At 41.6% G+C, this 982,144-nt stretch overlaps 5 protein-coding genes, 6 long non-coding RNA genes and 1 pseudogene across 22 annotated transcripts; 8 read left to right on the top strand and 4 right to left on the bottom strand.

Annotated features, from left to right (window-relative positions):
- Positions 1–23,330: 23,330 nt before the first annotated feature.
- On the top strand, positions 23,331–946,584 carry LOC309605651. Its single transcript, XR_014231477.1, has 2 exons — positions 23,331–26,398; positions 930,454–946,584. It is a non-coding gene; the product is annotated as an uncharacterized lncRNA (long non-coding RNA).
- On the bottom strand, positions 26,398–42,166 carry CYP2R1 (cytochrome P450 family 2 subfamily R member 1). Of its 3 annotated transcripts, none has more exons than XM_082341553.1 (5): positions 41,714–42,166; positions 33,495–33,636; positions 28,968–29,600; positions 27,902–28,231; positions 26,398–26,673 (listed from the first exon to the last, which is right to left on the bottom strand). In XM_082341553.1, exons 1-5 carry the CDS (start codon positions 42,149–42,151, stop codon positions 26,498–26,500), a joined length of 1,719 nt encoding a protein of 572 aa, XP_082197679.1. In that variant the 5' UTR covers positions 42,152–42,166; the 3' UTR covers positions 26,398–26,497. The 3 variants fall into 3 exon arrangements, with proteins under 3 accessions (XP_082197679.1, XP_082197680.1, XP_082197681.1); XM_082341554.1 differs by having other exon boundaries at positions 41,861–42,166; XM_082341555.1 differs by lacking the exon at positions 33,495–33,636 and having other exon boundaries at positions 41,861–41,963.
- LOC309605619 (calcitonin receptor-stimulating peptide 3-like) lies at positions 48,232–53,064 on the bottom strand. The gene is made up of 3 exons (XM_082341699.1): positions 51,623–53,064; positions 49,091–49,222; positions 48,232–48,669 (listed from the first exon to the last, which is right to left on the bottom strand). Exons 1-3 carry the CDS (start codon positions 51,706–51,708, stop codon positions 48,510–48,512), a joined length of 378 nt encoding a protein of 125 aa, XP_082197825.1. The 5' UTR covers positions 51,709–53,064; the 3' UTR covers positions 48,232–48,509.
- On the top strand, positions 82,704–89,986 carry LOC309605599 (calcitonin receptor-stimulating peptide 1). Of its 2 annotated transcripts, none has more exons than XM_082341693.1 (4): positions 82,704–83,408; positions 84,469–84,563; positions 85,315–85,452; positions 85,751–89,986. In XM_082341693.1, the coding sequence occupies exons 2-4, from the start codon at positions 84,478–84,480 to the stop codon at positions 85,908–85,910; spliced, it is 384 nt and encodes a 127-aa protein (XP_082197819.1). In that variant the 5' UTR covers positions 82,704–83,408; positions 84,469–84,477; the 3' UTR covers positions 85,911–89,986. The 2 variants fall into 2 exon arrangements, with proteins under 2 accessions (XP_082197819.1, XP_082197820.1); XM_082341694.1 differs by lacking the exon at positions 82,704–83,408 and having other exon boundaries at positions 84,208–84,563; positions 85,751–85,935; positions 86,495–89,986.
- Positions 179,347–193,832, bottom strand: LOC309605647. Its single transcript, XR_014231473.1, has 2 exons — positions 189,021–193,832; positions 179,347–181,495 (listed from the first exon to the last, which is right to left on the bottom strand). It is a non-coding gene; the product is annotated as an uncharacterized lncRNA (long non-coding RNA).
- Positions 318,286–336,245, top strand: LOC309605597 (calcitonin gene-related peptide 2). 4 transcript variants are annotated; one of them, XM_082341691.1, is made up of 5 exons: positions 318,286–322,068; positions 323,151–323,245; positions 323,510–323,653; positions 325,604–325,794; positions 326,392–336,245. In XM_082341691.1, the coding sequence occupies exons 2-4, from the start codon at positions 323,160–323,162 to the stop codon at positions 325,767–325,769; spliced, it is 396 nt and encodes a 131-aa protein (XP_082197817.1). In that variant the 5' UTR covers positions 318,286–322,068; positions 323,151–323,159; the 3' UTR covers positions 325,770–325,794; positions 326,392–336,245. The 4 variants fall into 4 exon arrangements, with proteins under 4 accessions (XP_082197817.1, XP_082197816.1, XP_082197815.1 ...); XM_082341690.1 differs by having other exon boundaries at positions 326,325–336,245; XM_082341689.1 differs by lacking the exons at positions 325,604–325,794; positions 326,392–336,245 and adding an exon at positions 324,532–325,018.
- INSC (INSC spindle orientation adaptor protein) lies at positions 340,347–468,685 on the top strand. 5 transcript variants are annotated; one of them, XM_082341550.1, is made up of 13 exons: positions 340,347–340,364; positions 379,909–380,009; positions 405,032–405,377; positions 406,350–406,402; positions 407,539–407,662; positions 420,557–420,670; positions 426,532–426,657; positions 442,770–442,941; positions 446,987–447,165; positions 456,158–456,224; positions 460,369–460,524; positions 462,185–462,261; positions 468,228–468,685. In XM_082341550.1, the coding sequence occupies exons 1-13, from the start codon at positions 340,362–340,364 to the stop codon at positions 468,354–468,356; spliced, it is 1,647 nt and encodes a 548-aa protein (XP_082197676.1). In that variant the 5' UTR covers positions 340,347–340,361; the 3' UTR covers positions 468,357–468,685. The 5 variants fall into 5 exon arrangements, with proteins under 5 accessions (XP_082197676.1, XP_082197674.1, XP_082197675.1 ...); XM_082341548.1 differs by lacking the exon at positions 340,347–340,364 and adding an exon at positions 345,772–345,882; XM_082341549.1 differs by lacking the exon at positions 340,347–340,364 and adding an exon at positions 347,346–347,453.
- Positions 491,626–501,192, top strand: LOC309605640. Its single transcript, XR_014231466.1, has 2 exons — positions 491,626–499,103; positions 499,181–501,192. It is a non-coding gene; the product is annotated as an uncharacterized lncRNA (long non-coding RNA).
- Positions 582,564–592,374, top strand: LOC309605649. Its single transcript, XR_014231475.1, has 2 exons — positions 582,564–589,807; positions 590,133–592,374. It is a non-coding gene; the product is annotated as an uncharacterized lncRNA (long non-coding RNA).
- Positions 730,645–780,833, top strand: LOC309605632. The gene is made up of 2 exons (XR_014231458.1): positions 730,645–739,426; positions 780,515–780,833. It is a non-coding gene; the product is annotated as an uncharacterized lncRNA (long non-coding RNA).
- Positions 756,070–776,463, bottom strand: LOC309606181 (large ribosomal subunit protein uL22 pseudogene; annotated as a pseudogene). Its single transcript has one exon. The product of its transcript is annotated as a large ribosomal subunit protein uL22 pseudogene (transcript).
- A 13,429-nt stretch (positions 946,585–960,013) lies between the features above and the next one.
- On the top strand, positions 960,014–977,971 carry LOC309605641. The gene is made up of 2 exons (XR_014231467.1): positions 960,014–964,565; positions 977,636–977,971. It is a non-coding gene; the product is annotated as an uncharacterized lncRNA (long non-coding RNA).
- Positions 977,972–982,144: the final 4,173 nt, after the last annotated feature.

Raw genomic sequence — 982,144 nt, 5'->3', positions numbered from 1 at the left:
GGGGTGGCTCTGTCTCACTTGTGAGGACAAGGACACTGGCAGCAGAAGTTCTGGGAAGTACTCCTTGGCGTGAGCCCTCCCAGAGTCCGCCAGTAGCCCCAGCAAAGAGCCCAGGTAGGCTCCAGTGTTGGGTCGACTCAGGCCAAACAACCAACAGGGAGGGGACACAGCCCCACCCATCAGCAGTCAGGGGGATTAAAGTTTTGCTGAGCTCTGCCCACCAGAGAAACACCCAGCTCTACCCACGACCAGTCCCTCCCATCAGGAAGCTTGCACAAGCCTCTTAGTTAGCCTCATCCACCAGAGGGCAGAGAGCAGAAGCAAGAAGAACTACAGTCCTACAGGCTGTGGAACAAAAACCACATTCATAGAAAGAGACAAGATGAAAAGGCAGACATCTATGTACCAGATGAAGGAACAACATAAAACCCTAGAAAAACAACTAAATGAAGTGGAGATAGGCAACCTTCTAGAAAAAGAATTCAGAATAATGATAGTGAAGATGATCCAGGACCTCGGAAAAACAATGGAGGCAAAGATTGAGAAGATGCATGAAATGTTTAACAAAGACCTAGAAGAATTAAAGAACAAACAAACAGAGATGAACAATACAATAACTGAAATGAAAAATACACTAGAAGGAATCAATAGCAGAATAACTGAGGCAGAAGAACGGATAAGTGACCTGGAAGACAGAATGGTGGAATTCACTGCTGCAGAACAGAATAAAGAAAAAAGAATGAAAAGAAAAGAAGACAGCCTAAGAGACCTCTGGGACAACATTAAATGCAACAACATTCGCATTAAGGGGTCCCAGAAGGAGAAGAGAGAGAGAAAGGACCCGAGAAAATATTTGAAGAGATTATAGTTGAAAACTTCCCTAACATGGGAAAGGAAATAGCCACCCAAGTCCAGGAAGCACAGAGAGTCCCATACAGGATAAACCCAAGAAGAAACACACCGAGACACATAGTAATCAAATTGGCAAAAATTAAAGACAAAGAAAAACTATTGAAAGCAGCAAGGGAAAAATGACAAATAACATACAAGGGAACTCCCATAAGGTTAACAGCTGATTTCTCAGCAGAAACTCTACAAGCCAGAAGGGAGTGGCATGATATACTTAAAGTGATGAAAGGGAAAAACCTACAACCAAGATTACTCTACCCGGCAAGGATCTCTTTCAGATTCGATGGAGAAATCAAAAGCTTTACAGACAAGCAAAAGCTAAGAGAATTCAGCACCACCAAACCAGCTCTACAACAAATGCTGAAGGAACTTCTCTAAGTGGGAAACACAAGAGAAGAAAAGGACCTACAAAAAACAAACTCAAAATGATTAAGAAAATGGTCACAGGAACATACATATCGATAATTACCTTAAACGTGAATGGATTAAATGCTCCAACCAAAAGACACAGGCTTGCTGAATGGATACAAAAACAAGACCCATCTATATGCTGTCTGCAAGAGACCCACTTCAGACCTAGGGACACATACAGACTGAAAGTGAGGGGATGGAAAAAGATATTCCATGCAAATGGAAATCACAATAAAGCTGGAGTAGCAATACTCATATCAGATAAATAGACTTTAAAATAAAGAATGTTACAAGAGACAGGAAGGACACTACATAATGATCAAGGGATCAATCCAAGAAGAAGATATAACAATTATAAAAATATATGCATCCAACATAGGAGCACCTCAATACATAAGGCAACTGCTAATAGCTATAAAAGAGGAAATCGACAGTGACACAATAATAGTGGGGGACTTTAACACCTCACTTACACCAATGGAAAGATCACCCAAACAGAAAATTAATAAGGAAACACAAGCTTTAAATGACACAATAGACCAGATAGATTTAACTGATATTTACAGGACAGTCCATCCAAAAACAGCAGATTACACTTTCTTCTCAAGTGCGCACGGAACATTCTCCAGGATAGATCACATCTTGGGTCACAAATCAAGCCTCAGTAAATTTAAGAAAATTGAAATCATATCAAGCATCTTTTCTGACCACAATGCTATGAGATTAGAAATGAATTACAGGGGAAAAACATAAGCACATGGAGGCTAAACACTACGTTACTAAATAACCAAGAGATGACTGAAGAAATCAAAGAGGAAATCAAAAAATACCTAGAGACAAATGACAATGAAAACACGATGATCCAAAACCTATGGGATGCAGCAAAAGCAGTTCTAAGAGAGAAGTTTATAGCTATACAAGCCTACATCAGGAAACAAGAAAAATCTCAAACAATCTAACCTTACACCTAAAGGAACTAGAGAAAGAAGAACAAACAAAACCCAAAGTTAGCAGAAAGAAAGAAATCATAAAGATCAGAGCAGAAAGAAATGAAATAGAAACAAAGAAAACAATAGCAAAGATCAATAAAACTAAAAGCTGGTTCTTTGAGAAGATAAACAAAATTGATAAACCATTAGCCAGACTCATCAAGAAAAAGAGGGAGAGGACTTAAATCAATAAAATCAGAAATGAAAAAGGAGAAGTTACAACAGACACCACAGAAATACAAAGCATCCTAAGAGACTACTACAAGCAACTCTATGCCAATAAAATGGACAACCTGGAAGAAATGGACAAATTCTTAGAAAGGTATAACCTCCCAAGACTGAACCAGGAAGAAACAGAAAATATGAACAGACCAATCACAAGGAATGAAATTGAAACTGTGATTAAAAATCTTCCAACAAATGAAAGTTCAGGACCAGATGGCTTCAAAGGTGAATTCTACCAAACATTTAGAGCAAAGCTAACACCCATCCTTTTCAAACTCTTCCAAAAAACTGCAGAGGCAGGAACACTCCCAAACTCATTCTATGGGGCCACCATCACTCTGATACCAAAACCAGACAAAGATACTACAAAAAAAGAAAATTACAGACCAATATCACTGATGAATATAGATGCAAAAATCCTCGACAAAATACTAGCAAACAGAATCCAACAACACAGTAAAAGGACCATACACCATGATCAAGTGGGATTTATCTCAGGGATGCAAGGATTCTTCAGTATATGCAAATCAGTCAATGTGATATACCATATTAACAAATTGAAGAATAAAAACCATATGATCATCTCAATAGATGCAGGAAAAGCTTTTGACAAAATTCAACACCCATTTATGATAAAAACTCTCCAGAAAGTGGGCATAGAGGGAACCTACCTTAACATAATAAAGGCCATATATGACAAACCCACAGCAAATATCATTCTCAATGGTGAAAAACTGAAAGCATTTCCTCTAAGATCAGGAGCAAGACAAGGATGTCCACTCTCACCACTATCATTCAACATAGTTTTGGAAGTCCTAGCCATGGCAATCAGAGAAGAAAACGAAATAAAAGGATTACAAATTGGAAAAGAAGAAGTAAAACTGTCATTGTTTGCAGATGACATGATACTATACATAGAGAATCCTAAAAATGCCACCAGAAAACTACTAGAGCTAATCAATGAATTTGGTTAAGTTGCAGGATACAAAATTAATGCACAGAAATCTCTTGCATTCCTATACACTAATGATGAAAAATCTGAAAGAGAAATTAAGGAAACACTCCCATTTACCATTGTAACAAAAAAATAAAAACACCTAGGAATAAACCTACCTAGGGAGACAAAAGACCTGTATGTAGAAAACTATAAGACACAGATGAAAGAAATTAAAGATGATACCAACAGATGGAGAGATATACCATGTTCTTGGATTGGAAGAATCAACATTGTGAAAATGACTATACTACCCAAAGCAATCTACAGATTCAATGCAATCCCTATCAAATTACCAATGGCATTTTTTATGGAACTAGAACAAATCATCTTAAAATTTGTATGGAGACACAAAAGACCCCGAATAGCCAAAGCAGTCTTGAGGGAAAAAAATGGAGCTGGAGGAATCAGACTCCCTGACTTCAGACTATACTACAAAGCTACAGTAATCAAGACAATATGGTACTGGCACAAAAACAGAAACATAGATCAATGGAACAAGATAGAAAGCCCAGAGATAAACCCACACACCTATGGTCAATTAATCTATGACAAAGGAGGCAAGGATATACAATGGAGAAAAAACTCTCCAATAAATGGTGCTCTTCAATAAGTGGTGCTGGGAAAACTGGACAGCTACATGTAAAAGAATGAAATTAGAACACTCCCTAACACCATACACAAAAATAAACTCAAAATGGATTTGAGACCTAAATGTAAGACCGGACGCTATAAAACTCTTAGAGGAAAACATAGAAAGAACACTCTTTGACATAAATCACAGCAAGATATTTTTTGATCCACCTCCTAGAGTAATGGAAATAAAAACAAAAATAAACAAATGGGACCTAATGAAACTTCAAAGCTTTTGCACAGCAAAGGAAACCATAAACAAGACAAAAAGACAACCCTCAGAATGGGAGAAAATATTTGCAAACGAATCAATGGACAAAGGATTAATCTCCAAAATATATAAACAGCTCATGCAGCTCAATATTAAAGAAACAAACTACCCAATCCAAAAATGGGCAGAAGACCTAAATAGACATTTCTCCAAAGAAGACATATAGATGGCCAAGAAGCACATGAAAAGCTGCTCAACATCACTAATTATTAGAGAAATGCAAACCAAAACTACAATGAGGCATCACCTCACACCAGTTTAAATGGGCATCATCAGAAAATCTACAAACAACAAATGCTGGAGAGGGTGTGGAGAAAAGGGAACCCTCTTGCACTGTTGGTGGGAATGTAAATTGATACAGCCACTATGGAGAACAGTATGGAGGTTCCTTATAAAACTAAAAATAGAATTACCGTATGACCCAGCAATCCCACTACTGGGCATATACCCAGAGAAAACCATAATTCAAAAAGACACATGCACCCTAATGTTCATTGCAGCACTATTTACAATAGCCAGGTCATGGAAGCAACCTAAATGCCCATCGACAGATGAATGGATAAGGAAGTTGTGGTACATATATACAATGGAATATTACTCAGCCATAAAAAGGAAAAAAATTGGGTCATTTGTAGAGACGTGGATGGATCTAGAGACTATCATACAGAGTGAAGTAAGTCAGAAAGAGAAAAACAAATATCCTATATTAACACATATATGTAGAAGTTAGAAAAATGGTACAGATGAACCGGTTTGCAGGACAGAAATTGAGACACAGATGTAGAGAACGTATGGACACTAAGGGGGGAAAGCAGTGGGGGGTAGTGGTGGTGGTATGATGAATTGGGAGATTGGGACTGACATGTATACACTGATGTGTAGAAAATTGATGACTAATAAGAACCTGCTGTATAAAAAAATAAATAAAATTAAATTCAAAAAAAAAAAGAAATACTAATGGGAAGTAAGTAAATTAGGTGACAATACCCGTTTCACAGGTGAGGAAAATAAGACTTGACAAAGACCACATGACTAGAAAGTGAAAGAAGAGTACAAATGGGAAAATTAATTGGTTTAGGAACTCAAGAGATAACAGTTATGGCCCTTTCTTTGCCATTAATCTGGATAGGTGACCTTTCTCTCTTGGCCCGTTTCTTCACCTGATGTTCTGGAGGGGTCCTTCGAGCTGTCCACTATGAAATGATAAGATATCTCCATTTCCTTTCACAGTCTCTTCACCTGGGAAGCTTCCTAAACCTGATGCGCAGGCTGCAAACCAGACCAATCTAATCAGAATGTGGAAAAGAGGGTGGAAGTTGGGTATCAGCATTTTGCAAAAGTCCCATGAGATTCCAGTGAGCATCCAAGGTTGAGAACCAATGTATTAGAAGTCCCTGAGGGGCAGGCATGAATGAGGGTCACCAAATCTGCCTTACTCTGCTCCCCACTCCGTATCCTCCATCACCTACTCCTCAGGTGCCTCCTCCCTGTCCTAGGGCTGCTGCTGAAGCTCCAAGTCAGGCCACGCCCCTTAACTGCTTTCCCCTATATTTGCTGTCCCCTCCCTGTTGACAGCCCTAATGGATTCTGCAGGTTAAACATTCACAGCCGGGAATTCCCCGGTGGTCCAGTGGCTGCCTTTCCACTGCAGGCGGCAGGGGTTGGATCCCTGGTGGTCCAGTGGCTGCCTTTCCACTGCAGGCGGCAGGGGTTGGATCCCTGGTGGTCCAGTGGCTGCCTTTCCACTGCAGGCGGCAGGGGTTGGATCCCTGGTGGGGAATCCCGCAAGCCCCATGGTGCAGCCGGAAAAAAAACAAACAACCTTCACAGACATCTCTAGCTGCCCTGGGATTAGCCTGTCAGACAATGGCAGAAACCACTCTTACTCCTGATTCTAATGGAATAATTTACAGTAAATGGTCCCCCTTCCCCCACCAAGGAACCCAGTCTCCTTAGACAAATGGAGGTGAGCAAGGGCTGCCTCTAATGGGGTGCAGGAGCAGAAATGAGCTGCCCAAATGGAGCGCGTGTCACAGCAGCTGCTGTATTAAGTGAGAGACACTGAAGGCTTCAAATCCTTCTTTTAAACTAACCACTCCTGGTGAGAGATGCAGCCAAGAGCCGTACTGAACCCAGGCTCCAGGCTCCAGGGTGGGATTTCCAATTAGAAAGGGCCCCAGGGGAGGTGATTGGGGGGTGGGGGTCCCCCTCTTCCCTGTTGACTTCCTACATCCTTCTTCCTCCTCCCCTTCTTCCCACCCCTTCACACCCTCACCCCTGCTCTGCCCTAGTGTTTGAAAGGATTCCTTGGAGCCTTATTCCTACTCAGTTTAAGAGAGAAGTTCCGTTCCAAACCCTTGCTCTGGGCTCAGCTGAGATTAAGATGACTGATACCACCTGGCACTGGTGCCTTCCTGGGAACCACGACTCTGAGGAGTCATTGATCAGGGAACATTTTCCATGTCCATAAACTTTTCCATCAAGAGGGATGCTGCTCAGCATTGTTTATCCATTATTAATTCCCTCATTCAATATTTATTTTCAACACAAACAAGGTGAATCCCATGTTTCTTCTGCAAGTTGTGTACAGCCCAGCAGCAGAGAGAAATATGCGCACATGGCGGACACTCACTGGAGCTATAGCTCAGATGCCACAGAGGTGGCACTGACAAGATCCCCTTGTCAATATGCTCAAGTTCAGGTTCATGTGGTCATTGGCGACCATATAAGTTGCAGTATGCAAAGAGGAGACTTCTGGAAGGAAAGAGAATTAGACTGTGGCCATTCCCCTGGTTGATGTTAACTAGACTTATTGTGGTGATCATTTTGCACTATATACAAATATCTAATGATTATGTTGTACACGTGAAACTAATTAATATATCAATTATATCTATAAAAAAAAACTTAGTAAGTGGTGAGGGGAGACCAGCATGGTAGACACAGACACTTTTTGCTTATGACTAATTTCTAGACTCCAACTGCTGGCAGACATAGGACACTCCTCAACGTACTGTTAACACTGTGTACATTGATTCCAGAAATGGGCGGGACTGAGCTTGCCTGTGAAGGTCCCGCCCACACCTACAATTGAGCTTGGCAGGACAAAGGTAGACAGTAATACCTGCAACGCCTTAACCTTCTGAAGGCAACACTAAACAGTTTAAGGATTGAATGGGAGGTAGAAGATAGGTTTGATGGCCTACCTTCCCTTTCTGGGAAAAGTTCTGTCTCCATGTGGTTTAGACCACCTTGTTGGAAGCACATGACCCACCCCTCAGGCCAGAGTTGATTGATCCAAGAATTTACACGGAACCCAAGTTCCAACCCATAGACTAAGCTTAGTCCGCCACATTCCTCCTCAAGAATTTGAACTAGTAAACTAAGAAACCAAGATTAAGAACCACACTATCAGATAGCGGAGATATTGGACTTAAAAGGTCATTGCAATGGGTCAAATTTTTGTGTTCCCCCAAGTTCATATGTTGAAACCTAATCCCCAATGTGACAGTGTTTGGAGGTGGGGCCTTTGGTTGGTAATTAGGCCAAGAGGGCAGTTATGCAAGGGAGGATTAACATTAGAAATTGAATAATGGGAAATTCCCTGGTGGTCCAGTGGTTAGGACTCAGTGCTTTCACTGCCCTGGGCCCGGGTTCAATCCCTGGTCAGAGAACTCAGCTCTCATAAACCACATGGCACACCCCCCCAAAATTTTTTTTTTTTTAAAATTTTTTTTGATTAATGTAATTAAACACATTAACCAATTAAAGGAGAAAAAAGAATTATTATCTCAATAGATGCAAAAAGTAATAAAAGTCACTCATCATTTAAGAAACAAAAGAGGAATGAAAGAAGGATGGATGCATGGGAGGGAAAAAAAAGAGATAAACCTAGAATATAAGGGAACTTAAGTTTGTGGGGTATGCACAAAAGAAATAACAGTCGATGACATATTTAACAATGAAATGTTAGTCATTCCCTTAAACAGACAAGAATGCTCACTATTATTACTTTTCATCAACACGCTACTGGAGGTTCTAACCAGAGTGGTAAGAAATAAAAGCCATAATAATTGGAAAGGAAGAAACAAAATGGTCATTATTTATAGATGATATTATCGTCTAATGGGAAATCCCAAAGAATTGAGAAAAAGAATTATATTTTTCAAAATAGAAAGTTTAGCACTATTGTCATATACTATCAATAATACAAATTTCTACTGCATTTTCAGAGAACAGCATCAAATTCTGCTGTCACCAATTTTAGCTTAGAAATGATCCCCAAGTTCAGGGTCCCAGGCACACTTTAATTCTCTTGAGTCTTCAACCATAGTCAAAATTCCCTGCTGGGGGCTCCCTGCTTGTTTTTAAAGGAAAGCTTTTAAAGAGGATATTCACAGTTAAACGTCATCAGGAAGACAGACAGTGTAAGTGCAATCCGGTTGCTAACACTTTGTCTCAGTCTATTTTCCCTTAATAGCCGTTTCAATACTATCAGCCTAAATGAAGACAAAGAAGATCCAAAAAGATATAAAATATCCGCCACCAGAAGAGTTAGTATGATTCACTGCATTTAAGTTCAAATAACTGCTTTTGGAAAAGGATAAATGGAGAAGGGCTGGTTTAATAAGCCCTCTAATGATAACAGCCCTGGAAGCTGTTGTCAATTACCTATGTTTCTCTGGTTAAGAAAAAAAAAAAAAGGCAAAGGGTGTCATAAATTGCATTCCTCAGAATATACTGTCTGCATCCACCCCATTCTGAAATAGCCAGATAAAATAAATGGAACATTGGTAAATTAAAAGTCCAGAGAAGAGTGATAAGAGCCAAATCAGATAAAGTACGTATGATAACTACCCCGAACTTGGTGTTTATTTTTCCCATCTAGGACTTTACACTTTTACTACATAAGCATGTTTCTATTACAAACATACACACTTTTTAAACTTTAAATAAACAGCACCATACTTCACACCTCCTCTGCAAGTTTGTTCTTGCAAAAAATTTTTTAGGCTTAATCATGTTTACATGTGTAGCTCTATTTCATTCATTTAAATTTCTGAATTGTATTACATTGTACTTATCCATTTCCTCTTGAGGGGCATTTAAAGATTTTTTAATATATGCTATTGTAATAAACATTATTGAACATAAAGGGAAATTTTAAAACATACAAATCCTATGACCCATCTTCAGAGCTTTTGACTTAGTAGGTCAAAGACAACCATATAAAAACCACCACCACCTGTGATTCTAATGCTCACGTCAGTTTTTCACCCATTGAAGGTTGACCCCATCTCCACTCACCACCTCTCTCCCTACACCACTTTACAATTAAGTCCCTGGAAGTTTACAAAGTCCTTAGAAGTTTGGACATGCTCAACGTCAGAGAAAGATTCATGAATTGTGCAGCCATCATGTGCTAAACTTTAGATAGGTCCTGTGGATATAAAATAATAAAGAAGAAGACAGAAAAAACCCTGCCTTCCTTGAGCTTATCATCTAGACCGGTGCTTTTCAAACTTTTATATGCATATGAATCACCTGGGGATCTTAAGGCATAGATGCTGATTCACAAATCTAGGTGGGCCCGAGATTCTGCATTACTAATCAGCTCCCAGGTAATGCTGCTGGCCCATGGACCGGATTTTGCATGGCAAGGAGTGGAACAGCTTCAAGGCTAAGACTAGAATGCAGGTTTCCTGACTCTCTGATAACCTGAAGCCAGGGTCTGATTCCCTAAGCGGCTCCCCAAAGACAAATTTACTGGTTACCTGAGGGTGAATATTCTGCAAGCATTTGACGGAATTCCTTTCAAGACCAAAATTAAGGAAACAAAAAGAGAAATAAATTTAAAAAAAGAACCTATGATATTTAGCCTGGAGAAGCAAAGACTCACAGGGGAACCCAAGTGAAAGCTTTCTTTCAATGTTTAAAGTGGGGGCCACATATTTAAATACCTACAAGACCACATAGAACATTCAAATTAATGTGGACTTCGTGTAGTACACATGTATATATCATGTAAAAAGCCACAACTCAGCTCTAATTGTTTTTTGCTAGTCAAAAGCCCAGCCCAGCATTTATGGAATGTCACATTTTTTAAAAAGAAACGCTGAAAATATGGATTTTACAAGAAATTTAGATTTTTTTAAAATGTTAACTTTTATTTTTTAAATTAAACCTAAATATTCTAGAACCAATTCCTACGTGGGAGTGTGATTTCCCCCACATCACCAACGAGCAATTCTCCCACAGCAACTGGGTGTCCTACAATTCAACTCTATTCTGACACTATTTACCCAGAGATAGCATCAGATTCCACAAGTTAAGGGCTCAGTCCTACAAGACGGCCCCCACTCAAATGCCAGCCTCAAGTCCATGTTGTTACCTGATCTTCTGACCAACTGGCTATAAATCAGAGGCTCCCGCAACCCTCTCTTTGGGTTCAATTAATTTGCTAAACCAGCTCACAGAATTTAGAAAATCAATTTACTCACCAGATGAGTGGTTTATTACTGAGGATATTAAAGCACAGGAATCAACAGCCAGACGAAGAGATTCATAGGGTGAGGTTGAGAACAAAGAAACTTCAGTCCTCTTGGAGTCTGGAGCCCAGCACGGTGGCATGTAGAGGCATTCTGCTTCACCAACCTGGAAGCTCTCTGAAACCCCTCCTTTTGGATTTTAATAGTGGCTTCACTACACAGGCATGGTTGATTAAATCCTTAGGCATTGGTGATTAATTCAACCTCCAGAACCTTTCTCCTCCTCCTGGGTAATCAGGGAGTGGGGCTGAAAGTTCCAACCCTCTAATCAAGGTGGGTCCCCTGATAACCGGCCCCATCCTTACTTACTTTCCAAAATCACCTCATTAACAAAAACCCAACTGCTGTGGAAAGAGGCTTTTTACGAATAACAAGGCACCCATTTCACTTCTGTGGCTCTGAAGCATTTTTTCAGGAATTGAGGACAAGAGACAAAATACTGTAACAAAACATGCTCCATTGGTCTTACAGTTTAGGAAACTCCCAAGGGTTTGGGAACTGTGAGCCAGGAACTGTGGATGAAGACCAAATATATTTATTGTGAATTTTTATGAGTCAGGAATTTAGAAATGGTTTGTCTGAGCAGTTCTAGCTCAGGATCTTTCTCATGAGATCACAATCCGATGCTAGCTGGGTCTGCAGTCATCTTAAGGTTTGAGAAGAATCTACTTCCAAGGTGGCTCACTCACGTGGTTGGCAAGTTGATCCGGGCAATTGGTGGGAGGCCTCACTTTCTCTCCATGTGGGCCTCTCCACAGGACTCCTTGAGTGTCATCATGGCATGGTGACAGGTTTCCCCAGTCAGAGAGACCAAGGTGAAAAGCTGCAACGCTTTTAGACAAGCCTTAGAATTCACGCACCACCACTTTGATTGCATTCTATTCATTATACAAACTAGCTGTGATTAACAAGGTTGTGTGTACCAGGTGAGGATCACTGAGGGTATTTTTGGAGGCTGGCTATCACATGCTGTACGTTGCTTTTCCTTGTTTTTGTTTTGTTTTGTTCAGAGTGATTTATCCTGGAGATCTCTCCATATCGCTACATAGAAAACTTCCTGACTCTTTAGAAAGCTGTAAAATATTCTATGGCAGGATATACTATTCCTCTATTGATAGATATGTATTGTTACACTGACTTTTTTGTTTTGTTTTCCTATTAGAAATAACACATCAATGAATAATAACCTGGCACTCATGTCTCTTCATAAGTGTTCAAGTGTATCTGCAGGAGAGATTCCTAAGAATTAGAATTGTTCAGTCAAAAGGTGAATACATCTATTATTTGATAGATAATGCCAAATTCCCTTCCGTAGGAAATGGTGTAAATTTGTACTTTCATCACCCATGTATGAAAGTGCATGTTTCAGCACAACCTTCTCAATAGTGATTACAGTCAAGTTCTAGGATTTTTGCCAATACAGTAGATGAGATATGTTATCTTAGTAAAGTTTACATGTGCATTTCTTTTTTTGATTAAGGTTTAGTTTAGTTATCTTTTTAGATGTTTACAGTGTGGTGTATGTTATGTGAACTGTCACAACTGGACTTTTGACCAATGTTTTCTAATGCATTATTAAAACTTTTTCTCCTGTGTTCTTGTATTACGGAGATTAGCCATTTGTTTGCAATAAGATTTGCATATTTCTTCCCAGCTTGTTTCCACTTATAGTGTTGTTTGCCTTGTAGAGGATTTATGTTGTTATGTTGTGTTTTATGTTTCTATAGTATATCCTGCAATAGAATATTGTACAGCTATATAAAGAATAAGGAAGTTTTCTATGTAGCGATATAGAGAGATCTCCAAGATAAATCATATTAAACAAAACAAAAAAAGAGTTTACAGCATGTAAACAAAGAATCTTAAAATTTGTATGGAGACACAAAAGACCCTGAATAGCCAAAGCAGTCTTGAGGGTAAAAAAACGGAGCTGGAGGAATCAGACTCCCTGACTTCAGACTATACTACAAAGCTACAGTAATCAAGACAATATGGTACTGGCACAAAAACAGAAATATAGATCAATGGAACAGGATAGAAAGCCCAGAGATAAATCCACGCACCTAAGGTCAACTAATCTATAATAAAGGAGGCAAGGATATACAATGGAGAAAAGACAGTCTCTTCAATAAGTGGTGCTGGGAAAACTGGACAGCTACATGTAAAAGAATGAAATTAGAACACTCCCTAACACCATACACAAAAATAAACTCAAAATGGATTAGAGACCTAAATGTAACAACAGACACTATAAAACTCTTAGAGGAAAACATAGGCAGAACACTCTTTGACATAAATCACAGCAAGACATTTTTTGATCCACCTCCTAGAGTAATGGAAATAAAAACAAAAATAAACAAATGGGACCTAATGAAACTTAAAAGCTTTTGCAAAGCAAAGGAAACTACAAACAAGACGAAAAGACAACCCTCAGAATGGGAGAAAATATTTGCAAACGAATCAATGGACAAAGGATTAATCTCCAAAATATACAAGCAGCTCATGCAGCTCAATATTAAAAAAACAAACAGCCCAATCCAAAAATGGGCAGAAGACCTAAATAGACATTTCTCCAAAGAAGACATATAGATGGCCAAGAAGCACATGAAAAGCTGCTCAACATCACTAATTATTAGAGAAATGCAAATCAAAACTACAATGAGGTATCACCTCTCACCAGTTCGAATGGGCATCATCAGAAAATCTACAAGCAACAAATGCTGGAGAGGGTGTGGAGAAAAGGGAACCCTCTTGCACTGTTGGTGGGAATGTAAATTGATACAGCCACTATGGAGAATAGTACGGAGGTTCCTTAAAAAACTAAAAATAGAATTACCATATGACCCAGCAATCCCACTACTGGGCATATACCCAGAGAAAACCATAATTCAAAAAGACACATGCACCCTAATGTTCATTGCAGCACTATTTACAATAGCCAGGTCATGGAAGCAACCTAAATGCCCATCGACAGATGAATGGATAAGGAAGTTGTGGTACATATATACAATGGAATATTACTCAGCCATAAAAAGGAACAAAATTGGGTCATTTGTAGAGACGTGGATGGATCTAGAGACTGTCATACAGAATGAGGTAAGTCAGAAAGAGAAAAACAAATATCGTATATTAACGCATATATGTCGAACCTAGAAAAATGGTACAGGTGAACCAGTTTGCAGGGCAGAAACAGACACAGATGTAGAGAACAAGCGTATGGACATCAAGCGGGGAAAGTGGTGGGGAGGGTGGGGGGGTGGGATGAATTGGGAGATTGGGATTGACATATATTCACTAACATGTATAAAATGGGTAACTAATAAGAACCTGCTGTATAAAAAAATAAAATAAAACTCAAAAATTAAAAAAAAAAATGTAAACAAAGGACGTTGCAGCCATTCAACCTTCAGCCACTGCAGCAGCTTCCCCCCACCTACACAGCGCACCCTGAGGGGGTTCAGGATGGAGAGAAAACAGGATACTGGCCATAGATAGTTAACGTGCATGTCAAAGGAAGAATTTAAATAAGCCCAGACTGTTGCATCTTCTCATACACAGAAAAGTGCTAAATTCATTAACTTGGGATGTCTGGTTTTTCCTTAATTAGCAGTAATATTGATGTTTTGATGTTCGACTACCTTTTCTTTTTTTTTTGCAAAAACTCCTATATATCCTGACTCCTCCCTTATTTCTGAGAGGATGTATCCCAGGCTTAAATCCTCATAATGTCCTTAAATAAAGCATAATACTCAATTTTTAGTTGTGCATTTTTTTTCAGTCGACAGTAGTATATCAAGGCATATGCTATGAGATATGGGTTCAAATTTTTAACTGGTTTCCAAATGACTGAAAAGTATTCCCAATACCATTTATTAAAAAGTCCATCTTTGTTCCACTGACTTGATGTTTTCTATGTATTTGAATTTATTTGACTTTCTTTTCTATTCTATTTGTCGGTCTATTCATGCCATTATTACAATATTTTAATTATTCAAATTCTATAGTATATTTCAATACCTGATGGGGCTAAAACCCCCATACAGCTATTTGTTTGTGGCTATTCTTTTACTTTTCATGTAAATTTTAGAAACAGCTTGTCTGGTTTTATGGGGAAAAAATACCTGATCTCATTAAATTCATACCTTAGCCAAGGGAGAACCAACATCTTTGTGTTGTCTTCTTATCCAAGAACATATATATCCATTTGTCAAAGTCTCCTTTTGGCTCTGTAGGGGAGCAGAATTTGCCACCCTAAAATACGTCTCTACGGCATATTGTTTTAGGCTGGTTATTTTCTTTTTTTTTTTTTTTTAAGGTTTGCTTTTTTTTTTTTTTAAATTTATTTATTTATGGCTGTGTTGGGTCTTCGTTTCTGTGCGAGGGCGTTCTCTAGTTGCGGCAAGCGGGGGCCACTCTTCATCGCGGTGCGTGGGCCTGTCACTATCGCGGCCTCTCGTGTTGCGGAGCACAGGCTCCAGACGCGCAGGCTCAGTAGTTGTGGCTCACAGGTCCGGTTGCTCCGCAGCATGTGGGATCTTCCCAGACCAGGGCTCGAACCCGTGTCCCCTGCATTGGCAGGCAGACTCTCAATCAGTGCGCCACGAGGGAAGCCCTAGGCTGGTTATTTTCTGAGAAAAGGCAGACTTGGGAAAAACTCTGAAACCCCAGTGACATTTACATTTGTAAGGGAAAACGCCAATTGTAAGGGTGTCTCCCTCTCTGTACTAGGAAGAGGAGGATGAAAAAAGCTCTAGAAACTATTATCAATGGAGAAATCTTAGATCTGCAACACAATCACCCTTGTTTACTGTGCTTTTCTTGGTAACCTCCCAGAACTGACTCTCCCCACCTTGATCATCCTCTTTTTTTTAAAAAATAAATTTATTTATTTTTATTTTATTTATTTTTATTTTTGGCTGCGTTGGGTCTTCATTGCTGCACAGGCTTTTCTCTGGTTGCGGCGAGTGGGGGCTACTCTTGGTTGCGGTGCGTGGGCTTCTCATTGCAGTGGCTTCTCTCGTTGTGGAACACAGGCTCTAGGTGCGTGGGCTTCTGTAGTTGTGGCATGTGGGCTCAGTAGTTGTGCCTCATGGGCTCTAGAGCGCAGGCTCAGTAGTCCTGGTGCACGGGCTTAGTTGTTCCATGGCATGTGGGATCCTCCCCGACCAGTGATCAAACCCGTGTCCCTTGCATTGGCAGGTGGATTCTTAACCACTGCGCCACCAGGGAAGCCCCTGATCATCCTCTTTTGTCTTTAGCTGAGAATGGTTTTTAAGGTGAGGGCTTTAGCCATTTTGGTTACTCAGTTTTCCTGGGTCTCTCCCATGTATACACGTTATTTAATTTTTGTTTGATTTTCTGTTAATCTCTAATGTCAATTAAATTCTTAGATCAGCCAGAGGAACTTAGAAATGTAGAGGAAAATTTCTTCCTCCTCTACAGCTCCTTCAAGAATGTTTTAATGTTTTCCCCACTCATCTATTTCTATTGATATTGTAAAAAGGTACTTTCTCTTCCATGTATCTACTAATGGTTGCTGTACATATAATAGCTATTGATTTTTTGTATTTTAATTTTATATCCTATTACTTTATTAAATTATCTTACTATTTATTCTCAAGGGCTGTACGGGAATATAGTCATATTTTCTGCAAATAAAAAGTTTTACTCTTTTCAAGTCTTGCAATCTAATGTTGTCATTGTGCTAGCTAATACCTTTAATACGAGAAAACAGTATGGTGAAAGTGGACTCATTTTCTTGTTCTTAACTTTAAGGGAATACCTCCAATATTTTCACATCAGTTTTGGAATGTGTATATATAATACACATTATATATACACATATTTGCATATGTACACATTGTATGTTTTAGAGGTGTATATATGTATATATGCATGTATTCATTCTATCAATTTGTATTTTATTAAATGTTGAATTTTGTCCAATGCCTTTTTAACATCTATGAGCTTGTCCATTTGAATTTTCTCTGTAAATGATTGTTTTCTAATATTGAACCATTCACACATTCCTGGAATAAACTCTACTTGATCATAATGTATTAATTTTTAAACGTAGTGTTGGATCTTTTCTTAATAATTTATTTAGGACTTTTAAATTGATATCCATAAGTTTGCTGTTGTTTTGATTCTAAAATAGCATTCAAAATTTTCCTTTTGTTTCTATGCTCTAGAACAGCTCAAATAGTTTTCTGAGGGTCACATCTTTGGCAAATTTTTTTTAATGAAATCTGGTCTGTTAAGACTTTGCTTCTAGGGTCATCTTTGGTAAATTATATTTTCATAGAGATTATCCATTTCAGGTCTTCAAACTTCTTTACATTTAATTGTATAAATCAATTTCTTATGATTATTAAAATTCTATTTCTGGATTATTCTCTTTTGTTATTTTGTATTTTGAGTATTTATGCTGTCTCCCCTAGCTACTAGTTTTTCTAACTCCAAAATCAGCAAACATTTTTGTACAGGGGCTGATAGTAAATATTTTAGGCTTTGCAGACCAAGCACATTATGTACGTACTTATATAAAAGAGAAAAAATTTTCTACAAGATTTTTATTGATGACATTCATAATATAGTAATACTATATTAAGTACTTTTTAAAAAAAAAGTAATATTGATCCACTAATGAGAAAAAGGGAATTCTTTTTTAGGAGATAAAATTTTGCTTAATTGGGGTTCAAAGTGTGTGTTTCCTGTCATTCAAAACATTACAAATGTTCATCTGTTAATGCTGATCTGTAATGAGATTTACATGTTTCATATTTGAAAGTGCCTTTTTACACAGATGGGTACTGCCAAATACTGATATCAATCCATGAGCATCTGATTTTAATTAAGTATATTAATCACTGGGAAGGCATTTATAGAATTCTATTAAATTCTCTGACATTTGCCTTTTAGCATGTCATTACTTTGTAGACTAAACACTTGCAATTGAAGGTTAGGTGGAAGCTCCTCAACTGCACAGTTAAATAAATTTTGAAATAAGGATTTTTTTTTGCATTTGCATCGAGGTCCAAAAAAGAGCTTCTGGAACTTTAGTTTGAGCTCACAAAATTTATCTGCTGAAAGGCTGCATGGGAATGGAGGCCTAACTTCTTGTTTTAACTGTTGACAGCACAAGAAGTATAGAAAATGTTTGGTTGTTGTTGAAATGACTTCACCTCATTATGTTTCCCATAAAAGCACTGTTTTATCTTATAATTTTAGGGTAAGCTCATTACGAACCATCAAGTCTGCTGTAAAGGCTAATGTCCAGTCATTCAGTACTTGATAACAGTAGTTGAGGGTGGTTCTTCTCATTCAGAAATATTTCAATCTTGGCCCTGAGCTCAAAAAAACTGCAATAAAGTGTTATCACTGCTAAATCATTGAAGTGTGGTAGAGCAGGTCAGGATATTCAGCTCCTATTTCTGACAAAAATTCACAAAACTGATGACGGTTAAGTCCATAAGAATAAATGAAGTTCACTGTTGACTCTACTGGTTTTATAACACGATATATTCAAGCACTTTCTGCAAAGTACCTGCTGATAATACAATTTGTACAACTATGCCTTTTAATGTTCCACATATATTTTTACTACCAATTGTAACACATCTTAGCAGATTCCATCTTAGGTTGTGCTGAATCAGTGTTTTCTCATAATCTTTGAAAATAACCTCTCCCGTAGTTACAGGCAGACTATTCACAAAGGCTAAATTTTCAAACTTGGCATTGACTCTTTGAATAAACAACTGAACAGTATTGGTAATATCTATTTACTCACTGAGAGAGAAGGAAGACCACTCAATCTTCTGCCTTGTTTTTTAACTAACTTATTTAACATTGCTCCCAATATCAACGCTGAGCACCTGTTCTCACTGCAAGACTATAAGTCTTAAATAAGTTTTTCTCTGGACACAGTTCTTTGGCTACTGCAATTAAAGACAATTAATTCACAATTAGTAAATGGCTTTCCTTGCTTGGATAGTGAATGAGGCACTCAGAAACTTACTTTGGTTGCAGCTTCATTTTCATTTTTTGTGAAGAAATTCTGCTACCACAATATATTCCATATTAAAATTTCTAATTTTTCTGACTGTTGCTTTCCTATGTTAAGAACATTATGTTGACTGCTTAGTCTGGTAGTACCAAAGCCTATTGTAGAGCTACTGTGACATTCCACAATAAACATAATGCTTTCCCACCTAATTTGGTAGCAAAATAATCCACACTCCACTGTGCCTTAAAAGCTTGACTTTCAAAGTTCACTTTTCTCTTTTCGTTTTTCTTTGATGTGATGAATATGAACTGGTAATAAAAAACTAAATTAAAATTAATATTTAGGGAGTTCCCTGGTGGCCCAGTGGTTAGGACTTGGCACTTTCACTGTCATAGCCCTGGTTCAATCCCTGGTCGGGGAACTAATAAGATCCCGCAAGCCCTGTGGCACAGCCAAAAAAAAAAAAAAAATTTAAAGATTAAATAAAATGTTGCTAAATGGAGATATGCATGGCACTAGAAATGCTGTCAAGTTATAACTGCATCACTGGTTTGTAGTGTGCCAAGCAGCGTGCCAGGTGATGAGAATGCCACATGGTCTCTGTCACAACTCCTCAACTATACTCAACTGTGCCATCATAGCACAAAAACGGCTGTAAGCAATATATTTTAAACACGATGGGACTTCCCTGGTGGTCCAGTGGGTAAGACTCCGTGCTCCCAATGCAGGGGGCCCAGGGTTCAATCCCTGGTCGGGGAACTAGATCCCACGTGCATGCCACACTAAGAGTTCGCATGCCACAACTAAACATGCTGCAATGAAGATCCCAAGTGCCTCAATTAAGACCTGGTGCAGCCAAAATAAATAAATTAATTAATTTTTAAAAGTAACAAACAAAAAATAGTGTTTCTGTATTTTGATACAATTTTATGAACACTAAATTTGAAATGCAGAAAATTTCCATTTGTCACAAAATACTCTTTTGATTTTTTTTAACCATTTAAAAATGTAAAAACCATTCTTAGATTGTAGGCCATACAAAACAGATGGTGGGCCAAATTTCGCCTGTGAGGTATAAAATTGCTGACCCTTGATATAGTACTGATTTTTTAAAAAAGGATACAACCTATTGGTTTTATTTTTCTATTGTCTAGCTCATTAATTCCTGCTTGTCAAAAATTTGTAATTTCTTCCTTCTACTTCCCTTTGGTTTGCTATTTTTCTAATTAAAAAAAAATAATAATAGGGACTTCCCTGGAGGTGCAGTTGTTAAGAATCTGCCTGCCAATGCAGGGGACACGGGTTCGAGCCCTGGTTCAGGAAGATCCCACATGCCGCGGAGCAACTAAGCCCGTGCACCACAACTACTGAGCCTGTGCTCTAGAGCCCATGAGCCACAACTACTGAAGCCTGCGCACCTAGAGCCTGTGCTCCGCAACGAGAAGCCACTGCAATGAGAAGCATGCCCACCACAAGGAAGAGTAGCCCCCGCTTGCCGCAACTAGAGAAAGCCTGCGCGCAGCAAAAAACACCCAACTCAGCCAAAAATAAATAAATAAATTTATTTTAAAAAATAGCATGTTTAATTCATTCGCAAGATTTAATTTTTTCATCAAAATAAGTACACAGGCCTATGAGTTTTCTTCTGAAGACAACTGTATCTGTATTCCAGATTCTGATATTGAGTTTTTATCATTGTTTTCTAGAAATTCTGCAATCATCGTTTGTATTTTTCCTTTGCCTAAAGATTATTTAACAATTTTAATTTCAAGATACAAAGGCAATTTTGGTTTCTGGTTTTGTTATTTTGTTATTAATACCCATTCTATTGTATTATGTTGAGATAATGAAATCTGTAATATTTATACTTCCGGAATTTTTCAAAGTTCACTTTTGGTCCATTACATGGTCAATTTTCATGAACATTACATGGCACTTACAAAAATGGCATATTCTATTATCAAGTATAAAATTTGATGTATATTCGTCAGCTCTGCCTTACTGATTATGTAGTATAGGTCTTTTTTTTTTCTTGGCCGTGCCACAGGGCATGCAGGATTTTAGGTCCCCAACCAGGGATTGAACCCATGCCCCCTGCAGTGGAAGCAGAGTCCTAATCACTGAACCGCCAGGGAATTCCTAGTATAGGTCTTCTTTATCCTTTTTTTTTTTTTTTTGTCCATTTCATTTGTCTTAGGCTAAGTGAATTAGTTTCTTAGTATTAATGTACTGCTACACATTTTTCCTTGTAGCTCTTGCCATTTTTGCCTCATGAAAGATGCTATTATTTGGTGCAATAGCTATTCATAATTATTATAACTCCTCAAGAATTAGTCTTTAGGATTATAGAGCGCATTTCTTTGTCTTGCTTATGCTTTCTGCCTTGAATTCTACCTTGTTTTATTAAGATCATGATCCATGCTTTCTTTTTACTTGTGTTTTCCTGGCATGCCTTGGCCCATCCTTATATCCTTAACTTTTAATCTGTTTTAGATGTCCCTCATATACAACATACTATATCATTGGGTTTTGTCTGTGATTCAATCTGAATACGTTTGTATATTAATAGGTAAAAAAGCCTATTTACATTCTTTATGTGACTGTATGTAGGGACTTAGTTCTCTCATATTATTTGCTCTTTAGGAAGGCTTGTATTTTTGATTTAGTGGTCATCTTTATGCTTATACCTTTACATAATATGTTTGGGTGGTATCTGCTTCTAAGAATAATAAAATTAGCTGTACTTCTTCCTCCATATCCAGTACACGATTTTCTGCAATATTACTATCATTTACTTTTGTACTCTTAAATTTATTCAAACTTCTACTGCTTGATTTGTCAGCTTTAAATTATATCCTTTGACTCCTATTATATAAGAAGCAATGAGAGTTTATTCGACTTTCTACCTTTTCTTCTCTCATTTTTTTATCAGATGCATTATTTCTACAGAGTGTTAACTATTTATATATTATTCTGTTACACTTATTCCAACCTTTGTTTTAGCCTTAGTTCTACAATTATATTCAATTCTTTTTTTTTTTTTTTTAGAAAGATATTCCCCGTGTATTTCTTCTTTAGGTCTTTTTTTTTTTTTTAATTTATTTTTATATTTTTGGCTGTGTTGGGTCTTCACTTCTGTGCAAGGGCTTTCTCTAGCTGCGGCAAGCGGGGGCCACTCTTCATCGCGGTGCGCAGGCCTCTCATTATCGCGGCCTCTCCCGCTGCGGAGCACAGGCTCCAGACACGCAGGCTCAGTAGTTGTGGTTCACAGGCCCAGTTGCTCCGTGGCACGTGGGATCTTCCCAGACCAGGGCTCGAACCCGTGTCCCTTGCATTGGCAGGCAGACTCTCAAGCACTGCGCCACCAGGGAAGCCCTATATTCAATTCTTAACACTAGCCCTTTTGCTGATGTTTCCCCAGTCATCACTTGGTTGATTGAAACTTGCCCTCACTGATACAGAACTTTAGGTTCAAAATCAGACCAAATTAGGGGGCTGCCAATCGAGGGCAGCAATCCCTATGTAGGAGCCCCACTACCTTCCAGACATAATACTCAGTTTATTTAGACTTTTACTTCAGCACTGGGAGCACATTCTATAGCTGCACAAACAGGAAGAGAAAGTAGGGTGGGGACAGTGGCATCAGCATGATTTCTTTCCACTCTTGCTTTCCTTACCTACTCCTCTCCTTATCTACTTGTTTTCTCCATAGCCAACCTGTGAAGAATGAGCTCCCATCTCTACCTCAGGCTTTGTCTATGCATGGTCTTATCTGTGCTTCCTTTGATATTATCCCATTTACCTTCCATCTTTTAGAACTTGAAATTATCTGATTCACTGATAGGGCCCTCCAACCCCATTCTCAATGTCTTTATCCCTTTTTCTATCCTTATGGTTATTTCAATGGCATTTGTAGAGAAGAAATAAGTGTGCTCAGTTGCCATCTTGAATCAGAAGTGAAATTTCCAACATTTTAAGTTAGCAGCTCACCACTGACTGATCAGAGAGAAGGTATTCCCATTGCAGTAGATCTATAGTCTGTTACTACGTAGTTCCAAAAAATAAATATTTTCCATTATGGATTACTTACTAAATTCATGTTAATTTATATTTTTCTAAAAATGCAGTATTTTATTTTACCAGTTAATTGGCTCCAAACTGTCAAGAGTTGACAGTATGGAAACAACCTTATAAATTGTAAAGCATAGTATAAATTATTGGGTGTGAGTAAAAAGACTAACAGATGGCCTTTCCAGTGGTGATGACCTCCCCACAAGAACATGCATTCGCAAAGGAGCTCCTTCATCCCTCTTCAGAAAAGAAGAAACACAAGCAGAAGCGCCTGATGCAGAGCCCCAGTTCTTACTTCATGAATGTGAAATGCCCAAGATGTTGTAAAATCACCATCTTTAGCCACGCACAAACGGTAGTTTTGTGTGTTGGCTGCTCTACTGTCTCTGCCAGCCCATAGGAGGAAAAGCAAGACTTACAAAAGGATGCTCCTTCAAATGGAAGCACTAAAAGCACTGTGAATCAAGATGAACGGGGAACCATCCCAATAAACACAGTTTGGATAAAAAATATACGTATATGAGGTGAAAGAGGGCCATGCCTCTACTATGAACTAGAGGAATCATTTCCCTGTCTGAACCCCTACTTCCTTGGCTATAAAATGAGCACATCAAGTGACAGTAAACCTCTTCTACCATTAACCAGTTATGAATCTACATACTTAAATGACTTATCAGGTTGGCATTAACTTGATTAGGGAAAAATATAACATTTCCTTAGATGCAAGGTAAAGAAAGTAAGTAGCATGTTTTCCATTCTGTGTAGGTTGATGGAGTTCTTAATCATCCTAGAAGAAATAGTGGTAGTATACCAGAGCAAAATAAGGCTTCCTCAATTTTGATTATAACTACTCTAGGTCACTTACATGGCTTTGCTCAGTAAGACCACCAAAGCCCACAGAACCCTCAGTCTGTAGATTTCAACATATGCGATATGACAGTAAGTAGGAGGCCCAGGGATAGGACATTTCCTGTGTCAAAGGAAGAGCAAAGACCAAGGAACAACTTGAGTGAGTATAATTAACAAGAGTCAGGGGGGTAGGTTAGAAAGTTGCTTGGCTTAGTAAGTGGTCAGAGGGCAGTGAGATAGACACTGTAATTAGTCTTCTAGTCAAGAGTTCCTCTTCTTTTCATAACTCTCCTTATTTTTGTTTAGGTAACTATACTAACACTATGTAACACATGTACTTTGAGCGAAGCCAGCTCCATCACTGGCTTTAATAGTCAGGCATAAGGGAACGATAATCCCACTCACAAGACATTTTTTTTTTAATTGAAGTATAGTTGATTTACAATATTATATTAGTTTTAGGTGTATAGCATAGTGATTCAGTATTTTTGCATTATATAACTCCATTTTAAGTTACTATATGATAATGGCTATAATTCCCTGTGCTATACAGTATGTCTTTGTTGCTTATTTACTTATTTATTTTATACACAGTAGTTTGTTAATCCCACACCCCTAATTTGTCTCTCCTCACTCCCCTCTCCCCTTTGGTAACCACAAATTTGTGTTCTCTATCTGTGCATCTGTTGTGCATATACATTCTTTTTTTTTCTTTTTTAGATTCCACATATAAGTAATATCATACAGTATTTGTCTTTCTCTGACTTCTTTTACTAAGCATAATATTCTCTAGGTCCATCCATGTTGCTGCAAATGGCAGAATTTCATTCTTTCTTATGACTAATATTCCATTGTGTATATATACCACATCTTCTTAATCCAATCATCTGTTAATGGGCACTTGGGCTGCTTCCATGTTCACAAGACATAGTTTTAATGGATGGACATATAACTTGGTTAGGACCTACGGGACACAAAGAACAGTTTGGGGAGAACATCTGAAAAGCTCCCTTGTTCTCCCCAAAACAATCCAAGCTCACTGTCTTGAAAGGACGTGGGCAAAACACATGTACTTCCATGAGCCAGCCTTAAGATAAAGCTGATATCATCTGGAAAGCAAACTTGAGGGATGTGAAGAAACAGGATCTTGATTACAGCATGAAGCATCTAGGTCATACCTACCCTAAAACTGCCTTGCTACCTCTGAATTTCTCCTTTATTATTTTGTAAATTTGCACAGGACCTTTTCCCCCTTGCAACTAGAAACATCTTAATATATCAGAGATGCAAAGACTCCTGATTTATCACACATACACCTGAAAATATTCAACAGATAAAGTCAAACTAAGGTTAAATTCATATTCCTAACAGAAATCATTGTTATGTGCATTTACTCTGAGGCTGTGACTATTCATGAGCTAAGTTACAAGAGCATGAACCCTTAATGTACAACTGTAGAAGAAATATTGCTTAAAAAAAGGTATAAATGGGTGACTATACATACCAGTTTGATCAGGACAGTCACAGTTTACACTTATTTTACGGTATAATTATTAATAGAAGCCCATCATTCTCAAGTGTCCCAATTTATGCAGTTACCTTGCCTCTAAAGCATGTTTTTTGGATTTGAATAGTATTCTTTTTAGAAAAGTAACAGTAATCCAAGGAAATGCCTAGAGACCTCTAAAAGGTAAAAGGATTCAATCTTTAAGCCCTGTGACTAGTTTTGGAAAAAAAAATGGTACTGGGGAAAAAGTCTGTGCCTACAAAGAATAGGCATGTGTCAGGAATTCCCTGGTGGTTCAGTGGTTAGGACTCGGTGCTTTCACTGCAGAGGGCCTGGGTTCAATCCCTGGTCAGAGAACTAAGTTTCTACAAGCTGCACGGTGGCCCCCCAAAAAAAAGAAAAAGAAAAAGAAAGTTATGTGTCATTTTTAAATACCTTATTGTAATTTCCTATCTACTTAACTGCTGCTATGAGGGTCACAGGGACCCTCATTTGTAGGAAGAATGACGCCGCAACTCTTATGAAGCTATAGTAGGAAGCAAGATTTGAAAGCACTGGCAGGTTTTACATTAAATATACTGTATAGCTATCTATTCTATCATTTGCCACCATGTCTAAAATACCTCTGTAGTCCAAACTCATTTATTTGGGTTCTAATTTCTTCTTTAGTCCACTATTAAACTGGACTAGTACCACACAATCTATTAACGGCAATAGCTGATCAGAAATGAGCTGGCATTGACATTTGGAAGCAAAGAGCCCAGACAGGAGCAAATTGGAGTCAAGAAGGGATAAGGGGTATCTGGTGCTCAACAACAGGCTGAAAAGTCAGGGCATCGATGGCCCTTCTTAGTATCTTAAGCAACAGCTGTCATTTGTACCTCTGTTTTCCTCAGATAATTCTACCTTATAAGTCATAAAAGGTTGGAAAAAATAATAGCTAATGCTATTATTACAGTTTTTAAAGACACATCTGTGTTCATTTGGTTTTTATGATGCTGTGATTCTTATACAAACACACACAGTGTCTAAACAAGGGTCAGGGGTGAGGCAAACACCTTGTTCCACGAAACATCCAGGCACTTTCAGCGTCTTTCTGCACAGATGAGGTAGGGCTGGGGTTGCAACGTCATGCCTAACCTGGGCTTCAGATTTGGAACCAGTTCATTTGGAAAATGCAAGTGAAATCGCTGAAGCAATGTTGTAAAAAACAGGAACATTTCCATCCGAGCCAGCTGTTCTCCAAGACAATGTCTTCTCCCTCAACATAAAAAACAGGCATAATAATTTTTCTAAATCCACAATATTTACCAAAATTTATGTCTAATACGTACCATTCAGGAAATCTGGAATTTAAAGAAACTTAGAGGAAGTTATGTTTATTTTATTCATTTATTTTTTTAATAAATTTGTTTATTTATTTTTTTTTGGCTGCGTCAGGTCTTCGTTGCTGCGCGTGGGCATTCTCTAGTTGCGGAGAGCGGGGGCTACTCTTCGTTGCGGTGCGCAGTCTTCTCATTGTGGTGGCTTCTCTTGTTGTGAAGCACGGGCTCTAGGCCCACAGGCTTCAGTAGTTGTGAATCGTGGACTCAGTAGTTGTGGCTCGCAGGCTCTCGAGCGCACGCTCAGTAGTTGTGGAGCATGGGCTTAGTTGCTCCACGGCATGTGGGATCTTCCCGAACCAGGGCTCGAACCCGTGTCCCCTGCATTGGCAGGCGGATTCTTAACCACTGTGCCACCAGGGAAGCCTGGAATTTATGTTTATTAAAGGATTTTCTTAAGCCGCAAAGAATAGAAATTGGCACTTTGGTTCCCAGAGCCCATTTCTTTACCTTATTTTGAAAGGTCTTGCACTTTTGTAAGCTCATTAGTTCTATTCTCCACTTCCTTTGCAAAATGTGGCAACAGAGCCTGAGATATGCCATGAAAGATCTGAGGTGTGACACTTTGTTCTCTTGACCCAGGAGAAGTTCATTTCATTTCAAATGACTGCATGTGCATCCTTCCCCAGTGAAAGGATTTTTCCAGTCCATCTTCCATGGGTCTTGTGATCTGTGTACTTCTTCACAGGAGATGCAATATTTTTGGAGATGAGGTATAATAATTGAGAGCCAAGAGAGCTAGATTCTAGTTTCACTTCAAGTTATGATGTCATTCCTGTCCCTGGGTCTGTTTCTCAAGCTGCCTGTTACCGATTTCTAGCTCTACAAGTTTTGATTACAAGCCAAAATCCACAAGCAAGAAAGTTTCAGAAAAAGCCAGAGCTTCTCATCAGTGTCTTTCTAGCTGCTCAATTATGGCTTGTTTATTTTGAGTAGAAAGAGGTGTTAATGAGCTCTAATTAAACCATTCTCTCCTGTAAGTGTCAATACTATTTTCAGAGTTGGGATACTAACTCTACAATAGAATGCTTCAGATTAAGATGTTATACATGATAAATCATCATTATACTTTGTCCTAAAGTTACGCCCCTGTGAAAGTTCTCTTACCTAGGGAAAAGGGAACAAAAGCTTCCTTCTTGGCAAAATATCCATTGCTGTCCAGAAATCGGTCTGGATAGAATATTTCTGGGTCTCTCCAATACTTTTCATCAAAGTGTACAGAATAAAGATTTGTAATTACTGTTGTGCCTTTAGGAATGGAATAACCACGTACAACTGCATCCTCAGAGGTTGCATGGAAAATCCCTAACGGCACTATATTACAGAATCTTAAAACTTCATGTAAAACTGCCTCGGTATAAGGCATTTTGCATTTGTCATCCCAAGAAGGTGTCCCACTGGGTCCTATAATTAAATCAATCTCTTTCTGAACTTGTCCTGTAAGAGAAAAAGTGTTCAAGTTATTATGCACGTCTTAGAATTATATCTAAAGTAATTTCCCTTTAGGATAAAACAAAAGATAACCTGTAGTAAGCCAACAAGGTATGGGTACACCCAGATTCAGATTTTTCATTATCTGGGAGTTCTATTTAAATATGTGCCACGTATCTTATACAACCAGTACCCAACGCTCTAAGTAATTTTGTTGTGAAAAACACATTATAAGTAATAAAAATAAAAATTAAACAAATCTAGAATTAGAATAACAACACTCTCAGCAAGGAAAAGAGTGAAGCATAAAAACTTAAATTAAAAAAAAACAGGGTTGGGACTTCCCTGGCGGTCCAGTGGTTAAGACTCCATGCTTCCACTGCAGCAAGCGCGGGTTCGATCCCTGGTTGGGGAACTAAGATCCTGCATGCTGCGTAGTGCAGCCGAAAAACAACCACCACCACCACCAGGGTTCAGGTCCCAGCTCAGCACTAGAAGGGACTGGGCAAATCAGTCACTCAGCCTTTTCCCTCATTTATACAATAGGTATTATAAGACAACTCTGAGGTTTTTATACGAATTTAGATAACAGTTTTGAAAACCTTACAGATATTCAATGCTTCTCTTTTTGGATAGCACGGCAGAAGTTCCTAAATAAAATGCCTGGTACATGGCCAAAGACTCTAAAACACGTGTGAGCCCTAAATGTAAGAACAGACCTTGAGATCACCAGAATCCTTACCTTGAATGTTAGGATAAAGGGCCATGAAAAGAATTGCCCACCGTAGCACATTGGTTGTAGTTTCAGTTCCAGCAATGATGAGTTCACCCACAGAGAAAATCAGGTTTTCTTTGGAGAAAGTAGATGATGGGTCATTTTTACCTTGATCCATCTCATCTAAATAAGCATCAACAAAATGCTGAGGTAACTGAGGTTTTCTGTTGATGGAAGCTTTTTCAATAAGCCTGGAGAGAAAGTCATAGACCACAGCTGCATTTCTAAACAGTTGTTGATGTTTTCCAAAAGGTAAGATGCCAATCCATGGAAAGGCATTATAGAGGAAGACTGCGGCGTTGGTGGCTAGTTCCACATTTTCACTAAATAACTCAATCATGTGCTGAAAATCAGTGTCTTCGTAAGTGAATCGTTCTCCAAAAATGATCAGATTGGTTATGTTTGAAACGGCATTTGTTATTAATTGTTTAAAGTCAAAAGGGCTACCATTGTATGTTTCAATAGCATCAATGAAAAATTTGGTTTCTTCTAAGATTTTCGATTCAAAAGACTTTTGGCCATATCCAAAACAGCGAAAGCTGTTTACAGCTAATTTTCTGTGATCAACCCATCCTCGGCCATATCTGGAATTGAGTAAGCCTTAAAAAAAAAAAAAAAAGGGATGGTTAGTCATTCTTCTCCAAATTATCTTTCTATGAAACTATTAAAAAATTTTATCATTCCTACATCCCTGTATCTAACAGCTAAAAATGCTATGCAGGGAAGAAAAAAAAAAAAGATGGCTATTCATTCTTCTCCAAATTTTCTATAAAACTAAAACTAGACCCAGTAGTTAAGCCCTATTCTTTACTCCTCATTAGCCATGGAATATTATAAACAGATAAAGCTTATCTATACTTCTCATCTGGGCAAAGGCAGAAAAGACCTATAATCTCCCACCACAAGAAACTGAACTGTCTTGTGTAATTCAACCTGGGTGAACTAGGTCTTGGGTGACTTTGTTATCCAACTTCTACTATAAGCCTAATTTACAAAAGACGAATGACTGTGTGTTCTATGGGCAAAATTTTATCCTGGACTAAACACATACCTGAGAAATCATCCTTCTAGAATTAGAAATTTCCTGCTTTAAGAAACTAGATTTTAGAATACAAATTTCCTCCCATTAAAGGCATATGTTACCTAATACTATAACTGGCAGTGGCAAGGATGGCCTGAATGAGGTGTCAACGTAGTGGAAATACTCAAGCCAAAAGCAGGTGCTAGGGACTGAATGTTTGTGCCACCACAACATTCAAATGTTGAAGCCTAATCCCCAATGTGATGGTATTAGGAGGTGGGGCCTTTGGGAAATAATTATGTAATGAGACCTCATGAATGAGCTTAGTGCCCTTATAAGAAGGGATGTGGGAAGAGATGACTGCTCTTGGTTATGTGAGGATACAGGGAGAAGACAGCAGTCTGCAAGCCAGGAAGCAGGCTCTTTCCAGACACTGTTCTGCTAGCACCTTGATCTTGAATTTCCTAGCCTCCAGATCTGTGAGCATAACTGTCTGTTGTTTAAGCCACTCAGTCTATATATTTTTGTTATAGCAGCACAAACTAAGGGGACAAACATGAAACTCAAACTTCTAATGTTGATATTGCTTGCCTTAAAATCTCAGTCTCCACAGTATACTCTGCTGTACTGATATGTCTACTATGGAATATTTTCCCTTTAAATCGATTATCAAGAAAAAAACTTCTTCAGCATATATATTTCTGTAACGTGTAGTTTACTTGGAATTTCATTCATAATTGGTACATAGGTATACCTATGATGAAAAATGTCATGTTCTCTTGTCTACATGAGGTACCTATGTAATTTACAGTCCAACAACTTTTGTGCAACAGTTTTTGAATTTGGAACCTATGATGAAATTAACCATACATAAGGGGGTCTTTAACGCTGTGCAGCAATTTTATATGCCATATTCCATTCTCTTTTCTATACTCCCAGATGACTATTCATTCAACATAATGTATTTCTGGACCTAAAGTGTCTTAGATATATCAGTGAACAAAAGAGGCAAAGATGGCTATTTCTCATGGAGCTTACATACTAGTGAGGAGAGACAAACAAATTATATAGCAAGGAAGGAGACATAGGGCGGTCAGGAAAAGCCTCAGTGAGAAGGTGACATAAGTAAAGACACAGGAGATGGGAGTGGGTCAAGCAGATATCCAGGGAAACATCACTGCAGGTAGAAAGAACCAGTGCAAAGGCACTGAGATGAAAGCAAGCCCAAGAGAAATGTGTGCATATGGGATACATGTGTGTAATATATGCATACAGTTACACACAAAAAGGTACACAGGAGCCTGATTATAACCGTATACTGGCCAGTCTGTGTGCCCAGGCATGGGCTGAACTCGCCTAAAGGGCCACTTTTTCCTATTCAAACAGTGGGTTTATGGTGGCTCTCATTTCCCACTTCCAAGTTCAGTGCATATGCATCTTAAAATAACACATCTAGGGAATTCCCTGGTGGTCCAATGGTTAGGACTCCATGCTTTCACTGCTGAGGGCCCAGGTTCAATCCCTGGTTGGGAACTAAGATCCCGCAAACTGGGCAGTGCAGCCAAAAAAAAACCACATCTAATTTTCTTTCTTGTTTAATAAATTTATTTATTTATTTATTTATTTATTTATTTATTTATTTATTTTTGGCTGTGTTGGGTCTTTGCTGCTGCGCATGGGCTTTCTCTAGCGGCGGCGAGCAGGGTCTACTCTTCGTTGTGGTGCACAGGTTTCTCATTGCGGTGGCTTCTCCTGTTGCGGAGCACAGGCTCTAGGCGCACAGGCTTCAGTAGTTGTGGCACGCGGGCTTCAGTAGTTGTGGCTCGTGGGCTCTAGAGCGCATGCTCAGTAGTTGTGGCGCATGGGCTTAGTTGCTCCACGGCACGTGGGATCTTCTCGGACCAGGGTTTGAACCCGTGTCCCCTGCACTGGCAGGCAGATTCTTAACCACTGCACCACCAGGGAAGCCCAACACATCTAATTTTCTACTTAATTTTTCTCTTACTATTTCTTTGAAAATCTTAAGTTGAATGCATGTTTTTTCTTTCTTTATGATAAAAACAGTCTAAACTATAAGTTTATAGCTTCAAAAAACATATAGTTTATCCTAAATATTACTCTGATCACATCATACATTTTCATAATTTCTTTAAAGGTCTTCTATTATAATTGTGGTATAATTTCTTCTTTGGCCTAATTATTACTTGGAAGAGTATTTAAGAAACTGGAGATTTGTTTTTTATTTATATTATCGCTTTCAAGTGTCATCATGCCCTGGCCTAAGAATTTGGCCTTTAAAACTGGTGTTTTCTTTGCATTAATTGATTTGCTTTGCAATTTAATATATGGTTAATTTTTATTTTTTTCCTTTTCAACCAATGTCTTCTTTAGTCTATGTAGCCAAGATATTGTTGAATTTTTCTTTCAAATGAAGAGTGAAGCTCTCATTGAACTGGAAAATTTTGGAGATAAAAACTCTTATACTATTAAGTATGAAAACGGATGTATCTGACGTCAACATTCTATTTTAGGCTTTCTGTTGCTGCTTTCGTCTCATCCGTTCTGTTAACTTTCAGCCTTTCTCCCTTGTTGAATATGCAATCATCCGACACTGATCAACACTAAACCATAGAGAATACTAGTCCTTTACACAAACCCACGATTCTTCATTTACATATCATATTAATTAGTAGTTAAGAAAGGCTGTTTCAGGGTCTATAAGCTTATAAGTAAAATAATAATAAAATGTCACCAAGCACTCAAGACTAGCTTCAAAGATACTTTTGATTCAAGTATGTGTGCATGTCTATGTATTCTTAACCTGTTTCACAAAACCTGCACATATTATTAAGTGCTAATTATTTAAAACATTATTTACAATATTTATTAGAACTGGATTACAACAGTAGAATTAGCATGTACTGACCTAAAATATGAATGTAATGCAGCCTGAAAGGTCCTCAAATGTTAGGGTCTGTAACCTAAATTAACTAATTAATACTTTTCTGTTAATCAGTACAACAGAATCCAATCTCTATGTACTAAATTTACATAAAATAAGAAATGTGGGGACTTCCCTGGTGGCACAGTGGTTAAGAATCCACCTGCCAATGCAGGGGACACGGGTTCAAGCCCTGGTCTGGGAAGATCCCACATGCTGAGGAGCAACTAAGCCCGTGCGCCACAACTACTGAGCCTGCACTCTGTGAGCCACAACTACTGAGCCCATGTGCCACAACTACTGAAGCCCACATGCCTAGAGCCCATGCTCTGCAACAAGAGAAGCCACTGCAATGAGAAGCCCGCGCACCACAACAAAGAGTAACCCCTGCTCACCACAACTAGAGAAAGCCCGTGCACGGCAATGGAGACCCAACGCAGCCAAAAATAAATAAATAAATAAATTTAAAAAAAAAAGGAAATGTGATTTAAAATAGTTTAGTAAATCATTAGGTAGGTGAAAATAAACATACCTCCCATTTTTGTCATCTTCATGAATAAAGGAAGGCATGGTCTGTCTGCAAAAATTTCACTTTGATGAACAAGGCATTCCTTTACTACATCATAGCCATTTAGAACCACAGCTGATATACCTCCAAGATCCAAACTGAAGATCTTTGAGAAGAAAAGAAAAACATTTAAATGGCAAAATATATGGAGAAATATAACCATAGAAATCCACATATACTAAGTCCAGCTCTCCCAGTATTTGTTACTCCCTGAAAATGCTGGCATTTATTACTCAACTGACAATGTTTAGAGTGCCTTCTCTCTACAAGGCACGTCAAAGACCATGATTTCATTACGCATTCAGTGGCTCAAGACATAATCTTATAAATGGTGTAATGAAAAGAGTGCCAGACTCAGGAGGCCTGGGTTCTAGTTTAAGCTTTGCCATTAAACAGATACAGGACACCTGGCAGAACCCTTAAACTTTTTGGGCTTCAGGGCTGCCACAGAAAATCAAGAAATACTTGATATTTAAGCTCTTTTAAAATTCATTCCAACTCAAAATATTCAATGAAATCTCAGCATCTGTTTATTTCCAAGATGAATGAGGAAGTGGCTCCATCTACACATCATTTATTATTCCAGGTTTAGGTAGGGGAGGGGATTGTCAAAGGCCTGAGAGACAACTTGTGAAGTATAAAATGTTGGGGCCCAGGATATGCAACCCCAAAATATGCCTCAATGGCATATTAATTATTTTGAATTAAAGTTACTGAAGAAATGGCCAACGCAAGAGGGACACTCTAGGGAGTTCCCCGGTGGCCTAGTGGTTAGGATTTGGTGCTGTCACTGCTGTGCCCCGGGTTCGATCCCTAGTAGGGAACTGAGATCCTGCAAGCTGCTCGGCACAGCCAAAATTTTAAAAAAAGGAAAAAAAAAAAAAAAAAAAGAGGGACACTCTCTCTTTTTTGTCTCCCTGAAAGCAGGAAATAAATCTCTCATATGAAAGGTATACTCCATGCATCTGGAGGTAGGACACCCTTATTGCCAAAGATAGGGAATTTGGGGGTGAGAATCCTTTTTAAACAAATCTTGTTACTTCTTTAATTTACTGCCCAAGCACAAACTCTGTTTAGATTCTTCACCAATTGGGCACCCAAAACCAAAGTTTCTTTGTCCTGTCAATTCTTTGCAAATTTATTGGTTCTTTGTCTAAGAAGTAGAACATCTGCCTGCTTTGGCCACTTCCTCCATCCCATGTCTGTGAGACCTCCATGCGCATGGATTCAAATGTGTTTATTTTTCTCCTGTTAATCTGTCTTGTGTCAATTTTATTATTAGTCCAGCCAAAAGTACTCAAGAGGGGCAGAGGGGAAAACTGCCCTCTCCTCAACAAGACATACTGAAACTCACAGGCTTATTTATTTGGGCCCCTGAATTCCACAAAGTTAACAAAGAGGGCCCTAAGGGAATTTGACCTTGGAGGACTGGCATCCGCCACGTTGGCACAGGTGGCTGCCCCTCAGCTAAAAGATGGGATACCCATCCTATTCCTTGCTGAAGCTTCTCATGTGCTTCACCGCAGGTTCACTTACAATGTCACACCTCCTGTAGTCTATTCTAGCTAGCCCTATATAGAGGCCTAGTCCAGTGAAGGAACAATGCTACCTTATCAGTGGGATGCAAAGATTGCTTAGCCCCATCCTCTCAGGGGGTGGCCAAGAGCTTTTGAGAGCCAAAATACTGAGTCAAGCCTCATCTCTGGGCAAACAGGTAGAACAGATTTAGCCATGATTCACACTACTTTGGGGGGTGGGGTGGGAGGTACCAGGAGACTTAGCAGAGAATTGAAGTTCAGCAGAAGTAGTTACAGTAGCAAAAGTGATAAAGACCTCCAAGTAGTAACAGAATCAACCAGCTGAGCAAGACTCTTTGGCACAAGGATGGGCCCTGCCAACTGAGCAGTAGGTACATCCAGAACTTTGGGAAGGAGCATGGACTGCCTGCCACAAGTAAAGGTATTAGTCAAAAGTGGCAGTGTAGGAGTTTCAGCACAAAGGAAGTGGTTACCAGCTGAGCAAAGATGGGGCTCTTTCAGTTCCCAAAGCAGTAATGGGATGGTCTTAAAGTTTTTTCATAGAAGCGTAATTTTAAGCTGATATAAAGGAAAAATTCCTCCTCCTGTGGGTCTCCTCTACTCTCAGTACTCCACTACAACACCTATGACACCAGATGTGTGCATTTTCCACACATCAAGCAATTCTGGGACACCAGCTAGGTGTCCTACAATTTAACTCAATTCTGACATTATCTACCAGGAGAAAGTGTCAGATTCCACAGGTTAAGGGCTCAATATCACAAGAGTGCTCCCCCACTTCAGACTCCAATCACAAGTCGAGGTTGTTACCTGTGCTTCTGATCAAAGGGCTATAAATCAGAGGTTCCCATGACCTCCTCCTCAGGTTTGATTAATTTGATAGAGTGGCTCACAGAACTCAAGAAAATATTTTACTTACTAGATTACCGGTTTCTTATAAAAGGATGTTAACTCAGGAGCAGGCATATGGAAGAGATGCATAGGGCAAGTGTATGGTCAGGCCACTCAAGATGGCTGTTCTCTTGCTCTCTGTATATCCCCTGCTCAACCAATGCCTGCTTCACCTATACCCTACTCACATGACTGACCTTCCTACATACTTGCCCCAGGCTCCAGCTACTGATTGTTCTTATCAAAGGGGCAGCGAGGGGCGTGCCCCTCTGCTAGTGTACCTGATAACCAATGAGCCAACCTGAATCAACTCCCCTGTAACTGGTCATCCCCCGCCCCCTTCCCCTGCTGCCAGGTCCTGCTTGCCACCTGCCACACACGGTGGGGTATCGCTCCAGGACCTTGCTTCAGATATGTAAGATCCCTATCCACTGATGTCTCCGTTGCTGACTCCGGGCTCTTTCTTCGGTCTTGAAGCTGGGCAAGTACAGGCCTTACAGGCCTGCGGGTTGCAGCCCAACAGCAAGGTATGAGGAAAGGGGTGCAGAGCTTCCGTGCTCTCTCCAGGCATGCTAGCCTCTGCTCACCTCCACGTGTTCACCAATTCACCATGGCAGCTCTCAGAGCCCTGTAATTCAGGGATTTTTATGGAGGCTTTATTACCTAGGCATGATTGATCAAATCATTGGTCACTGGTGACTGACTCAACCTCCAGCCCCTCTCCCTTCCCCAGAGGTAAGATGAGTAGAACTGAAAGTTTCAACCCTCTAATCCTGGTTGGTTCTCCAGGCAACAAGCTCCTATCCTTAAGGGCTTTCCATTAACATTAACATTAACTCTGAGGTGGGTGAAAGGGGCTTATTATGAATAACAAAAGATGCATCTACCACTCTCAACACTTAGGAAGTTCCAAGGGTTTTAGGAGCTTGTGCCAGGAAAGGTACAAAGACCAAATACACATTTATTAAAAATCACAGTATCACAAGTGGAGACAATAAAAAAGGGTATTAGTGAATAGGCAGTGGTCCTGATGCAGGAAAAAATCCCCAACTTTGTGATTAAATCAACTTTGTGATCGATTTCACAGAGATGGGATTAAAAATTCTGTTAATAGGAAGGCAGAACAAACGGGAGTTAATTTCAGGGTAATGCTGTCAGGTTGTGGACACTAGAGATTACAAAAACCAACTAGGAGCCATAACTTGAGAAAACTGTTATACAATCCACCTTTACTCAAAAATGAGATGGTCCTCTATTTGACGGTGAAAACTGGGGAAACTGTTACTTGAACTAGCATCTATTCAGGTACACGCTCTTTTCAAGGACTTTTGGTAGAAGTTTGTAAATCAAATTGTGAAAATTCATCCTTACACTGCTTTAATCTATGGAAGGGTCCAAGATTAGTTTTATATATTTTTAAATTTATTCAATAATTTTTATTATTATGGGGTAGTTATGATGCTGGCAAGGATGGAAACAGGAACACATGAAACACCTTCTAGAAGTCAGTCTATGATCTTCAAGTCTCTTCCCCTATTCCCAAACTAGCTCTACCCACGATTTTTCACTATCTCAGTTAATGACCATTCCAGCCATCCTTCAAGCTATATTCTGGTCCCAAACTGTCCATAAGCTGCCCATGGTTTTTGTTTTTTGGGGGTTTATTTTGGCCACACCGCGGCACGCGGGATTTTAGTTCCCTGATCAGGGATCGAACCTGCGCCCCCTGCAGTGGAAGCTCGGATTCTTAACCACCGGACTGCCAGGGGAGTCCTGAGCTGCCCATGTTGACTCCAGTTTTCACCCAAGCCCCACATCACTGCTTAGTAGTCACGATGTTTCAACTTTAACAATACAGACAGAATATGACAATTTCTTACCACTTCTGTCACTAACACTCTAATCCTTCATTTCTCCCCTATGTTATCTCAACAGCCTCTTAACTTGTCTCTTTATAGGTGATTCTCAACATGGCATACTCCTGCTTCATGGCCTTTGTACTTGTTCCCTTGGCCTGGAATGTTCTTCCCCTAGATATTCCCATACCTTGCTCCTTCAGTTCATTCAAATATTTGCTCAGATGCTTTTTTTTTACAGTGAGGTCTGCTCTAACCCATTTAAATTTCACCCCCTAGCATTCTCCATTTTCCTTACACTAATTTAGTGTACTTCTTACTCTGTACTCTAACATATTATATATTTATTGTGTTTATATTGTCCCTATCCTGCTCCCGGCCTCCCCTCCACTGGTAGAGTGTAAGCTACACGAGGGCAGGGATTTTCACCTGTTTTGTTCATTGCTAAATCTTCACATCTAGAATAGTATTAATACATAGCATATGATAACAACTGATAAATATATGCTGAACTAAAGAATAGTGGGGGAGACACACATTTAAGCATATTATTACAACACTACGGGCTAAGTGCTAATAACAGAGGAATGTAAAAAGTGCTGTTGATGAAAACTGATAAATAACTGCCACACACTTTTCAACACTTGCTTGGGCTGTATTCTCATTTGGAATGCCTCCCTTGACTGCCATACCATCCAAACCCCACCAAGTCTTTAAGGACCAACCTCCATGAAGCCTTTCTCGGTGCACTCTCTTTCTCTTTCTCCCTTGAACCACCACAGCACATGCTTAGAAGTTCCCATGGCACTTAGTTAATACTACCTAAAGCCAAAAGCATTCATATTCTTGTCTTCTGCTTGCCTGCTAAATTATAAAGTCTTTAGATTCAGTGATTTCATCTCTTTCATCTTTGAACGCTCCACGGAATCTCATTCAATGCCTTGCATAAATCTCAATAAACGCTTACTGTATAAATAAATTATAGGTTGTCAACGCCACTTGCCTCAAAGTAATTATTTTATTATCCTTACGTGCATTACCTGAAAATAATCTGTAAAAACCCCTTGTGCTAGCTTTGCTAGCTAGGGAATGCTTCTCGAAATCTGGGTTAAGATTAGTCACTGCAGAAGCTTACGCATTCAGAGTGAATCTCCAAGGAAATGCGAAGTCTCAGCGTGATACATTTATATATAAGATTGTCTTTAAAATGACTGTATAAGACTTGAGCACCGGTTGTCTTCCTTTCAAGAATGATGAAGAAGAACTGAATTCACGGACTTCATAAAAGTAGGTGTCACTTGAAGTGCCTGTCATTTCTTATAAGCAATTTTAAAGTCCAGGGCTTGCTTTCTCTGAGCACACATCTCCAGGTCATCAAGTAAGACAGTGGAAAAATAAGATTCTTAAGATTTATAAGATTTATAAGTACGACATATAAACAACTTTCCACAACCTTCTTGAAGTACAGGAGATAATAGTTTCCTTCCACTTCCAAAAAAGGCATAGTATTTTAACAACTCATACTGTTAGCGGAAACACTGACTGAAACTGCCCGCTCTGGCCAGGCAAAGACAGTAACAATTTGCATGAGTTATTTTATGACAGGAGATCCTGGTAAGGAACACAGAACTAACAAGCCACCAACCGGAAGAATACAGGAAAGGTCAAAAGGAGAGAGGAGATGCCAGTCCACATGTCCTACCAACCTCCCAGAATCCTCCTCGCTGGAATCCATCTTTGCTGAGCAGTTGCGCGCCCACCAGAAAGGAACCTGAGTCAGAATGATTGGCCAGAGACAACCCGGAAACTAATCCCATCACCATAAAACCCGAGAATGCGAGCCACATGGCAGAGCGGTTCTCCTGCGTTCCCTTACCCTCCTGCTCTCCACCCGGGCACCCCTTTCCAATAAAGTCTCTTGCTTTGTCAGCACGTATGTCTTCTCAGACAATTCATTTCTTAGTGTTAGACAAGAGCCCACTCTGGGGCCCTGGAAGGGGTCCCCCTTCCTGCAACAATACCAACTTTGAGACTTTGTCAGAATTGGAAAATACCTCTGAGACAGTGGGAGACCTGTAGGGGTGTTTCACAACTAAGATAAAGAGCAAGTAGCTTAAAGGGTTAATACATTAGGTGGTTTTCAACTTAAGTCTAAAACAGAGTTACTCAAACCATGTCTACTCTTCTCTTTTTCCTCTGCCCCTCTTGCACTTAATAGCAACCCTATTCGATTTATAGGAAAGAGCCCTCTTTGCAAAGCGCTACGGTTACCTCACATAGTTGTACCAGCAATAAAACTGGTTACTCATGCCAAATTTTTATCCATTGTACCAGATCTACCTATGCCAAGATGACAGTCTTCCAGCACATTTATAATTTGCAATCTATTATGAGACTAAATTACCCCTCTCCCAAAAGAATGTTCATAGTAAATACAGAGTTCCTTTCAGTTCAAATATCTACGTATGCAAAACAATTTCCTATTCTGCATGACACCATTTCACATAACTGGTCTAAAGACACTTTCTACTTTGTAGGCCTAATAAGTTGTTCTGTAATTAATAACTAACATTTACTCAAAGAACATTTGAGTAGCACTTAACTGTGTTCAGTTATTATTATTACCATTACGCATATCGCGAAAACTTAAGATTCAGACAAGTAAAGGTCAAGTTTTACCTGACAAAAGAGGACTCAACTTCTCGTCTTGTGCTTTCACATCTTACGATTTCTCTAAATATTAATGACGCTTTGTACACCAGAGATCAAATATATTCCATGGAAATCATGGAAATACACTCAGTTCCTGAAGAACTGGAGGGTGGAAAATAATATCTAAGAATTACACAATTTGCTTTATCTAAACCCAGCCTCCCTTTAGCGACATATACCATCAGGGAACTGCAGAAACCTAGAATAATTCTTGTAAAAGCTGGTTTAAATACGGATGTAAGCCCAAACCTGAAACACCGCAATTGCCAAACAGCCCTGCGGTACTTTTCCTTCAAAACACAATTTGTGGTCGATCGTTAGATTAATTTTTTTCTCTGGCTAGACTGTAACTACCTAAAATTGGGCTGTGACTGCCTTCTTCACCTCTCTATTCCCAGCACCTGGCAGAGCCTGGCTGGTCGTTTCCTATAAAAGAATGGATTCAAAAGGAAACGAGTGAGCCGGGTTAGTGCCAGTGTTCTGGAAACTTCTGCCTCCTCGAGGTCAGGACACCCTTCCAAACACAAGCTAGCGTTTTGGCCTTTCCCCTGCTAGTTCGCAGCGGCGTGGCTGCCTGCAAGTCACTCAGCAGGTCTGTGCCGCAGTTTCCTCCTCTGTAAAAAGGGGAGGACCAGAGGACCTGCCCCTGGGCGCCCTCACTGCAAGGGAGGCTGGCCCACGGCCGGCGCAGTCTCCGTGTTTGCTGCGGGGACGTTCCTGGCTCCGGGCAGACAGCACGGCACTGCGACCCCGCACTGATTTTCACTCATTAGTTCATTCTCTCTTTCACGGTCATTTCCCAGAGGCCTTCACCTGTGCTCTCTCAGCCTCTCGGCAGACGCCTAGACCAGTCGTTTTCAAACGCAAACATCCAACGACCTCCTATTAACCATTAACTCGGTCCTAGAATTCGGACACCTGGTTTTCTCGAGAAGCCGTGGGTGGAAGCTAACCTACCCACTACGTGCGGCTCCGTGGGCGCTAGAAGCTGGGCGGGCTGAGGGTATCGCCCGTCACTCCCGACCGGGCATGCGGCACGGGACCCATACCCCACTGCGCAGGCGCGGGAGCGGCACCTAGTCGCCCTCGGGGGCGGGAGAATCCGGCCAGTATCCCGCGGGCATCAGGTGGGAGGGGCTCGCGGCTGGGCGGGGCTCTCCCTCCCACAGCGGCGCCTCTTGAGTACCTCGCTCCCGGGCCTGGGAAGCCGGTTTCCCTCCACGCTGCCGACACACGGAGAGGGGTCAGACAGCTCGCACCCACAAGCGTGGGACATCCCCTCACCCCGGGAGGAAGGCCCGGGCCTTCCCTGCCCGAGGCCCGTCGGCTGTACCTCGCCGTACACCTGGCTCTGCTTTTTCATGTAGACGTGGGGGAGCTCGGCCGAGGCGCCCAGCGAGTAGATGTTGCCGATAAATGGCAGCCCCGACGGTCCCGGGGGGAAGCCCGACGGCCGTCTCTGCTTCAGCAGCTGGCGGACCCCCAGCGCGAAGAGCAGCAGGAAGAGGGCGCCTCCGAGGGCCGCCGCGAACGCCTCAGCACCCTGAGGCTCCCACATGGCCCGGGCTGGGGCTGCGAAACCACATCGCCCCGGGACGCGGCGATCGCTCCAACCCCGCCGCATCGTATTGGCCCGGTACCCCGAGGTCCCGCCCCAGTTCCATGGCCATTGGCTGGCTGAGCGTAGGGCCCTCGGGCCAGTTACTCTTGGCTTTGTTCTGGTCAGAGTCCGCTCTGCGGAGGGCGGGTGGCCCTGTGGATCTGGGCGCGGCTCTAGGCAAGCCCCAGCTGGTTGGGCACAGAGCCTGGAGGCCTCTTCCGGGGTGTTGACACTTGGGCCTGGAAGACATGACAGCACCGCCTACCTCACTGGGTCAGGCGGATCCTGCGTCCCCGGCAGCCAGCCTTTTCTGTGGTTATCTTTTTAGGAACCAGGTCTGCTTATTTCAGACTAGAAAACTGGGGAGATTATCAGTACTGCAGTCTTTAGCAAAACCTGGTAATCTTAAGAATCTCCGTTAAAGAATTGACCCATCAATATAAAAAGAAAATAATCTCACTATTTATCCTTTTTTTACTCATCTATTCTTTTGTCCTATGTTATGAGGTATTTTTACATGTGATCCCTTATGAATTGTAATTACACAATATTTAGGCAACCTGAGTTAATTACATATCTTTTCACAGCTTTCTAGTCGTTCCCAACTGGTTACTTCTTGGCACTCACAGAAGACGCTCTGGTCTACAGTTGCCCAGGGATAGTGCTTACTCTTCAAACTTTTTGCCTCCGCTACCTAAAATTAAGCAACTGATTGCCTACTTGGAAATTGCGATTTGCTGTTTCTGTTTCTATTCCTGTTTTGTATTGGGTATTTCCTTGCAACACAGGACCTACTGGGCATGGGACTCTTTTTAACAGCTGCCTTTTGTGATTGAGCAGTGGCAAGAGTGTTATGGTCCTCATTAGCTTAAGGCTTATTCACACTACAGGTATTTTTAAAATATCCACCATGTAGTGGTATCCAAAGCAATGGAGATAATATGTGAAAAGAGCAACAAAGTCCCTACCCTCCTAGAACTTACATTCTTGTGAGGGAGGAGGAATAAACACATAAAATAATTTTAGACAGTCATTAGCAGACGAAAATACAAGTGTGTTATAGAGAATGCTTGGGCATGGCGAAATCCTTTAGCAGGTGAGAGATGTCAAGAAAAGTCTCTTTAAGAAGATGACATTTGAGCTTAGATCAAATGATAAAGAGTTATATTAGTTTTCTACTGCTGCCGTAACAAATTACTACAGTGCCTTAAAACCACAAATTTATTATCTTATAGATTTTGTGCTCAGAAGTCCAAAGTAGGACTTACTGGGTTAAAAGCTAGGTGTTGGTATGGCTGCATTCCTTCTAGAGGCTCTAGAGGAGAATCAGTTTCCTGGTCTTTTCCGAATTTTAGGGGCTACCCACGTTCCTTAACTCATATTCCCTTATCTTCATCTTCAAAGGTAGCAACATCTCACATTGGATCTCACTGACTCTTCTGCCCCCTTCTCTGCCTGCCTTCTGCCTGTCCCTTCTACTTAGAAGGACACTTGTGATTCCATTGGGCCTACCTGGATGATCCAGGATAATCTCCCCACCTCAAAGTCAGCTGTTTAGCAACCTTAGTTCCATTTTATTGCTCCATGCTGTGAAACCTAACGTACTCTGGTTCTGGGAATTAGGATGTGAGCATATTGGAGGTGAGAGGTGGGGGCTGGGGGGACCAGGGGGAGATATGGGGGAAAATATTCCAAAGAGGCAATAGGGAGAGCAAAGGCCTCCATGTACTAAGCAAGCCTTGTCCTCTGGGAGTGTTTCCAGTCTCTCACTTTCTATATTTCTGATGCACATACACTGGAGCTGAAGCCAGGCAGTTAGTAACCTTAAATTTTGCTGTTTAACTGTTTTGAGCTCTGGTATATGGACATCTCCAGTGTCCTGTACATTTCACAGGATCTCCAGCCACGGAATATCTACCTACTGCCTATTACAAATGCCTAATATATTACCCTTAGGGATTCCTTTAAATTCTTATTAGTCAAGAATCTTCTAGTAAAATGGAAAAATAATATGATAGATGATCATTGCTAAACTTAGTCCTCAATGTCTAACCAAAGGTCAATGGAGATGGCCTAGTATGGATATTGGCATTGCAGCTGGAGCACAGTGATGCTGAGGCACTAGGAGTGGAGTGATGTCACCTACTGGATGTCTGAGGTCACGCCTGCCTGCCTTCCCCAACATCATTCAGCTTGCGTTGTCTGGCTGGCCACAACTGTTACGCAGTATGGTACTTGGTTCAAGAGTGGCCCCTTTCCATCATCTATTTTCAAAAACGATTAATTTCCATTCCAAAAATATCCTCCCATTCACTTAAGGTAAGGAGCATTTCTCCTTTGGCATTCTCCCCCTGCCTACGTTAGCAGAGGAGAGCTGTAGCCTTGACAGCAGCCTGACTCACTAATGGCACTGATGAGATGCCTCATCCCCACCTCCACTGCCCTTTGGGGACAGTGTGTGTGGGAGGTCTTCACGACTCACTAAAAGTCTCTCAGAACACAGATCCTTACCTGTCATCATTTTCATCATTTATCATCTTCTCTCAGCGCTCAGCAAAGAGAAGTAGCTCTCTTTGTTCCCCCTCCCTGCATTTGCTCCTAGCCTGATAGAAAACAACCAATATTATGTTTGTCTGTGGACTTTATCAGGACAGGGATGTTTGGTAGAACAGGAAATGAAGCATTTCACTGTTTCATGGTAGAGAGCCCATCTTCAGTATGCAGGGCTGAATGGGTGCCTGGAGAAATGTGAAAACCCTGTACATGGCTCTGATATTTCTGTGTGCAGACAGGTAATGGTTTCAACAGAGTGTCTGTGCTCCAGTGAGAGCCCCTTTCTTGGGCTTTGGGAACCTCCCTCCAGGACGCATTCTGAGGGCTCCCTGCCGTGCCTGGATGGCTGCTCCCCTGGCCTGAGCCCTGGGTGCTCTCCCAACCCCCCACCCCAGCACACAGTGATGCAATCAGCACAAGGTGCCTCCTTGGCACATTTCATTATGTGCACTCACAGTTGCATTTCATCAGAATGGAAGGGAGTGAGAGTCAAGGAAGTGCCTAGCCGAGCCACATTGGAGCCTGAGGCAAAAGAAAAAAAATCAACAGTACTGATGTTGGCCATTAAAAATTTGATATCTTGTTCATCATGGATTTTTTCACATTAATTTTGAATTTAAAGTGTTACATTAGAATATTATCTTGATTACTAAGCATTTTGGTGTCCCCTTATTTTGCTCCCAAGGTGAATGCCTCACATGCCTCACTGGAGCCCCAGCCTTGAGATGTAGGGAACATAACTGATGATTTTGATGAGAAAGTGGTATGTAGGAACTGGGTTTGTGCACTTGGATTTTCCTGACGCTCCTAGGAGCCAGGTACTGAGGTGAAGCTGGTGGAGTGTGGCACCTCTGCATGGGATTTGAGGAGCTTTATGAAAGTCTCCCTTTGACCACTAAAAGAAGTCCTCACCTTGCCTGAAGTTCAGTCTTTATCATTTAATTTATATGAGTTAAACATTCCCCCAAACAGGCTAAGTTGGAAAATGCAAACCCTGATGGCAGCAAAGTGTTAGAAAGTTCCTAAAACTGCACTTACACGTGAATGTGTTTATTCCAGCATTTTCTTAGAGGCAGGACAGAATGGGAGGTGTGATGACACTGATTTGCTGGAGTTATTGGCATGGTCATGTTGATGGTGGTAGGTGTGGGGACTTAAGAAAGGGATACAGAAAGAAAAAAAGAGGTTTTCAATGAGAAACTTCTTTCCCTTCACAATTTTTCCAAAGGCTGCAGACAGATCACACTTCTCCCAGGAGTCATTCCTGCCATTTCCTGGGGATGCTCAGCCAACCACCCTCTGCCACTGCTTCTCTTCCAGCACCCTACTGGTCCATCTTCTAATCTTGACATCTTTTGTTTCTTTTCTTGTATTTAAAGGGATTAGAAGTCTAAAGTGGATGAACACTTAGTGACCATCTTGTTGAAGACCCTCTTCCAAACGTGGTATCTGAGACTCAGTGGAAATGTAATTCTCTGTCCAAGGTCACACAAGGCAGCACCAGTGGAACCAGAAGTCTGGGCTCTGGACTTGCCACATGTTTCTTCAGTCATTCATCACAGAATTATTGAACACCTACTAGACTAGATGCTGGAGATGTAATGGTGAGCAAAACCAGTCATGGTCCCCACTTTCCTGGGATTTACAGTCTACTGGGGGATGTGTACATAAATAATCACAAATAGATATATCATTACAAATAGTTAAGTTTTCTACCGGTATCAGTGTTATACCATTTTGATGGAAATGTAGAAACCATGCTACATTTGGCTATCTTTGCCCTTCCCTCTCTTTAAATATTGGGTTGGCTAAAAAGTTCATTCGGGTTTTTCTGTAACATGAAAAGCCCGAACGAACTTTCTGGCCAATCCTAAATATAGTTTTAGGTGTTTCCTCTATATGCGTTGCACACCATGTCAGATGGTGTAATAATTTTTGCTTCAACCATCAATTTTGCCCATTCTGATGTTCTTTTTTTCCCTGAAGTTCCAGACTTTCTTCTCTGAGAACTTCCTTAAGCCATTTTTTAAAAATTATTTTTTATTGGAGTATAGTTGCTTTACAATGTTGTGTTGGTTTCTGCTGTACAACCAAGTGAAGCAGCTATACGTATACATATACCTTAAGCCATTTTTAAGAGTAGATTTACTGGCACAGATTTCTTAGTTTTCCTTCATTTGAGAATGTTTTTATTTCCCCTTTCATTTCTGAGAGATATTATCACCAGATATGGAATTCACAGTTGACAGTTTTTTCTCCCAATTAAAAAAAAAAAGTTAAGTTTTCTGATGTAAAGAAACAGTTTTATAAGCCTGTATAACACAGGAAATGTGATCAGTGTTGGAGGTCAGAAGTTGCTGCCTGGGGCACAGAACTAGCTTATACCCAGGGACTTGTCTTCTCCACAGTCATGTTGACTGCAAGGTTTACTGTTCTTCTCAAGCAACTGGACTTCTATGGGACTTTGTGCACCAAGTAGGAAGAGAAGGGAAAGTGGATGTGACAAATCCATTCTTTAAGTTGTGAATATCGCTCAGTGAGCCACTTCAGTCCTAATTTGAAGCCTTTTTACTCTTGCTTTGCAAAAGATTTTGATAAACATTCTTATACTGTGCTTCTAAAAAGGGTAACTTTGAAGAAGCAAAGTAAACAGCAGGTTAAATTGAACATGCTCATTAAAGAAGATTAAAGTTATTTTAAGAACATTCTAACTTAAGTGTGCAGGGGAAATGTGTGGTGTATTTTTGGAAGATTTGGCTAAGTTTTTCTTTTTTTTTAAATCAAGAGTTTGGTTGCCATTTAGTAAACATTGTCAGGACTTCTCTGGTGGTCCAATGGTTAAGACTCTGTGCTTCCACTGCAGGGGGCACGGGTTCGAGATCCCTGGTTGGGGAACAAAGATCTCACATGCCGCGAGGTGCGGCCAAAATAAATAAATAAACAAACAAATAAAAGTTTATTTAAAAAGCATTGTCAGATATGTTATCACTAAAAGATCTCACAATCAAAAAACTTATAAGGACAAAACATGTCTGTGAAAACTAAGTTAGTTTGAATCGATGATGGATGTAATACCCCTTGGCAAGGTTGGCTGACAGGGTCCTGATTTGCTACCATATAAGCCAATGAGACATGAGTTATATTTATTGAACATGGAATCAAATATTAAAAAGATGCACACTAGATAACTACAATGATTTTATTCTGCATTGAGCTTTAGTTTATTTCAAGGAGAAGAGTGTTTTCAATATCAAGAAGCATGCATATATGTGTCTTCCATGCTATTTTTTCTGCAAGTTGCTTTCACTGCAAATTAAAGAAGTAGAGTTCAGCTGCTAACAGGTATCTACCATTGTTGCCTTCAAGTTATATGGGGAAACCGAGGCTCAGAGAGGGTCTGGCCCATGGTGACATAGTTAGCAGAGGACAAACACAATATTTGAACCCAAGTCTATGCTCTGAATCCAGATGTTCATGACATTGTAGGGAATACTCCCAAAGGGTAGAGTCTTTGCCTTTCAAACTCAAAACCTAGAATAATCACAATGATAACTTCAGGGAACAGTGTTTTAAGTGAAGAGGTTCTATATTTCCTGGCAGATGATCTTAGTGTCACCAGGAGACACTGGAAAAATAAAAATAAACCCAAGTTAGAGGGGTTTCAGATATTGAGACTCTCTGTTCTATATCCAGCCGCTATAGATTTTTTTATGATACATGCCCAGGGAGGGTTAGAGTGTGACCCGCACCCCCGCAATAATACCCAGCCACCAGCCATGCCATTCAAAGTACTAGGGCAGTCACCTTCTTCCTGGAGTCATTTCACTCTTCAGGCCTGCAGGTCCCTGTGGTGGCGGCCAAAGGCTTTGGAGCCCACGTTGGTGGGCATGAAGTTCCTCTTAATCACGCTCCCAGATCTGCTCAGCCAGCCCGCCATCTTATGGGTCACGCAAGTGGCAGTGTTGCACGATCTCTTCTGGGCAGTGATGCTGATTTGTAGGATGGAGAAAATGAGAAGGCCTGTCAGTGAGAGGTTGAGGGCAGATGCTGCCCCATGGGACCATCAGTGAAAAATTACTACTCTGAGAGGCACCAGTGAACCTTAAATGTTTCTGCTAAATACAATTTTCTACACAGCAGAAAATCATAGGGTTTTAGGGAAAATGCCACAATCACTCCCTGTAGACATTTCCAGGGGTGTCAGAAGACCAAAGATGTCTCTGGGTTAATGGTCTTGGAACACAGAACTGTTAACAGCCAATCTTTCCTGTGTAAATTAAATACCAACCAAGGCTTATGAGATGAGAGAGAGATTTGTGGCACTATACCCAATCTCATTCTTAAGTATACACCTTCCTGGTAAGCTGGGGGAAGGGTAAGCCATGTTCTGGGAGGGGTGCAGAGATTTACCTGAAGCCCTCTGTCTCATGCTCCAGCTCACTGGCCTTCATCTGCACATAATACTTCACCGTTGCAGCCAGTAGGAGGCGCGATTCCTCCTCAGTGAGTGTAGCAGGTACAAAGCCACTTTCCAAGGCCGACCTAGGGAAGGGAAGCAAGCCAAACTCATGCTCTGAGCCCCTGCCTACCCTCACCCCAGGATAAGCAGCCAGCTTTCTTGGTTTCTGGGACTTCCACTGAGGATGTGGCCAACCAAATTCTCTCTCTCTTTTTAATTTCTTTTTTAAAGGTTTTTAAAATAACATTTATTTCTTAAAAGTTAACATGTGCATAATAGGAAACCAAAAAACACAAAAAACAAAGTCATCCATCATCACAAGCAGTTTACTGTTTGATGTGTCCTTCTAGATCTCATTTGTGTATTTATACAACTAAGCATCCATTTTTATGTAATTAAGATCATACAGTTATGTATCATGCTTTTTCACACATCATGAATATTTATCATTTCAAAGTCCCAAAGCTATGAGTATTTTGATAACCAAGAATACACTACACCAACTCAATCTGGAAGGAGAAAAATGTAATCCTGCCTTTCTTGGTGACAAAAATTTCAGAAAAGACAAAAATGGCAACAGGCCTCTAGACAAAGATATTGGCAGAGTTATGATTAAAATACTACATTCCCTTAATGTTCAATTAAAAATGAGACATAAAAAAAATGAGACATAAAGCAACAGAGTACACGAAGTATAATGCTTCTAAGAGGATTCATTATCCAATCTAAACTATTAAAGTGTTAGCGAGGAGGTATGTTTCCATTGAATTACTTAACAATGTATTCCTATAGTACAGCCAAGAGATGCACACACATCAATGGTTATCATCAAAATATAAATATGAACACATCCACATACATCCCTCCCTTTATACTTCCTTCTGCCCCTCTTCTGCCAACCTAATGAACACGTCCTGACATGCATTTCTCAGAGACGGTTTAACAATTCCATGTCCAAGGTGCTGCTTTTACATCAATTATAACAAAGATATTTACAAATAGGTTAATTCACTAGCTCTACTTTTTACCATACATTGTCACTTCAGGACATCTAAAAAAGCCTAGATGTTGCAAAATAATGAATGAACCTTGTCTATAATAAACATTGGTACTTTACAAAAATGCACATATAGACCTATGGTTATAACCTAAAATTGTTTTCTATATGGAGATATTAGCCAAGAGCCCTTTCCCTTCACCCTTCCTCTTACCCCTCCTCCAGCATTTCAATGACTAAGTACAAGACTACATCTAGCTCCAAGAGGTGGATTAACATAGACACTCCCAGAAGATACAGCCCTTCCTAAAAACCAACAAAAGGGCATTTATTAAGGGATTATTTTACTACTCTATTTTTAATATACTTTGGGCATTAGGACTTGCTTATTCTTTAATACACAGCAATATTAACTAAAACACACAAATAGAACAAGGGTTAGACAATCTGAACTTGTCTAAAGACTCATGGGCACAGAACCCTTCTCTCTGCACTTCCTTCCCTGTCCCCTCTTCCCTCCCCAACCACCCAGTGAACAGTCAGCTTACTCTCCAAGACTCCTTTAACAATTCCACTCCCCAAATATAACCATTCCTATGAATTAACAGAAAAAAATACTTAAAAGGTATTACTTTAACTCTCTATTTTCAACATATGTTGTGCACTTTTACACATCTAGAAAAACTAGATGATTCAAATAAGGATTTAAGTTTGTCCACTATCTATACACATAGTAGCAATGAATAAACTGCACACAAAGGCTTTAATCTCAAAGTGTCTTCTAAACAGGAAAACTCTGGCCTAGAACCCTTCCCCTTTTCATCTCTATCAACCCAGCCCAGTTCTCAATGGACAGGACATGAGGCATGTATCCATCCAAAAATGCCACTCACCAGGATTTAGGCTCTGGTTCGACCTAAAAGAAGTGGTTTGCTCCAAGTGGATTATATAGACTTGTGAAAGGTGATGGTTAGATTTTCAGGAATTTTATGAGCTTAGTGTAAATACAGCCATTATTAAAAACTAAATGATAATGATTTGAATCTGAAAATGGTTTCAATTTAATGTAATTTGAATAAAGGTGAGAAATTAGATGAAAACATCACATAGATTTAATAACAAATTTATTGGCAAAGTAATTAGCAGATTAGGATGCAATTCATTGATCAAATTATGGTTAAATTAGTAAACAGGTTTGCTAAAGACAGAAATGTTTGGTAACAATCAACAAAAGCATGCTGTGAGGTTCAATGTGTTACAGTATATGAAATTTACAAGGAGTATCCTGTATCTTATGTGTGTTTGTAAACTGTGTGATACACATCTTTGTATCATAAAAAGTTTATGGTAAACTTATATACATGTTTACATTCATACATTACCCCCCCCCCCCCCGCCCCATAAGAGCCAGATTCAGCACAGCACAACTTAGAACACAGAATTATATGATTGGGAGGCGGGAGCGCTCCTGGCAGGGCTGTCTCACCTGAATGGTGCTGAGTGGAGCATGCCTGCCTGGTACAAGACCAGGATGCTGAGGACCAGGAAGGGGGGGAACTTCCAGAAGCCCATGACGACTCTCTGCAAGGGAAGAATAACATCAGCACCTGGAGCAATAAATAACAAATTCCATGAGCCCACAGACCCAGGCTCTGCTCCTGCCTCTGCCCCTAACTCCCTGGCATCCTGGTTTCATGCTAGTCATGTCACTCCGATTCACCATCGTTTCCTGCTCAGCCAAGTGGACTGCTGGAAGATCCAGTAAGGCTGCAGCATGCTTGGCTTAGCAAAGAATCCTAGTGGGACAACTGGGTGAGGAGGTCTTGGTCCATAGCCCCCGCCCCATCACTCCACTCACTCTCACATACAACCTGTTGGCCAGGACTCCTGGAGGACAGAGTCCGAGTACCTGTCACCACAGCTTTTCCCACTGTGCAACCCAGAGCTGTCCTCCTGGTGCCGGGCTTTTGCACATACATGGAGGGGGGAGGGGATTACCGAGGACAAATTTCTGCAGTTGGAATCCCTGAGAAACTGAAGAACCACATTCTACTGCTCAGCTGCTCCACACTTTGGTAAAGAGTACCCTGTAAGAATCAAGCTGGAAGGGTCTCAAATTGGGACCCAGGACTTAAACTGGGAAAAAAGTTCCCAGAACCCGCAACGGGGGCTTGCGTTTAATGGCTGCCTGCCCCTCAGTCACTGCACCTATTTGCCACCCGCTTGCACTGGCCCAGGTTCCGAAGCATTTCTCGCGGTCCGCTAGGCACAAGACGTGATCCGTGAGAGCACCATCTGCACAAAACTCTTTCTGCGTCCAGATCTGCTTGCAGTGCCAGGGGAGCTCCAGCATCCCAAACTGACCTAAGCACGTGTGCTGCGGGAAAGGAAACTGGAGCCCGCCTCAGCGCTGGGAGAGTGAAGCAGGGAGTGCGTGAACTGAGACCATCCAGTGTTACCTGTGGAAGGAGCCTGGGATGCATTGCAGAGTGATGCAGGCTGTGTGAAATGACCTAGACAGAAGTGGACAGAGCCTTTGAGACTGGAAGAGAGCAGCTAAGAAAAAGTAATGGAGAGAGAGAAGGAAGAGAGGGGAGAGAGAGAAAAACAGAATCCCAGCTAAGCAGGAATCTCCAGGCTTACCTGGCAGCAGGAACCAGGTGGCTTGGAGCAGAGGAGGGAGCAGTGGCGGTAGCTTTGGCTTCAGGCGATGGCACTGTGGCAGAAGTGGCAGTGACACTCGAGCTGGGCAGTGCGCCTGATGCCTCCCAACACCAGCAGCTGCTCTTATTCCTGCTGCTCTGGGTCTGGGGTGGTCCAGGAGCTCTGGGCAACCAATGAGGGGAAGGATCTGAGCCCCAGAAGGATTGTGTCATCACTTGCGTCCAGAACCTGGAGCATCCAGAAGGACCACCCCACTTGTATCTGCATTGAGGTCATTGATGGCAGGGGCGGGAGGGGGACGTGGGGGGGGTTGGTGAGGCCCAACGAAAAACACACAAAAAGTGAGTAGGAATTTGAGGACAGGTTGACGTCATGGTTAACTTCAGCTGTTCGGTTTCGCGGGTTTTGAACACGCACGTGTCCCACTCCATCCCCACCTGTGCGATCTTGTCGGGCAGAGTCCAGCATTACAAGGAACCCTGTCTCCCCTAGGTCTGACCGCAGACCTCCGTGCAAGTGCAGCTTCGAGGGTTAATGCACAGTAGAGTTGATGATTCTGTGCCCAAGGAGGGGGTCTGATTCAGGCAGCTGGAATCACGCACAGGAGGGCAGGGCTTGTGGGTATCAGACACAGGGGATCAAGAACTTTGTCACATTGGAACTCTGTTGCAGCTGTGCCTTTTCCAGGTGGAAACATCGTGGGCTAGTAACTTCTAGTGCCTCAGTATACTTATCTTTGAAATGGGGGTCATATTCTCATCTTGAAGGAATGTTATCAGTAGTAAGTATGTACCTGTTCTCTGCCCAGGTGGGGATCCAGAAGTGCTTACCAGGGAAGTTCATAGGGGATTCCGTGGGATCGCAATCCATCTTCCCAATCAGCACCCTGTGCAGCTGCCTGGAGTCATGCTGGTTGGTCCATCATGTGGGTTAAGGAGGGGCTGGATGCCCTACTGGGCCAGAGCAGGGAAGTGCAAGGCTAAAAGCTTCCAAGCGGACCTCTAGCCCCACGCCTCCTCCCCCGCCATTCATCACCTAAAGTTCAGCCTCCTTCTCCAACCATTTGCCCAGCTGCCCCTTGCTTCCGGCTGCTGTTTGCCAAGATGTTCCAGTGACCTGTGATTCCAGCCCTGCACCCACGTCTACTGCAATTCAGTCCTCTGCTAGAAAGCCCGCCAAGCTTGATGGTGCTAAAGAGTCCAGCGGAGTGCAATCCTCGCTCTCACTTCAGTCATACTCTTACACACACACAGACTCAGTACGTTCTCCACACATGTGCGCACTCCCAAAGCACAGGCGCTCACAAAATGACACTGGCGCTCGGGGGCCTGCAGGCGATGCTCACAGTCCCACCCTAAGTATGCTCAGAGCGGCATGGTTAGGACCTGCGTCCACGAAACCTGCACCGACTCTCAGTAAGTGTGCTCTGTAAAGCCCGATTACCCAGCATCTCGATCCGCCTACACCCTGCCCAGCACGTTTCTGGATCTCTCTGTTGGAGCTCCTGCTCTAAGCCTTCCAGGAAGGTCTGAGGTGCTGACTTGCTGTCCTCAGCAGATAGAATGCAGAAAACGAAGCTTCTCACTGTCCGCAGTATCGCTGGGTCTGAGCACATAGCGCAAGATCCAAGCAGCCTGTACAGACCCTCCAGCGCGGCAAGCACTGCGGCGGCATCGCGGGGCGGTGGAATAAAACACGAATCCCAGGTAGCTGGTTTTCTCAGGCGGAACCGAAACTAGCCGAAACGAGCCACGAGTGACCCGAGCCACAGGTCCACGCCCCAGACCTCAGTGTCAAGAAGCTTCAGTGTTTTGTTCGACACGGCGGCTGCCTCGCGGCACATCTCTTCCCCTTGCAGCTTGGTGGTCTTCGGGCTCAGGACACCTAACTTCCAAGAGGCACTTATTCCAATTTTCTGCTTCTTAACCGCAGCGGTGGCACTGATGCAAGCGAATAAAACCTTGGGGCAGGGGAACTGGATATCTGAAACTGGCTCTTCTCAGGCAGGGCGGTGGGGGATCCGGGGAATGGAATAACCGGTTGGAAGCGCGCAAGTGCGCTTGGGCGCAGAGCCGGGAAAGGCAAGATGTGCAAGGGAAGGATTCAGGATGGCGGATCGCGGGTTCAGTGCACCTTGGAGTCTGGAGGCAGAAATCGGGGGCTGAGACCCAGACCGCGGTTAGGGAACTCAGCAGCAAGACTAAATTGGCGAACGCGGCAAAGCAGATACTGTGTGGCATGTAAACTGGGCTCTGCCACTTAAGACTGTTGTAGGAGAGGCTTTAAAACTCAGGTGCAAAACACTTTTGCCGACATGACTTCCAAGACCTGAGGTTTCTGACGTATCGATCTTCTGAAATCATTTGTAAGTACGTGTGTACATGGATTGCCTTTTCATATTTTTAAGAAAAATACTTATTCATTCATTTGGCGGCGCCGGGTCTTAGCTGTGGCAGGGGAGATCTTCGTTGCCGTGAGGGGGACCGTCGCTGCCGTCTGCGGAATCTTTAGTTGTGGCATGCGGGAGGCATGCGGGATCTAGTTCCCTGACCAGGGATCGAACCCTGGTCCCCTGCATTGGTAGCTCGGAGTCGAGCACTGGACCACCAGGGAAGTCCCGCCTTTTCCTGCGGAAGTCCCGCCTTTTCCTATTGAGAGAACCATGGCTCTCACCAGTGCAATGGTGATGATAAAATGGTTAAGAAACGACTATTTTAGAAGCCGAATTTGTTACCATATCATTTTGTGAGCTCAGAACTCTACCCCTGGCTGTCACGTGTGCCATCTACCTTCAAACCCTATATTCATTCCCCCCTCTGAAATCTTTGGTGGCTACGAAGGGCTAGCGGTGTGAAGCAGGACACAGGGTCTGTACCCAGAGGGTGCTAACGTAGCCTCCTGCAACTTCAGCTTTTCTTGAAAAGTCAATCTCTCAAGATAGGGAGGGACTGACATGAACTCATCCATCAAGTCCTCTGAATTTCTAATGAGTCCTGATGCTGAGCTGGGGGCAAGGTTAAAAAAAAAAATCTTTGGCACTTAGCAGCATGTGTTGCACACCAGGTGGCACTCACCCAATGTTTATTAAATAAAGGAAATTAATTTACTCTGGCAGATTTACCAGCCAGTCTCAGCGGTATTGTAGGACTCTAATCTAATCCCAGCCAGCAGAGAATCCGGACCTAGCTAGGTAGCGCAGCTTTTCAATTGGATTTCGAAATTGTGAGCTCAAACATTTGAGACACTCCTCTCATTTTATTTGACATGCAGAGTTGGTTTCCCCATGGAAGTTGCCAGGAACAAGACAGGGAAAGGAAGGTTAACCCTAGGGTTCTTTCGAAAGTCTAGAGTTTCCTAGTATGAGATACAAAACCATTCTCCTCTGAGCCCGTCCCTGATTTACCAAGTGAACTCAAAGTTTAGACCTTACCATGTGCACATTGCTTATGTTGCATCCAGCCCTACCTAAGACTTCTATTAACTGAAGCACTAAACAGAAATTGATCTTGAGAAAGTCAAGGAAAATACTGATTTAAAAATAGTTACCTGATTATTTTGCACTTGATTGTACAGTCTTATTTCATAACTTTTAAACCTGAAAACCAGGTTTAAAAGTTTAAAAGGTTTAAAAGGGGGAAATAATCTAGTTTGGAAAAAACATGTTTTACAACATTCTGATAAACTGTAACTGCAGTATTTATTTCCATACTTTTAGCTTAGATTCCTGTGCTTTATTTCAAAACTTTTTTCAATTGAAGTATAGTTGATTTACAATGTTGTGTTCATTTCTTCTGTGCAGCAGTGATTCAGTTTTATACATATATATATTCTTTAAAATTTTCTTTTCCATTATGGTTTATCTCAGGATATTGAATAATCTATAGGACCATCCATACTGCTGCAAATGGCATTATTTCATTCTTTTTTATAGGTTTTAAGTATAGTTGATTTACAATGTTGTGTTAATTTCCACTGTACTGCAGTTATTCAGTTATACGTATATATACATTCTTTGTCATATTCTTTTCCATTATTGGTTTACACAGGATATTGAATATAGTTCCATGTGCTATGCAGTTGGACCTTTTTGTTTATCCATTCTATATATAATAGTTTGTATCTACTAATCCCAAACTCCCAATCTATCCCTCCCCCACCCTGCCTCTCCCTTGGCAACCACGAATCTGTTCTCTATGTCTGTGAATCTCTTTCTGTTTCGTAGATAAGTTCATTTGTCTCATATTTTAGATTGCACATGCAAGTGATACCACATGGTATTTGTCTTTCTCTTTCTGACTTACTTTACTTAGTGTGATAATCTCTAGGGCCACCTGTGTCGCTTCAAATGGCATTATTTCATTCTTTTCAATGGCTGAATAATATTCCATGTTATGTATGTACCACATCTTCTTTATCCATTCATCTGTTGAGGGACATTTAGGTTTCTTCCATGTTGGCTATTGTAAATTGTGCTGCTGTGAACACTGGGGTGCATGTAACGTTTTGAATTACAGTTTTCTCTGGATATATATCGAGGAGTATGATCACTGGATCATATGGTAACTCTATTTTCGTTTTTTAAGGAACCTCCATACTGTTCTCCATGGTGGCTCCACCAATTTATATTCTCACCAACATTGTAGGAGGGTTCCCTTTTCTCCACACTCTTTCCAGCAATGATTATTTGTAGACTTTTTGATGAAGCCATTCTGACCAGTGTGAGGTGATTCCTCATTGTGGTTTTGATTTGCCTTTCTCTAATAATTAGTGATGTTGAGCATCTTTTTATATGCCTGCTGGCCATCTGTATGTCTTCTTTGGAAAAATGTCTATTTAGATCTTCTGCCCATTCTTTGATTGGGTCGTTTGTTTTTTTGATATTGAGCTGTATGTGCTGTTTGTATATCTTGGATATTAAGACCTTGTCAGTGGCATTGTTGTAAATATTTTCCCCCTTTCCATAGGCTGCCTTTTCATTTTGTTGATGGTCTCCTTTGCTGTGCAAAAGCTTTTAAGTTTGACTAGGTCCCAATTCTTTATTTTTGCTTTTATTTCTTTTGCCTTGGGAGACTGATCTAAGAAAATATTGCTACGATTTATGCCAAAGAACGTTTTGCCAAAGTTCTCCTCTAGGTTACTCCTTTAATTCTATATAATTTGTGTATGATACAAAGTCAACAACAACAACAAAACCACAATGGTAACAACCTCAGCAGCAGTAGCAACAACAACACAAATTCATTCTCTTCAGTCTGGGTGAAATTTGGAGCTGTTAAATTAACTGGAGAATTTTAACTGAAAATTGACTGTACAGGGTTCCACTTACAAGGAATTTAGAAATCACAATAACAAATAAAAAGCTGAACATACTGAAAAAATCAACAACTCTTCTAGGAGCCTTATGAGAGATAAGGACTGAATGGGCAAATTTCTGCCCCTAAGACTGGGGAGACAGAAAGGTGAATACAGAGAGTAATGGCTTCCCAGAGCAGGCACTCACAAGGGCAAACTCACCTGGAACCAGCACCGGACAGAGTTAGAAAGCCTGAACTATAACTGACGAATTGCTAGAGTCTCAGTGTGGACAACTTCTGAAACTTAAAAACCCATCTTCCTGCCCTGCACCTGTCTGAGATTTACCTCCAGTAGCTCAACCAGGCTCTCACAGTAAATAGGGAGAAAAATCCCCTTGTGCTTTCAGCCGGGTAATGAGAAAAGGAATCATTTTGAAATACACTAGAGGGCTTCCCTTCCCTGGTGGCGCAGTGGTTGAGAATCTGCCTGCCAATGCAGGGGACACGGGTTCGAGCCCCTGTCTGGGAGGATCCCACATGCTGCGGAGCAACTAGGCCCGTGAGCCACAACTACTGAGCCTGCGCGTCTGGAGCTTGTGCTCCGCAACGAGAGAGGCCGCGATAGTGAGAGGCCCGCGCACCGCGATGAAGAGTGGCCCCCGCTTGCCGCAACTAGAGAAAGCCCTCGCACAGAAACGAAGACCCAACACAGCCAAAAATAAACAAATAAATAAATTTATATATAAAAAAAAACACCAGAGCAATCTGTATTTCTTAATAAGGCCTGCCCTTATTAACTCTAGTTAACCAGACCCTAGCTTTACTGTGATATTATCAGAGACTAAGTGACTTGGGGGAAGGGAAATTCCCTACTAACTTCATTCCTAGGCTTTCAGGTGGGAGTAGGGAAACACCCAACTCTAGGACCCACTAGTCCCCTCTGTCACCTAAGTGGGGAGTAAAAAAAAACTAAGAAACACCTGTGAAGTTCACAGTCCAGTAGAATACTCTCACTAAAAGACTGAGACCTAATTATAGGGCTATGGAAATCTTTCCCTGTCCCCAGACCTCACCACCACATTACTAAAGGCCTATTTCTAGCGTTTCCTTTCACCTGGTATACTAAATGTGTACTAAAAGGCAACAAAACAATATGAATAGGCATCAAGTATCAGATCAATCTACTTTTCTTATGCTTAGTTGATCTAACAGATAACAATTTGTTCAAAATAATAATAGCAATGGTGTATTCAATAACATACAGTTATATATATCATATATCTATATCCACATAATTAGGAATGATATATGTCTGGAGAATGTTGCTAAACATGAGGAGCGGAGAATTTTCAAAATAGATAGGAGGAAGAGGGGGACAGATACCTTTCCCTTGTATCCCTGACACTAAAATACGTAATAGTGCTCTCTGAGAGGGGAGAGAGAACTTGCCACCTGGATGGCAGTGCCATATTCTTCTGTCATGAAAATGGATCTACAACTGACTCCAAGTCCTTGCCTGGCTGCCATGCTTTCTGCAAGTTGTCAGCAGAAGCTTTGTAATATGGCTGCTTAGTGAGTTCACCTAGAGCCTAAAGCACATATATAATTGAGCCTGAAAAAGAAAGAGGAATAAGACCAGTCTCCTAAGAATGATTATGGTCTCTTAGGGATGTGAGACTCAACAAATGAAACAATTAAAGAACAATAAAAGATAGGGAGTTAGTACTTGTTCCCTATTGCTGCTGTAGCAAATTATCAGTACTTTAGTGACATAACGCAGTTTATAAACTTACACTTCTGTGACTAGAAGTCTGACGTCCATCACAGGTCTCAATGTGCAAAAATCTTGGCAGGCTTTCTGGAAGTTCTAGAGGAGAATCCATTTCCTGTTTCTAGTGGCCACCCGTGTTCCTTGGCTCATGGCCCCTTCCTCCTTTTTCAGAACCAGTAATGGTGACTTGAGTCCTTCTCACATCGCCTCACTCCAACCTCCTCTTCTGCTTCCCTCTTCTACTTGGAAGGAGCCTTTTGATTTTACTGGGCTCACCTGGATAATCCAGGCTAGTCTCCCCATCTGAAAGTCCTCAATTTAATCGCATCTTTAAAGTCTCTTTTGCCGTGTAAAGTAGCAAATTTGCATTTCCAAGGATTAGGATGTGGATGTCTGGGGGCGGGGGTCCTTACTGTACCTACCATAATAAGTAAATGTTGGGCTGACTGGCAAGGACAGTGAATGCTGGGGCTTGGAGAAAGAGGCTGTCGTGGGCTGGAGCACTGAGGAAGTCGCCCAGAGCAGGTGGGCCAGAGCCAGAAAGTGGCTAAATAGAGGGGAAGTAACAGAGTGCCTGAAAAGAGAGTGCATCTAGTGGGGTGTGGGGCAAGCGGTGAGGAGACCACTCTTTATATCAGGTGCCACCCTCTGTCCCTCTTCTTGAGAATGGTGCCTCCCTGAATCTACGACCTGTATGGCTGGCTGCATTGAAATCTCAAGTATCAGATGTTCCTCCTCTAGCAACTTCCAGTTTGTGTTCTTCAATATTCCTGTTCATATGTGCTACAGAGCAAGGGGGGCTATTGAGTGAACTGTTGTCACATTTGGTGAAACTCCAGTAGAGGTGGGAAACGGACTGCTTTGCATCACATAACTCCAGGCCTTGACAGGTTATTGGTTAGGATGCAGTTAAATCCTGAAGTTGGTGCTTGGACTTTGAGCCCCATCCCTTAGATACTTCTACTAGATCCCTTTGACAATAACCAAACAACAAGGCTTTTAATTAAGTGAGGATTGTATTAAAGCCCACCTGAAAAAACCCACTTTATTTTTTTAACCTGTATCCAGTATTTAATGATGCATGCAGGTTGGGCAGGCAATAGGGAATTGTTAACACATGGAAGGTGCATGTGAGCCCCGGGACTTTTCACTGCTCGAACTTGGAGAAACTTTCTAATGTGTCTGTGCTCCCAAGAGACATTGTGATCATTATTTAGGCATCAGGCTTCTGGAGCTTTGATGTATGATTCCCTGATCCCTCGATGGGACATACCAACTGCCATTAGAGCCTAGAACCAAGAATACAACATCAGTGGATTTTTAGGTTAGGCAAGGAATGAGAAAGGCATTTATGGCAGAAAGAAGGAATGGGATATCGTGTCCGTGGGGTTTTCCTGGCCTCTCATTCTTGGAAAACGAGAGGTCCTAGCTTATTTTCCTGTAGCATGGAGGTGACTTGCCCTGGCAGGCTACTTTTAATCTTTTTTCATCTCTTAATCATTTATGCGAAAGGATCATATAATAAACCTCATAGAAAAATCTCAATTTCCCAGGTCAAAAATTAGTAGATACTACTTTCTCAAACCTCAGTGCAAAACCTGGAACTGAATAAGTGAAGCATAGTTTTAAAAGCTATTCTAAATTTTTTTTTTAAATTTATTTATTTATTTTATTTATGGCTGTGTTGGGTCTTCATTTCTCTGCGAGGGCTTTCTCTAGCTGTGGCAAGTGGGGGCCACTCCTCATCGCGGTGCGCGGGCCTCTCACCATCGTGGCCTCTCCTGTTGCGGAGCACAGGCTCCAGACGTGCAGGCTCAGTAATTGTGGCTCACGGGCCCAGTCGCTCCGCGGCATGTGGGATCTTCCCAGACCAGGGCTCGAACCCGCGTCCCCCGCATTGGCAGGCAGACTCTCAACCACTGCGCCACCAGGGAAGCCCAAGCTATTCTAAATTTTAAAGTACTCTTCTATATAACTTTTGAGTCAAAGTGAAAATCAAAACAAAAACTATAGACTATTTTAAATATGCAATCTTTATATCTTGTAAACATGTCAGTGGTTACAGATGAACTCAGAGAACAAAATCCGAGCATTACATAGTTTCATAATTTACTTATTAACTCAACAAATGTTTATTGAGGGCCTATCATGTTCTATGGAATTTTCTAAGTTCCAGGGATACAGCCAAGGATACATGTAACTTCCCTCATAGAGTTACATGCTGGTGGAAGGACATAGACAAAAAAGAAAAAATAATAACTATATAATATTTTAGATAGTGGTAAGTTCTATGAATAAAAAATTAAGCTGAATAATCAGGTGATAGAGAGTAATCTGAGAAGGAATGTAATTTTGTATATGGTGGTCAGGAAAGTCTTCTCTGAGGTGGTTCATCAGAAAGAAGGAATGGGATATTGTGTCTGTGGGGTTTTCCTGGCCTCTTATTCTTGGAAAATTAGAGGGCCAACTTATTTTCCTGTAGTGTGGAGGTGACTTGCCCTGGGGGCTGCTTTCCCAACCCCACAGGCTCCCTCCTTCCAACCCCGAAGGCTCCTTCTTTCTGTAGGCACCAGGAGAGGTTCCTTCCAAGATCAAAATGTTATTTTTAGAGTGACTTCAACTTCCAGGGAAAGAACTGTGTGTGGTTGAGGAGGGCCAGGCTGGTCACTCAGAGTGGTGGAAAGACTCAACTGGTCATGTTAAGGAGTTACCCTGGATGGGCTCCTCTTAGATGATTAAAATTCTGCCTTAGCTTAGACTTACCAGATACACAATGTCTCTCTTCTCCCAGGCTGAGAACAGTGTTCCGTGGAGAAGAGGGATAGAAATAGGAACCTTCCCACTGTACTACAAAGGTCCTAACAGGGATGACTCCTTTATGGACACTGTCAGGGAGACATAAGGTGCATATAAGGGGATTTACTCTGTAACCAGAGTCACCTGGTATTGGGAAGAGTAAGACTTTGGTGTCAGGAAACTGGATTTGAGTTGTTTCTACCAATCACTTTTTGTCCTCCACACAGTAATCTCCCTCAGCCAGTTCATCAACATGTAAAATGGGGATAATAATAACTACCTGGAAGTAGTAAAGATATTTATGTTAAAGACCAGACACATTACTTGGCAAGAAGCAGATACGTAAGAGTGGTGGCTAGGCTTATGCCTTCAAGTGCCAAATTACATCAGGTTAATATTGTGCATTAATTGAAATTATTACACACTCCTCTGCTTTCTTAAGAAAAAGACAATTGTGTTTTTAGTTCTCAAAATGAAACTAATCACCAAGGCCACAACAGAATAAATCTGCCTTCCCTAAACCTCTCAGATACCTACCTGGTCATGTTGCAGCATCACTACCCAGCAGGTTAATGACAATTTATATTAAACACCTGGCACATTGTCTGGCATGGAGCAGGCACTCAAGAGTGGTGGCTATTATTGTCATTAAAACAAAAGCTTACCCCTACCCCATCAAGTTCCAAATTATATCAACTTCTGTGGGAAATTAGATAAAATGCATTGTATACTCCTCTTCATTTTTAAAAGGATATAATGAATATAATTTTAATCCTTTCTTGATTTCATCGACACCATGATAAGAACATCGCTTAAGGTGCTGGACACTTATACTATCCACTCTCAGGGGCTATAAGACATGTAGGGCCAATAGCCTTGAACTAGTTGATCTCACATTATCTTTCTTTTTGAGGTTTAAATTTAATATAATATTATAGTTATTTTATTTCATTTCTTGTCATCAGGTTGTTAACTATCACTTCTTGCTGGTGTCACTGTAACTGTCTTTTGCAACTGTCTACCCACTCCCATTTTCATTTGGTGTGCAGTGAAATAAACAACAAAACAAAAACAAAACAACATAAACCATGCTTAATGGTTTTGTAGAATGGTATGGGACTGACAAGCCTATCTACAGACATTGAGTGCAAAATGTTTATTGAGTGTAAATATACATTTGTAAATTAATTATATATATTTATTTTATATAATGTATATTTTATAAATTTATTGTTATATATTTCTTATATATTTATCAAGAACTATAAAAAGCCTCTTTTTGGACATTTACTGCATTAATCTGTACTAGTGAACAGAAACAATCCTTGTCCAATTTATGGGTAAGCACAGAGTAAATAGATACCAAGTGAGTATTTATGAGTAATGATCAGGAATTTCATGGTCTTTTGTAACAACAGCTTCAACTAACTTGTGCTCAGGGGAAAAACAGAAAACAGCCAAACAAGTGAGAGCTGTGTGTGAATGAAGAGCCTACATTCACTGAGTGAGAACTTCGTAATGGTCAGGATGGCGGTAATGAACTGCTGTGACGCCTATTTCAGTTATCCAGAGGCTATTTTCTTGGTTTCTTCTCAGCTTTGTCTGGTTTAAGGGAAGTCTGCAGTCAAGGGACACCTGATGAGTGGGTGTTTTTTAGTTTCTTCCAAGGGGCACAGTCATCGTGAAGACAAGACAAAGTCTGTGATGTGGGAAGGGCTCTGCCATCCAGGCTGCACTCCTGGGAGGAGTGTGTCCCTGGATAACAGGATTCTGAGGACATCAGTAGAGACTGTGTTTTGTTTTTGGCAAATATGTAATTGGCTCTTGGAGCTGATGTGAGATCAGTCAGCTTTCAAATGTCCAGATCAAAGTCACCCTTTGGCATAAAAAACCCAGAGGATCTTAAAGGCCCTTTGAAAGCTCCTCAGCCCTGGGCCAGTTGTCCTTAGCACACCTTCACCAGTAGTCAAACAGGCTTAAGCAATCAATGCCTAACTTCTCTTTAGCACCAGTAAGTGCCATCACCGCAAACTTCCAGTTAAAATGAGAATGTGAAGAATAAGTTCCCTGAGGAGCCCAAAGGCTGAAGAGAGAACATGGGTTAGAGAAAGGTTGGTTTCTCCTTTTCCTACTTTGCCTTGTGGTCAATCTGTGATGACTCGTACCTTTTACCTTTGTCTCAGAAGCTCAGGAATTTTCACTGGCCAAAATACTACTAAGAAATCCGTTTTGTTCTCTCTCTAGCAAGATAGAGAACCAGTTCCTACAGGTGATGAGGTAGAATAAGTGGGATGTTGTTGAGAAAGCATATTCCTACTTCTGCTTGATATAATTACAACCCATATCATATAATTATCTGTTTCACATCAGACTGTAAGCCCCATTAAAACCGGAATATCTGATTTGTTCACCCTTTTTAAAAAATAATTAATTAATTAATTTAGTTTTGGCTGCGTTGGGTCCTCGTTGCTGCGCGCGGGCTTTCTCTAGTTGCAGCGAGTGGGGGCTACTCTTCATTGCAGTGCATGGGCTTCTCATTGCGGTGGCTTCTCTTGTTGTGGAGCATGGGCTCTAGGAGTGAGGGCTTCAGTAGTTGTGGCACGTGGACTCAGTAGTTGTGGCTCACAGGCTCTAGAGCGCAGGCTCAGTAGTTGCGGCGCCTGGGCTTAGTTGCTCTGCGGCATGTCTGGGATCTTCCCGGACTAGGGCTCGAACCCGTGTCTCCTGCATTGATTGGCAGGAGGATTCTTAACCACTGCGCCACCAGGGAAGCCCCCTGTTCACCCTTGTATCTAGTGCTTAGAGCATAGTATATGCTCAGAAACCTTTTGAATTAATTTTTTTTTTCCCGGTGCGTTTCACAGAGTGTGGGATCTTAGTTTCCCAACCAGAGAACAAATCCACACCCCCTGCATTAGAAGCGCAGAGTCTTAACCACTGGACCTTCAGGGAAGTCCCAATGAATGAATTTCTATTAAGTTTAAAGAATATAAGAAGGCCAATATGAAAATTCTCATTCATAGGATTTTTGGGAAAACTACTTAGCACACTATAGGTTTGGGGAAGACATGAGCTAAAAGCTTTCTAGGTATTTCTAGGAGGTTCTGAAAAATGCCAAATAGTAACAAATCAGTCTTTGGAGAAATCATCTTTTCGGTAAGTCATTGTAGTATCCATCCAGTTTTCAAAGTTGTAGCAAACATTGAAAGAAAGAAAGCTGATTTAGGAGGCAGTCATTTCTGCACTAAAAAGAAAAGATCAACCAAATACTGCTGGTCCTGTTCAGTGGCAATTCATGTTGACATTTAAAGGAAATACAAATATTAAAATATCAAGTACCTCATAAGCATATACTCTAGGAGTCTTATTCCCCCCCCTTTTTCTTTTTTTTGGCTGCACCCCACGGCTTGTGGGACCTTAGTTCCCTGAACCCAGGCCCTTGGCAGTGACAGCGCAGAGTCCTAACCCCTGGACCACCAGGGAATTCCCATTCGTTTTTTAATTTGAATGAAAACATGAAAATGGAACTTCATCTGATTCAGTTCAAAGGACATTACAATAACCTAATACGATAATTGCAAAAGAATGTATCAGAATCTTGGCTTCCACTAAAGAACAGACATTACCTAGTAGGTATTCCACCCCCCAAAAAAGAAAGCCAGGGAAAAAAATCTGATGAGGAAAGTGACATGAAAACATTTTTCAGGACTTCCCTGGTGGCGCAGTGGTTGGGAATCCGCCGGCCAATGCAGGGGACACGGGTTCGAGCCCTGGTCCCAGAAGATCCCGCATGCCTCAGAGCAACTAAGCCCGTGCGCCACAGCTACTGAGACTGTGCTCTAGAGCCTGTCAACCACAACTACTGAAGCCTGTGCACCTAGAGCCCATGCTCTGCAACAAGAGAAGCCACAGCAATGAGAAGCCCACGCACCACAATGAAGAGTAGCCCCCGCTCATGGCAACTAGAGAAAGCCCGCAGGCAGCAACGAAGACCCAACGCAGCCAAAAATAAATAAATTAATTAATTAATTTAAAAAACCATAAATAAACATTGGTGATCATGCAATTGCCACAGTTTCTAGCCATAATGGGGAGTAGATTGAGTATTACATCTCCAGAAAGGATACAAACTGCTGGTTATAGTAAAATATTTTTAAGAATATGATCAAAGGAAAAACAACAAATCAGATATCCTTGTTTTAAAAGTCAGCAATACCATTTTATTATGAAGTATCTATCTGTAGTTGAAGAAGGTGTCTTTTGACTGTGGCAGATGGTATTTTCCAGTATTGGCTGAGATAATATTTCCCATCCCACATTTTTTTTTTTTTTTTTAAACCTTGTCATATTCCCATTAAGTGTTAGGTGGCCAGGTTGAAGGTAGGTGGTGCAAAAAGTCAGCATAAGGATTGAAATTAGCCTCATATTTTCTGTGAGTCAGATGGAAATACCACAGATAATTAGGCATTTAATATTGTCAAACCATGCGTCTCAGTATAGATTTGACGTTTTCCTGTTATTGTACCGTGTTTCACGATAGAAAAGTTCTAATTTGAAAACTTGACTAAACAATCACTCTGAAGAAATTATCATGAAAAATAAAAACAAAAAAGAAATCTCATTAGTAATAATCCCAAATATTAATCAACAAAATATAAAGAAAGCCACAACCTCAATGAGCTTGTATGAAATCCTCAGAGATTAAACTTTCAGTTCATACAGTCTTCCTACTCTGTCCTCTGAACTCCCAGAACATGCATTCATTTGGTTAGGACATCTGTGTTGATGTCCACTATGCCACTTATTTTGCCTGATGCTAAGGACAGAGAGGTAAAGGATGCTGTCCTTGCCCTCTGACCTTTGGCTCATGTCATCACTATAGTTCATATCAGGTTGCAGCTCACTGTACATGTATTAAGGAAAGGCCCAGGTCTTATTCACATTTGTTTACTGTGCCAAGCACAGTAGTCAATTTTAATTGTAGTAGAAAGTTTAAATGGTAATTTTTTTTTTTTGGTTATCTATTTTATTTTATTTTATTTTATTTTTTTCACACACACACACTGTATTTTATTTTTACAAGAGATAAATAGACTGACACCAAGCATTGTACATGGATGACCACAACAAAGGCAACAATGATTGCAATTACCAAACATGAAACACACTCATACTATGTCATAATACTGACATTCAGTCCAGTAATACTCCACTCTAACAGCTCCTTTACTTTGCAGTGAAAACTGATTTGTATATTCTTTGCCTCCGAGTCCTTGTGGGATTTTTTTTTTTTAATTCAAACAGAAAGTCACAAAAATTATACTCATCCTCATCAGTTCACTCAGTCCCATGTAATTAATTTTTTTTCATCTTGATCTTTTGTTAGCACTTTTATGAGTTCATCAGTTTTTCATTAGAGTTCTGAAAATGCTTATTCATTCAGTTCAGCAGTACAGTCAGTTACCAGAAACCTGTACTTGTCAGAGTCTTTTCCATGAATTTCTTGAAGATGAAACCCTTTTATAGGAACATATTTGCAAAAGCATCAGAGTACACCCAGAACTGTCTGTAAATGACAAAAGACTTAAAAATGACCACAGTTAAAGATTTGATGAAAGTTCATAATAATGCAGTTGACAAGAAAATTAGTTATTTCTGAGATATACATTTTAAAGTAATAACTAGGATTATGACTTATAACATTATACCAGAACATATAAGATTTTTAGGAATTTCATGTAATGTCTGAAACATTTATATTAACATATTTCCATACAAATAACCCAATGAAAGTTTAGTATTAGTTGTTTTGTTTGTTTGTTTTTTTGTACTGCAGGTTCTTATTAGTCATCAATTTTATACACATCAGTGTATATATGTCAATCCCTTCCCCAACCCCCTCTAAGTCTGTTTCTGTTTCGTAGATAGGTTCATTTGTGTCATATTTTAGAGTCCACATATAAGTGATATTATATGGTATTTGTCTTTCTCTTTCTGACTTACTTCACTTAGTATGATAATCTCTAGTTGCATCCATGTTGCTGCAAATGGCATTATTTCATTCTTTGTTATGGCTGAGTAGTATTTCATTGTATATATGTACCACATCTTCTTTATCTATTCATCTATTGATGGAAATTTAGGTGTTTCCATGTCTTGTGAATAGTGCTGCTATGAACATAGGGGTGCATGTATCTTTTCGAATTATAGTTTTGTCCAGGCATATGCCCAGGAGTCAGATTGCTGGATCATATGGTAATTCTATTTTTAGTTTTCTGAGGAACCTCCATACTGTTTTCCACAGTGGCTGTACCAACTTACATTCCCACCAACAGTGTAGAAGGGTTCCCTTTTCTCCACATCCTCTCTAGCATTTGTTGTTTGTAGAGTTTTTATTTAAAAAAAAATTTTTTTTTTTGGCTGTGCCACATGGCTTGCGGGATCTTAGTTCCCTGACTGGGGATCAAACCCGGGCCCCTGACAGTGAGAGCGTGGAGTCTTGACCACTGGACTGCCAGGGAATTCCCTGTAGAGTTTTTAATGATGGCCATTCTGACTGCTGTGAGGTGGTACTTCATTGTAGTTTTGATTTGTGTTTCTCTAATAATTAGCGATGTTGAGCATCTTTTCATGTGCCTATTGTCCATCTGTATTTCTTCTTTGGAGAAATGTCTACTTAGGTCTTCTACCCATTTTTTCGATTGTTTTTTTTTTGTTGTTGTTGTTGTTGAGTTGTATGAGTTGTTTGTATATTTTGGAAATTAAGCTCTTGTGGGTCACATAGGTGGCAAATATTTTCTCCCATTCCATAGGTTGTCTTTTCGTTTTGTTTATGGTTTCCTTTGCTGTGCAAAAGCTTGTAAGTTTGATTAGGTCCCATTTGTTTATTTTTGTTTTTATTTTTTATTTTTTTCTCTATTGCCTTGGGAGACTGACCTAAGAAAACACTGACACAATTTATGTCACAGAATGTTTTGCTATTGATCTCTTCTAGGAGTTTTATGGTGTCATGTCTTATGTTTAAGTCTTTAAGCCATTTTGAGTTTATTTTTGTGTATGGTGAGAGAGTGTGTTCCAACTACATTGATTGACATGCAGGTGTCCAGCTTTCCCAGCACCACTTGCTGAAGAGACTGTCTTTTTCCCATTGTATATTCCTGCTTCCTTTGTCAAAGATTAATTGACCATGGGTGTGTGGGTTTATTTCTGGGCTCTCTACTCTGTTCCATTGATCCATATATCTGTTTTTGTGCCAGTACCATGCTGTCTTGATTACTTTAGCTTTGTAGTATTGTCCGAAGTCTGGGAGGGTTATGCCTCCTGTTTTGTTCTTTTTCTTCAGGATTGCTTTGGTAATTCTGGGTCTTTTATGGTTCCATATAAATTTTGGATTATTTGTTCTAGTTCTGTGAAAAACATCATGGGTAATTTGATAGGGATTGCATTAAATCTATAGATTGCTTTGGGTAGTATGTTCATGTTAACCATATTACTTCTCCCAATCCAAGAGCATGGGATATCTTTCCGTTTATTTGAATCATCTTCAACTTCCTTTATTAATGTTTTATAGTTCTCAGCATATAAGTCTTTCACCTCCTTGAACAGGTTTACTCCTAGGTATTTTATTTTTGGGGGTGTAATTTTAAAAGGTATTGTTTTTTTACATTCCCTTGTTGATATTTCATTGTTAGTGTAAAGAAATGCAACCAATTTCTGTATGTTAGTCTTGTATCCTGCTACTTTGCTGAATTCTTTATCAATTCTACTAGTTTTTGTGTGGAGTCTTTAGGGTTTTCTATATATAGTATCATGTCATCTGCATATAATGACAATTTTACCTCTTCTTTTCCAATCTGGATACCTTTTATTTATTTTTTTCTTGTCTGATTGCTATGGCTAGGACTTCCAATACTATGTTGAATAGAAAAGGTTAGAGTGGTCATCATTGTCTTGTTCCAGATTTTAGCAGGAAGGCTTTCAGCTTTTCACCATTGAGTATTATATTGGCTGTGGGATTGTCAAAAACAGCTTTTATTATGTTGAGGTATGTTCCCTCTATATCCACTTTGGTAAGAGTTTTTATCATGAATGGATATTGGATTTTCAGACAAAATAGACTTTAAATCAAAAAAAGTTACAAGAGAAAAAAAAGACATTCTATAGTAATAAAAGGCTCTATACAGCAAGAAGATATAATAATTATAAACATTTTCACATGTACTAACAGAGCAGCAAACTATATGAAGCAAAAGCTGACAGAATTGATGGTAGAAATAGACAGTTCTACAATAATAGCTGAAGACTTCAGTACCCCACTTCCAGTAATGGATAGAACAACCAGACAGACGATAAGTAAGGAAACAGAGTACTTAAGACAATAAACCAACTAGATATAACAGACACCTACAGAACACTCTACCCAAGAACAATAGCATACACGTTCTTCCCAAGTGCACATGTACATTTTCTAGGATAAACCATATGTTAGGCCACCAATTAAGTCTCAATCGATTAAAAAGATAGATATCATAAAAAGTATCTTCCCCAATCACAATAGGATAAAGTTAGAAATCAGTAACAGAAAAAAAAAATCACAAACTTGTAGAAATGAAACCACACTTTGAAACAAGCAATGGATCAAAGAAATAAGGGAAATTAGAAAATGCTTGCAGATGAATGAAAATGAAAATTCAACATACCAAAACTTACGAGATGCTGTGAAAGCAGTGCTGAGGGGAAATTTACAGTCTCAAACGCTTATGTTAAAAATCAAAATAAATCTCAAATCAACAACCTACCTTTACAACTTAAGAAACTAGAAAATGAAGAACAAACTGAATCCAAAACTATCAAAAGAAATGAAATAATAAAGATTAGAGCAGAGATAAAGAAAAGGGAGCTTAGAGAAACAGTAGAGAAAATCAATGAATCCAAAACAGGTTCTTCAAAAACATAAAAAAAATTAACAATGTTTTAGCTAGATGGACTAAGAAAAAAAGAGAAAACTAAATTACTAAATCAGAAATGATAGTGGGGACACTACTACCAATTCTATAGAAATAAAAGGAATAATAAGCGGGTACTGTGAAAAATTGTACACCAACAAATTGGATAACCTAGATGAAATGGACAAATTCCTAGAAACATGAAACCTACCAAGACTAAATCATGAAGGAACAGAAAATCCAAATAGACCTATAACTAGCAAGGAGATTGAATCAGTAAACAAAAATCTTCTAATAAAGAAAAACTTGGAATCTGATGGCTTCAACTGGTGAATATTACAAAACATTTAAAGAAAACTTACACCAATTCTACTCAAAATTTTCCTACTAGAGAATGGACTTGAGGATATGGGGAGGGGGAAGGGTAAGCTGTGACAAAGTGAGAGAGTGGCATGGACATATATACACTACCAAACAAAATAGATAGCTAGTGGGAAGCAGCCGCATAGCACAGGGAGATCAGCTCAGTGGCTTGTGACCACCTAGAGGGGTGGGATAGGGACGGTGTGAGGGAGGGAGACGCAAGAGGGAAGAGATATGGGAACATATGTATAACTGATTCACTTTGTTATAAAGCAGAAACTAACACATCATTGTAAAGCAATTATACTCCAATAAAGATGTTAAAAAAAATTTTTTTTTCCAAAAACTTGAAGAGAAAGCACCACATCCTAACCTATCCTACAAGTTCTGGTACCAAAGTCAGAGAAAGATTTTGAAAGGAAAACAAAACAAAGTAAAACAAAAACCCTCCCATCCAATATCCCTTATGAACATGGATATAGAAACCCTCAACAAAATACCATGAAATTGAATTCAGCAGCATATTAAAAGGATTCTATAACATAACCAAATGAGATTAATTCCTGGAATGAATGATTCAAAATATGAAAATATATCAATGTGTTACTCCACAATAACAGAATAAAGGGGAAAAAAAAACCACACATGATTATCTCCAACGATAGAGAAAATGTATCTGGGAAATTTGAACACCCTTTCATGATAAAAACTCTCATAGGAATAGAAGGAAACTGACTCAATATAATAAAAGCTATATATGAAAAACCAACAGTAACACCATACTCAAGGACAAAAAACTGAAAGCATTTCCTCCAAGATTTGGAATAAGATGAGACTTCCCACCTGAAACTATGAAACTCCTAGAAGGAAACATACTCGGTAAACTCTTTGATATTGGTCTTAGCAGTATCTTTCTAGATATTCCCAGGTTAGGGAAACAAAAGCAAAAATAAACAAATTGGACTACATTAGACTAAAAAGCTTCTGCACAGCAAGGTAAATCATGAATAAAATGAAGGGACAACCTACTGAAAGAAAGAAAATATTTGCAAATCATATATCTGATAGGGGTTAATATCCAAAATCTATAAAGGCTCATGCACCTCAATAGCAAAAAACAACAACAAAAACAAACAAAAAAAACAATTCGATTAAAAAATGGACAGAAGATCTGAATATATTTTTCCAAAGAAGACATATAGATGGCTAATAAGTACATGAAAAGGTGCTCAATATCTCTAATCAGGGAGATGCAAATCAAAACCACAATGGGATATCACCTCACACTTGTTAGAATGCCTATTACAAGAAGACAAGAGGTAACAAGTGTTGGGCAGGATGTGGAGAAAAGGGAACCCTTGTACACTGTTGGTGGGGATGTAAATTGTTGCAGCCGCTATGGAATACAGTATGAAGATTCCTCAAAAAATCGATAATAGAACTACCAGCAATACCACTTCTGGGTATTTATCCAAAGAAAACAAAAACACTAACTTGAAAACATATATGCATCCCTTTGTTCATTGCAGCATTATTTACAATAGCCAAGATGTGGAAAAAACCTAAGTGTCTATTGATAGATGAATGGATAAAGAAAATTTGATATATATATAAGATATATATTTTTATATTTATAAACATATAAATAAATATATACATATTTACCATATATAAAAATATTTATATATTTATCACACACACACATATATATAATGAAATATTATTCAGCCATAAAAAGGAATGAAATCTTGCCATTTGTGACTATATGGATGAACCTCGAGGGTATTATGTTAAGGAAAATATTAAGTGCAATAAATCAGACAGCTCACAGATACAGAGAACATATTGGTGGTTGCCAGAGGTGGGAGGTGAAGGGTGGGCAAAGTGGATAAAGGAGGTCAAAGGTCCAAACTTTCATTTATGAAATAAACAAGTTATGGGAATGTAATATACAGCATGGTGACTATATTTAATAATATTGTATTGTATATTTGATAGTAGCTAAGGGAGTGGATTTTAAAAGTTGTCATCCCCCACACCCCAGTTTTTTGTAACATTGTATTGTGATGAAAGTTAATTAGATTTATTGTTGTGATCATTTTGCAATATATACAAATATCAAAATCATTATCTTGTACACCAGAAACTAAGCTAAAGTTGGGACTTCCCTGGAGGTCTAGTGGTTAAGACTCTGCGCTTCCAATGCAGGGGGCACACGTTCAATCCCTGGTCGGGGAACTAAGATCCTGCATGCCACGTGGCATGGCGCAAAAAAAAAAAAGAAAGAAACTAAGCTAATGTTGTATGTCAACTATACCTGAATGAAAAAAAAAAATCCTTAAAACATCACTTAAAAAAAAAAACCTCCTACAAATTTACAGTTATCAAAACAGTGTGGTAGTGGCATAAGGCCAGTCATATAGAGCAATCATTTAGAATAGTAGAGCCCAGAAATAAACCTTTGTACATGAATGGCCAAATGATTTTTGACAAAGACGTGAAGACCATTCAATGGGGAAAGGACAGTGTTTTCAACAAACGGTGCTGAGAAAACTGGATGTCCACAGGCAAAAGAATGAAGTTGGAGCCTTTAATTAACCCTGTGCAAAAAATTAATTCAAAATGGATCAAAGACCTAAATGTAAGACCTAAAGTGATCTATCTCTTAGAAGAAAACATAATACAAAAGTTTTGCAAGATTGGCAGTTATTTCTTGGATATGATACAAAAGGCACAGGTACTAAAAGAAAAAAAGGACAAATTTGAATTCATGAAAATTTAGAAATTTTTTTCATCAACAGAAACAATCATCAGGGTGAACTGGCAATCCACAGAATGGAAAAAATATTTGTAAATCATGTATCTGATAAGGGAATATTATTCACAATATATGGAGAATTCCTAAACATCCACAACCAAAAACCAAACATTAATAATGGCCAAAGGAGGGACTTCCCTGGTGGTCCAGCATTTAAGACTCTGTGCTCCCAATGCAGGAGGCCCGGGTTCGATCCCTGGTCAGGGAACTAGAGCCCACAAGCCACAACTAAAGATCCTGTGTGCCGCAACTAAGACCCGGTGCAGCCAAATAAATAAATAAATAAATAATAAAATAATGGCCAAAGGACGTGAGTAGACATTTCTCCAAAGTAGATACAGAAGTGGCAAATAAGCACATGAAAAAATGTACAGTGTCACTAATCATTAAGGAAATGCAAACAGAAGTATAAGGAGATACCACTTAACACCTATTAGGATGGCTACTATTAAAAAATCAGACAATAACTGGGAGTTCCCTGGTGGTCTAATGGTTATGATTCAGCGTTTTCACTGCTGTGGCCCAGTTTCAATCCCTGGTCAGGGAATTGAGATCCTACAAGCCGTGCGGTGTGGCCAAAAACAAAAACAAAAACAGACTATAACAAACTCTGGCAAGAATATGGAGAAATTGTAACCCTTGTATACTTTTGGTGCACAATGTAAATGTTAATGAATGTACAGCCACTGTATATGTATAGCTTGAATGTAAAAAGGTACAGTCATTGTGGAAAACAGTAGGCCAGTTCATAAAAAAAATTAAAAATAGAATTATCATTTGGTCCAGCATTTCTACTTCTGGGTATATACCCAAAAGGATTGAAAACAAGGTCTCAAAGAGATATTTGTACACTCATATATATAGCAGTACTATTCACAATAGCTAAAACATGGAAGCTACCCGTGTCCATCAATTGATGAATGGATAAGCAAAATGTATATACATACAGTGGAATATTATTCAGCCTTAAAAAGGAAAGAAATTCTGACATATGCTACAAGAGGGATGAACTTTGAGGACCTCATGTTAGGTGAAAGAGGTCAATAAAACAAGGCAAATACTGTATGATTCTACTTATATGAGGTACTTAAAGTACTCATAGTCATAGGGACAGAAAGTAGAATGGTGGTTGCCAGGAATGGAGAGTTATAGTTTAATGGGTATAGAGTTACAGTTATACAAAGTGAAAAGACCTATACAGGATGAACAGCACTCCTAAATGCTTACTCAGCACTTGTTTGCTCTGTGTTTACATATAATTCTGACAAGCTTTATTTCTGTTCTCTTGAGTACAGATTAACTGAGCAGATGACCACAGAGACTCTTATTATGTTGCTTGACCAGTATTTACCAGGTCTCACTTAATCCCTATAGGCTCTTTGTCCTATACCAGTATACTTAGTTCAGTTTTTGGGTTTTTTTGCTGTGTTGTTAGTTTTACTGCACACCAAATGAAAATGCACGTGGGTAGATTGTTGCTAAATACAGTCACAATGACACCAGCAAGAAGGGATAGTTGACAACCTGATGGGAAGAAATGAAAGAGAATAACCATAAAATTATATAGATATTAGACATCAAAAAGAACTGAAACCTTGATTATATCTAGTCTGGGGCTATTGGCCCTACACATCTTATAACCCCGAGAGCAGCACTGTCTTTATGCTAGCACATTAAGTAATAATTTTATGATAGTGTCAATAGATCCTCAAGAAAGGATTTAAATTATATTCAGTTTATTCTTTCTAAGAAAGTAGAGGAGTATACAAAGCATTTTACTAGCTTTTCAAACAAGCTGATGTGATTTGGCACTTGAGGGGTAGGGGTAAGCTTTTGTTATAATGATGATTCCTAAGTGCCTGCTCCCTGCCAGGCAACGTGCCAGATGTTTGATATAAATTGTCATTAGTCCTGCTGGGCAATGAGCCTGCAACATGACCAGGCAGGTATCTTCCAGGTTTGGGGAAGGCAGATTCATTCTGCTGTGGCTTAGGCAATTGGTTTTATTTTGAGAATGAAACACTTACAGATTGCTTTCCTCTTAAGAAGGTAGAGGAGTGTGTATTGATTTTACTTAATTTATCTAATTGAGCTGATACAGTCAGATAAGCTTTTGTTATATAATAATAGACGCCACTCTTAAGTACCTCCTTCATGCCAAGCAATGTGTTTGGTGTTTAACATAAAATATTGTTACTCCCCATTTTACATGTTGAGAAACTGTGGCTCAGAGAGATTGTTATCTGCTCAAGGACATAAGTGAGTCAAAAAGGCAGGACTCAAATTCAGTTGTTTAATACCCCAAAGCCTTACTCTTCCCAATCCCAGGAAACTCCAGTTATAGAGGAAGTCCCCTCATGTGCACGGTATGGTTTGCCAACAGAGCCCATAAAGGAGCTGTCTGTGTAAGGAACTTCTCGTACAGTGGGAAGGTTCCTGTTTCTAGCCCTCTTCTCCATGGAACACTATTCTTACTCAGGGAGAGGAGAGCCATTCTGGATGGCTCTGAACCAAGGGAGAATTTTAGTCATCTCAGAGGAACCCACCCAGAGTAATTCCTTGGTGTTACCTGCTGAGCCTGTCCACCCCTCAGAGTGACCAGCCTGGCCCTGGTTTACCACACTAAGCATTTTCCCTGGCAGCTGAAGTCACCCTAGAAATGGCCTCTGGATTTGGGAAGGAAACTCTCCTGGTACCTGCTACAAGGAAGTTTCCTGTGTGGTTGGGAAGAGCACCCCAAGGGCAAGTCAACTCAGCTCTGTAGGAAAGTTAGGCCCTCTCATTTTCCAAGAATGACAAGCCAGGAAAACTCCACAGACACGATATCCCTTCCTTCATTCTGCCATGAATGTCTTTCTGCTTCCTTGTCTAACTTAAAATCTACTGAAGTTGTCTCCCTGGTTCTAGGCTCTTAATGGCAGTTGCAAGGTTAGAGCTGCCTGTAGTTGGGGATTTCCCTTCCCCTGGTCGGTTGGCCATGATAATATGCCTTCAGGTTAGGCTCTGGTTAAGTGGTGTCTCCTGAGGGCAGGCCTTTGTAGGAACAAACTGTTTTGGTGTATTTCAAAACAGTTCTTTTCCCCTCCTTCTCTGGATGCACAGGGGATTTTTCTGTTACCTATTGTGAGAACCAAGTGCAGCTTGTAGAGGCAAATCCCACCAGGGTATATTTCTCTCCTATGTACTGTGAGAACCTGTTGAGCACCAGGACTTAAAATTCACACAGTTGTAGGGGACCCCTTATGACTGGGTGCCCCCGGAGTTTTTAACTCTCAGAGTTGTCCACGCTGTGTCTCCAGCAGTTCTTCAGTTACAGTTCAGGTTTTCCTACCATAGCATTGGCTCCAGCACTTGTTCCCACTGAGGTTTCCCCTTGTGATCTCTGCTCCAGTAAGCCATCACCCACTGCCTGTCTCCCCAGTCTTGGGGGCAAAGGTTTGCTTTCTGTTCCCTCTCTTAAGGATCCTAGACAAGTTGTTTCTTTTCCAGTCTCTTCAGCTTTTTACTTGTTATGACAAAGTGGTGACTTCCAAGTTCTTTACACGCAGAACCCAGTCCAATGAATTTTCATTTGAAATTCTGTTAATTGGACGGCTCTGAACTTCCCCTAGTCTGAGAAGAATGAATTATTGTAGCTGCTGTTGCTACTGCTGCTGAGGTTGTTACTGTTGTGATTTTGCTGTTGTTGAGTCTATTTGATACACAAATTGTACAGAATTAAAGGAGTAAGCCTTTAGGTGTAACACTTTTAAATGCATGGAAACTCACAGAATTCTCAACCAATGTATATGAGGTGACAGATGTTCACTAAAATTATTGTGATAATCATTTCATGACATGTAAGTCAAATCATTATGCTGGACACCATACACTTCAACAGAGCTGTATGTTAATTACATTTCAATAAAACTGGAAAAAATTTGAAAAAAACCCCAGAATTTCAACCAGATACGGGTCTCTGGCACACTCTGATAAATCATCGTCTAAAAACTTTTCAATAAAAAAGCACAAGATACTCAGCTGAAAAAACAACGAAATAATGCTACTCATAGCAACATGGATGGACCTAGAGGTTATCATACTAAGTGAAGTAAGTTAAAAAGAGAAAGACAAATACCATATGATATCACTTATACGTGGAATCTAAAATATGACACAAGTGAACCTATCTATGAAACAGAAACAGACTCACAGACAAAGAGAACAGACTTGTGGTTGCCAAGGGGGAGGTGGAGTGGGGATGGGATGGATTGGGAGTTTGGGATTAGTAGATACAAACTATTATATACAGAATGGATAAACAACAAGGTCCTACTGTATAGCACATGGAACTATATTCAATATCCTGTGATAAACCAATAACAGAAAAGAATATGACAAAGAATGTATTAATATGTATAACTGAATAACTGTGCTATACAGTAGAAATTAACACAACATTGTAAATCAACTATACTTCAATTAAAATAAATTTTTTAAAAAGATGTATATATAGTGGAAAATTACTCACCTATAAAAAAGAATGAAATAATGCCATTTGCAGTCACATGGATGGACCTATAGATTATTCAATTACCTGAGATAAACCGTAATGGAAAAGAAAATTTAAAAGAATATGTACATATATATATATATATATATATATATACACACATATATATATATATATATAAAACTGAATCACTGCTGCACAGAATAAATGAACACAGCATTGTAAATCAACTATACCTCAACTGAAAAAAGTTTTGAAACAAAGCACAGGAATCTAAGCTAAAAGTATGGAAATAAACACTGCAGTTAGAGTTTGTCAGAATGTTGTAAAAAATGTTTTTTCCAAACTAGATTGTTTCCACCTTTTAAACATTTTAAACTTTAAAACCTGATTTCCAGGTTGAAAAGTTATGAGGGACTTCCCTGGTGGCGCAGTGGCTAAGAATACGCCTGCCAATGCAGGGGACACAGGTTCAAGCCCTGGTCCGGGAAGATCCCACACGCCGTGGAGCAACTAAGACCATGCGCCACACTACTGAGCCTGCACTCTAGAGCCCACGAGCCACAACTACTGAGCCCGCGTACAACAACTACTGAAGTCTGTGTGCCTAGAGCCCGTGCTCTGCAACAACAGAAGCCACTGCAATTAGAAGCCCGTGCACGGCAAGGAAGAGTAGCCCCACTCGCCACAACTAGAGAAAGCCCACGCGCAGCAACGAAGACCCAATGCAACCAAAAATAAATAAATAAATTTATTTAAAAAAAAAGGTAATGAAATAAGACTGTACGATCAAGTGCCAAATAATCAGGTAACTATTTTTAAATCAGTATTTTCCTTGGCGAATTTCTCAAGTTCAATTTCTGTTAAGTGCTTCAGTTAAAAGAAGTCTCAGGTAGGGCTGGATGCAACATAAGCAAGGTGCACATGGTAAGGTCTAAACTTTGAATTCACTTGGTAAATCAGGGACGGGCTCAGAGGAGAATGGTTTTGTATCTCACACTAGGAGACTCTAGACTTCTGAAAGAACCCTAGGGTTAACCTTCCTTTCCCTGTCTTGTTCCTGGAAACTTCCATGGGGTAACCAACTCTGCGTGTCAAATAACATGAGAGGAGTGTTTCAAATGTTTGAGCTCACAATTTCGAAATCCTATTGAAAAGCTGCGCTACCTAGCTAGGTCCGGATTCTCTGCTGGCTGGGATTAGATTAGAGTCCTATAACAGCGGTGAGACTGGCTGGTAAATCTGCCACAGTAAATTATTTTCCATTATTTAACAAACATTGGGTGAGTGCCACCTGGTGTGCAACACATGCTGCTAAGTGCCAAAGATTTTTTTTTTTTACCTTGCCCCCAGCTCAGCACCAGGACTCATTAGAAATTCAGAGGACTTGATGGATGAGTTCATGTCAGTCCCTCCCTATCTTGAGAGACTGACTTTTCAAGAAAAGCGGAAATTGCTGGAGGCTACGTTTAGCACCCTCTGGGTACACACCCTGTATCCTGCCTCACACCGCTAGCCCCTTGTAGCCACCAAAGATTTCAGAAGGGGGAATGAATGTAGGCTTTAAAGGTTGAAGGCACACGTGGCAGCCAGGGGTAGAGTTCTGAGTCCATAAAGTGACATGGTTACAAATTCGGCTTCTAAAGTAGTCCTTTCTTAACCATTTTGTCATCACCATTGCACTGGTGAAAGCAATGGTTCTCTCAATAGGAAAAGGCAATTCCCCGGCACACGTACTTACAAATGATTTCAGAAGATTGATACGTCAGAAACCTCAGGTCTTGGAAGTCATGTCGGCAAAAGTGTTTTGCACCTGAGTTTTAAAGCCTCGCCTACAACACTCTTAAGTGGCAGAGCCCAATTTACATGCCGCACAGTATCTGCCTTGCCGCGTTCGCCAATTTAGTCTTGCTGCTGAGTTCCTAACCCCGGTCTGGGTCTCAGCCCCCGATTTCTGCCTCCAGACTCCAAGGTGCACTGAACCCGCGATCCGCCATCCTGAATCTTTCCCTTGCACATCTTGCCTTTCCCGGCTCTGCGCCCAAGCGCACTTGCGCGCTTCCAACCGGTTATTCCATTCCCCGGATCCCCCACCGCCCTGCCTGAGAAGAGCCAGTTTCAGATATCCAGTTCCCCTGCCCCAAGGTTTTATTCCCTTGTAACAGTGCCACCGCTGCGGTTAAGAAGCAGAAAATTGGAATAAGGGCCTCTTGGAAGTTAGGTGTCCTGAGCCCGAGACCACCAACCTGCAAGGGAAAGAGATGTGCCGCGAGGCAGCCGCCGTGTCGAACAAAACACTGAAGCTTCTTGACACTGAGGTCTGGGGCGTGGACCTGTGGCTCGGGTCACTCGTGGCTCGTTTCGGCTAGTTTCGGTTCCGCCTGAGAAAACCAGCTACCTGGGATTCGTGTTTTATTCCACCGCCCCGCGATGCCGCCGCAGTGCTTGCCGCGCTGGAGGGTCTGTACAGGCTGCTTGGATCTTGCGCTATGTGCTCAGACCCAGCGATACTGCGGACAGTGAGAAGCTTCGTTTTCTGCATTCTATCTGCTGAGGACAGCAAGTCAGCACCTCAGACCTTCCTGGAAGGCTTAGAGCAGGAGCTCCGACAGAGAGATCCAGAAACGTGCTGGGCAGGGTGTAGGAGGGTCGAGGTGCTGGGTAATCGGGCTTTACAGAGCACACTTACTGAGAGTCGGTGCAGGTTTCGTGGACGCAGGTCCTAACCATGCCGCTCTGAGCATACTTAGGGTGGGACTGTGAGCATCGCCTGCAGGCCCCCGAGCGCCAGTGTCATTTTGTGAGCGCCTGTGCTTTGGGAGTGCGCACATGTGTGGAGAACGTACTGAGTTTGTGTGTGTGTAAGAGTATGACTGAAGTGAGAGCGAGGATTGCACTCCGCTGGACTCTTTAGCACCATCAAGCTTGGCGGGCTTTCTAGCAGAGGACTGAATTGCAGTAGACGTGGGTGCAGGGCTGGAATCACAGGTCACTGGAACATCTTGGCAAACAGCAGCCGGAAGCAAGGGGCAGCTGGGCAAATGGTTGGAGAAGGAGGCTGAACTTTAGGTGATGAATGGCGGGGGAGGAGGCGTGGGGCTAGAGGTCCGCTTGGAAGCTTTTAGCCTTGCACTTCCCTGCTCTGGCCCAGTAGGGCATCCAGCCCCTCCTTAACCCACATGATGGACCAACCAGCATGACTCCAGGCAGCTGCACAGGGTGCTGATTGGGAAGATGGATTGCGATCCCACGGAATCCCCTATGAACTTCCCTGGTAAGCACTTCTGGATCCCCACCTGGGCAGAGAACAGGTACATACTTACTACTGATAACATTCCTTCAAGATGAGAATATGACCCCCATTTCAAAGATAAGTATACTGAGGCACTAGAAGTTACTAGCTAGCCCACGATGTTTCCACCTGGAAAAGGCACAGCTGCAACAGAGTTCCAGTGTGACAAAGTTCTTGATCCCCTGTGTCTGATACCCACAAGCCCTGCCCTCCTGTGCGTGATTCCAGCTGCCTGAATCAGACCCCCTCCTTGGGCACAGAATCATCAACTCTACTGTGCATTAACCCTCGAAGCTGCACTTGCACGGAGGTCTGCGGTCAGACCTAGGGGAGACAGGGTTCCTTGTAATGCTGGACTCTGCCCGACAAGATCGCACAGGTGGGGATGGAGTGGGACACGTGCGTGTTCAAAACCCGCGAAACCGAACAGCTGAAGTTAACCATGACGTCAACCTGTCCTCAAATTCCTACTCACTTTTTGTGTGTTTTTCGTTGGGCCTCACCAACCCCCCCCACGTCCCCCTCCCGCCCCCGCCATCAATGACCTCAATGCAAATACAAGTGGGGTGGTCCTTCTGGATGCTCCAGGTTCTGGACGCAAGTGATGACACAATCCTTCTGGGGCTCAGATCCTTCCCCTCATTGGTTGCCCAGAGCTCCTGGACCACCCCAGACCCAGAGCAGCAGGAATAAGAGCAGCTGCTGGTGTTGGGAGGCATCAGGCGCACTGCCCAGCTCGAGTGTCACTGCCACTTCTGCCACAGTGCCATCGCCTGAAGCCAAAGCTACCGCCACTGCTCCCTCCTCTGCTCCAAGCCACCTGGTTCCTGCTGCCAGGTAAGCCCGGAGATTCCTGCTTAGCTGGGATTCTGTTTTTCTCTCTCTCCCCTCTCTTCCTTCTCTCTCTCCATTACTTTTTCTTAGCTGCTCTCTTCCAGTCTCAAAGGCTCTGTCCACTTCTGTCTAGGTCATTTCACACAGCCTGCATCACTGCAATGCATCCCAGGCTCCTTCCACAGGTAACACTGGATGGTCTCAGTTCACGCACTCCCTGCTTCACTCTCCCAGCGCTGCGGCCGGCTCCAGTTTCCTTTCCCGCAGCACACGTGCTTAGGTCAGTTTGGGATGCTGGAGCTCCCCTGGCACTGCAAGCAGATCTGGACGCAGAAAGAGTTTTGTACAGATGGTGCTCTCACGGATCACGTCTTGTGCCCAGCGGACTGCGGGAAATGCTTCGGAACCTGGGCCAGTGCAAGCGGGTGGCAAATAGGTGCAGTGACTGAGGGGCAGGCAGCCATTAAACGCAAGCCCCCGTTGTGGGTTCTGGGAACTTTTTTCCCAGTTTAAGTCCTGGGTCCCAATTTGAGACCCTTCCAGCTTGATTCTTACAGGGTACTCTTTACCAAAGTGTGGAGCAGCTGAGCAGTAGAATGTGGTTCTTCAGTTTCTCAGGGATTCCAACTGCAGAAATTTGTCCTCGGTAATCCCCTCCCCCCTCCATGTATGTGCAAAAGCCCGGCACCAGGAGGACAGCTCTGGGTTGCACAGTGGGAAGAGCTGTGGTGACAGGTACTCGGACTCTGTCCTCCAGGAGTCCTGGCCAACACGTTGTATGTGAGAGTGAGTGGAGTGATGGGGTGGGGGCTATGGACCAAGACCTCCTCACCCAGTTGTCCCACTAGGTTTCTTTGCTAAACCAAGCATGCTGCAGCCTTACTGGATCTTCCAGCAGTCCACTTGGCTGAGCAGGAAACGATGGTGAATCGGAGTGACATGACTAGCATGAAACCAGGAGGCCAGGGAGTTAGGGGCAGAGGCAGGAGCAGAGCCTGGGTCTGTGGGCTCATTGAATGTGTTATTTATTGCTCCAAGTGCTGATGTTATTCTTCCCTTGCAGAGAGTCATCATGGGCTTCTGGAAGTTCCCCCCCTTCCTGGTCCTCAGCATCCTGGTCTTGTACCAGGCAGGCATGCTCCACTCAGCACCATTCAGGTGAGACAGCCCTGCCAGGAGCGCTCCCACCTCCATCTGTCCCTGGATCATAAAATTCTATGTTCTCAGTTGTGCTGTGCTGAATCTGGCTCTTGGTGGGGTTGTGTGTGAGGGGTGGTAATGTATGAATGTAAACGTGTATATAAGCTTATCATAAACTGTTTATGAGACAAAGATGTGTAGCACACAGTGTACAAACATACATAAGATATACAGTACTCGTTATTGTAAATTTCATATAACATTGCTTTTTACCAAATATTTGTATCTTCAGCAAACCTATTTACTAATTTAACCACAATTTGAGAAATAGATTGCATCCTATCTGCTAACTACTTTGCCAATAAATTTGTTATTAAATCTGATGTTACCTATACATCTAATTTCTCACCCTCACTCAAATTACATTAAAGTGAAATGATTTTCAGATTCAAACTAACATTATCATTTAATTTTTAATAATGGCTGTATTTAATACTAAGCTCATAAAATTCCTGAAAATCTAACCATCAGCTTTCACAAGCCTATATGATCCACTTGGAGCAAACCATTTCTTTTAGGTCACACCAGAGCCTAAATCCTGGTGAAGCAGCATTTTTGGATGGACACTGGCCTCATGCCCTGTCCATTGAGAGTTGGGGCAGCCACATCCTCAGGGGAAGTTGCAGAAACCAGGAAACCTGGCTGCTTATCCTGGGGAAGGAGTAGTCAGGGGCTCAAAGCCTGTATTGGGCTTGCTTCCCCTCCCCAGGTCGGCTTTTGATAGTCGTTTTGATCCTGCTACACTCAATGAGGAGGAATTGCGCCTCCTACTGGCTGCAATGGTGAACGACTATGAGCAGATGAGGGCCCGTGAGCTGCAGAAGGAGCAGAAGACAGAGGGCTCCAGGTGAGGCTCCCTGCCCCACCCAGCACAGGGCATCCGCTCCCTCCTTCATGCCCAGGAAGGCATATCCCAGAGCCACCTTTGGGTTTTCTGACACCCCTGGAAATGTGTATGGGGAGTGATTGTGGCATTTTCCCTAATGGCCTATGATTTTCTGCTGTGATGACCGTTTCTAGCAGAAATACTTAAGGTTTATTGGTGCTTCTGAGAGCAGTAATTTTCCATGATGATCCTGTGGGGCAGCACCTGCACTCAAGCTCTCACTAACAGGCCTTTTCTTTTTCTCCATCCTGCAAATCAGCATCACTGCCCAGAAGAGAGCCTGCAACACTGCAACGTGCATGACCCATCGGCTGGCAGGCTTGCTGAGCAGATCTGGGAGCATGGTGAAGAGCAACTTGTTGCCCACCAAGATGGGCTTCAAAATCTTTGGTGGGCGTCGCAGGAACTTTTGGATCTGAGCAGCGAAATGATTCTAGGAAGAAGGTGACTGCCCTTTGTACTCTCAGGTGGGAGGATAAATGACTGGGTATTGCAGGGGTGCAGTCCACACTCTAACCCTCTGTGGGTTCATATGGGTGAAAAATCCACAGGGGAAGGCACCCACACCAGTGTCTGGAGAAAGAACATAGAGTCCCAACAGCTGAAACCCCTAGAACTTGGATTCATTTCTCTCTGTTTTTCCAGTTTCTCCCTGTGCCACTGAGATCCTCCAGGAAATATAGATCCTATTTATTTAAAACACAGTTCCCTGGGTTATAACTGTGATTATCCTAGCATTTGAGTTTGAAAGGTAATTACCCTATCCTTTTGGAGCATACCCTACAGTGTCATATACATCTGAATTCAGAGTATAGACTTGGGTTCAAATCCTGTGTCTGTCCTCTACTAATTATACGACATGGGCTAGACCCTCTCTGAGCCTCAGCTTCCACATCTAACTTGAAGGCAACAATAGTATCATCAATGTAAAAAGTAATTGGGATAATACATGACAAGAGCCTCTTAACTAGTAAGTAATAGCTGTTACTTTTTTTTCTCCTAGGTCCCTATGAAGCTGAACTCTACTTCTTTTAATTTGCAATGAAAGCAACTTACAAAAAAAATAGCCTGGAAGACACCCATGTATGCATGCTTCTTGACATTGAAACCACTCTTTTTTTTTTGTTTGAAATAAACTAAATGCAGAATAAAATCAATGCAGCTACCTACTGTGCATCTTTTTTATCAATATATTTGATTCTGTATTCAATAAATATGACACATATCTCACTGGCTTATCTGGTAGCAAATCTGGACCCTGTCAGCCAACCTGTTGGCTGCTCTGCTAAACCTCAGGGGTACATGAAATCGCTGCCTTGTGGGTGTCTGGAGATGCCTAGTAATGCTGAGCCTCAATGGAACTCTCTCTTTAAAGAAATGTTCTCATTTGTGCACTTCACCAAGATAAAAAATGTATTTTCAATACACTTAAAAGGAGTGTTGCTGCTATTTATGCTGTTTTTCCCATGAGAACGTCAGGGATCTGTGACACTTTGTTGATCAGGCTGGCTCAAATGAGGCAATGATACCATGTTTGGGGTGGGCCCTCAGTATCTTGTATCCTCAGTGTCTAGTGAAACACCTTTACTGGAATTAGAACCCTGTGCATCTCAAAGAGACATTCACATTTATTTTCAGAGAGTGCCCTGGTCCCCAGCCCCAGAAGTTATCTGTTCTCTTCTCCTTGACTCAGGTTTGCCCTTACCCATCCCTGCCTTTCCTCCCAACAGCACCCCTTCATACACCCCAGAGCCTGCAAAGCCCGTTAGAACAACGGCTCACAGTTTGAAAGGGGATCACACACTGGCAGACCTGGAAAGATAATCAGATGCCATCTAATCCAACTTTTTACTCTCTGTTGTGCAGAGAAGAAAAGTGCGTTGCTCAGGTCCTGCAATAAGTTTAACAGAGACATTCCTATATTTAACAAATAATCATTGAGTGTCTGCTATATGCTTGACCCTATTTGAGCTCCAGGACCAGAGCAATGAACAGGACAGACAAAACCCCCTGCATTCATGGAGCTTATACTCTAACTGGGGGAGATTGAGGTGATACATGCTGTAGAATCGGAGATGCTTAGTATTAGAAGGAATCTGGGATATCATAGGATGTAAAGGCTTATTCGATACAGGAATTTCACAGCATCAACATCCTTGGCATCTGTTGGAAATGCTGGTGACCAACTGCTGACTATAACTTCCAAGGTTACTGGGCAGCCAGTTTTACTGGTGGACAGTCAGTTAAGTGGGATTCTTTAATTGGAAAAGTCATCCCCTTCTACTCACTGACTTTATTATTTCCTCAGAAGCACACAGAATTATGACCCTTGCTTCCATTCAGTCTGTACTCAACACAGTAGCCCAACCTTAGTTGCAAAGGTAGATCAGACCATATCTCCCTTAGGTACAGAATACTCCACTGAGTCCCCATATCACAGAGTAAACACCTGGGGCATTGCAATAGCTTACAAGGTCCAAGTTCATCTTCCCTTCCTCTCCTCTCACCACCTCACACTGGCCTTCTTACTACCCCTCATTCTGTATCCACCAGCACCCACCCCCTCAAGTGTTTGCACCTGCTGGTACCTCTCTGCAGAATGCTCTTATCCCATGGCCCCATCTCCTCCAGATATTTATTCAAATATCACCTACCCTGGCTGACCTTTCTGATACTGTCCCTCACCTGCCAACCCACCCTAACCCTTCTTTGCTTTTTTCTTTTTACCTCTTTGCTACTTACTACCTACTATCATAGCACATATTTTAGTTAATTTATCATGTGTATCCCATCCTATGTAAACAATGTTAAGTTCCACATAGATAGGAATATGGCTATTTAGTTCATTGCTGAATCCCCTACACACTGAACAGTATGCCTGGCACAAGGCAGCATTCAGTAAATATTTACTAAATGAGGAGTTAAGTCTTCTTCTCTTTTGTGTTTGTAGTCAACTCTCTGGTTCCCTCTGGGTCTGAGATACTACATGTTCTGAGCCATATCATGTCTCTGCTCTCTTGCAAAATAACCCATCGCTTGTTTCACTGCCAGCTTCCTCAGGGTCTTTGCACTTATTTATTTTTAATTATTTTTTTGCTTAAAATGCTGTTCCCCAAAAGTCTGCATGCCTGATTCTCTCCCTTCCTTTAGAACTCTGATGAACCACCTCAGAGAAGACTTTCCTGACCACCATATACAAAAGTACATTCCTTCTCAGATTACTCTCTATCACCTGATTATTCAGCTTAATTTTTTATTCATAGAGCTTACCACTATCTAAAATATTATATATTTATTATTTTTTCTTTTTTTGTCTATGTCCTTCCACCAGCATGTAACTCTATGAGGGAAGTTACATGTATCCTTGGCTGTATCCCTGGAACTTAGAAAATTCCATAGAACATGATAGGTGCTCAATAAATATTTGTTGAGTTAATAAGTAAATAATGAAACTATGTAATGCTCGGATTTCGTTCTCTGAGTTCATATGTAACCACTGACATGTTTACAAGATATAAAGATTGCATATTTAAAATAGTCTATAGTTTTTGTTTTGATTTTCACTGTGACTCAAAAGTTATATAAAAGAGTATTTTAAAATTTAGAATAACTTTTAAAACTATGCTTCACTTATTCAGTTCCAGGTTTTGCACTGAGGTTTGAGAAAGTAGTATCTATTAACTTTTGACTTGGGAAATTAATTGAGATTTTTCTATGAGGTTTATTATATGATACTTTCCCATAAATGATTAAGAGATTAAAAAAGATTAAAAGCAGCCTTCCAGGTCAAGTCACCTCCGTGCTACAGGAAAATAAGCTAGGCCCTTTATTTTCCAAGAATGAGAGGCCAGGAAAACCCCACGGACACGATATCCCATTCCTTCTTTCTGCCATAAATGCCTTTCTCATTCCTTGCCTAACCTAAAAATCCACTGATGTTGTGTCCTTGGTTCTAGGCTCTAATGGCAGATGGCAGTCCCACCAAGGGATCAGGGAATCATACATCAAAGCTCCAGAAGCCTGACGCCTAAATAATGATCACATGTCTCTTGGGAGCACAGACACATTAGAAAGTTTCTCCAAGTTCGAGCAGTGAAAAGTCCCGGGGCTCACGTGCACCTTCCATGTGTTAACAATTCCCTATTGCCTGCCCAACCTGCATGCATCATTAAATACTGGATACAGGTTAAAAAAATAAAGTGGGTTTTTTCAGGTGGGCTTTAATACAATCCTCACTTAATTAAAAGCCTTGTTGTTTGGTTATTGTCAAAGGGATCTAGTAGAAGTATCTAAGGTAAGGGATGGGGCTCAAAGTCCAAGCACCAACTTCAGGATTTAACTGCATCCTAACCAATAACCTGTCAAGGCCTGGAGTTATGTGATGCAAAGCAGTCCGTTTCCCACCTCTACTGGAGTTTCACCAAATGTGACAACAGTTCACTCAATAGCCCCCCTTGCTCTGTAGCACATATGAACAGGAATATTGAAGAACACAAACTGGAAGTTGCTAGAGAGGAACATCTGATACTTGAGATTTCAATGCAGCCAGCCATACAGGTCGTAGATTCAGGGAGGCACCATTCTCAAGAAGAGGGACAGAGGATGGCACCTGATATAAAGAGTGGTCTCCTCACCGCCTGCCCCACACCCCACTAGATGCACTCTCTTTTCAGGCACTCTGTTACTTCCCCTCTATTTAGCCACTTTCTGGCTCTGGCCCACCTGCTCTGGGCGACTTCCTCAGTGCTCCAGCCCACGACAGCCTCTTTCTCCAAGCCCCAGCATTCACTGTCCTTGCCAGTCAGCCCAACATTTACTTATTATGGTAGGTACAGTAAGGACCCCCGCCCCCAGACATCCACATCCTAATCCTTGGAAATGCAAATTTGCTACTTTACACGGCAAAAGAGACTTTAAAGATGCGATTAAATTGAGGACTTTCAGATGGGGAGACTAGCCTGGATTATCCAGGTGAGCCCAATAAAATCACAAGGCTCCTTCCAAGTAGAAGAGCGAAGCAGAGGTTGGAGTGAGGCGATGTGAGAAGGACTCAAGTCGCCATTACTGGTTCTGAAAATGGAGGAAGGGGTCATGAGCCAAGGAACACGGGTGGCCACTAGAAACAGGAAACGGGAAGGAAATGGATTCTCCTCTAGAACTTCCAGAACGGACACAAGCCTGCCAAGATTTTAGAACAGTGAGAGCCATGTTGGACGTGGGACTTCTAGCCACAGAAGTGTAAGTTAATAAATTTGTATTGTTTTACGCCACTAAAGTAGTGATAATTTGCTATGGCAGCAATAGGAAAACAATGCTTATTCTCTTTTATTGTTCTTTATTTTTATTTATTTATTTTTAAATTGAAGTATAGTTGATTTACAATGTTGTGTTAGTTTCAGGTGTACAGCAAAGTGATTCAATTATACATATATATATATTTTTTTTCTTTTTTTTTTCAGATTTTTCCCTTATAGGTTATTATAAAATATTGAGGATAGTTCCCTGTGCTATACAGTGGGTCCTTGTTGGTTAATTATTTCATTTGTGTGAGTCTTACCTCCCTAAGAGACCATAATCACTCTTAGGAAATTGGTCTTATTCATTTCTTCTTTCTTTTTCAGGCTCGATTAGATACATGCTTTAGGCTATAGGTGAACTCACCAAGCAGACCCATTACAAAGCATCTGCTGACAACTTGGAGAAAGCGTGGCATCCATGCAAGGACTAGGAGTCAGTTGTAGATCCATTTTCATGACAAAGAGAAAAATATCGTGCTGCCAGTCCAGGCAGCAAGCTTTCTCTCCCCTCTCAGAGGGCACTATTACATCCTTTAGTGTCAGGGATACAAGGGCAAGGTATCTGTCCCCCTCTTCCTCCTATCTGTTTTTAAAATCCTCCCCTCCTCATATTGAGCAGCTGGTGGTGGGAGGAGCCTTTTCTAACTGCATCACTTAAATAGAATGACTTTCCTTACTCCTTCATGTTGACCCCTTCAGCTGTTTTTTCAGTAGACATGGTACCTTCCAGGGCAAATGGAGGAAGCCAAATAGTGAGTATCTTGGTGTTAAATAAAGATACTGTTAAAGATAGCATGAAGTTTACAGCAAATTTGTAGAATGTCAGAATTAGAAAGAAACTTCAAAACCTCTCAATCCAAGAGATTTGTTTGACAAATGTGGAAATCGAGGTCCAAACGATTTTCTCAAAGTCACATCATTTAGGGTTACAGGTAGGAATTAGAACCTTATCTCCTGAATCCCAGCACTCTTCCTCTTCCCCTTTCCTCCACTGCATCCACTGGCAAAACAAAACACTCTACTGAAACAACCACAATTTCAGACAAGGTGAAACAATGCATAATACCAACTTAAGAAGTTATTATAATTAATTCTAAGAAGTTATTAGAATCTTGTTTCTTTGAACTTTGAGGCATTTAAAATTGTTATTTTATGAATTTTATTATGGGTCTGATTTGGTTTTATTTTTTAGCAATTTACGTAAGTGGCAGCACTGACATTTTCCTGCTGCAAAGTTGTCAATCTCCCAAATGTTGGTACAGGAACTGTAAATAATTCATGCCTAGTACTACAAATCACATTAGCCCTGAAGCAGGAAGACATGCCTATGTCCTCCTCTGACTCAACATCATGGCCAGAGGACCAGACCTCTTACCTGATGTTGCAGCAGATTAACCATGTTCCAGCATCTCAGGGCCTCAATGGCACCTTGAAAATACAATCAAGTCAAGCCAAATTCTCTTGTTATTTCCTCACCTATAAAACAAAGATAATGATATCCATCTTATTAAAGTGTTGAGAGTATAAGAGAGAACATATACATAGTGCTTGACACACAGCTGGACCTCAATTGTTCATAGTTTTAATATTAATAACTTTCTGCTTTGTTCTATTTCAATATGATTTTTATATAATTTTCATACTCACAGTACATGCAACATTTTTCAGACAATTTTATCTCTAGCATAATTAAACATTGATGTTCCCCTCCTCCAATCTTGCATAGATCCACCTGCATAAATCACTGATGGAAAGCTTGGGCTTCTCCCCTTCTTTACACAGTACAAACAATTAAAAAAATCACTTTATGTTTTTAGTGCAGTCTTAGATTCACAGCAAAATTGGGAGGAAGGTACAGAGATTTCCCACATACCTCCTGTGCCCACACATGCACAGCCTCCCCCATTATTAACATCCCCCACCTGAGTGGTACATTTGTTACCAGTAGCTTTCTGTGAATGATTTTTAGTTTAAATCCATTGTGGTCTGAGAGCAAAGATTGTATGATTTCTTTTCTCTTAAATTTGTTAAGGTTTGTTGTGTGGCCCAGAGTGTGATCTATCTTGGTGAACATTCCATGTGAGCTGGAGAAAACTGTGTGTTCTGCTATTGTGAAAGTAGTCTATAGAGGTTGATTATATACAGTTGATGATGTTGTTGCCTAGTTCAACTATGTCCTTACTGATTTTTCTTATTTTTTTAATTAGATTATTTTTTAACATCTTTAAAAAAATTAATTAATTTAATTTTTTTAACACCTTTATTGGAGTATAATTGCTTTACAATGGTGTGTTAGTTTCTGCTTTATAACAAAGTGAATCAGTTATACATATACATATATCCCCCTATCTCTTCCTTCTTGTGTCTCCCTCCCTCCCACCCTCCCTATCCCACCCCTCTAGGTGGTCACAAAGCACCGAGCTGATCTCCCTGTGCTATGTGGCTGCTTCCCACTAGCTATCTATTTTACATTTGGTAGTGTATATATGTCCATGCCACTCTCTCACTTTGTTCCAGCTTACCCTTCCCCCTCCCTGTGTCCTCAAGTCCTTTCTCTAGTAGGTCTGCGTCTTTATTCCTGTCTTGCCCCTAGGTTCTTCATGACCTTTTTTTTTTTTTTTAGATTCCATATATATGTGTTAGTATACGGTATTTGTTTTTCTCTTTCTGACTTACTTCATGCTGTATGACAGACTCTAGGTCCATCCACCTCACTACAAATAACTCAATTTCGTTTCTTTTTATGGCTGAGTAATATTCCATTGTATATATGTGCCACATCTTCTTTATCCGTTCATCTGTTGATGGACACTTAGGTTGCTTCCATATCCTGGCTATTGTAAATAGAGCTGCAATGAACATTGTGGTACATGACTCTTTTTGAATTATGGTTTTCTCAGGGTATATGCCCAGTAGTGGGATTGCTGGGTCGTATGGTAGTTCTATTTTTAGATTTTTAAGGAACCTCCATACTGTTCTCCATAGTGGCTGTATCAATTTACATTCCCACCAACAGTGCAAGAGTGTTCCCTTTTCTCCACACCCTCTCCAGCATTTATTGTTTGTAGATTTTTTGATGATGGCCATTCTGACCAGTGTGAGATGATATCTCACTGTAGTTTTGATTTGAATTTCTCTAATGATTAATGATGTTGAGTATTCTTTCATGTATTTGTTGGCAATCTGTATATCTTCCTTGGAGAACTGTCTATTCAGGTCTTCGGCCCATTTTTGGATTAGGTTGTTTGCTTTTTTGATCTTGAGCTGCGTGAGCTGTTTGTAAATTTTGGAGATTAATCCTTTGTCAGTTGCTTCATTTGCAAATATTTTCTCCCATTCTGAGGGTTGTCTTTTCATCTTGTTTATGGTTTCCTTTGCTGTGCAAAAGCTTTTACGTTTCATTAGGTTCCATTTTTTAATTTTTGTTGTTATTTCCATTTGTCTAGGAGGTGGGTCAAAAAGGATCTTGCTGTGTTCTGCAAGAGTTCTGCTTATGTTTTCCTCTAAGAGTTTTATAGTGTCTGGCCTTACATTTAGGACTTTAATCCATTTGGAGTTTATTTTTGTGTAGGGTGTTAGAGAGTGTTCTAATTTCATTCTTTCACATGTAGCTGTCCAGTTTTCCCAGCACCACTTGTTGACGAGGCTGTCTTTTCTCCATTGTATATTCTTGCCTCCTTTATCAAAGATAAGGTGACCATATGTGTGTGGGCTTACCTCTGGGCTTTCTATCCTGTTCCATTGATCTATATTTCCGTTTTTGTGCCAGTACCATACTGTCTTGATTACTGTAGCATTGTAGTATAGTCTGAAGTCTGGGAGCCTGATTCCTCCAGCTCTGTTTTTCTTTCTCAAGATTGCTTTGGCTATTTGGGGGTCTTTTGTGTTTCCATACAAATTGTGAAATTTTTTGTTCTAATTCTGTGAAAAATGCCATTGGTAATTTGATAGGGATTGCATTGAATCTGTAGATTGCTTTGGGTAGTACAGTCATTTTCACAATGGTGATTCTTCCAATCCAAGAACATGGTATATCTCTCCATCTATTTGTATCATCTTTAATTTCTTTCATCAGTCTCTTATAATTTTCTGCATACAGGTCTTTTGTCTCCTTAGGTAGGTTTATTCCTAGGTGTTTTATTCTTTTTGTTGCAGTGGTAAATGGGAGTGTTTTCTTAATTTCACTTTCAGGTTTTTCATCATTAGTGTATAGGAATGCAAGGGATTTCTGTGCATTAATTTTGTACACTGCTCCTTTACCAAGTTCATTGATTAGCTCTATTAGTTTTCTGGTAGCATCTTTAGGATTCTCTATGTATAGTATCATGTCATCTGCAAACAATGACAGCTTTACTTCTTCTTTTCCAATTTGGATTCCTTTTGTTTCTTTTTCTTCTGATTGCTGTGGCTAAGACTTCCAAAACTGTGTTGAATAATAGTGGTGAGAGTGGGCAACCTTGTCTTCTTCCTGATCTTAGTGGAAATGGTTTCAGTTTTTCACCATTGAGGACGATGTTGGCTGTGGGTTTGTCATATATGGCCTTTATTATGTTGAGGTAAGTTCCCTCTATGCCTACTTTCTAGAGGGTTTTTATCATAAATGGTCTTACTTATTTTTCTGCCTGCTGTATCTGTCCATTTCTGATAGAAGGGTGTTGAAGTCTCCAGCTGTGTAGTGGGTTCATCAATTTCTCCTTGCAGTTCTATCAGTTTTTCCCTCGCATATTTTGTTGCTTTTTTTTTAGGCACAAACATGTTAAGGAGTATTATGTCTTCTTGGAGAGTGACCCCCTTATTATTATGTAATCCCCTTCTTTATCCCTGATACCTTTCCTTGAAGTCTGCTCTGTCTGAAATTAACAGCTACTCCTGTTTCTTATGTTAGCATGGTATATTTTCTCTACCCACTTACTTTCAATCTGTGTCTGTATTTATATTTAAAGTCAATTTCTTGCAGACAACATATAGCTGGGTCCCGATTTTTGATACACTCTGACAGTTTCTGTCTGCTAATTGGTGCATTCAGACCACTGACATTCAAAGTGTTTATTGATATAGCTGGATAAATATTTACTACATTTGTGACTGTTTCTTATTTGTTGCATTGTTCTTGGTTGCTATTTTTATCTTCCACTCCTTTTCTGCCTTTTGAGACAGAAAGTAGGATGGTGGTTGCTAGGAATGGGGAATTATAGTTTAATGGGTATAGAGTTACAGTTATACAAAGTGAAAAGACTTAATACAGGATGAAAAGCACTCCTAAATGCTTACTCAGGATCTGTTTGCTCTGTGTTTACACATGATTCTGACAAGCTTTATTTCTGTTCTCTTGAGTACAGATTAACTGAGCAGATGACCACAGAGACCCTTTTTATATTGCTTGACCAGTATTTACCAGGTCTCACTTAATCCCTATAGGCTCTTTGTTTCCATACTAGTATATTAAGTTTTTCTTTTGTTGCTTTTATTTGTTGTTAGTTTTACCACACAGCAAATGCAAATGCAAGTGGGTAGGTTGTTGCTAAATGCAGTCACAATGACACCAGCAAGAAGGGATAGTTGACAACCTGATGGGAAGTAATGAAAGAGAATAACCATAAAATTATATAGATATTAGACATCAAAAAGAACTGACAGTTTGATTATGTCTAGTTTGGGGATATTGGCCCTACATATCTTATAGCCCTGTCAGTGGCACTGTCTTCATGCTAGCGCACTAAATAATAATTTTATGATAGTGTCAATAGATCCTCAAGAAAGGATTTATTTATTTATTTAACATCTTTATTGGAGTATAATTGCTTTACAATGGTGTGTTAGTTTCTGCTATATAACAAAGTGAATCAGCTATACATATACATACATCTCCATATCTCCTCCCTCTTGCGTCTCCCTCCACCCTCCCTATCCCACCCCTCTAGGTGGTCACAAAAAGGATTTAAATTGTATTCAGTTTATTCGTTCTAAGAAAGTAGAGGAGTATGCAGTGCATTTTACTAGTTTTCCATACAAGTTGATATGATTTTGCACTTGCAGGAGCAGGGATAAAGTTTTGTTATAATGATGATAGTAGCCACCACTCTTGAGTGCCTGCTCCATGCCAGGCAGTGTGGCAAATATTCATTATAAATTGTCATTAGCCCTGCTAGGCAATGAGCCTGCATCATGGCCAGGCAGGTATGTAAGAGGTTTGGGGAAGGCAGATTCATTGTGCTGTGGCTTTGGCAATTTGGACTTATTTTGAGAATGAAACACTTACAGATTGCCTTCCTCTTAAGAAGGCAGAGGAGTGTGTATTGATTTTACTTAATTTATCTAATTGAGCTGATACAGTCAGATAAGCTTTTGTTATATAATAATAGACACCACTCTTAAGTACCTCCTTCATGCCAAGCAATGTGTTTGGTGTTTAACATAAAATATTTTAACATAAAATATTGTTACTCCCCATTTTACATGTTGAGAAACTGTGGCTCAGAGAGATTGTTATCTGCTCAAGGACATAAGTGAGTCACAAAGGCATGACCCAAATTCAGTTGTTTAATACCCCAAAGCCTTACTCTTCTCAATCCCAGGAGACTCCAGTTATAGAGGAAGTCCCCTCATGTGCACGGTATGGTTTGCCAACAGAGCCCATAAAGGAGCTGTCTGTGTAAGGAACTTCTCGTACAGTGGGAAGGTTCCTGTTTCTAGCCCTCTTCTCCATGGAACACTGTTCTTACTCAGGGAGAGGAGAGCCATTCTGGATGGCTCTGAACCAAGGGAGAATTTTAGCCATCTCAGAGGAACCCACCTAGAGTAATTCCTTGGTGTTACCTGCTGAGCCTGTCCACCCCTCAAAGTGACCAGCCTGGCCCTGGTTTACCACACTCAGCATTTTCTCTGGCAGCTGAAGTCACCCTAGAAATGGCCTCTGGATTTGGGAAGGAAACTCTCCTGGTACCTGCCGCAAAGAAGGTCCCTGTGTGGTTGGGAGGAGCACCCCAAGGGCAAGTCAACTCAGCTCTGTAGGAAAGTTAGGCCCTCTCATTTTCCAAGAATGACAAGCCAGCAAAACTCCACAGACACGATATCCCTTCCTTCATTCTGCCATGAATGTCTTTCTGCTTCCTTGTCTAACTTAAAATCTGCTGAAGTTGTCTCCCTGGTTCTAGGCTCTTAATGGCAGTTGCAAGGCTAGAGCTGCCTGTAGTTGGGGATTTCCCTTCCCCTGGTCGGTTGGCCATGATAATATGCCTTCAGGTTAGGCTCTGGTTAAGTGGTGTCTCCTGAGGGCAGGCCTTTGTAGGAACAAACTGTTTTGGTGTATTTCAAAACAGTTCTTTTCCCCTCCTTCTCTGGATGCACAAGGGGATTTTTCTGTTACCTATTGTGAGAACCAAGTGCAGCTTGTAGAGGCAAATCCCACCAGGGTATATTTCTCTCCTATGTACTGTGAGAACCTGTTGAGCATCAGGACTTAAAATTCACACAGTTGTAGGGGACCCCTTATGACTGGGTGCCCCCGGAGTTTTTAACTCTCAGAGTTGTCCACGCTGTGTCTCCAGCAGTTCTTCAGTTACAGTTCAGGTTTTCCTACCATAGCATTGGCTCCAGCACTTGTTCCCACTGAGGTTTCCCCTTGTGATCTCTGCTCTAGTAAGCCATCACCCACTGCCTGTCTCCCCAGTCTTGGGGGCAAAGGTTTGCTTTCTGTTCCCTCTCTTAAGGATCCTAGACAAGTTGTTTCTTTTCCAGTCTCTTCAGCTTTTTACTTGTTATGACAAAGTGGTGACTTCCAAGTTCTTTACACGCAGAACCCAGTCCAATGAATTTTCATTTGAAATTCTCCTGTTAATTGGACGGCTCTGAACTTCCCGTAGTCTGAGGAGAATGAATTATTGTAGCTGTTTTTGCTACTGCTGCTGAAGTTGTTACTGCTGTGATTTTGCTGTTGTTCAGTGTATTTCATACACAAATTGTATAGAATTAAAGGTATAAGTCTTTTAAATGCATGGAAACTCACAGAATTCTCAACCATCTATACGAGGTGATAGACGTTCACTAGACTTATTGTGATAATCATTTCATGATATGTAAGTCCAATCATTATGCTGGACACATACACTTATACAGTGCTGTATGTGTTAATTATATTTCAATAAAACTGGAAAAAGTTTGGGAAAAAAAACAGAATTTCAACCAGATATGGGTCTCTGGCACACTCTGCTAAATCATCTATCTAAAAATTTTTTCATAAAAAAGCACAGGATACTCAGCCAAAAAAAAAAAAAAAAAAACTGAAATAATGCCATTTATAGCAACATGAATGGACCTAGAGTTTATCATACTAAGTGAAGTCAAGAAGAGAAAGACAAATACCGTATTATATTATTTATACATGGAATCTAAAATATGACACAAGTGAACCTATCTATGAAACAGAAACAGACTCACAGACACAAGGAACAGACTTGTGTTTGCCAAGGCGGTGGGGAGGGATGGACTAGGAATTTGGGGTTAGCAGATGCAAGGATTATATATAGAATGGATAAACAACAAGGTCTTACTGTATAGCAGAGAGAACTATATTCAATATCCTGAGATAAACTATAATGAAAAGAAAATAAAAAATAATGTATACATATACATATATATTTATATGTATTTATATAGATAACTGAATCACACTGCTGCCTGCAGAAACGAACACAACATTGTAAATCAAGTATAATTCAATTGAAAAAAGTTTTGAAAAATAGCACAGGAATCTAATTTATTTATTTAGTTCTTTTCTTTTTTTAAATTTTATTTTTTTATACAGCAGGTTCTTATTAGTTATCTATTTTATACTTATTAGTGTATATATGTCAATCCCAATCTCCCAAGGAATCTAATTTAAAAGTATGGAGATAACCACTGCAATTAGTTTATCAGAATGTTGTAAAAAATGTTTTTTCCAAACTAGATTATTTCCACCCTTTAAACCTTTTAAACCTTTAAGTCTGATTTCCAGGTTTAAAAGTTATGAAATAAGACTGAAAAATGAAATGCCAAATAATTAGGTAACTATTTTTAAATCAGTATTTTCCTTGCCAACTTTCTCAAGATTGATTTCTATTTAGTGCTTCAGCTAAAAGAAGCCTCAGGTAGGGCTGGATGCAACATAAGCAACGTGCACATGGTAAGGTCAAAACATCTTTTTAAAAAATTAATTAATTAATTAATCTATTTTTGGCTGTGTTGGGTCTTCGTTTCTGTGCAAGGGCTTGCTCTAGTTGTGGAGAGCGGGGGCCACTCTTCATCGTGGTGCGTGGGCCTCTCACCGTCCCGGCCTCTCTCTTTGTGGAGCACAGGCTCCAGACGTGCAGGCTCAGTAGTTGTGGCTCACGGGCCCAGTTGCTCCGCGGCATGTGGGATCTTCCCAGACCAGGGCTCGAACCAGTGTCCCCTGCATTGGCAGGCAGATTCTCAACCACTGCACCACCAGGGAAGCTTGGTAACTCAGGGATGGGTTCAGAGGAGAATGATTTTGTGTCTCATACTAGGAGACTTTAGACTTTTGAAAGAACCCTAGGGTTAACCTTCCTTTCTCTGTCTTGTTCCTGGAAACTGCCATCGGGAAACCAACTCTGCATGTCAAATAAATTGAGAGGAGTGTCTCAAATGTTTGAGCTCACAATTTTGAAATCCTATTGAAAAGCTGGGCTACCTTGCTAGGTCCGGATTCTCTGCTGGCTGGGATTAGTTTAGAGTCTTGTAACAGCGGTAGGAATGGCTGGTAAATCTGCCACAGTAAATTATTTTCCATTACATCGGGTGAGTGCCACCTGGTATGCAACACATGCTGCTAAGTGCCAAGGATTTTTTTTTTACCTTGCCCCCAGCTCAGCACCAGGACTCATTAGAAATTCAGAGGACTTGATGGATGAGTTCATGTCAGTCCCTCGCTATCTGGGGAGACTTTTTCAAGAAAAGCTGAAATTGCTGGAGGCTACGTTAGCACCCTCTGCGTACAGACCCTGTATCCTGCCTCACACCGCTAGCCCTTTGTAGCCACCAAAGATTTCAGAAGGGGGAATGAATGTAGGCTTTAAAGGTTGAAGGCACACGTGGCAGCCAGGGGTAGAGTTCTGAGCCCACAAAGTGACATGGTTACAAATTCGGCTTCTAAAGTAGTCCTTTCTTAACCATTTTGTCATCACCATTGCACTGGTGAAAGCAATGGTTCTCTCAATAGGAAAAGGCAATTCCCCGGCACACGTACTTACAAATGATTTCAGAAGATTGATACGTCAGAAACCTCAGGTCTTGGAAGTCATGTCGGCAAAAGTGTTTTGCACCTGAGTTTTAAAGCCTCGCCTACAACAGTCTTAAGTGGCAGAGCCCAATTTACATGCCGCACAGTATCTGCCTTGCCGCGTTCGCCAATTTAGTCTTGCTGCTGAGTTCCTAACCCCGGTCTGGGTCTCAGCCCCCGATTTCTGCCTCCAGACTCCAAGGTGCACTGAACCCGCGATCCGCCATCCTGAATCTTTCCCTTGCACATCTTGCCTTTCCCGGCTCTGCGCCCAAGCGCACTTGTGCGCTTCCAACCGGTTATTCCATTCCCCAGATCCCCCACCGCCCTGCCTGAGAAGAGCCAGTTTCAGATATCCAGTTCCCCTGCCCCAAGGTTTTATTCGCTTGCATCAGTGCCACCGCTGCGGTTAAGAAGCAGAAAATTGGAATAAGTGCCTCTTGGAAGTTAGGTGTCCTGAGCCCGAAGACCACCAAGCTGCAAGGGGAAGAGATGTGCCGCGAGGCAGCCGCCGTGTCGAACAAAACACTGAAGCTTCTTGACACTGAGGTCTGGGGCGTGGACCTGTGGCTCGGGTCACTCGTGGCTCGTTTCGGCTAGTTTCGGTTCCGCCTGAGAAAACCAGCTACCTGGGATTCGTGTTTTATTCCACCGCCCCGCGATGCCGCCGCAGTGCTTGCCGCGCTGGAGGGTCTGTACAGGCTGCTTGGATCTTGCGCTATGTGCTCAGACCCAGCGATACTGCGGACAGTGAGAAGCTTCGTTTTCTGCATTCTATCTGCTGAGGACAGCAAGTCAGCACCTCAGACCTTCCTGGAAGGCTTAGAGCAGGAGCTCCGACAGAGAGATCCAGAAACGTGCTGGGCAGGGTGTAGGCGGGTCGAGGTGCTGGGTAATCGGCCTTCAGAGCACACTTACTGAGAGTCGGTGCAGGTTTCGTGGACGCAGGTCCTAACCATGCCGCTCTGAGCATACTTAGGGTGGGACTGTGAGCATTGCCTGCAGGCCCCCGAGCGCCAGTGTCATTTTGTGAGCGCCTGTGCTTTGGGAGTGCGCACATGTCTGGAGAACGTACTGAGTTTGTGTGTGTGTAAGAGTATGACTGAAGTGAGAGCGAGGATTGCACTCCGCTGGACTCTTTAGCACCATCAAGCTTGGCGGGCTTTCTAGCAGAGGACTGAATTGCAGTAGACGTGGGTGCAGGGCTGGAATCACAGGTCACTGGAACATCTTGGCAAACAGCAGCCGGAAGCAAGGGGCAGCTGGGCAAATGGTTGGAGAAGGAGGCTGAACTTTAGGTGATGAATGGCGGGGGAGGAGGCGTGGGGCTACAGGTCCGCTTGGAAGCTTTTAGCCTTGCACTTCCCTGCTCTGGCCCAGTAGGGCATCCAGCCCCTCCTTAACCCACATGATGGACCAACCAGCATGACTCCAGGCAGCTGCACAGGGTGCTGATTGGGAAGACGGATTGCGATCCCACGGAATCCCCTATGAACTTCCCTGGTAAGCACTTCTGGATCCCCACCTGGGCAGAGAACAGGTACATACTTACTACTGATAACACTCCTTCAAGATGAGAATATGATCCCCATTTCAAAGATAAGTATACTGAGGCACTAGAAGTTACTAGCCCACGATGTTTCCACCTGGAAAAGGCACAGCTGCAACAGAGTTCCAGTGTGACAAAGTTCTTGATCCCCTGTGTCTGATACCCACAAGCCCTGCCCTCCTGTGCGTGATTCCAGCTGCCTGAATCAGACCCCTCCTTGGGCACAGAATCATCAACTCTACTGTGCATTAACCCTCGAAGCTGCACTTGCACGGAGGTCTGCGGTCAGACCTAGGGGAGACAGGGTTCCTTGTAATGCTGGACTCTGCCCGACAAGATCGCACAGGTGGGGATGGAGTGGGACACGTGCGTGTTCAAAACCCGCGAAACCGAACAGCTGAAGTTAACCATGACGTCAACCTGTCCTCAAATTCCTACTCACTTTTTGTGTGTTTTTCGTTGGTCCTCACCAACCTCCCCCCACGTCCCCCTCCCGCCCCCGCCATCAATGACCTCAATGCAGATACAAGTGGGGTGGTCCTTCTGGATGCTCCAGGTTCTGGACGCAAGTGATGACACAATCCTTCTGGGGCTCAGATCCTTCCCCTCATTGGTTGCCCAGAGCTCCTGGACCACCCCAGACCCAGAGCAGCAGGAATAAGAGCAGCTGCTGGTGTTGGGAGGCATCAGGCGCACTGCCCAGCTCGAGTGTCACTGCCACTTCTGCCACAGTGCCATCGCCTGAAGCCAAAGCTACCGCCACTGCTCCCTCCTCTGCTCCAAGCCACCTGGTTCCTGCTGCCAGGTAAGCCCGGAGATTCCTGCTTAGCTGGGATTCTGTTTTTCTCTCTCTCCCCTCTCTTCCTTCTCTCTCTCCATTACTTTTTCTTAGCTGCTCTCTTCCAGTCTCAAAGGCTCTGTCCACTTCTGTCTAGGTCATTTCACACAGCCTGCATCACTCTGCAATGCATCCCAGGCTCCTTCCACAGGTAACACTGGATGGTCTCAGTTCACGCACTCCCTGCTTCACTCTCCCAGCGCTGAGGCGGGCTCCAGTTTCCTTTCCCGCAGCACACGTGCTTAGGTCAGTTTGGGATGCTGGAGCTCCCCTGGCACTGCAAGCAGATCTGGACGCAGAAAGAGTTTTGTACAGATGGTGCTCTCACGGATCACGTCTTGTGCCTAGCGGACCGCGGGAAATGCTTCGGAACCTGGGCCAGTGCAAGCGGGTGGCAAATAGGTGCAGTGACTGAGGGGCAGGCAGCCATTAAACGCAAGCCCCCGTTGTGGGTTCTGGGAACTTTTTTCCCAGTTTAAGTCCTGGGTCCCAATTTGAGACCCTTCCAGCTTGATTCTTACAGGGTACTCTTTACCAAAGTGTGGAGCAGCTGAGCAGTAGAATGTGGTTCTTCAGTTTCTCAGGGATTCCAACTGCAGAAATTTGTCCTCGGTAATCCCCTCCCCCCTCCATGTATGTGCAAAAGCCCGGCACCAGGAGGACAGCTCTGGGTTGCACAGTGGGAAGAGCTGTGGTGACAGGTACTCGGACTCTGTCCTCCAGGAGTCCTGGCCAACAGGTTGTATGTGAGAGTGAGTGGAGTGATGGGGCGGGGGCTATGGACCAAGACCTCCTCACCCAGTTGTCCCACTAGGTTTCTTTGCTAAACTAAGTATGCTGCAGCCTTACTGGATCTTCCAACAGTCCACTTGGCTGAGCAGGAAACGATGGTGAATCGGAGTGACATGACTAGCATGAAACCAGGAGGCCAGGGAGTTAGGGGCAGAGGCAGGAGCAGAGCCTGGGTCTGTGGGCTCATGGAATTTGTTATTTATTGCTCCAGGTGCTGTTATTCTTCCCTTGCAGAGAGTCGTCATGGGCTTCTGGAAGTTCCCCCCCTTCGTGGTCCTCAGCATCCTGGTCTTGTACCAGGCAGGCATGCTCCACTCAGCACCATTCAGGTGAGACAGCCCTGCCAGGAGCGCTCCCACCTGCCTCTGTTCCTGGATCATAAAATTCTATGTTCTCAGTTGTGCTGTGCTGAATCTGGCTCTTGGTGGGGCTGTGGGTGGGGGTGGTGGTAATGTATGAATGTAAACGTGTATATAAGTTTATCATAAACTGTTTATGAGACAAAGATGTGTAGCACACAGTGTACAAACATACATAAGATATACAGTACTCGTTATTGTAAATTTCATATAACATTGCTTTTTACCAAATATTTGTATCTTCAGCAAACCTATTTACTAATTTAACCACAATTTGAGAAATAGATTGCATCCTATCTGCTAACTACTTTGCCAATAAATTTGTTATTAAATCTGATATGTTACCTATACATCTAATTTCTCACCCTCATTCAAATTACATTAAAGTGAAATGATTTTCAGATTCAAACTATCATTATCACTTAGTTTTTTTGTTTTTTTTTTGTTTAAGAAGAATTTTTTTTTTTTTTTAATTTTATTTATGGCTGTGTTGGGTCTTCGTTTCTCTGCGAGGGCTTTCTCTAGTTGTGGCAAGCGGGGGCCACTCTTCATCGCGGTGCGCAGGCCTCTCACTATTGCGGCCTCTCTTGTTGCGGAGCAGAGGTTCCAGATGCGCAGGCTCAGTAGTTGTGGCTCACGGGCCCAGTTGCTCCGTGGCATGTGGGATCTTCCCAGACCAGGGCTCGAACCTGTGTCCCCTGCATTGGCAGGCAGATTCTCAACCACTGCGCCACCAGGGAAGCCCATATCACTTAGTTTTTAATAATGGCTATATTTAACACTAAGCTCATAAAATTCCTGAAAATCTAACCATCAGCTTTCACAAGCCTATATGATCCACTTGGAGCCAACCACTTCTTTTAGGTCACACCAGAGCCTAAATCCTGGTGAAGCAGCATTTTTGGATGGACACTGGCCCCATGCCCTGTCCATTGAGAGCTGGGGCAGCCACATTCTCAGGGGAAGTTGCAGAAACCAGGAAACCTGGCTGCTTATCCTGGGAAGGGGTTAGGTAGGGGCTCAGAACTGGTGTTGGGCTTGCTTCCCCTCCCTAGGTCAGCCTTTGATAGTTGTTTTGATCCTGCTACATTTACTGGGGAGGAGTTCCGCCTCCTACTGGCTGCAATCGTGTATGACTGTGAGGACAGGAAGGCCCTTGAGCTGGAGAAGAAGCAGAAGACAGAGGGCTCCAGGTGAGGCTCCCTGCCTCATCCAGCTCAGGGGTATTGGTACCTCTCTGAAGAATTGTTATCCTATGGCCCCGTGTTCTCCAGATCTTTTTTTTTTTTTTTTTTTGGCCCTGCCAAGCGGCATGTACCACGTGGCATGTGGGATCTTAGTTTCCAGACCAGGGATTGAACCCGTGCCCCCTGCAATGGAGGCGTGGAGCCCTAACTGCTGGACCACCAGGGAATTCCCCCTCCAGATCTTTATTCAAATGTCACCTACCCTGGCTATCCTTTCTAAAATTGTACCTCACCCTGCCAACCCAATCTAACCTTTTCTTTCCTGTTTTTTTTTTTCTTTTGGCCACACCCCATGGCAAGCAGGATCTTAGTTCCCTGACCAGGGATTGAGTCACCCACGCCCCCTGCAGTGGAAACACGGAGTGTTAACCACTGGACCACCAGGGAAGTCCCTCTTTGTTTTTTTCTTTTCACCTCTTTATCACTTATTAGCTACTATCATAATATATATTTTATTTAATTTGTTATGTGTATCCCATCCTGTAAACAGTGTTAAGTTCCATATGGGCAGGAATATGGCTCTTTTGTTAATTGCTGAATCCCCTACACACTGAAGAGTATGCCTGGCACAAGGCAGTACTCAATAAATATTTTTTGAATGAATGGAGTTAAGTCTTCTTCTCTTTTGTGTTTGTAGTCAACTCTCTGGTTCCTTCTGTGTCTGAGGTATTACATGATCTGAGCCATATCATGTCTCTGCTCTCTTGCAAAATAACCCATTGCTTGTTTCACTCCCAGCTTCCTCAGGGTCTTTGCATTTACTTATTTTTATTTATTTTTTTGCTTAAAATGCTGTTCCCCAAAAGTCTGCATGCCTGATTCCCTCCCTTCCTTTAGAACTCTGATGAATCATCTCAGAGAAGACTTTCCCGACCACCATATATAAAATTACATTCCTTCTCAGATTACTCTCTATCACCTGATTATTCAGCTTAACTTTTTATTCATAGAACTTACCACTATCTAAAATATTATATATTTATTATTTTTTCTTTTTTTGTCTGTGTCCTTCCACCAGCATGTAACTCTATGAGGGAAGTTACATGTATCCTTGGCTATATCCCTGGAACTTAGAAAATTCCATAGAACATGATAGGCCCTCAATAAATATTTGTTGAGTTAATAAGTAAATTATGAAACTATGTAATGCTCTAATTTAGTTCTCTGAGTTCACCTTTAACCATTGACATGTTATGATATATAAAGATCTCATATTTAAAATAGTCTATAGTTTTTGTTTTGATTTTCACTTTGACTCAAAAGTTATATGGAAGAGTATTTTAAAATTTAAAATAACTTTTAAAACTATACTTCACTTATTCAGTTCCAGGTTTTGCACTGAGGTTTGAGAAAGTAATATCTATTAATTTTTGACTTGGGAAATTAATTGAGATTTTCTATGAGGTTTATTATATGATCCTTTCCCATAAATGATTAAAAGATATCAGAAAATGAAGTATTTTCCTTCACGTATAAAATTTGGTAGCTGTAACTATCTACACATATATCTTTGTTTATATGTAATTAAAGTGATTATGTTATTCATATATATTTTTTTTGTCTGGGTAGAGGGCAATAAAGTTTCCAAGTATTATTCTATCTCTGTGACCTATCCCTTGCAATTCTAAAAATTGTTAGTTTACATATTTTGAACTTTTTTCTTATTTTTAAAATCAACTTACATAAGGTATAAGTTACTTGATCATAATGTATGATCATTCAGCTTGCTCTGCACATCCTTGACAATGCTTGGTATTTTTAGTCTTTTAATTTTAGCCATTCTTATGACTCTGGAATAATCTCATTGTAGGTTTTACTTTTTATTTCCTTAATGACTAGTGAAAATTAAATATCTTCTCATTTGTTTATTGGTCATTTGTTTATCTTCTTTTGTGTAATTTTCGTTCAAATACTTTGCCCATATTTTATTGGGCAGCTTTTGTTCATTTTACTCAGTTGTAGGAAATCTTTTATATTCTAGGTAATAGTCCTGCTTCCTTTACGGGTACCGTTTCACTCACCTGCTCACGTTTCCCTCTCTTGGATTACTTCCTCTGTGGGCTGCCAGATGCCATGTCATGAGGCCATTCAAGCAGGCTATGGAGGGGTCTGTGTGTCTAGGAATGAAGGTCTCTGGCCAATAGCCAGCGAGGAATGGAGTCCTGTCAACAATCAAATGAGTGAATTTAGAAGTGGACTCTCTAAAACCATAATTTGAAAAGATACATGCTACAATGTTCACTGTAGCACTATTTACAATAGCCAAGACATGGAAGCAACCTAAATGTCCATCAACAGATGAATGGGTAAAGAAGATGTGGTACATATATAATGGAATATTACTCAGCCATAAAAAATAATAAAATGATGCCATTTGCAGCAACATGGATGGACCTAGAGATTATCATACTAAGTGAAGTCAGACAGAGAAAGACAAATACCATATGACATTGCTTATATATGGACTCTAAAAAAAAAAAGTTACAAAGGACCTTACTTACAAACAGAAATGGACCCACAGACATAGAAAATAAACTTATGGTTACCAAAGGAAAATGGTGAGGGAGAGGGATAAATTAGGAGTTTGGGATTAACATATACACACTACTATATATAAAATAGATAACCAACAAGGACCTACTGTTTAGCACAGGGAACTCTACTCAAGATTCTATAATAGCCTATATGGGAAAAGAATCTGAAAAAGAATAGATATATGTATAGGTATAACTGAATCACTTTGCTATAACCCTGAAACTAATACAACACTGTAAATAAACTATACTCCAGTATAAAATAAAAATTGAAAAAATAAAATAAGTGGATTCTTCAGCCCCATTTGAGGCTGGAGATGACTGCAGACCTAGCTGACAGCTGGACAGCAACCTCAAGAGAGACCCTGAGCTAGAACCACCCAGCTGAGCCTCTCCCAGATAACCTGCCCTCAGAAACTATGTGAGATAACAGATATTTGTTCTCCTGAGCTGCTAAGTTTTTAGGTGATTTGCCCCACAGCAATAGATAACTAATATCCATCCAAACCCTGATAACTTTGGTTCAGTCGCAAAATCTGGAAAGCACTTTCAAGATGAGCAGACCTGAGTCAAGTTGGAAGTCACAGTTCCCAGAAAGGATGCATTGTCAGACTTCTTTCCCCTGGTTCCCAAGCCCAGATCATATTAGGTGCAACGGCATAAGCTGCTTCCACTCCGAACAAAATTAAGTCCTTCTGTTTCTCCTCATTATCGAATGCTTTTTACCAGCAGCCTATTTCTCTCTCTGAGTTCTCAATGCTCTCCATCCTATAGCTACTCTTTCACATCATTCTTTCTGCCTCTAAGATTCTTATGGTGGGAAGAAACCATTAAGATCATGTAGACCAACCCTCATGCTTGAGTTATTCTATAACACCCTGAGTGGTCTACTAGCTTATTTTCGAAAATTGGATATCACTATCTCCTGACGTAGCTCAGTCTATCTTTGGATCACTTTGACGCTTAGAAAATTTTTCCACGTGTGAGTAGAATTCACATTCTCTTCTCTCTTGATTCATCTGGTGAAGAGAAGAGATCAAGAGATTCATACTTGGGCTGACTCTCCAGGGAGAACTGGCTATGAGTGAGACCACATTTCTGCAGCCAAGACTAGGTATTGATTGTTGGGGTTTTAAAGAAATCATATTTTCTTTACTATTAAGTCCCTAGCTGGACTTCTTCCTTCTTCATCACAATCAGATTCCCAGTAGTCAAGCCCCACAGATTCCCCCATAATCCCTGTGGGCAAGACCAGAGTGGGGGCTCCCAGGAAGGGACCCCTAATGCCGGGAGATCTGGATGGCCACCGTGGGCTCTCTTTTCCACTGGAGGAACTGCAGGCTCAGGGGAGACCTCTCAGCATGGTACTGCCCCAGCCTGGGGGAGGGGTGATGCAGTTGGCATGTAGCCATTCCTCTTACCCTTCTGATGCCATGTGTCCTGGTCTCTGCGGCACAGTGTGGGTGCATCAGCCTCACCCCCGTGTTCTAGGATTCTCTCAGTGGTGTCTTTGTTCACAAATAGTTGTTAGTTGTTCTTCTTGTGGGGGTAACGAAGTCAGGAATGACCTATGTCACCATCCTGGTGATGTTACTCTCATCAGCGCTGAAGTCTGGAGAAAGACTTTCTTCTTCCTCAGGGAAATATCAGTGTTTACTTTTAAGGCCTTCAAGTGACTGGGTAAGGCTCACCCACATTATTGAGAATAATCTTTGCTTAAAGTCATCCTATTATAGAACTACAAAATATACCTTCCCAGCTAAAACCTAAATTAATATTTGATTGAATAACTGTGCATTATATCCTTTCCCAGATGACACATAAAACTAAACATCACAAGGGGCTATTATCCCAGGGCATGAGTTGCAAGCCCCAAAGTCTGGACATTAGGCATGAGTGATGTGACTTGCCAAATAGTAAAATTATAGACATAAACAGTAGATAAATGATTTCTATCTGCTGTTGTGGCTGAGGGTAAAAATGTTGTGAGCCCACAGTTCAGTGCTCGTTTCTCTTATTGGACATTTCACTCTACCAAGCTAGCCTTGTGCAAAAACAAGAGAGGTAATAGGCTGCTAAGTCCCCCAACTTACATCCTTATCTCTTGTATACCTCTGGCATTTCTTATTCACAGCCTCAGGAGTAACACAAAGTTAGAGGAAGCTGGAACCAAGGACTTGAGCCCAAGTTATCATTCTCATGAATTCTCAAACCTGGAGCAGGCTGGGGCCAGAGATTCTGCAATTCTGGAAACTCTAATGATGCCAATGCTGCTAGACTGAAGACCACACTTAGAGCAGCAAGGTTTAACCACATTATGATTATAGCTCTGATTATATGATAGTATAGTTGGTGGACATTTATGTCTCCTCTCATATATTCTAAGAATCTTAAGGGCAGGGGTTGTTTATTTTTTCTTTATAGCCTTCAGAGTGCCTCACATAGCACTCAGTACTTAGAGGATGCTAATTAACTTAATACCTGTATTTTACAAAAAAAGAGAATGATGCACAGATTCCTTATACAAGCTGTTAGAGGTAAGTGTGCCTGTTTGAGACTGCACAGTGAGAAGAAGTTTGGAAATTGTACACTGAGATTGAGCAGAGAGAAGGTTTGGAATCAAAAAGGGGTAAGGAACAGGAAAAGAAGCCTTAAACCAGTCTCTTAAGATGAAGATCTAGAAAAGAGCCCAGATCAAGAATTACTTTTTTGTATTTGTTTGTTCTGCATTCTAAAGGTTTTGATCCTTCTTTTTATACCAAAGAAAGTCTCAGGTCAGTGCTAACTTATCTTTAATACCTAACACTGGTGATTCCTTCCATTTAAAAAACTTAAAAAAAATTGTGGTCAAATACACATAAAATTTACTATCAACTATTTTTAGTTGTACCATTCAGTGGTATTATATACATTCATAATTTTGTGCTACCCTAACCTCCATCCATCTCCATAACTATTTTCATCTTGCAAAGCTCAAATTCTATACCCATTAAACACTAAATTCCCCTTCCCCCTTATGCCTAGCTCCTGACAATACATCATTCTGCTTTTTGTCTCTATGAATTTGACTATTCTAATTACCTCATATATGTGGAATCATACAGTATTCATCTTTTTGTGACTGGCTTATTCACTTAGAATAATGTCCTCAAGGTTCATCCCTTGTTGCATATGTCAGAATTGCCTTCCTTTTTAAGGCTGAATAATATTTCTTTGCATGTGAAGAAATTCTTACCATATTTTGTTTATCCATTCATCTGTCAATGGACACGAGTTATTTTAGCTATTGGGGGTAATACTGCTGTGAACATGGGTGTACAAATATCTCTTAGAGATTTAAAAAAAGATTCAGTCACCTTAGTAGTTATAGGAATGTGAAGATTTCCTATTTCTTTGTGATTTAGTCTTTGTAGGTTTTGTGTTTCTAGGAATTTGTCCATTTCATCTATGTTATCTAATCTGTTGGCATACAACTGTTCATAGTACCCTCTTACAATCTTTTTCATTTCTGTAAAATTGGTAGTAGTGTCTCCACTTTCATTTCTGATTTTAATAATTTGAGTCTTCTCTTGTTTTTCTTAGCCTATCTGGCTAGTGGTTTGTCAATTATGTTGCTCTTTTCAAAGAATCACCTTTTGGTTTTATTAGTTTTCTCTATTGTTTTGTGTTCTTAATTCCATTTCCTCTTCTCTAATCTTTATTATTTCTTTCTTTCTGCTAGCTTTGCATTTGGTTTGTTCTTTTTTTTTTTTTGCTGTGCTGTGTGGCTTGTGGGATCTCAGTTCTCTGACCAAGGATTGAACCCAGGCCACAGCACTGAAAGCCTGGAATCCTAAGCACTAGGCAACCAGGGAATTCCCTAGTTTGTTTTTATTTTTAGTTCTTGGAGTTGTAGAATTAGTTTGTTGATTTGAGAACTTTCTTGTTTTATTATTTAGATATGACTGACATGCAACATGTGTAAGTTTAAGGTGTACACATGTTGATTTGATACATTTGTATATTGCAACATGATTGCCATTGTAGTGTTAGCTAACATCTCTACCACATCACATAATTATCATTTCTTTTTTGTGGTGGGAATAATTAAGATCTACTCTCTTAGTTAAGTTGATGTCTATAATACAGTATTGTTGTCTATAATCACTACACTGTGCATTAGCTCTCAAGGTTTTATTTATCTACTAGTTGCAAGTTTGTACCCTTAAACAACATCTATTCCTCCATAACCCAGCCCCTGGTAATCACCATTTTACTCTCTGTTTTTAAGAGTATGGCTTTTTTAGATTCCAACATATAAGTTATATCAACAGTATTTGTTCTTCTTTGACTGACTTACCTCACTTTGCATAATGTCCTCAAGGTCCAGCTTTATTATCAAAGATCGCAGGATTTCCTTCTTTTTCAAGACAATAATATTTACATTTTAGTAATGTGAGATCTATCTATCTATCTATCTATCTATCTCATATTATCTTTATCCATTCATTTATCGATGGACACTCAGGTTGTTTCTATGTCTTGGCTATTGCAAATAATGCTGCAGTGAACATAGGGATGACATACCTTTCCAAGACAGTGAGTTCTTTTCCTTTGAATTAATATCCAGAAGTGGGATCATATGATAGTTATATATTTAATTTTTTGAGGAATCTTTGTACTGTTTCCCATAGTGGTTTCACTAATTTGCATTCCCATCAACTACTGCACAAGGGTTCCCTTTTCTCCACATCCTTGCCAATACTTGTTATCTCTTGTCTTCTGAATGGTGTGAGGTGATATCTCATGATTTTGATTTGCATTTCCCTGATGATTAGTGATGTTGAGCATCATTTCATGTACCTGATGGCCATCTGTATGCCTTCTTTGGAAAAATGTCTATTTAGTTACTCTGCCCATTTTTTAAGTCGGATTGTTTGAGTTTTGTGATTGAATTTTATGAGTTCTTTATACATCATTAATATTAACTCTTCCAATTGATGGTTTGCAAGTATTCTCTCCTACTCTGTAGGTTGTCTCTTGATTTTGCTGATTGTTTCTTTTGCTGTGCAGAAGCTTTTAAGATTGGTGTAGTTCCACTTGTTAATTTTTGCTTTTGTTGTTTGTGCTTTAGGCATCATATCCAAAAAATCACTGCTAAGACCAATGTTGAGGAGCTTCTTCTCTAGGTTTTCATCTAGTTGTTTTACAGTATCAGGTCTTATGTTTAAGTCTTCTATCCATTTCAAGTTAGTTTTTGTGATTGGTATAAGATAGGGGGGTCCAATTTCATTCTTCTGCATGTGGTTATCCAGTTTTCCCAACACCATTTGTTAAAGAGACTTTCCACATTGGGTGTTCTTAGCACTCTTGTCAAATATTAGTTTTCTGTTTATGTGAGGGTTGCATTCTGGTCTCTGTATTCCATTCCATTCTATTTTTATGCCAGTATTACTAGAGCTTTGTAGTGTAGTTTGATATCAGGAAGCATGATGCCTCTGGCTTTGTTCTTTCTCATGATTGCTTTGGCTATTTGGAGTCTTTTGTGGTTCCATACAAATTTTAAGTTTTTAAAAAACATTTCTGTGAAAAATGCCATGGGGACTTTGAAAAGGATTGCACTGAATATATAGATGGCTTTGGGTAGTATGGACATTTTAATAATATTAATTCTTTTGATCCATGAGCACAGGATGTCTTTCTATTTGTTTGTCATCTTTGGTTTCATTCAACAAAATCTTGTAGTTTTTGTTATATAGATCTTTCCCCTCCTTAGTTAAATTTTATTCCTAGGTATTTTATTTTTTTTAATGTTATTGTGAATGGGATAGGTTGTGTAAAATTTCAGATGTTTCACTGTTAGTGTATAGAAATGCAACTGATTTCTGTATATTGATTTTATATCCTGCAACTTTACTGAATTCGTTGATTAGTGACAAGGGTTTTTTGGTTGAGTCTTTGGGATTTTCTACATATGAGCTCATATCATTTGTGGATAATGACAATTCTTCTTTCTGAATTGGATGCTTTTTCATTTCTGATTTTATTTGAGTCTTCTCTCTTTTTTCACAGACTCACTAAAAGTATGTCAATTTTGTTTATCTTTCTGAAAAATTAGCTCTTAGTTTCTTTCATCTTTTTAAATAGTTTTTCTGCTCTCTATTTCATTTATTTCCACTCTGATCTGTGCTATTTTCTTCTTTCTGCTAAATTTGGGCTTAATATAGTCTTTTTCTAGTTCCTTGAGATGTAAAGTTAGGTTGTTATTAGAGATCTTTCTCATTTTTTAATATATGTATTTATTGCTATAAACCTTTTCAGAACTTCTTTTGCTGCATCTCATAGGTTTTGGTACATTGTGTTTCCATTTTCATTTGTTTCGAGATTTTTTTTATTTCCCTTTTGATGTCTTCTTTGACCCACTGGTTGTTCAGGAGAGTGTTCTTTAGTATCCACGCATTTGCAGATTCTCCAGCTACCTCTTGTATTGATTTCTAGTTTCTTACCATTGTGGTCAGAAAAGATACTTAGTATGATTTTCATCTTCTTAAATTTACTGAGACTTGTTTTCTGTCCTATAATATGATGCATCCTGGAGAAAGTTCTGTGTGCATTTGAGAAGAATGTGTATTCTGCTGCTGTTGGATGGAATGTTCTAAAGATATCTGTTAGGTGCATTTGGTCTAACATATGGTTCGAATCCATTGTCACCTTGTTAATTTTGTCTAGATAATCTATCTATTGCTGAAAGTGAGTTATTGAAGTCCCCTACTATTATTGTATTATTTATTTCTGCCTTCAGATCTGTTAGTATTTGCTTAATATATTTAGGTGCTCTGATATTGGGTGAGTATATATTTACAATTGTTATATCTTCTTGATGAATTGACCCCTTTATCATTATATAATGACCTTCTTTGTCTCTTGTTACATAGTCACTTAAAGTCTATTTTGTCTGATACTCTTTTGGTTTCCACTTGCATGAAATATCTTTTTCCATCTCTTCACGTTGAGCCTATGTATGTCCTTAATGCCTAAGTGAGTCTCTTGTAGACAGCATATTGTTGGGTCTTCTTTTTTATCCATTTAGCCACTCTTTGCCTTTTGATTGGTGAATTCAGTCATTTTATATTTAGGCAATTATTGCTATGAAAGGACTTAGTAATGCCATCTTATTGATTGCTTTCTGGTTGTTTTATATTTGCACTGTTCTTTTTTCCCTCTGTTTCTACTTACCTTTGTAAATTGTTGATTTTCCATAGTGGGATGCTCTGTTTCCCCTTTTGTGAATCCACTCTAGATTTTTGCTTTGTCATTACCGTGAGGCTTACATGAAACATCTCATAGATAAAACAGTCCATTTTATGCTGATAGCAACTTATCTTCGACCTCCTTCAAAGTCTCTACCCTTTTACTTCTCCCTTTTATATTTTTGATGTCACAATTTACCTCCTTTACATTGTACGTTCATTAACAAATTATAGTAACTACAGTTATTTTAATACTCTTTATCCTTTATGCTATATTAAGTGGTTAACCCGCCATCTTATTATAGAATTAGTGTTTTCTAAGTCTGACTGCATATTTTTTTCACCTATACCAGTGTGCTGTATACTTTCATGTTTTCATGTCACTGATTTTTGTCTTTTCATTTCAGCTTTGAGAACTCCTTTTAGCATTTCTTGCAAGGCAGGTCTAGTGATGATGAACTTCCCCAGCTTTTGTTTGTCTGGGAAAGTATTTCTTCTTTATACCTGAAGGATAACTTTGGGGATAGAGTATTCTGGTTGGCAATTTTTATCTTTAAGCTCTTTGAATATATCATTCCACTCTCTCCTGGCCTATAGAGTTTCTGCCAAGAAATCTGCGGATAGTCTATTGGGGGTTCCTTTGTAGGTTACACCAATTGCATTCTTCATCTCATTTCTTGAATTATTCAGCCCGAGAATTTCTATTTGCTTCTTTTTTATGGGTTTCTATCTCTTTGAAAAAAACCTCTGTTTGATCATATATTTTTTTTAAGATTTCATTGAATTGTCTTACTGAGTTTTCTTTTAGCTCACTGAGTTTCTTCAAAATAGCTATTTTGAATTCTTTATTAGCTAGATCAGGCTGTTTCACACCTTTGAGCTCAGTTGTTGGAGAATTATTGATATCTTTTGAGGATAACATACTTCCTTGATTTTTCATGTTCCTTGTGTTTTTGCATTGTTGCTTTCACACTTGAAGTAGAAGACAGTTCTTTATGTTTTTTAAAATTTTTATTTACTTATTTTTTAACATCTTTATTGGAGTATAATTGCTTTACAATGTTGTGTTAGTTTCTGCTGTACAACAAAGTGAATCAACTATATGTATACATATATCCCCATATGCCCTCTCTCTTGCGTCTCCCTCCCACCCTCCCTATCCCACTCCTCTAGGTGGTCAAAAAGCACTGAGGTGATCTCCCCCTGTGACGCAGCTGCTTCCCACTAGCTATCTATTTTACATTTGGTAGTGTATATATCTCAATGCTACTCTCACTTCGTCCCAGCTTACCATTCTCCTTCCCCGTGTCTTCAAGTCCATTCTCTATGTCTGCGTCTTTATTCCTGTCCTGCCCCTACGTTCTTCAGAACGTTTTTTTTTTTTTGATTCCATATATATGTGTTAGCATATGGTATTTGTTTTTCTATTTCTGACTTACTTCACTTTGTCTGACAGACTCTAGGTCCATCCACCTCACTACAAATAACTCACATTCGTTTCTTTTTACGGCTGAGTAATATTCCATTTTATATATGTGCCACATCTTCTTTATCCATTCATCTGTTGATGGATACTTAGGTTGCTTCTGTATCCTGGCAATTGTAAATAGTGCTGCAATGAACACTGTGGTACATGACTCTTATAGAATTATGGTTTACTCAGGGTATATGCCCAGTAGTGGCAGTGCTGAGTCATATGGTAGTGCTATTTTTTGTTTTTTAAGGAACCTCCATACTGTTCTCCATAGTGCCTGTATCAATTTACATTCCCACCAACAGTGCAATAGGGTTCCCTTTGCTCCACACCCTCTCCAGCATTTATTGTTTGTAGATTTTTTGATGATGGCCATTCTGACTGGTGTGAGGTGACACCTCATTGTAGTTTTGATTTACATTTCTCTAATGATTAGATGATGTTGAGCATCCTTTCATGTGTTTGTTAGCAATCTGTATATCTTCTTTGAAGAACTGTCTATTTAGGTCTTCTGCCCATTTTTGGATTGGGTTGTTTGTTTTTTTGATATCAAGCTGCATGAGCTGCTTGTATATTTTGGAGATTAATCCTTTGTCAGTTGCTTCATTTGCAAATATTTTCTCCCATTCTGAGGGTTGTCTTTTTGTCTTCTTTATGGTTTCCTTTGCTGTGCAAAAGCTTTTAAGTTTCATTAGGTCCCATTTGTTTATTTTTGTTTTTATTTCCATTTCTCTAGGAGGTGGGTCAAAAAAGGATCTTGCTGTGATTTATGTCATAGAGTGTTCTGCCTATGTTTTCCTCTAAGAGTTTTATAGTGTTGATCTTACATTTAGGTCTTTAAACCATTTTGAGTTTATTTTTGTGTATGGTGTTAGGGAGTGTTCTAATTTCATTCTTTCACATGTAGCTGTCCAGTTTTCCCAGCACCACTTATTGAAGAGGCTGTCTTTTCTCCATTATATATTCTTGCCTCCTTTTTCAAAGATAAGGTGACCACTCTGCATGGGTTTTTCTCTGGGCTTTCTATCCTGTTCCATTGATCTGTATTTCTGTTTTTGTGCCAGTACCATACTGTCTTGATTACTGTAGCTTTGTAGTATAGTCTGAAGTCCAGGAGCCTGATTCCTCCAGCTCCATTTTTCTTTCTCAAGATTGATTTGGCTATTCAGGGTCTTTTGTGTTTCCATATAAATTGTGAAATTTTTTGTTCTAGTTCTGTGAAAAATGCCATTGGTAGTTTGATAGGGATTGCACTGAATCTGTAGATTGCTTTGGGTGGTACAGTCATCTTCACAATGTTGATTCTTCCAATCCAAGAACATGGTATATCTCTCCATCTGTTTGTATCACCTTTACTTTCTTTCATCAGTGTCTTATAGTTTTCTGCATACAAGTCTTTTGTCTCCTTAGATAGGTTTATTCCTAGGTATTTTATTCTTTTTGTTTCAGTGGTAAATGGGAGTGTTTCCTTAACTTCTCTTTCAGATTTTTCATCATTTGTGTATAGGAATGCAAGAGAGTTCTGTGCATTAATTTTGTATCCTGCTACTTTACCAAATTCATTGATTAGCTCTATCAGTTTTCTGTTAGCATCTTTAGGATTCTCTATGTATAGTTTAATGTCATCTGCAAACAGTGAATTTTACTTCTTTTCCGATTTGGATTCATTTTATTTCTTCTTCTTCTTCTCTGATTGCTGTTGCTAAAAATTCCAAAATTATGTTGAATAATCATGCTGAGAGTGGGCAACCTTGCGTTGTTCCTGATCTTGGAGGAAATGGTTTCAGTTTTTCACCATTGAGGATGATGTTGGCTGTCGATTTGTCATATATGGCCTTTATTATGTTGAGGTAAGTTCCCTCTATGCTTACTTTCTGGAGGGTTTTATCATAAATGGGTGTTGAATTTTGTCGAAACGTTTCTCTGCATCTATTGAGATGATCATATGGTTTTTAATCCTTCAGTTTGTTAATATGGTGTATCACATTGATTGATTTGCGTATATTGAAGAATCCTTGCATTCCTGGGATAAACCCCACTTGATCATGGTGTATGATCTTTTTTATGTGCTGTTGGATTCTGTTTGCTAGTATTTTGTTGAGGATTTTTGCATCTATGTTCATCAGTGATATTGGTCTGTAGTTTTCTTTTTTTGTGACATCTTTGTCTGGTTTTGGTATCAGGGTGATGGTGGCCTCGTAGAATGAATTTGGGAGTGTTCATCCCTCTGCTATATTTTGGAAGAGTTTGAGAAGGATAGGTGTTAGTTCTTCTCTAAGTGTTTGAAAGAATTCACCTGTGAAGCCATCTGGTCCTGGGCTTTTGTTTGTTGGAGGACTTTTAATCACAGTTTCAATTTCAGTGCTTGTGATTGGCCTGTTGATACTTTCTATTTCTTCCCGGTTCAGTCTCAGAAGGTTCTGCTTTTCTAAGAATTTGTCCATTTCTTCCAGGTTGTCCACTTTATTGGAATATAGTTGCTTGTAGTAATCTCTCATGATCCTTTGTATTTCTTCACTGTCAGTTGTTACTTCTCCTTTTTCATTTCTAATTCTGTTGATTTGAGTGTCTTCCCTTTTTTGCTTGATGAATCTGGCTAATGGTTTTCAACTTTGTTTATCTTCTCAAAGAACCAGCTTTTAGTTTTACTGACCTTTGCTATCGTTTCCTTCATTTCTTTTTCATTTCTTTCTTTTTTTTTTTTAAGATTTTTTTTTTAAAATTAATTTATTTAATTTATTTATTTTTGGCTGTGTTGGATCTTCGTTTCTGTGCAAGGGCTTTCTCCAGTTGCGGCAAGCAGGGGCCACTCTTCATCGCAGCGCGCGGGCCTCTCACTATTGCGGCCTCTCTTGTTGCCGAGCACAGGCTCCAGACGCGCAGGCTCAGTAGTTGTGGCTCACGGGCCCAGTTGCTCCGCGGCATGTGGGATCTTCCCAGACCAGGGCTCGAACCCGTGTCCCCTGCATTGGCAGGCGGATTCTCAACCACTGCACCACCAGGGAAGCCCTTTCATTTATTTCTGATCTGATGTTTATGATTTCTTTCCTTCTGCTAACTTTGTTTTTTTTGTTGTTGTTGTTGTTCTTCTCACTCTAATTGCTTTAGGTGTAAGGTTAGGTTGTTTATTTGAGATTTTTGTTGTTTCTTGAGGTAGGATTGTATTGCTATAAACTTCCCTCTTAGAACTGCTTTTGCTGCATCCCATAGGTTTTGGGTCGTTGTGTTTTCATTGTCATTTGTTTCTCGGTATTTTTTGATTTCCTCAGTGATCTCTTGATTATTTACTAGTGTATTGTTTAGCCTCCAAGTGTTTGTAATTTTTACAGTTATTTTTCCTGTAATTGATATCTAGTCTCACAGCATTGTTGCTGGAAAAGATACTTGATATGATTTCAGTTTTCCTAAATTTACCGAGGCTTGATTTTTGACACACAATGTGATCTATCCTGGAGAATGTTCCATGAGCACTTGAGAAGAAAGTGTATTCTGTTGTTTTTGGGTGGAATGTCCTATAGATATCAAGTCCGTCTTGTTTAATGTGTCATTTAAAGCTTGTGTTTCCTTATTTATTTTCATTTTGGATGACCTGTTCATTGGTGAAAATGGGGTGTTAAAGTCCCCTACTATGATTGTGTTACTGTCGATTTCCCCTTTTATAGCTGTTAGCATTTGCCTTATGTATTGAGGTGCTATGTTGGGTGCAAAAGTATTTACAATTGTTATATCTTCTTCTTGGATTGATCCCTTGATCAATATATAGTGTCCTTCTGTGTCTCTTATAATAGTCTTTATTTTAAAGTCTATTTTGTCTGATACGAGAATTGCTACTCAGTTTTCTTTTGATTTCCATTTGCATGGAATATCTTTTTCCATCCCTTCACTTTCAGTGTGTATGTGTCCCTAGGTCTGAAGTGGGTCTCTTATAGACAGCATATATACGGGTCTTGTTTTTGTATCCATTCAGCCAGTCTATGTCTTTTGGTTGGAGCATTTAATCCATTTATATTTAAGGTCATTATCAATATGTATGTTCCTATTACCATTTTCTTAATTGTTTTGGGTTTGTTTTTGTAGGTCTTTTCTTTCTTTTGTGTTCCTGCCTAGAGAAGTTCCTTTAGCATTTGTTGTAAAGCTGGTTTGGTGGTGCTGAATTCTCTTTTTAACTTTTCCTTGTCTGTAAAGGTTTTAATTTCTCCATCAAATTTGAATGAGATCCTTGCTGGGTAGGGTTATCTTGGTTGTAGGTTTTTCCCTTTCATCACTTTAAATATGTTCTGCCACTCCTTTCTGGCTTGCAGAGTTTCTTCTGAAAGATCAGCTGTTAACCTTATGGGGATTCCCTTGTATGTTATTTGTTGCTTTTCCCTTGCTGCTTTTAATATTTTTTCTTTGTATTTAATTTTTGATAGTTTGATTAATATGTGTCTTGGCATGTTTCTCCTTGGATTTATCCTGTATGGGACACTCTGAGCTTCCTGAATTTGATTGACTGTTTCCTTTCCCATATTAGGGAAGTTTTCAACTGTAATCTCTTCAAATATTTTCTCAGTCCCTTTCTTTTTCTCTTCTTCTTCTGGGACCCCTATCATTCGAATGTTGGTGTGTTTAATATTGTTCCAGAGGTCTCTGAGACTGTCCTCAAGTCTTTTCATTCTTTTTTCTTTATTTTGTGGTAGTTTTTTCCACTATTTTATCTTCCAGGTCACTTATCCTTTCTTCTGCCTCAGTTATTCTGCTATTGATTCCTTCTAGAGAATTTTTAATTTCATTTATTGTGTTGTTCATTATTGTTTGTTTGCTCTTTAGTTCTTCTAGGTCCTTGTTAAATGTTTCTTGTATTTTCTACATCCTATTTCCAAGATTTTGGATCATATTTACTATCTTTACTCTGAATTCTTTTTCAGGTAGACTACCTATTTCCTCTTCATTTATTTGGTCTGGTGGGTTTTTACTTTGCTCCTTCATCTGCTGCATATTTCTCTTTCTTCTCATTTTGCTTAACTTACTGTGTTTGGGGTCTCCTTTTCGCAGGCTGCAGGTTCATAGTTCCCATTGTTTTTGGTGTCTGCCCCCAGTGGGTAAGGTTGTTTCGGTGGGTTGTGTAGGCTTCCTGGTGGAGGGGACTGGTGCCTGTGTTCTGGTGGATGAGGCTGAATCTTGTCTTTCTGGTGGGCAGGACCACGTCTGGTGGCGTGTTTTATGGTGACTGTGAACTTATTATGATTTTAGGCAGCCTCTTTGCTAATGGGTGGGGTTGTGTTCCTGTCTTGCTAGTTATTTGGCATGGGGTGTCCAGCACTGGAGCTTGCTGGTTGTTGAGTGGAGCTGGGTCTTAGTGTTGAGATGGAGATCTCTGGGAGTGCTCTTGCCGACTGATATTATGTGGGGCCAAGAGGTCTCTGGTGGTCCAATGTCCTGAACTCAGCTCTCCCACCTCAGAGGCTCAGGCCTGACACCCGGCCGGAGCACCGAGACCCTGTCAGCCATATGGCTTTTGGGAAGTCTGAGGTCTTCTGCCAGCATTCAGTAGGAGTTCTGTAGGAGTTGTTCCACATGTAGATGTATTTTTGATGTATTTGTGGGGAGGAAGGTGATGTCCACGTCTTACTCCTCTGCCGTCTTGAAGGTCTTCCTCAAGATATTTTAGACATGCCCATCTTTTGGGGCCGCCAATGTAGGTGAAAGTAAAGGTGGAGTCTGAGTATCTGAAATCCGGCATGGCGTGGTCATGGAGGGGCCAGAGGTGCTCAAGGCGTGGGGCAGTACCATTGTTTACAGTGAAATTGATGAGTATCTTTGACAGTGGATATAAAGCAGGAATGTGGCAGTATGTATTGAGAATCATAAAAATATTCATACCCTTTGACCCAGTAATTTGATTCACTGTAATTTAAACTGAGGAGATAATTTTTTTTAAAAAGGGCAAATTCCTATGTATGAGGCTCTTCATTCTAGCATTCTCTAAAATAGCAGAAATTGAAAAACACATAAATGTCCAACAATAGACAGTAAAAACAGTGAAGGAAATTGAAGTACCTTAACTGGGCAGAATATTCTGCATCTCTCAAAATAATAATTATGAAGAATATGAGATACAGCAAGGAGATGTTCTAAACACTCTTTCATAAAACAAAATATCCAATTATGTAGATATTTTGATTATAACTCTGTAAAATATACCAGACAAGGACTTATAAGGGAGGAGAAAAAATAGACTGTGTTTGCTCCTGCTTCTTGCTTCAAAATACGAAGTTGGTAAAGTTTCTTTCTGGCATTTACACATCACTCTAACTTCATTGCCACCTCTTTTTCCTAGCTCTTTCTTACTCATTTATTGAGGATTCATGCTGCTTCAGGGTACCCATGTCACTTAGACAAAAAGGCAACAGATAAATGTATTCATTAATTATGGAGGCTGTATTCTGTGTTCAGCACTGGGATACAATCATAATTAAGACCTCTCCCCTCTGCCCAGTGAGCTCACAGTTTACGCACAGATAGATAAGGAGATATTTGCACTACACTACAGAAGGCACAAAGTGGTAGGGGTAAAAAAAGGAAACTAAGTGGAAACCCGAATCCTAAGGAGTCAAATATCTTATCTCTTTAAAGGGATATTACATTTAAAAGGGGCTTAGGGAATTTGCTGTAGTTATCCCACTTTCCTCCACATCACGTATGTTCCTGTTTTGTCTCCTACCTGAGAGACACACATGTGCTCAAGTCTCTCTTCTATGGCAAAAATTAAGTTTTGACTCCACACTCCCCTCTTATCATCTGTTCTATAACTCTCCTTCCTCTTTACTCACAACTCCATACTTCTTGTTTCTAATTCCATACTGACCAGTCACTGCTTTGCCCACAGCCATTAACATTAGTTGTGACAAAACCACAAGAAAAGATAGATTACACAGGAAAATGTAGCGCTCATGTAATCCAGGTGGAAGAGATAGAAACTGCAGAGGGAAGGATGGACTCAGTGTGTCCCAGGCTAGAGAGCAAGCCAGTGTGTCTACAGCATGGTGAACACAGTGCGGAATGGCAGCAGTTGAACCTGGAGATGTAGGCAGGAACCCCGCCATGGGAATGGAGTCTGTAGATCTGAGTAGAGTTTGCCCTTTAAGTGCAAATGAAATGGCATGGGAAGCCATGGAGTGGAGAAACATCTCTGCTGTTTCTTCTCTTGCCTTAATACTGTATGCACAGCATCTTCATGAACTCTGATCTTCATGGCAATAATAGGAAATGAGTAGATTAGGTGATAATACCCATTTGATAGGTAAGGAAACTGATACTTCATCAAGACCACATGACTAGTAAGTGGGGAAAAAGAGAGTAAGTGGAAAAATTAACTAGCCTGGGAACTCAAGAGATAAAAGAGATTAAAAAAAAACAACCCTTTCTTTGTCAGTAATCTGGATAGGTGACCTTTCCCTCATGGCCTGTTGCTTCACCTGAGAACCTTGCTCTGGAGGTGTCCTTCCAGCTGTCCACTATGAAATGATAAGATCTCTCCATTTCCTTTCATAGCCTCCTCACCTGCGGAGCTTTCTAAACCTGATGTGCAGGCCACAAACCAGACTAATTTAATCAAAATGTGGAGAAGAAGGTGGAACTTGGGTATCAGCATTTTGCAGAAGTCCCGTGAGATTCCAATGAGCATCCAAAGTTGAGAACCAATGTATTAGAAGTCCCTGAAAGGCAGGCATGAATGAGGGCCACCAGATCTGCCTTACTCTGCTCCACCCCCACCATATCCTCCATCACCTACTCCTCAGGTGCCTCCTCCCTGTCCTAGGGCTGCTGCTGAAGCTCCAGTCAGGCCACACCCCTTAACTGCTTTCCACAATATTTACTGTCCATAGTCTTTTGACAGCCCTAATGCATCCTGCAGATTAAACAATCCCAGCCATTTTGAGCTGTCCTGGGATTAGCCTGTCACACAATGGCAGAAACTGCCCTTGCCCCTCCTGGTTCTAACTGAATAATTTTCTCTAAATACCTCCCTTTCCAGCAGACACCCAGGCTCCTTAGACAAATAGAGGTGAGCAAGGGCTGCCTCTAATGGGATGAAGGACCAGAAATGAGCTGCCCAAATGCAGTGGGTGTCGAAGCAGCTGCTCTATTAAGTGAGAGACACTGAAGGCTTCAAGTCCTTCATGTAAACTAAACACCCTTGGTCAGGAGGTGCAGCCAAGAGCCCTACAGAACCCAGGCTGCAGGCTCCAGGGTGGGATTTCCTATTAGGACAGGCTCCAGGGGAGGTGATGGGGGTTGCTCTTCCCTGTTCACTTCCTACATCCTTCTCCTCTTCCCCCTGTTCCTACTCCTCCTCCACAAACTCACCCTTGCTCTTCTCTAGTGTCTGAAAAGATTCCTTGGAGCCTTATTCCTACTCAGTTTAAGAGGGAATTTCTGTTCCAAACCCTTGCTCTGGGCTCAGGTGTCCTCCACTAGTGTATGGGGGGAGCCGAGATTAAGATGCCTGATACCACCTGGCACTAGTGCCTTCCTGGAAACCACGACTCTGAGGAGTCATTGATCAGGGAACATTTTCCATGTCCATAAACTTTTCCATCAAGAGGGATGCTGCTCAGGGTTATCCTTTTTATTCATCCATTATTAATTCACTCATTCAGTAAATATTTTCAACACAAACAAGGTGAATCCCATGTTTCTTCTACAAGTTGTGTACAGCCCAGCAGCAGAGATAAACATGTGCACATGGCAAGACACTCACTGGAACTGTAGCTCAGATGCCACAGAGATGGCACTGACAAGATCTCCTTGTCAATATGGTCAAGCTCATGTTGCTTGGTCACTGGAGACCACATCAGTTGCAAGAAGGAGATTTCTGGGAGGAAAGAGAATTGGATGGTGGCCATTCTCCTGGTTGATATCCAAACACATTGTATGCAGTGGGGCTGTCCTAGTCGAGGCCAGAAAGCAGGAAAAAGCAGACTGGGCCCCAAGGACTTGGCCAGCAGGAAGAAATGTTGCTTCTGGGAATCGTGTGCTGCTGGAAAGAGGAAAATCCCAAACTAGTGGCATATGTGCACACTGGGGGAAATGAAAGGTGTGTGAGTATAACTCAGAGCTGTTACAGGAGCAGCTTAAGACTGAGTCTCAGAGCAGAAATCTCCCTTGCACTTAGGAACAAGACATCAGTGGCTCCCCAGCGCCTGGAACAGTGAGTTACAACCAAAGCAGCCCCACTCCCCAAGAGGAAGGAGCATGCAGCCCCCCTAGGAAACATTATTCATGCCCAGTCTTCAGGTTGAGAAAAACAGCCATGGTAACTCAATTTTTAAAAAATTATTATTATTTTTAAAAATTTATTTATTTTATTTATTTATTTTTGGCTGCGTTGGGTCTTCGTTGCTGCGTGTGGGCTTTCTCTAGTTGTGGCGAGCGGGGGCTACTCTTCCTTGCAGTGCACGGGCTTCTCATTGCAGTGGCTTCTCTTATTGCAAAGCATGGGCTCTAGGCACATGGGCTTCAGTAGTTGTGGCACGTGGGCTCAGTAGTTGTGGCTCATGGGCTCTAGAGCGCAGGCTCAGTAGTTGTGGCGCACGGGCTTAGTTGCTCCGTGGCATGTGGGATCTTCGCGGACCAGGGCTCGAACCTGTGTCCCCTGCATTGGCAGGCAGATTCTTAACCACTGTGCCACCAGGGAAGCCCGTGATTCACTTTTAAATCACGTTTTCTAATGAGAATGCATTAGAATCATTAATTATGTTGTCACAGAAAAAGGGTGAGAACCGCAAGTTAGAAGATAAAGTCCACTTAGCAAGGCATACAGAGCCCCTCACAATTAATTTCAATCTACCTTTTAGCCTCTTCTCCAGCCTCTGGCCAGTTTTCTCCCTAATGTCCATTCTGTTCAGCTTTGTGGTTTGGGTGACAATGATTCTCTTTCCCCCAGCTGTAAGGATGGGTGTGATGATTTTAAACCATCACTAATTCTTACAGATCTTCCCATCAAGAGGTGGGGACTTGCTTTGACCAATATAATGTGACAGAAATTATGTCACACAGGTCTCAAGTTTGGATGTCAAGGGTCCTTGAGCCTCTGTTCTCACCTTCACGAGGTACTATGTTCATGAGAACATGCCCCAGCTGGATGGGCGGAGAGGACACACAGAAGAGAACCGAGGCAACCCAGATGACTGGCAGACGTAGGACCAACAACATCCAGGACTGGCTGGCCCCGAGCTGACTTACCAAGTGACCCTAAATGTATGAGTGAGCCCAGCCAACACCACATGGAAGAGAGTGAGCCATCCCAGCTGAGCCCTGCCCAAATTCCTGACCCACAGACTCACGAACTAATAAATTGTTGTGGTTTTGAGACACTAAATTTTGGAGTATTTTTTTTATGTAGCAAAAGCTAATGGAAAGAGTGGGCTAAGCCAATCAGGGTGAACCCTTCCCTCCTGTCACAGCTGATCCAGACAGGTCAGATGATCAATGCAGGCTCAGGTGTGGTCCAATCAGTGAGAACCTCAAGGCCTTGGCTGGGGATACCCGGTCAACGTTGTTCCTCCCTACTCTGCGTAGTGTGCTGTGAGGTGAAGATGGAACTATGCAGCCATTTTGCCACCATTACAGGAGCAGCCCGAGGACGAAACCATTACATGACAACTCTCCAGAAAACTGCAGAGAAATGGAGTCAGAGCCTTGGTCAATGTCTCTGTCAAACTGCACCGGAAACTTACATCTTCTCTAGACTTTTATAATTATAGGACCCATAAATTCTTTGGTTATTTAGGACATTTGACCTCTGCTTTGGTTATCTGCAACTGAAAGTGTCCAACTTATACACTCTCAAAGCTCTAAACCTGTGGTTTCATGTTCATTTTGCCAGTGAAACCCTGCTTTTCAAACAAAACCTTAAGCAGAAGCATAAAATGAAAGAAAAATGTGTTTAAAGTAGGAGTGGGCAGCCCTGAATCCTGAGACCAACATCTTAACTCCTGTATTTGATCCCTAGGGCTGCTGTATGCAAGTACCACCAACTACGGGGTGGCTTACAACAACAGAAATTTATTGTCTCTTAGATCTGGAGGGTCAAAATCAGACATCAGTGTGTCAGCAGCACCCTGCTCCATCTGAAACCTGTAGGGGAATCCTTCCTTGCCTCTTCCTACCTTCTGACTTCCAAGGCAGCAAGGGAGCTCAGAACATTACAGATTATGGAGAAACTATCTAGATTCACAGAATGTTATATTTTATTTTATTGAAAAAAAACCCCTGATATCCATAGAGCAGAGTGCTCATCCAAAGGTTCACCGCTTATTCACTGACAGAACTGCAAGTAGCATATGCCTCAGTGGTAGAGGGACCACACACCCCGTTTGTCCAGGATGGTCCCAGTTGCCATCCTGGACAAAGGATGGATTCACCTGTTGCCAGCATGTGATGATTAATAGCTCTCCCTTACTCTATCAAAGTGGTCCTGATATGAACGATAAATTATATGGACTGACTTTCAAAAAAGTTACTTTGGAAGTTTTCGGTGAAGATGATTTCAGCTGCAAGTAAGCGAAAATCCAACTCAAATTGGATTAAATAATAAAAGGGATTTATTAGCTCATGAGGAATGTGGGAACACCAAAAGCTTGGTTTATTTTGACCTGTCTGATGCACATGGCACTTTCTCCAAAAGCTGACTTCACTTCACTGGGACTAAATAGCAACAACCTGCTTCCTCATCCATACCCCTGTGCTACATGATTCCTCATTCCATTCCCAGAAAAAAAAAAAAATCTCTGAACCCTGCCCTCCACCAAGAAAAAGCAAAGAGCCATATTTCTCAGAGGCTCCTAGCAAAGAAATCCTATGGTTCTTCACCTAATTTTGCTTGCATGCACACCCTGTCACTGAAATGTGTGACCAGAAAGTAGTCTCACTGGTCTGAATCAGATGTCCTTCGCCAAGGACCAGGGGTGGAGTCAGCTTCAGCCAAAGTGCTTGGGCTGGGCAGGGTTGGCAAGAATACCCAACAAAAATCAGGGTTAGTACCAAGAGAAAGGGAAATGGATATTGGGGAGTAACCTTCTTGTCCATTCACTATAGAGATTGTTGTCTTCAAAAGGCAACTGGGGGGACTTCCCTGGTGGTGCAGTGGTTGAGAATATGCCTGCCAATGCAGGGGACACGGGTTCGAGGCCTGGTCTGGGAAGATCCCACATGCTGCACAGCAACTAAGTCTGTGTGCCACAACTACTGAGCCTGCACTCTAGAGCCTGTGAGCCACAACTACTGAGGCTGCGTGCCACAACTACTGAAGCCCGCGCACCTAGAGCCCATGCTCTGCAACAAGAGAAGCCACCGCAATAAGAAGCCCACGCACCGCAATGAAGAGTAGCCCCCGCTCGCTGCAATAGAGAAAGCCCGCGTGCAGCAACGAAGACCTAATGCAGCCAAAAATAAATAAATAAATAAATTTACTAAAGACAACTGGGGTTTTGGCCTTTAAACAATGAGTGCACAAAAACACAACCCCAGAGAGGAGGAATTCCCATCAGGTAGGATGATTAAAGAGCACAGGGGGGCTGTAGGGCATTTCCTCTGTACTCACCCAATGGGTCTGGTTAGAGATTGGGTCAGGGCATCAGATACATTTGGGTTTGAATCCCAGCTCTGTTACTTACGTTGTAACCAAGTGTGTAGCTTAATCTCTCTATGGGTCTCTCATTCCCACTTGTAAGACTGGGACAATAATGTCTACTTCATAGTGTTTTGAGAGAATTAAAAAACATTAAGCATTTAAATTATCTAGCAGAGTACATAGGTAATCAATTTTCTTTCTTCATGCTTTAGTAACTTGTTTAGAGAGAACAGAATCAGGGCACAGGAGCTATAACAGCCTGAGTCACTGATCTTTACCGAAGAGAAGATCCTATTATCTTGGTTTATGAGACACAGCTTGCACCTACATCCCCCTGGTCCTTGCTGCAAACATGGTGACTAATTCAGTTTGGCTGTCCTTTTTCTGGACTTGGTTGCCTACCATCTCTGTGTGATTCTTTCATTAGTGTGTTAATTAATGATGTCACAGTCTTCTTTCAGATCAGTTCCTTTTAGAGTCTACACTTTGGTCTCTACAGATGCCTGATCTCAGACATTATATGTGAGATTACACATTTTAACACAAGGTCCTGGGAAAAGCTCACCCTAGTCCCCATGAACCTAAACACCTTCCTACCCCATCCTTCCTCTTGGTGGAGAGGGTCAAATGTGCTTAGTGTGAAATCTTTCCATAAAACTGAAAACACTATGCACTAAGGGTAGTGGTGTATGCACTGCTAGAGAGCCAAGAATTCATGGACCCCAAGTCAGGCAAACTTCCCTGCTCCCCTCACTACACTCCCCTTAAATGGACACTGCAGTCAAACTGTGTACAACCTCTTTTTTTTCAAATTTGATTTTGAAATAATTTAGATTTTTCAGATGAGATGCAAAGATAGTACAGAATTCCCATATACCCTTCAACCACCTTCACTTGGTATTAAGATCTTATATAACCACAGCCCATTTATCAAACGAAGACATTAACAGTGGTAGAATGAAATTAACTAAAGTTTAGATTTTATTCCGATTTCACCAGTTTTTCCACTATTATCCTTCTTCTGTTCCAGGAAACCATGCTGCATTTAGTTGTCATATCTCCTTAGTCCCCTTTGATTCTTTTACAGTTTCTCAGTCACTCCTTGTTTTTCACGACCTTGACATTTTGAATACACTAGTTAGCTATTGCTTAGGTTATCTGATGCCTTCTTGTGATTAGACTGAGGTTACGGTTCTTTGGAAGAATACCTCAGAAGAGAGGTATGTTTCTCATCGTATCACATCAGGGAGTCCGTGATGTCAACATGTATTACTGGTGATGTTAACCTTGACCACTTGGTTAAGGTAGCGTCTGCCAGGTTTCCCCTATTATTAAAGTTACTCTGGTTCCTTTTCCATATTCTGTCTGTTAGATGAGAATCACTAAGTTCAGTCCACACTTATGGCCACTGGAGCACTTCTTTATTTTCTAGCCCTACATGATGCTCCAGGTTCATATTTTACCTACCCCAGCCTTAGAATCAGCCACTTCTTTAAGGCTTTCTGCTCCATTTTACTAGAGAATGATATTGAGAGACTAAGATCTGGGTGCTAGGTGTGCTTCATCTTTTGAAAAGTTTAAATGTCAAAGAACACAACATCAGTTTGTGATTGATTTCCTCATCTCTTTACTCCTGATCTTTCCCCTGAACAGTATCCTACCCTGAATCTCCCCAACACACCTTCATTTACTCACTCACTCACTCTTTTATTCAGCAGCATTTATTGAGCTCCTACCATTTGTCAAGTACCCTTTTACTTGACACTGGGAATATGATTGTCATTTAGATAGCCTAGGTGCACATTGTCTGAAGTGATAGCCCTGCTGACATGTAGAAGATGGATAGGTATTAGCCATAAAAGAGTGAAGAGATGAGAAGGTAAAAGAAAGGAAAATAAAGACATGTGCTCCAACAGAGCATGTGCCCAGAGGGACATTTAGAGAATCAGAATCATTGTTATTTTAATTCTCTTATTTAATTAGATAATATCATTTTATACTTGAGGGTAGCTCCAATCCCTGACCAGCTGTAATCACCCTGGAAGAGAAGGTAGAGGATTTATAAAATCTCCAACCACTCCATAATGCTATGTGAAAGATACAAATGGCCAAACAAAACACCAAACCAATGAGAATCAACTGTATATTCTGGTGTCATTGCGTGTAATTTAAATAAATCAATACACAGAGCGAATAACCACCAGTAGTGTTTACAATGCTATGTGCTGGGGGTAGAGAAGCAAACAAGAAAGACATAAAAATGTGTGTCATCAAAGTATAATGAGCATTATAGAAGGTAAGTGTATATAGTTAGCTCTATGGCACACAGCAGGGGTTTTAACTACCTTGGGAATCGAAAAGCTTCCTAGAGAAAGTGGCACTAATGCTGAGGCTTGAAGGAAGAGCAGGCTCTAGTAAAGAGAAGAAACCAAGATCTGGGTTCTAGATGTGCTACATCGTGCGATCGACAAGAACTCATCTATTATCAGAATTTTGTGATTAATTCTCGAATCCCCTTACTACTCCTAATCTTTCTCCTGAACAGGATCCTATCCTGATACCTCCAATACCCCTTATTCATTCACTCATTCATTCAACAGTTAATGAACAGCATTCCAAACTTGAAAAGAGCCTGTGAAAAGGCAGGATATGAAAAAGGACATGGTGAGTGCCAAGGAACTAAAGGAAAAGCATTATACCAAGAGAGAAGAGAGTAGGAGAAAGAGAGGCAAGAAATGAGGCTGGAGACTTTGAGAAACACCAGATCCAACAGTAGTCAGTTGAGGGTTTTAGACATTATTCCAAGGCCAGTGGAGAGTCATGGAAGGCTGCTAAGCCAATGAGTGACCAGACCAGGTCACCTGGCTGCAGTGGGGAGGATGAGTCAGAAGGGTGTAAGGAATCAACTTCTGTAAACCTTAGTGAGATTAGTTTCCTTCCTGCCTTACAGGATTGGGGTGAGGATTGAACAATGGAACATATACAAAGTTCTTGGAATGACGTTTGGCACATGGTGGTCAATCAGGAAACGTTGGTACCTTGTTAAGTGCAACAATTTGGATTCTTTTTTATCTAATCTCATTTCCCTTTATTCCCTTGACCATATTTTCAAGAAAAAATTACCATTTAAACTTTTTGCTACAATTAAAATTGATTACTGTGCACGAATGTGAAGAAGACCTGGGCCCTTCCTTAACACATATACAGTGAGCCACAACCTGATATGATATGAACTATACTGATGACATGAACTCAGAGGGCAAGGACAGCATCCGTCACCACTCTGTCCTTAGCATCAGGCAAAATGTGTGACACTGTGGACATGAACACAGACTTCCTGACCAAATGATTGCATGCTCTGGGAGTTCAGAGGACAGAGTAGGAAGATTGCATACACTGAAAATTTAATCTCTGAGGATTTCATATGAGCTCACTGAGAACGTACGTGGCTTTCTTTCTTTATATTTTATTGATTAATATTTGGGATTACTATTAGTATCATTTCTTTTTTGTTTCTATTGTTCATGAAAATTTTTTCAGAGTGATTGTTTAGTCATGTTTTCAAATTAAAACTTTCCTATCATGAAACATGGTACAAGAACATGAAAACATCAAATCTATAGTAAGATGCATGGTTTGATCATATTAAATTCCTAATTGTCTATCATATTTCCATCTGAGTCACAGAAAATATGAGGCTAATTTCATTCTCTATTGCTGACTTTCCCCACCACCTACCTACACCCTGGCCACCTACCCTAACCCCTAGCTGACGTGTGTTTACATAATCAGAGTAATTTTACCCTTAGTCTGAGCAATACACCAGGGAACTGATATGAGAATTCTGTAATGTCAGTAAAGTACATAACTGTGGGGTCATAACTAACACATATTCCCTTAATGGGAATATGGCAAGATTTTAAAAAACATATGGGATGGGAAATATTATTTCAGCCAATACTGGAAAATACAATCTGCCACAGTCAAAAGATACCTTCTTCAGCTAAGGTAGACAGTTCATAATAAAATGGTATTGCTGACTTTTTAAACAAGGATATCTAAATTTTGTTGTTTTTCCTCTGATCTGATTCTGAAAAAATATTTTACTAGAACCATCAGTTTGTCTTCTTCCTGGAGATGTAATACTCAATCTACTCCCTATTATGGCTAGAAGCTATGGCAGTTGCATGATCACCAATATTTCTTTAATGGATAAGAAAAAGTTGTTTTCCTATTCACCTTTCATTTAACACAGCACTAATGATTATCAGCTGTTAGTATTATTATTCTATAGGAGATAGTGTACAGAGATAGAGATTTTCACTTAATAAAATCTAGATGTGGAAAGATGAAACAAATTTTTTCTAAATCACAATTAAATTTGAACAAAAATGTAGCAGTTTTTTTCTAAACTTACATTAGTGTTGCAGCTGGGATTTGAACCTAGATCTCTGTTCTAAGCCTAGATTCTTACTCTTAATTAAAATCTATCTAAAGCTTTGGGCCAAGAACTTCATGTCAAGCTTATCAGTAGGAAAATCCTCAGTTAAGGCTCAATCCAAGGAGCTGTGATACCCTTCCAAAAAACTGTATCCTAGGATCTTTCATGCCAGGGATGTGTGTTACATACAGATTTGCATTTGAATATTTCTATGTCTGTTGTTCCGTCTGAGAGAATACCTGAACTAATATAACAAAGCAAGATCTAAAGAACCAACGTGGAGAGGACCAAAATATTACGTTGTTTCTTCTCCATGCTTCTCCCACCTCAATTTCATGGTTCTATAAGATAACACACTCTGATTAAATGTCATTTTAAGGTAAGCAATTAGTAGATAAAAGGAAACACAGAAATTTTGCTAGTAGGTAAAAGAAATCACAGGAAGCCGCAGGAAGCTGACTTCAACTACTGAGATGAAGGAAAAGAAAGATATATTGTGAAGACTCTGACAATTTAGAGTTAGTTCTCCAAACTGGCTTGCATCAGAATCACCTGGGGAGTGTAGAAACTATTCAATGCTCAGACCTGACTCCTGGAGATTCAGATTCATTTGGCATAGAATGGGACCTCTGAATAGGAATATGTGTCTTTATCAATACCCAGATGATGCTGATATAATAATTCTTTAGACCTCTTGGAAATTGTAGCATTAGGGCAAAATTTAGGAGATTTTTTTAAACTTCAACTTTTAGCACTTGAAAAACATTTTGATGTCACTTTTCTCATCAGATTTTTTTCCCTGGCTTTCTTTTTTTGTGAGGAATACCTACTAGGTGATGTCTGTTCTTTAGTAGAAGCCAAGATTCTGATACATTCTTTTGCCATTATCATATTAGGTTATTGTAATATCCTTTGAGCTGAATCAGATGAAGTTCCTTTTCCATGTTTTCATTAGAATTAAAAAATGGAATAATACTCCTAGGGCATATGCTTATGAGGCTCTTGATATTTTAATATTTGTATTTCCTTTAAATGTTAACATGAATTGCCACTGAACATGACCAGTAGTATTTGGTTGATCTTTTCTTTTTAGTACAGAAATGACTGCCTCCTAGATCAGCTTGCTTTCTTTCAATGTTTGCTACAACTTTGAAAACTAGAAGGATACTACAGTGACTTACTGAAAGGATGATTTCTCCTAAGACTGATTTGTTACTACTTGGCATTTTTCAGAACCTCCTAGAAATATCTAGAAGGCTTTTAACTCATGTCTTCCCCACTCCTATAGTGCACTAAGCAGGGTTCCCCGAAATTGTGTTGAGAATTTTCACACTGGCCTTCTTATATTCTTTAATCCTAGTAGAAATTTATTCATTCATTCAAAAGTTTTCTTTGAGCATATACTACACTCTAAGCACTAGATACAGGGGTGAAATAGGCAGATACCATTCCTGCTTTAATAGTACTTATAGTCTGATATAAAAGAAACAGATAATCTGGGTTGTAATTATATCAAGCAGAAGTAGGAATAAACTTTCTCGACAACCTCGCCCTTATCCTACTTCATCACCTGCAGGAACCTGGCATCTCTATCTTCCTAGAGAGAGAGCAGAAAGGATTTCTTAGTAGTATTTTGGCCAATGAAAATTCTTGAACACCTGAGACAAAGGTGAAAGGGAAAAGTTGTCCCAGATTGACTACAAGACAAAGTAGGAAAAGAAGAAAACAACAATTCTCGAACCTGTGGTCTCTGCTCAGCCCCTGGGATCTTCCATGAGCCCATTCTTCACATTCTTATTTTAACTGGAGGTTTGCTGTGGATGGCATTTATTGGTGCTGAAGAGAAGTTAGGCACTGATTGCTTAAATGTGAGGGACTACTGCTTACTGCTTAAGGTGTGCTGAGAACAACTGGCCCAGGGCTAAGGGGTTTCCAAAGGACCTAGAAGATCCTTTTGGTCTTTGTTGCCAAAAAGTGACTTTGAATTATAGAAATCAATACAAGATCTGACATCTGAAAGTTAGTTGTCATCACACCAGCTACAAGGATATTTGTCTAGTAATAGGAACACAATTTCTACTCATGTCCTCAGAGCCCTATTATCCAGGGACATACTCCTCATACGACTGCGGTCTGGATCACAGAGCCCTTCTCACACTACAGACTTTGTCTTTACCATGATTGTGCCTCCTGAAAGAAACTACAAAACACCCACTCATCAGGTGTCCCCTGCCTGATGACCTCCCTTAAACCAAACAAGGCTGAGAAGAAGAGACCAAGAAAATAGCCTCTGGATAACTGAAACAGGTACCACAACAATTCATTATTGCCATCCTGACCATTACTAAGTTCTCAATGTCTCTAGGCTCTTCATTCACACCCAGCTCTAACTTGTTTGGCTGTCGTTACTAAAGACCATGAAGAAGGATTCTGGGAAGATGGCAGAGTAGGAAATACCAGGTATCTGTGTCCCCACATAGCCAACAACTATGCTGGTAAACCTGTCTAATGTAATTACTCTGGAACTCTGGAGTCTGTTGAAGGCTTGCAACTCTAAAGGGAAGACTTGGACTGAAAACTGCAGTTTATGTTAGCCAATTCCAGCTCTTAGCACCGTCGCAGCTACCAATCTCCCATCCCCAGGTATATGGCAGTTAGCTGTGCATGTGTTCCTGGAGTAGGTTGCAAACAGCTTGTGGGAGCCAGAGTGGACCAAAAGGACCCTGTTCCGCAAGTATCAGGGATCTGTCCTCTGATTGCTGATTGCTGGTTTTATCACAGAGGTTCAGGCGAGTAGGTGGGTCTGAGGGTCATTGTTGCAAGCTCTTTTTCTCTGCCAGAATGACTGCCAAAAGATTTAAAGGGCCAGCACTCTTTTTCTGCCCCCTTCATTTTTCTATTTTTCCCATTGGAAAACAGATTAAAGACGAGGATATTCAAAAAAACTGCATATACAGGGGAAATAAGTGACCACGCATGCCCAGGGAAAAATTCAGAAGACAGACCTGAGGAAGACCTTAAGTTTATGCCTCAGGTTGATCCTCAGCACAGATTCAGCCTACACTAACAACAATGAAACAAAAACAATTACAAACCCCAGCAAGCCTTGAGGAAGGAGGAGAATTTGATTTCCAGAGTTATAATATTATTAGATTCAAATGTCTGGTGTTCCAAAAAATCAGAAAGCATACAAAGAAACAGGAACATATAGCCCATTCAAAAGAAAAAATAAATCAACAAACGTTCCTGGAAAAGACCTGATGGCAGATATACTAAAAAAGATTTAAAACAACTATCTTAGAAATGCTTGGGTCTTCCCTGGCAGTCCAGTGGTTAAGACTCCATGCTTCCAATACAGGGGGCATAGGTTAGATCCCTGGTCGGGGAACTAAGATCCCCCATGCCGTGTGGCACAGCTCCTACCCCACCGCCCCCCCAAAAGAAAAAGAAAGAAAGAAAGAAATGCTCAAGGAATTAAAGGAAGATGTGATGTGCAGAAAGTTAAGAAAATGATGTGTGGGGAATTCACTGGCGGTCCAGTGGTTAGGACTATGCGCTTTCACTGCCGAGGGCCTGGGTTCATTCCCTGGTCAGGAAACTAAGATGCCACAAGCCGTGAGGCACCGCCAAAAAAAAACAAAACAAGACAAAACAAAACAAAACATGATGTGTGAACACAATGGGAAAAGTAATAAAGATATTAGAAAATCTAAAAAGAATCTATAAAAGCAATTCTGGAACTGAAAATACAGTAACTGAAATGAAAAATTTACAAGAGATTTGAAGGTAATTTGAGCAATCAGAAGAAAAGAGTCAGCAAACTTGAAGATCCGAAAATGGAAATTATTGAGACTAAGGAGCAGAAAGAAAAAAGCGTAAAGGAGACTAAACAGAGTCTAAAAAACATGCTGGAAACCACTAAAGGGACCAACATACATACTGTGGATGTCCCAGAAGAAGAAAGGGAGAAAAGAGCAGAAAGAATATTTGAAAAAATAAAGCTGAAAACCATCACATTTGATGGAAGACATAAATATAAACAGCCAAGAAACTCAACAAATTCCAAGTAAGATGAACTCAAAGAGACCTACACCAAGACACATTATAATCAGACTTTAAAATGCCAAAAGCCAGGAGAGAATCTAGAAAGTAACAAGAGAGAAGCAAATCATTGCATACAGGGACTTTTCAATAACACAGTCAGAAGATTTCTCATTAGAAACTGTGGGCCAGAAGGCAGTGGGCCAATACATAAAAAGTGCTAGAAGATAAACACGGTCAACCAAAAATCCTATATCTAGCAAACTTTTGTTTGAAAATGACGGATAAACAAAACTGAGGGAGTTTGTTACCACCAGTCCTGCCTTACAAGAAAGGCTAAAGGGTGTCCAGCAAGGTGAAATGAAAGGACACTAGACAGTAACTAGAAAGTGTGTGGAGAAATAAGATTTCAATAAAGCAATTATAAAAGTGAGTATTATTGTAACAATGGTTTGTGACTGCACTTTTAGCTTCCTATATATTTTGAGATAGTAATACATTAAAAAACTATAAAGGCTAGTATTATTGTAACTTTGGTTTATACCTCCACATTTTGCTTTTTACATAATTTAATACTAATGCATTTAAAATTATTATTAGGTCATGTTTTGGGGCACAAAATGTAAAGAATGCAATTTTGTGACATCAACAACTGAAAGGGGTAGGGATAGAGAAGTAAAGGAGCTGAGTTTTTATATGTTATTGAAGTTTAGCTGGTGTAGATTCAAATTAGAGTATATAAGTATAGGATATTAAATGTATCCCCATGGCAACCACAAAGAAAATAGTTATAGAATTACAAAAAGGAAATGAGGGGGGCTTCCCTCATGGTGCAGTGGTTAAGAATCCTCCTGCCAATGCAGGGGACACGGGTTTGAGCCCTGATCTGGGAAGATCCCACATGCCACAGAGCAACTAAGCCCGTGTACCACAACTACTGAGCCTGTGCTCTAGAGCCCACAAGCCACAATTACTGAAGCCCGTGTGCCACAACTACTGAAGCCCATGTACCTAGAGCCCATGCTCCACAACAAGAGAAGCTACTGCAATGAGAAGCCCGCTCACCGCAACAAAGAGTAGCCCCCACTCGCCACAACTAGAGAAAGCCCGCGCACAGCAAAGAAGACCCAATGCAGCCAAAAATAAACAAATAAAAATAAATAAATAAATAAATAAAAATTTTAAAAAAAGGAAATGAGAAAGGTATTTAAGCATATATTTCAAAAAATCAAGTAAACACAAAAGAAGAAGGTAATGCAGGATATGAGGGACAGAGAAGCTATAGGCATCTAGAAAGCAAATAGCAAAATGACAGAAGTTAAGTCTCTCCTTATCAGTAATTACTTTAAATATAAATGGATTAAATATTCCAATCAGAAGACAAAGATTCGCGGAATGGATAAAAACACATGGTTAACTTACAGGCTATCTACAAAAGACGCCCTTTAGATCCAAAGACACAAATACGTTAAAAGTAAAAGGATAAAAAAAGATATTCCATGCAAATAGTAACCAAAAGAGAGCAAGGGTGGCTATACTAATAGCAGACAAAATAGACTTTAAATCAAAAAAAGTTACAAGAGAAAAAGAAAGACATCCTATATTAATAAAAGGCTCAATACAGCAAGAAGATATAATAATTATAAACATTTTCACATGTAATAACAGATCAGTGTAATATATGAAGTAAAGCTGACAGAACTGATGGTAGAAATAGACAGTCCTTTAGACAGTAGTAGTTGAAGACTTCAAATTCCCATCCAATAATTGATAGAACAACCAGACAGAAGATAAATAAGGAAATAGAGTACTTAACACAATAAACCAACTAGATCTAATAGACATCTATAGAACATTCTACCCAGAACAATAGCACACACATTCTTCTCAAGTGTACATGAACATTTTCCAGGGCAGACCATAAGTTAGGCCACCAATTAAGTCTCAATCACTTAAAAAGATAGATATTATAAAAGGTATCTTCCCCAATCACAATAGGATAAAGTTAGAAATCAGTAACAGAAAAAAAAAATCACAAACTTGTGTAAATGAAACCACACTTTGCAACAAGCAATGGATCAAAGAAATACTATAAAAGAAATTAGAAAATGCTTACAGATGAATGAAAATGAAAATTCAAAATACCAAAACTTATGGGATGCTGTGAAAGCAGTGCTAAGGGGGAAATTTATAGCCTTAAATGCTTACATTAAAAATCAAGAAAGATCTCAAATCAACAACCTAATTTAATAACTTAAGAAATAGAAAAAGAACACACTAAACCCAAAGCTATCAGAAGGAAGGAAAGAATAAAGATTAGAACAGAGATAAATAAAATGGAGGTTAGAAAAACAGTAGAGAATATCAATGAATCCAAAACTAGTTCTTCAAAATCATTAACAAAAGTGACAATTTTTTAGCTAAATGGACTAAGAAAAAAAGAGAAGACTCAAATTATTGAATCAGAAATGATAGCAGGGCCACCCAGAGCTGTCCCAGCTCTGGCGCCCAGGCTGCTGGCTTTTGGGTGCAGAGTCTTCACTGGGGAATACTGCTTCTGCTCTCTGGGTGTGGCTGCCAGTAGGCACAGCATTCTGAAACTTTTTGGTCATTGCAATGATCTTGATCAGGAGATGAGAAAATGCTTGAAGAATGAGTACATGGAAAAGAGGAAAAAGAGCAAGGAGCATGGCAACACAATGTGAAAGAGACTTTTTAATCCTCCAGAGGACTCTGAAAAATAGATCATATTTTCACTGGATGCCTTGGCTGAGAGAAGACCCAAAGACTCTTGGTTGGTAGCTGAAGGAATCCCGTTGCATTTGGTCTCCAGAATCCTTTGAATGGAAAGTGACACATGAGAAATAGAGCCTTAGAGAAGTACAGAAGCCCTGGATCCAGAATGTTGGTTGGGCAGAGCTGTTAGTACTCTCTCTCCTCTACCAGCACACCTGAGACTTTTAATGTGTTTCTTCCCTTTGCCTACGGCCCGTTAACATTTGAGTAACTTATCTCCCTCAGTAAAATCATTGATTCTAAAAAAAAAAAAAAAGAAGAAATGATAGTAGGGACATTACTACCAATTCTTGAGAAATAAAAAGGATAATAAGAGAATTATGAAAAATTGTACACTGACAAATTGGATAACCTAGAAGAAATGGACAAATTCCTAGAAACACAAAACCTATCACGTCTAAATCATGAAGGAATAGAAAATCCAAATATACCTATCATTAGTAAGGAAGTTGAAACAGCAAACATTTTCCAACAAAGAAAACCCCTGGATCTGATGGCTTCACTGGTGAATACTACCAAACATTTAAAGAAAACTAGTACCAATATTTCTCAAAATTTTCCAAAAAAATGAAGAGAAAGGACCATATCCTAACCTATTCTATGAGGCCAATATTACCCTGATACCAAAGCCAGAGAAAGATTCTGCAAGGAAAAAAATCCCTACAGACCAATATCCCTTATGAACATGGATGTAGAAACCCTCAACAAAATACTAGTAAGTTGAATTCAGCAGCATATTAAAAAGATTATACAACATGACCAAATGGGATTAATTCCTGTAATGCAAGGATGATTCAAAATATGAAAACTGATCAACTGGCTAAACCACAATAACAGAATGAAGGGAAAAAAACACACATAATTCCCTCCACTGATACAGAAAATGTATATGGCCAAATTCAACACACTTTCTTGATAAAGACTCTCAACAAACTAGGGGTAGAAGGAAACTATTTAAATATAATGAATGATATCTATAAAAACCAACAGCAACACCATAGTCAATGACAAAAAACTGAAAGCTTTTCCTCTAATATCTGGAATAAGATGAGAATGCCTACCTGAAACCATAAATCTCCTAGAGGAAAACATACGCAGTAAACTCTTTGACATCAGTCTTAGCAATATCTTTCTAGATATGTCTCATCAGGTAAGGGAAACAAAAGCAAAAATAAACAAATATGACTACATTAAACTGAAAAGCTTCTGCACAGCAAAGGAAACCAAAAACAAAATGAAAAGGCAACCTACTGAATGGAAGAATATATTTTCAAATCATATATTTTATAAGGGGTTATATCCAAAATACATAAAGACTCATATAACCTAATAGCAAAAAAATAAATAAATAAAAAGAACAATTCGATTAAAAAATGGGTATAAGAACTGAATAGACATTTTTCCAAAGAGACATATAGATGGCCAACAAATACATGAAAAGGTGCTCAATATCTCTAACCAGGGAAATACAAATGAGAACCACAATGAGATATCACTCACATCTGTTAGAAAAGGGAACCCTTCGGCACTATTGGTGGGAATTTAAATTGGTGCGACCACTATGGAAAACAGTATGGAGGCTCCTCAAAAAATTGAAAATAGAACTACCATTTGATCCAGCAATTCCACTTCTGGGTATTTATCCAAAGAAAACAAAAACACTAACTTGAAAAAATATGTGCAACCCTTTGTTCATTGCAGCATTATTTACAATAGGCAAGATATGGAAGAAACCTGTTTCTACTGATAGATGAATGGATAAGGAAAATGTGTAATGTGTTTTATGTATACACACACACGCACATTTTATATATGTATATATATATATACACACACACACACATTTATATATATATATATATATATATATATATAAAATGAAATATTACTCAGCCATAAAAAGAAATGAAATCTTGCCATTTGTGACCACATGGATGAACCCCTTGAGGGCATTGTATTAAGTGAAAGAATTCAGATAGCTCACCGATACAGAGAACATATGGGTGGTTGCCAGAGGTGGGGGTTGGAGAATGGGCAAAGTGGGTAAAGGGGTTCAATGGTACAAACTTTCATATATGAAATTAAAAAGTCATGGGGATGTAATATACATCATGGTGACTATAGTTAATAATATAATAAATACTATATATTTGAAAGACCTAAGAGAGCAGATCTTAATAGTTCTCATCACAAGAAAAAAAAATTTGTAACTATATATTGTGGTGAATTTTAACTAGACTTGTAGCTATCATTTTGCAATATATACAAATATCAAAATCATTATCTTATATACCAGAAACTAATGTTACATGTCAATTAAACCTCAATAAAAATAAACTTTAACATATCACTTAAAAAACCCTCCTACAAAGCTACAACAATCAAAACAGTGTGGTACTGGCATAAGGCCATTCATAAAGAGCAATGTTTTAGGATAGTACAGGCCAGAAATAAACCCTTCTATATGTATAATCAAATAATTGTTGACAAGAAGGTGAAGACCATTTAATGGGGAAAGGACAGTCTTTCCAACAACCAGTGCTGGGAAAACTGGATGTCCACGTGCAAAAGAATGAAGTTAGACCTTTAATTAACACCTTGTACAAAAATTAACTCAAAATGGATCAAAGGCCTAAATGTTAAGACCTAAAGCAATGTACCTCTTAGAAGCAAACATAAGAGGAAAGCTTTGCGACAATGGATTTGGCAATTATTTCTTGGATATGACACAAAAAGGCACAGATAATATAAGAAAAAATGGACAACTCTGACTTCATGAAAATTTAGAAAAATTTTTCATCAATAGAATCTATCAATAGAGTGAAATGGCAATCAATGGAATGGGAGAAAATATTTGTAAATCATATATATGCTAAGGGAAATAATATCCAGAGTATATGGAGAATTTCTAAAACTAAACCACAAAAAACCAAGCATCAATAAATGGCCAAAGGACTTGAATAGACATTTCTGAAAAGAAAATACAGAAATGGCAAATAAGCACATGAAAAGATGTACAACATCACTATAATCATTAGGGAAATGCTAATCAAAAGTTCAAGGAGATACCACCTAACACCTATTAGGATGGCTACTATTCAAAAACCCAGAATATAACAAATGTTGGTAAGAATGGAGAAATTGGAGTTCTTGTACACTTTTAGTGCACAATGTAAATGTAAATGAATGTACAGCTGCTGTACATGTATAGCCTTTATGTAAAAAGGTATAGCTACTGTGGAAAGCAGTAGGACAGCTCCTCAGAAAAATTAAAAATAGAATTACTATATGATCCAGCATTTCTACTTCTGGGTATATACTGAAAGGACTGAAAACAAGGTCTCAAAGAGATATTTGTACACTCATGTATATAGCAGTATTATTCACAATAGCTAAAACATGGAAGCTACACAAATATCCATCAACTGATGAATGGATAAGCAAAATGTATATACATACAGTGGAATATTATTCAGCCTTAAAAAGCAAAGAAATTCTGACATATGCTATAAGAGGGATGAACCTTGAGGACCTCATGTTAGGCAAAAGAAGTCAATAAAACAAGGCAAATGATTCTACTTATATGAGGTACTTAAAGTACTCAAAGTCATAGGGACAGAAAGTAGAATGGTGGTTGCCAGGAATGGAGAGTTATAGTGTAATGGGTATAGAGTTACAGTTATACAAAGTGAAAAGACCTATACAGGATGAAAAGCACTCTTAAATGCTTACTCAGGATTTGTTTGCTCTGTGTTTACATATAATTCTGACAAGCTTTATTTCTGCTCTCTTGAGTACAGATTAACTGAGCAGATGACCACAGAGACCTTTTTTATATTGCTTGACCAGTTTTACAGGGTCTGACTTAATATCTATAGGTTCTTTGTTCCTATACCAGTATACTAAGTTTGGTTTTTGTTGGTTTTGCTTTCTTGTTAGCTTTACTGCACACCAAATGGAAATGCAAGTGGGTAGACTGTTGCTAAATACAGTCACAATGACATCAGCAAGAAGGGATAGTTGACAACCTGATGGGAAGAAATGAAAGAGAATAACCAAAAATTATATAGATATTAGACATCAAAAAGAACTGACAGCATGATATTGTCTAGTTTGGGGCTATTGGCCCTACACATCTCATAACCCTGAGAGCAGCACTGTCTCACGCCAGTGTATTAAGTAATAATTTTATGATAGTGTCAGTGACCTTCAAGAAAGGATTTAAATTGTATTCAGTTTAATCTAAGAAAGTAGAGTAGTATGCACTGCATTTTACTAGTTTTCCACACAAATTGATATGATTTGGCACTTGAGGGGTAGGGGTAAACTTTTGTTATATGATAATATCCACCACTCTTGAGTGCCTTTTCCATGGCAGGCAATGTGCCAGGTATTTAATATAAATTGTCATTAATCCTGCTGAGCAATGAGCCTGCACCATGGACAGGTATGTATCTGAGAGGTTTGGGAAAGGCAAATTCATTCTGTTGTGGCTCTGGTAATCAGTTTTATTCTGAGAATTAAACACTTACAGATTGCCTTCCTCTTAAGAAGGCAGAGGAGTGTGCATTGATTTCACTTATCATATTGAGCTGATATAGTTAGATAAGCTTTCGTTATAAAATAATAGCCACCACTCTTAAGTACCTCCTTCGTGCCAAGCAATGTGTTTGGTGTTTAACATAATATATGTTATACATGTTGAGGAACTGTGGCTCAGAGAGATTATTATCTGCTTAAGGACATAAGTGAGTGGCAAAGGCAGGACTCAAATCCAGTTGTAAAAGACCCCAAAGTCACACTCTTCCCAATCCCAGGAGACTTCAGCTACAGAGGAAGTCCCCTCATGTGCACGGTATGGTTCGCCAACAGAGCCCATAAAGGAGCTGTCTGTGTAAGGAACTTCCTCATACAGTGAGAAGATTCCTGTTTCTATCCCTCTTCTCCATGGAACACTGTTCTTACTCAGGGAGAGGAGAGCCATTCTGGATGGCTCTGAACCAAGGGAGAATTTTAATCATCTCAGAGGAACCAACCCAGAGTAGTTCCTTGGTGTTAACTGCTGAGCCTGTCCACCTCTCAGAGTGACCAGCCTGGCCCTGGTTTACCACACTCAGCATTTTCCCTGGCAGCTGAAGTCACCCTAGAAATGGCCTCTGGACTTTGGAAGGAAACTCTCCTGGTACCTGCTACAAGGAAGTTTCCTGTGTGGTTGGGAAGAGCACCCCAAGGGCAAGTCAACTCAGCTCTGTAGGAAAGTCAGCTAGGCCCTCTCATATTCAAGAACGAGAAGCCAGGAAGCCCCCACGGATGTGGTATCCTCTTCGGTCCTGCTGCCATGAATGCCTTTCTGATTCTTTGTCTAAGCTAAAAATCCACTGGTCCCTGGTCCTAGGCTCCTTAATGGCAGTTGGAAGGCTAGAGCTGACTGTAGTTGGGGATTTCCCTTCCCCTGGTTGGTTGGCCATGATAATATGCCTTCAGGTTAGGCTCTGGTTAAGTGGTGTCTCCTGAGGGCAGGGCTTCTTAGGAACATAGTGATTTGGTGTATTTCCAAATGGTTCTTTTCCCCTCCCTCTCTGGATGCACAAGGGGATTTTCCTCTGTTATCTATTGTGAGAACCAAGTGCAGCTTGTAGAGGCAAATCCCACCAGGGTATATTTCTCCCCTATGTACTGTGAGAACCTGGTTGAGCACCTGGACTTAAAATTCACACAATTGTAGGGGACCCCTTATGACTGGGTGCCCCTGGAGTTTTTAACTCTCAGAGTTGTCCACGCTGTGTCTCCAGCAGTTCTTCAGTTACAGTTCAGGTTTTCCTACCATAGCACTGGCTCCAGCACTTGTTCCCACTGAGGTTTCCCCTTGTGATCTCTGCTCTATTAAGCCATTACCCACTGCCTGTCTCCTCAGTCTTGGGGGCAAAGGCTTGCTTTGTATTCACGTTTCTTAAGGATTCCAGAAGAGTTGTTTTTCCAGTCTCTTCAGCTTTTTACTTGTTGTTAGGACAAAGTAGTGACTTCCAAGTTCCTTACATGCAGAACCCAGTCCAGTGAATTTTCATTTGAAATTCTGCAGTGAATTGGACAGCTCTGAACCTCCCCCAGGCTGAGGAGAATGAATTTGTGTTGCTACTGCTCCTGAGGTTGTCACTATTGTGGTTTTATGGTTGTTGTTGAGTCTATTTCATACACAAAATGTATATAATTAAAGGAGTAAACATTTAGGTATAACCTTTCTAACTACATGTAAATCCACAGAAGATTTCTCAGCCATCTGTATGAGATGATAGATGTTCACTAAATTTATTGTGATAAACATTTCAAGATGTATGTGTGTCAAATCATTATGCTGTATACCTTACGCTTATACAATCTCATATGTTAATTATATCTCAATAAAACTGGAAAAAACTTGAAAAAAGAATTTTCAACGAGACATGGGTCTCTGGCACAGCCTGAGAAATCATCTTTCTAAAAAATTTTAAATAAAAAGCACAGGAATCTAATTTAAAAGAATGGAAATATCATAGCAGTTAGAGTTTATCAGAATGTTGTAAAAAATTTTTTTTTCCAAACTAGATTATTTTTACCTCATGCTGATCCCCAGGTTTAATAGTTATGAAATAAGATTGTCCAACCAAGTGCCAAATAATCAAGTAACTATTTTAAAATCAGTACTTTCCTTGGTGACTTTCACTAGATCATGCTGTTTAGTGCTTCAGTTCTAAGAAGTTTCAATGAGGGCTGGATGCAATATAAGCAAACTACACATGCTAAGGTCTAAACTTTTTTAGTTCACTTGGTAAATCAGGGATGGGCTCAGAGGAGAATGGTTTTGCATCTCACACTAGGAGGCCCTAGACTTTAGAAAGTGTTTATTTGCACTCACAATTTCAGTATCCAAGCAAATGTTGCTCTGCCTAACTAGGTCCGAATTCTCCACAGGTCGGGATTAGAGCCGTACAATAGCGGTGAGGTTGGCTGGTAAATCTGCCAGAGGAAATTAATTTCCATTCATTCAACAAACACTGGGTGAGTGCCACCTGATGTGCAACACATGGTGCTAAGTGCCAAAGAAAAGGGTTTTTTTTTTTTTAACATCTTTATTGGCGTATAATTGCTTTACAATGGTGTGTTAGTTTCTGCTTTATAACAAAGTGAATCAGTTATACATATACATATGTTCCCATATCTCTTCCCTCTTGCATCTCCCTCCCTCCCACCCTCTCTATCCCACCCCTCTAGGTGGTCACAAAGCACAGAGCTGATCTCCCTGTGCTATGTGGTTGCTTCCCACTAGCTATCTATTTTACGCTTGGTAGTGTATATATGTCCATGCCACTCTCTCACTTTGTCACATCTTACCCTTCCCCCTCCCCATATCCTCAAGTCCATTCTCTAGTAGGTCTGTGTCTTTATTCCCATCTTGCCACTAGGTTCTTCATGACCTTTTTTTTTTACCCTTAGATTCCATATATATGTGTTAGCATACTGTATTTGTTTTTCTCTTTCTGACTTACTTCACTCTGTATGACAGACTCTAACTCCATCCACCTCACTACAAATAACTCCATTTCGTTTCTTTTTATGGCTGAGTAATATTCCATTGTATATATGTGCCACATCTTCTTTATCCATTCATCCGATGATGGACATTTAGGTTGCTTCCATGTCCTGGCTATTGTAAATAGAGCTGCAATGAACATTTTGGTACATGACTCTTTTTGAATTATGGTTTTCTCAGGGTATATGCCCAGTAGTGGGATTGCTGGGTCCTATGGTAGTTCTATTTTTAGTTTTTTAAGGAACCTCCATACTGTTCTCCATAGCGGCTGTATCAATTTACATTCCCACCAACAGTGCAAGAGTGTTCCCTTTTCTCCACACCCTCTCCAGCATTTATTGTTTCTAGATATTTTGATGATGGCCATTCTGACCGGTGTGAGATGATATCTCATTGTAGTTTTGATTTGCATTTTGTTTTTTTGTTTTCTAAACTTGTCCCAGTCCCAGGGACTTAGAAATTCAGAGTAATTGAGGGATAAGTTAATCTTGGTCCCTCCCTATCTGGAGGGACTGACTTTTAAAGTAAAGTTTGAAAGTGCTGGAGGCTAAGTTAGCACCCTCTGGGTACAGACCCTGATGATATCTGTCTCACACCACCAGCCCTTTGTTTGTAGCCTGCAAAGATTTCAAAGTGAGGAACCAATGTAGGCTTTGAAGGCTGAAGGCCCACATGGCACTCAGAGGTAGAGTTCTGAGTCCACAAAGTGACATGGTTACAAATTTGGCTTCTAAAGTTGTCCTTTCTTAAACATTCTGCAGTCACCACTGCACTGGTGAAAGCTGTGGTTCTCTCAATAGGAAAAGGCAATCCACAGACATACATACTTACAAATGATTTCAAAAGATTAATATGTCAGAAACCTCAGGTCTTGGAAGAAATTTAGGTAAAAGTTACTTGTCACCTGAGTTTTAAAGACTCACCTGCAAGTCTAAAGTGGCAAAGCCCAATTTACATGCCACACAGTATCTGCTTTGCCGTGTTCGCCACCTTGGTCTTGCAACTCTTCAGGGAAAGCCTAGGCCAGAGCTCAGGACCCTAACTGCTGAGCCCCCAAACCCCGGTCTGGTTCTCAGCCCTCGGATTTCTCCTTCTAGACTCCAGGATGCACTGGGCCTGCAATCCACTATTCTGAGCCCTTCCCTTGCACATCTTGCCTTTCCTGGCTCTGTGCCCAAGCGCACCTGAGCGCTACCAACCAGTTCTTTCATTCCTGGGGTCTCCCGCTGGCCTGTCAGTCCGCCCTGAGGAGAGGGAGTTTCAGGCACCCAGTTCCCCAACTCTGAGATTTTATTCCCTTGCAGCATTGCCGCACCTGGGATTAAGAAGGAGAAAAACTGAACAAGGACCTCTTGGAAATTAGGTGTCCTGAGCCCGGAGACCACACTCCTACAAAGGTAAGAAATGTGGCACAAGACAAGCGTGTCGAAGGAAATATTGAGGCTTCCGGACACTGAGGCCTGGGTCACTCATGGCACACCCGAGGCTAATTTCGGTTCCGCCTGGGAGAAGCACCTACCTGCTCTGTTTTCTTCCACCAGCCGCTGATGCCGCTGCAGTGCTTGCCGCGCTGGAAGTTCTCAGGCTGCTGTGGATCATGCGCTGTGCGTTCAGACACGGTGATTCTGGGGACAGTGAGAAGCTTCTTTTTTTGCACTCTACCCGCTGTGTACAGTAAGCCAGGACCTCGGATCTTCCAGGAGGGCCTCGAGCAGTAGCTCTGACAGAGAGATCCAGAAACCTGTTGGACAGGGTGTAGGACGGTGGAGGTGCTGGGTAATTGGCTGTTACCGTGCAGGCTTATTCTTGAGTCAGTGCAGGTTTCATGAATGCAGTTTATTTTCATCCTGATGTGTGCGCGGGCGCACACACGCATGCGTGTGCGCTTCTGGCACGATTGAGGGTGAATGACACGCCAATGCCCCTGTGCCCGTGTCCTTTTGTGAGTGCCTGTGGTTTGGGAGTGGGCACACGTTTGGAGGCATTACTCAATTTTTGTGTGTGAGAGAATGACTGGAAGTGAATGTGAGGATTACACTCAGCCGTAAACGTAGATCTGACCATGTCTCTGGGAGGCACAAAATATGCCATTGACAAGCCACCTCAAGGAGTAAACAAACACCTGGATCATTGCAACGGCTTACAGGGCCCAAATTTCCCTTCCCTTTCTCTCATCACCAGTCCCACTACCGTCTGGTCTCACATTCTACTTCTCCCTCCCACTGACCTTCTTTCTACCCCTCATTCTGTATCCACCAACACCAACATCCTCAAGTGTTTGCACCTGCTGGTACCTCTCTGCAGAATGCTCTTACTCAGCGGCCCCACCACCTCCAGATCTTTATTCAAATGTGGCCTACCCGGGAAATCCTTTCTGAAATTGTACCTCAGGCTGCCAACACACCCCAACCCTCTTCTTCGCTTTATTTTTTTTTCCTCTTTATCCCTCATTATATACTATATCGTATATATTTGTTTACTTTTTTGGTTTATTGTTCATACCCTATGCTGTGAACAGTGTAAGTTCCACATGGATAGGAATATAGCTATTTTGTTAATCTGCTGAATCCCCTACACATAGAACAGCATGCCTGGCACAAGCCAGTACTCAATAAATATTTATTGAATGAATGGAGTCAAGTCTCTTATGTGTTTGTGCTCAACTCTCTGGTAAAACAACTGATAGAACTATAGGAGAAATACATATAAATCAAGAACTGTTTTTAGAGAATTAATGCACTCTTCCCAATAAGCCATGGCTTCTGGTATCACTTCCCCAATGTTAGGTCCCACACTGACTCTGCAAACATCCCCTGACAATACGATGTATTTCAGAAACAATACAGTGGTTACACCCACAAAGGGGTGATATATTTTATTACTGATCAGATTATGTCTACTTGTTCCAATACCATTTACTAAAAAAACCAAGTTGTCCCACATTGATATGAAACACGATTCTTATCTTTGCTGATCATCTTCTGGCCTTTTTTTCTCCTCTATTTATATGTTTATACACCAGTAAGACAGTTTAACAACTAGTAGGTCACAGGTGCCCTTATATTTCTCTTTTTAACATGCTCTTGGCAATGCTCACATATTTATTTTTGCAAAGGGAAGTTAGGATAATTACCAGTTTTTAAAAAATCCTATTGGATTTTGATTTGCTTGGGCTTTCCAGGTAGACAGTTTTATCATCCATAAATAATAGTAAATCTTATTTCTTATTTGTGTTCTTATTATATGAAGTAGTACTTCTTCCATATTCAAGAATATACTGAATATATATATATATATATATATATATATATATATATATATATATATATATGAATAAACTCTCTTCTTACTGGATATTCAAATATTTTTTTAAATCATAAATCGATATTAAGTTTTATCAAATATCTTTTGTTATCTAAAAAAATTATGTTTTCTTTGACTTATTAATATGACTAACACACTTCTAAAAATAAAAACTAATGTTAACAGATAATATTTTTTGAGTGGTTACTATAAGTTTAGTAAGTGCATTGCAGATAGTAACTCTTTTAATCTTTACAACAACTAGGCCTATTTTATACATAAGGGAACTGATGTACGGAGAGATTAAATAAGTTGATTAAAGCCATACAGCTATCAGATCCATCTCAAGATGCAAACCATTTCCTAGGCTATCTGACTCCAGAGTCTGCACTCTTAAATCACTATACTGCTACTTCATAAACTCTGCTTTGTCAGAGGATATGTACTAAAATATAGTTCTAAATTCAATTTGCTTGTGATTTATTTAGGATTTTGTACTCCCTTTGTTCTGTTTAGAATTGGGGCTATGCCAATGTTATTAAATGAGTTGGCAAACTTTTGAACTTTTTCTATGTTTTAGATCATGAAAACTTTCTGTGCCTTAAGCTTGATGTAATTCACCTGTGAAACTTTCTCACCGAGTTCTTTTTATAACATAGTTCTTAGCAAGGTTTTCAATTTCTGTCCTGGTTATTCAACATTACTATTGTTTTATTTTATTCTACCTATTTTTGATTTACATATATTTTTGAAAACAGTTTAATTTTAAATTTTTTGCATGCATTAGCAAATTGTACTTTTTCATTATAATTTAAAATCTTCATATTTGAGGTTATATCTTTTTTTTTCATTCTGGATGTAGTATATCTGTATTTTCCCTTTTCCTTTTCCTCATTCAAATTAACAACAATTTCTATTTTATTGAACTTTTCAAAGCACTGGCTTTAATATTTATTTTTCATTTCCACTGTCCTTCTGGTTTCTAATTCACTAATACCTTCCTGGCGCACTTAATTCCCTTAACCTATGTGATTGTTAAAAACTTTGTTTAGCTGGTCTCTTTCTAGATTTCTGTGTTGAATTATTGAATTAAATTGCTTACCTCTTCTTTTTCTTGGTTAGTTGTTAACTAATTAGTTAACTATTAGTTAGTTAACTAATAGTTAACTAAGATTAGTTAACTATTTCCCTCTACCTAACTGATTAGATCCTGATCATGTTTATGATCATAGAATATCTGCAATGCACTTACTAAAATGCCTAGCAGGTAGTGACCAAGTCTCCATCATGTTTTACCTGAACTATTACAACAACCTCCCAATTGATCTCCCCGTTTCTACTCTTTTTGCTATGTAGATAATTCTAGAGTGATCTTTTAAAAATATAACTCATACCGTCTCTATCCTCTGTTCAAATCCTTCCACAGGCTCCCCACCTCCTCAGAGTAAGCCAAAGTCCTAATGGTAGCCTAGAAGGTACTACAATGATCTGACCCCATATAATTTCTCTAACCTCCCTTCCTGTCAACGAATCCATTGCTTGCTCCACTCCCAGCTTCCTCAGGGTCTTTGCACTTACTATTTTCTCTGCCTAGCATGCTATTCCCTCAATGTCTGCATGATTGATTCCTTCCCTTCCTTCAGAACTCTGCTGAAACATCACCTTCTCAGAGACGGCTTTCCTTACCACAATATGCAAAAAGGCATCCCTTCTCTGATCACTCTCTATCCACCTTACTCAGCTTTATTTTTTCCAAAGAACTTATCACTATCTTAAATATTATATATTTATAGTGGTTTTTTGGTCTATGCACTTCCACCAGCATGTAACACTATGAATGAAGTTACATGTTTTTTTATCTATGTCCCTGAAGCATAGAAAAATTTCTAGAACACAGTAGCCCTTCAATAAATATTTGCTGTTAATAAATAAATTATGAAACTATATAAGGCTCTGATTTTGATCTCTAAGTTCATCTTAACCATGTGACATGTAATGTAAAGATCTCATTTTTTAAATAGTCTATAATTTTTGTCTTGATTTCCACTTTGCCTCAAAAGTTAGGAAGAGCATTTCTATCTTTTTTTTTTTTAATTTTTATTTTATTTTTTTAAATTTATTTATTTATTTATTTATGGCTGTGTTGGGTCTTCGTTTCTCTGCGAGGGCTTTCTCTAGTTGTGGCAAGTGGGGGCCACTCTTCATCGCGGTGTGCGGGCCTCTCACTATCGCGGCCTCTCTTGTTGCGGAGCACAGGCTCCAGATGCGCAGGCTCAGTAATTGTGGCTCACTGGCCCAGTTGCTCGGCGGCATGTGGGATCTTCCTAGACCAGGGCTTGAACCCATGTCCCCTGCATTGGCAGGCAGATTCTCAACCACTGCGCCACCAGGGAAGCCCTATCTTTAAAATAGCTTTAAAAATTATATGTCAGTTATCCAGTTCCAGGTTTTTTGCACTGAGGTTACATAAAGTGATCGCCATAATTTTTTTACTTGGGAAAATTACTGAGATTTTTCTATGAGACTTATTATGTGATTCTTTCCAAAAAATATTTGTTAAATAATAGAAGAAGAATTTCCCTGAGGTAAAAATATTTATATCTCTATCTAGCTATAAATCTATGGATATGAAATTAACATGATTCATGATATTAATCATATATATTATCTTTGCCTTGTGGTTGATCTTGCAAAGACTAAGAGAGGGCAATAAAGTTTCCAAATACTATTGTTTTTTCTGTGAACTACCCCTTGCATTCTAAAACTTTTCCGTTTACACAGTTTTAACTTTTTCTTACCTTTATAAACAACTTTAATAAGGTATAAATATAAAATTATATACTTTAAACTATGTTGTTTCAATGAATTTTACCAAGAATATGCCATATAAACCACGTAACAATACCACAAAAATGTATAGGATATTTCCATCATCCCAGTATGTTCTTTATGCCACTTTGAAATCAATATCAGCCAAATCACACAATCACTGATGTGATTTCTATCACTGTGGATTCATTTTTCAATAGATATATAATATGTACTCTCTTTTATCTAGCTTCTTTCCCTCAGCATCATGTTTGGGAGATTGTTTTTTTATTGTTGCATATATCAGTATATAACTATTTGGGGGATTAATCAGGTATTAATTCCAAAGGATTGGGGAGAAAGAATTAGGTAGCATTCCAATGTATACCAAATGTTGGACAGACACATGTATTGTTTCCAGCTTTAGTTATTATGCATGACACACTTATGAACACTCACGTACAAGTGTTTCTATGAAGAGCTGAAATCATTTCTCTTGGATAAATAGCTAGAACTTGTATGGTAAATGTCTGTACAACTAACCTGACTATGCCAGTTTACAAATGGCTTTGTCATTTTACACTCTCAGCATAAACTTCAGTTCATTTAACTTGCTCGACACAACCTTGACAATGATTGCTATTTTCAGCCTTTATAATTTTAGCCATTCTTATGATACTGTAACAGTGCCTCATTATAGATTTTGATTTTTATCTCCCTAATTAATAGTGATAATTGAGTATCTTGGCCATTTGTTTATATTCTTTTGTAAAGTTCCTGTTCCACTATTTTGTCTGTTTTTAATTAGATACCTTATCTTCTTACTATTTAGCTGTAAAGATCTTAATATGTTCTAGATACAAGTCCTGCTTCCTTTGGGGGCACTATTTCACTTACCTGCTCACATTTCTCTCCCTCCTGAATCACTTCTTCTGTGGGAAACCAGATGCCATGAAACGAGGCTGTTCAAGCAGGCTATGGAGGAGTCTGTGTGTCAAGCAAGGTAGGTCTCTGACCAACGGCCAGTGAAGAATGGAGGCCTGTCAACAACCAAATGAGTGAGTTTAGAAGTGGATTCTCTAGTTCCCTTTGAGCCTGGATATGACTGTAGGCATAGCTGAGAGCTGGACAGCAACCTCAAGAGAGACCCCGAGCCAGAACCACCCAGCTGAGCCTCTCCCAGAGAGACTACTCTCAGAAACTGTGTGATATATTGTTCTTCAGAGCTAAGTTTTGAGATAATTTGCTACACAGCAATAGATAACTAATATTCATCCAAACTATGATAACTTAACCCAGTTTTGGGATTGGATCCAGTTTTGGAAAAGCATCTGAAAATTCCTGTAACAGTTGCTGCACATAAGTGGTTGATAAAGCTAACAAATGTCTTGCCTTTGTCTATTGTAGGGCCCTGAGCCAAGTACTATAAATCTGGGTCTCATCTTTCCTACTCAGGCTTGCCAGGACAATGATGAGATTAATTGTTTCCATAAAGAGGGAAACTCTAGGAACTTCCTGGAGAGCTTGGCTCATGCGTAGATCTAGGAAAATTGTAAAAGTAGTTTCTTGCCTACTTAAATGTAGCCAACAGTGGCCAAGTCCTATACAAAACCTTTAATATAGTCCACAAAGCTATGTATGAAGTGGCACCTGACTATTGTTCTAGTCTCATTTCTCACCATGCTCTCTCTCCCATTCTGAACTCCAGTTACACTGGTATTCTTTCAGTTTGTCAGAATCTGCATGTTCTTTCTACCACAGGGCCTTTCCACATGCTATTTCCTTGTTCCAAAGTTCCTGTATCTTCTCTGTTCGCAGTTAATTCTTACTCACTTCTTAGATCTCAGTTAAGTGTTGCTTCCTTAGAGAAGCCTTTCCAGACAACCGCCCTGAGTCTAGGCTGTGTTTCTTTCTTATTTGATTTCAAAGAGTGTACAAACCTTTCCTTAGTTCACCATTTCAGTTTTAGTTTACAAATTTATTAGTGTGAATATCTGATTACTATCTAATGCCTTAGCTAAAAGTTCCATTCACACAGGAACTGCATCCATTTTGCTCTCCCCTGTAACATTTAACATAGAATAAAGTATAGTAGGTGCTCAATAAGTGTTTGTGATATGAAGAAAAATGGCAATTAGAACCCATTTTGGCCAAAGCAGTCTTAAGAAAGAAAAACAAAGATGGAGGTATTACGGGCCCTGATTTCAAACTATACTACAAAGCTGTAGTAATCAAAACTGTATGGTACTGGCACAAAAACATACACATAAATCAATGGAACAGAATAGAGAGCCCAGAAATAATCCCATGCTTGTGTGATCAATTAATTTACAACAATGGAACCAATATACAGTGGGGGAAAAGACAATCTCTTCAATAAATGGTGTTGGAACAACTGGACAACCACATGCAAAAGAATGAAACTGGACTATTTTCTTACACCATATACAAAATAAAATGTATTAAAGACTTAAATGTAAGATCTGAAACCATAAGACTCCTAAAAGAAATCATAGGCAGTAAGCTCCATGACATCACTCTTAGTGATGCTTTTTGGATCCGTTTCCTCAGGCAAGGGAAACAGAAGCAAAAATAAACACATGGTACTCCATTAAACTAAAAACCTTTGCACAGCAAAGGAAACCATCAACAAAACAAAAAGGCAAACTACTGAATGGGAGAAGATAGTTGCAAATGATATATGTCTGATGATGGGTTAATATCTAAAATACATAAAAAACTCAGTTCAGTATTTTAAAAAAATCTGATTAATAAATGGGCAGAGGACCTGAACAAACATTTTTCCACGGAAGACATACAGATGGACAATAGACACATGAAAAGATGTTCAACATCACTAATAAACAGGGAAATGCAAATCAAAACCACAATGATTTATCATCTCACAATTGTCAGAATGGCTATCATTAAAAAGACAACAAATAACAAGGATGTGGAGAAAAGAGAACCCTTGTGTACTGTGGAAGCTATGTAAACTGATGCATTCACTAAGGAAAACAGTATGGTGGTTCCTCAAAAAATTAAAAATAGAACCACCATACAATCCAACAGTTCCACTTATGGATATTTATCTGAAGTAAACAAAAACACTAATTTGAAAAGATATATGCACCCCTATGTTCATTATTTACCACAGCCAAGATACGGAAAGAACCAAGTGGCCATCGATAGATGAATGAATAAAGATGTGGTAATATATAGACAATAGACTATAACTCAGCCGTAAAAAGAATGGAATCGTACCACTTGTGAAAACATGGATGTACCTAGAGGGCATTATGCTAAGTGAAATAAGTCAGATGGAGAAAGCCAAATACTGTATGATTTCACTTACACATAGAATCTAAAAAACAAATGAACAAACAAAACAAAACAGAAACACTCATAGATACAGAAAACAAATGGGTGGTTGTCAGAGGGGAAGGGATGGGGAGGGTTGGGCAAATAGGTGAAGGGGACTAAGAGGTACAACTTCCAGTTATAAAATAAATAAGTCACAGGGATATAATGTACAACATAGGGAATATAGTCAATAATATTGTAATAACTTTGTATGGCGACAGATGGTTACTAGACTTATCATGGTACTCAAATAGTAATCCCTCCTATATAAATGTCAAATTGCTATGTTGTATACCTAAAACTAATATGATATTGTATGTCAACTACACTTCAATTTTTAAAAAGGTGATAATATGATTGCAAAAAAAAGGAATCCATTTTAATAAATGGTACCCTCTGAGTAGCACAGGGGCTATGTTCTAATCTAATCCAGATAGAGAAAGCTTTCCTGGAATGTGATATCACATCACATCTCTAAAAATGAACAGCATTCTGTCAGAAGAACATAGCAATCACAAAAGTAAGAAATAACAAGAGCCTGAATAAGCTCACAAGTCACTGGATCCAGGTCTAGTCAATTATTTCTTCTCTGAAAATGAGAATTATCAGTCCTTCTATCTGGATATAGGAAGTTACTGAAGGTCCCGTAAAGAATGGTAGGAGCTTCAAAACTGAATGGGAAGTGAGTTTGTAAGGTGGCAGGTGAATGCCACACAGCTCTTATGACATAGACAGATCCCTTCCCAAGCATAGCTAATGAAGACCACCTTTGTTGAAGAGCTGCCTACTCAAGCACTCGTGACTGGAATTCTGGAAATGCCAGAACACCCAACAGCCAGACCTGAGGATTTGAAAAGGAGAAAAGGTGATGCCAAGGTAGGACAGGATCACTAAGCTATTTGTCCTTTGGTCTCTTGAAAGTTGGGCCCAGGACAAGACCCAGGAATGCAAAGGCAACTCCACAGAACCCTAGAGAAATCAGAAGGTACTGTCACATACACTAGACCTGGGGAGCTATCAAGGAATGCTGGGCCTTTCTGTAAGGCAGGTATGTAATCTTGTGAGCTGGTGCTGAGCTCAGTTGATTTCCAAGGGTAATCAAATAATTCAGCCTCATTCAGACTTAAATGTTGAAGCCCTAATCCCTAAGTGATGGTGTCTGTAGATGGGTTCTTTGGGAAATAATTAGGTTTATATGAGGTCATGAGTGTAGGCCCTCATACTGGGATTAGTACCCTTTTATAGAGACACCAGAGTTGTCTGCATTACCCTTACCCCTCTCTGTGCCATGTGAGCACACAATGAGAAGGTGGCTGTCTGCAAGCCAGGATGAGAGACCTCACAGAACCTGATCATGCTACCACCCTGATCTCCAATTTCCAGTCTGCAGAACTATAAGAAAATACATGTCTGTTGTTTAAGTTACCCAGTCTATGGTATTGTGTCATGGCAGGCCACAACTAATACAGTGGCAGCCATACAGTGATGAATAAAAGACACACAGTCCCTACTCTCATTGGAGGATGAATAGGGAAGTTCAAAACCAACCATTAGCATAAGATATGAGTAATAATCAGAGTGTACAGTGCAGCACAGGTATATGTAAAAAGATGTAGCCTTGCCAGGAACTACGGAAAGAGCTATTTTAAGAAATAAATTTTAACTTGAGATCTGAAGATTGAAAGGCACTGGGGGGACATTAAAGAGCTTTCAGGCATAGAGACCAGGGGCACAGTCATAGTATCAGTGGCATGATGGAGCCTGCTCATAACAGCTCATGCAAGCCATTGTTTGCATCTCTTCCCAAATACTTTGTGTTCAGTGATATCTCATTGGTAGATTGAAAGTAGACATGTTGGGAAGATTTACACAGTGGAATTTTGTAAATGCTACAAATCAGGACTTTCTTCCCCCCCAGAGAACTACCAGTTGTTAAATATTTACCACAACAGCTGTAAAGCATGTTTAAGAAACAGGGAATAAGGTCGGAGACAGAGTAAAAGATAAAGTGGAAAGATATGAGGATAATATTAAACTTTTAGGAATGGTGTGTGATCATCAGTATCTCAGAAAAAAAAAAACAACTTACTCAGTTTTTATAAACAAGGGTGGGAACCACTGGGTAAGATTTAGAGGGCCTTGTAAGCTACGGTAAGAGGTTAGTTTTTAGGTTAAGATCAAAGGGGGGTGGGGGAGAGGATTCTGGGAAGATGGCAGAGTAGGAAGATCCAGAATTAAAAGATTAAAGCCACTGCACATTCAGAGTGAATCTCCAAGGAAGTGGTAATCCTCAACGTGGTACATTTTTATTCAAGATTGCCTTTCAAATGAATGTATAAGACTTGAGGACTGGTTGCCATCCTTTCAAGAACTATAAAGGAAAACTGGATTCACAGACTCCATAAATGTAAGTGTCACCTGAAATGACTGTCATTTCTCAAAAGCATTTTTAAAGTTCCAGTTTTCTTCTTTTTTTTTTTTTTTGTGAGCACACATCTCACATAACATAAGATAGTGGAAAAATAAGATTCTATTTATAAATAAGCCATTCAAACAACTTTCTACAACCTTCCAGAAGTACAGGAGATAATAGTCTCCTCCCACTTCCTAAAAAGGTGTAGTATTTTGACAACTCATACCAACTTTGAGACTTTGTCAAAATTGGAAAATACCTAAGACAACGGAAGACCTGTAGGGGTGTTTCACAACTAAGATAAGGAGCAAGTAGCTTAAAGGATTAACACGTTAGACTTAACTTGAAAACAACCTAAGGCAGAGTTAGGCAACAATGTCTTCAATGCATACATCCTTTCTCATTTTTGCTCCTTTCTCTTTTTCCTCTGTCCCTCTTGCACCTAATAGCAACCCTATTCGATTTATAGTAAAGAGCCCTCTTTGCAAAGCGCTATGGTTACCTCACATAGTTGTACCAGCAATAAAACTGGTTACTCATGCCAAATTTTTATCCATTGTACCAGGTCTACCTATGTCAAGATGACAGTCTTCCAGCACATTTATAATTTGCAATCTATTATGAGACTAAATTACCCCTCTCCCAAAAGAATGTTCATAGTAAATACAGAGTTCCTTTCAGTTCAAATATCTACGTATGAAAAACAATTTCCTATTCTGCATGACACCATTTCACATAACTGGTCTAGAAACACTTTCTACTTTGTAGGCCTAATAAGTTGTTCTGTAATTAATAACTAACATTTACTCAAAGAACATCTGAGTAGCACTTAACTGTGTTCAGTTATTATTATTACCATTATACACATCGCGAAAACTTAAGATTCAGACAAGTAAAGGTCAAGTTTTACCTGACGAAAGAGGACTCAACCTCTCGTCTTGCGCTTTCACACCTTATGATTTCTCTAAATATTAATGACGCTTTGTACACCAGAGATCAAATATATTCCATGGAAATCATGGAAATACACTCAGTTCCTGAAGAACTGGAGGGTAGAAAATAATATCTAAGAATTACACAGTTTGCTTTATCTAAACCCAGCCTCCCTTTAGCGACATATACCATCAGGGAACTGCAGAAACCTAGAATAATTCTTGTAAAAGCTGGTTTAAATACGGATGTAAGCCCAAACCTGAAACACCGCAATTGCCAAACAGCCCTGCGGTACTTTTCCTTCAAAACACAATTTGTGGTCGATCGTTAGATTAATTTTTTTCTCTGGCTAGACTGTAACTACCTAAAATTGGGCTGTGACTGCCTTCTTCACCACTTTATCCCCAGCACCTGGCAGAGCCTGGCTGGTCGTTTCCTATAAAAGAATGGATTCAAAAGGAAACGAGTGAGGGTTTTCCTGGTGGCGCAGTGGTTGAGAATCTGCCTGCTAATGCAGGGGATACGGGTTCGAGCGCTGATCTGGGAGGATCCCACATGCCGCGGAGCAACTGGGCCCGTGAGCCACAACTACTGAGCCTGCGCATCTGGAGCTTGTGCTCCGCAACAAGAGGTCGCGACAGTGAGAGGCCCGCGCACTGCGATGAAGAGTGGCCCCCGCTTGCCGCAACTAGAGAAAGCCCTCGCACAGAAACGAAGACCCAACACAGACAAAAAAAAAAAAAAAAAAAGGAAACGAGTGAGCCGGGTTAGTGCCAGTGTTCTGGAAACTTCTGCCTCCTCGAGGTCAGGACACCCTTCCAAACACAAGCTAGCGTTTTGGCCTTTCCCCTGCTAGTTCGCAGCGGCGTGGCTGCCTGCAAGTCACTCAGCAGGTCTGTGCCGCAGTTTCCTCCTCTGTAAAAAGGGGAGGACCAGAGGACCTGACCCCGGGCGCCTGCACTGCAAGGGAAGCTGGCCCACGGCCGCCGGCGGCGCAGTCTCCGTGTTTGCTGCAGGGACGTTCCTGGCTCCGGGCAGACAGGACGGCACTGCGACTCCGCACTTATTTTCACTCATTAGTTCATTCTCTCTTTCACGGTCATTTCCCAGAGGCCTTCACCTGTGCTCTCTCAGCCTCTCGTCAGACGCCTAGACCAGCCATTCTCAAACGCAAACATACAACGACCTCCTATTAACCATTAACTGGGTCCTAAAAATCGGACTCCTGGCTTTCTAGAGAAGCGGGGGGGGGGGGGGGGGGGTGGAAGCTAACCTACGCACATCGCGCGGCTCCGTAGGCGCCAAAGGCTGGGCGCGCTGTAGGTAGCGCCTACCACTCCCGACGGGGCGGCCTGCGCGAGCCTCAGAGCCCACTGCGCAGGCGCGGGAGCGGCTCCTCGTAGTCTTCGGGGACGCGAGATTCTTTCCGGGATCCAGCTGGTGTCAGGTGGTAAGGGCTCGCGGCTGGGCGGGGCTCTCCCTCAACCTCGCGGCGGCGCCGCCCGAGTACCTCGACTCCCGGCCTGGGAAGCGGGTCTCCCTCCAAGCCTTGGGCACACGGAGAGGGGTCTCGACAGCTCGCACCCACAGGCGTCAGCCCACCCAGGAGGAAGGCCCGAGCCGTTCCTGCCCGAGGTAGGTCAGGCTGTACCTAATGGTACAGCTGGCTCTACTTTTTCATGTAGACATAGGGGAGCTCGGCCAAGACGGCCAGCGAGTAGATGTCGCCGGTAAATGGCAGACCCGAATGCCATACTGGCGAACCCCCAGCACAAAGAGTAGCAGGAATAGAGTGCTGCTGAGGGCTGCCCGCGAAGGCCTCAGCTCCGCGAGTTTCCAACCATGGCCGGGGGCTGGAGCTGCGAAGTCTTGCCATATCCCACTGCCCCGGAGACCCCGAGGTCCCGTCCCACTTCTGCGGCCATTGGCTGGCTGAGCATAGGGCCCGTGGGCCCAGTTACTCCTGGATTTTTCCAGCTCACAGTCCGCTGTCCGGAGGGTGTGCCGCCCTCTGGATCTGGGCCCGGCTCTAGGCAAACCCCAGCCTGGCTGGGTACCGAGCCTGGAGGCCTTTTCCAGGGTGTTGAGACCTGGGCCTGGGAGACATGACAGCACGGCCTCCCTCACTGGGCCAGGGGCATCCTGCGTCCCTGGCAGCCAGCCCTTTCTGTGGGTATCTTTTTAGGAATGAGGTCTGCTTATTTCAGAGTAGAAAAGTGGGGCGATTATCAGCACTGTGGTCTTTAGCTCAGAGGCATAATCTTTAGAATCTCCATTAGAGAATTGACCCATCAATGTAAAAAGACAGTAATCATATTACTTTGCCTCTTTTACTAGTCAGATTTTTCCTTCTTATGGTATGAGGCATTTTTGTTTGTGATGCCTTAACAATTGTGATGATCGTGCAGTATTTATGTGATTAACTGACGTTACCTATCTTTTCACTCTCTGGTCTTCTAGGAAAATGGAAAAAATAGTATGAGAGGTCATTGATAAACTTAACCCTCAATGTCTAACCAAAGGTCAGTGGAGATGGCCCAGGTAGGATATTGCCATTGCAGCTGGAGCACAGTGATGCCGAGGCACTAGGAGTGGAGTGATATTACCTACTGGATGTCTGAGGTCACCCCTGCCTGCCTTCCTCAACATCATCCCACTTGTGTAGTCTGACTGGCCACAACTGTTTTGCAGTATGGTACTTGGTTCGAGTGGCCCCCTTCCATTATTTATTTTCAAAAACGATTAATTTCCGTTCCAAAAATATCCTCCCATTCACTTAGAGTAAGGAGCATTTCTCCTTTGGCATTCTCCCCCTGCCTACGTTAGCAGAGGAGAGCTGAAGCCTTGACAACCGTCTGACTCACTAACGGCACTGATGAGATGCCTCTTCCCCACCTCCACTGCCCCTTGGGGACAGTGTATGTGGGAGGTCTTCATGACTCACTAAAAGTCTCTCAGAACACAGATCCTTCCCTGTCATCGTTTTCATCATTTATCGTGTTCTCTCAGCGCTCAGCAAAGAGAAATAGCTTTCTTTGTCCCCCTTCCCTGCATTTGCTACTAGAGTGATAGAAAAAAACCAATATTATGTTTGTGGATTTTTTTCAGGACAGGGAAGTTTTTGTAGAACAGGAAATGGAGGATTTCACTGTTTCATGGCAGACATCCCGTCTTTAGTATGCCGGGCGGAATGTGAAAACCCTGTTCATGGTTCTGACATTTCTGTGCAGACACGTAATGGTTTCAACAGGGTTGCTGTGCTCCAGTGAGAGCCCCTTTCTTGGGCTTTGGGAACCTCCCTCCAGGACGCATTCTGAGGGCTCCCTGCCGTTTCTGGATGGCTGCTCCCCTGGCCTGAGCCCTGGGTGCTCTCCCAACCCCCCACCCCAGTGCACAGTGATGCAATCAGCACAAGGTGCCTCCTTGGCACATTTCATTATGTGCACTCACAGTTGCATTTCATCAGAATGGAAGGGAGTGAGAGTCAAGGAAGTGCCTAGCCGAGCCATATTGGAGCCTGAGGCAAAAGAAAAAAAATCAACAGTACTGATGTTGGCTCATTAAAAATTTGATATCTTGGTCATCATGGATTTTTTCACATTAATTTTGATTTTAAAGTGTTACATTAGAATATTATCTTGATTACTAAGTATTTCAGTGCCCCCTTATTTTGCTCCCAAGGTTAGTGCCTCACATGCCTCACCAGAGTCCCAGCCCTGGGATGTAGGGAACCTAAATGATGATTTTAATGGCAAAGTGGTATGTAGGAACTGGGTTTGTGCACTTGGATTTTCCTGATGCTCCTAGGAGCGAGGTACTGAGGTGAAGCTGCTGGAGCTTGGCACCTCTGCATGGGATTTGAGGAGCCTTATGAAAGTCTCCCTTTGACCACTACAAAAAAGTCCCCACCTTGCCTGAAGTTCAATCTTTATCATTTAATTTATTCCCCCAAACAGGCTAAGTTGGAAAATGCAAACCCTGATGGCAGGAGAGTAAAGTGTTAGAAGGTTCCTAAAACTGCACTTACACGTGAATGTGTTTATTCCAGCATTTTCTTAGAGGCAGGACAGAATGGGAGGTGTGATGACACTGATTTGCTGGAGTTATTGGCATGGTCATGTTGAAGGTGGTAGGTGTGGGGACTTAAGAAAGGGATACAGAAAGAAAAAAAGAGGTTTTCAATGAGAAACTTCTTTCCCTTCACAATTTTTCCAAAGGCTGCAGACAGATCACACTTCTCCCAGGAGTCATTCCTGCCATTTCCTGGGGATGCTCAGCCAACCACCCTCTGCCACTGCTTCTCTTCCAGCACCCTACTGGTCCATCTTCTAATCTTGACATCTTTTGTTTCTTTTCTTGTATTTAAAGGGATTAGAAGTCTAAAGTGGATGAACACTTAGTGACCATCTTGTTGAAGACCCTCTTCCAAACGTGGTATCTGAGACTCAGTGGAAATGTAATTCTCTGTCCAAAGTCACACAAGGCAGCACCAGTGGAACCAGAAGTCTGGGCTCTGGACTTGCCACTTGTTTCTTCAGTCATTCATCACAGAATTATTGAACACCTACTAGACTACATGCTGGCGATGTAATGGTGAGCAAAACCAGTCATGGTCCCCACTTTCCTGGGACTTAGAGTCTACTGGGGGGATGACTATATCAATCAAATAATCACATATAGCATTACAAACGGTCAAGTTTTCTGATGTAAAGAAACAGTTCTATAAGCCTGTATAACAGGAAATGTAATAAGTGTTGGGATCAGAAATTGCTGTCTGGGTCATAGAACCAGTTTATACCCAAGGACTTATTATCCCTCTAATGTGCATGGCAAGTTTTACTGAAATATTTCTCAAGTTTCTGGTCTTATATGGGACATTGTGTTCCAAGTAGAAAGGGAAAGGAAAGTGGATGTAACAAAATCCATTCTTTAATGTCTTTAAGGACACACCCAGAAATGGGCATCCCTTGGCCCAGTCAAGTTGACACATGAGATTAACCATCATGTTACATTACTGCCAGATCATTAAGTAAAATTCCCATTTGGGTACCCTGCTACCTGGATTTGTCAGCTTCTCCAAAGACAAGTGCCATCGTTCTCTCTGATAATACCCTAATATACACCAGGCTAGCAACCACTTCATTTTCTTTCTACTTTCTCTCACAATAGGTCCTTTGATAGAAAGCTTTCAGCTCTCTACTTCAAAAACTATAATCTCTGTACAATTTGGAACAGTTTAGTTAATTAGAGATCTTCAAACCCTGCCATGATAGAGGAAGAGCCAGACTTAAAAAAACAGTGTCTTGCTTGCACACGGATTGATCCAAAAGCAGTATTTTAACCTAATTTCCTAAATACAGTTTTTCAGTAAATATTTTCCCAGGGGAAATGAAAACTTTGAAAAAAAAGCATTTTAGCAACATGATGCTGTGATTTATAATGAGAAATATACAGTTGGCCTTTGTCCTATTTCCAGCACAGAACTAGTAAAACCCTAGAAATTTCCTAAGCCAGCAGAGTGACAAAGGTGTCTTTTGTTATGTTAATGTGGTGACTTTGGACTGCTCCCAAAGATGCAAGCTGGTTGCCAGTAGAGCCAGCCAAGTGATTAGAGGTTGGAACTTTCAGTCTCACTTCCTGACCTCCTGGCAGGGGAGAGGGGCTAAATTTGAATTTAATCACCAGTGGCCAGTGATTTAATCAGTCATGTCTCTGTAACAAGCGCTTCATAAAACCCCCCAAAAAGATGGGGTTCAGAGAGCTTCCGTGTTGGTGAACATGTGGGGATGCAGGGAGAGTTGCATGACTGGAGAGAGCATGGAAGCTCCATGCCCCTTCCCACATACCTTGCCCCATGCATCTCTTTCTTCTGGCTGTTTCTGAGTTTGTACTTTTATAATAAACTGGTAACTCTAGTAAGTAAGATGTTTCCCTGAGTTCCTGTGACCCGCTCTAGCAATTAATCAAACTCCAGGAGGTCATGGGGACCTCTGATCTATAAGAAGCACAGGTGACAACCTGGACTTGTGGTTGGCGTCTGAACTGTGTGTGGAGGGGTGCTGTCCTGTGAGACTTAACACTTAAACTGTAGGCTCTGTTGCTATCTCCAGGTAGACAATATCAGAATTTAGTTGAATTGTAGGACACCCAGCTGGTGTTGAAGAATTGCTTGGTGGTGTAACTCCCCCATCCCCCATTGGAATTGGTGATCAGAATTAGAGACTTCTTTTTTTTAAATTAATCTTTATTGGAGTATAGTTGATTTACAATATTGTATTAGTTTCTGCTCCACAGCAAAGTGAATCAGTTATACATATACATATATGCACTCTTTTTTATATTCTATTCCCATATAGGTCATTACAGAGTATTGAGTAGAGTTCCCTGTGCTATACAGTAGGTTCTTGTTAGTTATCTATTTTATATATAATAGTGTGTATATGTCAATCCCAATCTCCCAATTTATCCCTCTCCCTCCCTTTCCCCCTTGGTAACCATAAGTTTGCTTTCTACATCTGTGACTCTATTTCTGTTTTGCAAATAGGTTCATTTGTACCATTTTTTTAGATTCCACATATAAGCGGTATCATATGATATTTGTCTTTGTCTGACTTACTTCGCTCAGTATGACAATCTCTAGGTCCATCCATGTCACTGCAAATGGCATTATTTCATTCTTTTTTTATGGCTGAGTAATATTCTGTTGTATATATGTACCACATCTTCTTTATCCATTCCTCTGTCGATGGACATTTAGGTTGCTTCCATGTCCTGGCTATTGTAAATAGTGCTGCAATGAACATTGGGGTACATGTATCTTTCCAAATTATGGTTTTCTCCAGATATATGCCAGAATCAGAGGCTTCTTATTACTCAATTTCAGAACTTCATAATAAGTTCTCAGCTATGAATCTACTGATAGTGTAGAACTTACACGTGAATTTAAAGTAAAATTTAAACCACTCATTTTGTCTCTGTAAAGTTTTGTAAATGTGTGTATGTGTATTTCTGTATACTGCTATTAAATTTCCACAGAGAACAAAAAAATTCTTTAAATATATGTAGTTAATCCTCTTGGATAATTTCAGAATATGTTATAAAATAGAACTTCTATTTTATAAGTAAATTTTGAGATTTGGCCATTACTGCCCCCCACAAAGTAGTAAAGATTGTTAAATACAAACTACAAGTAAGGTAGTTATGGAAGGAATACCTTTACTATTAAAAAAGCTCTTAAATTTGTATAGAAAATGCTTGAAACTCCAAGAAATTGTTAAGCAAATGTCATGAGTAAATATATAATTCATTAAAGAGAGATTACAACTGGTAAATAAATACAATGAAAATGCACAACTTCACTCAAAATAATAAATGTGAGATAAAAATCTCTGAAATTTTTAACAGCTTTATTCATAAATGACAAAAAATGGACAAAGCCCAGGTGTCCATTAACAGGAGAATCAATAAATACCTGTAGTATATTCATGCTATGGAATACTACTCAGCAATAAAAAGGGAGAAGAAAACCTGCTAGTACATGAAACAACAGGGATGAATCTCAAAGACATTATGCTGAGTGAAAGAATCCTCATCCCAAAGACTTACATACTGTATAATTCCATTGATATGAAGTTCTGGAATTGGCTCATGTAAACTATGATTTAAAAAACTAAAAATAGTGGTTGCCTCTGGGAGGGGGGCATGTATTGGGGTCAGGGTTTAATGGAAAGAGGCATGAAGCAACTTTATGGCATCATGATAGATGTTTGTGTTTCATAGGTGTATGTGTTTGCCAAAACTCAGCAAATGGTACACTTAAGATTTATGCATTTTATTGTATTTAAATTTTACATTTTAAAAGACCAGTAAAAAAATATTGAACTCTGTTTAGTGGTACACATGCTAAAGTGAGGGATGAAGAATAATGTTGAATACAACTTACTTTGAGGTAAATTAAAAAAATATGCATTGATGGATAGAGGGATGACTAGATATCAACATATGTGTTAAAGCAAATATTGCAAAATGTTTAAGTCCAGGTATTGGGTATATGGGTATTCACTGTACAGTTCTTTCAATTTTTGTGTGTTTAAAATTTTTTTTTCATAAATTGTTGACTTAAAACAACTCTGATGTACTATTTTGCTAATTAAATGAGAAAAAATAATTTAAAACATTTAAAAAATATGAACCACAAAATATTTAAAAAAATAATACACAATAATGGCCATGATGCTGTGAAACTGGTATTCTCTTGTCTCTGGGTGTGTAATTGATATAATTTTTTTGGAAAACAACTTGACAGTTTGTATCAAAAGCCATAAAATTGGCCTACCTCAACTAATAAATCTATATATAGAAATCTACACCAAGGGAATTGACATCAATCTTAGAAAATCCTGTATAAAGGAAGATGTTCATTATAACATTATTTAAATAGCAATAAGTCAGAAACCTAACTGTTTAACAGTAAATCAGTAGAGAAGTTTGTATTTCATTGTTTCCGCAGAAAATTTGAGAAGCTGGTGAGAAAATTATAGGTGATGAAATAGTAAAATAGATATAGAAATAATGACTGATGAGGGAAATGAAATCATTATGTAAAATACATCTGCCCTTGAAATAGTGCATATAGTTAAAAAAGGATAGCTATGAAGACAATACAGTTTCACTGAAAATGTCTATGATATGACATCAGGTGTAAAGTAGACAACAAATCTATATATATTCAGCATAATTCCAACTATGTAAAAGTATTATGTGTCTGAAGCTCCTTGTAGTGGTTGCTGTCATTTACCATCTAAATGCTTTCAGACTGAAGCTTACACTGCTCCAGCTCTCTGGAGTATGGGTGGCTGATAGCTCCCAGATGAGTCACTTTCTGAGAATGGCTTTCAGACAAAAGAGGTTGTTCAAGGTCAAAAGACCTTGTTCAAGGTCTGGCTCCCTCCCTGGGAATAACTCTCATCGAATGTATGGTGGAGGACAGGACTAGCTATGTAATTTGCAGGGCCCAGTGAAAATGAAAATGTGGGGCCCCTCGTTCAAAAATTAAAGTAACAAAAAATAAAAAATGAAAAAAATGAAAAAAAATTAAGAAAGTGACAAGTGTCTGTTACAGCTGATAATTAAACCAAGACATGGAGCTCTTCTGAGTGTGGGGGGCCCTGTGTGATTGCATAGGTCATATGCCATCAAAGCTGCACTAGTCCAGGGAGGTGTAAACGCTCAGGTTTCTTGTCTGAAGGAGGTACAAGTCTGAAGTCCTGGCCCAGCTTTGGAGCTCCCTGGGGACCAGCCTTCCTTGTGCAGTTCAACTTTCCTCTCTGCCAAATACCCTTTTTACACTCCCTGACAGGTGTTGATCTAGGAGTACACCCTAGTACATGTTCTGCATGCAGATCTCTGTCTCAGCTTCCCAGGGAACCTGACACAGTACATTATTGTTAAAGAAAACAAAAATAAATGGGAATAAAATCCGGGAAAAAATACAGTAATTGTTTAAAAGTAATTTTTTTTCTCCTTTCTGAATTTTAGTAATATGTTTACATGACATTTAAAATCAAAACAATTTTAAATTTTAAAAATGATACTTCTAGTTATATACCCCAAATAATTGAAAGCAGGAATTCAAGCAGATATTTTGTACACCAGTGTTCATAGCGGCATTATTCACAATAGCCAAAAAGTGGAAACAACCCAAGTGTCCATCAACAGATGAACAGATAAATGAAATGTGTATGTACACACAGTGGAATAGGATTCAGTCTTTAAAAGAAATTCTGTCACAAGTGACAATATTGATAAATTTTGAGGACACTATGCTAAGTGAAATGTCATACACAAAATGACAAATAGTGTATGATTCTACTGATAAGATGTATGTATCTAGAATAGGCAAACTGATAGAGACAGAAAATATAATAGAGGTTACCAGGGGCTGCAGAGAGGAAGGAATGGGGAGTTATTATTTAATGGATACAGAGTTTCTATTTGGGATGATGAACAAATTTTGAAAATGGATAGTGGTGATGGTTACTTAACATTGTGAATAAACTACGTGCCACTGAATTGTACAATTAAAAATGGTTAAAATGGTAATAAAAAAAAAGTTCCACTCCTGCTTAGGATTTAGAAAGCAGCAAGAGTGTCACTCAACCCTAACAATGAGAAAAAGCTGGATAATCTTCAAAATCATAATTTTTTGAACCCACTGGAGAGCTGGAGTCACGAGGCAAACCAGGTGTACTGAATCAAAACTGACAAACACCTCCTAGAAGAAATGGATCACATGAGCTGTTTCAACTTGGAAGAAGACGTTGTACTTGTAAAAGCTGGTAAGCAGGACTGGATTAGGTTGAGCAAGTAAGGCATTCTCCTCTAGTGCCAAATTTAAGGCAGTGACAAAAACTGAGAAAGCAAGATATATATTGGTTAATAAAATATTTCTAAAAACAAAAATTAATGTAAAAATCTGTGATGAACAAAATATCAGCATTTTAAATGAAGGCAGGATGGTATGTGGCATTTACATAAGCCTGCCTTGCTCACCTCACCCTATTCCTTGTCCTGTCAGATCCCATCTTTATTCAAAATTTAGATGTTTTAGACAACTAGCTGCTGGACAATCATCGACAGGAAGACACTGGAACTCACCACAAAAGATATCCCACATACAAAGACAAAGGAGAAGCCACAATGAGATGGTAGGAGGGGCGCAATCACAGCAAAATCAAATCCCATAACTGCTGGGTGGGTGACTCACAGACTGGAGAACACTTATACCACAGAAGTCCACCCACTGGAGTGAGGGTTCTGAGCCCCACATCAGGCTTCCCAACCTGGGGGTCCGGCAACGGGAGGAGGAATTCCTAGAGAATCAGACTTTGAAGGCTAGTGGGATTTGATTGCAGGACTTTGACAGGACTGGGGGAAACAGAGACTCCACTCTTGGAGGGCACACACAAAGTAGTGTGCACATTGGGACCCAGGGGAAGGAGCAGTGAACCCAGGGGAGACAGAACCAGACCTACCTGCTAGTGTTGGAGGGTCTCCTGTAGAGGCGGGGGGTGGCTGTGGCTCACCGTGGGGACAAGAACACTGGCAGCAGAAGTTCTGGGAAGTACTCCTTGGTGTGAGCCCTCCCAGAGTCTACCATTAGCCCCACCAAAGAGCCCAGGTAGGCTCCAGTGTTGGGTTGCCTCAGGCCAAACAACCAACAGGGAGGGAACCCAGCCCCACCCATCAGCAGTCAGGGGGATTAAAGTTTTACTGAGCTCTGCCCACCAGAGCAACAGTCAGCTCTACCCACCACCAGTCCCTCCCATCAGGAAACCTGCACAAACCTCTTAGATAGGCTCATCCACCAGAGGGCAGACAGCAGAAGCAAGAAGAACTACAATCCTGCAGCCTGTGGAACAAAAACCACATTCACAGAAAGATAGACAAGATGAAAAGGCAGAGGGCTATGTACCAGATGAAGGAACAAGATAAAACCCCAGAAAAACAACTGAGTGAAGTAGAGATAGGCAACCTTCCAGAAAAAGAATTCAGAATAATGATAGTGAAGATGATCCAGGACCTCAGAAAAACAATGGAGGCAAAGATCGAGAAGATGCAAGACATGTTTAACAAAGACCTAGAAGAATTAAAGAACAAACAAACAGAGATGACCAATACAATAAACGAAATGAAAACTACACTAGAAGGAATCAATAGCAGAATAACTGAGGCAGAAGAACGGATAAGTGACCTGGAAGACAGAATGGTGTAATTCAGTGCTACAGAACAGAATAAAGAAAAAAGAATGAAAAGAGAGGAAGACAGCCTAAGAGACCTCTGGGACAACATTTAACGCAACAATATTCGCATTATAGGGGTCCCAGAAGGAGAAGAGAGAGAAAGAGGACCCGAGAAAATATTTGAAGAGATTATAGTCGAAAACTTCCCTAACATGGGAAAGGAAGTAGCCACCCAAGTCCAGGAAGCGCAGCGAGTCCCATACAGGAAAAACCCAAGGAGAAACACACCGAGACACATAGTAATCAAATTGGCAAAAATTAAAGACAAAGAAAAATTATTGAAAGCAGCAAGGGAAAAACTACAAATAACATACAAGGGAACTCCCATAAGGTTAACAGCTGATTTCTCAGCAGAAACTCTACAAGCTAGAAGGGAGTAACATGATGTACTTAAAGTGATGAAAGGGAAGAAATTACAACCAAGATTACTCTACCCGGCAAGGATCTCATTCAGATTTGATGGAGAAATCAAAAGCTTTACAGACAAGCAAAAGCTAAGAGAAGTCAGCACCACCAAACCAGCTCTACAACAAATGCTAACAGAACTACTCTATGTGGGAAACACAAGAGAAGAAAAGGGTTTCTTTGTTTACAAAAACAAACCCAAAACAATTAAGAAAATGGTCATAGGAACATACATATCGATAATTACCTTAAACGTGAATGGATTAAATGCTTCAACCAAAAGACACAGGCTTGCTGAATGGATACAAAAACAAGACCCATCTATATGCTGTCTACAAGAGACCCATTTCAGACCTAGGGTCACATACAGACTGAAAGTGAGGGGATGGAAAAGATATTCCATGCAAATGGAAATCACAATAAAGCTGGAGTAGCAATACTCATATCAGATAAAATAGACTTTAAAATAAAGAATGTTACAAGAGGCAAGGAAGGACACTACATAATGATCAAGGGATCAATCCAAGAAGATATAACAATTATAAATATATATGCACCCAACATAGGAGCACCTCAATACATAACGCAACTGCTAACAGCTGTAAAGGAGGAAATCGACAGTAACACAGTAATAGTGGGGGACTTTAACACCTCACTTACACCAATGGACAGATCATCCAAAATGAAAATAAATAAGGAAACAGAAGCTTTAAATGACACAATCGACCACATAGATTTAATTGATATTTATAGGACATTCCATCGAAAAACAGCAGATTACACTTTCTTCTCAAGTGCACACAGAACATTCTCCAGGATATATCACATCTTGGGTCACAAATCAAACCTCAGTAAATTTAAGAAAATTGAAATCATATCAAGCATCTTTTCTGACCAAAATGCTATGAGATTAGAAATGAATTACAGGGGAAAAAACTTAAAAAACACAAACACATGGCGGCTAAAAACTATGTTACTAAATAACCAAGAGATGACTGAAGAAATCAAAGAGGAAATCAAAAAATACCTAGAGACAAAAGACAATGAAAACACGACGATCCAAAACCTGTGGGATGCAGCAAAAGCAGTTCTAAGAGGGAAGTTTATAGCTATACAAGCGTACCTCAAGAAACAAGAAAAATCTCAAATAAACAATCTAACCTTACACCTAAAGGAACTAGAGAAAGAAGAACAAACAAAACCCAAAGTTAGCAGAAGGAAAGAAATCATAAAGATCAGAGCAGAAATCAATGAAATAGAAACAAAGAAAACAATAGCAAAGATCAATATAACTAAAAGCTGGTTCTTTGAGAAGATAAACAAAATTGATAAACCATTAGCCAGACTCATCAAGAAAAAGAGGGAGAGGACTCAAATCAATAAAATTAGAAATGAAAAAGGAGAAGTTACAACAGACACCACAGAAATATCCTAAGAGACTACTACAAGCAACTCTATGCCAATAAAATGGACAACCTGGAAGAAATGGACAAATTCTTAGAAAGGTATAACCTCCCAAGACTGAACCAGGAAGAAATAGAAAATATGACCAGACCAATCACAAGGAATGAAATTGAAACTGTCATTAAAAATCTTCCAACAGGGCTTCCCTGGTGGCGCAGTGGTTGAGAATCTGCCTGCCAATGCAGGGGACACGGGCTCGAACCCTGGTCTGGGAAGATCCCACATGCCGCGGAGCAACTGGGCCCGTGAGCCACAACTACTGAGCCTGAGCATCTGGAGCCTCTGCTCCGCAACAAGAGAGGCCGCGATAGTGAGAGGCCCACGCACTGCGATGAAGAGTGGCCCCCACTCGCCGCAACTGGAGAAAGCCCTCGCACAGAAACGAAGACCCAACACAGCCAAAAAAAAAAAAAAAAAAAAAAATCTTCCAACAAACCAAAGTCCAGGACCAGATGGCTTGGCTTCACAGGTGAATTCTATCAAACATTTAGAGCAAAGCTAACACCCATCCTTCTCAAACTCTTCCAAAAAATTGCAGAGGAAGGAACACTCCCAAACTCATTCTACGAGGCCACCATCACCCTGATACCAAAACCAGACAAAGATACTACAGAAAAAGAAAATTACAGACCAATATCACTGATGAATAGAGATGCAAAAATCCTCGACAAAATCCTAGCAAACAGAATCCAACAACACATTAAAAGGATCATACACCATGATCAAGTGGGATTTATCGCAGGGATGCAAGGATTCTTCAATATATGCAAATCAGTCAATGTGCTACACCATATTAACAAATTGAAGGAGAAAAACCACATGATCATCTCAATAGATGCAGAAAAAGCTTTCAACAAAATTCAACACCCATTTATGATAAAAACTCTCCAGAAAGTAGGCATAGAGGGAACCTACCTCAACGTAATAAAGGCCATATAGGACAAACCCACAGCAAACATCATTCTCAATGGCGAAAAACTGAAAGCATTTCCTCTAAGATCAGGAACAAGACAAGGATGTCCACTCTCACCACTATTATTCAACATAGTTTTGGAAGTCCTAGCCACGGCAATCAGAGAAGAAAACAAAATAAAAGGATTACAAATTGGAAAAGAAGAAGTAAAACTGTCACTGTTTGCAGATGACATGATACTATACATAGAGAATCCTAAAAATGCCACCAGAAAAGTACTAGAGCTAATCAATGAATTTGGTTAAGTTGCAGGATACAAAATTAATGCACAGAAATCTCTTGCATTCCTTACACTAATGATGAAAAATCTGAAAGAGAAATTAAGGAAACACTCCCATTTACCATTGCAACAAAAAAAAATAAAACACCTAGGAATAAACCTACCTAGGGAGACAAAAGACCTGTATGCAGAAAAATATAAGACACTGATGAAAGAAATTAAAGATGATACAAACAGATGGCGAGATATACCATGTTCTTGGATTGGAAGAATCAATATTGTAAAAATGACTATACTACCCAAATCAATCTACAGATTCAATGCAATCTCTATCAAATTACCAATGGCATTTATTACAGAACTAGAACAAAAAATCTTACAATTTGTATGGAGACACAAAAGACCCTGAATAGCCAAAGCAGTCTTGAGGGAAAAAAGTGGAGCTGGAGGAATCAGACTCCCTGACTTCAGACTATACTACAAAGCTACAGTAATCAAGACAATATGGTACTGGCACAAAGACAGAAATATAGATCAATGGAACAGGATAGAAAGCCCAGAGATAAACCCACACACCTATGGTCAACTAATTTATGACAAAGGAGGCAAGGATATATAATGGAGAAAAGACAGTCTCTTCAATAAGTGGTGCTGGGAAAACTGGACAGCTACCTGTAAAAGAATGAAATTAGAACACTCCCTAACACCATACACAAAAATAAACTCAAACTGGATTAGAGATCTAAATGTAAGACCGGACACTGTAAAACTCTTAGAGGAAAACATAGGAAGAACACTCTTTGACATAAATCACAGCAAGATCTTTTTTGATCCACCTTCTATAGTAATGGAAATAAAACCAAAAATAAACAAATGGGACCTAATGAAACTTAAAACTTTTGCACAGCAAAGGAAACTACAAACGACGAAAAGACAACCCTCAGAATGGGAGAAAATATTTGCAAATGAATCAACGGACAAAGGATTAATCTCCAAAATATATAAACAGCTCATGCAGCTCAATATTAAAGAAACAAACAATCCAATCTGAAAATGGGCAGAAGACCTAAATAGACATTTTTCCAAAGAAGACAGACAGATGGCCAAGAAGCACATGAAAAGCTGCTGAACATCACTAATTATTAGAGAAATGCAAATCAAAACTACAATGAGGAATCGCCTCACACCTGTTAGAATGGGCTTCATCAGAACATCTACAAACAACAAATGCTGGAGAGGGTGTGGAGAAAAGGGAACCCTCTTGCACTGTTGGTGGGAATGTAAACTGATACCGCCACTATGGAGAACAGTATGGAGGTTCCTTAAAAAACTAAAAATAGAATTACCATATGATGCAGCAATCCCACTACTGGGCATATACCCAGAGAAAACCACAATTCAAAAAGACACATGCACCCCAATGTTCTTTGCAGCACTGTTTACAATAGCCAGGTCATGGAAACAACCTAAATGCCCATTGACAGATGAATGGATAAAGAAGATGTGGTACATATATAAAATGGAATATTACTCAGCCATAAAAAGGAACGAAATTGAGTCATTTGTTGAGACGTGGATGGATCTAGAAACTGTCATACAGAGTGAAGTAAGTCAGAAAGAGAAAAACAAATATCGTGTATTAACGCATGTATGTGGCACCTAGAAAAATGGTACAGATGAACCGGTTTGCAGGGCAGAAATTGAGACACAGATGTAGAGAACAAACATATGGACACCAAGGGGGGGAAGCCGTGGGGGGTGGGTGTGGGGGTGTGATGAATTGGGCAATTGGGATTGACATGTATACACTGATGTGTATAAAATTGATGACTAATAAGAACCTGCTGGATTAAAAAAAAAGAAAAAAGATGAGAGTGTGTTAGGGGTTGTATACGCTGTACAATGGTTCTCACAGTGTGGTCCATAAACCTCTGGTGTCCCTGAGTCCCCTGCAAGGGGTCTGCAGGTCAAAACTATTTTCATTATAATAATAATGCATGGATACAACATTCATTCAAAGTGTACAATAGGCCTACACATTTTAATATAACAGAGTACAGAAAGTTCATTGATATTTAGATTCAACATTGCAACTGACCTTTAAGCACCCACCACTTGTTGAGTTTTGGTGTAGTATCAAAGGAGAATATTCATAATTACCTGCAATGGTTATTAAAATACTTCTCCACTTTTAGCAGGTTCTGTTAATTAGTTCTTCTGGTATTTACTATTATAAGTTTAAGTAATAAAATTGTAATACCTGAAAAAAAAATTTAGATGTTTTATCATGGATTTTTTCACATTAATTTTTATCTTTATAAATATTACATTAAAATATTTACCTTGGTTACTGAGATTCTTGGCACCCCTTTAAGTTTTGCACCCTATTCCTGGCTTTCCAGGACATCTCTATCTAGAAGTTGATATTATTCACCAAATAAAACTAGGCAAATCAATGTTCCAGTAGTTTGCTTTCTCAACTAAACAGAGGTCAAATAGAAAATGCAGATGTGCTCAGGATTTACTCTTGGTTGGGGATTGTACGAGGTAGTGACAACAAAGCATTTCTCTTTTTTTGTTGTTTCAGACTTTTTTTAATGTGGTAAAATACACGTAACAATATTTACCATCTTAACCATTTTTAAATGTATAGTTCAGTGGTATTAAATATATTCATAATTTTGTGCAAACATCACCACCATCCACCTTCATTAGTCTTTTCATCTTGTAAAATTGAAACTCTCTACCCATTAAACACTAACTCCCCGTTCCCCACTCTTCCCAGACTCTGGCAACCACTATTCTACTTTCTGGCTCTATATTTTTGACTACTCTAAGAATCTCATATAAATGGAATCAAATAGTATTTGATTTTGGGGGACTGGCTTATTTCACTTGACATAATGTCCTCAAGGTTCATCTTCATCCATGCTGTAGCATATATCAGAATTTCCTTCCTTTTTAAGGCTGATTAATATTCCATTGTATGTATATACCACATTTTGCTTATTCATTCATCATTGGACACTTGGCTTGCTTCCATGTTTTAGCTAACGTGAATAATGAACATGGGTGTACAAAAATCTACCAGATCTTTTTTTCAATTCTTTTGGGTATATACGCAGTAGTAGAATTGCTGGATCATATAGCAATTCTATTTTAATTTTTGAGGAACCACCGTATTGTTTTCCACAGTGGCTTCGCCATGTTACTTTCCTACCAATAGTGCATAAGATTTCCAATTTCTCCAAATCCTCAACAACACTGTTATTTTCTGTTTTTTTTTTTTTATAGTTGCCATCCTAATGGATGTGAGGTGATATCTTACTGTACTTTTGATTTGCCTTTCCCTAACAATTAGTGATGTTGAACATCTTTTCATGTGCTTATTGACCACTTGGGTATCTTCTTTGAAGAAATGTCTATTCAAGGCCCTTGCCCATTTTAAATCCGTTTATTTTTGTGTTGTTCAGTTTTCAGTGATCTCTACATATTCTGGATGTCAGTCACTTATCAGATATACGATTTGCAGATACTCTTTCCCATTTGGTGGGTTGCCTTTTTACTCTGTTAATATTGTCTTTTGATGTACAAAATTAAAAAACTTTCATCCAGTCCAATTTGTCTATTTTTTCTTTTGTTGTTTGGGCTTTTGGTGTCATATCCAAGAAATCATTGCCAAATCCAATGCCATGAAGACTTTGCCCTATGTCTTCTTATAAGAGTTTTATATTTTTAGGTCTTACATTCAGGTCTTCGATTTTTTTGAGTTAATTTTTGTATGTGGTGTCAGGTGAGAGTCCAACTTCATTCTTTTGCATGTGGATATTCAGTTTCCCCAGTACCATTGATAAAAAGACAGTCCTTTCCCCATTGAATGGTCTTTGCACCCTTGTCAAAAATCATCTGATCATAGGTGTGAGGGATTATTTCTGAGCTTTCTATTCTATTCAGTTCATCCATATGTCTATAACGGTACCACTTTTTTTTTTTTTTTGATTACTGTAGCTTTGTGGTGAGTTTTAAAATCAGGAAATGTAGTCCTCCAGTTTTGTTCTTCTTTTTCAAGATTGTTTTGGCTATTCAGGGTCCCTCAAGATACCATATGAAGTTTAGGATGGGTTTTTCATTTCTGCAAAGAACATGTTGGGATTTCGATAGGGATTGCATTGAATCTGTAGATTGGTTGTGTTACTGAATAGGTTGCCTGGACTTGCCCCACGGTCCTAGCCTGGGCTGAGACCCCTTGTCTCAGGCAGGGAGGTTCTTTTTCTGCTCAGATTCCCACAGTTAATAACAAAACCAGTGTTGAGACTAGAACGGCACAAGCTTTATTCAATGGCCAAAGAATGGAGAAGTAGGAACTTAGTTTGCAAATCAATTTCTCAACCCAATTCAGGTGGAGACACCATATATATAGGAGGGTCAAAGTAAAAGGGAGGAATTTGGAAAGAATGGGAGGAATATTCATGACTTATCCGAGAACAGGGGTGTGGTTTGAACCCAGAATGTAACACTACTTTTTGTCCTTGTACTGGCTTTTCAGGTTGTTGTCATGGCAATTGTCAACTGTCATGGCACTGGCGGGTGTGTCATTCAGCATGCTAATATATTACAATAAGCGTATAATGAGGCTCAAGGTCTACTGGACGTCAAAATCTTCCGCCACCTTGGGTCTAGTTTGTTCCGACCAGTTCTTGTTTTTCTCTTTGCAGCTTCCTCCTGCAACTTAGATAAGAGCAATTGGTTTCCATTCGAGGGAGGGGCAGGGGTATGATTCCGGGGCAACAGCCTTGGTAACAGTTGGGTGGTATTGACATCGTAACAATATTAAGTCTTCTAATACATGAACATGGGATTTGTTTCCATTTCTTTATATCATTTTCAGTTTCTTTCAGCAATGTTTTGTATTTCCATTGTACAAGTCTTTCACCTCCTTAGTTAATTCATAAATATTTTATTCTTATTGATTCTCTTATAGATAGCATTGTTTATTGTAATTACCTTTTCAGATTGTTAGTGTGCAGAAATGCCACTAGTTTTTGTGTACAGACTTTATATACTGCTACTTTGCCGAACTCATTTATTAGTTCTAACGGTTTTTTTTTTTCATCTTAAGGGTGTTCTACATATATGATCATATTGAAACAGGAGAGGAGGGGGCAGGGCACAACCTTGAAAAGAATGACATAGCCATAGGACATGACAAAGACTAGTTAGAACCAACTGGGTCCAAGATGGCAGATTTGACGTCCAGTAGACCTTTTTTTTTTTTTTTTTTTTTTTTTTTTTTTTTTTTTAAACATCTTTATTGAAGTATAATTGCCTTACAATAGTGTGTTAGCTTCTGCTTTATAACAAAGTGAATCAGTTATACATATACAATATGTTCCCATTTCTCTTCCCTCTTGCATCTCCCTCCCTCCCACCCTCCCCATCCCACCCCTCTAGGTGGTCACAAAGCACCGAGCTGATCTCCCTGTGCTATGCGGCTGCTTCCCACTAGCTATCTATTTTACATTTGGTAGTGTATATATGTCCATGACACTCTCTCACCCTGTCACATCTCACCCCACCTCCTCCCCATATCCTCAAGTCCATTCTCTAGTAGGTCTGTGTCTTTATTCCCGTCTTGCCACTAGGTTCTTCATGGCCTTTTTTTTTTTTTTTTCCCTTAGATTCCGTATATATGTGTTAGCATACTGTATTTGTTTTTCTCTTTCTGACTTACTTCACTCTGTATGACAGACTCTAACTCCATCCACCTCATTACAAATACCTCCATTTCATTTCTTTTTATGGCTGAGTAATATTCCATTGTATATATGTGCCACATCTTCTTTATCCATTCGTCTGTCGATGGACATTTAGGTTGCTTCCAGGTCCTGGCTATTGTAAATAGAGCTGCAATGAACATTGTGGTACATGACACTTTTTGACCTATGGTTTTCTCAGGGTATATGCCCAGTAGTGGGATTGCTGGGTCGTATGGTAGTTCTATTTGTAGTTTTTTAAGGAACCTCCATACTGTTCTCCATAGTGGCTGTATCAATTTACATTCCCACCAACAGTGCAAGAGTGTTCCCTTTCCTCCACACCCTCTCCAGCATTTATTGTTTCTAGATTTTTTGATGATGGCCATTCTGACCGGTGTGAGATGATATCTCATTGTAGTTTTGATTTGCATTTCTCTAATGATTAATGATGTTGAGCATTCTTTCATGTGTCTGTAGGCCATCTGTATATCTTCTTTGGAGAAATGTCTATTTAGGTCTTCTGCCCATTTTTGGATTGGGTTGTTCGTTTTTTTGTTATTGAGCTGCATGAGCTGCTTGTAAATCTTGGAGATTAATCCTTTGTCAGTTGCTTCATTTGCAAATATTTTCTCCCATTCTAAGGGTTGTCTTTTGGTCTTGTTTATGGTTTCCTTTGCTGTGCAAAAGCTTTTAAGTTTCATTAGGTCCCATTTGTTTATTTGTGTTCTTATTTCCATTTCTCTGGGAGCTGGGTCAAAAAGAATCTTGCTGTGATATATGTCATAGAGTGTTCTGCCTATGTTTTCCTCTAAGAGTTTGATAGTGTCTGGCCTTACACTTAGGTCTTTAATCCATTTGGAGTTTATTTTTGTGCATGGTGTCAGGGAGTGTTCTAATTTCATACTTTTACATGTACCTGTCCAATTTTCCCAGCACCACTTATTGAAGAGGCTGTCTTTTCTCCACTGTATATGCTTGCCTCCTTTATCAAAGATAAGGTGACCATATGTGTGTGGGTTTATCTCTGGGCTTTCTATCCTGTTCCATTGATCTATATTTCTGTTTTTGTGCCAGTACCAAACTGTCTTGATTACTGAAGCTTTGTAGTATAGTCTGAAGTCAGGGAGCCTGATTCCCCCAGCTCCATTTTTCGTTCTCAAGATTGCTTTGGCTATTCGGGGTCTTTTGTGCTTCCATACAAATTGTGAAATTTTTTGTTCTAGTTCTGTGAAAAATGCCAGTGGTAGTTTGATAGGGATTGCATTGAATCTGTAGATTGCTTTGGGTAGTAGAGTCATTTTCACAATGTTGATTCTTCCAATCCAGGAACATGGTATATCTCTCCATCTATTTGTATCATCTTTAATTTCTTTCATCAGTGTCTTATAATTTTCTGCATACAGGTCTTTTGTCTCCTTAGGTAGGTTTATTCCTAGATATCTTATTCTTTTTGTTGCAATGGTAAACGGGAGTGTTTTCTTAATTTCACTTTCAGATTTTTCGTCATTAGTGTATAGAAATGCAAGCGATTTCTGTGCATTAATTTTGTATCCTGCTACTTTACCAAATTCATTGATTAGCTCTAGGAGTTTTCTGGTAGCCTCTTTAGGATTCTCTATGTATAGTATCATGTCATCTGCAAACAGTGACAGCTTTACTTCTTCTTTTCCGATTTGGATTCCTTTTATTTCTTTGTCTTCTCTGATTGCTGTGGCTAACACTTCCAAAACTATGTTGAATAATAGTGGTGAGAGTGGGCAACCTTGTCTTGTTCCTGATCTTAGTGGAAATGGTTTCAGTTTTTCACCATTGAGGACAATGTTGGCTGTGGGTTTGTCATATATGTCCTTTATTATGTTGAGGAAAGTTCCCTCTATGCCTACTTTCTGCAGGGCTTTTATCATAAATGGGTGTTGAATTTTGTCGAAAGCTTTCTCTGCATCTATTGAGATGATCATATGGTTTTTCTCCTTCAATTTGTTAATATGGTGTATCACATTGATTGATTTGCATATATTGAAGAATCCTTGCATTCCTGGGATAAACCCCACTTGATCATGGTGTATGATCCTTTTAATGTGCTGTTGGATTCTGTTTGCGAGTATTTTGTTGAGGATTTTTGCATCTATGTTCATCAGTGATATTGGCCTGTAGTTTTCTTTCTTTGTGACATCTTTGTCTGGTTTTGGTATCAGGGTGATGGTGGCCTCGTAGAATGAGTTTGGGAGTGTTCCTCCCTCTGCAATATTTTGGAAGAGTTTGAGAAGGATAGGTGTTAGCTCTTCTCTAAATGTTTGATAGAATTCACCTGTGAAGCCATCTGGTCCTGGGCTTTTGTTTGTTGGAAGGTTTTTAATCACAGTTTCAATTTCAGTGCTTGTGATTGGTCTGTTCATATTTTCTATTTCTTCCTGGTTCAGTCTCGGCAGTTTGTGCATTTCTAAGAATCTGTCCATTTCTTCCAGGTTGTCCATTTTAGTGGCATAGAGTTGCTTGTAGTAATCTCTCATGATCTTTTGTATTTCTGCAGTGTCAGTGGTTATTTCTCCTTTTTCATTTCTAATTCTATTGATCTGAGTCTTCTCCCTTTTTCTCTTGATGAGTCTGGCTAATGGTTTATCAATTTTGTTTATCTTCTCAAAGAACCAGCTTTTAGTTTCATTGATTTTTGCTATTGTTTCCTTCATTTCTTTTTCATTTATTTCTGACCTGATCTTTATAATTTCTTTCCTTCTGCTGGCTTTGGGGTTTTTTTGTTCTTCTTTCTCTAATTGCTTTAGGTGCAAGGTTAGGTTGTTTATTCGAGATGTTTCCTGTTTCTTGAGGTAGGCTTGTATTGCTATAAACTTCCCTCTTAGCACTGCTTTTGCTGCGTCCCATAGGTTTTGGGTCGTCGTATCTCCATTGTCATTTATTTCTAGGTATTTTTTGATTTCCCCTTTGATTTCTTCAGTAATCACTTCATTATTAAGTAATGTATTGTGTAGCCTCCATGTGTTTGTATTTTTTACAGATCTTTTCCTGTAATTGATATCTAGTCTCATAGTGTTGTGGTCGGAAAAGATACTTGATACGATTTCAATTTTCTTAAATTTACCAAGGTTTGATTTGTGACCCAAGATATGATCTATCCTGGAGAATGTTCCATGAGCACTTGAGAAAAATGTGTATTCTGTTGTTTTTGGGTGGAATGTCCTATAAATATCAATTAAGTCCATCTTGTTTAATGTATCATTTAAAGCTTGTGTTTCCTTATTTATTTTCATTTTGGATGATCTGTCCATTGGTGAAAGTGGGGTGTTAAAGTCCCCTACTATGATTGTGTTGCTGTCGATTTCCCCTTTTATGGCTGTTAGTACTTGCCTTATGTATTGAGGTGCTCCTATGTTGGGTGCATAAATATTTACAATTGTTATACCTTCCTCTTGGATCGATCCCTTGATCATTATATAGTGTCCTTCTTTGTCTCTTGTAATAGTCTTTATTTTAAAGTCTATTTTGTCTGATATGAGAATTGCTACTCCAGCTTTCTTTTGATTTCCATTTGCATGGAATATCTTTTTCCATCCCCTCACTTTCAGTCTGTATGTGTCTCTAGGTCTGAAGTGGGTCTCTTGTAGACAGCATATATATGGGTCTTGTTTTTGTATCCATTCAGCCAGCCTGTGTCTTTTGGTGGGAGCATTTAATCCATTTACATTCAAGGTAATTATCGATATGTATGTTCCTATTCCCATTTTCTTAAATGTTTTGGGTTTGTTATTGTAGGTGTTTTCCTTCTCTTGTGTTTCTTGCCTAGAGAAGTTCCTTTAGCATTTGTTGTAAAGCTGGTTTGGTGGTGCTGAACTCTCTCAGCTTTTGCTTGTCTGTAAAGGTTTTAATTTCTCCATCACATTTGAATGAGATCCTTGCTGGGTAGAGTAATCTTGGTTGTAGGTTCTTCTCCTTCATGACTTTAAGTATATCCTGCCACTCCCTTCTGGCTTGCAGAGTTTCTGCTGAAAGATCAGATGTTAACCTTATGGGGATTCCCTTGTGTGTTATTTGTTTTTTTTCCCTTGCTGCCTTTAATATGTTTTCCTTATATTTAATTTTTGACAGTTTGATTAATATGTGTCTTGGCGTGTTTCTCCTTGGGTTTATCCTGTATGGGACTCTCTGTGCTTCCAGGACTTGATTAACTATTTCCTTTCCCATATTAGGGAAGTTTTCAACTATAATCTCTTCAAATATTTTCTCAGTCCCTTTCTTTTTCTCTTCTTCTTCTGGGACCCCTATAATTCGAATGTTGGTGCGTTTAATGCTGTCCCAGAGGTCTCTGAGACTGTCCTCAGTTCTTTTCATTCTTTTTTCTTTATCCTGCTCTGCAGTAGTTATTTCCACCATTTTATCTTCCAGGTCACTTATCCTTTCTTCTGCCTCAGTTATTCTGCTATTGATCCCATCTAGAGTATTTTTAATTTCATTTATTGTGTTTTTCATCATTGTTTGATTCCTCTTTAGTTCTTCTACGTCCTTGTTAAATGCTTCTTGCATTTTGTCTATTCTATTTCCAAGATTTTGGATCATCCTTACTATCATTATTCTGAATTCTTTTTCAGGTAGACTACCTATTTCCTCTTCATTTGTTAAGTCTAGTGTGTTTTGACCCTGCTCCTTCATCTGCTGTGTGTTTTTCTGTCGTCTCATTTTGCTTATCTTACTGTGTTTGGGGTCTCCTTATCACAGGTTGCAGGTTTGTAGTTCCCGTTGTTTTTGGTATCTGTCCCCAGTGGCTAAGGTTGGTTCAGTGGGTTGTGTAGGCTTCCTGGTGGAGGGAACTAGTGCCTGAGCTCTGGTGGATGAGGCTGGATCTTGTCTTTCTGGTGGGCACGTCCACGTCTGGTGGTGTATTTTGGGGTGTCTGTGTCCTTATTATGATTTTAGGCAGCCTCTCTGCTAATGGATGAGGCTGTGTTCCTGTCTTGCTAGTTGTTTGGCATAGGGTGTTCAGCACTGTAGCTTGCTGGTCATTGAGTGATGCTGGGTCTTGATGTTGAGATGGAGATCTCTGAGAGATTTTTGCCGTTTGGTATTACGTGGAGCTGGGAGGTCTCTTGTGGACCAGTGTCCTGAAGTTGGCTCTCCCACCTCCGAGGTACGGCCCTGATGCCTGGCTGAAGCACCAAGAGCCTTTCGTCCACACGGCTCAGAGTAAAAGGGAGAAAAAATAGAAAGAAAGAAAGAAAGAAAGGAAGGAAGGAAGGAGGAAGGAAGGAAGGAAAGAAAGAAAGAAAGAAAGAAAGAAAGAAAGAAAGAAAGAAAGAAAAGAAAGAAAGAAGCTATAATATAGTGAAGTAAAATAAAGCTATTGTAAAGCAAAGCTATACAGACAAAATCTCCCCCAGAAGCATATACATATACACTCACAAAAAAAAAGGAAAAGGGGAAAAATTAATATATCCTGCTCCCAAAGTCCACCTCCTGAATTTGGGATGATTCGTTGTCTATTCAGGTATTCAACAGATGCAGGCACATCAAGTTGTTTGTGGAGTTTTAATCCGCTTCTTCTGAGGCTGCTGGGACAGATTTCCCCTCCTCTTCTCTGTTCGCACAGCTCCTGGGGGTCAGCTTTGGATTTGGACCCGCCTCTGCGTGTAGGTCGCCTGAGGGCGTCTGTTCCCCGCCCAGACAGGACGGGGTTAAAGGAGCAGCTGCTTCGGGGACTCTGGCTCACCCAGGCCGCGGGGAGGGAGGGGTACAGAGGAGGCGGGGCGAGCCTGCGGCGTCAGAGGCCGGCGTGACGTTGCAGCAGCCTGAGGCGCGCAGTGCGTTCTCCTGGGGGATGTTGTCCCTGGATCACGGGACCCTGGCAGTGGCGAGCTGCACAGGCTCCCGGGAGGGGCGGTGTGGAGAGTGACCTGGGCTCGCACACAGGCTTCTTGGAGGCGGCAGCATCAGCCCCAGCGTCTCACGCCCGTCTCTGGGGTCCGCGCTGATAGCCGCGGCTCGCGCCAGTTTCTGGAGTTCGTTTAGGCGGCGCTCTGAATCCCCTCTCCTTGCGCGCCGCGAAACAAAGAGGCAAGAAAAAGTCTCTTGCCTCTTCGGCAGCTGCAGATTTTTTCCCGGTCTCCCTCCCAGCCAGCTGTGGTGCGCTAACCCCTTCAGGCTGTGTTCACGCCGCCAACCCCAGTCCTCTCCCTGCGATCCGACCGAAGCCCGAGCCTCCGCTCCCAGCCCCGCCCGCCCCGGCGGGGGAGCAGACAAGCCTCTCGGGCTGGTGAGCGCTGCTCGGCACCGAGCCTCTGTGCGGGAGTCTCTCCGTTTTTCCCTCTGCGCCCCTGTTGCTGTGGGATCCGCGCTGTTAGCTGCGGCTCGCGCCCGTCTCTGAAGTTCGTTTAGGCGGCGCTCTGAATCCCCTCTCCTCGCGCACCAGGAAACAGGGAAGAAAAAGTCTCTTGCCTCTTCGGCAGCTGCAGACTTTTTCCCGGACTCCCTCCCGGCTAGCTGTGGTGCACTAACCCCTTCAGGCTGTGTTCACGCCGCCAACCCCAGTCCTCTCCCTGCGACCGAAGCCCGAGCCTCAGCTCCCAGCCCCGCCCGCCCCGGCGGCTGAGCAGACAAGCCTCTCGGGCTGGTGAGTGCTGGTCAGCGCCGAGCCTCCGTGCGGGAATCTCTCCGCTTTGCCCTCCGCACCTCTGTGGCTGCGCTCTCCTCCGTGGCTCCGAAGCTTCCCCCCTCTGCCACCCGCAGTCTCTGCCCGCGAAGGGGCTCCTAGTGTGTGGAAACCTTTCCTCCTTCACAGCTCCCTCCCACTGGTGCAGGTGCCGTCCCTATTCTTTTGTCTCTGTTATTTCTTTTTTCTTTTGCCCTACCCAAGTACGGGGGGATTTTCTTGCCTTTTGGGAGGTCTGACGTTTTCTGCCAGCATTCAGTGGGTGTTCTGTAGGAGCAGTTCCACGTGTAGATGTATTTCTACTGTATCTGTGGGAAGGAAGGTGATCTCCGCGTCTTACTCTTCCGCCATCTTCTCTCCTCCCCCTCCAGTAGACCTTGAGCCTCATTATATGCTCATTGTAATACATTAGCATGATAAATGACACACCCACCAGCACCATGACAGTTCTGAGGCTAACCATAAAAAGCCAAAAAGTGGGCAGTGGCCCAATTCCTGGAAATCTCTGCCCCTTCCCCAAAATAATGGGAATGAGCCTCCCACTCATTAGCCTATGAAATTACCCAGCCCATGAAAACTAACCACACCATATTTCAGGGCCACTCTCACTTTCTGAGATGGCCCACACTCTGTGGAGTGTGTTGCTCTCTAAATAAATCAACTTACCTATCACTTTGTCTCTCAGGGAATTCTTTCTGCAATGAGACATCAAGAACCTGAGCTTCATTAAGTCCTGAGACCAGGTGTGTGATCTCAGTTAAAAGACTGTGGGTTCAAGTCCCAATCTGAGTTGCACAGTTTCAGTATCATCTGTGAACAGACATAATTTTACTCCCTCCTTTCCAATTTGAATGTCTTTTCTTCTTCTTGCCTAATTGCTCTGATTAGAGTTTCTAGTACAGTGTTGAATAAATGTGGTGAAAGCAGGCATCCTTGCCTTGTTCTTGACTTAGAAGAAAAGCTTTCAGTCTTTCATCATTGAGTATTATTGGGCTGCACCTGACAGGCCTGCAAGCCCTGTACTTGCCCAGCCTCAAGACAGAAGAAAGAGCCCAGAGTCAGCGACAGAGACATCAATGGTTTAATGGATAGGGGAAATCTTACATGTCTGAAGGAAGGTCCTGGAGTGACACCCCACTGTGTGTGCCCAGACGGCAGGCAGGACATGGTAGTAGTCTTTGCTACCTAGGAAAGAGGGAGGTTTCCAGTTATAGGGGGAATTCACGTCAAGGTTACCAGGAAAACCAGTAGAGGGGCACACCCCTTTGATAAACTATCATAGTGGAGATAGTTCTGATCTAAAGATTAGAACAATTACTTAGCTGGGCTGGGGACAACTATGTAGGCATTTACTGATTAGGCTCTATAATTAAGAGGGAAAGTCAAGTCAGGTGACTAGGTGAGGCAAGGACTGGTCAAGCAGGAGATGTACAGAGAGCAAGAGAACAGCCATCGTGAGTGCCCTGATCATACAAGTTTGATGTTTGCTGTGGGTTTTTCATATATGGCTTTTATTATGCTGAGGTAGTTTCCTTCTATTCCTAGTTTGTTGAGTGTTTTCATCATGAAAGTACATTGAATTTTGTCTAATGCTTTTTCTACATTAATTGAAATGATCATGAGGGTTTTTCACCTTTTTTTCTGTTAATGTGGTGTATTACACTGACCAATTTTTGTATGAACTATTATTGCTTTCTAGTAATAAATCCCTTTTGTTATGGTGTGCAATCCCTTTAGTATGCTGAATTCAGTTTGCTGAAATTTTGTTAAGGATTTTTGCATGAATGTTCATAAAGAATATTGGTTGGTAGGTCTTTGTTGTTGTTGTTGTTGTTTTAGTGTCTTTTCCTGACTTTGCTATCAGGGTAATGCTGGACTCATAAAATAAATGAGTAGGAAGTATTCAATTTGGTGGAAAAGATTTTTTTTTGATATTTATTTATTTATTTATTTGGCTGCATTGGGTCTTCGTTGTGGCATGCGGGATCTTCATTGTGGCATGAGGGATCTTTCAGTGTGGCACGCAGGCTTCTCTAGTTGTGGCGTGCAGGCTCCAGAGTGCGCGGGCTCAGTAGTTGCGGCATGCGAGCTTAGTTGCCCTGTGGCATGTAGGATCTTAGTTCCCCGACCAGGCATCGAACCTGCATCCCCTGCAGTGAAAGGCGATTCTTAACCACTGGACCATGAGGGAAGTGCCTGTGGAAAAGTTTGAGAAGAAATGGTATTAGTTCTGTAAATATTTGGTAGAATTCACCATTAAGTCATCAGGATCAGGGCTTTTCTTAGTTGAGAGACATTTGCTTATTGATCAGTCTCCTTGGTTACAGGTCTATTCACATTTTCTATTTCTTTATGATTTAGTTTTGGTAGCTTTTATGTTTCTAGGAATTTTTCCATTTCATCTTGGTTCTCCAATTTGTAGGCATACAATTGTTCATAGTACTCTTATAATCCATTGTATTTCTGTAGAATCAGTAGTAATATCCCCATTTTCATTTCATTTTAGTAACTTGAGCCTTCTTTTTTTTTAATATTTATTTATTTATTTGGCTGTGCCAGGTCTTAGTTGTGGCACACAGGATCTTTGATCTTCATTGCGGCATGTGGGATCTTTTTAGTTGCAGCATGTGGGATCTTTAGTTGTGGCATGTGAACTCTTAGTTGTGGCATGTGAGATCTAGTTCCCTGACCAGGGATCGAACCCAGGCCTCCTGCAGTGGGAGCACAGAGTCTTAACTGCTGGACCACCAGGGAAGTCCCAACATCTTTGTTTCTTAATATAAGCATTTACAGCTGTACATTTTCCCCTTAGCACTGTTTTTGCTGCATCCCATAAGTTTTCGTATGTTGTATTTTCATTTGTCTCTAAATCTTTTCTAATTTCCCTTGTGATTTCTTCTTTCATCCAATAGTTGTTTCAGAATGTGTCATTTAATTTTCACAAATTTTGTGAATTTTCCAGCTTTTCTTCTATTATTGATTTCTAACTTCATCTCAATGTGGTCAAAGAAGATACTTTGTGTGATGTCTATCTTTTAAAGTCTGTTAAGGAGAATGATGTCATCATCACGGCAGAATAAGAGTTTTCTACCATCTTTCCTCCAAAGAACACTGATTTAGACAGTCACCCATGGGTGAGAAGGCTTTTGTGGACATCCAAGAGGCCGGTGGATAGGTTTGTGCACACCAATGGAGAGGGGAAAAAAAAATCTGAGATTGGATGCACTGAAGAAGATAGTGGAACAGTTTCACTTTATTCACATCACTCTTCTCCGGAGGCAGCACAGTTCAGCACAAAGAGAACTTCTTGGCCTATGATTTCTCCCTCAGGGGAAAGTGAGAGTGTTTGATTGTGTGCTTGGCTTCCCCAGCTTTGTGGGTTGCTGCCAAAGAGATCCACTTCTTTCTCACCCCATCCAGAATACTGAGGCATGCCATGCAACTGGGCGGTGGGGGGTGGCTGGGAGAGCAGCTGATAGGGCTAATTAGTAACATGAATGCATATGAAAATATATATCACACTGATAAAGGTATTTAGTTAAATTCAGAATACTCTAATACCATAATATGGTGATGTATTAACCACTTAACTCTCGTATAAAAATTAAAGGACAAAAGTATTAAAAATAACAATAGCTACAATAATTTATTAATGAATACACAATATAAAAAGAGGTAAACTGTGACATCAAGAACAAAAAATACGAGGACAGGGGAGTAAAAAGTAATAAAGTTAATGTATATATCAGCACCCACAAACTGGAGGCTGCCCAGTGGCCCAGCCATATCACAAATCTAAACCTAAGTCAGCCTGCACTTAACAGGAAACACCTGTCAAGGATACCTAACCCCAATCACAATCCTCCAACTCAGCTTTAGCTAGCTTACCTTACCCTAGAAAATAGGACCTCCTAGCCAACTGTGCATTTCTGAGTTGCCTCTTTTAATACTCTATAAAACTCATTCTTACCCAAAATCCCTTAGGAAGAGTGTTCCACTGCTTGTGAAGATTGTACACTTTCGATCCATGAATTGCTTTCCCTTGAATAAAAGGCATTAAACTCATTGTTAAATTGTTTTAGTTTTGTCATTTGACAAAGGGTAGAGTCTTTGTGTGCTACATTTCTGATCACAATTCCAATTGGGGGTTCACTCCACCAAGCAATTCTCCAACACCAGCTGGGTTCAGAATTCAACTCAATTCTGACACTGTTACCAAACTCAAGTTCGTGTGTCAGACGCACAGTAAGGCCAAACAAACTGAAAAATTGGAGGTTGGAGCAGAGAAAGGATTTTTTGCAGGGCCAAGCAAGGAGAATGAGTGGCTCATGCTCAAAAACCCCAAACTCTCTGGTGGTTTTGAGGGAGAAGTTTTTATTAAATTTGGCAAAACTTGGGGTGATGGCTGCAAGGTGTGTGGCTTTCTTCTGATTGGTTGGTGGTGAGGTAACAGGGCGGTGCTCCAGGAATCTTGTGCTCAGCCTGAAGTTACCATCCTCCACCTGGGTGGGGGCCTTAGTTCCTGCAGAAGAACTCAGAAGATGTTATGTACATTCCTTGAGGAGTAGCCGGAACCCTGCCCCAAGGCTGCATTATTGTTTCTTGACTGCTTCTCCTTTGTTTCTGCATCCCCCTCCTTTCCCTGATTAGCAACTGTTTGAATCTGCCTTTTGGAACTCAGGGAAGGTTAAGGAGGCTGAATGAAGTCTATCTCTCACAAACAAGAAATGGGGGGACACAGAAAGAGGATTTGTACCAGGGAGGGCCCCACAGGGTTCTGCTGCTGTTTCATATCTCCCAGGTGATAGCATCAGATCTCACAGATTAAGGGCTCAGTCCTACAAGACTCCCCCCATGCCTTCAGATGTCAGTTGCAAGACCGGGTTGTCACCTGTGCTTCTGACTGACTGGCTATAGACTGGAGGTTCCAACAGCCTCCTCCTTGGCTTTGATTAATTTGCTAGAGCAGCTCACAGAACTCAGAGAAACATTTTTCTTAGCAGATTACTGGTTTATTGTAAAAGGATATAACTCAGGAACATCCAGATAAAAGAGATGCACAGGAGGGAATTCCTGGCGGTCCAGTGGTTAGGACTCCACGCTTTCACTGCTGAGGGCCCGGGTTCAATCCCTGGTCAGGGAACTAAGATCCTGCAAGCCGCACAGCGCAGACAAAAAAAAAAAAAGAGAGAGACACACATGCAAAGGACAAAAGGATATGGGGAAAGGGCATGGAGCTTCCATGCCCCCTCTGAGCACCATTGTCCTCAAATCTCCATGTGTTCACCAACCCAGAACCTCTCTGAAGCTACCCTTTCGGATTTTATGGCAGCTTTATTGTATAGGCATAGTTGATTAAATCATTGGCAATTGGTGGTTGAGTCAACCTCCAGCCCCTCCCTCTCCCTTGAGGTCAGGGGGATGGGACTGGAAAGTACCAACCCTCTAATCACCTGTTTGTTTCTCCAGGCAACAAGCCCCCATCCTTAGGTGCATTTCACAAGTCAGCTCATTAACATAACAAGAGACACCTTTCATCACAGGCGAGTCCCAGGGTTTTAAGAGCTCTGACAGAAAAGGGGATGAAGACAGTTTTTATTACAAATCACATCCCATACGAATTCGAAGTTATCAGCTTAACATAGACTGTAATATCTATAAGATGTTTTGTGTAAGCCTCATGGTAACCACAAAGGAAAAACCTACAGTAGATACACAAAGGATGAAGAGAAGGGAATCAAAACATACCACTACAGAAAATCATCAGTTCACAAAGACAGCAGGAGAGGAAGAAAGGAACAAGGGAACGACAAACAGCCAGAAAACAGTAGGATGGCATTTGTAAATCCTTACCTATCAATATTTACTTTAAGTGCACTGGATTGAATTCTCCCATTAAAAGACATAGAGTGGCCTAATGGATAAGAAAATAAGAGCGAACTATACGTTGCCTACGAGACTCCTCAGTCCAGCTATAAGGACACACAGAGGCTCAACGTGAAGGGATAGAAAAAGATATTCCATGAAAATGGAAACCAAGAGAGCAAGGGTAGCTACATTTATGTCAGACAAAATAGACTTTAAGTTAAAAGCTGTAACAAAAACAAATAAGATCATTATATAATGTTAATGGAGTCAACGAAATTCCAAAATGGTTACCTCAGTCAGATTCTGCCAGGGCAACTGTCTCTCTCTAGCTGGGGAGGTGAATTCCCAGCACTTCCTACTCCTCCATCTAACGAAAGTCCTCTAGCAAAATGGTTTTAACTTGCTAGACCCAAACCTAATGTATCCACACAGGTTGCTCTAGCACTCACTACTCCTAGGTGTCTGGCAGCCCACCGGTCTGACAGGGTGGCTTTTATTTTGGGGATCTGAGGAAGCACTGGACCATCAGCGCAGGCAGATTTCAGACTGAGGGGTCTTCTAAGAATTAAATCAGTTTTCATAGAGCTTTTTCTGGGAGCATTCGCTGAGCACCAGCCTCTGGAAAGGATCTGCCTTTCTGGGTCATATCCTGGGAGGGGCAAAAAAGGCATGAAAACAGCACCACTCTGCAGTCGTCAAAGGAACAATGGCCAGCACACTGGCAGACCCCAGTGAGAACCCAATGCCTAGGTGCACTATTCCCAGGAGCTGGGGGTGTCAGATCCCCCTGCTTGCCCGAGCCCACTGAGTCCTCAGTCTTGACCCCACCATGGATTCTTACTTTTGCTTCCAGGCCAAGAGCCAGTGGGAGGAAACCCACACCAGGAGACTGCAGGGTGTGCTATATCATCGTACATTTGCTCAGAGCCAGGTCAAGTCATGCAAAGTGTCCACTCGAGAAAGAAGTTTTATTTGCAGTGTCTACTGAAAAAGAACACACAACCTAAAAGTTGAGAATTAAGTTTTGTTTGGTGGACTTACTGAGGACCTAAGCCTGGGAGATAGGCTCTCAGATAGCTCCGAGGAACTATTCTGAAGAGGTAAGGGAGGAGCCAGGATATACAGGAGTTTTGCAAAACAAACAAACACAAACCCTCCGCCCCCGACCGAGGTAGCCAAACATCAAAAGATTACTGCTAATTAGAGAAAAAACAGACATCTCAAGTTAATGAATTTAATGTTTTTCTCTGTATGGGAAGATGCAAGAGTCTGGGCTTAATGAAATCATTCCTTTGGTATGCACCTTAACTATCTAGAGCCAGTATCCTGTTTTTCTCCATCTTGAATCCTCTGCAGGGTGCACCACTGGGGGTGGCTGCAGAGGCTGATGGCTTGATGGCCGCAACACCCTTTGTTTACTGACATGGCAGGCGACATTCTTTGTTCACAGCTGAGAATAGGTGAAGGCAAGTGTACAGTTTGATGGTCTGGGTGTAAGGACTGCATATGTTGGCATCTGTGCTCGGGTCCTCTGCCAGAATGATTCTGGGAATCATAATGAATGAGTTATGGGGAGGTGGCTGGGAGGTAGCTAGCCCCTTCTGGGGCGTGAATTTAGAATACCATGACCCAGGTGAGGCTGGGAGCAATCGGTGAGAGTGGTTGTCCTCAGCTGAATACAGATGCTTGGTAAACTTCAGGCCTGCAGTGCATCATGCCTTCTGCTGGAGGGTGCTGGAAGATGGGCTGAAGTGCGTCAGGCTCTTTAGTCCAGGTAGGGGGCAGTAGGTGAACTAGCGTGGACTGGCCTACCCACGCAGAGGTCTGGTGCATGGTCGCTGTGCAAATGACCTGTGGAGGGGCGGCCTCTACCCTGATGGATGTATGGGAAGAACTCTGTGTGTGTGTGTGGTGGTGGGGTGAGGGGGCGCACATACATCAGTGGTTGTAGGCTACAGTGTATTGAAGTAAATGAACAACTTAGCACTAGGAAAGATAGTCCCAGATTTCTCAGTACTTGAGGATGCAGATGATGAGCCTTCCTGCTTCAGCCGTATCCAGCAGAAAGCCCTCTGGGTGGACTAGACCCATGGGATGGGGCTCAGGCTCTCCAAACCTGAGCAAACCCTGAAATCCCCAGACCTGGGTACCTCTTCCTGCACTTTTGCTTTTGAGCTTCCATACCATCCATGTTCACGGGCAGCTTTGAACTTCAAAGTGCAGAGGAAAGAGGCCTGGAGAAGGGGGTCCATTTGCTGAGTGGGGACAGGTCTAAAAGGCCTGAGCTGTGGTGGTCATTGCTCTGGCCCAGGTCCCAGGCCTTGAGGGAATGCTGAGAAGTAGGGGTAACCCAGGATGACGTGACCCAGGATTTGGCAGATGGTTCCTATGACCAAGAACAGCACCAAGAACAGCTGTGCTGAGGTTCCGGTAAACATTTCGAAAGAGGATGTTGCAAAGCCTGTTTTCTGGGCCTTTTCCAAGTAAGACGGGGATTTTTTATTTTCCTGTGGAGGTGTATTTGATGCTTGTCCTTGGGGTGTGACCTCTAGAGACTCCTTGTGTGCCTCAGAGTGGGACTGGGAGTAACCCCGACATTCACTGAGGTTCTTCTGGCCTTTGTCAGTCGCCCCTTGCTGGCACCGAAGGGACTGACTGTAAGGGATGGAAGAGCAGGGAAGAGTGTGTGGAGTGTGTGCCCCACAGTCAGGAACCAGGAATCTCACTGGGTTCTGGGTTTTCTGTGACATTCTTTGGGGAGGGCTCCTAGCAAAGATTGGTATGATAATTTCCTCTAATGGCTCTTATGATCTTCTGTCTTGATGATTATGTTTAGGAGAGAAACTTAATTGGTTAAGTGATGCAACCCACAACATTAATTCTTTTTATGAAAGTCCCTTGGGATAGGGTCTTCTCCCCTGGACTCTCTTAACATCAGAAACTCACAGTCCTTTCTCTTTCATGTCACTGCCCAGAAGAGAGCCTGCAACATTGCCACTTGCATGACCCTGGCCACCTGTTGGCCAGTCGCTGAGCAGTTGGGGTGGGGAGGGTGAAGAGCAACTTTGTGCCCACCAATATGGGCTCCAAGGTCTTCAGCTGGCACTGCAGGGTCCTTCAGACTTGAGTGGTTAGACACCTCAGGAAGAAGTGACTTGTCTAATGGTCATGGAGAAGAGACAAGTTAAATCAGGGTAGAGGCCCATATTCTGAGCCCACTAGATGTGTGTTGTAGGGAGAGGAGATGGGCAAGTCTGACTTTCCTCTATGATTCTGAGTTCATCCATCTAAGACATTTCAATGAAGCTCATTTAAAACACAGATCATTTAAAAAATAATTGCAGTCATTCAAGCTGTGCGACATGATCCTTGATTACACGTTCATCCTTTTCTTCTAGGTCATGGTGAAACTGAACTTGCCACATCTTTTGATTTATAAGGAAAGTATTGTAAGTTAGAAAACTTTTGTGGAAAACATGCACATTACACTCTTGCTGATATTGAAGAGTCTCTTTTTGCTGTAAAGCAGTATGCAAAATAGCTCATTCCAGTTCTTTCCATGCATCCACCCATTTTTAAAATAAACTTTTTATTTTGGAATAATTTTAGATTTACAGCAAAGTTACAAAGATAGTACAGAGAGTTCCTGTGTACTTTTCACCCCCTTTTGCCTAGTTTTGCATCTTACATAACCAGGTTACATTAGTCAGAACTAAGATATTAAGGTTGGTATGTTACTATTAACTAAACTCTAGACATTTTTCAAATTTCACCAGTTTTTTCACTAATGTCCTTTTTCTGTCCCAAGATGCAATCCAGGATACCACATTACATTTTGTCATCATGTTTCCTTAGTCTCCTCTGGTCTGTGAGTTTCTTTCTTCCTCCCTCCCTCCCTCTTTCTTTCCTCCCTCCCTCCCTCTTTCTTTCCTCCCTCCCTGCCTCCCTCCTTTCTTTCTTTCCTTCTTTCTTTCTCTCTTTCTTTCTTTCTCTTTCTTTCTTTTCTTTCCTTTTCTTTCTTTCTTTCTTTCTTTCTTTCTTTCTTTCTTTCTTTCTTTCTTTCTTTCCTTTCTTCCTTCCTTCCTTTCTTTTCTTTCTTTCTTTTTATTAAATTGCCAATCATTTGCTTCAGTTTTGATTGGCTTTTAAGTCCATGTGTTATTTTTTTTTAAATTACTTTTTATTGGAGTATAGTTGGTTTACAGTGTTGTGGACAGTTTTTTCTTTCTTTTTTTTTAGGCATTTGTTTTCGTTTTGTCTTTTTTAAGTGACCTTGAGAATTTTGAAGAGTTCTAGTCGATATTTTGTAGAATGCCTCTCATTTGGATTTGTCTAATGCTTTCCTCATGTTTATACTGGAGCTTTAGGATTTGGGGAAGAATATCACAGAAGTGAAGTGCTGTTCTCATCAAATCAGGGCATGTACTATCAACATGAGCTATCACTAGTACGTTAACCTTGATTACTTCGTCCCAGTAGTGTCTGCCAGGTCTCTCCACTGTAAAGTTACTGTTTTTTGCCTTCCATATTGTGTTCTTCGGAAGTCCAGCTCACACAAAAGGAGGGATATTAAGCTCCATCTCCTAGAGGGGGTAGTTGTTGAGCAGAACACTGTGTACCGGTGACCAATCCCAGGGCAGGACTCCAACTACAAAGAATAGCAAAGATCATCACAATGCCAGCCACCAGGAATAAAAGTCCAGACACTTCTGCCCACTGCAGCTGCGTATCAGAGTCACCAAGGAAATCACAACACAGTCAAGCACTGGACGGAACAACGCTTTACTCACAGAGAGAAGAGACCAAACAAGATCAGCTCCAATACTGTGCGTTGGTCCCTCATGGCTGGTTAGTGCCCCCATCTGACTCAGGGCAACTGGCCTACATGTACCCCTCTCCTGCCACAGAAGAAGGATTCCTCCCCACCTCCCCTATGGAGTCTGAAATACTGAAAACTGGAGGTGTTGGCTATTGATATACAGGCTTAAGCAGAACAAAGAAACACTCACTGAGTCTGAGATCGGGAGAAATATTCTCACACAGGCAATAAGCCTGGCACGGCTGTGAGGGCTCTTTATCTCTTGCTAAGGAGATGTTCCAGGCCCAAGACCCACTCTTAGTGGCCCAGTGGGGGTGGATGGATTGCGTGCATGAGACTTCCTTTCCCAACAGTAGTATTTAGATATATTGTTTGGAATTCTTCTGTAAGAAGTATTTGTCTCTTCTCTCTCTTTATTTATTAAATCATTTATTATTTATGTCAGTATGAACTCATTTACTTTATAATTTACGTTATAATACAATATTATATCACTTACATTGTTGCTCAGATTGTTCCAGCTTTGGCCATTGTGAGCTCTTTCAGTTGGGCTACTGTCCTTTTGACAAGCCTCTATTTTTCGAGTATTTCCTTACTGTCTGGCATTACAATATAATCCAGGTTTATGTGACTTATTTTCCCTGTCCCAGCCCTAGATTCAGTCCTTTCTGGAAGGAGCCTTGGTTTCTATTATTGAATAATGGTATATACTCATCATATGGTGTTTTTCATTTATTTTGCTAATGTAGGGAATTACATTGAATTTTAATTAATTAATTAATTAATTAATTAATTTCTGGCTGCTCTGGCTCTTCCTTGCTGCGTGCAGGCTTTCTCTAGTTGTGATGAGCGGGGGCTACTCTTTATTGCGGTGCTTGGGCTTCTCATTGCGGTGGCTTCTCTTGTTGCTGAGCACGGGCTCTCGGCACACGGGCTTCAGTAGTTGTGGTGCGCGGGCTCAGTAGCTGTGTCCTGTGGGCTCTAAAGCACAAGCTCGGTGGTGGCGCACAGGCTTAGTTGCTCCGCGACATGTGGGATCTTCCCGGACCAGGGATCGAACCTGTGTCCCCTGCATTGGCAGGCGGATTCTTAACCACTGCACCACCAGAGAAGTCCCTACATTGAATTTTGAATGTAAAACCAACCTTGTATTCCTGGAATAAATACCATCTGGTCATGATTATTATTATTTTTTCCATATTGATTGTTTTTATTTTGATTTTTTGTTTGTTTGTTTGTTTAGGATTACTGAGTCCACATTCATGAGATATATTTGCCTGTATTTTGCTTTCCTTGTAATGTCCTTACGTGTTTTGGTGGAATTATACCAGGTTCATTAAATGAGTTGGGAAATGTTCATTTTTTCCCTCTGATATAATTTTTCTTTGATTGGTGACATTTCTTCCTTCTTGGAGTAGGAGGGGTTTAAATTATATATTCAAGTTTTTTATCAGATATAGCACTATTCAGATTTTTCATTTTCTCATGTAAATTTTGGTAACTTGTCTTTTTCAAGGAATTTATTTTATCTAAATTATCAAAATTACTGGCATAAAATTATTCATAATATCCTCTTATTATCTTTTAATATATGTAGGATCACTAGTGATGTTCCCCTTTTTATTCCTGATATTAGATATCTTGCTCAATGTTGCTAGGGGCTTGTAATTATATTAATCTCAAAGAATCAACTTTCAGCTTTTTGATTTTCTCTATTTTCTATCTGCTTTCTATTTCATTACTTTCTATTCTTATCTTTATTATTTTATTCTTTCTTCTTTCTTTCTTTTTTTTAAAATTTATTTTATTTATTTATTTATGGCTGTGTTGGGTCTTCGTTTCTGTGCGAGGACTTTCTCTAGTTGCGGCAAGTGGGGGCCACTCTTCATCGCGGTGCACGGGCCTCTCATTTTCGCGGCCTCTCTCGTTGCGGAACACAGGCATCCAGACGCGCAGGCTCAGTAATTGTGGCTCACAGGCCTAGTTGCTCCCTGGCATGTGGGATCTTCCCAGCCCAGGGCTCGAACCTGTGTCCCCTGCATTGGCAGGCGGATTCTCAACCACTGCGCCACCAGGGAAGCCCTCTTTCTTCTTTCTTTGTGTTTAATTTATGTTCTTTTTTTTCTAGCTTCTTGAGATGGAAGCTAAGGAAACATTCTCAATCTTTCATTTTTTAAAATACATATATCTACGACTTACCTGGTGGTCCAGTGGTTAAGACTCCATGCTTCCACTGCAAGGGGCGCAGGTTTGATCCCTGGTCAAGGAACTAAGATCCCACATGCTGCACGGCATGGCCAAAAAAAAAAAAAAAGGTATATATATATATCTATATATCTATATATCTATAAAGAGAGAGAGAGACAGAGACAGAGAGAGAGAGAGACAGAGACAGAGAGACAGAGAGCGAGACAGAGACAGAGAGAGAGAGACAGAAACAGAGACAGAGACAGAGTGTTGTAATTTTTTTCCATAATCGTTTTCAGCTCTAGTCCACAAATTTTGCTATGCCATATTTTTATTTTCCATTCAAAATATTTTCAATTTTTCATTATGATTTCTTTTTTGATGTATGGGTTATTTACAAATGCATTGCTTAATTTCCAAATATTTAGGTATTTTGTAATTATTTTTCTTTTTTAATATTTGGAAGACTTTTAATTAATTTATTTTTTACTTTCTTAAAAATCCAAGTATAGTTGATTTACAATGTTGTGTTAATTTCTGCTGTATAGAAAAGTGATTCAGTTATACATATATATATATATACATTCTTTTTTATATTCTTTTCCATTATGGTTTATCATGGGATATTGAATATAGTTCCCTGTACTATACAGTAGGACCTGTTGTTTATCCATTCTGTATGTAATAGTTTGCATCTACTAACCGCAGCCTCCCACTCCATCCTTCCCCCAGCTCCCTCCCCCTTGGCAACCACATGTCTGTTCTGTATGTCTGTGAGTCTGTTTCTGTTTCGTAGGTAGGTTCATTTGTGCCATATTTTAGATTTCACATGTAAGTGTTATCATGTGGTATCTGTCTTTCTCTTTCTGACTTACTTAGTATGATAATCTCTAGGTCCATCCATGTTGCTGTAAATGGCATTATTTCATTCTTCGAAATGAGTAGTATTCCATGTGTATATGTACCACATCTTCTTTATCCATTCATCTGTTAATGGACATTTAGGTTGTTTCCATGTCTTGGCTATTGTGATTAGTGCTGCTATGAACATAGGGGTGCATGTACCTTTTTGAATTATGCTATTAGTAGATTTAAAATTTAGGATTTTTTTTCTTAGTGTTGAATTTACCTATTTTAAGATCTTGAAATGTCCTTTATCACTAGTAGTACTCCTTACCTTAAAGCTTGCTTATATTAATATTGCCACATAAATGCATTGTGGTTAGTGTTTTCATGGCATATCTTTTCCCATTCTTTTACTTTCACATTTACAAATAGCATATAGTTAGGTCTTGTTTTTTTAGACAGTCCTACAATCTTTGTCTTTAATTGGAATATTTAGTCCATTTACATAGTATAATTTCTGATGTAGTTTGTCTTCTGTCTTCTCTTTATTTTGCTTTTGTCTCATCTGATCTTTGTTTCTTTTCCTTTTTTTCTTGTTTTGTTTGGTATGAACCAAGTTTGTTTGTTTCTTCCTCCCTCCCTCCCTTCCCTCCCTTCCCTCCCTTCCCTTCCCCTTTCCTTCCTTTCTTTATTCTATTTAACTCTTCTAATATTTTTTTTCTAAAAAATCAACTTTATTGATGTATAATTTATATAAAAGTAAATGCATTCATTTTATAATTTGACAAGTTTTGACAAATATAACCACCATTACAATCAAGATATAGATTACTTTCTTAGCCTTAAATGTATTCTCTTGCAGTTAATCCCCAGAACTGTCAATCATTGATCTACTTTCTTTCTGTATAGTTTTGTTTTTGCCAGTTTTAGTATTTTACATAAATGGAATCATACAAGATGTACTCTTTTGTGTCTTGTTTCTTTTACTCAGCATAATTTTTTTTAGACTCATCAGGTTTGTTGTGTGTATTACAGTTCATTCTTTGAAGGCTAGGAATCTTTCCTAACAATGAATGAGAGTGCCTGTTCTGCTCAGCCTAGACAACAGAGCATGCTGTCAAACTTTGAAATTTTGCTCATCTGATAGGTGAATAATGTTCTCTCAATAGATTTTAATTTGTACCTTTTTCCCTTGTTATGAGTCACGCTAGGAACCTTTCATCTGTTAAGGTCTGTTTGCATTTCTTTCTCTGAGAATTGTCTATGTCAGCCCATTCTTCTCCAACATTGTTGGTTTTCTTCTTTATTTTTATTTATTTTTGAAAAAAATTTTTATTGGAGTATAGTTGATTTACAATGTTGTGTTAGTTTCAGGTGTACAGCAAAGTGAATCAGTTATACATATACATATAACCATTCTTTTTTTTTTTTTAGATTCTTTTTCCATATAGGCCATTACAGAGTATTGAGTAGAGTTCCCTGTGCTATACAGTAGGTTCTTATTAGTTACCTATTTTATATATAGTAGTGTGTATGTGTCAATCCCAATCTCCCAATTTATCCCTCTCCCTCCCCTGATAACCATAAGTTTGTTTTCTACATCCGTGACTCTACTTCTGTTTTGTAAATAAGTTCATTTGTACCCTTTTTTTAGATTCCACATATAAGTGATATCATATGATATTTGTCTTTCTGTGTCTGACTTACTTCACTCAGTATGACAATCTCTAGGTCCATCCATGTTGCTGCAAATGGCATTATTTTGTTTTTTATGGCTGAGTAATATTCCACTGTATATGTGCCACATCTTCTTTATCCATTCCTCCGTTGATGGATGTTTAGGTTGCTTCCATGTCTTGGCTATTGTAAATAGTGCTGCAGTGAACATTGGGGTGCATGTGTCTTTTCAAATTATGTTTTTTTCCAGATATATGCCCAGGAGTGGGATTGCTGGGTTATATAGTAGTTCTATTTTTAGTTTCTTAAGGAACCTCCATACTGTTCTCCATAGTGGGTGTACCAATTTACATTCCCACCAACAGTGTAGGAGGGTTCCCTTTTCTCCACACCCTCTCCAGCATTTATGGTTTGTAGATTTTTTTGATGACGGCCATTCTGACTGGTGTGAGGTGATACCTCATTGTAGTTTTGATTTGCATTTCTCTAATAATTAGTGATGTTGAGCATCTTTTCATGTGCTTTTTGGCCATCTGTATGTCTTCTTTGGAGAAATGTCTATTTAGATCTTCTGGCCATTTTTTGATTGGGTTATTTGTTTTTTTGATATTGAGCTGCATGAACTGTGTGTATATTTTGGAGATTAATCCCTTGTCGTGTTGCTTTGTTTGCAAATATTTTCTCCCATTCTGAGGGTTGTCTTTTTGTTTTGTGTGTGGTTTCCTTTGCTGTGCAAAAGCTTTTAAGTTTAATTAGGTCCCATTTGTTTACTTTTGTTTTTATTTTCATTACTCTAGGAGGTGGATCAAAATTCTTTATTTTTAGACACTCTTTATTTGTTTATTTAAAATAAATTTCCATGGTTTTTTGATGTTGAGAATAAGCAGAAGACAAGTGTTTTTTTTTTCCCCCATCTTTATTTATTTATTTATTTATTTATTTATTTATTTATGGCTGTGTTGGGTCTTCGTTTCTGTGCGAGGGCTTTCTCTAGTTGTGGCAAGCGGGGGTCACTCTTCATCTCAGTGTGCGGGCCTCTCACTATTGCGGCCTCTCTTGTTGCAGAGCACAGGCTCCAGACGCGCAGGCTCAGTAATTGTGGCTCACGGGCCTAGCTGCTCTGAGGCATGTGGGATCGTCCCAGACCAGGGCTCGAACCCGTGTCCCCTGCATTAGCAGGCAGATTCTCAACCACTGCGCCACCAGGGAAGCCCCTAGACACTCTTTATTAAGGATATCAACCCTTTATCTGTGATGTAAGTTATAAACATTTCCCTAGTTTTCCGTTTTTTTTAAACCTTGCTTTCATGGTTTTTTTTCTTCATGCAAAAGTTTTATTTATATGAGATTAGATAGCTCAGTCTTTTCTCATTGTTTCTGAATTTTTAGTCATAGTAAGGAAAGTTTTTTCTACTTGCAGTTGTAGAGGAATTCTCCTCAGCTTTCCTGTAGTAGTTCTATGGTGTTGTCACTTCTATTTAGACATTTGATTCATTTGGAGTTTATGGTGTGAGAAATGGATCGAACTTTATCTTTTTCTATTAAGCTATCCACTTATCTCAATACCACATTTTAAAAACCTATCTTTTCTCTACTTATTTGAATTATTGCTTTTGTCACACAAATTACCATATGCTATTGGGTTTATTTTTGTATTTTCTATTTTATATCATTAGACTGTCTGACTATCTGTGCATCAATACTATACTTACTGTTTTAGAGGCTTTTAAATATGTTTTTATATTTGATAGGGCCAGCCTCCACTTTGTTCTTTTTTAGGGTTTTTCTTATTTCTTGGTTCTACTAAATTAGCTTTATGATGAACTTGTCTAGCTTGTAAAAAATGTATGCTGATATTTTAATTGGAAACTTATAAATTAATTTAGGGAAAACTAACAGATTTAATGTTAAGTCTTTCAACTCAGGAAAGAAGGAAAATTTCCATTTGTTCAAACCTATGTTGTGACTTATTAGGCTGTGGCTATTTCTTGTTCTAAGTATTTTCTTTTTCTTCTTTCTCTCTTTGTTTCTCTTTTCTCATTTTTTTCTCTATATTTCTTTTGTTTTTCTTCCTATTTTAGATGGATTTTTCTCATCCATTATATCTCTTAACTACCTTTTGTTTAAACTTGGGATTATTGATTTTGTACACTGACTTTACAATTAATTTGTTATTTTATTAAAGCATAGTCCTTTTGTTCTTTTGGATTTCCAGACACTTAATTTTATTATCTGCAAATAGAGATAGGTTTATCTCTTTCGTTACAATTCTTAATCCTCTAATTGCTTCATTTTGTATAGTTGAATTGGTCATAACTTCTAATATGTTGTGTTAAATTTACACTTTTATTTGAATTGATATAGATACTTCATGCTATAATTTGACTCTGGTAACTTCAATAGCTGTATCCCATGGATTTTGAAATGTTGTTTTCACTAATGTTCTTTTAAAAAATATTCTCTAATTGTATCTGTATTTGTGCTTTAATCCAAGGGTTGTTTGATAGCATAATTTAAAACTTTCTAGCTGAAAGAGGCTTTAAAACTTTTTGTTATTGAATATCTATTTTTTAATGCATTTCTCTTTTTCCTTTGAATTCTAATTATTTTACTACAGTATGCCTTGATGGCAATCATTCTGGGTTGATTTTCCAGAGTATACAGTGTATCTTTTCAATATGTAATTTTGAGTTATCTTTTATTTTGGAATGGTTTTCTTCAGTGATTGTTTTTTAGTATTCTGGTGTGTTCAGTTGCTTTGGTTTTCTTCTTTGGAGATTTACACACACACGCATACACACTAACAGTTTGCTAATGTTCTGTGTCACTTTCTGTTAAATCCGTTTTGGTTTTTTTTTGGCTGTGCCATGCGGCTTAGTTCCCTACCAGGAAATTGAACCCAGCCCCTTGGCAGTGAAAGCACAGAGTCCTAACCACTGGAGTGCCAGAGCATTCCCTTAAATCCTTTGTAATTAAAAATATCCCTCCTTTCCATTTATTCACCAATGTATTACTTCTAGTTTAGTCTTCATTTCTAAAGATATATATCTTTAAATTTCTAACACATTCCTTGTTTTTGTAAGTTCCATTTTCAAATCTTTTCTTTTCTCCGATAATATTATTTCTGGGTTATTTTGACTCTAATTTAAGTTGTTCTTTTAAACTTCTATTATTTTCTTAATTTCTTTTAGCTTGTTTGTTTAAAATAGTAGTATACAGTTTTTCTTTATTTTGTGGGCATGTTGTTCTGGCTTGTTTTCACTGCTTGAAAGAATGTTATTCTGATCCTAATTTTCATTTTTTTCTGATAATAATTTTGAGTGGGTTTGACTACTTTTCTTTTCTATTGCTTATATTATATTTCAACGAGGTGAGTTTGCCTGTGCTAGAAGGGAGGATGGTCAGTGTAGATTTCCTAGCTTAAGGATTTTAGAGCTCCCTCTTCTGTCATTTATTTGAATTGTTAAAAAATACAGTGCTCTGTGAGAGGGGCTGTCTCCGTTCCCTTTTCCTTTCCTGTGCCCCTATTGTTCCTGCTCAGTATGGGGGCTCTGTCCTAGAAGTGAGACTTGAGCCTGGCATCCAGGTCACCCCAGCACTCTCTGATTTAACGAGGTCCCCTTGCACTCACCTGCAACTGTAGCCTACAAAGTACCTCCTAGGTTGGAATGATGTTCTCTGGGAGATATATCTGCAATGCATATAAAGACAAAGGATTTCTGGTAATATCCAAATCATATGTAATCAATAAGGAAAAGAAAACTACCCCTAATGTGCAGAGGTTAAAAACAGGCAATCTACAGAGGAGGAAATCTGAATGTCAAATAAATATATGAAAAGATGCTTCATCTCACTGATAATTGGAAATGCTAATTAAAATATGAAAATAGAGTATTATCTGATTCAGCACTAAAGACATTACAATAAATTAATATAATGGTTACCAAAAAAAAGAGTAACATATTGGTTTCTGTTGAACAGCCATCACCTTGTAATTGTTGTGAAAAAGTAAGCCAGAAAAAAAATCTGATTAGAAGAGATTTTAGTGCTCTCTTTCTGGCCTTTGCTTACACTGTTTCCACATTTCAGAATATATTCTCTATCCACCTCTTTATCTTGCTCATTCTCATGTTAATTGTCATCTCTTTCGGGAAATACCTGACTCCCCTTAGACTAAGATAGATGCCCTACTTTGTGGGTCCTTGGCATTTTATTCTTTCTCCACGATAGCATTTTCTAAACATTACTGTGATGATCAGTTTTATTTATCACCTTGGCTAGGCTATAGTATCCCATTAATCAATCAGACACTAATCTAGGTGTTGCTATGAAGGTGTTTTATAGATGTGAACAACATCTATAATCAGTTGACTTTATGTAAAGGAAATTATTCTCCATAATCTGAATGGGTTTGATTCAAGTAGTTTAAAAGCTTTGAGGGCAGTACTGAAGTTCCCCTGAAAAATAAGAAATTCTACCTGTGAGCTGCAGCATCACCTCCTGCTGAGAATTTCCAGACTTCCCTTCCTTATGGCCTGTCCAGTGGATTTTGGTCTTTCCTAGCCAGCCCCAGCAACTGTGTAAGTCAATTCCTTGCAATTAATCTCTCTCTCCCTTTCTCTCTCTCTCTGCCTCCCTCTCTCTCTCTCTCTCTCTCTCTCTCTCTCTCTCTCTCTCTCTATATATATATATATATATATATATATATATATATATGATATTTTTGCTCTTTCTCTGGTAGAACTCTGCCTGATAAAATTACTCTACCAGGGACTTCCCTGGTGGTGCAGTGGTTAAGACTCCACGCTCCCAATGCAGGGGGCCCGGGTTCAATCCCTGGTCCAGGAACTAGATCCCACATGCATGCTGCAACTAAGAGTTCACATGCCACAACTAAGGAGCCGGTGAGCCACAACTAAGGAGCCTGCCTGCCGCAACTAGGGCACTCACGTACTGCAACTAAGGCGCCCATGTGCTGCAACTAAGAAGCCAGCAAGCCGCAACTAAGGAGCCCGCCTGCTGCAACTAAGACCTGACACAACCAAATAAATAAATAAATAAATATTAAAAAAAAAAGAAAGAAAGGAGGTGAGCATTTGCTTCCTAAAAAAAAAAAAAATTACTATACCAGATTATATAATTATGTTTTCTTTTACATCAGACCATAAACACCGTTAAAGCAGGTATGGTGTCTGTCATGTTAACCTTTGTATTTCTGGTGCCTAGGATATAGTATATGTTCAAAAAGGCTGTTAAATGAACAAATGAATTTCCTATTGAGATTGAAGCATATAAGAGGCCCAATGTGCAAATCCTTAATACAGCTGTGGGAAACCCTGCTTAGTGCACTGTAGGATTGGAGAAATGGAAAAAGAAGGATCTAAAAGCCTTCTAGATGCTTGTAGGAAGTTCTGATAAATGCCAAATAGTAACAGTTCACTCCTTGGAGAAATCATTCTTTTGGTAAGTCACTGGAGTATCCATCCAGTTTTCAAAGCTGTACCAAACATTGATTCCATGAGGCAGTCATTTCTGTACTAAAAAGGAGGATTCAACCAAATACTACTGGTGTAGTTTAGTGGCAAAGAACTTTAATATTTAAAGAAAATGTAAATATATCAAGTAACCCTAAATCGTATACTCTAGGAGGCTTATCCATTTTCATTTCCAACAAAAACATCAAAAATAGAGTTTCATCTTATTTGGCATAAAAGATATTACAATAACCTAATATGATAATTGCTAAAGAATGAATCAGAATCTTGGCTTCTATTAAAGAAGAGACATTACCTTGTATGTATTTAAAAAAAAAAAAAACCAGAAGAAAACCCTGATGACAAGAGAGAACGACATCAAAACTTTTAAAAAAATGCCAAAGATTAAAAGTTAAAACAAAAAGAACCAAAACATGAATAGTGCCCTAAGCCTGTTTTCCAAAAGAGGTCTGAAGGCTTATTACATCAGCTACATCTGATGTGATACATCGTATTCCCAGGCCCCACTTTCTGCCAACTGAATCTGAGTCTCCTTGGGTCAGGTCTGAGTATTGAGTAGTTACTAAGCTCCCCAGGTGATTCTGATGCACAACCAGTTTTGTGAACTAATTCTAAACTATCAGAGTCTTCACAAAAGATCTTTCCTTTCCTTCATCTCACAGGTCAAGTTCAGCTTCCTGCAAGAAGCTTTCTGTGTTCTCTTTTACCCACTAGCAAGATTTCTGTGGTTCCTTCTATCTACTAACTTCTTATCTTAATATGGCATTTAATCATATTACATTATAGAACCATGAAATTGAGCTGGAAAAGAATGGAGAAGCAACAATATTTTAGTTCTCCTCACATTGTCTCTTTATATCCTGTTTTGTTCTATTAGTTTAGTCTCTCAGACGGAACAACAGACAACCATGACCAAAGATTTTCCTACCGATAAGCCCGATGTAACAAAACTTTTGACCCAATGCTTTAGAATTAATTAATTAACCGTAAGAACCTAGGCTTATTACAATGACCTAGGTTCATTCCCAGCTGCACCACTAATATGATTTTAGAAAAGGTGCTTCACCTTTTCACATATAGATTTCCTTATCAGTCAAGTAAAGATACAATATCTTGATAATAATGATTATTATCATTATCATTATGCTAAATAGAGGGAAATGGAAAAACAAAATAGTTTCTCATCAATTAAAAAAAATTGGTGATCATGCAACTACCAGAGTTTTTAGTCATAGTTGGGACTAGTATGAATATTACATATCCAGAAAGGAAACAAACTGATGGTTCCGGTAAAACAGTTTTTCAGAATCACAGGTAAAGGGAAAACAATAAAACTTAGGTGTCCTTGTTCCAAAAATAAACATAATATTTTGAACTATTTCTCACCTCCTGCTGTACGGCCTGGTTCCTAACAGGCTGTGGACTGGTACCGGTCCACTGCCCGGGGGTTGGGGACCCCTGCTATACAGGCACTAAAAGGAAGATAAAGATCTAAATGTATTGACCTAATTTTAAGTGAAAAATGAAAATTACAAAATTGTGTATAGGATGATCCTATTTGTGTTAAAATATATACTAGATGCTTCACATATGTAGTTGTATGGGGAGAAACATTTCTGGAAGGAGAAATTAACAAGAAACTGTTAACAATGACAACTGGGTTATGGGATTGTGAAACTGAATTGGGAAATAGGAACTTTTGTTTCCTCTTCCACATTCTCTGTACTTTTAAATCTCTTAGTTTGAGTTTGGGTTTTGTAATAAAAGTACTTTCAAATGCATAAAAACAATAGAATTTTGCTAACAGTATCAGAATTAGTTTTCAAGTTTTCTTTAAAATGATTTCTTCCCTGAGGGGCATGTGTAGGTGTTCAAAGCGCATTTGTCCTCCCTCAGTGATCATACCAGTGCACGACAGCTGTCACTCATGGAGCCACTGACTCAGACTTTAACACGTTGAGAATAGCCTGTCATGGCTTTCATCTGAAATAGTTAAAACTCTTTAAGAAAAAGTAAGCAATTTGACCAAGGTAAATTCCACCAGAAGACTCTGAAGAACTGTAAACACAGGAATGAAACAGGTTTAGCCTTTAATTTTCCCACAATAATGTTAAGTGTTCCCAAAACCATTATGATTACTCACCTCATTTTTCAGCTTGCTTCAAAAATAAAATACATTAGCATAGAAACTGGGAGAACTACATATATTAATTAGAGAGAGCCATGTTAGTTATAACCCCATAGTCATTTACTTTACTGACATTACACAGTTCTCATACAAGTTCACTGGTGTATTGCTCAGACTAAGAATAAAAATAATTTGATTATCTAAACACACACCAGCTAGGGGTTAGGTTAGGTGGCCAGCATGCAGGTAGGTGGTAAGAAAAGTCAACAATAGAGAATGAAATTTGCCTCATATTTTCTGTGACTCAGATGAAAATAACAAAGATAACTAGGAATTTAATGTTATCAAACCAGCCTCTCAGTATAGATTTGATGTTTTCATGTTATTACATACACAGTGTTTCTTGATAGGAAAGTTTTGATTTGAAAATGTGACTAATCACTAAGAAAAACTTTCATAAAAAATAAAGCATATTAACAGTAGTTCTAAACATTAATCAATAAAATATATAGAAAGAAAGCCATAGTCCTCAATGAGCTTGTATTAAATCCTAAGAGACTGAATTTACAGTGCACCCAGGCTTCCTGCTTCATCCTCTAAGCTCCCAGAGAATGCATTCATTTGGTTGAGAAATCTGTGTTGAAGTCCTCTGTGCCACACATATTGCCTAACGTTAAGGACAGAGTGGTGAAGGATGTCATTCTTCCCTATGAGCTTTGGCTCATGTCATCAGTGTAGGTCATATCACAGTATATTATGGCTCATTGTGATTATGCCTTAAGGAAGAACTCATGTCCTATTCATGTTTGTTCACTGTGTTTAGCTCAGTAATCAAGTTTAATTGCTGCAAAAAGTTTAAATGGTTAATTCCCCCCCCCCCACCAAAATATAGTTATGGGAATAAAGAGAAAAATGAGAATAGATGAAAAACAATTAATATTGTTGGACTAAAGAAGGTATTAAAAATTTCTGATTGCCTATCATGTGGCAAACATCATTCCAGGGAATTTATATGTGTACCCTTGTTTATTCCTCACCCCAGTTTTGTGGGACAGGAAGAAAACTAACCTTACTAAGCCTTACAGAGGTTAATGCTTCACTCCCTTCCTACCTATACTCCCCACTGCAGCCGGGTGACCCAGTCTGGTCACTCATTGGCTTAGCAGCCTTCCATGGCTCTCCACTGTACTTGGAAAAATGCCCCAAACCCTCAACTGACTTGGAAGGAGCTATGGGACCTGGTGTTTTCCCAAGTCTCCAGCCTCATTTCTTGCCTTTCTTTCTCCTGCTCTTTTCTCTCTTGGTAAAATGCATTTCCTTCTGTTCCTTAAGCACACACCATGCCCTTTTTCATCCTGGCCTTCCCACAGGCTGTTCTCAAATGCAGAATGCTTTTCCTTCCTCTCTCCTCAATAAATATCGAATGAGTGAATGAATTAATGAATGAAGGGATATTGAAGAGAACGTAGAATCCTGTTCAGTGGAAAGATAAAGAGTAGGTAAAGGGATTATGGAATTAATCACAAAACTATGATAATAGATGAGTTCTTTGAGGTTTAAGCTGATCACAAGATGTAGTACATCTAGCACCCAGATCTTGGTTTCTTCTCTTCACTAGTTCCTGCTCTTCCTTCAAGCCTCCATGTTAGTGCCACACTCTCTAGGATGCTTTTGTGACCACCAAGGTGGTTAAATCCCTCACTATATGCCCTATAGCTCCATACACTTCCCTTCTATGGTGCTTATCACACCAGACTGAAGCTGCTTAAAAGGGCTGTGACTTCCTTGTTTGCTTCTCTATTCTCAGCACACAGCTGGTGTGCACACAGCTGTGGTGTGTTGTAAACACGACATAGTGGTTACTCTCTCTATATTAATTGATTTGAATTAACACAGAATTACTCTAGGACACATAGTTGGTTAGCATTTCTCATTGGTTTTGGTGTTTTATTCTTTTGGTCATTAGTTTATTTTATTTAGAATTATCGTGTAGTTGGAGATTTTATATTTTCCCTACCCACTCTCAGATTGAGTACAGGGACTTCCCTGGTGGTCTAGTGGTTAAAACTCCACGCTCCCAATGCAGGGGGCCCGGGTTCGATCCTTGGTCAGGGAACTGGATCCGCATGCCGCAGCAAAGATCCCGTGTGCTGCAACTAAGACCCGGCACAGCCAAATAAATAAATAAACATTTTTAAAAAATTGAGTACAACTGGTGAGAGATTGGGGCTACTCTCAAATATAAAATATTATCTACTCAATAATAGAATTAAAAAATAACTATCCCAGTTATTTAAGTGTCCTTCTGGGTGCATGCTCTGGGGAGCACATGCATTTCTTTTTTTTTTTTTAACCTCACCCTCCACCCTTTTCCGTTTTCCTGACTAATTCCTATCTATCTTTTTCATCTCATCAAGTATTACTTCAGAGAATGTGTACATACACTATCAAGAGGACAACTGCATTCCCAGTGTCAAATACAAGAGTACCTGACACATAGTAGGAGCTCAATATTGAATAATGAATGAGTGAGTGAATAAATGAGGATGTTTTGGAAAGATTCAAGGTAGGCTCTTGTTCAATGGAAAGATACAGGAATAAAGAGATGAGGAAATAAATCACAAAGCTATGATAATAGTTGTGTTCTTTAACATTTAAGCTGATCATAACATGAAGCACACTTAGCACCCAGATCTTGGTTTCTACATAACATTCTCCAGTAAAATGAAGCAGGAATTCTTGGAGAAATAGCTGATTCTAGGGCAGGGGCAGGGAAAATACAAGATGAGTTTGGAATATCACATACTGCCAGAAAATAATGAAGTGCTTAAGTGGCCAAAAGTGTGGACTGAACTTAGTGACTCTCATCTAACAGAATATGGAAAGGAAAAAATAGTAACTGTAGTAACAGGAGAAACCTGGCAGACACTCCCTTAACCAACTGATCAAGATTAATATCACCAGTAATACAGGCTGACATCATGGACTCCCTGACATGATGCAATGAGAAACGCACCTCTCTTCAGGGATATTGTTTTACAAGATCCATGAACTCCATCTAATCATGAGAAAATACCAGATAACCTAAATTGGGGGACAGTGAAGGAAATATCTGACCAGTGCATTTAAAAGTGTCAAGGTCATGAAAAAGCTAGGGAAGACTGCGAAACTGTTAAAGAATCAAAGTAGAATGAGACATGACAACTAAATGCAACATGGTATCCTGGAACAGAAGAAGGATATTAGTGGAAAAACTGGTGAAGTCTGAATAAATTCTATAGTTTAGTTAATTTCACTGTTCCAGTGTTAATTTCTTGATGCTGATACATGGGTCATGGTTATGTAAGATGTTAACACCATGAGAAGCTGGATGAAGGGTATATGGGGACTCCGTACTATCTTTGCATCTCATCTGAAAAATCTAAATTATTTCAAAATAAAAAGTTGAAAAAGAAAAAGATTCCACACAAGGCTGCAGTGTCCATTACAGGGAGTGTAGTGAGGAGGGCAGGGAAAATTGCCTGATTTGGGGTCCATAAAATCTTGGCCCTCTAGCAGTACATATAATGCTACCCTTAATCTGCATAGTGATTTTGATTTTGTGGAAGGATTTCACATCCTAAGCTCATTTAACCTTTTCCACTAAGAGGAAGGATAGGTAAGGAAGGTGCTTATGTTCATAGGGGACTAGAGTGAGAAACTTCCAGAACTTTAGGACAAAATGAGTAATCTCACATATAACGTTTGAGATTAGGCATCTGTAGAGAGCAAAGTATGGACTCTAAAAGGAACTGATCTGAAAGAAGACTGTGACATCAGTAATTAACACACTGGTGAAAAAAAGCACGCAGAGATGGCAGGCAACCAAGTCCAGAAATAGGATAACCAAACTCTGAATTTGTCAATATGTTTGCAGCAGGGACCAGGGAGATGTAGGTGCAAGCTGTGTCTCAGAAACTCAGATAATAGGATCTTCTCTTTGGGAAAAAGATCAACTCAGGCTATTGTAGCTCCTTTTTCTGATTCTTTTCTCTCTTAACAAGTAATTAAAGCACAAAGAAAGAAAATTGATTACCTGTGTAGTTAGCACTGTGCTAGATAATTTTGATGTTTTTAAATTTTCTCAAAACACTATGAAGTAGGCATTATTGCCCCCAGGTTACACATGGGAATCAAACACCTATAGAGAGATTAAGCTACTCACTTGGTTACAACGTAAGTAGCAGAGCTGGAATTCAAACCCATATGTATCTGATGCCCTGACCCAATCTCTAACCAGACCCATTGGGTGAGTACAGAGGAAATGCCCCACAGCCCTCCTGTGCACTTTAACCATCCTACCTGATGGGGACTTCTGGCAAAAACTGGATCACTGCTCTCTGGGGTTGTCTTTTGCAGCACTTGTTTAAAGGCCAAAACCCCACTTGCCTTTTGAAGACAACAAGCTCTATAGTGAATGGACAAGAGGGTGACTCCCCAACATCCATTTCCCTTTCTCTTGGTACTCACCCTGATTTTTGTTGGGTATTCGTGCCAGCCCTGCCCAGCCCAAGCAATTTGGCTGAAGCTGACTCCACCCCTGGTCCTTGGGGAAGGACGTCTGATTCAGACTAGTGTGACACTATTCTCTGGCCACAGATTTTGGTGACAGGATGGGCATGCAGGCAGAATTAGGTCAAGGAGCATGAGGATTCATACACTGGGAGCCTCTGAGAAATATGCCTCTTTGTTTTTTTTGGGTGGTGGGTGGTTTCAGAGTTTTTTCCGGGAATGGAATGAGGACTCATGTAGCACAAGGGTATGGATGAAGAAGCAGGTTGTCGCTATTTAGTCCCAGTGAAGTGAAGTCAGCTTTTGGAGAAAGTGCCATGTGCATCAGACAGGTCAAAATAAACCAAGCTTTTGGTGTTCCCACCTTCCTCATGAGCTAATAAATCCCTTTTATTATTTAATCCAATTTGAGTTGGATTTTCGCTTACTTGCAGCTGAAATCATCTTCACCGAAAACTTCCAAAGTAACTTTTTTGAAAGTCAGTCCATATAATTTATCGTTCATATCAGGACCACTTTGATAGAGTAAGGGAGAGCTATTAATCATCACATGCTGGCAACAGGTGAATCCATCCTTTGTCCAGGATGGCAACTGGGACCATCCTGGACAAACGGGGTGTGTGGTCCCTCTACCACTGAGGCAGATGCTAGTTGCAAATCTGTCAGTGAATATGCTGTGAGACTTTGGGAAATTAATTTCTGATCTCTGAATATCAGTTTTATATAAAATAAAAATAAAATATGACATTCTTTGAGTCTAGGTGGTTTCTCTTGAGTCTGTAATACTCTACTCCTTGCTGCAATGGGGTTCCAAAGGCTGAAATGTTCCTCGGAGCAGAGATAATAATAATAACAATAACAATAATAATAATAAGCACAGTGGAAGCTTCACAAACTAAATGTTTACTAGTTGGGATTTTGTTATTCTGCCATTTTCATACCAACCTTTACATGGATATTTGAGAAGCATCAATGAATAAAAATTACAAAACCACAAAAGACTAATAAACAAAAGTCATTAGGTGGTACACTTGATTTGTAGGCATTCTTATGATGGGATTCGTAGCATCAAGGAAAAGTTGAGTGGGGAGAAAAGCTGGGCCAAGGATGATGTCCAGTCAATGTTCAAATTGCTTCTCCTCCCACTCGTTCCCAAGACCATTTTGATGTCATAGTCTGGAGTCAAATCCTGAGTCTTTGCCAAGTCATTATCCTTTAAATTTATATTATTTAATAAATAACACCCTCTAACAATTAATAAAAAATATCAGGCCACATACTTTTATTTCATCCAGAACTTACTGAATATCTTCTATTTGCTAGCCACTAAGCCAGGTGCAAGTGACAATCTTGCCATCAAGGTCACACATAATCCAGTGTGAAAATAGCAAATATATATAGATTTAACCATAATGAGGTGATGCCCATGCTTTATTTGACATATCAACCAGTCTATGAGACACAGAAGAGAGAGGAATTGTTTCTTTTGGAGGGAGGAGCAGAAAGAGTAGGTCCCATCCAATCTGAGTCTTAAAATCTGAGAGGAGGAAGAAGGACCTTTGGGGAAGAATTTCAGAATATGAAACAGGACAAAGAAATAAAACCACTTTCCATCTCCCTCAGAGCTCTAATGCCTGCAAGGTTGTCTCAGGTACTATTGTGGGATGGAGACTTATAGGTTGAATTGTGTCACTCCAAAAAACAATATTGGAGTCTTAACCTCCACCATATCAGAATGTGACTTTTTTGGAAATAGGGTCTTTACTATGTTGAGGTCATTAGGGTGGACACTAGTCCAATATGACTGGTGTCCTTATAAAAAGCAGAAATTTGGACACAGAGAGGCACAGATGGCACACAGTGGAAAGAGACACAGAGAGAACTGTAAAGCCATGTGAAATGGAGGATTGGAGTGATGCATCTATAAACCAAGGAACACCAAAGATGCCAGCAAACCAGCAGAAGCTGGAAAGAGGCAAGGAAGGATTCCCCTACAGGTTTCAGAGGGAGCAGGGTGCTGTTGACACATTGATGTCTGAGTTCGAGCCTCCAGAGCTGGGAGATAATAAATTTCTGTTGTTGTAAGTCACCCAGTTAGTGGTACTTGCATATGGCAGACCTAGGGATCAAATATAGGAGCAAAGAAGTTGCTCTCAGGATTCTGGGCTGCCCATTCCTACTTTAAACACATTCTCTTTTGTTTTATGCTTCTCCTTAAGGTTTTGTTTGAAAAGCAGGGTTTCATTGATGAAATGAACTTGAAAACCACAGGTACAGAGCTTTGAGAGTATATCAGTTGGACACTTTCAGTTGCAAATAACCAAAGCAGAGGTCAAATGTCTTAATTAACCAAGGGATTTATGGCTCCTATAATTATAAAAGCCTAGAGAAGATGTGAGGTTCCAGTGCAGTTTGACAGAGACATTGACCAAGGCTCTGACTCCATTTCTCTGCAGTTTTCTGGAGAGTTGTCATGTAAGGGTTTCATCCTCGTCTGCTCCTGTAATGGTGGCAAAATGGCTGCATAGTTCCAGCTTCACCTGACAGCACACTACGCAGAGTAGGGAGGAACAATGTTGACCAGCTATCCCCAGCCAAGGCCTTGAGGTTCTCACTGATTGAACCACCCCTGAGCCTGCACTGATCACTTGGCCTATATTCTGGATCAACTGTGACAGGAGGGAAGGATTCACTCTAATTGGCTTAGCTCACTGTTTCCATTAGCCTTTGCTACATAAAAAAATACTCCAAAATTTAGTGTCTCAAAACCACAACAATTTATTAGTTCATGAGTCTGTGGGTCAGGAATTTGGGCAGGGCTCAGCTGGGATGGCTCATTCTCTTCCATGTCGTGTTGGCTGGGCTCACTCATGCATTTAATGTCACTTGGCAAGTCAGCTTGGGGCCAGCTGGTCCTGGATGGTGTTGGTTCTATGTCTGCTGATTGTCTGGGCTGCCTTGGTTCTCTTCTGTGTGTCCTCTCCACCCAGCCAGCTGGGGCATGTTCTTATGCACATAGCACCTCATGAGGTGAGAACAGAGGCTCAAGGACCCTTGACATCCAAACTTGAGACCTGTGTGATATAGTTTCTGTCACATTATATTGGTCAAAGCAAGTCCCCACCTCTTGGTGGGAAGATCTGTAAGAATTAGTGATGGTTTAAAAACATCACACCCACCCTTAGAGCTGGGGGAGGGGGAACCAATTTCACCAAACCACAGAGCTCCTGAACAGAATGGACATTAGGGGGAAAACTGGCCAGAGGCTGGAGAAGATTGAAATCAATTGTGAGGGGTTCTGTATGCCTTGCTAAGAGGAATTTATCTTCTAGGCTTATGGTTCTCACCCTGTTTCTGTGACAACATAATGATTCTGATGCATTTTCATTAGGAAACATGATTTAAAAGTGAGTCACCATGGCTGTTTTTCTCAACCTGAAGATTGGGCATGAATAATGTTTTTTTAGGGGGGCTGCATGCTCCTTCCTCTTGGGGAGTGGGGCTGCCTTGGTTGTAACTCACTGTTCCAGGCACTGGGGAGCCATTGATATCTTGTTCCTAAGTGCAAGGGAGATTTCTGCTCTGAGACTCAGTCTTAAGCTGCTCCTGTAACAGCTCTGAGTTATATTCACACACCTTTCTTCATTTCCCCCAGTGTGCGCATATGCTGCTAGTTTGGGATTTTCCTCTTTCCAGCAGCACATGATTCCCAGAAGCAACCTTTCCTTCCTGCTGGTCAAGTGCTTAGGGCCCAGTCTACTCCTGGGTGCTCACACACCATTCTCATTGCCATAACTTTTTTTTTCTGCTTTCTGGCCTCAACCAGGACAGCCCTAGTCCATCCAATGTGTTTGGACATCAGTCAGGGAAATGGCTACTGCCCAATTCTCTTCCCTCCCAGAAATTGCCTTCTTGCAACTGATTTGGTCTCCAATGGCCAAATGAACATGAATGTGAGCATATTTACAAGGGGATCTTGTCACTGCCATCCCTGTGGCATATGAACTGCAGCTCCAGTGAGTGTCCTGCCATGTGCACATATTTATCTCTGCTGCTGGGCTGTACACAACTTGTAGAAGAAACATGGGATTCAAATTGTTTGTGTTGAAAATAAATACTTTTTGAATGAGGGAATTAATAATGTATAAAAAAACAAGATAACCCTGTGTAGCACCCCTCTTGATGGAAAAGTTAGGGACAAGGAAAATGTCCCCTGGTGGATGACTTTTCTTGTATTCTCAGAGTCCTGGTTCCCAGTCAGGCACTAGTGCCAGGTGGTATCAGGCATCTTGATCTCAGGTTCTCCCTTACACTGGAGGTAATGGTTTTATCATTTCATAGTGGGGAACTAGAAGGATCCCTACAGAGCAGAACTTGTCAGGTGAAGCAACAGGTAAAGAAGGAAAGGTCGCCTGTCTGATTTAGTGACAAATAGAGGGGCATAACTTTGATCTCTTGAGTTCCCAGGCCAATTAATTTCCCATTTACTACTCTTCTTTCATTTACTAGTCACATGGTCTTGGTCAAGTCTCAGTTTCCTCACCTGTAAAATAGATATCATCACCGAATCTACTTTTTTCCTATTATTGCCATGAGGGCTGGAGTTCATGAAGATGCTGGGCAAACCATGTAGGGGGGAGAGAAGAAACAGCAGAGATATGTCTTTAGGTGTGGGACTTTAGAGGATATTGTCTAAATGATGGTGGTGGGCTAGAATTACATGAAAAATAGATTTTCAATGCCTTCTACACTATACCCTTCTCTCCAAGAGGCTATAATAAAATCTGGTCAGAATATTGTGAGATCCCTGGTCAGGCTCCATCTCTCCCTAGATGGGGTTAAATCTAGTCTCATTGTTCTCTAGGGAGTTAATGGCCAATGAATCTTCTGCTACTCTTGCCTCTGTCCCTAGTGGCCACCTAGACCAGAGCTGTTACATCTCTATTTCATTGTCAGTAATGTTGTTGGATGAATGAGTGCATGGAGTCTTGGCTTCTTATAGTCTTAGTCATATTAGACAGAACTTCCCAGCTCTCTTCTTCTCTTTTCCAGAAAGAACCTTCCTCAAACTCCTAAAATGATGACCAGACCCCTGAAAAGCTACAATGCCAACCATCAGGCACTCTTGTACAAACATGTTCCACTGTCACACTTTCAGCCTTAATAATTCCAAAGGGAAATCCAACTCAACCCAAGTGACTAAGGCATTCCCTTGTAGAACCTGTATTAGTTTCTTCCTTCCCCCTCCCTCCCTCCCTCTCTCCCTCTCTTCCTTCCTTCCTTCCTTCCATCTATATTGGAACAGACTTTAGAAATGAGTTTGTTACAGTCTGGAGCCCTGCCCTGAGAAGGGCTTATCTGTAAATGATATGCTCTGTGATGAATTAAAAGACAGGAATCTTTGCAACATCGCTTGGAAGTCACTCTGTGAAGTCCTACGTTGCTTTGCCTCCTTAGCTTCCATGCCCAGAGCACCTTGAAGACAGTCTCAGAGAAGATACTAATGGGTCCATGTGTGAGCTCACTTACCAGGACAGGAACATGTGGGTTGCCTTGAGCCCAACTGCGTCTTCTGATCTCTTTGTCCCTGTAAGAAGGAGATTCAGATGTGAGGAGAAAAAGCAAGCTGGAGATTGTTAGAGGTAGGAGCGAGGCAGCCCACTGGAGAATATCCAGTCAACAGCCACAGAGGCCTGGTCAATATACAGTTGGCAGCAGACAGGTTTGGGATCAGGAGTAATCATGGGCATGAACTCCTCAGGCCAGATAGGACTAATGAGAAATGGAAGGGAAAATAAGAGAAGGAAAAAAGACATTGCAAAAGCAAGCTGCTTCTAGGCCAAGACTAGCAATTAGGCCAGGACTGGTTCCCAAGGCAGCCATGAGGTTAAGTCTGCACAGGAAACCAGTGGCCCCAGCTATGAAGGTCAGAAGTCACAGCTCATGGAGGCTCATGGTACATCCCTTGCACACCAGCCCAGGCTACAGATTCTGTTCCACCCTGCAGGGCAGCACTTGTCTCAGCAGACGAATACAGCTGAATACAGCCGAGACAAGCTTTGGGTGTCTGTCCACCTACCCAAGTACAGGCTGATCTCAGGAAGATGTCCTTCTGTGGCTTGTTTTTTGCCACTAATAGACTATGTGACCCCGTGCAGGTCACTCTTGCTCTCTGGAACTCTGTCTTCTCATCTGTTAAAGGGGTCATTGGAAGTAGACCAGCCCAAGAGTTCTTGTGGCCCTAATACTCTGAGAGCACCTCTCTCTGCTCCCTGCCCAGTCTGTGCCCTGCTTCTGGCCCCCCTGTGTCCCCAGGTATTCCTGTTCCTTCCTTTTATAATTAAAATGTATACTTCACGTTCTTGAGCCTGGCTTCCCTTTGTTTCTTTTCTTACTGCCACACAGATGTAGCTCATCTTTCCTGGATCTCAGTCTCTTGCCCTCTCTCTGTCCATTAACTATCTGTACTTAGTTATTAGCCAAAGTGTTCATTTTGATTTGTGCAGCTCTTTATAATTTGTAGACCTCCTTCACAGAGCTTCTCTCATTAATCCTCACCAAAAAACTTGGCCTGCAGGAACCCCAAAGAGCTTCAGTCCCATGGGTCACTGAACTTTGGACTGTCTTTTCTAGAGCAAGTCTTCCTCCTTCTTATCCTGACGTTTATTTGAGCTGAACTAGTTTCAAATGAAAACTTGCTTTCATAGAGATATTTAGAAATTACAACCCTTTTTCCCTCCATGGGAATTTATTAAATCTATTCCTTCAATATTAAAGCTATAAACCAGTTTATGTCTTGCTGGCTTGGGGGCTGTACCAACACAGGAATCAGACTGCCTTGTTGTGACCGTCCCTCAGTCACTCACAGGGGAAATGTCCGGACTGACCCAGCTCGAGGCCTGTGATGCCTTGAATCATTCTTTTCTAGGAGTCTCTGAAGGGGTTACTGGCCACAGTCCATCTCTACAGCCAAGAGCTTTCAGGGAGACCAGAGTGAATGAGGAACAAAGTTCCTACAATTTATTAATCAAGGATGGAGAAGGCCTATTGGGGAAAAGTACCTAGAGCGTCGGCAGCTGGTCCAAGGCACTGCTCTTTGGAGTTGGAGAGGAGCAGTTGGCTTTGAGGCAAGGCCCTGAACATGATCTCAATAAGGAAAAAGGGGTGGGGTGGGGTGGAATTCTCCTGGGAGCAGGAGTAACCTGAGGACATGTTTTCCTCAGGTCACCGAGGGAAAGCATGGTGAACTGTTCCCCAGTATCTCTCATCTTGCCCTGATGCTACCTACTATTAGAGCCTTGTTCCTTTGCATTTCTGGTTAGAGATCTCATCTATGCCAGGCGCTATCCTAGTGATGAAAGTACAAAGAGAAATAAAACATAGCTCCTAACCTCATGGAACTTCTGGCTTGTTTTGGAATTCCATAGGACTGATTGGCTGTGGGGTTAAATAATTAAAATGTATAAATGTCACCAGGATTCTGACTCAGGAACTGGGTGGATGCTCTGAAATACACTAGCTGCTTTCACATTTGTTACAAGGATGTGCTCCAACTTCTTTCCAAAGCCAACTGCTCTAGGCTCTGGGTCCATCCTCTCTCACCCTCTCGTTTTTCATTCTTGCATTATTTTCCCCATTACATGGGATCATTCCAGTCAGCACACAGACATGTCTGGTACCCACTATTTGTAAGCCCTCCTTGACGTCTCACTTACTTCTGCTGCTTCATAGAAAACTTGTCCACAGTCACTTTTTCCACTTCCTCTCTTTCCATTCTCAATCCACTCCAATCAGGTCAGGCAAACAACCCCTGAAAATGTCACTAATGGTCTCCTTGTTGCCAAATCTGGAGGTTACATTTCTGGTCTCTTCTTACTTGGTATCTCCAGCATTTTTTTTGACCTAGCTGACCATTCCACTTTTATTTGAACTTCTTATCTTGTCTTTTAATGACTCCATTTTCATCGCATTTTCCTCCCATCTCACTGGCCACTTTTTCTTAATTTCCTCTCCTGGCTCCTCTTTCTTTTCTAGACCTCTAAACTGTAAAGAGTCCCAGGGCTCTACCCCAGACCCCGCCTGTTCCTCGCTGCCCTCTTTCTCTAGGTGAGCCTCTCTGCTGTCAGGGCTTTAAATGTGCTGATTATTCGTAAATGTAGTTACCCAGTTGAGCTCCAGACGTATATTAAATTGCTCATTTCACACCTCCACTTAATACTACACATGACAAAAACAGAAATTTTGATTTCTAGTTCTGTGGGTAAATAGCATAACTCTTTTCCATTCTGCATAAGAACCTGACCTTCAAAGTGTAGCTCTGTTCTCCTAATGACCTGAAGAGGGTAAGAATGTCAACTATGTTACTAAGCAACATCTCTTATAGTAAAAATGACCCCTGTTTGATAATCTAAACATGGAATGGGAGGAAGCATAAATGAACTGTAAATACCTGGTGGGAAAGCATGCTCTAGGGCTTCCCCCACATGTGGTGATTCTTGTAATTGCCATGAGCCTTCCTGGGAAACTGGAAGCTATGTCCTTAGAGTAATTACAAAGATACTAGCTCCTTTAGGCAAAGAAGCTATTAAGCTAAGTAAGCCCCAGGACCTGACTGATATAAATCTGGAATCCTTGCATCTGGGCTGTCACCTGTCAAGAAGGTAGTTTCTGGACAATTGAATGGGCTGCTGTTGGACTGCTTTAAGGAACCTAACAAAAGAGGAACCTTGTGATGTGCCCTGCTGAACAACTGGGATTTCTCTCCTGTATCCTTCTAAGAAGACCTGTGGCAAGTGTGACTGATGGTAGTCTTGTGAGTTTCAATTTTTAGGAGAGTCTAAGAAGACCTCATATCATACCTATTTCTAACCCAGTATTGCACATTTCAGTAAATGGCACAAGCATTCATTCAGATGCTCAAGCCAAACACCTAGGAGTTTGATTCCATCTTTTTTGATTATTTTCTTAGTCCCAAGCTTTGCAAGTCATCAGCAAATTGCTAGCTCTACTTCTAAAATATATCCCATATCCATTTATTTCTTGCCATCTCTACCATTACCTTAAATCAAACAATCAACATCTCTCATATGGTTTATAGCAATAGCCTGCTTCCATTCTTGGACCCATCAACCCATTCTCCACACTGCAACCAGAGTGATCTTTTAAAAACATCAATTACATTATGTTCCTTTCTTGCTGAAGCCCCACTCCCCTGGCCCACACCCCATGACTTTCCATTGCACATAGATAAACTGTAAACTCTACTGAGATCTACAGACCCCACATGGGGGGACCCCTACCTATGTTTCCAATTTCAACTCCTGCCATTCCCCACTGTTGTTCACCATGTTCTAGACACACTGCTTGCTCTTTGGCTTGTAATTTCTATGTCCTCCAACTGGATTGAACAAGCCCTACATCTTCCTGTGTAATCTTTCTTTTCTTGTGGTTTTAATTGTCACAACCAACTTGAATAGTGGGCTAAGCAGTGACTGGAATTGAATTAGAAACAAGAATTATGGAATTATGAGTAAAAAGGAAGGAGAGTTATAGAACAGATGATAAGAGGGGAGTGTGGAGTCAAAACTTAATTTTTGCCATGGAAGAGAGACTTGAGCATTTTTATGTCTCTGAGAGAGGAGCCAGAAAGAGAGAAATACATGACATGGAAGGAAGTGGAATAACAAAAGAAGCAAATTCCCTGAGCCCCTTTTAAAGATAAAATCCCTTTAAAGAGATAAGATATGTGACTCCAAAGGATTCTGGTTCCCACCTTGCTTCCTTTATTCCCTATCACTTTGTGAACTTCTCTACTATATTACAATTATCTCCTTATCCATCTATATGTAAACTGTGAGTTCAGTGAACAGAGGGGAGAGGTCTTAATCACAGTTGTATCCCAGTGCTGAACACAAAATAAAGGCTCTATAATTAATGAATAAATTTACCTGTTGCCTTTCTTTCTAAATGACATGTGTACCCCGAAGCAGCATGAATCCACTCAATAAATGAGTAAGAAGGAACTATTAAAAAGAGAGGGGGCTGTGCAAGTAAAGGGGTGTGTTGATGACCTTGACAGACAGTTGGTAAAGGTTCTTTTTTAAAAGGAACCTTTACCAACTTTATGTTTTGAAGAGAAGGAGCAGGAGCAAACACAATCTATTTTTCTCTCCTCCCTTATGGTTGTGGTCTACATTCTGGTACATTTTACAAAGCTATAATCAAAACATCTACATAATTGAATATTTTGTTTTATGAAACAGTGTTTGGAACAACTCCTTGCCATATCTCATATTCTCCATAATTATTATTATGAGAGCTGCAGAATATTCCATCTAGTTAGTGTACTGAAATTTACTTCACTGTTTTCACTGTTCCTATTGTTGGACATTTAGGTGTTTTCATTTTCTGCTATTTTGGAGAAGGCTACAATGAAGAGCCTCATACATAGGGATTTGCCCTCCTTTTGAATTATCTCCTCAGTTTAAATTACAGTGAATCAAATTACTGGGTCAAAGGGTATGAACACTTTAATGATTCTCAATACATACTGCCATGTTCCTGCTTTGTATCCACTGTCAAAGGTATTCATCAATTTCACTGTAAACAATGGTACTAATATTATTACATCTTCTTTGCCAAGTTAATTGATATAAAAACATACTTTGTTGTTCAATTTGAAGTTTGCTGTAGCCTGAACATTTTCCCCTGTTTGCTAACTATCTACATTTTGTTGTTTATTTCATTTGCCATAAAGGGGGCATTTATAATATTTTTATATATTAGGGTAAACTTTTTATATATTATACATAATAATCCATTGCTCTAACATTTGAGACAAATACTTTTCCTGCTGTTTTCATTTTCACTGTGATTTGTTGGTTCTTATACTGAAGTTATATATTGATCTTTTCCTTTATGAATTCTTTCAAAGATCAGTTGCTATCATCTAAATGAACACATAAAAACTCTCAAATCTGTTTTGTGCAATTTATGAAAATTAAAATATTTAATAAATTTGTAATATTTAAATATAAGATTTGGATATAACTTGATGTTTCCCCAAACTGGTAATCCAGTGGCAGCTTGGAGTCTATAAGAGAGAGCAATAGGGAGCAATCTTGTTAAAAGGGAGGGTGGGTTCCTTGTCTTGAAGCTGCATTTGTACAACAAGCACATTGTTTTCACTGTTGCTGCATGTTGTGAGGTAGCTTTATGATGGTGGTGACCATGATGGAGATTATGGACGAGAAAGGCTAAAGCTCTCCAGGTCAGGACTGCTTTTTGATTTTGGGGGGGATCTAGGCATTTTTGCCTTCATAGGCTCCATAGGAAAAATATTAAAAACCATATTTTATAACTGTTTTGTTGTAAAGATGAATATAACAGGCTGGATTCATTATTATACAATTATTATTATTAATTTTCCTTTTTTCTTATTTTAAATGTTAAAATTAAAACATTTTTGTGGGCCCCTAAACTGTGCCTATTGTATCTAATAAATGAGTCAACCCTATCCCAAAGCCACCCCTTAGCACTGATTAACTCTATCAATCGTCTATCTATCTAACCTATCTATCTATCTATCCATCATCTATCTAGATCTATCATCTATCATATCTATCTATCCATCTATCTATCTACCTATCTATCCATCCATCCATCATCTATCTAGATCTATCATCTATCTATCTATCTCTCTACCCATCTGTCTAAATAATTGGGTCTACTTCTTGCCTTTTCATTGAGTTTCTCAGATACACATTTCTATCTATATCAGAATCACAGTATTTCAACAATAATTGTTTTCTTATTTTTAAAAATTTATTTTATTGAAGTATAGTTGATTTACAATGTTGTGTTAATGTCTACTGTACAGCAAAGTGATTCAGTTTTATATATATATATATATATATATATATACACATTCTTTTTCATATTTCTTTTCCATTATGATTTATCACAGGATATTGAATGTCGTTCCCTGTGCTATACAGTAGATCAGTTGTCATTTTTTAAAATATGAAATAACATTCTAATATTGTTAGAGGTGATCTATACCACAGAGTTCTTTTCAAATTTCTTGACCACTTATTTTCAAAGTGAATCTTAGAACCCTTCTGTTTACTATAATAAAAAAAAAACCCATTGAAGTTGCATTGTGTTGGTAAGTTGTCTCAAAGAGACGTAACATCTTTATAAAGATACACAGTTTGATATTCCATTCCAGCACCAGGGTACCATGACCATGCTGCAAAGAGGATTCAAGGGGAGTGGAGACAGAGGCAGGAAACAGGGTACAGAAGGACCTGCACTCTGGTAGGGTGATCTTGCAACTAGGGGTGCTCAGTGAAGCTAGAACACAAGCTGCCATGAGTCAACATAGTGCCAGAAGTGGGTCATAAGCTAACACTGTAGGATACCTGCTAGTTTATTCCTCAGTTTAGGGAAAGGGAGTGCCTTTGGGAAGAAAGCTGGAGACCATGTTTTAGGCAAACCCACCTTCTTCTAATCTGGTGTTCTAAAGTGGGTATAGCTTGGTAGCCCTGAGTATCATATTACTTATGAGTGAGTTTAAAGCAGAAATTTTGTTTTTCATGCAGGTATCCTTGACACAATAAATAGTGATAGAAATAGGGAAAAGAGATCACAGGGTGGAGGCTGACCAGTATGGAGCCATTTTGGATCATCACTCATGATCAGCTCACTCCTTTGCAATTTTTATTATAACAGAAATATTTTATGTATCCTTATAATTTTCTAATATGAGGAACAGTCATTTTAGGATAGAGTTGCAAAATTCAGAGGCCTTCCTCCCCAAGTCCAAGTCTTTAGTGATGAAAATTAACAAGCACTGTACATCAAGCTAATGACTTACAAGCTAAACTTACAGGTGTTGTCTGCTGTGAATAGATGTAACTTTAATATAAGGGCCATTAGAGTAAATTGAGTAACTTTAATGTAGAGAGAATTTGGATGTATATCATGTTTTATAAATCACATGCAGAGGATACACTTGGCAAGCTATTCCCCTAAAGGACCTAGATTAGGAAGATTTCTGTGACTCCAAGAAAAAGGTGAAAGATAAATGATCTGAAACTTCCAACTTTCAAAATTTCAAGGACAATATTTTACTTCAATTTTAATGTTATGAGGGATATTGGAGCACCTTGTTGGAAAATCTACTTGTGGGTCCATTCCTGCCCACTCTTCACACTCGATAGTATACAGTTACCTTTGTACTCAGAGATGCCTTCCCCCTCCAGGTAAATCAAATAATCATCTACATACTTACTGGGGGATGACACATTAGTTTCTAACACTGATTAATGTTAGTCATTTCATGTATATATATCAACAACAAAAAAACCCATCCAATATATGAGGGACCTCAGCAAATTCAAAAAGAGTGGCCAAGCTGAATAAACAGAGAAAATTTTCCTTAATGAAATAGGACATTCAGTTTAAACTTATCATGAACTGGTCACAGTCCCAGACAGCAAATAGAAACAAATGTTAATTATCTCTTGGAGATTTAAACCCAGACCAATAAAAATTCCAATTGATTAAGTACCAATGAACACAAACTAAAAATTGAAAAATCACAAAAATACCCATGGAAGAAGTCATCATAAATAAGAGTCATCAGAAATAAGAAACTGAAAAATCAGACCCACAAATAATGCAGATACAGGAATTTTTGGTTTCAAAACAAATTTGTCCAATATTGTTAAATAAATTAAAAAATGATGTTAAAATTTTTATTAGTCAGCTTGGGATACCACACGCTGGGTGGCTTAAAGGACAGGAATTTATTTTCTCCCATTTCTAGTTGCTGGGAAGTTCAAGATCAAAGTGCCAGCTGACTCGGGTTGGGGGGTGGGGAATGTGATGCCCAGATCCCAACTAAAGTGATCCTCAGGCATTTGCTCTGGCAAGCATGCAGCATCTCTCCCAAAAGAAGCTTCTCATTCTGGCTCCAAAGGTGACTTTGGGGATTATGGAATCTCTTGTTCCCTCTCTAGAGACATATACCTGCCTCCTGGTTTCACCCTCTAAAATGCTTCTTGATCTTGGCTCTTAACTGACACTTAATGTAGGTGTTGGACTTAGACCCCTTTTCCTGTCCCTGACCCTTTTCAATCTCTGACCTCCTCTTCCAAGTTCATTGCACGATTCCTTAAGTTCTCCTCACTATGCAGTCTCAAACAGGTACACTTAACTATAACAGCTTGTATAAGGGATCTGTTCATCATTCTTTTATGTAAAACACAGGTATTAAGTTATTAGCATCCTCCAAGTACTGAGTGCTATATGAGGCACTCTGGAGACTGCAAAGGAAAAATAGATTAATAGTCCCTGCTTTTAAGATACTTAGAGTTTAAGAGAGGAGACAGAGATGTTAACCAACTATACTATCATATATTCAGAGCTATAATCAAAGTGTTGTAAACCTTGCTGTTTGAAGTGTAGCCTTCAGTTGAACAGCATTAGCGTCACGGGGGAGTTTGTAAGAATTACAGAATCTCTTGCCCCATCCCAGACCTACTGAATTAGAATCTATATTTTAATATAATGTGCGCATGAGTCACCTGGGGATGCCAATGCTGCTGGTGCATGGATCACGCTTTGAGGCGTGAGGTTGTAGAGTACTAAGAAAAGGATAATTCTGCCTAGCTGAGTGAAGGGATAATGGTGTCACTGAAAGCATCACAGAAGGGGTATCATATGCATTGGGCAAGGAAGGACAGAGAAAACTTTGCTTAGCAGATTGGGAGAGAGGACAGGTGGATGGGCAGTCAGGCAGAGGAGATAACACAAATAAAGACATAGGGACATGAAGAGTATATTTGGAGAATGGTAAGTAGTAATTGTATTGGAAAAATGGATGAAGACGAAGTTGAAAATATAGGCTGGGACCATATTTTGAGAAATCTTTTATGCTATGAAAAAGACAGTAGAAAACAGGGATTCCAGAAGTTCTTTGAGTGGAGGAGCAACAAGATCATATCTGTCTCATTGAAATGAAGAGGGTAGATTGAATGGGAGAAAGCCAGACCACAGCAAGAAGCCAGGAGGAGGTTACTGCAATAATTCAGGCATGAAATAAATAAGAGCTGGAACTAAGACAATGGTTGTGGGAATTGCAGATACTTTGAACTAATAAGTTTGTATTAATTTGTTATGCAGCAATAGATAACTAGCTCACATTTTACTACCTGGAACTGGGATCCAGAAATATATAAGAATGTGAGAGCAGTAATGAAATCAGAGAATAGGCAGTGGCTGGAAGAGTTTTGAAAAGCATGTATGAGAAAGTGCAAATTTCCTTGAACAGACTTTAGTAGAAATCTGGACTTTCAGGATGCTGATCGTGGGGATTCAAAAGGAAGTGAGGAACATGTTATTGGAACCTGGGGGAGGAAAATCCTTGTTACATAATGACAGAAACTTAGCAAAATTATCTCCAGCAGTTATGTGCAAAGAAGAAATTGTAAGTGATGAACTTTAGATTTTACAGCTAAGGAGATTTCCAGGGAAAGTGTAGAAGGTGCCACCTGACTTCTTCCTGTCATTTATAAAACATGGGGGAGGAGAGCGACAACTTGAGGGAAGAACAAAACAGGACCTAATGATTTTGAAAAATCAGCCTCTCCAGATGGCAAAAGATGTTAAGGGATTCACTGTTGGGAAATCATGCTCTGGAGAAAAGGCTGAAGCTATTACTCTACCTTTTGCTAAAATGTCATAAAGATCAAAAGTCAGAGTATTCAGCCACACTCAGGATTCTTTCAAGAGATTCAGAGTGCACCTCACAGATCTTTTCAATTGTGGATGAAGAATGTCACCCATCATATCAGTAAGCAAAGGATGTTGGGACCAACAAGCCATCAGCCACTGCAGTTGTCCCTGTGCACCCTGAGGAGACTCAGGATGGAGAAAAGCAGGATGCTGGCCCTAGGTAACTAAGGTGCGTATCAAATGAATAATTTCAGTGAGCCCGGACTCTTGCATCTTCCCATACATAGAAAAGAGCTAAATTCATTAACTTGAGATGACTGTTTGTCTTTAATTAACAGTAATCTTTTGATGTTCTGACTACCTGGTTTTGTTGCAAAAACTCCTATTTAAAAAAAAAATTTATTTATTTTATTTTTAGCTGTGTTGGGTCTTCATTGCTGCTCATGGGCTTTCTCTAGTTGCGACGAGCGGGGGCTGCTCTTTGTTGTGGTGAGCGGGCTTCTCATTGCAGTGGCTTCTCTTGTTGCAGAGCACCAGCTCTAGGCGTGCGGGCTTCAGTAGTTGTGGCACGCGGGCTTAGCTGCTCCATGGCATGTGGGATCTTCCCAGACCAGGGCTCGAACCCGCGTCCCCTGCATTGGCAGGCGGATTCTTAACCACTGCGCCATCAGGGAAGCCCCCAAAACTCCTATTTTTTAAAATTAATTTTTATTGGAGTATAGTTGATTTACAGTGTTGTGTTAGTTTCTGCTGTACGGCAAAGTGAATCAGTTATACATAATACATATACCCACTCTTTTTTAGATTCTGTTTCCGTATAGGTCATTACAGAGTATTGAGTAGAGTTCCCTGTGCTATACAGTAGGTTCTTATTAGTTATATATTTTATATATAGTAGTGTGTATATGTCAACCCCAATCTTCCAGTTTATCCCTTCCCCCCTTTCCCCTTTGGTAACCATAAGTTTGTTTTCTACATTTGTGACTCTATTTCTGTTTTGCAAATAGGTTCATTTGTACCATTTTTTAGATTCCACATACAAGCGCTATTGTATGATATTGTCTTTCTCTGTCTGGCTTACTTCACTCAGTATGCAGTCTCTAGGTCCATGCATGTTGCTGCAAATGGCATTATTTTGTTCTTTTTAATGGCTGAATAATATTCCACTGTATACATGTACTACATCTTCTTTATCCATTCCTCCGTCGATGAACACTTAGGTTGCTTCCATCTCCTGGCTATTGTAAATAGTGCTGCAGTGAACACTGGGGTACATGTATCTTTTTGAATTATGGTTTTCTCTAGATATATGCCCAGGAGTGGGATTGCTGGGTCAAATGGTAGCTCTATTTTTAGTTTTTAAAGGAACCTCCATACTGTTCTCCATAGTGGCTGTACCAATTTACATTCCCACTAACATTGTAGGAGGGCTCCCTTTTCTCCACACCCTCTCCAGCATTTATTGTTTGTAGATTTTTTGATGATGGCCATTCTGACTGGTGTGAGGTGATACCTCATTGTAGTGTTGATTTGCATTTCTCTAATAATTAATGATGTTGAGCATCTTTCCATGTGCTTCTTGGCCATCTGTATGTCTTCTTTGGAGAAATGTCTATTTAGGTCTTCTGCCCATTTTTGGATTAGGTTATTTGTTTTTTTGATATTGAGCTGCATGAGCTGTTTGTTTATTTTGGAGATTAATCCTTTGTCGGGCGCTTTGTTTGCAAATATTTTTTCCCTTTCTGTGGGTTGTCTTTTCGTTTTGTTTATAGTTTCCTTTGCTATTCAGAAGTTTTTAAGTTTAATTAGGTCCCATTTGTTTTGTTTTGTTTTGTTTTTCATTACTCTAGGAGGTGGATCCAAAAAGATCTTGCTGCGATTTATATCAGAGGGTGTTCTGCCTATGTTTTCTGCTAAGAAAAAACTATTATATGTCAGCTCCTCCCTCACCTCTTTGGAGCAGTCCCTCAGAGTTATCTGAAAGGCTGCCTTCTAGACGTAAGTCCTTAGCAAGTCCGCCAAATAAAACATAATTCTCAACTTTTAGGTTGTGCCTTTTTTTTTCAGTTGACACAATCAAGTCAGAAAGCCTCTAGGAGACTTAAGAGCATTGTCCCTCAGCTATTTTGGCAGGAGCTAAGCATAGAGAAGTGGATAGAGAAGTTTGCTGTTAGTGTATAGAAATGCAACCACTTCAGTTGATTCCACATGACCTATAGACAGGCCCAGCATTCCTTGGGAGCTTCCCAAGTCAGGTGTATGTGTTACTACTTTCTGGTTTTGCTAGGGTTTTGTGGAATTGCCTTTGCATTCCCAGGTCATGCCCTAGGCCCAGTCTTCACAAGACTAAAGGAAGAATAGCCTTAGTGATCCTGCCTGATCTGGCATCACCTATTCTCAGCTCTGGAATCCTCAGCTGTGGCTCCTGGATGTTCTGCCATCTCCAGAAACCCAGTCATCAGTGATCAAGGGTACAGCTCTCTAGCAAAGCTGGTCTTCCTTGATGAGGCTCTGTGATGGTACGTGCCATACAACTGCCACTTTACAAGCTCATTTTTCTTCCAGTTTTAAATCTGCCATGCTTCGTGAGACTTTCAATAACTTTCTGTACCTGGATAGAAGACTGATAGTTCTCATTGGCAGAGGGGAAATAATTGACTTGACTTGGATCCAATGATTGACCAACTTATTCAGGCTCTTCTTACCTCTTACTTCTCTAGTTGCTTTGTTCACTTGACGGAATCTTGTTCATTTTTAGAGATGTGATATGATATCACATCCCCAGGGAAGTTTTTAAAAATCTAGATCAGGTTAGACTATAGTCCCCCTGTGCCTACTCCAAAGATAGCATTTAACACAATGGGTTCTAATTGCTTCTTTCCTAAATGCTGCAAAGACTTACTATACCTGACACCGCATTAAGTGCTACAACAAAGAGCAAAACGGATGTGGTTCCTGTGTGAATGGGACTCTCAGTCTAAGAGGAAATAGATATTAATAAAATAATAAATCTGAATGTATAAACTAAACCTGAAATAGTGAGCTGAAAGAAAGGTATATCCAATCTTTGAAATCAGATAAGAAAGGAATGTAACGTAGACTCTGGGAGTGGTCATCTGGGAAGGCTTCCATGAGGAAGCAATGCTTAGCTGAAATCTGAAAGATAGAGTTACCTGGGAATAGAGAAGATATAAGGACTCTAGAACAAAGAAACAGAATGTGGAAAGGCCCCGTGTAGGAAGAACATGCAGGTTTTGACAAATTGAAAGAATACCAGTGTAATTGGAACTCAGAGTGGGAGGGAGAGCATGGTAAGAAATGAGCCTGGAACAATAGTCAGGTTTCACATCATCCGTAGCTTTGTGGACTATCTGAAGGGTTTTATACAGGACCTGGCAGGTTGTTGACTCTCTTTACGAAGGCAAGAAACCACTCCTACAACATTCCTAGATCCACAGTTTAGCCAAGCTCTCCAGGAAGCCTCTAGAGTACCCCTCTTTATGGAAACAATTAATCTCATCATGGTCCTGGCAAGCCTGTGTAGGAGAGATGAGGCCCAGATTTATAGTTCTTGGGTCGGGGCCCTACAAGAGACAACGGCAAGACGTTTGTTAGCTCTACCAATCATTTATGTGCAGCAGCTGCTACAGGAATATCCAGAAAAGTTTCACCAAGAGTAGAAACATCTGAGGACCCAAATAATTGCAGAGCCTTCTCCCCTACCCCAGATACATTCTTGAGAATGAATAGGTAATTGTCTAGAATGAATCTAGCTAGTGAGATGGCTAAATCCAACTAGGGACTTCATAGTAAAGAAAATATGATTTACTTTAAATCCCCAACGATTAATACCTTCAGAAGTGTGGTCTCATAGCTAATTCTCCCTGGATATTTTGCCCAAGAATGAATTTGTTGAGAACCCAGTGAAGCAGGAGAGGAAAGAAAGTGAATTCTGCTCACTATTGGAGGAATTTTCTAAGAGTCAGAATGATCCAAAGATAGAATGAGCTATATCAGGATATGGTGACATCAAAATTTCAAAAGTAAGCTAGTAGACCACTTCGGAGTTTTATAGAGTAATTCAAGCATGAGGGTTGTGCTACACGATCTTAATGGTTTCTTCCCACCATGAGAATCTTAGAGGCAGAAAGAATGATGTGAAAGAGTAGCTACAGGATGGAGAGCATTGAGAACTCAGAGAGAGAAAGAGGCTCTGGTAAAAAGCACTCAATAATGAGGAGGAACAGGACTTAATTTTGTTTGGAGTGGAAGCCACTTATGCCATTGCACCTAATATGATCTGGGCTTGGGAACCAGGGGAAAGAAATCTGACAATGCATCCTTTCTGGGAACTGTGACTTCCAACTTTAACTCAGGTCTGCTCATCTAGCCAACTTCCCTTGAATGTGTTTTCCAGGGAAAGCACTAAAGTTACCATGGTTTGGATGGATATTAGTTATCTATTGCTGTGTAGCAAATTATCTCAAAACTTAGCAGCTCTGAAGAACAAAAACTTAATATCGCATACAGTTTCTGAGAGTAGGCTCTCTGGGAGAGGCTCAGCTGGGTGGTTCTGGCTTGGGGTCTCTCTTGAGGTTGCTGTCCAGCTCTCAGCTAGGTCTGCAGTCATATCCAGGCTCAAAGGGAGCTGGAGAATCCACTTCTAAACTCACTCATTTGGTTGTTGACAGGCCTCCATTCTTCACTGGCTATTGGTCAGAGACCTGCATTCCTTGACACACAGACTCCTCCACAGCCTGCTTGAACAGCCTCGTTTCATGGCATCTGGTTTCCCACAGAAGAAGTGATTCAGGAGGGAGAGAAACGTGAGCAGGTAAGTGAAATAGTGCTCCCAAAGGAAGCAGGACTTGTATCTAGAATATATTAAGATCTTTTACAACTACATAGTAAGAAGATAAGGTGTCCAATTGAAAATGGGAAAAATAGTGGAATAGGAACTTCATGAAAGAATATAAACAAATGGCCAATAAGCATATCAGTAGTTTTTAGGGAGATAAAAATTAAAACTCACAATTAGAATCTGCTACAGTATCATAAGAATGGCCAAAATTATAAAGGCTGAAAATAACAATCATTGTCAAGGTTGTGTGCAGCAAGTTAAATGATCTGACATTTATTCTGGGAGTGTAAAATGGCAGAGCCATTTGTAAACTGGCAGAGTCAGTTTAGTCATAACAGACGTTTACCATAAAACTTTTAGCTATTTATCCAAGAGAAATAGCTTCAACTGTTCCCAGAAATATTTATACATGAATGTTCATAAGAGTGTCATGCATAATAACCAAAACTGAAAGTAATGCATCTGTCTGTCCAACAGATTTTAGTATGCAATGGAATGCTACTTAACCCCTCCTCGACAATCCTTGAGAATTAATACTCAATTAATATCCAATTAGTTTCCCAAATAACTATATAATGATATATGCAACAATATAAATAAATCTCCCAAACAAGATGCTGAGTGAAAGGAGCTAGATAAAAAAGAGTACATAGCATATATTTATCAAAAAATGAATTCACAGTGATAGAAATTACATCAGTGATTATGAGAGGCAGGGGTTTGGAGGATATTGACTTCAAAATGGCATGAGGAACCTTCTGAGATGATGGAAATATTCCATACCTTCTATTGTGGTGATGGTTACATAGATTTTATGGTATACTTTTGGTAAAACTCATGGAAATATAATTCATCTATATAATTTTATATTATATAATTTATACCTTATGAAAGTAGATTTTAAAAGTAAAAAAAACCCTTTATAATATGTAAAATTAAATGTTTTTAGAAATACAAGGGGCTAATTCACAGAGACAAAAATAACACTTGGAAACTTTACTGCCCTCTCCTAGTCTTTGCAAGATCAACTACCCAGGCAAAAATAATATATAAAATAATGTAATTAATCTTTTAATTATATATGCATAGATATATACATAGATAGACACTGATATAAAAGTTTTTAGCTCAGGGAAAGTACTTTATTTTCTGTTATTTTTATAACATTTGTGAGAAAGGACCATATAATATGCCTCAAAGAAAATTTAACTAAATTTCCCAAGCAAAAAATTATAGAGATCACTTTACCAAACCTCAATGCAAAAAACCTGGAACTAAATAACTGAAATGTAATTTTAAAAGCTATTTTAAATTTGAAATTTCTCTACTAAATAACTTTTGAGTTAAGAGTAGATAGCAAAAGAAAAATTAAAGGTGGTGTTAAAAATGACAACTTTACTTCTCAAAACATGATGCTTATTTTCCTCTGAGTTCATCTTAAAGATGAACTCAGAGGAAAATAAGTCAGAAGTTCATAGTTTTATAATTTATTTATTAACTCAACAGATATTTATTGAAGGGCTACCATGTTCTAGAAATTTTTCTGTGCTCCAGGGATATAGGTAAATATCCATATAACTTCCTTCATAGAGTTACATGCTAGTGGAAGTACATAGACCAAAAAAACCCGCTAAATATGTAACATTTTAGATGGTGATAGGTTCTATGTGGATAAGATAATGGTAAGTTCTATATGGATAAAATAAAGCTGAATAAGGTGGGCAGACAGTGATCAGAGCCATTTCATATATAAGCATACAGGAAAGCCTTTTCTGAGAAGGTGATGCTTCAGCAGAGTTCTGAAAGAAAGGGAACGAGTCAGTCACGCAAACATTGAGGGAATAGCAAGCTAGGCAGAGAAAATAGTAACTGCAAAGACCCAGAGGAAGATGGGAGTGGAGCAAGCAATGGGTCAGTTGGCAGGAGATCTGAGAAATATATAGGGTCAGGTCATGTGGTACCTGTTAGACTACCATAAGGAAAATACAGGTACACTACATCCAGAATGAAAAAGAAGATATAACCTCAAATATGAAAATTTTAAATTATAATGAAAAAGTACGATTTGCTAATGCATGTAAAAATTTTTAAATTAAAATTTACAAGAAATATATATAAATCAAGAATATACAAAATAAAATAAAATAGTAGAGTTGAATAATCTTGAAAAAATTGAAAACTTTGCAAGGAAGTATGTTATAAAAAGAACTCTGTGAGAAACTTTTACAGGTGATTTACATCCAGCTTAAGGCAGAGATAGTTTTCACGCTATTTGCACTGATTTAAAACAGAAAAATTTCAAGTTTGCCAACTCATTTGATACCATTGGCATAGCCCCAATTCTAGACTTAACAAAGGTAGTACAAAATCCTAAATAAATCACAAGCAAATTGAATTTGGAAATAAATTTTAATACATATCCTCTGACCAAGTGGAGTTTATTAAGAAGCCACTGCAATGCCCCAAGTGATTACTCTGTGAGATGGGGACTCAGTGGAGTATTCTGTACTTACGGGAGACATGGTCTGATCTGCTTTATGTACTACTGTGATGAGTAAAGAATGAATGGGAGCGAGGGTCATAGTTCTGTGTGTTTCTGAGGAAATAACTAGAATCAGTAGGTAGTAGGAGATGACTTTTCTAATTAAAAAACCCCTCTTAACTGACTGCCCACCAGTGAAACTTGCTGCAGAGTCACCTTGGAAGTTACAGTTAGCAGTTTGTCACCGGCATTTCCAGCAAATGCCAGGGATGTTGACGCTGGGAAATTTCTGTATTTAATAAGCCTTTAGACCCTATGACATCCCAGATTCCTTCCAATACCGAACATCTCTGATTCTACAGCATGTATCACCTCAGTCTCCCCCAGTTAGAGTATAAGCTCCATGAATGCAGGGGGTTTTGTCTGTCCTGTTCATTGCTCTGGTCCTGGAGCTCAAATAGGGTCAAGCATATAGCAGACACTCAATGATTATTTGTTAAATATAGGAATGTCTCTGTTAAACTTATTGCAGGACCTGAGCAATGCACTTTTCTTCTCTGCACAACAGAGAGTAAAAAGTTGGATTAGATGGCATCTGATGATCTTTCTAGGTCTGCCAGTGTGTGATCCCCTTTCAAACTGTGAGCCGTTGTTCTAAAGGGCTTTGCAGGCTATGGGGTGTATGAAGGGGTGCTGTTGGGAGGAAAGGCAGGGATGGGTAAGGGCAAACCTGAGTCAAGGAGAAGAGAACAGATAACTTCTGGGGCTGGGGACCAGGGCACTCTCTGAAAATAAATGTGAATGTCTCTTTGAGATGCACAGGGTTCTAATTCCAGTAAAGGTGTTTCACTAGACACTGAGGATACAGGATACTGAGGACCCACCCCAAACATGGCATCATTGCCTCATTTGAGCCAGCCTGGCCAACAAAGTGTCACAGGTCCCTGAGGTTCTCATGGGAAAAACAGCATAAATAGCAGCAGGGACTCCTTTTAACTATATCGAAAATATATTTTGTATCTTGACGAAGTGCACAAATGAGAACATTTCTTTAAAGAGAGAGTTCCATTGAGGCTCAGCATTACTAGGCATCCCCAGGCACCCACAAGGCAGCAATTTCATGTGCCCCTGAGGTTTAGCAGAGCAGCCAACAGGTTGGCTGACAGGGCCCAGATTTGCTACCAGATAAGCCAGTGAGACACGCGTCATATTTATAGAATACAGAATCAACTATAAAAAAGATGCACATTGGGTAATTACAATGATTTTATTCTGCATTTATCTTTAGTTTATTTCAAGCAAAAAGGAGTGTTTTCAATATCAAGAGGCATGCATATATGTGTGTCTTCCATGCTATTTCTTTTCAATAAGTTGCTTTCATTGCAAATTAAAAGAAATGGAGTTCAGCTCTTTGGTGACCTAGGAGAAAAAAAAAAGTAAGAACTAGAATATTATTACTTATTAACAGTGAGGCTCTTGTCATGTATTATCTCAATTACTTTTTATATTAATGATACAGGTAGGTACTTATTGTTGCTTTCAAGTTATATGGGGAAACAGGCTCAGAGAGGGTCTGGTCCATGGTCACATAGTTAGTAGAGGACAAACACAGTATTTGAACCCAAGTCTATGCTCTGAATCCAGATGTACATGACATTGTAGAGAATACTCCCAAAGGGTAGGGTCTTTGCCTTTCTAACTAAAAAACTAGAATAATCACAATTATAACTGTAGGGAACAGTGTTTTAAATGAATAGGATCTATATTCCCTGGCAGATGATCTCAGAGTCACTTGGAGACACTGAGAAAAAACAGAAATGAACCCAAATTCTAGGTGTTTTAGCTATTGGGACTCTGTTCTTTCTCCAGACACTGTGGTTGGCGCCTTCACTGTGGATTTTTTTGCAATACAGGACCAGGGAGGGTCAGACTGTGGCCTGCACTCCTGCAATACCCAGCCATCTGCCCTGCCATCTGAGGTACTAGGGCAGTTGTCTTCTTCCTGGAGTCATTTCACTGCTCAGGCCTGAAGGTCACTGCGGCGCCGGCCAAAGGCTTTGGAGCCCACGTTGGCGGGCATGAAGTTGTTCTTAACCACGCTCCCAGATCTGCTCAGCCAGCCTGCATCTTATGGGTCACATAGGTGGCAGTTACAGGATCTCTTCTGGGCAGTGATGCTGATTTGCAGGATAGAGAAAAAGAAAAGGCCTGTCAGTGAGAGGCTGAGGGCAGGTGCTACCCCATGGGACCAACATGGTAAAATTACTGCTCTGAGAGGCACCAATGAACTTTAAATATTTTTCCTAAACACAAAATCACCACAGACAATCATAGGGCATTAGGGAAAATGCCACAGTCACTCCCCATAGACGTTTCCAAGGGTGTCAGAAAACCCAAACGTGCTCTGGGCAACAAGCCATGGAACACAGAACTATAGCAGCCAATCTTTTCTGTACAAGCAAACGAAAGCTTAACCAAGGCTTAGGTGACTAGAGAGATTATGGTGCCACACCCAACCTCATTCTTAAAGATTGTCTAGAAGATGCATCCCATTCACAAGGTACTGAGTACTCCTTAGGAAAAGGAAAATTCCCCGGTCCTCCTGGAAGAGGAAGCGAGTTTGCAGCATCAAGTCTCAGAGGTTCTTAGTGCTCCTGTTTTTGCTACCTGAGGTTGTTTACAGGGACCACCCACTATGCCCTGACTCCAGCTACCCGGGGCTAAAGCTACTTGCCAGACAGGTCCCTGTATCCATGAAGTATGGGATGTGGCCAGAGCAACAACCACCACAGCTCAGGTGTTTTTAGAAATATACTATTATTCCCCCAATGAAAGGCATGTTCAGAAGCAGGACTGAGAAGCTCTGCTATGAAATCTACAGGTACTCACAGGGCTGCCCTCTCTCTCCTGATCTCTTCCTGAATGATTCTCTCTGGCCTGCTCTCCCTCCTCCCATCTGATGTTCCAGACATCCACTGCCACAAAGAATGCCACTGATACTAGCCCAAAGAGCAACCAGAGAAGACCACATGCATCAAGTTATAGGAACAAAGGAATTAGAAAGGAGAGGAAGGGGTTGAGTAGGCACCTTGAGGCATGCCAACATGAGGGGTCATGGTCTTTCTCCAATACTCTGGCCATGACCCATTTCTTTCCAGGCATTCTGACCCCAGTTTTAGTTAAGGGGAATGTGTAAAACTTGTTGAGGTCCTATGTGTGTGTGCCCAGGACACAGGTACTCAGATTATTGCACTGCTTAGTTCTGGAGCTGTCTAGGCTACAGGGAAAAGTCAGGCTAGACAATACCATGCACCAGGGCTGCCCCTGCAGGCAGTCATGCAGAAGGTTAGAATAGGGAGAGGGCACCTGGAGCGAAAGCAGAGGGGCAGGAATGGGGGCGGCTCACGCATCCTCCATTAGGAGAACACAGAGGTTCACTGAGCCAGGGCAGTGTGGGGAAGGGCTGCGGGGGGAAGGGGTGACCTTTTCTGGCATTCCACATGCTGCTCAGTCCTTCTTGCTCTGCAGAGAGGTTCTTAGGGCAGATACAGGTGCAGCACATGCCTCTGAACGGGTATGGCCAGGTCAGGAGCTGGTGTGAGCTCCAAGCTCAGGGTGCACAGCGGGGTGGGGCTGGGGAAGGGTGTCTGGTCCAGTGAGAACATGCACATCTCCACAGATTCTACACATCTAAAGGCCCTGGACCTACCTCAGACACTGTGCTACCTGACAACGTCCTTGGTAAGGGCTCTGGCTTCACCTTGCAAATGTGCAATGAAGATGCCTTGCAGGTGTGAAAGAATATCATGTGCAGGTTAACAAGGAGGGGCTAGATTTCTAAAATCCCCTGAGATACATGGGATTCATTTCCTGGCTTTACTTTACGAGGCTAAACTCCGCCAGTGCTGGGAGGTATCGTCAGTACTGCCAGACAATTTCCGGAATGAGGGAGTCCACAGCTTCCCCCACTGCTTTTAGAAAGGGATCTTTGTACATGTGGTGCAACCATAGTTCCTTCACATGACCTCTGTCTTCAGTGGAGGCTGTAGAAGAGCTGGGCCCCAGGCCAAGGTGAACAGTGACTGCTTGCTGGCTGCCTGTCCAGCTATGTTCTCTCCTACCTGTCAGGATACATCTTCCTGGTAAGCCAGGGGAGAGGGTAAGTGCTGAGCAGAGGGCAGAGCCTTACCTGAAGCCCTCCTGTCTCTTGCTTCAGCTCACGGGCCTTCATCTGCACATAATCGTTCATCATTGCAGCCAGTAGGAGGCGCATTTCCTTACTGGTGAGTGTAGCAGGATCAAAGCCATTCTCCAAGGCCCACCTAGGGAAGGGAAGCAAGCCCAATCCTGGCTCTGAGTCCCTGCCTACCCCCACCCCCAGGATAAGCAGCCAGGTTTCCTGGTTTCTGCATCTTCCCCTGAGGATGTGGCTGCCCCAACTGCCAACGGAAGAAATGAGGCCACTGTCTATCCAAAAATGCTGCTTCACCTGGAGTTAGGCTCTGGTGTGACCTCAAAGAAATGGTTTGCTGGCAACTGACGGTTAGATTTTCAGGAATTTTTTGAGCTTAGTGTTAAATGCAGCCATTATTAAAAATTAAATGATAATGATAATTTGAATCTGAAAATGGTTTCAGTTTAATAAATATAATTTGAATGAGGATGAGAAATTAGATGAATAGATCACATATCAGATTTAATAACAAATTTATTGGCCAAGTAGTTAGCAGACTAGGATGAAATCCATTTCTCAAATTATGGTTAAGTTAGTAAATAGCTTTGCTAAAGATAAAAGTGTTTGATAAAAAGCAACAAAAGTATGTTGTGAGGTTCAATGAGTTATATGAAATTTATAATAACTAGTACTGTATATCTTATGTCTATTTGTAAACTGTGTGCTACACATCTTTTTATGATAAACTTATATATAAGTGTACATTTGTACATTACCACCACCCATCCCCCCACCTCCACCCACCAGGAGCCAGTTGCTAAAGATTCAGCACAAGCACAACTGAGAACACAGAATTGTATGATTCCAGGGGCCATGGGAGGTGAGACTGCTCCTGGCAGGGCTGTCTCACCTGAATGGCGCTGCCTGGAGCATGCCTGCCTGGTTCAGGACCGGAATGCTGAGGACCAGGAACGGGGGGAACTTCCAGAAGCCCATGGCACCTCTCCGCAAGGGAAAAATAACATCACCACCTGCAGCAGTTCAAGTTCTGTGAGCCCACAGACCCAGGCTCTGCTCCTGTCTCTGACTCTAACTCCCTGGCGTCCTGACTTCAGGCTGGACATGTCACTTCCCTTCACCATCGTTTCCTTCTCACCAAAGTGGACTGCTGGAAGATCCAGTAAGCCTGTAGCATGCTTGACTTAGCAAAGAAACCTAGTGGGACAACTGGGTGAGGAGGTCTCAGTCTGTAGCCCCCTCCCCGTCACTCCACACATTCTCACATACAACCTGTTGGCCAGGACTCCTGGAGGACAGACTCCGAGTACCTGTCACCACAGTGTTTCCCATTGTGCAACCCAGAGCTGTCCTCCTGGTGTGGGGCTTTTGCTCATACCTGGTTGGGGGAGGTGGGTAGGGAGGACATACATCTGCGGTTGGAATCCCTGAGAAACTGAAGAACCAAATTCTACTGCTCAGCTGCTTCACACTTTGGCAAAGAGTACCCTGTGAGAAGCAAGCTGGCAGAGTCTTAATTTGGAACCCAGGACTTAAATGGGGGAAAAAAGCTCCCGGAACCTGCCACTGGGGCTTGCGTTTAACGGTTACCTGCCCCTCAGTCACTGCACCTATTTGCCATCCGCTTGCGCTGGCCCAGGTTCCGAACCCATTTCCCACGGACCATTAGGCGAGGGATGTGATCCGTGAGCGCACTGTCCGCACAAAGCCATTCCTGCGTCCTGCTCTGTAGGTGGTGCCTGGGGAGCTCCAGCGTCCCGAAATTGACCTAAGCAAGTGTGCCGCAGGAGACAGCGAGACTGGAGCCCGCCCCAGTGCGGGGAGAGTGGAGCAGAGAGTCCCCGGACTGAGACCATGTATTCACATTCCTCCAGACATCCATTCCACCCTGCATACTGAAGATGGGATCCTTGCCATGAAACAGTGAAATCTTTCACTTCATCTTTCACAAAACATCCTCGTTGTGATCAAATCCATAGACGAACATTATCGATTGTTTTCCATCACTCTAAAAGCAAATGTAGGGAGCTGTTTCTCTTTTCTGAGCACTGAGAGAACATAATAAATGATTACAAGGAAAGCTTTATGTTCTGAGAGACTTTTAGTGATTCTTGAGACCACCTCCTTACTGTCCCCCAAGGGGAGGTGAGGATGGGGGAGGAGGCATCTCATCAGTGCTGTTAGACTGCTTGAGTCATGGATCAAGTTCCCCTTTGCTAATGTAGCCAGGGGAAGAATGCCAAAGAAGGAATGCTCCTTAATTTAAGTGAACTGGAGGTATTTACAGAATGGAAATCAATCTTTTTTGAAATTAAAAAAATGATCTGACCAAGGATCCTCTCCTGATCGATATTATGGTTAGATTAGAGTTTACTGATGTGGATTTCAGGCAAGGATGACCTCAGGATCATCCTTTTTGGATCTTCTCCCTCCTTCTGCTGCCTCCTTCTTCACGTAAGGTCCAATCTGAATGGTGTTCTCATAGGAACTTTCTAATGGCCTGACCCTAGGCTGTTACTTGTCATTTTGACAACATCCTGACCAAAGGCCTTATCTTGGAACGTCAGGCAGCTTGAGGGGCAGTGAAGAAATCCTTATTTGGGACTATTATATAGACCTTTGATATATAAACCTTTGTAATTCTTGCCAAAACAATTGTAAAACATGGATTATGTTAATCAATGAGCATAAATAATATGAGCTCAATGAGCATGATGAATGTTCACAAATCTGGGTATATGTGTAGGAATGTGTTGCTGAGGATGTCTGAATCTTATTGAAACCGTGGTCTAGAATTCCAGAAAAAGTTGACATCTAGTGGTAAAAAAATTAAAGACAAAGATACACTTATGTCTTTGTCTGTTCAGGCTGCTGTAACAGACTACCATGGACTGGGTGGCTTTTAAACAACAAAAATTTATTTCTTACCATTTTGGAGGCTGGGAAATCCAAGATCAAGGTACTGGCAGATTTGGTGTCTGGTGAGAGCCCACTTGCTGATTCATACATAGGTGTCTGTCTTCTCGAATGGCAGAGGGGCAAAGGAGCTCTCTAAGGTCTCTTTTATAAGGGCACTAATCCCATTCATGAGAGCTCCACCCTCACGAGCTAATCACCTTCCAAAGGCTCTACCTCCAAATACTAACACATTGGGGAATGGGTTTCAACATATGAATGTTGGGGGAACACAAGCATTCAGTTTACAGCATCATAGAACTACTGGAAGATAAGAGCAAAACCAGTTGGGTGACCTTGGCTCATGCTTAGTGTCCCAGTGGAGCTATTAATACCACCCCCTTTCACTCTCAGAAGGATACCAGTATGGACAGCGTCTTAGTCCATTTGGGCTTCTGTAACAAAATACCACAGACTGGTTAGCTAATAATCAACAGAAATTTACTTCTCACATTCCTGGATTCTGGAAGTCCAAGATCACTTCCTGGTTAAATGTATGGTTGTCTTGTTGCTGTATCCTCACATGGTGGAAGAGGATAGGGATCTCTCTGGAGCCTCTTTATAAAGCACTAATTCCATTTATGAGGGCTCCAATCTCATGGCTTAAGTATCTCCCAAAGGCCCCACCTACTAATATCATCACATTGGGTATTATGTATGGACACAAACATTTCAGACCATAGGCAACAATAAATCTTATTGTTGCCTAATATATATGTCATTAGTCTAGGGTATGTGGTCAGTCAGTGTAAACTCTGTGATGGTATCATCATTAGATGAGACCTAGTACTATAGAAGACAGGAGAAATAGACTGCACTGGAGGTGAAAAGAAGGAAGACAGATCCCATAAAAAGATAAAGCTGCTGATAGGCAAGCCCTTTATCCTCCAGGCAACAGAATCTACTACACCTCTGATATCTGAAATAAATGTGTCAAATATGAGAGGTATGTGAAGTGTTTGAATGAGAATGTGTAGTTTATTAGGATACATACATATTTATCATTATTCATCCTTTACTAAGTGCAATTTCTTAGCTGCTGGAAATAGAAAAATGAACAAGAAAAGGATTCTGCCCTCAGGGAATACTAGATCTACTTCAGTGTGTATTAACAAGCTCTCTTCAATCTTGGAGTCATTTTCATAAGCCCAAGTTACAGAAAATCTTTACTTCCCAAATCACTTCCCTTAAGGAACTCTACCACATACTTAGAAAAGGTCTTGAACTCCTAATATATTTATAAAAGCATGGAACATAAAAATGAAATCAAAAAATTTTAGGCAATCATCTAGAATTTTCTGTCCAACAAAACTCTGAATTTTCTGTAATGATGTAAATATTCTGTACTTGTACTGTCTGATGCCATAGCCACTAGCCACATGTAGTTATTGAACACTTGATATTGGTTAGGGCAACTGGGCAACTGATTTTTAAATGTTATTGAATTTAAATGTAAATTGCCACATAGCTAGTGGGTACTGTTTTGGACAGTACAGATTCTAGACCTTTTTTGATTCTCAATTAAAATAGTCAAGTTTTTTGCTCTTTTTACTTGGATGTTTTAGCACTGTAGGGATATAACATATGTCCTAAATGAAAGTGGGTAAATCACAGGAATGACAATTCTACAATCTCCATATTTAATGGGAGAAATGTGTTTATTCACTCAATCAAATTAGATTTAGCGAGCACAACTGTGTGCTGGGCACAATGAGATATGATGTACATGGACTTGCCCCCAGGAGATTATAGGGCTTCAGGATAAATAATTCATCAGTGCTGGTAATGGGTATCATTTAATGCCCATATTAGAATATTTTTTTTCTACTCTTTTTCCTTTCCCAGACACCAAATCAGATGTATCAGAAGTTTCTGGCTGCTTAAGCCTTAAAATAAACAGAGGTCAGGCAATATCTCTGTACTGTGAAAAGGGGACTTCCATGTTCTGATGACTGAGGACATGGAAGTGACTGAGAATAAGGTATTTAATTTCCTGTCCATTAAAGAAAAATATTGAGAAGCCCAGGCAGGAGAGATGTAGAGGCATTTCTTATGAAGATTAACTTACTGGTGAGGTATTATTTATAAAAATAAGTAAAAAAAGAAATCAAGAGAATGATAGAGACTTCATCTGTTTTCTTTTCTAATATCTGTGCATTGGAGGAAGATGTAATGATATTCCTGGCACGTCATTTTGCCCTCCGGAACCATCAAACATTGTAGATGTGATTAGGTAGAATCATTTAAATATGGTCGTATATCTTTACCTTTCTGGTCAATCACAAGTTCTGGTTTTTTTTTTTTTTTTTAATAAAGAGTTTCTGTTTTTTGTTTTTTAAAATGTAACCCAAATGTCTCAAAGTCCTCAGGCCTCTTGGGGTCATTCTTTTATTTAATATTCAAAGAAAAATGGCTTAAGCTCCCATTCTACATAACAGCAAGTTCTAGTTTTAACATACCTTTCCTTTAAGTTTAACTTCCTTTCTTTTTTTTTTTTATCCATGCTTATGTTCCTTAAAAGGATTGGGAAAGGGAGGGAGGGGTGTTTGGAAGTATTGTTAAGAGGCCCCGAGCAACTGAGCCCATCATTACATTAAGCCCTAATTTTCGTCTTCCCCAGAGGATACTGTGTCTTCGTAGGGCAGCTGGCTAGAATTCAGGATTGTCACTTAACTGAGAACAGGGTGAATCCAGTATTGATGAACTGTTTTCATGAAGCCTGGGTAGTTCTGTAAGATCCAGGCCCCTGCGGAATCTTTGTTGAAAGAGAGCCTAAAGACCCACCTGTAGTTTTTCCACACTAAGCCGCTAATCCCTTGGATTTGTGGGGGGAGGAGGGGCAGATAAGATCATCCTTATCCATTTTAGGAGCCAGGACCTGAGGTGGCTAACCTCTATTGTTTTTTTTTTTTGTTATTCTTTTTTTTTAATTGATGTATAGTTGATTTACAATGTTGTCTGAGTTTCGGGTGTACAGCAAAGTGATTCAGATATATATAATATATATATTCTTACGTATATGTATGTATAATATATTCACATACATATATATTCTTTTTATAATATATTCATATACATATATATTCTTTTTCAGATTCTTTCCATTATAGATTATTACAATATATTGAATATAGTTCCCTGTGCTATGCAATAGGTTCTTGTTATTTATCTATTTTATATATAGTAGCATGTATATGTTAATTCCAAATTCCTAATTTATCCCTCCTCCCCACCTTTCCTCTTTGGTAACCATAAGTTTGTTTTCTATGTCTGTGAGTCTCTTTCTGGTTTGGAAATAAGTTCATTTGTATCATTTTTTTAGAATCCAGGTATATGTGATATTCTATGATGTTTGTCTTTCTCTGCCTGACTTCACTTAGTATGATAATCTCTAGGTCCATCCATGTTGCTGCAAATGGCATTAGTTCACTATTTTTTATGGCTGAGTAATATTCCATTGTGTATATATATATATATATATATATATATATATATATATATATATATATGCCACATCTTCCTTATCCATTCATTTGTTGATGGACGCTTAGGTTGCTTCCATGTCTTGGCTATTGTAAATAGTGCTTCTGTGAACACTGGGGTGCATGTATCTTTTCAAGTTAGAGTTTTTGTCTTTTCCGGATATATGCCCAGGAGTGAGATTGCTGGCTCATATGGTAACTCTATTTTTAATTTTTTAAGGAACCTCCATACTGTTTTCCATAGTGGCTGTGCCAATTTACATTCCCATCAACAGTATTGGAGGGTTTCCTTTTCTCCACACCGTCTCCAGCATTTATTATTCGTAGAATTTTTGATGATGGCCATTCTGACCAGTGTGAGGTGATACTTCATTGTAGTTTTGATTTGCATTTCTCTAATAATTAGTGATGTTGCGCATCTTTTCATGTGCCTCTTGGCCATCTGTATGTCTTCTTTGGAGAAATGTCTATTTAGGTCTTCTGCCCATTTTTTGATTGGGTTGTTAGTTTTTTTGATGTTGAGCTGTATGAGCTGTTTGTATATTAAGAAAAAAATTTAAGTAACATAGAACACAAAGCAAGCACCAATTTACTCAAAATGGCCAGAAATAACAAGGTTTAGCATTTGGTAAAAATAATTCAAAACACAACTTTATACCCATAATCAGACAAAACTATGGATACGTAGGTGGTAGGCAAGTAGATACATTAAAACAGTTTTATAAACTAGAATCATACCGTACATGCCTTTTAAATGTATTATATTTATCATACTTGAATTGAATAGAAAAAATAAACTGAAGAAATTGCTGAATTGCAGATAAATATTTATTTAACAAAGTGATCATAAATTATTATGAATTGAAGCTATACTTTTTTCCCCACTAATTTCTTTTACTGAGTTATAATTTACATAGAGCAAAATGTAAAACGTACCTTTTCTTAGGTAAAGAGTTCTATTAATTTTTTTAGAACATTTAATTTTTAGAGCAGTTTTAGGTTTACAAAAAAGCTGAGAGGAAGGTGCAAAGATTTCTCATAAGCCTTCTGCCCCCACACACACTAGCCTCCCCCATTGTTAACATCACTCACCAGAAAGGTACCTTTTTTTCTTTTTAACCAAGGATGAACCTACATTGATATATCATAATCACCCAAAGTCCGTAGTTTACCTTAGGGTTCACTCTTGGTGTTATTACATTCTATGGGTTTGGACAAAAATACAATGACACATATTTGCCACTATATCATACAGAGTATTGTCACTGTCCTAAAAGTTTGAAACTATATTTTCCATTTTTTGTTTTTACTGTGTGTTCCTTTCCAGTAGGAAAACAAAATTTAATTAACAGAAAGTTTGAAATATGCATATTTAAAGCAAAGCCTTGCATAAAATGTGCCACATTATTTTAGGAGAAATTTTATTGAGAATAAGATGTTATATATCCCTTTGCCATTTTCCCCTCAATTTTATTAAGGTCTAACTCACATATAATCAAATGCACTCATTTTAAAAATATAGTTTGATGAGTTTTGACAAATGTATACACCCGTATCATCACCACCATATTCAAGATATAAAACATTTCCATCACCCCCAAAGTTCTTTCTTCCCTTTCCCAGCCAGTCCCTCTTTCCTACACCCTACAACCAGTGATTTGCTGTCTGTCATAGATTAGATTAGTTTCCTAGAGTCTCCAATAAATGGAACCATACAGTATCTACTCCTTTATCTGGCTTCTTTTGGGAACTTATCCATGTTATGTGTATCAGTAGTTTGTTTCTTTTTATTGCTGAGTGTAGTTCATTGTATGAATATGCCATATTGTGTTTATCCATTCACTTACTGATAGTCATTTAACTGTTTGCATTTTTTGTCTGTCATTAAAAAAAAAACTCCTGTAAACATTCTTGTATATATTTTTTTGGATGTAAAAATGTGTTTTAATTTTTCTTGGATAAATACTTAGAGTGTAGTTGCTAGGTCATATGGGAAGCATATGTTTAGTTTTATAAGAAGATGCTAAACCATTTTCCATTATTTCATTATTATAACATTTTACATCCCCACCAACTATGTACAAGGATTTTACTTTCTCCACATCCTCACAAACGCTTGGCATTGTTCACTTTTTAAAATTTTAGCCATTCTCCTGATTTTGTATTTGTATCTGATTGTGGTTTTGATTTGCATTTTCCTTATGACTAATGACATTAGCTACATCTGATATGCTTATTGGCCATTTGCATAGCTTCTTTTGTAAAGTGTTTTTTCAAATCTTTTGCCCAGTTTTTTAATTGAGATTTTGTCTTCTAACGTTGAATTGTAAGAGTTCTTTATATGTTTATATATGTTGGATACTAGTCCTTTGTCAGATATATGTATCATGAATATTTTCTGCCAGCCTATGGCTATTTTTTAACACTGCCTTTCAAAAAGTAGATTTTAGTTTTTATAAAGTCCAATGTTTCATGCTTTTTGTACCTTATCTAAAGAAATCTTCAACTACTCCAAGCTTGAAAGATTTTCTCCTACGTTTTCTTTAAATTTTATTGTTTTAGTTTTTATGTTTAGGTCTATGGCTTACTTCAGGTTAATATTTGGGTATCTTTGAGATCAAGATTTCTGTTTTTACCGTATGGTTGGCCAGTTGTTCCAGCACCATTTGTTGAAAAGATTATCACTTTCCCATTGAATTGCCCGGAACTTTTGTCAAAAATCAGTTGACCACATATGTGTGTCTATTTCTGGATTATCTATTTGGTTGTTTTGTTCTATATGATTATCTTCACTACATCACCACACTGTTATAATTACTGTAGCTTTATATTAAGTCTTGAAATCAGGTAGTGTAAGTCTTCCCAACTGAATCTTCTTCAAAATGGTTTTGGCTATTCTAGCTCCTTTACAGTTCCATTTAAATTGTCAATTTTGAAAAACATTCTATTGGTAGTTTGATTGGCATAGCACTGAATTTATAGATCAACTTGGGGAGAATTGAAATCTTAGTGATATTGACTATTCCAATCCATGAACTCGATACATCTCTCCATTTATTTGGGGCTTCTTTAGACCTTCTCAGGAGTGTTTTGTAGTTTTCACTAAAAGTTTGTCTGTAAGTGTTTTACATTTGTTGATGTTATTGTAAATTTCAATTCCCAGTTGTTAATTATTTGAATATGGAAACAAATTGTTTACCTCTCGAAGTGCTTTACATGAATCCTCTAACTTTTATGTGCTGCATTTTAATTATGATTTAGTTCAGAATATTTTCTTGTTTTCCCTATGATTTATTCTTTGAGCTATGGGTTCATATGAATTATAAAATTTAATCCCCCAATATTTGGGTAGTTTGAGATTTTTTTAGTTAGTAATTTCTAATTTAATTCCCTTTTGATTTCAGTCTTTTAAAATGTATTGAGACTTAGCTAATGGCCTAACATCTGTTCTATATTGATAAATGCTCCATGAGTACTTAAAAAGGACATATAGTCTGCTACTGATGGGTAGTTTTCTAGAAATGTCCAGTAGTTCAAGTTCTTTGATAGTGTCATTCAGTTCTTCTATATTCCTATTGATTTCTGTACTTTTTATATTAATTACTGAGGGAAGAGTTTTGGAATCTACAACTATAATTTTAGATTTATTTTTCTTTCAATATTATCATGTTTTAGTTTTGTGTATTTTAAAACTCTACTATTATCCCTTCAAGAATTTTTTTCTCTTCTCCTTTTCATCTCTTTCTAAGACCCCAATTACATGTGTGTTAGACTGCTTGATACTGTTTCACAGATTACTTAGACTCTCCTATTTATTTTTATTTTTTTCCCCTGAGTGCTTCATTTTGGATATTTTCTATTGCTTTGTCTCCTAGTTCACTAACCTTCTTTATCTTTTATGTCTAATTTATGGTTTATTTCATTCAGTGTAATTTTCACTTCATGTATTTTATTTTTCTTCCCTAGTGGTTGCATTTGGTTTTATTTTTTAATTCTTCCACTTCTCCCCTCATTATGTTCACATTTTAATTTAAGTTCTCAAGCATATTGAACATATTTATAAAAGTTATCTTATCATTACTGTTACTAATTCCATCAATTTTATCATTTATGCATATGTCTCTATAAAATTAATTTTTTCCTTGGTCACATTTTTCTCTGTCTTTGCATGTCTAGCCATTTTAGTTGGATGCTGGACATTGTAAATATTTCATTGTTAAGTGCTGGATTTGCTGTGTTTCTTTAAAGGTGTGGATTTTATTCTAGTAAGCAATTAAATTACTCATGATTTAGTTTGATATTTTCTAGGCTTATTTTAAGGATGTGACTAGAGTAGATATTCCTACAGTACCAGTTTAGCCCCAAATGTGACTCTTCTAGGATCACAAGTAAATGCCATGTGTATTTAACAAAGTCTTTCTGCTCTGGTGGGAAGGAACTTGAATAGTCCTGGCCCTGTATAAACTATGGGCTTTTGGCTTTCACTCTGTGGTAATTGTTTTTTCTCCACACATCGTCCTTCATGCAGTCTTGTTGAATTTTATGCTGTGCATGGACAGATTAGTATTAAGTCAAAGGCTGACAGATATCCATATTCAGATATCTGAGACTTCTTCTGAATATTCTACTACCCCCTTCTCTGTAATATTCTACTCTGCAAGTTCTAATTGCCTTAACCACCCTAAACTCTAATATCTGTCTCCTCAACTCAGAGAAGACTATTCAGACTTTGAGTTCCCCCTTCCTGCACTCATGGGCCAGAAATTGTCTACTTTCTGAAAGCTGGAGCTATTGCATGGCACATATCATTTTTTTCTTTTCTTTCAGGGATCATAACCCTTCACTGGTTGTTGTCCAATGTCCAAAATCATTTATTTTATATATATTTGGCCAGGTTTTTAATTGTTTATGATTGAAGAGTAAGTCCCAAACCATTTACTCCCTCATGGTTGTAAGCACAAACCATGGTATTTTTGTTGTCTTCTGAAATAATTTTTTCCTAGTGGCTTAGTTTTAGTTGTATGTTCATATGGTGGTTATCACTTGTCATTTTACCTCTTTGGGTTCTTAATTTTGAATCAGCTTTTGCTTAGCTCATTTTATCAGTCTGAAGTGCTTTTTGTTGAGGGGCTCATGGGTGCTCTGTGTCCAGAGAGTTTCATGTTTGAAAATATCTCTTAACCTTTTTACTTGAAAGACAACTTATGTGGGTTTAATTTTGTGAGTCACATCCATTTTCCACTTTTAATTTATAGACATTTCTCCATTGTCTTCTGCCACTGAATGTTACTGTGAGAAGTCAGTCTGATATCCAGCTCACTTTTTAAAAAAAATTAATTTATTTGGTTGCACCAGGTCTTAGTTGCAGCAAGTGGGCTCCTTAGTTGCGGCTCATGGGTTCCTTAATTGTGGCATTGTGAACTCTTAGTTGCAACATGCATGTGAGAGCTAGTTCCCTGACCAGGGATCGAACCCAGGCCTCCTGAAATGGGAGTGCAGAATCTTATCATCTGCGCCACTAAGGAAGTCCCTCCAGCTCACTTTTAAATTATTTGATTTTTATTTTTTGCTCACGTATCTGAAGACTTCTGTTTTTATCCTTAAAGTTCAATAATAATCAGGATCTGTCACTGATGCCCTGTATAATTTTGGGGGGGGGTATGTGGTATACTGTTTTAATCTGCAGATTTTGATTTGCAGATTTTTTTTTACTGCAAGGAATATATATATATATATATATTTTTTTTTTTTTTTTTCTCTTTGTTGGGTTCACCATTTAAGGGACATCTAAATATCTTAATATGAGATAGTCTTTCTTTGACTTCTATTTTTTTTTAACATCATTTGTTTTATTCTCTGTTTTTCTTTCTATTCATTCATCATTATTATATTTAGTTTTTCTTCTCCCTTCATCTGAGTTTTAGTTGTATCTGTCCTGTCCATGCAATTTCTAGTTTATAGATAATGTTGTTTGGATCTCCTTTTTTTTCTTTAGCTTTAAAATTTCTGTTTTTCTTCCCATTCTGGTACTTCATTTTCCATTTAGTCTTTAAGCTCTCATTTTACTGAATTCATGTTTACTAAGCAGTTCTATAAAGCTCAGCGTTTGTAGGTAATTTGTTTCTGTATCTCATGCTATGTTATTTTTCAGACTGCGTTCTTTGACAGTTCTTGCTTATTTTCTGGATTGTTTGTTTTCTTTGAGTGAATTCTCCTTGGTATTTCTCTCATTTTATCTGAGAATTTTTTTTCCCCCTGTTTGAGGTTTAGATATTTCTTTCCATCATTTTCTGAAGCCTATTTATCCCTGGGTTCTTAGAGAGGCCTTCTCTTATTCCCCAATCTGAATTAGGACTCCACTGTTATTTTTCTCCCAGAACTCTGGCCTTTCCCCTTATAGCATTTATTAAAATGTGTGATTTTGACCACAATTTGAAAAAGAAAGCTCCTTACAGCTTTGAAGTAATTTCTCCCCTCCCCTTAAAGGTCTATTAGTGCCATCAAGGTTTTTTGTTTGTTTGTTTGTTTAAAGCATTAGGAGTCTTAACCTTGTAAATATTTCATTACCTAGTGAATAAAAAATAATTACAGTAAAACTTTCAAATAATCTTAAAGAAAAAGTAACTGCATTACAAACCACACAGCTGATATAGCTTGCTTGGGGCATCATTAAATGTCTAAATGTCATTAGAAAGATATTGATTTTCATGACTACTTTGACCCTTTTTATTAAAGCTCTTACCAAGCGCTAAATGATCACCTCAATGCCACTTAACTAAAGAGTGTAAAAGCAAACTCCACACAAATTCTGCAAATTGCTGACTTCATTTTTTTCACACACACACAAACATACGCACATTTATATGTAGCTATAGAACTACTTTTTATTTTGTACTCACTATCATTACCACAACTTAAAAGTTGTGGTGAGATAAAGAATGAGAGGAATTTACATGCTTGAGGAAAAGACATTAAAGTATCTTTAGAGATATATCTAGAGCCAACTGAAAAGAATTTGAAAAATAAATACAAGATTCAATCAGACAGAAAAGTGATTAGTTGACTCCAAATCTGGATAAAGAGTTTCAAAATACCATCTACTCAAATTGACTCATATAAAAGAGCCCAGCATATCTGAGGAAAAATAGGATCATTTTGCAAGCAAAGAATTATCTTTTATTTACTATGGTTCATTTTCTTGGAGTGTAAAAACTTGTGGTATGACGAAAGGATTATTTGGAATTTTTGGTGCTGGGATTGAGAAAGTAAATTTCTGAAGACTGGATTAAAAAATCTTTGGCAAGTCAAGTGGTTTCCAATTATTTGTTTTCAATAAAATTGACAAAGGATCTAATCAAAATTTTTCTTATAGATCACTAAAAATTATTTTTGAAGCTTATATCATTAGGTGCTTTCTGGCATTTTACTCAGAAGTAGTTCAAAGATATTACTATGACAAAATTTCTTCCACTCCCTTTCTCACTTTTTGTATGAATGAGGGATCATAGTTCTTACATCTATTAAATAACTATAAAAATAGGAATCGAATTGCATCTGAGCATTTTTTTCATTTTAGTAATAAGTAGATTTGTCCATAGATACTGGAACTGATTAAAAAAATATCCTAACCATCTTGTTAAGATTTCTAGTAAAAATTTACTTTATATATTTCATAATTATTTAACAAAATACATAACAAATTTTTAGTGTTTAATCGATTCTATTAATATATTTATAATGATAATTTACTTCAGAAGAAAATTTTATGCTTGGAGTATTATAGATACAGGAAATAAAAAATATATTCATCTCTTTTTTCAGAGAAGAATATAATGGGACAAATAAGAGACTCTAGGGCATAAAATATAATGCATTGTGATAAAATTCAAGGGAAGAAGAACAATGTAAATTTTCTGGAAGTTAAAGAAGAGCCTGTTCTTTTATTTTTTAAATTGATGATGTCATTATACATTGCTATGGCATTTAGATTCCAATGGATATATTTAAAGGAACAATATAGTAGCTTAAAATGTCGATATTTGCAATATACTGGGTAGTACGTATTTTACAACTCTTCAAACTTATGAGAAACATTTTAGATATCACCTAAAAGAGGGTAGTGAGCAAAATTGTTTAAAATTACTGTACTAAGCTACAGTGGACTTGTAATAATCTCACTTAGTTTAAATTTTCTAGTCTGAAAAACAGACGTAATTATACCAAATTCACAGGGTACTTCTGTTAAATAAAATAATAAATGCAAAGGTCTTAGCATGAAATAAGCTCTCAGAATGTTAATTCTGGTCCTTCTCATTTTTCAAGTGAAGAAACCAAGTTGAAACCTGCCTACAAAAGATGGTGTGAAGCCAGCTAAAGCTCCAGTGAGAGGGGTGTGGAGGCAACTCCTTGTATCCCTGGGTAGGGGAAATAGGGTACAGGTAAGGAATCACAGACAAAGGGACTTATCTAGGTGCTAAAGTTAGGGACAGGAACAGAACAGGAAACCAAGCAATTTTCCCTCTCCTCTGTATACTGAGCACTTTCTATATGTCTGGCACTGTGTGTTAAACCCATTTCAATCATTATGTAATTTAACCCTATGAACAAATCTATGTGGACATTATTTTTAAAAATTTATCTCCATATAGCAGATAAGGAAATAGAGTCTATGGGATGTTAAGTAATTTGTCTGAGGTGAGGCAGCTAGTACATTTCTGAGGTGGGAATCAAATCCCACCTTAGGTATGTTTGTCCCCAAACACAATCCTGCCTGCATTGAAAACTGTGTGCTTAGTTTCTATTCTACAAGCTCCTTCCTAAGAAGGCCACACCCAGGGAAGACCATGAGTTTGGTGTCTAAATTCTAGGAGTGGGCCTTCAGGGATAGAGGCTTCAAAAGCCCTATGCCCAGGGCACGGCACGACTCACCAAGACCCATGCTTCAGATTGAAGTTTAAGTCAGACTCAGAGCTGGATTCTAGAGCTGGACTCCAGGCTTAGAGAACTGCCTCTGAGCCCACCTCCACCTCTTGTCATTTCCAGGCAGGAATGGCAGTCCCTATCTTGCGTCAGGCCGACATAGCTACTGGCTGGTTTCCATATACACTAGGAAATCTAGCCTGGGCTCTGTGGGCAGCCTGCTGTGAGAAGAAACATTTCTCTTAAGACAGGGTCTTTGACTCAAAGTGCCATTCTTGTGGAAAGACTTGATGAACTAGGAAACCATCATAGTACACTGTAGTAGATTCTCTGAAAAAGGTAAGTACAGGAGGAGTGAGATGATGGAGGGGAGGGGCTCTTAACTCAGCCCAGAAAGGCCACCCTTGAAGGATAAGAAGCACAATACAGGCTAAGGTAGCAGTGAGAAGTGGGAAAAAGCTGATAAAAGAAGTGGGAGAGGGCAGTGAAAAGGTCTTTGGATGAAAGAAAACAGGGGTTAGGTGGCAGAGGGCCTTAATGCCATGGTTAAGAGTTTGGACTTTATCCAGTGTGATGGGGAGCAATGGAGTGTTTTAGGCTACACAGTGAACACCTCCCACTATGTGTGATCAGGGACTGGAAATAGATTAGAAAGGGGTGAAACATCTAAATTTAGAGACTTGGTTATAAGTCAGGCAAAAAATTATAAGGACTCCATTTTAAGTAGTGGTAATGGGATTGGAAAGGAGAAAAAGTTTTTCCAAGTGTTGTCCTGCTTCAGAATAACCTGAAGGTATAATAACCTGAAGGAGGTGCATCTGAAAAATAATGCAGATTTCTAGACCAACCAGAGGATGAATCTTTGATGGATAGGGCCCAGGAACCTACAAGTTCATCAAATACCTGGCACAGCACTTTACAATTGGGAGGGAACTGCCAAATCCCTGTTTCTGTCTAAAGAGTGAAGGTTTTGGACCATGCATCTACTGCCCCGACTTTTATATCTGAGAGCCAGTGAGGCTGAGCATTTGCCAGTTTCTCAGGACTACATTTAACAAAGAGGTGGTTTTTACATGGGTGTGTGAGCACTTCCCAAGGCTATCCGAACTAGGTTCATCAGAGGGAGCAGGCAAAAACACAGAGCTCTCAGTTTTTCCCTGGAAGGGATTAGGCTGCATACTTTCCCAAGTGCTGCCTGAAAGTTGGGCTTCTAATCAACCTGCATGTGGGAGCTGACTGGGATCCTCACTGGAGCCTGAAAGAGCTTCTGGGCACTTCCCCAGCCACCCTGAGACACATTATAATCAAATTGCCAAAAGTTAAGAAAGTAGCAAGAGAAGAGTGATGTTATATATAAGGGAACACCCAAAAGACTATCAGTAGATTTCTTGGCAGAAACGTCATAGGCCAGAAGGGAGTGGGATGATATATTTAAAGTGCTGAAAGAAAAAACCTGCCAACTAAGAATACTTTACCTGGCAAAGTTGTCATTTAGAATTGAAGGAGAAATAAAGATATTCCAAGACAAACAAAACCGTAGAAATTCATCACCACTAGATTGGCCTTACAAGAAATGCTAAATGGAGTTCTTCCAGCTAAAATGAAAGGACACTAATTTGTAATGTGAAAACATATGAAGTATAAAACCCACCAGTAAAGGTAAATATATGGTTAAATTCAGAATACTTTAATACTCTAATGGTGGTATGTAAATTGCTTGTAACTCTAGGATAAAGGTTAAAAGACAAAAGTATTAAAAATAAATATAGCTACAATAATTTGTTAATTGATATGCAATAGAAAAAGATATAAATTGTGACATCAAAAATAAAAAATGTGGGGCTTCCCTGGTGGCGCAGTGGTTGAGAATCTGCCTGCCAATGCAGGGGACACGGGTTCGAGCCCTGGTCTGGGAAGATCCCACATGCCGCGGAGCGACTAGGCCCGTGAGCCACAACTACTGAGCCTGCGCGTCTGGAGCCTGTGCTCCGCAACAAAAGAGGCCGCGATAGTGAGAGGCCCGTGCACCGCGATGAAGAGTGGCCCCCACTTGCCGCAACTGGAGAAAGCCCTCGCACAGAAATGAAGACCCAACACAGCCAAAAAAAATAAAAAAAATAAAATAAATAATAAATAAAAAAAATAAAAAAATAAAAAATAAAAAATGTGGAAGGGGAATAAAAGTGTATAGCTTTTGTATGAGATCAAATTAAGTTGTTATCAGCTTAAAATACACTATTATAAGATATTTATTTATATCTTGGAAACTATTATGTAATTCAAAAACTTTTGGAGATACACAAAACATAAAGAGAAAGGAATCAAAGCAGAAAATTATATCATAAAGGAAGACAGAGAGGAAAACAAGAACAAAGGATCAACAAAACAGCCATAAGATAATTAACAAAATGGGAATAGTAAGCCCTTACCTATCAATAATCACTTTAAATGTAAATCTACTAAATTCTTAAAGTTTTTAAGTAAAAAACTATTATAAGAGACTACTATGAACAGTAATATACCAACAAATTGATCACCTGGAAGAAGTGGATAAATTCGTAGAAACATACAACTTAGAATGAATCATGAAGAAGTGAAAAATTTGAACAAACCAGTAATGAGTAAGGAGAGTGAATCAGTAATCAAAAACCTTCATGTAAAGAAAAGTCCAGGACCAGATGGCTTCACTGATAATTTCTAAAAATATCTAAAGAAGAATTAATATCAGTCTCAAATTCTTCCAAAAAACATTAAAGAAGAGCGAACACTTCCAAACTTATTTTATGAGGCTAGCGTTACCCTAAAACCAAGGACAGAGAAGTACGCTACAAGAAAAGAAAATTGCAGGCCAATATCCCTGTTAAACATAAATGCAAAATCTTCAACAAAATACTAGCGAACCATACTCAACAGCACATTAAAAGGATCATACACCACAATCAAGTAGGATTTATTCCTGGATGCAAGGATGGCTCAAAATTTGCAAATCAGTAAAAGTAATGCACAACATAAACAAAGTGAGAGATAAAAATCATATGATCATCTTAATAGATACAGAAAAAATATTTGACAAATGCAACATCCTTTCATGATTAGAACTTTCAACAAACTAAGTATAGCAGGTATGTACCTCAACATAATAAAGGCTAACATGACAAGCCCACAGTTAACATCATATTCATTGGTGAAAGCTGAACACTTTAAAAATGTACCTTTGTCACTCCTATTCAATAGAGTACTGGAAGTCCTAGCCAGAGCAAACAGGGAAGAAAAAGGAAAAAGAAGCCATCAAAATTGCAAAGGCAGAAGTAAAATTGTCTTCTTTTTCAGATGACATGATGTTATATATAAAAACCCTAAAGAATTTACCAAAAAACTGTTAGAGCTTATAAACAAATTTTGTAAAGTTGCAGGATACAAAATCAACATATAAAAATCAATTGTGGAGAGGGCAGACAGCAGAAGCAAGAAGAACTACAATCCTGCAGCCTGTGGAACAAAAACCACATTCACAGAAAGATAGACAAGGTGAAAAGGCAGAGGGCTATATACGAGATGAAGGAACAAGATAAAACCCCAGGAAAACAACTCAATGAAGTGGAGATAGGCAACCTTCCAGAAAAAGAATTCAGAATAATGATAGTGAAGATAATCCAGGACCTTGTAAAAAGAGTGGAGACAAAGATCACGAAGATGCAAGAAATGTTTAACAAAGACCTAGAAGAATTAAAGAACAAACAAACAGAGATGAACAATACAATAACTGAAATGAAAACTACACTAGAAGGAATCAATAGCAGAATAACTGAGGCAGAAGAACGGATAAGTGACCTGGAAGACAGAATGGTGGAATTTACTGCTGTGGAACAGAATAAAGAAAAAAGAATGAAAAGAAATGAAGACAGCCTAAGAGACCTCTGGGACAGCATTAAATGCAACAACATTCGCATTTTAGGGGTCCCAGAAGGAGAAGAGAGAGAGAAAGGACCCGAGAAAATATTTGAAGAGATTATAGTTGAAAACTTCCCTAACATGGGAAAGGAAATAGCCACCCAAGTCCAGGAAGCGCAGTGAGTCCCATACAGGATAAACCCAAGGAGAAACACACCAAGACACATAATAATCAAATTGGCAAAAATTAAAGACAAAGAAAAATTATTGAAAGCAGCAAGGGAAAAATGACAGATAACATGCAAGGGAACTCCCTTAAGATTAACAGCTGATTTCTCAGCAGAAACTCTACAAGCCAGAAGGGAGTGGCATGATATACTTAAAGTGATGCAAGGGAAGAACCTACAACCAAGATTACTCTACCCAGTAAGGATCTCATTCAGATTTGATGGAGAAATCAAAAGCTTTACAGACAAGCAAAAGCTAAGAGAATTCAGCACCGCCAAACCAGCTCTACAATAAATGCTAAAGGAACTTCTCTAAGTGGGAAACACAAGAGAAGAAAAGAGTTTCTTTGTTTACAAAAACAAACCCAAAACAATTAAGAAAATGGTCATAGGAACATACATATCGATAATTACCTTAAACGTGAATGGATTAAATGCTCCAACCAAAATACACAGGCTTGCTGAATGGATACAAAAACAAGACCCATCCATATGCTGTCTACAAGAGACCCATTTCAGACCTAGGGACACATACAGACTGAAAGTGAGGAGATGGAAAAAGATATTCCATGCAAATGGAAATCACAATAAAGCTGGAGTAGCAATACTCATATCAGATAAAATAGACTTTAAAATAAAGAATGTTACAAGAGGCAAGGAAGGACACTACATAATGATCAAGGGATCAATCCAAGAAGAAGATATAACAATTATAAATATATATGCACCCAACATAGGAGCACCTCAATACATAAGGCAACTGCTAACAGCTATAAAAGAGGAAATCGACAGTAACACAATAATAGTGGGGGACTTTAACACCTCACTTACACCAATGGACAGATCATCCAAAATGAAAATAAATAAGGAAACAGAAGCTTTAAATAACACAATAGACCAGATAGATTTAATTGACATTTATAGGACATTCCATCGAAAAACAGCAGATTACACATTCTTCTCAAGTGCGCATGGAACATTCTCCAGGATAGATCACAGCTTGGGTCACAAATCAAGCCTCAGTAAATTTAAGAAAATTCAAATCATATCAAGCATCTTTTCTGACCACAATGCTATGAGATTAGAAATGAATTACAGGGGAAAAAACTTAAAAAACACAAACACATGGAGGCTAAACAATACATTAGTAAATAACCAAGAGATGACTGAAGAAATCAAAGAAGAAATCAAAAAATACCTAGAGACAAATGACAATGAAACCACGATGATCCAAAACCTATGGGATGCAGCAAAAGCAATTCTAAGAGGGAAGTTTATGGCTATACAAGCCTACCTCAAGAAACAAGAAAAATCTCAAACAATCTAACCTTACACCTAAAGGAACTAGAGAAAGAAGAACAAACAAAACCCAAAGTTAGCAGAAGGAAAGAAATCATAAAGATCAGAGCAGAAATCAATGAAATAGAAACAAAGAAAACAATAGCAAAGATCAATAAAACTCAAAGCTGGTTCTTTGAGAAGATAAACAAAATTGATAAACCATTAGCCAGACTCATCAAGAAAAAGAGGGAGAGGACTCAAATCAATAAAATTAGAAATGAAAAAGGAGAAGTTACAACAGACACCGCAGAAATACAAAGCATTCTAAGAGAGTACTACAAGCAACTCTATGCCAATAAAATGGACAACCTGGAAGAAATGGACAAATTCTTAGAAAGGTATAACCTCCCAAGACTGAACCAGGAAGAAACAGAAAATATGAACAGACCAATCACAAGGAATGAAATTGAAACTGTGATTAGAACTCTTCCAACAAACAAAAGTCCAGGACCAGATGGCTTCACAGGTGAATTCTATCAAACATTTAGAGAAGAGCTAAAACCCATCCTTCTCAAACTCTTCCAAAAAATTGCAGAGGAAGGAATACTCCCAAACTCATTCTATGAGGCCACCATCACTCTGATACCAAAACCAGACAAAGATACTACAAAAAGAAAATTACAGACCAATATCACTGATGAATATAGATACAAAAATCCTCTACAAAATACTAGCAAACAGAATCCAACAACACATTAAAAGGATCATACACCACTATCAAGTGGGATTTATCCCAGGGATGCAAGGATTATTCAATATATGCAAGTCAGTCAATGTGATACACCATATTAACAAATTGAAGAATAAAAACCACATGATCATCTCAATAGATGCAGAAAAAGCTTTTGACAAAATTCAACACCCATTTATGATAAAAACTCTCCAGAAAGTGGGCATAGAGGGAACCTACCTCAACATAATAAAGGCCATATACGACAAACCCACAGCAAACATCATTCTCAATGGTGAAAAACTGAAAGCATTTCCTCTAAGATCAGGAACAAGACAAGGATGTCCACTCTTGCCACTATTATTCAACATAGGTTTGGAAGTCCTAGTCATGGCAATCAGAGAAGAAAAAGAAATAAAAGGAATACAAATTGGAAAAGAAGAAGTAAAACTGTCACTGTTTGCAGATGACATGATACTATACATAGAGAATCCTAAAGATGCCACCAGAAAACTACTAGAGCTAATCAATGAATTTGGTTAAGTTGTAGGATACAAAAGTAATGCAAAGAAATCTCTTGCATTCCTATACAGTAATGATGACAAATCTGAAAGAGAAATTAAGGAAACACTCCCATTTACCATTGCAACAAAAAGAATAAAATACCTAGGAATAAACCTACCTAGGGAGACAAAATACCTGTATGCAGAAAGCTATAAGACACTGATGAAAGAAATTAAAGATGTTACCAACAGATGGCGAGATATACCATGTTCTTGGATTGGAAGAATCAATATTGTGAAAATGACTATACTACCCAAAGCAATCTATGGATTCAATGCAATCCCTATCAAATTACAATCCCTATCAAATGGCATATTTTATGGAACTAGAACAAAAAATCTTAAAATTTGTATGGAGACACAAAAGACCCCGAATAGCCAAAGCAGCCATGAGGGAGAGAAACGGAGCTGGAGGAGTCAGACTCCCTGACTTCAGACTATACTGCAAAGCTACAGTAATCAAGACAATATGGCACTGGCACAAAAACAGAAACGTAGATCAATGGAACAAGAAAGAAAGCCCAGAGATAAACCCACGCACCTATGGTCAACTAATCTATGACAAAGGAGGCAAGGATATACAATGGAGAAAAAACAGTCTCTTCAATAAGTGGTGCTGGGAAAACTGGACAGCAACATGTAAAAGAATGAAACTAGAACACTCCCTAACACCATACACAAAAATAAACTCAAAATGGATTAGAGACCTAAATGTAAGGCTGGACACTATAAAACTCTTAGAGGAAAATATAGGCAGAACACTCTTTGACATAAATCACAGCAAGATCATTTTTGATCCACCTTCTATAGTAATGGAAATAAAAACAAAAATAAACAAATGGGACCTAATGAAACTTCAAAGCTTCTGCACAGCAAAGGAAACCATAAAGAAGACTAAAAGACAACCCTCAGAAGGGGAGAAAATATTTGCAAACGAATCAACAGACAAAGGATTAATCTCCAAAATATATAAACAGCTCATGCAGCTCAATATTAAAGAAACAAACACCCCAATCCAAAAATGGGCAGAAGACCTAAATAGACATTTCTCCAAAGAAGACATACAGATGGCCAAGAAGCACATGGAAAGATGCTCAACATCACTAATTATTAGAGAAATGTAAATCAAAACTACAATGAGGTATCACCTCACACCTGTTAGAATGGGCATCATCAGAAAATCTACAAACAACAAATGCTGGAGAGGGTGTGGAGAAAAGGGAACCCTCTTGCACTGTTGGTGGGAATGTAAACTGATACCGCCACTATGGAGAACAGTATGGAGGTTCCTTAAAAAGCTAAAAATAGAACTACCATATAACCCAGCAATCCCACTCCTGGGGATATACCCAGAGAAAACCATAATTCAAAAAGACACATGCACCCCAATGTTCATTGCAGCACTATTTACAATAGCCAGGTCATGGAAGCAACCGAAATGTCCATCGACAGACAATTAGATAAAGAAGTTGTGGTACATATATACAACTGAATATTACTCTGCCATAAAAAGGAACGAAATTGTCATTTGTTGAGATGTAGATGGATCTAGAGACTGTCATACAGAGTGAAGTAAGTTAGAAAGAGAAAAACAAATATCGTATATTAACGCATGTATGTGGCACCTAGAAAAATGGTACAGATGAACCGGTTTGCAGGGCAGAAGTTGAGAGATGTAGAGAACAAACGTATGGACACCAAGGGGGGAAAGTCGCTCGGGGGTGGGGATGGTGTTGTGCTGCATTGGGCGATTGGGATTGACGTGTATACACTGATGTGTATAAAATTGATGACTAATAAGAACCTGCTGTATAAAAAATAAATTAAAATTCAAAAATTAAAGAAAAAAACTAAAAAAACATCTATTGTGTTTCTACACACTAACAATGAACTATTGGAAATCAAAAAAAAATCCTATTTTAAGAGGCATCAAAAAGAATAGAATACTTAGGAATACATTTAACAAAGTAGTGAAAGATCTGTACATTGAAAACTAAAATATTGATGAAAGAATTTGAAAAAGTCACAAATAAAATGAAAGATATCCTTTGTTCATGGATCAGAAAATTAATATTGCTAAAATGTCCATGATGCTCTAAAGATTCAATGCAATATTTATCAAAATTCCAATGACATTTTTCACAGAAATAGAAAAAAATATATATAAAATTCACATGGAACCAAAAAAGACTCTGATTAACTAATGCAATCTTGAGCAAGAAGATCAAAGCTGGAAGCATTATACTTGCTGGTTTCAAACTATATTGCAAAGCTTTAGTAATCAAAACAGTATGGTATTGGCATAAACGTAGATATATAGATAAATGAAACAGAATAGAAAGTCCATAAATAAACCCACACATACATTGCCAACTAATTTTTGACAAAGGTGCCAAGAATAGAGAATGAGGAAAAGATAATCTTTTCAATAAATGATGTTGGGAAAACAGGATATCCACATGCAAAAGAATGAATCTAGATCCTTATCTTACACCACACACAAAAATTACCTCAAAATGGATTAAATGTCAGACCCCAAATCATAAAACTCCTACAAGGATACATAGGGGAAAACTCCCTGACATTGATCTTGGCAATAATTTTTTGGATCTGACACTGAAAGCACAAGCAACAAAAACAAAAATAAACAAGTGAGACTACATCAAACCAAAAAGTTTCTGTATAACAAAGGAAGCAGTCAACAAAATGAAAAGGCAATTATGGATAGGAGAAAACATTTGCAAAGCATACATTCAAGAAGAAGTTAATACCCAAACTATATAAGGAACTCTTACAACTCAATAGCAAAAAAACCCAAATATTCTGATTAAAAAATGGGCAAAGAACCTGAATAGACATATTTCCAAAAAGACATACAAATGCTTAACAGGTATGTGAAAAAATACTCAACATTACTAATCATCAGGGAAATTCAAATCAAAACCAGAATGAGATATCAACTCATGCTTTTTAGGATATCTATTATCAAAAAGATGAGATAAATGCTGGTGAGGATGTGGAGAAAAGGGTACCCTTGTACACTGTTGGAGGGAATGTAAATTGGTACAGTCATTATAGAAAACAGTATGGAGGTTCCTCCAAAATTTAAAAATAGAAATACCATATGATCCAGCATTCCCACTCTTTGGTATCCAAAGGAAGTGAAATCACTATCTTAAAGAGATATTTGCACTCCCATGTTCACTGCAGCATTATTCATAGTAGCCAAGACATGGAAACAACCAAAGTGTCTATCCATGGATGAATGGATAAAGAAGATGTGAATAAATATATATACAATGGGATATTAAGAAGGAAATCCTGCAATTTGTGACAACACCAGTAAACCTGAAAGTCATTATGCTAGGTGAAATTAGCCAGACAAATACTGGCTAATGGTATCACTTTTATGTGGAACCTTAAAAAAAAAAAAAAGCCAAACTCATGGAAACATATTTAGAATAGAATTGTGGTTTCCAGGGGCTGGAGGGGTGGGTGAAATGTGTTGATGTTGGTCAAATGGTACAAAATTTCAGTTCTAAGATGAATAAATTCTAAGGCTCTAATATACAGCATGGTGACTATAGTTAATAATACTGTATTGTATGCTTGAAATTTGCTAAAAGAGTAGATCTTAACCATTCTCATAAAAAAGTAACTATGTGAAGTGATAAATGTGTAATTAACTTGATTGTGATAATCATTTTACAACGATTTATACATATATCAAATCATCTTGTACACTTTAATTCATTATAATTTTATTCATCAATTTTACCTTAATAAAGCTGGAAAAAAGGAAAAGCACTCCTAATCACATTAGTAGTATATGAAATGAGGCTGGAGAGAAGCATAAGTGAAGAGGTAGACCAGCTGGCTGGTTGCTGCAAGCACCAATCTATAAGGAGGCTAAAACATCTGTAGACAAGCGGAAATACGTATCTGTTCATCTTCTTTTCCATCACCTGATGGAAAATGGTGAAATGTACATTGTTCCCTCTTCTGCTGAAGTGGGTAGTGCCCTCTAGTGGAAATTTAAGCAAAAATACCCTCCTTGCTGGTGTCAACCTACTATAACTGCCTTCTCCACTTGTGGCTTTTAAGTTTAATTTCCTATAAATTAAATAAAATTAAAAATTCTATGTCTCCGTTTCACCAGCCACCTTTGAAGTGCTCAATAGCCACATGTGGCTAATAGATATTGTACTGGATAGCACAGGTATAGATCATTTCCATCACTAGACTGCCGACATACCTTAAATCTGTTATCACAGTCAACTAAAATTCCTAACCACTAAAATACATGGCATTGTGCTTTTTACCAGGAATAAGTGATTTCTTTGTTGTCTAGTTTTTTGTCTCTTTAAAATACCTCTCAAGAAGTTGTCAGTTACAGAAAATCACAAATATTTTAACTTTAAGTCAGCAAAAGTGTCATGTTAAATATTGTTTTTAGTGTAAACAGATGTACTATTTTTATTCCTAGAATAAAAATTCTACCCACAGCAAAGTAATATTGAACAATTTTAAAAAGAATTTCAGCTTGAAGTAGTGTTATATTTTTAGCTTCGGTGTTTTCTCCATTCTGCCCCTTTCCAGTTAGGCTCTGTCTTACTCAATGACAGCAAGGAGTGGGATGAGTTACTGAGACTTCAGGCTTTTATTATTTCTGAGAATCCAAGTTATTCACTAAAGCTATTTGGAAAGCATGTTTTGTCATATACAATCCATGGCATTTCCCTGCACAAAAGCTGAGTAGTGGCACAAGAAAACCAATGAGGATTCACAAATATTTGTCTTATTCATGCTGGTGATGACCATGCCAGTAGAAGAAACAACAGGTAGACATAATGCCCCAGAAATTCTCATCAAATAAAATCCTCATTTATCTACCACTGTAACCATTCTTTTAAAAATCCCAGTCACTGTCCTTTGCACACACTTCTTTCAAAACACATCAAATCTGTACTCTCTCATAATAGAAAAATATTAAAAGTGTGGTCTCTTTTTCTCATGGTTTGCTTTCAAGTGTCTTGCTGACTGAGATATATTTTTCATGCTTATTAAGTTAAATCACTTCTATCTACTGCATCAGTTTATTCTATTTGTACCATACAACACAGCATGTAAAATATACCCAATACTGTACAATCATAAAATTATATATATATATATTTCTTTTACATCTTTATTGGAGTATAATTGCTTTACAATGTTGTGTTAGTTTCTGCTGTATAACAAAGTGAATCAGCTATATGCATACATATATAGCCCGATATCCCCTCCCTCTTGCACCTCCCTCCCACCTTCCCTGTCCCACCCCTCTAGGTGGTCACAAAGCACCGAGCTGATCTCCCTGTGCTATGCAGCTGCTTCCCACTAGCTATCTATTTTACATTTGGTAGAGTATATATGTCCATGCCACTCTCCCTCACTTCGTCCCAGCTTCCCCTCCCCTACCCCATGTCCTCCAGTCCATTCTCTACATCTGCGTCTTTATTCCTGTCCTGCCTCTAGGTTCAACAGAAACATTTTTTTTCAGATTCCATATATATGTGTTAGCATACAGTATTTGTTTTTCTCTTTCTGACTTACTTCACTCTGTATGACAGACTCTAGGTCTATCCACCTCACTACAAATAACTCAATTTCTTTTCTTTTGATGGCTGAGTAATATTCCATTGTACATACATACCACATCTTCTTTATCCATTTATCTGTCGATGGACACTTAGGTTGCTTCCATGTCCTGGCTATTGTAAATAGTGCTGCAATGAACATTGTGGTACATGTCTCTTTTTGAATTATGCTCTTCTCAGGGTATATGTCCAGTAGTGGGATTGCTGAGTCATATGTCAGTTCTATTTTTAGTTTTTATTTTTGGGGGGTGGGGGGGTTGTATTTTTTCATAACAACACTTTTTATTGTTTTATTTTTTTAATGTTTCTTTAAACAGCTTTATTGGAGTATAATTGCTTTACAATGTTGTGTTAGTTTCTGCTGTATAACAAAGTGAATCAGCTATATGTATACATATATCCCCATATCCCCTCCCTCTTGTGTCTCCCTCCCACCCGCCCTATCCTACCCCTCTAGGTGGTCACAAAGCACCGAGCTGATCTCCCTGTGCTATGAAGCTGCTTCCCACTAGCTATCTTTTTACATTTGGTAGTGTATATATGTCAAAGCTTCTCTCTCACTTTGTCCCAGCTTACCCTTCCCCCTCCCCGTGTCCTCAAGTCCATTCTCTACATCTGCATCTTTATTCCTGTCCTGCCCCAGGTTCATCAGAACCTTTTTTTTTTTTTTTTAGATTCCATGTATATGTGTTAGCATACGTTATTTGTTTTTCTCTTTCTGACTTACTTCACTCTGCATGACAGGCTCTAGGTCCATCCACCTCACTACAAATAACTCAATTTTGTTTCTTTTTATGGCCAAGTATTATTCCATTGTATATATGTGTCATATATTCTTTATCCATTCATCTGTCGATGAACACCTAGGATGCTTCCATGTCCTGGCTATTGTAAATAGTGCTGCAATGAATATTGCGGTACATGACTGTTTTTGAATTATGGTTTTCTCAGGGTATATGCCCAGTAGTGGAATTGCTGGGTCATATGGTAGTTCTATTTTTAGTTTTTTAAGGAACCTCCATACTGTTCTCCATAGTGGCTGTATCAATGTACATTCCCACCAACAGTGCAAGAGGGTTCCCTTTTCTCCACACCCTCTCCAGTTATTGTTTGTAGATTTTTTGATGATGGCCATTTTGACCGGTGTGAGGTGATACCTCATTTTGGTTTTGATTTGCATTTCCCTAATGATTAGTGATATTGAGCATCCTTTCATGTGTTTGTTGGCAATCTGTATATCTTCTTTGGAGAAATGTCTATTTAGGTCTTCTACCCATTTTTGGATTGGGTTGTTTGTTTTTTTGATATTGAGCTGCATGAGCTGCTTGTATATTTTGGAGATTAATCCTTTGTCAGTTGCTTCATTTGCAAATATTTTCTCCCATCCTGAGGGTTGTCTTTTCATCTTTTTTATGGTTTCCTTTGCTGTGTAAAAGCTTTGAAGTTTCATTAGGTCCCATTTGTTTACTTTTGTTTTTATTTCCATTACTCTAGGAGGTGAGTCAAAAAGGATTTTGCTGTGATTTATGTCATAGAGTGTTCTGCCTGTGTTTTCCTCTAAGACTTTTATAGTGTCTGGGCTTACATTTAGGTCTTTAATCCATTTTGAGTTTATTTTTGTGTATGGTGTTAGGGAGTGTTCTAATTTCATTCTTTTTTTTTTTTTTAAGATTTTTAGAAATTTCATGTAATGTCTGAAACATTTATATTAACATATTTCCATACAAATAACCCAATGAAAGTTTAGTATTAGTTGTTTTGTTTGTTTGTTTGTTTATACTTCAGGTTCTTATTAGTCATCAATTTTATACACATTAGTGTATACATGTCAATCCCAATCGCCCAATTCAGCACACCACCATCCCCACCCCACCGCAGTTTTCCACCCTTGATGTCCATATGTCTGTTCTCTACATCTGTGTCTCAACTTCTGCCCTACAAACCGGCTCATTTGTACCATTTTTCTAGGTTCCACATACATGCGTTAATATACGATATTTGTTTTTCTCTTTCTGACTTACTTCACTCTGTATGACAGTGTCTAGATCCATCCACGTCTCAGCAAATGACTCAATTTCGTTCCTTTTTATGGCTGAGTAATATTCCATTGTATATATGTACCACATCTTCTTTATCCATTCGTCTGTTGATGGACATTTAGGTTGCTTCCATGACCTGGCTATTGTAAATAGTGCTGCAGTGAACATTCGGGTGCATGTGTCTTTTTGAATTACGGTTTTCTCAGGGTATATGCCCAGTAGTGGGATTGCTGGGTCATATGGTAATTCTATTTTTAGTTTTTTAAGGAACCTCCATATTGTTCTCCATAGTGGCTGTATCAATTTACATTCCCACCAACAGTGCAAGAGGGTTCCCTTTTCTCCACACCCTCTCCAGCATTTGTTGTTTGTAGATTTTCTGATGATGCCCATTCGAACTGGTGGGAGGTGATACCTCATTGTAGTTTTGATTTGCATTTCTCTAATAATTAGTGATGTTGAGCATCTTTTCATGTGCTTCGTGGCCGTCTGTATGTCTTCTTTGGAGAAATGTCTATTTAGGTCTTCTGCCCATTTTTGGATTGAGGTGTTTGTTTCTTTAATATTGAGCTGAATGAGCTGTTTATATATTTTGGAGATTAATCCTTTGTCCGTTGCTTCATTTGCAAATGTTTTCTCCCATTCTGAAGGTTGTCTTTTCATCTTGTTTATGGTTTCCTTTGCTGTGCAAAAGCTTTGAAGTTTCATTAGGTCCCATTTGTTTATTTTTGTTTTTATTTCCATTACTCTAGGAGGTGGATCAAAAAAGATCTTGCTGTGATTTATGTCAAAGAGTGTTCTTCCTATGTTTTCCTCTAAGAGTTTTATAGTGTCCGGTCTTACATTTAGGTCTCTCATCCATTTTGAGTTTATTTTTGTGTATGGTGTTAGGGAGTATTCTAATTTCATTCTTTTACATGTAGCTGTCCAGTTTTCCCAGCACCACTTATTGAAGAGGCTGTATTTGCTCCATTGTCTATTCTTGCCTCCTTGGTCAAAGATAAGGCAACCATATGTGCGTAGGTTTATCTCTGGGCTTTCTATCCTGTTCCATTGATCTATATTTCTGTTTTTGTGCCAGTACCATACTGTCTTGATTACGATAGCTTTATAGTATAGTCTGCAGTCAGGGAGCCTGATTCCTCCAGCTCCATTTTTCTTTCTCAAGATTGCTTTGGCTATTTGGGGTCTTTTTTGTTTCCATACAAATTGTAAAATTTTTTGTTCTAGTTCTGTGAAAAATGCCCTTGGTAGTTTGATAGGGATTGCATTGAATCTGTAGATTGCTTTGGGTAGTATAGTCATCTTCATAATGTTGATTCTTCCAATTCAAGAACATGGTATATCTCTCCATCTCTTTGTATCGTCTTTGATTTCTTTCATCAGTGTCTTATAGTTTTCTGCATACAGGTCTTTTGTCTCCCTAGGTAGGTTTATTCCTAGGTATTTTATTCTTTCTGTTGCAGTGGTAAATGGGAGTATTTCCTTAATTTCTCTTTCAGATTTTTCATCATTAGTGTATAGGAATGCAAGAGATTTCTGTGCATTAATTTTGTATCCTGCTACTTTACCAAATTCATTGATTAACTCTAGTAGTTTTCTGGTAACATCTTTAGGATTCTCTATGTATAGTATCATGTCATCTGCAAACAGTGACAATTTTACTTCTTCTTTTCCAATTTGGGTTCCTTTTATTTCTTTTTCTTCTCTGATTGCTATGGCTAAAACTCCCAAAACTATGTTGAATAATAACAGTGAGAGTGGGCAACCTTGTGTTGTTCCTGATCTTAGAGGAAATTGTTGCAGTTTTTCACCATTGAGAATGATGTTGGCTGTGGGTTTGTCATATATGGCCTTAATTATGTTCAGGTAGGTTCCCTCTATGCCCATTTTCTGGAGAGATTTTATCATAAATGGGTGTTGAATTTTGTTGAAAGCGTTTTCTGCATTTATTGAGATGATCATATGGTTTTTATTCTTCAATTTGTTAATATGGTGTATCACATTGATTGATTTGTGTATATTGAAGAATCCTTGCATTACTGGGATAAACCCTACTTGGTCATGGTGTATGATCCTTTTAATGTGCTCTTGGATTCTGTTTGCTTGTACTTTGTTGAGGGTTTTTGCATCTATGTTCATCAGTGATATTGGTCTGTAGTTTTCTTTTTTGGTGACATCTTTGTCTGGTTTTGGTATCAGGGTGATGGTGGCCTCATAGAATGAGTTTTGGAGTGTTCCTCCCTCTGCTATATTTTGGAAGAGTTTGAGAAGGATAGGTGTTAGTTCTTTTCTAAATGTTTGCTAGAACTCACCTGTGAAGCCATCTGGTCCTGGGCTTTTGTTTGTTGGAAGGTTTGGTTTTTTTTAATCATATAACATCATTTATAAGTGGAATCTTAAAAACTGATACACATGAACTTATTTACAAAACAGAAATAGACTCACAGACATAGATAACAAACTTACGGTTACCAGAGAGGATAGCTTGAAGATTTTTAATCACAGTTTCAATTTCAGTGTTTGTGATTGGTCTGTTCATATTTTCTATTTCTTCCTGGTTCAGTCTTGGAAGGTTGTACTTTTTTACGAATTTGTCCATTTCTTCCTGGTTGTCCATTTTATTGTCATATAGTTGCTTGTACTAGTCTCTCATGATCCTTTGTATTTCTACAGTGTCAGTTACTTCTCCTTCTTCATTTCTAATTCTGTTGATTTGAGTCTTTTCCCTTTTTTTCTTGATGAGTGTGGCTAATGGTTTACCAATTTTGTTTATCTTCTCAAAGAGCCAGCTTTTAGTTTTATTGTTCTTTGATATTGTTTCCTTCTTTTTTTTTCATTTATTTCTGATCTGATTTTTATGGTTTCTTTACTTCTGCTAACTTTGGGGTTTTTTTTTGTTGTTGTTGTTGTTCTTTCTCTAATTGCTTTAGGTGTAAGTTTAGGCTGCTATTTGACATTTTTCATGTTTCTTGAGGTAGGATTGTATTGCTATAAACTTCCCTCTTAGAACTGCTTTTGCTGCATCCCATAGGTTGTGGGTCATCGTGTTTTAATTGTCATTTGTTTCTAGGTGTTTTTTGACTTCCTCTTTGATCTCTTCAGTGATCTCTTGGTTATTTAGTAGCGTATTGTTTAACGTTCATGTGATTGTATTTTTTACAGTTTTTTTTCCTCTTATTGATATCTAGTCTCATAGCGTTGTGGTCAGAAAAGATACTTGATACGATTTCAATTTTCTTAAATTTACCAAGGCTTGATTTGTGACCCAGGATATGATCTATCCTGGAGAATGTTCCATGTGCACTTGAGAAGAAAGTGTATTCTGTTGTTTTTGGATGGAATGTCCTATAAATATCAATTAAGTCCATCTGGTTTAATGTGTCATTTAAAGCTTGTGTTTCCTTATTTATTTTCCTTTTGGATGATCTATCCATTGGTGAAAGTGGGTGTTAAAGTCCCCTACTATTATAGTGTTATTGTTGAGTTCCCCTTTTATGGCTGTTAGTATTTGTCTTATGTATTGAGGTGCTCCTATGTTGGGTGCATAAATATTTACAATTTTATATCTTCTTCTTGGATTGATCCCTTGATCATTATGTAGTGCTCTTCTTTGTCTCTTGTCGTAATCTTTATTTTAAAGTCTATTTTGTCTGATATAAGTATTGCTACTCCAGCTTTCTTTCAATTTCCATTTGCGTGGAATATCTTTTTCCATCCCCTCACTTTCAGTCTGTATGTGTCCCTAGGTCTGAAGTGGGTCTCTTTTGGACAGCATATATATGGGTCTTGTTTTTGTATCCATTCATCAGTCTATGTCTTTTGGTTGGAGCATTTAATCCATTTACATTTAAGGTAATTATCAATATGTATGATCCTATTACCATTTTCTTAATTGTTTTGGGTTTGTTTCTGTAGATCTTTTCCTTCTCTTGTGTTTTGTCCTTAGAGAAGTTCCTTTAGCATTTGTTGTAAAGCTGGTTTGGTGGTGCTGAATTCTCTTAACTTTTCCTTGTCTGTAAAGGTTTTAATTTCTCCTCTGAATCTGAATGAGATCCTTGCTGGGTAGAGTAATCTTGGTTGCGAGTTTTTCCCTTTCATCACTTTAAATATCTCCTGCCACTCCCTTCTGGCTTGCAGAGTTTCTGCTGAAAGATCAGCTGTTAACCTTATGGGGATTCCCTTGTATGTTATTTGTTGCTTTTCCCTTGCTGCTTTTAGTATTTTTTCTTTGAATTTAATTTTTGATAGTTTGATTAATATGTGTGTTGGCGTGTTTCTCCTTGGATTTATCCTGTATGGGACTCTCTGCGCTTCCTGGACTTGATTTATTATTTCCTTTCCCATGTTAGGGAAGTTTTCGACTATAATCTCTTCAAATATTTTCTGAAACCCTTTCTTTTTCTCTTCTTCTGGGATCCCTATAATTCAAATGTTGGTGATTTTAATGTTGTCCCAAAGGTCTCTGAGACTGTCCTCAATTCTTTTCATTCTTTTTTCTTTATTCTGCTCTGCAGCAGTTATTTCCACTATTCTATCTTCCAGGACATTTATCTGTTCTTCTGCCTCTGTTATTCTGCTATTGATTCCTTCTAGAGTGTTTTAAATTTCATTTATTGTTCATCATTATTTGTTTGCTCTTTAGTTCTTCTAGGTCCTTGTTAAACGTTTCTTGGATTTTCTTCATTCTATTTCCCCGATTTTGGATCATCTTTACTATCATTACTCTGGATTCTTTTCAAGTAGACTGCCTATTTCCTCTTCATTTGTTTGGTCTGATGGGTTTTTACCTTACTCCTTCATCTGCTGCATATTTCTCTGTCTTCTCATTTTGTTTAACTTACTGTGTTTGGGGTCTCCTTTTCTCAGGCTGCAGGTTCTTAATTCCTCTTATTTTTGGTGTCTGCCCACAGTGGTTGAGGTTGGTTCAGTGGCTTGTTCAGGCTTCCTGGTGGGGGGAACTGGTCCCTGTGTTCTGGTGAGTGTGGCTGCATCTTGTCCCTCTGGTGGGCAGGACCGCATCAGGTGGTGTGTTTTGGGGTGTCTGTGAGCTTAGTATGACTTTAGGCAGTCTCTCTGCTAATGGGTGGGGTTGTGTTCCTGTCTTGCTAGTTGTTTGGTATGGGGTTTCCAGCACTGGAGCTTGCTGGCCGTTGGGTGGAGCTGGGTCTTAGTATTGAGATGGAGATGTCTGGGAGAGCTGTAGACAATTAATATTATGTGGGGCCGGGAGGTCTCTGGTAGTGCAATGTCCTGGACTTGGCTCTCCCACCTTGAGGCTCAGGCCCAACACTCAGACAGAGCACCAAGACCCTGCCAGCCACACGGCATGGAAGAGAAGGAAGAAAAAAAAAGAAAAAACAAACAAACAAATAAACAAAAACTGAACAGACAGAAACCAAAAACAAATGGTAAAAGCAAAACTAAACAGGCAAAATCACACAAAGAAACATACACACACACACTCATAAAAAGAAACAAAAAAAACAAAAACAAAAAACGAACAGACAGAACCCCAAGATAAATGGTAAAAACAAAACTGAACTGACAAAATCACACAAAGAAACATGCACACACGCACTCACAAAAAGAGACGAAAATAAAAAGGAAGAGAGCAACCAAACCAATAAATAAACCCACCAATGAAAACAAGCACTAAAAACGAAACTAAGGTAAACATAAAATCTAAAACAAATCAAACACAGAAAGCAAACCCCAAGTCTACATTTGCTCCCAAAGTCCACTGCCTCAGTTTTGGGAATATTCGTTGTCTATTCAGTTATTCCACTGATGCAGGGTTTATCAAGCTGATTGTGGGTGTTTAATCTACTGCTCCTGAGGCTGCAAGGAGAAATTTCCCTTTCTCTTCTTTATTTGCACAGCTCCTGGGGTTCAGCTTTGGTTTTGGCCCTCCCTCTGTGTGTAGGCTGCCCTCAGGCATCTGTTCCCTGCCCAGGCAGGAGGGGTTAAAGCAGTGGCTGATTAGGGCTCTCTTGCTCACTCAGGCCGGGGAGAGGGAGGGGTACAGTAGTCATAATTGAAATGCGGGGCAAGCCTGCAGTGACAGAGGCTGGCATGACATTGCAACAGCCTCAGGTGCGCCATGTGTTCTTCCAAGGAAGTTGTCCCTGGTTCATGGGACCCTGGCAGTGGCATGCTGCACAGGCTCCCGGGGTGGGGGGATGTGAGTAGTGACCTGTGCTTGCACACAGGATTCTTGGTGGCAGCAGAGGCAGTGGTAGCAGCCCATGCCCGTCTCTGGGGTCCAAGATGATAGTTGCGGCTTGTGCCCGTCTCTGGAGATTGCTTAGGTGGTGCTCTGCCATCTGTGGGCACGCAGAACAGGAAGCCCCTCTCCTCGTGCACCCCAAAATGATGGTCTCTTGCCTCTAAGGCAGTTCCAGACATTTCCCCAGACTCCCTCCCAGTTAGCTGTGGTGCACTAGCCCCCTTCAGGCTGTCTTCATGCAGCCAACCCCAGTTCTCTCCCTGGGGTCTGACCTCTGAAGCCCAAGCCTCAGCTCCCAGCCCACACATGCCCCGGCGGGTGAGCAGACGAGTGTCTCAGGCTGGTGAGTGCTGGTCAGCACCGATCCTCTGTGCAGGAATCTCTCTGCTCTGCCCTTTGCACCCCTGTTGCTGCGCTCTCCTCTGTGGCTCTGAAGCTTCCCACCCCCCCCCGTCTCTGCCAGTGAAGGGCCTTCCTAGTGTGTGGAAACCTTTCCTCCTTCCCAGCTCCCTCCCACTGGTGCAGGTCCCATCCCTATTCTTTTGTGTCTGTTTTTTCTTTTTTCTTTTGCCCTACCCAGACGTGGGGAGTTTCTTGCCTTTTGGGAAGTCTGAGGTCTTCTGCCAGCGTTCAGTAGGTGTTCTGTAGGAGTTGTTCCACATGTAGATGTATTTTTGATGTATTTGTGGGGAGGAAGGTGATCTCCACTTCTTACTCCTCCACCATCTTGAAGGTCTTCAATCATGTAATTATATATTTTACATATTGAATCTTTTACAAAATGCCTTTTCTCTCCATATTCATGTATTGATAATATATTCCCTCTCAAGCAACACTTTGAGAACTGGCATTTCTTGATCAGGCCTCAGGCAAAATGAACGTGAATAGAGCCTTGAGAGACAAATTATCTCTAATAAATCAAACATAAGACAAATACATGTAACACTTTGTAGTTTGGTCTCCAAAAGCTACGCAAGCCTATGCAGAAAGGTTGAGAGTGACTTGGCTCCATAGATGCATTTGTGAAAAATGTTTAGTAGTTTTAATTACTCTTGATTTTAAGATATGCTGGCAATGTGACTGTGTAGTAGATTTCAGCTAGGGTGACTGTCTGAATGTTCCCTCTATTCTCTGAGAGCAGCAATAATACATAGGGTTAAACCTAGGTTGGTCGTGTTGAAATGAATTACCCACAGTCGATTGGCCCTGGTGGCACCTGACAAAGACTGACCAGCCAAAGTCTGTTTCCAGGATTTGTCACCTGGTAATATGAGAAGAGACAGTGGTTTCTGTTATTGAAATATGAGATATAGCACCTGACAGTCCCTGTATTTCCTGGCACAAGAGTTTTGGAAGGATTCAGTCCTATAAGGAGCTAGTCTTTGTTTTAGTTGTCCCTTGGGACTTTGTGACCTCTCAGTGTGGTTAAATAAGATATTTAATCCCAGTTATTGCCCTCTATACAAACTTCCTTCAAAATTCCTTATCTTTGCAATAAATTTCTTTTTGCTCAAGCTCACTTCACTTGGCTTTCCATCACTTGCAACCAAAGTTTGAGACTAAATGCTGTCTTCAAAGGAACTAATGCAATCTTAGTCTACAATATTTAGGACTATAAGTATTTAGGGCAAGATAAATGATATTCACATTTTATTCTGAACTGTAGCATTATATTGATTCTGGAGGGTGAAGAGATTCCAAGTCACATCATATAAAAGAAGGTTGAAGGAACTGGAAATTTAATTTAGAGAAGAGGAGGCTCCACTGGAACAGTGATAGCCTGATATATGTCTGTTAGGTTTGTTTTATACTATTTCAAAGGCCCTTAAAAATTATCCGAAGTTTAACATGCTTTCAATGCCTAAATATCTCTAGGATACCTGCCTAGTAGATATCTGGCATATTCTTGACACATCCAGGAGTTCAACAGTTATTCAACAGACAGTCATTGTGTACCTACTATGTGCCGACCACTATACTAGGAACCAGTGTTTTAGCAATGAAGAGAGATGTCTCTGCCCTCAGAGCAACTAGAGTCCCATTGAGAATTTAACTACCACTTGAAACATTCCATCCTCAGAAAATTCTTTCTGGGCCCAGTGGAAAGAAATTGTGGAAATACATGATTTATTTGAGTTGTTTGAAAATGGCCAGATCTGAGTGAGAATAGATATTTAGATACATTTTGATAACTTTCCAGTCTTGATATTATATGAGAATAAGGACACCCTTGATACCAGTGGTTTCCACTCTTTGGGCTGCAGACCACAAGGGATCCAAGGAATTATTTCAGAGGGTTCAGGAATCCATATGTGCTTCATTAATTGTTTAAGATGAAATCAGTAATATTGCCACTGCTATCATGTAAGTATCCATTGAAATGTTCATTCATTTATGCATTCATCCATTCAGTACATATTGATGACCTATCAGGTCCCAGGGACTGTTTTAAAAGCTGCGGGAAAAAAACAGAACAAAAAATATTTGGAAAGACTGGGAATCACTGCTTAGAGCTATTTACAATATTCAGCTTTATTTACTGTGTGCTTTCATCAGAAGAACAGATGGCAAATCCAAGATTCTGTTGGCTTTTTTTTTTTTTTTTGCAAGGGTGGGTGTGGTATCTGGGCTTCACATACTATTGATATATACTAGTTATTAGGATATAAATGATACTCTGCAAGCTGTGTGATCCAGGACAATTTGAAAATTTTAAGAATTTTATCATGACCTTTGGTTGTGAATAAAATTTAATTTGACTGAAAATCACATTATTTTGCTATGTTCACACAAAAAAGAATTTCTTCTTTTTTATGGCAGTTAATTTAAAGTGAAACTGACGAGTTCAAAAATAATGAGATGTCTGTTTCCATAGTAGTAGTACAAGAACAGCCCACAAAGAGGAAGATTTCAAAAGCTCCTATAACCTGTCCTCAGAAATCTGTGATTGCTTAATAATCTCAGGAGACCCTGGAATCCTAGGACATATAGAATCAGCAGTGGGAAAAGAAAAGATCAAGCTCCATCTTTTGCCACTTCCTTTACACAGTGCTAATATGTGAGGGCAAGACCCACAGTGACCCATTAGCCAAGTTGTGTCCTAAAAAGAGGTAGTTAAAACTAGTGAATGGTGCTGGCTATCTTGGTGCTATATAGTGGTCATAAGATTATTGAGGTAACACTGGTTTAAAACATTATACGTGGTCATGAGTACAACATTAAATTTCTACTTCTGTATACCTTACAGTGTGCTTACCACCAAAAATTTCATTTCCATCCATCACCATACCAGTTGATCCTCTTTACCCACTTTGCCCACCCCCCACCGCCTTCCCCTCTTGTAACCACTACTCTGTTCTCTGTATCTACATGTTTGTTTTGTTCATTTATTTTGGTTTTTGTTTGTTTTTTATATCCCACATATGAGTTAAATCATATGAAGTTTGTCTTTCTCCATTTGACTTATTTCGTTTAGCATAATACCCTCAAGGTCCATCCATGCTGTCACAAATGGCAAGATTTCATCTTTTTTATGGCTGAGTAGTATTCCATTGTATATATATATATATATATATATATATATATATATATATATATATATATATATATATATACCACATCTTCTTTATCCATTCATCTGTTGATGGGCACTTAGGTTGTTTTCATATCTTGGCTATTGTAAATAATGTCATGATGAACATGGGGGCACATGTATCTTTTTGAATTAGTGTTTTTGTATTCTTTGGATAAATATTCAGAAGTGGGATAGCTGAATCATATGGTAGTTCTAGTCTAATTTTTTGAGGAATCTCCATACTGTTTTCTATAGTGGCTGCACCAATTTACATGCCTATCAACAGTGTATGAGGACTATCTTTTCTCCACACACTCACCAACACTTGTTATTTCTTACCTTTTTGATAATAACCATTCTAACAGGTGTGAGGTGATATCTAATTGTGGTTTTGATTTACATTTCCCTAATAACTGAACATCTTTTCATGTGCCTGTTGATCATCTGTATGTCTTCTTTGGAAAAATATCTATTCAGCTCCTCTGCCCATTTTTGAATCAATTGTTGTTTTTTTGTTGCTGAGTTGTATTAATTCTTTATATAGTTTGGATATAAACCCCTTATCAAATATATCATTTGCAAATATCTTCTCCCATTGGGGAGGTTGTCTTTTTGTTTTGTTGGTTTCCTTTGCTGTGCAGAAGCTTTTTAATATGACGTAGTCCCATTTGTTTATTTTTGCTTTTGTTTCTCTTGCCTGAGGAGACATATCTAGAAGCATATTGCTAAGGCCCATGCCAAAGAGTGTACTGTGTATGTTTTCTTCTAGGAGTTTATGGCTTCAGGTCTTACATTCAAGTCTTTAATCCATTTGGAGTTAATTTTTGTGTGATAGTGATCTAGTTTCATTTTTTAAATTAAGTTTTACCATGACTTGAATGAAATCTCTCTCCTGTTTATACAGTTTCTGTGCTTGCCACATAATTTTTAATTTCTAAATTTGCCTCTTGATTAACCAGCTGCTAAGAAGCAGACACAAGTAAACTATTCATGGTGGAGGTATACCATCTATTGTAAATTAATATATTTTCATGGAGTTAGAAGATCTGATTGTGCTTCATAGCCATGGTTTTCTACTCTAAATTAGTAAATTTGACCTTCTGGTTTATGTATCATTTATTAAGAATTTGAGGGACTTCCCTGGCAGTCCAGTGGTTAAGACTTCGCCTTCCAATGCAGGGGGTTTGGGTTCGCTCCCTGGTTGGGGAGCTAAGATGCCACATGCCTCAGGGCCAAAAAACCAAAACAAAAAAACAGAAAACAGAAGGAATATTGTAACAAATTCAATAAAAGACTTTAAAAATGGTCCACATCAAAAAAAAAAAAAATAGAATTTGAGGTCCACCAGCTTGGATTCATGGATAAAATTAAACCAGGAAAGGAGACCACAACCTTGGACAATGATGCTATTTCATGAGACTCTGCCTAAGCAACTAGTTCTTAACCCCAGGTGAATTCACTTACACCCACCTCCAAAGTGGTCCTTTGACCTACAGATAAACCAGATTCTTGGAAGAGTGAAGAGTAGTCTTTATTGTTAGCTCCTTGCTAAAAACAAAACAAAAACTAGAAAAAGATCCCTATGTCCAGATGTACGGTTTTATCTCCACCCCATCCGTGAAAATCTAATTCCTAAACTGATATTTATATATGCATAGATGATTCAATATGGTATGCATTTCATGGAGGAGAATTGTATTTCTGCTTTATAAATTCCAGTTTAAAATTCTCAGATTTCAAACATTTATCTTGAATGAACTTTAGAAACTTTATTGCTGTTGTTAATACTCTAAGTGGTTTGATTAGGGGAATTAGGATCAATGAGTAAAAATGTTTTGAAGATTGTTCTCAGGCTTAACTCAATTGCAAATCTGGCTTAAGCTGTATTGATCATAACAGATTATCCATAAACTGAACTCTGGCTATGAAAAACTATGTTGGAGCTAATGATACACCTGTAAATAGCTTTTAATTTTAAACAGTTAATAAACAGGATGAGAATCCAGTACAGAGTGGGTTGCAACAATCAGGAAGCTTTGGGGTGCTCTTTTTATTGAATGCTTGGCATATGATGTAAGGGAAGGTTAATGGCAGAAAAAGCTTCATATCAGCAAGAAGCTTTGGGTATCTCATTATATCTAGATGTGATAAAAATGATAATAGCCCATTAATTACACATTCAGAAGAAAACCATATTGTTCAGTGGAAAAACCCATTTCTTGGAATTGGAATTATATTTTTTAATGGATTTTACTTTCAAAAATGAAAAACGCTTTTTGTTTGTTTCTGATTATAAAAGTAATGGGATTAATGGGAAAGATGGTGGTCTAAGTGCACATTTATCCATGCCTAATGTTTACTGAAAGGAAGCAAAAGAACCAGTTAAGAAAAAGAAAACTTCATTAATGCTGAAACTAGAGCAGACTTCATATTCATAATACAATGTCTAGGTAAAGGATGCCAAGGAAGGAATATGATTTTCCTGCTCATGAGCATGGTGGGCTGGGCTCTGGGAAGTGGGTGGAGATGATGCAGAAGAACCCCAGTGGTACTTCTCACTAGAAGAGCAGATACCTGTGGTATGAGTGGGCTGCAGGAAGGGCAGCAAACATTTTTTTGAAGTGGAGGGGATGCTGGAAGAGAAACTGTATGGCTAAATAGTACCATTCTGTTTCTCTGGCCTAACTTCCTAAGCACTAGAGATCTACAGATGAACTATCATTGAAGCTGTGGACCAGAAGAATAGTATTGACCCACAAATTTAAGTGTGCAGTAATCCTTTAAAGAGAAGTCTCAATGTTGAAAATAGATTCTATATAAGAAGCAGTAAAGTAAACCCACGTTTTAGTGGTGTCCTCCATAGAATGGGGGTTAGCGCAAAATGGATGATAATGAAAGATTTTTAATAAATTCAGAAAGAAAATACAGAGTCAAATTTCCCAGACTATAATTTTACATGGACACAGCTCCCTATCCACCCCCACCCCCACCTGCCATAGGTAGCTAGGTAGTAGAAGAGGGAATATTTACTGTAAAATCCATCCCTTTAGCTCTAATGCTAATGGAAAGATTAGTATAATGATTGAGTAAACAGGAAGGAGAGTCAAGTAGATTCTGTTCACACTAATCTGGAACAAATATTAGACTTACATTATGAGATAAATTGTGCAGGAAAACACCAGCATGCAAATAAACATTTTATAGCGAAAAGGATTAAGGGGACATTTTATTGCAAAAGGATGAAAATAACAATTTGGGACATTTACTCTAGGAAACAGAAAATTTCAGCTATAACCATTTTGTGCTTATGGATTCAAGCAGGAAATTGTACAGTAGAGTGAAATGAAAGAGCTACTAGAAAAACTAAGATAAGAAGAAAAGGAAGATAAAGATCACCTTCTAGACAAATAATATTATACCATTGTTAATTGGTATAATAATTGATAATTGTACTATGTTTATGTAAATTGTTAACACGTGTATTACTGATAATGTGTCTAGAACACTGGGACTAGTAGGTACTCAATAAATATTTGTTGAATGAATAATCAATTTCATCCATGATGGTGTGCCATAGTAGTAAAGAGTGATCATTAGAATTATATAGGAAGCTATTTAAAAATACATAAATCTAGTTTCCACCTCATATCTATTTAATTAGAATCTCTGAGAAAGTGACAGAAGCTGATAACACAATAGTAATAAGAGACTTCAACACATCTTAGTCCTTGACAGATTTTGTAATTAAGAAAAATCCATAGACGATCTTAACCATATAATTAACAAGCTTAATCTAATATACTGATTTTAAACATTTTTAAGGCTGTGGAATTTTTTCTTCAAAATATATCTTATATAGACTCTCAAGGATGAAGAGATACAGTTCCTTTTTTAAAAAATTAATTAATTTAAAAAATTTTTACTGGAGTATAGTTGATTTACAACACTGTGTTAGTTTCAGGTGCATAGCAAAGAGAATCAGTTATAGATATACATATATCCACTCTTTTTTACATTCTTTTCCCATATAGATCATTAAAGAGTATTGAGTAGAGCTCCCTGTGCTATACAGTATGTCCTTATTAGTTATCTATTTTGTATATAGTAGTGTGTATATTTCAATCCCAAGCTTCCAGTTTATCCTTCCCCCTTCCCCCCTGGTAACCAGAAGTTTGTTTTCTACATCTGTAACTCTATTTTTGTTTTGTAGATGGGTTCAGTTGTACCCTTTTTTTAGATTCCACATATAAGTGATATCACATAATATATGTCTTTCTCTGTCTGACTTACTTCACTCAGTATGACAATCTCTAGGTCCATCCATGTTGCTGCAAATGGCATTATTTCATTCCTTTTTATGGTTGAGTAATATCCATTGTATATATGTACCACATCATCTTCATCCATTCCTCTGTTAATGGACATTTAGGTTACTTCCATGTCCTGGCTATTGTAAATAGTGCTGCAATGAACATTGGGGTGCATGTATCTTTTCGAATTAAGGTTTTCTCTGGATATATGCCCAGCAGTGGGATTGCTGGATCATATGGTAACTCTATTTTTAGCTTTTTAAGGAACCTCCATACTGTTCTCCATAGTGGCTATACCAATTTACATTCCCACCAACAGTGTAGGAGGGTTGCCTTTTCTCCACACCCTCTCCAGCATTTATTGTTTGTAGATTTTTTTGATGGGCAGAAGATCTAAATAGACATTTCTCCAAAGAAGACATACAGATGGCCAAAAAGCACATGAAAAGATGCTCAACATCACTAATTATTAGAGTAATGCAAATCAAAACTACAAGGAAATGCAGTTCTGATACTTGTTAGGTAGTTATTGATTTAGCAAATGCAGTGTTTTCAATGCCCATAAGTAAGGAGTATCAGAAGCAGTTTTCATTCATTTGGGATGAGCAAACAGTTCACATTTATGAATTTACTCTATGGTCTGTGACCGCCCTCTGTCACAGTACAGGAGTCTGAAGAGAGTTTGATCATCCGGACATTCTGCAGAAGATCACATTGGTTTGATATATTGGTGACATCATGTTATTTGGCCCTGATGGGCAGGAAATAGTAAATACTCCAATGCCTATGTTAAGACATATGTGCTCCAGATGTGGGAGATAAAACTTTATAAACATTAAGGTGCCTGCCACATTGGGAAAGTTTTTAAGGTCTCATGATCTGATATAGACTTTGGCAGGAGATAGAATTGGCTTCAGTTCATGTTGCATTACTTACTAGCTGTGCAGCTTTGAATAAGTTCCTTAACCTTCTAAGTCCAAGTAAGGTTTAAATGATTCAATTTATGATGATCTTCGAATGGTGCCAGGCATATAGTAAATGTTTAATTAATGTACATGATATTCTTATTATTATTATTACTCATTTTAAGGACCAGAATCTTGACTGCAATTGTTGTTTGGGTCCAGCCAGTCCATAAATCTATTTATAATAATGTCTGGAAGCATACTTTAACTCAGGATTATAGAATAATAAAACAGGCTAAACTGAGAATATCTGAGCCCACATTATGGAATGGGAAACTGGAGTGATTTTAATTATATGAATGACTTCAGGATGATTTATTTTTATTATTATTATTTTAAATTTAATTTATTATTACCCATGAATCTTCTCAGGAAGGATGGAGCCTTGCCCTCTCTCTCCTCCTTTTTACTTACTCCTTCCCACAACAGGGGGAGTGAATTGTCTGATGGATGTAATCTAGGGGAATATAATAGTAGTCAGACTACGTTAATAGGGGCAGGATCATTGCAATAAAAAGCAGGTTTGTCTCTCTCCCTCTCTTGGGCTCCTTGCTGATACAGAGTCAGCATGTGGAAAGGGTGCTGAGCCCTGTCTGGGGAAGGACTTCTGCTCTCTGGGTTTTGGTTTCTTCATCTGTGCCTGGACAGTTGAGTCAGGTTAATCCTTCATCTCCAATTCAGGAAGAAAGTCCAATTTGCCCTCCGGTCTAAACCACTTTCTTCAGTCTTTTAAAAAAGCTAATTGATATCTTGATTTAGCTCTAACATTAATCTATAACAATGGCTACTCTAAGATGAGATTCCAATATTAATTTTCATTTCTTTAGCCTTTGATTGATCACTAAGTAATTCTCCCATTCATTCATTCTGGACATTTATTACTCCATATTTATTATGTGCTGGGAACTCTCTTAGGCGCTGTAGCTACAGAGTGCACAAAAAAGACTAAAATCCTGGCCTCCATAAAGACTTATATCCTAGTAGGGAAGTCAGACCATAAACAATATAAACAAATAAAACATCGAAGTGTGTAAAATATAAAATATAGGTGGTGATAAATGCTCCTGAGAAAAAAATGGAGAAAAAAACTAAGAAGTATTGTGAGTGGGATGGGGTTGAATTTTGCATTGTCTGGTCAGACAAGATGTCACTGAAATGGTAAAGGACTGAAGGAAAAGAAAGAGTAAGGCCTGAGGCTGCCTGGGGGAAGAGTGCCAGGTGGAATGGCCACGATGTGCACAGGGTGGAGGTGGGAGCTTGTGGAGGTGGCCAATGTGTCTGGTAAGAACTTTGACACTTTGAGTGCAAAGGGAACCTCTGGAGGGTTTTGAGCAGAGGAGTGATGTGATATCCTCTACATTTTGACAATGCACAGAACGGACAAAATTCCTACCCTCATGAAACTTTTATTCTAGTAGAGAGGCAGACAATAACAAAATAAATAAGTAAAATCTAGAGAATGGAAGGTGATAAGGGCTACTAAGAGAGGATGAGGCAGGGAAAGAGGACATTGCAGCTGCAGCATTGAAAATAGGCTGTTGGGGGACCCTGCAGAGGGTGTGAGGGCAGATGCAGGGAGGGATGGTAGAGATTATTGCAGTAATCACGGCAGGAGGTGGTGAGAGCAAGTGGTAGCAATGGAAGGGGAGGGACATGGCAGATTCAGGACATATCTAGGAGGCAGAGTCAACCAGAACACTTGTTGATGGATTGGATATATGGTATGTGAGAGAGAGAATTCCAGGCTGACTCCAAGGTTTTCTGGCTGAGCAACTGGAAGGATGGAGTTGTCATTAACTAAGATGGAAAGACCATGGGAGGAGCAGGTTTTGGGGAAACTATGGGCGCTTGCTTTGAACCTGTTAAGTCTGCAAGGCCTATTAGATGTCTGTAGAGACGCCGAGGAGGAAGTCTGGTGTTAAGATAGAAAGCTTGACATGAATTTTTCCTTTTCAGGTCATGCTTATCTTGAATGATATTTTCTCACTGGGAGGCAGTGAGAAGGGTTGGGTCTATAGTTTGATTACCTGACCTCAAATCTGGCTCTAAGACTCACTAGCTCTGTGCTGTTGGGCAATTATTTAACCTCTCTGTGGCTTAATTTTGTCATCAGTAAATGGGAGATACTTGTGTAACTCATAGGATTGTTGTGAGAATGAAATGAGTTCATATCTCTCACTATCTTGGCAGTGAGCCTGGCATGAAATAAGTATTCAAAAGAAAAAATTTTAAGTAATAATAGCAGTAGCTACCACTTATATAACCTTCACTTTATGCCAGGTACTATATACTATTTTATTCTATTTATATACATATAAATTCATTTTATCACTCACAAAAGGCAGATACTATTACCTTATGATGGCATGAAAGTTTAAGTTACACAGTTAGCAGGTAGCAGAGTTGAGGTTCAATTCCAGGCAATCTGGCTCCAGAGTCCATGCATTTTGGACTCTCAGAACATGTTAACTATGATTATTATTTCCCTGGGTTTTTCCTTCCTTGTATCAGGGCATCCATTCTTAATCTGCTTATGAACCTGCTCAAAGTTCACTTAGAGTCTGGTATTTATCAACTATACTTCTAACGAGTATTGTTACCTTCAGTATACTTTACAAGGTATAATTTCTAGTTGCCCTAGGGATGACCTATCTCTCCACTTGCCAGGTCCTGTTGCTTCCTGCCCTTCTCTAATTTGAGCACTCTGTCTTTTGTATCTGGATGATCAGCATTCTGCCCTTGTGACAGCACAGGGATTCAGTTCTGCATGCTTTCGTGGGAAGAGTCGATTCTTGGTTGCTATTCGATCTCCCATGGCTGCTGCCACGTGGGGGCATTCTTGTTTTACCATTTCACGTTCATTCATATGTGGACAATAGTTGCATAGCTAAATGGCAAGCTGAACATTTGGATTCACTTATGTCACATCAAACACATCATATATAGCAAATATTATTTCTTTTTTTTATTTTTTATTTTTACAAGACATAAATAAACTGACACCAAGCATTGTAAATGGATGACCACAACAAAAGCAATGATTGCAATTACCAAACACGAAACAAACTCATACTATGTCATAATATTGACATTCAGTCCAGTAATCCTCCACTGTAACAGCTCCTTTACTTTGCAGTGAAAATTGATTTGTAGCAAATATTATTTCTAATAGATATTTATAAGCTCTCTATACAGGACCTTATTAGGTAAAATATGATATTTTAATAATTAAGGAAATCTTTTTTGGCAATCAATAACTTTTACTTTATCTTCACTTATTCATTCCTTGATGCTTTTTCCCTTTACGTAGATCTGAGTTGCTTCTCTCTAAAGAACTTCTTTTAACATTTCTTATAAAGCAGGTCTATTGGCAACAAATTTCCTCAATTTTAATTTGTCTGAGAAAGATTTTATATCTCCTTCACTTTTGGAGAATAATTTCAAAGGGTACAGAATTCTAGGTTGATGGGATTTTTTTTTTTTCTTAACACTAAATATTTTGTTTCCCTCTCTTCTTGCTTGCATGGGTTCTGAGGAAAAGTCAGATGTAATTTTTATCTTTGTTCCTCTATAGGTAAGGTGCTTTTTAAACTCTGGCTTCTTTCTTTATCTTTGATTTTCTGTAGTTTGAAAATTATATGTCTATGTATAGGGGGCTTTTTTGTTTCTTTGGTTGGTTTTTGTTTTTTGCATTTATCCTGCTTGATGTTCTATTAGTTTCATGGATCTGTGGTTTGGTGTCTGACATTAATTTGGAGAAATTCTCAGTCAATATTGTTTCAAATATATCTTTTGTTCCTTTCTCTTTCTCTTCTTCTAGTATTTTTATTACACATATGTTACACCTTTTGTAGCTGTCCCATTGTCCTTGGATATTCACTTTTGTTTTTTCAAGTCTTTATTTTCTTCGCCTTTCTGTTTTGGAGGTTTCTGTTGACATATCCTCAAGTTCTAAGATTCTTTTCTCAGCCATATCCAGTTTACTAAGTTCATTAAAGGCATTCTTCATTTCATTACAGTGTTTTTGATCTCTAGCATTTCTTTTTGGTTCTTTCTTAGGATTTTCATCTCTCTACTTAAATTTCTCCTCTATGCTTGCATGTTATCTACTTTATCCATTAGAGCCCTTAGCATATTATCCATAGTTGTTTAAATTCCAACATCCCTGCCATGTCTGCTTCTGATGCTTGCTCTGTATATTCATATTGTGGTTTTTGTCTTTTAGAATGCCTTTTAATTTTTTCTTGATACCTGAACATGTTGTAGCAGGGAAAAGGAACTGCTATAAATAGGCCTTTAGTAATGTGGTGGTGAGGTGTGGGGCTAGGGGAAGCATTCCACAGTCCTATAATTAGGTCTCAGTCTTTTAGTGAGCCTATGCCTCTGGGTTGTGAACTTCACAAGTGCTTCTCAGTTTTTTTCTCCCCTCTCAGATGGTAGAGAATGGCTAGAGTTGAAGGCTAGAGTTGACTGTAGTTGGATATTCCCCTTCTCCCAGGACACTTAGGTCTTGATAATACCTCAGCAGACTAGGCTCTGGTTAACCAGTTTCTCCTGAGGGTGGCCTTGTTAAGAAAAACAGAATGAGCTATTGTATTTAAAAATGATTCCATTACAGTAACCAGGACATGGAAGCAACCTAAGTGTCCATCGACAGATGAATGGATAAAGAAGATGTGGCACATGTATGCAATGGAATATTACTCAGCCATAAAAAGAAATGAAATTGAGTTATTTGTAGTGAGGTGGATGGACCTAGAGACTGTCATACAGAGTGAAGTAAGTCAGAAAGAGAAAAACAAATACCGTAGGCTAACACATACACATGGAATCTAAAAAAAAAAAAAAAAAAAAAAAAAAATGGTTCTGAAGAACCTAGTGGCACGACAGGAATAAAGACGCAGATGTAGAGAATGGACTTGAGGACACGGGGAGGGGGAAGGGTAAGCTGGGATGAAGTGAGAGAGTGGCATGGACATATATATACTACCAAATGTAAAATAGATAGCTAGTGGGAAGCAGCCGCATAGCACAGGGAGATCAGCTCAGTGCTTTGTGACCACCTAGAGGGGTGGGATAGGGAGGGTGGGAGGGAGACACAAGAGGGAGGGGATATGGGGATATAAGTATATGTATAGCTGATTCACTTTGTTATAAAGCAGAAACTAACATGCCATTGTAAAGCAATTATACCCCAATAAAATGTTAAAAATAAATTATTAGCAAAAAAAAAAAAGAAAAAATTTCCTTTTCTCCTTCCCCTGCTGAAAGCGCAAGGGAATATTTTTCTCCGATATTTACTGTGAGAGCCTGGTCAAACTCCTGGAGGTAAATCTCACAAAACTGAGTTCCCTGCCTCCTCCTCCATGCCTGAGTCCCCCTGGATATTTTTGAGTTGTCTACGTGGAGCCTCCGGTAACTGGTCAATTGTAGTTTAGGTTTTCCTGCCCCAGCACTGGTTCCCAAAGAGGTTTCCACTTCTTAGTCTCTGTTTCGGTAAGCCATGACTCCCTGCCTGCCTGTCTGCCTCTCCAATTTGGAGGCAGCAGTTTGCCCTTGTCCTCAACTACCTTATGGATCTTAGAAAAGTTGTTGATTTTTCAGTCTGTTCAGATTTTTACTTGTTAGGATGGAGTGGCAACTTCCAAGCTCCTTTTATGCTGAACCAGAACTTGGAAGTGGCAATCAGTGACTTTCAATCATGTCAAGATTTTAAATATTTGGGCATAATCATAGTATTGATATATGTACAATAACAACCTAAGCACTGGCTTTCATATGTGTTTCTAAAAACAATGGAGCTCTATTTTTTATAAGGAAAACTCCATGTTTCATAGTTAATTGAGAATAAAAATCTACTCTTTGAACTCTGTAAAATGACATAAACTAGAGATTGGCAAAAGATGAATGATATTTTGTGACACATGAAAATTAGGTGTAATGCAAATTGCTCTGTCTATAAATAAAATTTTATTGGAACACAGCCACACTGTTACATGTTGGGAATGGCTACCTTCACACTATAATGACAGAGTTGAGTAGCTATGACAGAGATTGTACAGCCTGCAAAGCCTAAAATATTTACTATCTGCCCTTTGCAGAAAAATGTCTGCTGACTCCTTAAATAAACTAATACAAAAATAATGCTGCAGGCATCCTTGGTAAGGCCAGGGTCCCGCATCACTTGGTCAGTACCTGTCTGCCCATCTCACAACAGTGCAGAGCCGTCATGTGACAGTGGGTGCTGACTGCAATCAGAGGAGACAAACATTTAGCCTAATCCCATATAACACTCCATTCTTATCTTAATATGCATTTCCTTTGGAAAGAAGATGGTTCTTGTAAATTGTTGACTTGTTTTCCAGAAACAAGACTGTCATTGAATGTGGAATTGTATTTTGAAAGCTTAGGTAAGAGAGGATTTTTTTCCCATAATTGAAATTATGTTACCGTTTTCCTCATTACAAAATTATGCATTTAGTGTAAAAAATTATAAAAATACAGAGAAGCATAATGTGAAAGTAAAAATCCCACCTAAAATCCCACCTCTCAGAGATAACCACAATTTGAGCTCAGTTTATCCTATGTCTTAAAAGAAAGAGCTGATATTTATTTTTCAGCCTGCCAAAGACTACCTGATGATGGTCTGGATGCAGCTAAAGAGCTCTTTCCAAGGTGGAAGTGGCAGGTGGCCCAATTTCCTACCCCAAAGTGGGAGCCCATTGGCTCTTTGCAGGTGTTGAAGGGTCAGTTGAACTCTATCAGACTTCAGCCACTGAGGCTCACGCAGGAAGCCAATAGGTAGCTCAGTTTATATCAGTGATAAAAGCAGGAAAATTGTCTATAGAAAGCATTGGATATGCATTCGTTCATTCAACCATTCAATCAACCAGCCAGTGAATAGTAAGCATACTAGTTCCCTATTGCTGCTATAACAGATGACCACAGAAGTAATGGTTTAGAACAACACAAATCTATTCTTTCACAATTTTGGTGGTAAGAAGTCTAAAATCAAGGTGTTGGAAGGGCTGCGTTTCTTCCGGAGGCTTTAGGGAAGAATCTGTTTTCTTGCCTTTTCTGACTTCTTTCTAGAGGTAAACTGCATTCCTTGGCTTGTGCGTCTCCCTCTGTCTTCAGAGCACATCACGCCAACATCTGGTTCTATGGTCACATCTCTTTTTCTCTCAACATCTTGCCTCCTTCTTATAAAGACCCTTGTGATTACATTGGGCTCACCCAGATAACCCAGGATAATTGCCCCACCTCAAGATCCTTAATTTAATCACGTCTGCAAAGTCCCTTTTGCCATGTAAGGTAACATATTCACAGGTTCTGGGGATGTCTTTGGGAAGCCATTATTCAGTTTACCACAGCATGTGGGCACCTGCTTTGTTTCTGACACTACCCTAGGCTCTAGGAAATCAGAGATGCATGAACATGGCCCCTCCCCCTTGAAAAGCTGACTTCCAGGCCCAAAGAAAGAGCTTGGGCAAAAGGTGCAGAAGAGTGAAGTGAACAGTGTTGTTGAGAAATGGTGATTAATTCGGCATTTGGGAAATCCTGTATATTAGTCAGTATTCTTTGGCTCAAGCATTAGAAGCTAAGTTGATCAGGCTTAAACAAAAATGATTTTCTTAAAAGGATATAGACTGACAAAAGGAAACCAAGGGCAAAAGTGCAGCTGGGCCCCAGGAAGGCCTGGACCAGGAACTGGAAAACGGATTGAAACCCAGGCAACTTCTCTCCATGTGCTTGCTCCTGGTGTCCAGTCCATATGGCTAAAATGACTACACCATAGCTCCTAAGCTTTCCTTTTTTTTTTAAATAGTCACCTTTTTGCACTACTTCAGATCCTCAGAAGAAAATCCAGTTTACTGTTGACTTCTGGTCCAATTCATTCTGACCTTGGCAATATAATCACATAATGATGTCACATGGGAATTTCTGAGCAATCTTCACCTTGGGGGTTTGAATATCATATTGCACTGCCACATAATGACTTTTTTCTTCTCAAGGGGAGGTAGATTGTTAATATATTATCATTATTCTTAGATTATGGAGGGCCTAAAATCATAGGACAAATGTCATGGTAAAATATCTGTCTGATTGCTCTGAGAGAAAATAAATAACATATCCTAATTCCATTCTTTTGTTTAGGAATTTTGCTAGCTTACCTTATTGAATGTGTATCTCTGTCTAACACAGTGGTTCCCAACCCTGGCTGCAGAGTCACCTGGGAAAATTTTTATAAAATATTCATGCCCAAGCTCCACCTCAGACCAATTGAATCAAAATATAAGGTGATAGCAGATGTCTGTGTTTTTTAGAAAATACCCTGGGTGAAATGAGTACATGTTACAACTGGTGAAATTGAATAAGGTCTGTAGTTTAGTTAATAGTATTACACCTATATTAATGTCCTGGTTTGATCATTGGGGGAAGCTGGTGAAGAGTACAAGGGAATTCTCTGTACTGTTTTTGCAACTTCTTGTAAGTCTAAAATTATTAAAAAAGAACAAGAAAAAATCCAAATGAACAAAGAACCAAAAGAATCCACCCCCTCCCCAAAAAAGAGGTATCAATTGGACAAATTCATTTTTGAAAGTATTGAAAACAACAACAACATGCCCTAGGTAATTCTGAGGAGGATTGGGAATGGTTGCCTTAATATATTTAGGGGAAGTGAGTCCCTTTGTGTAAGGTCAAATTGGATTCCCCTAATGAGAATTTCAACCAAACAAGGTTTCGATGGGATTAAATTTAGGAGAGTTTATGGGTAGAATTTATCTTCTGTTTTCAATCTCAGGGAATGTAATAAAAGGTCAGAGCACCACTTTTACAGTGCTGTAGAAATGACTCAGAAATTTCCTGTAGAGGCTCAGCTGTAGGCTTCAGACACTCCACCCAATGTTATCTGTCCCCAGCATAAATGAGCAAACCAGCCTGGGGGTTAGACTTCCTGAATAATTGACATTTTCTGCCTCCAGGCAGTGTGCTGAATGCTAAGAAGGTGATACGAAGGATTATTGAGCATTATATTTAATATGGAATAAAAAGGCACGTGAAACCCTCTGCCTTGTATTTTTTTTTTTTTTTTTTTGTAGTGGCCTGAGATTTCCATCTCAAAGAAATTTAACAAATCAAAGTGTAGTCAGGTCCAGAAAGGAGGAATCATTTTTGATCTAGGGCAGATTCTCAAATAGAGGGAAGTTTGAGGATGAGAGAGATATTTCAGGAGGTTATTTTGGTCTCAAAAAATAATAAATTTCATTTCTAATAGAGTTGTAGGTATTAATTAGGAAGGTTCATGTTTTGTATTAGATTTCAGACTTTAAAAGCCAAAAGTGGTACAACCATTTAAGTGCATTAGTGAGGAGTCTTTTTTTTAATAAGTGACAGGGTAGTTTAAAGGAAAAGATTTATTGACTCACTGGGAATTGAAGGCGTTCCTGCCTTCAGGTATGGCTGGATTGAGGATTGAAGCAATGTCATTGGACTGACTCCATTTCTCTACTTGATTCTGCTTCTCTCTATTTTAGCTCATTTCTCTGCAGATTTTTTCCCAGTGTGGTAGCAAAAATGTATGCCAGCAGCCCTAGGTATACATTTTCCTTTTAGCTAACAATCCCAAAGAAAAAGAGCACTACTTTCCCAGTGGCTCCAGGCAAACTCCCAGGCATGGCTCTCATTGTACTGGCTTAAGTCACATGTCCATCTCTGAAGCAATCACTGTTTGAAGAGGGATGGGGACTCCTATTAGTTAGGCCTGAGTTGTATGCCTCCTCCACAAACAAGATGTGAGGTCAGTTCTCCAAACTACATGTGGACTGAAAATGGAGCAGAGGTGGTTCCCCAAAGAGCTAGATAGAAGGTGATGGTTCCCGTTGGATGAGGCTCGTCTGTGGGCATTGGCAGCAGTATTATACATCACCAGGTGGGTGACATAGGGGATTGATGGTGAATGCCCTGTTGTTACCAATGCCTTATTTGTGAGCATTCATGAGAAACACTCCACCCCAGAGTCCCAGCAGTACCATGCTCAGGGCAGACATTGTTGAGACAGAAGAGGTTGTCCATTAGCAGGTAAAGAGTCTGTGCAGCATGAGTTACATGTGTGAAATCCTAAATGGAAATCAAAGTGGGAATTCAAGTTCAGACATTGTATAGCAGGGCTTGCAAGGGAATTGATTTGTGTTGAAAAGCTTTATTTTAAATGTTTGCTGATCTTATGAAGTTTCTTTTATACTCTATACACACTGCTGTTTGGGAAGGTGGAAGCTGATTTCTCATGATGCAGAGGGGCAAGTTGGGGAGGAAGGGAAGGAAGGAGGGAGTATGGAGGCTGAAGAGAAGAGGAGCAAAGAAATGGTGTGTATTCAGATCTAGTTTAACGTCAGATTCATGAATTTTTAGAAATGAACGTTACACAGCAATAAAAAGTTTTGAAATATTAGTCTTTTAAACTGACCTCACATCTCAGTTATGGAGGAGGCGTGAACTTAGGCCTGACCAATAGGAGTGCCTGTCCCTCTTAAAACAGTGATTGTTCCAAGATAGACATGTGACTTAAGCCAGTACAACGAGAGCTGTGCCTGGGAGTTTGCCTGGAGCCACTGGGAAAGTAGTACTCTTTTTCTTTGAGGATAGCAGTTTCCCCACAAACTGTCCATAGGCCAAGAAATTTCCAGACATTTGAAAAAGGGCCCCAAACAAACATCATGTGCTCCTGCTGTTGACATAAGCGTGAAATGAAGGGAACCTTGGAGATCTGAACCATTGAGGTGCACCCAGAAAGCCAGCAACCACAATTTGATCTCCGAAAAGAACATTAACAGCATGCACTGTACCAGATGCTATTCCATGCTGTAGACTTGGAATAACTGAGCAAACATTAGGGATTTCTAAAAATGGAAAGAGTGGTCTTCTGAGAGAGATATAGAGAGCTATTGCAGTCTCTTTCTAGGATCAATTACAAATTCAAGGTTTTAGAAAAAGATCAAGCAGCTCTTTCTAGCACTATGTGTTGGGTTTTCTTGGACACTGAAATAGACCCATTTCCCTACCAAAATGTCCTCCACCCTTTTTTATAGGGGTCTTTTCAAGCAGATCCAGGTAAGTAGGTGAGGAAGAAGCTTATCTTTTGGGAACCTTTTCTGTTAATTAGTAGTGCTGGGGTAACTCTTAGATTTAGTGGATACTTTTTAATACATAATCAGTTGGCTACTTCTATGTTTTAAACCTTTGGTTGATTTACGAAGCAGCTGGATTTGGTGAAAAGGGAATGAAAATGAAATGTAAAGATTAAGAGTTCCTATCTTGCCTTTAGTCTGTACTAGATATATACCTTTGGAAAGTTAATTACTGTCTTTCAGCTTGGATATTTCAAGCTATAAAATAGATATGATACTACCTACTGCAAAGTCTTGCTTTGGACATTAAAGGAGGTGAAGAGTCCTGCAAAACGCCTGGCATGTTTTAGGAAACAAACACCTGTCATGGGATCATAGAAACAATATCTCATATTTCAGCTATAACACAGGTGCCCACAGATCTATCTGTGACCTGATCTTTTTGATGAAATTTCCATAGAGCCAATGATTTACTCTGTGAAGCCCCTAAGAGTAGTGAGCTTGAAGAGGCTTTCAGGAAATATGTCCACCACAGGAATTTTAGTAGCCTATACATTGTCCCAAACCTATTTAGTCAGGGTTAAAGATGCTGAACCATCAATCTGCATATAAATACATACTTCTTTTTAAAAACCCTGGAGACAAATTACAAATTATGACCTATAAATGAACCCAGGGCATTTATGCTTCTTCTTGGAAGATTTCCAAGATGCCATTAAAGAGATTTCCAGTTACTTATTGGTGTATTTAAGCATTACCCTTCCCCAACTCACCATGCCAAGGAATAGTGGTTAAGAATTGATCTGCTTGTTCCAGAGGGGCCAGCAAAAATTCTGCAAAAACTGCTTAGGAAAGGTGGATATAACAATGTGTGTGATCTTATTGCAGATGGCATTTGTCTTAGTCTGTTTGGGCTGCCATAACAAAATAACATAGACTGGGTGGCTTAAACAATAAAAATTTACTTCTCACATCCTGGGGGATGGGAAGTCCAAGATCAAGGTGCTGGCAACATAGATTTCATTCTGATGCCTTTTCTCTTGGCTTTTAGGAAGCCACCATCTTGCTGTGTGCTCACATGGCCTCTTAGTGTGTGGAGAGAGAAAGCACTGTTCTCTCTTCTTATAAGGACACTAATCCTATCATGGGAGCCCCATCCTCATGACCTCACCTAAACCTAATTCCCTCCCAAAGGCCCCACCTCCAATACCAACACACTGGGGGTTAGAGCTTCAACATGTGAATTTTGGGAGGATACAAACATTCAGTATTAACAGCATTTTGAGTGTCAAAACGTGTGGGAAAATATGGCCACAAGTCCAAAAGACACATGACCTCTTGAATTTGACGCTTCACAGCAAAAGTAATTGACTATCTCATTAAGTCATCTTTGCCCTCTCCCCAACCCACATAAGTAATTTAAAAACCTGTTCTACCTTGTACCTGGGGGATTATTTTAGAATTTACCCTATTAGACAACCACCACTTACTTATCACCAAGTATTGTGATTTTGACTAACAGTACTACCCAGGTTTTTGGGAGGAGAAAACATAATATTTGCAATAAATAAATATTTGCATAAATAAGCATAAATTTTGCAGTCTGTTTGAAGTTGTGTTTTGTAGGATTATTCCACATGAAGTCTGTAAAAAGGAAAACGGGAAGATATGAATTTGTTAGCATCAGTTCGGCATTACCCAAGGGGCGCAAAGACTGTATCTGGCAGAGGATCCTGACCAACGGAGTAACCTTTTTTGTAGAGCAGGATCTTACCAGGCTTTACCAGTGATGAGATGAAATATCCCTGTTGGGTATCAAATTTTTGCACCTCAGTTTTTTCTGCTGACTAAGAAAGATTCTGATAACTAATTTAGTTCCTCAGGTGTCTTAATGAGGAAGAGTGAGCTCCAGAGAGTGACATAAAATTCTGGCCCTTGGAAAGAGGAAGGCATTATCTTTCATTGTAAATTACATGCATCAGCCTTTGATGAATTTAATTCATGGGGGTTCAGGGTCAGTTCCCCAAGCCTGGTCAATTCTGAGTAAACTGAAAAAAATTTGAGTTTCTAAACTTCAAAGCTTAGAATTAGAGCATGTATATAGAGACTACACCTGTACATCTGTACACTATATAGTATACAGGTATACTGACCACAGTGAAACCTTGCTGAATTTCCAGCCAGTGTATCCATGTCTCCTATACCTTCTCACTTGGCAAGTCTGAATGGGCATGTCAGTTGCCACCAGCCAGCTATTGTGTCATCTTCATATACACAGAGCTATCTCCCCCTGCCAAGCTCACAGAACAGCTCTGCCCCATGAATAGAATATTTGGCAGCAGACACAGTAACTCTGTCAGAATGCTACAGGGCACAAAATAGAATTGTATTCTCAGGATCTCCAGTTAATTTCTTCATCTGCTGCATCTCACCTCTCCAAAGAGACTGCACAAAAGTCCAGTTTTAATGGGACACATTTTATACCAAGAACCAGTGAAGGTTTTTAGAAGCTTTAAGAAAGCTTCTAAAAAACTTTGAATAGTTATATATTCCTCCTCTGAGTGGAAGGTTATACACAATACAGTTACAACACTGAGCCTAACAGGACCTGTCTCTCCAAGCCCAGTTATTATTTGAACTTAAAAACTGTGTTCTGAGAGAAGATTCTGGCTGAAAACTTTGAGGCAGCTTAAGTAGAAAGTATTTCATTCATTCATTCATATTGCAGATTAGACATCCTGGTAGTTTTTTGGCTACTAACTCATTTAATACAGACATTCTTGATTCATTTTTTTGCTGGGTCTTTTAAAAATTTTCCTTTCTTTTAACAGAATCTTATTGTAGGTTTATTTTCTGTAATTCTTCAGGGTACAAGTTCCATTGAATGTCAAGTATTAATATAATCCTCTAACTTTAAACAGAACTTTGTCCTTAGAACAGCTGACTTTATGAATATTTCATTAGTGAATGTTTGCTAGTAACACTTTTCAAACTCTCCTTTTATTTTAAACAACTTCCCTGTTCTTTGTTGTTACTAGATTTATGTTTTTTTCCCTTATAACTCTTGCCAGAGACCATCTTTCAGATATCCTAGGAATTTATAGGTATAACGTCCATAAATTTTCTCTAAGTAGAGATGTCAATGGTGTCCCCTCTATGTATTATTGACATAAAATAACTCTACAAAAATAATAATTCCTCAAATAATAAAATAGTGAAGTGTTTAAAGCACAAAAAGACAGAATTTAAGAATGAATATTCCAAACAGCCAAAAATTTGGGTGCCCAAAATATCCTTAAATATAAACATGTTGACTGAAGCGCTGGATCTCAGGTTGTTCACCATACTGTCTCCAAAATGTCAAGCTAAAGTTCATTCTGGTTCCAGTGTCATCTGTTATCTGGTGATAAATGTCCATCCCTTTGAGAACTAGAGTCCTCTGAATACTTAAGTATTTCTGTTGAATAAGTTGTTCAATAGATATACCAAAGTCATAGATTCAAATGCTCATGACACCTTTATGGCATGTCACCACAAATTTCTCTCCAGCTTGATGTCAATCAATCAGTAACCTTCAGATTTTGCCATTTAACCAGTTGTCCTTCTGACAGTTCAGATATCTAGTTTTTATTCTTCAGCATTTCATGCGATCCACAACAGAAACATGAAGCAAAATTTTACAAGTAGGTCACTGGGAATAATGGCAAGAGGTCCAATCTTATTTCTACTGCTTAGCTGCATTTTCTAGCTAATGAGGACACAACACAATGTTTAAATTGTTGGTTTAATACATATGTTGCATTCTGGAGGACAGCACCCAAAGTGGCAGAATGTCCCTTTGATGGTGCCTTATCTGAGTCTTCATCAGGTCATTCCACCATTTTGTAAATGATACTTCTGGGGATGGGCATGTGGAAAGCCAATCGCTGCACTTTCTTTGAGGTAACATGGCTATCTTTGTCCCAGCCAATATTGTGTGGGACACAATATCAATAGATCAGGCATTCTTAAGTCCATGAGAAGTGGTGCTGAGCAGGGAGGGCAAACGCATATCCATAATACGTATCAATTGTGATAAGGACAAATAACTACCCCCTGTAGGGTGTATGGAGTGTTCTCTGGACCCTAAAACAGGTTAAACCTGTAAGATTAAACCAGTAAACTGAAGTAGACACTTGATCATCTCAATATCCAATTTCCTGCTGTTCTGCATCTTAGTTAATCACAGGTGGAAGACAGCCTCAGTAATTTGGATGGCCTACCTATCAAGGGTCATCACCACTCTGTTTACCACCACAGTAGAGTTCCTGTTGCCTTTGGATCAGTGAATAATCCAACTCCAAATCCCACTATGAGGTTTGCTTTCCCAGGGTCACTGCTGGGACTATCTTAGCAAGGGTTTCCTAGAAAACAAGATCTGTGGCAGAAACTTAACATCCTAACATTTTAGAGGAGAGTTTAATCCCAGGATAGTAGAAGTGAAGGAAGACAAGAAATGAGGCAAGGGAAGGAGGGAAGACAGACACACAGGGATGTGCAACTGAGTTGGCCACTACCTCATGGATAACAAATCCGATGGATTGCTTGGCCTCACAGAGGGGCCAAGTAAGCTCTTGCTGCACCTTTGAAACAGTCCGTGTGGGGACTTGAAGGGGGTGGAGGAGGAAAGGGGAGACGGAGATCAATTCGTTTGCTTCCTCCCATCTTCTCCCATGGGTTTAAGCCCATCCCAGGTGGCATTACTACCTCCTGCAACAGGTAGCTGTTGGGAGAAGCAGAGCTTCTGCAGATCCCTCCTTCTCTATCAGCCCTATGTCTGGGGCTACTTGATCGGTGTGTGTGGTGGTAGAAAGGGGCAGCTTCATTGACCTGCTCTGTGACCATGGGAATTGTGTTAAGGCTGCTTGGTTGGGGCACAAGTAATGAAAAGTAGATGTGGCCATAAGAATCGGAGATATTGCATGAACTGGGTCTGGTATAGGTGTGTTCAGAAAATAGTGATTTTCCCCAGACGGATACCTTAATGGACCCTTCTCTGCCTGGAAAATTCCACAGGAGTAATCAAGAATACATTTCCAGCATGAATTTCTATAAAAAATTTATACTTCTTGCTTTCCCTAGGGCACCTAGCAAAGTACCTGCCACAGAAAAGGCTCTGGGCGATTTGGCTTTAGAAGCCCTACAGTTCTTACAAAGCCATCTCCAGTGTCTGATGGACCCAAAAGACAAATTACCGCACTCGTCTATGTAATTAGCTTCTCACAAAGTGTACATATTAGCAAGAATATGAAAAAAAACCCTATTTCTGACATTTAATTTAAGTACCTGGGTCATTTCTATAACTTAAATCTCAACCTACTAGAAATGATTTTTATCCTTTCTTGAACAACTTTACTATTTTTTTTTCTCTTTGAACACACAGGCATTTAAACTATTTTTCTTAGTAGGACGAGACATTTGAATTCTTATGCCTTTTTATAATTCAAAGCTATTTAATTCTGAACTTAAAACAAGAAGGAATACCCATTAGCTTAGATTATATGTTTAGTGGTACATTTTATGTTTAGTTTGTGGGGAAGAAAGGGGATGGGTGGGTGGTAGAAGGTAAGAGGAAACCCAAGGAAGTCTAGAGATACATTGATTGGTATTTGGAAATGAGAGAAGGCTTTTTGCTTGTTCTTTCTTTTTTCCAATCAGGGAATCCTATATTACAACCAGTTAAGATACTAAGATTTCTTATCAGCATTGGTAAATTAGTTTTCTCAATCAGTATTTCAGGTGCTTGAACTATCATTATGTGAAATTCACCCCATGCCAGTAAGTTATATCCTTCAAGAATTCATATATCAATATAATAAATAAAAACCATTAATCATTGAGATAGTTTAAACAGTGCCAATATATGCTTTATAATATATGCTATATGTAGTTTATATTATAGATAACATATACTGTGTATATTTCCAATATTGTCTTATTGTACAGACTATTTAGACACTCCTACAGTGTGTATCGAGGGTAACCACCAATACCTTCCCATCAGGGAATTGAAGAAGCCCTTAACCAGAATTGTAAGAATTGTAGATCCTTTCTAACCTTTTTTTTTTTTTTTTTTTTTTTTTTTACCAACTAAGAATCTCCATCCCATGCTCTATCACCCAGACTGATCTTCCTAAACTGTGTACTTCTTGGCACTATTGATAACCGACTTATTACTGAGGACTCTCAGCCTGTCTGCCTGCAGTTGCCTCAAGTTCCAGCCCTGATGCAGAGTTTATCAGCAACAAATTTCTGCAGTACAGGAGATGGGACTTTGGATATACTTCGCTTCAAATGCCTGAGAAATGCCCTTTGCTATGTGCTACCACTGAGGGAATTGTTTCCACAATTCATCTTTTTAACACTTATTTACTTATTTATATATTTTTCAGCTTTATTGAGTTATAACTGACAAAATTGTGAGATATTTAAAGGGTATATCATGGTGATTCGATATACATATACATTGTGAAAGGATTTCCTTCATCTGGTTAATTCACACACCCATTACCTCACATATTTATATATTTATTTATTTGGGGCAAGGCTTGAGAATTAAACACATATTCACTGAGTGCTCACTTTGTGCCAGGAGTCGTGACAGGTGCTGGGAATACAGAGGGGAGTTAAGATGGGTCTGGACCCTGGCGCTCAGACCCCACACTTTAATAGGCATTAGGGACAATTTAATAAGCTGTTACAGTCCTGAATGCTGGGCTTAGGGAACTATAGGGTGCCTTGGGGTTAAATAACAGTTTGGGGGGGCATCATGGTACGCTTCTGTGCAGGAGCACCTGTGTGTGATATGTGAGGGAAGAATGTAAAGAGGTTAGCTAGATGTGGAACGTTTTAGTGTTCTCAGAGACTCAAGTGATTAAACTACGTTGGCTTAATTGTTGCCTGAAAGAATCCCCTTTATTTAAGATTGTTCCTGTCTCCCCAAAAAAACCCGTGTTAAGTGCTGGGCTCCAAGTCAGACAGGCCGGGGTTTGAATCCTTGCTCTCACAGTGAGTTTTCAGGGGTTTTGGTTGTAGACAACAAAATGCACTGTAACTCTAAGCAGAAACGTGTTTGTTACGGGAGATTAGGTAAGTTGAAGACACTGGGGAGGCCAAGGAGCCGCACGCCTGGTTACTGCCCAGCTAAGAACACAACTTGGGGAAACACTCAAGCACACTGCAAGTCTGTTCCAGGGGATGCCACTGCCTCTACTGCTGCTGCACCTGTGACGTTGGGGACCAGAGACTGAATTCCCACACAGCTGCTCCAGAAGAAACACATGAGGAAACCACAGACACTCTCCACACAGGGAGGCTCCTCCTAGTCATTTCTGCCTCCAGGTGTTGCTCCTGAGACCCTAGGCTGCACCTGGAGTCCAGTTCCGAGGGTGCCTGGCTAGTGCTGTTTCTAATTTTCCAGCCTCTGTGATGCGTGTTATACCAGAGACGAATTGGAGTGAGTGTTGAATGAGCCAGTTTTCTTTATATGTCACATCCCAATTACTAGCCATCGAAACTTGGGGAAATTGCTTAATCTTTCTGAGTCTCAATTTTTTCAATTGTAAAATGGAACTGGTAACGGACCATATCTCATAGAGTTGTTGTGAAGATTTATAAAATAGATAACACATGCTGTGAAGATTAAAACAATAGATAACAGATGCTAGCACTTAGCCTAGATGTATGAAATCATGAAATAATGTTATCTTCTATTGTTGCTATCAATATTATTAATATTATTACTATTGTTATTGGTATAATAAGTGCCCCTACCTCAAAAGGAACTGCCTGCCCAGGGAAATAGCTGAGTGAGGCTGTCTTCTGGCTTTGCTGTTGAACTACCCATTCTGAAGTGAATACACACATATAACTGTGCCAAGCGCAGGGACTAAAGTGCATTATTGGTAGACAGAATGGGTGAGATTGGGGATGGAACAGGAAAGGGTGGACAAGACTTACAAAACTTAACAAAAACTCCTGACTGCCTGTTTAACTATCTAAAATTCAACCACGAACTCTAGTCTTTTGGGTCTCTTGGGTTTTGTTCTAGAGTTCTTTAAGAATTGCAACAAAACCATTGCCAAGCCCCTGTCTTGTATTTGCCGGCTGCCTATTTTTTTTGGCCCCACTGTGCAGCATGTGAGATCTTAGTTCCCTGACCAGGAATCGAACCCATGTCCCCTGCCTTGGGAGTGCAGATTCTTAAGCATTGGACCCCCAGGGAAGTCCCTGGCTGCCTATTTTAATTGCGAATCTTCCATAGTAGGATAGTCTCACCATGGCAGAATTTATCTTTTTTTAAAATTAATTTTTATTGAAGTATGGTTGCTTTCCAATGCTGTGTTAGTTTCTCCTGTCCATCAACAGAGGAATGGATAAAGAAGATGTGGTACATATATACAATGGAATACTACTCAGCCATAAAAAGGATTGAAAGTGGGTCATTTGTAGAGATGTGATGGACCTAGATAGAGCCTGTCATACGGAGTGAAGTAAGTCAGAAACAGAATTTATCTTAATAGTGGCTGTCCTACCGTCTTAGAGGGCCTGGAATTGTCATGCTCCTCAGACCACTTGCCAGCTGCTCAACTCCAATTAGGGTCCTTTTAGATCCTCTCCCTGCAGACCATAATTTTTTTTTTTGCTAATACTTATAACTAGGAACCCCTGTTTCATCTAGTACCAATTAGTGGTCTCCCTACTTCTCTTATGACGCAACACTTAGTCCTGAAATGTGTTGGTCCCCACAAATCAGCTACTAGCTCTCGACCTCATTTCAGTGCCTTCAGAGTGGGAGGGGGGGATTTTGGCTTCCAGTTCCCCCAATTTTCTGGTTGGGTGTTGGGGTGAGATCCAGACCCTATGACTTGAAGTATGACTCAGACTCTTGAGTGATCCCTCCCCTTGTGGAGTCCTGATCACTGTGTTTCACCAATGAGATCTGACACTCAGTGCTGATTGCTTCTGGAATTAAATATCTGCCCTCTCAGACACTACCAGGCTGGACAACCTAGTTTTCTTCTGCCAGTCTCTGAATACAAACTAAAGGTTGTATTACTCCAATCCCTATACAAAGGTCTTCTATCCCAAAGGTCCAACCCAGGTCCACCAGGATTATGACTAAAGTGAAATCTTTATGAGCCCCCTAAGGAAAATCCTATGAGAATGAGATGGAAACAGGATAGATACCTTTGGAGGAAAGGGCCAGCAAGCATATCTGAGAAGATCTTTGTGTCATTGGTCTGCACGGCCAGCCCTGATGACACCATTGTTCAGAATTTGATGTACAGGGCAATTTGTATGTACAGCATCCCTTCATTTTCAAAAAGGATTTATTTTTATCCCCCAAATATGCTTCAATTTCTTTATCCTAAGGAGCCCTGCTTCTTTGGCAGTCTTCCTCTGGCTGCATTAGTTGGAAATCTCCCTGAGCACCTCTCCTTGGCTGCTGATGCCTGTCTGCCTTACAGCATATAAGAGATGACCTCTCTCTGCGAATAAGCAGAGGGATTTCTCAGGAATAACTAAAAGTCTTTTGGAGAACAAAGCCTTCTTCCAACCACTTATAATTTTCCTCTGAGTGCTCAGCAAAGAGAAATAGCTCATGGAAATCTCCCTCCTTGCATTTACCCTTTGAGGGACAGCAAACCATTTTCTGTCCATTATATAGAGCTGTTTGGGCCAAACAGTAACTTAGATATGCCACCTTTTCATGGAAGGGTCCTGTCTTTAATATGCAGAGTAGATGGAAACTTGTAGAAATGTGAGCATGATGTAAAAGGGATTTTACATTGCAGTGTGAATGATGACAACATTTTTAATCGAGAAGAGCGTTGCTGTGCGTGAGCCAAGAGACTCTTTCTCCTGCTGTTGGGAACTATTTCCTCCAAGACTCATCCCACCAGTCCGTCATCAGGTGAGAGTGTTTCTTGGGCCACGTGCCAGTTCTTGGATGGCTGAAACGCTTGCCTGGACTCTGGCTACTTGCCCCACAGTGCTCTCAGAGTCACCCATGGTGACTCACATAGAAAGCTGTTACCTCATTTTGTTGACTTCCATCGTGTGGGCTGACGGTTGAGTTTAGTTAGAAGAAAGGAAAATGAGAACCAGAGATGAGGTGACTAATTGACAATCTCAATTACCAAATGACACATGATAACATAGAAGCTCTTAATAAGGAAGGGAAGGTGAGAGCTTTGCCCTCTACTGGATTTCTTTTGCTATGAGCTACTGGTGAGTCACAGCTGAGCTGGGGCCAGGCACAGTGAGTTCAAGGGGGTTGATGCAATGGCATGAAGATTTTTCAGTGAACAACTTCCAGTGGGATCTCATGAGGCAGAAGGGTAGAGGAAGACTCCCATTTCTACTGATGGAAGGCAATAATCTAGAGAAATCCATTCACTGAGTGGCTGTCCCAATGCTGGTGTAGCCCAGATCTGAGCTGAGGTCTACCAACCCCTTACAACCCCTTACAAGATAGTCAGCTCAAACCCTTATTTCATGCCTTATTATCTCTCGGTTCCAGCTTCTGTGTGTGCTGTCTTTGATTCTGCCTCATGTGGACTCTGAGATAAAAACTCAATACCTTCCTTGATTTCCTCAAAAAAATCCAGACCAACAAAACAGAAAAGATTATAATCAATTTTATTAAAGATATGGGGGTAAAAGAATAAGTCACATCACAGCTTGATAGGTAAATAAGCTAAATTTTCATATTAGGCATTTTTGTTGTCTTCAATTCTTTTGTCCCTCACCTCAGCCCTTAACTACCAAGAAGAGTTTCTCCCTTGCTCTTCACCCTTGTGAGTTCTGGGGCTTCAGCTGTTTCCTCATTCTCCTTTCACTCATTGCTTCCAGACTGCCCTAAGGGAACTTTAATTTATTTATCCCTCTATTATATAAAACAATGCAATTTTCCTTAACTCCAGATCACAAACTTGGATGTCCAAAAACATCGACGATCTAACAAGACAGTGGTGATAATGAAATAACAGAACAAACTAACAAAAAAGCAAAAAGAGTAGTTATTCCACTATTATTCATTTAACAAATATGTGCTGAGTGGCTACTAGGTGCTGGGCACTGTTCTAAGCACTGACCATTTCTAAACAGAAATTTGTACAGTATGTCATCTCTGCCTTCTCAGGATTGGTACCTGGTTTCAGAGTATCACATTTGCTGCCCTTAGGTCAAGAGTTTTGGTCAACTCTGATTCATGCACCTGATAGTTCAGTCATTCATTCAATTCTGGAAGACAGACATCACCTCTGACCTATGCAGTTTACTCACTGTGGAGAAGTAGTCAACTAAGGAGAGACTGGGCTCTGGTCTTGGGACTGGAGGCACCCTCTCTGAAAAGTTGTAGGGTGCTGTTATGGTCTTCAGATATACTGAAGGGATGAAAAGAAATGATCAAAGGAATGTGATGGTCTATAAGGGAGTTAACACGGTCCCCCAAGAGCCTTCTATAACAATTATGGCTGGGTACGTGGGGGAGATGGTTGGGGCTGCCTACAGTTCACTCTACTCTCCAGGCCTATTTGACATGGGTGATCTCAGGAGACCATTTATCAAGAGCTTCCTGCTTCTCCTTAAATATCTATAATTGCTATGAGAGAGGCAAATAAACATAAATATTTAAAATGTGGGCTCTGGAGTCAGACTGTCTATGCTTAAATCCTGCCCTTAAGCTTACTAGATGTGACATTGGGCTAGTACTTAATTTTTCCATCCTTGTTTTTTTCAAATGGGTAGCAAGGATAACAGTATCTACTTCATAGGGTTGTTATTAGGTGTGATGGTTAATTTTATGTATCAACTTGACTGGGCTACAGGGTTTCCAGATATTTGTTATAGATTACTTATGGGTGTGTCTGTGAGGATGAGATCAACATTTGAATTCGTAGACTGAGTAAAATATATTGCCCTCCCCAGTGTGAGTGGGCTTCATCTGATCCATTGAAGCCCGGAAAGAATAAAAGGCTGAATAAGAAAGAATTCTTTCTTTCTGTCTGGCTGTCTGTGAGCTGGGACATTAGTCTCCTGCCTTCAGACTCAGACTCAGACTGGAACTCTATTATCTGTTCTCCTGGGTCTCCAGCTTCCCGACTGTAGATCTTGGACTTCTCAGACTCCCTAATCATGTGAGTCAATTTCTTATAGTAAATATGTTATGTATGTAATTGCCTATTGATTTTATTTCTCTGGAGAAGCCAGTTTAATACATAAGGATTATGTAAAATGATCTAAGTAGAGCTCTTAGCATACTGCTAAGTGTTGCAGAGTAAGCATTCACATACCTCCATGATTCTTCAGATGTTTATCACATCCAGCCTTTGTGCTGGGCACTGTTCCAGGTACTGGAGATACAGTGGTGAACAAGATATTCAAGGAGACTGCTCTCAAAAACCTTACTTTCTAGTGAAAGAAGACAGTAATATACCAATAAGTAGATTACAGAAATAATTTCAGAGAGTGGTAAGTTCTATAAAGGAAGTTATACAGGTTGATGTCATAAAGAGACTGGAGGGACTTCTTTAGACAGGTTGGTTGTGGAAGGTCTTTTTTAAGTAGGTGACATTTGATTTTAAGTTGAAAACTGAAGAGTGATAAGGAGCCAGCCATCAAAAGTGGTGGTGGTGGTGGTAGTAGTGATGGTGATGTGTGTGTGTGTGCGAGTGTGTGTGTGTATTGTGTGGTGTCATAGAAGGGGAGGATTGACAGATAAGGAAGACTTTTCTAGGCAGAGAAACCATCAAGTGCAAAAGCTCTGGAGTGGAAAAGGTCTTGGTGTGTTAGTTCTAAGACTTCCAAAAAGTCCAGTGTGGGTATACAGGTGAGGGGAGACTGGTACAAGAGGGTGCTGGCAAGATGGATAGGAGCTAGACCATGTCTGTCTTAAAGCTATGGAAAAGCATTTAAATTTTTTATCCTAACTATACTGGAGAGTTGTAGGAAGAGGAGTGACCCAGTATGATCTATGCTTTTAAAACATCACTCTGAGGGTTATGTGGAGAAGGAATTACAGAGGCAACAGTCAAATCCAGGAGACTAGTTAGGAGACTACTGGAATTGTTCAGGCAACAGATGATGGTGGCTTGGACTATGGTCCCTTGTTGCCATGGTCTGAATGTTTGTATCTCTCCCCTCCCCTCAATTCATATGTTGAAATTCTAATGCTCAATGAGATAGTATTAGGAGTTGGGGACTTTGGAAGGTGATTAGCTCATGAGGGCAGAGCCTTCATGAATGAAATCAATGTGCCCATAAAAGAGACCTCAGAGAGTTCCCTTGCCCGCTTCTGCCGTGTGAGGATACAGTGAGAAGTCTGCAACCTGGAAGAGGGTCATCCCCTGACCATGTTGGCACTGTGATCTCAGATTTCAGCCTCCAGAACTGTGAGAAATAAATTTCTGTTGTTTATAAGCTACCTAGTCTGTGTTATTTTGTTACAACTGCCTGAATGGACTAAGATATTGGTGGAGACAGATAAATGGATGGATTTGGGATGTTTTTAGGGTGGGAGAGTAAATAGGAGTAGAGTAATAGTTAATATATCTAATCGCTGGATTAGACATAGATGAAGGAAAAGGAGGAATTAAGAATGATACCTACATTTTGAGCTGAATCCACTGAGTTATTTGTGCTGCCATTTACTATGATGGGTAAAAGTGAGGGAAGAACAGATTTGGACAGAAAAAAAACCCCAAAATTCTTTTTGGACATGGTTAGATAGAGAGGCTTATTAGACATCCAAATGAAGGTATATGTGATTTACTCAATTCCCATCGAACCCCTTCTTGCAAGCCTTTTTACAGAGGTTAGAAAATTAAAAACATTTCTTCTCAGGTCCTCTTGGAGCTAGAATTCCACACAAAATTTAGGCACTGGCAATCAGAGGCATTCATAAAGACTTGGAGGGCAAAAGTGAACATTTTAAGATGTTGGCTGTATGAGAGGAAACTGGATATTCTGGGGCAACCATGGAATTCCCTGGAGTCAAAACTGATATAGGTGAGCAGCAATGGACTTCCCACTACATTTCCGTGGGATGATTAGTTTCTCCTGGATGTATTATTCTTGGGTGTGTGGCATCTGGACCTGATTCTCTGGCCTTTTAAAAAATTCTGTAAGCTGCTCAATACCTTGTAACAAGTACTGTCCTGTTTAAATTAGCTTGGAGAATTCTGTTATATACAACTAAGCACCCTGATGAATAAAGTGTCAAATGTTAACACTTAGCATTATTGCTAAGAGACATTCTGCCATCTCCCATAGTCCTCCATCCTTTCAGGAGTGAGTATGAAAATTTAATTTTAACCCATCAAGATAGAGAGCTGAGAACACCCATACATGAAAAAAGCCTGATATAATTATCTTCAACGATAAACAGAAGATATGCCCCAGTAATTTCTTGGCCAAGGAAATTTCTAAGATGCTAGGTATGAGAAAATAGGGTCTGTTCAACAAGAAATAACAAACCAAGTCATGAAAACTAATAAATCAGGATTGGAATCTCCCCTCCCCCCACTACCCCAAGCTCATCCAGCATTAATGAGTCTTTGGCAGCGTGTCCTTTATGTTTTCTTTTGAGCGGAAGGGCTTCTGTGTGTGTTTGAGTTATTGCTGCAAGAGACTAGAGGGTACTGGTTTTTCTGGTGTTTGCTTACTGATGAAATAGGCACTGAAGTTAATGGACCCTAAGACTCAGGCACCATGAAAGGCTTTCTAAATACTCTGAGCAAAGACCTTATGAGTCAGATAGGTGGGAATAGTTGACGAAGTGACATCAGCATATCACAGCCTGTTTGCTAATCTATCACAACACAGTATGGATGGGAAACTTTTTCTTGCCTATTTCTAGGGAGGGTCATTAAGCAGTGGCAGACTCTTTATAATAATAAAATGGGCTATAGCAGACGGTCTTAGCACCTCATCAGTCTTTACTATTCCCATTTGTACCTATAGCTTTCTACTGCAAGCACCTATGACTCATCATTTTTTTTTTTTTGGGTGATTATTTAAAATTTATTTTCCATTTTTTCATGTTTTGCAGGAAAAGATACAAAAACAATTAAGTAAAAAATGTAAAAGGGATTAAATATTTTAAAGATTGTCTTTTCTTCAGGTTTCTAGGAGCACATAATTAAGTCCAACATGTATACTCCATTTCCTGCATTATTTCCTTTTTGCTGTCCATTTTTAATGTCCATCATTATATTTTCATCTTAACTCCATTATTTCTTTTTTTTTTAACATCTTTATTGCAGTATAATTGCTTTACAATGGTGTGTTAGTTTCTGCTTTATAACAAAGTGAATCAGTTATACATATACATATGTTCCCATATCTCTTCCCTCTTGCATCTCCCTCCCTCCCACCCTCCCTATCCCACCTACTGCAAGCACCTATGACTCTATGTCTGGGAGTTTTCTCTGGCCACAGAAGCCTGGCCATGCAGGACTGGCCAGATGTGCCGGGGGGTTAGCACCTGTGGGAGCACCCCTAAACTGGTGATGGACTGGAGTTGGTGGATAAATAACTTATCATTTTTTGGGGTGCAATAATTCTGAGGCTCTCTCTCTAAAGTGTTCCAGAAGATCTCCAGCAGGATAAAGCCTCAGTTACCTGCAGCAGTAACCTGCTTATTATCCTACTCTATAATGGTTATCTTCCCTTCCCTGTCTCATTTCCCTGTTCCCTTACTGGTACAACTCCCAAATAAATGATTTGTACCCAAATTCTTGTCCTGGGTTCTGCCTCTGAAGAAACCCAATGTAAGACAATGGTTAACATGTATGTAGCACTTACTAGTTGCCATACACGGTTCTAAGCACTTATGTTTATTACCTGTTTAACCCTCACAAAGCCCCATTAAATAAGCAATATGATTATACTCATTTTACAAAGGAGGATCCTGAGGTGCAGTAAGTTTGAACTATTTGTCTATGGTGAAACAGCTAATAAGTGGGAGAGCCAGAATTTGAACAACAGGCAGTCTGGCTCCAGAATCTATGCATTTATCCACTGGTCTGTACTATAGGTTGTCATCCAATACTGTAGCCACTGGCTAAATGTGGCTATTTACATTTAAATTAATTAAAATAAATTAAATTAAAATTCAGCTCTTTGGTTGCACTGGTTATATTTCATGTGCTCAAGAGCCACATGTGGCTTGTGGCTATTGTCTTGGACAGCACAGATTTGGAATATTCCCATTGTTGCCAGAAGTTCTGTTGGACAGCACTGTTATACAAGACCTTCTTTTAAACTTATGGTCTGTCTCAAACTTCCTTAACATTATAGAAACACTCACTTATCCAGAAACACCCTCTATAGAAGACATAGTTGAGGGCCAGAAAAAGGGCCAGGAAAATGCATTAGAGCTCTTTGCCATTACTCGTAAGAGAGACACTCAGATCCTTCTCTTAACCCTCCTCCTTCTGACTTGCTCCAGCCGGTTCTACTGAACATGAGTCTATCGTTTTCCTGATGATGTTGAATTAGCAGGTGAAAATTCAGGTAGACTGGGCCTGGGGCTAGAGGCAGATATATTAACGAGGACCAGAAGAAACCATCACAACCCAAAAATGTGATCCTGAGATTCTGACTAAGAGGATCTCATAGTCAACTGAATATGAATAACTAATATGCTAACTGAAAACAATGGACCAAGAGCTCAAAAGCACAGAAGTTGGGGTCAGCAGGTGTGGAGGTAAACAGTCCAACTAATTCAGGCCCTTACATAGGATGCAACACTGTGACTGATGTTCTCTTGATGACGGCTGTGAGTCATCCAGAGAAGGTTAAGAGGAGAATGTCATGCATTTTAAAAGGGTTTCCATCCAAAATGGCTTTAAAAAATGTGTGTTTTCCATTTAGAGTATGTTTCAGTTACCTGGGAATTTACTTTAGCTAAAACTCTCATTATTCTGAGAGTGTTGGATGCAGGAGATTTTACTCTAATTAGTTTTATAAGAAAGTTTTAAGGACCTGTATTTCTACTTTCTTTGCAGTATGGAACAATGCTCTCAGACAGGGAGGTGAGAGTCAATTTGGGTCCTGTGAGTCAGAGCCAAGAAAGAATTTTAATCATCTGAGAGGAACCCAACCTGAGTAATTCCTTGACGTCATTCACTGTCCATCTCTCAGAGTGACCAGCTTGGATCTGGGCCACCATGCTTTGCTCATTCTCGGCAAGGCACAGACAACTCTAAAAATATTCTCTAAGAAGGGACTTCTGTGGGTTAGATGTTGGCATCCCTATTTCTCTGGGGTTTGGAGGAAGAAGCCTCCTGGCTGGTGGCCTGTGATGGGGAGTGGGACTCAGTTGAGTCAAGCGTCCAGTGGATTGAATCTAATTTGAGGGTTCTGCAATGACTGTATCTCCTACCCTTCAGCCGGTCTTCTTAACTGGTTTAGCAGAAGAGAAAGCTGTGTAGAGACATACATTTCTAGTGCAAACTCTAGTAGGGCAGGGAAAGCCATCAAGAAACAAGGACCCCAGACAAGCACAGGGCTCTGAGGACTTGGTTGCTTCTGTCGGTGGTGTTATACGGTGGGCTGAAAATTGGAGTGATTGCAAGCCTTTAAAAGGAGTAGTTAGACCCAAGATTTCCTTCTATATCCTATGTAGTTAGATGACTAGGTGTCAGAAAAGACTGCAGGATTACCATAATGAATGGTAAAACTCCCAGCCTCCTTTATTACTTATTGGCTTATACTCCACCCCCCAACCCCCATCCCGCTGACCCTTGCAGGAGTCCTCTTAGGACAAATGAAAAGCCAAGGGAAAAGACTTACAGTTATTCATTTCATAGTTTAGCCCCCCCTCCCCCAATAAAATGACAAGGTTGCTTCTCATCTAGTCACTCTGTATTCAGGTCCATCGATGGACAACTCTGCCATCCTCATCTTCTGATTAGCATGTTACTACTTCCCTCTTAAATATAAATCAGCAGCTAGGGAGAACTAGAAATGTGAGGGTAGTCTCTAAAGTGAGAAGAACAAAACAAACAACCTATGTTTAACAGCTTCAGAGAGCTAGAAGACAATGTTGCACCCATTAAATAAAAACAGGAGGATGTAAAAAGTAACACAGAATTTTTTAAAAGCTATTGGAAGTTAAAAATATGATCAAAAGAATTTAAAAACAATGTAAATTTGAAAAAAAAAACCTCCCAGAAAGTTGAACTGAGAGACAGAGAGAGAGAAAATTATCAAAGAAATAAAGCAAGAAAATTTCCTTGAATTGAAGAACACGAATTTTCTTATTGCAAGTGTTCTCCCAGTACTTAGAACAATAAATAAAAATAGTCCACACCAAGGCAAAACATCATGGTATTTTAGAAGACTGCAACAGAGAGAAGGAGAGGGAGAGGGAGGGAAGGAAAGGGAGAGAGAGGGAAGGAGAGGGAGAGAGAGAAAGAGAGAGAGGAAGAGACCTTATAAAAAAATAGAAATGGATTTCTCAATAGTCACACTGGAAATAGAAGACAAATAGAGAATACTTTCACAATTCTGAACGCAAATGATTTCCAACTTCGAATTCTATTTCTGGAAAAATCTATCATATAATGATGAGTTTGCTCCACCAAAGTGAGGTAGTAAACCAAGAATTAGGGACAAGTAGGACCTAGGAAAAGGAATAAACAGGTGATGGGCAGAAAGAAAATTAAACAAATGAAAAGAGAGGGAATTACTAACTAAAAATAAAACATACAAAGAAATGTAATCAAAGTACAATATGTGGCTCAGCTAGTCTGTACATGGCCTTCATAATATAAACACTGAATATCTATCTGACAAACAAATAGATGATATTACTATATGCGAGGATAGGTGTGTGTTTTATTTGGGTGGAGGGTGATATACAAGGACTCTTGTTAAATACACCACTGTAATATAAGCATCAGGAGGGCAGGGGTTTTGTTTCATTCACTGTGAGTTGCTAGTGCCTAGAACAACACCTGGCACATAGTAGGTCCTCAATAAATATTTGTTGAGTGACTAAATCTTTCCCCTAAGGAATATTTCTCCAAAGAAATTTGTAAAGAAAGCAGAGAGTAAGTTAAAGCACATAAAAATAAACGTCAGAAGCTACAGTACATGGAATCTGTTTCTCTCTACAATTTAATGACTATCATTTTCAAAATTTAAAGGTAATTACATAAAATAGTTAAACCAAGCATCAAAACATTTGAGACAATTTGAAAGCAAAAGATATTCCTGGGAAACCATTCGCTGTAAATCCTCATGCTAGTTAGTTTGACTGGGGATGCCTTGAAGCTCAGAACAGTTCCAGGAAAATCAAAATGTAATTTTCTCGATTTAGAAAGCAAGGCATTTTATTGACTTTTTCTTCCATTATCTCACAAATATAATAAAGGATGGGTTGAGGAAAAATGCCTTATTTTGCTTTTCAAGCTGGAGTTCGGAAGAGAAGCCCTTCCTCTCACGTTAGATTCCAGAAAGTTTTCACCATGACACTGATTCCTTTTATGAAATAAAAAGAGGTGCGTCTTTGGGTCAACAATCTGCTTTTCCATCTAATGGATCTAAACTGGGTGCAGTTCACCTTGGCTGCGAATTTACTGCTGACTCTTAACGGGAATGAACCCTTGGAACTGTTCATTCATCATCCCCTCGCTCACTCCCCTGTCACCGAACATTTGCTGTACACCTACTATGCTCCAAACACTGTGCAAAGACACTAGTGGAGGAAGATTAGGTCAAATAATTCTGGGTGCTCAGTGCTAAAATAGCCGGTCCCATCGGGGTATCCAAGAAGACATCGAAAGCGCAGTACCAGGACAATTTGTGTGAAGATGGGCTTCCTGGTCCGGGTGCGCACTCCTCTTTCTTGTCAGAGCGCAAGGATCCGAGTCTCTGCAGCTTTTATAGAAACTTTCACCGACTTTACCCCAGGCAGGAGCTCTGCTCGGATTGTGGGCTACGCATCGCGTGCCTTTGGAGTGGAAGGCGCCGCCGGGGATTGTGCCCCGCTAGAGGTGGCAGCAAGGCTGTCGGTCCTAACACTTCAGAAAAGTCCTAGTTACACAGACAGAGTCTCTGGAGAGGCTGTCAGCTTTTCAGTCCTTAGCCCCAAGAGTTCAGTTCCCCCTAAATTCATATTTTGGGGCCTCTTGGGAGGCCAAACCCCAAACGCGATTCCTCCTGCGCTCTCTGCGGGCTTCCCCGCTCAGCTCGCCGCAGATAACTTGGAGGAGGCTAGGGAGCCTGGGGCCCAAGGTCTGGGGCCTTCCGGACCTTCTCTCCTACCCCGCCCCCTGCGCTGGCCCTCTCTGGGGAGCGGCGCTGCCCGGAGCTGCTGGGGCGGGCTCTACTCCCTGCCAGACCTCTGGGACGGTGGCAGTGGTCCGGGAAGAGGCGGCGAAGAGGGCGGAGGCGTTAGTCAGCTCCCAGCTGCGCCTTTCCACCCGGCAGCCCCTTTCCCCGGCCAGAATCCGGGAAAGGGACGCAGAAGTGTCCCCTCACATTTGCAGGGCTCTGGGAGAAGGACCCCCAAGTAAAGGCCGCCTCGGTGTCACCGGTCGCATCCGGAAGCGAGCCCTACCATTGGGGCGCAGAGAGACAGTCGCACTACTACAGCGGAACCGCTTCGAGAGCAGCGCTTCCTGGTGTGGGATTACAGGGGTCCTGGGAGTCCTGCTGCCCTGCTTTCTGCCGTCAGAGCCCGCAGCCGCCTTCTCGGTGCGGCGCAGCGTTCCCGGGGGTAGAGGAGACTCCGGGTCAAGCAGCCTCTGTGCCTTCTGCCCGCCGGGGTAGCAGGCCCGGCAAGAGTCGCCCGGTCTGGCGGCCCGGATTCTTTGGGGCTGTTACCTGGAGTTTCGGTTGCCCAGGTGCTGGAGGGCGACCCGTCTTCGGCCCGCAAGAGGGGTTCTGCCACAGAAAATAAGACCCGGAGGGCCTAGACAGACGTCCGCTGAGCTCCCTTCTGACCTGCAGAAACGGTCGTCACCAGCTGCGGACATTCCGCCAGCCTCTGGCTTCGCTCCCTGCCCCCGCACCCCTGGGCGAGGCTTCCGGAGAGGCTTCGCGAGCTCAGGAGGGCCCGGCGGGAGCCCTTGGGGTCGCAGCTACCACGTTCAGCGGGGCTAGCCTGAGGGCCTGAAGGTGGTTGCGCTCCTTCACTTATTCCGCACTGCCTCTGCCCCCCAGACACTCTACGCCCCTTCGGCCAGAGCTGGGATCTTCTCCCAGCGCCCTGGTGTCGCGGGCGCCCGCCGCGCGGACTCCAGACCCGGCTTTCCGTAAGGAAAAAGGGAAAGGCAGAGTCCTGTGCGCGTGCCTGTGCTTGTGTCTATGTCCGTGCTTGGGGGACAGTGTGTACCCCTGTGCATATAAAACTTGCCTGTTTCCGAAAGCAGAAACTCGGGGGGCCGCTTTCGGATCTGGGCGAGGTCGGTATGGATTGATGCGAGCTCCCTCCTTTGCGAACAGCTGGTGAGGGCGCGTCTGCTGCAGCGAGTGCCGGCGATCTGCGGAGTGTCTGTGTGTGCGTGCGAAAGGAGGGCGTGTGGCCGGGGTCCAGGTAGGTGAGCGCTGGACGTGCACCCTGCGGGAGGCGTGAGCGCGCGCACCCGCCGGCCTGTGGCTGCGAGTGGCGCGTGTGTGAAAGTCCAAAGGTTGCCCCGTTGGTAGGCGCTGACCCCGGACAGCTCTGCAATCAAGGGCTTCAGGGAAGTGGGGCTGGGGTGTAGGGCGAGACAGGTAGAAACTCGGACACAGGCGTCCTGGCCCAGCAGCTTGGAAAACAGAAGGCAGAGGCGCCAGACAGCTGTGTAAACCAACTCCAGCGCCGCAGCGCAGGATCCCCGGTTAGAGTGGGGGAGGCAGAACCCGCAGTCGAGAATTCGGGAGCACGCGAGGAATGCCTAGCCCTCTGCGCAGACAGTGCCACTCCTCTCTTTCACTCCTACCCGTCCCAGAGAAGCGAGAAGAAAGAGGCTAGGTTGCCAGACTGGCAGCAAACCAACTTTGCGGGGCCCTGGGCGCCAGGGCGCGGCTGAAGGAGAGGAGGGAGCGGAGGATATCCCAGATCACCCCAGGTGGTCCAGAGAGATCTGTTTTTCAAGGACCCTTTCCCCCCCACCATCCCCTTCTTCCACCGTGGTCTATTTCATCTGAGATCCCTTCAGAATCTAAGGGACCGGGCCGGAGTCCCTACTGGCGTGGCTGGAGGGAGTGCAAGGCCGGAGTTCAGGCACAAAGAAAGGGAAACTCTGGCCCCTCACTGTCGGTGACACCAAACTCTACACAATTTGCTCCCGCTTTCTGGACGTCGAAGGCTCTCAGCTCTCTCCGAGCCCTCCCGCTGCCCAAGCAATGACCTCATTGCGAGTGACAGCCAGAGCGGATGGTTCCCCTCCCTAGTCGACTGGTGTGCGGAGCGCGAGCAATGACGCAATCGGAGCTGGGTCGCTCCTGGCCACTTTGGATTGGCCGCGCGGGCTCGTGGGGACCTCCCCGCCCCCTATCGCTGGCATAAGAGCAGAGAGCTCCGCGGGGAAGACGCCCACAGCAGGCGTTTTGTCTATCCCGGTGGACCCGCAGCTCGCGCTCTCCTGAAACTCGAGTCGCCAGGTGAGAACTTCCCACTCTGCTCACTCTTAATTACCAGCCTCTGCATAGTTCATCTAATTTGCCCCATCTGCCTGCCTGCCTCTCTTTGCTTCTCACGGCCATCCCGGCCCACCTATAGCCAGGTGCTGCTAGCCGTCTGTCCCCTTGGAAGAAGGCAGGAGATTGGGGCTGTCAGCTCATTTTCTTCTAACCAGCTCCAGTGGAACCGCAAGCATCCCCAGGGCTTCGCCTGGGCGCTGGAAGCTCCGTGAGCCCAGCCCTAGTTTCCGAGCCTTCCTGGTTCTGCGGCCCCTGCATTTGTGCCGGTCCTTTGCGTGCAGGATTCTTCCCGAGTTTGGTCTGGGAGCGCCCTGAGCAGTCTGTGTCCCGAGGAGGGATCACGTTTGGTTCTCGGGACGGTTGAGCCCTGAAACTTCCTCTGTGGCGCCTCCAGCCTGCGAGCATCCCTGGGGCACTGGCACGGACTTGGGGCAGTGCAGTCAGCCGGCCAGAACATTGAGCTGGCGCCCAGCACCTGCTGCTAAACTGCACTTCAGCAGAGGCTGGCTGTTCGGGCAGAGCCGAGAGGCGCCAGTAACCGGCATGTTAAATTATCCCCAACCCAAACCCACAGACTGAGAGATTAGCGCTCCTTTCCAGTTTGCCCTTACTGCCTTCCTCTCCCAACTGTTGGTGGCGAAGTCCAGAGGAGGTGAAGGTGGTCCTAGACTTCTCAGTCCCTATGAAGACAGGCACAGTCTACAGCAAGGGTGGGTTCTCGCTTGGTTTCTGCATAGGGCAGAAAGTGTGGATTTATGTGCATGTGTGTGGCTTCTTCCTGGCTTTCCACGGGACAAAACCGGAACCCCCCGCCCTCACCCCAGGACACCTGTTTCTGCTGTACCATGCGATTCAGTGTAATGTATATTTTGAGATTCAAAGCAGCCCATCTGGCAAATGAACCTAACCGAGCCGTGGGGAGGCGGGGTAACCTGCCCGAATTGTCAAGGCAGTCGTGGCAGAGGCTGGACTGGAACTTGGGTCTGTGGGCTCCAGGCGGTGCTTGGTCTTGGTGCAGCGGTAACGTCATTCTCCCTTTACAGAGAAGCATCATGGGCTTCGGGAAGTCCTCCCCCTTCCTGGCTTTCAGCATCTTGGTCCTGTGCCAGGCAGGCAGTCTCCAGGCGACACCACTCAGGTGAGACAGCCTGAAGCCACGAGAGCGTTCCCCTTCCACTGCCCCTGGGATCAGGCAGTTCTGTGCCTCTGAAGTCACAGCAGTGGGAGACTCCCAGTGAATCAACACCCTCAGGTGTACACTGGCCTTGAGCCCTGTGGGCTGGCAGTCAGGAGAGCCACATCCTCAGGGAAAGCCGCGGAGACCAGGAAGCCTGGCTGCTTATCCTGGGAAGGAGGCAGGCAGGGGCTTAGAGTCTGTGTTGGGTTTGCTTCCTCTCTCCAGGTCTGCTTTGGAGACCCTCCCAGATCCCGGGGCACTCAGCGAGAAGGAAGGGCGCCTCCTGCTGGCTGCACTGGTGAAGGCCTACGTGCAGAGCAAGACCCGTGAGCTGGAGCAGGAGCAGGAGCAGGAGACAGAGGGCTCTAGGTGAGGCTCCCCACCCAGCCCTGGCATATTCAGGAGGACATACCCCAGAGAGGTAGGAAAGACCACATCTGGCCAAGAGTTCAGCAGATTGTCCCTGTTCGCCAGGACATGGGACTCAGCCATTCTCAGCCTACATGGAAGACAGAGGTCCACATGCAGCTGGAGGGACTGTGGTTAGACACATTAAAAAGATCCATTCCTGAAAGCTGTTAGGAAATGAAATGGGGAAGTGTGGAATCACTTACTCTGGGAATTGGTCTTGTCCGACTGAGGAGAACACCCAGCCCTGGATGAGTTAGGACCGGTGAGTGTGAAGCCAGGGGATGGACTGTTATAGCTCAGGATGTCTTAGAAATTTAACCTGTGTATGTTGTTCTCTCACACCTGCAAGGCACCTTCATTGCACATTTGCAAGGTGAAGCCAAAGGCCTTGCAGAGGGTGGGGTCAGGTAGAGCAGTGTCTGAGGTAGGTCCGGAGACTTTAGATGTGTAGAATCTGTGGAGATGTGCATGTTCTCATGGGGCCAGACACCGCTCCCCAGCCCCACCTCCCTGTGCACCCTGAGCTTGGAGCTCACACCAGCAGAGTCACGTGTTGCACCTGCATTCACCCTGAGAACCTCTCTGCAGAGCAAGAAGGACTGAGCAGCATGTGGAATGCCAGAAAAGGTCACCCCTTCCCCCCGCAGCCCTTCCCCACACTGCCCTGGCTCAGCGAACCTCTGAGTTCTCCTAATGGAGGATGCGTGAGCCACCCCCCTGCCTGCCCCTCTCGTCTCTCTGCTCCAGGCGCCCCCTCCTGGGTCTAACCTTCTGCATGACTGCCCTCAGGGGCAGCCCTGGTGCATGGTATTGTCTGGCATGTCTTTTCCCTGCAGCCTGGATGGCTCCAGAGCTAAGCGGTGCAGTAATCTGAGTACCTGTGTGCTGAGCGCGTACTGGAAGGACCTGAACAACTTTCATAGATTCTCTGGCATGGGCTTCGGGCCTGAAACACCTGGCAAGAAAAGTGACATAGCCAGCAGCTTGGAGAGGGACCGCTCCTCCCATTTTGGGGTGCCCCAAGATGCCAAGTGAACTCCTTCCTCTCCTTCCTGATTTCCTTTCTTGATCCCATGGATGAAGTTAATGCATGCAGATTTTACCTGGATTGCTCTTCAAGCTGGTATTGGTAGCTTTGCTTATGACAGAGAATGCTGGGGACCTCAGGATGGAAAGAAAGAGAGCAGGACTCACAGACAAGGTTAGAGATAAGAGAGTGAGGGAAGCTTCTGAGATCCCAGAGAATGTCATGGCAGAGCCGTCCAATTCCTGCTTCATCCCTCATGCCTCATCATTGATGAATAAACCTATTTTCTAAAAGGATTTGCACTTTGGTGGTCATTATTCTGGTCCCTGTCCCAGGCCTGAGAGTGCCCAGGGCCTATGCTTGAAAGTAGCCCTAGCCTTACGGTAGTAGGATGCAGGGCTTGGTGAGGGTCCCTGTGAACCAGCTCCAGCAATGAGAACAGGTGTGCTGAGGAGCAGGTAAGCACTTCTGGGGGAGGATGCTGCAGACCCTGTGCTCTGAGCCTCTTCCAGGTAAGACTTCAGGGAATTTTCATTTTTCTATGGAAAGTGGTTTTGTTGGTGCTCGTGGCTAGGGTATGACCTCTATATGCTCCTTACATGTTGGGGTGGGTGTATCTAAGGGGTGATAAGTATAGGATTTTAGCACTTGCCACATGGCTTAGAACTGGATTTTTTTGTGAAAATCTTTGGGCAGGGCTTCTAGCAAAGGCCTCCAGGCCATTTCCCCTAACAGCTTTGATAATTGCATTTAGGAGAAACACTTATTCTTAAGTGGTGTGTCAAAGAGCTACAATTCTCTTTATGAAGGCCTTATGGGGTAGGCGCCTGCCCCAGCCTCTCACTGACAGGCCTTCTCTTTTTCTCCATCCTGCAAATCAGCATCACTGCCCAGAAGAGGTCCTGCAACACTGCCACCTGTGTGACCCATCGGCTGGCAGGCTTGCTGAGCAGATCTGGGGGTGTGGTGAAGAGCAACTTCGTGCCCACCAACGTGGGGTCTGAAGCCTTTGGCCGGCGCCGGCGCCGCAGGGACCTTCAGGCCTGAGCAGTGAAATGACTCCGAGAAGAAGGTGATTGCCTTGTACTGTCAGATGGGAGGGGAAGGGATTTGGAGGTTAGGACCCACATTTTGAAACCCACTGGACCTGGCTGCAGATCCCTTCTCTCCAATTACATTATTCTTCTTGAGTTAGTGAGTTCCTCCTACAACTCAGCTTGAAATCAGAGCACTAGGACAGGCTGCAGAGATGCAGTGTCATCTTTCTGAGAAGAGAGAAAAAAAAAAAACTTGCTGTATTTAGAAAGGTAGGGCCTTGCAAATCTTAACCTGGGCCACTTGTCATTAATGAACCCGGTTTCAGAAAGCCCTCAACTCTTGATCAGTATTCACAGATTCAGACCAGAGGGCTATAATTATAATACTACTGCTAATATTAATAGTGACCATTGAATGGTTTGCTCATCATTTGCCTTCAAAGCTTGCTTACATCTCATATCCATAATTTATAAATAGTGTTCAGTTGAAGAAGCACTTCTATAAATTTGTGTTCTTTCAGTAATAATTGTGATTATTTTCTTCTTGTCCTTCTGATTCTCCTAGTTCTCTTTCTTCTTCTTTTCCTCTTCCTCCTCCTCTTCTTTTTTATTTTATTTCTTTTTCATCTCAGGTTACCATGAAGCTGAACTCACCACTTCTATTAACTTCCGTTGACAACAACTTGGTGAGGAGGCCCCAAGGAAGATATACATGTTTGCATCCTAATAGATATCGAGAAAAAGCACCTTTGTCACTTGAAAGGAATGAAACTGAATGCAAAATAAGCTAATTCCATATTTCTTGTGCATCTTTTTTATATTTGATTCTATGTGCAGTAAATGTGATGGCATCTCTCATTAGCTTATCTGGTAGCAAATTGGTTCTTTGAAAGCTGTCCTGTTGACCATGGCAGCTCTGCCAAATCTTAGGGGGACATGAAGTCACTGCCTCTATGGCCTCTGGGGACACATGGTAATGGTGATGCTATGCTTTATTGTCTAAGAACATGATTGTATAATTTGTTTAAGGAAATGTCAATATTGTGCCATTTGTGAACTTCATTAAGATTAAAAACATATTTTGGATACACTTGTTTCAAGACCCTATTGGTTCATTTCAAATTGTCTTCCTATTTGATAACAATAATAATAATAATAGACATATTTTGAGGGATGACTATGGGCCAGATGATGTTCTAAGGTAGTGCTTTATACCTATTAATTCAGTTACTCTTCAGGACAACTCCACAGGGCTAGACCCCATTATCATTTCCACTTTACATGTGGGGAAACAGAGGCACGGAGAACTGAAGTCCAAGGTCATACAAATAGACAGTGGCAAACACAGGTGCTGATTTCCAGAGCTTACAGTTGAAACCACTGCAGTGTATGCTTTTCAACAATGGCTCCTGATGTTTTCCAGAGACCTGTGAGCCATTCTTTGACCTAGCTGCCTCACACGGTAGACCCTCAGATTTTTGAAGACAAATGGAAATTTAAAACATACAAACAACCTAGTCTTTACGTAATAAAATGAATCCCTTCTACCCATTACTTGGTGCTATAGGCTGCTTTTTTGTGTCCCTCCCCAAATTTATATGTTGAAACCTAACTCCCAAAGTTAGGAGGTGGGGCCTTGGGGAGGTGATTAGGTCACAAGGTTAGTCCCCTCATGAATGGGATTAGTGCCCTTATAAAGGAGGCCTGAGGGAACTCCCTTTCTCCTTCTACATATAAATTTACAATGAGAAATTTGCTGTGAATGAGGAAGTGGTACCCCACCAGATATTGAATCTGCAGGTACCCTGGTCTTGGACTTCCCAGCCTCCAGAACTGTAAGAACTAAATATTTGTTGTTTATAAGCCATCCAGTTTGCGGTATTTTGTTACAGTAGCCTGAATGGACTAAGACATTTGGCTTCAACAAGGATCAATTTGCGGCCAATGTTATTATATCTATGAGCCATCTACTTCCCCCAGACCTCCCCTACCACCCAATATATCCATAAATATTTCCCCTTGTATCTCCAAATGGGAAGGACTTTTAAATATAACCAAAATTCCATTTAACAATTAAATAGTTCAAATCCCTCAATTACCTTATATATTAGATATATGATATCATATATATTAATCTTATATAAATTATATATATTATGTATATAAATCTATAAATATAAATCAGGGCTTAAATTAGGTCTTCACTTTGCTGCTGGTTGATGTGTTTTAAGGCACTTCCCATCTAGAGGTTTCACCTCTACCTTCTTTTTCCCTCCTTCAATTTATTTGTCAGAGAGACTAAGTTATTTGTCTAATGGTGTTTCCCATATTCTGAATTTTGATGACTACACCCTTGTGGTGAGGTTTAACATGCTCCTTTATCAATTGTATTTCTTGTGAGTGAGAGTGGGAAAGGGGAAAGAAAAGTGGAAGATGAGGTCAGAGATGTAATCAGGAAGACAGATCATGTAGGACTTTGTAGGGCACAGGAAAGACCCAGGCTTTCTATCAGTCAATTTCTAGTCCATAGAACAGAAACCACGTCAGTGATTTTAACAGAAAGTATGCTCTAAGACGTTGACTAAGTAGGCAATAGAGTACTGAAAAGGCAAAAGAAAACAAGAAATAGTACAGAGATTAAAACCAAAGGAAGCAGCTACCATCCACAGGGCTGGGAAAATGAGGGGAAGTGGTGGGGGAATTAGAATCTAGGAACTTAAAGAAGAATTCTCAGACCATTGAGAAGGGAGGTCATCTGATGCTGGTATTGAAGCACCAGCATCCATCAAAGCAACAGCAGCACGCATTGAAGGGGTGCCACAAGACTGTTCTATGAGTGTAGAAAAGCACGCAAAATTGCAAACAGGAACCAACTTCCCTGGCAGAATAAAGAAACTGGGGGTGATGCTGACAGAGACAGAAATCAAAATAAGAAGGAGCAAGCTTCTTCTTCATGCCTTCTTGTCTCCTTTGAGAACCTCCAATTGGCAGGGATCCACCTGACAAAGAAAAATGTGGTTTGCAGAGTTCCAGCCTCAGTATCTCTTTATAAGCATATATTTTTACATTTTTATAGAGAAAAGCCATTTTTTGGGCACACAGTTCAATGGGTTTTGACAGTACATTTGAGTCATGTAATCACCATCACAATAAAGGCACAAGACAGTTTCATCACTCCTCAGAAGTCCCCCATTTCTCCTTGGCAGTCAGTTGCCCCCTCAGTCTTTAAACCCTGATAACAACTGTATAGTTTTTAAAAATATTTATCTTTTAAAATTGATATATAATTAACATATGACATTGTATTAGTTTTAGGTGTCCAATGTAATGATTTGATATATGCATATATTGTGAAATGATCACAACAGTAAGTTCATCCATCACTACACACAGTTACAATGTTTTTTCTTGTGATGAGAACTTTAAGATTTACTCTCTTAGCAACTTTCAGATAGATAATAGAGTAGTGTTAGCTATAGTCACCATGCTGTGCATTACATCCCCAGGACTTCTTTATCTTATAACTGGAAGTTTGTACTTCTTGACTGCCTTTACCCATTTGCAGCTCCCTACCCTCACCTCTGGCAACCACAAATCTGTTCTCTGTTTCTATGGGTTCGTTTTTTTTTTTTTCATACATAAGTGATATCATACAGTATTTGTCTTTCTCTGTCTGACTTATTTCACTTAGCATAATGCCCTCAAGGTCCATCCATGTTGTAAGAAATAGCAGGATTTCCATTTTTTAACAGTGAATAACATTCCATTATATATAAAACTCTCTATATACACCAATGTCTATATATCCATATCTATATCTACCCATATATCACATTTTCTTTATCTAGTCATCCGTCAATGCACACTTAGGTTGTTTCCATGTGCTGCTATGAACATGAGGGTGCAGATATCTTTCCAAGACAATGATTTTGTTTCCTTCAGATAAATACCCAGGAATGGAATTGCTAGATCATATAGTAGTTTTATTTTAATTTTTTGAGGAAACTCCACACTATTTTCCATAGTGGCTGCACCAATTTACATTCCTACCAACAGTGCACAAGTGTTGCCTTTTTTCCACATCCTTGCCGACGTTTGTTATTTCTTGTCTTTTTCATAATAGCCATTCTAACAGGTGTGAGGTGATATGTCATCGTGGTTTTGATTTACATTTCCCTGATGATTAGTGATGTTGAACACCTTTTCATGTACCTGTTGGCCATTTGTATGTCTTCTTTGGAAAACATCTAATCAAATTCTTCTGCCTTTTCCAGAATGTCATATACATGGAATCAATATGTAACTTTGTCTGAATTTTCTTTTACTTAACCTAATGCATTTGAGATTTATCCATATTGTTGCATGTATATAGTTTGTTTCTTTTTATTGTTGAGCAATATTACGTTGCAGGGATGTACTACAGTTTGTTAATCCATTTATCCATCGAAGGACTCCTGGGTTGTTTCCAGTTTTTGGCATTTATGAATAGAGCTGCTATAAATTTTGTGTATAGATTTTTGTGTGAAGATAAGTGTAGTGGGCCAAACTGGGGCCCCCAAGAAGATATGCCCATGTCTTCAACCCTGGAAACTGTGAATGTTACCTTATCTGGAAAAAGGATATTTGCTGATGTAATTAAATTAGGATCTTAAAATGAGCTCATCCTGGATTATCCAAGTCAGTCTTAAATCCAATGATGTGTTCTTATAAGAGATACACAAAGAAGAAGATACACAGAAGAGAAGATGATGTGAATACAGAGGTAGGGAGAGTCATAAACCGAGGAAGCCAAATCAGCCAGCAGCTCTCAGAAGCTAGAAGAGGCATGGAGTGGATTCTCCTGCAGGGTCTCTGGAGGGAGTGCAGCTCTCTGTCACCTAGATTTTGGAATGAGAGAATACATTTCTGTTGTTTGAAGCCACTGAGTTTGTGGTAATTTGTTATGGCATCCCTGGGAAACTAATACAATACATTCCATTTCTTTTGGGTAAATACCTTGGAGTGGGATTGGTGAGTCGTTTGGCAAGTGTCTATATTTTTTTCCTTAAGAAGTCTTTTATTTTTACAATTACCTTCTAATCTTTGTCCATATACATTTACATTCTTGATAATTACTACCAAATAGTTTACACATGGTATTGTGTATTTTGCTTGTTACTGCATTCAGTATGATAAACATAATTGTATTGCTTAAGTAAAGTAAGAAAAACTAATTTCAGAAACTTTGAAAAACCAATATATGAAAAAAGATTTCAATAAGCTTAATTCAACCACTCTGATTTGTTTTTATTGTCTTCCTTTTATATGCATATTTTACATAGTTCTAAACTATATATTATGTTATATTTTTAAATAAAAACTTTTTTAAAGAGCAGTTTTAGGTTTGCAAAAAGTTGAGAGGAAGGGACAGAGATTTTCCTATACCCTCTGCCCTCACACATGCACAGCTTCCCCCATTATCAACATCATTCACCAGAACAATATATATATGTATATATATATATATATATATATATTTTTTTTTTTTTTTTTTTTTTCTTTTTTTTAACCAAGGATGAACCTACACTGACACATGACAATCACCCAAAGTCCATAATATACCTTAGAGTTCACTCTTGGTATTGCACATTCTATGGATTTGGGCAAAAGTATAATGATATATATCCATCATTATAATAGCATGTGGAGTATTTCACTGCTCTAAAAATCTTTTGTGCTCTGCCTGTTCAATACTCCCCATGACTCCCCTGGCAAACACTGGTTTCGCCTTTACCAGAGTGTCACATAGTTGGAATCATACAATACGCGGCCTTTTGAGATTGGCTTCTTTCCCTTTGTAACATGCACTTACGTTTCCTCCATGTCTTTTCATGGCTTGGTAGCTCATTTCTTTTTAGCACTGAATGGTATTCCATTGTCTGAATGTACCACAGTTTATCCATTCATCTACTGAAGGACATGTTGTTTGCTTCCAAGTTTTGGCAATTATAAATCAAGCGTCTATAAATATCTGTGTGCAGGTTTTTATGTGGACATATGTTTTCAACTAGTTTGGGTAAATACCAAGGACCGCGACTGCTGGATCATATGCAAAGTGTATGTTTAGTTTTGTAAGAAACTACTAGACAGGCTTCCAAAGTGGCTGGTAGCATTTGCATTCCCACCAGCAATGATGAGTGTTTTGTTACTTCACATTCTCGCCAGTATTTGGTGTTGTCAGTGTTCTGGATTTTGTCCATTCTAATAGGTGTGTAGTGGTGTCTCATTGCTGTTTTAATTTACATTTTCCTGATGACATATGACTTGGATCATCTTTTCATATGCTTATTTGTCATCTGTATATCTTCTTTGGTGAGGTTTCTGTTAGGGTCTTTGGCCCATTTTCAAAGTTTTAAGAGTTCTTTGTATATTTTGGAGAATAGGCCTTTATCAGATGTGCCTTTTCCAAATATCATCTCCCAGTCTGTGGCTTGTCTTCTAATTCTCTTGACACTGTTTTTTGCAGAGCAAAGGTTTCAATTTAATGAAGTCTAACTTAATCAATTACTTCTTTCATGGATCATGTCTTTGGTGTTGTATCTAAAACAACATCACCTTACCCAAGGTCATGTAGGTTTTCTCCTATATAATCTTCTAGGAGTTTTATAGTTTTGCATGTTACATTTTGGCCTATGATCCATTTTGAGCTAATTTTTGTGAAAGGTCTGTGTCTAGAATAATTTTTTAGCATGTGGATGTCCAGTTGTTCCAGCACCATTTGTTGAAGAAACTATCTTTACTCCATTGTATTGCCTTTTGTCAAAGATCAGTTGACTGTTTTTGTGGGGTTCTATTTCTGGGCTCTCTATTCTGTTCCATTGATCTATTCGTCTATTCTTTCAACAATACCTCACTATCTTGATTACTATAGATTTATAGTAAGTCTTGAAATTGAGTAGTGTCAGTCCTCCAATTTTGTTCTTCTCCTTCAAGATTGTTGGCTGTTTTGAGTCTTTTGCCTCTCCATATGAACTTTAGAATCAGTTTGTCAACATCCATAAAATATCTTGCTAGGATTTTGATTGGGATTGCACTGAATCTATAGATAAATTTGGGAAGAACTGGCATATTAATAATATTGAGTCACGAATATGGAACATCTCTCCATTTATTTAGCTCTTCTTTATCTCTGATAATTTTCCTATCTTTGAAGTCTGCTCTGTCTGAAATTAATATATCTAGCCCTGCTTTCTTTTGATTAGTGTTAGCATTTACTTTTTAAATTGTAGTATAACTGATATACAAAATTATTAGTTTCAGGTGTACAACATAATGATTTGATATTTGTATATAATAGAAAATGATTACTTACTTCTAGTTAACCTGTCACCATACATAGTCACAGAATTTTTTTCTTGTAATGAGGGATTTAAACATCTACTCTCTTAACAACTTTCAAATATGCAATACAGTACTATTAATTATAGTTGCCATGCTATACATTACAACCATTTGTTTCTTTTAATTTGTATGCATCTTTATATTTAAAGTGGGTTGCTTATAGACAACATATAGTTGGGTTTTGTTCTTGTTCCACTCTGACGATCCATGTTTTTTAACTGGTACTTTTAGACTTGACATCAAAGTGATTATTAATATAGCTGGATTAACATCTACCATATTCATTATGGCTAGTATATATTTAACTTTATAAGAAACTGCCAAAATATTTCCTGAAGTGGCTGTACCATTTTGCATTTCCACCAGGCACGTATGAGTGTTCTAGTAACTCCACTAATGTGTATATAGTAGTATATAATTGTGGTTTTAATTTAAATTTCCCTAATGACTAGTGACATTGAGCATCTTTTCCTGTGCTTATTTTCTATTGTTTTTCCCTTTTGTTGAAGTGTTTGTCTAAATCTTTTGCTCATTTTGCAGTGGATTGCTTGTTTTATTATTGTTGAATTTTGAGTTTTTTACATACTGTGGATGCAAAATTATTATCAGAGATGTAATATCTGATAATGTTTTCCCCAATCTGTGGATTGCATTTTCATTTTCTTAGCAAAAGTTTTAAATTTTGCTCAAGTCTAATTTATCATTTTTTAAATGGGTTGTGCTTTGGTGTCGTGTCTTGTCTAAGAACTCTTTGCCCAACCGCAGATCACAAGGTCACAGTGGCTTTGTCCTATACTTTTTCCTAAAAGATTTTTAGTTTTATGTTTTACATTTAGGTCTAGGATCCATTTTGAGTTAATTTCTGTATAAGGTGAGAGGTGTAGGTCGAGACTAATTTCTTTGCCTATAGATGCCCAATTGTTCCAGTTGTTGAAAAGACTATTACTTAACCATTTAATTGTCTTTGCACCTTGGTTGAAAATCAATTGATAATATTTGTGCATGTGATTTCTGGACTCCCAATTCTGTCTCATTGATCAATGTAGTTATTCTTTTGCCAATACCACACTGTCTTTTTTTTAAATTAATTTTTATTGGAGTATAGTTGATTTACAATATTGTGTTAGCTTCTGCTGTACAGCAAAGTGAATCAGTTATACATATACATATATCTACTCTTTCTTAGATTCTATTCCCAGATAGGTCATTACAGAGTATGGAGTAGGGTTCCCTGTGCTCTACAGTAGGTTCTTATTAGTTATCTATTTTATACATATTTGTGCGTATGTGTTAATCCCAATCTCCCAATTTATCCCTCTCTCCCTTTCCCCCTTGAATACCACATTGTCTTGATATACTTAGACACACTGTGGTGTTAAAGTAAGCATGGTAATCAGGTAGTGTGGGTCTTACAAAATTGCTTATTTGTATGTTTATTTAAGTATCTACATGTCCATTGGTCCACTCCAACTCAACTCTTATGTAGTTGTATAGAAATAGCGTTTAATGGAGATGCAGGTGCTTTTTAACATGATGTGGGGTGAGGATGTCAAAAATAAAAGTAGAGGGGCTGGCAGCATCTTAAAATACCCAGTCTCCCACCAGTCCCTCCCTCTGGGTGCAAAGCAGCCCCTTCTCCACCAGAGGGCGCACCAAGAAGGCGCTTAAACTAGCTCTGCCAGGATCCCCTCTTCCCAGTCTGGTCCCAAGCTGGTCTCCCAGATTCACCTCTCCCTGCTCTCATAGCCTTGGCTTTCTGGCCCCTATATTTGGAATAATGACGCCTCCCTCGCAGGTGTGAGGCAACGTCCTACCAAAGGTACTCCGGCTTCCAGGGGCAGATGGTAGTCCTTAGGGAGGAGGGAGGCTGAAGCTTCCTCTTGTCTGAGGAACCTTGCGAAAAGAGCAGCCATAGTGAGACCCATTTTGTTGCCTTCTTGACTTCCCTCAAAGGACAAAGACTGGGGCAGAGATGGAAGAGTGGCGGGAGTGGGAGGGGCATTAAGGGAATGAACAGAGATCTCTGCATTTTGACACAGGACTGCTCCTGTGGGGGATGAGTGAAGACAAAATAAGGGAGGTTTTTATGGAGGGCTGGGTCTTGGACTCAATGACGAAAGGCTGGTAGGGTTTTTTTTTTAATTAAAAATTAAATAACTTTTTCCTAATTATAAAATTAAAATACTCAATATGGAAAATTTAGCAACTACAGGAAAGACAACAACGACAACAAAAGGTGGGGGGAACAGTATGTTTCTTAGATATCTCATCATCCAGAGAAATCCACTGTTAGTAGGTTGGTGCGTGTTATTTTTTTTTTATATCTTATGTGCATATTTATAAAATTGTATCACACTAAACTTCTTTGAAACCTGCCTTTTTCAGGGTCCGTCTTTCCATGCCACTCCATGTTCTTCTATTGTATCATTTTTCATGTCCATTTCACATTCCATTGAATAAATGTGCCAGAGTTTATTTAATCAATCCCTTATATACATGTAAATTATTTCCAGATTTTTATTCTTGTAAAAATGCTGTAACAATCAACTTTGGAGCTAAATTTCATAAAATATTCACATTTATTTCCTTAGGGGAAATGTGCATGAGCACAATCTAGGATCACGTTAATCTAATTTTAATCTAATGCGATACCATTTTTTATCCTTTCTAGCAGTGGGATTGTAGAGTCAGAGAGTAAATGCATATGTAATTTTGCTAAGTATAGGTAATCTACCATTTTTCATCCCCCCCAGCCATGTGTAAGAGTTCTTCTTTCTCCCAGCCTTACCAACTGGCTATGTTATCAAATTTCTGGATGACCAGACACAGGGGGACACAGAGCAACATAAACAACAGAAAACAGAAACAGACCCAGAGGCTCACACGTAGGAGGAACAAATGGGAAGAGAAATGCCAGCTCAATATGGGGAGACACTTTCTGGCATTGGGAGCTGTCTAATGATAGCAGGGGCTTCTTGGGAGGTGATGGGCTCCCTGTCACTGCAAGTGTTCAAGGAGAGACCAGATGGCCATTCAGCAGAATGTGGTACCGGAGGCTTCAGCAACTTAGCGTCTGGATCAAGGACCTTTAACAGCTGGAGAAAATCACACAACCATATTGATTGATTGCCTCAATTTAAATCCATGAGCCTTAATTAAGCCTTTATTGCTGCCAGGAAATTGTATGTCCTTAGTCCATTCACTCTCCCATTTACTTCTAGATCATTACTCACACCTTCTCCTTGAAACCTCGACACTTCCTCCACCGTCCTTATTCTCAGCCCCTGACTGTGCTTCTTACTTTACTGATAAAATGACATCAATCAGAAGAGAGCCTCCCCAGACTCCACCAGAACACCTGTACACTACTGGTATCTGCTCCGAGGTCCTCGTCTCCCGCTAGTCTCCATAGGTGAACTTTCCATGCTCCAAGCTAGAGCCATTTCTTCCATTTATGCACTGGGCCCCATCCCCTTTTCACTACTAGGGCATTGCTCCAACGCTTCTCTACTATCCCCACCCTCATCTCCTCCTACTCCCCCTCCCTTCTTTGCACCGCTCCACTTCACTAGTCTCCTTCCTTTTGCTCCAAAACACCAGGCACACTCTTGCCTTAGAGCCTTTGCTTTGACTGTTTCCTTTCTTTGGAAAGCTCTTCTCACAGATAACCATCTGCATAACACATAACTCCTTTACCTCTATTTACATGGACTGAATTAAAAGACCAGTCTAACTATAGGCTCTTTTCAAGAGGTATCTAAAACATAGGAATACAGAAAGGGCCAAAGTAAAAGAATGAACAATTTTCCATGCAAACAGTAGCCAAAATAATGGTAGTGTAGCTATATTAATTTTGAATAAAACTGACTTTAAGGCAAAAAGCATCATTGAGATAATGAAGGCCACCTTATAATTGCAAAATTTAAAAATTTCCAACAGTATGTAATAATTCTAAATGTATATGCACCTAATAACAGCCCCAAAGTAGTATAAAGCCTAAATCCACAATTCTGGTGGGACATTTTAACACACCTCTCTTATTAATTATCTCCTAGCATGAGATGGTCTATTTATATCTCTTTATGCATTATTAGACTGTGAGCATCCCAAGGTCAGAGATTGCCTTGATCATTTATATTCTGAGCGATGTGCACAGGACTGGCCTTTATTCATTTTTTACTGGACTAAACTTCCTTCAGCATTGGTGAGGTCACTATCTTCTGAAGTAGCACATTCTTTCTTTGGGAATGCTCTCACTCTTAGAAGGGTCTTAGTCTTCTGGATTAAAACCTGTCCTCCCCACTCTCCCAGCTTTCCTAATATGGCTTAGGCATGTATGGGTTTTGGAGGATTTCCCTCCAGGAACAGGTATGTCTGAGACCAGATCTTTTAAACCATAGGTGGGTATTAATTGCAAGGAATTTAAAATAGATCAATTTTTTCTTTCCTACAGTCCTGGCTAGGCATGGTTTCTATTAGAAGAATCCTTTCTGAGCAATTACCCATCCATCCTCAGTAATGTATCTGGGAGTTGGCATTAAGGCTTTTCAGTTATTCAAATTGTCAGAATTTTTATCTCCTGGTGAAACTTTTCTGGAAGCTCTCATGGCAGCTGTTGCATGTGCTCAGGGGCAAAGCTAAAGCTCTTGCCTTTGTCTTTGGCAGGCCCTTAGGCAAGGGCTGTAAATCTGAGCCCATCAAGACCATTATAACAATTCACTGACCTTCTTGAGAGTTGTAGCGCTTTTACAGAGATTTAAATGCGTGGGAGGCTGTGGGGATTGAAAGAGTTTGTAGTCTTGGCTTTTCTCTGGGTTCCAGTTACTATCCATTTGTACTGTACACCCTCCCCCATAGCTTCTCCATCCTTCTCTGCTCTGCTCTGTGTCCAGAGGAGCTGGTCCTCAGATCGCAGCCCCTGGGTTATCTGGTTGGGTTTTGCCAATGGAGGTACTGGCTGGAGGTCAAAGGGAGGAGCAGAGAGAGGTTAGAGAATTTCTTTCCCGCTTTGGTGCCATGGTTCTGAGACGACCTCTTCCATGGTTGCACCAGAGCTCCCGTAAGCCATTTCCCCCCTCGCCCCTAGACTTAGAGGTGGTGGCATCTTCCCACAGTTGTCGGTACCTGGGTGCCTCAAACCAGTTGTTATTCTCTTATCCCTGACCATAAATAGCCTTTCAGGTCTCCAAGTCCCACCTAAGTGGACTTCTTTTCCTGCTGGGACCTGACTGGGAAACAAAAATATACAGAATATGCATTCTGCCTGGAAGATGGCTCCTTTCTTTACTTTATAGGCTCAGAGTCCTTGTCAGATACACCTGAGAGCACTCTTGCACTAGGTCTCAGGTGACTCTCTGTGACTCAGAAAAGGAAAGACACTTCCTTAGGGTCACAGAGGTAAGAGAGAAGCCTCTGATTCTTATCCCCTGTGCTGTGCCCTTCCCACTAACAGCTGGGCTTCTCTCGGTGCTGCCTTCACCAAGGAGACATGGGGAGGGGGGTTACATTAGGACTTTTAGAATTGTAAGCAAAAGAAAAAACAACTCAAGCCAGTTTAAGAGAAATAAGAAAAATATTGTTAGAGTGTAGGGGTGTCTTGTGAAACCTCCAGGACAGGGAAGCTGTTGGGCCTCACGAACCAGGGGTGCAAACACCCTTCGTAGGGAAGATTCTTGGAAACCCAAGTCCTTTTCCTTTCAGTGGCTGGGTTTTCTGTCTGGCTCCCTTTATCTTCTTGGCATCTGGTTCCTGGATGGTCTTGGCCACTTCTGTGCTCTGCCACATGGGACAGCTACTTCCACCACCGTGCTCAGACCATTCCACAGAAGTTTGCTGAATATCTACTATGTGCCTGGCACTGCACTGGTAGGTAGGGCCTCCGTTCTTGTGGAGTGGGGCACTGGGGAGACAGAAAATAAACAAATAAACAAATAAATAAACAAGGAAATTTCAGAGAGTGATAAGTGGTATTAACAGGGGAGGGCTCTTTTAATTTGGGTGGTCAGGGAAGAGCCCTCTTAGGAAGATGATGTGACCTGAGATCCTGGTGGAGAGAAGAATCAGGTAGAATTTTGTGAGCCAGAGAAAGGGTCTAGAACTTTTATTCTAAGTGCAATAATAAGAAGCTGTTGGGCTTCCCTGGTGGCACAGTTGTTAAGAATCCTCCTGCCATGTACATATATGCACTACTAAACGTAAAACTGCCATGTACATATATGCACCACTAAATGTAAAAGTGGGAAGCAGCTGCATAGCACAGGGAGATCAGCTCAGTGCTTTGTGATCACCTAGAGGGGTGGGATAGGGAGGGTGGGAGGGAGGGAGACGCAAGAGGGAAGAGGTATGGGTATATATGTATATGTAGAGCTGATTCACTTTGTTATAAAGCAGAAACTAACACCATTGTAAAGCAATTATACTCCAATAAAGATGTTAAAAAAAAAAAGAATCCGCCTGCCAATTCAGGGGACACAGGTTCGAGCCCTGGTCCGGGAAGATCCTATATGCCGCGGAGCAACTAAGCCCGTGCGCCACAACTACTGAGCCTGCGCTCTAGACCCCACGAGCCACGACTACTGAAGCCTGTGTGCCTAGAGCCTGCAACAAGAGAAGCCACCACAATGAGAAGCCTGCGCACAGCACGAAGAGTAGCCCCCGCTCACCGCAATTAGAAAAAGCCCGTGCACAGCAATGAAGACCCAGTGCAGCCAAAAATAAATTAAAAAAAAAAAAAAAAAAAAAAAGCGGTTGAAGAGTTTTAGGTTGGAGGAGGATATGATCTCATTCACATTGCTAAAGGATGACTCTGGCAACTTTGTGGTTAAGGGGTTTTAGATGGTCAGGGTTTCAACATGGAGGTAGAGCAGACAGGACAGACTGGTTGGATGTTGGGGCCAGGGGGCTGGTGAGGTAAGAGGAATAAAAATTGACTCAGGTCTTTGTTTTGATCAGCTGGGAAGAGGCGGTACCGTTTAATGACATGCCTTGATTTCAACCCACAGGCAGCTCCAGAGCCCCCCATTCTGCAGGTGGGGAAAGGTCCTTCTTCACCAGCTCACAGCTTCCGCAGTGACTCCCAGTGCTCACCCCGGCCACCTCGGTCCACGGGCCCCATTGTGTTCAGGAATCGGGGCCATGTTCTGCCGGGGCTGGGAGGGAAGTCCTTCAGGGCAGCCCCACGCGGTGTGAGCTGGCGTCCCAGCTGTTTCCCCTCTCACGATAGATGGTAAGCTCCCTGCAATCCCTGCCTTGGAACACCTCTCAGACGTGGGGTCAGCCCGTGTCCCCAGACTCAGATCTGGAGTCACTAAGTCTGCCTTGTGTGATTGCTCTCACTGGCTCCTTGTAAAATGTGTGTTTTTCAACTCTAGTCTGGCTACGATTGTCATTCCTAATCTGCTCCTTCTCCTACTTCCCAGGGGAGCTGGGCTGTTCCTTCTTTGACTCCTCAAGCCCCTACCCCCATTTCTGCCCCTTTATTTGCCACAACTCACCTGGCCTCCCACTGTAGAAAAGGCCCCTGCCCTGCCCCTCCCCCAGCCTATCAGAGCTAGCACCTGGCCTTCCCTCTCAGCGGCAGGTGCACCTCTGCACTTGTGTTCTTGCACTGCACCCTGGGAAACTCATGGACCTACGCTCAGACGGACCTGGGTCTGAAGCTTTGATCTTCCACTCACTGGTTGTGTGATCTCAGGAGAGCTACTTAACCTCTCTTGCCCTCGGTTCCTCACCTCTAAAGAGGGGATAGTAATAACTACGTCACTGGATCGTGGTGAGACACAAACAAGGTAAATCATGGAAAGTGCTTACTACAGCAGGTCTGTATACGGGAAGAAGTCAGTGACTGACTTCTTATGTAATAATAGTAGTTTTTTTTTTTAAATTTATTTATGGCTGCGTTGGGTCTTTGTTGCTGCGTGTGGGCTTTCTCTAGTCGCCGTGAGCAGGGACTACTCTTGGTTGTGGTGCGCGGACTTCTCATTACGGTGGCTTCTCTTGTTGCGGAGCACGGGCTGCAGGTGCGCGGGCTTCAGTGGTTGTGGTGCATGGGCTTGGTTGCTCCGCGGCATGTGGGATCTTCCCGGACCAGGGCTCGAACCCATGTCCCCTACATTGGCAGGTGAATTCTTAACCACTGCGCCACCAGGGAAGCCCATAGTAGTTTTATTATTATTATTTTGCTCCTTTTCCCAAGACCTCACTTCTCCAGTTACCCTCGAAGCTCATCTTTCTCCCTGAACCCGCGGAGCACAGGAAGCAGAGGAAACAGTAGATTCATGCTGGAGAAGCCAAAGTGGTTTCTAGAGCCAGGCCCTCAGCAGGCTTCCTTCCAGAAGGACATCTGAAGCTGTCCCCCAGCTGTCCAGAGCATCCTCTGAGATCCAAAGGGCCAAGGAATGTCCACTAAGTCACTCCCTTAATTAGGCACCAAAACAGTGACAGAAGTAGCATTTTTCTGCCGTGTCTCTGCTGAGGCTGTCCTGCTGTTGTTGGAAGGGGTTACCCCTTAGACTTTGGAAAGAGGGCCTCTGTCTTAGCTTGGGATGCAGGGCCACAGCTCGGATGCCTGAGATTGCCCAGGAGTGTGGGGACAAGGATGCTAGCCAGGAGGGAGTGTGGCTGGCCACACAGTTGGCACCCTGATCGCTTTTCCTCCCTGGGCTCAACAGCCTTCAATTCATTGTTAGGGAGGCAGAAGCTACAGCCCCTCCTGCTAAGATGGTGGTCCTCAGAGTGTAACGGGTATACTAATCACCTGGAAGGCTTGTTAAAACACAGCTTGCTGGACCCTAGCCCCAGAGCTTCTGATTCAGTAGTTGTTGAAGGAGGTCTGAGACTTCACCTTTCCTACACGATGCCAGGAGTTGCTGATGCTGTTGGTCTAGGACCACTCTTGGAAAACCACCACCCTGGAGAATTGCATATTTACACACTCTCCTTTTGCATCCTGTCTGAGGGTGAGAAATAGGGGAAAGACAAAGGGGCAGGAATCTCGGGTTCTTATTTTCACTAACTTACTCTGTGGCTATGTTTCTCAAGATGGTTTTGCTTGTAAGTAATGGGAAATATCTTGTTACTTTAAGTAAGGGAATTTGTTGGGAGGAAATTCAACTCTTCTCTGAATTTAATGAAGAGTTGAGCAGTGAAGGCTTGGGATGGGCAGGGTAGTCCTGGGGCCATCAGCAGCTGGAGTTCATGTGCTGAGGGCACTGCTGGCCAGGGCACTCCAGTCAGGTGATCTGGCCACTAATAACCTCTAGTCCAACTTATTAAAATTCTAAATGCTGATGAAAGTCAATCTGATTGGCTCACAAGGGGCGAGACCTTCCTGCCGTGCCTCTCTTAGCCAATGAGCCACAGCTGGTGTGTGGTGGAGAGGCTGCAGGAGAGGGCCAAGAAAAATGCAGGGCTGCCTGCCTGCCCCCGCTGTCCTGAACTGAGCAGCAGTGATCCCACAAGGGGCCTACTACGGTGACCTCGACCAAGATTCTTTCCCTCACTGGGCCTTAGTTTCCCTGTCAAATGAAGGGTTTGAGTTAGAACCTAATTGCTAGATCAATTTTTTCTCAAAAAGCCCTGCATCATAATTGCTTGGGATGCTTGAATATAGAGACGCACATGCCCCACAGTGGGCTGGGAAGTTGTCCACAACAGGCTTTCCAAAGCAAACCAAAGTGAAACAAAACAAAATGCCCTGATTTGTAGTATTTGCCCAATTTCTGTGGTGTAAATAAATACTTCCATTATGGCCAATTTCAAATTACCAGCATGAAGTCACTGAACATGGATTGGGAAGAGAGAGATACCCAGGCTTCAGCTCACCACCAACCCACTGAATCAGAACCTCTGAGGGAGGCCTGGGAACCTGCATTTCACTCCCCTCCCCCGCCCAGTGATTCTGGTGGGTAATAAAATTTCAGAATCCCTGCTCCCAGGGATCGCTGAGGGCCTTTCTGGTCCTTACGTCCTTCATCCTAGTTACATTACAGGTTCTCACACTGGTTCTGGGAGTTGAGGGAAATTTCCCCTTTTGAGAGCATTGTAGAGGAAGGCCTGGAGAGAGATAGACGGCCCGAGTGAGTCCATGGGGTGTCCACACCGGCCTATGGCCAGATTCCCCTCTCCCAGTCCTTCTTGAGTGGCCTATCCCACCATCACCCCTGGAGGCAGGACAGCATCTCCATGGGCGTGTCTCAAGGCTGCAGGAGGGGACTGCAGGACTTAAGGTCACAGCCATGGGTGCTGGGATCCTTGCCCATCACTCATATCTCTGGGTGGGCTGGCATTTCAGCTGCGATCGTCATGACCTTCTGATCTGATATCTCAGTCCTCGGAAATGAGAGCCTGTCTGGTCATCAGCTATTTTTGTGCAGGTTCCTCATCTTGATAACCTTCTCTGAGTAGGTGGAGGACAGAGTGGAGGATGCTGTGTCTTACTTGAGATGGACTGAGGCACAGAGAGCCATCACGAAGTCCAAGGGAGACTGACCAACAGAGGGCAGGGCCAGCACAGAAGCTGGGGAGATGGAGGCTGGGGAAAGGAAAGTACAGACTACTGACAGGAATGGAAATTCTTTCTTTAGGGGCCTTTCAGAAGAAACCATTTGCCCTCTAAAGTTAGGCTGCACCTTAGTTTTGAGCTGGAATGACCTCTGACTGTCTCTTATTCTATAAAGCAGTGGTTCTCAGAGCGTGACGCCCCCAGACCAGTACCATCCACATCAGCTGGGAACCTTTTAGAAATGCAGATTCTTGGGCTCTGAATGTCTCCTCCTCTTAGAGCCATTGCCTGGCTACATGATTCCAGGTTAAATTGTGCACGCCTCTCTGGAAAAACCCCTTTCCAAAGTAGATGCCCCACAAGGCTGCCATGCTGGGCTGTTCTCAGACCACAGAGTGGATGGGCTTGTGAGCAGGAACAGTCGAGGAATTCTGGGAGGGGAACGGAGTAGGAAATGACGAGAGACAATAGAGATCACACTGGCCATGGTAGGCCTTCTTGAGCACTCTACTGGGGCTGCTGGCAACGAGTACCAGTGCCAGCACAGCCCCTGCTTGGAGATGTCTAACTTAGCCTGGAAATTTCCAGCAGTGGACAAGTTCCTGGACTGCTAAATTCTTCTGTTCTCTTCTTTTCCAGTCCTGTTCTCCCAACTCCCAGGGCTCTGGACTTTGTGACTTGTCCTATATCATAGCCCTGCCCCTCCTGTGCCCACCCTCCTCCCACCAAAGTCTTGCCACTTCTCTGCAAAACTGGAGCTGGCACCAGCTCCCTCGGGCAGCCCATGCTCTGTTCTGCCCGAGGCCTGGGCTCTGGTGCCATGCCTTGTCCCGTGGGTCCTGTGCAGCCTCATCTGGGTCTGGGGGCCAGGAGCCCTCCTTGGCCAGCCCCTGACAGTGCCAGAGTCTTTGAGGTGCTACCTGCATGAGCTTCGTTCATGATCCCTTCAGAAGAGAGCACCTGAGACTTCTTCCAGTGACCATGTGGGGTGTGCTGGGCAAACTAGATTTGGAGCTGAGGCTGTGGGTTGACTGTAGTTCAGGCTGGCTGACTGAACTGTAAACCTGAAATCTGCCCTCCATTTAGGTCTAACTTGTCCTTCCTGAAGTGACTCCTGAAGTTGGTGGAGTTGGGATGGGCCTTTTGGGAGGGAAGAAGAACATGGCGTCAGGCTAGAGGGGACCTTTGCCTGATGCAGCTCTGAACCATTTCTGTGGCTTCTCCTTTGGTAGAAGGACCTATTTTTGGTTGTGCCCCTGAGAGTCTGCATGTATCTGTTTACCTGTATGTCTCCCTTTTCACCCATGAGGGCTCCCACACATATCTATATAGAGTCTCCCTTCATCTCACAAGCTGTGAGGCTACAGGCATATGATTTAAACCATCTGGCCTCCATTCTCCTTGTCTGTATAATGGGAATAAAAATAACTTCTACAAAATGTTACTATGGTGGCAAAATGAAACAATGCACATAAGGCCCTGAGCATGGTTCCTGGTGCTCACGTATTAGGCTATTATTACTAATGCAAGTTATTACTCCCTGTGCCTCAGTTTCCCCATGTGTAAATTAGGGATAATAGCTAAGTCGTCCACGAACCCAGTGTAATCGTGAGGATTAGGAAAGCTGATACCTATAAAAAACTTAGCACCATGCAATAAATGCTAGTGATTATAATATTTATTATCCTTCGGGGTATGTGTCTGGGTGAGACTCTCCGAGTTTGTGAATGACTCTGGGCATGTCTGTCTGCTGAGTGTGTATGTATGTATGTGAATATGTGTGTATCTGTGTTTATATGGCCCAGCAGGCCTCCTGTCTCTGGGTGGAGTTTGCTGTTGGCCCAAGCCTGGACTCCCTGAGGCAGCCAGGGCCGGCGCCGGGGATGGAATTTCCATTAAGAATTAAGCAGGACAGCACTGGGAAGCCAGGCAGGCGGAGGGGAGGAGGCTGAGGGGGATGATGCTCCAATTCTGAGCCCCCCCCGCAGCCTCAGTTCTGAGCTGCCCTGGAGAAGGCCTCTGCCACCTTTGCCTGGAGTCTCAGGCCTGCAGGGGCCATGGCCCAGAAGGATGGGCAAGGAGAGAGGAGTTGCCCGCCGGGGCCCCTGTAAAGAGACTTGGACTTGCTGCAGCCAAGACTGGAGCCATGAGGAGGCCCCCTGGGAATGGAGAGACGGCCAGCGAGGGTATAAGAGGCTGGGGCCTATGGGGCCGACATGAGCCCAGGAAGCTGGGCTGTGCTGTATGTATCTGGGAACGTGGATGTGTGTGTGTGTGTGTGTGTGTGTGTGTTTGGGAATGCAGGTGGGGGACATACATACCAAGTGTCCTAAGGGAACATCTAAAAAACCAAGTCTGTTCCTCTCTTTACCTGAAACTCAGACCCAGAGTTTGTATCTGGGAATGAAATGTTTCTGAGGCTTTTTGCTAATATTTATCCTGTTCATGATCTAAGCCTCATTCCATTTCTAACATACTAAAAAACATCTTAGCTATTCAAGTACTTTTACATTCCTGAGCTCATCTCATACTTTCAACAACGTACGAGCTAGGCAGAGATTATTATGATCCCCATTGTAAATATGGGAAAACTGAGCCTCAGAGAGTTTAAGTGACTTGTCCAAGGACGCATAGCTAGAATGTAGTAGAGGCAGTGGGCAAGGTTAGGTTCCTTTGAGGATAAAGTCCAGGCTATTTTTTCTTTTTTTTTTACACTACCTGATCTACCAGAAATGGACTCAAAGATTCAGGAAACTGCCCATTTGAGGAAGGCTGTGGCTTCAGTGTTAATGCATAGCCAGGTGAATGGCTGGGCCTTCAAGCTCTGTCCCCAGGCCCTGAGACAGCCTTTGCTGAGATAGGAACTGAAGCCCCTCTCAAGGGTCTAGGGAGTAGAATCAGGGTGTCTCCAAAGGATGGAGGCTGCAGTCAAAGCTGGCTTGTCTGAGGAGGATGACTTGGGCATCTACAGAGTCTGGGGTCCCCAGAGAGCTGAGGCAGTTGAGTTAATGTCAGGAGCTGCAATGTGTCCAGGCCAGGGAGCAATCATCATTTTTAGCCAGGGCCGAAAAGGGGAACACGGGTGTTAGCGTCAAGGAAGAGAGGCTGAGATGGGACCTTGGAGTGGTCATTGTGTCTTGGAGACAGAGCTGGTTTTCCTGTCCCTGAACACAAAGTGTGAGCATATTGACATACAGTAGTTGCACACGAGGGATTTAGGTTAGATGCCAAGGAGAACTTCCTGCCAATGAGCGGGTTCAAAATTGGAAACAGTGCCCAAGGGAGGCTAGGGTCTGCTCTTCCTTGGTGGCCCACCCCCCAGAGTGGGTAGAGGAACTCCACGCCCCTGGTGGGGAATGACTCATGGCAGGGTGGAGGGGGTTGGATGGAATGCGACATTCCTGAGCTTTGGGGTAGGAATCAGCCTTCTTCTCTAGACTTAGCCATCTGACACTAAGTCCAGAGCAGAAGTTTGATGTGCCCCAAGTTAAAACGAGTCTCTGCAATCATCTTCTGTCCTTTCTGGCAGGTCAGCGATCTTACGTGAGCGACTTAGGTTCCAAAGGGAAGCACCTGAGGTCAATAAACCAAGTGGCATTCCGGGCGTTTGGGGGCTGCTCAAAGTTCAGCGCTCCCTCCGCAGAGCCTGTGAACCGCACCCAAACCCCTCCTTGTTTTGTTTCAGTTCCAACGCACTCCCTTTCCTCTCCAGATGTTGGCATGTGGGGCACATGTGGGCATCAGGGCCGGGACGGCTCCGAGGGTCCGGGATGCTTACCCGCCGTGACTCCCGCCCGGCCCCGTGTGAGCCAGGTCTCTAATTAGACTTGACCGCGTCCCCATTCCAGGGCTCCCCACAGCTGAGAGCACAAAGTTTGCACTGCCAGGGGCACCAAAAGAGCCTCGCAGCCCGGCTGGGACTGCAGGCAGCGGTGGCTGACGCGGGGCAGAGGTTTGGCAGCGAGCGGACTGCTGCCAGAGGTCCTGCGGCGGCGGGCGGGAGCGGCGGGCGGGGGCAGAGCGGGGTGGGGCGCGGGCAGCCGGCGGCCCTCGGGCTGGGCCACCGAGCAGGTCACTTGCTCGCAGCCTCTGCAGCCCCAGCTGTGCCTGCCGCCGCTGGCCTGGCCGCTGCATGCAGCCGCGCACACGCGCTCTCACTCGCTCGGAGTAAGTAGGCGGCGCTCCCCGGGCTGGATTCGGTGCCCAGCCCGGTCCGGGACAGAGCATGCTTGTGACTATTTGGATAGTAGGTGTAAGTGTATCAGTGTGAGTGCTTGTGAGTGGGAGCGAGCGCCAGTGGGAGGACGTGTGTCTGGGCTGGTATGTGAGCATAGGGAACTTTCTAGCATATGTCCCAGGGTGTGAGTGTGTCAATGTGTGTGGGAACTTCTGTGTAGGTGGGCCTGGAGTGCGCCCATAGGTGGCACGTGTGTCTGTGTGGCCCTTGCTGCCCCGTGTCTGTACGCTGGATATGCATTGGTGAGCGTCGTAGGCAGGCTCCATGGGGCTGAGTGGGTGCATGAGCCGATGGCTGGATGCGTGTGAGTGAGCAGATGAAGACAAGCTGGGGATAAGGAGTGTTATCTGAACTCAGACTTTCTAGGGTGACCCGACTTGTCCCCAGCTGGGATGCCTTCTCTGTGGGTCACTCGGCTTTGGTTTCTCAGGACTCTGAGCAGGGCAGGAGTTCAGCGCCAACACTGGAGTGAATGGGGGTCTGAGCCAGCCTAGCTGACTGGCCAGGGTTGGGGAGACAGCTTAGAGACAGCCCCACTGTCACTCCAGGGGGAGGTGGGAGGACCACTCAGCCATGCCCACACACAGACACTCACAGGGCACCCACACCCACACCCTCACAGCTGCTCATGTGTGCACAACTTCCCGCCACCCACACCAGTCTTGCACACGTTGTATCACAGGAGGGCCGTGTAAACACTCACCTGCTTTCAGTATGTACATCTGAGGACAGTAACACATATCCAAAAGGTATCTCCGTGGGCAAAACGCATATGCACAAACATGCACCCCTGGCTTGACCCACTCTCAGCCTTTTAGGCCCCCTTTTCGGTCCCCTTTAGCCTACATGTGGCACCTTGGACAAATCTAAGAAACTGGCTTTAGTAGGAAATATCTTAAGCCGGGGGCTTTGGCTGGGGGGTCAGGGCAGATGTTGATACAATGCCTTCAGAGTGTCCCATTTGATCTGGAACTGAGGGTGCTCTTGGAGTAGTCTTACCTTTTTAGAAGTGAAAAGGACTGTCTGGCAAGGCAAGCAGGGCCAGTCTGGGATCTGAGGCAGAGCTCAGCACCTGTAATTTGCTCCACGCTCTAGTTTATTCTCTGGATTCCCCCTGCAGCAGAAAAGCAGTGAGCCTTCTGTGGGCTGGGCCCAGACAGTCATCTGACAGGCAGGAGAAGTGAGTTGAGCTGGGCTGATTTCTTCTCTTTTTTGGTTTTAGTCAACCCTGTTTTGAGTCTCCCATCTGCAGACGAGGCTGAAAGGGAGAGCCTTTGCTTTGCTCCTTTCCAGTGGAAAAATGAGGTACCCACTGTGAATCCCAGGCTGGTTCCCCAGTTTTAGTTCATCAAATACATATACCTACCAATCAGAATTTCAGAGCAACAATTAGGACTCATAGAGCATCAAGGCAACCCTATTAAGGTAACATAGTTCCAATTTAAAAGAGAAATCAGACAACCCCCAAAATGGTAATAATAACAACCACTATTTATTGAATCTATAATACATGCTTTATTTCATTTACTTTTCACAGCAACCTTATTAGGTTAATAGTCCCTTTTTTTTTTTTCCTCTGACAAGGAAATTGAAGCTTAGAGTGCTCAAGGGATTTCTACAGGTCTGTGTGACTGCTGAGCTCATGACATCACCTGTGTGTTTCCCTTCTTACTCTGGCTGCCAGGAAGCTCTTAGGTCATCATATTTGTTCATCCTAGTAAATGTGTTCTTTGGAACCATGGCTTTGACTTTTAATTTCTGCTTTAATAACTTTATAGTATACCCATCTTTAACTGTAAACTCCTACATCCTTCATAGAAAGAGATCAGAATAAATAAATGAACAATCAGCAATTAAGCATTCTATTGGTCTCTGAGGATGAGAACCATGTTGCACGGATTTTGGGGGGACATCTCCAATTTCAAATATTTCATCTGGTTTTCAAACCATATGTCTCAATTTTGGCTTCTGTATTTTGGGGCTCTGATTTGTGACCATGTCTTGGGGCTTTTCTTCCCAGCAGCTCTGGGAGTAAATGCCCATCTCTGTGCTGGCTCAGACAATGGGGATTGTTGTGAATGAATTGGGCCATTGATAAACGTCCCCTCCTCTGACTGCTTCAACTGCCAGCTTCTCCCTGTCTCAAAAGCATGAGTGTCTGGGTGCCCGAAGGAGTTTGACCCCTGCCCTATGCCTGGCCCTGGCCCTATGGCCACCCCTTCCTCATGTGACCCCGCCTAGGCTCAGGGCTCTGCTGAGAGGTCTGTGTCTCTTGGACCTAAGCTCTGCCTCCCTCAGAGGAGACCATGTGGACCACATGGTCTGTGATCAGGGATGGCCCTTTTGGAGCCGGAGCTCAGGATGAGGAGCATGGGCACACACGAAGGGCCCTTCTGCCCCCTCCCCTGGATCTGTGAGGCTATAGGCTAGTGCTCAGTTTTTCCTTTTCCCCATGAGGGGCTCTCAAGTCTGCCACGTGGTCAGAAAGTCAATTGTCACCTCTTATCTGCAAGAGATGTGTGTCACCAGGGTCATCTGAATGCAGGACAGGGCTGTAGCCACACTGCAAAGTTGGCGAGACCCCTAACTAATTTACTCTAAGACTGATTCTTTTAGCCTGCCCAAGGCTATTAGTATTTGGAGAGGGGAGGAGTGGGGGGCAATGCTTAGCACTAAAGATTACTTACAAGGACTCTCGTGGTGGGCTTTCAGGCACTGTGTTGAGATCTTGCTTCTCAGTATGCATTAAGTCACCCGATGCTGGCAGCTGTTTCCCATGTTCAAGATTAATCCTCCCAGAAGCACTTGGTTACAAAGGGGAGGAGAAATCATTGGCCTGAGGCCCCAGGAGATGCCTGGCACCGGCTGGTGTGCTGGTGGGTTGGTGCGGGTGACGGGTTTGTACCTTCCCAGGTAAATGCCACCTCAAAAAGGTAAGACTAAGACTTGATTGCATCTCTGCTGAGGATTCTGGGTGTTCCCTGGACTTTAAGCTCAACCAAGTGAAAGCAGGTTTAAAATCCAGCAAGAGAGCACTGGGTGAGGCGGTCAGAACTTCTGTGGGGGAAGGCTTACTCACGGTTACTCGCATGTTTTAGTGTCTACTAAGGGCCAACCCCCTTGTTAGGCTCTTTGCATCTTTTGTTTCAGGAAACCTCTGGAACAATGCTGGGAGACAGGCGCTGCTATTTTAAAGATAGGGAAACTGAAGCACAGCAAGGTTAAATGATTAGCCCAAGGTCAGAGCCAGCAACAATTTCATCCCAGGTCTGTCTGATGCTGGAGTCTGTGGTGAAGACTGTGGTCTGTGGGCCACTGACCACTCCCCAGTTCAAAGGCCCTGAAAGCAGGGAAGTCCAGGCCTTTGGGCCAACTGGGGAAGAGCTGAGGGCTTGCCTTCTCTGGCTCTAGGACCTGAATATCATCAGCATCACTGGCCTTTCCAGCCTCAGATGGAGACTGCTGCTCTGTGGGAAGCAGGGGTGGGGTGGGGAAGGCCTCCCAGGCCGGGCAGGGATGCCCTTGCCAAGCCCGCCCCCTCCCTGCCAGCCACTCCCTTGGGGTGGGCTTCTGTGTCTTCACTTCTTCCCTGGAGCAATCTCTGGGGACTGAGCCTACACCCAGACACTGTGATCCAGTCAGCCCAGTCTCCTCTCTTCCTGCTACATGGTGCCCTCAGTGCCAAGCTCTGGGGGAGTCCTGGATCCTCTGAGGATGTCTCTGGGCAGACCAGACCCTGTTCGGCGTGAGGCAGTGTCTAGGCGTCAGCAATTTGGCTGGGTAATTGTGTATAGTGTTCACTTTCTGCTGGAGAAATGGAGGTTTTGTCTTACAAACCAAATATCCTGGGTTTGGAAACCATGTGAAATGCAGCCTGTCGTCTGGGGGTGTGGGCTGCATTGTGGGTCTGTGTGTGGTGCTGGTTTAAAAGACATGGTCGAGGGACAGAACGATTGACTCAGGCCATCTTGTTGCCTCTGATGGAGGGTCAGAGGTGGGCTGTATATACTGGCAATGTGCAGAGAAAAGAGCACGGGCTTTGCTGTCAGACAGATCTGACTCGGAGCCTGTTTCCACGTCTGTAAAAAGGGGTTCCTTATGATGCAGTGGTGATGCTAGCACTGGAAAGTTTATTGAAGTGTAGTGTCCAGCATAGAACAGGTCAACTGTAAATGACATATTCTTCCTTCTTGTCCCACCTACCTTCTCGGAAAGAACACTGGGCTGATGGCAAGAGATCTGGATTCCAGCTCTAGCTCAGCCTCTGGGTACATTGTTTTCTCTTACCCTCTCTGGGCCTCACTTTCCTCATGCATAAAATTAGAAGAACTAATTTCCCGTATTCTTCTGTATTTTTTGAGGATCGTGAAAGAGACTGAAGTCAGGGAGCTCTCTTGGAGGATGCAGAAAGTTTAGTCACTATTTTTCATGTATCCATGCTGTAGTATTAACTGAGATCCTGTCATGTGCCAGGACCCGTGCAGAGCACTGGGCATACAGGTGTTGGGAATATCCCAGTCCTCAAGGCAAGACAGGATTGTGAACAAACAGTGACAAGCCTGTCTGTGGGACATGATCATGGCAGGTATTAGTTTATCAGAAAAGGAAGTGTCACCCCTAACTGGGGCAATCAGGGAGGCCTTACCAGAGGTGAAAATTCCTGGTCTGGATCTGGAAAGATAACAGGAAGATTCCAGGAGGATAAGAGGAGGGCTTTCTAGGCTGAGAGACCAGCACATGCGAAGGCACAGAAATGTTGCCTCGTGTGGTAAGCTTGGGGGACTTGAGGCAGTGAGGGTACTGGTCAGTATTGATGAGAGAGAGATGGGAGACTTTACAAAGGGCTGTCGAGTGTCAGGCCTTGATGGCTGTGCTGAGGTGTTTTGATTTTTATCATGACAGTTGTGGGCAGCCCCTGAGGTATTTTAAGCTGGGGAGGGTCATGGTTGGATATGGGCTCACTTATTCATTCAGCAAACATAAAAACAAACAATTTTATGTCACCTTTAATTTTGATATCATATCAAATTAATGAAAATTTGCAAGACTGGTAAAAGAAATCCATCTTTATCTGTATCCCTTAATTGATTACAAGACACTGCATTTACTTCATTTTTTTTCATTCCTTCTCTCTCCAACAATATAAAAATACATTATTTTTTATTATTTATGTATATTTCAATTATCTGTATAATTTATACTTTATTGTTCATTTATTATAATTATATATTTATGGTTTTATCATGTATATGTATATATGAATACATACATGTATAAGAATACCTATAAAATATTCATATTTCTGATCAGTTTAAGAGTAAATCGGAGACATGGTGCCTCTTTGCCCGTAAATACTTAAGTGTGTATTTCCTTAAAAAAAAGATATACTCTTACTACAATACAATTGTGTCCCAATAATGTCTCTATAGCTCTCCTGTCTCCCTCGCCCCGTTCAGGGTCCAAGCCACAGATGGCATTTTGTTATCATGTCTCCTCAGTCTTCTTTAATCCAGAGCAATTCCTCTGCTTTATCTTTCTTGACCTTTGTGTTTTGAATGGTATAGGCCAGTTATTATGTTGAATATCCCTCCATTTGGGTTTATCTGATGGTTCTACATGACTGGATTCAAGCTATGCATGTTGGGCAGGAGTACGATGAAGTGAGGTTAGCATACCAGCAAGCACAGGCTGCGGGGACTGTCCCAGTGCTGGTGATGGAAGCTTTCGTCACTTGCTTGAGGTGACGGTTCACCAGTTTCTCCTGTGAAATTACTGTTTTCCCCTTAGTAATCAGTAAGTAATTTGTGGAGAGATACTTCGAGGTTTTGTAAACATCCTGTTCCTCATCAAACGTTTAATCACTAATTTTATCATCATTGATACTTTTGAATCCATCGTTTCTTCTGTATTTATTAGTTGGCATTTTTCTGTAGGAAAGATCTTTCCCTTCTCCCTTTCTTTCTCTCTTTCTCTTTATCTCTCTCCTCCCTTCCTCCCTCCCTCCTTTCCTCCCTTCCTTCATTACTATGAACTCATAAATTCTTAATTAATTTATTCAATGGGTTTAATCAATTTGTATATTTTATTTTGATGTTCGAAATGTACAAGATTTGATCAGTGGGAGGTTCTCAGACTGGCTCTTGTTTCTTTTGACTTTTCCCCATGATTCTCTGAGCATTTGGTTACTGTTGCTCTAGCAAGATGTTCCAGGCTCATTTTGTTCTTTCCTTGCTCCAGCCCTGGAATTAGTCATTTCTCCAAGGAGCCCTGGATCCTTTTAGTGAAGAATAGTATTAGAAACCAAGACCTGGGGCTACATGTGCTCCCTGTTACTGGTGTGTCATTGCATTTATGCCCTCTTAGCAAACAGAGCTAGGGTATATACTTATATGTCCATATTTATTTCTTTAATAAAAAAATAAAACAAATTATTATAGGTTTTTAGAAAGAAAAACTCAAGTGATTGAGACAGAGAGTGAGAGGATAGTGTGGTTTAGATGGGTGGTGAGGGAGGGACTGTTCGAGGCGGCGGTATTTAGAAAGACCTACAGTGTGGAAAGGATGGATTAGAAGGAGAGAGAGCCTGGAGATTCTTTCAATTATCTAGGAAATAATTACAAGGACCTGAAATAGACAGGCAAGAGAGGAAGTAGAATCAGGTAGCTGGTTGAATGCAGAAGGTGAGGGAGACGAAGGAGGGAGATAGACATCTCCAAGGTCTGTCAAGCTGAGTGTGTCCAAAACGGAATTTCTGCATTCTTGCTCGGCAGTGTCCTATTCATATGTGGTCCTCTCCAGGTATTTCAGATCTCATTGAATGGCTCCTTCATCTATACAGCTGCACAAGTCAGAGAGAGCTGGCAATCATCTTCAACACCTTTCTCTCTCAAAGCTCATATACAATCCACCACCAAGTCTGTTGCTGTTCTCTTGAAAATCTCTCCCCAATCCGTCACTTCTCTCCGTCTCCACCAGTATCACTCTAGTTCAAGGCACCATTTTCATCTTACCAGACTACTGTGAGAACTTCCTAACTGGTCTACTTATACTCCCTCCAATTTGTTGTCACACAGCAGCCAAATGTATTTTAAAACACAGCTCATGGGCTTCCCTGGTGGTGCAGTGGTTAAGAATCCACCTGCCAATGCAGGGGACACGGGTTCGAGCCCCGGTCTGGGAAGATCCCACATGCCACGGAGCAGCTAAGCCCGTGCGCCACAACTACTGAAGCCTGCTCACTTAGAGCCCGGGCTCTGCAACAAGAGAAGCCACAGCAATGAGAAGCCTGTGCACCACAACGAAGAGTAGCCCCCGCTCGCCGCAGCTAGAGAAAGCCCAAGCGCAGCAACAAAGACCCAAAACAGCCAAAAATAAATAAAATAAATTAATTTTTTTAAAAAAGTTTTTTTTAAAAAAAAAACACAACTCAGGTCATTTCCCTCCTTAAAAATACTTCAGTTGCTTCCTGTTGATCTTAAGCTAAAGATCAACCTCTTTAATAAGCCTACAAAGTCTAATTTGTCTGACCCCTGCCTCCACTCCTACACCCTCTCACCCAGCTCTTTCTTCACCCTCTCTCCTGGCCTTGTCTCAGTCCCTTGGGCTTGTCAGTTGGCAAGGCCACAGGCCTTTGCATTTGCTGTTCTTCTGCTTAGAACACTCTTCCTTCGTGTCTTCACCTACTGAATTCCTACTTATATCTCAGCTCTCAGCTCAGCTGTCACTTCCATGATTAGGTCAAATCCCATTTTATAGGGCTTTACAACACCATGTACCACCTTCAAGGCTTTATCATAGTTGTGATTTTACATTTATTTACAATTTTTTCATGATAATTAATGTTTACTTTTCCTATTTGATGATGAGTTTTGCTCATTGCTTTATCCTAGTAGTTAGCATGTTACTGACACATGTCACAAATATTTGTTGGATGGATGAATGAATGAATGAATGAAGTTTTATCAGCTGAGCAACCAGCTGGTGGTGCCATTCAGTAGAATAAAAATTCTAGGGGAGAAGTAGATTTGGGGAGAAAGATAATTCATTTTAGGACATGTTACATTTGAGGTACCTCTCAACCACGTCTGCCCCCCCCAAACATCTTACCGTCTTCTGGGCAAACAAATTAGACTGTCATTCAAGAGCTTTGAGGGGACTGGTGATAGGTGACAGCTAATTCCTGGGCAATTCTAAGGAGCTCCTGGAGAAGATAGCTAAATCACATGGCATCCCTGAGCTGTACCCCCCTTTCTGGTTTGTAGAGGATACAGGAGATCTGAGGGGCCTCCAGGTGGTTTGACCTGGCTCCTTGGCTGCTACGAAGGATTTAACAAACATTTATGAAGGCTCCTTGGAACTTGAGAGTTACGTGCATGATTCACATGGGTCAGGAATTGCCAACCTTCTCCCCACCCCTGAGACTGCACTAGATATAGGTCTAAAAGAGAATTCAGAGAGGGTCTTACTAAGTCCAGTGAGCTCTCCTTGCAAAGATGCCAGTAGTCACTCCAGCTCACTCACTCCTGCATTCCTCACTCACTCGTTCAATATCTGTTTCGCCTTCACTCAGTCACTTACCTGCCCAACCGCATGTATCCATCCACAAACAAGAGTTTATGTTGGATCTGTAGCAGGACTCAAGGCTGATGAGTCACCCTCCCTACCCTCTCCTTCATCCCTCTTTCATATGGTCCTCACAGCCCAGGAGCCCAGATGAGGAGACGTCAGGGTGGGGAGGTGTCACTTTACTGGTCGAAGGCCGTGTGTGCTTGCAGGGAGTTACCAGGAAGAGAGAGAGATGCCACCACACCAACTGCTCCTCTTATTTCACCTCCTGCTTTTCTAGTGTCCCGTCCCCTCTTTCAATGGTGATGAGAGCTTAGGAATTAAGCTCCTTGATCAGAGAGGTAGAAGGTGGTAGCTGGGCTCTGCAGAGATACTTGGGGCTCAGGCTTGAAAGGGAAAGAGAGACACAGCTGCCCATGAGCCCCACCATGGAGAAGAGGACACTTTTGTTTTCTTCTTCATTTTCTACCAGGATTGCCCTTTTAACCCTGTGGAATTTGCAGAGAGGCTGGGGGGAAGGCGGGACAGTGGGATTTAAAATGTGGCATTTAGAAACCAGGCAGTAGACTAATCCTGGCCCCACCCCTCCGGAAGCTGCTCTTTCAGTTCTCTGAGGTTTGTCATTTACAAAGAGCCCCACAGAATGGGCGCTGTCCATCTGCCGTGACATCAGACAGGGTTGGGGCTGAGCAGACATAGGACAATGGCAGCCACATCAGATAAGAGCACCTTGGAAAAGTGCCCGAAGATGCCCAGGATCTAAGTTACAGACTCATTCCCTCATTCCCTCTCTCACTCATTCATTCAACAACGATCTACTTAGCACCTACTCTATGCCAGGCATTGTTCTAGGCACTGGAGATACAGCAGTGAGCAAAACACATGCCCGAGTAGAACTGCTTTCTGATGTGGGAAGATAGTAAACAGGTTGATATATGCAAAGTGGTGCTGAGTGCTGTGGAGAAATATAAAGAATGGTAAGGGGGTTCCAAGGGTAGGAGGGGACTTGTACATTTATACCGGGTCAAGAGGTTCTCTCTGATATGCAGATATTTAAACAGAGGCCAGGAGGCAGTGGAAGGGCAAGCTATGTGAATGCTGGGGGGAGGAGCAGTCAGAACTTCAGGATTCTAGGTGTCCTGTGGTCTGGGGGGTCAGAGTAAGCTTCTAGGGGGAGGCCGCGTTTAAGCTGAATCTTGATGTGTGGGGACAGCAAGTCAGTCCTGAAGAATAGCAGGGAACTTGCCTTGAAGCGTGAACATAAGGGACATGTCGGGAAGGACAGTTTGGTAAGGCCCAAAGAGGCAGGGTAGGCTGGAAACAGGGTCTGGAGAGTCATGAGTGCCAGGCTAAGGAGTTCAGACCTGAGTTGAGGGACACTGGGGAGACATAATAGATTTTCAGCGAGATGTCACAATGAGAGCTGTGTTTTAAGCGGCTGAAACTAATATTAGAATAGGCTGGGGACTGGGCAGCCAGCAAGAAGACAATTGCCTTGGGTGAGCCTGCTTGGCCTTATGGCCACCAAGGACCCTGAGGCTGGGGGGAACGCTGGGTGGTCCCAGATGCACAGCAGGCAGGGATACAGTGATGTAGGGGCTATAATGGCCGACAGAAGCAGCAGGTGATGTGAGTGGTCATCATCGGGACAAAACCCTAGATGTCTCCTGTAACTCAAAGCTGTCTTTGAGCAAAGAACACAGAGCAGCCTGGGTTCTGGGGCAGAGCAAGCTGGAGAAAAGAGTTTGGGTCTCATCTCTGGCCACAAATGACTATTTTAGAAGCTTCTGGGGAGGGGGTCCTTGGATTGTAGGAACATTTGGTTCAGAAGAGAGCTTATCTAATCCAGCCCTCTCCTCTCACAGATGGGAAATTGGAAGCCCAGAAAAGGGGCATAAATTGTCCAAGGCCATATAGAGCATGTGTGGCAGAGAAAGGTCAAGCATCTTATTTGAACTCATCTTGGAGGAATTACTATGTCTTATTTAATTACACATTTATATATAAATCTTTCAGTGGAAGAGGAAATTCTAAGAAAAAGGAAATTGTTTTTTTCATCGACTTCTCTATCATCTAGCTGCAGCCTGATGCAGAGCAGATGCTCTCTTGACCTGGACCGAGGCTGATGTTAGACTGGTCTCAGATGTGGGAGCAGGAGCTGCCTGTGAGTAGGGGAGAGCCGGGCTTTGGATCTCCCTCATGCACTCATGTGGCCTGGCCTGCGACCATCTCTACCTCAGTCATACTCACAGCCCTCGGCAAAGGGACCATGGATGTGAGAGAGTGTGGGGGCTGCTGTCACAAGGGTGCCTGCCAGAGGGAGAGGTGACAGGTGTGGTGAGGGGCTGGGTGTTCTGGGCCTGAGGCCGCTGCAAGAGAGAGAGGCCCTGCCCAGCTTGAGAGAGCAGCCCACAGGGGGTTTCACAGTCGCTAGCTGGGCACCTGGGATGCATGTTTGGGGTGAAAGTGCAGTTCTTGGTCTGGCCTGCAGCTGGGCCCCCAGCGATTTCACCAAACCCACTTGTTTTCAGCCCAACCCTGCTGTCCCAAGGAGCTGAAGGCCACAGTTTTAAGAAGAGGTCCTGTTCTTTCCCCACAGCATGCAGAAGTCTATGACTTAACAGCAGGATTTCAGATGGAATTGTCCTTTGCTGTGCTTCCATCCTCACATCCAGGATCCTAGTCAGGGGGTAGGGGGGCTGAGCTGGAGACAGTTTCCTGAAAAGTCAGAGGGATTCAAGCTATAGCTCCTGCCAGCCCAGACCCCTGCATCTGTGCTGGATGAGTAATTGGTTCTTAAGCTCTTGGTCAACACAATCTGTTTGTCTTGCACTATGGCGCTGGCAGAGGGATTTCCAGAGCGGAATGAGTTATACGCATCAGCACACTGAACCTGTAGACCCAGGAAAATAAGTGTCCTGAGTTTGGCATCCCTCAGTGAATGTCCTGGGGGAGGCAGTGGGGTTTTCTTCAGGTGTGGGGTCATCACCCTCTCGAAGGTAGCATCGTGGACTAGGCCAGGTTTTGAACAGAACCTGAGAGGAAGGGAAGAAGAAACTTGGATTCTAGTCTGGGTTTAGGTACAAATTTACTCTGTGACTTGGGCAAGTCTTTTGCCCTCTCTGAACCTCAGTTTCCTTTTCATGAACCACAGGTTTGGAAAAGAGGGTTCCTGAGGACCTGTCCTATGATATTCCATGTAACTTGCTTACATAATACCAAAAGGAATTTTGGTTAAGACCCTAACTTTGAGATTTCTATCCTCGCCCAGGTCTCTTTTACTTTGCCTGAAATTCCGCCTTTGGTTCTTTTAAGAGGCTCTTATTTCCATATTGACTAACAAAATCCCTCTTATTTTTATGACCTTGTATAGGGATACAAAGCAGTGTAATCTTCTAGTTGTATTTCAGCCTTTATAACAACTGTGCCAGGTAATCAAAGATATATTATTTCCAGTTTGCATTTGAAAAAAGAGGCCCAGAGAGGTTAAGTAGTTTGATGAACTTCACAAAGTTAGTTGCTGGCAGAGCTGAGATGAGGTTGCAGGTTTCTTGGCTGTTGGCTTATGTTCTTTTGTGCTACCCTTTGGGTTTGGAAAGGGAGTTCTAAAGGCTGCATGGGATGGGGGTTGTAGTGTTCATGAGGTGGCACAAGTACCAGGATGACAGCATCTGCCCCCGCATACCTGTACCATGTAGGCTGAAGTGTTCTTAGCCTGGGGCAGCCCACCCAACCCAGGCACAGTAGTGAGGGGCTGTGCTGGCCACTCTGCCTGCTTATGCAAAGGCAGGTCAGGGCAAAAAGTAGGCCCTCTGCAGCAGCTTTCTCACTGATGATCCTGTGTTCTTGTCTGCCGTAGACTATTTTAGCAGGGTGGTGGGTATCCGGCAAAGCCCAGGTCTTTCTTTTTTTTTTTTTTTCCTTTTTCTCCCAGCTTTATTGAGCTGTAATTGACATATAGCATTTTATAAGTTTAAGGTGTATAATGTGATCAGTTGATATACATATTTATTGTGAAGTGATTACCACAATAGGGTTAGTTATGCATCTATCACCACACATGGTTACCTTTTTATTCATGTGGTGAAAACTTTGAAGATCTATTCAATACTTTCTTAGCAACTTTCAAATATACAATACAGTATTGTAAACTATAGTCACCATGCATACATTAACTCTCCAGAACTTAATCATATTATAACTGAGAATTTGTACCCTTCAATCAATATCTCCCCATATGCACTAACCCTCAGCCCCGGGCAACCACCAATCTACTTTCTGTTTCTATAGTTCAGCTTTTTTAGATTCTACATATAAATGAGGTTATACAGTGTTTGTCTTTCTCTATATGACACTTTGCATAATGCTCTCAGAGGCTATCTATGTTGTCACAGATGGCAGGATTTCCTTCTTTTTTTATGGCTGAATCATATCCCATTGTGATATATATGTGTATTATATATATTTTTTTTCTTTTCTTTTTCTTTCTTTCTTTATCCATTCATTCATTGAAGGACACTTAGGTTGTTTCCATGTCTTAGCTATGGCGAATAATGCTGCAAGGAATATAGGGGTGCAGATATCTCTTGGAGATAGTGATTTCATCTCCTTCAGACATACCTAGAAGTGGAATTGCTGGATCACATGGTAGTTCTATTTTGAATTTTTTTGAGAAAACTTCATACTGTTTTCCATAGTGGCTACACCAATTTACATTTCCACTAATAGTGCACAGTGGTTCCCTTTCTCCACATCCTCACCAGCGCTTGTATCTTGTCTTTTTGATAATAACCATTCTAACATGTATGAGGTGATATCTCATTGTGATTTTGATTTGCACTTCCTGATGATTGGCATTAAATACCTTTCATATACTTGTTGGTCATTTGTATGTCTTCTTTGGAAAAATGTCTATTCAAGCCCTCTGACCATTTTTTCAATTAGTTTTTTGTTTTGTTTTGTTTTGTTATTGAGCTGTATGAGCTTCTTATATATTTTGGATATTAACCCCTTAGCAGTTAAATGGTTTGCAAATATTTTTCCCAGTTTCCTGTAGGTTGCCTTTCACTTGTTTCTTTTGCTGTTCAGAAATTTTTTGTTTGATATAGTCCCACTTGTTTATTTTTACTTCTGTTGCTTATGCTTTTGGTGTCAGATCCAAAAAGTCATTGCCAAGACCAGTGTCAAGGGACTTTTATCCTAGGAGGTTTAGAGTTTTAGGACTGACATTTAAATTTTTTTTTTTAACATCTTTATTGGAGTATAATTGCTTTACAAGACATTTAAATTTTTAATTCATTTTGAGTTAATTTTTGTGAGTGGTAAAATGTAGGGGTCCAATTTCATTCTCTTGCATATGAATATCCAGTTTTCCCAGTACCATTTATTGAAGAAACTCTCTTTTCTCGTTTGAGTATTCTTGGCTTCCTTGTCAAATATTAGTTGACCATATATGCAGGGGTTTATTTCTGGGTTCTTGATTCTTTTCCATTGGTCTATGTGTCTGTTTTTATGCTAGTCCCATATGGTTTTGATGCTATAGCTTTGTAGTATAGTTGGAAATCTGAAAGTGTGATGCTTCCAGCTTTGTTCTTCTTTCTCAATATTGCTTTGGCTATTTGGGGTCTTTTGTAGTGTTATATGAATGTTAGGATTTTTAAAAAAATTTCTGTTAAAAATGCCATTAGATTTTTTTAAAAATTTAATTTATTTATTTATTCATACCTATTTCTGGCTGTGCTGGGTCCTTGCTTCTGTGCGAGGGCTTTCTCTAGTCGTGGCAAGTGGGAGCCACTCTTCATCGCGGTGCGCGGGCCTCTCACCATCGCAGCCTCTCCCGTTGTGGAGCACAAGCTCCAGACGCGCAGGCTCAGCAGTTGTGGCTCACGGGCCCAGTTGCTCCGCGGCACATGGGATCCTCCCAGACCAGGGCTCAAACCCGTGTCCCCCACATTGGCAGGCAGATTCTCAACCACTGTGCCACCAGGGAAGCCCACCATTAGATTTTTGATGGGGATTACATTGAGTCTGTAGATAGCTTTGGGTAGTATGAACATTTTAACAATATTAATTCTTCTCCTCCATGAACATGGGCTATCCTTCCATTTATTTGTGTCTTCTTTAGTTTCTTTCATCCATGTCTTATTTGTCAGTGTACAGATATTTCACTTCTTTGGCTAAATTTATTCCTAAGTAATTTATTCTTTTTGATGCTATTGTAAATGGGATAGTTTTCTTTATTTTTCAAATAGTCTGTAGTTAGTGTATAAAAATGCAACTGATTTTTGCATGTTGATTTTGTATCCTGAAACAAAAAAAAATTACTGAATTCATTTATTAGTTCTAACAGCTTTTTGGTGGAGTCTTCAGGGTTTTCTATATGTAAGATTATGTCATCTGCAAACAGAGACAGTTTTACTTCTCCTTTCTGATTTGAATGTCTTTTATTTTTTTCTTGCTTAATTTTTCTGGCTAGGACTTTTAGTAGCATGTTGAATAGGAGTGGTGACAGTGGGCACCCTTGTCTTGTTCTTGATCTTAGAGGAAAAGCTTTCAAACTTTCACCATTGAATATGATGTTAACTGTGAGTTTGTCATATCTGGCCTTTATTATGTTGACGTATGCACCTTCTATACTCAATTTGTTGAGAGCTTTTCTCATGAGAAGGCGTCAGATTTTGTCAAATGCTTCTTCTGCATCTATTGAGAGGAACATATGGTTTTTATCCTTTTTTCTATTAATGTGGTATATTATATTTATTGATATGTGTATGTTGAACCCTCCTTACATCTCAGGATAAATCCCACTTGATTACTCAAACTGAATTTAATAGCACATTAAAAGGATCATATACCAGGTCTTCTTAATTAACATTCCATTTCTCATTTTCAGAAGCTTTCTCATATGCTTTTCCTGGAGATGGGCTGGGCTTTTCTGTCTGCAGAAGGGGGTTCTGAGAGCAACCCTCTTAGCTGTTTCTCTCTTGCCCAAACCAGCTCAGTCTTTGCTCTGGGGCAAGAGGGAGGCTCAGGGGCAATAAGTGTGGGCAAGAAGGAGCTCTCCCCTCATATACCAGGCAGGAGCAACAGTGGGAATCACCCCCAACCCCTCCCAATTCACTTTCTGCTTATGCTTTGGGATGTACGTATGTGCTTTCACTCTGTCTCTCCTGTTTCCCTCTCCTCTCTCATTAATCAAGTTTCCACACTTGCTTTGGTCTATTTTGGGGCTTGCTATTCAATTCTCTAAGTTTATTCCAGGGTCAATATCACATTGTATTTACTGTTTGAAAATAAATCTTACTATCTGGCAGGAAAAGTCCTCCCAATTTCTTTATTTTTTCAGTAGTAATCTTGGGTTTACTCATCAAGTGCTAGGAAAGAACATTGTGGGGATTTGATTGGGATTGCATGGAATCTATAGGTCAATTTATGGCGAATTGACATTTTCCTGTCTATATACATGAGATACCTCTTCATTTATTTTGGCCTTCTTTAATATCTTTTAACAATATTTTATCATTTTCTCAATAAGGGACTTGCACATTTTAAGATTAATTTTTGTATACCTTATATATCTTTGTTGCTTTTGTTAATGCCCTCTCTTCTAAATTTCATTTTATTTTTGTGCTGGTGTCTAGGACTATAATTGACTTTTGTGTATATATATTTTAGCCACCTTTCTAAGCCTTTACATGAATTAAAATAATTTATTTGTAGATACTTTTGGTCTTTCCACATTGGTAATGAGGGTGACTTGCTAGTTCATGGTACATTTTTATAGGAATTAGGGAAAGATACCATGTCTGGGAAGACATAGACCCATGGAGACTTGGCTTGCCATGTGAACTGCAGGTCTGTGTCTGGTGGACCCAGCCCTGTGTAGTGAGTGTGGCTGAGTGGTCACAGCAGAGGCCAACTTCAGCCTCCACTCACCCCCTTGGCTGTGTGCTGTTGCGGAAGCCCTGTGGAAAGTCATATCAACTGTGAATAATGATGGTTTTGTTTCTTTCCATTTTTATACATTTTCTTTTTTTCTACACTAGCTAAGATTTTAATACAATAATGAATAGAAGTTGGTGGGAGGTGGCATTTTAATTTTGTTTCTGACCTCACAGGAAATGCTTTCAACATTAAATATGTTGTTCCTGTATATTTTTTTCTCAATAGATGCCCTTTAATTAGTTTAAGGAAGGTCTCTTTTACTCCTAGTTTTCTAAAGGTTTTGTTATGAACAGCTGTTGAATTTTATAAAATTATTCTTCTCCATCTATTGAGATGATCATAAGGTTTTTCTTCTTTTACCTACTAATGTAGTGAGTTTCATTAATCTATTTTCTAATGTTAAAGCAGCCATGTATTTTTAGGCTAAACCCAACTTGGCCATGATTTATTATTCTTTTTATATATATAGCTGGATTCTGTTTACTAATATTTTATTTATTATATTTTTGTCTATGTCTATACATGAGGTTGTCCTAAAGATTTCCTATCTTGTGTGCTTTAGTTTCAGTATCAAAATTACGTCAGTCTTATAAAATGAAGTATGTTTTCTTTTATTCTTATTCTTCGGAAGATCTTGACAAAGGAAGAGTTATCTTTCCTTTGAATGATAGAAACTCATCTGTGAACTTCTCTGTGCCTGGTGTTTTCCTTAAGGGAAGAGTTTTAACTATTGATTAATTTATTCAGTAGGTATAGATCTATTTCTTCTTGAGTCATTTTTGGTAAATTGTATTTTTAAAGGAATTTATCTAGTTTATTTATGATTTCAGTGATATTGCAGAATATTCTTGTCCATATAATATTATCCACCATATTCTTTTATTTCTGCTGCATTTGTAGTAATAGACTCACTTTTATTGCTAATATTGATTTTTTGTGTTTCCTTTCTTTTTTCTGATCTTACCAGTAGTTCCTCTATTTTATTTGTTTTCGAAAACGAACGCTATTGGTCATTTCATTTGTGTTTATGTTTTGTTTTGTGTTTTTGTTGTGTTTTGCTTAATGTTTGCTTCTATCTTAACTATTTTTCTCTTGCTACTTTCTTTGAAATTATTCTCTTCTTTTCAAAATTTCTCATGTTGTTAGAAGTTAGAATTCTTCCAATTTTCATATTTTCTAATTTAAGCATGCAATTTTTGCTCTTAATTTTACTTATCAGTATACTATACGATTTATTTTTAAAAATTTTTTAGTACTTTAAAAAAATTTATTTATTTTTATTTATTTATTTTTGGCTGCATTGGGCCTTCATTGCTGTGCATGGGCTTTCTCTAGTTGTGGTTGAGCGAGGGCTACTCTTTGTTGCTGTGCACAGGCTTCTCATTGCGGTGGCTTCTCTTGTTGAGGAGCATGAGCTCTAGGCGCGTGGGCTTCAGTTGTTGTGGCATGTGGACTCAGTAGTTGTGGCATGTGGGCTCAGTAGTTGTGGCTTGCGGGCTCTAGAATGCAGGCTCAGTAGTTGTGGTGCACGGGCTTAGTTGCTCCACAGCACGTGGGATCTTCCCGGACCAGGGGTTGAACCCATGTCCCCTGCATTGGCAGGCGGATTCTTAACCACTGTGCCACCAGGGAAGCCCCTATACTATATGATTTTTATATGTATGTTTTCATAAGCATTCATGTTTATTTTCTAATTTCTGTTATAATTTCTCCTTTGACCTATGACTTGTGTGTTTAAAATATCCAAACATATGGAGGTCTTCATATTGGGGCAGAGATTACAATCTGTAGGATACCAGTCATTTGAAAATTGCTGAAACTTGCTTTAAGATCCAGTCACTAGTCATTAAAAAAAAATCATGACTCATGAATCCTTGAAAAGAATGTGTATTCCTGATAAGTTGAATGCAGTGTTCTGTTCATAAACATTAACTCTAACTTAATTGTGACATTCAAATCTTCTGTATCTTTACTGATATTTTTTTGGCTTGAGCTGTCAATCAATGACAGAATTGTGTTGGAATCTCCATCTGTGATTCTGAACTCGTTCATTTCTCCTTGAAATTTTATCAGTTTTTATTTTGTATATCTGTATTATTGTTATTATGTGTGTCATTATTATATCTTCTTGATAGGCTGAACTTTTTATTTTTATGTAGTGCATCTCTTTACCTCTATAATGCTTATTATCTTAAACTTTGTTTTGTATCATATGAATACATTAACACCAGAATTCTTTAGGTAAATATTTCTATGGTATATCATTTGTTGTCTTTAACTTAAAGCTGTTTCGGGTGTTTTTGTTTTAGGGATATTCCTTGTAGCCAGCACATAGCACACTTTCTCTCTTTCCTTCTCTCTCTCTCTCTCTCTCTCTCTCCTTCTCTTTTTTCTCTTTCTCTCTCTCTGTCTGTAATGCATGCTTTATAATCTTTGCTTACAAGTGGCTAGTCTAGTTTCTCTCTCCTTACTGTCATTACTATTATTCACTGATACACCCCCACCCCCACCCCACACTTCTTTCCTCTTTTGGATTTTTTTTATTACTTGTTTTTTTCCCCATCTACATATTTGAAGGGTAATATCTATCTCTACCTCTATGTGTATTCTTTTGGTTGGTTACCCTAAATATTATAGCATTAATAATAACCTAATAAGGCTAAAGTTAATTTACATTTCTATTTTCCTCCTCCCAAATAAAAGAAAATTAGAACACTTTAACTTACTTTAGTCATCCCCTTCTGAATTTACATATACATATTTGAGATTTCTCTTTCTTTCCATATCCCACAAATGAGGTATTATTATTGTTTCTTACAGTCAAGGTTTGTTTGTATTTACTCACATAGTAAACGTAAGTTTACTCATCATTCTTTCTTATATTTGAAACCTTCCTTCTGACATTACATTCTTTCTGCCTGAAATAATTCCTTTAGAATTTCCTTTGGTGTGGGATTTTTACTTGTTTGAAAATGTACTTATTTCCTTCTTATTCTTGAAAGAGAGTTTCTTTGGGGATAGAATTTTAGGATAATTATTTTCTGTAATCAGATATTTTTCCACTCTCTCCTGACTTTCATCACTGTTATTTAATGGTCACCTGTAAATCTAATTTCTCTCTTTCTCTGTCTGTCTCTCTGTCTCTGTCTCTCTTTTTACCTTTGGATGCTTTCAGAACTTCTCTGTCTTTTGTGCTCCTTAGTCTTATGAGTTATCTAGGGTATGTATATCTTTTGCATTTTTCCTGCTTGGGATTCATTGGGATTTCTGAATTTGAAAGTTGTTTTGTCTTTCAAAAATTTTGAGAAATGTTTCAGCCACTATTTTTTGGATATCACTTTTCCCCCTATTCTCTCTCTTATCTCCCTTTAGAAATCTGAGTAAATACTTGTGAGGCTATTTTACTTTCTATTCCTTAGCTTTAGTTCTCTCGTATTTTTTGTCTCTTTCTCTCTCCGGGCTGCATTTTAGATTATTTCATTTGTTTTGTCTTTTAATACACCAATCTAATCTTTAGCTGTGATTAATCTGTCCAATGAGTTTTTCACTTTAATTATTATATTTCAAATTTATATAAGTTCTATCTGGTTCTTTCTGAAATCTGCTTGATCATATTTTATAGCCTCTGTTCCTTGAAAATGTTTCCAAGACTGTCTTTTATTTCTTGAAGCTAAATTCTCTAATCGAGTTTTTTCCCTTCATAGATAATGTGAATTCAGGCTACAAACCTTTCTGAAGGTCATATTGTGGTCATTAATCTCAGGAGAGACTTTACTTCCCTTTAACCCAGCATCAAAGTTGGGAAAGACAACTTTTCTTGCACCTTCTGAATAGGAGATTTATTTCTCATTCACCTTTGCATTGGGTTTCTGACCTTCTAGACCACTATTTTATTGTTTCCCTAGCCCCTAGGATTTGTCCCTTGTCTGCCCTACCCCATACATACATGGAAAAGAAGCTTAGGGAATACAGCATTCAGCAGATATTCTCAGGGCAAAAACTGCCTTCCACTCTTGCTTGTTATTATTGGTTCCTGCTTTTGCTTTCCTTTTGGTTTCTCCAGATTTCCTACATTTTTGCCAGCTAAGTGATACATTTTAAAAACATTAAAACATCTTTATCAATCCTTTAAAATTTTAAAAATGTTAAAACATCTTTATCAATCCTTTAAAATTCTTCTTATGAAGAAGTATTTGAAGATATATGTTGTACCATATTGCTGTACATAAAATTCCTATGTGAACTTTCTCTATAAGAAGAGAAATCAATTTTCAAGTAAAAATCAGATGCTAAAACATAGTGGCATAGTATGGATTTCCTTAAAGAGAGGGTACAGTCATTACCCTCACTCAACTTACTAGCTATGTACAGTAGCAAATTATTGAATCTCTGGATCTTCATTTCCATGTCTTCAAAATGGGGATAATAGTAGTAGTAATTATTTTGAAATTTTTTTTGGAAATAAATTAACTTATAAAAAGAACCTAGAAGTGTACTTGACATACAGTTAAGTGCCCAATACCATATTTCATTAAATTTAAGATGCCACAGATTGTAAGATGCCCTGTGACTTCATAAAAAAGAAAACATGCGTTCAGTTAAACTATGACACAATGCAAAGATGCCATTGACTGAAATTACATCCCAATTTCATATGTTAAAATATGAAAAAAATACATCTTAGAACCATCTGACAATACTAAATTTTGGCTATTATGAATGGATACATATAAGCAAAGACTACAGTGATTGAGAAATGGAACCTTAGTCTCACTTGATAGGACTTTAAATGTTTGTAGATATTTATTCCATTCTACCATTACCTCATCAACTTCTGGACTCTGGCTGTATTGTGCATGAATTAGAGTCCATGTCCAGAAGGCTAATTGTCAGTAGACAAACACAATATTCTACCATCTTCTCCAAGACTGAAGAGGAAGGGGAAAAACGTATTTATTGAGAGATCTCTGTGCCTAGCACACTTATGAGTGACTTAAATATCATATTTACTTTAATTTTCACAATTAGGTTAATTAAGATTAGTTGGTGCAACAAACGACCCCCCAGATATTAGTGACTTAGCATATTATGTTTATTTCTTGCTTACTACACAGACTGATATGGGTTGGGTGACTCTGCTTCAAACTGTGATTCAGGACTCATCTTCTTCCATCTTTTGGCTTTGCCATATTGGCCTTTCCAGATGCTCTGGCATCACTCAGGAGACAGAAAGGGGAAGAGAGAGGACCAGGAAGAAAGCATACCTTTCATTACAATATAATTAAAAAAAAATTTAAGACATCAGAGTTTGATTTATTCCTAGGTAACTTGTTGGAGGAAGAAATTACTATAGGTTAGGGTGGTTGGAGGCCTCCCAGATGAAGTAGGATTAAAGCTGAGTCCTGAAACATTGATATTACTTAGAGATAGAAAAAGAGAGTTGAGGAGACTTCAGTCTGGATGTGCTGGAGTGGCATGACCAATGCGTAGAATTACAGAAGAGTAAGATGTTTTTGGAGAACCATGAAACACTCTCTTGGGGAATGACTAACATTTATTGAGCTCCTACTCTGTGCTAGACACTGTGTAAAGTACTGTTCAGGTGCTACTGTGATATATGGCTTCCTAAACATAATTGAGCCTCAATAAGACAGCATTCTATGAATGGGCTGTTTTTCATGTTTGACCCACTCCGTGCCCCAATTAATTAACTCAGATAATCATATTTGGAACATGTGGTCCAAGTACCTGACACTGCACCCTCACATAGAGGATTCTTTATCTGAGGACGTTATGATAATGACAGTAGGATTTGTTGAGAATGACTGTGTTGTGCTCTCACTCTGGGTTATTCTATTTACAGTCAATGGCCCTAGAATGGGTTCCGGCTCCCTGTCTTTTGTTCCTTTTCATTAGTGAGCTGCTGAGAACCCTTTGCCATTGCGGCTGAGCCAAAGTTCTGGTTCAGTCTGGACTCTCTTTCAAATGCCCCACACTACTTGGGTCACATAGGATATGAACTGGGATGTTAATTGTTTCTTCATGGCCAATGTTACTGATTATAGAAAAGGTCTTAGTGTCGTTGTTTGTGCTTATTCAAAGCATGGTGTCTATGTATGAGGTCTTTATCAAATCTCCTCCATGGGAGGCTTTTCTTCTTCTCAATATATGTAATATATCCTGCTTTTTAATCCCCTTTAGTGTGAAGCAGCTCTCTGGGCCCGAGGTCTGGGTAGGAAATGGATCTTTCCTTAGGCACAAAGATAGATATCATGAGACTTCCCTTGTGACACCTTTAACTTGTCTCCCTAGGTCAAAGTAGTTATGGTACTGTTATTTCACTTGCTCTTATAAGCATCATGCATGATCTTATGTGATTCTTACAACAACCCTGAAAATAGATTCAATTCCCATTTTCCAGATGAAGAGGCTGAAGGTCAGAGAGCCCTAGTAAGAGCCAAAACTGGGATTGGGATTCCAATCCCGAGCTTTTGGATTTCCATAACCTCATCATGCTACTTTCCAGATGTTATTGAGTAACCTCCAGTTTGGAGGATTTGAGAAGGAAATTAAATCAGAGAAGGTCGGACTATCATGGTTGTTGATGTAGCACTATGGTCTGCTTATGGCTTTAGAAGTAACAGAAAATGACATTTGTGAAACTGCAAAAGAGTGTACCGTTTCCTCTCTTCTGTCCTCTTTCCCAAGGGTATATAGACGCCCCTCAAGCTGGGTCCTCATCATGACTCAGAGAGGGAAATAGCTTGCCCAGCGTGACCTCTGAGCATGATTTATGAAACAGGATGTATCCAAATTTTCACCACATTGGAGCTACTCAATTTTCTCTAATGGCCTTTATCTGAGAGTTATGTCTATTCGTGGCAGCCACGACCAGTAAGTCATTAGCTTAAAGTATACTGATTGTTAATTTTAGCATCCTGGGCCCTGGGCCCAGTGAGAGAGGACTCTTGCTTTTGCGAATTGAAGCTAAAGAACATTCGAGCAGTTGGCTGACATTTACATCAGGAAAAGTTAGAAAGTAAGAAGGGATAGTTAAAAAGTTAATGAGTAAGAAGCAGTTGACTAGCTGGACATAGTTCAAGAGGTGGCAGAATGGCCTCCGTTTGGTTGCCTCTCTACGGGTACTGTTTTCATCAGAAGAGAAATGGAACCAATCTTTATATCAAGCACCCCTGGGTGCAGGGTACTTCATATATGTGATCTTACTGATCTGCACAGCAGTGCCATGAGGAAGGAACCATCACTTCCATTTCATCCTTATGATATAGGAACCCCGCTTTACAGATAAGGAAACTTACTACCCAAGGTCACACAGCTAATAACTGATGGAGCTGGGATTTGAACCTGGGCAGTCTGCATTCTTAACCAACAGAGCTCTGGATGGTGGTGGCCCAAAGGCCCAGCCAAGCCTCCCTCAGGGACTGCATACCGCCTAAGGTCTTGGAGGTCTGGGGCACCATTTTCTCACTTATGACCCTTAGAAAATCACCAGCTCAGGGCCAGCTCACAGATGCCAGTAACTGCAGTTTCCTTGTGTGGCTCAGGGCTTGGTGCTCCTCTCATGGGCATGTGGGGTGTCAGAGCCCTGGTGCTGGGAAGGGCCCACCCTGAGTCACAGGATGGGGGCATCCATGGCTTTCCTGCATCCAGGAGCCTGGACCTCCCTACAGGATTGTTTCTCACGCTCCTTTAGGGGAGGCTGCTGAGGGTTGGCTTTGGCAAGTTGGAACCATTTGGGGGATGGGTGGTCATGTTAATCAGGGACTGGGACACATGGGCCTCAGCCAGGAAAGCTTGACCGGGCTCTTTTTCCTCCAACCTTTGGGGACTCATGGGCACCTCTGAGTCAACCTGCCTGTCCCATTCCAAGGCTGAGCTGAATCAGACTAGGAACCCCTGGGACTACCCTGTCCACCGTCCATTCCCCTGTGCTTGGTAATCATAGCAAAGGAGAGAGAGCAGGTGTAATTATCCCTGTTTTACAGATGGGGAACTGTGGCGCCATTGATTTCCTAGGGTAAATCGCGCTGAACCTGGATGGGTCTCTTCGGACCCTTAACAAGCAAAGCCTTCTTTGGATTTCCCATGGGAGGAGTTTATGGGAGTGAGGAGACCTGGGTGCAGGCCCCAGGTGTAGCTCAGCTTACTGTGTGACCTCAAGCAGATTTCTTCCCCTCTCTGAATGTCTCTCTATCTGTTCATGCTGACCTCTCTGTGCTTCTGTTTCCTCATCTGAAAACTGGGGACAATAATAGTAACTTACTTCATAGAGTTATTTTGAGGATTAACTGTAAAGCATTTAGAACAGTGCCTGACACACAGCACCTAATAAGTGTTTCTCCCTCTACTCCTCCTCATTTTTGTATTATTATTATTATTATTATTACAAGGGGGTAATCGCTAATGCTTCCTATTAGTTCTAATACTCTAAGATTATGATGTGAGCTCCTCCAAGAAGGCTGCCTGGATTTTGGCTGTCAGCTATGGCCTAACCCCTGTCAAGTTCATGGACATATTTGTGCATATGGGATTCCTGTTACTTTCCAGGTAGGGACTAGAAAGTAGATGTATCCAGTTAATCAGGTGGAGGCTTGGGATCTTGTCTGTGCTTTACTGAAACTATTCTGGCCCCAGAATTGAGGAGCAGGGCTGAGGTCTGGGTGGGCCCCCTCTACCTGCTTCACAGTCTTTCTGGGCTGTCCATCCAGGCTTTTCAGGGCCTGAGGGGACAAGGCTGGCTCTGTGAGCCCTGAGGTCTGTTCTACCTACTTGCTGGGCTCCTTCGTCTGACAGCTGTGAGGGGCCCTCGGGGCCTCCTTCAGGGAGCCAGCGCTCTCTATATTTCATGAGGCTCGGTCCATTCAGCAGGCCTGGGTGGCAGCTTGCTTGGTTTCTTGCATCTCCCCTGGGAATAAGCGTTTTTAAAGTATCTGATCGCTGCAGGAGGCTGGCCACCGCAGCTATCAGTACTGAAGTATCTCTGATGACTATTGCCACCCATGGTAGACAGGTCACACAGAGGCCCGGAGAGGGAGTGAGGAGGGAGGCCTATTGTCGTTACTTCACAAAGCTCATTGCATCCCTCCTTTCCACCCCCAGGTCCCCACCTCTCCAGCCCTAGGGCTTTTGGGGGGGGGGTCCCCTGGGAGATTGTATTTGTAAATGAACTCCGGCTGCTGGTCTCATTCCCTGAGGCCCATCCACTCCACTGTTCACCATGGGAGCTGAAATTCCACTCTGATTATTTCACTCTCCTGTTCAAACACCTTCAGTGGCTCCCATCATCCAGAGGATAGAATCTAAAGAATCAGTTCCTTTCGTATGTAGGACTATAGAGGCACCTTCCCTCCAGCCCCTGGGAGAGTCCCTAATACCTGCTCCATTTTCTGGTCTCCTTGCTATGGCTCACACTGCTCTCCTGACACTGAATGTCTTTGTCCCATCTTCACCTGGCAAAATCCCACCCTGCATTTAAGACTCACCTCCTCTAAGAAGTCTGGCCTATTCCCCAGCTGAAAGTGACCACTACTTTTTCTGTATTTCCATGCCACTGGGATAGCTTTCTCTGAACTCTACCACCAGCCCAGAGGGCTCCAGCCTTCTAGAAACACTTGCAGTTCCCTAACCTTACCATGCTCAGGATTCGGTGCCTTTCACACGCCCTTCCCTCTGCCCGCACATACTTCCTTCCCACCCCTTCTCCTTCCCTTATTCCCACATTCTTCTCTCAGCCTGGGGAGCATGTCCTGAGAAACCTTCCATGACCCCTCCCACCACCTTCCATTCTCACCTACTACTGCTTGGAGGCCCTCTGGACCTCCCTTAGCATCCCCTTGGTTACCTGTTGTTGTAGTTTTCGTGCAGCTTTGGGACTGTCTGTTGGTACACCTGTCTGTCTGGAGAACCTGATGAGCATGGAGCTGGGGGTAGGGAGGGAGACTGCCCAGGGGTACCACCAGACAGGGAGGACTGCAAAAACTCAGGAGGGGCAGGTGGCTTTGTCTCATGGATGTTAGGAAGCAGAGCCCTTTCCACGCATTGTGTATGGTTGCAAAAGGCCCTCCAACTGTTGTCTCACTGAATTCTCTCAATAGCGTGGTGGAAATAGGTACCTTTGTCTCCGGTTTACCAGTGCGGAAGCTGAAGTTCCTTCAATAAGAACTCACCTAGTCAATCAACAAGTGTTAATTGATCTGATTGTTATGTACCAGGCACTGTGTCAGGAAGCGGGTGGGGTGGTGGGAGTGGGGAGGAGATACAGCCATGAGCAAGTCAGACCTAGTGCCCACCCCTGGGATGATCCTCAAGGGAGAAAGACGTTAAGCACTAATTTCACAGTGAATTGTTTAATTATAATTGTGATAAATTCCATGGAGGAGAAATAATGAGGGGGTAGGGTATTGTATGATGAGGGACTTGACTGAATCCCTGGGTCAGTGCCTCTCCTACCCTCCCCCCACCCCCCCTTCCCGAGCTCCCATTCCTCTCTCTATTGCTGCTGCTGGAGCTTAACTGCTTTCCACAATATTTGCTGTTCTGCTCCCGTTGACAGCCCTAATGGATTCTGCAGATGAAACAATCCCAGCCCTGCCTTGAGCTGTACTCGGATTGGCCCATTAGACAACGGCAGAAGCTGCCCTTGCTCCTGGTTCTAATTGAATAATTTACTGTAAATAGCCTTCATTTCCACCAGAGCCCAAGCTGGCTCCTTAGCCAAACGGAGGTGAGCAAGGGCTGCCTCTAATGGGATGCAGGAGCAGAAATGAGCAGTTGTCCCAGCAGGCATTGAATTAAATCAGAGACACTTAAGGCTTCAAGTCCTTCTTGTAAACGAGCCACTCCTGGTGGGGAGACACAGCCGAGAGCCCTGCAGAACCCAGGCTGCCAACTCCGGGGTAGGATTTCCAATGAATTAGGAAGGCCCTTGGGCTGCGGGTGGAGGTGATGGAGTTTCCTCTTTCCTGCTACTCCTGCAGGTGTCCTTTTCACCTCTCTCAGGGGCAAGGTAGCATCTCTGCCTGAGACATATTTCTCAGCTCTTCCTTCCATGAGGAAGTATACTCCCACTTTGAGGCTAGCACGTGCCAAGTGCATGATATATTACATTGAATTATATTATATTATATTATATTATATTATATTATATTATATTATATTATATTATATTATATTAATCTATAAGGGAGTTTTATGAGTGATCTCATTTAATGCTCATGAGGCTCCTAGGAGGCAGGTATAATCAGAGAAACCACATTCATGAGGGTTGATGCTTTTCCTAGGGTCATGTACTTATCAGGCACAGAATCAGGATTTGAATCCAGATCTACCAGACTCCAAAATTCAAGTTCATTCTGCAATACCAGTGAGGACAGATGGCATGGGGCAGAGGGGTTACCTTGAATTCATTCTTGGTTTCCTGACACGCTGAGCAGCTTTGGAGGGGTTCTACTCTCTCTGCTCAATAGGATGAGTCTGGCTTAGGGCAGTGGGAGGGGGCAGCCACCCAGCACGCTTGAAACAGGTCTCTCTACAAAGCTGGTGACACTTTATTTATTTATTTATTTATTTTTAACATCTTTACTGGAGTATAATTGCTTTACGATGGTGTGTTAGTTTCTGTTTTATAATAAAGTAAATCAGCTCTACATATACATATATCCCCATATCTCCTCCCTCTTGCATCTCCCTCCCACCCTCCCCATCCCACCCCTCTAGGTGGTCACAAAGCACCGAGCTGATCTCCCTGTGCTATGTGGCTGCTTCCCACTAGCTACCTATTGTCCACTGTGTAGTGTATATATGTCCATGCCGCTCTTTCACTTCGAAAGCTGGTGACACTTTAGGCTTTAGCTGGGACTGTGGCTTCCCATCCCCTGATCCCTTTAGGACCCATAACTCTGTCCTTACGACTCACCAAAGGAACCAACCAATGAGCAACAGGAGAGATGCCCCCACTGTCTGTGCCCCTCTTCCTCCCACCATTTGGGTGCAGTGTTTGGATGCTTCATTTTTTGAGCACTGTTCTGTCCTCTGGCCGTGTCACCGAGGTACGACACTTAATGAAGCTGGAGGACTCGTGGTTTCGGAGGTGGGAGCAGTGGGAGGCGCTGGTGAGAGGGAAGAGGGCTCAGCTGTGTGTGAAGGGTAGGGGCTGGGTGTTGCCCCCTGGAACGGAGTCAGGCTTCCTGTTAGCAAATGCTGGACCTGTGTCACTTCTGTTGCTCTTATCATCTTCACCTGCTCCAGCACCTCATCTCCCCTCTGATCATAAAACCTGGATACCAGTCCTCTGTCACCTACTAGCTGTGTGATCTGGGGCAGTGCACGTAGTTCCACTGAATTTCAGAGGTCTCATCTGCAACAAGGGGATGATGATAGTATTAAATGAGTTAATACTATATGAAGCATTTAGAACAGTGCCTGGCACATAGTACACACTCAAAAAATATTAGCAATTATTATTATTATTATTCTTTGCACTTTTATAACATCAGCCAGATTAACTCTTGGTAGGCCCTATCTCACCTTCCAGATTTTCTCTCTTACCTGTTCCCCATGCCCAGTGAATAGGAGCTGTGGCTCCTCTGAGAGCTAATCTGATTCACAATCCCAGCTTCAGCCATGTAGGTGCACAGTCCCACACTGAGCAAGATGGGGTTTCAGACATCCAGGATTTTGTCCCATTGAGGGAAAGAGGCATAAATAATACAGTCTGTGCCTAGGGCAGTGATACACGTGCAGCCCAGATGTCCCCAAGAGGGCTCTCCAGCCTCTGGGAACACTTGCAATCACATGAACCAAGGTTTTGTTAGCAGGCAGCCTCCAACTGGCCTAACTGCTGGGAAGCTGTGGATGAAATGGAGGAATGAGGACATCTCAGCCGGATGTTTTAACAAAATCAAGATATATTAGGTTTATTGCACCCCCCTCAGCTGAGAGTCCAGCGGTTGCTAATGAAAAGGAAGAAATTGTTTGAGCATGATTTGTTCCATCTGGGTTCTAGCTGGCTTCTCCCTGACGGGCTCACAGGCCAGTGATTAGGAATCTGTTCTAGGATTTCATGGTCACCAAGATGTGTTTCTGGAATCTACCTCTTGGAAAATCAGGATATTCTCCTGCATTCAGGGACCCTTTCTCGGGGTCCCTCAGATACGACTTGATCAGATCCAGGAGGTCCTCCAATATTCTAGGGTGTGCTCACAGAATGCTAACTTGTTCACACTTTAAAGGGCCTTGGAACTTCCTGTGTCCTTAAACTTTCCTTACTGTCACTTGCCTTAAGCTTATTCTCTCTTCAACCTTTTTGCTCTGCCCCCTTTCTTCTCCATGATGAAGATGGAGCTAAAATAAGATCTGCTTGCTCACTGAGCTCTGATCACGTCAAAGCATTCACTCTGAGATGGTGGTATTTCCCTTTTTGGTTCTTTCATCAAACACATTGAAAACGGAACAAATACCTCATCTTGTTGTTTCTAGCTTTTTTCTTTTGTGCCATTCTTTTCAGGCTGCTGACTCACTGGGTTCCAAAAATATACCTTCTCAATAATGAAAGTAATGAAAGTAATAAAAATCGTGATACTCCTGATGATAAAGAGGCCTCGTGGGGCACTGTTATTGTGCTAGGTGCTTTATATGCTGTATCTAATTTTCTGCATGTCCCCTGGCAAAGCTGACCATGGGGCTGAACACACCGCAGACTCTCAGGACATAATAATAACTATTTATTTAGCTCTCAATCTGGCCTGACACTTCTGCATTCCTGATCTTATGTCATTGTTATAATAGCCCTGTAAAACAGATACTATTATTCTCAGCTGCAGATGAAGGATTAGGGCTCAACATAAATGTATTAAAAATTCATTCCACTCATTATTTCTATAGACATATCGAGTGTTTGCTAAGTGCCCAGCCCTTGGAACCAAGTGGTCCCCGCCCTCCAGGGTCTCACAGTCTAGTGGGGTCTGCAGAGCAGGGAACAGGAAGTGACAGTGAGTCTCTGGAATGATCTAAACCCCTAGTTTATTCTGGGCTTCTTCCTCCCTATACTTTTGAGATTCACTTTTTTTGTCTTTTATTCCAAGCATCACAAGGGGTACTTTATGTCCAGCCACATCACTATTAATTAAAGTCCTCCTCCGTTCTTTTCTCATAAGGGTCACTTTTAATCATAGTGTAAGAGTTTAATTTTTCTGGGCTTGAATTGCTGCCCTCCTCAGCTGTATCCTCCCACAAGTTCATACTTGTGGTTTCTCTGAATGTCTTGAAATCTGCTGTCCTCAAGCTCAGGATATGACAAGTGACAGACAACCATCTCTTGACTATTGCTTTACCCAGGCAAAGGTGACAGAATCTCCATTTTCTTCAAGGAGGGCTTCTTCATTGGCTTGGAGAAAGAGGTGGCAGAGAGGGAAGAATGGGGATGGGATGGGGAGGCAGGAGACAAACAGGTGGGCAGCTGATTTTATGGAGGAAGAAGAACACTGTTGTCTTGGTCTAACCTATGAGGCACAGGCAAGCCAAATGGGTGCTCAGTGCTGGGATTGGAGGCCCCGGAATCTGAATCGCCTTTATCAGTTAGGCTGCTTTTGGGTATACTAAACCAAAATCCTCACTTAGACAAGAACTTTATTATTTTACATACTAGGAAGCCCAGAGGTGGGCCAGACTCAGCACTGGTTGATTCAGTGGCTCAGTGATCAAGAATGCCGGTTTTTTTCCTCTGTGTGCCTGCTTTCTTCTCCAGCTGGGTCCCCTCTTGATTGCAAGGTGGTCTCTAGCAGCAGTGGAGCAACGTGGTTCCTTGTTCAGGTCCAATGGGAGGGATACTATCTCATCTTGTGGCTGGCTTGCAGTTAAGGACAAAGTTAACTTTTCCTAGAAGCAATTCTGTCATGGCTCATTGGCTTTAATTGAGTTACATGCCTATTCCTAAACCAATTCCTGGCAGTTTGGGTGAAATTACATCATATAAAGTGGAATGGATTTGGGGAAGCAACCACCATGCCCATTACAGGGTCACATTTCCCAGGCATAAGCAAAGTGAAGAACCTAGTACTATGACAGTATATATTGATAGTTAGGGAATTAGCATAGAGAGTTGCCAGATTTAGCTAATAATACAGGATGCCCAGTAAAATGTGAATTTCAGGTAAACTCTAAACTTTTTAAGTATAAGTATGTCCTATGCAATATTTGCTAGTCTATGTGTCCCAATATTTGGTGCAAAGCAAAATGGGTTAGGTACGTGTTGGGCCATGAGACATAAGAAAAGATTCTAGGGGTTCATAGTGGGCTAGGGGCTTAGAATCAAGATCAGATCTGAGTCCTGCATTGCTTGTGTGAGGATAGTGGAGTATAAACTGGTTCAAACAGCAGAGGAGGGCCGGGGGCCTTCCCTCCACACCTGAGATGACTCCCTGTGGCCAGGATTTGGGAGAGAAAATGATTGCACCTCCTCACTCGGGGGGCCCTCGTTGACCCCATCCTGCCTTCTCTTTCCAGGGCCCCGACCGCTGTGGGCAGGCTTTGCTGCAGATTGGCGTCAACATGATGGCGCTGCCTGGAGGCCGCCACCTGGACTCCGTGCCCCTGCCGGGTCAGCGGTAAGTCCCACTGCTGTGTCTCAGGGCCAGGCCTGCCCCATCTGGACTCTGGCTGAGGCCCAGCCCCAGGATCCTGAGGTTTGCAGGTGGCCCCTTCTCTGTGTGCACTGTGCTGGGGAGGAGGCTTAGGACAAGGTATCGGGGATGCCACAGTCACTCAGCAAATACAAATGGAACTGGGCCCTGGGGCACAGAGGAGTCAGCCACATCCTGCCCCAAGGAGCTAGTTTAAGATCCAGGCAGACAATGAAGCAAAGAGTCAAGTGAAGTGTGCTGCTAAGATAGGGGACCCCAGAGGCAGCTCTGGATCCTGCCAGGGCCAGGAGGCTGGAGCCACTGGGGGAAGTGGCCTCTCTGAGCCTCTTGGAAGAGGTCAGCCTACCATTAGGTGGCTTTCTCTCAGAGCACCAGGGAGAGGAGTGGGCACAGAGCTGATCCTTGGCAAACACTTGTTGCCCTGAGCTGGGCACTGTGGGGAGGGGGAGGGAGGAATACACTGAACAGCAGGTGAGGCCCGGATGATGAGCTGAGAAGGAAAGACCTGAGGCTCTAGAGCTGCCTTCACACAGGTGAAAGGGATGGGGAAGCAGGTGTAGATCTGACATGAGTGGTCCTGGAGGCCTGAGACAGAAGCTAAGGTGGAGGCACCAGGGCAGCAAATCTATGAGGACCAACTGTCCCGGTTTGCCTGGGACTGTCTGATTTTGGCACTGCGATTCCTGTGTGCCTGGAAACTCCTCGGTCCTGGGCAAACTGGGATGGTTGGTCACTCTAATGCAGGTTTGATCTATGGAGGAACTTTGCAGTTTGAGTGCTCAAGGCTCAAACTTAGCCCTTCATTTCTTGCTCAGACATTTTGATGGGGATGTTTCGAGGCAGCAGAATCCAAGTAGCCCTTGCAAGGCCGTTAAATCGTTGTTTTGTTCTGTAGTGTTTTGCTTTAAATATATTATGGTACCACTACCATCTCATCTCTACTAACCCCTCACCTGAATTACAGGGGGTTTCAACTTATTTACGTCATGCGTTTCTGTATTGTTTGTTTGATTTTTGAGTATTATTTTATAATCAGAAAAGAGTGGAACCGTTCTAGATGAAGAGGAATCTTAGTCTTTCCATCGCCTGTCCTGCCCAGGTAGTAGGTTGGAAACTGTGTATCCAGATGGGCAGCAGCAGCTGTGGCAGTAGGGCTTTGGGACACCTCCACAGGACTCATGGGTGTTGGGATGGTCAGACCAGAGGCTGTGCTGGGGGTGGGGAAGCTGTCATCACAGGGCTGTTTAGGACAGTGGTTAGGAGTTGGGACCCACTCCTCTACCCAAACTTGATTCTTGGTTCTGCTACTTATTAGCTGTGACCTCGGGCTTCAGTTTATTGATGTATGAAATGGAGATATTTATACTTACATCATCGGGTTGTGATGAGGCTTTATAAAGACGTATAAAGATATATAAATCACCTGCATGAAACATAGAAACTGCTCAATCAACGTTAACTTCTTCTTTAAATAAAGAGTAAGTCCCTGGACTAGAGAATACGGAGCCAAGGTAGATCACATCCTGACACTCTTTCAGCCCCTGGGAACCACTGATCTCTCTCTTCCAAGCTCCTCAGAATTTTTGAAGATAAAAGAAAGTTAAATTACATAAAAATGATTTAGGAATCAGATCATTATCCTTTTGGAGTCAGGACAGGTTTTCTAACTGATATTGTACAGTAAATACCTTGGGAGGAAAACACCAGACTAATATGATTCCACGAACACTGCAACCTGCAAAAAAAATGTTTGTTTAGAATGTCTTCAACCTTACAATTCTGTTAGAGCAGGGCAGGCTGCAGAGAGAAGGTGGTATTTCCTTTAATATAGTCATAGCCTGGCATTGGCAGGGCAGACCTCCCCAGGACATTGGGGGAATAGAATCCTATTAATCCTCTACCACCCTATTAATCGTCTGTGTTCTAGAGGCATGTGCATGAGCGACATTCACAGCGGAGGCTCATGTGTATTTACAGGATGTCAGAGGGGTTCATTTGTCCAATCTGATGCCACATTATGGGCAGACAATAGCAGCCACCTCTTCTTTCCTCTTGTTCCAAGCTGTAGAGACCTCTCCGTGGGGAATAGCACCGTGGTTATTGTCTCCAGATAAATACTTAATGCTGGATAATTGACTTCTTTCCGTTGTGTTCCACTGAGACTGAATTTCACTCTGGAGTGCCATTTTTCATCTCAATGTACAAAATAAACATGGTCAAGTTGTGTGGGATCATCTCACAGCCTGGGTGAATCATGTGGGTTAGGCCTTTGGTATTTGAGATTCTTACAGGTAAATAGCATCGAATAGGGCTTTTCTAGGTGCAGGCTCCTGGAAGAGAACAGAGGGCAGGGGGCAACTGAGTCTGAGGCCAGGCGTTGGGATCCTGAGCTGAATTGGTGTGGGCGATAGGAGGGTGTGTGATAGGTCTCTCAACACTGACTGTGTCTGAATCTCCTGGGAGGTTTTCGTATTTAAAAATAATAAAACAGACAAGCCAAAGAACAAAACCCTACTCGTGGAAACTTTAATGTGGGAACTCTAAGTGGTTGAAAGCATATAGGCCTTGGAATCAGACTTGGGCTCAAATCCCAGCTCCCCTTCCTATCAGCTGTGTGACTTTGGCTGCCGCCTAACCTGTCTGAGCACCAGCTTTACTGTCTGTAACAGGGTGTCAGTCATAAGTGCTTTAAAAGGTCGTGTAAGTGCTGGGGTCCAGGAAGGAAGGTCTCTCTAGGCCTCGGGGTGCCAACCCACACATCACCAGGCCATGCCTGTAACACTAATACACCCCTCCTCCCTCCCTCCCTCAGCAGTGGAAACCCTCGCAAGCTCAGGTTCAGATACTTCCCTGGAGGTTCCCGGACTTATTGGTGGGATTGAAGGGGACAGGGGATCAGCACTCCGGGTAGCAGGAGACTGTAGCTGCTGTGTCTCTAGCTGATCTTTGCTTTCTTCTTGCGTCTCTGGGCTCCCATCTTTGTGTCTGGTACATTGATTCCCTCCATTGGCTCTGGGCTGGGTGGTAGTGGTGCTGGGACCCAGCCATGGTGGTCTGGGTGTTGCCACCTGTCGGCCTGCTCCCAGGGTTGTGCTTTCCACCATCGCAGCATAGCCCTCATCTTCTGCAGGGATCCTGATGGCCCAGTCCTTTGATCTGACTCTCTCTATGGAGAGATTCCTGCAGGGTGGGCTGGAGGCCAGTCTGAGGGATGCACTCAGGGCCACATCCAGACATGTCCTCCCTCTCCCTCCCTCCCTCCCTCCCTCCCTTCCTTCCTTCCTTCCTTCTCTCCTTTCTTCCACTACTTCTCTTACCCACAGATCAAGCTGGGACACTGACATTTTCTCTCTGGTTTCCTGCCAGTGAGGGTGGGAATACTGATGAAAGGGCTGGGCTTCACTAACCCCCATGACAAAGTTGGCTCACTCTCATCCAGCATTTGCTAAAAGCTGGATGCTTTTACACTTAGCAACTCAGTCCTCACGATAGCCCTTGTGTATTATTATCTCTATTTTGCTAATGAGGGAGCCATAGTTTAGGTCCTCTGGGAAGCAGCCATTGAGGTGGAGTTGAGATTTCAAGATGGTTATTAGGGAGTGCCTTTGGGATAAACACCTGTGGAAGGGAGAGGAAGGAAGCAGGCCTGGGCAGGGGGAGCTGGGGAGCTGGGGAGCTGTGATGCCTGCTTGATGATGACTCAGCTGACCTCACAGGGACCTTTGGGATCAGAGTTGTTCATTGGCCGGAACCTTCATATCCCACCTTGATCTGTCATTGGAGTGTGTGGGCAGGCATGACCTCAGGTGAGGTGGCTCTGAGGCAGTATCTGGGGGGCCTGCCAGCTGGGGACAGCAAGTCCTTCCTTGAGGGGGAATCTGAGGGGCACATACAACATCCATCCCATGAGGAAATGAGGCTTGAGGAGGTTAAGTCACCTACTTGTCCAGGAAAGGCTGACAAGGATCAGAGCAGAGATACAGGTTCCCAGACGGTGCTTGAACATGAGTGCCGGCCAGCATTCTATCCTGGCTGTCTTTTCCACGATGTTCTTGAGGGCATTGCACAAGCAAATCATTCACTCATTCAGGTAGTCGTTTATTTACTAGCCTTCCACATAATTTCTCAAAATATGTATTGAGTGCAGATCATGTGCTTTGTATGGGGCTTGTGTGCTTAAGGACATGATTGTGACCAAATGCGGTGTGGTCCCTTCCCTTGTGGAACTCACTACTTTATCTCTTGACTTGATCAGGCCTGGTTTTGTAGCAAGTATACAACCTGAGGCTTTTATTTGGGGTGTCTCCCTGTGAGGGAATCGCTTTCTCACAATGTTCCTGTTCAGCCTGGAGTCTGAGACGAGCCAGGGCTGGATGCAGCTGCAGCTAGTGGCAGGCGGCCTCCTGGGTTGCCCCTGGCCTGCTGGCGAGGACCCACCCAGCTTCCCCGAGCCAGTGGGGCCATTGCAGCCCAGCCTGTCTCCAAGTAGATAATGGCTTGCATGTGTACACCCTTGGTCTGTGGCTGGTTTTCTGCTGCTGGGCTGCTTTCTGCGCCTGCGGTGAAATGTGCAGACTGTAATTGTCAATGGGATAATTGGATATTTTTCTGTTGTTTAAAGCGAAAGGAAGGCTAATCAAAGCTAGAATCAAATTCCCTTCCTTCTCCCATCTCCCAAGAGAAATCCACAGAAACACAGGGCGGACCTTGTAAAGGCAGAGGGACAATGATTCAATAGATATTTTTAAGAGGAGAGGTTGGATTTAAATTCCCTTATGGTGCCGGGAACTGGGATCATAGAGGTATTCAATGTTGTTGCTGGAAGTTTCCTCAGGGCTCCCTGCATTATAAGATAGGGAAATTGAGGCGCAGAGAGGGAAATGGAGCTGCCATAATACTCTTCAGGCCCCTTCCTGCCCTTTGCGGAGTCCTGCCTTTCCTGGGCTCTGTTTCTTAAGTTTAATCTCCCTCCTAGCCTCCAGTAAATTCTGGCAGCTCTGTGTCCTAGCCCCAGTGGAATCTTCTCCTTAGCAATGATCTGTAATAGATATCAATTTCATTCATTCACTCGTTCATTTGAATGAAATTTACTTCAGGCTAAGAACTTACTCTGGGCCAGGCTGTGAGTAGTACTATAATGAGTTATGTAAATGTCATCCTTCCTACTCAGTAATAAATGTCCTGAGGGCCAAAGTCATTTCTGATTCATATTTGTGCTCCTTTGGTCAAAATGCACACAAAAGGAACTCAAAAACTGGTTGTTGAATGAATAAATGTTTAATAAATGTTTGAAAACTAGCAGCTGAGGAGTTTCAGGTGACTGTGAGAAATTTAATTCCATAGCTTGGATTTTGTTCCTTTCTCCAAGACACTCCTCTGTTTGTCTCCAGCAAGCTATTCTCATTCTTTATGGTAGAAAAGTGCCGCTTGGAGGGAAAGGATAAGCTAGAGTTTTACCTTGATTAATTTAAATACTGTTTCTGAATGGAAGCCAGAGATTTAATGGGTTGAAGGAGTCAGACAGTTGGAGAGACATTATTTTTTCTTCTAAAGAATAGTGATTCAGAAATATTTTTAATCTTTGGTTTTAATTCATTGGAAAAAATGTCTCTGCAATTTTGTCATTAAATGTCTTACAGGAGAGCACACTGTAGTGGGGAGGAGCAACCAGGGACCAGAGGCTGGCCTTCCTTCCATCCTGTCTTCCTTCCTCTCTTTCTTCCTTCCCAGCCCTGGCTCTACGCTAACATGCTGTGTGTTCTCAGACAATCCTTCTCCCTTTCTGAGCTTCAGTTTCTTACTCTGAGAATGAGGAGGTAGGCAAAAGTTTCCCCAGGGACCCTTTTAGCTCTAACTTCTAGAAATCTGTGAGTGACTTTTGGATAGTCTTCCCTTTTCTCCACAAAAGTATCCCACTTTAGTGCCTCAGGGCTATGAAAGAATCTCATTGACCAAAACAAACAGGGTCTTATTCCTTCCAATGAAACTCATGAAGAGGTTTAGTGTTGGCCTTGTAGCTGGGATGGAAATTGTAAGACATTTTAGTTTGGGAGCCCCTTCCAGCATTTGAGGGTGTGCCCTATTCAGGTTTTATGGAAGCCCCATGGTACAGCCTGGAGAAGTACTCTTCTCCAGCGGAGGGGATAGAGCGCCCTGCTTTGCTAGGTTATAATACAGATAAATCCACGAAACCTAGCACTCCAACATGCTTCTTGATTTGAAGTTCTTAGTTTTGACTGAATTCATTCCACCCCTCTGACTACTCTTAGCAACTTGCCATCTTCCCAACATGTGGCTCCTCGCCTCCACTGCTTTGCACATGTTGTTTCTTCTGTCTGAAATCCTATCCAACTCTGCTTCTTCTCCTGGTGAACTTGAAGGCATCCTTCCAGTGTTGGCGTGGGAAGCTTTCTCAGATACCCTAGTTTGAGCTGAACATCCTTTCTGTGCTCCCAAAATTCTTTCTTCTTACTTCAAAACGCCATATGGAGCATACTGAACCATAATTGCTTATTTACAATCATTCATTTATTCATTCAGTAAATGTTTATTGAGTGCCTATGATGTGTCAGGTGCTGTGCTAGGTGGAGAGATTATGTCTCACTGTAATCGAAGGTCCTGCCCTCTTGGAGATCATATTCTTACCATCTCTCCTTTATAATCCCAACACCTAGCCCAATACCTTGGCCCACTGGGGTGCTCAGTAAAGTTTGGAGGCCATTACCAAGTGTTCTTGGCATAGAAATGTATTCTTTCAGAAAACTCTCCACTTCACACAGCAGGTGGAATAGAGTAAGGTAGAGAAATACAAATTCCAGATTTTGAAGGCATAATTAAAATTTCATTCTGAGTGAAAAGAAGTTAAAATGAGCCAACAGTAATGTAGGCAGAGATTTCCATAAACTAATGACCCCCAATGTTTTGGGGAACTCTGGATGCCAGGCCAGCAGGATTATCTGGCAATGAGGAACTGGTACCAGCAACTGGGGACCAGGACATGGGTCTGCTGAACTGGGAAGAATTGTTCCCTTTGGCATCTGAAGGGTCAGGCCCAGTTACCTTCCCCTAGTGATGGGCTTTGAAGAATGAGGAGGGCAATCTAAGTGGCAAGAGCCGAGGCAGGGCAGGGACAGTGAAGGGGTGGGGGGACCCTTCGCAGCCAGAGTCCTGAGAGGGTCACTCCCCACTCTGCACGGTCTCCCTGGCTTCCCACTCTGGCAGTACTTCTGGTGCAAACTCGTCAGAGATCTGTGATGATGGGGCCAGTGGGCCAGTAGTTCTGTCCTGAATTTAAGTAACATACACCCTGTTCTCTCCCCAAAAGAAATAAGGCAAGAGTTTGAAAAATGACTAGACATACTGTAGTCTTTAAATGATCACCATTTTTAAAAGACATTGATAATCAGATAAGGGAAGTCCAGCATAGGAGAAAGAGCCCCAGCTGTGGATTTGAGGGTGTGAATATCAGCTAAATTGCTGAAGACCATTAAAGAACATAGCATTTAGGTAAGACCAAGGTTCTGGTCTCAGACTGCATTGATTCTTGTTTCCACTTATCTACCATGAGACCTTGGCCAGGTCACTTCACCTCCCAAATCTCAGTTATGTGACCCTCATGGGATTGTTTTGAGGGTTAAGTAAGCATTAAGATTTGTTCTAGCATTTAGCACATTGTCCAGAAAGTAATAAGCACTCAATCAATTTTAACTTTATTATGACTATTAACAATGAGGTCTTAGACAAGTTAAGTAATGCCTCTAAGCCTCAGTTTCTACATCTGTAAAATGGGTTGGTAATCGCCAACCATCAAACCACTGTGAGGGCTGAAGGAGAGAGTTCTTGGTGCCCAGAGGTGCTCTATTGTTTGTAATTCTCTCTGCTTTCTGTGTGGGTAGTTAATTCCTTCTGATTTTAGACATATTTTAGGGAGCCCATTTTTTTCATACTGTAATACCTTAGTATAAGACTATACTCCTCCCTTCCCCCACCCCAACTCCACCCTGGATAATTCCAGCTTAAAATAATTTATCTGACCAGTATCCTGGTATGTGGAGATGATTGTGGTTACATCTGGCTTTGTGTTTGGAATCTGCCAGGCTCCAGAAAACCCAGATTTGGGGGCTTAGTCACCTCCTTCCAGATGTCCAGGAAAGCCACCATCAGGGAGCAAGGAGCAGGGTGACTTGGGGAGTAGACATCTACTTCTCTCAGGGGCTCTTCTGGATACTGGACAGGGCTCCTGTGAGCCCCATTCACTGTCTGGGATGCCCTCCCTGCCCCACAGGCAAGGGGACATCTTCCCAGCATCAGGCTCAGATTCCAGCTCACCATGGAAACAGAGGAAATCCAACCCTGGTCCTGGCCCCTGGCCCCTCCAGCTCCTTGGCTGGAGACCCTACAGGCTCCTGACTGTGGTGGTTTCCACCATGAAGGGCGTGTGACTCACTGCCAGTCCATCTGCTTTGACCTCAGTTTTCAGTTCCTTCCTTTGTATGAGAAATCAGATCATCTGTACTTGCAGTGGAAAGATTTCATGTATAGTGAGATGGCAGCTCCAAGTTCACGGCTGAGGATGGTTGAACCACTGGGAGTTGCGAGGTGCAGGGACAGCAGGCAGAGCCTGCTGCACAGCGAGAGCTGCCCTGTTTAACCAGACATTTTATGTTGGGGTCAACCAGCAAATGCAGTAGGAAAGGTGGAGCCCGGAGAACCAGAGAGCTAATGACAGAGAATCTGATGAGCTGTGCAATTATGGGATGCTCAGCACTAACGCAGTCCAAACCGTAAGGAGCCACAGTCCCCGGGCTCCAAAACTGAGAAGAACATCTCATTATGTGGCGGCACAGTGACGGCGGCTGGGAGTGGACCGGCTTGTGGCAGGGCTGTGCCGGGTTCACCAGGCCTGCTCTCCTCTCTGGGAAGGTGTGGGGCCTCTTTGAGGGACCCCTCTGTAGGGCCTAGACCCCGCTTCCGCTGTGGCCTCGTGTATCCCACTTGTCATCGTGCATCACCATGAAACCAAGCAAAATGAAAACTAACTCCTTCCTGGATGGGTTTCCTATCTCAGTCAGGGCAGCACCAGTTACACAGACCAGAGACCCAGGAGCCAGCCTTGCTCCTTTCCCTCCTTCACCCTCGTATCTTCTCATCTCCCTCCCAGACCACCCACTTCTTCCTTTCCCATGTCACTGCCTTAGTTCAGCCTTCTGTCCTCTCTCTGCTGTATAACCATCATTTCCCGACAGGTCACCCTCCTGTATGGTATTTAACTCACTCCAGTCCATTTTCTACTGAGTCTCTGCACAGTTGTGTCACTGCCCTGCTCTAAAATGTTCTGAGTGTCTCTAAATTGCCTTCAGGATTAAATCCAAATCCCTAATCATGGTATTCAAGGTCTTTGATCAACTGGTCCCTGTCTCTCTCCTTAGGCCCCTTACTGGCCACCCCTCATAGGCCCCTGATGCTTGATTCCAGTGAAACTTCTGGTTGTATTACTATTTTTATGTCTCTAGGCATTTTTGTATCTATGTGGAAGTCCTTCTGTCCTTGTCATCCTGGCCAACTCCTCTCCTCTAAGAACCAGGGCAAATGTCATTTCCTTTGTGTACATATTCCCAGGCGAAGTCAGGCCCTCTGTCTCCTGTGATCCCAGACTCTTCTGCTCACAGCTTCTTGCTGGCAGCGTGGTGTTTAGTCGATACGAGGAGAGGCTCTGGGCTCTAGAGCGTGGGTCTGAGTGATGGCTCCACCACTTACCCACCATATGACCTCTCCCGACAGAAGTCTCCTTGTCTGTAAACGGGGGTAATAACAGTCTTCTCTCCCAGGGCTGTGGAGAGGATTAAGGAGTAGTATATTGAGAAGGCTTAGAACACTGCCTGGCTCATTGCTGGAACTCAACACATCAGCTACTGTTGTAACTGTGACCAGATTGGATTCTTGGTGCTTTCTTGCCTGTTCGGGGTCTTGCCTGAGCTGTGTGAGCACTGGGATTTTCTCCTGTTCAGGTTTGTCCTCAGCTTCTAGAACAGGCTGGCGCTGAGAATGCACACAGAAAACACCAGGACATCAGGATGCATGTACTGGCTGCAGGACCTGGTGGGACAGGCAGCCTCTCTGGCCTCTGCATCTGGGGCTCTTTTGAAGCCAAAGCCTAAGGATGCCTGGAGTCCGCCCACAAATGGGGACAGAGGACTCTTGGTCAGAGCCTGAGGCTGGGGATGGAGCGAGAGTGTGGTAGAGGAAGGGGGTCTAAGTGCTGGGGGCTGGGGGCTGGAGGCTGATGGAGTCTATGGCAACGGTGTAGACCTGCTCTTGGAAACCCTCTAGCGGTGACTTCTGGACTCTCACCTGCCTTTTCCAGAATCCCGCAGAGGTACCAGGATGGCGACTGACATGTAGGATATGTGAATTCTCCTAAATGTTCCACTTTGGCAAATGAAAACACTCTCCTTAAAGTAAAGAGGAAAGACAAAGCTAAACCCTCTTTAGTCTACACATCAGGTCCTGTGTTACAGCCGTGAAACTTGAGGGCAAGCAACGACTCAGCTCAGGCATGTGAGAATGCATTTATATCTTTACCTGACAGTACTAAACATGCCATCTGGGCAGAGCACGGCCTTTCATAATGCAGTTTAGAGTGACATTTAAGGACAAGGGGTCTAGAGTCTGATGGGCTGGGTTCCGAGCCAAACTTTGCCACTTACAAGCTGGGTGATATCAGATAGTTCATGTCAACCTCTGTAAGCTTCAGTTTCCTCATTTGTAAAGATAAGATGATTATAGTGCCCTGCTCTCAGGGTCACTGTGAGAACTGCATGAAGCCATCTCCTTGATAGTTGGCACAGGGCTCAGCCTCAATAAATGTTAGCAGTAATGATTATGGAGCTTATCACAATAACCCGATGAGACGGTACAGCGGTACAGGTCATTGTTATTCCCATTTGATAGATTTTTAAACTTAATTCAGTTCCATAAATAGACACTGAGCATTTTCACTGTATCGGGCCCAGTGCGAGGGGGAAGATGCAGGTTAGGCCTGGTAGAGAGAAGCCCGGCCCTGCTTAAGGTCTAGCAGATAAACAGGTAGTTAAATAATTGAGACCTGTGTCATGATGGGGGAAAGACAGGGTGGCCCAGACACATGGGACACATGGGACGTAAGCTCATCTAGGAGTCAGAGACACCTACTTCAGGAGAGACATTTAGTCCAAGATTCCAAGGATACGTAGGCATCAGCAAGGTGAAGAGGAGATGGGGAGAGAGGGATCAGAATCTGCAAAGGCTGGGAGGCTGGAAGTCTCAGCAGAGGTACTTGAAAGAACTTGGTGAGGCTGAGACAATGGTTTGGGAATGAGGGGGAGAGCAGGTCAGGGAACTGAGGCTCAGAGAGGGCAAGCGTCACATGCAAGGGCACACAGCTATTAAGAGGTGAAAGTGGGATGAGGACAGAGTGATGGATCCTCATCAGGTGTTCTTACCGTGAGTAGCATCATGCCGGCTCTCATGTGTATACTGACAATGCGCGTACACACATGTATCCTTTTTAGAGTTTCAAAAGTAAGTTTTTCCTGAGTTAACGGAAGGCCAGGGAGTACTAATAGTGTCTTCAAAATGCCAGAGTTTGATAAAGTTAACAAGACGGGTTGCTCCTGAGTCATCAGAGAGGAGGCAGCTGTGAAATGTGCACATGAAATTGGCTCCTTGGACTGGAAACCGTCACCTGGAGCCAAATTCACGTTCCCTGTCCTTCTGAAACAGAAACGACAGCGCACTCATGCGTGCTGGACAGTCTGGGGAGGTAGCCAAGGCACAGGCTCTGGAGGCAGGCGGACCTGGATTGAGATCTAGACCCAGTCATTGGTGAGCTGCAGGAAACTTTCTGAGCCTCACTTTTTCCCGTAAGACGGGGGATAATAGATAGCATTCTGTAACTGCAAGACAGATACTGTACGGGCAAGCACTTGATACGCGCCTGGCATGCAGAAGGTACTCAAAAAATTTTTCCTTTATAGCATGCTTGGAACTATGCTAGATTTTTAAAATATTGATTTGTTAGAGTCTCCATATCTCTTCCCTACCTTCAAGTCCTTCTATAGATTGCTGGAAGCCAAAACCTGGAGAAATGGACAGGACAAAGTGACCATAATGCCATTATATCCATAAGGGATAATCCATAGGGGATAATCCATATCCCCTTCACAAATTACTCCCAGGTATTAGCTTCGAGGTGTATTAGTGGGCCAGCACTCCTGGGAATACCTGAAAAGTAGGATCAACTCTCTTAGCGTGTTATACTGGACAGTTCAATTAACCGAAAATGTTATGGAACACATATGTCAAAAGGGGTAGGATGAATAATGAAAATGGGGATTTCTGGGTAGTGATCTGAAAACTCTTTCCAGTGCTGCAGCTTGGAGCAGAGGGTCACTGCAGGGAACACGGAGAGACAGAGGCCATCCCCAGCACAATAGGTGATGCAGGAAATATCGTGCAGGTTCATCGAAGGAGAGATTACCTCCTTCCTGGTTCTGGCATTGCATGCATGGGTCCGCCACAAGTTAGGAGCATGGTTGCGGTGAGCTGTCCAACACCATGTGCTGGGGAAGGCTCTACCCTTAAAATGTGAGCTACGAGTGGTGAGGGACAGAGATGGAGAACTGTCTGCCCCTTTCACAAAAGCCTCAACGCATAAAAAGGCCTGTAATGCAGCTCAGCGTGGCTCAGAAGCAGGGCAATGAAAACACTGGAAGATTTGAACATGATCAGAGAAGCAACATTTCCTTTGGTCTCAGCTGGCTGGGTTTCACCAGTTCACCAGTGCCTTAGTGAAGAGAGGTGGGAAGTTAATCTCCTAACCATACTGTAAATTATTTATAGCTTGTTGCATAAATAATTATGCTTACATTAACTGTTCAATAAACAGTTTATAGTTCACTGCATAGCAGAGGTTAAGTCATTCTAAATTCATCTGTGTGTAGTATTTATAAAGCCCTTAGTGAGAGAGCCTTCCAGGTTGGGTTGTAGAATGGCGTAGGGGCCAGGTGGACCCAGCTGATGACAAGGTCCCTCGGATGTCTCGGGAGGCATCCTGCTGTTTACTCAGAGTGAAACCCCAGAGGGCCTGCAGTGGCTTTCAGGGCCCTCTAGGATCTAGCCTGAGTCCCTTCTCACTCCTACTGATCTTTCTCTTGCTCCACTCCGTTCTGGCCGCACTTATCTCTGTACTGTTTCTCCAGCACCCGGGCTGACTCCCACAGAAGGCCTTTGCACCATCTTTTCCCTCTGCCCCGAACGCTCAGTACCCGTACATCAGCATGGTTGGTTTTCTCTGAAGCATTCCCTCACAGCTTACCTTCTCAATGAGTCCTACCCTGACCCATTATTTGAAGTGGCTTCTCCCTCCCTGCCTCTCACATGAACAGTCTTGTCCCCACTTACTCTAACTCTTCTTTTGAATGGAAATTATCTGGTTTTAACATACTAGGCACTGTTAAATCTATTACGTTTATTACTATTGTCTGTTTTCCCTGCTGTAATGTACCTTTCATGGGGCAGGGATGTTTGTTGGCTTTGTTCACTCTGTACCCCAAGCAGCTGGAACAGTTGCCGGCACAAAGTAGGCACTAAGGAAATATTGACTGAATGAATATTCAGGGTGGAATGTGTGAGGGTATGTGGGTCACACACTCTGCTTGCAGTCTGGGAGGGCCCGGAAGTTTGGGGAATGAAGTTCGATGGGAGGGCAGTCCAGTGAGAGGGATGGGCCTTCTTCAAAAGAAGAGACAGTGGGCCCATCAGACTCAACAAGTCTCAAGCTGAACCCACCTTCCTGTCTTCTGAACTGGTTTCTCCTGTCCATTCATCTGCTTGAGTCAAACATTTGGGTCACATCTTTGACTAATCCCTATTGTTCATCATCCATCTGAATTGGTATCCAAGTCCTATCGATTTTATCTTAATTATTCTTGAGTGATTGTCTTCCAACACCACTGTTGCCACAGAAATCAGGACTCCTTCTCATCTTATTCCTGAACGTCATTTGGCTGAATAGAACTTCCTTGGTTTCTTTTCATATCGAATATTTTAAATGTGTTACTCTACTTTTTTTCTGGTATAAAGGATTGCTCTAAGAAAGTTATCATAGCATAATTTCCTGTCCCTTATAAGTAACGTGCACTTATTTCTAGATGTGCAAAGGATTTTCTTTTTTTCTTTTTAAAAGTCCAATAATCTTACTAGAATACACCTTGTATGCTTGTTTTCATATAGGTAGTATACTCGGTATATATCATTTTTCTTAAAAATTTAAGCTCATTTTGTAATGGTTATTGAAATATTGAAACAGTAATTTATAGTTTCCTTCTGTTTTTGAGTACATTCTCTTGGCATTTTCTCATCGTAGCAATATTATTCTTCTCTTTATTCTCTTTCCAAAATAACTATGCATGGGATGATACTTCAATAAATTTTTTTTGCTCATTTGTATGTGAAATTAGTTTGCATAAACTTTTAGAGGGAGGTAGGGTTCAGGAAATCTGTTCTAACTTCATAGAGCTCTGTCTTCTTTTGTTGTTGTGTAGGGTTCAAAAATATAATGATCTGCTTTCTAAGTTTCCTAGCTCTGTTCTGTCCCTCACATTGGTCTGAACATCTCTTCCTTCTGTCTCTATTATCTCTGTCCTTCTCAATTTCGATTTTACTCACAAAAGTTTCTTCTTAATGTGGTGCTTTGTTGTAGAAGAGATTCCTGTTGGGTCAGTTTTGAGAGTTCAGAGTACGTGCCTTGCACTCACCTCATTGGAGAGGCAAACCCCTGCTAATTTCAGTTACTATTCTCAAATTGTCACACTGTGCTTTCCAGTAAATACCCAGTGGCTACATTGGGGTTCTCCTTTCCCATGTTCTCCAGATGCCACCTTATTGTTTCCTTCTTCTTCCTCTCATACAGATGATACCGAGCAGTCTTGTAGCTGCAGGTGGTTTGCCTGCCCACCCCCCGTCCCCGCCACCCCTTGTATTTTGAGGTTTGTAGGAATGCTTTATCATCTAGTTTTGCTGTAAATATTATCCATGGGGTTTTGGCCTTGTTATCTAGTTGCTCTGTAAGTTTTTATATGGGGAATTGGAGTGATTGAAAAACTATGCTGCCACTACTCTCATCTTTCCAGAATTCTTCCTTATTTCTCTCACTTTTAAGTAACTAAGTTCTGATGTTACCAGCTGCTTTAATTCAAATCACTCCAGAAATAACTAACACATACAATATTGTCTATCAGGCATTATTCTAAGCAAATATTTACATACATTTGTATACATATGTATGTGTGTGAATATATACATTCATATATTCATATATTCACTTCATTTAATAATCACAAAAAGCCTAGGAGTTAGGTACTATTATCATTCCCTTTTGCCATTGAGGAAGAGGAAACTGAAATACAAAGAGGCTTTCCCAAAGTTGTAGTTAGCAAGTGGCAGACTAGGATTTAATCCAGGCAATCTAGCTCCAGGGTTATGCTCTGAGGGGAGCACTGGTACCCAACAGAAGCCACATGATGCCCAGAAGACCCAGTGTCATGCCTGGCTCTGATGCCAGCACAGTGGTACCTAGAAGATGCAGCAGTAAGAGAAGAAGCAGTGACTATGACAGTCAGAGATGTCTAGTAGAGATCAGACAGCATGATCTTACCCAGAAGGAAAGGCAGCCATGCTGGGTGGACCGGGCAGGACCTGGCAACTAGAATTATACCTAGTGTAAGGCTGCTAAAGGAAGAAAAGATGACAGAATTATCCAATGCTGCCTTGTGGTTGACTGAACCAGTCTTTTTTGGGGGGGGAATATATATATGAGATGAACTCTAGGAACTCCTAGAAATACTTGACACTATGGTACATCGTGTTAAGATGAGAATGAGGTTGGGCTATATTTGTTTACGTCTGTTTATCTCTTAGACAGTGTGAGCTTCCTAAGGGCAAGGGTCACCAGCACAAAGCCTGGCACAGGATCAGCATCTGTAGTGTTTCATTGAATTGACCAGGGATTGTTTTAAACCTTATCAAACTGGTTGAGAATATTTTATGTTACAGGCATCATGTGGGGACAGGCACTTCCTATGGGAGCTCAGACCTCCCTTCAGCCACTTCTCCAAGGCTTAGCTATATACCTCCACACCTCACTGGAAAACCATTTGCCTGAAATTTCTGAGAATTGGGATAATGGTTGCTAAGGGTCCAAGCTGTACCCAACCAGAGCATTGCTTGGTGGAATATAGGAATGTTTGAACAATGCCTTTTACAAAGGTCTCTCTGATTCTGCTGACACCTGTTTTAAGTATTTCTATTCAAAACAAAAAAGTTTATTATCATGTCTTTTGTGGTATCTAGTTACTTACCCAACCTCAAATTTTAACCACAGGGAAAAAATTATCGCAAGGAGCTGACCTATGCTTTTTCTGACATCCAAGTCAAAGACAGAGTCCACATCTTCTGAAGTATAGCCCCAGAAGAGAGGAAGGGGTGAGTTCAGGGATTCCAATCCATGTGCCAGGTCAGGGCACTCATGCTCATCTTGCATGACACACTGCAAGTTCTGGAAATATTTTCATCTGGCATGGCAAGGCTCACAATCCGTTTCCCAGGTGGTCTCTGGCTTACTTGATTCAATTAAGTATATATTGACACCTGCTATGTCAGGCCCTATGCTGAGTGCTCGTGATGCTGAGATAAATCAGACAGTGCCTGCCCTTGAGGAGATCTCAAAGTCTGGTGGACGAGAGAGACAGGTGGAGAAACCATTTCGTATGGCCAATATGCACATAGTCTATGAAATCAGGCTGCCTACATGGAGTTCTGGCTCTCTTAAGTCATGTAAGCCTTCTGTACCTCTGTATTCTCATCCGTAAAGTGGAGACAGTAAGAGTGTTCACTTAATCAGGTTACTGTGAGAATAAAATACTACATGATAATTGTACAGTCCTGGGGTCCAATAAATATTAGTTGTTATTACTGGTGGATTTTGTCTATTTTCCCTTTCCCTGTGACTGCAGAGCTGCTTTTCATCCAATTCTCTATTACTTGTTTTTTAGCTAAACACAATTATATTATTATCCCGATGGTTTAGTTGTAACGAGGGCAGTTTGGGTGCAAAGCAAGCTGGGCAAGCTCAGGCTTCATCGGTATATACATGCCTTGAGCATCAACCCATTTTGCCATCCACCTGCTGGTGGGCCAGAACCTCCGACGTCCTCCCTTCCCTGGTCAGAGCTGGCCTTGGACCTAAGTGGGATGAGCCACTGAGTGGGGTCAGGAGGAGGCAGGGGTCCATGGGCTTACTACTCTGCTCGTTTATTCTTCTCTGTATGTTTGGTTGCTGCTGGGGGAGAAAGAGGAGGTAACTGTTTAAACAATCTCTAGAAATAGAAGTTATTTTAAGCTCATTCTTAAAGAAAACCAGATTCTGCTTTCCCCACAGGCGCCCCTTGTCTGTCCTCATCTCTGAGGCTGTCACCCTGGAAGGCAGCTCCTGGAACTGCACGGCCGGGAGTGGGTTTGGCCTGAAAGCAGCAATTACATCTCTGGGGCCCGTGATCCTGGTCCTGCCGCGACCCAGAGCTTTAGGCAGAGCCAGTGGCTCATAGCTTTCCTTCATCTTCCTGTTGCTGATAAGCAGCCCCTGAAGTTCTTTCTTGGGAAAATGGCCCTGCATAACTCCCTGTGTTAAGGCATCTTATCTTGCTCTCTGCTCTTCTTCTTCTTTTTTGAGGGGCAGGCAGAATGGGAAGCAGTAAAGCATAGCAGTTAAGAGTAGACTCTGGAACCAGAGAGACTAGGGTTTCAATCTCAGTGCTACTGCTTTTTACCTGGGTGATTTTACTTCTCTGCATCTCAGTTTCCTCATCTGTAAAATGGGGATGATAATAAGACCCAACTCAGACAGTTGTCCTGAGTAGATCAAATAATTCATGTAAAGCATTTAGCACAGTGCTCAGCACATGGAATGTGCTCACTAAATTCTAGCCTCTATTATAATTATTAGAGGTGCTAAAGTGTTGCATATGGGGAAAGGCAGCAAAGAGAATGAACATTTTTGAGCATCTCCTTTGTGCTATGCACTGTCCTAGACCCTTTACGTTCACCATTTAATTTAATGCTTCCATCAACTCATTGTGGAAGGTTCTATCATTATCTCTGTTTTACAGGTGAAGAAATTGAAGCTCAGAGAGGTTAAGAAACCTACTCAAAAGACTAATGTATGTTGTGAGAGTCAGGATACTGGTTATTCTGGCTGGGGAGTGTCCAGAAGGGGGTGCAAGGGAGACTTCTGGGATGCTGCTAATATTCTATTTCTTTATCTGGTTCCTGGATACAAGGGTGTGTTGACCTTATGAAAATTCATCGAACTGCAGCTTGATATTATGATTTGTTCACTTTTATATACATATGTTATTTCAATAAAAATATCAGAAAAAGGAGGAAAAAAAAAGGCAGCAGCAGTGGCAGCCTGCCTTCAATTACACAGATTATGAGCAGCAGAGCCAGCTCTTTCTACCCCTACATGCAGATGTGCAAACCTTGTTGGCCTGGGCCTGCGGAAGCTCCTCTTATGCTCAAGGCCTTTACCGGATAAGCGGTTCTGTCCTGAGGAAGCTCTGGTTCAAGGCCTGTTCAGGCAATTAAGGAGGGAGCGGGATCTTCCTGAGCCAGTCTGAGGGCCTGACCGCCAGAGGGAGGCCTCCCTGAGGTAGCTAAGCATAGAAGGCGCAGGTCCAAGAGGCTGGCCTGGGATCCAGCCCTTGCTGGGCTCTAGGGCAGCTGATGGGGTCGACTGAAGGCAAAGCCAGCTAGGCTTGCACTGTTTCTTCCCCCGAGAGGACAACTTCCATCCCCTAGCCCAACTGGGGACCCTCTGTTCTTCCGCGTCAGGCTCCTTAGCCAGGTTTCTCCTTCCCGTCCACTGGAGCTTTGATGCTCTAAGGCAGAGGTCCCCAAGCCCCGGGCTGTGGACCGGTACTGGTCCACGGCCTGTTAGGAACCAGGCCGCAGAGCAGGAGGTGAGCAGCGAGCGAGCGAAACTTCATCTGCCACTCTCCATCGCTCGCGTTACCGCCTGAACCAGACCCCACACACCGACCCCCACCACTGGTCCCTAGAACAATTGTCTTCCACAAAACCGGTCCCTGGTGCCCAAAAGGTTGGGGACTGCTGCTCTAAGGCTTCTTTCTGAGGGGCTCACGACACAAAGTCAGAGAGACAGACCGTCTCAGCCCATGCTTCTGGTTGGGGAAGAAACAAGTGATGTGAGATTCTTTCTGGCGAGTTGGGGTAGAAAAACTTCAGGTTTGTCTTCTGGACTCCACCTCCCTGCCGAACCTCATCTTTTTAAAAGAAACTTAAAAAAAATTTTGTAAGTAGTTTTGGATTTACAGAAAGTTGCAAAGATAGTGCACAGTGTTTCTATATACCCCATACCCAGTTCCTCTGATTAATGTCTAATAGCGGCTTGGTACATTTGCCACAACTAAGGAAGCAGCGTTGGTGCTTTACTATTGACTAATTTCCAGACTTTATTCGGATTTCACTAGTTTTTCCACGAGCGTCCTCTTTTGTTTCAGGATTCCATCCAGGACATCCTGTTACATGTCGTCGTCGTCACGTCTCCTTAGTCTCCTCTGGTCTGTGACAGTTTCTCGGTCTCCCCTTGTTTTTGATGACCCTGACCGTTTTGATGAGTACTGGTCAGGTCTTTTGTACAACATCCCTTGGTTTGGGTCCCCAGTGTTTTTCCTATGATGAGACTGAGTTATGGGTTTCAGGGAAAACGCTGCAGCAGTGAAGTGTCTTCATCACGTTGTATCAGGGGTACATGCTATCAACATGGCTTATCAGCAGTGAGATTCACTTTGATCTCTTGGTTAAGGTGGTATTTGCCAGGTTTCTCCACTGCAAAGCTACTTTTTTTTCTCCACTTAGTATACTCTTTTCTTTGGAATTGAGTGATTAAGCGCAGCCCACGCTCAAGCCCCACCCCACCCCATCCGTTTTTAATCATCGAGTTTCTCTGGCACAAGACCAGTAAACACACAAACTCATCTGAGTATTTACGCAGGTAGAGATACACAAACTCTCACCCAGACACCCAGACACCGGCGCACAGACAATATAGACAGACACCCGAATGAGTTCATATCCGCAAACACGGACACGCATGGGCACAAATGCACAAACACTGGGGAAATCAAGTTTTGTCATTCCATTTCTCTTACCAGCAGAGTGATAAATCAGCTAGGATTTTAATCAACACAGTTTCTAAAATCTCACTTTCTTTTTAATTTTTAAAGATCTTAAACAGCAAGAACTGAGTAATGCCTGCGTGTGAGTTGGGGGTGAAGGCAGGTGATGAAAATATGGGTTTGGGATCTAATCAGGCCTCCTGGGATGGGCTTACACCAGAGGCGTGTGGTGGCTCTGACTCCCTTTTTCTCTCTACCTGGTTCTTCCACGGCCCTTTCCCACCCAGGCCAGAAGTAAGGGGGTGTGAGTAACTCCCCCGTGAGGACCCCAGAGCTCTTCCACAGGGAGACATGCTAAGAGCCCACCCCAGCACCATGGGTTCCCCTTGTGCTGGGTGCTGGCTCCAGCTGCTGTGATTTAGGTAGGAGTCTTTCAACTCCACTGGTCTCTACCCCTGTTGCCCTGCCTGCCGCTCTTGGATAGCTTCTTGTGGCTTTCAGCGTAAATGCCCAACCCCTACTCTGGCTTCAAAGTTTTTCAAGATCAGGGCTTTCCCCCTTCTCCAGATTTGCCCTTCACAGCTCCCTCTTTTCCAGAATATATAACTCTAGCCCAACTAACCTACTCATTGTCCTGTTGTCTGCTGCACTCTGGAAGATTCTCCCGCTGTCTTCGTGTGTCCGAACCCTACCCAACTCTAATGCCACTTTCTACGTGAACCGTCCCCTGATCTCCAACTGAAAGGAGTAGCTCCCTTCTTTGAATTCCCAGAAAACCTTTTCTCTAAGGGATGGCACCGACTCAACTCTGCTTAGTTATTTGTGAACTTGTGCTTTAGAAAAGTTTCCTTTGGTTGCAAGCAATAGAAGTTAACTCTTGGCCTTATTTCCCAGTCCCCAAATGATGCTGGAGTTCCTGGTGGAACAACTGAATTTGCCATCACGAACGTGACCCGCGTCCAACAATTCCAGTCTGTGTAACTCTTGGTTCTAAGTTTCACAGTTTGGGGAGAGGGAATTGGATTCATGCAGCTTAGTTCAGGAGCCCACCCATGGATTAACCACCAGCTACGGCCACGGGTGTCTTCACACAGTGCAGATATTTCTCCTGGGGGACCACTCTGTGTTTGGGAGGAGGGGCCTTCCCCAAAGAGGAGAGAAACACTGAAGCCTAGGTTGCCCCAAGAGGCAGCTAATATAACTCGTCTTTGCTACTGATGGCAGAAGGAGGGAGGTTGCTGGGAAGAAAAAAACAACAGATGTCCACTGCATAGTGTTTATGGAGAGAATGAGTCAGTGAGTGAGTAGCTAGTTCATTTGTTGCCCCCTAAAAGCCCCTAGGTCACTTTGCCTCCCAGTTCTGTATCTCTAGAACATGAGGGTCATAGACTTTTCCATCCTCTATATCACCTTCCCAATCATGTTGTCGTGAATGAAAAATGTTGCCCGCCATATCAGTAAACGAAGGATGTTGCAGCCATCAAGCCACTACAGCTGCCCGCAAAGGTGAGCCCCGAGGGAACTCAGGATGGAGACAAATGGGCTGCCCGCAGTCAAGCCCTCAGCCTCTGCAGCCACCCTGAGGGGACGCAGGATGGGAAAGCACAGGATACGGGCCCTAGATAGCTAAGGTACATATCAAAGGAATGATTTCAGTGAGCCCAGACTCTTGCATCTTCCCATACACAGTAAAGTGTTAAATTCATTAACTTGAGATGTCTGGTTTTCTTTATTTAACAGTAATGTTGTGATGTTCTGACTATTTGGTCTTTGTTGCAAAATATCCTATATATCCTGGTTCCTCCTTTACCTTTTTGGAGCAGTCTCTCAGAGTTGTTCTGAGAGGCTGCCTCCCAGACTGGAAGTCCTCAGTTTTGTCCGCCAAATAAAACATAATTCTCAGTTTTTAGGTTGTGCATTCTTTTTAGTTGACATTGTTCTTGGGGTACTCCCTGGGGAGGTGGAGTCTTCTGCAGAGGCATGGCAGTAAATGCCTGCCACTCGTTCAGATGTGTAGCTGGTATATGTCAGGCACTGGTAATAAACCAGACACGAGGGATGTCCCTCACAGGACTTGGAGAGTTCAGACAAACATACAAATTGCAATAGAACGTTATTAGTGCTCCAATGGAGGATGCACAGAGAGGTGGGGGTCCTGGGGGGCAGCTGATAAGCTCTGACTGAGGCTCTTCAGAGAAAGTAACACGAGAGCTGGGTATTGCAGGGCTAATAGGAGCTTGCCAGGTAGAGAGGAAGGAAAGGGGATTCCGATCTGAGAGAGGAATTCTCTGTGCAAGGCCATGGGGGAGACTGTAAAAGAGAGCCACGCTTGGGAAACAGGAAGGTTGAGTGTGCCTGGAGTGTAGTGTGTTTATGGTGAGGGTGCTAAGATATGAGGGAAGATGGAAAAGGGAGATGTGTGGGAAGGGAGGCTGGGGCCAGATCTTGGAAACTCCCCATCTGAGCCTCAGGAATTTTAACTTATGGGGGAGTGGTCAGTGGGGGAACACTGAGGACTCACGCAGGGGAGTAACAAGATATATGTATAGAAAGTTCTCCTGCATTGTTGGGGGAATGGGCTGCATTGCTGCCTTGGGTAGCCAATATGGCAACATCTATAGAATTTCACTCCTACTCCTGGGGGTCTATGGCATAGAATGAAGATACTGGTTATGTAAGGGCATATGTGTAAGTGTGTTTATAGTGGCCAAGAAGTGGAAACAAAGTGAGTTCCCAGCAGTGGGAAAATGGTTTAATAAATTGTGGTATATCCACAAAGTGATTTTTCATCTATCTATCTATCCATCTATCATCTATTCAAATTCTTTACAAAATATAATAGCTATTTTTCATGAAGGGAGAGGGAGAAAGAAAGGTTATTGGTAAGCTTTTATTTTTAACAATTTAAAAAGATATAAGAAACCACATGCACAATCTGCATAAAAAGCTTTGTGGTTAAAAATTACATTTAAAAGCCTTATAGACAAACAGCTGCATTGTTCAGAAAGTCCTACTCCTCTTTAAATAACAGTAAATATGAAGGCGTGATTTTAACCATGATAATTGGAGCATTCCGCTATCATTTCAGTCTTGCTTGATACCTTGGCCCTACTTACCTGGCCTCATCAATGCCTTCTGGGTGCTGTATTGACTCAGAATAAAAGCCAAATCCTCACCTTGTCCCACACAGCTCCATAGGGTCTGCTCACCTCCACCCTCCACTGCTTTCACCTCAAGTCCTCCATCCCACTCTCTGCCAGGTTAACTCTTGTCTTTCTCACACATCTCAAGGACACTTGTGCCTCAGGGCATTTGCACTTGCTGTTCTCTCTCTCTGAAACAATTTTCCCCTAGATATCTACATGGCTCACTCCCTCATGTCCTTCACGTCTTGGCTCAAAGGTCCCTTCCTCAGTGAGCCTTCTCTGATCCACTTATTTTACATTGCAATGCCTACTCCCCCTTTCACCCCCACAACTCTCTATCCTTTTTTCCTGTTCTTTTCCTTCATAGCACTGACCACCTCCAACGTATCGTATGCATTGCTTATTTATTTTGGAAATTACTTTGGAAGTTGACTGTCCTCTCACTTGAATGTATCCTTTACAAGGGAAATGATTTTTATCTACTTGCTTCCTCTTATATCCCAGCTTAGAACAGTACTTGGTACGTAGTAGGCACTGAATACTTTTTTGTGGAATGAGTGAATGACTAGTGGCAGATGGAGAATGGCTGGAGGCAGGTAAGATTAGCAACAGAAAGACTGGTTAGAACACTGTTACAAGCCAAGGCAAAGGGACTTGAGCCCAGCCTTAAAGGTTAAGTGTGTGTGTCTTCTTCTGTCATAACCTTCAAATGATGTTGAAATCTATTGTTTTTTAACTTCTCATTACTATGTCTTGATTCTTTAGGCAGATCAAAAGCTCCATGAGAGGGGAGGCGTGGCATGTGGATCTCCACTTTTCCCACAGTGTCTGGCACTTATGTGATATTAAATATAATTCATTCAAGCAATGTTCAAAGCTTTGTTAATGATCTGATATTACTGTTATTTGACTAAGTGAATTTTGGAGTGAATTTTATTTGACAAAGATCTTAAGATCTAATCAATATTCTCATGCTGTTGTACTAAATAGAGTTAATTTTGTTCCATTACAAAATTAGTATATATGCTTATGAAAGTAAATTTGGAAATTAGAGAAAAGTTGAAAACAAATGAAAAATCTTTTTGTTTCACCACCCATAAAGAACCACTAGCATTTTAATATTTCTTTTAAATATTTTTTCTAGATATAGCTTTTAAACATAGTTATAATAATTGTGTTTACATTTCTGCATACTGCTTTGCATACTGTGTGTTTATTTTATTAGTGCACACATTTTTCTTTGCTATAAACTTTTGGAAAGCATTATTTTAAATAAGTGCACATTATATAACCATGTAGCTGTACCATAGCTTACTTGACATAGCTAATATTTAATATTTAGGCTATTTCTATTTTCCTCTTATTGTAAAGATAATCTGCTACTCTGTCAGACTTCATTGCCTGATTTGTCTGGTCATCTGCCCTCAAAACATCTTACTATCTGTAAGATGGACATAATGAGAAATAAGAGGATTAAGGTAAGTGAACGCAAGAAACAGTGATGAACATATAGTAGGTGTTTAGTAAACACCAGATGGCTTGGAATTGAAACCTTTGGAAATTGTGGAGTGTTACTAGCCTTCATGGCACTGTTCCCTGACTGCAGGCTGCACCTGATGCAGGTGGACTCGGTCCAGCGCTGGATGGAGGACCTGAAGCTCATGACGGAGTGTGAGTGCATGTGTGTCCTGCAGGCGAAGCCCATCAGCCTGGAGGAGGATGCACAGGGCGACCTCATCCTGGCAGGCGGTTCTGGCCCCGGAGACCCCCTGCAGCTGCTGCTCAAGCGGGGCTGGGTCATCAGCACTGAGCTGCGTAGGATCGGGCAGAAGCTGGCCCAGGACCGCTGGGCGCGCGTCCATAGCATGAGCGTGCGACTGACCTGCCACGCCCGCTCCATGGTCAGCGAGTACAGCGCTGCCAGCAGGAGCTCCTCGCAGGAGATGGGCCAGGTGGGTTGCCTGGCATGGGCGTGGGTGGGCACTCAGAATGGGGTTGCCTTTTAGAAGAGTGGGTCTGAATTGTGTAGAGTCCTAACTCTTCCTGCCTCTGGGACCTCTCTCCACTTCCAATGAAGCAGGGAAGACAGTAAGGACCTTTACTGAGTATCTGCTCTGTTCTAGGAATTGTGCTAGATGTTTTTACCTACATCTCATTTACCTTGAACAACCTCTGAGGCCAACATAACCACTGAGAGACACCGTGCGATGGTTAAATACACCCCTGCCTGCTCAAGTGTCAGCTCTGTCTGCTGTGTGACCTTGGCAAGTTACTTAACTTCTCTGTGCCCCAGTTCCATCAACCTAATGAGTATAATAATAGCATTTATTTCGTAGATCTGTTGTGAGGACTGAGTCCTAATTAAATTAAATTAATTAAAAATATTAGCTAGTGTTGTTGTCCTCACTTTATAGATGAGGAAACAGAAACTCAGAAAGCCCAAGTAACTTGCCCAAAGTTATGCAGTGAATGGTATAAGCCGCATTCAGCCTAAGGCTTTGTAATTCCAAAGCCCATGGTTTTGAATCTCCTTCAAGTCCAAAGCAAACCACTGAAAATCCCCCTTTATTTCTCTTTCTTCTGGCATCCCTTTGCACCTTAGTGCTCTACCCTTTTCCTTGCTCCACTTTGCAGACAGGAAACTTCTATTCATTCTTTAAAACCCAGCTCAAATGCCCCTTCCTCTCCGAAGCTTCCCAGATCCCCCAGCATAACTAATTGCTCAGTTTTCTTTTTTTGAGCCCCCAAAGCAACTGAGGATGATCTCTTTTGCCATCCATATCACACTGTGTTATAGTTTATGTGCTTGTTTTCCAAATTGGCTGATTTGATTCTTCATCTTTATGCCCCAGAGGGCCCAGCTCAGCAGTTGGTCCTCGACCAATGCTTACTGAATTGAATAAAATTGATCTATTTTTCTGCAGATTGAAAAGCTGCTAATGGAGAAGTGCTCAGAGCTGTCAGCGGTCACAGAGAGGTAAATCTGGCCTCTGGGTGAATCTAGACAGGGTCTGCCAGCCCGTCCTCAGGCAGGGGAAGGGGCTGGCATCTTCTCCCACAGGGACAGTGGGAGTGGGGAGGCCTGGTGGTGGTCTGGGAGTTTCCTTTTGCTGACTGTCATCAGCAACCTTAAAAGACTCCCTTGGGATTTTCTGCTCCACTTTCAGGCCTGGGAGAATGTAAAAGGCAGAGGAGAGGCCTGGGCATAGGAAGAAAGAGGATTCTTGAGGGTTGGTAACAAGGAAAAAGTTTCCCACAGCTTTGGGAAGCCCCTTGATCTCCAAAGTCAAGGCAAGGTGAAAGCAGACACACCTTTATACTCACATACACATTGACAAGGATTTCACAGACATGCACAGATATATAAACATACACTCACGAAATCGCAGAAATACACTCACACCCTCTTCTCCGTATCTCACATACATAAACACACATACGTCTACACTCAGAAACGTACACACACTCAGCCTTGTCTGTATGCACACCTGGGTGTGTGTTGACACTCTCCCTCACCCCTTCCAGCCCCCAGGCCCTAGAAGAAAAACCTGGAACTTGACACTCCTAGGACTGCCATGGGGTCTTTGGCCTGCCATTGTGAAACATTCTCAGGTCATAGGGGTGGATTTGATCTTGATCTTCCTGTGTGAGGAGAAAATCCTCAAGGCTCCCATCTGCACGCTTTAGGCAGCTATTTCTTAAAGGGTCACAGGCATTGCCATATACCTTTAGAGTGAGCACGGCGTACCTGGCACACCAGCAGCCCTCCTCTACGACTCCCATCCACCATCCCTAGACCCTGGCCTCAATGATGGCAGATTCTCCCAGGGAGAAGCCCAGAGGTATGGATTTGGCTGCTTTCTGATGGCCTTTCTTCCTGGCAACATGGACTGTTAGCTCCTCTTTCAGGCCAGCACTTCTTTGAACACTAGGAAGCCAGGGGACGAGCCAGCCTTGGAATATTCCATCTCTGACTCCCCAGGAGCTGATGTCATCTTCCCAGGCCACTTGCATCACCACCAGGCCTGTTGCAGGCCCGGATCTGTCCCCTAAAATGGCTCTGGGCTGAGTGCCTGCCCCTTACAGTGGCCCACCCAGGGTTTCTTTCTCCAGGTGCCTCCAGGTTGAGAATGAGCACATCCTGAAGTCGATGAAGGCCTGTGTGAGTGAGACCCTGAGCACGCTGGGCCAGCACTTTGGCCAGCTGCTGGAGCTGGCCCTGACCCGGGAGGTGCAGGTCAGTGTGCGCTGGACAGGGGAGGTGGGCAGAGGGACTGGGCCTGGCTCGGGGAAGCACTAAAGTGGGCTTTCTTGGGGGACATCCTCCTCAGACCACCAAAGCGAACTCCAACACCTGAGAGACAGGGCTGTCAGAGCTGAGCGGAGCCTTCCGGACCATCTAGCCCAATTCTGCATTTTCCAGATGTGAAAACTAGAGCCCAGAGAGGGCAGGTACTGACCTAAGGTCACACAGCAAGGCAGTGGCAGAGCCCAGCATCTCCCAATTGCACTTTCAGTGCTGCTACCACCACCTTAAATCTTCTCTGTTGAGTTATTGTTCACAGTGCACACAATAGATCCTTATATTCCTGAAAGACTTAGGGCACCTGCTGGGAACAAGTCAATTCTGGATATCCTGGCAATAGAGAAGAATCTAGAAAAGTCAGCTAGTCCAGCCCCTGCCTCTAGGGAAGGTGGTGCTTGATTTCAGAAAGAACGAGGGCTTTGGAACCTGACAGCTCTACTTTCAAATTGTGGTTTATCATGGGACCTTGGTCAAATTCCTTAATCCATAGCCTCATTTTCCTCATATATAAAGTGAAAACCTTCCCCAGAAGAGAAGTGAGAGGACTAAGCAAACAACGTATGAAAAGTGCTTAGCACATAGTATGGGTTAAATACATATTATTTCCTTCTCTTGCCTTTTCCTATTTTTAAAAGCCTCCCAGAAAAGCTGATTCCATATGGTTTTCATTAGGAAAGGTATTTGCATGTTATTTATAGTTACAGAAATATTGTGTTACATATTTGCCATTCTTTTCCCACCACCAAATAAAAGCTTTCCACAAATAACAAATCCCTTCCCACATCGGCCTCTCTCCAAACTTGGCCTTTCTACCTATCCCAGAGTTTCCTTTCTCTCTTTCCTATGTGTCTGGCTCGTCTTGTACACAGCACAGGCCCTTCTGACCTGGCTCACTTGCTGGTCGGGGCAGCTGGCCCTGTGCAGCCTCACCCTCCCAACCCAGAAGGGTCTGCGGAGTTCACTCTCCCTGCCCCGAGAGTCTGGGACAAGGGAAGGGAAGGGCCAGGGCTGGGGCCCCGGAGCTGACACGATGAACAAATGTTGACAGTCACGCGTACCGGCAGGTGGTGGTTCAAGCTAGGGCCAGTGTCCCAAATGGAACCATCAAGTCCCAGAGGGACCCAGTGGAAGATGGGGCTGAAGTGGGTGAAGAAATTGAAGGAGTGATGAGTGAGGGTATTGAGGTTAGTGGTGGGGAGGAGAGGAGCCTGGAGGAATTTTTGAGCAGGAGCACAGGTGCCCGCTGATACTTTTTAGGCCATTTTGGTGCCCTCTGGCCTGGCAGTACCAGCTTCACTTAAAAGGGCTTAAAAGAGTGCTGTTGGATTGTAAATGGAAGCCAGCTGGGTTTGGAAGTAGTCCTTTGCTCTTTCTACCAGGAGCAAAGCGTAGCTTGTCTTTTTGATGCTCCCCGTCACAGAATCCTGGGAAAAGCTCCTTGGGCTGTCAGGAGCCTACTTGGGCTTTGTCGACTGTGTATCTGATTTCCTGGGGCACTGGGTCCATTCTGTTTTTTCCTCATCCCGACCTTGTTTGGGGTGGAATTCCTGAGCTGGTGCTTCTACTTCCCTGGCTAAATCCTGCCCCATTTCCAGTCTGGCCACCTGCGTCATTGATGCTCAGCTTGGGAGCTGTTGGATCAGCTGCTTCTCTCTTAGAATTGAGTCCCCCATTGGTCCCCCTCCCCCGGTGGGGGAGGCAGTGTCTGTCCTCCATTCCTCTGCGTATTTGTTAGTTTCTTGACAACCCCTCTTCCCTCCCACATGCCCAGTGGCGTCCTCTAAGCCCTCCTTTGGGCTGAGCTTGCTGTGCTCTTAATATTTCTTGGCTGATCTTTAGCATCCTTTTACATTAGAACGTTTCCATACAAAACAGTGGTGACATAAAGAGCTACACTAGCTGAAGGCAGGGTAATCTGTTCAGTGTTGTGAGCACGTGTTTCCTAAACAGGTAACTCAAATCCTCTTCTCTAGGATGTTAGCAATTATACAAGGATCCTACACTTGGGGTATCTTGACATAAGTGAAATTAAGCTTATTTTTTTTTGCATCAGCATTTCTCTTATGATGTGTTATTGTGTGTTACAAGTCTTCTAAAAGGCCCTCACACATTCATAGTATTTCTTGTCTGCCCTATAGTTTCCATAAACAGGGATTTTGCTTTTTTTTGTCCATGAATATATATCTAGTGACTAGAACAGTACCTGGCGTACAGCAGGCATCCAATAAAGATTTATCAATGAATGAATGTTAAGCAGTGTGTTCCAAACTTACCTAGTCACAGATCTTTTTTATTCTTAAAACACCCATTCATTTATTCTGGGATGCTGGTGTTTCAGGAAATGCAAGTTGGGAAATGCCTTTTTTGCACTAGGGAGCCATGTAGGCTCTTGAGCAGAGGAACAGCACTCTTTCCATCCCCCCTCCACGCCCACCACAAAAACACAGTACATGGTGGAATGGTGCTTACAAGAAGGGCAGTGATAATATAGCGCTACTCTGCACTGGTCTGCTCCATCCTGCGATGTTATGTCCAGCTCCAGACCCCAGATGTGTTATTGAGACAATGATTGTGCTCAGAGGAGCTTCCTAGGAGGATGGGGAAGGGCCGAAGATTAAGGTACGTGGGGAATAGTTGGAGGAGCAGGGATGTTTAATCTAAGAGTGGAAACTCTGCTACCTCCTAAGGGAAGAAGGACCTTGGGCCAGTGAAGTGAATCTATAGGACATTCCATGGAAAAAGGGGTTGGCAAGGCAATAGGGCTGCCCCGCAGTAAAAGGGGCTGCCTTAGGGACTCCCCATCACTGAGGTGGGAAAGTCACGCCTGGGAGGACATCGCCAGTAGATGGAGGTTGGACTGAGTGACTTGCAAGGTTTCTTCCAATCGTGATAGTATGTAATTCTATGAATGTGAGCCTTGTGGGGTAGTGGATGGAGCATGGCATTTGGAGGCATATCAGGGTTCAAATCCTGAATGTGCTACTCACTGCATCTACAAACTTGGGCAAGTTACTTAATGTCCTCAGTTTCCTCACCTCTGCCGTGGGTTGTTGTTAGCATTAAATAAGACAACGCAGGAGTAATTGGCACGCTTCTGATTGCGTCAGTGGCTTTATTCACTACAGACCTGAGCTACCTTAAGAGAAGCTAACAACAAGCTTTGCTAAAAAGAGCCTCCTAATCACCTAATTACTAATTATTTATTGAGATAATTTAACTACTTGGTGGGCTTGGAAATTTAAGGCTTAACCGTTAGGAGCCACCAATGGGAAATTAATGAACATTAAGGATTAAACTTTCTCGGATTAAAGGATTAGCCATGTGGGAGGTAAGAGGAAAAAACTTGATTTAGGAAAGATGATTTACTTGAAGACGACTTCTAGGGGACTCTCTATTGAATAAATCAACTCTCACCTGTACCTCTGAATCCTCGACTCCGCTTCATGTGGATAGATTGTATATGCATTCATCCTTTCATTCCATCAATCAATATTTATTTTAGTTTAAAATATCACCTTTATTCTAATAAAACTGGTTAGGGACTGTATCTCTGGCTCTCTGGCTGAGTGAACTTGTTAAAACTTCATCTCACCCCTAAATTTCCCCTCCCTGTCCCAGACAGAGCTGGTCAACCTCAGGCCTCACCTGAGGCATAGGCACCTATCCTGTGACAGAGGTCAGACCAGAGGGACACGTCCTAAGAGGAAAGAGGCAGGCGCTAAGCTAAACATACTCGGTTCCTTCTTCCAGACTCACTATCTCATCCTTACCCTCTCGGCAGGGTGACGTGGAGGGGTGGGGACTGAGGCCAGCAGAGGTGGTGCGGCTGAACTCTCTCCCTAGTGGAGCAGGAAGAGTGGGGACCAAGTATTACCCCTTCGTGTTCACAGTTCTTGTCCTATTATCTTATTGGCCTCATCTATCTGGCTGTGGTCAGGCAGGGGTGTGGCTGGGCCCTTTGGAGGAGGAGGTCAGTTGCCTGTGAGGCAGACTTTTCACACCTTCAGGAAGCCATCCCCCCAAATAACAAACTCTACTCCTTTGTGGATCCTTCTGGAATCCCAGTGGGCAATTTAGACTTTGCTCCCAGAAGGCTTGGAAATGACTCAAAATATTACATTCATTAAATTGACTCTAAGGAGATTTTGTAACTAAAGCTCAAAATTTGCTTTCCTGTTCTTTTTCTCATACTCAGATTTTGCTCAGCTATGTTATCCAGTATAGGTAATCAGAGGCTGCAATGTGATTAAACAGCAAGATAAAGATGATCCAAACATACTTGCCAGGATGAGAAATATAAAGATGTTCAAAATTTTTAAATGGTCTTCTATCTCATTTTAAAGTTCCCTGGGAGAAAATAAAGTGAAAGAAAATCAAAACAAAAAAACCCCAAATCTGAATCCCTTTACTCTTAGGAATAACTCAAAGCCCCCGATTCTTAGGTTAATAGAATTCTCTTTAATTTTCTTACTCTGCTCATCTTAGCCAGGAGGGTCTCATCCCAGTGTGTGTGTGTGTGGATTCATGTTTCTTTGGGCAGCTGCAGCCCAGGCTGTCCCTCCAGCAATGGGAGGGATTTCTTCAGGGCTTCTCAATTTGTACTGGTCTTTCCCCACGATACTTGAAAGGGTCCAAAGAGTTAGTACCTTGGATACACAGTATTATCACAGCACTACTGCTACACTCACAGGAAGTTAAAACAGGCCAATCCTCAATCCTTAGGGCAGGAATTCCAGTCAACATGTCTTCCTAAGACTCTGTCTTTAGGGTTGCTGAAGACCTTAACAGACACTCATCTGCAGTTGAGAGAAAGAGGGTGGGTGACAGATACTGTCTGGGTTGCATCTGCAACAGGATGTCAGTTTATTTCAGTTGTCCACAGTCCACAAGGATTTGTGAACATACATTCACCGGGGAAAGCATCCACCACAGGTTAGATGTGGTACGATGGTTACCATATATGGGAGAAAAATGTCTCCTTTTTCATAGAAGGGCATGTGATACGTTTCTTCTTCCCAAAAAGCCAGGCATTTGTAATTCCTTCACAAGGACTTGGTTTGATTTGCATTCTTTGCCATCCAGCATTTTCAACTTTCTTAATTTCAAGCTCCCCTCCAAACTTTGCATTTCTGCCGCCCCAGGCTACACTGATTTCGGCTGCTTGAAGTGACTTGGGCCAGTGGTCTACTGCTTCAGATGCATTGCATTCTCTGGGTTCCAAAAGATTTCCTAGGAGAAATGCAAGCACGTATACTTTTAAGGAAATCAATTTCCAGATCTTCAGTTTTCATTTGTTTTCTTTCCTAGAAACAATCCTCCTAATAATACACAGTTTTTACTAGCCCTTCTATTATTTTCCAAAAGAATGGCATATTCCTCACCCATCCCAAATCTTATAGTGCATTGCCCTTTTTTGCAAAAAGCTTGGAGTGCAAATGCGGAGATAAAACAAAAAATAAGCCTACATTCATGAACCATAAACCTTTAGGCCTCCGTGTATTTCCATGTTTTTAATATTTCTGTTGAGAAAAGCATTAGAAATTGTATATTTTGTCCAGTGTGCAGATTTTCTGAATCTAAAAATGTGGTAGAATGGTAGTGTGTGTGTGTGTCTGTGTGTGTGTGTGTTGGAGGGTTGGTTGTGAAAGTTTCCAATTTATCTTATCCCTTCTATTTCCATTTATTCTCAAATCGTGCATAGCTCTTGAGGGACATTCTCCTTAGACAAAGCAAAGAGAGCACAGGTGGGACAAATCAAACACTCAAAATGGCTTTTGGGGAGCACTTTTTAAATGCAAGCAATTCCTTTCAGCTGTATCTTATGCTCAACTCTAAGTGATGTCTAAAGGTTAATGATAATGATTCTTTTAAATGTAACTGGAATATTTTTGAGAAAGACCACATTTTTCAAGATAGACTGGGTAAAAGTCACAGATACAAGTTTTGCATGATTTTTCTTTTCAGATTTGATGCACATTATTTAAGGCAGCAGTTAAAGACTATTTTGTCACAACATTTTATGAAATATTTACACTAATTTCTACTTTCTGTTAGCAAAAGACATAATTAATTGCTGGCAGCTGGACTAATTAGATTTAAACATAAATACTTTTCTCCTTTAAATACGTAGTGAAGTTTGAGCATAAGAGCTGCAAAAGGACTTCCCTGGTGGTGCAGTGGTTAAGAATCCGCCTGCCAATGCAGGGGACATGGGTTTGATCACTGGTCCGGGAAGATGCCACATGCCGTGGAGCAACTAAGCCCGTGCACCACAACTACTGAGCCTGTGTGCCACAACTACTGAGCCCGTGTGCCACAACTACTGAAGCCTGCGTGCCTAGAGCCTGTGTTCCAAAATAAGAGAGGCCACCACAATAAGAAGCCCGTGCACAGCAGTGGAGTAGCCCCCACTCGCCGCAGCTAGAGAAAGCCTGCGCACAGCAACGAAGACCCAATGCAGCCAAACATAAATAAATAAATAAATACATAAATAAATTTTTTAAAATGGTCCACATCAAAAAAATACCTTAAAAAAAAAAAGAGCTACAAAAAACAGTCGAATGATTTCAGATATTTTTATTCTCAGACCTTATTTAATTATTTCCTGAAATAAACACCAAAGTTCAATACATATACACATCTATTTACTGAAGGAATGCAGTGGCTTTTATCATATTCCCAGATTTATAATTACTTTATGATGTTAGCTATATATTACTTTGCATTATGAAAAGTTTAATAAATTGTTTTATCTTGGCTTTGGAATATACACAAGTAAATCAAATTTTAAGTCTGTATTATTTTAATATTGACAGTTTTTAGCATTTCTCCTTACAGAATGATTTCCAAAATTATTTGTCAGCATTTTTTAGCATTTCTTGGAATACATATTAAAATTTTTTTAATTAAAAATGAAGTCAGGTCTATATTGAGAAAAAGCTAAGTTGACTTGGCTGATTGGCTTGGCTTGAAGAATAGTCTTTGCCAATTAGGTCATAGGGTGGATATTTTCCATAAATTAAATAAATTAATTAGCTTCTTAAATTTTTCATAAATTAAATAGCTTCAAGTTTTTTTATTTGAAACACACAAAAATATTTTATTAATATTGTATTGTTAATGAAATTAATAATATTTTGATTTTCTTAATCCTTTCTGAATAATTTGGATAATCCAAGGTGCTCTAAGTGAAAGAGTAGTGGGTATAATTAAGAGTTACTTAATATGTCTTGGTAAAGTACTTCTGGAATTCTTCTCAGAAATTGAGATAAGTGAATGAATGACTAATGATTGGGTGACAAATGTTTTGCAAGTCAAATGGTTTCCAATTCTTTGCTTCTACCAATTTGTAGGCATTATCAGCTGGCAGACCATTAAAAATAGTGTTTGATGATAGATCACTATGTGATTACATAGCTCAGAATGTGCTCAAAGGGTGAGCAACTTGGCTATATATACTCTTCCCATTCCTCTTTTCACGGGATTTATGGGAACAAGATTTTTCAGGATTTACATCTAAAAATATAGCATTAAGCCAATATTCAATCATGGATAAATGAATTAGAAAACCAGAAAAGTTTACAAAGCCTCATTCATCTCATTAGGAGATATATTTATGATAAAAGTTTAATTTTTATGATTTATAATTATCAAAATTTATCATCTATGTTGTATTGACCAATTGTACTGATGATAATTGTAACACTAATTCGAGCAAGAAGAGATTATTTTTAAACACTTAGAGCCTTATAGTCACAGGAAATAAAAGAAAATTTCAAATTTCAATGATAAGCATGATTAAGTGTGATCAGTAAAATACTTTGAAACTTAAATGTATTACATTAAGATAAAATTCTGAGGGAGAATGGAAATGGGAATGTAAGTTTAAAGATGAAAAGAAAAGATGCAAAATGTTCAAATGTTAAAGAGATTGTTCATGTAATTTTAAATGGATGATGATGGTATCAAGTTGTTTTGGTATTTAGATTTCATGGGATACATCTAAAAGAGTGATGTAATCATTTTATTTTAGTCAATATTTATAGTCTGCTGGAAATTACATCCTTTCCAACTTTGTTCTTTAAACTTATGATGCAAAATTTTACCTGTCAAATTAAAAATGTGCAAGGGGTCATATATTTTAAAAAATTCTTTTAGGGTTAAATGAGAAAAAAAAATTGACATAGGATACACAGGCACTCTAGTTCTATAATATGGCTGTTGTCTCTGCCTCTCGCTGAGGATTGCTTAGGCCTTAAGACCCTGTCTTCTAGGATGGGTTTTCTCGTTATGCTCCTGAAGTCTGTTGCCTTATGCACCTACTGAGAACCCGTCCCTCTGCCATGTGCTTCTCAGAACACCGTCTTCCCATACCCTTTGAATATTTCAGTCTTGAATAACATTTTTCTGCTACATCTTTTTTTTTTTTCCCCCAGTAATGAATTATGTCTGCAGTTTTCTTTCTCCTCTGTTAATCCCCCACTCCCTTCAGGGAGACTCAGCTGAATTTCTCACCTTTTGCCCTGCTTCTCACGTGGGTCTCTTTCCTTATCTAACTTACAGAATGAGCGCTATTTACTCATCTGAGCAGCATTCGCACTTTGACTCCTCTTTCCTTTCTGATACATTCTTTTGTTTTCTAAAAGTAATCTTTTAGATTTTAGGATTTCCCTTATTGGAAGAAATAAAATCAGTTAAGGTCTGGATCTGCCCTAAACCTTTAGTTCTAAGTGATCTTATCCATTTTTGCCTCTCTAAATTGGATATTCCCACCCAGGAGATATTTTCCCATCAGACCAGTAGCTAATCCAAGCCTGGATTCAGTTATTATTTTGTCTGTCTCCTCTTTATTATGTCTAGTCTTTCTGAGCCTTTCTCCAAGTCCTAATTCATGCATTTCTCCAAAACGTTCTCTTGGGACACAGGCGATACTATATCCTTATGTTAAAACCTTTTCGCTTGAAATTTATCTAGTGATCCTTTGAATATTTCATGCTGATCTCTGTAATTTTGTCCTGTATCTAGAACTCTATTAGCACAACAAACAACCGTAAAACAATTTTGAATATTATATCTCACAATGTTAAGGGTAGAGAATTTCAGCAGGGCTTGGCTGAGTAATTCTTCTGCTCCATGTGGCATCAGCAGAGGTCACTTGGAGGTATTCAGCTGGCAGATGGTTTAGAGAGTCTTAGAAAGCTTCATCACATGTACGGTGCTTTGGAGGGGATGGCTGGAAAGTTGGTCTCAGTTGAGAGTAATTGATCAGGGGTCCTACACATGGCACACGGCATCTCCAGCATGACAGTCTCAGAGTTATCAAACTTCTTATTTGGTAGCTTAGGACTCTGAAAAGAATGTTCCAAGAAGCCTGGGTGGCAACTTCAAGGTTTCTTATGACCTAGCCTTGGAAGTCCTGAAACGTTACTTCTACCGAGTGCTGGCTTCTGTTGGTCAAGGAAGTCACTGAGGCCAGCCCAGATTCAAAAGAGGGGGAATTAGAACCCACCTCTCTATGAGAGGAGTAGCGAAGAATCTGTGGCCATCTTTAATCGACCCATGTATATGTAATCCCTTTGCATGGCTGGGCTGCCCTAACTATATCTAACTATGGAGTCTCTATCTGAAGCTTTAGAAAGAGGCTTCACAGTATTTTCCTGCCTCCTTCTGAGGAACTTATTCCAGGCTGATGTTTGAGAGTTTACCCCTGCTGATAAATTTCACTGGGCTGCAGTCACTCTTTCTGATGGAGAAACAAAAATATAGCCCCCTTTTCAAATTCTTTATTTAGAGTAGTTAGATTGTGTGCATCTCCTTAACCCTTATTTTTTTTTTCTTTTTTTAAATCCCTTTCTCCTGTTCTTCAAGATCTTATTTTTTTTGTTTCATATCTGCCTGGTCTGTCATAAAAAAATTCTGTCATTCAGTTTCATCCCTCTATCTTCCTTTATTTTGTTTCCATTCTTTCACCACTCTTCTCATGATAGAGGGTGAAGCATAGTTTTGAAAATTCACCAATTCCTCCTCGATTACCTGAAAAAACTTGATTTTAGAGACTGTGTTCATTTGAAACTAATACCAAGATAGGATTTGATAAGAAACGTCTATGAAGGATAAAGGGAAGGAAGCAAAAAAAAAAAAAAAAAAAAAAAAAAAAAGGGAAGGAAGCAGGAGAAGGCAGTAGGAAAACCATGTTGCAGGGCTGACAACTGAGAAGGAAAAGGGGGGGGATGACTTGAGTAGGAAGAGATGGAATTTTCAAGCCAAAGTCACCTGTGAGAGGAGTCCCCTGCCTGCAGTCACGGACTCACAGCAGTGCCCCTGCTGTGCTAAGTCACAGCTGGGAGTAGCTCAGGGGAAGTGTGGCCTCGGTAGGAACCTGGTGGTGGATCCAGGTGGGGCTTTCAGTCAGCTCTGCCCCCTGCAGCAGAAGCTCTGGCTGCCACAGGGTAGAACATTGTAGATGCTAATGGAAGCCAGGGTGGAGAACTGTGCTCCAGTGTGGTGAGAGCTGCTCATGAGGCTGGACTTCCTCCTTGTCTTGAGACTTCATCTCCACTAGTCCCTGGGAGGTCCTGCCGGCACTGAGGGACATGGATTCACTGACTTTGGCAAATAGGGAGTCAGATTCACAGGGGTTAATGTCTAACTCCACCATGTAATGTATGTGTAACCTTGGTCAGATTTCTGTGTCTCAGTTTTCTCAACTCGGAAGGAAATCTTGAACAAAACTTTTGAGAGCCCTTCTAGCTCTGACGCCTTCCAGCTCTGACGCATTGTGATACTTAGAGCCTTGATGATTTCCGTGGTGCCTTTGATCTCTTATATTTCCAAAGTTATCCTTGTGAAAAGGATGCTTACAACTTTTCATTGTCAGAGAGCTGACTCACTGAGACAAATCTGAAGTGTAATTATGGTATATGTGAGTATAGACGTTAACAAGAAATTATCCTCAGACATAAATGGTCTAATAGCAGCAAATGATTGCAAAAGACAGTGGGTTTGAATAGTTTAACATAATGCTAATTTACTTCAAGTGGAAACACTAATCAGGAACATTAGGTAATTATCATTTAGGTACAGGACCCAAGTATATGAAATCTGCATTTTCATGTTAGCACTGACATCACTTATATAACTGCTTACAGCAAAGATAGGGAATGATTCTAAGAAGTACATTCATTATACAGATTTGCAGTGACAAATCTTGGTTATTAATTTTACTTTTTGTTAAATATCTTACAAGTGGCATCTATCCAATCTTAGGAAATAATTTTTATATTTAATATAGTTGGATTAATTACACACAATCTTAGACTGCTATATGTAGAAGATTGGCATATTGCTATGTGTGAAGAATTCTGAGTTTGAATAAAGAAGAAAAATGGAAGAGCTATTTACCGTGAGCCTCAAACCCCTTTAATTTAAAACATTTTACAAATGGGGAAACTGAGGCCTAGGGAGTTTATCTCACTTGCCCAAGATCTCAAGATAAAAACTGCTAAGAATTTTATTTTGCTTCTGTGTGCCAGATACCTTTAGAAGTTCTTTATATATATTAGCAACTTTAAAAGATGGGTACAACAACCATAAGAGATAGACACTGTTATTTCTGCCATCTTACAGATGAAGAAACTGAGGTGCAGAAGGGCTGAGTTACTTGCTCTAGGGAGCTTAGAAGTGGCAGAGCCAGAATTTGAACCCAGGCAGTTTGGCTCTGGAGTCCATACTTTTAACCATATACATACTTCCTCATCAATATAGTGTGTTAAAAAAGGCAGGCTGGCACTGGAACTCAGATCTCCTAGTTTCCTTGTGTCTTTTCCATAACACCAGTATGAATTTGAAACAAATCCATTTTAATATTTTAAAATAAACACGGCAACTGAAATTGCACAAGTGGCTTCCCAGAGGTCCTACTTTCTCGCACGAGGCCCCCAAAGGCAAGTCTCTCCAGTCTCCATCTCCACACCTCCCAGGAGAAACTCAAGCAATGAACATTAATTAGCAGGTAGGAGTCATCTATAATTGATGAATCACAACCTTCAAAACAAATGGCTGATTATGAAGTGGTTTCAAGTTATGTGAAAAGCTTTTTCCCAGAAATAAGCTAAACTCTTCTAGGAATAATCTTCATATCCCATTTGTTGATGAATTTTCCATTTGCTCTTCTTCCTGAGCCTCCCAGGGTCCTGTGCTTGGTCATTCCCGGCCCTCTCACCACCAGCCTTAGATCCTTCAGCCGTAATTAGTGGCATTCCTCACTGAGCTACCCACTCTTTGACAGGATTCTGGGTTGCTGTGTTGGCCTGGCTGTCCACCTAAGGCAAATGTCCTCTGAGCAGGAAGATACTGCAGAGTAGAATGTTTCTCTTGACTCATCTCCTGAACCCATCACCCAGCTAGACTTTGCCATTAGCTAACGGCCATCCAAAATGAGCAAATTCTTTGGTTATATCTGTAGCAACTCATTGGTTTTCAACTTGATGGTTTGTTTATTTCACCGATGGTTTCTGTTCTCATCAGGAGGCAGTAGAATAGCAAAAAGGTGCTTGCTGAGCCCATCAGTGATGAGAGCTGATTTTCTGATTGACTAGAGCAGGGCGCATTGGTTGTCCATGCCCCAGGGGTATGAAATTATCCCATATTTCTGAAATGTAGCTCAGACCTCATCCTGACTCATGTCTTTCCCTAAGTTACCCCATCATGGGGTAGTGGAGATGGGGCAGGGTTACAGACTTCAGGACACTCTTGAGTATTCCATTAAGGAAGATGAGCAGAAAGTAGATGAGTGAGTAACCATCAGACTTTGCTCTCTTTTCTTAGGCACTGGTGAGAAAAATCGATGCCTCGGACAATATCTACACCACAGAATCCACCACAGGGAACCTGTTCAGCCTGACCCAGGAGGGGGCTCCCTTGTGCCGCATCATAGCCAAGGTGAGCTTCATGGATGGGGGCCAAGGTGATGGGCCTGGGGAGAGTGTGAGGAAGCTAGTTTGGCGGGGACAGCTGGCTTAGGAAGCCTGTCCTGGCTCTAGCATTTGCTTGTTATGTGATCTTGGAAGAGTTACCTCCCCTCTCTGGGCCTTGGTGTCTCCATCTTTAATAGTGGCTAACTCCTCTGATTTCATTTCCCACTTGAGACAAGAAGATGGTGCCCCTGGAGCCTCTATCATCTTTCTTCACGTGGTGGCTGTTATAAATATCAACCCTCCTCCCTCATCTTCACATATCCCACCAAACCCAAACTAAACATATCTTCCAACTTAGGTTCTTGGCTGGATCTTAAAAACGCCTGCTGTCACTGCACTATGACATGAAGGAAAGACAAAATTGAGGGCAGTGGTTTTCATTAACAACATGGGAGTTGTAATTCATTAGCTTCATGGTCAGTTTGCCCCTGCACTCCTTCTAAGTGTTGGATCCAAACATTTAGAACAAATATAGGCAATTGGTAGCTCCCTACGGGGCTTGCTAAGGCCTTCTGTTTTATTTTTGCCTCTTTTTTTTTTTTAAACTTGAGAAATGACATTACCATTGGGGATAGAATAATGATCTAACTGGAATCAAAGTTATATCCTTCAATAGACTTAAGATGCCAGTCACAAGAAGATGCTCCAGCTCTGTGGTTCCCAGTCCTAACTCTGCATCACAGTCCCTCAGGGAGTTTTTGGAAAACACAACATAAATGGTTTGCCGCCCTCCAAGATTTACCGAGGTCCTGGGGTAAGACCTGGGAATCCACATTTTAATAAGCTCTACAGGGGATTCTGAGGCATGGCCACTCTCAGAATCACTGATCTAAGCCTTTAAGGAAATCTGGAAGAGCAGGGTAAATGCTTGTCAACTCTGGTCACGGGAGAAGTAAATTGTATGCAACAGCAATAGCTAACGTTTGAGGGTGCTCCCCACTGTGCTTAATGCCTCACAAACGTTATTTCTTTTAAATCATAAAATCATCCTAACAAGCAGTTAGCATGTTTTTCCCATCTATAGTTGAGGAAGTGGTTTGAGAGGCTTACTCAAGGTCACACAACTGTTAAAGAGTGGAGTCAGAATTAGAACCCAAGTCTCTTTAATTCAGAGTTCATGATCCTAAAGCCCACAGTGGTGACTTCTGGTTCAATCCTTGACCCTTCAGCTTCTTGGGCCAAAGTGTGACTCAGAAGTTCTCAATCCTGTAGGCATATTAGCATCACTAGGGAGCTTTAAAAATCTCCACTAGTAAGTGGCCAAGGTGAATTTGAACCTGGCTGTTTGACAGCAAAGGCTATGCTCTTGTTTGCTGTCCTGATCTGCCTCTCAGCAGCCCGGCTCCCTCCTCTTCCTCCTGTCTGCCTTTTCCTCCCCATCCTCCCTCGCCCTCCTCCCCTCTCCACAACCTTTATTAATAATCTACTGCATCCTTTCTATATGTCAAACACTGCACTAAGCTTTCCCTTCATCATCTCATCTGATCTTCCCGATAATCTAATGAAGTGTTATAATAATTCCCATTTTTAAGATAAGGGAACAGAGGCTCAGAGAGAAGTTCATGCACATTAAATGCAGATGGGATTTTAACTAGATCTGTTGACTCCAGAATTTTAATCTCAACCTTCTTCTGTCTCCAGTCCTTGGGGGAGAGTAGACGGAGGGTTGATGCAGAGAGATGATTCCATGATGACTCCCATCTTCCCAGCCTGGAAGATGGCGAGACTAGGTCCTCCAGCAAAATCAATGTTTGGGTTTCCAGTCCTGACAGTGACAAAGGCGCTGGGAGTTCCTGGTATGCCCTGAACAGCATCCTCACCTCCGATGCTCAGGAAATATGCCCAATATGGTGACAGATGTGGGGCAGCTTCCCCCAGTGGCCTTCCTCACTCACCTCCTTGGAGCCTGGTGTGGTGTGTCCTTGGGTCCTTCATCCATCTGAGCTACCCCCATGAGATGATTTGGGCAACCTGTCTGAGGTCTATCCTCTCAACCCCTTGGGTTCCTCTGGCCGCCAGGAAATAAACCCAGTCCTCCCTATGACGGTGGTGGCAAATAATCCCATCCCTTCCTGAGTGCAGAGCACAGAAAACTCCCCTGTGCGTTGTTGAAATTACCCGCTCCTTGCCACTCCAGCTCCTCTATTATCCTCCCCCCACCACCAGCCTACACACCCTGCAAGTGGCCTCCTCCAGCTTTATGACAGCTTACCCTGAGCCTGTCTGAGTAATGCATACCATTATACAGCTGGGCTCTGAGCCCAGAGCTTTCTATAAAATTAAACAAGCTCCAGCCAAAAGTGTGATTCTGCAAGCTCAGGAGGCTCCTGGTCCCACTCTAAGCTGAGTGCTTCTTTTCGGTCCTCGATGGGGGCTTCACATTCCGTCTCACTTTCTATCTCCTCTCCCTCCCACATATTCCAGCCTTTGGGGCACCTTTCATGAGGGTATGAGACACCCTTCTAACCAGGATGCCTTCTGTGACCTGATCCCAACCTGGCTGTCCAGGTCCACCCTCACTGGGTGCTCGGCCCTTTCACAACATTAACTCACTGCTCCTTCAACAGCTGAGTCATGTAGCTGTCACAACCCCATTGTTTTTTTTTTGTTTGTTTGTTTTTATTTTTATTTTTTTTTAATTTTTTTTAACATCTTTATTGAAGTATAATTGCTTCACAATGGTGTGTTAGTTTCTGCTTTAAAACAAAGTGAATCAGTTATACATATACATATGTTCCCATATCTCTTCCCTCTTGCATCTCCCTCCTTCCCACCCTCCCTATCCCACCCCTCTAGGTGGAACGACCCCATTGTTAACCAAAGATTGCCAGCAGCAGAGCCAGGATTTGAACCAGAATCCCCTCAGTCTGGGTTCAGGATTCCCCCCTTCTTCTCCTAGTAGCTAAAAATGCTAAGAAGACCATTTTTCACAGGCTTGGGAAAGGATGTAATGAGAATCCAGTGCAAATGGATGCAGAGGCTTAAATATAGTTATGCTAGACTTGGCGTCTCCTGAGCCAAAGGAAGGCTGCCACACTGATCCTGGCTCTCTGCCTCCCATTCTTTGGCATCGTTTCTTCATTGTCTGCTCCAGACGTAAATATCTATCTATCTATCATTGTACATATATAAATAAGATTTGTACTATATATGATTAAATACACACACATATAAACATGCATACATATATAAACATATAAATATTTACATCTGGCGGGAGGTCATTAATAGCCAACAAGGCTGGCCAGGGAGACTTTAGGACTCCTGTTCTTTCTTCTTACTTTAAAGAGTAATTTGATCTTATGTCAGTGACTCTCTGGGTAAGGTCTTTATGTGGAACCCTTATCGGATGTCCCAGGAACCGTGGGAAAGTAGGCAGGCAGGGATAAAGGACTGTGGAGAAAGAATTCAGAGGGGTAAGTGTCTTGTCCCCATACCAGAGCATATTTTTTATTGGAGTAATGATGTGCATTTAAAATCACATCATTTTAAGTGACCCTTTGACCCTTCTATAACTGTCCCCCTTCAGATTATGTCAGGAGTTCCTACTCTGTGCTCTTTTAACCCTGCAACCCCTCCCCATTTCAATGCACAGCTACCCAGATTTCTTCCTGCTTTTAACGTTGTCTGCCAGACAAGGAGCTCAGCATGGACGGGGACTGAGGCAGTGCCCAGCAGAGGGTCTGGCATATAATAAACCATTAATATTTTTGTGCTGCCTGAACAAATTTACTGGTCCTAAGATATGACCCTTTCCCACCAAATAAACTACCCTGAAAGGAAGGAGGAATATTATAACATGTCAGAAATTCTGAACTCCCCCAGAATTGGATACTTTCATCTTGGTCCCTGCAGTGATGGGTAGCCAAACTCTTAGACTGCACAGGGCCTGGGGCTTGTCATTGTGGGGTGCGGGGAATGGGAGATCTGGGGTGACATTTCAGCGAGGCTGTGCTGGGCCGTAGTGGTCATTGCTGCTTCTTCTGGTTGCTCATACATGATCCTTTCAGTCATTCACTGCTGCGTCCCTGGGGACACAGAACAGAGCCTGTTTTGTGCATAGTACATTTTTTGTTGAGAGAGTTCTGAAAAATCTGATTGGGGATGGTAATTTTGCTGAACCCACCTCCTTCTTCCTGTAACATCTTTCTCAGTTTGGGGAACCGAGGGCAGTGGGCATAGTTAGAGCCAGGAGTGGTGCGGTTAAAGGCAAGTGCCCCTCAGGACCAAGTTCAGACCACTTGCTCATGCATTCTTTCCTGCTGCCACTCCTAGGCACCCCTCCAGCCCTCAGGGAAGGGGAGAGGGAGGAAACAGGGCAAAGCCAGTTGTGGGATAGCCAGCTTCCCCTGCTTTGGACGTGGATGCCCACGGTGGGGTTGCCACCAGTTTGCTGGACGTGTGGTGAGTCGCCTTTGTGATCTGTTGGTCTCTCTCACTTTGCTCTGGGAGCCAAGGCGGCTTCAGTGATTTTTCTACAGAATAAAGATGTCCAGTTAGGCTGAGCGCCTCACTCCCAGACTCTTCTCAGAAATCCTCTCAGACTTCTCCTGGGAGGTCGCCACAAGGTCTCAGAAAGGAAAAGTGCAGGTTCACATTCAAGAGCTCGGCTGATCAATCCTAAAGGTTTTTTCTCTTTTCCTTTTACAAATTGGAGTGAAGGAGTGAAAACAAGACCAGTGTGGATTTGGGGTGATTATTTCACCCATCTGGACTTTAGTTTTTCCCATCCCCCAAATGGAAATGAATTATAGTACTGATGTAAATAAAGCTCCTTTTTGTGTGCCTGCCATGGTGGTGGGAGCATCTGAGAAGTAACAGGGGGTCACTGACATAGTGAGAACCAGCACGAGGCATCTAGGTTTCGGTTCCCTCCATCTGCCTCAGACTTGTTTCTAGAACCTGTTTCTGACAACTCCAGGTTTATTCCATGGCGGCTGCTGAGGGGGGTTGCCAGGAGTCTGGGAGCAGTGTTAACTGGGGTTGAGCCTGGCCCCAGCACATGTGCCTGCCCTGGCCCCTCACCTCCAGTTTAGATTACCAAGAATGACATTATTTCTGGAGCTGGCATTTCACTGTAACATGTGTGGGAGATTGGGAGTGTGTGTGTGTGTGTGTGTGTGTGTGTGTGTGTATAGAAACCAGAGGGGAGGAAACATTCTTTTTTACTACTACCTTCCTGGGTTCTCTGGCTGGAGCCCTGGAAATTGGGCTGACAAAAGCCAGATTAACAATAGAAAAAAAAAAAACAAGTTTATTAGCACTTGCACTGTACTTATGCATGGGAACGGTCAGAGGTGAGTAACTCAAAGGGTTGGTTAGAACTTGGGCTTAACGTAGCATCTTAGCAAAGGAACAGTACATTTTTAGAGAAGTGGTAAGACAGAGGAAGAGAACCTTGACTCTCTAGGGGTGGCAAATTGTGGGAAGACACATATATGGGAAACTAATAGTAGATAAAGACTGAAGTCTGCTATGTGGATTCCTCTGGTGCCGAATCCAGGCTGATGAGGGTCTAATATTGTCTCCAGCGATTAACTCTTGTTCTTCCTAGTAGAGAGGGGAAAGGGTATAATCTTTTTAAATTTATGTCCTGCTTTTAGTCAAATAGGGAGAGGACAGAGATCTTTTTTTGTATCTGCTTCTTCTTAATTGCCTTCAAATCAAAATAATCCTTACACTAAAGCAGCATATTTTGGGGTGGCTATTGTGCCACCCTACAGACCCCAAAACACACCTGCTGAGTGAGGGGTATCAGTAATTCTTGAGTCAGCCCCTGGAGAGCTCACACGGTGAGTTCACGTGACATTTTCCTTTTCTTGGCAGGAGGGTGGGGTCGTGGCGCTCTTCAAGGTCTGCCGGCAGGACAGTTTCCGGTGCTTGTACCCCCAGGCGCTCCGCACGCTGGCCTCCATCTGCTGCGTGGAGGAGGGGGTCCACCAGCTGGAGAAGGTAAGGGCGCAGCTGGCTGGCTGGGCGGGGCCTGAGGTCCCTGAGCGGGTGGGTGAATGGGGAGCGCGACCTCCTGGTGGACGTCCGGCAAGAGCAAGTCTCCCGAGTCCCTCCTGTTCCCAGGCATCTGGGATCTTGACTGTGGTTGATGAAGACATGAAGGGGGCCAAGACTGAGCAGCTCAGCGGGAAAGGCAGGGCCCAGAGGGACACTCAGCGCTTCCTGGGTGGAGTGGCCAACAGAGCCTGGTTGGTGGGGCGGGGTGGGAGGTGGGGGGGGGGGAACACAGCAGGAGGCAGGCAAGTCAGGTGGGGAGGGGTGTCGAGGTTAAGGGCGGTTGGTCCTTCTCTCGTGGCAGGACCCCAGCAGAAGGAAGAGGATCCAGCTCCTCCGGGGACAGGATAGGCATGAGCAGGGTGGGCATGGGTGCCTGGGCAAGCAGGTGGGCTCCACCCAAAGACGGCTTGGGTAAGGGAAAGGGAAACTGGAGTCCAAGCGCATGATGGGTCAACACCACTGGGGGTGGCCACGATTGGAGAGAAGGTGGTGACTTGACAGTCCCAGGTGCCTAGCTCCAGGCCAACCTAGGGCAACGTGACCGATTCCAGCTACCACCTCCCAATTACCCCAGGTTGTAGGGCTGAGGCTGCTTCAACACTGGTGCCTGAGTGGGTCTGAGCCTGCAGATGGGTCCTCAGGGATGTTAGCAGGAGGGTTGGGAGGCTAGTGCTGACACTTGGGGATTTCTCAACCACATTTCAAGGAAAGATGCTGAATTTTTTTTATGGAAGAGAGATAGAAAGGCCTGGTATGACCTGGTGACAATTGTGGTGCCTGCAGGGTGAGGGGTAGGTACCTTGAGTCTGTTCTCGTGACTGGTCTAAAAGGGGATGGGACAAGCAAACTGCTCCCCTTCCTGTGCACCCGTGTCCCACAGTCTGGCCCTGGCTGCCCAGAAAACGTCCACCCTACCCTCAGCTTCTTTACTTTGGTCTGGACTCCTAGACAGATGGTCGTTTTACATTCTACCTTGCCTCTTTCTAAATCTGCTCGGGTTATGGGACAGAGTCACAGGATCACAGGCTCTGAGGTGCTTTTAGCTGAGGATGGAGGGTGCATGGGAAATCTGCTCAGTTTACAGATGAGAAGGCTATGGCTCAGAATGGGGAAGTAATTTGTCTGAGGTCACACAGCAAAGTGGTGAAGGAGCTAGTGCCAGCCCTCTGGACAGAGTGCCCCCTTCCCATGGGGTCAGAAGCCTTTGTATGTGTGTGCTTGCTTAGGCGGTAAAATGGAGGAGAGAGGCAGTGGCGAGACAGACAGACTCCATGAAGTAAATGCATTGAGCATTTGCAGCTTCATGTGCTGAATAATCCTCTCTTCTCCCATAAAATCTTCTTCCTTAGACAGTGGGAAATGGCCATACGCGTTTGTTTCTCATCTTCTTTCATGCTGGTTGGCAGGAAGAAGGGGAGGAAAAGGCAGAAGGGACTAGAATCGCCAGTTCTCCAAAAGCTGTGCATTTCTTGGCTTTAGAGAGTTTGCAGAGCCGCAGGAAAACCTCAATCCAGGGAAGGAAAACAGCAGGGCTTTTTTTGCTCAGAGTGAAAACCTGTGCAGCAGGGAAGGCTGTGGAGGCAATTTCTCCCGCGGGGCTCCAAAGCCAGAGGGCGCCAATGCATTTTCCCAGGCCAGATGGGCCACCGGCCTGGGAGCCAGCCCCTACCCACTAAGCAAGAGGACGGGGGACACTCGGCGCCTGAGGGCTTACTAAGTGCCCCATGCTGAGCTAGCCCTTTACACGCATTCCCTTCATTAACCCACCAGAACCTCGTGAGGTGAGCATTATTCATATCTCCACCTTGAAGACGAGGAATTGAGTCTCAGCCAGTGTAAGTGACTCACCTAAAATCACAGAGTAAGTTTTGGAGCCAGGATTTGGACCCCGTCTGCTTGTCTAATGCCCAGTCGACCTCACTGACTCACTGGTTTAATGGATAATCTCAGACTGCCAAAAAATATCTCTGTAGCTAAACCTGGACCACCTTGCTGTTTCTGGCCAAAGTCCTAATTCTCTCACCCCCAACTCGTACAGGAGAAGGTCACCGTCTCTGGGCTTTCCCCTCCTCCAGGTCAGATTACTTTCCATACACAGATACTTCTGAAATAACTCTGTGCCCAGCAGTGAGCAGGAGGGAGTCTTGTCAGAAAGGAGCCCCCGTGTGGTCGGAAACAACTACTACAGCTCTGCAGTCACAGAGCTTGCCAAGTGTCTTCACAGGCAGCCTGATTCCATTTGATATCTGCCTTGAGTATACAAGCATCCCCATTATACAGACAAAGAAACCGAGGCCCAGAGATGTGAAGTGACGTCTGCACAGAATCACACAGCTCGTAATTCATTCATTCAGCAAACATTTATCGACTGTCTGCTCTTTGCCAGGCATTGTTTTATGTGCTGGAAGTACAGCAGTGAACAAAACAGGCAAAACCCCTGGTCCTCTTAGAGCTTACGTTTTAGTTCAGGGGGTGGCAAGTTACAGCCTGTGGGCCGAAGTCATACTGCTGTCTTGTTTTTGGCACGTACAGCCCATGAATTAAGATTTTTATTTTCATTTTTAAATGGCTGTAAAAATATCAGAAGAAGAAGAACATTTTGTGTCACATGAAAATTATGTGAAATTCAAAGTTTTGATCCATAAAGTTTTAATGGATCACTGCCAGGCTCCTTTGTTTAGGTGTTCTCTCTGTCTGCTTTTTCTCTACAACAGCATAATTAGATAATTGCAAGAGACCATGAGGCCCACAAAGTCAAAAACATTTACTATCTGGTCCTCTACAGAAAATGTTTATTGACCCCTATTCTATCAGGTAATAAGGACATCATGACAGTGATTAAAAGGATAATAACATTTATCGAATACTTGCTTTGGACAAGCACTTTGCTAAACCCCACCTTTCATGGTGTCACTTAATCGTTAATCCATTGGTGCTGTTATCATACATGTTGTTTGTAGAAGGAACGGAGACTCAGAGAAGTGAAGCAACTTGCTCAAGAGCACACAGCTAATAGATGGCCTGGCGATCATTTAATCCCAGCTCTGCTGAGCCAGAGTCAGCCTGGGCTATGAACCATTATGTCAACCCAGGACTCAACTCCAATACGTGAGGCTAAGGTCCATGCTCTTTTCCTCCACATCATGTTGCTTCCAAAGCTGTGAGGTGTTCTAGAGACACCCAGGAGGGCCTGGATCACCTGTCCCTCCCCCAGGTCCTGCCCACGTGGGCTCTGTGATCCAGCTGCTGAGCGCTGGCCTCAGATGCTCTGGTGAGGTCAGCCGTTGTCCATGTTTAGGATGGAAGGTGAAAAAATCCGGGGACAGGCTGATTTGCAGAAGCCACAGCACGACAGGCAAGGCAGAGGCGAGGTGGGGAGCAGGTGCCCTGGGGCTTTCGCCTGCTGCACACTCACCCGGCACAGTTCGTGCCCTCTTTAGATAATGTCAAAGTCCCAGCCTCCCCCTGATTTACTGGCCTAGCCTCCTCCCTGAGGATCCCGTAATTAATTGGCAGCAAGAAATGTGCTGGATTTGGTTAAAATCCATTTCTGTCATGCGGCTATCCACCACCGCTTCCCTCCAACCTTAAAGTGGTTCATTAAATCACGCACAGATCCCTGCGGAGTGTGAGTCTAGTCAGGTCACCAGACACCCCATCCATCCTTAGCCCTGCTGCATGATGCCCGAGCTCTGCTGGGCTTGGGGCATTCGAGTGGCCATAGATTCACCCAGTCACCTGTTTCTTCTTTCTCTGTCATCCAGTCGTTCACTTACTTTCAACTCACTCGCTTCCTTGCCTGCTCACTCAGTCCCTCAACATATCATCACGCTACTAATTCATTCCGTCGTCACACATTTGTTGTGAAGCAGCCCAGCTCCAGGAAAACTGTGGCCTTTGAGAGTCAGGCTCTTCTGGATGGGAATTCAGGCTTTTCCACCTACGAACTTGGACACGTTTCCCTGGGCAAGTTACTTAACTTCTCAGAGATGTGGTTTCTTCATCAATCAAATGCGCATGATGAAATCTACCTCCCAGGGCTGTCAGAGATAAATAGATTGCGGTAACCTGGTGCCTGGCACCCACTAGGCACTGAATAAATGGTAGCTATTTTGATTTTGGCGGGTGTGATGCCAGTTGCCGGGGTTTTGAATATTAGTGGCCTGAAGAAGATGATGGTCTGGTGGAGAAGAGAGCTCTGGCGCGCCAGCAGGAGGGGAAAGCTTGGCCAAAGACGCTGCCCAGTGCACAGTGTGGAGAAGTCAGTGGGGCTGGAGCACGAGTCCCTACGACCTTTCCATTTTACAGGTGAGGAAACTGAGACTCAGAGATTGTGTTCCCTCAGCTCATGAATGTGTAGTTTGGATCCAAACGCACGTCTGGCTGGTTTCTAAAGCCCATGTTCTTTATACTCTGCGACCCTGGGAAGAGCTGGCCCTTTGGAGGTGGGGACTGCAGGGCGGTGGCTCCCAGGGAACCAGGCTCTGGGTATTGGTCCGGGAAGAGGGCAGACGTGGATATTCCCCGAGCAGGTCTGGAGCAGCAAGATGTCAAGACATAGCAAAGACCTCTGCAGAGGTGCCTGAAGGGTCTTTCAAGGCTCCACGCTTTCTTTTCTGAGATCTGGTTCATCCTGCCCACAGCCTCCTCACCATCGTGCTCCTGCTGGGGCAGCGAGTTTCAGGAAGTCTGTCCTGTGTCCTCAGCAGACAGTTGCCCCTCATTCCCCAGCCCCTGCGCTGGGCTCTGGGAGGAGAGACAGGCAGCTGTGTTCCCTGTCTCCCACCTGGGCTGGCCAAGTGGTAGCCCCATGGCCATCAGAAGCCGCAGGCTGGTGGTACCACCTGTGCCTGGGGTGCTGGTGAAGGCAGCAGCAAGGAAGCAGTGGAGCTGGGCCCCGAGGACCAAGGTGGAGCTCCCAGGCAGGCCGGGGGAAAGTAGCCCCGGCAGAGGGACTCCACAGCTAGCTGGTAGGCCAGTGGGGCTCTAAGTCTTTTAGGAGCTCCGTGCTCAGTGAGTTGGGGGAGCCCAGAAGAGGAGGCAGGGTTCTCTGAGACCCACTTTGGAGAAGGTGGGATGAAGAAAATGAGGGCCAAAGAGGGAGTGAGGGCTTCAGAGCCACACAGCCCAGTGAGAGCAGATGGACCCAACCCCGTGTGGTGGCCAGGTGACCTAGCCCACCTGGCCTGGTCAGGGCAGCCTTGGGGCGGAGTAGAGCTGGGAAGGTGGACTGACATTACCAAGGCAGAGAACTGCTGGTTTGGGGGAAGCTGAGAGGGGGCTAGAAAGCGAGTCCTCTCTGAACCTCGGTTTCCTCTTTATAAAACGGGACGACACCTCCTCCATGGGGCTGCCATGATTACGTGATGCAGCAATGCAGGTGGGGCCTGCTTGGAGGAAGAAATCTCCTGTGTCTGTTTCCCTTCCCTCTTTCCTGGCCTGTTTGTCTTCACCTTTTCGGGTTGGTCTGGGGAAAATCCTGCAATGCTCCCAGAAAGCCTGAGTCCTGGGATTTTGCCATGGCCCTGGCAGAGTTCCAGGGTGTTCTGAGTGGGTAATGGGACCGTCAGGGCACTGTTGGTGCAGCAGTCAAGGTTGGACAGAGCCAGGGGCCAGGATGGGGGTGCTGGGGACTAGAGCTGGACTGGAGACTGGGGTCCAGGGAGGGGCTGGGGCTGGGCAGGAACCTAGAATATAGGGCCGTAAGGGGTGGGGGGCATTCCAAACCCAATGCTCAGACAGCCTCAGACAACCTCCGAGACGGTTCTAGTAATTGCCTCTTCCAGCCTTGAGACCAGAGACAATCTTGCTTTCAAAAGAGATTTTTTTTATTCCCACCCCCTCCCTCTTATTTCATTTTTTCAAATAAGGAGTTCATCCTGTGTTGGAGCCAAGAGGAGAGTTTAATGAAAATCGATGGAGAAATTAATGATGAGCAGCGGGGAGGGGAGGAGGGCTCAACTTCAAGTCTGAGAAGAAAAGCATCAGTGGCGAGGGATGGAGAAATTGCTGCCTGTCTCCAGGCAGTTCTCTCACCTCACCCCCATTTCCCGGGGCAGCTTCTTGGGATTGAGATGCCCTGACATCTGAAGGGCCAGGCTGCAGACAGGGAGGCCTGGACCCAGAGACCCTGGGCAGGAGGGAGCAGGTTCTGGGGGATGGTGGGGAGGCTCTGTCTCTCTAGCTGCTGTTTTATAGGACTTTCTCTCTACTGCTTGCTCCTTGTAGGGCTGCAGATGGTCAGAAATAAGTCATATCTGCAAAAAAAGTAAACCAGTTTTTCTCATCCTTTTGCTCATTTGGTTCAAACGATCATTTTGCAAGGAAGGCAGGGAGAGATGGTCATGCCCATTTTACAGAAGGGGAAGTTGAGGCTGGAAGGCATAGAGACACTGGCAGAGGCAGAGCCTGGGGCTGAGAACCCCATTTTTGCTTATAGTTTCAGTTTGCTATGCCCCCCACCCCATTAGCTGAAAAGGACCATCGTTTGCAGACTCCAGAGCGAGGCAGCTACTTTATCTTCATGTAGTCAGTTCTAAATAAGTAAGTGAGACTGGGTGGGGAGAGAGGACCTACGGATGCCAGGCAAGAACTCTGCTTAATTTGACTTGAAGCCCCTTCTTTACCTTGTAGTAGCTCCTAGAGAGAGGGAGAGAGAAAATGCCTCTGAATGGAGATCCAGATGTCTCCTCACCCTTCTTTAGGGCTCAACCCACCTACCCTTATCAGCTTCCGCCAGCTCTCACGCCCCCAGGTGTGGGCCTGCAACTGCCCTGGATGGCAGACTGTGCAGAGAACCTGAGGGTGCCAGGTCAGCTGTCTGTGCTGTGACTGTGGACAGGCAGACAGAAGTGGGGACTGACACTGTCACCTTCCTCAGCCCTGCAAAGGGGCTTTCTAGAGGGGGTGTGGCTCACTCCCTTCCCCACCTGCCAAGTCTCCCAACCCCTTCCATCTCCCTTGAGGGTATGGGTGGGGGGACTTGAGGGAGGCCAGGATGTGAAGAGGAGAGAACAGAATTAGGCACTCTGCCCCACTCCCCCCTCCTCTCCCTGTGAGATTCACTTAGAGATTAGGGGCCAGTATCGTCCAGACTGAAGGAAGGCCCTGCTGGCTCCGGGGCTGTGCTGCACTCCAAACCTGAGTTTGGAGAGGGCAGCCTCAGTCCTAAATGCAGCAACGGGCGAAGGCTCAGCTCAGCCGGGCCTCGGGTCCCCATGCGCTGTGCAACAGCGCCACCTGGTGGACAAGAGCAACAGCTGCAGCCCTGCCACGCCGCTTGTGTTGGGGAGAAGGGAGGCTGTGCCGCAGGGAAGCCAGGGCTGCTCAGGGCACTGGACAGGGTGCAGAGGTGGGGCCTGCACCATCAGCACTGGCTTCCCCTTGGCTTCGGGAGTAGGGCCAGTGCCAGCTCGTAGGCCAGCAGGGGAAAGGAAGTCGCTATAGCAGGGAGGGGAGACAGTGAGGAGATTGAGGGAAGATAGAAGGTGCAGGTTTGGGGGCAGAATTTAATGAGGGAGGGCCCATTTCCTGGGAACAGCCTGGCACCAACAGCACAGAGCAGGCCAGCCCTCAAAGCACAGAGGCAGCAGGAACCAGCATCCGCCATCCCTTGACAGCAGGTGGTGGGTCCTCTGGTCACACACACAGAGACAGAGACGAGGAGAGGGAAGAATGATGAGAAAGAGGAAGAGACTTATAGGACAAGAGAAAGAGGGGCAATGGAAAGACCCACACAGATAATGAACACACAGTTTCCAAAGAAGTGTTTCATTCTCCCTTGGGCTACTTTAAAAGTACAAATAATTAGTTTGGCTCTTCCCTGGCGGTCCAGTGTTTAAGACTCTGTACTTCCACTGCAGGGGTGCAGGGGATCCCATGTACCGCGCCCGGCACGGCCGAAAAAAAAAAAGTACAGATAATTAGTTTGAAGCCTTGTGATAGCTGGACATGCAGTGCCCTGCTTGTGGCCTGCTTGGACATACAGTGATCTCTCATGATGGTTTTAATTTTCACCTCCCTGACAAGTAATAATTTTGAGCAATTTTTCTATATCCTTATCGACCATTCGGTTATCTTCTGTGAAATGTCTGTTTGACACTTTTGCCCATTAAAAAAATGAGTTGTTTTTCTTATTGATTTATAAGTTTCAAAAATACATATTTTACATACAAACCCTTTGTCAGATACATGTATTGAGAATACATATTCTCAGTCCATGGTTTGCTTTTTCATTCTCTTAATGGTGTCTTCTGATGGATAGAAATTAACTTTGATAAAGTCCAATTTATTGATCTTTTCTTTTGTAGTTAGTGCTTCTTGTCTCCATTTAAGAAAGGTCTGTGTTCCCCCAAATCATGAAGAGAGTCTCCTATATTTTCTTCTAGGAGCTTTATTATTTTACTTTTCACATTTAGGTCAATGGTCTATTTCAAATTAAATTTTTTTGGTGTTCAAGATTCAGTGTTTTTCCATATGATATCCAATTGAGCCAGCACCATTTATCAAAAAGACCGTCTTCTCACCACTGAATTAAAGTGGTGCCTTTGTTGTAGGTAAAGTGATGACGCAGGTATGAGTCTGTTTCTGGACTATTTTTCTGTTCAGTTAATCTTTCTTTCCATCCTTGTACCAGTATGGCACTGGCTGAGTCCCTGTAGTCTATAATAAATTTTAATATTTGGTAGTATAGATCCTCCAATTTTGTTCTTGTTTAAGATTATCCTGGTAATTCTAAGTTCTTTACATTTCTATATATAATTTAAGATTTTGAGATTTTGATTGGCATTTCTTTAAATTTGTAAATAAATTTTGGGATAATTGACTTCTTAAACAGTATAGGGTATTCCAGTCAATAAATGCAGCATACCTCTCTACTTATATAGACTGTATTTAATTTCAGTGATGTTTTAAGTTTTTAGTGTCAACATCTTGCATATCTTTTTTAAGACTTATTTCTAGGTATGTTTTTATGCTAATGTAAGTGTTATTTAAAATTTTTTATTTTCTAATTGTTGTTAATACATAGAAAATACAATTTTGAATATTGTATCTAATGACCTTGCTAAATTCACTTATTAATTTTAATGGTGTGTAGATTCTTTTGGATTTTATACAGGTTTGGATTATGTACATGTGTACACAATCATGTGATCTATAAATTATGACAGTTTCACTTTCTCTTTTGCAATCATTATACCTTTTTATTTCTTTCTGTTTTCTTGTTGCATTGGCTAGGGGCACTGTAAAATGTTAAATAGGAGTGGCCATAATGGCTATCTCTGTCTTGTTACTGATTTCAGGGGGAATGCTTTTGATATTTCATTCACTGTTTCATTAAGTGGATATTATCATTTTAAGGATTAGAACACTGAGGCTTAGAGAAGATGAGTAACTTGCTCATTTTACCAAGTCAGCAAGTAGCACAGTTGAGTTATGAACCCAGGTTTTTCTTACTCCTAGGCTTGTGCAACTTCCACTGTACCACAGCTACCTCTAGAGGAGACGTGCTTAACCCAGGATCTCCATTAGAGTCACTTGAGGAGTCTTTAAAAATACTGATGCCAAGACTCCACCTAAGACCAATTACATCAGAATTGCTGGTGGTGAAGCCCAGGCATTAGTATTTTAATACTTCCCCATGTGATTCCAATCATCTGAGAACCAGGCAAATAACCACTGATCTAGAAGCCCATTGGCACAGTTCAGATCCCAGCTGTGCCAGTTGTGCTTTGCTGAAAACTTGGTACTTTCACATCAGCACATGCCTAGTAACCCTCACCCAAAGGGAAATGAACTTTTTCTTAGTCACCTTTTGATACCTTCTCACAAACTCCACTCCTTCCACTACCCAATGCCTCCAGGGCATCTTTTCGACAATCTGCTTTAAGGAAAATCACTTGCTTGACAGGGAAATTATTTTCCATTTATATTCTTAAGTGATTTAATTCTTGATTTCTTTCCACCTCAATAACTCACCTCACTGACTTCGCTGCCAAGCTGGTTATATAATCCTTTTCATCCATTGTTCCATTCCCTATTACATATTCATATTTGTTTTTGTCTATTTTGACATTTGGCTTTTAATCAAAGATTCTTGTTTGAAAAAGCAAAAGAAGTTGAGTGGGGTCTGGATGTGTTCATTTGGGAGGAAGATAGTGTTATCCTCCTGAAGGCCCATTTCACTTTCTATGGCTTTCTACGGCTTTCTACTGGGCTCCCAGCTCTACCACCACTCCTTAGAACAAATACGTCATTTTATAAAGTGAGCCTGTAACCCCTTACATTGTTCACAGAATTTGCCCTGAACCTTGCCCTCATCAGATCCTGCTTCTGGCCCATGGGTTCCTTTATTCCACCGAATGTTTTGCCCTGTCCCTTGGCCCTGACTTGTCTTCGCTTCCTCGGGCATGACCCTGTTTCCCTCTCTGACTGTGCCTGAATTTTCCCTTTGGCTGTACTCTGGGCAGACAGATCCATCCATGAGCAGGATTCCAACTGCTTTGTGGTTCCCACTTGTCTTTTATGTTTTCTGCAAGCTTTTGGTATCCAAGTGGACAGAAAGGTGAAGGAGGAAATTTGGGGGGTCTTTAGGTCATGCTCCCCCACTGAGGCTGAGTTATCACTGCATTTGCATGAATCTGTTTATCTGTTACAACAATCAACTCCTCTGCCTTTCCCTAAAAAGTAAACATACAAAAAGGAATTAGGAAGGAGCAGACCAGCACCAGTGATATATGATGGGCCTTTGTATACTAACCAGGGTCCCTTTGATATTCACATTAAAGCCACCACTGATGCTTTTCTAAAAACCAGTAGGAGGACATTGCTCATAAATTGGATGTGATGTTTACGGTACACTTGGATTCCTCAGCTGCGTGGTTTCCACGCTCCTTCCCCCACTGCCCAGGGAGACTCTCGGAGTCCACCCATTTCCTCTGTAGCAGATTCCTGTGGCATCAATCCTACGGCCCAGGTAGGGACCAGGCCAGACCATCCTCACCGCCCCATGAACATCCTCCCATGAGGAACGCTTGTCCTCTGCCCAGGCCCATTCCACGCTAGGTAAAAGCTAATTACCTCTAAGTGCTCCCAGCAGCAATTTCTTGAGGGATGTGAAAGTGCTTTGATTAGATTGTTCTCTTGGCATCATTAAGTTTATGACTGAGGATGGGAAGTGGGCGTTTGGGGATGGAGACTTTCCAGAAATGGGATCAGGGTTGGAGGAAGCTGGCTCAGGCTGGGCTACTCCCAGGCCCTCCCTGGAGCTGAGCTGAGCAGCCCTCACTGACCTGGCCCTCTCACCAGCTTCTCCCTACGTTGCCCCACCAAAGGCCCCACAGCGCGGCCACAGGGCCAGGAGCGGGGAGACCAGGATGGGAGTCCCGGCCCTGGCGTTACCTTGCTTCGTGGCCTGGGCAGTCTCTTCCCCACCCTGTGCCTCTGTTTCCTCATCATTCAGCCCACACCTCACAAGTTAACCACTGTGTGTCAGGCCTCAGCTGGGTACTAGAGACCAGAGAAGATTCAGTACAGGAGCTGCTCTGAGCAGCTCAGATCTAGCGCAGGGATGGGCACGTAAGCTGGGGAAGATGATCCAGCACGATAAGTGCTCTAGTTGTGGGCACACCAGAGTGGTGTGGCAGCTGGGAGAACAGAGACCCTCTGTCTGGGGGAGGAAGGTGCATGTTCACAGAGGAGGTGACTTCTCACCTGGGTCTGAGAGGGAGCGAGGAGGGAAGGCAGGGCAGATGAGCAGTCCAGCTGAAAGTGAACTGGGTTTGAGATGCCTGTGAAATATCCCAGAAAATTAGTTTTAGAACTGAACATCAAGAGACCAGTAGCAGGCTGGAAATGTAGATGTGGATCTTGGGAAAGGAGGTCAGGGCTGGAGGCCTAGGGGGTCATCATAGTGAGTCACTGAGGCCACTTGGTTTGGGTGCTATTGACTGAGGTGGTACAAAGTGGGCTGACGGCAAAACCTGTGGTTAAGAAGCGGTTAGCTAGGAGGAGGTGAGCCCAAAAGTGGGTATTGTGGGGGCCCAGGAAGGAGAGAGGCCTAGATAGAGAGAGTTCTCAGCAGGGGCAGGTGATTCAGAAAGGCCAAATAAGAGAGGAATGGACAGGCTGGGCTTTGTACCAGTCAAGTTCCCAAATCCTTTTAAGCATATGATCTCTCCCTCCACCCCCCACCTTTGGTTTCTCTATATGTCTGTCTTTCTCTGTCTCTTATTTTGTTCCTGATTCATCTCTGTATCAGTCTGCCTAGTTTAGCATCTATCACAATAAGGTGCTCAGTTACTGTTTGTTGAACGTTAGAGATGCATGGGTGGTACCTTTTCTCTCTGTTCCCTTCTCAGCAATTGTAATTATTAATCTTATTGTTCCTGGTCAGGTATTAAAAGAGGAGTCACTGACCTTTTAGAAGTTCTAGTTCTGGGCTGCATGACCCAAAGTTGTCCAAGCAAGTGGGTAAACTTGTGGGCCCCAACCTACAGGGCTGAGGTTCTCCATGGGGTCTCAGGCCCAGAGGAGCCTGCAGAAAGGAGCCCTGGAGAGAAGCCCAGTTGGGAGACCTCAGCTGGGGCAGGCGAAGTGAGGCGAGCTAGGATTCAGGGCCCCAAGTCTAGGAGAGATGACTGCAACCGCCAGGTGGGGATAAGGTGGAGTGATGGCGCCACCATGTGGCAGGCACTGTACATGCATTCTCTTAGTTAACAATTCCAGATTTCGGCATCCTCTGGGGTTGGTATTTTTATTCCCATTATATATAAAGGCTCAAAGTAGGTACCAAAAATTGTCTGGCTAGTAAGATATGGCAGCAGGATTCAGACCCAGGTAGGTGTGACTCCAGAGCCTGTGCATATTCTGACACTACAGGAATTGGTTCAGGCACTGGGAGGCCCAGAGCCCTGTGGTGGAGGGCCCCTCAGGGCCTTCTGCTTCATAAGCTGCACTGGGTTGGAGTTGCTGAGACGGTGATGGATACGGAGATCAATCTGGGCTGGTGGCAGCTTGCTAGCAGGAGGCAAGTGGCCAGTCAGTGGCATCAGAGCCAGAGGCCTGGGCAGTTGGCCCACATGACAATCCAGGGTCACTTTCCTGGGGTCAGGAATCTGTGGAATCCATGTTCCCAAGCCGGCTGTTCTCCAAAGCTGCCCCTTCCTATAGTGGGCTTCGCTTACGATATCCCCTCCATCTGCAATGCCATTTCTTTACCTTCACTTGTCTAAAGTGTGTCCTCACTTAGGACACACCTAGGTCCCATTTTCTCTCTTGCATTTTTTCCCCTTTATTGAAAGCCTACTATGTGCAAGGCCTTATCATTTTAAGGATTAGAATACTGAGGCTTAGAGAAGATGAGTAACTTGCTCATTTCACCAAGTCAGCAAGTCTTGGTGAAGAAGACTTGGTGGAGAAGTCACGGGTACACAAGCTGTGGTCCCCAGGCTTGCAGAGCTTCCAGGAAGATGTCAGAGACAGCCAGACAGAAAAGGGAGTGGAGAATCACATCCCAGGGTGCTTCTCCAAATTGCTGGTGTATAAAGTCGGCTTCAGACCTTGTTTAAAAGCAGATTCCAGGCCTCCCCAGAAAGCCTGGTTGAATAGGTCTGGGTGCGGCCCAGGAGTGTGTTTTTGTTTTTGTTTTTGTTTTTTAAATATTTATTTATTTGGCTGCACCAGGTCTTAGCTGTGGCATGTGAGATCTAGTTCCCTGACCAGGGATCGAACCCAGGCCCCCTGCATTGGGAGCGTGGAGTCTTAACCACTGGACCACCAGGGAAGTCCCCAGGAATGTGTTTTGAAGAAACTCTTAGTGAATTTGGTGTCAACCACAGATGCCACTTGGAGAAACATGGCCATCCCGTGTGATAAATGCTGTTATGACAGTAGATGCGCCTGGACATGAGCTCCGAGGAGGGCCGCCTCCCCGAGCTGGGGTGTGGGCGTTAAGTCAGAGGGGCTTCCAGGAGGTCGCCCACGGAGCATCCTCACCAGAGGTCACATTGTGCAATAGTCATTTGAGGACGGGTCACTTGTCCCTGCCCCGCTGCTCCAGCACAAAGCCTGGCACTCAGCATGTGCTCAGGGAGATTGTGCTCAGGGAGATTGTGCTCAGGGAGATTGTGCTCAGGGAGCTTGCTGAGTGGCAGTCGGGGCTGGGAAGCATGCCTAGTGCGCAGGCCCTGGGGGCACAGACGCTCCGGGACCACCAACCTCTTGGCCTCTCTGGTGCGTTCAGATTGGCCCATCTCCCAGCAGATGTTGGGGATTAGGTTTGGGTCTGACCAGCGTTCCCAACTGGGTCTGAGATGCAACTCCATCTGCATCCAAGATGAGATTAGGGAATAGGATTGGCTGAGACATTCCCCCACTAGAGACCCTGTTGCTCCCTAGCTACTGCCTTGGGTGGTGCTGGAAGGAGGAAGGGGACGAACCAGATAAGCCTAAGAGGCATCTTAGGTTGGCAGTAAGAGGGGTGCTGCTCCCTGTTTCTAGGCCCAGAGTAGCCCCCATGTCCGCCCCTGGGCCCAGGTGAGGCCTGTTAGTCAAACACCTGGCACGGGCCCAGTCCTGCAGGGCCTGCTGGCTCCTGTTTGCTCTTTTATTAAGCACATCCAGGTGAGTTTTATTGCAGACAGTTCCCCGGGCTCCTGTTTCCACATTTGTCTCTTTTGAGTCCGAGATTGCCAAAGGCTTTCACAATTAATGGACCGAAGGCTCCCAAGAACATTTAAGGGAGGCCCAGAACATGGTGGGGATAATTAGTCAAACAACATGAGAGCAGCCGAAGCTGAGTGGCAGGAAGTAAGGGAGCAGGGACAGGAGCAGGGACAGGAGCCCGGGCCTCGGCAGGTGTAGGGCAGCAGCTCAGGCGCCTCCTCTCCTCACCTCACCTCACCCTGGCTCTTTCCCTGCCTCGCCCCTCCCCGCTCCGATCCCTCACAAGGGAAGGTCTCCTTGGCCCTTGGTGGCAGGGTCCCCAGGCAGGCGAGTGTCCCGGGGCGTCGAAGGGCTGCAGGAGCCCTGCTGAGCTAACCTTGGCAAGTTACTGCCTTTTCTCTAGACAAATCTCACCTGCTCACCTTTGCTGGAGTCTGGGGTCTGAGCTCAGGTGTCACGTCTTAGAAGGCAGTGTGATGCCTCTTCAAAACCATGGGCTTTGAGACTAGACCATTGTGGTTCAAATCCCAAACCAACTGCTTTTAAAGTCTGCGATCTTGGGTAAGTCAATGAACCTTGCTGTGTCTCAGTTTCTGCATCTGTAAATTGAAGATAATAATAACACTGACCTCAGAGGGTTATTAAAAGGATGGCTGGTACAATAACACATACGCTGTACGTAACAGCACTGCCCTCAGAAGGCTGTTATGAGGATTAATGGTGTAGTAACACATGCACTGTGTAGCTGGCCTTTATCAAGCACTCAGTAAGCAGAAGTTACTATGCCAAGAGCAGGTCCGACTGGGGCAGAACTGGAAGCTGCAGTCTTTATCTGGCATTCAGCTCCCACTCTGCCCAGGTCTGTTTCTCTCTGGTGGGGCAGAGAGAACAAGGCGTCCAGGGGAGCAGCCCTCTCTCTGCGGGGGAAGGTGGTGGAGGACAGGATGCGGGAGGAAAGACGCTGAGCTCAGCCTGCTGCTGACCCACGGAGGGGAGGAGGGGGCCAACATTGTTAAGCATCGCTTCTGGATCCAGCATCACCTGCTTCATCTCTTTAGCTCCTCACACCTTGTTGGTGGATGAGGAAACAGTCTCAGAGAGGCTGAGTGACTAAGCGAGAGGGAGCTAGGATGTGAACTCAGGGATGTGAGATTTCTAAGAGATTGTTCTTTCTACTACAATTCGCTGTGGTGGGTGCCCCGGCCTAGCCCCTGGACGCCTGCTGATGTCCACCATCTAAGATGCCATGGGAAGTCAGTGATCTCTTTGGAGCCAACGGATAAGCCCCCAGAGTCACTGGGGTCCAGGCTTGACTGTGAGTCTGTCTCATTATTATCTTGAGCACGTGCTCTCCCCAAATGCACAGGGCTGTGCCCTCTCTCCATCTGCAGGTGGATGGCGTTCTGTGCTTGGCTGACATCCTGACTGACGACAGCCACTCGGAAGCCACGCGGGCTGAGGCTGCGGCTGTGGTCGCCCAAGTCACCTCCCCACACCTGCCCTTCACCCAGCACCTCAGCAGCTTCCTGGAGAGCATGGAGGAGATCGTGACAGCTCTCGTTAGTGAGTCATCCAGGGCTGGAGGGGACTGTTGGGTGAGGAGGGCCTTGTCACAGTTGTCTTTAGGAAGGACAGGAAGGTCTCCCTGTCCCCCCCGCCACTGCACCCACATATCTCCTGCACACAGATCACACTAGCTGAAATCCCACCATTGAAGTATCAGAGTCAGGCCTTAAAGAGCTCTGTTGTCAAGTCTTCTATTAAAATGTTTGCAGCCCTCCAAGAAACTCCTTGAATTGAGTTCAGATTGGGATTAATTGGCCTTTCAAACAGGAGAACAGGACAAGCCCCAGGGAAGAGTGGGGCCTCAAATGTTGAGGTTCAGATCCTTATCCAGAGAGATTCTGATGGGCTTTGTTCCTGAGATCTCAGTCTATGGTACCCGGTACCCAGCGAATGTGGCAGCAATGACTGGGGGCAAGCAGCTTCTCAGAGAGCAGCTGTTCCCCACCACCTGCTTCTTGCAATCCCAACACTGGCCTCACTTCCTGGGGCCCTGAGAACTCTGACTCTTTTAGGGTCCCCTATTCAGACGTGTGTGCTCCTGGCAGGAGAATCAGAGCCCCATATCTAGAATGTAATCTTCCTGCAAACCTGCAGGAACTAGGAGGACTCACCTGGATGACAATCCTCAGGAAACTTGTTTTGCAAACCACATCCTTTCTTTGATAAGTTCCGGTGATGCTCTGGGTTTCTACTTCGATCCCTTTCTCTGTCACTGTCTCTCTATCTGTATCTCATTGAAACTGAATGAAAATTGATCTCATCAGAAAATGTAGGGTTGGTGCTTGGAGTTACCAAACCAGGGTTGGGAATATCTGGAATAGCACAAATTTAGGAGCAGCACAGAACAGGGGACTTGGAGTCAGAACACTTGGACTTGGATTTTTGTCTTTGATAAATCCATCCAACAAAAAGCTCTTGACTGGCAGCCCTGTGCAGGCTGTGTGAGATTCTGCCACTCATTTGCCATGTCACATTGCAGAGCTCACTTTACAATTTTCCTATTATATGAAACAAGGGGTCAGGACCTGTTTCTCTCAAGGTTCCTTCTCGCTCTAGAATTTTCAGATCTGCAAGCACTTTGCACGCAGGAAGCATCAGTTAAGTTGATTTAATGGCTGATTCTAGTTACTGTGGTCGTGGCATCCACAGGCCAGGCTGGGAGAAATCAACTTGTCAACATCTACATTGATTCAAAGTTGAGAAAACACAGGAGCCAATTGTTCAAAGTCTTGGCTGGAGGGAACGCAAGAGGCCATCAAGTTTAATGCCCACCCTATAAGAGAAGAAACCTAGGCCCAGAGGGGTTGAGGAACTTTCTCAAGGCCACATAACAGTGTTAGGATTCACTTACACCAGCGGTGTCGTACTCAGTCATGTGCCAGAGCCCGGCAGGAAACATAAATGAGGTGAAGAGGCCAGATGGAAGAAGAAAATAAGGAGATTTCAGTCCTGTATTGAATTTAAAAGCACGTGCAGTGACTAAAGAGGGGCAATCACTGATAAATTCCAGTTCATTGTTGCCATGTAGGAAAGGCCAATTTAAAAAAAAGACAAAAATCCTAAGTTTTATGGAAAACCTCCCAGTTTATAAATGATAGCAAATACTAAATCAAAACATATATATTCCAAACAACCTTTCATTATTGCCATATGTCCATTTCTACTTTGCCCGGGCTGGATTTCTCCCCGGAGAAGAGGAGTCTCCCTATTTATTTCACCCTGATGAAGATGTGTAGTGGAGTCCGCCCTGAGAGTCAGCAGATGGGATTTATCTTCTGGGCAGGTAGCCAGGGCTCTGTTCTTTGGTGGGAAATAGTCCTCCAATTTCTTGCCATTCCCTGGAAACATTTATAAATGAGTCACTGGAATCCTCAATTTAATCTTCCTAACACATCCCAGGTGATTCAGCCTGTAGTTCAAATAAATGTGCATTAAAATTAAAAGGCACTTAGATGGTTGTGTTAATAATTGCTGTGTTGGCAGCAATGGTGACTCGTAAGAATGAGGGTGGGTGTTCGGACCTAGAAGAGATCTTGCAACAAAGTGGGCTGTGAGTTGTACGGTCTTACCCCACACCCTGGATGTAGGGAGGTGACATGGAAGGGCTGACCCTAGTTGTTCCCCCCAAATCAGAGGATAAAGCAGTCATCGGAAAGGGGAAATCAGAGTTCTTAATTCCTTGGCTAACGTGCTGCCCCAGCCCAGGGTGGCTAGATCAAGATGCTAAGTATTTTAATAGTCATACCTGGGCTGCGGGGAGCAGCATTGCCCAGAAGCAGGCATTGCCCTCCTGATAGAAATGAAACTAGATCTACAGGAGCATCACTGGGAATGAGGCAAAGAGGCCCAGAGACAAGAGGCAGCCTGGAATGTAGAAAGAGTGGGGACTTTGGGGTCAAGCAGTTTGATTCCAGCCCCCTTCCCCCCCAAATTACCATCATTCCTCAGTTCCACAATTTTGGGAAAATCATTTAACATTTGAATCCTCTGTTCCTTCATCTATAAAATTGTGATAAAAAATTGGGTTGTTGTGAGGATGGAATGGGTTAGTGAGGTCAAGCATGTACAGCAGTGCCTGGCACAGAATTAACACTCAATCGGAGGTCGCTGCTGCTGCTACTACCAGCTTCTCTGTGTCTCAGCTTCTACATCTAAATGAAGACGACCACTTTCTGCTCTAAGGGTGCTCAGAAATTAATGGCACTGTGTAAGACACACTGCAGGGGTTCAACTAATGCTATTTTCTGTCCCTTTAAAGGCAGGGACCAGAAACTGCATGCACTGGAAGGTGCCAAGAGGTGCCAGGTTTAATGCCAGAACCTAGAAGTAGACTCTTTGGAAGCAAGAACTAGAGATGAGGATAGAACACAGCTCAACTCTGCCCCTAAAGCTTTCTTTCTCTCTTGTGGCTATTTTCTTGACGTATGGCTTCTCTTCCTGTATTTTCATAGAGGTGCTGTCAGTAGGAGGGGCCTGGACCCAGGAAGCACCTTGATTAGCGGTCAAGTTGGAGCTGAGGGTCAGAAGTCAGGTCCATTGGGATGGGTGGGCAGCACCATGGATCCTTGTATGCCTTCTCCAAGGCAGGAGTCCATTCTAGGTCATGTGGAGCCCATGGGGGAATGTGTTAGGTGGGGAAGGGATGCAGGGTTTGGGGGTGGTCCTCTCCTCCTTAAAGACCCTCAGTACAATTACAGATGGTAAGTGGGGGGATACGGTTAGGATTGGGTTACGGCCACTAGGATCAGAGAGAAAGAGCCTGACGTTCAGGGGCTTGGTGTAGGACTTTTCTGCAGCCAGGTGACCCTTATCCTGGGACCAAAAGGAAATCCTGAAACTTTGCTGATGGCAGCTGGAGAGGTAGTGTTTTGATGTTTTAACTTCAGCCTCTTCTTCAAGGCAAATTCAGCAGGTCTAGTGAACGCTACTGGAGACACACACATGGACTAGGAGCTCTTTCCTGCCTCAGGGCCTTTGCACATTCTGTTCCTTTGGCTTGGAACATGCTCTTCTCCCCAATATTCTCATGACTGCTTCATTTTTTCCCCTCAGGTCTCAGCAGTAAAGTCACTTTCTTAGGGAGACCTTCCTTACGCACCCAACGGGCCTCTAGTTATTCTCCGTCTTAGCACTTGTTTATTTCCTCCTTCACATTTATTAGTTTGCAGTTATTTATATTAGTTTTTTAAAAATTCATTTTGTCTTGCCCACTAGTAGGATGTAAGCTTAACAGGAGCAAAGACCTGACCTGTTTTGTTTGCCAGCCCATCCCAAAACACCAGGGTGCCGGGTACATAGTGTTCACTCAGTAAATACCTGTTGGATGGAGTGATTAGGACGCACACATAAGGTTTCAAATGCCAGCCCTGCTACTTATGTAGGAAGACACATTTCCCTCTCCAGTAACTACTTTCTTCATCTGTAAAATGGGAATTATAACACCTGCCCAAATTTTCTCCCAGAGCTATTGTGGGAACCAAATGAGGTAACTGATATGAAAGCGCTCGTCAGTGAAGCTGTTTTCTTCCTCTTCACCATCCAGAACTGTGCCAAGAGGCCTCGTCTGGGGAAGTCTTCCTGCTGGCCTCTGCGGCCCTTGCCAACATCACCTTCTTTGACACGATGGCCTGTGAGATGCTCCTGCAACTGAAGGCCATCCGCGTCCTCCTGGAGGCCTGCAGCGACAAGCAGAGAGTAGACACGCCTTACACCCGGGACCAGGTGAGCAGCTCAGGGGGAACCAGGCCCAGAACCTGTAAGCGTGAAGTCAGAGGGCAGGAGGCCAGGGCTTAGGTTCTGGGCTGCAGCTCACTGTCGGTCCTGTTAGTAGCAATCTGGGGGAAGGTAAAAGAATATGTTTTCAACATGCCTTGTTGCCCTTGGAGCTTCTCCACAAGCCCATTCCCACCCTCCTTTCCCATCCCAACCACTAGAGACTTCCTCCATCTCCATCCAGACCTGTCCATCCTAAGAGGCAGAGAGGTGCCATGGGAAGATCCCTGGACCTCCTCCAAAGGTCTGTATCCAGCCGTGTGGGCACCTGCCTGTCTGACATTGTACCTGCAGCGAGTTTCTTCCTTTCTCTGACTCTGTGAAACAGGGTCTTGGAGCAGAGCCTTGCTTCTGGGCCTCAACCCCTATATCAGTCTCAATTTTTTTTTTTTTTCTGTATATTTGAGCTCCATGTAAAGTTTTGTTTGGGGAAAAAGAATTTTACTACTAAATGTGTTTGAAAACATTGAATGAGGGGGTTTTCAATGGCCTTTGAGCTCTGAGGTTATGGAATCCCATCCTGTCCCACCTCTGCTGTACTCAGCCCCCCATTTCTCTTCCAGAGGTGGGGGCAGTGGATTGGTGGGTTTTAGTTCTCTGTAAATTCAACCAGGTGCCTGAACTCTGTGTTAGATGATCCTCCGCCTCCAACCCAGCTCATCCCTGTCTGCAACCCAGCTCCCCAGCCCCGCCTCTTTCTTCCAGCCTCATCCTCCAGTCAAAGCTGCCACAGCTTCACGTGCCAGCTCCTACCCCAGCAACTCCGGGAAAGCCTTCCCAGACGGCCCCAGCTCCCCGGGATCATCCTTTTCTTGGAGGCCACACCTCACAATGCAGTGTTGACTTTTCCAATGATATTTATTCCTTTCCAGTTATCTCATGTTTATCCCCCTGAGGGCATGGCCCGTGCTCTATACTTCCCCAGGATTTCTTCAGGCCTCTGGCCCAGAGCTGGCACCCTTGGCGAAATGCTCTAAATGCTTGTTTAGGACGTGAAAGGGAAGAAGCAGGATGGCACTTCATCAGTTCTTTCTTGTCTTTAGAATCACCTGGGGGAAGGCAGCCAACCACAGAAACTCCCATTCAGAGAGAATTTCTAGTGTATAAGCATTTGCATATGAGGGTTCTACTAATATTGTAAGGCTGATAATATCTGCTGCATTTTACAGATAAGAGTATTGAGGCTCAAGAGATTATCCCCTAAATCATATGGTTGACAAGTAGCTAGCCAGCACTGAATCCTGGCCTGACATAGACCTTGGTCTTTGACTCTTATCTGCTGCCATCTCTGAAAATGAAGAGGAGGTGGAGCTATGGGGTCAGAAAGATTGAATGTCGATCTTGTCTGGGCCTATTTATTAATTGGGTGACTTTGGGCAAGTCACAGCCTCCTGGGTGTTGGTTTTCTCATCTACCTTGCAGGGTCGTTGTGAGGGTGAGTGAGATAATACATGTAAAAGACCTGATACAATGCTTTGTCCCTACTAAGTCCTCAGTAAGTGATGACTATCATTATTTTTCAAACTTGATGTTGCAAGGGAGAGCACAGATAGTGAATTATCCAGAATCTTCAGTTTGGTCTTCCAAGCCTTGCGTGATGGAGTTCCAGACTTCCTTTCCTGTTCAATCTCTCACTTCTTAGTTGGACAAGCCCCATAAAGACAAGGTATGACAGCACAAACAGATGAAGAGTGGTGGCTCATTGGGCTGGCTGTTGGCTGCTTGGCTCCTGAGGGGGGCCGGCCCTTTGCAGTCACCGTCCTTGGCTGTGGGGCATGGGACCGGAGGGCTCACTCTGCATGATCCGCCTTGTTCCTCCTCTTCTCTTCTTCAGCTAGACGCCGCCAGTTGCTGGGTCTCTCACCTACCTGACATGATTTTAGGTCCCTTTCCTTTCAAGTACCTCTCCTGTAGCCAACTCTGGTCATTTCATACAAAATCCAGTAGTGAGGCAGTAAGAACAGCGGTTAGGGGATCGGATGACATGCGGTTAAAGCTTCTCTACTACATGATTATGTAACTCTGGGCAACTCACTCCGAGCCTCACTTTTCTCATCTGTGAATGGGGTTGAATAATACATACTTCACAGAGATAAAATAAGAATTGAATAAACTAATACAAAATTTTGGTACAGTTCCTGGCACACAGAAACTATGAAATAAATGGAAGCCACTGTCTGTTATTATTATTGGCCTTTGAATGGGTGGTACTCAGCCCTGAATGGGGAACCTTCAGAGGGGAGTGTCCTTATCTGTAAAGTGGGATGGTCTCCTCCAGCTTAGACATCCCGTGGCTCTATGTGTACAGACCCTTTTTCATCCTGAGGAGTGACTAGCCCCCTCTTGGAACCTCACTGATTCCTAGGAAGGAGGGGCTCAGGGTGGGGAGAGAATGGAGAACGTAGTCAAGCTCTATGCAGTTGGCAGTTCCTTCTGAATCTGGAGTCAGGCGTTTTCCTGCCACGCTCTCTCACCGCCCTGTCTCCCTCATCCCCCCATCTCCCCACCCCACCCCCCTTCCCATCTCCCCATGGCTGAGCCAGGCTCTTCTCCTCTGTCCTCAGGATGGCATCACCTTCAGCCCTGACTCAGAGCAACCACTTAGCTAGTGAGAGAGGACCCATTAAAGAAACAAATGGCTCTTTCCTTTGACAGAGGGAGGATTAAGGTGATCAGAGGGCTCCCAGTAATGAAGACAAAGAAGATGAATTAGACTCTGAAGTGCTTACCGCCTCCTGAAACACTTAGGAGATTAAATGCCCGTGAGGGTTCCGGTAATGCGTCTGCCAATGACGCCAGTGCTGTGCAGAGCCTCTGGGTCTTGGATCTATATTTGTCCGCCTCCCCTTGAACATCTCAGCGAGAACCCCTCCATCAACCCAGCAAACTGAGTCCACTTAATGTGTCCAACAAATTAAGCAGAGGGGCTCTTCCACGCCCCTCTGCTAATCTAGGGGAGCTGGATGTGGTCAGGCATCCAGAAGCACTTCCTGCCTAACAAGCCCTTTGTGGCCTGTGTTTTCATCCCCAGGAGGTATTTTCTAGGGGTCATGCTGCCTAGGGCATCCAGCTACAGGCGTGATAATAGGGTGGGGGGAAAGGGCTGGCTCACCTCTGCCCTGTTTGTCAAACTGTGACAACCTAGGGTGAAAGGGATGCGGTTATCCTGTCTAAGCCACAGCAGAGACTTTCACTGAACATGACTTTATGGCCTTTAGAAATTAATTGCTTTCACAGAGGTGAACGGTGCTGGTACATTCACTTCCCATGAAGACACATTGTCTGCTTGGCATTTTAGAATGTCCAGATTTTGTAGCATTTCTGAGCCCTCACTGTGAATACCATTATCAGGAGTCCATTTATCAGAAATGTCAGTTACCAGGGATTGCAATTTTGACTTACATTGCAAAAGCCCTCTATAGTTTATACAGCCCTATCACATACATATGTGACATGGTAGAAACAGTACAGACTTTGGGTTCAGGCAGACCTAAGTTCAAATCCTGACTCCATTTCCTAGCTGTGTGACCTTAGACAAATTGCTTAACCTCTCTGAGACACAATTCCCTCATCTGTGAAATAGGGATACTAATATTTTCTCCCTCCTTGTGTCATTATGATGATTAGATGGCATAATGCTCGTAAAGTAGTTAGAACCAAAGAGATACTCAGTAGTGAGCGGGCCAGGTGTCTCTGATAGAACCAGAGATTGGGATGGGTCCAGACAGAGACTGTCAGGAATCTGATTGGGGCAGGAAGGTAGGGTCAGGAAATGTGGTTAATGTGGTGGTGAGTGTAATGTGGCATGAGTCAATACATGGTGTGTATTGTTTCAATCTGTGTGTCAGTTTCTGGAGGTTGTACTGTGTATGTGTGCATGTGTGTGTGTGTGTGTGTGTGTGTGTGTGAGAGAGAGAGAGAGAGAGAGAGACTATAAGCCACTTAAAGCAGTGGAGTTTGTTTGCATATGACTATATATGCATATCTACCGATCCAGAGAGGCTTGGAGGAGCCCAGGATCACAACACCCAATCCTGATTTGCTCCAGGAACCTCTCCCTATAAAGCCAAGGGAAAACTAAGCCCAGAGAACATGGTCTGGCGTTTACATGCTCTCTAATACTGTGAGACTGACACCTCAAACTCGTTGCAATCCCCAGGGAGAGTGTTTTGGTTTAGTTTACCAACAGCTTGGGACCTACATCTAAGGCATTTTTATGGCCTTTGTGGTTCTCTCTCCTAAGCCCAGAGCTCAGCCCTCCAGTCTCGCGCCTTTGGTAGGGAGGAGGGAAAGCCGGGCCCATCTGTGAGAAGACCAGGGACCAGAGGGTGGGAGCAGTGTCTGTCTCGGGGCCTAGGCAGGTGCCCTCCTGGTTTCCACGCCTGTCCAGCCCTCTCAACTCCTGGGGCCCTGATCACACCTATCAGAGGGAGGGAGAGAGCTGGGCCTTCTCCTGGACCCCCTTGCCTCGCTGGCCTTGAGGGAGAAAGTGTGTTCAAAGAGATCACACCCTCCCTCTCTCCGAGCCCTTCATCCTTCAGACCACTGTTCTTGTCTTGATTCTTTCTGCTCTTTGATGGAGGAAGTGGCATGGAGGGAAGAGGGCAGGACAGAGAAGCAGTGGGACTTCCTCTGCTGGCTGGTCTCAGGGCTGCAGTTGACATGGTAGCCAGAGCTTTAGAGAGTTAACACAGTGACAGTAGAAATCTCAATATTCCATCAGTAGTTAAAGAGTAATTCTAATTTCAGTTCTATGAACTCTTGGCCTTTTTGTCCTAATTACTGCACAGCATAAAAGCAATCATAACTTTTCATTAAATATATGTCAGATTTTCTGCATTATAAGCTCTATCAGATCAGAGCACCTGTCTCTATTTGGGTATCCTGGGTATTCCTCACTTGTCTTTTAAGTGGTATGGTCCTCAGTGTTAGTTTATGACAGAGCAAAGGAAAGGCACAGAGGTAGAGTCCAGGTGTGATCAGGGCTGACTGCTGAGCCATTGTTAAGGATGTGAGATGAGCCTGAGATTGGTTTGTGGACAGGTGTTCCCGGAACAAGCACAGAGTAAACCTTTTCCTCCACGTGTCTGCTATTGTCAAAGGCTTTGCCATCCTCCCTCTTACCACATGGGGGCGTTTCTTCTTGAATCAGTGACATGGGATTGCCCCTGTTACTCTGGTTCAATTTGCTATTTACCTCAATGTTCCTAAGGTCTTTGGGAGGCCAGAGGAAAAATGATTTTAAAATGCCACAGAAAGTAATGAGCACAAAGTTTGTTGGGTTCTCTGCTGGGAAGGGCTTCTCCTGCTCTGGTACCTTGCCTCCCTTTGGGAGGGATCTCACGTCAGCTTCACATCTTGGCAACACTGGGTGTTGTACTGGATGGTACTTGACACAATCTTTCAAGGCCTGGGTCCTTTCAGACTCTGTTCCCCGGGGCCAAATAGTATTCATTTTATTTAACGAATGATCTGGGTGCTTGATAAAACATTGTCCCTTAATACTTATCACAGTCTTATTAATTATCTTATTTTTATCTTTTGTAGTAGGCCAAATAATGCCCCCTCCCCAAACCTGTGAGTAGGCTACCTTACATGGTGAAAGGGATATTTTCAGATATGATTAAGGATCTTGGTATAGGAATATTATCCTGGATTATCCATGTGGGCCCAGTGTAACCAAAGGGATTTTTATAAGAAGAAGGCAGAAGGGTCAGAGTCAGGGAGAATAAGATGTGACTGAGGAAGCAGAGGTCAGAGCAATGGGGTTCCAGGAGCCAAGGAGTGCGAGCAGCTTCTAGAAGCTGGGAAAGGTAAGGACATAGATTCTCCCCTAGACCCACCAGAAGGAATGCAGCTCCGTCAACACCTTGATTTTAGCTCCATAAGACCCAATTAGGACTTCTGACCCCCAGAATTGCAAGATAAAATTGTGTTGTTTTAAGCCACTAAGTTTGTGGTAATTTATTTTAGCAGCAATAGAAAACGAATATACCTCATTAACCAAGGCACAGAAAGGTTAAGTAACATGGTCAAGATCAGATGGAAAATAATGACAGAGCCAAGATTTGGAATAGGTTGGTCCATGCACTTAGCCACTATGCTATACTGCCTCTTACCTAGAACCTCTCTTGAGGCTGATACCCTCTGATTCCCCAAATAACTACAGAGGGATCAGTAACCTCTCACTCAGGAGGAATAGGACTTAATTAAAAACCATCAGACAGGAATGACTTAGCCTGGGCCAGGGGAAAGCTGTTTGTCTGGCTCCTGTACTCTCTCCACTGACAGCATTGCTATCTTGTAGCCAACAAGGTAAACCAGTTGTCCCTAAAATCCCATCCCTGGGCTTGACTGTGAAGAGAAACATTGTTGATCTGCCTTCCTGTCTATACCAGGGTACATACAAGGATATTTCAAAGGGGGGACTCAAAGCAGGGCATAATTGACATTTATTCAAATTGTGCTTAATTGAATACTTCATCTGCACCTCAGAAAACCACATGGGGTACAGGTTCTGTAAAGAGGAAGTAATTTTCATTAACAGGATCTAAATTAGTCTGACACAAAGACCTACCTGTGCCTGTGACACAGCTAATAATTGCAGTGTAATGAACCTGATGCTGCAGACAAAGGTTTCCTTTTCCTTTTTTATGTCGCCTTTCTTTTCCTTCTTTCCTTCCACTCTCCCTCCCTCCCTCCCTTCCTTCCTTCTCTTTTGGTTCTGTATGTCAAGCAACCATCTTTATTCAGTGGCCAGGCTGGTGATGGTTGGAGGGGAGCTGTCCCTTAGTGGTGAGAACAGAGCCTGTGCCCCCCGCTACTGCTCACAGCCCAGAGAAGGCCAAGGGAACTGCAGTTTGGTACAGGCTTGGCCTTGTGTCTCCTTCCTCATAAGACTGCGCACTTTATGCCTCTTGGGCACCTTCTATTTTTTATTTTTTAAACAAAATGCCATTGAATATTTGATGTGTTTTCTTTTTTTCTTTTTTAAAATAAACTTATTTATTTATTTATTTATTTATGGCTGCGTTGGGTCTTTGCTGCTGTGCGCAGGCTTTCTCTAGTTGTGTCGAGCGGGGGCTACTCTTCATTGCGGTGCTCGGGCCTCTCAATGCGGTAGCCTCTCGTTGCGGAGCACGGGCTCTATAGGCGTGCAGGTTTCAATAGCTGTGGCACACAGACTCAGTAGTTGTGGCTTGCGGGCTCTAGAGTGCAGGCTCAGTAGTTGTGGCGCACGGGCTTAGTTGCTCCGTGGCATGTGGGATCTTCCTGGACCAGGGCTTGAGCCCGTGTCCCCTGCGTTGGCAGGCAGATTCTTAACCAGTGGGCCACCAGGGAAATTCCTTGGGAAGCTTCTATTTTTTGACTGCATCTTCTACCTGTATTTTTCTTCTAACTCCTTTCACTCAGCCCACAAACGCTCACAATCCTAAAAGGGTAGGAAAAAAGAGCTTCCAAGGACTAACCCTCCTTCAGTCCTATTACCTTTCTAAAATGTAAATAAGAGTTTGTCACACCCCTCATAAAATATCTGGTGGTGCAGAGTGGCCTTCAGGATGAAGCTTTTGGTGTAAGTCCTGTCCCTTCCCTGGCCACCCACCCCATCATACTTACCCACCCAGGCCCCTTACCAGGTCCGAGCTGGAAGGGCTGACACATATGGATGCCACAGCAGCCTAAGGAGGTGTATCCCTTTCTAGCACGTGTTTAGTGGGGAATGGAGGAGAGAGATATTCTATAAATGTGGCAAACTTTTCCCTTCCTATAGAGATTTGTTACATGCGTTTATTATCCAGAGTAATATGCCAATGTTGAACCAATTAAAATCTAGATAATACGCTTTGTTGGTCAACATCACATTACTACGCATTATTCAGTTTCAGAACTAAGCTGCCTGAACTGTGTCAGGAGACTGTTAACTGGCACAGCCTCCAGTTATACCATGTGACAGGCTTTGAAGAAATCTTTCAAGAGAGATAGGCCTGCACCAAGGAAAAAATGTTATTTTATTCTATTATTTATTTTAATTACCACTTGAGAGTGCTGTCCGAAGTGGGTGGATTTTCATTTTGCTAAATTTAATGTCAGGAGCAGTGTCATGGGTGGCATCTGAGTTAACAGGTGCCACGTTTCCAACATATTCCAGTGGCGTTTGGCACTCTCTACAGTTTGGGGTCTGTAGGAGGTCCCTTGCTGGCCCATCTTTAATCCAGTTTTGTGCTGTGAATTCTCTGTGCAAACTTGACTGTGCCAAGGGGCGGGGTTGGGGTGGGCTGTTGGCTGCTCAGCCCACGAGGTTGTAACCAAGGGTCTGTGTTTACCTGATGCCAGCATCCCTTTCCTACAGGCAGAGCCCTTCAGCCATGACTGACAAGCAAGGCTTGCAGCCTACAGGCTTATAAAGTGTAGCTGAGCATGAATTCTCATCAGATTCCATACAATACCTGAAGCTTACAGTGTAATGCTGCCTTCAGTTTCCTAGTCATGATCTCTATCTTAACCTTAGTCTCCATTCATTTCTGGTTGAAAGTAGGTGGGGTTCAGTATCAGGGCAAGAAGCTGGGATTGGAGGGAACCCAATCCAGGGCAGGGGTTAGCCTGAAATCTGCCAGTTCTGTATGCATTTCAGGGCCTGGGGCCAAGGGACCCTGCAGAAAGATGATAGAGGCTCCATCTTCACTCAGGTGACCCTGTTCTCTCCTGCAGTGTCCTGGGGCCCCTGGGGGCCACCCCAGAGCCACATGCTGATGAATGGGCATCAGTCACTGGGGAAACTCATCTGAGTGGCAGAAGCCCATGAGGATGGAAGAAAATACCACAGAAGGATGGGCCAGGTGGACCATAAGGAGTCACGGGCTAAGGGAAAGCTTTGTAGCCCCTGGCTCACCTGTCAGCACAGGTGTTCCCATTTTCTTAGCTTCTCAATCCTCTTTTCCAGATTGTGACCATCTTGGCAAACATGTCTGTCCTAGAGCAGTGTGCCTCTGACATCATTCAGGAGAACGGTATGTCTTTTCAGTGGTGTGCATGTTGTACAGGTTACGTGGCTCTATGGGACCTTGTGCCTTTGTGTTTGTGTGAAGGCCTATGTATTTGTACATGTGGGTCTCCACACTTGCAGGAGCACATGAACGTGTGCTTATGTGGGCAACTGGGCCAATATGTAAGTGTTTTCTTGCTTCCGCGGGGCTTCAATCTAGCGGGAGGCAGACACGGAACAAAAGAAGAGAACGTCAGATGCAGAAAGTAAAGCAGGGAAGAAGATAAGGTAAACGCAAGGTAGGAGGGTGGCAGTTGCTATTTCAATTAAGGTGGTGAAGGGAAGACAGATTTCATTATGATCCAGAAGTAAAAATGTATTCCTACAAAGGATGCATTCCAACTTTAAATCATTCTCATCATATTGGGTTTGGCCACAGTGGAAAGCCGAAGGGTGGGGATCAGGTCAGGGCAGCTGCATCCCTTGATGCCTCACCTGGGAGCATCTTTTTCCTCTTGCTCCCCTACTCCCACCTCCCACCTTGGAGGGTGTCACCAAGGTTCAGGTGAGGTGCCCAGAAGCTGATCTAGAAGTCTCCGCTGGAGGGCAGGTCAGCTGGCTGCCTTGCAGCTGGGAGCAAAGTGGTGAGGGCTTCCTGTGACCGAGAAATAGGAGAGCAATTAGCGACCAGTTGGAAACCAAGAGTTGTTAATGAGGAGTGTGCTGGGAGCCTAGGCAGCTGCCTCTGAGCCTGTTAAGCCCCTTCTCCCAGGTTGCCCCACTGTTTTAACACACGTACACATTCCCCATCCCCCATTGCTCTATAACTAATTGAAAGGCATCATTTTGTGTTAATTTTATGTGATTGGGCTAATAATGAGAAACTTTGTTGAGCTGGTTGAGGCTGAGAGGCTGAAGGGGTGTCTTCTGTGGCCTGTTCCTTCAGCACCCAGAGCCTGTATTTCAAGTGGTCAGTGGGAGTGGGTCTCCATAGGCCAATGGATTTGGGATTGGAGTATCTGGCATCTGTGGAGGATTTTATGGTTTACCAAGTGCTATTGACTGGCTCATTCAGTAAAGTTATTGAGACCTACTAGGTTCTTGGCATTGTGCTGGACAGTGAGAACACATAGATAAGTCCTTGCCTTTGTTCTAGAGTATCTCACACAGTCTAGAAGGAGACCCCAACTGGACAAAAGTGATAACATGACAAAAGCGTGACATCTGCAATAAAGTAATGCAGCAGAGGAAGGAGGGCATAGTGGTTGAGACTGTGAAGATTGGAAACGATTGCCTGGGCTTGAATCCTGGCTCTGTTATTTACTAGTTTTGTGACCTCCATTCTTCCATCCGCAAAATGGGAACAACAGTAATACCTACCTCACAGGGATGATGCGGGGATTAATATAAAGCATGTTAGAAGAGTGTCAGGCACAGAATGAGCTCTGTGCTATGTGTACCTGCTCTTTCAGGAAACAGTGCCCGTCTCATAGGGTTTAAATGAAGAGAGTTTGATGAAGAAACTATTTACCAAAGTGGGGCAGGGTTTGAGGGACCAGCAGTGGGGGTGATTCAGCCAGGGATCACTGGAAGACAGTAGGACTCCTTGGTCTGGACAGGGCAAGCCTCGTTGTGCTTTGAAAGGAAGTCCTCCCACCAGGATGCTTGAGACTCTGACATGCTTTGTCCTGAAGCCTGGTGATTTTGTCTCTGTCCTGCCCTGAACTGTGTGTGAGTGTTGGTGGTGAGGAGCTGGATGAATGGGCCATCCTGGAAGGTCAGAAACTGTGACCACTGGTCACCCTTACACTGGGAGGCAGGCCAGGCCAGTCCAAGCTCTTATTTGTCAATCCAGTGGCATCAGCATTACCCTTTCAGCTAGTTTTGCTTCTCCCTCAGGGGCTGGGGCTGAGCTGGAGAGAATGTTGAGGAGGGAATGTGGCTTTGGGACCTGGTCTCTAAGCTGTAAATGCCCACAACTCTCAGGCAACTTTTGTTGCACTGAGTCTGGCCAGAACTTAGGAAACACATTCTGGATTTTGTAGGCAGCCCCAATTTCATTGCATCTTATCTTTTTCTAGATAAGACTTATAAGGTATACATTTAAAGGAAACTTTGTTTTTTATACATTTGTGAGGCTTCTAACATGAATACATTCACATTCATTCATTTGATATTCATTCCCAAATATTTGAGCTAAGCACTATTCTGAATACTTTGGATACACCCATTCAGGAAGTGGACAAAAATCCTTGCCCCCACGGTGCTCACCTGCTCGTATATGAGAAACTATTTTTTGGCAGACTCTAGGTACGAAGCTGGGATTTGGAAAGTGACTTCTTTATGGGAACCTTGACCTGGAGGAATTAGTAAAATTTCTTAATCTTGTGGCACTTCCTGAAGTTGTCATTTTGGTGCCCCCTGTTTATGTCCCCATAGGCCATGCCATATATACTCAGGACATTAAGAACTATGACTTTGTCTTAGGGACATTGTGGGCATAAGAAGCCAGAAGACCGTGTTCCATTCAGTGGCCAGGGAGGGGGTTTGGAGAGAAGCCCCTTGCCCTGGGATCAGAGTTTGTGGTAGCAGAGCCAATAGGGGCTAAGAAAGGCAGGGCCTGCAGCATTCCCTGGGGCTGTAGGAGGGAGAAATGGGGCACTTATACAGCTCACCAGAGAGAGAAATGGCCCCTCCCCAGGACTGAATAATCTCAGGGTCCACAACTAAGTTACTCACTGCCCCCTGAACTGGGATCTAGGAGGCTTAGAAATTGCATCTGGTTCAAGTAAGATTTGGAGAGGCACATGACTGAGGTACTGGCCAGGAAGTGACTCCTATGTGAACTTGAGAAGTCACCTCCTCTCTCCACACCTCAGGTACTCATCTGTGAAATGGGGGAGAGAGGCAGGGGTTGTGCTAGAAGAACTCTAAGGACCCTTCGGGTTCTGTGGTCTAAGTTACAGGTTGCAAACTTAGATGCCTGCAGGACCCACACAGGTGATATAAATGGATGACGTGGGCTCAACATGGACTGGATCAATCTCATTTAAAAGAGTAAACTTATAATAAGCTTCAGCAAATTGTTGTTATGTGGAAATGTGGGCCCAGTGTTCTCAGATCAGGAAGTAATTTTTCAGATGCCAGAAATCTGGATTTTTATGGAAATCTCCCAATTTGCATATTAGCAAAAACTTTTAAAAAAATTAAACACTGTGTAAAGCAAGAAAAAAAAGCAAAAATACACCTGTGGGCCATGTCTGGTTGAAATTCTAAGCTGGCAAGTGCCACTCTGTGCAGGAAAGAAGGGTGTGGGCTGGGGCAGCTGAGGAATACCTCCCACAGAAGATGGACTTTTACTACAACCTGCAGGATGGGAACGATTTAGATGGAGAGTGAGAGGCAAAGGACATCCCCTGCAGAAAGAATTAGATGGGCAAAGGCATGACGTGGGAGTGGATGTGGGTGTGGTTTCGTAGGCCAATCAGAGGACAGATCTGGCTTCAGGGAAGGGTGGAGAGGTTCTCAGCTGACCAAATTCAAGCCTAAATGTCTCGGTCCAACTACTCCACTCTCTTCCAGTACATGATACCCCTCTAAAACATTTGATCTAGTGATTATCCAGTCTAGGTTTGGGTCACCTCCCACCAGGGGGACCCATTACCTCTGGACCTGTCTCAGATGCAACCACCATCAGAGGTGAAGAGGTGCTGGAGGGTAACCAGATTATCTGAGTTCTGATACCAGCTCCCCAGCTACTTACTGTGTGACCCTGGGCAAGATACTTCACCTCTCTCTGGGCCTCAAAGTGAATTATTATATAGTACTTAGTTTATGAGGCTACTGGGAGGTTTTAGGGTTCGTGCATTTACTGTGTATTTAGCACAGCATCAGGGATGTAGTAAAAGCTCAGTAATAGCATTTAAAGGAAATTAAAAGGATATTCTCCAGATGTCCCTTCCAGGGGCATAGTGACTTGGTATGTAGAATCAGAGACTCCTCCAGGGCAGAAGGAGAAGAAGAGGAGGACTTGTCCAAGTTCCTCCTGTGGTTGAGAGCCCCGAGTCATCCCGACAGCCTTTGCTTGAGCCTGCAGCTCCATGCAGCTGGCCCCTAGAGGAAGTCTCCCTGCTTGGGCAGCTACCAACTGTTCATCGCTTTCCACCCAGGGGTCCAGCTTATCATGGGCCTGCTGTCTGAGAAGCCAAGGTCTGGGACCCCCGCCGAGGTGGCGGCCTGCGAGCGAGTCCAGCAGAAGGCTGCAGTGACCCTGGCCCGTCTCAGCCGAGACCCAGATGTGGCACGGGAGGCCGTGCGGCTGAGCTGTAAGTGGTGCTGGCTGTGTCAGGGGTGGAGAGGGGCGCCGGGGCTGGGAACAGTCCTGATTTCATGGTGGCGGTGGTGATGGAGGACTCAGAGCAGGGCCGACTGTGCTGGGAGATGCTGGCATGGGGGCCAAGGGTGCAGCCCCAACATAGCCTCCTTTCCCCTGGGGCTGAAGCAAGAGAGGGGAGGAGTCTAGAGAGGTTTAAGTTGGCCAGAAGAGTGACTCACTTGTAGGCTTCCTGTTAACAAGGACCCCATTCACTCATTCATTTTCTCATTCATTCATTCACTCAGTTATTTGCTTACTCATTTGTTTACTTATCCACACATTCATTCACTCATGAATTCATCCTTTTGTTCATTCATTCATTAACTCATTCATTACTTCATTTATCCACCATTAACTCTTTCATTAATTCACTCATTAAATCACTCATTCATTCATTCAGTCAGTCACTTATTTACCCAACAAATGTTTCCAGAACACTCACTCTATGGTAGGCTCTGTTCTGAGTGCTGGGCATATAACACTGATTATACCCGCATCCTAACCACAGCGGCCTATAGCCTAACGGAGGTGGCGGATATGGAAAGAAAAATTTGCACTTGAGTATCACAGAGCGACGCTCAAAGGATGTCAATGGCACAATTGGCACACAGAGGAAGTAGCCCACACTTATCCGGGTGGTTCAGATAATGTTGGAACAAGGAGGTGACTCTTCAGCTGTGGCTCCAGGAGTTATCCGGCTGTGAGGGCTAGGAAAGCGCACCCAGGTGGAGGCAGGAGCTGGCAGTGTTGCCGACCGTCCAGGCACTTGGAGGACAGCAGGAGGTGGCCTTGGGGCAGCAGAGAGGACAGCAGGAGGTGGCCTTGGGGCAGCAGAGAGGACAGCAGGAGGTGGCCTTGGGGCAGCAGAGAGGACAGCAGGAGGTGGCCTTGGGGCAGCAGAGAGGACAGCAGGAGGTGGCCTTGGGGCAGCAGAGAGTTCTGGCTCCAAAACGACTTTATGGGGGATAAATACATACAGACAGAATCCGTCTGCATACCTTTCATTACTATCTTATAACGAGTTATTCTTTTCCATTGTTAGAGTTTGAAGAAGTCAATTTGCGTTGAAAAGCAAAGTCATTTATTTCACTTTCCTCTGTAAAGGCTTAGGAAATATTAGTGTACTCAATCTGTAGTCTTCTGTAATTTTAGCCACAATACATTTTCTGACTCAAATGGGCAGTTGGGGGGGTGGAGAGGTACTAGGAAGTTCCACTGATGAAGATGTAAATGTTGACTATAGCTGGTAAAACCAGAAGAAGCTGCGTGGGAAGTCCTTTCTCAGGAAGACCTGCAGTATCCTCTGCGGCTCACGCCTCCACGCTGCGGGTGAGCTCCATCCTGGCCGGTGGTCTGGCGCTCAGGGGTTTGGTTTTGATGCTCCAGCACATCCTGGCCCTGACCAGGGTCCATTCACACCTGAGGAAGCAGAAAGTCTCCCCGACAAGCTCCTCAGGGAGGTTTAGCCCTCTTCCCTGCCGACCGGCGGCCACGTCCCTCCACAGGACCCTGTGCAGAGGACTGTGTGTGAGAGATGGGAGCACCTCCGGGTCAGGCCTGGCCAGGCCCACCCCGACCTGGGCGTGAGGGTCTCCCCGTGTCTCACGCAGGTATGTCCCGCCTCATTGAACTCTGTCGCTCACCCTCCGAGAGGAACAGCAGTGACGCCGTGCTGGTGGCCTGCCTGGTGAGTTCCCAGTCTTCCCCCAGCTTTCTTCCTGGGCTTTGGGGTTGCAGACCAGGGACCAGGGGAACAGGCTATGCCACGATTGGCTTGGGTAAGCCAGACAACTTATTCTGGGTTTCCGTTTTTCTCTTTAAAAGAGTAATACTTGTTTCACTTAATTCATAAGATTGTGATGAAAATTATATGAGGTCATATATGTGAAAGGCAGAGGCCTGGGGAACCCCCATTACCACACATTTAGTACCTTTGAGGTCCTGGGGGATCTAACAGCAGGTCTAGAGTGGAGGGGCCCAGCTGGCAGGATGCTGGGTGGTGGTGGAGATGCTATGGTGCTTGCAGCATGTGGTAGCTGGGGTGAGATGTCTTCTGCCCGTTCCAAGGCGGACACTGTGAGGAAGCCTCCTTTCCTCCTCAGATAGAGCCCCTCTATCGGTTCTCTTCCAGCTTCGTAGCTCCCTCCTCCTTTGTGGAGTAGGACAGGACAGGACAGAGGATTATTCAGCCAGTCCCCAGGATCTTCACCCCCAACCAAGCTAGCACATCCTGGGAGGTCGCCACCCAACTTCTTGATGCTTGGGTCCACCATGAAAGTACCAACAGCACCAGATGGGGAACACACGACTTGTCTCTGTATCCTCCCTGCTGGGCTGTATTAAATCCTAGAGCAGAGCAGCTGGAAGCATCCAGGAGCAGGGAAGCCCATTGTAAAAGCCCTTTAACTTCCAGAAGGGGGTGCCAGATCTTTGATTTGTCCTCAAAGACTGTGCAGGAGAAGGGATGGATCTAGAGGTCTTTCAAGCTGTTTCACAATAAAGCCCCTTCTCACCCCATGCTTTTTTTTTTTTTTTTTAACTGAGCTCATCCCGTTTCTGGGAGCTCCTGACAGGCATTGTATGGTGGTAGGAGCAGCAGGCATTACAGTCAGACACACCTGTCTTACTGCATAAATGCATAAAGTAAAATATATAGAATTAAAAGGAAAACAATCATATTGAAATAATTATTAGACTATCAAAACAGGTGATATGTTAATATAGATATATATACACACTTTTAAATTAACTCATTAAATAAAAGCTAGCCTCAAGTCTTCATTAGCAATGAGCATAAATAATATTGAAGTTACCTCCAAAAACTGTAATTTACTGAACCAAACTTAGGTCTGCTTGCCCATGCACAGTAAAGCCAATCGACTGACACCGGGTTGTGGTGAAGGAAAGTGCAGAGGGTACTGCAGGTTGCCAAGTGAGGAGTCCAGGTAGATAGGGCTTAAAAGGCCCAAACTCTCTGAAGGCTTTCAGGGAAAGTTTTTTAAAGACAGGGTAAGGGACGGGGGTTGTGTGGTGTGTGATCAGCTCATGGACATCCTCCTGATTGGTTGGTGATGAGGTAATCAGGAGTCAGCATCATCAACCTTCTGGTTCCAACAGGTCTGGGGTCTATGTGGGCAGCATACAGTTAACTTCTTCCACCTGGTGGAGGTTTCAGTATCTGTAAAAGAGTTCAAAGGACATGGCTCAGAATTTTATCTATATCCCCTGAGGAGGAACTAAAGGTCCTTGACTTTGTTTAATGGCTAAACTCTTATTAGTTTGTCTTGCTTGACTGTTTTCCTTTCTTTCTGCATTTTCTCACTTCTCTGATTAAATGTACTCTTTGGAACTCGGGGAAGCCTAGGAGACTAAAGTTTTTCTACAGACAAGAGGCAGGTAGAGGATATGGAGGGGGACGTTCCAGGAAGGCCCCATAGGGTCCTCCTCAGTTACAAAAGTGTCTGTGATTTCTATTGGTGAACAATAGGCATCACTGAGACGTCTTGATCTGTTGCTACATTCACACACAGCTGAAGGAAAGGCTGTTTCAGTAGGAGGGCAGTGAATGTAAAGATGTAATTTTTTTCATGCAAGTTCACAGACCTTAATTTTGTCTGGTCTAGTGAGTAAATGGAGACAGTTAATACCTGGCAAACACATAATCATTGGCCCCAACTACCTTATCTTCACAACTTGGGCAGCCAGCAACTGCCTGACACTGAATTGGCCTGAGAAAATGTTGAGAAACTATAAAGCTCCATTCAGACACGTGGGCTTGTTATGATTCCTTTTCCATTTCTATCATTAGTTTGAAGGAGAGCACACAGAAGGGCTTGGCCTCTATTTTCAATCACTTGAAGGACTTTCCGGTGGTAAAGGGATTACATTTCTCCTTGTGGACAGGTTGTTGGATGCTGAATAGAGCCCCTTCCTTCTGAATCCATCCTTCCTGTGGCTGCTGGCCTCATTTTCCTCATGACAGTTTACGATCATGACCTTTCCATGAGCACCCCTTCCCTGGTTCCCTGTTACCTATGGCCTACTGTCCACGTGCTTAGCCCTTCACAGCCTGGCTCTGACCCACCTGGGGTCTGAAGGCCGTCCACTGCCTCCAGGCCCTGTCCAGCTCAGGTCAGAGTGCCCTGAACAACCCTGACACTGTGCTTTGGCCCTTGTCCCAAGCAGATATCCTCTCTATAGCTCTGCCAGCACCGCCTTCAAGGCTCATATCAAAATCCTCCTCCTTGAGGCTTCCTGGGAGTTCTCTGCGGCTTGGAGCTGCCTGCTCAGATTTTGTTTTCCCCAGCAGGAAGCATGTTGTGTTATCCTGTGTTTTAGGTGTTATAAAAGGTTATAAGGGGAGGCTCTTGGAATTCAAACACAGGCCTGCCTGATGCTGTATGGCTTGACTTTTTGCCCTGACCATCTTGTTTCCAGCCATGCTTTCTCCCCTTATGTCTTGTGGCCCTAGTCATGCTACCTTGGCTCATGGGAGGGGATCTGTATTTCTCCCCCTCTACCCTGGACCCTTCTCATGGCTGGGTCCCTTTTCCAGCTCTTGTATCTCCATGGGACCTTGGGTTTGGTGACTGTTTCTTGCCTGGCTGAGGGACTGATGGACTTGTCTGCCCATCCCCCAGCCCCCAGTGTTGGTGGGTGTTTGTTTGTTTGTGATTTGGCTCCCAGAAGGTGCTCCATACTTGAGTGCAGCCCCCTGGCTGGTGAGATGGGGGCTGCTTGGAGCCCGGCCTGGCAGATGGAGTTGGAGGCTACCTCTCCTGCCCGCCCCCCAAGCCTTCTTCCCAGTTTCAAAGACTCTATTCAGGTGAAGGGAGGACATTTCAATTATCATCTCCCACATCTGGAAAAGTGGCAGCATGGATTGCCTCTTGCAAACAGAATTGATTTTTCCTTAATGAAGCGGCTGTCAGTGGGCTACGGGGCTTGTTTAATTCTTGCGTGTTTTCAGACTGGGAATGAGATGCTGGGAAGGTTGTTAACCTTCTGAGGAAAGCGGAGGCCAAGTAAAAGGCTTCAGAAGGGTGAAGGATCCTTTGAGCTCCTGGATGCTGAGGAGGGGGTGCTCTGAGACCATTTGGGTTCATGATGAACCCTGCACACTTTCTGAGGACCCTGGGGAGAGGAGGGTATCTATTTGCCTTCGTAGTTTTTTGGGTCTGTTTCTAGTTCTCTCTCTCTTGTGTTTTGCTTTTGCTTTTCTCTCTGTCTAGAGGTTGCCTCCTCCCTTAGGGATGTTTCTCTCTCCTTCTTTCCCCTCCCCCCCATTCTTTTTATCCCCTTAGTCCTCTCCCCCATCTCTACTACCTCTTCACCTCCTCCTATCTCTCTCCTATTATCCTCCCACCCCCAGGGTGTGCTCTCTTTTTCTCTGATACCATCTCTTTCTCTCTTGATCTCTCTGTTATGCTTGGTCTCTTTTCTTTCCCAAGTTCATCTCTCTCTCTCTTTTTTAAAAAATTAATTAATTAATTAATTTTTGGCTGCATTTGGTCTTCGTTGCTGTGCGTGGGCTTTCTCTAGTTGCAGCGAGCGGGGGCTACTCTTCGTTTTGGTGAATGGGCTTCTTAGTGCGGTGGCTTCTCTTGTTGCAGAGCACAGGCTCTAGGCACATGGGCTTCAGTAGTTGTGGCATGCGGGCTCACTAGTTGTGGCTTGTGGGCTCTAGAGTGCAGGCTCAGTAGTTGTGGTGCACAGGCTTAGTTGCTCCGTGGCATGTGGGATCTTCCCAGACAAGGGCTCGAACCTGTGTCCCCTGCATTGGCGGGCAGATTCTTAACCACTGCACCACCAGGGAAGCCCTCCCTCTTTTAATAGTTCCTTCTTGTTCTGTTTTTCTGATGCTGTCTCTTTTTTTCTGTCTCTGTTATTTTCTTCTTCTACATTTTCTCTTTTCATGGGTTTATTTCCTATTTCTTTGGCTCTCTTTTTTCTTCCCTCTCTTTTGCTTTATTTTTATGCTTGATGATGTAAAATACATCGATAGTTTTATATTCTCATATCTGTGGAAGATCCGTGGTTCCATTTTTACTGTAACAACTCAAAGGCAGTAAGGTTATTTCTGAGCCCAGAGGAATCAGAAAGTACAATGGAGTTCAGCCTTTTAGCCCTTGGGGAAACCATACCGCAGGAGAGGCAGGACACACTAGTTAGAGACAGTGTCCTGGAGTCTCCTTCCTGCCACCAGTGTCTAAGACCCTGCTCATGTGAACAGAGATGCATATCCCTTCTCCTTGTACCAGCTTGGACATGGCAGTGTCTGTTAGTCCAACAGACAACTTAAGCCATCCTCTCTTTTCACCAACTTGGTGATTTCTCAGCAATAGATTACTTCTCATGTCTAGGTAATGAGTTATATGTTTGCCTTGTACTCAGTATAAGCTAGTGTCCTGGGCTTGCAGCATCCTGTCTCTGTGTGTGTAGGTATGAGGGCCCTGGAGTTGGGCTGCTGTGTCATCTTGGGAGGGCCACTTTTGCTCTCTGAGTCTGTCTCCTTATTTCTAAATTGGAGATCATGATACTTACCTTGCTGTATCCTGTGGGGATTAAATGAGATACTATGTAGACACTCAGTAAGAGTTGGCATTCCTCCTTCTTTGCTTCTTCTGTCACTCAAGATAGTCCCCTCTCTCTTTGTTTCCCAAGGGAAGGGCATCCTTAAGCTCCCACCTTGTTCCTTGCTCTGTTCAGGCTTGAGAAGATGGAAGGAATTAATATTCATTGGGCACTTAGTATGCATGGCCTCAGCTAACTGGCAAAGAGGTCTAGGTAGGTACACAGTTCACGTTTATAGTTTCAGGTTACTCTAGCAGTAGAACTCAACATTTGTTCAGTTTTTTTTTCAGCATACCTTTGTAGATACAGAGAAAAATAAAACAGTCTCTATCCTTGAGGAGCTTAGAGTCTGGTGTGGGAATAAAAACCTAAAAAACAGTTGGGGAGGGGTTTTACATCATGGGAAAGATCTGAGCAAGGGCACATGGATGTAAAACAAGATGGTGTACTCAGGGAAGAGTGCAACACTCAGTGTATGGGGACCTGGGCAGTAGTTTCATTCTGCCTGCCCTTCTCTTTCCTGTTCATCCCCATCTTGGTGGCAGAAATTCCATTTCCTTCAACTTTATGACCTTCCTTCTTCTCTCTCTCTCTCCCCTCTTTCCCATCCCAAAATGCTTTGCTCAGAACCTTGCTGAATTTATGGATAAATGAATAGCCCTTGCTGTTCTAAGGTTCCTATGGAGACCTGGAAGTGAGAATATAATTCCACTGATGCTTCTGGCAGTTCCAGTCTCTAAGATAAATCTTGAACTTAAATATGTCACTAAATTGACCAAATCCTTAAAGTGACAGATCTTCAAAACAATCAATTTCCTAAGATGACTGAAAAACCAAGATGGCAAGACTATTAAGATCATGAAAACTTTCAGATGACATCCCCTTTAGTGATCAAGGTACCATTGAAATCAGGTGACTATGTAATAAGGTTGCTATGGTGACCAAGTGACAAAAAGGACCATATCACTAAGGTGTCAAGGTGATGATCAGCTCAAACTGGCTGGTAAATGAGCCACTTACTGAAATGCATCTCTCAGGGAAGGTGAAGGCCCAGTCTGATCTCTTCTGTTTTCTCCTCAGGCTGCTCTGCGTAGATTGGCCGGGGTCTGTCCTGAAGGCCTCCAGGACTCTGACTTCCAGCAGCTGGTCCAGCCCCGGCTTGTGGACTCTTTCTTACTCTGCAGCAACATGGAGGAGAGTTTTGTGTAGCAAGTATGGGAGACGAAAGGCATTCGGCCTCATTCTCAAGCCCCCTCTGAGTACACACCTGTGAATGCACCTGACCACACACCAGCCCCCTCACCTCCTTATTTATACTTAATTTATTTTTTATGTGAAATTAACAGAGGGCTAAACATTATAGTAACATCATCAGGCAGTTTGTGGTCCTTGGGAGTCTTTTTTGTTTTTATTTTTTGACTTCTGTGACTTTTCAGTTGCAGATGTTGAAATGCATAATGGCTAATATGACAGATTGTCATGGGTGATTTCACTTCCTTTTGCTTTCTCTACTCTCACTATATAACCTTGCCTCATTTTTTTAAAAAAAAATCTGATAACAAGAGTATTTTAGCTGCCCAGCAGTTTTTCTTTTTTTCAAAGTTGGAATTGCTCTTTCTAAAAGATTTTAAATGCATTTCATAGTTGGACAGAATATACTGGAAGTTCTAGTTTTATTCTTTAATAAATGAAATCACATGAAATGTGTCTTGAATTTTCTGATTAAATTATGTCTTAGGCTAACTTCTTGCTTCCCAAGGTTTCATGCCACAAAAACTTTCTCAACTATTAAAACTGCATAGAAAGTATATTGTTTTCATAGCTGCATAAATGGGTTGATTTCTGAGTGATTTAGTGAGAAATCAAAAGGTTTCCAAAGTCCCAGAAACTCAGTTTCCCTTGGCTTGCTCTTCTTTAACCTCATGGTAAACAGTATCCTCAGATGAGGTTTTACTGAAAAATACCTCTTCAAAAGTATACTTGAAAGTAGTGGTGTGCTGGAGTTGGCTTATACCAGCTCACAAGGGACAGTTGTAAGGAATTCCTCCCAACTCCACATTCAGTGAGCTCATTTGGTACCTTGTAACTGGAAATACTGAGGGTATTTATACCACATAAATTGGAAGATGCTACAAATCAGAGGTTTTGTGTTTTTTTTTTTTTTCCACAGAGCTGGTTTACCAATATCATTGTTTGAAAGTATCACAAAAATCTATGAATATTTCTGAAAGATTTATTACTATTGTGATATGATTTTATGCAATTCAAGAAAGTTTTGAAATCCATTACATCAAGAGGCTAAAAGAATTACACAATCATATCAATATATGCAGAAAAAGCACTTGATAAAATACAATATCCTTTCATGATTTAAAAAAAAACTTTCAGTAAACTAGGAATAAAGGGAAATTTCCTCAACTTGATCAAGATTATCTACAAAAATCCTACAGCAAACATCATCTATGAAGCTAAGAAACTCAAAGCTTTCACAAAAGATCAGGTACAAGGCAAGGATATTGTCTCTCATCACTCCTTTTCAACATCATACTGGACATTCTAGCTAATGCAATAAGATAAGGAAAAAAAGCAAGTAGGTATGGTGATGGGTTAGCATACTTGAAAAACAGGATAACCACAAATCAAAAATATATAATAGACTCACAAGAAAACAAAAAGAAGAAAACACAAGCATAATACAAAAGAAAACCATCAACGACAAAAGAAAAACCAAAAAGAAAAAAAAAAAAAGAAACAAAGAAGAAATACAAAATCAACTGGAAAACAAGGTTTAAAGTGGCAATAAATATATATCAATAACTGTCTGAAATCTCAATGGACTAAATGCTCCAATCAAAAGACAAAGTGGTAGATATGATAAAAAAAACAAAACAAAAACCAAGAGCCTACAATATACTGCCTATAAGAGACCCACTTTAGGGCAAAGGACACATATGGATCAAAAGTGAGGGGATGGAAAACACTTCATGCAAACAGAAATGACAAGAAAGTGGGGTAGCAACATTCAGATAAAATAGATTTTAAAACAAAGACCATAAAGAAAGATAAAGAAGGACAGTATATAATGATAAAAAGATCAATACAAGAAGAGGATATTATACTTGCTAACATACATACATCCAATATAGGAGCACTTAAATACATAAAAGAAATATTGTCAGACATAAAGGGAGAAATTGATGGGAATACAATAATAGTAGGAGACTTTAACAGACCACTCATATCAATGGAAAGATTTTAGAGACAGAAAATAAATAAGTCAACAGAGATCCTAAGTGATATAATAGAACAGTAAGACTTAACTGATATATTCAGGACATAGTATCCAAAAAACCAGAATACACATTCCTTTCGAGTGCACATGGAACATGCTCTAGGACCACAAACTAGGGCACAAAACAAACCTCAACAAAGTTAAGAGTATAGAAATTATTTCAAGCATCTTTTCTGACCACAAAGGCATGAAACTAGAAATCAACCACAGGAAAAGAAACAAGAAAAAAGGATTACCTGGAGACTAAACCACATCCTACTAAAAAACCAATGGGTCAATGATGAAATCAAAGAGGAAATTTAAAAATACCTTGAGACAAATGACAATTAAAACACAACCATACAAAATCTATGGGATGAAGCAAAAGCAGCTCTTAAGGGGAGTTCATAGTGATATAGGCCTTCCTCAAAAATCAAGGAAAAATCTCAAATAAACAACCTAACCTACCACCTAAAAGAAGTATAAAAAGAAGAACAAACAAAACTTAAAGTCAGCAGAAGGGAGGAAATAATAAAGATCAGAGAGGAAATAAATAAAGATTAAAAATAGAAAAAAATCAATAAAACCAAGAGCTGGTTCTTTGAAAAGGTAAACAAAATGGACAAACCTCTGGCCAGTCTCACTAAGAAGAAAAGAGAGAAAACCCAAAAAAATAAGAAATGAAAAAGGAGAAATATCAACTGATACCACAGAGATACAAAAAAACCATAAGAGAATACTATGAACAATTATATGCCCACAAATTTGACAACCTAGAAGAAATGGACAACATTCTAGAAACATACAGCCCACTGAAATTGAATCAAGAAGAAATAGATAATTTAAACAGACCAATCACTAGAAGTGAAATAGAAACTGTAATTTAAAAAAAAAAAATCCCTGCAAACAAAAGTCCAGGACCACATGGTTTCACTGGGGAATTCTACCAGATATAATATACAAAGAAGAACTTACACCAATCCTTTTCAGACTCTTCCAAAAGATTGAAGAGGAGGGAACACTACCAAAGACATTCTATGAAGCCATCACTCTGATACCAAAACCAGATAAAGATGCTATCAAAAAAGAAAATTACAAGACAATATCTTTGATGAATATAGATGCAAAGTTTCTCAACAAACTATCAGCAAACTAAATCCAACAACACATAATAAAAGATCATACACCATGATGAAGTTAGATTCATCCCAGGGTCACAAGGATGGTTGAACATATGCAAATCAATCAATGTGATACACCACATCAACAAAAGAAAAGACAAAAAACACATGATCATCTCAATAGCTGCAGAAGAAAGCATTTGATAAAATTCAACATCCTTTGATAAAAACTGATAAAAACTCTTACCAAAGTGGGTATAGAGGGAACATATCTCAACATAATAAAGGCTATTTATGACAAACCTACAGTCAACATAACACTCAACAGTGAAAAGCTGAAAACCTTCCCACTAAAATCAGGGACAAGACAAGGATGCTCACTCTCACCACTTCTATTTAACATAGTATTGGAAGTCTTAATCACAGCAATCAGACAAGAAAAAGAAATAAAAGGTATCTAAATTGGAAAGGAAGAGGTAAAATTGTCATTATATGCAGATTACATGATACTATATATAGTAAACCCTAAAGATGCCACATAAAACCTATTAGAATTGATAAATGAATTCAGCAAGGTAGCAGGACACAAGATTAACATACAGAAAACATTTGCATTTCTTTACATCAACAATAAAATATCAAAAAGGGAAAGTAAAATAGCAATCCCTTTTAAAATCATATCAAAAAATAAAATAAAATACTTAGGAATAAACCTGACCAAGGAGGTGAAAGACTTATATGCTGAGAACTATAAAACACTGATAAAAGAAACTGAGGATAATTCAAAGAAATGGAAAGATATTCCATGCTCTTAGATTGGAAAAATTAATATTGTTAAAATGGCCATACTACCTAAAGCAATCTACAGATTTAATGTGATCCTTATCAAATTACCCATGACATTTTTTCACAGAACTAGAACAAAAAATCCTAACATTTATATGGAACCATAAATGACCCAGAATTGCCAAAGCAATCATAAGGAAAAAGAAAAAAGCTGGAGGCATAACCCTCCAGACTTCAGACAATACTACAAAGCCATGGTAATCAAAAGAGTGTTGTACTGGCACAAAAACAGGCATATAGGTCAATGGAGCAGAAAAGAGAGCCCAGAAATAAATCCACACACCTGCAATCAGTTAATCTTTGACAAAGGTGGCAAGAATATACAATGGAGGAAAGAGACAGTCACTTCAGCAAGTAGTGCTGGGCAAGTTGGATTGCTGCATGAAAATCAATGAAGTTAGAATACACCCTCACACCATACACAAAAAAAAACTCAAAATGGCTTAAATACAATATAAGACATGACAGCACAAAACTCCTAGAAGGGGACATAGGCAAAATATTCTCCAACATAAATTGTACCAATGCTTTCTTTTTTTATTATTTTATTTTTTTGAATTTTATTTTTTTATACAGCAGGTTCTTATTAGTTATCTATTTTATACATATTAGTATATATATGTCAATACCAACCTCCCAATTCATCCCCCCCACCTCACTTTCCCCCGTGGTGTCCATACGTTTGTTTTCTACATCTGTGTCTATTTCTGCCTTGCAAACCAGTTCATCTGTACCATTTTTCTAGATTCCACATATATGCATTAATATATGGTATTTGATTTTCTCTTTCTGACTTACTTCACTCTGCATGACAGTCTCTAGATCCATCCACGTCTCTACAAATGACCCAATTTCGTTCATTCCATTGTATATATGTACCACATCTTCTTTATCCATTCATCTGTTCATGGGCATTTAGGTTGCTTCCATGACCTGGCTATTGTAAATAGTGCTGCAATGAACATTGGGGTGCATATGTCTTTTTGAATTATGGTTTTCTCTGGGTATATGCCCAGTAGTGGGATTGCTGGGTCATATGGTAGTTCTATTTTTAGTTTTTTAAGGAACCTCCATGCTGTTCTCCATAGTGGTTGTATCAATTTACATTCCCACCAACAGTGCAAGAGGGTTCCCTTTTCTCCACACCCTCTCCAGCATTTGCTGTTTGTAGATTTTCTGATGATGCCCATTCTAACCAGTGTGAGGTGATACCTCATTGTAGTTTTGATTTGCATTTCTCTAATAATTAGTGATGTTGAGCAGCTTTTCATGTGCTTCTTGGCCATCTGTATGTCTTCTTTGAAGAAATATCTATTTAGGTCTTCTGCCCATTTTTTTATTGGGTTGTTTGTTTTTTTAATATTGAGCTGCATGAGCTGTTTATATATTTTAGAGATTAATCCTTTGCCCATTGATTCATTAGCAAATATTTTCTCCCATTCTGAGGGTTGTCTTTTCATCTTGTTTATAGTTTCCTTTGCTGTGCAAAAGCTTTTAAGTTTCATTAGGTCCCATTTGTTTATTTTTGTTTTTATTTCCATTACTCTAAGAGGTAGGTCAAAAAAGATCTTGCTGTGATTTATGTCAAAGAGTGTTCTTCCTATGTTTTCCTCTAAGAGTTTTATAGTGTCCAGTCTAACATTTAGGTCTCTAATCCATTTTGAGTTTATTTTTCTGTATGGTGTTAGGGGGTGTTCTAATTCATTCTTTTACATGTGGCTGTCCAGTTTTCCCAGCACCACTTATTGAAGAGACTGTCTTTTCCCCATTGTATATCCTTGCCTCCTTTGTCATAGATTAGTTGACCATAGGTGCGTGGGTTTATCTCTGGGCTTTCTATCCTGTTCCATTGATCTATATTTCTGTTTTTGTGCCAGTACCATATTGTCTTGATTACTGTAGCTTTGTAGTATAGTCTGAAGTCAGGGAGTCTGATTCTTCAAGCTCCGTTTTTTTCCCTCAAGACTGCTTTGGCTATTCCGGGTCTTTTGTGTTTCCATACAAATTGTGAACTTTTTTGTTCTAGTTCTGTGAAAAATGTCACTGGTAGTTTGATAGGGATTGCATTGAACGTGTAGATTGCTTTGGGTAGTATAGTCATTTTCACAATATTGATTCTTCCAATCCAAGAACATGGTATATCTCTCCATCTGTTGGTATCATCTTTGATTTCTTTCATTGGTGTCTTAATAGTTTTCTGCATACAGGTCTTTTGTCTCCCTAGGTAGGTTTATTCCTAGGTATTTTATTCTTTTTTTTGCAATGGTAAATGGGAGTGTTTCCTTAATTTCTCTTTCAGATTTTTCAACATTAGTGTATAGGAATGCAAGAGATTTCTGTGCATTAATTTTGTATCCTGCTACTTTACCAAATTCATTGATTAGCTCTGGTAGTTTTCTGGTAGCATCTTTAGGATTCTCTATGTATAGTATCATGTCATCAGCAAAGAGTGACAGTTTTACTTCTTGTTTTCCAATTTGTATTCCTTTTATTTCTTTTTCTTCTGTGATTGCTGTGGCTAGGACTTCCAAAACTATGTTGAATACTAGTGGCAATAGTGGACATCCTTTTCTTGTTCCTGATCTTAGAGGAAATGGTTTCAGTTTTTCACCATTGAGAATGATGTTTGCTGTGGGTTTGTCATATATGGCCTTTATTACTTTGAGGTAGGTCCCTTCTGTGCCCACTTTCTGAAGAGTTATCATAAATGGGTGTTGAATTTTGTCAAAAGTTTTTTTTCTGCATCTATTGAGATGATCATATCGTTTTTATTCTTCAATTTGTTAATATGGTGTATCACATTGATTGACTTGCGTATAGTGAAGAATCCTTGCATCACTGGGATAAATCGCACTTGATCATGGTGTATGATCGTTTTAGTGTGTTGTTGGATTCTGTTTGCTAGTATTTTGCTGAGGATTTTTGCATCTATATTCATCAGTGATATTGCTCTGTAATTTTCTTTTTTTGTAGTATCGTTGGTTTTGGTATCAGGGTGATGGTGGCCTCATAGAAAGTGTTTGGGAGTGTTCCTTCCTCTGCAAATTTTTGGAAGAGTTTGAGAAGGATGGGTGTTAGCTCTTCTGTCAATATTTAATAGAATTCACACACGAAGCCATCTGGTCCTGGACTTTTGTTTGCTGGAAGATTTTTAATCACAGTTTCAATTTCATTACTTGTAATTTGTCTTTTCATGTTGTCCATTTCTTCCTGGTTCAGTCTTGGAAGGTTATAACTTTCTAAGAACTTGTCCATTTCTTCCAGGTTGTCCATTTTATTGGCATAGAGTTGCTTGTAGTAATCTCTTATGATGCTGTGTACTTCTGTGGTGTCCGTTGTTAGTTCTTTTTCATTTCTAATTTTATTGATTTGTGTCCTCTCCCTCTTTTTCTTGATGAGTCCAGCTAAAGTTTTATCAATTTTGTTTATCTTCCCAATGAACCAGTTTTTAGTTTTATTGATCTTTGCTATTGTTTTCTTTGTTTCTATTTCATTTATTTCTGCTCTGATCTTTATGATTCCTTTCCTTCAACTAACTTTGGGTTTTGTTTGTTCTTCTTTCTCTAGTTCCTTTAAGTGTAATGTTAGATTGTTTGTTTGAGGTTTTTCTTGTTTCTTGAGGTAGGATTGTATTGCTATAAACTTCCCCCTTAGAACTGCTTTTGCTGCATTCCATAGGTTTTGGATTGTCGTGTTTTCATTGTCATTTATCTCTAGGTATTTTTTGATTTCCCCTTTGATTTCTTCAGTGATATCTTGGTTACTTAGTAATGTATTGTTTAGCCTCCATGTGTTTGTGTTTTTTACCTTTTTTCCCCTGTAATTGAATTCTAATTTCATAGTGTTGTGGTTGGAAAAGATGCTTGACATGATTTCAATTTTCTTAAATTTACCAAGGCTTGATTTGTGACCCAAGATGTGATCTATCCTGGAAAGTGTTCCATGTGCACTTGAAGAAAGTGTAATGTGCTGTTTTTGGATGGAATGTCCTATAAATATCAATTAAGTGTATCTGGTCTATTGTGTCATTTAAAGCTTGTGTTTCCTTATTAATTTTCTGTCTGATGATCTGTCCATTGGTGTAAGTGAGGTGTTAAAGTCCCCCACTATTATTGTGTTCCTGTCAATTTCCTCTTTTATAGCTGTTAGCATTTGCTTTACGCATGGAGGTGATCCTATGTTGGGTGCATATATATTTATAATTGTTATATCTTCTTCTTGGATTGATCACTTGATCATTATGTAGTGTCCTTGCTAGTCTCTTGTAACATTCTTTATTTTAAAGTGTATTTTATCTGATATGAGTATTGCTACTCCAGATTTCTTTTGATTCCCATTTGTGTTGAATATCTTTTTCCATCCCCTCACTTTCAGTCTGTATGTGTCCCTAGGTCTGAAGTGGGTCTCTTGTAGACAGCATATATATGGGTCTTGTTTTTGTATCCATTCAGCGAGCCTCTGTCTTTTGGTTGGAGCATTTAATCCATTCACATTTAAGGTGATTATCGATATGTATGTTCCTATGACCATTTTCTTAATTGTTTTGTTTTTGTTTTTGTAGGTCCTTTTCTTCTCTTGTGTTTCCCACTTAGAGAAGTTCCTTTAGCATTTGTTGTAGAGCTGGTTTGGTGGTGCTGACTTCTCTTAGCTTTTGCTTGTCTGTAAAGCTTTTGATTTCTCCATCAAATCTGAATGAGACCCTTGCCAGGTAGAGTAATCTTGGCTGTAGGTTCTTCCCTTTCATCACTTTAACTATATTGTGCCACTCCCTTCTGGCTTGTAGAGTTTCTGCTGAGAAATCAGCTGTTAGCCTTATGGGAGTTCCCTTGTATGTTATTTGTCGTTTTTCCCTTTCTGCTTTCAATAATTTTTCTTTGTCTTTAATTTTTGTCAGTTCGATTACTGTGTGTCTCAGCATGTTTCTCCTTGGGTTTATCCTGCCTGGGACTCTTTGTGATTCCTGGACTTGGGTGGCTATTTCCTTTCCCATGTTAGGGAAATTTTCGACTATAATCTCTTCAAATATTTTCTCTGGTCATTTCTCTCTCTCTTCTCCTTCTGGGACCCCTACAATGTGAATGTTGGTGTGTTTAATGTTGTTCCAGAGGTCTCTTAGCCTGTCTTCATTTCTTTTCATTCTTTTTGCTTTATTCTGTCCTGCAGCAGTGATTTCTGCCATTCTGTCTTCCAGGTCACTTATCCGTTCTTCTGCCTCAGTTATTCTGCTATTGATTCCTTCTAGTGTAGTTTTCATTTCAGTTATGGTATTGTTCACCTCTGTTTGTTCTTTAATTCTTCTAATCTTTGTTAAACATTTCTTGCATCTTCTCGATCTTTGCATCCATTCTTTTTCCAAGGTCCTGGATCATCTCTACTATCATTAGTCTGAATGCTTTTTCTGGAAGGTTGTCTATCTCCACTTCATTTAATTCTTTTTCTGGGGTTTTATCTTGTTCCTTTATCTGGTACATAACCCTCTGCCTTTTCATTTTGTCTATCTGTGAATGTGATTTTCATTCTACAGGCTGCAGGATTGTAGTTCTTCTTGCTTCTGCTGTCTTCCCTCTGATGGATGAGGCTATCTAAGAGGCTTGTGCAAGCTTCCTTATGGGAGGGACTGGTGGTGGGTAGAGCTGGGTGTTTCTCTGGTGGGAAGAGCTCAGTAAAACTTTAATACACTTGTCTGCTGATGGGTGGGGCTGAGTTCCCTGCCGTTGGTTGTTTGGCCTGAGGCAACCCAGCACTGGTGGCTACAGGCTCTTTGGTGGGGCTAATGGCAGACTCTGGGAGGGCTCTTGCCAAGGAGTACTTCCCAGAACTTCTGCTGCCACTGTCCTTGTCCCCATGGTGAGCCACAGCCACCCCCCGCCTCTGCAGTAGACCCTCTAACACTAGCAGGTAGGTCTGGTTCAGTTTCCTATGGGGTCACTGCTCCTCCCCCCTGGGTCCTGATGTGCACACTACTTTGTGTGTGCCCTCCAAGAGTGGAGTCTCTGTTTCCCCCAGTCCTGTTGAAGTCCTGCAATCAAATTGCACTGGCCTTCAAAGTCTGATTCTCTGGGAACTCTTCCTCCCATTGCCAGACCCCCAGTTTGGGAAGCCTAACATGGGGTTCAGAACCTTCACTCCAGTGTGTGGACTTCTGTGGTATAATTGTTCTCCAGTTTGTGAGTCACCCACCTAGTGGTTATGGGATTTGATTTTATTGTGATTGTGCCCTTCTTACCATCCTATTGTGACTTCTCCTTTGTCTTTGGATATGGGGTATCTTTTTTGGTGAGTTCCAGTGTCTTCCTGTCGATGATTGTTCAGCAGTTAGTTGTGCTTCTGTTGCTCTTGCAAGAGGGAGTGAGCACACGTCCTTCTACTCTGCCATCTTGAACCAATTTCGATCTGTACCAATGCTTTCTTAGGTCAGTCTCCCAAGGTAATAGAAATAAAAGAAAAATAAACAAATGGGATCTAATCAAACTTACAAGTTTTTGCACAGCAAAGGAAACCATAAACAAAATGAAAAGACAACCCACGGACTGGAAGAAAGTATTTGCAAACGATGTGACCAACAAGAGCTTAATTTCCAAAATACTCAAACAACTCATACAACTCAATAACAAAATAAACAAACAACCTAATCAAAAAATGGGTAAAGACATAAGTAGACATTTATCCAAAGAATGCATACAGATGGCTAATAGGCGCATAAAAATGCTCAACATTGCTAATTATTAGAGAAATGCAAATCAAAACTATAATGAGTTATCACCTCACACCAGTCAGAATGGCCATCAACAAAAAGTCTATAAATAAGAAATGCTGGAGAGGGTGTGGAGAAAAGGGAACGCTGCTAAACTGTTGGTGGGAATGTAAATTGGTGCAGTGACTTTGGAGAGCAGTATGGAGTTTCCCTAAAAAGTTAAAAATAGAGTTACCTTATGATCCAGCAATCCCACTCCTGGGCATATATCTGGACAAAAGTATAATTTGAAAAGATACATGTACCCCTATGTTCATAGCAGCACTATTCACAATCGGCAAGACATGGAAGCAACCTAAATGTCCAACAACAAATGAATGGATAAGGAAGATGTGGTATATATACACAAAGGAATATTACTCAGCCATAAAAAAGATGGAAATATTGCCATCTGCAGCAACACGGATGGACCTAGGAATTATCATACTACCTGAAGTAAGTCAGACAGAGAAAGACAAATATCATGTGATATTGCTTGTATGTGGAATCAAAAAAATGATACAAATTAACTCCTTCACAAAACAGAAAGAGACTCACAGACATAGAAAACAAACTTATGGTTACCAAAGGGGAAAGGGGGGGAGGGATAAATTAGGAGGTTGGGACTAACATATACAGAGTACTGTGTATAAAGTAGGATCTACTGTATAGCACAGGGAACTATACTCAATACCTTGTAATAACCTATAAGGGAAAATAATATGAAAAAGAATATATATGTATATTTATAACTGAATCACTTTGCTGTACACCTGAAACTAACACAACATTGTAAATCAACTATACTTCAATAAAAAATAAATAAATAAAAATAAAAGATTCCCATTTATACCCTCCATTACAGATGGGGAAACTGAGACTTGATGAGGTTAAGTATGTTGCTAAAATCAAATAGTTATTACTAATGTGGGGATTGAAACCACATCTCTCTGACTTCAGAGGCTAATTAGAAGATAGCAGGACGTTAGCACCAGATACTTACAAGAAGGTAAACATGGCTCTGGATCTATGTAGAACCATCATCCTCTACCAAACATTATGAAAGTCGGATCTGGGCCCATGAAAGAAAAATAAAAAGGAATAAATGTTGGTATTACCCGTGAATTTAGACTGGAGGGTGGTGGGTTAGTTGTCAGTAAACCAATCTCCTTAGAAAGCCTGTAAAGCATACTGGTTAAAACAAATATGAGCTCTGTAGCGCACCTCAGTTTGAATCCTGGCTCTGCTACTTACTATCTGTGTGACCTTGGGCAAGATACATAACCTCTCTGTGCTTCTGTTTTCTCATCTGTAAGACAGGGTAATGATAGTGCTTTAATCATGCAGTTGTGAGAATTAAATGTGTTCATACATGGAAAAGGCTTAGACTAGTGCCTAACGACAAGTGCACAGTAAATGTGGCTACAGTTAAAGTTAACCAAATCCCACATTTGCATCTATGCAGGTTCCCTGACCCTTCTTACAGTGCCTCAAATATTAGACCCATAGCTTGTTAGAAGCAGAGACTTTATCCTGCAAAAGATGTAGGGACTATCTAGTCCCATCTCTACATCCCATACTTAGGAGTAGAGAGACTAGCCTAAAATTACACAGCAAATTAATGGAAGAGCTGGGACTTGGGTCCCAGAAAATTACAACTACTATCACCACAGCTGCCATTTTTTGAGCACCTGCTCTGTGCCAGGCGCTGTAACGTCCACGACTTTACTAAATTTTTAAAATGACTGTGCTAAGTAGTTACTATTAGTGCCTTCTTACAAATAAGTAAACTGAGATTCAGAGAGACTCTATGTTGTGCCCAACATCACATAACTGCTAGACAGGATTTGAGCAAAGGCTGTCTGACACTAAACCCATCATCATTCTACTTTGGTGCACAGATGTTTTACACATAAACCCAAACACCACGCTCGATCTTAAAAACAGAAGTATAGCACACTTTGTCAAATTCTGAGCTTTCTCTTTATTTGAAAAATATATAGTTTGCATTTTTTAAAAAATTTATTGAAGTATAGTTGATTTTCAATGTTGTGTTTAATTTCTGCTGTACAGCAAAGTGACTCAGTTATACATATATATATTATTTTTCATATTATTTTCCATTATGGTTTATCACATGATATTGAATATAGTTCTTTGTGCTTTACAGTAGGACCTTATTGTTAGTTTGCATTTTTATTTAAATAATTTTTAAGCACTGATAAACTTTATTCATTTGTTAAAATTACAGTAATAGATATGAAGATTATTTCAGAGAGAAAGTGAATGGGAATGAGACAATGAAATATAACTTAAATAACCAAAGTAGAAATCCTGTGCAGTTTCTGATCAATACCAGGAAAATCTCTAAAATAGCTTCTCCTTAGCCTAGTTTCAGAGTAAAGCATCAAAGACAAATCAAAGTAGATGCTGTATGTTATCAGTTCCAATTTTAAAGCCATGACAGCTTTTGGGAACAATTGTTTTAAAATTCCTTTTTTGTTAGAGATCTCTGATGGTCCCTTTGTAGAGATTCTATTTATGTCCACAATCTTCTGTCTCCTTCCCTGTGATTTTTATCTGTGATTCTTTATACAGTTTGGGGCTATCCATGACTGATAAAAGGAAAAATTAGAGAATATTTATATGTGTGTGTTTGTGAGTCTCAGACTTGAGGCCCTCCAAGGAAACCGTGGAGTCCAAATAGAAATCTGTAACGGGCTATTTGCATATTTTTCACATTTTGGCAACACATAAAAATGAGATCCTTGTCATTTTACTACATCATTTACATGGCTTTTTCTTTAAAGTCCATGGTCTCTCTCCTCCACCCTGAGACTAAATTGGTCTCACTTCAGGCATATCAACCTTTCAAACCGAGACATTTCTCACTTTGGTGCAGGCCATGGTGACCATGGATGACAGCTAGGATATGGGGGTAACACTGCATGTGAGTGAGGCTCCTTGGGTTTCTGCCCTCAGGGAAGGCCAGGAAAGAGAAAGAGAAGCTTTCAGAGTATTTTTCAGCTTCATTATTCAGGTCACTTCTGCCACTGCTCCAGCTGTGCTATGCTTTCACTTCGACCCATGCATACCTTGAAGTGCAAGGTGGGGAGAGAGGCATGCTAATTTTTGAGGTCTTTGAAAAATTTATTCTTCACATCTCAAACATGTTAAAATTTAATAATAAGCTTACCTATACTTCTACAGTGCCTCTCAAGTTAAAAGTTCATTTGGGAAGTTCTGTTTAGATGGTTTGTCTTGAGAAATGCACCATATGACCATCTGAGGAAATTCACTGCCTCATACCAAGTTGGCACTTTCCCTGTGGAGGTCCATGCAGACAATTTCCAAATTTTGAACAAGACATTTCAAAGGCCCGTGTACTGGGCAAGGAAAGTGGAGGTCTTTCCTTAAAATTCACATCCAATCTCATTTCCCAGCCCCAGAAAACAAATCCCATCTGGTTTTCCAGCATTTTCCTCCAGGGCCTGGTATTTGGAGCTTTCCCATGGGGTTCTTCAGAGAGTAATAAACACGGAGGACCACAAAAGCAGAAGGTGCTCATGGATGCCAGATGTCACACCACCAAACAGGAAGAAATTGGCCCTTGGCAAAGGCAGTCAATGTCTCTTTCTCTGAGATTGCTCCTCAGGAAGGCTCCTATCACTCCATTCATTCTGGCAGCTCTGAGTCAAATGACCAGTAGACGTTTTCACTTTCTCTAAGAACTTGCCCAAGATGTCCATCTCCTTGTCTATCTCTTGGCACCTGTGTTTGATGGCCTTGTGGAGTAATTGCATGTGCTGGTGGGCCTTCCTCTCCTCCCTGCAGCTGACCATGTGAGCCCACCTCAGCTGTACTGTATATTCTGCCTTTAAGATCAAGACTTCCTTCACTTTGCTGAATCTCGTGTGAGCCATGGCTCAAACCCTGGACAGGGGAGACCACAGAGCAGATGGGGTTCCAGGCTGTTCAACTGCAAGAATATCTGGGAGCCTTTCTGTAGTTTTCAAGTTACTATTTAACTCGCTTTTGTAGGGTTGGCTGCTCACTGTGACTTCTGATCAAAGGACAGTGGAATCAACTTCCTGCCCCAAAGACCAGTCCAGGAGAGTCAGGGAGCAGGGCATATACCTCATCTCCAACCTCTGCCTTCCTTCTACAGGCACATCTCATGGAGTGGGATGGAACTCCCTAGAGTTCTCTCAAACCAAACTTGAACTTTTAATACTTATTCATCAATTAAAATATCTTTCCTCTCACCTTTTTTGTTTAGTGATATTCCCTAACAGTTAAGTGACTCTCATTTTACTGCCTGAAACTTCCTTAACAATGGAACTAGCTAAGCCCTGAAATCATAAAATTGCAGGATCACAAAATACAATTAAAAATCCACATAATCTTTTCAAAGACTGGAACCAGAGAGCTCATGTAGTCCAAGCCCAAGACTCATGCACGTGTTATTATTTACTGATCATATGACATCTTGAACCTTGTAGATATTTTAAATTTTTGTATAGAGAGGATAGTGGTACGTTTGTACAGTGAAGTACTATAAATGAAGTACTGGAAATTTGTCATACTGATACATTTCAAAACAACAATCCATATTTTGGACTAGAAAAAAGAGTTATGAAAGATACATACAGTTCAATAACATTTATATAAAAGTTTATACAGACTAGGAGACAAGATGGCAGAGTAGAAGGACTTGAGCTTAACTCCTCTCATGAAAACACCAAAATCACAACTAACTGCTGAACAAAGATCAACAAAAAAGACTGGAACCTACCAAAAAAGATATTCTATATCCAAAGACAAAGAAGAAGCCACAACGCGATGGTAGGAGGGGCACATTCGTGATAAAATCAAATCCCATACCTGACTGGTGGGCTACCCACAAACTGGAAAATAATTATATTCCAGAGGTTCTCCCACAGGAGGATTCTGAGCCCCACATCAAGTTCCCCAGCCTGGGGGTCTGGCATTGGGAGGAGGAGACCCCAAAACATTTGGCTTTGAAAGTCAGTGGGACTTGATCACAGTAACTCCACAGGACTGAGGGAAACTAAATGGAGGGTGCACACAAGGTCTCACTCACTGATGTGAGCTCTCCTGGAGGCTGCCATTTTGTCACAAGACCTGGCCCCAGCCAACAGCCTGTAGGCTCCAGTGCTGGGACGCCTCAGGCCAACCAACAGGGTGGGAACACAGCATCACCCATCAGCAGACAGGCTGCCCAAAATTTTCCTGAGCCCACAGCCATCTCTAAATACAACACTTGACACGGCCCTGCCCACCAGAGGGACAAGACCCAGCTCGACTCACCAGTGGCCTGGCAGAAGTCCCTCTCACCAGGAAGCCTGCACAAGCCTCTTAGACCAGCCTCACTTACCAGGGGGCAGACATGAGAAGCAAAAGAAACTACAACCCTGCAGCCTATGGAATGGAAACCACAATCACAGAAAGTTAGACAAAATGAGATGGCAAAGAAATATGTTCTAGATGAAGGAACAAGATAAAACCCCATAAGAACAACTAAGTGAAGTGGAGGTAGGCAATCTACCAAAAAAATAATAATTAAAATAATTAAATAATTAAATGTAATGATAGTAAAGATGATCCAAGATCTTGGAAAAAGAATGGAGGCACCGACCAAGAAGATAGAAGAAATGTTTAACAAAGAGCTAGAAGATATAAAGAACAGACAAACAGATGAACAATACAATAACTGAAATGAAAAACACACTACAAGGAATCAATAGCAGAATAACTGAGGCAGAAGAACGGATAAGTGAGCTGGAAGACAAAATGGTGGAAATCACTGCTGCAGAACAGAATAAAGAAGAAGGAATGAAAAAAAAATGAGGACACTATAAAGGATCTCTGGGACAACATTAAGCACACCAACATTCACATTATAGGGGTCCCAGAAGGAGGAGAGAGAGAGAGAGAGAAAGGACCTGAGAAAATATTTGAAGATATAATAGCTGAAAACTTCCCTAACATGGAAAAGGAAATAGTCACCCAAGTCCAGGAAGCACAAAGAGTCCGAGGCAGGAGTAACCCAAGGAGGAATGTGCCAAGACACATAGTAATCAAACTGACAAAAATTAAAGACAAAGGGAAAATATTAAAAGCAACAAGGGAAAAGCAACAAATAACATAAGGGAATCCCCATAAGGTTATCAGCTGACTTTTCAGCAGAAACTCTGCAGGTCAGAAGGAAATGTCATGATATATTTAAAGTGATGAAAGGGAAAAATCTACAATAAATAATACTCTACCCAGCAAGCCTCTAATTCATATTTGATGGAGAAATCAAAAGCTTTACAAACAATCAAAAGCTAAGAGAATTCAGTGCCACCAAATCAGCTTTACAACACATGCTAAAGGAACTTCTGTAGGTGGAAAAGAAAAGACCACAACTAGAAACAAGAAAATTATGAATGAGAAATCTTACCAGTAAAGGCAAACATACAGTAAAATAGCAAATTATTGACACAAAAATATGATATCAAAAGCAGCAATTGTGAGGAGAGTACAAATGCAGGATATTGGAATGCATTTGAAATTAAAAGACCAGCAACTTAAAAGAGTCTTGCATATATATAGACTGCTATATCAAAACCTCATGATAACCACAAACCAAAACTCTGTAATATATACACACACACACACAAAAAAAGGAATCCAAACATGCCACTAAAGTTAGTCATCAAATCACAAGAGAAAAGAACAAAGGAGGAAGGGGAAAAAAAGACCTACAAAAACAAATCCAAAACAGTTAACAAAATGGCATTAAGAACATACATATCGATAATTACCTTAAATATAAATGGATTAAATGTTCCAACCGAAAGACATTCACTGGCTGAATGGATAGAAAAACAACACTCCTATATATGCTGTCCATCAGAGACCCACTTCAGATCTTGGGACACATACAGACTGAAAGTGAAAAGATGGAAAAGGTATTCCATACAAATGGAAATCAAAAGAAAGCTGGAGTAGCAATATGCATGTCAGACAAAATAGACTTTAAAATAAAGATCGTTACAAGCGACAAAGAAGGACACTAAATAATGATCAAGGGATCAATCCAAGAAGGAGATATAGCAATTGTAAATATATATGCAACCAACATAGGCACACCTCAGTGTATGAGGCAAATGCTAACAGCCATAAAATGAGAAATTGACAGTAACACAATAATAGCGGGGGACTTTAACACCCCACTTACATCAATGGACAGATCATCCAGACAGAAAATCAATAATGAAACACAGACCTTAAATGACACATTAGATCAGAGGGACTTAATTGATATTTATAGAACATTCCATTTGAAAGCAGCAGAACACACATTCTTCTCAAGTGCACATGGAACATTCTCCAAGATAGATCACATGCTGGGCCACAAAGCAAGCCTCAGTAAATTTAAGAAAATTGACATTGTATCAAGCATCTTTTCTGACCACAGTGCTATGAGATTAGAAATCAACTACAAGAAAAAAAAACTGCAAAAAACAGAACCACGTAGAGGGTAAATATGCTACAAAAAAAACCCCAAAACACATTAATGGATCACTGAAGAAATCTAAGAGGAAATCAAAAAATACCTAGAGACATGAATATGAAAACACAATGATTCAAAACCTATGGGATGCAGTAAAAGCAGTTTTAAGAGGGAAGTTTATAGCAATACAACCATACCTCAGGAAACAAGAAAGATCTCAAATAAACAACCTAACCTTACACCTGAAGTAACTAGAGAAAGAAGACCAAACAAAACCCAAAGTTAGTAGAAGGAAAGAAATCATAAAGATCAGAGCAGAAATAAATGAAATAGAGATGAAAAACAATAGCAAAAATCAATGAAACTGGTTCTTTGAAAAGATAATCAAAACTGATAAACCTTTAGCCAGACTCATCAAGAAAAAGAGGGAGAGGACTCAAATCAATAAAATTAGAAATGAAAAAGAAGCTACAACGGACATCACAGAAATACAAAGGATCATAAGACACTACTACAAGCAATTATATGTCAAAAAATGGACAACCTAGAAGAAATGGACAAATTCTTAGAAAGGTTCAATCTTCCAAGACTGAACCAGGAAGAAGTAGAAAATATGAACAGACCAATCGCAAGTACTGAAATTGAAACTTGATTAAAATTCTCTCAACAGACAAAAGTCCAGGACCAGATGGTGTCACAGGCAAATTCTATCAAACATAGGGAAGAGTTAACACCTATCCTTCTGAAATTATCCCAAAAAATTGCAGAGGAAGGAACACTCCCAAACTCATTCTATAAGGCCGTAATCACCCCTGATACCAAAACCAGACAAAGATACCACACTCACAAAAAGAAAATAACAAGCCAATATCACTGCTGAACATAGATGCAAAAATCCTCAACAAAATACTAGCAAACTGAAACCAGCAATACATTAAGAAGATCATATACCATGATCAAGTGAATTTATCCCAGGGATGCAAGAATTTTTCAATATTCACAAATCAATCAGTGTGATACACCACATTAACAAATTGAAGAATAAAAACCATATGATCAATCTCAAAAGATGCAGAAAAATCTTTTGACAAAATTCAATGCCCTTTTATGATACAAACTCTCCAGAAAGTGGGCATAGAGGGAACCTACCTCAACATGATAAAGGCCATACATGACAAACCCATAGCTAACGTCATACTCAACAGTGAAAAGCTGAAAGCATTTCCTCTAAGATCAGGAAGAAGACAAGGATGTCCACTCTTGCCACTATTATTCAACATAGTTTTGGAAGTCTAGCCATGTCAATCAGAGAGAAAAAAAAAAAAAAGAAACAAAAGGAATCCAAATTGGAAAAGGAGTAAAACTGTCACTGTTTGCAGATGACATGATACTATACTAAAAAATCCTAAAGATGCTACCAGAAAACGACTAGAGCTCATCAATTATTTGATAAAGTTGCAGCATACAAAATTAATACACAGAAATCTGTTTCATTTTTATACACTAACAACAAAAGATGCATTTACCATTGCATCAAAAAGAATAAATTTCCTAGGAATAAACCTACCTAAAGAGGCAAAAGACCTGTACTCCGAAAACTCTAAGATGCTCATGAAAGAAATTGAAGATGACACAAACAGATGGAAAGATATACCATGTTCTTGGATTGGAAGAATCAATATTGTCAAAATGACTATAATACCCAAAGCAATCTACAGATTTAATGTAATCCCTACCAAGTTACCAATGGCATTTTTCACAGAAAGAGAACAAAAAAATTTTAAACTTATATTGAAACACAGAAGATCCCAAATAGGCAAAGCAATGTTGAGAAAGAAAAACAGAGCTGGAGGAATCAGGATCCCTGACATCAGACTATACTATAAACCTACAGTAATCAAAACAGTACAGTACTGGCACAAAAACAGACATATAGATCAATGGAACAGAATAGAAAGCCCAGAAATAATTAATTGCCCATAGGTGTGTGGGTTTAATTGTTGTAGATTAGTTAATTAAACAAAGGAGACAAGAATATTCAATGGAGAAAAGACAGTCTCTTCAATAAGTTGTGCTGGGAAACCGGATAGCCATATGTAAAAGAATGAAATTAGAACATTCTGTATTACCATACCCAAAAATAAATTCAAAGTGGATTAAAGACCTAAATGTAAGATTGGATACTATAAAACTTTTAGAGGAAAACATAGGCAGAACACTCTTTGACATAAATCACAGCAATATCTTTTTGGATCCACCTCCTAGAGTAAGGGAAATAAAACAAAAATTTAAAAATGTGACCTAATTAAACCTAAAAGCTTTTGCACAGCAAAGGAAACCATAAACAAAATGAAAATATAGCCCACAGAATGGGAGAAAATATTTGCAAATGAAGTGACCAACAAGGGATTAATCTCCAAAATATACAAACAGCTCATGCAGCTCGATATCAGAAAAACAAACAACCCAATCAAAAATGGGCAGAAGATCTAAATAGACATTTTTCCAAAGAAGACAAACAGCTGGCCAAGAAGCACATGAAAAGATGCTCAACATTGCTAATTATTAGAGAAATGCAAATCAAAGCTGCCATGAGATATTTCCTCACACTGGTCAGAATGGCCATCATCAAAATGTCTACAAACAATAAATGTTGGAGAGGGTGTGGAGAAAAGGGAACCTTACTACACTGTTGGTGGGAATGTAATTTGTATAGCCACTTTATGGAGAACAGTACGGAGGTTCCTTAAGAAGCTAAAAAAAGAGCTACCATATGATACAGCAATCCCACTCCTGGGCATATATTTGGATAAAACCATAATTTGAAAAGATACATGTACCCTAATATTCATATCAGCACTATTTACAATAGTCAAGACATGGAAGCAACCTAAATGTCCATTGACAGATGAATTGATAAAGAAGATGTGGTACATATATATAATGGAATATTACTCAGCCATAAAAAAGAATGAAATAACGTCATTTGCAGCAACATGGATGGACCTAGAGATTATCATACTATGTGAAGTAAGTCAGAGAAAGAAAAATATCATACGATATCACTTATATGTGGAATCAAAAAAATGGTACAAATGAACTTATTTATAAAACAGAAAGAGAGTCACAGACTTAGAAAAAAACTTATGGTTACCAAAGGGGAAAGGTGAGGGGGAGGGATAATTTAGGAGTTTGGAATTAATATATACACACTACTATATATAAAATAGATAATCAACAAGGACCTACTGTATAACACAGGGAACTCTACTCAATATTACCTAAATATTGAATAGAGTTCAATATTGAACTCTATTCAATATTTAGGTAATAACCTAAATGGGAAAATAATCTGAAAAAGGACATATGTATATGTATAACTGAATCACTTTGCTGTACACCTGAAGCTAACACAATATTGTAAATCAACTATACTCCAATATAAAGTAAAAATTTTTTAAACTTTATCTACACAAAATACTATGTATATGTGTGGAAAAATCTTATGTAGTGAAAGTATTAATACATGGGTGGTGTTATGGATTGAATTTTGTCCTCCCCAAATTTATATGTTGAAGTCCTAACCACCCCTCCACCCCCAGGTTCTCAGAATGATAGTTGGAAATAGTAATTGCAGATGTAAATAGCTAAGATGAGGTCACAGTGGAGTCATGTGGGCCCATAATCCAATATGACTGATATCCTTATCAAAGGGGAAATTTGGACACAGAGACATGCACACAGAGAAAATAACAATATAAGGGTGGAGTTATGCTGCCACAAGGCAAGGAACTACCAGAAGTTAGGAGAGAGTCCTGGAATAGATCCTTCCCTAGTGCCTTCAGAGGGAGCAAGGCCCTGTTGGCATTTTGATTTCTAACGTGTAGCCTCCAGAACTGTGAGACAATACATTTCTGTTGTTTAAGCTACAATTTGTGGTACTTTATTATGGCTTCCCTGGGAAACTAATACAGGCGGGAAGGATACACATGAACCTCAGGATAATGCTTATCTCTGGGGAGGGAGGGAAGTAAATGAGATTGAAGAGTTAATATATGAGATGTTTATTTCATTAATAATAAAAGATCTGTAGAATATATGGTAAAATGTTACTAGTTGCTAAATCTGGATAGTGAACATATGGGTGCTTGTATATTATTCTCTGTACTTTTCTTAATATGTAGAGTAGTGCAAAATGAATCAATAAGATATTAAGAGGAGTGTATCAGCACACCTAGGACAAGCATGGCGTGTTGTCTAGTTGCTAATTTTGAAGCTCTGATAAACCCAAAGCCCTGCCCAATCTTTGGTGATAAAGGGCGAGGCTGCTGGGTAAGAGACTGAAGATGTTGAGGATACATCCAGATGGGCTGTGCAGAGGAAAGCAGAGAGCTGGCACAGACTATTTATTTTTAGAAACAGCCACCTTATTTACCTGTTCATCTCTTGAAGGTTCTTTATAATTGAGAATGCATCATTCATCCTGCTCAGGGGTTGAGATCTAAGGTCAGAATTTTACCAATTAGAGGAGTAGATCCTTATGGAAAATATCATCTCTGAAGCTAACGTTCAAAAAATACCCTGTCTAGAGAGAGCTCTCCAGAGAAGTGGCTGATGTAATTTGCATACTACCCAAACTCATTCTATGAGGCCACCATCACTCTGATACCAAAACCAGATAAAGATACTACAAAAAAAGAAAAATTACAGACCAATATCACTGATGAATATAGATGCAAAAATCCTCAACAAAATACTAGCAAACAGAATCCAACAACACATTTAAAGGATCATACACCACGATCAAGTGGGATTTATCCCAGGGATGCAAGGATTCTTCAATATATGCAAATCAATCAATGTGATATACCATATTAACAAATTGAAGAATAAAAACCATATGATCATCTCAGTAGATGCAGAAAAAGCTTTTGACAAAATCCAAACCCATTTATGATAAAAACTCTCCAGAAAGTGGGCATAGAGGGAACCTACCTCAACATAATAAAGGCCATATACAACAAACCCACAGCAAACATCATTCTCAATGGTGAAACACTGAAAGCATTTCCTCTAAGGTCAGGAAGAAGACAAGGATGTCCACTCTTGCCACTATTATTCAACATAGTTTTGGAAGTCCTAGCCATGGCAATCAGAGAAGAAAAAGAAATAAAAGGAATACAAATTGGAAAAGAAGAGGTAAAACTGTCACTGTTTGCAGATGACATGATACTATACATAGAGAATCCTAAAGATGCTACCAGAAAACTACTAGAGCTAATCAACGAATTTGGTAAAGTAGCAGGATACAAAATTAATGCACAGAAATCTCTTGCATCCCTATACACTAAGAACGAAAGATCAGAAAGAGAAATTAAGAAACAGTCCCATTCACCATTGCAACAAAAAGAATAAAATACCTAGGAATAAACCTAAACTCCTTTTACCTAAGGAGGTAAAAGACCTGTACTCAGAAAACTATAAGACAATGATGAAAGAGATCAAAGATGACACAAACAGATGGAGAGATATACCATGTTCTTGGATTGGAAGAATCAATATTGTGAAAATGACTATACTACCCAAAGCAATCTACACGTTCAATGCAATCCCTACCAAATTACCAGTGGCATTTTTTACGGAACTAGAACAAAAAGTCTTAAAATTTGTATGGAGACACAAAAGACCCTGAATAGCCAAAGCAGTCTTGAGGGAAAAAAACGGAGCTTGAAGAATCAGACTCCCTGACTTCAGACTATACTACAAAGCTACAGTAATCAAGACAATATGGTACTGGCACAAAAACAGAAATATAGATCAATGGAACAGGATAGAAAGCCCAGAGGTAAACCCACGCACCTATGGTCAACTAAACTATGACAAAGGAGGCAAGGATACACAATGGAGAAAAGACAGTCTCTTCAATAAGTGGTGCTGGGAAAACTGGACAGCTACATATAAAAGAATGAAATAAGAACACTCCCTAACACCATACACAGAAATAAAGTCAAAATGGATTAGAGACCTAAATGTAAGGCTGGACACTATAAAACTCTTAATAGGAAAACATAGGCAGAACACTCTTTGACATAAATCACAGCAAGATCTTTTTTGATCCACCTCCTAGAGTAATGGAAATAAAAACAAAAATAAACAAATGGGACCTAATGAAACTTAAAAGCTTTTGTACAGCAAAGGAAACCATAAACAAGACGAAAAGACAGCCCTTACAATGGGAGAAAATATTTGCAAACGAATCAACGGACAAAGGATTAATCTCCAAAATATATAAACAGCTCATGCAGCTCAATATTAAAAAAACAAACAACTCGGGCTTCCCTGGTGGCGCAGTGGTTGAGAATCTGCCTACTAATGCAGGGGACACGGGTTCGAGCCCTGGTCTGGGAAGATCCCACATGCCTCGGAGCAACTGGGCCCGTGAGCCACAATTGCTGAGCCTGCGCGTCTGGAGCCTGTGCTCCGCAACAAGAGAGGTCGCGATAGTGAGTGGCCCGCGCACCGCGATGAAGAGTGGCCCCCACTTGCCGCAACTAGGGAAAGCCCTCGCACAGAAACGAAGACCCAACACAGCCATAAATAAATAAATAAATAAATAAAATTAAAAAAAACAAACAAACAAACAACTCAATCAAAAAATGGGTAGAAGACCTAAATAGACATTTCTCCAAAGAAGATGTACAGATGGCCAAGAAGCACATGAAAAGCTGCTCAACATCACTAATTATCAGAGAAACGCAAATCAAAACTATAATGAGGTATCACCTCCCACCAGTTCGAATGGGCATCATCAGAAAATCTACAAACAACAAATGCTGGAGAGGGTGTGGAGAAAAGGGAACCCTCTTGCACTGTTGGTGGGAATGTAAATTGATACAGCCACTATGGAGAACACAATGGAGGTTCCTTAAAAAACTAAAAATAGAACTACCATATGACCCAGCAATCCCAATACTGGGCATATACCCAGAGAAAACCATAATTCAAAAAGACACATGCACCCCAATGTTCATTGCAGCACTATTTACAATAGCCAGGTCATGGAAGCAACTTAAATGCCCATCAACAGACAAATGGATAAAGAAGTTGTGTCACATATATACAATGGAATATTACTCAGCCATAAAATGGAACAAAATTGGGTCATTTGTAGAGACATGGATGGATCTAGAGACTGTCATACAGAGTGAAGTAAGTCAGAAAGAGAAAAATAAATATCATATATTAACACATGTATGTGGAACCTAGAAAAAATGTACAGATGAACCGGTTTGCAGGGCAGAAATAGAGACACGGATGTGGAGAACAAGCATATGGACACCAAGGGGGTAAAGTGGTGGGGGTGGGGGGTGGTGGGATGAATTGGGAGATGGGGATTGACATGTATACACTGATGTGTATAAAATGGATAACTAATAAGAACCTGCTGTATGAAAAAAATCAAATAAAATCCAAAAAATAAAAATGAAAAAAAATAAAAAAGAATTCATACTGACATCTGCTGAACCCTTTGAATACTTCCCAGCCTAAGAACTAGGAATTCTGGAGCAGAACTCTCAACAGTTTGCTTTCAATTTTCTGCCCTGGGCGGGTCCGGCAGCAGGCTGAGATATGCAACTTGAAATCAAATTTAAGATCTTTTGCTCACTGCCCACATTTAGCATAATACATCCATGGCAGAATGAGGCAGGACATCTAGGGCATAATTAACAATCACTATTCTGTGACAGTCTGAGCAACAAAAATGCCAATTTGCTTGTCAAAATCCAAAGAGAGATGAAGGCGCCATGTGGTAACCATACACTCACTACAAAGTCCTTGTTTTCTGGGCCCAACTCAGCAATTGCTCTGTCCTTGTGTAGCAGGAAAGGAAATCCTGTCAGGTTCTGGTTCACTGGGCTCTAGATCACTTCCTGAATATCTCTCCAGAATCAAAATCCAATCTGACTGGGTTCTATGGACCCCTTGGTGAGTCAGTAAAGATGTAAATGGAGACCATGAACTGAGGAGAGGCAGTTCAGAGCACTAAGACACCAGGTTCCTTTACTTGGGGCTTGCTGTATACATGCTGATTGAAAGCTCTAATAGTCATTAGATTTTGTTGTTGCTTAATAAAGACAAGAAAGTCACTTATTACTTAATAACTGCCCTTGTTTGATGGGGAAATTTTTATTTAAAAGTGGGATTATCTTTACAAACAAATGAAAAGAATTCCGTTGTGGTAAAAATGTTGAAAGCTGCTTCTGTAGATAATCATGAAATTACTTTTTTTTCTCTTGAAAAGGAACTATTGATCATGACATAAATAACTAAATTTTTCTCTCTTCTACCCCATACTCTTCCAATATAAGAAAGAGTTGTATGATGAGTTCAAATTAGATTTTTAGGCAAATTTCACTCATTTTTTTCTATTGTTGGATAAAAGTCAGTTCTCAGATTTTTTTTTCTGTTTAGGAGACAACTCAGATAATTGATAGTGGCTTCCTGCATGGTTATATCAGTGGGAATTCTGATAAGAGCATGACGGTATACTCTTGGAGAGGCGACATATCAAAGTGGCTAAGGGCTTGCATTCTAATCTTGGACAAGTTTCTTCTTCATGCTTTAGTGTCTTTAGCTGTAAAATACTAACTATACCTGCATCATGGAATTGTTCTTAGGAAAAAATGAATGAATTTGGTAAAGAGCTTAGAGTAGTAACATATATAGTTATTATTATTATTATTTTCATCATCATTAATTAGTAATGCCTGCCAGTGGTGAGGGAGGGAAGAGTAGTATAAGAAATATCAAGGATTTACCATTTGCTCCTGGGGCATTGTTTGCTGCCTCTTATCTAAGTTCTCTTCTTCCACATTCTCAGTTTTGGTTTTAGTTTTTTTGGTTGTCGGTCTTTCTACACCTCCACACTAGTACACATTCCATTTTGGCCTCAGATAGTTGATTCTACTTTCCTACGTCAGAGTGATACCTAACAGCAGACTTCTTGTTCTTTCTGTAATTGCTCAAAATCCAGTTTTCACAGTACAGGGTAACACAGTCTCAACCACAGAAACCCCATCAGCTTTGTATTCTTCTGCCATTTGGTACCTAATTAAATACCTGTTTTGCATTTGATACTTTATACCTCATCTCTGGTACTTTCAATAATCTGACAAAGATTATTTACAATGAGAAAAAGGAGGCTTAGAGAATTTAAGTGGTAATTCACCTACAGGTAAACTGTAAACCTTGATATTTTTGGTTCCAAAGTTTGTGATTCTTCCTTTCTTACCATATGCCACATTGTGGAACCTGCTGTTGTCAGCACTTGGTTCTAGCAAGGTTAGGGCTCTGCAGTGTTTGCTCTAAGGAATATTGCAAGAGATGGGAACGTTAGCAGGAAAAGGGCAGACCTCCCAGAAAAGAAACAAGCAATTAAAGATCAAGTGCACTCAGGTGTAACCCACTTCTGTGCCAGGTATGGGAATCAGGCTGGACTGATTTGGGGTTGGTGAGGAAGATTCAGAACTCCAGATTAGGCATGGCAAGAGCATCAGACATAGTGGGAACAGTGGGACTGGGTTTCAGAGGAGGGGACAGCAGCGTGAATCAGACAAGTAATCCTATCCTAATTATTGGAGTGTAGGATGGGGTTCCCATCTTGCTGGGTCCTAGTGCCTCAGAAGGTACCGAAGAGAGAGAGGAAAGAGGCAGGCGGTAGCTTGCCCTCCCCCTGGAGAATTCATCTTGAAGAGTAAGAGCACCCGGAACTTCCGTTTCTAGCAATGTGCCAGATACAGGGTACCCTGATGGGTCTCACTGAAAACAACTGAAAACAGTAAATACATTATAGACAACACCTTATTAAAGGTTCTAATAAGCTGGCAAGGGAATAAGAAGCTATGAACCAAGTGAAAGTAGAAACCCAGGGGCAGGGTATTTTACCAGGAGGGTATTTGCTAAACCAGATGAGAAGGAGCTATGGCTTTCAGAGCCTTGTGTGGTACTGCTGAGTTAAAACCAAGTCCAGAGCCTGCTTGAAGTACAGAGTCTAAAGAGAAGCCTGCCAACAAAAAGTTGGGGCTCTAAAGGATTGCATCCTCAGTATAAGTGTGAGCTATAAATAAGCCCAAACCTCTGACCCAGGAGACTGAAAGGAAACTTCCTGTCTTGATTCTTGGCACCAATACAGAGGGAAGTTTATGCCACAAGATGGTTCTCACATGAATTTGCAACCTGAATTTACATTATTTGGGTGAGTCAAAAAAATATCCAAGCCAAGGATTTTAATTAAAGTGGTCCTTTAATCAGATGAAAATAAAGTTTTCTCTGGATGAAACAATTTCAAAGGCCTTGAAGCATTTCTACAGATACGGTTCCAAGATATATAAACCCAGTAAAAAAAAAAAAAAAAGCCACAAACCTAACAAACCAAGAGGAAATTAAGCGCTGTAAGGAAGGGCCAGAAGAAAACAACAGAAGAAATAGACCTACATTGAATGTAGATATTCGAATCATCAAATACAGAATATAAATGAGAATATTTAATTTTTAGAGAAATAGAGGATTCACAATATTTGAAAAGAGCAAGACTATTATAAATGATGAAATGGGTATAAAACAGAAACAATAAAACTTCTAAGAGTAATAAAAAATAAAATAATTGAAATAAGAATTCAATAGATGGTTTTAAAAAGGTGATCATTTTGAAATGTATAGAAATACCAATCACTATGTTGTGTAACAGGAACTAACAGTGTTGTAGGACAATTATACTTCAAAAACAAACAAACTCGTGGAAAAAGATCAGATTTGTTACCAGAGGTGGTGGTGGGGGGAGGGGAAGTGGATGAAGGCAGTCGAAAGGTACACACTTCCAGTTATAAGATAAATAAGTACTAGGATGTAATGTACAACATGATAAATATCATTAACACTGCTATGTGTTATATAACAGTTGTTAAGCGAGTAAATCCTGAGTTCTCATAAGAAAAAAATTTTTTTTTCTATTTCTTTAATTTTTGATCTGAGATGATGGATTTTCACTAATCACTTCATGATGTGTGTAAATCCAATCATTGTGCTATACACCTTAAACATATACAGTGCTTTATGTCAATTATATCTCAATAAAACTGGAAGAAAAAAAGCAGATTAGAAACTGCTGAAGAGTGAACTGATAAACTGAAAGATATATCTGTAAAAGGTGTACATCTGAGAGTCTTTGATGGACAACATGGAAGAGAAACTAAAAAAAATTGAATATAGAGTCAATAGTTTCAATATATACCAAACTGGAATTCCAGAAGAGGAAGAAAGCATTTGAAGATGTCAGGGCTCACAATTTCCCAACACTGATAAAAGATATCATAATGATTTCCCAGTAGGACAAATAAAAAGGAATACACATGCAGATATATAAAAATGAAATCACAGAACATCAAAGATCTTACAGGTAGTCAGAGAAAAAAAATACTTTAAAAGAAATGATAATTAGAACAACAGCTGGTTTTTCAACAGCAAAAATGAAAGCCATAGGTGAAATGAGATTGTCAATGTACTGAGTATTAGTTTTCTATTGCTGTCATAACAAATGACCACTAATTTAGCAGTTTAAAATAACACAATGTATCATCTCACGGTTCTGTGGTCCCTAGTCCAGGTTGACTCCTCCAGTCTCTCTGCTCTGAGTTTTATAAGGCTGAAATCACGCTGTCAGCAAGCTGGCCTCTTATTGGGAAGCCCTGGGAAGAATCCATTTCCAAGCTCATTGAGGTTGCTGATATAAGCTAGTTCCTTACCTGTAGGACTGAAGTTCCTGTTTCCTTGCTGGCCCCTCAGATCCTAGAGGCTCTCTCTGGTCCTTGTGGATGGGTCCCTATATCTCAGAGTCAGCAGCAGAGTCTCAAATCCTCCCCATGCTTGGAATCTCTCTGTCTTCTCTTCCACATCTCCCTTTCCTCTTCTGCTGCGTATCTCTGACTTCAGTCCAGTAAGTTCTCTGCTTTTAAAGGCTCATGTGGTTAGATTGGACTCACCTGGATATCTCAGGCTACCACCCACCCCCCCTTTTCTAGGATGAATAAGCTTAATTGCATCTGCAAACTCCCTTTTGCTGTGTGATGTAACATAGTCACAGGTTCTAGGCATTAGGGTGTGGGTCTCTTTGGGGAAGGAGCATTATTCTTCCTACTATGCACTGAGAGAAAATAGCTACCTGGAAATATTTTTTAAGAATAGAAGGAGAGGTAGAAAAAAAAGAATGAAGGGAGAATACACTTTTAGATAAACAATATCTATGAGAATTTGTCATCAAACAGCCCTCACTAAAGGAAATTCTAAAGACTGTGTTTTAAGCACAATAAATGTGATTCTAGAAGGAAGGTCTGAGGGATGAAGGATGAACAGTAAAGAAAGTGGCAAATGTGTGGGTACATTTTAGTGAACATTTTATAAAGCAATAGTAAGATTTTTTTTGTGGATTAAGAAAACTAAAGTTAAGTAAGATTTTTTTTGTGGATTAAGAAAACTAAAGTTAAGTAAGATTTTTTTTGTGGATTAAGAAAACTAAAGTTAAATTAAAATATCTGTCAACAATAATGTATAAGTTGGGTGGAATGAGTGTATTATAAAATCTTTATATGTGTTCTTTGAATACAAATAGACTTTCTGTAGTGTCTCTTTGTCACCAAATTTCTTTCTTGTTTTATCCATATAAGGTTTTGAAATCAAGGTCATGCTATATTCAATGAAAGTTATATAAATTTCTTTCTGGAATAATTTTTAAGATAAGCATATTTTGACTAATCAGTAAAGCTAATCAGTAAGATCTTAGTGGGAAGATTTTTTTAAAGCACCAAGTCACTTTATTTAAGGATTATTGGACTATTCATCTTTTTTTTTAGAGTCAATTTTGGTAAACAGTATTTTTGAAGGGTTTTATAATTCATATTTCAATTATTTATTGGCATAAAAATTTCAGAATATATCCTTACTATCTTTTAAATTCTACCAAATTCAAATTATGTCCTATGCTTCATTTCTAGTATTTTTGAGCTTTTATTTTTTATATCAATCAAGTTTGCCAGAAGTTTGTAAATGTTATTAGCATGTTCAAAGAACTAATTTTTGGTTTTGTGTATTCCCTTAATTTCATGTTTATTTTATATTTCATTGAAAAAAATCTTATTATTCCTTTAGTATGGTATTTGTAAGATATATGTTTTTTCTTTTTTCTTTAACTTTTAATCTATCTGTATTCTTATATTATAGCAATATATTTTTTTCTTTCAGTCACCATAGTAAAATTTATCTAAAATTTAGAAGTGCATAATATCTTTTGTCTAAATGAAATTTTCCAAGAGACTTGTGATTCTCTCAGTCTAGAAGTATGTGCAGGGACTCACAAACAAAGTCCATCAGGTTTGAGACCACAGACATGTACTTGTTCAGGTTCTAACATGATTTCCAGGAACAGGAGGTGTTTACCAGAATATAAGGGTAAGGTCTCAAAATGCTTCTTAGATGTGGAGAAAAAGTGAGAATCCACCCAAGAGTTAATTTTATCCTTAGAGGCAGATTATTTGTATTTTTGGGGAAGGGAATAAAATAGGTTAAAATAAAGATCTTTCTAGAATGACACCAAGAGCAGAGCAATTTGTTGTGTAGGTTCAAAAGCTATCTGTCTATAAAAAGGTGGAGTCCGATCCAAAGTCTCATTGTGAATATAAGGTATGCCCCTTTGAGTCACAGGAAAGGAGAAATGTTACACATCTCTACATCATTAGTGAAGGGATGAATACTCCAATACCAACAGAAGAAGGAATAAAAGAGATATTAGGACTACTGTTCTTTCATGGAACATCATTGGATGTTCTTCAAGGCCCACTCTGATATTTTAAAGGCTATATACAAGCATTTCTGGGCACATTTATACTATTAAGAGTAGAAAAGAGAAGCCTCACACTTTTATCATGTATAATATCACACTGAACTAAGGCCAAAAGCAGCATCTTACCAACTGTTCATCAAAGAAGTATCATCAGTGTTCACATGAAAGTAAGATGTTTTATGAGGTAGTTTGGATATCTCCATAGGGCCAGCAGAAGATCCACATAATGAGTCTAGATCATCTCTTGGAAATGTTTTCTTTTCCAATTAAGAGTAGAAGAGTGAGACGTCACTTTTTTTAATCAATGATATGGAATTTTGGAATACACTAGGGTAAGTGCCATAAAAAGGAATATTGACAATTCCTCATTAATGAGACTACACCCAGATAAGACTAGATAGGACCTAGATAAGAGACAGATTGTTTTTCTAAGGCCCCAGTGGAATAAACGAAAGCCTTTGTCCAGCATTTAATCTTGGGCACACATATTTTAGAATAACCTTCAGAGTTGGATCACCTTCAGTGAAAGATACCACATTCATTCACAGGGAGTATTCTAAGGAAGAAAGGTGGATAACAGGCATCCAGGAAGCACTGAGATAGACAAAGGCAGCTGTGGATTCATATACTCCAGATGTTCCTTAGGAAGTAGTAGAGGCATCCCACATTCTCCAGATCAGTTCTTGACCCATATTTTAAGTTACAAGTTGAAGGAACATGTCACCATTGCGTTCATATTTAGTCAGTGATGGAATTCAATGGATGGACGACATGATGTGATCTCAAGGAGCCACTTTGCACATTATTCAAGACTTGAATGTCAGGGACACATCAGGACAGACACTTTTCCAGATGCCTTGGGAACTGCACTGGACTTCATAGGAGTCTGTTAGAAATTTTCAAGTCATTTATTGGGGTTTTTTTGGTGGAATTCAAGGTCATTTTATTTATTTATTTTTTTAACATCTTTATTGGAGTAAAATTGCTTTACAATGGTGTGTTAGTTTCTGCTTTATAACAAAGTGAATCAGTTATACAAATACATATGTCCACATATCTCTTCCCTCTTGCATCTCCCTCCCTCCCACCCTCCCTATCCCACCCCTCTAGGTGGTCACAAACCACCGAGCTGATCTCCCTGTGCTATGCAGCTGCCTCCCACTAGCTATCTATTTTAAATTTGGTAGTGTATATATGTCCATGTCACTCTCTCACTTTGTCCCAGCTTACCCTTCCCCCTCCCCATATCCTCAAGTCCATTCTCTAGTAAGTCTGCATCTTTATTCCCGTCTTGCCCCTAGGTTCTTCATGACTTTTTTTTTTTTTTAGATTCCATATATATGTGTTAGCATATAGTATTTGTTTTTCTCTTTCTGACTTACTTCACTCTGTATGACAGTCTCTAGGTCCATCCACCTCACTACAAATAACTCAGTTTCGTTCCACTTTATGGCTGAGTAATATTCCATTGTATATATATGCCACATCTTCTTTATCCATTCATCTGTTGTTGGACACTTCGGTTGCTTCCATTTCCTGGCTATTGTAAATAGAGTAGCAATGAACATTTTGGTACATGACTCTTTTTAAATTATGGTTTTCTCAGGGTATATGCCCAGTAGTGGGATTGCTGGGTCGTATGGTAGTTCTATTTTTAGTTTTTTAAGGAATGTCCATATTGTTCTCCATAGTGGCTGTATCAATTTACATTCCCACCAACAGTGCAAGAGAGTTCCCTTTTCTCCACACCCTCTCCAGCATTTATTGTTTGTAGATTTTTTGATGATGGCCATTCTGACCAGTATGAGATGATATCTCATTGTAGTTTTGAGTTGCATTTCTCTAATGATTAAAGATGTTGAGCATTCTTTCATGTGTCTGTTGGCAATCTGTATATCTTCTTTGGAGAAATGTCTATTTAGGTCTTCTGCCCATTTTTGGATTGGGTTGTTTTTTTTTTAATGTTGAGCTGCATGAGCTGCTTGTAAATTTTGGAGATTAATCCTTTGTCAGTTGCTTCATTTGCAAATATTTTCTCCCATTCTGAGGGTTGTCTTTTCGTCTTCTTTATGGTTTCCTTTGCTGTGCAAAAGCTTTTAAGTTTCATTTGGTCCCATTTGTTTATTTTTGTTTTTATTTCCATTTCTCTAGGAGGTGGGTCAACAAGGATCTTGCTGTGATTTATGTCATAGAGTGTTCTGCCTATGTTTTCCTCTAAGAGTTTGATGGTGTCTGGCCTTACATTTAGGTCTTTAATCCATTTTGAGTTTATTTTTGTGTATGGTGTTAAGGAGTGTTCTAATTTCATTCTTTTACATGTAGCTGTCCAGTTTTCCCAGCACGACTTATTGAAGAGGCTGTCTTTTCTCCACTGTATATTCTTGCCTCCTTTATCAAAGATAAGTTAACCATATGTGCGTGGGTTTATCTCTGGGCTTTCTATCCTGTTCGATTGATCTATATTTCTGTTTCTGTGCCAGGACCATACTGTCTTGATTACTGTAGCTGTGTAGTATAGTCTGAAGTCAGGGAGCCTGATTCTTCCAGCTCCATTTTTCTTTCTCAAGATTGCTTTGGCTATTCGGGGTCTTTTGTGTTTCCATACAAATTGTGAACTTTTTTGTTCTAGTTCTGTGAAAAATGTCACTGGTAGTTTGATAGGGATTACACTGAATCTGTAGATTGCTTTGGGAAGTAGAGTCATTTTCACAATGTTGATTCTTCCAATCCAAGAACATGGTATATCTCTCCATCTGTTGGTATCATCTTTAATTTCTTTCATCAGTGTCTTATAGTTCTCTGCATACAGGTCTTTTACCTCCTTAGGTAGGTTTATTCCTAGGTATTTTATTCTTTTTGTTGTAATGGTAAATGGGAGTGTTTCCTTAATTTCACTATCAGATTTTTCATCATTAGTGTATAGAAATGCAAGAGACTTCTGGGCATTAATTTTGTATCCTGCTACTTTACCAAATTCATTGATTAGCTCTAGTAGATTTCTGGTAGCATCTTTAGGATTCTCTACATAGAGTATCATGTCATCTGCAAACAGTGACAGCTTTACTTCTTCTTTTCTGATTTGCATTCCTTTTATTTCTCTTTCTTCTCTGATTGCTGTGGCTAAAACTTCCAAAACAATGTTGAAGAGTAGTGGTGAGAGTGGGCAACCTTGTCTTGTTCCTGATCTTAGTGGAAATGGTTTCAGTTTTTCAACATTGAGGACGATGTTGGCTGTGAGTTTGTCATATATGGCCTTTATTATGTTGAGAAAAGTTCCCTCTATGCCTACTTTCTGGAGGGTTTTTATCATAAATGGGTGTTGAATTTTGTTGAAAGCTTTCTCTGCATCTATTGAGATGATCATATGGTTTTTCTCCTTCAATTTGTTAATATGGTGTATCACATTGATTGATTTACATATATTGAAGAATCCTTGCATTCCTCGGATAAACCCCACTTGATCATAGTGTATGATCCTTTTAATGTGCTGTTGGATTCTGTTTGCTAGTATTTTGTTGAGGATTTTTGCATCTATGTTCATCAGTGATATTGGCCTGTAGTTTTCTTTCTTTGTGACATCTTTTTCTGGTTTTGGTATCAGAGTGATGGTGGCCTCATAAAATGAGTTTGGGAGTGTTCATCCCTCTGCTATATTTTGGAAGAGCTTGAGAAGGATAGGTGTTAGCTCTTCTCTAAATGTTTGATAGAATTCTCTTGTGAAGCCATCTGGTCCTGGGCTTTTGTTTGTTGGAAGATTTTTAATCACAGTTTCAATTTCAGTGCTTGTGATTGGTCTGTTCATATGTTCTATTTCTTCCTCGTTCAGTCTCAGAAGTTGTGAATTTCTAAGAATTTGTCCATTTCTTCCAGGTTGTCCATTTTATTGGCATACAGTTGCTTGTAGTAATCTCTCATGATCTTTTGTATTTCGGCAGTGTCAGTTGTTATTTCTCCTTTTTCATTTCTAATTATATTGATTTGAGTCTTCTCCCTTTTTTTCTTGATAAGTCTGGTTAATGGTTTATCAATTTTGTTTATCTTCTCAAAGAACCAGCTTTTAGTTTTATTGATCTTTGCTATCGTTTCCTTCATTTCCTTTTCATTTATTTCTGATCTGATCTTTATGATTTCTTTTCTTCTGCTAACTTTGGGGTTTTTTTGTTCTTCTTTCTCTAATTGTTTTAGGTGTAAGGTTAGGTTGTTTATTTGAGGTGTTTCTTGTTTCTTAAGGTAGGATTGTATTGCTATAAACTTTCCTCTTAGAACTGCTTTTGCTGCATCCCATAGGTTTTGGGTCATCATGTTTTCATTGTCATTTGTTTCTAGGTATTTTTTGATGTCATCTTTGATTTCTTCAGTGATCTCTCGGTTATTTAGTAGTGTGTTGTTTAGCCTCCATGTGTTTGCATTTCATACAGATTTTTTCCTGTAATTGATATCTAGTCTCACAGCGTTGTTGTCGGAAAAGATACTTGATATGATTTCAATTTTCTTAAATTTACCAAGGCTTGATTTGTGACCCAAGATATGATCTATCATGGAGAATGCTCCATGAGCACTTGAGAAGAATGTGTATTGTTGTTTTTGGATGGACTGTGCTATAAATATCAATTAAGTCCATCTTGTTTAATGTGTCATTTAAAGCTTGTGTTTCCTTATTTATTTTCATTTTGGATGATCTATCCTTTGGTGAAAGTAGGGTGTTAAAGTCCCCTACTATGATTGTGTTACTGTTGATTTCCCCTTTTATGGCTGTTAGCATTTGCCTTATGTATTGTGTTGCTCCTATGTTGGGTGCATAAATATTTACAATTCTTATATCTTCTTCTTGGATTGATCCCTTGATCATTATGCAGTGTCCTTCTTTGTCTCTTGTAATAGTGTTTGTTTTAAAGTCTATTTTATCTGATATAAGAATTGCTACTCCAGCTTTCTTTTGATTTCCTTTTGCATGGAATATCTTTTTCCATCGCCTCACTTTCAGTCTGTATGTGTCCCTAGGTCTGAAGTGGGTCTCTTGTAGACAGCATATATATGGGTCTTGTTTTTGTATCCATTCAGCCTGTCTATGTCTTTTGGTTGGAGCATTTAAGCCATTTACATTTAAGGTAATTATCGATATGTATGTTCCTATTACCGTTTTCTTAATTGTTTTGGGTTTATTCTTGTAGGTCTTTTCCTTCTCTTGTGTTTCCTGCCTAGGGAAGTTCCTTAAGCATTTGCTGTAAAGCTGGTTTGGTGGTGCTGAATTCTCTTAGCTTTTGATTGTCTGTAAAGGTTTTAATTTCTCTGTCAAATCTGAATGAGATCCTTGCCGGGTAGAGTAATCTTGGTTGTAGGTTTTTCTCCTTCATCACTTTCAATATGTCCTGCCACTCCCTTCTGGCTTGCAGAGTTTCTGCTGAAAGATCAGCTGTTAACCTTATGGGGATTCCCTTATGTGTTATTTGTTGTTTTTCCCTTGCTGCTTTTAATATTTGTTCTTTGTATTTAATTTTTGATAGTTTGATTAATATGTGTCTTGGCGTGTTTCTCCTTGGATTTATCCTGTATGGGACTCTCTGTGCTTCCTGGACTTGATTAACTATTTCCTTTCCCATATTAAGGAAGTTTTCAACTACAATCTCTTCAAATATTTTCTCAGTCCCTTTCTTTTTCTCTTCTTCTTCTGGGACCCCTATAATTCGAATGTTGGTGTGTTCAATGTTGTCCCAGAGGTCTCTGAGACTGTCCTCAATTCTTTTTATTCTTTTTTCTTTATTCTGCTCTGCAGTAGTTATTTCCACTCTTTTATCTTCCAGGTCACTTATCCGTTCTTCTGCCTCAGTTATTCTGCTATTGATCCCTTCTAGAGAATTTTCAATTTCATTTATTGTGTTGTTCATCACTGTTTGTTTGCTCTTTAGTTCTTCTAGGTCTTTGTTAAACGTTTATTGTATTTTCTCTATTCTATTTCCAAGATTTGGGATCGTCTTTACTATCATTATTCTGAATTCCTTTTCAGGTAGACTGCCTATTTCCTCTTCATTTGTTAGCTCTGGTGGGGTTTTGCCTTGCTCTTTCATCTGCTGTGTGTTTCTCTGTCTTCTCATTTTGCCTAACTTACTGTGTTTGGGGTCTCCTTTTCTCAGGCTGCAGGTTCATAGTTCCCGTTGTTTTTGGTGTCTGTCCCCAGTGGCTAAGGTTGTTTCAGTGGGTTCTGTAGGCTTCCTGGTGGAGGGGACTGGTGCCTGTGTTCTGGTGGATGAGGCTGGATCTTGTCTTTCTGTTGGGCAGGTTCACGTCTGGTGGTGTGTTTTCAAGTGTCTGTGGCCTTATTATGATTTTATGCAGCCTCTGTGCTAATGGATGGGGTTTTGTTCCTGTCTTGCTAGATGTTTGGCATAGGGTGTCCAGCACTGTAGCTTGCTGGTCATCGAGTGGAGCTGGGTCTTGGCATTGAGATGGAGATCTTTGGGAGATTTTTGCCATTTGATATTACGTGGAGCTGGGAGGTCTCTTGTGGATCAGTGACCTAAACTTGGTTCTCACACCACAGTGGCAGAGCCCTGATGCCTGGTTGGAGCACCAAGAGACTGTCCTCCACATGGCTCAGAATAAAAGGGAGGAAAAAAAGAAAGAAAGGAAGGAAGAAGAAGATAAAATAAAATAAAATAAACGTTATTAAAATAAAAAATAATTATTAAGAAAAAAATTTTTAAGTAATAAAAACAAAAACAAACAACCAAAAAAAAAAAAAAAAAAACGGACAGACAGAACCCTAGCACAAATGGTAAAAGCAAAGCTATACAGACAAAATCACACACAGAAGCACACACATACATACTCACAAAAAGAGAAAAAGGGAAAAATATATATATATCGTTGCTCCCAAAGTCCACCTCCTCAATTTGGGATGATTCATTGTCTATTCAGGTATTCCACAGGTGCAGGGTACATCAAGTTGATTGTGGAGATTTAATCCGCTGCTCCTGAGACTGCTGGGAGAGATTTCCCTCTCTCTTCCTTGTTCGCACAGCTCCCGGGGCTCAGCTTTGGATTTGGACCTGCCTCTGCATGTAGGTCGCCTGAGGGTGTGGGTTCTTCGCTCAGACAGGATGGGGTTAAAGGAGCAGCTGCTTTGGGGGCTCTGGCTCACTCAGGCCGGGGGAAGGGAGGGGTACGGATGCGGGGCGAGCCTGCGGCGGCAGAGGCTGGCGTGACGTTGCAGCAGCCTGAGGCGCGCCGTGCATTCTCCTGGGTAAGTTGTCCCTGGATCACGGGACCCTGGCAGTGGCGGGCTGCACCGGCTCCCGGGAGGGGCGGTGTGGAGAGTGACCTGTGCTCGCACACAGGCTTCTTGGTGGCGGCAGCAGCAGCCTTAGCGTCTCATGCCCGTCTCTGGCGTCCACGCTCAAAGCCGCGGCTCGAGCCCGTCTCTGGAGCCCCTTTAAGCGGCGCTCTGAATCCCCTCTCCTCGCGCCCCAGGAAACAAAGAGGCAAGAAAAAATCTCTTTCCTCTTCAGCAATTCCAGACTTTTTCCCGGACTCCCTCCCGGCTAGCTGTGGCGCACTAACCCCTTCAGGCTGTGTTCACGCTGCCAACCCCAGTCCTCTCCCTGCGATCTGACCGAAGCCCGAGCCTCAGCTCCCAGCCCCCGCCCACCCCGGCGGGTGAGCAGACAAGCCTCTCGGGCTGGTGAGTGCTGGTCGGCACTGATCCTCTGTGCAGGAATCTCTCTGCTTTGCCCTCCGCACCCCTGTTGCTGCGCTCTCATCCGTGGCTCCGAAGCTCCCCCACTCCGCCACCCGCAGTCTCCGCCCGCGAAGGGGCTCCTAGTGTGTGGAAACCTTTCCTCCTTCACAGCTCCCTCCCACTGGTGCAGGTCCCGTTCCTATTCTGTCTCTGTTTTCTCTTTTTTCTTTTACCCTACCCAGGCACATGGGGAGTTTCTTGCCTTTTGGGAGGTCTGAAGTCTTTTGCCAGCGTTCAGTAGGTGTTCTGTAGGAGTTGTTCCACAGGTAGATGTATTTCTGATGTATTTGTGGGGAGGAAGGCGATCTCCGCATCTTACTCTTCCGCCATCTTGAAGCTCTCGCCTATCATTACATATATTTAATAAACAGAGACTTCCTGGTGATGTCCCTCATCTGTGAGGAATGAAACACCAAGTTCTACAGGGAGTGAGTTAAGAAGGACAAGTAGAACTTCTCTTAAATGGGTGGAACCAGGAGCTAGGAAAAAGGCCAATATTTCCCCCATATACCTTGGTTGCTATTGCAGACTGTATAAAATCCCATGTTTGATTACAAGTTATCCCAATATGCACATCCTGTTGGTGTGAGTGCACTTTTACAGTTGAATCCAAGATTAGTGAGCAATGGGATGCTCCAGCACACACAGCAATTGGCCAGCCTGAATACTGTTCATCATGGAGAGGAAAAGTCTCAGAAGAGAGGTATGTTTTTCTCCATATATTCCAGAAGTCCCATTTGTAACATCCGATCTACTCTTCCAAGTACTTCATATAATTTTTCAAGTAAGGTTAGAATAGAAAGATTTCATGATTGACTAGTTACCTGATTGTTCAGGCTCTATCTATGTGATATTTCAGTCACTCTGTCACAGCAGTTTTAGAACAGTCCTATAACCTCAGCCTAACTCTTCTGAACAGTGGTCATGGAAGGCAAAATGTATATGATTATACAGACAGCATATACACTGTGGCAGTTTTTCTTATAGCTTTAGTTTCTTGGGAAAAAAATGATGTTTGAAAGTAAAAATTACTCTAAATACCTACATTACTAAATTCAAATTGATACAGAAAATGTAACATCTGTTATTCATCAAGAAATACAGGGTAATCTGCAACTTTTACTTTTCTGCATTCATTTGAATCTGAATTCCTTGTGATAAAATATCCTAATTAACTAGTAGTCACTGTTTGTGAACAATGATACTCTACTCAGTATGTCAACAATTTTGTCTTCAAAGGTATAGATATTTCATTAGCAGTTATTATTCTATCAGTACTATAATACTTTTTCCCTTCCAGGTGCTCATTCAGAATACTCAGTTATTCTTTTGGAATAGGTACTTTGATTAAATCTTTGCCTATTACATATTAAAGTAACCTATTAAATATTCAATTACCCACAATTATAAGACTTCATGGCTTTTTCTACATGTTCTGAGCCTTCATTTGAGGCACTGATACCTATTTTTCTAATCTGTAATCAAATGGCCAAGGTTTCTTGACTATCTTTAGGCACTTACAGTGTAATGTTTTCACCTTGTCCATTCTCTGGAGGCCTTTTTCTCTTCCTCAGCTGTGATATAGTCCTTTCTTCTCCACCCATAGCCAATTGGAATTCTTGGTGTCTTTTGGATTTTGTTTCTTTTTCTTCAAAGACTTTCATGGAAATTTCTTTAATAGCAGTTGGTGAATGAAGACCCTGTGAAAAGAAGATGGTTTGCAATGGTTAAAATAGGTCATCTTTTGAACAGCATCCCACATGACATCTTCTTGTCTGTTTCTTTTGTTTAAGTCTTCATTGTTTAGACATGTCATTATAATCAGCTTTATCACAATACTAAAACAAGAGATTGCAACAAATGAGATAAAGAATATCACAAACCCAAACTGCACATAAAAACCCAAATTCATTTTGTCCGGAACCACATCATTTTAATATGTCTTTTTCCCCCTTCATTTTGGTCACAAGCATGGTTGCTAATAAAAGCCTTTTGTTTTAAAAAGAAAAATGGACATGGTCATCAGTTTGAGGCCTCACCAGTAGTTCTGCTCCTTTAAAAACTCCAAACAGATCCAGAGACCAACAAGGAGACGGCATGCATGTTAATGGTACTAATGACAATAATTCGATCAGTGTGGATATGGCACGAGCTGAGCCCAATCACATCATGCTGCTGTGTACAGCATGGTCAACAAAGCCTCAGGATCTTACAAGACCCGTCAATCTGAGAACTGAGATTTACAGGGTCTACAAAGCACAGCCACAGTTCTCGCCTGCACTCAGAGAGTCCTCAAAATGACCCCCAAAAAGTCTTCATTGTTTAGCTCTACGGGAGTCAAAGTTTTGCCCATATAGCTAAGATTGGTGGTTTTCCAGAAATAAGAAAGCAACTTGTCTACATTGATGATCAGGTTGGCTTTTAAGCTGACCCCAGACTTCATTCCATGGCAAGTTTCAGTCCATGACAGTTCACTTTTCACCAAGGAAGCTTTTCATTATATGTGCCTCCTGTAGGCATTATAGGTTCCCTATCCTTTCTCTCTCCACAGCTCTTCCTAGTAGAATTAGATGGGTCAAGCCATGGCCACTGGATTGCACAGTTCCCGGGGGTACTGTTCATACTGTAGCAGAGTTAAATGGTGCCCCAGGGGGTTATCCAACACTGCATCCTTGGACCAGGTTCTCCTCAAATTCCCCAGGGCTAAATTGTTCACTATCCGTATGTATGAAATTTTGCAAATCACCATGGTTCTTTGGTATAGTTAATCAAACTGAATCTTCTTCAAGAGGGATGATCTTTTGGATTGTCATAATGCTAACTTCTTCATTATTCTGAAATTGTTCACTTAATATTTGTATATAAATGCACTTCATGAGATGAAAATCTTTATATCAGGTGGCCTGGATGCTTTACTGTGTCCAAGAGGGTATTTTCCTGTGCTCCTGCAGCCGCCTTCATCTCAGATGGTGACAAGTCATCCTTTCAGGTGCTCTGGCTGAAAGACTTCTTTGATGGGTACCTGATCCTGCCTTCTCTCACAACTCATATTGAGTTCAATAGCACATCAGCTTATCTCCAACTTCCATTTAAACATCTGTATTAGTTCTTTTGGACATGTTTTTTCTTTACTACATCCCATGAGAAAACTTTATAAATTGCATCTAAAGCTTTATAAATTGCATCTAAAATTGAGAGCTGAGTTGGAACTAACATTTAAAGAAAAAGAAAGGACAATGGTACTGAAACTATTCCAGTCCAGGGACAAACATGGAAGGCTTGCAATTTACTTCAAGAAATTAGTATAGCATTAATACAAATTCTGTCCTGGAAGCCTTGAACCCACAGCCTGAGGGTAGATATCCCATGTGGTGGGGTCATACCTCAGGTCCAGAGGGAGTTGTGTGGAGATCTGTTCTACAGTAGGAGGTACCTCCTGGTCCGAGATGACTGTTTACTTTTTTTTAAAAAAATCAGTTTGACAATATTTGTCTTTTTTTTTAATTTTTGAATTTTATTTTATTTATTTTTTTATACACCAGGTTCTTATTAGTCATCCATTTTATACACATCGGTGTATACATGTCAATCCCAATCGCCCAATTCAGCACACCACCATCCCCACCCCACTGCAGCTTTCCCCCCTTGGTGTCCATACGTTTGTTCTCTACATCTGTGTCTCAACTTCTGCCCTGCAAACCGGTTCATCTGTACCATTTTTCTAGGTTCCACATACATGCGTTAATATACCATATTTGTTTTTCTCTTTCTGACTTACTTCACTCTGTATGACAGTCTCTAGATCCATCCATGTCTCAATAAATGACTCAATTTCGTTCCTTTTCATGGCTGAGTAATATTCCATTCTGTATATGTACCACAACTTCTTTATGCATTCATCTGTTGATGGGCATTTAGGTTGCTTCCATGACCTGGCTATTGTAAATAGTGCTGCAATGAACATTGGGGTGCATGTACCTTTTTTAATTATGGTTTTCTCTGGGTATATGCCCAGTAGTGGGATTGCTGGGTCATATGGTAGTTCTATTTTTAGTTTTTTAAGGAACCTCCATACTGTTCTCCATAGTGGCTGTATCAATTTACATTCCCACCAACAGTGCAAGAGGGTTCCCTTTTCTCCACACCCTCTCCAGCATTTGTTGTTTGTAGATTTTCTGATGATGCCCATTCGAACTGGTGGGAGGTGATACCTCATTGTAGTTTTGATTTGCATTTCTCTAATAATTAGTGATGTTGAGCAGCTTTTCATGTGCTTCCTGGCCATCTGTATGTCTTCTTTGGAGAAAAGTCTATTTAGTTTTTCTGCCCATTTTTGGATTCGGTTGTTTGTTTCTTTAATATTGAGCTGCATGAGCTGTTTATATACTTTGGAGATTAATCGTTTGTCCGTCGATTCGTTTGCAAATATTTTCTCCCATTCTGAGGGTTGTCTTTTCGTCTTTTTTATGGTTTCCTTTGCTGTGCAAAAGCTTTTAAGTTTCATTAGGTCCCATTTGTTTATTTTTGTTTTTATTTCCATTACTCTAGGAGGTGGATCAAAAAACATCTTGCTGTGATTTATGTCATAGAGTGTTCTGCCTATGTTTTACTCTAAGAGTTTTATAGTGTCCAGTCTTACATTTAGGTCTCTAATCCAGTTTGAGTTTATTTTTGTGTATGGTGTTAGGGGGTGTTCTAATTTCATTCTTTTACAGGTAGCTGTCCAGTTTTCCCAGCACCACTTATTGAAGAGACTGTCTTTTCTCCATTGTGTATCCTTGCCTCCTTTGTCATAGATTAGTTGACCATAGGTGCGTGGGTTTACCTCTGGGCTTTCTATCCTGTTCCATTGATCTATATGTCTGTTTTTGTGCCAGTACCATACTGTCTTGATTACTGTAGCTTTGTAGTATAGTCTGAAGTCAGGGAGTCTGATTCCTCCAGCTCCGTTTTTTTCCCTCAAGTCTGCTTTGGCTATTCGGGGTCTTTTGTGTCTCGATACAAATTTTAAGATTTTTTGTTCTAGTTCAGTAAAAAATGCCATTGGTAATTTGATAGGGATTGCATTGAATCTTTAGATTGCTTTGGATAGTATAGTCATTTTCACAATATTGATTCTTCTAATCCAAGAACATGGTATATCTCTCCATCTGTTGGTATCATCTTTAATTTCTTTCATCAGTGTCTTACAGTTTTCTGCATACAGGTCTTTTGTCTCCCTAGGTAGGTTTATTCCTAGGTATTTTATTCTTTTTGTTGTAATGGTAAATGGGAGTGTTTCCTTAATTTCTCTTTCAGATTTTTCATCATTAGTGTATAGGAATGCAAGAGATTTCTGTGCATTAATTTTGTATCCTGAAACTTCACCAAATTCATTGATTAGCTCTAGTAGTTTTCTGGTGGCATCTTTAGGATTCTCTATGTATAGTGTCATGTCACCTACAAACAGTGACAGTTTTACTTCTTCTTTTCCAATTTGTATTCCTTTTATTTCTTTTTCTTCTCTAATTGCCATGGCTAGGACCTCCAAAACTATGTTGAATAATAGTGGTAAGAGTGGACCTCCTTGTCTTGTTCCTGATCTTAGAGGAAATGCTTTCAGTTTTTCACCATTGAGAATGATGTTTGCTGTGGGTTTGTTGTATATGGCCTTTATTATGTTGAGGTAGGTTCCCTCTATGCCCACTTTCTGGAGAGTTTTTATCATAAATGGGTGTTGGATTTTGTCAAAAGCTTTTTCTGCATCTACTGAGATGATCATATGGTTTTTATTCTTCACTTTTTTAATATGGTGTATCACATTGATTGATTTGCATATATTGAAGAATCCTTGCATCCCTGGGATAAATCCCACTTGATCGTGGTGTATGATCCTTTTAATGTGTTGTTGGATTCTGTTTGCTAGTATTTTGTCGAGGATTTTTGCATCTATATTCATCAGTGATATTGGTCTGTAATTTTGTTTTTTTGTAGTATCTTTGTCTGGTGTTGGTATCAGGGTGATGGTGGCCTCATAGAATGAGTTTGGGAGTGTTGCTTCCTCTGCAATTTTTTGGAAGAGTTTGAGAAGGATGGGTGTTAGCTCTTCTCTAAATGTTTGATAGAATTCACCTGTGAAGCCATCTGGTCCTGGACTTTTGTTTGTTGGAAGATTTTTAATCACAGTTTCAATTTCATTACTTGTGATTGGTCTGTTCATATTTTCTATTTCTTCCTGGTTCAGTCTTGGAAGGTTATACCTTTCTAAGAATTTGTCCATTTCTTCCAAGTTGTCCATGTTGTTGGCATAGAGTTGTTTGTAGTAGTCTCTTAGGATGCTTTGTGTTTCTGTGGTTTCTGTTGTAACTTCTCCTTTTCATTTCTAATTTTATTGATTTGAGTCCTCTCCCTCTTTTTCTTGATGAGTCTGGTTAATGGTTTATCAATTTTGTTTATCTTCTCAAAGAACCAGCTTTTAGTTTTATTGATCTTTGCTATTGTTTTCTTTGTTTCTATTTCATTTAGTTGTGCTCTGATCTTTATGATTTCTTTCCTTCTGCTAACTTTGGGTTTTGTTTGTTCTTCTTTCTCTAGTTCCTTTACGTGTAGGGTTAGATTGTTTATTTGAGATTTTTCTTGTTTCTTGAGGTAGGCTTGTATAGCTATAAACTTCCCTCTTAGAACTGTTTTTGCTGCATCCTATAGGTTTTGGGTGGTCCTGTTTTCATTGTCATTTGTCTCTAGGTATTTTTTGAGTTCTTCAGTGATCTCTTGGTTATTTAGTAACATATTGTTTAGCCTCCATGTGTTTGTGTTTTTTATGTATTTTTTCCCTGTAATTCATTTCTAATCTCATAGCGTTGTGGTCAGAAAAGATGCTTGATATGATTTCAATTTTCTTAAATTTACTGAGGCTTGATTTGTGACCCAAGATGTGATCTATCCTGGAGAATGTAACATGTGCACTTGAGAAGTAAGTGTAATCTGCTGTTTTTGGATGGAATGTCCTATAAATATCAATTAAATCTATCTGGTTTATTGTGTCATTTAAAGCTTCTCTTTCCTTATTTATTTTCATTTTGGATGATCTGTCCATTGGTGTAAGTGAGGTGTTAAAGTCCCCCACTATTATTGTATTACTGTCGATTTCCTCTTTTAGAGCTGTTAGCAGTTACCTTACATATTGAGGTGCTCCTATGTTGGGTGCATATATATTTATAATTGTTATATCTTCTTCTTGGATTGATCCCATGGTCATTATGTAGTGTCCTTCCTTGCCTCTTATAACATTCTTTATTTTAAAGTCTATTTTATGTGATATGAGTATTGCCACTCCAGCTTTATTGTGATTCCCATTTGTGTTGAATATCTTTTTCTATCCCCTCACTTTCAGTCTGTATGTGTCCCTAGGTCTGAAGTGGGTCTCTTGTAGACAGCATATATATGGGTCTTGTTTTTGTATCCATTCGGCAAGCCTGTGTCTTTTGGTTGGAGCATTTAATCCATTCACGTTTAAGGTAATTATCGATATGTACGTTCCTATGACCATTTTCTTAATTGTTTTGAGTTTGTTTTTGTAGGTCCTTTTCTTCTCTTGTGTTTCCTGCTTAGAGAAGTTCCTTTAGCATTTGTTGTAGAGCTGGTTTGGTGGTGCTGAATTCTCTTAGCTTTTGCTTGTCTGTAAAGCTTTTGATTTCTCCATCAAATCTGAATGAGACCCTTGCCAGGTAGAGTAATCTTGGTTGTAGGTTTTTCCCTTTCATCACTTTAAGTATATCATGCCACTCCCTTCTGGCTTGTAGAGTTTCTGCTGAGAAATCAGCTGTTAACCTTATGGGAGTTCCCTTGTATGTTATTTGTCATTTTCCCTTGCTGCTTTCAATAATTATTCTTTGTCTTTAATTTTTGCCAATTTGATTACTATGTGTCTCAGCGTGTTTCTCCTTGGGTTTATCCTGTATGGGACTCACTGTGCTTCCTGCACTTGGGTGGCTATTTCCTTTCCCATGTTAGGGAAATTTTCGACTATAATCTCTTCAAATATTTTCTCTGGTCCTTTCTCTCTCTCTTCTCCTTCTGGGACCCCTATAATGTGAATGTTGTTGCGTTTAATGTTGTCCCAGAGGTCTCTTAGGCTGTCTTCATTTCTTTTCATTCTTTTTTCTTTAGTCTGTTCTGCAGCAGTGAATTCTACCATTCTGTCTTCCAGGTCACTTATCCGTTCTTCTGCCTCAGTTATTCTGCTATTGATTCCTTCTAGTGTAGTTTTCATTTCAGTTATTGTATTGTTCATCTCTGTTTGTTTGTTCTTTAATTCTTCTAGGTCTTTGTTAAACATTTCTTGCATCTTCTCGATCTTTGCCTCCATTCTTTTTCCGAGGTCCTGGATCATCTTCACTATCATTATTCTGAATTCTTTTTCTGGAAGGTTGCCTATCTCCACTTCGTTTAGTTGTTTTTCTGGGGTTTTATCTTGTTCCTTCATCTGGTACATAGCCCTCTGCCTTTTCATCTTGTCTATCTTTCTGTGAATGTGGTTTTTGTTCCACAGGCTGCAGGATTGTAGTTCTTCTTGCTTCTGCTGTCTGCCCTCTGGTGGATGATGCTGTCTAAGAGCCTTGTGTAAGTTTCCTGATGGGAGGGACTGGTGGTGGGTAGAGCTGACTGTTCAATATTTGTCTTTAAATAGATCAAATCTATCTATATTTATTATAACTATTTGTTTTACCACCTTATTTTGTGTTTCCTATGTGTCTTACCTTTTCTTTCTTTTCTTTCTTCTTGCCCCTTTTGAATTGAGTATTTTTTCCCTCATATTTTTCATGTTCATTTAATTTGTCTTCTTTTACTGGTTATCCTGGAAAAGTATCACGCATGGTTAACTTGTCAAAGTAAAAAAATTAAACAATATATTTACTACCATCCCAAGCATTACAAGGACCTTAGAATATTTTACCTTCAATCAGTCCTTGCCAGACAATTGTTATAGTTTTGGCCTATTTATCCTTGGTTTTTTCCTAACCCATAAGACATAATTATATTGTTTTATATAATTAAGTTTTTTTTAGATTTATATAATTACCAACTTCTATGCTCATCATTCCTACTTATATCTCAGACATTCCATCTTAGGTAAATTTTTTTAGAGAAATTTTTGCCCAAGTCTATCCGGAGACATTTACAAGGATGTGTAGAGTAGCATCCTCTGCAATATCCCAGACTGGAGAAAATCCAAATGTCCATTCATCAGTATTATAGGTAATTTGTTTCTTTCAGTGGAAATCTATAAAACAGTGAAAAATGATTGAACTCCAGCTGTGCAGAAAAATGAATAAATCTTGTTGAGCAAAAAAGGAATGTCACAAAGTTCATGCATCCATTTATATGAAGTTCAAAAAATGCATAACTGAATACTATGTTGTTTAAAGATACAATAATATGTGGTAAAATATAAAGAAGAACAAGGAAATACTAAATACAAAATTCAAGATGACAGTTACTTCTGAGGGAGATGGAAAGGGGCTGGCATCTGAGAAGGGGACACAGGCTCATATACTAATAATGTTCTTTTTTTTAAATTTGTTGATGAGTACAAAAATGTGTGCTCCATGCCTTCAAGTTGTAGCAGAGATATTTCATCTGTTCCCTACCAGGTCTCTACCCCCTTGAACTTAGGCAAGGCCATGTGACTCTTCCAAGCCGATGAGCTGTAGGCAGAACTGGTGTGTGTGTGTGTGTGTGTGTGTATGCATGAGATTTCTGGGCCAAAGAATGGAAAAGTTGGTGTGTGATTTCCAGCTGACTCTTTCCCTTCCATGGCTTCATGTTGAGATGAAGGGGCCACAATATCGAAGTAGCCCGAATCACTGAATTTCATTATTTTGAAGAGTTATCACAAGGAGGTATCTGGATCAGCAGTGGATTTTTGCAGAGTAAGAAATCCATGTTTGTTATGTTAAGCCACTGGCATTTCAGGCTTGTTTGTCACTGCAGTATAACCTGGCCTATATAGACGAATATACATGCTTTTACAAATGTTCTCTTGTGTTTACTCAATATTTAATAAAGTCAGTTTAGAAGGTCCACATTCAACATTTCAAATAATGCAAACAAGTAAAGAAAAAGTGCTACCCAAGACTTGGGTATAAATCAGTCATAACGATTTCCAAATTCTTCCAGTTTGAATGATAATGAAAACTGACAGGCTGAACTGCTGACCTACTAGTCTAGAGAAGAGTGAGTGGGTCAGAGATAAGTGGGCATTCATTAGAATCAGCTGGATGGGGTTTGGCCCGGGATGGCCTTTGCTGCCTCTGGCCTGCTTTGCATCCTGTTGAACTTGGCCACGTGTGTACATCTGGGTTCCCCAGTGAAGCTGAACATTCCTTAAGGCAGGGATCATGGTGCCTTTTGCATCTCCCTGCTGTACCCACCTGGCTCCCGGTCTGTGAGTGACCCAGAAGTACTTGTTGCATTGAGCTCAGGAAGTCTACCTTTCCACTTCAGCTGAAATTCTTGACAGCCGCCACATCCTCTCTACCTTCTCCTACTTTGCCACGCACATTTGGCCTGGGAGGCCTGCCCAATGAGACCCCGGGGACACAGTTTTCTAAGAAAAGCTGACTTCTCCTGCAGGGGGGATTTGCCAGCCGGCGGATGTCATGCGAGACAGATTGCAGACGCCTCGCAGCCGTGGCCATCAGAATCAGAAATGCTTGCCTGCCAATCAGCATTACTGTGAGGAGCTGTGACATGACAGTTGTCTGACTTGTCTTAATACGTTCTAATCTTGCAAACTAATTTTGCTCCCCCACTTGGCCGTCCCCGCATTGTTTGTCCTGCCAGGGCTCTCACCATCCATCAATCTTAGTTAGTGGCCCGCTCCTACCCTACAGCTCAGAGTGTCCCCAGTCCCACTGAGACACCCGTAACCCCCTCGACAAAGTTTCCTTTGCAATCAGCCCTGTAAGAATGTGGTCATCTGGTTCAGAACAAAGATGCATGTCCTTGTCTAGGGGGGGCTGACAAATGGCCATTGTCTGGTAATGTTTTTCAGGATGGCTTTTCTGGGTGGAAATATTCCCCCAGACATAAGGAGACCATTGTGGACCCAGTTGTCATTTATGAGCCAGTGAAACATGTTAAATTTGTTGGCGTCAAACTCACTGACCTTCCTTTGGACTTAAGTTTCCCCATCTGGATGTAGAGGTCTGGGCTACTTGATCTCCGAGGTATTTCTTGTCTCTGAAATTTGATTACTTTAGTCTGTCATTTTATGGCTACTGATTCTCCTGTGTCTGGTAACAGCCATTCTCTCCATTCGCTTTAGGTTACTGTTGTAACATGTTCGAGGTGAATGGGATGTTACAAACCCCTTGAGGATCTGATGAAAAATATAAACTTCCTCCTTAGAAAAATGCACTAGCATAACATTTGTACTTGAAATTTCCTGAGGTTTGTAACCCCTAAAGCCCATGCATAGTCCCTAGATTGAGAGACAGTAATTTTAATTGTGTCCTGATTTTATTTCTTACTCTGCCATTTACTTTAATTTTAAACTTGCAAACCATTTTTTTTTGCATTTCCCCCCAACTTTTTTTTCTGAAAAATTTCAAAACTACAGAAAAATGGAAAGAAAAGTACAATGGCCACCCATATACCCTGCAGCTAGTTTCACCAGATGTGACATTTGTTCTTTCTTTCCCCCCCTCCTCCTTCTTCCCCAACCCCTTCTTCTTCATCACTGTCTACATCTCCTCCTCCTTTTCCTCCTCTCCTCTTCTGCCTCCTTCACTAACTTCATTTTCTTCTGAATCATCTGAAAATAAGTTGCAGAGATCATTTAAATACTTTTCAAATGCAAGTGGGCTCTAAATTTGAAATGGAGACATAGGTAACTGTAATTGCCTTTGTCTGGGAAGTCCTCATAGGAAAGAACGGATGCACTTGGGGACTCCTGGACCCTCAGGTCCAGCCTGACTTGGCTCTTCTGTCATGGAATGGAGACATTCACTGCATGAAGTCACACATCCCAGCGCACAACCAAAGAGCATTCATCCAGTGTATTCTAAGCACTTCTTATATAGCAAGCCTTATGCTGGAGGCTGAGTCTTTGGAGATGAATGAAACCCAGCCCCTTCCCTGTACTCTTCACTGTCTCATGGGATGATAAGACAAAGATAATGGCAAAAGAAAGCAGACCTGACCAGTGCCACATTACTGCCACATTAGTGTCCTAGATAAGGTGCTGTGGCGAGGAACAAAACACTTCCACTGGGAATAAGGGTCTGGGGAGGGGGTAAAAAAGATCATGAAAGGGGTGACATTTACCCTAGTTCTTGAAGGATGGGCACTTGGTGTAGGTTACAGTGTGAGCAGAGACACAGAGATGGCTTGGAAGGGGTGCATATGAGCCATGAGGGACACAGATCTCCTTGAACTTGGATCATTTTCTCTCCTACTGGCCTGTCCCCACATGAGTCCATGCCCTCCCCTGACACCCCCAAAAAACCCCTTTGGGAGCATCCCCATGAGGAAGTGGCTCTCATTCCTAGAACTCTTCTTTCTTTAACGATGAGAGAGAGAAGCAGACTCTTCCTGCTTGCAGGACACTTGGAAAAGGAGCAGGTGGTGTGTGTGGACTGGCCTCCCCGCCCCGGGCTTGACTCAGCTGCCTCCTCCACCACGACCGCCAGCCTGGAGTGTTCACCAGTTCGGAAATCCGCTGAAAAGCAAGAAGCACATGTGATTTTCTGAAGAGCCACAAGAGGGGGAAGTGTGAACACAAATGAAAAAAGGAAAGACCCAGGGGGAAAAAAAAAAACAACAAAAAAAAACCCACCCCAGCTGGGAAATGAACAGCTTTTCCGAGGCCCTCATTCCTGCTGCCAGGCTAGCAGTTTCAGTCTGTACTGTTTCTCTGTCTCTGTCTCTCTCTGTCACTGTTCTTTCTCTGCCCCTCTCTCACTTGGCCTCTCACTTTCTCTCTGGAATTTCTTTGGAAAATATGTAAATCCATCTTGCTGCCTCTAGGTTTAAAAATCAATTGCACGATTCCGACATGGGGAAAGCCCAAGATCTGAGGGGGTTTGACTTTAATCTTCATATCAGTCGATGGGGAGTTTTAGCAGCTAAACTCCTCTCTCCTCACAACAGCCAAACAGAAAAACCTAAATGAAAACCAGTGCAGTTTTGGTCACAGTAATGATAACAGCTAATACTTGTCTCAAATTCCTTGCGCCAGAAACTACTGTCAATGCTCTACGTGGATGAACCCCGTTAATCCTCCTAGCTACCCCCTGAGGTAGGTACTATCATCATCACCATTTTATCTGAGACACAGAGATGTCAAGGAGTTTGGGCAATATCATACAGTTTTAGTGTCAGAGCTGAGATTTGAACTGGGCAGTTTGTTTGGTTCCAGGCTCTCTGCTCTCTTCACCTCTCCATCGTAGCTGGATCTTATGATTAATGAGTGTATAGTGTTCTCAACAAGGGACATGGTGGCCCTAAAACAGTTTGCCATGGTCACAACAGATCTGAAAGCATATTTTAAGAGAGGTTGTTATATTGGGAGCTGCTACAGATGAAGGGCAACCAGACTGATGGAAATAAGGTAATATGAGACTGAATCAAGTGAGGGGGTTTAGCTCTCTAATATTTGCAGAGACTCTGAGACCTCTCTTCTTTCCCGGAGACTCAGTGACTTTCATCCTGAGGCCCATGGGGCTTTCCTGGGCAGGAGAACCACCTCTTGCTTGTTTGGTCCAGGCTTTCTGATTCTGATTTGTCCCCAGACGGGCAGGTATCCCATGATCTGTGAAGAAGATTGATCTGAGGTCATTTTGTGCTCCACTCTGCTGTCCGATAAGGGTGTGTATACCAGTGATGAAATGCAATCTGAGATTTACTCATGTGTCATTGCAGACATACCAGGACAGCTTTTCTCTTAAAAAAGGTGCTGTTTTATTATTATAAACACAAAGCATGTTTAATACAGGAAATTTAGAAATTATAGAAAAGTATGGAGAAAGATCTCTCACATTGACCCACCACCCTGAGAAAGCCAGGGTTAACACTTTATTTTATTTCCTTCTTTTTTTTTTTTTTTTTTTAAATGCATATATCTTTGTCCACACTCTTCTTAATGGTCCTGAAAGGGGTCCTTCCTGGAAGAGCCATAAAGAAATCTGAGAGAAATGTCACAGTTCATTATGCAGCATGAGGCAGAGCTTCCTCCAGCCTCAAAAGAATGTCTCTGGTGGAAATATTTCCACATCATTCTGAAAGAGAGCAGTGATGTGATTTCTTCTAGGATCTCCTGTAGAGGGTAGGGATTTCTTGGGCACAGAACAGGGTGTGGACTATTCAAACTTCATAGTACCAGAGAAAGGCATGGGGAAGAGGACATATTGCCTAGAGGCTGCTGTGGGCTAGGCACGGGGCTGGCACTGTACTCACTTGTTTACTTATTCAAGAAAGACCTGAGTATCTATAGTGATGAGCACTGGAGATGCTCATTGGACCTGCATGGATCCTGCCCCGAGGGAGAAAACAGTCTCCAGAGGGAGGCTGGCAGTAATCAGTGGAGGAAACAGCCAAGAAGATAACTGGGAGGGATCTGGTCTAGCCTGAGGCAGGGGTGGGGGTGGTCAGGAAAAGCTTGCCCGAAGGAAGGGGGACTGCATCCAAATTCTAAAGACTCCCTTTAATCCTCCCACGTTGCCCTACAGCAAAGACACCCCATCAGAAGTGGGAGCCAATTTCTCATGGGCTCTTTAACTCCTTAAGAGTCTAATTTATCCCACAGAGCAGTGAAAGGAACATTAATCAAGATAAAAGAAGCTACATGCTGAGCTTGAAGCATAAACAAAGAAGGATCCAGAAGAGGGAGCAACTATATCTTAAGGGATAGTGAAAACTTTACAGGGGAGGTGATGTTTGATATGGGTTTTAAAGGATGAATAGGAGCTTGTCAGTCAAAAGTTGTGGAGAAAGGTAATTCACTAGTATCGAGGAAAACATATGAAAGAACACAGAGATAAGAGACAGCAAGAGAGGAGATAGCAGGATAGGGGAACAGGGAGTAGTGGAGGGTAGGGGTGGGGGATGGCTAGGAGGGATAACAGGAGGTACACCTGGAAAGGTAGTCTAGATCCAGGGTGAAGATCTTTGGATGTCATGCTAAGAAGCTTGAACTTATATCGGTGGGAAAGGGGGATTAGCCGAGTTTTTCTTTTTAAACTTTAATTTCTTAATTATATGAGCAATATATATTTGTTTTCAAAGAATTAGATAATGCAGATAAACATAAAATCACTTGTAATACTACCAAAGATAACTACTGGCAAAAATTTGATCTTTATCTCTCCAGAATTCTATTTATCTATCGATCTATCTCACAGTCTATCCATCTTTTATCCATCTGTATCTTATAAAAGAACATACCATATATACAATTTAGCTTTTTAAAATTTATTTAATAGAGGACAGACATTTTTAAATTGTCAACAAACATGTCCCCTGGTCTCATCCCTTTTATGGCTGCATGGTATTTTATTGCATGGATGCATATATAATTTGTATTTAATCAGTCTTCTATTCTTAGGGACTTGGATGACTTTCAATTTTCTCTATTGTAAACAATTCTGTAACAAAACTCTTTGCAAGTAAATACTCGTATAATTTTCTGATTCTTTCCTTTGGATAAATCCACAGGAGTGTAATTTATAGCTCCTTAGAATTTTGGATGTTTAAATATTCAGGAAAGGTTTTAAACAGAGAAGCAGCTATAAGATTTTTTATGTAGAAAGATCACTCTGGCTGCTGGATGCTGGGAGAAGTCAGGGAACAAACTGCTGCAGGAACTAAGTGAGGGATGATGAAGACTTGAGGAAGAGAAATGAGAGAGAAATTTAGGAGATAAAAATCGATAGAAATAATTGTAATAAATGACAAAGTTAGAGAGCATGATGTAAATATCAAGTGGAAAAATTTAAGGCAGTGATATTCTCTCCTTTAAGAAATGGAGGAAGAGAAGTCTTATGGGCTTAATTGTGTTCCCCCCCAAATTCATATGCTGAAGTCCTAACCCTTAGTATTTTAGAATGTGACTGTATTTGGAATGAGGTCTTTAAAGAAGTAATGAAGTTAAAATGAGGTCGCTAGGGTGGGTCCTAACCAAATATAACTGGTGTCTATATAAAAAGAGGAAACTTGGACAAGGGTAGACACAGAGGGAAGGCCATGTGAAGACAAGGGGAGAAGACAATCATCCACAAGCCAAGCAGAGAGGTCTCAGAAGGAACCAACCCTGCCAACACTTTGATTTCTGATTTCTGGCCTCCAAAATTGTGAGAAAATCAATTTCTATTGTTTAAGTCACCCAGTCCGTGGTACAGTAGTCTCCCCTTATCCACGGTTTCGCTTGCCAGGTTTCAGTTACCTGCAGTCAACCGTGGTCAGAAAATATTTAATGGAAACTTCCAGAAATAAACAATTCATACATTTTATATTGCTCACCATTCTGAGTAGCATGATGAAATCTTTCACCACCCCATGCCATCCTGTTTCATGCTTTTCAGATGTGAACCGTCCCTTTGTCCAGCACAGCCTGCCCATTGGTCACTTAGTAGCCGTCTAGGCTATAAGACCCGACTGTCCTGGTGTCGCAGTGCTTGTGTTCAAGTCCTCCTTATTTTATTTAATAAAGTTTCCAAAGTGCAAGAATAGTGATGCTGGCAATTCAGATCTGCCAAAGAGAAGCCGTAGAGTGCTTTCTATAAGTGAAAAGGTGGAAGTCCTTAACTTAATAAGGAAAGAAAATAAAAATCATATGCCGAAGTTACTAAGATCTATGGTAAGAACGAATCACCTATCTGTGAAATTGTGAAGAAAGAAAAAGAAATCTGTGCTAGTTTTACTCTCGTTCCTCAAACTGCAAAAGTTATGGCCACGTTGCATGATAGGTGCTTAAGTTAAGATGGAACAGGCATTAATTTTGTACAATAAGATGTTTTGAGAGTGAGACCACATTCATGTAACTTTTATTACAGTGTATTATTATAATTATTCTATTTCTTATTAGTTATTGTTATTAATCTCTTACTGTCCTAATTTATAAACTAAACTTTATAGATATGTAGGTATAGGAGAAAACATAGTACAGCTGTCCCTCAGTATCCACAGGGGACTGGTCCCCTGTGGATACCAGAATCCACAGATGCTCAAGTCCCTTATGTGAAATGTCGTAGTATTTGCATATAACCTATACACATCCTAAATCATCTCTAGATGGTTAAATCATCTCTAGATTACTTACAATACCTAATACAATATAAATGCTATGTAAATAGCTGCCAGCACATGGCAAATTCAAGTTTTGCTTTTTGAAACTTTCTGGAATTTTTTTCTTTAATATTTTCAATCCATGATAGGTTGGATCAATGGATGCACAACCCATGGATGTGGAGGGCCAACTGTATATTTAGGGTTTGGTACTATCTGTGGTTTTAGGCATTCACTGGGGGTCTTGGATCAGATGCCCTGAGGATAAGGGGGGGCTACTATACTATGTTACCGTGGCCCTCGCAAACTAACATCACTGGAAAACAAGGAGAAGGAGAGAAGGGTGGGTTGTAATTTTAAAATGTATTTTGAATCTTCCTTCTACATTTTCTTCATAGCCACTAATGGGTTTGTAATATTTCTGCAGAAAAGAAACTCAGCAGTATAATCAAACTCTGTTTACTAAAGATATAAAAATAGTACAACTAATCAAATCAAAATGGTATTATCAAAGGAATTCCCATCAAGTTTTCTAACCATTTACTAGATAACTCTCTCATTTGATTAAAATTTTTTTCTTTTTTTATGAGCAATTGATCTTTGTAAATTTCCTGCGTGTTCCCAAGGTTAAGTGTTTTAGCGTATAATTATCCTACATTGTGTTTGTGAACCTCCAACAAGCTGCCTTCCATTCTTTGTAGACAATTTCAGCCTTGGGTTTGTTTACCTGAGTATTAACATATTTAAATGCAACTGCAGAATTCTGTTGCTTAATTTCGAGTTGATATGTTGAGATGTTTCAAGAGGAAATTAATGTAGCCGATAAAATAATTTTTAGGCACTTTAATAGTGTATATAAGGGTACAGCAAGAATGTTATAGAATACAGTTTTGTTCATGAGATTATTAGAAACCTATTTATATCTGGCCCGAGTATTGCTGCTAAACATTCTGTAAAATGTTAGCATTCAGGAAATCCTGCTAATTTCAGATGAAAGTGACAGATGGCATTTTCCCTGTGTGATGGCTACTTTGGGGGAGTCATGAGCTGGTGGGTTCCTTCAGGTTCTGAAAGAGGGTTCATAGGCCCTCCCTGTTTCAGAAGAATCTGACTCAATAATCTCTCAAGGAAGAGTAACCTTTATCCTGAGCTGATGGGACAAGGTATCCAAGTTTCTTCTAGCAAAAATTATTCTAAATTGAGCTCTGTTGGACTCTGGAGACTGGAGAAGCATCCTCATGGAACTTCTCTCTACCTTCTCTGTGCTGTGGAAAGTCCATGAGGCCTGAGGCTATGATTTATCTGCGACTTAAGCTCAGAACCTCAGCTTCTCACTTTAGGAGGTTCCACTCCACTAACCATTTTCTGAACACTTTGTGCCAGGTGCAGTCCTGGGCACTGGCAAGAACAAAAGAAGTAAATCACTCTTTCCTCAAAGAAAGAGCTCACAATTTTACCAACACTTTTATCATTTTCCTAATTGTCTCTGCCGAGCATGAGAGCTGGGTGATACTCTCTATAAAAGATGTTTCCTGATCAAATACATGTGAGAAGTTTAAGAAATGCCATATATTTTATCCCTTTCTAAGAGTCAAGGTTCCACTATAAAGATGCCCACTTAACAACTTCTAGGTAAAATATCTAGAAACAACCCAAGGAATACACTTCAGAAAATGCTAAGCTTGTGGCACCTTCCCTTTCTGGAATTTCTGCTGCCCTTGGTCAGAAGAGTAACTTCTACTGGTAACTCTGTCAAAGTTGCATCTCACCTAATCTTTTGCCCAGCATTCTTGGGTCCTCGATTACGTAGCAAGTGTTTATGTAGGCCAAACATTTTTACAGCGACCCCAAGGGCTTCTTTGAATTCTTTTCCTGTTACGGGGTGGTTTTATTGTTTTAAATATTGCTTACAGTCAGTGCGTCACTGGCTGGGAATCTTTAGTTAAACTGAGATTTCACAGTAATAGGAACTGATTTAGTCTCTGGGGTTCATTGTGCACATTGTCAGTTGGGTTTTCGCTCAGGTTTACAAGGACAATTACAGTCCTACTGGTTTTAACCTCTCATTAGATGATGGACTCTCTGAAGGCAGGGACTGAGGTTCCTTTTCTATCTGTGTGTTGTTTGCCTGACCATCACTATATTCCCTCCTTTCCTCTGTGACTCATAGAGAACTTTCCATATCTGATGTCAAGACAATCATTTCTTTCAAGGCTGTGAGTTAGTAGCTCCCGCTTGCATGATTGTGACAACAAGGTGTTCATCAAGGTCATGAGATCCTTTCTCCTACCAATTTTACCTTCAACTTAAATGTCCTTCTTTTCTTGACTGAAGGCTAGGTGGAAGAAAGTTCTAGAAAACCTCAAACGTGGCCATCTTTCCATTTTCTCAGCCTCCTTATGACTTGGGAATGTTATTTCCTGTTGTGTTTCTTGTCTCCCTAGCCCTGTTCCTGACTCATCACCATCCATTCCCTCAAACCTCATGTGTGTAACTTGCTGAGCCACCTCTGAGCACTACACTCGGTTACTGAAAGATGGAGAAGAGGAAATGAGCCTTTGAGACACTGAGAACTAACAATAACAAAAACTTGTTTGTGGATATCAAGGTTGCTCTTCGTTCTGCCTCATCAGCTCATGTTTGTGAAGCTATTTCAATCTGAAATGGCTCTATCTTGGGAGGCACAGAAAAGAATGAGACACGGCTGAGGCTTCTCCTGTCAATGTCTCAGGTGCCTCCACTCAGTGAGCTAGGCGCCCCATTCCAAATTGGGCAGCATTGTTCAGCCTACGAAGTTTGTGCTTGAGTCTCTTTGTGGCTCCAGGTATGATCCATTCCTAGTTCATCCATTAGTCATAACTTATTTGCTGTGACCTCTGGGAGAAAAACAAATGAAGAAAATACGGTTCCTTCCCTTGAAGGGCTCACAGTCCAATGGTGGAAGCAGATCCCCAGCAGATCACTGCAGTGTGTAAGTGTGCGAAAGGGAAAGGATGGAGGTGCGGGGTGAGGACAGAAAGGATGCCTAATGCAGCCCGGGATGGGGGGGGGGGGTGGGTGTTAGCATCAGCATCATCTTTAACTGGACCTTAAAGTAGGGGTCAATACAATTGGCAGATAGTAAATAGTTTAGGATTTGGGACCACAGTGTCTCTGTCACAATTGCACAACTCTGCCATTATAGCAGGAAAACAGTCATAAACAATATGTCAGCAAATGCGTGTGGCTGTGGCTGTGTTCCAATAAAACTTTATTTTATGAAAACAGGTAGATGGGTTTGGTCTGCAGGCTGTAGTTTGCTGACATTTATCTTAAAGGATAATAATGACGACAAATAGCTATATAATTCTTCCTACGTGCCAAACACAATGCATACTCATATGCATACATAGGCACGCACATGTGCTCATTTAATCCTCACACTAATCCTAGGATGGAGGTATCATAATCTCTATTTTAGAGTTGAGGAGTCTGAGGTAGTAACGGGTTAAATTTGCAAAAGTGAAACAGCTGGCAAGTAGGGATTCAAACTCTAGGTTGGCCCTGGGGTCCATACACTTAACCATTACTATATAAGGTCGTGGGCATCTAGGCAGAGGCGGCAGCGTAAGCAGAGACCCAAAGGCAGGAGACTGTATGAAGAGTGCACAGAGGGGTACGTGGGAGGTGAAGAATGGCAAGAAATGAGGTAAGAAGGGGCAGATTGTGGGGGGCTTTGACCGCCATGCTGAGACGTGAAGTGCCATGCTGTTAAATACACAAGGCAGCACCCGCCACGGGGGAGGAGGTAATACATTATTCTGAGATTTGACCCTTCTTGCGTGCATTCCTGGGAGCAATGCTTTGACTGGAGGGAGGAGGAGTGAGTGCCAGGTTCCTGCAGAGGCAGGGAAAGCAGCCGGAAGGAGTCTTCTGGCAGATACTGCTTTTCCTAGGCGCCAGCACTGTTTGGGGGCTAGCCCAACCCCAGGAACTCTGGAAAGGTGGGGGGCAGTCTGAGCACAGCTTCACTGGCCTCCCTCCTGGGTTGCCAGCCTGTTTGGCTTGGCAGAGGTAACACAGCACAGTTAGCCCATAAGGCCAAAATTCCTCTGCCAGACGTGAAGTTTAATAGTCATCAGAGCCCTGTAGCTGGTGAGAGTTTATAAATTCCCATACTTATTACACGCAAGGCACAAGACTGTTTATTGAGGATTTTTTTTTTTTAATTAAAGCTCCAGCTCAAGCCCCACCCACACCATTACCTTACTGAGTGAGTTATTTCTCTCTCCATCTTTTTAATGGGCCACAGTCACCCTGGTCTCTTGCCTCAGGCTCAGGGAGAGCTTTGCTGGAAATAAAAATGTCCAGCTTGGAAGGGAGCAGCCAGCTGCAGGCCAGGCTGGGCCACTAATTGGCCGAGATGATACTGGAGGCTTGGCTAACAGGCCCAAATTGGTCCCTAATCAAGTCTAACCTGAGAGCTGCTCACTTCCCAGGGCTGCCAATTTTCTTCTCGGGGAGAAAGAGCTGCTGGGCAGGATTCCGTGCTGCCTACGTGAATGGTTCTACAATGGTTAAGGGCAGGAACACAAACCCTCTTCAGAATCCATTAGAGCATGTCATCTGCTTTGTCCTGGAAGGGATTCGGCTTCACTCATCCCTTGGTTTCCTGGTGCCAAGGTCTCTGCCTAGCTTCAGGGAACTCTGGAGAGGCTGGAAGTCTATTTGATGCCAGGATTGCTGGCAATTGTAATCATCACCTTGACACCCCTTGCACTTGATGTACATCAGGGGACTCTTCACACACATGGACCCAAGGACAATTCTGTGTGTTGGCCCAGCAGGCATTATAATTCCCATTTTGCAGATGAAAGAGAATCCCCATTATACAGATGAGAGGAAAATCTCCAGTTTGAGGATGAAGAAACAAACATTCAGAGAAGTCAAGCAACCTACATGTCCAAGGTCTCACAGCAGCAGGTCCTGTGTGAAGCTGAGGCTAGACTCCAAGGTTCCTCTCTCTTGGTTTGGGCTCTTTTTCTTTGGTGCTTTTCTTCCATGTGAGCAGGCTGAGTTGTGGATTTCTGGGCTGATGTACTCTGATTAAATGGGCCCTGGGCCTGGCTTAGCCAGGGGCTGGGAGCAGCAGGAGATGTGTTGCTGGGACAGGCGGTGGCCTATGGGAGGGAATGTCACCAGAGGTCAGGGCATGTGGGTGTGTACAGGAGTAGAGAGGTGGGCATTGTTGCCAGGCAACTAATCCCACACTGCCCCAGTTACCTAGGTGATGGTGGAAAGAAGAGGATCCGGATGATCCCAAGACTGGGTATGAATTCTAATCCTTCAAAGCATCCAGGACTTGGGGGAAGGATTCCTCCCTTCTTCTGCTGATTATCTTCCTCTAGTTCTCTGGTCCTCACTGCAGCGCCAGAATGCCCCTTCCTTCCAGTTATCACTCTTACTTCCTTTACCCGCATGAATGAATCTGCCTGTTAGATCCTACCCCCAACCCCAATTCCTGCCTCCCAGTTTGCCTCAGATTCTGAGCCTTGGAGGACAGGGCCCAAGCAAAATAAAAAGTCAATGTACATTTATCAATTTCCTGGTAAACAGGAAACCTGTCCTGGGTCTTCACATTCACTAACTCATCTAACCTGTGAGGTGGGCTTGTGCTGGCTCAGGCTGGCTTGCAAGAGCCAAGTGGGCACAGCTTCCCAACTCAGCATCCAATGATGCCATGTTGGTAACTTGAAGTCAGCTGTGATGAGAGTATTTACACCACAGAAACCAGCAAACACCACAAACCAGGGCTTTTTTTAGTTCAGAAATCTGACTGTTAAAACATTTACTGGCACACCATTTTAGTCTTCTACACAATTCAGTGAGAAAAGTCTTGCTATTTTCACTTTGTAGGTGGAAAACGGAGACTGAGTGAGCATAATTAATTTGTTCAAGGGCATTCAAATAGCAAGCAGTTTCAGCATTTGAACCAGTGCCAATCTGATCCCAAAGACTTTGCTCTTTTCATGCTACTCCGTTTATGGTCCTGGTAATGCTTAAATTACAGGTATCAGAGATGGGGATGCTGCTGGTCTAAGTCACAAGCACAAGTCACATACAATTTTGAAAGCCCTTTTATATGTTCCAAATACTTTAATACTCATTATATTGCTTGATCTTCACAACCATCTTGTGAAGTAGGTAAGTATCATTTGTTCCACCTGAAGTTGAAGAAATTGACACCTGGTCACACCTGTAACAGATGGCGAATTTGAGACTGGAACCCTTGTAACTAATTCTTGGTTTAGAGTTCTTTCCATCATACAACGTGGCCTCTAACCTTGACAAAACAGATCCTAGCTAATCAAACACTTCACCAAACTATAATTTTAATTTTTCCTCTGCTTTTTTTGGGGGGGGATATGATGTAAAACACAATGAAGCAGCCTCATATAAAGGATTTATTAGTAAGAAAGAAAAGATACAAACTAGGATCAGGCCATATCTAAGTCAACCAAGTCCCTGCCTTTTTCTGGGTCCTAATCTGTAACATGGTGGGGGCAGGGGAAAAGGAAGGAGTGGCAAGAAGACAAGGGCCCAGATAAGAGAACCTAGACATTCAGAGATTCTGGGATTCCCACCACTTGTAGTCCTGGACAGTGAGAAGTGTGTTCAAAGAGATCATTTTTGCAAGTGGTTCCTTCCTAGAAAGACTCTAATTCACCACATTCTTTGCACAGGCCAATACAGAAAAGAGATCCAGACATTGTTCCAAATTTATCAACTACCAAGGTTGAAATGGGAGGGCTTTCTCTTTAACTCTGAGTTAAATGGAGAAAAACATTCAAGAAAATCCCCAGGTTCGAGTTCTGGTTAACTGAGGTCGAACCATGGCTGGGTGAAGGCAGAACAAGCAAACAAGCTGCCTGTGGGCTTATGAGAAGAACTGTGGGAGTGGAGTCAGCATATACCACTGCAGCTCTGCCACAGATCGACCATGTTCACCTTGGCTTCTCTGAACTCCAGTTTCAGGTTTTATGAACAAGGGTGAATGAAATGGGCTATATATATTTGTTTTGAGAATTTAGGAAAATGGGATAACCAATGTAAAAGCTCACAGTGGGTATTCCATAAATGTATTCAATAAATGTTTTTCCACTGAACAAGTTATCCCATGGCTTGTTTTTGAGGCGTTAACTCTTAACTATTCTTTGTCAAAAATCCACTTGACGTGGCATAAAGAGGGTCAAGTTTGATTCAGCAATTCAAATGATTGTCCTCTTTTTTGCAAGCCTGTTTAGGGAATGAGGCCATTCTGCTTCCACCTCTCTGGTGGCATGGTGCCCAGCTGCTTTCTGTAGGCAATGGTGTGAAAAAGATTTTAATAGTCAGTCATGCCCTAGAGTGGGCAGAGCTTATAATTTTCCATGACTTTCTATGCTCAGCCCCAATTACTCTTGATTGAATATATATATTTTTAAATCACCTCATTAATAGTGGTACTTGTGATTTCACCTTCTGTTTCTAATAGAAATCTACCATTTTTCATTCGATTGTTTCTTAGCCAAGTGGGGAAAGGACAGCTAGGTTAAAAATTGATCCACTGAAAAGAGTTTATGAAAAATCTGGGCAGGAAAATGTTTTCAAAACTCATGTCAGTGACACAGAGGACTTACCCTGAGGCCATTTTCTTTCCTTCTTCTACTATCTCACTATCCCAGTTATCCATCTTAGCCATTTTGGTAATCTTTTAGCCCATGAATTACTTTATTTGTGCAAGGTAGTGAGCCCACGAGCCGCAGGAAAAAGAGATTAAGAGAGTTACTGGACATGAAATGCTTGCAACTGTGCCCAACATGCAGAAATTTCATCAGTGCTCAGCCACAAGGATCTCCACTTTGAAGGTGAGTGGACAAGCCTGCAAACTGAGGTGTTGGTACAGTTTGTCTTCCGGGTTTTCAGCTTGCCATCTTTATGTTCCCATACTTTCCACCTCTTCCTCAACTTTAGCCAGTTTCCCTATATGCTCCCCACATCCTTCCCATAAAATCCCACTCTAAGGAAAGGATCTGATGGATATATTCACAGTGAGGAGTCCAGGAAGGATATTGTTCTGCATGATCCCTCGGTAGGAATGGGGTTGGAACCATTAGGTTCCCTTTAGAGAGAAAATCCCATTGGAGTTTCAAGCCTATTGTAGGAATTCGCTCCTGGGAAAGTCACATAGTTTGGGGTAATGGAATAGGAGTTAACTCACATAGTTTCACTGGTCACTGCAGCTGGTCCTCATTGAACCAACAGGGCAATGAGCAGGTAGGCTGGGCAGGTCTCATTGAACCAACAGGGAAGGAAACAGGATGAAACAAGGTCACACACACCAGTGACCTAAGCATTTAATGAAATGATACATTCTTCTAGACCTCTGCCAAGTATGATGCCTTCCCAACACTCATTGGATATGGCTAGAGTCTCCCCATTTTCCCAAAAGAGCTTTAGAAATATACTTGTGCTACAGTGCTCAACCGGGCCATATCTCCTGGGCTTTCTGATTCTGTATCAGGCTTGATGGAACACTTTTAGCAGGGTTTTATGCAGCAATCTCTGTGTCATCAGTTCTCCAAATAAAAACAACCCCAAGAAATCCACAGAATGAATCAGCCTTCTCAACACTGCTCAGGTGTAGGCCTGTATATTTCGCAGGCTCAGTGTCCTTTGTCCCTGTGTCAACTCCTGTGCCAGTGGGCTCAGAGCCACCAGCAAGTGGCTGTAGTTACTTCTGCTGCCATGGGCTCAGTGTTGCCATGGATGCCCATCTGGGAGCTCTTGATGGGAAATTGGAAGAGAATTGAGACCTGAGTAGGGCTGAGAAAAACTATTCATGACATCTGCAGAGTCTGGTTGGAAGGAGTGTGACATACTGGGAAGAACACAGGCTCTGGAGTCAGGAGACCTGAGTTCAAACCCTGACTGCTTGTCACAAATCCTGTGTGAGTTGGACAAGTCTTTTCATCACTATGGACCTCAGTTTTACTTATCTGTGACAAGGGAATGGTTATCTCTGCACTGATAATGCTTAAGAGTTGCTTGGAGCATCAGATGAGATCCTAGCCTGATGCTAAGATAATAATAATCAAGGGGGAGATGCCTCTTGGCTCTGGGCTTGAGTTTTCCAAAGGAGTTGCAGAGAATCAGCTGACATTGCCTGAAGAGCAGGGAGGGGGTGAACTTGAAGGCTGCTCTTCTCTCCCCAGGACTGTGGAGCTGGGCAGAAAAGTGTCCCGAGAAAGTCTGCCCTGGCACCAGGTGAGATTTGCAAAGATGGGACCCTTGGGCTGAGTGTAAGACCAGATTGTGGAGGGAAAATTGATAGAAATTACAACTGACAGGTCACAGATTTAAACATTTATTGACTCCAGCTAACTACGCATACTTATTCCAGTGCTACATACATTGACTTTGATCTCATACACACTCTCTCTCAAGATGTCACAAATGCTTGGATGTTACACACACTCAGCCTGTTACACAAACACACCCATGCAGATGTTACACATAATTTCTCAGATGTCACCCACACTCACTCAGATGTCACAGACACTCAATCATAGACTAGCCATACATGTCCTGTTCGGCTTCCTCACTGTCTTAGGTATTATTTGGTTACATGAGACCAAGCTCAAACCAGTTTAGGCAAAAAGAGGATTTATCGGAAAGATTAAACTATGTCATAGAACTCAGCCAGGTCTCTTGAGGGAGTCGGGGTCCAGGGTGTGACTTTTTCTCTCTTGTTCGGGGAGCGGAGGGGAGGGGCACATAGGTTCTGCCTCTCTCTGAGCGTGTGGTTCATTCTTCTGTTTCTCCTCTGGCCAGTTTTCTTTTCTCTACCTCATTCAGGTCATCATAGCTGTACCTACATGTTAATTCAACTTTTATTATTATTATTTTTTTAATATCATGATAGATATTAATATCACCATGTGTCTCTGTTCTTAGAGACTAATCAAGGGCTACCCATGGGTCTTCCATTTTAACATCTAAGGTAAACTTTATGTGTTTTTAATCATGAAGCAAAGCTTTTCATTACAGAAAATTAGAAAAAAATATAGAAAATCAGCAAAAAGAAAATCAGTACCTATTGTTATACTCAGTGATAACTTCCACAAAGATTTTACTTATTTTCTGTTCATCTTTGTTTCTGTGTGATTATTTTTACAGTTGTGATCATATAAAATAGTATGTTATAAATAACAAATTTTTCATCTTCTGCGGAAATGTGGTTGAAGATATCTTCCTTGAAGCACATACTCTCAAGTGAGCCAATCAAGGCTCTCATGCCTTGGGATGGGCCCTGGTCCACCTTTGTCTCAGTGAAGGACCAGGGGTCTTTAGGCATCTCAGGTAAACTGTGTTTGACTAGGTTGGGCATCTTTCTTAACTCATTGACACACCTGCATGCCCAGGAATCCTGTTGGGCCTTCATCCCCATAATATTTCTGATTTGAGCAATTCCTGGCTTTCTAACCAGGGGTCCAGAGCTGAGTTTCAGGTTCTCAGGGAATCACTCCATAATTGTATGCCACATTTTGTAGGTTTGCATCTTTTCTGGAGATGAGACTCCACAGCTTCCATCAGATTCTCAGAGATATCCACGATTCAGAAATTCAAGAACTCCTTGTCCACCATCAATGGCAGAGAACATCCAGCCTGCAGAGGCCTCTGCCGTCCTGGTTTCCAGCCAGCAAGGCCCAGCCCTAGCCGGAAAGAACACCCAGAGAAAGAAACCAGCTTATCCCTTCTTCCTCCAGTTTTCTTCTCTTAAACTTTTGTTTTCATTTTGAAGGTCAGATACACATTATTCTAAACTGTTAAAAGGGGTGAGAAACTTCCCACACAGAAGAAAATGGAATTGGTATGCAAAGTAGGCCCAGTCTTGAATAATTAATTCTGATTTGCATGTTCAGATGAGCCTGAGAGCTGCCCTGGCAGCCAGGAGGCAATTCAGACGCAGGAAGGTGGAGGATGGCTGCCCAGTGGGGGAGATTCGGCTTCTCCGGGGCCTCCACTGCCTTTCTCAAGTCAATTCTTTGGTCTATTGGAGCTGTGAAAACCCCAGGTGATGCAGAATTAAGGCCCAGGGAGTGAAGTGTCTTGCCCAAACTCACACAGCACGTTAGTGACAGGAAGTATCACATGGTGGTTAATAGTATAGACCCAGGGATTCTTGGACCACCAAAATTCTCATCCCATTACTTACCAGTTATGTGACCTTGGCAAGTTACTTCTCTAAGCCTCGGTTTCCTCATCTGTAAAATGAGGTGAATAATAGTATCCACTTTACAAAGTTGTTGTAAGCATTCAATTCCATGTGCCTGGTAGAAATAGTGATTGCTCTTGTTGTGGCCCTTAGCATCAAATTCCTCCTCCTCCTCATCATTATTTTTTAATGGTGGAACTATAATTAGGACTCAGATTTTCTTATCAAATCAGAGGCAGTGTAGGGTCTTTGGTGAGTCTTAGTGCCCCCCCCCCCCCCGTCCCCTTCTAATTACCCTGGGATACTATTGTCAGGTAACAACAATAATAACAGTAATAATAATAACATAATATAATAACATACATTCATTGGGCACTCAGGTAATTTGCTAAGGACTTAACAGATCTTTAGACACCTGGGGGTGATGATTCACACGGATCCTAGACTCCAGTGTTGAGGCTGGAGAGGAGGCACTGTCTGATGGGATGGGACTTTCTTGGAAGGTCTGACCAGCAGAGGATGTAGAGGCTGAAGCCTGAGCAGAGCACACACCCCTCCCTCAGCCCTACTGCAGAGGGGGCTGGTCAGATCCTCCCAGGGCTCAGTGCTGGTCCGACTGCCAGACAGTCCTCAAGTCTGAGACCCACTGAAGCTCAGTCAGGAAAATGGAGACACCAACAGACCCCAGGTGTGTATCCTGAGGAGAAGCACATGCCCTCATTGCTTCTACACTTGGAATGGAAAGGGAGTCCATGGAGGAAGGGCTCAGGTTTGGACCAGTGAGTGGAAGCTGTAGAGAGACAGATTTTAACTCTAGTTTAGTTCTGTAGAACGAGAACTCTCTATAAAGATAGAATGGTCCACATTTGGGATGAATTTGTAGGCACTCAGAGGTTTTCAATAGGGGACCCTGGGATATTGCAAAGAGGTTGGATAAGATGATGCTTGAGGTCTGTAGGTCCCTGGAGTCTCTGTTCTAAATCTCCAGGATAGATGATGAGGCTCTCCTACTTTCAGAAGACATAGAACTTGTCTTCTCTCCAAGCCCTGTAAGACTGGGGAGACCCCAGCCAGGGAGCTGGGCTGTCCCAGTAGCCCATGATAAAAGACAATCAACCCTCTTTTTGTATCATGAACTGCAGACTGGACAGATCTTTGCAGATGTGATAGGCTTAGCCGCTTTTTGCCTAAGGGCTTATTCTCAGAAGGCAGAATAATATAACCTAAAGACTTAGAGTCACACACTCTGTGTTCAAATCCTGGCACTACCACTCATAGTTTTGTGACTTTGGGTAACTTGCTAAACCTCTCTGCCCCACAGATTTCTTGGGGTTGTGTTACCCACTTGCTACATCTTTAAGAGTAGAGATAATGCTTGCATGGTGCCTGGCACAGCATTGGGGAATTCTATAATGTGCACTTATGTACAAACGCACATTATAGATGTATATATTTACAAGACCATTGTGTAGACTACATAAGAAAACACACAGAAAGGCATAAATGTCACTTTCCTTTCCCCAAGCCTTTTTGGTGTGTCAGAGTCTGTGTCCTCTGATGCATCACTCTGAGTAATCTAATCTTTCTTCAAGTTTTGCCTTTGGAAGTCCCTATTTCTGCTGATTCTGAGAGGGAGGCCAAGTCAGAACTGCGATGCTGACTGAGGATTTGGAAAAATGCAAGGGGAAGACACCTCTCAAATAGTGATGGCATTGCCTGCCAACGGATATGTGGGGAAATTTTAAGCATCTGTTGTAAGACCTCATGTCTCTGGAACCCTGGGGCAATCCATTGTTCTGGAATAAGTGTCGAAAAGTAGAAAGAGTGAGAACCAAAAGAAGTGTGCTTGCCCTTTACTACCCAACTTCTTTCTGCTTCTATTTCCTCTTCTCTAAAATAAGGGTAATAAATTCTACTTCTCAGAATTTTGATAAGGATTCTATGAGATGACTGGTGGAAATATCTTGTCCAATGCTTAGTTGGCACTCAGTTTATGTTAGTGAATCTGAACCGAGGTAGTTGAACTTTCTGGATAGCCAAGGGCTAACCCTTTAAACATTCAAATCTTTTAAAAATGATTTTGCTGTAGATCTTTATACCTTTCTTCACCAGAGGAAACTGAGTGATTTAACCTTCTCTTGGTGACTCAGGATCATCATGATGAACGCCAACCACTGCTCAGAGAGGCTGTTGGGAAGAAAGTAGGTTGGACTGTGTGCCTCCACGATAAATGGCCCCAGGATACACTTCTGCCTCATCACTTCTGCTGATGCATCTGAAGATAGTAGCTTTCTCTACAAATTTGAGTGAGTGCCTCTCCTCTTCTGTAGGCTAGGAAAAGAACATCCAAGAATTTTGTGAGTAAAATGAATTTTCAAATGCCTGAAAAGCTTCCCATGGATAAAGTACACGGTTTGTGACAGCTCTTTTGGCCCAATTGTTTCCTCCCTTGTACCTATATGTGCTCTGAACACACGTAGTATCAGTTATGACCTATCCTCCACCTTGTGCAATCTTACACTGCTCTGATATAACTTGCCTGTGAGCAATGCTAATGCCTTGACATTTTTTTAAACCATAATAGGATCAGGAATTGTTCTTTTGTGTCCATGCATGTGTGCACAATTGTATATGACTGAGATACAGCTATGTTCAGAAGTTACGGTAGTTTGGTTGACTTGTCTGTATCTGACACTCTTACATCTAGAAGAAAATTGTTTGGAAGCCCCTGACTTGAAAATTCTTAAGCTACTGAGTTTGTGCTCAAAATCATAGGGTAAATTCATCTTCCGTTAGCCTCTGGGAAGCTCTATGCTTCTGTAAATAAGAACCTCAGGCAATCATAGATACGTGAAAGCTTGACTTACAAACTTGGGTTAGATTAGAAATGGGGGTGACAGATCTTTTAATCCAGAGTTGCTGCCAGGAGCCTTCCAAAGTCATGGTCCTTTGCTCTCCATTTGCATCATTTATAGTCTAGATGAGTGGTGTCTGGTCTTGAGATATTTCCAGCCAGGGAGTGCTATGATTCTTGAGAAACTAAGGCCTGGATATACAGAGGTGCATGCATGCATGTTTTATTCAAAGCACACACACAGACACCACACAGACCCTAGACATAATCCACCTGCCATGCTCACAGCACATGTATGCACACAAAGGCATCTGGATGCATCTTCTTCACCTGTCTCCCTCTCTTTGCCTGGCTAACTCCTCCTTATCTTTGGGCCTCAGCTTACATCCCAGTTCTTCTGAGAAGTCTTTCCTAATCTCTCTTACTTTATGTTGTATGTCCCTGTTATGCACACCCAAAATACTGTTTCCTTTTCCCATTTTAGCACTTGGCATGCTGTACTATGACTAGATACTAATTGATGTACAGAGTCTCCCTCCAGATCATAGTGCCCTGAGTAGAGATGCTTTCAAAGATTTTATAACCATTGTCACTTCACATTGTCTAGTACATAATAGGTGCTCAGTAAATATTGTTGAACGGATACAAGGAATAGTCATATGAACCCAAACAAACCCATAAAATCATTCCCATATATACCTTCTCAGAGATAGAAATGTATACACACAAGTGATATATGCACAGAGAAATGAGTTTATGCACTGTTACACACCCTACCCCCACAGATCCGTGTACACAAGGCAGACACACACTCTCCCAGGCACACGTACAAAACAGGTACTATTATACACATACCCACAAATAAAACACACACACATACACAAATATACATGCACCTCAAGGAAGACATTTTCCTTGCACTTGTACTCACAACCTGTGCATGCAAATTGGATTTTCAGAACGTTCTAATCCTTCATTGACATTTATTAAGACAAAACAGAGGTAGGCAGACATAGCCTTTTGGCTGGACAGATGCATCTTTGCTGCGATGTAATGTCAGAAACTGTTGATGCAGAATTAATGCTCACTTTTACGAGTTTATCTTATGTCATAGAGTTGAAAAAAACCTCGGTGTAAATATTCATCATATGGCTTAATTGGTTTGATGTACCGTAGCAACAAGCACAGCGCCAGACGCTTGCTATGGAGGCCTCCACGTTGTTTCAAAGTCTTTATTATTATGACAGCAAAGTCTTGTTCATTAAAGTTTCACAATCCATTTTCATTAGGTTGAAGCTGAGTCTGTAAATGAACAGTTGCTCTGAAAAACCAAGCCCTCACAGTTCTCGCTGGGGAGGCAGCGCGTCTGTATTAATTATCAGGACGCTGGTGTCGATCGACGATGTTAATTGCACTGATGGCTCGTTATTTGGGGAATTGCCATGCATTTCATGCAGGGATAATAAAAATGAATTTTTAAACAAAGAGACTTAAAATAATATCAAATCTGCAGAGAATACCAACATCAAAGGCGTATCTCAAAGCTTTGAATTTTATCTTTGTGGTCCAAAATGTTAAAGAGGCGCCCGCAATGCAGTTGGTTCCAGTTTGCAGTGAAGGAAAACAAAACAAGAGTTAATTAACTGTTATTACAAACCTTTTCAACTTTAATTTGACTTTCAAATATTAGCATTTATCTATGAACTGTGCTTCTGGGTTTGACAAATTAGTTTTCACAGAACAAGTTTAATTAGGCGTCATTGTGCTTTTATGTCAGTTTTCGGAGCTCCAGACAATGAATGGATTAACTTATTAAAAGTCATCTGTTTAAAAGACTTTGTCGAATGGCAAATGGGTGGGCAAAGTTGCTTGGCTTTGCAAGAAGATGGGGAAAATGATATTGCCGGTTGGGTGTCGGGGGGTTGTAGATCAGATGAAAAGAGAGTTGGCATCTCTCCCAGCTGAAGCCTGCTTTTGGGGCACCTCCATCTTCTAGCCCCTTCAGGTGGGGAGGGGTCTGTGGTCATTATACCAACACAGTGCCTAGGAAAACTGAGCTGAGGAAGACTATCTGTACCGTAGAGGAAGGAAATGACATGGAGAGAGTCTTTACCATAGATAGCATTTAGGGGCTGTTCACAGGGCGATCTATACTTGACTATGCATTATCTTCCATGATTCTCTAATTCAGAGGCCAGCTAACTTTTTCAGTAAAAGACCATATAATCTATGTCATAACCACTCAACTCTGCCATTGTCCTGTGAAAGCAGCCACAGACAATAATAGGTAAACAAATGGGAGTGGCTGTGTTCCGATAAAACTTTACTTACAAAAACAAGAGTTTGGGGCCTTCCTTGGCCTGGGGCTCTGGTTTGCTGATCTGTGCTCTAGTTGAAAGTCTTGTGTTGGGCTGGCTGCACCGACAAAATACATTTGACAAAAGGGCATCTCTTCTCTACTCATGTTCTCCCAAGGAAGACCCATAACTTTTCATTCATCAAACATTTTCTGACTTTCATCTAAGGTACTAGGCATTGCTGGGCAAATGATGATGCATGGATAGTTTTTTTTTTTTAAAGTATCCTGACTTCAGAATATCCCATTCTAATGGTGAAGATCTTTCTTTGGAATCTGCTATTATAGTGCCAGGATTTATTTTGTAGGAAAGCAAAATTTGCCACCCCAAATGTGACTCTTTGGCATGAAGATTATTTTGGGCTGATTGTTTTTAAGAAACAAAATCTCAGGAAGAAACTTTGACCTTCCCCCTAACTACCTAAAAGAATTTAGACAGGGGAGCTGTTCTGAGAAGGGAAGTATCACCAGAGATATCTATACTATAATATGAACTATGTATGGTAGGCAGGAAGGAACCTAGCAAAATCTGTTTGTTAAAATTCCTCTCTGGGGTCCCATTGTTTCTACATGGCCCAGCAACCATTTGTTTACCAAACATTTGCTCTTGTTTCATCTTCCTGTGACTGCCTTCTTTCCCTTTGAAGTCCCAGACACTGCCCCCTTCTTCTTAGTCCAGAATGACACATATACCTCCTTTTGCCTGACTGTCTTTGGAATCTCCCATGTTTATGTGGATTCCCTGTGTGTATGTAATTAAATTTGCTTTTTCCCCTGTTAATTTGTTTTATGTCATTTAAATTCCAACAGCTCAAAGAACTAAGAGGGGATGGGGTGAGTTTTCCCCTCCCCAACAATTTATTTTGACTTGTTGAATTAGATGACAGAGATTAAAAAAAATAAAGTTGAGCCTAGGATTAACCTGTAAATACATCTGTGGAAGAAAGTCATTTCTTATTACTATCTTTGCAGGCTTTTGTAATCACCCTACAAAGCAGATCATGAAAAAGGGAGAGACATATTTTACTTAGAAACAAGGGAACAGTCATGAAGGTAAGCTTGATGACTGTTAGTAGGAATACCTATAAATAGAGTTCTGTATTGGAACAAGGAGGTTTCTGCCCTTGGAGAGCTCATGATCTATTGAGGAGACAGACCTATTCAACTGCTATCATTGAGGATGTGCAAACTGCTGTGAGAGCACAGAGGACGAAGAAGCCCATTGTACCTACCTGTCAGGGAAACCTACAGATAAGTGATTTAAGTATGGGTTTTGAAGAATGAGTAGGAGTTTTCCAAGGAGAGAAGACAAGGTAGAAGGCATGTCAAACAGAGGGAATAGCATGTGCAACAGTCTAGTCACGAAAGATTGCTGTGATGTGGCCAAGGCACGTGTCAGGGGGTGTGAGAGGAGGCATGCATTTCTCTTTGACACACACCTGCGTGGGCCTTCCTCTCTGTCCTCACACGGGAAATGATCTCCCCACAAATATCCACATGGCTTGCTCCCTTGACTCCTATAGCTCTCTCCTCAAACAGCAACTCCTCAGACACCTTCCCTGAGCACTATATTTAAAATAGCAAAGCCCATTCTGTCTCACTGTCACTTTGCTGGGTTTTATTTTCTTATTACCACATGTAGTATATGATGTATACTACATCATATCATGTAGTATATGTATCATGTAGTATATGATATATTTAATTTGTATTTTGTTTGTGTCTCCCAACTAGAGTATAAGTTCTGTGAAAGCAGGGGCTTAGTCTACAGTGATTTCTGTAGTATACCCAGCGCCTGGCACAGCATTTGCATAAAATAGGTGCTTAGTAACTCATCCGATATCTATGCACCAGGAACGGGAAGGGGGGTAGGGCTTTCCCTGGAGATGCTCAGCATCCAGTCCCGTTAGTCACATAGCAAGTGGTCACAACAGAGTGTGCTAAAAGCTAGAACAGATAATGGCCTTGAATGCCAAGTTAAGAAGGTTGGATGTTACTCCACGGGTAATGGGGTTGCCATGTAGGCCTCCTGGGCAGGGGAGGGCAGGACTGGGTTTAAGTATTCGGATCTCTGCTTATTTCCCCAGGGACTGTAAGGAGCCAGGAGAAGGTGTCCTGCTCCCGGCAGAGAGCTGAGTGGTTCTCCTCATCGCAGAGTGACCTGTTAGAGCAGAGGGTGCTGTGGCCTTGAGGATTTCCCTGGGAGCTCCAAGGACGTTCATTGCTTCAAACCTAGACCTCCTCACACAGGCCCTAGAGGGCTAGGGGCTCAGGGCCAGGACGAGGGTGAGGCAAGGGAGGCAAGCAGGGTGCCATATTGAAGGAGGCACTCCCTCTTAGGTGCTGGGCTTGCACCTGAATGAACCCGAGAGGGAGCACCTCCTTAAATGTACACTCTAAGCTCCTTGCCTGCCTCTCCCTAGACCCAGCCCTGGGGAGATGGCTGGTATAGAAGGGGCATGGATTAAGTGGCAAGGCCTTTTGTCTCCTATTCAGAATGAAGAAACTGAGGTCTAAAAAGTAGATATGGACTCTCCTGAGTTCCAGCTGCAGAAGGGATAATAGGCCTGAAAGGTGGGGGGGGGGGGGTGTCTTTTTTTTCTTTCTTTTTTTGGCTGTGTTGGGTCTTTGTTGCTGCGCACGGGCTCTCTCTAGTTGCAGCGAGCGGGGGCCACTCCTCGTTGCGGTGCGCAGGCTTCTCATTGCGGTGGCTTCCCCTGTTGCAGAGCACAGGCTCTAGGCACATGGACTCAGTAGTTGTGGCTCGCGGGCCCTAGAGCGCAAGCCCAGTAGTTGTGGCGCACGGGCTTAGTTGCTCCATGGCATGTGGAATCTTCCCGGACCAGGGCTTGAACCTGTGTCCCCAGCACTGGCAGGCAGATTCTTAACCACTGTGCCACCAGGGAAGTCCCGAAGGTGGGGGTCTTAAGGAGAGGGGAGAGGAGACATATTCCAGGGGTGCAGGTTCTAGCCTCAGAGCCATTGCTGTTCTCCCATGTCTGGCTTCTATTTCTCCAGCTTCCCACTTCTGGACTCAGTACCTTCTGTGTCCCACCCCCCGCCTCCATCCCTATAGATTCAGCCTGCTCATGTGTCCAGGCCAGTGGGTATACTGGGCAGGCAGATTTGAATCAGCTCTGGTTCACCTCTGCCCTTGCTGGACACTGAGCTTCTGGGGCTGTACACGAGTCTCTCATGGGGTTCTCTACCAAGCTTCTGCCTGCCCCGCCTTTTCATTCTTCTGCCCTGGGGTTTCCTGTGCCCACAACTTGGCTTTGGTTTAGCTAGAGGCCCACCCTTGTCTTCCTTAGGATGGGCTGTCATCCTTGGGTCATTCCTCCTGAGGATGGTTGCCCATCTACCTGCCCCTGTATGTCAGATTCCCCTCCCCAGGGCCATGTTTCTCTGTGGGAGCTGTCCTACTTGCAGGTTCCTCTAATGTCTAGAGACTTCTGTATCTTGCTTGCCTCAGAGGCCAGGCCTTGGATGTGTTCAAGGTCAACCCACAGTTCCTTGCAGATTAGCCCTAGGAGTTTGCTATTAGTGTTAAACTCTGGACATAAAAATTATAGTCTGGCTATAACACGACAGAGAAAGGGGAATATCAGACAGTATCTTGTGGATGGAATGGAGATAAATAAACATAACCATAGTCAGGCAGTCACTAACTGTGCTTGAGATGAGTAGGAAAGCCTTCCTGCAGGTTCCCAATGTTTAAGATTGCTTCAGATACATCCCCTACCACTACCCCAGAGATGCCTCCGTGAGAAGAAAAACAAAATAATTTCATTTTATGCTTATGGCAATCTTTTGAGGATAGATTTATTATTCCCATTTCATAGATGTGGAAACTGAGGTTTGAAGAGGTGTGATGATTTGGATTAGAGAGCTGATAAATTGTCAGTCTGACCCCAAGACCGTGTTTCCCATATTTCATGGTTTCCCATATTGACCACACCCTGGAACTCATGCCAGGGGCATTTGAGCCGAGAGCTCTTTAGGGAAGTGAAGCACATAGGCACCTTCTTCTCGTGTCCTTGGTCATTCCGGGGCAAGACAGTGATGGCTTGGTGTACACATGCAAATGACATCCAGCTTCTCACTGCCAGATCTCTGAGCACAAGCACTTGTTGTTCATTTCTATAAATGTTAACATATCAGGATGTATTTTGACACACTACTAAGATAAGTGCTAGAGCTGACAATAATAATGTATAATTTATGTCTCTCATATTACCTTCCCATCACTGTGCTTACATTATTACATAAATTAGTTTAATGTATCTGACATTCATCAGATAATTTAAGCATTTGTTCTTTTGTCTCTGTCTCCTGCTCACAGGCTTCTAGGCTGGAGATCATGGCACCATGTTGGCACTGATTTGCAGGAACATGGGGAAAGTTATAGAAGACTTTTCTGACGTGCATAGAGGAGATATACTTTCTGTGTGAGTAACTGGGTCACAGCGTGCAGACAGCCCTGGAAGAAGCACTCACCTCTAAGATAAATTGCAAAAATGGCCATGGATTCTTCCCACCCCAGTATTTACACCCCTATTTAACGCGATGTTGGAGCTTCTCCCACCCAGAGGTAGAATCTAGTTCTCCACCTTTTGAATCTGGGATTGGCTATGTGTCTGGCTTTTGCCAGAGGGCCATTGGCAGACTTGTGCACAGTGACTTGCCCTCTTGCTGCTTTTGGAAATTTGCACTTACCATCATGTGAACAAGCGCCTGGTAGGGCATGGGCTGATGAGACCCATGGCCTAGTTATCTCCTTTGCCCCAGCGATACTCTGCCATTTGCCACACATGTGATTGAAGCCATTCCCTGCTAGCTGACTGCAGCCACGTGCAGGAGCCCAGCAGAGGCAGCAGAAGAACCACCCAGCAGTTCCCAGCCATTGCTGATCCACGAATTCTGAGCTAAATGCACAGCTGTTATTTTAAGCCAATAAGTTTGGGGTGATTTCTTACACAACAAAAAATGACAGATAGAAGGCTGAGGTTGATTGATAGGGGAGTCCTATTTATAGTTAGGGAGAAGAGGATATTTCTTGAGCTCCTGCTATACCTCCAGGCTGGGCCAGGCACTTGAACATACATTATCTCCTTTGGTCCTCACAATGGGTATACTATTTGCTTTCTGAAGTTAACGCTATTATTATCCCTATTTTACAGTAAAGAAGACTTGAGATTTTGAATGTTTAGGTTACTTGCCCAAGATCACAAAGCTACTAAGTGGTAAAGCCAAGATTCAAACTCAGGTCTATCGTCCTGGACACCCTAACCCTGATCATTTATTGGGATTTTTTTTTAAAAGAGAAGAAAAGTTCAAAGGGATTAATTCTGAGTTTGCATTTTTGCCCAGGTGAAGAACATCCAGACAACAGCTCCAAGTGTTTGATACGATCATTAGTACAAGGATATTGGTAATAGTGCTTGACAATTGCGTTATCCATCAATTCATTTAACCCAGGCTTATGAGTCAGTACTGATGTCTTTTTCTAGTTGAGGCAAGTAGATTCAAAAAGGTTAAAAAATTTGCCCAAAGTAAGTAGGGCAGAACTTGAACTCAGAACTCCTGAATCCAAACCCCATGACTGTTCCTCTGAGCCAGGCCATCTCCCTTTCCAGTTTTTACTCTGGGGCCTCAGGCTGGATGCTGTAACCCACAATGATTTCATCATTGACCAAGATGAAGATAGTGGATCCAGAGACACTACCTGTGTGCAGGGTCCTGCAGTAGGCCCTGGCAGGATGTAGGGACAAGTATGACTTAGTCCCTACCCTCACAGAGCTCGCTCTCTGACTGAGGAGGTCATGCTCCACAGTATGTTACACTTGGATCTATGCAGTGTGCTTGTGGGGTAGTGTGTCGTCACATGATCTGATGCATCGGCGTCTTCTTTTCAAGTGATGCTAATGCCTGTCCACTTAAATAAATCAACATGTCCATTTTCACCATCAATGCCTGTGACCCGCAGGGTGCCCCATGGGACCTCTCCAAAGTGCCTCACTCTGTTCTCATGTTCACAAGTGTTAAGAAGCAGTCAACGATTTAAAACTGAAATGTCCAGTATTGGCAAAGATCAGGAGAAGCTGACAGAATTTGTAAGTTGATACAAAATTTTTTGGAAGGCAATTTGGATTAGGTAACAAGCCCTTAAAATATTCATACATTTGACCCTCAAATTCTAGTAATTTATTCTAAGGAAATCACCTACCATGAAGATGTGCAAAGACTTATTTATAATATTTTTTATGTTGATGACATTTAATTGAAAACAACCTAAATGTCCAATAATAGGTATTGGCTAAATAAAATATGATACATTCACACAATGTACTGTTAACCAGTGGATTAAAATGATGCAGTAGATGAATAACATGAGATCATGAAAAGAAAAGGCAAATTATAAAAATGGTATTGCAGAATGAATTCATGTAAACAAAGTATGTATAGAAAAATTCTGGAAGGTTGTGTACTAAAGTATTAACAATGGTTATTTCTGGTGGAGAGGTTAGGAAGAGGTTAGGAGTATTTTGTATTTTCTTCTGCATGCATATTTGTATTTTTTCCATTTTCTTCACTGGTGGTGTTATGCTTTTGTGGTAAAAAGAAAGATAAAAGAATAAAAGCCTAATAAACAGCATTCAGCGGTTTAAATAAAATTTTCATAATATCTGTTTTCTAAAATCTGGAAATCTGGGTGATATGCTCTAGTTTTAAATTTGATTGAATGCAGAATTTAAGAAGCGACGGATGGGAGAAATGCTGTTAAGATTTGCGTACCAATATTCCATTCTTTCTACCCCCACCCCAAAGCTATCTGGCTTCTTACAGAGCTCATGTTGTCTCTTATTTTGATTCAGAACAGATCTGACCATTATTTAGTGAAAAGAGAAGAGGTTTTGGCACACAGATATGGGCTCAAATCCTACCCTCTTCCTACCTGAGTGTTATTGGGCAAGTCACGTAACTTCTCTGAGCATCCATTTCTTTACCTGTAAAGTATGAATATACAACCTACCTTGCAGCAATGTTGAGAGAATTAGACACACTGTGTGTATAGAGCCAAGCATAGTACCTGACATACAGTAGGTACTCAATAATTGTTATTATATTGTTGTTGCTTTGGTATTGTTATTATTGCAAAAGGAACCAGAGAGTATGGATACTATGCCCATTTTTTTTTCTGGTGGGCAGGTTGAATCAGCATAGAAACAGATTTTAAGGGAATGCCAGTTGGCTGTTGAGCCCAGGATTTATCTCCTCCTTGGCAGTGTCATTTTTGTTTGTTTGTTTTTGTTTTTCTGGCCGCACTATGTGGCATGCAGGATCTTAGTTTCCCCACCAGGGATCGAACCCGCGCCCCCTTGCCGTGAAAGCGCGGAGTCTTAACCACTGGACCTCCAGGGAAGTCCAGCAGTGTCACTTTAAATAGGCCTCCCAGGGCTCAACACAAAGCATCTCCACTCCTGGGAAAGAATATGTTTCCTTTAACAGGCATATCAGGATTATTATCTTGCATGTGTAGGAAAGTACGTCATTTGCCCCCATAATAAACATGGCTTAGCCTAGAATGGGGCCTGTTGCCCCACTCTGCCTACCTGTGCTGATGGCAGATGTTGGTAATTGATCACTATGCCCCTTCCTATGGAGCCCAGGCAAGTCTTAAGGAATCTGCTCAACACCAAGTTTCCTACAGTTCTTGCAAATTGATCAGAGGTTGCAAACAAGAGGACACCCACTTGCCTCTTTTGGATGAGAGCAGGGTGGGGGAGGGTGGAAGGGGAAGGGAAGGTTGAGAGTTCATCTATTTCAACCTCCTAACTTACTTCTGAGAGATTAGAAGAAGAGTTCTTTTCTGGGCCTCATTTTCTTCATCGATTCAATGAAGTCCTAGGAATAGATCAGGACTGGTGATAGGTTTCCTTTCAGGAGTCTACTCTGATGAATCAGTATCTCCAGAGTACTGAGTGTAAAATGATTGAGGCCTCATTCTGTTTTGGCCAGAAGGGGCGCTGTGTTGGTTTTGCGGTGTCCCCGTGCCTGGAATGAGTTGCAGCAGAGGTAGGTGTGCCAGGTGTTTGCCATTCCTAGATTGGGCAGTTTCAGGTAGCTCTGAATTTGTACTTTTCTAGGAAACTGAAGCCCAAAAAGGAAAGTGACTTGTCCAAATGAGTTTGTGGCAAAGTCAGGCCTGTGTCCGGGGGCTCGGCTCCGTGTCTGGGCCTCCTTCTACAAAGCCTCAAATCTGACGTCCCTGGGCAGCAGGCGTGCTCCTCAGGAGGAAATACAGGCTCTCGGCAAATGGGCAATGCCAGTCCATCCTCCCCTGAACTGAGCTTGGCTGCCCCAAGGGCACTATCCCCTCTGCCTGATTGGCCTGACTGCAGCCCAGGGCCCTGGACCTGGGGGCCAGGCTGCACTGCTCCTCCAGGGCCCCGCCCTGGGCTTCTCTCTGGGTCCTTCCTAAAAGGCTTGGGGAAGTAAGTGATCAGATTCCAAAGACTTTCCCCTGGGGTGGAGTTGGGGGTGGGCGGCATTTCCCAGAGTGGGGCTTTGCCTAGGCAGGGGGCTCAGCTAAGAGCTACAGGCTCGCAGCAGGGGCTCCTTAAATATGCAGAGGGAGCAGCTGCCTTTGATCTCTCCAGCGAAGAAGCAGCCACTCCCCGCTGAGCTGGAGTGTGCATGTGTGCTTGAGGGTGGCATGTGCGTGTGGGTTCACATGTAAATGAAGGCAGACTGGACCCCAACATGTGCATGGTGCATGTATGTGTGCACAAACAGGCACCGCTACAGGTTCCCATGTGTGCATATGCGTGCATGTGTGTGTGCCTATCTGTGTATGTGTGCCTGTATTCATACCTGGGAGTTATCAAGTGTGTGTACACGTGTACGCCATGTGGTTTGTTGGGCTGAGCACATATCTGCACGTCAGTTCATCTGAGATATCTCTATAACACAATGGTATTATCTGCCCAGCAATCCCCATTTGGGGCAACTTATAACAGTGTTACTCCTTATTCACGGTATTACCACTGAAGTCACCATAGTAGCACAACCTGGTCCTGCCTCCTGGCCCAATTTAACTTGTCTAAGGATGAGTCAATTCTAGTACCCACTCACCTGGTTACAATGGTCAGGAGATGGAGTGGTAGGTTGGATTACTGTTCAAACCTTTCTTTTTTCCCTTTCCCCCACTGATGTTAGGAATGACTGAATGACCTCCTTTGGCCAATGGAAATGAGAACCCAGGTGACACATGCCACACTTGAGCAGAAGTTCTAAGAGCCCTTGCCTGTCTTGCCACTTCTTCTCCTTGTCCTCTGCCATTAGACTTGTGATATTCAGGTAAAGGCTGTTCTGTCATCCTGGGACCCAGACAGGAGATGCTGTAGAGCAGAGCCGTAGCCAGCCCGTGAGAAACGTGTGATACAAGTAAAGTAAACCTTGTGGGAGTAGACCATGGAGATTTTAGGGGTTTTCATTGTTGTTGTTACCTATATGTTGCAGCATAACCTATCCTAAGCTGACTAAACAAATGGGCACTGGGATCAATTGTCCCATCCCTTGGACTTTTGGTTTCGGAACCAGAAAGCACTTTAGTAATTTCTATTTACCATGATCTGTGGCTAGAGATCAGGAAATGTCTGGTTATGTTTCCCATACATGAATAAAGGTCATATTTCCCTCATTTGGCTACATATATGTCTTTCATGCAAAGTCAGCCCAGATAGAAGTAGACCAGAGAGATAGAGACCAAAGCAGGACATGAAATTGATAAAGTCCATAGTTCTGAGTTCAGTTGTTCCTGAGACTCAGCTGTATCCTTGCTCTGCACTCAGCTTCATTGTAACACCTCATCTTGATTCTATAAACAATAAATTCACCTTCTAATTAATGCCAACGTGAGTTGTTTCTGTCACTTGCACCAACTGTAGTGTAACATGTATGATTCTGTGTGACTACACACATATACATTACAATGCTATGTGTTTGCATGTATATTTGTGTATATTCATGTATGTGCTACCATTTATGGAATATGTGTGTCTGTGTATCCTCGTGTGTCTCTCTGTGTCCTGGTAATCATATGCAGTTATATAGGTATATTTATGGTAGGTGGGTGAATTTGCCTGGCACATAGTAAGTGTTCAATAAATATTTTCAGAATAATTTATCTGTATTTCAACAGATGTGGCACAAAGAGTGACTTAGAAAGAATGATATCAGGAGGGGTTGGTTATGCATGGCAGTGTTCTGCTGGGACACCTCCCAGCTGCACTTGGACTCTGTGTGAGGACTACTCTCATACTTCCATTCCTCCCAAAGGGTTTACACATTGGCATGTCAGGTTGCCCCTTGGGCTTCTACCTGGCTGGGCTTCATCCTTCCTTGATCTCTGGACAGGAAGAAAAACAGCCTGGGCCCAACTTGCCAGTCTCTGGTGGTGCTGGGACAGTCACCATGGAGGCCCAGGAAAGGCCAGGATTTCAGGAGGCATTCCTGGAAGGACCACTTAGGTCCAGAGTCAGCATGGCTGATGTCACTCTCAGCCATCTGCTGGAGCTCTGGGTCAGGTGTTCATTGTTGTAACAGGGAATTTTAATTTATAGACTTTCTGCATTTGACTTTGGTAGTTTCATGATTAGGTGATTTGACAGAAACATGGGACTTGACTTTTGCTATTTTCACTGTATTGTCATGTGTTAGGAAAGTATTTTGAATTGGTGAGGTGGAAAGATTGAAGAGACAGCAGTGAAGGGCATGGGAGGCGAGATGATAAGATTGCTACCAAGAAGGAAACATCACATGGGGGCTTTCTGGGTGAGAAACCAGGGGCTCCTGGGGCTTGAAGGAACTTTAAAGATCAGCTGGTCCAACCCCACCCCCATGCTCAACTCCCCTCTATAAATAGTAATTGTAATGACAATGACTATAATAATAGCTACTATGTTGAGCTCCTACCAGCCTCACAGGAAGCTGTTCTACTCAGGCTCCATTGGTTGCAGGGCATAGAGAGACCCAACCAAGATAGCTCATGTCCCCTTCCCCTCTCCTCCCTTTCCCCTCTTCTCCTCTCCACTCCTCTCTTCCCCCTCCCTGTGCTATGGGGATATAGGGAAGGACCATCCTTCTCCAACCAGAGCGGTGATTCTCAACTGGGAGTGATTTTGTCCCCCACCCCCCGTCAGGGGGCATTTGGCAATGTCTGGAGACATATTTGGTTGTCATGACTGGGGTGGCATCAGATAGGGAAGGATAAGACGGGAGAACAGAGCAATAGTAATATATGGTTTGAGAGGAATATTTTGCTCTCAGAGTTAAAAAAAAAGGCTGCGGTGTGTGGTTTAGACTCTTTACACAATAACATTTTTAGGATATTTCTATTGCTTGTGGAAAGGATCCTGTCACTGGGATATTTGAAAGTCATGTTCTCAAGAGTTATAACCCATAACTGCCAGTGGGGCCCTACAGGGCATAGAGGAAGCTTTGGTGTGAACATCTTGGCACTAGGCACAACTTTTTCCAAGACTGTAGCCTGGCTACTGTATGTTGAGAATTTCTCTAGGGTAATGTTGAATTTCATTTCCTCAGCAAAGGTTGCTGGAAACTTCTCTCCTTGTTTAGTGGCCATGGGCCTTAGCCTTCAGGGAATGCTTAAAGATGGATCTGGAAGCAGCCAGTGTTTAGATGAAACCCGAAGAGTGCAAGGAGGTGGTCAGATAAAGGGGGCCCATCTGGAGTCCGAGAGTTGGATGGGCCTAGAGAGCACTTTTCTGAGGATGCTGGTCAAGCATGAAGGGGGTCATTAGGAAGGGGATCCCAGGTGCCCTCACTGAGTTGGATGGGACAATCCAGAATGGAAGCCTCCAAGTCTATCAGGAGGCACTTGTTATCTGGGGCTGCAGAGGCAGCTGATCAAAGGGAATGGATTGACACAGGATCAAACTACCTCCCAGTCTATGTCCCCTCTCGTGTTTCCCTTTTCTCTCTCTGACTCTGACCTTTTGTCATTGTCTTTTTCTTCCTTCCTACTGCCTTGATCCTCTTTCTTTGTTGAAAGTGAGTTGAAGCCAGCTCATGGATACCAAGTTAAAGAACTGAATTTCATGCTAAATTTATTCATTAGTACACTCAGTAAATATCTATCAACTCCTAGTTCCTAGCACAGTGAGTAAAATGAATTAAATGGTCAAAAATTATTTGTTAAATGAATATATGGATAAATGAATTTAAGTCTTAGTTTAAATGTTATCTCTTGAGAAGACTCTTTCTTAACCAAGTTATGGACAATAGTCTTCCATTTCAAGTCAATCACTATACCATTGCTACATTTCATTTCCTTCATAATACAAATATCTGAAATTATGTTAAAATATACATATTTTTGTTGGTATGTTGTGGTCTGTTTCCCTTACTAGAAAATAAGCTCTGGGAAATCAGGGAATTTTTTTGGTTCACCTGGTCTTCCCAGTACCTGGGAAGATGTCAGGTATACAGTAGGCACTTTCAAATATTTACTAAATAAAGAGGTTTATTTGTTTCCTTCTCTTTTCTGGGTCAGGTGGTGTGGTAAGTACTGGGGATTCAGAGATGAGTGAGACATTGTCCCTGGTCAGAAGACTCTCCAATATGGGATAGAAATTCCTGGTAATTTTTGGAAGTGAAATGATTGGCGCTCCACTAGAGATTGACTCATCTGCCATCATGGAGCGAGTACTAGAGTAAGTAACCACTGACTGCTCTAGCAAACAACCCCAAAGATCAGTGACATAATCCAATAAAAATTCTGTTTTTCTCTCTTCACACACAGTTCAGTGAAGAACAGGCAGTTTTTTTGCCAAATGTTGACTCGGGAACCTGGGGTCTTCCATTTTGTTGTCCCATTTTCAACATCAATACGTGGTAACTGTGAAATGGGAGGGGAGTGAAAGATGGCAAGTGGGGGATTTTTGTGGGCCACACTGGAAGTGGCATGCATGACCTCGCTCTACACTTCATTGGTCAGAACCCAGTCATAGGTCCCATCTAACTGCAGAGGGGGATGAATGTTGTCCATCTATGTGCCCAGAAGGAAAAGGAAATGAATCTGGTGACCACACAGCTTTTTGTTTTTGCCACAGATAGGATGGAAGGGAGAAGTCATGGACTAAGACATAGAGACCACTTAGGAGAATTCATGAGAACCGGTACCAAGGTAAGAGCAGTGGCCATAGGCGTTGGAAGAGAATTGTTTAAGACTAAACAATTAAAGTCACATAACAATGCACTGATTTGATGAGTCCTTTAGTAAAATTACCGTGAAACTTGCATCAGAGATGTCTCCTGACTTGACTCTTGCTTCATCATTAGAAGTTATTCTGAGGAGGGCATTGTCCCTGCTGCTCTGTGAGTTTTGCTATCGATATAAAGTGACAAGGTTCTGTCTTACTGAAGTGATAATTGGAGCATGGACAAAGGATGAGAATTTGGGGCACAAAGGTTACCTCTTTTTCTGTGGTACTTCTGTTTTTTTAGATTTTTAGATTTCATGTAAAGTCTTCACCAAAATGAGTGATTGCCCATTATGTGCCTAATTCTGTGCGAGATGCTGTGGGGATAGGAGAGGGGAACGATACGAGCCTGGCTCTCAAATGACACGTTTTTCTTCAGGGAGCTTCAAGGAATTCATGTGACACAATTGTGGAAACCACAGGCAACAAACTCTTGAGATGCAGGTGCTAAGGGTTGTGTGGATTCCTGGCAAGGTGAGATAAGTGTAGGCAGCTGTTGATGGAGACGTTTCTGAGGGAGGTGGTACTTGAGTTGGTTCTCCTAGAGTTTCCTCAAAAGACACCACTCTCTTGTATATTCTGGGGGCTAACAGTGTGATTTTAGGGTCAGATAGGACTAAGTTTGGATCTGGGTTCTATCCCTTGCCAACTTTACGATATCTAGTAAGGGGAGTAAATGAGATACCATAAACACAGGGTACCTGGCACACAGAAAATTCTCAACATGTGGGAGATGTTAGATTGTAAGAGACCAGTAAATGTATATTGCCTGAAGGCAGACTTCTTGGGTGTGAATCCCACCTCAGCCCCTTACTTTCTGTGTGATCTTGGGGCAAATCAGTTAACCTCTCTGTGACTCAGTTTCTTTATCTGTGAAATAGGTATGTTACTGCCTATCTTGTAGCATTGCAGTGAGTGGTATATCCATTAATATGTATAAGAGCACGTAACAGTACTATGTAAGTTGCGCTGCTGTTATCACTATTGCAAAAATAGTCATTTCACCTCCACAGATGATCACCCCTACACTGAAAAATAGAGGCCTTTCCTTCCTTGGAGAACTGCAGAATAATTCAGACACATGCAGTGCATTTTATTCTGTGTGTGAATGTGTGTGTGTGTTTGCATGTGTGTGTACGTGCGAGCACCCATATGTGTGTGTGATGGGAAGTGATGGCCTGAACGATGGCACCTTTCTCACATTGTGACAATGACACACGCATTTTCAATTAAACTGAGTTCCCATTTCACTCTATTCATTTGGCAGCAACCACAAGTTCACGGAAAAATATGAATAGACAAGGGGAAGGTGCACAAAGAGGGGTGGGTGTGGGAGAGTCAGAGAATCAATTAACAGTTTGTCAAGACAAGGGTTTTAATGCCTCCCTTTTATAAAAAAAAAATAATGCACTGGATCCTTGTCTGTCATGGATCATAACAGCTACAGCCGTCACTTATTGAATACTCACTCTGTGTCGGGCATGTTGCTAAGTGCTTTATAAATGTATTATCTCATTTAATCTTCATAATACCCTACTGGGTTTTCAATGGTCGGTCTCATTAAAAGGGCTTTAGGAGAGTAGCTGGCCTGAGGTCACATGGCCAGTATATGATGGAGCCAAGTTAAAAACACAAGCTTTTCTGACTCCAAAGGTCACAGTCTTAACTAGAGCTTATGTCCAGCCAGGACATGCCGGGATGGCACAGGAAGTTTGTAACCACTGTCCTTTCTGATGCCTTGGCCCCCTGTTGTACTGGCTGTCAAATATTTCTATCACTGCTCTACTCAACCAGGAGGCAATATTACATTGTTATAATCAAAAGTGGGAGGGGGAAAAAAAAGACAAATGTGGAATATCTTCTTAGAATCTATGACACATTGATTTGAATCCAAAGAGAAATAAAGCTAAACTTAGAATGCACAAGATCTTAGGAATGAAGTGGTCAACAAGTGTGTCTGCAGCACATAATCAGCCTGGCAGAAGGAAAGGGCATTGTGGTAGGAGTCGGGGAGCTGGCTTATTAAAAACCCTCCTCCCTCTCCCAGGAGAAGGTTGCTTTTGAAAAAAAATGAGAAATGCAATAAATATATAAATAAACAAAGGAAAAATCACCCACCGTTCTCAAATTCTTAGCTCCTAGAGAAAACCTGGAGAACTATGGTTACCATGTTGGTGTGCTGTGTGTGTGTCTGGGTGTGCGTGTGTAATTTTAGAAATATATTTATATATTACTTCAGCTGTAGGCCGAGGGGGTCGATCTTAAAGGTCTCTTCCCTCGGAAAGAATTGTGACAATAATTCCACAGGTCCTCTCAGGGTGTCCAGTGGGAGAAGCTGGGGATGGGCATTTTTGACTGTCTAGCTGCGCTCTGGTTTATCCCTAGTGAAAAGTTGTCTAAGGGGAAAATTTCTTAGTGCATAAAACTGAAAAGCAGAACTCAGTACAGTATATAATCCTAACAATGCCGTATGAAAATGCAGTAAAAATAGAGTCAATTATACACTGTCAAATCTTTTCTCTAAACAGCTGCTTAAAAGAATACGACAATTTTTCCTACAATGTAGTAAAAGATAAAAAAAAGTTCTCTCACAATGCCAGCTACACAGGGCCAAATTCATTAACACTTTATTACCTTAAACTCCATTGTAAGAGAAAAATAATATGACGCAACTAGTCACTTTTCTCTTTTCCCGGTTTTGTTACTGTGACACGTTAAGATTTGGGCGCCTGCTAGTGTGTTGTGATCTACATTTAATGATCTTAACAGGGACTTAGTAAGACATTGTTCGTCTCTCTTGCGCTGTCCCTGAGTGGGGTGTTACATGAACAGTGAGACCCAATTATATCATGGTGTAATTTACAAAGGAGGAAAAAAAGAGTTCTTTTCATGGTGTGTTCCCCAAGGAGACTAGGAGTATTGTAGCAGTTTCTTGGCTCTGCTTTGCAACAATATAATTAGCTATAATCTGAGCATTTGCATATAGTACATAGAGCAGGAATAATTCTCCGCTTGCTGGGTTAGGCTGTAAAAAGGTCTTTTGTAAGGCAGTCGCTCTGATACACCTGATTTTACTTAACACATTTGCATCTATGTTGTGGCTGATCATCACAAACGGAGATAGTCACTCTCAATATGGAAGAAAAATGAGAAAATGCATTATAATGAAAGGTAATTTTTTTAACCAACAGATCTTTAATCAGGCCTACTGTGGACTCAGAATTGGGACAGAGCCCTTATGCCTTTGAGATAAAAGTCTGGAGTTTATTTTAGTCCAAACTTTGTCTAGCTTTGCAGTTAGCCTTACATTTTATACACCTTATAATTTATACCTGAGGATGCCAAGTCCTTCAGAACCATGATATCTGTAGCCTCTAATCTAAACACAGGTCTTTACTTCCTTAAACAAATATAAGCAAACAAGGAAACACTAGTTTGGGGGATTGAGGAACAGAAAGGAGAGTTTATTAGTTTGCTATCTCTTTCTTGTAAATTGTCCACTTTCTCCAGCCCTCCCTCTCTCGCTCTCTTTCTCTCTCTTACATCCACCAAACTTGCTCATTAATCATAGGTCCATAAACTGGCATACTAGTTGATTTTATCAGCTGATTTTACCTCAGGGATCATGGGCGTATGGCTCCAAAGTTTAAGGCAAGAATCTAAGTCAAAATTACCCTTGAAAATCCCATAGAATCACACTCAAGAAATTTGAGAAGCTCCATTATGAGAGGCCAATGGGAAATGAGCGAAAATGAGGGGATAGTAGATTCAAAGCAATTTCTCATTTCAGGCTCCCTCCAGGACACACCCTAGCCATTAATGGAATAGCCTCGTGTTGAAGTACGTACAACTCAGTACCCCTATCTCCCTATCTCTTTTCCTCCCTAATCCATCTAAACAGAAGGATTTAGTTGGCAGTAAGCGCGACCCTCATTCACTCCCACCAGAATGTAAGCTCCACTGGAATGTTGGTCATTTCAGCACTAGCACTGTTCTTGACACATAGTAGGCACTCGTTCGGTATTTATGCAAAGAATGATTAAAAAGATTTGCTAATCCTTCAACCTTCAGCCACAGGAAATATACTAGAAGACTATGGTGGATAGTCCATTGGGGAACAAGCCCCAGTGGTCATGTTCAACATCTCCATCTTACTGCTTTGATAATTCAAAAGATGATAGAGATGGGCTGCCGATGTGTTTTCTCCAAAGTTTGATTTATTTCTTCATTGCAGGCTTGGAAATGTGAAATTCCATATCTTTGGAATGGATTGGAGCTTTGTTTTGGCCAATTAATATGTATTGATTGGATATTGAGGGTTTTGGACTTCTAGAAACGTAAAATTCTACAAGGACTCTTAGAGATAATAGAGTCCAGGACTCCATTCACAGATGAGTGTTATGGGTTGAGTTGTGTCCCCCCCTAAAATTCATATATTGAAGTCTTAACCCCTTATACCTCTGAATGCAACCTTATTTGGAGATAGAGTGTTTATAGAGGTAATCAAGTTAAAATAAGGTCATTAGGGTGGGCTTTAATCCAGTATGATTGATGTCCTTACAAAAAGGAAAAACTTGGACCCTGCGACACTTACAGAGGGTAGATGATGTGAAAAGACACAGATAAAAGATGGCCTTCTACAAGCCAAGGAGAGAGAATTGGGACAGATCCTTCCCCCACAGCCTTCAGAAAGAACCAACTCTGCCGACACCTTTACTTTGGACCTGTAGCCTCCAGGACTGTGAAATTTCTGTGGTTTAAGCCACCCCATCTGTGGTATTTTGTTATAGCAGCCCTGGCAAACTAATACAGTGGATAAACTGGGGCCCAAACCTGGGTACTACAAGTACCCAGGCCGCTTGTAGTTAGGCAGGACGGTCGATGCTTTTGGCCAGGCTTGATTAAATATGAAGAATCTCAATACTAGAGGCTATTTTCAAGACGTTGTTTGGTCTCCTCCATATGTGATGCTTTCTTCAAAGAGCTAAGCTCTTTCTACTGTGATTCTCTGTTTTTTACTCAACCAGCATATTTGCAGAACATCAGTGAATTGTTCCTACCACCAAGTAGTAGGAAATGTTAGATTTACTTTCCCTATTTTTTTCAGTGATTTTTTTTTTTTTTGGTGGAAGTTTTAAAAGCAAGCACAGAAGGGAGCAAAGAATACAGGAAGTGGGAAGCAATGCAAAGAAATTCAAGCTATAATTTTTAATGACTTGCGTACTAGCTTTTTAATTTTTAACTTTTAATAATTTTAATTTTACAAGAAAGTTTCAATAATAGTGAAAGAGCTCCTATATACCTTATACCTGGTTCACCAATTGTTGACATTTGCCTCATTTTGCCACAGTCCTTTATAGTTAATATATACCATATATAATTATAAATATGTAATTATATATATATATATTCCTTTTTTCCTAAGTATTTCAGTGTGCTTTTCCCAAGAATGAGGCTATTTCCTTATGTAACTGCAGTATAATTATCAAAATCAAATTTAAGATCAATATTAATCTACAGACATTATTCAAATTTCACCAATTATCTTAATAACGTCTTTTATAGCACTTTTTTTTTCTGGCTCAGGATCCAATTCAGGATAACACATTGTATTTAAATTTTGTGATTCTTTAGTCTCCTTTTATCTGGAAAAATTCCCTCATCTGAAATATGGACATATTTTTAAGAGTGTAAGTCATCTGTTTTGTACTGTGTCCCTCACTGTGGGTTTGTCTGATGTTTGCTCCTGATTAGATGTAAGTGTACATCTCTGGCAGGAAACCACTGAGGTTCTGGTATGTTCACCCACAATGCTGGCTTTTCTCATTGACTTCCTCTCCCCCAACACACTCTGCTGTGTTGATGAAAAATAAAAACAACAGGGTAACAGTGAGTATAACTAAATATAACTTTGGGGAGGAAAATTCATTTTTTCATCCATTCATTCACCACACACAGGAATTTTATAATCTCTGAGCACCTTATTTGTACTTTTTGGAGGACAAATTTATTAGTTCTTGTTTTGTTTCAATGGATTTGGAAACCTGTTCAGGTTGTGAAATGCCTGGAAATCTGGGCCCTCTTTACAGATCTTTGAAAGAACCTCTTTCTAAATGCATATACCAGAAAACAAACTGTATAACCACCCACATACCCTCACACTAAACAAGAAGCAAAACAATTCAATTGTCTCTGAGTTTTCCTGTTAATATCTTATTCCTTGCCTATTCATTTTGTTTCCTGGGAGCCCAGTCTAGCAGTTTAGAGGTAGACTGAAGTTTTAAAAAATTATGGGAAAAAAAGGTCATAGCTAAATAAGTGATCCTCATTACAAACTGGAAAAGTACAACAGTGTTGGATTTTAACTGGAGAATCCACATTCAACTGGTGGGACACAAATGCCTGCAAAGAGCAAAGATGAGAACTATGGTTTTCTACCAGCGTATCTTCCCAAAAGGTAGAGGGTGAATGGCTCACTAGTGTGTGGGAATCCTGGTTGCCCAATCCAATGGGGTGATTTGGTGGGGCCTGGGGAGCTGGAACCCCTGGGCTGATTGCCTCAGACCACTAGCAGCCTTGTAAATTTTTCCCAGTTTTCCCTTAAAATTATTATAATTTTCTGTGCCCGCCATGAAGTAAAAAGACCGGGAAATACTACAGTCACCTGCTTTATTTTATCTCTGAGAGGCAGGACCTGTGTCTTATTTGTCTTCTGCAATGCATACATCAGGGCCAAGAGCACAGTAGTTGCTCAAAATGTATTTATTGCATCAAAATCACTGAATGTTTGCTTCTTGCAGACATTGTGAGAAGAGCTGTGATGATTAAGCAATGAGATACTGTTTGAGGGTCCACTTTGCCAACAGCTGTTGACTTAGAGGACAGAGAGTCTTTTAAAGCACAGCTTAAGGACACCTTGAATCTAAAATAGAGCAAATGACAAAGTGGTGAAAGAAGAGACACATAACACATTTCTGGAGAAAGACAGTGAACCCAATCCCTGACAGGATTAGCAGGTTAATTAAAGAATCTATCCTGACGATGCTGGCACATCTTCAATTCAGACTGACATTAACTCAAGGCATGGGCCCCAATCTATCTTTTCCACCAGCTGCCATGGATCTGAAATGCTTACCAGACAAGGTGATTCTTAAGAACCTCCTAGATATATGTAATGTAACTGTATCCGAGGTAGAAGCCCATTGCAGAAAATCTCATGGATTAACAGGAACAAGGTTATCTGATTAACTCTTGACTACCTATTAATGGTCAGTGGGTAAAATGGGCATTGGGAAGAGAAAGTTTAGATAGAGTGAGCAAATCAACGCTCTCTGAGCATCTAAATGCTAGGCACATCACACAACTTATTTCCCTTGATGTAGTGGCTAAGAGTGGCCACTATGCAGTCAGACAGACTTGGGTTCAAATCCCACCTCTGCCATATTCTGGCTGGATGACTCTGGGTAAGGCACTTTTCTGTAAGCCCTGGTTTCCTGAGGTGTATAACAAGGACAACAATACCTTTGTATCAGTTTTCCAGGGCTGCTATAACAAACTACAACAAACTTGGTGGCTAAAACAGCAGGAATGTATTTCCTTACAGTTCTGGAGGCCAGAAATCCAAAACCAAGGTGTCAGCAGGGTTGAGCTCCCTCTAAAGCCTCTAGGGGAGAATCCTTCCTTGCCTCTTCCAGCTTCTAGTAACTCCAGGTGTCCCTTGACTTGTGGATTCATCACTGTAATCTCTGCATCTACCTCCACATGACCTTCTCCTCAGTGTCTTCTTCTATTCTGTCTCTTATAAGAAATCCTTCAGTGAATTTAGGGTCCGCCTGGGTAATCCAGGAAGTTCTCATCTTGAGATCATTAACTTAATTATATTTGCAAAGACCTGTTTCCAAATGAGGTCACAAGTTCTGGGGGTTATTATGTGGACATATCTCTTTGGGGCCACCATGAGTCCACTACAGTTTTCTTCCTACTTTTCCTTTGGTGTGAAGATTAGAGATAATATATAAATATATATATTTATATATAAGGCATTTATCTTAGCACAGTTCCTGGCACATAGTAAGCACTCAGTGAATATAACTATACAGAGCTGTGTCACACACAGTGCTATGAAGTCTGGGAAGTAGGTCTTACTAACCTCTTTTTATACATTGAAGTTGGTTCAAAGAGATTTATTACCTTTCCTGAGGTCACTAAACTGGGTTTCCTATCCAGTGTTCAGTAACCACAAAGTTTGTGTTTTGACCCCTCAACATGTAGAACATGTTGTATCCCCCAGTGCAGACCCCAAGACAAAGATTTGGGTACACGTAGATTATTTAGAAAGTGGTTCCAGGAAGCAGTGAGATAGTGGGGGAGAACAAGGAAAGGAGAGAAGCCAAGGAAAGGTACGTTAGTGGGTTGGTTACTTCTGTGGGCACCTGGGCCTCAGTCCCACTGGGGCCTCCTGAGAGTTCGGTGTATATGAGAACTGTCCGTCAAGACACAGGTAACCTCCAGGGTGGGCTGGATGTGAGAGGGGCACCAAGAGCATCTCCTACTCCCAGCAACTCTGTGATGGCAGAGTTCTTGGAGGATCAGGGTGAGAGGAAGTGCTGAAATGGAGAGAGAGAAAGAGCAGTAATGGTCCTAAAAAACTAACTTTGGGTAATTTTGCTTGGGCCACTCCTGTGAGGTTTGATGAGATCCCAGATTCTCAGTGCTGGAGTGGACCTTACAAGTCTATGGTCCGACCTAATTCCCATTGCTGTGATCCCCTATACAACACCTTATATTCTCAGGTTTGTCCTCAGTGGTCATCTATAGCCACTACTTACATACTTGCAGGACCAGAGGGCTCACTACTTCCTGAGGCATTGCTCAGCCTGATCCATTGCTGTACAGCTTTCATCGTGACCAAGATCTTTATGTTGAATCAAAATTTGACTCCTTGGGTCTTCCCCCAATGGGATTTAGTTCTTTTCCCTCACCCTCCTTCCTCCCTAAGAGATCTGCTTTTTTGTATGCAATTTTCATCTCTACAATCCTGCCCTGTCCCTGCCCTAGAGCTGTGGCTCTTTGGAGACTCTGTTCCGCTCCCGCAGGGCTCTTGCTTATAATGGCCTAGAAAGTAACTTAAGTGGTTTTAGAATAAAATAAAACTGCACCCTCAGGGACAATTGGAGCATATGGTGTAGTAAGAAGAACTTCCATTCAACAAATGCTGAATAAGCGCTTACTTTGTGTGAGATCCTCAGATCTGCGGCCAAGAGTCTGTTGGGAGATATGGACATTAAAAACGACTAACTACAATGCCCAGGTTAAAGGCAGGATAAAGGTTTCAAAAGGTCGTTTTAGGAGGGGCAGAATGAGGTGCGCCATGCTTACCAAAGCCTGAAGGACTACGTGCTCTGAGCATAGACATTTCATTAAGGGAATTAGGGAGGACTTCATGGAGGAGGCATTTGAGTTGGGCTTTGAAGGTTGGTTAGGATGTTAACAGATTCTGGTATTGGCAGGAAAGGAATCTGACACAAGAAGTTCCTGGAGATGAGGCCACGCATGTTTCTTCATTCAGGGAATAGCAAGTTGTCAGGTACTTCTAGAGTTTGGGGTATGAATGTGTATGATGTGTTTACATTGTTAATAGCACATGAGGCTGGCAGGGTAGATGACAGACCCATTTAGAATATTGTAGACCAGCTGGTCTTGATTTATCCATTAGATGATAGGAAAGTTTTCAATACTTTTGCACAGGGAAGAGAAAGATTCAGTTTTATTTTTAAAGAGGTCATTGTAAGACCACTGTGGAGGACAGGTTGTGGGGAAATTGGAAACTGGGAGACAAGGTAAGAGATGAGAGCAAAAATTCCATGTGGAAGACTTTACCCATCCATGCTTCTCTCCATCCTTCCATCCATCCACCCATCCAATTTTAAGCATTTACATGCTTATCATTGTGCTAAATATTAAGGCTTTGGAAGAAGGAAAGAGATTTTCTATCTTCCAGGGGCTTATGATCTCACAGGGTTGAATGGGAGAAGTGAAGAGGAGAGGAAGGATAAAAAGATGTTTCAGAATTGAAGTAGACTCTCATAAGTGTCTAACTGCATGTGAATGGAAAATAAGAGGGAAAGTAGAAAAATGTCTTCACACTGGAAAGGGGTGCCTGAATCCTAGGCCCAACCATGCTACTCATTAGTGTGTGACCTTGGACAAGTCCTAACCCCTCTCTGGTTGTATTTTCCTCATCTACGAAGTTTGGACTAGATGATTTCTTGAAGGGTTTGACATTATAGGATTCTATTATTCTATTAATTTGTCCGTTAATTAGTAAGAGAAAGAGCAAAGGTTAAGCACTGGTAGACCGTGGGGTGTTTGGGGTATAGGAAGTGAATCTGGGGCAGTGTGACTCTGTGAGGGAATAGATGGAGAGACAGATACCTAGTAAGGCCGGGTGGAATCTGGTTACAGGGGCTGTGACTGTCAGAACAACAACCACAATTATCATTAAAGCTTTGTTCTCCCACCTCATCTTCTATTCCCTGACGTGCTTCCGCCCTTCTGGCTCTGACCTCTCTGGTATGCTCCCCGAAGAAGTCTCTGGTGTGGCACAAGTGGCAGCTGTTCTGAAGCCAAATAACCACAGCTCACTCCCCTTCCTTTCTGAGAGGATCTGGGCCCTGGAATGGCTTGAGGCAGTTCCAGACTGACCAGTCGCAGAGTAGCAGGGTGTGGATCAGGGGGCTCTTGGGCAAGGACGCTGGCCTCCCTCCTGCTCTGTAGGCTGGCTGCATCTTCCCCCTGGGCTACAGCTTTTCACTTTTCTCCCCTTGACCTCTCCTCAGGGCTTTTGTCCAAGTTGGCAGAGAAGATACACTAAGATCATAGAGGCAGGGACCTAGGAGGACGATAGTGGTCATTGATTCTAGTGGACTGAGACTTCCTTAAGGGCAAAGGCCATCCATTGGTCATTGCTGAATTCTCAGCCCCAACACAGATCCTGGTCCATAATAGGTGCTCAATCAATACTCAGTGAAGGAAAGAATGACTGAATGAATGACTGGAAACAGTCATGTACAAATGATGAAACTGAGGTCCAGGATGGCCAAGTGGCTGCTGAGTTAGAGCTGGAGTCCAGTCTTAGTGCCACTCCTTCTTGGTTGTAGCTCTTTGAAATGAAGACCATAATACACGCCCTGCAAAGACAGCTGTTGTGAGGATTAAAAAGATATCACATCTAAAGCTTCTAGAATGGTGCTGAACAGAGTTCACACACAATTATTTTAGGCTCTAGTGCAAGCCTGCCCAGAGTGTTAATGATAATACCCTGCTCTTCGGAAAAGAAGATCCATTTAGGAGCATCATGCAAGGAAATTCTTGTTTGAAAGGTTTTAAAGATTATAGAAAGCCTCATCCATCTAAGGCAGCTCTGGATACAGCCTTGTTAGAGAGAGAGGGGTGGGTGCAATGACCCTGGACCCTTTCCAATCCTTTTGGTTCTTGGAACCAAGAATGCATTTCTGATCCTGACCATTGGGTGGCACCAGCCCATCAGGTTAGGTAACTTGAGGAGGTTGGTAGGGTCGCTCTGCTTCCCAGCAGGGGAATTGGAAAGGCTGGGGGTGGGGAGTGAGCAGTAGTGGGGTGGGGGAAGGAGCGGCTTAGAGAGTCCAGGTGTTTGTGCCTCTGCGTGCCTGTGTGTGTGAGCCTTTGTGCACGAGTGGGGAGGGGAGTGGCCTGTATGAATATTATGAGGGTTTACGTGCATGTGTGTGAGTGTGTGTGTGCCTGTGTGTGAGACAGCTAACGGCTTGGAGAAAGGGGGCCTTTGTTTCACTTCTGTTTATGTGCAGGGAAATCATTTGACCTAAATGAAATCGCTCTGCCCCAAGGATATTAGTATAAGGCTGTGGATGAAGTCAGGTTTGGGGATGTGGAATTTTCAAGATGTTAGAGCCATTAAAATTTGTTTCATCGACCCTCTCATTTTTCAGATGGGAAAAATTGAGGTCAGAGGGGGCTGTAACTGGGCCTGGGTATGCTACAGATCCTTGGTGGGCCAGGCCAGAGCTCTGGCTCCCTGATCCTCTCTACCAAGGTCTTCTGTTGGTTGTGCTTCTGGTAACCTCAGGACAATGAGGCTAGGCCATCCAAACAAGCTGGGTGACCTCCAGGAAGAAAACCCAGCAAGGGGCTCATGACCCCCTGCTCAGTGTAAACCATATTTCAGTGTGAGCATACTGTCTTCTCTGGCCTGTTCTTCACCCCTCACATCTAGTCCCAGAGCCAGCCCAGCCAACCCCTGCCATCTCTGGGGCAGAACCTCGAGGGCAGCTGACTTTGCTCAGGGTCCCATGATTGTCAGGTGACAGTGGGGACTAGAGGCGAAATTTCTGGTCTTGTACCCTGTGTCCTTTTCCTGCCATCTTTGTCTCTGTCTCATTCTCAGGGCTCTGTTCTATCCCCTCAGTAGCCCAGGGGTCAACCCTCTGGGGGTACCAGGCAACTCTGGCTCTACTTTGCAATGGCCCCTCAGAATGTCTCTATCCCCTTTAATAGGACCTGGAGTCATACCCAAAGTCTGATAATAGTCATAAAGATTTGTGCATGGAATTGGCTCGAAGCTGGTAAGAATGATGATGGAAACTTTCATTTATTTTTTGAGTGTTTACTTTGCTCTAGGCACTCTTGCTGGGTTCTTTGGCTCCAGAGTCAGATTGCCTGGGCTTGAATTTTAGCTGCGTCACCAATCGGCTCTGTGACCTTGAGCCAACCTCCTAACCTCTCAGTTTCTACGTTTTAAAATTGGAGATGTCACCAGGGCCCACCACAAAGGGTTGCTGAGAGGTTTAAATGAATTGACACATAGAAAGTACCTGAAACTCATAAATCTCAATATATATGTTGTTATGCTTTAATTGTCAAAACAATCCTGCCAAAAATGTGAGGTATGGTGACCCCATTTTATGAATGAGGAAACTGAGACCCACGAAGGTAATGTGTATGGTTCAAGGTAACAAAGTTAGCAAGTGTGGAGATGATAACAGAAACTAAGGGTGAAGATTCAGACCTTATGACAGTCCTCAAAAATCCTTTATCGTCCAGACGAAAGAGTGGCCTCCTTTCCAAAAAGTTTTCAGTAAAAGCAGAATCAAATATTGCATATGTTTATATATTTATATATAAATATGAAAAAGTAAGAGAGAAATTAAAATGAAAAAGAGCTTCGAAAAATGACCCCCTCCTAGACCTCATATTTTCAGCAAACTCTAAGTCTGTCTTAAATTCTAATAGGTGGTACCAGGGTGCTTTAGGACAGGGCCATACTCCAGAAACCCTTCCTGGTCGGCCAGGAGTTCTACACTCACAGCTCCCTTTCCTCCCAACACACCCATCCTTTGTCATTCAAATGCATCCCACAGGGTGGGTCTGGATTGGGTAGTATGATGGGTGCCCCAGAGACTCCCAACACAGTTTATAATCACTGACCCTTTATGGTCTCTGTGCAAATGCATAATCGGCTTTATATAAAACATAGTTATGAGCTCTCATTATGGCGGGAGGGAGTAGTCAACATAGAAATTACCCAATTGCAGATGTGTGATGTCAGGTCACTAATGAACCAGTCTGACAGTCTAGCAGGTCCCACCTGATCCAAGGAGGGGTCTCTGGGCAGCTTCACCCCAGCCAGTGTGGAGCCTTTAAGATAAGGTGATGTTTGCTGGGCTGCAGCTTCCTTGTAGCTTCTCCCCAGGATCCCAAGTGGAGGCTCTCTTCATCCCAGCTGGACAATAAGCACCCAGCACATCTATATCCATTGATTCATCTAACCAATATCTTTGGAGCACCCACTATGCATAGCACTGGGGAAACTTTGATAAACAGTATCAACTCTTTTCTCTGCTTTCATGGATCTTGCAGTTGACACTTTTCAGGTTTATAAGTGACATTAGTGAGCTAAACCATTGCCTTTTGTGATCTAGAAGACCCATCTGATCCCCACTTGTGCAGAGCCAGCTGGGCAGATGGGTTGGTGGCTGAAGTAGTTAGCAGCAACATTGAGTACTGGGAAGCCAGGGGTGGAGGCGAAAGGAAATAGGCAATTTGAATTGCTTGTAGAAACTTTAGGTTTGGAAATAGGAGCCAAATCAGCAGACCAGACATCTAGGAGACAGTGAACTGAGTCTCCAAGGTTCCATTTTTTTACCTATGGTTCATTCTTCACTTGGCAGCCAGAGTGATCTTTTAAATATTTAAACTATATCGCATTTCTGTCTTCTTTAAAGCTCTCCAATGGTTCCCCATGATGCTAGAAATAAAATCCAAACTTCTTGACTGCTTCTCAGGCTTTGTGTCTTACCATTCTCCCTCCTGCTCATCTGCCCCACCTGCACTGGCCTGATTTCTGTCCTCGGGACACTGGCAAGCCTAGTCCGGCCTCAGGGATTTTGCACTCACTTTTTTCTCTGCCTGAGATGCCATTCTCCCAGATTTCCTGAAAGTTGGCCACTTATTATTCAGTCTCTATTTAAATATCACCTCTGAGAATCCTTCCCTAACCATCCTGCCAAAATCAGTTTCTCCCTGTACCTCGTTCACTTTCCATGGTATCACCCTGTTTTATTTTCTTTATAGAAATTATCATGAGTTGAAGTTGTATCATTTGTTTATCGTTCATCTCCTCCCACCAGACTATAAGCTCCATGAAAGAAAGGGACTCATCTGGCTTGTTCATTATGTATTCTTTAAGGCTAGAAAATTTCTTGGCATACAGTAGGACCCCAATCACATCTGTTGAATGGATGAATGTATGAATGAATGAATGAATGAATGAATGAATGAATATAAAGTAAACAGCAAGTATGGGAGTGAGATGAGAGAACTCAATGTAATTTCTGTCCGAGAACCTCTCTGGCCACTGACTCATTTTGATTACTTACCAGCTGCGTAAGGGTCCACTCATCTAAATATCCTAATGGATAGAAGATCTGAAGACTTGGGGAATCTGCCCAGTCATTAGAGTTCACTTAGAAACAGGCTTAAATGGCCACTGAGAATATTCTTTACATCGTCTCTGGGTATCAATAACTTCTGAGTTGTGATGATGGGAGTTTTGATCTTTTCATCTTAGAATTGGTTATGGGATCACTGGAAAGACGTTGTCTTACTGTGATACCCAAGATGTTTTCTGGGTCCGAACCTCATAGACCGGGGAAGCCTGCATCCCAGCAGGAATGCCATCAGCAGTGTACTAGATGTCTGCTCTTATGACAGCAAAAGGAAATGCAGAGAAAGTTTGCCATCATCCATTTTGAGCTCTTAAAAACCAATATTCTCTCAATATCCAGATACTAAAATTCACCCATGATCTCAGTGTCTCAACAGAGCAAATGAATTTTATTTGTCTGTCTTTTCTTCTAGGCTTTGTCCGCCTAAATCAAATCCAATTATTTTCAAAATGTTCATGTGCAAGCCATCATTCAGCTGTTCAGGAAAATCTTACAAAAATCTTAGTATATGTCAGTCCCAGGTAAGGCACTGGGGTGGAAAAGATGAATAGGACTTGACCACATTCTCCAAGTATATGTGGATCAGAAGGGAGGCAGACATGACCCCAAGACAGAGTAGTATGATATCTGGAACCAGATCATGTGGGTTCAAACCCTGGCTGGGTCTCTCTGGGAAAGTTACTTAATAGTTTTGCATCTTATTAGCTTTGTCATCAGTAAATGAGAATGATGAAAATAATACCTCCTAGGGCTGTTGGAAAGATTAAATAAGTTAATGTTTGAAAAGTGCTAGAACAGTGCCTGGGACGTGGTAAATGCTAATTATGTATCTACTAATATGATCATTGATAAGGCAAAGTGCTATAGGCTTTGAAGAGAGATGCACAAGGTGTTATGTGGACATTTACCTGCTGGAGGAGGACAGGGAGTACTTCTTGCAGAAGATGAAGGTTTCCAAGGGGGAGGTAGCATGACGTCAAGGCAAGAGTAGGGTTACTGGGAAAGAGAAGCTGCTTCTTCAGTTCTGCCTTCATTATGTATCGGTTTTGTGGCTTTGGACAAGTTATTTTCCCTTCTCTGTGAAATGGGTATTATCTCACAGAAGTACTGTGAAAATCAAATAAAATGACATTTATGAGGCTTCTGGTACACGGTGGCTGCTGGTCAAAGGGCACTAGTCGCTAGGTCCACAGGGAACTCATTGCAATGGGATGCTGTGATACACAGAGTCCTGCCAGCCTTCTTCAGCAGTGGCTCTGCTGAAGGAAACTGCCTCTTCCAGGGTCATGTCTCTTTTCAGGGGCAGCCTGCATCCAAGGACTGTTGACCTGGGGGTCATAAAGGCCCAGCTCTTCACTGTATCTGGAGATGGCTCTGATGCGCCGTGCCTGCTCCAGAGCTCCCCATGGGGTCACCTGAGGTCTTTATTGGGCCTGCATTACAGCTCAGTGTCTGCCTCTGCCCTTTCCTTCTTCCTTCATCTCCTGTGTTTGTCAGCTCAGGCTGCTGTAACAGCATACCACAGAATGGGTGGCTTAAACAGCAAAAATTTGTTAGCTCACAGCCCTGGAGGCTGGAAGTACAAGATAAAGTTCCTGGCTGGGATGGTTTCTGGTGAGACCTGTCTTCATGGCTTATAGATAGACACCTACTCACCGTGTCCTCCCGTGGTCTTTCCTCTGTGCTTTATGCAGAGAGAGAGAGAGCAAGCAAGCGCACTCTGGTTTCTTCTCCTTCTTCTCATAAGAACACCAGTCCTATCAAATTAGGGTCCCACTTTTATGACTTTATTTAATCTTAGTTACCTCCTTAAAGGCCTTATCTCCAAATACAGTCACATTGGGGGTTAGAGCTTTAACATATGAGTTTTGGAGGGACACAATTCAGCCTAAAACATCTCCCTTTCACAGATGTGGGTCCTAAACGCACTCCATAGTAACCTCCTCTCTCTTTTGTCTGTCTCAGTGTCTGCTTTCCCAGAACCCAAGCTGTGGACACACTTCTAAATCATCTTAGTGCACATACTGTCTGGAACATGGTAGTTACTCAGTTAATGTTTATGGAATGAGTTGATATTTTCATTTGAATTACAGCGTGAAGGATTACTCAGCACCAGTATTTGTTAATGGTCAATGAGAATAAAAGTCCAGCTGTTCTCTTATGAGTTTTTATTTAGATATTTATGTGTATAGACACCACAAACTTCAGCCCAGTGATCCTGGGGTCAAATAGCCTTTACTTAGAGAGTTAGGAAAGGGGTCTTCAGACTAGTCTAGGTCCCAGTTCGGAACATCTGAAGGGAAGAATGGAGAAAGAAATTAGAAATTTCCTTTATCAACTGCTTTCTGTAAGTCAAGGCTGTGCCAAAAGCCTGGTTGGAACATGTTTTCTCACATACGTCTCACAACTACCCTATAAAGTAGGGACGTTTGTTAATTCCATTTGACAGATAGAGAAACTAAGGCTTCCTTCCCAAGGTCGCATGGCTAGCCAAGGGCATAGTTGACAGGCAACTCTTATCCAGTATCAAAGTCCCTGAAAGGAGGTTAGGACTTCCTGATTCCACTCCCTTTCATCAGAGGCATTTGCTCCCGTCACTTCCTGCCTCTCCAGGCTGATAGTGACAGGCTTGCTCGCCCCCTCCCTCCCCATCGGCTCTGCACAGGCCCATCCCAGCTGCTGTTTCCCAGAGACCTTTGCAAGGCTGAGGCACCAGACCTCTGGGGGTAAGGCTGACACTGGAAGTTAATGATTATCAGTTGAAACAAAACACTTGTTTACATGTTGCCAGCATCATTAGAGGTTTCAGCCCTACCTCTGCTGGGCCTCCTGCCAGATGTTTGGAGGGGGTTTTCACAAGCTGTGCAGTTTACTAAATACAAAAGCTCTCATATTAAGGCATTTTAGTATTAGGCAGTGCAATTCTGATAACGAGTAATTGAATTTCTTTATCTGGAGCAAAAGGGACCAAGACATTCTCAGAATTTGCTCAGCTGGGACTCACAGATGGTTGCTGAGGACATGGGGATTCTCTTCTTGAACCCCCGCTGAGGAGAGCAGGTTAGTTTAATGATCCTTTGAGTGTTGTGTCTGTCTCCTGGTGGATGCTGAGCCACTCTTCTTGGGGAAGTCAGGGGAGACTTCACAGGAAAGTAACATAGGCACTTGATGTTGAAGGATAATTTTCTTTTCCAGGTAGAAAGAAGGGGTGAGAAAGAGCATTCCAGAGGAGAGAACAGCATGCGCAAAGGCACTGAGGCCTGGAAGTCTGTCTTTTTGAGGACAGAAAGCAGCTCCTATAACACTAAGCACTGGTTAGTGTCTGGCTGGTTCCAATCCAGACCAGTGGTTCTCAGCCCTACTTGAATATTAGAATCATCTGAGGAGTCTTAAAATTACCCAGTCGTCCTTTCCAGATCCTAATGTAAATAGTCTGGGATGGGATTCTGAGCATCAATATGTTTGAAAAATTTCTCCAAATTATTCTAATATGCACCCAAAGTAGAGACTGAGCCTTCCATCCTCATGGCCTCTCACCGTCCCAACTTTTGGAGAAACTTTGGTCAACTTTTCAAATTTGTTGCCTAGTGTGACTGAAGTGTGAGATGGGGCTTCCTGAGTGCTCAGCCTTGAGGGCAAACATTTCCCTTTGGGCTAGAGAGACGTGTGAGGCATCCTCTTCCCTGTCAGAGCCTGTTAGGGAAAGAATAACTTTTACAGGAAGAACTCAATGTTGACTACATCTGACCACATCAGTCACGTAGGTAAACAAATACCAGTAGGACCCCTGTGCCTTTACCTACAACTCTCCATCTGCTGACTTTCTGGATGAAGAAAAAAAGTGGTAAATTATTCAAGGTTGTGGAGAGCAGGTTTTGTTAACTGAATTGTAAGATGGCTGAATAAGGAACTATAGTAGCCTATACATATTTTATCCCTATTTTTTTCACTCCCTTGCAGAAGTAGATTTCAGTTTTCGTTTCTCCCAAGCAGGACTGCTCACTTTGACATTCCCCGGGTGTCTGTAGTACTAGGCAATAATTAAATATCAGGTGCATAAGTTGCTCTTTAATTTGACATGTGTGCTCCAGGCAATAACGGCACGCAATGCCATGTGGGAGTGTAATTGCTAAGGAATAAAATCTTGTAGCAAGTGAGATCATTGTATCAGGTACGGTGTGACAGCTCATTTGATCATTATGCCCAGGCTAAAGAGTTTGCCTAATTAGTTTCCATTAAAACTCACCCTTTAATCAAGAGTTATTCTTGCATAAAGAATGTCACTCGGTCCAGATGAATGAACAATGGTTTCCCCTTGAGATTGGACTCTCCGCTGCACTGGGATGCCATATGGCTTCTCAAACAATCCACACCGAGCCCTCAGCTGGGGAGCCCGAGCTGGAATGGCTGGTATGAATGGAGAGGGGGAAAGGCATTGGGAGGAAAGAATTAGATGCTGCCAGCCCTGCTTGGGCGGGGCTTAGGGTCTAAGGGAAGCCCCCTGCCAGTCACAGACACCTAGGATTCCAGAGTCTTCCTTATGCAGAGAGAATGGGGACCACAGAGGGGAAGCTACTTGGTCACGGTCACACAACAGGTTGTGCCATGGCTCAGTCTGGGACCAATTCCTCTGACTTGCAGCCTAAAGCTTTTCTTTCTTCTCCATCAAATGGCGACCTCAATTATTAAGCTTCTTAGGAGTGAGGACATAGACCTTTCCTTCCTGACCCACTCTGAGTACTAGGCTTTGAGAAAGCAAGAATGAGAGTGAATCATGGGTACACTCAGCACTGTCTTTTTTCGTGTCTGTCTCCTTGGCCCCAGAGCCAACCTCCTCTCCAGTTGAATTCCAGCTTTGCCTCTTAGCTGAATGACCTTGGGCAAGTCATTTAACCTCTCTAAGATTTAGTTTCTTTATCTACAAGGTAGAAGTAATAATGCTTTTCTTCTGGATAAAAGGACGCTTTTCTGGGTACGTGGCATTCAGAGATACCTCTCCCCAATTTGGGTTTCTCAAGCGACACTAGTGCTCCTGTATTCCTGGATCCCAGAACTGGGTGTTACTTAGAAGTCAGACTTTTGACAATTTGTGTCTGATGATGGTTATCTTCACCAGGTGGTTGACAGAAGCAATTTAACATCATATTCAGATCCCATTCAGAGTTATCTGATGTGCTAGCAGTGTCTGGTGGGCAGAAGATGTTACAGCTGAACTGGGATCTGACTAACAGTGAAAGCACCAAGCCAGTGTGACTGTGGGCCTTTCAGTTTTCCTCTCTGGGCCAATGATGTCCTTCATTTACTTCTCCAGTGAAATGTTTCTGTCCTGAGAAAATGTTTGCCAAGTTTACAAGGGGCATTATTGCTGCAATTCCATCCACTCCCATGAATGCACCCACCTCCATATGTTGATAATTTCCTAATTTGTATTATCAATCTTGATCTTCTTATTTTTAACCCCAGACAGTTTTTTTTTTAAAACGTCTTTATTGGAGTATAATTGCTTTACATTGCTGTGTTAGTTTCTGCTGTATAACAAAGTGAATCAGCTATACGTATACATATATCCCCATATCCTCTCCCTCTTGTGTCTCCCTCCCTTCCACCCTCCCTATCCCACCTCTCTAGGTGGACACAAAGCACTGAGCTGGTCTCCCTGTGCTATGCAGCTGCTTCCCACTAGCTATCTATTTTACATTTGGTAGTGTATATATGCCCATGCTACTCTCTCACTTCGTCCCAGCTTACCCTTCCCCCTCCCTGTGTCATCAAGTCCATTCTGTACGTCTGTGTCTTTATTCCTGTCCTGCCCCTAGGTTCTTCAGAACCTCTTTTTTTTTTTTTTTAGATTCCATACATATGTGTTAGCATACAGTATTTGTTTTCCTCTTTCTGACTTACTTCACTCTGTATGACAGACTCGATGTCCAACCACCTCACTACAAATAACTCAATTTCATTTCTTCTTATGGCTGAGTAATATTCCATTGTATGTACGTGCCACATCTTCTTTAACCATTCATCTGTTGATGGACATTTAGGTTGCTTCCATGTCCTGGCTATTGTAAATAGTGCTGCAATGAACATTGTGGTACATGACTCTTTTTGAATTATGGTTTTCTCAGGGTATATGCCCAGTAGTGGGATTGCTGGGTCACATGGTAGTTCTATTTTTAGTTTTTTAAGGAACCTCCATACTGTTCTCCATAGTGGCTGTATCAATTTACATTCCCACCAACAGTGTAAAGGGGTTCCCTTTTCTCCACACCCTCTCCAGAATGTATTGTTTGTAGATTTTTTGATGATGGCCATTCTGACTGGTGTGAGGTGATATCTCATTGTAGTTTTGATTTGCATTTCTCTAATGATTAGTGATGTTGAGCATCCTTTCATGTGTTTCTTGGCAATGTGTATATCTTCTTTGGAGAAATGTCTATTCAGGTGTTCTGCCCATTTTTGGATTGGGTTGTTTGTTTTTTTTTGATATTGAGCTGCGCGAGCTGCTTGTATATTTTGGAGATTAATCCTTTGTCATTTGCTTCGTTTGCAAATATATTCTCCCATTCTGAGAGTTGTCTTTTTGTCTTGTTTATGGCTTCCTTTGCTGTGCAAAAGCTTTCAAGTTTCATTAGGTGGCATTTGTTTATTTTTGTTTTTAGTTTCATTTCTCTAGGAGGTGGGTCAAAAAGGATCTAGCTGTGATTCATGTCATAGAGTGTTCTTCCTGTTTTCCTCTAAGAGTTTTACAGTGTCTGGCCTTACATTTAGGTTTTTAACCCATTTTGAGTTTATTTTTGTGTATGGTGTTAGGGAGTGTTCTAATTTCATTCTTTTTCATGTAGCTGTCCAGTTTTCCCAGCACCACTTATTGAAGAGACTGTCCTTTATCCATTGCATATCCTTGCCTCCTTTGTCATAGATTAGTTGACCAGAGGTGCATAGGTTTATCACTGGGCTTTCTATCCTGTTCCATTGATCTATATTTCTGTTTTTGTGCCAGTACCATACTGTCTTGATTATTGTAGCTTTGTAGTATAGTCTGAAGTCAGGGAGCCTGATTTCTCCAGCTCCATTTTTCTTTCTCAAGATTGCTTTGGCTATTTGGGGTCCTTTGTGTTTCCATACAAATTATGAAATTTTTTGTTCTAGTTCTGTGAAAAATGCCATTCGTAGTTTGATAGGGATTAATTTGAATCTGTAGATTGCTTTGGGTAGTATAGTCATTTTCACAATGTTGATTCTTCCAATCCAAGAACATGGTATATCTCTCCATCTGTTGGTATCATCTTTAATTTCTTTCATCAGTCTCTTATAGTTCCCTGCATACAGGTCTTTTACCTCCTTAGGTAGCTTTATTCCTAGATATATTATTCTTTTTGTTGCAATGGTAAATGGGAGTGTTTCCTTAATTTCTCTTTCAGATTTTTCATCATTAGTGTATAGGAATGCAAGAGATTTCTGTGCATTAATTTTATATCCTGCTACTTTACCAGATTCATTGATTAGCTCTAGTAGTTTTCTGGTAGCATCTTTAGGATTCTCTATGTATAGTATCATATCATCTGCAAACAGTGACAGTTTTACTTCTTCTTTTCCGATTTGGATTCCTTTTATTTCTTTTTCGTCTTGATTGTTGTGGCTAAAACTTCCAAAACCATGTCGAATAATAGCAGTGAGAGTGGGAAACCTTGTCTTCTTCCCGATCTTAGAGGAAATGGTTTCACTTTTACACCATTGAGAATGATGTTGGCTGTGGGTTTGTCATATATGGCCTTTATTATGTTGAGGTAAGTTCTCTCTATGCCTACTTTCTGGAGGGTTTTTATCATAAATGAGTGTTGAATTTTGTCAAAAGCTTTTTCTGCATCTATTGAGATGATCATATGGTTTTTATCCTTCAGTTTGTTAATATGGTGTATCACATTGATTGATTTGCGTATATTGAAGAATCCTTGCATTCCTGGGATAAACCCCACTTGATCATGGTATATGATCCTTCTAATGTGCTGCTGGATTCTGTTTGCTAGTATTCTGTTGAGGATTTTTGCATCTATGTTCATCAGTGATATTGGCCTGTACTTTTCTTTTTTTGTGACATCTTTGCCTGGTTTTCGTATCAGGGTGATGGTGGCCTCATAGAATGAGTTTGGGAGTCTTCCTCTCTCTGCTATATTTTGGGAGAATTTGAGAAGGATGGGTGTTAGCTCTTCTCTAAATGTTTGATAGAATTCACCTGTGAAGCCCTCTGGCCCTGGGCTTTTGTTTGTTGGAAGATTTTTAAACACGGTTTCAGTTTCAGTGCTGTGATTGGTCTGTTTATATTTTCTATTTGTTCCTGGTTCAGTCTTGGAAGGCTGTGCTTTTCTAAGAATTTGTCCGTTTCTTCCAGGTTGTCCATTTTATTGGCATAAAGTTACTTGTAGTAATCTCTCATGATCCTTTATATTTCTGCAGTGTCAGTTGTTACCTCTCCTATTTCATTTCTAATTCTGTTGTTTTGAGTCTTCTCCCTTTTTTTCTTGATTAGTCTGGCCAATGGTGTATCAATTTTGTTTATCTTCTCAAAGAACCAGCTTTTAGTTTTATTGATCTTTGCTATTGTTTCCTTCATTTCTTTTTCATTTATTTCTGATCTGATCTTTATGATTTCTTTCCTTCTGCTAACTTTGGGGTTTTTTTTTGTTGCTGTTCTTCTTTCTCTAATTGCTTTAGGTGTAAAGTTAGGTTGTTTATTTGAGATGTTTCTTGTTTCTTGAGGTAGGCTTGTATAGCTATAATCTTCCCTCTTAGAACTGCTTTTGGTGCATCCCATAGGTTTTGTGCCATCGTGTTTCCATCGTCATTTGCTTCTAGGTATTTTTTGATTTCCTCTTTGATTTCTTAGTGATCTCTTGGTTATTTAGTAGCATATTGTTTAGCCTTCATGTGTTTGTATTTTTTACAGTTATTTTCCTGTAATTGATATCTAGTCTCATAGCATTGTGGTCAGAAAAGATACTTGATACGATTTCAATTTTCTTAAATTTACCAAGGCTTGATTTGTGACCCAAAATATGAACTATCCTGGAGGATGTTCCATGAGCACTTGAGAAGAAAGTGTATTCTGTTGTTTTTGGATGGAATGTCCTATAAATATCAATTAAGTCCATCTTGTTTAATGTGCCATTTAAAGCTTGTGTTTCCTTATTTATTTTCACGTTGGATGATCTGTGCATTTTTGAAAGTGGGGTGTTAAAGTCCCCTACTATGATTGTGTTACTGTCGATTTCCCCTTTTATGGCTGTTAGCATTTGGCTTATGTATTGAGGTGCTCCTATGTTGGGTGCATAAATATTTACAATTGTTGTATCTTCTTCTTGGATTGATCCCTTGATCATTATGTTGTGTCCTTCTTTGTATCTTGTAATAGTATTTATTGTAAAAGTCTATTTTGTCTGATATGAGAATTGTGATTTCTTTTGATTTCCATTTGCATGGAATATCTTTTTCCATCCCCTCACTTTCAGTCTGTATGTGTCCCTAGGTATGAAGTGGGTCTCTTGTAGACAGCATATATATGGATCTTGTTTATGTATCCATTCAGCCAGTCTATGTCTTTTGGTTGGAGCATTAATCCATTTACATTTAAGGTAATTATCAATGTGTATGTTCCTATTACCATTTTCTTAATTGTTTTGGGTTTCTTATTGTAGGTCTTTTCTTCCTCTTGTGTGTTCTGCCTAGAGAAGTTCCTTTAGCATTTGTTGTTAAGCTGGTCTGGTGGTGCTGAATTCTCTTAGATTTTGCTTGTCTGTAAAGGTTTTAATTTCTCTGTCAAATCTGAATGAGATCCTTGCCAGGTAGAGTAATCTTGGTTGTAGGTTTTTCCCTTTCATTGCTTTAAATATGTCCTGCCACTCCCTTCTGGCTTGCAGAATTTCTGCTGAAAGATCAGCTGTTAACCTTATGGGGATTCCCTTGTATGTTATTTTTTGTTTTTCCCTTGTGGCTTTTAATATTTTTTCTTTGAATTTAATTTTTGATAGTTTGATTAATATCTGTCTTGGCGTGTATCCCCTTGGATTTATCCTGTATGGGACTCTCTGTGCTTCCTGGACTTGATTGACTATTTTCCATATTAGGAAAGTTTTCAACTATAATGTCTTCAAATATTTTCTCAGACCCTTTCTTTTTCTCTTCTTCTTCTGGGACCCCTATAATTCAAACATTGGTGCATTTAATGTTGTCCCAGAGGTCTCTGAGACTGTCCTCAATTCTTTTCATTCATTTTTCTTTATTCTGCTCTGCGGTATTTAGTTCTACTATTTTATCTTCCAGGTCACTTATCCTTTCTTCTGCCTCAGTTATTCTGCTATTGATTCCTTCTAGAGAATTTTTAATTTCATTTATTGTGTTGTTCATCATTGTTTGTTTGCTCTTTAGTTCTTCTACGTCCTTGTTATACATTTGTTGTATTTTCTCCATTCTGTTTCCAAGATTTTGGATCATCTTTATTCTCATTACTCTGAATTCTTTTTCAGGTAGACTGCCCATTTCCTCTTCATTTGTTTGGTCTGGTGGGTTTTTACCTTGCTCCTTCATCTGCTGCGTATTTCTCTGTCTTCTCATTTTGCTTAACTTACTGTGTTTGGGGTCTCCTTTTCACAGGCTGCAGGTTTGTAGTTCCTGTTGTTCTTGGTGTGTGTCCCCCGTGGGTAAGTTTGGTTCAGTGGATTGTGTAGGCTTCCTGGTGGAGGGGAATGGTGCCTGTGTTCTGTTGGATGAGGCTGGATCTTGTCTTTCTGGTGGGCAGGACCGCATCCGGTGGTGTGTTTTGGGGTGTCTGTGACCTTATTATGATTTTAGGCAGCTTCTCTGCTGATCGGTGGGGTTGTCTTCCTGTCTTGCTAGTTGTTTGGCATGGGGTGTCCAGCACTGGAGCTTGCTGGTCATTGAGTGGAGCTGGGTCTTAGCGCTGAGACGGAGATCTCTGGAGAGCTCTCACCAATTGATATTACGTCAGGCTGGGAGGTCTCTGGTGGTCCAATGTCCAGAACTCGGCTCTCCCACCTCAGAGGCTCAGGCCTGACACCCAGCCAGAGCACCAAGACCCTGTCAGCCACACGGCTCAGAAGAAAAAGGAGAAAAAAAAAGAAAGAAAGAAAAAAATAAAATAAAATAAAGTTATTAAAATGAAAAATTAAAAAAATATATTATTAAAATAAATAAAAAGAAAGCAATAAAAAAAAGAGAAGAGAGCAACAAAAGCAATAAACAAATCCACCAATGATTACAAGTGCTAAAGACTAAAGTAAGATAAACATATAAATCAGAAACTAGTCAGTCACATACTGCAAACCCAAGTCTACAGTTGCTCCCCAAGTCCACCGCCTCAATTTTGAGATGATTCGTTGTCTATTCAGGTATTCCACAGGTGCAGGTACATCAAGTTGATTGTGAAGATTTAATCCACTGCTCCTGAGGTTGCTGGGAGAAATTTCCCTTTCTCTTCTTTGTTCGCACAGCTCCCGGGGTTCAGCTTTGGATTTGGACCTGCCTCTGCGTGTAGGTCACCTGAGGGCGTCTGTTCTTCGCTCAGACAGGATGGGGTTAAAGGAGCAGCTGCTTCGGGGGCTCTGGCTCACTCAGGCCAGGGGGAGGGAGGGGTCCGGATGCGGAGCGAGCCTGCGGTGGCAGAGGCCGGCGTGACGTTGCAGCAGCCTGAGGCGCGCCGTGCGTTCTCCCGGGGAAGTTGTCCCTGGATCACGGGACCCTGGCAGTGGCGGGCTGCACAGGCTCCCGGGAGGGGCGGTGTGGAGAGTGACCTGTGCTCGCACACAGGCTTCTTGGTGGCGGCAGCAGCAGCCTTAGCGTCTCATGCCCGTCTTTGGGGTCCGCGCTCAAAGCCACGGCTCGCGCCCCTCTCTGGAGCTCGTTTAGGCGGCGCTCTGGATCCCCTCTCCTCGCGCCCCAGGAAACAAAGAGGCAAGAAAAAGTCTCTTGCCTCTTCGGCAGCTCCAGACCTTTTCCCGCACTCCCTCCCAGCTAGTCGTGGCGCACTAACCCCTTCAGGCTGTGTTCACGCCGCCAACCCCAGTCCTCTCCCTGCGATCTGACCGAAGCCGGAGCCTCAGCTCCCAGCCCCGCCCACCCCGGATGGTGAGCAGAGAAGCCTCTCGGGCTGGTGAGTGCTGCTCGGTGCCGAGCCTCCGTGCGGGAATCTCTCCGCTTTGCCCTCCGCACCCCTGTGGCTGCGCTCTCCTCCGTGGCTCCGAAGCTTCCCCTCTGCCCCGCAGTCTCCGCCCGCGAAGGGGCTTCCTAGTGTGTGGAAACCTTTCCTCCTTCACGGCTCCCTCCCACTGGTGCAGGTCCCGTCCGTATTCTTTTGTCTCTGTTTTTTCTTTTTTCTTTTGCCCTACCCAGGTACGTGGGGAGTTTCTTGCCTTTTGGGAGGTCTGAGGTCTTCTGCCAGCGTTCAGTAGGTGTTCTGTAGGAGCTGTTACACGTGTAGATGTATTTCTGTTGTATTTGTGGGAAGGAAGGTGATCTCCACGTCTTACTCCTCCGCCATCTTGAAGGTCCTCTAACCCTAAACTTCTGTCAACTGGACACTCTGAAACTTCAGAACAACCCACCTGATCCTGGACGTACAGCTCCCCTACTTCCCAACTTCACTTACTTTTAAAAATTTTTAACTGACTTTGCCAAACACTGAGACATCCAGACTCAGCAACCTCAGAGCCACCATCAAGTGGGAGGATGTGTGAGACAGTGAAGTGGCCGAGCCCGGCAGTTGGAAGCCTGACCTGGGGCAACTCACTCAGCTATCTGAGCTCAAGTTAGTTTCTTCATATTTAAGATGGGGTATAATTATACTATAGATCTCCCAAGACCCTTCCCGATCTGACTCTTGCTTGCCTTCCAACGTTAGCCTTCATTACCCTCCTTCCAATAGCCTTTGCTCCAGACACACCAGACTACCTGCTAGTCCCTGGTTATGGTGGTCATTTTTATTCATACCTCCATGCATTTGCACGTATTGTCTCTCTCTGTCTGAAATGTTTCTCCTTTGCATGCTCACCTGGCAAGTTCCTACCCTTCTTTTTGTCTCAGCTCAAGACTTCTCTGTCTTAAGCTTTCTGTGGGTTTCACAGCTTTTCTGCCCATCTCTCTGGGACTCCTATACTCCCCTTATTCTATTGTATCTTTAATATCTAGTCTATCTTTTCACATCCAAAAGCATCTTTTAGCTTTTCTTTTATATTTTCTGTCTATCGTTTCCTCAGTCTGATCTTCTAATTCACTACTTCATTTTTCTTCAAATTAATCTTGCCATTTATCCCATTGACTGTGTTATTTACTTTAGCTAGTTATAGTATTTATACTTAACATTTCCACTTGGGATCTTGTTGATTTCTTGTTCTTGCTTCCTATGGATAATATTTTCTCTTCATATCTTCACGCTTATTTTACATTTTTGGAAGATTTGTTTCAGTAATTCTGCTTCAAGTGTTGTTCTGTATGTTGCCTTTCTTCATAGTAATTATATCCTCAAATCTAGTTCTTTTGGATTATGAAGTTATGTTTCCCCGAGGCTATCAATCAATCACTTTGATAATGCATATTGCAGAAAGAGGTCAAGTTCAGGTGTCTGTCTCCATGGGTTTAAGGAGAGGGGAACGGATGAGTTCGAGGGCAGAGAGTCCAAGGTTCCCCAGGTCCCCTAGTTGGAGTTCCACTTTAAACCTGCAAGATGAATTGGTATGGGGAGAGGGTGGCTTCTTCAGGTTGTGTCATGTCTGGGTTTGGGAGAGGATGGGATGGAGGTATAAAAGCCTAAGAGCAGCAGAGCAGACCCAACCCATTTTCATGAACTTTTTTTTAAAGACTATTTTTTTTTTAGAGCAGTTTTAGGTTCCCAACAAAATTGAGAGGAAGATACAGAGATTTACCATATACCTCCCGCTCCTACACCTGTACAGCTTCCCTCATTATCAGCATCACTCACCAGAGTAGTACATTTGTTACCAAGGATGAACCTACACTGACACATCATAATGACCCCAAATCCACAGTTCACCTTAGGGTTCACTCTTGGTGTTGTACATTTTATGGGTTTTAGGCAAATGTATAATGACATAACATCCATCATTATAATACCACACAGAATATCCTCAATGCCTTAAAAAAACTCTGTGCTCTGCCTATTTATTCTTCTCGCCTTCCCATCCACCCTTGGCAACCATTGATCTTTTTATTGTCTCCATAGTTTTGCCTTTTCCAGAATGTCATGTGGTTGGAATTACACAGTATGTACCTTTTTCGGATTGGCTTCTTTCACTTAGTAATATGTATTTAAAGTTCTGTGCTGAATGACATTTTAGTGCTGAATGATAGTGCATCATCTGAATGTACCACAGTATATTTATCCATTCACCTAATGAAGGTATCTTGCTTGCTTCCAAGTTTTGGCAATTATGAATAAAACTGCTATAAACATTTGTGCAGGTTTTTGTGCGGACATGTTTTCAACTCCTTTGGTTAAATACCAAGGAGCATGACTGCTGGATCACATGGTGAGAGTATGTTTAGTTTAAGAAATTACCAAACTGTCTTCCAGATTGGCTGTACCATTTTGCATTCCTACCAGGAGTGTATGAGAGTTGCTGTTTCTCCACATCCTCAACAGAATTTGGTTTTGTCAGTGTTCTGGATTTTGGCCATTTTAATAGATGTGTGGTAGGATCTCATTGTTGTTTTAATTCATCAACTCTTCCCCCACCCCCCCACAAGGACCTTCCTCCTGTCCTGTTGGGTCTGAGCTTGGCTGGATTATGAAGGAGCAGGTGATGGTTTGTCCAAGGTAGTACAGCAGGGAGGTGAGATCAAAACTTCAGAGCTTTCCTCCCACACATTGGGGGGCACCATCTTTGGGTATTGTCAGCTTCCAGCTGCAGCTACTCACCTCCTGACACACAACAGTTCCAGGACCTGTTCCCGAAGGGCTCACATTTAGTCGTTATTATTATTGTTAATTCCTGGAATCTATATTTTTCTCTTCTACATTTTTTTCAGCGTTAATTTTTGTGGAAGGAGGGGAAAATAGTCAACTATTTTGGCAGAAACCAAAGTTTTATATTTCATAATACCTGATACAATCTCTACGAATGTATGTATGTCACATTTGTTAGGTGGCATAGTGGTTAAAAACAAGGACTCTGAAGTTAGACTGAGTTTTTAATTTCACTTTTTAAAAAATGTTAAATAAACTCTATGTAGATATAATTTACATCAGTAAAATTCACTAATTTTAAGTGTGGTGATTTTTGACAAATACATACACCTGTGTAACTACTACCACAGTCTATATACTGAACATTACCATCACCCTCAAATTCCCTTGAATCCCTTCTTAGTATCTACCTTTTTCCCTAGCCCCAGGCAAATACTGATCTGTGTTCTTACGCCATAGAGTTATGGTTTTTTCTGAAGTTTTATATAAACGGAATCATATTGCATGTACTTTTTTGTGTCTGGCTTCTTTTGCTCAGCATGAGGGGTTTTTTTAAAATAATTAATTAATTAATTTATTTATTTATATGGCTGCATCAGGTCTTACTTGTGGCATGTGGGATCTTCGCTGAGGCATGAGGGATCTTTCATTGCAGGGAGTGGGCTTCTCTCTAGTTGTGGCGCAGCCTTCAGAGCACGTGGGCTCTGCAGTTTGCAGCACACAGGCTCTCCAGTTGAGGTGCATGAGCTCAGTAGTTGTGGCACACAGGCTTAATTGCCCCGCGGCATGTGGAATCTTAGTTCCCTGACAAGGGATCGAACTCGTGTCCCCTGTGTTGCAAGGCAGACAACTGGACCACCAGGGAAGTCCCAGCATGAGGTTTTTGAGATTTACCCATGTTGTTGTATCAGTACTTTATTGCTTTTAGTTGCTGAGTAGAATTCTGTTGTATGAATGACCACAGTTTGTTCATATATGTTTCTATCGTTGGACATTTGGGTTATTTCTGACTTTAGGCTATAATAAATTCCCAGTCTGCCACTTTTTAGCTATATAACCTCAGGCAATTAAACTTTTCATTTGTTTCCCCATGTAAAATGGGGATAATACTGTACCTAGCTTATACAGTTATTATGATGATCAAATGAGTTCATACATGCAAATTGTTTAGTCCCCAGCATATAAGAAGCACTCAATAAGTGCTGTTATTAAACTTGCATGCTGTACTTTTGTCTCCCACTTGAGTGTGAGATCTTTGAAAACAAGAACTAAGTTTTATTCTTCTTTATAACCCCAAATCCTGGGATGGTGCCCAGCATTCATTCCATTATTCATGTCTTCCTTCATTCCTTCAGTCAATAAGTTTTAACTAAGACTATGTAGCACACTTCATGCTGGTTGCTAAGGCTATAATCAAGTCATGGTCATAGAGTTTCAAGCCTAAAGCAAGGGACAAACAAACCAGGTAGCTACAGTATAGTATGTTAGGGCAAACCCAGGGGCTGAGAGTGTCATCTAACCCAGGCCTGGGAAGGAGCAGGGAAGAAAGTGATGGTTCAACAAGTATATATATGATGAATGAGAACTACTTAGCTTAAGGGCTGGAGGAAGGGGAGAGTGTGACAGGTATAGGAACAGTCTGTATAAAGGCTCAGAAGCAAGAAAGGGCGTGCCTGCAAAAGGTATTGCATAAAGCTTTGATAATAGAATGAGTAATGAAGCTATTGTAATAGGCCAGGAAAGAGTTATCAAAAACTGTGGCATAGGTGGGCCTTCAGCAGGTGAGAGATATTGATGTAATGGAAATGACTAAATAACTGATTGAGTGTGGTAGGAAAGAGGGCAAGGTCAAAGTACAGCTAAGGGGTTTTAAGCCCTGGGTGATTGGAAACATGAAATTGTCATTAAAAATCAGATGTTAAGAGGAAAGTAGGTTTTTTTTGGCCTGGGTAGTGATGGGTTAAATACATTTCTGGACATATTGAACTTAAGGCACTAGTGAATTCCCTACATTGAGGTACTTGGGGGAACTTAGTGGAGATGTCAGAGATGGAGAAAATAATTTGAGTGGAGAGAAGCAAGTGCAGCCAACTTAGTGAACACCTCGTGGGGGAATTGCAGGTAGAGCTCAACCCATCCAGGTCCAGGTATGTCTGATGAAATGATAGGGCAGCTGGCTCATAGGCATCTATTCATGCAAGTTGATTATTTGCATTTGAGAAAGAAGCCTACTTGTGCCGTGAGGAGAAGGGGCAGAGTAGACCTCGCTCCAAGTCTTCTGAGGTTCCTGGTCCAGCCTCAGTGATTCATGTTTAACACTGGTGGAAAGAGGAACAAAGAAACTAGTTTTTAGAGACTAGTTTATGAGGCTCAATTATAAACAACATGGCTTGTAGGTCTGGGAGATGAAAGAATGAGAGAATGGTGAGAGAGGCCTTTTAAAAAAAACCAAAACTTTTTATTTTGAAGTAATTATAGATTTATAGAAGGCTTGCAAAAATAGTGCAAAGAATGAGGAGTCCTAGCTCCTGGTTAAAACCTACGTGTCATGTTTCAGGCCCACCCATAGCCAATTACAAATGTGTTACGTGGCAGGCCTCGTGAGGAAGAGCTGCTCCCACCAGGCTTCATGCCCCCCAATGCACTGCGGTCTCTAAAGGGAGCTGCAGTCAGGGTCTCAGGCCCCCCTCTCACCGGTCGCGATCTTTCTCATACTTACATTCCTAGCCCAGGCACCATTGTTCCTTTTTATCTAAGGCTTTGGCTGAGGTTTTTTTTTTTTCAGATACCTCTGCTAAATGCTCTTTATTAGGGGGAGGAGAGGAAAACTTGAAGACATTTGCCCCACTCTGTACCCACCCTCCCCCAGTTCTTTTTTACTCCTAACTTTCCTCACCTCCCACTGCTCCAGAGTCTACAAAACTACTGGGGCCTTTTGTTCTTGGGGCTCCCTCAACAGTGAGATGAACCCCACCATCCACGCTGATTCACCTGACCTTCAACCTATGCATGGTTCCAAGGGGAGACGTCGTTTTCTCCTCTTATATCATCAGAGTAAGTGATTAAAGGTTTAACTCTTTCATTATTGGCTCGTTGCTTTAATCAGCTACTCAGACACCTGACAGCTCAGTGCTCTCTCCCAGCTCAGCTGAAGTCCTGACCATACGCTTCACCTTGCTTCCCCCCCCAGATGCAGGGCAGGCTGCATGGTGTACAACCTGTGCGGTCTCACTGGGCCCCATGCTCAGAAGGGCCCGTGCTTGGTTTTATTCTCTGTTGCTGTCTTGAAATCTTTTAAATTTTGTACAAGTAGCCCCACATTGTCATTTTACACTGGGCCCACCAAATTATGTAGCCAGTCCTGCCCTAATGTCAACATCTTACATAACTGTGGTACATTTATCTAAACTGAGAAATGGATGTAGCATTGACTAAACTACAGGCTTTATTTGGATTTTACCAGTTTTTTTTTTTTTTAATTTACTAATGTCCTTTTTCTGTTCCAAGGTCCAATTTGGAATACCATATTATATTTAGTTACTACACCTCCTAGTTTAATCTGACATTTACTTGGTCTTTCATTGTCTTTGATGTAAAAACCTTTGCAAAGTTGGCCAGTTATTTTGTAGAATGTTTCTCAATTTGTACTGGCCTGATGATTTCTCTTGATTAGACTGAGGTTATGGATTTGGGGGAAGAATATCACAAAGATGAAGTACCCTTATCACATCACATCACATCAGGAGGTACATGTTATCAATGTGATTTATTTCTGGTTTAGTCTTGGCCACTTGGTGAGGGTGGTGTCTGCCAGGTTTCCACAGTATGAAGTTACTATATTCCCTGTTCTACACTCTATTTGTTACAAGTGAGTCACTAAATCCAGCCCATGCTCAGGGGGAGGGGAATTAAACCCCACATCCCAGAGAGAGAAATATCAAACAATTCGTGAACAAACGTTAAAACCACCCCAGTAATAAATAAATACTTGTAGGAGACACTTTGAGACTGTACAAATAGCTTATTCTTATTTAATGCTTTGCTCACTAATTTTAGCATTTCTCAGTGATCTTTGCCTGCAGCAATTATTACCATGGTGGTGGTGGTGTTCTAATGGTGATCTTTTATTTCAGCAGCATGAACATCACCTGGGAGCTTGTTGGAAATCCAAATTATCAAGCCCCACTCCAGACCTATCACATCGGAGGCTCTAGGGGTGGGGCCCAGCAATGGTTTAATAAGCCCTCCAGGTGATTCCAATGCCCACTAAAGTTTGAAAACCACTGATGCAGGGGATTCTTTAATAACTAACTGCATGTCTATTCTAATTATTTATAGGAACACGAGTCCTAGTGAAATCATGATCTTTCCTATAGTCCTCAATGGCTGTTCTATGGATGAAGGAATGAACTGGCTGATTGTTTAATTCAACTGAGTCAACCTGTATGGAGTGTTCCTAACTGCTGATCCGAGGTAGGTGATCCCAGTGAAGCTAGATCAAGGACTCATAAATGGTGAGGGAAGGAGGGGGCTGGAAAGAGGCTGAAAACGTGGGCTGGGGGGCTTCCCTGGTGGCGCAGAGGTTGAGAATCTGCCTGCCAATGCAGGGGACACGGGTTCGCGCCCTGGTCTGGGAAGATCCCACATGCCGCGGAGCAACTAGGCCCATGAGCCACAACTACTGAGCCTGCGCGTCTGGAGCCTGTGCTCCGCAACAAGAGAGGCCGCGATAGTGAGAGGCCCGCGCACCGCGATGAAGAGTGGCGCCCGCTTGCCGCAACTAGAGAAAGCCCTCGCGCAGAAACGAAGACCCAACGCAGCCAAAAATAAATAAATAAATAAATAAAAATTAAAAATGCTTTAAAAAAAAAAAAGGTGGGCTGGAACACATGAGGAAGCAGCTCTGTTGTCTTGGGATCCACGCCCTGCTGGTTGCAGAGAACCGGTGTGCTGTGGATTGACAACCTATGGGACCCAGAGCACAAATTACATCTGAGTCTCCACAGAAAGAAGTGGTCTAGAAATGTGATTAATAACACAGGCTTTGAAGTTATACAGTCTGGAGCTCAGATGCCATCTCTTCCACTTACTGTGCAATTTTCAACTTGTTACTCTCTGTTAGCCTCAATTTCCTCATCTGTAAAACAGACAATAATAATTGCAGTGCTGACCAAGCACTGACCATGTGTCAGGCACTTTGCTAAGTACTTGACATGCACTCACTCATTTACTTGTCATGACAGCTTTATGGAAATAGTAACATTAGTATTCCCATTTTACGGAGAGGAAAATGAGATGTGGGGAGGAAAGAACTATTAAGCAGGGCAGATGGGATTCAAATGCAGCCTGCCTGTCTCTGGAGCCCACCTCTTAACCTGTCTGACCTTGTAGGATTTCTGTGAAATTTGAAGTTAGGTCATATATGAAAAGTGTTCAGGCCAGTATTGCACTCACAGGGAGCCTTCACGAATGGTAATGTGAGTTGTGATAACTCAGGGGTTCTGTGTGGATCTGTGGGGCTTGGGGAGCCCTGTACTAGAGGGCTTCCTATTATCTCTGGCTCTCTGGTTGGGTCTCCTGCATGCTTTAGGGCTATAATTGTCTCTTGTCACTTCTGTTCATAGGATCCTCAGAGGGTCCAACCTTCCCTAAGATGAGCCAGCTCTAAATGGACCTGGGGTGTGAAATCTGAGAAATTATGAAGAAAAGGCAGCATAATGAAATCACCCAGGAGTCAGGAGATTCTGGGCCTGTTTTATCCCTAAGCCTGTGTGACCCTTGGCAAGGGCCTTCTGCTACCTTGATTTCAGTTTCTCCATTCCTGAGATGAGGAGGCTGGATTTTCTGATCTCCAAGTTTCCTCTCACCTCCAAGAGGAAAAAAGGTATCCAAGAATGCTGTAGAGTCTCAGGGCATTTCTCTTTCTGAGCATGGCTGTCCTTCTCACTGGGGGATTGGGCCTTTACTTATTTGGGCAGGTCTTTCTTTCCGGATTATGTGCCGGCCTCATTATACTTAGTTAATGCTTAGTAAACATTCCCAGCAATTCTAAACCTCTAATCTATGGGACCTGTAAGTAACCATACCAATGTAAATAATGCCATGCCTCATTAATTTGGACTCAGAAAGTTCAGAATTAGAATCAACTTACAGCTCAATAATGATGAATTTTGCTTTTAGATTGTTTCTGAAGAATGACCAAGCATATGAAAAAAAATGAAAGGAATCAAGAAGAAATAGCTGAACCACCTTACAATGATCCAACCCCGTGATTTGCAAAACACTATTTTTTTCCATTTAAACAAAATACTAGAAGCCACTTCAAATTCTTGTTTGAAAAAGAGTGAGGGGCTTCCCTGGTGGCACAGTGGTTAAGAATCCGCCTGCCAATGCAGGGAACATGGGTTCGATCCCTGGCCTGGGAGGATCCCACATACCAGGGAGAAACTACTGAGCCCGTGCACCACAACTACTGAGCCTGTGCTCTAGAGCCCGTGAGCCACAGCTGCTGAGCCCACATGCCACAACTGCTGAAGCCCAGGCGCCTAGAGCCCATGCTCTGCAACAAGAGAAGCCACAACAGTGTGAGGCCCGCGCACAGCAACGAAGAGTAGCCCCCGCTTGCCTCAATTGGAGAAAGCCCATGCGCAGCAACAAAGACCCAACACAGCCAAAAAAAAACAAAAAACAAAAAACAAATTAATTAATTAATTACAAAACAAAAAACAAAAAATACAGGACTTCTCAAAAACCAGTCTGAAAACCACCTAGTAGTTCTTAATTTTAAAAAAAAGAGGGGCTTCCCTGGTGGCGCAGTGGTTGGGAGTCCACCTGCCAGTGCGGGGGACACGGGTTCGGGCCCTGGTCCCGGAGGATCCCGCGTGCCACGGAGCGGCTGGGTCCGTGGGCCACAGTTGCTGGGCCTGCGCGTCTGGAGCCTGTGCTCCGCGACGGGAGAGGCCGCGGTGGTGAGAGGCCCGCGCACCGCGATGAAGGGTGGCCCCCGCTTGCCGCAACTGGAGAGAGCCCTAGCATGGAAGCGAGGACCCAACACAGCCATGAATAAATAAATAAATAAAAATTAAAAAAAATAAAAAAATTAAAAAAAAAGAAAAAAGAAGAGTGAGGAAATAATAAAATCAAATCAAAGAACTTATTAAATGTGTTCTTTATTCATTCAAGCAGGGTTTAAAAGGACCCACACCAGGCAAGCCTTAGTTATCCTAGTTTGGAGTTCCTCTAAATTCTTGGAAGAAATAATAGTATATTTATTCTAATGGCCTCTGTAATTGCAATTTACCTGAAGTAAAGAACAGTGGCAATCCCTGATATTAAGGACAACTAATGATATCTGGAAGGTACAAGTCTCTGGCCTCCCCACAGTGGCCTTAGACTTCTTGAGGGTATCATAATGGCCACATTGTTTTTCCAAGTCTGTCTTCGCCCTCACAGATGGGAAGGCCCAGCCACTCCTCAGAGGTGAGAACAATTTTCACCCCATTTATCTCTTCGATATCAGCAATTTCTGTGTGTTCCTGACAGCAATGGATATCATGCTGGGTAATCCTCTTCCCCTTGTGAAGGGACCTAACCAATTACCAGTGAAGTATTCATGAAAGATCCAAGGGGAAAAGGTAGCTAATGATGCCTTTTATCAGATCTACCAATACATAAGAAAATGCAGTTTGGAGAAAACAGGGATTTTTTTTCTCTTTACAGGTAAAGTGGTGTTATGTTTTTGAACGTGTATGTGAATGTATATGTTTTTAAAATTTTACCAGTATTAGTACTAATGAATTAATTTCACTTTAAGGGCAACCTTCATCTTGTTATAGAGTCATGGGGGAATAAAAAAAAGTGGACTTGTAACTTCTCTTACACTTCATCCTTGCAGTACTACTACTCCTCTCCTCATGGCAGTCAGAGTGGTCTTTTGAAACATAAGACAGATCATATCCTGTCATACCTTAAAAATCTTCCCATGAAATCCCACGGCACTTAGGATAAAATTTGAACTTGAGCCTTACCGTGGCCTTCAAGGCCCTGCATGACTGGGCCCCTGCGCACCTCTCCAGCCTGCTCTTGAGCTGGCCTCATGTGTGCTCCGGCTCACTGACCCTCCTTCTGACATTTAAGCAAGCTAAGCCTGTGCTCCTCTCAGAGCCTGTGCACCTGCGGGTCCCACTGCCTGCACACCACCCTCCTTTCCGAAGCAGGAACACTCCCATGTAGTCACTGTGCTTCACTTCTCCTTGTTTGATGGTCTTCAGTGCATTTATTACTTACTTAAATGTCTCCTTTGTTCATGTGTTTAATGTCTGCCCTCCCCTCAATGTAAGCTTTGTGAGAGAGGAATCTCATCTCTCTTATCCACCACTGCATGCCCAGCACCTGGCAAAGTATCTGGACACTAACAGGTGCCCCATACAGTTGACCTCTGAACAACATGGGTTTGACTGCATTGGTCCACTTATACACAGATTTTTTTTTCTACATTATTACACAACCCATGGTTGGTTGAGTGGATATGGAAGAACCACATATATTGAGGGCCAACTATAAGTAATATACAAATTTTCTACTGCGTGGAGGGTTGGTGCTCCTAACTCCCACATTGTTCAAGGGTCAACTGTATGTGTTTTTGAACGTCTGACAGAATTAATGGACATAAAACTCCATAAAATTGCCATCTTCGTCTGCTGTGCTCTCCCTGGTATAGTTTTTCTTTTTTGTATTCTAATTAAACTTTGGAGGAAGTACCAGCTGGCTGATCAAGTAAGAGTGAGTGCTATGTGGGTTATGGAAATCTGGCACAGAAACTGGCCAAGGCTGAATGAATCAGGTTAGAACAGGTATTTAGGACTCAGGGGGCTATGATATAAAAGCAGATCTCTCATCCTCAAGTTTGAGACTTGGGTGTCAGGGAGTTTACTGAAAGAAATATTTGCTGGACAGTCAAGAGTTATACATGTGTGCTTTCCAAATTGAATGAATGATGCCATGAACGCAGGGGCCTCTGGCAGCTTCCTTTAGTGGACAAGCCCATTAATTAAATTTCTAAAATGCCTCCTGCCTCTCTTCTGACATTTCTTTTTTCATTCTGCTGCTCTAGTTAAGGTTCACTTTGTTCCTCTTCTGAAGGAGATGCTGAAGGCTCTTTCTTAAAAGTAAATGCAACTATGATAATCCCTGGTTTGTCCCTCATTGGAGAAGTGGGGGAATCCTAGCCTGGGGCTGTGGGGACTGTACATCGGTTACCATAAGATGGGATGAAAGGGTGTTTGGTGCCCTGCAATTGTTGGTCCTTTGTGTCTATTCCCTTTGTGGCTGTTGACCTTCCTTTATGCCTGCTTGCTTAAGACAATTCACTTATACATCCACCTCTCCTGGCCCAAAGTCCCAGACTTACCAATTCTCACCAATCAGAACAGAGTAGCAGAGAGGAAAGTATTCTTTATTATTCAGCCTAGACACTGAAGATTTTTAGGAAATGTTATTGGCCCCATGTTGCCTGCGGGAATCATGGTGCAAGAACTGAATATCATGTTTGTTTGTTTATTTATTTATTTATTTTTGGCTGTGTTGGGTCTTCGTTTCTGTGCGAGGGCTTTCTCTAGTTGCGGCAAGCGGGGGCCACTCTTCATCGCGGTGTGCGGGCCTCTCACTATCGTGGCCTCTGTTGTTGCGGAGCACAGGCTCCAGACGCGCAGGCTCAGCAGTTGTGGCTCACGGGCCCAGCCGCTCCGCGGCATGTGGGATCCTCCCAGACCAGGGCTCGAACCCGTGTCCCCTGCATCGACAGGCAGACTCTCAACCACTGCGCCACCAGGGAAGCCCATGTTTATTTATTTATTTATGGCTGTGTTGGGTCTTCGTTGCTGTGCATGGGCTTTCTCTACTTGCAGCAAGCAGTGGGCTATTCTTTGTTGCGGTGCGTGGGCTTCTCATTGCGGTGGCTTCTCTTGTTGCGGAGCACGGGCTCTAGGTGCGCGGGCTTCAGTAGTTGTGGCACGTGGTCTCAGTAGCTGTGGCTCACGGGCTCTAGAGCGCAGGCTCATTAGTTGTGACTCATGGGCTTAGTTGCTCTGTGGCATGTGGGATCCTCCCGGACCAGGGATCAAGCCTGTGTCCCCTGCATTGGCAGGTGGATTCTCAACAACTGTGCCACCAGGGAAGCCCTACACTCAATACACTGAATAAAGAAACAGTGAATCTAAAATTTGCTACCATTTTTAAAGTATAAAGAGGAAAACAAACAAAACCATGGCCCTAAGCTCCATGTCCAGATAACTACTACTGTCCCCATATGAGTAATATATAAAGTGAAAAAAGTAAAACTAAACAAAAACAAATGAAGGAAAGTGCTGCCATTTCCCCCTTTGGCTCTCATTCCATCTCCCCAAAGGTAATCAATCACTGTAAACAGTTTATTCAGATTCTTTCCCCAAAACAATTATTTGTGTAAGAGCACATGTGAGTACATGGCGCCACATTATTTATATAACAAACTGCCGACACAAAGGAGCAAAGGTTTTCAAGGTGAGATCTGCTGACAACCAACACAAAGCCCAGCTGCCTCAGAAACACCTGGTTTGCTTATTAACAATAATAGATCCCAGTAGATGTGACTTGTTTGGTCTGGGCAGGCCCAGGAATTTGCATTTCATCAAGCATCTCCAGAGAAGCAACTCTGAAGTTGAAGGATCATTACTCCTGAAGGATCTACTAAAGTTCAAGGTGGTGGAGGTTTTACCACCAATCCCTTCTCATTACGGTATTGGGGGAACCCTTAGCCAATTGTGGGTAAAGCAACATATCTCTGGTTTGTCACCATGTGCACCCTGACCTTATCAACCTGCTTTCCTCTTATTCCATTCTCTTCAGCACTCCTTCCTGTCCTATGTCTTCTACCATATTGGCTGAAATTATTGCTTCATTGTAATCGAAATGGTTGTTGACTGCAGATAATTCTGTTTTTCTGCCCCCAACTCCTCAATTTATGTCCAGCTTAAACTTTCTAGATGTAGCTGTGGCCATTCCTATTCTGGATTTTTCTGCTGCACAGATCCATGCAATGTTAGAATTTCAAGTATTTGTTCTTTGTTCGTGATCGCCTTCTGAAAAATGTCTGCTGATTATTACTGTGGGAACATCTCTGTCCTTCTCTCTCTTCCTTTCACTCTTATCTGCTGGACTGAAGCCCAAGTCTGAGCTTGGGTCTCTCTTTTTCATGCTCTGCACTGTGCTAGTGGAACTTTTGTAAGTTTTCCTGGATTGTTAGGCAGAAGAGGACAATCTCTAGGTTTAGTGATATTGGAAACATTCTCTTCAATTGTGTAGATGCCATGGGCTCCAAGTGCGACACTATTAACTATGGTCATAAAAGCTGGGTTTTTTCCCCTCTGTTCAACTCACTGAGCACAGTCTCGGCTTGGGCTGGTTAGACATCAGGTAATGAGCAGGAAGGAAAGTAAAGGGGAGGACTGCCAGCTCAGGCTCAGAAAACATATGACTTTTATATACAAACTATCAGCATGAAAGGGGATATATCCTAGCAAGCATGTCCACCACCAGGATATACACGACCAAAGAATGCTTTCTCCAAGAAGATTTTGAGTGGAGGAGTGACACTGCTGATTTATGTTGAAAAGGACCACTCTGATTACCGTGTAAAGAATCAACTGTAGGAGGGCCAGGGTGGAAGCAGGGGACCACTTGGGTGGTGTCACAGTAAGACATTGAGGCTAGATATAATGGTGGCTGGCATCAGGTTGCTAGCAGCGAGGTAATGAGAGATAGCTGGAGGCAACCCAGAAACTGCCTGACTCCTGAGTTACACTGCTTCCTGAAATTCACAGACCATCAAATTCACCCAGTTCACGTTTCTATTCACATCAGAGGTGTTACTGACCTTTCTGAGTCGGTCCTCGACAGGGTCCTCCTGACTGGTGTCATCTGAGCCAATAGAATGAGACCAAGTTTGGTTCAGAAGCAAAGGAAAGCTTTGTTCTTCGATGAAAGAACGAGGAGGGGTAAGCTCTCCCTTTAGAGTACCGGGCAGGCCGTGGGCAGGGCTGCTTTAAAGGATTCAAGTGGGGGGGGGGGGGGGCGGAGCTTCACGGAGCAGGCGCAGCTGTGCTGCTTGTGGTCCAGCTCGCAGCGCCGGGCGCAGCCTCTCTGCACACGGCCCGCTGCCGCCGCCGCCATCTTGAATTGCAGTGTCGTGCACAGCGCTTCTGCAGTCGGTCTCAAGCTGAGGCGCCGGCACAGTCGTTTCACCGTGGCAACTCTGGTCTGAAGTGCCGGGTGCGAGGCCTCTTCATGCAGTATCCTGTGAGCAAGTGAAATTAGATGAAGCACAAAGGAAAAAAAGGTTAGACTTTATTACCCAGATTCTATTTTTATTTCCCGAGAATTGTTAATTTCCCTCGTCTGTCTTTTGTCCTGCTCCTCGCTCTTGAGGGGCGCCGAGGAGCGCAGGTCCGTCTTCTGTAACTGCTTCTGGCTGATTTGGGGCGTTGTCATAACCGCGGGTGGAGGAGCAGAGCTTCTCCCAGCTGCCTTTACATGTGCTTGATTGTCACAGGCCTCTGCCCGGACTGTTCGCATCCCTGAGCGACCACCATTTGGAGTTTTAGAAACTCTAAACTTTGGAGACCAAGGACACCAGACAGTTTAGGATGCATGGCCCAAATATTAGCAAGAGAATAATGGTCACGCATTAAATTTTTCCTACAAATGAAAGTTTCTTAGTTTTTGCCTGTAGGCACAAGTGTGCGCTGATGTAGAGACTCACTGCCGTGGCTGAATATCCCTGGTCACAATTTTGTGTTTTTTTGGAAGAGAAGCCTCAGGTCAGAGAGAGGTTCACACGAGGAGTCAGGGGGGGTCTGTTGCCCCAGGTTGTCTCTCCGGAGGTTGGGGGTCAGGGGCCCCCCTCACTCAAGTGTGATGCCCCCATGGAGTGATCCCTGCAGTTTCAGGGCAGGATGGGTGGTTAGGATCACCGAGTGGGGTCCGGCCCTCTTAGGAGTGAGCTGATCTTGTGTGTTGCCAGTTTTCCAGGTGTTTAGGTTCACCCAGTCTCCTGGGGGGAAGGGGTGGAGGGCCAGGTCGGTGGGTGCAGGCAGTACCTGGTTACTGTATTCCATGAGGCCTTTCGTGGTTTCCCCTTCTTGGAGGGTATACTTGAGTTGTTCCATTTCAAGGGGGCTAAAGTGTCCCTTCTCTTGGGCTTGGGAATAGGTCTACCATACATGACTTCAAATGCACTTTAACTTACCTCTTGGGGCTAGCTGCATGCAGAGCAGGGCAATTAGAAGCAATTTAATACAGTTTTCTTGAGTCTCTTAGCTTATGGCTTGACTAAGGTTCGTTTTAAGGTCTGATTGGATCTCTCTACTTTCCCCGACAATTGGCATTTCCAGGCTGAGTGCAAGGTCCATTTTATGCCCAGTGCCCTTGTTATCCTTTTTGTCACTTGAGGCACAAATGCTGGGCCATTATCACTTTGTAGGGATCCTGGGAGCCCAAACCTGGGGATTATCTCTTTTAGTAATACTTTAGCCACTGTGGCTACTGTTTCAATTCTAGTGGGGAATGCTTCTACCTACCCTGAAAATGTGTCCACTGGCACCAAGAGATAACTGAAATTGCCCAGTACTCTTGGCATGACAGTGAAATCAATCTGCCAGTCTTCCCCAGGATATGTCCCTCTGGTCTGAATGGGGCTTATCTGGGAGCCTCTGAGGGGTCTGGTGTTGAGGTTGTTTATTGTGCAGATGGGGCAGGTCTCAACTATCCAACTGATTATACAGTACTTTTCATGCCGGGAGTTACCATGACCTCAATTAACCAATTATACAGAGCTTCCCTCCTGTAGTGAGTTCCTTGATGAGCTTCTCTGATGGCTTGACAAGCTGCAGTTTGGGGAAAGAAGTATTGCCCATGTTCATTAACTAGCCACCCATGGCCTCCTAGATCTCTATTGAAGTCCTGTTTTTGGGCTTGTCTAATTCTTCCTTTGTGTAAATTGAGGGATAATTGGATGGATTTGGCCTCTTAGGTATGAGCGGTAGTTGCCAGGTTACTGGCTCTAGGCCTACCATTTTGGCAGTTGCCTCTGCCTTGTTGGTTTCCCTTCATTACCTCTGCATCCCCCTTTTGGTGACCCCGACAATGAATCATTGCCACTATTTTGGAAGCTACACTGCTTCTAAGAGCTTCAACATGCTTAAGCCACTTCTACCTGTTTATTCTCTCCTGTAATCATACCTCTTTCTTAAATAGCCCCGTGTGGTTGTAGGATGGCATACACATACCAGAAGTCAGTGTAAACATTTAAGATCTCCCTTGACCCGAGCTCTAAGGCTCAGGTGAGGGCTATCACCTCGGCCTTTTGGGCTGAAGTCCCTGGAGGTAGGCTTCTTGCTTCTATGACTTGGGTCTGGGACGTTACTGCATATCCTGTTGGCCTTTTTCCCTCTCTCATAAAACTCCCATCTGTGAACCATTCCTTTTTGGCATTTGGGGGAGGCTCACTTCCTAGATCAGAAATAGATGGGGTGACTGGAATAGATCGTGTCCATTGTTTCTATATGATCATACTCCAGGGTCCCCATTTCTGTGTAGCAGGGTGGTAGGATTTAGCCTGTGACAGGTTTTTATGGCAGCTACTGGGTTGTCTAAAAGCACATCCTGAACTTGAATTGAACTTCTGGGGGATAGCCATTCTGTTTCCTTAGAACTTACTAAAGCCTGAACCTGGTGTGGAGTCTATATAGTGCTTGGCTGACCAAATATTAACTTTTCAGCGTCCTTTAGCAAGGTTGTAGTAGCTGCTACGGCCCATAGGAGTTTGATCCATCCCTTAGCAGTTTGATCTAATTGCTTAGAGAAATAAGCAACCAGTCCCAGTTTTTGAGCTAATAAGGTGTCCCAGTTTTTGAGCTGATACCTTAAGGGTGATTCCCTTCTGTCAAAAATGTAAAGGTCAAAGGGTTTAGCTAAATCTGGAGGACCAGGGCAGAGGCCTGAAGTAATTGCTTTTTCAGTTCTTGAAAGGCCCCTTCACATTCTGAATTCCATTCAAAAGGATCATCATCCTTTCCTTTCAACTTTTCATATAGAAGCCTAGCTATTAGACCATAGTTAGGGATGCAGATGTGGCAAAACCTTGCCATCCCCAGGAAACCCCTAAGCCATCTTAGGGGCGAGTTGCAAGCTCGCACTCTAGAGCACATGCTCCCTCTGAAAGGCTGTTGGTGGAGCAGCTCTACAGGGTTCTTCTCAGTGAGGAGAAGGTGGAGATCTGATGGGTCAGGTGCAGCTGTGCTCTCAGCTCCAGATCACAGTGCTGGGCGCAGCATCTCTGAGGTGTTGGGTACAGCCATTTCGCATGGGGTACTCTGGTCTGAAGGGCTGGGTGCAAGGCCTCTGCACTTGGCACCCTATGAGCAAGTGAAACTAGACTAAGCACAAAGGAAAAAAAAAGTTGGACTTTATAACCCAGATTCTATTTTTATTTCCTGGGAATTGTTAATGGGCTTTGTGGGTTATGAAGGCACTTTATCACAAGATCTCCTGAGACCTTCCTCTAACAAGTTGAACAACATCTGGACAAGAGCAGAACATCTGATACTGACAGTTCCCAAGTGGTTCAGATAACTTGAGTTCACAATTTGCAGTTTTTGAGCTATGTCAGTACAGGCCTATGAAGCGGTGCAGTTAAGAAGCATCATAGTAGGGTGGGGAGACCTGATTTCTTGCTGTGGTCTCATTCCTGACCTGCTGTACACCATACATAGGCCCCTTTTCTGGCCCCAACCTCCCTGCTATACAATGAGGGGCATGGAGGAGATGCTTTCTGAGGCTCCTTCTGCCTCTGACAAGCTGCAGTTCTTAATTTACTGAGACCCAGGCTCCTTGGTAAGGATTCTGGGAAGGATTTGGGCTGAGGCAACTGTTTTCTCTTTTCTCATTTGTTTAAATTTCTATTTTAAAAATGAGAACAACATCCCTGAGAACTTGCATCTCAAGTTTAAGAGCGAGTGACTGCACTCAAGCTGGTGTCACTTTGGAAGCTTTTATTCTGTATTCTTTATCAGAGAACAGTCAACCCAATTCTACTTGGAGCCTCATGGCGTAAAGTCCTTGGGATGGAAAAAGCATTTTCCTTGCCTTTTTCATTTGGCTCAGGCCCTGGAGGACTCAGAGGCATCTGTGAGTCTGCCTTAGGACATGGCTATTTATACTGCTGGTTTATCCTTGGAAGTGATTGGAAATAATCTCTAAATGCCTTAGTGAGTATCCTCTCCAGTTTCTGCACAGCACAAATGAATGTCATGCAGCTCTGAGGGATGCTAACTGCCACCTCCATGTTTGTGTGTGCCCAAGTCTGCCCAGAATAGGTGCATGTGGGTTGGTGTGCTGAGGTAGCCAGGGGTAAACATTAAGGGTGCCTTCCTTCTAGACATTTCTTGGGAGAGTTTCCTCCTGTCCATTCAAGAGAGGCAGCTGGTGGTGTGGCCTGCACCAGAAAACATCTTTGTAAACGCATTCTGCAAATTGTGGAGGCCAAGTGCTAATGAGGACTTTAGCTTGAACCAAGTCCCATGTCTCTTAAATACACCCAGGATAAGCTTGCAGTAGCAGTCTAGCCAATGCTGACTGAATAGTTAGAGGACCAGGAAAGTATGGTGATTCAGGCTTCTCAACACCTCCCCTAGATGGTTCAGTGGTCAGACCTCCCCAGAATTCACAGGCTACCCTTGCGCAGACTCAGAGCTCACCTGTAACTGAATACCAACTAAGATTTAGGCTTTCGTTTTTATTTTAGTTTTTTTAATTAAAAATTTTATTGAATAAGTTTGACATGTAACACTGTATAAGTTTAAGGTGTACAGTATGTTACTTTGATACATTTATATATTGTAATAGGATTGCTGATGTAGCTATATATTTATATAATATTATTATACAATATTATTGTCTGTATTCATTATACTGTGTGTGACCTCTCTGTGACTTATTTACTACTGGTTACAAGTTTGTACCCTTAAACATCATCACTTTTATCCACTGCCCTCCATCCCCGGTCCCTGGTAACTACCATTTTACTCTCTGATTTTATAGGTTTAACTTTTTTAGATTCCACATGTAAGCGTTATCATACAGTACTTCTAACATTTAATGAGCACTCTATGCACAACACTTTACCTGATCACCTCACTTATCCACACCTGTGAGGTAGGCATTATTATTCCATTTACAGATAAGGACACTGCGATTTGGAGACACAACTAAAATCACACAGTTAGTTACTGGCAGAGCATGGATGGTCTGACCCAAGACTAATTGAGATGCTTAGAACGTGCATCACCTAACCAGTGGTAGCTGATCTCCCTCAAGGGTCCACATAGCAGAGACGTGCCCAGAGACCACAGAGCAGAATGAAGCCACATGAGAGCCAGTGATTAGCAAGGGGCCCAAAGAATGTCAAACAAAGTGAGGAGTTTGGGGGTCAAAGCAATTTTGTTTGCAAATATGTTTGTCTCATAGAGAGCAAATCTTTTTCTTATAATAAAAAAAAATTCCTCTCTATTCTAATTTCCCTGATTTTCATTTCTAATTTTATTCCTTTTATTCAGGAGTAAATAAGCTGGTGATTTACCTATTTCATTATTATTTCCCCCCAAAGAAATAGCTCTTGGATTTGTTATTTCAATTCCTAGTCTATTTTCTAATTTATTGTTTTGTTTTTATTTTATTAGTTCATTCTTTCTGTTTTCTTTAGGATTATTTCATTTTATTTTTAATTTCTTCAATTCAGTGTTTAATTCATTCAGCTTCATTCTTGTTTAATAATATAAGTTTTTATGACTATGTGTCTTTCTATGTGTACTGTTTTGGCTGTATTACATAGATTCCAATACGTAGAGATTTTAGGATGCTTCATTCATTGAATAACCTGGATTCACTGAGATCCTACTTTGTGCCAGATACTGTGCTACTGGCTAGGGATATGACCTTAGAAATCCCTGCCCTCAAGGAGTTAATTCAAATGGGGAAAATAAAATGAGTAAGTAAATAAAATAATGTCAGACAATGTTAGGTGCTATGAATAAAATAAAGCAGAAGGAGAGCAATGGAGGAGATGGGATAAGCTGAGAGTTAAACAGAGACCTGGAAAAGTGAGGAATCAATGAGAAGGGGAGGAATATCTCCAGCAGAGGGAATGGAACGTGCAAATGCTCCGACGCAGGACATGCTTGGTGTGTTTTAGGGTCCCCAAGGAGGACAGTATGACAGAAAACGTTTAGGGAGAAGTGGATGGAGGGGACTGAAGAGGTGTGTAGGAGCCAGATCATGTGCATCAGTATAAGCCGTGGCAGAGATTTTGGATATCATTATAGGCATGATAGGAAGCTATTAGAGGATTTTGAGTGTGGGAATGATGTGATCTAACTTATGGTTATTGATTGATTGGTTGACAGCTTTATTGAGGTATAAAACTCACCAATTTTAAATGAACAGTGTCATGAATTTTGACAAATATATGCAGTGGTGTAAACATAATCAGTATATACAGAACATTTTCCATATCTCAAAAAGTTTCCTTGTGCCCTTTGCAGTCAATCCCTGTTCCCACCCCCGGGCTCAGGCAACCACTGATCTGCTTTCAATGACTGTAGTTTTACATTTTCTAAAATTTTATAGGAACAGATCATACAAACAGTCTTTTGCATCTGACTTCTTTCACTTAACAATACTTTTGAGATTCATCTATGTTATGTAATGTTATGTAGTTTGTTCCTTTTAGTGCTGAGAAACATTTCATTGTATGGATATACCACAATATGTTTATTCACTTACCAGTTGATGGTGATTTCAGGTTTTTGGCTATTATGAATAAAGCTTCTATGAACATTAATGTACAAGTCTTTGTGTGGACATATATTTTCATTTCTCATGGGAAAATACAAGGGGTAGTATTGCTGGGTCACGTAGTAAGTGTATACTTAAACTGATGAACTGTTTTCCAAAGTGACTGCATCTTTTTGCATTCCCACCAGCTATATGTGAGATTTCTAGTTGTTCTATATCCTAACACTTTGTATGTCTTTCTAATTTTAGTCATACTAGTGGGTGTTGGTATTTCATGCTTTTACTTTGCATTTCCCTAATGACTAATTATGTTGAGCATCTTTTCATGTGCTTATTTGCCATTCATATATCTTCTCTGGTAAAATGTCTGTTCAAATATTTTGTCCATTATTTTACTGGTTGTTTCATTCTTATTAAAAGTTCTGAGAGTTCTTTGTATATTCTGATATAAGTCCTTTATCAGTCATGTGATTTGCAAATGTTTTCTCCCAGTCTGTGAATTGCCTTTTTATTTTCTTTACAGTGCCTCTCAAACAACCAAATTTTTAAGTTTTAAATGTAGGTGAAGTACAATTTATTGTTTTTTTAATTTTATGTTTTGTGCTCTTTATGTTCTAAGAAATATTTGCCTACCCCAAGGTCACAGAGATTTTCTGCTATGTTTTCTTTTAGAAGTTTTATAGTTTTAGCTTTGATGTTTAGACCTATGATCCAGTTTGTGTCAATTTTTTGTGTGTATGACATGAGGTACGGGTTGAGGTTATTTTCTCCTTTTCCTTCCCTCACCTCCCCACCCTCCTCCCTCCCCCATCCCTCCCCACCTTTCCCCATGTGAAGAAGGTCCTCCTTCACCTTCTTCACATGGGGAAATCCAATTGTTCCACCAGTGAAAAAGACTTTTTCTCCATTGAAATACTTTCACATCTCTGTCAGAAATGAACTGAGGATATATGTGAGCTCTTTCTGGACTCTCTATTCTATTCCACTGATTTATGTGCCTATTCTTATGCCATTGAAACAATGTCCTGATTACTATAATTTTGTAATAAGTTTTGAAATCAGGGATTGTAGGTTCTATAATTTTTTTCTTTTTCAAAATTGTTTTGGCTAATTTGGGTCCTTTGCATTTTCATATATAAAATCAAGCTGATTTTAGAATCAGCTTGCCTAGATTTGTGTTAAAAAAAAACTTCAGATTTTACTGGAACTGCTTTGAGTATATAGATAAATTTGGGGAGAATTTATATTTTAACACTATTGATTCTTCTGATCAATGAATATGACATAATTTGTCATCTAGTTTGGTCTTCTTTACTTTCTCTAATGTTTTACAGTTTTCTTTACATAGATATATTAAACATATTTTGTTAAATTTACCTATAAGTTTTCATCTTTTTGTTGTTATTGTATTATATTGCTTTTTATTTCAATTCCCAATTATTCATTTCTAGTGTATAGAAAAACAATTGATTTTTGTATATTGGCCCTGTATCCTGCAACTTTGATAAACTCACTTATTATTTTTAGTGACAGTTTTGGGTAGATTCCTTGGGATTATCTACATAGGTAATCATGTCATCTTACAAAGACAGTTTTACTTTCTTTTAAATCTGTATGAATTTTATTTGTTTTCCTTTGTACTGGCTAGGAAAATTTAGAACAGAAATATACAAACAGATGTCATTGCCTTATTCCTGATATGTGGGGAATGTGTTTAGTTTTTTCTATTGAATCCTATGCTAGCTCTGGGTATTTCCACTGAGCCTCACTTTTGTCTAGTTTGCTGAGTATAATGGATCAAATGTTTATATCCTCCCCCCACCCATTCATATGTTGAAATCCTAACCCCTAACTCAATGGTATTAGGAGATGGGGCCTTTGGGAAGTGATTAAATCATGAGGGCAGATCCCTCATAGATGGGATTAGTGCCCTTATAAATGAGACCCCAGAGAGCTGCCTTTCCCCTTTCACCATATTAAAACACAGGGAGAAGAAGGTCACCTATGAACCAGGAAACCCTCAGCAGATGCTAAATCTACTCGTGCCTTGATCTTGGACTTCCCACCCTCCAGAACTATGAGAAATAAATGTTTGTTGTTTAAGCCACCTAGTCTGTGGTATTCTGTTATAGCAGTTCAAATGGTCTAAGACACTGAGGGTATTTTAAAAAAATCATAAATGGGTATTGAATTTGGTCAAATCTTTCTAGGCACCTATTGAATTTATAATATGGTTCTGTTTTTGTGTGTTAATATGGATTATATTGATTAATTTTCAGATGTTAAACCAATATTACAGTTTTGGAGATATCCCACTTGAACATGATGGATTATTCTTTTTAAATATTGCTGTTATCTGATTTGCTAACTTTTTAAAATTAAGATTTTATTTTTTTAAGCAATTTAAGGTTCATACCAAAGTTGAGGGGAAGATACAGAGATTTCCCATATACCCCTTACCCTAAACATGCACAGCCTTCCCCATTATCAACATCCCTCATCAGAGTGGTACATTTGTTACAGTTGATGAATCCAGATTGACACGTGGTAATCACCTAAAGTCCCTAGTTTACCTTAGGTTTCATTCTTGGTATTGTACATTTTATGGGTTTGGACAAATGTGTACTGATATATATCCATCATTATGGTATCATACAGAGTATTTTCAGTGCCCTATAAACCCTCTGTGCTTTACCTATTCATCGCCCCCCTCCAACCCACTGCCCTTGGCTCCAGCTCATGACAACCACTGATCTCTTTACTGTCTCCATAGTTTTGCCTTTTTCAGAATGTCATATAGTTGGAATTATACAGTGTATAGCATTTTGAGATTGGCTCCTTTCATTTAGTAATAAGCATTTAAGGTTCCTCCATGTATTTTCATGACTTGATAACTCATTTCTTTTTGGTGCTGAATAATATTCTATTGTCTGGATGTACCACAGTTTATTTATTCATTTACCTAATGAAGAACATCTTGGTTGCTTCCAACTTTTGGCAATTATGAAAAAAACTTCTATAAACATCGATGTCCAGTGTTTTGTGTGGACATAAGTTTTCAATTCCCTTGGGTAAATATCAAATTTGATTGCTAGATCATATGATAAGAGTATATTTAGTTTTGTAAGAAACCATCAAAGTGACAATACCATTTTGCATTCCCACCAGGAGTGTATGAGAGTTCCTGTTGCTCCACATTCTAGCAGGCATTTGATGTTTTCAGTGTTTCAAGATATTGGCCATTCTAATAGGTGTGTAGTAGTATATTATTGTTGTTTTTAATTTGCATTTCCTTGATGATATATGATGCAGAGCATCTTTTCATATGCTTATTTTCCATCTGTTGTTCTTATTTGGTAGGTGTCTGTTAAGGTCTTTGGCCCGTTTTAAAAATCAGGTTGTTTGTTTTCTTATTGTTGAGTTTTAAGAGTTCTTTGCATATTTTGGGTAACAGTTCTTTACCAACTGTCTTTTCCAAATATTTTCTCCCAGTCTGTGGCTTGTCTTCTCATTTTCTTGGCCTTGTCTTTTACAGAGCAGAAGTTTATAATTTTTTTTTTAAATTAATAGCTGCTCTATTTATTTATTTATTTATTTATTTTTTAGCTGTGTTGGGTCTTCGTTTCGTGCGAGGGCTTTCTCTAGTTGCGGCAAGCGGGGGCCACTCTTCATCGTGGTGCGGGGGCCACTTCATCGCGGTGCGTGGGCCTCTCACTATCGCGGCCCCTCCCGTTGTGGGGCACAGGCTCCAGACGCGCAGGCTCAGCAGTTGTGGCTCACGGGCCCAGTTGCTCCGCGGCATGTGGGATCTTCCCAGACCAGGGCTCGAACCCGTGTCCCCTGCATTAGCAGGCAGATTCTCAACCACTGCGCCACCAGGGAAGCCCAAAAGTTTATAATTTTTAATGAAGCCCAGCTTATCAATTATTTCTTTCATGGATCATGGCTTTTGTGTTGTATTTAAAAAGTCATTGCCATAACCAAGGTCATCTAGGATTTCCCCCAATGTTATATTCTAAGAGTTTTATAGTTTTGTGTTTTCCATTTAGGTTTATGATTCATTTTCAGTTAATTTTTGTGAAGGGTGCAAGGTCTATGTCTAAATTCATTTTTTTTTTTTTTTTGCATGTGGATGTCCAGTTGCTCTAGCACCATTTGTTGAAAAGACTATTGTTCCTCCATTGCATTACTTTTGCTTCTTTGTCAAAGATCACTTAATTGTATTTATGTGGGTCTATTTTTGGGATCCCTATTATATTCCATTGAGCTATTTGTCTGTTCTTTCAACAATACCACACTGTCTCGATTACTGTGGTTTTAGGTAGTGTCAGTCTTCTAACATTATTCTTCTCCTTCAATATTTTGTTGGCTATTCTGGGTATTTTGACTCTCCGTAGGAACTTTAGAATCATTTTGCTTATATTCGTAAAATAACTTGCTGGGATTTGCTTGGGATTGCCTTGAATCTATAGATCAAGTTTGGAAGAACTGATATCTTGAAAGTATTGAGGCTTCTTATCCATAAACATGAAATAACTCTCTATTTATTTAGTTCTTTGATTTTATTCATCAGAGTTTTGTAGTTTCCCTCATATAGACTTTGTACATATTTTGTTAGATTGATACCTAAGTTTTCATTTTGGGGTTGCTAATGTGTTATTCTTTTTTATAATTTCAAATTCCACTTGCTCATTGCTGGTATATAGGAAAATGATTTACTTTTGTCTATTAAGTTTGTATCCTGCAACCTTGCTTTAATCACTTATTAGTTCCAGGAACTTCTGTTTTTTTGTTTTGTTTTGTTTTGTCAATTCTTTCAGGTTTTCTACATAGATGATCATGTCATCTGTGAACAAACACAGTTTTCTGTTTTCCTTCCCAATCTGTATACCTTTTATTTCCTTTTCTTGTCTTATTGGATTAGCTAGAACCTCCAGTACATGTTGAAATAGAGTGGTTGCTAACATTTTTTAAAGGATTTTTGTGTCTATGTTTATGAAGAATATGAATCTGTGGTATTTTTTCTTGTAATTTCTTTGGTAGGTTTTGTTTTCAGGTAACATTGGCCTCCTAAAATAAGCTGGGATGTGTTTGCCCTTCTATTTTCTGAAAGAGTTTGTGTAGACTTGGCATTATTTCTTCCTTACATATTTGACAGAACCCTCAGTAAGTTTAATAGGTATAGAGCTATTCAGATTATCTCTTTCTTCTTGAATGAGCTTTTAAAAAATATCTTTCATGGAATTTTTCCTTTCATCTAAGATATAGAATTTATTAGCATAAATTTGTTCATAATACTTTCTTATACTCATTATGTTTGAAAAATGTGTAGATATATTCTGTCTTTCATTTCTGTTGTAGGCCTATTTGTCTTCTCTCTTTATTTCTGGATTGTTTGGCTAGGGATTTATCAGTTTAATTGATCTTTTCAAAGAGCCAGCCCTTGATTTTATTTTCTCTGTTTTCCCCCTTTTTTTTTTTTTTTTTTTTTCTGTTTTTTGGCTGTGCCACGTGGCATGTGGTATCTTAGTTCCCCAACCAGGGATTGAACCCCCGCCCACTGCAGTGGGATGGCAGAGTCTTAACCACCGGACCACAGGGGAAGTCCCCATCCCCCTCGTTTTTTTTTTTTTTTTTTTTTTTTGAGTAGGATGCCAGCACTGTGGCTTCTCTGGTTTGTTTTGTTTTTTTTATAGATTTTCTTTTTTTTTTTTATTTTATTTATGGCTGTGTTGGGTCTTTGTTTCTGTGCGAGGGCTTTCTCCAGTTGTGGCAAGCGGGGGCCACTCCTCATTGCGGTGCGCGGGCCTCTCACTATCGCGGCCTCTCTTGGTGTGGAGCACATGCTCCAGACGCGCAGGCTCAGCAATTGTGGCCCACGGGCCCAGTTGCTCCGCGGCATGTGGGATCCTCCCAGACCAGGGCTCGAACCCGTGTCCCCTGCACTGGCAGGCAGACTCTCAACCACTGCGCCACCAGGGAAGCCCCCCCGTGTTTTAGTTTATGATTTCTACTGTTATATTTACTATTTTCTTCCTCTGCTTACTTTGAGTTTGACTTTCTCTTCTTTTTCTAGTTTATTAAGGTAGAATCTTAGATTATTAATTTAATACTCTTATTTTCTAATTTAAGCATTTAATTATATACATTTTCCTCTGACTCTTGTTTTAGCAGCATCTCACAGATTTTTGATATGTTGTGTTTTAACATTTGTTTCTTTCAGAATATTCTGTATTGACTGAAAAGCAAGATTGATCTTTACCAATTTGCTCCACTTAAAAAAAAAACAGGGGTCTTTGAAAACTCACATTTACCATCTAGGAACAAAATAATCAATGATCAACAACAAGGTCCTACTGTATTGCACAGGGTACTATATTCAATATCCTGTGAGAAACCATAATGGAAAAGAGTATAAAAAAAGAAGGTATATGTATGTATTACTGCATCACTTTGCTGTACAGCAAAAATAAATACAACATTGTGAATCAACTATACTTCAATAAAAAATCAATGATCAATACAAATCAACCATTTCTTTTATAAGCCCAAAATTTACAGCCAGAAATTTTTGTAAATGCTATGTTTTATACTCCATGGCTGAAACTGATATCTAGTACTTTGAACTAGAATAATCTTTCAGCTTTTGAACGTAATGATAACAATAATAAAGAGGATATTTCTGAAATACAGACATATGTTACTCCTAATTATGGTAAAAGTGACGGTGGTAGAAAGGAGAAAGGCATTAACATTTAGCAAGCATCCGTTATATGTCCAGATCTGGGCCAGGAATACACATTATCTCATTTAGTCATTTCAATAATTCTATGAGGTAGATATTTAGAGATAAGGAAACTGAGGCTCAGAGGGTTGAAGTTACTTTTCTAAGATTATATGTAATTCATTCTCAGGGTGGTGTTATTTCAGAGAGTAGCCTTTTTTTTTTTTTTTTGCCACACCACGTGGCATGTGGGATCTTAGTTGCTCAACCAGGATTCAAACCTGAGTCCCCTGCATTGGAAGCACAGAGTCTTAACCACTGGACTGCCAGGGAAGTCCCGAGACTAGTCTTAATACTAAAGTGGAATATAGAAACAGTAAAAGAAAACAGAACAAAACTTAGCATTTTTGTAGCAATTTTATGTGATAGCCTCCTGAAGGAGCTCATGGTATAGCTATCCACAGGTTAGTAAAGAGGTCTTTGTTCAAAGTCTTGTCTTAACCACTGCCTTGCTACTAATGGATTATGTTCTGTTCTAGCACTTGCCTTCTCCCTCCCTTCTTTGCCACATAAGTTTTATCCTTCATGCATTTAGAGAAAGCAGAAAAATAACCTGAACTATCTAACACTTAAAAAATAAAGAGGTTTATTCATTGTAACCACAAAGATATTGACTGGCACAGAATACTGTATTTGTATGCTGGAAGTCAGATCCCAGTTTTGCTCAGTAGGCTATCAGAGGTTCCCCAACTCCTTTTCTTCTGTCTCAGCTGCATGTTTATCTTAGGGCTAGTATATAACTTCCAGTGAAAGAGAAATTACCGGGTGGAACTTTGTGGTTCCTGTGACATGGGATCTACTTTCTCTGGGTAAAATAACAGGGAAGTGAAACCAGAATGAGAATTCAAACTTGCAGAGGACAATTTTATCATCCATACATCTATTTACTCATTTAACCTTTACTAAATAAATATTAATTGAATGCCTGCTATGTACTAAGAACTGTACTAGGTGTTAAGAATCAGCAAATGACAAAACAGAGGAAACACCTGCCTTCCTTAAGCTTATTTCTAATAGGTTATAATAAATAGAGGATATTGAGGACTAAAGTTATGCTAGGAATTATTCCAAGTGCTTTTACGTACATTACCTCACTATTGATATTCCACATTGGAGAAGAAACTGAGGGTGAGAAAAGTTAAGTAACTTACCCAAGTTCACGTAGCTAGAAAGAGGCAGAGCTGGGATGTTCTCACATTGTATATACTCAGCGCCATCCTAAAACACTAAGAGAAATAAAGGTGAGTCAGATGTAGATCCTTCAGGAAGTTCACCAGCTAGGAGAAGGGATAAGCTAAATCAACAACTATGACACATAGAAATAAGTGTCATTAGAAAGGTGCAGAAACAAATTAAGTGTAGAAGGGGAAAGAGGCATGTAATTGAAGTTTTCAGGGAGACTGTCATGGAAGATGCTGTGTTTGATTTGGGTTTGAGCACATAGAAATGAAGAATGAAGTAAATAAAGGAAAGTAAATAAAGTCAAGGCACAGAAATCGGAAAGCACATTGAGAGCATATACATCAGTTTGACTAAAGCATAGGATACATGAAATACTAAGGGTATAAAGATGAATAGAGCTGAAAAAGTCCTAGACAAAATGTTGGCAAATTGTGAGCAACAGTGTAGTGAAGATAATTACCACTACCTCACTGTAAGAACCTGTTCTTTAAGCATTTGAAAATGCATCATGTAACCATATCAGATTTCCAAAACACATTTCAAGGAAGTCCATATCTATTTCAGATGGAAAAAACAAACAAAAACTCCTGTTAGTAATGTAGGTATATGATACAATCCTATAGAATATTTACCCTAAATGAATAGCAAACATCAAACAGGTAGTGAAGTACTAAAACACAGGTTTCTCATTTTTTTAACATTTTTTTGCACTCAGATGTACTTGAATGATACAACAAATTTTGCTGATGTTACATCACTATGCAATGATTCTAAATTGCAACTGACAGCACTTCCAGAACAGCTTATCAAAATTTCACAGGGAGAGGAGTATGATAGCTCTACGTCCATGTCCCTTGTACCAAGAGTTTATCTCACAGCCCCCTAATGGCTAGGTCCCTTTGGTTGAGAAACATTGCAGTTATCCCGATAAATAAGGGGTACTAAAAAAATGCCCACTGTCATCACTCTTATTTCACATTGTTTGAGAAATTCTAGCTGATGCAATAAGAAAAAAAAAAAGGTATAAATATTAGCAAAGAATAGACATAAAGATTTTTGGAAATCCGAGTGGACCAACTAAAAACACCACTCAAATACAAAGATTCAATAAAAGTTCATTTATAAAATAATATTTAAAAATAGATTTCCTATGTACCAGGAAAAAAATGTAGTGAGACAGATAACCATTTGTAAGAGCAAGAAAAACTTCAAAAGACTAGAAATAATACAAGAGTAATTTTGCAGACCTTGTATTTGAATAAATCTATAAAACTTTACTGAGGAACATAAAAGAAGTCTCAAATAAACAGAAATGGAACAGTAGTCATGTTACTGGATGAGAAGATTTAATAGGAAATGACGTCAACTCTTTCCAGTTTAATCTGCAAATTTAAACAGTTCAAATAAAAAAACACTAAAGAGAGAGTTTTCTTTCTGAAACTTAGACCAAGTTATTTTACAATTCACATGGAAGATTATATGTAGGAAGATACTAGGAAAATTCTGAAAAATATGAACAGGAATGATGAAATTTCCCTTTTAGGCTGCTATAGGCTGAATATTTGTATCTTCTCAAAATTCATACATTGAAATCCTAACCCCCAATTTGATGGTGTTAGGAGGTGGGACATGTGAGAGGTGATCAGGCCTTGAGGACAGAGCCCTTATAAATGGGATTAGCACCCTTATAAAAGAGACCCCAGAGAGCTCCCTTGCTCCTTCTGCCCTGTGAAGATACAGCAAAAATGTGACCATTTATGAACCGGGAAGCAGCAGTTAAAACCACACTTATCCTTTCTGGATGACCTGACATTTTTATCCTAGCTCCATGACTGACACTGCCAAATGGCCTTAGTACCCTGACTAATGTTGCCTGTCTCAGTGGTTTTCAAGTGCTGGTGTTGGCTTTGAAGGAATTTTTACTCATTTGTGGAAAAATGAGAGAAGTAGGGAAAATAGAGTGGTCTTCATGATCCAAAGCTTATTCAATATAAAAAAAATTGTCCTTTTACTGAGATTTTTTTCATCTTAGATTTTAGTGTTTAAAATGATTTTCTGTGAAATGATGGATGTGGTATTTGGATGTTTATTTTTATTATTAAATATTAATATACTAAGTTGAAAAAATAGAAAGTTGATAGCTTGGTGTTAGTGCCTCTAACTTAATTTTTTGTTTATTTTAATGACACACATAAACACACAACTTCCAAGTCTGTGTGCCACTGGTCTATGCTTTGATCCATCTTGAAATGGGTCAGAGAATCAAGGAATCTCAGAATTTTATGAATCTTAGCAACCAAGTATAACCTTTCTGCTAGGTTATCTTCTTAGCAGCTCTGACAAAGGACATTGGGCTCCCTCCAAGGAAGGGATCATTAATTTTCACAAAGGATTCTATTCCATTTCTAGACAGTTCCAATTGGAACATTTTCCTGTGGGACAGCAAAAAACATGATTTTTTTTCTTTTCCAAAATACAGCCTTTCATATACTTAAAGACAGCAGCCATATCCTGCCAAAAGCTTGTCTTCTCCCTGTTATATCACATCCCCTTCCTGTTTTCTCAACCAACTGCCACCTGTCAGTGGTAGTTTCTATTGATACAAATACCAACAACCTTGGGTTACTTGATGATCACATTATATACTTTTTGCATATCAAACTTGTAAAATTAAAACAGCTTAAGCTTATGTTTTTATCCCCAGTGACTGCTGCTATTTAGCTAGGTATTCTCCATGTCTATTTATGAGAAGCTGACTTTTTGAACCTATTGAAAACATTATATTTATCCTTGTCAGGTTGATAGTTGCCTATATTTTATTCAGTTGTCTGACTACTCTCCCAACTTTTTGTCATTTACAAATTTTGATTGGCATGTTAGATACATCTATATAAGATTATGAGAAAAAGATTAAATAGGTTAGGGCTGAGGACAGAGCCCTATTACTAAATATGACCATAAACTCCAGAATTTCTTATCATGGTCCCAATCACAAATACTGTCTTCTATTATCTTCAGTTATTGGTACAACAAATAGTCAATGGACCTATAGGATTCCACTAGAGTTTTTTTTTTGTCTATTAGTCATTATCACTTTAATATAGATGTTCAGCAAATTCCCACATTTTCCTGATTGCAGACATATCAATATAGTTTGTCAAACACATGACTGAAAATAAGATACAGCTGTCTACTGATAACTCAGTGAAAAAAATGGCCATTAGATTTGTTTGGCAAGATTTGTCCTAATGGGACCTGGCCATTATTGCTTATTTTCTAAGCTTTCAAAACCACTGATTTAACAATTATTGTTTTGTTAGTGGTTGAAGAAACTAGCCTCAGAGTCTAGATCTACCTCTGCCTTTTTTGGAAAACCAACACATCATTCATTCATTCATTTATTAATATTTAACAAATATTTATTGAGTGTCCATTGTATGTCAGGCACAGTTCTTGGTGCTAGCAATACAAGAGTTATCTTTGCATGCATTCATCTTGTCTTTAAGCACCTTTCCTTTCATTTTTTTCATGATTTCTCAAAAAATCACTGGCATGAAGTAGTCCTATCCACATATTCTCTCAGGCCTGGAAACTTTTAATATCTTACTCTGCTTAGCAGCTTTGATACCTCTGGTATCTTAGATTCATATTTTTTCTTCCACCTTCTTCCTTCCCTTTTCATCCTTTCTCCTTTATCTTCCCTTAACTCCTTCAGGCTTGTAGACTCCCTTCTCAAAGAAAAAATAGCCCGGTGAACAGGGCTATTTCAGTTGATTTTGCTGGAGCTGACAAATGCTCTCTGGGGATTGCACACTTGTTGGCAGTTGCGGGGCTGGGGCTGGGATTAAATATTGGAAGTCCCAGACACTACTTATTATTTATTTATTCTTTATTTGGTCTGTATAGAAGAAAAAAGATAGAAAGGGAATGGAGATAGTCTTATGAATGGATAGGGCCAAAGCTGATGAAGCCAGAATAATCTCTCCCCATTAATTCTTAGCATAGTCAGCTATCTCCCCTGGTTCTCTACAATGCAAGCTCTTTAGCTATCACTTAACGGGATAAACATTTTCCTCCCAGCAGTAGTGTGTGGCAAGGAATAATAGTGATATACAATACTTGAATCCAAGCAATTAACTCCACAGCATTTTATAAAAATGCAATTATTCTCTAAGTAGGAACTCTTGGGCCACTGGTGGAAGAGATGGGCTTTGCATACTTGTACATGCGTCTGTCTTAAATGGGATGAAAGACTTTTTCTGTTTGTTCCATAACCTTGGCACATTGAACAAGTAGGGTTAGGGTTGATTTTCGCTTTGGGTGCTTGTGATGAGAGCCACACATTTACAGTGAAGATTTTGGAATGGATAGCTCATCATGGTGAATTTCAGTAACATTTGCAACTTTCTGAAAAAGGAAAAACATGCTGCTTTTCTAGAAGCTTTTTTTTTTTTTTTTCTTAGTTTTACTCCCAAGTCCTCAACCTTCTCACTGGAATAAAATCCACATCCATGTGTGTGCATATGCACATACGTACACACACACACACATCCCCCCCTAGAGCTTTTGGGCTTGGAGAACATCATTAATAATGTAACCAAGTCTGGGTGCTTTTTAAAAGTCTATTTCTTGCTTATAAATAAATGGTAATTTGTTTAAAAGCATCATTACACACAGTGTTCAGCCAGATCCCATGCATTCGATTATTTTAAATAAATGGACCATAAATGGAACAAGTTCTTTCTAATTTACAAATGATAGGAAACATTTTTCAAGAAAAAAAAAAGGAAAAAGTGTAAAATTTGTTCTTAACTACATCTCATTAATGTGGAACTGTTCAATGACCTGTAAAGATTAAAGAATTAGTGAATTGGTGGAATTATCAGAATGAAAAATCTGTATAATTTTGGTTTCAATTTAAAAATCTACTAAACAGTCTAGCGACTTTAGTCTCAGATATTACTTTTTAATATCAGTTCCTACAAATGCAGTGGCATCGGGATTACAAATGAACTGAGTGGAAAGCAACAAATAGTATGCTTAAATTCACAGCACAACAGAGGAGCTAAGTGGGAAGGACGAATGCCTTGTGGGGGGGGGATGGGTTATGTTTTTTCCAATAAAACAACTGAAGACATTTAATTAAGTGATCACTCTGCTAAGTGGAGCAAAAATTAATAGACATAAATGCATTTATGTCCAGGCAGTGGTGCCTTAATTAAGAAGGCTTCAAATGGAGAACCAGAGACAGAGCTATTGATATTTAACCAGCATCTTTAGAACATCTTTTTCTTAAAATTTTTCCAGCAATCACAAGTAGAAGGGGCAGCAGGCAGGGAGTGGGGAAGGTCTGACACATTGGTTATAACTTAAAAGATGTAGCCATCCCAGGTGATGAGAGTCTGCTCATAGGCAAGGTGTGGCTTAAGTACCCCCTTCTCCATCCCTTCCTCACCTGCCCACATCAACCTCTTTACCTCATTATGACTCATCCCTATCAGCAAGGGATGGCTCTCTTCTGAGGTATCCCCAGGAGTCCTTTTCTGCTGGGAATCCATTTAAACTTTTTTTTTTTAACCTTTCCTGTTGGACTATAATCCTTTTGAGGTAATACATTATTTTTAAGGTCCCTTCATGACCCTCATCATACTAAGCTCAGGGTAGAAGTACAATGAATGTTGTTTTTTTTTTAAATTTTTATTTATTTATTATTTTTGGCTGTGTTGGGTCTTCGTTTCGTGCGAGGGCTCTCTAGTTGCGGCAAGCGGGGGCCACTCCTCATCGCGGCGCGGGGGCCGCTCTTCATTGTGGTGCGCGGGCCTTTCACCATCGTGACTCCCCCCTCCGCGTTGCGGGGCACAGCCTCCAGACGCGCAGGCTCAGTAGCTGTGGCTCACGGGCCCAGCCGCTCCGCGGCATGTGGGATCCTCCCAGACCAGGGTTCGAACCCGTGTCCCCTGCATTAGCAGGCAGATTCTCAACCACTGCGCCACTAGGGAAGCCCCCACAATGAATGTTTTTAATCTGGGATTCCAAACACACTGAAGAACTTCGCAGAGGCAATTTGTGCTTGGGCCCTAGCCTCCTGCTCAGGAAAAGAAGGACTGGGAGGGGATTCCTTAGGGAGACAATTGGAACATACCATAGGAGGCTGGTGTAGACTGCCTGGCTTTTTGCAGGAGTCAAGACCAAGGGAAGCTTGTCACTCTCAGGAAGTCAAGTGACCTGGTGCCATAAAACTGGATATGTGTCTGAAGAACTAGGTGCTGTAACTATGGAGAGGTACATCTTTACCCACCCTCCTACCAGCTGGAATCAGCCAAGATTGTAGTGCTTGCTGCTGGAAGGATGTCTAGTGGCTTTCCCTAACTAAGGGCTCAGGTGACTGTTTGTGCAGTTCGGGAGACAAGAAACATTGCACCCCAAGTTCCTACTCCTTGCCCCCCTACCAGGTGCCCTGAGAAATAGATGAGAGGTGGACAGGTTGCTAGGGCTCTGCTTGAACTGTGCACACTTTGTGGGAAGGATTCTTCCATCTGCTGAAGGGAAAGAAAGAATGTAGACCCTTTGCTTTGACAGTGACTCTTGGGAACTCTTTTTTTCCCCATCTTTGTTGAGATATGGTTGAAAAATAAAAATTATATAGATTTAAGGTGTACAACTTGATGTTTTGAACTCTTCCTACACACGATGGATCATAGGACCATATAGGGCAGTTAAGGGAATCCCAGAGCTTGGACCTTCACATTCACACTCAAAAGCTGAACGAACAATTGCTCTCTGCCAGGTACCATGGCAGGCACTGGGGAGTACACACAGACAAGTCAGACAGGGTTTCTGCCCTCAGGGAGGTCAAAATCAAAAGAAAGTTCACTTTTGGCCAGACAATTATAAAATCTAATCATGAAAGTCTTAGTCAGCAGCCCAGGAGTTTGGGTTGGTTGGGACTTCCTTCCTTCTAGCCTCCTTGAAACAAACCTAACCCCTTTGGATGTGAGATTTGCAGCCAGCACAAAGCCACCACTGCCATTACCAGGCATTCAGGATTCGGCTGGCTCACTCTTCACCGCTCACTTTTGGCTGGTGCTTTAGCCTTGCTACTAATTATTCTCCTAATTTCCTTGACTATACCTTTTGCCAGGGCAGCAGCCCAGAAACTATCTCTTGGACACCTTTCACCTGTGCTGGATATTTTCCACTGCCCCTCAGTCTACTCACTCTCCTTCCACTCTGCAGGTAGACCTCAGAGATACTGTGGGTTTGGTTCCAGACCACTGTAATAAAGCAAATACTGCAATAAAGTGAGTCACACAAATTTTTTGGTTTCCCAGTGCGTATAAAAGTTATGTTTATACTGTAGTCAATGGTAAGAATGCAACAGTATTATGTCGAAAAAAACCAATGTACATACCTTAATTAAAAAATAACTTCATTGCTAAAAAATGATAACCATCATCTAATAATGCAGGATTGCCACAAACCTTTAATTTGTAAAAAATGCAAATATCTTCAAAGCACAATTAAAGCGAAGCACAATAAAAGGAGGTATGCCGGTACTCTTTTCTCTGGGAGTCTGACCCATCAGAGATGCCTCAGTTGATCCTTTGCTCCTGGAGGAAGGAATGAGTTTGGGAGGAAAATGGGTTGGCGCGGGGCGTTGTTCTCTGCTCCTCTCCTTCTGGATCACTGTGAGTGGGCTGTTTACCACAGCTCTTCTCAGAAGTCCCTCTCCATACAGCTTTTTGGTTAATCATTCCCTTCCCGTCCCCTTCTAGCCCAGAGGTGATAGCGGCTCCCAACTGCAGTAGCTCTAGAGTATTGCAGTCTCCTTTCCTTAAACCTTGCACACACCCTTACAAATAGTTCTTTTGTTAAACTCTCTAAATTACCAGATCAAATGTGCTATCTCTTTGTCAGGTCCCTCATTGAGGCCACTCTTTCCACTTCATGTCCTTTGGTAATTTTTCTCCAGCCTTACAAACCATGACTATGATTAAGAGGGTCACTACTTGGACCCTGGATCCCCACATTGTATCTCATGAGAATAGCCAGTGGCCTGCAGTTCACTTGGTGTTGTCCATTTTAACAAGATAAATAGGCCAGGAATGCTGCTAATATCCCACAATGCACAGGATAGCCCCTCCAATAAAGAATTATCTGACCCAAAATGTCCATAGAACAGAGGTTGAAAACCCCTGATCTATTGCACCATTTCTGCTTGAGGAATTGGAAGAACTTATAGGGGTGTTTTGAGGGATTGATGTGTAAGGTTCCAGGACTGAGTATTCTGGATGAACACTTTTCTAAGAGAGACAGAGCAGGAGTCTGAGGAAGTGGCATTGAGTGTTCGACCTGAGAGATGAAGGCCCTGGGCACTGAATGTTGGTGCCGCCCAGAGCTGCTTTGCTGGGAGGGCCAAAGCCCGGAGCCCAGGCTGAAAGCTGCTAGCCTGCTCCCTGCACATTCCTTGGCCTTTATGTACCACTTCCTTCTCATGTTCATTCGAGGTTGGAACTTGAGTCCATCTGACTGCCAAGCCCACATTCCTCCTAACCTAGCCTGCCCACTCATGAGGCAAAGAGAAAAGAATTTTGAAGAGTGTGTAAAGATGTTGAGTTTTTGTTAATCAGGGAATAGAAATTCCAGACAAAAGAAAAAAGATCTGGGGAGAAGAAGATCATTGGAAGATCTAGAAAGAAGAGAGGAAACAAAGATGTCTTGGGCTGTAATCAAACAGGCTGAGCAAAATGAGCATGATCAAGGCCTGTGGGGATGTAATACATGGATGGAACTGATTTGCTTTGGTAACCCAAATTTGTAAAAGTTGCTTTGACATCACAGAAACTCTGCCCTTTCGGTAATGAAGATGTTGCTCTTTGAGAACTTCCTCAGTGGGTCCCTAGCATCTGCCTGTCCCTGGAGAAAGAATCCTTATTAATCATGCCCAGGTGGTTTTTAAGGGGAGAGGATCGGGGGCTCAGGAAGAGTTGACCTGGAGGTCGGCACAGAAGATGGTTGCACTGGAGGATATATCCACAGACGCATGGCTTCCTCCGAGTGTGCAAGGGCTTCCAGCATCCTTTGAAATATGTCAGTGGTCTGTCTGTAATAATTGATGTGCATGGTCCCCTAATCAGGGACCAAAGTCCAATGCCAATTGTTTCTTTTACTTTTTAATGGATTCGAACTCCATACCCGAGCTTAGAAAATCAAAGCACTTCTGGAAGATATTTATTAGCGGCCAAATTATAAAAACACATAGCAAACCTTTAGTTTGCATTACAAGTGTTAATATATGCAGAGCCCCGTGAATAGCTCATCTTTCTGCCTCTCTTGTATCTTAAATTTTTCATTACAAATTTCCAGGGCTTCAAAGTAGACTCTCACAGCCAGCGCCTTTTTTCTCCCTTGCATGACAAAGAGCTGTCAAAAACGGTTCCTGGGCCGGCTAGTTTCTTCCCCTTTTTTCTCTCATCTAAATGTCAAACAACTTAGCTTAAATAAAGCCCAGCATTCTTCGTCTGGTGCTTCTCAAAAGAAAAACACCACCACAGAAGGCATCTACAAAGCCCCTAATTAATGTTTCTCATTGATTTGGTTTTAGTGTGATGTATTTTATGAAAAAAATATGAATCCAGAAGGCACTCTCATTAAAATCATTAGCGGCTCAACATCGGCTGCAAACAGCCTGGTGCGTGGTAGGGCTTAACAACCCAGACTCCCAAAAACACGCAGACACAGAAGCTACACGTGCACCTGTGCATGCACATGACATGCTTTCCAGGTCACGCAGGACACACCTGGGTGTGTACACATGCAAAATAGTGTGCAAGATATGCACAAGATACCTTCACACAATGCATTCATTGATCACTGATGCTCAAGTGTACATACAGGTGCCTGACTATTCATGGGATGTACACGCAAGCACACCAATAGGCATGCATCTGATTACCCATGCACACCCAGAGTGCAGAATGCTGTATATTCTCACACACAGAGCATGCACATACATGTGCACACTGATTATATGCCCATGAATATTCATGTTTTGGAAGGAGAAGGAAAGAGTTACGTTTCTTGGGATTATGTTCCTGGGAGATATCAAGAAACACTAGCCAGTGGTTTCCACATTGCTGTATTGTCTTTTATTAAGATTTTTTTTGTCATTTCTTTTTCAGTTGGTTTCCTAATACTGTGGGTCAAAGATATTAGGACATGCACCTGTCCACCTCTTCTGCTGAGATTTGAGTTTTCTTGGGATGGGCTTGTACGTTTTCTGGAGCTCTCTCTTCTGACTGGTTTCTAGACTCCTCATTATGGGGGTGGAAAAGAGAAGAGAGAGATTCTTGATCTTGATAGGGCAAAAAGGAGAACTCCATGCTTGGAAACTCCATGCTCAAAGATTGACTCCTTAGATGGCAGCTATTACCAGTGGTGGTTTTGGGGTTGGCAAAATCTCACATTTCATTTCCTTTCTAGAAGTCAGTTCTTGGCTAAACAAACCCTGTCTCCATCTCACATCCTGTTTTTAAGGTGACCTTTGTTGTTTTCCAGGAGTGGCAATTTTGAAGGGGCTTCCATGATTTATAGAGGGACCTGGAGGACCTTCTCAACCTCACCTCTAGGACATGTGCACTCTCTGCTCTCATTGTGGTTTGCATGGATCTACCCTTTTTGTCTTAACAGCCAGCAAGGGGTGGGGATAGGGAGGAGGGGGCTGAGATTATCCCAAGCATTCCTCCTCCCAGGCTGGCCTAGCTGGCTAGAGTTGAACATTAGAATTTGGGTCCATAGCTATTGCTGTTATCAAAGAGCATTTTTAGGGACTTCCCTGGTGGTCCAGTGGTTAAGAGTCTGCCCTTCCAATGCAGGGGGCATGAGTTCAATCCCTGGTTGGGGAACTAAGATTCTGCATGCCAAAAAAAAAAAAAAAAAATTTTTTTTTTACTCTCAAGTTAAGATGCTTTGTTGTTGTTTTATGTACACATACTTCTTTCAAGGACGTTGCAGGGAGGAAGTTACTGAACCAAGGCATGGTTTATATATTTTCAGAGTCCATGTATAAGGATATTATCTCACCCTAAATGATACATGAAACTTGGACTAGATGGTGATAAATTGAACAGCAAATCCTCTGAAATGAGACTCCATGTTTTACCTTTCCCTAGGGTATTTTCCCTTAAGGCCGTGGGGAACCCAGGCTTTCTTTCAAGGACCCTCTTCTCCCCGCTCCCCCTGGGTGCTGGTGGGGCCATAAATGCCCCTCTATACCTTGCATACCCACATCTCCCTGCAAAGAAGTTGCTAACCTGAATGTAGAAAATATACAGAGGAGGGGCTCTGTGTTCAAGGAAAATATACAAGGTCAGAGCTCATGCAAATGCCCTCTTAACCTTCAACCTTCTCTTGAGCTTCCTGCCACCTCCTCACCTCTGTGACATGATCGATAGACTGGCATAGACGTCATTTCTCTCTTTCATTCCCTTAAGGTGTGAATGACTGTGGGGTCCCCAAGTTTTAGATTTGGAAGGACGGAAGAAGACTATGTTCAGTACTAAGCCCTGTTCCATAATCCATTTTCACCAAACTCTGGGGCTTTGGGTTCTTGCTGGTCATTAACAATATAATTGATACTTTGCTTCCTATTTAACTAATGACCAGTGTATACCATTACTCAGAACCCCAGAAAGGCATCGAAATGAGGATAACTTCAATCTAAGCATATATGAAACCAAACAACATTCAGTAGCGACCCATCGAGATAAAGTAAGTAATGGCTACTTTAAGCATTAGAGTGGGGCCAGGGGGAGTCATGCGCCAAAGCCTCTCCAAGTAATTAAGGAACAGTCTTCATGTTTTGCCATTTGTCAGAACAAAGTAAATACTGGAATCTTAATACTTGCGTCCTCTCAGCTAAATGTCCTTCTATGGCTTTTGCTCAAATATTGAAAATACTTGTGTAAGTCCTAGTGCAAAACTGCCACTGGAGTGATTTATGACGAGGCATAACCTGCTGCCTCCCTGAATTCATGCATCCACCATCACAGTTCATATCAATTTTGCTCTGGTCCCCATTAGCAATATTGTCAAAAAAAATCACAGAAAAATAACGACCCTGCAAGCCTAGAAATTTAGATCCGGATATGAGCAGTAAATCTGTATTAATTTAATAGTTAAAGTGCGTTAATGCTTTGTAATATTTTTTCTTTATAGAGAACACAATAGTGAGGTCATCTGTAATAAAGATGTTAATCCTGAGCCACCTGCTAGTTTGTTTTGCCTCTTGGGGCAAGAGGACGTTAATGGATGAAATATGGCCTCATGCTCCTTAAAATGGTGTTTTATGGCAACCTCTATGCAGGGCTATAAAACACTCACTCTGAGTGATAAAGAGTCTCAAGAAGGGATATACACTTTCCATCATGCCTGATCTGACATTAGCTTTGCTTAACTTATTCCCCATCCGCAGACACCCACTGAGCTGGGCAGTAAAGGGATACCAGGAGCAGTCCCAGGCCTCAGAGAGTAGAGTGAGTTGTCTGGCCTTCTGAACCAGTGCTTCTAGGGCTCAGGCCCCGGGGAAGACGTCCATTTTTTAAGCTATTGCCTATTTTTCTCCTTGGCTCTTTGGTTTAGGAAAATGATCCAGTGTTCCATCACTGGGCAGGTTTTGTCACATGCACAAGAAAAGAAAAAGTCATATCATTCAACCTATCTCTGAAAGTATTTCCCTTTTCACATTGCGGAGAATACCCTTTGTTTAAATTTCAGTGGTTTCTTTCCAGAATAAATAAGTAAGCCCCATGTAGAGCCTTCTCATTCCCTTTTCAATACTCAAATTTCTTTCTTTCTTTTGGTTTGGAACAGGTCACTGACATACACAATGACCTATTCAGATAATGTCAGTCTCCAGGTGGGAAACCTTTGTTATCTCCCTAGGACCCACAGAATTAAAGGTAATCAATTCACCTTGGCGTTCAAGGTTCTTGGACCACAGCAGAGCATAGTGTGGATGCAGGACACTTGCAGTTTGTCAAAGGGCAGGAATTCAAGGGCATGGCTTACATATCTGCCCTAGACACAGGTGGGAATTCTATCCTTGGTGTCTTTCCTAAGAGAACAGACTCCTGGTGGTCCTGGAGAGGGAAAGGCAGAGCTATCTAGAAGGTCAGTGTTAATGAACTCTCAGAGGGTTTGTTACACAGACTCACTCATCAGTAATTGGGGGGTAGCAGGACGGGGGGGTACAGCGCTTAGGTAAAAGGATGAAGTATACATATTATGAAGTACCACAAGGAAGGACAAGTGATTCACATGCAAGTGAGAGGCAGGCCCAGGAGGACATTCTGCTCTCTACCTCAACATCCGCTCCCTGCTGAGAGCAGAGCTTGGGAAACCCCTGCCAGCTGGTATCTTGGCAGGATGCTTCTCAATGTTGGTGGTCTAGTAGAGTGAGAACAAAACAGTGTAATATTTTTCAGAGGGGACTACTGGCTTGAGATCCACCTAGAGGCACAAGGCACTAGCACTGCCTCTAACTATACTTACTTTCTGGTTGGGACAAATTTGCAAGGACGATATAGTCCACAGTTACCGTATGCACATTTGGAACACTTAGGCTGGCCCAAGGTGGATTCAGGTTGCACATCTGTGGTCATAACCCCTCTGAATGGCTGAGGAATTCTGTCTTTGTCCCAAGACCAACTCACTGGATGTGCACAGGTGAGAAACTACAGGTGGTGAAGATTCTCATCTTGGTTCTCCTTACCTTTAATTTTAAAGTCTGTCATCAGCTTGGTTGGTAAGAACTTCTAAAAGAGTGTAACACAGGCCAGTGTGGACGCAGTTTTTCTCTTGAACTTTATTTATTTTAGCTACCATTTATTGTTTATCGACTTGCTAAGTCCCTCAAAAATATTATCTCATTAATCCTGAAAATAACACTTTAAGTAAATTGCTATTGTTAATCTCTTTTTACCAAGGAGGAACATGAAGCCAAGGAGGTGACTGAAATCACCCAAGATCACAAAACTAGTCAGTGACAGAGTTAGGATTCCATCATAAGTCTGCCTGATTCCAGCACCTGTGATTAGAACCATTGACTGCACCACCCCCCACAGTGCCTTATTGCTTTGGTCCTGTGGTCAGTGATCAATGTGTTTGTTGAATGAAATAGCATCAGTGACCATTTACTATCACCACTGCCAGGTTAACACATCAGGTGGACTTCCATTTTTTTCTGTATTCATCCTTTCCAGATCTGAATCCCTTGTGTGTCAGCTTTGAGGATTTGAAGTGCTTCCTGGAGAGATGTTGGCTTTCTTTTTGCCTCTTTTCTGTCTTCCTCTCCAAGGATCACAGCCTCTGGTGGCATTTGATTACATGTTCACTCCTAAATCTCAGCTCAGCTCCAGGCTTATTGTGATGGGATGGTTCTGTATTATTTTGCTAAGGGCCAGAGAGACCTGGGGTGTCCAGTGTCCATTTTATTAACTCAGCCCTCCTGGCAATCACCAAGTAGAGACTGATTTCTGAAGTCCCTGGGCTGCTGAGTTTGGGGGAAAGGCCTGTGGGAATGAACACTTACTGAGTATTATTCTGTGTCAGATACTATGTTAAACTCTTAGCTATTAACTTGATCTTCATCTTAAGCCTGTAAAGTGAGTATTGTGCCTTTATTTTATGATGAGGAAACTGAGGTTCAGAGAGGTTTGATCACCTGTCAAAGGTCACCTGTAGCAATCGAGCAGTAGAGTTAATTTGATTTGACCTTAAAGCACGTGTTTTTCACTATACCATGTAAGGAAATTTGGAATAAGCAAGAAAGATAACTGGATGTGTCCAATGGAAAAAAAAATACACATTATTTAGAGAACACTTGCTTGAGGTTTATCTGATTTTAGCTTTTCATTGTCCTTGAGATATTGTACAATGTAAGTTGTAGATAAGTGATAGCGTTGCAAAATAATTCTTGTCTATAGAGATGCAAATAAACTCTATCCAGTATAGGTTTACTTAGCTCTCCCCCTTCAATCCCTCAAAAAAAAAAATAACATCAATTTGTAAATTCATTTCAGCATCCTTTACTCCATATCAATTTATAGTTCTTTGATTTCTCCTTTGAACAGATTGTAACATCTTTTACAATTTTTTCTTTCATATATGTTCATTTTATATTTTTTATTTATGTATATATGAAAGTCATGATATTGCCTTTTTTAGAAAATTATCTTTTAATAGCCATGTGGCCAAAAGGCAGGCTTCAGGATAGGATGGCTACCCAACCAGCCCAGTCTCTGCCCAGTTGGATTTTGTAAATTTGGAGCAGACAAGGGGAATTAAGAGACAAGAATGTCTGTTGTCTCCTTCGTCCAAGATGGGCTAGATAGCCTAGTTATTGATTAAAGGATTCACAAACCACTGCTATTTATAAATCCAGGACTCCAAAGAGAGTGTTTGTTTTTCCTGCTTTTAATTATTGAACATGAGATGCCAGTGTTGTTTCGCCAACATCGGCACAATAGGTCTCTAATGAAACTTGCTGAGCTACTAATAATTAAACCATCAGGCAGAAGTAACCAGTGCAGTGAGATATCAATTAACATTCTTCAATAATCACTCTTTTGTTTTGATTGTTTTAAGGAAAACTGTTTTTGATGTTATTTCTTCAGTTTATCACACAGAACTTCCACCTCCGATGAAACTGAAGTCAGATATTTCCCAGTTCAAATCATTGTTCTTAACTACAGGATGAATCAGTTCACTTTTCTGAGACTGAATCCTTTAACATGGAAGGAGGAATTGATAATAATTACTTGGAAGAATTATTGTGAGGCTAAAATAGGGTGATACTAGTTTTAGAGCTGAATTTGTGCTTAGCATGTAGCAGAGGTTCAGCACTTTACTTAGTTTTCTTTTCTTCCTCCCCCCCCCCCTTTCTTTCCTTCCTCCTTTCTTCCCTTCCTCTCTTCCTTCTTTCATCTTCTAGTCTGTTTTCATAAGCCTGTTAGTCTCATCAGAGATCCTTACAAGTATCTCAAACTGTGTATCCGTACTCTCATCTTTGTAATTACATGTTAGCCAGGACCCCTGCCAAAGGGATGGGTCTAGACATCTATGGATGTGCCCAGGACTCTGACAACAGATGATATTGGTCCAGTAGTAACCAATTCCTGAACTCGGTCAAGCCAATCAGAATCTCTAATATTGAGACTCTGTACTAAGAGAAAAAGACTAATTAGCTGGTGGTAGGGTCAGGGCAAGAGCTGGTACCAAGGCAAACCAAAGGCAGTGTTATCTGTCACTGTGATGGGAGAATGGGAATTGCGATATCAGAGGAAACCATGATGCAGTGAGATGCAGACTCAAACAGTGATGAGAAACCATGTGGAGAGAGAAAGAAAGAGACAAAAATCTTCCAAGTGAATTTTTGACCTTTATTAAGCCTAGTTGTACTTCCTTTAATTGTTCTTTTGCTAAAACAAATAAAAAATTCCCTGATTGAACAAACTAGGCACTCTGAGAATGGGGCAAGGAGAGAGAGAGAAGGGTAATGGGAAGGAGGCATTTTATTCAAGGCTATGAAAATTGCAAAGTAACATGAGAAAGTGTCATACTTGTAAGGGTGGTCCAGTAAACATGAAAGTGGGAGTAGGTGACAGGCCCTAGATGTGCAATGCCTGAGGCTGGCATCTAGGACCGATTTACTCATTTACAAAGAGCAAGGGTGTTGGCCATTGGGAGGTGGCATGACAGGTATCATTAGCTCACTGCCTCTGGTGTGTGAGGGGGTAGGTGGGAGACAGTTACTCTTCATAGGGGCTGGAAGGCTCAGGTGGCACCTTCCTTGGGGAGGCTAGAGAAAGGCTCTTCCTAGTTTCAAGCTTTTAGTTATCTCTAAACTCATGCTTTTTTCCCCCCAGGCATCTGTTAATGGCCAATTGGGGCAGGGGCAGACAAATGATGTCTAAGAGAGAGAGGCGTCAGTGAGGGAAAGAAGACACTGATGGGATGGAGGGATGTCAAACTTTGCCTAGTTTACAATTTAAGGGAGAGTGCTTTCCTGACCTGCCACTAAATTAAATTAAATACTGTCAACTCTGTTCAATTCAACAAACCCTTACTGAATGCCCAAAATATGCAGGGATGATGGTACGTGCAGTGGGGAACCCAGGGATGATTCTCAGTTCTCAAGCAAGGATATGACATGCTCACGAATAACTCTAATACACATCAGAATATCACGAAAAGTGATCAAGGACCTGATATAAAAGGGAAATTATACCACATTGATGGGGACTTCATGGAGAAAATGAATTATAGATGACCCTTGAAGAGTAGATGGTGGTCTGACACGTGCCAATGTGAGGGTGCAGAAAAGTATTCCAGGAGGAGGAAACATCATGTGGAAAAGTATTAAGAGAAAGTATGGGAATATTTGAAATGCAGGCTTAGTTCTTCGGGTGGGGTATAAGGGTGTAGATCATGGTAAGATTGGCCTGTTGTGGATCATTAATGCTTATAAGAGGAATTTGTTCTCAATCTGGCAGGCAAAGGGAAGCCTTCTTTGATTAGGGAGCAATATGATTAGAGGTGAAATTTAGGAAGATTAATTGGGTATCTGAGTGTAGGAGAGGTTGAGAAAGGAAGAGACTTGATGCAAGGGAGCCAAATAGATGTCAGCTTGTGGACAGGAGCAAGTGTTTCCAAAATGGTTCGAGAAGTCCTTGTGGTGGTGGTGATGGGGAGAAGAGAAGGTGAAGTTCCAGGGTCCATCCTTGGTCCAACCAGAGCCATCAGAGCAGCTGAGCATCTTTAAATTTCATAAAATGATGGTCAGAGTATGATTGTATTTGCATGGTGGTTTGCCAACTACAACAACGATAAAAATAAAGCAAAAACAAGAACACCTTAAGAATTCTGGTGGAGGAGAAATGATACTGACTGGCTTCCTTGGGAGTTCTGTGGGTCTGGAGTCTAAATTCTTGCTTGCAAATTCACTAGTGACATAATATTTTGTGGCCTTAGTTTTCTAATTCTTAAAAATTAGATACTAAAACCTACCTCATGATATTGTTACAAGGACTAAATAGTATGATGTGTGGAAAAATAACCACCAAGCCTGGCATAAAACAGACACTAAACAAATGTCCATTCCCTGTGTCCCTTTCCTTAGGGAGGCGGGATGGGCAATTAAAATACTGTTTGATGGATGTCATAGGAGCCTATATACTTAAATGAATATGAATACAAATATTATATTGTTGATATGCCATATTGCAGGCACCGTATGTATCAATCATAACCTAAACAGAAAAAAGAAACCATTTCAGTGTTTATGTGGTGGATGAGTTTTAATACAGGAAATTTTGGAGGAGCTAAGCCAAACAGGATAGTAGTAGCCAGAGATTAGCAAAATCGGGAAGGCACTACTGTTCTGAGCCTGAAGGGACAGAAGGAGGAAGCAGCATTGTGGGTCACCCAGTGGAATCTGCAACCAAGACAGGCTTGTCTAGTATGATCTGAGGCCCAAGAGAAAATGCAGCTGCTGCAAGAGAAGGTACCTGAGGCAGAGAAACATCCTGGCCCTTCCTTCCTTCTCCTCTCCAGTCTCCCTCCAGTGCTTCCCATTGGCTAAATCCATCTGGAGGCTAGATGATAAGGGAGCCTGGAGAGATAGCTTGCAGGGGTCAGCATCCATGTGCTATAAGACCAGAGCCCCCCAAAAGGGAAAGGAATAGATATAAGGGTACACAGGCCCAGGATACTTCAGTAGGGTGTTGATATTGGGAAAGAATACGGTGGGCTCTATAAGCCATTACATTAGCCCCTGGGTTAGAGCAAGAAGCAAATAAAGCCCTTTTAAAATAGTCTGCTGCCTTTAGACAGCCCTGTAGATTCCTTTTCAGTGGTTGGGCAGAAGGTGGTAATTATCTGCAGAGTTCTATACTTGCCCCCTTCAGGTCTGGGCCTATCCCAGATACAACTGTTATTTCATGCAAGAGTCAAATTAGAGAGAACAGCCATATGAGTCCCCTCTCTTGGCTCTGGAGCTATTTTGTGGGAAAAGGCATTGGTGGTTAGGGGGTTCCAGGGACTGGTTTGCTAGCAGCACTCTCTCGAGCCAGAAGACACTGTCCCTTAGAAATGACCATTTGGGAAGTCTCTTCCAGATGCATTGACCATTTTCTTCCTTGGTCTTTGCTGTTAGGTCCCATGGGAATATGTTAGGGGAGCTCTACAGAGACAGAGCCTCAGAGCTGTGGGTGTCCTTAGAGAGTTTGGAGTCCAACCCTAGTTGAGACACAGCACAGTACAGCATCCAAAGTTGGCACTGCCTCAGTTCCCCTCATCAGTTTACTCCTGTAGGTCCCAGCCTAGGGAAGGGGAGCGTTCCCAGTGAAAACTCCAGACTGGTTGAAGCGATGCAGATTCATGTCTTGGCTCTGCCTCACTCTCACTGTGCAACCTCAAGCCAACAGTTGCTTTCCCTTGGCCTCCATCTCCCCATTAGGAAGGAGCTGGCTTAGGTCACAGCTGTGGGTTCTTCCAACTCCGTGTCAACCCAATGAAGAAATAGTAGAAAGATCTTGGTCAGTAAAAATGATATTGATAGCTATGGTTTATCCAGCACTAATGTGCTAAGAATTTTTCATGCATTGTTTCATTTAGTCTTCATTGAAGAGCCTCTCCTAAGTTGTGCAGTCTTGTTTGTAGCTGCCTGTTGTAGATAGTACTACAGGTCACTCTTAGCTTCTGGATCCATCAAAGCACCCCAGGATTTCAGGCCCAATTGCTTTCTCATTCTAAATCCCATGCTTTCTTTATTGAAACATTATAAATTCAACACAGTGAGAGGCAGACAAGTACCATCAGGCATCCAGCTTTTGTCTCCCAGTCCAAACAGCCACAATATGTACACTCCTGTAGTCAGCCTGCTGTGTGCTCTGTGTAACTAATTCCTTCTTTAGTCTCTACAACAAGGAATCAGGCCTGGCAGATAGTGTCCCACTAAAGTATTTGCTTGTTGTTAACTTCCTTGTATAGCTTATCAATGAGGAATTGTAGAAATAAGACACAGGGTATTTCGAGTTTGGCAAGCAGAGCTGCACTGTGGAGTGGAACCAGAGGCCTGGATGGAATGGCCCAGCGAAAGCTCCCCTAAGTCAGTATTAACACAAACCCTGCACATCAGTCTAACCTGGCATCTCCAAGTAGTTAGGCTGGATCTGCCTTGCTTGTCCAAATGGTGAGCCCTGAAGGTGTCTACCTGAAATGATTTAAGGGACTGAGGCCTGGAGCCAGGCACCCCATGCTGAATACTCAGTCCTCTAACCTGGTTCAAGGATATTCCACCCAGGGCAGCTGCCATCACTTCAACAGGTCCAGAGAAGGCCTCTGATTTTTGTTGCTGAGATCTGAAGGGAATGCAGATAGATTTTTAGAGCCAACACCAGGTCACCCACAGGCCATTCTCTGCACATAGCTCTGGCTTTCTCAGGAAATGGCCTAACAGCTTTTTCTTGGCTTTCCTTGGACTGCTAATGTAATAGTGCTTATTTTCAGAATCTTTGTGAGGCTGGGGGAAAGCATCAGCGTTTCATTGTACATCCATTATGTCTTCTTTGGTTAGAAATTATCCCTAACAAGCAGTCCCACAGCAAAGTCAGTATTATTTTGCAGAATAAAAAGGGGGATTGGCCACTTCTTTTATTATTTTTTTATTATGACTGTCCTCCTTTTGGTTATGACATTCGATGTATTATTTAGCTTAAGTGCTTGATTAAGGAAGAACTGGTGGGGAGTGGAGTGGGAACTGGAAGGGGCAATTGCTTAGACTCTGGTCTTCCTGCTCCTCGTCTTGGTAGCTGGGATGGAAATAAACTGTCAGGACCCTTTGGGGATCCCTACTTGTTACCCTCAGCAAGGAGATCATATTTTGACTAAGGGACCTTCTGGACGTTTCTGGGTCAGCAGAACCTTGGTGCCTTTCATATACCGGAACCCTTGTGTCTTTATTAAATATTAATTTGCTGTCAATAATTAAATGCTGATTATTTGATCTCTAATGGGGTCAGGATTCCCACAGTCCCATATTAGTGTAATAATGCAAAAGTAAAAATTGCCTTTCAGATGGAAAAAAAATGTACTTATTATTCTTTCTTTGTTCGAAGTAAAATGGTTTGTCTTAAAGAGTAAACGCAGAATTTTCTTTAATCTTCGAATTAAATTAGTGCTAATTAGTTCTATTTTCTGTACAACATTCACATGCTAAAATCTCGGCCATTCCTTCAGCGTATTAATGGTGCCCTTTGGCTGTAATCAAGATTGTCTTACATTAAAAATGATACAGTTAACTCAATTATATTAAGATTCATTGTTCTCAAATCACAGGATTATGACTAGAAGCTGTTGGAACTGTTGGAAGGGCAGAGATTGCCAGAGTGCAGAATAAAGTCATCCATCATTTCCATTTCAAAATCCTAAATGCTGGTGAGAGGTTCACAAAGCATATGAAGTTGCCAGGTATATCCCTGGTGTGGGTGGTCGGCACAGGTGCAGATTTCATGCCCATCCTGTGGAGACTGTGAAAACATTCATTCCTCTCCTTTGAAAGAGGAGGAAAAAAGAGAAAAAGCCCAAGTGAGCCCTCACTCTGGGACGATACCATGTTTAGAGCTACCTGTTTCCTCCACACCCCTCACTAACTAGGGAGGTGGTGCCTGGATCCCGAGTCAGGCAGTGACAGCAGCAACAACACATCAGCAATACCTGTATCTGCATCTGCTGCTGCTGCTACTGTTACTATTACTACTCCTCTACTACTACTACTACTACTACTACTACTACTTATTGAGTACTACTATGGGTGCCAAATACTGTAAACCAAGTGTTGTGATATCACTTCATTCAAACAGTAGCCCTGCAAAGTTGTTATTATTAGCCTTATTTGACACTTGGCTGAGGTTCAGAGAAGTTGACTGATTTTCCCAACCTCACACAGGTAGTTAAGTGGCAGAATCCAGTTTTAAACTAAGGTGTGTCTGTCTCTAAAACCCACACTCTTAACTATGTTCTACTATCACAGAAATTCATTTTCAAGAGGCGTTTTTGTTTCCGCAACTGACAAGATGGGGTGTGTGTGTGTGTGTGTGTGTGTGTGTGTGTGTGTGTGTGTGTGTGTGTTGAGAGAGGAAAGAGAGACAATAGGTCTGGAATTTTCCATCAAGGTAGCACAGTTACTCACATGCCCTTTCTTGACAGAAGAATGATCCTTCTTCTCCCTCTGGCGCCTCATTTCTGTGTAGAGTTGCCTAGAGAGGAAGAGGAAGATTCCATTCCAAATCCCTAGCACTGTATAACAGGTGTGGTGTGCAATATACTAGCTCTATCTCTGAAAGAATCTGAAGGGCAAATTCTTACTACAGCATGATTAGCCCAGACACCACCCACATAACACAGGCCCAGACCCTAACCTGAACTCAATTGCTAGGCCTCCCCGTACACAATACCTTTCAAGGTGGCTGATATCTTTGTGCATGAACCTCAGCATTTGGAGTTCTGTGATCACATGGATCTACAGTAGCCATAATCTTGAAGAGAGGAGAACTCTTCCGGGATTTATTGCAAAGATATTTATTGGAGGATTATTGCTTGGGTGGCTGAACCAGTTGGTTGAGCATCGTGAGTATCTTAATCTCATTCAATCCTCATAAGGGTCCTATGAGATACGTATGGCATGTCCATTTCATAGATGAGAAAATGGAGTGTGAGAGAAGTAAAAGAACTTCCCCAAGGTCTTAGAGTCAGAATTCCGTCTTATTCTACATTTTATATTCTTTCCACAACACCAGATACCTTGACTGGATAATTGTGTGCTTAGATTCTAGATAGGATAGAACCACATTAGAAATACAGATACAGATCAAAACCTGGTCTGTCCTGCTGAGGGTTCTCTTTCCAACTGAGGGCCATTGGAGGAAGGGCAGTGTTTCCTCAAGGACATCATTCACCAGGTTTAATCACACCATCAAAATAGACTGAAGTAAATATGTATTTTTTTATGATTCCACACCTTAATAGGCTTTTTGATCAAACAGTGCAGATTCTGATAAGTTTCTAGTATATGTTTCCCCTATGTCCATTCTTCAAAACTTCCAGGACTGAATTCTGGGTATTGACTGAAAAATGAAGGTCTAATTCTGAATAAGAGAGCTGGGCTGTTGGTACAGATGAGTTGGAGCTTGGCTTAACAGTGGTTCACTAGAAAATGCCTGTGGGCTTTGACTGAGCTACTCAGTAGTTTGCTCCTTATGTTCCGTTAGTCATTCTATAGCATACAGAACAAGGGATAGTCATCTCATGTCTCTGAGGGAGAAAGTGGGAGAAGGGAAAATACACAAGTCATATAGAGAGAAACATAAAGATAGAGCAAAGGTAGTAATAGATGGGTGACAGAAAAAGAGACTGTGAAGACGAGGAGGAGTGGGTGGAGAGAGAGAGGGAGAATGAAAGAAAGAGATTGGTTCAGAGAGAACTGCCTTCGGACAATCTTATACAGCAATAGTGATAGCCAGCAAAATAAATATACATTAGTGCTATAGTATGAATATTTGTGTCCCCCCAGAATTCATATGTTGAAATCCTAGCTCTCAAAGGTGATGGTATTAGGAGGTGGTGCCTTTGGGAGGTGCTTAAGTCATGAGGGTAGAACCCACATGAATGGGATTAGTGCCCTTGTAAAAGATGCTCCAGAGAGATCCTTAGCCCGTTCCAAACATGTGAGAACACAGAGAGAAGAGAACATCTATGAACCAGGAAATAGGCCTTCACCAGCCACCATACCTGATATGCTGGCACCATGATCTTGGACTTCCCAGCCTCTAGAATTATGAGGAATAAATTTTTGTTGTTTACAAGCCACCTAGTCTGTGGTATTTTATTAAAGCAGCCTGAATAGACTGACGGTTTCATAATTTTAATAAGACCTTTCTTTCGTGTATGCTCATTTAACTAGATTTCTGAACAGTCTTTCTTGCATCAATCATTTCCATAATGTATCAGTTCTGATTCTAAGTTTTGATTCTATTAAAGTGGATCTAGAATTTAATGATACATTCAAAGCCATCTGAAAGAAGACTCCTTCCAGATTTTACCACTTAACTTTCCAGAGCGTTAGAGTTTTCTTACTTTTAATTCACAGCAATATATAGTTTTAGCAACTCTCCTTCCCAGCTTTTCCAAAGTGTTTAACTTAGTTTTCATAGAAGCAAAATTTTCTTTTCTTATAGTTTTATTTAATTGATTGTGTGATATTTTATTAAGCATACAGTTAAAAACAAGTAGTATCGACACAAACAGTTTTGCAGAAGAGCATACCCAAATGATGAGAGCAGTTGTGTGGAGGCTGATGGGGAGCAGACTATTGGCTACAGAAATTCAGTGCGTGGAGGGAATCAGTCAGTGCTCTTCAGAAGGACTGAAGAGTGTCTTAATCCAGTGAGTCAGTTAAGTGGAGGTCGAATAAAAGTACTTTACACATGGGGCATGGCTGGGACTGGAGCCTTGGTTGGGGGTCTGAGTAGCTCTTTTCAACATGGCACATCACATTTTTGTCACAGTTACCATGGCACAGTTTCCAGGCTCTCATCCGGTCACTGTTTTCTCTTCTGATTTTTCACCTGACCTTTCAGTTACCCATGCTTAAAAGCAGAAGCAGATTTCTGAGTTAAAGTTTTGAAATTAGACACCAAATGCCCCATTTTCAAGTCCTAAGTTAAATGTTTTAGAAATATTTTTAATGGTTTAAGAAAGATAAAATAAAAACCTGTACCTAGAAAATAAAGAGAATGTCATCCACAGAAGTTTCAGGAAATTTCTGCTGCATGGAATGTAGCTGGGGCCAGATTGAAGGAGGGCACAAAGTCTGACCCTCACATATTCTCCTGAGGAAGTGTTGTGGTGGCTTGGTAACAGGGTATTGAAGAAAGTTGTGCTCTTTCCTATTTTAGAATGGCAGTGGTCAGCCGTGGGGATCATGTTCACAACAGTTGGGGGGCACTGACCTGCAATGACATTTGCTGTGGTAGGTAGATCACCAGCATATGAACAAGCTACATGAAGATCCACACAGGAAGCTGGTGGGTGCCAGGGCTTCTTTGGCTCAAAGCTAAGGGTCTGGGGTGCTTGAAATACTGGTCAGTCCAAACAAAAAACTAATATGGTCTGGTGGCCCTGCAGCGCCTTCTGACAAACACCAGGATGTGCAGAGACACATCTCACTGGGAGTGCTTTCAGGTTGGGCCCTTACCCCAAGCCTCCCAGGTGGCTGCATCTCTGAACAAGTCATACAAAATTACATCTATCCTGACCTACATCTTAACAAGCTAAAAGGAAAATTCTAACCACATCAGGTGGGACAGTGAGACAATTCAAAGGGAATATCTTCATCTACCCTCTCTTGATAAACATCTAGTCTTGAAAGAGCTTTTGTCATTCAAGAATGGGAATATAAAACACAACAGTAACAGTAAACACCTATTCAAAATGATGTACAAAATGAAAAAGAAGAACATAGCTCTGGATGGGCTGAGTAAAACCAGAAACAGAAGTAAATCTTTTACTCTTTCTGCTCTGGGGTTTTAATAAAATTCTGTATAAGACACAAGACTGAGAAACTAATGAAGATGAGTGAGAGCAAGGCAAAACTGCAGAAGGGAACTGGATAAGATAAAGAAAGAATGCTGAAAATGCCCTGGCAAAACTTCAATTGTATTAGAAGTTTTAAAGAACAAAATAAGCATCGCAAAAAATCTATAATCAGTGGTGTAGGGGACAAATGTGAGAATCTTTCCTAAAATGTGAAGCAATAGGATAAAGAGATTAAAATATTAAGCTCTAAATTGATAGATGCAGAGGGCAGAGAATAGAAGTCTAATGTACAGATATTTTGGGTTTCCATAATAAGAACCAGAAAAAATGCTTCTGAAGCAGTAATAAAAGACACAAAATTTAAAAACTTTTGCACAGGGAAGGAAACCATCAACAAAACGAAAAGGTAGTCTGTTGAATAGGAGATGATATTTGCAAATGATATGTCTGATAAGGGGTTAATATCCAAAATATATAAAGAATTCATATAATTCAATATATAAAAAACAAACAATCTGATTAAAAAATGGGCAGAGGATCTGAATAGATATTTTTCCAAAGAAGACATACAGACAGCCAACAAGCACATGAAAAGATGCTCAACATCACTAATCATCAGAGAAATGCAAATCAAAACCACAATGAGATATCACTTCACACCTGTTAGAATGGCTGTTATCAAAAAGTAAGGAAATAACAAGTGTTGGCAAAGATATGGAGAAAAGGGAACCCTCATGCACTGTTGGTGCGAATGTAAATTGGTGCAGCCACTGTGGAAAACACTATGGAGGGTCCTCAAAAAATTAAAAATAGAACTACCATAAGATCCAGGAATTCTACTTCTGGGTATTTCTCTGCAGAAAATGAAAACACAAATTCAAAACGATATATGCACTCCTATGGTCATTGCAGCATTATTTACAATAGCCAAGATATGGTAGCAACCAAAATGTCCATCAATAGATGAATGGATAAAGAAGATGTGGTACATATATACAATGGAATATTACTCAGCCATAAAAAGGAACGATATTGGGTCATTTGTTGAGATGTGGATGGATCTAGAGACTGTCATACAGAGTGAAGTAAGTCAGAAAAAGAAAAACAAATATCGTATATTAACGCATATATGTGGAACCTAGAAAAATGGTACAGATGAACCGGTTTGCAGGGCAGAAATTGAGACACAGATGTAGAGAACAAACGTATGGACACCAAGGGGGGAAAGCAGCGGCGGGGTGGGGGTTGGGGTGTGATGAATTGGGCGATTGGGATTGACATGTTAAAAAAAAAGAATATGTGGAGTGTGTATACACACACACATACACACAGACACATACACACAATTGACTGTTACTTGGCCATAAAAAAGGATGAAATCTTGCCATCTGCAACAATGTGGATGGACCTTGAGGGAATTATGTTAAGTGGAGTAAGTCAGAGAAAGATAAATACCATATGATTTCACTTACATGTGAAATCTAAAAAAATAAAACAAATGAACAAACATAATGACACAGAAATGAAACTGCACAACTCGGATTGGGACTTGAACAAACAGGCTGGGACTCAAACACAGCCAAAACCCAAATTGGGACTTGAACCCACTGTCTTTTAATTGAGATCACATACCTGGTCTCAGGACTTAATGAAGCTCAGATTCTTTATGCCTCATCTGAGAGAGAATTCAGTGAGAGACAAAGTGATAGGTAAGAAGTGGATTTATTTAGAGAGAAACACGTTGCATAGACAGAATGTGGTCTGTCTCAAAAGGCAAGAATGACCCTGGGAGAAACACACTCCACAGACAAGAGTGTGGACCATCTCAGAAGACAAGAGGCCCTGATAAATGGGGTGGTTAGTTTTTATGGGCTGGGTAATTTCATAGACTAATGAGTGGGAGGATTATTCCAAATATTTTGGAGAAGAGGTGGGGGTTTCCAGGAACTGGGCCACTGCCCACTTTTGGGGCTTTTATGGTCGCCCTTGGAACTGTCATGGCACCTGTGAGTGCGTTATTTAGCATGCTAATGCATTACAATGAGCATGTCATGAGGCTCAAGGTCTACTGGAAGTCGAATCTTCCACTATCTTGGACCTAGTTGGTTCTAACCAGTTCAATGGCTATGTCATTCTTTTAAAGGTTGTGCCCTGCCCCCTTCTCTCCTGTTTCAGAAATAGACCCATAGATACAGAAAACAAACTGGTGGTTGGCAGAGGGGTAGGGATGGGAGGGTGGACAAAATAGATGAAGGGGATTAAGAGGTACAAAATTCCAGTTACAAAAGAAATGTCACAGAGATGTAATGTACAACGTAGGGAATATAGTCAATAATATTGTAATAATTTTGTATGGTGACAGATGGTAACTAAACTTATCATGATCATTTTGTAATGTATACAAATATTGTATCCCTATTTGCACATCTGAAACTAATATAATATTGCAAGTCAATTATACTTTAATTGCCCCCAAATTCTCAATTTTCCAATTGAAAAGAACTCCAGGCAAAACTAACTTTAAAAGTGATTAACAAAAAAAACACACAAAAAAAACCAAAAAAAAACAAAAAAAAAACAAAAACAAAAACAAAAAAAGTGATTAACAGATTTGTTCTATTGAAAATTTCAATTTTGAGGGCAAAGAAAACATCCTACATGTATCCATGTAGAAAACAAAATCAAATTCCCTAAAATGAATTAGCCTGACCACATTCTTTCATCACAAAACTAAACTTCAGATGGCAATGGAGCAGTATCTCTGATATTATGAAGGACAACATGTTACGTGCCAGAAATTCTATATCCAGCTAAGTTATCACTCACTTTAGGTGCAGCAGAAATACATTGTCAGACATTCATTTTTTTATAAAGCCCAACGGTTTTCAATTTTATTTGCCTATTATTTAAAAAGAATGCTGTCTAAAATGTCTTCACATACTTTAACTGATTAAAAATTTGCATCATAAGTTATAATAGTTGCAAATGATATAAAAAGTAAATATTAACTTTTTTTAAAAAGTCAGCTTTATTGACGATAACTTACAAAGGTAAAATGGCCTTTTTTATATATATAGTCTGATGGGTTTTGAGAAAAGTATGTAGTCATATGATCACCACGTCAATCAAGATAAGGAATATATTTTTCCTCCCAGAGAGATCCATCATGCACTTTATAGTCAGTTTCTGTTTCTACCCAGCCCCTGTCAAGTACTGATCTGATTTCTCTCTCTGTAGTTTTTCCTTTTCCAGAATGGCATATAAATGAAATCAGATAGTAGATGGCTTTTAACGACTGATTTCTTCCAGTCAGCATAATGCATTTGAGAGCCATCCTTGTTACATGTTACATCTACATCAGAAGTTTGTTCTTTTCCATTTCTGAGTAATATTCCATTGTATGGATGTACCACCATTTGTTTATCTATTCACCAGCTGAGGGCATTTGGATTATTTCTACTTTTTGATGATTATGAATAAAGTTGCTCTGAACTTTCACATACAGTTCTTTGTATGAACATATGTTTTCAGTTCTCATGGATAAATACTGAGGAGAGGGAGAACTGGGTCATATGAATATTTTAAAAGTGAACTTTTTACTTCACTTTTAAAAAGTACATGCAGTGGCAGACAGTGGAATATAAAAACCATGGGGATTTGCTACCTAATATCATCTATAATAAAATAATAAACAAGCTCTTTTTTGAGCTATTAGAACTTCTGTATTACTTCTTTTTCTCCTTTCCCTCACTTATTCTATGTCCTTCCAGAATTATATCTTAATGTAATATATCTTTATGCTCAGGAGTCTTTTATTGACTATTATAACTTCTTGTTGTCTATTAGAACTATATATAAAACTTCCCTATTATACTTCTCTGCAGCCAAAAATATGGACATATAAATTTATTTTTATTTCCTGGCAATATATGGCCCTAAGTATTGAAAGATTTATTCTGAATGGACTTATCATTAAAATAATTATTACTGTGCACATAATTCAAAAACATAAATATGTTAAAACTTTGAAAAATAATAAATGCAAAAAGTAGTTTTATTGGAAAAATATTTTAACAAGATAAAAAGTGGTGAGTTTATGGTTTCTTGCTTAAATGAGCTTCCCTGATACCAAATATTTAAAATTATCCATATGTTTCATGTCCAGGAAGTTCATATTATGGATCAGTTCACCATAGGAAGATACTAGATGTGTGAAAAATATGGCCAAAGTTAAGTGTAAAAGGGTGATGGGAAGGAGAACTTGTCTGAAGCCTCAGTGAGGGGAGAATTCCTAAGCAGATAAATTATAGAAAAAAGTGTATATGGAATTTGAAGATCTGGAAAATGATTGTATTCAAACTGCCTCTACCCATAGAGCCCTTGAAAAGTCTTGATATTCCCCAAAGTACTCATAACCTACTCTGAAGATCTGTGCTTTAGCCAACCAAAAAATTATTCAAAACAGAATACTTATGAATGGAAAATATATTCTGTAAAAGGATAAGTGGTCAGATTTAAACCCAACATCAGGTCTATGATTTGGTTATAAAATAAAATTCCTTTATCACTAGCTTTGATAAATCTTAGACCTATAAAATGAGGTAGTAATGAACTAAATGTAAAAACAGTTCTTAACCAAAGGCTATAATAGGAAGAGGGAAGAACAAGAAGAATTAAAAACGTGAAATCTCATTGTCTTTTTAAAGAGAATTAATAAACATGGGTTTATAATTACTGTTGACAGTTGGAGAAACATACACTCAAGTCATTTTTTGGTATTAAAGTAACCATTATTTATCTGTTTTAAATCAATAAAAGAACTCAGCCCAAACACTAAAATATAAAACTAAACAGAGCACGAGACAACCCCAGGAAACATTAAAAACAATGATAGAAGTACAACAGTTATTACAACCAGTGCAAATTTGTTGAATGTTTATATTTAGTGGCAATCTCAAATTCAAAAAAAAATTATATGAAAAAAGTGACTCAGAAAGAAGCAAAACATATGGTTGGATAAAATACAAGTTAAACAAATGCAAATAAAAGAAAATCAGAGATTGTGTTATTTTTAACACTCAAAATAATTCAAGAAATATAGGATGAAGAGTGTATTTTTATTTCTATAAGTTTTAAGATAAAATTATAATTGTCAACCAAGTTTAAAATTATACAAAGGAAAAAACCTGATGAGGACAAAAAAAAAAAATTAACTGAAACTGACTATAAAAGTGAATAATAATGTCTAGCTGGGTGACTATATTAAAAATTTTTTTAAAAAGTGGGCTTGGGTCTGTTGGGAATTTCATCTTTGGTCATGTAACATCTGAAAAAAAGGGAATAATGTACTAAGATCTAAACTTTGCAAGTTTGTCTGCTAAACTTTTGATGATGACATAATGCTTTAGATGATTTCCAGTGTCTACGATCTTGATAACTTACGAACTTTAGATAAAAAGTGGCTGAGAGTTCACCCTCCTATCCCTCCTTGTTACTCAAATGTGACCTCAGTAGGTTTCTAATCTGTATGCTTTCCCTCCATGGTGGAACACTACACCCAGGAGACGTCCTTCCTGGCATTGAGGGACAAAGAGCCACTGAAACCTGAAAACCTGACTCTTGATCAACAGTGCTTTCAGGGGAAGATCTTGATCAAAAGAGGGAAATGTAAAAATTAATAAATGTAAACCTAAATTAAAACAGAGTTGGGAAGACAGGAGGAAGAGTTCTCACACCCTATGATGATAGCAGAGCACAGCAAGGAGAAGGAAGACTTCCTTTTCTTGCCTGGCAAGAGCTCAGCCAATTAGAAACTGTCACAGCTCAGCCAATGAAAAGCCACTATACTTCAAACTCTCAATTTCTTCTATGAACTCTTTGTTTACTATAGCCCTCCAAACTTCGTTTTCCCCTCTTTAATAGAGTTCTCCTCTCCTTGTTGTGCGGGGACTTGCATGTGACTCATCATGGTTGCAGACTCCAAATTGCAATTCTTTGTTGATCCCAAATAAACCCATTTTTGCTGGAGGAATAATAGGCAGTCTGTTTTATGTAAACAACCTTTTCATTTAAAGGAATCACTTTACGGCTTCTTTTTGGCATATCCGAATTGCCAGCATCACTACTCTTGCACTTTGGGGCCATTATATTAATTAAAATAAGGGTTACTTGAACATAAACACTGCAGTACTGTAACAGATGATCTGATAACCAAGATGGCTACTAAGCGACTAATGGGCAGTCAGGACACTGGACAAAGGGATGATTCACATCCTGCGTGGGATGGAGTGAGATGGCATGAGATTTCATTATGCTACTCATAAGGACATGCAATTTAAAACTTATAAATTGTTTATTTCTGGTATTTTCCATTTAATATTTTTTGACTACGTTTGTCTGTGGAAACAAACTGCAGATAGCAAAATTACAGATAAGGGGGGACTACTGTACAGAAATTACGAAGACAGAAAAATATTTCTAATTTCCTTTTTCTGTTCCTTTATATATGAAAAGGTGGGCCTGGTGAACTAGATCATAGAAGTTTATTCAGGGGAGGTTTACACCTGATAGAAAGAAAAAGAGGAAAGACTTCCCCTTCCATCCTGAGGGATTTGTGGAGATAAAGAAGAAAGAGGAAAAGTGTTCAAATTTCTCATTTCCCTGCCCATCCTCTGCAATGCCCAACCTCAGAAAGGGGACATAGGAACACCCAGATTTGTTTCTGAGGCCATCACACAAGTGACACTTTTCTCTAGGCATCCTTTGAAGGTCCAACTTCCTAGAGACTTTCAGAAAAGCCCTCCATGAGACATCTTCCTCTGTGGTGTGGGATGATGGTGCAGTGGGAGCAGTGGGAGATGAGAGAGAGGTAAGCCTAGGCAGTGCTGCTGGCTCCCTCTGCTCTGCTTGTATAGTGCAGGTGGCTCAGGAGTTCTCATGTACCCTCAGAAGCTCAGGAGGTCTGAGAGCTTCCTTGGATTGGCAGAAGACTATGGCCTGTCCAAAGATGCCATTTCAAACAGGAATGGAGAAGGCTAGAACCTATTTAACCTCCCACCCCCATCCCCTGCTCTGTAGTTGGCTAGTTTTCCTTTTTCATTTGGTATATATTTATTTGCATGTTCTACTTTTATTTCCTGATTTGTCTTGCCAGAGAAATTTATCTTTTCTCATAGATGACTTTATCATTCTGACAAGCCCTTCGTTCCCCACCCCCCCCACTTTATCATTTTCTCCTAACTGAACTTATTTTAAGATCTAGACCTATTAGTTCCACAGATACTCTCAGGAAGTCCACAAGCCCAAACTTCCTGATAACCCCCTAACTCCTTTTGCTGAGGGAAACAGGAAGTACAATTTTTGGAATTGATATTTCAGACCCACTCTAACCCATCCATCTAATTCAGCTCAAGATGGCCAATCTTCATTCTCTTTCCTGAATCTAATCCAGCCTCCCCACCGGGAAGCCTTCCAGGGCAAGAACTGTTCCTCTGATTCTTTTTTCCCATCTTTTTTTCTTGTTTTCCTCACCCTCCATTCGCTGCTTGTCACCTCTCTCTGGTGAAGTTCTCTAGAATAACTCTCCTTATTAGTTAATTTAGTAAACACATAGCCAGGTCTGAAGGGCTTGGAGGGGTGACAGGGATTTATTTGCAAGTTCATTATTTCTGCCTGGAAACAGCCACTCCTGCTCTAGCACGTGGCCCGTTTGGTTTGCTAAAAGTTCCTATTACTCAGGGTTAATTGCCTCTGGCACCACACTTTCCACTTTCTCCAGAGCACCACTGAGACTGGGTCCAGCCTTTCAAAGTCAAATTAGATTTTCTCCTCTATGAGTTATGCTATTGATATTTTTAATATTGCCTGAAAGCAGGGATGAAGTTTCCTTAGCTAATTCTGAGCCTGAAGTGGACGTGGCTTCAGAAGATTTGGATATAAATCTAAGCCTGCCTTAGTGGGAAGCAGCCGCATAGCCCAGGGAGATCAGCTCAGTGCTTTAAGACCACCTAGAGGGGTGGGATAGGGAGGGTGGGAGGGAGACGCAAGAGGGAGGGGATATAGGGATATATGTATACATATAGCTGACTCACTTTGTTATACAGCAGAAACTAACACAACAATGTAAAGCAGTTGTACTCCAATAAAGATGTTAAAAATAAATAAACCTAAACCTGCCTTTTTCTTAGTATGTGGCCTCAAACAAATGACTTAATCGCCCTGAAGCTTGATTTGTTATCTGAAAAGAGAGATGCATGCCCTTTCCTCACAGCATTGCCATGGAATTAAAGAGGCAATATCTATGATAGCACAGTTTTTAGCACACAGTTAGTGCTCAGTAGATGGTTATTGAGTCTAGTCTAGTTGAAATGCCAAGATTATCCTGGGATCTGTCTTGGAGATCTGTCTCCTTGTTGTTCAGGTCTGTGCAATTCGATTATCATTCTATGAGCACCTAATATTGAATCCTAGGTACTGTGCACCACATGGATTTATGGAGATGAGTTAGACCTGGTCTCTGGTCCTGAATTCACAGTTCAGTGAGAGAGGGACAGAGAGTTTGAAGGGACTGACAGAGGAAGGCCTTAATTAGATATGGCAGCTTTGTAATGTACCTGCTTGGCTAAGCTGAACTACATTCCCCAGAATTCCTTTTCCTTTGTGTTTCCAGTTAGGGTGAAATTCTTGTGTGGATGCAGCCACACTCGCTGTCACTTCCCTGGGCCCTGGCTGCCGCAGGACACCCACACCCACAAGGTCAGAGGTCACAATAAGTGTACTGGTTTGGTTTGTCCTCATGGGTTCCAGCTCATGCTTCTGGGTTCTGATTTTTTCTTGCTATCCCCCACTTTACATCCATCTCCCCTTCCTGTCTGCACTGTTCAAGCTCCAGCATCAGATGTGAAGATGACAGCCGTACAGAGTCTGCTTAGCCATGTTACTCAAACTTCTTCTTCTCTGACTGAACCCCGACTTAAACATCAGGCCAAAGGTTGGGGCAGGGGCCAAGGGGAGGAGTGGTCAGAGTGGCAATTTTCTGCCGATTGAGTCCTTGTGAAACTGGCATCCCAGGCTCAATGGAGATTCTGGAGCAGGAAGATTTCTATCATAATCCCTCCAGTATTTTACATCTTTGATTTCTAACTTTATTTTGGTTATGGAATGCTTTCTTCAAATGAAAGCATTCGAAGCACTTCAGGTGCTCAGTATAAAAGGCAAGTTATAGAGAGTTTAATTGTCCCTCCCCCAAACATATGCTCATGTCCCAACCCCTGGTACCTATGAGTGTGACCTTATTTAGAAATAGTCTTTGCAGATGTAATCAACTTAAGATAAGTTCATACTGGATTAGTGCAGATGCTAAATTCAGTGACTGGTGTTTTATAAGAGAAAGGAGAGGAAGATCTCGATACAGAGACACAGACACATAGGGAAGAAGGCCAGGCAAAGACAGAGGCAGAGACTGAAGTGATGTGTCTACAAGCCAAAGAATGCCAAGGGTTGGTTGCAACCACCAGAAGCAAAGAGAGAGGCATGGGATGGATTGTCCCAGAGCTTCCAGAAGGAACCAACATAATCGACACCTTGATTTCAGACTTTTAGCCTCCAGAGATGCAAGAGAATACCTTTCTGTTGTTTTAAGCCATCCAAATTGTGGTATTTTGTGTCAGCAGCCCTAGGAAACTGAAACACAGATCAAAGCCAAGCTGGATTGGGCGTGGAGCCCCACTACTTGCTCTCATCTACTTCCCCAAACCCAGACAGCTCCTGAGATGCTGCTGTGGATCTTGGACTCCTCAGGAAAAGCTTGAAAGTCCTTGTTTTAAAGTTTCTGGTTCACTAGTCCTCAAGGTCTGCCAATGGGCCCATCACAGTAGGGGAACCTTGTAACCCTGACTCTCCAATCCCTGTAACACCCTGCAAAGTGAGCCTTTGACTGTTTCTATAAAGTGGGGTGGTGTCTCTGGCAACCACATGTCTAGGGCAGGGCTGAGATTCCCAGAGTTAATCAACCCTCTGAGGACCCCAGCCTGGCTGCTCCCCAGGCTTGGTGAGCACCCCAAAGGCGTGATTATCTGATGGTTCTTTCACAACTAGCACTGGGGCCTTTTGCTTAATTAATCACAGAAACGTTCCTGCCTAACTTCAGACAACAAAATAATGAGCAGGCCTGCGAGAGGTTCAAAGACTCAGGAAAAACAAGCACTCCCTAAGGAAAGGGCCCATTGGAACAGGGAGGTCAGGAAAATCTATTAGAACTGCTGCTTGCCTTTTGTTGCATGCCCCCTTCAATATAAATATAATGATAGTGTAAATGTGTGTATAGAGAAGATTAACACATATACCACTTGGATTTTAGAACCATAAAATGTTGTGTATTGAGGAGTGCAGGGATTATCTGGGTTAACTTGCTCTTTTTATAGATGAAGACAATGAGGCCATTGGAGGTTAAGTGACTTGCCCAGGATCAGGTGGCTGGAGCATGACAGAGCCAGCCTAGGACCCAGATCTCCCAGCTCTAAGTTTGTACAAGTGAGGATAGAGGATACTTGAGATGGAGGGTGCTTAGAAGTCACAGAGAAACACAAAGACAGAGGATGGTGGTTAGATAAGAACTTACCAGAGTTAGGGGGAGATGTCAGATCAGAGCACAGAGCATGTCAGGGGGTGGAGGAAATGATAAGGCATTAACAAGTCAGAGGGTAGAGGTCAGGTGAAATCTTGTAGGACAGTTACAGGGTAGAGGCCAAATTAATGATAGTTGAAGGGTCTGAGCATGAGACTAGGTGTTCTAAGTTTAATGAGGCATGAAATCTATTTTCAAGGAACTCAGGACAGTTCCAAGAATTAAGGAGAATGCATCTGGAATACCAGAAAGGGCTGGGTAAGTATAATAGGAGTAAACGCTGAGGAGCTGAGAGGGGTCCTTCCAGTTGCAATGTCATTGGAGCAGGAGATGTTAGGCGTGTGAATACTGGGGCATGGATGTGTCATGCAGAGGGAACAACTGAGCAGGGCATGATGGAGGGAAATACTAGAGAGTTAGGGAGACTGGGAATTCAGATTAACTAGAGCAGGAGGTACATGATGGCAGCATCAAGTCTGTAGGGCTGATTGAAGAGGGCCTTCCTAGGGGCTTGGACTCTGTTTAGAAGACAGCAGGAAGCCACTGCCCAGGACCACCATTATCGTGTTCACCATTATCGTGACTGCCGTTACTGTGCCTCGCACGGGGTGCCGTGTCTACAGGGCTGCTAAATTATGTCTATTATCATAGACATAATTTAGGTGAGAGCCTGAGGGAAGGAGCAGACTCTAGGCCTCTCTGCTGAATCCTGGAGCAGCATTGTTGAGCCCCTTCCTCATAAACCCACACTGGATCCAGGGCCAAGATCATAGCCATTAGCACTCACATGTGTCTGAGGCTGTGCCCTAGGCTGGTCATTCTCTAGAAGTCCCATGAGGTTGCTTCTCAAGCCTAGCGCCCTTTGGAGGCCTGATTCATGCCCCCCACTCTACCATGCAGAGTTGCATAGAGTGTTAGGATTACACAATGATCTACTAATTTTTTTTTTTTTAAACTTGAAGGATACCTTTGCCAATATCATAGTTGAGCACAGTCCAGCTTAGGAACAGTATTCTGGCAGCTGTATGCAGGATGAATTAGAGGTGGCAAGGCTTAAAGTGGTGAGCTGAACAAGGAGATGATGGTAGCAATTCAGGAGGCTGCTGGTGAAGCCAGTATATGAGGCGGTAATGAACAGAGGGAATGGGAATCTTAAAGACAGAGCAGAGTCAATCGCAGACTTCATACCTGCCCAGATATTCTTGCCCAGGCTCCACATGTGATCTCACCTCACACATCTCACTTCTCTGTTTCACATGTTGAACCAACAGAACAACTCCCTGGATACACACCTCATCTGTGTGAGGTTTTGAGTGTTTGGAGAAAAGCTACTTATAAGAAAGATTAGGTAGCCAGGACATGGAAGCAACCTAAGTGTCCATCGACAGATGCATGGATAAAGAAGATGTGGCACATGTATACAATGGAATATTACTCAGCCATAAAAAGAAACAAAATTGAGTCATTTGTAGTGAGGTGGATGGACCTGGAGTCTGTCATACAGAGTGAAGTAAGTCAGAAAGAGAAAAACAAATAACCGTATGCTAACGCATATATATGGAATCTAAAAAAAAAAAAATTGTTCTGAAGAACCTAGGGGCAGGACAGGAATAAAGATGCAGATGTAGAGAATGGACTTGACACAGGGAGGGGGAAGGTTAAGCTGGGACGAAGTGAGAGAGGGGCATGGACATATATACACTACCAAATGTAAAATAGATAGCTAGTGGCAAGCAGCCGCATAGCACAGGGAGATCAGCTCGGTGCTTTGTGACCACCTAGGGGGGTGGGATAGGGAGGGTGGGAGGGAGACACAAGAGGGAGGGGATATGGGGCTATATGTATATATATAACTGATTCGCTTTGTTATACAGCAGCAACTAACAAAACAATGTAAAGCAATTATACTCCAATAAAGATGTTAAACAAACAAACAAACTATTGCAGAATTAAAAAACAAAAAAAGAAAGAAAGAAAGATTAGGCATAGTGTCCAAACCGTATACTGCTTTAACTGTAAATCATAAAATGTTTAGAAGAAGGATGATCTCACCCCTTTAGGAATGTGTGGTGTGTGAAGTAAGATGCTAAGGAAGGTCTGTCTCTTCCTTCCTGTGGGCTGCAAGTCACTGGGCAGAGTCTGTATTTGGGGAGACAGGCGTTCCCAGCGGCCGGGTGGTGGGTGGGCCAGGAGTGACCTGATTGAGAGCATATAAGGAGCAGTTGCCAACGAACACATGTATTTATGAGGCAAAAAACTGCTGCTCTTTGAGAAACAGGCAAAGGCCAGGCAGCATGACCCAAAGGTTGCACCTGTGCCATAGTAGGAATCATGGGGTAAGAAGGTAGGTGAGTAGGTAGGTAAGGAAAGGCTGGTTCAGGCTGTGAGGCTGGTGGTCAGTGAGTGCTGGTATGTCCAGCTTTTGCCACTGGAATAAGAGATTGGAGGACCTGGCATTGTTCCTTGTAAGCCACTAACTAGCAGTGTAAATTCTAGTTTCTTTGGATCTCAGCTCCTACCATTTAAAAATGAGGGTTTGAAATGGCTTTAGGTAATATCTAATAAGCTCCTTTCAGCTCTGAAAGACTGCGATTTTTAATTTTCAAATATAAGGCAACTCTTAAATGCTGTTAAGACCATGCTCTTTCTAAAATAATATGTCTGTATCTAAAAAGTCTCTGTAAGTAGATCTTGTGCTGTATCTCTATCACTCTTCATAAGTCCAGCTGCTCTGGGCCTGTGCTCTTGTGATGTAGAACCGGCAGTTAGTAATGGAATTAGAGGCCAGGGCCTTAGGGATGTTGAGTTGCCTCATTTAAACTGCATTGGTGATGAAAATAGCATTCAGATGTTTTTAGTCCTGGTTGCATATTAGAATCCCCTGGGAATAATTTAGAAAACAGTGATACCTGGGTCCCACCCTTGAAGAGTCTGCTTTAATTGGCCAGGGTGAGCCCAAGATTTTGTTTTTTGGTTTTTGATGTTTGTTTGTTTTTGTTTTAAATCTTCTCAAGTGAGTAGAATGTGCAGCTAAAGACTAGAAGTAATGTTACAGATCACTGGATGGCCAGTAGTTTGCATCTGATATTCCCATTTCCCTTGATTAGGGCTAGTGCTGGCCTTTGAGCCACACCTATAGGGTCCAGTAGCTGAGAGTGTGAAGTGGCATTGTCTGCCATGTCCTTGAACAAGAGGAGTGGTGGCCCCCAGAATGGGTGATCATCATCTCTGGGTGGAGAAGAGCCTGGGGAAAAGGTCTTACATTTTGGATCTGCTAAATGACAAAGCATAGTAAAATCTGATTGATCATGGTAATATGAGTATAGGCCCTCTTACAAATTGAGTTGGGGGCTCTATGTCCTCAACACGAGACATATTTTATCCTCTTACAGCATAATTTCATGGTACTTAGCACAGTGGTGATTTTTAAAAATGTATTTATGTGATTATTTAATTAGTATTGGCTACAGGCTTCATGAGGAGGACAGTGTTTTGCTCACCATCGCATGTCCAGTGCCCAGGGGCTCATTAAACAGATGCCCAATGAGCGAGTGAATGAAGACATTGTGTGGCAGGCTCTGTCTCAGGTACTGGCGTTTGAAGCTCTTTTTGGAGGATCAACCATGTGTCAGGGACAGGCTTTGTGCTTCCTGCTGTCTCAGGTGCTGGAGTGATGCAGCCAGAGGGCAGCTGGCTTACACAGTGTGCTGGCTTTTCCAGGCTCAGCTGAGTACCTGTTACAGTGGCAGCTCTCCCAAATAAATCAGAGATGTGACAGAAGACATGAAGAGGATGCTACTGAGTGTATGCATATCTGTATTTGCTCTAGTCTCAGGACACCTTGATATCTGCCAAATCTTTAAAGTGGATTTTCTGAAAGCAAAATTGAACTGGAGCAGAAACCCTAGGAGGTGCCTTGCCTCTGCAGCCATGACCTCATACACTTCATCAGGAACTTTCTTTGCCAAGGAAGAACAATAGGGACCACTGTGTCTTCTCCTCCCAGGCCCCAGGGTGGCCTTCATAGGAAAGCCCCGGGCCATGGTGTTGCAGCCTTGTGAAGGTGGGGAGAAAGAAAATGGTTCCCAGAGCAGGTATCAGTTACTTGACTCCCTCAGAAAGTTTTTAGCAGCTTCCCTCTCATTTCTGTCCAGGAATGTGGGAAGGAGGAGGGCTGGGTTTGCCTGGTCAAAGTACTGCATTCAGGCAGTGGCTTTAAGGGAGGCACAGGGAGAATGCTTATGAAGAGATAATGGCTTTCTCATCACAGGGTGGAGAAGCCTGGCTCTGGCCCTGAGTCCCCAGCAAGGTACTGGAGCGGGTGTTTATAAACCTGTCCCTTCGGTACTTGGAAGGCTTCCCATACTTGTCCGGGAGAATCCTGGACTCCTCATCTCTCTGTGGACATCTGCAAAGCAACTCCCACTTTACTGAAGATTCTTTAAACAGTTCACTCATCCTGGCTATTTAGAGGCGTTTAAAAAGTGAAGGAGGAGAAAAATATAAGCCCCCTGACACTGATGAGACACTTTCCATACCTCAATAACTATAGATTCAAATAGAGTGTGGCTCTGGGCACTGACCCATCCTCCTGCTCAGGGTCATTACTGTTGCCGTTAGCCTATGTACGGCTCAAGGGGCTGTTGGGCAAACACTTATGGAGCATTGTTTAAAGGGGTATTAAGATGACCCCTTCCTGAGGGAGCAGGTGGGCCCAGACTGGACACTTGTCAGTGGGCCAGGTTAGTGGTGTGAGTCCCAGGGAGCCCAAGGAGAGACAGTCTAAGTGAGGAACTGCTGCAGAGTACTGGAGGAGGAGCCAGACAAGGAACAGAATCCAAGTTCAAAGGGCCAAGTAGATGGAACCATGACTGACTTAGCTGATGGACCTGGATTGGAGTGAGGGACAGTCGGCAGACCAGCAGAGGTTCCTGAGGAGTGCTATATACACTGTGGGGGAGCCTGGTTTGCTCTTAGGTGCCAACAGGTGTGTCCATTTGGATACACATGATGGGATAGCAGTGGGTGAAGAAAAGGGGTTCAGAGTTCTAATCCTACATGTATCCCACTGCACTTAGGGATTTTGGTCAAATGGCCACAGCCCCTTTCTATACAATGAAGAGATTAGAAAGGTGGACCCACAGGGTACCTCCAGCTCGGACATATTGGGGTCTCTGGATGAGTCCTCTTGGGCTTACTCCTGCATTTAATTTCTTTGAGTTTCCACAAGCACTTTTTCGTGTTAAAATGATGACTCAGGGCTTCTGTCCTGAGTAAACAAGACAAAGCAAACATTTACAAAAAATAATCCTGGACCTCAAGGAATGGCTGTGTTGCTCTGAGGAACAGAAGAGCAACATTCCCCATTGTCTAGAGGCATTTTAGAGTTTGGGATGCATTTGATATGCAGGGAGGGCTCACTCTTAGAGCTGGAGATTGACCCCCAGGGATACTGAGAAGAAGATACAAAACCTTGGAGGACACAAGGGGAGTTCCTAGCCAAGGCAGCTGTGGCAATAGAGAGAGGGGGCCAACTTGTAGCCCCTGAACCAGTGCAAGGCCCAATCTGGAAGATGAGCCAGGACTGAAAATGGGAGCAGGTAACCAGGTCAGAAGCTAGGAAGGTGTGGAGCAGCACAGACTAAAAAGGAGAAAGGGGGTCTGGGTCCTAGCAAGTAGTTCAGACTTGAGATGAACAGTGCCAGTGCTGGAACCTAGGCAGTGGTACAGGGTGATATACAGGACCAGGCAGAGGTGAGAGAAGAGTTGCCTCTTGAGAAATCTGCACATCTCCTAGCTTAGACTTTTAGTGAGCTAAATATGGCTGGGGTAGCAGAAGTCCCTCCCACCATCTCCTCTGGATTGGTGAGATTTGGGAAGAAAGAGATGGAGTCACATTTGCTATATGGAAAACTCTGGAGTAAATGGAAGAGGTTGGGAATCCTAGTGTGATTTGGGCACAAGTGGATAATAATCTCTCCTTTTCCTGTGATGTTTGGTCTTCAGGTTGAGCATGTGTCCTTGGTCTTACTCAGATCTATCTCATCCCGTTGTTGGTCAGTCTGTCCCATTGCATTTCTGTCTGTTAGGATCCCTTCCTTCCAGTTTGGCTCTTTTTGCCAATGATAAAACACTGATGCCAAGGTCAGGTACTCCTCCTCTCAAACGGGACTGCCCATCTAACAGAACTCAAAGTGGGCACCTGGAATCCATGATTAAACTCTCATCCACCTATAGAAAGGAGAAGGAAGCTGGTGCTTCAAACACATCCTTGTCAATTTTATACCCATCAAGGTCCTAAAGAATTAAAATTATTATTTTGTCATTAGTAGTAGACCATATGGTAAGAGATTTACATGCCTGACGTTTATTCTCCCCAACATCCCTATGAGTTAGGAACAATTAATATATCAATCTTACAGCTGAAGAACTGAAGCTTAGAAATGTCAAGTAAGTTGCTTAAAGTTACACAGCGCTGAATGAAAACACAACCTCTCAGGCTCCAGAGTTAGTCTTCCCTCATTCAGAGAGCTTAAGTGTTTGCCTGTGATCACATAGCTAATAAGAACTGAGATGCAATGAAAAGCCCTTGCTCTCTTCTGAGGGACAAGGGAATGCCTCTTCTCCTGCAATGGCATCTTTTGCTGGGAGGTGAAGGCGGAGGTGTCATTATCATTAGGGGGCTGATCCCTGTCTCAGGCATTGGCTACTGAGGAGTCTCAAATGGGCAGGTCCAGAATCTATAAGTCCTCAGAGGTCAGAGCATGACTGAGCAGATCCCCCTTGAGTTCTCAGCATGGTGTCATGTCTGTTTCTGCTGGAGTTGAACATATTTCTGCATCTGATCACGCCTGGATGCCCTGCCTTGAGCCCTGCTAATCCTTGTCCTCTTACCACAACCCTCATGCTTGCATGTGTGTTTTCAGCGACCTCTGCTTCTCATGTCACCCTGCTCTGTTGCTACAGTTGGTGCTGCCTCACTACCCTCTATTCCCTCCCACTTTCTGCAGAGGCTCACTCTTTTGTTTTGGCCTCACTGTGTGTGTCTCCTGCTGTGAGTGCTTTAAAAAAAAACTTAATTGATATTAAAAAATGAAAACTTGGGGAGGAGGGTGGAGATAGATAATTTACCTAGGGTTGCATATTCAAAAATGAGCACATAATTACTGTTTTTAAGTAAGGTGTCAGGAAGCAAGATTGATTTAAACCTGACATCTGTTTACACACAGTTAGCTGTCATTAGATGCATATGTAGGGTCAGAAGAGCTATGTTCTGTCACCATGACAGCTTAGTTTGGTTATGGAAATATGACTTCCTGTGTTTCTGCAAGGGGGCAGCAAGATACCTTCCAAACGCAGCTCTCTCCCCCTCTCTCTCAATCAACCAACATTTTCCATACACGTACTACGTGCTTGATACTGTCCTAAGCACGTGTGATAAAACAAGCAGTCTGAGGTAGTGGAGAAGAACATGACAAAGAGGTTAAAAAACATGGGCTTTGGAGTCAGAAAGATCGGATTCTGATTCCTAGCCAGCAAGTCAAGTCAACTCATAAGCCTCAATTTCCTTTTTCCATAAGGCAGAGATCATTACAATATTGCCCTCACAGGGCAACTATAGATTAAAGTGATACGGATTCAGAACACTTAACCTAGGACCAGACAAGAGTAGATGCTTAATAAATGGTGTTCATGGATATTATTAATATCAGACAGGACTCTGACCTCAAAGCACCTGGGATCTTGTCAAGGAAAGATCCACTCACTAAGCAATCCAGTGAATGTTGGCTGAACTTCATATGAAGCAGGAGTTCTGAGGATGGAAGTTATCAGCTTTCTAGGAGGATGCAGAAAGATGTCAAGGATGAGGGGAGACTTGAGCAGGGCCCTCAGTAAGTGTCTGTGTAGGAGCAGAATGGAACTTATGGGAAGTGGGATGTAAGACATCTGCCTGCCAAGCCGTTCCCAAGTGTGTTCTCCATGCAAATTCTTACTCGGCTTAAGTGAGTCCTTCTTAAAGGAAACTTCCCAGTCTCTCAGTCAATGCTGAATGGGTCTGTCCTTATTCTCAGCGCATAAGCCTCATTCTATGTCAGCACATCATTGATTTCCATTGTTTTATATTTAAATTGTTATGTTTGTCTCCTGTGGATATCTTTTCTTCCTTTTCCTTTCTTCAAATGTTTATATTTTTAAATCAAAATTATACATGCACATACTTTAAAAGGCAAATGTATCTACGTGGTGTGTTATATAAAAGAGCATTTTCCCACACCCTCCTATCCTTTCCCCCCCTCTCCAAAGGCAACCCTCGCACCTCTTTTAGCCCATCATGTTGACATCAACTTCCCTTCCTCTAAAAACATGGCTGTATTGCCTCCTCTTGACTTGTCACTTTTGTCATTATTCCTTGATGTCCCCCTGTGCTGTGTGGAAGATGAGGTTTACCTTTCTTTCTCCTCCAGCCCTACCACTATACACACAGGCATACGTCCTGTCCCCCCCATCCTTCCAATATAGCTTGTCATAACTTTGGTTAGATAAGTATCTAACCAAAAGATATCCACAGGAGACAAACATAACAATTTAAATATAAAACAATGGAAATCAATGATGTGCTGACATAGAATGAGGCTTATGCACTGAGAATAAGGACAGACCCATTCAGGATTGATTGAGAGACTGGGAAGTTTCCCTTAAGAAGGACTCACTTAAGCCAAGTAAGAATTTGCATGGAGAACACACTTGTATTTAAATTATTATGACTATGTATGGCAGTGAATTTTTTGTATCAACTTGGCTAAGGTATGGTGCCCAGATATTTGGTTAAACACAAGTCTAGATGTCACTGTGCAGGCATTTTTTTAGATGAAATTAGCATTTAAATCAGTAGACTTTGAGTAAAACATAAGACCATCCATAATGTGGTTGGACCTCATCCGATCAGTTGAAGGTCTTAAGAGTAAAAGACTGATGTCCCCAAGGAGGAGGAGATTCTGCCTCCAGGTTGCCTTTGGACTTGGGCTGCAACTTCACCTCTTTGCTGGGTCTCTAGCCTGCTGGCCTTCCCTTCAGATTTTGGACTTGGCAAGCCCCACAGTCATGTGAGCCAATTCCTTAAAATCAATCTCTCTGTCTCTGTAATATGTATGTATGTATTATATATATATGTATATCTATATATATAATACATAGATATAAATATATATCTCCCACTGGTTCTGTTTCTCTGAAGAACCCTGGTTAATATACTACGCAAACAGTATTCACAGCTGAGCCACGGAAATAAACAATTACTTTTCTTTTTCTGCCCAACTTCTTTTTTCTAGAAGGAATAGTTGTCTTATTGTGTTGTTGATGTTTGCTTAGTTTTCTATTTACTCATCTCTAATCCAATCCCAATCTTGACTGATTGTCTAAATCTCCTCTTGAGACAGGCAGATGCGTGAGGTTTTCTCTTGATTTCATCTTTCTGAAGTATTCTCTAACAATGAGATGGCTTCATGGGCAACTGAGTAGTGGCACAGGACCCTCTGCTGGGTTTAATGCTCTGTTATTTTCACCTTTAAATTCTTAATAAATTTTTAATAAGGAGTCCTATATTTTTATTTTGCACTGCACCCTCCAAATTATGTAGTCATTCATGTCTACTAGAGCTTCCTGATTAGTTCTGATCTAGACAGGTGTGCAGCAGTCACCCTGGTATTACCTAGGTATCTCCCTTCACCAATTATAGGGAATACCTGTATCCAATATTGCTCTCCTGTTCCCCCATCGAAATAAAAGTGTATTAAAAGTAGATACATGTTTTACTCATTTTTATTCCCAAACACCTAGCGAAGTGTCTCGAGCATAGGAAGTGCATACACACACACACACACACACATACACATAATGAAGGTGAAAAACTTAAGTAGATAGAATAGGAGGAGGGATGTAATAAGACTTCCTAGGAAGGAGAAATAGTATGAAGAAATCAGGGAGGTGTGGATTTGTCTTCAGCGGATGGGAAGCAGTGAGGAAAGCAGCACAACTGTATCAGGGTATATTGGAACCCATGGGAAATGATGTTGAAAATTATGTGGGAGACAAATTGCAAAGAGGCTCAAATGCCAGACTAGGAATTTTCTATAGACTTGCTGGCCCCCAAGGACTTACTTCCCCATCTAATGACATCTGATATGTGTAGTTAGAGAAACTCCAGCTGGGTAGAATTTCACACTTTCCTTTTCTTGGCATTGAAATAGGTGAATGGAGTAGGATGGGTTGGGGAGAGCCTAGCCAATGAAAAAGGGAGCCCATAAGAGAGTGTTTCCTGTGAATTTTAAAACCCAGCCTAGTACAGAAGCACAAGAAAAACCATTAGAACTTTGGAAGATAGCCAGGGTGGTCTGGATAATGCTAAATCTAGGCAGAACAACCCCAAACTGGCAGCCCTGTTATCACTAAATTCACACGATTAAAGACCCACAATCCTTAGCACCTCGTAGGTGATCCTTATGGCACCCAACACCAAGAAAATTGGGCTTTCTCTCTGGAAATTTTCACACTGTGGTGACTGTTTCAGGTAAATATGAAGATTAGTGGGCTAATGGGGACCTGTTGCTGTTTGAACCTCCGCCACAACTTGTGTGATACAGAGTCCTTCAGCTTTCTCCACATGCACGAAGAAATGAAAGCGCCTTTCAGAATCCCTGGCAATATTTTTCTAAAATGTGTATCAGCATTCTAAAAGAAAGACATTTACAAGGTTTTGAAAAGAACTTAACTGATACCTGACAGAAATGCATAGATTTTCCATTCCAAAACATAGGTGGAAATATATTCATTGTGGCACTAACAGCCAAAATCTGGAAACAATCCAAAAGTCTATCAACAGTAGAACTGATAAATAAATTGTGGTATTATTCATACAATGGGATAGATACAGCTATAGAAATGAATAAACCACAACATACAATAATATGAAGTAATCCCATAAGCATAATTGCACAACAGAAACCAAAATGTACATATTATATGGTTTCACTTATATAAAGAAAAATGTCTATTCAGATCCTCTGCCCACTTTTTAATTGGGTTATTTGTGGGGTTTTTTTGCTATTGAGTTATGTGAATTCCATGTATATTTTGGATATTAACCCCTTATCCGATATGTAGTTTGTAAATATTTTCTCCCATTCCATAGGTTGCCTTTTCTTTTGGTTGATGGTTTCCTTTGCTGTGCAGAATCTTTTTAGTTTAGTTTTAATTTATTTTTGGTTTTATTACCTGCTTTTAAAGTCAAATCCAAAAAGGCATTTCCAAAATCAATGTCAAGGAGATCATTGACATTTTCTTCTAGGAATTTTACAGTTTCAGGTCTTATATTCAAGTCCATAATCCATTTTGAGTTGATTTTTGTGTGTGGTATAATATAGGGGTCCAGGTTTCATTCTTTTACATGTGGATATCCAGTTTTCCCAATACCATTTATTGAAGAGATTGTCCTCTCCCCATTGTATATTTTTGGCTCCTTTGTCAAAATTAATTGACAATCTGTGGGTTTATTTCTGGGCTCTCTATTCTGTTCCACTGATCTTTGTGTCTGTTTTTATGCCAATACCATGTTGTTTTCATTACTACAAGTTTCTGATACAGTTTAAAACCAAGAAGTGTGATGTCTCCAAGTTTGTTCTTTTTTTCCAAGATTGCTTTGGCCATTTGAGGTCTTTTGTGATTCCATAGAAATTTTAAGATTGTTTTTTGCTATTTCTGTAAAAAGTGCCATTGGAATTTTGATGGAGATTGCATTGAATCTGTAGATTGCTTTGGGTAGTATGAACGTTTGAACAATATTCTTTTAATCTACAAATGTGGAATATCTTTTCATTTATTTGTATCTTCTTCAGTTTATTTCATCAATGTTTTATGGTTTTTAGTATACAGACCTTTCACTTCCTTGATTAAATTTATTCCTGAGCTTTTATTCTTTTTGATTCTAATGTAAATGGGGTTGTTTTCTTAATTTCTCTTTCCCATAGTTCACTGTTAGTGTATAGAAATGATACTGATTTTTGTATGTTGATTTTGTATTCTGCAACTTTACTGAATTTATTTTATAAATTCAGTTTTTTGGTGGAGTCTTTAGGATTTTCTATATATAATATCATGTCACCTATAAATAGGAATTACTTCTTCTTTTCCAATTTGGATGGCTTTTATTTGTTTTGGTTATTCATTTGGTTCAGCCAACTAGGAAATGATTAGAGGTTGGGACGAAGGTCTTTGAATATAAAATGTTTACTCAATTTCTGGGTGTTAACATTAGGACTTTTCCTAGAGGACAACTCAGATGATGTATGTATGCATTTGTAGGTAGTGCTGTAATTTTAGTTAAGCAGGTCTGAAGTCAGATGGACTTGGAATAAATCACTGAAAATATTTCTTGGGGGATAGCCATTAGCAAGTACTCACGCTCTTAAGAACTGCTGCTTTGTTTGCTAAAGTCCTATAGGACCTGTGAACATAAACCCCATTGGCTTTCAGAGGTAGGTGATTTGGGGGCTCCCCCCTTGGGTGGCAGACTTAAAAGTAGGGGCACTAGATATGTGGTCCAAACACTTCCCTCCTCAGGGAGAAGCTGGGAATTGGGGGTTTCCTCGTGATTGTATGGCTCTGTGCTGGGGGTGGGGTTTATGGTGAGAGTGTCTCACAGCCTTTCCTACCCATTTCAATATGGCCATTTTCTCCCCTGCCTGATGTATAAGAGTCACTCAACTAGTTTCTGGATTTTTTCCAAGGGAATTGCTTCATGGGTACCTGAACATTTGGTGCATCCATGGGAGGAGGGAAATTTAGGTGTCTCCTGTGTTGCATCTTGGTTGAGTTCCCTGGGCTTTTTGTTATAGCACCTGGGAAGATACTGATGTCATTTACCGATTGGAATAGACTGGGCAAGGAATGGGTTTTAGGCAAGGATGTAGGGAGAGCAAAATTGAGAGGGAAAAAATGACAAACTCAAAACCATGGATTTTGTTATTCCATTTTAGTAATATTAAAATTAAGATATCTGTTGGACAGCTAAGTTAAGAATTCAAGTAGGTAATTGGAGATTGTTCTTTTTAATTCTATTCCTGACTCTCATGATCATTGAATTTGATCATGTGTGTATCTCGAAATCAATTAAAGTGGCTGAATGGTTGGAATACACCATCTGATTCTCTTAGGTTACAGGCTTATTCCTGTTCAGTTCCATCTAAACTTCAAAGATGGAGGTTGAGGATGGGGTTGTTTACCGTAAGGAATTTTAAAGTATTACTAGTAGAAGAAAAGGGATGAAATTGGGCAGGAAAAATAATGGATGTTCCTTAGAGAATGTTATTTTTAAAAGATGAAGATTACAATCTATAAGAAATATAACTGCTATGAATTTTTACATACCTAATAACATAAAATCAACATATATAAAACAAATAAGCAATCAGAAAATACAATAGTAAATATATAGAGACAAAGTAAAAATAGAACATTTTAATAAAACTCTGCTTAATATTTTCATATATGTAATTCAATTTTATTAAAATTAAAATTTACTTTTAAATATTCCATATGGTTTCTGTTGGGTCCAGAGTCAATGCCCAGACATGGATAGCAAAATGCACAGTCAGGCATGTTTTGGGGCATGCATAATTACAGTCAGGAGAACAGGGACAGACAAAACAAAATAAATCTTGGGACCCCATAAGTTGATTTGTAGAAAATTTCTAGTTGGTTCAGCCAAACTGGGTTGGAATGAATTAGAAGTCGAAATGAAGGTCTTTGAATATGAAATTTTTACTTGATTTCTGGGTGTTAATATATTAGGGCTTTTCCTAGAGGACAACTTAGATAATATATGCATTTGTAGGTAGTGCCACAATTTCAGTTAAGCAAGTCTGAAGACTGATGGACTTGCAATAAGTCGTTGAATATATCTCAGCTTCTGTTTTCTGATCTGAAAATGAACTTAGTAATGTCACCCACTTCACAGAGTCATTGTGAAGATTTAAATATATAAAACATATCAAGCATTTAATTTAGTGAGTAGCACATACTAAGTGCTCAACCATTGCCACCCATCCAACCACTGCGGGCTGGCTTTAGTTTTAACTTTAGCTCTAGTTTTAGGAACAAGCTTCTGGATGTCAGCTGCCTAAGTTCAAATTCTGGCTTTGCTATATGAGCTTAGACAAATCACTTCTCTGTTATTTTGTTTCCTCATCTGCAAAATGGAGATAAAATAGTACCTATCTTACATGTTTGTCTTGAGGCTTAATACCTAAACTTCTTAGAAGAGTTCCTGGTATATTTAGCAGTAGGTAATGGTCAGCAATTATTTTTGTTGTTGTTATTTTACTGTCTGAGTTTTCCAGAGTTCTGTCAAGTGTGATCTTAGAAGCAAAGAGTGAAATCACAGAGTGAAGCCAGGAGTTAATTACTGGGCTTTCCAGTGAGCACAAGTGCCACTGAGCAGGAATGAAGTAGGAGCCAAGAATTTGGAACTAGGGAGGTATGTGAGTTAACAGAACTCAAAACTTGACAGGAGAAGAACAGTTGTCTGAGCTCCTGGGTGTATGATAGTATGTATATATGAACATGTGTAAGAAGCTATTATTTACTCTGCATCAGTAATAGATGATACACTGCTATTCATTTTCTAACCATTATCTAATTAAATCTTCCCAATAACCCTGAAAGTCAGGTATTATTATTTCAACATATAATGAAGAAAACGAGCTTCAAGAGGTGTAGTTGATTTCTGAGGTCAAGCAGTTGGTACGTAGGGAACTGAGATTGAGATATAGACCCAGCTCTCAAGCCCAGAAGCATCCTTCTCCACTAGCCTGCCTCCTACAGTGCTGAGAGCTGGGCAGTATGGGTATTATCCTTCCCCTTATTAGGGGAGTTGCCAGACCATATCTCAGAATGGGGCAGCCTGGGATATAGTTTTGGCCAAAAACATACAAATGACTTGGATTCTTATGATAACATAAAGCATTTATAGCAATTACTCACTGTATTAATTGAGAGGAGAAACCCTCATGTCTTCAGAAGGTTCTCAGTGTCTACTTCCAAGATAGAAGACTGCTCCCAGCCAGGCCACAGCAGCACCTGGAGGACTTTCTAACCTGACTCCTTCCCCTCAACTCTCCCTCACTCGCCAACATACACCTGTCACACCATAGGAATTCTGTTCCAAGGCCTTGGTGTTTTAGACTCAAGTTCCCTCATCTCTTGCAAGGCTACACTGCAAAAATAACTCCTTGATCACCATTGACTAAAACTTCTCTCTCTTCTTTATTTGGAACCGGAGAAGTTGTGTGATTGTTGCTACAGTTTGTGGACAACCAGGGACTTGTCTAATTTACTTCTTGGTGGACACTTTTCATCTTAGATGGTTGTATATATGGGTCTTTAATTGCATACATGTTCATGGGAGAAGAGTAGGTAAAACAAATCAAATTTGGGCCTTTCAGTCTGGTTCTTTTGGTAGGAAACACATGATTGTCCAAGAGTTGCAAATCCTCTGGTCCCCAGTGTCCAGGTGACAGTGACAGCAGTAGACTCTTCACTAAGTTCTTATAGAGTATTTGTTTGTTTTACAAAACTCTCATCATTATGCCAGTTGATCCATTCTCATATTCATTCTCATTCTTCCCCTCCCTCTCTTCTTCTACCTCTCTTCTCTAGGGCATGATCAACTTCCCAGAAAAAGCCACAGTGTAATTCATAAGCCTAAATTGTTGTTAAGATTCACTGCATGGTGTATAGTTGCCAATTTAGGTTTCCTAAGAGAAAGAACAAAAATTATTAAAGAATTATCCAGCTTTGTTGAGACCTGGGCAATTAGTTTCTTGAATGTTACAGAGCCATTTAAAGCATCCACTGCTTATTTGCAGAATTAAAAAGCTTTGGCTATTATTTCTTGTTTAACAAACTTTGACCACACTCAGACTGGGAGCTCCATACAAAAGATGTACAGGCCTGAAAAAAAAAAAAAAAAAAAAACCTGATTAAATTTTAACCAGCTGCTGGGCAGATAGTTTGCCTGAGGCACATTTGTCAGTTTCAAAGGGTCTTTTTATTAATTTTGCATTTTGTATTTTGTTAGTGGAAAGAGCTCCCTCTTTGGGGACTGCCAAAAGCTATAGGCTGTGAATCTTCAAGCAGCCCAAGGACGCTTCTGAGAATGCCAAGTAGATTTGGATTCCCAAGCATTCCCCATTACATGAGCTTTATCGGTCCTAAAAATATATTAACTTTAGGGGTGAGCTATTTGAATTAATGTTACAGGATCCCTACTGACTCTGCTTTGGTTAACATTAGTCCTGCTATTTGTCTGCAAGACTATATGCATGACCTTGCTGTGTGAACTTGAGCAATTTGCTTGACCTCTCTGAGACTTAGGTTTTTGGTTTATAAAATAATAGGGTGAGAAGTTTATCTTTGTGGTCCCTGCAGCACTGGATTAGCTGGTTTATGACTGGTTGGGGAGTTCTGACACAATAAAACTCTTATGTTTTTCTTTTTTTGTGATAATTATATTATTAATAGTAACTAGAATTTATTAAAATGTTTGTATGCCAAGTTCTATGTTCAGCACTTTATATATATTTTAAAATTAATTTTTTCAGAGAAAGCTTCTGAGACTGGCACTATCAATTCCCATATTATAGATGAGGCAGCTTAGGGTATAAGACATCAAGAAATTTACCCAAAGTTAAATAATAAGTGGCTGAACCAGGATTTGAAAACAAGCCTGCTTGATGCCAGAAGTTGATATTAAACAGTCTGTTTTTTGCTCTGGATGTAAAGGATCAGCTTCTGTTTCTGGGCTAGAAATGTGCTCTGACATCATACAAATATTTCCAAATTTCACATTCACCTGGGATTGGTTGTGGTGAAAATATTATGCCAAACTCAAAGCTGTCCTGAAAGATTCAGGCAGGCCTCTCCTGGCTTAGGCAACTCTAGGCTGGAGGGGACCGCCTGCAGCATAGAGACAATTTGTGAAAAGGAGGAAGAACTCAGGGGTTAAATGGAAAATACAAACCTCTTCTGTAATGCTGGGAATTTCATAAGTTCTACTCAGACATCTTCAAACAGCATTAAATACAAAGTAGAAAAGTCTTCCCTCAGGCTAGAATTTGTACACAACTTACCTGCAGTAGAATGTGGCTAAATTTCTACCTGAAGACAAAGAATCAGGCCTTAAATTTACAAAGCAGAAGGAAAAAGCAATATGTGTATAGATAGATATATATTTTTGAATGTATATTTCTTTTTTTGTATTGTAGCTTTTTATATATATTTTATACATAAATATGTAGTTTCACCAGTGAGACTTTTTATGCCAAATCAATACCTGGCAGACTGACTTTTGCATTATTTAATGTCCTTACCTATTGGGTGGGACAAGGTACTATCAGCCTCAATGTGATCATACTTCCATAGTCTTAATTCCTGCAGAGGATTCTTTTACTTCACCTCTGAAAGCAGATCTTCTGGGGTATGCTGCCCTACCACGAATGTGGCTTTTTTGCTTGCTGCTCATCTGGCTTGGGCTCTTCAATCGTGATGACTTAACCTATTGATTAAAAAGTTGGTGGGGAGGAGCAAATTGCACAGGGCTCTTCTGTGATACTTGGGGTGAGGAGTGGGCCATGTCCCAAAGGGGCTTTTTTGATTCTTTTTGAGCTAAACTCCCTTGGCTTTCTGCAATAATACTTGTCCCTGCTATTCAGTGTACTGTGGAGTGTTTGCTTGGACTGGCCCAGGAACCCCAAAGAACTTCCACAGCAGTGTTAGTTAATGAAAGAGAAATACATGCATCTGTAGCAATATTTAAAAGTTATTTCATTTAGTAAATGCTTATAGACTTCAAAAAAACTTAGAAGAAAAGGAAACAAAATATGTTGGACATACAGTCACAGAAATGTAGGGATTTCAGGCTTAGGAAAATGGCATAATTTACACAAGATTGTATGGAAAACTATACCATAGTTTTACCAGATCTGAAACTTAGGGTCTCCTTTGTCATTCTTGACCCAGTTCTCTTTGCACTGCATGTGCAAATTCCAATTTCAATATGTAGCTTGAGTCTATTATAGTAGATTCATATACATTTAGAATTTCTATGTCTTCATGGTGAGTTAAACCTTTATCTTAAGTAGTCATCAATAAAAATACTTCCATATCTAATAATGCTTCTAGTATATTAGTTATCTTTGCTGAGTAAAAAATAACCCCCAAACTTAAAACAATACACACTTATTATCTCAGTTTCTATGAGCCAGGATCTGGGCATGGCTTTGCCAGGTCCATGCTTCACAGTCTCTCACGAGGCTGCTATCAAGGTGTCAGACCGGGCTCATCTTGAAGGTCAGCCTGTGGTTGTCAGTAGCATTAGTTGATCCCTCATGGGAAGTTGGATGAAGGTCTCACTTACTTACTGGTGGTTGGCCAGAGACTGCTCTTAGTTCCTTGCCATGCAGGCCTCTCCAAGATGACAGCTTGTTTGCTCAAGGTGTGCAAGCCAGAGAAGGAATAGAGAGTCTGTTAGCAAGACAGAAGTTATAATCTTTTGTAACGGGATCATGGAGGTGTCATTTTCTCAATGTTGCTGTGTTCTATTGATTAGAAGCAAGCTACTCAAGGAGAGAAGATGGTACAAGATTGTGAATACCAGGAGGCAGGGGCTACCTTCAAGGACTCTTACCACACGTAGTTTGTCTGATAATAATACAAACACCCTTGCTTTCTTTCAGTTAATATTTGCCTGGTATCTCTTTTTCTATCCTTTTACTTAAAAGTTTCCAGTTCTCATGTTTTAGATATATCTCATGCAAAGAGCATATAACTAGATTTTGCTTTCTTATCCAAACTGAGGATTGCTGTCTTTAACTGGTACGTTTAATCTCTTTATGCTTATGAGGGTTATTGATATATTTGGGCATGTTTTTACCTTTTTTTGTCCTATATTTCTATGTTTCTTTTTTATCTCCATTTTGCTTTTTTTGCTTTTATTTCTGGATTGAGGAATTTTTTTGTTTGCTGTTTTCTTTTTTGATTTTTTCCTTCTAATAATATGGAAATTATAAATTATTTTCCTATTTTTGATGGTTATCTGTGATATTTGCCATTGATACACAGTGAAATCTGAAATTAATATTGTAATTCTCTTTCTGAACAACTCTCAATTTGAAACATTTTCCTGCTTATCAAGTATCTTAGTTCTCTTTTTTATATACAAACTAGATATTATTATTATCATTTTAAACAGAAAAGATTTGCTTATCTTTATCTAATGTTTAATATTTCTTTTCTCACCATATCTTCTTGCTTTTCAGAATGTCCTTCTGGGATAGCTTTTCTCCTCATTCTGGGATAGTTTTCCTTCTTCCTGTTTAAGATATATGAACATTGTTTTAGAGGTTTTTTAAAAGTGAATATCTGTTGGTGATAAATTATAATGTAAGAATCTCTATTTTATCTGTATTCTCAAAAGAAAGTTTTACTGCTTACACAAACCTAAGTTCACAGTTATTTTCATTTAACACTGAAGATACTTTTTTGTCTTTGAGCAGCCATCATTTCAGTCAAGAAGTTTAGAGTCTGTGTGATGGTTAATTTTATGTGTCAGCTTGACTAGGCCATGAGGTGCCCATTTGGTCTAACATTATCCTGGGTGTTTCTGTGAGGGTGTTTTTGAATGATATTAACATTTAAATCAGTAGACTGAGTGAAGCAGATTGCCCTCCCTAATGTGGATGGGCCTAATCCAATCAGTTGAAGGTCTGAACAGAACAAAAAGACTGACCCTCCCCTGAATAAGAGAGTATTCTTCTTGCCTGGCTTCCTTTGAACTGAGACATTGGTTCTTTTTCTGCCTTCAGACTCAAACTAAAACACTTCTGGTTCTGGAGACTGCCAGCCTGGCTTTTTTGGGTCTCCAGCTTTCAGATTTTAGGACTTGTCAGCCTCCATAATTGTGTAAGCCAATTTCTTATAAGAAAATCAATCTCTCTCTCCCTCTCTATCTGTCTGTCTATATATGTACATACACACACACACACACACACACACACACACACATATATATACACACACACGTATATACAAACATACAAACTATTGGTTCTGTTTCACTGGAGAATCTTGACTAATACAGTCAGTCTTACTGTCATTTTTTTGTGAGTGATCTGCTTTTTTCCCTGCTCTCTGGCTGGTTTTGTTTCTTTGTCAGTGGCACTGCTTTACGCAGTGTAGATTTTTTAAAAAATTTGTCTTAGTTGTTAAATGTGGTGCTTCCTGCATCTATGGATTTATGTCTTTCATTAGTTATGCCTAATTCTCACCTACTTTAAAAATATTTATTTTCCATCATATCTCTATTCTTTCTTTCTGGGACTCTGATTAAACATGTATTAGACCTTCTCATTCTATCCACCATATATTTTAACTTTGCATATTTTTGATGCTCTTGGTGTTACATTCTGGGTAATTATTTCAGATATATCTGCGCAAATTCTCTCTTCACTAATTTTCTCTTCAGTTTAATTGTATCTGTTATTATATCAGTGAGTTTTTTAAAAAATTATTTTTAATAATTATAAATTTTTCTATTTTATACCTTTTCTGATCTTTCTGGCTATTTTATAGTGTTTAGTTACTTGCTTTTTTTAATTTTAAAAAATATTTCATATACAGTTCTCATATGTTTCATCTGATAACTTTGATATATACAGTTCCTGATTGGCTTAGCCTAGGTTGTCTAGAAAGCAGAGGTTATATGCAATTGTATTTTTAGGGAGCACGATCCTAGGGAGCAGGAATGAAGGCAGAGGGAGTGAGGCAGGGAAGAAGAGACAGTCTAAATGAGGATGTGTTACCAGCTGGCTGCCACTAAGTGCAACTGTTTGTTCCATATCATAGAACTATGCTATATAATAGCTTCTCAAGAAGCCATATAAACTTCTTCCCAGGATCATTTATCTAGAGGAAGGTATGAGAAAGAATTTGCCCATTGGCTCCTTCTCCTGTTTTTCAAAGGTTGACCCATGGGGCATCCACAATCCTGGTTTCCACATGCGTGGACACTGAGCAGGGTCTCTCAGTGCTTTTCACCTTTGTAGCAACAGGGAAGCCCTGGGTCAGGAGTTGAAAAGCATGCAGTAAGCATGAGGTGGGACATTTTCAGGCTGTACCTGCATGAAGTTGGTCAGAGCCCACTCAGAACTGGTCATGAGAGCAATGACCGGAATGTGAGAAAGATGAGGTCAAGTGCACCAGAACTGCTATCTAAGAGATGTGTGGTACAGGGTCTGCATCTGGTATATGCTGTTTCTGCTGATTCTTACTCATGATGATTTATTTCTTTATATTCTTAATCTTTTATTATAAGTTCTTGGTTGCTTGATTTTAAATTTTGGGAATCCTGTGTAGCCTAAATCAAGGATGCTTTCTTTAAGAAAAAAAATGTATTTGCTTCTTCTGGGAGCCAGAGGGTTACTGCCTACCTGGGACTCTTTAAACTTCTTCCTGGATTTCTAGCTTAGTGTGAATGTCTAAGGGCAAACAACTCTGGCCCAAGGCATATTCATCAGGATATATCATTAATATTGGCATTTACTTCAGAAAAACTTTGCCTTCCGTATTTGCTTATAAATCTTGCTCATGTTTTTTATCTTTTTTGCCTTTGAGTGGGAGGGCCAGTGCTTGGAGATTTCTCTTACTTTCTGAAGCCCAGAAGTGCACTCAGCAGTATGTTTTATACAACACATAGTTGGTGTGCATTGAGAGCACTGCTGAGTATCTGACTGCCATACTCTTGGAAGCCAAGTCACTCTTTCTTATTCTTTTACAAAACTGGAAAGGATGGGAATTACTGTGGCCAAAGAGGAACTTCAAGAGATGGTGGCATATAGCTTTGATCCCATTCTAGATATCAGTTTAAAGGCTGCATTTTTGTTCTCCTATCTACCACTAGGAATATGCTGAACCATTTCCTTGGAGGGCTGAGTTCAGGCTGGCCTTGGAAAGGAAAGGATCAAAACTAGTTCCTGCAGGCTGTTGCCTGGATCCTGCTGGGGAATTAGCCATGCTTGACACCCCTTCTCTGCAGGCTTGGCTCTGGAGCAGGTGTGTTTTCAAGACAGTGCTGACCACAGGTGTGAGTGACATGGGCAGACAAGTGTGATATATGAAAAATACAGGCTTCAGCAGCGTGGCCAGGTGTGTCAGGAGCTCATCTGCCACTGAACCCTAGGGGGCTGGGCTCTTCCTGCTGTAATGGAGTGGGGTGAGCACAGAGGGAGAGCACAGCCCTGTGGAGATGCATAAGGGGGCTATTAGACCTAGGAGGTAGAGGTGGGACCTCCCTAACACTCCAGACTCTCAAGGGGCATTAAAACTGGAGGAAATGGAGGCAGGGCAGCTTGGCTGAGGACAGAAGCGAGAGAAGAAGATCTGGTCAAGAAATAGATTGTGTGCAAAGAGAATAAGATTAGGCAGAGTTTTGGAGCTGTAAAGAGACTTAAGTATCATTTAGTCTAGTGCTTTCAACCCAGGACTCCTACCTTTGGTGGCATGAGAAGCTTTTGTCTAGTGTAAGGGCATGCTTTTAAGTAACACTGAATCTCTAATAACAATGTTACTTCATTTTCAGATCTATTTCAATTCTCCTATTTACCAAGAAGAAAGCTTTAGGTTATTGTTACTGTATCTTTAACACCTCTCTGAGGGGTGCTATTTTCACTTTTTAACAAAGCAAAAAGCATTTGGCAGGCAAAAAATGCCCAGCTAGGATTTAATGACATTATTTTGTATCAGTGAATTTTTTTGCTTTTTGGTTACTTTTTAGGCTTGTTAAGTGATATGACAGCAATATAAAGTTTCCTTTGACAGTAAATCTCATTGAGTTTTTTAAAAGTGAGTCAATTTAAGGAAAATATTAAACAAAAATAATGTGGATGATAATTAGAAAGATGGTACGAGGATGACTAGGAATTAGAAACATTAGTCTGGTACAGTCCTCTGATTTTATGGTTCACGCACAGGAGAAATAGAGAGGAAATTACCTTCTCAGGGCCACACATCCCATTAGTATCAGAACAGGAAATAAAAACCAAGTTTCCCAACACCCAATCCATACCTCTGTGTACCTTCCCAGGCTATGTCCCTACATTTAACCACAGTGAATAAGACGGTGTTTGCTTCTCATGGTGGAGGTAGAACCAAAAGTAAAAAGCCATAGTGCTCTGAGCTAAATGCCAATAAAAGAGCATAGCAAGGTATTTTGACATAAAGCAATGCCTTTTTGTTTTTTGCCAGTTTCCTCTCCGCATTCTCTTGCTCTTTTTAATCATGTTAGCCTTTCCTTATGTGTGTATTTCCTCAAGAGAAGATGTGACTGTCCTTAGTTTCAAAATGCTTGTGCTCTTAGGAGAAATAAGAAGTCTGCAGGTATAGCCAAAATGTTAGATGCTTTGAAGAAAAGGATTCTCTCTCCTTCTCCTTGACTCCCAACTAGAAAGGATTCCCCTGGTCTTGGGAGTGTTGAAAAATGAAGGAAAATGCTATGTGAGTAAAGATGATGATAGGTTCTGGAGAAGGAGGTTCCAGACTCTGTCTCCCAGCCAGAAGAAGCCCTGGGGAACTCGGATTGCAGATGAGTTTGTGGGATCTGAGAGTAGAGGGTCTCTGCTTCTCTGGCAAGTCCAAGGAGATGAATTGGCTACTTTGAGAGTGTCAAAGAGCTCCTGAACCCCAACACGGCTCACAAGTAAAGCGGGGAGTTACCATGCAGATGGGAATGGGGGAGGGATGGCTTTGCAGTGACAGCAGGGAGACATCAATGAGGATGAAATAAGGTGAGGAGGATCTCAAAAGATAGTTGAATTAGAGGGGAAAGAAGTCACATTTCACAGATGATTTGATGGATTGAAATTCACATCTGATTTGAGAAATACGAATTACGGTGTGTGTGTGTGTGTTTGTGTGTGTGTACACGTGTACTCAGAGTGAAGAGCAGCTAGTTGCTAAATCTATGATTTGGGTCAACTCTTAGAGGATAAATAGGATTCCAAAAAGCAGAATCTTTGGGAAGGAATAGGCACACAATCAACCAGTGATTTTTTTGGTGAAGCAAAAGAATAAGTTTCCTAAGAGAAGTGCACACAAAATACAGAGAGAGAGTTCAAAGGAAGGAGGGATTGATTCTCACTGGAGAGATGAGGGTACTTTCTCAGGGAATGAATGGGTCATGTTGCCCAGACTTGGACAAGTGAGTAGGGAAAACTCTCTGACTTTCAGTTCAGCCTCTGCAGAGGCAGATGCCTGGTATCCAGGAGGTGCAAATGAATCTGATGTAACGGCTTGATGCTCCCTATCTTCTACTGCTTTCTGTGGTCTTTGCAGAGATAGGATGATTTTTGGACATTGATCTACGAACAGATTATGAGGCCATGTGGTATAGGAACTTCAGAGTTCAACAAGCCAGGGCTCAAATGAATAGCCTCTCTGAGCCTCAGTTTCCTCATCCAGAGAATAGGAACAATATAACCTACCACATATGATTGTTGGGAGAAAAAGTTAGATAATAATAGACTTAAAACCTGGGAAATAGTGCTTGGCATAGAGCCAGGTCCCAGTAGTGAACATCTTTTCTTCCTTCTCCTCCCAGAGAGGAGAGACTATTTCTCATCTCTGTATCCTTCACTGTGTCAGTATAGTGCCTTGTACATAGAAAGGGCAATAAAGAATTTCTTGTTTTGACTTGCTCCGATTTAAAGAGCATGTGTAGCTGAAAAACAGGCAAAGAAAATCAGCACTGGTATATCAGCCAGCTATTAGATGAACAGATCAGAAACAGTTTTCCATTAAGCCATGCAGTTTTTCTTTCTTTGGTTGTCAGTCAGCACAAAGGTAATCCCAAGAATCAAGGCACTGAAAAGTGAATTTCTGGCTGAACTGATCACAGCAGTCCTGACATCATACAGCTGCTGCTTTCCATAATCAATGCCAGAGCTTGGTTTATTCACCTTATGAGTCCCTCGTGAAATTCCGAACCCCATACCTGACGGTAACATTTCCCCTAATTGATGCATGTTTGCTCAGGGAATTACATCCTGTTTGATTAACTTTGGGTTTGATTTCCCTCCTCCCTGTGCTATGATTTTCATGGACAGAGCTGTTCTTTTGATGCTTTGCATGTGGTGGAAGGAGATGTAACTGTGGGCACTGAGCTGGGTCCTAACGCCAGCCTCCTGGCTTTGGGGGAACATTTCTTAGGAAAAGACCGGGAAATGACTGACCTGGTGGATCTTGGTGGGACATTTTCACTTAGTGTTAGGAAGAGAAGGAGAGTAACACTGAGCATCAGGCAGTGGATTAGACCGGTTATCCCCAGAATTACATAGCCATTATGTAAATTGAAGAAACTGAGGCTCAGAGAAAGAAAAACCATAAACCTGGTAAAGAGTGGAGCTTCTGTTCAAGTCACGTTCTTTCCCTTCACCATTAAAAAAAAAATTAGACTAGAATAGTTTTGTAAAAACTTAGATTTTTTTGGAAAAGAAATTAATTGTCCGTTGCCACATTTAGCTCTCTGACATATTTTCTTGCTTTTTTCCATTTGCATGGTTTCGGATACAGTTTTGTAATTGTACCATTTGAAACATTATACTTCAGATCCTTAAAGAAATATTTTCTTAGCTATATTTTTGCCAGAGTTCCCAGAATTAAAATTTTCGCCTCCATTTATTGAATATTGGACAGTAGTTAAGGAAATTCTATACATAGAGATCTTCTAACTCTCATGTCCTAGCAGACCCTGGGGAGTTGTTTACTTAACACTGACTACAAGTTACAGAATAACGCCCTCACAGTGAAATAATTCTGTTGTGTCTTTCTGCCAAGGATTCTCAAATTGTAACTCCTTTTCAGGCCTCTTCCCTGGATTTCTTGAGTGACCTATCTAGTTTTACTTCCTGAAGCTATGTTTGTGCCTCAGCAAGAATGTTCAGTCTCTTTTCAGCCAGTAACTCCCCTTTATCTACAGGGTAGCAGAAAGCCCCATGACTCTGGGCAAACTGCTTCAACTCAACTCTCTTAGCTCATTTTCCCCAGGTATAAACAAAGGGGATAATAACACTTATAGGCTTGGCTGGATATCAGTAAGATAATGTGGTCATCCTGCCTAAAACAATGGCCACATATGCTACTAAGAGAAGACTGTGTGTCCTCTCCTGGGTCCCTAGAAGCTCAGGGAGCCCCAGGGTACAAAGATCCCCATAGGATCCAGGAGATGAAGAGATAATGGATATTGTCTGCCAGCAGGCAGCTGTTTTTGTTAAAGATGGGATGAAAGAGGGATAGAGTGAAGCCTCAGAAGAAGGATGGAGGGACCACACTCTCCAGATCCAGCCTCAAGAGTACCCGGGGAGGACCCGGAACAGGACACCCAGGACTGATACTGTGAAGCCAGGAAGCCAGTGAGACTGATAGATGATCTTTTAACCTCCTGCTGCTGTGCAAGGGCCCCAGAAACTGGTTGCAGGGCCTTTGGCTCTGAGTGTGAAATAGAGAAAGGCTGTGGTGTGACAGCACACACAAAAGGGCTGGTCTTGAGAAGCTGTGCGAGGAGGGCCAGGAATTCTACAATTCTGCACCACTGCAGGGGGTGCCCAGATCCAACTCTGTTAGGGGGAGGGCATTTATCCGGCAGGCCCTTGGCCTTGTCTGACTTTGGTATTTGCTGCTCAAGATCCATGCTTCAGAAAGGTCCAGCTTGGTGCTTTGGCATCCTACCTGCCCACTCTCCCAGTTCTTGTACCTGTTATGATACTCACAGAGCTGTCAGACCTCTCTGGCCACAGTCAGACTGCTTATAGGGGAAGAAAAAGGAACTCATCAAAGTTGACCAAGATCTTGGAAAACTGCATTTTGAGATTCTTTGGAACATTCATGCTCATGCTTTGGTCAAGAGTAGGTGGTCCTGGGCTTAAAGATGACACTCTTATACAGTTAAACCTGCAGATTAACAGGGGCCATTAAACATGGTGTGTAGCGAGCTCTCTAACTGTGCCCTGAGTAAGGACTGGAGGTTAAGGGAGCAAGGTGGGGCAGCAGAGGAGGAGGGACCACTTACCCAGCCTGTAGGGAACTCACATGGTAATCTGAGAAGCCAGTAGTAGGGTTACCACGTCCTGGTTTGCCTAGGATGGTCCCAACTTATGCCTCTTAACCCTTTAGGTGAAGCAGCAGAGGAGGAAGGACCACTTACCCAGCCTGTAGGGAACTCACATGGTAATCTGAGAAGCCAGTAGTAGGGTGACCACGTCTTGGTTTGCCTAGGATGGTCCCAACTCATGCCTCTTAACCCTGTATACTTACTAATGGTGACCTCTTTCACTATAAAAACTTTCTCGATTTAAACAAATAAACTAATGGTTCACCCTGCTACTATTAGTAATAAGGTATTCTTAAATGAATCTTCTGAAGGATAAGAAGACAGAATGCTCCGAGGGCTTGGGACAAAGAAGTTGCACTTCTCAGGGTTTAGGGAACCTCGAGATGCCTGGAAGAGGACTTGCAGCATCCTAGTAAGTGAGGTAGCCCAGTGGTCAGAGCTTGTTTGGCATTTAACCAACAAGGACTTAACCTTGTCTGATACGAGCTAATGCAGCTGATACCCAGTACTACTGATGACAGAAACTTGTGATGCAGGTCTGCCCCATTAGACCTCTGGCTTTCTGTACACTGGTGTTTAACCAATTCCATTGGCTAGTCTAAGAGATTGGTATATGTTGTCCTGCAGGCATTCATTTTAATGTACCATCCTTCGTGTCTTAAACAATTTAGCCAGAGTATTGCAGTGTGGGATAAGGGTGGAGGGTGGTGATGAGAGATGGAGGATGGGGTGTGTGTGCAGCCATTCGCCCTGTTGAGCTGGGCCAGCAGATCTGCTCAGAGCTCATGTGATTTTGACCATTTATTTGTCTGGACACAGGATAGTCAGGGCTCCCATTTATTAAGGATGGAGGAGAAAGCACAGTAAGCATTGTTTCACTTAATGCAAATTGAAAGTACCCAGGGGGAAAGTAAATATATTCTGTGGAACTAGAAAGGTCATGTCATGTTTTCTGAGAAGGAGGGGAGAGGGGGGAGTAATAAGTCACATCTCTGTGAAGCAGGTCTGAGGAAGCATAGCGGGATAATGGATAATGGAAGAACTAAACCCATTGTGGCTTTCCCTAATGCTTTTTATTCAATCAGTTGGCCTATCAATCCGTCAACAAGCACATACTGAGAACCTAGTGTGGGCCAGCCCTTAAGATGGATAGAAATTATCCAAGCTATGGTCCTGTTGCGGAAACTCAGCCTCTGTTCACCGGTGCTGAATAGAAATGCAGAGACAGAGTTTTGGGTGAAGTAGAAAAGAGTAGCTTGTATTGCTGTGCCAGGCAAAGGGGACCATAGCAGGCTAATGCCCTCAAGACTGTGTGACCCACCCTGGAGGAGCAGGGTGTGATCAGCTTGTGGACAGTTCTCGGATTAGCTGGCATCAAGGTGAAGTTTCAAGCATCATCAACCTTCTGGTTCCAACCGGTCCAGGGTCTATGTGCTTGTGGTCACAGTTTTCATCTGGAGGGGGTCAGCTTCCTGTAAAAACAACTTAGGACTGTGTGTCAGGCCTGCATCTGTATCTTTCAGGGGACTGGGTGTTCGGTGACTCTGCAGTGTGGTAGAATTATAGTCTAAATTGTTACTGGTTCCCTAGCCCAACAGCTATTCTTTGTTTCTACATCTTCACATTTCCCAATCATTAACTCTTGAGTCAGCATTTTACTTCAGAAGACAAGGACATAGGGGCTTGTATACAGTTTCAGTCCCTCTTATCAAGGGGCTCATTATCCAGCTGGGAAGATGAGTAGAATATGCCAGCCCTTGTCTTCCACAGCCACTATTAGCTACAGACTCAACCATACTCAGTCCCTGACCCAATTCCTACTGGACAGGAAATACTGAGTAAACGCTCAGCTCCTCCTGCATGCAGGGAAAGCCTGAGATCCAATGTGCTTGGGGTTTACCCCAGATCATCTTGACTTTTACTTGGAGACTACTCCCAACTCCTCCTCAGGCACAGGTTGGCCTCAGCTTCTATTTCAGCTTGACAGTTTTTACAGAGGCAGTATGACTTATAGGACAACAGGTGGGCTTTGGAGTCTGGTGGTCCTGGTTTGAATCCTTCCTCTGTCACTTTCTAGCTGTATTGATCCAATACATAACCCTTTTCTGCAAAAAGGAGATGATAATTTGCCACTTGAAGGATGTTATGAGGAATTAATGAGGTAACTGGCTATAGAGCCTAACACAGAGAAGGGATTCAACTGATGGTAGCTATTAGTGCTGTTATTATTATTATTAGTAGTAGTAGTAGTAGTTCTAGTAGTAGCCCAAATAGTTGTAGATCTTCCCACAGAGACTGGATTCCTACTCTAGTGAATAAGGTCTGTTACCAGGTCTGTGGCCTTCCCAGCTTCTTCCTGTTGTGGCTAGATACGTATTCTTCAGACACAATTTGATTTCTTCTTCCAAATACACTGATCAGAACATCAGCCTGCTCCTGCTTGATGGTCAACACTAGCCATAATCAATCATGAATTCACTGTACCTCCTAAAACATCTTGTTCAGAGCTCCTGGATAACCCAACTGAGGACCGGCCTCAAAATTGGCATGGTTCTCCTAAAACAGTCCTATCTGCCCTCACCTACTTGTTCCTGTTGCCAAGACCCTGCCTTTCTTTGTGACAAATTCTATTTCCTTTAAGACAAATAATACCAGGAAATCTGTGTTAACTGCTAGGACAGTGGCACAGAAGACTGGGTGATGGCTGCCTTTGGAAGGAAGCTGGACAGGAGCAGAATTTCCAAGGACAGGGAGTTGCTAAATGGAGGTTTGAAATAGTAAATCAAGACAGGATTCTGGTGTGAACAGTGGTTTGGAAGAAAAACAGCACAGCTGACCACAGTGTGGTCAGAGCAAAAAGAAATAGAGACAGTCTGACTGGAGTGTTTTGAAGGTTACACAAAGGTGTTTGGATTTACTCCTAGACAAAGGAAAGATGTTGGACTTGAAAGTCCATGGGATTTTCCAATACAAAGATGCTTTAAAATAATCTATCTTGTAAGAATAGTCTATCCCTATAGCTTACCCAGAGCCAGTTAGCTGTCTAGAGCACTTGCCTCCTGTCCCCCTGTCCTGTATGCTGTTTATTTCCCTGAGTTCATGCCTGCTCAGTCAAGAAGCTCTTCCTCTCTGCCACCTTCCCTCACCTTCTTTTGAATTTCTTCACTGTTTTTGAAATCCACCCTCTAGCAAGAACAGTCTCCCTTCACATGCATAGGTATCTATTTCATTTCTGTCTTCTTCTCCATTCAACTTTTAAAGTAGATTTTCCCATTCTCTCTATGAACCAGAGATGTCAGACACAGTTGATTAAAATTTGATATCATCCTTGCTTTTCTGTAGAGAAATGAGATGGCCTGCCATGTCCAATTTGTTAAGTTCTGCAACTTTTCTTGATTAACTTTTCAGGTTTATATCATGACCACATCATGTTCTCAATAATTAAAAAAAATTCATCTGGGTTATTTTAGGAAAGATTTCATTCAACTTTACAAATATATTGCATTTTCCAATGTGTTAGTAATTAGGAGACTGGATAGGCTGAAATTTGATGGAAATTATTTTGGCCCCACTAAGGATGTTTGGGCCACAAATCCTGGGTCCTGATCCCTCATTCTAACTGCAGACTACAAGTGAAAGTTTGAATATTGCCTCTGAAGTAACCAGAACTTCCAAATCCCAAGTCAGGACACAGAGTCTAAAAGAAACACTTTGTTTCTCCTTGTTTTTACAGTTATTTTTATTGAAACAAGTTATATTTATTGAACACTTAGTGATATTTCTTAATTGAAAATAATTAATTGCTGTATAAAATTGAAGCCCTCCTGGGAAATTCTTCCTCAGGGTCACACCTGGATATTCATGGATCACTTCTCCATTTCTGAACACTTATTAATTCTCTCCCTGGCCATGGAATGTTGGAGTTTCTTGAAGCTTTTTCATGTTTCTCTTCTAACCCCATGCTTTACTCTTATACTAAGTAATCTTAACCACACATATGGCTTCAGTTGTAAGCAACAAGGCCCTGTGGCAGTGTTGTCTCGAAAGGGTGGTAACAGTGTAGCTGTGCCAGTGGTATCTTACCAGACTGATGCTGAAGCACCTTGACTGTGGGTTTTGCTGCTTCTCTCCTTTGCCTCTTACACACTGAGCAAGACCAGTTCTATAGCCTTTCTGTTGATTCTGTGGCCTATCTGGTATGCTTTCAGTGAATTGCTTTATGTTTAAATCAGAATTGCTTTATGTCTAAATTAGAATTGGTTTGCAATTGAGAACCTTGTTGTAGAAATTGGTAACAGAAAGAGGCATATGTGGGTGTATTTGATTTCAGTTGTTGTGCAACAAATTCCCACAAACTTAGCAGCCTCAAATAACAGATACTTACTATCCCACAGTTTCTGTAGGTCAGAAGTCTGAACGTGGCTTATCTGAATTCTTTGCTTCAGGATCTCATCAGGCTATAATCTAGGTATTGGCCAGGGCTGAGGTTTCATCAGAAGCTTAGCTGGAGAAGAATCTGCCTCCAAACTCATATTCAGGTTGTTTACAGAATTTATGTCCTTGCAGAGGAACTCATGCAAGATTGCTTCTTCAAGGCCAGTGGGTTGGGGGGGAGAGAGAGAGAGAGAGAGGAGAGACTTCTCCAAGTCATATACATACATATATATGTATAATATAGTATGTATAGTGTATATAGTATATTGTAACAGATTCATGACAGTGAAAGCCCATGATTTTTGTCATATAAGGTAACCTTATCATGGGAATGGCATCTCATCACCTTTGCATGGTCTATTGGTTAGAAACAAGTCACAGCTCCTGCCCACACTCAAGGTTACACAAAGGTGTGAACACCAAGTGATCTTTGGGGTGCCACCTTAGGATTTGTCACAGAAAGGAAGATGCTTTTGGCTGTCTGGCTTGGCTAGGATACTTTTGTTAGTATTCAAGGACGGAAAACCTGGAGGCTCACCTCACATAGAGGCAGAGCAGTTATTACCTATAGACATGTGCAGTGATGTGGCCGCCAAGGCTTTGAAGACCATCTTGCTACTGACACACAACAGTACAAAGGAAAATATAAGATACTGGAGTGGAATGGCTACTTCTGGAGGCACTGGACTGATTAATGAAGGAGAATGACATACTAAATCCTAAATTTTTGCTCAGATTTTTTTGTTTTATGTATAGTCATACAATGTCCTCAGGTAAATACAATTGGGGCATTGTATGACTGTGCTTTAAAAAAGTTATCATGAAGAGTCACAGGGAAGATAACCAAATTCAAGATGGCCCTATCAGTTGAATATGGATCTGCTCTTTTGTCACAATTAAAGCACTGATCAGTAAAGACTGAGTCTCTAAGACTTGGAAGGATATATGTAGGAGGATTCAGAAAACATGGCATTGCCTTTATTATCCATGAGCTACTGTCCTCCTCTGACCCATCAAGCATCCTTTCCTCTTTGTCTCATGAGGCTATTTCTTCGTTATTTTTAGATTTTGAAAGAGGAATCAAACTGTCCTCATGTGTCACCACCCCTTATTATAGTCACGTAACTAGAGTTAGATCCTAATATAACTCTAGGGTTCAGTTACAAATCAAACCTGTACCCACCACATACACATGAATTAAAGCACAAGATATCATGTCATAAGGAATGCCGAGTCCCATTTTTCTCACTTCCTCTGACCTATTAAGATTTTAAAACATAACTGCCCGATAGTGGTGAGAGTGTGTGTGAATAGACTTTCCCATATACAGGGAAAGAATGTTTAAATTTGCATAAACTTTCTAGATAATTTGGTAAAATACATCAAACAACTTAAAAATGTTTACACCCTTTGAATTAGTAATTCTATTTCTAAAAATATATCCTAAGGATATAATAATGCAAACGTGTAGCGATTTAGCTGCAATAATGTTCATCATTCTATTAAAATAGCAGAAAATTGGATAAACTTAAATTTCCAACAGAAAAAGATTAGTTGAATAAATTTTGGTATATCTATGCAACTGAGATTCTTCACAGCTGTTAAAACATTATTATGGAAGAATATTTATTGGTATGGAAAGATTATTATATCTTTAAGATAATTCAACAGGTTATAAATAGCACACACATACTTACAGGTATGATTTCTTGTGTGTGTGTGTGTGTGTGTGTGTGTGTGTGTGAGACAGAAGTAAGCTTGAACATATTCACACCAAAGTGTTCACAGTGGTTATTTTCAAGAGAGGTATTGCGAGTGATTTGGATTTTCTACTTTTTTCCTTATGTTTATTTCTAAATATTTCCAGAGAATTTGTATCACTTTTGTGTAAGAAATAAAAATAATTGTAGCTACCCAAAGTTTCATTCTGCCAGAGAGATGATCAACCTGTTCTTACTCTGATATTGGGTACAGTGGGAGGAGAGCCTTTCCGCTGCTCATTTCATCCAAGATGCTTATTTTACAAATGAGGAAATATAGGTCCACAGAGGGACTCCCACAGCAAGTCAGAACATATGGAAGAAATGCAGGTCAGAAACTCTGTGATTTTACAGTTTCCTTTTCTCAGAAGTGTCTTCTAAAACAAAGGCTCTAGAGTGATAATTTCAGCTTCTTGTTTACAAAGCATGCTTTTAGAACTTGAGGTGACAGGGAAGATGCCTCAGGAACTGTGGGCATGGGCAGGGGGTGGGTGGAGCCCAGCCTACTTTGATTTCCTAACCGAGCTGCATCAAAAGCAGTTCCATTTGGTATTAGTCAAGGTTCTCCAGAGAAAGGAGGCTGAGAAGTCCAAACCCAGGAGAGCTGATGATTTAGTCCCAGTCTGAGTCCAGAGTCCTGAGAAGCAGAACTGAAGATGTAAGTTTCAGTCCAGGTCTGAGGCCTGAGAACTAGGAGAGCCAATGGTATATGTTCCATTCTGAGTCCAAGTCTGAAAGCAGGATAAGACCAATCAATGTCCCAGGTAGAGGAAGACAGTTAAGCAGAGCGAGAGAGAGAATTCTTTCTTTATCAGCCTTTTATTTTATTCAAGCCATCAGCTGACTGGATGAGGCCCACCCACACTGAAGAAAGCAATCTGCGTTACTCAGTCTACTAATTCAAGTTTAAATCTTATCCAAAGTGCCCTGACACACACCCAGAAATACATTTCACCAAATATCCTAGCATTCCATAGCATAGTCAAGTTGACACATAAAATTAACCATCACATATTTTTAGTGTTTTATTGTTTTTTTTTTTTAAACATCTTTATTGAAGTATAATTGCCTTACAATGGTGTGTTAGCTTCTGCTTTATAACAAAGTTAATCAGTTATACATATACAATATGTTCCCATATCTCTTCCCTCTTGCATCTCCCTCCCTCCCACCCTCCCCATCCCACCCCTCTAGGTGGTCACAAAGCACCGAGCTGATCTCCCTGTGCTATGCGGCTGCTTCCCACTAGCTATCTATTTTACATTTGGTAGTGTATATATGTCCATGACACTCTCTTACCCTGTCACATCTCACCCCACCTCCTCCCCATATCCTCAAGTCCATTCTCTAGTAGGTCTGTGTCTTTATTCCCGTCTTGCCACTAGGTTCTTCATGGCCTTTTTTTTTTTTTTTTTCCTTAGATTCCGTATATATGTGTTAGCATACTGTATTTGTTTTTCTCTTTCTGACTTACTTCACTCTGTATGACAGACTCTAACTCCATCCACCTCATTACAAATACCTCCATTTCATTTCTTTTTATGGCTGAGTAATATTCCATTGTATGTATGTGCCACATCTTCTTTATCCATTCATCTGTTGATGGACATTTAGGTTGCTTCCATGTCCTGGCTATTGTAAATAGAGCTGCAATGAACATTTTGGTACATGACTCTTTTTGAACTATGGTTTTCTCAGGGTATATGCCCAGTAGTGGGATTGCTGGATCGTATGGTAGTTCTATTTGTAGTTTTTTAAGGAACCTCCATACTGTTCTCCAGAGTGGCTGTATCAATTTACATTCCCACCAACAGTGCAAGAGAGTTCCCTTTCCTCCACACCCTCTCCAGCATTTATTGTTTCTAGATTTTTTGATGATGGCCATTCTGACTGGTGTGAGATGATATCTCATTGTAGTTTTGATTTGCATTTCTCTAATGATTAATGATGTTGAGCATTCTTTCATGTGTCTGTAGGCCATCTGTATATCTTCTTTGGAGAAATGTCTATTTAGGTCTTCTGCCCATTTTTGGATTGGGTTGTTCGTTTTTTTGTTATTGAGCTGCATGAGCTGCTTGTAAATCTTGGAGATTAATCCTTTGTCAGTTGCTTCATTTGCAATTATTTTCTCCCATTCTGATGGTTGTCTTTTGGTCTTGTTTATGGTTTCCTTTGCTGTGCAAAAGCTTTTAAGTTTCATTAGGTCCCATTTGTTTATTTGTGTTCTTATTTCCATTTCTCTGGGAGCTGTGTCAAAAAGAATCTTGCTGTGATGTATGTCATAGAGTGTTCTGCCTACGTTTTCCTCTAAGAGTTTGATAGTGTCTGGTCTTACACTTAGATCTTTAATCCATTTTGAGTTTATTTTTGTGCATGGTGTCAGGGAGTGTTCTAATTTCATACTTTTACATGTATCTGTCCAATTTTCCCAGCACCACTTATTGAAGAGGCTGTCTTTTCTCCACTGTATATGCTTGCCTCCTTTATCAAAGATAAGGTGACCATAGGTGTATGGGTTTATCTCTGGGCTTTCTATCCTGTTCCATTGATCTATATTTCTGTTTTTGTGCCAGTACCAAACTGTCTTGATTACTGTAGCTTTGTAATATAGTCTGAAGTCAGGGAGCCTGATTCCCCCAGCTCCATTTTTCGTTCTCAAGATTGCTTTGGCTATTCGGGGTCTTTTGTGTTTCCATACAAATTGTGAAATTTTTTGTTCTAGTTCTGTGAAAAATGCCAGTGGTAGTTTGATAGGGATTGCATTGAATCTGTAGATTGCTTTGGGTAGTAGAGTCATTTTCACAATGTTGATTCTTCCAATCCAGGAACATGGTATATCTTTCCATCTATTTGTATCATCTTTAATTTCTTTCATCAGTGTCTTATAATTTTCTGCATACAGGTCTTTTGTCTCCTTAGGTAGGTTTATTCCTAGATATTTTATTCTTTTTGTTGCAATGGTAAACGGGAGTGTTTTCTTAATTTCACTTTCAGATTTTTCATCATTAGTGTATAGAAATGCAAGAGATTTCTGTGCATTAATTTTGTATCCTGCTACTTTACCAAATTCATTGATTAGCTCTAGGAGTTTTCTGGTAGCATCTTTAGGATTCTCTATGTATAGTATCATGTCATCTGCAAACAGTGACAGCTTTACTTCTTCTTTTCCGATTTGGATTCCTTTTATTTCTTTGTCTTCTCTGATTGCTGTGGCTAACACTTCCAAAACTATGTTGAATAATAGTGGTGAGAGTGGGCAACCTTGTCTTGTTCCTGATCTTAGTGGAAATGGTTTCAGTTTTTCACCATTGAGGACAATGTTGGCTGTGGGTTTGTCATATATGGCCTTTATTATGTTGAGGAAAGTTCCCTCTATGCCTACTTTCTGCAGGGCTTTTATCATAAATGGGTGTTGAATTTTGTCGAAAGCTTTCTCTGCATCTATTGAGATGATCATATGGTTTTTCTCCTTCAATTTGTTAATATGGTGTATCACATTGATTGATTTGCGTATATTGAAGAATCCTTGCATTCCTGGGATAAACCCCACTTGATCATGGTGTATGATCCTTTTAATGTGCTGTTGGATTCTGTTTGCTAGTATTTTGTTGAGGATTTTTGCATCTATGTTCATCAGTGATATTGGCCTGTAGTTTTCTTTCTTTGTGACATCTTTGTCTGGTTTTGGTATCAGGGTGATGGTGGCCTCGTAGAATGAGTTTGGGAGTGTTCCTCCCTCTGCAATATTTTGGAAGAGTTTGAGAAGGATAGGTGTTAGCTCTTCTCTAAATGTTTGATAGAATTCGCCTGTGAAGCCATCTGGTCCTGGGCTTTTGTTTGTTGGAAGGTTTTTAATCACAGTTTCAATTTCAGTGCTTGTGATTGGTCTGTTCATATTTTCTATTTCTTCCTGGTTCAGTCTCGGCAGTTTGTACATTTCTAAGAATCTGTCCATTTCTTCCAGGTTGTCCATTTTATTGGCGTAGAGTTGCTTGTAGTAATCTCTCATGATCTTTTGTATTTCTGCAGTGTCAGTGGTTACTTCTCCTTTTTCATTTCTAATTCTATTGATTTGAGTCTTCTCCCTTTTTCTCTTGATGAGCCTGGCTAATGGTTTATCAATTTTGTTTATCTTCTCAAAGAACCAGCTTTTAGTTTTATTGATTTTTGCTATTGTTTCCTTCATTTCTTTTTCATTTATTTCTGACCTGATCTTTATAATTTCTTTCCTTCTGCTAGCTTTGGGGTTTTTTTGTTCTTCTTTCTCTAATTGCTTTAGGTGCAAGGTTAGGTTGTTTATTCGAGATGTTTCCTGTTTCTTGAGGTAGGCTTGTATTGCTATAAACTTCCCTCTTAGCACTGCTTTTGCTGCGTCCCATAGGTTTTGGGTCGTCGTATCTCCATTGTCATTTGTTTCTAGGTATTTTTTGATTTCCCCTTTGATTTCTTCAGTGATCACTTCGTTATTAAGTAGTGTATTGTGTAGCCTCCATGTGTTTGTATTTTTTACAGATCTTTTCCTGTAATTGATATCTAGTCTCATAGCGTTGTGGTCGGAAAAGATACTTGATACGATTTCAATTTTCTTAAATTTACCAAGGCTTGATTTGTGACCCAAGATATGATCTATCCTGGAGAATGTTCCATGCGCACTTGAGAAAAATGTGTATTCTGTTGTTTTTGGGTGGAATGTCCTATAAATATCAATTAAGTCCATCTTGTTTAATGTATCATTTAAAGCTTGTGTTTCCTTATTTATTTTCATTTTGGATGATCTGTCCATTGGTGAAAGTGGGGTGTTAAAGTCCCCTACTATGATTGTGTTGCTGTCGATTTCCCCTTTTATGGCTGTTAGTATTTGCCTTATGTATTGAGGTGCTCCCATGTTGGGTGCATAAATATTTACAATTGTTATACCTTCCTTTTGGATCGATCCCTTGATCATTATGTAGTGTCCTTCTTTGTCTCTTATAATATTCTTTATTTTAAAGTCTATTTTGTCTGATATGAGAATTGCTACTCCAGCTTTCTTTTGATTTCCATTTGCATGGAATATCTTTTTCCATCCCCTCACTTTCAGTCTGTATGTGTCTCTAGGTCTGAAGTGGATCTCTTGTAGACAGCATATATATGGGTCTTGTTTTTGTATCCATTCAGCCAGTCTGTGTCTTTTGGTGGGAGCATTTAATCCATTTACATTCAAGGTAATTATCGATATGTATGTTCCTATTCCCATTTTCTTAAATGTTTTGGGTTTGTTATTGTAGGTGTTTTCCTTCTCTTGTGTTTCTTGCCTAGAGAAGTTCCTTTAGCATTTGTTGTAAAGCTGGTTTGGTGGTGCTGAACTCTCTCAGCTTTTGCTTGTCTGTAAAGGTTTTAATTTCTCCATCACATCTGAATGAGATCCTTGCTGGGTAGAGTAACCTTGGTTGTAGGTTTTTCTCCTTCATCACTTTAAGTATATCCTGCCACTCCCTTCTGGCTTGCAGAGTTTCTGCTGAAAGATCAGATGTTAACCTTATGGGGATTCCCTTGTGTGTTATTTGTTGTTTTTCCCTTGCTGCTTTTAATATGTTTTCTTTATATTTAATTTTTGACAGTTTGATTAATATGTGTCTTGGCGTGTTTCTCCTTGGGTTTATCCTGTATGGGACTCTCTGTGCTTCCTGGACTTGATTAACTATTTCCTTTCCCATATTAGGGAAGTTTTCAACTATAATCTCTTCAAATATTTTCTCAGTCCCTTTCTTTTTCTCTTCTTCTTCTGGGACCCCTATAATTCGAATGTTGGTGCATTTAATGTTGTCCCAGAGGTCTCTGAGACTGTCCTCAGTTCTTTTCATTCTTTTTTCTTTATCCTGCTCTGCAGTAGTTATTTCCACCATTTTATCTTCCAGGTCACTTATCCTTTCTTCTGCCTCAGTTATTCTGCTATTGATCCCATCTAGAGTATTTTTAATTTCATTTATTGTGTTTTTCATCGTTGCTTGGTTCCTCTTTAGTTCTTCTACGTCCTTGTTAAATGTTTCTTGCATTTTGTCTATTCTATTTCCAAGATTTTGGATCATCCTTACTATCATTATTCTGCATTCTTTTTCAGGTAGACTACCTATTTCCTCTTCATTTGTTAGGTCTGGTGTGTTTTGACCCTGCTCCTTCATCTGCTGTGTGTTTTTCTGTCGTCTCATTTTGCTTATCTTACTGTGTTTGGGGTCTCCTTTTCACAGGCTACAGGTTCGTAGTTCCCATTGTTTTTGGTATCTGTCCCCAGTGGCTAAGGTTGGTTCAGTGGGTTGTGTAGGCTTCCTGGTGGAGGGAACTAGTGCCTGAGCTCTGGTGGATGAGGCTGGATCTTGTCTTTCTGGTGGGCACGTCCACGTCTGGTGGTGTATTTTGGGGTGTCTGTGGCCTTATTATGATTTTAGGCAGCCTCTCTGCTAATGGATGGGGCTGTGTTCCTCTCTTGCTAGTTGTTTGGCATAGGGTGTCCAGCACTGTAGCTTGCTGGTCGTTGAGTGAAGCTGGGTCTTGATGTTGAGATGGAGATCTCTGAGAGATTTTTGCCATTTGGTATTACGTGGAGCTGGTAGGTCTCTTGTGGACCAGTGTCCTGAAGTTGGCTCTCCCACCTCAGAGGCACAGCCCTGATGCCTGGCTGGAGCACCAAGAGCCTTTCATCCACACAGCTCAGAATATAAGGGAGAAAAAAATAGAAAGAAAGAAAGAGGATAAAATAAAATAAAATAAAGCTATTATAATAAAAAATAAGAAAAAAAATTAAGAGTAAATGTATTCAGAAAAAAATTTTTTTTAATTTTTAAAAATAGATTTATTAATTTTTTATAGTAAAAAATAAGAAAAAAATTTTTAAGAAAAAAAATTATTAATAAAAAAAATTTAATTTTTTAAAATAAAAAATATGAAAAAACTTATTAAAAAATTTTTTAATTTCTAAAAATAGAAAATACGGAAAAAATTATTAAGAAAACATATATTAGGAAAAAAAAATTTTTTTAACTAAAAAAAAAAAAAAAAAAATGGATGGACCTAACCCTAGGTCTAATGGTGAAAGCAAAGCTATACAGGCAAAATCTCACCCAGAAGCATACACATACACTCACAAAAAAAAGGAAAAGGGGAAATTAATATATCCTGCTCCTAAAGTCCACCTTTTGAATTTGGGATGATTCGTTGTCTATTCAGGTATTCAACAGATGCAGGCACATCAAGTTGTTTGTGGAGCTTTAATCCGATGCTTCTGAGGCTGCTGGGAGAGATTTCCCTTTCTCTTCTTTGTTCGTACAGCTCCCAGCGTTCAGCTTTGGATTTGGACCCGCCTCTGCATGTACGTCGCCTGAGGGCGTCCGTTCCCCGCCCAGACAGAACGGGGTTAAAGGAGCAGCTGCTTTGGGGGCTCTGGCTCACTCAGGCCGGGGGAGGGAGCGGTACGGAGGAGGCGGGGCAAGCGTGCGGCGTCAGAGGCGTCGTGACGTTGCAGCAGCCTGAGGCGCGCCGTGTGTTCTCCTGGGGAAGTTGTCCCCGGATCACGGGAGCCTGGCAGTGGCGAGCTGCACCGGCTCCCGGGAGGGGCGGTGTGGAGAGTGACCTGTGCTCGCACACAGGCTTCTTGGTGGCTGCAGCAGCAGCCTTAGCGTCTCCTACCAGTCTCTGGGGTCCACGCTGATGGCCGCAGCTCGCGCCCGTCTCTGGGGTCCGTGCTGTTAGCCGCGGCTCGCGCCCGCCTCTGGAGTTCGTCTAGGCGGCACTCTGAATCCCCTCTCCTTGCGCACCGCGAAACAAAGAGGCAAGAAAAAGTCTCTTGCCTCTTCGGCGGCTGCAGACCTCCTCTCCGGCTCCCTCCCGACGCGGCACGCCAACCCCTTCAGGCTGTGTTCACGCCGCCAACCCCAGTCCTCTCCCTGCGATCCGACCGAAGCCCGCGCGTGCCTCAGCTCCCAGCCCCGCCCGCACCGGCGGGTGAGCAGACAAGCCTCTTGGGCTGGTGAGCGCTGCTCGGCGCTGAGCCTCTGTGCGGGAATCTCTCCGTTTTTCCCTCTGCTCCCCTGTTGCTGTGGGATCCGCGCTGATAGCCGCGGCTCGCACCCGTCTCTGGATTTCGTTTAGGCAGCGCTCTGAATCCCCTCTCCTTGCGCGCCGCGAAACAAAGAGGCAAGAAAAAGTCTCTTGCCTCTTCGGCAGCTGCAGACTTTTTCCCGGACTCCCTCCCGGCTCGCACCAAAGCCCGAGCCTCAGCTCCCAGCCGCCGCCCGCCCCGGCGGGTGAGCAGACAAGCCTCACGGGCTGGTGAGCGCTGGTTGGCGCCGAGCCTCTGTGCGGGAGTCTCTCCGCTTTGCCCTCCGCACCCCTGTGGCTGCGCTCTCCTCCGTGGCTCCGAAGCTTCCCCCCTCTGCCACCCGCAGTCTCTGCCCGCAAAGGGGCTTCCTAGTGCCTGGAAACCTTTCCTCCTTCACGGCTCCCTCCCACTGGCGCAGGTCCCGTCCCTATTCTTTTGTCTCTGTTATTTCTTTTTTCTTTTACCCTACCCAAGCACGTGGGGATTTTCTTGCCTTTTGGGAGGTCTGACGTCTTCTGCCAGCGTTCAGTGGGTGTTCTGTAGGAGCAGTTCCACGTGTAGATGTATTTCTACTGTATCTGTGGGAAGGAAGGTGATCTCTGCGTCTTACTCTTCCGCCATCTTGCCCCTACTCTCCTGTTTTTTTTAAATTGGGGAAAAACACAGTATTATTTTCCTTCCATTAGTTAGTTAATATGATCTCCTAACATTAGTATGTGAGGATGCTTTAGGTTGACAGTACTAGTAAATCTAACTCAAAATGATTTATAAAATGGGAGTTTATTTTCTCTCATAATTATGAAGCCATGATTATGATGTGGGGCAGGCTTCAGGCATTGTTTAGTTAGGAGTTCTTTCATTTTGGTTTCTCTGATATACTCTAGCTTTTTCCTTCTCTATTCACTGACTTCTTTCTCAGCCTGGCTTTCCTTATGATTATTTGTTACTTAGGTACAGGGAGAAACAGTGAATTGCCCCTCTATCCCTCCTTCCCTTCCCCAGCACCCCACTCCGTGTCAACCATCCAACTAAATTCCTGATATTCACTCTGATTAGATCATTCCAGAGCCAATCATTGTAACCACTGGAATGTAATGCATCATTTGGTTTAAGCATCATTTTGGAAGAGGATGGATGGGATTACCTTGATTGGCTTAGACCAGCAGTCTATGGCCACAGGCCGAATTCATCTTGCTGTTTGTTTTTGTAAATAAAGTTTTATTGGAACACAGCCTTATTTTACTTATTGCCCAAGACTGCACCATGGGGTGCAGCCTTGTACCACCCCTTAGTGTCTCCTTGAATTTTTTAGCCCTGCCTCTGAGCTTAGTCAGGGATTCTGATGACACCACTTGCCCATCATAGCTTCCATTAACTGTAAGCGTTTGCCTTCTCCTCTTTCAGAAAGACCCTGTGACCTGGGAAATGACTGTCAAAACACCAGACTTGTTGCAAACGGCTATTTTTTCCCCCAACTTTACTTAAGAGTTCTCAGAGGTCAAAAGAGAATAGATTTCAACGTTTCCCAGTCAAGTGCAGCCCTCACAGGGCTCTACACTGGACCCACCATGGGAGCTTTTTACAACTTTCCCCAGCCTCTATCTGCAAATTGATCTAATAGTGACTTTCCTGTGAGGGAAGTCACTATGCCTCCAGTCACAGTAGTCAGGAACAGCAGAATGCATCTTCCATTAGTTCTGATTAGTGGTTAAAACTACTTTTTTTTTTTTCTTAGAAGGCTAAGGAAAAAGGAGTTTCTCCTTGGAGAAGAGAATTGAGTGGAACATTCAGTCTGTGTCTTTTTTCCCTGGGTTTGCAAGGTGTGATTGATGAAGTCAGCTCTCAGTAAAACCCATAGCCAAACAGACAAATACCTAAAAGTAAGTTCAAAGAGGGATAGAGAGAAGAAAAGGCTTTGGCCATAAATCACTCAGAGGGTTCTTCACACTAGCAGAATAGAAACAAGGCTGCCACTTTCTCAGAATCACAGACCACCACAGTCACAGGCAAAAACCTCTGTGGAGGTTATGGATGGGTAGACTGAGGCTTGGAGAAGAAGGGCCGGCTGGGCTGTGGACCTCTCTCTACTCCCAGGCTTAGAGGTTGGTACTGCACTGAACTTTCTCCATCACCCTGGAGACGGTGAATCTGACACGTGGCGTTTACATTTTCTGAAGCTGTTTCGCTCTTAAATAGGTCTAAAACATTGATCTCCCTGGCTTACTGGGAGGATTACTGAAAATACAGGTGAATATGTGCCTGGCAGAATCTGACACCAGCACTTCATAGGTTGACAGAAGATGTGTATTAAATCTAGACCAAGAATGCTTTAGTTGGCAGTACTTCTGGTGGTGAGGGGGATTATCTAATATTTTGGATTACTTCTGGTACCTTTCTCCTCTGTGAAATGCACCTTCATTTCCCTAATTGGATTTTGAGAACTCAGAGGTGCTCAAAACATTTATTGATTGTTTGAGTCCCATTGTTTTGTCCCTGCTTCTTCCAGTGCCCACAGCTGACCTAGGGTGTTTTATGGCTTTATCTACTGGCTGATTCAGAGGAGGTAAAAGCTACTTTTTAACACTTGGGTTTTCTACTGTCCTAGTTTCCCACCACAACCCTGTAAGGTGAATAGGGCAGATAGCATTCTCACTTTTATTTTTGAGGGATGAAACTTGAGATTCAGAAATTTTATTAACTTGTTCATGGTCACACAGCACTTGAATGGAAGAGCCAGGGGCTAAAACCCTAAATTTTCTGAGTGGTTGGCCAGGGATATGTCCACCACAGATGGATCAAGAAACAGTAGCTTGTGTATGGCCTCCCCTGGCTGGTGATCTGTAGCTCTACTCTGAATGTTATTGCCAATGGACAAATCAAGTGAAATATTAACTGTCAAAATGCAATGTATTTGTAAAGAGGAAGGTTAATTAGGTTAATGGAACCTAACATGGAGATGGTATTTTATAGTTTCTAAAATGCTTTCAGATGCATTATCTCACTTGATCTTAGAAACAGGCCTGAGGGTAAGTTTAATTTTTTATTCCCATTTACTGTTGCAAAAAATGAGCCTCAGAGTGGTGAAATGGCTTGTCCAAGAGCACATGGACAAAAAAATGTTTGAATCTGTATTTGAATACTGTTCTTCCATCAATTCTATCATCTTTCCGCTAAACTAAACTGCATATAGCAGTGTACCTGTAAGTTATTGTTAGTAATAACCACCAATAAGTTACTTATTTAGCAAATATTTATTCAGTTTCTACCATGTGCCAAATCCTGTGCTGGGTGGAGTGTGATTACATCATTAATGAAATAAACCGATTCACCAAATATGTACATTGTGTTGATTAAATAAATAATACATTTTGAGGTTATTATTATAAAAATGAGATAACAGCTTGCACATCTCCCCTTTCATTTCCTGGGCCGTATGTTTTCTTGTTCTTTAGCATCATCTACTGACTCCTTAATGGCTTCCTTCCTGCATGTGCCTGAAGCCAACTGTGCTCAGTGCAAGGAGAGAGGAAAACCCATTGGGGTTCTGCTTCCCCCACCTCTGCCTCTAATCCTCCCACTTCCCTGTGATTCCCTGGGGAACTGTGGGGGCTCTTTAGCTGTGCTGTTTCTGTCCAATATCTTTGTAATGATGCCGGACTTTGATTTCACATCTCCTCAGTATGCTGACTCCTGATCAGCCCTGTTGACTCTATGTGCTAGTTACCTGGCTCTATGCCCAAGTTACCTAAACTCTCCCAACCTCAGTTTTCTTCACCTCTACATTGGGGGTAATGATACCTACCTCTTAGGATTCTAAGGAGGATTAAATGGTTTGATACATATACAGTGCTTAGAATAAATGCTCAATAATTGCTAGCCATTCATATTTCTTTTATAACCTTCATATAAGTGATCTCTTCTTCATGCCTTTCTGGGATCTTAGACCCAGGCTGGGTGTAGCACACACCCCTGCTTTTCTGTGAAAGAATCTGAACAGGATCCATGAGTAGCTCATCTTTCCAGAACAGCCTGTGTTGTGAAATTGCATATATACTGGCTAAGTACCACCTGTTAACCTCTTGTTCTCAAAACCCACTAGAACCAACCCTGGGTGCTTATGCTCAGAACTCTGAGACCAGATCTCATCTTCCTCTTCCACATTAGAGAGGTTTCCTGGGATCCTATTTGCTCAGGACTTTGGCTTTTGGGTACAGCCAGCCCGTTATAAACATATAGGACATTCCCTACCTCTGTAAGGCCATTGGGAGTAGAGGGGTAGGGTGGTGGGAGTGGCCAGCTCTGTTTCCTTATATGGATTGCTTTTTGTTACACATCTGAGTTTATAAGGAAATGCAATTGAAGCTGCCATTATGTTTAAAAAAATCAAGACACTCAGTTATGAAACATAGAACATATAATTAACTTTATTGAGCAGAACAAAGCATTTTATAAAAACTCACTCAGACTGAATTAATATAAGGATACTTAGCATAATGTGTATAGTTTAAATTACCGCCTACTAATCATCAAGCAGTTGAGTGGTAAAGTTGTTAGACTTTCAATTTGCAAACAAGTAGAAGAAGGGAAGGCCTATTTTTACTTTCTGATGATTAGAGCATACATTTGTCCAACTGTGGTGTGGGTTCATGTCAGAGAGACAGGTTTCTGCTCTGAGTTTTGACATCTCAGGCTGGTAACATTGTTCTGCATGTCACGTTCATGTCTACTTTGCATTATTAGTCAGTCTGGCTTCCTGTCCCATGCAGCCACTATTTCCTTATACCTAATATCACCTAAACCTCACAAGGAGCCAAGCTCCCCTTCCTCGCACCCACATCCTAAGACCAATTCTGATCCCAGGTGAGAAAGATTTTAAGAATCATAATTCAGTGACTCAGGCTAACTGCTTGGACTCAGTTTCAAGTTACTCTTTCTACCTGCTGACATACTTCCTTATATGGCCAGTTCACCCTTGTGGGTTTCCATGTATTTCTGATTGCAGGTGCACCACTCTAAGATTCTTCCTTCTTGATCTCCACTTCTACCTTCTTCATGTGAAAACGTTTCCATATCTCTCTTCTCTTCAAGAAGGCACACAAGGGATGAAAGTGTTACATTTTATCTTGTCCTTTTGGAGAGAGATAGGAAAGATTTGGAATCAAGTGGGTAGAGACTAAGTTTGGGCACTGATCAGCCAAGTGAACTTGAATAAGTATATCAGAATAGGTGAATCAACTAGGAATCTTGGTTATAAGTGACAGAAAATACTGCCCATACTGGCTTAATCAACAAAAGGGAATTTTTTCATCAACTGGAAAGTCTAAAGGCAGATCTTGCTTAGCTTCAGCTGGGCCCATGTGATGTCATTGGGATTTGACTTCTCTTCATTTTTCCTCTCTGCCGTATGTTGTGATGACTCTTTTCTTAGGTAGGCTTGTCTCTCATGGATAGCTGAAATTGATTTTCACCTTACATCCTCTCGGCATAAGTTTCTCATTGGTCTAATTTGTTTTCAGGTACCCATCTGTGAACCTTGGCCAGACATTTACAGTGCACTGATTGACATAAGCCAATCATGGTCACCTCCGGGCCTTAGTGTCCTAATCTATAAAATAGACATTGGACTTGAACAGATATGGCACAGTCTTATTCAGGGATCTAGTAATTCTGCAGACCCCTTTTAGTGACCGCTGAGGGAGAGGGATGTGCTCCTGGCTTTTAGGAAGAGGGCGGCCTAAACCCTGTTTCCTTCTTCACTGTTTCAATCATCAGGTCTTATTTCACCTGTTTTTGATGTTGAAATTTTTAGTGACTGTATTGGTTAGCTTTTGCTGCATCTTGAAATATGCTAAAGCATGGTGGCTTAAAACAGTAGCAGTTTGTTTAGTTCATGCTTCTAAGGGTCAGCAATTTGTACTGAGCTCAGCTGGGTGGTACTTCTGCTTGTCTCATCAGGGCTCCCTCATGAGCCTGAGGGCAGCTGGTGGTCAGTTTATGACAGCCTTGCCTGGGATGGCTGGGGTGTTTGGACCTCTCTTTATACAGGCTACTTTTCTCCAGGAGATTAGCCTGGGCTTATTTACATGGTGATCTTAAGGTTCCCAAATGCAGGAAAATAGGACAAACTACAATGAGCAAATGCTTTCCAAGCATCTGCTTGCATCTTATTTACCAACATTCCACTGGTCAAAACAAAGAAGAGGGCCAAACAGATTTAAGGAGTGGAGACACAGACTCTATCTCTTGATAGGAAAAGCTGCAAAGTCACAATACAAAAGGCATGCATACAGGGATTAATTGGAGGAATATTTGGCCATTTTTGCAACCTATCAAGATAAACTTGAATATTCAAAGAAAGAGTGCTGTATTGTTAAAAAAGTTTGAGAACTCTGACCAGAGCACCTCTGAGAGACTTTCCAAACTGATTGTCTCTAAATTTGATTACTCTTGTCTAGACCTTACTACTTACCCGTTTTCCCCAGCCTCCCTCTCTGCTTTTCCCAGAATATGTCACAGCTTGGGGACCCAAAATATCAAGGCCAATTAGTCTGGTCCAGGTCTGCGACCTAATTCAGTGTAAGCCTCCAATTCTTGCATACAGTAGGAAACTTGTTAATTTATAACCTGCCCCACTTTAAAAGTTCCAATCTTAACTTGAGCCAGATTTTATGTTTTTTTTAAACTGAGGTCTTTGATCTATAGGCAAGAGCTTCGCATCTTAAATAAATAACAGGTCAAATTCATATTTAGAGACATGAACCAGGAGCAGCACAGTTTTCATTACTAACGCCTACTTTATGCTGGTTTCTAAATTAGAAACCCTTCCAAGGAGCCTGCGGGTTCTTCTTTTTCATGGCTTAGAAAGATTCTACCTGAGTGTCCTCAATGTGCCCATCCATCTCTCAGCCTGACAATCTGTAGGTTAGCCACACTGAACTGCTTTATTGTTCCCTGAATGCCATGTGCTCTTCCCTGTCTCCCAACCTTTGTTGATATTTTTTCCTCTGCCTAGAACACCTTCTAAATACTCAACTGGGTTCCCTTCATGTGGATATTTCATTCAGGTTCTCAAGGTCCTAGTTTACATGCTACCTTTTACAATAAGGCTTACTGACTTAACACTCTACCAAGCCATGGTTAAAAGCTCTTTCTCTTTGTAACCTCGACACCTTATACTTAACCAGTCAAAGCAATTGTAAATTGCAGAAGTACTGTACCATAAGTATTGTATACATAAGAGTATTGCCTCTTTTCTTGACTCTATTCCCCTCTAGTCTGTGAGCTTTGAAAGACAGGGATTCATTCACACCTGTTGCGACACAGTTAGACATACAGCAGACATGCTCACCTCTAAACCAATCAGTGGTCGGAGGAATGAGATTATATCTCAAGATTTACCTGGGAACCAGCGATAGGGCCACCAAACAGAAGGGTAGGCATGTAAACAAAATAATGGACTGCCAATAAGAAAAGGCAGGGTAGGGAGAATGGAGTTTTGGGTAAACAACTCTCAGAGTCTGCTGAAGTTTGCAGGTGGTGAAGCCAACATTCAAAAAGTAGGCAGTCTGACTTCAAAGTCTGCATTTCTATATAAATTTTAGATTTAGCATGTCAAGTTATCTAAAAATCATGCTAGACTTTTGATTGGGATTACATTGAATCCATAGATTAATTTGGGGAGAACTCACATTTTAACAATATTGAATGGCATATTTATTTTTCCACTTATGTAGGTCTTCTATAATTTCTCAGCATTGTTTTTTGGATTTCTGTCTATAGATTCTGCACATATTTGTGAAATTTAACCCTAAATTTTGATTTTAGGTGGTATTATAAATAACATTGTTGGTTTTATTTTTTTAATTTCAATTTTTAATTATTTCTTGCTAGACTATAGAAATGCCATTAATTTTTATATTTGAGCTAATAATATCCTGTGACTTTACTAAGGTCACTTATTAGTTCAAATAATTTTTTGAAGATTTCTTGGGATTTTTTATGTAATTATGTCAACTATGAATGAGGACATTTTTATTTTGTTTCCAATCTACATAATTTTTATTTCTTTTTCTTGTCTCTTTCAACATCCAGGATGTCCAGTACAATGTTGAATAGAAGTGATGAAATCAGACACCCTGTCTTAGGAAAATATTTAGTTTTTCATTATTAAATATGATATTAGCTGAAGGTCTTATACAGATCCCTTTTTCAGTTTGAGGAAGACTCATTCTATTTTTACTCAGAATTTTTTATCATAACTAAGTGTGAAATTTTGTCAAGTGCTTTTATTTATCTATTGAGATAATCTTAGAAATTTTCTTTTAGAATCTGTTGACATGGTAAATTATGTTGATTGATTTTTATTGATAGATGCTGAACCAATCCCACATTCTTGAAATAAACCCTACTTAGTAATGATATATTATCTTTCTACAGGATTTGATTTGTTAATACTTTGTTAAGAATTTTTGCTTCCCTGTCTGTAAAGATTATTTTTCTGTAGTTTCCTTTTCTTTTAATATTCTTATTGTGTTATGGTATTGGAGTAAAAGAAGTCAGGAGGGGCTTCCCTGGTGGTGCAGTGGTTGAGAATCTGCCTGCCAATGCAGAGGACACGGGTTCGAGCCCTGGTCTGGGAGGATCCCGCATGCCGCGGAGCAACTGGGCCCGTGAGCCACAAATTACTGAGCCTGCGCGTCTGGAGCCTGTGCTCCACAAAGAGAGAGGCCGCGATAGTGAGAGGCCCGCGCAACGCGATGAAGAGTGGTCCCCACTTGCCACAACTAGAGAAAGCCCTCGCACAGAAACGAAGACCCAACACAGCAATCAATCAATCAATAAATAAATAAGAACGTGAATTTCTAAAAAAAAAAGAAGTCAGGAAGTGTTCTTTCCTTTTCCAGTTTCTGGAAAAGTTTGTATAGACTTGGCATAATTTCTTCCTTAAAAATTTCCTGTATGCTGGAATTTGGCAGAGAGGCCATCTGAACCGGAAGGGGTTTTTGGGGGATGGGGTAAGGAGGAAGGATTTAACTATAGATATAAATTTTGAATGGCTATAGAGCTATTCAGATGATCTACTTCTTCTTGAGTGAGCTTTGATAATTTGTGTCTTTCAAGGAGTGTGTCCATTTGATCTAAATTCTCAAATTTATTGACAAAATGTTTTTCATAACTTATCTTTTTAATATCTGTAGTTGTGTCCCCTCTTTCCTAACATTGGTCATTTGTGTCTTCTCTCTTTCTCTCTCTCTTTTTTGATAAGTCTGCCAAAAGGTTTAAGATCAATTTAATGATCTTTTCATAGAACCAGTCTTTAGTTTTATTGACTTTCCTCTCTATAATTTTTCTTCTTTTGATATTGATGATTTTCTTTATTTTTATTATATCCTTTTTGCATGCTTTGAGTTTTACTCTTTTTATTAGCTTCTTGAGATTGAAACATGGATTATTTATTTGAGAATTTTCTTGATTTCTAATATAAGTATTTGTTGCTATTCACTTCCTTCTGAGCAAGAGGTTGAGAAATGTTTTATGTAAAAAGCCAGACAGTAAATATTTTAGACTTTATGGGCTATATATGGCCCCTGTTGAACAGTCTCCCCTCCTCCTCCTCCTCCTTCCTCTTTTTCTTTTCACAACCATTTAAAAATGAAAAAAAATTATTAGCTTGAGGATTATACCACTATAGTTCGTGCACATCTGCTCTAAACACTGCTTTAACTACATAATACAAATATTGATGTATTTTTATTTTCATTCAGTTCAAAATATTTTCTAATTACTCTTGAGACTTCCTCATTGACCCATATGTTATTTAGGAATAGGTTGTTTAATTTCCAAATATTTGGATATTATGAAGATATCTCCCTGTTATTTATCTCTAATTTAATTTAATTTTTTGTTATAAAGCATACTTAGCATGATTTTAATTCTTTTAAATGTGTTAAGGTTTGCTTTAGGGCCCAGAATATGGTCTATCTTGGTGAACATTCATGTGCACTTGAAAAGAATATATATCCTACTGTTGTTTGGTGAAGTGTTCTATATAAATGTCAATTAGATCAAATTAGTTGATAGAACTGTTCATGTTTTCTTTATGCTTACAGATTTTATGCCTACTTGTTCTATCTACTACTGAGCAAGTGGTGTTGAAGTCTCTAGCTCTAATTGTAGATTTGGATTTGTCTTCTTATCCTTTCAGTACTATCAGTTGTTTCTTTATATATTCTAAACCCCAGTTGTTAGATGGATACTGATTCGGCATTCTTATGTCTTCTTGGTCAATTCACTCCTTTTTGATTATTTAGTATCCATCTTTATCCCTAGTAATATTCTTTGTTCAAAGTCTGCTTTTCCTGGTATTAATATAGCCATTCCAGCTTTCTTTTAATTAGTGTTTGCATGGTATATTTTTTCCCATCCTTTTACTTTTATAGTATCTGTGCTTCTATATTTAAAGTAGACATCATACAGTTGTTCCTTGTTTTTTTATCCAATATTACATTTTTTTTGCTTTTTAATTGGAGTATTTTGATCACTTATGTTTAATGTAGGTATTAATATTCTTAAATTAATTTTATCATCCTGCTTATTTCCTGTTTGTCCAGTTTGATATTTGTTATTTGATTCTTTTGTATTCTTTTCTGGCCTTTTTGGGATTGCTTGATTTATTTTTTTATTTTTTAATTAAAAAAAATTTTTTTTAATGCTATTCTTCTCTGCTTACATTCTTTTTATGTATGTATGTATGTATGTATTGCTTTGTTGGGTCTTCGTTTCTTTGCGAGGGCTTTCTCTAGTTGTGGCAAGCGGGGGCCACTCTTCATCGCGGTGCGGGGGCCACTCTTCATCGCGGTGCGCGGGCCTCTCACTATCGCGGCCTCTCGTTGCCAAGCACAGGCTCCAGACACGCAGACTCAGTAATTGTGGCTCACGGGCCGAGTTGCTCCACGGCATGTGGGATCTTCCCAGACCAGGGCTCGAACCCGCGTCCCCTGCATTGGCAGGCAGATTCTCAACCACTGCGCCACCAGGGAAGCCCTTGATTTTTTTTTTTAATGATTTACTTTATCTCCATTATTTGTTTATTGGATATACCTCTTTATGGTTACTTTAGTATACATAGTGATGTATTCTGACCATATTTCTACCTCCACTGTCTGCCTCAGGCATAGGCAGACCAAACACTCTCATCTGTGTTTCTATTACAGTTTTGGAAGCAACAAATATTAACTTGAATGCCTAGTGACCCTGGTAGTAAGAGATGAACAAGAAATAGCTCTTCTCTTTCAAAATGAACTATCTTTATCATAGAATTATTGTAATGTACAATAATTGTTATCTGTCTTTATTACTAGAATATAGCCATCTCAAAATTAGAGACAGTGTCTTTCTCCACATATAATATAGATCCTAGCTGTGATGTAAGACAAAATTTGGTTCAAATTGCAGTACTGCTAACTGTGTCACTTTAGGGATGTTACACATGCCCAATGTCAATGGAAATGATCAATAACCAATCTATAATAAAAATGGAGAAGAGTTTTATTCTAGCCAAACTGAGAACTATAGTCAGGAGACAGCCTGTCAGATAACTCTGAGGAACTGTTCCAAAGAAGGATGGTTTTCAGCACAGTTTTATATTTTGTCAGAACAAAGAACATCAAATATGATGGGGGTACATTCTTTCAAGATTTCAAAAAAGACAGATCAGCACATACACAGCAAATCATATGGCTTTGGCACCTGGGAAGGAAGCCTTATCATTGCAGGAGTACTAGCATTAATGTCACAGGAAGGGAAGCATTTATTTCTAGCTTCAAAATGGATATTCTTTACTTCTAGACAATGCACCCTTTTCTTTAATTAGAGCATATGTAAAATGAATGTTTGATAGGCTGCTCTATTTAGCATAAAGTTCAAGCCAAGTAATGGATAAGCCAGAATGACTTCCTCATACCTCAATAGATTCAATATCCAGAGGTCCAAATTGGACCAGTAGATTAAAGTGGTAACAGAATTCAACTTTATAATGTCACAGGCTGGTGTCTGTGATTCAGATAAGACATTTGGAAAATGTAATTCATATTAGGAAACAGTATTAAGCATAACAGATTTTGGAAGAGATGGGTAGGTCTGCACAGTGGCCAGAGTCATGGTGCTATCCAGGCTTAGAATGTTGGTGTTATTCCTTTGTTTAAAGTGGTCTTCCTGATACAGGTAAATAAGCACTGGCTGATGTGTCCTCTACTCAGAGATGGACAAAGATTGTTAACTAAGTAAGGAACTGAAGGTCAAGGGAGGTTGGAGGCATCACAACACTAGAAGGTTTTCTCTTCACTGAGGGAGCGCTATGACTCTTCCTTCTCAGCCCTGCCTTTTATCTCTTTCCCAGAAGTTTCCTTGGCTATTTGCCTGTCATCGTAACCACCTTGCTCTGCTCTATTAATGCTTGTAGCTTTCCAAGGTGATATTTGCATAGTAAATACCTGTCTAGCTCAATCTTTTATTAGTATGTAGACAGCAATAACTGAGCCAGACATGAAACCTTTTGAATACTGCTTCACCTGCTCACCAGAAGCCCCTCTGCCTGCTGGGTCTGCCTCCTGGTTCTTCCCTCATCCTCTCAGGGTGATCTCATGACAGCTCCCAGTTCTTTGTTTTTCTGTTGACCTGAGTTGTTATATGAAAGCATCCCACTTCTATACTATCGTGGCTGATACTGTCATGATTGGACTTTAGAAGAAGGTGCTGAGGTCCCAGGAGGCTCAGGAGCAGGAATCAAATAACGGAAGAAACTGGGTTCAAACTTTGCAAGGGAAGTTGCTTTTGAAACAAGCTAAAAGGGTTGGCAAAGAAATTAGGGCCAAGTATGGTGGGTGAATTATAGGTGATAGTCCAGAATTAGAGGAGGAATGGAGATGATGAATGAGGAGCAGGATTTGAGATGAAATCAGCTGAGTGAGATTTGCCTGCTTCTGTTGTCTGCCCAGATCGTTAAGTAAGCATAACCAACCCACACATCATGTGCTCACTGCCTGTGAGGTGGCATTGCTCAGACCCTGCAACCACCCATCCCAGCCTTGTTGATGTTCGGCTCCAGTTCTGCCCAGTGTTTGTTTCTTATTTCCAGTTCTGTATCTTTCTTGCCAGCATTAAATGATTAGGTACCCCTCCCTTTGTACTTCTTTATGATATTTTCTGGTTCTCAATATCAGTATCATACCAGGTCACTGCCCTGTTCTAGCTTTAAGGCTGGATCCAAATCTCCCTGTTGATCAGCTGGTCAGTTGGCTTTGTTGAGGCCCTAACCAATCTTCTCCAAGCTTCTTTGAACAAAAGTCCAGACAGCTACTACTGACAATCATTCAGTATTTTTTTATACTTAGTTACAAGCCTGTACTTGACAGATATGACTGTATCATGGGCCCTGAGTGAGGGAGGCTAGGAAGGATGCAATGGGTAGGTGACACTCATCTTTTCAAATTCTAATTCTTGCAGGAAGGCAGCAGCATAATGGCTAAGCCTGTGCCGCCTAGAATGCACCCCAGAAAGCCTCTAGGATTTCGGCCTCTAGGGTTACGATTTTAAAGAAGTTGCTGAGTTCTGAGGACATAACCTCTTCATTAATTGTGGTGTCATGATCCAGAGGCTGTAGGGGAGATTCTAGTTTATCTGATTAGTTGTAAATCTGCTCCTAATGAGAGGGGCACATAAAATGATTGAGGGTCATGTGTACCTTGGGCAGAAATATGATGTGAAGCTGGTTTACAAATTGGAGCTGGCTCCAAATATTTCTTCCTTTCAACTCTGAATTTGTAGAGGAGGTAGCTCACTTTAAAATATGTTGACTATATCTTCTAATTAAATGCTGAAAACTACTTTTTAATATATATTCAAAATGATAAAATAATTGCTAAATTATGTAGATTTTTATGGTGGGCTTAAAACACGCCGATTTTTTTAAATTGGCACCTTTTGCTGATTCAAAGATGTTAATCACAGGGACCCTAATAGGCCTATCAGACTTCCCTAATGTATTCAGATAAAATGAGCAAAATCATTAAATGCCCAAATATTGATTTAAAGTGCTCCAAGTGGTAATGAAATTTGGCTCTCCACTTGAGACAGGGCACACTGGCTGTGTACTTTAATTTCAAGGAAACTGCCGTAGTGTGAGAAGGGTGGAGATGAGTCAGAAAAAGAAGAGAGAGGGAGAGCGAGTGAGCTGAGCTTAAGAAACATAAGATACCAACCAGTGGGCTAGAATGAACCATTGGTTTAGACAGAGAGAAGGTAACAGTTGAAAGGATCTTATTAGCCCAGTAAAATTGCATAAATATCCAAGGTTAGTGCTAAGACAGTAGGCTCAGATTGCCTTTAAAATAGTGATGGAGAGAGAAGAAAATGTCAGACATTGGGCTCCAGCTCTTTCCCTTTCAAGACCAGCATGAAATGAAATTCAAAAAGAACGTCAATCACAGATAAAGCAAGTCCATGCACACCCATGACCCAAACACCCATGTATTAGTTTCCTATTCCTGCCATAACAAACTACTCCAAATACTGTGGCTTAAGACAGCAGACATTTATTCTTTCAGAGTTTTGGGGAACATAAGTCTAAAATCAAGGTGTCTCCAGGGTTGCACTCTCTCCAGAGGCACTAGAAAAGAATGTGTTCCTCTTCCAGCATTTGGTGGTTGCCAGCTTCCTTGGCTTATGGCTGCATCACACCAGTCTCTGCCTCTGCCCTCTCTTCTGTGTGTCTCTGTCTTCTCCTCTTCTGTCTGTCTTATAAGGACACTTGTCATTGGATTTAGGGCTGACCTGGATAATCCAGGACGATCTCAAAATCCTCAGCTTAACCACATCTGTAAAAAACCCTTTCTCCAAATAAGGTAACATTCATAGTTTCTGGGGATAAGGACATAGACATACCTTTTGAGGGGTCACCATTCAACCCGCTAAAATTCGTTTTGCTTTTAGCTCACCTTGGGCAAGTTTTTTACCATCTATGGGATGAAGAAGAACTAAGCGGTGTATTTTATGAAAAGTTAAAGGCCAAGGAAGAGCTAGTGCATTCAGAAAGATGGATGAGGGAGAGTTTCTGGCAGAAGAAACAGGTTATAACTAGGCCCGGAGGCGAGGGTGACAGATGGTGGACATTTGGGAGAAGAAAGAACAAGGGAGAGCAGAGAGCATGGGAGCTGTGGTGATTGAGAGGCCATATAAAGCAGGGCCTGGCAGACTATACACAGTTTGGTTATATCCTGAGGATAAGGGGAAGTCGCAGGCAGTTTTAATCTGAGAAGATATATAATTTGCATCTTACATGTAAGAAGGAGCCATGGAGGTAAGAAGATCAGTTGGGAACCTATTATAGTTGAGGAAACCTGGGCTGGGATTGTGGTGATAGACTGAAAGAGATGAGAATGTGTTTTTCTCATTGTTTAGGACATGAGAGCAATAAAAGCAGGTAATTAGCTGAATGAGAGTAGGAGAGGGAGTGGCAGTAGTCAATGGTGACTCCTGTGTTGTAAGCTTTGTAAGAGGTCTGGGGGCCAGCAACGCTGAAAGACCCTGTGCAGGGTGGGACACCACATGTTCTACCTGGTTCTTCTCTCCTCGATTCTGCTCTGTCACTGACCCTGACCTAAGGTCCTCTCTCAGATGGTCCAATTCTTGTTTGGAAACTCACTTAAACCTGACCTATCCTTCTGTCTCTACCTTAAATTGATCCCTCGCTTTTGCCTCCCTGGAATAGGTCTTTAACCCAAGCCAGTTCTGGGCTTTGTTAATTTTTTTTGTCAGCATTAAATCCTATCCCCCTCTTCTGCCATGAGTTTGACAGCAAATACCTAGAAACAGCAGCTGGAAATTAGAAGGATTGCAAGATGAGATGATGGCTAGATCATGAGTATAACTCTCCCCTGCCTTCTATGTTCCTATTAAAATTATCAAGAGAATAAATAAAAAACAGAAAAGCAAGCATTACTGCTAGAAATTAGGGAAAGGTTACAGACATACAAAGTGTTAAAGACACAAAATGGTTTTTAAAAAATTGATGAATCGTTTGTTTGGACAATACAAAAAAAATCTCCACATTGTTTCCTTTTAAACAGAAAGTGGAACCTTTTATATATAGAATTGACCGTTGAACAACATGAGTTTGAACTTTGTGGGTCCACTTCTGTGTGGATTTTTTTCAACAATCATACTATAGTACTATACTATCTGGAGTTGGTAGACGCTGTGGATGTGGAGCCAGGGGTATGGAGGGCTGACTGTAAAGCTATATGCGAATCATTGACTGTGCCACGTTGGTGCCCCAATCCTCCTGGTTTTCAAGGGTCAGCTGTATTAGTTTTTCTCTTTTTTGACAGAATTCATTCCAGTCTGGCCTCAGGAACTGGTTCTCATTTTAAGAGTCACATTTTAATAATGCATCTACACCCATTACAGCCAAAAGAGTGTACTTGAATTCTGGACAGTTATTCATTATTGTGGTGTCCATACCTGCATACGGTAAAAACCCTCTCGCTCTGCACACCAAAGTCCTTCTTTTCAATCCAATTCTGGCCTTTTTTATACAAGCCAGATCATAGATAATCCTCAACTTCACTATTATCTCCGTAGAATTTTTACATCTTCATAATCTTTTTCATGTGCTTTGGTTACTCTGTGAACTGTTGGAATGTCTTACCCTTCAGCTTAAAACAAAACAAATTCCCAAAACTATTCTAAATAACAGAGATAGTAGATAAATTTAAGAAAATTATCTGAGAAAAAGAAATAATTGGGGAAGGGGCATGGCAAGATTCTGGAGGTCCAAAATACATAGGGAAATTCAAGAAGGAGAGAATTGTGTAAACAGAAGAACAAGAGAGGAAAAAAAAATACTCATGATGTAACAAAATTTGTCTTTATTTTTTTTTATTTTTTATTTTTTTAAAGAAATTCACGTTCTTTTGTTTATTTATTTATGACTGTGTCGAGTCTTCGTTTCTGTGTGAGGGCTTTCTCTAGTTGCGGCAAGTGGGGACCACTCTTCATCGCGGTGCGCGGGCCTCTCACCATCGCGGCCTCTCTTGTTGCGGAGCACAGGCTCCAGACGCGCAGGCTCAGTAATTGTGGCTCACGGGCCCAGTTGCTCCGTGGCATGTGGGATCTTCCCAGACCAGGGCTCGAACCCGTGTCCCCTGCATTGGCAGGCAGATTCTCAACCACTGCGCCACCAGGGAAGCCCACAAAATTTGTCTTTAGATTAAAGGGGCCCACTGTGCACCAAGCAAACTGAATAAAAACAATTAAACATCTGGATTTATTCTTGTCACTTAAAAAAAATTCAGAAGTAAACAAAGCATAACAGGCATGTAGAGAAACAGTCATCAGAAAAAGAAGTAAACAACACAAGCTAGCCTGACACTTCTGGAAAAACAGGCAAACAAATAAACCCACTAAATTCCAATAGTCAAAAAATTACTTCTACAGAATATAAGAAAAAGAATTAGGATTGTGACTGGAGGATATATAACAAATTAAGAAGTCTTTCCTATAGGAACGGAAGAAAAATGTATTCTTGGTTCTGGAGGAGCTGAGCTGGTAAACTGCTCTTGAACCCTCTCTGAGGAAAAACAAAATGTGTGTGGTGGTGAAGTGAGGTGATGTTTATGACTTGAGGAAGTGTTTCAGCCAAGATATGAACTATAGTATAAAGAACTCAAGAACTGAAATATCACAGTATAAAATAACTAATGGTGGACAAAGAAAATCAACAAAGTATAGATTTGTTTAGTATTGTACATAGACTATAGATAGATGTATATTGAGAGGAGATAATTTTAAAATGGTACATACTGTCAGTAGTAATCCAATAATAATCAGGGTCTGAAATCCAAGATCACAGCAGCAAAGGGAAAAAGTGTACTCAGTTTTTCATCTATGAATTAAGAGCACTGATTCATAGTCAAGACATGGAAACAACCTAAATGTCCATCGACAGATGAATGGATAAAGGAGATGTGGTATATATATACAACGGAATACTACTCAGCCATTAAAGAAAGAATGAAATAATGCCATTTACAGCAACATGGATGCAACTAGAGATGATCATACTAAGTGAAGTAAGTCAGAAAGAGAAAGACAAATGCCATATGATATCACTTATATGTGGAGTTTAAAATATGACACAAATGAACCTATCTATGAAACAGAAACAGAGTCAGGGACATAGAGAATAGACATAGACATAATTACCAAGGGGGAGTAGGGTGGGAGAGGGTTGGATTGGGAATTTGGGATTAGCAGATGCAAACTGGTAAATATAGAATGGATAAACAACAAGGTCCTATTGTACAGCACAGGGAACTATATTCAATATCCTGTGATAAACCATAATGGAAAAGAATGTAAAAAAGAATGTATATATATATATGTATAACTGAGTCACTTTGCTGTACAGCAGTAATTAACATGACATTGTAAATCAACTATACTTCAATAAAAGACAAATAAAATTTTTAAAAAGAGCACTGATTCATTCTCAACACTGATGAAAAGTCTTAAATAAAGTGTAACTTGAGATAATTTCTAATAGAATAAAAAGTAATATATTCCTTTTGAAAGAGTAAAAAATAAAAATAAAAAAGACATTATTAGAAACAACAATCATCAATCATAGCTTCCCTCTTAAAGGTTCCCTCTCTGAAAATCTGTACCCTGCTCAGAGCCCCAGCAGCCAGAATGTGCCACTGGACCCACACAACAGGATGAGTACTGAACCAAGGGATGCAGTTCAGAGGCAGGCCTGAACCACCTCATTCTTCTGCTTGGGAATTACACTCCCGCTGGAGTAGCTCTGTGGGTCACCTAAGCCTCAGGTGAGCCGGTAGGTAATAAGAGGTCAGAAGGCTGTGTGTAAATAGGAAAGGTGGTTTGCCAAAAGAAGCTTAAGAATGGAGCAGGCACCCAGAAGGGAGAGGTGAGTGTTTTGTGGCCATAGATCTTGTCTTTCTATATCCTTCGAGTAAAACTACTTCACCTCTTTCACCACACCGTTTCCAGCATTTATTGTTTGTAGATTTTTTGATAATGGTCATTCTGACTGGTGTGAGGTGATACCTCATTGTAGTTTTGATTTGCCTTTCTCTAATAACAGGGCGGGGTGGGGGAGGGGGAAGCTGGGGCGAAGTGAGAGTTGTATCGACATATATACACTACTGAATGTAAAATAGCAAGTGGGAAGCAGCCGCATAGCACAGGGAGATCAGCTCAGTGCTTTGCCTAGAGGGGTGGGAGGGAGACGCAAGAGGGAGGGGATATGGGGATATATGTATGCATATGACTGATTCACTCTGTTGTACAACAGAAACTAACACAGTATTGTGAAGCAATTATACTCCAATAAAGATCTATTAAAAAAACCCAAAATACTACTTCACCTCTGAGAAAGTGTAGTGCTTTCTGTTCCTTATAAATAAGATCCTTAAAACAAGTCATTACCCTTAGCAAAAGAGAAAGCAAGGAAACATAAAAGCAACAAATACTATAACATTAGTGATATAAAACTTAATAGCCCTCATATCAGATATAAGTGGGTTAAAATTTCCTAATAAAAATAACAATATAAGTAACAATTCTCAGATTGCCCCCTCACTCCCATGAAAGATGAAGAACCATCTGATTATAAGAATAAGACAGAGATGACTTTGGAAATTAAATGGCTCCTACACTCTGGGAGAGCTGGTATCTACTTCTATTCTGCTCTCCACCCTCCCGCCACTGTTTGGTACTTTTATTGTTATTAGTGCTTGAGCTCATCTTTTGAAAAACAATGAACATTTTCCTGATATGCTTCCTTCTTCCCGTCCCTTAATGAATTTGTGGTTTCCAGTAAATAATATCTTTGGTGTAAGGTGATGGATATCATGGTGAAGGCAAGAAGAAGAAGAAACGGAGTCTCTGTAGTTGTATCTTATTTTGGAAACACAGTGATGGCTTTTCTGTTCCTTTTTTTTTTTTTTTATATAAATTTATTTATTTTTTATTTATTTATTTTTGGCTGTGTTTGGTCTTCGTTGCTGTGTGCGGGCAGTGATGGCTTTTCAGTGTGTGTTTGAAAAGTGTCCCCTGGGTCAGTTCAGGGGTTGCCAAGTGAACCTGGATAAGGAAGTAACAATTTACAGAGTGCCTATTAAGCATAGGCTCATTGCTTGGTCTTTTAAATACTTCTAACTATTCAATATCAGTGATTTTAGGCATCTGATAAAAGGTTGCTGCAGCCTTCTGAACTTTGGCTCAAGGATTGCTAAGGGATTGCTTGCTGTTTGCTTTGAGCCTTTTAAATTTTGTCTTCTCTCCATTTCTATCTTGTTTGCTTTTATATCTGGTTTCTCTCTCTCTCTCCCCCTCTCTCCTTCCCTCCCTCCCTCCCTCTCATTTTCTCTCTCTCTGTCTTTCACTCTCTTGCTTGACTTGTATTGATGAGCCTTTTAAGGAGCATTTCCCCAGAATTCAAAGAAAAACATATTCCATTCATTGAGCAAGCGTGAACAAGCAACTACTACATGCCATGAACATTTGGTGCATTTTTTTTCCCCCAACAAAGCCCTAAAGCGTCAAGCACCACCGCTGTGAATGAGGAAGAAGGCCTCTCCTTCCATATCCTGCCCCAACCTCAGGGTCACTCCCCAGTCTTATCCAGGCCCCTGATTGCCAGGACAGGGGGATGGCCATCATGGCATCTGCACCTTAGATTTCAATCCTCATAATATGTAATCCTGAAACTTAGGTTTTAGTATCCCCCCTTTTACCAAGGAGAAACATGTGACCTAGACAAACAAAGTCAATTGCTCATGGTTCCACTGCTATAAAATAGAAGAGTCAGGATTTAAACCCAGATTGGCCTGATTCCAAAGCTTGTATGCTTCATACTCTACCACAAAACATTCATTTATTTAAGAAGCCAAGTGAGAGAATCAAATTGAAACAAAGAGTTGTTGGTCCTCCTTGCCAATGGGTGCTGTCAAAGGAGAGCCTTCACAGTAGAACAACGAATGTAAGCATTAGAGTTCAGTGTTTCTGTGTTGTCTTCCTACCAGAAGGTGGTACCAGAAAGCCCAGCCCGTGTCTCATTTTCTCTTGTACCCCTGGACTGTGCCTAACTTCTGGCACTTGATAAATGCTCATGGATTTATGTATGCCCTGTATAGGCACAGTGAGACATGGGGCACACTGAGAAAGAGTGTAGCACCAGGCCCCGGGGTTCAACTTCTCTCCCCTCCAGTTACACACAAGGCATGACCTGCCCCTCACCAGGCTGATCACATTCTTCAAGCAATTAATTATCATGGTAGATGCCCCCATCCCCACTGAGCCTCATAATCTGCCCATTGGCATATTGTTGAATTATAATGCATTACTAATTAAAGGTGACCTCACGCTAGGCTGCTGGGTCTCTCATGTCAGGACCAGGCACAAAACTGGTTATCAGAATGTTTCCTCCTCCCTCAACCCGCCCTGCTCCCCCTTTCAGTTGTGTGTGTGTGTGTGTGTGTGTGTGTATGTGTGCTAATTTCAAATCCTTTCCCTGCATCAGTGAGCAGATGAGATCCTCAGCCAGCTTTCATCTTTCAGAAAAATGAATGGTGCAAAGAGAACATTATCAAATGAGCTGTTGAAGAAGTCAGTGAATATGTCATTGAGTGTGACTGCTTCCCGAATGAATTTAGATTTATCTCTGTTATCTGCCCATTCCCTTCCACCAGCCCCCCTTGCCAGGCTAGCCCTCAGGGCAGGCGGGTGCCCACCATGAATCCTGACCGACAGCTGTCTCTCCTGGCTGACAGGTCCAATAGGGCCTCAGAGCTTGTTCAGGAATTTGGTTTGTTAACATTATAAATGAGCTCATTGGGTAGCCCTGTTAAACACCTTGTATCTCCTGCTTCTGCAATTTCTTAGAGGATTCCATTTCCATTAGGCAGATGTGGGGACAGGGCCACACTCACTCAAAAATTGTTTTATCATGTCAAGAGCTGCTGAATGGCTGTGACAACACAAGCATCTGTTTTCCTCTAACCTGGCTGTTTTATTGAAATCAGGGAACTCCAGTTCTTATACCATTCAGTCGTTCATTTGTCAAATATTTTAGAACACCCAGTCATGTGAGGAATCATGTTAAGTGTATATATTGTTAAATAGAACAGACGTGGCCCTTGCCCTTTTGTAGCTTACACTTTAGTTTATGATCTACATCAGGAAGCAATTGCAATTGATTCCAGGTTCTCAAAGGAATAGACTATGATAACCAAGAAAAGATGGTTTTGTTTAGGCAGAATGTCATCATCAGAATGTGATCTTTGGGGCCAGGCAGGTCTATATCAATCTTCTTAGATAGGAAAGAGGTATTATTGCCTCTGGAACAGGAACAGGATACCATGGATAAGAGTAGTCACGAAAGAAGGAAACTTTAGAAATTAAAGATGTAAGAATAATATAAAAATCCAGTAAAAAGATTGGAAGATAAAAGTAAGAAAGTAAAAAGAAAAGATAAAAGAGATGGAAATTAGGAAATTAGAAAAGATAAGACTATTAGAGATTAAAAATAGGGGTCTAGCACTTGCTTAACATAAGTCCCAGAGAAAGAAAACAGAGAAAAGAGAGGAAATTATCAGAAAAATCGTACAGGCAAATTTTCTACCATTAAAAAGTATGTTTCCAGATTACAAGGGTTTACTGAGCGTTGGGAAATAGAATGAACAAAAGCCCAACCTGAGGGCACACCACTGTGAAATCTCAGGACACAAGGATAGAGAAGATTCTAGAAGCTACAGGGGTTATGGGAGAAGGGGAAGGAAGTCCCATACTGAGGACTGGAAATAAGGGCATCAGGTGTCTCAGCAGCAGCCTGGGGAGCTGGAAGACTTGCAGAGATGCTAGAAATTCAGAGAAAAAATAGCTTCAAATTCTGACCAAGCCAAGTGATCATCACATATGAGGAGAGAACAAAGATATTTTCAGACAAACCAGGTTTCAAAAAAAAATTGTCTTCTATGTGTCCGCTCTCAGGATGCTCCTGCAGAATGTACTTTGCAGAAGCAAAGGAGTAAAGCAGAAAAAGAGGAAAATGTAGGATTCAGGAAACAAGGGCTTATAAGAGAAACCATAGGATTCTGAGCAAGGGCTTGGAGAGCAGTGGGTGCAGTATACAAAAAATAGGCTTAGAATTCTGTCAGTCTGCAGATAAATGAGGGATATTAAGTGCTACAGAAATACTCGTTAAAGAAATGTAAAAAAGAAAAAAATCACACACATGAAAACTGTACAGCCCACTTTCCAGGTACGGGCTCATCCCAGCTTACAAAATCATCTCATAAAGGGCATATTCTACATGATAGAGTTAAGAAGCATCATCTCTGCATGGCAGTTGGAGACTCTGGGGGACTTAGGCTTCCCATCTGTAGGACTAGAATCCTCTTTTCCCCCAGTACTGCCACCTTTCAGAGTGTAGACCTGAGTGTAGACCCGTAAGGGAAATATTACCCTGGAAAAACAGAGCAGGTCTCAGCAAACTATATTGGGACAGAAAGTGACAAAGTGACACACAGGGAATGCAGTGGCCTCATTCATTCATTTACCAATTATTGAGTACCTGCTGTGTGCCAGACCTTTTAGACAATATGGTGACCTCAGCTCCATAATGCCTGAATGTCTAGATGGAAAGTGGAGTTCAGAGAACACAGCGAGGATGGTGAAAAGTCCCCTGCTTATTTTAGCCAAGCTGTGTGTGATCAGTGAAGATTCACGATGGAGAGATAGAAGGAAGGAATGAGGTAGAGACCCAGAAGCAGGTAGACAAAGACAGTAACAGACTCAGAGGGAGGTGGAGAGATATTAAGAAAGAGACAGAAGGAGAAAACAAGGATTTCGTCAGCAATGCATTCAGTAGTATAAGAGATAAAAAGGAATATCCAATTAACACACCATATAATTGCTTGCAGACATTCTTTTTTATTTAAAGATGAAATAGCTAAGAGTTCTAATCAAAACTAGGGTCGCAGCCTACATATTAAATGAAAGAAATTGATTGGGTTTTTATTATGCCCTGACTACTGCCAATGCGCCTAGATCACAGACTGCCATAAATTTATACTTATAAACTACTAATTGCCCAAGTCATAATGGTAACAATGGGATAATGAAATCATCCTGATCAAGCTGAAGCCAAATTCTGCTTGACAACATGGAGGCCTTGCGAGAGGGGACAGGAACGGAGGAATTGTGTGTGTGAACCCAGAATGCTTTATCATAGTAAACACCAGCAGCAAAAGCACAAAGACCTCTGAGGGTCCTGAGTTCTTTGCTAGGGGGGCTTCCTTTCTAACAAATCACTTAAGAAGGGGGGCGGTTACATTTATAATACAAGCACTCGTATCCTTTATTTGTCTTGAGAAACTAATGACTGACTTAATCACATTTGATTAAAGGAGATGCGTTGATGTAGTCATGTGTTTCTGATTGCATTAGGCTTGATTGAAAGTGGCAGGGAAAGTATGTAATAGTCTAACTGCCCCCTATATCTTGTCATTGGGGCTTGGCAGGCATGACGTGGGAGAATCCTGAGGGAATCATTGTGGTGAGCAGTGTCATCTTTCAACTTGGGGGAGGGGGTCTGGGGTAGTGAACTTCAACAAAAAGTCAGGGCTCTTGTATCAGAGCTGATGAAGGACTCAAAACTGACCTGCCAACACTTCCATATTTAGAGGACTGAAAAAAATAAGAGGAAGAATGTGCATGCACACACAGAAACATTCTCTTTCTAGAACATGTGGATATTGAATGACAAGCTGGGAAGATTTTAAAATATTTTTTATATTAATATGCACAAGAAGGCAAGGGCTTAGATTTAGTAATTAATAAGCAAATCCAATTTTTAAAATGAATTTATTGAGGACCTAACCTGCCTTGTTCCGAGAAAGATTTACATGGATGCAAAAAAATAATTGATTTGTAAATCCTACGTAAATGCAGATTGCCGTGATAATTCAGAGGTTTGGGACTACCAGCTCAGCCAAACCCAGATGCTGGCGTGGCTGTACTGGGCTTCTGACAACCATTCTCCTGTGTATACCTTCCGAGGAACTATGATTCCCACCCAAGGTCAGCCTGTCCTCATATCTCACCTTGATGACTGCTGGGGAGGGCTTGTTAAAAATTAGATTTCTGGGTCCCCGACTCCCAGACTCTTGGATTAAATCTGGTGTGGGACCTGAGAATTTGTGTTTCTAACAAGTCCCCCATGCTGGTGGTCCAGGCACTACATTTTGAGCACATTGTGCTAGAGGAAATCTATTTATTTTGTTAATGCAATCATGTTTCACACCTGCTTAAAATTCTTCAGGGTTTCCCAGTCATTTACAGAGTTAAGTTTACATGTATTATCATTTCATCTACAATCATTTTTGGAAGGTGACAGAGTTTGGGAACAGACAGACATGCCAGATATATAACTAACCCCCTTATCCTGCCATCCCAAAGTTCTTTATCATCTAGCCTCAAATGACTTTTCTAATTAAAGTTTCTTAATATATTATAAAATAAATACATCGAATCTATGAAAAGTTTGCAATGTATAGAAAAATATAAAGAAGAAAACAAGAGTATGTTTCCTTGTCAAGAAAAAAATGTCTGGAGAGATAGACACTCAACCATTATTCATGATTACCACTCGATGGTGGCATTCTGGATGATTTTCACCATTCTCTTTGAACTTTTCTACACTGCTTGATTTTTATGAAAAATGCTGCTATTTTCTATGAAAAAAAAAAAAAAAGAAGAGGAAATCATCTACAACCCCACCATCCAGAACAAAAAACAAAGCTAACTATTTAAACACTAATTCTTGTGCTTTCTCTTTAATGCAGCCAGTATTTCCAACTGAACAATACATAATTCCCCAAGTTCAGCTTGACTCTTCTGCCCTTGCCCCTCGGCTCTGTCCTGTTGGTCATGAGCATCAGTATCAATAGTGACTCAGCGCTAATTGTTGAGGTCCCAGGACTTATTTCCTGAGAAGCTCTGAAAAGGTTTCTGGGCTAGAAGACGAATCTCCAGCCCCAACTCCTCCACGGGCATGCTGCAATACCTCACGGCGGACACAGGCTTTCGACAAGGCTTGATTTCACCTCACTCTCCAGCTGTGTACCAGTTAATTTTTCTGAACCTCAGGCTATAGAACAGTGTTATAAATACTTAATGGCAGGGCTGACTATGGATTAAATAACATGTGGAAGTGCCTGGCCCACACGAAGTATGCACTACACCCCACCCTGTTTCATCGACCATATACTAGAGATGTTCCCACCTACCTCACTTCTGACAGGGCTGCATGAAGTTTGGATGTGCCCTCCTACATTTTTTTTTTTTTAAGAAAAAAGTCTTTTGGAAGTGTGATTATTGCACCTGGATTTTCTTGATCTATGAAGATGAAAATTCTGGTTTCCTATTCTCATCCAAACTCCCTCTCTGACCCACTCCCTGATCTGACCACTTCCTTACAAGATTGTTTGGTGGCCTTCAACAGGCTGCATCCTCACCCTAGCCCTCAACTGGCCTCCCCTCCCACCCACCCATCTTTACCATGAGGCGGTTGGATTTGATTTTTTTTTCCAAACCCCCCTCCCCTTTTAACCAGAACTCTCTGAGTTCTAGCATTCTCTGATTCTATGAGCTTGTGAAACTGACAGATGAATTAATATAGAAGGAAGTAGAGGATATGATAATTGAAAGAAGGGAGGGAAGGTGGTCAGTGGGAGAGAAAAAGAAGTAAAAGGAGAAATGGAAAGGAACATGGAGCAATGAACAAACAAACAAAAATGCAGCTTTGCACATCAGCAAAAGAAAGAGGCATCAGGCAGCCCATCCGCAGAGAAGATGGACATATATTTTTCTGTAAAGCTATTTTTCACCCTCCCATACAATGAAGGCAGAGCCATAGTTAGAATTTTTAGTAGCTTCAAGCTAATTTAAACTTCATCGTTCCATTTGACTAGCATTAAAATATCATATAGATTTCTCTCCAGCAGGTTTGTACATCGCCACATAATTGGCACCCTCAATACCTGCTATTACTCTCTCTTCCACAATAGAGATGGTTAGAAAGTTCAGAGAAAAAGAAAATTCCCCTTCTGCATCTACTTGATTTCACAACACAGAATGAATGTGAGACATGGATTTGGTTTTAAATAAATTATTAGAACCATATAATTTCTTGTCAAATAATCGAGGGTACATTTCATGTGGAAAAAAAAGTGAGAAAATAATTTGCAAATAGGTTTCAGCATGAAAACATGCAAGAAGAATACCTTAAACAGAACTTTTGGTGATGAAAAATGTTTTATAAAATACGTGTTTGCGTAGTCTTGTCGTTTTTGCACTCTCTTCTCCCCCCTTTTTTTTCCTTAGGGAAAAAATCATTTATGTTGCAGATAACTTCCCTTTACTCTAGTTATTGTTGCCATTCCTTGCATTTGAGGTCTCTGCAGCGTATTCATTTCAGTTTTATTTTGCTGTTTGAGAATCAGATACTCAGAGTTAGGAAGGTGTGGGTTCATCAGGGCTGATGTCCTGTCCAAAATTGAACACTTCTGTGGCTTCTTGGGCACTTGGTCACTCTGCCTCTGATTGCATAGTTCCAGGGACTGGTCACCTACACACTCAGCAGGGAAGCATCTATTGTGGGAGGAGATAGCCTCAGTCTGGCATCTGGGGCTGGACATGGATCCTAGAAATATCATTTACCTGCTGTGTGACCAAGAACAAGTCATTTAACCCCTGTGAACATTGGATGCCTCATCTGTGAAGTGGGGATAACTTCTCTAACGCATGGAGGAGGTGTGAGATTTCAAAGAGAAAGTGGCTATGAAGGTCCTAGCACAGTACCTGGAATGCAGTAGGTGCTCAATAAAAGTGCAGCCTATTCTGCAGGCTGGCACCATCCATTTCCTGCTTGACAGGTTCCCTATTCCCCAGTTAGTCTGAGAGTGAGCTGAAATCTCTCCCCAGGGGACTTCTACCAACTGGTTCTTGTTCCTTCTTTGAAGACTACACATAACGAAGCTGCATTTCTGTTTCTTCCATATGAATGAAATTGTCAGACAAACATCATGTCCCTTTGACTCATTTCATCTCACTGAGCATCCCCAGTGATGACTGAATGAGCACACTGAGTAACTCAGATTGTGTTAGATATCACCAGAAACTAGCCTTGGAACATATCTAAAAGTTCATCTGTATGTGTATAATGGAAACAGATTGTTGGGGAGGTCTGTGAAGGTATATTCTACGGACATGTCTGGCTTCAGAGGCCCAGTCTAGGAGGTCTGATAGAAACTTCTAGTTGCAAGAAGTATCTGATTCTTTATCCTATCATATTTCTCTTGCATCTGTAACAGCTTCATCCTCCAAGCACTTGCTACTAATGAATTATGCAACATACCTAAAAACAAACAACTAAGATATACAGTGACTTCTTTAAATGGTTTAATAAATACAGTATTAACCAAATGTTGATAAATAAAAGACTCATTTGGGGTCTTATCTCAAGAAAGGAAGAATCATCTGGAGGGAGTAGTGGTGATTAAAAGGTTGGGGCAAATGACCACCCATAATTCAGAAGCTTCTCAGGGACTCATAAGGGTCTACTGTTCCCCTCCAAGGGGGTTTTGTGAATATACCTGCTGATTTTACCTCACTCAGATCTTTTATATCTTCTCCAGTCCCATTGTGACTGCTTTTTCTCAGGCCATTATCAAGTCTCTCTGGAAGAATGGAATAGCCAGTCTCTCTCCATCCAGGTGCAGCTGCCTGTAATCCACAGAGCTCCAGGATCACTTCTAAATCCAAGTGCATCACTCTTCTATTTAAAATCCTTTAAGATCTGATGCCATCTGATACCCCTGCCACCACCCTCCTTCCATCTAACTTCTGTCTCACTGCACACACCTGGCTTGTTTCTGTCTCTGCTGTGCTCATGTCATTTGCTGTGGGTGAAAAGCCCCTCCCTCCCCTTCTCCATTTGGAAAAATTCTTTTTCTCCGTACCTCAGTTCAAATGTCACTTCCCCTGGGGACTCTCCATGACCTCTGCAGGTGGCCAAATCTCCCTTCTTGGTACCCCACAGCACCTGGTAGACTTCTGTATTAGAACTCAATACACCATAGCATGTGGCTGTTTGTTCTCTATTTGACTTTGAGTTCTCAGAGGGCAAAGATGGTATTTTGTTCATCTAAATTCCCATCCCTGCTTCTCATTCTTCTAACTTTACTTTTGACTACTACAGAACAAAGGATTTATTTGGGAAATTGAGATTAAGTGGCAAAATAGGGATTTAATTTATAGACCATCAGTCCTGGTAGGTACTGTATTTGATGCTTTAGGTTCACATTTCATTTAATTTGCTCCAAGCCCACGAGGTGGGTAACTTAGCACCATTTTACCAAAGAGGCCAGAGGTGGGGGGTGGAGTGAGGGATGTTACAGAGTACGCTGGTGGAAAACCTTGTTCAAGAACGTTGGAGTCCTGAATTTCCTGCCTTGGTATTCCGCCTGGGTTCTATTCCTCTCTCTTGCTCCTAGATTCTCCCTTCTTCTGTCTAGATTCTCTTTTCCGTCTAAACTTACCATTAACTACCCTTCTCTCTTTCTCTTTTTTTCCCTCTCCTCTCTTTCTTTCCCAGTCTTTCTCTCCACTAATTTTTTTTTTTCCTTTTGCCTCCATTCCACCTCTTGCTCCAATTCCTATTTCCTCTTCTCCTTCCTTTCCCTTCAGTTCTCTATTGTACTTTTTCCAGCCCAGTAGCATTTCCCTAGGAAAACAGACTTAATCTCCTATCAGCCCTTTCTTGCTCTGTGCCCAGTCTTCACCCACTCCCAGTTCTTTGGTTGTGGATGAGCCTCTGGTCACTGTGCTCCACAACCTGACTCCCATTTTCAATACACACATGGCCCTCCTGACGTCTGGCTAGGTGGGCAGCTGTCCAAGCTCCACATCAAAGAATTACCCTCAGCAAAGAGAAGAGCTCAAAGACCAGATCATCTCCCTTTACCCAGCCAGTATCCCAGTCCACTTAGATTAAGAGACCTATGCTATGACTTTCCCTTGGGAGCTAAAGTCTCATCAGAGTGGAGAATGACACTTAACACACAGAGTGAATGCCGATCACTACCTAAGCCCCAGAGTAAAATATGATGCAAAGGGTTCCACAAGCCAGGTAATCATCAACTTCTGAGGATGGAAAAGTGATAGCTGCTTTTGGAACTCACTTGCTTGTAAAAACTTTTCTGTGAGAAAAGCTTGAAGTCCTATATGTTTAAAACACACTTGTTGGGCTTCCCTGGTGGTGCAGTGGTTGAGAGTCTGCCTGCCAATGCAGGGGACACGGGTTCGAGCCCTGGTCTGGGAAGATCCCACATGCTGCGGAGCAGCTGGGCCCGCATTAAGTAGTTGTGAGCCACAACTGCTGAGCCTGCGCGTCTGGAGCCTGTGCTCCGCAACAAGAGAGGCCGCGATAGTGAGAGGCCCGCGCACCGCGATGAAGAGTGGCCCCTGCTTGCCACAACTAGAGAAAGCCCTCACCAGAAACGAAGACCCAACACAGCCATAAATAATAAATTTATTTAAAAAACAAAAACAAAAACACACACTTGTTACGTGGTCTTTACGTGGTCTTTGAAATAAACACTAGAGAACCATTAAATGACACTTTTGGGGGGATGTGTTGATTATTTGATTGCAAACAATTTTGTTCATTTAACTACTGATTAACATAAAAAGATGAAAAATTCTTGGAATGTATTTTGCATAGATTTGAACTTAAAGAATTTAATCAAAAGTAAATATAAGTTTGGGAAATTAAGCAATTTAATATTAGAGAGCTAAACACTAGACTAGTATGATTGATACTTGTGGGTATTTTTTTTTTTTTTCTTGTGGGGTAAGTCCTTGGTGATTAAAACCCTGCAAGATCATTAAGGACATAGCATGGAGGAACTCAGTGCCCGGTGTCCAAAGGAAAGAGCAGAAGTAAAAGACTTGGTCCTGAAGAGTCTGGCTGGGAGATGTTTGCAGATAGAATTTGGGGATGGGGAAAGCAGAGCATCCCCCAGAGAAGTACGGAAGTGAGAGAAAACTCAGTCATGAGAAGGTATGCAAAGGGAAATTTGGGAACTCTAGGAAAGGTAGACTCCGTAGCTCTGCTCCTTGGGACCGTGAACTCCTCAAGGGCCAGCCTGTGTCTAATTCATCTTTGCTACCCCAAAACCTAACACAGTGCCTGGGCATAGTAGACTTTCAATGAATGTTCACTGAGTAAATATTAGCTAATATTTCTTGAATGCTTACTATATGTCAGGCTGGCCTAAGTGCTTTCTATACATTAATTTGTTTAATTTTCACAACATCCCTAAGACAAAGATACTTTCATTATTGCCATTTTAAAAGGAGGAAACAGGCACAAAGAGCTTAAGTAATTTTTTCAAGGCTACATGGGTAGTAAGTGGCCCAGCCAGGATTTGAAGCTATAGAGTCTGGTTTTAGTGCTCACATTTTTGGTGATTTGTGGAGACTTGTCACCAAAATGTAGGGAGTTCATGAACCATTAACCCTCTTGGTTCTTTGCCAGAGAAAGGAGAAATAGAATTCCATGATAATCTTGGGGGGTGGAATAGGGTCTTCCAGAGGCTATACTTTGTTTTCTGCCAGAAAAACAGCCAATTTAATCTCATTTAATCTTCTTAATAACCCTATGTGATAGGCAGTATTATTTTCATTTAGAAAATTGAGACTCAGCAAGATAAAGAACATGTTCAAAGTCACAAAGCTAGTAAATAGCAGAGTCAGTGTTCTTTTCATTATGCCAAGGTTCTATGTCAGGTAAAAACTATAGTTCCTGGATTATCTTTGATCAGAAAATGAGGCTGGACCCCCCACCCTCCCTCTATGATACCTTCACCATCTGAAACTTGCTCAAGACAGCCCAGTGTGGTAGAAAGTGCAACAAAAGATAAAGGGACATTGCTTTACTGAAGAAAATGAGTTTGTTTAAAATAAATGCCCTAGACACTGAGCCAAATGGTTAGAGAGACATGAAAGTGATTCTAAAAAAGGAGAATTGAGTTGCTGCCTTCTGGGCTGAGCCATCGTCCTGTCTGAGAGGTCCAGAGACCAGGATCCCAGCCTGTGTTATAATCACAGAAGAGTTCAGCTTCCCCAAAAGAAGCTCCCAAGACGAATCCTGGATGCCATTCTCTTTAAGCAGAGTTTCTCTCTGCTTTTACACCTGGGTCTGAGGAAGCCCTTTGCAAGTCTGATTGGTTGAGCCCAGTCACATGACCAAATCCTAGGTCAGAACCTGGACTCAGCCAGTCTCACAATCCTTGACTTTGAACCTGGAGTGAAGAATGCAGAGAAGCAGGCGTCATGATGGAGAATTTGCTGAGCATGATTCTTTGGCAGTTTTCTGAGCTCCTCAATATGTGTTCAGTAAGATACTCCCAAAGACGGATGAGGTGGTCAGGCTCATTCTGCAGCCCCATTCTGCTGCCATGTCCAGGTTTTGCCCAGATTCTTGTCAGGAGCCACACAGCCTTTAAAGCCCAAGTTGAGAAACGGGGCTGGCAATTAAATAGGGAAACAAAAGCATCAGCTGAAAGCTGCCTTGGTATTATGGTACCGTGATTCTCAACACCTGAGTTGACTTCATCTGTATGCTCCTTTTGGAGCCACTAGCCTTCACTCTTGGAACTCATCCCTGGGCCTATATTCATCCAGGATGCTCAGTTTCTGTCCCAGTTTTAGGAAATTGCCCATATTGGTATCTGAGTCTCCAGCCCTCCACTCACTGTACCGAATGGACCTTCAGGGGAATCTGAGCCTCCCGTGCATATCCACTTGCAGCTCGCAGACAGCTCTCTTGAGATGGACTAAGCTTAACCACAGGGGAAGAAGGACCATAAACCTTCAAAAGCCAGGAGGAGACTTGGGTAGAAGCTTGCTTTACCTCTTAGTAGTTGTTTGTCTCAATCTCTCCAAATTTCAGTATCTGTAAAATGGGAATAGAAACGGGACCTATCATAGGGTTGTACTGACGCTTGAATGAGATAGTGTATTAAAAATCTGTTCAATAAATGATCTCTCACTTTCACTTGAATTTGTATCATCCATCTCTTTTCTGTCCATTGTGACAATAAAGAAACATCTTACTAGTGCTCCTTGAATCCCATAACTAATATACTTCATGTATACTAATATATTAGACCACATAATACACAATATACTTAGTTATTTTATACCTATTATTTCATTGGCTCTTAAGACGATTCTTTTGAAGAAAGCAGCGAAGGATTCATGTCTGTTCTACTGAGGTCTGCATCTTTCAGCCTTTAAAATGCAAACAGTCTGCTCGTGGGAGTGACCCGTTATTTGCTTAGAGATGTTCCCCATTCAGCCATTTCCCAAGTTACTCATACTTTGTTGGCTTAAAGGTTTAGCCCACTTTTTGGACTGATGCCTTTGGATTTAGTGAACAAGCTTTGAAATATCTACTTGATTCTACTTCTTGGGTAATCCTGTGGATTATTAAATCTCCTTATCAGACCATCAGAATTTCCCTGTTAGAGGCTACCCCGCTGCTCACTGGTTCCACTCACAGCAGTCACGGGTAAGAGGCACTTGCCCCTTGGCAGCCCAGTTTCCAGCCTGACTTGGTGTTTCACCACTGGTGACCTCATTATACAGAAAACTCTTTCAGTTTAGACAGCTTTCCTAAGAGTTAATGCTGCTTCCTTATATTTCCTTATAGTTCGTATACTTTTTGTGTCTTCTAATTCTCTATGGTTAGATCTTACGTATTGCTATGGTGTACACACATAATCATTCCTTTCCTTCTCAGAAAGTAAACACATGGGCTCTGATGGCCTGCAGGCTCTTAGCACTCTCGGTAAAATTGGAAGCCCGTCCAAAATATAGGGTCTCTCTTCATTCTCCGGTCTAGATCTCTAGTGGACAGTAGCTGGTATTAACAATGGTCCTAGGCTAGTCTGGGTTCTGGTCTAAGCTTTGTCTCTAACTCCATGGAACTTGGGCACATTATTTCACCTCTGTAGATTTCAGTGTTTTCATCTGTAGCACTAGAATAATTATATCTGCCTTGATTAATTCCCAGGGTAGTTGTGAAGATCCAAAGATATGTGAATATATTTTAAAAAATTATAAAGTAGCATATAAATGTGTGATGTTCATATTATTAAATTTAATGCTAATCAAAGTAATTGGCTAAGAACTAAAATGTACAGAGAAATGAACCATTTTAATTATTGGTCAGATGTTAACATTACCAGTTAATCGCTGAAATTCTGACTTTATGAAAATATTTTGGGAAGACTGGCTGATACTGAGCCAGTATTTATATTTTAGCAGAAATAACTAAGTAGATATTCAAGAAATATGAAATCAGGATTTCCTCTTCAGTGCTCTTTCCTCATCAGACAGGTAAATACAGAAAGATGAATTATTACCCAGTTAAGAAATAACATGAAAGATTTTTTTTTTAATAGCTAAGGTTAGGAAGGAGCTTGTCAATTCCTAATATGTGCCTGTGGTGGGTTGGCTGCATGAAATATGTTGCATCATTTAGTTTTGACAACTCTACTGTTCAGTAGTCACTATCGCCCCCATTTTACAGATAAGGAAATTGAGACTTGGAAACAAGTGACTTGCTTCTAGTCGCAATGTTAGTAGATGATAGAACTAGGATTCACACTCATGTCTATACTTCCAAAAATCTCTGGACTTTTCACCACCCCTTAGCTTCCCCCACCAGGTACTGAAGAGTCCAGTATGCCACATAAAAAAGGATCTGGAGTGGTAGTAATTTCTGGGAAGGATAAGAAATTAGTGAGGACATCTGAGAAATCAGACAGACAGCTGCACAGACAGACAGGCAGACAGACAGACACACACATACACACACATACACTCTTTTCCTTTCCCTAGTCACAGTTGTTAGTTCCACTTACATTCCAATCCAATTGAAAGGAAGAAACTTTTGTCTGTATTTTTTACTCAGGCACTCCAAGCATCTAGAACAGCATCCAATATATAACAGATCACAATAAATATTTGCTAGATGGATGAATGAAATTCATTAGTTTACTTGGTAAATAGATGGACATGTGAATAGATTGGAAAAATAGGTATCAGTTTCTGGTACTATGTTTGCTTGTTTCTGCGTAAGGTATTTGAAATGGTTAATGCCTGGTGCAGATGTTCCAATTCAACAATGTACTGGTCCTTTTCACAGCTCTGTAATCCTTCTCCTGAAATTGTTATTGCAAGTTGGAGATAAACATAGCACAGTTCAGTTCAAAATTGGGCTCCTCAGTCCCTTTGGTTCATTTCCTCCCAAATTCATGAATTCAGGAAGAGCTTGTCAACTCTCTGAACGAGACGACTGTGGCAGAACAAATTTATGAATCCAATCAGAAATGAACAGAAGTGATTCCACTGGTTTTGATGGATGTGCCTCAACAAATCCCTGCCTCCCCCGGAAGCTGGGCGGTTGGAGGAAGTTTGAAGAGAGGACATGAGAAATCTATTTGTGACGCACTATGCATCCCGAGTGAACGGGCCTGGAGGTAAGGAAGGCAGCAGGCTGCATCCATCAGCATCGCCAACATCTGTCCTACCTTCCAGCCACTCCACTGAGGCCCACTGACCACAGTCTGTCACTACATCGAGTGCTCAGATGTTCTGCTTGAGCAGAATGTTCACAGCACTAGTGTCAGGGTGAGCCCAAACATTATAGGGAAAAATGGAACTAGGGCGGAGGAAGGGTATAGGGCAGGGCTAGCAAACTCCCCCAGTCATGGCCACCAGGTTGCTAAAGGAATCAGTGTTTCAGAGGACTGGATTCTGTGCTGGAAAGACCTATTCCCACCCCCAACCCCCTTCATATCAGAAGTTGTGTTGACATGTGCCTGAGTTCATTCTACCCCAACTCAAGCATGCAGATATTCCCATGCCTAACTGGTGCTGTTCAGCCACAACCAGCTTCTTGGAAATCATAATCTCAGCCAATGTATTGGATACTTCCTGTGTACCAGGTTCTGTGCTAGGCACTTCAAGACATGATGTCTTTGGATCCTTATGATTAGATAGAAATCAGAGTCACCTCTATTTCACAAATGAAGAAGCTGATGCTTAAAGAAGTTAAATAATTTATCTAGACTACACAGCTGGTAAGAGGGAGAGCAGAGATTCTGTCTTCCCTAGAGCCTGAACCCCAACTCACTGAGAATTGCCATTCTCTGAACTTGAACAACTGTGGGAATACCCCGTTCTCACCCCCAATCCTTCAGGTTTGGCCTTTTAGCTTCTCCCAATTCCCAGTCTCCCTTTTTTCAACATGGGCATTCAAATGCTTTGCACTTTGTCTACACCTATGATTTACCTCAACAACCATAGGTTCTCTGAGGCTTCCGGCCATGTTGTTCAATAGCTACAATTTTTCATGCAGCTCCCAGTATTTCTACATGATAGAAAAGCAAAGGGGAAGCAGAGAACTCTTTGACATTGGTGAATCAGCACTCACGGGAGTTACGGTGTCATTAGGAATGAGGTGATGGGGTCTCTGAGAAATATGTAGCTCAGAGGGTTCTAAGAACAGTTGTAGAGTTCAAATCCTGATTTGACTGCTGTGTGACCTGGGAAAATTACTTAACTTCTTTGGTACTCTAACACCATGTCTGCAAAATGAGGAAAATTGTTCTTACAAGACAGGACACCAGGTGCCTGTAAGGATGAAGTATGTGGGGTCTATGGCCCATTGCCTGATGCTTAGAAGATTAACCAACATTGATTTCCTTGAACCCATGTTATGAAAGGGATGGTTTCTCGAGAGTTCCTCACTGAGGAGTAGTCCCAATGAATAAAACATCGGGTCTTCTGTGCTAGGCTGATCCTCCTGCCCCAGAATCCAACCCCCAAAAGTACTCTCCTGCCTTCCTCCTGAGCTCAGATGTGCCAATAGCATGGAGCTTACTGATCTTTGGCTCAGGGGACACTCTAAAGGGGAGAATGGAGCCTCCTTTCTGTGAACACTCAAGAGGCCCTCAGAGGGCAGGCACTTCCTAGATATCCCCTTGGTGCTGCAGCTCCTAAGATAGGACCTCACGGACGTCTTCCAGCTCTTACCCAGACCTACTTTTGCAATCTGCACAGACTGATGTCTCCTGGCTTCTTGGCGCAGAACAGAGAAACTGAAGAAGTTTCCCTGCCATGGGAGCTCTCAGCCAGATCCAAAGAGAAGAAGGAAAGGCAGGAGAAGGGAACTACTACTGACTGCATTCTGTTTTGTGCCAGGTTCTTCCCTCCTCACTGCCTGCATTATCTCCAAAATCCCTAACAACAAGGCTTATGGAGTGGGTATTGTCTCCCCCTTTTTACCAAGGTAGAAACTCAGAGACCTTAAGTGATGTGGCCAAGGTCACACAAGTTTGAATCTAGATCTGTCAGAAGATAAGCCTTCTCCTTTAGCATGCTCCCTGACGTGGGAAGGGATGATAGGGAAGTGAAGGGACAGAGAGGAAAGGGACACTGGATTCTGATTCCAGGGCAGAGAACATGCGGCAGTGAGATCTGTGGTTCTGAATGTCAGACTTGGGTCTCAGACATCCCCTTGCATGTACCTCTGAGTCTTTGTTTCCTTAGGCCAAGATTTCAGGAAGACAATTGTCAGGTGAAGCTTGGACACCTGGTCTCCTCTGCTTGGAACCAGGGAAGGTCATCTCATAATTAACTTTGTGACACAACTCACTGGAATGAGAAGGGTATTCTTCAGTTGTTTTGTGGTGCAGAACAAATGCCTCATTAATCAGAAATACATCAACCTGAGTCCAAGCACTAATAATGTGAGGGAGAATAATGAGTTGGCATCACTTGGGACACAACTGCAGCCACAGAGCCATTCTTCAAAGGAGCCCATCATGCTTGGACTTGCAAAATATTCACAGGAGGGGTGAAGGGCAAGAGATGGGGGAGAGAGATGCAGAGAGAGGAAGAGGGGCTCTAGTAGCTCTCCTTCAGAGAAATTGGGGAGCAAGTGAAAGCACAAGCGTTTTGAGGACCATGATCCTGGGGCTAAGAAGTAGAGTCAAGGACCAGACTATTTTGGGGTTTGGGACAACATCCCAGAAGCAAAAAATCTACCCCATGGGGCCACACTGCCATGGGCTCTTGGTTCCAGCATAGCCTCTCTGAGCCCATCCAGACAAGAACACAGAGATAGAGATGGGACCTCTAGGTCATGTGCTGGTTTCAAATCCATAAGCTATTACTTCATTTGTTCCTTTGCTCATTCATTCATTCACTGATCTTATCACCCATTCAATCAATAATTAGTCATTGTGGAGAGTCTTGACTTTGAACTGGAAAGACATCTGATGAATGTGGCCACCCTGGTTATCTCATACCAATCAAAAGCTCTGACTGACTGCTGGGTCATCGTAGACTTCCCATATGTTGAATCACAGGAGAATATCATCCCAATATCCCAATTAATGAACCCAGTTTTAGCTATCTTTGATTTATAAAACTGAAAATAAATTACTACATAATTGGTGCACTTTATTTGCAAACAAAAAATTTGAAACATAAGATATAGTGGGGCTGGTGAGAATAAGAGGTCCTTGGTGATAAAAAAAGTAAAAATCATCTGAATTAGCCCTAATCCCTCATTTTAAACATAAAGAGACCATTGCCTTCTGAGAAGGAGGCTTTGCCCAAAATCAGCACAAAATCGGAGACAAAGAAGGAATTGAAACCCAGAGAGTCTTGACTCCTGGTTCCATACCCTTTCCATCACATCATGTCATGAAACCTTCTGATGCGAGGAAGATAGGTGATCTTCCCAGTCACGATAGGACTGGCCTAAGCCCTTAGGAGACAGGCCAACTTTCCCAAACAGAGTACATCCAGCCACTTGTTGGGGTGTCCATACGCTTGCTGGCTGTGCAGGAAGCTGTTCTGAGCTTCCATGCTCCTGGGTCTCCTCAGCCTTCCTCAGCCTCATCCCAGGCCAGAAGCTGGCCCACCTCAGAATAAAGCCACCCTTCCCTCTAACTCAGAACTCAGTCTCCAGCCATATGGGGGTCCCCTTGAAAGAACACGGGGCTCAGGAAAGAGCTTGGAGACTCTGACAGAAAATGTTGAAAGGCTGAGAAGATTTCACAGGAATCCAAAGTGAAGTAGATTAGAGTCAGCAGAAGAGAACCTTCAACTGAACAAAGATATCATCTGAGGAAGGAATTCTTCTTTTTCTCAGTAGAAAGCATCTTTTATTTAGGTATATACAGTGATAAATACACCTGTTGGTTTTAATATATCGAGTGAAGGCTATTAGGAGTTAAAAATATTTTTATTTTTAAAATGCAAAAAAATGTTTATTTATATTTTAATCCTAAGGTCTAATGTGCAGCAGTCAGACTTCAGCCCCCAAATATCACACATGGGAGAAGAAGTTGGGGAGGGGGCTTTGTTGTTGAAGTGATGGGTAGGTGCAAACAAATAGTCTTTAAACTATCTTCAAATAGTCAAAATGTCTTCACCCAGGAAGGGATTCCTCTTTCAGTGACCTGGAGGGGAATGGAATGAATGCTGACTTCATACTTTGCTCCATATTAGGACCAAGTCTTATTTTACTTTGCGAGACAAGGCTTACTGTACGAATGGTCCTAGAATGGGACCAAATCTAGTCAGTACTTTTCAGTCCTTACTCTGCAGTCCTTGACTCTTGAGCAGTCTTTCCTTTTTAAACTCTTTTCTTCCTACTGCCTCAGTGGTACTTAAATAACTGCATATGTGTGTCTGTGTGTGTGTGTGTGTGTGTTCCTGATGCTTTCCAGCCCTCCACCCTTCGCCCTTTCTCTTTGTTCAAGGCCCTAGGACTATTCCATATTCTCTTTCCTCATCTCCAGTTAAAACCTTTTACTGTATCACCATCTCCTTTAACATATAGACTCCTTAAAAATGGCTTTTTCCCCATGGTCTGTTCCCTGCCTATTTGGTCTCATCTTTCCCCATAGTCTCCTTGAATTATGTCTAGTATTTGGAATGCACTTCTTTATTTCTTGCATCTAAGATTTTTCACATATAAGACAGGTTTATAGATGAGGAAATCAGGGCTCTAAGAGATGAGATAATTTACCTAAGGTCACATGATTGTTAGGAGGAAGCCAGAACACTGCTTTGGGTAGCCTGGTTTCTTTCCTTGGAGCCTTGTGGGATCATGTAGCATGCAGGGTAGACAGATTTCGATAACCAGGCTCTCATCCAATATGGTGATGCTTTCTCCAGTAGTACCCATGATTCTTTGCCCTGCCAGCAGGTGAACTGAAATCCACTCTGCTCTAGACGCAACACTGGGGAAGAGGGGAGGCTCACTGGTGCCACCTAGTGGTTAGTATGCTCTATTTTACTGTGCCCTCCAGTGCAGGGGCAAAGGGTTTCCCTGTGCTGCACTCAAGTGCAAGAATAACTACACATCTGTGACCACCTAGATGTGGGGGGGGGGGGAGGGAGGTCCAAGAGGGAGAGGTTATATGTATACATACAGCTGATTCACTTCATTGTACAGCAGAAACTAACACAACATTGTAAAGCAATTATACTCCAATAAAAGGAAGGAAGGAAGGAGAAAGAAAGAAAGGAAGGAAGGAAGGAAGGAAAGAAAGAAAGAAAAGAAAGAGTATGAGATTAAAAAAAAGAATAACTACCCATCTCACCCTCATCTTCTTTCCTCCTCCTCCTTTTTACTTGCTGTCTCTTCTCCATCTTCTTCCACTTCTGTTGTCATCTTTCTACTCTTTCTTCTTTCTCTTTATCATCCTTCCTCTTTTTTTCCTTCTTTGCCTTCTTTTTAAACATTCCCTTTTTCTTTTCCCTGCAATCCTCAGCAGGACAGCACTTTTGATCCTGACTCTCGTTGGTCTTTGGCCTCTCACTTGTTATAACAGGAGATCAACAGCTCTCTCTTTTCTCCTCTGCCTCGCATTCCCAGTCTTCTGCAAAGGTCTCATCCTACAGCACTGCGCTGTGTGAGGCTTGAGGATCTAAGTCAGGACACATGTGTTTGCGTCAGGGATTGCTTTAATTAGAGTCTATGAGACTTCAGGCAAGTCATTTCATTACTGAGTGCCTTTGCTGCCTTACTTATTGTTAGGGATAACCAAGACTACTTTGCTAGACTGAGGTGAGGATTAAATGAGACAAGACGTGATGATGGCATCTTGTCAGCTACAAGTTCTCAAAACCACGGGGCCTGGAACACCTGCTAATTCCTGTGGGGTTACCATCCTCCACGTGCCCCATCACCCAGCCTATATTCTAGGCACCACTGATCCCTCACTGCCATCCTGCCCCGTCATAGCATTCTGACCATTGCATTCGTGCCTTCACCCACATCCAACTTGCGCATTTGTCATCTGCCAGAGACAAGCTCCTATGTCAGCTTTGCCAGAGGCCTTCCTTGCTGCAGCTCCTTAAACATCAGCATTCCCTCCAGCACCGTGTTCTTCACTCTATGCCTGTGGTAAAGGCTTTTCTACTCAGTTAGGTATAAGCAATAGACGAAGGAGAAATTATTTGCCTTTTAAATTCTCTGTGGCACTAACCTAGCTCTGAGTACAGAGGTGACTCTCAGTGAGTACTTGATTTATTGATTTCCTAAAGCTCTCCAGAGTGCTGCTTAATTCTAGTGCTGGGGAGTAGAAGCCTGAAGGCTCATGAACTATGTCAACACCCCTCAATTTTTTTCTGCAGAAATCAGTGCATGAAAGCATTAAAGGATCAGACAGAAATGGCTTTGAGCCCCAACTCCACTACTCCCTGGCTGTGTGGTCTCAGGCATAATACTTAACTTCTCTGATCCTTATATTGCTTTTTTTCCTGTAAAATGGGACTATTACTAGTATCTACCTCATAGGTTTGTTGTGAGGATTAAATAAGATAATGGTTATTAGGTTCTTCCAAAAATTAGCAATAGATTCATTTTAGCTCCACCGTCTCTACTTTTTCCCAAATGATTCATCTGTCATGATTCCCTTCCTCATAGTAGAGACTGGTCTGTCAGATGAATGGGAGAAGTGAGGAATCTGTAAATACTGATGGCTCAGGAAGTCAAAGACACATTCAGAAGGGCAATGACCTTACAGTCTAGTCATTTAGAGGCAGCCTTGCTGCTTTTTAATGCTAGGGACATTTTAACATGCCTTCTCCTCCCCATTTTCCCTTCCCAAGGCGTGGGTACAACAATCATTGCACACCTGTTCCTATCTCATCCTTGAGCCCAGCCCACATCAAAATGACCTTAGTAGAATCGCCACTTTTGTGCTAAAAAATGTCTCAAGATGCAATTCCACCATTGGGGCAAGATGGGTTCCCCTACAGCACCAAGCAATTCTTAGACACCAGCTGGGTATCCTATAATTCAACTCAATTCTGACACTATCTATGCAGAGATAGCATCAGATTCCACAGGTTAACAGCTCAGTCCCACAAAACGGTCCCCACTTCAAATGCCGATCACAAGTCCAGATTGTTACCTGAACTTCTGAATGACTGGCTATAAATCACAGGTTCCCATAATCCCCTTTTGGGTTTGATTAATTTGCTAGAGCAGCTCACAGACTCAGGAAACCTGTTTACTCACTAGAATAACAGATTATTACAAAGGACGTTAAAGGGTACAAATCAACAGCCAGATAAAGTGATTCATAGGGTGAGGTTCCAAACAAAGGAGTTTCTGTCCTCGTGGAGCTTGGGGCTCAGCCTGGTGGCAGGAGAACTTTTTCTAGTTCCCAACCTGGAAGCTCTCCATGTGCCCTCCTTTTGGGTTTTTATGGAGGCTCCGTTACACAGGCATTGTTGATTAAATCATTGGCCATCAGTGACTGATTCAACCTCCAGCTCCTCTCCATTTCCCAGAAATCAGGAGGCAAGACTGAGTTCCACCCTCTATTCATGGTTGGTTCCCCTGATAGCCAACTCTCCCCATCCTTAGGTGTTTTCCAAAAGTCACCTCATTAACAGAAGCCCAGTAGTGATTGTGGAAAAGGGCTTGTTAGGAATAACAAGACACTCATTTCACCTTTATGGCTCAGAAGGGTTTTCAGGAACTGAGGGCAAGAGACCAAATATCATAACAAAAGATTGCTCTTATCACTCAGGGAATTCCAAGGGTTTTGGGGAGTTGTGAGCCAGGAGCTGTGGACAAAGACCAAATATGTATTTCTTACAAGTCACAATATCACCCCTGCCAGGGAAGGCAGTGCTCAGACCAAAAGGAGGCTGCTGGTGAGGGCTAAATACTGTTGAGATAGGGACCAAGCGGTTCTAGTAAGGGGCCCAGGCACAGAAGTGCAAACTAAAATACCAGAGGTGTCAAAGCAGAAGTAGCTGCCACCTAGGAAGGCAAGTTAAGAAATGTCACCATCCCTCAAAGCAAGTAAAATGGCTGATACCCCAGTGGGAAGGAAGGTATGGCCCCCAGAAATTCCTGTTAACTTCTTTGGCCCCTAAATTGCAATTTTGGCAAGGTTTTTAAATTCATTTTCTCCGTGAGAAGGAAGAAAAAAATTCTTTTTTAAATTGAGGTATAGTTGATTTACAATATTGTGTTTTAGGTGTATAGCAAAGTGATTCAGTTATATATATATATATATTTTCTAGATTATTTTCCATGATAGATTATTATAAAATATTGAATATAGTTCCCTGTGCTATATAGTAAATACTTGTTGCTTATCTATTTTATGTATAATCACTTGTACCTGTTAATCCCATACTCCTAATTTATCCCCCCCCCCTTTCCCCATTGGTAACCATAAGTTTGTTTTCTATGTCTGTGAGTCTATTTCCGTTTTGTATATAAATTCATTTGTATTACTTTTCAGATTCCACACATAAGTGATATCATATAATATTTGTCATTCTCTGTTTGACTTACTTCACTTGGTATGATATTCTCTAGGTCCATCCATGTGGCTGCAAATGGCAATATATCATTCTTTATTATGGCTGAGTAATATTCCATTGTATATATGTACCACATCTTTTTTTTTTAACATCTTTATTGGAGTATAATTGCTTTACAATGGTGTGTTAGTTTCTTCTTTATAACAAAGTGAATCAGCTATACGTATACATATCTCTTCCCTCTTGCGTCTCCCTCCCTCCCACCCTCCCTATCCCTCCCCTCTACGTGGTCACAAAGCACCGAGCTAATCTCCCTGTGCTTTGCGGCTGCTTCCCACTAGCTATCAGTTTTATATTTGGTAGTGTATATATGTACATGCCACTCTCTCACTTTGTCCCAGCTTACCCTTCCCCCTCCCTGTGTTCTCAAGTTGATTCTCTAGTAGGTCTGCGTCTTTATTCCCGTCCTGACCCTAGGTTCTTCATGACGTTTTTTTTTTTTTTTAGATTCCATATATATGTGTTAGCATATGGTATTTCATTTTCCTCTTTCTGACTTACTTCACTCTGTATGACAGACTCTAGGTCCATCCGCCTCACTACAAATAACTCAATTTCGTTTCTTTTTATGGCTGAGTAATATTCCATTGTATATATGTGCCACATCTTCTTTATCCATTCATCTGTCGATGGACACTTAGGGTGCTTCCATGTCCTGGCTATTGTAAATAGAGCTGCAATGAACATTCTGGTACATGACTTTTTGAATTATGGTTTTCTCAGGGTATGTGCCCAGTAGTGGGATTGCTGGGTCATATGGTATTTCTATTTTTAGTTTTCTAAGGAACCTCCATACTGTTCTCCATAGTGGCTGTATCAATTTACATGCCCACCAACAGTGCAAGAGGGTTCCCTTTTCTCCACACCCTCTCCAGTATTTATTGTTTGTAGATTTTTTGATGAAGGCCATTCTGACTGGTGTGAGGTGATATCTCATTGTAGTTTTGATTTGCATTTCTCTAATGATTAATGATGAGCATTCTTTCATGTGTTTGTTGGCAATCTGTATATCTTCTTTGGAGAAATGTCTATTTAGGTCTTCTGTCCATTTTTGGATTGGGTTGTTTGTTTTTCTGATATTGAGCTGCATGAGCTACTTATAAATTTTGGAGATTAATCCTTTGTCAGTTGCTTCATTTGCAAATATTTTCTCCCATTCTGAGGGTTGTCTTTTCATCTTGTTTATGGTTTCCTTTGCTGTGCAAAAGCTTTTAAGTTTCATTAGGTCCCATTTGTTTATTTTTGTTTTTATTTCCATTTCTCTGGGAGGTGGGTCAAAAAGAATCTTGCTGTGATTTATGTCATAGAGTGTTCTGCCTATGTTTTCTTCTAAGAGTTTTATAGTGTATGGCCTTACATTAATCCATTTTGAGTTTATTTTTGTGTATGGTGTTAGGGAGTGTTCTAATTTTATTCTTTTACATGTAGCTGTCCAGTTTTGCCAGCACCACTTATTGAAGAGGCTGTCTTTTCTCCATTATATATTCTTGCCTGCTTTAACAAAAATAAGGTGACCATATGTGCGTGGGTTTATCTCTGGGCTTTCTATCCTGTTCCATTGATCCATATTTCTGTTTATGTGCCAGTAGAATACTGTCTTGATTACTGTAGCTTTGTAGTATAGTCTGAAGTCAGGGAGCCTGATTCCTCCAGCTCCGTTTTGCTTTCTCAAGATTCCTTTGGCTATTCAGGGTCTTTTCTGTTTCCATACAAATTGTGAAATTTTTTGTTCTAGTTCTGTGAAAAATGCCAGTGGTCGTTTGATAGGGATTGCACTGAATCTGTAGTTTGCTTTGGGTAGTATAGTCATTTTCACAATGTAGGTTCTTCCAATCCAAGAACATGGTATGTCTCTCCATCTGTTTGTATCATCTTTAATTTCTTTCATCAGTGTCTTAATAGCTTTCTGCATACAGGTCTTTTGTCTCCTTAAGTAGGTTTATTCCTAGGTATTTTATTCTTTTTGTTGCAGTGGTAAATGGGAGTGTTTCCTTAATTTCACTATCAGATTTTTCATCATTTGTGTATAGAAATGCAAGAGACTTCTGGGCATTGATTTTGTATCCTGCTACTTTACCAAATTCATTGATTAGCTCTAGTAGTTTTCTGGTAGCATCTTTAGGATTCTCTATGTATAGTATCATGTCATCTGCAAACAGTGACAGCTTTACTTCTTTTCTGATTTGGATTCCTTTTATTTCTCTTTCTTCTCTGATTGCTGTGGCTAAAACTTCCAAAACAATGTTGAATAATAGTGGTGAGAGTGGGCAACCTCGTCTTGTTCCTGATCTTAGTGGAAATGGTTTCAGTTTTTCACCATTGAGGATGATGTTTGCTGTGGGTTTGTCATATATGGCCTTTATTATGTTGAGGTAAGTTCCCTCTATGCCTACTTTCTGGAGGGTTTTTATCATAAATGGGTGTTGAATTTTGTCAAAAGCTTTTTCTGCATCTATTGAGATGATCATATGGTTTTTATCCTTCAATTTGTTAATATGGTGTATCACATTGATTGATTTGCATATATTGAAGAATCATTGCATTCCTGGGATAAACCCCACTTGATCATGGTATATGATCCTTTTAATGTGCTGTTGGATTCTGTTTGCTAGTATTTTGTTAAGGATTTTTGCATCTGTGTTCATCAGTGATATTGGTCTGTAGTTTCCTTTCTTTGTGGCATCTTTGTCTCATTTTGGTATCAGGGTGATGGTGGCCTTGTAGAATGAATTTGGGGGTGTTCCTCCCTCTGCTATATTTTGGAAGAGTTTGAGAAGGATAGGTGTTAGCTCTTCTCTAAATGTTTGATAGAATTCTCCTGTGAAGCCATCTGGTCCTGAGGTTTTGTTTGTTTGAAGGTTTTTAATCACAGTCTCAATTTCACTGCTTGTGATTGGTCTGTTTGTATTTTCTATTTCTTCCTGGTTCAGTCTTGGAAGGTTGTGCTTTTCTAAGAATTTGTCCATTTCTTCCAGGTTGTCCATTTTTATTGGCAAAGAGTTGCTTGTAGTAATCTCTCATGATCCTTTGTATTTCTGCAGTGTCAATTGTTACTTCTCCTTCTTCATTTCTAATTCTATTGATTTGAGTCTTCTCCCTTTTTATCTTGATGAGTCTGGCTAATGGTTTATCAACTTTGTTTATCTTCTCAAAGAGCCAGCTTTTAGTTTTATTGATCTTTGCTGTTGTTTCCTTCATTTCTTTTTCATTTATTTCTGATCTGATCTTTATGATTTCTTTCCTTCTGCTAACTTAGGGGTTTTTTTGTTCTTCTTTCTCTAATTGCTTTAGGTGTAAGGTTAGGTTGTTTATTTGAGATGTTTCTTATTTCTTAAGGTAGGATTGTACTGCTATAAATTTCCCTCTTAGAACTGCTTTTGTTGCATCCCATAGGTTTTGGGTCGTCGTGTTTTCATTGTCATTTGCTTCTAGGTATTTTTGGATTTCCTCTTTGATTTCTTCAGTGATCTCTTGGTTATTAAGTAGTGTATTGTTTAGCCTCCATATGTTTGTATTTTTTACAGATCTTTTCCTGTAATTGATATTTAGTCTCATAGTGTTGTGGTCAGAAAAGATACATGATATGATTTCAATTTTCTTAAATTTACCAAGGCTTGATTTGTGACCCAAGATATGATCTCTCCTGGAGAATGTTGCATGAGCACTTGAGAAGAAAGTGTATTCTGTTGTTTTTGAATGGAATGTCCTATAAATATCAATTAAGTCCATCTTGTTTAATGTATTTTTTAAAGCTTGCATTTCCTTATTTGTTTTCATTTTGGATAATAGGTTCATTGGTGAAAGTGGGGTGTTAAAGTCCCCTACTATGATTGTGTTACTGTCGATTTCCCCTTTTATGGCTGTTAGCATTTGCCTTACATATTGAGGTGCTCCTATGTTGGAAGCATAAATATTTACAATTGTTACATCTTCTTTTTGGATTGATCCCTTGATCATTATGTAGTGTCCTTCTTTGTCTCTTGTAATAGTCTTTGTTTTAAAGTCTATTTTGTCTGATATGGGAATTGCTACTTCAGCTTTCTTTTGATTTCCTTTTGCATGGAATATCTTTTTCCATCCCTTCACTTTCAGTCTGTATGTGTCCCTAGGTCTGAAGTGGGTCTCTTGTAGACAGCATATATACGGGTCTTGGTTTTGTATCTATTCAGCCAATCTGTGTCTTTTGGTTGGAGCATTTAATCCATTTACATCTAAGTTAGTTATCAATATATATGTTCCTATTACCATTTTCTTAATTGTTTGGGGTTTGTTTTTGTAGGGTTTTTCCTTCTCTTGTGTTTCCTGCCTAGAGAAGTTCCTTTAGCATTTGTTGTAAAGCTGGTTTGGTGGTGCTGAATTCCTTAGCTTTTGCTTGCCTGTAAAAGTTTTATTTTCTCCATCAAATCTGAATGAGATCCTTTTGGGTACAGTAATCTTGGTTGCAGGTTTTTCCCTTTCATCACTTTAAATATGTCCTGCCACTCCCTCTGGCTTGCAGAGTTTCTGCTGAGAGATCAGCTGTTAACCTTATGGGGATTCCCTTGTATGTTATTTGTTGTTTTTCCCTTAGTGCTTTTAATATTTTTTCTTTGTATTTAATTTTTGATAGTTGATTAATATGTGTCTTGGTGTGTTTCTCCTTGGAGTTATCCTGTGTGGGACTCTTTGTGCTTCCTGGACTTGATTAACTATTTCCTTTCCCATATTAGGGAAGTTTTCAACTATAATCTCTTCAAATATTTTCTCAGTCCCTTTCTTTTTCTCTTCTTCTTCTGGGAACCCTATAATTTGAACGTTGGTGCATTTAATGTTGTCCCAGAGGTCTCTGAGACTATCCCCAATTCTTTTCATTCTTTTTTCTTTATTCTGCTCTGCAATAGTTATTTCCACTATTTTATCTTCCAGGTCACTTCTCCGTTCTTCAGCCTCAGTTATTCTGCTATTGGTTCCTTCTAGAGAATTTTTAATTTCATTTATTGTGTTGTTCATCACTGTTTGTTTGCTCTTTAGTTCTTCTAGGTCCTTGTTAAACGTTTCTTGTATTTTCTCTATTCTATTTCCAAGATTTTGGATCATCTTTACTATCATTATTCTGAATTCTTTTTCAGGTAGACTGCCTATTTCCTCTTCATTTGTTAGGTCTGGTGGGTTTTTACCTTGCTCCTTCATCTTCTGTGTGTTTCTCTGTCTTCTCATTTTGCTTAACTTACTGTGTCTGGGGTCTCCTTTGCTCAGGCTGCAGGTTCGTAGTCCCCATTGTTTTTGGTGTCTGCCCCCAGTGGCTAAGGTTGGTTCAGTGGGTTGTGTAGACTTCCTGGTGTAGGGGACTAGTGCCTGTTTTCTGGTGGATGAGGCTGGATCTTGTCTTTCTGTTGGGCAGGTCCCCGCCTGGTGGTGTGTTTTGGGGTGTCTGTGACCTTATTATGATTTTAGGCAGCCTCTCTGCTAATGGGTGGGGTTGTGTTCCTGTCTTGGTAGTTGTTTGGCATAGGGTGTCCAGCACTGTAGCTTGCTGGTCGTTGAGTGGAGCTGGTCTTGGCGTTGAGATGGAGATCTCTGGGAGATGTCTGCCGTTTGATATTTTGTGGAGCTGGGAGGTCTTTGGTGGACCAATGTCCTGAACTTGGCTCTCCCACCTCAGAGGCACAGGCCTGATGCCCAGCTGGAGCACCAAGACCCTGTCATCCACATGGCTCAGAATTAAAGGGAGGAAGAAAGAAAGAGAGAGAGAGAGAGGGAGGGAGGGAGGGAGAGAGGGAGAGAGAAAGAGAGAGAGAGAGAAAGAAAAAATAAAATAAAATTAAATTAAAAAGTTATTAACATAAAAAATAATTATTAAGAATTTTAAAAATTTTTTAAATAATTTAAAGAAAAGAAAGAAAGGAATTAGAGAGCAACCAAACCAAAAAACAAATCCACCAATGATAACAAGCGCTTGAAACTACACTAAAAAGAAAACAAAAAGAACGGACAGACAGAACCCTAGGACAAATGGTAAAAGCAAAGGTATACAGACAAAATCACACACAGAAGCATACACATACACACTCACAAAAAGGGAAAAAGGAAAAAATATATATATATCGTTGCTCCCAAAGTCCACCGCCTCAATTTGGGATGATTCGTTGTCTATTCAGGTATTCCACAGATGCAGGGTACATCAAGTTGATTGTGGAGATTTAATCCACTGCTCCTGAGGCTGCTGGGAGAAATTTTCCTTTTTGTTCACACAGCTCCTGGAGTTCAGCTTTGGATTGGCCCCGTCTCTGCATGTAGGTCGCCTGAGGGTGTCTGTTCTTTGCCCAGACAGGACCGGGTTAAAGGAACAGCTGATTCGGGAGCTCTGGCTCACCTAGGCCGGGGGAAGGGAGGAGTATGGAGTGCGGGGTGAGCCTGCGGTGGCAGAGGCCGGCTGATGTTACAACAGCCTGAGGCGCGCCGTGCGTTCTCCCGGGGAAGTTGTTCCTGGATCACGGGACCCTGGCAGTGACGGGCTGCACAGGCTCCCAGGAGGGGAGGTGTGGATAGTGACCTGTGCTTGTACACAGGCTTCTTGGTGGCAGCAGCAGCAGCCTTGATGTCCCATGCCCGTCTGGGTTCCGCGCTGATAGCCGCGGCTCGCGCCCATCTCTGGAGCTCCTTTAAGCGGCGCTCTTAATCCCCTCTCCTCGTGCACCACGAAACAAAGTGGCAAGAAAAAGTCTCTTGCCTCTTCAGCAGCTCCAGACCTTTTCCCGGACTCCCTCCCGGCTAGCTGTGGTGCACTAACCCTCTTCAGGCTGTGTTCACGCAGCCAACCCCAGTCCTCTCCCTGGGATCTGACCTCCGAAGCCCAAGCCTCAGCTCCCAGCCCCCACCTGCCCCGGCGGGTGAGCAGACAAGCCTCTCGGGCTGGTGAGTGCTGGCTGGCACCAATCCTCTGTGCGGGAATCTCTCCGCTTTGCCCTCCGCACCCCTGTGGCTGCGCTCTCCTCCGTGGCTCCGAAGCTCCCCTCCTCCGCCACCCGAAGTCTCCGCCCGCGAAGGGGCTTCCTAGTGTGTGAAACCTTTCCTCCTGCACAGCTCCCTCCCACTGGTGCGGGTCCCGTCCCTATTCTTTTGTCTCTGTTTTTTCTTTTTTCTTCTGCCCTGCCTAGGTACGCAGGGAGTTTCTTGCCTTTTGGGAGGTCTGAGTTCTTCTGCCAGCGTTCAGTAAGTGTTCTGTAGGAGTTGTTACACGTGTAGATGTATTTCTGATGTATTTGTGGAGAGGAAGGTGATCTCCACGTCTTACTCTTCCACCATCTTGAAGCTCCTCCTGTACCACATCTTCTTAAGCCAATTGTCTGTTGATGGGCTCTTGGGTTGTTTCCATGTCTTGGCAATTGTAAATAGTGCTGCTATGAACAGTGGGGTGCATGTATCTTTTCAAAGTAGTGTTTTCTTCTTTTTCGGATATGTACCCAGGAGTGGGATTGCTGGATCATATGGTAACTCTATTTTTAGTTTTTTTAAGGAAACTCAATACTGTTTTTGTTTTTCATAGTGGCTGCACAAATTTACACTCCCACCAACAATGTAGGAAGGTTCCCTTTTCTCCACACCCTCTCCAGCATATATTATTTGTAAACTTTTTGATGATGGCCATTCTGACCCATATGAGGTGATATCTCATTGTGGTTTTGATCTGCATTTCTCTAATAATTAGTGATGTTGAACATCTTTTCATGTGCCTGTTGGACACCTGTATGTCATCTTTGAAGGGATGTCTATTTAGGTTTTCTGCCCATTTATTGTTTGGGTTGTTTGTTTTTTTGATATTGAGTTGTATGAGCTGTTTATGTATTTTGAATATTAACCCCTTTTCGGTTGCATAGTTTGCAAATGTTTTTCCCTTTCCATAGGTTGTCTTTTTGGTTTTTCTTGATGGTTTCCTCTGCTGTGTGAAAGATTTTAAGTTTGATTAGGTCCCATTTGTTTATTTTTTGCTAAAAAAAGAATTCTTAATTGAATGCCTGCTATGTGTTTGACATAATCATATACATGTTATTTAATTACAAATATATCTATAAAATATATTTATAAAAATAGTGTGAAATAACCCCACTTCATATGACTCTGCCCTCATCTTGTTACCGAACCAAACTCAGGTCCACTTGCCTGTGCACAGCAAAGCCAATCATCTGACACCAGGTTGTGGTGAAGGAAAGTAGTGTTTATTGCAGAACACCAAGCAAGGAGAATGGGCAGCTCATGCTCAAAATACCTGAACTCTCTGATGGCTTTCAGGGGAGGGTTTTTAAAGGTAACATTTGGGGTGAAGGTTGCAGCTTGTAGACTTTCTCCTGATTGATTGGTAGTGAGGTGACAGGGTGATGTTTTGGGAAACTTAACCATCAAACTTCTGGTCCATCCAGTCTGGGGTCTACATGCTTGTGGTCAGCATGTAGTCACTATCCTCCACCTGGGTGGGGCGTCTTTATTTCTGCAGAACAACTTGAAGATATACATCAGATTGTCATGTATATCCCTTGAAGAGGAACTAGGACTCTGTTCTATCGATGAACTATCGTTTAAGCTATCACTACTTTTCTTGCTTGACTTTTTCCTTTGTTTCTGTGTTCCCTCACTTCCCTAATTAGTAACTCCTTGAGTCTGCTCTTTGGAACTCAAAGAAGGCCAGGAGACTAAAGCCATTTTCCACAAACAAGAAATGGGGGACATGGAAGGGCTTTTGTGCCCAGGAGAGCTCCACAGAGTCCTGTTCTGTTTCAGACCCCCTTTTCTTTGATCTTCTCAATCCTGAGGGGAAAAAGAGTGGGATACAAAAGGGAATAGAGATTTGGATAGAGATGTTAATCATAAACTCAGCAGGGAACTCGGTTTTACAGGGACTTGATTTCACTCTCCTGTACTCTGCTCTGCCCTCCCCCCCCCACTCTGCGCCACCACATTGGCCTCCATCTTGTGCTTCAAACACTCCAATCTCACTCCTACCTCAGGGCCTTTGCACTTACTGTTTCCTCTGCCTGGAGTATTTTTACCCTACATGTCCTCATGTCCTGCTCGTTTCCTCCTTCAGGTCTGTATTTATATGTGCCGTCTAATGAGAGAGGCCCAAATTATGGAGCTCACCCAATACTCCATATCCCCTTCTCTGCTTTCTTTTTTCCTCCTTGGTAGTCATGGCTGTGTACACACACACACACACACGTATATACTAGTATATATATATATATATATATATATATATATATATATACACTAGTATACATATGTATGTGTGTATATATATATATTTTATATATATATATTACTTTTTGTATATATAATATATATATATATATTACTTCTTTATTATGCTTTTTATATTTTATCATCCTCTGTTAGAACCTAAGCCCCTTTGAGGCAGGTCAGGGATATGTGCCTGGCACTTAGCATAACACTTGGCATATAGCAAACACTTGCAGAAAAGATAAAGGTTTGCAGAAGGAATGAATGGATGGATGAACGAATGGGGATTATTCTTGTCATTTCATTGATGAGGAAACTGAGGCTTAGAGAGGTGAAACGCTATGGCCATGGTCATCTAGGCAGGGAGTGCCTAAACCAGGATCGAAGCACAATCTGCCCAGCCTGAGAGCAGCCATGGCCTTGGCCTCTCCATACCTCCCTCACCCAGGGCAATGAAACAGAGGCAACAGGGCATGGGATGCATTGGGCTGAACTTAAGTGGGAAGGAGAAGTTGAGATGTTCCCACAAGACAAGTTTGAAGAAATAGAAATCAGTGCTTTGAACTCATTCCTACAAACTGTGTTGGGAGGCAAAGTTGGGGCAGCTAATGCCATAGATTGTTTTCAAATTGAAAGCCAGAAATGACCAGATATGAGGTTAATGGTTATGCGATCCACTTCATCCTCTGTGTGAATTAAATATTATCATCAGTCTCATTTTATAGGTGGGCGATTATATGCTCAGAGCATTTGAAACTCTTTCGCATGGCTCTACAGTCTGGGTCCTGAGACCCTCACCCCACATCCTTTTTTCTTCCCTACCCTGCCTTTCACCTGGTGCCTGATCCCTCTGACCACAGAGAGTGGTGTTCAGGCTGACCCCCAGCCTGCCTCACAAGCTCACCTCTACATGACTGGACGTGAGCTGCCAACTGGGCTCTGGGCTCCCAGCATGTGGCCAGCCTCTCTGGGCCAGTCAGCTTATTTTCTCCAGATGCAGGGAGGCATGGGAATCTCCATGGCAGGACATTCAGGTGTTTTATCCTGTAAAATATCACAGAAGGCCCTACTTTGAAATCCTCACCCTCACCAATATGCATAGGTGCTAGAGTCATTCCCATTAATCTGAATCGAGGGCAGGACAGCCGATGATGACACGAGTGTTGCTTAACCTTGAACCTGGGGAGCTGGAGAGGGCATTCCCTGGTCCGCCAGGAGAAATCGCCTCCACCAGGACCTTGGTAAGTAAGGACTTGTGCTCATTTGGATGGGGAACGGGTGGAAGTCTGTTCTGACTGTGAAGAAAGTGTTTACAAAGCTAACAAGAAGTACAAACAAGGACTGGAGGGGAATGCTGCTGCTTCTAATGTGCTTGATATGCTAATTACAAATTATGCGCATCTTTTTGTATTAAAGCAGGTCCCCTCAGGAATTTATGTTAGCTAGTTGTTCTGAGCACTTGAAAGATGGTCGATGGGATTTCTTTATATAATTTAGGCAAGTGTTACCATCTATTTAATCATTCAACCATTTATTCAATAAATGTTTACTGAATTCTTATTCTGTGACAGGGACTGCGCAGGACACTGGAGGTGGGGGAGGAAGTAGGGAATGAAACAGAGGAGGTCCTGCCCTCAGGAGCTTCTGTTGGGTGGGGAGGGAGGGGTGGACACTGTTCTGGCTGGACAGGGATGGTGTAGCCTGCTACCATTTCAGAAGCGGAGTGAGGACGTCTCAAAACATGTTGAAACATGGTGTCATGCTCTGGCAGTCTGCAGGAGGTGGGGCTCTAGGCCGTACATTAATTGGTGCCCAGGTCCTGATGAGCCTCACTTGCAATGCCAGAGAGATCTGGGTTCAAATCCTAACCCTGCCACTTAGTCGCTATGTGACATGGACGAGTCACATGACCTCCAGGAGACTCAGAGGATTTATCAGCAAAACAGGGATGCTAATTTGAACCTCAGGAGACTTTATGGATTAAATGAGAAAATGGACATAAAACGCTTGTCACAACATAGAAAACAGCATGTGATTGCCAGTGTCATCAGCCTTTACCTCTAAAGTATAAGATATCCTGTAATATCCTGAGCTTTGATGTTATTACCTTTAGCACAGGTGTGCGTGTGCATATATAGAAAAAACGATATATACGTATTTGTGTGTCAACACTTGCATTTATCTTCACTACACACAAGTATATATGCCCATGAACCTGCAAGATAAGTATGAACGTATTCACAGATGCACACACATATCCACATGCATGTACACTTTATGGCCATTTTGCTCTTTCATGCTTTCTTCATCCACATGGACCCGGGCCTCCTTTAGTTTTCCCAATTCCAAATGTGAAGAACACCAGTTACAAGTTACTGAAGATCCTCTATGTTTCTTTCTTCGTCTGCTTTCACTCTCTCATTCATATGTGTTTCTTTATTTTCTCCCTGTAGCTCACTACCTTTCTCCACTCCACACTCACCTCCCCTACAGGGAGACAGTCCACAGAAGACAGACATTCCTCTATCACTAGGAGTCTAGGGTTCTGAGTTTACTCAAATTGGGAATTTTCACTCCTGCTTTTCAAGCTTTGCCTCTGGGATACCTTCTGGGATTGCTCAGTTTCCCTCCAGTGAACTCCAGGTTCTAGCTCTATGGTGGGAGGAATTTGTCAGCTTAATTGTTGTCCCCTGTTCAACTCAGTCTCTGCTATCAACATTTCTCTTCATCCACACAGACACCTCTGGGCTTCTTCAGAATATTTGTAACTAAAGTTGGAAAGCTATCCTCTCTCTTCAACTGTGAAATTTGCAAGATGGATTCCCCTCAGACCTTTACGCATGCATAGATGGAAATGTATGAACTTGCATTCAGAGACGTACACACACACTCTCATGTACCTTCTTTATTTTATCGTTGTTTCTTTCTACTGCCCTGTTGCCCTGTTACTTCAAGTTCATGTGCTAGAAGACAGAACTTTGGTGAAAAAGCAAGTTGAACTTTACTACTTCAATGATTTTTTTTTTTTAAACTTTGAGGTTTTCTTCATGTGTATCTTTTTTTTTTTTTTTTTAGTATTTATATATTTGGTTGCACCAGGTCTTAGTTGCAGCACATGGGCTCCTTAGTTGTGGCATGTGAACTCTTAGTCGCATCATGCATGTGGGAACTAGTTCCCTGACCTGGGATCGAACCCAGGCCCCCTGCATTGGGAGCGTGGAGTCTTATCCACTGCTCCACCAGGGAAGTCCCCAATGATGTGTTTTATTCTGTTTCTCATTAAGTCTTTATTTCCACTCAAGATGAACCTGAAATCCTCACTTTTTTCATTCTTCCTTCCATATATTTAGTGGAGATTGACATGTGAGTGAAATGGACATAGGAGTTCGGTGAGGGAAATAGAGGACTGGTTCCCTCTGCAGAAAGGTTCTTAGGATCTTCCCCAGTGAGAATCAGGCTTGACTATGAAGATTCCCTGGTGTCCTCCAAACGCCTGGAGTTGGCTCATGTAAGACACAACTCTTCCCATGTAAGGTAGGATGTAGTTCTTACAACCATCCATCGAGCATCTGGAGTGGAGTTCCAGTTCTAACCTACAGGGTAGAGGTTAGCTCTAGGAATCAGAGAACAAGAAAGATGCCTTAATCTGTTCAGTAATTCAGCAAATATTTATTGAGCACCTGTTTTGCAGCAGACATCACACTAGGTATTAAAGCTGGTTGACAAGACAGACTCTATTCCAGATAACACTTACAATCAAACGAGGGACATGGGCATTAAATGCAACAGCACACTAACAGTGTTCCAAGTACAACTGTGATAAACACTAAGAAGAACAAAAGTGGGGTCTATGGCAGTGTAAAATAGGGCTCTTGGCCAAGTGAGAGTTGCGATAGGGTGGGAGGAGTGTTACTTAGGGAAAATTCCCTGAGGGAGTGACGTTTTACACTATGACTCGAAGGATACACAGAAGTTGGCCAGAGGAAGAAATGAGGAGAACATTCCAGAAAGAGAAAGTAGCACATGCAAAAACCCTGATTCACTAGGTGTCTAGCTCATCCACAGGGCATAGATGTCAAGGTGATTGGAACATAGTGAGCAGGGCAGGGTGGTCTGAGATGGAGCTGGGGACAGCGGTGGGGAGCTGAGCACTCTGTTACTTCCATAGTTCACCCTGACGCCTCCTGGCGCTGCGGCCATGTCTACTGGATGAACGAGACACCAAGACATATGCGGAGCAAAGCACGGCCTCTTAGATGTGAAGGTCCATCAGGATACAAAAGATAAATATTTTATGTTCACCTTTAGACTTGTGCAAAATTATTTCTTTTTGTGGAAAGGCTGTTTTCAAATGACAACTTTACATTTTTCCCTGTGTCAGAAGAGCCACATCAACATATCATGTACCAAATCCCCTCTCTAGCTGTTGAAATGACCTTCTTAAATGGCTTATCATTATCTCAGAAATTCCACCACAGGGCAGAGGCACCTAGAAGCCAAACCTTTTACTTCCCAGGTTAGTGTGTATGTTTAATCCTCATTATAGCAATACAACTGTAAAGCATCTTAAGTAGTTTTATATCTGATCAAGTTGAACTAATCTGCATAGAGATCTTTAACCTGATTTACTTTCCAACAATCAACAAGCTAAAAATATTTGTTAATGAAGCTTTTTACCTACTTGTTAATGTGAAAAATACTTCTTTAAATTTATATTATTTGTATGATAAAAATGACAGAATACTAGCCTGAAGAAGTTGAAACACATTTTCAGGAATTGGCTGCTTTACAAAAATCCATGGGTTCTTTGAATGTGACAGTTAGGCCAATTGAGGTTCTTCATGCAAATGCTGAAGAGATTGATGACATCGTGAGAGAAGACAGAACATTAAACCCACACATGCCCTGGGCATTTTGTCAGGCTCCAAATTCCCAGGCAACTCTTTCCCTTCCTGTCAGCAAAAATGAAGTTTTTGACGCAAGCTAGTAATTATAGAAGATACCTTAGGTAGAACAAAGCCTGATCTATATTCACTCCTTAGCTGTGGTTCCAAACCTCAACACCCATTTGAGTGTTATCACTTTTGCCTCTAACAACTGAAAAACTTTGTACAAAAGAGACCTCTGCTTCTTGGACTGGCTAGGAAAGAGCAGTTGAAATTTGTGGAAGATCCAAATTATTGATCTATTTTTTAAGCAAACGCAATTTGATTATTTATTTATTTATTTATAAATTTATTTCTTTTATTTAATTATTTTTGGCTGCATTGGGTCTTCGTTGCTGCGCGTGGGCTTTCTCTAGTTGTGGCGAGCGGGGGCTACTCCTCATTGCTGTGTGCAGGCTTCTCATTGTGGTGGCTTCTCTTGTTGTGGAGCACGGGCTCTAGGCGCACAAGCTTCAGCAGTTGTGGCATGCGGGCTCAGTAGTTGTGGCTCGCAGGTTCTAGAGCGCAGTCTCAGTAGTTGTGGTACACGGGCTTAGCTGGTCTGCGGCACGTGGGATCTTCCCGGACCAGAGCTCGAACCCGTGTCCCCTGCATTGGCAGGTGGATTCTTAACCACTGTACCATCAGGGAAGTCCCTAATTTGATTATTTAGAGTGCAGACCAGAATAGGACTGACCCGTGGGAAACGAATTCTGTAACCTCTGCTGTTTTCTCTCCTGGGCTCCCCAGCCTCCTGGCTCATTTATTGCAGCCCATACTATCTTTGCATATGATTTTTGGTTCACCTGTGTATCAGTTAGGAAAAGGATGACACACTTGGAGTGGGTAATTTGAGGAGAGTTTAACAAAACACAAGCATTTACAAAGATGGGGACATGGATTAAGGAGAACAAGAGCTGGGGCAGGATCCCAGAGCTGGTAATGATGGGGTACTCTTCCCATGCCAGGCCTGAAGGGGCGAGGGGAGGGAGTGGCTACCTGACAGGAGCTTGACCTCTGATAGAGGGACTCAGCCAACCCTCGGCGTCTCTGCTTGGAGGGAGCTGGGAATAAATACCTGATCTCATTTCCCTTGCACGCGCTGACTCCCAGTGCTTCTAGTTGACCAAAGCAAACCAGAAGCCGGTAGACAAGGGAGCACACTGAAGTTCAGCAGCCTTCCAGAGCAGAGTGGGGTCAAGAAGAGTGGAAAGTGAATCACAGGGACGTGGGGGTGGAGCATGGGTGAATGGACCGTCCTGCACAAACTGCTGGCCTCCTGCACTAGACCGTGAAAGCCTTTTCAACAGGGGATGTGTCTTTTATTTTGTAGCCCAAGCTCCAAACTCAAGCCCTGACAAACAGAAAGGACTTAATAAATTCTGAGTCAATGAATGGATGTAGGGATGGTGAATGGATGGATGATTAAATGACTGGATGAATAACCAAGTGACTGAATGAATGATGGTAAGATAAAGTTTTCCCTACTGGAGTCCTTTCGATGATCTGCTCTGGTAACTACCTTGGAACAATTTGTAATTAACATATCAAATTCTTCTAAAGGTCTTGAAAGACTTTGTCTCTTCTGCAGCTTAAGCAGTCTGCACAGAAGCTTGCGTACTGGATGAAATTGCTTCCTTCATAGCAGAGATAAAGCACCCCCTACCTCCTGTTCCAAAGACCTCAAATTCTGAATTAGGAGAGACATGAATTAATGAGCTCTGCATGTAACAAGAAAAACCTCTTTTAATAACTGGGAGTTAACAGAGTTTGGATCCCTGCTGATCTTATTGGCAAAATTAAATAAAAGTGACATTCTGCTGGCCCAAGCAAATTAGCAGCCAGCCTGTGTAAAGGCTCAGTTAACCCGAGACATTGTGTGATGTATTACCCATTGTTTGACGTACTTTCATAAGAGCAAGACGAAGTGTCCCATCCTTTAGACTCTGGTAATGTGCTTCATTGTTAAATTCAATAGGAAAAGCGATTCATACTGTGGTATGATTGAAAAGAAAATTGAATCCTTTTGATGTTATAAATGTGTCTATTACTGCGTGTGCACACAAATTTTCCATGGAAATTATGGTGAAAGTAGTGATTCTCCTCGAAAAATGCATTAGTGTTGACACGTTCAATTTTATCTGCATCAGAATATAAATACCCTTTAACCATGGTCAAATTGTGCGGAATGTATATACCACATCTGCATAAGTCACTTGTCTATCCATCTATTGGAAAAAAGCATCGAGCTCTGAGAGCTATCCTGGTTCTCCATTTGCAGTTTTAAAAATATATATTATTGAAAGCATTGGTGCAGGATTTGTGTGAGGGTCTTTCTAATTTAAAAAACAGTTTCATAAAGCAAAGGTCTGTAATTTCATGTCTCGGTTACACAAAGCTAGTTTGAAGGCTTTGGGAAGCCTGATGAGTTGCAGTCTGCGTGTCATGCTAGCATTGGCCCCCAGGCCATTATTGGCCATGCCCTGACCAAGTGGTCACGGAACCTTCTTACAAAGCAGTGGATGATGTCAGGGACATATACTCAGCTTGGCTCTGTGGTTTCAAATCCAATTGTTTACAAGCTAAATGAGGACAGTAAAATGCCTGTCACCTCTTGCCTCCCTCTGCCTAAGATCTGCCCCTTTTCTGCTCTGCTCCTCCATCCTCCTGGCTTTGTCCTTCTTTGGATCTGAAACTCAAGGGAGCCACTTCTCCTCTCTGCGTTTCAGTCTTCTCTTCTGCAATCAGGGTGGATGGTCTCTATGTCCTTCAAAGTTAAATGTTTGGTACTATTTGAACACATTATGCTCCTTTTTCCTTTCCTTCCTATATGTCAGGACATTTTTGGTCACAAGCAGTAAAAAATTCAACACAGAATGGATTAAGAAATATGAGAATTCATTGCTCTTCCACCTTACCACGCCCCCCTCCAAAAAAAAAAACCTCAGGGGCAAATTTGGCGTTGGGCATTGACATCGGAATTGGCTTCTCCTTTAGGGTTGAGTCCATTTGCAAACTCTCTTGGTGATCTCTTCTCCTGGAGGCAAGATGGCCACACTCCTTGTTCACATCCTTCCTACTCCAAATTCAGCCACACAAGAAATCATGAATGTATTTTTGTTCTATGTTTATTTATTTATTTTATTTATAGCTGTGTTGGGTCTTCGTTTCTGTGAGAGGGCTTTCTCTAGTTGTGGCAAGTGGGGGCCACTCTTCATCGCGGTGCGCAGGCCTCTCACTATCGCGGCTTCTCTTGTTGCGGAGCACAGGCTCCAGACGCGCAGGCTCAGTAATTGTGGCTCACGGGCCTAGTTGCTCCGCGGCATGTGGGATCTTCCCAGACCAGGGCTCGAACCCGTGTCCCCTGCATTGGCAGGCAGATTCTCAACCACTGCGCCGCCAGGGAAGCCCTTCCATGAATGTATTTTTGAAAAATATTCCTGGACCTGGCTCTCCTTGGCCCAAATTAGGTCAGCATCTATCCCCGAACCAATCACTGCAGTCAGAGGCAGGCAGTGCTCTGATTTGCCAGGCTGGTGTCACATCCACCCTTGGAGTTAAAGGGCAAATGGACTGAGAAAGGGGGATGGGTAATCACTCCAAGAAAAATTATGTTCCTGTTATTAAAAGAAGGATAAACATGCAATGGAAGGGGATTGGGCAGACACATCTTCTGTAACGTGTTCATGCAAGCAGTTCCTGTTTCCTGAAATACCTCTTTTTCCTTGTCAGTGTGATGAATCCTTGCTTATCCTTCAAGATCAAGTTCAAAAAGCCCCTCTTCACTGAGCCCTCTCAAATCCCTACCTGACTTCTTTGCTCTCTTAGCACTGAAACATATCTCTGTTACAGAATCTGCAATACTCGTCCCATCCTTCCAACAAATATTTTTTGAACACCTATTACGTGCAAAGCACTGCAGGCTTACTTTCTCTAAGGATTTGGAATACCAGGCTCTCTGTGCCAACTGCATGACTTACTAGAAGAGAAATGTGGGGCTAACTTAAGGAGGAGGGTGGTGGAAGTGTTGGCAGGGGAACAGAGAAACTAGCAGGAAAAGGTAAAAGAATAACAGAATAACTTGCTCTTCTAGGAGGGCACTGGCAAACCAAGACCACTCAACACATATTATTATTGAGTATCTACTAAGGGCCAGATACTGTCTCGGTGCCTGGGGTAAATCAGTGAAAAAAAACATGCAGAAATACCTGTCCTTGTGGAGGGAATGTGGAAGAGGGCATTCCAGGCTAAAGAAACAGCCAGTGCAAAGCCCTGGACTAGGAGTGTGTTTGACTTATTAACAGATCAGCAAAATGGCTAGTGTGGCTGAGAGGGAGTATAGAAGGAGGTGACATTAGAAAGGGACCAGGGCCGGATCATGGAGGGACTAGTCGGCCATGATGAGGACTTTAGCCTTTACTCTTCAACCCACCATCCAAGTCCTGAAGCAATCCGGAACTGGACAAAAATGCATTATCAGTCCGTGGAGATAGTGGGGCTAGGATTAGGCTTGAAGCAGGAATCCTGGGTTCTCACCAAATTATCACATTCCTCTCAATATATCCCAGGCTATGAAAAATGGACTTCTGCCTGAGTTTCCCAATTAACAATTCTTATTGACCAGCTAAACTCTGCTGAGATCGTGACATCTTTGACATAACCTATAGCTCTTGGGGGTTGGGGGCTGGAAGAAGGGTAGAGGAATGGGTAGAGTTTAATATTCAAGAACACGATCTGTGAGTCACAGTGCTGGGTTTGAACCATGGCTCTGCCACTTATATGTGTATAGCACTGGGTTGTTACTTGCTCTGAGTCTCATTTTCCTCATCTGTTAAATGGGAGCACGAAAACCTGTTCCACAATGCACTATATAAGAGTATATGTAAACTGCATAGCATAGAATTATCCCTCACTATAAATAATCACTGTTACTACCCTGGATATTTCTTGCAAATGCTCTCTACCTGGGGTTGACAGAGTTCTTTATCCTTCCACTCACTGGCTGAGACCTGTTTTCTAAGAGCCATGAAGCTGCTGCATACTTGGACTTCTAGTGTCATCAGTCACCTGGGTTTTGGCCCTTTATCACCTTTGTTCCATTCCTTCCCAAGAGATGAGTTAGACCCTGTTGGCTCTTAAAGCCTGTCTGACTTATGTCCGATGGCACCGTAACTATTTGGACGTGGAATATTTGGCTGCTGACCACTCCTCCAGTTGTGGAGAGCAACCTGAGAATTGCCTTGTTTATACCCACGTAGGTTCTGTCCTGCCTTGTCCCCATTCCTACCCTACAAGCTTGGCTGGTCCCAGCAGGACTTGTAGCCAAGCCTTAGCAGAATCATGCCACATGCCTGCTACATTCTTCCTCATCCAAAAAGCAGTTTCTCCAGGTGCTACATAAGTAACAAAACTCTTCCTTGGACTGTTTCATACAGATGTTGTCTCTAATTCACCTCCAGGCAAAACTGACCAGTGGCCCCTTTCCTAGGGAAAAACTTCCTTGTGTCATTTCTCTGCCTCTTGCTCCTTTCTCTCTCTCCATGTGGAAGTCTCTGCCACTCTCCCCCTTGTATCATGTGAACGTTGCCTTGTGAATTGTTCAGAATCCAAGTCTGGGTGGGATATTTACCCAGAGCAAATTATGGCTGGATGCATTCCTATGTCAACATGTGCCATGCTTATTTCTTATAAAGTAGTTCATTATTCTGTGGGGCATAAATAGTATTACCAGATTGATATGATTAAAGCTAGTGAGTTGTTAATTAGCATCTAATTAAAAGAGATGAGTTACATACCCATGTACAGTAGCTAATGTTATGTTTTCCTTGAAAAAGAAATGATTAAGTGTACAGCAATTGTGTTTTCAAAGAAACCATACCAAACCATATGTGAGGTTCTCTAGGGATGCAGGGCCAATGTCTACCTTGGGACATCAGAAAATTGAGTTTGCTACTCCCCAAAGAAGCAGATGCCAACATGGGCTAGGATCTCTCTTGTCACAGGAAGCTGGCTTGAGCTTTGCATGGTTTCCAGAAATAGCAACAGAGAAGCCGTCAAGGCAGCTTCGTAGAGCCCAAGCCCAGGCTCCAGAGCTGTGTATCCTTCTGTTCAACTTTCTACTGTGATTATCAACTCACACTGCCAAGTGTTCTTACACTCTTTATCTAATTTAATTTTCAAAGAACCCATATCCCCATTTTATAAACCAGAAAACTAAACCTCAGGCAGGACTCAGTTGTGGCTCACTTGGTAAGACCAGAGAATTTCTGAAGAAGCACCAGGACACATGCTGACCATCCAAGCCAAGGCCTTCTGAAACCTGATTTTGATGTCTCCATGTAGCCTTCTCTCTCCCTATTCCGTACTTTTCTCCAGCTGAACTGCTCTCCACCATGTTTTTCCTAACGGCCTCATTCTGCTCACAGCCAGCTGAGAAGGCTTCCATGTGTCTACCTCCCACCCGAACTTCCGGATGCAGGCCAATCCTAATTTCATCAACCTTGACTAACCTATACTCCAGTCACTCTCCCTCTCAGAGAATTCTTGGTAGATTTGTATAATAGAACTCAAACGGGAAGAAGATGAGGGTTCACTGGACTCCAGCTCTCCACAATGCAGAAATTTCCTTTATGACATCCCACAGATGTAGTCACTGAGCCTGTTTTACAGTTTGTTGTAAGTGGGTTGTTTACATTTTTATTACTTATTGACTCTGAGTATCCAAATAATACAGAAAAATGATCTGGAAAGAAGTAAAAGAAAATAGTGGTTACTCCTATAGAATGGATTAAGGTGGGAATAGGAAGAGAGCAGCTGAGAATGTCAAAGGGAACTTTTATTTTATTAGTACTTGTATCTTTTACATCACTATTATATTCATGTATTGCTTATGTAATAAAAAACAATAAACAAAATCAACATATTCCCATTGGAGGAATCTTGTATATTTATAGAAAGGACAAATAAATAGAACAAAATATAACTCTCTGACCTATAAATAACTGCTGTTAACTATATATCTACATTTGGTATTTTTATTCTACTTAGTTTTTTATTAAATTTATATTTAGGTATTATGATACTGTATAAGAATTGGGAATCCTTATTTTTAATAGGTTAACATATGCATCTCCCAACTTATTAAAAAGTTTTTGTTAATATGAATTTTAATTATGGCATAATATTCTGTTGAGGGTTGAAACATCACTCATATAACCTTTCCCTGAGGTTGAACATGTATGTTTCTAATATTTTTGCAGTATAAATATTGCTGAGGAAAACATCTGTTTTTAATTGGAAAGTTTAAATTATTTCTATTTTTTGCCATAACTGGTATGCTCATTTGTTCTTGTTCTATTATATTTTTTATATTTGATCCTTCCTTGCTGTTTTCTTTGGACCATCTTCTCTTTCATTACTTTTTCCCTATGGTAGTTTTAAAGATATATGTGTTGTTTTTAACTCTACTAATGTTTCCTTTTAACCTTAGTACTTAATGGTGAACTATTCAAAGTTCTCTTCTAAAGTTTCTAATCTTGTTCCTCCAGTACAATGATGACTAGCTAATCCTACTGTTAAACTCATCTACTGAGTTCTTAATTTCAATCATTATATTGTTCTTGATTCTATAATTTCAATTTGATATTTTTTCATAGATTCATTTCTCTGGAATCTTAGCCAAACTGTTGCAGATTTTAGTAGATACTTTTTACATGATTAAAAGAATTATACCATTGTTTTTCCTTAATATATTAAGGAAAAACCCATACGCCCTTTTTGGCCAACTGAATCATTGGCAATGTTGAGTTTTATAGCTATGATATAAAGTATATTTAGATTCAGAATTTTTGTATCTTCATGGGGGAATTTGTCATTTGCCATTATGAATTATATATGTTTACTTCAAGTATATTTGCCTTTAAAATTTCCTTGTTTGGAATTACGGGTTATAATTCCTGGTTATATCAGTTTTTTGATATAGGCTGAAATGCACTTCACTGAGTTTTAACAAATTCATATAAATATGAAGCTCATATCCCTATCAATATACAAAATATTTTCATCACTCCAGAGAGTTCTAAGTCAGTCTTTTCTAAATCTTTTACAATAGTAAAAAGAGATGAGTTATGTACCCATGTACCTTTTGCTCATTTACATATTACAGTATGTACAGTATATACTCTTTTCCATCAGCTTATTTCACTTAGAGTAATGTCTGTGAAATGCATCCACATTGGTGCATGAATAAGAAATGTTTCTTTTTGTTTTGGCATAATATTCCATCATATAAATATACCACAGTTTATTTATGCACTCACCAGTTGATAGATATTTGTACTGTTTCCAGTTGAGACTACTATGAATAAAGATTCTATGAATATTCTTGTACAAGCATTTGTACAGACCTAAGTTTTCATTTCTTTTGAGTAAATGCCTAGGAAAGGGATTGCTAGTTCATAGGGTATGTATGTATATGCTTAATTTTATAAGAAACTGCCAAACTGTTTTTCAAAAAGATTGTACCATTTTACACTGCTACCAGAAATATATGAGTTCTGGTTGTTCTACATTCTCAAGCCGAGGAAGTTCCTTCTATTTCCAGCTTCCTGAGATTTTATCATGAATGTGTATTGAATATTTCAAATGCTTTTTTTGTAGATATTGAAATTATCACTTTTTTTCTTTAGTTTGTTCATGAATCTTCTTTAGTCTGTCAATTAATATTTTAAAGTTACACAACCTTGTATTCCTAGAATAAATTTCCCCTGGTCATGATATACTATCAGTTTTATATATTACTAGATTTGATTTGCTAATATTTTATTAACAACTTTTGTATCTTTTGTGTTCATGAGGATTATTGTTCTGTAATTTTCTTTTCTTGTAGTATATTTGCCTGATTTTGGTATTAAGGTTTTCCTGGCCTTATAAAATGACTTGAAAAGTGTTTTTGCGATTTTCTGGAGAGTTTTGGTAAAATTGGCATTATTTCTTTCTTAAAAATATGGTAAAATTTACTAATGAAGACACTGAGTGTGGAGTTTTCTTTAAAATAATGCTGTCAGTTACAAGTTCAAGTTATTTAAACAGATATGGGACTATACAGCTATTTATCTTTTCTTGAGCTAGTTTTGACAATTTGCATCATTCAAGGAATTTGTCTAATTTATCCAAGATGTAAAATTTATTGGCATAAAATTTTTCATAATATGCCCTTATCCTTTTGATATCTGCAGGATCCGTAGTTATGTCCCCTCTGTCATTTTTTTTTTTTGATATTGACAAACTGTGATTTCTCTTTTCTTGATAGTTTAGCTAGAAGTTTATCCATTTTTTTTGTTTTAATTTTCCTTCAAATACCAGCTTTTGGTTACATTTTCTCTGTTGTTTATATTTCATTGATTTTTTTTCTCTTCATTATTTTCTTCCCTCTTAATTTGGTCTAATTTGCTCTTCTTTTTCTAGCTAGCTTCCTAAGGTGGGAGCTTAGATTACTGATCTGTTTTTCTTTTAAGTTAGTTTGATTAAGGTAGAATTTAAAATAAAACAAAATCCATCAATTTTAGGGGAAGGGGTATATTGTTCAATGAGTTATGAAATGTGTATACACCTAGGTCTCTATCACCAAAATCAATACATTGAATATTTTCATCTACTCAAAGGGTTTCCTCAAACTCCTTTTCAAGAAATCCCTCAACTTTACAGCAACCACCATTGTGATTATTTTCCACAATGAATATTTTCTTCACCTCAACACAATAATTTTGGGATTTATCAATGCTATTGTACAAATCAATATTTTCTAGTATTCTACTTCATCAATATACCAAAATTTGGGTGTTTTTGCTCACCTGTTGATAGATATTTGGGATGTTATAAATAAAGCTGATATTTTTCTTTCTTTTTTATCTTCTGAGCCCCTTTACCCGTTTCTCCCCCCCCCCCCAACCCCTTGCCTCTGGCAACCACCAATCTGATCTCTGTATCTATAAGCTTGTTTTTTTGCTTTTGTTTTTGTTTAGATTCTACATATAAGAAATATGATATTTGTCTTTCTCTGACTTATTTCACTAAACGTTATACCCTTGAGGTCCATCCATGTTGTCATAAATGGCAAGATTTCATTCTTTTTAAGGCTGAATAATATTCTACTATATATACAATATGCAGCAATTATTTCATCCATGCATCCATTGATGGATACTTAGGTTGTTTCCATATCTTGGCTATTGTAAATAAAGCTGCAGTGAATATGGGGGTGCACATAACTTTTTGAGTTACTGTTTTCATTTTCTTCAGATAAATACCAAGGAGTACAATTGCTGGATCATATGGTAGTTCTATTTTTAATTTTTAAGGAACCTGCATACTGTTTTCCACAGTGGCTGCACCAATTTATGTTCCCACCAAATGTGCACAAGGGTTTCCTTTTCTTCACATCCTCACCAACACTTGTTATTTCTTGTCTTTTTGATAATAGCCATTCTAATAGATGTGAGGTGATACCTCATCATGGTTTTAAATGCATTTCCCTGATGATTAATATTTTGAGCATTCTTTCCTGTACTTGTTGGCCAACTTTATGTCTACTTTGGAAATATGTCTATTCAGATTCTCTGCTCATGTTTAAAATCAGATTGTTTGCTATTGTGTTGTATGAGTTCTTTATATATTTTGGATATTAGCCCCTTATCAGATATAGGATATGAAAATATTTTCTCCCATTCAGTAGGTTGTCTTTTCATTTTGTTGATGGTTTGCTTTGCTGTGAAGAAGATTTTTAGTTTGATACAGTCCCACTTATTTATTTTTCCTTTTGTTGCTTTTGCTTTTGGTGTCAGATTAAAAAAATCATTGCCAAGACGTATGTTAAGGAGCTTACTGCCTATATTTTCTTCCAGGAGTTTTATGTTTTTAGGTCTTATGTTCAAATCTTTAATCCATTTTGAGTTAATTTTTGTGTATGGTGTAAGATGGTGGTTAAATTTCAGTCTTCTGAATGTGGCTGTCCAGTTTTCCCAGCACCATTTATTGAAAAGACTGTCCTTCCCCCAATGTATATTCTCTGCTCTTTTGTTGTAAATTAGTTGACTATATATATGTGGGTTTATTTCTTGGCTCTTTATTCTGTTTCATTGATCTGTGTGTCTGTTTTTATGCCAATACCATACTGTTTTGATTACTGTAATATAGTCTGAAATCAGGGAGCATGATGCCTTCTGCTTTGTTCAAATAAAGCTGACTTGACCTGTCATGTACAAGCCTCTTTATGGACATATGGTTTTAATTCTCTTAGGGAAATATTAAAAAGAACTACTGAATCATATAAGTGTATGTATAACTTCATAAGAAATTGAAAAATATTTTCTAAAGTTATCATACTATTCTATACTCCTACCAGCACTGTATGAAAGTTATAAATGCTCCACATCTTTACCAACACTTGATATTCACAGGTTTTAAAATTTTAGCCATTATAGTGAGTGTCTGGCAGTATCTCATGGTGTTAATTTGCATTTTCCTGATGGCTAATGCTACTGATCATCTTTTCTTGTGCTTATTGGCCATTCATATATCTTTGTGTGTGTGTGTTTGGAGTGTCCATTCAAATGTTTTGCTCATTATTACTGGATTATTTATATTATTTTGATTGACTTGTAAGATTTCTTCATATATTCTGGATACCAGTCTTTCATCAGATATATGTTTTATGAATATTTTCTCCCAGTCTGTGACTTGCTTTCTCATTTTCTTAATGGCTTTTTTGAAGAATAGAAGTTTTTAATTTTAATAGAATCCACTTCATTCATTCTTCCTTTTATGGTTTGTATTTTTTTGTCTTAAGTCATCTTTGCCTGCCATAAGATCACAAAGATTATTTTATGTTTTATTCTAAAAGTTTTATATTTTTAGCTTTATGTATAGGTCTATGATCCATTCTGAGTTAATTTTTGTGTATAGCATGAAATGAGTCAAGGTTGTTGTTTATTGTTTGTTTACCACATGGTTATCCAGTTGTTCCTTTTCCATTTGTTGAAAAGACTATCATTTTTCCACTGAATTACTCTCATGTTTTTGTAAAAATTCAACTACCATATGCATGGGTCTCTTTCTGGGCTCTAATTTGTTTTGTTCATTTACTTGTCTCTCTATGAAAACACCATCAGGTCTTAATTACTGAGGATTTCTAGTAGGTATTTAAATTAGATGGTATGGATTTTTCAACTTTGTTCTTCATTGCTAAATTTATTTTTGTTATTCATTTGGTTTCATTGGTTTTCTCTATTGTTTATTCATTTTATATTATATTAATTTTTATTCTTATTATTATCATATTAGTCTTTATACTTTGAGTTTAATTTCTTCTTTCTACCTTCTTGAGGTAGAAGCTGAGATCATTGATTTTAAATATTCTTTTTATTTCCTAAAATAAACAAAACTAACAAAAATTTCTCCCGAAGCACTGCTTAGATTAGTTGAATACACAAATTTTGTTATATTTTATTTTAATTATTATTCAGTTCAAAATATTTTCTAATTTTCCTTGTGAATTTTTCTCTGACTTTTGTGTTATTTAGAAATGTGTTGCTTAATTTCCAAATATTTGAGGATTTTCTAGATATATTTGTGTTTGATCATTCATTTTTATTGTAATCCAATAACATATTGTGCAGAAGTTCATTTTTTAAAATTTGCTTAGACTTTGTTCATGGTCCAGTATTTGGTATAGCTTGGTGACTGGCTGTTTCATACACACTTGAAAAAAAAAATGTCTTCTGTAGCTGTTGAGTATAGTGGCATATAAATCTTAATCAGGCTACTTTGATTGATAGTGCCTTTCAAATCTTTTGTATTCTTCCTATGTTTTTGTTTACTTAGTTTGACTGTTGGAGGAATATTAAATTTTCCAACAGTCATTGTGAATTTTCTATTTCTCCTTTCAGTTCTACTAGATTGTGTTATATGCATTTTGAACCTCTGTTATTACATGAATACTCATTCAGGATTGTTATGCTTTCTTGATGGACTGACACTTTTCATCATTATGAAATGTTCCTCTTTATCTCTGGTGATAACTCTTTGTCTTAATGTCAGCTTTGTCTGGTATTAATATAGCCACTTTAGCTTCTGGTGATTAGTGTTTTCATGGTATACCATTTTCTATCTTTTACCTCTAAGCTTCCTGTTTTTGTATTTAAAATGTGTATATTATTGTATATTGCTTTGATATCCAATCTGCCAATCTTTACCTTTTAATTAGGGTGTTAATGACATTTATATTAAGATAATTATTAATACCACTACATTTAAATCTACCTTATAATTTTTCTATTTATCACATCTGTTTTTTGACCATTTTTTTCTCCTTTTTTACCATTTTTTTGGACTAATTGAGAATTGTTTTTTAAATTCCACCTTTTCTTTTTTTTAACTATAACTCTTTGTTTTATTATAATTTTTTTTAGTGGTTGCAGTAGGGCTTACAGTATGTTTTCTTAATTTATTGTAATCTTCCATGAGTTAATAGATCACTTCTCAGGTAATGTACTAACATTACAAGAGTACCCTTCAATCTACCCCCATCTGTTGTGCTGTTGTTATCATACATTTTATTTCTATATATGTTATTATCCCACAATATATAATTAGTTTTGCTTTAAATAATCAATTATCTCTTAAAGGAATTAAGTTTAAAAAAAGGCTTATATTTACCTATACGTTTACCATTTCTGGCACTCCTTTTTCTTTCATGTAGGTTTGATTTTCCAGATGGTGGAAATTGTTCATTTTCAAGAACTTCCTTTAATATTCCTTGTAGTGCAGGTCTGCTGGTGATGAATTCTCTTAGATTTTGCTTATTGGAAAATGTTTTCATTTTACCTTTATTTTTGAAAGATAGTTTGTCTGGATATAGAATTCTAGATTGACAGTTTTTTCTTTCAGCATCTATAAGGTGTTTCTCTGTCTTCTAGCTTGCTTTGTTTCTGATGAGAAGTTAGTGCACATGTTTATTCTGAGTGCTTCAGTGTGTGCGTGTGTGTGTGTGTGTGTGTGTGTGTGTGTGTGTGTGTGTGCGTGCATGTGTGTTTTAAATGTGTCCTAGCTGTGGGTCATAGAGCCTCTTGAATCCGTAAGTTGATAGCTTTCTTCAGTTTTGGAAAATTCTTATCTAGTGTTACTTCAAATATTGCTTCTTCTAAATTCTCTTTCCTCTTCTTCTGAAGCTTACAAATTCTTTTATACTTGACCTTTTCAAACTACCCATATATCTTGTGCACTGTGTCACTAATTTCCATTTCTATTTCATTATTTTTCTCTGTGCTTCATTCCACATATTTTACAAATATATATTCTAATTCATGATTCCTCTTTTTTGCTTCTAGTTAATAGGTAATATATTGTGAAACCATGTATCGAGTTCTTAATTTCAGTTGCTGTATTTTTCAGCTCTATAATTTCTATTTAATGATTTTTATAGATTCCAAGTCAATTTCTCTACCTTTTCTCCTATATTCTTGAACATATAAGTCATATCTGATAAAAAATAAAGTCCATGTTAGATAATGCCAAACAACTAGATCATCGTTAAGTGTGCCTCTATTGCCTTTTTTCTCTTAATTTTTAGTCATTTGGTTCTTTTTCCTGAAATGCAATTTAATTTCTAATTGCCATTAGACAATTTTTTTAAAATATTTTAATTAATTAATTAATTTATTTATTTATTTATGGCTGTGTTGGGTCTTCGTTTCTGTGCGGGGGCCTTCTCTAGTTGCGGCAAGCGGGGGCCACTCTTTGTTGCGGTGCGCGGGCCTCTCACTATCATGGCCTCTCTTGTTGCGGAGCACAGGCTCCAGACGCACAGGCTCAGTAGTTGTAGCTCACGGGCCTAGTTGCTCCGCAGCATGTGGGATCTTCCCAGACCAGGACTCGAACCCATGTCCCCTGCATTAGCAGGCAGATTCTCAACCACTGCGCCACCAGGGAAGCCCTAGACAATTTTTTTTTAATAAAAATGGTAGAGGCTTTGGATGCATTATCTTCCTACATTATTTTTTTTTTCTGAAAAGCTATGAGCAAGTCACTGTCATCCAACCACAGATTGAAGTCATTTGAGAGTGGATTTCAGGCATCACAAGGGCTGGCTTATTTATGAGTTGTCTTAAGTATAGCTCTTCAGGTGTTTCAGCTGAAAGCCTAAGGTTTCCATGCTAGGTCTGGACTCCTATTTTTGTGGTTTTAGGGCCATGAAACTGCTGAAATTCTGTTTACCATTTTCATCTCTTAGCAGTCACTTTCTCCTTGTTGTATTTTGGTCTCTTTATAGGAGTATGTGCAACTTAAAATTCAGCTTAAGATTCAGCAAATTCCTTTGAAGGGAATGTTAGGCTCACTTCTCTGGGGTTCCTTTTACTTCTGGGATCTCGGCGCCTCCATCCTGGTTACCTTGAAAGCCTTGGACTCTAATTTTTGTCTTCTAGCACAATGAGACTGCCATAGACTTTAGGCTTCCACTTTCTGATCAGTATCTCTGCCCCACACTATGAATTTAAAAATGCCCCACAGGGGGACTTCCCTGGTGACACAGTGGTTAAGAATCCGCCTGCTAATTCAGGGGACATGGTTTAGAACCCTGGTCTGGGAAGATCCCACATGCCTCGGAGCAACTAACCCCATGCGTCACAAGCACTGAGGCTGCACTCTAGGGCCTGAGAGCCGCAACTACTGAAGCCCACGCACCTAGAGCCCGTGCTCCACAACTAGAGAAGCCACCACAATGAGAAGCCTGCACACCTCAATGAAGAGTAGGCCCTGCTCGCCACAACTAGAGAAAGCCCTTGTGCAGCAAAGAAGACACAATGCAGCCATAAACAAACAAACAAATAAATAAATAAATTTATTTTTTTTAAAAATGCCCCATAGGGAAAAAGCGATGATGAATATAGGAGCCTCAATGGGTTTCCCTTCTCTCTGAAATCTTATACTCTCATGTCTATCTGCTTTACTTGTTCTCTTATGCATTCAAATGGCTAGATTTATTTTTGGCATTTATCCAGTTTTTACAGTTGTTATCTGTGGCAGAGCTGGCCTAATATATGGTATTCTGTCATAGCCAGAGCAGAAGTCACTACTTTTATTTTTGTCAAAAAATATACTTGAGCCTATACTATGAAAGCATATGTAATTATTTACCTCCTTCAATGAAGATGGATAATACATCTTTTCCCATCTTTATTTTACCTACGACCACCAGTTTTAATTGGTGTAAGATAATTTTACACTGTTAATTGTTGCTCCTTTTATAAATTAAGAATCTTCTCTTTCAGGAATTATTTATGACACTTTCATTCTGTTTTGTAACCGTATTTACCACACTTATTTAGAATAAATTATGTGCTTACATGCTTTCAGTTGCTCATTACCAGTTCTTCCACACCATGACTTTACTATTTATGACTTTAAAATTTTGACTCTTTTTTTCTTTTCAGCTGCCTGAAGTAGATCTTGGAGTAATTTTTCAGGAAGAATGTATGAGTCAAGTACTTCATGAGTCCTTGCATAACTGAGATTATTCATCTGTTGACTTCATATATGAACTACAGTTTTCAAGTATTTAATCATTTACCTAAAAAAAAAAAAAAAATCAAACACTTACCTGGGCAAAGTATTGTGCTAGATGCTAGGAATACAGCCATATGTAAACTGTGCATGGTTGATGATTTCATGGAGTTTACACTCTGGTGGGGAAAACAGACATTAATAGCTGATTCCACAATTAATTACTGATGATCATAGTAACAAAGGAGACTAACAGAATTCTAGTCAGGAGAGGAGCAAGGGGCAGGAAAGTCTTCTCTGAAAGGGTAATAATTAAATGAAGACACCTAAACTGAACAAATGACCTCGGGTGTTTCTATTTGGGAAGGGGTGATAAATTCTAGGCAGAGGGGGCAACATATGCAAGAACTTGAGGCTGGATGGAATATGAAAGAAAGGCAGTGTAGATGGTAGGCAGGGTAAGGAAGAGAAGTGTGACATGTGGCTGGTGAAATGGCCGAAGGCTGATGACACAGAATCTCGAAGGCCTCATTCAGGATTTGGATTCTTACGCAGTGCAAAATCACTGAAGGGGTTGGAGCAGAGATGTGGAATGATCAGTCCTGACTTTTTAAAAAAGTCACACTGATTGTGCTGTGTTTAATGATTCAGAAAGGAGTAAGGAGATGAAGATGGACCAACCAGGAGGCTATTTGCTGTCACAAAGGTTCCAGTGAGAGATGATAGTGGCTTGGGTCAGAGTGGTGGCAGTGGAAACTGTAAGAGGTGGATATATTTAAGACATTGTTGGAGATATCTTTCGCTCTTCTCACGCACCCAACATCAAATCCATTAGCAGTCTGTCTGCTGTACCTTTGAAATATTTCCAATCCAATCACTTCTTACCACCCCCTCCACTTTCACCCCAGTCCAAGTCCCCAGCATCTCTTGTCTGCAGGTTATTATTATTACATGATTATATTATTGTCGTAGCTTCCTAGCTATTCTTTCTGTATTTACTTTTGCTCCACTTCACAGAATGATCCTGTTAAAATGTAAATCAGACTAGGTCGTTCATTTCAAACCTCTCCAACAATTTCCTATTTCACTCAGACGTTCTAACAATGCCCCACAAGGCCAAATGTGATCTAGCCTTGTTATTTCTGATATCTCTTGTCACTGTCTGTTTTGCTTATTCTAGTCCAGCTACACTGGTCTCCTTGTCATTCTCTCACCATACCCAGGGCCTTTGCACTTGCTGTTCTCTTTTTGAGGAACACTCTTCCCCTAAATCTTTGCATGACCTGCTCCCATATATTATTCCAGGCTCTACTCAAAGGTGTCAGCTTCAGAGACATCCTCCCTGACCATCGTATGAGACCTGCTCCACTGCCAGCCTCTATCCTCTGACCCTGCTTCATCTTCCTTCAGAGCACTGACATGTTGGATAGCTTTGTATTTATTTGTATATTGTTTCTTTTCCTCAACTGGAATGTGAGCTCCTGGGGAGCAGATGTATTGCTGTGTTATTGTTACATGGTCAGAAATATCCACCTTGTAAATGATTTGGTTGAATGTGGCAGTGAGGAAAGAGACAGTGCTGAGGATGGCTCCCATGTTTCCAGCTTAGAAAGTAGGGTAACTGGGAGTGCTGTCCACTGAGATAGGGAAGTTGGAGGAAGAAGGGTTTTGGAGAGATCGGGAGTTTGAAACTGGACAGGCTGAATTTAAGATAACCTTAAAACATCAAAAGGGGATATCTAGTAGCCAAATGGACACATGGGCTTGTAAAGTGATCCATATATGGGGGTTCTCAGCCCTAAGTGACCAATTCCTCCCGGTTTGTTTAGGACTTTTCCTAATTTTACCACTATGTCCCAAGTCTTGTTGAAACCCCTCAGCCATGGACAAACTGTGCTGGTTGGTCAACCTACAGTCATCACATAGGTCATAGATGGAAGCCATGGCATGACTGTCGGGTCACAGGGAGAGTGTGCAGAGTGAGAAAAGATGCTTGTCCAAGCTTGAGCCCTGTGGAGCTCCAGTGATAAAGACACTGTGTGCATGCTTCACCTCCCGTTGGGCTCTGGGCTCCCTGTGGGCTGGGAGGCATGATGCATGGTAGCTGCCCAATCATATTTGTTATGAATGAAAAAAGAATTAAAGGTTGAATAAGTGAGGCACAAAGGAGGCTGAGAGAAATAGGAGTAAAGAAGAGTTTTAAAGTAAAGTTTTAAACATTGTGTTACTTCTGTCCTCTGTTCAAAACTCTTCAAAGATTTTCTCAGGTAAAAATTCAAAAACCTTGCTTGCAAGGCCTTGTAGGCTCTACTTTCTCCAGCCTCATCACCTGCTTCTCTTTACCTTGCTGCCTTTGCTGCCACAGGGCCTTTGTACATCTCTGCCTGTTATGCTCTTCCCTGATAACTGCAATGCTAGTAGAAGAGGAAATTGGAATCAAGAGGGATCTTTTCTATCTTTTTAAAACTCCCTCCCTCTCTTACGTGTGTGTGTGTGATAAGTTTCTCTAGTCATCTTGGTGGGTATGTGTATGTAGTGATATATCATTATGGTCTCAATTTGCACCTCTATAACAAGAAATGATGTTGAGTGTTTCTTTTGAACATTTGGACACCCCATTTTGTGAAGTGCCTCTTTAAGCCCTTTTTGTGTAATTTTCTATTGGATTGTTTTTCATTTTCTTGTTGTTTTGTACAAATTCTTTACATTTCTGGATACTAAACTTTTGTCAGATATGTATTATAAATATCTTCTACTCTGTGGCTTTCCGTTTCCCCATTTTAATGGTATCATTGATAAATTCTTAATTTAAAAGTATTCCAATGTACCAATCTTCTTCTTCATGGTTTGTGCTTTATGTATCCTACTAGAATAATTTTTTTTTTTTTTTTTTTTTTTTTGCCAACCTGAGGTCATGAAGATATTCTCCTATATTTTCATCTCGAAGCTTTATTGTTTTTCTTTTCACATGTAGAGCTACGCTTTCTGGGACTCCATCCTTCCCATGCTGTACTACAGTGCGACTGTTCTTACACATCAAGTGGCTATATGTGTGGGTCTGTTTCTAGATTTTTTATTCTGTTCCATTGGTTCCTTTGTCTATCTTTGGGCTAATACCACACTATGTTTACTCCTGTAGCTTTATAACAAGTCTTGATGTGGCACAGGGTGTGCTTGACCTATGTTGATCCCATTGCCTCTAGTGTGAAATACAAACTCCTTACCAAGGCCTACAAGGCCCACATTCTTGTCCCTGCCTATGTCCCCAATCCCATCTCTCCACTCTCCTAACTCACTACGTCCCAGTAGGCGTTTCTGTTCCTTTGAAAATAGACATTCAAGGCTTGTTCCTGTCTTAGCACCTTTGCACTTGCTGTTCTGTTTCTCTGGATCTCTCTTCCCCAGATCATCACAGGGTTAGAGCCTTCTTGTTATTTCAGATGCCAGATGAAATGTCGCTTTCTCAGAGACTCTTCTGATCACCTTCCCTAAATAAATTTTCCCTCTCCCTTCTGCCCTTGCCCACACTCTGTCACCTTGCCCCATGCAATTATAAGACTTACCAGTATCTGAAATAACATGTTTATTTATTTATTTGGCATATTATAGTTCTTCCTTCCACTAAAATGTAACTTCCAACGGCCATAGGACCTTGTCAGTCTTTTGTATCCTTGCTGGATGCTTAGCTACTAGACTAGTGCTTGGCACATAGAAAGTTCTCAATAAATTTTGATGGGAAGAATTTGCTTTTCTTTAATTCATTGGTCTCAGTATCCTCTGGAGACTTTCTTCCTCTTCTCGGTGAAGCTTTTGAGATATTTGAAGGCAGCAACCATTTCTCCCTGAAACTTTCTCTTCTTAAAATTAAATGTCTTTAGTTGCTTCCACTTATACATGGATGCATCTTTGGCTTAGCTGTTTTGTTTAATCATACAGTGAGTTCATCAACACTTTAGATCACACTTTGTACCTTCTCTCTGTGAACCTATTCCTGCCATATACACACAAATACATCTTGCCTTGCCTGATGCTGCTCATGGCCAGGAGACTCAGGAAATGTTTGCCAAATGAAAGGCTGAATGTAATGTGCTACAAGCAGAGAATCCCTGGTGCTCAGGCTTTGAAGGGTGAAAGGATCAACATGGCTTCCCCGGCCAGATTTATTACTCTCCCTTTCACTGCATTCCGTCGCCCACACTCCCAGGGCCTTTGTAAATCACTGGGTGTTATTCCTTCACTTACACATTTTTTATGACTGTCCTTTTAGGACCACATAAATCACATGTCAAATCAGGTTATTAGCGGGAGCTATTTTTTCTCTCCTGTCAACAACCTGGTATTTTAATTCACTTTGGACTTTTCTATTTCTATTTGTAACCCTTCTCTGGGATGTTGGATGCTGGCAGAAAGATTTGCTCTGAAGGAAAATCGGGGGGCGGGGGGGAGAGTTAGACCAGATATCAGACAACAAGTGTATAGTCTTATAGTTATGAGAATGATGTAAAAAAAGAACCTTCTACCTTTGTCACCGAAAGATGACCTTAATCCCTGGGTTAATCAGGAGGCTTTCCTTATTAGCTAAAGAAAAATGAAGAATTTCCCTCAGGAACATAGAATTGGAGAAATATTTGGTTTAGGGTAGAGATTAAAGGTCATTCCATCATTCAAAACATATTTGAGTGAACCAATAAGGAAATATGAAGAGGGAGGAAGTTACTTGTTTAAGTTAATGGCAGAGATGTGCTATGAACTCAGACCTCTTACTATTTTAGGTGTTAAAAAGAAATTTTAATGTCAAAATACTATAAAATACAAAAATTTAAAAATCCCTCATATTCCCACTATCAACAGTTGAAAGTGTTAACATTTTCAAATACTTTTTACTTCTGGATCCCTTTGATTTCCATCTTCAGTCTGACTTTCACTCCCTCTACATATATGGGCTCACTATTATGCTTTGTATGTTTTCTTCCCAGACTTCTTTTTTTTTTTCTTTTCTTTTCTTTGCATTTATTTTTTGTGGCATTTATTCCCGGGCCATAAATTTTTGTTTCTTCAGTTTCTTCTAGGCAACCTCCTCTTCTGGCTTAGGAACAATCTGTTCTTTTTCAGTAAGGATCAGTTCACTGTGGCAGGGAGAGCTCACGTATGGGTTGAGTCGACCATGAGCTCTGTAAGTCCTGCGCCGCATCTTGGGGGATTTGTTCACCTGGATGTGCTCAGTGACCAGAGAATCTACATCTAAGCCCTTAAGTTCAGCATTACTCTCTGCATTTTTGAGCATGTGCAGTAAAAATTCAGCACTCTTTTTGGGCCACTGACCGTGTGTCCAGCCCCACTGTTTGGCCTGGGCACACCTACCAACTCCACCATTGTAACCATGGAATGGCACACATTGCTTCTTTAAAGAGACATCCTTCAGATACTTGGTGGCTTTTCAGATATGCATACCCTTAATGGCCTGGGCAATTTCACGAGTGTTCTTAAAGTGAACACGAAGATTTGAACCTCTTGACTTGCATGATTTTGTGGGGTTTTCTGGGTCAAGTGAATAGCAAACCATATTTAGAGGTCACCTCAGGCCGCTTACCAGAAAAGTTCCCAGCCTTTTAAAATATGTACTTATGCATTTTTGTGCATATCCATAGATCTCTATAGTAGTATTTTTTGTGTGCTTTTAAGATTTATAAATATAATCACAATGTTTATAGCAGTATGCAACTTGTTTTTTTCACTCCACAGTGTTTTTTTTAAAGGTCTTTCCATGTTAATTCACATTAACCTACATGTTTATTTTAATTGCTGCATGGAAGTTATGTACCCCCATTTTTTCCTTCATTCCTTTTTTTGATGCACATGTAGATTGTTTCTGACTTTTCCCATTATCAAATAATGATATTATGAACATTCATGTAATGGTCTCAGTGCTTATAGGTATGATTATTTTTCTAGGTAAATAACTAATCCTAGAATTGCTGGGTCAAAGGGTATGAACAGTTTTAGTTTTAATAGAAACAGTCAAAACTTCTCCAGAGTGGCTGTACAAACTTATATTCCTATTAACAGTGAATAGCAAATGTTTTTTTCAACAAGTCCTTGTTGAAACACTTAATATTATCAGAATATTTTAAGTTTTCCAATTTGACAAATTAAAAAAATTCTCATTTTTGTTTTAATTTCACTGAGCTTGAAATTAAGCTTTTCTTATGCTTATTGATGATATTAAAATTGTCCTTATAACCTTTGTCCCATTTTTTATCTTTTTATTATTGCTTTGTGGGAATTCTTTATATATTCTGGATCTTGAACGTTGGTTGGTTATTAGTCATTGCAAGTAACTCTCCCCATTTTATGGCTTGTCTTTCCACTTTGTTTATAGGGTATCGTATTAAATGGACATTTTCAATTTTTAATGTAGTTAAATTTATCATTTTTTTCTTTATGACTTGGTACTTTTGCTGTCTTTTTAAAGAAATTTTTGTCACTTCTGATCAAATATGTTCTCTTTTTTTCTAATAGTTTAAAGTTTGACTTTTAAATTTTGGTGTTTTAATAAGTCTGGTATTTATTTTTGTGTATAGTACGAGATAGGGATTTAACTTAATTTATTTTTTGTCTAGATAACCAATGTTCTACACCCATTAATTAAGACTATTATCTATTCTTTCTTCATTACTTATAATGACACCTTTGTCAAATACTAGATTTCCATATATGTATGTACTAGTCTTTGGACTCCCTAATCTGTTCCATTGATCAATTAGTCTATTTTAACTTTGTTTTAATTTTAATATCTGGTAAACTGAGATACCTTACTTATTGTTATTTTCAAAATGGTCTTGGTAATGTTTCTTTATAAAAATTAACTTTTAAAATTTATATATGAGAAAAACACACAGGTTTTAGATGTACCATCTGATGAGTTTTGATATACCTATACATGTGTAACCACCACCCCTACAAATATGTAGAACATTTCCATCATCCCGGAATATTCCTCTAGGCCCCCTGCAGTTAATATCCCACCCTACCCCAAAGCAGGACTGGAATATAATGAGTTGAATAAGACAACTAGGATGCAAAATTTAAGGAAGCATTTGCTCACAATTCTGCAAGTGAGTGCTTTCTTAAATCATGTGCGATAGGCTCTTCACTAGCCTAGCCCTAGTGCATCAAAGGCAACTGCTGGTCCAATTTCTATCATCATAAGAGAGTTTATTTAGCCTGTTATGCACTTCATACAAATGAAATAATAAAGAAAGTACTCTTTTGTGTCTGACTTCTTTTGCTTAATGTAATGTCTATGAAATTCATCCATGTTGTTGCATGTATCACCAGTTGGTTAATTTCTGTTACCTACTAGTGTTCCATCTAGAATTTACCAAACACAAAAATGTTTATTCATTCATCTGTTAATGAACATTTGGATTGTTTCCAGTTTTAGTTATTATGAATAGTTTCTGTGAATATTTGTACACGTCTTTTTTTGTGGGCGTATATTTGTATTTCTCTTGAGTAATGTCTAGGAGAGGACTTTCTGGGTCATAGAATAGGTGTTTGCTTAACTGTAAAAGAAACTGGCAAATTATTTTATAAAATGATTGGAAAATTTACTCTCCCACCAGCGATTGGAGACCTCCAGTTTTTCCACATCCTTATTAACTAGTCACAGTTTGCATGAAGTTGCATTTCCCTGGCAGCTAAAGTCCAGAATCTTTTCATGTGTTTATTAGTCATCATAACTTCTGTGAAGTACCTGTATATTTATTTGATTGATTGTCTTCTAATTATTGATTTTTTTAAAGTATTTTTTATATATTCTAGAGATACATTCTTGTCAATTATTATTATGACTTTTTAATCCTGGTCAGTAGCTTGAGTTATTTTTAATGATGTCTTTTGAAAAGTAGAAGTTTATAATTTTAATAAAGTCCAATTTATTTTTTCTTTATACTTTATTATTTTTGTGTCCTATCTGCCTACATCTGTGATTGCTAAGATTTCTCCTAAATTTTCTTTAGAAGTTTTATAATTTTAGTTTTTATGCTTTTAAGATCTATGATTCACTTTGAATTAATATTGAGTATGGTATGAGGTAGGGGTCCAAGTCTGTTATTTTCCTGGATATGGATATCTAGTTGTTTAGCACAATTTGAGGAAAGGGACATTATTTTCCCACTGAATTGCCTATTAAAATCAATTGATTGTATGTGTGTGAGTCTATTTCTGAGCTCTCTGCTCTGTTCCATTGATCTAATTTTCTAAACTTCCACCACTATCATACTGTTTTGCTTTATAACAAGTGATGAAATCAGGTAAAGTAATTCTTCCAATTTTGATTTCCTTTTTAGTGACTATACATCAATTTGAAAAGAACTGACATCTTAACAATATTGAGTGTACCAATCCATGAATATGGTATATCTCTCCAAGTATTTCGATATTTAAAAAGTTTTTTTCAGTAATCTTTGTAGGTATTAGTGACAAAGTCTTACACATCTTTTATTTACATATTCCTAAGTATTTTATATTTTTTGTGTTATTTTAAATACAATTTTTTAAATCAGTGTTTTTATTTTTTATCACTAGCATGTAGAAATGCAATTTATTTTTGTATATTGCCATTTTTTCTGTAACTTAGCTGAATTTACTTACTGATTTCAGCACTTTTTGTAGAGTTTTTAGGTTTTCCATGTAAACCAGCAATCTTCAAAACTTTTTTAAATCTCAAGAGTGTTTTAGACTCTTACAAATTGTTGGGAAACCTAAAGAGCTTTTTAATATGGGTTAGATTAATTGTATACCTACCCATTTAGAAATATAATCAAAAAATTATTTAAATATGTGTGCATCCATTTGAAATAGCAATAAACCCATTGTACATAAACATAAATAACACATTTTTATTTTTAAAAAACTCTACTTTCCAAAACAAACAAAATAGTGGAATTGTTTCATATTTTTGTAAATTTCTTCAATGTCTAGCTTAATAGAAGATGGATGGATTCTTTTTTTTTTTTTTTTTATTAATTTATTTATTTATTTTTAGCTGTGTTGGGTCCTCGTTGCTCTGCCTGGGCTTTCTCTAGTTGCGGCGAGCAAGGGCTACTCTTCATTGCAGTGCGCAGGTTTCTCATCACGGTGGCTTCTCTTGTTGTGGATCACGGGCTCTAGGTGCGCAGGCTCCAGTAGTTGTGGCACGTGGCTAGGTAGTTGTGGCTTGTGGGCTCTAGAGCGCAGGCTCAGTAGTTGTGGTGCATGGGTGTAGTTGGTCTGTGGCATGTGGGATCTTCCCAGACCAGGGCTTGAACTCATGTCCTCTGCATTGGCAGGTGGATTCTTAACCACTGTGCCACCAGGGAAACCCCCTGGATGGATTCTTGTATCTGTTTCTACATTCTATCTGTTACAATATCACACATCATGCCTCTGAAGAACTACACTGTACACTCATGAGGCAATGTGGATAAAAAAAGCAAGTAACATCTTAGTATTACTTTGAAAATGTCTTTTACCTCATGGACTCCCTAAAAGAGACTCAGGGACCTGCCAGGAATCCTTGGACAATACTTTAAGAAGCACTTTTGAGAGCAATTATATCAGCTATAAACAAACAAAATGAGTTTTACTCTCCCAATTCAATTTTTATATCATTTTTTTTTTCCTGTCCTTTTGCTTTGGCTAAGACCTCCACTACAATGTGTAATAGAGTAAGGAGAGCAGACATCATCACCTTATTCCCAAACTTGGGGGAAAAGTTTTTAAAATATTACCATTTACTATGATGTTTTTGTAGATGCTTTTAAGTAGATTGAGGAAGTTTCCTGCATTGTAGTTTTCTGAGAACTTTTCTTTTGTTTTATCATGAATGGCTATTAAATTTTGTCAAAATGCTCTTCTATATCGAGATGATTATATGATTTTCTTCCTTTTTCTGTTAATTGTGGTAAATTTTATTGATTTATTTATCATTGATGAATCAACCCCACACTTCTAGGATACACCCCACTTTGTACATATTTTTATATATTGCTGGATTAAATTTGCTAATGTTTTAGAAAGCATTTTTGTACCAATGTTTGTAAGATTTATTGGCCTCTCATTTTCTTTTCTTGTAATAACCTTGTCACGTTATTGCATTTATGTTGACCTGACAAATTCACTGGGGAAACACTCACTCCTCTTTTATTTTCTGAATGAGTTTGGTTAGATTGCTATTATTTCTTTTTTAAGGTTTTGATAGAATTCACCAGTGAAACCATCTGGGTCTAGCTTTGTATAAGTTCTGATTATAAACTTTTTTAATAGATATAGGCTGTTCACTTTTTCTATTTTTAGTTCTTGTGGCAGTTTTAGTAATTTGTGCTTTCCAAAAAATTAGTCATTTTCTTCTATGTTGTTGAATGTATTTACATGAAGATGTTTATATTATTCTCTTATTACCCTTTAAAGTCTATCTTATCTTCAATAATATCTACTTTTGAATTTCTGGTATTGTTAATTTGTGTTTTGTCATTAATTTTTTAAAGAATTTGTTAATATTAATAACAATTTTTAAGAAACAAATTTGGGTGTTGGTAATAGTCTCATTTTTTCCCTATCATTGATCTGTTTGCATCTGTATTTTTTTAATCATCAGATTTAACTTCCTTGTTTTTTGTTCCTTACTTCTTAATTCAAAGATTTAGTTCATTGATTTTGAATCATCTTCTTTTCTAAAATAGGCACTTTAAATGCATACATTTATCTCTATGACTGCCCTGGTTGCCTCTTATATTTTTTTTGTCATCATTCAATGCAAAATAATTTTTGATTCCCTATTAATTTCTTCTTTGATTTGTATATTATCTAGAAACGTGTGTAAATTTCAACTATTGAAGGATTTTTAAAGCATATCTTATTGCTATGGTTTTCTGATTAAAACACTTGAGTCAGACAATATACTGTATAAGATTTCAATCTTTTGATGAAAACATAGGATCTATCTTGGTGAACTTTTTTTTTTAACATCTTTATTGGAGTATAATTCCTTCACAATGGTGTGTTAGTTTCTGTTTATAACAAAGTAAATCAGCTATACGTATACATATATCCCCATATCCCCTCCCTCTTGTGTCTCCCTCCCACCTTCCTTATCCCACTGCTCTAGGTGGACATAAAGCACCGAGCTGATCCCCTTGTGCTATGTGGCTGCTTCCCACTGGCTATCTATTTTACGTTTGGTAGTGTATATATGTCCATGCCACTATCTCACTTCATCCCAGCTTACCCTTCCCCCTCCCCATGTCCTCAAGTCCATTCTCTACAGAGAATTTGTTTCATTGGGTCCCATTTGTTTATTTTTGTTTTTATTTCCATTTCTCAAGGAGGTGGGTCAAAAAGGATCTTGCTGTGATTTATGTCATAGAGTGTTCTTCCTATGTTTTCGTCTAACAGTTTTATAGTGTCTGGCCTTACATTTAGGTCTTTAATCCATTTTGAGTTCATATTTGTTATATGGTGTTAGGGAGTGTTCTAATTTCATTCTTTTACATGTAGCTGTCCAGTTTTCCCAGCACCACTTATTGAACAGGCTGTCTTTTCTTCATTGTATATTCTTGCCTCCTTTATCAAAGTTAAGATGACCATATGTGTGTGGGTTTATCTCTGGGCTTTCTGTTCTGTTCCACTGATCTATATCTCTGTTTTTGTGCCAGTACCATACTGTCTTGATTACTGTAGCTTTGTAGTATAGTCTGAAATCTGGGAGCCTGATTCCTCCAGCTCCATTTTGCTTTCTCAAGATTGCTTTGGCTATTTGGGGTCTTTTGTGTTTCCATACAAATTGTGAAATTTTTTGTTCTAGTTCTGTGAAAAACGCCAGTGGTATTTTGATAGGGATTGCATTGACTCTGTAGATGGCTTTGTGTAATACAGTCATTTTCACAATGTTGATTCTCCCAATCCAAGAACATACTATGTTTCTCCATCTGTTTTATCATCTTTAATTTCTTTCATCAGTGTCTTATAGTTTTCTGCACACAGGTCTTTTGTCTCCTTAGGTAGGTTTATTCCTAGGTATTTTATTCTTTTTGTTGCAATGGTAAATGGGAGTGTTTCCTTAATTTCTCTTTCAGATTTTTCATCATTAGTGTATAGGAATGCAAGAGATTTCTGTGCATTAATTTTGTATCCTGCTACTTTACCAAATTCATTGATTAGCTCTAGTAGTTTTTTGGTAGCATCTTTAGGATTCTCTATGTATGGTATTGTGTCATCTGCAAACAGTGACAGCTTTACTTCTTCTTTTCTGATTTGGATTCCTTTTATTTTTCTTCTCTGATTGCTGTGGCTAAAACTTCCAAAATTATGTTGAATAATAGTGGTGAGAGTGGACAACCTTGTCTTGTTCCTGATCTTAGAGGAAATGGTTTCAGTTTTTCAGCATTGAGAACGATGTTGGCTGTGGGTTTGTCATATATGGCCTTTATTATGTTGAGGTAAGTTCCCTCTATGCCTACCTTCTGGAGGGTTTTTATCATAAATGGGTGTTGAATTTTGTCGAAAGCTTTTTCTGCATCTATTGAGAAGATCATATGATTTTTATTCTTCAGTTTGTTAATATGTTTTATCACATTGATTGATTTGCGTATATTGAAGAATCCTTGCATTCCTGGGATACACCCCACTTGATCATGGTGTATGATCCTTTTAATGTGTTGTTGGATTCTGTTTGCTAGTATTTTGTTGAGGATTTTTGCATCTATGTTCATTAGTGATATTGCTCTGTAGTTTTCTTTTTTTGTTACATCTTTGTCTGGTTTTGGTAGCAGGGTGATGGTGACCTGTAGAATGAGTTTGGGAGTGTTCCTCCCTCTGCTATTTTTTGGAAGAATTTGAGAAGGATAGGTGTTAGCTCTTTTCTGAATGTTTGATAGAATTCACCTGTGAAGCCATCTGGCCCTGGGCTTTTGTTTGTTGGAAGATTTTTTTTTTAACATCTTTATTGGAGTGTAATTGCTTTACAATGGTGTGTTAGTTTCTGATTTATAACAAAGTGAATCAGCTGTACATATACATATATCCCCATATCTCCTCCCTCTTGCATCTCCCTCACACCCTCCCTATCCCACACCTCTAGGTGGTCACAAAGCACCGAGCTGATCTCCCTGTGCTATGTGGCTGCTTCCCACTAGCTATCTATTTTACATTTGGTAGTGTATATAAGCCCATGCCACTCTCACACTTCGTCCCAGCTTACTGTTTGAAGATTTTTAATCACAGTTTCAATTTCAGTGCTTGTGATTGGTCTCTTTATATTTTCTGTTTCTTCCTGGTTCAGTCTTGGAAGGTTGTGCTTTGCTAAGAATTTGTCCATATCCTCCAGGTTGTCCATTTTATTAGCATATAGTTGCTTGTAGTAATCTCTCATGATCCATTGTATTTCTGCAGTGTCACTTGTTACTTCTCCTTTTCTATTTCTAATTCTGTTGATTTGTGTCTTCTCCCTTTTTTTCTTGATGAGTCTGGCTAATGGTTTATCAATTTTGTTTATCTTCTCAAAGAACTGGGTTTTAGTTTTATTGATCTTTGCTATCATTTCCTTCATTTCCTTTTCATTTATTTCTGATCTGATCTTTATGATTTCTTTCCGTCTGCTAACTTTGGGGTTTTTTGTTCTTCTTTCTCTAGTTGCTTTAGGTGTCAGGTTAGGTTGTTTGTTTGAGATGTTTCTTGTTTCTTGAGGTAGGATTGTATTGCTATAAAGTTCCCTCTTAGAAATGCTTTTGCTGTATCCCATAGGTTTTTGGGTCATCGTATTTTCATTGTCATTTGTTTCTAGGTATTTTTGGATTTCCTCTTTGATTTCTTCAGTGATCTCTTCGTTATTTAGTAGCATATTGTTTAACCTCCATGTATTTTTGTTTTTTACCGCTTTTTTCCTGTAATTGATATCTAGTCTCATAGCGTTGTGGTCAGAAAGGATACTTGATACGATTTCAATTTTCTTAAATTTACCAGGGCTTGATTTGTGACCCAGGATATGATCTATCCTGGAGAATGTTCCATGAGCACTTGAGAAGAAAGTGTATTCTGTTGTTTTTGGATGGAATGTCCTGTAAATATCAGTTAAGTCCATGTTGTTTAATGTATCATTTAAAACTTGTGTTTCCTTATTTATTTTCATTTTGGATGATCTGTCCATTGGTAAAAGTAGGGTGTTAAAGTCCCCTACTATGATTGTGTTACTGTCGATTTCCCCTTTTATGGCTGTTAGCATTTGCCTTACATATTGAGGTGCTCCTATGTTGGGTGCATAAATATTTACAATTCTTATATCTTCTTCTTGGATTGATCTCTTGATCATTATGTAGTGTCCTTCTTTGTCTCTTGTAATAGTCTTTATTTTAATGTCTATTTTGTCTGATAAGAGAATTGCTACTCCAACTTTCTTTTAATTTCCATTTGCATGGAATATCTTTTCCCATCCCCTCACTTTCAGTCTGTATGTGTCCCTAGGTCTGAAGTGGGTCTCTTGTAGACAGCATATATACGGGTCTTGTTGTATCCATTCAGCCAGTCTATGTCTTTTGGTTGGAGCATTAATCCATTTACATTTAAGTTAGTTATCGATATGTATGTTCCTATTACCATTTTCTTAATTGTTTTGGGTTTCTTATTGTAGGTCTTTTCCTTCTCTTGTGCTTCCTGCCTAGAGAAGTTCCTTTAGCGTTTGTTGTAATGCTGGTTTGGTGGTGCTGAATTCTCTTAGCTTTTGCTTGTCTGTAAAGGTTTTAATTTCTCTGTCGAATCTGAATGAGATCTTTGCTGGGTAGAGTAATTTTGTTTGTAGGTTTTTCCCTTTCACCAGTTTAAATATGTCCTGGCACTCCTTTTAGGCTTGCAGAGTTTCTGCTGAAAGATCAGCTGCTTTCCTTATGGGGTTTCCCTTGTATGTTATTTGTTGCTTTTCCCTTGCTGCTTTTAATATTTCTTCTTTGTATTTAATTTTTGATAGTTTGATTAATATGTGTCTTGGCATGTTTCTCCTTGGATTTATCAGGTATGGGGCTCTTTGCTCTTCCTGGAATAGATTATTTTCCTTTCCCATATTAGGGAAGCTTTCAACTATAATCTCTTCAAGTATGTTCTCAATCCATTTTTTTTTTTCTCTTCTTCTTCTGGGACCCCTATAATTCGAATGTTGGTGCATTTAATGTAGTCCCAGTTGTCTCTGAGAGTGTCCTCAATTCTTTTCATTCTTTTTTCTTTATTCTGCTCTGCAGTAGTTATTTCCACTATTTTATCTTCCAGGTCAGTTATCCATTCTTTTGCCTCAGTTATTCTGCTATTGATTCCTTCTAGAGAATTTTTAATTTCATTTATTGTGTTGTTCATCATTGTTTGTTTGCTGTTTTGTTCTTCTAGGTCCTTGTTATACGTTTCTTGTATTTTCTCCATTCTGTTTGCAAGATTTTGGATCATCTTTACTATCATTACTCTGAATTCTTTTTCTGGTTGACTGCCCATTTCTTCTTCATTTATTTGGTCTGGTGAGTTTTTACCTTGCTCCTTCATCTGCTTTGTATTTCTCTGTCTTCTCATTTTTCTTAACTTACTGTTTTTGGGTTCTCCTTTTCTCAGACTGCAGGTTCGTAGTTCCCGTTGTTTTTGGTGTCTGCCCCCAGTGGCTCAGGTTGGTTCAGTGGTTTGTGTGGGCTTCCTGGTGGAGGGGATTGGTGCCTGTTTTCTGGTGGATGAGGCTGGATCTTGTCTTTCTGGTGGTCAGGACTGTGTCCAGTGGTGTGTTTTGGGGTGTCTGTGAAATTATTATGATTTTAGGAATCCTCTCTGCTAATGGGTGGGGTTGTGTTCCTGTCTTGGTAGTTGTTTGGCATAGGGTGTCCAGCACTGTAGCTTGCTGGTCATTGAGTGCAGCTGGGTCTTAGTGTTGAGATGGAGATCTCTGGGAGAGCTTTTGCCATTTGATATTATGTGGAGCCCTGAGGTCTCTGGTGGACCAGTGTCCTGAACTTGGCTCTTCCACCTCAGAGGCTCTGGCCTGACAGCCGGCCGGAGCACCAAGACCCTGTTAGCCACATGCCTCAGAAAAAGAAAGAAAGAAAGAAAGAAAGGTAGGAAGGAAAGGAGGGAGGGAGGAAGGAAGGGAGACAAAATAAATTCATTAAAATAAAAAATAAAAAAATAGTATAAAAAATAAAAAAAGTGATAAAAATGAAAAGAAGGAAAGAAGGAAGAGAGCAACCAAACCAAAAAACAAATCCACCAGTGATAACACACACTAAAAACTATACTAAAAAAAAGCAGACAGAGAGAACCCTAGGACAAATGGTGAAAGCAAAGCTATACAGACAAAATCACACAAAGAAGCGTACACATACACACTCATAAAAAGAGAAAAAGGAAAAAAAAGAAAAAAATATACACATGTATTTTTAAAAAAAAAGGAAGAGAGCAACCAAATCAATAAACAAATCTACCAACGATAATAAGCTCTAAATTATAAATTAAGATAAACATAAAAACAGAAACAAATTAGATGCAGAGAGCAAACCCCCAGTCTACATTTGCTCCCAAAGTCCACTGCCTCAATTTTGGGATGATTTGTTTTCCATTCAGGTGTTCTGCAGATGCAGCGTACATCAAATTGATTGTGGAGCTTTAATCCACTGCTCCTGAGGCTACTGGGAGAAATTTCCCTTCTTTGTTCGCACACCTCGTGGGGTTCAGCTTTGGATTTGGCCCCGCCTCTGCATGTAGGTCACCTGACGGCGTCCCAGACAGGACAGGGCTAAAGTAGCAGCTGATTAGGGGGCTCTGGCTCACTCGGTCCGGGGGGAGGGAGGGATACGGAATGAGGGGTGAGCCTGTGGTGGCAGAGGCCGGCGTGACGTTGCAACAGCCTGAGGCGCGCCATGTGTTCTCCCACGGAAGTTGTCCCTGGATCACAGGACCCTGGCATTGGTGGGCTGCACAGCCTCCTAGGAGGGGTGGTGTGGATAGTGACCTGTGCTCGCACCCAGGCTTCTTGGTGGCTGCAGCAGCAGCCTTAGCATTTCATGCCCGTCTCTGGTGTCCGTGCTCATAGCCATGGCTCGCACCCGTCTCTGGAGCTCGTTTAGGTGGTGCTCTGAATCCCCTCTCCTGTGCATCCCGAAACAATGGTCTCTTGCCTCTTAGGCAGTTACAGACTTTTCCCTGGACTCCCTCGCAACTAGCTGTGGCGCACTAGCCCCCTTCAGGCTGTGTTCACGCAGCCAACCCCAGTCCTCTCCCTGGGATCTGAACTCCGAAGCCTGAGCCTCAGCTCCCAGCTCCGACCCGTCCCGGCAGGTGAGCAGACAAGCCTCTCAGGCTGGTGAGTGCTGATTGGCAGAGATCCTTTGTGCAGGAATCTCTCTGCTTTGCCCTCTGCACCCCTGTTGCTGCGCTCTCCTCCGTGGCTCCGAAGATTCCCCCCTGCCCTCCCCCTGTCTCCGACAGTGAAGGGGCTTCCTAGTGTGTGGAAACTTTTCCTCCTTCACAACTCCCTCCCCGAGGTGCAGGTCCCGTCTCTATTCTTTTGCCTCTATTTTTTCTTTTGCCCTACCTAGGTACGTGGGGAGTTTCTTGCCTTTTGAGGTCTTCTGCCAGTGTTCAGTAGGTGTTCTGTAGGAGTTGTTCCATGTGTAGATGTATTTCTGTTGTATTTGTGGGGAGGAAGGTGATCTGCACTTCTTACTCTTCTACCATCTTGATGGTCTCTCCTATCTTGGTGAACATTTTACATGCACATGAAAATAATATGTATTCTGCAGACATATTGCTTAAGTTTAAACTTTGAAACCAAGTATGCATATTAAAAATTTATAGGTAACCACTAAAAGTCAAAATAGAATGGATAACTTATAAACCAAGGAAGTAAAGAAAACTTGATAATATTAATAGAAAACAAGAATGAAAAACTAAAACTAAACAACAAAGATACTGATAAATAAAAATGACAACATAATAGAGTAAAAATAAATTAAAATCTGTCAACAATTATAATGAGGTAAACAAATTTATTCTCCTATGAAAGATGGTAGGTATCAGATTTAAAGAACACAGCAAAATTGTTATATGCTATTTATAAGAAATGCAGCTAAAATGCAAAACATAAAAGTTGAAAAAAAAGGAAAAGAAAAATATATTAGACAAATGTCAAATGAAACTATTATAGTTGTATTACTAACAGACAAAATAAACCTTAATACAAAAACCAATATTAGAGAGAAAGAGAGTAACTGTATAATGATAAGAGAAAAAAAAATCAGTAAAATGTAAATATTTTAAACTCATACTCTTAATAATGTAACTTCAAAATAAATCATGGCATAATTGAAAGATATTTGAAGATAAATTGTTAACTTCACAAATGCAGTGAGAAGTGTTAATTCACCTCTCTCAGGGACTGATAGATAAAGCAGCCAAAAATTCTAAGGCTTTAACAACACAACTAAGAATCTATATCTAATTCTTATGCAGAACCCTAAATTGAACTATCAGAGCAGTGGTTTTAAATTTGAATGATATCAAAATCATCCGAAGAGTTTGTTAAAACAGAGTACTGGTCTCTATCCCTAGAGATTCTGGGGTGGGGCCTGAGCATTTGCATTTCTAACAACCTCCAGGTAATGCTGGTGCTACTGGTCCAGGGACAACGCTTTAAGAAACGATTATAGTAAAAAATACATTCCTTCAGGTACACATGAAGTATTTAGAAAGGTTGAGCATCTACTGGTCCACAAAACAGATCTCAAAGCATATTCCGAGAAGTCAGTGTCATATATACCATGTACTCTGACTTCAATGAGGTTATAAATCAATTTACAAAAGAGAACCCAAATCACCCACAAGAACAGACATTAAACAAACACACATTAAAAAAAAAACAACTCATGGGTCATAAAATAAATCATAATAAGAATTAGAAATTATTTAGCACTAAATGTTGCTAAATAAACTACATGTCAAAACTTGTGGGGTGCAGCTAAATTATAGGATAAACAGAACTGAAAATGATAAATTGAAAACTTTCCTGACAAGGAAAAAAATGAGGAAGAGAAGGCATAAATGCAAAATGCCACAAATGAAAAAGCAGACCTAACAATAAATACAGTAGCGATGTAAGAAATTAGGAGAAAACACCATGGCTGCCTGCATGGCCAAACATTTGGACACAAGGTCAGTCTTCCCAAGTCTGCTGCATTAGACTTATTGGGCCTTTTAGAAAATAGTGATTCCTAGACCCCTCTCCAGTGAAATAAATCAGAATCTCTGAGGGCCAGGCAGGTCATTAACTCCAGCAGGGAATTCCAATAGGCAACCAGAGTCCAGAGCCACTACCCTAAGCAGTTACAGGCTCAGGAGAGACGCTCCCCCCATGCTGAGGCATCAGCCCTCTGAAGTATTGGTAAATCACAGAAGCCCCCCGCCCCCATCAACAAGACATGAGTAGCAGACCCCACAGAACACTAAAATCTGTCACATGTCCTCCTCCATCTCCTCACCATGATGCTTAAACAGCAGAGGCTACTCTTCCTCTGTGACTAATATTACTCCCACAGAAATGAGCATCATTTTCCAGCCAGTGGTCCTGGGTCTCTTTTCCTCTGGGTCAACAGTACATTTTTTATTCTCTCCTGTGTGATCCTGATTTATTTTTGAAATCAGAGTTGAGAAGACAAGTAGTGCTTTCTTCAAAATAAACTTAATGATGGTTGCTACATATGGAGCATTGTATATGTGATGTAGGGGAAGATTAAGACAGGCAAGTCCCTAAGACCTTACAGTCTGATTGAGTATAAAGGATTCACATGCACACAGACACATGTGAGTGCACACATATGCATGCACACGTGAGCGCACACACACATATTTATTGGGTTGTGTAAGACAGTCTTTGACTAAACGTGGGTTTGACTGGTGATATCAGTCAGGGAGCAGGTGTAGGAAAAAAAAGAAACCATTTAAACTATTTTAAGAAAAGAGAGATTTAATACAAGGAATTAGGTGTTTGCAAAGTCCCTGGAAGGTCTCAAGGAGCAGGCTCTAGGCTAGATCTCCAGAGATGATTCTAGAGTGCTAATGCCTAACTGATCCACTGAGAGAGCTTCCATTTCTGCTTCATCATTTGGCAAGAAGGGATATCAGGAAATTTCTGGGCCAACTGCCAGCCCTAGGAGCACACCCACAGAGCAATGATTTGTGAGTCATGAGCCTTGGCCGGAAGTGTTGGCTCCAAAACCAGGCTGTGGCTTCTAGATCTACTCCAGAAAAAAAAAAAAAAAACAGATGCTTCACTGGCATTCACAGATGCCATGCCTTCCCCCTAGTTAACTCATTTCCAAATTCTAGCCTCCCAAGAGTGCACTTCACTGTTGGAATCTAAGGCACAAGTGAAACCATAACTGTAAGGCAGTCTGGGAGGCGGCTGCTAGCTTTCCAGGCCTACGAAGTCAGGAGGAGAGTGAGCCAGGCAGTCTCCCTTACGGGAGGTGGGGCATCAGATAAAGAAGAAAACATGTGAACCAAACCCTTGAAACCTTGATGCCTTCCTCTCTTGCTCTCCCTTTGGATAGATAACAAAACAAACTGGCCATCAGGACTCAACGACTTCTACTGCATAAAATATTTCACATGGGTCTCCGCTTTCATTTTCTTCTGCCAGTCTCTTTGATCGAAGTTTCTTCATATTTTGACCTAGGTCACTGTAAGAGCCTTCTGACAAATCTTTCCATTTATAATTTTATTACTATAAACCATTTTGCACAGTATTTCTACATGGATCTTTAAAAAATATAGTTCATTGATCAATACATTCATCTAACTGTATCATAATTGCTCGAGGCTGTAAGCATTGTTTTCGTTGTCTTTTATTCTCATCTCTTGTCATATAGTAGATATTCAAAATTGCTGTTGAATGAATGAACAATAACCGCATTTCCCAAGTATGATATGCGTATGAAAAATGATTTAAGGTGGTGCATGGGTGAATTATTTTTATTTTAACAGATATATCACTATATTAAATGTAATAGAAAATATAGCCAGTACATCAAGCCTGTGATATTATAGATGTCATTTAGGATGAGGCTAAAGTAAAGAGTGAGTGCATGTTAAGAAGACAAAAGGACATTAGAGTTAAACATGGGATGAAAATATCATAAAAATTCATGATGACAGAGTATGAATAACCAATATTGGAAACAACTACTAGTGTTACTCTTTGGCTGAAAGACGTCCAAGGCCCCCAGCACCTTGAGGGTAACATCCAACCTCCTGAGTGGAAATCCTCTCCCACCTGTTTCCTAACTACCTACTCAGCCTCATATTTTGTCACTTCCATTCCATTCCCCAAACTGTATATCCTACACAGCCACATGAAAATCCTTACTGCTCCCCCAATGTCATTTTCATACACCCGCCTTGTCTTTGCACATGCAGCTTTCTGCCTGAAATGCTTGCTCTCCACTGCTTCTCTGTTGAGTAGGGGAACTCCTATTCATCCTTTAAAACCCAACTTAGATGTCCACATTGCAACTGCAGTAAGCTAAAATAGAGAAGCCATATACAGACACAAGGTTGTATCCCAGAGAGGCCCTCCATGTGAAGTAAAATTTATGTAAGTTCATCATGATCTGATGAGAGGTCTTCCCACTTAGAGATGCCAAAACTCAATTTTTGCAGCTCTCTCAGAGCTGATTGAATTCAGAAGGAATGCCCCACATGAGCTCAATAAACTCTCATGGTTCATCACTAGACACCATATCCATATACATATATGTTATCACTAAGGCTCTCTCTTTCTCAGTGCCTTTGACCCTGCCCTCATGAGGATGAAGCACCAGTCTCTCTCCATGGGCTCACAAGTGACCCAGTCATCTCTGCAAAGTCTCAGGGGCTTCTAAGTATCAGTGCTTAGAATTGGCATTTCATAGCTAAAATAATACTATTTTTATTTTGCTTATTTTTTTGGAGTGTACAGAAGCTTAATTGAAGAAAAATTGAAAATATGAAAAATTATAAGAAATAGAAATAAATATATCACTCATAATCCCACTACCTAGAGGCAAAAAAATAATACTAATGTTTTGTCACATTTCCCCTCAGTCTTTTTTCCACTCCTTTCCGCCTCCCAGTTTTATATACTGTACTTGTATTCTGCTTTGCTCACTTACCATTGCTCTTCTGTGTTATTAAAAATTCTTTTCAAACATTAATTGCGTTAATTAAGCATACCTTAACCACCAGCTATTTCGCTATTTCCAGGATTTTTATTACACATAATGCTGCAATAAAAAATTTTGTGCATAAATCCAGGACTGCATTTTAGATTCTTTCCCTAGCACTGGTACCTAGCTGTGAAATCATTGGTTCGTAAGTTATGAATATTTTAAGACCAAATTAGGAATACTTCTGCCTCTAGATTTCTATTTCAGGGCTTTTTCCACTTCAACAAATTATTACTCTCCTTTGTCAAAATCCACGTGAAGAAAAAAATCACAGGAAGTTTGTCTCCCCAGACTGGCACAGTATTCTCATAGCGCACAATTGAAGCCACTGACACTCTAGAAGTCTCTTTAGAATCCCCCATAATGTGCCTCCTGAGTCCCTCTTGTCCTGATCTGGAAAATCCAGGTGTCCATGCTATTGGTTTATACTTGGATTGTACCTGCCTCACACTTTTGGGTTAATATCTTGGTGGGACTCTGCCATCTTTATGTTTATTTTTTCAGGTAAAATTCTGCAGGAGATCTTGCAGTCTGGCAAGGATATTTTAACTGCTCCTCAGATATTCTGGAGCCTTCATGCCCTGGTTTCCACTGACCCCGCTGGAAAGAGCTCATTGCTGCTGGACGCAATTACCATAAGAACTTGTCCTTTCATTTCTGGGATGTGGGTGGCATAGTCACATAGCTGATTCTGTACTGACTTCATGCAAATCGCAATGAACTCCTCTGTCTGGACACATGCTTGATGAGTGGGCTGCATTTTTTTTTTTTAAATGGATGAAAGTGCAAATCACTTTTTTTAAAAATTTATTTATTTATTTATTTATTTTTGGCTGCGTTGGGTCTTCGTTTCTGTGCGAGGGCTTTCTCTAGTTGCGGTGAGTGGGGGCCACCCTTCATTGTGGTGCGCGGGCCTCTCACTATCGCGGCCTCTCTTGTTGCGGAGCACGGGCTCCAGATGCGCAGGCTCAGTAGTTGTGGCTCACGGGCCCAGCTGCTCCGCGGCATGTGGGATCTTCCCGGACCAGGGCTCTAACCCGTGTCCCCTGCATTGGCAGGCAGATTCTCAACCACTGCGCCACCAGGGAAGCCCGAGTGGGCTGCATTTTTGTGAGAAAAACAATGTGCACCTTCTTCCAGGTGGCTGTAGCCCTGCATCAAAGTACACTTGGAGTTCGGTACTTGCCTGCCTCCCAGCTGGGCACCTCAGGGTCAGGGCAATCTGCACAGGGAGGTCGAGCCCTTGGTATTATTCTCCCAGCCAGGGATTTTTCCTGGGTTATCAGTGTGACCCCTTTAAGACCCTTCTTTCAGCAGTCTTTGGATATAAGGGATGGTGTGCTCCTCAGATAATGTCTCTGGACAGAAAGGACAACCTGACATGGAAGAAGGAAATAAAATGGCAAAGGTGAGAGAGAGAAGGTCTTTCCTCCTATTCCTATGCCAAAGTGGATTCTGATGGGACTGTAAGAGTAGGTGTAGCACTGCTTCTCCCTTATTCCCCTGGACCTTCCATTGTAGAGTCTGGCAGCCAGTTGCCAAGATCTGCATCTCTTTGCCTGAAGGTTTTTTTTTTGTGATTGGAACCCCATCACACCCTTGTGCACAACAGGCCAGATAACTGGAGAATTAACACCCCTCCTCCAGCATCCCTTATCCAATGAGTGCCAAGATGAGAATTGGTGTCAGCGTAGCCCAGTTGTCTGGCCCCTCAGGTGCCATAACTCTGTAGCAAGCCCTCTACACAGGCCCCCAGGGTTCCCCAGCAGGAAGCCCAGTTCCCCACAATGGAAACTCACTTGGTACTATACTTTTTCTTGGCCTCTTCCATTTCTTATTTTACCTTCTCCTTTATTTGTTTCCTAGGATTACCTCCTGTATTAGTTTGTTTGGACTGCCATAACAAAATACCAAAGACTGAGTGGCTTAAAAAATAGAAATTTATTTTCTCATTGTTATGGAGGCTGAGGGTCCAAGATCATGGTGCCCGCAGGGTTAGTTTTTCCTGAGGCCTCTCTCCATGGCTTGCAGATGGCCACCTTCTTGCGGTGTTCTCACGTGGTCTTTCATCTGTTCAGCATCCCTGGTGCTTCTATGTATGTCCTAATCTCCTCCTTTCATTAAGGACCTACCCTAATATTTTCGTTTTAACTTAATTACCTTTTTAAAGGCTCTGTCTCCTATTACAGTCATATTATGGGGTTAAGGCTTCAACATATGAATTTTGGGGAAAGTTCAGTCAATAACAGCTATTCTACCAAACTACTTGTTCCTGAATCCTTGTCCCAAAATATGACAGCAAATAAAATAGCCACTCTGAATTAGTGACTGTGGAGGAGCCTTGGATTAGAGAGCATGGGGAGGGATCCAAACACCTTGCTGGGATTAGCAAGGCCCAGGAAAGAAGCCCATGTTGAAAATGTCTCATAAGTTTTGTTACCCTAGAGAAGGCTGGGGTGAGTGGAGAATTTACCAGCTTTGTACACTGAGATATTGTTAAATATTGCACATTTTGATTATAAATCTTCCTAATATAGTTCTGCTGAGTAGCTCTTGCAAGGTATGTGCTGGGAAAAGATCACCACCTGGTTTACTGTAGTAAATATTTTCAGTAAAAAAAAAATGTATATATATAGAGAGATTATCTCTATCTATCTATCTATCTATCTATCAACAAAGCAGGTTAATTCCAAACTTCTTCAGCTAAGTTCTTTGGAGACCCGCAACAAATAACACAGAAAGAACAGGTAGTCAGTGTCCCTGTACCTAGTTAATATGTTTAAAATTGGGTTAGACTCCATAAATAAATAAAGTTGGGTTTCTTGGAACGTCCAGGACTTGCTGTTCTGAAAATTAGTAAGATTCCAGTGGATGCCGAGCAAATCTGCACAAACGGCAGAAACACACAAGGGAAGTCAAAAAGAGGCCCGGAATTCTGGAGTCAGAGGGCATAGTTGGGCAGCAGGCAGGGGGGCAGAGTTGGTAGCCATGGCTGTGGATGCTCAGATGCCCCTCCAGTCTCGCCAGTCCCTGACCCTGTCTTCCATGTATTATGGTGCTTTGAGGCCTGGAAGTCAGGCTGAGGGGCCACCCTTGCAATCAGTGAGCTCATTACCCTGGGAGATGGTTTCTTCTCCTTTCAGCTCCTTTGCAGATTTCATTTGCATTTCCCCAGACCTGTTTTTATTTCCATCAGCCTGGGCTGCCTCATAGTCAAGTTACCTCCTTGATATTGCTTCTGGTTGGGCCTGTTTGGGCTTGCTTTGGCAGCACAATCCCAAGTGTCATTCAGGCAATTAAATAAGGTATTTTATTTTATTCAAGGGGGCTGTATCATGCCTTTTTCAGGAGCTATTTGATGGGAACTGGGGCAAAAAAATGTCCCTTGAAAATGGCATCCCATCTGTAGCCCGATGTGAAAGGATCACAGAATTAGCTTTTCTTTAACACTATTATATTCTTTCAATAGGGTGTAAAGTTTTAGGAGATGAACTTTCATGCTCCATGTCACGGGAGCAGATTGGTTTTGCATGTGTGACAGAGCAGGCCCTGAGATTCCAGCCATGGGGGGATGGTGCAGAAACACAGAATTCTTAAGTGAGTCAAATGTCTTTCCAAGGCCTGCATCTGCAGAAAAACTTTCCCTGGATTCCCCATGTCTGTTTTCCCTAATTTGTTCACTTTCTTTTAACTCTAATTTGCAGAGTAACTTTGGGCAGCTGTTCCCTGTTCTTGTCTAGAAGTCCACTTCCTCGTTACAATGTGAATGCAACCATGATCCTATGCATGTTGAGTGCCAACTCCAAATGTAGGCCATTCCAGGTCTTTTTGTCTTTTCTTGCCTTCAGTTTCCTTGAAAAGGAATCTGCTTTGGTTTAGATTCATCTACCAGGAGACCGAGGTCCCAGACCTCCTTGTGTTTGAATTCACAGAGAGTAATCTGTGGGTTTACAGCCCCACCTACTATGAGGTCATGGTTGGAACATAGGAGTCATTTATTTTGTGTCCTTTGCTCCTCTCCACCCTTCATCGTTTGTAGAATACTAAATTAATTTTTAGACTAAAACTTAAGGGATTTTGACATGAAAGTTGCCTGGAACATGGAAAAAAACAGAATATAATATCTAGAATAATATTTGTTAAACCGTCTTTAACAAAGATGGAACAAAAATGGAACACTTTACAATAATTTATTCATAACTATAAAAATTTTCTTGCACAACAAATATAAGGTAAAAAAAAATTCCAGGAGTATGTAGGGCTAACAATAGTAAAGTCATCAAATTAGCTGTTAGAATAGCAAAGAGGAAACATTCTAATTGGCCTTAAAAACAGAAATTCTGGTACTATTTGAAATCACTTTGTTATTATACACAAAAAGCGTTGTTTGTTTTCTTTCCTTTGTGAAGAAGTACATAGCATATCTGAGTATATTAGCACTTGGTTTCCACAAGGTCTGTGTTCTAATAGATGTATATGTGTATGAAGCAAATCTCTCAATTCATGGTGAGGTGCAGTCTAGATACCAGTGTAACTACTATTGTACAAGCATTAGTTATAGAGAAGAACATTTTTGGAGAACTTCCCGGCACCAAGAATAGCAGGACTAATGGAAGGTGAAAAGACCTTTCAGAGGGGTTCTGAAAGGATGCTTTGAACACAGGAAAAGGCCAGAAAATGGTAAACTAAGCTGGCAATTCAGAAAGAAAAGAAAAATAAATTTCCCTTTCCCTTGTGTTTTTCTCTCATTATCCTTAGTGTGGAGGGAGTATAATTGAAACTCTGGGATGTTCAGTGTGTATATAGCATAGCTCCACTGCCTTCTGCCTCTGGGGGTTAGGTGCTCACCAGAGTACCTAACTGGGGACTGGTCCCTGTGTTCTAGACGTCTCAGGGTCCTTCCCCTGGGGCCCCAGTTATGCCACCGAAACCGACCTAGCTGATCACACTTTGGAACTGCCAGTTCATCAATAAGAAACATGATTGAAATCTCACTTAAGGCAAAGCACTGCTAAAGATGCAAAGAGTTTTAAAGAAGATGTCACTATGTTCAAGGAGATCCCAATTGATTTGAGAAGATAAGGCATAATCATGTGGAAAATCAAATATGAAAAAATTCGTTAACGAGTTTAAAATATTAGTATAAAAAGTGCCAGAGAGGGCTGGATAGAACGCTTACCACTCCCCATCAGCCAGAGTAACTGAGTCAACAAGCTGGCCTACATACTTCAAAAGACCTGCCTTCACATCCAAATTTTGCCCCACCCCGTCACATGTTGGCTGCTAGTTGCCTGTTCTATAAGCCTTTGTTTCTTTAGGTACAAAATGAGCTTATATTACCCATAGGATTATTACCCTATGGATGTTATCGTAGGATTATTAAGGATTACTGGAATAATTTACGTGAAGTCCCTGGTGTAAAGTATGAAACATAATGCACATTCAAGAAATGTATTCACCTTCTTCCATCTACGCATATGTTGTCTTCAAAGGTTTAGGACAGCAGAGACTACGCAGGATGAAAAGTCCTGAGAAATAATACACTAGAATCCAGTTACCAGCAATTTTGTAACTACTAGTCATCAGATGGAAAATTCTGATTTAAAAAATCAACCTTCTATCCATCTCTCAGTAGAACCTAACTTTCACCCATCCCCACCTTACACTTACTTTTTACACACCTCAACTGAGTTCAGGCCAAGAAGAAGTGCATTTGACCTGACAATTGACGTAGGGATGTAACACCATCATAGGTATCTAGTCCTAACGGATTATAGGATGGGGGAAGTTCTGGGGAAAGTGCTGCCCCAGTAGGAGGATAGGAATCTGCTCTAAGTTCTCATCGAAGCAGTGGGTTCACTGCAACACCTCCCTGGCCCTGTCTCAGCCTCCAGCACAAGATAGAGCCTCCTGGGCTATTCCAGCTTAACCTCTGCATATTTGTACTGCCCACAAACCCGTGGCCTTCCTCCACAGCCACCCTCTTGCCCACATTTCAGCCAGCAATCGCCAATCTTGAGTCCCCTGTCTGATCACATTCCTCTCTGAAGGTTTTCTGAGCTGCAGCCAAACCCCAGCTAATAGACCATGGTCCCATCAATAGATGGGTCATGGTAACAGAAGTGTGATTAGTCATCTGCCCTCCTGGCTGATGTCTCTATTCTTTGGTCCACATGTTAAAATAGGCGGCTATCATAGTCTGGGTGAAGGGCATGGGAAATGATGATAATCACCAGGCTGAAAGGGCAGAGGAGACCGGCACATAGCTGATGAATCAGATAAGCCACTTATCCATGTAAAACCCTCCAGGGGTATCCTGTGACACTTGACAGAAAATCCAAGCTCCTTCCCAGGGCCTGCAAGGCCCTAGATGAACTGCCCTGCTGCCCCCTCCAAACCTATCTGCCACTTGCTCTCTTTACTCACTCAGGTTCAGTCACGCTGCCCTTCTTTCTGTTTCCTAAGTACCTTACTCTTTCACAGCTCAGACCTTTCACTATTGTTTGCTCTCCCTGAAATTCACTTTTCCTAGACCTTCTCATAACTGACTTCCTGTCATTCAAGTCTCCGCTCAAGTGTCATGCCTCTGCAAAGAACTTTCCTGACCACTCTACCTGCCCAGTCACTCCCTAAACCATTACCCTGTTTTATTCTCATCATTGACCTTATCCCTCTGAAATGATCTTATTTATAGTTGTATACTTACTTAACATCTGTCTCTTCTAGAGAATGACTAGAATGTCATTACAGTGAAGTCTGGGACTTGTGTTTCAATGCCTAGAACAGAGACTGGTACATAGAACAGTCTCCAAAACAATATCTGGGTGAACAATTCGCACTGTTCTAAAAGCACATCTGGCTGCCTTGTAAACTGACTGGCACTGAAAGGGCAGATCAAATAACCATAAGAGCAGCAAAGATTTCAAGTGGAATAATGGAGGGTTGCACAGGCAAAGATTATCCAAGGAATTTTTTCCATTGGCATCAAGATTCCAGCCACCAGGACTAAGCGTGGGGTCTTGAATGGACCAGGAAAGGGCAGCAGGGCCCCCACTCTGTCTCAGTCTACAGGAAGACTGGTATTAGGCAAGGGAATCAATCAGGACTAAGAAGAAAGGAAAAAGGTCTAATCCTGGAATGGACACGCCAGCCTAGAAGAGGAAGAGGAAGGTGTGTCATAGGCAAGACAGCTAACCAGCAATCAACCCTGAATGTACAGATTTCCGAATCTCATGGCAAGTGGCAATGGTCTGGTGAGAGTGAGCATTGCCGAACCTCGTCAGTGTTGACTCAGAAAACAGAGTGATCTAATTCTCTATCCTGCCAAGAGGAGTCCAGGGATTGAGGGTAGAGAGTGAGGGACTCTAGGGAGGACAGAGCCACACAGAGGTGGGAGCTGACAGTTTCTAGCAGCCAGCCGCTGCAAGAGTTAATCAGCTCTCAGTCCCAGAGGCAGCAGAAGACGAATAGCTGTATGCTGTGATTACTCTTCCTTTTAAACTGTCACGTGTCTCCATGTTACAGGCAACACTTTTCTGGAGTAAGTAAATCATGCCCAGCGTTCATCTCACACATACAGACAAAAATGAAATCAACATTTCTCCATGGTTAAAAAGATCCTGCTGTGTCTGCTGCTGGTGGTGGGTATCCTGAATGTCACTGCCTTACTCTAAGGGAATAAACGACTCAGAAGAAGGACCTGCTTCCTTGTCAGGGGCTCAGTTTAGGCATGGTTAGGTGTAACTGCCTAAAACAGCAACAGACCATTATGAAGTGGGATCAGCTACCCAGTGCCAATTCTGGGTAGTTTGAACTAGCTCCTCTGGAAGACTCTTCGTAGCAGTACCTGCAGTGGATCTTTATTCAAACTTTAAAAGAGAGGATTAGTTGAGAGGTACTAAGTGTGTATTAAAGACTCTATAGTTCCCTAAATAGAGAACTTAAGCATACACGATATTTATTTGCCTTTAATTTACCTGTATAAACAGATGTCTCGGGCTGTATGTAGTCTGGCTGTATGTGAACTGTAGAATCATATACAGCCTCTAGGCTGGAATGGAGGCATGGAAACAATACAATGTCATAGAAATTGCACTGGATCTTGCCCCAACCTGTGGCTCCATGCTTCCAGCACCCCTGCATCTCAGGTGGTTATTCCAGGAGTTCCTGGGGTGTCTTAGACAAGACTCACAAGTAAGCCCACTCTCACTGGGTGTGGCCCTGGCCCTGCATCCCTCTCCCAGCATCCACAGGGTTCTTCTGTATCCTGAAGAGCACACCATCATAATGGCACAAACGGCAAGGTGCCAGAGATGCTCACTCTTTTGTCTTGTTGTCAGGAATGCTTCTTCCCCTCTTTTTTCTTGTAATTTCGGGAAGGGTATTAATCGTAATAATAATGATCATTGTAGTAATGATAGTTGTGAATTGTTGAACATGGTTACTCTGTGTCACCATTCTAAGTGATTGACATGTAATTCATTTGATCCCCAGAACAACCCTACAAGGCAAATGCTATTTTACTGATGAGGAGACTGAGGAACAGAGGAGTTAACTTGCCTAAGGCTACTTGTGGCATGGTATTCGACAGAGTTTTAGTGAAAGAACTGGGTTTTCTTACACACACACACACAAAGGATGAGAAAGATATCCTCAGAAATAATTAATATTTATAAGCATACACACAAATACATATATAAAGAAATGATATACTATACAAGATGCTTTTAGTGCAGTTTTCTCACTTCCAGTTTTTTGGGCATGATATTATATAATGAATATAGATCTCTCACCATCTTTTTAAACTACTACATGGTATTCCATTGTGTGATGATACCATAATGTACTTAATGAATATCTTATTTTGAATGTTAGTAGGGTTTTCTAATTTTTCCTATTCTACTAATGCTGAAATGAACCTCTTTGGACCTGTATCTTTAGATACTTGTCCTATTATTTCCCTAAGATTAAATTCTAGGAAATGCCTTGCTGCATAAATGGAGATGCACGTTTTCAATTTTGATAATATATTGCCCAACCATTCTCTAGAAAGTTTGTTGTATCAGTCTGAATTTATACCAAAGCATATGAGAATGTCTGTTTATTCATGCCCTAGCCAACAATGGATACTACCAATATTTTTCATCGTTTTGAATTTAATAGGCAAGAAATGACATCTAACTGATGTTTTAATTTGTTTCCTTGATAGCTAATGAGGGTCAGCATTTTTTCAATGCTAAAAATGTATGTATCTATTCTTCTATGAATCGCCCCCCTGTCTTTGGGCCATTTTCTGTTGGAATATCCTCTTTTTCTTATACATTTACATGAGCCCTGAAAAGATTAAGGAAGCCAAACCTTTCTTTGTAATATCTCTTACGAATAATTTTCAGAGTTTGTCTTTTAATGTTGTTTATGGTATTTAGGTGGACAATTAGATTAGAGTTTATGTTTGCTATTCACACGTTGTGGAATTTTATGTAGTCAAATACATTATTAATCTTTTCCTTTCAGCCACTGAGTCCACACATTTTAAGTCTTTCACCACCACGAGATTACATAAATACTTATTTATATATTCTGGTATTATAAATTAAGGTATAAGACGCAAACCTGTTTTTTTAAATGCTTATCTACTTGCCCCAATCATATTTTATCGAATAATCCATTTAATAAATAGTTGATTCTTTCCCTAATATTTTCAACTGACATCATTAATATACACCAAATTATTATACATACTTAACTCAGCTTCTGAATTTTCTTTTTAGTTTTATGGATCTGTCTGACTACTTTGGTACCATACCACAGTGATAATTTAATTTCTGATAGGGCAAGTCAACCTCATTACTCATTTTTCTTGGTCTTTTCATGACTATTCTAACACAATTATTCTTCTAAATGAACTTTAGAATAATTTGGTCAAGTTCCAAACAAAAATCTCATCAAATTTTAATTGGAATTGCCTTAAATTTATAAATTAATTTGGGGAGAAATGACATCTTTAAAATATTGAAGCTTCTCATCTAAAAACATGGAATGTCTCTTGATATATTAATATCTTTTATGTCTTTAAGTTAAGTTTGTAATATTTCTATGGTAGATCTGTCATATCTCTTTATTTATTTATTTGTTTATGGCTGTGTTTGGTCTTCGTTTCTGTGCGAGGGCTTTCTCTAGTTGTGGCAAGTGGGGGCCACTCTTCATCGCGGTGCGCGGACCTCTCACTATCGCGGCCTCTCTTGTTGCGGAGCACAGGCTCCAGAGGCGTAGGCTCAGTAATTGTGGCTCACGGGCCTTGTTGCTTTGTGGCATGTGGGATCTTCCCAGACCAGGGCTCGAACCCGTGTCCCCTGCATTGGCAGGCAGATTCTCAACCACTGCGCCACCAGGGAAGCCCTGTCATATCTCTTACTGAGATTAGTTCTAGTTATTTAAAATTTTTTGTTGCTATTGTTAATCGGATTTTAAGTGTATTTCTAAGTAGCTATTTCTATAGTATAGAGAAGCTACTGATTTTTATGTTAATTTGGTAACTGGAAACTATGAAATGCTTTCATTCTATTTTTCAAACGATTCTCATTTTTTTCTAGGTAGACAATCTTAATCCTGAATAAATATAATTAATGTTGCCTCCTCTTTCATAATATTTATGGGACTTATGTTGGTAAAACAAATATTTTGACACGTGTCTTAACATGGAGACTCTTGGAATTCTTGAAAAAAAAAATCATGCTTCTAATAAAATGTAGAATCATCACTTTCTTTTTAAACTAAGTATTGTCTTTAACAGACTCAGCTGACCATTAAACTTTCCCTAACTTCAATTCTAACTACTAGGGATTTACTTCCTACTGTATTGCATTCTTAAATTATTTTAAAATTTTAACAATGAGAAAGCGGAAGAGCAAGAGATTGAGATTGAAGTGGTCTAAATTGTGGACTCTGAAGCCAGACTGTCTAGGTTCAAATCCTGTCTCTGTTATTTATTAGTTGTTATTATTTGGGGCTAACTATTTCATTTAGATGTGGTTCCCAAATCTGTAACATGGGGAAAATAATAGCACCTACTTAACATGGTTGATGTAAGAGATTTTACATACACACACACACACACACACACACACCATCAAATCGCAAGCTCTCAATAAACATTTACTATGCTTATTTTTATTTTGCTTAGTTCCCAAATCTTGCACTCACTTACTACTTGCTATCCATCGACAGGGCAATCTCAGCATGTCTTCTTATCTGAAAACCTGACTAAAGACAAATTCAACTCCAGAATCATTGATGATTAATGTTTATGTCACTGCAGTTTCATGGGGAAACAAAGTGGTAAAACATTCCTGAAATACCTTTGAAGTTCCTCCACTTTTTCCAAGGTTCTCCCTTCTGCAGTTGCCACATTTCTCACTGTCTCTGTCTCCCTGTGTCTCCAAATTTCTCCTTCCTACCTTCAAAACTAGTATTTTTTTTAAGTTTTATAATAAATACACTGAGACAATTGTGAGATATTTAATTATATCCCATCCAATCTGAAGTTGAAATCATACTATAACCCATATCATTTCCAAATCCTCCTCCCCCTGACCTCTTTCTCTCTCCCTTGATATTTAATATGCCGCCAATCCAATAAGATTAACTCCTTAGGTACCTTAAAAAAGAGATCATTTTTTTACATTTCCAATGGGAAAATGATATACAGCATTATTAACTAACCCAATATATTTATGTACTAAATATTATAATTGGATACAGATAATATGAAATGTAGCAAATAATGTGACATGTAGACCATTTATGTGAATTATCAGAGAATGAGAAGATTGTTCCAAATTATCAATGTTTCTCTCTGAGATGAGCAAGAAGACTACTGGGTGTGAAGGTTATCTTTCCAGTAGTGCGCAGCCACTAACCCATCCCTAAACTGAAAGATTAATGTTTTTATTTTTGTATCACATTGAAAAATTATTTGTATAAGGAGAGTGTCAATAGGATTTTGTATTTTCCTATATTTTCTCATTGGATCATTCAGCTGCAGGATGATGCTTAATTATAGAAGTGATAGTAGATATGGATGTCACATCCTTGATAAGAATGACTCTAATGTGTCCCTACAGAGCATCATGCTAGATGCCGCCTCTTGGTTGAAGATAGGATTTTTCGTTGCATTTAAAGGAAATTAATTTTTCCTACTATGGCAAAATTTTTAAAAGCAGAAATGGCTATTGAATTTCATCATATGCCTTTTTAATGACTACTGATATGATTATATGGCTTTCTATTATTGACATTTATATGAGTCAATATTGATTGAGTTTGTTATTCTAAATATCCTCTAATTCCCAATTAGAATTTACTGGTCATTCATTAACTTATCAAATATATATTGAATAACCATGGTTTATTATTTTTTAAATGCCAATGCATTCATTTTGTTTATGTTTTGTAGGATTTTTTGTCTGTATTCATAAATACAGTTATTCTGTAAGAGTGTGTGGTTGTACATTTGTGGTGCAGGTACTATTTTTGTCAATTTTTTGTCACTAAGTTTTTGTAACTAGCTTCATAAAAAGAATTGAGAAGTTTTCTGTATTTTTCAGTGCTCTGGAGAAAAGTATTATATTTGTAATAGTCTATTTTTAGTATGAAAATATAATGTTTAGAACTCAGAAATATTGGGGTTTTTAAAGTTTGATAGATCCCGAGAAATTAATGGCTCTAGGAGTCTCAGTTTCTACTGCAGTGATTTATCTACTCTATTTATCTTGATAAGCTTTCTTTTTTAGAACAGTTTCAGATTTACAGAAAAATTGTTAAGAGAGTACAGAGAGTTCCCATTTACCCCACACCCATCCCTTTTATTAACACCTTACATATATATGGTACATTTTTACTATTAATGAACCAACATTGATACATTATTATTGACTAAATTCCATACTTCATTAAAATTTTCTCAGTTTTTACCTAACATCCTTTTTCTGTTTCAGAATCCCATCCAGAATGCCACATTACATTTAGTCATCATGTTTCCTTAGGCCCCTCCCAGCTGTGACAGTATCTTGGACTTTTCTTAGTTTTGATGACCTTGACAGTGTTGAGGAGTTCTTTGTAGTCAGGTATCTTGTAGAATGTCCCTCTGCTGGGATTTATCAGATCTTTTCTCTTATGATTAGACTGGGTTTATGGGTTTATGGGAGGAAGATCCCAGAGGTAAAGTGCAATTTTCATTACATCATATCAAGGGTACATACACTATCAACATGACTTATCACTGTTGTTAACTGTGATCAGCTGGCTGAGGCAGTGTTTGTCGGATTCCTCTACTGTAAAGGTAGTCTGTTTCTCACCCCATACTGTACTCTTTGGAGGAAGTCCCAATGTGCAACCCATCCTTAAGGAATGAGGAGTTGTGCTCCATCTCCTTGAGAGTGGAGCATCTACATAAAATACTTGGAATTCTTCTGCAAGAGAGATTTGTCTGTTCTCCATTTATTTATTTATTCAATCCTTTTTTTTTTTAATTTTTATTTATTTATTTATTTATTTATTTATTTATTTATTTATTTATTTTTGGCTATGTTGGGTCTTCATTTCTGTGCGAGGGCTTTCTCTAGTTGCGGCAAGCGGGGACCACTCTTCATCGCGTTGCGCGGGCCTCTCATTATCGCGGCCTCTCTTGTTGCGGAGCACAGGCTCCAGACGTGCAGGCTCAGTAGTTGTGGCTTCACCAGTGGAAAAAGTCTGGGTTTGGTGTGTTCACTTTTGGAAGTTTATTACTTATTCATTCGATTTTTTAAGTAGATATAGGCTTATTCATATGATCAATTTATTCTTGTGTGGGTTTTAGTAGTTCGTATTTTCCAAAGAATTAGTCTATTTCATATAAGTTATCAAATTTGTGAGCATAGGGTCATTTATTGTATTCCTTTATTATCCTTTAAATGTCCATGGTATCAATAGTGATAATTTCTCTTTCATTCTGATATTAGTAATTGTGTCTTCTCTTTTTTTACTGGTTATTATAGCTAGAGGTTTTTCAGTTTTATCGATCTTATTGTTTGTTGATTTTCTCTTCTATTCAGTTGTTTTCAATTTCATTGCTGTCTTGTCTAGTTCTTATTATTCCTTTTCTTTTACTTGTTTAAGCTTAAATTATTCTTTTTCTCTTGTTTCCTAAAGTGGAAGCTTAGAATATTGATTTTAGGTCTTTCTTATTTTCTAATATGGATTTTTAAAAAATTTATTTATTTTATTTTTGTCTGCGTTGTGTCTTCGTTGCTGCGCGTGGGTTTTCTCTAGTTGTGGCAAGCGGGGGCTACTCTTCATTGCAGTGCACAGGCTTCTCATTGCAGTGGCTTCTCTTGTTGCGGAGCACAGGCTCTAGGCACATGGGCTTCAGTAGTTGTGGCTCGCGGGCTCTAGAATGCAGGCTCAGTAGTTGTGTTGCACGGGCTTAGTTGCTCCGCAGCACGTGGGACCTTCCTGGACCAGGGCTCGAACCTGTGTCCCCTGCATTGGCAGGCAGATTCTTAACCACTGTGCCACCAGGGAAGCCCTCTAATATGGATTTAATTCTATAAATTGCACCTCAATCACTGCTTTTACTATAAAACACAAATTTTGTTTAAGTTCTATTTTCCTTTTCATTTACTGTTGACCCTTGAACAAAACAGGTTTGAACTGCATGGGTCCACTTATACATGGATATTTTTCAATAATAAATACTATAGTACTACATAGCCTGTGGTTGGTTGGATCCACAGACATAGGGGAACTATAGATACAGAGGGCCAGCTATGAGTTATACACAAATTAACCCCCACATTGTCCAAGGGTCAACTGTAATTCAAGATATTTTAAAATTTCTCTTGAGACTTCTTCTTTGACCCACATGTTATTCAGAAGCATATTGTTTAATATCTAAATATTTGGGGATTTTCCAGCTATTTCTCTGTTATTGACTTTTAGTTTAATTCTATTATGATCTAACAACATATTTTGTATGTAATTTCTATCCTTTTAGATTTGTTAAAGTTTGTTTTATGACCTAGAATGTGATCTACCTTGGTATATTTACTATATGAACTTGAGAAGAATGTGTATTTTTCTGAGTGGAATATTCTCTGTGTCAATTATATCACATTGATTAAAAGCATTGTTCAGGTCGATGATCTATTTACTGATTTTTCTTCCTGCTTGATCAATTACTAAAAGATGGGTGTTGAAGTCTCCAGCTGTAATAGAGGATAAGTGTATTTCTCTTCACTGTTTTATTAGTTTTGTGTCACATTTTTGATGCTCTGCTGTTTGGTGCATACATATTAAAGCTTGTTGTATCTTTTTGGAGAGATACAGAGACCACTGTATGATTATGTAAGGCTCCTCTTTATCTGTGGTAATTTTCCTTATTCTGAAATCAGCTTTACTTCTAATTAATAGAGCTGCTCTAGCTTTCTTTTGGTCAGTTGTTAACATGGCATATCTTTTTTCATCCCTTTACTTTAAACCTACCTGTGTGTTTATATTTAAAGTGAGTTTTTCATACACAGTATGTAGTTGGACCCTGTTTGTTTTTTTTTAATGTACTCTAACAATCTGTCTTTTAATTCATGTATTTAGACCATTCACACTTGAAGTGATTATTGATATAGTTGGATTAATGTCTACTGTGTTTGTAATTGTGTCTATTCATTGTACTTCTTTGTTTCATTTCCCCTCTCTTTTTATGCCTTAACTTATTTTAAATGAGCATTTTATACTATTTAATTGTATTTTCTCTCTTAGTATATCAATTATATTTCTTTAAAAACATTTTTTTATGATTTCCTATACTACTTCATATGTGGTGCAGGTACTCAACAGAGTATTCCCAATTCCTCCCTCCTGTCTCTTAAGACATTGTTGTCTTACATTTCACTTGTTCTTGTTCTGTAATCATCCAAAATGTTGTATTATTACTTTAAACAAATTATTATCTTTTATATTAATTGGAATAAGAAAAATAAGAGGTTTAATTTTACCTTCATTTATTCCTTCTCTGGTATTCTTCCTTTCTTTATATAGATCCAAATTTCTGGCCTATATTATTTCCTTCTCTCTGAAGAATTTTTAACAATTCTTACAGGGCAGGTCTGGCGACACTGAATTCCCCCAGTTTTTTTTTGTCTCTGAGAAAGTATTTTTCCTTCTGTTTTGAAGGATAATTTTGTGGCTATAGAATCCAAGATTGATTGTTTTTCTTTCAACACTTTAAATATTCTTCCCCACTCTCTTCTGGCTTTCATGGTTTCTGAAGAGATCTGTTAATGTCTAGTTTTATTGCATTGTATTGTTAAAACACAGAATGTATCGTTTCAAATGTGAACAATTTGTTGAGGTTTTATTAGGCTAGATAGAAATAATTTTGTGAAAATGCCATGAACTTTGGAAAATAATGAGTCTTGTGTTTTTAGTGCATGTAATTCTCCATTTAGTTCAGTTAACTTATTCAACTTAATTTTCACTTCATTCACTTGCTAAGTACTTGTGCTATAAAAAATAATGAGATGTTTCTTGAGTCTGTCACTACAATTGTACTTTCATTAACTTCTCTTCATAATTCTAATAGTGTTGTAAAATATTTTAATAGCGTACTATGTGGTAGATTAAAATAAGTAATATGATTGCTTAATTTTAGATTTATAGTCTAATCAATATTAAGTAACATTCTACTTTCTTTTTCTTTGTTACATGAATTTTAATTTGAGTTCTAATAGAATTAGAGACATTTCTGATTGTGTGTGTGTATGTGTGTTTCCTTAGTATGTCTCTACTCCTGAGAAGCTTTCTAGATCAACCTAGTTTTAGAACATTACCTATAAACAGTATTTAGACAGCTTCATAATTTTTGCATATTTTTATTTTTTCTTTTTAAAATTGTCTATTGATTAGGGAACTATCCACTTTATTTTATTCTAATAATGATTACCTGTATTTTTCTTAAAGCATGTTGAATTTTTATTTCTCCATCATGGTGAAGCACATAAGCATTACTTAGCAATTCCTCTATACCATCTCCACCCATAAATTCTAGTAGCCATGAGGAGAGGGACTGGTTCTCTGGTGTCTTCCACAAGACTTGTCATATGAATAAAGACTTGTAACCTAAAACATAACAAAATAATATAACCCCCATCCCTCTCCCATTTTCTGATAAACAAAGGCAACCACTTCCAACTTTTTTAGCTGATTTTTTTAGCTCCATAACTTTAAATAGTACGAGTATACCGCTATTTGGATTCTCAACAGAATTTAACCAGTCCTTATTTTAGTCTCTTCTTAACACCATCCACCCAAATCCCATAGGTACTGGGGCTACTGATTCTTGAAAACTTAGAGTGTTCTGTGAAGTAAATTGTATTCTTTTTGACTTTCCCTGCTGGAGTTAGGATCCTGCTTTCCTCAGTCTGTCGTGTCAGTTACACTCATCCACCTACTTCTTTGCTTCCCAAATTTTATTGCTGTTATTTTCCTAGTTTTCTTTGCCATTTTCAATTTTTATTTTTAAACATTATTTCACTCTTATTTTAGGGAGATTTCAAGAGGAAGTAAAAATAAAGGCATGTGTTCAATCTGCCATTTGTTTTTTGTCAGAAATCCTCAAATTTTTTTTTTTAAGTCCTGGAAATGCAAACATGTTACCAGGATACACCTTAGAGCATATCTTCTTTTATCAGTTCTACCTGGGTGCTCAATCAGGGATTTGGTTCTACAGATCTAAATTTGTCCTTAGTGTAAGGAAATCATCCATTCTTTCTTTGCTGTTCCAACTGCTTTGTTTCACTTTCTGGAATCCTATTCTTAGTCCAATTGGGCTGCTATAACAAAATACTATGGACTGAGTGGATTATAAACAACAGAAAACTTTCTCACAGTTCTGGAGGCTCAAGGTCCAAGATTAAAGCATTGGAAGATTTGATATCTAGTGAGAGTTCTCTTCCTAGTTCATAGATGATAATCTTTTCACTGTGTCTTAACATGACAGGAGGGACAAAGGAGCTCTCAGGGTCTCTTTTATAAGGGCACTAGTCCCATTAATAAGGGCTCTGCCATTATAACCTAATCACCTCCCAAAGGCCCCACATCTTAATACGATCATGTTGGGGATTAGGTTTCAACATAATGGATTTTGGGGGTATGCAAACATCTAGTCTGTAGCAAATGATTACATCTCATGGACCTATTATTTACTTCTATCATCTTTTTTGCTCAATATTTTCATCTGCTTTAACTTCTTCTAAATTCTGGGATAATTTTGGTATTCAATGTCAATTTAATTTTCTGCAATATTTAAACAACTATCTACTACTTCATTGTGGGTTTTTTATGTTTGATAACCATATTTTTGGCTAAAAACTCTTTTCTGATCTCAGATCTTTGATGGATGCAATGTCCTCTTAAATCTCAATGAGAGCATGGATTATAGATATTTTAAAGTTCCTTCTTGGTAATGGAATATATATATTTCATAAGAGAATATTGGTTGTGCCCCTTAAGAATGATCCCCTTATATTTGAACCAGTGAATATTTTTATATGCCTGTATTTATTTATTCAATTAATTTTTGAAGAAATTAAGTACAGCTGGGAAGCTTGTGGTACTTTCTTTGGAGACCACTGGGAATGAGTAAAATGCATGAAATCCTAGAGGACTATATTATACCTGAGAGCAAAACTGTGCTGGGGAACCGTCCACTCTCAAACCAGGAAGTGGCTCAAATCATGCCTCTACTTTCAGTGGAAAACCACTTTTTTTTTTTTTAACATCTTTATTAGGGTATACTTGCTTTACAATGGTGTGTTAGTTTCTGCTTTATAACAAAGTGAATCAGCTGTACATATACATATATCCCCATATCTCCTCCCTCTTGCATCTCCCTCCAACCCTCCCTATCCCACCCCACTAGGTGGTCACAAAGCACCGAGCTGATCTCCCTGTGCTATGCAGCTGCTTCCCACTAGCTATCTATTTTATATTTCGTAGTGTATATATGTCCATGCCCCTCTCTCACTTCGTCCCAGCTTACCCTTCCCGCTCCCCATGTCCTCAAGTCCATTCTCTATGTCTGCATCTTTATTCCTGTCCTGCCCCTAGGTTCTTCAGAACCTTTTATTTTTTTTTTAGATTCCATGTATATGTGTTAGCATACAGTATTTGTTTTTCTCTTTCTGACTTACTTCACTCTGTATGACAGACTCTAGGTCCATCCACCCCACTACAAATAACTCAATTTCGTTTCTTTTTATGGCTGAGTAATATTCCATTGTGTATATATGCCACATCTTCTTTATCCATTCATCTGTCGATGGACACTTAGGTTGCTTCCATGTCCTGGCTATTGTAAATAGAGCTGCAGTGAACATTGTGGTACATGACTCTTTTTGAATTATGGTTTTCTCAGGGTATATACCCAGTAGTGGGATTGCTGGGTCATATGGTAGTTCTATTTTGAGTTTTTTAAGGAACCTCCATACTGTTCTCCATAGTGGCTGTATCAATTTACATTCCCACCAACAGTGCAGGAGGGTTCCCTTTTCTCCACACCCTCTCCAGCATTTCTTGTTTGTAGATTTTTTGATGATGGCCATTCTGACTGGTGTGAGGTGATACCTCATTGTAGTTTTGATTTGCATTTCTCTAATGATTAGTGATGTTGAGCATCCTTTCATGTGTTTGTTGGCAATCCATATATCTTCTTTGGAGAAATGTCTGTTTAGGTCTTCTGCCCATTTTTGGATTGGGTTGTTTGTTTTTTTGATATTGAACTGCATCAGCTGCTTGTAAATTTTGGAGATTAATCCTTTGTCAGTTGCTTCATTTGCAAATATTTTCTCCCATTCTGAAGGTTGTCTTTTCATCTTGTTTATGGTTACTTTTGCTGGGCAAAAGCTTTTAAGTTTCATTAGGTCCCATTTGTTTATTTTTGTTTTTATTTCCATTTCTCCAGGAGGTGGGTCAAAAAGGATCTTGCTGTGATTTATGTCATAGAGTGTTCTGCCTCTGTTTTCCTCTAAGAGTTTTATAGTGTTTGGCCTTATTACATTTAGGTCTTTAATCCATTCTGAGTTTATTTTTGTGTATGGTGTTACGGAGTGTTCTAATTTCATTCCTTTATATGTAGCTGTCCAGTTTTTCCAGCACCACTTATTGAAGAGGTTGCCTTTTCTCCATTGTATATTCTTGACTCCTTAATCAAAAATAAAGTGACCATATGTGCATGGGTTTATGTCTGGGCTTTCATTCCTGTTCCATTGATCTTTATTTCTGCTTTTGTGCCAGTACCATACTGTCTTGATTACTGTAGCTTTGTAGTAGAGTCTGAAGTCCAGGGGTCTGATTCCTCCAGCTCTGTTTTTCTTTCTCAAGATTGATTTGGCTATTTTGGGTCTTTTGTATTTCCATACAGATTGTGAAATTTTTTGTTCTAGTTCTGTGAAAAATGCCATTGGTAATTTGATAGGGATTACACTGAATCTGTAGATTGCTTTGGGTAGTATAGTCATTTTCACAATGTTGATTCTTCCAATCCAAGAACATGGTATATCTCTCCATCTGTTTGTATCATCTTTAATTTCTTTCATCAGTGTCTTATAGTTTTCTGCATACAGGTCTTTTGTCTCCTTAGGTAGGTTTATTCCTAGGTATTTTGTTCTTTTTTTTGCAATGGTAAATGGGAGTGTTTCCTTAATTTCTCTTTCAGATTTTTCATCATTAGTGTAAAGGAATGCAAGAGATTTCTGTGCATTAATTTTGTATCCTACTACTTCACCAAATTCATTGATTAGCTCTAGTAGTTTTCTGGTAGCATCTTTAGGATTTTCTGTGTATAGTATCATGTCATCTGTAAACAGTGACAGCTTTACTTCTTCTTTTCCGATTTGGATTCCTTTTATTTCTTTTTCTTCTCTGATTGCTGTGGCTAAAACTTCCAAAACTATGTTGAATAATAGTGGTGACAGTGGACAACCTTGTCTTGTTGCTGATCTTAGAGGAAATGGTTTCAGCTTTTCACCATTGAGAACGATGTTGGCTGTGGGTTTGTCATATATGGCCTTTATTATGTTGAGATAAGTTCCTGCTATGCCTACTTTCTGGAGGGTTTTTATCATAAATGGGTGTTGAATTTTGTCAAAAGCTTTTTCTGCATCTATTGAGATGATCATATGGTTTTTATCCTTCAGTTTGTTAATATGGTGTATCACATTGATTGATTTGCGTATATTGAAGAATCCTTGCATTCCTGGGATAAACCTCACTTGATCATGGTGTATGATCCTTTTAATGTGTTGTTGGATTCTGCTTGCAGGTATTTTGTTGAGGATTTTTGCATCTATGTTCATCATTGATATTAGCCTGTAGTTTTCTTTCTTTGTGACATCTTAGTCTGGTTTTAGTATCAGGGTGATGGTGGCCTCGTAGAATGAGTTTGGGGGTGTTCCTCCCTCTGCTATATTTTGGAAGAGTTTGAGAAGAATAGGTGTTAGCTCTTCTCTAAATGTTTGATATAATTCACCTTTGAATCCATCTGGTCCTGGACTTTTATTTGTTGGAAGATTTTTAATCACAGTCTCAATTTCAGTGCTTGTGATTGGTCTGTTTATATTTTCTGTTTCTTTCTGGTTCAGTCTTGGAATGTTGTGCTTTTGTAAGGATTTGTGCATTTCTTCCAGGTTGTCCATTTTATTGGCATATAGTTGCTTGTAGTAATCTCTCATGATCTTTTGTGTTTCTGCAGTGTTAGCTGTTTCTTCTCCTTTTTCGTTTCTAATTCTATTGATTTGAGTCTTCTCTCTTTTTTTCCTGTTGAGTCTGGGTAATGGTTTATCAATTTTGTTTATCTTCTCAAAGAACCAGCTTTTAGTTTTATTGATCTTTGCTATTGTTTCCTTCATTTCTTTTTCATTTATTTCTGATCTGATCTTTATGATTTCTTTCCTTCTGCTAACTTTGGGTTTTTTTTGTTATTCTTTCTCTAATTGCTTTAGGTGTAAGTTTAGGTTGTTTATTTGAGATGTTTCTTGTTTCTTGAGGTAGGATTGTATTGCTATAAACGTCCCTCTTAGAACAGCTTTTGCTGCATCCCATAGGTTTTGGGTCATCATGTTTTCATTGTCATTTGTTTCTAGGTATATTTTGATTTCTTCAGTGATCTCTTGGTTATTTAGTAGTGCACTGTTTAGCCTCCATGTATTTGTGTTTTTTACAGATTTTTTCCTGTAATTGATATCTAGTCTTAAAGCGTTGTGGTCAGAAAAGATACTTGATATGATTTCAATTTTCTTAAATTTACCAAGGCTTGATTTGTGACCCAAGATATGATCTATCCTGGAGAATGTTCCATGAGCACTTGAGAAGAATGTGTATTCTGTTGTTTTTGGATGGAATGTCCTATAAATGTCAATTAAGTCCATCTTGTTTAATGTATCATTTAAAGCTTGCATTTCCTTATTTATTTTCATTTTGGATGATCTGTCCATTGGTGAAAGTGGTGTGTTAAAGTCCCCTACTACGATTGTGTTACTGTTGATTTCCCCTTTTGTGGCTGTTAGCATTTGGTTCATGTATTGAGGTGCTCCTATGTTGGGTGCATAAATATTTTCAATTGTTATATCTTCTTCTTGGATTTATCCCTTGATCATTATGTAGTATCCTTCTTTGTCTCTTGTAATAGTCTTTTATTTTAAAGTCTATTTTGTCTGATATGAGAATTGCTACTCCAGGTTTCTTTTGATTTCCATTTGCATGGAATATCTTTTTCCATCCCCTCACTTTCAGTCTGTATGTGTCCCTAGGTCTGAAGTGGGTCTCTTGTAGACAGCATATATATGGGTTGTGTATTTGTATGCATTTAGCCAGTCTTTGTCTTTTGGTTGGAGCATTTAATCCATTTACATTTAAGGTAGTCATCGATATGTATGTTCCTATTACCATTTTCTTAATTGTTTGGGGTTTGTTATTGTAGGTCTTTTCCTTCTCTTGTGTTTCCTGCCTAGAGAAGTTCCTTTAGCGTTTGTTATAAAGCAGGTTTGGCGGTGCTCAATTCTCTTAGCTTTTGCTTGTCTGTAAAGGTTTTAATTTCTCTGTCGAATCTGAATGAGATCTTTGCTGTGTAGAGTAATCTTGGTTGTAGGTGTTTTCCTTTCATCACTTTAAATATGTCTTGCCACTCCCTTCTGGCTTGCAGAGTTTCTGCTGAGAGATCAGCTGTTAACCTTATGAGGATTCCCTTATATGTTATTTGTTGTTTTTCCCTTGCTGCTTTTAATATTTCTTTTTTGTATTTAATTTTTGATAGTTTGATTAATATGTGTCTTGGAATGTTTCTCCTTGGATTTATCCTGTATGGGACTCTGCGCTTCCTGGACTTGACTGAGTATTTCCTTTCCCATATTAGGGAAGTTTTCTACTCTAATCTCTGCAAATACTTTCTCAGTCCCTCAATTTTTCTCTTCTTCTTCTGGGACCCCTATAATTCAAATGTTGGTTCATTTAATGTAGTCCCAGAGGTCTCAGACTGTCCTCAATTCTTTTCATTCTTTTTTCTTTATTCTGCTCTGCAGTAGTTATTTCCACTATTTTATCTTCCAGGTCACTTATCCGTTCTTCTGCCTCAGTTTTTCTGCTATTGATTCCTTCTAGAGAATTTTAAATTTCACTTATTGTGTTGTTCATCATTGTTTGTTTGCTCTTTAGTTCTTCTAGGTCCTTGTTAAACATTTCTTGTATTTTCTCTAATCTATTTCTAAGATTTTGGATCATCTTTACTATCATTACCCTGAATTCTTTTTCAGGTAGACTGCCTATTTCCTCTTCATTTGTTTGGTCTGGTGGGTTTTTACCTTGCTCCTTCATCTTCTGTGTGTTTCTCTGTCTTCTTATTTTGTTTAACTTACTGTGTTTGGGGTCTCCTTTTCACAGGCTGCAGGTTTGTTGTTCCCATTGTTTTTGGTGTCTGCCCCCAGCAGCTAAGGTTGGTTCAGTAGGTTGTGTAGGCTTCCTGGTGGAGGGGTCTGGTGCCTGTGTTCTGGTGGATGAGGCTAGATCTTGTCTTTTGGGTGGGCAAGACCACATCTGGTGGTGTGTTTTGGGGTGTCTGTGACCTTATTATGATTTTAGGCAGCCTCTCTGCTAATGGGTGGGGTTGTGTTCCTGTCTTGGTAGTTGTTTGTCATAGGGTGTCCAGCACTGTAGCTTGCTGGGCATTGAGTGGAGCTGGGTCTTAGTGTTGATATGGAGATCTCTGGGTGAGCTTTCCCTGTTTGATGTTACTTGGAGCCGGGAGGTCTCTGGTGGGCCAATGTCCTGAACTCAGCTCTCCCACCTCAGAGGCACAGGACTGATACCCAGCCAGAGCACCAAGTTCCTGTCTGCCACAAGGCCCTGGGTTCAGTTCTGTGGCTATAACTCGCAGCTCAGCTGGAATGGCTGGACTGACTTAGATCGCTGGCCCTTTCTCCACATGGTCTTCTCTCAGACTTCTTTGGATCTGGCTTCTTCAGGAGTCCTTAAAGGCTGGGCAGGCACAGTCAACCTGCTGGGACTGGACAGGACAGGGCCAGGAGTGGATCAAAAACCACTTTAGAGTAGCTTCAGACCTGACTGCTCTTGAACATGCAGCACCCACTATAGTGTACTTATCTGAATCCCTTCTTACCTTCATGGCTCGGCCTCAGGCCCTGTCTGTCCTTTGATTTTTTTTTTCTCTAAAAGTTTGACTCTGTTAAGGATTAATGCAAATTCTCAGCTTTCCTGTTAGTTTTTCCAAGACAACTCAATGTAACAATGGTATTCAATTTCATTACTGATGTTTGTATTATTATTAACCCCAATAGCTACTACAGTATTTTAATCAGCATATGCATAGTCCAGTTCAATTCTTCTCATATCATTCCAGGAGGAGAGAATATCTTGTCATCTGAAATGGATGGTGACTGACTTTCTTATTAAATGAATTGTTTAAAACACAAGAGTGAAAGCCTTTCGCAATACATAAAAAGCCATATTGGTCTGATGATTATTTAGTGAAAATAACACTGAAACTTGGCTTTTTGCTTATTGTTGCTCAGAAATTCACTAATTCTGTAGCTCTCTCTGAAGATCACATAGTCCAAATCCACACTTCCTTTTCTTACACCCTTGGGACCAGATGTATTCAGAATTCCATTTTGTAAAAAAAAAATTATTTTATAAAGTTAATAAAGGAGACATATCATATGTTTCATAACACTTTCAGCAGTGTTTGAGGTAAGACATCATGACCAAATTCACAAAAATGTATGAATTCTGAGCCTAAATGGGATAAATAAGGATGATTAGTCTCTCCCAGATTAGGTCAAGTTTTGCTACCAAAGGAGCTGCAAAAAAACTTTCTACTTTCAGAGTTTTTATGGGCAAGATAGTATAAGCTTTTCCTTGCTTTGTTCAGTTTTCTTCCATTAGTTGGTTAAAATACAGTAATAAAACCTGACCTGGGAGGTGGAAATGAACAAAAGAGACGGCAGGGTCTCCCAGCAAAAGGTTGAGGTTAAAACAGTATTTGGAAATGTCTTTCTGCTTGTTTTCATTGACTGTTTCTTTCCAGAAGAATAGTTTGGGATAACATTCTCAATTATAGTCTAAGGATATGAGACATCCGGCTGTGTGACTGGGTAAAGGAATTTGATCTCTTGAGACCAAGAAATTTGTCCCTAGGTGAGATGGCGCTCACAGGAGCAGACTCTTGAGTCTACAGAGATTTCTTTTTGGCTTCACCTTATCTTTTCTTCAACACTTCCGAAATTTTCCTCAGTGTTAGCAGTTCTAGCTATTAGGTCTGTAGGAGAGTTTGATTCAATTTTCACTGTAATTCATTGCCATCCCTGGGGAGTGTTTCCCAACAATCCTCACTAAACTTGTTATTTACAGGTCAGATTGTAGAGAAATGATTACACATATTAAGAACCCTCAAATGCAGATTGTCAGATTATTCCTGGAGCTGGGGGAGGAGGGAAAGTTGAGAAGTGAGGAAGGAAGGAAAGAAGAAAGAGAGGGAGGGATGGTGAGATATTTCCTAATCTCATTCATTCCTTTCTACAAATCAGTAAATAAGGCCCCAGAAAATTGAAGATTAAGCTCTGTGGTTAGAGTTCTAAGCTCAGGGACCAACAACAAGTCCTGAGCCTCCAGCTTGCCTCCTTATCTGCCCTTCTCTCCTTCTACAATTTTTTTTTTTTTTTTTTTGAGGGCTTGCAGAGGTAAGGTAATGAAGGGACTTACTCTTGCGAAGTCTCACTGGCTCCTGTTCAAATAAAGTTTAAGGAAATGGAGTACTTCAGTGTTCTTGTTTCCAGAAATGAGGGAAGTGTTTGAATCTCGGTTCTACCCCTTCAGTTATGTCACCTGGCAGCTGAGATCCTTAATAATTTCTACCATCTCCAATACTAGCTCCTTAGAACTAGAAGTCCTCAGGAGCCACTTCTTACTCTTGCAGGAAGAGGCAAGAAGGAGAATCAAAGGGAAACTCATCTGTGTCTCTTGCAGTCCAACTTCGCCCAGGCACGAGGGACCCACCCCCCACCAGGTGAGCTGAGCATGCCCTGTGGCTGCAGGCAGCAATCACTCTGCACTCTGCATTCTTGTTCCACCTCTGCCCTTGCTTTGGTCACTGGTTCTCAGCTTCGAAATCTAGCCCCTGCACCTCTGGACCTAAACCCTGCACTGTTACCTGTAGTGTTTGCACCTCAGATCTCCCCTGTGGGCTCTGCCTTTGACTATCAGACTCTTCCCTCTGAGGAAGTCCTTTGCACCCCAGTCTTGACTATTGGAGCCAGAGGCAGAGCTGGCAGAGAGCAGAGAAGACGAGTGCTCCCTTGAACAGTTTCTCCCAAAGGCAGGACCTTTTCTGACCTTGTGATATATATGAAAAATGGTAAAAGTCGGTGCCTCTTTTCTCCCCCGCCCATCAGGATGGAAGGACAAGGCTGTGCTTCTACCTGGAGCCCAGTTCTCCTGTGACCTGCCTCATTCAGTGACAGGGAAACCCAGACCTTTCCTCCAAGTTGTACCTGCTCTCAGAAGGGGAAGGAGAGGGTAAGAGGACACTCTTGCTGCTGTGGGCACAGAGCAGAGCCTTGATGCCTTCCCCTCCCCCCCAGGGAGAGTACAGCTCTAAGAGGCGCCCTCACTTCTGCCTGCATTTTAATTAATATCATCCCACCATCTATCAACAGCAAGTCAACATGCTTCACACCAGGGGAGAAAAACAATCCTCGCCTTGTCAGCCCTGCTTCTCCAGGAGCAGCTGAGGGTCTCAACACCCCCTGACTCTCTGCCACCTCCTTTTCCCTGGGGGCTGTTGACAGGGTGTGGTGCAGCTTGCCACGGAGATGGCTTTGGCATCAGAAGGTGGCAGCAAGGGAACGTGGCAGAATGGGTTGGGCCGGCTATTGGTCAGGCACAGGCATTCAGTACCAGCCCTGTGCTCAGGGTTTGCCAATCCTTGGAGCAATGCTATGTGATAGGAATGTCTACCCCCATCATAATAAAGGGAGCACTGGGGTTTGGAGACATGCAGGGACCACTCCTCAGTGGTCATGCTGCTAATAAAGGGCCAGGCTGCGCATCTGGATGCAGACCTGGCCCATGGAGCCCTCAGGGTCTTTCTGCCCCACTTCCCCTGGACTCCAGGGCAGTAGCCTGGGGAGGGGCTGGCCCTGACTGTTCTCTGGGCCGCAGAGGTGGTGGTGGTAGGGCCTTCCCTCATTACCCCAGCTCCCTCATCCTCATCCATCACAGCCACACTCTTGGGACACTGCTCAGCCCACTGGACTTTAGAATGTTATCCCAGATGATCAACGCCTTTTTCTGAGACGTGAGAAAACAGCCATGACTTTAGCAGCAGGGTGAGAGGAGCTCTGTCCATTAGATGGAGACAGAAGGTAAAAATAGGCAGGACCACAAGGTTGTAGTGTGGAAACCCTATAAGGTATGTGTGCACATGTGCACGCCCATGGAAGTGTGAGAGTTGGAGCAGTACGTGATTGTGATAAGTGTGTTTTTGGTGTCTCTCCAGGCACAAGCAGAACAGTGTGCACTGTGTGTGCACAGGCTGCCATTCTAGCCTGGAGACGACATTATAGAATAGGGTGGCACAGATCCACCCAGGCTGCTCTGTGTTTACCAAACCCCTCTGAGCCCCACTTTCCTCATCTGTAAAGAGGCAGTGAGGTGACTCAGTGGTACCATGGATGGAAAATCCAGTATGGTACTTGACACATGGTAAGCACTCAATAAATTGTAGGTACTAACTAGTGCTAAATCCCACTAATTACCTTATCGTCTGTCTTTTCCAAGAAGATAAAAAGAAAGACTTTGTCAGATGTTTTGCTGTAATCCAGATGTACTTGCTCTCCTACATTTCCACAGGCTACCAGCCTAGGAAGCAGAGAGAAGGAAGGGAGTCTGTTCCTTTATAGCTAATTCTCAGGGAGCCCACACTCAGTCTCAGGTACCGCCGCCTGCCTAAGGTGCTCACAGAGACTGTGCCCTTAGCAATACCGCCCCATGTGAAAAAGTTCCGAAGCCTTTAAGACAGACCCTTACTCCACCTTCCTCTTCACGAGGGTGAGAAGAGAGATGTCTTTCTGGGGCCTGCCTTCCTCTCCTGCTCTTCCTGGTGAAACCCTAGATTCTGGAAAATCTCCATCTGCCTTTAAAGCTGGCTTCTATCATCCTTATTAAAGAAAATCCCCTTCAGCTGGGCCCTCAGCTACTTAGGAACAATTGCCCAATTTCCAGCCTCACTTCCTTTTATCGCAGAATTGCCTGAGCAGGTGTCCTCTGCGCCTTCTGCTGCTCGTAGGATGATGCCTTCCTTTGTGCTCAGCCTGGCAGGAGTGGCCGTGGTGACGATGCTGCTGCTGAGGGCTCTAGGGATTGAGTCTTTGCCAGCCCGGGATTTCTCTCCTGGGTGTTGCCGATGGAGGTGCTGGGCCCTTCCCAAAGGATGTAAGCCAGAGAAGCAGGTCTAAATGAGGTTCCCCCAAAACGGCAGAGGTTGGAAAAAGCAATGGGGAACTCAAGAGTCAGAGAGAGGGATCCCACTCTGTCCTGGAGAACTTCTCAGGATTTCCTGACCTGGATAAATAAAGATGGTCGTCTCCCTCTTCAGAATCTCTGAGCCTTCATGAATTATTAGATGTTAATTCCTATTGCCCCATTACCTTTGTAGAGAGAATTCTGGTTTCCCAAATTTTGCAATGCTCTCTCTCTTCTTAATTCTTTTTTTTTTTTTTTTTTTTCCTTCCTGGATCCTCTTTGATCTAGCTCCCTTGGAATAAAAGAGAGCTTCTCAGTTCAAGGGAATAAAAATGCTTCCTGGAGTGGGGAGGTTATAACAATGGCCCCTTGTCAGTGCCAGAGCCCGGATGTGAAAGGACAGGAACTGTCTAGATGGTCCAGGAATATGGAGTAGAAAGAGGCAGGAATAAAAGTGGTAAAGGTGATGGAAACAAGAACAAAACACTTTCTCTTTCCACTTTTTCCTCAACCCATAGGCCTTTCCATTGCAGACCATGGTGTTGGGGATGATGGCAGGAGTGGGGCTGGAGCACTGTCAGGGAAATACAGACAATGATGGTGACAGAAGTGGTATTGGGGATGGGGTTGATGGCAGTGGTGGTGATATTGACATTACTGAGGATGGGGGGATGATTAGAGCCATCCTCTGGAATATTCTCCCTACTCCATGTCGAAACGAGTCCTACCCATCTCATAATGCATAGTGGAAAGGAATATAGACTTAGGAGTCAGAATTCCTACTACTCTTGTAAACTTATAAATCTTGACTTTTTTGTTCTCAATTTGCTCATCTATAAAATATAGAGATCAGAAGAAGTAAATTCAAATAGCTCGGCCTCTTAATGATAGGATTTCAGGATTTCAGATTTAGTTCTAGTTCTTTTTTCTCACAAACGTGCCAGGCCACAAATCTCCTGCCGATCTGTGTTTTGAGAACACTTGATGCCTAAACTATTCCTTTGGTCATTCATAGGCGGCTGTGCTGATAGCAGTGTCTTGGTCCGAGGCCTTGGGTTCCCATATGGCAAGGGCTACTTTTGGTTCCGGGTCTGGAACAAATCTCACATATAATAGATTTTCAGTACACGTCTGATGTTCCCTGGGGATAAAGATTCAACCAACAGTTGTTAAACACTTCCTGCATTCCAGGCCCTCCTGACCTAGGTCCTGGGGATAAAGAGATTTAAATGCACATTTTCTGACTGTGAGGCCCGCTGAGTGGAGGCAACAGACATGTAAACAAGTAAAACGCAATGTGATCAGTTTTATAACACACAGATGAACAAAGTGAAATGGACTTGCAGACAAGGAAGCCCAGGTAAGGTAGAATGCAATGATTTCACATGAATCTTGGAAGATGATTCTTCTCTCTTCATTGACAAGGAGAAGAAGGCATTCAGGCAAAGAGAATTGAAATACCACATGTAAAGGGTGAGAGTGTGTAACTAGGGAATAGTTGGCTGGTGTGAAGGCTGAAGCCTATGTGTGAAGAGAGTTGAATTTTATCCTATGGGTGCCAGTGAAGAATTTTAGACAGGAGAACCATATGTTCCCAGCCTTTTCAGAAAGGCCCTCTGATGACAGGATAGAGAGTAGACAGGGATTCAGTAAGAGGGAGGCAGAAAGATGCAATAGGAAAATCTCATGAGTCCAGGCTCTGTCTTGAGACCTGACTGAAAGGAGACAGAGATCAAAAATCAAGGGGCACTTAGGAGGAGGAATCTACAAAATTCAATGACTTATTGGATCTAGAGAGTGATGGATAGGGGGAAATTTGAAATGGTTCTAAAATTTTGCTAGGGTGAGAGTTTCTAATAGAATGTGTGGGAAGGAGGGTTGATGACAATGATGGGATTAAGATGAGACCATTTCTCTTTGCATCTTTGGTCTCGGTGTGTTGCAGATGCGTAGTAGCTACTTGGAGTGTGAACTTCTATATCGTCCCATCCTTTCCTTGCCCACATCTCGGCAGCTCCTGAGGTTCTACTGGCCTGCAAGAGCCAGGAACAGGCTGGAAGGACAGAGCAGAGGAGCCTCATGGATCCAAGAAGTCATTGGTTTCATTCCTCAATGACCAAATGCCTCTGTCCCAATAAGACCCATAACTAATCTCTTTCAAAGGCCCCAAAAGAGGTCTGAGCTTGATGCAGTTGAGTAGTGGGCTTCCTTTTTTTTTTAGGGGTTTTTCTTGGGGGGGGGGAACTGAAAGCAATTTCCATTTTATGCCTTCTGTCTCTTCATCCAAGCAAATGTGGGTGGGATCTGGCAACCTGAGTTCAATAGCCAGTCCTTCTGGTCTTTCAAAGGCTATGAATGTAATAAGAGCACTCAACCCTTCTGAAGATATGCAAATCCACGCATTTAAAAGATTTACATTCATCCTTCACAGGCCCTGAAATATAAATATGAAATACCCAGAACCTTGTCACTTCAGTAATAATTAAGCTGATGGCCTATTATGTTCGATTGCAAATCAATATAGTATCTTTTGGTGCCACTTGAGTTCTTGAGGGTTGGCGCAGGGCCAGCTCCAGTTATACAATTGAATTGCTGCAGCTGCCTGGGAAACTTCGCTGCCATTCCCATTCAGGAAGAATAGGCGGGTAACAATGGTGACCAGCCTCCTTGCAGTAATTGTGTATAAGGACACATTTCCAATGGGGTTTTTGTTCAGCAGGTGCTGTTATTTTAGTTTAATTTGAAGTCTGAAATATGGAGGAGAGAAGGAGACTAATCTTAACAGCATCTAACCTACAGCTGTTCGAAAGAGGCCAGCAAACAGCATATGTTGCTTAGATGGAAATCATAATTGCTCATTCTCCCTGGGCTGTTGGCCCACCAACGTGGAGCCTCTGAAATTAGCCGGTATTTTTCTGGCATTTTCCCCGGTGGCGAGGTCTCTGCAGAGCTCGGGAAGAGCTCTTCTAGAGTGGCTCGCCCCCCAGGAGGCTTTTGCTGCTGCTGTGTCTCCTCCTCCATCCTTCTTTCTCCTTCTTGGTCAGCTGAGGTGAGTTCCAGGAGCTATACAAAATGCATCCTGGGTTGACGTCCTCATTTGAGGCTGCCATGGGGAGGCGTGAGGAGATGGACCCTGAAGAAGGCTGGTGGTGACCCTCGAGCCAGATTTCCTTGGGGGCAGAGTGACTCATAGCCCTCTGCCCCCGAGGGAGTCTGACTCAGTGGAGACACTCTGACTGGAATAAGAAATAACATCTGCAAGGCGTGCTCCCATCCGCAACACACTTCCACGTGCTTTGTGTTTTTATTTACATCCTCACCACACTCCCTGGAAGGAGACAACACTATTCCCATTTTATAGAGAGGGAAACTGAAGGGCAGGGACAAATCCAAAATAAAAATAGCCGGGACTGGAATATAGATCCTGGAACTTAAAATTCCATGTCCTTCTTCCCTGGTGGCGCAGTGGTTAAGAATCCGCCTGCCAGTGCAGGGGTCATGGGTTCGATCCCTGGTCCGGGAAGACCCCACATGCCATGGAGCAACTAAGCCTGTGCACCACAACTACTGAGCTTATGCTGTAGAGCCCTCGAGCCACAACTACTGAAGCCCACACGCCTAGAGCCCCTGCTCCACAACAAGGGAAGGAAGCCCACACACCGCAACAAAGAGTAGCCCCCGCTCGCTGCAACTAGAGAAAGCCGGCGCGCAGCAACAAAGACCCAATGCAGCCATAAGTAAATAAATAAATAAATAAATATATTAAAAAAAAAAAATTCCACGTCCTTTTCCTACACCAGCTGCCACCCTTTTTAAGTCTAGTGACTTCCTTCAGCTCTCTGGTGGGTAAGAAGTCCTGAGAGATGGGCTTCCTTCAGCCTTTAAATCTATGGAAATGAACACAAGTCAAGGCCAGATTAAGCTGAACTCTGTACTGGGAACTGAAGTTTGCGTGATTTGGGGGCTGGGCTTAGGAAAGGTCAGAGGTATGGCGTACTAAACGCCTAAACCTCTTTTCCTTTCCTCCAAACCTTCCCTCCCTCCCTCCTTCCCTCCTTCTCTCTTTCCTTCCTTCTTTCTTTTCTCCTGTTCTTTCCTCCCTCCTCCCTTCCCTTCTCCCTTCCCTCCCTCCCAATCTCCTTCTTTCTCCTCCACACCCCTTCCTTCCCTCCTTCCTTCCACATTTACTGAGCCACTATTCTAAGGCAGGTACTGGACTAAGCACTACAGGGGAAGCAAAGATAAACAAGATAAACAGGTAACCTGGCTGTCAACAAGTTAGTCCAGAAGTGATTGAAGCCCTACAAAACAGCAAAACAGCTTGATTGTTGCCCTAAGAGTGGGATGTATGAAGTGCTGGGGTCCTGGCATAGAGGAAGTTTTCACAGGGGACATGACTGTTGAGATACTCGATCATGGAGGATGTGCAAACATCTTGCAAGTGGACAAAAGGGGTCAGGGATTACAGAGCTGGCATGAGTCACTGGTTTCACCCTATCACGGGGCCGATTGTTAGCAGGATTTGAGGGGGTTACGGGCTTAAGGAGTGGACTGACTTAGCAGGGCCAAGTTAGCTGCATCATATTCAGGGCTAGCAGTGCTGGGATGAACATTCGGTGTGAGGTATGACCTGAAGAAGGAAGGTGGGGACAGTGTGTAGCAGGGATCTGGCCCAGGTGTCTGTTGTCAGTCTCTCCTTGCCTGAGAGCTTGGGGCCCTCATAGCTTGTCCTGCATGTGTTTGGAGCAGTGCTTCCACTCAGATGCTGCTGCCATCAGGAGAAGTGTGTGTGGTCCTCTGAGCTCAGGGACTTGGGACTCACAGTGGGTCTCTGCTGTCAGCAACCCTTTTACCTTCCTTTTTTTTGGCCAGAGACTGTCACTTCCTCAGCCTAACCTTCATGCTCACCTCCTCCTTCCTCTGGAATGTTGCTGGCTAGGAGGTATAGTGTGATACCTGAATCCATACCAGCCTCAGGCTCAGCTCCCAACACCTGCATGTCTCATGGACCTGCCCCCTGCATTCTAGACTTGTTACAAATCCCACTGTCAGGAGTATGACTTTGGACTCGTACAGCTCTGGGTGCTAGAGAGGAATCTAGAGGGGAAGCAGAAGATGGTGTTGGAGGGCATGGACTTTGCAATCACACTGCCTGGGGCTGGAGCCTGATTTTGTCACTTGTAGCTATGTAACTATCACTTAATTGTTTCATCTGCCAATAGGAGAAAATAATCTCTAATGGATAGGGTTATTGTGATGTCTAAATTAATTAATAAATTTAATACATTAACACAGGGCTTGGGACTAACAGCCAATAAATTTTAGTGGCTAGTAGTGATGTAGAAGTGGTAGTAGTAGTAGTAGGGAAGTAGCAATGGTAGTGGCAGTAATAGTGGTGGTAATGGTGGTAGTAGTAGTAGTAGTAGTAGTAGTAGTAGTAGTAGTAGTAGTAGTAGTAGTAATGGTAGTAATGGCAGTAATAGTAGTGCTAATGGTAGTGGTAGTAATAGTAGTGGTAATGGTGGTCCTGTGGATAACATAGGAATGTTTCTGCACCTCATCTTAACTGAAAACTGGGCAAATAATATCTCTGACAGCTGTAATAATGTTAACAAGCAATCCAGTTCCACAGACATGTACTGAGCACTCTGAATATGTGAAATTGTCTGTAACCCAGAGTCTGTCACATGGAGTCTCACTAAGTGTTAGATAAGTTTAAATGTGAGCCCCCTTCATGGAATGAGTAACTGGTGTTCTCCTTCATGATTTTTTCTTTGCAGACAAAGCACTGGCTTTGGAGAGGAAGAAAGCCAACTATTATGTGTAAACTGTGTGGTATAAACCAAGAGCAGGGACTATTTCATCTCTTTCACCACTGGGTCCTCGTGGCCCAGCACCATGCCTGGCATGGCAAGTATTTAAGTAATGCGTGTGCTTAGTGAACATTTGCTGAATGCAGGCTGAACGGTGCTAGACTGCCCAAGTTAAAGACCATGGAGATCCTAGAAGAGTCTCTACCAGAGGCAGTGATGACCATTTGGCCCTGAGCCTTTGGTTAGGATGGGAGGGGAAGAAACTCAACTCTGGGGGGGCCTGAGGGCCACCTTAGATGGAAGAGCTCTGGGCTCCCTTTGTGAATGTGGAGAGGACCTGCTACAGAACAGTTCCTCTGCCTCTATGTTTTTACTTTAGGCGAGCCAGACAGACCAAGGACGTGTGTGGGTGGGAATTTATTTTGGCAGCTGAAGTGAGGAAAGGAAGCCAAGAGCCTGAGGCTATTCAGCAAAACACCACATGTTAATCTCAATCTATCCTGGGTAATCCCAGCAAACATTTTGATCTCAGGAAAGGGTAATCCAAGATCAAACAGCTTCTGTGAGAGGTTTGTTCTTGGTGTGGCTCAGTGATAAAGGAGGATGTGAGTGAGGGTCAGACCCAGAAGCCCATTCCACCCCCCAGATTATGATGTCAGGGGAGGATGGGTCCCCTCACCTGCTGATGGCTGAGGTGACTTCTTTGCCTACGTAAAAAGAGCACAGACATTGGAACACATTGTAAGTAGAAAAACAAAATAAAAATTAAAAAATAGAAGCAGCCTCTAAGAGAATAGCTCTGCTAGGCCCTGGTAGCTGGGTCATGAAGATACAGCTTCTGAGAGCAGGCTGTCTTCACCAGGAGCAACCAACCAACTCCAGTCCCTGGGTCATGTCCCAAAGGCCTCGGCGTAGTGGAGGTGGACCCTGGCTGCTCTGGGAAGAGACTCATGAGGCGCTGGCCCTCTGCTGATTGGTGTCTCTCCCTATGGATGTGCATCCCACCTTCCACCCCAAGAGGTGGGTGCATCCCCAACATTGCACAGGTAATCGATCACCAAAGAATCCGTAGTTCTGGTCGAGGTGGGGTTACTAGCCAATGGCCATATAGTCCTTTAAAAAATATACACATATACATATAAACATATATATGTATGTATCACAGCATTGTCAACATTAAAATCATTTTAAATATCAGATAACGTCTCTCTCTATTCCCCCTGCCACACACACCCACATACATAACACACCATCCCACACGCATACATCCACCAGACACTCATTCCATTTTATAGGTGGGGAAACCAAGTTGCAGGGTGGGGAAGTGCCTTGTCAAAGCCTTTACAACAAGTTAGCATCAGGCAAAGCGGGACCATGACATACATCTTCCTGCTCCAGATTCACTGCTCTCTATCCTCTACAAGGTGCCTCGCACACTCAAGCCTTTTTCCCCCTTTAATATTATTTCCTTAATATGGCACTTCCAGATCATCTGCATTTTCTCCAGGATGACTTTTACTTGTATCCAGTGGGCCAAAAATAATGTTAGTCTATGAGATAAATCATTACAGTCTCAAGATAAAGAGAATATTGTCACCATGGGCTCAGAAGAAATTAGGTAAAGGTTTAAAGAGGATATGTGTGTATGTGTGTGTATGTATACATAATATGTATATAAACATATATATGTAAATATATGTATATATAAACATATGTAAGAAGCTATACATAATATAGATATGAATTCAAATCTTAATTTACCACTACAAGGTGAATACCTTTTGTGTAATTCACCTTTCCCAACTTAAATTTCCTCATGTATGGAAAAGAGATAATAATCCCTACTTCCCAGTGTTGTTGTGAAGGTCATATAGATCATGTGCTGTGTCAGGAATGTATTTGGCTTTGAGTGACAGAAATATCCAGCTGTAATAACTTAAACCCATAGAGACTTAATTTTATCACACAAAGAGATATCTAGAGACAAGCAACTGCTGGCTAACAGTTCAACTCTCTGTGGGACGTCTATGCAATTCTCATCTCCTTTCCTTCATGGTTGCAATATGGCTGCTGCAACTCCTTCCATCACATCTGCAATCCAGTAGGAAGTGGTAAAGGGAAGGAGAAGTATCTGTGTCAGGAAATCAAAAGCTCTCCCGGAAGTCTCACAACAAGCTTCCACTTATTTGTCATGCCCAGGGCTATGTCTTATGGCCACCTCAGGCTGGAAGCTGGCAAAGAAGTTGGGAATGTTCAGCCTACTGTGTCTGTCAGCATAAAGCATACATACTAGGACACAGCAGTTATATTGGTGTTGAATGAATGCTCTCATTTATCTCTTTCTGAAGACTCCTATGAATATGCCAGAAGCTCTGGAATGGAGGAAACATGGTGGGAGTGGCAAAAGGTAGGGTGAGCTGCTGGTCATTTCCTGGGGAACTGGGTTATTTGTTGCCGGTCTTGCTCATTCAGGAGACTTCACTGGTCTGGAAATCAAGGCTATGTGGTCAGTAAGGTGAGCACTGCCATTGAGGACTAGCAAGGGGACAGACATTCCAGTCGTCCCTACCCCCACCAGCACTGGCTGGGCTGCAGGACACTTCCATCTGGGTCTTGGCCTTCAGCCTTATCACACTCAACATGTTCACAAGCACACTGGCATTTTGGGGACACCAAATCACCTTCACCACTGGATGGCTGTCCGTTGGGGCTGTGTCAGCCTCTTCCTGATGTTCAGAGCCACGCTCTTTGACTGTGAGGACTGCTTCTCAGCAGATGTTTGGCTGTGCTACCCAGAGCCAGGGCAGTGCTGACGACAGAGGGACAGTCAGGCAAGGAGGAGGGTAGTGTTCACACGAGGGGAGCACTCTCTCGTGAGGGGAGGCCGAATGAAATACAAGGTCTCTGAGATGTGGAGTAGCATCTGGACAAAAACAAGATGGGGTCTAATCCCCTCTGCCTCCCCCCTCTACTCCTTCTTCTGCTCGGGCCGGAGACCTATTGCTTGGTCCTCTCCAATGTCTCAGGCATTTCAGCTCCTCTTTTTCTCATCCCTTGCCCCTCTCACAGGGATTACAGGGACAGCTTCACTCTGGGCTCCATGATTGCAGCCTCTACTCTTCCAAACAGATGGTGGCCTGATGGTGCAGAAGGAGCCCTGGGCTTGCTGGAATCAAGAGGGCATAGTTCCAAGCCTGACTCATGTCCACTTCCCAGCCATGCGACTAAATCTCTTTGAGTCTCACGGAACTCATCTGTAAAATGGGAGAATAATACTGTCATGGAAGAATTGCCATCAGGACTGAGTTAATCAATATTTTTGAAAGACAATTCATGAGCTTCAAGGGCTAATTTTATGGGGATTTGGGTAGGAGGAGACTGAAGGAGTGGGTGGGCTTGAGGTCTATCACCTGGGCTTCAACAAGAGCAGTTCTTCTTCTGTCTCTTGTATGTTGGGCTTTTGGAGAATTATTCACATGATAAAAGTGTTTCTCTGCAAAAAAAAACACCCAAAACAAAAAAAAAACCCAAAAAACCCAAATTAGAAAATTACCAATTTATGTCTAGCGCTCAGTATATATCAGGCACTTAGTAAATAGCGCTTTCTTCTCCCCAACCTCTTTTTCGAAAAACGGCAATTGCTATTTCCAACAGCTTTTGTTCCATGCACTTTTAAAAGTTAAAAAAAAAAAAAATTATACACTAAACGCTTGCCACTCGCATCTAATTATGAGAATGATTGGTCCAGTGATTCTGTGTATCGAGATCACAACTCCGGTGCTTATCTCTTAATCCATCAGTTTCAAATGACCATCCGGGGACTCATTTTTCTTTGGTGTGACTTCTTTTTGCAGCCAAAATTTCCTGGACCTGCTGAACTCCCATCTCTATGCAGCTCCCCTTTCACTTAGCTGACCTGATAAATGGCCAACAAGGTCTGGTTTCAGCAACGGGCACATTTCACTAGAAAACAATTAAAGTGACTGAAACCTGCTGAGATCTAATAAATATTCACTCATCCACCTGAATAGATGCCAGTTACAGGAGAAGAAAAATACAGCTCCGGGAGTCAGGGAATTTGCCCTGGTCTAGGGCTCCTAGCACAAGTGCCAAAAGAAACGGGATAAAGTGAAGACAATCTTGCAATAGGAAAGACATCAGGGAACAAAGAAAGATGGGGTGCAGGTTTCTGTCCATGTGAAAGTGATACCCAGGGATCCCCATGTTTGAATTTGTCTCCCTTTTAGCAGAAATGGTGACTTGGATGTGTATTCTCCCTGTTAAGAGTTGCATAGCACATCTTTGGGTTTCTCCACGGTGCTTGGAAGAGGACCCTAAGATTCAGGAGTGCTTATTGAGCAAGGCTTAAAGTGTTGGTGCTTTAGGAGACACGGGGACACTCCTCACACCCCTGTGATCCCTTAGGAGGGGTGACAATTTCAAGCAAAACCCAGAAAGATCCACGTGGGGCAGTGGCTAAAACCAAAGATTCCTGAACTCCAAAAGGGAAACCACCTCTGCCTAGAGGGGATTAAAGAAACTGCATGGCAGAAGTGGCATTTCAGATGGGTGCTGGGATATAGCGGTAGGATAAGTAAGGGCTCTTGAGGAAGAGGGGATTATGTGAGCAAAGGATGGGAGGGAGGAGGGTGTGGGCTGTGCTCAGGATCCTGGAAAATCCCGTGGTTTGGAGACAGAAGATCAGGCTCTGGTCCAAACCTCCGTCTGTTCATGAGGAAACAGGTTCAGAGGAAGAAGGTTATAGGTGCAAATTCACATAGCCAATTACAGGCTTCTAACAAAGTTCCAGAGTGATAGCTAACAATACATGAAGCATCAGTGGACAATACAAGATTAGTTAATCACTAACTGACTGAAAGAAACTTTTGAGTTTGGAGGAGATACAGTGCTGTAGGTGACGGCAGAAAGCCTCCCTGGAGAAAGTGCAAGGAGAATTTCTCAAAGATGAGAGTAGAAGAGAAGAAACAGAGAACAGGAACTTCTAACTGTGGGACTAAGGCATTGGGTCAGGCACCATATTCTCCGACTTGACAAAAAGATTAATTGCAGTTACTATTTTTGTTGACTGATTATATGCCAGGTGTTTTATTTTACATCACCTACAATCTTTAAAATGACTTTAAATAATTATTCCAGTTTTGCAGATGAGAAAACAAAGCGTCACAGAGGTTAAACACCTTACCAAATCCACCCTGCTGTCTGGAATTAGAACCAGGAAAAAAAAGGGCCTGCCTTCTATACCACATTGATTCCCATGTTGTTTTTGTCTGTGTGTTTATTTACTTAATAATTACAAAATAAATAGCATTCCATTTTATATATGTGAAAACAAGTTCAGAGTAGTTAAGAAATTTGCCCAAGGTCACACAGCAAGAATGTGGCAGGCTCTGTCTAAAGACAGAACTGATGTCTTTTTTTTTTTTTTTTTTTTAAACCAGAGAATACATTCTTTCACCAGCATGGATTTGGATGGGCCCAGGGGCAAAGTAAGAACGTAAAGACATAGAGGCTGGAACAAAAGCATCCCCCTGCAGGATGTTGAAGCAACTTAACCCCCTGTCTGTCAAACTCTGTATGGATGTGAAGGGTGCAAAACCTCAATCTTGGCTCCACCTCCTGTTTTCAGCTAATGTCTTCTCAGGCCTCGCTTAGGTATTTTTGCTCTTCCTACATTATGTTTTGGGTGATAAAAGTAAAATTCTCTTACTTCACTCTCTCTGCTGATCTTGGACAGAGTTTTGTACCAACTCTCTAGCTCCTTAATCTCTGAGCAAGCCATTTCCTTTCTCTGAGCCTCAGTTTCCTCTATAAAATGGGAGTGTCAATCTCTACTTCAAGAATCATGTGGGTAATAAACTAAACAATGTTCATTAAGGGTTAAGGACAATGTCTGGCACATATTTGGCACCCTGTACACAGTTGTCGTAGCAGTAATATTATCAGTGGATGGTATGGTTGTTAATATTACTGTTTTCATCTGCCTCAGTCGGTCAGTCTCCAGCCACCAGGATCCATTGAACCTGAACCAGCTGGCCAACAACCCTGCTGTTCTTTCCCTGCTGACAAGACTCCTTTTTGCTATGTGGCAAGAAGGGTTGAGCTAGAAAGATGGGGGTGGGTGTGAGAGCGGGAGTGGGGTGTACCTGGCAGGGTGACCAGGAGTTTCTTGGCAGTAATTCATGGAAGTGATGATAGGATTTGGGGTAAGGGACAGCAGATAAAGGAGGGGTTGCCCCATGGCCAACCAAGAATCCCTGGGGAAACCAATTTATGAGAAGAAAATGAGGTCTCTTTCCTCTCCACTCTCCTTATTCCTGCCCATCCCTCCTTTGCCAACTCTGGGCTCCAGCTGGTCTGGGAAGCAGCTCACCTCTGCCTGGTCATTAACAGTTCATTTGCTTAAATACCCATCATCATTACTGCCAACGGCTCCTTAGGGCACTATTGCATCCCAGGAACTGCAGCAGACATTCTCCTCTGACTGATGGCCCCATGCTCAGCCCTGCCACCTGCTAATGACTCCTGGGCTGACAGCCCAGCTTGGAGGCAGCAGGATGTGGAACACTGAAGGAGGCCTGCCTTTCTCCTTGTGAGCCCCCTGACCCTCAGAGTCCTGGAAATGACGATGCCCCCAGTCCTCCCGGGAATGAGCAAAGAACCTGAGAGAAGAAAAGTCCTCTAAGAGGCATCCTTAGTGCCCTCCCTCCCAGGTCTCACCTCCTGAGAGCTCGTCTCTGCCCAAGCCCCAGGGTATCTCCATCTTCCTTTTGCTCGTAGGGTGCTTCTCTTAAATGTGTTGGTCGGTGTGAATCCAAGAGAAAGGAAACTCCTCTGACTTGAGCACCACGTCTTGCCAGGTCATGTAGAAACTCTCTCCTCTCTCTTCATCTCCACCTGTGGGTGGGTATACTTGCGCCCACTTTGCAGATGAGGAATCTGAGGCTCCCAAAGTTTGAGTGGGCTTCCCAAGGTCACACAGCTAGCAGGTGGCAGAGTCAGTGTTCAAACTCAGTTTGGTCTGAATCTAAAGGTCATGCTTTTTCTTCTGCCCTCACTCTTCAAAGTGAGGGAAACTCGGGGACTTAGTGAAATTCAGAAGCTGATAGTAACAGAGCAATTGAGTGGCCACCCTATCAGTGGAAGCATTTTCTCTTAAGACTTTTTTCAATTCTGGAAACGTTTGGTGGCTTTGTTTATTTGAGGGAAATCCCACGACTTTTCCCTTTCCCCGACTTGCTGACCCCTGCCCTCTTCTGCATGACCTCATAGGACACCGTTTAAGTTTATTCAGGAGGAGGGCACTGCTCTTAATTACCATGGAGGCTAACTTTCCTTTGTGTCAGATACTTTTCAAAGCCCTTTACATGTGTTGTCATTGAATCTCCACAGCAAACCTATGAAGTAGGTCTGGTTATTATACCCATTTGCAGATGAGGGAATTGAGGGTACAGAGGTTAAGTAATCTGCTCAAAGTCAAAACTACTAAGCTAGAACCCTCAGAGGGCAAGGTGAGAGGGATATCTCTTGTGGGGCATCTTTCCTATGCCCTGTCATGGTGTGAACTCCTTAAACCAGCTATAGTTTAAGCTGTGGTATCAGAAGTCGGGGATCAGATTGCTGTGGAATGAAGCAGGTTTAGAAGGGCCTGAAACCTGGATGTGCTTTGCGGTGGGGCTGCAGCATGGGATCCAACCTGGTGAGGTGGTGAGTGGGCATCTCACTGGACAGCTGGAACAGTAGGGGCAGAAGTGATGCTGAAGTGCATCACCAGGGGCAGGAGGGAGCAGGGCAGGAAGCAGGGTCTGTGACAGGTTTGAAAGCTGTCTGAAGGTCAGTCACAGGGCTGGAGGTCAGGCTCAGTGGAGGCCTGGCAACCTGGCAGCCTGGGCCAGATTCTGGGTCCAGGAAAAGAAATGCATTCAGAGGAAGGCCTTGGGTCCTGAGGATGAATTTCTGGTCTGGCCCCCAAACCAGGCAGAGTCAGCCACCCCCTCCTCTGACTCCAGCTTATCACCCACATCCCTGTTGTCACACTTACTTCTTTGTCAAAGTTGCAAAGCTGTCCATGGCATTCTTCAGCTTAAAATCTTTTAGTGGCTTCCTAAAGGTCCACTGTCTATAAATGCCAAACTCCCTAAAATGATATACAAGGTCCTTCGTAATCCAGTCGTGGATTGCACCACCAGCCTCATCAGTCACCACCCCTAGTAAGTTTTATTCCATCGACACAACACAACTTTCAATCCTCATCACAAGAGGTTTCCTTTCATCATCTCATACCTGGTAAATATGGTTCCCTGGCTTGGAAAATATCCCCACCTCTCCACCCATAGCCCCACCGCCTAATGTGTTCACACTTACTTCCTATTGCCTGGTGAACTCCTATTTGTGCCTCAGCTCAGACATTGCTGCTATGGGGAGCCATTCTTAGACAGCTCCCACTCAATCCTAATGTCCAAGTCAAGTTTAAATGCCCTTGCTGTATTTCCTCTTAGCCACTGGTATTTCCTCTAGCATAGCTCTTGCTCACTGGAATACGATTGCTTGTTTGTCTGTGATGGGCCTTACACTCTCAGTTCCATGAGGGCAGGCACTCTGTCTCTCTTTTTCATTGTTGTATCATCAGTGTCTGATGCATAGGAAGTGATCAAGCAATGTTGCTGAATGATTGAATGGCCTCCATGTTTTTGCATAGGAGACTGTTTCTTTTCTGGAGTGACTCAGAGACTGTTTCTGAGTCATCTTCAGGACTCAGGAGCCTCCCACAGGGCAGGTCCAGGGCAGGCAGAAATACACTTTGACTTGACGGAAGGCAGGAGATTGGGGCACTGGGACCAAGGTCTGCTCCAAGTCAGGCTCAGGTCATGGCAACTGGAACCGGCTTGTGCTGGGCCCTGAAATCAGTGTCAGGCTTCAGCCGGAAGGGCCAGGCTGAGTCACCTCATGTCACCAACAATAGCTATTTAAAGTATCTCTAGCTGAGAACCGGACTGGTCCCTGAGCCTCATTTGGAGCTGACCTATAATTGGTATCATGTGATCCCTTTTGTGGAAAAATTGGGACTATGGGAGTTGGGACTGAGACAGAGTGGGCAGTGGGTCCCAAGAGGGAGAGGTCCATGAGCAAGAGATGGCAACTAGAGGAAGGAGAGGAAGTCTAATTGTACAGTCACCAGCTGATAGTGGGTGACCAAGAGCCACAACGGCCCTTTCCTCTTGGCTTCCCAAGGGAGAGGCTGGGCTGGAAGGACCCACAAAGGAGAGGTCCCAGGAGAGGCCCAGTCCGAGGAGAGGTACACATCACAGTGAGTGCTGAAAAAGAGCAGGGACCCTTCCTGATGCAAGTCAAAGAGCTGATGCAGCTGAAAGGAGATCCATAGTCAAGTTCTGGCTCAGTCACTTGGCCAGGGTGAGCCTGACAAGCCTCTTCCTATCTCTGAACTTCAGTTTCCTTCTCAATACAATGAGGGAGTTGGGCCTAAGGTCTGAAATTACATAACCTACTCAGTCTGGCATCTGAGACTCACCTGTGTTTATGCCAACTTCATCCAGTTTTATCCACTCAACCTTATCAAACACTAATGTGTGTAGACATTAAGGGCATAGGCCCTGAGTGAGATCACTGGAGTCTGAATTCTGATCTTGCTACTGCTACATGTGGGACCTTATTCTTGACTTCTCTGTGAAGCTTTCTCCTTCTATAAAATGAAGATAGTATTCGTACCAGCCTCATCAGAATGTTAAGTTACATGAGACAATGCAGACAAAGAAGAGCCTGGCACATGATATGTGCTCAGTAAGTATTAGCTAATATTACTCAGAGTTGAGGTTTTATGAAAACACCCAATTGATTTCCATTCATTTTCCTTGCTCTCACCCTTGCCCTCCCTCCACATCTATCCAAACCTAACCCCCCCCCCCAAGCATGGTGTACTAGGGTTTTTCAGAGAAATAGAAGCAGCAATAGGAGATATCTAGATATATGTATATATGTGTGTAGATAGATATGTTTATATGTGTGTGTGTGTGTGTGTGTGTGTATACATATATATATATATATATATATATATATATACAGGAATATGTATATGTTTGCATATACATAAAGAAATATATATATATATTCCTTTTTTTGGCAATCAGTCACATATGACCTTGCATTATAATAAAAGAACCAACATTTATTGTATACCTACTATGTGCCAGCCACAGAGGGGTAGTCAATATTATTCTCATTTTTAAGATGAGGAAACTAAAGCTTGGAGGGTTTAAGAATTTACCTAAGGTAAACTTCACAAGTAGGAGGTCCAGGATCCAAATCTAGATTTGTTTGACTCCAAACACAAGCTCTTGCCAGTATATCAAGCTATTTCCTTAACTGATAATATTTAAATAATTCATCCATGTGTGTTTCCCCCTTCTTTTTGGATTGCAAGCTGCTAAAAGGAAGGGACTTATATTTCTCTGGGTCTTTTGCTGTCCTTAGGATGGTGTCTAACACTTGCTAAAATAGAGATATACCTGGTTTTTGGAGGTTGGACGCACCTGTGTGTGTGTGTGAAAGCGATGAAAATTTTCACGAAGACACCAGTTGCCTTCTTGGGAAGAAAGGATAAGGAACTAAGCCTCTGCATGGGATAGATCACGAGAAGAATTAACTGGCTACATGACCTTGGGGATGGACACTGGACCCAGAACTGGCCTGGCTATTCCTTTGGCAAGCTTGTGCCCTAGGGAAGTGGCTGAGTGAGTGAATTTAAAGAGGGGAGCCCAGGCCAGGGGAACAGGCTGAGCAGGTCCTTGGCCCCTTGAAGAACCGCCATGTCCTGGGCAGTGTCTGCTCTAGCATCCATGGCAGACTCTGTAGCAGGGCACTCAGCCACATGACTTCCAGTTCCACCGGCAGGGAGAGCTTATCCCAGCAGAGGACGGAGGGGTCAACAGCAGAGAGAGGGCAGCTGTTTGGATTGCCCACATGTCTGCCTGGACAGCGGGCCTTCAGGTTTACACCTCCTTTAACGTTGAAAGGCTAACGCAGATCACGAAACAAATCTCACTCTCCATCCTGCCGAGCGCAATGTAATGGCAGAGCTGTCAGAAAGACACTTGGCGGAATACATCCTTCTACTTGGCATGATATAATTTGCACCACCTCTACAAACTTTTCCTAATTATTTCCTAAAAATAGTGTTTCAATTAGAAACTGACACAACTGCTGTTGGGGAGGGTGTGAACAGCCATGAAATGCTCCGTAAGGGAAGGAACAGGTGAGACCCCAGTAGATCATCAAATGCCAAATGATATACTATAATGTATGGTAATTGGTTATTATTAAAATAGTCTATTGCTTATCACACAGTAGCTAAATGGCCTTTCAGTTGCTCTATAATTACCCAGTGATGGGTGATCTGTTTTCTTCTTTGGGATCTGGGTACCAAAGGTATCAGAGCAGCATCTGTCACAACAGAGAGAGAGAGCACGAAGAGGGGAGGGTTTCTGCCAAGGTGGGGCTGAGCCGGGTTCTTTCAAAAATCCCTGGCAGGGCCGAATGCTCCGAGGGGTCCGCACGGGGCCAGGGAACAGAGCATGCAGTTCAGTCTCTGCAGGCCTTCCCCTGACTTGCGTGGCTTCTTGCTTGTCCTTGAAGCAAACTGTTTTGAAACTTTCCAAAGGCTTTTGCTGCCAGTGGAGACAAGAGACGTTTGTGTGGGGTGAGGCGGGGCTGGGGGTGCCAGGGCCTGCTCCTGCTCCTTCCCTGAAGCTAGTAGAGGATTCTGAGGCTGGGGGGGCATGGGGGGCTGAAGCTGAGTCTCTGGGGGTAAGAAGTGAGACTCAGTGGACATCAGAGAAGCCTGGATTGGATCCCCAGGGAGATGGAGAGAGCAGGGAAGACTTGGCCCAAGAAAGTACAAGAGAGGAGGAGAAGGCAAAGCCAAAGGAATCCAAGGGATGGAAGGTGCATAGCAGTTGGAGTCTCATCTCTCATTTCTCAGACGGGAAAGAGGGAGCCAGAGAGGGAGGGGCTTGTCCAGAGCCACATGCTGTCGTGATATGGTAATGTCCAGAGCTTGGGTGGTAGTTCTGATCTTCTGAACCCATCTGGACAGCCCCAAACCTGAGAGCACTGCCAACAGATTTGTTCGGACGCTGGGATCACAGGAAAGTGGAAGGATGCAGGACCCACAATTCCCTCCTCCATCCCCTCCCTGTACTCCAGCAGGACTCATCCTAGCCCTGGGGCAAGGTGAGAGGAAGGAACAGTTTCATGGAAAGAAGGACTGGGTACTCCAAAATCTGGGGTGGTGCACAAAGGGAATTCCTGCAGCTTCTGGGCTGCTTCATCTCTTCCTGAGTGGGTAGCCAGAGCTATGGTTGGAGGGGATCAGACCTTGGCCAGTGAAATGCACACAAGTCAGGAGAAAATTACTCAGGAAAGGTCTCTGCCACCTTTTGCTTACTGGTTGTTGTTGGTTTTTTTTTCTTTTTTAACATCTTTATTGGAGTATAATTGCTTTACAATGGTGTGTTAGTTTCTGCTGTATAACAAAGTGAATCAGCTATACATATACATATATCCTTATATCCCCTCCCTCTTGCATCTCCCTCCCATTCCCCCTATCCCACCTCTCTAGGTGGTCACAAAGCACCGAGCTGATCTCCCTGTGCTATACAGCTGCTTCCCACTAGCTAGCTGTTTTACATTTGGTAGTGTATATATGTCCATGCTCCTCTCTCACTTCGTCTCAGCTTACCCTTTCCCCTCCCCGTGTCCTCAAGTCCATTCTCTACATCTGCGTCTTTATTCCTGTCCTGCCCCTATGTTCTTCAGAACCTTTTTTTTTTTTTTTTAAGATTCCATATATATGTGTTAGCATACAGTATTTGTTTTTCTCTTTCTGACTTACTTCAGTCTGTATGACAGACTCTAGGTCCATCCACCTCACTACAAATAACTCAATTTCGTTTCTTTTTATGGCTAAGTAATATTCCATTGTATATATGTGCCACATCTTCTTTATTTATTCATCTGTCGATGGAAACTTAGGTTGCTTTCATGTCCTGGCTATTGTAAATAGAGCTGCAATGAACATTGTGGTACATGACTCTTTTTAAATTATGGTTTTCTCAGGATATATACCCAGTAGTGGGGGTGCTGGGTCATATGGTAGTTCTATTTTTAGTTTTTTAAGGAACCTCCATACTGTTCTCCATAGTGGCTGTACCAATTTACATGCCCACCAACAGTGCAAGAGGGTTCCCTTTTCTCCACACCCTCTCCAGCATTTCTTGTTTGTAGATTTTTTGATGATGGCCATTCTGAGTGGTGTGAGGTGATACCTCATTGTAGTCTTGATTTGCATTTTTCTAATGATGTTACTGGTTGTTTTTATGTGCAGTGGTAGTTATTCTTTACAAGCCAAGTAAACTCAGAGTCTCACACACTCTAGGGTCCTAGTGAATGTTTGTTGAATGAATTTATAATGAATGGGAAGATGTATGAATGCTTAGCATTACAAACAAACCATCTCTATTTCCATTGTTCTAGAGCTGAAAGATCTGGCTTGTGTCACTTCTTCTGGACTGTTTTCCTGGACTTTATCAGGAAGAGCAGGACTATATTTCCACAGCACTGTGTACATGTGTGTATTGCCATATTGTGTTCTAGCTGTTGAGGCTCACCTCTCCCCCACTATATAGTTATTTTCTTCATCACTACATCCCCAGTAGTTAGCACGTGCCTGGCAGTGTAGATGTTCAGAAAATGTTTGTTGAATGATTGGGTGTTCAAAACCACACACACACACCATTCTAAACTGTGAAAACAAAGACAGAGAATTTTGGGAGAGGGAAGGCTGTAAAGCTTCCATTCCCCATTCCAACCAGGAACTTGACTTTTTGGAGAAATTAATTTCCCCTGGTTATTTGCAACTTTGATGGGATGGTAAATTTGGATGCCTGTTCTCCCACCATGGGAGCCAAAGGAGCCCCTGAGGGCTTCTCAGACCCAGGGGTAAGTAAGTGACCAAGCTTGGCCAATCGATGCCCTCTCAGAGGTGTCTGATTTCTGAGTAAATAATACAAAGATGAAAGAGGTGGTCCTGTATCCCTTCAACTCTCTCATCCAATTGCTCCTGCTATAAGAATATACTCGTAGTTCCTCATTCTGCATTATTTGCTTCAAACCCATTTCCAAACTTGCGTCTCCAACTTTCCCATTGATTCATTAAGCTCCTGTTATACTTCCAATGAATCCTCTTATATTTACATCAGCAAGAGTTGGTTTTGTTGCTTGCAACCAAGGTCTTCTGGCTGATATAGCCATAAATTCCCTCCTGAGCCAGAACGAATAACCAACAGAGGGCCTAGCCTATCTATGAAATAAATAAGTTATGCCCAGTGGGTATTTGCTTATGGCTGCCACTAAGAAATTTTCACTGAGATACTAATTTTTAACAAATATTGTTGAAGCCCAAGGGTTTGAAAACAAGTCCAGATTTCTCTCTTGGCATCTCCTAGATTAGGAGGAATGAAATATAGGTTCTGGAACCTGCCAAAGACATTTCAGTGGACATTTAGACTCTGGGATGCTTGGGCCTGCCAACCTAGAGGGCCTTTCCTGCCTTTGCCAAGGGAAGGGTGCCAGGCTGCTCAAATAGACACACCTGTGGTCAACATCTCCCCCCAGTGTGTGTCTTGGTGACCAGGAAGGCGGTGAGTGAGGAGGCACCACATCTACGCACACCAGGAAAAGAAAAGGAAGCTGTGCATAAGCATTTCCCTTCAGCCAGAGCCGCTTGATTTTTCAGCCAAGCACTGACAATAAAGGAGTTTGGAAAACAAATCTTCCCAGAGAGCATTTCCCGTGGACTTCACCCTGGCTGTGGAGTGGTGACTATTATTAGCATTAATAGAATATCCAGGGCAAGAGTAGTTTTGTTTGTTTTTAAAGACACTAAATATATTGGACAGGAGCATCCCGTCCTCTCTGTGAAAACGATGAGAACTGAACCATATGGGTATAGACACACCACTGCCTCAGGGGCCAGCACAGTCTTTGCACTGCACATCTCAACCCCACAAGGCTGATGCTGGGCTTTGGGGTTCAGGTGCTGAGCGACCACCAGGGTGCTGGTGGGGATTAGCTCTCAGTAACCCCAAAGTGCCTTACTGGAAGCCAATTGTTCAGGGAAAAGCAAATTAACCAAGAGCAGTGGAAGGAAAATTAGCTCATCCAATACACTACAACTTTATAGGGTAATAAGAATAGTTATGCCTCTATGTTCTGTAAAATCTCTGTCAGCTCATTAAATATAGCAGTCTGTGAGTTAAGGCTTCTTATACCCATTTGACAGAGGTGAAAGCCAAGGTCCAGAGAGGGTTAAGTGACTTGTGCAAAGTCATAATGATCAGTAGAGGACCTCAAACTTGAGGATTGTTCTCTGGTTCCAAATCCTGTCCTTTCTCTTCTGCCATGCTGATTCCTTGTGGTTTTGTGACTTGGGGAAATAATTTTTGTTTCTGGATCTCTATGGCTGCCCTAGTACAATGGAGAGATTTGTTCAATTTTCTTTGACTCCCTCCCCGCTAAAGTTATATTTCTTTAAGACTGAGGACACAGAACCTCTATAGCCATAAAAGACAAGGCAACCACCTCCTGGTTGGTTTAAGCACCACAGAAAAAACCGAGTGCTCACTTACAGATAGACAAGAGCAGGTCTCCCCAGGAAGTAGATAGACATATAGGGACTAGTCTGATGAGACCACAATCTCTGATGCCATGGGGAATTTAAGGGAGAGAGAAGGTTAGCTCTAGGAAAGCTGCAGGGTGGTGGAGCACCCTTCCCCTTGGAACCTCAGTTTCTGCATCTGCAAACTAGGGATGATACCACCTCCCTCCAAGGGTAAGGGTTAAATGGGATGACCAAAGGAAGTTCAATCCATGTAGGTTTGAGGTCAAAGACAAGCTCCCTTCCAGCCCTTTACTGCACTCTCTTACTTCCCAAAAAGTCTCCTCCCTCAGGAATCTTTGGATTTCCAGTTTCCTTCCCCAGGAGGGAAATACCTTTCTTTCTGGGACAAAATAGTGTGAGATGTTTCAATCCAAATTTCACTTCCCCAGAGGGGTCTGATTGACAGTTTCTTCCCCTGCTCAGCTCCGATATGCTGAGAGCACTGAGGAAGCATCTGGGATTTTCATATGCTGCCCATGTCTTTTAAGGAACAGCTCTAAAATGTACTGGAGACTCCAAGGCTTAAAATAGGCCCTGTAACTTCTCCAGTGCCTAGAATTGAATAGCAGTTTGGGGGACAATAACTTCAATAACATTGCATTTTAAAAGTATAGTATTAATTGTGCCTAAGAGTCTCCATTTTCATTTAAGAAAGTGGTCTCCTCATAAGTACAATGGGAAGGATGCAAAAGAGAAAACAAAAAGAAGTCAGTTTTTCTCCAAACCCACAGAAGTACAAGACACAGTCTGTCCCTAGGCAGAGAATGGGGCTGGCCAAAGTTTTAGAGGAAGGGATCTCACCCACTTTGGCCTAGGGGCTCCCTGGGAGAGAGCCTCTTGCAATCATCCTTATGTTGCAGAGAACAGAGGCCCAGAGAAAGAAAAGATCCATCCAATACAAATCCCCAATTATGCAATGATGTTCTTCAGCCAAATGATTTTTAAGTTCTTCTTCCACCTTGGATGTCTCTCATTTTACAGATGAGGACGTTGAGGCTGAAGAAAGTAGGCGTCCAGGATTCTGCCAACTGTATACACTTGAGCTTATTTGGCGGGACAAAAGGAACCTTGGGCTTGAAGCTCTTGCCTCTTGGCCATAGCATAGGTATCCAGGTCGCTCTGGAAAAATGGCCACAAGCCATCCTGAAAGCCACTTGCACTTACTACCTATTGCTAGTACTTAGGGCCTCCCATTTCTCCAGTTTGCCTACAACACATTCACAGATATCTGGCTAACTATCAAGTCCACGGTTAGACATGTGGGTACCAGATGTGCGCAGCATTGTATACAGCTGTGCTTTTGCCAGATGTAGGAGCTACCAGTTTCTACCCATATGACATATGGGGAACAAGGCCCACAAGAGAAGAAACTGCTAACAAGGCACTAAGGCAAAGTGTCCATCTGGGTGACAGTAGCAATGCCCTCAACACTCACAATGAACCTAAATAAAAGTGAGGAACTGAATTCTGACCAAGACTTTCAAGAAATATTTATTGAGTGCTTATTCTGTGAGAGGCACCATGCTAAGTGCTAAAGACAAGTGAAAACAAGAGAGAAAGGGTCCCACTTTGGAGGAAGGGAGGACCTGTGATTCTCAAGCAGCCAGGATGATCCTTTACGAAAATCAATCAGATCATGTGTTTGCCAACTTAAAAGCCACAGTCTTTACCATGGTTACATAAACTTACCTTCTTCTACCTTCCCAACCTCAACTCCTATTACTCTTCCTCTTGTCCAATCCACTCCAGCCTCATAGGTCTCTTTGCATTCCTAAAACACACTAAGCAGGTTTCTACCTCAGGGCCTTGCACTTGCTATTTTGTCTAGTGTCAGGCACATAGCAGTAACTCTTAGTTCTTAGTTGCCTTTCTTTCCTTTCCTTGCTTTCCATTCCCACTCCAACCCCTACCAAATACCTAAATTTTTAGGAGCGAGTCATTATAAGTGATCAAAGAAGAAACAAGGTGGGTGGTGGCTTAGCTTCTTCCCTGGTCTGTCTTAACCTCAATGCTATGCCTTGTGCCCACACTCAGCCCCAGCTTTATATCCAGCCTTCGAGTTAGAAAGCAGACTGACCATGGGCTGGCCTGAAATTCCCACCAGCATAAACAACTGGTCCTCTTCCCTGCCCCTGAAGGAGTGAGTTGGGCCACAATCCAGATACATCCCAGGCAACAGGCCTGCTCTGTGACAATGTCAAGAAGCGAGGAGCCTCAGAAAGGTCACAGACATAAACAAGATAAAGCCTGTGAACTTCCAGGGCACTTGGGCCTGCGGACCAGAAAACTGTCAATGGCCCAGCCCCTGTCCTGATAACAGAGGGCAAAAACTTTCCAGGAGATGTATCTGTCCCTGAGCCCAAAGGTAGGGCAAAGGCTGAGCATCCTTTAGCAGCTGGGGGCGGGGGCTAGGGGGGAGGGAGGAGAGAATGCCTCTGGAAGATTCTCCAGGGTGCACAGCCAGCCCCACTGCCCTGGCTGTCCCTGCAGCCCAGACATGAGGCAAGGAATTCAGTCAAATTTGACAAGCATGCACTAGCATCCCCTGCCTGTCTGGCACTGCTAGGGGCAGGGGTGCTGGAGATGGGAGAGCTGAGATCCCAGATCTCCAGGGGCTCACAAAGGGTGAACAAGATGTGGGTGTCAATAACCCACATGGAAAACAAGAGGGGAACAGAGGACAGGCTTAGGGTTCTGCCTGGGGTCATGGGAGTCCAGGAATATTTCAAGGAGAATAAGGCCCCTAAGCAGGGCTGTGAAGGTCTGGTGGTCTGGTATGATTGTAACAGGTGGAGAAGGCAGGGGCGAACACTCCCGGGCAGAGACTGGTGTGCTCTAAAGCACAGAGGAAGGCAATGGCAGATGTGTGCAAACTGACGTTAAGGCCTCTGAAGAGTTGCAGTGGGGGAATGAAGCTGGAAGGGCAGCTCCAGGCTGGAATAGGAGGGGCAGTGGGAGCCTGGGCCAGCTCACCAGCAGGGCAGTAGCAGAACCAGCTGTGCTTTATGCAGTGGAAGGAGGTGTGGAGTTGGGCACACAGTGATGGGTTGTGATATTCCAAGTAAGACACTGGTGAAGCCTGGATTCCTGCAGTAGCCATGGGGTTGCTAGGAAAAGTTGCTGATTTTTTTATCCCCTTTCTGAGACCCCAGCTGTGGGGTCACCTGAGTGTGTACTGAACACTCTGGAAATGGGGTCTGAGGCAGAAAGAGTTCCTAGGTATAAGTCTGTATCCCACCTCTGGTCAGGCAGAGGTTACCAGGAAACACAGGGGCCCAGCCAGGTAAGGGTCTGGCATCCAAAATGCCCTGGAACTGTCTGGGTGATCCTTCTATAACATGGCTACAAACATATCCTCATCCTCCTTAAAACCCTTCACTGGTCCCATGTGTCACTTTCAGAATAAAGTCCAAGCTCTTTGGCTTGGCATTTAAAGCTTCATGAAGTCTGTACTTACCTCTCTCATCCCATCCCTTGGCCCCTTCCCCACTATGGTGTGTGTCTGCACATTCAACTCACCTGGGGATGTTTCAGAAATTCCAAAGCCCAGACAACACTCTAGACCAACTGAATCCCATCTCCATGGAGAGGACCCAGCTCCTCAGGTGTCCCCTGAGACAAGCCCAGGAACCTATTGTAGTTATAGGGCCTCCACCTAAGGTCCAGTCCCACCAGGTATATTAGCCAGCAATTTCCATCACAGACCACTGCAAAACCTCCACGGCTTACAACAAACATTAATGATTATGGTCGCAGAAGTGCAGACGGACTGTGATTTGGCTGATAAATGCTGGTGGCAGCTCTGCTTCAGGCCTCAGGTCAGCTGGTGTAGACCCCTGGCTGCACACTGCATCTGGGGGTTCCACACGTCTCTCATCTTTCTGGAAGTAGCAGCTTCCCTGGGGCAAGTTTTCAAGATGATGACAGAAGTACAAGTGCCCCTTGAAATCTTGACTTTTATCTGGCACCCTTTGCCTCCCACTTAACATCCCACTGGTCAAAATGGGTCAGATGGTCAAGGCCAACATCAATGGGAATGGGAAATAAACTCCGCCCACTCTCCTGCTCAGTGAGTCACATGGGAATAGGGAATGAGGAACTAAGAATAATCCAATCTACTTCACAGATAATCTTGTGACGTTGGAGGGACCACTACTTTGAACCTGTCCCTTCATTTGTAGAATGAGAGAGTTGCCCTGGATGTTTCATAAATGCCCACAGAAACTGCCCATCCCAGCTCTTCTCATCCACACATTTACAGACATATGCACAACCATCTGCTTGTGTCCATACAATACATTTTAACCATGACTGTTATTTTTGAATGCTTTGTAATTTCCAAAATGCTCCTGTATACTCACATAGGCCATATACTCATCTGCAGGTATATACACTTATATACAGTCCTACATAGGAATATATTAACTTCTATTCAAATACACATTTTCACGTGGACATATCACACATATACAAAAGCACGCAGATGCACACTGCACGCTTGTATGCACTCACACACAGGCACATATCTTCTCAGACACGCTTATTTACAAACACACCTTCCCCCACACTTATTCACCTTCACTCACTAACTCCCATACATTCTGCTCCTCTGTGAGCACAGCTGCTTAATCAGAATCAAGGCCTGCTGATGAGACTGCTGCCTGGCCCCCTGGGAGCTGCATTAACTCTTTGCTGCCCCCATCAAGGCTGCTGTACCGAGTGTCGTCCATCTGGGGATCCCAGGGGAAAAAGGGGCAGCAGGGGAGACAGACAGAGCTGCTTTCTCTGCAGACCTGGCACTTGTTTGGAGAGACTGGACCAGGGAGGGAGAGAAGGAGACAGAGGCAACAGCATTCTGGACCCTCTGACTTTGCTCCACACTTTCTTCTCCAACCCCATCCCCACTCCTCATGTCCGGCGTATCAGATAAGTAGGATAACCAAAAACCAGGACAGTGTTGAGAGAGACAGAGACATTATTAACAACTACCCTGAACAATAGAATTACCTGAAAAGGTCACAGGCAAAGAGGGATGTGTGGTCCCCCTACTCAGGAGAGACTGGATCTTGCAACGTAACTCTGAGCTCCTGTTTCAGCACTCAAGGTCGGTCCAGGTTGAAAAGAACTTTAATGTCAAATTTGCTCATTTTGCAGTTGAAGGCCCAGAGAATCTGAGACTCATCTAAGGTCACACAATGTGATGGTAACAAAACAGGGTGCAGAACTAAGTTTTTCAGTCTCCCAGACCAGAGGTCTCCTTGGTCCTGGTCCAGTTCCTGGGAAACAGACTCATAGTATCAGCTCAGTCTGCAAGTACTCACTGGGGGAAGAGGCAGGAGTGGACAGAGGGACAGTGGTCTCCACTGATCCCATGGGACTGAGAGGGTCCTTCACATTTGTCCCAAATTAGGAAGAAGGGGCCAAGTCTTTGTGTCTCCCTGGGGGAGGTGTGACCTTGGGTGTGGTGGTATCCTGTAGCTGAGAACAGTCCCCACAGAGGGACCCAGCCGTGAGCCCAGCAGCCACGTCCACTGACAGAAGACGTGGCCCTTAAGGGGGACGTGGGCAGCACACCCAGCCTCCACTACACCCTGAGCCTGGCTGTCCTTGAGCAGCAGTTGGCATCTGGCACCCATTTCACTGGCTGGAATGAAACCGCTGGGGAGGGGCCTGGCAGGCAAGGAAGGAAGGCAGGCTGTTCCTCTGGAGCCCGAGTTCCCTGGCCTCCCAGCACTGCCGTCTCTGCTGTTGCATGTTTTACTCAACAGAACAGTCACCGTTGCTTAGTTTGTTGTCCCCTCGATCCCTCTACACTGCGTGAGGAGGAAAAAGGAGAGTTCAGGAGACCATTGCTCTGTGGTGAGCAGATCAGATTCTTGTGACAAAACAGTGCCTGGGTTTGTCTTCTGGTTCCAGGGATCCTCCCGTGGAACTTAGAGGAGCAGGGGCAGTAGGAGGAGAGCTGAAAGGGGGCCCCCGGAGCATGGGCTGAGAGATACTCTGCAAATCCATTATAAAGCTAAAGATCAAAATCAAAATGAGAAATTTCAGGCTTCCCATTAAAGGAGAGACACTTTTCACACAGGCTTTGAAGTCCAACAAACCTGACTTCCAATCCCAGCTGTTCTCCTGCCTGCTGTGGGGCCTTCTGCACACTCCCAAGTCACCTGTTGTGAGAATTCCGTGAGGCAACCTGGAAACCAGCCTCGGGTCAGGAGTGGCAACACGCCAGCACTCTACCAAGCCTCGTTCATCCTGACCACAAGCCTGCAAGGTGGTACCACAATCCCATTTTACAGATGAGCATGCTTGCCCCAGGGCGCAGAACTGAGTCTGGGTGAGTACCAAGTCGTTGCTCTTTCCAGTATTCTCTACTGATTATTCCTGATGTGGGGCAGCTCCTTACATTAGTAGGGCTGTAATTTAAACAATCTGGCCTATAGTAGGTCTTGGTATTTTATTACATTTTATTACATCCTACTGGGGGCAGTCACCAAGAGGGGCAAAATCCTCCTTCTTAAAAGCCCAAGAACTTCAATGCCAAAAACAATGGCTCTAGAGTTTTTTCCATTCATTCACACATACACATGCAGGTACACACACACACACACACACACACACACACACACACACACACACAGCCTCAGAGTTTTTTCCTGAGGGCCCTGCAGATTTGTTTTTCACAAAAGAGGATTCACAGGCATGGGGCTGTTCTGGAGAGCAGATCAAATGGATTGTCAAGTTTCCGGTGGAGGGAGGGCCCTCTGACTTTCCCAGTCAGTGGAATGCTGGCTGGGTTGATGGTAGGGGTTACTCAGGGGTTACTGACTATAAATGCAACTCCTCAGATATGGATAGCTGACTCCCATGTGCCAGGCTTCCACTAGGGAGTTCTTAGGCTACTGGGGAAAAAAACAAATGTAAAAACAGGAAATTACAACATGTTAGTAAAATTCTATCATGGAGTCGTAGAAGCAAGTACAAAGTCTGCAGATAACTTGGAAGCTAGCTCTGTTCTGGAGGCTCAGGGAAGATTTACTGAAAGAAGTAACAACTAATCTGGGTTTTGGAGGATGAATAAGAGTTTGTGGAAACTACTATTTAATTTTAATGATTTATTTTTCTGTTTAAAGAGTAGGGAGGAAGAAGCCAAGGAAGGTAGCTTATACATACTATATACATACTATTTGTATACATTCATTTGACACTTTGTACACATTTGCATACTTTAATTTTCATAACAGTCCCATGAGACAGGGTTTTCACAGGGAGGAAACTTAGGATCAAAAAGGGTGGGTTGAGTCATTTACCCAAGGTCTCACAGCTAGCAAGCGCTGGGGCCAGAAACCCGTCACAGTGCTTTTGGCTCTGACTCCCTGGCTCTTTCCCTGCTGCTGGCTTCTGTAGCTGACAGGAGGTGTACATTAACGGAGTTTATCTGTGGAAAACTCTGCACTTTTTGAGATAGAATGATATTAAGTCATTAGAAACTGATTTAGCAAATGATCTTATTTAGGATCAACCCTACAAAATTTCCTCATTTGGAAGCTTCAGTTCTCCAAAGCCTTGTCCTGCCTACCCAGTCCTTAGCCCAGCCCTGCAACTTGAGCAGGGAGGTCCCTTGTCTGGTACATCAGGGCAGAGGCAGTCTCTTGACTCCCATTCCACTGCTCTTTGTGTGACACCAGGATTTCCCATATCTCTTCCCTGTTGTATCCCTGGCACTAGGAGGAGGATTCTGAGGCCCTGGCAGATGCTAGGTGCCTTCTGCATCCTTGTGTAAGATAAAATGCCACTTAGTACAGGTTTGGCATCAAGCATATTCCTTTGTATAAATGGGTGTGGTTTGGAGTTCCTGTGCTGACCACTTCTTGATTAAATGATGTTGGGCCATGTCACTTAACACTTTAGATTTTAAGTCATCTGAGAAATGAGGTGTAGGGACAAAGTCCTACCTCAGAGGACTAGTGTACAAAAAACACTTGGTACTTACTAGGTGCTCACTAAATGTGAGTTCACTTTTCCTTCCTTATTCTTTGAAGAGGCATGGCCTGTGTCCAGGATACACAGGGTTAACATAACTCCCCCAGGGATCTAGGCATTTGACAAAATTAGGGCTTTTGCATCCTTGTGCACTAATTATCTATGTATTGGAAAAGATCCTTGATTTAAAAATTGGTTTCAAAGAAGCCCTGAGGTCCTGGGAGGTGGTTCAAGGGTGGGGGACTCAGTGCTGGCCACACCACCACCCCCCAAGTCAACAAAAACAGCATCTCTTTGATGTGCTTTATGTGTTGGGCTTCCAGGTAGAATTTCATTTCAAGAGTGAGATCTAGTGTTGAAAACAGAGAATTGAAAACCTCTGTTGGAGAGTAAGAGGGAGTTTAACATTGGAGCTTTGCATCTCAAAATGGGCTGCCTTCTGGCTCATGTTCCTTCCCTCGTGGCCTTCTTAACAGGGAAAGTCCTGATCTCACGTCCTCCCCACCTCCTCCGCCACGTGGAGGCCAGTCACAAGAAGAAAGATGAGTGGAGGTCTGTGCTGCTAACTGGGCCCTGACGCCCTGAGCCCTTCACACACACACAAAGGAGCTACTGCCTGGGTTTCAGTTCTTTTTTTTTTTTTTTGTCGCGTTTGGTGTTAGTTGAGGCATGCTGGATCTTTCGTTGTGACGTGGGCTCTTCACTATGGCGCACGGGCTTCTCTCTGTGGCGTGCGGGTTTTCTCTCTCCAGTTGTGGCGCATGGGCTCCAGGGCATGTGGGCTCTGTAGTTGTGGCGCACAGGCTTAGTTGCCCCGCGGCATGTGGGATCTTAGTTCCCCAACCAGGGATCGAACCCGCGTCCCCTGCATTGGAAGGTGGATTCTTTACCACTGGGCCACCAGGGAAGTCCTTGGGTTTCAGTTCTTGAAGGAGGTTTTCTGTCCTAACCTGAGCTATGGAGTCTTACTGGCTGATGTGGGCTAGAGATGGGGGAGAGGGAGGACGTGGGGCCTAAGATGCCAAGGTGAGGGCAGGGAAAAGTGTTGAAAATGAGTAAGTGACTATGGGAAGAGGAGCAGTCTTCTTCCAGGTTGCTCGTCTTCCCATCTGCCACCCAGTGAGGTGGAAGACACATCGACTTTGGAGCCAGAAAGAGCTGAGTTCAAATCCTGAGTCTGCCACCAATCAGCTGCATGATCTTGAGAAAATTCTTAATTAACTCCTTCCAGTCTTCACTTCCTCATCTACAAAATGGGAATACTAGTGCTCTCACAAAATTAAGTGAACGTATATATCATAGATGTACACACATACATATTTTTAAAAATACATAAGATGGAAAACAATAGGTACAAAGTAGCTGCCAATGAATAAATATCAGTCCCCGTTCCCCATCCAGCTACCATATCTACATTTTCCAGACCATACACTGGGACATTGGGCTGTGGAAAGGATTGAATGAAATGATATACATCAAATTCTTTGTGCAGCTCCTGGCACACAGTAGGTGCTTAATAAGTGTTATCTTCTTTGCATGCTCCCCCCCTCTGCACAGCCTGTTTGCAGAAGGAGATTTAGGAACAAGTCATTCCTGCAGTTCTGCCATTGCTGACTTTCTGTCCCCACGGGGATCAACGGCCCTGTGCTCACAGCATCACAGCCCTACACCATGTAATCTCGGTCTAACCCTGGGAACCAGCCTTAGAGCTTAGTCCGAAGGCTCTGTAACAATTATCTGTCCTGACACCAGCCTCCATCCAGGACATGGGCCCTCTCTTGCCCTAGCAAGGCCTATTCCAGGCCAAGGAGTTCCACTCCTCCCTCCAAATCCTGACCCCCCCCCACACCCACCTGTTGCCCTGCTGGCTGTCTGGTGGCAGGGCTTATGTGTTGCCCTTGGACAGGCTCTCAGATTAAGATTACCAACTAGGTTTCCCTGTCTCTGTGTCCCACCCACCTGCTAGGTCAGCCTTCCCATTAGAGCTAGGAGAGGGCAACTGCCTCCTGTGCCAGGATTTCCCCAACATCGGGAGCTCCTGATGTCAGCTCCTACCCGGTCAGATGCCCCAACACATGCCAAGCCCTCAGGGCATCCCCAGACCAGTGCTCAACCTCCTCCTGCCTTCCAGACAACCCTCGTTAAATCTGGAGATGAATGGGAGAAGGCAGGCAGGGCCAGAGATCACTCCTGTGAAGGTCCAGATGTGGGCACACATATTGGGTGTTCAAGCTTGACCAGGCCATGGAAAATGAAAGATCACATGGGGTCCAAACCTCAGGCTGTGTGTCTTTGGACAACTCATTTTACCTCTCTGTGCCAGAAGGTTTTTCATCTGCAAACTGGAGTTAAGGAAACACAATAACTACTTCAGGGGAATAAATTAGATACTGCATATTAACCTCAGTGCCTGGTGCATAGTGAGACTTCAATAAAAGTGAGCCTTTTTCCACATCGCTGTGACGTTGTCCTTGTGCTGTGGGTGCTGTTCTTGCCATTAAGAAGGATGTGCGGCATCCCCAGGTAGGTCTCCTGTGCTTCTCCTTTTCCTCAAACTGTTCATTAATATTCTGAAGACTAAGTCAGGGAGGCAGTAGCAACACACCAGGCTCAAAACTAATCAAGTTCCCGTCAGTCCAAATGAACTTTTCGCACCGATTCTCAGATCTTCTGCATCTTGTCACTGGGTGCATTTTCCACACTTAATGAAGTTTGGGCAGCCCTGGCTGGCCACTGCCGGCTCCTGCCTGGTCCTGGAGTATGACCTCCACGCAGTCACAGCTGCTCCCAGGCACTGCACCGCGAGCACCCCCCTCACCCGTCTGCCTTCTCATCGGGGGGTGATGAGACCCCAGCAGATTAACATGATATCCTTGCAATTCTGCATCCAAGACACATGTTATTTTCCTTCAACACATTTGGAAAGGGGACAAGTTCTACTTTGTAAGGACCGTCACTTATTTTGAACTGGAAGAAAATAATTTACTTGGTCAAAATTTGTGTTTTTCCATCAAGGGCACATATTTCCCTTTTGTAATGGGACACAGGGCCTTCTGGATCCCCACATAGTCAATTTTCCAAGGTTATTCCAGTGTAAGACTTTCTTCTTCAGTTTATTTCATGAACTAATCCAACAACTAAGAAAATAAAATTCAAAAATAACCACACAAATGAAGGTGAAAGGCAAAGAGGCAGGTGTGTTAGCATGATTCTCCTATCTCCAGTGTTTCTGAAAGAACTCTAAGAATGTCCCTCATCTAACTGGAAACCCATTCATATTTTTCTACCATAGAAATAAATGATTTGAAGGGCTCCTTCCAAGACCTGGGCCCTGGCTCTCTACTTAGAAGCTCTGCTGGATTTCCCAATGCCACCTACCACCCAACTAAGAGGGTTTCCCAGCATTTTTTTCTAGTTTCTAGTGCTGGGCTGTCTGGCCTGGCATCCCCAACTTGGGGACAATTCTTAGAGACTGAGATTTTTGTCAGTGGCAAACTGGAAGATTCAAGGCCTTGAATGGAGCTGCAAAGTCTCAAGCCCTGGGAGACCATGCCTACAGGGACCACCATGGAGGCCCACTATCCCTGCTTCCACTTCTCATGGGCCATTTTCAACAGACGATAAGTTCTTGGATGTAGAAGCCATGACCTCTAGGCCACATCTTCAGGCCTGTGAATGGTGAGCAACAGGGGGAAACTGCCTCAGACATTCAGACATTCTCAATGTGACTCCAAGAGAAGAGATAGGGGAAGGACCTCACTCAGGATCACACAAGCTAGTAACTGTCATAACTGAACCTTGAATCCAAGTTTGTATGACTTCAGATTATGCCACACTGCTCTGTTACTACCTGGAAAGCAGGCTCAGTGCTGCAGGGGTCCTGGTGGATAGCTACTTTCCCCAAAGAATGAACTTGGCAGGTGACAGCCAGATCCCCTGCCATCAGCTCACTTTCCTGTGGCTTCTCCAAAAGGCAGGCCATCCCACTGGGTGGCTTTAACTTCTCAAAGTATTCCTGACACTCCAGCACTCACTTGCAAAGAAAAGCTAGTCCCCAATCCCCACATGGGACAGACCCTATAGGAACTTTTTTCCCAGGTCTAAGAGAAAATGAAAAAGCACTAAGGCCGTGGTAGCTGACATCCCAGGGAGGGAGCATCCCCGCTCCCACCGCCCGCAACGGCTGGGAATTGCATTTGTGTTTAATAACAACTTTGATCCCTCTGCCAGCGCAGCGGTCATTGAGAAATCCTGACATAAAGAAGGTATCTGGGAGATAAAGTTCTGCAAGCGATGATTACTAGCACTTAAGTTCCCTTTCTGTTGAAAGGAAGAATCCCAGAATGAACAGTGCATTGAATGATATGACAAGCGAGTACTTGATCCCTGTCCAGCTGGAGGGGATTGTACCCACCAGCAGCCTTTTAGCTAAGGATGTCTTTATATTTCCCTTCTTTGTCTGGGCCTCTCTAGTTCCTCCTTTTACTTCATGTCAGCACTATATAGTAGGTATGCCAAGTGGTTTTGAAATTTAAATTACAGTCTCTTTTTCAGATGTTATTGGAAAGAACATGTAATTTATAACCACGTGTTAGGAGTACAGGATGTTCATGGTCCACTGCCAATTTTTCTTTTGTCAAGTTAATAAAACTTTCATAAAACACTTATACACTTGTATATTTCATGGTAAAGATTTTTTTTTATCTCATAGGCTAATGTAAAGATTTATTAAAACCATTTTTTTGTTAAGAGGAGTGTCAATAGTTTGCAGCTGAGTGTAATTTTGAATCCGTGGAAGATGACGGTCTGATGGAAAATGACAGTAACAGCTTTGTTGATTTAGCACTAAAAATAAAGGAGCCTTTCAAACGAGAGAATGCTCTAATATCCAGAGTGGGTTAGGATGCACTCAGGCCAATAGAGGCGAGCCGGAGGAGCTGACCACCAGCACTCCAACCCCTGGCAAGAGCAGGGAAGGAGTGGATGGAGCCCAGGTGGGAGGGTGAGCAGTGGCCCCCCAGGGATTAGCTGGCAGGAAGGCTCTTGTTGGGGAGGGAGGGAGGAGCCAGGAGGAGTGTTTAGGGCCTGCATTGACTTCTTGTGGCAGGAAACTCTGCGATCTTCCTGTCCCCACAGGCACTCCTAGCCCTTCTAGCCCTCTCTGGGACCCCGTTTTTCCTGAAGGTCAAGGGCTACAGAACATGAACTAGTTTAATCTGGCCCGTCCCTTCCTCCCCTTCATCTTACTCACCACCTCCAGCAATCCACATCTACCCCAAACTGGTCCCTATCGAAAGATTATCTGAAGCAACCTCATTTAACTTTCTTCTGCCTATACACCCCAGGCTCTTAGAAGACCCTTCGTGGATTTTTTTTTTTTTTTTTTTTTTTTTTGCAACTGGTAAATGAGTGTGCTCTCTTGCATGGGGTTCAGCATTGGGTCTGAAACAGAATTTAATAATTTGGAGTAAATAGACTTCTTAGAACTTCTGTTTTCTCCTCCGTGAAATGCAGATGATAACTCGTATCTCCAAGTCCCTTTATGAGACCATTCTGAGATTTGCAGTTTGCAAAGCATATGGATGGGCTTTGCAAACTGCAGGCAGTGGACGTGGGAACTCTTCATCTTGCAGGCTGGATCCATGGTCCTTTAGGAGGAATGTCAAGAGGATGGCAAACCACTTGCACAAAGACCCTCATTCTCTCAAATGTTGAGATGGGCTGAATTTACAAACAGATTAAAAAGTTAAGAGGAAATAAAGAGGAAGGGATGATTATTAACTGTGTGCCATAGATCTTTCCATTACGAAGTGCTACTATCCCCATTTTATAGATGATGAAAGTGAAAATACGAAAGGTTCTGTAATCAGCTTGAGATCACAAAACTAGTGAGACAAGCAGGTTTGACACTTAGGTCATTCTAACTCCTAAGATTGTTTTTCTTCCACTCCACAAGAGCAGCAGATGCTCTTAACTGGTTCCTAAATGCGGAGCACCCTGCTAGGCACTCTGCAAGCATTCTGTCCCTTAATCCCCATGCCACTCCTGCAGAATCACTCCTATCCTCATGCAAGGTGAGAATACTGAAAGGGCTGCACGGTTCAAAGTGAGTGGCCTCCACTCTGGTCATGGCTGACCTACCCTTCAGAGTTATAATACGCGTAGAAAAGGAATGGGTGTGCTTCTGAGGAAAGGCTGCAGAGGGTGTGGGTACCTTTGGTGAAGTCCCAAAACTCTACCTAGCTGCTTCTCCCCCAGGTGAGTGTTAGCCCCCAAGGTCTGGCTCAGGAACTGGGGCTTCAACATTCTCATTCCTCCCCGTGGGTCTCTTCCCTGCCTCCCTCGCTCTGCTGTCCTTCCAGCCCCATTCAATTCAGTCCCCCTTCCTTGTTCTTTCTACACTCCTGCCTTCTTTTCCTTGCTCACTCTCAACTGAGCTGGCACTCTCTGAAGCAGCATTTCTCCCGGTGACCCCCTCTGGCAGCACTGAAGCAAGGACCAGGCACATTCCCAACTTAGGGTCACTGTTGTTGTTTTTTTTTTAATGAGTCTGTAAAGCACAATATTTTTCTGAGTTGTATTATTGTGCATGCTTAGAGGAATACAGTCTAAGTACAAAGGGACTTAAACATCATATAATAATTTTGTTCTTAGTAGGATCCCTCTCCAGCCACCTCTCTCACCCTATTTACTGGCCAACTTCTATTCCTCATGGAGACTTCTGCTTAAATGTCATTTCTTCAGACCTTTCCTGACCCCTCTGACTAAAGCAGGCCATCCCTTTCATATCATCTTTCATATCATCTTGTGTTTTCCCATCACTTTCATATCATCTTGTGTGCACTCTTTCATATCATCTTGTGTTTCCCCATCACTTCTCACAAGTATAACTAAATATTTATAAAATTATTTATTTGCTGTCCATATTGCCTGGTAGACCGTGAACTCCAAGAGTGGGGGAGCCACCTCAGTATTTTCATTGCTGTATCTTCAGTGCCCAAAATATTACCAGGTTAATCCTCCCCGTGACCTCACACCACTGCCAAATCTTCCTCCCCTTCCAGATAAAAGCCCAGATGGCCTCCTGCCTTTACACCTGGTCCAATTTGTGACTGTGCGCTGTGTCACAAATTGCAGCATCACAGAGTCCAGTTAGCAGAGATTCTGGTGACAGCTTTCACCTGTGTGCTTCTGAGGAGAAGGTGCAAACTCCTAGATGGTGGGAAGTGAGGGAGAATAGCTTACAGCCCAGCCTCCTTCCACATCTCTACAGCTCTGAAATATGGAGGCACAGGGAGCTGTCGGCTCCTGGGAGAAACTGTAGTAGAGAAATTGGGACTCCAGGACAAGAAGTCGCAGAGAAACAAATAGAAGAATCCTGTACAATCTCTGTCATTGTCTTTCCGAGTACAGAATGAGCAGTTAGAACCAATGAGGCCAGCAGGTGCACAGCGTGGAGTGTGGATGTGGGAGTTTGGTTGAGATAGGGCCCCTCTCCATCAGATCTGGGGGACGGGAGGCTGTGGTTCAGCTGAGCAAGCCATTTCAAGGTGTTTGCTTGAAATGTTTGCTCATGGCTGTTACTGCTGATCTTGCGGCTATTTTTGCTTCTAGAAGGAGGCAGTGTGGTATAGTAGCAGGTGCTGCCTCTAGAGCCTCAGAGGGCAAGCCTGGGTGATGAGCACCAGTGGCTGGAGCCCTGGCCATGCCTGGCGCCTCCCGAGCGTGCTCACAGCACGACCAGGCTGAGGCCCCTTGAGTGGGATCAGCCAGCTCCTCCTGCAAGGGCCTAGAACAGCGAGTGTCGGCAAGGTTGGAGGGTTCACCATTCACCATCTATCTAGCTTGAGATAATTTAGCAGAGCGGTCAAGAGTTCAGGTTCTGCAGTTAGATAGACCCTCAGCTTATTAACTTCATTTTGGAGAAATTACTTATCATCCCTATATCTTAGTTAAAATTATAAGCAGGGCCAATTTCGTGAGCATGTGACCTGTGAATCCACAAAAGGCCCCATGCTCAGAAGGGCCCTGCACTCACTTTAATGCTCTGCTCTCGCCATCCTGAAATTCTTCATGCTTTTTTAACAAGGAGCCTGTATTTTCATTTTGAACCAGGCTGGGCCTTGCAAATTATGTAACCAGTCCTTATTATAAAATAAATATTTATTGCAAGAGTGAGGGTGAGGAACAATAAGGCAGGTCTGTTCCTAGCATACATTAAGGGCCTAATATTAAGGGCCATTATTATTATTAGCTCCTGGGTTACCTACCAAGTATTTCATGCATCTCCAGCTTTCTGGCAGGTGGTTGGTGAGAAAAGACATCTCTAGGCTTCAAAGACAATCATGGGCAGGGCCTCTTTAATCCTCGAATAGAAGTCAGGCTGAATAAAGAACCAGAGACCTTGGTTGTCCTCGTGGCATATTTCTCCAGGAACCCCATGGGGTGTGAATAGGGCCTACAGGTGGCAGGCTGTGGGAAGGGCACCAGGAGTCTCCTGGGTGACAGGCGGCCCAAGGACCAAGTTCATACTCTCCTCTCCTTGGGCCTCATTCTCAACAGCAATGCCGCTCTGCTATACCCACCAAGTTGAACGTTTCTGATGCTGTTTTGCCAAACCAATCTGTCATCTCTGCTCTCCTGTGTCTGTGAGTCAGCACCTGGTTGCGCTTCCCAGCTGGGTACGTCCAAGGTAGCAGAAACAGGTAGCAGAAAATTGGCCTCACTCTCCATTCACCTGGTTGAATGGCCCCATCTCCCCCCAGGCCACTCTGACCACCTCTGGTTCTTCTAACATGGGCAGCCATGGCCAGCAGTGGTAACTTTTTCCTTTACTCTTCTAATCTTTTTTCACCTCATTCCCTAACCTCTGTCTTAATCCAAGTACTGGAATGCCTTTGTCCATTTGGTTCCGACAATATCATCACTACTGCTCTGTCTCTTTGCTTTGTTCTCTAGAGAACAGGACTCCTTTATTGAAAGGAGGCATTTTCTATTATATTGGACCAAAATCTATTCCTTTATTCATAACAGCTGGAAGCATAGCACAGTCCCTAAAGTTTTTTATGCAATCACAAGTATTCTTTAACAGAGGGAGGGGCCAGGAGAACCAGGTCTCTTCCACTGTCGGGTATCTGAAGAGCCTGGGAGGCATAGCAGGTATCTGCAAAGCGAGGCTTTGCAAAAGGGCCTCTGAAATTCAGCCCAGTGCTTTTTCTTCCTGCTGCATGATGTTGTCTCTATTGAAAGATTCTCCTTCCCCAAACACAGAGTACAACAATCCCATTGAATGCATTGCCAATGATAAACTATGTACGGACAAATAACAACAGTGACAAAACCACACATAGAGACAAGGCAGTCTGTGTCGGGGAAGAAAGAGAAAAATAAATGAAATTAACAGTGAGAGACAAAAACAGAGGAAAACCCAGCAATTAGATTAATCATAGACTTCCAGGAAATTGGCCCAAATTTCTTTAAAATCTTGTTGATTGTTATTCAGATTGAAGGGTTCCCTCAGCAAGATCAGCCAGAGCCCACCAAGCTTGCATACCAATATGCTACATCCTACGCGCGAGCTGCTCAGATCCCAGGGCTGTGTCCCTGCCACAGTGAATCACCTATGCAGGTGTGAAATCCAGCTGTGGTCAAGAGGCAATATTTTTAGTCTAGGCTCTCTGGCCAAATCTATTTGGGACTTTGAACAAATCATATCACTTTCTGGACCTCAGTTTCCATATCTGTTAAATAGGCAAGTTCTACCCTTCCTTCTTAAGTCAGTGGGTTTTGAGAGGTTGAAGAAAGAAAATAGATGTGGAATTCCTGGGTAGACCAAAAGTGCTATGCAAGCATAACATAGAGCATCTTCAGAGTCAGAAAGAAAGCAGGATATTGCCCAAGGTTCAAATACCACCCCCTCCGTGCACTAGGGTAGAGGAAATGTAGTGCGGGGCTGGATTGAGTGAGCTGCTACAAACAAGTTCCAAAGCCTTCAGATTCAGTAAAACCCTCAGTACATCTTGACCCAAATATTCCTCCCTCTTTTATGATCTGCATTTAAAAGAAAATTGAATGACCTATCTCTGGCTTTATTAATGCTTAAATCATTAGGATCTTGGCTCCAGAATGCTCCTGGATTGCCAGAGGGACGTCAGAGCTTTCAAATGCCTGGAAGTCGCCCTTCACCCAGGGTGAAATAATCCAAGCATAAAATGGTTTAGGTTTGGTTTGAAGGATTGAATGCCTGAATTCCTCTTAGAACTAAATTCTTCAAATATGACCATTTTTGGCTCAGTGTAAAAAAAAAAAAAATATTCACTGTCTACTAGGTGCTAGGCTCTGTGCTAAGTGCTCTGTATGCATTATTTAATGTAATCCTTACAACAACCCAATGTGGTAAGTTATATTCATGTTCCTCTTTTAAAGATGTAAAAAATAGGACATGCTTCAAGTATTCTGGAAAAGATTTTGACCAATTTTTCTCTTGGCTTCTGTCTTTGAATCTTTGAATCCCGTGAAAAGAATAAATAATCTGATAACTGAAGAGGACAAAAACAGCCATCCGGTATTACATGTCCCTAAATATGTCTCCATTAAATTTAGTAAGTGTTAGAATTTGGGCATCAAATAAACTTGAGAAAAAAATAAGTAGATTTATTTGCTGCAGGACTTTTCAGGGCCTTTGAAATAAATGTTCAGTGCAACTCTCTAAGAAGGGGATGGTGCGTGCAGCATTTTCCAAAATTATTTGGTGGTAGAAGATCTTTTTCCAAGGGATCTTACTATTCGTCAGAAAATCATTTATCATTTATCATCATATCATTTTGTAAAGCAGGAAACCATGGTTCATTCAGGAGAAGTAACTTGCCTATGTCATAGTGTATTCATGGTAGAGTCAAGACAGCAACCCAAATGTCCTGAGTCCAGGCCTAGGCCATGTTCCAGATTCCACTACAATAAAGGGAGGTGTAGTCAGAGGGCCAGTTGTGAGTCTTTCATAAGTTCAAGCCACGAGGGCCACACATAGCCTCATAGACCATAAATCACACATTTGAGATTCAAATGGTCACAGGTATTGTAAGCTAGAAGAGAGGATATTATTTCAGTAAACTCTTTTGTGCTTGAGGGGGTTGTTTTAATTAGGGTTCTCCAGAGAAACAGGAAGAGAGAGAGGGATTTATTTTAAAAAATTGGCTCACGCAATTATAGAGGCTGGCAAGTCCAAAATCTGTAGGGCAGGCCAGCAGGCTGGGGACCCAGGGAGGAGCCAATGTCGCAGCTTGAGTTTGAAAGCACAGAGGCAGAATTTCCTTTTCCCTTGGGACCTCAGTCTGTTTTCTCTTAAGGTCCACCCAAAGTATGGAAGGTGATCTGCTTTACTCAACGTCTGCTGATTTTTTTTTTTTTAAGATTTTTTTGATGCGGACCATTTTTAAAGTCTTTATTGAATTTGTTACAATATTGCTTCTGTTTTATGTTTTGGTTTTTTGGCCGCGAGGCATGTGGGATCTTAGCTCCCTGACCAGGGATTGAACATGCACCCCCTGCATTGGAAGGCGAAGTCTTAACCACTGGACCGCCAGGGAAGTCCCAACGTCGGCTGATTTAAATGTTCATCTATCTTAAAAATTACCTTCACAGCGACATCTGCATTGGTGTTTGAGCAAATATCTGGGTACTGTGGCCCAGCCAGGTTGATGTGTAAAATTAACCGTCACAGGGGCCATGTTCCTTCCTGCCCTTAAAATGCAGGTGACACCTCTCTACATCATCCTCATCAACAGAATGTGAAAAGCACATCGGGAGATCACCCATCACTCGGGGCTTCCAACTGTGCCTGGCGTAGACTCAGTGGTACCGTGGAGGTGCCTTGTGTGTTTCTTCATCAGTGAATGAGGCTAGAGGCAGAGGCCAAGGAGGATGCCTGAGCTGGATATATTCAAGATCCCACCATGCTGCCCTCCCTCAACCAGAATAAGTCCATATTTATCTGTTACATAGTAGACTTCCATTTAAACTGATGCTACAATCTGTTAGAAATCCTCTCAACCTACATTAGCTTACTGCCTCCTATAGACCCTTTCTACTCAAAGTGGGTTCTGAGGACCAGCCTCATCAGTGCCACACAGGAGCTTGTTCGAAATACAGACGCTCAGGCGCTATCCCAGAGCAACTGAACCAAAGTCTGCATTTTAACATGATCCCTGGGTGACTTGTCAACACTTTTAAAGACTGAGGAATAAAGCTTTAGACTTCAAACTTTTGGGGAACAGAGACCAACACAGCACCAGACACATAGTAAGCAGTTGAGAATTAATTCTTTCCTGAATGATGGCCTGGCTTAGGAAACCAAGGCCCAGAGGGGAGAAAGGTAGCACAATTAGTAGAGTATTGGTACCAGAAGACAAGATTCTCTGGTTATGTGTTCCTTGTGCAGTAATATGATTCCTCCATGGAGGACCAAAGTTATGGTTGAAAACTTAAGTCTCCAGTCTGAACATTTCAGAAATCAAGATGTTCCAAGAGAAGCATCCAAGTTTTTTGTGTTTATGGGAAAACTCCTTATAAGGAGTTCTGTCCAGCAAACAAAATCATTTGGCAAGAGTAAGCAGGCTCCCCTGTGAGGCCCCTTGGCATGGAAGAAAACCAAACTGTTATCCCAAACTATTACCTTTACTTGCAGGTACATTCAAACTGAAGTAAAAATCCCCTTCTGTGAAACCGTGGGTCCATCTGAACTGCCCTTTCCACAAGGATGGGAGAGATTCTGAGCAGATGATCAGCTGAGGAGTTAATTTGCAGCTGTGCTAAACTGCGAGCACTGAGGCTGTCATAGGGGAAAAGAAGAAGCAAGTGGAGAAATCTTTGATCCTCAGTTCAGCCAGCTTCTTCCGGAAACTTAAATGGGAGATCAAACAAGAACAGCAGTGCAGGCTCTGGGCTCTGTCCAGGGCTATAGGAATCCAATACTCCAATAATCATCCAAGTTCGACAGAAGTCAACCCAGGAAGCTCGCCAAGGAAAAGGCTTGCCTAAGAAGAGGACAGAAGCCATGACAAATGAGGCAGAGGGAGAGAGGGTTGCAAATGGCCTTGGGCTGCCTTCCTTGCAGTGCTCCTCCTGTGCATTTCCTCCCTTACACAGCCAGCCTTCCTCACAAAACTTAAAAGAAACAAAGATGAACTTAAATAATCATCTGCATTTCCAGACTCGGCTAGTAGTAGTTCAAGGGCCTGGTCTTGGATTTTCAATGCTAAGGATTCACACAATCTCAGTGCAGGGAATGGACTTACTGTGCCATGGGCCATGCCAACACTTCTGTCTAGATCACATGTGATATTCAGCATAAAGACCTTCACATCGGTTTAGCACCTTATAGTTTACAAAGCACTTTCACACTCATTATCTCATTTGCCCTGGGGTAGGTGGGGTATGTGTGTGCTCCAGGGGGCTCTGGATTGATTGCTGGGTGCCTCTTCATCCCATTTTCACTCCAGGAATCCTGGTCATAAGTGATATGCAGGACAACTTGATCAAAGTCCAGCAAACCCTGCAAGTATGGGCACTTACAGCTACAACCAATGTAAAATCTCATTACAGTCACTGGAATACAGCCAACTGCACTAATATTGGGCAGAAGTCATGGCAGATAGGCAGAACAGCACCTCTCATAACTGTCTGAGTGTCCAGACTGATGCCACCTTACCTTGACACACCCAGACCCATTGCACAGAGCAGATACTAAGTAAAAGCTGTACCTTGGGACATAATATCTACTCATAGGCTTGGTACTGAACCAAGCTCTTCAACACGCCTAGCTCTCAAATATCCCGGCCACCCACCGCAATACTGATTCTTCCTTTCTTTCCTCTCCCCCAGATTTTCCCCTGCCCCTCACCAAAATGTGCTTTACAACTCTGACCTCTTATTTAATGTCAACCACAACCTAGCTACCCTGCCCAAAGCTTACTTCAGTATCATTCTCTTCTAGTTCGGTCTAGCCTACACAGGACACTGTGCACCGAAAGACAAACATATCAATCTTTGGGGTAAAAAAAACCCCACAAACTTGTGAGAAATCTCCATAAATCCACAACTTGGCACGGTCCACTGCAGATCCACCCAGTAAAGACCACCAAAATCTAAAGAGAGAAACTAGCAAAACTCGGTGAGCTCTGGACCTGTTGTTAAGTGTGGTGGGCTAGTCAGTTCACCCATCGTTAGGTGAATTGACACAACTAATACTTATGGGTAATAAATAAAACATAGTCCTTTCCCTCAAGAGGCTTAGAGCCCATCAAGGAAGACAGACATTCAACATACAATTAGTCCTAGGAGATGGTTCTTGTAATAGAGATTTCCCAAGTCTTTTGAAGGATGTGGCAGGTAGCACTGAACAACTGCAGCAGGCACTATTCACTTTAGAGGTGGCTAATGTAACTACTGGGAGGGGAAGTCCTCGGCACTAACTCTATAGAACCTGACCACATACGCCAGTATTCACCAACACATGACTGTCTCTGGCAAAGCTTGAGATTTTATCCTTATATGAGGAGGCTGCTGAGCCCGATGAGGGCCCTCAAGTTTCCCAAAGCCAATATAGCTACTGAGGTCTCATAGAAAAGCAGGACAGATACAGTCTCTGCAGCATATAGTCTTTGCAGGACAGGCATTATTGGAGAGCCCATTTGGCTTTACAGTACAGAAAAGTTTGCAGACTCTGTGCGCAGACAGAGGATTGGAGCTCCAGATCTGCTGACTGCAAGCTTCACGGTCTTGGGCAACTCAACTTGTTAATCTTCATTCCTTCTTCTGTTCAAAGGGTACACTGATACCCTTCTCATAAAGTTTCTTGTGAAGATTAAGTGTAAAATGCCTGACATACCATCTGGCAGACAGTTGAAGCTTTTAAAATGTTTCTTCTTTTCTTTCTTCTTTCCCTTTTCCTAAGCTTGGTAGAGATTATAGAATGCAAGAGTTGGAAGAGAACAAGAGATCACCTAATCCAAGTTTTCTCATTTTATAGATTTGGAATCTGCAACACAGTTTGGAATTAATCTGCTTATCAATCATCAAAACATTCCAAAAATAATATTGAGCAACTATTATCTGCCTAAATTAAATCAGTCTGACTATGTGGATGAGGCTTAATTGTCCCAATAGTTTTATCATCTATAAAACAAGGATAGTAAAGTTCCGACTCGTTAGGACTAATGCAAGGTTTAAATTAAAAAGTATAGGTAAAGTAACAATAGTTCTGTTAAAATTTAAGTTTGTTTAATGTTACAGCTGCCTTGAGCAAGAATGAGGTAGAGAAAACAAAGAACTTGTATTTCTTCTATCTAGTATTTTTTTTCTTTCTTTCTTTTATTGTTGTTATCTAGTATTTTTTAAATCCGGGTTTTCTAGAAGTGGATGATCTCAAATGTCAAAAATTCTCACTATTACCCTTTTAGAATAGCAAAAGAGGCCAGGGATAGGAAACCTCTTTTTACACCCGATGGACATCTCAGAACTGAGGAGGAAGCTGCAGGCTCTCTGTTCTGTCTCTCCCTGCTCACGCCAACAGAGAGAGGGTGACTCTGGGGGTGCATTCGGAAGCAGACAGAACTGATGGCAGGGGACTGAGTGTTCACTTTATGAAACTCTGGGGAAAGTTTACCCTTCTGGGGCTTTATCTGAGTCCTAAGGCAAGAGCCTCCTGAGATTTTGTCTGTCAACAGTTTACATTTCACTCAAACTTTCTCCAGGGAGATAGAACCATAACTATTGGTGGGGTGTTCTTTGTACGGTAGCCTGAAATTATTATAATTATTGTTGGCAGGGTGTCCATTTTCATGACAGTCTGGCATCTGATATTTACTGAGCACCTACTATATACCAGGCATTGTGCTAGGCATGTTATATACACATTTTTATTCATTTATACTCACATCAACCTGTAAGGGAACCATTATTTCCCCCATTTTCCAAATGAAACTCAGAAAGCTCTATTTGTACATGGCCACACAGCCAGCAAGTAGATCTGCAATTCTGAATCAAATCTGACCCCCAGTCCCATCTGCTTTCTCCTGGATGCCTCAGCCTCAGATCTGCTCCTATAACTGGCTTTCTCTGGCTTCATAGCCCCTTTTGCTGGTTGTCTGATATCAGTGGATAGAAAGAATAGAAGTTTTAAACTTCAACATGTAAATATTACGATTATTTAGTTCTTTCTGCACATCAAGTGTTACCCACTCCTTAAGAAATAATCCAAAATGGAAACTAGAAGGCCAGAAAGATATATCTGAATTAAAATTTTGTATTTGCCACTCACAAGCCATGTGACTGGCCAATATGTCAGGGCCTCAGCTTCCTTATCTATGGAATAGTAGGCAAAATCTCAGAAGATTCTTAACAGGTTTAAATGAGAAAATGTCCCAGGAACATTGTAAAGCTAGAAACATGATTTCCTTCCCGCTTTCAAAAGCAGTCACTCTGGAGTGAGTCAGGTTTATGTTACAGCTTTTTTACTATCTAAATATAGGAACTTAACTGCCCCTCTATCTTGTAAAATGGGATAACAATAGTATTTACCTTATGGGATTGATTAATCGTGGGATGAATAGCTGTAGATTATTAATACATGTAAAGTGCTTAGAATAGCACCTGGCACATAATAAGTTCTGTACAAGAGTTAGCTATTTTTATGATTTCTTTCCTTCTTCCCTCTCTCCCTCCCTATCTTCCTCTCTTTCACTCCTCGGAAGAACAGAAGTTCTCTTCCTGACAATACAATCCATTTGGAATTATCAGTTTTTAGACCATTGACTTCCCCTCAGCATCAAAAGAGTTAAGATCCTTTCAAAACCAAATGCCGAGATACATGCCCCTCCCTCTCCTTTGCAGAGGCTAAGGCCTTGATCATTTCTTAATGTAACTACTTCAGGAAATTTGTCACACTAATAATGTTAATATGCCTTATTTCTACACTGCTCACGCCCTGAGCTCTCAATCACTTCAAAACACAGTGATTGAAAATTTTCAAAAGTCTTTGATTTGGAAGTTGTTATGTAGAACACTAGTCAAGTATAAATATGGCAGAGTGATTTAAGGTGGTTGGAGCAATCCAAATGTTTAAGCTTGTTTCAGATAATTATCAATCTTTCTGCACTGCATTTTCAACATCCCCCTTCATTTGAAGGAGTGGCCCTCGCCAAGGCCTGGAGCACGTTGTTGAGGCTGCCGAGTGCCTCTCTGCTCCCCGCGCTGTGTCTTGTCATAATCATGTTATTAGACCCTGAATGGCTTGTGCTACTCCTGGTATCAGACTCAGGTCATAGAGAGAACTGGTCACACTGGATTCAAAAGCTCCTTCTCTGTCTGCATCAATCCAGGCAAACTCTTTCTAGGCCAGGGCTCTGAGGCTGTACAGCCAAGGGGACAGTGCCCTCTGATGGCCTCACATTGGTCAGATCAGATGCCTACACAGGGGCTCTGGTCGAGTATTTGCCTCGAAATTCCGGAAGGACCACATGATACTATTCTGGGCTGGGACCCCTTTGTGCACCACTTGTTACCTTATCCCAGCCACGCCCCCCCCTCCAACATTCTACTTGGATGGTGACAGATTCGAATGGGGTTCCCTGATCTCTGCACATCACACACCTCCCTCTTCCTGCCCTGGGGCTTCTCGGACATGGAGGTGAGAGGCAGCCATGCGACCTGCTAGCCATATGCACACACCACTGGAACGCAGGCAAGCAAATGACCAGAGGACCACCCTCCACCAATGGAAAAGAAAAGCTGATGGAAAAATATGCTTTTCCTCTGTGCTCCAAGTTTTTAGTTCCAAGACACATTTCCCAAGGCTCCTCCGAAGGCCCCAGTGGGATGAGCGTCAGATGCTGACAGCAGTGGTCAGTTCCTGAGCACATACTCCTATGGCCGTTCCTTCCAAAGCTGTTTCACTCCCTCAGGGCCCTCTCCAGTGCCCTCCCTGCCCAAATAAACTACTTGTATAAATCTGCCTCTGCCTCAGACTCTGTTTCCAGGGGAACTCAGGAATCACCCATACCCAGGAGGATTAAGCTCTGAAAAATCCCAGGCCCCCCAAAAATGGACTTGGAAGGACCAGAACACATGGATTCCTGAGAACAAAAGGAACAGAGCCAGAGACACCATAGTGCAGAAGGACAAGGTGACCCACCTGCCTGAGCATAGAGTGACGGGAAGGCAGCACCACCTCAGCATAAAGGGTCACTTGATACAATTTTTTTCAGCACCAGAAAACCAGCAGGCAGGATCACTGCAGTGAAATTAGTTCAGATGGCACAGTTACCGTAGCACAGGGCACCAGGGGCCCAAGCAGAGTAAGACCAATAAACATAATCACTTTGGACAGGAGCTTCAGGTAGAGCAGTTGTCTACATATAAATGGGCCTAGAGATTCCCCAGTTCAGAAGAAGCAGGCCCACGCTATCCAGGATGGAGATGGGCAGTCTCGTCCCTACCTCTCCTTGCACCTCCACACACCGGTATGACCCCCCCGTTGCTCCCACTCTTACTTCTGGAGAGCACATGAGGGATAGCGTGGGGTTGGGCTCAGACGCCCCGAGTTAAAACTCCACTCTACCCCTACACTGCCTGTGTGACTTGGGCAGTTCATAGAACTGTGTGAGACACACCTGCCTCTTTTATAAATGGAGGATAACAAAATGGGAGAGAGTAGATATCAAAGTCCTCTGTGAAACTGTAAAGTGTTGTGTACTTAATGTTGATATTACCATTCCCTATAAAACAGGTGTCTCACTGAGCCCAACAGGAATGTAAATTTATCATTGCTATCTTAATTATTATTAACTAAAATTTGCATAGCTCTAGTTTACAAAGTATTTTTACATTTTAAAACCTATTGGGTCACTTGATCCTGTCAAAAACTCAGCTGGCAAGTTGTATCATTACCCCTCATTCTAGAGAGAAGGAAACTGCACCTCCGAGGTGACTTTCTCAAGACACTCTGGCAGGGAGCAGTGGACCTGAGGCACAAAGCTGGACTTCTGGGTCCGCATCCTTACTGTGTTTTTACCCCAACATGCCAGAAAGGAGTGCTGAGCACTGTGGCTCCATGTTTTTCAGCTTTAATTGGAATGATGCCGGGAGATAGTAATTCTGCTCAGGAACAGTGAGATGATAATGTTCTGTCTCCGTGTTCCCTGAGGCCATTCCTGGGTAGCACTCACATGCTGTCGCATCGAGAAGCTTCTCAGGCCTATATTTAAGTAATAAGACATGACAGGCCGTGTATTTCTGGGACATTATTACATGCCCCGGGTGGTGGTAGGAGGCTGAGGCTGAGGAAATTTCTTTGAGCGTCGCTTTGGCTATTATAAAATATCATGTATAAATCAAGATGGAGTGAGGGCTAGTCAAAGAGGCAGACAGCCACTTAGAAGGCTGTGCCGGTATGGCTGTGACATCACCACCAGCCAATCCCACAGCTCCTCCACCTTACCAGATCCCCAAGCGATTTGATCATTTGAGACCTAAGAACCATTCAGGTTCAAAGTCATCCTCAGGGTTCTGAAATTGTCAGGGCCGGATGCTGGAAGGTCAGCCCTCCCATTGTGTCCATCGTGAGCTGGTGTGATGTGATCTAAGTGAATCTGGACTTGAGGATCTGGAAAAGACTGTCCCCCAGCACATTCTGGTTGTTGCCATCGGGTAATCGCTGGATTTGCACGTCTCACGGTCTTGTGGGTTGTGGTTGTGGTTTTACACTCTATTTGGGGGAGAGGCCTTTACTCTCTGCCAGGTTAAATGACTAGCAGGCATTAAAGATGGCTGTCAAGCTGATCAGAAACAGACCTCTGGGCTGATCTGCAACTGAATCCCTGAGCTCTGATGTTCCAGCCAAGGTTAGGCAAATCCAGGCCGCACGCCTGGTCTCTTGGGATGTTCTCCTGTGCAGCATCCAGGCTGTGATTAGGAACGGTAACGTTTTCCAGAGACTTTGCCCTCAGGGAACTGATAATCTGGAAAAAGGTATAAAATAAATACACTCAGATAAATCCAATATGGGGCAATAAAAAGAAATTTTAAGACCAAGTCACATTTACCTATATCCTCTGTGTGGCGCAAGTTGGAGATAATAGTTGCTCAGTCAATGCCTGTTGAAGGGATGAATGTGCCCTCAGAACACAGAGTGCTGAAGGAGTGCACATGCTCTAAGCCTCGGTTTTTCAGGCTGTAAAGAAAGGAAAGTGGGACTTACTTTCCTTGCCTTTCTTGCGTGGTTAGAGTGAGAATTAAAATACAAAAATTATATTGTAAGCTGAAAAGCACTACTCAATTGTAAGTGATTTGCAATGAAGGATGTGATCACACATCTGGCTAACAGTAACTGGGAGAACTTAAAGAGAAGACTCTTGAAGGTTTGGGGGGGGTCATAAACATTTGCAGCCTCTGTCCTCTGCTCCCCATCTCCACTATCAGTAACTTGGACTAGACCCAATTTATGAAGGGGTTCCATCAATCGGTTCACTGGTAAGGTCAGCCTTGTATACTCATTGAGTAAGATATGAGATTTCATCTGGACTCGGTGGGGGAGTGCCATGATTGATTAATGATGTCTGCTATGGACCTGGGTTGGAGGCTAGCAGCATGTATGGCATTTATTTTGCCATTCTTTGCCTAGACCCTCATTTTCTCATTCAGTGCAGCAGCTTCCTAACTGGCCTCCATCTTCTGTTATCATCCAGCCCCAATCCACTCTTGCTTCTGCCACCAAAGTAGTCTTTTTCCAAAACATAAATTGTCATATTCCCCTACTAAAATCATTCAGGGGTCTTCTCCTTCTTCCACAGAATGTAGCCAAACTCCTCAGCAAGGCCTGTAACGCCCTCAGTGACTTAGCCCTACCCTAAATCATTCTGGCCCAGCACTCCCTAACTTATCTTAGACACACCAAGACAGCATAGCTATCTTCTTCCCCAAACACATCCTGCCCAACTCACTGCCTAAAATCTTCTCCTCATCCTTAGTCCCTAATGCATTTATTGTCGCCTAGGTGATGTCTTCACTCATCACCGTCAGTAGAATTAATCTCTCCTTCTTCATCTCTACAGCATCCTATATAAATATCTATTACAACATTTTTCCTATGAAAGGTATTTCTCTGCTTGCTTACCTCCCTCACTAGACTGTGAACTTTGTAATACAGGAAACCATGTCTTATACATACACATTTGTATTTATCCTGGGCACTGTGTCTGGGATAAAATACATGCTTAGAAAATATTTGAAAAACAAATAAATGAATTGTAGAATGCACTAATTGACCTAATATACATACACAGCCCTGTCTATGGAGCTCCTTCTTCATAAGTCACCATTCTTTGATCTGATTGAATCTAGGGAAGGTGCAGACCTAAGACAGCCATTCTATAAACTGGGTAGTACCTCATGAACTGCTCCTTCAGGAGAACTCTGGTAAACAAGTTTATCATTGGTCATGAACTAACAAACCATGTTCTCTATCTGAACTTGAGATACAGATAGTTAATAGCAGGAATAGAAGGCAGAAGACACAAGGAAAAGGCCAGCTTGGTCACCATGAGACATCAGAAGCCATGCGTAAACAGAAATTACAAAGCAAGACAAAGATGAAATTTACATGGAGTAGAGAATAGGGTAATTGGTTAGTAGCTGTAAGAGGGTAGAAGTAATCCACTCTGGTCTCTGAGGGATGATCTCTAGAACTCTCTTGGATCCTGAACAACTTCCTGGTTTCTGCATTATATTCTAGCTGCATTGTTTATTATGCCAAAACAACTGAATGCTTTTCTGCTAAATTTAGACGGTCTATTTGGGAGGGTATCATTTAAAATACGAAGTACATTGTTCCATAAATAGTGCAGTGGGCTTTAAAGACCAGAGCCCTTTCTTTTCAACAGCTGACCTCAGAGCTAACCAGTGATGGTCAGGGATGAAGCCCACACGGCTAGAGGGGAACCTGATGCCCAGTCCTGGTCTGAGCCTCACTCATGCCGGAACTCCTTAGGTGTGTAGATGCTGATTTCCACCTGGAGGTTCACCCCATCATCAAGTGTCTGGAGAGAAAAAGATTAATTTCAAATAGCTGAGTAGCTATTTAAATAGCTGAAGAGCTGTTCTTTATGAGATAAAGAGCAGACATACACTATATGAATATTTCTCAAACTTTAATGGACACACAAATCATCTGGGAAACTTGTTGAGATTCAGACTCTAATTCTGCTTGAATGGGGTGGGACCTGAGATTCCTCATTTCTAACCAGCCTCCAGGTGATGCTGATACTAGTAGGTGAGGACTACACTTTGAGTAGCAAGGTTCCATGTGATGCCAGAGGGAAGAACTAGAGCCCACTGGAGGAAGTTAAAGAACAAGAGTTCTAACTAAAGAACTTTCTACCTGCTCAGAGCTCCTTGGAATGGAATGTGATGCTTTAGTATCAGGAAGGACCGAGCAGAAGTTAGGCAACAATTTGGCAGATGAATATTACAGAGAGAATGTCTGCTCTGTCTGGCAGGTAAACTACCACAGTCATTTTCAAACTTGTTTTAATGTACTCCCTAAAAGATTTTGAGCACTATGTACCTACCTGACCCTTTTTAGATTGGCATCTAAAATTTTATATCATAATTTAAATACATTTATTTCTTAATAGAAGATAAAAATGTTAAATGGTTTATTAAATAAAGCAAAATGAAGATTAACTAATTTAAATAAATACTTTATTAGATCTAGCATGTAAGTTCCAGAGAGCAGGGGAATTTTTTGCCTCTTTTTTTTCACTGATGTGTACCCAGCATGTAAAAGATGCTTAATCCATGTTTGTTGAATAAACAAAGGCATAGCAAATCTGAAAGCAGACATGTAGAAATTTATCCATGGGCCTTATCTCATCTCAAAAAATGTGGTAGCCTCACAAAATATTCCAATTACATTTTAAAAAATGATTAAACAACAGTGTTCTAAATTCAGTGCATCCCAAACTTGGTCAAAATACCAAGGTTTTAATGCTAAGTTTTACACTTGACAGAATTATGATCAAGACAGGAAAAGATTAAAAGCCCTATAAAAGATAAGATCCCTTGATACATTTTTAAAAATAAAAGCTTTTATTAAGAAATCCTTAGACACCCCAGGGCTGCCTCTCTGAACAAGGTCTGCTGCTGAAGCCCCATCACTTGTCCCATCTACCTGTCAAAATGTCATGGAGATCTGAGTTAGGACTCCAAATGCCAGCGACATCTCTGGGATACTACAGGGTGCCTATTTTCCTACTCTCTGGATGCCACATTCTGCCCACCAAGTGGAATTTTTCCTAGTGCCCACTCTACCCCTGGTAGGCAGCCAGTCCCAGGCCTTGTATGAGACAAAACTTTTCTATCAGCATGGGCAGGCGTCTGAGCGGCTGCTGGTGACAAATGCCCTCTGAGCATAAGCAGTTTCTTCTCACTGCCCTCTGACATCTCTCATGCTCTTTATCTCCTCCTTAGGACATTTTACTCTTACCTTTGGCATTCTCTCTCCTCTCTACATTGGCTTTATGAACTCTGACCCTTTACCAGTGGACCTATAGCTGGAAACTTTCTGAGTGATCCTATTTCTGTCCCCAACCTGGACTCACTTCCAGCCTCTGTCCTATTCACATTCCAGTGCAGACCCTTGAGCTCCAGAATTTCCTTCACACTCCCTTTCCCAGTCCTAACTCAGACCCCGGCCATTGTCCTTTCTCTCCCCAACCTTCCCCGGAGCCAGGGTTCCAGAAGGACATCTGGAGTCACCTGCACCAGGTGTCCTGCCAGCCTGCTGTAGTGGGAGGGGAGATACAGCCAGCCCATTTCTGTCTTTTTCCCCCTTGTTTATAGCCCATCTTGCTAGGCAACAGGTCAGACTAAGACCCTAAGACCCTGCTACAGCCTTGCCCTGAAACGGAGGGAAATAGGACTGAGAATGAGCCCTGGCCAAATAAAAAAATATTTTTGATTGTGCCTTTTTTTTTTTTCTTGAGACATACCATAACTCATCTGCCTGAAGGAAAGTGGTGATATTCCAGTGTCTGTGTGATAAGCCCATCAGACAAGCCCACAGACCATGGGAACCAAGAGAAAACGGCACTGAGAGGTTACATGAGTGTCGGACGCATTCCCGGACAGAACAAGTGTTATTGTGGGATGACACAGTCCAGAGCTCAGAGCAGATGCTAGTTTGTCCCGTTCTCAGAGAAGAGGCTGGCTGAAAATGGAGCTTTGAGACAGGGTCAAAAGCAGCAATGCTCTTTCTGGCTGGTAGCCCTCATCCAAGTCTTGTCTCCACAGAATATCAATGGGAAAAAGACAGAACCCAGGAAAATCTATGTGACTGTCTTTAGAATTAATCGTGATTGATATTGGTCCAAGGGAGTGAACGAATCCAGGATGGGGAGAGAGATGTCTGATCATAAGACTGAGTAGGATATTTCCCAAATTTGCTTTCTGTTCCATTAAAATCTCATCAAGACAAATTTTGGGGGAGATCTAAGGCAGTCACCCTGGAGCATTTGGAAAAGCAGTTAGATATCTGGGCAAGAAAGAGGCTGTCGATTTAGATGTTCGCCACTGGATGGGGACAGTAGCGAGAACAGGGCAAACAGAATCCTCAGAGCTAATAAGAACATTGGAAATCATCAAATCTTGATTTTGGAGAGAAGGAAAGTGGGGGTCGGAGAGGAATGAGGACATGCCCAAGGTCACACAGTCACAACGTACAGGGGGCGGGGGGAAGGTGAGCCAGGACACGCACTCAGGTCTGTGGATGCCCAACCCCAGCCTTTTTCCTTTGCACTGAGCCTTGAAGGACAGCCTAGGAATTGGCGAGGACGCTGCTTCCCTTTTCTGCTGCTCTGGGGCTGGGGAGAAATGGGCCAGGTCCTAAATGCAGTTCTCAGGGAAGTCTCTAGCAGGTTGTCAAGTGCTCCTGCCAGGGCTGAGCTGGCAAAGGAGGGTGGGGAGAAGGCTTAGAAATCCTGAGCACTGAAAGGTGGCCTGTCATTGTAAAATTCCATTTCCTTTCAATTAGCAGCTGATTGCATTTGATGAGCTGCAACATTGTTTCCTCCGTGTAGATTAGGAGTCAGAGCAGTCAATGAGCTGTGAAATTCTCTCCCTGCTGAAACAATAGACAGTGATTAAAGCGCAGCTAATCCCATCATTATAGCTGGAGCCCACTGATCATTAGCTGCGAACCAGATCCCAGAGAGCAGCTCCTGCCCAGCCACAGCGGGTGGGATGCAGCAGGTAAATGCTACCAATATGCTGGCCTACCTCCTCTCCATGCCCGGCAGTCCTTGGTGAACCCAAGTGCTGGGGTGAAAACCAGGATGCCCCTGTGGAGGTGGGGGATGAGCCCACCAAGGACAGCTTGATGTCAGTCCCAGAGAGCTGGGACTTTTGAGGCAGATGTAACAGATCTGGGATGAAATCCCACCACCTACTACCCCTTAGTTTGTCCTTTAACCTCTGAGCCTCAGAAAAATTATTTGCCCCAAATCCTTAATAATACCTTCCTTGTGTGGTTGTTCTGAGGATTAATGTCACAGCCTAGGTAAGATCTCTGGCATAACGCTAAAAGTCAGTAATAACACTAACTAGCATTTCAAGTGTTTGCTACGTGCCCAGCACTGTTCTGAGGGCTTTATATGGATCAACTTGTCTAATCCTCATAATAGCCCCAATAAAGTAGATGCTATTATTATCCCGTTTTTCCAGCCAGGAACACAGGAGTTCAGTAACATGCTCGGAAGCACTTGGCCATGAGTGACGGAGCTGAGATTTGAGCCAGGCTGGCCAGCTCGGAGGCCCTGCTGTTAATCACCGCAGTTTTCTGTTTCTCAGAAAATGTTAAAACTCACTGTCTCCCTTTGCTAGGCCTGTAGTTTTCAGACTTGACTGTGCAGATTAGACAAGGAGAATACTAAACACACAGGCCATCAGGCCCAAGCCCCAGAGATTCTGATTCAGTAGATTAGGGACAAGACTCAGAACCTGGGTGTTAATAAGCACCATCATATGTGATTCTGGTGCCGTGGTCCAGGACCTACCTGGAGAAATGCTCTAGGTTCTGAGGAGCAGAAATGTGGCTGGGCGGAGCCTGCATCTCACCCGGGCCTAGCATTCCATCCTTGATAAGGAGAGCCACAGTTGCACTTAAAGAGAACAGAAGGAGGCAAAAGCACAGGCTCTGGGGCCACACATGTCAGAATTTGCATCTGTTTCTTCCCTTACAGCTGTGGCCATATAAATCATCCATAGCAGGACAACTATGAGAGCAAAAGGGGGAATATTCATAAGTATTCCCAGATAAATGGCACAAACTGGGACTGTCCCAGGTGCTGGCCTGCTCACCTTTCTTGGTTCTCTCTCCAGCTCTGAAGTCTGCTACAGCAAGCACCTACAGAGCATGACCAACCTGAGGTCAGGCAAGCAAGAAGGGTAGAGTTCATGTCCCCAAAGCAGCATTAAACAATGATGGATGAGGAGTCTGTTGATAACTGCCCAAGCATCCTTGCCCCTTCACTGGAATAATCACTCTGAAAATGTTCTATTCTGTCACCCAGAATTACCCCGCAGGGCTGATCTCTAGTGGTCCACCATAATAAATAAAGTATAACAACTTGTATTGTCTTCTTTCTATTCCCTATGTTATGTTTCGCATCTTTGCTGGTTATTTCCTGGAATCCCCTCCCAAACGAATTACTTACCTCCACATCCTTTCCTCAGGGACTTTTTCTGTGTTCAGAACAGTCACCTTACCACTAACTACCTGTGCAACTCTGGGCAAGGAATTACATTTTAGTTTCCTTAAGAACAAAATGAATCAGGCTCCCAGACTTCAGACTATACTACAAAGCTACAGTAATCAAGACTGTATGGTACTGGCACAAAAACAGAAATATAGATCAATGGAACAGGATAGAAAGCCCAGAGATAAACCCATGCACATATGGTCACCTTATTTTTGATAAGGGAAGCAAGAATATACAATGGAGAAAAGACAGACTCTTCAATAAGTGGTGCTGGAAAAACTGGACAGCTAACATGTAACAGAATGAAATTAGAACACTCCTTAACACCGTACACAAAAATAAACTCAGAATGGATTAAAGACCTAAATGTAAGGCCAGACACTATAAAACTCTTAGAGGAAAACATAGGCAGAACACTCTGTGACATAAATCACAGCAAGATCCTTTTTGACCCACCTCCTAGGGAAATGGAAATAAAAACAAAAACAAATGGGACCTAATGAAACTTAAAAGCTTTTGCACAGCAAAGGAAACCATAAACAAGACGAAAAGACAACCCTCAGAATGAGAGCAAATATTTGCAAATGAAGCAACTGACAGAGGATTAATCTCCAAAATTTACAAGCAGCTCATGCAGCTCAATATCAAAAAAACAAACAACCCAATCAAAAAATGGGCAGAAGACCTAAATAGACATTTCTCCAAAGAAGATATACAGATTGCCAGAAAACACAGGAAAGAATGCTCAACATCACTAATCATTAGAGAAATGCAAATCAAAACTACAATGAGGTATCACCTCACACCAGTCAGAATGGCCATCATCAAAGAAATCTACAAACAAGAAATGCTGGCGAGGGTGTGGACAAAAGGGAACCCTCTTGCACTGTTGGTGGGAATGTAAATTGATATAGCCACTATGGAGAACAGTATGGAGGTTCCTTAAAAAACGAAAAATAGAGCTACCATACGACCCAGCAATCCCACTACTGGACATATACCCTGAGAAAACCATAATTCAAAATGAGTCATGTACCACAATGTTCATTGCAGCTCTATTTACAATAGCCAGGACCTGGAAGCAACCTAAGTGTCCATTGACAGATGAATGGATAAAGAAGATGTGACACATATATACAATGGAATATTACTCAGCCATAAAAAGAAACGAAATTGAGTTATTTGTAGTGAGGTGGATGGACCTAGAGACTGTCATACAGAGTGAAGTAAGTCAGAAAGAGAAAAACAAATACTGTATGCTAACACATATATATGGAATCTAAAAAAACAAAATGGTTCTGAAGAACCTAGGGGCAGGACAGGAATATAGATGCAGATGTAGAGAATGGACTTGAGGACACAGGGAGTGGGAAGGGTAAGCTGAGATGAAATGAGAGAGGGACATGGACATATATACACTACCAAATGTAAAATAGATAGCTAGTGGAAAGCAACCGCATAGCACAGGGAGATCAGCTCAGTGCTTTGTGACCACCTAGGGGGTGAGATAGGGAGGGTGGGAGGGAGACGCAAGAGGGAGGACATATGGGGATATATGTATATGTACAGCTGATTCACTTTGTTATAAAGCAGAAACTAACACTCCATTGTAAAGCAATTATACTCCAATAAAGATATTAAAAAAAAAAAGAACAAATTCAGAATAACAGTAGTGAACACATGTACGGTATAGGACATAGCAAGCACTCGATAAATGTACAACTCTATTATGATTATTGTAAACAGTGAGGATGTTGGTCGTTGCTCTGATTCACATCAGGAAGCATCTTTTCTTTCCCGTGCTGCTGTTGCCTCTGTCTTTCTGAATTGTTGCAATATGCTCCCATGGGGACATCACTTCCTCCGACATTCAAGGTGGCCTCCAGACCATGGCCAGGGTGCTGTCCCTTCATTTCACCACTACCTGCTATATACCAGGCAGAGTGCTGAGCTGTGAGGAACTATAATATATTGTTTTTAACTGTGTTTTGAGAAATGACTCAGAATGGCCACTTCTGAAGGAAAACACAGAATTTATTTACCACGTGCAGAAACCTAGAACTTAGATTGAAGATCAACACACATTTCTAAAGTCCCGACTTGATCATCACTCCCTCTTTCAAATACTTTGCTACCACTGAAAGAAGTCCAAATGTAGCTTTCAAGGTCACATCTTAACCTCTTAGCTGCTCAGCAGGTCTGCTAACACTGCTTCTGCTCAGAGGCCCCTCCCTCTGGAGAATATGCCACTTTCTATCCCCTCTGCAAGATGCCCTACCTCCTACTCTCCCTTCAAATGAAGTGAATGTGAGGTACAATCGCCTACTCCTTTTAATTTTTTGCCAAGCACAGTTGAACAGCTGATTTCAGTCATTTCTACCTATGGTTTCCTCTTTAAAGTTAATTAGTTTCTTTTCAAGTAATTGCAAATAGTACATTTTCCAGGCCCTTGGAGTCAAGGCTGACAACTAGCTGGTTGGAGTGGGCTCTTATCAATAGCTCACGGAAATTAGACATGCAAACATCACACTGGGGCCCCAGGGTTGCTCTGAGTTGTTTAGAATAAATAGCTCATGAAGTCCCAGGGCTCTTTTATGAATGGCCCCACTACTGTAAAAGCTTTGGGATGCAGTGGGCAACGTAGTAGTCAAGAGCTTCCTTCAGCTTCAGCAGGGGTCAGCTGCACACACACCAGATTTGCTATGTCCCAAGCACCATGTCCACTGCTGATTGTGGTCCAGGGGCCAGGGGCTGGGGTGGGGGCGGAGGAAGAGAAGAGATTGGAAAGGTTTAAAGAGGTGGACAATGCTGTCCACCGGAGGGGGATGGACAGGTTTCATGGAATAATAATAATCTCCCTCACCCCTGAGCCCAGTTGATCAGTCACAGCACCCCATCCTCCAGGAACCAAAGATAAGTTTGTGCCTGTAAAGTCCTAGTTCAGCCTTTGGGACATGATGAGTGCTCATTCTCAGATCTGCTATTTCTCATCGCATCTGCGGTTATTTTTTGAGGAGGTTTCTTTTATTCTTCTTTCCCTTCAACTTTAACATTGTTGTTTTGCACCTTGGGTGAGGAGGGTGGAGTTATTCAGACTCTCGGTTCATAGCACGCTGGCTCTCATCATCAGTCCACACAAGTCCCTTTATCCCTGGTTAGTTTCCTAATGATGCTATAACACATAGCTGCAAACTCTGGCTTAAAACAACACAAATTATTATTTTAGAGTTCTGTAGACCCGAAGTCTTATTTGGATCTCCCTGGGTTAAGATGAAGGTCTTGGCAGGGTGCATTCCCTTCTGGAGGCTCTAGGAGAGAAGCAGTTTCCTTGCCTTTTCCAGCTTCTAGAGGACTCCCACTTTCCTCAGCTCATGATCCCCTCTCTCCATCTTCAAAGCCAACAACTTCAGACCTGGTTCTTCTTATGGTGTCATTTATCTTAAATAGTCACATCTCCCTCTAACTCTCCGGCCTCCCTCTTCCACTTTTAAAGACCTTTGTGGTTACATTGGGCCCATCTGGATAATCCAGGATAATCTTCCTATCTGTTGATGAGCAACATTAATTCCACCTGCAACCTTAATTCCCCTTGTCATGTACTGAAACAGATTCACAGGTTCTGGGGATTAGGACGTGGCTCCCTTTGAGGGTGGAGGTGGGAGCATTATTCCGTCTACCACAATTCCCAGTCCTACTCCCATTTCTTGTCCTCGTCAGCATCTACGCTAATGTATTTGATCCATGCCCTGAAATCTGCATGTTTCCTTTTAAGTGGGCCATCGGTGTGTATGTCTTTAATTGGCATATATGGTATTTTTCTATGTTCTATCTACGGTATTGTTCTTACATTTTTCACTTGACACTATGTTTTTAAGGCCTTCCACATTGTTCTGCTTTGATGCTACTGACAACTGCATGTTAGTCCACAGTTTGCTTCTGCTTCATTGTTCACTCCTCCACTGATGGACTCTTAGCCTGCCTTTACTCCACTCTAAACAATGTCATGACAGAAATACTTGTTTAGGTTTCTGTGGACCTATGCAAGAATTTCTCTGAAAAACACAATAAGGCTAGGATTGCTGGGTCCCAGGGTATATATCCCTCCTTAATTTTACCAGCTAATATTCAGTTGCTCTTTGGGGGCTGTACTAGTTATACTAGCACTAGTTCAGCTGTTAAACCGCTCTTTACCATGATAGTAATGCAGTGTCTTCCCATGTCAAACTTCTTCCCCAGGAGCAGAGCTGAGAGCCCTCTCTGCCTCTACCCAGTGTGTATTTTTGTTTCCTACACAGGTTTTGGGGTCACTAAATTGACTTTCCTCCAGCAACATTTGTGTCCCCAACTACTCATTCATGCGGGAAGCACCGTGCTAGCCTCTGGGGTCCATTAGAGAGGTCTGTTCTCTGGTTCTGCAAGTTCAGAGTTGTATTTCCACCCCTTCTCCTCCATCTTCTTGCCTCTGGATTCTGGTTTCATTAATTCAACAAATATTTCTTAAGCACCTATTGGCTCTAGTGCATTATCCCCGACTCCCCACCCTAGATACTGAGGATGTGATGGGAAAAACTAAGAGACTTACATTCTGGTATCCTGTCAATTTAGTCTCAAAACCTTAGCCTGCATTCACTCACTTCTCCCCAAAACCAATGTAGACCAAGCCAACATCATTTCTCACCTGGACAGTTGCATTTGTCTGCTACTTGATCCACCTGATTCTTTTCTTTTTTTTTTTTTTAAAGGAATTCCTTTATTTTTATTTTTTATTTATTTATTTATTTATTTTTGGCTGTGTTGGGTCTTCGTTTCTATGCGAGGGCTTTCTCTAGTTGCAGCGAGCGGGGGCCGCTCTTCATTGCGGTGCGCGGGCCTCTCACTATCGCAGCCTCTCTTGTTGCGGAGCACAGGCTCCAGACGCGCAGGCTCAGTAGTTGTGGCTCACGGGCCTAGTTGCTCCGCGGCATGTGGGATCTTCCCAGACCAGGGCTCGAACCCGTGTCCCCTGCATTGGCAGGCAGATTCTCGACCACTGCGCCACCAGGGAAGCCCCTGTTTCTTTTCTTGACCCATCTAGTCCTTTCTCTAAATAGCAGGCAGAATAAATTTGAAAATAGAGATCAGGGACCATCATTCCTCCATATCTGTTCACATTCTATCGATTATAGAATAAAATACTTATCTCTGGCCTAGTTTACAAAGCTCCATGACAACTAGCTTCTGCCAGTCTCCCTGACCTCATCCCATGTCCCTCTTTTCTTCATTCACCATTTTTCAGCCACATTGTCCTTTCTCTTTCTGGAACAGGTCAGGTTTGTTCCTGCCTCTTGGCCTTTGCACTAGCTGTTCCCTGTTCCTTGAATGCTCTTCCCTCTGAGCTGTGTATGGCTGGCTCCTTCCCATCACACGTACTTTGGTCCTGTTTTTATTCTATCAATAGTATTTATTTATTAGCACCATTTATTTATTTATTTGTGGTTTTCTTGCCTGTCTTCCCCTATAGAGTGTGAGCTTCATGAGAATGCCTTTATCTGTCCTGTTCACTACTCTATCAGCACCTAATATACTGCCTGGCACTGAATAGGTACTTGACAAAAAAAATCTTTTTGAGGAATAAATGAATGAATCTAAAGCAGTTATTCTCAAGCTTGGCTACTCATTAGAATCACTTGGAGGAAGCTATTAAAAATACTGATGTCCAGACCCCACCTGGACCTATTTAATCAGAATATCTGGGCGTAGGACTCAGGTATTGGCACTTGTAAAAGCATCCCAGACAGATATCCATCTAGAGCTGTAAGCTATCCATTTGAAAAATAAGAGCCCATCTCAAGCAAGGCAATTTAGGAACTTTCCCTGGGATATTGTATTCAATCTCGAGGGAGAGAGAACCTTTCTCTTTATTTCTAGTGTTAAGTGGAGGTGATACAAGCCGGCAACTGCCTGTAGCCATGTCAGCCACCGCTCTACCACCATGCCTGGGCACATGGAGGAAACCAAGTTGTCATAGGAAAGAATAGGACCGACTCAAAGGGAGGCTGAGCCAATTCAAGGGGGAGGGAGGATTTGGCAGAGAGAGGTCAGAAAAATGCTGATGATGTTGGGGAAGCCCCTAAGTCTCTTGAGTCTAACCCCACTTAAATTGTCTTTTCTGCTCAAGAAAAGGGGATTAGGTTTCTGTCACTTGCAACTAAAAGAATCCTGATCAATGCTCCATCCAAGCAAATGATTGTGGGTAGGAGAAAGATGATTTAAATGGAATCCAGAAGACAGAATATTAAGGCAGTGCCTTTATTGATAAATTCACAATTCCAAAGACAGCCAGTTGGTAAGCTAGAAATAATCCTTTGCTTCTCTTATTTCAGCTGATGTTAGTGTGTTTATGAAGTGTCACAGTTAAGTACTTCTACAGCTAACTGAAAAGTATTAGATCCCTTACTGTTTTTAAAAAAGGGAACCAATTGGCAATGGTGCTGTGCTGTACACTGCATGTGCTCAGCTCTCCGTGCTGAGGGTCTCCTGTCCCAGCCAGGGGCATGGAGAAAACTCACACAAATTGTTGTCTTAACTTCCCTGTCCACCGCACTCCTAATCGCATGGCTCCTTTTGAGCCTTCAGGTGGATGCTGAAAGGGTAGAAGTTATGTAATGAGGCCGCAAGTTCCCACCTCAAGCAGAGAGGGGACTAGATCTGTTGGAAGTTGCCCAAGATGCCAGTATCCAAGGGGCACTAAAAGATTTAGAGATATGGAAGAAGATGGAGATTCCATTTGAGAGAACTTTTCTGGAAGAGAATACTGCATATGATTGGAAAGTACCGGGCTGTACAGAGCAGATAAGAGATCGGGCACACACCTTTGGAAGTAATTGCCTAAACTCCTTCAGCCTTGGAGGCTGAAGAGCTCAACCTCACAAAATCTCAGATATCAATATGTCTTATTCCTGCAATCTTCCTGAATTCCGCCAAAGATAAGCTATATAAAGAAGAGAAATAGATGGTAATGTCCCAGGAAGATTTATTGCTAGGTCTGACTTTGGTATGGAGGCACTGAACAGAAACAGGGCACATAAAATCACTAGCGAAAAGTGTGGAAACCAAGTCTCTAACCTGGAGGTAAGAGCCAGGATATCCTGTTACCATTTGGTTAGGTTTCTGCCACAAACAGTTATCGTGTTGTATAAATAGAGTAAACCCTAGCAATAATCCAAGTTAGCAGGCGGCTGTGGTTGATTTCTTAGACTTCTGAGGCTGCCATCACTCTCTGGTGATGGGCCAGTGGCTGGGGAGAGCTCTTAAATTGGATAGCAGTCTGCAGGGCACAGCAGCAAAACGGAGTCATCTTCCTTAGTGTCTGAAGCAAAGGGATACTTGATCACTCTCAGTGCAGGGTAAAATCCCAAAGACCTGTGCTAAACGGCATCCTGAGGATGGTGGATTTGGTTAACTGAGGGACTTGTGTCTTGCTAAGGGAAGTATGCAGGTTTGGGGCCAAGCAGAATAGTTCAGTATGGCAGAAGAGAAGCTAGCCCTGCCCTGGTCGTCTCCACTCCCACACCCTTCATCCCGGCAGTGTTCAACTTCTGCAGTAAATAGGTGTCCAGCAACTATTTCACGCTTATGGGTTTGAAGAAGAGCCAAATTCTTACCTGCCTGAGGAGCTGCATATGACAGTTCTGTCCTGCTCACAGACATTTGGCAGTCCCTCACTTCCTAAGGTCTGGTGTGGGAGAGGAGGTGGGGCAGAGAGTCACCCTTCCCAGGACAAGCACAAAGAGGAAAACTGCACCACAGTCTGTAGGTGTCTCTTTATTGCTTTTATATTTCCAGTTTTTGAAACAGAAACTACCCACGTCAATTAGCACTGTCTCCCGTGGGCTTTCTGTGAAAATGGTTGTATTCTGGTGGGGCTAAATCCTGCGTAGAATTCTCCATCATCAACCGAAGCCCTGAAACCAATCTGATACAGATTCTTCTCTTGGACAAGCTCTCTGAGACCTAGACCCACATCATATATTCTGTGATTGACTCTCTCAGATAAAATTCTTTTTTTTAAACTCTTTTATTTTATATGTTTTTTACTGGTAGCTCTAATTATTATACATACTTTATACATACTTTATAGTCCAGTTACAGTTAATTTCTCATTTTAAGCAAGACATAGAAGTCTTACTAAGATAAAATTCTAAAAAAAAAAAAAAAATTCCCTCCTTTGGGAGGCATAAGCCTTCCAGTTTGGAAAGTGGAGGTCTGGTGATTCTGTCATTCTCTATAACTGGCACTCCCCATGCTATAGCACAGCAGTCCCCAACCTTTTTGGCACCAGAGACCAGTTTCGTGGAAGACAGCTTTTCCACGGACCGGGGTGGGGGAGGATGGTTTCGGGATGATTCAAGCACATTACATTTATTGTGCACTTTATTTCTATTATTATTACATTGTAATGTATAATGAAATAATTATACAACTCACCATAATGCAGAATCAGTGGGAGCCCTGAGCTTGTTTTCCTGCAACTAGATGGTCCCATCTGGGGGTGCTAGGAGACAGTGACACCTGAAGTGTGTTGCTTATGTCCAGTCTACTCCATAAGATGCAGCTTAACTGTCACTTGCCACTCACTGATAGGGTTTTGATATGAGTCTGCAAGCAATTGATTGATTATGGTCTCTGTGCAGTCAAACCTCTCTGCTAATGATAATCTGTATTTGCAGCCGCTCCCCAGTGCTAACACCACCGCCTCAGCTCCACCTCAGATCAACAGGCATTAGATTCTCATAAGGAGCACGCAACCTAGATTCCTCGGATGCACAGTTCACAGTAGGGTTCATGCACCTATGAAAATCTAATGCTGCTGCTGATCTCACAGGAGAGGGGGCTCAGGCAGTAATGCAAGTGTTGGGGAGCGGCTATAAATACAGATGAAGCTTCACTCACTCGCCCGCCGCTCACCTCCTGCTGTGTGGCCTGGTTCTGGTACTGGTCTATGGTCTGTGGGTTGGGGACCCCTGCTATAGCACAGTCACCCACCTTTTGACCACACCTTAGGATCACTCCCTTGTTTAATGTTAGATCTCTAATGTCCACATGCATACCCACATACACGCAATTAAATACAAATAAAGATCTGAACAGTTAAATTAAACTGTAAAACAACTAAAAAATGAGATTTAAAAAAAAAATTTAGGGGTGTGATATTCATTCCCTTCCCTTCCCTTGTATGATCTAAATATACTTCTCCACCCTCATCAACATTGTGCTTGGCTATGACACTTGCTTTCCAATAGGATATTAGTGGATGTGACATGAACAAAGGCATGAAATATTTTGTATGTCTGCCATTGCCATGAAAAAAACTTGCCCCAGCTAGCCCACTGATCCAAGGAGAATGGCAGTCAATATGGAGCAGAACTGAACCCAAACTACACTTTAAAGCCAAACTCAGTGTAGGTCAGCTAATAATCAATCCACAGATATCTAAATGATTACATTTTAAGCCACCACATCTTGGAGTGGTTTGTTATACAACTTTATTGTGACTATAGCTAAATAAGACAAGATGATAAAGATTTTCTAAAGCAACATATGAAACCCAGAAGTCAAAAGGTAGAACACTGACAGATTTGATCATGTGTATTCTTAAAGCTGTGTAGGAATTTCTAAGAAAACAATACCATAAATAAGCTTACAAAATTAATCTGAACCAATAAGGAAAAAATTATCTTTTGCAAAGTAGAGATTAGGTGGAAGAATGTGCAAAGGACAGTACGTGTAAAATACATGTGTGGTGATAATCCTCATCCTTGTCATTTATGGAACATTATACAGCTGATAAAAAGAATAAAAGCAATAATTTGTGAACCACCATATAAGTATGTTCATGAGTAATGGAAATTTCAGAACACATGATAGGTAAGATAATATATTGGAAAGGAATTTGGAAGGAAACCCACTACACTTGTTTTTAGGGATTGGAATTGGGAGAGGGGAAGTGAAGATGGGGACTTCCAATTTGGCTGCCTGTATCTTTGATCCTTTTCTATATGTATTAGGTGTGCATTTGGTCTTAGATACCCTTTTGCCCAATTGTTCAATACTGTAATAGCACCATTTTCATACCATTATCATATGGTGGTCCAGCCAGATGTGTGAGACCTCCACCAGTGACAGGAAGCCTACGACCCTTTGACATTGTCCTTTTGGATAAATGCAATTTTTAGAATGTTCCACCAAGTATCTCCATATATTTAAAGTCTGTTGCCCTTTCTCCGAAGTTCAGTTTAACTTTCCTCCTAGTCACTACATCTTATTTGTTCTTTATTTTCCCCACAGTGAATTTAGTTCATAATAGATGCCTTTAATATTGGAGTAGACAGAAATGAAGGTGTGTAATTTCACTCTCCAATGGTAGACTCTCAGAGCTGCAAGGGAGATCCCAGATCATCCTGTTAACCACCCCCACCACCACCACCACAGTCTTTACAGAAAGGAAAACGGGGCTGTCCCCTTTAGGGACAACATCTTCCAGAGATCCCAGACCTGGGAAGTCAGAACCAGGACTCCGAAGTAGTGAGCTGGCTCAGTCTTCTTTTCTTTCTTCTACCAGCTCACTCCACAGTCCAGTTCTAAAGATGGTTGGTTCTTGGGGCTGGGAAAGCAACAAGGCAGCAGGATATGTTGGCAAGAGCACGAGCTTTGGAATCAGATAAATGTGGGTTCAAAATCCAGTTCTGGGATTTGTACAAACTGCACCGTTGGGCACATTACTTAACATCTCTGAGCCTCTGTGCCCTCATTTATAAAAGAGTTGGTAATAGCTACCAAACAGAGTTATTGTGAGAGAAAAATGAGATAAGGTTTATAAAGCACTCAGCACAGTGCCTGGCAGAGAGTAGGAGCTAATTAAATGTGAACTCCATTCTCTTCCCTGTGGAATACCTCAGTAGCTGAAATATTCCTTTATGCATCAAGGAATTAACACCACTGTTATGAGATTAATTCACAACAATGCACATGAAAACAGTGATTCAGATCATGGCAAAAAACTATAATTAAAGTATCCGGTATTGTTTGATTACAGGATTGGCTTCACTCACTTTAGCACTTTGTGGGCAGAGAGCAGGCAGCCTGGGAGAGAAGCGGCTTGGTCTGGGGGAGGTTTCTGACCATTTCCCAGGGCCCTGCTGGGTGGTGACGACCCCCTGAATTCTGTTTTGCACTGCACCTTATGAACATCGTGCTTACTGAACATCTACTATGTGCCAGGCCCTTTAAATACTCATTCTCATTTTATTTGCCCCCAAATCCCAAAAGGTCGATATTCATAACTGCATTTGACAACCAAGAATGCTGAGGCTCATAGGTAAATTCAATAAGTTGCTCAAAATGTCATTCCCAGTAGGAGATGGAGCTAGGGTTTAGTTCAAGTCCATGGACTCCAAAGACCCCACATTCAATTCACCACACAGCCTGCCTCCTAGTTAAGGCACCAAATTTACAGCCAAGTATGTAACAGGCACTTTTTAAAATATTTTAAGTATTACAGGCAAGACTGCTAGTTAACTATCTAATTCCCTGCTCCCCCTCTTCACTAACAAATCCTGTCTTTGAGTAGCAATATGCCCAACTATAGATCATTTTTGAGTTTCGTTTGAAGCTAAGGAGGCCCAAAAGATCTAAGAAATTGGAACTACCAGAAAATTTCCTAATCAAATCCTGACCTATATGAGAAACATGACTTCATGTTTTCCATCCCCTCCTCTTTCCTTCTGCGTCCTGTCTAGAATGTGAACTAAGAGTCGGTGCTTGGCAGCCCTTTTGAACCATAAGGTTCATGAAGTGACTTTGAGAATGGAAGACAGTGCTAAATGCATCAGAGCAGAAAAAGTTCGAAGAAGCCAGTCCCCAATGACAATGGAGCTGCCATGCCAATACTGGATTGCCAATTTTTGAATTTCTTTCAAAGGAGAGAGAAATAAGCCTCTACTAAGTTAAGTCATTTTTATTTTGTTATTGCCGCTGAACATAATCCTGATACACCTGTCATATTTTATTTATTCCTCCAACAGTTCTACAAGGTAGGTATTATTTTTATTCCCAGGTTTTTTGGGTGAGATAACTGAAAGGCAGAGAAGTTAAGCCCTAGATCACTAAGCTAGTAAGTAACAGAGAGTGGGTGTGAGCCCAAGCCAACTTCTCCAACACTCATACTCTTAATAAGCATATTAGACTGCCGAGTTGGACTAGACATCAAAGACTATTTTTCCAAGCTGAAGAACTTTCATGTCTCAGTGGAATTTTTCTTCAGAATCAAACTTTATTTCTGGTGGTTTGAGCCCTATTTGCATCTGGCATGAGGTTAGTTTTTCACTTTGTAAGAAATAACATTCTAATGGGTTTTTAAGGGCCCAGAAGACTTGTTAGCCATTCCCTGGCTGCTGCAGGACAAACTCATTAAAAACATCTGAACAAAACCAACAGAACTTGAAGGGCAACAAGAAAATGAGGAAGACGCTCTCTGTGAAGGATTAGAGCATCTATACAGTAAATCACAAATGTCAAAAGACCCAGTCACCCAACTGGAGTTGGGACTCTGTGTCCAGAACACTTAACCTGTTTGCATTCCCAGATCTCATGGCTTGGGAATGAGAATTGAAATCACATATTCATTACCAGAATTTATTCCAATAAAACAATTTGGATATCCCTGGAGTTTTCTCTTAACAGGATTTTACCTATGTGGAAAAAGAGTTTGCTAAGCAAATGAATGAAGCAAATAAAATTGGAGGAGACATGTTTACTGAGCTAAAGAGAACAAATTATTTTGCGGCACTGGGAAAGTACCCAATTACAGCAAAACATGGTTTCTTCAGAAGTCTGTTGATTGGGACTTGCTATTAATTAGCATCTGTAAAATGGGGATAATCGCACTGAAGTTTCAGGGTGGTGGTAAGGAATACGTGAGATACACCATGCAGAGATGACCTAGCACGGTAACTACCACTGAGTATGCTTTTATTCTTTTATGGGGCCCTAGGACCTGGAGCTGGGGATCATGTTCGCTCTTCCAGCCTCTGGGAAGATACAGAGATGATTTTAAAAGTAACGAGAAGAGAAAAGCAACAAATCCTCAGTTGTTCTTACTTAATATTCCAGGCATAGAGCGGAGAGCATTGGTCCTAGTAGCTGCAAAATAATTTTGCAGGGTCTCTGGCTACCTGATTTTTGGAAGCCCATCTGAGCAAATCCCCTAGCCCCTGAACCATATCAAGAGGCAGCACAGCATGTGGTGAACATCACTGGCTCCAATACCAGTTGGTTTGGGTTTGAATCCTTGCTTTTCACCTGCTTGGCCAGGTTAGTTAAATGTCTGTGAAATGGAGCTATACCCATATTTGGTTGCAGTAAGGGTTCAAGCAAATAATACATGTAAGGGATTAGAAGAAGATCTAGTACATAATTAGAGGTCAATAATTCTTGGTCAGTGTTAGTGACTAGAATTATTAGTGCGGGGTCTGGCATGGTTTCCTTCCTCCCCTTCCTTTCATACTGCCCCATCATGGTGGCTTCCACTCATGTGTGGTGGTAGCAAAGCAGACTTCATAAGAAAGACAGGAGACTTGTGCAGAAATAAACCCAAAGCAAGCCTATAACAAAAGGTCTGGCAGGCTTCTGTTAAAAGATCTGAGCTTAAAATTTGGAGGCAGGTCAACCTGGGTTTAAAACCTGGGCTTTTGTTGACTGGCTGGCTCTGTGACCTTAAGCGAGATCTCAGGGCCTCAGAATGTACATATATATCTATGTGTGCCTGTGAAAGTTTGCTAATTAAAGAGTAAAAGTGCACATAAAAGAACTCTTCCTCTTGTGATCTTTAAACTTTGTAACTGGTGGTCTGCACAGTTCCAAGGCTGCTCTGAACTGATGGACAGTTTAGGTCCATGCAATTTTATTTGGGGGACCCAGTATAGTAAACCACGCCAAACCTTACTGGCTTAGAACAACAACCATTTGCTTAGCTAATGACTCCGAGGGTTGCCAATTTGGTCTGGGCTTAGCTGGGCAGTTCTTCTGCTGGTTGCAAATGGTTCGTTCCCACACCTGCAGTCAACTGCAAGTCAGCTAGTGGCTTTGCTTCTGGGAGTTAGCTGGCTGTCGGTTGGGGTGATGAAGGCAATGAGCTACGTGGCTCTCATTATCCAGCAGGCTAGCCCAGGTTTAATTACATGGTGGCAGTCACGGGGTTGCGAGAGAGGCAAGAGAGGATAAGTCCCAATATATAAGCACCTTTCAGGTTTCTACCTTGTGTCACAATGGCCAAAGCAAATCACATGGCCAAACCCAGAGTAAGTATATGGGAAACTTCCCAAGGGCATGGATGCAGGGTGGTATGAACCCATCAGCAGACATTACTAAACAACCTACCACAAGCATAGTAGAACCCGTTCCGGGAGAAGAAGTTCTGAAATAGGCGTCTTGAACAGATGAGGCCAAAGTGACTTCCCTCTTAATGAACTCCAGGGAGAACTCATTCAGTCCATAAGTCTGGAGAAATCATTTGATTGATGAAGTTCTTCTCTTCCCAACCAATTGGAAGGTTGGATCTTGCATATAGATTTTCTTAATCTGTGAATTAGAACCCCAGAATAGGAGGTTTCTAAGTCTCTTTAAGCTCTGGCATTCTGTGAATCTATGCTTTGCCATTCCACTTAGGGAATAGTTGGAGCCTAGCCCAAGAAAGCTCAGTTTTCTCTTCCAACAAGGTAGACAGGAAATTTCAGCCCAATGCAGGAAGCAACTGGTCAACCATGATTTTGTGATCATCAGTTAAACTGCCTCAAGAAGTAGTGAGCTCTGTTATGGGAGGTGATCAAACACAGACCAGAGAGCCATTTATTCAGAAGTGACGTGAAGCTGTGGTTCTAACTGTATGTGTATGAGAGGATATCAGAATTGTCTTATTGCTCCTAGGGATTCTGATGCCTGCCCCAGAGGCAGGACACACAGAAAAGTGGAATTAGTCCTCGTATTAGGTAAAAAAAAAGAAAAAAGAAAAAAGGTTTATTCAACAAAAACGACAACAAATGAGCATACGCTATAAGCAGATTAAAGTACTTTCACATCCTATACTTTTCTATACTCTTTTATTGTCAGTAACTCCTTTTTACAAAGGAAAGAACAAAAAACTCAGAGAGGTAAAAATACTTGCTCAAAGTCATCCTCAAGTGTCTGAGGGGTTCTTTCACTCTGTTCTTGGTGACCTGCTTTCTTTCCTTCTTTCCTTCCAGCATTGATTCATTTGTTCAGTCTGTCACTTGTTTGATGTTCATCCTAGGTGAAATGTCTGTTGAGTGTTGAGAAGAATAGGCATCCATTATTCTCAGAACACATATGCACCTCAAGTTCCACACCTTAAGGTTTTAGTGAGAATGAAATTAGATAATACATGTAACCCTTGAGTGGTACCTGGTACCTAGAAATCATTCCGTGAAGGCTGGCTAATATTATTTTGGGAAAAAAGGACAGGGAGCTTTTGAAACTGAGGATGAGCTCAGAGAATCTGAGATCGCTGGTCAGAAAGAAACATGTACAAAAGGTTAGAGACAGTGACCAGAGCCCCGGATCCTTGAATCCTGTGATTGTTTCAGGAACCCTGAGGAGAGCGAAGGGCATCCAAGCGGAGGACACCTCAGGGGGAGGTGATGGAGCAGGAGTGCAGCCTGGCGTATGTCCCCCTCATTCCCCCACCCCCACCCCCAGGCTCACCTCCTCCCACCACTCAAGCCGTGACTGAGAAGTTCCTTGAACTTCTTTGGAGGCATCGAACATTTCTGAAGCTTGCCAAGAGAGTGTACCACCAAGACTACAGTGGGGACCTCTGCTCCCTTGAGATGGTGCCCAGGGTAAGCTTGAGATGGAGGAGTTAACCCTCTTCCCCAGCCCTGTGCTCTCACAGCCCCTCCGGATGGCTCTCTTGGGCAAGACCTAAGACAACCCCACACAGGCTGTCACTCACAGTGGACAACATCTGGTCCCCAGAAAACACTCAAGTAACTCTGGCCCTGGCAAACTCTGGGAGTGCAGGTCACACCCAGAAGCTTGCCACCTTCTCCTTCACTCTGAGGACAAACCAGCTAATCAGGTCTAGTTCTAAAGCATATCAGACTCCGGCCACCCCACATCAGGCTCTTTACATGGTCTCCTGGAAGCCTCTCTCCCTTGTCCTGGATGCAGATCCTCATCCTCAGATATGCTCTCTGAGCAGGGGTGAGGGGTTGAGGGGAGGACAGAATTCCTTTTAAAAGAAGATCCTTTTCTGCAGTTGTTTGAAAGTAAAATGCTGATAAGGCAGTTCTTAACAATGCTAGAGAAAGATTAGAGGGGGCAGAGTGCAATGCACAATGGAAACATCAGATGAAAACAAAGAGGCAGGTAGAGCAGGGGGTCTACCTTTTCATGCACTTGCCCTCTGAAAAATCCACAGCCCTGGCCCAGTCCTGGCCTACCCTGCCTTCAGCTCACTAGCACCTCCTGCTGTTTCTTTTTTAAATTTTATTTTATTGAAGTATAGTTGATATACAATATTACGTTAATTTCTGCTGTACAACAAAGTGACTCAGTTATATATACATTCTTTTTCATGTTCTTTTCCATTATGCATCTCCTGCTGTTGAAGCCTGGCTCCTGCTGGCCCAGACCCACAGCTCCAGGCCCAGGTCTAGAGAGGAGTATCCCACAGAGGCTGCCTTCTCTCCAAATCTCTCTGCCACCTTGGAGCCATGGCTATGCAGAAGCAGTTTCAAGGACCCCAGATAAAAGATTTGGCACAAAGGAAAGCACCAGTATTCAGGGTCTGGCTTGTGCTTCCCAGTGTGCTGAGGGCTTTTTGTACAGAATTCCATCTAAATAGAGAGGTAGAAAAAAGATAATTCCATGCCATCCTTGGGGCAGCTTGGTGTCTTAGTTTACCAAATAATATTTTTCTGTTCTCTCTGCCCTGAATGCCCTTCTCCAGCATCTTCACGTTTGCTAACCCCATCCATCCTTCCAGACCCCACTTAAATACCACCTTCTCCATGAAGCCTCCCTGATCCCTCCTCTGCCACCACCACCACCCAGTCAGAAATCATTTCATCCCATACTTATTCATGCTGTGCCATAGCTTCCTCAACTGTAAAATGGTCATAATAATAGTACCCACTCTGTAAGGTTATTGTGGGAATTAGTTAAGAACGTTCAGAATGAAGCTTAGCATATAGGCAAAAGTTCAATCATCATCATACTTGCTGTTGTTATCAGTGGATTTGACCGCTCTCCTTTGCTATACTATGAGATTTTGGAGGCAGGGCAGGGATAAGGTCTTATTTATCTCTGAACCCTAGAGGTTAGTAGACAGCCTTGATACCCAACAGATACTCAGGCTCAGAAGAATGTTTGTGGGATGAGTGAATGCAGGAGTGGCAGGGGCCAATGGTAAGACTGATCCTTAAGCCAACAGACACACTGCTCCTCACCCCTCCATCTGCCTAGCCATCTTTTTGGGCCACCTAGTACTATGCCGCTATTGTTCAAAACCGGCAAACTGTCTTGATGCTGGCTGCTGGCATCCTAGCCTTCAAACGGCCACCAGAGAGGTACGGCCGCAGCTGCACAAGCTGACAACATCATGGAAGCCGCTCTGGGGGCTCTGCACCTCCGGGGCTGGTAAAGATGGAACCTGTGCTCCTGGCAAAGGCAGGGCGCTTGGAGCTTCTGCAATCCCAGCCCTGCCTGGGGCCCCCATTATAGCAATGAGCGCGGCACATTTGACTTTTTACCTTGTCTCTCCTGCTTCTCAGCATGGACGCTTCCTAAGGGATGTCAAACTTTGAATTTCTTATCATGTTGTTTATATCTAATAAGTGACTCGCCCTGTTTTTTTAAAAGTCAGCTTTTAAAAATACTGTGTTTGAACATCTGTCAAGGGCTGGGGATTAGCTGAATAGGCACTGGATGCCAGGATATTATATTCTCTCTTATCCTTTATACTGTAATTATCTTGATCCTTAAACAACTCAGCACCAGTTACAACCACTTTCGCAGACTTGTTGTTGCTGCAAATTCAAAAAATTATTTTATTTGAATCTAAATTAAACTGATATGTAACAAGGGCTTTTTTTTCATGCTAAGTCTCAAAAAACAGTATCTGCAGATGATTAAAAAAACAGTCAAACATGGACCATTTCAAAGTTTATTTCAAGAATAAACTCATGAAAATTCATCTAATTATGCAGCAGTGTACCAAAAATAATCTTTCCCAAACCTAAATGTGTTTAACAAAACACACAGTCAGCTAAGCCAAATGAAAGCAAACGTGTGTTTATGCCGCAGTCACCCCTCCCCCTGGTGCTCAAGTGGGCACGAGGGCTTGGCAGGGTTCAGAAGCCTGTTGGAGGCGTCTGCGTGCTGCGCTGGGCTTCTCATTGTTTCCAGTGAGGGGCTATTGGCACCCACTGGTCACAGAGATGGAGCCTGTTGTGAGTGGTCTCTGTGCGCAGAGCTGGGGTGTGGGAACTTAAGGGATCTCCTCTTAGAAACTTAGGGGACAGGCGACGCTACCAAACTACACTGCACATGAATGCACGCACACTCAGGCTGCATCTGCCACTTATTAACACTAACAGTGATAACAGCTACCATGTACTGAGCTCTTGCTCTGGGTCAGGTATTTATTCAAGGGTCTTACATTCATTTTATCTACTGACCCCTGGGACAAAACTGGGAGCTGGTTGTAGATGTAGACACTGAGGACCAAAGGTAAATCATCTTCCTAAGATCACACTAGTATTTGGCTGAGCTGATATGAAATCTGTCTGTTTTTGTTTGTTTTTTGTTTTTTGTTTTTTTGGCTGCACTGTGCAGCATGTGGCATCTTAGTTCCCTGACCAGGGATCCAATCCATGCCCCTTGCATTGGAAGCTCGGAGTCTTAACCACTGGACCGCCAGGGAAGTCCTGGAATCTGTCTGTTCTCATCTGCTATATCATACCACGTCTGTTCAGCCCTGGGCCAGCCTCTCTAGGGAATCCATGGGAATCCCAGCTCTCACAACTCAGGCAAGTTCCTCATTACTCTCAACATCTCAATATACTCATCTGCAGAATAGAGAACACAAAACTTAGGGCATAGTAAAAATTCAAAAAGTCATAAAATATTATTATTCCATTAGACTGTACACCCTCAGAGGGCAGAAATATATCTATTTTATTCATAATTGTATCCCTTGTATCTCCCGTAATAGTAACTCTCCCAGTGTTTGGCACATAATGTTCACTAAGGTGTGGGAAGTGAAAGGATAGGAGATGTGTCCTTCCTATATGTTGTCTGCAGTCTATAAGGGAAGAGAAAACTAACCAGTGTGAGCAAAAGAGAGAACAAAATGCCAGCGAACATATCATTAAGGGAATGTGAATGACATGTCAGGTGACTCATCAATAGTGTCATATTGGAATTGGACCTCACCAAGCATTAGACATTGGGGTCTGGACCCAGTGCCCCAATTTCCTAGCTGTGTGGCGCAGGCAAGGTTTTGACCCGCTCTGAGCTTCTGTTGTCAGAGAGGAATCCTCATGATCTTACTCTGCTCTTCTCCTTGTACGGTTGTAAGGATCCCCTCAAATACAGAAAGCACTGTCACACACTGTATGAAACCATCATCATTTTTGACAATGAGAATGGGGAAATGAGGCTGAACCCACAGGAGGAAACAGCTAGAAGTTAAAACCATGAAGGAGGGGTCACATTTTGCTGTAAATTAGAATGGATTCCAGGAAGAGAACTGAAATCAAGGGTCTATATCAGGTTCAGATCCTGTTTCCAGAAGCCTATAGCATCCTGGGGTTCTCACTCACTCTATCACTTGCCACCCAGTGGCAATATTAGGCACTCACTAAATATTTTTAAAATTTAGTTCATTTGTCTTAATTGAAATAAATGAATTGGATTGAATGGAATGGAATAGAATGGGTTCAAAACCTAACTAAAACTCACCTCCCCCCAACACAAATCAAATAAAATCACTGAATCAGCTATCTTCACAAGTTTCATGGTCTGTCCCACCACTGTCCCTTTTCTCTAACTGAAGCAGAGAACATAAGGAAGGAGCCTGGATTCTGGAAAGGTGCTTGAACACCTAGGAGGAAGGGACCTGGGACTTCCAGGGAAATAGGAAGGTCCCATATCCCTCAAATTACTTGAAGCATGCATTCCAAAACTGGCTTAACACACGGGGGTCTTTCATCTCAGCATTCACGTATTAATTCAGCGAATATTCTTAGTCCCTGCTGAGTGTCTGGCACTGTGCTAGTCCCTGGGTCTCCAGGCTGTTCGTATTTTCTGTCTCTTTTACCTTGTGCAAGTCCCTTAAACTTTCTGATCCTCAATTTTTTTATCTGTAAAATTGACATCAATTTTTCATGCCTTCCAGAGTTGATAGGAGGATCGAATGAGATTAAAATGCTTAGCACACTACCTGACATATAGTGACTACTTTAAAAGAAATAGTAGTTAAAGAATTAAAGATAAAAAAGAAAGATCTCTGGATCTAATAGTCGGATGAGTCATAGGGAGAACTAATTATAGTTGGAAGTTGAAAGCAGTGCACGGCCATGCAAAGAGAAAACCTTGCCCTGCCTACCCTTCCACTGCCATTGAGCCCAGTCTCCTGAGGCCCCTGTCGCTCTCCAGACCCACCTCTCACAGCCCTGTCCCCTGTCCCCACCACGTGCCCTCCTCTTCTGCCACACGTGGGTTTGACTGGTTAGTTTTTGAAGAGACCGTGTTCTTTCAGCCCTCCCTGCTACTTGGAAAAGCCCCAGTAATTCGGCAAGACCTGCCTAATGTCAGCCCCTCTGGGAGACCTTGTCCTCTTGTCCTGGCTGAAGTTTGTTCCCTCCTCTTACTCCTACAGAACTTGGACAGACAGTTGATGCAGTGTTCATTTTGTGGCCAGCTTTCCAGTAGACCGTGAGCTCCTCAAGGTAAGAGTCTACCCTTCACTGATTCTGGTGTCTGTGGGGTCTAGACCAGTGCCTGACTCGGGGGCCTTTGGTGATGAATGGGATGGAGGGGGACAAGCAGACAGGCAAGAAGAGAACAAGAGATTCTGGACAGCAGTTCCCAGAGGTGGGGTTGGGTCTACGGATTGGCTGTTAAGACTCACCTGGAGAAATTCTGCAAACAAAGCAAAAGAAAACCCACACACATTTCCACCCTTCTGAGATTCTGTCCATGGGAGGGGCCCAGGAAAAGATGGATTTACCTTGAAGCTAATGAAACTTAAACTTCAGGATCCTTTACCTTCACAGCCCCTTCCAGGGTCCTGGGAGCTCCAGCAATTTCTTATTCTTAATTTTATATTTTTAAAAATGTGTCCTCCATATGGAATGAGCTCAGGCCCCACAAAACCTGGACCAACCTCTGGCCGCAAGATCTGGGGTTTCAATAAGCTGGTCATGTGATTCCAATACACCAGGAGGGTTGGGGACCACTTGCTACTCAATGTGCGATTCACAGACCAGAATCATCAGCATCGTGGGTGAGTGTGTTTGAAATGCAGGATCTCAGCCCTCCCCTCAGACCCACTGTATCTGAATCCCCATTTTCACAAGAACTCTGGGCTGATTCACATGAAAAATATCACATTCAACGTAAAGTCTGTGAAGTGCTGCTCTAGTAGTTTCCCTGAGAGAAAAATTATTTCCGGCTGTGAGATCAGGGAGGCCTTCCTGGAGGAGATGATTTCTGAACGAGACCCTAGAGTAGAGGCAGTGTTTGGGTGTAAGGAAGTATATTCCAGCAGAGGGAGCAGCATCAGGAGACTCACGCAGATGGGAAGTATAAGGACAAGTACAAGTACTCCAGGACCTTTCGTCTGGAATTGGACAAGAACGATGGTAGTTAAGCTGTCTGGAGTGGGAATGAGAGAGGCAGGCAGGCCATGGAGGCACACAAGTGCTGGGTTAAGGCCTCTGGATTTTAATACATAGAAATGTGAAGGCTTTGTGTTTGCATGCAAAAAATATGAGAGATCAAGCTGCAAAAGCAAAACTTCCCCTGGGAGAGGGAAGAGGGCAATGATATTCATTCATGCTCAGGAGCAGATTATTTATGCCCAAGCCTTTCCTGAAAGAAGTAAAAGAAGGGTTAGGAAGCCAGGAGAGAGGGCTGACAAAGTCCTGGGAGGCAAGCATATTTTTTCCCACCCTGGAGGGCTGATGAGACACTCAATACTGCTCCCACATTGGGAACTCCATGAATATTGGCTGATTGTGGTTTAAAGGGGGGAATAAAACTGGTGTGGTCCAGACTGAGTCCTGTGAACTCCTCATCACTCCCCACTCCCTCCAGTCTCCACCCCTGCAGCTTCCTCTATTTAACTCATTCCTGTAGCCCAACAAAACCTCCCTGCAGGGTTGTTAGGAAGATTAAAGGGGATAATATAGCAAAGTACCAGAATATATTAGGACCTGAAAAAGTGCATATAATTTCTTGAACTTGGAGTCAGAGCTCATGGTTCCCCCTTTTCGCTACCCTATACCTGGTTCAAGTTCTAACACAGAGTAGGTTTTCAATGAATGCTCGATGGAAAAAATGGCCACAATACCAGCTAATGGGAAACTCATTATCATTTGGACTTATGGGTTTTGTCAAGGGTTGTGTTACTATACACACTTTAATAATGCGCCCCAATAACAATTTAATGAGCACTTACTCTGTGTCAGTCACTGTGCTAAGCATTTTATGTATATTATTTCATCTAATCCCATTGTACAGATGAGAAAGGGAAACTTAGAGATGTTGAGCATCTTGCTCAAAGTCCCATTGTTATTAAGAGGCAGAGCTAGAGATAGAACTGAGCACAAGTGTGAGATCAAAGCACCACTCAACTGTGAAGCCTCTTATGGGTGTCATAGGTGGAACAGGTTCCACCAGGAAATGTACATTTGGCTTCTCCCTACCCCCACCCCACCTTATGCAAATACTAGGGAGAGTCAACATCACAGTTTCCTACTGATGGGATTGTAGACTCACAGAGTTAGAGATGGAGAAGAGATTAGAGAATAAAGGGTTGATCAAGTTCAATTCTGCTGTCTTACAGATGCTAACATATAGGCCCAGAGAGGTTGCTTGAGTTGCTCAAGGTAACACAGCATGAGAGTGAAAGGGTTGGGCTCCATGTAAGGTTTCTTGGCTCTTACAATATGGTTCTTACATTAAGACAAAAACAAACATTAAAAAAAAAAAAGGTTGTCTTGTTTTGCTCTACCCTCACCTTTTCAAATCCTTCCCCCTGCACCAGATCTCTCCTTCTCTCTCTTTTTAAAATTCCTTTATTTATTGGTTCAGCAAATGTTTACTGAGGCACTATAGTGGAATAAGTTACATTCAGGGAAGAGTCAGGACTTTAGGAATAAATAAGAGTTAAGGAGCAAGAAAGAAAAAAAAAGAAAGGAACAATGAAAGGAATAACAGAAGTAGAAAGGAAGAGAGAAGGGAGAAGGAAGGGAGAAAGAGAGGAAGGAAGGAAAGAGAAAACAACATTAATTGAGCACATTCTATGTGACAGGCACTCTTCTAAGCGTATTACATGTATTTATTTAAACCAAACAGAAACCTTATGAGGTAGTCACTTTCATTATCCCCATTTTGCAGATGAGGCACATATGGCACAGAGACCTTAAGTAAATTGCTCAAAGGCAGAGAGCTGGAAGGTGGCAAGGCCAATACATAAACCTAGCAGATCTGGCTCCGGAGACCTTGCTGGGGGCTACAGAGGTATTTGTGTTGAAATGTCCTCCAGTTGCCCTGATGGCCACTGGAAGGGGAGTAGATGCCAACAGTAGGCACAACAGTGTTTCTGAGAGTCTTTTATCATCTTTCTCCATAGTTATTCTCTGAAGAACCATCCTCACATGATTTGCCATGGACCATCAGCCCCAGGGCATGAAGAGAGGCCTACAATGCACATAGGACAGAGCAGCCCGGAAGGGGGAATGGTCATGTGATTTAGAGCCAGGAGAGCAGGGACTTAGCTGTGTGTCTGCCACTCACTAGCTGTGACATATGATGAGTCAATTCACCTCTTTAACTATATAGCTCCTCTTCTGGAGAACGGGAACAATAGTCAATTCTACCTTATGTAGTTTATAAAATCAAAAGACAAATCAAACATAGCCATCAACACTCCTCTGCTTATTTTGTGTAGAAGTTTGTTTAAAAAGAAAGAAACTGTGTGGGAGGCCTGAGTTTAGGATGAGGATGATGGAGAGAACTCAAAGAAGATGAAAGGTTTAGCAGATGAGCTCTCTGTGGGTAACGCTAAGGGGATGAATTCTTTTGGAAGAACTAGAACAGGCCCAGGTGATAGTTAATTGTCTCTGGAATAAATGAATGGTTAGTCATTCATTTATTCAATAAATATTTATTGAATGTCTCCCATGTGCCAGTCACAGAGCTAGACACTGGGGTACAGTGGTTTAAAGAACGGACATGGTCCTGATTTTCATAGAGCTTGCCGTCTGCAGAGAGTCAGACACTGAACAAATACATACAGAATTTAAACGCATTATTATAAATGGTGACATGTGCTTTGAGGCAAAGGAAAAGAAGAATTTTCTATAAGAGGGAGAACCAGCACTGGGCAGGTGGGGACATCCTAGAGGACTCAACAGCCTACCTTCCCCATTCTCCCCTACCATCCTCACCACACCAGTCCCCACCACCCTACATCCCGCCACCCACGCACTGCTATTCAGAAGATCATAGGCCTCTGCTCCCTACGGGTTTGTACTATCTTGGTTCAGGGAGCATCTTAGTCTGTTCAGGCTGCTATAGCAAAATACCATAAACTGGGGTGGCTTATAAACAACGAACATTTAGTTCTCACATTTCTGGAAGCTGGGAAGTCCAAGAGCCTAGTGCTGGCAGATTCAGGAACCACTTCTTCATTAATGGCAGTCTTCTCACTGTAACCTCCCATGGGGAAGGGGGCAAGGGAGTTTTCTCAGGCCTCTTTTATAAGGGCACTCATCCCATTCATGAGGGCTCTGCCCTCATGACCTCAACTCCCAAAGGTCCCACCTCTTAATACCATACCCTTTCAGGTTAGGATTTCAACCTGTGAATTTGGGGGGACACAAACATTCAGACCATAGCAATGAGCAGTCTTTTGAATGCCCAAGAAAAGTATGTGCACAGGTCCCCAGGTGTCAAGGCTGCTTTCATCATCAGCCTTTGATGGGCTTCTCGTATATCATTATTACTCCTACTTCTACAGATTAAAAAAAAAAATGTTCACAATAGTACAATGACTTGTCTAAGATGACACAGCAAGTAAGACCATACTAGGGCTCAGGATGCATGCTCTAAGGGAGGGTGACATAAGAGATCCTGACAGTATAGAGAAGGCAGAGGGCATGCCTGACTCAGAATGAGGTCAGACTTCCAGGACAGGTGAAGTTCTAACCCTTTGGAAGCTAGAAATAGGGACAACGGCCTTTCTCTGGAAGACCTACAAATGGTTCAGTTTGAGTGACCAGAAACAGCCCCCCAAACCCAGAGTCAGGATTTGCAGTTCTCTAAAGGGAGCTGTGGTCAGATGGGGAGGAAGGGGCTTTTCCTAGTACTCCTGTTTCTGGAAGGGCAGGGCCTCGGCCACCCCGGTAACAGTGCAAGCCAGAGAATCAGGGCTTCAGGTGGCCTGGTTAAGTTGCTCCCACACAGCTGCAAAACGACACTCACACAAAAGGAACAGAGTATGAAGGGAGGCTCCAGGCAGGGGGACGTCAGCGCTGTTCCCGCTCCAGCCCCAGTCCTGAGCCGGCCTGGGAGTCGGCCCCTCCCCAGGCGGCTTCAGAGGCCTGCAGAGCCCGGTCCTGCAGTCCTCAGATGCGGACAGTAGGTGGCAGTGGGTGGTGAGAAATCTCGGTCCTCGTCGGGCCGGGGCTCCCGAGACCCAGCCAGGAGAAAAACGTGGCTGGGCTTAGGCCGCGCGGGAGAGAAACGCCCCCGGGGTGGGGCGAGGGGGCCGTCCCGGGACCCGGAGGCTCTGCCCCCGCCGAGGTCAGCGAGGACCAGGGAGGCGGGCTCCCTGGGGCTCCCGGTGCCCATGCGGCTGTACTGTCACGGGGAGCCCTGGGGGGCCCTGCACCCTGGTGAAGGCCCTGCCCACTGCCTTCCTAGCCAAAATGTGTGCCCGCCGTGGGAATTTATTTCCTACGCAAATAACTTTTTTTTTTTTTTCTAACTGAAGAAGAAACTGCCGTTCAGAGAGGTTAAGGGATTGCTGTAGCCACAGAGCCGGCTGGCGCTGTGCAGAATTACAAGCCAGTCCTGTCTAATGAGTCGGTGCTTTTTTCTGTTCCAAGACCCAGTGGGGGATCCCCTTGCGAGAACGCCTGGGTATAACGTGGGGTGGCCTCTGGTCTGCGTTTAAAACTATTGGCTCGGCCACGGTGTGGCCCCGGGCCGATTTTGATTCCGCCCTGCGGCAGTGTCCAGCGAGGGGAGTAGCTGCGATGGCCTCTGGGTGGCCTTCAAGCGCCCTAATTCGCTCCGCAAGCCCTGACTGCACACCCTGCCCCTGCCCAGCATCCGGTCCCTGAGCAAGGACCCTGACAGAGCCGGCCCCACCTCTGTCTGCCTCCTCTAATAAGTAATACCGGGTCTCAGCCCCCTTCGCAGCCTCTGACATTTACAGCAATTTTACTCTCGAGAATTCCTCAGGTCTTTACAGCCACCCTGTGAGACTGGCAGAGAAGGGGTGTTTATATTTACAAAAGAGAAAGCTGAGGCTTCGGAGAGGTGATTTGCCAGTCAGTGCGTGGCTCAGCGGGTCTTGAACCCCAGGTCTTCCAAGCTGATCGGGCGGGAGCAGGGGTGCTGGCGCGAGAGAGTTCTCCTGCAGGCCAGGCCGCTTCAGCGCCTGCCTCTTCCACTCCTGACAGCAGCGGGCGGGAGCCGCGGACAAATTAATTCACGCTATCTTTACATTATGTATAATGCTGCATGATTTTATTTTGCTTCGTTCCCGAAATCTTTTACAGTAATTAGTAGCCGAGTAAAATATAAAAATTAATGCAATATAACACTTTAATGGTAATAATACACCATCCTGTCTAATTAATAAAATCTGTTATTTCCAAGCACGATTATTTATTTGACAAATTGATAGCACACATCCTGTTCATACCCTCTTTCCCGGCTCCCATCCTTTCAGTTTATTGAATAAAATTGTAGCAGGAAAATAAACAGATTGTCTTCTGACCTGACAAGCAAGTGAGAAATAAACCCCTCGCTCATACATCTCTAATTGTTCTCAACAATATTCTCTAACACATGTCCAGGTCGGTTAGAAACAAATCTCAATTTCTCCGTCCTTTTTTTTTTTTTTTTTTTTTTCCCTTAATAACTGTATCTCATTATCAGGAAACGAGATCTACCTCCCCTTTTTCTTTGGGTAGTGTTTGTATTGGGGCAGATTGGGGAAATGGATTTTTTCACTGTTCACTGTTCAGACATTCTGACGGCTTGCGGACGGAGAGATTGCTCGGGCTCTGTTGAGAGAGGAGGTCTGGGCTGCTCTGAGCTACTGCTGCAGAGGAACCCACCTCACAGGCATCAGGAGAGGAGCAGAAAGAGAGCAGGGAGGGAGTTCCCTGGTGGCCTAGTGGTTAGGATTCCCGGCTTTCACTGCCGTGGCCTGGCTTCATTCCCTGGTTGGAGAACTGAGATCCCACAAGCCGTGTGGCTCGGCAAAAAAAAAGAAAAAAAAAAAGAAGCAGGGAGCAAGCTGGAAGGACTGTCATCAGGAGTTGGTAAAACAAAACCTGGAAAAGGGTTAAGGCAGGATACTCAGGCCTGGCAATATTTGTGGGTAGGGGCTGAGGAACAATGTCCGGCGTTACTGTGTGTGGAACTTGGGATGAAACACTGATCGAATTACAAACCCAAATGCGTATTATTTTATGTAACACAGGGACATTTTATATGCTGTGAAAATATGAAAGCATTTTAAGCTATAAATAGGGACTCTGAAGCAGAGATAGAGACACAGAGACAGATGGAGAGAAAGAAAGACACAGAGAAAGAGCAAGACAGAAAGAGAAAGAAAAAAAGAGGTAGACTCACCATCTGAGGGTTGTTTTGCAGCATTCTTCTCTGAAAGAAAAATTGTGATGTGATCTGTGTTTGGGGGAAAGCTATGCTATGCCCAGCTTTCAAGCTACATTTGCTGTAGTAAAAAAGGAAAAATCTCCAAGAGCACACAGGTGAAGAAAGTCACCCTCTCATGGAAGCTGGCCTTAGTACACAGGCAGAGATGTACATACCTGAGCACACACATAAGCACGTACACATGCGCACACAAACACACACACACACACACACACACACACACAATCCACGATGGGTCTCCAGAGCCCTTTCTGATGTAAAACTCTATGATGTTATGGGCACTAGGCCCAAAACACACACACACACACACACACACACACTACATATACAATGACACACAACAAATGCACACACACCCTGCTGAGCCCAGGCATTGCATTAGTGTGCTCTTGCCCCATTGCTGAGACTTCCTGGGCCACCCTGCCTCCCCCTGAAGTCTCAGTACTCTGATCTTATTAAACTTCCCCCCACCTTTTCCTCTTGATCTACTCCCCCACCCCACCATCATTATCAGCTAATTCATTGTCTTAATAATAATTTTTAAAAGAATTTAAATAAGATTTGCTTGAGAGCATTTCCTAGTATCTCTGGAAACCCATAAAGTAGATGGTTACTTCAAGCTTTTTGCCAACACCCAGGTATACAAAAGGTGATTGATAAGTGCAGTTTGAGTATGTTACCTTGTATAAAGTGCTTCCCTATGAATTGTTGTGGGACAGGGGTTACTACACCCATTTTACAGAAGAGGAAACAGGTAGCCTCTTTCCAGGAGGAAACAGTTGGCATATTTATTGAAAAATAATATTTACTGAGCATTTTCCATGGGTCAGATACTACCTACACACTTTATAGGCATTATTTCATTTAATCCTCACAGTAACTCCATTGTTCAGTTATTACTCCCAGTATGATAGATGTGGAGACTGCTATTCAGAAGGTTTGTGTAATTTGCCCCAAATTATACAGTGAATATATGATAGGGCTTGGGTTTGAACACTCACCTGTCTGGATTTGCAGTTCCTGAAAGTCCCATCTCTGATAGTCACCGGCTGAATGACTCTGAGCAAGTAACATTACTGGGACTCAGTTTCCTCAACTATAAGACGATTAAAATTCTCACCTCGTGGGATTGATATGAAGGCTAAAGGAGACTAGGTACATAGATACAGATATCTATCTATATACATGTATCATGCACAGCAGAGTGCCAGGCATGCATTAGGAGTTTAATAAAGTCCATTTTTTTCCTTCAACTTTTCTTTTGTCCTTACGTCAGCCACTCCTCCAGAAATTGCCTAAAAGCTAACTCAGTTGGCTGGGGCTGCACCTAGCGGCAGTTCCAGGTTCCAAGCATTGGTTTTACCATTTGCAAAATAGGGAATGAATGAACAGCCTTTTGTGAAGACAAAATGAGTTAAAGCGTTAGAGGTCAGCACAGTGCCTGGTATACAGTTGGTGCTAAGTAAATATCTGTGAAAGGAAAGAAGGGAGGGAGGGAGGAAAGGACCAGGGAAGTGGTGCACAGGTGTTTGGGAAGGACCTGTGCTCCAGTAGCTCTCAGGGCCAGGGGCCCGATCCCACCCCGGCTCCACCAAGCACTGGGCAGGAACGTTCCAGAGGATGGTGAGTGTCCTGCGGACCCGCTCAGTGCCATCGATCAATATGCTTTATGATGTATCTAATTAAGCTTTTTAACAAGGGATCACGAGATGACAATTTATCCCAGAGCCATCACTCATTAAAATGCTATTTCAGGAGATGACATCGTTCCAACCTTAATTGGCAGAGTTTGCGTGACTGGAATCCCTTGAGAGCAGAGATGCCCCTTGTCATTTTCTCATCACCTCTGGGGTAAGGGGCTCAGAGGGGCCCTGAGAGGCACATGAAATGAATTTGTTGGGTGTTGTAACAGCTCAGGCCCCACCTTCCCAGCTCTGGTCGGCTCCCACCAGCAGGTGGTGAGTCTCTGAGGGAAGGCGGGCAGCCTGTGGCTGTGCAGAGGCCCACATTCAGAGTCAGAAGCTCCTCCGATGTCTAGTCATGTTGGCTAAGGAAGTGACTGCTCCTGCTGAAGCGTCAGTTTCCTCATCTGTAAAGAAGTCATAGTCTTCCCTCCCACCCCGCACCTCATGGAGTTGTTTGCACGATTAAAGGAGATTGTGGAGAGCTTTATAGAGTAGTGGAAAGAGCACGGACTTTGAACTGAAAGCCTCTAATTCAACACTCTGTTCTATGACCCACTAGCTATGTGACTCTGGACAAGTTACTTAGTATCTCTGAAACCTGTGGGGTTTTTTTTTTTCTCATGTGCAAAATGAATCAATAATAGTGTCTACTTCAACAGCTTGCTGGAAAGATTTTAAGAGTTTTATATTCAGCCTGGTTTCTGAGGATACTGGGGACACAGAGATGAAGAGTCATGGCAGTTTCCTAAGGGATCCTGTCATACCTTAATATCTGCAGAATAATATCTACACCAAGGACAAGTTACAAACCCAAAGAGGACCCGATTAAGCCATGCTGGCTATATTCTAGAAGACATAAGAGAGGAGGTGGCATTTTAGCTAGACCTTGAAATAGGAGAGCTTTTTCAGTTGAAGAACAGAGGAAAGGGCATCCCAGGATGAGGGAACAGTCAGTATAAGCAAAGAGCCCATAGTTGGAGAAAGTTGCAGAGAGGAGTGGTTTGTGGATGAATAAAGGAATGACGTAGTGAGAGAGGGAAAGAAGGCTAGGGGGCAAGCCGAGGGCAGGTTTTAAAGTCCTTGAATGCTGTGCAAGAGCATTTGGACTTTACTATGAAGGTCACTGAAACCTTACAAAGGATGAGTTTAATGAAATCTCATGACAGAGCTTGGACCTCAGAGAAAGAAGGCATATTCGGGCGCTTCTGCCAACAAAGGTGGCTTGGAACCTGCAGAGTGAATCTCATCTGTTCACTGTGACCTGAGAGATCAGAGCCCCAGGTGTAAAATGCCATAGCCTTCTGGGGACCACACCATGAAACCAAAATGGCAATGGTACCCTGAATTTGGGACTGCTTTTCTCCTAGAGAAGGAGATTTGGAAAAGGAAACTAAATTAGTTGAGCTGCTAGCATGTATCAGCGATGTGGCGTTTAATTCTCAATTATGTGTGATTGTCCCCATTTACCAAATGATGCATTCGAGTCTCAGAAAAGGTCAGTGGCTTTCCTAAGGTGACCAGGTAATAAGAGCAGAGCCAGGATTTGATTTATGGTCAGCTGGTCCCAAACCAGTGCTTCTACCACTGCATGCTCTCTCACCAAATGTTTTCACAGCTGAGACCTCCCATTTGGGCAATTTATCTCCATTTTTCGGAAGAGGATACTGAGACCCAGAGAATTCTCCAAGAAGCATCTTGCCATGGACACCTTCCATAAGATAGCTTTCTGATAGAAAACAGAGATGGAATTCTGATCTGATAGCAATGGTGCTGAGGAACGTGTTTTCCTGGCACTCTGGGACAGAATTGATGGCCTAATTTCAATCTGTCTTTCCAGAAGCCATTTGCCTTTGCTCATTCCTGACTCTAAGGGCAAATGTGACCACTCTTGGCTCTTTGATTTTTGAGGGGGTAGAGATATGGAGTGGAGCCACTTTCCTGTTACATAATAAAATCATTCCCTTAACAAAAAAATGTTGGGGGGAGGACTCACAGTTTCCAATTCAAGTGCTTTTCAAAAAAATCGGGGGAAAACATAGTTAAAAGTATTTGAAGAAAGAATGCATCCCTAAAATGTGAAATTGTTCAGAAATAGGTATTTGTAATAGGGTTCAAAGTGTTCATGACAGCTACTACTTACACTGTTTAAAAAGTTGCAATTAGCAAAAGACTTGGATGAAGAAAACATCATATCACAGGCATATTTATAAAACAACTTCCATCAGCCAAAGGAAAAATGGACAGAACTCTATTACAAGCTTTTTATATTTGAAGAGCAATTTCTAATAATATATCTAGAAGCCATTTCTGAAATTGACTTAGTGTGCATGATCTGGGATTAATGTTTTCTGCAAAATCACATGCTCGTTTGAACGTAAACATTTTGCACTTCCGTTCCACCTCCTGGTTTAGAAGAATGCACCTTCAATGTGTAAAATGATCTATCAAAATTAATTGTAAATGCCCTAATCCAATCAAGTCCACCTCATTAGGCAAACATTTAAATTATTAAGTTAAATAGTGGGATATTTCAATATAATCTTGTTATGCTATTTTTACGGCAGTACAAATGCTGTCTACAGATGGGCTCAGCTTCCCAGCCTTGCCACTATTGTTGATAGATAGCACTTACCACTTCCATCGCCAGATCTCACACCTGTAAGATATAGGTCCAGTCACAAACACTCACTTTCTCATTCCCTCATACTTACTGACGGAGCACCTACTATGTGCCAAATTTCAGTTAGAGAAGATCTTCAGGATTATCTAGCCACCTGTTTTTGCAGATCCAGGAACTGAGGTTCTGAGAGGTTGGATAATTTTTCATGGATCACGCAGCACATGTGTGTCAGAGGTGCATGGAGAAGCCTGGCTTCCTGACTCTGCATCCATCCCTCTGCTCTCTTTTTCACTGTCTTGAATGGGTTTCCCTGCCCATCTCCCTTTCTACTTTAATTCAAATAGAAATACGGAAATAAAATAGATCAGGTCCATGCTGGACATATTTTGAATAATTAGTATTTTGCAAAATGACACTTTTATCCTTCCCAATATCGTACAAGATATATTCCCAACCTGGTTGTTCTTCTCAGAGCTTTAAATAGCTTGTCCTTTCCAAATTCCTCTAGCCAGCAAACAGCTATTCATCATTAGATATTTCCTTGAAGGCCAGCCCAACAGAGACATGTTTGGAAGAAATAAGATCTGGATGTCTCAGATTCCAGCCCCTAAATTAGTCTCTGGGTATGTGTATGTTGCAGGGAGGAAGAACAAAGAGGAAACAAACAGGAACTAAAGCAGGCCTGAGGTCGAGGCATCACTAGGGGCGGGATGCCCACATTGGGATCCAGAAAATACCCAATCCTGTCCTCACCAGAGCTCCTCTCTCCTTCCCCTCAAAGGAGTATGTCCATGCTCCCTAAAGATTCAGATTTCACCCCAGTTTTGAAGGCAGTTCTAAGGGACCTCTAGACCCTACCCTACTCTTTGCCAGTGAGTGAAATGAAGACCTTCCCTGTGTGCCCTTTTCACACGTGGACACAGTTCTCTTTTCCTTATCCTTGGGGCATGACTGAGACAGGGATAGAACTACCAAAGACATTCCCAAGGGGAACTAAGAACAGAGAGGATCATGAATCTGGGTAATCTACCTTGCAAAGTTTAGCTCATTCTCTGATCCAGGCCCCAGGGCTGCATTATGACTTTCATGAGTCCTGCCTGGTAGGCACTTTTGCCTCCAAGGGTAACTTCCTCCATAAACATTTAAAAAGTTAAAAACTTAAAATTATATTTTATGACCATCAATGTAAAGAGGAATATATTAATATTCTGAAATAAAACATGTTTTCAACCTAAAACTTTTTGTTCTGATTTTAAAAGAAATTAAAATGTTTTTGTGAATCCCTCCCTAACATACCATGGGCCCTGGGCGCTGAGCCTACTGTGGTTAATGGATAAATCGGCACTGCCAGGCCCAAGGGCATGAAGCCCAAGGAGAAGAGAGCCTCCCACTCTGCTTCCATTTGGTGGGCAAACATCAACCTCAACAGCCTGGAAATACCCCACTTCTTTGGATGTGGGCAAGAGGGAGGAGCTCTAGCTCCCATCCTCTCATTTTCCATTTCCTGTCTGTGTACAAATTGAAAATCATTGGTGTAGGAAGATGAAACCCTCTTTAACAACAATCAAACTCAGGTTCTCCACGGTTATCATTGGAGGAGGATGACCTCTGTTCCTTGTCCTCTCAGTTTGATTCCTTCTGACGCCATCACACCAGTACTATGTGGAGACACATTCTTCACATACTAAAATGCAGCTCAGTTAGGGTTAGAATCGTCAAAAAGACCTTCCCAAGGGAAGTAAACATAGAGAATACTGTGAATTCATGATACTAAAGGACCCATAAGAACAGAAGATGTTTGTAGCTATGACTCAGCAGAGGAACCTGGGTAGCCTTTGTTTAAAGGGCTGTAGAAACTGGAACTTTATACACTACTCGTGGGAGTGTAAGTGGGCACAGCCACTTTGCAGAAGCATTGGCAGTATCTGCTAAAGTTGTCACATGACCCAACTTTTCTACTCCTAAGTAGTGCATTGAACCATATGAAACTGCCAACGTTTGGCTGTTTTTGATGTACAAAAACGGCAATTTAATTTGATTCAATCTAACATATAACCAACAGAGATGCATATATATGTTCATCAAAAGTCATGTGTAAGATTGGTCGAGCAGCACCATTCATAGTAATCAAGCACTGGACACGGTGAAAAATCCATCAACCATAGCATGGATAAGTAAATTATGGTTTGTTCATAGAACAGTGCATGTAGTGAGGATAAATAAATCACAACTACGTACAACAACTTGGAGAGCTCTCACTAACACAATGCTGATTGAAAGAAGCCAAACACAAAAGGGTATATGTTGTATGATTCCATTTATATAAAATTCAAGCGCAAACACTACTAATCCCTGTTGTTAGAGGTCAGAAAGGGATTACTGTAGAAAAAGGGGACTAGGTATTAACCTAAAAGGCAAATGAGGGATGCTTTCTTGATCTGAGGACCAGTTTCATGGGCATGTGTACTTTGAGAAAATTCACCAAGCTACATGAGTGGCACATTTTTCTATATGTGCATTTTCCTTTCTTAAAAAGTTTAGCTAAAAAAAATGAGTAGGCTGCAAGAGGACTCAGGCAGCTGTTAGGGCAGAGACCACACCAGCTGGCTCCCGGGGCGCCTGTACTCTGCCCTCCAGTTCTTGTTTGTGCCTTAGCAGATTTTTTGACCATTACCTAATACAGGCTCTGTGCCAACTGCTTCAAAGGCTTTATCTCACTTAAACTCCAGCTTAACATCACGGTGGAGTCTATAATTGTTTTATTTTGAAAAAATTTTTGTTGAAGTATAATTGATTTATAATATTGTGATAGTTTCAGGTGTACAGCAAAGATTCAATTATATATGTGTATATTTTTTTCAGATTCTTTTCCATTATAGGTTATTACAAGATATTGAATATAGTTCCCTGTGCTATATAGTACAATAAATCCTTGTTGTTTATCTTATATATAGCAGTTTGTATCTGTTAGTCCCATACTCCTAATTTATTCCTCCCCACTTCCCTTTCCCCTTTGATAACTATAAGTTTGTTTTCTATGTCTGTGAGTCTGTTTCTGTTTTGTAAATAAATTCATTTGTATTATTTTTTAGATTCCACATATAACTGATACAGTATTTGTCCTTCTCTGTCTGACTTACTTCACTTGGTATGATATTCTCTAGGTCCATCCATGTTGCTGCAAATGGCAATATTTCATTCTTTTTTTATGGCCGAGTAATATTCCATTGTATATATATGCCACATCTTCTTTATCCATTCATCTGTTGATGGACACTTAGGTTGCTTCCCTGTCTTGGTTATTGTACGTAGTGTTGCTATGAACACTGGGGTGCGTGTATCTTTTCAAATTAAAAGTTTTTGTCTTTTCAGATATATGCCCAGGAGAGGGATTGCTGGGTCAAAGGGCAGCTCTATTTTTAGTTTTTTAAGGAAGCTTCGTATTGCTTTTCATAGTGGCTGCACCAATTTACATTCAAGTTGGATCCTATTATTAGCCCTATCTGATGGATGGAGAAACTGGGGCAAATGATGCCTGGAGGGGCTAAATAAATTGCCTAAATGCACACAGCTATAAGAAACCAGTATCTGATGCCAGGACCGTGTTCCTCCCGAGCCCTCACTCTTAATGTCCACACTCCAGAATCGAAGTCATGGAGATCACCCCAGACAACTGAACTTTACAACTCCCTTTGATTTGGGTCCAGATCCTGCCTATCTGGATCCCACCTTCTCTCACTGGTCCCTGGTCTTGTCCTGCCCAGCAGCATGGCTACCCACAAACCTGTAAGATCCCTCAGAAGGGGCCAGGGCCATGCAGTTGGGGAGGTCACTTGCCCAATACAGCAGAGATGTGGTTTCCCCCTTGCTGCCTGTTAGGCCAGGCCCAGCCAGCCCATAGGGCCTCAGCATCCCTGTGGCTTATGCCAGGGACATCTCAGCTCCATCTTCTTATGCTTTTGTTCTTTATGGACTTCAGTTCTGAGTGTCCCTTTAAATGTATCTGTGTTGGTTTATGTGAAATTATAATATACGGAAAAGTATGTAGCCGTGGGCCACAACAAAGGCAAACTCAGCTTCTGCCTTCTCTGACCACAAACTCAACCTTGCCTGGCCCCGGGTCTTCCCACAGTACTGTTCTTGTTCCCCTGTGAGTGTGGGAAGAAGTGCCAAGAAGAAAGGCAGGAAAGAGCACTTCCTGAGTGGACCGTGCGAGTCCGTTTATGTACTCTTTCCCTTTAATACACGCAACACCCCTGGGAATTGGGTATCGTTACCCTCATCTTATCGCTGAGGAATCTCAGGGAGGTTAACTGTGAGGGCTGTCGTTTTCCCTGGCATGGGATGGCGAAGCAGGCAGAACAAACTGATGAGCATTCAGGGCAGCCGAAACCCTGCCTCTCTCATGGTCTATATTCAACATTCCCAGAGGCCTTGCGTTGGATGTGGACCCACTCAGAGAGCTCACTGTCTCGTGGTCTTGGTTACATTAGCAAGGCACGTGCTGGAGCACACAGGAGAGAGCCAGCACCTCCCGTGAGGGGCAGAGGAGGAGAGATATTAGCAGCTGGGAGTTCTGGGTTCCAGCTTGACTACTCACTCCATGTGGCCTTGGAAAAATTAGTTCCCCTCCTGGCCCTGAACTTTCACATCTGGGCAATGAGGGAATTGGATGTACTGATGTCTGCTGGCCTTCCCAGCTCTAGTCCTCTGGCATCTGTGAGGATGTATTCTTGGACCTGGACCCTGAGGTATTGGTACCATCAGGGAAATAGTCTAAATTTCCCCCAGAGTGGGAAAGTCAGGAAGGAACTTGCCCCCTTGGTCCCTGGCTCAGGTGGGAGTCTGAGTAACAGAGACAGCACAGGCCTGATCTGGTAGGGATGGCAGACATGCAGGTACATGGGGCAGCTGCAGGGTCTGTGGGCCAGGGCCCACCAAAGGCATGGGGTACTAGGCAGTCAGAGGAAGGGTCAAGAAGGTGGGTCCTGGAAGGGGAATTAAAACAGCACCAGATTCATGCCCACTTGCTGCAGCTTCCTAGTTTATGTATTCAATTCCTGGCCCCCATGCACCCCAGCTTATAACTCAGGGGTTCTTACTCTGGAATTCATGCTCTTTGAAGTTGTTTGCAAAATAATACTTGTAAGTAACTTATGAGCATGTTTCTGAGTTATAAGACAATAAGCTTTCATTAGATCCTGAAAGAGCTTAGACACACACACACATGCACATACACACACAGTTAAGAACCTCTCTTCCAGTTCAAACACATCTCTTCTCCACTCCCCCCACCTCTTCCCCTTATACAGGCCTTCATCATGGGTGTCCCGGGCTATTGCAATCACCTCCTATCTGGTCTCTTTGCCTCCAGCCTCATCTTTTTCCAGTTCAGTTTCCACAGAACCCTCAACTCCCTCTCCTTCCACAAACTCAGCTTTATCAGCCTTCCTTGACTTTGCATTGTCTATAGATAAAGTTCAGAGTGTTTAGCTCAGCCTGCAAGATTCTTCCAAATGTGGCCCCTGATTTCTTCTCCAGCCTCACCTCCCAACAATCCCCCTCCCTGTGCCCACTTAGCTATAGTCACATCCCCGTGATATCTCAGCTCTACAGCTTATTGCATATTCTATTCTCTCTGGTGGAATTCCCTGCCCTCTTAATTTGTTGAACTCTTAGGATGTAAATACCATGAGAAAAGCCTCAGTCTGTTTCATTCATTGCACTATCCCAATACACAGTGAGTGTCTGACACATGCAGACATTCAGTAAATATTTGCTGTGGACAAATAACTGATTGAATGAATCCTTCAGGATCTAGATCAAGAGTTCCTCCCTCCTGAAGCTTTCTCTGCCCCCATGGTGGAGGTGGTCATTCTGTTGGATCCATATCTCACTATATTGCAACTATTTTTTATTATATGCGACATTATTAGGTGACAGTATATTTGTCATTATTATGTGTCACTGGACTGTAAACTCTAACTTCACAGACCCAATCTGATGATTTTCTTATATCTGCAGTACCCAGATCAAGGCTTGGCACCTACCAGTCGCTCCACATAAATGTCTCTTAAATGGGGGGGAGGAATGAACGAATGCCCACTCAAACTCAAATGCAAGCCAATCTTTGCCCATCAAAATCCTACCCATTCCTTGAGGTCTGTCTCAAATTCTACTTTCTTCATGTATATGTTCCTTCCCTTGGCCCCGATTTGACATGAGTTCCAGCTTCTCTAATTTCCCCTGGAGTTTTGTCAAACCCTCTCTCATGGACTGATTTTATTCTCCCTAATGCTAACAACTTCTTAGGAAGCTCTCCCTTACTCGTTGGTGTACTCCTTGAACCCTGGAGATGCATCTGTCCTGTTCTGTATCCACCCCTACCCTTGCCTGCTAACCCAGCCCTCACACAACTGCTCAGTGCTATGATACATTACGTGGGCTTGTTGCTAAACTGAATTGCATATTTTCCCACTTTTTGGTTGGATCTACAGTTTCTTCTCCTTAGACACGTGACAGCTTCAGCTTTTTACAAAATCTTGTTCTACGAAGAAGAAAGAGAAAGACTCGCTGGCCAGTGTGGAAGCTTCGTAGGAGCATTCAGCTCTTTGCATCCTTCCCATGCACACACCTCCAACCAAAACTGCTCACAGGAGAGCCAGCCAAACCCCCTAGAAAACTGACACAGCCAGGCATTCACACTTCAGAAAAAGTAAAGATTCAGAACGGGAAAAAAAATCATTATGGGCTGCAACCATCACACAGTGAGAAGCAGTAATTACTCTGTGTAGCCTGAGTTTTTCTTAGTAGGCAAACTCTTTTGAATATTAACAAATATTTATTTAGGAATTAATAATTGACATCTATTAAAGCATAATTTATGGAGAATGAATTCCTCTTGGTCTGGGTTCCCACTGCTGGGCTACATCTAGCTGCTCCAGGAGTGACTCTTTTCTTCTGTTAAAGCAAGATGCAGGGGGAGAGCTGGAGCCAGGAACAGGGACGCGCTTCAGTGGCTGCACAGAACAAAGTGCAGTAGGAGGGCGCCAGGTTAGGACTCAGCCCCGACACTGCCACTCCTGTTTGTGTGGCCTTGGGAGATTTCTTACCCTCCAGAGCCTCCCTTCCAAGGCTAAGAAACAGTCATCTTTATGTCTACCTTTATTTAGGTGGACACGCTTGGTTGCGAGTAAAGGAAATTATTTTGTGTCGGCTTGAGCAATTCAGGGGAATTTGGGTAAGCAGCTGGATCATCTCCTGAAGCCCTGCCCAGGGATATGGCTGGGCATCAGGAGCCCCTGGGAGCCAGGGCTGGTAACCTCTCAGCTCACTTTCTGGCTCTCACCTCCGCTGTTCTCCATGCACCTGCTGTTCTCATCCCTTCTTCGGACTCCATGACAAAAGCTGCCTCCTTGTAGCTCCTGAGCTTTCCCGACCCGGGTGCTGCCATAGAAGACAGTGTGACTATCCCATTTTGTCCCCGTTTCTACCTAGCTCTGAGTAGTGCTGGCTGCTTAGTGGAGAGGTATCTGTCACACAACCAACCATGGACAGGAGTACAGGGTACTGTTTACTAAATCGCCTTCCAGTTACCACTATTTATTCACTCATTCATTCATTCATTCAACAACCATTGACCAAGAGCCCAGTCTGTGCCAGGAACTTTCTGGGTGCTGAGCAGTGAATGAGGCCGAGAGGCGTGTGGATCAGAGAGGTCACTCTTGTCCCTGAGAACAGGTCATTCCAAGAGAAGCAGCATCGGCAGAGAATCAACAGGAAACCATTCACTCATCTAACTCTGCGAGGCTGTGGGAAAAGCACGAGGAAAGCTCTAAGTCTTTGTAAAATTATAAGAGATTATTCTGTTATCAGACATTTTTAGGGAAAACTAATAAGAAGTTAGAGAAAGAGGAAATGGAAGAACGGAGAAAGAAGGCAAGAGAAAAAGGAAAGACCACGGAAATAGAAACAACAGGGAGGTTGATTTTAGACCAATATAAGACTTATTTTTACACTTGGAGGCTTTGAAAATTAAAATGAACAGTGGTGAGCTCTCCATCACTGGAAAGTATTCAAGCCCAAACTAGATGACCTGCAGTCAGGGCTGATTTAAAGATCACTCATAAACTGGGCAAGAGATGGATCAGGTGACTGAAAGGTGCTGCCCCATTCCACAGTTTTGGGAACCGATTCGCATAGTCAAATTCAAGGTCTTAGGAAATGCCACCCCTCTGGCCTTCAAGGACAGAGGGGGACTGTCACCCCTGGCCTCCCAAGACAAGAGCTTACACCTCATTTTAACATTAAATAAAAACAGCAATTCATCTCCTCTGGAATGCAAAACTGTGAATTTGAGTGAAATATGCAGTTTTCATTATGTTAAAAGATCTACTCATTACAATCAGGATAAGAGGATGTGAATAAGACAAATTGATCACCACTTTAAATGTATTAATCAGCTTGCAACTCTTGTCACCAGTCAAAACAGAGCAGCCAGACATTTATTCTGTCTCAGTTGTGTTTTAGAGCCCATCTCAGGGGGTCACAAGATCAGTGAGCCTCCCTACGCAGTTTATGGGCAGGCAGTCTCAGCACATTGCAAAAGTTCTTGCCCGCTTACAATTTGACTAAGAAAACACAATTAAACAGGTTTACTCATTCTGCAAATATTTATTGAGTACATACTATGTGCCAGGCATTGTGTAAGGCTTTGGAGATGTAATGATAAGTCAAAGCTGGCCCTTGCCCTCTGCATTCTTATGGTTTAGTCAGGAGGCAGATGTGCAAGCAAACAACTACAGTAAACAGTAACTGGGGCTAAATCAGTGGTCAGCATGAAGTGCTATAGGACTAAGGACTAAGCTGGAAGTTGTGGTTGTGGTTGGATGTCCAGGCATGAAAAGGATACTCTGTACAGATCTGTCTAAGCTTTAGGTCTGGGAGGAAATGAAGGCTTTAGTGAGAAGAGAGGCCAGCCCATCTCCATATTTAGGATATCGGAGGTGCAATAAAGAGGCCCAAATACTGAGTTCAGAAAGGATGTGTCTTCTAGTCTATCTAGGTTCCTTTCCTAGCCCAAAGGAAAGCCATGAACCTGGTCTCAACCCCTCCCAGGCAGTGCCTTAATTCTCTCTCTGTCCCTGACATAATGGCCCTTGTTGGGCTTTGTGGACTAAGAGGCAGGTCGGGTCAGGACCTAGGATCATTGGCAAAGAGAAGGAAGTTGATGGAAGGATTTATTCAAACAATAGGCAGAAGGCCAGTCTCCCAGAAAGTGAGATTCTGGGGGGAGGTTGGACTGGGAGGAAGTCCAGCGGTTGGGCTGGGTTAAGCCCCAGCAGGATTCTCAGCTCTGGGACAGTCTCCCTTCTCAGAGAACACACTATCAATTCAAGGATTCGGGTGCAGGGGAACCCGGAGCAGAGCCGCTTGCCAAGCCTGGGGCAGGAGGTGGCAGTGTAGCCAGAGTCGGAGCATGCCAAGAACAGGGCTCCTTGTTCGACACCAGCACCTTCAGTGCCCCCTGCCTGAGAACAGGAAGGCAAGGCTGAGCTGCAGTGTGTGGGTGACTAACCCTCCCCTGGGGTGGTAGGAGCTTTAGGAACAGAAAGCCTGACATATGATCACCAACCCTTCCTCCTTCCAGTTAAGGCCAATGCTCAGAAGGTTGTCTAAAATCCTAGAGGTAGGTCCATGGGAAGCCTGATACCTGAATGAATTGAAACACTTCAGCTTGGGGCTGGGGACTCAGGTAACAGTGGGAAAGTGGGGAAGGGAGATGGAACCACCCAGAAAGGGGGAGCAGCCCAGGAGATTTCTTTAGCTGCCTTTGCTCCAAGCCTCGTGGAAAATATAGAGGAACTATCTGAGGTTAAGAAAAGACAGGTTTCTTCTGGCAGGATCGCTTTTATTCTAAGCAATCCATGAGGCCAAACAATCAATCCACTGAGTTGAACTTTACAAGTTACTGATTGTTTTTTAACTTCAATTATCTGCTGTTGACAATTCCATTATGAGGAGGGAGAGAGGTGTAAATTCGATCTAGGGGCCTCTGGAGCAGGGCATTTATCTGGCTTTATGAGGCTGTGAGAGACCATAATGCATGTTTTATGGGCCCATTCCCATTTTTAATCTGCTTTGATAAGATCACTATGCTAGAAGGATACAGAAACTCACTGGCAGGCCCAGCTCAAGACAGAGACAATGATACTGGCTTGGGAAGGTTTTGCTCCTGAAGGTAGGGCCCATGGGGAATTCCCTGCATGTTGACTCTTAGGATCTTGCTCATTCAGGGCAGTCTTGTCCCATCCTCCCAGACACCCCCTTCATAAGATCCTGGGTGGTAGCAGGCATGAGAGGGCACAGACCTCAGACTGTGACCGAGTAAATCGCCTTAACCTGTCCTTCAGGACATAGCAGAGCAGCATTTTCCAATGAGCAGCATATGTAGAGAATAGGAGAAATTGGAATTCACAGGCATAGGAACTGACAAGGTTCTAGGCACAGATTTCTGAGCCTAGCTCTTAGAGTCAAAGGTTAATTGAACCCCACCACCCCCAGCCTTGACCATCTCCAATCATCCGCCATCTTGGATCTTCCAGTCGTATTCCCTGCTTCAGTTCTCCCATTGGAAGAGGGAGAGAGCATGAGTATTGCCTGAGACAGGGACAACTGATTCTTGATAAATCTTAACATGCTCCCCACCATGGTCTCCTCTGCAGTTAGGCTGGGGCTGCATGCCAGGTCCGTAAGCTGGGAGTGGAGTCATCTGTGCTGTTTCCAGCTCAAAGCTGTTAAGAGTGCTTGTGAATTCTCCACACTTTCTTGCCCTTCCACAGTGTGGGAAATGAGGACTGTCAAGGTATCAGAGATGAGCAGTGGGCATAGTTGTTACCCCTGGATCACTGTTGGAAAAGTGCCTCCAAGAATGCTGCCTGACCCATATGGCACTTGGTTGAGTTCTGTCACTGAGATTTGGGGACTGTTTGCTCTTGCTGTCTGGGTTAGCCTAGCCCAACAAATACACCAAGCACCTTCTATGAGCCCAGGACTTCACTAGGTTACTTCCTACAGATTTTCTCAAAACAATCTTATGAATGTGTGCTCCAGGAGAGTTTTTACCTAGTACAGTTTGGGGGGTGATGGGATTTCTACATCCTCCAAGATCCTTTTATCCTGTGTACCTCCAGATCTCATGCCAGACTCCTGGCTCTAGAGACTCTTGGGTTCTGCCTGTTTTTAAGGATTCTCCTGAGAATCCAGGCTGTTCTCCTGACCACATTTTGCCCTGAACTTGACAGTCTCTGGATGCTGGAAGAATCACCATTTTACTGAATTTAGTTTACTGGAAGGTGACTAAAGAGTGTGTAAGATATCAACTTTTAAGTCAGACAAATCTGGGTTCAGATCTTAGCATTATCATTTCATTCATTCACGCATGCATTCACAGTACGTAAAATGCTGTCAACACCCAGATGCACCTCTCCAGCTTGGACTGTTACTCTAAACTCCAGTTCCACGTAAGCCACTGTCTTCTTGGCCTCTCAAACACAACTAGAGCTCTCTAACCCCAGAGCTTCCTCCAAGCTCCCCCTTTTCATTAAATGGTGCCTCCGTGAGCCCAGATGCTCAGATCAGAAGCATCCTTGAATCATTCCTCTTCCTTCTCACCTATAGTCTAACCATCACCTATTTCTATAGATTCTATTCCAAATATCCCTGGAGTTCTTGTGTGCATTTCTATATCCACCGTCTGGTCCAAGTTCCTATTCTCTCTCACCTGCTATAGATAAATAGCCTCTTTACTGTACTTCTAATTGCCCCCACTCTATTCATTCTCTGCCCAGAAGCCAAAGGATCTACTCAGAATGTATTTAAGGCTTTGAACTGCCTTTAGTGGGGTGGAAATTCCAAATTCATGTGTAGCCCAGAGTGATCTGTGTACCCTCTCCTGACCTCATGCCCTCTTCTCTTTCTCTCTGTGCCAGCCTTCTTTCCATCCCTGATCAGTTTCTCAGGTGGGCCCCATCCTGCCTCTGCCTGGAGTACTAGCTTGCTCCTGGCCTGACCACCTTCTGTCATTATTTTAAAATTCAACTTATATGTCACTCTCTCAGGGATGCTTTCACTAAACTCCTGATCTAGATTTGGTCCTCCAGTATAACTTCTAATCACACCCTGTACTTTTCCTTTATTTCAGTTTGGACTTGTATATTTATTTACGTGTTTATTATTTTTTTAATGTCATCTCTTTGACTAGACCATAAGCTCCACAGGGTCAAAGATTACCCACAGTGTCTGGCACACAGCATGTGTTCTGTATATACTGTTGAATAGATGAAGGAGTGTTTATTGAGTGGAAGGCAGGTACTGCTGCTACAGGGGGAACAGGGGCCTAGCTTCAGGGACCAACTAAGGTGTGCATATACAGGGACCCTACTGTAAGAAACGCTCTGAGAAGTCCATATTTATTTATAAGATATAAAAATGAGAAGGTACTGATATAAAAATAGATTATTTTGGACACAGGCTTCTTCCTAGGAATCATTCAATAGCTAACATTTACACAGTGCCTACTATGTGTCAGGTGCTCTATCTAAATCAACTATTCATCCTCACCAAGACCCTAAGAGGTAGAGTCTGCTTTTGTGTCCATTTCTAAAATGGGGAATCTGAGACACAGAGGGGTTTAGTGACTTACCCAAGGTCACACAGCTAATAAGTGGCAGAGCCAAGATTCTTGCCTGGGCTTTCTGTATCCAGAGAGTGCTCTTAGCCACTTCATGCTATTCTAGGAAATGTTTCTTGCTGCTCTCTAAAATAGAAGATGACTGACAAATGAATTTTAGGCCCACAACTCAGATAGACACCAAAAATAGGGACCTAACATCAGAATTCTCAGACAGATTGTGAGATGCAGCTAGGACACAGCATTTCCTGACAGTGTCAGAAAGCTGGGGAGACCTGGGAAGACCTAGTCTGGCCATCACTAACTCACTGTGACATTGGACAGGCCACTTCATTCTCCGAGGGGTTGGATTAGTTCATCTCTGAAGTTGCCTCAAATTTATTACTCCAGAATTGTGTGCTTGTCTAGGGAACAATGTTGAATAAAGTCCCGACCCTTTTTTCATTCATTCCCAAGAAATTAACTGAGCACCCTTTTTGACCCGATCATTTAGGTATAGGGCAAGATCAAATGAATCAGAGAGGGAGAGACCGAGGCAGAATTGAAGAAAGAGAGAGGGTGAAGCGAGGGGAGGAAAAGAAGGGAATAGAGGCAAAGAAGAGGAACAAGAAGACAGAGTGGAACTGAAAAGACAGGAAAAGGTGAACAAGGCTGCCTCGGCCGGGAGCTGCCCGCAACAAGAAGGCACACACGAGTTTGCAAATTGACTCAGTTTCTTCTTGCAGTGTTGACGGCCATCAGAGGCTTTTGACTTGCTCTGAGCCAAGAGAGAGAAATAACAAAGGATGATTTAAAAGCCACAAACATGCGGAGCAGAGATTGCAGATACAGAACAATAAATGTCCTGGTCAAATTGCCGATTGGAGTATCTGTATTAGGCCGTGTTTGTAGTCTCCGTGTGTAGAGCGATGGAGAGCTTAGATTGTGGCCGGGGAAGTCACACAACAATGGGGCCTGATGTTTTGTTTCCACTTTTCAAAGGCGCTCCTTTTTTTCTTCCCGGTGATAAGGCCCAGGAAATGGTTAGTGACATGCTCGTGGGAACCTATGGAAAAGAATACACACCGTATCAATGGCGCAACCACAGGCCCAGGAGCAGAGCGGGTGGGTGGGGGGACTGCAGCCTGCCTGCATGGGCTGTGGCGGAGAGATAGCATTGAGCAGGCCGCCCGGAGCCGCGCGCCCCCAGTCTGGGGACCGAGCCCCTTTAGAGCCCCTTTATCCAGCCAGAATGGGTGGAAGGCCAGACAATGTAGCGCTATATTTGGTTTGACAACAAAGGGCCCTAGAAAGATTTGATAGTGCAGGGATGGTCGGGAAGGCGGTGCAGGATGCAGCACAATAAGAGCTTTGCAAAGGTATTTAGCCGGGCCCTTTATGCCGGGAACACGGCAGGGTTTGGATGTCGGCATGATGTCTAATGGCTTTTGTCTAGACCAGGGTTCTATTTACCAGAGTGTGGTTCCTGGGCAGGGCTGACAGAGGTGCCAGGGTGGTCTTAGTGTCATTACACTTAGGAGCTACCTGAAGTCACACTCCACAACCTCAGTCCTCTTCTTCCCCTGAGCCCAGGCTCCAGCAGGCCCAGAAAGCCCCAGGTCAAGGGGAAGTTGGAACAGGAAGAGCTGGAGCCGGAGTTTTGCAGGGAGTAGGCTGTCAAATGAGACTTCCCAACAAGAAAGAGGCAACTGTACTTCCATCCTGGGATAGGTGTCCCAGAGGGAAGCCCCCCACAAGGATGGGGAAGGATGAAGGTGTAGCTTGGGAAGGGTAGAGCAGAAGGTTTTGAATGGCATTGTTTACAAAGCCGGTCTTAAGGAGTTCCTGCCAGAGAGAAGGCAACAAGAATAAAAGAGTCCAGGCCCTGGGTGATAAGGCTGACAAGAGTCTGGAGAAGTAGCTCTGGGAGGTGTGTGTGCTGCCACGGGGGTGGAGGGGAGGGGTGGTCCAGGCAGGACTTCTGCTGCCCTAGAACCTGGGGCCTTCTGGGAGGAGGGGGCAGAGTGAAGAAAGCGGCCCTAGAAACAGAAGGCAGTGGGGTCAGGTGGAGGCAGGCTGGCTGGACCAGGAGTGTGGGAATGGGGCCTAGACGCTGACATATTTAGGGCTTCTGTCCTGGGGGGAGGAGCATCAGTGGCTATTTTCAACCTCAATTCTGTCTTTTCTCTTTGAAAACTAATGCCTGGCTGCCCCTGTACAGGTTCCAAGAAAGGAATGTGGCAAGCGGAAAGGGGATGAAGGCTAGGGCTGGGACAGGACCAGAGACATCTCAAGAGTCTCTTTGCTCTGGCAGGTGACCTCAGGGGTCACGGACCCATCAGACCAATCCTGCCCTTGTAGCTAGAGAAGTCTGGAACAAAGCAGTCTTGATTGGAGGGGACATCCTTGTCTGGGAGCACTTTCTTCCTATTGCCTTCTTTGCAAAGCAGGATTAACTTTGTGGATACAGCTTGGGGCAAGTGTTTCCCCACTGAGAGGCATACCTAACTTCCCTCTGCTCCCTTACCAGGACCATGAGATCCTCCAGAAGTGTTTCCTAGTGACTTCCTTCAATTTTGTTTGGTTTTTATCAGCTCCATCCATTCATCCATACAGTAAGGATTTACTTCACTCCAAGGTGCCAAGTGTTACATCAGATACTAGAAATAGAGTACTTGTCCCTTAGTATCCACAGGGCATTCGTTCCAGGACCCCCGAGGATACCAAAGTCCACGGACGCTCAAGTCCCTTATATAAAATGGCATAGTATTTGCACATAACATCCCATATATTTTAAGTCATCTCTAGGTTAACTTATAATACCTAATACAATGTAAATGCTATGTAGATAGTTGTAAATACAATGTAAATGCTAGGTAAATAGTTGACTGCACATGGCAAATTCAAGTTTTACTTTTTGGAACTTTCTGAGATTTTTTTCGAATATTTTCAATCCGTGGTTAGTTGAATTCATCGATGCAGAACTCATGGATATGAAAGACCAACTGTATTGAACTCCCTAAGCCTGGCTCCTGAGTCCTCAGACTAGTAAGGAAGATAATGATCTAAACACATAATGATCAGGACAAAATCAGAACAGCAGCTGTTACGGTAGCTCAGAGGAGGGAATATCGGATTCTATCAAGGAAAGACCAAGAAGTCTTCATGGGAAACATGATATTTAATAAAAGTGATCTAAATCTATGTTATGGGCTAAACAGTGTTCCCCCCTCAAATTTATATGTTGAAGTTCTAATATCCAGTATTTCAGAATGTAACTGGATTTGGAGATACGTTCTTTAAAGAAGTAATTAAATTAAATGAGGTTACTGGGATGGCCCTAATTCAATATGACTGGTGTCTTCCTAAGAAGAAGAAACTTAGACAAAAACACATTCAGAGGGAAGATGAGGTGAAGACACAGGGAGAAGATGGCCATCTACAAACCAAGGAACGAAGCCTAGAAGAGATCTTTTCCTTATGGCCCCCAGAAGGAACCAACCCTGATGACACCTTGATCTCAGACTTCCAGCCTCCAGAAGTATGAGAAAATAAATTTCTGTTGTGTCAGCAATTCAGTCTGTGGTACTTTGTTATGGCAGCCCTAGAAAACAAATACAGTTACCACCCCAAAACATTGTGACATTCTTTGAGGGAAGGAACCTTTCTTGAGTGTCTGGCACAGTGCTTGACACATAGTAGGTGCTTAGTAAATGCTAACCCGAAAGGAACAGCAGGGCATTGTTAACTCCAGCTATATCAGCCTCAAGTAGAACATGCACATCAGAGAGAGAACAGCCCTGTTCCTAAACAGTACCCAATTTTCTATCTCAGTTTACATTATCCATCCACAGTCAGTAAGTCAGTTAGCAATTTATTTAACATATATCAAGAACTAATTATGTGTTAGCCACTGGATAGTATAGTGGGAAGAAAAGTCCTCTTGGATGAAAAAGTTTTTCCTCAGCTGCTCCCCAAAGCAAGGAATGTCTCTCACCAGCGTCACATCTCTGTCTGCCACAGGGATGACGCTCCGGGACAAGTTTGGCACACTCTGGGCTGAAGTCCATGGCCCAGCCAGTCCTTAGCACAGGCTCAGGGGAGGGCTGAGGTAGCAGATACAGGAGCCTGAGGGCACCAATAAGGGGCCTGGCAGGAGAGGCATTTCAGATGTGGGACTGATTGAACTCTGTGAATTTGTTCTTTCTTATGCTGGTGAGTATTCCTGTCCTGGGGTGAACCCCGGGCTGACAGGGTTAGACCTATGGATCCCCAGGATACCGTCAGGAGTTTCAGGTTCTAACTGGTGGGCACCCAGCTGCTGGGACAGCTTAGTGATAGAAGGGATATGGAGCAATTGTGGTTGTTAATGAGGAATGGGGAGTCAGCCAAGAAGCACAGTGGTGGCATCTGCCGTAACACTTCCTACAGCTTTGGAGATAAACACTATGGGTCAAATCCATATGCATTTACACACACACATGAGTACACACCAGCATATGCTCTCATTCACTCTTGGGAGCATGCACATAGGTCAGCATGTAAAACATGCATGTTGACATGGCACTTGCACATATCACACTGGGCAGCAGTCATGGGCGCAATACACATACAGAGCCATGCATGCTCATGGACTCCACACAAGCACTTACCTTTCAAAGCATATGTCGACACATTAAAAATTAAGTCCAGCAATGTCCGGGCTATGAAAGTTATATGAGTTACTACAGAACATGAAATTCATCTCTCATCAGGATCTGTATCTTCTTCAACGCTTCCAAAAGTCCTCTTGGGACCAAAAACACAGGTTTTTCACCATTTGGGTTAGAGTTTCCTTGTCTTGCTTACAGATCTTTGAGAAAAACAGTTGGAAATTGTCCTCAGTTCCTTTATAAGATATAAAGTGCCTACCAACACTTGCCACCATTATTTATGATTTTTAGAAACAGAAAGACAGTGTGATGCAAGTGGAAAAGCAGTGGACTAGGAATCAGAAGATTTAGATTCTAGTCCCAGTTTTGCCTCTCTCTTGCTAGAGAATTGGTCTGGATCCAGGATGACAAGTTTCTTCTCAGTCCCATCTCTGATGTCTATGTTGAGTATTCTAAGGCTATGAACAGGCTCAAAAAGGCAGTGCCATGTTTGGTTAGTAATGTCAGACTTAGGCTCAGAATAAGGATGGTTCTGACCCTTCTAGTTCTAATAGTCTCTAAGTATATAGTATGGTTATCATTACTCAGGAACTAGAGAAACAGAGCTCAGTCTACATCAAGTTGCTTCTCTATGGCACTGCCAACGCATTGGTCAAGACAGGGACCACACACGCACCTCTTTCTTCTTCCCGTCCTATCCTTGCAGTTCTTCTTTAGCCTAAGAAATCCTTTGAGTCGTTAATATTGTTTTTTTGGTTTTGTGACCTGAATGACTTTTATTGAGACTTTACCACAGTGGCTGAGTTTATAATCTCTGTATTTAAATGGAAAGATGCCCCCAAGAACTCCTCAAAGCTATATATTAAGGGCCCATCTTGTGGTTACCAAGAGAGGTGGAGGGCTGCCTGCTATGCGATTTGCACAACACAACTCCCACTCCAACTCTATGAGGCAGTGTTTGCCTCCTGGATCTGACAGCAGTTTTGGTCTCTGAACAACATTTGTAGCCTCTGGGCTCTGGTCATGGTTCACACTGATGGGAGAAGAGGGAGCAGAAAGACTGGGGCCCCTTATGATTCTAATTATACCAATAGAAAAAGGCAACAACAACGAAAAATCCAGTTCAGACAGACCTAGGCCTTAAATTCTAAGTGTTGACATACCAGCCTTCCTCCACTGGGTCAAATAGTTTCTCAGGAGTAATTGAGATGTTCCAATGTGCAACCACTACACTAGGCACTGGGTACTATATATCGCTTGCATCATTTCATATGTTCCACATTCCTAATAGGTGAGTAATACCTGCATTTTTCAAGTGAGAAAGCTGAGGAGGGAGGCTAAGTTAGACAGATATGAAATGCTGGACCTGGAATCTGTACCCACATTGGCCTGACTCCTCCATGATCTACTGCCACCTGGGTAGCATCACTGCAGATTCATGAAGGCTACCCTGGTTCACCATTCTCTAGTGGAGAACATACAGGTATTCTCCACAGTCACTTCCCACTGGGAGCAAGCCCCATTAACCAGAATTCTTCCTGGAGCAGTGGACTTGACTCTGAACAGAAAAACTTTGAGAACTGAACTATAGGATGGATCACCAGCCAGGTCCAGACCAGCCACCAGATTAGTGCACACACAAGACAGATCCAAACAGCATTACAAGGTCTTTGAAAAACAAAACAAAACAACTGATATTGTCACCGAAACTCATAAAAGACTGTTTGGAACTTGTGACCTGAACCCAATAAGGTCAATTGCGTGTTAAACTAAACACAATTTTACATAGTTTAAACAAGACCCCTGATCGCATAACATAATATTCAAAATGGGAAAAATAAAATCCCAAACCGCTCAGTGTATGAATAACTAAGAAAATCTAAACTCACAGGGGAATAGACATGGAACAGACAACCAATACTTTACCAAGATGACACAGATGTTGAAATTATCGAAGTCTGTGAAGCAGCCATTATAAGAACATTCCAAGAAGTAAGGATGAATAGTCTTGAAACAAATGGAAATATAGAAAACCTTGGGAGGAAATAGAACACTTATATAAGAACAAAATGGAAATTTCTGTAACATCTTACAGAAAAACCGGAATGAACTTTTGGCCAACCCAATACAATAACCAAAACTACAATACAATAAACAAATACAATAACCAGAAATAACAACTCACTGGATGGGCTTAATAGCACAAAGGAAAAAGTCAGTGAACTTTAATATAGAGCAATAAGAATTATCCAATTTGAAAAACAGAATAAAAAAGAGTACATGAATAAAAATGAAGAGAGCCTCAGGGATATGTGAGATAATACCAAAAATTTCAACATTTGTGTCATTGGAGAAGAAAGTGGAATATTTTTAAATTGCTGAAAGAAAGGAACTGCCAACTTAGAAAGAAAAATATGCTTTAGGAATGAAGGTGAGATAGAGAAATTTGTTGCCAGTAGATTGCCTTGAAAGAATTGATATAGAAAATTTTTTAGATAAAAGGAAAATGATACTAAAGGGAAACTTGGAATGTCACAAATAAGGGGAAAGAAACTGTAGTGGTAAATATCTAGCTAAATATGATAAACTGTTATTCTCTTGAATTGTTTAAAATATGTATGATGTTTGAAAGTAAAGGGCATAACATTTTTGAAGGGGTTTTCAATGGATGTAGATATAACACTGAAGATAACTATGACATAAAGTGGGGAGGGTGAGTAACATATATGGTGATAAGGTTTCTACATTCCACTTGATATGGAAACCACTGATTCTAGATAGACTGTGAAGAGATAAGCATGTATGTTTTAATTCCTTAGTAACCACTAAAAATAAATATACAAAAATATATAGTTAGAACACTATATATTTTTAAAAATATACAAGGATCTGACACTATAATAAAAGTATCAATTCACTAAGAAAATGTAACAATCTTAAATGTGTATGCATCTACCAATAGAGCTTCAAAATATATGAAGTAGGGATTTCCCTGGTGGTGCAGTGGTTGAGAATCTGCCTGCCAATGCAGGGACACGGGTTCGAGCCCTGGTCCGGGAAGATCCCACATGCTGCGGAGCAAGTAAGCCCATGCACCACAACTACTGAGCCTGCACTCTAGAGCCTGCATGCCACAACCATTGAAGCCTGAGCGCCTAGAGCCCATGCTCCACAACAAGAGAAGCCACCACAATGAGAAGCCCATGCACCGCAACGAAGAGTAGCCCCTGCTTGCTGCAACTAGAGAAAGCCCGTGCACAGCAATGAAGACCAAAAGCAGCCATAAGTAAATAAATAAATTTATAAAATATATATATGAAGCAAAAATGGACTAAGTGAAAAATATAAACAAGTTCACAATTACAGTTAGAGATTTCAACACATCTCTCTCAATAATTGATAGAACAAATAGGCAGAAAATCAGAAATGGTATATAATAACTGAATAACACCATTGACCAGCTGGATCTAATTGACATTTAGCAAACACTTCACCTAACAGCAGAAGACACATTCTTTTAAAGTTCACCAGGATCACTTACCAAAATAGACCATATCCTGGATAACTAAGCAAAACTTCACAAATTTAAATCATTGAAAACATACAAAGTGAGTTATTTGACCAAAATGAAATTAAACTTGAAATCAATAATGGAAAGATAACAGGAAAGTCTCTAAATACTTGAAAATTAAACAATATACTTCTAAATTATCTATAGATCAAAAAGGAAGTCTCAAGAAAAATTAGAAAATATTTTGAATTGAGTAAATGAAAATACAGCTTATCAAGATTTGTGAGATTAGGCTAAAGCATTGCTTAGAGGAATATTTATAGCAGTAGATGTTTATATAAGCAAAGAAGAAATACCTCAAATCAATAAGCTAAGCTTCCACATTAACTCAAAAAAGAGCAAAATAAACCCAAAGCATGAAGATGAACAAAAATGAAGAACAGAAATCAATAAAATTGAAACCAGAAATAAAATAGAGAATTTCAGTGAAACTAAAACCTTGTTCTTTGAAAAGATCAAAAAAATTAATACACTTATAGCAATACTGACAATGAAAAGAAATAAAAGACTACAAATTGCCAATATCAGGAATGAAAGAGAGAATATCATGACAGATCCAACAGACATGAGAAGGTTAATAAGTGTATTCTACAGACAATTCTATACATATACATTTGACAATTTATATGAAATGAAGCAATTCCTTGAAAACCATAAATTCACCCAAGATGACATAAATAATTTAAGTAGTCCTATAACTCTTTAAAAGTTTAAGTTCATACTGTAAAATCTTTGGAAAAAGAAATCTTCAGGCACACATGATTTCACTGGCAAGACTAGCAAATATTTAAAGAACAAATAGCACAAATTCTACATGCTCTCTTCCAGAAAGTAGAAGAGGAGAGAAGACTTTCAATTCATTTTATGAGGTCCACATTACCCTGACAGTAAAACAGACAAAGACATCATAAGGAAAAAACTCAAAACCAATAACCCTCATGAACATAGATGCAAAAATCCTAAACAGAAAATTAGCAAATTGAATCTGAATGAAATATTAAAACCATGATCAATATGACTTATCCTGGGAATGTAGGACTGGTTCAATATTCAAAAACCGATCAACATAATACATCTTATTAATATTCTAAAAAATAAAGGCTGTAAGATCCATCAACTTGACAAAATTCAGCATCCAATCATGATTAAAAAAAAAAAAGTTCAGCAAACTAGAGCCTAGGAGTAGAAGGAAACTCAACCTGATAAAGGGAATTTACAAGAACCTACAGCTATCATCATGCTTAATGGTGAAAGACTGAATGCTTTTCCCCTAAGATGAGGAACAAAGGAAGGATATCCACCTTCACCACCCCTGTCCAACATTGTTTTGGAAGTCTTAGCCATAGACATACCAAGTTCATGGATTGGAACACTTGACATAGTAAAGATGTCAGTTGTCCCAAAATCCATATATAGGTTTTATGCAATTCCAAGCAAAATTCCAATGGGAATTTTTGTCAGTACAAATAAGCTGAGTCTAAAATTTATGTGTACACACAAAAGAACTAGCACTGCCAGAATAATTTTGAGAAGAGGAATAAAATTGGAGAAATCACATTACCTGTTTTTTAGATTTACTATAAAACTATCAAGACAGGGGAAGAAATAAACACAATTGAATGGAATAGAGAATCCAGAGATAGACCCACACAAATATGGCTAATTTATTTTTGACAAAAGTACAAAAGCTGCAATAGAAAAAAAAGATATTATTTGCAATAAATTGCAGCAAATTGCATTGAAACAATTTGAAGTCCATTTACCAAAAAAAAAAAAAACAACCAATGAACCTAAACCTCACACCTTATATAAAATCAACTAAAATTAGATCATAGATCTAAGTGTAAAAAATAAAAGTATACAATTTTAGAATAAATTTAGGGGAAAAAAATCTGTGTGACCTTGGTTTTGATGATGAGTTTTTAGACATGAAACTAAACATTCATTTTATAAAACATTCATTGACAAATTAAATTTCATCAAAATTAAAAACTTTTTATCTGTGAAAGATACTGTTGAGAAAATGAAAGTATAAGCTATAGACTGGGAGAAAATATCAGCAAATCACAAATCTATCAATGTCATTTTATGCAGATTGTGTAAAGAATTCTCAGAATTTAAGACACAATTTTTAAAAAAAGAAAGAAAAAGAAAAAGAACCCAGAATTTTAAAATTGGCAAAAGGTATGTATGGACATTTCGCTAAAAAGGATATACAGATTGCAAATAACATGAAAAGCTTTTGAACATCATAGCTGTCAGGAAAATGCAAATTAAAATCATGATAAGATAGCACTGCAAAACTATTAGAATAACATTAAAAAAAAATCTTGCCAATGTAAAGATTTTGTGAGAATTCAGAGCAACTAGAACTGCGAGAATTCAGAGCAATTAGAACTGTCATATATTTCAGATGGGAATCCAAAATGTTATAGCACTCTGGAAAAGTTTGGCAGTTTCTTATTAAGTTAAACATGCACTTACCTTATTACTCATGATTCCCATTCCTAGCTATTTACCTTGTATAAACTTACATTCACACAAAAACCTACATGAGCATGTTCATAGTAGCTCTATTAATAATCACCAAAAACTAGAAACAAGTCAAATGTCCTTCAACAGGTAAATGAATAAGCTAACTGTGGTACTTCACTCAGCAATATAAAGAAATGCACTATTGCTACATAAAAAAGTCAGATAAATCTTAAAGTTATTATGCTGAGGAAGAAGCCAATCTCAGTAGATTATATACTGTGTGATTTCACTTATATGATAATCTCAAAAAGATAAAGGTACAGTGATGGAGTACAGATAAGTGGTTGCTAAGAGTTGGGAATGGGAGGAGGGTGACCACAAAAAGGTAGCATGAGGGAATTTGGGGGAGTGATGAAACTGTTTTTCATCTTGATTGTGTGGTGGTTATATGGGTATGCACATGTGTTAAAACTCATAAAACTTTACACCAGAAAAAGTAAATTTTACTGTATGCTAGTTTTAAAAGAAAAAAAAGTAAAGTCTATATTAAAAATGAAGAAAGATGTAAAAATAGTGATCTAAGTTTCCTTCTTGAGAATCTAGACAAAGCAGAGAAAACTAAATCCAAAATAAACAGAAGAAAAATAATAAAAATGAGAGAGATTTTGCTTAAATAGAAAATTGGCAAGCAGTAGAGAAAATCAACAAAATCAAACTTTTTTTAAAGGATTAATACAATTGATAAACTCCTAAGAAGACAAATTAAAAAATAAATAAATAAAACCCCCACAGACTATTAGTTTCATGAATAAAAGGGAGACAACACTACAGATCTTAGAGAATTGAAGAGATAAGAAAAGTTATAAACAAATTTTTGTCAATAAATTCAACCACTTAGGGAAAATGAACAAATGCCTTGAAAAACTGACTCAAAGAGAAATGGATACAAGAAGAAATAACAAATCTAAATTGCCCTAAATTGCTTTCATAATTAAAAACCTCCTCACAAAGAAAACTATAAGCCCAGGTGATTTTACTGGTGAATCTTATCGAATATTTAAGGAATTATAAAAAACAATTTTACATAAATTCAGAGGAGGAGGCAACCTCTTCAATCTGATAAAGTAAGCTAACATTTTAATGAAGTATGCCCACTTCTGCCCTAATATTAGATATCTGCTCTTACCAGTATATCTGCTCTTACTTCTTCAATTCAAATTGTACTGTAAGACTAGCCAGTGCAATAAGGCAAGAAAATGAAATAAAAAGTATGAAATTTGGAAAGGAATAGGTAAAAATGTTTTTTGCACATGAAGTAATTGTATACATAGAAAATACTATGAAAATCTACAAACAAAACTACTGAAACTATTTTAGAAACAATAACCAAAACAAAATGTGATAAACTACTGCTATAACCAACATAAATGAATCTCAAAAGCATTATGTTGTGTAAAAGAAGGCAAACATAAAGAATACATATTGTATGATACCATTTATATGACAGCTAAGAACAAACAAAACTAATCTATAGTGATAGAAGTCAGAGAAGTGGCTTCCCTGGTAGCACAGTGGTTAAGAATCCACCTGCCAATGCAGGGGACACGGGTTCAAGCCCTGGTCCGGGAAGATCCTACATGCCATGGAGCAACTAAGCCCGTGCACCACAACTACTGAGCCTGTACTCTAGAGCCCGTGAGCCACAACTACTGAGCCCATGTGCCACAACTACTGAAGCCCGCGTGCCTAGAGCCCATGCTCCGCAACAAGAGAAGCCACCGCAGTGAGAAACCCATCCACCACAACAAAAGAGTAATGCCTGCTCGCCGCAACTAGAGAAAGCCTGTGCGCAGCAACGAAGACCCAATGCAGCCAAAAATAAATTAAAAATAAATTCTAAAAAAAGATTTACTCCTACCTTTTAAAAAAAAAAAAGTCAGAGAAGTGGTTAGGACACTCTTGGAAGTTGAGTGTAGGGAAGGCAAGGATTGCCTGGAAAGGGGCATGAAGGAATAAATCAATTTTATTTCTATATATAAGAGATGAACAATGGGAACTAATTATTTTAAAGTTTACACTGGCATGACAAAACAAATTTATAATAATAAATCCAAGAAAAGGTATACACGACCTCTATATTGAAAACTACAAAAAAAATTGCTGACAGAAATTAATAAATAAATACAGATATAGAATACCATGTTCATGAATTGGAAGATGCAGTATTTTTTTTTTTTTTAAAGGATGACTTCCTTTTAGGCTTTTTTTTTTTTTTTAATTTATTTTTATATTTATTTTTGGCTGTGTTGGGTCTTCGTTTCTGTGCGAGGGCTTTCCCTAGTTGCGGCAAGCGGGGGCCACTCTTCATCGCGGTGCGCAGGCCTCTCACTATCGCGGCCTCTCTTGTTGCGGAGCACAGGCTCCAGACACGCAGGCTCAGTAGTTGTGGCTCACGGGCCCAGTTGCTCTGCGGCATGTGGGATCCTCCCAGACCAGGGCTCGAACCCGTGTCCCCTGCATTAGCAGGCAGATTCTCAACCACTGCGCCACCAGGGAAGCCCCCAAGGAAGATGCAGTATTATTAAGGTGTTTGTAGTCCTCATATTGATCTTTACAGTCAACATAATCCCATTTGAAATCTGGGCAAACTTTTTTGAAGAAACTGACCAAAGGATTCTAACATTAATATAGAAATTCAAAGATCTAGAATAGTCAAAACAATCTTGAAAAATGAAAAACAAATTTGAAGGACCTACATTAACTTTCCAACTTATAGTTACACTATAGTAGTCAAGACAGTATGCTTTTGGCAAAATAATAATCTAATTTGGCAAACACCAAAGGAAACAAAATATAGAGTCCAGAAATAGACTCTCACTTATATTGATCTGGATAAAATTGCCCCTTGCTTGGTCTGTCAAGTCCTTAAACCAGGCTGCAGAAGCACTTGGGGGTGAAAGAACCCATAGTGTTTTAAAGCGAACACCCACGCACATAAAATCTGAAAATGGAGTATGATAGGTCTTCACCCAAGTAATACTGCTCCTGGGTAGAGCTGTGTCTTGGCAAACACACCATTTCTGAGCTGGATAAGACTGCCCCTTGCTTGGTCTGTCAAGTCCTTAAACCAGGCTGCAGAAGCACTTGGGGGTGAAGGAGCCTGTAGTGTTTTAAAGTGAAATTCCATGCACACTGATGTTTTTGCTTGACATGTATACCCCAACTCACTGTATCAGAATTCTGCTGAATCCTGGAATTTGTAGAGTTGGGTTAGGATAGTCAGGTCTTTGTGCTTCTACATCTATCAGTCTTTGGAAGAGATGAGGTGAGGTGGTTTTCCATAGCTGAGGCAATCCCTGAAGACTGCCTGCCGATGGCCCTCCCAGCAATGAGTGCACCAGGTCCTTCATTGCAGGGACACCTGGAGCAACTCTCTTGTAGTTTGTTCCTCCACACTCTTGCTGCTATCTCCAGCAGCTCTCCTGGTCATGGTACTCATTCCACTCCCTCCTCCTCCTTTTTCTTCTTCTATCACTTTTGGTATCCAAAATTTTATGAAGGTGGGAATTAAAGAGTACAAAACAATCAAGATCAAATCATTTGATTTTTCAAGCTCCTAATTAAAATTTCTCCCCTGCCGCTTCCCTGGCCTGAATCTTAGATTGGAGACCTGCAGCCTGCAAGGGGTTCTCCAGCCCGCTCCTTGCTCCTTGTTCCTTGCTTGCATTCCTCGCTCCATCTCCTCCTCTACTGCCCCTGGTCCTCCTGGTCCTCTCCGCTGGAAAGAGTCTTGTGGAACCTGAAGGCAGTATGATGTTTGAGGTAGCTGTTTTCAGGAAAGATGCTCCTGAAAGTGCAGAGCATTTTTGAAAGAACAAAGGGAAGATGCAGGTGGAAAAAATAACAGCCCAGAGGTTCAGCAGGTCTGGATATGATCCTGATTCTGCCATGCACCCTCACCATGTCCTACAATCTCAGGCCTAGATAAAATCAGAGGTCATCTGTCACTGTCCCTCTTTGGACCTTAGCTGTGCCATCTCTAAATGGGGTGTTAATATGGTGTGAATAAGTGGTTGCTCATGTGTGCATCCAACTCTGTAATTCATTGGCTTGGTAAGAGCTAAGGCAGGAGCGGGGCTGCTTGTGCACTGGCTGGCCCACGTGCTTGCCACACACGGGCGCACATTCTCTTCTCTCCTGCATGTAAGAGGGTCCTTCTCACCGCTCACCAGTGAGAGCTGTACATATGCCATCCTCCCCACAGCTACCACCTCCTAGCCTCAGGGTGGAAGCTCTCTCCCAGTGGCACATGGGAATCGGAGCACCGTATGGATGGTTCTGAGTCAATAATGACAGTTAACACAATAAAGACACGATAGATGGCTACACTTATTGTGCCAGGGACCATGCTAAGCTCTTCAGCATGCTTTTGACTCCTCACAACAAGGCATAATATTTGCTACAAGTATCCTATTTTACAGATTAAAAAACTGAGGTCCAAAGAAAATACTTACAATTTTACCCCAGTTCATTCTGTTGGTAAATGGAGAAGCCCAATTTAGAATCCAGGCCTTCTGACTCCAGAGCCTGTGCTTTTCCCTACCATGAAAGTGGACTTGCTACCTGAAACAATTGCTCTTTTTGGTCCAGACAAGCAGCTTGCCTTTTAGTGATCATTTCTTAGGCCAAGAAAGAGAAAAGTAATAGGCATTTAGTGTCTACTGTGTACCAAGTACCATGCCAAATATTTCACATCCAATCATCCCAGTTAGGCCTTTCCCCCCACTTGAGTGATGAGCAAACTGAAGTTCAAGGAAGCCGAGAAACTTGCATGAAGTTACGCAGCTCGTTATGGGCACAGAGAACATTTCAACCGAGGCCTGACCCTGCTACTAAACCAGCCATTACTCCAACACGTTTTGGTGCCAATTGACTGAAGGGTAATTCAAAGCATATGTAGAATCCTTGCTTGCAGCCTGCAAAACTCATTAGCTCTCTCACATTCTCCCCCATTGTCACTAACTCATCGTCACCTCTGCAACTTTGCTCACACTGGCTTCCTCTCTCCCCACACATCCTCCCTGTGCCTTTCTGTCTAGCCAGCGACCCCATCCATCATGGAACTTCAGGCACTGCCTCTGCTAGGAAGCCTCCCTTGATCGCTTTAGGGCAGTGACTTTGAACTCTAAGCTTTCAAAGAGTACCTCATTTTCTTAACTTGTAAAATATTCCTTTTGAATTGTTAACTATCTTTTGTCCTTTTGATTTTTAATTTTTTAAATTTTTAAATTTTTTAATTTTGGCCGCACCACGCGGCTTGTGGGATCTTGGTTCCCAGACCAGAGATCGAACCCAGGCCCATAGCAATGAAAGTACAGAGTCTTAACCACTGGACCGCCAGGGAATTCCCTCCTTTCGATTTTTTGAATGTAATGACTTGTTCCTAATGGTGTTGAAAGTTCCTAAATGACAGAGATGGTGTATGCACTGCACCCATATGTGCGTGGTACCTGGTGGCTTGGCACGTCGCCTCCTTTGAGGGGACTTTCCTGATTAACCTATCTAAAATGTCAGCTTCCATCACACTTTACCCTCTTGCCCTGCCTCCTTCTCCCAGCTAGTGTTCTCTAATATAGCTCTTTGTAGACTTCTTTATTGTCAGTTTTCACTAGAATGTAAATTCCATGAGGGCAGTCACTTGGCTCTGCTCACTACTGGATCCAGAGTATCTAAAACTGGCTCACAGTAGGTGTTTAAATTTTTCTTGAATGGTTGACTCAATGGATGAGCAAGTGACAGACCCTAGAATAGCAGTCCAAGGACAATAGCCACTGTCAATGGGGGTAACCACAGGGAATGATGGTGGTGATGTGAGTTCATGGGAGGAGGCTCATCAGAAATACCAAGACCAGAAACTCAGAAAAACATACGTGCTGGATATTTTTGCCCTGCCTACGCTTCTTACCCTGCTCTCTACCCTGGGAAAATGAGCTTTACAGACCCATTACGTAGATTCCCTGGCTCTTTGGCTTCCAGTTGCTTTCAGCCAATGGGCGTCTTTATCAGTAGATTGGAAGGTGGAAGGAAAGAGAAGTTGGAGTACTTTTTCCCCCAGCTCCTTCCTTGACATGTTTCTCTACTGAAGGTCTCACCCCGATCAGGAAGTCTCTCCTACAGGCACAGCTCTCCCCAGGTCTGGTAACTGCTCCCTCCCCTTGCCCCTTCCCCTAGGAGTAGTGACAGCAATCCACAGTTGCTAGCCTCAGGATACTTCAGCATTCCTTGTTAGTTGCCTCGACCCTGTCTACTCCTTTGTAAATAGTCCCTTCATTAAATTCTTTCAATCATTCTTCTCAGACAGGTCAGACCCTGACAGACACAGCTCAGAAACACTTTGACTAGCAGCAAGGATGAGAGGTCAAGGAGGTAGTATCAGGGAGAAAGGGAATCATTGAAGAGTAGTGTTTCTGCCTGGAAATCCGTTTGATAAGGGGGCAGGCCAGTTTCAGGTGAAGGGCTCACCCCTAAGACAACTCCTGGAGCAGCAACAGGGCCAAGTCTGGCTCTTAAAGAAGATTCCATCCATCAGGAGGTGGTGATGCAGATGGGATCCCAAAGTTAGGCTTATATGGTGCAAGTATTTGCATCAAGTTATTTAATAAAAGGCATTTCTATGGAAACAAACAACCAAAACAAAATGGTTAATGAGTGGAGCAGATTATAATCCCAGTTTCTGAGTTCTGAAGGTAGCCAGTCAAGATTTCTAGATATTGGGCTTGAAGCATCTTCAGATGGAGTGAGGGCAGGCAGTGGCAATCTGATAGTCTTTCCTGGTTTGCAGTTTGAATGTCTCTGATGATCTTTCTGAGTGGCCCACAAGCAATAGGCATGAAGATTGTCTGTACATGAGCTGTGGTGGAGATTTTCTGAAGTTTATATCAAGTCCCACTTTAGCTTGCCTGGCTTCGGGAAAAGGGAAATTTTAGTTCTCAATGGTTCCAAGTCAGAAGGGTGGGAGAAAAATTGGAAAAATTAGTTTCGAGAGTTGTAGCCAGATATCAGAGGAAACAAGAAGAATTTAACATCCAATCTAGTTTACAGGTAGAAAACAAAACCTCAAAGACAATTAACAGCACTAGAATTTAATATCCACAGAGATGTATTAACAAAACATAATTTTTTTTCTCTCTACAATCACCCCCGTTTTTATCAAGAGATAATCAAAATAAGAGTAATTTTTTTGGTAAAATAAGTCTAGTCTCATTAAACTTGGCTTGGTTATTTACATAAGTGCAGCAAGAATATTGATTGACCACAGACTCTTTTAAGTCTGTTTTGCTGGAACTTTTCATAAGAAATCTCAGATTGAACTTGTAAAAGCCTTCTGGAGGCTAAGAAGCCGATCCAAGGTCTTGACATCAGATAATACCTATGGATTTGGGTAAATTTCTCTTTTCTCAAGGTCCCCAAAATATCCTTAGACTCCTGTGCCTGCCAGGAAGTGACCTCCTGGTAAGGCTGCTGGGAATCCTATAAGTACCAGGCTGATTTTTCCAAGGAGCTTTATTGGTGCCATAAAGTCAACCTTAGTTCCTTAAGGTGCTCTGGTCATATCTGAGTCTATGCATGTCTCTTTCAAATATGAGATTTCAGTCAAAGCCTTGGTAATATAATCAGTGTTTCAAATTGTGCCTGGTTACAGACAGAATAGATTCATATTGAACTTATGCAAATAACTCTATTGCCATAAAAATAAGAATATTCATTAAGAGTTTACTAATTCTGGAGGGATCAGGTAGGGAGAAAAAAATAAATGTTTCAATATTGCTTACAAAGGTATAATTTACCAAGTTGCTGTAAGTCATAGTTAGTTTAAAAGGTTTCCTTATATCTGGAAAATAAAAGATTAAAGAACCATCAATATTTTAAACAAAAATTCATAAAAATTATGATCATCCTCATTCGTTCATTCAGCCCCAGGCAATTAATTCTTGTTAATCTTGATCTTAGGTTAGTAGTTTTATGAAGCCATCAGTTTTCGTTTATTTCTTTGTTTCCCTAGAGTTCTGTAATTTCTTACCCAGTTCAGTGGTATGAAAGTTATCAAAAACCTGTATTCTAGAGTACTTACCAGTGTCCCTTCCATGAAGCACTTTTGCAAAAGCACCAGAGTAAAACAATAACTTTAAATGACAAAAGACTTAAAAATGGCCGTGATTAAAGATCTGATTAGAGTTTACTACAATGCAATTGACAAGGTAATTTGGTTATTTCTATGACACTGAACATATAATAACAGAATTACAAGGGATAACATTATACCAGAACAAATCAGATTTTTAGGAATTTCATACAGTTTCTAGAACACTTATACAAATAACATATATTCACACAAATATATCAATAATATAGAAGGTTTAGCATCACTTAGTTGAAAATGCTTCACATGTAATTTAACATATCAAATAAACCTAATCAGTTTAAGATATCCCCTTTTCCAAAGAGAGAGAACAAATCTTTTAAAATGTCCCAGGGGCCCTCTGGATAATCCCAAAGTTAGTTCAAGGACAAAAAGATTTCATTTAGAATTTGATTTTAGGAAGTTTGTCAAAAATGTCAAAAGGTTTTGGGCACTTGACTAAATAGATCACAAATAATTATGAAATAATACTAATTATTTATTTAAACAAAGTGACAATAAAAGATTTTAAAGGCAAATGCAGGAGGTTTCATAGTTCTGAGCAAAACTTAGCTCTTAATATTGAAAAGACTATGTTTACTTAAGTAATCAAAGACCTGTTGATAAAGGTAACATGAAGCAGAGTAAGTTATTTTGGTAAGACACAAAGCCTTTGCTTTCCAGATAGATTACCCAAAAGGAAAAACAAACAAATAAACAAACCTCTCATAATCACTTATTAAGAGCAGACCAATAATCCAAATAAACTTTGTCCTTTTAACAAAGAGAAAACCAAATTCTAATTTTGCACCAGTGTACTTTTGATACTAAAATTGTTTCATTCATTATTTTTTAAAACTTAATTAGATCAATTTCAATCTTATCCAGCCTGACAACACATAAAATTCCTTTCCCACAAACCTTCAATAACTTTCTTTTTTTACATTCAGATTTTGCTCTGTTTTTCTTCTTTCCCATTATGAAATAAACAGTCTCACTTTAGGACAAAATTAATTCCTTTTCCTTTAACAGAAATGCATCCTTATACCTCATTCTTCCTATGCCAAAACATATCCTACTTTCCTTGCATACAGAGTTCTTTTCCTCATTTTTCTAGTAATTTTAATTACATATGTTAGAATTCATATACCTTAGAAACCTTAAGTAAGCAATTGTGAACCATCATTACAACTGGCAAATTTATGAGTACATTTTATAATTTCTAGAAACATACATGTCCTCATAACATAGTTTTTCAATGTGACACAGGACATGTTTACTAAGAGACTCAAATATCTAGTTTCTCTGTAGGAGTTTCAGTGCTTTTTGCATGATTTTGGCAGTCCCAATTAAAACATAATAGTGCAGCCCTGTAATTAGGGGAAGCTTTCTGTAAAAATAATTCTCTGGACTCAGCGTCAAATGGGGCCTCTTCAGAGTTGGAAATGAAGAGGAGGTCATCTGGGTCACTATGGTCATGGAAATGATAAACCCATTGGACCATGCCAATTTTATGCAATGGGAGATAGGCTTCATCTTAATATTTCCCATTCACTCTGAGCCTTAGCAGCAATCACTGTGATGGAAGGGTAGGCACAGAACCAAGCAATAAATAGCCAAGTGAGGAGAGGGAGGGCCCTGGTACAAATATTGGTGGCTTTAGTGTTCTTTGCCTTCCCCTTTCCCTTTTCTCCTCACTAGGGATATCAATAATCCTGTCAACAATTCCCTTGGTGGCAGAGATGCCAGTGAGGCATGTTTCTTAGTTCTTCCCCATTCAGGGGACAGCTGAGAGGGCTTAGGATCTGTAGTACCTCTGAGGAAATGAGCATATAGCCCAGATGGATCTTTAAGAAAATTATGGATTTTAGGGTCTCTAGAGAGTTTGGCCAGTTGATGCACTTTAGCAGCCATGAATAACAATTCAGAGCCTACCCCAAACAAACAAACAAAAAGCCTGCAATAGCCAATTACTTTCCTTCTTTCCTTCCTGCTGCATAAAATCTTTAAAAAAGGTTTGAATTTCAATTAAGATATAGTTTCTGATTTTAGTTTCTATTTCTTGATTTTCTCCTGTTACCTTCATCTTGTGTGTTGTTACCAGAAAATTTTGGATGATGTCACTGTGAGCCATCTTCATAGGTGGCCATTTTCTTTTCTAGGATATCCCAAAAGACCTTTCCAGTATTGTGGTTTGCTTTCATTAATGTGATGGACAGAGTTTTCGGGAAAATCCCCAGACCTCTGGAGCATAAAATCAGAGCCTTTGTATGTTGATATACCATGGTATTGAGCAATGCCCAGGAAGCTCCCATGGCATTTTGCATTTATTGAGGAGCTGGTGTACATCCATGGGGTTCTTAGGAGGAGCTGGCACCAGATATTTAGGACGCCTATATTCGTCCATTAATATTTTAGCAACATCACACCGGAGATCAGACTCATAATATCCTAATGGGTCAGGGGACAAAGAGTGACAGTAGTCAGTGAAGTGGTGACACCGAGATTATAGGTTTCTGCTGTAACTTTCCTCTGGTGGTGTCATTATTTTCCAGATGCAAGGCTCTTTCATTCTTCTGGGTTAGGACATGTAGTCTGGACACGACCCACTGACACAGTGGTTGCAGCTGGAGGCCTCCTGTCTTCCTCACTTATGGGAATCTTTTCTTCATGCCTTTAGCCCCGAACCTTTCCTTGAGACCTTTCCTTGAGTGGTGACGATAGCCTTGCAATCCAATCTACCCTCCTTAGCTCTCTTTGGCCCTGAGGCATGAAGGACCCTTTCACACATTACTAGGCTATTAAGGCCTTTATGATTAGTGGTCTAACCTTCTTACTAGACCCTATGACCTTGATCATGCTGCTCTGGGGAGATCATTGGATTATTATGGTAGCCATGACCTTTTAGGTTGGATACCACAGGCAACACACGACACAGGAAATATGCAAAAGCCCATAGCAGCATGACAGACCCCCAGCAAACATTGCTCCTTCCCCAGATGATCACTGAGTTAGGTGGTTCGTAAGCAAATTGTAGATGAAGGGTATTAGCCTCAGTTAATTGCAAGGAAAACCTTGTAATCCTGCTGACTATGCCAACTGTTTTGTGCCAGTTTCAGGCTGTCAATAACCAGTGTTGTGACTGGACCAATCCTTGTGGTTCTTATTATGATTATAAGATGTCCTGCAGCAATAACGATCAAGAAACCCTGAAAAAAGTGTGTGGGGGGGTTATTATTTACAAGACCTGGAAATTACACCTGGGGCCACACCGTGAGGCTGCAAGTAGGGAAAGAGCATGCAGGCCTGGGGTTCTGCTTTTACTGGGGCCAAGGGTGGGGAGCTAAGGGTTTCATGGACTAATTCTATATTGGTGAATTTCTATAAGAGCAAGAATTTAAAACACCGGAAGAGAAAAAGCAAGTGGCCCAAATGACTAGTCACTGAAATCAGCCAAGATCTCTAAAACAAAGGAGCCTCAGTGAGGGGAGGCATCCTATGTTTAAGTCCTGTGGCTGGCAAGGTGTTTATTCGAGATAGCCATCCTTGAAGTGCATGCCTCTTTGAAGTGGATGCCTCAGCAATCAAAGCTTAAGTCAGGCACTTGCATTACAAAAAAGATAAAAAAAATAACAAAGGCTTCTCTTGTGGTTGACATTAAGCACTGGTCCAGCCCCTCTCTGCTGCCAACCATATTCCCCTTTCAGTGTGCCCTGTTCCTGACCCTTGGCTTTTAGTTTCTTTCTTTTTCTTTCTTGGCCTTGATCCTGCCTTTGGACTTAGTGACTTGACCTTCAATTCTCTCTAAGGACTTTGGCTCACACTCACCGCTCTATCTCCACTCCAGGAGGCATATGCAGGATATGTTGACCTAACGGCCCAGGCCCCACTTAACTGGCACCCCAGGATGTGGTGAGTGTGTGAGTTTAAGCGTGTGCATGCACAAGGCTGAGTACACGTGTTGGGGTGGGGGGAGGGCGTTGTCAAGTTGCCCGAGTCCAAATCTTTACTCCCCTCACTTATTAGATTCATGACCCCAAGCAAGTTATACATCCTTTCTGTTCCTCAATCTTCTAATCTATTATCTATAAATCCATAAACTGTGTTGGGGGGGGGATTAAAAGTACATATGTTTTAAGGTTGTTGTGTGGTTACTAATTCTGTTCAGTAAATATTTCCAGTTGCCACTCCACTCTACTCCCCACTTTTGGGTCACACAGTAGGACTGTACCTCTTGAATCCTTTGTGAGAAGAAGGGTCATAAGGTTAGTTCTGGTCAATAATTTGGGAGCTGAAATGATGTGTGTCATTTAATTGCTGATGTGAGATCCTCTGGGACTTTCTTGTGCTCTGCCACAAAGACTGTGATCTAAATATTGGCTACTTGGCTGTTGGGGTTGCAGAGTAAGGGTAACGTGGATCAGAGCCCCCACCAACCTGCAGTGGGCATGCAGCAAGGGAGAGAAATAAGCCTTGTCATTGGAAGCTACGAAGATTTGGGGGTTGTTTGTTACCACAGCATAACCCAGTCTGCCCTGACTGAAACAGTTGTTGTGTGGACTGAGATGATGCATGTAAAATTTGCTCAGCCTAATGTCCAACACGTAGAATGTACTCACTAAATATCAGCTATTATTATCATTTGTGTGACTGTGTGTATGTGGGTGTATGTATGTAGTGCATTTCCTTTGTTAAACCAAACAGTTTGAATAACCTTCCATTCTCAGCAGTTGGGAAGGGAGGTGGAGCTCAGCTATCAGGATAGTTTAAAGGTAGAGTTTCCTGCAGTGTTCTCTGACTTCAGTGTCACAAAAAGACTTAGTAAATATACCCCAAACTTGTGAACAAGCAAGTTCTATCATCAACTCAACTTCCCCAACGCAGGCTAACATGCTAGCACACCCAGAGACTGCTCCTTTGGCTGTGGATGAGAGACGGAGAGAGGCTGTGTTGGATCATCCTTCTGTACAGTCTGAATGATCGTTGGTCTGTGGGGACGAGAGAAGACCTCCAATTAATTATTACTGGAGAAGATGAAATCATAAACAAAATTCCTTGTAATAAATTTTTCAAATGAGAGCCCATGTTTTATTTACAGGACTGGCCCATTTTGGGCTTTAAATCTATGAACAAAAACAAACATGCTTTTTTATCAAACAGACGGGGAAGAAAGTACTCAATAGCCTTTCTTTCTCTCCTTGCCAAGGAGGACATGTGCTCTGAGCTACAGAGAGGAAGGCAGGCCCAGGCTCTGTTGGCTAGAAGAATTAATGGACTCATTTTGCTTTGCAGAGGAAGATTTAAGCTATAATGATCCTTCCACATTGAGAGAAAAAAAGAAAGAAAGAAAAGGGGAAAACAAAGGGTCCTGCTGAGATTCAGATGTTTCTGCTTCTTAATTCAGCATGACACCTGGGTGGCAAGTAGAACATATGCAAAGTGTAAACTTCTATACCTAAGGCAGCTACCATCAGGCATGTTCCTACAGCTAAAAATGAGAAATCTACTTGAGCTGAGCATTCTGCAGAAAAAGTGCAAGAAGTAGGAGATAGATTTTGACTTGGTGTCTCATTTGCCCTTTGTCTCCTTGTAGCAAAGTTGGTCTGAATCTTGGGGAAGAGGCACCTAATGTAAATTCACACCAGTTCTCATAGTCTCAGATCTCGTGGGCTCAGAAATGAGCCCCAAATGTCCATAAAGGTCTATTTTCTGACAAATATGGGTGATGAATCAAAGAACACAGGTCTACTGGAACAATAGAATGGTCCATTAAAAACTCAGCAAGGCACCAGTTTGGAGTGAACCCTTGAGAGGTTAGGTTGTTCTTTTCCAGTATGTGGTATAAGCATAAACCAAAGAGTGACGTATGGTGCTCTGTCCCTGTATCTGTTTCCTGTGGCTGCTGTAACAAATTGCCAAAAACTTGGTGACTTAAAATAACAGAAATTTATTCTCTCACAACTCTAGAGGCCAGAAGTCTGAAATCAGTACCAACGGGCCCAAATCAAAGTGTTGGCAAGGTCATGCTCCCTCCAGAGAGTCTAGGGCTGAATCGTTTCTTGCCTCTCCCAGCTTCTGGTGGCTGCCAGCAATCCTTGGCTTGTGGCCACATCTTCCTGTCTCTGCCTCCATCCTCTCATTGTCACCTCTTCTTCTGTCTGTATCTCTTCTCCCTCTGCCTCTCTCACTTATAAGAACACTTAAGAATGCACTGAGGGCCCACCTGGATCATCCAGGGTAATCTCCTCATCTCAAGATCCTTAACTTAATCATATCTGCAAATACACTTTTTCCATATAAAATAATATACTGGAAAAACCTCAGTCTTTCACCTGTGTAGGAAAAACCCAGCTTCTCCCTAGTGTATGTTTCTTCCCATGAGCCTCCTTTACCACTCTCACAGAACACTTCACTTCTGGTTACCAAACATGTGGAGGTTTTTCCCACCAAATGTGTGGAGAACAAGCAATTCTCTGTGACATCAGCTGAGTGTCCTACAATTTAACTCAATTCTGACACTACCTGGAGATAACATCGCATCAAACAGGTTAAGGGCTTAGTCCCGCAAAATTTCCCCCCCTTCCACACACACTTCAAATGCCACTCACAAGCCCAGGTTATCACCTGGGCTTCTGACCAACTGGCTATAGATTGGAAATTCCAATGATCCCCTCTTCGGGTTTGATTAATTTGCTAGAGCAGCTCACAGAACTCAGGGAAATACTTACTTAGGTTTACGAGCTTATTAAGGATACGGTAAAGGATACAGGTGAACAGCCAGGTGAAGAGATACACAGGGTCTGTGAGGGTCCTGAGCACGGGAGCTTCTGTCCCTGTGGAGTTGGGTGTGTCATCCTCCCAGTGTGGATATGTTCACCAATTTGGAAGCTCTCTGAACTGCTTACTACTGAGAGTTCGTGGAGCTTCCTCACATAGGCATGATCAATTATTCACTCCGTTTCCAGCTCCTCTCCTCTCTCTGGAGAAAGGGGGTGGGGCTGAAGATTCCTAGCTTGTAATCATAGCTTGGTCCTTCTGGTGACCAGGCCCCATGCATGAGTCATCCAGAAGCCCACCCAGAGTCATGTCATGAGAAGAAAAGATTCTCCTAATGCTCTTATCACTTAGGAAATTACAAGGGTTTTAGGAGCCCTGTGTCAGGGACAGGCTCAAAGATAAATACTAGGACAAGAGATGCTTCTAATATTCTTATCATTTAAGAAATTACATGGGTTTTAGGAGCTCTGTGCCAGAACTGAAGGCAGAGACCATATATATATATACACACACATATATAATTTTTCCCCTATTATCTAACAGGTAACATTTACAGGTTCCAGATACTGGCACCTGATATTTTTGAGGGCCATTATTGAGTCTATTACAATCTCCAATAACTATAAAGTAAAGGTAAAGGAGCCAAATGGTAAAAGTAGGATTGGCCCCTCTTACTCCCAGTGACTAACCTGCAGATTTGTGTCTTTTGTCCCTGTGAGCTTAGGTTCTGCTGGGTTAGAGGTTCAGTCCTCTGGGAAAGAACATTACCAATAGGACACACAATAAGTGTTCTGCTAAAGCTGAAGCTCTGACTGTACCTGGTCACTTTGGGTTCCTCATGCTTTTGGAGAGACAGGTAAAGAAAGAAGTTATTGCACCGGAGGGACGAAGGGTTGCTGCTATAAAGTGGGAGCAGGGAGCAATGTGGCTAGAACCCGGAGGATTCCCAAGGAGTGTCTTTGGGTTCTTCTGCACCCAGTGGAAATGGTGACTGGACAACGGCAGCATCCAAGGCCTGACAAGAGCAAGGCGACTAAAGGTTCAGACTCCTCAAGATGAAAGTCTAGATCAACAAAAGGGACAGAAACCCTGAGCAGCTGAAGTGCTGACCACGGGGGGTGGAAATCTAGACTAGGTGGAAGGAGAGGGAGATGACAAAAATCAATTTAAAAACACATTGGTGACTGGAGTCTTTTCAACCAAGCCTTTTGTATTAAGTGGTTTCAGAATTTGAAGCTAAAAAACACTCTGGAGGCTCAGCTGACATGGAGGTAATGGGAGACCCAGGTTGACCAGAGCTGTGCCAAGGGTGGACTCTAGAGACACTTTTGTGCCTTCAGTGGGTACTGTGGGCACCAGCTAGATCCCTGCTCCATGACTAAACCGTCCTTCCCCCAGCAGCTGAGAGTATCACCTGCTGATGGTTTCTGCTGAGAAATTCTTGGAATTGCCATCTGCTGAAGGGAACCCTAGTTTATGCCTTTTTGGGGGCAGCACACATTCAATAACCAGTTGATGTGACAGAACCAAGGTCAAGGCACCCTGGCTAGATTGAGAACATCTCTGAAGGACCATCCCAGCTCCAGAGATCTTTCTGAGATCAGTGGAAGCCTCTATTGCAAGGGCATTAGCATTCACCTTCTGCCTGTGCCCAGTTCGGCTTCCCTCACTCCCTTAGTTATTGTTCTCCAGAACATTTCTCAAGAAACTGGTACATTTCCACCTAAAGCCTATTCCCAGGAATCTCGACCAAAGACAGTCCCCCAAGTCACATCCTCTAAGCCCACCTCTGACCTCAGCCACATTTTCAGTGAACGCTTCATGCAAACTCAGACTCACCTAAAACGGGCCAGGTTCCATCTCAGTCATGTGCTGTATGTCTTCACTTTCTGATCCGGAGTCCTCGCCAGCTCCATGAGAAGTAACTTGGCCTTTACACGTGCAGAGCTTGTAAGTACAGAGGAGCTAATGACCTCAAGGGAGGAAATATCATCTGAGGGGATATGGGAGCCAGGAGATAAATTCCCCAGCCTCCTGTCCTTCAGAGGAGTCATGCTGCGAGGCCTTCTGAAGCTTCCAATGGAATATAGCTCCTAACACCCAAAGAGACCACCCCAACAATATATCGTTATATTGACTTTTCCTCCCTAGTCTCTGCTTACTGGATTAATCGCTTTACAATTCCCGAAAATAAATCTTTATCTCAGGCTCTGCTTGGGGAGAAACCAAATTTCTAAGTACCACTCTCAGCTAGGTGGCTGTTCCCCTTTCCTACAACTTTATCTTTTTCAAAGCAGGGAAATTTGGGGAGAGGGGGCTTACAAATTCTCCTTGATTCATATATAATAAAGGGGGAAAATACCATATGTCAAAACCTACTATGTGTTAGGATCTCTACCACAAATATAGCAATGAGTAAAATAAAACATTTTCCCTAGGGAAGTTGACAGTTTAGTAAGTGTGGGGTGGCCAGGGTAGGAAGGAGGGTTGAGATTCACATCTAAAGTGGGAGGAGACAAAGGAGGCAGTGTTTCCATCTCATTGGAAAAACCAAGACAGCTTCATAGAGGAGGTGGCAGTTGAGAAGGTCAGAGTGGAGTGAGGAGGATCTTCTGGATTGGGGGAACAGGATGAGCAAAGGCCCAGGAACAAAGAAGGACAGAGCTGGGTGGGATGGCTTGGAAGAGCCCAGATTAGATGAGGTGTCAGGCACATGAATGAAGTTCACTGGAGATAAAGCTGGAGGTGAGGTCTGAGTTGGGGACCCTCAGATGCCAGAAAGGGGAGTCTGGGCTTTGTTCTTCTGTGAGCAGTGACCTCATGCATGTGCTGGCATTGGTAGACTGTTCAGGGCACAGTCTTGGCACTTTGCAAGAAGGCCTTCCATTGACTCCAGGAGATGGCAGGCAGGGTAACCAGAGGAAACCATAATTCCAGAAGATACATGCACACCAATGTTCATAGCAGCACTATTTACAATAACCAGGACATGGAAGCAACCTAAATGTCCATCAGCAGAGGAATGGATAAAGAAGATGTGGTACATATATACAATGGAATATTACTCAGCCATAAAAAGGAACAAAATTGGGTCATTTGTAGAGACGTGGATGGACTTAGAGACTGTCATACAGAGTGAAGTCAGAAAGAGAAAAACGAATATTGTATATTAACACATATGTGGAATCTGAAAAAATAGGTATAGACAATCTTATTTACAAAGCAGAAATAGAGACACAGATGTAGAGAACAAACATATGGCTACCAAGGGGGAAAGGTGGGGGAGTGGGATGAATTGGGAGATTGGGATTGACATGTATACACTGTTGATACTATGTCTAAAATAGATAACTAATGAGAACCTACAGTATAGCACAGGGAACTCTACTCAGTGCTCTGTGGTGACCTAAATGAGAAGGAAATCCAAAAAAGAGGGGATATATGTATACATATAGTTGATTCACTTAGCTGTACAGTAGAAACTAACACAACATTGTAAAGCAACTATACTCCAATAAAAATTTAAAAATAAATTAAAAAAAACAAAAAAATAGGCAACTTAAAAGAGATAACTAACATTTACTGAACCCATACTGTATACCAAATACTGATCTTTATTTGCATTATCTAATGTAATCCTCTCAACAACCTTTTGATAATGGTACTAATACTATCTCTACTTTACAGACAAGAGCACAGAGGTAGAAACAGGCTAAGTAAATTGCCCCCAATAGAGCTAGTAAGTGGCAGAGTTGTGAATGTGCCAAAGGCAGTCTGGCTCCTGTGTCCAGCACTTAACCTCATAGCACTTAACACTATGACAGGGGTGTGTGAACAGGGAAAGTTGCCCGCCATAAGAGTGTTGCCCACCATTCCAGTCCTACAGGGCTCAAGCCATCAACCCCTGCAGCCACCCCAGCCCCATGGTGTGCCTTGAGGGGGATTCAGGATGGAGAAAACAGGAAGTAATCTGTGTTTTGGATCCTGGCCCTAGAGAGTTAAAGTGTATATCTAAGGAATAATTTCAATGAACCCAGATCCTTGCACCTTCCCATACACAGAAAATCACTAAACCATTAACCTGAGCTGTCTGTTCTCTGTGATTAGCGGTCATCTTCTGATGCAATGTTTGACTACCTTGTTCCTGCCTTACCTCTTTGGAGCAGTTTTTCAGAGCTGTTTGAGAGGCTGTGTCCTGGACTATAGTCCTCAGTAAGGTCCCCGAATAAAACTTAACTTGCAGCTTTTAGGTTATACATTTTTTCAGTCAACTGGTGGGATGAGAGCTAAGTAAGATTGGCAGTCAGCAGGAGGTATTGGGCAAAACCCTACTTTCAACAGAGTCCTCTGCCCATTGTGGGGATTAGGACTGGGAAACAGAATTAAGGACTGACCCCTAATTACAGGATTAGGTGAGGGGACTAGCATCATTTTTTGGCATTACTCAAAAGTCTCCTTAGCCTTCTCTAGTTTTGAACATACATAGCCCATCCATGTATATTCAAGCCTGTGGGTGGGGAAGATAATCATGAATCAGCTGAGCTTGAGGAACCAGGCACCCAGGGGAAGATGCCCAGGAAGTTGGTGGACCTGAGAGGTGAGAGAGAGAGAGATTGAAGAAATCCATTGAGCAGATGTTCATTGAGTGTCTACCATGTGGCAGGCACTCTGCTCGGTGTCCTATGAAGGCACAGCATTGGCTGGGGATCCAGAGGGGAGTAGCTCAGGGTCCCACCCAAGGAGCACACAGTGTGTAAAAGGAGTGGACCAGTAAGAGTCCTGCCATGTTGCAGGAGCCAAAGCATGTCCTGGGTCTGGGGGTGGAGCATGAAAGAAGTAATGGCCAACTCTACTATGTGGGAAATGATCAAAGAAGGCTCTGTATGGGAGGGATCTTGAGATGTGAGAATAGGTGTTCACAGGCCAACGACGAAGGAAAGGGCATTCCAGACAGATGGACCAGCAGTGACAAGCACATAAAAGTGTGCATAAGCCTACATGGCTATGGCCTGCAAATAGCTCAGTATGCCTGGAAGATGTAGACATGAGAGGTAGAGAGAGGAGGAGCTATGAGTTATGATACTGAGGAGATAAGCAGAGGACAGGTGGTAGAGAGCCTGCGATGCCATGTTAAGTGGTTTGGACTATTCCCTGGATAATGGAATCCACTAAAGTTTAAGGAGAAGAGTGACATGATTAAGTTTGGAATTTTGGGAGTCAGAGAGTAGCAGTTAAAATTATAGAAGTGGATATAATCTATCAGGAAAAAAAGGAAGAAGGAACAATATTGAAGATTGAAGGTTGATTCCAGAGGTAAGCAGAGAACTTCATAGCACCCTGCCCAAGTTGGGCCCTGTACCAAATTATTAAACACTAACTTCTATGGAGCACATACTGTGTGCCAGATGCTATTCTAAGCACTTTATATGTATTAGCTTATTTAATCCTCCTGATTATCCCATGAGGTAAATTAACTAGAACATGATAGGGCCAGGATCATGTTCAGCTGAGATTTGAACCCAGGTCATACAACTTCAGAGCAGATGCGCCTTCACCACTGTACCACACAGCCTCCTGCAATGATGGTAGCTAACATTTGTGAGGGTTTAATAGGTGTCTTAATAAGTGCTTTATTTGCACTATCTAGTTCGGTCCTTACAACAACCCCGTAAGAGATGAGAAAATGAAGACACAGATGGGCCCATGCAAGTTACTAAACTCAGCCAAGTAGGAACAACTAAGTAGCCAAGTTTAATCCAAGTTTTCTGACTCAACAGGCTGTGCATGTAATGATTTTGCCCTGCCGACTCTGTAAGTGCTCCATAAATACTAGCTGGTTGAAAGAGCAGTGTTTCTAAGAATTGGTTTCTGCATCCCCAAGACACAAGTATCACCAGGCCAGACACTCAGAGGTGACTTTCCAGAGGCTGAGGTACAGGGAGTCGTGTGGCTGGCTCCTACTCCAGCTTGCCTGCTTCTATAGCCTGACCCTTGTAGGGTGGGGCGGGCGTCGAAGACTGCAGGGATGAGGTAGGGCCAGCGTGCTGCTCCCTGAGTGGCCAGGCCCCGTCAAAGGCGCTTGTGTCAGGCTCTGCTCCACTCCGAGGCTGGGCACATCAAAGAGCCCTGCCGAAGCTGGGTTTCTGGGCAGCCCCAGTTCTGATCATCAATTGTCACTTTGGCAGTGGCAGCAGAGGGTCCAACAGGACAGGACCACCACAGCCAAGGCTCCTGGGGCAGACATCAGAGAGGCAGCTCCAAAGGCCAAGAAACTGCCTGAGGCTCCTTTGGGCGTTGACCCCTGGTGGGAAGAGAGGAAAGAACTGGAGAGGCCCCTAAGGAAAATGGAGCAGGTTCACTACAGGAAAGTTGCTGCAGGCGAGAAACCTGACCTTGGCATTTATATGCCTGCCTTGGAACCATGAGATCTGATTACCTCATGGAGCTGGGAGAATTGTTGACACGCTCACATGCATTCACTCTCACGCATGTATTATGTATGCACACACACACATGCATACACATTACACACCTCTATATAGTTATACACACACACACACACACACACACACACACACACACACACACACCCCTGAATCACCCACTGGGACATACATGCATTATAAACATACCCCAACACATGCAGACTCTCACACAAGCTAAAACACATAAAAACATTTATGCCCATATGTTCCTTCATACTCATCATACTTGCCTACATACACATGCATGCACATGCGTACACACAGCCGTACACACACCTAAAGATGCAAGTAAGTAACCGTACATGTGTATGTGCTTACTCATTCATGGGCATGAAATCTTTATAATATAATCTGCCAGCTTCTAGAGCCCAAATCCAATATTTTCCTCTCCAAAGGGTGAGAATAATACTTGTGAATAGACTTTAAATATAGAAATAAGACTATTACACAGGTCCTGATGCCAGCCACTCTCCAACTCCTCTGTAGAAAAATCTAGAGGAAACATCCAAAATTGTAGCAAACAGCATTTATGTCAGCTCTTGGAAAGGACTTTCTATCCTAAGAGCTATTAAAAATATTAGCGTGTTAGAATTCTGTTCATTGAGGAATATTTGGTTGCCAGAAATTTGAACCAGTTGAAATAGCCATTTTGCCTCTGAAAATAGTTACATGCTTTGAATTAATATATTATAGATAGGTAAATGATAGATGGATAGATAGATGATAGAAAATGACCTAGTTGTAAATCAGAGGGATCTACTGTAATTTGGGGATCTGAAAACACTTTAGTTTAAAAGACAATATCAGAGTTCAATTTAGCTAAAGAATTAACAAATAAGTGTAAATAGAGCAGTTTTGTACCAGAGTTTGGATCTTGTTGAAACACCCTCTCTTTCATGATCAAAATCGCATGACTGAGAAAAATAGCATGGGTTCCTTTTAGACGAGTCCAATATCATGTCCTCTGAGAAGTCCTCCCTGACCCTCCCCCCACCAGACTGGCATGGGCACCTGTAGTGGGCAGTGTGGTTTGTCGCCCAGGTTTCCCTTCAGGACAGAGGCACTCACTCCACCAGCTGCTGGAAGCATTGGCTGCTCATGGCTCCGAAATTGTTTCTTCAGCCGAAGGTAGCATCTCACCATCCCCTCCCTGGGGACAGCCTGCATCCAATGACTGGTTGATGTGGAGGTATAAAGGTCCAGGCCCCTTGCCTCAGATGGGACAATAAGAAAGGGTTATCCCCATTCCAGAACTTTCGGCAGGATCAGCTGAGGCCTCTGTCGCAACTGCATCACAGTGCAGTATCCCCCCCTCTTCATCTTCCTTCACTCGCTCACAGGTATCGTCCCTGAAAGCGCTCCCCGATAAGCCTCATGCACCCAAATCTCAGACACTCAGAATCAGTGTCCCAGAGAACCTGACGTATGGCCGCATCTTTCCTCAGTGACCCCACATCTCTATGTAGTTCTCTCTTTTCCTCACAGCTGTGCCCAAACAACAGCAAATTTATTAAAACTGTATCCCAAGTCCCATTATCACCTCCATGGCTGCCACTCTGGTACAGAGCTGCAGTTACCTCCCCTCTGGCTCACTTGAACTTTGGACCAGTCTCCAGGCTGGTCACCATACTTCTTCTCTTGACCACTACAGTCTATTCCTCAACATAATAATAAAGGTAATCCTGCCAAAACATAATTCAGTCACATCATTTCTTTGATCAAAACTCTTCAGTGGCTTCCCATCTTATTAAAAATTTAAAAAAACTAAAAACAAAAAGACAAGAGTCCTTGCCATGCCTGCAGAGCCTCCATTACCTGGCCCTCTGCTTGCTCTATGCCTTCATCTCTTGTCTCCCTTGTCCATCCCTCTCCAACCCCACTGCCTTTCCTGCTGCTCCTTGAACACATCAGGCCTCTTCCTGCCACAGGATCTTTGCGCTTGATGGTCCCCCTTCCAGGACTCCTGGGATTTATTCCTTCCCTTCATTTGGTTCTCTCTCAACTGCTACCTCACTGAGAAGGCTTCTCTAGTTGCTATTTAAAATGCCATAGTCCCACATCTGTCACATTCCGCCCCCTTTTCTTGCTGGCATTTCTTCGTAGCACTTTTGGCCACCTAACATATTATAGACTTATTTACTATCTGTATCTTCCCAACATGACAGCATCAGCTTTGACATGTTTGTTGCTATATCTCCAATACCAGGCTCTCAATAGATATTTGCTGAGTAAAGTAATTGTCTTATAATGAGCTTTTGTACGTCTCTCTCCTCCATTAGGCTGTAAGCAACCTGTGTTCAGTTCTGGATCTTGTTTATTTCAGTATGGTCAGTACCTAGCCCAGAGTCTGGCCATACTGTAGGCACACAATAATATTTGAGATGAATGAATGAATAAGTGACTGAGACTAATGATATGGCCTTCAGCAAGCAATACATTGCCTCTTTAGGCCTCAGTGTTCTCCTGTGTAAAATGAAGAGAATACTAACCCCCGCCCCCTGCCAACCTACCTCAAAAGGTTGTTGTTAAAAGTTAACAATATACTATACCAACTTCAGAGGCACTTCTAAGAAGCCAAGGGTGCCATATCCATGCAAATACTGGGCATAAAGGAAGATAAATCAGTAAGTCAAACAAGCTCCCCAGGTTCCATGAGACCAGGACTTTAGCCCCCATCTCCAGACTACCTGGAGCCATAGACATCAGGCCTTCAAGATATTCTTTTTGTAAAACAATGGCTTATGTGTTTGCTGCCAGTTAATTTCAGATCTTCTCTTCAGTCAGCCAGCAAATGTTTCCACTGTAAAAATAATACACCAATGACAGCAAAGAAAGTAGTGAAACAGGAAGAAAAAGCCCCCTAAAAATTCTAGAACTAAAGAGAGGTTCAGAAACTAGCATCTGTTAGTCTACAGGCAAGGAACAGGCATAGAAATTCAGGCTTAGAACAATCAGTGCTCTGAAAGCAAGGGTGGTAGTGGTGATACAAATCACGTTTTATGCAAAACAGAGCCTCTTAGCCCTCTCCCCACAAAGCTAATGTTCCACGTGGCATGTTGGCTTGTCCCTGAGAAGAGTGCTTTAGGGGGTTTCACATATACATACACACTCAACCAACAACACAAAGTCTATAAGCAAGAAAAAGCCCCCCTCCCAATTTCTACTCAACGTTACTAGTCCTGGTTAGTGGAATCTGAGGTTAGTTACAAAACTAACTAACTCTTCTTACTAGTGATGCAGCTGGGGACATTATGGCATTTGTCTCACTGTCAGTGATTTAAGATGAACATGGCCCCCATGGTTGCACTCGAGTTGTTATCCTGCATCCTAATCCTGCATCCACAGTCTTCCTATGATGTGCCTTGACACTTGCTTTGTTGGCCTCTGTGGAAAGCCTCCCCCGACACTTACTCTTCTGAGACTCCAGTGCGGATCTAGATTCCTCCGAGCAGAGCCAATATCTTTACTACCCCATACCCTCACCCTATTAACCACATCTTACCAGTCACCAAAACATTTGGATTCTGATTCTTGATGCTCTCTCCAATACATCCCCTCCTTGCTTTCCCCAGTGCCACTGTTGTTAATCAGACCCTCAAATATCCTGTATGTATTAATGGAGTAATAATTTGAAATATTAACCCCAGTGCTTTTATTCCCATTATTATTTATATACATCCCATGGTCTTTCCCCCTTTAAAACTAGAACATAAAGCCTGAGCATCCATTGCCTCAAAGAAAGGTAGTTATAGCAGAAATGCAAGAAGTAAGTAAGTTTATTATTGGTTTAACAGCCAAAGTCTTAGCCTAAACAATAGATTAGGAAGGATATTTACTGAAAGCATAAAGCTTAACTGAGTTGAGAGAACTGGCAGAGAGTCAGAGAGGAAATTAGTAAGGTAGATGCCTGTGTGGGTCTTTAAGAGGGGTCCCTGTGTTCTGCCAGCCTAGGCTGAGCCCAGGGGTGCAAAGTGGGGAGGGTGATAGTTCTTCCCTTTAGTTCTGGTATCTGTGGAGACCCTGTGCTCCACTTCCCACTTTCAGCCCAGGAAGATGGCAACCTGGAGGGTTCTCCTGTGATCCACAAGGGAATGGGAACAGAAGAGTTGGTGTAATTACTTGGGACATTTAGGCATAAGGGCTAACTCAGACCCATTGAATTTTGCACAGACAGTGGCCAGAAAGCCTCCAAAAGAATAGTCTGAAGGCCATGGACCAAAGAGACCTTGCTGTCTAGAAGATGAAAAGGCCACACAATGGCCTGTGTGGATCAATGACCTAGGCCACATAAGAGCCTGGACGTCCCAGCAGATGCCAACATCAGTAGATGAGAGCCACTGCCACTCTCCCCCATCCCCACACTGTCCTCGCCCCATAGGTTGATGCTATAACCTCCCCCATCCCAACTCCAGAACTTAGATATAACCACAGAGAGAAGAAAAAGAGGGAGAAATGTCAAGCTAAGATTCAGCTTCTGCCAAGAGTGGACTTGGGTTTAAGTTTATAGAAAATAACTTCATTTTTGCACACCTTTGCTTAGGAGATTTCAAAAGCTACCTAAAATCACTGCAGTTGTGCCCTAACTGGTCTCTCTACCTCTACCCCTCACCCCTCCAGTCTATGCCAGGACAAGAGGGGCATTTATTTAACGTGGATATGACCATGCTTCTACTAGTGACAAGCCAGGTTTTCAGGATCTGCAGATCTGGGTTCAGGTCCTGACTCTAGATGTCAAGTGTCCTTAGGCAAATTACTCGACCTTTGTGAGCCTCATTTTCCTACCTTGTAAAGTGGAATAATCCCAGGGCCTACCTCACTGGATGCCATTAGGACTCCATGAGATGTTGTAGGTCTTGGCACAGATTAGGTGTCCAGTCAGTATTTCTGGTCCCTAATGTATGATGGTGTCTATCACTTCCTTGGCTCTTGGCATGTGCTACTCCTCTTCTACCTCCCAAAAGAAAAGCAGAAAATTCTCCCAACTATCACATTATTCCTCAAGGCATTAGCAGGGCTAGCTTCTTCTGGGCCACCTAGGGTAGGTTTAGGGGCTTCTCAGTGGTGTACCGTCAGCTCCCCAAGCTCAACCTCATCATAGCATTCATTGCACATTATCTGGTTTCTTGTCAATGCTCTTCAAAAGCCAGAAGTAATCCTTGATCCCTACAGTGATGGCCCTGAACCCTCTTACAGTCTTTTTTTTTTTTTTTTTCATGTAATGTCTGCAACATTTATATTAACATATTTCCATACAAATACAAATATAAGATTTTTAGAAATTTCATGTAATGTCTGAAACATTTATATTAACATATTTCCATACAAATAACCCAATGAAAGTTTAGTATTAGTTGTTTTGTTTGTTTTTTTATACTGCAGGTTCTTATTAGGCATCAATTTTATACACATCAGTGTATGCATGTCAATCCCAATCGCCCAATTCAGCACACCACCATCCCCACCTCACCGCAGTTTTCCCCCCTTGGTGTCCATATGTCCATTCTCTACATCTGTGTCTCAACTTCTGCCCTGCAAACTGGCTCATCTGTACCATTTTTCTAGGTTCCACATACATGCATTAATATACGATATTTGTTTTTCTCTTTCTGACTTACTTCACTCTGTATGACAGTCTCTAGATCCATCCACGTCTCAACAAATGACTCAATTTCGTTCCTTTTTATGGCTGAGTAATATTCCATTGTATATATGTACCACAACTTCTTTATCCATTCATCTGTTGATGGGCATTTAGGTTGTTTCCATGACCTGGCTATTGTAAATAGTGCTGCAATGAACATTCGGGTGCATGTGTCTTTTTGAATTACGGTTTTCTCTGGGTATATGCCCAGTAGTGGGATTGCTGGGTCATATGGTAATTCTATTTTTAGTTTTTTAAGGAACCTCCATATTGTTCTCCATAGTGGCTGTATCAATTTACATTCCCACCAACAGTGCAAGAGGGTTCCCTTTTCTCCACACCCTCTCCAGCATTTGTTGTTTGTAGATTTTCTGATGATGCCCATTCTAACAGGAGTGAGGTGATACCTCATTGTAGTTTTGATTTGCATTTCTCTAATAATTAGTGATGTTGAGCATCTTTTCATGTGCTTCGTGGCCGTCTGTATGTCTTCTTTGGAGAAATGTCTATTTAGGTCTTCTGCCCATTTTTGGATTGGGGTGTTTGTTTCTATGATATTGAGCTGAATGAGCTGTTTATATATTTTGGAGATTAGTCCTTTGTCCGTTGATTCATTTGCAAATATTTTCTCCCATTCTAAGGGTTGTCTTTTCGTCTTGTTTATGGTTTCCTTTGCTGTGCAAAAGCTTTGAGGTTTCATTAGGTCCCACTTGTTTATTTTTGTTTTTATTTCCATTACTCTAGGAGGTGGATCCAAAAAGATCTTGCTGTGATTTATGTCAAAGAGTGTTCTTCCTATGTTTTCCTCTAAGAGTTTTATAGTGTCCAGTCTTATATTTAGGTCTCTAATCCATTTTGAGTTTATTTTTGTGTATGGTGTTAGGGAGTATTCTAATTTCATTCTTTTACATGTAGCTGTCCAGTTTTCCCAGCACCACTTATTGAAGAGACTGTCTTTTCTCCATTGTATATCTTTGCCTCCTTTGTCATAGATTAGTTGACCATAGGTGCGTGGGTTAATCTCTGGGCTTTCTATCTTGTTCCATTGATCTATGTTTCTGTTTTTGTGCCAGTACCATATTGTCTTGATTACTGTAGCTTTGTAGTATAGTCTGAAGTCTGGGAGTCTGATTCCTCCAGCTCCATTTTTTTGCCTCAAGACTGCTTTGGCTATTCGGGGTCTTTTGTGTCTCCATACAAATTTTAAGATGATTTGTTCTAGCTCCGTAAAAAATGCCATTGGTAATTTGATAGGGATTGCATTGAATCTGTAGATTGCTTTGGGTAGTATACTCATTTTCACAATGTTGATTCTTCCAATCCAAGAACATGGTATATCTCTCCATCTGTTGGTATCATCTTTAATTTCTTTCATCAGTGTCTTATAGTTTTCTGCATACAGGTCTTTTGTCTCCCTAGGTAGGTTTATTCCTAGGTATTTTATTCTTTTTGTTGCAATGGTAAATGGGAGTGTTTCCATAATTTCTCTTTCAGATTTTTCATCATTAGTGTATAGGAATGCAAGAGATTTCTGTGCATTAATTTTGTATCCTGCAACTTTACCATATTCATTAATTAGCTCTAGCAGTTTTCTGGTGGCAGTTTTAGGATTCTCTATGTATAGTATCATGTCATCCGCAAACAGTGACAGTTTTACTTCTTCCTTTCCAATTTGTATTCCTTTTATTTCTTTTTCTTCTCTGATTGCCGTGGCAAGGACTTCCAGAACTATGTTGAATAATAGTGGTGAGAGTGGACATCCTTGTCTCGTTCCTGATCTTAGAGGAAATGCTTTCAGTTTTTCACCATTGAGAATGATGTTTGCTGTGGGTTTGTCATATATGGCCTTTATTATGTTGAGGTAGGTTCCCTCTATGCCCACTTTCTGGAGAGTTTTTATCAGAAATGGGTGTTGAATTTTGTCAAAAGCTTTTTCTGCATCTATTGAGATGATCATATGGTTTTTATTCTTCAATTTGTTAATATGGTGTATCACATTGATTGATTTGCGTATATTGAAGAATCCTTGCATCCCTGGGATAAATCCCACTTGATCGTGGTGTATGATCCTTTTAATGTGTTGTTGGATTCTGTTTGCTAGTATTTTGTTGAGGATTTTTGCATCTATATTCATCAGTGATATTGGTCTGTAATTTTCTTTTTTTGTAGTGTCTTTGTCTGGTTTTGGTATCAGGGTGATGGTGGCCTCATAGAATGAGTTTGGGAGTGTTCCTTCCTCTGCAATTTTTTGGAAGAGTTTGAGAAGGATGGGTGTTAGTTCTTCTCTAAATGTTTGATAGAATTCACCTGTGAAGCCATCTGGTCCTGGACTTTTGTTTGTTGGAAGATTTTTAATCACAGTTTCAATTTCATTACTTGTGATTGGTCTGTTCATATTTTCTGTTTCTTCCTGATTCAGTCTTGGAAGGTTGTACCTTTCTAAGAATTTGTCCATTTCTTCCAGGTTGTCCATTTTATTGGCATAAAGTTGCTTGTAGTAGTCTCTTAGGATGCTTTGTATTTCTGCGGTGTCTGTTGTAACTTCTCCTTTTTCATTTCTGATTTTATTGATTTGAGTCCTCTCCCTCTTTTTCTTGATGAGTCTGGCTAATGGCTTATCAATTTTGTTTATCTTCTCAAAGAACCAACTTTTAGTTTTATTGATCTTTGCTATTGTTTTCTTTGTTTCTATTTCATTTAGTTGTGCTCTGATCTTTATGATTTCTTTCCTTCTGCTAACTTTGGGTTTTGTTTGTTCTTCTTTCTCTAGTTTCTTTAGGTGTAAGGTTAGATTGTTTACTTGAGATTTTTCTTGTTTCTTTAGGTAGGCTTGTATAGCTATAAACTTCCCTCTTAGAACTGCTTTTGCTGCATCCCATAGGTTTTGGGTCGTCGTGTTTTCATTGTCATTTGTCTCTAGGTATTTTTTTATTTCCTGTTTGATTTCTTCAGTGATCTCTTGGTTATTTAGTAACGTATTGTTTAGCCTCCATGTGTTTGTCTTTTTTACGTTTTTTTTCCCTGTAATTCATTTCTAATCTCATAGCGTTGTGGTCAGAAAAGATGCTTGATATGATTTCAATTTTCTTAAATTTACTGAGGCTTGATTTGTGACCCAAGATGTGATCTATCCTGGAGAATGTTCCGTGCGCACTTGAGAAGAACGTGTAATCTGCTGTTTTTGGATGGAATGTCCTATATATATCAATTAAATCTATCTGGTCTATTGTGTCATTTAAAGCTTCTGTTTCCTTATTTATTTTCATTTTGGATGATCTGTCCATTGGTGTAAGTGGAGTGTTAAAGTCCCCCACTATTATTGTGTTACTGTCGATTTCCTCTTTTATAGCTGTTAGCAGTTGCCTTATGTATTGAGGTGCTCCTATGTTGGGTGCATATATATTTATAATTGTTATATCTTCTTCATGGATTGATCCCTGGATCATTATGTAGTGTCCTTCCTTGTCTCTTTTAACATTCTTTATTTTAAAGTCTATTTTATCTGATATGAGTATAGCTACTCCAGCTTTCTTTTGATTTCCATTTGCATGGAATATCTTTTTCCATCCCCTCACTTTCAGTCTGTATGTGTCCCTAGGTCTAAAGTGGGTCTCTTGTAGACAGCATATATATGGGTCTTGTTTTTGTATCCATTCAGCCAGTCTATGTCTTTTGGTTGGGGCATTTAATCCATTCACGTTTAAGGTAATTATCGATATGTATGTTCCTATGAGCATTTTCTTAATTGTTTTGGGTTTGTTTTTGTAGGTCCTTTTCTTCTCTTGTGTTTCCCACTTAGAGAAGTTCCTTTAGCATTTGTTGTAGAGCTGGTTTGGTGGTGCTGAATTCTCTTAGCTTTTGCTTGTCTGTAAAGCTTTTGGTTTCTCCATCAAATCTAAATGAGATCCTTGCCGGGTAGAGTAATCTTGGTTGTAGGTTCTTCCCTTTCATCACTTTAAGTATATCATGCCACTCCCTTCTGGCTTGCAGAGTTTCTGCTGAGAAATCAGCTGTTAACCTTATGGGAGTTCCCTTGTATGTTATTTGTCGTTTTTCCCTTGCTGCTTTCAATAATTTTCTTTGTCTTTAATTTTTGCCACTTTGATTACTATGTGTCTCGGCGTGTTTCTCCTTGGGTTTATTCTGTATGGGACTCTCTGCGCTTCCTGGACTTGGGTGGCTATTTCCTTTCCCATGTTAGGGAAGTTTTCGACTATAATCTCTTCAAATATTTTCTCTGGTCCTTTCTCTCTCTCTTCTCCTTCTGGGACCCCTATAATGCGAATGTTGTTGCGTTTAATGTTGTCCCAGAGGTCTCTTAGGCTGTCTTCATTTCTTTTCATTCTTTTTTCTTTAGTCTGTTCCGCAGCAGTGAATTCCACCATTCTGTCTTCCAGGTCACTTATCCGTTCTTCTGCCTCAGTTATTCTGCTATTGATTCCTTCTAGTGTAGTTTTCATTTCAGTTATTGTATTGGTCATCTCTGTTTGTTTGTTCTTTAATTCTTCTAGGTCTTTGTTAATCATTTCTTGCATCTTCTCAATCTTTGCCTCCATTCTTATTCCGAGGTCCTGGATCATCTTCACTATCATTATTCTGAATTCTTTTTCTGGAAGGTTGCCTATCTCCACTTCATTTAGTTGTTTTTCTGGCGTTTTTTCTTGTTCCTTCATCTGGTACATAGCCCTCTGCCTTTTCATCTTCTCTATCTTTCTGTAACTGTCCCTCTTACAGTCTTGAGCTGCCTTATCCCAGAGAAGACCCAGGAGGCAAGAGGAAGCCCTTCTTTAAGACAATGGTAGGGAAGGGGTCAGGGGTCAAGTTAAAGAAGAGTTGGGCTTGTAATCTTGCCTATGGCTTCTGTGAGAGTCCTCCATGACCCTTGGGCCCAGGGCAGCCTGGCATCCCAGCAGGCTGGAATGCAAGTTTTCCAGGTCAACTTTTATCTTCGTACATGGTGTTTGTCCCTTTGATCCTTGAGCAGATCAAACAAAGCTCACTAATCAATGGCTTCCCTCCTTGCCTTTCAGAGCAGATCATCAAACACAGCCTTCATCTCTCCCTGCTTCCCTCCCACCCTTCTTGTTTTCCAGTCAGAGTCATTTGCTCTAAAGACCCAGTTTGCGGCCCATCTATCACCCCTCCCAAGTAGTGCAGGTGGGATTGTTGAATGTCTTTCATTCAAATGAGTGTAGATCAATTTCAATACTCACTCACTGTCACATCCTGGTACTTACCTCTCACCTAGGCCCTTGGGCAGGGGTGGAATGAAGCATAGACTGCAATTGCCTGGTCTTGGTGTAGAAAGCACCTGGTAATAAGAGAACCAGGAAAAAGAGAAACTTTTCTGAGCTATTTCCCCTTTCGTGTAACTGGACTATTACTTCCTGCCCCCTCACAACCCCCAACTCACAAGGTCCAAGTGAGCAAGTTAATGGGTGTGAAAGTTCACCAGGAAATGTGGCACTCTGGATGCACATTGGGTTTGGCTAGTCATAGTCTTTACATGTTGGGAAAGACTCTATTCCCAGTTTCCCCAGGACTTTCTGAGATGCAGGAATTTCAGTGCTAAAGCCAGGAAAATCCCAGGCAAAAGTGGATGAGTTGGTCACCCTACAAAGAGACAGCACTTGGGAATGGATGTTATGGACTGAATTATGTCCCCCCAAAATTCATTTGTTGAAGGCTTAACCACTAGTACCTCGTAATATGACTATAATTAGATAGAGCCTTTAGAGAGGCAATTAAGCTTAAATGAGGTCATCAGGGTGGGCCTCAATCCAATTCAACTGGTATCCTCTTCTTAAGAGGACATTTGGACACAAAAAGACACCAGGAACACACACATACACACACAGAAAAGAACATGTGAGGACACAGCACGAAGGTGGCCATCCAAGTGCCAAGGAGAGAGGCCTCAGAAGAAACCAGCCCTGCTGACACCTTGATCTTGAACTTCTGGACACCAGGACTTTGCAAAAATAAATTTCTGTTGTTTAAGCCGCCCAATCTGTGGTATTTTGTTATGGCAGCCCAAGCTGACTAAAACGGTGTCCCACATACCATATATCTAATTATTTGAAAGTCACATACCAAGAAAACAAACTGACATTAAAATGTTTCTATCTTGTCAAGTACACCTCTATAAAGACCTGAAAGGCCACGTAAGAATTTAGAATTCTCAGGATTCTGTGCCACTCCTGGTTGGGTAGGGTAGAGCCTGCCTCTGGCCCCCAGCCTATGGCCTGTCCCCTTATACTCCCACACCCTGTCTTGGTCTTACACCATGAGTAGCTTCCCAAGTCCATGTGTGGGAACCTGGTTCTGATTACAAACACCCCCCACAAACAGACACTCGTTGGCCACCCTTCAGGCCTAGGGGTGTGCACACTGAATGTGGGGTCCCTCTCAGGGAGCATAGGCCATGTCAGCCTAGAAGCAGACTCAGTGTCAATTGGCCTGGGAATTGTGGAGTCCCAGATGCCAACAGCATAACCTGCAAGGAGAGGATGAGGGCTCTAGGTTGACACATCACCTCAGCCCATCAAATCCCTCTCTTTAAGGAGAGTGGCCCAGGTAGAACAGAGTGGAGCCCTCTAAAGTGTGGGGATCAGGGCAGGGCTCCCAGTTGCCCTGGTCTGAGGGCAGTACACAGGAAACCAGATCCCATGCCTGTGCTGTGGCATTCCACGCCAGTCCAGAAACAGGGGAGCACTCCCACCAGGAGAGGAAGAAGGAACTAGTCAAGGGGAGAAGGGATTTGAATCCACACCTTCTGGTTCCAGAATCCGAATTCTTAATGGATTCTTAAGAGCTTAAGAATTTGCACTGCTTCTTACCAAGAGCACTGCTTACCTAGAGCAGTGGTCAGAGGAGACGGCCAGAGTGGGAGCGGTCAAAATAGCCTGATGTGTAGGAAACGGGTGTATGAACAGAGGTGGTTCCCTGAAGACGGGCACTCTGGGACACTCATGAGGAGGAACACGTCTCAAGAATTTGAACTCAGGATTTCTCCTGCCTGCAAGATTTGTGCCCTCACTCATTAGAGCCCTGTCTTCTTCTGACAGTGATGATAATAAAAGTAATAAATTATCTCTCCATGTACATTAAGGAAAGAAATGTGAACATGCATGAAAGAAAGGTTTTGCACATAAGTCACACTCATGGGACAGTATCGGCTTCAGCTTAGGAGTAAGTAAACTGAGGCTCAGATAGGAGAAGTGGCTAGTCAGAGGTGACAGAGTTCGAAATTTGACTCCAGAATCCAAGTGCATTTTAATCGCAGCACATTGAGGCGATCCACAGTGGCACTGAATTATGTCCACCCATTTGGACAGGCATTTATTAAGAGTGTTTCTGTGCCAGGCATTGATTAACTGCCAGGATAGAGATGTGGACAAGATCTGTCCCCGCTCGAGTGACTCACAGACCACAGGGGAAATGGGCAGGTGAGCTATGATCGCAGCAGTTGAGAAGTGCCGGCAATAAGGAAATGCAGGGAGGAGCCAGAGGATGGTCTGTGAGGACCGCCCCCGGAGATGACTCAACTGGACCTTCAAGGCTAAGGGGAAGTGGCAGAGAACAGAGGGAAGAACCTGCTGGACGGGGGACATGAGTGTCCTGGGGAAGGAGATCTGAGATAGAGGGCAATCCTCTATTGGAGCAGGGGTGGGGTTGAGGGTGGGATCGCTGGGCCTCTGAAAGTCTAGTTAGATATAAGGGAAGGTCCACTCAGATTTTAATCCAGGAAATGACCAAATCAGAGATGCACCATTATCTGTATCAAGCACCTCTCACTTTGTACTGAAATGGCCTCTTTCTTTGTCTCTGCCCCCCTCCCCGGTCTTTTAGTTCCTCAAGGACTGAATTTTATTATAGGCCCAGTCCCTTGCAGTGTCTGGAATTCATTTACTGAATGAATGAATGAATGAATGAATGAACTCTGCTACCCAGTTGTATTCTCTTATTTTGGCTTCCTTTTCTTTCCTGTGCTGTTTCTGATTTTAGTTAAGGATTGAATGTGGGCTCTGCACATAGGCCCTGAGGCTGTGAGTCTGTGTGTGTATGTTTTACATCAGCCAAACCAAATAAACAAACACATGGCAGAACCCCAGGCGTGCTGCTCCTACACTTGGCACCGCTAGCTGGCACGTGGCTGCCCCTTCCCTGACACCCCAGCTCCTCCCTCCAGAGTTACGATGCCGCCTAGAGGCTTGGCTGTGGATTTGGGAAGCCCCCTCCCCTCTCCTGCGGCGGCAGCAGCAGCAGGACTCCAAGCACACACTGACACGCTCCTTTTACTTGGAGGGAATTTGAAATCACTTTTGTCTTAAAACTCTGGAGAATTGGTTGGCAGCCCCTAAGACAATGAGGGCCCACCGACAGGGTGGTGACCACAGTACCAGGACAGATTTCTGACCTCCTGTCTCCAACTGAGCTTCCTGGCTCCATTATACTCATTCCAACTGGATTAACTGTGCAGCCCCTACTGACTGCCCCTGTAACCCCTAGGGTTTCTTTCTGTGGGGGCTGTCTGGCTCTTCAAGAGTCCCAAAATCTGTGCTCTCGGTACGGCGCTCACCCTCTGAGGTCTTTTGTATTTCCCCCAAATCAGTAAATGACTGCCCTATTTCTAGGTCAGAAACTGGGGGCTAATTCTAGACTCCTTTTCCCTCACTCCACAGCCCTAGTCACCAGGCATTGCAGAGTTGCCCACAGAGATGCTTCACAAATCCACCTCCCTCTTTCTACCCCCTAGAGCTGCTGTCCTAGTTCACGTCCTCCTCATCTCTGTTTGGACATGTACCTCCTACTGGTCTCCTTGCCTCTGCCTCCCTTCTATGATCCCTTCTTCTTTCTAGGCACCATATCAATCTCTCTAAATTACTGATGTGATTCAGTCACTCCTTGACCTAAAGACAAAAATAAAATAAAATAAAATATTAAAAAATAAAAAACCTTAAATGGTCTCTATAACAAAAAGTGTATGTTGTTCTTCAATCTCCATTTTTCTCTAGTAATACAACCTCCACATTTTAGGGGGCTACTCGAATTAAGACTACATTTCCCAACCTCCTTTGCAGCAAGGTGTGGTCACATGACTCAGGTCCGACCAATGAGATCTAGCTAGAAGTGCAGTATGCAACTTCTAGCAGTGTCCTTAAAGGGAAGTAGTGTGCACTTCATCTTCCTTTCTTCCTTTCTGCAGGATGGAAAACAGGTTTGATGGGTGGAGCTGGAGTAACCATCCTTGATCATAAAGTGCCCTTGGCAATGGAGGTCACACAGGGTAAGATAAAAGCATATCATGGATCACCATACAAATCCTGCCTTTTTCTTCCAAACTTTCACATGAGAAAGAAACCAACTTCTATCCCAATGAAGTCACTGTTATTTCAGGGTTTTCTGACACTCCAGCTGATCCCAGTTTTAATGAATTATCACCTACAGATAGGGTCTGGAACACAAATGCCAGCAGGAGCCAGGTAGGCAGCATAACTTAGTGATGCCTTCAGGGAACAGGAGACTAGGAATGGATTTGTTTATTCATTCAGTTTTCCATTTAACAAGTATTTATAAAGCCCCATTATGTGCCAGGCACTCTTAGGCACCGGGAAGGCAAAGACAATCATATTTGGTCCCTTATTATAGGAGACCTAGTCTGATTGGGAAGACATTTTAAACAGATAAATGTAGAAGAGCGTTATGGAGATTGTAATAGCGACATAAAAATGTGGTAGAAGCACAAAAAAGATTGAAGTCAATTCTAAATAAAGATCTGAAAACAAAAACTTCAAAGAGAAGGTAACTTCCTCCCAAAAGATGAGTGATGAAGGGAATTCTGGATAAACAAAGGTTAGGAGGATTCTATTATTCCCTGTTATTGTAATTCCCTTCCCTTTCAGGGAATTGCAAACATTTTGGTGGAATAGAGCCCAGGTGGGCTCCACCCAGAAGGCAGTGGGGAGGAACATTAGTACAGCATAAGGAACTCTAGGACTTGATCCGGTTTGTTCTGCAGACTTTTTGCTCACTGAGCCATTTACAGGATTTGATAACGCTGGGGAATCATAGTTCCTTACCAACAGCATTACATTGTAGAAGACCTGATGTTTAGGGACTGCAGGCACCATGTCTAAAGATCTAACACATAGTAGGTGCTTAGTAAATTTGGGTGTAGTAAGAGAAGACTTCCTGAGGGGTTTTGTCTCTCTGTTACTCTCCTGCTCCAACACCCCAAGTAAAAAGTCCTGGAAGTTTGGGGGACATTACAAATATGTAAAAATCCAGTATTACATAGGACTGGCTAACCTGATCAGAAACTGGGTATAAACAATCCATTTGTCACTATCTGTGTAGACCCGGTGTACATCAACCCTGCCTGGTGGAGGCTCTTTAAAATAACAGTGTAAAAGTGACTTACCTGCATTTTTTATGAGCATTGAAAGAAAACGTCCAAAGCAAGAATTACAAAAAGCACAAGGCACATAGATGATGACCTCTCACTGATTTTCACTTTGCACTTGTTGCTGCTTAAGCTTGGGATGCATCCCTACTCTAATTTCACCCTAGTCCAATGGAGTCAGTTGCCAGGGGCTGGACGGGGTGAATTAGAACCCTGAGAAGATCAAGTCATCTCTCAGACTTCCCTCAGGGGCTCAGAGCCCAGCTCCCTGCACAGTGGTCCTTTTCACTCTTCAAACAGAGCATCGGATTCTCACTACAGACTCAGCATGACCCTTCCTCTTGCCCTTTCCATCTCTTACAATTTCTTGTGCTCCAAACGGTCCTAAAGATAACCATGGGGAACACATACCTGACATATTTTCCTCTCTGAAGCACTTTCCTCATGGGAAAACTCTCTTCAAAGAATGCTTTAAGGGAATAGAAAAGAACAAAGCTGGGCTGCATTCGTCAGCCAATAAGGACCTTGGAAATAACTCCTCCAGCTGCTCATTTCTAAAAGTGGAAAGCTGAGACCCAGAAAACTAGAGTGGGTTGCCTAAAAACACACAGAACACTTCAACACAATTCTTCAGCAGTTTGAAGTGTGTGTACTTTCCAGTCCTTTTCTCTGCCTACACCTTGTAAACATGTTCTGAACAGATGGAAGAGTGATCCACCCCAGTTAACCCTGGGCACACACACAGTCCCCAAGCTAAGGGCACGATTCAGGACAGAGCCCTCTGGGAGCCTTCTTGGTCCAAGCATGTCAGGAGACCTGAGTGGCTCTGGAAAGCCACGTGGATGGAGGAGCTGGAGTCGGGGTCAGCGAAGCAGCAGGGAGCCCAGGTGATGGGAGCAGGGCTGGCCTTCTCCTCCCTGGTCTGCAAGCTTTGAACCTCTTGGGCCCAGCAGGTGGGCATCAGGGTTGGGGGCATTACCATTTGTTTTTCCACTTTGATCTTTTGTCTTTTAAGTGTTGTGGAAGATCTTTTTGGCTGGAGCCTGAGAAGCTGAGCATGAGAGGCTGTGACTTCAATACTGTGAAACTCTTCTCTTTGCAAAGCCCACTGCCTGTCTCACTGCATCCCCACAAGTCATTTCCTTGCCTTTCCTGCCTCTCAGTTTTCCTCATCTACAAAATAGAAGGGTTGGACTCATCCAGTGATTTTCAGACTTCACATTTTAGCAGCAGAACCTCACCTTTTTCCCCTCAATTTACCCCCGGAAACCCAACGCTCAAAGCAAAGCGCAGCTGCTCTGCCTGAAGCTAGAGTTGGGGGTTTCTGTCTACTTGGGGAACCTCGAGGCCCCTTCTTTAGTCAGCTGACCCCCCAGGTCCTGCTAGAAGCACTAAGAACACAGTTTGAAAATCTCAGGACTAGATGACCTTGAAGTCCCCTTCCGGTTCCCCTTTATAATTGTAAAGCGAAGCCCTAGGAATTGGGGGAAGGGGAGCCAGGACCTCTAGTCTGATTACATAAATGAACTGGCTGAGAGTCAGAAGTGGCACGTGACCGGCCTAAGTTATAGGGCGGCTCTGCCTCTTTCTGTCAAGTCTTGCCCCCTGTTCTGCCTCCATGTAGAGATCATGCATGCAAGCATGCAACCAAATAGAACTACTTAGAGTTCCCCAGACATGACACTTATACCCCTCTCTGCTCCTATTAATGCTCTGCCTTCTACTCGGAATGCAACTCATACTCTTGTGAGACTCTTGAATGGGCACATGTTTAAACGGGGTTCAATAGCACCCCTTCTCTGAAGACTATCCCAAATCCCACGCCCTTTTCTTTGTGCATGCATAATTCTCTGGAGCTGCCTCTGCCGTAATAACAGTCCTTGGTGATATATCCCCTTAACTCTTCCACTAGAGGACCCATAATATAACTGATTTATATTTTCGGGACTTTTCAGGGTAGCTTGCACATAGTAGATATTCAAATACATGTAGTGAATGAATGGATAAAGGAATGAGGGGCATTGTTGGGACTGGCTGAAGTGCTGGCCTTCTGTCACCACAACTTCGCCATCACAACAATCATGGAGCAATTTTCGTCTTCCCCTCTTTGATGTTGCCCGATATCTTCCTCCATAATATTTCCTAACATTCAGCTCCAAGGAGCAAAGGCAATTTAAATGTAAGGTTGTCCTCAGCTTGCTTAATACAACCAGCCTCATCTGCTAAGGATAGATCAGTGTGGTCAAAACTCAAAACCCACAGGGCAAATTTCCCCCAGGGAAGTCATTCAGCATAGGTCGTAAAGGAAGAAATAAATTTTTATCTATTGGCGCCCTTCTGTGTGATGGATGCTTTATGCAAGCAGGAGAACCAAATACTCCACCCTCTTCATCCCTTTTGTCTTGCCTACTACCACCGTCCACATACCCATCTGGGAGAAAGTTGTTCTTTGGCACTTTGAAACATTAAGATATTCCTAACAAGATGACCCCTATTTGGGAAGTTTGTCAGCCTCATGTAAGCGTCTCTGAAAATTATGAGATGAAAAGGACAAAAGGACTTGCTTTCAGAGATCACTTCCAGCTGCAGCAGTAGGTATCCAGGGCCTGCAGCCTGGAGGAAGTGTCCAGCAGTGCCCAAGTGTCCTGAGACAGTGGCCTCAGCAGTGGTGTTCTAAGCCAACCATTCCTGGGCAGGGTCTGGGCTGTACCAGCCATCTCTTGCTTCCTACTTAAGCCTCCTTGATCTCTATCCTCCTCAAAGTATGAGCTACCTGATAAAGTCTAATAAGTTCCTTTTGTGTTTACATTTAAAAAATAAATAGAATTTGCCAACTTAGACTCAAGGGGTAATAACTTGGAACAGAATTTGCAGACTGGAGCACAGTGATAAAGCCCAGATTCTTCAGAGACAGGATAAGAAAGAAGGGAGAGCAAGGTGGAGGGAGAGATCTGAGGAGCACCATTCAAGGTGAACTTGACAGAACTAGAAGAGGACCTAAGGAGAACAGTTAAAACATGTTTGCACCATCTTCTATATTCCCAGTAGCTTTGGTGATGGACTGAGCGCTCATGCATTTCTCACATTGGAAGACAAAGAACCAGCTTTGCATTTCCTCGTGTCATTCTCACAACAGCCCTCAGAGGCAAGTCCTCCTGGTCTAGCGCTACTCAGAGCACGAGAAGCCTTTCCTCAATGGCCTTTTGCCATCTGGTAGTTCCTGGAGGCCAGGACCTTGGGCCAGAAGTGAGGGGCAAGTGGAGGTCTGGAGGAGGGGTTATGTTCTGATATTGAAAGAGAGAACAGAAAAGTAGTTCTCTAAGCCTTTTTGGGGTGATGGTGCGTCCATCACTGAGAAGTCTCCCAGAGTCGGGCAGGAAGAGGCATTGTCTACAGAAACTTAGTTGAGAGGCTGGTGTTGGGGAGGAAGACATTTTCCTCTACCCTTCTAGGCTTTCTTGGCTGGTCTAAGAATTAAACTGACATGAGACAGATTAACAGGAGAAAATTAAAAGTTTAATAACATGTATACATGGAGGAGACCCAGGAGAACTGAGTAACTCATCAAAACAGTCAAAGCCCTTACCTTAAATACCATCTTCAGGTAAAGACAAAAAAAAAAAAAAAAAAAAAAGGATGTTGGGGATAGTGGTTTGGGACTTCAAAGGAGAGAAAGGAAATTCACATGGACATGGAAAGCAAATGTTTGGCAAGTAAATGTTTGCTGGGCCTTGCAGAGACAGTGGGGCACAGAGTGGATGGTGATCTCTAGGGCCCGCTGAATGTCCCCCACCACACTTAGCCCATAGTTTTTGCAGATATCTCTGCTGATAGCTCTTTTCCAGGGATAGAAAAATTCCCTCTATCTAAATTCGATTAGGCAGTTAGTGAAGGAGGTCAAAGTTTTGTCCTGAGCCTTTCGGGCCTTGATTGTTTTCAGCCTGAAATAATCCATATGCTAAAGATGTTGGGGTGGCAAGTTTTGCTCCCCTACACTGGTGAATTTGTTTAAGCCCCTTCCACACGATGACAGGCCAGAGTTCAGATCCTGGAAGTGTATTGAGTTCGTACCATGTGCCAAGCACAGTGCTATGCTCTGCGGCAACAGCTGTGAGCAGGACATCCCTGCCCTTGACGGTCTGGAGAGCAGATGTACTGCCGCAGCGGGTTCCTGGGCTCTTGTCTCCTCTCGCCAGAACATTGTTGGAATTCTGTATCAAACGTGAACGAGAGGGATCTTGTTGTCCATTCTTTTATCCTCATCCTCTGTTGTCTGTTGACTTGATTGTGTTTTTGTCTGAGAGCTGAAGCTCTTTGCAGTTTGTTCTCAGTCTTTCATCTGCAATTGCTCAAGCTTACTTTGCCTTCATCATTTTCCTGACTTCATCAGCTGTGCTTACACTGCTCAGTTGTATTTACATTGCTTGAGCCTCTTCTGTCCTTGTTTGCCACGGAACCAGTACATGAAAATGCAACTCCAAAACAATGGAAACAGACTACTATTCTCTTCAGTGATGTCCCCCATTAATAACTGGTGCAACGGAGGATTCAATTAAATGAAATAATATACAAAATGTATTAAGATTGTGCCAGGCATGTGGGAGGCACTCAATATATGTTAGCCATTATCATTAGAAATCTGTATTCTTCAAGCTGACGGTTACCTGGAAGAAGTCCATTATGCAGAGGTCCTTCTTGGCTCTCATTAGCAAATGGCCTCTTGACCATAGCAGCTGGGGTTTGGGCCACCTGCTTCCTGCTGCTGTTGGTTTTCCTGCTTAGCAGTTTCGTTCCCACCTTCAAGCAGATCATCCCTGCTCTTTACTCCTCACCACACACTTACCTTGAACTGTCAGTGGGGGCAGAGAAACATGCATTCCCTATTAAATTTTAACCACACATTGAGGACAATGTGAGGTCATTTATCCATTCAGCGAACATTGTGAGCACTTACTCTGTGCTGGGAGCTGTGCTGGGTGCTGAGGCTACAGAGGTAAATGAATCACAGCTCCTGCCCTTCAGGAACTCCAATATGTAAACAAAGTGGAACATGTTAACTATGTCCAGGTGTGAACAAAGTGTCCCTTTGTGTTATGGCAAGTGTTCCTGGACACTCCTATTCAAATGAAATTATCCCACCTAAAAAGATGAGCCAGCAACAGCCCCCCCACCCCATTTTCTCTAGAATCAAAACAAAATTGCATGGTACTTGTGATAGGTTACAGAATTTTTAAACAACTATTAACTCACTCCGCCCACCACCTCCTATGGGAAAGAGCTCTTTCTGCCTATTCATGTTGGGTATGGCTATGTGACCTGCTTCGGTAGAAGTGACAGTGTTTAAGTTCTGAGCCCAAGCTTTGAGAAGTATCCTGTGTTTCTTATTGCTACTCTGAGAAGTTCCAACCCCCTCCATAAGAAGAACACAGCCCTGACAGCTGCTACCTTCTGTCCTGGACCCACAGTGAGATGTATGGTACAGACCTGAACTTGCCCCCAAGCCTGAAGAAGAGCCATTACAATGACCTAAAGATGCATGTGCAAGAAATCAATGATTATTTTTTATGTTCTGTGATTCTGTACTTGTTTGTTACACAGCAAAACTGACTAGTACTGTCTTCAAGACTCAGTGCTCTATATGACTACACCCACCCTCTCTGGCCTTCTCACACTTAACAGTTCACCTGTTTCCAAGCCCACTGTGTGAGGTATTCCCTCTGCCTGGGCTTGTCTTCTTCACTTACCTATGGTTCAAAGCCTGGATCAAATTTTCACCTTTTTAATGATACCCTTCTTAATCCCCAGCCCCGAAATAAAAATAAATATGATAATAATAACACTGATAATACATTGCTAATTCATTCAGTAAGTATTGATTGGGTGCCTGCTCCAAGCAGATCCATGTTCTCCCTGTGTGCCTCCCAAGGTCTTCATCCAAATTCATCAGGCCCTCACCACGTTGCCTTGCAATTGGCTGTTTAGGAGGCCTGTTCTCCCACGAGCTGTTGCCTCTTCCAGGGCAGAGGCTGTCTTTTTTGTCTCTGTGTCTGGGAGCGAGGACAAGCACAAAGTAAATGTCAGTTGAATTCAATCTCCCTATGAACAGTAGTTGACAGTGTATGTGGCCAATTCCCTGAATGAGAAAGAGGCCAGAAGGACCAACAGCTGGGGCTGATACCGTTCCCACCTGCAGCCCTGGCCCTGCCTCGGGTCCAAACCAAATCTGACCGGGGCAGGAAGTCCTCAGGCATCTTCAGGATCTAGTCCAGCAGAGCTTAATGTTGATTCACCCTGTTTATTGGCCTCGTGTGTGAGTCATTTTCCCAGCACTGAGTGCAGGACTCCACTATTTTTCCTGGGTCGCCTCTCCACTGGCCTGACCTGGGAGGTGGTCTGTTTTACCCCCATGCCTCTGGGATGCCTCCCTCACACTTCCCACTAGCTAGAGCACCTCCACAGGTCCTGAGCTAGGCCCTCTTGCTAGGTGCTGTCTGGACAGGACCGGTCTGTTTGGTCCCAAGTTCTGGTAGCTTCTCTAGTCACTAGGTTCCTCTAAAGAGGGATTTAGCTTTGTTTTTGCCAGTCCTTTCTCCTGTTACTACAGTTCTGCCCCTGGGACCCAGCTGGTCTCTGGGCCTGCTCCCAGATGGCAGCTACCTCTGACTTTGAGAAGGAGAGTATAAAGTACCCACTAGGACTTGGTGAATGCGACCACCACTAAACACTCAGATCTTTGAAGACAGGGAGTTCATTCCAAAATAGAGATAGGGCCTGTCTTCTATATGCCACTGAAAAAATATTGAATGAATAAGTGGAAGGATGAATGCCCAGCCTGAGAACTCACCTTCCAAAGGATAAGGGAACCAGAGTGAACACAGCATTTGATATTTCAGACTGAAACCTCATTTTCGTCTCTCTTATTCTCCACTCAATCTATTCAGCACCTCTTGCTGATCCTAACTCGCAGCCTAAGCCCTCCTGCATCACACCACCCCCAATTCCCAACCTCCGACTATCTTCCTGCCTCCACTATTTTGGCCAGTTCCTTCTGGCACAAGGCTTGTGTGGATGGATCTGCCAATGGTGAGGCATGTCCCCATCTGGTGAGTTCTGGGACCCTAGTCCTTAGGTCCTGCCCGTACTGGCATCTCCTGGTAAGATACCCCAGCCATTTATACTGTGTCTCTAGGGCCCAACTCTGTACCACTTGCCCTTCCCAAAACCATGATGCTGGACTGGTTGAGGGGAGGAGACTGAGTGAGGCTTTGGTGGAACTCAGCACTTCCCCACTTCTCTCTACCATCCTGGTTAGCAGCCCTACCTCATTGTGGAATCCTGAGATGGGCCACAGAAAGGGAGAAAGCCCAGAAATCCTGTTCCATCCCTGTGCTACAGGTCTCCGTCCTCACAAGACCCTGCAACAAACGATTCTGCTAAGAACCCTCAATGTAAGATCCTGCCCCATCTGGAGAAGTTGAGACGTCTGAGACTATCCCCTACATCAAGCAAGAGGAAGGTCCCTTCAGAGGGAGTGTAGAATTTCAGACATGGGACCAGTGAGGGCTTCAGAGGGACACCAAGAGGCAGACAGCACAGGGAGCATAGCTCCTTTGCTCAACACACAGCTCTGGCTGTTTCAGCTACACCCAGATCCAGTTAGCTGCTGAGGACCCCCAGTTCAGGGAGGCCCCAGGCTGGCAAGATGCCCCAAGAAACAAAGTCACGGAAGAAGAGAGGGCGGCCTGGACTAATCTGAATCACACAATCTCAGAATCTTGGAACTGAGAGGAACAGAGCCACAATGCAATCCAGCCAGTCCTCTATGACTCCTCTGATAAAAGGCCATCCTATTTTAGAATACCTCACAAAACCATGCACATCTTCTTCTTCACACATTATCGTCGCCCTTAAATTGAGCTGAAATCTGCCTCCATGTGAGATAACGTGTCAGACTGTCTCTCAGCTCTTCCATCTGAGCTCCCATGATGCCCCAGCTTTGGGAACATTTAATAATCCCCCAGTTTACTGCACTCTTCTAAAGCGGCCAGAAGGCTATTTCTCTTTAAATGTCCCTCTGGGGCTAAGAAGAGTGTCTGAGAAGAAGATAACGTTGTGAGTTGGGTCATTGAAACACCCTGATGTCTTCAAGGCATATATTTATGGCCCTGTCCTAAAAAGAAGCATCACCCCAGCCTTAGTTTGCTGGTTCCCTCCCACTCCTGGTCAGGGTAGGACATGTGGCAGCTGAGAGCAGCCCCACCCTACAGACCCCCCTTCTCCCCCTCCCCTGGCTCCACACCTGTGCACACACTTCTCATCCCTAACACCCCTTTGCCCCTGGGGCTGCCTTTTTTTACATGCAAATTTCACATAAAATCCTTCAAATGAAAACAGGTACTTTTCATTTTGCTCCCATAAACAGACACTTCTAAATATTTAGACATCTGTATATAATGCCCTTAAACTGTTTGTTCTGAAGCATAAATAGGTATCTCCGTGTTTGAGTTAGTGTCTGATATGTTTCTCATTTAAGGAGAAAACGTAAAAAATAATTGGAATAACTACAGCCAGGAACAATGCTTACACAGCATGTCAGTGTCTTTTATTGTGTCTTAAAGTAAAAGCTTCAGCTGTAGGAGTCTTTTCTTCCCTGTCAAACAGAAGCACAGCTCTTGCTTTTAACCCTTCACAGGACTTGGCTGCCTCAGGAAAGGGGGGCCAGCAAAGGACCCATTTTTTAGGGCCTGATTTGCTATCTAGTTGCATTCACAATTCTTAGGGGCAGTACACTGATTCCTCATCCTCAACTTTTCATTGAGGGGAATGAATTCCCATTTTATTCCCAAGGAGGGAAAAGTACAAACCCTTGTCCAGCCCCTAACTGCTTCTCAAGGAGCAGATGAAATGAGGAAGGACTCCAGCACTTAGATCTGCCCTTCTGAGTTCTCTCTTGTTGGAGTCTACCAGAGGGATCTGTGATTGTCCATCCACCTCTGCCAGAACTGGGTGGGGAAGTACAGTTCAGAGGGGGAGGAATTAGGGAGCCAGTATGGATAGACATCTAAGTTAGTTCCTCCAATCAGCTTTATACTAATTTTTTTTAACTCCATCTCTCTTATTCTGATTGCGTTCTTAAATGGTCTAAACTTCAGTATGAGTAGAAGTGGAATTAATATTACCCCCAATCCTTACTACCAAAAATGATATTCCAAACACTTGAAGCTCCCCTCTGAACACACAGATGAAATGTTATATTTTTGCTGCATCCTTAAAATGGAGGTTATACAAGATCATTATTAGTGAATGGTGTTCCTGGGGACCTAGTTCAGCCTTCACTGGATTGTCTTTAATAGTTCTTCCAAACAGTTATCTAGTCTTGCTTGGACCTCCTAGTGATGGGGCATTCTCTATTTTTAGGAGGTAGCCTCTTCCATTGTTGGACAGCTCTGACTGCTAGAACTTATTTATAAATAGGCTGAAATTTCCTGTAATGTCCACCCATTGGCCCTGCTATGGACTGAATTGTGTCCCCCCAAAATTTATATGCTGTAGCCTTAACTCCAAGTGATGAGATTTTGAGATGGGTAAGATGAGGTCATGGGGGTGGGGACCTCATGATGGGATTAGTGCTCTTATAAAAAGAGACACCAGAGAGCTTGCTCTTTCCTCACAGGTACAAAGAAGAGGTCATGTGAGCACACAGCAAGCCAGTGTCACCCACAAGGTGACACTGAGGAAGCCTCAGACTAAAACTTACCTTATTGCCACCTTGATCTTGGATTTCTAAGCCTCCAGAACTTAAATTTCTATTGTTTAAGCCACCTGGTCTATGGTATTTTGTTATAAGAACTTGAGAAGATGAAGATAGGTCCTGTTTATTCATTCTTTCACTTATCAAACATATAATGAAACTCTAGTCATGTAAGACACTCTGCTGGGTGCTTGAGATTAAAATGAAAATGAGGAAGTTTCCATTTCTGCAGAGTCAGTTTGGAAAACAGACCAAAAACCCAGTAATTTCAGCACAAAGTATACTTTAGTATAAAGACTACTGTGATCAAGTGAGGACCCAGCAGAAAGATCTGTTTGCTTCTGAGGCAACGCCAACCTCTGAATCCATGGAGGATGAGGGCAAACCATGCAGTCTCACTTGCATAGCATAGGACCTGATCTCCTCCAGGAAATGTGGAGCAGGATAAGCATCCCCACAGAAGCAGTGTGGGCCTGAGCCCCCAAGCCTGAAGGAGAGCCCAGAATCCCATGACAATCCAAACATTTGCAGAGTCAAGGAGTGGGTTCTTCCCCTTCATTTGGAGAGTGGCTGCAGGACGGACAGTGGTGCCCATGAATCATGCACTCTCTGTCTCAATGCAGCAGCCAGAAGGATCCTTCTAAAGCATTAGGGCACATCATTCCTCATCACATAGCCTTCCATGAGCTCCAGATTGGTCAGAGGAAATGCCCAAATTCTCACATGGCCAATGAAGATGATACAGTCCTGCCCCCATTACCTTTCTGATTATTCTCTTGATATCCTGGTCACCCACTCCTCTCAGCCATGCTGGCCTCCTTACTAAAATACCCCAGGTCTGCCCCACCTTAGGGCCTTATCATAGGCTGTTTCCTCTCCCTGGGACACTCTTCCCCAGAGAGCTATGTGGTGACCACCCTCCCCTCCTTGACATCTCTGCTAGAATATTGCCTTCTCGCTGACTCCTCCCTGACCACGCTTTTAGCTACAGAGCAGTCCCACACCGTCTCCCTTACTCATAGGTCTATTTTTGTTTTCTCTTAACAGTTCTTATTTTCTAAAATAGCTTATTTGTTTATTATGTCTGTTTGTATTTCTGCCCCTCACCCCCTGCAACACACACACATACATACGTACACACATACACAGATGTAAGTCCCTAAATGCAAAGTTTTTAATCTGTTTCATTCACTGATACATTTCAATTATCTAGAGCTGTGCCTGGCACAGAGTGGGTACTTGCAATGGACTGAATTGTGTTCCCCAAAATTCATGTTGAAGCCCTAACCCCCAATCAGATGGTATGTGGAGATAGGACCTTTGAGAGGTACTTAGGTTTAGATGAAGGCGGAGTCCCCATTATAGAATTCGCATCCTTATAAGAAAAGACCACATAGCCTCTGTGTGTGTGTGCGTGTGTCATTGTGTGTGTGTGTCATGTGAGGACACATCAAGAATGTGGTGGAGAGCCAAAAACAGATTCTTCACCAGGAACTGAATTGATCTTGAATTTCCCAGCCTCTAGAACTGGGAGAAATAATACTTTATTATAGCAGCCTGAGCAGACTAAAATAGTACTTAAAGAAAAAAAAAAAAACTTGCCAAATGAATGAACAAATGAATAAATGTAATCAAAGGGGCAGCTCAAACCAAATACTGTTTTGATGTCAGCCTTTTCTCTTGATTTCTCTTACAGCTTGTGGAAAACCAGAGCTTGCCAACCAATAATGCACACAATACACATATATAGTAAACCTCTCTGACTCATTTAAGCTCAAGTAAATTCCTCTGTTTGTTCATTTTTTTGTTTATTTAACAAATATTATTTCCTTCCTATCACAGACAAGCCTTCTAATCTGACTACTCATCTTCTGCTTTGTTTTCCTTTTTACACACTTATTGCTTCTGATCAGAGCTTTGACTTAATGCTGCTATGACTTGGAGGGAACAAATGCAGTTTCTTTGTGGACAAGCAGGATGACAGCTCTTGGATCCAAAATCCAAGGAAGCCCATGTCTCCATCACCCACGGTGGCCTGATGCCTGCAGATAACTAACTCCATTAGCCCCTTCCGAGGCGGAGAGGGAAAACACTCCCATGAAGATACCAGCTTGTGAAGTCGAAGGGTCTCTTGGGACAAATCCCATACAAACACAAGAATACTTGGTGTGCCAATCTTTTCTTTTTCTTTTCTGAATTTCAGACTTTTCATCTGTACAATGGAGATAAGAAGTACCTACCCTATAGAGTTGTCGTGAGGATTAAATGAGGTTGTCTATGGTGCAGACCCAGTACAGCATCTGGTTCATGACAAGGTTAGTTGCTATTAGCTTTGATCTGAAGGAACCAGAATGGTACCTGAAGGTATCTTGATTTCATTAACTCAGGACTCTGTCCACCTACATCCTGGCGAGAATCTAGGATTTCATTCTTTGTTAAGCAGTGTTCTGTGTAATTTACATATCCCTACAAAATAAGGGCTGGAAGTTTATTAAGGAGTGCCCTTGGGTTCAACACTTGAGAAAGGGAGGGGAAGAAACTAACAGAAGGAGAAGTCTAGCTGTGGTGCAGGTCCAGTTGGCAGCCTTGAGCAACCACTTGGAGGCTGTGGAGATGGAATTGCCCTTCAGGGTTGTCCTGGGTGGGCTGAGATGGCCAGGTCTTTACAGTCCTGCACTGATCAATCACTGAATGTGGGCTTGGTGGGAAGGGTGTGACCTTGGACAAGGGAATCTCTACAGCCAAGGCAGATCCTAAGGGATTGACAACTGAAGGCCCATCTGCCAACAGCACTCTCAGTGGCTGAGGCAACAAGCTCTTCACGGAAGAGGAAACTGGGAGGCACATCACAGCATCCACGCTGTATGCTCTCCAGCCAACTGGGCTTCAGCCCCATCTTCCCATTCAGGGTACTAGTTACCCAAGCACACCTTCAACCCTAGCTTATTTGGCCATGGTCCAACAACTTACAGGTTCTTCCTGACCTTGGGAAACTGGACAGAATCACTGTGTCCCAGCTCCTTGTCTGGCATCATGCTCTGAATGGGATGATCACTTCAGAACTGAATGCCAGTACCTGTTGGGCTTTGGCCATTATTTGCTGCTTAGAAAGTACAGCTCTGTCACCTGCTGGGACCTCCTTGGACACTGACCCCAGCTAGGATAAAGCTTAATTTCTATACCCATGGCCTATGCACTGGCTCACCTCTCAGGCCACAAAACCCTCCACAGTCAAGTCGAATTCCTCGAGCCTTGTCTGTATTCAATGGGGCTGAGTCTGGGTTCACTCCATTCTCAATATATTTTTTTTAATAGATCTTTATTGGAGTATAATTGCTTCACAATACCGTGTTAGTTTCTCTTGCACAACAAAGCAAGTCAGCCATATGCATACACATGTCCCCATATCCCCTCCCTCCTGAGCCTCCCTCCCATCCTCCCTGTCCCACCCCTCTAGGTCATCTCAAAGCACCGACATTCTCAATATTTTTACAAAGTAATAATAATAATAATACCAACACCTCTCATTTTTTTTTTTAAAGTTTAATTTATTTTATTTTATTTTATTTATGGCTGTGTTGGGTCTTCGTTTCTGTGCGAGGGCTTTCTCTAGTTGTGGCAAGTGGGGTCCACTCTTCATCGCGGTGCACAGACCTCTCATTATCACGGGCTCTCTTGTTGCGGAGCACAGGCTCCAGACGTGCAGGCTCAGTAATTGTGGCTCACGGGCCTAGTTGCTCCGCAGCATGTGGGATCTTCCCAGACCAGGGCTCGAACCCGTGTCCCCTGCACTGGCAGGCAGACTCTCAACTACTGTGCCACCAGGGAAGCCCCCAACACCTCTCATTTTTATGATACTTTATAATTTACCAGGTTCTTTACCACCCATGATCTGGGCTTTCTGTAGAGTACCCCCAGAGGATAAGCATCACTCCTGTTTCCCTTCTCTAGCAGAAGTTCAGGGTGATACAGTGACTGACATAGCCCCAGCAAGTGGAGTTAGAAGTGAACCCAAGGGCTTTGACTCCCAACTCTTCACGACCTGCTGACTCCTGCTGCCACAGTCAGCTCAGCTTCGTGTCCTGTGTGCCCTCTCCTCTCCTTTTCTCTGCTCATTGCCCTCCCTGGTCTCCCTTCCTCCCAGCCTAGGTGCAAGCAGAAGCTCTTCTGAAGTTGCCTGGGTTAAACCAAAGGACAGATTATTTTTAAACTTTAGCAGAGAGGGGTGGATGCTGAGGATTTCAATTGTCGTTTGCACTCAACAGAAAAGCCTATAGAGCGTCTTGTTTAACCCAAAAGAAAGACTCCTAGGTTGTAAGACTTGAAACAGGCCAGGAGGCCCCTCCAGTAGGTGATCAAGCACCATGGGCAGCAGTGTGATGTGATGAGGTGTGGAGGGCTTTCAAGTTAAGTCGAAGTTGGGTGCAAATTTCATCCCCCTTCTTACTTATGTTTGTGACTTCTCTAAACCTTGGTTTCCTCATCTGTTCAATGAGGTTAATATTTTCTACCTCATAGAGCTTTGTATTTATTCAAAAAATGAATGCAAAGAACTGAGTCCAGTGCCTTGTTGTAGCATTCACTTGTTTCTCAGAAAATGGAAGCTCTCCCTCTTCTTCCTTTAACTCCCCTCTTCCAACCCTGGCTGGGAGAGATGATGGGAGAGAGTTTGAATGGGAAAGAAAAAAGAGTATTCCAGGAAGGAAGAGCAAAGTATGCTAAGACCTTAGTCGGAAAAGAGCTTGGTGTCTGCCTGTGGGAGGAACAGAGAGGTCAGGGTGGCTGTGTGTCAGGAGCAAGAAAGATGGTGGCCCGAACTGAGTGGCCATTGGGCAGGTACTAGATCACACTAACACTTTGCCAGCCAGAAATTTGTTTTTATTCTGAATACAAGGAGAAGCCACTGGAGGGTTAAGAATAAGGGGAATGATGTGATCTGGTTCTCACTTTAAGAAGATCACTTGGGCTATTGGTGGAAATGTTTACAAATCAAGCCTTCCCTCCTATGATATCAGCTCTTTGAGGGCAGGAAATAGAACTTGTATTAGTTAGTTAGTGTTTTAGTTTCCTAGGCCTGCTATCATAGTCCATTTGGACTATTATAACAAAGTACCATAGACTGGGTGGCTTATAAACAACAGAAATTTCTCATAGTTCTTTCTGGAGGCTGGAAACCAATATCAAGGCACCAGCAAATGTGCTGCCTAGTGAGACCTTGCTTCCTGGTTTATAGATGGCTGTCTTCTCGCTGTGTCATCACATGGTGGAAGGGATGAGGGAGCTCTTTGAAGTCTCTTTTAAAAGGGCACTAGTCCCATTCATGGTGGCCCCAGCCTCATGACCTAATCATCTCCCGAAGGCCCTACCTCTTAATACCGTCACATTGGGGATTAGTTTCAATATATGAGTTTTGGTGAATTTTGGTTTATAGCAACTGCCATAACAAAATACCACAGTCTGGGAGGCTTAAACTACAGAAATTTATTTTCTCATAATTTTGGAGGCTGGAAGTCCAAGGGCAAGTGTCAGCAGGTTCGGTTTCTTCTGAGATCTCTCTCCTTGACTTGCTGGTGGTCACCTTCTCACTGTGTCCTCATACGGTCATCTATATGTTTGAGTGTGCATGTCTTAATTTCCTCCTTTTATAAGCACATCAGTCATATTGGATTAGGGCCTATGCTAACAACTTCCTTTTAACTTAATTATGTTTTTAAAAGCCTTTTCTCCAAATACAATCACATTCTGAGGTCCTGGGGGAGGGCACAATTCACATTTTGTGTCCAATGATGGAATCCATCATACATGATTTTTTTTTATGGGACGGGGGTAACATAATTTAGCCCATATTAGTTAGTTAGTTAGTTGATCACTCAATCATTAAGTAGACTGAATAATAAAGCTAAAACAAACTAAATTTGTAATTCCTCTATATCGCACAATGTAGTGTTGGGTTCCCATCAGGAATTCACTATAGGATTCTTGAACAGACTCAGATCTTTGGCATGGCATGTAAACAAACATACAAAGGAAAGCTGTTATTTTGGTCCATATACTTTGGTGCCGTGTATATAAAGACTATGTCATGAGACCAAGGACAGACTTTCATTCACAGGAATTCAGGTACCTACAAAAGCTAAAGCATGGTCAAAACTTCTTACCTGGTATAAGAGGCCCCTTGTATGGCATCTCTGACCCAGATCCTGCAGCTTTTGCTTCAGTAGCACCAGGCACAGACTCCATCACTCAGTAGGCAGCCCGTTCCATGCAGTTCTGGGTGTATTAAAAACAGAGCTAGCAAACTCAAGTTTTGGTACTTGAGGTAAAGGATTGGGGTCAGGGGACATCTTTATTTCTCTAAAGGGAGCAACCGTCACTTACCCCCAGCTAATTTCCTCCTTGTAGGAACATGGGGACCAGTATTATCAGATTTCCCAGTTTTTCCGTAGGGCTCAGAAATCTGGATTCTAATGCGAAATCTCTCAGACTTTAAAATTTAAGAGCTAATCAATCTAAAAACAAAACTAAAAAAATAAATAAATAAGTAAACAAATATAATATACAGGACAACAAAGAATATCAGTAGCCCACAATTTGTCATGGGCCACAATTTGGAGACCTCAGTTCAGGGCCACTACCAGATTATACGATGGCTTTGTGCAAACAGAAAAAGCACCACCTTGAAGCAGATGCAACCCTGTAGGTGCACAGTTTG

This window comes from Balaenoptera borealis (genome assembly GCF_965194805.1).
Source record: "Balaenoptera borealis genome assembly, chromosome: 11".
Taxonomy (NCBI): domain Eukaryota; kingdom Metazoa; phylum Chordata; class Mammalia; order Artiodactyla; family Balaenopteridae; genus Balaenoptera; species Balaenoptera borealis.
The sequence above is the reverse complement of the archived record's forward strand: the minus strand, read 5'-3'. Positions and strand labels throughout refer to the sequence as shown.

What these genes read in the sequence shown, in the direction of transcription:
- CYP2R1 (XM_082341553.1), bottom strand. Translation starts at nt 42,151, where the DNA reads ATGCGGCGGGGTTGGAGCGATCGCCGCGTCCCGGGGCGATGTGGTTTC. An exon ending in TTCCCAGGCCCGGGAGCGAG is followed by an intron (nt 33,637 to 41,713) that starts GTACTCAAGAGG and finishes TTCTTCTCAAAG; the next exon opens with ATCTTCAGTTTGGATCTTGG. An exon ending in TTTTGTTCCCTTTTCCCTAG is followed by an intron (nt 26,674 to 27,901) that starts GTAAGAGAACTT and finishes TTTTATGTTGAG; the next exon opens with GGAGAAGACATTGTCTTGGA.
- LOC309605619 (XM_082341699.1), bottom strand. Translation starts at nt 51,708, where the DNA reads ATGGGCTTCTGGAAGTTCCCCCCCTTCCTGGTCCTCAGCATCCTGGTC. An exon ending in CTCCACTCAGCACCATTCAG is followed by an intron (nt 49,223 to 51,622) that starts GTGAGACAGCCC and finishes TCCCTTCCCTAG; the next exon opens with GTCGGCCTTGGAAAGTGGCT. An exon ending in CATGAGACAGAGGGCTTCAG is followed by an intron (nt 48,670 to 49,090) that starts GTAAATCTCTGC and finishes CCTACAAATCAG; the next exon opens with CATCACTGCCCAGAAGAGAT.
- LOC309605599 (XM_082341693.1), top strand. Translation starts at nt 84,478, where the DNA reads ATGGGCTTCTGGAAGTTCCCCCCCTTCCTGGTCCTCAGCATCCTGGTC. An exon ending in CTCCACTCAGCACCATTCAG is followed by an intron (nt 84,564 to 85,314) that starts GTGAGACAGCCC and finishes TCCCCTCCCCAG; the next exon opens with GTCGGCTTTTGATAGTCGTT. An exon ending in CAGAAGACAGAGGGCTCCAG is followed by an intron (nt 85,453 to 85,750) that starts GTGAGGCTCCCT and finishes CCTGCAAATCAG; the next exon opens with CATCACTGCCCAGAAGAGAG.
- LOC309605597 (XM_082341689.1), top strand. Translation starts at nt 323,160, where the DNA reads ATGGGCTTCGGGAAGTCCTCCCCCTTCCTGGCTTTCAGCATCTTGGTC. An exon ending in CTCCAGGCGACACCACTCAG is followed by an intron (nt 323,246 to 323,509) that starts GTGAGACAGCCT and finishes TCCTCTCTCCAG; the next exon opens with GTCTGCTTTGGAGACCCTCC. An exon ending in CAGGAGACAGAGGGCTCTAG is followed by an intron (nt 323,654 to 324,531) that starts GTGAGGCTCCCC and finishes TTTTCCCTGCAG; the next exon opens with CCTGGATGGCTCCAGAGCTA.
- INSC (XM_082341548.1), top strand. Translation starts at nt 345,787, where the DNA reads ATGAGGAGGCCCCCTGGGAATGGAGAGACGGCCAGCGAGGGTATAAGA. An exon ending in CCAGGAAGCTGGGCTGTGCT is followed by an intron (nt 345,883 to 379,908) that starts GTATGTATCTGG and finishes TTCTCTTTCCAG; the next exon opens with GGCCCCGACCGCTGTGGGCA. An exon ending in TGACATCATTCAGGAGAACG is followed by an intron (nt 456,225 to 460,368) that starts GTATGTCTTTTC and finishes CTTTCCACCCAG; the next exon opens with GGGTCCAGCTTATCATGGGC.